The 1,035,991-nt window shown below is 37.8% G+C and overlaps 14 protein-coding genes, 1 non-coding gene and 1 pseudogene across 31 annotated transcripts; 9 read left to right on the top strand and 7 right to left on the bottom strand.

Annotated features, from left to right (window-relative positions):
• The first annotated feature begins 12,191 nt into the window (after window positions 1-12,191).
• Window positions 12,192-13,390, top strand: LOC5569181 (translocon-associated protein subunit gamma). Its single transcript, XM_011495081.2, has 3 exons — window positions 12,192-12,342; window positions 12,420-12,565; window positions 12,627-13,390. Exons 2-3 carry the CDS (start codon window positions 12,433-12,435, stop codon window positions 13,046-13,048), a joined length of 555 nt encoding a protein of 184 aa, XP_011493383.1. The 5' UTR covers window positions 12,192-12,342; window positions 12,420-12,432; the 3' UTR covers window positions 13,049-13,390.
• Window positions 13,391-22,524: 9,134 nt separating this feature from the next.
• Window positions 22,525-48,099, top strand: LOC5569180 (cAMP-responsive element-binding protein-like 2). Of its 2 annotated transcripts, none has more exons than XM_001652710.2 (3): window positions 22,525-22,700; window positions 46,971-47,052; window positions 47,114-48,099. In XM_001652710.2, the coding sequence occupies exons 1-3, from the start codon at window positions 22,656-22,658 to the stop codon at window positions 47,326-47,328; spliced, it is 342 nt and encodes a 113-aa protein (XP_001652760.1). In that variant the 5' UTR covers window positions 22,525-22,655; the 3' UTR covers window positions 47,329-48,099. The 2 variants fall into 2 exon arrangements, with proteins under 2 accessions (XP_001652760.1, XP_021701049.1); XM_021845357.1 differs by lacking the exon at window positions 22,525-22,700 and adding an exon at window positions 43,837-43,869.
• An 11,778-nt stretch (window positions 48,100-59,877) lies between these two features.
• On the bottom strand, window positions 59,878-74,293 carry LOC5569179 (RNA polymerase II degradation factor 1). Its single transcript, XM_021845355.1, has 2 exons — window positions 73,800-74,293; window positions 59,878-62,706 (listed from the first exon to the last, which is right to left on the bottom strand). The coding sequence occupies exons 1-2, from the start codon at window positions 73,809-73,811 to the stop codon at window positions 60,787-60,789; spliced, it is 1,932 nt and encodes a 643-aa protein (XP_021701047.1). The 5' UTR covers window positions 73,812-74,293; the 3' UTR covers window positions 59,878-60,786.
• Window positions 74,294-91,641: 17,348 nt separating this feature from the next.
• LOC5569178 lies at window positions 91,642-133,015 on the bottom strand. Of its 12 annotated transcripts, none has more exons than XM_021845343.1 (10): window positions 132,714-133,015; window positions 106,579-106,786; window positions 106,458-106,490; window positions 106,284-106,392; window positions 106,123-106,222; window positions 105,839-106,058; window positions 105,399-105,778; window positions 99,626-99,740; window positions 99,352-99,564; window positions 91,642-93,037 (listed from the first exon to the last, which is right to left on the bottom strand). In XM_021845343.1, exons 2-10 carry the CDS (start codon window positions 106,687-106,689, stop codon window positions 92,813-92,815), a joined length of 1,506 nt encoding a protein of 501 aa, XP_021701035.1. In that variant the 5' UTR covers window positions 106,690-106,786; window positions 132,714-133,015; the 3' UTR covers window positions 91,642-92,812. The 12 variants fall into 12 exon arrangements, with proteins under 12 accessions (XP_021701035.1, XP_021701043.1, XP_021701040.1 ...); XM_021845351.1 differs by having other exon boundaries at window positions 91,894-93,037; window positions 106,317-106,392; XM_021845348.1 differs by having other exon boundaries at window positions 91,894-93,037; window positions 106,458-106,484.
• Window positions 133,016-173,657: 40,642 nt separating this feature from the next.
• On the bottom strand, window positions 173,658-750,412 carry LOC5569176 (prolyl endopeptidase FAP). 2 transcript variants are annotated; one of them, XM_021845337.1, is made up of 18 exons: window positions 749,262-750,412; window positions 664,344-664,861; window positions 663,522-663,825; window positions 365,600-365,695; window positions 330,316-330,430; window positions 330,126-330,220; window positions 325,183-325,310; window positions 313,521-313,732; window positions 300,614-300,773; window positions 247,314-247,427; window positions 241,746-241,869; window positions 229,799-229,913; window positions 229,143-229,257; window positions 228,442-229,056; window positions 193,906-194,258; window positions 193,337-193,455; window positions 182,003-182,188; window positions 173,658-175,655 (listed from the first exon to the last, which is right to left on the bottom strand). In XM_021845337.1, the coding sequence occupies exons 3-18, from the start codon at window positions 663,549-663,551 to the stop codon at window positions 175,605-175,607; spliced, it is 2,628 nt and encodes an 875-aa protein (XP_021701029.1). In that variant the 5' UTR covers window positions 663,552-663,825; window positions 664,344-664,861; window positions 749,262-750,412; the 3' UTR covers window positions 173,658-175,604. The 2 variants fall into 2 exon arrangements, with proteins under 2 accessions (XP_021701029.1, XP_021701030.1); XM_021845338.1 differs by having other exon boundaries at window positions 663,522-663,821; window positions 664,505-664,861.
• Trnaa-agc lies at window positions 205,225-205,296 on the top strand. The gene has a single exon. It is a non-coding gene; the product is annotated as a tRNA-Ala (tRNA).
• On the top strand, window positions 356,761-357,984 carry LOC5569177 (testis-specific serine/threonine-protein kinase 6). Its single transcript, XM_001652704.2, has 2 exons — window positions 356,761-356,942; window positions 357,027-357,984. The coding sequence occupies exons 1-2, from the start codon at window positions 356,859-356,861 to the stop codon at window positions 357,858-357,860; spliced, it is 918 nt and encodes a 305-aa protein (XP_001652754.1). The 5' UTR covers window positions 356,761-356,858; the 3' UTR covers window positions 357,861-357,984.
• LOC110676643 lies at window positions 439,448-460,477 on the bottom strand. 2 transcript variants are annotated; one of them, XM_021845335.1, is made up of 5 exons: window positions 460,213-460,477; window positions 448,552-448,680; window positions 447,376-448,347; window positions 443,687-444,161; window positions 439,448-440,796 (listed from the first exon to the last, which is right to left on the bottom strand). In XM_021845335.1, exons 1-5 carry the CDS (start codon window positions 460,405-460,407, stop codon window positions 439,574-439,576), a joined length of 2,994 nt encoding a protein of 997 aa, XP_021701027.1. In that variant the 5' UTR covers window positions 460,408-460,477; the 3' UTR covers window positions 439,448-439,573. The 2 variants fall into 2 exon arrangements, with proteins under 2 accessions (XP_021701027.1, XP_021701028.1); XM_021845336.1 differs by lacking the exon at window positions 460,213-460,477 and adding an exon at window positions 448,943-449,064.
• LOC110676644 lies at window positions 469,309-486,786 on the top strand. 3 transcript variants are annotated; one of them, XM_021845340.1, is made up of 4 exons: window positions 469,309-469,569; window positions 477,648-477,776; window positions 482,165-482,639; window positions 485,530-486,786. In XM_021845340.1, the coding sequence occupies exons 1-4, from the start codon at window positions 469,375-469,377 to the stop codon at window positions 486,750-486,752; spliced, it is 2,022 nt and encodes a 673-aa protein (XP_021701032.1). In that variant the 5' UTR covers window positions 469,309-469,374; the 3' UTR covers window positions 486,753-486,786. The 3 variants fall into 3 exon arrangements, with proteins under 3 accessions (XP_021701032.1, XP_021701034.1, XP_021701033.1); XM_021845342.1 differs by lacking the exon at window positions 469,309-469,569 and adding an exon at window positions 477,212-477,385; XM_021845341.1 differs by lacking the exons at window positions 469,309-469,569; window positions 477,648-477,776 and adding an exon at window positions 478,710-478,953.
• Window positions 610,994-612,054, top strand: LOC5571784 (annotated as a pseudogene).
• A 73,877-nt stretch (window positions 750,413-824,289) lies between the features above and the next one.
• LOC5565350 (neurogenic protein big brain) lies at window positions 824,290-897,216 on the top strand. Its single transcript, XM_001649697.2, has 6 exons — window positions 824,290-824,897; window positions 833,646-833,812; window positions 841,046-841,172; window positions 885,931-886,138; window positions 894,873-895,636; window positions 895,721-897,216. The coding sequence occupies exons 1-6, from the start codon at window positions 824,725-824,727 to the stop codon at window positions 896,130-896,132; spliced, it is 1,851 nt and encodes a 616-aa protein (XP_001649747.1). The 5' UTR covers window positions 824,290-824,724; the 3' UTR covers window positions 896,133-897,216.
• Window positions 897,217-930,287: 33,071 nt separating this feature from the next.
• Window positions 930,288-941,759, top strand: LOC110675184 (neurogenic protein big brain-like; the record flags this gene model as incomplete). Its single annotated transcript, XM_021839580.1, has 3 exons — window positions 930,288-930,515; window positions 939,251-940,014; window positions 940,099-941,759. Coding segments are annotated over 3 exons (1,404 nt in total), but the record flags the coding sequence as incomplete, so codon positions are not given.
• A 4,739-nt stretch (window positions 941,760-946,498) lies between these two features.
• On the top strand, window positions 946,499-957,194 carry LOC5565351 (leucine carboxyl methyltransferase 1). Its single transcript, XM_001649696.2, has 5 exons — window positions 946,499-946,886; window positions 955,016-955,199; window positions 955,263-955,614; window positions 956,010-956,204; window positions 956,280-957,194. Exons 1-5 carry the CDS (start codon window positions 946,671-946,673, stop codon window positions 956,314-956,316), a joined length of 984 nt encoding a protein of 327 aa, XP_001649746.1. The 5' UTR covers window positions 946,499-946,670; the 3' UTR covers window positions 956,317-957,194.
• Window positions 957,195-966,732: 9,538 nt separating this feature from the next.
• Window positions 966,733-969,622, bottom strand: LOC5565367 (very long-chain specific acyl-CoA dehydrogenase, mitochondrial). Its single transcript, XM_001649695.2, has 4 exons — window positions 969,467-969,622; window positions 968,510-968,693; window positions 966,966-968,447; window positions 966,733-966,906 (listed from the first exon to the last, which is right to left on the bottom strand). Exons 1-4 carry the CDS (start codon window positions 969,526-969,528, stop codon window positions 966,769-966,771), a joined length of 1,866 nt encoding a protein of 621 aa, XP_001649745.1. The 5' UTR covers window positions 969,529-969,622; the 3' UTR covers window positions 966,733-966,768.
• A 7,868-nt stretch (window positions 969,623-977,490) lies between these two features.
• Window positions 977,491-979,859, bottom strand: LOC23687873 (very long-chain specific acyl-CoA dehydrogenase, mitochondrial). The gene is made up of 4 exons (XM_021845333.1): window positions 979,633-979,859; window positions 979,373-979,571; window positions 977,832-979,313; window positions 977,491-977,760 (listed from the first exon to the last, which is right to left on the bottom strand). Exons 1-4 carry the CDS (start codon window positions 979,698-979,700, stop codon window positions 977,620-977,622), a joined length of 1,890 nt encoding a protein of 629 aa, XP_021701025.1. The 5' UTR covers window positions 979,701-979,859; the 3' UTR covers window positions 977,491-977,619.
• Window positions 979,860-1,000,079: 20,220 nt separating this feature from the next.
• Window positions 1,000,080-1,017,668, bottom strand: LOC5565366 (very long-chain specific acyl-CoA dehydrogenase, mitochondrial). The gene is made up of 5 exons (XM_021845332.1): window positions 1,017,347-1,017,668; window positions 1,002,174-1,002,378; window positions 1,001,888-1,002,106; window positions 1,000,720-1,001,769; window positions 1,000,080-1,000,660 (listed from the first exon to the last, which is right to left on the bottom strand). The coding sequence occupies exons 1-5, from the start codon at window positions 1,017,409-1,017,411 to the stop codon at window positions 1,000,307-1,000,309; spliced, it is 1,893 nt and encodes a 630-aa protein (XP_021701024.1). The 5' UTR covers window positions 1,017,412-1,017,668; the 3' UTR covers window positions 1,000,080-1,000,306.
• Between the last annotated feature and the right edge of the window lie 18,323 nt (window positions 1,017,669-1,035,991).

The raw sequence follows: 1,035,991 nt of genomic DNA, 5'->3' as shown, positions 1-1,035,991 counted from the left end.
TTTCCTCAAATTCATTGTCAATATAGAAATCTGTATTAGAAATAAACTGAGAAAATTCTATTGCCGTATGAAACACTTCATTTTTCCAAAGTGGAGTCAATGCCTCATTAACACAAAAGTCATCAGAGACGTTTGTCAGCAAGAGATCAAGATAACAGTTTTGTTGATTTTTTACATGATTGATTTGATTAAGACCTAAGTTTGCAATTTTGTCAAATATAAACTGTAGCAATTCACTTTCTCCAATGTGTTGGAGTATGCAATGATTGTGCCTCGTATGCAAAGCGGCAGCACTGGATATGTGTAGCTGTATGAGTGAGGCGGCGCTGAAGGCAGTCGCAGCGGCGCCAGCGAGAGCGCCAAATAGAAGGAAGAATGAAAGAATTGCATTCATCCGTAATGTGATGTTCAATCCGTTCAGACGTGTTTATTAAAGCTTTCTCGTTGCGTACAGTAGTCAAGTTGTAGTTGTTTCTTTCCTACCGAAATCCTGGTTCCGCGTTCCGCTTCGGTGACCCTGTTCTGCGTTGTGGTGTGTCCACCTCTGCCCAACAGGTTATTGGCCCAGCAGTGCCGAAGGGAAGGTTCCGGTTTGCGTAGGGAAAAGGTTGCGCGAGAGTGAAAGTGATCACGCCGTGTGTGAGTGTGTGTGCGTTGATTCTCCGCGGTGGTGATTTTGCGAGGACAAAATGGCGGATGTGAACAAATTTGCGTTTGCCAGGTTGAACAATCACAACTGGCAAATATGGAAGTTCCGGATGGAGATGCTCCTGACCAGGGAGGAGCTGTGGTATGTGGTCGGTGATGCGAGGCCGGCTGTAGTGACCGATCAGTGGACGAAGGACGATCGAAAAGCTCGTGCCACTATCGGATTGTGTATTGACGATAATCAGTTCGGTTTGGTGAAGGAAGCAAACAGTGCAAAAGCGTTTTGGGACCAGTTGCGTGGTTACCACGAGAAGAACACGGTAATGTCGCGTGTGTCTTTGTTGAAAAGATTGTGCTCGTTAAATCTCGCAGAAGAAGGTGACCTTGAGAGTCATCTGGTGGTGTTGGAAGATTTGTTCGACCGTTTGACGAATGCAGGCCAACGGCTAGAGGAGTCGCTGCGGATTGGAATGATCTTGCGTAGCTTGCCTGATTCGTATGGGGGTTTGGTGACGGCGTTGGAGAGTCGTGCCGATGCGGACATCACGATGCAACTTGTGAAGTCAAAGCTGATCGATGAGTTCGAACGTCGGAGGGAGCGTTCCGGCGAAATGAGTGTAACGAAAGCTATGAAAAGTGTGATAGTGCAAAATGAAGTGCAAAGCGTGGGTGGACTCGGCAATAGAGAACCAGTGAGAAGATGCTTCTTTTGCGACAAGCCTGGTCATTTGCGTCGCAACTGTCGTTCGTTTATGCTAGCGAAGCAGGAGCTAGAACGAGAGTGTAAAGAGAAGAAGAAGAAGCCGGACGACAGAGTGCGTGTGAATCAAAATGTGAAGCAAGTGAAAGACGAAAATTGTGGTGCCAGTAATGTGTGCTTTATGGCTGGAGTGGATCAGCAAAAGTGCTGGTACATTGACAGTGGAGCGAGTCGGCACATGACGAGCGACAGAAACTTTTTCAAATCGCTGAAAGAAGAGAAAGGCCCAAGTGTAGTGTTAGCGAACGGTAAAGTGGTTACCGCCGCTGGTTGTGGCGAAGGTGTTGTGTATGGCGTGGACGGAAACGGAAGCAAAGTTGAAATAAAGCTTACCGACGTGTTGTATGTTCCGTCATTGGCAAGTGGACTCGTGTCAGTGGACAAATTGACGTCAAAGGATTTCTCGGTAAAGTTCAAGAAAGATGGTTGCGATATTTGCGATGCATCTGGTAAGAAAGTGGTAATTGGTGAAAAGTCAGGGTCGTTGTATCGGCTGAAGTTGGCCAAAGTTGAGAAGAAAGTGGAGGGCCAGCGGCCGATAATTGGCGAGAAGAAGACAACGAAGGGAAGAAGTTCACCAGTCGGTGTGGTGAGCTGGTATTCGGAAGTGAAGCCGAATACTGTCGATGAACGTGAAGAAGAATACTTCGATGCGGACACTTCAAGCGAGGAAGTGGAGCCGCTGCATGTGGCGGAGACCAACAGTGGAAGCTCGGATACGGATGCTGATAACTGGAGGGAAGTTCGGCGATCCAGGAGGAGTAATCGTGGAGTACGACCTGGCCGATTGGTTGAATACGTTGCTTGAAGCAGGAGGGGATCAACCCGGCAAGAAAGGCAGAGAGGATGCGGACGAGTACGAGGACAACATTGAGGAGGAGTGTTGGAGTATGCAATGATTGTGCCTCGTATGCAAAGCGGCAGCACTGGATATGTGTAGCTGTATGAGTGAGGCGGCGCTGAAGGCAGTCGCAGCGGCGCCAGCGAGAGCGCCAAATAGAAGGAAGAATGAAAGAATTGCATTCATCCGTAATGTGATGTTCAATCCGTTCAGACGTGTTTATTAAAGCTTTCTCGTTGCGTACAGTAGTCAAGTTGTAGTTGTTTCTTTCCTACCGAAATCCTGGTTCCGCGTTCCGCTTCGGTGACCCTGTTCTGCGTTGTGGTGTGTCCACCTCTGCCCAACACAATGACTGGGAGTAATATATAATCATTGTCCATATCTGGTATAAAATCAATGTTGCGTTGATTAAAATCACCGTAAATATGAATCTTAACTTCAGGGGGTAAACTAGACATAACATTTTCCGCTACACTAAAAAATTTATCGTATGTTTCTTTGCACGCATTGTTAGGAGGAAAGTATACGGAGACAAAAATATGTGTCTCGCCAGACAACTGCACTTTCGCCCACACGTGCTCAAATTCTTTAAATTTAGTGGTAACGATAATTTCAGAGTTCAATTTTGCTGAAACTGCGATTAAAATTCCGCCACCCGACTTTTTTTCAGACCATTGATAATCACGATCAGCTCTATAAACATTGTAATTATTTTCAAAAATTTCTTCACTCCGTATACTCTCATCCCAACTCGTTTCAGTTCCCAGAATAACAGAGTATGCGCAACCTGATACTTTACGATGAATTTCAGTCAATTTGGCTGCGCTTCTCATCCTGTTAAAATTTTGACAATAAGTTATAATTTCATTTGAAGTACCTGATGAGTTAACTGAAGAACTCGATGAGTTAATGTCATTAAAACTATCTAATGCTATCTGGGTCGTTTGCTTATACTCTACCTCTGAAGAACGCGTCAAGTTGTCATCTACTTCCTCTGAAGAGAGCGTCAAGTCCGACGAAAACACGAATGTTGGCATGCGCATGCTTCGCAAGGTGGTGAAGGTGGACTTCTCTGTGCTATGATGTGTTGTGGATTCGTGGGGCCGTCCGGTTGATAAGGGTTGAGTGTTTCCCGTTTTTCAAATCGAATAGTTGGACGATAATTAGATGGTGGTCGAGAAAATTGATTTTTTGCCGCCGCAAGGAGTTCACGATCGGGTGGAAGATAATTTGCGTTCATATTTGATTTATTGCTGTTGTCGTTATCGTATCTACGACTGCCGAAAACTGTGCGGCGCGGGGCATTGGTGTAATTGTTGTTGCAATCGTTGTTTACATTATTTTCCAAACGGCTGTTTCTGCTGGTTGTAGAATTTCGAGTTGCGTTCCGCTTACGTCGCCTTCGAGCCTTCCCGGCCTGCTTTTGCTGATCCAAGCGGCGGAGTTGGCGTTTGTCGTATTCCTGCCAATTCGCTTTCCATACTTTCCTCGTACCTAAAAGTCGCCAGCCAGAGTTGTCCTCTTTTTTTGCATTCAATTCAGCATTTAAACTGGGAGGTGAATCCAATGTGGGGTCTAGTGATTCAACTTCGGTGCTGGAGTTCGTCATAATATTTGCTGATATGGCTTTCAGCTCATTCAAAATATCTATTTCCAGTAATGGGTTGTTTCTCATAGGCTCCAACGAAGTTATGTCTAAGGTCAAAGATGCTAATTCTCTTACATCTTTGCTAAGACCTTTCACCTCGTCAGTGATATTGTTTGCTATTGACTGCACTGCCGTTGATATGCTTGATTTGGACGACTCAAGCGCAACATCAAACATCGCAGTGATGTGGTTTTTAACACCATTTACATTGCCAGCAAAACAACTGCTTTTTGCCGTCGCGAGCTGATTTTTGACATCGGTCACTAGAGCTTCCAACCGGTCAATGGCTTCATCGATCACGCCCAAACTGTTCGGTTGAATCGAACGATGGATCACCTCCGTGTTCTTGTTAATTTGTTCTGCTAGTTGCGCCTGTTGATCAGCAAGCGACTTAAACTCAAAGCTTGCAGTAACCATGGTTTGACATGAACTGCAGCATGGTAACACAAAGGATGAAGTGTCCATTCTTCTTTCCTTCTTCCGGAGCGATCCTCTTTGAATATTGACTCCCACGCAAGCAGGGTGGAATTTACGGGAGCACCCAATGCACGACCACATAATTGAGTCGGTAACGGAGTCCAGCAAGCAAATTTCACAATTCATTTTCACAAAAACACTTTACACCGGTATCTGGCACGTACAAAAAAAAAAAAGAAAAACGAAACGTTAGCAATTATTGTGCTTTGCTTTGATAAATGGATTATTGGGAAAGTTGTGTATCGCACTTCGAAGGTCACCAAGCAGTGGTTCCAATATGTTTCTAAGCAAATGGAAAATTCTTCAAATGTACATTTACGCGACAAATTACACTGGTTTTGCTATCCAAATGCAGATTTGCACTTGACTGCATCATTGTCACAATTAATTATAATCGAACAAGCCTATTTCAAATGGCTGACATACTTTTACAAATGTTTTACAAGCAAGTTTTCGTGAAACAAATGAAACAAACAAACTAGCAACCCTGCTGAGAGCACATGCTTTTGATAAAACTTAAACAATTTTCGTTGGCGCGAAACCGATTCACTGCCTTTTCTTGCCCGCCAACGGCGAAAACAAAGGGTTTGACGTTTCCGCACTTATGAACCCGCCCGCACTTCTGAAGTGCGGGGTCCAATAAGGTGGGAACTGCGCAATACAATTTAAATTAAAAGTGCGCGACCGGGAGCGATTAAAAACGCGTCCGAACTGATTGACGATCAATATGTATTGTATGATTCAACGAAGCATTAAATTCACTTTATTCTGCAGTAAAAGGGCCCATTCACAAATTTAATAACGCTGAAGGGGGTGGGTGTGGAATAAACCCAAAATAGATGAAAATCACTTTTTGATAAGCTTGATTAAACAGTGATGGGAAGTAAGCACTTCAACAGAAAAGTAATCGTCTATCTCGATGCGTGGGAAATTTCTTGCAAGAAAATCGCAAGAAAAGCATTTTTGGGTTTATTCACAAATTTCATAACGCTGAAAATGGCCATTTTGACACCCACCCACCCCCTCGTAACGCTCAGAGTGACCACCGAACCGGGAAAAATGGGAAGAACGGGAAAAGCGGGAAAAAGACGGGAATTTAAACCCATCGGGAAAAACCGGGAATTGGGTCCTAAAATTTTTAATGAAATCTTGTTTTTATTTAATAACACAAAAAAGCATGTTACTGTAACTACTTTAGCAATTTTTCCCGCTCCAATAATGGCTATGTCATGTTTAAACTTTAATTTAAAAATTTGGTCCATAAATGAACCTTGACACTTTTGATCATGTTTGACGTTCGCTTAATCGACAAAAACACCATAGGGGTTTTAGTTCGACCACTGGGGTTGTTCCTATCTGACATTTCGTAAGGGACACGGAAAACAAAATACACCCAAAATTTGAGTTTAAGCCAAAGGATGTGACAAAATCTAAAAAAATGTTTTTTTGAGCTTAAACCAACGGAAAACATTAGAAAATTGAGTAAACATGTGTTTTTGACCTAAACTTAAGCGTTTGGCACTAAAATTGGGACAGGGCTTTAGGACCCTATTTGAGATGGTCACCGGGAAAATCATTCTGAACGAACATCTTCAAGCTTTAAATCTACAAACCATTAAAAATAAGTTGTAAAAAGTTGATATGGTTGATGATAATCTTAGACAATATTGATTTTTTCTCTAACTTATCTGTCTCAAAGTTTTGAACCTGAATTTCAATATTTCTAGCAAGGTTCATGCACTTAAACATATTGGATTTGTTTTAGTTACTGAATAATAAATCAGTAAAACCGAATATTGTTGATAACAGCGCTCTATTAATAAGAGTTTCTACCCGGATAAAAAATACAATACAAAAACAATATAACGTATTGAAACAGTACCATTCAATATATTGGAAATACAATACAGTATTTTGTGAAATGACAATACAATTACAGTACAATATATTGTTTTCAACAGTTCACTGTATGGTATATGAGATTTTTGCAATATAATGTATGGGTGGTTAAGTATCGTAACAATACAAATATAGATATTTTCTCATACAAATATTTTGAAAACACAATATGATATATTGTTCATGTATTGTCTTGATAAGCAATTCGTGTATTGTTGTACAATACAAAAACAATTCAACAAACTGTATCATGGTTGCATGTCAGCTAATGTCAAGTGACTTCTAAAAAACTACTTATTTTGACTTTTTGAATATTTTCCACCCAACATTTCTTGCTTTTTGAACTTGTTTTGTTTATTTCTTTCAGCAAAGCTACATAGAAAAAAGCAACAGTTGTTTTACGCGAAAATAGGAATTTGACCAAAATTGTAAGGTATAAAACCAATTAAAAACAATACAATGTTCTGTTACAACATATTATATTGTTTTTGAATTGTATATCCAAACATGAATAATATTGCTTCGACATTCAATTACAATACGCTGTATTGTATCCAATACGTTATATTGTACATTAATGGTTTATTCCATTCACTGAATGATACGTTTTTATCCGGGTAATGTCTTCTTCTTCTTTCTGGCGTTACGTCCCAGCTGGGACAAAGCCTGCTTCTCAGATTAGTGTTCTTATGAGTACTTCCACAGTTATTAACTGAGAGCTTTCTTTGCCGATTGACCATTTTTGCAAGTGTATATCGTGTGGCAGGTACAAAGATACTCTTTGCCCTGGAAATCGAGCAAATTTCCTTTACAAAAGATCCTCGACCAGCGGGATTCGAACCCACGACCCTCAGCATGGTCAATGCTGAATAGCTGCGAGTTTACCGCTTCTAATGTATCATTAGTTATCTAATCAATTAAAAATTGAATAACTAAGGTGAGATACATGCTTATACATCTGCGGCTTTGTTTAATCCTTACCTTAAACTTAAAGAAGTTGAATAAGCAAATGCTTTAGTGAAGAAAAAATCGAAAAATTAGGATTTAGAATAGGGTGTTAAGATACATAAGAGGGGCATATTCATATAAATTAAAATGGAATGATGTTTGTATGTCACGAGGTGGCTTGAGAACGGGACGACCGATTTGAACAATTTATTCTTTCATTCTGTGTGTTTCATTCAAAAGGGCGACAATAGACCATTTCCGTGATTTTTTTTTATAGGCTCATATGATTTCTGTCAATTTACTGAACTAACTTTCCTAAGGAACCGATATGTTTTGGAGCCTTTAACTAGTAGAAAACAATGAAAAACTTGCGGCACGTTATTTCACCCCTCGGTCCCCTACAATTTGTTTCACCTCGAAAAAATGCATACCCCTTTTTCCACTATGATTTTGCCACCACGTTGTGGTGAATTTACGATCAGCTGGCATGACCAGATGATTTTTGTTTATGTTTTCATTCATCATAATGGGCTCCGTTGTGGTTTCGCTCCCTCCTTCCTTCACGGCTCCTGAAGTCTCCGTAATCACCGCGGAAACCACCTTCTCCGCTTTGGCCGGTTATGACCGCACCCGGCGAACACTACACGGTTCTGTAACGCAAGGATTGTAGTCGACAGATGCCTGATCTCTCTGCTTTGTGACGACGAGGATTGAAGGGATGAAATATGCCAGAAGATTCCCGCCTAGAGGCAGCAACAGCCGCTCAAGCCTGATTCGCTGCTGACAAGTAATTTCTTGGCCTATCTTGATGCATGGAAAATTCCTGGAAGGAATCGATCAAGGAAGCACTTTTTTCTGATTGCAGTACGCAGTTGAAAAGAGATGTCAGTTCAAACGGGAGTCGCTGTAGAAAATTTCTGCAAGGAATCGGCGAGAAATTTCTTTAGCGATTCCTGTTCAGCAGCAAATCAGGCTTCAAGGCGGAAATCTTCCGGATCAACAGCCAACAGATAGATTAAGGCATTTGTCGGCATGAATAGTAAAAAAATAGTATCTAATAGAACTAGCAGTACCGTAACTGCTGGGTGGATGAGAGATTTGTTGTTAGGGGGTGGTTTTGAATTTTGAATCTGTGGAGGAAAATATATTTTGCTAAAGGAAGACTTGAATCGGGTTGGAGTTGGAACTGTGATTCAGAACGGATTGCGCCAGTTCCAACCTGGTTTAAAAACGTTTGTTTGAGTAGTTTCGGTGGCGCTCCTGTTTGGGGTGCCCTGACCGGGATCACGTTCAGTTTGAGCGCGCACCTGATTTGACGTTTGCAAATGTAAACAAGCATCCCAATGCAGGGGTGGAATCGAAAAACTGTTGCAAAATCACCACGCTGATACCCATAGGGTTGAACAAACTGTGCCGCATCTCGAATTATTTTTCAAAATGTGGTGAGTATCCATGTTTTCAAAAATTTGTAAGAAAATCAGGAGTTCATATAAACAAAATCTGAGAGCGTTAATATTCATTAAAAATGATTGTCTTTCGAAGAAAAATACAATAAATGGGGGTTAGATCTGACGGAAATGGTCTAGTGACATCGAAGCGAAGTTGAGAAATTGATGATCAGATTTTTCAAACATGAATTTAATTTTCTATTTCTTCAAGTGTACATTTTAAACCCGCATTACATTTAAGCATGTGCATTATGATTTACGTTAGCAATTTAACAATTACCAGCTTTTATTACTTTGGTTCTGCAACATTATTTGAGGAAAATAAAACTGTGCCTTATTGTGAACATCATTTGTGGTTGCGCCCTTGCTGAATTCGCCTGTTGTCAAAATCTGCTGTCAAGTACGCCTGTTTGTTTTGACGTTTTGTTTTCTGCAGTTGCAATTGCGCCCTTCTGCACTAGTTTATTGTTTTGGTAGTTTGATGAAAATTAACAAATTTATGAGTGGAAAATGTACACCCCAACAGATAATATTACCGCAAGTTCTACATTGTTGCCGCGGGTAAGTAGATTGTCGCTGTAAAGGCTGAGCTACAACGATATGAGCGGCAACGCGGCGCGGCAAGATTTGACAGTTAACCCATACATTTTCTGTCAAAACCTGCCGCGCCGCGTTGCCGCTCACATCATTGTGGCCCAGCCTTAACGCTGCAAGAGTATCGATAATTACGGTGTTGATCTTTGCAGATAGCTGAATAAGAGTGCTCCAAGCTTCGCTCCGAGACTTCTTGGCTTCTACCGCAAATTGACCAAATCTGCTTTCCGTCCGGAAAACGTTCTCCCTGAAAGGATGCATCGGCGAGCTAACGCTTAGAACGAGGCTTTACATAATATGTAATATTATCGGCTTCCTTCAGTGGGGCGCAGTAAGTACACGTTAGGCATTTCATAAAAAATACGAACATAGCGGCTCCAGTTTGAATTCGGAATCGTCGACACACGAAACTCTATGTTTCTTCAAATCTATGCGCTAAACCCTTGATCGAACCCAATGTTAGGCATAGTTAGGCAGTTAGGCAGCGGATCTGATGTGCTAAACGGCGTACTTTGCTCGACGTAGGTCCAACGCATGGATTTGTAAAAAAATCCGCTTTTCGCGTGTCGAAAATTCCGCATTTTAAATTTGAGAATACATTACCGCGAATAAAATGTATTTCAACTATTTGATGACTTTGTTGCACTTTTCACTTCTCACCACTTCCTTTCTCAGGTCACTCTACGCACTTCATTCGGCACAGTTGTGCCTTCAGTGCGCCAAAGTGTGCCAAACGTGCTATAATACTACAATCAATGAACTGAAATTATGGAAAAACTTTCTCAGCAAGCATTGACATTTCATTTTTTTTGGGTTGCCTGTCAAATTTTGCATTACTTTTCCGTCAGGGTTTTTTTTATGTTGCGGTTGTTTTCCGGGATACAGTTTACTTACATTATTTTAGGGTAAAGCTAAGTATGCTGTTTCGCTCAAGAAAAGTAAAGAAATTCCTTGACTGAAAGGGTCAAGAAATTTCCTACAGAGAGCCCCCTTTGAAGTGACATTTCTTCTCAACTGCGTACTGCGATCAGAAAAAAGTGATTTTCTTGACCATTTCTTGGAAGAAATTTTCCACGCATCGAGATAGGCGATTCCTTTTCTTGTCAGTAGCAAACCGGCCTTAAACTAACAAAAAATCCAAGTCAAATAAATGTAAAAAATACTTCAATAAGAAGGTTTAGAAAATGGTGCGCATGAATTCTAGGACAACACGGGACAGAAATTCGTGTGGGCCATTTTCTAAACCTTCCTATTGAAGTCTTACATATACTTGGATTCTCGTTAATTAAGAAAAGTACCACCCCATGAAAAACTGCAGCACGCAGCGTTAACGATTATGTACGGAATCGTAGTAGAAGGGAGAAGGATGCGATGATTTGCGAGAACATTACGATGAAAGCATAATGCAGTAAGACTTATGTCATGTGTAGATCACTGTAATCCTCGGGACATACGTCCAAAGATCTCCTACATGTTTTACCCATCTCCCCGTCATTAGAAGTGACACAGCCGATTCCATCATCTTCAGATCGTTTGGGCTCTGCTGGTATGATGCCACTTTAGGTTCGTTCGTTCTGAAACAAAAAAAAAAAAAAATAATTGTTGACCACTATATTTAATAATGTTAGAAGGTTAGTTTTGAACCCGAAGTTGAAGTTTTCGACAGATAACAAACAACTCAGAAAACGCAATGATTGCTGAGACGGAAATTACAGTTCACTGCAATTTTTATAGCAACCTACTTTGGTAAGGTGTGCCAGTCAGTGCGCGAAATGTGCCATGAGCCTCTGCGCGTGCTATAAATTCTTTTGTTCTCTTGACTTTTACTGTGCGCCGTGTGTTGGTGCTGTCTCGCTCTCTCTCACGGGCAACCTGAAAACAGGGCGCACAGTAAAAGTCAAACGTTTTATAGCATGCATAGGCTCATTGCTGCGCAAGGAAATTCAGGTATTTTATAGTTACCGTTAATCGATGACTTGAGAATCAACTTAAGTTCCTGTCCTATCTGGATTCCGATTCCACCGTGGGTTCTTGCTCGTCGCCAATGTGGTACTTCTGCACTGACAACATGAATAATAATGCACTCTATAAAAAGTATGGCTGGCTCAGCATATTGTAAACCTACCACAGTAACCATTTTTGTTACTTTCATAGAAATGTTTTTCTAGTTTACAGAATGGTAATTTTCTATGCGGCTTAGATAGTCACTAAGGAGGATAGGATTCGATCCCAGGTCCTCGGTGTGAGTGGCGTGTGTTCAAACCACTCCCACCAAGACCGTCTCCATACTTCCAATGTTTTGAATGGTACTGTTACGATACGTTATGTTGTTTTTTTTTGTATGTATTGTATTTTTTATCCAGGCAGATATCAAGCGTGTGCTAGAATAAGGGCGTAAGTCGCATGATCGATTTCTCTTCATCGATCCTCTCTTCAGTGAATAAAAGTGCCAAGATGCATGTTTGTTAGCATTTTTTCACTTCAGACCGCTTGGCAGCGATGCAATCTTGCGTCCTGAGCTACAAAAATGCTGACAAACTTGCGTCTTGTCATCTTTATTTGCAGAAGAGAGGATCGATGAAGAGAATCGATTATGTGACTTACGCCCTTATTCTAGCACACGCTTGATATGTTTTAGAATCTCATAAGGCGGCATCCACAAATTACGTATTGCTCTAGGAGGAGGGGGGGAGTAGGCTCAAGCGTTACGGCTCATACAAAAACTTTAAATTTTTCATACAAAAAGCGTTACGGAGGGGGTCAAAAATTTCCATTTTTAGCGTTACGTAATAAATGGACGCCGCCTAAACCGAAAACAAAATTTTGCCCGAAAAACATTTTAAAATTGCACCAAATTGACAGTGTACCTGAAGCGCTACACCTCAACATTGGCAACACTGAACACCCAACTGACAGTTGGTGGGCATCGATCGAAAGCGGGCGTTAACCGCAGTCCACATCGTCAAACTTTTTGACACGTATCGGCTACGTTTGCTTCTTTCACGACATATTCACAGTCCATCCACAGCGGTTCCGAAAAGCTAGCCAACTTTCTCGTTTTTCTCGTGCCACATCTCAAGTAAGAAGTGTTCCTGCTAGTTCGCTTTTCCATCGGAACCTTAGCGGAAGCTAAATTCATTGTTATTTACCACACAGCCACTTTGCAATAATGTCTGAACAAACGAGCTCTGGATTTACCAAGGAGGAAGAGCTGCTTCTGCAGGATTTCAGCCGGAACGTGAGCACGAAATCGAACGCTCTTTTCTACGGAAATGCCTTCATGATTTCCGCTGTGCCAATTTGTAAGTATTTTGAATATTGTAGTTTGAGACGTGAGCTCATTTTTCATCGAATTATTTAAAGGGCTGTTCTGGAGAGTGCACCAAATGGAACTGCTTCCGTCCTTGGTGTTCTTCGCCATCGTCACTGGCCTGTGCACCTACCTAATGGCCATGGCCTACAAGAACACGAAGTTTACCCTGAAGCACAAGATTGCCAACAAGCGGGAGGATGCCGTCACCCGGGAAATGACCGCTTTGCTGGCCGATGACAAGAAAATCAGCCGTAAGGAAAAGGACGAACGTATCCTCTGGAAGAAGAACGACGTTGCGGAATACGAAGCGACCACTTTCTCCATCTTCTACAACAACGCTCTCTTCCTGGCGGTGGTTATCTTTGCCAGCTTCTACCTTCTGCGTTCCTTCACTCCCACCTTCAACTACATTCTGTCGATGGCCGGCGCTAGCGGTTTGATGGCGCTTCTGTCCACAGGAAAGTCTGCGTAACTTACTCCGCGTTGACAAAAGCGACACGACAGTGTCCACACTGCGGTAAGAAACAACCAGTTTTTGTGTGTTTTTCAGCGTGTAGTTATTGTCTGAAGAATTCGATACTTTCGCATTTAAGTTTAAGAAGGCAGGTTTTTTCTTCGGATAGTAGTTCTCACATTTGATTAGAGTTTAAATATCATCAACGCGAAAACATCTTTTTTTTTCATAAGCTCAGTACTGATGAAGGGAAGGTTTTTGCTTCCCGTGTTAGATTATTTAAGATAACAAATTACAATTTTCATAGCCTGGATTGGAGATTTGAACGTATCACAATAAAATGAAGGGCAAGAAAAACTATGAGCACATTTGTAGTTATTCGGATGACAATAATCCAATTATTTGATGGTTGTATGAGATGGTAGACATGTAGGTAATTCAAGTAGTTCCAATTGAGCAAAAGATTCGTCAATATATCATCTTTGGTTTATCGATCAATCTCATCTTTGGTATTATAGTTAGTCTTGGCTATGTAGGTATTAGACCTGTTCATATTTGAAAAAAATGTCTGGAAATCTACCGGTCAAGCAGTATTCGGAATTCTCATGCCAAGAACAATGTCTGGTCAAATTTTCAGCTCATTTGATAAAGATTTCAGTATGCTTCAAGTTGAAAAAGTGTTTTTGGGCTTATTTCAAGGTTTAAAAAATCATAACTAGCATGTGGAAAATCAAAACCACATGCTATTACCACTATTTGAAAGCAATTTCTATTCTGTTAAAGTTTGTCGAACACGCTAGTAAGATTAAATTGAGTTTTAACATTGTTTGATCCAAATTTGTTCTCCACAGTACCCAGAAATTACAGTTTTCTCAATATACATGGTATGTAAAACACCCATTGACATTATTTTTTCAGGCCCTAGTCAACGGGAATCAAACATAATACATTTATGAGTTCATTGAACATCAACAGCTTACATGTTGCTTAAGGAAATACAAGAAATGCCCAAAGATCGAACACCGCATCGCAACCTGATGATAGTTAAATCATGCATGACACATGTACCGAAAACGAATGAATTGAACAAGTTAGCATTGCTTTTTCTTTCCGAGTGATGATTGTTTTGATCGCATTTCACTGATCATTTAGAACGATTTGAAAACAATCATCATCATCGACTGAGAAAAGGCAGTGCTAACGCGTTCATTTTTTGTGTTCTTTGAAGCTCACGGTGGTGCTCTTGGCTCACCCACAGTGGATTTACAAATGTGCTTTACAATTACTAATTTTTAACAATTTATTTTCGTAAGATAAATGGTGTTCGGCAAAAGTTCGTAGAATTGGATAAATTACTATGTAGAGATATTTCCAATAAACTTTGATGTTTCGTTCGGTAGTTATGATTTTTAAAGCTTGAAAATAGCCCAAAAACACATAATTGATTTGAAGCACACCTAAATTTACTCTAAGTTAAGTCGAGTCTAGTACACGACACTGAAGACGGCCTTACAGTTGAGGTCGAAATACGCGTATCTGTCAAAGGATACAAACTCTAGTGGAATTAAATGGTATAGTTTTTATTTTTTTGGTTTTTCATCTACTTATAAATAAATAAATTTTGGCCAGAAGTTCATTTCGCAATGATAAATAAAAGTATTGGTTGACTAGGGAGTTTCCAGACATTTTTGAAAATATGAATATGTCTACTATGTATTGAAAACCTACACTCCCGTGCATAAGTTTGGGTTCACCCCCTTAAAAACATACAAAAGTTTTCAGTCCATATCTTTGTGATTGCACGTCTAATTGAAACTCTCTAAGCCTTATTCAAATAGCAGAAAGTTATTCTTACTTCGTATGTATTTTTCCAAAAACATTCTTTGAACTTTGTATACTAAATTTTTACTTAAAGTTGTGACATTTTTCAAAAAACAAATTGAAAAAATTTATGTAATTTCCTCAGCATTGGATCGACCAAAATTTAAAAATAAGGTTTCATTAGAATCGTAATCTTACATTCTTTGAAGAACACTCACAAACACTTGTTTTGCGGAAAAATCTGAAAACTATTCAAAATCAATGAAACTATCATTCAAGTCATCGTGCAAAAATGTGGGCACTGAACATACTTAAAACACGAAAAATCTGTGAATTCTCAAACCAATCATGTACGCGCCATTATTTGCGCTCGAAAAAGCTTTAAACTATTAAAATCGGTTGAAAAATGGCAGAGATACATATTGACAAAAATGATGTGCGTGCGACTCAGGTGAACCCAAACTTTTGCACGATTTGCATCATACTGAGGGGCGAACCCAAACTTTTGCACGATGACTTGAATGACTGTTTCTTTGATTTTGAGTAGTTTTTAGTTTTTAAATTTTTCCGCAAAAATTTCGTGAGTGCACTTCAAAGAATATAAGATTACGATTCTAATGACACCTTGTTTTAAAATTTTGGTCGATCCAATGCTGAGGAAATTAGATATGATTTTTCAGTGTGTTTTTTGAAAAATGTCACAACTTTGGCTAAAAATTTAGTATACAAAATTCATAAAAATGTTTATGGAAAAATACATACGAAAAAAGAATAACTCTTTGCCTTTCGAATACGGATAGAGAGTTCTAATTGGAGTGTAATCACAGAAATATGGACAGAACACTTTTGTATGTTTTTGAGAGGGTAAACCCAAACTTATGCACGGGTGTGTACGTACTTCCCATGAATACCGTGTAGGAGTGATCGGGGCAATGTCTAGTGTCATTATGATCTGCTAAAGGATGTCTCAATTAGCCACCACAATAAAAACCGTAAGAATATTCGTTTGAACACTCAAGATATTTACGAAAATGTACTAATTTGTCCTTCGTCATGAAAAGCTTATAATTTTGGCAGTTTTTAATTAAGCCTATAAAACAATTATATTTATAATTCTGGTAAATTTTACCAATCCATTGAAACTTCTGATCATAATGAACAGTTCGTGAGCAAAATTAGATTTGGTTGTAAACAAAATTATTGAAAAACAATATATTATTTTCAAGCTGAAGGGGCGGGGCAAAATGAGCCACCTAGATTTAAGCAAAACAAACTATGTTTTGAACATAAAAATACATTGCCTAAATATACCAGAATATTTTTTTACTGCATAGCCATCATTATGCACCATTACAAGTGGAACACTTTGCTATAAAATTCGTTGAACCAAGTATCGCAATTTAGTACTAGTATAACATGGTCTGTTTACTATGTATTATGTATCTTTAAAAAATAAGCCGCTAGAATAAATAATTTTAAGCAAAGCTAATACAATTTCCTTTCCAAAAATGTACTCTTCACCACTAACTCTTCTCTATGCTGTTTTAAATAAGAATCATTCGATTGAATGAGGTGGCTCATACTGCCCCGTTGGGTGGCTCATAATGCCCCATATGGTTGGTGACCACGTAGAAAAACATGGCTTTACAAAAAGTTCCTGAAATAATTTGCAAGTTTATGTAACATGGAAGATAACATTTTATAGTACAAGGCACTTTCATTTAAACCATTATTGTTGCTGTTTTTCTATGCATTCCATGACGTTTTCCTTAGGCGGCCCATATTGCCCCGATCAACCCTATTGCACTCCCTCTGGAGATTACCTTCGTTTTGCAACAACCTTGGAGTAAAAAAGATTTAGACGAGTTTTCTTGTCTAATTCTGTACATTTTTCGAAAAATTTACTGTGTAAAAAGCTTGCCCGCCGCCACCAGGTGCGCTAGTGTTCGCGTTTATTTTGGCAGCTGTTTTTGCTGTCATCTTTCCTATCTGTTGTGTCATTGAAGGCTGCAAATGCGGAAAATGCAACGGGAAATGGACCAATGCACGGGTTCACTAATTTGACGTTTGAGCGGTGCCGAACTCACTAGTTTCCATGGTCACGTAAATAACACGGTACCGCTCAAATGTCAACGGGTGAACCTGTGCATCGGTCCATGGACCTGTACACGAGTTCACGAATTCGACGTTTGAGCGGTGCCGAATTCACTTGTTGCCATGGTCAAGTAAATAACACGGCACCGCACAAACGTCAAATAGTGAACTCGTGCATTGGTCCATTTTCAAGGCATTTTGCCTACAGCAGCGATACGCGTGAGTTTCACTGGCTCCGGTGACTGTGATTCGCTACGCATGCCTACTGTAGTGTGAAACTCAGAACTTTTCCTAACTCTGATACAGCCTTCTTTATTACAGTAGTAGCTATGGTTTGACCATAAAAAATATCCGGATAAATAACAAAATTCGAAATAATGCATTTTCAAGTAAGTTTGTCACGAAATCTGTTTACCGTGAGCGGAAATAGGAACACTTAGATACAGTAACAAAAGCAATTAAATATTTTTTTTATGAAAGTTTTTCAAATTATTTTTATTTTGCCGCAGACTACCTATACTTGGAGCTACATTGTGACATAAAAATAGTATTGATCGACACCAGTGGCGCAACCAAGGGGGGTTTTGGGGGTCAAGCCCTCCCCCCAGAGCTGAAAAAATATAGAGCTTAAATTTCATCACTACACATCATGCAACCGAAGAGCAGGAGTTCGATTTGTGTTTACTTTGTGAATTTCAATAATTCTCACAGCTATATTCTTCTATGTTATTTTTTTTTCAATTCTTAGGCCACTGAAGAAATTGATAAAAAAAACTGTGAATTGCTACTGTGATTGTAAATTCACATCAATAAAGATAAAAAAAAATGCCAAGCCTTCAGATGTATTTGAATTTGAATTTGAAAAAAAAAAAACAAAATTCTTCCAGTTGCCTTAGAATTTTCCAAATTTTGAGACCTTCGGAGCATACGAATTCCTGAAGAAAAGATTACGAGGAAATAAAATCTGTAAATGCTATTGAAATATTTAGAATGCCAGTGGAAACTTTCTTGTCTCATTATGAATTCCATCTTCCCTGGGCCTGGGATTGTTTTCCAGGGAGCGATGATTTTAGATATTTAATCGCTGTATATCGTAGTGCTGATTAGAGTATACATGAACTTCAAAACAATGACAAAGTTTTTATTACAATCAGATTATTTTTGGATTTTCTGATATAGTGATTCTATTCAAACTACTGCACAATTCGGTTATCATTCATACTCCAGGAAAACATAATTTCAAGCTGGTGAGGAGATTACAAACTGAGGGTGGGTTATGAGCACAGTCATACAGTCTTACCTTGAATGTGCAATGTGGGTTAGTATATGGGAAATTCCATTGATGATTTGTAATCTTCGACAAGATTTTTTGAGACCCAACAAAGCGCGTGCACCGGGTTGCGGATAGGAATAAAGGGCGATCAGTAACATCATCTTAAATAATAAAACAAAATGCCGTTCTATGACTAGGTGATGTCATGATCTTCTATGGTGTTGTAGTACTGTTTAGTATCTCACTCTATGGGAGTTCTGGCCTTGAATGGTATCAAATAGATAGTAAATAAATAGAACAAATACAATAATTAATCAATAGAACAAAATGCATATGCTAAGCACAAAGCAGTGTCACTGTATTATTACTGCATTGAAGGGGGCAAAATCCGTCATTGCTTTCGGAATTTTCAAAAACAGTTTTTTCGTTCAAACTCAAGAATGTTTACAGGACAATGTGTTCACTGTATTCTATTCTCCAACCAAAATACAGTGAACACATTTTCATCAAATAATTTTCAGTTTTGAACAGAAAAACTGCTTTTGAAGTTTTGATGATGACGATGATTACGATGACGGAGCGTTGATCGTGAATACCATAAATTTTCTATATTGAAATACCTACCTATTAAATAAGCCACATCAGCTAAGTCCACATATACTAATATTGATCATGGGGTCATGGCGAGTTTTTGTTGTATATTGTAAATGCTGATTCTTATCTAAATTTGATGACATATTTCAGTGAAACATTTCAACCACATCGCCATACAAAAAACGAGTGTTCGGAATATGGGTCTGTTCGAAATTTGAGGCAAAACGGTATTCAAAATCAAAATGGTGTCAACATACAAGATGGCCGCTAGATTTTATCACTCTAAATAATAAAATATGAAACGTATCATGTAAAGAAATACCTGAGAATAATAAAAAAACGGGCTTTTTCGCAAACTGTTTAGCTATCTGGCGAACGAGAGGTCCACCAATTTTAGAAAACCGAAAACACCACCCTCTAGTTTTAGCATATACTAGCGATCAGTGTCATGAAATTGGAATTGGATCCAACTAAGTGTGCCGATGGCGGCCTGGTTTCAGCGAGGATTGCTCGAATAATGTTTTTAGATGGCATTTGAAAACCTGTGTCAAAAATATTGTATTACAGTCGCCTTTCCACATCTCGATATCGAAGGGACCATCGAGATAGGGAGAGATCGAGAAATAGAACATGCTTTTAATGAATACTAGATTAAAAACCGATCCGTTGTTAGGAAAATAGGAATAACAATAAACAAGCAGACGCCATTTCATGCTCCTAAATTTGTCTCAATCACGAAAATCTGCTCTAGTATCCTTTGAAAAAGTTCTAATCGACATACGGAGAGAAACTCAGGAACAAAAAATCAACAAAACCACATCGAAATATGGAGATATCGAGATAAGGAGGATATCGAGATATGGAGAGAAAATTTATATGCAGAATGAAGGGACCGAGGAAATCATCGACATAAGGAGAGATATCGAGATGTAGAACATCGAGATGTGGAGAGTCGACTGTAGAATTTTTCTCCCCCTAACATCGGCTCATGACCCACAGTTTGAGAAACTATGTAATAGGCAATGCATTCATATCTCCCAATTGAAAATAGATTCAAGAAATTTCTGCCCAAGCCAAATTCGAAATGTATTTGTATAGCTTCATGCAGAATATGCAATGCGTGTCAATAAGAAATCATTGATAGGTATAAAATAACCAACACGGCCGCTATGGAAAGCATAGATAGCGCCACCGTAGCCTTGTGTGTTTGACAGAACATCAATGCTGTCACAATGTTGAATCTCATATACAGCCTTTGTTTTGATGCGGTGAGCACTGACAAAAACTACCTTCAATGATCCATTTGAGGGACTGCCGTTCTTGCCCCGCATAGATGCTCAGCTTGCCCCACAGTGTATTTAAGCCTACTGAAAAACTGCTTTTGTGTTTAGTCATTTTATTTTTTGAGCCCGTTATGTTCATGAATAATAAAAAACATGTTATATATATAGGGTTCCATGCCATTTTGGACAACAAATAATGGTCACATTCAGTAAAAACCGGTTCGTCCTTAAGGTACTCATCTTGCCCCGCTCTACCCTATTATCGATCAACACAACAGTCATAACTCAAATGGTGCAAATAGTATTGTGCAAATTTTGAACCCCGGTCCAGATGCTATTCCATTGTTCATCATAAAAAGGTGCTAAACAAGTATGTCTGTCCCACCATCATTCATTTTTTATTTGTCGTTAAATAGTGTTTTGTTCAACATGACGTTTACAATTATCGGGTTATTGCAGCCCTGTGTGCGGTCTCAAAATTGTTTTAACTGATCGTTTTGGAGTTCATTAGGGGCTGGCCAATTATTACGTAATACATTTTTTGAGATTTTTCGATCCCCTTCCCCCCCTGATAAGATTTTTTATGAAAATTAAAAAAAATGTATGGTGCGTAGGAAATTTCGAACCCGCCCTCTCCTTATAAAACCTTACAGCTATCATTATATGGTCGTTTTCTGTAAGAAGTGCTGTCAGCATTCATAAGCTCCCACAGGTGGTAAAATTCAAATGTTATAGCATAACACATACTCGTTCGCTTCGATTTTGTATGAATTCATCTTTGGAAAACATTTTTCTTGATTGTTGAATCTAAATACCGAATATTAGCACTTCTAACTAGTGATCCATAATGTGGACCAAGAAATGATTGTTTACCACGGTTATGGATCACTTCCAAAGAATGTAGATTTCTGCCATTTTAAGCATTCGACATTTTCCGGCAATAGCACTAAGGATAAAACTCATAAATCATCAAGGTTTGTAAATTTCATTTTTTAGCCGACAAAAATGGGTAGAAACTTGGTGTGGAGCGAAACCAGTTCATGTCTCAGTTACTATAATGCAGCATCACAAAAAAAGGCATTTTACCCTTGTTTCCAGCTCTAACACTGCTATTTTTTGCAGTAATATGTGACCTATGTGACGCATTGTAAACTTTCGCCAAATCATGCAATACAGATGCATTGAGTTAAAAATCTCTTGATTTTGCGCACTGATCCGCTTGATTTGTCACAATTTGATCCATAATATGAACATTGATTCATAATATGGTTTTCAGAAACCGATACAATTTTTAATTTTTATGCAATCCTATGTAAATATTATACTCAAAATAGTTTACTAACCGAAGTTCCAATTTGAAACTATTCTATTCGTGCTTTTAAATTACCATTTTACGTTTTTCATGTTGTTTTATTGAATTTTATAGGTTGGACTCCACAGTATTTGATCCATAACTGTGAGGTCATGGTAGGAGAAATTTCACTGAACCGCGTGAAGTCATAAAAAAATTAGGCGAGTTATGGTGGACTGCAAATTGACAATTAACGAGTATACTTCAGGTATTGTTTCGAAGGCATCTTAAAGACTCGATTTTAGCCATGCTTTAGCATAAAGTGACCTGACGCCCCGGATTATCAGGGACAGAACGATTTTTAAATATACTGTACAGTGTCAATGCTTTTTATTTCAATTAACTTAGTTTATAATAATGTCTTAGATTGAATATGAATGTAAGTTGCACATCAAATAAAGGCATAGCTTCATTGGGGATGAGATCTGACAAGCGACACATCTGGTCACATTACTTTAGCAATAATAATGGGTTCATATTACCTGCATAAAATTCCGTTGTTTATTCAAATAATTAAAAAAAGATGACATATTATCGTTTTGAAAACGTGAATCAATCTGCTATACAAACACTATACAATAATTGTTTCATCATTTCATTCTTATTTCTTGCTAGAGTAGAATGCTGCAAAATCCAAACTGGGCCGTGAATCTCTTGGCCAACAGATTTTTTCTACGAATTGAGACCGATTTTGTTGTTAATGTCAAATATTTGCATGTATCGCTTAAACGCCTGAATATAGGCAACATCAGTATCTCAAAAAGTAATCCTTACAATTTAAAAACAATATATTATATCCGACAACGATTGATCAAGGTTTATATCAATGTCCGAATTTATGTTTTGTATGATCATTTGCCAAAATATTGAAGAAAACTTTCACGTCTGCGGGTTGCGGAGTGTTCTCGCTATTTTTGTTCCTTCACATGCTTCGTCAGTAGCATAAGTAGTAGTGTTACCATACTGTATTTCATTATTGTATTGTAACTATAGCAGGTATAGGTATTAGGATGGCTGCGTGGTGTAGTGTATTCACCATTCAACCTTTCCACATTCCGTCTCTGTGATGTGTTGTCCCATCTTCTGTTCATTGTACTGAACGGTGTTATTCAAAACATAGCACATTGGTGTTGGCTGGTGAAAAATCCAAGATATATTACCGGAAGCTAAGCAGTGTAGTTCGAAAACTGGTGCAAAATATTTCCAATTATGGATTACGAAGAATTGACAGTGGTTGAGGAGCAGAACCAACCGGTAAGTGGATGGGAAATCAATTCGAAGTGCCTAGCCAGGATGCCCCCGTGGAACATATGACCAAGCAAAACAAAAATGGCGACGAGTGCTGGTGAGGTTACTCGTTTGTTTTTGTTTTGATTGTCGCTTGGGCACGTTCCCATGTGTTCAGGGTGCTCGATCCTAGCATATAATAAAGTTTCAATTTTGGGGTTTCAATATTTACATTGATATATTTGGTTCGAAAAGGACCTTTTAAAAGTCTGTTGAAAATTCTGCATTTGTTGTGAAATCAATGCCAAATTAGTGATGAGGATGTTTTTCACGGTTGTTGTTGTTTTCGTCCATAAGATTTTGATACTTCTATTTTTCCCATCGGTGACGCAAGTTGTTTAGCCGTGTTTGTATTTGTGACATTTGTGTAAAATATACTATGAAGGTGAAGGTCTGTGTGTATTCAAACGATTAGTGATGTTATTTTGTTTTGGTTATTTGAGTACAGTTGTGAACGATATACATAGGATTATGTGCATGATCATAGGAACAAAAGAATTTCGCAAAAACAGCGAGTGAGGCGTAAATAATTTTGTAAACAAATTTTTTTCAGGATCAAAGACGATGTATTCGCAAAAATATTTTTTTCTTGAGAATTTATCTACTTTTTATTATTTATTTGTTCAAACTTACAGTTGACATCATTATCGCAAAACAATTTATTATCGCCAAATGCTTGCTAAAATTCAATGAAAAACTCTCCCATTTTGACGAAAACGGTAAAACTTTGAATAAACATGTTTTTGGAATCAAAATATTAGGCGCAATAGGATAAATCTGTTGAAAGGCTAGTCCGCTAAGACCACGCAGATCACAGCGAGGTTAGCCCGTCCACATCCGATTGCAAATCATAAAGAAATACAATACAGTAGATGTCTCCTTCAACTGGGCAGCTAACTGACTGAGTTTTGGTGATTAAACCTGGTTTGGGGATATATCTCAAGCATCCTCACAAACTTTCAGGTTTATACCATGTTCAAATCCTTGTTTAGAACTAGAAGTTCATGGATGTTTGCCAATACTGAACCGTCCATGATTTTGAAATTTTACATTATTTTCACAGTAATAAACATTCTTTAAGGCAAACAACTTCACAACACACAATTCGATAATAGTTACGACAAACAACGTTCATTTACTGCAGGTTACATTGATATTTGTGCTCCATTAAGAATAAATAAAATTGTGGGATGCGATGATCAATTTCACCCTTCTGATCAATTACACCCGATTTTACGGTGTTTTCATCTACTTAGAAATTAATTTATTTTATAGTTCTAAGCACATTTCAAATTTCCTAGTTATAGCAAATCCAATAATCCAATATAAATGTGAATAGGGTCCTAAAGCCCTGTCCCAATTTTAGTACCAAACGCTTAAGTTTAGGCCAAAAACACATATTTATTCAATTTTCTAATGTTTTCCGTTGGTTTAAGCCCAAAAAACATTTTTTTAGATTTTGTCACATCCTTTGGCTTAAACTCAAATTTTGGGTGTATTTTGTTTTCCGTGTCCCTTACGAAATGTCAGATAGGAATAACCCCAGTGGTCGAACTAAAACCCCTGTGGTGTTTTTGTCGACTAAGCGAACGTCAAACATGATCAAAAGTGTCAAGGTTCATTTATGGACCAAATTTTTAAATTAAAGTTTAAACATGTTATAGCTATTATTTGAGCGGTAAAAATTGCTAAAGTAGTTACAGTAACATGCTTTTTCGTGTTATTAAATAATAACAAGATTTCATTAAAAATTTTAGGACCCAATTGAAGATTTTAGATCATCATTAATGTTACAAAAAATCAATTTTGAGACAATAAGAGATAAATAAGCTGGAACTATTCTAATGCACAACGAAATAAATATTGATTGATGTCAAATGAGAGAGCTAATCTTCGCTAATTGCATTAGTTTATTTTTAAAACCCGAATGTGTTGAAAAATCGTACTGATATACATTGGCGTAGCTAGGACTTTCCTGGAGGGGGCCTAGGGGGGCCTAGCATATACCTGTTTTTACAGATGTATTATTATTATTTTCAGATATTACAGATGTAATGTCGGTCGCAATAATCACGATTTTCACAAATTTCGTATTTTTAACAGATTTGTATTGATTTAAATAATTTGTGATTTTGTCTCAGTTCGCGGCACATCAGTTTCATTTGTAGTTTTAAATATACAAATTTATTCTTTTTGTAATCCTTCAAAAATTCTAGCGAAAAAATCACAAGGAATGTCCTTTGTGATTCTTCCACGATTTTTTCAAGGATTCAATCATGTTCTTTGAAGAGATTCCTATTAGAATTTCTTTATGAATTATTTTCATTATTTTCAGTGCTTTCACCAAGAACTTTTTTACCAGTTTTTACGAAGTTCGTCCTGGGCTTTCCACAGAAAACCATACCCAGACTTTATGATCTCACCAGAAAAATTCTCGAAGAATCTGTATCGAATTACTTAAACAATCTCTTGAAGAATTCGGCCAGAAAATGTATTAGAAATTCTTTTGATCATTTCTTTTGAAAGGTCCTCTACGTACTTATTATATATAAACTGTTAGTTTAATGTGTCCTCCAGTTGCTCATTAATAATCTGTTTAGGATTTGAATCAATTACTGAGTATTTCTCCAAAAAATAGTACAGAAAAATCACCAAAAATATCTTCAAGATCACCAAGCAAGGATACATTTCACGAATTCCTCAGAACTGTTTGCTTTTGAAGCCCTACAGTGCTGTTTGAAAATAATCACAACAAAAATTATTCAGACTTCCCGCAAAAAAATCTTCAGGGTGTTACTCTAAATATTCCTCGTAATATTCCACAAAAATGTTATGAGCAATTAGAAAGAATTCAATTGGGAAATTGTTATTCTCATGATTTCTCAAAACAGTTTTCCGCATATCTATCTGGAAGGAAGAACAGTTAAAATTGAGTCTCTGAAGAAGGTCCCAAACGGACCGAAACGTTGGACAAACCAAAAGAACAGTTTTTTTAATTTTGTCAGGACTGAAAAGCCAATCTTTCATCAACGCAGATCTATCTGCATTTTTTATATTTCTCTAAAATCAAGGAGCAACATCACCCATTTCTTCAAAACTTCCTCGGAATTTTTGTTTTATTTTCTTTGCTTTGCTTAACTAAGAAATGTTTAAAAAAATCTAACATTTATATAAAATTCCTAGCGGAAACCGTTGAACTGTTCTTTCAAAAACTCTTCCCGTGTAATTTGTTCAGGGATGTCTTAGAGAATTAAATTATTGTTTACCTAAGATTCTCGTGAACAATATACCAGAGATTCATTTGAGTATTTTCCAGAGATTTTTTTTCTTCAATCCGCACTAACGAAATTCCCAAAAGAAAATCCTCCAAAAATTCTCGAAAGAATTTTTTTAAATAAATTTTTCATCGATTTACTAAGATTATGCAATTTATTTTTGAACTTCTCAAAAAAAATTCTCCAGAAATTCCATCAAGTATTATTTCTGGTTCTAGAAATCATTCCATTTATTTATCGGTAATCTCATGATTCTTTCATAAATAACATTTAAAAATTTATCCACTCTATATATTTTGGTTCAAAAACTACTCCCTGAATATCTCAATACTTTTAGAAATTCCTTTACGAATCACTTCATATCAGATTTCTAGAGAAACACATACAAAAAAGGATTGAAAGAACTTTGTAGGTATTTTTTTTTTAAATAATTGCAGCTGACATTTAATTCGGAAAAATTTACTACATTCCTGTCGAAAAAATCATAATCGTCTTTTATAATAAAAAAATATAGATGTTAAAACGCATGGAATTTTTTTTGAAAGTAAAATAAAATCATAATCTTAGATAATATTTTGTATGAACTCCGAAGTGTCATGATACTATATTGTGAACATATTGATGTAAGAAAAACCATTTTCTCCTACCATTAGAAATATCAAACAAACTCACTTGAATAGTCTATTATCGATTATTTTGTAGTGCAGTAGAAGTTAAACGCGGAAATATTGCCGGTATTTTTTAAGAACATTACCAAAGATGTATTGTACATCAATTTGAAAATTTGTTGATGCAATTTCAGAAATCAGGAACCATACGTTTAAGAATTCTGAAATTTTTTAAAACTCCTTCAATTTACCTTTTTTAAGATTCCATCAGAATCACCTTTAGAAATTATCCTTGATATGTATCCTTCGTTGACTTCTGGTTTTCTAGGATTCTGCCAGAAAGCCTCTAGAAATCCCGGCCAAAAATATAGGAATTTGGAATCAGACAATAATTGGTAAAATTATTTCTTAGGAAGTGTTTTAGGAAAGATCAATAAAAATTTCTTTATGAATATCTTAAAATATCTACGGAGATGAACCAGCCATAGGGCTGAAAATCTCCTTAATAAAGATAATAATGATAATAATAATCTTAAAATATCCTTTCCCCCTTCCCAGTTATTTTTTTACCTGTTTGTTTACAAATTCCTTTTCCGCTGTGCTAACTTTGGAAGCTAAAGTTTTCCAGGGGTATTTCAACAAATTTCTTTTGGAGATTCGAAGGCAAGAGATGTTTCAAAAACAATTTTCTTTCCAATTCATGAATCAACCGGAGATTTAAAGCAAAATTTCTAGAAAAAAAAGCAAAGGAGAATTTGACGCAACTTGTGATGTATTTTGGAAATATTTCTTAAGGACCATTGATGAGCAACGCAAAAGAATTTGTAATAAAATTTTTGTGAAATATTGAAAGAAATTCACAGAAGAATTTCTAGTAGAACTTTCAGTGAAATATCCCAGCATTATATTTGTCAGAAGTAACATTTTTTTGGCAAACCCGGGAACGTATTCCGGAATCAACTTGCTAATAAAAAGTAGACATAGAAGGAATGGATGTCCACCAGGATGAATTCGATTTAAAGGTATGAACAATATTATTTGACTAATTTCCATGAGATTTGCAAAAGTTCTGACTCCACCCTTCTATATTCCTTGAGGAATTTGATAATATGTACTTAAATTCTATGAATAATATCGAAAATTTATTTGAAAATAATTTGCTACAAATCTGTTGGAAATTAATCAAATAATTTATGAAACAATGAGTTTTCTTGAATTAATATAGTTTAAGCAATACATTTATTCATGCGAATACTTAAAACATTGAATCAAAATCAAAGAAAGAATTTATTGCTGGAAAGTTTCCCATGCCGAAATTCCATGAAAGTTAAACATTAATTTTCGTAGTAGTATTCTTAGTAATTTTGTGACAAAATTTGTGTCTGTTTTTTCAATTATTTATTTTCTGACATCATATAACTCGATGTTGATGTATGGGTTTTTTTTAGTGAATTCTCATATGGGAAAACAATAGGACGGTTAAGCTTTCGATATATAAGATAAGATAAGTTCATTATTAGAATATAAGAAGAGTGCATTACAACGGGGTATCTTTGATAATACGACTAAATTGGATAGTGTGGGATCCACAACATAATAAACGAAATAACGTAATTTCTGTAAATCAGTTGAGCAAAAACGTTAAACAATTTTGAAATGTTTACAAACAATCTGTTCTACGATCACTACATGATGAAGTTTAAAAGAGTTCGTCGCTTATTCTTAATAGCCTAGTTACAGTAGAACTTCAATTTGGTCTCATAAACTTCGCGCAAAGCATTTTTACAAATTGTGACAATTTTTTTGTAATCAAAGTAAAAAATATCCATATAACATTAAACGCCTAGTGGTTGAATGAATTACGTCAAGTTTACTTGACGTAGTTCATTCGATTTCATTTATTATTTATATTCCAAAAACGATTCACAAAACTTCGAATGTCGTGCGGGTGGTCACAGTTGCGCACCACTGTTGGTTAACTGCGTAGTTAATAGAGCTCCCTTCTAAAGCTGTTCACACATTCATCGCCTTTGTAGATATGACGTCGTACCTCCATGTCCACCGATCCAACCGAACCCAAGTAAAACGCATATCATTGTCTGCCACCGCCCCCTGCTGCACAGTTTGAAGAAGAAGCATTTTAAAAATACAGCATAGACATGTAGGTACTACTTGCCTTCTGCGTAGTACTGATACTTTCAGATGAATACTGCGAAACTCCGTGCAACTGATAGGCGTTCGCAGTGGTGGTGGGGAACGTGTTTCTGTGGACGGAGAGAAGTTTACAATTTTTGCAAGTGGCACGATAAATACGCCACAATCTGCAAGCCGAAGCGGGAACCAAAAACAAATGCGTAGTAGATTTGTTTTTGCTCAGTCTATTCTAGTGTGAGCGCGCTCACGTATGCTCACGTAGACGGTTTACTTGTTGTATTTGGTAAATGTAACTGTAACTCAACAGTAGAATCAACACTGCAAGTGGAGGAGCAGACCCCCCACCAACAGAACCCTTATGGATGCATTTGACGCATGGTTGCTGCCAAATAGGAGTGTTGCGTCGTGTTGTCCGTCTAGAGGGATGCCAACTATATTTCAAAAGTGTTTAACCTTATTTGATTGTTTTCAATAATGTTGAACATAAGACGAAGGTACATTTATATTCAATTAAAGTACAACTATTAGGAATTAAACTTTCGTTCACATCCGAAATGTAATTATTTTTTTGCTGTTTCTTGAATGAGTATTCAACTGGAATTATCTTTGAAAAATGTCGGGGCCCAGATAGCCGTAGCGGTAAACGCGCAGCTATTCAGCAAGACCAAGCTGAGGGTTGTGGGTTCGAATCCCACCGGTCGAGGATCTTTTCGGGTTGGAAATTTTCTCGACTTCCCAGGGCATAGAGTATCTTCGTACCTGCCACACGATATACACATGCAAAAATGGTCATTGGCATAGTAAGCTCTCAGTTAATAACTGTGGAAGTGCTCATAAGAACACTAAGCTGAGAAGCAGGCTCTGTCCCAGTGGGGACGTAACGCCAGAAAGAAGAAGAAGTATCTTTGAAAAATAATCAAGATTAGATTATTGATTTATTGTATTTATATTAATCTGTTATTGTATTCTTGAAGCTTAGCTTAGAATCTACTTCAATACATGGTCATAGCCGCATCCTATTTGTGTATTTATTCTGAGTTTTTGCAAAATAATTTCCAAAATAAAGAACATAATCTTTTTTTTTTCATTGTGCGCTTATTTAGTAATAAATCCACAATTTACTGCAAAGATTTCTTTGAAGGATTTTACCAAAAAAATTCCTTTTAAATTTCTCAGGATTTCATCTCGAGATACCAGTAGACTCTTCTAGGCCAACCATTTTGTAGTTGCGACCCTCTATGTTTATTTCAACCGTTCCATGGACTTCTGAAAATGCAAATTCTTGAAATGGAAATTGATCTGTTAAAACATCTAAACGACTCGACAGGCACACACAAAAAATACGTCTTTTAAGCACCACATATTGTTCGAGATCTACCAAGTAACCAAGTAACTTCACAAAGAAATCCATTACTTTTTAATTATGATTTATCGTTTAGCCGTAATCCAACCGAACGGAAGTTTGAACACCTACCGTAAAACTAAACATTGCATATACTTTGTAATTGGATGAAATGGACAAATTGAAGTGAAACCACGTGATTATTAAGTTGAAATCGAATTCAGGTTTTTTTATGTTCGGGTGCGCCACTGCGACCATTATTTAGATCTATTGTGACATTACCCGCATCCTTAGTGTATATATATATATACACACTATAGTGCATGTCGCATTACTCCATTTCCATTGATAGGTAATGAAGCATCGATTTATGTACAGTTCTTGTTTCGATTCCTCAGAGACTGATGAAAATCGAATGTGATGAAAAGGTCCCGCTATTTACACCCTTCATAGAAACTTACATCTCAGCGAAGGCGCGCCCCTTAGCAAACATAATCGATTTGATTTCTGAGGAACCAAATCAGTACTACTGATATTTGACCATGCAACGGAACTCTAGTCCCATTCTTGTTTCGCTTTTAGATTAGTCCCAGAAAAATACTACAAAAAAGGGGCTTTGTGCTAGCAGCAAAACTGTATCAAGCTAGAAAATTTGTTTAGTAATCAGCATTCACGTGAGTCCTTGAGTTACCAGTACTTAACAGTCCTTGTAGAGTTAATACTCATGATTGTTATCCTGGCTTCAAGTGTAGTCTCGGGACTGACCAACTCCGAGGCTTTAACCATCTTATAGATAACATAGATTAAATTTCAGAAACTGTTGCCAGTAACAAGGACTTTGTACTGCAAATCCTTGAATTACCAGAACATATTACCCTAGCCCGACAAACAAGATGAGACTAGGGTTAAAATTGGTAGATCTTACCCCGTAACGCACCACGAGAAGGTGATCTACCCGCGTTACGGGTCGAATTCAGGATTACTTCTGCGTCCAAGATTTTTCTCGTGGTGTAGAGTTGACGTGCCCCATTTAATAAACAGGGTGTCGTGATTTCGATTCTCACAGAGAAGACGTGTTTCTTTTTTTCGCAAATTTCACTTCAATTTGCCCATTTAATCCAATTGCAAAGTATATGTAATGTTTAGTTTTAAATAATCCGTTATAACTTCTGAAAAGGATCATACCAAAACCACCGCCAAAGAAAAATGCGGTTCAGAAACATGGGTAGATTCCAAAAATTCCAGCAATTTTCGAAAAAAAATATAAAGGCTTAATCGAAAATTTACTCGGGAATCATCACTAAAGATTTCGAAAATATTTAAAAGATTTCCCATATTCCCTCAGGGTTCACAAACTATCTGTCCAAGAAATTTTCCGAAGGAATCCCCGAAGCACCAACTTTGAAAGCAGGTAAAAATATTTTCGAAAACTTGTTAATGGGCTACTCAAGAGCCAACTGTAAGCTGTGCTATTTAGATATTTAGAAAGTTTTCGTAGGGCTCAATTCTCCTTAAAGGAGTAAAAGGAATATTTGTTTAATGCTGATGTTTGTCGTTCACCGAAAGACAACAAAAAGTATAAAAATATTAATCTACCAAGAATAAGTGCTACTCATGTGTTAAAAATCACCGGCTGGGATACACTTCCCTAGGCTCAAGTTTTCCATGAAGTTTAGCAAACATTTCATACAATATTTTAAGAATTTCTTCAGGAGTGTTACTAAGATTGCATACAACATAAATCTAATACTTCTACTAATGAATTCGCCAGGAGTATCTTATCAGATAGCTAAAGGTATTTCCACTTGAATGCATTCTGCAATTAGACCCAATACTCTACTAGGGATTATTTCAGGGGTACTGCCTATTTTTTCAGCTATCAATTTAAGATTTATTCCACAAATATTTTTTCAAATACAATATATTGTATAGAATAATTTATACCAATATGGCCTATACGGGTTGAACACACTTCTAGAAATTTCATCAGAAATTCATTCAAAGATTTTTACGTGAATTTTTTATAGAACCATTTAAAATTTCAAAATTGTTTCAGAAATTTCTTCTACAACTACAGAAGAATACCTAACAGTAATTTTTAAAATAACTTTTTACAGAATACAGTAGTTTCTAGATTTTATCACTACTTATTTTTTTTATCTCACCTTACTATTCCACACTCTTTTAGTCCGGTTTTCATTTATATCACGCCATGGAAATAGTATGATTTTCACATATTATACGGTAAATGATAACCCACAAACAATCAATATTTTGCTACTTGACCTATTTCTTCTAAGCTGTTTATTTGATTAACTTGAGTTCTGAGATATTTAAATGAAAACCATATGACAGGAAAATACTTTTTTTCATTATATCATGATTCACGCCAAAAGTGTTTTGGTCCGTTATATAATCGAGAAACTACTGTACAATAATAAAGATTTTGAGGAATTTCCTTTTCTGTAAATTGTCCTTAGAGAAATTCCTGGTTTGATTCTTTGTGGTTTCCTGACGTTCGTCGCTAATTATTGATTATTGAAAAAAAAAAAATATTGTTTTAATTTAATGGATTGTTTCCGGAGCTGATTTAAAAAAAATGGAGAAAATTTCTTCAAAAATCTCTGTAAAAATTCTTTGATGTAATGCCGCGAGTATTCCCTGGTAGAATCAGAAAAGGTACAACTGGAAAATTTTCAAGAGATATTCATTTAATAATTTCTATTAACCACCTGCAAAGAATGTCAAGAAGAATTTCTTAAGAAATTGTTGAAAAGAAAATCCTAGGAATATTCAGGCAATCTTTTGGAACAGAATCGCTGTACATTTTCTTGCAGGAAATCTAAAAGGAATGTTTAAAACAAATATTGAGGAATTTCTGAGGAATTACCTGTCAAGAGAAATGATGCAAGGTATCCTCAGTGCAATATCTGATTAAATCGACCACAGATTCCTGTGCTATTACTTAAAAATGTTCGAATTTTTCAAATCTATTTCCGGAAATTCTAGTGAATTTCTAATGTATAGATAAATTCAGTTTCTAAAGGTAACTCAGTTACTATATGGTTTCATTAGCTTTATTGCATTGGATATTTTTACTCTTGGTTCAATTAAGATTGTTGCTTCAAGAATAACTGTAATTGAGAACGGCCTCAAACTCAGCAACCCAGATCTATTAGCGACACATAATTTGGTCATTGAGACACGCAAAAATGTCATTTTTGGTTTTTTTTTTATTTCCGTACAAAGTGGGCCGAAGGGTCTCAGATTTTCATGAAACTTTTTCCACAGGCAGGGCTTATAAATATATGAATAAAAAAAAACAGAGAAAAATTGAGGGTCGCCTATTTTCCCGGAAAACTCAGCTGGATTTTTTTTTGTTTTCCTCTGACACTACTTACTTTGAAAAATCATAACGAAGCATCGTAGAAACAAAGTTTTTTTTTATGAAAATGAAAGCAAATTTTCTCAGGAATGAAAAAAAAAAAATAATTGGAAAAAGTTTTCCACAAAATTTTTCACCGTTGAGAAAATTCGTAAAGAAAAGCCGGAAAACTATGCTCCAACTCGTGGAAAATTTTCAAAAAAATATTACTGAGAAGATAATTTCATAAGCTTCAATCGCTGAAATTTTTGAAATGTACTTTATTTCGTTTTTGAGTTATGGCCAATTTTGTAAAAAATGTGCAAATGTGCCATTTTGAGCCTTTTCTTTGAAAAATCATAACTCAAGAAAGAAGCATCGTAGGAACAAAGTTTTTTTTATGAAAATGAAAGCAAATTTTCTCAGGAATAAAAAAAAATATTAACTGGAAACAGTTTTCCACAAAATTTTCCACCGTTGAGAAAATTCGAAAAGAAAAGCCGGAAAACTATGCTCCAACTCGTGGAAAATTTTCAAAAAAATATTATTGAGAAGATAATTTCAAAGCTTCAATCGTTGATATTTTTGAAATGTACTTTATTTCATTTTTGAGTTATGGCCAATTTTGTGGAAAATGACCATATAAGCCTTTTCTTTGAAAACCCATATTTCAATCGAAGCATCGGAAAACAAAGATTTTTTATCAAAGCAATTGCAAATATTTTAAAACATCTGAAAAAAAGATATGGGATTGGTTTTAATGAAGTATGAGTCGGAATGGATGATATTTTTCATGAAAAATTACACCGCTAAGAAAAACTAAAAAACAACTGTTTCTGCCTCAATTTTTCATTACACTGAAAAGGGATTTTTTCTTTTCTATGGAACAAATAAGATTATTATTATTTTATTTTTTAATTTTATTTATTCAATTATTCAGTATATAACTTACATTTTCATCTTAATACTATCTATTTTTCAACCGGGAAGATTGTCTTTGGTTGCTAACATCAGAAGATTTTCGTTTCTTTGTATTATTGAGAACAAAGCATGCTGTGTTTTCTTGGTTTCCATGTGCATCTGAGAATTCACTAGCAAAAATGCTTCGTTCGTCGTTTCGTCTCTGAATAGTAATTTTCAGTTGTATAGATAAATTCCCAATATTTTTTAAATTGGTCTTTCACCTTTTGCGACACAGCCCAGTTGAAAAATTGTTTGACGTTATTAATTTCTGCTGACTTTCTAATACTAGCATCTCTAGCCAGAAAATTTTTTTCAGGAAAGATTATCTAACCTTGTTCCAATTTCTGGAACAAAAATATATCATACATTTATACCAAAAGACGAACGAAGCATTTTTGCTAGTGAATTCTCAGATGCACATGAAAATCAAGAAAACACAGCATGCTTTGTTCATGAAAAATCAGGAGTTACGGTCGGAAATTTTTAAACAAAAACAAGTGGAGTAATATGTAAAGAAACCCCTTGAATGATTCCTGGACGAATTCATCGTCCATCCATTGAAAAATTTTTAATTCAATATATTTAGAAAAAGAAGATGCATGGATACTGGCCACAATCAAACAAAATGTTAATCTTCGCAACAAACTATTTTGAATTGATTTTTCGTCGGCTACGGGGTTAATTACCCCTCCCTGACCACATCTGGCTGCGCCTATTGAATTCTTGGAAATAATTCTGCATTATATATTCTATTCGACTCCATAATTGCTGTACTCCGACCATCGATGTAAGAGTTTAAAAAAATCTTGATGGCAACTAATGATACTGAAAATGGGACGCCACGCAATGTTTGGAAACCTCTTCCGCGTAAGCATCGAACGCAGTGAGCGGGAGAGAGCACCCCACAAGAGCGGCATCGGCTGCATGCAACTATACAGCACTGTTGCTCGGTGGCTTGGGTCACCCATCCTCTACACGGCTAGTGGGCTGGTCGCCAAAGCGAGCATGAATCAGTTGCGTTTTAAATCTTTCCAATGTAACATCACATCGAGAATCGTTCTCTCTCCGTCGACCGTGGTTTCCGTGCTGTGTCCACCGTGATCAGTGTACCCGGGCTCAGTCCGTGTTCCGCCAGAGGTATCCAAGGAAGCCAAAGTGCCGTGCACTTGCTGGTTGTTTGGGGGTGGTGACCGCCGAACTGTGGAGTGTCCCTACCGGAAGAGCTTCCGAAGCTGTGAAGTTCTGCTACAGCGAATAGACGCGTAACACAGATCATCTACGCATCGGTTGTTTCGCCTGGTAAACAGGTCAGTATCGATAGTAGGTCAAATCTCTCGGGCTTGGCCCTTCACAAAACGGGCTTCGAATTGGTGGTCATCTTACAAGACCCACTTCCCATTCCGATTTCCTCCGTGTCGCAGTTAGATATATTCCCTGTTGCTAAGTCGCAACCGGCATTCTAAATTGCGCCTCTCATTCGAGTCGGGTATACGTCGTCGTCGTCGTCGTTAGTGTCGTGTTTAGCGGTGCTTCTTCGTGCCAGTCGAAAAACGGTTATTACGTCGCAAAATTCTGCAAAACCAAATGTGGGTACCTACCTACTGTGACTTGGTGGTGGTGTAATGGTTGGATCGGGTTCGGAGGCGTAACGGAAAGGCGCGTCGCTGTCTGCCACCGTTTGCTGTATGTAATCCAAGAGTGTCGAGGTTACATTGACTATATTGGGGAGAGATTAGATCCCAAGCCAATGCATATCACAAAACCAACTGCGACTCCGTGAGCATGCAACTGCAGATTTGTGATACGCATTTAAATTGTACACTTGTGAATATTTGGTTGATTTTTCATTCATACTTGATGGTTTAAAGTGAATTTCCATGTTTTATATTTTCAATAGTTGTTCTGTCTTCAAAACCCTTAAAAAAATGATTCTTCATTTTAGCGTCATACCACCACTTTAGGGATCCAAGTAAATAGGGGTAAATACTCGATACTTTTGATTCGACACCAAGTTAATTTGTAATCGATACTTTTCAGCTCGGTCCAGAACCGTTGTAAATCTCGTAGTTTTCGTAATTGCGGATTCAAAGTGCCATTCACAATATATCTTGAGATGATATAAACCAAAGTGATGATTTCATGTGTAAGCTTCAAGAGCACTAATCTTGAGAACCAGATAGTCGTTTGAGTTGGAAAATTAATCGGTTGGTCACTCGCTGATGGTGAGCAATTGGTCCACAAAAATGGGAAGCATAGTTCCGAATCGTCTTGACATTTTCATCTTAACCCATCAAAACGTGGTTTTAAACAGTTGGCTAAGATCTTAGAGGAGGTTCAATATCTGTTTGAAACATAATTTATATAATGTCAAACAAATGTTTGTCTTTTAAATTATATTCAATTTTGTGACAAACTAAACCACCCGTCTAGCAGCAATTGATAAACTAGCGATCGAAATTAGTGTTGTATATATTTTATAATCCGTTTGCAAATTAACTTCGGAGAAATTACTCGACATTAGATTATATATTCACTGAAAAGTCCTAGTCCTCCTTCCGGAGGGTCTAACAATGAAAGCCGATACACAGTACATTAAGAGACAATATGATTCTTAGTATGAGTGCGCATCGTACCTTCGTGCTGTGCGTACACGAATTCTCTCTGCTTTTGGAAGTTTTCTTAAAAACTACCTAAAGCAATAAAACAGTACTTTTCAGTGCTACAAAAACAGTACTTTTCAGTGCTAAAATTAAAAACGGTACTTTTCAGTGCTACTAAAACAGTACTTTTCAGTACTATTTTTCTACTATTGATCCCTTTACGATCCTTGTTTGGACCCGTGCCTTCGATTTTTCGTTGTACCCGTTGGTGAAAGCAAGCGGTGGTAATCCTTCTTGGACACCGTCTTGGGAAAAAACCTCTTGAAGGTCACGTCTTCTTTCGTTTATTAACTAAACATGGTATCAACAACAAACAAAAGGAAGGGTGAATCTCTGAATTCACTACTTCCTTCCAAAACTTGGGTTTTAAAACTGTCACTACACGTGGCAAGAATGGAAGAAAGGACGTTTCCCCGGAATGCGAACTTTCTTCCAAGGGTGAAATGAATAATTGATCGAAATGAGCAATCATTTCGATGCTCTAGACAAATTTTCCGAACACCAAATCGAAGCAGCCTCTAGCCCAGGCTCTTTGATTCAAGTGAGAAAGCAAAGAGTGCCGCCTATCGTGGTCAGTTGTTCCGAATTTGGGGAATTTAGGCAGGAGATCTTGAACTCCATTAGGGGAATCAAGGTTTCCTTCCAAATCGCAAAGAAAGGAGACTGTCGCGTTTTGCCGGAAACTCTTAAAGATCGTGAACTTCTTCTCAAACATCTTGAGAGAGAAGAAGCACAATTTTTTTACTTATGACGACAAAACTGAACGTTTGTTCAAAGTTGTCTTGAAAGGTCTCTCAAGTGACTATAAATCACCTGAAGAGATCAAAAAATGGAATAAATGATATACTTGGATTTTCCCCAGTCCAAGTAATCATTATGAAAAAGAGAACCCAATCTGGCATTGTTCGGAAGGACTTTCTCAAGAATTTTATTTAGTTCACTTTAACAAAAAAGAACTAAATAAGAGCTTTAGAAAAAGCAAAACTTTTGTTTGATGTCCGTGTGACATGGGAACATTTCCAGAAACCTGGAGGAAATTACCAGAACCCCACTCAGTGCCGTCGGTGCCAAAAGTGGGGTCATGGTACAAAAAATTGTTGCATGGATGCTAAATGCATGATTTGCGGAGGTTCTTCTCACGCCAAAGACGTCTGTCCAGTGAAAGAAGATACCACCAAATTCATATGCTGTAATTGCGGGGCTAACCATAAGTCCAATTTTTGGAATTGTCCTTCACGCAAAAGGCTCATTGAAGCTCGTGCCAGGCAGATGAAAGATAATATCCGTTACGATAACGGTCGTTTCCGGAATTTGCCTGGTAGAGTATCGAACAATGCTCATTTTTCTGTTAACGATCGCTTGATCATGAATCATACCCATCAGGAAGATCATAATCATGCTCATTCACAAACTAATTTTAATCCGTCGGGTAGCCGTTCGAATCTTTCAATTTCGAATGTATCTACCCACGGTAAATCCTTTGCCGATATCGTAGCAGGAAATTCGAACTCCTCCCCTGTTCGATCCAACTCCGCTTCTTCGTCTACCGGAAATTCTAATGGGAAATCACATGACATGTCTGCCTCTGATTTAAATTTTCTAACTGAACAATTGAATCTAATGATTGATGCAATGTTCAAAGCCACCACTATGACTGAAACAGTTCAAGTAGGTGTAAAATTTACAAATCAAATTGTTATTGGATTACGTTTTTCTAATGGATCCAAATAATAATTTAAATATTTTAAATTGGAATGCTCGTTCTTTGAATGGTAAAGAGGACGAGCTGTTTAATTTTCTTACGGTTAATAACGTGCATATAGCAGTTATTACCGAAACGTATTTAGAACCTGGATCTAAACTCAAAAGAGATCCTAACTTTTTTGTTTATCGTAATGATCGACTTGATGGGGCATGTGGGGGAGTTGCAATCATCATTCATAGGCGTATAAAACATCAACTGTTTTCATCATTTGAAACTAAAGTTTTTGAAACTTTAGGTGTTTCTATTGAAACACAGTTCGGTAAATATAGTTTCATAGTTGCCTATTTGCCTTTTCAATGCTCTGGGCAGCAAGTTAATTTGCTCCAAACTGACTTGCGTAAATTGACTCGCAATAAGTCAAATTTTTTTGTCATTGGTGACTTTAATGCCAAACATCGGTCATGGAATAATTCTCAAAGTAATTCCAACGGCAGAATTTTATTTGATGAGTGCTCTTCAGGATATTTCTCAATTCAATACCCTGATAGCCCCACATGTTTTTCCTCTTCTAGAAATCCATCTACGATTGATTTGGTCTTAACCGACTCTAGTCATCTTTGTAGCCAACTGATTACTCATGCTGATTTTGATTCTGATCATGTCCCTGTTACATTTCAAATATCCCAAGAAGCGATTCTCAATCCTATCAGCTCCACTTTCAATTATTTACGAGCCGACTGGAATGTATATAAAACGTATGTTGACTCTAATCTTGATGTTAACATTTCTTTAGAAACTAAACTTGATATTGACAATGCTCTTGAAACTTTAACAAATTCCATTGTTGAAGCCCGGAGCATTGCAATTCCAAAATGTGAAGTAAAATTTGAATCCGTGATTATAGACGATGATCTTAAACTCTTGATCCGTCTTAAAAACGTGAGGAGAAGGCAATTTCAACGCACTCGCGATCCTGCTATGAAAATTATATGGCAGGATTTGCAGAAAGAAATCAAGAAACGTTTTGCTCAATTAAGAAACAAAAATTTTGAAAATAAAATTTCTCAATTGGACCCTGGCTCTAAGCCCTTTTGGAAATTATCTAAAATCTTGAAAAAACCTCAGAAGCCAGTACCGGCATTGAAAGAGGAAAACAAATTATTACTAACAAATTGCAAAAAAGTCAAAAACTTGCTATGCAGTTTGAAAGTGCGCACAATTTTAATTTAGGACTTACTAGTCCAATTGAAAATTAAGTTACTCAGGAGTTCGAAAATATTCTCAATCAAGAAAAAAATCAAAAATATGAAAGCTCCTGGCGATGATGGAATTTTCTACATCCTCATCAAGAAACTTCCAGAAAGTAGCTTATCATTTTTAGTTGATATATTTAACAAATGTTTTCAATTAGCATATTTTCCTGACAAATGGAAAAATGCTAAGGTTGTTCCAATTTTAAAACCAGACAAAAATCCTGCAGAAGCTTCTAGCTATCGTCCAATCAGTTTGCTTTCCTCCATCAGTAAACTTTTTGAAAAGATCATTTTGTTCAGAATGATGGCCCACATCAACGAAAATTCAATTTTTGCCAATGAACAGTTCGGATTTCGCCATGGACATTCGACCACTCATCAACTTTTACGTGATCTTTACGTGATTTACGTCATCTGTAGTCGATTGCAAAAAAGTTTGGATATTTTTTCTTCATACTTGCAAAAATGGAAGATTTCTCCTAATGCTTCCAAAACTCAACTAATAATATTCCCACATAAACCAAAAGCTCTTTATTTGAAACCTTCAAGTAGACATGTTGTCACGATGAGAGGGATTCCAATAATTTGGTCAGATGAAGTTAAGTATCTAGGGCTCATGCTTGATAAGAATTTAACTTTCAAAAATCACATTGAGGGCATTCTAGCCAAATGTAATAAATATGTAAAATGTCTCTATCCCCTTATTAATAGAAAATAAAAACTTTGTCTTAAGAACAAGCTTTTGATATTCAAACAAATTTTCAGGCCAGCCATGTTGTATGCTGTACCAATATGGACTAGCTGTTGTAATACCAGGAATAAAGCTCTGCAGAGAATTCAAAATAAAATTTTGAAAATGATTCTGAGGCTTCCTCCCTGGTATAGTACCAATGAGTTACATAGAATATCCAATGTTGAACCATTGGAACAAATGACAAATACAATCATTAATAATTTCAGGCAAAAATCGTTACAATCTTATATTGCCACGATTAATGAGTTATATGTTTAGGTCAAGTTAGGTTAAGTATATTAAAAACGTTTTTTTTTCTCTTATAAGCAGGTGAAATCAACTCACCTGTAAAAAAACTGAACTGCTACGGCAAATGAAATGTAATATGTTGTTAACAAAATGTTAATTAAATCTTAAATTTGTTTTACCAAATTAGGATGATAGTGTTGTCTAATAACACAGAACACCTAGATATAAGAAATGAATGTAATGTTTGGAATGATACTAATAAAGAAATTAAAAAAAAAAATGATTCTTAGTATTTTTGTTATTTATGCTCCCAGTCTTATCGAATTCTGAGCAAAAGTTACGCTAAATCATACATTAGAATGAGTCTAATATTTTGCTGAAGCAGGGTTGGTAGCGATTGAATGTCTTAAAAATAGAAAGTTTATACTCTTCACGCTCGAAAAGAGAAACCAAAAAGAGACCGAAACGGAACTAGAAAGAGACCATACAGCAACCAATCAGCAACAAAATCATAAGAAATTTTCAGAGAACTCGGCTAGCTATTCATTTGTAGTGTTTGTTTTGGGCATTTTGACAAGTATTACTGCTTGTATTATCGTATGTATTTTTTCAAGATTTTTTCAGGAATTTCATCAGAGGCTAATCCAGCTATTTGTCTAAAGTTTCCTTCAGTTCAGATGCTACTCTAAAGATTTGTTTCAGAAATTAATTTATTGATTATTAAAAGACCTTAAGGATGTCCTCTGTGAATTTCGTCAACAATTAAATATGATTTTATAAGGATAAAAATTAAATAAAGGTTTTGTAAGGGGCCTTCCTTAGCCGAGGGGTTAGAGTCCGCGGCTACAAAGCAAAGCCATGCTGAAGGTGTCTGGGTTCGATTCCCGGTCGGTTCAGGATATTTTCGTAATGGAAATTCCCTTGACTTCCCTGGGCATAGATCATAATTGTACCTGCCATACGATATACGAATGCAAAAAACTCAAAAAAAAACGGCGTAGGAACTCCTTGAAATATTCTTGTAGGATATCCCGAAAAAATTCATTAAAGATTTTTTCACAAACTTTAGAATAAAACTTTAAACTTTTTTTGTGGAAGAACACCTGTTGGGAGTCTTTGGATTATCTGGTAGAGTAGCAACTGGAGTAATCAGTGGAAGAATTGGCCGAAACATTTCTGAAGGATCACCTAATAATTACTGGAAGTAATTGCGTTGGATTATCTGGAGCAAATTCTGGCGTAATTCTGAAGCATCTCTTAAAAATCTCTGGTGGAATTTCTGGACAAATTCCTGAGAGAACATATGGCAAATCTTAAAAGCAATTTCTGGAAGGATGCCTGGAGAAGTCCCTGAAGGTTTTTCAAAAGAAATCTCTGATGAAATCACTAAATGCTTGAAAGTTTTCGTCTAGGAATCGGAGAAGAAATACCTAGCTTAGCTTAGCTTAGCTTAGCTTAGCTTAGCTTAGCTTAGCTTAGACTGACTACACATATCAATGGTTGCTATTCCGTGATTGACCGAAGTCAGTGAAAATGCACAAAGAATCAACTAGAAGTTCGGCTGGGATTGGCCATAATCTTCTTCAGTGTGCATAATTCAGTGCCTCTATTTATACAGGGTCAATAACGGCGCCGGCCACGTCCTTGCAGTCAGGTGGGATTGGAGGAAGGAATGTTAGTGTGTAACCTTTGCTATATGGAGACCGTGTTTACCTCTGCATCTCCACAAAGGTTACTGGGAGGGATGTTTGTTAATGGGGAGGATCGTTGGGTCACAGGATTCACTTTGATAAGCGATTAGACCATGATAAATTATTTGACGCGAGCTAAGGATCGAACACTACCAACCTGCTTCGCGAACCGCGCCACTAATAAATCATGCCACGCGAGCGACGCGCGACACGATTGATCCTGCTCACATCACCCGCCCCCGCAGGAGCAAGTGACGCGAGCAAAGGATCAAACACTACTAACCTGCTTCGCGAACCGCGCCACTAATAAATCATGCCACGCGAGCGACGCGCGACACGATTGATCCTGCTCACATCACCCGCCCCCGCAGGAGCAAGCGACGCGAGCAAAGGATCAAACACAACTAACCTGCTTCGCGATCCGCGACACTAATAGATCATGCCACGCGAGCGACGCGCGACACGATTGATCCTGCTCACATCACCCGCCCCCGCGAGAGCAAGCGACGCGAGCAAAGGATCAAACACAACTAACCTGCTTCGCGAACCGCGCCACTAATAGATCATGCCACGCGAGCGACGCGCGACACGATTGATCCTGCTCACATCACCCGCCCCCGCGAGAGCAAGCGACGCGAGCAAAGGATCAAACACAACTAACCTGCTTCGCGATCCGCGACACTAATAGATCATGCCACGCGAGCGACGCGCGACACGATTGATCCTGCTCACATCACCCGCCCCCGCAGGAGCAAGTGACGCGAGCAAAGGATCAAACACTACTAACCTGCTTCGCGACGCGCGACACGATTGATCCTGCTCACATCACCCGCCCCCGCAGGAGCAAGCGACGCGAGCAAAGGATCAAACACAACTCTCTAGGAATCGGAGAAGAAATACCTGGAGAAAAATCGTGGAAGAGACTTTGAAAGTTTCTTTAGTGCCTCTAATGTTTTGTACCTGTATTGCAAGGAGAAAAAGAGAAGTAGTGACTGCAGATACTATTTAGGTTGACAAAGTGACTTTAAAGACCTTGCATTAAAATTCAATCCTTGAAAAAAAAAATAGTGGCCAAGTCACAAAAGAGTTCTGCTGAAGGAAACTCCAAAAAAACATTCTAAATGATAGTGGTTCAACTGGTAATTTTTAAATTACTGATAAGCATCAAGAGGACCAACCAAAATTTTGAATACTTCCTTCCCTATTTTCCTATTGTAAGACATAGTAAAAGCCTTTATACATATCCAGCTTAAAAACCAGATCAGAACAATTTTAATAAATTTTTAAAATTCTCTTCATCGGTCTTTGCAGTGTTGGCAGAAAAGGTGTTAACCAACATATGCAGGTTAACATTAGTGATACTTCATATGAGAGATAAGCGGAAGTAAAATGAAATGCTTTGGCAACAGACCAGCAGTGCGTTGAGTTTGCTCGGCGTCGAATATAATACCACAGACAAACAGACGTCACACTCTCATCATTGTCCATCGACCACCTTTTTAACGGTCGATTCAAAAATATGGTAGGTGGCCAATCCACCACCCGTAGCGCTCGCATCGTATTTGTTCGCGTTTGACGTTTACACACTACCGCCATCTGTTGGCCCGTCGGCCAAATACACTAATTCTAGCATTGGGCGTACATGTCCTCGTGACTATGATTTGGATCGAGATTTGTTCTAAGTGTTACGTCTGTTTGTCTGTGATAATACTGTAACACGGACTCGACTTCCTCATCGCTAAATAAGTGTATTTTGTTTTGTCATAGATCTATGAGCTACATTTCCAAATAGATAAACAGCAGAAAAAATCAACAACTCAATATCGCATTGAGAAAGTTTAAAAAAGGAAAATATTACATGGTAACGCATGTTCGTTTGGCTCACGCTTTGACAGTTCTTCTTCTTCTTTCTGGCGTTACGTACCCAATGGGACAGAGTCTGCTTCTCTACTTAGTGTTCTTATGAGCATTTCCACAGTTATTAACTGAGAGCTTACTATGCCAATGACCATTTTTGCATGCGTATATCGTGTGGCGGTACGAAGATACTATATGTCCTGGGAAGTCGAGAAAATTTCCAACCCATTAGATTTGCCACTTAAGGCGCAAGTAAAAGTGTTACAAAAGTCAAAACTGAAAAAGTAGTTTTCACCTTTTAAAACAACAAATCGAAGAAAATAAAATCCCACAGCCGCATAAAAAGGCAAATAAAAGAACTGTATGTTTTTATTTTCTTCGATTTGTCTATTTGAAAAGAGAAAACAACTTTTTCAGTTTTGATTTCTGTAATTTAACTTGGGTTTTCATGAAATCGGATATACTTATCAGCTGCGGACTGCACAAGAACTTTCCATAGTGGAATCATTTCTTGACCGTTTTTTGTCCTACCTTTTTGCACAGTACTTTTCAACTGCGGACTAGGCTGCACACCCGCTAATTCGAATGAATGCAACCATCGAGATTCATTTTTGATTTGAATTTCTAGTCACCCTACGGCCGTGTTTCTGGTTACCTCTTTGGCTGTTTCGTTTTGAGTCTGAATTTCGTTTCACGGCGTTCCATTTCGTTTACTCCGTTCCATGAGGCTAAATGACGATTAAACCATTTTTCGTTTGAACGATGTATAGATTGACGGGATTCAAATTGAAAAGTGTTCAGATTAAAAGAGGTCAAACCAACGGGGGTACCCGGTATTTATACTCAACTACACTTCTCATCATGTTTTCAGTAATATTAGGAACTTAAATAATTATAAACGCAAATAAATTTTCCGAAAGAAATTTCTATACTCAAATCTCGTGTTTTAGTGAAGCGATGAAGCTGAACATTGAATAGGTTTTGCACTACATATCAGGCGTGTGCTAGAATAAGGGTGTAAGTCGCATGATCGATTTCTCTTCATCGATCCTCTCTTTTGCGAATAAAGGTGACAAGACGCAAGTTTGTCAGCATTTTTTCAGCTCAGAACGCAAGATTGCATCGCTGCCAAGTGGTCTGGAGTGAAAAATGCTAACAAACGCGTATCTTGTCACTTTTATTTACAGAGAGGATCGATGAAGAGAAATCGATTATGTGACTTACGCCCTTATTTCAGCACACGCTTGATATGTAGAATTATATGATACATTTTTCACATCGATATATGGAGTAGAATTTGATATTTGCTTCTTCAAATGGATAGGGTGATTATAATGACGTCCCGTGCGGCCTTAAGTTAAGTATGCTGTTCCGCCCTAGAAAAGTATAAACGCAAGAAATGGTCAAAAAAATTTCTACAGTGAGCTCCATTTGAATTGACATCTCTTTTCAACTGCGTACTGCGATCAAAGAAAAATGCTTTTCTTGAGCATTTCTTGCATGAAATTTCCCACGCATCGAGATAGGCTATTACTTTTCTGTCGACGTGCATACTTCGCTTTAAGGCTGGTTTGCTACTGACAAGAAACGGAATCGCCTATCTCGATGCGTGAAAAATTTCTTCCCAGAAATGGTCCAGAAAATCGTATTTTGCTGATCGCAGTACGTAGTTGAGAAAAAATATCATTTCAAATGGGGCTCTCTGTAGGAAATTTCTTGACCCATTCAGTCAAGGAACTTCTTTACTTTTCTTGAGCGAAACAGCATACTTAGCATTAAGATCCACAACTATAAGTTTTCGTAAAGCACTTATTAAGCTTGTCTGCTTTCAAAGCATACTTTGTTTAAAATATTCTAGAGTGAATTTTTGTGCTATCACTAAAGAGACTGAAAGAGTAGAGATTGTGCTTTGCTTTTTCTCGCTCAAAAACAAATTGTCTCCTGCACCTTGAGTTTACTTTGAGTTTAGTCGCAAATAATGGGAGACGCACAATTAATTTCTGAGTGGTACGCATGTTTTTGGTACATCACTGAGTTTTCGGAGTTTTCAGACATTCCCTGGGCTTAAGTTGATTTGGCCTTTAGATTTGTTGGAAATCATCAAATTTGTTTGACGTTAAAGTTGATGAGTGGTCGAATGTCCATGTTGGAATCCGAACTGTTTATTAGAAACAATTGAGTTTTCGTTGATGATAATTCTATCCAGAATATTTTTTTATAAGTTTATATTTAAGGTGAATACAAGCTGAATTTTCTTCGGTTTTGAATTTAGTACATTTTTTTCTTTTTTAGGAAATAACATGGAATGATAACAACATAAAAATCCAAAGTAAAAAGCTTTATACACGGGCTTAACTTTTTTTTTCTCACTTCATTGTTTCAGGAGAGAAAGGAAAGCGGCAAACGAGGACGTAAACCAGGCCGCAAGGCGTCTACTGAGAAGATCGATATGAAGGCAAAGTTAGGTAAGTCTAATCACTGCATCCCCCAAAACAAAAGGCTAACAACCCACCTGAACTTTCACAGAACGCAGCAGACAGAGTGCACGGGAATGCAGAGCACGTAAGAAGCTGCGCTATCAGTATCTGGAGGAACTGGTCAGCGATCGCGAGAAGGCCGTCTTCGAGTTGCGCCGAGAGCTGGAGAAACTCCACTACTGGGCGTTGGAAGTGGACGCTGGTCGTTTCCCCGAGGGACTGCAGGAGCTGCTCGAGGAGCTGGGTGCCCTGAAGCAGGAGTAATTGGGAGGCAACTCGACCCCGCGATGGTTCTTGATGAAGTTGGGAGGCTTTAATTTCTTCGTATCAGTTATCCGAGATTGAGTTTCCTCCGTTATTGAGCTTTAGTAGTAGTTATTTATTTGGTTTAAACGCGAATCGTTAAATTTAAATTGGTTTGATACCTTATGCATAGGCGTTTCGTTAAAAGAAATTAACCTTCGTTAGTCACGTGTTAATTTTAGGTTAGAAATTATTAGGTTTATGATTTCGTTTTTATGAGTTTTACTATAAAAATCCGTGAAAAGAAAATATAAAAAAAAACATAAAATTTAAAAAAATACTACAAAAATAAGAATGAGTAAACGAATATGGCTTAAATCTAAAGAAGTTACCTCAAATACCGATAAGTTAAGTACAATTTAGTGGTACAATAACTGATGATATATTATGAACCGAATAAACATTTGATGTACATAATCTATTTCGATCACCACAAACACAGTGATTCATGCAATTAGTACTGCAGATTCTGCGGGAGCACTGATACGAACGTGAGTAGATCCACACTTAATAGAGTTTGTTATTCGATTATCCTGGTAGAACTCCACTGATTAAAGTTCAATATTAATAACCTGACGTGTCCATTGTAAAATTGCAAAACATACATATTTAAATTTGCTGAATTGTTAAATTGCTGCAAACTTCCGGGCGGCACACAAGTTATATAACTATTTTTGTAAAACAGATTTTGGATGATATCAATAAACAACAGCATGGAAATGCTACCGCTAATCTATTTAGTCTACAGTTTTTCCAAATGACAAATCCCTGAAGCAATACATACAATATTTAAATAAGATCTTCGATGTGTTTCGATATTTTAAACATATTCCTGTTCTTTGCAAGTGCCTTACATGCTTCAACGAAATTAAATCCCTTCTTAAAAGTTTTTTTGTGTGTCGAAAGTTTGTTTTTAAATGAAGATAAATCAAAGCCAAATTTCAAATTTCCAAGAAGACAACTCTGGAGAAACCAACCAGCCGTTCCGCTGAAAATTTCTTCGATTGGTCCCCAGTTGCGAGCGAACAATCGATCAAGTTTTTATCTAGAACGGCTTCCTGGTTCCCCAGGAAAGTGCGCTTGAAAATTTGAGGTGTTTCTTCGATTTATCTTCACCTTAAGTGATACTTTCGTGCATTTGTGCAGGATTTACCCTAGAGATTCAGCCAGATTTTTGAGGAAATTTCCACAGTAATTCGTAGAATAATCTTCTAGATCAATATCTATGATCCTTAAACATATTTGTAAAAGTCTCTTGTGAAATGTTTGACGGATTCTTTGTTAAATTTATGTGTATCGCTGTTGATATTCTTTGGGGAACTCTGCGTAAGGTTCACTTTTCTGAAGTATCTATCCAGATTTTCTGAAGGGATCGCTTGAGCAAGCTTGTGTTCCTAGTGGAAATCCTGTGAGATAAATATCAGAAAGCAGCTTGAGATATATGATAATAGCTAAGGTTTCCAGATAAAATCGAGGATGTAGCTAGCATAGGATTTTGATTTACGGTGAGTGATTACAAACAAGAGCTGCAGATCCCGAGAAGAAACTACACTGAAACTGCAGATTTTGTACAACTGCGATTCAAATTACTTGGTAATCAATCATTAAGTGATTTCTGAAACCTTAATCTAAAGGGAATTTTATTTCATTTTCCTTCGGGTAGATGATTAAAAAGACCCAATGGGACGAGTCGCCATTAGCGATGGAACAAATCTTCCAAATGGCAGGAAACGTATCTTAGCACAGTGATTTTTTGCCGATTTCGTGATCGAAGAGCGTCTAAACCGTTGATTTTAGTGAAAAAGTTTGTTCAGAGAAGTTTCTTGATTTGTAAAAGCGATTCTTTTGGCTCTAGAGGCCAACACAAACTTAGGTCAATGTCCAAATTATAATTTGTTATCGCTTAGCTTTTTTCGTGTGCTCGGGATTTTGTTCCGTACAAGAAAAGCTAAAATTTCTTTAACAGAATTGAATAAATTAATTTCTAAAGCGAGCTACATTTGAATTGACATTTCTTCTCAACTGAATACTGCGATCAAAGAACCCTGCCCTTTGGTTCAGAAAGGGGTATGGGCGCGTTCTGCCAACTCGGTCGAGGCAGATTTCTTGTGTGAACAAGTTACAACATGGACGTTCTAAAGTGCCAGAATGAAGTGTTGTGCTTGTGGGGAACACTTGAAGATGGGATGGAAGGTCATTACTTCGCGTTCGTGCTTTACTCCTGCTTATCTTAAAAGCTAATAAACAATAACCGATCCTAAGTTTCTATCGAAATTAACAGTTGCAAATACAATAATTGTTCTGAGCTCACTAACATGTCGTCGCGTTAATTTTACCATAATGATCTTTTATCTACATCCGTCGAACCATTCTGAATGGCCGTTGTGAGAATATCACCAAGAACTTCTCACATGCATTAAAGCTGAATTGTCCTACATTGAAACATTGAGGTTTTCGCTCTTTTGGATTCATTTTTTGTTGTTCGTCCTCAGTATTGTTGAGATGTCCTGAATGCCGCACATGGCGTACAGTGATCATTGCCATGGAGTTTCTCGTAAGCTGCATGGGGATTGTTATCATGGGAATCCAAAGAGCGAATTTTATATGATTTCATTGTAGGCCAATACAGCGATAAAGCATGTAACAATCACTAACATTTCTTCTCTCTTTATCCTTGTTTTCATATCTAACCCGTCATTACAACGAGGAAAAATCCAATGGAGAGGAAAGACATGGCAGCGTATTCGATGAGAAATGATAAGTATCATGTTTTTGTAAATATGAAGGTGAATCAGATTAACAAAATTTTTAACTAATAACAAACTTGTTCCACAGAGTTCTTTGCAAAACACCACCCAAAATCCCTCCTTTCCCATATCCTTAGGCAAAACACTTCACTACCGCTATATGTATGACTGATTCATGTTCTTTTGACCTTGCATCATTCATACGTGTATTGGAAGTCAAGAGTAGAAGCAAAACTTAAAGAACCTTCTGGTCAAAGATGTTGCGTTGCCTACTTCCCAAACTCCAAAACCCCCTCGGTGTATTATGGATGGTGTGAGTTTTCAAACTTATGCTGGAGACTTGGCCCCTGACCCCCTTGTACATCAATAAAATAAAATAAAAAATAAAATAAAAACTGAATACTGCGATCAAAGAAAAATGATTTACTTGGCCATTTCTGAAAAAAAAACCCAAGCATCAAGATATTCGATTACATTTCATCAGAACCCTTAAATGATTTAAGTATATCCATATAGTGAACTATTTCTTTAAATTATGAAAAATACAAATTGATAATTAACTAATGAAAAATATAATTTATAAAATAAAAAAAAAATCAATTTAAGAGTCATTCAGAACAAACTAAAACTTATCATGATATTAGCATAATCATTTCAGACTGATTTTACTTTGTGTAAATAAACTTTATTTTTGACCATCATTGACATAACTTTTCTTAGTATGCGCTAAATATAACCGACTGAACTCAGCTTCGTTCAGCATTAAACAAATTAGTGGAATAAGATGTTGAATACACTGTAAACCCGGCAGTACCCTTTAAGGAGTAAAAAATACCTATTATTTTCTGATATATGAAGCTGTCAAAAAAAAGGGGTAGTTTCAAATTTTGGATAGAGGGTACATTTTATCCATTTATCAGTTTCGATGGTTTATTCTTTAATGGGTGAAAAATGTCTTGAAGGTTTCTGTCGGACGCTGTTCTTTTGTCCGTTCTCTCTACCAAAACCAAGGGAACAAATATCTTAATATTCGTAAGTTCAATGGTAAATAATACTATCTATTATATAACAAACTAAAGAAACGATTTTGTTTTGCAGAACGAATAAGCTACATAAAAATACCGTCGCGGAATGAAGTAATTGTTTGGCAAAAACCGGCATACCAATGCTGCAAGAAGTGCTTCGAACTTTGACCTTAGTATGTGAAATGTGCCAATCAGCATGATATTTGTATTAATAAATTTAATTAAGTTCCAATAAACTATATAATAACAAAATGTTTATTATTTCTGTTGCTCATTTTCATAAATTGCTTCAAAATCATTATTATATCTCTCAAAAGCAGAAATAGAGTATATTTTACCCACTCTCCATCTTGAACTCCTTTGAGATAATGGGTAAATTTCACTCGTTGATTTGACGTACAGGCGGTTTACTCTTTAATGAGTACAGACCCTTTAATCTTTTTATGAGTTAAACTAGTTTCTCTCAAAGAGGGTACTTTTTTACCCTTTAAAGGGTACTTTGAGCTTACAGTGATACAACATTCTCAAATAGAAGCTCAAACATGATCAATATTCAGTTATGAGAGGTTTATATTTTGCACTGGACGGTACAATTGATGCAAGAATGGTGAAAATGGCAAGGCATACCGCTGACGATTTGAAGGACTCGAGTTCGAATCCAGTATACAGGCGATTTTTGAACATGGTTTTTATGTTATGATTGTGTATACTCCATTTGAAGTACATAGAATTTTCTTTTATATGTTTTAAATCATTTTTCCACCAGCCGTACGTAAAACGTTTTTAAAGCTGAAAAATTAAGTTTGTATTCAAAGATATACTTTAAAATTTCTCCAAATTTGTGTAAACAACGCCTGAGCAAAGGTTGGTCCTGAAAATTATTAAAATGGTATTAAACATGATGCTCAATAAAACTGCCATAATGGTGTTTGTTAAATGAGTGAATGAGTGCGTCGTGGAATTACATTTTATCTAATTTTTTGATCCTCTGAGTGGGATATGGATCGAATAACAAGATATTATGTTTGAGCTCTTTAATCAATTTTTCACCTAGATCTCTGATTCATTTGATCATCAATAGAATCTTATAACCTCAGCAAACCGTGTGAAACAAATTTTCTGTCAGTGACATTGTCTATTATGCAAAAAAAAAACCAGGGTCAAGAATTACAATAATTTGTGAGTTATTTAAAGAGTGTGAGTTAATTGCTCATATTGAAATAGAACAAAACATTATATCCGTTTATCTATAGGTAACGCAGGCATCTTTTTCAGTGAAAGGCTTTCCGTGTTTATCCTGCTCAAATTGCTCTTCTCTCATGTTGCATCACACTGTAATTCCGACATTACCCTTTAAGGAGTAAAAAAATACCCATTATTTTCCGATATATGAAGCTGTCAAAATAAGGGGTAGTTTCAAATTTTGGATAAAGGGTACTTTTTATCCATTTATTAGTTTCGGTGGTTTACTCTTTAATGGGTGAGGCCTTGAGAGTTTTTGGCGGACGCTGTTATTTTGTCCCTTCTATCTCCTGAAGCAACAAACATCTAAATATTGGTAAGTTTAAAGGTAAATAATACTAACTATTACGTTACAAACTAAGTGATTTTGTCTTTGCAGAACGAATGAGCTACATAAAAATACCTTCACGAAATGGATTAATCGTTTAGTAAAAACCGGCATACCAATGCTACAAGAAGCGCTTCAAACCTTGACCTTGGTGAAATGTGCAAATCAGCATGATAATTGTATTTATAGATTAAATTAAGTTCTAATAAAGTATGAGATAGCCAAATGTTTATTATTTCTCTTGTTTATTTTCATGAATTGGTTTTAAATCATTATTATATCTCAAAATAACAGAATTTACCCATTTTTCATCTCGAATTCCTTTAGGATAATGCGTAAATTTTACTCGTTGATTTGACGTACAGGCGGTTTACTCTTTAATGAGTACAGGCCCTTTACTCTTTTTATGAGTTAAACTAGTTTCTCTCAAAGAGGGTACTTTTTTAACTCATAAAAAGAGTAAAGGACCTTTACTCATTAAAGAGTAAAGAGCTGGTACGTCAAAACAACGAGTAAATTTTACTCAGTATCCCAAATGAAAATTTTGCCTAAATGGGTAAAATTTACATTGTTTTCTTTTTCAAATTTTTATTTCTTTAGAATAAGTGAATAATTCCATGAAATGAAAAACTGAATGACAAACCTTAGATTAGAAAAATTAGGTAGCTTTATTCATAAAGATAGATATTATAATAATCATAGCAGCAGCACATTCGGTAGCGGATGATTTGTGTTCGTTCCCATCGGGACAACAAGCGGAGAAAAACAAAAGTGAGGTACCTAGAGGCTCGGTGAGTCAATTTTATTTTTTTCCTTTAAGATTTCGCAGATATGCAAGTGGGATAGATTATTGTCTTGCATCCCTGCAACAATATGACAACTTTCTCCGGCAGCGTAAGAAAAAAAATATTTATATAGGGAAATCCACATTTGATGGGATATGAAATTCAATTTGTTTTTGGCTGACACAGATGATTTTCTGAAGTTGGTTCAATTGTGTTCATTTGTTTTGGGTTTTTTTGGTTTGTCACATAATTTGCCGAAGGCATAAGGCTAATCAAGAGTGTCCATTGATATTTGAGATATTTAACTAATATTGCATATGTTAAATCTATTAAGAAAAAAGGCAAAAAAAATACATTTTCGAAAAAAAAACAAATATTCGATAAAAAAATAAGAAATGTTCGAAAAAAAAACATTCGAAAAAAAAAAACAAATATTCGATAAAAAAAAAAATGAAAAATGTTCGAAAAAAAAAAGTTATTTCGAAAAAAAAAAAATTTAAATGCCATTAAAAAAAAAAAGAAATATATAGTTCGTATTTAATCCATACTTTTTACTCTTAGAAAACAAAAAACTATACTTTAGAAAGAAAAAAAATCTTTTTACTATTTATTTGACTAATTGACTTAATTGATATAGGAGACGGAAATTTCGTAGGGACAGAATAGGGTCAGGAGAATCATGAAGCAGGAGTCTGTGATGCTAGTCATGCCGACAAGGACGAGCCGTTGGGGGTTGTCCGATCAAGACGAACAAGGTTTACACGTTTGGAGGTGTTGGTTTGGCGCCGTAGAGAAATGCTGGGCTGTTGCTGCTTAAATTGCCATGTTAGACCGCAGTCCTAGTCTTTGTTTTGGTAGTGAGATATGCATTTGGAATGGGAAGAATATTCTGAGCTGTGCCAAGAGAGTAGTCATTAGGCATCTGGAATGCCTCGCAAGAGTACTAGCTGGACATCATCAAGGCCACTGGTGCCAGAGCGAACATCGGAGAAGCCAAGATTGCAATTGCCAAGAGAATCGAAGAGCTCGAGGCTGATCGCAAGAGTACTATATGACATGTGCCAGCTGAATCCGACAAACTTCATGAAGTTGAACGGTGACATGGAAGAGGAACACTCGACGAATCTCTGAGAGTGGTTCGATGGAATCGGAATGGTGATTAGGTTTAAGGTTAAGGTTAAGGTTAGGTGGCTAAGGTTACTCAACACATGGAAACGACTTTGTTCAGATAGAAGGTTACGTGCAATGGAAGGATGTTAGTTACTATTTGGAAGATACTCCGGTTTTTGGTCTTGCCGGTTGATTGGGAGATTTCGTTCAATGGACAACCCTACAAATAGCTCGTTCGGGACTCGAAATCCAGTTTCGTTCGAGGGGATTTCTATTGGAACACAGACACGAAGCGGCATTCTGACAGACTCAAGCGGCAAGGAGGTAGGTGAATCATCTTAGAGCAGGGAAAGAAGTAAGGAATAGATTAGTACGCATTTGCAAAGGGAAAAAAATCTTTGTCTTAGAATGTAGAATAGTCCTAGGGATACTCTTTACGCTAGCCAAATGCCTACTGCAAGTTTTTCTTTGCTTCACAAATAAAAACTTAATTTAAGGGGGGCGGATGTAGCGGTCCTGCCGACCGAAAGAAGCATTCCCCTCCCCGTATTGAATAATTCGAAAGATCAATGATCACCATTGATCTAAGAAAGAACCCTTTTATTTTTTCGATGATGTTCCACGCAAGTTAGTGGATTTCATCAGATGTGGGTTTTCACTAGGTTAACCAGAAACAAGCGATGTAAGCAGAAGCCAAGAACCTTACTGCTTGTTGCTCGTTAACGTGCTCCAATGCCGGAGAATGTTTTTGTTTTAATTTTTGTTTGTGTGTCACCCGACAGCGCTGACTGAACGCCCCAACAAGGTCTCGGTCACATGGCTGTACTAACTGAGCCAGAGCAACGCTCGTTTTGGCTTTTCTCTGTTCTCTCTTTATTTTCAGATTGGGAGATTGAGTTCCCCGCGGGAGCGCGATAAAACGCCCCGATCGCTGGCGGCGGGGGCAGTTCTGACGGTTCGTTACAGGAGGTGTCCGGGTGTGTACGACGCCCCCAGTTCTGACGGTTCGTTCCAGGAGGTGTGGCGTTCGGGTTAAACCTACTTTTTGTATTCGACATTTTCGTTCAAAGTTCAGTGGGCATTTTCTGTCAAAAAATTGACGAGCAGGTCATTCCGGGTCGAGAGTGTTTGATAGTGATATAAGGTGGATAAAGTATATTTCGGGAAATTGGTGGAACCACCCACATACGCGATCAGAATCGAGGGAAAAGTGAAGTGTCTCCATCGATTCCTTAAGAACGATTCTAAGGGCGGAAAGCTAGTGAATTGTGATGACTTTTAGTGTGCCTGATAATAAATAAAATTGTGGAGAAGGAAAAAAAGATTGTTCAATAATCCGAAAACCAGTGTCGAGTGCCCCGGTACGCTACACACGGTTCCTATTTGTTTTATGCAGTACATCCTGTAAACCATATGAAAGATTTCGTTTACGTTGAAAAAAAAAATAGTGATAGAGTAAACGAATTGCCGATAAAGTTGTAATTACTTACCTCTCCTACCAAGCCCGTTTATTTTTATTTTTATTTTACACAAGCAGTTTTCGTTGCTGAACATTGATCACTAGAATGATTAGTGAGAAACTTCTAGAAATTTTTCACCCTTTAATGGGCAAATCCCGCGAACGTCAAATTGGGAACCATCGAAATTCATACATTTTGCCTTATGGTAGATGGAACGATTATTGCAATACGAACAATACCAACGCTATATGTTTCGTTTTAGCATCACTAAACACCAAGGCGTCAATATGCGCGTGGTGTACGCGCGAGCTTATCGATTGCAAGATTCTTGGTTCGATTCCAGGTTGCCGCGAAACCTTTTTTTTCTTTTCAAATTTTTGTTTCATATGGCAAATTTACGAATTTCAACCCGAATTCTTGTGGCGAATTTTCGTAAGGGATTCCGGTGTATTTCGATAGTCCATTTGACTGAATGTATGCTTCCATTATAGCACGTCTTTCCTTACGCCTAAAACATAGGTAGTCTGCTAACCAAACAAAAAGCCTCTCTGCCATAAATTTACCACCTGTACACCTTCCCGCATAAACTGGCGTAGATGCAGTGATATATTCGGTCTACTGTGGGAGCCAGTTTCAAATGCATCATCCATGGATTACCTGCTTTGCTATTATCCACAGTAGATCAGCAGAAGTTTTCTCGTTTCATTTTGTATGGGAAAAAGCATCTAACTTCAAATTTCTCATAAATGAAAGTAATAATCGAAAAAATATTTGGTAGGCGTGATAGCCTGATGATGGTGCGCACAACCGGTACCAACTATTTTTTCGAAAATAGTTCACGATTTTGAGAAATAATTCGTTAGATGTATTTCGCCATACAAATATTTTTCGCGTTGCCTGTTAGCGATTTTTCGTGCATAGACACTAGCGCATGTGCGTTACTATGTGGTGAGTAGCGAATCAGGCCATGCATGTAACCTATTATTTCCTCTTCCCCTAATTGGTCAGCATTCTGACGTGGCAGGCGCCATTATTGCCTAAAAATAGAAGATCACCAGCACTTAACTGAGGGTGTCTGTTAGTCCCAAGCAGTCGTCTGGTTGGTTCCTTGTGTAAGTGCAGCTCATCTGGCGATATTGGAGTAGCAATCACAGGCGGCCAATCAAGCTCAAGTTCAAACTCAAATCCGACTTATTCACTAATGATATATATTTCGTATGGAATGGAGACTGTAACAACAATTTTAGTTATTCGAATTTATTAGTAAAGAGTTCCGCATATGATGAACCTTGGTTTAAGGCATCTCCGAATGATGGTAAACCTAAAAATATGTTAGCCTCTGCTTGGTAAGTAGTGTAAATAGGAAACGAAGAAATTTACATTACACTTAGAACTCTATGCAATGTTTATTCGGATGCCTTCTTGCACCATATAAATGACATACTTGCCTCATAGTGCAGAAAAATACGCTATTTTGGATGCTATTTGAGAAGCTCCAAAACAATTTTTTTGAAATTATTTTATTTTTAAACGGCACAGTGTTAATGAGAAAATGGGTTGGAGCTTTGGACAAAGTTAGAGAACAATTTGCTTAAGGTGGTACCTACACTTGTTCCAAATTCCGCTGCTACAATACGGTTCTATTTTCATCAGTTTGATCCAAAAGTTAACTAACTGTCAACTAACTCAATTGTAAAACTAGTGATAAACAATGAATTAATTATTGAAAACAACTATTTCGAAAAATAGCTGAATCGCAACATTGAAACACTTTTGATAAGAACGCTTTTTCGTAAAGAAATAGTCAATTAAAGTTGTGGAAAAGAAATAGTTAGGCCCTGCATTAGGTTAGTAGATACTAATTTTCCCGGGAGGCTCACAAGATTAATATAAGCAACGATGCACGGCGTGCAGATCAGCGTTAAGATTTCGGGCGAACATTACGGTTTGTTAGAAATTCGACTTCGACAGGGTGATGGACTTTCGTGCCTGCCCTTCAACATAGCGCTAGATGGCGTTGGGTTTAGTAACCGAAGTATGATTTCCACAAGAGCCAGCCAATTTGTTTGCTTCGCGAATGATATGAGTATTGTCGGCAGAACATTTGGGACGGTGGCATATCTGTACACACGCCTGAAACGTGAAGCGACAAAAGACGGTTTGGTGGTGAATGCATCCAAAACAAAGTAGGTACCGTTTTGCCTCAAATTACGAACATGACTTATATTCCGAACAATCGATTTTTATGGCGGTATTTCAACAAACCACTGAAATTTCTTCCATTTCTTTTATATTGCAACTCTACATTTGAGGTGAAGATGAATCGAAAACAAACCTCAAATTTTCAAGAGCACAAATCTGGAGAATAGAACACTTATTTGAGTTGAAAAGCTAATCGATTGGTCACGACCAGCGAGTGATCAATCGATTAAGTTTTCAGCTAAAACGGATGTTTGGTTCTCCAGATTTGTGCTCTTGAAAATTTGAAGTTTGGCTTCGATTCATCTTCACCTTAAAAGTTGTTACAATATCAATGCTAATCTTTGACATCGCCACTGTTCGGAATATGTTAAACGTCATGTTCGGAATTTGAGACAAAACGGTAAATGCTCATAGGTGGAACCAGCCAATCACCCCGCATCACATGTTCCATGTACAAAACGCTAATAAGACCGACAGTTCTCTATTGACATGAGACATGAACCACGACGAGGCTTAGGACCATCCTTGGCGGTATGTAGGAAAACGGTGTGTGGCGACGGAGCATGAACTACGTCGTAGTTACTACGACCTCGCCAGGCTCTACGGCGAACCCTGTAACCAAAAGGTGGGGAAGGGTGCGCTGGGCAGGGCATGTTGCAAAACTACCGAAAAAACTGCAAAGATGGTGTTCGCTACGAATTCGTTTGGTACAAGAAAGCGTAGAGCACAGCGAACGAGGTGGCTTGATTAGGTGTCACGGAATCTGGAGAGCGTGGACTGAAATCGAATTTGGAGAGACACAGTCTGTGTCACACAGTCACTGACCGAATAATTTGGCGTAACATCGTCATAGAGTTTTATCGAATAAATTGAAGTAACAGCAAGTAAATAAATAAATTGATTAGTAGTGGTATTTTTGCTACTATTAAACATTCTTTACAATTTTATTTTTTTTAAGGCACTCTGTGCTCGTGGCCACTACTGTGCCGGAATCAGTTGATCTGTAGCTTCTTCGTTACCGATACAGATCTATTTTCAACTTATCTATATTTACATCTTACTTTCACTCTCTCCTACTCTTTTACTCTCCACACCGAGCAGGTAGGAGAGAGCTCTGCTAGTGAGGCTAGCTGGCTGCGAAGAGGGTGAGTTTGTCTCAGTCACCATCTGATACTGACGGAGGATGAATGTGCTCCCCAAAGCACGGTCCTCCGTGAGGCGTCTTCTGGTGGCTGGACGGGTTTTTTTTTTGGAGGGGCTGGGAATCGAACCCATGACCTTCCGCTTATGAAGCGGAAGCGTAACCTCAAGGCTACAGACCCCTCCTATTCTTTACAAAGATACTCCAAATAAGCAAAATCAATTGAGCATTTGTTTTTAAACAATTCTCAAACTGTCAGAAAACAAACTTCACCAACATCATATATCTCGAGGTTTTGGGTTCAGTTTATGCTATTCTATACAGTTAAGCTCAAGAAGAAACTGTACAAAAGTCGATCAGGTTTTATACCTACAGTCGAATTAAGCATATTTTCGTACAACGAATGATCCACCTCTAACTCAATTATTGTTCCTCGATGGAAGTTCTTCAAAAAATAAAACAAACGGTGCTTTTCTTTCGATTTTTTCAATGTATTTGCAACTATTAGCAATCAATCTGCCTTACCACAAACAGTTTCTTCAATAGAAGGAAGTATAATATTTACACAAGGATTCACTATTCGTTAGTTTTCTTTTCAAGGCAATATTTTCCCTAGACCGTAAAGCAATCGAAAATACTATGTATTGATGGGAGTCATTCTTCTTCTCTCATGGCATAAACAATGTTTTCACTGAATTTAGATAATCTCATTTTTTGTTATAATCGGAATCTGCTACAGGTAAATAGTATTTTAAATTAACATTCATTATTTCCTAGAATGTCACAGTTATTCATTAATAAAACAATTTTAATGCTCGCATTTTAAACTTTGGCCAATAAATTGAAAATTACTTTCATACCATGAGAGTAAGACAAACCATCGGCGATGTATATGGGATTGAAAATTTCGAAATATCAAGTTTGTGAAGGTTTGGTAACTATATGCGTCTAATTTTGTTGGAGGAAAATAAGCTAGCCGAGAAAAGAAAATTATCTTAATATCACGTTTACATTGATAATGAGCTTTGGTATGATTTATCAATAATAAAATCAGCACAAGGTCAGCAAGCTACGTTTCGCTACAAGCGGCCCACGATCCTAACATTGTGCTAACCTGGCCGAAAAGCTTAACTACTAAGGACACTAGGAAATGGTTCAACAACAATACTATTTTACAAAAATAGACTTCATAGGTGGAGCTTAAGTTTTACAAAATACACTTCTAGAGCAAGAGCACTGGTTAATGCTTATAAATAGTTTATGACATCGGAGGGATTCCTTCCGAATTGGTAACAGTGCATGAGAAGATGGGGGTTGATTTGCAGTCTTTTTTTCTTCACGAAACCTTTCCACCACGTTTCCGTTTCCGGCAGTTCCGTTTACCTGGCAGTTGGCAGGGAGAAGCCGGTGGGGGTTTGGAACTGGAAGGGCGATAATTGGAGAAGCTGGAATGGCTGTGGTTGGGATTCAAGCTGCAACGTAGTTCCCGGATTGGACGGTGCTGTGAGAGCGAAAGCTTGAGGCATAGATTGTTGGGACATATCGAATGTGAGATGGGCAGTGTTGGCCGGCGGAGTCACGATGACCTCCTGTTGTGTCGTACCCGATCCGTAATGGTCATTGTGGTGATAATGGCTTTCCTGGCTAGTAGCCTGCGATTGGTAGTCGTTTTGCTGTGGGAATGTCGATGGTCCGTATTTGGGCTGTTGGCTGTATTGAAGAAGTTGTTGGTTGAAGTAGTTGGTACTTTCTTGACTGTTGTATTGTTGTTGGTCTTGGCTATTGTATTGTTGCTGATGTTGGTATTGTTGCTGTTGTTGATATTGTTGTTGTTGTTGTTGTTGTTGCTGTTGTTGTTGTTGTTGTTGTTGATGTTGCTGTTGATGTTGCTGCTGCTGCTGTTGCTGTGAGTTGCTGTGAGCATGCGATGGCGGATGAGTGAAGATCGTAGTGTGTGAATAGTGAGCACCGTTCTGATGTAGCTGAGAGTTTTCCGAGCTTCCGCTATTAGCATAAGAGCTGGACAGTCCAGAGTGATTTTCATGATTATCTTCAGTCACTGGTGCAGAGTGCTGTTGGCTTTGTTGTTGCTGTTGATAGTCTTCTGTTTTCTTATGTTTCTTTGACTTCTTCTTGTAAGTAGTCTTTGTAGTTCTTCTATACCCTTCTTCGCCGTTAGAGTACTCGTCGCCGTAATGTCTCACTTCATGTTGCTGGGATTCGAATGGATGCAGTTTGGTTGAGGCATATCCGATGTCCTTATCGAATGGGAACTGGGATTTCACCGGAACTGGATATGGAACCTTCTTTTCAACCGGTACGTATACTTTGACAGGGACAGGAACCTTCTTCTCGACTTCCACCTTCACAGGTACTGGTACCTTTCGTTCGACTTCAAATGGTACTTTAACTTCTACTGGATAGGGAACCTTCTTCTCAACTGGGTATGGAACTGGTTTAGGTACTTCGTATGGTACCTTCACCTCGTATGGAACTGGAACCTGTTTGTAAACTGGGTACGGCTTTGGAACGTGCACTACTTTCTCAACAATCTTTTCGACTGGATAGGGTTTGTCGACGTGAACAATCTTTTCAACAGGATACGGAACCTTCACTTCGACTGGGTAAGGTTTCGCAATATGTACGGGCTTTTCAACGATCTTCTCTACTGGGTATGGCTTGGGCACATGGACTACTTTCTCGACTATTTTCTCAACTGGATAGGGTTTCGGCACGTGAACAATCTTTTCAACCGGAACGTGAACCACCTTTTCTACGATCTTTTCCACTGGGTACGGTTTGGGTACGTGAACGATTTTTTCGACCGGCACCTGAACCACCTTCTCAACAGGATAGGGTTCCTTTTTGACCACCGTCTTCACATGGTTGTGATGATGATGGTGGTGATGGTGTTTGATCTTAATCTTCTCCTTCACGATTTGGTGCTCAGGGACTTCGTAGTGTTGGCTTTCGCCAACGGCAGCGTCTGGCGCGTCGGATGTGGCCGAGGCGGCCAAATCTTCGGCCTTGTCCGATCGGGTTGTCAACTCGGGTGTTTTACGTGTTTGCGTTTCAGCTCCATCGCTGTCGGCATGCTTTTTGCTGGACTTTTTGCTCTTCCCTGAACCTTTTCCGAGAAAAATGTGGATCTTCTTTCCGGTGTGACGCTTTTCCACTTTCCACTGCCGGTCCTCGGCGGGTGTCTGTTCTAGTTGGCCGTCAACACCAGCATGACCTGCCGGTTTTGATCCTAAAACAAGTGTCGCCGTGCAAACAACGACCAGAGAGGCAGCTAGTATCTGGAGGGATAGGTGGAAATGGGAAGTTGGAAAAAATATTGTTAAAAGGCAATGTACCGTTAAGTCACCAGTCACCGTGCGGCCTCCATTCACCGTGCACATATACAAATTCCTACAGAATATTCATACAATTTTCACAAATTATTTTTTTGTCGGTGAAATAAGATAAAACTGATGAAATGAAGTAGTTTTTGTCACAAAGCATTTTGAAAAACCTAGTTTATGTAGTAAAAATCATGTGAATTCTTTTTGATAATAAGATTTTTCAACACTCTTAGTAGAAACACCAAAAATTCACATTTTTCATTTTAACGATAGAGTATGATTTTTTTCAAAATTTCAACAAGTTTTCATTATGGATACTATTAGTAAGATGTATTTCATCGTATGAGCAATGAGATTTTATGCAAATTAGAATTTTATATTGTTTTTCAGTCGAAACCCAAATGCACGGTGAATGGATCCCTCTCAGTATGTATGGTTCCTATTACCGTTCATTAGTGTAAAAGGCATGAAATTATTCGGTAATATTAGATTTATTGTTATATCGTCATTAAACTACTTCATATTTAGTTTTTGAGTGAATATGGAATCATTTAGACAATACAGTCAAACCTCCTATAACGATTTTAATGAAAAAATAATTATTTAGTCAATTTGTTAACTTTTTATGGATTTTATTGTAAATGAAGATTTGAGCAGTCTTAAAAATGAGTGCGCTCACTATTAGCAACACAGTTGCTCCATCAACAACGTTTCTTCAAGAAACAAAATTAAATCATGGCGAAATCTATACGCACGGTGAATGGTGCACTAATGTGCACGGTAAATGGTGACATAGAACGGTACGAGGCGACCTTAACATGAGATTTTCAAACATAATTTTTGAGTAATTTTTAGTTATGTATCACTAGTTTTAGATTTTTCTCTGAATTATTATATAATTGTACGCTACGTAGTGGTATTCTTATACGCTTCAAATTATTTGGAAAAGTTATATAATTTTTTGAAGTGCAAATTTTTTTTAAATGCACGGTGAATGGTAGCTTGACGGTATAACCAAACATGCAGGAAAGCAGATTTTGATTTGAAAACTACCGTGAATCGCAAGTCAAAGAAAACTTCAACGTTAATTTTCTTAATACCTACAATTTTCAGATGAAACTCATCTGTGAAATGTAGGCATTGAAAAAATTGGCGTAGAAGTTTCCAAACTCGTTTACTATGCGAATATTAGATAAAATCATGCAGATTGGAAAACATTTGAATGCTCATGATACCGCACTGCTTCGAATTGACGGATGCTTCAAAGCCGGATGATAGAATTAGACTAAATTCTGATTTTTTTTTCGCTTGGGATCCGAAATTACAATGTTTTCAACGCGCTGCATAAAAAAATGTTGAAATAATAGTTTTTGGGTGACTTATGGCCGGTGTTCGGAATTCAACGCCATCCGGGCCATTCGAATCAACACAGTATTTTCACGAGTTAGTTTTCACTCTAACACCCTTCCAAGAAAAAATAATGGTGAGAAAAAGTTAGACGATGGGGAAATTTGCAATGAGTATTTTTTCATTCCATTCGACTTTGGTTTTTCTTAATCAGTCCGAACAAATCGTATTGTCTAGTGCATCTGAAAATCATTGGACATATTTCGACTAAAATGCAGATGGGACTGATTTGCGATTCGCGTCAGTATGTCAGTTATATATGCAAATGTTAACATTAACATTAATTGACTTCAACAACATTGCATAAAAACGTTGGATTCGAGGTCTGTAAGACATCAGAGCGTCCTCTACAGTATTGCGCCTCTCCTGTGCTACTCGTTGAAATGGTACAGTTGAACTTGTGTTTCTATGATATAATCCATCTTATACCAGGTAGCTCAATTTTAACTATTCTGCGTTTACCACTGTGCATTTCTCCTATGGTCTGTCAAATACATGAAAACCGACATCTCTTCTGGATATTGAGTACGCAGCGATTAGGAAATTGAGTGTTAGCGGATGTAGGAGAAGTCTTATCACCACTTCTTCACTTTTTTTTATTTCTTCTTACAATTTGTTTTATGCTTCCATACAAAACATATAACTATGGGAGAAGAAAGGGGTTTGAAAAATCGTCAACATTGTCTTATTCAATCAATGGATAATTCCCAAACGTCAAATAGACCAAGGACATGAATTCGTGAATATTTAGAAATGGTTTTCAGCGGTTCTTAAAGAACCAAGGAGGGTACCTAACGGTTTCTTTTAGTTTATAGGGATTCGAAAAAGTTCATTGATTGATTTTCAAGAATTCACAAAAGAATTATTATACAGTTCCTTATGGTGTTCAAAGGAGTTTACAAGAGGTTTTAAAATAATTATCAGAAATTCTAAAGAGATTCCCAGGAAAATGTAATTGAATTGATCGTTTTTCAAGGATTCCAACTTTCCTTTTCAAAGTTGATTTTAAACGGAAATTTAGAAATCTCCTGGATAATCCTTGGTAATTCTTTGAAACCTCTAATTACCTCATCAAAATCCCTAGGCTTGGTTTGGGAACCTATTTCAGGTCTTCCGTGGAAAATAATTATAAGAAATCAATTTCAAAATTTACTACTGGACAGAACAAAGAACGCATTGGTCAAGTTTGAAAGCTGGGTTTTCGCTTTCTAGTGAGGTGGACCGACTGACATGAAAAATTTTAAATTAAGCAGAGAATTCATAGCTTTTTAAAAACAAATTTTCAAATTATCACAAATCTTCCTTTTTGTGAAAAATTTTAAAATTTTAAAAGTTAAAAAAATTTTAAACAGACAAAATCAAATTGTTCAATTTGGAAAGACAAACAACTTAGCAGAATACGCTTCAGTGTAATCGAGTGTGTTTGAAATATTTGAAAATGAAAATTTTGTCAGTTTGTTTTTTTCAATAATACTCAAGTCTGTGTTTAATCGGTTTAATCCGTTGACGCCTAGCATCCTATTTTGAGGAAAGATTTGCACAAATAACTTGAAAACGACACAAAATATAATGATATTATTTTTGGAAAACTTATTTATAGACCTTATATTTTCCACTCAGTGGTTATTATATTTTGGAATTCACTCACCAGGGGGCGCTACAGCATGATCAAATGTACCTTACATCTGCATATCCAATAGGGCGATATTCAAAACTGAAAAGGCAATAGATGGCTCTTTTTCAGTGGTAGTAAAAACGAAATCCTAAAGCAAAGAAAGCTCTACGGAAGATGAACTAAACACAAAAAGTTTTGTATTCACTTTACACTTGATTTCTAATCACTACTTTTTTGATCCAGTTTCCAAATTGCAAGTAATTTACGTTTTTCATTATTTCCCATACGTTTTGACAGTTCTCCGACTACCATTCTTCCATGCGCTTGTGTTGAAAGTTTGAGAAATTTGAGAATCCAGCGTAGCGTGATCAGTGGGAGGAATACAAACAACAGTGTCGTCGCTCGGCGGCCGGTGAAAGAAACTGAATGTTCGAAAGGTTGTTGCCTGTACTTTTTGCCGCTGGCGCCAACTGTTAGTGATTAAAAACGAAATAAACAGTCGTTACCCTATTCCTTGAAAAAGTCGGAGACCTAACTTTACAATGCACAGCTCTGTTATTTTCGAAGCGACTCTTTCAGCAATGGAATCGAACATCATTCAAGATCAACGTTCATTTTGATAGAGCGATATTCAAAACTGAAAAGGCAATAGATGACTCTTCTTCAGCTTTGATAAAAACGAAATCCTGAAGCAAATAAAGCACCACCATCCAGGTTCCTAATTGCAAGTAATAGGCCTTTTCATGTGACAGATCCGTCTATGCATTTGTTTACATCGGTGGAGGACCGGTGCTAACACGGGCCTGTCATTTTCATAGAACAACTGTCAAAGTGCTTCCCGATCAGCTGATTTGAGACGTCATGTGAATAGGCCTATTTACGTTTTTCATTATTTTCCATACGTTTTGACAGTTCTCCGACTACCAATCTTCCATGCGCTTGTGTTGAAAATTTGAGAAATTTAAGAATCCAGCGTAGCGCGATCAGTGGGTGGAATACAAACAACAATGTCGTCGCTCGGCGGCCAGTGAAAGAAACTGAATGTTCGAAAGGTTGTTGCCTGTACTTTTTGCCGCTGGCGCCAACTGTTAGCGTTTGAGAACGAAATAAACAGTCGTTACCCTATTGGCTCTAATAAATGCGTCTACCTAAAATTATTTAGCAATAGACACTTCCTAGGATTTTGTAAAATACATTCAATAATAAAACAAAATTCAAATCGATGCTATGTAGTTTTTTCGACATGAAAATAAATAGATTATTTTATTACACTCAAAATGTATTTCACGAAAAACAATAATAAATTCTCCTTATATTAACCTGTTTGCCTATAAAACAAAATTCAAAGCGATGGCATGTAGATTCATTGGCATCAATTTGATTGCAGTAGTCCAGGGAACATTTTTGGGTAGAAATATAAATTATTGATTACACTCAAAATTTGTTTTGGTCCAAAAAATACGAAACACTTTATGTTTCAAACTTGTTTGCATGTTAATCTAAATTCATTGCGATGATATCAAGTTTTTCGGTATACATTTGCTTATACAAACCCAGTGAACATATTTGAGGAGACCTAGAAGTTTTGGATCGCACTTCATTTTTTTTTACCAAACACCTAAGAGATACCCTAGATTTTCAACCTTTCTGCCTTAAAATCAATGGCATAATTTTTCTTGGTAAGAACTCGCTTGTAGAAATTCAATTACACTTAAAATTTCTTTTGCTTAAAAACTTCAAGAAACTCCAGTTTTAAACTTGTTAGCCAATAAATCGAAATTAAAAGCGATGACATTTTCATGTCTACCTATCTCAAGTGATATTTCTTATGATTCTGGTACCTTTTACTTGTTCGTACCTACGGAATTTCTGAGCTATAAATACTGGCTATAACATATTATTTTATTCTTTATTTGCAGGATATAAAAGTGGCGACGAGGATCATGGAAATGTGTGTTGGCGATTATCGTTTTTCTTTGAGGTGGCGAGTTTGCCAATTTTATTCATTTGAGTGTGGTGAAATTACCAATTTGAGTTGAACTAAATTTTTCTTCAGAGCTGACGAAATTGTCGAATATTGTGAACATAGTTGTTCTTTTGTGAAGCGATTGCTATATTGAGATGAACGAAATTGTTCTTTAGTGTTGACGAAGTTGTCAAATGTAATGTTGAGCAAAGCAGTATGAATCCAATGAATGTCTTGTTGTAGTCATGAAATAAATACTTTGAAGTTACAGCTGTGGAATTTGTTGGGTATATTTGTTCGATTGTTCGTTGTTGTAACGTGAAGGCGGCATTTTAAAGATTTGATAGAAAGTTTCTAAAGGGGAAAGGACTGTCATGTCTACCTATCTCAAGTGATATTTCTTATGACTCTGGTACCTTTTACTTGTTCGTACCTACGGAATTTCTGAGCTATAAATACTGGCTACCGTAGGCGCAGAAGAGAGACTTCCCGAACTGTGGACTGATTAACATATTATTTTATTCTTTATTTGCAGGATATAAAATACATATATTTTAGAAGTCATGTCATCGCGCTAGAGCAGATTTCTTCTGAAAACAATCTTTTTTTTTCACTCCAAGAGCTACTAAAAGCACAAGGTTTTAGCCTGTGAGCCTGTAAATCAAGGTGAAAAGCCATGGAATGTTGTTTTTTCGTTACAAATATTTAGACAGAGAACATATTTGAGCAGAAACAGATATTTTAGATAACATTCAAATTTTATGTTACTCACAAAAACTGAGAAACATCCAATTATTCATTTTTTTACCGAAAATCAAATCTCAAGGCGATGATAGTTGTATTTTCGTCCTATATTTATTTTCATAAGATACTTGGACAGAACTAAACAAATTAACAAGTCTTCATATAAAACTTTGATTGAAGGTGAAGATAAAGCGGAGACAAACTTCAAATTTTTAAGAGCACAAATCTGGAAAACCGAACATCCGTTTGAGCTGAAAACTTAATCGATTGGTCACCGCCAGCTAGTGACCTATCGATTAAGTTTTTAGCTCTAACGGATGTTTGGTTCTCCAGATTTGTGCCCTTGAAAATGTGAGGTTTGGCTTCGATTTATTTTCATTTTAAAAACAAACAGTTACAAAAATAGTGTTTTCGTAGTTGTAGTAGAATAAGTTTGTGTTTAATGAAAACTTCCTATTTCTTCACAGAAATTTTAACTGGATTTCCATAAGCTGATTGATGTTAAAAATGTTACAAGTCATTGTTTCTTTTAACTGAATGACATCAACTAAAAAAACAGATCCCAATGATTTAGAACTTATTCTAGTTTAACAATTATTACCAGCCATAAACAAGAAAATACAATATTATTATTCGTCAAGAAACGAAAGAAAAACAGCTTTAAACTATCTCTGGATCATATGTCGGAAAATGTAGATGTTGAAAAATTTGTTAAAACTTTTGATTTGCAAACAAATGGTTTAGAAGTGGGCTATTTACTTAATTAAAGGGTGTGACGTGCTGGAACATTTCTGAGAACGGCATCAGATTCAGCAACCCCAAATATACTAGAGACACATAATTTGATTCTTGAGACACGCAAAAATGTCATTTTTGTTACGCTGTGTAATAAAATAAGATTTATAAAATAACAAAACAAGATTTCATCGCATTAAATTCTGATATATAAGCAATTAATTTAAAAATGGGGTTTTCGTAGTTTTTAAATTTAAAATTAATTTAGAGGTAATTAAAAATTTATAATTCTGCACAAACATATTTAATAGACTTCAGCAGTCATGTTTCAGTCGAGAAAACCATCAGTTATTGCTTTGAATTTTGCTTTATATGCAAAAAGCGTTAAAAAATGAAATTTTCTGTAGCTTCTTAATTAAAAAACATTTCGAGTGTAATCAAAAATGTCTATTTCTGCCCAAACATATTTGTTGGGCCTCTACAATCTAATTTATGAAGAGCAAACTACATGTCACCGGGTCATTTTTTTATCTATAGAAAAACAGGTTCAAAAATAGGGTTTTCAAGGTTTCCTGAGTAAAACAAATTTTGGGTGTATTAAAAAATATATTTCAACCCAAACATGTGAACTGGGGTTTTGAAATTTTTTCTACCAAGAAAAACATAATTTATCAACTTTAAATTTGTTAAATTGTTTATTTCTGCCACAAATCCGCACCAGTTAAAACTAGGAAGAACCTTTTCCTAAAAAAGCTTTGGGTATACTATCTATTTAAATAACAATTGGATATTGATTTTGAATTGTGTCTGATTTACCTGCTGCTGGACCATTTGTAGTAGGTAAGCTTAAGTTTTCTCCCCTTGGTAGTGAAAGAGTTGTAGTTTTCCCACCCAAAAAAAAAAATATTTTTTTACAACATTTACTGTTTTTGAAGGATCAACTAGCATTAATTTTAATAATAATAATTTTTCCTAATAAAATGCAAAATTAATAGTGTGGAGCTATCAGATATCGACAACATACTTTTATGAACTTTTGTTGTTATTTTTCCAGTAGAAAATCAAGTGCCCTAGTTACTGTAGAACGTTAATTGTATTTTTTTTATTAACCAGGATGAGTAATCTGTGTGGTAATGCTTAATAAATATGGCGTTCAGGAAGTTAATCGAAAATTATGAAAAAAAATGTATGAGGAGTTTGAATTTATAATGACATTTTCTCAATGCCATCTTTTTCCATATGGGACAATTTAGCTTTTATGTACAGCATATGCTGCCCATAAAAGCATAACTGCCCCATATGGATTTTCGCGGCAACACCTTTTTTCATCGCATCATTCATATTTTCATATTTACTTTACTATGCACATTAAATTTGACACAATCAGTGAATCAAATTGTCATCAACACAGACGAAAAACAAACAACAAAGCAAGCTCGCTCACAACCGTTTGTCCCAACTGTTGAGGATAAGGATACAATCAAAAGCAAAATTGTCATGACAATCACATAGCGCAACATTGTTGCAACCTTTTCAACTCGCGATTAATCAGTTATTTTAAACACAAAACCAAATTTGTTTTATGGATGCTGTTCGATAATGTGTCAATGTTTACCAACACGGAGAAAGTTCTCGAAAATTGCAATGCGAAGCCCAGAAAATCGCTGCACACGTGGTGATCGATCATTGTAATATTCTGTTCAAGTGATGATAAACTGATGTTGCGGAACGGAATTGTTGCAACAAGAATAGGAGATGACAATGTCTTTGTTGCTGCGTATTGGGTGACAATTGATTCACTGGACACAATTCGTTTGAAAATATTGTGGAAAAATATGAAGTTGGTGCTGTCCCATATTGAAAAATAAAGGCATAACAATCTCTATATGAACTTTCAACCCAAATAGCAACTGCAAAACGTGAATTGTGTTCAAGTTTATATTTTTCACTGTTCAATTGAAGCATTATGAGTTATCTGTGCAGTGGTGCTAAATGAATATGGCTTACAGAAATGTACCGTAAAACGGGGTAACTTTGATAGTTTTTTTGAAGAAAACTTGAATATTTATGCATGCTGATTCAAAGAATTATAATTTATATTTTTAAAACAAGTACTGGCATCCTACCTATCGATTGCTGTTGATAGATTGCCAAAAGATTTATTCTGAATGGATATATAATTTTTCATATAATCGAAAGTCGGTTTTCTGTTTTGGGGTAACTTTGATAATGGAGTATGCATCGAACAAAATTGAATGAATTACGAACATTACGAAGGGCATTGCATACCTATAGGCGTTTAATGTTATATGGAAATTTCTGACTTAGATTACAAAAATGGTCCCAGTATGTGAAAATGCTTTTCGCTAAGAGATTTGAGACTGTATTTAAGTTCTATGATAACTAGGCTACCAAATATAAGTGGCCAACTATTCAAAAGTACATCAAATAGTGATCGTAGAACAGATTGTTTGTAAGCGTTACAAAAATGCTAAAATTGTGTCAATTTTTAATATTCGTGTAAAAAGCCTCAAATGGTCTCGATTCAAATGAAAACAGCTTTTATATGGAGTGTCATACTAATATTCTTCAGTTTTGCATTCGTTTTGCTTAACCGATTAACAGAAATTATTATATTCCGTTTACTATGTGGTGGGTTACGCACTATCAAAGTTACCCGCATTATCAAAGATACCCCGTTTTACGGTACTAGAAAATTATCTACATTTGTATGATAAGACAAACTGCAATATTTGGACGCTATTTTCTCAATGCCTACTAATTCCATATGGGACAGTTATGCTTTTATGGGCAGTATGTCTTAAACACAAATATTCCGTATATTTTGAATATTGTAAGACAGAGTAGTCTGTGGAAAACAATGTTCTGTCGGTTCAGGATCTTTTCGTTATGGAAATTTCCTTGACTTCCCTAGGCATAGAGTATCGTCGTGCCTGCCACGCGATGTATGAATGCGTAAATGGCATTTTTGACAACGAAAGTTCTTAGTTAATAACTGTAAAGTGCTCATTGGAACATTAAGCTTAGCATTAGGTGAAGAAGAAGAATAAACAGTTTGAGTAGCTGTGAAATTTCTATTGCGTAAATTTTAAATACAAAATCAATGTTGTGATGACATTGAAACACTAAGATACAAGTCTCCAAGTTTGACTAACTGTGAATAAAAAAAGAAAGAGAATCTTGCGTACCTTTGGCTTGGTTATGGGTATTGCAGTATTCAAGAAAAATCATATATATTTTTTGACAAAAAATTAACAATAGCCAAATTGTAAATAGTTTTGAATAGCATAAAAACAATATTCATTAGAACAAACACGATATTCAGTTTCAACCAACAGAACCTCACTGAAGTGCTGTGCAATTTTTATTCGAATTGATCCATGAATAGTTAAGATAACGCTTTTCAAAGTTAAAAAAAAAATGCAGATATATTGTTCAATGCTGTATACTATACTTAAAAAAAATATATATTTACTATAATTCAAAATAAAAGCAAAAGGAGAGCAAATACGGGTACATTCACGAATTTCATAATGCCGAAAATGTTTTTCTAATACCCAGTCATCACCTTGTAATAATCTTGAAAGGATCTTGAACAGTCCGGGAATCGAACCTAGACATCTTGAGGACATGTGTTTGCTTTGGAGGCACGAATGATGCCACAAGGCTTAGGGTGACACTCTACTGTTCACATATGTACAGTAATTGTATCACATTGATAGTTCTGCATAAAATTCTAAAACAGATGGAAACAAACAATGTACGAAAATCGTTAGCGATACTGTTACTACAAAGCAATAACAAATAGTCAAGGAAAGTATTTTTATCCAACTCAATGAAGAGATTACATTTTGCCAGTTTCATGATTACGTTGCACTTTTCACTTTTGGCATTGCCTAAGAGAGAATTCAGTTGTTGGAAACTTGGAATACTCAGAATTTCGATTGATTGATTTATTTCAGTGCTGTTTCACTTCCCGACCATTGTGTCACGACTCAGTTTTTGGACAATCAGTAAACCGAAAATGCACTTTCAACTGCAACTAGCCTAAATCCCCCAGTTGCTATTCAAATTTTCGTCCACACGATTCAGGCGAATTGATGTATTCTCCAAGGATCATAGGAAATGTAAAACTCGATGACCTTTCGGGTATTTTAAACTGCTCCTGTAGGATTCTATCAGCCTGTTTATTTATGATTAATCATTGCACTTTTTGTGTTCGTCACACAATCATTGTCCATTGTTTGTCAACCGTTTTGTTCATATTTCGTTCGATAATTCTTAATGCTTATGCCAGCAGGTTTTCATTTGATAGTGTCTACTTTTCATTCCACTTTAATGCAATATTTGGAACTTTCAGCGTTTCTAGTCCTTTTTATATATCTCCAATCTTTATTTCGTTGTCCTTCAGACTATTGCACTTTATCACTAACTGTCCATAGTTCAATGTTCTGAATGTCGTTGGCACTTTTAGGATTTCTGCAGCACAGTTTCAAATTTTCACCCAAAATTCCATCACCACCAAGGGAAACACCTTACAAAACAGCAGTCACTTCTTACCGTAAACTTCATTGCGATACACGTATAGATGGTTTGAGAGAAGAAAGTTTACTGGTTGCAATTTTACTGGGCCCATATCTATTTATATATTAATTAAACGAACCAAGCATGGCGGGCGGAAATTTCTTCTATGGCGCCTTCTGGGGTCTCTTCACCAGGGTGGGGTGCGCTTAGAAATAAGGAATCACCCACTTGGACGCCCGATCTCCGTTGGTGGGTGTAAGTTCACCCCTTTTCGAGGGTTTTGGTGTTAGTGATAGGAGCAAACAAAAGCCACGGAAAATCGACTAGTAAAAGGTTTTAATTTTAGCACTAATTAAGCCTTGACGCCTCGCGAGCTTACTTTCGCTTTTCTTCTGGCTTAACTACCGATAGTTTTTATTTTCCGGCTGTGCCACGCGAGGAAACGAAATGAAAATAGGCATGCGGATAACAGTCAGCTGAGCCAGCCAACAGGTTGGAGCCTTTTGCGTGACGACTTTGTTTCCAACCGATACCAGGTAACCAACAGGTAAACAAACAAACGAACCAAACTAGCTAAAAAGTGATGCATTTTGCGATTATGACGATCATAACGATGATGATGATGTACCTTCGACTATTTTGTTACTGCGGTTTTCTTTCCAGTCTTGCTAGCATGTGGTGAGGACGCGAGTAGATAGTTAGTGTAAGGTCTTAACAGCCTAGGGTACCTAATGATGTGTTTGAGCATGAGAGATGCTCGAAGTATAGTGAGTATAACTGAATAAGGTTTTCTGACAATTGTCTCGGATAATGTCACAAAAGATGTACGAAAGATTATGAGGCAGAATGATCTATTATAAGTGCTTAATTCATTACGATTATATAGGTTTGTGGTGTACTCTTCAAACAACATGACTTTTTAATATGTAAGTCCTAAGCTCACCTTTGAAACTTTTCCCATAAATGCACGTACTTATACGCAATGTGTAGAGTAAGGTTCTCGCTGACATGCTGAGATGTTCGTATCTTTTGGTAGATTGTTTTCAAAGTTATGCATGAGCCGTGTTTGGAATAACCTTACTCAAATCACACTCAAAGAGTTTACTACGATCTGCTTTTTCTGTACATTACATTCCGGATTGGGACAGAGTTTGCTTCTCACCTTAGTGTTCTATTACCAGTTCTAAAACCATAAACAGAGAGCTTTTTGGCCATAGTTGCCATTTTTCATACATCGCTTGGAAGGTACGATGATTCTTTATGCCCAAGAATGTCAATAAAATTTCCGTATCGAAACGATTCTGAGTTGACCGGAATTCGAACCTAGGAAAAAAATGACAAGGCATGTTCGGCTTCAATGCGAGACACAATTTGTAAACTTTTGAAACTTGCGGTCGGAAAATGAAAAAAGTATACATTTATTTATTATTAATTTTGAAAGTTACTAAAAACAATGTTCGAGGAAAAGGATAAGAGTTATTAATGTACCGTAAAATCGAGTGAAATTGATCGGTGGTGTGAAATAGATCACCCGTGTCCCACGATTTTATTTTTTTACTTATAGAGCACTAAAATCAATGCAACCTCTAGTAAATGAACGTTGTTTGTCCTAACTACTGTCGAATTGTATGTTTTGAAGTTTTTGACGTTGGATAACGTCTTACGGCAACATACTGGGGTACAATTTTGAAAAACGAAAAATTGCTCGCGTCACGAAAAGTGGTTAGATTTTGACTGTTAATAATAGATAGATAGATTTTCCAGATTTTTTCACCAATCGTTTGGAAATCTTTCTACAAATCTACTCCAACAATGAAAACTATTGATTTTCACTAAACTATTGAAAAATTGGGAAATATCGAGGTATGTTTTATTTTTCATAGAAAAGCACATTTTTCTTGCTGTTATAAGGTTCTGACGTTTTGAAGTTAACATGTACACGCAACTTTAACATCGATTTGAGCAAAGTGGAGAACATAGATTTCGCGGTTCATGGAGAAGTACCTAACCCTCAAACTGGCTTCGAAACTCACTAAAGCAACCAATCTTAGTGGATCATGCGTGGACCTAACGTTCAACCGGAATCTTTGTTTAGGGAGCAAGAGTTAGGGGGACTGGGGGTAGTTTGTCCATGTTAAGGAAAGCAGCGATTTTAGATGTGAAAAACATTATTTTATGCTCTTTGTTAATGTTGGGCTGATAAACAAACATGTTTTCTAAACAGCTATCCATTTTAACTTTTCTGGGTTTTATAAATCATTTTTTGACGTTAACTACGTCTTACGGCACTATACTGGGTGTCAATTGAAAATCTAAAATGTTGCGACCGTCACGAAATTATGTAAGATTTTAAATACTAATAACTCAGCCATTTATCGCTAGATTTTCAATATTTTCCCACCAATCGGTCGGAAATTGATACAACATTTTACTCAAATGGAGAAAACTTTTGGTTTTTGACGATAGACTGTCGAAAATTGGGAAAATGTCGACCCCTTTCTGCAACTATGAAAATCGACTAAAGTTAAAACGCAAAAAATCACTTGGCGTAGTTAACGTCATGCGGTCGTGTCTTGTACACAACCCCCTCTGATTTTGACGTTGGATAACGTCTTACGGCAACATACTGAGATACAATTTCGAAAAAACGCTCGCGTCACGAAAAGTAGTTAGATTTTGACTGTTAATAATTTACTAACGCCCGCATAGATTTTCAAGATTCTTGTACCAATCGATTGGAAAGCTTTCTACGAATCTACTACAATAATGAAAACTATTGATTTTCATAACTAAATTATTGAAAAATTGGGAAACATTGGGGCATGTCTTATTTTTCATAGAAAAGCACATTTTTCTTGCTGTTATAAGGTTTTGACGTTTTGAAGTTTCATGTACCGTAATTTCGGGTGAAATTGATCGTTCTTCATGATTTTCTTGTCTGTTTTCAATAATGTTGAAAATGCCAAACAACTGAATGCAGGTAAACAAGTACGACGGTCAGCCTATTTGGCTCATGAGCCAAAATTTTCAAACAAGTGTTTTTTGACGTTGGATAACGTCCTTCGGCAACATATGGGGGTACAATTCCAAAAATCGAAAAATTGAGCATGTAACGAAAAATGGTCAGGTTTTGCACACTAATAACTCAGCCATTTTTCGATAGATTTTCAATATTTATCCATCATTCGATCGAAATCTACGCGATGAGTCAAAAGGAGAACACTATTGATTATTAGCAACAAACTATTGAAAAATTGTATAATGTTGACCCCTTTCTTATGTAACCAATCACGTTCATGCACATTTTTGGTTTCCGCTTCCCACTACACGGAGCCAAAAATTACGTACGAATTCCATAAGAGAACGCTTGTGAATTGCTTTCTTGACTGGGTTTCCCTCTTTCATAAGATTCTCATGAAACACAAAACGTCCGATAATCACAAGAAGTTCTTGTCGTTGTCATTAAAGATCTTATGAATATCTCTCTTTTCTTAAATTCAAAGAGCGATTCTTTAAGTACATAATGGTCCTGAAGAATTCCATAATTGAAATCTATGATCCTTCATAGGGGTCATGCACAAATTACGTCACGGTCCAAAGGGGGGGGATCAAGCCAAGCGTGACAAGCCTTACAAAATTTTCAGAGGGCTCATACAAAACACGTGACAAAGGGGGGGGGGGGGGGGGGTAGGTGAAAAAGTAGAAATTTAGCGTGACATAATTTGTGTACCGTAAAACGGGGTAACTTTGATAGTTTTTTCGAAGAACACTTGAATATTTTTGCATGTTGTTTCAAAGATTTACAATTTATATTTTTAAAACAAGTACTGGCTTCCTAGCTATCGATTACAGTCGATAAATTGGCAAAAGATTCATTTTTAATGGATATATAATTTTTCATATAATCGAAAGTTGGTTTTCTGTTTTGGGGTAACTTTGATAATGGAGTATGATTCGAACAAAATTGAATGAATAACGAACATTCGTAGGGCATTGCATACCTCTAGGCGTTTAACGTTATATGGTAATTTCTGACTTAGATTACAAAAATGGTCCCAGTTTGTGAATATACTTTCCGCTAAGAGATTTGAGACCGTATTCAAGTTCTATGATAACTAGGCTATCAAAGATAAGTGGCCAACTATTCAAAACTTCACCAAATAGTGATCGTAGAACAGATTGTTTGTAAGCGTTTTGAAAATGCTAAAATTGTGTAAATTTTTTAAATTCGTATAAAAAGCCTAAAATGTTCTTGATTTAAATGAAAACCGCTCTTACATGAAGTGTCATACTAATATTCTTTAGTTTTGCATTCGTTTTGCTTAACTGATTAACAGAAATTATGATATTTCATTTAGTATGCGGTGGGTTACGCACTATCAAAGTTACCCGCATTATCAAAGTTACCCCGTTTTACGGTACCACCCTATAAGAGTATCTTATGATATTATACTCATTTGTATTATGAATTATTAGGTTCACAAGTTATTCTCATGAGTCTCATTAGCTGCTTCTTATGTCTTTATTCCATTAGAAATTCATATGAAATTCCTACGTGTTTTTTGATACGAAGTTGACTCTTTTTCACAGGTGTTACTAATCATTGTCATACGCACACTTATGAATCTCTATCGACAATATTATGTTATTCACTGAGGAAATGGAACGTATGAGGTACACGAGATTTTCTTATGGAATAACGACATACGAAGTATTTTTGAAATAATACTCATAACATAAACAGATATAATTTTACACGAAACTATTTTTGGTAATCAAACGCATTGATCGTTGGCTTTCATAAGACAATCTAATGGAGTAAGAAAAAGCTAACGCTATCCAACGTCAACTTGGCGGTCGTATCTCGGAAACAACCTCTTACTTTTTTTTAAAGTGCTTGCTTAACTGCATATGTATTGTTTTGCGGGGTAAAACGCCCCCCTTGAGTTCGGTGTTACTCGTGCTGTAAACGTACCCACACAATCACGCCTGCTTATATGCTGCATACAACCCTTGGACATAAACTTGTAGATTTTTACTTGATTTTCCGGTGAAATTCAACAGTTTTCCCTCTTTTGCCTAAATATCAAGGTTTTCCGATGATTTCATTAAGGAATAAGCGTTTCTATACCACAGAACAATCTCATGGAGAAACATGGTTGCTAACTACTAGTTCTCCATACTAAATGGCATTCTACCCCATCCATTTGGTCATTTTGAACTACCCCCATTTTTCAACCAACTTTCCTACACGATTTACACCCGTTAAAAAACTCAAATTGGGAAAATGTTTTCATGATGGTTGCTAGCAAATATTGTAAAGTTACTGTTAAGACTTCGAATGGCGTTAAAATGTGGATCTCATTAGGAGAAAACGATGCAAATCCATAAAGTGGCATTTTGGACTAATTGACCCTACTTTTTCTAAAACGTCCAAACGAGGGTGGCGCGTTTTGCCTCCTATGGGTATTTCCCCTACCGCTCATGCTTCTTCTTCCATCGACCGATTCTATCGGTGTTGAGGTGGTAACCGAACCAACCAAATAATAACACACAATGTCCATAATACGTCAGAATTGACATGCAACAAATAGTATGGAAATTGATTGGATTTTTATAAGTAGAAATCTTTCATGAGTTCGTGACGGACTCAAGTCAGGAAATAGAAAAAGCTAACGTTATCCAACGTCAACTTGGCGGTCGTATCTCGGAAACAACCTCTTACTTTTTTTTCCTGTTTCGGAGCGTCTTGCTAGGTAGTGCTTCGTGAAGCCCAAGAAGCAGGACAGTTCGGTTTTGCGTCGTCCGATAGATTTTGCTCACGGTTTCGCGCGTGTTTTCGTCCGCCGGAGATTTTTTTTTTGCTTTTTACTGGCTATTGAGCAAAAATATTACTGCACAATCGACAAGCATTTCGCGAAATACTATGTAAACTATAAATAAACTATTTTTTTCTCTTTTGATTGCCGGGATTCGAAAGATTAAATTGAAAACACTTAAACAACAAATGTTTATGGTCTATCGCCAGCTTTCTAGGCGAATCCTGACAATATACCTTCCCCAACCTCCAACTCCGTAGCACTTATGAGGGTGTCGCTGAGTCGGTGGCCTCTCATTAAGTAAGTGCTACATCAACATTTCCTATCCCCTATCCCAAGTTACGGTAAAGATGGGCGTGGCCGGGAATAGTGATATTCATGATTTTAGTATTCTTGTTTATGATTTGGACAAGGTATACTCCCCTGCCTTATTCCTGAAAGTAGTCAGGATGAGATTATTAAAAAGAAACATGAATGTTGCTAGTACCGTAATTTCGGGTGAAATTGATCATTTTCAAGGATTTTCTAGTCTGTTTTCTATAATATTAACAATGCCAAACAAGTACGAAGATGAGCCTCATCGACTTATGTACCGAAATTTTCTAACAAATATCATTTTAGTGTTAACAAAAATCAGGGGATCTCATTTCGGGGTGAAATTGATCACTTGTCAATGCCATATTTCTAAGCAAGGGATCCAATATCCAATCTACGAAGTATACCGTAACTACGCTAACGCTAACGCTAACAAACTACTTCTAAAATATTATGTGTTATACCATCTGATCTCTGACATGTCTTTCGTATAGATGAAATATTGCACAAAACTCCTTATAATAAAACTGTTATACGTTCCGAGAAAACAGGATGGCATCAAGTCTCCTCGGGGATAAAGTCTACCTAGTCTCCCTTTATGAGATGAGGAACAGGATTATTAAAATAGCCGAAAAAAACCATAAACATTAGCAATTTGAACATAACGGTATGTCTATGAACACAGGTAAGTAGGAAGGCTTTATCGAAGAAGCATCGGTTTCAGAACAATTGTTCGATAATACACAATCATAATCTGCATAAGTTTATGTAAATCATATGATATATATCATGCCACGGAAAACTCCATCGATGACATCATTCGTGTATTTGACTGTTTCTTCATAAATTCTTCAAGCTTTAGTACTAATGCAAAACGCATCAATCGAAGCTTCCATTGCTAGCACAATAGAACTGCATAATGTTTCCATATGCATACATCATAATTAGTAGCGGCCGAATCTATCCGCCGCACATAGTTTGGTCCAACATTTGGGTAGGTTCGTTGACGCCGTGAACTACTTGAATTCATGAGCGCGCAACATAAAGCACATATCTTATTGTCCTCGATTTCCTTGGATTATGTTGCTGAACACGACGCCGACTCAAAGTTGCCTGCAATGGAGGTGAAGGTGGTACCTAACTATGAACAAGGTTTTCGAATTTCCGTCATGTTTTGAATAGTATTTCGCCGCTGTAACCTAGTGCTGCAAGCATACGAGACCGAGCACCCACTGACTGGACGACTCGCCAACAGCACACACATTGTTACCGTTACGTCGCCGCTGTTGGAGGCATGTTGTTCCTTGTGCTATTTTTTTTAGATATGATTGTTACGATAATGATAATTTGTGCTCCCTGAGCTATTACTTTGAGTAAAATTGGAAGTTAGCGATTTGCTAGACGTTAAATTTTAATATATTTCTTCCACATCTAAGCAGATGCGGTTATTCAGGATGAAGAAAGATGCCACTATTGCGAGAGAAAATAAACACAGTAATCAATGGTAACATAAAGTAAGTGAGGGCCCCATAAAAAACAAAAACTGAACACAGCACACTTCCTGCTAATTATGCTCGTTCAAATTATGTAATTGAATTAACGTGAGAAAACTTACTTCACATACTACATATGTTCCTAAGATAACATCTAGGTAAGGTGAGCAATTGTAGTGGTTCGATTTCCCAGACATTACTATTCATTGATAAAGGGCCTTTCTCTGAGCACCCTTCAGGTGCTGTTGCTAATCACGATGATAGTAAGCTGCTAGTGTAAAGAAAAAGAAAAACATCCATTGGTGTTATGCACATTGGGTTGTAGTTTCGTAGCCAGTGGGGTCTGAGCTACTTTGCAGGTGAATCAAAGTAAGACAATATCTTTTAGAAAATTAAATATAATGCTATAATAATCTGTAAAGGCAATAGACTAAGTAGTGTGGATTTAAAGTTTTATAATGAATCATAATTATGTTGCATACCTGCATACCTATCCAAGTGGGCACCTAACTTAATGATGATGCTTCCAGCAGCATATTCAGAATTATTAGATGCCCTGGCCACTCTATTGTAGGTTCAAGGTGCCCTGGGGGATGTGGCCAATTAGGAACATATCTGGTAGCATATCAATATGGACTTAAAATTTCAAGATATTTCAAAATGATACTTCCCGAAGAACCCCCGGCTGCCATGACCATTCTATAGTAGGTGCCAGGTGCCCCGGGAATGTAGTCAATTCAAAACATGCCCGGAAGTGATGCTTCTGGAAGCACTTATATGGCCTTACCTATGGCCACTGTACAGTAGATTCCAGGTGCTCTGGGAGAAGTGGCCAATTAGGAGCATGTCGGAACAACAGTGTGAGTATCAAATATCAAGATTTTTGAAGGTTATGAAAATGATTCTGAAGCTTCCTCCCTGGTATAGTACCAATGAGTTACATAGAATATCCAATGTTCAAACATTAGAACAATGTCAAATAAAATAATTAATAATTTCAGGCAAAAATCGTTACAATCTTCTACTGCCACGATTAATACGCTATATATTTAGGTTATGTACATTGAAAAAGTGTTTTTTGTTTTTCTCTTATAAGCAGGTGAAATCAACTCACCTGTAAAAAATCTGAACTGCTACGGCAAATGAAATGTAATATGTTGTTAACAAAATGTTAATAAAATCTTAAATTTGTTTTACCAAATTAGGATGATAGTGTTGTCTAACACAGAACACCTAGATATAAGAAATGAATGTAATGTTTGGTATAATACTAATAAAGAAGTTACATAAAAAAAGATTTTTGAAGGTGATTTTCCCGGGAGCATCTCCAGAATCACCGGCTGTCGGACCACTGTATAGCAGGTTCCATGTACCCCGGGGGGCACTTATCTAGGGGCCCCTGGAATCTAGTATATAGTGGTTATTACATCCTGTGGTTCTGAAACCTACTGCTCAGTTTTCATGGTAGACAGTGATTCCAAAACTGCTTCCGGAAGCACGAATTTTAAAAATAGTGAAGTTTGTTGCCCATATTGATATGATTGTGAAATTGACCACTTCTATCGGGGTACCCCGAGTCATGGCAACCGGTGATTTTGGAAGTCCTTTCAGAAGCATCTAGAAGACCTACTATATAATGGTCATAACAGTCAGTGGTTCTGCAAATGCTTCCGGAATTATTACCTTAAAAAATCTTGAAGTTTGATGCCCATATTGATGGTTTTGAACATATTCCTAATTGGCCACTTCTTCCAGGGTACCTGGGAGTGGTCAGAGCGTTTTATGGTTCAGAATATGCTCGATGCTCACTTTGACATAGCTACGGCTAATATATGCATGATTGGAAATACAAATATGACTGACCATGTTTTCTGACAACAAGTATTTTTGGAAATGGTAATATTTCTGAAGATTTTCAACGTGTCCACCGGCATTCAACTTTCTATTAGTTCTATTTCCTAAGAAAATTTTAAATATCTATACAAGTTCACACCACACAAAAACACAAGCGACAGGAAAAAAATGCCATTTGGGCATGACCTCGGAAAATTCAGAACATTTCCGGTGTCCGGTGGCCAATATGCATAGCCAAACAAGTTCGTAAAACTAGACTAATAGGGCGCCAGTACTAATGGTTGTGAATGTAGTAGGAAATTGAACTATGGAATAAAACGTATATTTCCTATAAAAACAACATGTGCTTTTTGTCGGATAGATTCCTTCTAGTGTAGTCGATTTGCCACATTTCAGCTTTTTATCCAATCAAGAAGTCACATAAAACATTTTTTTATATCAAAAACTACACCACTAGTCGCCGTTGTGTATCAGTAGTGGATCAACAAATGGAAGCATTATTTTAACTCTGTACTAAAAAGGTACGATGCCTGTGCCTTGGTTTCATGTTGAACTCAAATTCAAATCGCGATAACTTCACGGAATTTGAACGGATGTTTTTTTTATTTTTCTACAGCTTGGAAAGAAAATTTAATTGTGTCTAATCAAAACATAAAACTTATTTAAAAATAACGGGATGGTTCATCGCGAGGAAACGTTATTGTAAAAAGGTCGAAAAATTGCAAGATATACAGTTGGATTTTTTTTAGCATGATCCGTTTTTGGCAAAAAATGGCAACATTTTTGAATACCATTCAAATTTGTATTTTTTTGTAAGTATTATTGTATCTGTTGCTTTAGTCATTTGAATAGCAAATTAATTACACATCGACTACATTCCAGAGCTCAATTTTCGTTGATATTCCCCCAAATTCCATCAACTGCTTAGGGATCTTGTACGCGCCTATTTAGTTCGGGATGGTCATTGGTTATGCATACACAATGTTCCATGAGGCCATAAATCTTCATCAGTATCTCAACTAGAGAACAACATCTTTTATTAGGCATTCGTACTGAATTATCAGCCCACAATAGTCTGCCAATAGGTGATACACTTAATAAAACCTCTTTTCTTTTCTTATAAATTTCGTCTCACCTCTTTAGCTCACTGTTCTTATTATCATAGAATTACATACATTGCATATGCTGAAAAAAAAACACCGCAGTAATAGAAACAAATAAAGAAAAAGGCGTGTATCATAACTTTTGAAGAATTGCGTTATTCTAGTGCGTTGCAGAAAAATGTGCACATTGCACTGTTTTGCATTTCATTTTTTGATTATTCCGATGTGCCATTTAATACCACCATCACATTGGTCCAGGTTTTCAAACAGCTGGCAAAAACCCATTTTCAAACATAGTTTTTAGTTGAAAAACAAAGTCAAACATTCATCTACTATATCAGATGGTTGAGAATACGTACGAGAAGTTAAAAATAAACATGTTTTTCTGCATATTCAGACGTTAAATAGCTGCACATGTCCAAAAACCTATTTTTTTCAAAACTCAACTGATCAAATTTTATCAAAACCCGTGCAAATTTGGGTTTCAGCATATTTTTTTCTAGTCGTTGTTAACCTAATAATACTTATTGTTGTATGAACTTCAAAGATTTAGAGAAGAGCTTCTTTATACCGTACAAATCGCTCCCCGCGGAGATATCTGGCTCAAACGCGCGTTCAAGACTAAGGAATCGATTGAAGAAGATTTTTCTTGCCTAAGTTTGCCTAAACGATAGTTGTTTGAAAAAGTTGAGAGCCAAAAACGAATAAAAAAAAAGCATTTTTGTTAGAATTTCGCCCTATGGCAACCAAATATTTGTGACTATGCCCAAAATAGAGTCTTCAACCCTGAATCATGTTTCAAAACACTTGTAATGGCTAAAAATAGTGCAATATTGAGAATGCGCAATTTGTGCCATGATTTTTCAAAACTGGACCAATGTGCGCTACCATAACAAATGCGCACACAGTCCAAACAACACTTCATTCTCAATACCACAATTGAAACTAGAGGGTCTTGTTTCCCGGACTCGAAAAAATCCCGGGATTCGGGATTTTATTTTTTAAAATCCCGGGATTTCCCGGGATCCCGGGACAAAAATCAAATGCTTCCAAAACGATTATATAGACCGACCAGAGCGCGTATTGAAACTTTGTTCAGTCTTATAGAGCAGTTTCACAATACCCGAACCTGTTTTTGAAGGTTAAGTTGAATTATAATAGTCAAAAACAATGCTGTCTTAGATTTAATTCATCAATATTTAACCTATCTGCAGTTGAAGTCGACGGGCATTTATTATAGTTAATTTGAAACAAAAATCAATCGTGATGAATAAGGTATAGCATAGGTGATACCAATCACTCTCAAATCTTACCTTATCCTTCAAAATCTACTCTCAAGTTTATGCAACTTATTTACATTGTTGTGTCAAATGAATCTTCGTGCTTTTAAATTGTTGACATGAAAAACATAGGCATATTCGTCCTGGAAAATTGTAAGGTACACCGAGAAAACTGAAACGGGTATGAAAAGATAGAATGGCATTAATAAAATTTTAATATAATAAATAATTCAAGCACCAAAGAATTTATTGACAAATGGAACAAACCGTAGAGTAACCTGCTATAGTTTATTGAACATTACGTAACTAACATACCACGAAAAAAAAACAAGTTCAAGCATGAATGGCCTTAAACCTCAATGAAAACAATTATTGAGTAAGCTAAAAGCAATAACTAAAATACATTCCTATATCAACAGTCACCAGAAAAACATGCTGCTTGTTCTGTGCCATTATTCGAAATTAATACAACAGTATTTTCTAGTTCAACATACAGTTTCGGGAAATCCCGGGATTTCCGAAAATATCCCGGGATTCGGGATTTTTCAGATCCCGGGATTTCCCGGGATTTTTGTCCCGCGATTCCCGGGACAAGACCCTCTAATTGAAACGTGAGATTTAGAGTATTCAAATGTTTTGTCTGTAGTATTAGTGTGTATATTGATCATTCTGTGGCAACTATTTAAAGCTACGCTCCATATTTGTTATAGATTAAGTAAAACGTTAGATTTGAAAGGATCCAACATTCTATACAATATTTTTAACACTTCAGTCGTCGCGCTGTTGTTATTCGTTCACAACCGCTCGCTATTCGTTCACAACAGCAGCGCGGTGCTTCTGACGGTGGCAAATCGCGCGACAACTTAAAAGTACCCTTCAAGGATGTGGGGCACATAAAATAATCATTAGGTTCCTTACGAGCTGGGTCTATGAGTTTCCTAACTTACCATGGAGAAACTCTACGGGATTCTTGGTTTTAGGCGACTTATCAGAAATTTCAACGTATTCTTGAGAATGTCTGTAGATCCCAAGCGGATTCTGATGGTTTTTGCGGAGTACTTAGAATGCCCAGTAAACTCTTAAGAGGTAGAACTCGCCCTAGGCGTACCGTGAATTTCTAGCGGGATAATGGATTTCTGGGGGTATTTTGTGTAATTCTGGCGAAATGATGGGGATTTTGAAAAGGTGGTTTCCTAAGGGATTCGGTGTTAATATTGAATAATAATAGTTAATGAAAATAATGAGAATAATATTTATTTATATATACAGTGGGATTCCGTTTTTGGCATGCTCCATTTTTGGCACCACCGATTTTGGCAACAAAATGGATCTGTTTTTGGCAACATTTTTGAATATGTATCTGCAAAAATTAATTAATTTGCAAATCGATTTCCATCAATCAAAAATCCATTGTATCTCTGTCTTGAATCGAATACTATTAGTTTTTTCGATACATGGTGAGCAATTCAGTTCTTATTGAATGAATCACAATGAAAAATACGTGATTTTTATAAATAACTACAGGTATATTGTGCTTGGTACACTTACCCCTACTTTTTAATAAGGTGGGGTAAGTGGATCAAGTATTATTATCATTTTTTGGCAGACTGCTTACGAGAATTTTAATAAGTTTTAATATTCGCAAATGTTATTTTCCTTTAACTTTTTTTTCATTCCCAGCTTAAATTTGTCAAATTGTCCATAGAAAATTTGATTTAATCCATCTAAATGTTTTTTTTTCAACCTTCTGGTATGAAAGAGAAGAATTATAATTTCAAAGTTCACACAAAACTTTTCGTGGTTTATCTAAGCTGATTTGCAAAACAGCAAAATATACTAATGTTCCAATTGAAATCATATTTTTGTACCTTATTTTACCATATAAATTGTTCTGGACAGATGATAAAAATATCTTCATAAATAGAATAAAAGGATTCCAGTTTGTTATTCAAAAGTAAATATAACTAATATTTTTAAATTACTAGTGTTTTTCGAAAACTTCATTGAGAATAATTCTACAATACTTCTGTTTAACTTTTGTGTATAAATAGATGAATTTTCTCCGAATTATTCTAGTTACAATGTTTTTTTTTTGTTCGAATTAGTGTGAACTGATGCATACATATTCTTCATAATATTTTGTTTAATAAAAGATAATTTTTAATTTTAAAGTATTAAAATGTGACATTTGTAACATGTAACATGCACTTATAACAAGAACGAGAGTAATATCATTTTTACTATACATAATTACATTACATTTGTTTTGAGAACACATTTTTTTATTGGTGATCCACTTACCATGGTGGGGCAGGTGGATCATTTGGTGCAAATTTTTAAGTAACTCATACTCAATACATAACAATCAGAAATAAATGACGATTTGAAATATATTAGTTCCTCATTTGTTATCCGCAGAAAAAAAGTTTGAATTACATTATTCACGTTAGATGTACATAACAATGAAGTTGACTACCGTAATTTCGGGTGAAATTGATCATTTTTTACGGTTTTTCTTGTCTGTTTTCTATAATGTTGACAATACCAAACAACTGAATGCAGTAAAACAAGTACGAAGAGGAGCCTCATCGACTCATGTACCGAAATTTTGTAACAAATGTTATTTTAGTGTTAACAAATATCTCTAAAATAAAAAATCAGGGGATCTCATATCGGGGTGAAATTGATCACTTGACAATGCCATTATTGTTAGTTTTCAAAACAACTCAACATGATAAATTTGAGATCCCTGAATCCGAATATGCTTGTCAAATTCTTAACAATGCAATATTTATATAAATAAATAATATTTAAATTTCAAGAATTACGCGGAAAACGCCTAAATGTTTGCAATTTCCTAAGGAATTCAATGATATCTAACAGAAATTCGATTATTTCAACCATATGAGCTAATTGGTACGAGTTTTGGTGATTAAACCTGGTTTGGGGATTTATCTCAAGCATCCTCACAAACTGTCAGGTTCATACCATGTTCAAATCCTTGTTTAGAACTAGAAGCTCATGGATGTTTGTCAATACTGCACCGTCCATGATTTTGAAATTTTACATTATTTTCATAGTAATAAACATTCTTTAACGCAAAAAACTTCACAACACAAAATTCGACAATAGTTACGACAAACAACGTTCATTTACTGCAGTTTATATTGATATTTGTGCTCCATTAGGAATAAATAAAATCGTGGGAAACGATGATCAATTTCACCCTTCTGATCAATTACACCCGATTTTACGGTATTGATTTTTCTGTACCCACTTACCCCACGGTACCTTATACGTTTCGGCGTTTCTTTCGGAATCGTCTTATCGCTGATTCATAACTGTGGTACGGGTTTCAATGCCCCACAGTTATGAATCAACGATTCTATGAATAGGGATAACATTTAATTTCATACGGACGAATAAAATATGCTAGAAGATGTTGTGATTGATTGCAATGCTGTACAGATTACACGTAGATAAAATGTGTTCTGCGTAAACTATATTTGATGAGATTTTTTTTTTTTTTTCCCTTTACTGTAGAGCCTATTTAACCACTGCGTCCATTATTTAGGAATATTGTGGTATGACCCATAATTGATTTGGTGCTTATCAAATATCCTATCACAACTGAGATGTGATAGACATTGGTTGATATAGCACACGATCCCAGTTAGGCTGGACTTGTTTTATAAAGTCTATAACCCTGTTGGGATTACTTTGCCAGATTTCTAGGGGCTCTAATAACCCTTTTCCAAAGATTGACCTTCTTTGATTGAACAAAACTCCACAGCTGCAGAGTATATGTTCAGCAGTTTCGTTTTCGATTTGACAAAAACGACATTCAGAAGATTGGATTTTTCCAATTTTATACAGATGATACCTACTAGGGCAGTGACCAGTCAACAGACCGGTTATTACCCGCAGATCCCTTTTATTTAAATTTAGCATAGCCTGGGCTTTTGAACCACTGGGCTTTATAAACCTTTTTGCTTGTCTTGATGTATCCGTGGTATTCCAGTTGGATTCTACCATAGACATTTCCCAAGATTTAAGTTTTGCTCTCAGAGCGCACTCTGAAACTCCACAAAATGGCTCGGGACCAATAAAATTCATTGAAGAACCTTGTCTCGCTAAACTGTCGGCCGTTTCGTTTCCATCAATTCCACAATGGCCGGGCACCCAGTATAAAGTAACTTCGTTCCTACTGGCCAATTGTTTCAGAGAAAGAATGCATTCCCACACTAGCTTCGACTGACAAGTGAATGCCTTCAGCGCATTTAGAGCTGCTTGGCTATCCGAAAAAATACAGATTTTAGCAAATCTGTACTTCCTTTCAATACAGATATTCGCACATTCTATAATTGCTTGAATTTCTGCTTGAAAAACAGTGGGACTGTGCCCCATAGGTATTACTTTGTTGATTCCAGGACCAAAAACTCCGGCTCCTGTATTTTCACCAATCTTAGACCCATCTGTGTAGAAACTAATAGAACCTGGACGTAAACTCGGCCCACCAGACTCCCATATATATCGGCTTAATTTAACCACTTTGAAAGGAGCATCATAGTTTGCCTTCGTTGTCATCCAGTCTTCTACTGTCTTTATCTCTGAGTTCAGATTGAAGTCACTGATGATTTTTAAATGTCCTACCAGATTTCCATCCAATATTTCATTATAACGGATAAACTGTAAGGCACTTTGATGAGATATTCTCCGTTTCAGCCAACTTTGATCCATATCTGTGTGCTATCCATAACTGTGGGGTGACTGTATGACCAATGGCTACCAGCAAGATGTCGTCAGCATACGCAAAAATGTATGGTAAGTTTTCAAACACTTCTTTCATCGCTACCAGGAACAGCGTAACCACGATGACCAAGCCTTGTGAGACCTCAGTTTCTTTGGCGAAGGCACTAGAGCTGTGATTCCCTACTGCAACCCGGAAAGATCGTTGCAGAAGTAAGTTTTTAAGGAAGCCGATCGGGTTCCCGTAGAAACCTCATTCCGTCAGTTGTTTTAGTATCAATGGCGTTCATGTTCCATTGAATGCCTGGGAAATGTTCAACGAAACGAGGTCTGCATGCTGTCCTTTTGTCCGCGCATCATGAAGCAGGTCTCCAAGGGAGGCAAAGTAAGAATCAGTGTCGTTCCTGGCCTGAAGGCATGCTGTCGATTCCCGAAATGACCATCCGCTTCAAGCTGTTCTTTTAACCGCCGGTTAACCATTCTCTCTTCCACTTTCGAGAGGCAATACGTTGGAGATAGAGAGGCCACTCTGGCTACAGAGTAAAATGCACACACCTTGGTTTTGGGAACAGGGATGACGAGACTTTCTCTCCATTCGTCCGGGAATGAGCGCTGGTACTACATATTTACTATCAATTAGCTCTAGCAGTTTCGCTTTACCTCCTAGAGGGAGGTTTTTTTTTCTGGACGGGTTGCCAATATCATCAGGGCTGATTTACTGGTACATATTAGAATAATTTCGCAAATAAATTTATCTGAGCTGGTCCACCTACAAAAACATTACAGCTCCCAAGATATGAAACGGATTTAAACACCGTAGAACTGAGTTTGCTGGAAATTTGATGACATATTTCAGTGACATATTTCAATCAATTCACCATACTTTCGAACCATCATTATCATTACCATCCTATTCATAATCAACTTTGAAATTTGAGACAAAACTGAAGTGAATAAAACATGGTAGACTCGGTGGACTTAACGCTTTAGTTGCGAATATAAGAGGTGCATTTGGTAATTAATATTCAGCAGAGAACAAGGTTAAGGTCGGTTATGTCGTGGAAGACCATGAATATCTTGGCTGTACGCAATGGAAGCGGACCTGAGAACCCTAAACGCTCGGTGTAGCTGCAGAAGTATCGCCCAAGACCAAGGAAGTCAGAGCTCTACAATAGGTACGGCTGTCTTGCATCCTGGCATCAGGTAACCTTTTGATTGTCTTTCGGCATATGGCTGTCATAGCATGAAAAAACAACACATTGTCGTAATAGATCATGGAACTAATGATTTATTTCCTAGAAAAAAATCTCATTATGACACAAAGTTGCACAAACGGCACTTAAAATACATCATTTGCTTCAATTTATTTTGCCGGAGCTTATAAAACACTACATGCAGTACCATAAGTAATGTATCTTTTCTCTTCACGACGACCGCGCATGGTTTCTTTCAATTTCACAGCATATGTTTCCCACGCAATTATGAAATTAATCTTTCACTGTTCTATGCGATGCAATAAAACCCTACATCGTTCAGTTTTGCAATTTTTCCACTGTCATCATCAATTTTCCCTCTCCCAGTTTTTTTTTCGCTGAATAAGTTAAATAAGTTAACAACCATAGGGTTTCTTTTCTTATCATCGTCATCGAGCCCTTAAGGTAACCATCATTGGCATGCGATATACATGTGCTTTCGTACGCTACATGGTACATATCTAGAGCATTCGCAGTGCGTTGGTTGATATACGTAATGAAATTATAATAGTGATGCAACACGAGCATATTAGTCAGTCATTGTTTGTATGTTTTGTTTGTTGTTTCATGAGTTTTGTTTATACGATATGTTCTATCTAACAGTATGTAACAGATTCAATATGTTTGTGCTCTAGACAGTATAATACAAAAATGACTAGTTCATTTACATATCGTTACTTGTTTTTTTTTAGAGATTACATCCATAAGTAATTATTTGGTTAAACATCTAAAGTTCTAAAATCGTTTCGTTTTAACACAACAGGGTTAAATTTCGTTTTGAGGAGTGAAAATGAATTTCAAAGGTTCGTTAGAATCAGTGAATTCTAAGGCTAATTCTTGACCTTTGTTGCATTCTGTTAAAATATACAATAAAATGAGAGTTAACTAACTTTTTCCTTTGCCTTTAAAATGTTAGTGTTTTGATGGAATGTAGTCTGATCGAGTCGTTTTTATTTTGATTTGTAGCTTCACTTCCAGTGTGTTTCGTTCTTTTTCTCTACTGTTCGATTTAGTTCATTTTTTTGTTCGTTTGGTTCGACGTTTTCTCCATTCTCCAACACCTGCCTCGACGGTAGGTGGCTAGTAGATTCAATGAATTTTGGTAGGAAACTTCACATGCGAAAACCAACCAGACTGGCAGTCCATCAATCCATCCGTTAGCCGGTTCATCACGTGCGTGCATTTATTTGGACGATGGATAGTAGTAGAGCACGGTATTGCCCGGTAGTTGCCATCTGGACGCTTGAAGTTCGATCAACTGTAGCAAGGTGCGGCGTATGGCCGGGGCCGATGCGGACGAGTTCAGGAATGCATCACGCACTCCGGTCAGAAGGGTTTCCAACTGTTGTGGCAGGTGCGTCTCCAGGTCCCGCCCAATGCAGGTCAGTACGAAAAAGAGACATTCGATCTGAAATGATAAGGAGGGTTTCAAAAAGCTTATAATTCTTAGTTGATTTAATAAATATTCCCAGTTGAGATATAGAGTGGTTCCATCAATTATGGCTATAATATAAATTGCAAGAACAAAACAAAATTTTTCCTTTGTTCCACTAGACTATACATAATAGCTAATTTTAAACGAAATGGTAAAACTATTCATCAGTGCGCATCGTACCTTCGTGCTGTGCGTACACACATTATTTCTGCTCTCGGAAGTTTTTGAAACTACCTAATGCAAAAAATCAGTACCGTAATTTCGGGTGAAATTGATCATTTTTTACGGTTTTTCTTGTCTGTTTTCTATAATGTTGACAATACCAAACAACTGAATGCAGTAAAACAAGTACGAAGAGGAGCCTCATCGACTCATGTACCGAAATTTTGTAACAAATGTTATTTTAGTGTTAACAAATATCTCTAAAATAAAAAATCAGGGGATCTCATATCGGGGTGAAATTGATCACTTGACAATGCCATTATTGTTAGTTTTCAAAACAACTCAACATGATAAATTTGAGATCCCTGAATCCGAATATGCTTGTCAAATTCTTAACAATGCAATATTTATATAAATAAATAATATTTAAATTTCAAGAATTACGCGGAAAACGCCTAAATGTTTGCAATTTCCTAAGGAATTCAATGATATCTAACAGAAATTCGATTATTTCAACCATATGAGCTAATTGGTACGAGTTTTGGTGATTAAACCTGGTTTGGGGATTTATCTCAAGCATCCTCACAAACTGTCAGGTTCATACCATGTTCAAATCCTTGTTTAGAACTAGAAGCTCATGGATGTTTGTCAATACTGCACCGTCCATGATTTTGAAATTTTACATTATTTTCATAGTAATAAACATTCTTTAACGCTAAAAACTTCACAACACACAATTCGACAATAGTTACGACAAACAACGTTCATTTACTGCAGTTTATATTGATATTTGTGCTCCATTAGGAATAAATAAAATCGTGGGAAACGATGATCAATTTCACCCTTCTGATCAATTACACCCGATTTTACGGTACCGTAATCCGGGGGCAAATTGATCACTGGGGTGAATTTGATCCAATGTGCTTTACCACATTGAATTTGATCAGGTCGATACCAAAAAACATTTCCTCCAAAGGATGCTGAAGGTTTCGTTGGCACCACAGACAATCCATGTTTTCAAGTTTATAGATGCCTAATAATGATTTTGATCTACATATCTCATTTTTATCAGGGTCAGTTTTGCATAGAAATATTCACAGTTTTTGAAGTTGTAAGCAATGCAGTTGGAAATGTCGGTGCTAAACTATCCACTGGTACTATGCCTACATGTCGACTTTGAGTGTTTAAAATGCTGTGTAAGCTTGAGTATGAACTACTGAACTCATTTTTGATATCATACAGCATAGCAAGTACAGTTACCCCACAGTTATGCATCAACTAAGGGTAATTTTTCAGAACAAAATGTGATTAAAAACATGGTGACGCTGTACAAAACAAAATTACTTCCCTGGCACTACTAAATATAGTTGTTTTTGAGAATACACCTCAAAATACCCGGTTATTTACGAAAAAGTGTCGATTTCGATGGTAATTGCAAACGATGTCCACTCCACAGATGTGGATCAGTGGGAGAGAAGGATTCGTATTATCGATCAAACCGGCTCATATTATGGATCAAAACACTATAACAGCAATTTATCTGCGAGGTAAACGAATGGTGTGCTAGTGAAAGCATACGTTTTGGCGTTTGTTTCGGAATCGTCTTATCTTTGATTCATAACTGGGTTTCAATGCCCGACAGTTATGAATCAACGCTTCTGGGAATACGGATGACATTTTATTTCCTACGAACGGAAAAAATATGCTTAAGCATATTATAATTGATTGCGATGCTGTACAGATTTATGTTTCACGTTAGTAGTTTAATTTTACAATAAAATGATTAAATACTCGAGTTGTAAGAATTTTGACGTCATTTTCAGATTCAAGAGACCCAAATTTAGAAGATAGAGATTTTTTATTCTTAAACCTGTTTTGTGATATGGTGATCAATTTCGCCCCATGTTACATTTTAATTTTATGATATTAAAACTTTTTTTTTATGATATGTCAAATATTATTTCATAAAAAGTCGATTCCATAAACTGATAAAGATCAATGGAGTACTGGTTTTGTCGAAATCTATTTGACAATATTGAAATTCCGAAAAACAACACAACAAAAAAAAATGCAAAATAGTGATCAATTTGCCCCCGGATTACGGTATTTCTCAGTGCCACTAAAACAGTACTTTTTAGTACTAATTTTTCTACTATTTATTTTTCGTTGGACCCGTAAGTGATAGCTAGCGATGGTATTCCTTTTTGGACACCGTCTTATAAAAAACATCTTAAAACGTCACTTCTTCTTTCGTTTATTCACTGAACATGGTTGCAACCATGGAATCTTTCAGCTCACAACTTCCATCCAAGAAGTGGATTTAATAACTGGCACTAAATGTGGCAAAATGAAAGAAAAGACGTTTCTCCGGTATGCGCGCTTTTTTCCAACGGTAGAATGTAGCGATGGGCAAAAAGAATCGGAGCCGTTCAAAAGATCCGGATCACTCAAAAGAACGAATGATTCGTGGATCGTTTTGGCACGAGGCGGTTCATTTGATCAGCACGGATCAGACAAAAAGTGAACCGGAAAAAGAATGAACCGATTATTTTCCCCTACTCTCCTTCGTTCGTTTGTTGGCTCTGTTATAACGCTTGACACGTGTTTTGCTTTGCGTGCCACGGCACACATGCAAACACAGTTTGTTGCAGCTCAGCCTACACAGTCAAATAACTAATTTGCCCCGCCTACTTGCATACAGGCAGATGAAGGATAGAGAGAAAACCACATTTTGTTTCTTCCTTTTGGTTCGGGTAGCGGAAATCGGCTGAGTATATCGTGAGTTACTGAGATACGAAAGGTACGTCGTATGTCGTGCAACAGCGAGTGAGCCGCTCTCGCTCGGATCAGTTCGCTCTTCCTTTGTTCAGTAAAATGAGTGATTCGGATCGGATCCGTTCACTAAAATGAGTCGTTTTGCCCATCTCTAGTGGAATGGTTAATGTTGATAATTGCATCGAAATGAGCAATCAGTTCGATTCTCTAGAGGAATTTTCCAAACACCAAATCGAAGCAGTCTCTAGGAGCCCAAGCTCTTTGTTTCAAGTGAGGAAGCAAATAGTTTCGCCTATCATGATCAATTTTTCCGGATTTGGGGTATTTAGACAGGAGATCTTGAACTTCATTAGGGGAATCAAGGTCTCCATTAGGAAACTGTCGCGTTTTGCCGGATACTCTTAAAGATCGCGAACTTCTTCTCTTCTTCTTTTTTCCTTATGACGAGAAATCTGAACGTTTGTTCAAAGTCGTCTTGAAAGGTCTCTCAAGTGACTATAAGTCACCTAAAGAGATCAAAAACGGAATAAATTATTTACTTGGTTTTTCCACAGTCCAAGTAATCATTATGAAAAAGAGAATCAACAATCTGGCATTGTTCGGAAAGGGATTTCTCAAGAGTATTATTTAGTTCACTTTAACAAAAAATATTTAAATAATATTAAAGCTTTAGAAAAAGCTAGACTTATGTCCGATGTCCGTGTGACATGGGAACATTTCCAGAAACCTGGAGGAAATTTCCAGAACCCCACTCAGTGCCGTTGGTGCCAAAAGTGGGGTCATGGAACAAAACATTGCCGCATGGATGCTAAATGCATGCCTTGCGGAGGTTCTTCTCACGCTAAGGACGTCTGTCCAGTGAAGGAAGATACCGATAAGTTCATATGCGCAAATTGCGGGGGCAATCATAAGTCAAATTTTTTAGCTTGCCCGGATAACGGTCGTTTCCGGAATTTCCCCGGTAGAGTATCGAACAATGCGAAACTGACTTGCGAAAATTGGCTTTGTCATTGGTGACTATAATGCCAAACATCGGTCATGGAATAATTTACAAAATAATTATAACGGCAGAATTCTATTCGATGAGTGATATTTCTCAATTCAATACTCTGATAGCCCTACATGTTTTTCCTCTTCTAGAAACCCATCTACGATTGATTTGGTCTTAACCGACTCTAGTCATCTTTGTAGCCAATTAGTTACTTATGTTGATTTTGATTCTGATCATGTCCCTGTCACATTTCAAATATCCCAAGAAGCGATTCTCAATCATATCAGCTCCACTTTCAATTATTTTCTAGCTGACTGGAATATATATGGAACTATATTTATTAAATTAAAATATTGACTCTAATCTTGATGTTAACATTTCTTTACAAACAAAACGTTTTTCACAATTAAGAAACAAAAATTTTGAAAACAAGATTTCTCAATCGGACCTTGGCTTTAAGTCCTTTTGGAAATTATCTAAAATTTTGAAAAAAACCTCAGAAGCCAATACCGGCATTGAAAGAGGAAAACAAATTATTACTAACCAATTGCGAAAAAGCTCAAAAACTTGCTATGCAGTTTGGAAGCGCGCACAATTTTAATTTAGGACTTACTAGTCCAATTGAAAATCAAGTTACTCAGGCCTTCGAAAATATTCTCAATCAAGAGAACGTTTTCGAAAATTCCTGGGAGACTGTGACCGAGAAGTGAGAACTATTATTAAAAAATTCAAAAATATGAAAGCTCCTGGTGATGATGGAATTTTCTACATCCTCATGGGGACGGACCTGGTGTAGTGGTTAGAACACACGCCTCTGACGCCGAGGACCTGGGATTGAATCCCATCCCCGAGATAGCCACTGAAAATTTCAGTGACGACTTCCTTCGGAAGGGAAGTAATGCCGTTGGTCCCGAGGCCAAGGGCTAAAAATCTCGTTAATAAAGATAGAAAAAAAAGATCCTTGTCAAGAAACTTACAGAAAGTTGATCTTAGTTGATATATTAAACAAATGTTTTTAATAAGCATATTTTCCTGACACATGGAAAAATGCTAAGGTTGTACCAATTTTAAAACCAGACAGAGATCCTGTAGAAGCTTCTAGCTATCGTCCAATCAGTTTGCTTTCTTCCACTAGTAAACTTTTTGAAAAGGTCATTTCGAACAGAATGATGGTCCACATCAAAGAAAATTCAATTTTTACCAATGAACAGTTCGGATTCCGCCATGGACATTCGACCACTCATCAACTTATACGTGTAACAAATTTAATCCGTTCCAACAAATCTGAAGGCTATCCTACTGGTTCTGCTCTTCTAGACACAGAAAAAGCATTCGACAGTGTTTGGCATGAAGGCTTGATTCTAAAGCTAAAAAACTTTAATTTTCTAACAAACATTGTTAGAATAATCCCAAGTTATCTGTCAAATCGTGCACTTCAGGTTAATTATCAGAACTCCAGGTCTGAAAGACTTTATGTAAGAGCTGGTGTTCCACAAGGCAGCATTTTGGGACCAATATTATACAATATTTTCACATCTGACTTACCTGAGTTACCTCAGGGATGTCAAAAATCTTTGTTTGCGATTGACACAGGTCTCTCCGCCTAAGGACGAAGCCTGCGTGTCATCTGCTGTAGATAGCAAAAAAGTTTGGATTTATTTTCTTCATACTTGCAAAAATGGAAGATTTCTCCTAATGCTTTCAAAACTCAATTTGTAATATTCCCACATAAATGTGTGAAATGTCTCTATCCCCTTCTTAATAGAAAATCAAAACTTTGTTTAAGAACAAGCTTTTGATCTTCATTTTCAGGCCAGCTATGTTGTATGCTATTCCAATATGGACTAGCTGTTGTAATACCAGGAAGAAATTTTTGCAGAGAAAATCAAAATAAAATTTTGAAAATGATTCTGAAGCGTCCTCCCTGGTATAGTAATAATGAGTTACATAGAATATCCAATATTGAAACATAGGAACAAATGTCAAATAAAATAATTGATAATTTTAGACAAAATCGTTGCAATCTTCAATTGCCACGATTAATGCGTCATATATTTAGGTTAAGTTATGTTAAGTAAATTGAAAACTTTTTTTCTCTCTTATAAGCAGGTGAAATCAACTCAGCTGTAAAAAAATGGACTACTACCGCAAATGAAATGTAATATGTTGTTAACAAAATGATAATAAATGCCTAATTTTGTTTTACCCCATTAGGATGATAGTGTTGTCTAATAACACAGAACACCTAGATATAAGAAGTAAACGTAATGTATAGAATGATACTTATAAAGAATAAAAAAAATAATTTAAAGAAAAGAAAGATAGAAAAGGAAAAAGATTCAGCTGCCCAAGAGTCTACCTCTGAGAGTGATCGAACAGGTGGTTTGACACAATCTTCGCAGCATTTTCCGAGCACGGTTAGCAGCACGATGGGAGGTGGAACCCCGTCACATTCGGTTCGAAGTTGCAGCTGGCGGCGCTTCAGTTGGCAAAACATTTCAGTCAAGAAAGCCATAAATGCCGTGAATCGCGGTCGTGAAGGATTTTTGATGTTCATCGGTGGGCCGAGGACCTGCGGAAGGTGAATATGCATTAGTATCTGATGAATGATGTTGACATGAAGGGATTGTTACCTTATCGCGCTCTTGGTACCATTGGCGACAAGTGTTCAGTAAGGCTTCCAGGAAGGTTTCCTTTTGTTCCTTAGCAATGATCGAAATGCATAATCGTGAAATTGGTAGGGCGTATCTGAAAGGAAAAGATACAATACTATTTTAGTTTGAATTTAAACACATACATTTTCTGCCAACTAAAACCTAATTTTACGTGTTGATGTCCTCACAGTCAAGCTACACGCAACTGACCTTTCAGTTTTGAACAAGCGGTGCTTTCGAGGATGATGTCTAACAACTTTGCTGTAATTGCTAGCAAACGAAAGCTCCTGGCAGGCGTGGTGCTATGCATACTGAGGAATGGAGGATATTCTGGTCAAAAGCGCTTAGAACGAGCATAAACTTAAAGCGATTGTAAACCGGATCATGTGCTCCGGATCAGTAGCAAGCGCATACCATACGGTTTCTGAAGAGGCCATGTGGTAGCAGGAATGGAATAATTCCACTAAAGTTAGATGGACCCATCTGCTACTACCATATGTGTCAGACTGGTATAAAAGAAACCATGGGGAATTGAACTTCCACCTGACGCAGTTTCTGTCAGCACATGGTTGCTATAGACAGTACCTGCGTAGGTTCGGGCACTCAGAATCTCCTGCTGGAATTGTGCTGGTGTGGAGGAAACAGCGGAACATGTCGAGTTTATTTGCCCACGTTTGATTGTTGTGAGGGATCACTTGCTCACTATATGCGGAGGGGACACGTCCCCCGACTATATAATGCAGCAAATGTGTGCGGAGCGGATGCCGAGTGCTGGAATCCAGTAACTACGGTTGTCACTCACATTATGCTGAAATAGCAGCGCCAATGACGCGTCAACCAAAATGGTTAGACCCGCCTAGGCTGGTCCACTGAAATATTGGCAAGGCTATTTCTGCTACAAGTTTTTTTTTATAGAATTTTCGTTCTAAAGTACTCCTAGTAAACTTTCACCTAACCCGGCTATCTGGGGATCTCATGGGGTTTAGGCTTTGTGGTTCTCACTCAACGGTCTCTTACGTATGCACATCTCGAGTGTGGTAACATAGAAAAAAGGGGAAAACAACTTTATACCACGCCACCTGGTACTAACCGGAGATACTACTCAGAATAGCCCCCGACGGTGGATCTATCATACTCCGACGAAGATTTTCCCGGCGGCGGAAGATCTTCCGAGCCAATGCTATCCAGGACAAAATGCTGAAAACGTATGACCGAATCGATACAGATAGGGGCAATCCATTAATTACGTAAGACAATTTTCGGGGTTTTTCATACCCCCCCTCCCCCCATGGTAAGATTTTTTGTATGAAAATTAAAAATAAATTGTATGGCGCGTAAGAAATCTCAAAACCCCCCTCCCCCCATAAACCCTTACATAATTAATGGACAGCCCCATACTGCTTGAAGCAGCCGTGACCTGACAGAAACTGTGTCAGATGAAAGTTCACTTCTTGTGATCCCTGTTCACCCAAACCGATAAATTCGGGGTGAGCCTGTGAGTCCTACATTATTTCTCGGAGGCATCCCATTATTGCTGCCACATAACCAACGAACGAATTCTTTCCAAATTTCTCTTCGCTGATCTTGACGGCTGCTTGGGCACGTCAGGAGTTAATCATCAATATTAACCTCCTTTTCCCGAGCAGCATAGATAGCCGCGTAGTGTCGGTAGCGGTTGTTTCAACTGGCTAAGAATTAACACTACGGACTGCCTGTTCCGGTGGTAAAAGTCCACCTCACAGGTGACCCCTAATTTATGGTGTGATGCGTACCGTGCCTAGGAATGAATGGTTAGGGGGGTCTAAATAAAACCTAACCGTTAACGGAGCCTGTGGGGTACCAGGGCGCCCTCCATAGTATTGAGTCCTTCCTGTGCTACCCGGAGCAATGGTGCAGGTGACCTTGTGTTTCTCCGAGATAATCGGCTGCCCTTCTTCAGTCTCTATCCTGAGGCTTAATAAGGGTGGGATTATGAATATGTTGACATTAAATTTAAATTATCACCTATATGGATTCGCATTATGCGTTTTACACAGTGTACTATGTGCTCTTTCGCCTTTGGCGACTTTAAATAAATACCGATCTGGTTATTTCGTTGCTGGTCTTTTTCGTGCTGAGGTTGCAAAAAGCTTAATCCTGCCTAGTTTGGGTAGTGGCTACGGTTAGGTTAGCTCAGATCAATCTTCAGCATAAAAGAGCAGCAACGATCAATCTTTGCAGACTCATGCCAAATGGTGCAGCCCAAGTGGCGCTAGTTCAAGAACCCTACTTTCGTAGAGGGAACTTCTATCTAGGTAACCTTGTGGACCCAGTTTTTGCTACTTTCAGCAAACTTGAAATGGCAAACTCGCGCTCCATGCCTCGCGCATGAGTACTCGTAAATAAAGCAATCGTTGCTACTCTCATTTCTGAGTTGACGACCAGAGATGTATGTGCTGTCACAATTGATGTTTCTGTTGGTGACCTCAACAGGAAATACGTCTATTGTTCGGTATATTTACCACATGATGAACCATCCCCAACGGATGACTTCAAACGAGTTGTCGTACACTGCCTAACAAAAGGCCTTCCGCTGATTGTGGGCAGTGATGCCAATGCTCATCACATCATCTGGGGCAGCTCAGATATCAATTTGAGAGGCTCCAGTCTGATGGAATACTTAAGTAGTACCGACCTTGGATTACTTAACATAGGCAATCGCCCAACCTTCATGGTTTCTAATAGAGAAGAAGTGTTAGACATAACGCTCTGCTCGAAAAAAATCAGTCACGAGTTGACGAATTGGCATGTATCTGATGAGGAATCATTATCTGATCATCGCTACATCTTCTTTGAACATTCAAATGTAACTGCGCAGACTTTGCGTTTTAGGAATCCCCGCTCAACAAACTGGGAACTCTATATTGAATTGGTTGCGACCAAATTTCATGGATATTCTCCGTCCATTGAAAATCCAAGTGATCTGGATGATGCCGTTGATACTACAACATCCTACATTATGGAAGTTTTTGAAGAAGCTTGTTCTCTGCGGTCTGTAAAGACTACAAGAGTGCTATAAAAGCTCCTGCTTCGGCCAACTCAAGGTCGAAGCTTGTTATCGCATGTCGAACTCAAATTGAGGAACTGAATTCAGTCAACTCTGTAAACCTTGTATGGGTACCTGGCCATTCTTCCATCGCTGGAAATGAATTGGCCGATGAGCTAGCTCGCGATGGAGCATCGCATGACTTCATTGGCCCTGAGCCGGCTATTCCAATTTCGAAGTGCTGGGTGAAGCTTCAGATAAACTCTTGGGCGGCAACTCAGCACAAGCAATATTGGAATAGTTTGGAGTCATGTCGTCAAACAAAATTGTACATTACTGAGCCATCTCCAAGGGTGTCGAAGTATTTAACAAATCTGTCAAAGCAGAATTGCAGTCTCTTGGTCAGAGCGTTGACAGGCCACTGCCGACTCAACTATCACATGGCAAATATTCAGCGTGCTGACTCATTTGTGTGTGATAGTTGTGACTCCGATTATGGAACTTCGTATCACCTGATATGTAACTGTCCAGTTTTTGTGCAAATGCGATTCCAATTACTTGGTAAACACTTATTAAGTGAAACTGAATTCAGAAGCTTGAATCTTCAGGACATTCTGTTATTCTTAACCCGCTGTGGTAATGAGCTATAGGCTCTCTTTACGCTCATGCGTTTTGCAGTGCCCTTTTTAGGGCGCTGTTCGAACCCATTGTGGTATGGAGCTACATGCTCTCATTTCGCTTATGCGATCTTCCCTCTTCAAGGGACCCCACTCCTATTTCCTCCCATCTTTCCCTTCCCTTTCCTCTCCCATCGGGTAGATGATGAAATAGGCTCAAATATGGCGATGGCACAAATCTCCCAACTGGTGGGGAACGTGCCTTTGGAGCCGGCCTTCTGATACCTGATACCTGCCAACTTTTTCACCTGCCTGGCTTCTCTTCGCTGATAACAGTCAGTGTCTTCGGACAGGATGATGCAGATCTGGATCAAACTGTACGCGCTCATCACTCGCATGGTAATTAGTCGGAATGCGCTGTTTAACTTCTCTCGATTCCGCTTGGTCTGTAGAGCCTTGCCCCAGGCTTGTGCACCATATCCTACAAGCGATGTTGATACGCCAGCTACCTAGATGCTTCTAAGACCACCTGTGTTGGGCATAATTCTTGTGAGCGCACTGCTCGTCTTCGCCGGCTTCTCGCATGCATAATCGACGTGACTGTTGAAGCTCAGCCGATCGTCTAGCTTTACGTCCAGGCGTTTCAGTGTTCACTGTGATGCTATTGCATGCCGCCCGACAGTGATGTCCCCGTGCATGACTGCTGTGCAGTTGCTAATTAGTAGCACCTCCGTTTTGTGCTGGGTTTCCTTCAGTTTGACTCCCTCCATCCAATCTTCGACAAGGCCAATTGCCTCCGTTGCCAACACTTCTACTTTCTCCTGCGTCTCACCCATTTCCCTTTGGGCAAAGTCATCGGCATAGCCCACGATTTCGACCCCCTTGGGTAGCTCCAGCGGTAGGACCCCGTCGTAAATCGCATTCCACAGCGTTGGACCCAGTATGGATCCTTGTTGGACTCCAGCCGTTATTCTTAACTCCTTCGGGTCGGCATCGCTTTCATCCCTCAGGACTCGGTTTTTGAAGTAGCTCTTCAAAATCTAGCACAAGTAGTCGGGAACCCGCATTATGTACAGCGCTGTGGCAATGGCCTCTCAGCTGATACTGTTGAACGCATTCTTCACATCTATCGTGACCACGGCATAGTAACGATCCTCTCTATGCTTTTGTTTCAATTCTTTCTCGGCCCTCTCTAGCACCGTCAGATTTGCCTCCACCGTCGACCTCCCTTTCCGGAATCCAAACTTCCTTTCTGATAGTCCGTTCTCGCTCTCTGTGTATTTCACCCTTTCCAAGAGTTCACCGAGTGTATCCAGTAAACATACTTACTTTACTTTTGATGACCCTACGTCTTTCAACACATGACCTGCGCCACATTGTTACGCCAACCTACTCGGTCTATGGCTGCTAGCATCCAGTTTCTCGATCGCCCCACATTTCCAAGATCCTGCTTCACATGGTCAAACCACTTAGCTCGTTGCGCTCCTCTTCGTCTTGTACCGGCCGCATTCGAGGTGAACACCATTTTTGCGGGATTGTTCTCCGGCATTCTCACAACGTGCCCACCCATCGTACTCTTCCAGCTTTGGCGCCTTTCTGAATACTGGGTTCACCGTAGAGTTGCGCAAGCTCGTGGTTCAATCTTCTCCTCCATACGCCGTTGTAATATACTCCGCCAAAGAATGGTGATTGCTCGATAGTTCACACATTCTAGCTTGTCACCCTTTTTGTATTTTGGATATATTATTCCGTCCTTCCACTCCTCCGGAATCTGTTCTGTATCCCACATCCTGGCTATCAATCGGTGCAGACAAGTAGCCAACCGGTCCGTTCCCATTTTAATAAGTTCCGCTCCAATAACATCCTTCCCAGCTGCTTTGTTGTTCTTGAGCTGTTCGATAGCATCCTTAACTTCACCTATTGTGGGAGTTGGCAATATAGTGCTGGTGCAGAACTTAGAAGTCGTTAAATAGTTCTATATTGACAGTGTATGCCTCATTTAGGTATAGTTCTTCGCATGCTTATAGGACATAATGCTGGATAAGGATATACTTCCGAATTTTCTGTCTTCTCGTCTTAATGAAAAAAAGATAATCCTACAATACCATACCTTCGTCCATCAACTGCCCGTTGCATCAGCTGCATTGCCAGTTCCATCAGGCATCGGGCATTGAGCTGATTCGGATCTTCGATCGCCTTGCTGAGGATGGCCTGGATCTCCGGCGAAAATTGTCCAATATCGTTGGCTTCGGGTCCCACGGCAAGTCCCAGTCCAGCCAATCCGCGCGTCAACGTATCAGCCGAAGATAGCGACTTAGAGCGCTGTAATGGTGCAAGGCTCATCGGACTATTGCTTCCCGGTGGATACATGCCCGAAGGTGATGGTAGGCCACTGCTGGAGGAGTTGTTCTGAGCTGCTTGGAAGCTGGTATTTGGATGTTGAGCCGCGTGAACCACCGGCTCCGGCGCGAATTTCACTCGTGGTCCAGACTATGGAAGAGGTTGGTATTAATCATATATAAGAGCGTTTCTTGCAATACTAGATCATACGTGTAAAATATTTCCGCTGGACGGTGAGTTGACCAATGGCATATGGGAGCCTTGTAGCTGTACTCCCACGTGTTGCATCGGATGGGTAGACATCATGATCGGTCCTCGTTGAGGACTGCCGATGTTGCCCAGTTGCATTTGTGCTCGAGGATGCATATTCAACGGCATATGGACGTTCGATTTCGAGTGCTGCAGGGAGCTGCTGTAAATGTTGAGAGACCTGGAAAAATCCAAGATTTAAATATGATGATTTGTTTCAACGAAGCTCAGTCAAATATGCCAACCTAGAGTTCTGCAGCGGGATACGTCCGTCCTGAAGTTGATTCATCTGAAATTCTTGGGCATGCACGTTGAGTTTGTTCGGGTGTCCATCCATGCGAACATCTACGGGCGGTTGAAGTTACAAATTTGTCATTAAAAGGTTACTGTTAGTAGCAGGTATTACTTGGAGGACGATAGATTTCCATCGGTGGCTTACCACGCAACTGTTGTTGTTGGGCATGTTGCATAGCCTGACTCTGGGTGAAGGCTAGGCTGCGTCGTTTGTTGGCGTTCTGTAGTAAAGTAAGCATACATTAGGAAATGATTGATTTCGTTTCTAATTTTTACAGATAGATACAGGTATAATAGATTCGGATAATGATACCTCCACCAATTGAACAGACAGATTTCATGTTAAAAGAAAATATATTCGATTAGTTAAAATGGGTTAAAGTGTAACAGCATGACGAAATAATTACCATATCCATTACCTGCTGGTTGGAAGTTCGGATAAAACTTCGTTCCCGTGAAATTCCCGGAGAAATGTAGGCTTCTTGCATTTTCATATTCTTTTGATCGTGGTCTGCCATCTTTGGAATCAGTTTTGATTTGGTTACTTCTATTCAGTGAATCGTTGGTTTCGTTTATGTGTAATTCATTTGGTTTTGTTTTCAAATTATGTCGTATCTGGAAAATGCAAAGAGAAAAATTGAGATGATTTTTCTTGTAGATCGGATGGAACAGGTATATTGTATAATCAGTCTGATGAGCTATATTCTGAATAAATCCTACTTATTCAGAATATAGCTCCATTTTTATGTGTGAGCATGATACAACATTTTGATAACAAACGAGGTAATAATCCGCCCATAAATACAAGCCACATTCACAGGCAAAAAGTATGGAACAATGATCTTAACCAGTGCGCATCGTACCAATACTCTGATAGCCCTACATGTTTTTCCTCTTCTAGAAATCCATCTACAATTGATTTGGTCTTAACCAACTCTAGTCATCTTTGTAGCCAACTGATTACTCATGCTGATTTTGATTGTGATCATGTCCCTGTTACATTTCAAATATCTCAAGAAGCGATTCTCAATCCTATCAGCTCCTCTTTCAATTATTTTCGAGCCGACTGGAATATATATTAAACATATATTGATTCTAATCTTGATGTTAACATTTCTTTACAAACAAAACGTTTTTCACAATTAAGAAACAAAAATTTGAAAACAAGCTTTCTCTATCGGACCTTGGCTCTAAGCCCTTTTGGAAATTATCTAAAATTTTGAAAAAAACCTCAGAAGCCAATACCGGCATTGAAAGACGAAAACAAATTATTACTAACCAATTGCGAAAAAGCTCAAAAACTTGCTATGCAGTTTGAAAGTGCGCACAATTTTAATTTAGGACTTACTAGTCCAATTGAAAATCAAGTTACTCAGGACTTGGAAAATATTCTCAATCAAGAGAACGTTTTCGAAAATGCCTGTGAGACTGATTTGAAAGAAGTGAGAACTATTATTAAAAAATCAAAAATATGAAAGCTCCTGGCGAGGATGGAGTTTTCTACATCCTCATCAAGAAACTTCAAGAAAGTAGCTTATCATTTTTAGTTGATATACTTATTCAACAATTAGCGTATTTTCCCGACAAATGGAAAAATGCTAAGGTTGTTCCAATTATAAAACCAGACAGAAATCCTGCAGAAGCTTCTAGCTATCGTCCAATCAGTTTGCTTTCCTCCATCAGTAAACTTTTTGAAAAGGTCATTTTGAACAGAATGTTGGTCCACATCAACGAAAATTCAATTTTTGCCAATGAACAGTTCGGATTCCGCCATGAACATTCGACCACTCATCAACTTTTACGTGTAACAAACTTGATCCGTTCCAACAAATCTGAAGGCTATTCTACTGGTCTTGCTCTTCTAGACATAGAAAAAGCATTCGACAGTGTTTGGCATGGAGGTTTGATTGTAAAATTAAAAAATCTTTAATTTTCCACCATACATTGTTAGAATAATTCAAAGTTATCTGTCAAATCGTACACTTCAGGTTAATTATCAGAACTCCAGATCTGAAAGACTTCCTGTAAGAGCTGGTATTCCCCAAGGCAGCATTTTGGGACATAAATAAACAATATTTTCACATCTGACATCAGGGATGTCAAAAATCCTTGTTTGGCGGAGAGCAAAGGACGAAGCCTGCGTGTCATATGTAGTCGATTGCAAAAAAGTTTGGATATATTTTCTTCATAATTGCAAAAATGGAAGATTTCTCCTAATGCTTCCAAAACTCAACTAATAATGATTGTACCCCGTTTGGCATAAAGCCGTTTGGCATAAAGTCGTTTGGCATAATGGTCGTTTAGCATAATGGCCGTTTGGCATAATGGTCATTTGGCATAATGGCCGTTTGGCATAATGATTGACTTAAAATAAATATCGGTATTTTTAAGCTTTTACCGAGATGAAAGCCATTGAGCAAAAAAACTTGGTAGGTTCTAAACAAGCGCGGTGTTGGTTTAGAGATTTTCCAAGCTATGAATTTCAAAAATTGTTGTGACATTAGAGAGCATTACTAAATAAAACTCTTGACGTGTCTCTACATCTCAAAACATAGAGTATCTTTGAGCTTGTTGCGATATAAATATGTAAAAGAAAGTAAATTGGTAAAGAAAGTTCGCAGTTATTCATCAAAGGAACGCTAATAGAATATTTCGCTGCAGATCAAGCTCTGTCCCAGTTTGGACGTAACACTCGATGAAAATAACTTGATAAAAGAATGGATTTTTTTTTGCAAAATATCAAAAGCTCTAATCCAAAGATCTATCAATGCGACTTAATGCAAAAATAGCCTATATACGAGAGCAGATTATTTTTCGATTAAAATGTTTAAGGCTCTAACGCAAAAAAAAAATCACAGCATAGTTCAAATAAACAACACATCTTTAAAAGAAAATATTAGTGGCAAAACTTTTCAATGGTTCAATATAAATTCTTATTTTGGAAGTGTACATCACAAACAGCGTCTATTATCGAGATTAGGGAAAATTTGTGATTAAAATGATATTTATTCCAGCATATCTCGGAAAGAGATCACGTGTTTGCCCCAAAAAAAGTATATGTTGAATATTGGCAGGTTCTAAAGTAATTATCATTCTAACAACACATCTGGCAAGAATTTATAAAACAGCAAAATATAAAAAATGATTAACATTTAGCTTTACTAAATAATAAATTTAAAACAGTATAAATATAAAGAACAGCTTATTTTTGAAAGAAGGCAAAATTTATAATTGAACCAATAGAAGAATGTACGCCAAAAATTATTGCGGCATAATAAAACGAAAGGACATAAAAAAGTATTCCCGAATGACTGGTTTCGCCGAAAAGTGGTGACGAAAAAGAACGATAAACCGTCAAAATAAAGAACTATTCTGTCATTCTCGGCTATACACATGTTGGCAAAAAATGTTGAGGACGGTAAAACTCGAAAGAACTGCCAATTAAATAGAGAAGGGTGCATATTAGATGGTCAGTTCGTTTACCACCCTGAAATGTAACCGTAACTTTGTACGACAATTATGAGTGCTAAAAACTTTTCGGGGAAGTGGGCTAGTCGGAGAAACGGGATATTCGGGGAACTGGCGCTCGGGGAAACAACATTCGGGGAAAAATAGCACAACCCATCGAAGTTACTCTTTCTCTTTTCGCTGATAATTTGAGCAGATCAATGTTATCGATTGCCGCCCTTTTGTCAGTTGGGAACAAAAAAATACTTAAAAAATATAGCTCCAAGGAACAGCCTATGCATAAACAAGGAGAAATTTATTGACATTTTAAATCAACAGTTTTCATACCTATAATTATGGTTACATCATATTTAGAAAAAAAAAAATAGAAAAATTAAAAGAAGGGTAAATTTGTGCTTATGCTTCAGTGCAAAAATTTGTTCCAATAGCGAAACTCAAAAGAGGAATTAATATTTGTAAGAAGGGTAATTTCTGGATAAATAATAAATTACTAATGGCAATGATTTCATAATATGCTTAAATTTATTCAAGAGCGAATAATTGTTGAATAAAGTGACATTTTGTATCAATTGACTCCAAAACAAGCCTGATGTCATCAGAAAGATTCAATAGAAACTTAAAAACGAATAATTGAGAAATTCTTGGTTTCAGACTCATTATACCAAACGACCATTATGCCAAACGACTTTATGCCAAACGGCTTTATGCCAAACGACTTAATGCCAAACGGCTTCATGCCAAATGACCTACCACCTTCCCATATAAACCAAAAGCTTTTTATTTGAAACCTTCAAGTAGACATGTTGTCACGATGAGAGGGGTTCCAATAAATTGGTCAGATGAAGCTAAGTATCTATTGCTCATGCTAGATAAGAATTTAACTTTCAAAAATCACATTGAGGGCATTCAAGCCAAATGTAATAAATATGTAAAATGTCTCTATCCCCTTATTAATAGAAAATCAAAACTTTGTCTTAAGAACAAGCTTTTGATTCTTCTTCTTCTTTCTGGCGTTACGTCCTAACTGGGACAAATCCTGCTTCTCAGATTGGTGTTCTTATGAGCACTTCCACAGTTATTAACTGAGAGCTTTCTTTGCCGATTGACCATTTTTGCATGTGTATATCGTGTGGCAGGTACGAAGATACTCTATGCCCTGGGAATCGAGAAAATTTCCTTTACGAAAAGTCCCTCGACCAGCGAGATTCGAACCCACGACCCTCAGCATGGTCATGCTGAATAGCTGCGCGTTTACCGCTACGGCTATCTGGGCCCCTTTTGATATTCAAACAAATTTTCAGGTCAGCCATGTTGTATGCTGTACCAATATGGACTAGCTGTTGTAATACCAGGAAGAAAGTTCTGCAGAGAATTCAAAATAAAATTTTGAAAATGATTCTGAAGCTTCCTCCCTGGTATAGTACCAATGAGTTACATAGAATATCCAATGTTGAAACATTGGAACAAAAGTCGAATAAAATAATTAATAATTTCAGGCGAAAATCGTTACAATCTTCTATTGCCACGATTAATGCGTTATATGTTTAGGTTAAGTTAGGTTAAGTAAATTCAAAGCGTTTTTTCTCTCTTATAAGCAGGTGAAATCAACTCACCTGTAAAAAATCTGAACTGCTACGGCAAACGAAATGTAATATGTTGTTAACAAAATGTTAATAAAATCTTAAATTTGTTTTACCAAATTAGGATGGTAGTGTTGTCTAATAACACAGAACACCTATATATAAAAAATGAATGTAATGTTTGGAATGACACAAATATAGAAATTAAAAAAAAGGATGACCATGGGTTGAATCCCAGGCCCGTCCCGTTCCTCGTACTTTTTAGTTGTATATTTCACTTACTTCTGTCTTCCACTCTTAGAGTATCACAGTTGCTCTATCACAGTTGCTCTATCATAGCATTTGCTATATCCCGAGAAGGACAAAAAAAACCGTTTCTCTACGCATCCATCTTCTTCTTCTTGGCATTGACGTCCTCACGGGGACAGAGCCTGCTTCTCAGCTTAGTGTTCTTATGAGCACTTCCACAGTTATTAACTGAAAGCTTTCTTTGCCAAAGTTGCCATTTTCTCATTCGTATATCGTGTGGCAGGTACGATGATACTCTATGCCCAGGGAAGTCAAGGAAATTTCCATTACGAAAAGATCCTGGACCGACCGGGATTCGAACCCAGACACCTTCAGCATGGCTTTGCTTTGTAGGCAGGCATACATAGCCTGTTATCCAAACAGCACCAAACACCTTCCCGCATTAACTGACGTAGACGCAGTGGTATATACGGTTTACTGTGAAAGCCAGTTTAATGCATCATCAATTCCTCCATTCCTGACTGCATTCTGACGTGGCAAGCGCCATTATCGCCTTAAAATAGAAGATCACCAGCACTTATACACTGAGGGTGTCTGTTAGTCCCAAGCAGTCATCTGGTTGATTCCTTGTGTAAGTCCAGCTGATCTGGCGATACTGGAGTAGCAACCACGGGCGGCCAATCAAGCTCAGGCTTAAGCTCAAGTAGTTAAACCTTATTTGACCATAAACTATATTGTCTGTAAACATTGTTCGAATTTCTGTTGGCATTAATATACGTGCACCTTGAAGGAAGCCGCACGGCGAATGGTGACTTGATGGTAGTTTGGTTTAAAATGTATGATTAAATTCTGATTAAAACGAGTTTTTCTTTATTAACTTTTTTTACAAGTATTCTTCTTTATGTGTTGAAGAAGAGTTTATGATTAGTTTTTGTTTATGAGTTATGTTTGAGATCTGTTGTAAATTAAGCGTAAATAGTGATTTTTGCTTGTGACAAAACAATGTTTCGCAGTGTAATGTGAAGGCAGAAAAATGCATCAAAATGATTAAATGAGTATCAAGAAACTTACACTTGATTGATTATAAAGATATTTAAAGTTTTACTTGAAAGCTAATTAAATACTACAACATTATCATAAGAAAACTATTAGAGCCAACTTTCAACGAATGGTTGCATAAACATCCTGTGTTGCGCATGAGTGTGAACGTCTGAGCACAAATCGCACAAAATGCGTTATCGATTTTAAAATAATGCGGAAAATAGTGCATGTAGGTCTTTATTTTGCGGCCAATTTTCTGCCACCAACGCTAATATACAAAATGCATAGCTGTTTATTGTCTACCGAACCCCTAGCATTACAGATCAATCACTGTGGAACCACACCATTTCAAAGCGTGGGCTCATCAATGCAAGGCAACGGAGCGCGCACATGTCGGCGGCGGCATCAACCATCTTCGGTCGCCGCGGTCGCGCTGCACTACCTTTATTTCCCGCCAGTGTACATTAGGGTGGTTCAAATTACGAAAAAGGTTGAAAATCCTATTTCTCATACTTTCTTTACAATCTTGATTATGGAAATAGAGTTCTGACAAATTTTGGGTCAGATCGGTAGTGATGTATCAAGTATCAGGTATCAGAAGGCCGGCTCCAAAGGCACGTTCCCCGCCAATTGGGAGATTTGTGCCATCGCCATATTTGAGCCTATTTCATCATCTATCCGATGGGAAAGCAAAGTGAATGGGAGGAAATAGGAGTAGGGTCCCTTGAAGAGGGAAAATCGCATAAGCGAAATGACAGCATGTAGCTTCATACCCTAAAAAGGGTACTGTAATACGCATGAGCGTAAAGAGAGTCTATAGCAATATTGCAATGAGCAAACAGCCAGACGTCCACTCTTCCCGTGAAGGAAACTGTGTGGTAAATGTCATGTAAAGAAAGTGACAAGCAATTATGAGATCACTTGGAGCAATCTAGAATGACTCCGACATACTTTAAATGATCACTAACATTAATCTCAATGCCAAAAAGACGTAAAGGCTGAATTCCGTCGCGGTTCCGTTTTTCCATAAAAAGAACAATAGATGTTTTATTCAGGTTAACCAAAAGGCCATATTGGCGACACAAACTCTCGACTAGCTGAAGAGCACTTTGCATCAGGTCGAATAGGGTGCCTATGCACATACCAAAGATCAAAACTAGATAGTCGTCGGCAAATCCATAAGTTGGAAAACCGCAATTATTGAGTTGCCTCAATAGCGTATCTGCTACGAGATTCCACAAAAGTGGTATCAAGACTCCCCCTTGGGGCATCTGCAAACACTTAATTTCCGAATCGCAGCTTGGCGCAATGTCGAGAAGAGATGTCGGTTTTGGAGCATTTCATGAATCCAATTGTTAATCGTTTCAGATAGCCCATGGTTTCGTGCAGCTTCCAAATGGCATCGAAAGATACGGCGTATTCGTAGAGTATGGCAACATTTTGAGAAATGTTCTTTTAACTAATACTAGTTAAAATTTCAGAATAGTTTAATGTTCTAAAAGCTTTTCATAAACTATATTTTGAATAGAATGTTGCTAAAAAATTTGATATCAACAATATTATGTAAGCTTTGAAAAACACCATACATTAAATTTTGAAGTTCACCTTCAAGTTGCTTGCGACACCTCTAAACCTTACTGTTTATGGTTTCGAGAACTTTCGAAAACTAAGCCGCACCCTAGTGTGCATTCATCAATGCATGGGCGGACGAGCCCATTATCATGTGTGTCAAGTCAACCTTGAAAGTGTTCACGTCCGTTTGTCCAGCAGCGGTCCGTTTGGTTGGTGTGCTAAAATGATTTTGTGTACCACCATCTTCGTCGTATATCCACTACTGATTGAATCGCACTGCGCAGAGGAGAGATAAATTCGTTCACACATAGCCGGTCGCCAGTAAAACAGCTGGAGCTGAGTAAGTATTTTCTCTCAAATAGCTTTATCATCGGAAGAATTACATCATTGCTTCGTTTTGCTCGTAAATTTTGTTTGGTAGAATCGCGGCGGAGATTATTAATTGGTAATCACAAAAAAAGATAAATATTGTTTCAAAATATACAACAAGCTAAATTATTGTATAGTGTATGTAGCGGAATTTGGGGCAAGTGTGCCACCCCTGATTTTTGTAAAAACTACAAACTATATTTTTTATTTGAGCTTAACAATATGTTCCCTTATAGTCCATAATACAATGGTCAAAATATGACGCAAATTGCTCTATTTTTCACGTATTTATATCGACTTTTGTGAAAACCATAAAATTTCAGTGATTTTATATAAGATTTCGTTGTTTCTGAATAGCATGGTGAGAGGTAAATTAATAACGAATTTTTCAAACGTACTGTACATTGGGAAGCTATACAAATGGGTAAGTAATTGTGGCATTTGAATGAAAAAAATCTTTAGTTTTACATACAAAATCCATTTTGGTTGAAATCTATACTTTTTGGGGCAAGTGTGCCACCTATTTGGTAAACAAAATTGGTTGGAGTGAAATTCATAGAAAAGTAAACATCATCAACAAAATCATGATAATGAACCAAAATGAGGCACCAGTAGTGGTTTTTGAAGTGTAGAAGAGGAATAGCGAACATTTTTGCTCCCACAATGATTTTTTCTCCAAATATTCGATAATAACATGGTTTTAGGCGTTTTAAGAACTATTTTACTTATTTTCATCAATATTTTACCTTTATTTAGTGCTGATCTTGTGTAATATTATACAGATCCTCTATAATGAAAGAGTAATTCATATATCGCATTGAATGGAGACAAAAATAACGATTTTAGTTATTCGAATTGACTAGTAGAGAGTTCCGCATGTGATGAACCTTGTTATAAAGCATCCCCTCATGACGGTAAACCTAAACACATTTTTAAAATTGTCAATTAGGCTCTGCTTTGTTAGCAGTATTAGCAGGAAATAATGAAAATTTCATTACAAGTAGAATTACATGAATGTTCATTCGATGGCTGTCTTGCCCCATAAGGGTGGCACACTTGCCCCATAGTGTTGAAAATCAGGGTATTTTGGATGATATTTTAGGAGCTCCAAAACTAATACTTTTTGAAATTATTTTCTTTTTAAATGGCACAGTGCTTATGAAAAGATGTGAAACTAACATCGTGAGGTTGAATTGGCGGGTTTTTTAAGCTTTAGACAAAGTTAGAGAACAATTTGCTTAAGGTGGCACACTTGCCCCAAATCCCGCTATGTTCACCGATGTCCACCCACAATGGTGTTTGATTAATTGGTGTAGCAAGTGCGCACATTCATGGGGTGAACCCAATGAAGTCAAGCTGAAACTGAGGCAAGGCCCCACAATATGTACTGCCTCTAAAACAGTGAATCACAAGTAGTTCCATCTGCATTTTTGTTAAAATTGGGTTGATACCAGTTTTCAACTTATAGTATATACATGAGTTAAAGGCTAGATGCGTGCATTTTTTTTAAATTGCAATGTTTGAAGTACTTAATAAATCATGTATTCTGTAAAATAAGTACGCAAAAAAATCGATTTTCATTTGCTATTTTTACTGATTCAAATATTATTTTTTTCATGTACAAGACCACTTGGGAGACTCAAGGCGAGGAAAGATATTTCGGGTACAAACTTGGGTAGTAACATTAAAAATACAAAAAAAAATATTCTATATTTTTATTTTATGTTTTTATTTTAAATATTGACTGCAACATAAAATTCCTTTTTTTATTAATTTAAAAATACGGCCCGACAATCATCCAACTTTATTCTCGGGTGACCTTAAATAATTCATCAGGATATTTCTTTTAACTTATATGGCATAATGAATTTTTCTCATAATTTTTTTAAACGTCTCCAGAGATTCTTCTTAGATTCCGTTGAAAAAATAAACGAGAATATATTTCCAAGACTTTATTCTAAAATTCATTCAGGAATTATTGCAGAAATTTTAACTGGATTTCTTCAGAACAAACAATCGCCAAACATACAAAGAATTTTTTCCAGCGCTTTCGTGTAGAAACTCTACATAGTATTGTGCACAATGCCACCAGGAATTTTCCTAGAATTAAAAAATGCTTTCGGCGTAAAACCTCAATGAAATTGCTAGTAATAATCTATCTGGCGTTCCTATATAGTCGTCAATTTACTAAGGGATTGATAAAGGAAATGACCCAGAGATTCTGAAAATTTCAACCTGAATTTTCAAAGATTCTTTAAGAATTCCCACACGAATCATTCTAGGAATTTATAAAGGTTTCAACCAAGAATTCCACTGATGAGATCTTTGAGCATTTTTCCTTGAAAACCACTGGAGAGATTTCTTGGCGTATCCTTGGTCAAGAAATCCCATGTTATTTTCTTAAGTATTTCTTTATCAATAACAGGAATTCTTAAACAATTATTTAACTTAATTCGCGTTTACTCTTTGAGATTAATGTATATGAGAAATCTTTACTTGAATTTATCTTAAATGTTTGAATAATTCATTCAGATAATTGGAAATCCTGCATCATTTTTTCCATGGAACCCTTCTTGGATTCGATTTTCATGTGATGTCCCCAGAAACTTTTAAGAAATTATACTGTTTTTTGTTTATAATTATTTTCAATATTCTTTATCTATTCTAAGACTTTTTTATAAGGAAGACGGGGTTGGTGGTCTGATGGCTACCACTTCTGCTTCATAAGCAGAAGGTCATGGGTTCAATCCCAGGCCCGTCCCTTTCCTCGTACTTTGTAGTTGTGTATCTCTCATTTGCTTCTATCTTCCATTCTAAATCTGTCACACTCAAACTATTCGTTCATAGCAAACGCTAGAACCAGAGACGGACAATGCTTTCATTCTGCCCCGCGCATGCCTTTCCTTGCGCCTGATTCATAGGCAGTCTGCTAACCACAAAAGCAAACCTCTCAGCCATGCCTTTCCACCAATCCAGTCGGACTCCACGGTATACAGTGGGCCAGTATAAGTGTAACATCATTTCCTCCCCCTTCCCCACATTGGTCTGCATTCTGACGCGGCAGGCACCATTGTCGCCTAAAAATAGAAGATCACTAGCATCTATACACTGAGGGTGTCTGTTAGTCCCAAGCAGTCATTCGGTTGGTTCCTTGTGTAAGTGCAGCTGATCTGGCGATACTGGAGTAGTAGGTATCCACGGGCGGCCAATCAAGCTCAAGCTCAAGCTCTATATCTGGTATTGAGTGCAATCCGGTACTGAGGGATCTCCCCCTATTTATTCACATTACGCTTGATTTATAATCATTATTTTTTCAATTCAGTTTCCTAATTGCAAGTAATTTACGTTTTAAATTATTTTCCATACGTTTTGACAGTTCTCGACTTGGCCATTCTTCCATGTGCTTGTGTTGGGGGTTTGAGAAATTTGAGAACCGTGCGTAACGTGATCAGTGTCGCCGCTCGGCGGAGAGTAACTGAATGTTTCATAGGTTGTGGTTTACACTTTTTGCCGCTGACGCCAACTGTTGCAAACGATGTAAACAGTCGTTACCCTATGTTGTCCCAAACTAGTTGACAATGCTCGAATAGGACCTTTAGCGAAGTATGTGAAAACGGCGTATGGAGGAGGAAAATAAATAACAAACTTGCGCAACTCTACGGTGAATCCGTTATCCAGAAAGTCATCCTGGAAGGGTAAGATGGATAGGCCATGTTGTGAGAATGCCGGACAACAATCCTGCACCTCAAATCTGGCCGGTACAAGAGGAAAAGGGGCGAAGTGAGCTTGGTGGTGACCAAGTGGAGAAAGATGTTGGAAACTGGAGGCAAGTAACCAGTAAAAGTACGGAATCAGGCCTTAGCCTGCTCCCTTTGGTAAGATCTCTCGCAATACCAGGCATTGCCGAATTCACTCTCATTTGAGTATGAAGCACGATGAAAGGAAGCAATGAAAAACATCCCATTTGTTGCGGTCCACGAACGTCAATGTATCGCAAGTTGTAACAAGTATGATAAATGGAAGCAGCGAAAAAGAGCCCCAAAGAAAGAGCGATGATAAAATCCATTTTTCTCGCTTGTTTACTGGAACGATAAACAATCCACGAACTTCAAAGTTGTAGCAGTATACGATAAACCGTCTCTCATAATGTACAGCATATTATGATAGTTACAGAGAGCGGTACATTAGAGATTCTCTCAATTTTCTCAGGATTCACTCCCTGCGCAGAACCAAACACCGGTCAGTTGTATCAGTTTGGAATTGGCTTGTTTAGGGGTAACCAGTTTCTTACATATTCTGAATCTACGTTAAAAACTGAACTAAAATCAAAAGTTTTACAATTTTCCGTGACCTGTTGGTGAATTCCGGCGCACATTTTCTTCGAAGAGAAGACATTTTCTTCTATAATCCACCAGCAAGAAAATTTTCTTTTCTTCGAAGAAAATGCGCGCCGGAATTCGCCTACTGGAACTATTTTTAAAACAAGTTTGAAATTAGTATGGAAATCACTTTTGAATCATCCCTCAGCAAATTTTACTTCGGGACGAGCTGTCATTATGTAAACTGAAATGTCATTGAGTCGACGGATGGAAATCTTTTTTAATCATTTATAATATCAAAATTAAGATATTGAAGTTCAATACAATCGTGTTATACTCGAAAAATGTGCTCTTTCGATCGAGCTACAAAAAATGTGAATTTTTCATCACTATACAACTAACAACAAACACTAAACTAAATCCAAAATCATTTGTAATTAAAGGATGGTGTTGTATAAATAACTTTATCTAGGTGACAGAATTTCTGGTTCATCAGGCCGTCAAATATAACACTTAGGGTGCCGGTGCCATTAGTGGACTACCTAAACTATAAAAAATCATAACAAAATAACGAAAAGCCTTAACAGAGATCTTTTGGCGTCAGCAGAAAGATTTCAACCTATACCATATGGGAAAAATATAAAAAGAGTGATAAAACTATTTTTTTTAACATAAAATCGCTTGAGCCACTATTGGTACACGTGTTCCAGTAGTTGCGCTAGTGCTCCAGTAGTAGACGTTCGGGAATGATACAAGGAATTTTAAACGAAATGGTAAATGTTTACATAGGTTTAACATTTTTCGCTCGGAACAGCAACTTATATCTTTCGAATGAAGCAAAAAGATCATCTCTTTGACTTCTCTACATTTTTATACATCCATTTTAAAAACTGCTTCCATCCGTTGATCCACTATTGGAACACGACGGCAACTACTGGTGCAAGGGAGCAAATTTTTTGCGTAAACTTAATTATTTATATGACTTTTTGATAAAATAAAAAGCTGAAATTTGGCAAATCGACTAAACTAGAGGCGATCTATCCACCAAAAATAGCACATGTCGTTTTTATCGAAAAATGTACGTTTTATTCCATAGTCCAATCTACTGGTACATTACAACCATTGGTACCGGCACCCTAGTCATGTTTTTCGTATTTCATTTTTGCTCTTGCGTTAAATCCCAAATAATACTGAGGCGTTTACGTATGATAGTGTGGCAAATGCCCTTGTTGCGCTCTGTCTACGTGACGTAAGCGATCCCTGTATGTTCTCGTTAGTATAAATTTGTAAATTGACAAGTTTTGAACTTTTGGTAATATTTTAAATTAAAGTATTTTGAATAAATTGGATGTTAAATTTTATACAATTGTAATATCCCCAGTAACCGGAACCCCAACCCGTTAAGCTTAAAGTCTAAACTTCAAAATTATTGGGGCTATGCAATCTAGTAACCAATTTCCTCTAAATTTCATCACTTTGTTTCGTGCGAAAATATATTTGAAAATATCAATACTACTTTTAGCGTTGCATTTTGATAATGCATGTCACCATCAAATTTGATAAATTTCCATCATCAAATCACTTTTCAAGACCGGCTTTCAACACGGAACACATTTTGGAGGTGGAATTTGTGTCGTATCGAATATTTCAACTTCAGGAGAAATGACTAGTTGTCAGTTCAATACAAAAGGTTGAAATGACAAAAGGTCAAAAAACAAAAAGTAAGAAACCAAACTTTGAAAACCCATTTCCCTCCAGGGGATTGTTTTTTTATTTCCGTACAAAGTGGGCTGAGAGGTTCTGAGATTTTCATGAAACTTTTCCACAGGCAGGGCTCATCAATATATGAATAAAAAAAATTAGAAAAATTCAGGGTCGCTTATTTTCCCGGAAAACTCAGTTGGAATTTTTTGTTTTCCTCTGACACTACTTACTTTGAAAAACCATAACTCAAGAACGAAGCATCGTAGAAACAAAGTTTTTTCTTATGAAAATGAAAGCAAATTTTCTCAGGAATAAAAAAAAATATTAACTGGAAAAAGTTTTCCACCGTTGAGAAAATTCGTAAAGAAAAGCCGGAAAAACTATGCTCCAACTCGTGGAAAATTTTCAAAAAAATATTTTTGAGAAGATAATTTCATAAGCTTTAATCGCTGAAATTTTTGAAATGGTATTTTTTTTTCGTTTTTGAGTTATGGCCAATTTTGTAAAAAAATGTGCAAATGTGCCATTTTGAGCCTTTTCTTTGAAAAATCATAACTCAAGAAAGAAGCATCGTAGAAACAAAGTTTTTTTTTATGAAAATGAAAGCAAATTTTCTCAGGAATAAAAAAAAAAATATTAACTGGAAACAGTTTTCCACAAAATTTCCCACCGTTGAAAAGAAAAGGCTTATATGGTCATTTTCCACAAAATTGGCCATAACTCAAAAACGAAAAAAAGCACATATCAAAAATATCAGCGATTAAAGCTTATGAAATTACCTTCTCAAAAATATATTTTTGAATGTTTTTCACTAATTGGAACATAGTTTTTCCGGCTTTTCTCTACGAATTTTCTCAACGGTGGAAAACCGTAACCGTGGTAACATTGATCATTTTTTTAAATATTTCTTATATATTTCGTTTGAAAATGCAAATGTTACCAATTTTATATTTTTAAAACAAGTACTGACACCCATAGCTGGTGACTGTATACTGTATTAAAAACAAAATACAGTATATAGTCACTAGCTATGGGTCACAGATTTAAGCATGTTTAAAAAAAATGTTTTTTGCAACTTTTTAATTTACCTGATATGGGATAACATTGATCACCTATGTAAACAACGTTCGGTAATATTGCAAATGTCATTACTTACTTAAATCATGGACCCTGTAGCCGAATATGAAAGCCAAACGCTTAAAACGCAATTACTTTTTGAGTTATATTAAAATTAAAAACACCTCGAACCACGGAATACGGCAAAATGTAGGCAATTGCCTATGGAAATTCTACATTCTTAACAGTAGTTCGTTAATGTATTCTAATTTAGCGTACTCATGAAAGTTTTGACAACGGAATTGTTTTAGGCGATGCCATTTTTAGTGAGAACCGCATTATCCTTGTTCATATTGTTTTCAGGTCTTTAGTCAGACATGAAACTTCGGTAGTGTCATCCTTAACCATTGAAATCATTGTTTCGAATTTGACAAATTTACGCATAAGGAAAACGCAATTTTTGCAACAATTTTGACTTTCATTAGCTCGTGAGTATGAGAAAGAGAAGCACCATTTATGATTTGGAAATGTTCCATCAATAAATGCTGATACGAACTTTTAACGAGATGAGTCATTCCGGTTCACTACAACTTCTTCATAGAAATTTTTTCTCCAAAACCAAAAGTTTCAGAGTTAGAATTTTCCAAATAAATTGCATGGAAACATGTTCCATTTTCAAATGTTATTCTTGAGTCAAAATAATCGATTTCTCTATGAAAAACACTAATTCTACCATACTAAAAACTATGTGCAAAATTTAATGATAATCGAAGATAGTCGAGTTCAGTTGAGTGACTGATTTGACACGGAATTCGTCTTCAAGGGAGTCATTTTCGACTTTTTGTCCTTTCGGACTTTCTTCTTTCGACCTTCTTGCCACGTTTTCTCTATATTTTTTTGTCCACAAACTTATCTCTTTTACAATGTTGTTTTGAATGTTAATTTATCTTACACTTTTGCAAATTGTATACCGAGATCTTCAAGCAATTGGGATTGAATCTATATTGAGACACCAGTGCAAAAATAAAGAACAACATATTGTTTTTATTTTATTTTTTCAATATGGATTAATGATTTTATGATTTCGAAGTACGTTTGTTTTCGTTTCTTTGGTGTTTTATATTAGTATCTCATGTTCAGAAGCACTGACTTTTTTTTCTAATTTCTTTATTAGTATCATTCCAAACATTACATTAATTTCTTATATCTAAGTGTTCTGTGTTATTAGACAACACTATCATCCTAATTTGGTAAAACAAATTTAAGATTTTATTAACGTTTTGTTAACAACATATTACATTTTATTTGCCGTAGCAGTTCAGATTTTTTACAGGTGAGTTGATTTCACCTGCTTATAAGAGAGAAAAAAAAAACAGTTTTCAATTAACTTAACCTAACTTGACCTAAACATATAACGCATTAATCGTGGCAATATAAGATTGTAACGATTTTCACCTGAAATTATTAATTATTTTATTTGACATTTCTTCCAGTGTTTCAACATTGGATAGTCTATGTAACTCATGGGTACTATGCCAGAGGGGAAGCTTCAGAATCATTTTCAAAATTTTATTTTGAATTCACTGCAGAGCTTTCTTCCTGTTATTACAACAGCTAGTCCATATTGGTACAGCATACAACATGGCTGGCCTGAAAATTTGTTTTAATATCAAAAGCTTGTTCTTAAGACAAAGTTTTGATTTTCTATTAATAAGGGGATAGAGACATTTTACATATTTATTGCATTTGGCTTGAATGCCCTCAATGTGATTTTTGAAAGGTAAATTCTTATCTAGCATGAGCCCTAGATACTTAACTTCATCTGACCAATTTATTGGAACCCCTCTCATCGTGACAGCATGTCTACTTGAAGGTATCAGATAAAGAGCTTTGGGTTTATGTGGGAATATGATAAGTCGAGATTTGGAAGCATTAGGAGAAATCTTCCATTTTGCAAGTATGAAGAAAAAATATCTAAACTTTTTTGCAATTGACTACAGATGACATGCAGGCTTTGTCCTTTGGCGAAGAGGCCTGTGTCATCCGCAAACAAGGATTTTCGACATCCATTATCTTCCAGGTATCTCAGGTAAGTCAGATGTGAAAATATTGTATAAAATTGGTCCCAAAATGCTGCCATGGGGAACACCAGCTCTTACAGGAAGTCTTTCAGATCTGAAGTTCTGATAATTAACCTGAAGTGTACGATTTGACAGATAACTTTAAATAATTCTAATAATGTATGTTGGAAAATGAAAGTTTTTTAATTTTACGTTCAAACCTTTATGCCAAACACTGTCGAAGAGCACTAGAAGAGCAAGACCAGTAGAATAGCCTTCAGATTTGTTGGAACGGATCAAATTCGTTACACGTAAAAGTTGATGAGTGGTCGAATGTACTTACTTACTTATTTGGCTTTACATCAATTATCTTGATAAAGCCTCGCCAACAATATTTCGCCAATTCCCTCGGTTCATGGCCGCTTCTCTCCATCCTCGACTGTGACCCACGCTCTCCAGGTCCTGGTGTACCTGGTCCATCCACCTAGCTCGCTGCGCCCCACGCCTTCTTGTTCCGACCGGATTCGTGGCGAACACCATCTTTACAGGGTTGTTGTCCGGCATTCTTGCAACATGCCCTGCCCAGCGTATCCTTCCAGCTTTAGCTACCTTCACGATACTGGGTTCGCCGTAGAGTTGAGCGAGCTCGTGGTTCATCCTTCGCCGCCACACGCCGTTCTCCTGCACGCCGCCGAAGATCGTCCTTAGTACTCGGCGTTCGAAAACCCCAAGAGCTTGCAAGTCCTCCTCGAGCATAGTCCACGCCTCATGCCCATAGAGGACTACCGGTCTTATGAGCGTTTTGTACATCGTGCATTTGGTGCGGGGGTGAATCTTTCTTGACCGCAGTTTCTTCTGGAGCCCATAGAAGGCACGACTTCCGCTGATGATGCGCCTTCGGTCGAATGTCCATGGCGGAATTTGAACTGTTCATTGGCAAATATTGAATTTTTGTTGATGTGGGCCATCATTCTGATCAAAATGACCTTTTCAAAAAGTTTACTGATGGAGGAAAGCAAACTGATTGGACGATAGCTAGAAGCTTCTGCAGGATTTTTGTCTGGTTTTTAATTTGGCACATCCTTAGCATTTTTCCATTTGTCAGGATAATATGCTAATTGAAAATATTTGTTAAATATATCAACTAAGAATGATAAGCTACTTTCTGGAAGTTTTTTAATGAGAATGTAGAAAATTCCATCATCGCCAGGAGCTTTCATATTTTTGAATTTTTTAATAATAGTTCTCACTTCTTCCAAATCAGTCTCCCAGGAATTTTCGAAAACGTTCTCTTGATTGAGAATATTTTCGTTCTCTATTAAAATTGTGTGCGCTTTAAAACTGCATAGCAAGTTTTTGAGCTCTTTCGCAATTGGTTAGTAATAATTTGTTTTCCTCTTTCAATGCCGGTTTTGGCTTCTGAGTTTTTTTTTTTCAATATTTTAGATTATTTCCAAAAGGGCTTAGAGCCAGGGTCCAATTGAGAAATCTTATTTTCAAAATTATTGTTCTTAATTGTGCAAAATGTTTCTTGATTTCTTTCTGCAAATCCTGCCATATAATTTCCATAGCAGGATCGCGAGTGCGTTGAAATTGCCTTCTCCTCACGTTTTTAAGGCGGGTCAAAAGTTAAAGATCATCGTCTATTTTCACGGATCAAAATTTTGAAATTGCAATGCTCCTGTCCTCAAAAATGGAATTTGTTAAAGTTTCAAGAGCATTGTAGAGAAGCACTGATAATTATATTCAAATATATGGCGATGGGGAGCTGGATCCTATTCTTGGCACTTTAATTTCACTTCGGCAGCGGGTTTTTTTGGAAGCTACAGAGCTCATAGTTGGCCACAATATGCGTCGTACTGAAGGATATCGTGCTGTCCGGTACTGCTGCGTGATCTCCCCCTATAGCTCTTTCTACGAAAAAGATGTGGAACACTGTTTCGGAGTTCAAATCACTTTTAAGCACAAGCTTCAAACATGCCTTGGCATTTCGTTCTGCTAACCTCATTCCCGGTTCACATTTGTCTTCCACTATCTTGTTGTTTTCTCCAACAACTTTTTTACGACATTTTTTTTTGCATCATACACAGCACACAAATTATCTCCATTGCATTCGTTTTCACCTAAACCACCAGCAGAAAAGTATCAGCTTTCTTGTTGCACTAGTGTGTCACTTCGAATTCGTATTTATCATTTTTGTCGTTTGATTCATCACATTGACTTTGCATATTTAGAGCTGACGCCACCCTGCGTTAGCTCAGTGATCTCAATTTTTCAATCACGCACACTTAACCCGTTGGGTGCGCTCGGTTTGCTTACGAGCTACGATAGAATCTTGACTTTGCCGTACGATGAGTCATAAGAAGTTTCAATTACGATTCCCATTCGATGAGCACAATTTGTAAATTGGTTCCGCAACGCACTATCACACACGATCTCCGCCCGCGCACCGTTTCACTGCAAGCTACATAACATTTTCACGTTTTCTCTCTCAGATTCAATCGAACGGATAATCACAACAATATAAATTCCGCTCACGCTGCACAGATGTTTGATTTAAAAATACCACCAAAATTTCTTCCGCCGCTGCCCGTGTGCCAAGCGTGTAAATAGACCTTTATTATTAGACTTGGTAAACGCACACCAGAAGACACTGAGCACTTTGCGCCGATATACGTACTGATGAAAATGGTGAAAATGATTTCGTTCAGAAATTTTGCGCGAGAAAATGATCACTGCTTCTCATCTCAGCCGGCTTCCGTTTCTGACGAGTGGGGTGGTGAACTTGGAGTGATTCAGATAAATTAACACGTCACTGCGCTTTATGTATTCTTCTTATTCTGGTTCTTCTTCTTGCCATTACCTCTTCACTGGGACAGAGCCTGTTTCTCAGATTAGTATTCTAAGTGCACTAGAAACAGTCTCTTACTAGAAACGAATTCCATCCAGAATGAGTTGATATTTTTACAAATCATACCCGATAATCTTCGATTTGGATAAAATCTTATACATGTTTTCGGTATGGTAAAATAAATGTTTTTTTGTTTGTTTTTTTTGACAATTTTGACTCACGACAAAAACAATTTCCATGTAATTTATTTGAAAAATCTAGCTCCAATGCTATTGATTTTGAGGAAAATCGTTCTATGAAGCAGTTGTAGTGAACTGTTTGGGCTACAAGAAAAAAGAACCACAGTGGTGCGGGAAGTGGTTGCATTGATCAACGACGAAGACGAAACGACAGGGTCGAATAAGAGTGATAGATGTGAGGGATGAAGCTAGAAGCTGTATGCTTGTGGCCGGTAAGCGGTAGAACAGAGAGCGGTACAGGACAGCGAGAGGCGAAGAAAGGCGAATCCGCCGCAGAAAGAAAAGGCAGCACGAAGACAGTGTGGTAGCTGATGCTCAAGCTAACTCAAGCCGGAACGATATGTGGAGATTTGAGATTTTAAGCAATGGTTAATGGCGCGCGGCACAATACCGTATGTGTGCAAAGACAGCGAAGGGAATTTGCTGACCGATAAAACGGCGGTGGTTACCAGGAGGAAGAAGCATTTTCAGCAGTTGTTGAACGGTGACAATGGAAAAATAGCGAGAAACAGGATGAACATTGACGATAACGATCGAGCTGTGAACCCACCGATCACAAGAGAGGTTTAAAAGGCTGTCAGCAAACTGAAGAACTGTAAGGCTGCTGGGAAGGACGAGATCCCGGTCGAGCTTCTTAAACACGGAAGTGAGCAAGCAGTTTTACCAGTCGTACTCGGTGGATGTACTTCTAAAGATATGAGAGGACAAAGAAATGCTCTCTGGTTGGTTGGATTGCCTCATACGCCAAATCTACAACAAAGGGCACATACTGGAGTGAGTCGATTACAGAGGGATTATCCTGCTGAATTCGGTGTACAAAATATGTTTAAATTCGAATGATGTTACATTGTGGGCATATAACTTGCGGACTCACTGGTTGGTAAATGCTTGGGCATGGCGTACCATTAGCACCTCGCGGTCCTTAGCCTTCTGCCCAGCAGCTCCTATCCCTACCTCCTCGCCAACCAAACAACAAGCCAGCCGTAAAAAATCAAGCAACGAATAATCAACGAGAGAATACGAACCGAGAGAATCGGCGAAGACCACAGCGACGTGAAGGGACTAGCGTATATGTATATGGAACTGAAAATCTTTCAACTTCATCGGGAGCACACGCATATTTGCCAACGTGCTGAAGGACCGTGGATTCGGCATCGTAGCGTTGAAGGAAGTGTGTTGGAAAAGATCAATGGTGCGAACGTTTAGAGGTAACCATACCATCTACCAGAGCTGCGGCAACAGACACGAGCTAGAAAAGCTTTTATAGTGATGGGTGATATGCAGAGGCACGTGATTGGGTGGTGGCCGATCAATGGAAGAATATGCAAGTTGAAGCTCACAGGCCGGTTCTTAAACTTCAGCATAATAAACATGCGCTGCCCTCACTCCGGAAGCACTGATGATTATAAAGACGAATTTAACGCGCAGCTCGAACGCGAGTACGACAGCTGCCCAAGCCACGACGTCAAAAGCATCATAGGAGATCTAAACGCTAAGGTTGGCCAATAGGAGGAATTCAGACCGACTATTGGATAGTTCAACGCCCCAGAATGACGAACGAAAACGGCTTACGATAAATTGATTTCGCCGCCTCTAAGAATATGGTCATTCGTAGCACCTTCTTATAGCACAGCCTTCCATACCGACACACCTGGAGATCACCACAGCAGACAGAATCACAAATCGACCACGTTCTGATTGATGGACTGCACTTCTCCGACATTATCGACGTCAGGACCTATCGTGGTGCTAACATTGACTCCTATTTGGTGATGGTTAAACTACGCCCAAAACTCTCCGTGGTTAACAACGGCACCGTACGACGGCCGACCCGGTATGACCTAGAGCGGCTTAAGCAATTAGATGTCGCAGTTGCTTCAGCTCGTCGAGGCTGCATCACCAGAAGAGGGTGAGCTGGATGAAGCCCCTTTTGAGGACTGCTGGAGAACAGTGAAAGCAGCCATCACCTATGCAACTGAGAGCAACATCGGGTACGTGGGACGGAATGATTTGTTCGATGAATGTGGGCAGATTCTGGAGGAGAAGAATGCAGCGCGGGTGGTCATGCTGTAGCAAGGGAACCGGCAGAACGTGGAACGTTATAGACGGAAATGGCAACAGCAGACCCGCCTCTTTTAGGAGAAAAAACGCCGGCTGGAGGAAATGGAACAACTGTGCCGGTCTCAAGAAACACGTAAATTCTATCAGAAGCTCAAAGCATTTCGCAACGGCTTCGTACCGTGAGCCGAGATATGCAGGGATAAGGATGGGAGCATTTTGACTGACGAGCGTGAGGTGATCGAAAGGTGGAAGCAGCACTTCGACGAATACATGAATGACACTGAGAACACAATGGATTAAATGCCTTCGACAGTACTGCGGGCGATGGAAACCAACCGGCCCCCACTTTCAGGGAGGTTAAACATGCCGTTCACCAGCTCAAGAATAATAAAGCTGCTGGTAAGGATGGTATCGGAGCTGAACTCATTAAGATGGGCCCGGAGAGGCTGGCCATTTGTCTGCGCCGGCAAATAGGCATAATCTGGGAAACAGAACAGCTATTGAAGGAGTGGAAGGAAGGGGTAATATGCCCTATCTACAAGTAAGGCGATAAGTTAGATTGTGAGAACTTTCGAGCGATCACCATTCTAAATGCAGCCTCCAAAGTATTATCTCGGAGCATCTTCCATCGTCTGTCACCTGTAGGAAACGAGTTCGTGGGAAGTTATCAAGCCGGCTTCGTCAATGGCTGATTGATAACGAACCATATCTTTATTGTACGGCAAATCCTCTAAAAATTTCGTTAATACCAGGGACGAGAACAGCTTTCCCGGGAAGCTCACGAGAATGATAAGAGCGACGATGAAAGGTGTGAAAAGTTGTGTGGAGATTTCAGGTTTACAATCCAGTTCGTTTGGATCCCGCCGGGGACTACAACAAAGTGAAAAACTGTCGTGCCTGTTGTTCAATATTGCGCTAGAAGATATTATGCGGAGATCCGTGCTTAACAGCCGGGGAACGATTTTCACGAGATCCAGTCAATTTATTTGCTTCGCGGATGATATGGACATTGCCGACCGAACATTTGAAAAGGTGGCAGACCTGCATAGACTTGAACGCGAGGCAGTGAAAGTTGGACTAGTGGTGAATGTGACCAAGACAAAGTATATGCTAGCTGGTAGGACCGAGCGCGACAGGGCTCGCCTAGGTAGCAGTGTTACGATAGACGGGAATACGTTCGAAGAGGTCGATGAGTTCGTCTTCTTTGAATCCATGCTGACGACTGACAATAACGTTAGCCGTGAAATACGGAGGCGCATCATTAATGGAAGTCGGGCCTACTATGGCCTCCACAAGAAGCTGCGGTCAAAAAAGATTCACACCCGCACCAAACCCAGTAAACACACTATCGTATATGAAGGGATATAAGAGTACAAATGTGGAGGCGATATACGTACATTTTGCATGCAGCCTTATGGCGCATGTGCGTATATCGCCTCCACATTTGTACTCTTATGCGTTATCGTATACGACTTTGTGTTAACTGGGAATGTACCATGTACAAAACTCTCATAAGGCCAATACGAAGTGCGTGGATGTAGGTAGAGATAGTGGTAGCCATAGTGTAGTTGCTGCTGAGGTAGTGTTTGGAGCTGTTGAAGAGTTTGTTTACCTTGGAACACTTGTGACATGTGACAATGACGTTTCCCGCGAAGTGAAAAGACGAGTTGCGGTTGTGGATAGGACCTTTTTCATATTACGTAACAAGTTGAGGTCCCACAACTTGCAAACAGAAACAAAATTCGCCTCGTATAACACATTGATTCTTCCGGTGGCTTTATATGAGCATGACCATAGATGACCGTACAATTCGTAGTTGCTACTCCGTGATTGACCAGAACAATCGAGGTTGCACAGGGAATTAATGAATGGGGCTTGAGATTAGCTTACCATTCTTCAATGTGCACAAATCGAGAGCTTAACCTTTAAAAGTCAATAACAGCGCCGGCCACGTCCTTACGGTCATCGGGGAAGGGAAGGAATGTTAGTTAGACAGCCGTTGTTACTAGAGCCCGAGTATGCCTCTGCATCTCCACAGTTGTCGTGGATAGGATATTGGGTTAGTGGGATAAGGTATAGATCTGGGAGTCACCAATGGTTGGTGATGCGATCCATGATATAATCACGCCTAATCGAATTCGCGATATTATTCGATAATCGCATTGAATGTCGAACAAGTGTTCGTCACTCGCCCATGCAGGAGCAAGCGACGCGATCAATAGATCAAACACTACTAACGATCCGCGGCGCTTTTTCATTTCACTACGCGAACAACGCGCGACATGTTTGATCCTGCCCTCATCGCCCGCCCCCGGAGGAGCAAGCGTCAAGGTCGAAGGATCAAACACAACTCATTGATTCTTCCGGTAGCTTTTTATGAGCACAAAGCAGTCAGTGGACGTGAAAGAGGCCGACCGGAAAGCCTTCTGTGTTTTTGAGCGTAAAGTGCTGCGGACAATACTCGGTGAGAAACTAGAACATGATGTGAGGCGCAGACGCATGAATTACGGGATGTATAAGGAAGCGAGTATTATTAAGCGTCAGACTTCAGTGGGCTGATCACTTAGTGCGAATGACGGAAGAGAGAATTGCGAAAATAATATTCAGCAAGAAACCAGGTGGGAACCAGGAATTTCATGAAGGACCACCAATACGTTTGCTGTACGCAGAGGAGCTCGAAGCCCTAAACGTTCGGGGTAATTGGAGAAGTATCGCTGACGAAGTAAGACCGACGAAGATAGAGCTCTACAATACGCCCGATAATGGCGCGACGCTACGCTGTAGCAATCAAGGTAAGGCAAGGTACACAGCTAAAAAAATGTTGTAAAATTAAGTTTATTTTGATGCACATATTTGGAGCATCGAAATAAACCTAAATTTCAACGACCAATCCATTATTTTTCAATCAAATTCACTTTAAATTTACACGATCATGTAATATTCAACCAGTTTTGGTTGAAAATTGAATGTCTATTCATTTAAGGCAGGCCATTTTTATTATTCAATCAGGATTCTTCATCAAGAACAATAAGTTTTCAGAGTATTCGTCATATTTATCTTTGTTGACTCATTTTATCATCAAAATGTATTTATTTAAAGATGACCAAATTTTAAAATTCGACCGTCTGTGGTTCTTAGAAAATCTTTTTTTTTTTGTGAAATCATGAAACTTTTTTCTCAAACATCTGTTTTCTATCAAGCTTATATGGAGGAAACTAAAAAAAATCAAAAGGGTTTTTTTTTGTAATGTGAAATTTAAATTCTTTCAAATTTTCCGTTATTCTTCTTGTAACTCCAACGGTCGCTACAACTTTTTTTATAGAACGTTTTTTCCTTGAAATCAACAGTTTTGAAACTGAATTTTTAAATAAATTGCGTACGAAAACTCATAGATCATTTGTATAAATTATACAGGAGTCAAAATGATCGATTTATCTATGGAAGACATTTGTGAGATTAACTACTAATCGAAGATGGTCGAGTTCTACGACTGATCGATTAGACATGGAATTCGTCTGGATCTTTCTTTGCCAAAGTTGACATTGTCGTATTTGTATGCCGTGTGGCAGGAACGATGCCCAGGGTCAGGGAAAATTCCATTACGAAAAGATCCTCGACTGGCCGGCAATCGAACCCAGACACCTTCAGCATTGCTTTGATTCTAACCGCGAACGTTACCACTAGGCTAAGAAAGACCATTCGTGCACCACTCTCTGTTTGCCATTTCGCTCGGCAATACTTAAACAACGGCTAATTTAGAGATAGACGACAACTCGCGCAGCTTCCGCCCACCACTTAACTCTACACGACAAATGGAGACGTATGGCGAACTATTTTTCTTTTCATTTCGCCACCTGCTCACCTTCAGTTTTCGCTAAGAATCAATTACTTCGTTCGATTCACGTTTCACTGAATTTCCTCCCAAAATGACTTAAGTAACCTACTATCTTCTGGATGATCATACACACTTTACCTTTGCGTTACGATTTCGTCTCGGGATCAGCGTTCAAATGTTCGTTTACGTCACACTTTGCTATTCGCAAACGGCGGCCGATTGTCACGCGCAAGATTGCATTCCTTCGCTTCAACGAATCCCACGAAACCCGGAAACTATTTTCTCCACTGGATCTTTTTTTTTTGTCCGGGGAGAATAAAATTTTCTTCTGCCAGCACAATTGAAATATGTATTATATAAAAAATCCCGTGCGTATCTGGCTCGCGAGATACACAGCAGTGTCGTGTCGGAGTGGAGTCGAGTTACTGGCAAACGGATTCCTTCGTGAGCGACGAATTGGCTCTCGGTTATTTAAAGAACGTTTTGATATTTTCTACCGTGGAACCACAGTGACGTAGGCAGGACTAGAGGGGTTTTTGTGTTTCTTTGTGAAATATCCTCCAGATAGGTTATTTTATTTTCTGACAATGTGGACTGTATTAACACCTATTCTTTTTAATTTCAACAAATTTGTGCACTAACAAAATTGCGATAAATTACAGTCCCATCCTGGACAGATCTTGCTTCTCAGATTAGTATTCTTCTGATCACTTCTACAGTTATTAACTGAGAGCTTTAGTTTTGCCAATGGACCATGCTTACAAAAAAAAAATTGCCGAAATATCTATCAACCGAATAATACCGATGTGAATTACACATACAAAACTGCGATGGAAACTTACTTCATGGATATTCCGGGTTTCTGGAACCGGGTCTGAATAACTAATTGATTTAAGAATCTCTCTTTTCAGTCCACGTAATACCTATTCAACAATATGAGGACGGTTCACCTTACTTGTTTAGTTACGAAACTACAGGTTGTCAAAGTAAGGGTCTCTAACAGGACTTTTTTTTCCGATGTAACAGGTTCCCGGTGGCCACAGTGACCAAATCCTGATCTCCGGGAGAGTTTCTGAAACTAGACATGTGTGCCTGTCATTTAAGCCCTACAGAACTAAATTCGGTCAACACACTGATTTCGCGAAACTTCGTGTCAAAAACGACCCTAAGTCACAATTTGTAACTTTTCGTTAGGGACTAAGAAAGGTTAAAAATCATTCAAAGATTCCGTAGGTGATTTGGCAAAGAAGCTTTTAAAATCAAGTTAAGAAATCTACACAATTCTGCCTAGAATCTTCCGAGCAGAAATACCAGTAATATTAAAATAAATCCATTCATGAAAGATGATCGGTAGTTTGGCCAAAAGATCTTTAAAAAGAATTTCTTCAAGTATTCCAATATTCAGGTATTTTCTAAGGAATCATTATAAGAATTCTCCCAGAAAATTTTTCATTGATTTCTTTCAAGAATTTATTTAAAGTTTTTTTTTCCAGAAAATCCCCATACATATTAGGTGTTTTGAAGGTTCCTCCAAATTACCTGACCATTTTGCTTGTCCCGGGATTCAGGACAATAATTAATGCTTATCCCGGGAAATCCCGGGATTTGTATTTTATTTTTCAATTACAACAAATTTATTCTAACGAAGTTAATCAACAAATGAAATAAAGCTTATTTTAACTTATTATGGATTTGTTGGAAAACTTTACAATTTCTCTATTATAAATGAATAGACTGGCCCAGCTCAGGAGAAAACTAAAGTTGTATTATTCCATGGGACACCCCTCAGGATTATTCCTTTGGATTAGAGGAAGACTTCCTGAAAATTTCAGCACCTTTGGTCGTTCCATGAGCTGGCGCATTTGAATTGAAGTTAATATGGGATTTTAAGCTCAAACATATGGGAAACAGCACATCATCGCCTGTCTGGGTTAGGAAAATTGTTGAGAGCGTTCAATTGAACTCAGAATGTCAAAAACACTACTTGATACTATAGCGAACAATGTTGTAGAAGGTTGTATCATGATTAAAATTGAGAAAGTTGGTGTTTCATCTATTTGAAGTAGATTTTCAATACTGCTTAGTATTTCTTCAACATAGCTGGGTGGTTGCCACTAGGCGCATCATAGCCACCTATGACGCTGGGCGAGCTGCGGCACAAGGTGCATGCATATGTGTGATTGTACGGGAGTGCCGATCTAAGCCTTACTTTCAACAACCGAAAAGCTAATGAAAATGAGCCTCAATCCAGATACAACCTTCTGCAACTATGTTCATTGGGGTATCAACTAGTGTATTGTCATTTTGGACTCAATTGAACGCGATTAACTAGTATACCAAACGAAACAGTGGCATAGGGTAAATTTTCTAAATATTTGAAACGATTATTCCATACAAACTTCGAATTGAATGCGCCAGCTGGGGGAGCAACCAAACAAGTAGAAATTCTGAGAGAGCTTTTTAATTACCCTAAGGCACTTATCTAGAGGGTGCCCCGTTATAACATTTTTGTTTTAGGGTCAGTCTAATAAATAAAAGTTTGGCAAACATTTAAGTCATAACATTAAAACCGAAAAACGTTTTAAAATCCTTAAAGGAACTGTAGTGGTTTAAACTAAATATTAATTATTGAAAACGATTATCAAAACGACTTATGTTGTGCAATCTTTATAAAAGACTATTGCAACTAGAACATCAAAATTTTTTATACATCATTTATACAAATTTAAAAATTTTATACATCTGGTAATTTTATTTTCTTCATGATGCTTTTCTGTTTTATCGAATAAAGTTTAAGTCTGAGAAAAAAATCATTGTTTTGCAGTAAAATTTACTAGTTTTCACCAATTTTTACATATATCTCGGGAATCCCGTGATTCCCGGGAAGGCATAATATATATTCCGGGAAACGCAGTCTTTATTATATAAAAAGCCGTTGAAAAAATAGAAAGCGTAGCCGAAAAGCATATTTCATGATCCAACGCTTTCTTCAGGAATTCCTTCATAGTTTTCACTGGAAATCCCTCCATAGGGTCCTGCAAGATTTTTTCTACAAATTTCACCGGGGATTCGTTTAGGGATTACTCTGTATTTTTTCAAGAGGATCCTTCAGGGATTGCTCCAGGAATCCTTCCAGGTATTTATCCAGAGATCTCTCAAAAAAAAAAAAAAAAAAAAAAATAGAGGAAGGGATTTTCTGGAGGAATCTCTAAAATAAATTCACGGTGGAAACCCTGGTGGACTTCTTCTTGTTCTTTTTGATAAACTCCCTGGTGGAATTCATTGGTGAATCTATGCAAGAAATTATGGAAGAATTCAAAGGTTCCCCCAAGGGGCCAGGAATGAATCTCTGGAGAAATTTCGAAAGGAATCCCTGAATGAGCGCCTGGAAAAATGATTATAATAAATGCATGTATATAATGTAAATAATAATTTCCTGGGAGAATTCCTAATAGGAATCCTGCATAAATTCCTGAAATTATCCTTGGAGGAATCCCAGGATGAACTTCTGGCGATAGAGATTATTTTCGTGGAATTTCTGGTAAACTCCATGAAGGAATCTTTGAAAGAGTTCCTGGAGAAATCTGTTGATATCTTTCGAGAGGAATTTCTGAAGGAATCTCTGGAAGTTTTCCTGGAGGATTTACTAAAGCCCTGTTTGAGCTGATCTAACATTTGGGTTTATGTCAAAAGTTATAATTCGTCAACAACAAAATGTTGTTTCATTTATAGGTAAAACATGAATTATAAATTGTCTAATGATACCGATTCCTTATACTTGTTATATATTTTTCGGATACAACAATTTTATGTTTGGCAGGCCTATATAGCCATAGTGGTGAACGCGCAGCTTTTGAGCAAGCCCAAGTAGAAGGGCATGGGGTTCAAATCGCACCGTTCGAGAATCTTTTGGGTTTAGAAATATTCTCGACATACTAGAACTAGAGCATAGAGTATCTTCGTACCTGTCACACGCTCTCAGTAAAAAACTGTAAAAGTTCTCAAAAGGACACTAAACTGGAAAGCAGGCTCTATCTCAGTTGGAGCGTCATGCAAGAAACTAGAAGAAGAACTATGTTTGATGTTTGCCATAATGTCTATGAACAATCATGAATTTTGACCTGTCACATGATGAAACTAAATGATGATCTGAAAATGTCCACATCATCCCCTTCTGGAATACTCCGACCAAATCAGTTGGTCTTCTGGATGCTCTTGTGAATCGGAATGAAAAACCCATGAAATTTGAACAGTCGATATATACCAGTTCCTTCTGAAACAGGTTCCAGGTGTCCTTGTACAATTATACCCAGAATTGCCATACTTACAAAAATGGAAATACTTACAAGAGTTCTATCCTAGAGTTCCATGTATTTCATATGAAGCCGAAAGAACAAAATCTGTTTAAAAATGGATTTTTGAAAGTATTTCAAAGTCCTGGGTTATTTTTGACTCTTAATGCGTAATGTGACACTTTTTTTTGTAGCACTGATTGTAGAAGTCGCTGTAAGCTTCATTTAGCACGTATATGTTCGTTTTCAGAAGTTAGGAAATGTCTGAAAATTTTAGAGTTTTAACTCTTTTCTCTACAAAGTTACAGCTACTTTACCGTGCCGAAATAACCCCAATGCAAAAAGGATGGTTAAACCATCAACGCCATTCAGATGTTTATCGTAGTGCTGTTTCCTTTGCAGGGGTTGAGTTCTGAGAAAATTGAGGAATATCTCACTTATCGCTCTCTGTAACAATCATAATCCGCAGCATATCATGAGAGCTTGTTTATCATCTCATGCTACAGCTCTGATTCTTTTCGGGAGGATAACAGTGTATGACAAGCTGGGGATACTATTGCTATCAAATTGCTTACCATGCCAGTAAAATAAAACACCTACCCCCAACAGTAAAAAAAACGAGAAAAACGAGTTTTATCATCGCTTTTTCTTTGGGGCTCTCGTTAGCTGCTGTAATTTATCAAGCTTGTTATAAACTTGCCGGAAACAGCCGAAGAGATGGGAGGTTTTTCTTCGCTTGTCTGATTGTGCTTCGAAATCAAATGAGACCGAAATCTTCAATGCCTGTTCCTTTGTTTTTTTTTGGGTTCGCTGCTTCTGCGTCGGATTAGAGTATTAGTATGTTTTATCCTTCGATCGGTTTCTAGTAGCAATGACTATCTTACTAACATTCCTTCCCATTCCCGATGACTACATAGGGCGTGGCCGGCACAGTTATTGATTTTTAAATTTTAAGCTTGTGCGCACAAATTTTGAGAATGATAACCTAAGCCAAGGTTCTTTCATTGAATCTCTGTGCAACTTCGATTGTTCTGATAAATCACGGAGTTCAACTTCGAATTTTACGGTCATTTATGCTCACGCCCTGCTGTTTCCGCGACAGTTTATAACGTCTGATCTAGATCTGAAGTCCCCAATTCCATATTGTTCTTCAATGACCAAAAACAGTATTACTTATTGAGTTTACGACATATAAATCGACTCAGATGATAAATTCAAGCTACAATTCGTCATTTTTATGTTTTGGTCTCTGACCACATGTGCTTAGTGTTGTCCAGACCAAATGTCTATGACAGTTTTCGTCATTGACGAGATAAATTAGCAGTGCAGTTGTCACCGCCCTCCGAAGTACACCATTGATTTTGATCTCCCAAGTCGATCGTCATAGAGCGCACAGTGCCGCCGACCATCGAACCTGTGTAATGTTGTACTCTCTCACTTTGCTGCGTGTCGGTGGACGAGTCATTGGACTATCCAACCAACAACACAACACAACTGCTTGACGCGCACCCTCGCGATGCGCGACACTCTCACGCGAGAATAATGTCGTGTAAGTGTGCCGCGTTTGCTATCTAAGTAGATAGGTATGAAGCACATCGGAAGTAATAGATATCTTTGCATATTTTCCTCTGACAGTGTGTTGTTTTGCTTGCGCAAAAACTGCATCGAGTATTGTGACTTCTTTTACTCATTCACATCTACAATTTTGCAAAGTGTTGGTAAGGGAAGAGACCGTTTACCCAGATAGCAAATTATGAAAACGATTAGTCAATAGTTCGATAAAACCGTTTTTAGTCAAAAATAAGAAAATGGGAACACCATGATTTGCTTCAAATGATTTTGGTCATGATTGACCTAAATTATTCATGTATGAGAGTCATCTTAGTTTTGGTAATAAACTATACTCAACACGTATGTAAAACTCACTCAATTTGTGAATTGTTCAAGACATGGGAGCATTTGTTCATCGCTGCCGTTCATAAATAAATGATTGACTATGCAAAAAGTCATCGCAGTAGCATGATAGAAGCAAGCGATGTACACGCTCAAAAAAGCGTTCTGGAAAACGTGAACTGTCAAAAATACACCGTGAACTACCATGAACGTTCTCGTATACATGATCTAGTTCACGGTGTATTTTTGCTTGTTGACGAGTTCACGCCTGCTGTTCACAAATACGAGAACGGATTTTTTTCGGTGTAGAAGCCATAACGCCTTTCCGGAACGCACGACAATATCCAAATTTGGGACACTGCCTATTTTGAAGTCGTGCGCCTTGCAGAATGACTAACTATGCGACGCTCTCTTGGTTGATTGCAAAGCTGACTGATTGTTGACCGGTAAGCAAGCACGCTTGTAAGCGTAGGTATGCAAATCAATCGTCAGGTTTTGGTCTTGAAGCTATTACCGACGTCCGTTATAGCATACAAAGGATGGCCAATGGCCATCGAAATGTGGTCTTCGGCAAAGTTGTGCTGGGAAGTTTTCACATAAGATGAGTGTGTTCACTTTTACCTAAAATATTATGATGACGTGTTAGAGGGCTGAACACAAAAGATTGGCGTTTTCCATAGTAATCTCCATATAAACTTCAAATAGCTTGTGCACAACCAAATTTCTTCCGAATCACTTCAAATTTTGGGAGGATCATTTTCATCATAATTGACATCGTTTAAGCATAGGGGAGCAAAAACTTCAAAATTTGCATCAGTCTAATGGCCATTCTACCAGTTGGAATTTATACATGTGAAGATTTGAATAGGTATTATTAACCTTATTATTAATAAGAAAATTATATGGGCATCCTCAAAAATTGAGATTCTAAGATTTTTAATGAAATCACAATGTTAAGTTTATTCAAATTCGTGTGATTCCTACATTGAGAAATTTAGTGGAAATGTAAACAACAATAATCTTGTTTTTTTTTTAATTTCTTTATTAGTATCATTCCAAACATTACTCTCATTGCTTATGTCTAGGTGTTCTGTGTTATTAGAAAACACTATCATCCTAATTTGGTAAAACAAATTTAAGATTTTATTAACATTTTGTTAACAACATAATACATTTTATTTGCCGTAGCAGTTCAGATTTTTTTACAGGTGAGTTGATTTCACCTGCTGTTTTTGGATTTACCTGCTGTTTTTGGATTTACCTGCTGTTTTTGGAACAATCCGATGACCCTGAAGAGATCGGCTCTGCTCTTCCATTTTAACGAGCAGAAATACACTGTTGTTACACGCGTGATCGTTTTTTTCGTTTTTCTTTATTCGTCGCGATATGATATTTTTCACACTGTAAATAAAACATTGTTTCTTTCTTTTGATTTTCGACATTCAAAAGATTAAATAAAAAACAATTAAACATCAAATGCTCTGGGTCTATCGTCAGCTTTTCAGGCGAATCCTAACCTAATACACTAAAATCTCAATTTACGAAGTCTTTTTTTACGCTACCTCAATTTAAGTCACTTTTTTACGAAGTAAGGACTGTTCATTTAAGAAAGTGGACACCTAAATATTAGCATTTTGGTGTAAAAATTCCATAAAACAAATAAAATTTTGTTTCAGTGTGATCTCAAGTGTTAATTTTGACAGCAGACAAAAGTTGACATAAAAAAATATAAATTCAAAACGATGGGTCGAATTGACATGGCGACTCTCAATTTTTTTCTGCACAAATGGTGTACAGAAAAACTTCCGTTCCGAGATTTGGCTTAAATCGCGAAGTTTCCAAATTGAATTTTTTCAACGCTGTGGCCAAAACAGATATTCCTGACGACGTACGATACATCCCAACAGAAAAATTTGGGAAAAATGATTTGGTATGGCAAGCAATTTGCTCCTGCGGTATGAAAGTACTACATATTTCACGACGGGTTCAATCAACGGCGAAAATTACAGAACTGAATGCATTAAATAATGGCTTCTGCCCATCTACTGAAAGCATACCATGCCTCCATTGTTTTTGCCAGACCTACCATCGGCTCACTATGCTTCAGCTACTTTGGAGATGCTCAAGAAGGAATAAGTGTAATTTGTAGAAAAATGATCGAATCCATCAAATTACTCAGAACTACGCCTCATTGAAACATATTGGGCAATAATCAAACGGCATCTTAAGAAGGATGGAAAAGAAGCAAGCTCCATCGATTTTTTCAAGAAAATGTGGTCAGCAGTTCAAAAAGTTGTGCAGAATTTTATGGGAGGTATCAAAAGAAAAGTAAGAGCATTCTCCAGCAATGCTCAATAAATGTTCAAATTTATGTGAATTTGATCGAAATTACGATGATTTCCATGTATTTTAGGTAAACTCATGAATTTGTTCGAAAATAAACAGTTTACTGTAAAAGACACGTGTCCACTTTCTTAAATGAACAGTCCTTAAACTCAATTTAAGTCACTATTTTTACGCAGTGCGTAAATTGAGTTTTGACAATTCTGTGGGAAATCATTGACCTCCGGTTTGGGAAAACCGTTGAAAACCCATACAATATGGGTATTTCTGGAACGGGCACGACGAGGGGATGGCGAAAATCGATGTCTGACGCAATTTTGGAATCCAAGATGGCGACCTCTGGTTTGGGAAAATCATTGGAAACCCATACAATATGGGTATTTTTGGAACGGGCACGACTAGGGGATGACGAAAATCGATGTCCGACGCCATTTTGGAATCCAAGATGGCAACCTCTGGTTTGGGAAAACCGTTGGAAACCCATATAATATGGGTATATTCGGAACGGGCACGACGAGGAGATGACGAAAATCGATGTCCGACGCCATTTTGGAATTCAATATGGCGACCACCGGTTTCAGAAAATCGTTTGAAATTCATGCAATATAGGTATTTTCGGAATGGCCACGACGAGGGGATGACGAAAATCGATGTCCGACGCCATTTTGAAATGCAAGATGGTGACCTTCGGTTGGATAAAATCGTTGGAAACCCATGCAATATGGGTATTTCCAGAACGGGCACGACGAGGGGATGACGAAAATCGATGTCTGACGCCATTTTGGAATCTAAGATGGCGACCTCTGGTTTGGGAAAATCGTTGGAAACCCAAACAATATGGGTATTTTTGGAACGGGCACGACAAGGGGATGACGAAAATCGATGTCTGCCGCCATTTTGGAATCCAAGATGGTGACCTCTGGTTTAGGAAAATCTTTGGAAACCCATACAATATACGTATTTTTGGAACGGGCACGACGAGGGGATGACGAAAATCGATGTCCGACGCCATTTTGGAATCCAATATGGCGACCTCCGGTTTCAGAAAATCGTTTGAAATTCATGCAATATGGGTATTTTCGGAACGGGCACTGCGAGTGGATGACGAAAATCGATATCCGACGCTATTTTGGAATCCAAGATGGCGACCTCCGGTTTCAGAAAATCGTTTGAATTCATGCAATATAGGTATTTTCGGAATGGCCACGACGAGGGGATGACGAAAATCGATGTCCGACGCCATTTTGAAATCCAAGATCGTGACCTCCGGTTGAATAAATTATTTGGAAACCCATGCAACATGGGTATTTCCAGAACGGGCACGACGAGGGGATGACGAAAATCGATGTCTGACGCAATTTTGGAATCCAAGATGGCGACCTACGTTTGGAGAATATTGTTGACGAAAATCGATGTCCAACGCCATTTTTAAATTAAAACTCAATCAACGAAGTCTGTTTATACGCAAATTCAATAGACGTCACTTGTTTAACGAAGTAAACTCATGAACATCAGTACAGATCAGTACATTGATCCATTTGCTTATATTAAGGCTGAGTAGGCCGTCATTGAAATTTGTAGTGGGCATCGATGATTGTGGCCAAACCGTCTCACGATTGCGAATTAAAGAAAATCACTAGGTTTTGACTGACATTGCTGAAAATGTATCAGCATATTTTCTATATGTAAGCTCAAGTAGTGATACTTTTATGAATCAATATTACTTAAGATGACTGAGTTTTATCACTTTGAAATTGCAATCTGGAAAATCAACAAGGCTACCAAACCGAATGACGGGCTACTTAGCCTTAAGAGTTAATATTTTATGCTATAAATAAGAATCATCAATGTACAACTACTTTAGTTTGTAGATACTCAGGTCTATATATCGTGGAGTCCTCGGAAGTACAAAAACATCGACACAACTCAATACAACACTTCGTTTGCAAATATGGACAGTAAGAGGCCTTTGCAATATTGAAGAACTATCTATTGATGATTGGTTACGCTTGTGCATCCTAATGCCCATATTCGATAGAGATTTTAGAGGCCCAAGGACATCCGCACAAATTCATACAATAAACCGTTTACCCACAGAAATGGTAAGGGGCCTTTGGAGTATTTGAAAACTATCTTCTAATCACTTATTATGGCCGTAGATCCAAAGCCTTTTATTCAATGGAGTCATTGGAGAATCAAAAACATCCGTATAAATTAATAAAATATTCCGTTGACTTAAATGAATGGTTAAGAGACTGTGCCATATTAAAAAACTACCTATAGACCATTGATCACGTTTGTAGATTCAAAGGCCTCTATTCAATGAAGTCTTTGGTGGACCTAGGATATCGGTACAAATTATAACAATACTCATTTTACTGCTACATATAGATAAGGGCCTGTGCCATATCAAAAAAGCATCTATTGATAATTGGTTACGCTTGTAGATCCTAAGACCTATATTCGATATAAATCTTGGAGGACTTAGGACATCCACACAAATTATTACAATACACCGTTTACTCACATGAATGGTTAGGGGCTTGTGGAGTAAATGAAAAGTAACCTCTAATCTCTTATTACGGTCGTAGATCCCAAGGCCTATATTCAATGGAGTTCTTGGAGGACCTAGGACATCCGCACAAATTATTACAGTGCACCGTTTACTCACATGAATGGTTATGGGCCTGTGGAGTAAATGAAAAGTAACCTCTAATATCTTATAATGGTCGTAGATCCCAAGGCCTATATTCAATGGAGTCCTTGGAGGACCTAGGACATCCACACAAATTATTACAATACACCGTTTACTCACATGAATGGTTATGGGCCTGTGGAGTAATTGAAAAGTAACCTCTAATCTCTTATTACGGTCGTAGATCCCAAGGCCTATATTCAATGGAATTCTTGGAGGACCTAGGACATCGGCACAAATTATAAATATACTCATTTTACTTCTATGAATAGATAAGGGCCTGTGCCATATCAAAAAAACATCAAAGGATCGCTAAATATGCCAGTACATTGCAGGCATATATTCCAGGAAGTTTTTGGATGAACTAGAACACATCACTACTCACTTAATTACCCAAACTTGGATCTGACAATACAAATGCTTCTTAATAATATAACAATCTTCTAGGGTCCAGTATTGGGAGACATTCTTCTACATAGAAATGATAAATTGGCAAAACCTCGTTTTACGAACTGAGCTCCCTCGTTTTACGCACTGATTCAATTTACGCACCAACTCAATTTGCGCACCCCCGATCTAGTTCGTAAATTGAGGTTACAGTGTATCCCTCCCAACTCCCAACTCCTAGCACTTATGAGGGCGTCGCTGAGTCGGTGGCCTCTCGTTAAGTAAGTGCTACATCATCATTTCCTTTTCTTATCCTAAGTTACGGTAAAGATGGGCGTGGCCGGGAATAGTGATATTTATGGTTTTGATATTCCTGTTCACGATTGGATCAAGGCTCACTCCCAAGCTTTGTTCTTGACAGCAGTCTAGATGAGATTATCAAAATAAAAACATAAATATTGCTAGTATCCAATCTACGAAGTATACCGTAACTATGCTAACGCTAACGCTATCTTCAAGATGTTTTTGAAGAGGTTCGCGATCTTTAAGAGTTTCTGGCAAAACGCGACAGTCTCCTTTCTTTGCGATTTGGAAAGATACCTTGATTCCCCTAATGGAGTTCAAGATCTCCTGCCTAAATCCCCCAAATTCGGAACAACTGATCACGATATGTGGCACTCTTTGCTTCCTCACTTGAATCAAAGAGCCTGGGCTAGAGATTACCTCGATTTGATGTTCTGAATATTCGTCTTTAGCAGTGAAAAGTACCGTTATATTGCTTTAGGTAGTTTTTAAAAAACTTACAAGAGAAGAGAGAATTCGTGTACCCACAGCACGAAGGTACGATGCGCGCTGCTTAGAGCTACGGGTGCTTAGTAACATCTTTGGTGGTATGCTGGGATGCAGGAGAACGGTGTGTGGCGGCGGAGAATGAACGAAGAGCTCTACGGCGAACCCAGAATCCAAAAGGTGACGAAAGCTGGAAGGGTGCTTGTTGTTGTTGTTTGAGAGGGACTTTAACCCGAAGGTAATCCGTCCATATGGAAGGCTGCGCTATGGGCACGGCATGCTGCAAAACTGCAGGACAGCATCCCTGCAAATATGGGGCTCGCGTCGAGTCCAATTGGTACAAGAAGGTGTGGAACACAACGAGCGAGGTGGCTTGATCAGGTACAACAGGATCTGAAAGCGTGGGCCAAAATCTAAGTAAATACAATATATATGTTGTGAAAGTATATTGTAAGTAAATAAATAATTACATGTTGTAAAATATCGATTTGTTAAAAATCTGCATGTGTATCTGTTGAATTTAGTTTTTAATAACAGATAAGCTTAAACTTTCAATTGTTGTATGAATAAAACTTGGACACCCGGTGATATTACTTTTGCTTCTCAATAAACAAATCACAATTTTCAGATGAATTTTATTTTATTGAACTTTAAGAATCCTCTTAGTTTACTACTGTGAATGATATTTTTACAATGTAAATAACGTTCCCAGAACGGACATTCCAGCATCATCTTCTCAAACTTCGAAAAGTTCCTTCTTTCGTTCCTAGTTGACTCTTACTGTGTAGAATTATAATAGTTTAGTCTGGCAATTTTCAGTTTGACGCCTGATTTTGATTGATTTTCCTCTTTGTATTCTTCCTCCAATACTATTTTGATCAACTGGATAATGTGGCATTTTTAAGTTTAATTCGATTCTTAATTAATAATGATGTGTTTTCAGGTGATAGTGTGTACCTCTTTGGTTGCAAGAGTTTTCTTGATAGATTTGCCTCGCCCTAGTATTCAAGTCTTAAAAGCTAGATTCGGGTTTAAACTTTAAAATCTTCAATATTGAAACTTGAATTTTAATTATAGTCATTTGTTTTCCCTTCAGTTACAAACGCCATCAGTGCGGCTCAGAGAATTTTCAGTATTGCGCCATACCGTAACCTTTGGTTGATTCTTCAGAGATGAAGGCATTACTAACAGTATTTGGTTTCGATTAGGGTCATTAAACTGTGTATTATTTATTGCTAGTGTAATACTTATCTACTTAACAGAATTCGCGATTCATGCTCTCATTTTGCATTACGTTCGTACGTGACTGTGGCGTAGAAGTGCCTTATACTCCAGTCCAGCCAGATTCGAAACGAACACTGTTATACGGAATGAGCGAAAAGCTTGCCGGAGAGGAGCTTGCCGAGTGATTTTTTTAGCGAGAGAGCTTTATGCTTGTCTGGAAGGTACTTTTGCATTGGAAACGAATCTAGTACAGTGTTAATTATTGGATAGAAATCCAATTGTATTCATAAGCACTCAAATTAAATTAACATAATAATGTTGTTATGAGGTCTGAATCGAGTTTTCTGGTTGTATTGTTGATAAGTAGGGGTAGTTCATAAACCATAAGTCCTTGTTGTAAAGTTAGATAAAACATGGGAGGCAGTATTGAAGGCCTTATTTTCATATTTTAAACTAATTGAAAATTAAAATGTACCAACTCACAAACATTGGTTTTATACGTCCATTTTTAATAGATTTGATAGAATAAGTTTTTAAAATCTCATCTGTTGCTCCTATATTATTTAGTTGCCAATGTGCTTCTCTAGAGTACACGAAAAGTCCTCTCCAGTTCTATGCGAGATTTCGCCAAAACTCGTTTCATAATGCTTTTCATTGTAATGTATTCGTTTCTCTTAATCATTTGCTTTAGAATGTTTCTGTTTTAATCCTCGAATCGGAATTCCACCCAGCCGTAAGCTATCAATTTTCCTACCCTCTGAAAAAAATTGTTCAATTTCCAATCTTGATCTACCTAGAGACGGCTATCCGTCAGCATTTGTATCAGCTTAAAATATATTGTCAATCAAGATGCATGTAAATATGTTGACTTCTGCTTTGAGGGATGAACTACCTCCCTTCCTTATGGAAGGGCTTGCGTGGACAGTGAACACGAATCGTATAACAAATTATATGTGAGTAGATATCATCTCTTTCTAGCAGTTTACTCTAACAGAACGAATCACAGTTCAACATTCAACTGAAAAAATCACAGTTTGAAACAAATTCTTCATTTGGTTTTTGTAGCGAGTTGCAATCTCTTGCTATGTAGAGAACTGTTTGAAACTTTTAACTTGATGTCAAATGCTCATCATTTCTAGTAGATCCTGTATATACACATCCACGTATCTAATTCAGCTACAGAACGACGAAAAAACACCCCAATCGTTTAACTACAAAGACACCAAAAAACTGCGTAAGCATTGTGTCCGTTGTAAGCGATACAACACCGATGGATGACGACACACATAGAACCGTTTGCTAATTGTGTTATTTTTTTTTTGCTAAATAGTCTTGATCTAGAATTTGTTTTGGACCCCTTAATTTAGTTATTCTACGCAAATGCTTTGTAACATGATTCACTACACTCTACTTAAACTTTAATGAAACTCGCTGCAGCCATTGACAGGTGTTGCATGAAATTTTCTTTTGTCGTGTTTTTCTTTTCCTACGATATTTTTCACTCCACTTGGTTGTCGGTTATGTTTGCACCTTTTCACGTATTTACAAATATACACAAAATTGGGTATCTGAATGGATTTATTTCTAATTAAGTTAAGGTTCATTTGGCTTATTATTTTGATATGGTATCATGAGAAGGATGTGAACTGGAATACTTTCGATTGTGAAGTCACCGTCGCATTAAAAATTATCATGAAATATCTCATGAATTTAAAAGAGTGATGTCTCAGAATTAAGATTATCAGGTTGATGTGTTCACCCAATTTGTTTATCCTTTGTTATCCTCATTATAAACCTAAAAGAGTATCTACTTTTATAGCCTATTCGCATTGTAGGGACAGGTAATTGAAGTTCTACCTTGAAAATATTGTTGTTTTCCCCATTGATTTCAACCTTTTTCATTATTCAAGTATGTGAACAGGGGTTGACTGCCATGAATCTCAAGTCAGTCCCATCTGCATTTTCGTCAAAATTGAGTTGATATCAGTTTTCAACGCATCTACTTATGATCTTTCAGCTGGACTAACGATGTTATTTTGTTCTGTAAAATTTGAAAGAAACACCTAGTTGGATTGTCCCATCTTCAAAAGTAACCGCATATCAGTCCCACTGCACATTCCCGCACCATGTAACACTAATTTGAAACGTGTTTTGGTCATCTTTATATTTTTCTCGGAAAGTTGTCTAAGTGAAAACCAAATTGTGAAAATTTCATTCAAATTCACACATATATAAATTTTTATGGAATTTTTCGAATATTCGTATGGAAAATTAGTTTGTAAACTTCTCAACCCATTTTCTCAATGCCTACTTTTTACGGATGGGACTAACTAAAGCAATATCAAAATTTGCTTTCAAAAAATGCGATAAGCATTTCATCGAAATTTATTCAAGGTTTCTTCAAACATCACTAAGATCTAAAAATCTGGTAAAGATTTTGATAAAAAGCCAACAAAAATCTCTACATCAAGGAGACATTAATTTACCAAGGAGATGTAAAAGTCTTGCACAGAATCCGTCATGTATCCAAACTGGATTTGGACAAAAATACGAATCCGTCAGGAAATGTATCTAAAGTTTTTCTTCAAATTCCTTTAAAAAAATTCTCAGAAATTCTTCAAAAATTGCTTAAAAAATTTCACAGCAAAAATTATCTAGGACTTCCAGCAAAAAAAAATAAATGATTATTCCAGGTTGCTCTAAGAATTGCTACTGATATTCCACAAAATTTTCATTAAAATTCATACAAGATTCAATTGGGAAAATGTTCTTAGTGGTTTCTGCGAAAAGTTCTCTACAGATCTATCTGCATTTTTTCCACAGGAAACTATCGAAGCGTTTCTTTAGATTTATCCTAAAATAATTTTGATATTACTCCCCGCATTCTTTCAAAATTCTCTCTCAAAAATCATGTTTTGAAATATCTTTAAAAAGCCCACTTTAAATTCATCAGAGAAATCAAGAATCAAGAATATTCCAAAGATTTTCCACATTTGCAATTCTTCTGGGGATTTTTTGAAAGAAAATTTTCAACAGATTTACTAAAGGATATTGTGATTCATTCTCGAACTTTTCGAAAACAAAAATCTCAAGAAATTCAATCAAGTATTTTAGAAATCTATTACCTCTTTATATATGGTTCAAAAACTTCTTCAGTAATGTCTTCATATATTTTAAGAGATTTCTCCACAAATTACTCTACGAATCATCCATATCAATATTCGATTAATGTTAGCTTTGTAGAGTTTTCAGTTAGCAAAAAAAACAACTTAAATCTTGTCGGAAAATTGAAGAATTCTCCATAGAATTTCTGAAACTTTTTGACAAAATTCTTGACGATGTACCTTACAGAAAAGCTTAGTTGGATTTTGTACCATATACTACAAAAATTCTTATTATTTTTATTAGCTTTTGTAATGGACAATAATTTACTTTAATATAAATGAAATTTTTACTGAAGGTATTTGTATTTAACATATTGGAAAATGTTTTGCATGAACTCCGAAGTTTCAAGATACTATGGAGAACATGCTAATTTATAAACCATTTTTTTCCCATTTGCAAAATTTCCAAACAAACTTTTTTGGGGGGACTATTTCTAACTGTTGTGATAGAGCTGCGAAAGTTTAAAGTGAATTTATTAGTGGTATTGCTTAAGAACATTGCCGAAGATGATAAAATGCGTAATGTAAATTATGCCGAATTTAAATCGTGGGAGAAATTTTTGCATTACTTGGAAAATTTGTTGAGGAATTCCTGATGACCTTCCAAAAATCAGGAACCATACGTACCGTCGGATGGGGCTACTTTGAACATTCACTTTTTGGAATTATTTGCATAAATATTGATCTGAGCCATTTTGTGTCTTCAACTCTTTTATTAACCAATATTTGCTCTACAACCAGACATGAATATTTTTTGGAACAACATCAACAATAACAGGATATACAAGAAAATATACCAAAAAAGTCCGAACAAATATTCGCAAGGTACAAAACATTTGCTTTGTAAACATTGTTTAAATGATTGACATATCGTGCAAAGTTGTTGGGAGCATCGCAAAACTATCGACCAGTCATGTTTCATAGAAATTTTTGATAAATTTGTGTTGAAAGTTGATGTTTTGTAAATATAATTGATCAAAGGTCATGATTTTACGACTCTTATTTTATTTCAAAAGTTCTGGTTTGCACATTTTACAACTCATAAAAGTGAACAAAAGATTCAAAATAGTGAATGGCTGTACAAAATATATATATTTTTTTTACATATAAACAGTAAACTTACAACAAAATCTTTAAAAATAATAATTTTTGGCGATATTTTACATGAATTTGCAGTGCAAAGCAATTGCATCATTCATCTGGTACAAATGAACTACGCTTATGCAATCTTAAAACTATTGAGAACCAAAGTGTTTCTAGCTCAAGCAAAATTTAAATTGTTTGGTCATGCTGAATACCTGCGCGTTTACCGCTACGGCTATCTGGGCCCTTATGTTGTTGTTTACATTATAAAGGTTTGTTATTTTTCTATCAGAAAAACAAAAAAATTGTGCTTTGCGTTCAAAAACTGTGGAATTACGAGCCAATGTGTCAAATGGGTGAGTCAACTCATGCATGATTTTTTGGAAGTTGCACAAACAATATTTCCAAATTCATGGCATGCAAGTTTGTCTTATCACAACAAACGAGCTAGCTGTCATATGTGTTTCCAATTTGGCGGAATAAACGATTTCACACATTGAACTGCCTCCCTTCTAGGTACCATGGCTTTGACGAACAGTCATTTTCCATTGTTTTTTTTTCTGTCAATCAAATAAATTTTTTTTTCGGATTTGCGGAAATAATCACAGTTCTTCTTTGTTGTATTTAATAATGAAGAACTCTTTATTTTAGGCTTAAATAAATTGGTTGACCATACCTCACAACAAATTTAACCTTCCAGTCGTCGTGCGGTTCGCCATCGTCAAAGCCACCACGCTGCTGTTGTGAACGAAAAGTGAGTTTTTTCAATAGTGTAGTACAAAATACAACAGCGCGACGGCTGAACTGTTAAGGAGAAATATTTAAAAGAGCTGGGGATGCTAATGAATTTTGCAAGACCAAGGCTTACAAATTTGCAAAAAAAAAAGATAAAATCAAAGAGATCAAACATATCCTTACTAAATCATAGGATGAAGTCTCACAGAATCGTGCTCTAAGTTTTGTCAGATTTACACAATCCTGCTAGCATTTATGCATTATGTCGTCGGGCCGTAATTCTCACGAACTTCAAGGCATGGTTTTCACATACTTTTAGGTGGGAATATGATAAAATCCTGGGCAACATCATTAAATTCCATGACAAGATTAAAGTTTGGAATTTTGGACAAAGTTATGAGGAAACGCCTAACACGTTTATCACATCATACGATTCTCACTTAACCTTAGGATGAATTGCCACTTAATTTTGAAGAAGATTCTCGCAAAATCCTTAACGGTATTCTTACAAAATTCAGAACTACAAAATCTTGTGTAAATTGGCTGTGGCTGTGCTTGTGGGCTTCGTGGCCGTGCGGTTAGTGTTACCAAGCATTTAGTCGCATCGAGTCAAGAAGTGTGGGATCGATTCCCGCTTCAGTCTGAAAACTTTTCGTCAGAAATGTATTTCGACTGTGCCACGGGGCGTTGCATGCTAGTCCGTTATCTGGTGTGGTGCTTCCTTCAAAGGGCAAATCGTCCACTGAAAGCATAAAACGAAGCCTAACTTTGAATTTTCAAGTGCACAAGACTGGAGAATTTGACAACAGTTCGCGTTGAAAATCAATCAAATTGCTTGTTTGCTTTGCTGGTGGTAATTAATGGGATACATTTTCAACGTGGAGCGCTCTATGGTTCTCAAGCCTTGTGCTCTTGAAAATTTAAAGTGTGACTTCGTTCTATAATCACCTTAACGTGTCAGTGTCTTAAAAAAGAAAAAAATATGCACGGTGGCTCAATTTTCAAGACAAATTTCATTCAATTGTCCAGAAAACAGTTTCTTGACTGATTTTCATTCGATTTACGGAAGTGTTGTACAGCACTATATTGTTTCAATGATTTGGCCAAGCTGTACTGCCGTGAATCGCAAGTCAGTCCCATCTGCATTTTCGTCAAAATTAAGTTGGGTTCAGTTTTCAATATATCTTCCAATGCTCTTATAGCTGCACTAATGAAATAATATGATTTGTTCGGGAAAAATAGGAAAAAACAGCAAGTCAAATTGTCCCATAATGAAACGTAACCGCATATCAGTCCCACAGACTTTCGCACCGTGAGACACAAAAATTAACCGTGTTTTGATAATCCTTATATTTTTCTCAGAAAGATATTGTAGTGAAAAGCAAATTGCGAAAGTTTTATTAAGATTTGAACATGTTCAAAGCCTCTGAATTTTTTTTGAATATTCGTATGGAAAACGATTTTAGAAACTTCACAGTCCATTTTCTCAATGCCTACTTTTTACAGATGGAAGTGACTTGCGATTCACGGCAGTGTAGGTATTGCGGACTTGTTTTAAGTGAAGGAAATGGCTATTAGGCGATTAAAGCATTATTTCTGCAAATCGGATTTAAATTTTAGTTTGAATGAAAGAAAAGCAATGAAAATTACTTCAGTAAGTAATGGGTTACTAAGGATTTATTTCCGAATTTCAGTTCAGTGGTGGTAGTCAGCTTCTGTCAAATTTTCAAAGCATTGTGAGCGTAAAGAGCTGGATAGCATTCTCCACACTAATCTCAATACAGGTCTCCACAAAAGTTCTCGACAGAGTTTATTTGCATCTTTATACTATGTAAATTATTTCAATGAATCACTATAAATATATTTTGTATCAATAATCTTTCTAAATTTAACTTCACTCTTACTTCAGAGTATACAAGGCATCTTGTTCTTCTTTCTGACATTACATCTCAACTCCGACATAACCTGCTTCTCAGCTTAGGGTTCTCAAGAACTTCTAAGCGTTCTTTGCAATTTTTGTGTCAAAGATACTTTAAGCCCTGGGAAGTCATACAAATTTATTTAACGGTAAGATTTTCAACCATCGAGGCTCAAATTTGCAATTCTCAGCAGTCATGCTGAATTAACGCGCATTTATTAGCGATTGGGACTGTTATGGGTTTACTGGGCTCCTTGAAAATATAAAAGAAAAGAAGGAATCTTTGCATAGCTTGGTGGAAGATTCTTAGCAGGGTTTTCGATTGAAATTCAGAACGATACCTTAGACATTAACTGTGGAGAATGTTGGAGAAATCACAGCACAAATGTTCATAGAGCAAGCAGTTTTGGGCAAGGACAACTACAGATAAGATGAAATTTTTGCCAAAATGTTTGAGAAAACATCTCTTCCTATGAATGTGTTGGGAAGAATTGCTAGAATAATTTGTACCGAAATATCCCAAAACTAAAATATAACACAAAAGAATCTCTAACAGTGTTCCTACAACATCGATGAAGAAAATCCTAGAATTATTCACAGATTAATTCGAAAGCTTAATTGAAAAAAAATCCTTGTTTTTAGTGCAAATAATAGTGGCAGGAAACCTCCATGAAGAAGTTGCTGGAGGAATATTTTTAATGTTTCTGGGTGGAGGCAAAAACATTTTTTTACAACGTAAGATTCAGAAGTAAATCAATCACATCCAATAAAAACACTTTCGCTCACAAACTTGCTTTTAATAATATAGAGAAAATGTTAGATAAGTTAATTTACTAGTAAGGGACGTATCGTGATTATTGGGAAAAGCACATTAACACTGAATTAAGATAGCCATATTTGAAGGAAATTCGAACAGCTAAGTAGATTCAGTATGTCAAAATCAATTGCAAGTACGTTTTTCACTGATCTTTCAAAATCTGTTTTCGAATGCTTTAATTTAATCAGGTTTATGTCGTTAAATTCGATCCAAATTATATGTTGATATTTGGTCCGGATTTTCTCTATTCCATTTTATAGCAATCTTCCTTACTTCATCACAATTTGATCCAGTAATAGAGAAATGACTTGCTCGTCTACCAAAACCGAACTCATTACTGCAAATCAACGACGAAGCCATGTGTACGACTCTATGAATTTATGCTTGTTCAAAGCTGTTTCCAACTTGCGTAGGGCAGAATTGATTTCTTCTCAGTAATTAGAACCTTCCACCGTAGGGAAATTATTTTTATGTCCAGCAATGATTCGCATTGTAAATAAAAATCAATTTCTTCCCGCAAGTTATGTTTTCGATTGCTTTTCCTATAAATTTCACCGTAATTCCACAACGAGTATAACGAATCAGCTTGGCAGCTTGTAGCATTTTATGACCATTAATCATTCCGGTATCGATTGCTTGCTGCTGCCCCCGGTTCGACCCACTTCGGCTTTAGGACATTTCGTCGAATGACATTTGGTCGAATGACGTTTGGTCGAATGACATTTGGTCGAAAGTACATTTGGTCGAAAGGAGATTTCGTCGAATGGACATTTGGTCGAATGGCTTTGGAAAATTTATTTTGATTAGTTGAACGGAATTATTTGGTAGAAGTGATTATTGTTTCCTAAGTTTTGCAAAGTTGATGAGATAACGTATTGCTTTGAATAATCTGAATCATTAACTGTTGTTGAATAAATAATGAGACATTTTTTGTAGTCTTATTTTTAAATTCAATACACCTTTTTATTTGTAATTTGAAGTAATGCCAAAATCTAGGATTGCAATGATTATTCAAATGTACTTTTTAGTAGTTTTTTTGTACATTGACCGAAATATTTAGCTCTAGTGAATTTATTATTCTTTTAAAATATCATCATTCTTTGAAATACTGCTCATCAAGTTATGTTATTACTCAACGATGTGAACATAATGTTTTCTTTATTTATTATTCTTTTGAATTATCATCGTTCTTCGTAATGAAGATTAGCTCATCTGATGCAAGCAGTCGGAGAGAGTGCTCGGGATCTTTCTTTGAATTCCAGGTCTTGCAGCTCACGGTTGTGGATAATAATTTTGAATGCGGAAATCAGAACTCTACTTATGGCTAATCAGCTTACTGTGACTTCCAGCTTAATAATAATCCTCAAGCAAATATATGGCCTTGCTGACAGTTTGATGACTTCGGGTGAATAACAGTTGTTTGCAGTACAAGTTTGAATTATTAAAATTGAAAACTGTGCTAATTCTATGTATCGGGTAAGAGAAGACGAGTTGACTAAGGTGAAAAAAGTTGGCTTGTTCCCATTTAAGATCAGCTTATCTCGAATCTCAGAACACGCCTGAACGAAAAAGCAGCATGAAACATAAAAAACCGCAAGAGGTAGATTGATACCTTGGAATAGCGTCCATCAAATTGGTTATCACAGTTGTGCTAATCGCAAATAGATTATTTGTAAAATGGCTGATAATTTTTCAGTTATTCAATCACTCTTGCATTTGCGACAAAATGCTACATACTATTTAGACTCAAGCACTATTCTTTCCACAAAATGTCGGTTCGACCAAATATCATTTGCTTTCTGTTTAAACTAAACCTTTTCGACCAAATGTCCATTCGACGAAATGTCCGTTCGACCATATGTACTTTCGACCAAACGTCATTCGACTAAATGTCATTCGACCAAATGTCTTTCGACCAAATGTCATAGATTCACCCACTTCAAACAGTCCTGTTCGGCACAGGTGTGAAGCGCGTGTGGAAATGAGAATTTTACGCTTTGAGCACATTTGATTGAATTTTGTAGTACATTTCGGAAGCCCCACGCAGAAGTGGAGCAAATCTGTGACTTTAATTGGTGCTTCGTCGTTTAGGGTCGTTGGAAACGAACGACCACTTGCAATTATTTTCGCTACGGATGCTTGACTTGTGAAATCATTTCTTGCACTAGGAGCTTTGCGTGACACGAATTCAGAAAAGTGCTGGTAGCGTTTGATGGCGGTACTCATTTAATTTTCGTAAAGGAACCAAACGGGTCAAGTGGGAGGGCGTTTTTCATCAACTATTTTTCTGAGGGAGAAGCTGACGAAATAAGGATCCTTACGAGGAATGAAATTGCATACCTTCAAGGTCATTGCCACAGACAAGAGCGTTGAATACAATTTTTGCTTTAGGTTGCACAGTGGATAAAAATCTTACCCGTAATTGAACTTTCTTAAAAGTTGCTGTATTTGAATTTTGAAAAGACAGATTTCCAATGGAAAAATGTTCGATAAATAAATTGGTGCAGTTTTCGTCCTGTACAGATCTCATTAAGTGGTTCATCATTCACATTTTCCCCTAGAATATGCATATTTTAGCTATTTTGTACAAACCGTAACCGTAAACTACGTAAAACCCCCACCTTCCCCTGATTCGTTACGTAATATTTGAACGATCCCTTAAGGCGGCGTATGTCAGTTCAGTTCAGAGCTGTGATCAAGCGGCAACTTGGATCAGAAACAAACAAGAGAAAGTGCTTGCTACGATTGCTGCTGTGTCGTGATAGTTTTTACATTCATTTTGCACTCCCGTCATCCACGACAGCATAACGTTTATGGCACGGTATTGTTATCCATGTCAGGTAATACATTAATGGCTACAGTAAGATTGTATCAGTAGCAACCCGAATACCAATTGAATGTTATGAAACCTCTGGCATGTAAATGTAACAGCGATGGGCATTAGTACGACGCATATTGTGGCCAAATATGAGCTCTGTAGGTTTAAAACCCACTGCTGAAGTGATTCGTAAGTGCCAACAATAGGATCCGGCTCCCTAAAAAAAAAAGATCTGTATGGGATTGAATCTGCACCAATTGATTTGTAGAGCATATTTTGCATCATGCATATTAAAATTCCGTGGATTTTGTCCGATTACGAGTGTGATATTGCCCACAGTGGTGTTGCTCCAAAACTTTCACACTTTATCGAGGTAAAATGCAAAACTTTCCAATAACCCTGGGTTAAATAGATTAATTGAAAAGAATCATAATCGAAAATTCATCCCATTTTCGGTCCTGTTCTATACTCACGTCAGGTAGATTTCGAAACGCGAACCTTTCCTAACGATCTGTGAAGAATTAAGGTAAGGTGCCGACCTTTCTGGAGCTGGCCCAATTCTGTATTGCTATCTCCTCGCAAACACCTTCAGCTCCAGATGAGGGAAATGGAACACGATGAGCGCCTTTCAACATGCTAGCAAATCCAGAGCTTAAAAGTGAGACACTAATTACGCAAGGTTCTCCCACACCGCACACCAAAATTAACGCGCGAAAGATTCCGAGGCATTTTGGCGCGGAGGAATTCACGCTCCTAATTTGACGTTAATGTTACCGTGAAAATGGGCAACTCGGGGGTGGATAGATTTTACAAATGGTTGTTGAAACAATGCCGGTGCTGGATTCTAGTTTGTCAGAGCTTCAGGGCTTGTTTGTTAGATGAGAGGAGATATCTTAGATTTTGGCCGGATTAGCAACGCAGAGGTTTACTCGCACTGCGTCATTTATGCGATGGTACATGCCATGGGCGTAGCCGAAGAAGGTTAGGGGGTTAGGCTTCGTGCCTTGCCTTAGACAGGGATTCCCCAAGAAATTGATAAAGGTATTTTTCAAGGTAATTTGCCTTAAATAGTTTTGTGGTATTATCGTAGCAATTTCCTCATAAAAACCTTTTGAGGTCTACCTATAGGTGCTATTCCTATACCTAAAAAACAATGCGCTTTCGGGCTAGGCATTGGATATATATAGAAAGCGTTGTATTTGGATGGATGGATCTAATTCTTCCGAAAGAGGTGCACTTTGCGAAAAAGGACCAAGTGATTATTGAGCTGAAATCGAATTCAGGTTAACTTCTGCGTTCATGAGTCCTGTCATGGCGTAGTGGTAACGCGCCCCAACTAGAGATCGGGGAGTCGTGAGTTCGATTCTCACTGAGAAGACGTGTAACTTTTTCGCAAATCTTCACATCAATTTGTCCATCTAATCCAATTGCAAATTATATGTAATGTTTAGCTTTTCGGTAGTTGTCAAATTTAGTTGATAATCTAAATTTTCGGACGGTACCCAATCAAGATTCAATAACTTGAATTGTATACCATACTTAAGATTGAAAACAATACAAGGATTCGACGTGAAATTACTTATTGACACTGGAGCCAATAAAAATTATCTTAGTCCTCGATAAGTCAATAGAACAGAACAACTTTCCTTTCCAGCACTTATAACAAATATTACAGGCAAACATGTAATAAACAATTATGTAAACTTTAATCCATTTCCCGAAGTCATTCAATCTACATTTATGTTTCATGTATTTGAATTTCATAAATTTTTTGATGGCCTAATTGGCTATGAAACACTACAACAAGAAGGAGCATTAATTGATGCACAAAATAACATATTGAATATTTCAGGCTTTCTATACAAATTGTATAAAAAATATCCAGAACTTATTTCAATCGAAATTCCTGGTCAAAGCATATGTACTATTGAAGTCCCAATTACTGCTGAAAATGGAGACTTCTATATAGAATATGATTATGAAATTTTACCAAATTTATTCATCTGTGCAGGAGTTTATCGTGCGCATCAAAATAAAGCATTTATACAAGTCGAAAATAGATCCATTGCATCACAATGCTTTTCATTAGACTTTCCATTGAAAGTAGAAATAAACAATTTTCAACAAATTGACATACATAATAACATGCATTTTTTAAATGGAAAAACTATTAGTAATAGATATAGGAAACTTATCGATCAATTGAGACTAGATCACTTGAATTCTGAATAAAGAACAAAATTATTAGATATTATAGCAGAACATCAATCAGCATTTTACGTTGAAGGTGAAACATTATCAAACACTACTGAAGTTAAACATTCAATTTACACTAAAGATGATTTGCCCATATATCAAAAAAGTTATCGCTATCCCCATTGCCATAGAGAGGAAGTTAGCAATCAAATTAAAAAAATGTTAAAAGAACAAATTATTAGACCCTCAAGTTCCCCATGGAATTCTCCAGTATGGATAGTACCTAAGAAAATAGATGCTTCTGGTCAACAAAAATGGAGAATAGTTATAGATTACAGAAAATTAAATGCAAAAACAATTGATGATAAATTTCCAATACCAAACATCACAGATATTCTGGATAAATTAGGTCGAAGTACATATTTCACTACATTAGACCTTGCTTCAGGCTTTCATCAAATTGCAATGATTGAAAAAGACATACCAAAAACAGCATTTTCAACAGACGGTGGTCATTAGGAATTTGTTAGAATGCCGTTGCACCTGCAACTTTTCAACGACTTATGAACACCGTTCTTAAAGGTTTAATTGGAGTAAATTGCCTTGTTTACATGGACGATATTATCGTCTATAGTGCAGGTTTACAGGAACATTACAATAATCTAGCTGCGGTATTAACAGCTCTTGAAAAAGCGAATTTAAAGGTTCAATTAGACAAAAGTGAATTTTTACAAAAAGAAGTTGCATTTTTGGGACATATTGTCAATGAAGATGGTGTTAAACCTAATCCAGATAAAATAGAAGCAATTAAGAATTGGCCCATTCCAAAAACCGAAAAAGAAATTAAATCATTTTTAGGAACATTAGGGTACTACAGAAGATTTATAAAAGATTTTAGCCGACTTACAAAACCTTTGACTCAATGTTTGAGAAAAGATGGAAAGATCGTGCATACACGAGAATTTGTTGACTCCTTTGAAAAATGTAAGAAAATATTAACCAGTAGTTCTGTACTCCAATATCCTGATTTCAATAAACCATTTAACATAACAACTGATGTTTCAAAATATGCAATTGGCGCAGTTTTATCTCAAGGCCCAATAGGAAAAGATAGACCTATTGCATTTGCTTCTAGAACACTGAATAAACATGAAGAAAAATATTCAACTATTGAAAAAGAGTTACTTGCTATTTATTGGGCAACAAAATATTTTAGACCATATCTTTTCGGCAAGAAATTTACACTATTTACTGATCATAAACCACTGACAGGTGTCATGAACCTTAAGGATCCATCAACTAAAATTGCTAAATGGATGATTGCATTAATGGATTACTCCTATGATATTCAATACAAAGCCGGAAAACAAAATGTTGTTGCAGATGGCTTATCGCGAATTCCACATGAAATAAATGCACATGATGATGTTGAAGACAACGAAATATCATCTAATTCAACTACACAACATTCAGCTGATACTGATGATTCAGAATACATTCCGTGTACAGAAAAACCTCTAAATGCTTTTTCAAACCAAATTATTTTAAAAATTGATCACAATGAAGATGAAAACTTTGAAGAAGTTTTTCCAAAAGTATTTCGTCATACTATAACAAAAATCAACTTTGGAATTCCTTGTTTAATAAGAATTTTCAAAACAAAACTTGATTATTCACGAGTTAATTGCATTTATTGTCCAGAAAATTTAATAAACACTTTACAAATAGTCTACAAAAATTATTTCAGTAGAAACAGAAAATTAAGAATTTTTATCTCTCAAAAGTTTTTAACCGATTTAAGATACTTTGAGGAACAAAATGAAGTAATTGATACTATTCACAATAGAGCACATAGAGGAATAGATGAAAATCTTGCGGAAATACAAAGAAACTATTATTTCCCTAAGATGAAAAATATAATTCGTCAATTTATTTTAGTATGCAAAGTATGTCAAAAAGCAAAATACGAACGACATCCTTATAAAATTATGTTCGCTGAAACCCCTATTCCTAAGAAACCTATGGACATAGTTCATATAGACATTTTTATTTGTCAGCCTAATATCTTTCTTTCTGCAGTTGATAAACTTTCTAAATTTGGAATGCTCATATCGATTAAATCACGATCCATACCGGATATCAGAAAAGGTATTATAAAACTCATTTCGACATATGGAAGTCCAAAATTAATTGTATGTGACAACGAACCAGCACTAAAATCACCTGAAATTCAAGGAATGCTATTAGATCTAGGAACCAACATGTACTTATTATTATTTATCTTTATTAGGGAGATTTTCAGCCCTTGGCTGGTTCATCTCCGTCAACATGTACTTCACAGCATCAAATAAAAGCGAAATGAATGGAATAGTCGAAAGATTTCATTCGACCTTAAGTGAAATTTATAGATGCATTCAAGATAAATATGATGACATTACAAAAAAGGAACTATTTAGAATAGCTTTATCACATTATGATAAAACAATTCATTCAAGTACAAATTTAAAACCTTCTGAAATATTTTTTGGAATTAAAGAAAATGAAGAAACACCTTTAAATATTGATGATATTATTACACAAAGAAATAAAATTTATGATGAAGCAATCGTTCGTTTAAAACAAAAACAGAACACAGATCTAACATATCATAATAGAACACGCGAAATTGAACCTAATCTTAAGCCAAATGATGAAATTTATGTCGCACGACAAGGTGTTAAAAGTAAAATTAAAAATCCATTCACTGAAGATAAAGTATTAAAAGATAGAACCAAGACATTTGAAGATATAAAACAGAGAAAATTACATAAAACAAAAATTAAAAGAAGAAGAAAACCATAATAAGTACGAAACAAATTAAAATATTAAGTTTATGAAAATGCATATCTCAAAGTATTTAATCAATTATCTTTATTTAGGTTAAAAAGAAGACATCATCAACGCAAATGATGATAATATAAAACATCATCAATGAAAATGATGATACATTATATAAAACATCATCAATGAAAATGATGATACATCGAAAATATTAATTAAACGTTTTAAAACAAATCATATTATAATAATTATTATAACAAATTAGTAACATTATTTCTCATTTTAGGTGTATCCAGTTAGCGATGGGAAGCTTAACTATCACTGACTTAACACGGCATTCTGGTATAGCTGCGTTCAAAGAACGGAAAACAAAAATCATTAAATCATATCATTTTCATATTCATCAAATTGACATAGAGAAATTTCAAAGCAATATAAAAATGTTTACGCACACTTTGAAACTTCTCAAACATAATGACACAACTACTGAATACAACGATATTCTCAACGCAAGAATGGCAAGCCTCTTAGAATCATTTCATAATTTGAAACCTATAAAACGAAATAAACGAGGAATTTTAAACCCTCTTGGAACACTAATAAAATCAATTACCGGAAATCTGGACGACAATGACTTAAAGGACATTCATCATTCATTGGACCAAACAAAGACTAAAATAAATGAACTGGTAAAAAATAATGAGAGGCAAATTGAAATTAATAAGGAATTTGAGAATAAAATGAATCAAATGATCGACAGAATTAATAATCACCAAACAGTAATTCTAAGAAAACGTTCAAAATTTAATAATTTGGAGGAAAAATCTAGAAACATTTATATAAAGCAACACATTCATGATACTTTATTTAATATGGAAACATTAGAAAGGAAAATGAGAGATATATTTGAATCAATTCAATTTGCAAAAATAGGCATTTTATCGAAAATAATTCTTAATCCAAACGAGACTAATTTTGCATTAGAAAAGTTAGAATCACAAAATGTTACTATATCCACAATAGATGAAGTATATGAATTTTTAGAAATAGAAGTTTTTCATAATAATTCAAAGATAATCTTTATAGTTAAAATACCTATATTTATACAAGGAAATTTCAATTATGTTTATTATGAAAGCATACCATATAAAAATCGATCAATCGCATCAAACTACAACATCGCCATTACGAGTGAAACATCAACATTCGTCACCAAAGAACATTGTCCAATCATCGAACAATATCGTATTTGCAATCAACAAACATTGATTAATATTACAAAAGATGAATGTATTCATAACACACTTTGGGGATATAATGCAAGTTGCCCATATACAAAATTGGAAGATTCTTTAAAAATTCGACGAATCAACACCAATACATTGTTAGTAATAAACGCTATGAATCCCATTACGGTATATTCCAATTGCGATACGGCAAACAGAACAATCTCAGGAACATTTTTAATAACATTCGACAACTGCGTGATAACAATCAATGATGAAAATTATGACTCCAGAAAAACTATTGGTTATGATGAAACAAAGTTAATTCCAACCATTGGAATCGCTATCAATGAAACATCATTTCTCGATCATCCTGATATTTTACAACTACACAAGTTCCATGTCAAAAATCGCAAACACATCGATGAAATACAATTTAATCAAAACATCATAAGGAACACAACAATTAGTGGATTTACAATATTAATAATAATATTATGCAGTTTAGGAGTCTGGATGTATTTCTCATCAAAGAAAAATAATGCTACAATAATAAAATTAAATTAAATATGAATGGCCTAAAAGAATCCCCAAAATCATCACATAACACTGAAAATAAAAAAAATCAACCGAAGATTCGAGACGAATCTTTTCAAAGGGGGGAGAAGTTAACGGCTTATCCATGTAAAGGATTACCACAACTCGCGTATCCTAGCATTAAATCATAAACAACCTAATGATTCACTTATGAATCACTTATGAAATGAAAGCAGATGCGTAATTGCGCAATCTGGAGATTGTCCGTAAACAAAACCATAAATAACTCATTATGCGCTTACGCGACACACTTTCAGTAAACATCCCAGATTCCTAGATCGAATTCCAGATCAAACCCATAAATAATCTACCATGTGACATATTTCGAAGAAACATTCAAGAGGAATGGAAATCATCACAGGCAATATGGTTCACAACAATGATTGACACCTTATTTACACACTCGCAAGTCCCCGATCATCAAACCAACGATCCCAGCATAGAAAGACCGTGACCATGAATCATCATCGCAAGCGGATCAACAGGCAGATCAACAAGTGACGATAAAGAAAGTATTGTTCTTCGAGACGAAAGGCAGAACCGTTTGACGACTACGCGTGGGAAATTGCATCAGCAGAAATGACGCCACCACATCAATATGCTTTCAAGGCCAAGGGCCAGCTGAAGATTATAAAAACCATTTGCCAAATCAGGAATAGAGTCAGTAGTATCATAGAATTAAGAGTGTTTTAGTTTTTTAAAAAGAACTCCTTCCCGCTCGAGGAGTTATCTTATATATATATATATATATATATATATATATATATAGATATATATATATATATATATATATATATATATATATATATATATATATATATATATATATATATATATATATATATATATATATATATATATATATATATATATGTATAAAAACTCTGGCTGTAATTCCTCAAGGAATTTCACATTTCCTATCTGCAGAATTTCGTTTAGAAGTGTGTAGAGAAATTTGGATTCCTCGATTAATTATTCGAAGAGTTTTTAAAAATTTCTTGCAAAATCTGCGAATTTATGAATGAATGTCCACAGTGGGAGCATGGTGAAATTTATAAGTATAGTTTTCTCGCTCCTCTAAAAAAATATTGAATAGAAATATCTTGAAAATCCATTCGAGGTACTCCGAATACCCATTAAAAACTAGAGAAGCTTCTCGACGTTTTCTTAAACATTGCTTGATAACTTTATTTACCATCTTATGCCGTTCGAAACATGGGTTGATTTCGAACACCAATCGATTTAGCACTTCTGCTAATCGTGAATATTCCCAACAGGTCCCAACAATAGAAGTAATAAACCATAGAAGAAGAATGTCGCTGGCGTCGCTGTCGGAACATCTTTTGCTGGCGGAGATAGGCGGGGATATACATGTCAACGTGAAAATATATGCAGTTTGATACTTATGTACCCAACATGTTTCTAAGCGAGAACAAAGGGAACACCAGCGACATTATTCTTCTATGGTTTATTATTTCTATTGTCTCAACTGGTACCCAGCCGAAAGAATCAACTTTGTCTCGTTTTTCAATAGAGAACTAGACGATGGACATCATGCGGTGGTTGACATTCGTTCAGTCATGGTCAATTTGCTTTTTTCTTAATCAGGCAAAAAATTGTCCTGTCGGTATATATTTTGTTCGTGAATAAAAACTGCAATGAATGTTATTACCGTAAAACGGGGTAACTTTGATAGTGCGAGACACACAACATATTAAACGAAATAACGAAGTTTTTGTAAATCAGTTAAGAAAAAAGAATGCAAAAGTAAAGGTATTACTATGGCACTTCATGGCAAAGCTATTTCCGTTGGAATAAAGTGCATTTGAGGATTTTTATGCAAATATTAAAAATTTACAAGATTTTAGCATTTTTGCAACGCTTACAAACAATCTGTTCTACAATCACTTTTTGATAAAGTCATAATGAGTTCGTCACCTATCCATGACAGCCTAGTTATAGTAGAACATGATTTCGGTCTCAAATCTCTTAGCGAAAACCATTTTTACAAACTAGGACCATTTTTGTAACCTAAGTCAGAAATTTCCATATAGCGTTAAACGCCTAGAGGCATGCAACGCCCTACAAATGTTATGTAATTCATTCAAGTTTGTTCGATTTATACTCCATTATCAAAGTTACCCCAAAACAGAAAACCGACTTTCGATAATATGAAAAATAATAAATCCATTCAGAACAAATATGTTGGCAATCTATCAAGTGCAATCGATAGCTAGGATGTCAGTACTTGTTTAAAAAAATGAAATGTAAATCTTTGAAACAGCACGCATAAATATTGAAGTTTTCTTAGAAAAAAAACTATCAAAGTTACCCCGTTTTACGGTACCGTAAAACGGGGTAACTTTGATAGTTTTTTCGAAGAAAACTAGAATATTTAGACAGGCTGTTTCAAAGAATTATAATTTATATTTTTAAAACAAGTACTGACATCCTAGCTATCGATTGCACTTGATAGATTGCCAAAAGATTTATTCTGAAAGGATATGTAATTTTTCATGTAATCGAAAGTCGGTTTCCTGTTTTGGGGTAACTTCGATAATGGAGTATAAATCGAACAAAATTGAATGAATACGGAACATTTATAGGGCGTTGCATACCTCTAGGCGTTTAACGCTATATGGAAATTACTGACTTAGATTACAAAAATGGTCACAGTTTGTAAAAATGGTTTTCGCTAAAAGATTTGAGACCAAATTCATGTTCCACTATAACTAGGCTGTTAAGGATAAGTGATGAACTCATTATGACTTCATCAAATAGTGATCGTAGAACAGATTGTTTGTAAGCGTTGCAAAAATGCTAAAATCTTATAAATTTTTAATATTTACATACCTGCATTTGCATGCACTTGATTCCAACGAAAATAGCTTTGACATGAAGTGTCATACTAATACTCTTTATTTTTGCATTCGTTTTGCTTAACTGATTAACATTAACTTCGTTATTTCGTTTAATATTTTGTGGGTCTCGCACTATCAAAGTTACCCGCATTATCAAAGTTACCCCGTTTTACGGTACTTATCGTTTTCTACATACGTCGTATCTATTCCCATATCGGTCGTAATCAGTTTTGATTCGTCTCACTGTGATATAGTGAGTTGTCAAAACACAATACTTCAATGTTATAATAGAATGTTTGACTAGATTATTTATATCTACGGGCATCTCTCTTCATTTTCAAATCATGATGAAATATGTGGACTTCCTTTAAAGTTCATTAAAATACTGCCCAAAAATGTAAGCAAAATTATTTATGACCGTACAAACAAAGACAAAATAAAGACCTCCATGTCCCTTGCAGTTGCTAAAAATTTAATGGCACATAAGGTAATAGAGGAAAATACAGAATGCCGTGAAACGTGTACTGGAATCTCTCAAACTTGGGTACCTTCTGCATTACCAAGGGACCAAATGCAGTACTAGAAGTGGTACCCCATCTGAACCCGAGTAGGACGGGCCTGGTACAAATGTATGACGGTTTACAATCAGGAGGCCATCATAAGACGATTTCTCCGTATCTTACAAGAAAAACATGTTGAAAATAGTTTCTCCTTTTATTTGGTGGCTTACACAATTGTTTACTCATTTACTTGCGCATTTCTAGGAATCGTGTAATTTTTTATCAATTGTACTAAAATCAATTCCGTCGTTTTGCGCCTTACCCAGCTTAAACCCACGATAATGAGTAGTTATAAGTTAACGTGAACAACCCAAAACTGTCAGATTTCCCAAAAATGTCAAAATTATGTTGGCCACGGTTCACATATATGTGTTTGACAAGCTTAGAGGGCCCGTGTTTACAATGCAGCAAAAACAATTAAAATCAAAGCAATCGTTTCCTACGCCGAACATCATGCACACATTCATGCGTACAAGTCTTTTTTCTCAGTCTGGTCGAATGAAAAATTTTGTTTACGTTTTCAATTAGACGAAGTTTTACGGCGTATGATTGGAAAGAAATGCTTCATTGAAAATGTACGAAAATTTTCCAAGATGTAAATAAGTGCCCAGTAAAATAAGTCACACGCATAACAGCTGTCACAAAATCAAGTCTTGTATGATAGGACGAATAATAGCGCTTGCGACGAAGCAGATCGTAACCATACTACAGCTAATGCTTTTGCGTGAGTGGGCCATAGAGATGGGAAAAAAAATGTTCCAATTTTGTTAGCGAATCATACACGGAGAAAATGGAAAATACTAATTAGATTACGATTTATTGCTTGCACGTCATTAGAGGTGTTTGATATTTGCAAATGATATAAATTTATACCAAGCCAAGCATATTATTATTTCCTGTGCGTTTGTGCAGCTCAGTACTGGGACTTGGCAATTTTTGCTAGTTTCATGATGGCCGCGTATCCGAAAGTGGGAAACAACTGCTTATATCTGAAAAATAGAGTTCTGAATTCCATGCGCCCGCGAGAAACGTGCCGGATTTAAAATCTGTTTAACAAACAAAGCTAGCGGACGTAAGGTAAGTTCGATGACATATTTTCCAATGGAAACACCAAAACTTTGCTGGTTCAATATGATTACTTTTTCCAGGAGATCTTGTCTGCACAGCACCCGATTCAACCTCGTCCGAAAAATCTGCTTTCGGACACGAAACGAGACTCCAACATTACACACCGGAGTAACTTATGGCTTTGGAAAAGTGCCGGAAGCTCTGCCGGAAGAATGGGAAGTGACCAAGCAGAAGCATGTACTGTGAGCGATCAAACGAGGCATTGTGGTTCGACGTTGGGATCAAATATCACAGAGTTGATGATGATTTTGATTGTGATGCAATTGAATATGGACATGTTGATGAAATAAAAGGAATTAAGGTTTTGTTACTCAATCAATTTGCATTCAATTTTGATTGTATTTTTTTGATAATTCTGGTTCCGATTTCGAGGTAAACAAAAATATACCGGCTGCATAAAAATATGACCGTATTAAGCATTCCAATTATTAAAAGTCGTTTATACTTTGAAGGTAAATTGCTAATATTGGTTTATGGACAAAAGGTCGAAAGACAAAACGTCGAAAGGACAAAAGGTCGAAAGACAAAAGGTCGAAAGGACAAAAGGTCGAAATTGATTTCCATGGTGAGAAATTTTTCCTTCTTTGAAAAAAGATTTTCGACCTTTTGTCCCTTCTTTTTTGTTCTTCGACCTTTTGTCCTTTCGTCCTTTTGTATTTCGACCTTCTGTCCTTTCGACCTTTTGTCTTTCGACCTTTTGTCATAGATTCGCAAATATTTGCACTCCAATGAGTGAATAGACCGAATATGCTTTTAGTATGACCTTAAATAATTCCAGTATAATATTTTTTAACCGTGTAGGCGACTCACTCACAAAAGTTAATGGACTCTGTTGAACGATTCAGTGAGTCATTAAAAAAAAACAAAAATTAATCATGTTCCGTTTTGATTCATATAACGGACATTAAGGTCTCAATATAGTATATCTCAGCAAAGAGCATATAAAACAAAAAATATTTTCCGATTCTTCAGTGTTGTCAAGCTAAAGAAGCCCCGAACTTTCGAATGGTGAGTAGAGATTATGCTTTCACAACTTAATCAATTTTAAATAGATAGAGACGAACCAGCCTTGGGCTGAAAGTCTCTTTAATAAAGATAAAAAAAAAAAAATTAAATAGAATAGATTTTGCATAGTGTCCGGAATATGGGACACTTTGATTCAAATTCCGGACAGGTCATGAAAACCAAAATAAGAAAAGTCAAATCAATAATTGAACTCTATTAACTATTAAATTAAGGTGAAGATGAATCGAAGCCAAACCTCAAATTTTCAAGAGCACAAATATGGAGAACCGAACACCCGTTTTAACTGAAAACTTAATCGATTCGTCACCACCAGCTAGTGACCAATCGATTAAGTTTTTAGCTTAAACGGATATTTGGTTCTCCAGATTTGTGCTCTTGAAAATTTGAAGTTTGGCTTCGATTCATCTTCACCTTAAACGTCTAAGGCAGTTGGCCATTCCATATCACATACAAAGTGTCCGGAATTCGCTGTCTGGAATTCAAATCAGAACGGTATTAGTATATAAGAAACAGAAATATAACAGTTTTTGAAAATGGGACCTAATTTTTTTTTTAATTTGGTGTTCATCATGGAATAATTTACAGCCGTAACATATTTCCTTCTGAATATTATCCAAAATTGAAAGTAAAATCTCTTTTGGATTGGCAAACGTGTTGGAATTCGAGCGACAAAGGAAGTTGGTGTCATTCTATTTGTCCTAAAGTCAATTATTTTTCATGGTTCAAAAATATGCCAGCAAGTAGAAATTTTTTTTGCTCTTTTTCGAGATTGATGTCAAACCATTATATTTGTAACAGCCATTTGTATCGCATCAACATAAAAGATTCCAATTTATGTGATTGTGGGGAATTTAATGAAGATATCGATCATATAGTATTTCAGTGTGACAATCGGGTGAAATTGATCATTTTTCACGGTTTTTCTTGTCCGTTTTCTATAACGTTGACAATGCCAAACAATTGAATGCAGGAAAACAAGTACAAAGGTGAGTCTCATTGACTCATGTACCGATATGTTTTAACAAATGTCATTTTAGTGCTAAGATATATCTCTAAAATAAAAAATAGGAGAATATCATTTCGGGGGGGAGCCCGAGATGAACTAGCCCAGGGCTAAAAATCTCGTTAATAAAGTCAAACCAACCAACCATTTCGGGGTGAAATTGATCAATTGTCAATGCGATTCTTGTTAGTTTTGAAAACAACTCTATATAATAAATTTGAGGTGCCTGAATCCGAATATGCTTGCTAAATTCTTAACAATACAATAATTATAGAAATAATGAATAGTTAAATTTCAAGAAATACGCGGAAAACGCCTAAATGTATGCAATTTCCTAAGGAATTTCCTGATATCTAACAGAAATTCAATTATTTCCACCGAATGAGCAAATTGGTACGAGTTTTGGTTATGAAATCTAGTTTGGGGATATATCTCAAGCACCCTCACAAACTTTCAGGTATATACCATGTTCAAATCCTTGTTTAGAACTTGAAGTTTATGAATGTTTGTCAATACTGCTCCGCACATGGTTTTGGAATTTTACATTATTTTCATGGAAATAAACATTATTTAACGCAAAAAACTTCACAACACACAATTCAACAATGGTTACGACAAACAAAGTTCATTCCTGCAGGTTACATTGATATGTGTGCTCCATTAGGAAGAAATAAAATCGAGTGACACTGTGATCAATTTCACCCTACTGATCAATTTCACCCGAATTTACGGTACTCCTAGAAATAAATTAATGAACAATATAGTAAATTTGGGTCAACCTATTCCTGTATCTGTACGTGATATACTTGGTACAAAATTGTATCCTGTAATGAAACTTTTATTTCAGTTTTTGAATGAAATCTGATATTTGGTTTGATACTCTTTGTGTTTTTTTTTTTTACTTTTATTTTCATATATCGCGTTGGATTCGATTTCGATTCTCTCCCTCACTGGCTTTCGATGACACTCCTTACTCAACGCCGATTGTTATTTTCCAAGATTACAGCTCTGTTATGGTTTAGTACCGTGTGAGCCTTTAGTTTTAAGTTTGATTTGTAACGTTTTTCGAAAAGATAAAGAGGTTTTATGCCTCTTTGAGAAAGATTTTCAATTGGGTCCTAAAGCCCTGTCCCAATTTTAGTGCCAAACGCTTAAGTTTAGGCCGAAAACACATGTTTACTCAATTTTCTAATGTTTTCCGTTGGTTTAAGCCCAAAAACATTTTTATTAGATTTTGTCACATCCTTTGGCTTAAACTCAAATTATGGGTGTATTTTGTTTTCCGTGTCCCTTACGAAATGTCAGATAGGAACAACCCCAGTGGTCGAACTAAAACCCCTGTGGCGTTTTTGTCGACTAAGCGAACGTCAAACATGATCAAAAGTGTCAAGGTTCATTTATGGACCAAATTTTTAAATTAAAGTTCAAACATGATATAGCCATTATTTGAGCGGGAAAAATTGCTAAAGTAATTACAGTAACATGCTTTTTCGTGTTATTAAATAAAAACAATATTTCATTACAAATTTTAGGACCCAATTGAAATCACTCAAAGGGGTTTTTCCCTCTTTCAAAATTTTAGTTAAAAATAAATAATAATAATAATAATAATAAAATGGGACCTAATTTCATATAGCTATTTTTACTCCTCATACATGTCTTGTGTCTTCACTGTGATAGTTTCAATAAATGAGGCGTTAGTGAATCTTTATTCATTTTAAAAAGATCCGTGATTCATTCACTCATTTTCGAGAGTCGACTCTTTTAAATGATTCGTAAATAAGTTGCCCATCACTAATGGGTCATGTACCATCCTTACGCGAACACTGAAATAAAACGAGGAATGCAACATAGCATTTCCGAACTAGACATTCGCTGCATTTAGCTGAGCCGCATTTATGTAGAGTGTTTCATCAATTACTGCATTTCTTCATTTGTTCTAAGTCAATATCTTATTTTTTTTAGGTTACAAGGAATCTGAAAGTGTTTTGATTTGATTTATGGAAGTTATTTAGTGCAATTTCTCAAAGTACAATCTCGATTTTCTATGTATGAGAATGACAAATAAACTTCTAATAGCTTAAAAAATAAATAAATAAGAAGAAAAGCTTAAGTTAGGACAAACTCTACTGTAAAATACGTTGTTGTAAGCCATAAGAGTCTATTCAGCAAGACCAAGCTGAGGGTCGTGGGTTCGAATCCCAACGGTCGCGGATCTTTTCGGGTTGGAAATTTTCTCGACTTCGGAGGGCATAGAGTATCTTCGTACCTGCCACACGATATACGCATGCAAAAATGGTCATTGGCATAGTAAACTGAGAAGCAGGCTCTGTCCCAGTGGGGACGTAACGCCAGAAAAGAAGAAAGAAGAAGAAGCCATAAGAGTCAAACTGACTTCATAGTCAGTTACGCAATACAATAACGTTTGTTATGCAGGATTACTATGGTTCATCATTTATGAAACAAATGTTTACTATCATTACTAGAAGTGAAAGGTTTTCGAAAATTCCATTTCATTTTATCGTGAAAAATCTTTATTTTGAACTTTTTCCATATCACACATGTATTTTTAATTATTGCTGAGAATACCTCAAAAAGAACAACCAAAAACTCTGCTACTCAAACTCAAAGTCTTCCAGAATTCTTGTAGACTAGATATTTTATGATATATATTGAAAAAGCACTCATGAAAATGCAGCAATTCACGAACACCTTAGGTCAAGTGCAGGACACAGATGACATTTGCTGTGATTTGTACCTCGTGTCACATCAAAATATTAGAGTAATCTAGAAAATGTGGAGTAGGGCGGTTCAGAACACAAAAATAATTGAAAATCATCTCTCACATATCTGCCTTTTCAACCTTACGATCAAAATAGTGTTCTGTGAAATTTTCAGCTTCTCTGTGGTGATTGAAAAATTACTATGGAAAATTGTTTAAAACCACGTTTGTACTGTAATGCAAAAGTAAAAGCTTAATATTTTGTCACACAAAATAAAAAAAAATGTTTTTTGTTTTATTTTGTTAAGGATTTTTGCATGGCTTAAATCTTATATGGAGCTACATAATATCTGAAAGCGCTGAAAAGGCTGAAAATTTCACAGATCACTTTAGTGAGCACGTAGTAAGGATGGTGAGAAAGGTATGGTAGATTGAATTTTCAAACTTTTTTTTGATATTTGAACCGTCCTAATGTGGAGTGTGTTGAAAATAGTCAGGTTTGGTAAAATGTATTTATAGGTCATTCAACCCCCCTACCCCCTGATAAAAACCCTGTCTACGCTTATGGTACACGCTGTCTCAAGAGCAAATAGATGTATTCATATCTTCGAATTCGCCAAGTCAATTTACTTAAAATTAGAATCCACGACTTGAATGTGTTTTCTTGTTCTCTGTTCTAGTTTTGATATCCTTGTACGATGGTTTCCAGCCATCAGTTATTTGGAACCATCTCCATTGTGGTTGGCAAAAGACGTTAGATATAAATGATAGTTTTTATGATTCTAATGCTTTTCTTCTTTATACATTGGTCGCATCTCGCGTCCTCGGGCAGTCTTGCGACTTTCACCAACGGAATCCTGAATGTAATTCGAAGACTTACATTTGACGCTGGCTGCTGTGAGTATTACTTTCAAGATATAGCCTATATCACATGTCTATATTTACAATTTAGATTCTACATTTGTGGGCTGGTATGAGATTGGATTCATCGTTTGTCGCGGCGCGTATGACTAGGAGTGAGTGTTGAAAGGATTAAATTATTTTCCGACCAAATGAAAACAGATTTATTATCCCACGCTTCGTTTGCCACGCTTTTCAGATTATGATTATCATCTTTTCGCTTCGGATGATTTGGCAAATGACGATGATGGTTTGGTGGTTTTAAGCTCTATTTTGTAGGTCAGCAAGTGGCGATTGAAACAAAATTCAGTTATGGAAACACGAAATGCAGTTCATTATTATTGTACTAGTAAGATGTGGTCGAGTAATTACCATTGAATTATAACAACTTTGACAGCAGAAAAAATAGTCAAATCAAGTCGTTTCCGCTGTACATCTTTCGCGTTGTGAGTATGGTGCAAAATTGCATTAGAAATATTGCAATATCATAGATAAAATTACGTACACACTTGTTTTTACAAAAAAAAAAAAATCAATGTAATATTAGGCAATATTCATTACGCGAGTGATGCGCCGCAAAATCCGTGTGATACTAATTCATTTTTTGTTTTGTTCAATTAAATCAGATAATCAAATCAGAAGTTTTTTATGGTTTGATATTGGATTATGACTTTATGATGTTATTTTAAATTGATTGGCAAGTGGCTATCAAAACATAAAAGAATCATGCTTGCTAAAAATGTTACAAAACTAAAAACAATATTTTTTACTAATATATGCCCTCGAAAGCTCTTTAATGCAGTGCATTTATCATGTTATAAAATTTACAGTATTGAGTTTATGAATAAAGTAACTAATAATTTAAAAATTTACTGTTTCACGCAATAAAATAACTTTTGACATTTCATAAAACGGATCTTTGACGTTTGGTCGAACATGATCGAAAAATATATATATTGAAAATATAGGTGTTGAACGTAGGAGGTATTGAAGTTTGTACGTACAACAGTTGTTCAATGTTCGTAACTGAGGATTAGGATAAGTTTGAAAGTAAAATTGTATGTATATTGATTTTCTAGTTTTAATAATTAGAAGTGCTGATACTCTGTTTCAATCACCACCTTCCATCGCCTACCCGATTATTGAGCAAGTTTTTAATACGAATATTTATAATAATCGTCTGTACACTGCCACCAGCTCGATCTATCGAGTAAGACCCAAGCGCAGATACTTACTGTAACGGGGATGATCCTGTACAGCAGAACCAGTTCCCGCTGTATCCCCTCTGAATGTGTCACAACCATATTTTGTTCTTGATTTTATTCTCGCTTTGCATCTAATTAGTAATTGCTTTGATGTGTGTTTTATTGAAGTGTTGTAAGTTGATTACTCCCGATAACACTACGTGACTATTTTGAACTAGACGTTCAAGTCGGCTACAAGTTTACTGATAAAGTTTCCTACGATTTTTGTTTGTTTCATCTGTCCCTCAAGGCGGAGTTCTCTAATGGACGAGTATTCGTTTCTACCAAACTCGTCAGTTGTGATAACGTTTGTAAAAACACTACTCCACGGTTCCACGGTTAATCCTACGCGTACACCGTCCCACCGAGGAGGGGGCGCAAAGCTCGGGCACTACTAACGAGATTGAATCAGAGAAAGACATGGAACCGTGGCTCTATTACGAAGAAACGCCTACCATCAGACAGCGCGAAAGTTAACGGCGGCGCTGCTGAGAAACTGCGAATTGTAAGTCTGTTCGAAGAAGTAGGAAGAAACTTTTACATAAAACTTGATGCTGAGTCAGTGTCACCGAAGTAGTCGAGCAAATATTAATCACTCGAGCCACCGTTGGCGAGGCCTGCTTTCACCTCCTGCGGAACCTATGGAGAAATTAGTTCAAGAAATTTAGAAATTTAATCAATATGAGTAATTCCACATGAAATGTACACAGCACGTGTAATCGACCACCATCGATTCGACTGAATTTTGGTCAAGTGTTAATTTATTTGAAACATGCTAAAAGGCCCCGCCTCGGTGTGGGAAGCCAACGTGACTGTACATTTGATAAAAACCTATAATTTGACTCTTTTTTTTCAAATTTATATATTTGAAACTATCAGATAACAAGGTTACTATTTTTTATTGTCTGTTTGTATAATTATTTGTACACAGTCTAGAATACTTTACAAAATACATTGAGGAGTCGGTTGCAACTCATTCTCGTCAAATCTTGTAGGACTTTGTCACTTGTATCTTCCGGATGAGAAACGAACACTGTCCCACCCAACGCATCCTTTCAGCTTTTGCTATCTACAGGATGCAAGGTTTATCGTAGCTCGAAGTTCATCCTTCGTCGTCGAGCACTGTAATCTTTTATACCTGCTTGCAGGACCTCCTCGAGCTCCATGACCATAGAGGATCTGGTTGGTACTGTTGTATGCCGCTTTAAAACCAGTGAACAGATGATGCATAGGGAGATGAAATTCCCAGCATTTTGCAGGATTTGCAGCACATTGGCTGCCTTTTCCGGTTGATGATCCGTCATTCCCGTTCAGTGCAAATAAAAAAAGTGTTTATTATCCGATCAACCCGCATTCGGCATTTCCGGTCGGTGCTCCATCTCATCCATTCGTCGCAAGTATACCAAGTGTGCCTAACCCTATTGTCGCTCCAATGGTTTCACGCAGAGTGTGCAATGGCCCGCCAGCTTCAGGGTGTGTACCTAACTCTCAGCAAATCACCGCGAGACACGTCGTGCCTTGGGTTTTACCTGATTTTAGGTCGCTGGTGATCCAACAACTGGTCACTATTTGTGAATAGTTGCAACAACTTGACACGCATATGTGGGTACACCAACGATGAAAATCTCATGCGAATTCAACGTTGTCTGAAGGGGAATGCGAAAGAGGCAGTGAGGAGACGCTGTATTTTTTTTTATTTATAGTAGGGTACAAAAAGCTTCAAAAGCCTGGCCTGTTGTGTGTTGGCACGGTGTGGGACTCACGTTAGGCGTGCTTAACTAAATCAGACAACTTCATCGGGAGAGGGCTGTGCTCATGCACTTCGTCAATCTCAGCCTCTAGCTATTCTGCTAGTTCGCTGTTGGAGTTTAATGTCGTCAAAAACGCTGCTCACTACGACGTTTCTATGGTGTCTCTGCGACTACTCGTTTGTCCCAATTGGCGGTTGAAGAACTCGCCGGGGCTTTGGGCAGCTTTCTGTGCGACGATGCATACTTCCCTTGGGCTGACCTCGTGTCAGAGACCTGTTGAACTTCTACTGGACGCTCATGTGCACTTCGTTGCTCTACGACGACTCATTCTCCGCTGCTGCTGTTTGAGCTCTCCTGGTTGACCAGTTGGATGCCGAGGTCGGTCCAGCGATTCCGGTGGGAGGATGGCTTACGGTTCACTGGCGCTCCGACGACTCAAGCCGGTGATACGCTACGTACTACTCAGAGTATTTCCCGGCGGTGGATCTATCCTACTCCGACGAAAATTTCCCCGGCGGCGGAAGATCTCCCGAACCGATGCTATCCGGGCAGATGCAATTCCGGTGGTGGGATGCTTCCGGTTCACGGGCGCCCCGTCGATTATTTGCCGGTGCAACAATGCGATCTACTCAACTAGTCCCCGGCGGTGGACTTAGCCTACTCCGAAGCTGGCCGGGGAGATGCCGAGGTCGGTTCTGCTATTCCGGTAGAGGGAAACTTCTGGTTCACAGGCGCCCCGACGACCATTTTCCGGTGCTATTTCGCGAATTACTCAGCTAGACCCCGGCTGTGGACTAAGCCTACTCCGACTCGACGTTTGTCGACAAAGTGCCAGGGTCGGTTCTGCAATTCCGGTTGGAGGATGGCTTCCGGTTTACAGGCGCCCCCACGACTTTTAACCGATACTACGCTAGATCTACCCTACTCCGATTGCGTCCCGGAGCTCTCTGGTCTTCACGCTATCTCCTTTGCAGCAACGACATAATCGCCGTTATTACCCTGTTCACCGCACTCCAGGTGCTTTCACGTTGGCACATGTTCTGCACGATGTTGTCCCTATTTAGAACGCTTGCTGTTTCTGGCATCATCTCGCTTCGTATATCCCTGAATCGAGGGCAGCCGAATATAACATGCTCCGGTGTCTTCTGGATATTTGGGCAGCCCAGACAATGTGGAGATTCCGCGTGTCCGAAGCAGATATTTGCCTGACAGAAACTGGGTCAGGAAAAAGTTAACTTCTCCATGTTTTCTGGCCGTCCACACCAACACGTTAAGAATGAGCTTGTGGGTCCACCTTTCTTTCTCCGAGATATTGCCATTGTGTCCAACCTAATGGTATTCCTCACATGCCTAGTGTCCCTTTGCTGACAGCATGCGATGTCCTCAGCCAGAGTGATGCAGATGGGGATTATTCGGGCGATAACGCATACTGCCTCCGATGATATAGTGTGATAGGCACTCACCACCCTATAGCAATGAGCCAAAACATACCTGCCAGCTTATCTCGGTTACGTTTGGTTCCCAACGCTTCAGCCCAAGCCGAGACTCCATACCTCAGTATAGACGATGATACGGTCGCCAGAAGACGCCTCGTGCTGCTTCTTGGTCCTCCAATGTTGGGCATGAACCTAGCTACGTTGTTAGCAGCTTTCGCTGCTTTTCACAGGCATAGTCTACGTGGCTATTGAAGTTTAGCCTGTCGTCGACCATTACTCTAAGATCCTTTAGAGAGCGCTTCGATGGGATTGCGTTTCCGCCGACGTTGATCTCCAACTGCTGAACCGCCTTGCAGTAGTTGACCAGCACCACCTCCGTTTAATGATGAGCCAACTGCAACTTCACTCCAGTCATCCACGATTCAATGGTGTCTAGTGATGCCGCCGTCAGCATCTCCACCGTCCGCAGTCTCACCAGTTATCGCAAGAACGACGTCATCTGCGAACCCGACGATCTCGACTCCATTCGGCAGTGACAAGGTTAGCACTCTATCGTACATCATGTTCCATAATGTTGTATTGATCCCTGTGAAACTCCCGCCGTGACTTCAATTGACATCCGTCCCTGGTTTGTGTCGTAGACCAGTACCCGGTTCTGAAAGTAACTTTGCAGAACTTAACACAGATATCCGGGAACCCGCATTCTGTGTAGGGCTGCGGCGATAGCCTCCCAACTGGCACTGTTGAACGTGTTCTTGACGTCTATTGTTACCATTGCACAGTATCGATTGCCTCTCCCCAGTAAACACATGATCGTATATCATAGGATATAAGAGTACAAATGTGGAGGCGATATACGGACATTTTGCATGAAGCCTTATGGCGCATGTACGTATATCGCCTCCACTTTTGCACTCTTATGCGCTATCGTATACGAGTTTGTGTTCACTGGGTCCGCTTCTGCTTGGATGCTTTCTCCGCGCACGCCATGACTGTCCGAATAGCATCCACCGTCGAAGTCTGTTTACGGAATCCGAACTGCCTTCTCGACAATCCGTTCTCGCCTTCCGTGTAGATCGTCAGCCTGCCGAGGATGACCTTCTCCAGAAGTTTGCCAGCCAGAGTATCCAGCAAGCATATTGGTCCATATGAAGCAGGATCTCTTGGCGGCTTTCCCGGTGTTGGCAGTAACACCAGCTTCTGCACCTTCCATCTGTCTGGGAAGCAGCCTTCCGCTAGACACTTCTGTGTTTTGGCGATTGGGCACAAAGTGAGAGAAAGCAACAGTTTTAAGCAATTGTCGCTGGAGAATCGATGGAATACCGCTTATCAGTTAAGTCTTTGCCGTCGCTGCCTGATTCCCCACGGAAAATGGCCGTGCTTGGCTACGATTTGTAGCACAGAAAGCTGCGAAGCAGGATCACCCTGAAGATCCCCAAGCATTAACTACAGGAGTAGCAGCACCAACGAGAAGCCAATCTACATCAGTGCCATCTGCAACCGTATAAACAGGACCGTCCCACTCGGGCTCAGATTGGGTACCACTTCTAGTACTGCATTTAGTCCCTCGGTAGTGCAAAAGGTACCCAAGTTTGACAGATCGCAGTACACTTTTTACGGCATTCTAGATTACTTTATGAGCCATAAAATTTTGGGCAACTGCAAGGGACATGGAGGTCTTTAATTTGTCTTTGGTATAAACGTTCACCGACATCTTCCGTGTATCTTCATGGAAAAAACATAAAATACTTTGACGATGGTTCATCGCACAAACTTGTCGAGAAGTTGCCAGTGTTTCTCGACAAAATTTGAGTCCTGTGTATGGAAAGTCGGATTGGGTGCGCAAAATTCATCGAATATGGACCAAAATGTCCCGTCGTCCTTCCGAAAACGCATAATTTACTGGTAGAGTACTTCCAACAGTGGTTCGCTCATGGATATGGGGAAACCATGATAAACGAAATACGTCAGCTTTTCCACATTCCCAGCTTGAGGACCATAGCCCGAAAGGTAGCCAAAAAACGCTCATGGTGTGTAGTGTACCGAGCTGTTCCCAAAGCACCACAAATGGCACCCATTCCCGCAGCAAGAGTATTCGTCCGTTTACGTTCATTTGCGTTGATAACTGTGGACCTTCTCTGATACGCATCGAAAGGAGCAATGTAAAGCGTTGGGTCGTACTCATCACTTGTCTGACGGTACGAGCCGTACATCTGGAGGTGACTAGCAGTATGTCAAGCGAATCATGCAAACTGGCAATCAGGCGGTTCATAGCCAGAAGAGGTGCCCCGGAGCAGTTCTACAGTGATAATGGGACGAATTTTGTCGGAGTAAGTAAGGAGCTACGAGCAGAATCAGCGACAGTCAATCGTACCCTGGCCGGAACATTCACCAATCGTGACACTCAATGGCGATTCAACCCACCTGCGGCTCCCCACATGGGCGGTGTATGGGAACGGCTGGTATAATCGGTGAGATCTTCATTGGAAACGCTATTGGTCAGTAGAACACCGGATGAAGACATTCCAAACACTTTTGATCAAGGTCGAAGGAATAGTCAACTCCAGGCCGCTGACATTCATGCCGTTGGAGTCGGTGGAAGATGAAGCGCTGACTCCCAACCACTCCCTATGCTAAGCTCAAGTGGTGTAGTGGAACCGCCGTAAGCTCCAATGGAACAAAGTGGGCGAACACTCAGAGCTAACTCGAACCAGCTCGAAAGCCTGCTGGATGAGTTTTGGAAAAAGTGGATGAAGGGATATCTGCCGACCATCTGCCGTCGCACCAAAAGGTTCGCTGACACCAAGCCCGTAAAGGTGGGAGACTTGATGGTGATAGTCGATGAAGGTGTGCGAAACATCTGGATCCGTGGAAAAGTACTAAGCGATATGCATGGAAACGATGGTAGAATACGAGGATTAGATGTACAGACTGGAAACGGAGTGATTCAGCGACCTGTTTCTAAAGTGGCTGTGCTCGATGTGGCTACAAAAGGTATTCTAAGGATGACTACCGGCAATACGGGTCGGGGAATGTACATGATTTAGCCATCTGTGAGGACTACCTCTACTCCGGTAGATTTAGTTCAAACCTTCGATACCTAGACCATGCATAGTATAGCTGTCATTAGTAAAGTTGTACAAAACAAAAACGGAAAAACAACAAACAAAAACTTGGAACGTGAACTCGATTATCATTATATTTTTATTACTCTTAAATGAATTAAACATTTGATTGAAACTTATTCATTTCACAATTGAACTATAACTGCGGATAGATAAAACACCCTCTTGAATTGAAATTTACTGATATAATCATACAACACAGGGAACTTAAATTGATTGCGGAAAACATAAAGAGAACAAACAAACTTAAGTAGGGACTACAAACGTAAATTATCATTAAAATGTGTATAATTGAAACTTAAAACTAATTCAAATAAATCTAGTGTTCATTAAATTAATGTTCTTTGTCTCGATCTCTCCCTATCTCGATGGTCCCTTCGATATCGATATCCGAAGAGGCGACTGTATAAACACATTGGAATCAAAATTCTTGAAATAAAAAAATCATTCGACGAAAAATTGCAAATAATTATACTTCGGAACATTGTGTATAAAAAAATGTCTGGACTACTCAAACGATTTGTTTAAAAAATCATATATCATTTTTCGTTATGTCCAATATTTTCGAAGATATAAATTTAATATGGTGAGCAAAAATAGGTCCCGCCCTCCATTTGATCAAAATTTGGTCGAAATCGGTGATGGTTGATTATAGGTTAACATAGAATACTCACCAACTTCCGAAAGCACTCCTCTAGGAATATCGTCATCGATCGGTAGAGATGCTTTTTCACGCCACTCAGATTATGGCCCTCGTCCGGATAGATCAGCTGCTTATACAGTGCCCCTTTCGCCGACAGCTCTTTCGAGAAAACCATCGTCTGCTGCAAGTGCACATTATCGTCGGCCGTGCCGTGAACCTTTTTATTTCGGGTGTTGCGGGAAATAGATAAGTGAAAAGGAGAAGAAAATTTAATTTTCAACACGTTCGCCGACCCTAATTGGTTTCGTGGTTGAACACAAATACACACGTAGCCCGCGGTGAAAGCTTTCGAAGCTTTCCGGTTTAATGATTCCGCTGCTACACTGGCGTAGAGTGGGCGAAAAAGGACGAAACAGACACTTTTTGGGTGATGGGGCTTTCGACTAGACTTCCCTCAGAGATGTTTAATTAAATGATTTATGGCTTAATGTTTTCTTTCCGTAGAATGGTTTTACACGGGTGGTTGGTGATGTTCTGGGGCAATGGTGTAACTAGGTTTATGAAAGGAAGTATTCGTTCATTTACATTGGCAACAATTTTACAGCTCATGAAAAATCGCTAATTGGGAGAGCGATAAAACGTTCAACTTTAAATTTCCGAATCGCAGCATGACGAGAAGAAGAAATGCCAGTTTTTGAGCACTTGGTAAATCCAATTGGTAATCAGTGTAGGTAGCCCATAGTTTCGTGCAGCTTCCAATATGGCATCGAAAGACACGTTATCAAATAAATAAACATCACGGATGTGATGATCAATAATGCGTTCCAGACATTTCATTTTTCTCTCTTCGGGATAATTCTTGGAGATTTGAAAGAAGCAAAGCTAATAAGTGCGTAAACGATTCAGTAGTTACGATACTGCGAGCCGAGGCCAGAGACCGGTAACTACATGAAAAGACATTTAGTTCATCCGTGGAACGTGTATTGAATTAACATTCTAAAACTTCTTTATCTGAAGAAGTAAAGTCACCATTAGTAAGCGAATTTCGTTCACTTAGAAATCCTTAGATTTTGCAAGGATTTTGTTAAACCGACTAACTTTACTCAAACTGGCAACATTTGTACAAAGCTTTTTCAGCCGTATCGTTCAGTGGAACTAAGGGTCTTCTCGTAAGCCTTGTGAGTCGACTTGAACGACTCTGATTCAGCTGAACGGCGTCTGTTCCAACTCCTTCTTCATTATTTCCTGAGTCTAGTCAGATCGGAATTCCACCATGGGGTCCCTCTTGTAGTCTCCACAGACCGCAGAGGACATGCTGCTTCAAAAGCTTCCATAATGTAGGATGTTGTAGTATCAATGGCATAATCCAAATCACTAATGGACGGAGAATAACCATGAAATATGGTAGCAACCATTTCAATATAGAGTTGCCAGTTTGTTTACCGAGGACTCCTAAAACGCGAACTATGCGAAGTTACATTCGAATGTTCTGATCATCAGATAATGATTCCTCATTTGATACACGTCAATTCACCAACTCGTGACTGATTCTATTCAAGCAGTGCGTTATGTCTAACACTTTTTCTCTAGTAGATACCGTGATGGTTGGGCGATTGCCTAAGTTAAGTACATCTAGTCTGTACTTCTTTTTCCATCAGACTGGAGCCTCTCAAATTAATATCTGAGTTGCCTCAGATGATGTGATTAGCATTTGCATCACTAACCACAATAAGCGGAAGGCGTTTCGTTACGCAGTGTACGACAACTCGTTTGAAATCATCCGTTGGATCACCATCTTCTTCTTCTTTCTGGCCACCATCACCAGATCATGTGATAAATATACCAAACAATAGACATCTTTCCTATTGAGGTCACCAACTGAAACATCGATTGTGACTGCACATACATCTCTGATAGTTGGCTCAGAAATGAGTGTAGAAACGATTGCATTATTAACGAGTACGCATGCACAGGGCATGAAGCGCGAGTTTGCCATTTCAAGTTTGCTGAAAGCAGCAAAAACTGGGTCAACAAAGTTACCTAGATAGAAGTTCCCCTTACGAAAGAAAGGTACTTGAATTAGCGCCACTTGGGCTGTACCATTTTGCATGAGTCTGCAAAGATTGATCGTTGCTGTTCTTTTATGTTGAAGATTGATCTGAGCTATCCTAACCATAGATAGGTACTACTTAAACTAGGCAGGATTCAGCTTTTTGCGATCTCAGCACGAAATAGACCAGCAGCGAAAAAAAAAACAGATCGGTATCTATTGAAAGTCACCGAAGGCGAAAAAGCACAGACAGATAACACTGAATCAACTATTTCACGCCACAATACTCGGTTCGTGGCCGCATCTCTCCATCCTCGGTTCTGCCCCACGCTCGCCAAATCCATCTTTGCAGGGTTGCTGTCCGGCATTCTTGCAACATGCCCTGCCAATCGTTTCCTTCCAGCTTTGGCCACCTTCTTGATACCGTGTTCGCCGTAGAGTTGGGCGAGCTCATGGTTCATCTTTAGCCGCCTACACACCGCCAAAGATCGTCCTAAGCACCTGACGTTTGAAGACACCAAGTGCTTACAAGTCCTTCTCGAGCATCGTCCACGTTTCATGCCTGTAGAGGACTACCGACCACATCAGCGTTTTGTACATGGTACATTTGGTGCGGGTGTGAATATTTTTTGACCTCAGCTTCTTGTGGAGTCTACTTTCACTGATGATGCGCCTCCGTATTTCACGGCTAACGTTATTGTCAGCCATCAGCAAGGCTCCAAGGTAGACAAACTCGTCGACCATCTCGAACGTATCCCCGTCTATCGTAACACTGCTACCTAGGCGAGCCCTGTCGCGCAAGTCCCCTCCAGCTATATACTTTTTCTTGGTAGCATTTACCACCAGTTGATTCTGCCTCGGGTTTCAAATGTTAGGCCGACAATGTCCATATCATCCGCAACCCAGACAACCAAAATGTACGTATAACGAAATCGCCTGGAGGCTTTGTATGTGCAACATTTCATTTATAAGATGTCGCGAAAAGGCCTTCTACGTACAAAAGTGGAGGCGATATGCGTGCATATATTATGTGATGAATAATAACATGCAATGCGAGTGTATAACTATTCCACCGAACTAACTTGTGATCTTATGCGACTTAACTTATGATAACAAATGTCGATTTGACAGCTGCTACGGATTGATTCGACTTACTTTGTACGAGTGTACGGGACGAAACAAAATGTACAAATGTACTCAGAAAAGAAGTGTTTTATGCGAGGAAGCTCATCAATCTGACGAGTTTATCAACGGTGTTTTGCGAGTTTGATGTAATTAGTATAAATAAAAGAGTTGTAACATGAACTTTCATGCGATTTCTGGTTGGCTGGGAAAGCAAACAAACTGGATCTCGTAAAAATCGTTTCCCGGCTGTTAAGCACCGCTCTCCGCATAACCAGTGTTGCATTTTGAACTGAACGCGAGCCAAAAATGAACGGAGCGCGTTCAAATTTTGAACGAGAACGCAGTAAACATTGAACTCTCGAGCCAGAGCCTGTCGTTGCTCTCGAACGGCCCGTTCAGAACGCAATGCATTACAACGGTAATCAAAGCATGGGTTTAGGTTTATACCTGGAACATATTTCTTAAATTGATCATAAGTTCCATTCAATTATAATACACATAGCATTACTAGCTTTGAGCACCATCAAAACAACTTTGGCACGTTCAGATGCCGTGAAATCTGTCCAAACAATCTGCGTTCAATTGTCTGCTCTCTAGCGTTCAAATTTTTGAACTGAACAATGAGCAAGCCTACTTGATCACTCCGTTCAAAAAACTTGAGCTTGAGCTTGATTGGCCGCCCGTGGATGCTACTCCAGTATCCTCAGATCAGCTGCACTTACACAAGGAACCAACCAAATAACTGCTTGGGACTAACAGGCATCCACAGTGTATAAGTGCTGGTGATCTTCAATTTTTAGGCGACAATGGTGCCTGCCACGTCAGAATGCAGACCAATGTGGGGAAGGGGGAGGAAATGATGTTGCACTTATAGACCGTGGAGTCGGACTGCATTAGTTCATGCGGGAGTGTATGGATTGGGGGGAAAGGCATGTCAGAGAGGTTTGCTTTTGTGGTTATCCGACTGCCTATGTATCAGGCGTAAGGAAAGGTGTGCGCGTGGAAGAATGGAAGCGTTAGGGAAACGGTTTCTCGTCCATCTATGGTTCTAGCGTTTGGTATGAACGAAAAGTTTGAGTGTGATAGATTAAGAATGGAAGATAGAAGCAAGTGAGAGATATAGAACTACAAAGTACGAAGAAAGGGACGGGCCTGGGATTGAACCCATGATCTTCTGCTTATGAAGCAGAAGCGGTAGCCATCAGACCACCAACCCCGTCTCAACGAAGCCGACTTGATAACTTCCCACGAACTCGTTTACTACAGGTGGCAGACGACGGAAGATGATCTGGGATAATACTTTGTAGGCCGCATTTAGAATGGTGATCGATCGGCAGTTCTCACAATCTAACTTGTCGCCGCCTTTCTTGTAGATGGGGCATATTACCCGAGAAAAGTTGGGTAACAAAAAGATAACAAGTTGTGTTATCCGATAACAAGCATTTGATAACATATTTTGCTTTCATTTTGGTTGAATAAGCAGGCAACATAACAAACGTGATAACAAAAATTTATACTAAAGATATCATATAAATATCTTATTGTGTTATCATTTGAAACACATTGATAACAAGTTTTGTTATCCTGCCAATTTTCCTCATTGATAACTCATTATGTAATCAATTAGTTATGAAGATCGAATTATGATAACAAACATTTGACGTCATTCACCCGTCGGTGGCATCCTCGATCTGACAGCTAAAAATTCGTTGATAACAAGAGTCTTCGTATTGATAACAAAAAATAACAAAATGAAATCATAATGAACATTTTGTTATCACTATGTTATGCGGTTGTTATTCGACTTTGCTCGGGTAACCCTTCCTTCCATTCCTCCGGTAGCTGTTCTGTTTCCCAGATTGCGCCTATCAGTCGATGCAGACAAATGACCAGTCTTTCCGGGCCCATCTTTATGAGTTGAGCTCCGATACCATCCTTATCAGCAGATTTATTGTTCTTCAACTGGTGAATGGCATCCTTAACCTCCCTCAAAGTGGGGGCAGGTTGGTTTCCATCATTGCCTGTGCTCTCAGCGTCATTCAGGTGCTCGTCGAAGCACTGCTTCCACCTTTCGATCACCTAACGCTCGTCCGTTAAGATGCTCTCATCCTTATCCCTGCACATCTCGGCTAGCGGCACGAAGCCGTTGCGGGATGCGTTGAGCTTCCCGAAGTGTTTCTTGAGACCGGCACAGCTGTTTGATCTCCTCGCACTCCGTCTCCTCCAGGCGGCGTTTTTTTTTTCTCTCGAAAGAGGCGGGTTGCCATTTCCACCTATAACGCTCCGCGTTCTGCCGGGTCCCTTGCTGCAGCATGACCGCCCGCGCTGCATTCTTCTCCTCCACAATCTGCTTACATATCTCGTCGAACCAATCGTTCCGTCTACCCCGTCCCCAAGTACCCGACGTTGCTCTTAGCTGAATTGTTGATGGCTGCTTCTACTGTTCTCCAGCAGTCCTCAAGAGGGGCTTTATCCAGATCACCCTCTTCCGGTCATGCAGCCTCGAGGTGCTTCGTTTACGCAGTTGCGTAATCCGGTTCCTTAAGCTGCTCTAGGCCATACAGGGGTGGCCGTCAGTACCGTACGTTCTTAATGACGGAGGGTTTTGGGCGCAGTTTAACCTTCACCAGATAGTGGCCACGATAGGTCCTGACGTCGATAATGTCGGAGTAGTGTCGTCCATCAATCAGAACGTGGTCGATTTGTGATTATGTCTGCTGTGGTAATCTCCAGGTGTATCGGTATGGAAGGCTGTGCTGGAAGTAAGTGCTACGAATGGCCATATTCTTGGAAGCGGAGAAATCAATTAATTTTTAGCGGCTGGCTTGCACGGCTTGACACCAACCCCCTAGATTTCCGGAGGACCATAGTGCGCAGTTTAGCTTAAAGTCCTTCTCTGGAACTCGGACGATGATCAGCAGCCCTTGACATGAGGAACAGACGCTGTCGTGAGCCGCTTCTAAATTGGAGTACAGACGGTCCAGGTTTGCAGAATCAAAAGCAAAAGCAAACCCCCCTTCTCTGTCAGCATACGACCAGAGTTCTACCGGGTTGGTTATTCGATTTTCTCTAAGGTTACCAGTACCGCGATGAGGTAGAGATAGGAGTTGCTGGGCAGGAGGATAAGGACCACACAAAAGGGTCTATTTTATTCCTGCAGGTATGCGAGGTACTAATGGTACGCCATGCTCAGCCGTTTACCGTACTAGAATACACCGTGTAAAACGCATAATGCGAACCCATATAGGTGATAATTTATAATCCCAGCAGCCATGAATTTGTGCTACAGGGCATTTTTTTAAATTATCGGACAGGTTTGGGCCGGAGGTTCTCCGATTTGCATGAAATTTTCACCAGAGGTAGAGCTCGTGGATACATGACCAAAAGTGAAATTCAAAAAAATTATAGTGGCCTATTTTCCCGGAAAACTCTAGATGAATTTTCACAATTTCTCTATATACCTCAAACTTTGAAAATTCATATCTCCTGAACTATGCATCGTAGAACAAAAGTTTTTTAGTGAAAACGAAAGGAAATTTCCTCAGCAATCCATTAAAAATATAAAAAGAAAAACATTTCTCGGAAAATTTTTCACCATGGAGAAAATTGTCGGAAAAATAGCGAAAAAACTATTGTCTGTATCATGAAAAATTTCCAAAAAAATATTTTTTGTTTCATCAATCCATACTCTAACTTTCGTCCATAGACGCCAAAGTGGTATCTTTTACCGTTTAGGCGACAGAACTGAAAAACCGATGACCACCCGCACGCTTCCCATAGGAAAATGTGTTCTATTGTGGGCCTCATAACCGTGCGCTAACGGCGGCAGTAATTTACACGCATTGTAAGTGTAACGCAGTAAACCATCCTTTCCTTTCCAGTCAGAAGAAGCTTTTCGTCAATCGGAGCACTCTCCATTGGTCATTTGGGTGTTTTGTATGCCCTTCATCAGCAACGTTATTTAGTATTAAAGCTAACAGCCTCTATGAAAGCCGCACGGGAAGTTCTTGTTACAATCAATCATTATGGTAACGTTTGAAGGATCAAATCTCAAGATCCACTTTCTTTGAAAACTTATGAATATATTGTTAATATGTTGTTTCGGCCAGGACGTCTTTTACGATACAACGGACGGAAAATCAAGCGAAGGGCTTCACTTTAACAGATTTATTACCACTGAGAGGCAACATGCCTACTCGGTGGAGAAACGAAAGAAACTACATTCTTACAAATTCAATGGGTGCGCCTTATAAAGGCGCACGATACGGCCAGACAAAACATACAATAATTATTCCTTACGCGCGTACGCTTCTCAATACAGTTCGGCACGCTGTTGGGTTGGCGCCAACTGTAGAGGCTGCACGCTGACTGGCAGTGGAATATTCCACAGCACCCATCAATGGAACAATAGATAGCGTCCCTGAGTGTTATACAGTTGATTGATATTATTTACATGCAAATACTATACTATATTCTTCCAAGGAACAATCAGAATTTATATCAAATATATCACTTTGTATAGAAAACAAAACATAAAATTTATTCGCGCGCTTTTAGTTAATTATCTAATCATTTGATAAATTGTACAACATTTGAAAAAAGCAAGAAAATTACAAATAGCACTTTATGTATGCATACATATCCTTTTTGCTTGGCAACTATATGATACTGAGGGTCAAGCACGGGAAACACTCACTCAGTTATTGTGTTTCCCTCACTCGCTTCCGCGTACAGTCGGGAGCGAGAAAGCCGTTTTTTTTAACCAAGCCGAACGTTTCAATTTCCAGTGCCCATTCGGCTTCTTCGGCGAGCACTAAGCGAAACAAAAAACGGCATCTGATCAGTCGAATGCAATACCAAAATTCGGACAAAAGACAAACATTTGAAAAGGGCCCAAGAGGTCTTGAGCCTTTTTTCAGAAACGTTGCTGTTGAACCCATTTTAGCCCGCCCACGCAAACTAACCCCACTATCAGGAAGATTGGTGTTAGCTCTTCCTGATAGTGGTATTGGTGAGCGTGATCGAGATGAATTGGGTTCAACAGCGGCTTGCAAAGCCAATGTTTACCAATGTCGATGTGCCCTTTTGAAATGTTTGTCCAGGAATGATTGTTTACATTCTGATTCCATTCGAATGGCATTCGGGTTTGAGTGCTTATGAGCGTTCAATGACTGGCAGTCCACACCACGGAATAATTCAGTGAGTAGGAATCCTCTCAGTCAGTTCAATGCATTTGGCGAATGGATGCTAAGTGCATTAACCCGTGCCTCGCAGATACAAGTGTATTGGTATTCACTTCTCTTCGCGTTCCTTCCGATTGTCGCTTTTACACAATCGGTTTCGACGCTTTCATGATACACTCCGCCTAGGACGGTTCAGCTATCACTGAATGTTCGATAGCAGCAGATTTTTTGCTATTTTTCATCGGTGGCGTTCGGGTGAGTGAGTGGATTTTCCCATGCTTGCTGAGGGTCAGTTCCTTTTACCTATATTATTAAATGTTAGGATCGTTTTCAATTAAAGACTGTTGGTCTCAATAGTAAAGGTTACGAATAAAGGACATTCAAACACCCAACAGACCAAAGGAGAGTGCTCCGATTGACGAAAAGCTTCTTCTGACTGGAAAGGAAAGGATGGTTTATTGCGTTACACTTACAATGCGTGTAAATTACTGCCGCCGTTAGCGCACGGTTATGAGGCCCACAATAGAACACATTTTCCTATGGGAAGCGTACGGGTGGTCATCGGTTTTTCAGTTCTGTCGCCTAAACGGTAAAAGATACCACTTTGGCGTCTATGGACGAAAGTTAGAGTATGGATTGATGAAACAAAAAATATTTTTTTGGAAATTTTTCATGATACAGACAATAGTTTTTTCGCTATTTTTCCGACAATTTTCTCCATGGTGAAAAATTTTCCGAGAAATGTTTTTCTTTTTATATTTTTAATGGATTGCTGAGGAAATTTCCTTTCGTTTTCACTAAAAAACTTTTGTTCTACGATGCATAGTTCAGGAGATATGAATTTTCAAAGTTTGAGGTATATAGAGAAATCGTGAAAATTCATCTAGAGTTTTCCGGGAAAATAGCCCACTATAATTTTTTTGAATTTCACTTTTGGTCATGTATCCACGAGCTCTACCTCTGGTGAAAATTTCATGCAAATCGGAGAACCTCCGGCCCAAAATGTCCGATAATAAAAAAAAAACCCCTACAGTAAAACTTTTTATGGCAAAATTGATTTAAATTTGACATTTTACAACTTTGCCTAAGAGTAGGTATATACTATTACTTTGGAAATAAAAAAAATGTTGATAATATTATTTATGTTGAATTATTTGTTTTTTTTTTTGAAATTTCATTTGAGTTTCATAAATAACACATCTGTAATTTGTTTTGATACAATATACAGTTTTATTCTGTCTTTTGAATTCTGTCAAAAGATATTGTTTATGTTATGTTCGTCCTAATCAGAGATACCCACAATCAAAGCAGGCGTATTTTTACAAGAGAAACAACAATAACTCCCAAACGGAAATAGCGAATACACATTTTTCAATACGCCAAAAGTGTTTCATAAACTACTTTGATGAGGTATTGGAATTGAAAACGCTGGAGCAAGAAAACCAGTTTTTGTTGGACCACCCAATGTCACCATAGGAAAAAATCTCTAAAGCGGTCAATTTAAGAGCTACAAAAAGCTGCTTGAAATTGAATGGTCTACAACTTTGCTGAGGCATGTATATTAGAATTTATGCAAATGAGAAAGTAATTTATACCATTTCTATAAAAATATGGACCACCCTAAATGCGAAATTACCTTACCTCCGATTCACTTTGATCAGATTTGATGAATGCTGTAAACTGCGAGATACGTAATAAATTTACTTAAGATGATCAACAAAAATTGATAAAAGTATGCAGTCAGAGTAGACCAAGTGCTTATACCATAACAGCGAAAATGATCAGCGCACTGAGGAATGCGATGTAATGAAAAATATTTCAAGAGATTTGTCAGATTTCTTGACAAATGATTCTTCTACTTATCGATCAATAGAAATTTATAAATATTACTATATTCGATGCATTTGATTTATATTTTTGGCCATTTACCATATTTGGATGGGTGGTAAGAAATTGCAACAACAGACAGATCGGACCAAGTGTTGAAAAGCAATAAACTGATTGATTATTGCACTTTTTGAGTCAATTTCAGAGTCGGATAGAAGTTTGCGTTAGTTCTATTAGGTTAGGTTAGGTTAGGTGTATGTATGGAATGTCCTAGAACCCGTTCATCGGACCAGTATATTTTGGTCGGTACTCAAGATTTTCGCTTGGTCCACTCTGACTGAGCGCCAATCTGAATATTTCTGGTCTTCAATGGTGTGACCCTGCAAAACCTTAATTTGCAAGCTATCGTAATGCCACTGATTTCGATATTGACGATATAAATTATTGAAGAATTTACGATACTGATATCGATGGGTCTTGATAATCTGTTTATCTTAGAGATATGCACCCAGTTTGACCATGCAAACATTAAATGATTGTTATTGTTCTAGAAATTGTTCAGCCAGAGTGAACCACATCACTGAACAGTGGTCTTTAGTTCAGTCGGAGTGGACCAAGTACACATAGTACATAAAAAAATCGTTCTATCAGAGGTTTGGATTATGATTTTTCATTATAACCACTTCACATTATATTGTTTGAAAGTAACACAAAGATGTGTAGAAATATTGAACTAAAATTTAAACGAATTAAAAAATTACAAAGCGTTAGACTTTAGCCCATTCTTCTCAAATAATGCAAAATGTCGCTTGGTCCACTCTGACTTAACGCCGACCATTTAAGCTTGTACTGTAACATACACCGCATACTAAATCTTTTATAATCATAGAGAAAATTAAAAAAAAAAACTGACTTTGCCAGTATTAAGTAACAAAACGAACTCGCTTTAAAATTGAATCTGATGCTGCCTGTGCACTCACCACTGCATAATAAAAATAACATTTAGCAACGGAACCCAACCCATTCTGCCAGGAAATGCAGCACTTTCTCCGACGAGTGTTATCCTCTTTCAGCTAACTACGGCTACTCGTCGGTAAGTAGCGGGATTGCAACCGACCATCCCCATGGGGCGGCGTGTGTATTTGTGTTCACCCGATGAATTGCCCGCTAATGGACTCACCATAAGAAATTGCTTATCACGCAGCTTTTCAGCGTGTTTTGATAAATCGCTATCCTCGTAGCCCTTGTAGTTGTCCGTCACGTTTGGTAGACCCATGTAGCGTTCCGTGTACGTCGAGTCTAAGGTGGAATGAAGAGATATATGGATATTAGGATGGTTTAAAATATCGTTTTTGGTCAACATCGCTCATTTGATTTTAGAGCTTATGTTAAGTGTCCTCGTAAGAATTGAGCTTATTTGGATAAAAACTGAGACCACACAAGCCCTTCAAAGTTTACTAAGACTTCTGAATTGAAAACGATTTTCGACAAAGTTGTAGCTGATGAATGTATCTAACGGTATCAGTATAATAAATTTAACGGCATATGCAGTCTCAGTTTTCATCCAAATGAGTTCAACTTTTGGGAGGACACACAGAATCGGACCTGAAATAGAATGAGCAGAGTTCATAACAAACGTTATTTTGAACCACCCAAATAGATATGTAAGCATAAGGATGGCACACGCAGTCAGAATTAATTATGCCATATCGGACACTCCATAGGGATTTTCCGCGTCCACTTACTTACCGTAAAGTTTCCAATTAGTGACTGGTGCAACGCTGATACCACACTGGAACAGCGAGGTGGGGCTCGCCATGGCCAAGGCCGCCGTGTAACCACCGTAACTCCAACCCCAAATGCCCACCCGTCGTTTATCAACAAAGTGCAAACTGTCCCGCAAATACTCGGCGACCTCCAGCTGGTCGGAAACTTCCACGGTGCCGAGCCTGCGGTACACCTCATACAGAAGTTGATATCCCTGACCGCTGGAGCCCCGCCCGTCGATCTGGGTAACGATGTAGTCCTTCGTGCCAGCGAGATACGTGTTCCAGTCGATGCGCCACTTATCCGTCACGAGTTGCGTTCCCGGGCCCGAGTAGCTGGAAATGAGGAATGAAGCAATATCACAATTGTAAAATTCAATTAAAATATTTTTTTATAGTGAAACATGTATTACTGACAATGAAAATAGACTTTGTTTTCTGTTTTAGGACAATTAATAATATTTGCTCATCTAAATTCTTTCTTAGTATGTGTTTAATCCTAAAAATTTGCACGCCGCATCTTATATTTAAAAAATGATACATTTTATATGAAGTTTAATACTTTTTTAAATTTCAATATTTTCTTCTTATTACTAACCTAACAGCCTAATTTTCCAAAATAATAGTATGGTTTGTGATAAATATACATCCTATAGCTACATCCTTCAAATGTGTATATTACATAAAATTTGCCGACAAATTCATAAATTTTAGCATTACTATAAAAATTCAGCTTTTATGTTCTTATATTACGGATGTTATTTGTTTTTATAATCAAGATATGGACTTATGTGGATGCAACTCAGGATTTTTATGCTCAATAAATTTTAAAACACAATTTCTCGAGAGAAAAATTGGTTTTACAGTCGACTCTCCACATCTCGACATCGAAGGGACCATCGAGATAGTAGAGGTCGAGACAAAGAACATACTTTTAATGTATACTAGAAAATCGCTCCGTTGTCTGGAAAATAGGGTAAATAGTAAACAATCAGACGTCATTTCGTGTTCCAATATTATTTACAAAAATCTGGTCTAGTATCCTTTGATAATGGACATATCGACAATAAAGAGAAAATCGGGAATGAAAATCACATCGAGATATGGAGAGTGAAAATGTATGCAGAATGAATGGGCTGAAAAATTCATCGACATAGGGAGAGATATCGATATGTAGAACATCGAGATGTTGAGGGTCGACTGTTTACATAAAATGCCATATTTTTTCAAAGTAGGGAGTCGATGCCGGTTATGGACCCTTTGCGTATTATGGACCCCCTACAGAAAAACATAAAATTAACACTCAAAGCAACTTTATTCCTATGAAAATCCACCGGGGGAACTTCGATTACATTGTTAGTCAGCAGTTTCAGGCAAATTATTTGGTTTGAGACGCATAAATACAGATATTTGAACAGTTTTGTAAATGGAACCACACAAGAGGGTCCATAATACGCATTTCCAGGTGGGTCCATAATAGGCTCGTCGGCAGTGAGCCGGATTACATGGGAATCAAATGGAGGGTCCATAATACGCAACGTCAAGTTTGTAAACAATCCTATTATGGACCCCGGTAGGGTCCATAATAGGCATTCGGACAACAGTTTTTTCAAATGCATATTTCGCTGGAAAAATCGATAAAAAGTTGAGCTTTTGCTGCTGGTTGAAGATTGTGCGTAAATTGAAGAGCTGGAGAAATTTGATGAAGTGGGAAAAGCTGACCCGAAAAAAATCGCTGGATTTGGAAGCAGATGATCCTGATCGACAAGACAGATTTCCTATTTTATTCATCGAGAACTGCTTGGACTTACGATTAAAGAAAGAAGATGTTGTACATCAATTTGGTGAGAGAATTCCATTTGATTATGTTTAACTGTGAACAAGTCATTCTAGCTTCATGACTAATTTGTGTATGGATTTAACCGTGGATAAGTATTTCACAGCGGTATTTTTTTCGACACAGAATGACTTTTGCAAGCTTCAATTTATTTTTTTAGCCATGGGCATTCATTAGCCAATAAGCATTCATAGCCTATTTTTGCTCCTGTGTTTTCCAAACATTGATTTGTTTCTTAATGGGGAGCGAGTAATGGCGCTTAAGCCAAGGCTCTAGAGCCAGGGCATAAGGCAGAAATACCTATGTCCCATCCCAGGAATAGTGCACTACAATGGAGTGCACCCTAACATTCTTAGCAAAGCCACTCCCAACGATTTTATCTATCCCCTGCAATGAAACGGTTGGTACGGTTGTCCCCGTTTCTTCCTTCAAACAGATTAGGAATTTTCGTCTATCATATTATTCATGAGTGAATAATCTGATCGCCGCCAGTTTCTAAACTATCTTCAATACTGTTGAAATATCGCGGAACTATTCGCGAGGAGATCGCGATGATCAGATTCGATCAAAATAATAACAATCCAGAATTGAAGGATTGATGACGTATGTCATGTTATTCCAATAATGCCCAAACGAGATCCAACGGGAACTTGCATACGAGGTTGTATGCGGGCGCTATAAATGTTCTGCTGCAGATAGGTTCATAAATATTCTCACTTGAATTCAGTGTTGCGAGTAATGCTATTGGATTATCATGTGAATCATATTGAATTATAAACATTGGATTATTTACATCGCTATCGAACATTGACTACCAATAATGACCTAACAGACGAAATAAAGAATTTTTATCTACAAACCAAACCAAAACTGAGTTTAAGTTTTAACAGGTTATGGGCCCAGTAGTCAACTGAGCAAGATTTATTTTTCTTCAACTATCAAGTTTTTTGAAGAAATCGAAAGATGTCTGTGAACGATGTCGAAGTCAAGACAGGAGGTCAACCTGCAAACCAGCGACAGGAGGTTGAGAATCGGACCGAGAGAGGAGCCTTCGAACGGCAGCTGCCGTATACCGCCGTTGTCGTTGGTCGGAGAGGATGTTTGCGGCATGGAAGTGGAGGATGGAGCACCACCTCTCTATGATGGACCTCATCCATACGTTGGTTCGTACTCCGTACGAAGAAGAATACGCCACTCCCGTGGCGGGTAATTCGGAAGCCCAAAAGGAAGTGAGAAAGGCAAAGCTGCGTAAGAGGATCAACGACGACATGAACGCTCTGGATGAAATTGTTATGTGGGTGAACAATGACGTCCTTAACAAGCTAATCGGAGTCTCATACGCAAAGGAGGCTATGGATCTATTGGTGAAAACCTACCAAAAAGTTGGAACGGGCGTTATGATTGCCATGCGTGATCGATTGTTTTCGATCAAAAATAGAAAACATACTTCTATTTCGGCCTTGTTCGACGAGTACGAGACGATAATCCGGGAGCTAGATCGGATGGGTACTCGAATGGATCAATCGGAGAAGATGGCCGCTCTGATGATAGCCATACCGAAGCGATATCAGCACGTCAAGGGAGCATTGACCGTTTTGCCGTGCGATGAACTCTGCAAGAAGCCGTTAGTGGAGATAAAACGAATGCTGTTGGATGCGGAGCAAAGCGAGTCGATGGAGGTCGATGATGAGCCAGTGGTGCCAGACGTGGCGCTAAAAACGACCAAAAGAGTAATTGAGTGTTTTGGGTGTGGGAAGCCAGGACACTACAAAAATAAATGCCCGGCGTTAAAGAAGAAGAAGAAGCGGTTTGTTCATCACCAAGGTCATGCGATGCTAGCAGGAGAAAAGAAGAAGGAATCTCGGAAGGTATCGTTTGCTGTGGACTCTGGAGCTTCAAGCCACATGGTGAACGACGAAAAATTGTTACAGAGAGCGGTGAAGCTGGCAACACCGGTTACCATCAGCACAGCAAAGTCGGGGGAGACCCTACAGGCTGTGAAGAAAGGAAAGGTAACATTGAAATCGGTTGTTGGCTTGAACAAAATAAAACGTATTGAATTGTACGATGTTCTTTTCATTCCCAATCTCGAAGAAAACCTCCTTTCAGTCAGAAAGATTAATTCCATGGGGAAAAGGGTCACTTTTCAGGATAAAGAGGTTCGAATTGAAGATAAAGGCGAGGTTATCGCTGAGGGGAAAGATAAAAATGGTTTGTATTGCGTTGATATGTTTTTGGAGCATACTGTCGACCTAGCAGCGTTGTTTAGTCAAAGGAAGGTAAGTCTAACCGATTGGCATAAACGGCTCGGTCATCTTAGTTTTTCGGGGCTTGAAAAACTGCTCAAAAACAATATGGTTGATGGAATAGATATTTCATCAAATGATTTAGTCAAACAGTATGAAGTTTGCGAGAGTTGTTTAGCAGGCAAACAATCATGCAAGAAGTTTCTTTCTATGCAATTACCCAGATCAAGTCGGCCACTTGAATTAGTGCATACAGATGTATGCGGGTATATGGAGCAATCCACCTACGATGGGTATCGGTATTTCGTCACCTTTACCGATGATTTTACCCATTTCACTGTTGTTTATCTCATTAAAAGAAAAAGTGACGTATTCGATCGTTTTAAAGAATACGAAGCAATGGCAACAGCTCACTTTGGTCAAAAGTTGTCTAAAATGCGTTGCGATAACGGTAGAGAATATCTTGGCAAAGATTTCCAAGACTACTGTAGGAATAAAGGTATCAGAATGATTTTTACCGTTCCTTATACTCCTCAGCAGAACGGAGTAAGTGAAAGGATAAATCGAACGCTAATGGAGAAGGTTCGAGCTTTACTCCATCAAAGTGAACTTTCGAAAGAAATGTGGGGAGAAGCATTGTATGTGGCTGCTTACGTCACTAACAGGTCTCCGACAAATGCTCTTGTTGAACTCAAGACGCCTTTTGAAATGTGGAATGGCAGGAAACCAGACCTTAGTAATCTAAAGATGTTTGGTAGCCATGCTTACAAGCAAATTCCGAAAGAGAAACGTCACAAGCTTGATTCGAAGACAAAACGATTGACATTCGTAGGTTATGCGAATAACGGATATCGGTTGTGGAATAAAAACAACCGAGTAATTGAAATATCCAGAAACGTTGTCTTTGATGAATCAATTGTTCGCAGTAATACAACAACCGAAGATGTTCATCTACCAATTGTTGTGAGGGAGCAGAAACACTGCGAAAATGAAGATAAGGAGGAAGAAATTTCAATCTGCAACGAAGATGAGAGCATAACAAACAAAGATGATGAAGAAGAGGTGATTCGACTTCCTGAGCCTGAGGAAGAAGTGGAAGCAGAAGAAGTTGTAATAATCGAGACGTCTGATGAGGTTTTCGCGGATGCTGAGGAGGATGAGGGCATCGATGAGCAGCAATCAGAGCTAAGACGTGGTACACGGAAAAGAAAAGTTCCCCAAAGATTCCAACCGAGTTCTGCCAAGATAGCTTCTGCAACATTCGATGAAGATGCTCCAGAAACAGTAGCCGAATTGAAGAAACGGGAGGACTGGGAGAATTGGAAAATTGCCATCGATGAAGAATTAAATTCTCTTCATGAAAATAAAACCTGGACAGTGGTCAACTGTTTACCGAGGAACCAAAAAGCTATTCATTCGAAATGGGTTTTTTCGGTGAAAGACGATGGCCGCTATAAAGCACGGCTAGTTGCAAAAGGTTGCTCACAGAGACCTGGTTTTGATTACCAGGATACTTTTGCTCCAGTAGCCAGAATGGAAAGCGTTAGGACAATTTTGTCAGTCGCAAATAAGAATGGACTTTTGATTCATCAAATGGATGTTAAGACAGCTTTTCTTTATGGAGATTTAGAGGAAACGATCTTCATGAAGCTTCCAAACGATGAGATAGGTAATTCTCAAATCGTACGTCTACAGAAAAGTTTGTACGGTTTAAAACAAGCTAGTAGATCTTGGAACAGGAAATTCGATGACGAAATTAAAAAGCTGGGTTTTATTCCATTAAAGAGTGACTGTTGTGTGTATACGTCTCGAGCAAAAGATTTGATTTTGATTTCATATGTAGACGATATACTCATTCTTGGAAAACAGGAATCACAACTAAACTGGATAAAATCTGAACTTGGGAAGCTATTCCAAATGAAAGATTTAAAAGAAGTGAAACACTTTTTGGGTATGGACATACACCGAGATTATCAGAACCAAATCATGGAAATATCTCAAGCAGGTTATGCAGAGAAAATCCTAAAAAGATTTGGAATGTCCGAATCAAAACCAGTTAGCACTCCACTAGATCCGAATGTACGATGGGTCAAGTCAAATGATGATGAATTAACATCACATCCATTCAAAGAATTGCTTGGCTGCTTGCAATATCTAGCATTAGTATCACGCCCTGATATCAGTGCTGCAGTAAATATCCTAAGCAAATACCAAGCTTCCCCTTCAAATGCACATTGGACAGGATTGAAACGCATTTTGCGTTATTTGCGAGGAACCATGAACACAAAAATCGTATTCAGCAATAGAGAACACTCAAACGTTTTATTGGGTTTTGCTGATGCCGATTTTGCCAACGACATCGATGATCGAAAATCAATTTCTGGAAATTCGTTTCTTGTTTTCGGCAATCTTGTGTCTTGGTCAACCAAAAGACAACAAACGGTTAGTTTGTCTTCAACAGAAGCTGAATTAATTTCACTCTGTCAAGCTGCTAAAGAAGGATTGTGGTTAACAAACCTTCTGAATGAACTGGGCATAGAAAGTTCTCCATTCATAATCATGGAAGACAACATTCCATGCATAAACTTCACTGAAGAACCTCGAAGTCACCAACGAATGAAACACCTGGATTTGAAGTTCATGTTCATCCGGGAACTCGTCAGGAGCAGGAAGCTAAAGATAGAATATATCTCGACGGTGGATCAACCAGCTGATGCATTCACCAAAGGACTTCCAGCTGCTCAACATAGGAAATTGCTGAACATCCTTAATGTCCGGATTGAGGGGAAATGTTGAAATATCGCGGAACTATTCGCGAGGAGATCGCGATGATCAGATTCGATCAAAATAATAACAATCCAGAATTGAAGGATTGATGACGTATGTCATGTTATTCCAATAATGCCCAAACGAGATCCAACGGGAACTTGCATACGAGGTTGTATGCGGGCGCTATAAATGTTCTGCTGCAGATAGGTTCATAAATATTCTCACTTGAATTCAGTGTTGCGAGTAATGCTATTGGATTATCATGTGAATCATATTGAATTATAAACATTGGATTATTTACATCGCTATCGAACATTGACTACCAATAATGACCTAACAGACGAAATAAAGAATTTTTATCTACAAACCAAACCAAAACTGAGTTTAAGTTTTAACAAATACAAAGTCTGCACAGTGGGGCCCAAATAGCCGTAGCGGTAAACGCGCAGCTATTCAGCAAGACCAAGCTGAGGGTCGTGGGTTCGAATCCCACCGGTCGAGGATCTTTTCGGTTTGGAAATTTTCTCGACTTCCCAGGGCATAGAGTATCTTCGTACCTGCCACACGATATACGCATGCAAAAATGGTCATTGGCATAGTAAGCTCTCAGTTAATAACTGTGGAAGTGCTCATAAGAACACTAAGCTGAGAAGCTGGCTCTGTCCCAGTGGGGACGTAACGCCAGAAAAGAAGAAGACAGTGGGCCTGGCCATTTTAATATTTGTATCATATTACCGATTTGCTGCAAATATTAATGCTGACAAGAAAATACTGGAAGAAATTTCGGAATTTCCAGGATGCTTTTCAACATTGGCTGTGCAAGCGCTTAGAATAGAATAGAATGCATATTTCGCTGGAAAAATCGAATGATTTTGTATGTTTCATAGACGTACTATGAAGTAAAGACATTGAATTTGTTGTTAGACTCCACAAAACGTATATGCGTCTGAGATATCATTGCAGAAAAGCGTCTAGAATGAATTTCAGCTCCTAAGGGGTCCATTACTAGCATTGAAACCCTAAATACAGCTTGATTATTCTAAAACCAGATAATTCATTGATATAAGAGAAGTGCGAGTACTGAACCGTCAAACGTGGTTTAAATCGAGCAAATTTAATGAGGCTCAGAAAGATGTTACGCAGAAGAGACGATGGGTGTGTGTTAGTAAATCGGTACGAAAGTAACGTAATCGATTAGCTTGGTTTCTTCTGGCAACTGACGGGATGACACGCACAGTAAAATATTGTTCGAATTAGCCTAATTATTGATAATCATGGCAAATATTGTTTATAAACAAAATCAAAATTCTCACCACGCTTCTCTTTTTTTTTTTTTTTAATTTCTTTATTAGTATCATTCCAAACATTACATTCATTATTTCTTATATCTAGGTGTTCTGTGTTATTAGACAACACTATCATCCTAATTTGGTAAAACAAATCTAAGATTTTATTAACATTTGGTTAACAACATATTACATTTCATTTGCCGTAGCAGTTCAGATTTTTCACAGGTGAGTTGATTTCACCTGCTTATAAGAGAAAAAAAAACGCTTTGAATATACTTAACCTAACTTAACCTAAACATATAACGCATTAATCGTGGCAATAGAAGATTGTAACGATTTTTGCCTGAAATTATTGATTATTTTATTTGACATTTGTTCCAATGTTTCAACATTGGATATTCTATGTAACTCATTGGTACTATACCAGGGAGGAAGTCTCAGAATCATTTTCAAAATTTTATTTTGAATTCTCTGCAGAGCTTTCTTCCTGGTATTACAACAGCTAGTCCATATTGGTACAGCATACAACATGGCTGGCCTGAAAATTTGTTTGAATATCAAAAGCTTGTTCTTAAGACAAAGTTTTGATTTTCTATTAATAAGGGGATAGAGACATTTTACATATTTATTACATTTGGCTTGAATGCCCTCAATGTGATTTTTGAAAGTTAAATTCTTATCAAGCATGAGCCCTAGATACTTAACTTCATCTGACCAATTTATTGGAATCCCTCTCATCGTGACAATATGTCTACTTGAAGGTTTCAAATAAAGAGCTTTTGGTTTATGTGGGAATATTATTAGTTGAGTTTTGGAAGCATTAGGAGAAATCTTCCATTTTTGCAAGTATGAAGAAAAAATATCCAAACTTTTTTGCAATCGACTACAGATGACACGCAGGCTTCGTCCTTTGGCGGAGAGACCTGTGTCATCCGCAAACAAAGATTTTTGACATCCCTGAGGTAACTCAGGTAAGTCAGATGTAAAAATATTGTATAATATTGGTCCCAAAATGCTGCCTTGAGGAACACCAGCTCTTACAGGAAGTCTTTCAGATCTGGAGTTCTGATAATTAACCTGAAGTGTACGATTTGACAGATAACTTTGAATTATTCTAACAATGTATGTTGGAAAATTAAAGTTTTTTAATTTTACAATCAAACCTTCATGCCAAACACTGTCGAATGCTTTTTCTATGTCTAGAAGAGCAAGACCAGTAGAATAGCCTTCAGATTTGTTGGAACGGATCAAATTTGTTACACGTAAAAGTTGATGAGTGGTCGAATGTCCATGGCGGAATCCGAACTGTTCATTGGCAAAAATTGAATTTTCGTTGATGTGGGCCATCATTCTGTTCAAAATAACCTTTTCAAAAAGTTTACTGATGGAGGAAAGCAAACTGATTGGACGATAGCTAGAAGCTTCTGCAGGGTTTTTGTCTGGTTTTAAAATTGGAACAACCTTAGCATTTTTCCATTTGTCAGGAAAATATGCTAATTGAAAACATTTGTTAAATATATCAACTAGAAATGATAAGCAACTTTCTGGAAGTTTCTTGATGAGGATGTAGAAAATTCCATCATCGCCAGGAGCTTTCATATTTTTGAATTTTTTGATAATAGTTCTCACTTCTTCCAAATCAGTCTCCCAGGCATTTTCGAAAACGTTCTCTTGATTGAGAATATTTTCGAACTCCTGAGTAACTTCATTTTCAATTGGACTAGTAAGTCCTAAATTAAAATTGTGCGCACTTTCAAACTGCATAGCAAGTTTTTGAGCTTTTTCGCAATTAGTTAGTATCACCACGCTTCTCTAGTATAACCACCCAAGTAGCGTAATGTTCACATGCACCCATACAATATGACCAGCTCATGGCAGTATGCCGCATTTTATTTGATCAAAAATTTCAATAACCACATTGCAGCAGCTAGGATACCGGTAGCAACATTAATTACTTTTGGTGCACGTGTTCCAATTGTTTTGGATAGTGCTTCAAATAAAGTAATAGACAGTGGTTTCAAATAAAGTAATTGATTTGCACGTAAGTTTAACATTGTTGTAGTAGCAGCAATTTAAATCTTTTGAATGTTGCGTACACATTATGTCTAAAACTTTACTTTATTTGGAGATGAAGATGCAATGAAGCCACACCTCAAATTTTCAAGAGCGCAAATTTAGAAAATCAAAAAGCCGTTCTATCTGGATATTTGATCGATTGGTCACCACCAGCGAGTAATTAATCGATCAAGTTTTCAATTCAATTGACTTGTTTCTAGATTTGTGCTTTTCAAAATTTGAGGTGTGGCTTCGTTCGTAAATAAGGAACAAAAAAATATAAATGAAAAAAAAAAAGTTATTTTTTCGAATTTTTATTTTTAACGATACTAAACTTTTTTCATACGTCATCTGGATCATTATTTTACCTGTTTTTTATTTAAAAACCTAACTGATGTCAAAAAAATGATGAATCTTTTTTTTTCTCCCCTTCAAAATTTTCGGATTTTTGAAGGGGGGGGGGGTGACATAAAAGAAAATTAATATTTGTATCAGCCTTAAATTAATTAACTCATTACGCGTGGTGAAGATGGACAAATTATAGGTGAAATTATGAAAAAAATCCACGTGCTCGGCTGGGATTTGAACACAGGACTCTTGTATGCTAGACGAGCGCTTTACCAACTAAGCTACCGACCCACTTGGTGACCCAATAGCTGAGTTGGTTACAAATTTAGAATTCAAATCCCTACAGACCACGCGGACCCCTTTCATAACCCATATCCATCCATCTCATGTTCCAACACTCGCGGACAAATTATGGGTGAATTAATTTAATAACCATTCGGATTGGATTACCGAACAGCTCAATATAAGCGTCAATTTATATTAGAGTGTTACTGCCTCTCTGTAGTAGTCATGTCGTCACTTGAGTGAGAACGACACGTTGATAGCCTTCCCACATCTTTACTCTTCCACAATACAGTTGTTGTGGAAGCGATGTAGCTACGATAGGCAAACAGTTTCAACACTAAATAAATCGCACTCACTTTTTCCGCGTGTGTAGGAACATGAGATGGATGGATATGGGTTATGAAAGGGGCCGCGTGGTCTGTAGGGATTTGAATTCTAAACTTGTAACTAACTCAGTCATTGGGTCACCAAGTGGCTCGGTAGCTTAGTTGGTAAAGCGCTTGTCTAGCATACAAGAGTCCTGGGTTCAAACCCCAGCCGAGCACGTAGATTTTTTTCATAATTTCACCTATAATTGTTTGTGGCCTTAACATGAGGCATTCTCGCTCCTGTCCACTTTTTGTCTTGCATTTAGGTCCCATAACAATTGTGCAAAATTTCAGCTCGATCGGAGAAACTATGTTTTAGCGCCAGCCGTTCAAAGTTTGTATGGGATTTACTATGGGAAAACTTACTTTTGCAAAAAAAAATCGCCAGGGTTCGCCTATTGACCTCTATAAATTCTGTACACAGATCTGGCCACAACATGGCGTCAGACATCGATTTCCGTTATCTAGTCATCTGTCTCTTTCTAGAATATCCATATTTCGTGGGTTTCGGGTTATTTTCACAAACAGGAAGTCACCATCTTGGATTTCAAAATGGCGTCAGGCGGTTGTTTTACGTCATCCCCATTGATACCCTTGAGAAGTACTACTGATAAATCCCACCTCTTCGCAAAACTTCTAGAGAATAAACGGAAAGCTTTATTACGCTTCTAATTCTTTTTACGCTCAAAATTCGATCTTACTCTCCCTCTTTTTACGCTCCGAATTCCAACGTACGCTTTCTCCTTTTACGCTCAGATTCTTTTTGCGCTCCCCCAGTTAGGGGCGTAAAAAAGAGGTTTGGCTCTATATACAGGGTGTTTGGTTCCATGTTTTTAATAATTGGAGGGTAGATAGGTCTCCATGAGATATGAAAAAGTGCCCATGAAACATGGGGTCGCAAATCACTGCTAAGTGAGTTATTCACGATTTTAAAATTTTCAACTTGTTCATCTTTGGAACCACATATCTAATTAACTATGCGTCATACATTTAATCTCAGCGCATGAATCGAAAGCTTATGATCTAATCTATCTTAGTTTCTTGGACGTAATTTTTGTAGAAAATGATTCAAAGGCTCAAATTACGAAAAGTTTGCAAAAAGTGACGGAAAAATCAGCATTTTTCGACGTATTTTTATGAATTTTATGAAAATTATCGTAATTAATGTTAAAAAAATTCTTCTACAAAATATGCATTAACTTGTTAGCTACCAAAGTGTCTTTGAGAGCAAAAGTGTATCTCTTGTAGATTCGTCACAATATCATGTTGAAAGTTGTGCTTCAAAGAGCAAAAAAATCAAAATAAATATCGGTTGATAACTCTATTCGTTCGTCCGTTCGTGTGTTGATGCCTCCGCGTGTGGATGAAGTGCTCGGAAACGACAGATGTCGGTCGTGCCGAAGCGAAGGGGAAATGAAATCGCTTCGCAACATGCGCCTTTTTTTTCTTCTCTTCGCGGCGTTTGGTTTGCAAACAGACGCATAAATAGATTTAGTGCGGTCGCCGCACGACCACCGCAGTAGCGAAAGTGTGTTCATAAAGACTGATCCCTTTAAATTCCTCGCACTAGTAGCTGAGCTACGGTGCAGAGCAGATGGGGGATGCGCTTGCGCGTGTAGCGAGGACTCAATTTATGCATTTCTCGCCTATGACGTGGAACTTTTGATGCATTTTGAAGGGTTTTAGGTCGTCTATTAATTACATAGAGGTGGACAAGTGAGAGTAGAATTTATGACGTGCCATTCACGCCGTTGTAAAAGTACAACACTACCAAGTAAACCTCGCCCGTGATACACAGCACGAGCGAGGTGAATTCTTAGGTTCAATAAAGTAATTTAGGTATCGCACTAATGCTCAGCGTGAACTGTTGGAGCAGCAGGATGAAATATCTCACAAAATTAGTGACCGTCTATCCTACTACAGCTTGGTTTTCTGTATAGGGTTGCTTACAAATTATGTTCAATAGATCAATAATCTCTCAGTTAACTATTTTTATAAAATCAAATAATAGACCTACATGTAATATTTCTTAGAATTGTCAGTGTCGTAACCAGAAAATTGCTCAGGGGAGACGAACGACGCAAAAAAGTGGATATTTTTACAAAAATTGGGATGGCTCAAGACGGTTCAACCACATCATTTTGTTTTTCTTTTATCCAGCAAAATAATAGAATAACTGCATAAAATTAAGAATTTCTTTTGAAATTGAGACTTTGGCAGTTTAATAGGTTCTATGTGCAGTCACAACAATTAAAAGTCACAATTTGTAGATCAGTACTTCTCTTAAAAAAAAAGCCTGAAGCCTTGCAATGTTTGTAATATGAAATCAAATATTTTGAAAAAAAAATCAAATAATTCATCAAATTCCAACATTTTTACTTCATTATTGAAATAATTTATGATAGATTGAACGAAAACGACACAATTTTATCAAGCAGGTTGATGAGGTTCTTGTAAAAGAATAATAAAATATAAATAAACCTTTTGTTATGCTCTAAATCAAATAGTAATCAGATCAGTACCCAAATATTTGTAGTTCAAAATTTCATTTTTTTCTCTCTCTCTCTCTGTTGAGTTACTGAGTTCTATTTTTTTTTTAAATTTGAATTAAAAACCAAGAGAAGTGTTAATTTTGAACGATAACATTTGAAATATTTGCAGTTTGCTCTAATAGATGGAAAATTAGAAATCAAATTGAATATAATTTAACAATTAAATGTATTGAAATGAACTTAAAACAGTCACAGTCACAATTAGAAATTGAAGCTCTTTCCAAACTTTAATCACGTTTTAATCATCAAGTTAACTGTAACTCTAGCGATGGAAAAATCATTTAAAATTTGACTCATGAAACATATTCAAGGCATAAATGTGTATGATTTAACACGAATTAAATTTAAAAAAATACCTGCTGGAAACCCACCAAAACCCGGAAATATGAGAATATGTCATTTTTCAAACAAAACTAGTTTCATGTTATTTAAAGCTCCCACAGCAATTTACGGATGCTAATGGTTGTCACTATGGCAAGCCTGTAAAATTTCGTGAAGGGAAATATCCTTCATCATTTTAGTAACAGAACCTCCGAAATGTCAAGAAGGCGAAAGTGTAAACACGACACGTAGCAAAACATTTTTTGGGATGAACAATATTTCATTAATAGTATCAAGAACTTTGGTGATCACTAAAGCCTCTCACTAATTTGAATTTCAAATCCAAATGTTTAATTTTAAAAATAAAATTCAATTCACATTTTCAAAACTGAATAAGCCAAACATGGTTTTAAGAGCGTTTTTCGTATTTCAAGTGGTTTCACACCAAAAACTTACTCCAAAATCCACTAAGGTGGAGAGGGAGGGAGGGTTGACCCTCAAACACACCCCCTCCCACTGATCACTTGTTTCTGTTTTGTAGACAATATGATCTTAATTTTCTTTCTGGCGTTATGTCCCAACTGAGACAGAGCCCTGCTCCTCAGCTTAGTGTACTTATGAGCACTTATATAGTTGTTAACTGAAAGGTTTTCTCAGCCAAAGTTGCTGTTTTGTAGGTGTATATGGGCAGAGACATATACGTTTTAAATATTTTATATGGGACTAAGTCCACGAGACCCCTCCCAGCTCTGAAATTCTTTGGAAATGAGCATGTAGCTTAAGGACAGCCAAAAAAGCACTGCAATATTAAATAAATGAAAAAAATCTCTAGTGGAATTAAATGGTATAGTACTAGATTCGGGTTTTCTTTTATTTATAGGTATTCCACTAAACAGCTCGAAGATTTAATACACAATATTCTTAATTTTTCTCATGATCTCAATTAAATGCTTTTCACACAAAACAAAAGCATGATTACTGCATTCACATGAAAATATTAATTTAGAAAATATTCAAGATCTATCCTGCAATTTCCAAGTTGTTCCAATAATTTCTCCACAAATTCCTTCAGGAATTCTTTCAGTTAATGTTCTCAGGAGTTTCCCAGGGATACCTTCAGACTGAGACCACTTGAGGAATCCCAGGCTGGTTTTTGGGAGGGCCGATCCGACAACGAATCAGATATTACCATATACATCTTGCAAATGAACTTAGATAAATTCTTGGAGTATAACTAGCAGACTCACCATCTGTTTGGATTGGAGACGAGGTGTCAATGTCGTGTGTGAATTTAGATGGAAGTAAGGAGACGCACTTTGGAATTCATTGTTCAACATTGCACTCCAGGGTGATATTAGGAGACCAGCGAGCAAAGAAATGACACTATCATGACACGGTCACATCTTCTTCTTCTTCTTGACATTACGTCCTCACTGGGACAGAGCCTGATTCTCAGCTTAGTGTTCTTGTGAGCACTACCACAGTAGTTAACTGAGAGCTTTCTTTGCCAAAGTTATCATTTTCGCATTCGTATATCGGGTAGCAGGTACGATGATACTTTATGCGCAGAGAAGTCAAGGAAATTTCCATTACGAAAAGATGCTGGACCAACCGGCAATCGAACCGAGACACCTTCAGCATGGCTTTACTTTGCAGCCGCGGACTCTAACCACTCGGCTAAGGAAGGCCTACGGTCACATATGGTCCTTGGTCTTGTGGACGATATCGGCCTCATTTAAATCGATCGCAGGTCAGTGGAGGAGGTTTTCGAGGCTCTGAAGAAACTGTATTTTTAGGGATTACCCCTGATACTCCTTCAAGAATTATTTTATGAATTTCTCCAGGGTTTTCTCCAGAAATTGTTTGGTAAATTCGGACAAATTTTTTTCTCAGGGATTTCCTATGAGAAACATCAAAGGATTCCTCTAGGAACTCTAAAATTTCTTCGGGGATTTCGCGGATTTCACCTAGCACTCCTTCTCTTAGAAATTCCACTAGGGATTTGTTCAGAATTTCTTCCAAAGATTTTAACAGGAATTCTTCCAAAGATTCTATCAGGAATACCTCTTTGAATGCCTCCAGAAATATTTACAAGGATTTCTCGTAAAATATTTCCAGAGCTCCCTCCAGGAATTCCTTAAATTACATTCCTTCAGCATTTTCTCCAGAAATACCACCAAGAATACCTCCAAGAGTTTCTCTGAGGATTCCTCTAAAAATACGTCCAAGGTTTCCTCCACGATCTACACAAGAAATAACTTTAAAATTCTACTAAGAATAGCTCCAGGAATTCTTTAGGATTAACTTCATGGTTTCTTCCAGGAATACCTTCAGGTAGAGGAATATCTTTCAGGATTCGTCCATAAATTACTGCTAACTGGAATATCTCTGATGAATTGTTAGGAATACCGTCAGGGTTTTCTCTAGCAATCAATAATATATCCATTGATTTTTTTTTCAAGAGTACCACTAGGGTTTTCTCTAGGATTCCGTCAGTTATAACCCGATGAATCCTCTAAAGCAGTGATTCCTAAAGTGAAAATTTGTAAAACAGAAATTGGGGAGCGAAAATCTAGAAAAAGCTGACATGGGAGCAGTTGAAAATTGTTACTTATAACCTTTGAAGAACACACTCAAGTACAACTATACAACAAGAAACTATTACTAATGCATCTGAAGGAGAATCATTTCTAAACTAAACCATTTTCATGATTTCCTTTATCTTAGACTGCTTAGAACTCTAAGCATGTTCCGTTTAAAATTATGATAGAAAACACTGAATGATTGTCAAAAACAAAATGTTTGTAATATGCATTCATTTTTTCCATATCATGTGAATGATCGGTATTTGAGATTTTCTCTGAATCGAAAAGATAAATCACTGATATCATTGAGAACACAGATAACATGTTTTGAAAGTTCAAAACATTTATCTGAGAATTTTAAGTAATTATCCCAATGTTCAATATTGAATACCAGGAACTTTTTTGTATGGAACTTTGAAATTAAGGACTGTTCATTTTATAAAATGGACACTTTGTGCATGCTGTAACTTTTAAATTTATTAATGAAATTTCAATCGGGTTTCTGTACATCGTTCGACTAGTATTTTACAATGTTGTGATAATAAAAAATCTCCAAAATAATTAAATTTCACACGAATATAGAACAACGATTAAAACGGTCGATTTTTGGAGGTTATCAAAACCAATGATTGCTCAAATTGGCTGAAAAATTCGACAATTTATATTTTTTATTTTCATAAAAGGCTTGTTCTTAGGAAAAATCATCAATCAGAAGCCTGATGGTGAAAATCGAATTATTTTTGGAGCAACAATTTTACAGATATCATAAAATCATTTTCCCCCTATATTTTTTAGAGAAAAATATTTTAAATTTGAAAGGAACTGATATGATTAGATTTTTTTGGATAAAAGTACGCCCTGACGGAAGTGCTAATATAGTATTAATATGAAAAATAACTTACGCCTTCACAGAGTTACTTATTAAGTCCCAATGTCACATTTAAAGCACAATAGAAACACAATTGCTTCATTCTTAGAAGACCATTCAAAGTACATTGACAATCATCAAAATTGGCAACACTGCTGTAATTCTATTTTTCAGATATTGTTTTCATAATATGTTATTCTGAGATTACCTATCGAAGTATTCGAAGAAAATCGTTAACAATTTGCTGTAGATCGATAAATATGCGTACAAAACAGAGTTGTTAACGTTAATCAACGATTAACGTCGTTTCGTTAATTCGTTGACGTTAACCTTAAACAGTTTACGAAGCATGCGTTGATTGCGTGGAAATACGAAGGGAAATAAGCAAACTAATAAACAAGCAGACGTCATCTTATGCACCTATATTATTTTGAATCGCGAAAATTTGAACTAGTATCCTTTGATAATGGGCATAGCGACGTACGGAAAGAAAATCAGGAATGAAAAAACTACAAGACTAAACTATCCATATCTGCATATTTGTAACATTCGACAAAAGTAGGCATTTAGTAAATGATATACCTAGTTTGCATTTCATTGCAGTATTGAAGGAAACTAAAATTTCAAAAAAATCACTATGAATCCATAATTGCTTATTTGAGGCTGAAATTTTGTACAAGGGGTCGTCCATAAGTGACGTAGCATTTTAGGGGGGAGGGGGGTCTTCACGATTTTGTAACGATGTGTGACGAGGGGGAGGGAGGGGTCCCAGCTTACGGACGTAGCATTTTGAATAATTTCGGTGAAAAGAGTAACGCTAAAAAAAAACAAACGGTTTTTTTTATCAAACATCTTTGTCTGAATTATTTAACTAAAGTTGTAAAATTATGATTCAGCTTCAAAACAGTAATATAATAAGATTATAACATTCTTATCGAATTATTAAATTAACTAAGACATTTTTAATTTTTCTGAAATCAAACAGATTTTGTGACTTTTAAATATTTATGTAAACATTATATTGTATTCGAGTCCAAACTATTGTATTTATAAATAAACAAATTTAAAGTTCAATAAGCCAAGAAAAAATCAATGCTTTATCGACTTGGATTGTTTTTCCATTTGTTAACAAGATAAAGCATCAACTGTTGAAGTTCAATTCCTATTTCCTCAAAAGAATATTATATGCTCATTAAGGCAAATATTAACGTTGTTATAGTAAAACAAGATATTTATTCAGTGCGTTCAATGTTGCAGGAGATTTTCACTCAGTCAACTCAACGATTTGTTTCGATATATCATTGCTCTCGATGAAAAGCCTAGATGATAATGAGGACATCAAATTCGAGTATTATTTTCAATGTGTTTTTTTTCTATCTTTATTAACGAGATTTTTAGCCCTGGGCTAGTTCACCAACGGCTTCCCTTCCGAAGGAAGTCGTCACTGAAAATTTTTTAGTGACTATTTCGGGGATGTTAATTTTTCTATCATTAAGTTTTCTAAATCACTCGATAATTCAGCAAACGAGCATTTTTATTATTTCATTTTGTCATTATGAGTTGTGTTAGAATATTTCAGTATGGGTGACGATGATTAAGTTTAGTTGAAATATAAATAAAGATGATTGTTTAAAAATAGCTGATTTTTGAAACATTCTAAATATTGCAATTGTTTCTTTTTCTCTATCTGGTAACTATTTGCTGAATGGATTTGAATTTAGAAAATAATGACGGAGATCCATTCCAAATTAAGGAATTTTGTTGATCATGTTCACTTAAACCTGCTTCTTAACCAGGAATAACCAATAAAAACTCCTCTTATTTTGAACACTCACTCCTTGCTGTTAGTTTTATTAATCTGCACAAATTTTTTTATCTTTTTTGTCTACATTTTCGGCTGTATACTTGTTCTAGGTTATAACAACAGCAAAAGTACTACATATTAAATTTAACCCAAATTTAATCAAATTAAATTTAAACTGGGAACCAAAATTATGTAACTTAAACAGAAAATAAGTTGGTTTAAACTGTTTTCCAAGTGATTTTTAAGCTCTACAGTATATTAAACTATCATTTGTCAGATTTTCAGTCAGTACTTAACATCAATTAAACATATCAAACTTTTGAATTTCTGGATCTAATTTTCGGTTTAGCCCAATCGCTGAGGAAAACAAATATAAAAATTGAAAAGGGGGGGGATGCTTGATATGCTACGTATTTTCCAAGGGGGGTATCAGTATTTGTGACTAAATGCTACGAGGGGGGAGGGGGTGTAAATATTTAGCGAAAAAATGCTACGTCATTTATGGACGGCCCCCAACTCATGTTGCATATAGGAAGAGTAGTCAAAAAATAATTCTGATAGAAATTTTGTTGCTACTACATTATGAGGCTCATGTATAATCTCAATGTGACTGTTATGCGGTTACAATTGCCAATGTGACAAAACAACTATGCATTTTTTCTAATTTTCTAGAACAATCTCAAAGATTTCGGTAAGTTGATCGAAAGTATTTGTCATTTGATAACCCTCCCCGGTACAAACTCGAAATTTTCAAAAATGTTGAATGTGACAAATATGCAGTTATGGCCAGTACATCGATCGACGAAGATATCGACACATGGAGAGGATAATTATATGCAGAATAAAAGGACCGAAGAATTCATCGACATAGGGTGAGATATCAAGATGTGGATATTCGACTGTATAAAATACTGTTCAGTTAATCGTTTTTAATCATTGTCCGATAACCGACAATATTGCAATATCCCTCATAATCCCTCATGAGGGATATGCAAATCGAAGACATTTTTTGGCATACATGTGTGTTTCATAAATTAAAGTGGCGATTCCAAAAAATATTAGCCTAAAGGGGGCGAAAGTTAACAAAGTTTGGGAAACACTGCTTTAAGAAGTTCCTCCAAGAATTCCTTTAGGATTTTATCCAACAATTTCCATAGGAATCTCTCCGATGATTCCGTCCGGAGCTTCTTCATTGGTTTCTCTAGGAATTCTTCCAGAGTTTCTCCCTGTTTTTAAGAATGGATTGATTCCTGAAGGGGTCACTGTAGAAATCTCCATAAGAATTCTTGAAAAGATCATGAAAAATATCCTGAAATTACAGGGAATAGGCAGGTTAGGTTCCGAATTGGTCACATCCCCCGGGGCACCTGGAACCTACTATAAAGTGGTTATGGCAGCCGGTGATGCTGGAAATGCTTCGGAAAGCATAACCTTTGAAAATAATGAAGTTTGATGCCCATATTGATATGGTTCCGGATATGTTCCTAATTGACCACTTCCCCCAGGTCACCTGGAACGTTCTATAGAGTGGTCTGTGCATCTAATGGTTCTGAATACGCTGCAGGAAACATCATTTTTAAGGTTGGTGTCCGCTTGGATATAGCTCCGGATAATATTTACATGATTGGAAATACAAACATGACTGACCATGCTTTCCGGAACCAGTTTTACGGAAATGGTCATATTTCTGAAGATTTCCAACCAATCTTAATGTGTCCGGTGGCATTCAACTTCCTATTAGTTCTAGTTTCTAGGAAAATTGCAAACATCTATCTAACTTTACACCACACAAAAATACAAGCGACAGAAAAAATGACATTTGGACATGACGTCAGAAAATCCGGAACATCTCCGGTGTCCAGTGGCCAATATGCATGGCCAAGGAAGTTCCTAAAACTGAACCAAATTTGCCGTCGACTGCTTCCAGATGCATCCAATTTCATCCATTTTTCATAAAGTTATAAGCATTTGAATTTGGGCAAAATTTTGCCTATCTCAATCATTTTGCCTATCCCCTGTATTCTAAGAAGGATTCTTTGAAGTTCCAAGAGAAAATCCAAATCGTTATTCTTAAAAACAGGGAGAAACTCTGGAAGAATTCCTGAAGAAACCAATGGAGAAGCTCCGGATGGAATCCTTGGAGAGATTTCTAAGGAAATCGTTGGATGAAACCCTAAAGGAATTCTTGGAGTAACTCTTTAGAGGAATGCCTGCAGGAGTCACCGAAGAAAAGTTTAAACAGAATTCCAGAAAGACTCCCTGAAGGAAATCTTCATAGTTTACTTGGAGCAATCTTCTGAGATATTCATGGAGGTAGGATATTTCTGAAGAAATCTTTGAACGTTTTCCAGTAGAGATTCATGGGTTTATAACTGACGGAATCCTTGGAGGTATTCCTAGAGAAAAACCTAGTGATACTCTTGAAAAAAATCAATGGATATGTTATTGATTGCTAGAGAAAACCCTGACGGTTTTCCTAACAAACCATTGGAGATATTCCTGGAGGAAAAAATGAAAGTATTTCTGGAGGAATTTCTGCAGGAATCTCCGGAGGAGTTACAGGATGTTACTAGACAGCTCCTATACAAATGACGGAGAAATTGATAAAAATATCCTGAAGTTTATAAGGAGGAACCCATGGTCTAATTTCAGGAGGAATCTTAGAAGCTATTGCTAGCGGAATCTAAGCAGTAATTTATGGACGAATCCTGAAAGATATTCCTCTACCTGAAGGTATTCCTGGAAGAAACCATGAAGTTAATCCTAAAGAATCCCTGGAGCTATTCTTAGTAGAATTTTAAAGTTATTTCTTGTGTAGTTCGTGGAGGAAACCTTGGACGTATTTTTAGAGGAATCCTTAGAGAAACTCTTGGAGGTATTCTTGGTGGTATTTCTGGAGAAAATGCTGAAGGAATGTAATTTAAGGAATTCCTGGAGGGAGCTCTGGATGTATTTTACGAGAAATCCTTTTAAATATTTTTCTGTATGAGTGAAGAACTAGCCATATGTGTTAAAATTCACATTAATAAAGAAAAAAAATGTAAATATTTCTGGAGGCATTCAAAGAGGTATTCCTGATAGAATCTTTGGAAGAATTCCTGTTAAAATCTTTGGAGGAAATTCTGAACAAATCCCTAGTGGAATTGAGAGAAGGAGTGCTAGGTGAAATCCGCGAAACCCCGAAGAAATTTTAGAGGAGTTCCTAGAGGAATCTTTGATGTTTCTCATAGGAAATCCCTGAAAAAAAAATTGCCAGAATTTACCAAACAATTTCTGGAGAAAACCCTGGAGAAATTCATAAAATAATTCTTGAAGGAGCATCAGGGGTGATCCCTAAAAATATGGCTGAAAGATGTTTTGCAGATATTCCTCAACGAATTCTTGGAGATATTCAGATTCTTCAGAGCCTCGAAAACCTCCTCCACTGACCTGCGATCGATTTAAATGTGGCCGATATCGTCCACAAGACCAAGGACCATATGTGACCGTAGGCCTTCCTTAGCCGAGTGGTTAGAGTCCGCGGCTGCAAAGTAAAGCCATGCTGAAGGTGTCTCGGTTCGATTGCCGGTTGGTCCAGCATCTTTTCGTAATGGAAATTTCCTTGACTTCTCTGCGCATAAAGTATCATCGTACCTGCTACCCGATATACGAATGCGAAAATGATAACTTTGGCAAAGAAAGCTCTCAGTTAACTACTGTGGTAGTGCTCATAAGAACACTAAGCTGAGAATCAGGCTCTGTCCCAGTGAGGACGTAATGTCAAGAAGAAGAAGAAGATGTGACCGTGTCATGATAGTGTCATTTCTTTGCTCGCTGGTCTCCTAATATCACCCTGGAGTGCAATGTTGAACAATGAATTCCAAAGTGCGTCTCCTTACTTCCATCTAAATTCACACACGACATTGACACCTCGTCTCCAATCCAAACAGATGGTGAGTCTGCTAGTTATACTCCAAGAATTTATCTAAGTTCATTTGCAAGATGTATATGGTAATATCTGATTCGTTGTCGGATCGGCCCTCCCAAAAACCAGCCTGGGATTCCTCAAGTGGTCTCAGTCTGAAGGTATCCCTGGGAAACTCCTGAGAACATTAACTGAAAGAATTCCTGAAGGAATTTGTGGAGAAATTATTGGAACAACTTGGAAGTTGCAGAATAGATCTTGAATATTTTCTAAATTAATATTTTCATGTGAATGCAGTAATCATGCTTTTGTTTTGCGTGAAAAGCATTTAATTGAGATCATGAGAAAAATTAAGAATATTGTGTATTAAATCTTCGAGCTGTTTAGTGGAATACCTATAAATAAAAGAAAACCCGAATCTAGTACTATACCATTTAATTCCACTAGAGTTTTTTTTTTCATTTATTTAATATTGCAGTGCTTTTTTGGCTGTCCTTAAGCTACATGCTCATTTCCAAAGAATTTCAGAGCTGGGAGGGGTCTCGTGGACTTAGTCCCATATAAAATATTTAAAACGTATATGCCTCTGCCCATATACACATACAAAACAGCAACTTTGGCTGAGAAAACCTTTCAGTTAACAACTATGTAAGTGCTCATAAGTACACTAAGCTGAGGAGCAGGGCTCTGTCTCAGTTGGGACATAACGCCAGAAAGAAAATTAAGATCATATTGTCTACAAAACAGAAACAAGTGATCAGTGGGAGGGGGTGTGTTTAAGGGTCAACCCTCCCTCCCTCTCCACCTTAGTGGATTTTGGAGTAAGTTTTTGGTGTGAAACCACTTGAAATACGAAAAACGCTCTTAAAACCATGTTTGGCTTATTCAGTTTTGAAAATGTGAATTGAATTTTATTTTTAAAATTAAACATTTGGATTTGAAATTCAAATTAGTGAGAGGCTTTAGTGATCACCAAAGTTCTTGATACTATTAATGAAATATTGTTCATCCCAAAAAATGTTTTGCTACGTGTCGTGTTTACACTTTCGCCTTCTTGACATTTCGGAGGTTCTGTTACTAAAATGATGAAGGATATTTCCCTTCACGAAATTTTACAGGCTTGCCATAGTGACAACCATTAGCATCCGTAAATTGCTGTGGGAGCTTTAAATAACATGAAACTAGTTTTGTTTGAAAAATGACATATTCTCATATTTCCGGGTTTTGGTGGGTTTCCAGCAGGTATTTTTTTAAATTTAATTCGTGTTAAATCATACATTTATGCCTTGAATATGTTCCATGAGTCAAATTTTAAATGATTTTGCCATCGCTAGAGTTACAGTTAACTTGATGATTAAAACGTGATTAAAGTTTGGAAAGAGCTTCAATTTCTAATTGTGACTGTGACTGTTTTAAGTTCATTTCAATACATTTAATTGTTAAATTATATTCAATTTGATTTCTAATTTTCCATCTATTAGAGCAAACTGCAAATATTTCAAATGTTATCGTTCAAAATTAACACTTCTCTTGGTTTTTAATTCAAATTTAAAAAAAAAATAGAACTCAGTAACTCAACAGAGAGAGAGAGAGAAAAAAATGAAATTTTGAACTACAAATATTTGGGTACTGATCTGATTACTATTTGATTTAGAGCATAACAAAAGGTTTATTTATATTTTATTATTCTTTTACAAGAACCTCATCAACCTGCTTGATAAAATTGTGTCGTTTTCGTTCAATCTATCATAAATTATTTCAATAATGAAGTAAAAATGTTGGAATTTGATGAATTATTTGATTTTTTTTTCAAAATATTTGATTTCATATTACAAACATTGCAAGGCTTCAGGCTTTTTTTTTAAGAGAAGTACTGATCTACAAATTGTGACTTTTAATTGTTGTGACTGCACATAGAACCTATTAAACTGCCAAAGTCTCAATTTCAAAAGAAATTCTTAATTTTATGCAGTTATTCTATTATTTTGCTGGATAAAAGAAAAACAAAATGATGTGGTTGAACCGTCTTGAGCCATCCCAATTTTTGTAAAAATATCCACTTTTTTGCGTCGTTCGTCTCCCCTGAGCAATTTTCTGGTTACGACACTGACAATTCTATGAAATATTACATGTAGGTCTATTATTTGATTTTATAAAAATAGTTAACTGAGAGATTATTGATCTATTGAACATAATTTGTAAGCAACCCTATACAGAAAACCAAGCTGTAGTAGGATAGACGGTCACTAATTTTGTGAGATATTTCATCCTGCTGCTCCAACAGTTCACGCTGAGCATTAGTGCGATACCTAAATTACTTTATTGAACCTAAGAATTCACCTCGCTCGTGCTGTGTATCACGGGCGAGGTTTACTTGGTAGTGTTGTACTTTTACAACGGCGTGAATGGCACGTCATAAATTCTACTCTCACTTGTCCACCTCTATGTAATTAATAGACGACCTAAAACCCTTCAAAATGCATCAAAAGTTCCACGTCATAGGCGAGAAATGCATAAATTGAGTCCTCGCTACACGCGCAAGCGCATCCCCCATCTGCTCTGCACCGTAGCTCAGCTACTAGTGCGAGGAATTTAAAGGGATCAGTCTTTATGAACACACTTTCGCTACTGCGGTGGTCGTGCGGCGACCGCACTAAATCTATTTATGCGTCTGTTTGCAAACCAAACGCCGCGAAGAGAAGAAAAAAAAGGCGCATGTTGCGAAGCGATTTCATTTCCCCTTCGCTTCGGCACGACCGACATCTGTCGTTTCCGAGCACTTCATCCACACGCGGAGGCATCAACACACGAACGGACGAACGAATAGAGTTATCAACCGATATTTATTTTGATTTTTTTGCTCTTTGAAGCACAACTTTCAACATGATATTGTGACGAATCTACAAGAGATACACTTTTGCTCTCAAAGACACTTTGGTAGCTAACAAGTTAATGCATATTTTGTAGAAGAATTTTTTTAACATTAATTACGATAATTTTCATAAAATTCATAAAAATACGTCGAAAAATGCTGATTTTTCCGTCACTTTTTGCAAACTTTTCGTAATTTGAGCCTTTGAATCATTTTCTACAAAAATTACGTCCAAGAAACTAAGATAGATTAGATCATAAGCTTTCGATTCATGCGCTGAGATTAAATGTATGACGCATAGTTAATTAGATATGTGGTTCCAAAGATGAACAAGTTGAAAATCTTAAAATTGTGAATAACTCACTTAGCAGTCATTTGCGACCCTATGTTCCATGGGCACTTTTCCATATCTCATGGAGACCTATCTACCCTCCAATTATTAAAAACATGGAACCAAACACCCTGTATATATATGTTGTTTTTCTGAAAGTTTTGAGCATGTTCAACATAATATTTTATGTACCGTAAAACGGGGTAACTTTGATAGTGCGAGACCCACAACATATTATTCAAAATAACAAAGTTTCTGTCAATCAGTTAAGAAAAACGAATGCAAAAGTAAAGAGGATTGGTATGACACTTCATATCAATGCTATTCTCGTTGGAATCAAGTGCATTTGAGGATTTATATGCAAATATTAGAAATTTACAAGATTTAAGCATTTTTGCAACGCCTGCAAACAATCTGTTCTACGATTGCTATTTGATAAAGTCATAATGAGTTCGTCACTCATCCATGACAGCCTAGTTATAGTAGAACATGAATTCGGTCTCAACTCTCTTAGCGAAAACCGTTTTTACAAATTGGGACCATTTTTGCAATCTAAGTCAGAAATTTCCATATAGCGTTAAACGCCTAGAGGTATGCAAAGCCCTATAAATGTTCCGTAATCTCTTGAATTTTGTTAGATTTATACCGTAAAACGGGGTAACTTTGATAGTTTTATCGAAGAAAACTTGAATATTTATGCATGCTGTTTCAAAGAGTTATAATTTATATTTTTAAAACAAATACAGGTATCCTAGCTATCGATTGCACTTGATAGATTGCTAAAAGATTTATTCTGAATGGATATATATTTTTTCATATAATCGAAAGTCGGTTTTCTGTTTTGGGGTAACTTTGATAGTCGAACAAAATTGAATGAATTACGGAACATTTATAGAGCGTTGCATACTTCTAGGCGTTTAACGCTATATGGAAATTTCTGACTTCAATTACAAAAATGGTCCCAGTTTGAAAAAATGGTATTCGCTAAGAAATTTGAGACTGAGTTCATGATCTACTACAACTAGGCTGTCAAGTATCTGTGACGATCTCATTATGGCTTCATCAAATAGTGATCGTAGAACAGATTGATTGTTTGTAAGCTTTTGAAAAATGCTAAAATCTTATAAATTTTTAATATTTGCATATAAATCCTCAAATGTACTTGATTCCAACGAAAATAGCTTTGACGTGAAGTGTCATACTAATACGCTTCACCTTTGCATTCGTTTTGCTTAACTGATTATCAGAAACTTCGTTATTTCGTTTAATATGTTGTGGGTCTCGCACTATCAAAGTTACCCGCATTATCAAAGTTACCCCGTTTTGCGGTACCGTAAAACGGGGTAACTTTGATAGTTTTTTCGGAGAAAACTTGAATATTTATGCATGCTGTTTCAAAGAATTATAATTTATATTTTCAAAACCAGTACTGGCATCCTAGCTATCGATTGCAGTCGATAGATTGGCAAAAGATTTATTTTAAATGGATATATATTTTTTCATATAATCGAAAGTTGGTTTCCTGTGTTGGGGTAACTTTGATAATGGTGTATGAATCGAACAAAATTGAATGATTAACGAACATTTGTAGGGCATTGCATACCTCTAGGCGTTTAACGTTATAGGGAAATTTCTGATTTAGATTACAAAAATGGTCCCAGATTGTGAAAATGCTTTTCGCTAAGAGTTTTGAGACCGTATTCAGGTTCTATGATAACTAGGCTGTCAAAGATAAGTGGCCAACTATTCAAAAATACATCAAATAGTGATCGTAGAACAGATTGTTTGTAAGCGTTTCGAAGCTGCTAAAATTGTGTCAATTTTAAATTTTCGTGTAAAAAGCCTCAAATGTTTTTGATTCAAATGAAAACCATTCTAACATGAAGTGTCATACTAATATTCTTTAGTTTTGCATTCGTTTTGCTTATTTGAATAACAGGAATTATGATATTTCGTTTAGTATGTGGTGGGTTACACACTATCAAAGTTACCCGCATTATCAAAGATACCCCGTTTTACGGTACTCCATTATCAAAGTTGCCCCATAACAGAAAACCGACTTCCGATTATATGAAAAATGATATATCCATTCAGAATAAATCTTTTGGCAATCTATCAAGTGCAATCGATAGCTAGGATGTCAGTACTTGTTTTAAAAATATAAATTGTAATTCTTTGAAACAGCATGCATAAATCTTGAAATTTTCTTCGGAAAACTATCCAAGTTATTCCGTTTAACGGTAATCGATTTTTTGATTAACACTACAGTTGTCGCACTGTTGTATTTTGTACAACACTGTTGAAAAAAATAACTCGCTTTTCGTTCACAACAGCCGCGTGGTGGTTCTGACGGTGGCAAACCACGCGATGAATGGAAGATTAAGCTAATTTGGGGTGACATTGATCACCTTTTTAAACATTGCTTGATAAGGTTTGAAAAACCTTGACAATTAAAATTTGTGGCTCCTGAAGCCAAGTCTGAAGGGTAAACTCTTTGAAGTCACTTACAGTCACCCCACAGTTATGGATCAGCTAAGGGTTTTTTTAGGATAAAATATGACTACAAATCATGGTGACCTTGTACAAAACGAAATTACCCGCATGGCAGTGCAGAATATAGTTGTTTTTAGGAATACACATAAAAAATCGCGGTTATATACGAAAAAGTGTCGATTTCGATAAACATTTCAAACGTTGTCCATCCCACAGATGTGCATCAGTGGAAGAGGAGGGTCCTTATTATGGATCAAATCGACTCATATTATGGATCAGAACACTATAAAAGCAATTTATTTGTGAAGTAAACGAATGGTGTGTTAGTGAAAGTATACGTTTAGGCGTTTCTTTCGGAATCGTCTTATCGTTGATTCATAACTGTGGTACGGGTTTCAATGCCCCACAGTTATGAATCAACGATTGTATGAATACGGATAACATATTATTTCATACGGACGAATACAACATGCTAGGAGATGTTATGATTGATTGCAATGGTTCACGTAGATAAAATGTATTCTGCGTTATTGTAACTCTATTTGATGAAATATTCTCCGTTTAAGCCAATTTTGATCCATATCTGTGTGCTATCCATAATTGTGGGGTGACTGTACTTTTTGAATTATTTTAAAATTGATAACACCATGAACCGCATCATAGCCTAAAGTTAGGCAATTTCCTAAAAGAAATTCCTGCATTCCTTACTGTAAGTCATGCGCCGTCCACAAATTACGTAACGCTCTAGGGTAGGGAGAGTAGGCTCAAACGTTATAGCTCATACAAAAATTTTGAATTTTTCATGCAAAAAACGTTACGGAGGGGGTCTAGAATTTCCAATTTTAGCGTTACGTAATAAAAGGACGCTGCCTCATTGATTTTGATGAATTGAACAAACTTAAAGAAAAAGACAGCGGCACCATTTTCGGCAATTCAAATTAAAGTAAACAAAGCATTTTTCTTGTAAATTTTATTTACGAAACTCACGTGAAACATAAATCTACGATGGTCTCATCCAAAATGTTACAAATCATTGATTCGAAAAGTTTTTTTCGCATGTCTTCTTTTTCTTCTTCTTGGCAATACGTCCTCACTGGACAGAGCCTGCTTCTCAGCTGAGTGCTCAATGAGTACTTCTACAGTTACTAACTTAGAGCTTTCTTTGCCATATTTGCCATTTTCGCATTCGTATATCGTGCGGCAAGTACGATGATATTTTATGCCCAGGGAAGTCAAGGAAATTTCCATTACGAAAAGATCCTGGGCCGACCGGGATTTGAGCCCAGCCACCTACAGCATGGCTTTGGTTTATAGCCGCGGACTCTAACGACTCGGCTAAGGAAGGCCCGTGCGTTATCGGATCCATTTGAAACACGCATAGGACTTCGACAAGGTGATGGTCTTTGTTACCTCCTGTTCAATATTGAAGGTGTTATTAAACGGGTGGGCTTCAACATGCGGGGCACGATCTTCAATTAATCCATCCAGTTCATCTGTTTCGCTGACGACGTGGACATTGTCGGTAGAACGTTTCAGGTGGTTGCTGAACAGTATACCAGGCTGAAACGTGAAGCATAACGGGTTGGATTGAAGATAAATACGTCGTAGACGTATAGCAGAAATATCTGCTCGCTGGAGGCTCGCATTGGCAGACGCGTGATGATCGAAAAAGATGAGTTCGAGGTGGTGGACGAATTTGTCTACCTCAGATCATTGGTAACGTCGGATAACAACTGCAGCAGTGAAATTCGGAAACGTATCATTGCCGGAAGTCGTGCTTCCGGACTCCACAACAGGCCGTCCCTTATTTTTCGAAAATGCGAAATGTATGAGTATTGCGTACACTAGAGCAGCGAACTCGATTTGGCGCACGGGGGACATCTATACCTAATACCTTTAGGGTCGTTGGGGAACCACTTAGCGTCCACGTACGGACTTCAAATTTTTACCTGATTTTTTTTCTCACCAAAACGAGCACTTTACAATGAGAAACTTATAACATTTCGCATTTTCGAAAAATAAGGGACGGCCTACTCCGCAAGTCCTTGCGGTCTGGCATACTTCACTTCCGTACCGGTAGTACTCTACAGGCATGAGACGTGAACAATGCTCGAAGAAGACCTGCAAGTGCTAGGACGATCTTTGGCGGAGTATGTGAGAACGGCGTACGGAGGAAAAGAATGAACCACGAGCTTGCGCAAATCTACGGTGAACCCAGTATCCAGAAAGTCGCCAAGGTGGAAGGGTACGATGGGCGGGGTACATTGTGAGAATGCCGGAAAACAATTCCGCAAAAATGGTGTTAACCTCGAATCCAGCCGGTACAAAACGAAGAGGAGCGCAACGAGTTAGGTAGTTTGACCAAGTGGAGCATGATCTTGGAAGTGTGGGGCGATCGAGAAACTGGAGGCTAGTAGCCATGGACCGAGTTTGTTGGCGTAACATTGTGCGCAGGTCATGTCTTGAATGACGTAGCGCCATCAAAAGGAAAAAGTGTTGTTTGTTTAGTTGGTTATGTTCTGCATGCTACTTGCTCTCGCCAGGTAGCATTTAAGAAGGGTACAAGAAGTTTTTTTTTTAAACGGTTAAAATCATGACGCAATATGCCTCTCCGGAAGAAAAAAAGTTCCATAGCGTTGTAGAAATGTTTCCAAAGACAAATTCCACGACCTGCTAAACTTAAAAGCAGTCGTCTTCCAGTAAATGTTTTTGTGATAAGTACAATAGTAAAGAATGATATTCATGCACCCTGAGGCTTGTTTGATTATCGATATTTTCGGAATTTCTATTGATTGTAGGGGAATTAGGGGCATAATGGACACGTTAAGCAAATGTTCGTTTTAAGACCATAAAATAGCAATGTTTTTAATTTACCCCCGGCTAGTTTTCAAGTTTGATGTTAGTACGACGTGCTACATTCATTCATGATGATAAAAATCATATCATATGTCAGAAAAGCGAGATATAAAATTGGGTCGAAAACAAGGCTGTTTAAAAGGTATCGGGCGAAATGAACACCTGCATGAAATTTAATGATTACAATATATATAATGACTGTCAATCGTTCCGATATGTAAAAGGGCTCTCACTCAATCATAATAGTTAAAAAGAACCTTTCTGGGTTCGTTACTTTGCTCAAAAATTAGATTTTTCCACGGCCTTGCTTATGTGCCAATTTGAAACTGAGAAAAACTCTAAGTCAAATTTTGAAGGGCAATTGAAGCAAAAAATAAACTTTTATACCGTCAAACATTTGAAATGCATTACAGGTTTCATACAGTGTATAAACTTTTGATGAAGTATGCATATTCTCGGATATTGAGGGGGTGTCCATTTCGCCCCGTATGTTCATTATGCCCCTAATCACCCTATATACTTTTTAATGAACATTTATGCTCAACATCTTTTTTTTCATGAATATTAAAGATATGTAATCATATATACGTGTAAAGATGCCTCAATCACGTGAAAATTAAGTGAGACTTACTATACCGATTAACCCATTTTTGAGCAGCACTGAGATAAACCAATTGATATGGTAATACGGAATACATGGATTTATTTTTCTCAAATACTTACAGTACGCAATATTAAAGATTTAGTGAAGTAATATGATGTTAGTTAAATGGAACTGATTCTAAAATTTAATATTTAGAGCTTAAATCTGTGATTGTACAGAATTATTTAAATTTTTAATAGAAACCGTCGATGGGGGTGACAATGGGTCTAGGGGGTGAGATTGGGTCAAAACGGAAAAATATGTTTTGTGAAATATTTCAGCTAATAACGCTGATATTACTAAAATTAATAATTCATATGTTAGGGAACATATTATTACACATAATTCATAACAATATACATTTTTAGAAATAGTAGTTTTTGTATACTACATCAATAAACTTGCATGTTGAAACTAGATAAAATTTACAACATTAAATTTCTCCTGTACAAAGTATCACGCATGTACTCTAGTCTTTATCGTTGTATTAGTAGAATGTTGAAAGTCTTTTCATTATACATCACAGGTATTTTCCGGAATCTGTTTGATTTTCCCATAAAAAAATCATTTTTTTTCTGTACGATGTCTAAAACATTGAAAATGGGGGTGAGATTGGGTCAAGCAAGGACGATAGTTAATGAAATTCCAAGTCCACTTTTTTGAAATTTTACGGTGCCGGGTGTTCTCTTTTTTCATTAAGATGTGTTTATTTTTTCTAAGTACAGCATCTCTGAAACATCAAACAAATCTACTTGAGTATTCCGTGCATTGAATAACAATACAGTGATACCTCCATGAGTCGATGTTCCATGACTCGATATCGACTCATGGAACCATACTAAAAACAAAATTTCATGGTTACTATGATGGTCCCTAGAAGCAGCTTTCCAAAGGATAGCTGTTCCATGACTCGATATTTCCATGAGTCGATGGTCCCTTCAATATCGACTCATGGAGGTTTCACTGTACAACGCATTTTGACAACTTCTCAAACCAGCAACTGTGTTTCGTGCGCAGCAACATCGTTAATTTTTATCAAAAGGGTGTTTTTTTCTAAATTTGATTATTTATCAGTGTTTTCATATTATAGAAACATCTCACGGAAGTACAAATGAGTTGGATCGCTGAAATACTGGGATTATGACGTCAACTCCTGCCTGAAATTTATTGATCGTGGAATGTCGCACCGAAATTTAACTATTTGCGAAGGTTTAAATGTTTAAAATAATCACTGTTTCAGTACACCTTTGGGGAAACTGAATGGGCTTTATAGCAATGGGGATGAGACTTTGAAGACAATTTGACGGAAAAACCAAGAAAATTTATGTAAACTTGACGATAAGTGTTGGGTTTACGTATTTTTCTCATAGCTCGCCAATTTTCAGTATAATCTTTCTTTTAAGTGGGTTTATCATACTTGTGAAACATCTTAGATATCTTTTTGTCTTGTTTGCATCGTTTTTTGTCAAAATTTTTCAGTTGTGAATGGTTTTGAAATCATATTCTCAAAAACAAGTTATTTCAATTACAGTGACCAAATGTCACCCCCTCTATGGGGTGAGATTGGGTCATTTTTCATTCACTTGTGGTGCCGCTGTGAATAAATATTTGTCCTTAATTTTTTGAACAGTTGTTAATGTACCATCAAAAGTACATACACACCAAATTTGAAGTTTATTGGAGTTAAATTGCGATAGTTATTCAAAAAATAAATCGCACATATCCCTTTTTGACCCATTGTCACCCCCAACGACGGAATATGGGATGCTTGAACAATTTCCGAAAGATAAACAAATATTTATTTTTTAGGTCGCTATGATCTAGTCGAAGATCATTTAGTACATTCTGATAAGCGTTTATTTTTTTATCGTAGTGAAACAAAAAAAAAAACAGAATTTCCTGGGAAATATTGTTTGTCAATAAAATCTTTGTTGTGAATATTCTTAAATCTAAAAAAATCAATAAAATCTATTTATTCCATTGCAAATAGTCAAATAACGTGGAAAACAAAATCAGTTTTGTCGATTGATGATTTGTATTTGAAATAAAAGTTCATCCTTAAAAAAAATATAACTGATTTAATAAATACTTACACATGCACAACCATCGGGTACCGTGTGATTTCATCTTCCCGCAGCCCCGGCGGCAGGAACAGTCGCACCTGAGCGTGGTATCCGCCGGAAATCATAACGGGGAAGGATTTCACCTGTGGCAGCGCCACTCTGGAAATCTTTTCCGCCAGGGCTGTATTGTTTTGCAGGAAGTACAAAACCTGCGTGGGACTCTTGGTGGGATCCACGTGGATTCGGTAGATGGCACTGAATGGTATAACGGGTCCCAGACACTCGATAAGGGCAAATTCATTACTGTTCGGAGCGAAGGTCGCAGTAAAGTACTGACAGGGCATCGGAGGGCTTGGTGGCTCTTCTGATTGTCGCTTCTTCTTTGGGGATGGAGTTGTGGCAGGAATATCAATGTAGTCATCCTCTTCCATCTCGTCCAAATGTTCGTCCTCCCAGTCGTCATTCCACTGTTGCTGTACACGATTGGATGCTTTCACTTTGCTGACATGATCTTGGCCACTGGGCGGATGGCTACATGTCAGACATCGAGGGAGACGAGGGGGAGTACCCTGTTTCGGTGGCAGTGATGATGCTCGATACAAATGTTGCTGTCCAGGCGAGTGCTCCGGAATACCCAGATAATATCTGGGGATGAGAAACATCCAAGCGCAAAAATGTAATCCAATGATAATAATCCTTTTGGCAGCGAAATTGCGACGGAAAATACTTACACGAAATTGTTGGTTTGGTCCCAGTGCAGTATTTTGTTCACCTCGAAATGGCCATGCGTCAGCGGAATAATTCGCTTTTTGCCGATGTGAAGATGAACGAGATGTCGGAAGTGTCCTGTGGGATTATAATAGTGGAAATAAAATGACCTTTCAAATAAATCAGTACATGTAAGGTAGGGATATCTTGCTAATTGGAAATTTATCGCTTCAAGCGAAAGTTGATATAAGTTGTTCGTCAGTGCAAATGTGCTTAAAGTTTATTTAAATGGATATATTTCAAGTACTAACAAATTATCATTTTTTCCATCTATTCTTTTGTTCTGAATTAATCCATTTGTCCTAAGCTTAGTAAGAACTTTGGATCTTTTTCAACCCATTTCAAAATCAAAACAGCTCAAAAAACCAGTATGTTGACCGATTTCAGTTCGGTTGGGCTTAAATGAAAAACACACATGTCTAGTTTCAGAAACTCTCTGAATCCAAGTTTGTCACTGTGACCAATGTTCCTGGACGTATAAATTGTGTTCATGATTACCACTTGCATAATGAAACTCAGGTACCACAATGTAGAATTACCATTAACCACGCGTCAACAACCTCTGTAGACGATAACATTAACCTGCAATGTATGTAAATACCGCGCCCATCCGACTTACCTGCCGTTCCATCTCTGAGCGGCGAAATGGCTATGTAGGAGCTTCCGTTTTGGCTGAAGAACGGAACCGACATTTCGTCGACCCATCCTCGGCCGTCGCCACTGATGCGGTGAGTCTGCAAGGGGAAAGATAACAGGTAGATGGTGACTTAAAGCTGGCTCATGAGGCGAAAAGCTACATTCTAATCGAGAGTGTTGCTTTTGTTGTTTTAGCTATGGAAACGTTTGTTTTCTGTGTATAAGCTGTTTATGCAACTAGTGAAATAATATTTAAAGTGTGTCTCGTTCAAAATCTCATTCATACGTCTAATGTGGCTTTTCGATTAAATTAAGCGTGTGCTAGAATAAGGGCGTAAGTCACATGATCGATTTCTCTTCATCAATCCTCTCTTCTGTGAATAAAAGTGACATGATGCGGGTTTCTCAGCATTTTCGCCTCAGGACGCAAGATTGCATCGCTGCCTAGCTTCTTGAACTGAAAAAATGCTAACAAACTCGCATCTTGTCAGCTTGATTCATAGAAGAGAGAATCGATTTAATGCTCTTAACATCGAGTTTTGGTTTGTACGATTTTTTTAGTTAGACTTGTTTCTCCTGGCCAGCAATCTTAAAAAATTAGTTTCTTTCCTACTGATAAGTAAACAATGTTTCATCGAATTTGTTGTTCTATTGCGTACTTTACCCCAAGTTGTACTATCACACAAGTTGTAGAGTGCAGAAAAAGTGTGATAAAAGTGCACGCTTGCATCTGATCATCCCGACGTATTTGATGCACTTGCTCCTTGGACTGCAAAACTAAGTGCACCGAAGACACCATCAGGATTCGATGTGACCCTGGGCTACTATCAAAATTTGAAGGAGCGTGCACACTTTGGTGACGGTCCAATTTGGGGTGAAACCAGCAATAATTGTATTATGATACTAGTAACGTAAAATGGGACAACTTTAGAGCAGAGTGATTCCAAGCAACAGCACCAAAATTTGGTAAATTTTTTAATTCATTTTTTTCTATTGAGCTGAAACTTTGCACAGTTTTCCAGTTCCATCTAAATCGTCATTTTCCGATATCAAATCTTCAAGTTGAGTCACGACTAACTTTTCAAAAGGGTGTATGTGAAAATGGTTCAAAAATTTTCAAAAAGCTGCACAGCAAAAACGGTTCGTTCGATTGTTAGACAACTAAAGAAACAAAGTTAGACAACTAAATAAAGATTCCAAAAAAAATACACACAGTAAAATTTTTTTTTTGCATTAAAAAACATAATTTTTGACACAAAAACTCAAATATCTCAAAACCCTATCGGAATACCAACGTAATTTTTTGAGGGAAAACGGTCCATTAGCTATCTACCATAAAAATTTGGTGATGGTAAACCAATAAACAAAAAAGTTATGACATTTCAAACATGTCACAATTTTCACATTTAGTAGAAAAAAATTTTTTTTTTCGGTGTAAATTATTACGGGAACCGCAGTTTGTTGCTGATTTTATTGTTAAGGGCCTTGCGTGAATTAAACAAGTCGTTTTCATGTATTCATTAGTATTATGTATATTATATGTATAAATATTATGTATATGTATGAATATTATATGTATATGTATACACTCCCGTGCAAAAGTTTGGGTTCACCCCCTCAAAAACATACAAAAGTGTTCTGTCCACATCTCTGTGATTACACGTCCAATTGAAACTCTTGAGGTCGCATTCGAAAGGCAAAGAGTTATTCTCACTTCGTATGTATTTTTCCAAAAACATTTTTCGAATTTTGTATACTAAATATTTACTTAAAGTTGTAACATTTTTCAAAAAACACACTGAAAAATGATATCTAATTTCCTCAGTATTGGATCGACCAAAATTTTAAATCAAAGTGTCATTAGAATCGTTATATTATATTCTTTGAAGAGACCCCACGAAATTTTGGCGGAAAAATCTGGAAAGTATTTAAAGTCAATGAAACAGTCAGTCAAGTCATCGTGCAAAAGTTTGGGTTCACCCCTCAGTATGATGCAAATCGTGCAAAAGTTTGGGTTCACCTGAGCCGCACGCATATATTTTTTGTCAATATCTCTGCCATTTTTCAACCGATTTTAATAGTTTAAAGCTTTTCTGAGCGCAAATGATGGCGCGTACATGATTGGTTTGAGATTTCACAGATTTAAGTAAGTTCAGGTGAACCCAAACTTTTGCACGATACACCGTACTGAGGAGTGAACCCAAACTTTTGCACGATGACTTGACTGACTGTTTCATTGATTTTGAATACTTTCCAGATTTTTCCGAAAAAATTTCGTTAGTGCTCTTCAAAGAGTATAAGATTACGATAATAATGACACCTTGTTTTAAAATTTTTATCGATCCAATGCTGAGGAAATTAGATATGATTTTTCAGCGCGTTTTTTGAAAAATATAACAACTTTAAGTAAAAATTTTGTATACAAAGTTCAAAAAATGTTTTTGGAAAAATACATACAAAGTAAGAGTAACTCTTTGCCTTTCGAATGCGGCTAAGAGAGTTTCAATTCGACCTGTAATCACAGAGATATAGACAGAACACTTTTGCATGTTTTTTAGGGGGTGAACCCAAACTTATGCACGGGAGTGTATATGTATAAATTAAAATGAATTAACAGATTACACGAAAATATTTGTTTTACCAGGATATTTTTTTTAGAGTATGATCGATGAGTTTCTAAATGTTATATATAAACTTTAAAAGTTTTGGATTTGGGTATGCGTTATGAGATCATGGAAACATTTTATTAATACTTATTTATTTATTTATTGTTATTAATTTTTTTACAATATCGAACACTTTTGCATCATTATCAGTACAGTTCGAGTATAGTTTTGCTTTAATTTTATTTTCTGACAATGGAATGAAACAGTGAAATTTTTGGGTTCCTTGGATCGTTTTCGCGTTATTATATTGCTCGCTGAGCTCTGATGCCGTTAATTCGTACTCTTCAGTAGTAGTAAAACAAAATGATAATTTTGTTAAATCTTCTTCTTTTCTGCGATTCGCATTCGATTGTTAATGAAGTACTCGACCTAGCATTTTTGGTTGCAAGACAGTTTTTTTGAATTGTTTTGCCTCTTTTGCTGTATTTCTATTGGTTTTGAACTCATCAATGGCGTCTTGAATAGACCACGAGCTTGGCAGCATCGACAAAATCAATAATTTTTCTTTCCTTGTCGTGGCTAGATTCGAGAACCTTTCCTTCATATTCATAATTACCTCATCGTAGTCTGTATTTTCCACATCCTCAGGTCCTAATTTGAAGAGGTTTCTTCGTACAGCTTCGTTGATTTCACGGTATTTTTTCTCGGGATAATTGACGTAACCCATCTTCGTCCATTTAATCGGAGTCACTTTTATTCCAGCTATCCCTTCGTTGAAGCGTTCGATGTTGACCTTCTGGATGCACTCATCTTCTGATTGATTTGTTGAAACAGATGTCGCTGATGGTACCGTGGCAAGACTATCTGCACTTGGTACTTCTGGTAACTCCTCAGTTGTTGTCGGTGCATCTAGTAATTCCTCAGTTGTTGTTGTTTTCGAACTTCCTGCAACCTGATCCACCGATGATGAATCTGTACATCAACGTTTAAACGGCAGGACGTACAAATGCGTAAATTTGTATTCAATATGGACATTGGAGCATAACCAGCCGCTTTCAGTTTATCTATGGTGCTTTCGGTGAGATTTCGTAGCTCTTTCGAACACTTTTTTTCTGCAAACGGCCTGCAACAGTTGAGAAAGCGACTACTCATGTTGCTCGTTAGATTTTAATAAACAAAATCACTTTTAAGTTTTTACTGACTAGTTTGGTGTCGTTTGCTTGACTGAAGAAAAATTTTACAATTAAATCTTTTATAACCATAGTGGTAGTATATGTTTAGCTTTTTTGTGAGTATGTTCATGGTATGTACCTATCATGTTTTTGATGTTGTTGAAGTTACTCGCTTTCTCCCAAATATGATTAACAAAGTCTATTCTCTACCAAGGCGGGTCTATACCCAGATGTAATCAGATTTTAACTTTGTGGAGAAAACCAGCGCCGAGAAAACCGACCTGCTTTACGTATACTAGATCACCTGGGTATAGACCCGCCTTGTTCTCTACGAGGTAAACTTTTTGCAGGTAAACTAGTCGTATACCTGTATAGAAAACTTTTTTTGTAGCTTTTGTCTTCAATATTAGATTTCTTATAGGTTTCTTTTATCAAAAGGTTTCAACACTATTGAGAGAATTTTTCTTCAGTTACGTACAATAAAAATATGACACTATCAAGACTTTAGATCACAACACTGGATCGCGTCTAACTTTCTAATAGATGCTATAATAGTTATGAATAATTAAATAAAATATCATGAAAACAACTTGTTAACCTCATGTGGTACCCTTAACAAAAAATTCAGCAACAAACTGCGGTCCTAAAAAAAATTAACAATGAAAAAAAAAAAATCACTAAGTGTCAAATTTGTGAAATATTTGAAATGTAATAACTTTTTTGAATATTGGCTTACCATCACCAAATTTTTATGGTAGATAGCTAATATAATGGACCGTTTTCCCTCAAAAAATTACGTTGGTATTCCGATAGGGTTTTGAGATATTTGAGTTTTTGTGACAAAAATGATGTTTTTTAATGCAAAAAAATTTTTTTTTACTGGGTGTATTTTTTTTTGAATCTTTATTTAGTTGTCTAACTTTGTTTCTTTAGTTGTCTAACAATCGAACGAACCGTTTCTGCTGTGCAGCTTTTTGAATATTTTTGAACCATTTTCACATACACCCTTTTGAAAAGTTAGTCGTGACTCAACTTGAAGATTTGATATCGGAAAATGACGATTTAGATGGAACTGAAAAACTGTGCAAAGTTTAGATATTTTTGAAATGGTCGATCAGAATCGACTTGCATGCCTCCGTAGAATCCCTCAGCAACAAGGGGCAAAAGTTCGACCTCAGTGAAATAATCAATGTTTCCAGCAAAACTATAAAAATTTTAAGGAAATAAATACCAAACAATGAACCTTCAGCATATAAGTAAAAATTTCACTGAACAAGTGTGTCATTTTATTTACCATAAAACGGGGTAACTTTAATAATGCGGGTAACTTTGATAGTGCGAGACCCACAACATATTAAACGAAATAACAAAGTATCTGTCAATCAGTTAAGAAAAAAATGCAACAGTAAAGAGTATTAGTATGACACTTTATGTCAAAGCTATTTTCGTTGGAATCAAGTGAATTTGAGAATTTATATGCAAATATTAAAAATTTACAAGATTTTAGCATTTTTGCAAAGCTTACAAGCAATCTGTTCTACGATCACTATTTGATAAAGTCATAATGAGTCGTCACTTATCCATGATAGCCTAGTTATAATAGAACATGAATTTGATCTCAAATCTCTTAGCAAAAAACAATCTTACAAACTGGGACCATTTTTGTAATCTATATCAGAAATTTCCATTTAGCGTTAAACGCCTAGAGGTATGCAACGCCCTATAAGTATTTCGTAATTCATTCAATTTTGTTCGATTTATAATCCATTATCAAAGTTACCCCAAAACAGAAAACCGACTATTGATTATATGAAAAATAATATACCCGTTCATAATATTTTTTGGCAATCTATCAAGTGCAATCGATAGCTAGGATGTCAGTAGTCGTTTTAGAAATATATATTATAATTCTTTGAAACAGCATGCATAAATATTGAAGTTTTCTTCGAAAAATCTATCAAAGGTTACGGTACCGTGAAACTTGGTATGTTTGATAATGCAGGTAGCTTTGATAGTGCGTTATCCACCACATACTGAACGAAATATCATAATTTCTGTTAATCGATTAAGCAAAACGAATGCAAAACTAAAGAATATTAGGGAAAGTGTACCAGTTATGGCCATAGTGGTTCCCTATTTTGCCATATGCAAAATTTGGATAACTTTTACATTTTTAATCTTTTTGAATGTTTTAACATCAAGATTTATTTTTTATTTTACTGCTAAAACACAAAAGATTTTTCAAAATGTGAAGGCATTCAAGATATCACGTATGGCGAAATAGGGAACCACTATGGCCATAACTGGTACACCTACCCTAGTATGACACTTTATGTAAAAGTTGTTTTCATTTGAATCGAGAACATTTGTGGCTTTATATACGAATATTAAAAATTTATACAATTTTATCAATTTCGAAACGCTTACAAACAATCTGTTCTACGATTACTATGATGTAGTTTTGAATAGTTGTTCACATATCTTTGACAGCCTAGTTGTCATAGAACTGAGTATGGTCTCAAAACTCTTAGCGAAAAGCATTTTCATAAACTGGGACCATTTTTGTAGTCTAACAATAATGTAAGTCAGAAATCTCCACGTTAAACGCCTAGAGGTATGCAATACCCTATAAATGTTACGTAATTTATTCAATTGTTCGATTTATACTCCATTATCATAGTAACCCCACAACAGAAAACAGACTTCCGATTAGGGTAAGTGTACCAGTTATGTTCACAGTGGTTCCCTATTTCGCCATACGTGTTTTTTTTTGGTTATATTCAAATTTTTAATCATTTTATGTGTTTAAGAACTTTGATATCAAATTTATCTTGATGTTAAAACATTCAAAGAGATTCAAAATGTGAAAGTTTTCGAGAAAACACATATGACAAAATAGGGAATCACTATAGCCATAACTGGTACACTTTCCCTATATGAAAAATTATATATCCAAAATAAATCTTCTGGCAATCTATCAGCTGCAATCGATAGCTAGGATGCCAGAACTTGTTTCAAAAATATAAAGCATAATTCTTTAAAACAGTATCAGTAACGTTTGTCTTATAAATGATTGTTAGTGATTCGAAATTATGGTAAATTTTATTTTCCCAAGCTGCAGTTTCTATTCTGAGTGAACGATTCTGAACATGCTTAGAAATGCATGTTGCTGAATCCAAAGTTAGGAACCAGATAATCAGAGAAGCCCTTTAGGGCCTTTGAATTTATTTCAAGGTTGAACAGCATCTGTTGAATCGAGTAACGATTCTCTCGTCTAGTAACTTTTCGTGACCTATCCACCTGGCTCTGGCTGCTAGTCTGGAATGGATATTTATTGTTTTAATTTCACAGTTCAGAGCTTCGTTACGTCTCAGGTTTTTAATACTTTCATTTGGTTCGTCCAGATGTGTTTCTGTGGTTGCCGATTTGGTGTTTAGGGAAAGGTTGTACTATGTGTGTAGCTTAGTAAGGACCGATAGTTATTAAAGCTCTAATACTTAATACCCACCTCCGCTTTTAAACGGGGTTATTTTTTAGTTTAGTTTTGTTGAATTTTCTCAGCTGGAAAATCAAGACATGGCTAACAGGTAGGAACATAATACGCATATCAGGAAAGTTTCAAAATTTGTAAAAGATTTTAGTGTTTTTGGAATATGTTCGAAAATGTTTTGTATTGTACGACCTACACGGAGAAAAAAATCATCTAAATTTTGAGTTTACTTTACCCAAAATTATGTTTATCGGTTATACTTTCAACCCAAACTCTCGCGGTATTTTTTTTCTCCCACACGAATGTTCTCAAAAATAAAGATAGCTGCATCTACCCAATGGGGGTACTTTGGCCCAAAATGCCAAATATGGGTAAATGTAACATTTCTTATGTTTGGGTTAAAAGAATCCAATTTTGCATTAAATCAACCCAAAATTGTATATAGTATATTTTTCTAATGGAATTAAAGGCAAACTAAGTAATTGGGCTCATCCACTGAAATACGTTGAAAAAACTCAAAATTGAGTTCAATTCCGTCTCCGTGTACAAATACCTCCTAGTTCATAATCAACTTATCATAGAAAAGGAATGCTATTGAATATACTCAAAATTTTGTTTTCATTAGTTACACAGAAAGTAAAATTTGTTGCAGAAAAAATGAAATAAAAATCATATTTTCCAAAAATTTTATAATTTTCAATTTTGTGAAATGAAAGATGATAGGATTGTTCATCAACAAAAAGTAGAACAATCATAAACAAACTTCAAAAAATTACTAAAAAAGGGGTTAAAGAGCCGGATTCTATTCTTGGACACCCCTATTACAAAGTTTCAGAGGATTCGACCGAAAAAACCTCAATTCCAAAGTGAGTCATGGAAGTGCCCAAGTAACTCTGCACCCTGTTACCCAAAACGTGCTTACAATTAGATCGGTTTGCGATAACGAAATATTGCATTTAAATAAACATTGATATATGAAGGTTTTTTTTTCGTTCTACATACAGTATCAATTGAGGAAAAAGGTGCATTCTATATCATTTTCCTCTACCATGATTGTGTATCCACCAACGACAAAACCAAATCTTGCCTCACATCAGGCCATACTCTCAAGGACAGGGCAAGAAAGGTGGAGGAAGAAGGTGCAGTGTTGTTGACATCTCTTGGCAAATGGCGAAACCGGAGGCAGCAAATTGCTAATGGATGGTGACATGCTGCTGGTAACAACGACCTGGGGTAGGTTTTTGTCTAGCTTTCGACAACTGAAAATATAGTAGATGCAAGGCTCAAATCAAAGTGCTCGTTTGGCTCTGGGAGTCAACAGTGCAGCGGAATTGAGTTACGTGGGAATTTCAGTTCACTGCAGTTAAATTTGCAGACGTAGGGAATCATTCACAGAAGCGACTTTTTAGGTCAAATGCATGGTTGAGTTTTGTGATTTGGGAAACCGACCTATTTAACGGACATGCGTTTCATATAGGGTATGTGGATTATGGACAGAAGGTCGGAAGACAAAACGTTGAAAGGTCAAAAGGAAAGCTGGTAAGGATAAATGCTCGAAAACTATTTGCTTGGTGGGAAATTTTCCATTCTTTAAAAAAGATTTGCGACTTTTTGACTCTTTTTTCCCTCTCCAACTTTTTGTCCTTTCAATCTTCTAATCTACACTGAAAATATATTGAGATATATTGAGTGTAATACAATCAATTTTCCTTTACTCGATACTCCGTATCTCTCTATCGAGTTAGAGAACCATGGTAAAAGTTGGTTTTCATGACTAACTCGATGGTCTCGTGGATCGCAGTTGCATTGGTTTTGTGTTTTGTTACTCGATACCTCCCTAACTCGATGGTCCCTTCAATATCGAGTTATGAAGAGATGACTGTAATACCCACTTCGTTAGCTAAGATTTCCTACAGTATAGCTCATAAAAAAATTGAGGCAAATCTTACTGAAAAAATAGTGCATACAATTTTGATGGAACATAAATTCTCCGATAATTGAGAGGTGGTCAGTCCGCCTTATATGTTCGTTATGCCTAGAATCACCCCAACACTTTTTTTACTAAATTATTTGGATTTTACGGCTTATTTGTAACGTTAAAGTGTACAACATTAGTCTCCCGACAACTTTCCTTGCGTCTCTATCCTTTTGCTCCATTCATTCTTTTTCATTCTCAATGGTGAATTGAAACAAAAACAGGAATTGTAATTTACAGCTTCACATTTGCGTCAGCACCGGTGTACCAGCCTAGCATCATGATACGGTACTTTCTACGTATCCGGGAAATGATGGTTTTCTTGCACATAGCCTGACGAAGCAAAGTAACGGATGCTTCCTCGTTGCAGTGGTTTGTTGCGTAACTGCAAAAAACCAGAAGTCAATTTGGTTTTGTTTGTTTTACCTTGGCCGACAGTGCCAAATTTAAAGTGACATAATTTTACCGCTATGGAGTAAAGCAAACAAACGTGCGCGAGAACTTTTTACTTACGCAGCTTTCTGGTTTGCTTAGCCCTATAGGCGGCGGGTAATCGTATTGTTTTGCTTAAGTTTTTTCATTTCAGCCACACCACAAACCGCGAAGAACGGTGACTCACATGCGGATTTTGTTACGCTCATCGCTCACGGATCGTTAGAACAAGACGATAAGTTCTACGAATTAAGAGAGTGAGTTCCTCTTCTGGGAGTGGAATCAACCCTTTAAAACCGACCCGCCAAGATGGAAGGGGCCTCGGTGTGAAGAAAGTGTACGACGTCCGCAGTTCTGACGGTCCCCCAGTTCGGACGAGGTGTGCCGTTCGTTTTCGACATTTTCGTTCAAAGTTCAGTGGGCATTTTCTGCCAAATTGACGAGCGGGCCAATTCGGGTCGAGAGTGTTTGGTAGTGATATAAGGTGGATAAAGTATAGGTGGATAAAGTATATTTCGGGAAATTGGTGGAACCACCCACATACGCTATCAGAATCGAGGGTAAAGTGAAAGTGTCTCCATCGATTCCTTAAGAACGATTCTAAGGGTGGAAAGCTAGTGAATTGTGACGACCTTTTAGTAATAAATAAGATTGTGAGAAGAAAACAGAGTGATCAATATTCCGAAAAAAACCAGTGACCAAGCCGGGGGGCCCGCTACAAGTGGTGACAGCGGAAAAGCGTTTCTTCAAAACGCCGGCCGCCAACATTTTCAGACTGGACATTTTTAGACTGGTGTGATAAGAATCGAGAAGAAATAAAAGTGTTGGGGGAGAATCCAGCAAGTATTTCCAGCAGTTGAGGCAGCTGCGTCCGGTGCAAGTGATAATGAACAGGACGATGCCAAGTCGACGCATTCCAAACAGTCGATTGATGACCAGCAGCAACAGGAAGAAGAGGATGAGGCTCGTGATGATAAGGACGAATCCGCGGTGAGTGTGTACTATTTTCTTATTTTCATAAGTTAAGCTCTAAGCTCTTTAAAAAAAATCTCTGACTGCGATCCAATTTCCTCAGTTGCAAACAAATGTTTATATATTTTAAAACTTGGTTTTATTGAATAGGGACAAGTTTTTTCCATCCTTTGAACTATCAATATAAGAAGAGTGTTGAAGCAAGTTTTAAATATAATATCGATGATTATAAAGTGAATGAAATAGCGTAGATTTTAAGCCACTAGTGTAACTTTTAAGAGAGGGATAACACATCTTTACATTAGGATTATCGAACGGAATTGAACAAACCCTTCTACTCTTCTGTTTAGGTTGCATGAGGGATGAGTTTTTCTCCAAATTGCATTTACTTCTACCTATCTCGAGTCTAAGCGCGATTGTAGGGCATATTCGGTAAACTTTAACTTACTTATTTATTTATGTATTTGTTGTCAAACATTTTGTAGACCATTCTAAATTACATTGTGTTCTTAATATCTATGTGTTTATATACTATAAATTTGTTGAGTATACTCGATTCAATATTATTTTGTTTTCTCAAAACAGATTGCCAATTTGCGTTATCTAATTTCAGTCTAATATTAGTATAATTGGCTCTACTATAATCGAAAATATTCTCATACACACATTCGTGAGGAGTATGATAAATATGCATAAACATAGAATATTCTATTGCCGTGTGAAACGCTTCAATTTTTTGAAATTGACTCACTTACACAGGAATCTTCATGCATATTTGTCAATAAAAATATCAAGGTAACAGGGAGTAGTATACTCTCGTTTTCAAAATCAGGAATGAAATCTGCATTACGTTAATTGAAATCGCCATAAATATGCACCTTGTTTTCGGGAGGAAGTTGATTTATCATTTCTTCTGCTATCAGGAAAAAACTCTCGTATGTTGACTTACAAGCCTGATCTGGGGGTAAAGTAAACTGATACAAAAATATGAGTTTCTTTACCAATATTTGATTTAACCCACACATGCTCAAATTCTTTAAAGTTAAGTGAAGCAATGATTTCAGAACTGAAATTTGATCATATTGCAACAACAACTCTTGAATGTAAATAATTTAAACAAAATATGGAGGAATTCCCATCTAATGAATACATATATACATTAAAGCAGAAACACTCACAAACACAAGTAAAGAAAAAAAAGGCCACATATTTAGCAGATAGTGATAAACATTCGGACTTAGCAACAGTTTCTTACACTCTACTAAAAAAGCAGAACAAATTACCTCTTGACAGTACCACATCGGACTTTTGCACAGCGTTACGACCGAGAGATTTTGCAGTCGGTTCATCCAAACGACACTGACCTCGGTCTGGGACACCCAGGCTGCACTGGTGAAGTAGTGTTCCCTGCAATGGCAAATAAATAAACGAACACAAATAGTGAGAACCAAGCGGTTAGTGTGTTAACAGGGCCTAGGCTTGAGATCCGAGAGGGAAAGGGTCAGGAACGCCTGAAAATGAGATAAATTAGTTTCCCGGGAGCCCTGATTGGGATCGGGCGATTTTGTAAATTAGTGATTTCCAACCTTTTTGGAGCCGCAGCCCTTTTGACATTCCAGAAATATGGATGTATGTAATGCGCAGCTTTTTGTAAAATTTGTTTCTAGAAGCTTAAAAAACAAATCGAAAAATTAAGAAATGATGTATTTGTCTAAAACAAGACTACCAGAAATTAAAAAAAAAAAACATAATAACTAGCTTACACGTACAATTAACCCAGACAACCAGAAGCCGCATAACAGTTCATGTAAAAAGTTGTAAATTTATACATATTAGTCATACCCACTCTATATGGTGGATATTATCCACTGGATAATATCGTTTGAATAATAAGTTTCCTTGCATATAACGCTACTTTCTGAGTTCAATAATGTTTTTCTTTTTGTCCCGTATACTTTTTAAAAGTAAGTCGCATCAATCCGTAGCAACTGTCATATCAACTTTGTTATCATAGATTGAGTTGCTTAAGATTACGTTTGTCAAACGATCTGCTATGGGTGATACGGGACTCGTAATGATGCTACTGAGGTCGATTTCCCTGTGGTTCTTGGGCCCATTCACATATTTCATAACGCTGTAGGGGTGGGTGGGTGTCCCCGTGATGTTACGGCTCATATAAAATTAATACAATATTCATACAAAAAGTGGTACGCGGGGGTGGGTGGGTGTCGAAAATAATTATTTTTTGGCATTATGAAATTAGTGAACACATTATTGAACTGTACTGCCCATATTCGCATAACCGTCCCATATTATATTTCCTATAAACATGGGACTGTTATGCGAATATGGGCAGTGTACATCTAACAGTGCCGGCCGAATAAGAACTCCAGCACTTTCGCGCTCCTAACCTGACTATCCTTTCAGTTGAACACTTCGATGATACGGCCTCTCAGCCATCAATTTCGTTTGTTCTCGTTGACTACAACTAGGGCAAAAGCACCGGTTTTGGCCAGCCTAAGAGAAAATGTCAATAAAAATTATATGGGAAGCCGTATTTATACTACAAATATGTCAAATGCAAGCTTTCAATCCATATTATGCATGTAAAATACCTGAACTAACGTTAGCGTTAGCGTAGTTACGGTATACTTCGTAGATTGGATACTAGCAACATTTATGTTTCTGTTTTATGATCTCATCCTGACTGCTTTCAGGAACAAAGCAGGGGAGTATACCTTGTTCTAATCATAAACAAGAATACTAAAAGCATGAATGTCGCTATTCCCGGCCACGCCCATCTTTACCGTAACTTGGGATAGGGGAAGGAAATGTTGATGTAGCACTTACTTAATGAGACGCCACCGACTCAGCGGCACCCTCATAAGTGCTACGGAGTTGGAGGTTGGGGGAGGTATATGGTCAGTATTCGCCTAGAAAGCTGGTGATAGACGGTGAGCATTTGTTGTTTAAGTGTTTTAAATTTAATCTTTTGGATGCCGGCAATCAAAAGAGAGAACAATAGTTTATTTATAGTATAAATAGTATTTCGCATAATGCTGGTCGATTGTACAGTTATTTTTTTTTTTGCTCAATAGCCAGTAAAAAGCAAAACCGACCCCTCCAGGGTCATCGGATTGTAAAACACAAACATTTAAAACCGCTTGTCAAAAAAATAATAAATAAATAAAAATCCGGATTGATTCACTCTAATGTGTTGCCTGTAACTTCCGATTGGTTCTTTGAGCTTCGGGCAGTACAGTCACAGTACCAAGGACAAAAGTTAACGAAATCACACTTTCCATTTTTCAATTTTCACTGTTACATTTCTGAATATAAAATTGTAATCTTATATTTAATTTTTCACTTTGACTACCGTAAAAACATTTTCGCATCCGATTTGAAGCACGGCACGCTTCGATCCCGTATGCATGTAAAATATCTGAACTGAGCTAAAACCATTTTTTCGCATTGAAAATGTTGATAGCCAATATAGGCCACCAGAACCAGGTATATATCGTGGTAGCTCGATTTTCGTTTAATGGCGTTGGTAACGGAGACAAATTGGAAACTTGTAGTAAATTGAATCAAAAAGAGCTTTGGACTATAACGGTTTTGTAGATTTTTAGCATTTTTTTTTTCCCCTATGCAAATTATACAGAAGCCGAAAAATAAGCCAGTCTTCTACGAATTGAAATATTGAACGGAAAAATCACCTATAAACTCTATTGGAAAACTTGAAAACAATTGAATTTAGCTAACAATGAATATAACTCACAACCCACTTTTCATTTGGCCCCTCATATTTTTGGACCGGCCATCTCGTTCAAAACTCAAATTCAATTCGTTGGTTTGTGGAATTCCAAAACGTGCTGAATTTTGTATAAAAGGGTTCCCTTTATGAGATCTGACCCGGGCCCTCCGAAGGGCAAATCCGGCACTGTGTATACGCCCAAAAAATTACGTCTTTTGGGATGCACTTAAAAAATGCGAGTAGCATGATGTAAATTTGTATCGAATTTTAAATATTTTACTGTCTGATTTGAGATATGTCGATCACATCACATCTGCAAGAACACGTTTTTGTGTCGCACGCTATGTCTATACCAGCAGATTATTCAAATCGAATGTACCTTGGATTTCTTTCCGCTAGAGTTCAGTAATTGGGTTATATTCTTATAATCGGAAGGTTTCAAAATATTCCATCGGTGAAATATTGATTTTTTCCACTTTTTAGCTATTTTTTCATGTACAGACTATGAAAATCAATGAAAATCACGTTTTCCTACACATTTCAGCTCATACAAAATGTATGGGAAAAATTTCACCGATAGAATATTTTGTAACCTTCCGATTATAAAATAATAGACCAAATACTGATATCTAGCGAGAAAAAAAACCGAGGTACTTTCGATCTTTATAATCTGCTGGTTTAGACATAGCGTGTGTCGTTCCATCACTTACATCATGTGTAATTCAGTCATGGCGAGTATTACGTCCGCAGTAATTTTCATTATTTTTAAGAGTGTACATTCTGGATGTCTGTGAATTATACATATGTACTATTTTGCAGTATTAAACATTTTTATTTTACACTTAGGGTAGGCGTACCAGTAATAGACATAATGATTTCCTATTTCGCCACACGTGATAATTTAATAGTTTCAAAATGTTTAATCATTTCGTGTGTTTTACTTGTTAGATAGCAAATATATCTCGATGGTAAATCATTTTAAACTATTTCAACTGTGAATGTTTTCGATAATTCACATATTGCCAATAGGGAACCCCTATAGCCAACACAGGTACACTTTCCCTGTTTTCAGATTTTATTGAAAATCCAATAACTGCTATTGGTGGTTGTTCTCACATTATCCAGAATGCTTTGCAAGATAAAAAAAAAAAATTCCGTCAAATATCTTGAACACAATCACCAAAATATAGCAAAAGAAAAAAGCCGTACTTGTCTCAATTTCTGCACAACCTAGTTTCCCATGTAACGAACAATCGCATTTCGTATGACAATTTTGATGACTTATTTCACTGGAATTTCCAAGAAATGACAATCAATTGCAACTTTATTTTCATGTCTTGAAAGTTATTTTAGACTCAGCGAGGTATGACGCCGAACACTATCTCAATTTTGTATTGCTGTGTGCGTTTTAAATGCAAATATCAAATGCGGAACAGCCAACGCGGTAAGATTTTTCACATAGGAAGGCGAAGTCAAAAATTATTTTTCAAAGGATACTTAAATAGCAACCATGATCACCCGATCATGGTTGCTATTTAAGTATCCTTTGATTAGTTTGTGTTACCGCGTTTGAAGCTCAGATAGACATAATTTGCACCTCAAACGCAATCAGCAATATCATATTCCAAACACCTTGATTCAAATCCCGAAAAGCACAAATAATTAGGAGAGTTCATTTGAGTTTGGTTTATAGACCTCAGTTTGAAGTATCTTTACAACTTCTAGTTTCTAATGTAGCTTTGAAATTGTTTGAATTGGGTTCCAATATGTTCAGGAATATAAATCACGTATTTCAATGAAATATTTTAACAAAATCTTCATACAATATCGAGTGTTCGGTATATGAATCTGTTTGTAGTTGGAGACAAAACGGTATTCGTGCTGTTCGAATTGGAATTGGAGGAAGAATACGCACAGTATTCGGCATTTAAAACAAAAGGTTGTTCCATACTTTTATGAAAATAATAGTAAAAGAAGATAAATAATCTTTTTATCGACACGTTAAGGTTCAAGAATCCATAATTCAATCATTAGCAATCATCACCACCGTTTGAGAAACACTGATTGCAGGTGGAGATGTTACTATCGATAGCAGGGTTAAATTTTCTCGTCGAATCTTTCGGCAGGAAGGGTCGATATCGTGAGTCAAAAGTATTTGCTAACTTGTTTGCAACCCACAATGGCGACGACGTTGACAAAAGCGATTGGAAACAATGCGGAAAGTTTTCGTTTAGCAGCATCGGTCGATAATTGATGGGGGCGGTTTGCTCTAGTTGTTGCACTCTAGGCACTCAAGTAGTTGAGACAAAGTTGTACCTGCAATTTGTTCGGTGTAACTTTAAGTTTGAATTTCATTACGGCTGTAGGCATTTGCGTAGAGCTTGCAATGAAACTTTGAAATCAATATTTTGGCGAACAATAGCTAGTTGTTCGGTTGAGTTAGATCGTTTCGTCATTAATGTAACAGTAATTTTGGCATTGTGAACATAGCAGAAGTTTACAGAGCAGCGTGCATTTGAAGTGTACATTCAATTTTAACCAGCACCTTCTTCACAAACATACACCATGCTTTAGGAAGTCGAGAAAATTTTCTTAACGAAAAGATCTTCAAAAAAACTCACGATCCTCAGTATTGTCCTGCTTAATAGCTGTGCGTTTGTCGTTGCGGCTATTTGCGCCAATAAATTTGAATGTTACATTAGGGAAAATTTATAATGTCATTGCTGTGCAGCGAATTCGACATTATAACACTTTTTTTTCTTCTGTGTAAAACTACACTTCACGCAAAAAGCCACTTTTCCCTGTGGATGAACCAGCTCTCACATCGCTTCTGACCTGGTTCAGCAACACCTGGACAGCGTAGATTGAATCAATTCACGGTAGTAAAACTTTTACTAAATCACTTGGGAAAGTTCTTCTTTTCCGTTTTTCCAAGCCACAAGATCAAACGAATTGTGCCGAACTGCACGAGGAAAAACTTACAGCATCGCCGTCGACATCATCATTGTTCTATGCGGAGGAGCCAAGACAAACATTCGAAGTCAAATGGAAAATAAACGACCCGAGTGTGGAGCAAGAAAGCGTAAAAATCACTTACTGATTCACGAGGATTGGCGGTGGCGTTATGTCTCTAGTTCGTATGCTCTTGGGATCTGCCAAATCGGCGACTTTCAGCGTTACGGTTGGATTCTTCGTTCCCGGCTTGGGATACCTGCAAGAAATAAGAAAGGAGAAATTGATTAACATGTATATATAGGGCGGGAAATAGCACTGAGTAGAAAATATTTTTTAAGGTTGAAGACGTTGCAGAGCGTGAAAGTGAATTGAGATGCACCCCAGTCGATCTGTTTGATTTTCTAACAGTTTTAACATACGTATAGCAGTCATTACTGAATCTTATTTGAAACCTGGATTCAAACTCAAAAACGTTCCAAACTTTTTTTTTATTTTAATGATCAACTGGATGGAGCATGTGGTGCAGTTCCTAGCTTCATTCATACGAATATAATATATAAACTTTTTTCGTCATTTAAACCAATGTTTTTGAAACTTTGGGTGTTTATTTTGAGCTTGGTAAATATACTTTCAGAATTTGATTCTTATAAAACTACATTCAATGTGACTAAACATTTGCAGTTCCCTTATTTCAATAGCATTTTCATCACCATTTGTAGTATTTGTTTTGTATTAATTTAGAAATCTTGAGGAGAATCTTTTTCCCCAGTTTACTCTAATAATAGTGCAAAATAAAAGCTAACTTTGAACAAAATATGTTTCTAATAAGAAGAATGGAATACGATCAAATACCGTCCCTTATTATTTTCACTACTTGTGCTTTTTCATACCATAGGCTGACCATACGTACCGTATTTAACGGGACAGTACCGTTTTCATCCCCTCGACAGACTGTCCCGTCGTTTAATGGAAAATGCTCGAATTGTCCCGTATTTTAGGAAATGGAGATTTGGCACATAATTTTCAACACCAGTAAAAAAATAAAAATAACAACATAACAAACAGTTTTTAGAAATATTTCAAAGTTCATTGTCTTACTCATCTATTTTCCAAGCAATTATTAGTTTCTCAAACAGAGTTAAACTTGATCCGTACATGCTTCTGCTTAACTTTTTGCGTTTCTTTACTCATATTTATGCCAAATTTTGGGTTTCCAAAATAGGGATCTTCATAAGATAATTATTCATATAATACCTAAAATGAAAAAGAACAACTATGTGTTTACTTCTGATACGCAATTGATTGAATTAAATGTTTAAAAATTGGATATTTCAATAAAGTAATGAAATATTAGAAAAATTTTCGTTTGCATTTGAAAATATGAAAAGAATTAGGATTTATTTCGGAAATCAAAGAATGAGCTTCAAGGTTCTTAAGTGATTTTTATTGAATCATACAGACATGTAGCTTGGGATTGCATAATCTGGTTCTGCTACTTTTCCTCGAATGGTGGTTTCCCGAATGTCGTTCTCATAACGCCAGTTTTCAGAATGCTAGTTCCCCGAAAACCCCGTTTCCCGAATAGCTCAGTTCTCCGAAAAGTTCTAACATTCATAATTGTCATAACCTTTTCATTTGAAGGTGGTGAACAATATGTATTTTGGCAATATGTATTAAGTCGAGAATGATCAAATATCTCCTTCTTTGGTAGCTTATCGATCTTCCTAATTCGACACTATCTCACTACCAGAAGCAAAGTTATGACCATTAAATCGAGAGATTGATTTGATTGACATAAGAGATAAAAGATCTGAAGATAATATCAAAATTTTATTCCTGGAACTTCTGAGCCATAGCTAAATTTGATGTTGGAAGATCTGAGGAATAGCTCGCTGATGGTGAGATCTTATAAAAGCTAAATATGATATGCTAATAGTATTCCAGGAATAAATTTTAGATATTATTTCGGATCTTTTATACCTTGAAAGATAAGTTAATATCACTTTTGTACGTCCATATCAAAATTTGCTATTATTTAGCTTTTTTAGCCTGCTCGGGTAAAGACTATTGTTGCACTTTTTTGAGCTGCATTGCTTTACAAGGGAACGGGTCATTCGGGGAAATGGCTTCAGAGAAACGGGCCATTTAAGGAACTGGAATTCGGGGAAAAGTAGCACAATCGCATAATCTATGTCTTTTAAAATTGTCCCGTTTTTATCTGGTTGGCTTATGGTCAGCCTATCATACCATCATATTGACGCTGATTTTCGGCCGCCGCAATTGTTAAGAATATATTTTCCCATGAATTTCCATTCATCCTTTCAAAATGCAGCTCATCTCTTCGACGTCGATTACGACGAATTGCCTTCTGGATCCGCCTGAATTCAACCTTCTCTTTAACCATTTCCTTGCCTGACCTAGGAGATCTGAATGAAAAATATGGGTATTGCAAAGTAGGGAGGGAATCACTTTTTGCATTATGATTTTCTTTTCATATTCAAATCTCCGGCTCATGGCTTCACATCGGCAAACTTAACTTGCCGTTTTCAGTGACGGTCTCATGCTTCCCTACACATTGAGTACTAACCTTATATCTACTATTATATTGATAGCCTACCATTCAATGGAATATCGCCGTTTTGATTGTACCCGAGCTGGGTAATGATTTCGATCCTACATCCTATAGTTATAATCGTGGCCTCGGCAAGCGATGAACTTCCAATTTTATTCGAGTAATCAACAGTTATTATCGAATAATGTGCAACAAAACGGACACGGGTCATGACTGAAAATGGTGCCATTTGTGCGGCCACTCGAGTGTAACAAGACCCATGGAACGGAAGTTGATTTTATTGTGATCGATTTTCTGCTTGAAACCTTATACCCTGCGGGATAATGATGATGAAATCTATGAAAGATTTTATATTTTTTATTGGGTGGAAAATTTGCATAAGGTTCCTCGGGCGGAAGAAAAAACGTCGGATTTGATTAGAATGCGGACAACAAACGGAAAATGGGATAGCCTCATGGTGCTTGCATTGGTGATTCAGACCTTGGAAGTAGTCCCTCGGGAGAATAATATTGAGTGAATAATATTTATTCAATTCTGATTTTTACTTTGGAAATCGATTGCGTTTTATACACGATTAGTTTTCTCTTCTATGATTTAAGATTGTTTCAAAATGAGTATACACTTGGAACAAGAGTAACAATTGAGCCATTAAAATTTCATATTATTTTTAATACTCAAAATTCAAAATTATCAACAACAATGCAACTAGTGATATTGGAAGACTCAGTTAATCAGCTATAAGCATTGTACAACTCTGGAACATAGCTGATTTTTTTACCACTCAGTAGCATCATACAACAACCACCAACTAGACCAACCTCCAAAAGTGTGCGTGGAATCAGTAGTATCACACTTCTGAGAAAATAACATTCATAAAGTTTGGAATCATCAAAAAGAAGAATGAAGAATTTGTAAAGAATTACTTGAACAGCTACCGAATAAATATAGCTTTTAAATAGCTTGCTGAAAAAAAAAACCCTGGTAGAGATTTTGGTGAGATTTTCATACAGAAAAAAATGCGGCACTTTAAATAAGCAGAAAGGATAATGCTTTCTAGAGGAATGCGTGTTTCCATGTGACGAAAATATGCCTGAGTATATGCCTGGGATTATATGCACTGTTGTGGAAAAACGCATGTAGTCGATTTCTTCGAAATATACAAATATTGAGTGAAAAATACAACGCAGAATGATAAAAAGTTTCCGATAATTTTTTGGATCTTTTTCCCAAAAGCATTGACGCTTTAAAAGTGATGAATTGAAATCCTTTGCATTTTTTTAAATCTTTGCACAGATGTTTAGAGACTGGAATAATTGCCGTAATTGACACAAAACATAAAGAACAAAAGATCGCTGCACCCGTTCGATTCTATCAGCTTGAATTCAATGATACGGTGCCTAGACTTGTACGGCGTACTTTAACACACTGCGACCTACCGCACAGTAGATCGATTTCATCGCATAAACATCCCGAAACGATTTTGTGATGCTTCGTACGAATCCTAGCAAGGAAAACGCTTTCGTCATAGTAGTAGCAATATGTTCATCAAAGTTCATCCTGCTATCGACAATCACTCCAAGATCCCTTATAGAACTGACACGTTCAAGTGTTTGAGATGCCATTTAGTATTTTTTCAGGTCATCGACATAAAACAGTTTTTCTGATCGAGTTAGACCATACAGATCGGCATTGAATAAAACAAACAGCAGCGGTCCCCGATGGCTTCCTTGAGGAACACCCAAACGTATCCTGAAACGGAATGACTTGAGGCGCAAGTAAAAATGGTGCAAAAGTCAAAACTGAAAAAGAGTTTTCTTTTTTTAAACAGACAAATCGAAGAAAATAAAAACACACAGCTCTTTTATTTTCCAAAATAGCTGTGTGTTTTTATTTTCTTCGAGTTGTTGGTTTAAAAGGAGAAAACTGCTTTTTCAGTTTTAACTTGTGCACCATTTTTACTTGGGCCTTAATACCTGTGAATCAACCGTTACTTCTCAAATCTCGTTAATAAAGATAATAATAATAATAATAAACCGTTACTTCTCGATGGGCGGAATTCCGGAGTGTTGGGAGGGTTGAATATTTTCGGCACGAAATTGACCTTATTGTCCGCATACTACTTCAACACGTCCTTGGAGTATAGTGGCATGAGGCCAAATCCAGCCAGAAGATTGTTGGGACGTTGTGGGCCTTCAGGAGAGGAAGCAGCCGCTTCTGGAGGCACTCTTTCATGTACACCTGTCCGTTCATCGTGTCCTGGGTCACGAAAGGTGCACTCAGTTTCCCGCACGTGCAGATGGCTTGCCAAACCAGGAATTTCTTCGCAAATTTGGACATCTTCTGAGTGCGGACATGCTCCGGAACGTTGAACTTATCCTTGGCCGTGAAAAACATGTTGCCGGGGATCTGTTTGAAGTCGGCCTTCACATATGTTTCGTCGTCCATGATGCAGCATTCAACTTTCGTCAGCATGTTGAGGTACAACTTCCTGGCACGGGTTTTGGCGGACTTGTTATGCTTCTCTTTGCGATTAGGGGCCTTTTGTACCTTGAACGTTCGAAGCACAGCCTTAGTTTTGGCCTTCTGGACAGAACTTCGGCTTAGGTGCAGGTTCTTAGCCACATCCCGAACGGAGGCGTTCGGGTTTCGGTTGAAGGCCCCAACTACGCGGTTGTGATTTTTGGTGTTGTACGGAATACTTTTTCCTTCACTTCTGGGCTTCCGATCGGTGGTCAATCGTTCCTCGAACAACTTAATCACTCGCGACACCGTGGAATTCGCGATTCTCAACATTTTAGCTATGGAACGATGCGAGAGATCCTTGTTCTCGTGATGAATGCGCAAGATTTTTTATTTTTATTGTTCTTTCGACTCCATTTCCGCGAGTTTTGATCACAGGACTTTAAAACTTGCAGGATGTAAATAATTCATTATGAACTAAATCCACCCAAATTTTCATTAAATTCTACTCAACGGTTAAAAAGTTAGAGCAATTTCATCGTGGACACCCTTTAGGTTAGGTTACCCGATTTGTGAATTGGAGTACCGTAATCCGGGGTATCATTGATCAGCGGGGTAACATTGATCGGAATGACTCATCTCGTAAAAAGTTCGTGTCATCATTTATTGATGAAATATTTCCAAAGCATGAATTGCGCTTCTTCTTCTTATATTCATGAGCTAATGAAAATTAAAATTATTTCGAAAATTGCATTTAGTTAATGCGTAAATTTAACAACTTTTTGAAACAACGATTTCAATGGTTAAGGATGACACTACCGAAGATTCATGCCTCACATAAGTTGTGCAAACGATATGAGCAAGGGAATTGTTATTCTTGCTAAAAATGGCATCGCCAAAAACGATTCCATTGTCCAAACTTTCAAAAGAATGTTCAATTAGGCAACATTAACGAATTACTGTTAGGAATTTAAAATTTCCTTAGGAAATTGCCAACCTTTAGACGTATTCCGTGGTTCGAGGTGTTTTTAATTTTAAAATAGCTCAAAAAGTAAATGACTTGTAAGAGTTTGGCCACCATATTCGGCTTCAGAAGCCATGATTTAAGTTAGTAACGACATTTTCAATATTACCGAGCGTTGTTTACAATAGTGATCAATGTTACCCCATATCAACTAAATAAAAAAATCGCCTAAAACATATTTTTTAACATGCTTAAATCTTTCAAGAAACAAAATACAGTATATGGTCACGAACTATTGGTGGCAGTACTTGTTTTAAAAATATAATACTTGCAACATTTGCATTTTCAAATGAAATATTTAAGAAATATCCTAAAAACTGATCAATGTTACCCCGGATTATGGTAATAGACGCATCTTTCCATAAAGCAGGAAAAACGCTATTCGTCAGCGATCGATTGAAGATAATTGATACGGGTAGGGCAAGCGCTTCGGCACACTGCCTAATAAACAGCGGTGGAATTTCATAGGGACCTCGACCTTTAGTGGTATTCAAGTCGGATAAACGCTGGTAAACTTCATCCACGGTTACCTTAATGGAGGACATACGCAAATCATACGACAAAACACCATTGAGCACCAACACACGATGCTTACTCGCAAACCTCTCGAATGCAGGAAGTATGTTGGTCATACGTTAACGAATCGGAGTTGGGACTAATATAGATACAGCAAACATAGTCAGATTTTGATGGAAGCTTAATACGTACTGCAACTTGCTCAAGGCCGAACCCCTCACCGAATGAAATTATCTCTCAACTCAACAATTACAACTATTATGATGCCACCCCCTCGCCCAAGTAACAATTTCAGTGCTTTTAGATCTTAGATGTTATTTATGGAGGTTTTATTAGAGATGCATTCATTCTTAACAGATTTAACAAAGCATTGGAAAGTGCTAAACGTTCTTTTGGGTAAAACACACTTTAAAGTACTTTGTAGATACCTATAGGGGCTCCCGTAAAACTTATTTGCCGGTCACTCTTGTTGATAATAAATTTTATTTTGAAGGAGCTGTTTAGTATCTATTAAAACCTATGCTTAAAACCTCAGCTTGTTGGTCTTGCAAGAACATCGATAAAACTCTTAGGACTGCACTAAGTCATGTTAAAGTCTTCATAAATCGCAACTGTCTGATGCATGTTACTGGAATGCAGTCTGCGAGTGATTATCAAAATCATTATGTCGATAATGATAATCATGTAGAGAATTATAAGCTCATCAAAACGCGAACATAAAATGGCAAATATTCCTCTCGTAGAATTATCTCAATACCGTATAGAGCATATTTCTCCCATGCTTGCCTGAACTTCCCATTTTAGTGGTACAATTATGCTGCACATAACAGCTGATCTACACGACGAAAGCTTTCATTTTACAGGCACCTATCACTTACCGTGTTCTGCATCAATACAATCGATCAACCACGGGCTTTATCACAACAAAATATTCCAGTAAAAACATAATTAGATGCGTAACAATTGAATTTAGTTCATTATATTACATCACAAAATTAAATCTTCCGATTTGTTTACTCTTTTGACAGCACTAGTTTTCCTGAGCGCATTAAGTTTAACTCAAGGCTCCCAAAAAACCTATTTGTCTTAGTGCAGAACAAATAATCTTATTTAACAACATTTTAGCTAGTAAAGGGTTTTGCGAAAGGATTCTTAAGATGAAAAGCTCTCATGAATGATTATATTGTGCGGAATAGTTACCAATTGATCTTAAACCATCCCAGATAAGACCAGCAAGATTTAAATGGATGGAATCCATTTTTATTGTCGCCATTTCGGGTTGATAATTACAATATGCGTGGGAAATTTCGATTTATGATTGAGATGAGCATGAAAAAATTCTGAAAATGTAATGTAGTAAAATATTGGATAGTTAATAATGATATCGTAAGTGTGGCGCGTTGTTGTAAATCGAAAAATTGTATGTCATTTCACCAGTAAATTTTCATTGGCATAAATTTCACGCGATTGTAAGGAAATTTTCTACAAGACAAAAAATGATTATTATGAGTCGGCAAACATCATGATGGTTTCAATATTTTAAAAAAGTTTATGGTTTAAAAACAACTTGTTGGCAGGTGTTCGTTCAATCATAAGCTCTTAACATTGGTTTTATTCCGTGTTTTAGGATACCGTCAAACGGGGCTTCTTTTGACATTATTTCCACATTCTTTAATTTTAAGGATTTGTAACTCTTAGAATTATGGATAGATGTTGATAATTTTTGCCTATATTTAAGTTGTATATGTATGTAACAAATGTGCAAAATATGAGGCAAATCCATCAAGAAATAACAAAAATCCTTGAATAGCGAAAAAAGTGTGTCCTTCAAGACAAAAAAGGGGCTACTTTGGACATTTTCACAATTTGCTAATGAAATGATTTTTCCTTATAACTTTCAAACTGATTCAATAGATTGTCGTCCACTGTGATGTTATGGAATGTTTTTCATTGATAAACTTAATGTAGAAAATTGCAAAGCTAGAATCAATTACACATATATAACAAATTTCAGCGAAACATGCCATTCACTATTCTCAGTTTGCAGTATGAAACTTAAATTTTCAACTTCCTCTTAAATGGAACTATCAGTTACGAATGCTCGATTTTCAAGTTGACATAAACGAACGACGTAACTACTAGGTACTACGATGATAAATGAGTTATGTACAAAAACTCTTTTTTTTTCTATTCTTACTGTTATATGAACGATATGTTGAAGGATCACATTAATACCGGTAACTAATTTAATACCAGTAAGTAATGTTCATTAAAAACGTAATCTATGAAGTAAAGTTTAGCAATCGTAAAGAAGTAAGTTTGCTTTTGTAATATGTTTTAAGTTTCTTAGCAGTTTAGAGCTGGCTTAAGAGTAGTTTAATTTAGGCATTTGAAGGATGAAACTGTTCTGTACTACAAATTCATGTAAAATATGTCGAAAAATAGTTTTTTTGAGATTATGTTGTGAATTTGGCATTGGTACGTATTGAAATATAAGTGTTTTATGTCTATTCACTTTTACAAACATTTATTTTATTTTTTTATTGTTGTAAAATACACAAACCAAAACATTATAATAAAATAAAAGTCGCAAAAATAAGACCTTTGATCAATTATTTTAATAAAACAACAATTTTAAGCAAAACAAATCACAAGATTTTCATGAAACATGACTATTTGATAGTTTTGTGATGCTCTTAATAAGTTTCCAAGACATGGGTAAAATTCAAACAATGTTTGTATAGCCAATGTTTTATACCTTGTGGATATTTATTCGGGCTTTTTTGAAATGTATTCTTGTTTATCCTGTTATTGTTGATGTTGTTCCAAGAAAAAATCATGCCTAGTGGTAGAGCATATATTAGTTAATAAAAGTGCTGAAGACACAAAATTGCTCAGATTAATATTTACGCTGCTAATAAATACAAAAGGTGAGTGTCCAAAGTAGCCCCTGGAATCAAAAGTAGCCCCGTCCGACGGTATCGCAAAATATTTAATACCACTAGATGAGCTCAATAAGACTATACAATAGCTCTTATGAATGTTTTAAAGCATACTACAAGAGTAGATGTATTCATACGAAACATAACTAAGAAGTTTAAAAGCGGTTTTAAGGTATAGCCTTAACAACCTCCTGTAGTGTGGGCCTTTTCGGGTTTAACGGGGTTTTATCAGAGGTTTATTAAGGTTGTTAAGATTTATAAGTTCTAAAATGAGTTTTAACGATATGGTGGTAACAACAGCTTGTAGTAAATGATAAAACTAAAAATGTTACTAGGGCGTTGAAGGATACTTGTCGAAGTGTTCCGATCACACCGATACAAATTGTATGCAGATGACAGCTCTGAATTGGCAATACCTGGATGTAACCAAGTTTCCGTAAAAGCCAGAACCTCATAATCGCAACCACTTAATTGTACAAACAGATCGCTCGTCTTTGTTCTCAGACCAGGCAAATTTTGTTAATACATAAGAAAGGAGGACAGGACAGACGACGTACATGGTTCAGTATCCGTATTCAGCATTATCTCATGCTCGGTTGCTAGGGGTCTGGAATGATGATCGTTTGTGGAACCGTAATTACGGAAACAGATGTTGGTCTCCAAAAACCCTGACGTGTTAGGCAATAATCTTCAAACTCACGAAAACGAATTCCTCTGGGCCAGATATCAGCAGACATAGCCTTTTCCCTCATATCAGCAGAGATTCCAACTTTGAAAGAGACAAACAATAACGTTCGAAGATCTCTATTTCTTGGAATCAGCTTTACTACTTTCAGGTCGTTCGTCGCTAGGCTAAACAAATTAGCTGGATCTTGTAAAAATTGTACCCCGGTCGTTTAAACCGGCTCTCCGCATGACACCTTCTAGCGCGATGTTGAACAGCAGGCACGAAAGTTCATCACCCTGTCGAAGTCCCCGGCGGGATTCGAACGAACTGGAATGTTCGCTATTCTGCACACCACCGTCCATCGTTGCTCTTATCAGTATTGTGAGCTTCCCGGGAAAGCTGTACTCGTCCATAATTTTCGATTGCTCTTCGCGGTCTACATATGCCATCATAAGCCGCTTTAAAACCGATGAGCAGGTGATGCGTTGGGACTTGGTATTCACGGCATTTCTGAAGGATTTGCCGTACAGTGAAGATTTGGTTCGTCGTTGAACGGCCGTTGATGAAACCAGCTTGATAACTTCCCACAAACTCATTTGCTATTGGTGATAGACGACGGAAGATAATCTGGGATAACACTTCGTAGGAGGCATTCAGGATAGTGATCGCCCGATAGTTTTCACTTTCCAGTTTGTCGCCCTTCTTGTAGATGGGGCATATGACCCCTTGCTTCCACTCCTCCGGCAGCTTTTCCGTTCCCAGATTCTGACAATCAGCCGGTGCAGACAGGCGGCCAACCTCCCCGGGCTTATTTTAATTGCTGGTTGATGGCATCCTTAATTTCCCTCAGTGTGGGGACAGGTTGGTTTCCTTCATCCGTGCAATTCATCGTAGTGCTGCTTCCGCCTTTCAATCACCTCACGTCCGTCTGGCAAGATGTCCCGTCCTTATCCCTACACATTGCGGCTCACGGCACGAAGCTTTTTCGGGATGCGTTAAGCTTCGGGATGCGTTAACTTTTGCGTTTCTTGTGAACGATGCAGCTGCTCCATTTCTTCACATTCCGCTTCTTCCAGGCGGCGCTTTTTGTCCCGGAATAAGCGGGTTTGCTGCTTTCGTTTCCTTTTATATCGCTCCACGTTTTGTTGCGTACCTTGCTGCAGCTCTGCAGCCCGCACTGCATCCTTCTCATCAAAAACCTGCCTGCATTCTTCGTTGAACCAATCGTTACATGTCCTCCTTCCTACGTACCCGACGATGCTCTCGACTGCATTGTTGATGGCTGCTTTTATGTTACTCCTGTAGTCCTCAAGAGGGGCTTCACTTGTACTCACTTGCACAAATATAGTGGAAATTGTGCATATTTTCTCTAAAATTAACGCCGGTTCTGAATATAAAACTGATTTTGAAAAAAAAAAAGCTGGCTTCCTTTAATGCACTAATTGAATGAAATGTGCAAGGAACAAACCAATTATGAGCCTTGATATTCGAATTGTTCACAAGATTTGCTTAAAAAGGTAGCACTGGCTTTTGCATCGTCAAGGTTATAAACTGAAAAACAACGAGGCAGTCTTAGTTGAGCTGCCACGTCCTGTCCTAGTATGGACCGATGCACGAGTTCACTAATTTGACGTTTGAGCGGTGCCGAATTCACTGGTTTCCATGGTCACATAAATAATACGACACCGCTAAAACGTCAAATAGAGAACTCGTGCATTGGTCCATTACACAAGCGTCAGAATCTGAGACGGGACTCGCGAAGACGGTCTTCATTTTCTGTGATTGCTGAGTTTTTTTTTTCTCATTCCACTCTGTGTTTACGTTCACCATTCCAATTTATCACTTTTCGATTCTTGTTAGAACCCGCTACTTTGGTTTTTCATTGGACCCTTTGCGCAATGAGGTATTAGACAATTCAAATAGGCTATGATTAACAGAATAGGGTCATTCGATGTTTTGTCAATCATAAATCCTCGAGATGCTAAATATACAAGATGAATTAAAGCTCTTCTCTGAGTTTCAAAAGGGGGTGGAACATTTCGCATAAAGACGTTTCGTACAAGGACCTTTCGCATAATGAGAATTATATGCCTTCTTTAAAATGCTTCATATCCTTGTATGAAACCGCTTTACGCCAAACGTCCATTATGCGTAACGTCCGTATGTGAAACGTCTTTATGCGAAATGGGTCACCCCAAAACTTCAGTATCTACTTAGATTAAAGTTGAGTAGAGTGATCCTTATTAAGGTTTTTGAACCAAACTTGTCAATTTGAGAAAATTTGTAGTTGATTTCTTCAGCGAACTTTTAAAAATGTTATAATTAACAACTTTGCCGTATTCACTTATTTTTGAACTCTTCATTTGAGCTTAGTCAATTGATTCTGAGAGATTTAACTTAGGATGGACCCAAATAGTTGTTTTGAGCTCTCACTTTTATTTTCAATTTTATGTGAATCTGTTCTTCAGAAGAGTAATAACAAAGATTTTAGCTAAACATTTCAAGTTTTTAATTCTTGTCATTTCGAAGTTATAAGCATATTAAAGTAAAAATTATTAAGTCTTTAGAAGCCTTATGAAATGGGTTTGATATTTTTTTTGGAGGCATTCGAGAGGCCATAGATTATAATAACTATGTGTCAACTTTGAAGTAAAATTTGGGTATATTCTCCAAAACTCCATTTTTAGAATCACTAAATGCCCAGTAAACATTTTGGTTGGTATAACTTTTGTTATACATCATTCTATATGAATCAATTCAATCGTATAGAATGCACGAACAGGCTATATACCTACCAAAGTGGAGGCTATATGCGCACTTGGCACGACTTTTTCGGACTTTCTGCGATCAGATATACGATGCTGCAAAATTTGGATGAAAATAAAAAACAAAGTTTCCAGCGAGTCTCAAACACGGGACCTCTGGATCAGGAATCGGGCACCTTACCACTGTACCACCAAGAATTACTTGTCAGACGAGTGATCATTTGCCAATGTTAATACATGTTTTATGTACGACACATACTTTGTTGTTTTTTGACATTGATAACGCTTAATATGGCATCTTGTGCAATTCTGATTTTGGACGCATGAATATGTGATTTTGGATGCACATTCTTATACGATACGTGGTTCACTGGGTGAAGAACATAAGAAAAATACTAGAGATATCTTTGAAATAGCTTGCTACAATAATCCCAGCCATCTAGGATTTTAACGCCATCTTGATTTTAAGTAGTAGAATGAGTTTTTTACCTTGTTAGCACTTGTTGAATTTTAAGGATACCGTATCGCTTAATCTTCTTGTTCTTATTTTCCTGGCGTTACGTCAATACTTGAACAGAGACTGCTTCTCAGCTTGATTTATTATAGGAACAGATAATTAAATAGGAATTTCCTTTTATTATGCTTATTTGGTTCCAGGATAATATTTCGGCATATTTACAAGTTCAGGAATAGCATTCATTCTTCGATTTATTAGGTCCAATGGTTTGAAATGAACAATCAATTGAACAGCTGAGGTAAGATCAGAATGAAAGAATCTGACTGTTTTTTTTTCAATGGATGCCTCATAATTCAACATGATGAGCGCTAAGATGGTAAAAAAAAAACATTCAACCAAGATGGCGTCGAATACCAAGATGGCCGCCAAATTTTTGAATCTCAAAATGACACTCCAAAGTATTGGCATTTTGTCCATATTGGGACAAAGCCTGCCTCTTATATGTATAATTTCGCTTTTTCACATTGGGTGGCAGTTGAAATGATACTTTATGGCACAGGAAATCAAGGAATTATTTTAGCTTAAAAACTTATGATTTCCTCTATAAATAAATGCACTTTTGGCAATGTTTAACATTAAAACTACAGATATCACCACACCACTTACTTATGTCCCAACACGCAATTTAGAACAAAATGTTTGTTTATTTCAATCAATGGTTTTAGACGGTTTTCATTCATTGAATTCATGTATGCATTGTTTCTGTATTCAAAGATATGTCGAAGAACCATTGTGTTATAGAAAAAGCATTAGAAAATAAAATTCCTATATAATAACCTGTTTTATAGCTAATTAAGCTGAGTAACGGGCTCGGTTCCAGTAGGGACGTAACGCCAGGAATAAGAAGAATAAGAGTATATGTAATCTATTCATTACCACTTAGCCTCCAAATTCCATATGTTGAGTGCTAACAAGGTAAAAAACTCATTCTACTATACTTAAAATCAAGATGGCGTCAAAATCGAAGATAGCCGCCAGATTTTTTCACTCAAAATAATACTCTTATTCTTCACTCTACTCGAATAAAACATCAACGATCGATAACTCATTTTTTTGTTATGAAAAAATGATGTTTGTGTTGATTGCACTCGCCATATACGTCAAAAACGTAGAACAGGATTTTGAAAGTCGTTCATTTCATAGGGTAATTTCCATTACTCACCTAGTTTTTGTAGCCTATCCTACTCAGTTTTTTCCCAGCTTTCTGATGGTGACCTTAGAATTCTAACGAGCCATTAGCGGTGAAAAAACGGTTTTTTCTAACAATATTTAAGATGGCCGCCAAATTTTTTTTAGCTTCAAATGAAAGCTATATACTTCCTCTATACGATGCCAGTAAGTTTACTATGTGTTCCAACAGAAATATGAGACATATCACGTGAAGTGTTACCAAAGATTTATAAAAAAATGGGCTTTTTCGCAAATTGTTTAGCTAGTTGGCATACGACGGGTCCACCAATTTGAGAAAACCGTTTAGTTTGAGAAAACCCTTTAGTTTTAGCATACACTAGCGGTCAGTGACATACAATTGGAATTCCAACTATAGATGCTGATGACCGCCTGGTTTTAGCGAGAATTGTTCTCGTAAACAAGTTTAATGACTAAATGATTCAGAAATTTATTTATTCATTGATATTGTTGACTTCTTTGAAATGAAAATTAACTGTCAAATGTCGCTAAACCTAAATGAAATAATGATGGAATTTACCTTGGAAAAAAAAACAGAACTATTCTAAATAAGAGGCCTTTTACATAATATATATATGACATTACATGACAACAAATAATATTTGTGGATGTTTTATAGTTTATATTACAGTGGTCCAAAGATCGGTGTTTGCTCCACATAGATCAAGTTCTGAGTGTCTTTCCAAAAGTTGAGCTCATTTGATTAAAAGCTGAACCCAAGTGCTCTTGAGGGTTAGAGTTACGTTGATATTGTTAGATATATTCGTCAACCGTATCCCAATCTAACGTCTCAGTAATCCATTATTGCATTTGGTTCATATGTGATTGGAAGTTCTACAACAGTGCTTATTTATCATCTAAGATAGTACGTACACATCATGGCTACTACAGTGAGTCACAGTTAAAATCGTCCACCCTCATATTTTTCATTCAAAGTTCTGTTTATACTGTATATAAAAAAAATGTGGTTTTCTTATTCATACAATTATTTGCATATTTCCATTACTTCATTGTGGCACTGTTTTTATAAATACTTAAAACAACACGGAATTGAAAAATAATAAATTAAAATTTAAACATCAAATATAAGTCACAGTGAAAATCGTCCTCCTATATCAATGCATAGTTGATCTAGAAGAATTGTCCATTTTTCAGGTGTCAACCCATAAACTAGTATCGAGTAGGAAAGCCTTTGGTCTTCAAAACTTCCCTGAGACGATTTGGCATAGATCGCACAAGTTTCTCAGTTTAAGTTTTAGCGATCTTAAATATTCCATTCAATAGTAAGCGAACTTTTCAAAGTATGTCTGCTCGTTATTTGATGTTTCTTGATTTAAACGTCCAACTGATGCCACAAGTTCTCGATAACGTCGAGATTTGGAGATTGCCTCAGTAGATTGATGATTGATGGGCATTTTTCTAACCAAGCATTCGGTTTTGCAGCTGTATGTTTCAGATTTTTATCCTGGTAGATGTAATGCCCATTTTTTGAGATAAGGTAGATAGGTAAATTAAAAGCCATTTTTTACGCTAGGCTTTAGATTCTTCTTCAGTGAATCAAGATAGACGTATTGAGCAATGATCCCGTCGATAAAAAGCAAGTTACTAACATCAGATGCTGGTATGAAGCGTTAAACCATCACGGAACTACTACCATGCTTAGCAGTTTCACTAAGATTTTTCATTTCCAGGTCTTCTTTCGGTTTCTGCCAGACCATAACCCTGCTGTCAGATCCGAAAATATTAAACTTGCTGTCATCTGTGAATAGTAAGTGTTTCCAGAAGTTGAAATCCTTTCCAACGTTTGTCTCTGTAAACTCCATACGACATTTCACGTACTTCGGTGATACAAACGTCTTCCGACTTGCAACTCGGCCATGAAACGTTATGTTTTCGAAGCACTCTACGCACAGTTTCTGGCTTTATAAAATACTTTTTTCTGGGATACTTTTTTGCTTTAATTGCGAGTTTCGGTACATTTAACTTGGGGTCAGCATTAACCTGGCGAAGAAACTAACACTCAACCGCTTCATTGAAAATTTTCTTCATCGATGTTTTGAGTTTGTGTTTTTACTTCAATGGTCAATTTTGTAGCGATTTATTATATTCTACACTGTAGTACGCCATTTTCCAACAAATTTGGTGATTTTCAGTTAATTTTTGCCATTTTTGTGTAGTTTTATCACAAGTTTTCTTATATCTGACGATGTCCGATTATTTCGTGCCATTTTAATGGCAATACTCTAAAAAACTAAACCTTTCTTATTCAGCAGATCGTGTCTGAATGTATATGTGTGCGCGACTTAAAGAAATTATATGAATGAAAACTGTATAATATTACACAAAAAATCATGCATAACGGCAGGGTGGACGATTTTCACTGTGACCTTGTTATTGATTATTTTTACAAATTTAGAGCTTATCTTATTCTTTTAATATTCAATGACTTGAATTGCATACAATTATCAAGACCCTTGCCGAGCTAACGTAACGAGTCATTGAATTTGAATTTTTGTATTATACATGAATAGTACGAATTACTTTTCTGGTAATGTTCAAGGTGGACGATTTTCACTGTGACTCACTGTATGTCTTACGAAGATTTGCAACTACAGTCCACTCTCCACATCTCGATATCAAAAGGGCCATCAAGATAGAGTTTGAGTTTTAATTAAACATAGATTGAAAATCATTCCGTCACCAGGAAAATTAAAAACAAACATACGTCATTTCGTCTTCGCAAATTGTTTTGAACCCTTAAAATCTAGTCTAGTAACCATTGAAAATGGGCATATCGACATACGGAGAAGAAATCGAGATAGGGAGATATCGATAAGGATGATATCGAGATATAAAGAGTGAAAATGTATGCAGAATGAAGAGATCGAAAAAAAAACCATCGGTATAGTAAGAGATATCGAGATATAGAACATCAAGATATGGAGAGTCGACTGTAATACAAAAATCAATAACGAATTACGGAGGTGTCCGATTTGAAAGCGGTGTTTGACAAAATTGTAGCTGAAGAATGTATCTAACAGTATCAGCGTAACTCTAACCCTCAAGAGTACATATGAGCAAACACTTTGACCGAATGAATGAAATGCTAGCTTTTTACCTACTCATTCTCATACAAACTTATCAAAGCTTGTGCTGTCTCATTTTTTTTGAGCTCAAATTATAGAAGGACACTCAGAATTAGATCTAAAATTGAAGTAGTGGTGCGGAGAAAAAAATATTTTTGAACCACCATAGTGAATATACCATGAATCGCGTCACCAACCATGGGTGTCCCGGATCTTTACTTTATCACAGTAACCTATACCTATCCTTCTCACGACAACTGTGGAGATGCAGAGGTATACTCGGTATACTAACTAACAACGGTTGTCTAACTAACATTCCTTCCCTTCCGCAATGATCGGAAAGACGAGGCTTTTAAATTTAGAGTTATGCTCATTGAGAATAGTAAGCTAATCCCAAGCCTCTTCATTGACTCACTGTGCAACTCAGTTCAAATGAGGCTTTTGACTAGCTGTCTAGGAATGGTTGAAAGATTAAATCGCCTCACTTCATTACGCAACAATATTTCAGAAGCTCTCTCCATAAACTTTACTGAAACAACTGCCTGAACAGATACCGCTGATCATTCAATTCAATTTAAATTCAATCTGTGCACAGTTGTCAACTAATTTCCACTGCGTTTACATCGCAAGGCGATAAATCACAGGCCAATTTATTATTTAGTTGCTTACCAGAAGCTTGCTGCTGAACACTATCTGCAATATTCATGCCATCCGTCCCATTCGCTTGGCAAGCAAAGTTTAGAATTGAATTAAAACAATACACCGACCCTCTGCACTCTGCCCAACTGAGCCCTGGAATTATTTGGATCACCAGATTTCTGTACGCTCATCATATAATTAGTAGAGTCAACAGCACTTTACGCTTTCAGTGTGTCTGAATAATGAATAGATTTATGGTTTTATCCTCTTGGATCCGGTTAGTGTGGGGAGCTGAGCGCATCCTGTAGGAATGATTCACCCGAAATACAGTGTGCTCTTCCGCTGGATAACGGAAGTGAGAACTACTTCCTTCTTTAGCCGACACCGTAACATAGAAATATGAACCAAAAGGGCGAACTGTATCCTGCTATTGCGGATATGAATGGAAAACTTTCATAACGACTTCCGGGTTAGCTGGCACTGGTCTTCCGCTGCAGGATTAGTGAAAGTTTCACAATTACGGTGATCCCAGTTAATTTGAAGGATGGTCCCATCGATTCCGGTGAAATTGCTCAATGGATTGAAATTGACCAACATGTCACATGAATGTTCATTGCGAGTAGGTTTAGAATAATTTTTGAAGCTGAACTATGTGTTCTTGAGGTTTAGTGTTATGCTGATGCTGTCGAAGTCTGCTTTCAGATCAGACACTTTAGTAATTCGTTATTGATTTTAGTAAAGCCTTGGCAATAGTAATTGAACTGCTCTGCACTAGATATATGTAGCAAAGCATAGAAGCCATGATATGTGTGTGCTATCTTTCGTGCCAGGTGCAGCAATGTTGCATGTTCAATAACTAAAATTGAACGCCTACAGTGAATTTTGCAATGATTCCTCTAGGAGTCTTTTTATGTAGATTCTTCGAGGAATACTTCTAGTAATATCCACAGTAATTTATATACTCAAAACAAGATCTTATAAAAATCTGTAAAATATCCTTACATTTACAGAGATTGTATTGAAATCTTACATTTTCTGTACTTAACCCTTACATTTACTCTAAAAGAACCTAAGACTTTTTTTTTACATTTGTGATGCTTTTACAGTTAAATTTACAGGACTCGATATTCTATGAGTCGATATCTAATCATGGAACCATATTGAAAATAAGATTTCATTATTCCTCAGACAAATTCTTGAATGCAATATAATAGAGGTGGAAAGATGATTCTGTACACGCAGAAATCAGACTACTCAAAAAATAAGTTATTTTGCAAATTCGGGTAAACTGCTGCACTCTCGTAACAGCAATGTTGTCAAAAACAGAGAGAGACTCACCGACCCAGCGTCGAAGTTTAATGGAATAAGCCAAATTTGGGTTCTTTCGAGTTGACCTAACTTTATCTTGTTTTAACCCACTACGGAGACTTCGAAAGCTAACGCTGGGTTGATATTTTTTTCACTGAATTGTTTTTTTTTCGCTGTTGTCGAGCACGTTACCAAGGTTGTTTTTTGTGTGTTGTTACTCAAACAGAAACATGGGAAAAACATTAGGGCCCATTCACAATTTTCATAACGCTGAAGGGGGTTGGTGGGTGTAAAATTGTGCGGGATAAAATTGTTCGGTATGATCCTTCTCGTAAAATGTTCAAATCATCATTTATTGATGAAATATTTTCAAAGCATGAATAGTGCCTTCGCATCTTTCTATTCGTGTTTAACAGCAAGCGCACGATGGCAAAAAACTAGCGTTGACCATTGAACCCGACACACTTGAAGTTCGGTTGATCCGAGATTTGAAACATCGGTTCAAACCATGGTACAAAACAAACCGAAAGAAAGCACCAGAAAGCGTACGGACTGACTAAAGCCGAATGCCAGAGTAGTGTCCAAGCTGAAGCCTATAGCGCTGCAGCGTTACATTTTATACACTGCTACAAACTAACTTAATTTCTATCCCCTTTTTTCACTAGCAACCGACGTCATGTTGACATTGAACCTACGAAACTATGGGAGCACTAGGGAAAGTGTACCAGTTACGGCCATAGTGGTTCCCTATTTGGCCATATGTGACATTTTAATAACTTTCACATTTTAAGTCTTTTTATATGCTTTAACAACAAGATATACCTTAAATCTAACTACTACAACACACAAAAATTTTCAAAATTTGAAGACATTAACTTTAAATCACGTTTTCATATGCTTCTTGCCTTTGCGGACAATATCGACATCATCGGTATTGACCATCGAGCAGTGATAGAAGCGTTCGTGCATTTCAAGAGGGATACAGCGAGGATCGGGCTCACGATCAACACCACAAAAACGAAATACGTGGGTCCGTAGCGAAATACGTGGGTGGTAGCGAAATGGTGCTAGGTGGTGATAAGTTTAAAGTGGTGGAATAATTTGCGTACCATGGAATACTAGTGACATGCGATAATGATGTTACCCGCGAGGTGAATAGACGTAGGGGAACATGGTCCAAGACGCACTGATGGGGTAAAATGGCCCACGTCATTAAATCATTCCTAGATCGTTTCAATTTGTATTCTTTGCCAAACGAAGTTAAAATATGTTTAGCTAAGAGTTGCCGCCACATTCCTTGGACATAAACTTATAGATTTTTCCTCAATTTTCCGGTGAAATTCAAAATTTTTCCCTTTTTTGCCTAAACATTAAGGTTTTCCGATGATTTCATAAAGAAATAAGCGTTTCCATACCAAAGAGCAAACTCATGGAGAAACATGGTTGCTAACTAGTAGTTCTCCATACTAAATGGCATTCTACCCCATCCATTTGGTCATTTTGAACCACCCCCATTTTTCAACCAACTTTTCTACACGATTTTAACCCGTTAAAAAACTTAAATTTGGGAAATGTTTTCATGATGGTAGCTAGCAAATATTGTAAAGTTACTGTTAGGACTTCGAATGGCGTTAAAATGTGGATCTCATTAGGAGAAAAGGACACACATCCTTAAAGTGGCATTTTGGACCATTTTGCCCTATTGCAGCTGCGAGTCTGGCTTTCTACGGACTCCGTAACCAGCTGAAGTCCCGTAGCCTGCAAACGAAAACAAAACTCGCTTTATACAAGACACTGATCCTTCCGGTTGTCCTATATGGCCATGGACATTGAAGGAAGTCTACCGGAGAGCTTTAGGGGTGTTTCAACGTAAAGTGCTACGAACAATACTCGGCGGTAAACTAGAGAACGGCATCTGGCGGCGTCGCATGAATCACGAGTTGTACCAAGTGTATAAAGAGGTGAAAATTGTCAAGCGCATAAAACACGGCAGGCTGCGTTGGGCTGGTAACGTTTCCCGTATGCCGGAACGACAAGCAAAGATAATATTCAGCAGAGAACCCGGACGAGGCCACCGACTTCGTGGAAGACCACGCACACGATGGCTTTTTGCAGTTGAGGAGGACTTAAGGGCACTTAACGTTCAGGGCGACTGGAAGCGATTGGCCCAGGACCGAGCCCAGTGGAGAGGACTCGTCCATTCGGCTCATATTCGTCGTAGCGAATTGTAGCACATCAAGTATCAAGTAAGTAAAGTAATCAAGTATGGCGAAATAGGGAACCACTATGGCCATAACTGGTACACTTTCCCTATAGTTCGCATTAATATTCATTGCATCTATTCTTCTACTATCTATACTCTCACCACCACAATTTACTTCCAACGCTCAAATAGCACTAGCAAACTGAGCAAACATCTTTTAAAACTAGTTTTCTAAAATAATAAAATTGAAGGGGATCAGAAAATAATATTTTCAGTGACAGCTCCATCATGCGGTTGAATTTACAAGTAATTAATGTGCAACACAGTAGTCCTATCCCTATTCTTAACCGAAGAAAGTGTCGTTTTATGTGAAACTGTTTCTGAGATAGGCGTCAAACTTTCCTAATTTCACGTTCTCTTTTCCTTTTTCACTAAAACCCCTCTCCGCCCAGCCCCCCCCCCATCTTTTGATTTTTTTCATATTTTTAAGTAAAACTTAATTAAATGTTAGTTTAAAAACAGCAGATAAATCGAAAATTGATTGAAATTCCATGAAGTTATTACGATTTGAATTTTATACCTACTATGATGGATTATTTAAACAGTTTTCTAAAAGTTTTTGATCCATGACTCGTTATTTTTCGATTACTTTTTCAAATAGACGTAAGTAAATTCCATACGGTTTTGAGAAAATTAATTCAGAAGAATCACAACCTGTCTTGTAAAACTGTTTTAAAATGAATCACCTTCTTAACATGTTTTCGACGTGTACATTGCTTAAATTTTGCATACAATGAGCTCGCGTTCAAAAACTATGAAGTTCCTATTATTTCACACAAGAATTTTATGACAAAATGATAAGCCGTTTTATTCAGTTACTTGCGACGTTTTTCCACCAGTGTAAAATCGACTCAAGTTGTGTTTTGTTTTGATTCGTGGTTAAGTCACTTTGTCTCTCCATACAGCGGGGCGGCGAAAGTAGTGGTTAGGTTGCGAAAGAAGAAAATCTTACTTTCGTCGTTTTGTAAATCCGGAAATTAAACGTTCTAAAAGTGTAAAATCGAGTTGGTTCAGAGCGAAACGTGTAGAATTTCGTCTGCGAAACACGTAGTATCGATGAAGTAAGTTTGTATACTTTTGGAGTTGAGTCTATATGAATAAGTCTTCGAGATTTCTATAAGTCGATAGTTCCTTCAGATCGACTCATGGGAATTCAACTGTATTGGAGTAATATTGTGATTTTGGAGATACAGTTAACTCTCCCTTGCTCGATATTCCGTATCTCGATATCGAGTTAGAGAACCATAGTAAAAGTCGATTTTCATGGCTAACTCGATGGTCCCTTAGATCACAGTTGCACTGGTTTTGTGTTCTGTAACACGATACCTCCCTGACTCGATGGTCCCTTCAATATCGAGACTGTATTAAGGTTCAAAAATTGTACAATTGTTCAAGTTTTTTCGTTATCTCTTAATTTCTACGGGTCGTATTTTGAAAGTTTCTCCACTAGAGTTTGTGTTTGTTATATTTTTATCAGCAAAAAATATTATATGACATGGAGTTGTGTTTGATCCTTCGACCTTGACGCTTGCTCCTGCGGGGACCGGCGATGAGGGCAGTATCAAACATGTCGCGCATCGGTCGAGTAAGCATAGCATAGCATAGCATAGACTGACTGTACATGTCAATGGTTGCTACTCCGTGATTGATCGGAACTGGTAAGAATTGCACTACGATCCAAATGAATAAGGGATGGGAGTTTCCGCTTACTCTCGAAGTGCAATTTTAGCAGATCTAATATTATTGATCAATAACGGCGCCGGCCAAGTCCTTACAGTCAGTTGGGATGGGGAAGGAATGTTAGGGTGTAATGATTGTTGCTTCTAGAGACCGAGAATACCTCTGCATCTCCACAATCACCACGGGAAGGGTGTTCATTAGTGAGGGAGGAAAAGATCTGGGAGTCACCTCTGGTCGGTGATGCGATCCATGGACAAGGGGGAAATATACGACTTATATTTAAAGCTAGTTTTGTATTTTTGTCTCGAGAAGTTTTTGGTAGAAGCTTTAAAAAAATAGGTCAACATCTATAATGTCGAACAATTCAAAAGACGTTTTTATTAATGTCGAAAACTGAAAATTACATGTTTATATTTTAAATTATATGAAACAGGAATAATGCCGACACTTGTAGTGACGAACCATACATAGTTTGTTTGAAAATGACATATGAGTATTACTGTGCATTTTGTCTCGATATGGTAGAAGTTTTAAAAAATACGTCAACATTCACAATGTCGAACAATTCAAAAGATAATTTTTAATAATGTCAAAAAGAGAAAAATATATGTATATTGAAATTTTATAAGAAAATAGCATAATGCCGACACTTATAGTGACGAACCATACAAAGTTTGTTTTAATATTACATAAAAGTTACGCTTTCAAGAAAAAATGTGTTATCATAAGCATGAAACGAACTCACCAGTTGGTAATCCATTCTCGACTGAACACAAAACTGACACTGACAGCAAAACTTCTTGACGTTCCGAAAACAAACCGTCTTGCTTGGGCCTTCCCAAATACCTACCAAGCAAGACGCTCCAGAACAGGAAAAAAAAAAAATCTCCGGCGACGAAAACACGCGCGAAACCGTGAGCAAAATCTATCGGACGACGCAAAACCGAACTGTCCTGCTTGGGCTTCACGAAGCACTACCCAGCAAGACGCTCCAAAACAGGAAAAAAAAAAAATTCTCCGGCGACGAAAACGCGCGAAATCGTGAGCAAAATCTAACGGACGACGCAAAACCGAACTGTCCTGCTTGGGCCTCACGAAGCACTACCCAGCAAGACGCTCCAAAACAGGAAAAAAAAAATTCTCCGGCGTCGAAAACGCGCGAAATCGTGAGCAAAATCGATCGGGCGACGTAAAACCGAACCGTCCTGCTTGGGCCTCACGAAGCACTACCCAGCAAGACGCTCCAAAACAGGAAAAAAAAAATTCTCCGGCGACGAAAACGCGCGAAATCGTGAGCAAAATCTAACGGACGACGCAAAACCGAACTGTCCTGCTTGGGCCTCACGAAGCACTCCAAACATGTCGCGCATCGGTCGAGTAAAGTGAAAAAGTGCCGCGTTCGATTAGTTCTTTTTGATCTTTCGACGTTGATGCTTGCTCCTAGGCAGTGCGTCAAGAAAGCCCGAGCAGTCGTCAGTTGTTTTCTCTCTCGGGTCGCGCGCTTATTTTCTCTGAGTGCTGTTATATAGCCGAGCAAACGAGTGAAGCTGAAAGTGGATTGTTGCTGCTCAAGGATCAATTGGTGAGCTCGTTTCATGCTACTATTTCTAATCTATAAAATATGTATGACTGCACCTCTATTCGTTATAACGGTGAGATGTAAATATGATTTTTCAACAAATTATGAAAGGTTCGTCACTGTGAGTGTCGACATAAAGTTTAATTCATAAATCATTTATGTCTATTTTTTTTTTCAAAACACCTTTTTCTTTTTACCTTTATTTTTGTAATAAAAAAAAACTTTGAATGGTTCGACACTACGAGTGTAGACTTGCGAAAGGTTCACTTTATTCAACAAACTTTGAAAGGTTCGTCACGTCAAGTGTCGGCATAATTTTTCTCTACATATATATTGTTCATGTCAAATGAAAATATTATATTTACATATATGCATGTATATATCTCACTAATTATTATTTATCATGGTCTAATCGCTTATCAAAGTAAATCCTGTGACCCAACGAACCTCCCCATTAACAAACATCCCTCCCAGTAACCTTTGTGGAGATGCAGAGGCAAACACGGTCTCCAAATAGCAAAGGTTACACACTAACATTCCTCCCCTCAATCCCACCAGACTGCAAGGACGTGGCCGGCGCCGTTATTGACCATGTATAAATAGAGGCACTGAATTATGCACACTGAAGAAGATTATGGCCAATCCCAGCCGATCTTCTAGTTGATTCTTTGTGCATTTTCACTGACGTCGGTCAATCACGGAATAGCAACCATTGATATGTGTAGTCAGTCTAAGCTAAGCTAATCTAAGCAAAAAATATTATATGACATGATTTTTAACATAAATGTCAATCTAGGTGAAAAATAAACTTCACTTATTTGGTCTTATTTTGCCAATAACTCATAAATAGTTGGCTGTGGAATTTTTACGTCTTCAAAAGGGTTGTTTATTTTATCAAGACGTGCAACTTTGCCCAACATGCCTATTGTCTAGACCGGGACAGTAAAAAGTTAGATTTGGGCGCCACCTATGCAAACTTTACGCACTATCCGTTCAAGTCAGTATACGGTCTTTGTTGTAACAAGAAGCTTTGCTGAAAATGCTTCGTTACCGAGTTATTAATTTTGTCCCGCCAGATTGCATCCCTGGCCCATACTGCATTGCTTTTCGATCTATAGTGAAAAACTTGCCAAAAGCTTACTGCGTGCTGCATTGTTATAACCAAAAGAGAGAAGAAAGAATCTCATATTGTTGCATAGGTCCTTTTGAAAAGTTACGCGAGAAATGATGCATCACGTCCACTACACCTAAGATGACAGCCCCATCCATGTGATGTATGTAGTGCGACCTCGGTTAGATGGCCGCACAATGGTCAGGCTTCATATAAAGGGGCGGCCAAAACTACACGCAAAAAAATGTGCAGTAGAAGCTATCATTTTATGGGGTTAATTTAAGCGCTCGCACCGCCAATTTTCAGCAGACCACAAATGCGCATGATTTTACCATGTCTGTAGTCGAAATCTGATTGACGAAAAAGATTTCTGTCAAATGTACCAGAAAGGCGGGTGGGATGTACTACAAACATAGTAATTTTCTCTGAAATGCCATGGTAGTTTTAAGAATGGGCATAGTCAGCTGCAACAGTCATTTTTACCAGTCATTTTTTTAACAGTCCTTTTTACGCCAAAAAACATATTCAGATTACAAATTTAATCGATTAAGGCGATAAAACTAGTTTTGGCAGAACTTCATTTTTTTTCCGACCAATGTGGGCCGGTGGACATGCCGAATTCAATAACTACCACGAAAAAATAGAGAAAAAGAAATAGCGAATGATAATTTTGGGAATCGACCTTGCAACGAAGGATTATTATTGGGATTCGGCACCTGGAATGTCGGTACCGTAAAACGGGGTAACATTTATATGGTTTTGGAAGAGAATCTGAACATTTCTGCAATCTTTTTTTAAGAATTATATTTTATATTTTTAAAACAAAGAAAGATTGCTTAACAATTTGTTTTGAATGGACTTATAATTGTTCATATAGTCGAAAGTCTCTTTTCGGTTTCGGGATAACTTTGATAATGGGCACGTAAACGCATAAAAATCGACAACCAAACTACTGTTTGGCATAATTGAAGTTGAAACTTGTTTGGTGTTTGTTAGTAGAGAACGTAAATTAGATATTGTTCATAAAATAACAGAATTTAAATACACCTCCAAAAGTGTTTTAAGTTCAGCTACGCATGAAAAACACTATTATAAGTCGGTATCAATTGGTATACAATAATATTTGTTGAAAGATGTCGATTGATATTCACGTTAAGATATTGAATTCAACGTAAATCAAACGTTTTTGGAATATTAAACAAGAACATTGCGAACAAAATCGAATGAGTTACATAGAACAAATAGGCCAGCCTGCCGAACCTTTTTGGCTCTTTTTCGACATAAATGGTTGGTGCGTTTGCAAGAATAGACCAATATGAACAAAATTAGTCTCAAATGAAAGCTTTGTAGTGTGTCTGTCTATTCCATGCTAAAAAAAAAATAAATTTATATCAAACTCTTCACTAGCGATGCAAGGTAAAAATCAGTCCGGATCATTTTTTGGCCTTAATTGCATCTGTGGCAAAGAGATTGTTATAAATTTTAAATTTGCAGCATGAATTTGACATATATACTACCAAACATTCATTTAAGACAAATTTTATTCATATTGGTGTATGCTTGAGAACGCACAACCATTTATAAAAAAAGAGCCAAAAAGGCCTGCTCTAGGCTTTTAACATTATATGGAAATATCTGATTTCGATTGCTAAAATGGCCCCATGTTCTACTTTATCTAGGCTGTCAGGGATAACCCTTTAAAATTTCATCAAATAATGATCGTAGAACAGATTTTTTGTAAGGGTTTCAAAAATGATAAAATCTCAACATTTTTTAATATTTGAATTTAAATAAAAATAGTCTTGACATGAAGTGTCATACTAATACTCTTTACTTCTGCTTTCGTTTTGCTTATCTAATCTACAGAAATTATGTTATTTCGTTTAGTTCGTTGTGAGTCCCCTTCTATAAAAGTTACCCGCTTTATCAAAGTTACCTCGATTTATGGTGACTTTAATTCTGTTCGTGGATCGGATTTATAGTTATCTGAAAACAGATAAAGCGCGTTATGAGGTGGGAATTGCCTATTGATCTTATTGTCTACATTATCAATACCATTAAGGTGTTCATAAAATTATGCTTCCACCTGCAATCAGCTTATCCCAAGTAGCAAAGTTAATTTTATGCTATTCTTAAAGTTTTTTTTTTGTTTCTTTGTTCGGATGCGCCACAGGCTTTATTTTGCTCATCTCATAAAAACTACACAGAATGAGGCAACCAATGCACTGCCCATAACTGCATATTTGTAACATTCGACAAAAGTAGGCATTGAGTAAATGGAGTACCAAGTGTGCATTTTATGGCAGTATGGGAGGAAACTAAAATTTCTAAAAATTACCAGGAACTCAAAAGTGCTTATTTGAGGCTTATATTTTGTACAACTCATATCATACTAGGTGAATAGTCAGAAAATAATTCTGATACAAATGCCTTTGCTACTACATTACGAGGCTCATTTATAATCTCAATGTGACTGTTATGCGGTTATAATTACCAATGTGACAAAACAACTTGGTATTTTTTTTCGAATTTTCTAGAACAATCTCACAGATTTCAGTAAGTAGATCGAAAGTACTCATCATTTGATGACTCTCCATGGTATTAACTCCAATTTGTCAAAAATGTCGAATGTGACTGTTATGCAGTTATGGGCAGTGCAGGACTCTCTGGCTGAGTGAAAATTCTGTGTAAGTCGCACTCATGCTGTGTGTAGCCGATGTGTTGGCCTTCGGCTGTGCGGGGATCGATGGAAATGAAACTGTCAATCTCTCCCGCGCGGCAGCAAACAGTTGGCCGTTGGTAAGATGGGGAGTTTTCAGGGATTTTTTCAGGCGAAAAGCCGAAAGATGGTCGCAAATGTGGAAGTTTTTTCCCCATTTGCTTCCGCTTCGGCTATTCGAATGAAAAAATCTCTGAAAACTTGAAAATTTGAATGTCTTTTTTTAATGTTTTCAGAAGCAAAACAAAAATGGAAGCAAATTCCGCATTCCAAGCATTCCTCCTCTGTGCGCATTTCACCCATTCGGTTTGTTTACCACCGTTTGCACAAAACTGTGTACAGCTCCCTTTGCACAGAATCTGTGCTGCATGAAGAGAGGCTGATTTTGTGTACTCGGCACTCATTTCTGAGCGTGACAAGTTTGGCGTGTTGTGGCATTACCGTATCCTTAGTGTATAGTGCATGTCGCATTACTCCATTTCCATTGATAGGTAATGGAGCATCGATTTCTGTACAGTTCTTACAATTCCTCAGAAATTGATGAAAATCGACTATGATGAAAAGGTCCCGCTATTTACACCCTTCATAGAAATTTACATCTAAGCGAAGGCGCGCCCCTTAGCAAACATAATCGAATTAATTTCTGAGGAACCAAATTGGAACTACTGATATTCGACCATGCAACGGAACTCTAGCCGCATCCTTGTTTCGCTTTTAGTTTAGTCCTAGAAAAATACTAAAAAAAAGGGGCTTTGTGCTAGCAGCAAAACCGAATCAAGCTAGACAATTTGTTTAGTAATCCGAATTCACGTGAGTCCTTGAATTACCAAAGCTTAACAGTTCTTGTTGAGTTAACACTCATGATTGTTATCCTGGCTTCAAGTGTAGTCTCGGGACTGACCAACTCCGAGTCTTTAACCATCTGCTAGGTTAAATAGATTCAATTTTAGAAACTATTGCCAGTAACAAGGACTTTGTACCGCGAATCCTTGAATTACCAGAACATATTAAGGTGAAGATAAATCGAAGCCAAACCTCAAATTTTCAAGAGCACAAATCTGGAGAACCAATCATCCGTTTAAGCTGAAAACTTAATCGATTGGTCACTAGCTGGTGGTGACCAATCGATTAAGTTTTCAGCTCAAACGGATGTTTGGTTCTCCAGATTTGTGCTCTTGAAAATTTGAGGTTTGGCTTCGATTAATCTTCACCTTAACCTAGCCCAACAAACAAGATGAGACTAGGGTTCGAATTGGTAGATCTTACCCCGTAACGCACCACGAAAAAGTGATCTACCCGCGTTACGGGCAAGTATTTTCTTACACCATTATATAAAACTATAAATAAAACCAGTAATTCTACAAACCTACACTAACCCAATGATAAACCTCTCATAAGACTAAAGTGGCCCATACTAGAGACGGTGTTGGAGAGCAACTGTCAAGAATCTCTTAAAACTTGCAATCATCTCTTATGACAATCTTCAACACTTCAATAAACCTTCCACAAGTAGTTCTAAAAACAAGTTAAACTCACAATATGTTTATCATATTGGTTTGGCTAACGAATTTATAAATATTTCTTCATAAAATTATCAAACAATAATAAAACAAATTGTAAATTAAAACATTTGTGATAATAACTTTCCGTTTTTTTTTGCGATGCCTACATGTGTTTTCGGTTGTCGCGCTTATTACATCGTGAATATCATGCACAATCCAGCAATGTTGAACAATTCAGCATACATGGATTCTCCCATCATGGCTTCATTGCCAAAGCATCGATAATTACAATCATGGCGGTAGTTTTACTGAACACCATAATAGAAGCATGATAAATTAAGATGAACTCGGGCAAGCGTAACAAATATCACTTGAGAGCTCTTAGGTTTAAGGCGTTCTTGATGAAGACAAACTGATCGTCTTGAAGAACGTTATAAGATTCGTTCGTTTTATTCAAGAGAAGCACATTTTGACGTTTGTTTATGTACACTTTTCGGTCATGCTAGATTTTGTTACGGCATGAAATTAAAAGCTACAAAACGACTCAAGGTAAATATTTCCAGCTGTGGATAACTTCTTCATAAGGCCCAACTGTTGAGCAGGGAAAGCAATCGGACATTTAACCACATCCAGAAGTCCACCTTGCAAGGAGGTGTTCAGTGGTCCAGTTCCTTCTATATCATGGCCAAGGGGAGGAAGACCACTGGAACTGATTGTTTGCGTAATTAGTAAGTTGTTCGCCGTGAGTTCAACAATGACTTCCGTAAAGAACAGGTGAAAATCACTATAAAACCTAGAAGAATATGCAAATCTACGATAAAACTATCATAAAAATAAATAAAGCCAGTTAGAATCTAAATTTTTACTTGGGATGTTTGTCCGTCAAGATACTTATGCATGTACATCTCGTCTCCCAGGTTATTAACTATGGAAATAGTCATGGAAGCATTTGAAGCAGTACTCCAACAAAGAGAAGAAACATATGATCATTTAAATACAATGAAGGCTCTGCTGAGTGATTCCAAGCAACAGCACCAAAATTTGGTAAATTTTTTAATTCATTTTTTTCTATTGAGCTGAAACTTTGCACAGTTTTCCAGTTCCATCTAAATCGTCATTTTCCGATATCAAATCTTCAAGTTGAGTCACGACTAACTTTTCAAAAGGGTGTATGTGAAAATGGTTCAAAAATATTCAAAAAGCTGCACAGCAAAAACGGTTTGTTCGATTGTTAGACAACTAAAGAAACAAAGTTAGACAACTAAATAAAGATTCCAAAAAAATACACACAGTAAAAAAAAAATTTTTTTTGCATTAAAAAACATAATTTTTGACACAAAAACTCAAATATCTCAAAACCCTATCGGAATACCAACGTAATTTTTTGAGAGAAAACGTCCATTATATTAGCTATCTACCATAAAAATTTGGTGATGGTAAACCAATAAACAAAAAAGTTATGACATTTCAAACGTGTCACAATTTTCACATTTAGTAGAAAAAAAAATTGTTTTCGGTGTAAATTATGAGGGGAACCGCAGTTTGTTGCTGATTTTATTGTTAAGGGCCTTGCGTGATTTAAACAAGTCGTTTTCATGTATTCATTAGTATTATGTATATTATATGTATAAATATTATGTATATGTATAAATATTATATGTATATGTATATATGTATAAATTAAAATGAATTAACAGATTACACGAAAATATTTTTTTTTTACCAGGATATTTTTTTTTAGAGTATGATCGATGAGTTTCTAAATGTTATATATAAACTTTAAAAGTTTTGGATTTGGGTATGCGTTATGAGATCATGAAAACATTTTATTAATACTTATTTATTTATTTATTGTTATTCAATTTTTTTACAATATCGAACACTTTTGCATCATTATCAGTACAGTTCGAGTATAGTTTTGCTTTAATTTTATTTTCTGACAATGGAATGAAACAGTGAAATTTTTGGGTTCCTTGGATCGTTTTCGCGTTATTATATTGCTCGCTGAGCTCTGATGCCGTTAATTCGTACTCTTCAGTAGTAGTAAAACAAAATGATAATTTTGTTAAATCTTCTTCTTTTCTGTGATTCGCCCAATCAAATAGTTCTTTTGCCGTTTTAATTGGATGCTCACGTTCTTTGGCTAATCTTGCTCTTGTGGCCATGCGCTTTATGGTTCCTCCAATAGCATCACAAGGACCTTTGCCATGTGACGTAGCAAAGAAATGCCATTCTGCATCAATTCCGTACTTTGATTTAAATTGACAATGGATCGAAAAATTCTTACGGTTTTTGTACTGCGATGCTGCTCCATCAGACATGAAATATATCTTTCTGATTTCTTTATCCTTATCAACGCGTAAAAAGTTAATCATTTTGGCAATGAACAAATTTACAGATACTGAGTCGTGTCTTAAATCTTCGGAAATTACAATAAAACTAAAATGTTCAATTTGCGTACTGCCATTGAAATAAATAACGAAATGGTAACTCCTCAGTTGTTGTCGGTGCATCTAGTAATTCCTCAGTTGTTGTTGTTTTCGAACTTCCTGCAACCTGATCCACCGATGATGTACAGATTGCCCGTTTGTCAACGTTTAAACGGCAGGACGTACAAATGCGTAAATTTGTATTCAATGTAGACATTGGAGCATAACCAGCCGCTTTCAGTTTATCTATGGTGCTTTCGGTGAGATTTCGTAGCTCTTTCGAACACTTTTTTTCTGCAAACGGCCTACAACAGTTGAGAAAGCGACTACTCATGTTGCTCGTTAGATTTTAATAAACAAAATCACTTTTAAGTTTTTACTGACTAGTTTGGTGTCGTTTGCTTGACTGAAGAAAAATTTTACAATTAAATCTTTTATAACCATAGTGGTAGTATATTTTTAGCTTTTTCGTGAGTATGTTCATGGTATGTACCTATCATGTTTTTGATGTTGTTGAAGTTACTCGCTTTCTCCCAAATATGATTAACAAAGTCTATTCTCTACCAAGGCGGGTCTATACCCAGGTGTAATCAGATTTTAACTTTGTGGAGAAAACCAGCGCCGAGAAAACCGACCTGCTTTACGTATACTAGATCACCTGGGTATTAGACTGGCCCTTAAACAAAAAAGTTGTAAAACTCGACGGGGCACCCCCTAGATATGAGCCTTAGGGTAAGAGAAACGCTCTCTCGAAATTTCAACTCAATTGGTTGCTTCACCAGCTGGCGCATTCGATTTGAAGTTTGTATGGGATATTCGTCTCAAATATATTGAAAATTGATCCTATGTCACTGTTTCGTTCCGTATACTAATTGTTCACGTTCAAATAAGCCCAGAATGACAAATACACTAGTTGATACCCTAATGAACATAATTGCAGAAGGTTGTATCTGGATTTAATCTCATTTTCATTACTCTTTCAGTTGTTGAAAGTTAGGCTTAGATCAGCACTCCCGTACAGTCACTTATATGCATGCGACATGTGCTTCAGCTCGCCCAGCGTCATAGGTGGCTATGATGCGTTTAGTGGCTCCCTCCAAGCTATGTTGAAGAAATACAAGCAGTATTGCATGATATACTTCAGATGGTTAAAACACAAACTTTATTAATTTTGATCATGGTACAATCTTCTACAATATTCTTCGTTATTACATCAAGTAGTGTTTTTGACATTCTGGGTCCAATTGAACGTGATCATTAATTTTCCTGAACCAAACAGTAGATGATGTGCTGTTGCTCATATGTTTGAGCTGAAAATCCCATATTAACATCAATTCAAATGCGCCAGCTCATGGAACGACCAAATGAGCTGAATTTTTCAGAAAGGCTTCCTCTTACCCCAAGAAATAATCCTGGGGGGTGCCCCGTGAAATCATACAACTTTATTTTTCTCCCATACTGAGCTGGGCCAGTCTACTGGGTATAGACCCGCCTTGTTCTCTACGAGGTAAACTTTTTGCTGGTAAACTAGTCGTATACCTGTATAGAAAACTTTTTTTGTAGCTTTTGTCTTCAATATTAGATTTCTTATAGGTTTCTTTTATCAAAAGGTTTCAACACTATTGAGAGAATTTTTCTTCAGTTACGTACAATAAAAAATATGACACTATCAAGACTTTAGATCACAACACTGGATCGCGTCTAACTTTCTAATAGATGCTATAATAGTTATGAATAATTAAATAAAATATCATGAAAACAACTTGTTAACCTCATGTGGTACCCTTAACAAAAAATTCAGCAACAAACTGCGGTCCTAAAAAAAAAATAACAATGAAAAAAAAAAAAAAAAAATTTTCACTAAGTTTCAAATTTGTGAAATATTTGAAATGTCATAACTTTTTTGTTTATTGGCTTACCATCACCAAATTTTTATGGTAGATAGCTAATATAATGGACCGTTTCCCTCAAAAAATTACGTTGGTATTCCGATAGGCTTTTGAGATATTTGAGTTTTTACGACAAAATTTATGTTTTTTAATGCAAAAAAAAATTTTTTACTGTGTGTATTTTTTTTTGGAATCTTTATTTAGTTGTCTAACTTTGTTTCTTTAGTTGTCTAACAATCGAACGAACCGTTTTTGCTGTGCAGCTTTTTGAATATTTTTGAACCATTTTCACATACACCCTTTTGAAAAGTTAGTCGTGGCTCAACTTGAAGATTTGATATCGGAAAATGACGATTTAGATGGAACTGAAAAACTGTGCAAAGTTTCAGATATTTTTGAAATGGTCGATCAGAATCGACTTGCATGCCTCCGTGGAATCCCTCTGCTATCATTCAACGTTCAATAATCCGTCATCGTAATCATCGTCATTATCGAAACTTCAACAGCAGTTTTTCTGTTCAAAACTGAAATTTATGCGACAGAAATGTGTTCACTGTGTTTATTGAATAGAATACAGTGAACCCATTTTTATGTAAACTTTCACAATTCTGAAAAACTGTTGCTGAAAATTCCTAAATTGATGACGGATACTGTCATCTTAATGCATTGAATAATGACGATTTTTCCTGCTTTCAATTTACTACCGCAATTTGTCAACGCTTAATTGACCGTTTTCAGTTTGCATAGCAGTATGAGAAACATTTATACTTAAATAAATCAATTTCCTTTTATCCAACCGAGCTTCTCACGATTTGATGAACTTAATTTAACGCAGCACCGGTTAAATTCGACATAAAACGTCAATGCCAATCAACTCTCACATCGGACGTTAGATTATTTTCTGTGACAGGTTCACGTACATATCACATCGCCAGAGATGATGTTGATTAAACATCGAAATGAAAAAGGTGAAAGGCGTAAATTATCCACTCGACAGTTCGATGCGTTTTTGTAAGGGCAACACTGATACGAGAGCGGTGATTCGGAAATAGGTGAACGATGAAATGCCACGATTTAAATCGCTGCCAATTAACGTGAATTGGACATCATATATTTTTCTGTGTGGGGGTAATCGTTTTGAGTTTGTCAATCAAACGAACGATGAATCATTGAAGGTTCATAAACATGTGTGGCGTATCACAGCAACTCAATGTGCACACGAATTATATAAAACTGATATAAATTGTCACGTAACATTCATACAAACACACATGCTACTGCTACCATCGTTGGGGGATGAGAATGGGTCAAAAATGGATATGTACGAATTATTTGTAACTATCGCATTTTTAACTTCAAAAAACGTAAAATTTGGTGTAAAACATTCTAAAAATTGATGAAAAATATTTATTTACAACGGCGCTACAACTGAATAAACAATGTCCCTATGTTTTTAACAAAATTTGATTATAATCGAGATTATAATACTAAATACTTATAGATTACTTCTTCCTCAGCCTTCTATGAAAGATGTACAAATTAATCTATTTTAAACAATTCTCAATTATCTCAAGTTTCAGAACAAAAAGCCAATTTACGTTATCGATTGCTATAATCTTATCAACACGAGAGAGACCACATCATCTCCCTACGTGCGCACATACCCTTGGGCACATAATTTCAAGACAGATTAGCAAGACACAGATAATTCGCAAATACTCACAAAGGCTCCAGCTCGGCTGTAGCCTTCTTATTTACATAACAGATCCTAATCCCAGTGTTCGGTTGGGTCCTCCGTTAGCCGTAGTGTCTTGCTCTAAATGATTACTGAAGAGAATTCTACTGCTTGACCTACACCACCACAAAGCTCACCCGCAAACCCAACAAGCTCCTGTTCTGATGCTTCCGAGTGAGGCTGAAAGTGGCTTCGGAAATGGTCGACCGAGAAATGGGCAACTTCAAGCCAGGGGATTTGTTTTTACGACGTAGCTGCCGGAATGTTCTGTGAGTCAAAAACACCACTATAGTCCTACAGCAAACAACAATGAGCAAATACAATAGTGGGCATGATATTGCCGACTTGTTTGCATGGCACAGGCACACTGACACACAGTGGTCCAGCTTTTTAAATAGCTTGCAAAACGCCAAATTTCAAACAAGGTTTTTATTAGTGAAAAACAATGTCAATCATTCATCTACAATACCCAATATTAGCAATATGTATTATTGTATTGGGGTAGGTGTACCAATTATGGACATAGTGGTTCCCTATTTCGCCATTACTGATTACTTTAATGTCTTCAAATTTTGAAAAGTTTTGTGTGTTGTAGTAGTTAGATTTAAGACATATCTTGATGTTAAAACATTCAAAAAGATTTAAAATGTGAAAATTATCAAAATTTCATATATGGCCAAATATGGAACCACTATGGCCATAACTGGTACACTTTCCCTGTGTCAAATAACATTAAGTCGATTTTCGATTCGGAGTAACTTTGAAAATGGATATGTAAACACATGAAAAACCATATTCAAACTACCGTAATTTCGGGTGAAATTGATCACTTTTCACGGTTTTTCTCGTCTGTTTTCTATAATGTTGACAATGCCGAACAACTAAATGCAGGAAAACAAGTACAAAGGTGAGCCTCGTCGGCTCACGTACCAACATTTTCTAACAAATGTCATTTAAGTGCTAACAAATATCTCTAAAATAAAAAATCGGGGGATCTCATTTCGGGGTGAAATTGATCACTTGTCAATGCGATTATTGTTAGTTTCCAAAACAATTCTTCTTAATAAATTCGAGCTCCCTGAATCCGAATATGCTTGTTAAATTCTTAACAATACAATATTCATATAAATATTGAACAGTTAAATTTCAAGAATTACGCGGAAAACGCCTAAATGTATGCAATTTGGGCTCCAGAAGAAACTGCGGTCAAGAAAGATTCACCCCCGCACCAAATGCACGATGTAAAAAACGCTCATAAGACCGGTAGTTCTCTACGGGCATGAGACGTGGACTATGCTCGAGAAGGACTTGCAAGCTCTTGGGGTTTTCGAACGCCGAGTGCTAAGGACGATCTTCAGCGGCGAGCAGAAGAACGGCGGGTGGCGGCGAAGGATGAACCACTAGCTCGCACTTTACGGCGAACCCAGTATCGGCTAAAGCTGGAAGGATATGCTGCGCAGGGCATGTTGCAAGAATGCCGGACAAGAACCCTGTAAAGATGGTATTCACTACGAATCCGATCGGACCAAGAAGGCGTGGAACGCAGCGAGCTAGGTGGATTGACCAGGTGCACCAGGAGCTGGAGAGCGTGGGTCGCAGTCGAGGATGGAAAGAAGCGGCCATGAACCGAGTGAATTGGCGAAATATTGTTAGCGAGGTTTTATCAAGATAATTGATGTAAACCAAATAAATAAGTAATAGTATTAGAAGTTGAAACAAAGAAGAAAAGTACCATTATAAATATGTAATGAATTTTTATAAAGTTATATTCCTGACTATATATCGATTGATTCTCATGTTTCGACATTAAATCACCATAAAATTGCATTATGTACAGTGACCTAAGAACTTCTCACTCAAATGTTTCATATTCACCGAATTGATTAATTTTTAACACAATTTTACGAATACAGTATTTTAAGAATATAGTAATGGTAAACATAATAATCAAAGACTTCCTTGAAATATGTCATCAAATTTCCAGGAAATGACGGAGATAGGTCATTTGGCATAAAGCCAATTGGCACAATGGTCATCTGACATAAAGTCATTTGGTATAACGGTCGTTTGGCTTAATGAGTCTGAAATCAAGGATATCTCAAGGTGACATTCGCTTTTGCGTTTCTTTTGAATCTCGCAGACGATATCAGGCTTATATTAGAACTATTTGGTACAAGACAAAATAATGGTTTATTCAACAATCCGATGCTCTTGAATGAACTGAAGCATAAAACGACTTATGGATTACCGACAGTGCAGAAATTATTGCAAATTTATTATTTACCCTTCATTAGAATAATAATTCTTCATTTGAGTTGTGCTATCGGAATAAATTTTGGCGCTGAAGCTTTTGCTATATGTATCACAAAATTGCTTTTTTTTTTCTCAAATATTAGTTGTTCTTTCGAAGTGTGATGTAAAAACAATTGAAGTTTTTACAACTGGTAATCAAACTGCACAATGAATTAATAATCAAGTAGTAGGCAATTCCCGCCTAAGGAATTTTGCTGTTATATGGTTTTGACGTTTTGAAGTTTACATGTACACGACGAAACACGTGTCAAATGTACAATTTGAAATTGAAACTGCGAAAATAAATATATCCGAACGAAGTTTAGACTGCGAAATGATAATCCCATGTGCTTTGGGGTAATCGAGTTCAGTTCGCCTTCCAGCGTCGGGGTCTCTCAAGGGGCTCCGCAGCTTGTAGGTTGAAGCGTCCATCTAGCGAATAGGTAGTCGTGGATTCGATCCCCAGCGGAGCACGTGGTTTCTTTTCGCAGTTTAAATTTCAATTTTTACATTTGACACGTGTTCCGTCGTGTATACGTAAACTTCAAAACGTCTAAACCTTATAACAGATTCTTCTTCTTGTTTCTGATGTTCTTATGACAACTTTTACAGTTATTTACTGAGAGATATCTTTGCCGACTGAGCTTTTTTGCATATCTAAATCGTGTGGCAGGTACATAGATAATTTATACTTTGGGAAGTCAGAAAAAATCCCAACTCCGAGCTTATCTACAGCAATCTCCATAGCGATTTCTCCGCGATTTCCATCAGTAATTCCTCCGGGAAGAACTTTTGATCACTATGTTTTTTGAGACCAGTTTCAATAGAGCTCTAGTAATCCAGGAATTTTGCTCTAGTTCATCCAGGAATTTAACCATGAGATCCAGCAGGGATTCCTCCAAAGATTATTGCAGAGACTGCTGCAGGGATTTTACTACAAGGATTTTTGTAGAGAATTTGCTACGAGTTTCCGCAGAAATGTATCGAATGAATCCTTCATGGATCTCAATTAAAATTCCGACTGGGATTTTTCCGAGGATTCTTCCAGAAATTCCTTAAGAAATATTTCCTGGAAAATCGATACGCGAAGGATTTTTTCGAGGTAATCTTTCTTCCTCAGAAACTTGTTCAGATATTTGTTTTGGCCTCATGACAATCTTTCCGGGGATTACTTCAAGTATTCCTTTAGAAATTTCTCCAATGATTAAGCAAGGAATCATTCTACTGGAATTTTATCAGAAAATACTCCAAGTATTTCTCAAGAGATTATATTAGGAAAATCTTTATCTAGACTCCTCCATGAAAATCCCTTCATGGATTCCTCTAGATATTTCTCCAGTGGTTTCTCCATAAATTTCTTCGTGGATTATCCATGGATTTCTCCAGAAATATCTTTCATTCATAAAATTACCCAGGTAATCCTTCACATATCCGTTCATCAATTAACCAGGTATTCTCTCATTGATTCATTCAGCAATTTACCCTTGTAATCCACTAAAGATTTGTACAAGAATTTCTTCAGAGACTCCCACAAGAATTTCTCCAGAGACTCCTCCAGGAATTTCTCCAGAGATTTACCCAGCAATCTCCTCAGGAATTTCTCCAACAATTACTTCAGAAAACCCTATAAGTGTTTTTCTAAAATTTGTTCCAGATATTTCTTCAGGAATTTCTCTAGAGATTTCCTGAGATCCAGAGACTTCTTCTAGATTTTTTTCTAAGGATTTTCCAAAGAATCTTTCAAGGATTAGGAAAGGATTCCTCAAGGAATTCTCCCAGTTTTTTTTCTAGAGATTACTCTCATGATTCCTTCATGTGATACTAAAGAGATTTTTCCATATATTTTTAGATGGGACCAGGCTTGAGAACTGTGATCACAATTTGCCACAGTTCATCGATTCTGCCAGTCAACCAAAACACAAAGCATCAGCAGCATCAATACCATCAAGTGTTGCACTGCCAACGGTTCACACACTGCTTGACTGTTTTTGTCTCTCCACTATGACCGTTTTCGGGCAGCCATCTCGAGGTGAATGACTGAAAAAAATGTTAAATAATTCAATCGCTATTATTTCGCTTTTGTTTTCAACTAATTGAAATCTATTAGCTCTAACAGCGAGAGCACAATCATTTCGTTGCGATACATATAAACAAGTTCAATTTCATGCTGCCTTTATCGAGCAAAAATGCAAAACCCCGAAAACCGGAAAAATCGCGTCACCACTGTGCTCGAGTCATTTCGCATTCGGGTTTGAAAAAACGTTGCAAAGAAGAAGATTACAGTTTTGAAGAGCCACGACATTTTTTTGTTTTGAACGGTCATAGATTGCTTTGGATTTTGATGGTCGTGTAGAAAAATGTGAATGTCGTGGTGGTAAATGTTTGCTACAGTACATTTCTCATCCCTGGATGGGACCATCCAGGGATCTATAGGGATTACTCTAAGGATGTCTTCATGAAATTTTTCTAGAGGTTCCTCCAAGAATGGCTAAAAGAATTCCTTCAGCGATTCCTTTTGTAATTTATCCTGCAGCTTTTCAAAGTCTTTTTCAGTAAAGGAGTAATTTGTAATTGTTATTGCCTCGAGTAATTTCTGGAAAAAAAATCTTGGGGGAATCCCTGAAGATACTCTAAGGTTAATTTGAGATAAAATCCTTGGAGTAGTTTTTTGTAGCATCCCTGAAGGGATTCCTGGCGGAACCTCTGAAGAAATTCTTGGTGAAATCCCTGAAGAAATCTCCGGAATGATTCCTGGAGGAATTTTTAGAAGTCTACTTAGATAAATTTCTGCAGAAATCGCTGGAGTAATTATTTAAGATCCCTGGAGGAATTCCTGGACAAAGCCAAGAATTTTTGTAAAGATTTCCTTGGAAAAGTTTCTGGAATGATTTCTAGAGTTAGACTTATGGGAATATAGGTAGGAAAAGTTTGAAGAATTTTTGAAGAAATGTCTCAAAGAAGCAATTCTCAAAGAGCATTCCCTGGAATAATTGCTTGAAAAGTTCCCGGATAATTCCTTGGAAAAATTCCTGGAGGAATCTCAGCAAATGTTATACTGGAGGAACCTATGGAGCAATCACTGAAGAATCTCCTCACAAAGCTCAAAAACCATGGTAAAGATTTTCTTGCAGAAATCTCTGGAATAATATTTGGAAGAATTTTCAGAGGAACACCTGACAGAATTCCTTGAGGAATTTTTGCAGATATTCCTAGAGCCCTGTCTAAAATATCTGGTAACGATCAAAAGTTCTTGGAAGAATTCCTAGAGGAATTCTCGGAGGAATATCTGTCGAAATGCCTAGTGGAATTCATGGAGAAATCGTTGTAGAGATTACGGTAGAGATTATTTTGGAGGAATTTCTGGTACAATCCCTGGAGGAATCTTCGAATGAATTTCTGGAGAAATGTCTAGAAGAGTGTATGGCTAGAAATGGTTGGTGGATGCATTGGAGATATTTCGGGAGGCGCTCATGATGGAATCACTGGAGGTTTTCCTAAAGGAATTCTTTTTTTTTGTGGTATTCAGTTAGAGCTGCCTGACAGCTTAACTTTTCAAGGCTGAACCCTCGGTCTGGCTTTTGCCAAGTTTCCCCTCAGACGGACTAGGCTATGGTGCCCACATGAACACTGTTTTTTATAAGTATTGTGACGTGATAGTTTTTGAAAAATACCCATATTCCCTTGCTTCTGAGAAAAGGAAGCATTTTGAAAATCAGCAGCTCCATCAGAATTTTTTGAAATGGCAGTGTAGTAGTGTCATTACTAATACTGTCTACCTAGTCGAAATGGTTTTGAATAATTTGTCATTCAAGTGCTATTCTGATTACTCCTGTCTTTTACGTAAGATTAGAGTCTTAAATGTCAATTGTCGTCAAGTCTTAACAAAATTAGGCTGTTAAGTAGTAAAGACACGGACACGTTAATACTTCCAGTGGGCATTTTGCCCTTTGAAGAAAGCACCACACTAGACAACGGACTAGCATGCAACGCCCAGTGGCCCAGTCGGAAAACATTCCTGATGAAAAGTTTTCCAGTCTGAGGCGGGAATCGAACCCACACTCCTTAGCAAGATGCGGCTAAATGCCTGGTTACACTAACCGCATGGCCACGAAGCCTAGTTCTAGTTAATTTCATTTTTTGTTGTTAAAAGTATTTATTGGTCATTACGTTCATATATCCTTAAAGAAAAAGGTCACTTTCCTTGTCTGTTCAACAATTTCTCGAAACTAGCATGTGTTCCCTAATGATCGATCGCAGCTTACTTTCCATAGTCATTTTTATATTATATACTAGTGGTCCCAGCAAACTTCGTCTTGCCATCAAGTAGGCTGTTGAAAAACGCTTTTGATCGTCCCATATAAAATGACAGTTTCGTTCGCGCTCGTTTTTTCAACTTTCCCGGTGAATATCCTGGGACTTTTTTACACACAAACACGTCGGAACCCTTGACGAACAAAACTGAGAAAGAGTCATTCAAATTCGTTGACCCGTTCGGAAGTCATTTCGTGACATACAAAAACCATTTTTATTTATATAGATTTTTCACTTTTCTGTGGCAAATGTAATGCTTCACAACGCCTACTTTCTACTTGTTAATGTTGCGAAAATGAAGCTGGAATTAGATTATTTATACCGTTGTTACAAAAGAGGTATTCCTTATTATGGCAATGTAAAAACCATATTAAAATAAGATTGTCGCCACTTATTTCTACTCAGTGAATCTACTAGTCATTTTCCTAAGAGTAATCTTCCCTACGTCGCACAATGGTCGGAAAAACGAAGTTTGGCCAAAACTAGTTTTATCGCTTTAATCGATGAAACATGTAATCTGAATATGTTATTTGGCGTTTTTATTGTTTTAGAAGGGGTTATCCACATACTACGTAACATTTTTTAAAAAGTTTATTTTTTCATTAGAAATGCAATCAAATTTGGCTGAAAGCACAAATTTTGATAATATTTTAACGAATTTGATCAAAATTTGTATGAAGAGTGGTTAAATATATTTTATATCAACTTTGTATGAAAAATATCGTCAAAATGTATGAAAATATTGAATTATTCAAATAGCCCTAACTTGCAAATCAGCAAATTTCTGCAAAAAATTTAAACGTTTTCTGTAAGATTAAAGGATGCATTTTAAAGTGCAATATTCGAAATGGCGGCGACATGACGCGACAAGAGTTGTTTTTCATGTTCATTATCATCAAAATTACCAAAGTGTAATATTGAACGGTATAAAAACTTCAACCAAATATTTTTACATCCTCACGCTCGATAAAAGTGTTGAACCATAAGCCTTCAGATAGTGTGTAACTTTGGGAAAATATTGCATTCCTTAAATATGAATTTTGTACTTTATTTTATTGTTACATTTTTCAATTTTTTGGACTTCAGTCAGTTTGACGTCATAAAAGTCAAATTTAAGTTCAATTTCAATTAAGAATCATAATAATATAAAACATAAGGTATATTTTAAAATGATAAAAATCATAAAAATCTTAAAAAAGTGTTTTGGTAGTTTTGGCCGCCCCTTTATATAGAGCCCGACCATTGTGCGTCGTATACGATAACGATGTGTCTAGCTAACTAATAGTAAGAGTGGCTACGGATCATTCTGGTTAGCAAAAGGCGAACTGATCGTCACCAATAGTATTAATGTCCACTTCGAATAGATTAATTATTTGAAATGGGCATCAATTCTATCAATAACGCAGAATGTCCGTTGGATCACATCCGAGATATTATTGCGTCTATGCCATATGAATTATGACGCGGCTTTAAGCAAAAAGTGCCAAAAAGTGATACCACCACTACAAGTTACGCCTTTGGTTTCCATCATATGGGCTAATGAATTATGCGCTCCCATCGTGGCAAGGTCGCATAACCAAGAGGAGGGCACTGGGAGGTTCTCCTGAAGAAATTCTTAGAGCTATATTTGAACTGGTTTCAAAACATGAATGATGACTTGTTGAATGAGGCTTTTTTTCTAATATGGCCTAAAAGAAACGGTTATGCGTATTGAAAAATTGCAAAAATGTTCAATACTGAGAGCTAATCGTAAATGTTCGTTTAGGAACACCAAGCTGAGAAGCACTCTCTGTCCTGGTAGGGACGTAAAGCTAGATACGAAATAACCCATCACTCTGAAGTACATTACCACGAATTCCAAAATCTTGAGGAAATGTCATCATGTCAAGATAATTGTATATTCGGAGAAATAGCATTCTGGGTGATGGCATTCGGGGAAATGGTATTCGGGATAATGGGGTAGAATACTAGATACAAGAAGAAGAATTATAGGTTTGATATATGGCATATTACTTTAAAACATCAAACTATCATGTTGTTCAGCTTTGTCCACATGCTCGGGTTGGGTCCAGACAGCCTTAGTGGTAAACACACAGCTATTCGGAATGACCAAGTTGAGTGTCGTGGGTTCAAATCCCATCGGTCAAGGTTCTTTTAAAAAAGGAAATTTTCTCGACTTTCCAAAATAATAATAATAACCCAAATAATAACTGTGGAAGCGCTCATAAGAATACTTAGCTTAGGAGCGGGCTCTTTATCAGTTGGATAAATAGATAGATAATTAATAACTATTAATGAAAAACTTGCAGTACAGTCACCAATTCCTTTCTGCCACTCCACTCAGAGATTTCTACCTCAAATGCTCTTTGGAGACAACAACAAAAATAATAGAAAATTCTACCTACCTAAGTTTGCTCGAATAATAGTTTATTAGCCTCAAATTGTATGGAAAATACAGGGTGTTCGCAAATTATCCGTACACACTTTGAAGACATGGCTCTATACAATCAAGCATAATAAATTCAATATTCTTGAATGGTTTCAACCATTGGGCTTATTATATTCCTAAGAAGTAAGTTTGACATATTTTAGATTTCAAATATTTGTAAAACCAAGCCAAATGTGTTGAGGAGTCTAAAATTGAACCGTTTTTCGAGCTTTATGATGGAAGAGAAATGTCCATAGAACTTATTGTATTTAAACCGTATAATTTTCTACTTCAAGTCTAACTTGAAGCCACTAAACTGTAGGTTGCTTCTAATAATAATAGGACATTTGGATTCATCTCTGTTAGATTTTAGGGATAAGACATCTCCAGTATGTCTTGCAGCCTTCAGGAAAAACCTCCCCAAAAAAAAATTGTCTATCTTAGTAACAAGCAATTAATTGGAAATTATTTAGAGTTGTACTTTGTGTTAGCATATAGGTGTATTATAAAAGGTACATGGACATTGATTTTTCATTGTTTTGCGAGATCATCTTTCCCATATTTTGCTGTTTGGATAATATTTGGACACCCTGTAGTAATTTTTCATACAATTTGATCATGTTTCACAACACTTTTGATGGACAAATATTGAGAATGCGTATTTTTTCTGCCTTGAATGTTTGAACCTGGACCACTGTACAACTGTGGTGAAGCTCATTTCAACTGATGGGAGTCCTCCTGCTGGCAGCGTCGGATACGTCTTCTGTGGTTTGGAAGAATTTTCATTCGTGTGCCACCACAACTATAGACCATAGATAACCGCGATAGCAAAGCAGGCAACCGCTTACATATTGCTGGTACAACTGGAAGACAATCGTTTTACAGTTGTAACATTGAAACAATGTAATAGCACAAAGACAAACAGCGGGGGGCCAACGGATACAATCTGGTGTACTTTATTGGACCACTTTCGGCAGACAAAGACAAAATTGGGGTGCCGAGGGGGAACTGTCCGAAAGATTAACCCTGCACTACAATGTCACAAGCAGATAGCTGATTGTTTTGTTGTGGAATTGAATCAAATGAATGAAATTGTAAAAGAAGCACGGTATCGGCTACCGAGAGTACGTAAATTCCCCTATGTACAATGGTTAAGAATTCCTGCACAACTCCTTAACGTGTTTTCAACTCCTTTAGGCAGAATCTCAAATTCAGAAAATTGAAAAGTAAATTTAGATATTTTGTACCTGACTTATCTGCCCTTATTGCTTTTCCTAGGATAAATATGCGTTTTTCGACTACCTCGAGAAGTTTTGCAAGTTGTTGTCAATTACTTGCAATGATAGATGCGAGTAACTGACACATAGAAAACTGACTAATGGTAGTCGAAATACGCATTACGGGCGGAATGAGGTGGATGGCTCTTTGCTAATTGATTGATTTTTTTTTAGGAATTTCAACCAAATTTTGAACCCGAAGTCATCCTCGACTGTCGGAATTCAAACCCGCGAATCTCCCCATGATCTTGCTGAATAGCTGGACATTTACCCCTTCGGCTATTTGGTTCACACAATAGTTAGCCATGAACGTGATAAAAATTATAGACATCTAATCCCCGGAGCTCCAATAGGAATACTAATGCAATCCTTTTATAGTTCCGGCGCACATAGGAGTACGTAGTGCAAAATTGTGGCCAAAACTATTTTTATGGCTTAAAATTCAGTAAACACATCCAAAAGTATAAATAACTATTTATTTACCTGTTTTCCATACTTAAACTCGTCAACAACGTTTTGTCTTCATCTAACAGTGACATAAGGGCTTTCTGATAGACACTTTTTTCTTTAATTTTTGGTTAGCTTATGTATTGAAAATGCATAAAAGTGCTTTTGCCATTGGTTTCTATATACCTGTCATCCAAATTATTCGGGTTGACATCTAAAAGGATTCGAGCATTCATTCATTTTTGTTGTAAAAATCACAGATCAGGTGAAGAAGTATTTAATCCCCTTTTCAAATGGGTATTAAAGATTATGAAAACCAAGAATTCTAAATTATCCCAAAGCGTTAAGTGGTTACCCCATAAATTCAGAAAATGAAAATAAAAAAACCTGAAAAACTACTTTTTATAACCGATTTCTATATATGTTATATTTATGCGTTTAAGTTCATGAAAGTTCTACGCTTGCTCCTGTCACTAGATTCTGCGAACTCTTTAAGTGGACGACCTGCAGATGCTTGGTTGTCGAACTTAACCAAGTTTTGTTACTCAAGACGAACCGGTCCTTATGGCTATAAGCAGCAGCCCATCTGCGTTTGAATTGTGTCTTGAAACAACTCAGCTGGTGTTTTAGAGTTTTATAATGGTCCGGTGGACATTTGAGAGCGTCTTTTAGTTTATCTTCCATTAAAAGAATTTTATTGTCTATTGTGTTTTGGAAAGCTCAAGCAAGACGCTTCGTTTTCGGGACGCCGGGAGTTCGGTTTTCGGTTCGCGTGTGAGTGCGAGTGTTCAGTCGAGGATGGATTACCAACTGGTGAGCTCGTTCCATGCTTATGATAACACATTTTTTCATGTAAACGTTATTGTTTTGTAATATTCAATCAAACTTTGTATGGTTCGTCACTACAAGTGTCGGCATTATGCCTGTTTTATACAATTCTAATAAACATAGAAACTTTTTGACATTACTTAAAATATTTTTTGAATTGTTCGGCATTATGAATGTCGACGTTTATTTTGAAACTTCTACCAAAAACTTTTCTTCTTGAGGCAAAAATGTTCAGTAATACTTTTATGTAATTTTCAAACAAACTATGTATGGTTCTTCACTACAAGTGTCGGCATTATTCCTGTTTCAAATAATTTAAAACATACGCATATATATTTTTTTTTCGCCATTAATAAAAACTTCTTTTGAATGGTTCGACATTACAGATGTTGACGTTTATTTCATATCTTCTACCAAATACTTTTTGAGACAAAACTAAAAACTAGCTTTAAGTATAAACCATATTTTTTCTCCTTATCCATGGATCGCATCACCGACCAAAGGTGACTCCCAGATCTTTTCCTTCTCCACTAATAAACACCCTTCCCGTGGTGATTGTGGAGATGCAGAGGTATTGTCGGTCTCTAGAAGCAACAATCACTACACCCTAACATTCCTTCCCCATCCCAACTGACTGTAAGGACTTGGCCGGCGCCGTTATTGATCAACAATATTAGAGCTGCTAAAATTGCACTCCGAGAGTAAGCGGAAACTCCCATCCCTTATTCATTTGGATCGCAGTGCAATTATTACCAGTTCCGATCAATCACGGAGTAGCAACCATTGACATGTACAGTCAGTCTATGCTATGCTATGCTATGCTATTAAAAGAATTTTATTGTCTATTGAGCGGTCAAAAAATTGCTGTATTAGCTCAAAAAGGTAATTTCTGGAAAATACCCGGTTAACTCTCTCAAGATGTGAAAGAGTAAATCAAAATTTATGACAAATTGTTGCTTCCACTCATCTGCGTCGATTCATCATTCGTTTGCAAATAGCTCGTTTCGGAAGCTGTACTTCGAAATATGACGCATGGTGAACTTGTAGCTCTTGAACTTCTCTACAACCCTGTTTAACACTACATTGCTCTAATTCTCACGTTCACGGCGTAAGAGCGTTACATTCGCCAATTCGTTATACTCGCGGCGAGTGGTTAGTGAATGTAACGCTCTCACGCCGAGAACACAACAGTTAGAGCAATGCAATGTTAAACAAAGTTGTAGAAAAATTCAAGAGCTACAAGTTCACCATTTGTCACATTTCGAAACACAGCCTCCGAAACAAGCTACAGTGATCCCTCCATGAGTCGATGTTCCAGGACTCGATATCGACTCATGGAACCTTACTGGAAACAAAATTTCATGGTTACTATGATGGTCCCTTCAAACAGCTTTCCAAAGAATTGCTGTTCCATGACTCGATATTTCCATGAGTCGATGGTCCCTTCAATATCGACTCATGGAGGTTTCACTGTACTTGCAAACAAATGGTGAATCGACGCGAATGAGCGGATGTGAGTGGCAGCAAGCCTGATGACAATCATTAAATTGATAAAAAGAACAAGTTCGCAATCGCGATAGCGGGAGGATGCGGGAGATTTTCTTTATGGACATTGTTCAGAATCATCTAACCTTTCAAATGATGAAAACAGTTTTGCTTTGCGTGGTTTGGAACATAAACAAAAATGCCTTTTTTGTTAACACAATTCTCAGAAAAAAATTAAATTAGGCTTTCATTTATATCTCGCGTATGGAATATTTTTTCATGTACATCCGTGTATACATATGCTTGGAACAATCTACATACCTTTATCGTTGTCACCCATATCGATTTTGCTTGTATAAATCTGTGTAACGCAACAAAACACAGCCAAAAGTGAAACTTATTTATCGAACTACTTGCAACGAAATGCGCTTTGAGAATTATAGCAACTTTTGACAGCTAGGGTTATTTGTCAACACTACGGATGTTATCAAAATGGCCGACACATGATGGCATGGGTATCAGAGGATGCAAAAATGACAAAAAGCACAATGTTAATCTAAATTTTTGTTTTTGAATTTTGGCCAGGTCTTTGGTTTAAATACTCTTATGTGCAGCGGTTGGTCGCCCTTATCGCCAATCGGTTAACGAATAAACGTGTACGTTCGCCATTCATACCGCAAAATTGGACTAAACAGGCTTCAAAACTACCCCATCCCGTAGCACACTAACTGAAATAAACAACCACACGAAGCACACCGCAAAACGTTTTTCTCGTTTTTGCCACTTGAATAGCCGCTTTTGTACATTCAAGCGGGTGGTTCCGGAACGAAGCTTTCCAGTGGAAATGTTTTTCCTCCTCTGTTTGGTTTGGTGCACACATTTTGAATTCGCGCTCTACCGCTCGTTAGACAAAAGTGCGACAGCGTCCAAATCCACGAACAGGCCAATCTAACCACGTGTTGGCCATCCTAGGGAATGTGAATTCAGAAAACATAAGCCACGGTGGATTGCTTGTGTATTCTCGGGGCCGAAAGCATTTGGATCATATGCTTTGGATTAGGAATCGGAATTCGTGGAAAAGTAGATACGTGCATATATGGGAAAAGGTGGTACTATTGCTAGGTGATGCATTTAGATAGTTGGGAAATGCTGAAAATGGCATTCTATCAACGACGACCAACTGTACTGTACTATGCGGTTAACTATACGAACATGTTGCCAATTTCAGTTCCAAAAACATAAATCTTTTCTAGAATCCAGCATTGATCATAAGCGATAACCGCTTTCCTGGGAAGTTTGCAATACTGATAAGAGCAAAAAATCAAAATAATTGAAAGGTGGAAGCTTCACTACGATAAACACCTGACTAGCGCAGACGAGAAATGTATCAATGATCAGGACAGCAGTGTTCGTGGTCCATGACTACTTTTGGTCAATATCCCATGGAAACAAACCTTTACGAATAGGGAAGACAAAGTTGCGATTCAACAACTCATGAATAACAAGGCCGCTGTCGAGGATGGTATCGGAGCTGAACTCAAGATTGACTCTGATAAATTGGCTGCTAGTTTGCACCGTCTGAAAATCAAAATATGGGAGATGGCAAAGCTATCGGATGAATGGAGAGCTTATCGCTAAACTAACATGCAATAATGGCGGTGTAATTTTGTATACCGACACTTCTATCAATGTATGTGATATGTTTATTCTAAACTTGTTACATCTACATGTAGAGAGGAAACAGGTCAACCAGTTTATGATTAAACACTTACAGAATTAAAAGAATTACTCCTAACTTAGAAGATTTAGTTTCTATAGGATGTTCCGATCTTTTCATATGTTGCATTTGAAAAACTGAATTGTGAGAGTTATTGCTAGCGACAATAAAAATTCGCGGCAAATTTCTTAAAATTTCGCGTGCTACCAAGGCATTAAATACAAAATTTCGCGGCTTTGTCGCGGTCCCATACTTTTGGTCATATTTTACACAAAATTACACATTTTCAGTGGAATCAGCCTTTAAAAGTTTAAATTTTGCATACTCTTGATTTATTTTATTTTATAAATTAAGATGATAAGTTTAATATCAGAGAGATTATAAACAAAATGATATAGAGGTAGCCACCGAAACGTTGGAAGTAAGAAAAGTAATAATCGTTGACTGCTTTAGTGACTGCGAAGCCGAAAAATTCCCCAGTGATCTTGAACCTTAGTCGATAGCATTCCGTGGTTGTGATCAAATTAAAGATAAAGAAATTTCCTATAAGAGGACTTCAATAGAAGTTTCGATTGACTTTTTCTGTTTTTGGTCACTTCTCATACATATGTTGAACGCAGTATAGAATTCAAATTCAATTGGCCAAATTTATTCACCTGAGAACTTTCCAACTGATCAAACGTACTCCTCCTTGGTAAATATTCAGCATCGTCCGATAAACTTGTTAAACAGCTTTACCTCAGGACAGATTCTTCGTGACCCAATCTATCACGTTCGATACCGGTAGTCGTTTCCCAATTCGGAATACTTTGCTGACAGACGAAGTTTATCATCGTAGGAAAACTAACTAAGAGTTGCATGTATGTTTAATTGTGTCGGCAAAAGTTTTACCTTCCTTCTAGTAGCCATAAGATGGTTTTCTGATACCTTCCAGGGCTGACATAGACAACTAGACAAACTTAATCACTTAAAGTGAATCAATTGTCAACCAACACGCAGCAGCGAAGGCATTTTCCTCTTCTATCTTGTTACGACAACAACAGTTTATCACAACTTGAACAGAATATGATAATGATCGCTCACCGCGTAAGTAGCTATTTTCCACGCTTTGCACTGCAATTTTCTAGAACTTTCTCCGTGTTGGTAAACATTGCCACATTCTCAAATAAAAATCATATAACTAATTTGATTTTGTGTTTAAAATGACTGTTTATTCATAAGTTGAAAAGGTTGCACATTGCTGCAACCTTTTCAACAATATGCCCACTGGCATATGTTCAAATTAATGTTTAAGATCAATGGAAAAATTTAACAGAAATCATTAGAAATAGTTACTGGACATACATTTTATGCAATTCGTATAAATATCCCCGATGGAATTCCTGACGAATATCCAATTCGCATAATTAAATAATTTCTTGGAGGAACTGATGTAGCAAACGAGTGTTTAACAGGGTCGCTTCTATTTTCGACTTTCACCTTTCCCGACAAACGATCCAGAAAAAGCTTAAAACCGCGTTTCTACCATTTCTTGATGAATAATGTTTTTTTTTGTATTTTGATCGTTGATTGTGATTTTGATAGCAGTTTATTTGTTAAACTAGAATAAGTTATACATGAGTTATACATGTATGTATAACTGTTGATGTCATCCAACAAATAAAATTCAAACGAACCCCTTGCAAAATTTCTGATGAATTTCCTCGAAGAATAAAGGAATTCCTAGAAAAAAACTAAAGGAGAACTCTTAGAAACAAATCCGGATGGAATTCCTAGAATAATTTCCGACGGAATCCTTAGCATTAGTTGGAGTAGAATTACAGAAAGAATCTCTAAAAAACATCCGTGCCGGTCAAAATGTCAGACGTATTCCTGTAAGAATCTCAAGATCAAACAATATAAAAATTCTTATGGAATGCCTGTTAAAATCTCCGAAGGCTGCTTCAAATGTTGATCGCGAATCATTCAAACTGTTGCATCTGATTGTCTGTGATACCAGTGCGGAGTAAACCAAAACTTCACCAGGGAAAGTTTTAGCAGCCCAACAGTCGAGCAGCATAACTTACCTTAACGAGCGGATCTCCGGATAAAGATTGATATCGCCGTCGGTCATGCCGTACCAGGAGAACTGTTGCTCCTGCACCAGAGAATCGTTGAAGGTGCTGTACAGCATCAGGTGGCCGTCGTTCGAAAGCCAAATGGCCTTGTTGCTTTGCAGGATTTCCTCTGTGGGTGTGGGTTTTCCAACCAACCGGTCAGAAATGGCACGCGATCCATGTGAGGAGGAATTACATTATCGTTGCACGTCCGTTGTGAGGGTGTGTGTGAGAGTTGAGCGATGGACAACATGAAACGAAAGTGGGGAGAGGGAAACGATAATTAATTGAAAAATAATTAAGATGTTCAGTGCAATATGCCGTTGGTGGCATCGGGTGAGGACATGGAAGCCTTTGTTTTATGGGGAAACCCTAATTAATTGTCTGATGTGGTTAGTACAGCTATTTTTATATGTTCATTGACAGGTTTCGAAAGTTTTATATAGGATGTGACAACTTATAAGCAGTCCTCATGATAGTTTTTGGCTACTATACTACCCATGTTCACAAGGTCTACTACGTAAGCGCTATTGGCAATTTCAATCTTCTAACTACATTACTGTTTGATTACAAATATCGATAGGGCGTTTTTATAACCTTTATCTAGGCTCTACCCCATTTGGCATAATGCCGTTTGGTATAACGCCATTTGGCATAATGGTCATTTGGCATAATGGCCAATTGGCATAACGGCCATTTGGCATAATTTGAAGAAAATATTTCTACAAATTGTGTTTCTCAACTCAACTCGTTAAATCCAATGTATGTCATCTTAGACTTTTGACAATATAATTGAATCTCTTCTGAGTTCCGATCGGAGCCCTCCAAGTCACACTTATAGTTGTGAGTGCTTATTCGTATCGTTTCATGAAAAAGTAATATAAGAAGTATAAAATTGGGCACCATAGAGTGAGCTCGCTTCAAAGCTCTTTGAACGTCTGTCTTCACTTTTTTTGTGATAATGCTGTTGCTCGATTTTTGACCGTGGCTTGAGTGCCACGATTTTGTCGTAGCTGGAAACATGAAACCGTTTTGCCTAGCCACAAAGATTTATTGAAATTTATTTACGTTTATTTATGAGTGTGCAGAAAATAAACATGAAGGACATTCAATGTTTGAAGAAGGATATTCTCAATTGAGATGCACCAAATGCTACAAAAACCAGTTGATACACTATTAATAAATCATTAGGGTAATTCGCCTATTTTTGAACAGCACGTGCTGTTCTTTTTAGTTTGCAGCGTAACGAATCATAGGCACGCCAAGATATATGTTTATACACATCGGGTTGCCTTGATACCGTATTGATTAGAATTACCCGGACTCTTGGAATCCCAGACAGCGGGCTTAATTCACCCAAAAATATATTTTTTTCGATTACTTTTATGCATGGAGAATGTAGAAGACGTCGCAATTATAAACATTAGACAAAAAAGTATTTTTCATATTTTTTGTCTGGTCAACTTGCATTTGAGTTTATTCTACGAGTGGCGTGAGGTGAGAATTGGAGGTTTCGTATAGCAAGCTGACAATTCTCGACTTGACTGAAAAGACTCTCTATTTGATTTACACGGCGAGTCACTTCACTCGAGTCGAGTTTTGTCACCTCGCTATACGAGACCAACAATTATCACCTCACGCCACTCGTAGAATAAACCCAATTGTTCGACGTCAGTTTTTTGTTTAATGTCGGCTGGGTCTAGGATAGAAGCCTTAAAATCTCGACACCCAGCCACGCACACCAGGGATCCCACATATCGAACCCATCATGGCCCCCACATGGGTCAGGACCAACGGTTTTACTTCCCTTCCGAAGAAGGGTGACGGGATCAGGAAGTTTTTGTCTTAGAAAATTTTGATGGCGTCGACAGGCATAGATACCCAACCGACTGGGCTGAGAGGCAATCACGCTTACCACCACACCACCGACGCCGCTACGAAAAAAAGTCGAATGTAAGTCAAAAAAAAAAAACACCGTGGAATAGCCCACTGCCAGGCTTTCGAAGTGTTCAGCAATTCGAAGCAGCACGGTATAAAAGTTAAGATTCGCTAAACTGCAAACTCAAAAGAACAGCTCATATTTGAAAGAAGGTGAATTTTACTAATCTAAATTCATTCCTATGCTTCAATGCGTGTTTTTATTTCTGGAATATGGGAATAATACGGATGCGCAAATTTGTAGGTTGAAGTACGAAAATAGAAGACTTACTTCTGCCACTTCAAATTCTCGTATAGATATATAACATATATGTTAAACTCAAAGTATTCCAATTAAGAACACGGGCGCATATGAAAATTCATAGCTTATGGAATTCAAGCCCATTCTATCATTTGATGAAATTATACGCAACGATCCGGTTAAGTGTTTGTGTTTCATCACACTCAAAGCTTGCTTATGATGCTGTATTTAAATAAGTTATCCCATCTTCATCTACACGATACCTCTTCAGCGATATGCTCAACCTCAAATAAGACTTTACGTTGCTTTTGTCATAAGGATCAAATACATAAATTGAAACTTTTTTCAATTCGAGAATAGCTCGTTTTGGAATATCCCTGTAATCCACTTTTGAAAAAAACTCTCTCTTAAAGTTATTTCTTTGTACTTCACATTTACTTCGTTGGACTAAAAATCATGGTCAATATTTTCCCTTTAACTTTATTCGTCTTAGACAAACATTTCAAACATTAAAATGAACGCTTTAAAATGTAAAAGAAAAATAATTCTTTATTTTTTAAATAATGGCCGTTATGCCAAATGGCTATTATGCCAATTGGCCATTATGAAAAATGGCATTGTGCCAAACGGCATTATGCCAAATGGCTTCAAGACAAATGGGGTAGAGCCTTTATCTAGATTACTGCGTGGAAAAAATCTTGGAACTACTTGTCGTTTAAATAACGAAAATGTGTTGAAAACTTCAGTGGCGCTTACGTAAACCTTGCGAACATGGGCAGTAGCATGGGACACGATTATATGAAAAAAATAAATTCTCACTCCGGTCCACTTTTTGGATTGCATTTAGGTCCCATTACAACTTTTTTCACAAGTGTCGGATTGTTTCGCGATCTTCGGCAATATTCTTCATCGTAAAAATACCTATCGATGTCTGTGTTTAGAATTTTTATAGAGGTCAATGAGCGACCTCTAACGATTTTTCTTAGCAAAAGTAAGTTTTCCCATTGTGAATCCCATACAAACTTTGAACGGCTGGCGCGTAAATATAGTTTCTCCGATCGAGCTGAAATTTTGCACAGTTGATATGGGACCTAAATGCAATCCCACACAAATGGGCAGTGAAACCCGTTTTTTTTAATAGAATAACTTAACCCGGTATCTGGCTGCAATTTGTCTCTTCAATGTCATTCAGATTTTGGGGCCGGCGACACGCTTGGGTCGTATGAGATTTATTTTTTCGATGGATGCTACTGTGTTTATTTGGGCGTTTGATGAAGTCATGCTCTTCGAGTGGACCGGTTGGATGCCGAGGCCGGTTTTGTGATTCCGGTTGAGGGGTTACTTCCGGTTCGCAAGCGCTTAGACGACTTAAAGCCGGCCGTTCGTAGTGATCGATACTAATCAGCGTAGTTCCCGACGGTGAAGCTAGCCGACTCCGATGGAAAGTGCCTCGACGGAAGAATATCTCCCGAAACTGGAAATGGGGTAGGTGGTTTAATGGCTACCGCTTCTGCTTCATAAGTAGAAGGTCATGGATTCGATCCCAGACCCGTCCTATTCCTCGTACTGTTTAGTTGTGTGCCTTTGCACGAGTTCACTAATTTTACGTTTGAGCGGTGCCATATTCACTAGTTACCATGCCCACGCATCCTCTCTTTACAAATTACTTGCGAATTAAGATGATATTTTGAGTTAAACGAGGAAATTTGTTGAAAAATTGCCCAGGGGGTCCAAAATACCGTTTTGATTCATATTACGGACACTTTTTTTTCTGTTCGGAACATAAACCACTGCGACCAATATTTGATCTATTGTAGTATATCCCGTGTCCTTTGTGTAGTGCATGTCGTTTTACTTTGTCACTATCGAGAAGTGATAAAGCATTCGGTTTTCTTACAGTTGTAATTCCTAACTTGATCACAGGTAAGGATTCTAACTGAAAGGTTCCTACCCTTCGAAGAGTGTGGTGCATGCACTCTCCACAGGCGCGCCCCTTTATCAGGCAAAATCGGATCCCTCGATAAAGCCAAGAAATTACACCGATATTGTCCATGCATCAGAATCCTAGTCCTTACTCCTTCAAACTAGAGAACGAAATAAATAAAAGATTAGAAAACAAATTGTTGAATTCGGCTCATTTTTTTCCTTGTCTCAAGATCATTCTCGGCAACTGGGAAACCGAGACTTGTCACTTTCAACAAGGTTTAAAATGTAACAAGGACTAAAAGTGTTCCTTTGATTACTATAATATCCTGTTCTCTTCGTTTGAAGCAGTCAGGACTAGGGTTCACTGGTAGATCTTTACCCCATAACGCACCACGAAAAGGTGATCTACCCGCGTTATGGGTATACGGACACTTAAAGCCTCAAAGAAGTAAAGCACAGCATAGAGCATACAAAATAAATCATTCTGTATGATTCCTCGATCGAAATGTATGGCCTTTTGATGATTCTTATTCCGGACGCGTCCTCACTTTTGCCTCATATTCCGGACACTTTGATTCGAATTCCGGACATCTCATGAAAATCATTAATAGAAAACACAGTACGAACGAAACCTGTAAAATTATAGCGAGTCGAATGTAACAAAAGGACTCCATCATGTATGATAGATATTTATGTGCGATCTTAAAATTACATTGTTGCTGGTTTGAAAATGAACTATAATTAGCTACCAAACTAGATGAATATATAAAAAAAGTTCTAATCGAGATTCAAACTCGCGACCTTTGGAGCGACAGCTGCATGCCCGAGCTCTCTCGGCTGTCTCACCACCTTGGTGAGTGGTTGACGAAATTTGAACACGTTCTGCGTAAAATTAGTGTATCACAGAATCACTTCGACGGTTGGCGGATTCATCGAGAAGTGGTTGAAAGAGCAGTCAACAATGCGGAGCGTTCTCTCGGTCGCGTGATTGTTGAGCGTGGCTGGGTTTGTTTTGTGGCAGATTCATGTAAATTTCTAGCGGATTTAACTGAAATATATTTGAATGGGCCCTGAGTGGTTTACAGGTGGTCATATTTGCTTCAGCTGTTGGCTAACGCTTGTAATTTTCAAATGCCTGCCACAATTTTCCGTCGATGTTCAAATTGCGTGCTGCTTAATATTCACAAATTTTTGCTGTGAAGTCAAATCATCAAAATAAAATTGTTAAACCACTAAAGAGACGTCTAAGGCAATTGTGCATTATAAATTTGCATAGATATTTATCAAAATAGCTTATTTAAACAAGCCTCGAAATTGTGAACTTTTGAACGGCAAAAATTGAAACATTTCGTGTGAAATGTTTCCTACACAGCAAAAATTTGTGAATATTAAGCAGCACGCAATTTGAACATCGACGGAAAATTGTGGCAGGCATTTGAAAATTACAAGCGTTAGCCAACAGCTGAAGCAAATATGACCACCTGTAAACCACTCAGGGCCCATTCAAATATATTTCAGTTAAATCCGCTAGAAATTTACATGAATCTGCCACAAAACAAACCCAGCCACGCTCAACAATCACGCGACCGAGAGAACGCTCCGCATTGTTGACTGCTCTTTCAACCACTTCTCGATGAATCCGCCAACCGTCGAAGTGATTCTGTGATACACTAATTTTACGCAGAACGTGTTCAAATTTCGTCAACCACTCACCAAGGTGGTGAGACAGCCGAGAGAGCTCAGGCATGCAGCTGTCGCTCCAAAGGTCGCGAGTTTGAATCTCGATTAGAACTTTTTTTTATATATTCATCTAGTTTGGTAGCTAATTATAGTTCATTTTCAAACCAGCAACAATGTAATTTTAAGATCGCACATAAATATCTATCATATATGATGGAGTCCTTTTGTTACATTCGACTCGCTATAATTTTACAGGTTTCGTTCGTACTGTGCAGTGCCAATAATTTTACCGTTTTGTGGTTATGTAAGAAAAACATCACTGGGTTTTATCACTGGGGCAACAAAATGGACAAGTTTACAGAGAAGTGTCTTTAGAATAAAGTTTTCCAATCAATCGACTTCTGCCAAGCCCATGTAGAGGCGCCATTCAAATAAACTGTTTCATATAAGCAGTGGCGCAACCAAGGGGGGGTTTTGGGGGTCAAAACCCCCCCCAGAGCCGAAAAAAATATAAGGCTTATCTTGTATATTTCTGTAGTTCATTAACATTCTACAATTATGGATCAGTAATTTAGGCTCGTATTAACACTCTGAGTTTCAGTGGTTTTAACAGTTACATTCTTATTCTATGTTTTCTTTAAATTCTTAGACCCCTGAAGAGGTTAATAAAAAAAATATTTGCAGACTTGTACTATAATATAGTACTGAACAAAATATAGTACAAGTTGGTCGTTTTATCAAAACAAAATGGTCGGGTTTGGAGGATTGGATCTCGGCTTCTAGTACTTGGATTGACTTAAAATTTACATCCTAACTTGGAAATACATAGGTTAGCCGGAAATTCGCAGCTTTAAAAAATCAATCTTTTGAGTAATAATAAATCTCCAAATTTAACAAAAACACAAAAATAAAACTGTTCATTCCACTATTTTGGGAAATTGATCAATAATTCAAACTTGTTTTTAGAACTATATTATTTAGTAAAAAAATTGTATTCAAATAAAATCAAAGTGAAAGTTAAGACATTATTCACACGATGCGAAACATACGATGACAAAAAAGTTTGTGTTTGAAATATCCTGAATTTTCTGCTGAGTGAAATTATGTGAAGTGAGTGAAAGCTTATTTATGAGTTTCAGTGCAAATCACAAAAAGCCCACTAGAAGCCAAGACCCAGGTCTCCAAGTTTGATCTTTTAAACCTAACTGAAGCATTTGTGTCAGAATTTGATCATCCATTCAAATATATTGGGAAAAAGGTCCCATCCGCAGCATAAATAATCTTTCAATTTGCTCATTACATTGCAACCTTTCCCGAACTTCAGAGCATATGAATTTTCGGAGAATCGTTTCTTCAGTTTTAAAAATTACGCAGATAATGTTGTCTCCTTCTGTATATCGAATACTGTAACATGGGACGACAACGAATGCTATGGTAAATGCACATTCAAAACAAAATAAAGTAAAACTCTACAACTCATTTTTTTGTTGAAACATAGGGTGGAGAACCATTTGGGCACTTCCCTGATTCACTTTGGCATGGGAGGTTTTTCTCGGTATAATTGTCTGAAACTTTGGTGTAAGAAGCGCATCAGTACGATGCATATTGTGGCCAAATATGAGCGCTCTAGCTTTTAAAAAACCCCACTGCAAAAGTGAGCCAAGAATGGGGTCTGGCTTCCTACTTTCCCAAAAATTATTACCTTCAAGATATCAAAACCCCCCCCAGAACCAAATCCTGGTTGCGCTACTGCATATAAGCAATGTTTCCTGGATTACATATCAAAATTGAATTGTGATTGGAAGTTTATTTAAAGAAAAAATCCATTTTCCCATTGAGATTATTTTTTTTTTATTTAAGGAAACACATCGCAAAACAATGGTCAGTAAGGCAATTCAAAATTTGAAAATGTTTGAAAATCCAATATTCCACATCATTTTTACTACCCTTACCATAAAAATAGTTTTCTGTGAAATTTTCAGCTTTCAGGTGGCCAAAATTTATATGGAAATTACTATGAAGAAATTTGGAAAAATGTTTTAATCACGTTAGTACTGGAATGTAAGTAGAAACTTATCATCCCATAGTAAAAACTTATTTTTCAAATCCTAACAAAAAAATGATGAAATGATTAATTCAATCCGAAAGATAAGAGAAGAGAAATTCATGAGTTTGTTTGCTTCATATGGGATTATAGCCCTACAAACATCTACAAAATTTCCAAACAAAATTAGCTCAGAAGGGATTCGTTTCTTCAGCAGCATCCTTCATTGAGGTTTGAAGAAATAGTTTTGACTATGGAATGATAAGTTTGTACTTACATTACGGTAGTAACGTATTTCGAACATTTTTCAAAATTTCTCCATAGTTATTTCAACCTCTTTTGTTGTTGGGCCCAGGCATTGAAGACGTGAGCGAGCTCGATGAGCATGATCCTTTAGCGATCAAAGCCACTATGTTCTGCAAGCGAACTATGCCACTCAGTCAGATTCCAAGTATTGATCATGAGAGATCACTATTGAAATAAAAAATGAGCTTGGAATTTCACTTAGCAACAGTGATTCAGCACATAAGTGTAACAGTATCACGACTACTTATGTACTGTGTAATCAGAGCAAACCAAATGTCACCGTAAAAATCAATTTTAAGAATTTCATTCTTCAACGTTTTGCAAAAATCTGTCTTTTCCATCCAATATTTATTCTATCCATTTCCACCTGATTGAAAATATAGACTCATGGGTTATAAATGCTTAATTTTCAAAAGTTCTCTCAAAGCACAGTGAAAAATCTTCAAATACCGAAGCAACAGCTGTAATGAAATCACATTTTTTGTGTTTTATTTACAAAATATGTTATTATGTGAATACTATTCGAAATTGATTTCTTGTTGATCGATAAACATGCGTACATATATGAAAATGTATGAGATTAAAAAAGGTCATACAAAGTAAAACTTGAAATTTCAAATGGATTCAAAACTAACGCCTTAGTCGACATTTGTTATCGATTTAAAGAAAACTGATTATGATTCACTAATAAATAAAATCAAGGAGTCCAATTTATAACATTTCAAGTCGTTAATAAATACAGAAGGAATTTGTGAAAGAAATTTGTTTCAAAATCTGTATGGATTAACCCTTAGAGGAATTACTAAAAAAATAGGAGAAATCAAATGATGGACACTTTAAAAACGTCGCAGGAAAAAGTGTTGTTGCATGTTGTTAAAAATCTTTAAGGAAACCGTCCAGCGATTTTTGAGAAAATCTTTGAAAGTATTACAAGAAGTATCTTAAACAGGATTTCGTAGTCAGTATGCTTGAAGAAAACTTATCGATTTCTTGGTATGATGAAGTTAGAGTCTTTGGAAAAATCCAAGATATATTACAAGGAGAATTCTTGAATGGATTTTTTGTAAAATTCCTAGAGGAGATTGTAGGAGGAACTCCTGCCATTAAAATTTCGAAGATTTCCTGGAATTATATTAGAAGAAAAAATAGATGAATTTAAGTGTAATAATTATAATCATTATTTGAATAAGTTGTAAAAACATTGCTTACAAGAATAAAAAGGAATTCTTGTACTATTACTGGGAAAAGTTCTGCAATTGATTTTTGAAAGAATCATCGTAAAATTTCATGCAGCAATAGGTACTTTATTAAATCCATGAAAGAAAACATAGGAGAAATAGGATGACGAGAAAAGAGATAGCACAGAAGAAATTTCAGTGAGCGTCTTCACAAAGATTTCTGAGGAATTTTCCTGGACAAATTGTATGAGAAACTCCAGCAAGGATCTTTAAAAATGGATAAATCACTGAAGGAATACATATCCAATTGGAAAAAAAAAATAAAAAAGAATTCCTTGAGGCATTTTTGGATTAATTCAAAAATAATTATTGGAAGGATACCTGTGAGAATCTCTGGTGGTGTTATTGGAAGAAAAACTGGCGAAATTTAAGAATTAACATCTAGACGAGACGAGATACACCGTGAATTATTGTCAAATCATCATGGGCGTTGACGGATCAAACTTCTCATTCATGTAAACAGGATGTAGTTCACGATGCATTCATACATGTTCACGAGTTTATGATAGGTGTTCACGGATTCTAGAATGGATTTTTCTGTTTAGCAGTGGAAGGTTCCTACTCAAATCTGCTCTCATGTTTCTATTTATTGAAAACTATTCTTAGAACCCTCTTCGTAAAAGAGTTTTTGATAATCTTACTACTAGGTGATGCTAGTGTGCATCAACTATTTTAAACTCATAAACCTGAATCACAGGCAAACAGATGAAAAATTGACGAAATTTACTTCAACCACGCTTTCAACGAGCATTTCAAATTTCTTAGGTTTCATGTATCATTATCAGACGTGCGCGCGTCGAATTCATTCGTGTTTGACGTTTCACATTAGCGTCTTCTGCAGGCCTTGTTGCACATAATTGCAATTTTTTTCTCACTATACCAAGACTAACATTTGAAAAAAACTCTGTGTAAGAAAAGAAATAAAAGGAGAAAAATGATGTTGAATTCTCAGTTTTCATGCCAACCGATAAAAAAGCAATACAAGAATCGAAAATTTTCTGTTATTTCTTAGCAAATTAAGTTAAATGTTGGTCTAGATACAGGGCCTGATTTCTTGAATAACTTTTCTGATGAGACCATACTTCTCATCTATCTATCTATCTATCTAAGCGCTTGCACAGCCAATATTGAAGAGCATCCTGGAAATACTGGATTTTTTTCTAGTATTTTCTTGTCAGCATTAATATTTGCAGCATATCGGTGATATGATACAAATATTAATATGGCCAGGCCCACTGTGCAGACTTGTTTTTTTGAAGATAACTCAAAAGTTCGCGGCGATCAGATTATCCACTTATGAATAATATGATAGACGTAAATGTTTGAATTGTTTTAAGGAAGAAACGAGGACAACCGTACCAACCTTCTCATTTTAGGGGGAAAGTTTAAATCGTTGGGAGTGGCGTGGCTAATAAAGTTAATGCACACTCCATTGTTGTGGGTGCTTCCAGGGATGGGACATAGGTATTTCTTCCTTATGTCCTGGCTCGGTAGCCTAGGCTAAAGCGCCATTACTCGCTTTCTGAAACGAGAAGAAAATATTAAGGTTGACTCCCCCCCTTTTTTTCTTTTGCAAAATGTTTATACAATTCAGATTAGTACTTTCATACCAACTAGTCCAATCTGATTAAACACCGATCAGCACATCTGACCTCGCGTTTATCCAAAAGAACGCCCAACTCCTATATGAAAAGCTGACTATTTAACCAGCGTGCATCCCTCTTATTAGAGTTCAAATATGAAAGATCTCACCGAATCCAAAGTAATGATATGGCTGCATTCGATCTAGCATCACAAATATCAGGCATTCGGGGTACCAATGGAGTTGAAGATTTTTTTTTCAATAATTACTGCCAGGTTTACATTTGTTTTGGACTTTTGCATCTTAATAATTTCACATTGCTTAAAACGTTGCATCGCGGGATCGTAACGTCGTTAAAAAAAAAACAAAAATGTCGAAAATTTGAACCACCGCCGATACATAAGTTTCAATTTAGCAAAAACAAATCGCAGACTCAGAACGTTCCTGGACACTTTAGTTCATTCACTTTCAATCTGCACTTTCAATCCACTCGCGACACACAAAAACACGCCTAATTTAGTGAAGTTATAATTCTATATCAGCCATTTCACGGTTGCGCCAGCAGAAATGAAAATTTACGTGGAGCAAAAAAAAAAAATGCGACAGAAAACTTGAAAAACGGCAAATTTTACGCGCGGCTTGCTGCGATCTCCTCTGATGAGACCATACTTCTCATGAGAGAAAACAAAAGAGACTTTTGATTGAAAATTGATGTGAGTCTATGATCCCTATAACAGCTCTGATGCACATGGCAACTCATGCTGAAGTTATGAACTTCCGGAAGTGTGTGTCATAAGCTGAAATAACACCCAAACAGTTCATCACAGTAATCACTATGCCCTCTCAGCTACTCTGTGGTCAATACGTGTGGTTCTTTTAGCCAGTTTTGCCCATGTATGAAAGTCCTATATTGTCGCCTACAGCCATTATGGGACCTGTCCGTACCACCACGACACAACGTACCAGATTGAATTTGGTTATGGCTGGCGGTCACATGGTCTTAACGACCTTTGAAAATGATAGGAGCGTGCTTCCATGAAACTTTGACCCTTTGCTCTATTTTAGGGTGCGGCTTACTTTTCGAATATTCTTAAAACCAAATATTCGCGAGATTTACTGCATTTGAATCACGTATGAAAAGAAATTTTCCCGTTGGAGCTGAATAGGTGGCGCAGGATACTTAAATGTAAATTGTAACTGTGATTACCCATAACTTTCTAAATATTAAGTCGATCCAAAATCTTCTTACTTAATTCCTCTAACGCTAACGCTATTGACCCGATTCAAATTGAACACTCAACTGAAGGTCAAATTTTATAACTTGTCAATTTACTTTTAAGATACTTGCACCTCCTTCAAATCTTAATATATTTTTTGCAATTTCTCATCATAATAGGCTGACTTTCATCACGTCAATCTGTCATGAAACGGCCTACTTTCCTGAAGTATGCAGTCATTACGCAACTGAAACCAGTGCTGTAATGATTCATTACGCAACGCTTTCTCACTACGCAACTGTTTTGAGTTGCGTAATGAATTATTACACAACCATATTTCAGAAATTGTAAAATGATGGTGAATGCATTCCAATATTATTTCTGATATCTTCAAGTGGTCTTCTATGAAATTGCAAAAATGTGGTACGTAACTCGTCGCAGAACTCGGTTTTTACAGCACACGTCGTAACTATCCTTATCCTACTCGGCAAGCCTCGTAGGATAAATTAACGACTCGTGCTGTAAAAATCATCATTCTGCAACTTGTTCCGTAAACTACTGTTTTAATCAAGCCTTGAAGTTTCCTTTTTATATTACTTCAAGCTTACGATTTTTTTTAAGAACTTTAGAAAACTAAGGCGCACTCTACTCCACGTGCATTGACTGGCACACATCGCCGCCAGCCAGCGGTTCGTTTGTAATTACCCTCATAAAGCCAATCCGGAACGCCGTTGTAGATAATGCCCGGGATGGCGGTTTTCGTGAGCCGATACGTTTGGGTGGCTCGTGCCGACGGTTTGTAGTAGATGTCGTACATGTGCACCAGGACTATCGCCTGGCCCTTGGGGGTGAACTCCGCATGCAGCAGATACGGCCACTCGTCACTGTCTGCCTTCAGTGTTAGCTGGATCGTTTCGCTGAAATGGGGTAGAGGAAAAAGAAAAAGGAGAAAGGAAACAATCAATGTAATTAAAATGGAAATGTGCAATCAAGAAGGGATTTATGAATATTTGGCTGTAGTTTTTGTCTTTGGTCATTTGCATTATAAAGGTCAGAACCAAATCATGTTTTTTGTATTTAAAATTCGCGAATTTACACATCTGTAAAGTACACTTCAATCTTTTTAACGACAGTTCTTTTCATGACAATTGCAGACTTTCTTAAACTGCCATAAATTATATGGTGTCCCAGAAAGTATGGGCACGAATGTACCATACTTCCATTTTGAGACTAGTGCAGATAAAAATCTGACTTTTACACATTTTATTCTTGCATTTTTTAAAAGTAGATTTTGAATTTTGAGCGATTTTTTAGCTACCTGTTTGTTGATGGTGTTACATTTCTGGAAGCCCCTCTTATCAGATTTGCACAAATCGCGTTAAGTATATCTGAACGACTTTGTTGTAGGGAAAATGTGCTAGATGATAAAGAACGTACAATAAAAATCCAAGCAAAAAAATTATTTATCATTGCCGATAAGATGATGATGATAATGATCAAACTATCACTTATTTTATTGGAAATTATAAACTTAAGGATATAAAATTTGATTAGAAACAAAAAATCCGATTTCAGCTGTGGTCGATTTTTTAAAGGATGATTTGAAAGAGAATTTAAGTATAATAAAGTGGGGATGTAAATCGGTAAAAAAGTGCATTATCAACCAGACACCACTTACGCCCCTACTGGAACCCTGCTTAACCCCTCCTCTGCAAAGTACATGAATGGCCCTGGAACGCAATTTAGGAGCCATTGGAGAGTCATTTCTTTCTCGCGTAACTTTTCAAAATGATCTATCAAACATTGAAAGTCTCTCTTGGCTTACTTTTTCTTTAATCAATAACTGAGCCATATTAACCTTTTTCTGTTGCGATTTTTTTTTTGTATGAAAAGCTTGCCAAGGACATTGTTAGTACTGCACAGTTATAATCGAAAGAGAGCGAGAGAGGAAAGAATCTGTCATTGTTACACATGTCCTTTAGTAAAGTTAAGCGATATTCAAATCCAAATCACAAAAACTTGTGCATCAGGGTGGTAAAATGGTGTTTGTGGAAGATGATGGATTTAAGGGAGTCTTGAAAATAGAGTGCAATTTTGGCTCCTTAAGACTTTCTCAGACACTGTTAAACTTCTTCCGAACTTCATAAACTGGTGTGAGGAGAGTCATAATAGAGCAAAATGGGCACGCTGTCTATGGTAGAAGAATAAAATCTGAAAAAATAAGCATCTAATTTGGTGCTGAAATGGAAATGATTTGTCGAGGGTTGTTTCCAATACATGGTTTGGTTCAAAATACTAAAACAACATATTTCCTTGAGATTTGTTCTGAATATCACAAAAAAAGAACTATCCAGGCAAGGATCCAAGCTCTCATTTGTTGGGTGTTTCGGAGTTTTTTTTATTTTATTTTGCTAATGTTTTCTCTTCTCTTGGTATAAAAAAGTCGGAGTTTATATATGGTTCGGTAAATGGCTAACTCCTCTTGGTACTGGCCGGGGTACAAACAACCTTAGGGAAGATCAGGTAACCAAATCCGGCGGGAGCTATGGTCGTATGCTAACAGGGAAGAGGGGGGGGGGGCACAGTATTTCGATAGGCCGAAATCGTGAACTTAATTCTGTAGCACTCTTAAACGTGATTTTTCGTGAATGGTGTCTGTGGACGAAAATTTTCTTAAAATATAGCATATTTTGGCGATAAATGTTAGTTCGCAACTTTGCCGCAGGCGGCGCTGTAAAATCAAAATTTCTGAAATGACGATCTTTAAATATGGTGTCTTCGGCAAAGTTGTAGATAATTTAAATACAAACAACTTTGCCAAAGACACCTAGTCTGTATCTAGCCACATTTCCAAAATAAGGAAGTATTTCATGAACGACCCCCGAAAAATAGTTTTTCCCGAATATTTTGGAAATGTGAGGTTTCCGGTAGCAACATTGTTCTGCGAAATTGTACAGACTATCAAAATGAAGCACTTTCTCAAAGACACTAGGGTTCTAAAATGTAAGAGACAGTAGTTATAGTATTTTAAGTGCAAAAATCAATCACTTTTGAGGGTCGTATATTTTTCCGGGTGGCAAGTGGTGGCAGATGAAACCCACTGGGTTGTAAAATATATCATTAGTAGTTGCAAATGTAGATATTGCCATGAGTATCCACGGGTATCCCTTACAGTTAACGTGATTTTTATCAGAGTCTATTTAGGCCAGTTTTGAAGGCACGTGCAAGACATCCTTTATGAGAGCAATACACTTGTTTTCACTCTCCCCTCGCTCTACCATTTGCTTTTTTTCAAGTTTTTAGCGCATGCACTCTTAAATAAACTTACATAATTTATGAGTGAAATTAATGCTGCGACCATAAATTCCCGTCTTTTCACGCACTCCGACCAAAATGTGTGCTACAGTCAAGATGTGTAAAATTTTTTTTTCAGCAGCTGTGTGAATCTTCCTCATTGTCTGTCTTAATTTAGTTTAGAGTGTGTTTATGTATGCTGTCAAAAGTGCGGTTATTTTCTTCGACAGCGGTTGTTTTCAAGTGGTGTTACAAGGTGCGTGTGTAAAAATGGATGACGAATCAGGTAAGTTTTTGCTAGTTAAAAAACTGTTTGCCGATATATATTAATATATGAAACTGGTTCGACATAACATCGACTATCGACACGAATGCCACATTAATGGTAAAGTGTCGCAAATAAATAATAATAATAAATAACATCGACTCTCAGTTTTCAAATTTTGATTCAACCATTCGGTCTTTCTTTTACTGGGTATTTCAGACGGTATCGACAAACAAAAACTGTATCTCGTTTGGAAAAACTGTGTGGGGCAGCAGAAAGCTTAAGTCAAAGCAGTTTGCGATGTAGTGTTTTCATATTATGGAATTCAATCGAATGATATGGAAATTGCTGCTTCGGAAACCCATAACTTTGTAAACACTAAACAAACAAACAAACAAATAAAACTGAGACAAGATGGAAAGAAGGATGCATCTGCTATTGTTCAAGAGGTAACGAAAGGCAATGCATCGAAAGCGATCGTTGTTATCGTTGCAACGATCAGCATCAAAACATCTAATGCCATATTCTGATATTGAGGCCCTTGCCTTAATTTTGGATTCAAATGTGACTATTGACCAATACAAACAATAGCGCAACGGAGCCATGAGTCGGAACGCAGCCTTATACCCGTCGTATTACAAAGTACTACAAATTAAATCGAGTTGCTATCCTCCCACAGATTCAATCTTAATAACGGAAACATCAGCCGAAATAAAACTCGCATCTCTCCTGGAACACACAGCACAAAGGATAATAGAAGCCAATGCAAATTTGTTGTGTAATTTTACGGATGCAGAACTATTGAACGTTGAGCTGACGGTAAAATGGGGGTTCGACGGAACATCTGGGGTGAGCGAACACAAAATGAAATTTGAAGGAGATGACGGTACTTTTTCTGACAAAAGCATGTTTGTCACTTCACTCGTGCCCCTGCAAATGGAAAAGTTCTTTCCCTCAATAAGCGACCATCATCAACCAGGTACTGTAGACCCATCAGAATTCAGTACATCAAAGAGACAGTGGCGGTCACAGTACAAGAGAAGGAGCATTTCATACAACAGATCAATGAGTTAACTTAGTTCGATATCCCTATGCATGGAAGAGTGATCAGATTACATTGTAGGATGCATTTGACAATGATTGATGGTAAAGCTATCAATGCGATAACGTCTACTAAGTCCACACAAACCTGCTATGTTTGCAAGGCTACTCCAAAAGATATGAATAATTTGGATCTGATCTACAGCAAAGTGATAGATGCCAGCACATTCGACTTTGGACTGTCACCTCTTCACGCATGTATCATTTTTTTTGAGTTTTTCCTCCATCTAGCGTACAAATTACCGTTGAAAAAATGGAGGATTACAAATGAGTATGTGAATATCGTTGAAGAGCGTAAAAAGCAAATTCAACGAAAATTCAAAATAGAAATGGACCTCATTGTGGACCAACCTTGTGCAGGAGGAGCAGGTACGTCAAATGATGGCAATACTGCTCGTCGTTTTTTTTTTAAACCCGGAAATGTCGGCCAAAATAACCGAGCTAAACCTGGAACTGATCAAGAGATGTGCAGTAATACTTGAAACTATGGCATCAGGAATGGAAATTAACATCGAAAAATTTGATTTCTGTCGAAAACAGCTGAGAAGCTAGTCAGGAAATACGAGTGGTACTATATGCCGGTTACAGAACACAAAATTCTAATTCATGGATCGCAAGTGATCGAACACTTCTTAGTGCCAATCGGTCAGCTTTCTGAGGAGGCTCAAAAAAGCCGTAATAAGGACATAAAAAGGTGAGCTATAATTGATGTTTGTGAAAGATTTAAGTTAACCATTTAATTCATAAAACTGACGTCTTAAACATTTCAGAAAAAAAAAATCATACAAAAACCGATAAAGTTTTATCGAAATATTCGTCTTATGAAATTAGTGTAACTTTTGGTAAAACGTACTTCATAAATCACTTACTGGACACACATGCTTCTATCTATTACATTCAGAATTACTTCCTCCTGTTTAAGTATAAAATAAGATTTTTCACAAATTTTAATCCTTGTAACATTTGTGTGACTGTTTCGCAGGTATCGAATTGACCATACCAGAAAGTTTTCTCGAACAACAGTTAACGAAGATCTACTGCATCGGCTTCTGGAGTCATCAGACCCGTACGTCACGAGTATCAAAAATAGTTTAAACAAACCAAGCAAAAAACTAACTGAACAAGCAAAGGAGCTGCGACCCCCAAAAGTGACTGATTTTTGCACTTAAAAAACTATAACTACTGTCTCTTACATTTTAGAACCCTAGTATTTTTGAGAAAGTGTTTCATTTTGATAGTCTGCACAATTTTGCAGAACAATGTTGCTACCGGAAACCTCACATTTCCAAAATATTCGAGAAAAACTATTTTTCGGGGGTCGTTCATGAAATACTTCCTTATTTTGAAAATGTGGCTAGATACAGACTAGGTGTCTTTGGCAAAGTTGTTTGTATTTAAATTATCTACAACTTTGCCAAAGACACACAGCAAGATCGTCATTTCAGAAATTTTGATTTTACAGCGCCGCCTGCGGCAAAGTTGCGAACTAACATTTATCGCCAAAATATGAGCTATATTTTTAGAAAATTTTCGTCCGAAGACACCATTCAAGAAAAATCACGTTTAAGAGTGCTATAGAATTAAGTTCACGATTTCGGCCTATCGAAATACTGTGGGGGGGTTTGCTTCTGCCTCTGTAAACCTGGAGCGTCTGTACTCCATGGTAGGAGCGGCTCACAACAGCGTTTGTTCCCCATGCCACAGGCAGCTGATCCGTTGGCAAGCAGAGTTCTTACAGAGCACAAGTGGACACACACGTACTGGTCTCGGAAGAATGAAAAACATCCCATCACTCCTTCTCAATGGCGGGACAGATTACCTAGACTCGGTTTCCAACCAACCAAACCCTACTGCTTGGCAAACTATTGATGTTTAACGAAGCCCAATGGCTTCATCAGGACGTCAGCTGGCATCTGGTTCGTTGGGCAGTGCTGAAGCACCAGCCTTTGTCCATAGGCGAAACTCAGGCATCCTTGGTTGTCCTCATATACCACTGTAGCTTCTAACTGGTCCTCACCGAAATCTTCAAGTAGTCTCCACAGCCACAAAACTTCCTGGCACGCTTCAGCCAGGGTGACGTACTCGGCCTTCATCGTCGATAGCGTAACACAACTTTGCCGACGACTGACCCAGTAAACTGCTCGTCCTCCATAGAAAACTACGTAACCGGTGGTTGACCCACGCGTATTTTGATCTCCAGCACAATCCGAGTCAGAAAATGCCACTAGCTTTTCCATCTTCTTTTGTCCAAGCAACAGTTTCCAATCTCTGGTACCCTTCAGGTACCGAATCACATGCTTTGCAGCGGTCCAGTTTACCTTCGTTGGAGCGCTGAACTTTCTTCCTAGTATCACAAAATTCGTCGAGATATCTGGCCGCGCACACACCGCCATATAGAAAAGCGTACCAACCAAACTCTATACTTTGTGCCATCTTCGAATGATTTGTCCTCAACCTCGCTTCAAATAGCCCTGATCCACAGGCGTTCTTGCCGTCTTTGCATCACAAAGACCTACTTTGGCAACCAGCTTGTCGATATAGTTAGCCAGGCTAACACTGTACCCTTCTGAACTTCCAGTCCTAGGAAGTGTTTAACGTCACCTAGATTAACTATTTCGAAATGCTGACCCAGTTGTTTCCGAACGCAAGTCAACTCCTCCTCGCTCACAGATCCGACGAGGAAATCATCCACGTACACGATCAGGTACACTCTCTTGCTGTTTCTGGTTGCCATGAATTAACACGGATCCGTAGAACTTGTATGGAATCCTAAATTTGTCAGATCCCCGGTTAACTTCCGGTTCCAACAACGGGCTGACTGCTTCAACACATAAATACTTCTACGAAGTCGGCAAACGACCTCCTCTTTGCCGCAAACTTCGTAGCCGAGTGGTTGGCGCATGTAGATCTATTCATCTATGTCTTCGTAGAGATAAACGGTGCGCAGGTCAAAGTGCTTCAACACTATTCCCTTCTACGCAACCAGGGACAGCAGAACTCGTAGGGTGGCATGCTTAGCCACAGAAGCGAACATCTCATCGTAATCGATGCCATAATATTGGTAAACCCCTAGCGCCATGTTGCGGACTACTTCGTTGGACTCGTTCTGCTTTACTTTGTAGACCGTCGCTGTTCACACCGAGCACTATACCTTCACCGTATCCGGCCGTTTTAGCCATTTTTCCATCGGCCAGGAACACATTTGGGGCATTCTTTGTTTTTAAAATCGAGAAAAAGCTCTCATTACCATGAATATGGCCATTTGTAGCACCTATTTCCAGCACAGCCTCCCGTATCGGTACACCTGCAGATCATCTCAGGAGACAGAATCGCACTTCTCCGACATAACCGACGTCAGAACCTATCGTGGCGCTAATATCGAATCCGACCACTACCTGGTGATGGTGAAACTGCGCCCTAAACTATCCGTCATTAACGATGTACGGTATCGACGCCCGCATCGGTACAATTTAGCGCGACTGAAACATCCGGATGTCGCCAATGCGTACGCGTAGCATCTTGAGGCAGCATTGCAGGATGAGGGCGAGCTCGATAGGGCCCCTCTTGAGGACTACTGAAAGACAGTCAAAGCAGCCATTAACGACGCTGCTGAAAGCATTGTCAGATATGTGGAACGGAGATCATGAAACGATTGGTTCGACGAGGAGTACCAGGAAGTTTTGAAGGAGAAGAATGCAGCGCGGGCTATAATACTGCAGCTTGGTAAGCGAAAAAACGTGGAACGATACAGACTGAAGCGTAAACAGAAAATCCGCCTATTCCGGGACAAAAAACGCCGCCTAGAAGAAATGGAATGCCAAGAGAAGGAGTTGCTGTACCATTCTCAAGAAACGCGAAAGTAGTTCTATCAGAAGCTCAACACATCCCGCAAAGGCTTAGTGCCGCGAGCTGAAATGTGTCGCGATAAGGATGGGAGCTTCTTGATGGAAGAACGAGAGGTGATCGAAAGGTGGAAACAGCACTACGATGAACACCTGAATAGCGTAGAGAACACAAGTACAGAAGGTTAGGACAGCAAAGGCGATTACTAATGCTATTTGATACCGAACTGATCATATTCACCCCAGTGATCAATTTGCCCCCGGATCACGGTACTACGTCAGCACAGTGGACAGTGGAAATCAACCAGCTGTCACGTTGGGGGAAGTAAAAGATGCCATTCAACAGCTCAAGAACAACAAAGCCGCTGGCAAGGATGGTATCGGAGAAGAACTCATCAAGATGGGCTTCGACAGGTTGGGAGACGGAATAGCTACCGGAGGAGTGGAAGCAAGGCGTTATATGTATGTCCTGTCTACAAAAAGAACGACAAACTGGAGTGTGAGAATTATCGTACAATCATTATCCCAAACGCCGAATACAAAGTGCTATCCCAGATTCTCTTCCGTCATCTATCGCCTATAGCAAACGAGTTCGTGGGAAGTAATCTAGCAGGTTTCATGGACGGCAGCTCGACAACGGACCAGATCTTTTCCGTGCGGCAAATCCGCTAGAAATTCCGTGAGTACCAGATCCCTACGCTCCATTTGTTCATCGATTTCAAGGCGGCATACGACAGTATTGACCGTGTAGAGCTATGGAAGATCATTAACGAGAACAGCTTTCCTGGGAAGCTCACAAGATTGATTAGAGCAACAATGAATGGTGTGCAAAACTGCGTGAAGATCTCGAGCGAACACTCCAGTTTGTTCAAGTCTCGGCGGGGACTACGACAGGACGATGGACTTTCGTGCCTGTTGTTCAATGTTGCGCTTGAAGGTGTCATGCGAAGAGCCGGACTTAACAATCAAGGCACGATTTTCACGAGGTCCGAACAATTTGTTTGCTTCGTGGACGACATGGATATTATTGAGAGAAAATTTGAAATGGTGGCAGATTTGTTCACCCGCCTTAAACGCGAAGCAACAAGGGTCGGGCTAATGGTGAATGCGTCGAAAACAAAGTACATGCTGGTAGGCGGAACTGAGCGCGACAGGGCCCGCCTAGGAAGCAGTGTCACGATAGACGGGGATACCTTTGAGGTGGTGGATGAGTTCGTCTAACTCGGATCCTTGTTGACGGCTGACAACAATGTTAGTCGGGAAATACGAAGGCGCATCATCAGTGGAAGTGGGCTCCAGAAGAAGCTGCGGTCTTGAAATATTCACCCCCTCACCAATTGCACGAAGTACAAAACGCTCATAAGACCGGAAGTCCTCTACAGGAATGAAACGTAGACGATACTCGAAGAGGACCTGAAAGCTCTGGGGTTTTTGGAACGCCGGGTGCTTGGGTCGATCTTTAGCAGAGTACAGAAAAACGGTGTGTGGCGGTGAAGGATGAACCATGAGCTCGACACGGCGAACTCAGTATCCTGAAGGTAGTCAAAGCTGGAAGGATACGCTGGGCAGGGCATGTTACAAGAATGCCGGAAAACAGCCATGTAAAGATGGTGTTCGCTTCGTATCCGGTCAGAACAAGAAAGCATGGAGCGCAGCGAGCTAGATGGATTGATCAGATGCACCAGGACCTGCAGAGCATGCGTCGCATTCGAGGATGGAGAGAAGCAAGCGGCCATGAACCGATTGAATAGGGTAACGACTGTTTATTTTGATCTTAATCGCTAACAGTTGGCGCCAGTGGCAAAAAGTACAGACAACAATTCTTCGATTATTCAGTTTATCTGTGCTGGCCGCCTAGCGGCGACACTGATGTTTGTATACCTTTCACTGATGGCGCTACGCTGGATTCTCAAATTTCTCAAATTTCAAACAGCGCATGGAAGAATGGTAGTCGGTGAACTGTCAAAACGTATGGAAAATAATAAAAAACGTAGGGGGACACGGGGCAGTATGGACACCCTAAGGAATTTGCCTATTTTGACTGTAAAAACATGAATATTATACTGTTTTTTATGTGCAGTATGCTTTTTAAAGTTCTTGAGCATTTGTTAAACATGGTTACATAATCAGGAAAAAAATATTTTGTTTTTAAAAAAAGGTTTAAAAAAAGCTTATATTTGGTAGTCGCCATCTAACTAGCGGGGCAAAGTGGACACCCCCATGGGGCAGTATGGACACCTTAATGTTTATAGGAAATTGTCCTGCGATCGTTCTCAAAACCTCGAAAAATGAATTACACATTCAGGAAACCATAGTGACAGGTCACTGTGCCACTGAAAACATGATTAAAACCAGTTTACGACATTTTTCGTAGAGATGCTTTCAATATTGCCTCCAGGTTAGTTTTAATCAAGAATTGACAATTTTTAACTGATTTGTGGTTCCACGAAAAAGAGTCATCTATTGCCTTTTCAGTTTTGAATATCGCCCTATTGGCGAAACATTTTTGGCGAGGTTTTATTAAGTTAATTGATGTTAAAACAAAAAATAAATAATAGTATGTACCAAATAGTATGTTTCAATGACGATTTAAGCCCCAGCACAATAGTTTGACGATATATTTTCTTAAACCTTACTTTTTTCAAAATGTTCAAAATGAGTATGAAAAGCACTAGGATCAGAGTCAGATAGACTGCGATTAAAGGAAGAACAATTGGCAGCATCTGGATACAAATCCAAGCATCTCTCAATCGTCGCTGACGACGATGGTAGGCTTTGTTTTCCCTTTTAATGAGTCATTAAATCTCAAATGACGCTGCCCACGGGTTTCCTGTGCTTTGCGGCTGAGCATCTTCTCACCATTCGCTATAGGATCGGTAGGCGATTGCTCAGTAGGAAATAAATTATGTCGTGCGCTTCAAGATTCCATCATTGGGGAAGGGTCAGCGCCATCAGTGGGGATCCAAGAGGAGCTACTGGTACTTCCGATACTCGTTCTTTCTTAGGCACCCAACAGGGCGGGATCGGGGCTGGATTTGCTGGGATTACGCTATTATTCACATTATTAGCGAACTTTTTTGTGGCCCTCCTATTGGTCTGTGGCGCGCTTCTGGGAATGGTATAACTTCTGTCAGACATGACGATGACTGAGAGTAATCAGTGAACCATGGAATAAATAAGGGAAGTTTTCCGACAAGGTCATTCGAAACAATTAGGTTTACGAGGCAAATGTTTGTTGCTCATGAATATAATGATTTTTTGGTGGCCCGAAATAAATGATAATGACTATGTGAATTATTTTCTCCTTCAAGGCTTCTTTATTCTTTTATTTGCAGAAGCCTCTCGATGATTAGAGATGTTTTGTTTATCGCTTCTTGTCCATTTGTATGCTAATTTATGCAGAACACTACAGAAATCACTTTTAATGTGCTAAAGAATATGAATCAATTTCTTTATGGTTTGCAAAAAGTAATGTATGAAGACTGTAGGCATACAGAACAATTCAATTATTGTAATATTTATTCGTAAAATAAAAACAATATATCAAAATTTGGGACGCTCGGTAGATACAATGACCATCAACTTGAAACTCATTTTTTAATTCAACTCAAACATAACGTCAATTAAATATTTGATAAGATTTTTGCATTTTCCATGTTTTGAGGAAAAGACATTTAGGAAGAAATAGTACAATGAGTTATAACACCTCGACCTTTTGTTGAAGATTCATCAAATAAAGTTTTAATACAAAACAATTCATCATCACTCTTAGAGAAGAAATGATAACCTGAATCCAATGGATGCAATCCATCAAAGATATCCAATGCGTAAAAGTCAAAGAAAAAGCGATTTATGTGGAACTCACCTGGTCGTGACATCAAAGATGGTGTATTGCGCAAGAAAGGAGTGACGAAAAAGTTTCTTCACGTTTTGAGCCAGCAGCAGAAACTTCCGATCTGCCGAAATAGAAAATTTGGCCGGTGCCAGTGTTTTCTGCAAAGAAATAAAGAAGAAAAGGCAATGAAGTTAGATGTGTTGGACAGTTTTCATTAGGGTGAGCCTGAAAAAAAAATTCTCACAATTTGAAGCTAACGACTCTGTTGAGCACCCTAACAAGATCACCATGAAGTCCACTAAGGCGGAAATAATAAATTACCTATCACATGGCATCGTCTGGTCAACTAGAGTCAAATTTCTTGCATTTTTTCCTTTCGCACATGTCGAGCCCATCCTTCATTTTATGACTGACGTTAATCTCAACTGCGCCATCGTCTGTTGTATTATTTTTCGCTAAGCGATTTATGCTTGGTCGACCGAGCAGAAGTAATAGAAAACCAATATGAACACCATAAATCTCTTAACGTGTTCCATTCAAGCGACGAAGGCATTTATCGTAGTCGAGCCGGAGTGGCTGCGTTTAGCTCCAATAAAACTCCTGTTGAACGAGCAACTTTATCGTGCGACTGTCGTTCGGACAAGCCTTTCTCTGCACGAATAGAACTAGAATGTGTGTTTTATACTAGTTGCTCAGATATACGGACGTTACAGTCGAGTTATTTTCACCGTGCGACAAAATAGCGCTTATTGTTCACATATGGTAGTTAGCCAACGGCTTACCCATAGCGCTCGAATCGCATTAATTTGATTTTGACGTTTGCGCACTACTGTCAGTTATCGGTTGGTCACACGTGGGATTTTTAGCATTGGGCGTTAATGCTTTCGTGACTATGTTTTGGATTGACAATTGGTCTAGATGTTACGTTTGTTTGTCTGTGCTAGTAGACCGTTGTAGACTATATTTGTGCATGCTGTTAGTTGAATCGAGCGATGCAGGAACGATATTGCAATATGGGAGGGTGCGAAAATTATGGTTGTCATAAATTAGTAACAAAACTAATTGTAGTTGGGAGAGCGCAGAGTGCAAGAGGGGGTGAATGGCGTGACGAAGTACTTCGAGGTCAATGTTTGTTGAATGCATTTCGCATTGCTTCAATAGGCGAAAGAACCTCGGGGCTCAAATTGGAAAATATAACAATGAAAGACAAGCCTGGTGATAAATAATTAATTCTAAATTTGTCGATAATGCACATGAACAAGAGTCCAAATAGTTCAAAATATGCAGGTCGAAATAAAATCAGATAATGAATCAATACTTCACAGTGCTACAAACATAAGAATTTTCTATTTTTCTCACATATTGATCCTTCTTTGATCCTTATTCGATCGAAATTTCTGTTGGATCCGATCCGAACTAAAAAATGTCCTAATTTTTCAGAGACCCTGTCTTGGGAAATAACCTCCTAGAAGGTCTCTTCTTTGATTATGGTTGCTACCACGAACAAAAGGAAGAATAAATGTCTATATTCACAACTTCCATTCAAAATGTTGGATTTAAAACTATCGCTAAACGTAAAATTTTTGGTGCGCACTTTCTTCCAAGAATAAAATGAATAACAGCTGTTACAAAAATCTTAAAATCGTATCCGAGAAAATCGCGAATTCAGAAATTTGATCCGCGCCTAGGAACTTTAATCCGCGCCTCAAAAAAATCTGTTTCTTTGACATATTTACTACTCATTATAAAAATGCGTAAGCGTGCTTGATCAAAAACTAGTTTTTAATGGTACTAAGTGATTATTTTCGCCTTGAAGTATCTACAATTGAGCAAGACAAATTGGTATACGGATTTCTATCAACACTAAGGGTAGAGTTAAATTATGAAATTTGTTTAATTTACTTAAGTTGCTCCACTAGGCAGGAAATAAGGTAAAAAGCGAAAAAAAAACCAATAATTCGAGTTTTTCATGGAGAAAATTGTATTCAACAATATCACGCGAAATAATTTGTTATTAACATTTCAATATATTTCTATAAAAAATCGTGCAATTTAATAAATGGTAGTGTCACTACAAGCAGAGAGGATGCCTAGTTTGCAACTATACTTATCAGAATTCGATGTCTTTGCATACAAAAGGAGATGCAAAATGTAGTTATTAATGATAACTTAAAAAGAAAAACACACACAGTAGTTTTACATTGTCAATTAAAAGCATACAAAACCTTAAATTTCAATTCTTTGTCTCATCTAACTATACACTATATTTTAAGTGGTGAAAAGATTGCCATTAATAAGATAAGATCGCCAACTGTTTTTTTATTTTTCATAAAATACATGGACATGCAAACACCATCATATTATTAAAAAAAAAATCTTGCAATTTTTTCATGAGTTCAGTTAAACAATAAGTTTGAAATGCATGCCACATTTTGTTTGAAATCTGTTTTTATTTTTATAAAACTTCAAGTCCTAATACTCAATCAATTTGAGGTAAAAATACAAGATTGTTGTGATAATTTAATATTTTTAACAAATTTCTGTTTTTTTTTGAAAATTATAACATTTTTTTTTCAGCAATATTCATTAGTCATTGGCAGTACATTAGATTATACTATTTATAACTCTCTCGACGTTTGATACAAAATGTCCAACTCTACAGGGCAGATCTGAACCACCTATAAATCAATTTTGATAAAATGTTAACAAGAATTTATAATATATAAATATAAATAATATATAAAATTAAAACAAATGAAATTCAAAATTTTAACAAAAAAACGCAATACAATTTGATAAAAATTGGTTTGTAAATTGTGTTTTATTATGCGGAACTTACTATTTTACACAAAAGTATTGAAAGTGTATTGTATATACAGTTGTATTCAGAATAATAGTAGTGAAAGCCAATTTTCATACAAAATTCTCAACTTTGGCATGCTGTAACTTTGTTTTCCTATGAGCAAAACGCATGAAATTTTGACAGAGAACTCTAAATGTCTCTTCAATTTCATTATCCCAAAATTCGTCATAGTACTATACACTTAGAAAACCCTAATATTACGAACGTAATCATTCTTGTAAAATTACGTCCATTGTGACTGAAATTTTTTGTGATTCAAATAATATTCAGACCATCATTCTGTTCAAAAAGACTTTTTCAAAAAGTTTACTGATGGAGGAAAGCAAACTGATTGGACGATAGCTAGAAGTTTCTGCAGGATTTTCGTCTGGTTTTAAAATTGGCACAACCTTAGCATTTTTCCATTTGTCAGGAAAATATGCTTATTGAAAACCTTTGTTAAATATATCAACTAAAAATGATAAGCTACTTTCTGGAAGTTTCTTGATGAGGATGTTGAAAATTCCATCATCGCCAGGAGCTTTCATATTTTTGAATAACACATAATAAACAGACTGCGAGAGGTTTTTTATTCCAAGAAGGATCACCACCGCTAGATTTCGCCAACGGGTCCAACCAAAAATCGAAGGCACGGGTCCAATCAAGGATCGAAAAGGGATCAATAGTAGAAAAAATAGTACTGAAAAGTACCATTTTCAATTTAAGCACTGAAAAGTACTGTTTTTGTAGCACTTAAAAGTACTGTTTTGTTGCTTTAGTTTTTAAAAAGCTTCCAAGAGCAGAGCGAATTCGTGTACGCACAGTTAATTAGTTTGTTTGTGCATGACATCAAACTTTGAATGACAAACGTCTTGTCGAATGCCTATCAATTTAACCTAAATATTAATTAAATATTCCCGAGAGCAAACTGACCCTAAAGGGAAACCAATTTGCACCTTCAATTACTTCCCAAGACATTTTCCATCTGTACCCGAGTTCGCCATGCAAACTTTGACCTCAAAACATCCGGTCGTTGTTTTAGGTCAGCGCTCCTCACGAATGTTTTCTGGAAGAATGAGAAAAAACACAAAGGTGGTCCTTCAATATCTCTTTTTTTACTTGCTGGGATGCTGTTTACTTTATAATTGAGAAAGTTATTAAATTCTCTCCGTCTTCATGTCTTGTAAGCGGACGGGTTGGTAACTCTCCGTCAGCAAAGTTCAAGTTCATCCAATTTTCCTGCTTAACTTTACCACATTGACCGGCTTTGCTTGCATCCGAGTAGAGAGCCGAACCGACAATGCCAGCGGGCGTATCTTATAAAAGTTATATCAACGGCAGACATTTTTTTGCGTTGTGTTGTTCTACGTTCTTCAGGAGGAAAAGCGGAAGTAGACACGTGGCGGTTTTGCCTTCATTCTGATTTTCATGCTATAAATAGATGGTGAACCAAAGATGCAGCTCTGCTCGGTTGCCCCGGAAGCGAATAATCCGTTTCGTAGTAGGCTTGAGGTAACGGTGGCCGAATTCGGTGTCGTGGGGTGACTTGACTCTTGTTGGGTTGAGTCTTGTATACGGCACTAAAGACGCGTCCTTACTGATTATACTGTAATACGCGTGTATATGTCAAAGGATAAAAGCTTTTAGTTTAAACTAACCAGTACACAGAGGCGTGAGAAAAGGGTAGGACTGAAAGGACATGTCTTACGCGCAAATTACTTAAATGTATTGTTGTTATTACTATTAACTTTATTTACGATATTTTCTTCAATGTGTTCTTCTTGATATTGATACGAAATGTTGTCTAGAAGAATACTTTCAAGAAGTCTTATTGAACTACTTAGATATACTAATGGTAGAAATTATCATTTTCGACTTTATGAAACTTTTGAATGGTCTCAATTCTGTCAAATGTCCATTTCTGGTTTTCGTATTTTTTTTATTTCAAAAGAGCGCTCACCATATTGCGTCATCTTCTACGATAAAATGAAAATTGTTTAGACGCCATCTTGAATTGTAGTTTGCCATATGGGATTTCAAAACAGAGTCGGGCATCGATTGTCATTATCATTTAAAGGCAAAAAAAAAATTCTATCCATTGGTTTGCTCAAAACACTATCATTTCACTTACCACTGTTGTATTGGACATCAGTATCCGTTCCGACAGATTGTTCATATTGAGCAAGCTTATTTCTCCCCAGTGGTTCTGGTATAGGAATTCATCCGCTATTCATGTAGAAAAAAAATCAAACAAAGATCATTGATTAGGTTATTGAATTATTTTCTCACGTTCAAATGCCCGAGGCCAATAGACAACTTACGTCCAATCCAGCTTCCGTTGAGCTTCTTGGGAGCATATTCCCCATCGATTATATCCTGCAGCTTGATTCTTTGTCCTTTCACCCGGGGTCCTTCATCCGGTGGTGTGAGAAGTACCTGAAACACCGAAACGAAACACATGATTTGCGTTAGTGTGGGGCAAGACAACTTGCTACATTTTTATGGATTCACCCAAAAGTGAGACACTCATCGTTGTGAATTCACAGCTTTAAAGTGTTTTGTGTGATGATGCATAAAAACATTTTACGATCATCAAAATACCATACAGTTCACTATGGGCGATCAGGTGGTCAAAAATCGAAAAAAGGACTTGTTATGATTGGTTTTTCATGTACATCATTCCATAGTAAACACTTCTATTAAGATATTCCTGGAACATCAGGTCAAAATCTTTTATATTTTGATTGATAACATACTGTATTAGACTTTAGAGTTAGAGTTTTTAAGAAAAATGAATGATTCAGTGCAAACACAAGGTACACATTGAATACACCATACTACATAATCGTAACATTTTATACAGATCTTTATACACTGTCTGAAAGCTTATTCAAAAAGCTATCTAGCAAAAAAAAAATGAAATAAAAGTTCGTACTTTAGCTCGGAAAAATGCGGGGAGTGCACTGAAAAAAATATATTTGATTTTATATCGAAACTTTACACATCGCATACTTTTTTGTCCCAGGCTAAAATATATTTCCAAGGGTACTTTGAAGGTTTTAGCTGCACAAATTTGCACTTTTTTAATTTAGGACTTCATGATTTTTTCAAATATTTTCAACCATTTTCTATTTAAAACAGCTAAAAATCAATTCAGAGAACAAATAAACATAGCTAAATTATTCATACATTATTTCCATGTAAGTTCTAACATTTATAATGGTTTGCACATCGGTAATCACATAAATGGCTTATATGCATCATTAGCAACAAAACATATTATTTCGCTATAGACCATATTCAAAAGTTAGCCTCGCAAACTTGTTTTTGAAAATAAAACATCAAATTCGTATTACAAAACTAATAAATACGACATGATATGGAAAACATATTTTTGGCCGCCAGTTTGTATAGAAACCGTCCATAGTGCAGTTGAACTGCGACAATGTAGAAGTAACAGCTCAAACTGTTCTATCCTCAACAGAGAGTCGTAAAACAGTGTCTTGGTCAAAAAGTTGCATTGTCGATGAATCGACACAGAAGAGCGTTTTTATTTGCTCTCCAGAATAATAGCTTCGTATGACTTGTTCCATACAATGAAAGTTTAGTTATATTATTAAGGCAAGCATGAGGAATTCGGTTTTTGTTAGTTCAAGAACTCATATTTCTTCTACCTCTTTGTTTAAAACTTAAAGTGTTACAATTTTTATAATAAAACCACTATACATTGTAAATCAAAACATTAATTATTGACATTTTTCTTTCATCGTCACAAACGACACGAACAGGAGAAACCTTTATTGTTTTTTTTTTATTAAGGGCTTATCTGCATTCATCGATTTCTGTTCATCGTTTGTCTCTTTGCGTTATTGAAGAAAACTAATTCTCCTTTCGTTACATATGTTTGTGCAGTAGAATGAAGAATCACTATATCTTGCTTCATAAACAAGAAATATTACAGATATATCTAATTTAGCGAAATTATAAGCGAAAGAGAGGATCGATGAAGAGAAATCGCTAATGTCAGTTAGGCCCTATAGGCTAATATTTTCAAAGCTGAACGATCACTTCGACATCTGGTGGCTAGTAGGAGAACCGTCATAAAAGAGGTTGGGTTGAGAACGCACCGTGTGCAGCATAGGAAGGAGCACACATATTACACTTTTTCTCGGAATAGTTATGTTGTAGACGATCAGAAAGCATTGAAAAACATGATAAACTTTTTTTCCTTCCAAAATGTACAGATCCGGTCAGTGCTCATGTACGATTTGTGGGATAAAATTGGTGTTTGGCTACATAGGTTATAAACATCCGTATTCTTTGTTTGTGGCTAAATTTGTTGTGAAATCATGCGTATCGCAAGAATAAAGCGTCAAAATGATTATGCCAATGGAAAATAATTAAATAATTAATTGATTATGAGCTAATTTTTGGGTCGAAAAATTGAATTTTGGACGTAAACAAACATTTTCAATGACATTTCTCTCCTTCTCACCTAGCGACCTCTATGCTGGTGGCGCATTAAATTTGACTATTGAAGTAACGGCACCAGAGTTGTTATTAGTCGCCCGATTTGATAGACTATCATTGACGGTGACGAAAAATAAAAAGTTTTCGTCACGACCTAATCTCGGCGCAACCAACACTGAAAACATTCTACAAGCTCGATCAACGTGTTCCACACGTGAATTTTCACTAATTGTAAAACATGTCATTCGAACGTGTAAAACTAATTTCTATCAACAATTCAAAATCAAATTTAAAACACGTTAATTTACAAAATATCGAAAACCTTGCTGAATAATTTATTGCTGTGTGCGTTTGAAATGCAAATATCAAATGCGGGAACACCAAACGCGATAAGATTTTTCACTAGAAATGTGGTGTCAAAAATAGATTTTTCTTATTAGGGCGGCGGTGATTTATGTAATCGTTGCTAGGTGTCCTTTGATTATTTTGTGTTACCGCATTTGAAGGACGTTTAGTCAAGATTTGCATATCAAACGCAAACAGCAATATTAGTGATTGCTTGGTTATCTGATTCCAGGCATCCAAAGCAGGCGCCCAGTTGTCTCAAAAATAACATGCTAAATAACATGTTACGCGTGGTTGGCAAATATGAGTCCTTGTCATGATAGGGAAACTAGTTCTACTTGTGATTGATAACGCCATTGTAGAACACGTTCAAATCATGTGTAGAAGACTTTGCAATCGAACCAAAGTCAATTCTTAACAGAGTTACATGTTTTACACCGCTTTTCACCTAGCAGTTCGACACGACAGATCCACGTTGATAAGAATTAGGATCGAACGTGTGGATTATTTTCAGTGTAGCACCTCGACACGACGAAAAAATCTTTGCCGTTTCTCTCTGTCTGTGTTTTCGTTCAACGAGTTCAGCTTGAATAGAAAGACAGACAACAAACCGATGCCAATTAAATAGCCGCTGACGGAGCTGAACAAAGAACCTTCAAGTTATCGGTAGCACGCGCCTACCAATACGGCTAGCACAATTTCTTGAGAAACTGTTTGCCCAATTGCTAACACAAGACACCTAGTTGGCTAATAGTTCGTAGCTCAGACTCTTTTTGTCTGTATTTGTGTGCTCGGTGACGATTAGATGCTTATGTTGGTTCACTGTGGTGGGGTGACGTGAAGAGTGACGAAAAATATTACTCGTGGACTTATTGCGGCTTTGTTTCGTCGTGGTGTCCTTGCCGGTCATTGAAGACAAAGAAAATGACGATCTTTTACGCACTGAATATTTTTTTTAAATTTTTCGTCATCGGTCAATGACGAAATTGATGGTTACCAACCCTGCTCGAGACTATTTCTGTACTGTAACAGCACAGAAATAGTCACGAGGGTTCTTTTTATCATAATTCACTTTTGGTAAAACAACGCAGAGAAACTTCTATTGCTATTCTAATTCGATGAAACATTTAGTTAGACACGTCCCCGTGACGATATGGGATGCATTCATTGCTTATGAGAATAAAAAAAGCAAGGCGCATTCACGGTACTCCCCTGACCGTTATTATCATAGAAAAATCTCCATCAAAGCTATGCTTAATTGCTCACCAGTTGTTTTCTATAGCTAAGCTGCATGTGTGGGCAAAATTTAAAAAAAAAATCGTACACGGGAAAGAAAATCTGTGGTAAGAATAACTATTTTAGCTGACTACGTCCATTCTTAAAACTACCATGGAAATTCAGACAAATTTACTATGTTTACGGTATACCCCACCGCATTACTGGTACATTCGACAGGAAAAATTTACAACAATCTGATTCCAACTATAGACATTTTTAAAGTTTGAGGTATATAGGGCAATCGTGAAAATTCATCTAGAGTCTTGCGGGAAAATAGGCCACTATAATTTTTTTGAATTTCACTTTTGGTCATGTATCCACGAGCTCTACCTTTGGTGAAAATTTTATACAAATCGGAGAACCTTCGGCCAAATTGTCTGATAATAAAAAAAATCCCTTTAGTTAGTTATTTGTAACTTTCAAATGGAATTTTCAATGGGAAGATCAACAAAATATGGAGTTACGCCCTCATGGAGGTGTAACCATTGATAACACTAATTTTGAATAGAATAATTAGGCACTTTAATATCTTTAAGCATATTCAAATGTTTCTAATGGCACATTGCACTTAAATACTGCAAAAAATTTTCACAATTGAGTGATTTTTCATAGGCTCAAGTGCTATAACCAAATTAGTTTTTGTGGCACAATATTCTGGATAGTTTGTTGGACCGATGTACTCACGATTCAGATTATTTTACGTGCTATTCATGTTGAAGATTGTAAGATTGTGTAAAATATTTTCGGACTTGAGTTCTCGATTATGGATAGCAGGGTATGGAATAACACTGAAATTAACGATGTACAAAGCAGTGAATTCAAATAGAGGAAAGTAATACAAAGTGTAGAACATCCGTTATTATTTTGTTACATGAAATTAAAAATCGTAGCACTTACAGACTTAATTTTAGACGTTTGGCTTTGTCATCAAAGTTTATTTAGCTCCCAAAGTTTTTTTTTGTCTTTCTATTGAAGCTGAATTGAAGCTAACTTATTACTGGGGTGTCCGATTTAAAAACGGTCTTCGGCAAAGTTGTAGCTGATTATTTCATCTCACAGTATTAACATAGTTCTAATCTCCAAGAGTACATGGACAAACACTATGACCGATTGAATGAATTGCTTGCTTTTCCTATAGTAATTCCCATACAAACTTTAAAAGGCTTGTGCAGTATCAGTTTTAATCCAAATGAGCTCAAATTTTGGGAGGACACTCAGAACTTGATCTAGAATCGAATGAGCGGTGTGGAGCAAAATCGATTTTTCGAATCACTCTAATGATCATTCAATTACTTTCAGAGCAACACTGATTTTTTGCTGTAGAACATAGTAGCCTGGATTACTTTGATCTATTCTTCCCGCCAGGAGCACCACTGTTGCCTGCCGAACAGTTGGTGAAGCATGAAAAAGGCAAACCAACTTTATGATGATGAATAACAATTTATCCTGACGTCCAATCAAAAAGTGGTATTTGGCAAAGTTGTAGCTGGGAAGTTTTCACATGATATGAGTGTGTTCACTTTTCCATAAAATATTATGGCGAAGAGATAGAGGGCTGAACACAAGAGATTGGCGTTTTCCATAGAAATCTCCATACTAACTTCAAATGGCGTGTGCACAACCAAATTTCTTCCGTATCACTTCAAACTTTGGGAGGATGCTATTTATCATAATTGAAATCGTTTAAGCAAAGGGGAGCTAAAATTTCAAAATTTGCATCACTCTAGTGAACAGTGTGTCCCTAACACACCACACTCACTCGTCCACCCTTCTTTGGTGGGATCACTTGGGCAAATGGCTGATTTCAGTCTTTAGACTGTTCCACTTATAATCCATGGCCTCCATTTGCTACCAATATATGCTACCAGAATTGTATGCCGCACACGCCATCTGGTTGTCAATGATGGAAGATATTCGGTTGGCTGCGTGGTTATCGGCAGCCCTGTCGTCGTAAAATATGAGCTTCTTAGTCAGTCCTTTTGATGAGGGCGTTACTATAGCCCAGAGGGCGGTTGTATTCCCAGGCGTTAATTAGGGAGTCTCACAAGAAAATTGTATCAAATGAATATATATTCCAAACTCATGAGAACTAATATGCATTTGCACGTGTTAAGTTTATGTTCAATGCTCATCCAAATTAAAATGTGAAACGGAGAAACACCTATAAATTTGAAAAAATATATGGATAATGTCGAGCCCTCTAGACACATCGGAATATCTTCAAAACCAAGGATAAACGATCAAAATTCACACAGATTCTCAAAATGGAAAGTATTTGCTTAAACTCAATGTTTATTTCATTTCAACACGTCCATTAGTTCATTAGTATCATTATACTCATTATACCATTAGTATCATTATACTAAATAACTAATACTTTTGCTTAAAATCAAGATGGCATCATAATACAATATGGACACCCAATTTTTTACCCAAAATTTAATCCCACTTTACAGTTTACTCGAGGAAAGAACCTGCAATTGAATACTTATTACTTTGTTGTACGAAATATGTTGTTTTCATAAATTTAGAAAATCGTTCATTTCAAACGGCTAATACTATTGCTTACCTAATTTTTGCAGCTGTTCTAACTCAGTTTTTTCTTAGGGAAGTTTCAAATATAACGTCCATCATATTTCGGGATTTCTAGACCTCCAACCCCCCTCTGTCATGCTTTTTTCAATACCTAATACATGCACTGTCACACTTTCGTAGACCACCCCCCTCCCTCAAATGATGAGTTTCATTTTTGGGTGACCCCTTAGTTAGCTTTTTGATAGTGACCACAAAATTTAAAACGAATGGTGCACTAATGGTGAAATTCAAGATTTTTCTGATAACATTCAAGATGACCAAATTTAAAATGGCCAAATTAATTGTATATGAAAGCTACATACTTTCTCAGTTTGATTTGTGATTTAGGATATATGAAAAGAAAGATACGTGAAGAAATACCTGAAATGTATCAAAATATTAGCTTCTCTGCTAGCGTTTGAGGGATCCACTAATATGCTTGCTTCCCCCTGACGAGATTTCCGAACAAACAATTTCGCCAGAGATGCCATTGATTGAAACAAACATGCCTCAAAATGCGGCTTATGTGGAATTGCCGAACAGATTCACGAACATATGCTCAACTCCTGCTCTTAAAGCAGGACGTCTAAAAAGTTTGAACTTTATTTTTGGCTTAAACAAGAGCTTCGAACTTCAGCCAAATATATCACTTAATTTTAAAATATAATGTCACTGGATTTTAAAATATTACGCTATTGTTTATTATAATAGTTTGGCGTTGGATCTGTTAGTAGATTTGAGAATTGTTGATTATTCATTACAGCAGGTTTTCAAATTCATTTCAGCAAATACCGTTTTTGATGCGTACTTGATAATGAATTTTCGTCACTATCACTTGAATACTATTGGCCCAAAATGAACAAGAATACGAACTGATTGTTTTTAGATATGAAATGATTTTTTTCTGCCTCAAAATTTCATGTAATCTCATAAAACTTCAAGAGCAACTTGAGATGATTCGATCGATACTATTTCATGCTGAAATTATGTCGCAAATTCAACATAATTTTTCTTTTCACACGAAAAAGTGATTTATATACCAAAGAAATACCAGAATTTCAGAAATCAGTGGTGACAAAGGGGTCGCATAGCTCGGAAATTTCAATTGATTCTCTACAGGGCGTTAATTTGCTCCTGATTACTCCATGGTGTTTATAAAGCTTGACAATTTCGATTGGTGTCCTAAAGAGCGTAGAGATGTACCTGAACTATGTGGATTAAGGTCAAATTTCTGCAGGGCGTTGATAAAGTTTTGAATTTTAAATTATTTTTCTACAGAGAATTAAGATGAGCTATCTGAGACAATATCAAATTAATCAAATAACAGCTAAACAATTTTCATTAATACCATACAGGGCGTTGATATGCATATGATCTACGTGGAATTAGTTCAATATAATTCAGAACGTTGATAAAGTGTGAAATTTTTAATTGAAGCCCTACAGGACGATGAGATGCAGCCGATTTACATATAATAAAGTCAAAACACTCCAGAACATTGATACTGCTTGGAATTTTCAGCTTATGTCCTACAGGTCTGGCCTAAATGAGACATGGTCAAACTCCATGACGTGAATGAAGCTTAACCATTTTGATTGATGTCACAAAGGGCGTTAATATGCAGCTGAACTATGTACGATAAGGTCACATTACTCCAGGGCCTTGATACAGCTTGAAATTTTCAAATGATACAAAGTGTTAAGATGCAAATGATCAACATAAGACAATGTCAGATCATTCAAAAATGCATGAGCGTATAAGAAGCTTGTATTTTACAATTGATATCTCTCAGGGCGTTAAGATGCACCTTCTTGAAATAAGGTCAAATTACTCCAGGGCGCCGATACAACTTGGAATTTTTAATTCATTTAAGGCATTAAGGCGCACTTTATCTACATAGGATAAGTTCATTTTTTTTTCGCAGGTATCGCTTAGAATTTGCAATTGATATTAATCAGGGCATTAAGATGCAGCTGATCCACATAACAGAAGGTCAAATAGTTTCAGTGCGTTGAAGCAGCTCGGAAATTTCGATTGATTTTCCAAAGGGGTTTTAAGATCCTCCAGATCTTGCAAAGATATAGGTGAAATAAAGTCAAATTACTCCAGAGCGTTGATATAGCTTACTAATTATAATTGATATAGGACCAATTTTAATTTTATACAGGACGTTCGAAGACACCTGATCTATTTGGAATACTGTCAAATTTCTCCTGGGTGTTGATACATCCTGTAATTTACAATTGACGTTCTACAGGGCGTTAAGATGCACCTAATTGACAAACGATAAGAACAAATTACTCCAGGGCGTTGATACAGCAATGAATTTATTAAATGATTTCCTACAGGGCGTTAAGATACAGCTCATCTATTTGAGGAAAAATCAAATTACTCCAGAGCGTTGTTGCAGCTTGACAATTTCGATTGATAGGGGCTATGAGGTGCGCATGATCTACATAGAATAACGTCAAATGACCGTAGGGGTTTGATACAGCAAGAAAAAATCGATTGATTTGCTATAGGGCGTAAAGATGCTTCAGATCTCGCCAAGATCTTTGTGGACTCTTACTCCAGGGCGTTGATACAGCTTGGAATTATCAAATTAAGTCCTAAACGGCGGTCAAATGCACCTGATCTACATGGAAAAAGGACAAATTATTCCAGGGCGTTGATCCAGCTCAGAGTATACAATTAATGTCCTACAGGGCGTTAAGTTGTATCTGATATCCATGGAATAAGCTCAAATTACTCCAAGGTGTATCAACGCCCTGGAACACGTAGGTTTTGATTGATTTTCTACAGAGCGTCCAGATGCTCTAGATCTCGCAAAGATCTGTGTGGAATAAAGCCATTTTTCCAGGGCGTTGACAAAGCTAGGAAGTTTTAATTGATGTCCTACAGAGCGTCAAAATGCACCTGATCTACATGGAATTAAGTCTTATTACTCTAGTTAATAGAGCATGAACATTTCTATTGATTTTCTTCAGGGCGTTGAGATGTTCCAGATCTCACAAAGATCTATGTGGAATAAAGTCAAGCCATTCCAGAGCGTCGACACAGATGGATCGATTTATGTCATACAGGGAGTTAAGATGCATCTGATCTACGTGAAGCAATATCAAATTACTGCACAGCTTTGATAAAACTTAGAATTTTCAATTGATGTCCTACAGAGCGTTGAGATGAACCTGATCTACATTGGGCAAAGTCAAAACACTCCAGGACGTTTATACAGCTCGGAAATGTTGATGGATTTTCTACAAGGCGTAAAGATGCTCCAGATCTCGCAAAGATATGTGTGGAATGTAGTCAAATTTGTCTAGGGTGTTGTAACAATTTGAAAATTTCGATTGATGTCCTACAGAGCGTCAAGATGCGTCGAATACACATAATAAAGTCAAATAACTACAGGGCGTTGATACAGATAAGACAATTTGATTGATTTTCTACAGGGCATAGAGATGCTCCCGATCTCGCAAAGATCTATGTGGAATAAAGTTAAACTATTCTAGGGCGTTGATACAGCTTGATCTATTGATGTCATACAGGGCGTTGAGTTGCACCTGATCTACATAGAGCAAAGTCACGATACTCCAGGGCGTTGATACAACTAGGAATTGATGTCTTCAGACTATTAATACACACTCGATCTACATAGAATAAAGTCAAACTACTGCAGGGCGTTAATACAGTATGGCCCATAAAAAAAATGCGAAAATTGTTTGAACGTGAATTTAGTATCCACAAGCGTTATTTTAATTGTTTTTGCTTTTTGCTGTAGTTTCTGATTATTGTAGTATATTCTGACATAACTTCGCTATCCGGGACAATTATTGTCACATTTTTTTTACTGTCCTAAATAATGTAATAAAGCAAAGAAGTTCGAAGGTTTTGTCCGCCTAAAGCTAGACACAGCGTCTGATTGTCGTATACTCTGGTGATAAACTTTCCACCTTCAAAAATCACACTTCATTGTTGAAAATTTTAGTTTGTTTGGTATCAGAAGATGGAAGAGTTCTTAGAGAACGTGTTTTTCATGATCACAATAAAATATTTTGCTTGGGTCATAGTTTTGAGGGCATTTGCGTCTTATAGGTTTGATATGCCCTTATTTTTTGTTAAAGTTGAATAAAAAATAAATACAGAGGCCTTTAACAGATTTTTAAGGATGAAATTCATTCCTTCGGTTAGAGACAACTTATATCAATACTAGTTCATAAATTTGAGCAAAACGGAGCCGCTTATCACACTTATATGAAGGTTCAATCAAAGGTCTCCCAAATGAGCCGTTTTTTCGAAAAAATGTTTGAGTCTCCAATAACCCAGGTATGAACCAATTCTATCATTTGATATGGGCGTATGCTAAAGACAAGGCCTGTGAAGAATCTCACGCCATCGTTGATGTTTTAGAAGCTTTCATCACACAGATATTGAACTCGACGTCCGCATGATAAAATTTAAAGGAATGTTTCCAATTCCTCTCTGGTAAGGTGAAAGTTACAAATTATGTCCAAAGCGAAAAACTGAGTCTAAATAGATTGAACAATACAAGTAATGAATAATATTTATGTTTAATATCTATTTTCCATGTAAAAACTACCATAAAACATGATATGACGATTTTCGCATTTTTTTATGGGCCATACTGTATAGCTTGTAATTATTGACTGATATCCTACAGCGCGTTAAATGCAACTGATCCAATTAAGACAAGGTCAAATTACTTCAGGGCGTTGATACAGCTTGACAATTTCGATTGATGTTACACAGGGCGTTTAGTTGCACCTGATCTACATGCAACAAAGTTAAATTAATTCAGGTCGATGATACAGCTTGAATTTCCCAAAGGGCGTTAAAAAAATATCTGAGAAAAACTTCTTAGTCGTCGACTAAGCGCGACTAAGCAGGACGACAGGGCTGATCGGATGACCAAACAAGGAAACACACAACACAAACACTTTCCTGAATTATGAACATTCAAATAATACGAAAACTACACTAATCTCGATCAGTCTTGGGAACTGTGACCACAATTCACCACAGTTCATCGATTCTGCCATTCCACCAAAACACAAAGCAGCAGCAGCATCAATACCATCAGGCGTTGCGCTGCCAACGGTTCACACACTGCTTGACTGTTTTTGTCTCTCCACTATGACCATTTTCGGGCAGCCATTCCAAGCTGAATGATTGAAAAAAGTGTTAAATCATTCAATCGCTAATATTTCGCTTGTGTTTTCAACTAATTGAAATCTATTAGCTCTAACAGAAAGACCACAATCATTCCGTTACGATACATATTAACAAGTTCAATTTCATACTGCCTTTATCGAGCAAAAATGCAAAACCCCGCAAACCGCAAAAATCGTGTCACCACTGTGCTCGAGTCATTTCGCATTCGGGGTTGAAAAACGTTAGGAAGAAGAAGATTAGGGGAAGTGGTGGTAAAATGAACAGGGGTGGTAAAATGAACACCGTGCCTTTTACTGAGAAAAAACAAATTTCGATGAATTTTTATCACGCACGGACGATTAAGAGCATAAATCTGAGAGTTCGGGTTGATACGGAGGTCAATTGAAGTGAAAATATCAACGAAAACTAAGATTTTAGAAAACCACGTTTGAAAATTAGAACTGACGTAACTTTTAGCTCGGAAGACTTGAGGTTTTTCAGTGAGGTGAATATTGTTATGATATGATGTCAAATCTGATACCTTTAGAAATATTTTTGAATGGGTTACAATCATAAATGGATGTATTTTCGGTGGGGCAATGAAAATTTTCAGAAATATTTGTTTTGCTCACGTTTTTTGCATGGTGTTCATTTTACCACCAACCGCTGTTCATTTTACCCACATAGTGCAGGTAAAATGAACATTTGCATCGCTTTTTGATAGCGACGAAACTATGTGAAAATTTCGCTATTTTAATCTGAATCTATGTCGCTGCTATAGATTACATCCCTATTGTTGATGTTGTGCGATAGAACTATACAAATTGCTCGTTTTTCTATCAGAAACAAGATGATATCCTTAAGGTGTTCATTTTACCACCCCTTCCCCTACATTTTTTGAAGAGTCGTGACATTTTTTGTTTTGAACCGTCATGGATTGCTTTGGATTTTGATGGTCGTGTAGAAAGATGTAAATGTAGAGGCGGTAAATGTTTGCTCCAGTACTTTTCTCATCCCTGATCTCGATAACCTGCTGAGGGGATACTACGAACCGGTACACAATATTGGCACCGCAATGCCTTATATCGCATGAGCCAGTGAAAAAACAGCTATTTGTGGAATACTCTGAAGGCATGTTATTGAAACATTTGAACATGCTTATCTGTATTAAAATGCATAATTATTCTATTTAAAATTATAGTTTTTAATGGTTACACTTCAAAAAGGGCGTAACTCAAAATTTCGACGATCTTCTCGTTCAAAACTCCTCCCAGAGGTCACAAATAACTAAATAAACCAGCCTTGACAAAAATGATGATGCTATATTTCTCCTGAGAATCATGGCCATAACAAATCCGTTTAAACGTCTGAGAATTTATTTGAATTTGTAGACTTATACAATCAAAAAGGCGTAACTTCAAAACGAGCTCTGCGATTTTTTTTCAAAAATTTTGCCCAGACATGCAGTTTAGCTTTAGAAAACTACTGGTGAGCACAGATTTGATGGAGATTTTTTCTGATAATAACGGTCATGGGAGCATCGTGGTATCGCTTTTCTTACTACTCAACCCACTGGATGATTGTAGCAATGTTCACTTGGTGACAAGGGTATGGTGTAAGGAAATTGAATTTTCAACCACATTTTGGAGAAAACTTTTGCACCAAGGATCGAATTTCATCCACGTTTGCACCATGTTATGCGCTATATTTAGTTTCGCAGTCGTGTGGATCTGCTAAAACTGTCATGCAGTATCGGGTATTGGCTGTACGATGAAAATGTTCCATGCTAATGAAGCTATATAGTTAAGCGGCGTTTCATTATTGCTGTTTTGGTACAACTATGCATTGAAGATTTCGCTGGAAAGCATTACACATTTCTTGCAGTTCTATAAAAGCAATTTGCATAGTATTTAGTTGACACGTTCATCCCATAGGGATTTCTTTTTTCTTTGAAATAATATACAGTGACATACAATATTTTCAAATCAACTAATTGTTTTTATTGACTGAATTTCTGGATTTTCAGAATATTGCCATTGTGATTTTGCGATTTTAAGCTTATTTAACTGCTCAACAAATTTTAAAACTTTCAATCTCTAAAATGGTTTAATCTTGTTCAATGATTAATTTTACACCAGGCTCAGACCAAAAGAATAGTGGAAATCGTGCAACCACTCTATATCAAGGGTCTGAAACCATTTTTTTATTTTTATCAAAATAATGAATATTGCTCAAATTTTGACCATTAAACTAAACTTTTTCAAGCCATAATCAATTTAGCTTACTGTTGTGAACCCGATTTCAAGGCTTCTTTGTAGTAACAGTGTTAAAAATCTTTAATTTACTTATCTCATGCTTGAAATTTTCTAGAATATTAGCCCTGATCAGGATCCAGAAATATCCGCAAAACAATAGCTTCATGCCCACTAGCTCAGCCTGGTGACAAAATCTTGTATCTTTTGCCTAAAATAATGATAGCTCTTGAGCTACTAAACATGTTTGCTGAAGACGCCATCTTTCTAAGTGGTTGGGCTCCTGAGATATTTGAAAAAGTTTCATGCTCACTAGCGCCACCTAGTGGCAACATTTTGAATCAACTTGCTAGAACAATGATAGTCCTTGAGATACTATACAACTTTGTTGAAAACGCCATCTTTCGTAATGGACAAACTCCTAAGATATCTGCAGAACAAAAGTAAAAGTTTCATGAAAATTAGTGTCACCTAGCGGTCATATTCCGAATTAAATGAGGTACCATCCAGATAGCGCTCCACCTCCAGAACAACTTTACTGTTGATTTCATGTTTCGAAAATATTTGGATTTTGAGATGATGACTGAAGGGTTAACAACAGCGATACCATTAGCGGCAGGATTGATTACAATTTTAAAGCCGTCCAAGTTTCAACTTAAAGGTAGAGATACTGTTGAAATTATGCGGTTATCTCATTCACAGCACAACTAAATATTTGCCAATCTTTCCCAAAATTGCGTTCGCCACACCAAAACCACATCGGAAATGGTAACGTGTTCAACCACACGCGGTCCAATTTTCCATTCCACCGTCATACTGTTGATTCTGGTCTATTGTTGTGGTCAGATATCGATTTGCTCGGTATGAATCTAACACCGATGCTTATGAAAAAAATATCAGAACCGAAATCCCGGCTCTTTCTCCAATCCAATCAATATCAATTGCCACTATTGGTAAAATTGAATCACTTCTCCTCTGAATGGAGTGGTTGAGGTTTGCTTAGCAAAATTGCCTGTGCGCTAACTGTTGGATTTTCACAGGGATATAATGGGAATTGTTACCGTTGGTGTTGGAAAAAATCCGAGTGCAGTTTTCACATCGCAGCGAGCAATATGGAGTTGAATATGGGGCCTGCCTTAGCCGTCATAGAGTTCAGGAATAGCTTTCATTCTTTCATTTGTTTCGTCTGAAACTGTTGACTGAACAATCAATATTTTGAACCTGTTGCCACAGACAAACACATTTTTTTAGTGTCATTGAACGAAACCAGTAAATCAAAGTATGTTTGAAGAGTTCAAAGTTTGGAAATACAGCCGCAAACAACAGCCATTAGCGTGCTTTCCAAGGTATCATCGTAGCCGATCAATGATGCTTTGTGAAAATAAGTAATAGGGGTTCCTGGGGTAATATGCACCACTTAAGGAAAATGTGTCGAAATGAATACTAAACAACATGTATGTAGTGTTTAAATACACGAATCTAGTTGGTTTGGGTTCATCCTACATGGTGTTGAGCAATCATCATAATTGCATAAGATTGCCTAAAAATTTAACTTTTTTCAAACACTACTTTTGCGTGAATTAAGAATGATGCGGGCACGATGCACCGCTTTTTAGGACAGAACGCACCGCAACATTGAGGCAAGACGCACCTAAACAAAGGGGCATGACGCACCACAATAATGATGCAAGATGCACCTTCGTGTTTTAAACGTAATTTTATTTATCATAAAAACACGAGTTTTGGATGATTTTCGTCTACAAGATGATACAATTATGCATAAATACGTTAGTAAAGACTTCAAATGACCTAACTTTTATGATTGTAGTTTTTTTTAGAATGGATCGTTCTGCCCCGACCAATAGAGTGCATGTTGACCCAACCGGGCGCTTAACAGATAATGTTACTGAAAATAGAAATCGTTGTGTTATTTCGCCAAATCATGTCATCAACAACTTACCCAGTCTCTAATCATCTGTTTTAAGGTGAAAGGTTGTAAAAATTCTTAATTCGTCGCTTTCATAACAACCAGTGAAGTGATCGTGTTTTTCGAATTATTGTTCTATCTCCCTGTTAAGTACTTCAAAATGTATCAAATTTTCAGGGTGTCGACAATTTGCAACGTTTCATCAATCCGCATAGTGTTTTTCTCTTAAAACTCGTTTATTTCAGAGAAATTGGCAAGGTGCGTTTAGCCCCGGCAGTGCATATTACCCCCGGAGCCCCTATGACAGCTGCGGTAGTTTTCTGTAGAACAAAAAAATTATCTCTAAAATTGCAATATATTCTATGCTAAGCTTACCGCATATATGCTCCCAGAACTGATGCAAATTTTGAAGTTTTTGCTCCCCGATGCATAAACGGTGTCAACTAAGATGACTATTTGATTTGAAAGGAATTTGGTTCAGCACACTCTATTAGAAGTTTATATGAAAATTATTATGGAAAAGGCAAACCTTCTATATTCAATCCTTTAACTGTTCGTCAAAATAATCGAAGGAAAAGTGAACAAACTTATCTCATGTGGAATTTTTTCAGCTACAACTTTGCCGAAGATCACATTTTGATGGAACGTAAGAATAATTTATTATTATTGGTAACAAAGTCGAAATCATGCTGAGATGATCATTCAATTACTTTCGGAGCAATGCTATGATTTTGCTACAGGGGAAGAAGTGGTAAAATGCACACCTTAAGGAAATCATCTTGTTTCTGATAGAAAAACGAGGAATTTGTATAGTTCTAACTCACAACATCAAAAATAGGGATGTTATCTATAGCAGCGACACGAATTCAAACTAAAATAGCTGAATTCTCACATATTTTTATCAATACCGAGAAACTATGCAAAAGTTCATTTTACTAATGCAGGTAATGGGGCAAAATGAACAGCTGTTGGTTGTAAAATGAACATCATGCAAGTAACGTGAGCAAAACAAATATTTCCGAAAATTTTCATCGCCTATATATCCATTGATGATTGTAACCTATTCAAAAAGAATTTTTAAGGAATCAGATTTGACATCATATCATGACGATATTCAGCTCACTGAAAAACCTCAAGTCTTCCGAGCTAAAAGTTACGTCAGTTCTAATTTCTAAACGTGGTTTTCATAAATCTTAGTTTTCGTTTATATGTTCACTTTAATTGACCTACGTATCAACTCGAAGACTCCAATGTATGCTCTTAATCGTACGTGCGTGATATAAATTCATCGAAATTTGTTTTTTCTCGGTAAAAGGCACGATGTTCATTTTACCACCCCTAGAATATAGTAGGCCCAGATAGCCGTAGCAGTAAACGCGCAGCTATTCAGCATGACCATGCTGAGGGTCGTGGGTTCGAATCCCGCTGGTCGAGGATCTTTTCGTAAAGGAAATTTTCTCGATTCCCAGGGCATAAAGTATCTTCGTACCTGCCACACGATATACACATGCAAAAATGGTCAATCGGCAAAGAAAGCTCTCAGTTAATAACTGTGGAAGTGCTCATAAGAACACTAATCTGAGAAGCAGGCTTTGTCCCAGTTGGGACGTAACGCCAGAAAGAAGAAAGAATATAGTAGCCTGAATAATTTTGATCTATGCTATCCGCTATAAACACCACTGTTGCCTGCCAAACAGTTGGTGAAGCATTCTACATGCAAACCAACTGTATGATGATGAATAACAAATTATCCTGACGTTCAAAGATTATCACATGAGAGGAGTTTGTTCACATCTTCATAAAAAAGGGAGCTGAACACAAAAGTTTGGCGTTTTCCATAGTAATCTCAATTTAAACTTCAAATGGTGTGTGTGCTGTTAAATTTTTTACAAATCATTTTAAATTTTGGGAGTATGCTAATCACCATATTAAAAATTGTTTAAACATAGGGGAGCCAAAATTTCAAAATTAAAATCACTTTAATGCTCCTTCAATGGTAAAATAAATAGAAAAAATACTTAATTTAGAGCAATGTCATGGAAATTGTATCAATTTCTCTAAAAAATATCACCGGTTCGATAATAACTCTATTTTAAAAAAAAGCTTGCAGCATCTATTGCACTAAATGAGTTCAGCGTGTAAGAAACAACCATGATGAGTTTCGTTATTTGAATTTGTTCACAAGATTAGATAAACAAGGATACTGGTTAGGGCGATTCAAAATTTAAAAATGTTTGAAAATCCAATCTCCCATATGTTCCTTACCATCCTTACCATAAAAATAGTGTTTTGTGAAATTTTCAGCTTTTTCGGTGGCGATTTAAAGGTGGCCCAAAGAAAAAGTAGGTTTGTATGGAAATTACTATGGAGAAATTTTGAGAAATGTTTCAAACCAGCTAGTACTGTAATGTAAGTAGGAACGTATCATCCCATATTGAAAACTTATTCTTCAAGTCTTAATGAAGGATGTTGCTGAAAAAACAAATCCCTTTTGAGCAAATTTTGTTTTGATTTTTGTACATGTTTGCAGGGGTATAATCCCATATTTAGCTAACTGATAGCAAACAAACTCATGAATATCTATTCTGCTATTTGTCGGATTAAATTATTCTCTTCAGCAAATTTCTTTATTATGGCTTGAAGAATGAGTTTTTACTATGGGATAATAAGTTTGTACTTACATTACATTACTAGCGGGTTTGGAACATATCTCAGAATTTCTCCATAGTAATTTACATACAAACCTACATTGTCTTTGGGCCACCTTTAAATCACCACCTAGAAAGCTGAAAATTTCACAGAACACTATTTTTATGGTAAGGATAGTAAGAAACATATGAGAGATTGGATTCTCAAACATTTTTAAATTTTGAACCGCCCTAATACTGGTAGCACCGGCTTTTGTATTTTCAAGGTTTTCGACTGAAAAACAACGGCGCAGTCTTAGTTGAGTAGTCACGATAACGTCACGATAAATTTCATCTTACGGAACGACAACACTGATGTTATTGCTATTACTTTCACACGTTATGACACCGCCTTCTGTCAAAATTTTAATCATAAAATAGGCGATCAGCTGTTCAAAAACGTCACGTAAAATAAACGACTGTGCTGTAATGAATAATAGCAGCACATGCCGATTTTCATACAAAATGCTCAACTTTGGCATGCTCTAGTTTTGTGTCCTTTCAGGCAATCGAGCTGACATTTTTTCTACAGAACTACAAATAGGGAAAGTGTACCAGTTATGGCCATAGTGGTTCCCTATTTGGGCAAACTTTCCTTATTTGGGCATATTTTAAATCTTAGTACTACACTACATAAAATCTTTCAAAATGTGAAAACATTCAAGTAATCCCGTATGGCGAAATAGGGAACCACTATGTCCATAACTGGTACACCTACCCTATGGTCAATTTGGTGACAACAAAATTTCATATTTTTCTGAGCCACTGCCGGAAAGTGAGATTTTAAGTGAAAATGTTCGAAATACTGATATACTGATAAAAAATTTTAAAATTGATAATAATTTAACTACTTTGAATACATGAGAACACGATTGGAAAATTCTGACATTGAATCGTCAACAACAAAAAAATTTCTTCATTTCTTCATTACAAAGCTTGCTTCGATTTAGCTATAAAAAATATAGTGTAGTCAAGAAATGTCAAAAGGGAGTGATCCCAACTAACAATTTTAGCGCTATAAGCCAAGATTATTTGCATTCTGCTGAACAACAGTTGAATTGAAGCAGCGAAATGAAACGAAACGAAAATGAAACCTGTCAAAAATAGAACGATTAGCGTCAATACAACTATAACGCAAACATTTTGCAGCTACAATTCTTTGCTGAGTATATTTAGTCTTTTATCGCTTTTGCTGCTTTTACAAACCTCTAACTCATCACCTTAAACAGAAGCAACCTAATGTTGTGGAATAAAAGTCCCCATCATTCATCCGGCTGCTTCGATGCAATATGGTTTGTTATGCTGCCAAATATATTAATAAGGAGCTTTGTCGTTTGTTATACAGCGCACACACAGCGACAAGCTATACAATAACAATATGTGGTACAACTACATAGCATGTTGGATGTTAATATTGCGTTTGGCGTTTCACGCACTTTTACAGCCTTTTGAGATGGTGTAAGCGTGGTTTTAAAATCTTATAACATCATTATTAAATATTTTTGGTTCACGTTTTCAATGTAGAAGAAAACGGTGTTTTTTGTTTGCTTTTGATATATAATGTGGTGGCAGGAAGAACAGCGTCGAGACTTGTGGATGCAGAAACCGTGAGTTCGATCCCAAGCGGTGGCGGGTACTCTAATTGTGTAACGTTGGGATCATTCAATTCAGATCCTAATGAATTGAGTTCTGGAAGCTGTGAAACAGATTGAAAATAATATTCAATCGATAATACAGTGAAGCTGTGTAAACATTATTTAACAGTTGCGAAATGGTTGAAAAAGCGCCTTCCGAAAATGTTATACAATTACTTGTCGTTTAACTTTTGAGATAGAGCAACTGCATGAATAAGAGCTGCCTACACAGCATAAAAGTAGCTGAGTAAATTCATCAGATTTGTTGGTAAAAGGATCGCGTAGAAGCTTTTGTTCGTGTGTATAGTGCCTTTACTCAGCATAATGCCGTATCAAGAAAGCTAAGAGAATGGTTATATTTTACATTTGCACTAAATGTTAGTTGGGATTCTTAGTTTACGGCAAGCTAAGCGTAAGAAGCTGGATTGATTTGCTTAATAAAAAAAAAAAAATAAAAATATTGTTACTCAACTTAAATGAGAAAAATAAAAAATTCTCGATTACTTTTTCAAATCGACGTAAGTAGCTTCCATACGGTTTTGAGAAAATTAATTCAGAAGAATCACAACCTGTCCTCTAAAACTGTTTTAAAATGAATACCCATTTTTGACATTTTTCCGCCATGTACATTGCTTAAATTTTGCATACAGTAAGCTCGCTTTCAAAAACTAGGAAGTTCCTGTTATTTCCCACAAAAATTTTATTACAAAATGATAAGCCGATTTATTCAATTACTTTCGACGTTTTTGTATCAGTGTAAAATCGACTCAAGTAGTGTTTTGTTTTGATTCGGTGTTAAGTCATTTTGTCTCTCCATACAGCGGAGCGGCGAAAGTGGTGGTTACACACTTAAATTATTTTACGGATTCCTGTAAAATCTCAACAGCTGAACAGTTCGGTGAAATAAATTAACGGAGTACGGTAAATTTTTACAGTATTCGGTGAAAAATCACCGTAATCCGTAAAATTTCGACGGAATTACGGTGTTTTATTTCACCGAACTGTTCAGCTGTTGAGATTACGGTGAAATTCACCGTAAGAGCTTAGTGTGTAGGTAGCGAAAGTTGAAAATCTTACTTTCGTCGTTTTGTAAATCCGAAAAGTAAACGTTCTAAAAGTGAAAAATCGAGTTGGTTTAGAGCAAAATGTGTAGAATTTCGTCTACGAAACACGTAGAATCAATAATGTAAGTTTGCATACTTTTTTGACTTGAGTCTGTTTGAATAAGTTTTCGAAAATTTTTCTCCAATCATCTTTCCTAAAGTGGGTTTTGTAACCCATTTTCCAATGCAACGGCGATTTGTATAAAGGGTAACAAATACCCAACCTGTGACATAAACTGAGTTTACTCGTTAATGAGTACAGGGTGTCCGTAAATTATCCGAACAGCAAAATATGCGAAAGATGATCTCTTTTCAAAAACAATAGAAAAATCAATGTCCGTGTACCTTTTTCAATACATCTTTATGTTAAAACAAATTATAATTCAGAATAATTTCGAAATAATTGCTTCTTGTTGAGATAGGCAAATTTAAACATTTCGGAGACGTTTTTCCTGAGGGCCGCTAGTCATATTTGCGATAGTTTTTCCCTACGAATAAAAATAGATGAATCCAAATGTCCTATTATTATTTGAAGTAACCTACAGGTCATTGGCTTCATGTTAGGCTGGAAAAATAAAATTATATGGTTCAAATCCAGTGAATTCTATGGATATTTCTCTCCCGCCATAAAGCTCGAAAAATTGCTCTTTCTAAGACCACTCAACTCATTTGGCTTGGTTTTACAAATATTTGAAATCGGAAATGTGTCAAGAATATGCTGCTCAAGAATATAAAAGGTCAATGTATTAAACTATGCAATAATACTGAATTTATTCCACTTGATTGCATAGAACCATGCCTTCAAAGTTTGTACGGATAATTTGCGGACACCCTGTATATCGGGTTTACTCATTAAATGTGGAAAATTGGTATTTTTTTGACCATTAAAGAGTATTCGCAGACAAGCTGCACAGGGAACACTATGTAGAGCAGTGGTTCTCAACCTTTTTGGTGCTTTACAAACGCCTCACGGACCCCTAAAGATGGATGCTCTTGAAATCAATGTTTATGGAAATACCGAATCTCTCCAATAATTTTCCCTTTCGGTCGCCACGCAGTTGACGATTACCAGAAGCACCAAGCTGAGGCTGTGATCGAAAAGCGAGGTTTTCTCAACTATGTTGTGCAATATACACAATGCGACTATTGAAGTGTTATGTAATGTACTGGACAGGCACTCCTACAAGGCATGTCTGTAATCCACAACATATCTTAATGGAGAAATCGTCAATACAAGAATCCTGCTGTTATCTTTTGGAGGAGTCCACTATGAATTGAGTCAGGAATTTACCTTGTATTTTCCAATAATACGACAAGGAACCTGCATGAACTATCTTGACAAAATTCAACAATTCATGCAGGGCAAGAATGCAAAACCACTGTGATGTTTTTCACCATCCAATTGTCTGAAACAAAATACTAATATGCATTTATGTACGGTTCAGAATTAACGAAAAAACTTTGGCACTTCCAGGACCCACTTTGACAGAGGGCATTTCTCGGCTGAATTGTCTGAAACTTGGAAACAACGCATATTGTGATCAGCAGTTTGAAGAAAAGAGCCCTGTCGAAGTGAATGAGGGGAGCAAAGAATAAAATACTACACATGGAGTAACTCCGAATTTCGCCAATAAATCGCCAAAAATATTGCCAGAAGTTAATTGCCGATTTCATGTGTTCCTTACAAGCCGTAGAAGAAATTATCAAAAAAATCGTCGATTTGTAATCGTCGCCAAAATCTTCACCAGCTAATCAACCGCTGTGAATTTGACGTCTCACCAGTTTTACCAACATAACGGCAAATCACCTCCTTTGATAAGTTTGCTGGCGACGATTTTATCGGTTTGTTTAAAAATTGGCGGCATGTTTTGTTGTCCATAAAACAGACAGTATAGACTGCTTCATTGACAGCAAAACGCGCCGCAAACATCCAAACAGACCGACAAAATTTTAGCCAGAAAACGACTAAAAGCAGGTGATTTGAGTTGAAAAGTTTGCAACCATGTTGCCCCCTATGTTTTCCATGATTTTTTTTTGTAATCTTTGCACCTTATCGAACGCGATGGTTTGTAACGTCGCTGATGAAACAGTTGCCAAATTTGTCGCCAGCTAATAAGCCGCTGCGAATTTTACGTTCCACCAGGCTTACCATTGTATTGGTAACACTGGTGAAACGTCGAATTCGCGACTGCTGGTTACTGTTTCATTAGCGACAATTACAACCCGTCACATTCGATAAGGTGCAACATGATTGCAACCTTTTCAACTTGTAATCGATCATATCTGTGAAACACAAAATCAAATTGTGTTTATATTCGATAATGTAATAATGCTCATGAAATCAGAGAAAGCTCTTGAAAGTTGCAATGTTAAGCACAGAAAATCCATACGCACGCGGTGAGCGATCATTCAAGTTGTAAAAAGCTATTGTTGCAGAATAAGATTTTTACAACAAGAATAGGAGAAGTAAATATGTAAATATGAATGCTGAAGAAAATTTTTGAGGAATTAAATGAACACTATTAAATTGATATAAATTTAAAAACCTACAATATACACTAATTTATTGAACATTTCAAACAAAAATGAGTATTAGTAAGCTAGCATGTTGTTGACATGTTGAAATAGTTCTAATAAATAGGTTTGTAACATCTAAAACAACCTCTAAAATGTATAAATAATTTACCAGCAGTATGCATTTTAGTTGCATCTCTAATCGAGCTATTCTTATAAGCTATTAGCTACATAACAGGAAAACTCGATTATACAAACTGCAAGCTAATGTTGCACCTTGAATTTCTGTGGATTATAAAAAAATAACATTTATTTCAAGTGCAGTGCAATTTATGGTAAATATTTTTGAACAGACGCTCGAAATTTGCTTTAAATGTAGATGGTCCAACCATGATCAAATTTTCTAGCGATATAACAAGGGTTAAGAAGGTGAGAGACAGTGATGCCTCTGGCTCATTAGGGTCCGTCTATAAATGATGTAGCATTTTTTCACTGATTTTTTACACCTCCCTCCCCCCTCGTAGCATTTAGTCACAAATGCTGATAATCCCTCCTGGAAAATACGTAGCATATCAAGCAAGCCCCCCCCCCCTTTTCCTCCATTCTTTTTGGTTTCCTCAGCGATTGGGCAAAAACATAATATTAAAATCCAGTAATTTAAAACAAAGCTTGACATTACCTGATATCAATTACTGACTGAAACGTCAGGATAATCTACCTTAGAGTTCATTTATTATTTGGAAAACATTTTGAACAAACTTATTTCCGGTTAAAGTTATATAATTTTTGGATCCATTGTACGCCAGGTCTATTTGTTAGCCTTTTGCTGTTGTTAAATCCTGAAATAATTTTACAGCAGGAAATGTTAAAAAAAATCTTGTTTGGTAAGATAAAGCTAATGGCAATGGTAATGGTTCAACATATTTCATAATGTAATAAACAAAAATAATAGTATATTAGAGGATTTTTTCAATAATTCGTTGTTAAGAAATAGCTATGAATATGATCAACGAAATACCTTAATTTGGAGTATATCTTCGCCATTATTCGCCAATTGTAATATTTGTAAAGTTTCAAACAACAGCTGTTTTTATACAATCTTCTTGAAATATAAATATTTCAACTAAACTTCATCATCGTTCCCCATACTGAAATATTTGTACACAACTCATAATGAAACAATCTATATAAATAAAAATGTAGTGGTGTTTGTACTTATGTCAAGAAATGGCTTGAGAATAGGACAACCGATTTGCATAATTTCTTCACTGTTGTTGACGTGTCCATGTGATGAAAAAGTTTAGGAATGTTTTCGAAAAATTGGATGGAATAGGACGGAGGCGTGGTGCACGAGACTACTCAAGAGGCAGAAGAACTGAGTATGGAATTTCCCGACGGAAGCGGTTCTTGTACGATCAGATTGGTGGTTGTCTTCGAGATGAGACGTATCATGTTCACACCAGGTCCGAGGGAAGAGGCATGTGGCTGGAGGATAAACGATCTGGATCATTTCGGTGATCGAGAGGCTTTGTGGGTGGAGATGGCCTGAAACAGTTGGCGTTCCTGGTGGTATTGAATCAGAAAGGGCAGCGGAAGAAGCTCGGAAAACACGAGTAATATATTTTTAACCCATTTTCAGTCTTGGTGCATGTTGTGAATTGATAAATTCTCTGTAGACACCCTTACTCAACAATACATATTTTATTGATTATCGAATCGAGTTTTAATTTAACAATATATTAAGAAAACTCATTGCTCTTTGCCTTTTGAAGGTAGGGATTCCGTCTTATATTTTTCGGCTCACAATCCTTTTTCACCTAGCTCACAATTCCTTTTTCACCTAGCTTGATTTGTATTGAAAATGAGAGTAACAACAATGAAAATTACAAGTATGCATTATTGAAACTGTTTGCAAAAAACTGTAGCTCTACGCTCCTCCTCATCAACATCATCATTGATTCTCCTTCCACCCATTCACATCTTCTTGCATCTCATCAATCTACGCGCGTCGTTCAACAGAAGATGTCAACGCATGAAGCACGTCAAATCTAGAATAATGCACTGATCTAAAAAATCGGATTTTATCCATAAGTGCATCTAGAGGGTGATCTGTGAGTGTCGCCCCCCTCGTTTTTTTCCAACACTCGTTTAGGGGGGTTGGTAATGGAAGGGTTAAATTTGTCTTTGGTTAAAAGCTGTTTGTCACATTTTTCAGCGCTACTCTTTTTTATAGAAATTGTTCAAAATGCTACGTCCATCAGTTGGGACCGCTCCCTCTTCCTCGTCACACATAAGCCGGATTTGCTACTGAAAAGGAATCGCAAAAGAAATTTCTTGCCGATTCCTTGCAGAAATTTTCTACAGCGACTCCCATTTGAACTGACATTTCTTTTCAACTGCGTACTGCAATCAGAAAAAAGCGCATTCTTGATCGATTCCTTGCGGAAATTTCACATGCAACAAGATAGGCCGAGAAATTACTTGTCAGCAGCGAATCAAGCTATGGACCAATGCACGCGTTCATTATTTGACGTTTTAGCGGTGCCGTGTTATTTATGTTACCATGGAAACAAGTGAATTCGGCACCGCCCAAATGTCAAAATAGTGAACTCGTGCATCGGTCCATGTACCAATGCACGAGTTCACTAATTTGACGTTTGAGCGGTGCCGAATTCACTGGTTTCCATGGTAACATAAATAACACAGCACCGCTAAAACGTCAAATAGTGAACCCGTGCACAGGTCCATAGTCACAATTTCGTGAAGACCCCCCTCCCCCAAGAAGCTACGTCATTTATGAACGACCTTAGCAGTAGGCCATGTCTGAAGCATCGACGTTGCGATTGATGTGACAAATTCCAAAACAATAAAAAAAATCTAAATTCTCAGTGTTTATTACCCACAAATCATGGAATATTCGTCGACGAAAAATTTGAGTTCAGACACATTCAACAACGCTCTGTCCTCGCCCAATGAATGGAACCGCAAAGAGGTATAAAATCGCAAACTCCCATATCCAACCACGTGTTGCCATCATTTGTTTGAACGTTATTTTGTGTGTTTCTTTTTGCGGAAGGTTAAAAAACAACTTTCGGAGCGAGGTTATCTGATCGGGCAATCCATCGGCGAGGGTTCCTACTCGAAGGTGTACTACTCGGAATACCGTAAATCAGGCCAACAGCAGCATTTCCCGGAACGGAGAGCATGCAAAATCATCAATCGAAACAAAAGTTCAATGGAGTATTCGCAGTTCCTTCCGAGGGAGATCAAAACGATGATAGCGCTGTCCCATCCGAATATCGTTTCGGTTTATTCGGTGTTTGAATTTGGTCCTTATGTTTGCATTTTCATGGATTATTGCCGGTGCGGAGATTTACTGCAGAGGATCCAAAGCCATGGGAAATTGTCCGAGTCGAAAGCTAGACTACTCTTTCGGCAGTTGGCTTCCGCTGTTCAGCACATGCATTCGCGAGGATTCTGCCATCGGGACATTAAGTGCGAAAACGTGTTGCTCTGCAGCCCATCGCATGTCAAGCTGTCTGACTTTACGTTTGCAAAGAAGTGTCCCTGCGAGGAAGCGTCGCAAAAGCTTAGCGCCACTTTCTGCGGCTCTGCGGCTTATGCAGCCCCGGAGATCCTCAAGGGCATTCCCTATCATCCCAAAAGGTATGACATGTGGTCGTTAGGGTGCGTTCTGTTCATAATGGTTACCGGAACGATGCCATTCGACGAGCGCAATATTCCGGAAACGATTGAGCGACAGGAACGGAAACAGTACTTCTACCCCGATGGAGTGAAACCAAACCCGACAATTATCGAACTGATTGACAGCCTAATCGAACCGGATGTGAACGCCAGGGCAAGCATCGATCAGGTCGTGGACTGTGCGTGGTTGCAGGAAGTGGAGTAGGGAAGGGGATTGATGGCTTTTATCTGTGATTGAAACGGATTTTTTGACGAGATGCCAGCGATGGACGAATCTGTCATGATTGATTCGTAAAATTGACGGACAATAAAATCATCTTGCGAAACAACTGATTGGTTTTCATTATTTCAGTTCCAATACAAATCTAATCCAAATCTTCAGCAGTCTTCTCTATGAAATCATCCTGGGATTGCTGAGAAAAGTGATGTTCTTCAGATATATTTGTTGCTAGTCCCATAGTTTCACGATTAATACCACCCATCATTCAAAATTAAATGTGTTTAAAACTTGATAACGGACAAATATGATGTATTGCTGTGTGCGTTTGAAATGCAAATATTAAATGCGGGAACACCAAATGCGGTAAGACTTTTCACAAGAAATGCGATGTCAAAGAAAGATTTTTCTTGCTAGGGTGGCGGTGATTTCTATAATCGTTGCTAGGTGTCCTTCGATTGTTTTGTGTTACCGCATTTGGAGGACGTTAAGACAAGATTTGCATCTCAAATGCAAACAGCAATATAATGTTATGCTTGATACGCTTTACGATTGGTTATTCTCCACTGAGACCCTAAATATCATAGATATCAATCATAACATAATTTTCAAGTATTTTCTCAATGTTGTCTGTTGTAAATTTCATAAGAATAATCTTCTCATTTGCAAGGAATTCCACATGAACACACTCCTGAAATTGTGCTAAGAGATTCTTTGATAATTTCTTCAAGAATCTTGCATATATAAAGTAAATAATTTCTACGGGATTCAGAGATTTTGCAATGGGTTGCATGATAAACTTAAAAAACAATTTATAACAAGGACTGTTCATTTTATAAAGTGGACACTTTGTCTATGCTATATCTTTTTTATTTATTGATAAAATCGTAATCGGTTTTCTGTGTATCGTTCAAGTATTATTCTACAATGCTATGAAAATATAAGATCTTAGCAAATGCTTTTAGTTGAAGATCTAAATAGTTTTTCTAAAAACTTCTAAGCAGCTTCGTAAAAGTTTAACATTATTTTTCGCAAAACAAAAATCGTATTTTTCATGAATAAATTGTTTGTTTGTATTCTATATTATTCTACTAAAGGTAGGGTAAGTGTACCAGTTATGGACATAGTGGTTCCCTATTTCGCCATACGTGATAACTTGAATATCTTCAAATTTTGAAATGTTTTGTGTGTTATAGTAGTAAGATTTAAGATATATTTTGATGTCAAAACATTCAAAAAATTAATAATGTGAAAGTTATTAATTTTTGAAATTTTATTTCAAATAATCATGTAGTAAATGCCATTTGAAATACCATTTCTGTTTTATTAAAGAAACAATTATTATATATATTAGTTTCGGATTAAATGTATATAATTTTGTCTATGATACCAACTTCCATTGGATTCCATATCCATCGACATTATGCTTAAAAAGTATGTGATTGTCAGAATGCACTCTATCTATACTACAGTCATCTTTCCCTTACTCGATATTTCCCCTAACTCGATTAAATGTACGGTCCCTTCAATCTAGCATGCTTTGATAGCTCTGTAAGTCGATACCTCTCTAACTCGATGCTATCTGTTTCAGTTTCCCAAGTTAGCTTACCTCTCTTACTCGATATTTTCATGAAAAGTTCCAAATGTCCTCCAAACGTTAATAAATTTCATGAATTTTTTTGTTATGATTAAATTGATACTAAAAATAATGTTTACTGCCAATTTGTGGGTGCTTTTTTTTATTTTTGCTGAACGGTAAAAAAGTGTCACATAGGTAAATGTGGTAAAATTGTATTGTTTTTTACGTGAAAATAACTATTCTGAATGTATTTTGTCAAAATTATAAAAAGTTTAAAATTTTCAAAAATATGTGTTCTGTATCTTGATACCTCTCTAAATCGATGGTCCCTTCAATATCGAGTAAGGGAGAGTTAACTGTATTTTTAAATAAGAGCTATATGAAAGTATTATGGAAAAAAGCTATATGTTTTTGGTAATGACTTGAACATGATTACTTCTCAGAGTGTAATCCTCCTACGTATATTTCAATAACACTGATCCTGATTATTTTCTGTCAAGGAGGCGGTCACTCTACAATGTCTACATAGTCTACATAGTGTCCCTTGCGCAGCTTGTCTGCGAATACTCTTATGGTGGTAAGCTCCATCGAAGTTAATACGCCAATCGCGTATTAACTACGATGGAGCTTACCACCATTAATGGTCGAAAAAATACCAATTTTCCACATTTAATGAGTAAACCCAATTTACTCATTAACGAGTAAACTCAATTTATGTCAAAGGATGGGTATTTGTTACCCTTTATACAAAACGCCGTTGCATTGAAAAATGGGTTAAAAACCCACATCAGGAAAGATGACTGTGGGAAAATTGTTTATTTTTCTCATTTAAGTTGAGTAACAATATTTTTATTCATATAATTTATTGCCGGATACATCACCAATGCATTCAAAAGATTTATTGATAAGCAAATCAATCCAGCTTTTAACGTTTAGCTTGCCGTAAACTGGGAATCCCAACTATCATTTAGTGCAAATGTAAAATATAACCATTCTCTAAGCTTTCTTGATACGGCTTTATGCTGAGTAAAGACACTATACACACGAGCAAAAGTTTCTACGCGATCCTTTTACCAACAAATCTGACGAATTTACTCAGCTACTTTTATGTTGTGTAGGCAGCTCTTATTCATACCGACCATTGCTCTATCTCAAAAGTTATACGACAAGTAACTGTATAACATCTTCGGAAGGCGCTTTTTCAACCATTTCGCAACTGTTAAATAATGTTTACACAGCTTCACTGTATTATCGATTAAATATTATTTTCAATCTGTTTCACAGCTTCCAGAACTCAATTCCTTAGTATCTGAATTGAATGTTCCCAACGTTACACAATTAGAGTACCCGCCACCGCTTGGGATCGAACTCACAATTTCTGCATTCACAAGTCTCGACGCTGTCCTTGCTGCTACCACAGGCAAAGAAAAAACACCGTTTTCTTCTACATTGAAAAGGTGAACCAAAAATATTCAATAATGATGCTATAAGATTTTATAACGCTTACACCATCTCGAAAAGCTGTAAAAGTGAGTGAAACGTCAAACGTAATATTTACATCCAGCAGGCTGTGTAGTTGTGCCACATATTGTTATTATATAGCTTGTCGCTGTGTGTGCGCTGTATAACAAACGACAAAGCTCCTTATTAATATATTTGGCAGCATAACAAACCATATTGCATGGAAGCAGCCAGATGAATGATGGGGATTTTTATTTCACAACATTAGGTTGCTACTGTTTGAGGTGTTAAGTTAGAGCTTTGTTAAAGCAGCAAAAGCGATAAAAGACGAAATATACTCAGCAAAGATTTGTAGCTGCAAAATGTTTGCGTTATAGCTGTATTGACGCTAATCGTTCTATTTTTGACAAGTTTCATTTTCGTTTCGTTTCATTTCGCTGCTTCAATTCAATTGTTATTCAGCAGAATGCAAATAATCTTGGCTTATAGCGCTAAAATTGTTAGTTGGGATCACCCCTTTTGACATTTATTGCCTGCACTATATATTTTATAGCTAAATCGAAGCAAGCTTTGTAATGAAGAAATGAAGAAATTTTTTTGTTGTTGACGATTCAATGTCAGAATTTTCCAATCGTGTTCTCATGTATGCAAGGCAAAAAATTCTCGAATTTACATGGCACGTATTTTTTTCTGATAATCATGTAAAACGAGTTGCAACTGAACATTCAACGATAATTAATGTAAACTGTCTCATTGCATTCGATAATGCTTGCAAACTTAGGTGAAACTGAAACATTTCATGATCGTCCATCCTACATTCGCCAATGTTGCATGCTTTCTTGCATCTTGAAAGTGAAATTGCAAACAAGAATTCTCGGTTTACACTATTCTACGCTGAATATTCTGTCAAAAATAATGCACATGGATGGATCGACGACTTGTCATTCCATGTGCATTATTTATGATTGAATTTTCAGCGTGAAAATCATGTATACCGTGCCGTTTTGCATGCCACATTCTTCGAGAGAAGACGTTTCGCGTTCAATATTAAGGATTGTGGTAACAATGTTGTATATAATAGATGTGTTTACAGGTTTTATCATTGAATAATACATGAGAAATGGCTTTGCATGATTGAGGCTAATATTACGTTACGTGTAAATCTAAGATTTTTTTGGTGTGTAGAATGATTGAACACAAATGAAATTGGTGTTAGCTTTGTAAAAAAATACAGAAGACAAAATAGTAGAATTTCTTTAAAAAAATCTAAATTGTTCGCGGAGACATTCTTATATTTATTCCTGCATTTTTTTAAAGTCTGAACTTGCTTTACTCATTAATTTCCAGAGTAAATTTCTGGAAAGGGAGTTTTTGGAGAGTTCGTCGAAGGAGCTTAGACAGTTGTTCATCAATTCCAAAAAGAAAATCGAGAGGAATATTTTGAGAAATTACTGAAGTTGTTTCAAGAAAAAAAAAAATATTAACAAATTTTACAAGGAATGCATAATGATTCCTAAAAAGAAATTCCGAGTTTGAAAGGGAACGCATAAAAAAATTAAAAAAAATGAGAAGAATTGCCGAAGACTCCATCCTTTGTTGATTGCTCAGGGGGAACCCTATAAACTTTTCTTTTGCAAGAACTCTTGCAACAAATCATGAAACGATTCCCTGTATTTTAAAAAAAGGTTTAGAAGGATTGTGAATGTGAAGATTCATTAAAAAAAATGTTTCAAGAATAACTGACAACACGTTGGAGATAAACGGATACTCCAAGAAACAATTTCTGGAATAAACTCGTGAAGGATTATTGAAGAAATCCTTAAAAAATTGCAAGAGAAACATTTTAAAGGATCTCAGGAGAAATTCCTGAGAATTGTGGGGACTGCCCACGTTAAAAGCGATTTTAGATGTGAAAAACATTATTTTATGCTCTTTTTTAATGTTGGTCGGATAGACAAACATGTTTTCTACCAAATAGTAGAAACAGCTATCCACTTTAACTTTTCTGGGGTTAATAAATTAGATTTTAAAACATGCTTGCTTAATTTCATATGTATTGTTTTGCGGGGTAAAAAGTTCGGCGTTAGCCATGCTGTAAATGAACGCACACAATCATGCTTGTATATGTGTTGCATACATCCGGGCGTATGTTCAGATGTTATTGTTCAATAATAGTATACATGCTGATGCGAAAAATGTGCATTTGTAAGTTTCCAATTTTTGCGTAACTTCAACGTGGCATTACGTTTGGTAGAATTTGAATTCAAACGGCTGTTTGGTGTTATGAAATAGGGGTGGGCGTTTTGCCCCCAGAGTTGATTAAAGTTTAGGTCCTTTAATAAGCTTTTTGAGGGAAAATTCAACATATATTTTGCACGTAATACAAACTATGACAGTGCACAAGTTGGAACTTGGCAATAGTTTCAGAAATTTGGTTGTTTATCGACCTAAAAAATGACATTGAAAATCGCACAAAATTGCAATGAAAACGGCGAAAAACGTTTTTATACGATTTTATCGATTTTGGTTGAGAAAAATACATGAAAACTTATTAGGAAAAGCATTTTTATCCATTTTCTATGATCTAGGGTGAAAAAAAGCATTCTAAAACACATCGTTCGTCCAAATCGAGGGTGGCGCGTTTTGCCCCCTATGGGCACCCCCAGTTCTCCTATATGGAGCTGTCTCTAATAAATATTGTTGAAGAATTCTTTAAAGAGCTCCTGGATGAATTTCTTTCTACGATTACATTGGAGGTCCTTGGCATGGTCCTTTTGAGTTCCATAATAGATTTGACAGACTCATCGTACGATTTCTGCTAATTTGACAGAAATCTAAATGTTTGGTAATCGTCAAAAGTTATTAAAAAATCAATTAGGACTCAATTGTTTTATAGATGGAAATGCTGAAGGCAATTTTTGGAAAATCAAACACAAGATTACCTTCCGTGGCATTTGGCAGCGCCAAACTAAATGATTTCTGGAAAGATATTTGGCAGAAGTCTGATTTTAAGTTGGACTTAAAGAATTATCCAAACGTTTATCATAACGCAATTAAAAAAAAAAATAACAATAACCATTGTACTAAACTAGTAGATTTTTTTTGTCGGTCATTCCCCTTGTCCTCCTCGCTACGCTTATTCGATTAGTTGAATATTCAACTGCAATTCAACTACAATCCAGCTGTAATTTAATTGCAATTTTCAGCTTCATAAATTGATATGTATTCTAAGCTAATTCAATAACCCAAAAGAGTTAGAGGATTGATAACTCATTCTTTTCAAAACATTTTTCTGCTAAAATTTATCTATTGGCATTGCACCCTTTATTTCTATTCCCAGCTATACCCGGGTAGAGGAAAATAGTAAAAGAATAACAAAATTTACCCGTAAAATAGAATGTTTGAATAGCAAAATTTGTTCTTTGTTTGTTTGAAATAAGAGCTAAAATAACAAAAATAATAACTGAGTTTGTATGGCATAAAGAATAAATCATATTTTGCCATTGTAATAACAAAATAATAGCAAAAACAAAGGCAACCCTAAATAATAAAATACATATGTTATTATTTTGATATTGATAACAAAATACCCACTAAATAAGCTATTCACTCGTAGATCAAAATAACGGTAATATTAGTTCTTTGACCTTAATATCTAAATTTAGCATAATTAAAAAAATAACTTTTAGCTTTCCTGCTAAAAAACTTTTGCTTTTTGAATGTTTAATGAATATCATACAAATAGTAAAATGAGCTACTATGGCAAAATTTGATATTGGTTTGTTCTCATGAATTATTTAAATAAAGTTTTCAAATATCAAAATAATGACATATTTTACTATGATAGCGATGTTTAGATATTGAATGTTTTTAGTATTTTTGCAATAGAAAATTTTATCAAGATCAAGAGTGTATTTTATTATTGATTAGTTATTAGGGTAGATGTACCAATAGTGGAGGTACTAAGCACGATTGAACTTCATTTAGCCGCCTGAATTCAAGAAGCGCTAGTAATGTAAATGTTGATGTTGTAACGGGAAGTAACAACCATTGACTTAATGAGAAAAATTATTTCATCACAGTAATCCACGGCATGTCAGTGAAAAATAATACCTCCACTATTGGTACACTGTTCCTTTAGTTGCTGTATATTTTTAATTTGTGTTCCTATAGTTGCGGTATCCGTTGTTTTCTTATGGGATCCTCCACTATAGGAACACTTTACCGCAACTTTTGGTACAAGTAAAAAAAGTTTTAGCAATTTCGTGATATTTCATCAGTTTTAAAGCAATTTGAACGCTCTTTTCAACTATTCCGTGTATCAACAAGCCCATACATCGATTGGCAGTGTTTGTTCTGTGGTTAATGTAATAAATCAGTGAAAACGGCAATACCGCAACTATAGGAACACCCACAACTAAGGGAACACTTACCCTATATGAATTTCAAGTATAACATACCAATGACAAATTTTGCTATGATAGTATGTTTTGCTATTGATGTGATATTTTATGTCATATTTTAATAACATAACAATTGTTAAACTAGATATGATTGCAAAATTTGTTCTTATTTCAACATTTTTTTGTTATTCTCCTCTACCCGGGTAGCTATAGCCTAATTCCTCTATTTCTATTCTAATGAAATCAGAAAAATGTCACAAATTGCTTCCTTGTTTTTTACTTACCACAGATGTCACAATCAGCGCCAGAACGATGATGATTACGAGTAATGCGATTAAAATTCCGCGCCAGTTGCGTTGATTAGGATTTGCCGAAACCAGCTGTAAATGGATAGAGAAGAGCAAGGAAAAAAGCATTAGTCTTAGTGTGCCTATCATTGCCGCTCGAGCTGAGGAAAAGTTTTTGCTCATGGTAAATATTTGGTTTACAGCTTGTTTTTCCCTCTAAATGACTAAGGATTTGATTGTTGAACGAATCATCTGCCTTCAGTTTTGCTTACATTAGAAGTTGGTTGGACAATATTTTTGACAAACTTTTGTTTCTATTAGGAAGAATTGTTTGGCAACGTTTTTCGTATATTTCACTCTAAGAAGTGATGTTTCACGTTCAGAGATAAGCTGCAAGCTGAAGCCTATCTCTCACACAGCTAATCGCATCATTGTTGAAGTGCATTGTAGCAAATTCTTGCCGTTTAGTATAAATTGCCGAACAATCTAATCTGTCAGCAAAATCTTGCAACCCTCGTTAAGTGAACCGATGTTATCTTATTTGTGACGCTCTTTTTGCGCCCAAAACAACCCGGATCCGCTGCGAACAGTAAAGATACGAGCTACCAGCTCTTGCTTGTTCCGCGAAGGCATCCTGGCATGAAAAAAGGTTCAGGCACAAATTATATTTTCTACCGTTTACATCGACGTCTCACATTGAATATTGAAAAGAAAACAGACTGAGCCTTGAAAATTGAATTATGCTGAAGACATGCAGGTTCAGTTTGGATCCAAGGAGCAATGGAATCATTATATAATTTACTACATGAAATATAACATACTAAAGTAATTACTTATTGCACTAGCACATCGTTATGTGGAGTATTTTAGTACGTAAATTTAATTATGTGTTATGCCCATTCATATGGACATGGACAACCGCTTATCAGACACCAAACAAAAATCTTGCTTTACGGACTAAATAAATTAAAAGAACCAATTTATGAGCACGAACATGATTGACAGCTCGCAGTTGCCACTCCGTTATTGTAAGATTAGCTTTACCTACACAGGGGACCAACAGACACTACTTGGGATCAGTAGCTTTCTCAATGTGTACGTACTGGTGCTCTCATTATTATAACAAACAATAACGGCGCTGGCTGCGTCCGAATGCAGATCAATTTGGAGATATGAGGGAAATCTTGACGAGTTACTTGCTTTATGGAAGCCGTCCTTCACGTGTTTTAATTTTCATACTCAATACTGAGAGAGATCCAATTTGAAACCCATTGCAACGATAGAAAAATAGTAGTTTACGGAACAAGTTGCAGAATGATGATTTTTACAGCACGAGTCGTAAATTTATCCTACGAGGCTTGCCGAGTAGGATAATTACGACAAGTGCTGTAAAAATCGAGTTCTGCAACGAGTTACGTACAGATTTTTTTTTGCAATTTCGTAGAAGCCCACTTGAGGGTATCAGAAATTATATCGGAATGCATTCACCATTATTTTACAATTTCTGAGAAATTGTTGTGTTATGATTCATTACGCAACTCAAAACAGTTGCGTAATGAGGAAGCGTTGCGTAATTCAGTTAGGTAATGACTATTCCCGCACTGTATACTTCAGTGCAGGGAAGTAGGCCGTTTCATGACAGATTGGCGTGATGAAAAACAGCCTATTACGATCAGAAATTGGAAAAACTTTATTCAGATTGTAAATATCGCATGCACCCACCATGTAACACGTGGCTCCTCTTCTCTGAACAATCTGTTCAGATTTGTTTTCTGCTGCTGCGGAACTCGGTCCACAACTTTGTCAACTTTCCAGCCAATGTACTCAATCAAGGTCGATGTTAAACTCCGTGAACCACGTCTGGCAAATGACGCGTTAAAAGTTCAATTTTTTTACCCACCAATATGTATCGCTCAAATACGACCCAAGCAGCTTGTTTATGTTGATGTTGATCTTTTGGAAAAGTTTAGTAACGGATTTCCCTTAGGGGTATCCGTATTTCAACTCCATCTGTGCTGCAAAATGCATCATCCTGAAATGAGGGTCGCCCTCCGGCGTCCTTTACCGTATACAATCCAATGTGGCAGCGTTGGGACAACATGTACCGATAAAGCGGCGGAAACTTTTCGTGGATTGCAGGTGAAATGGAAGAATGTTGTAGGTGCGGAAAAAGTTATGTCGTCATTTCGGGTTGAAAGCGTCCTTTCGACCGGAGGTTTTTTCAATCGTGGTAGTGTCAAGATAATTTTCTCGCACCAAAGAGTTTATTCATACAGAAAGTAGATCAAACTACGTAAAATATATATTCGAAACACTTTCCAGTGCTAAAACAATGTACTTTTCAGTGCTACGAAAACTGTTCTTTCCAGTGCTATTTATTCTACTATTGATCCCTTTACGATCCTTGTTTGGACCCGTGCTTTCGATTTTTCGGTGGACCCGTTGGCGAAATCTAGCGGTGGTAATCCTTCTTGGACACCGTCTTGGGAAAAAACCTCTTAGGAGGTCTCGTCTTCTTTCGTATATTCACTAAACATGGTTGCAACTACAAACAAAATGAAGGGTGAATCCAAAGACAAATTAAAGACCTCCATGTCCCTTGCAGTTTCCCAAAATATTATGGCTCATAAGGTAATCTAGAATGCCGTGAAAAGTGTACTGCGATCTGTCAAACTTGGGTACCTTTTGCACTACCGAGGGACCAAATGCAGTACTAGAAGTGGTACCCAATCTGAGCCCGAGTGGGACGGATCTGGTGAATCTCTGAATTCACAACTTCCTTCCAAAAATGTGGGATTTAAAACTGTCACTAAACGTGGCAATAATGGAAAAAAGGACGTTTCTCCGGAATGCGAACTTTCTTCCAAGGGTGAATTAAAAATGTTGATAAGTGTATCGAAATGAGCAATCAGTTCGATGCTCTACACAAATTTTCCGATCACCAAATCGAAGCAGCCTCTAGCACAGGCTCTTTGATTCAAGTGAGGAAGCAAAGAGTGCCGCCTATCGTGGTCAGTTGTTCCGAATTTGGGGGATTTAGGAAGGAGATCTTGAACTCCATTAGGGGAGTTAAGGTTTCCTTCCAAATCGCAAAGAAAGGAGACTGCCGCGTTTTGCTGGAAACTTGTCGTGTCGCAGCAAGTTGCGGCAAGGCAGGTGATCTCCAAAGAACTGCCTTCATTCACTGGAGACCCTATCGAATGGGCGATGTTCATTTGTAATAACCGTTTTGACTCATATTACGAACATTTAAGGCCAACAGTGACTTCAAATGCATCTGATTGGCAAAAATTAGCTGATATTTGTGTAAATTTTAATTTCTTCGCAAAGTGTAACTGTTAGCTGTTGGATGTACCGATAATAATGTTGATTTAATTAGTTTTAGTATTGTTTTTACGCAAAAGAATGGAACAACATTTTGATTCAAATGCCGAACACTGTGTTAATTGTGTCTCATATTCCGAACACCTTGATTCAAATTCCGAACAGCACGAATAAATCGTATCCAAATGAATAATTTCGCAAATAAATTTATCTGAGCTTGTTCTACTGGTCTCAAACAAAAGAATCATCACTACTCCGGCGGTATAAATTATATTGGAGACGGTTAAATTGAATTGCAATTGACTGCCATTTCCTTGTTATTTGGTGACATATTTCAACGAAAAATTTCAACTAAATCGCCATACAAAAATCGAGTGTTCGGAATATGAGTCTGTTCGGAATTTGAGACAAAACGGTACATGCATTCAACAAGTGCATGCGGGTATACGGACTCCGAAAACCTACTGCGACTTCAACGGTGTTTGAAAGGCACAGCCAAAGATGCAGTCTCCTTCTACATCCGTCGTCGGTCCCTCAAATAATTTCGACGTTGCAAACCTTGTACGGCCGACCTGAACAAATTGTTAACAACATGGTGTCGAAAAAGCGCAGTGCTGCCCCAAAAGCGGCTCGCTTGGACACATTAGTAATTAGTGACATTACCTTTGGTCTGATGGTGCAGAACTTGTGCGGTCATCTTAGGGCGGTCGGGCTGGAGAATCATTTGTCCAATCCAATTCTATTGCAGGAGCTTGTGGAGAGATTGCCACCTACTGTCAAGTTTAACTGGGCACTTTATCAACAAAGCTTGCCCACTGTTGATCTCAAAAGTTTCGAGTACTACATGGAGAAGGTTGCCACCGCCACAGGTAGTGTCAGTGTGACCACGTCTCTAATCAACCAACCAATGACTAGCAGGGATGAATGAGCCAGTCACCACCGACTACTTCACACCGATATGCTGACAGAGGAAATGAAGTCAACCGGAGAAACGAAAGATGTGTACGCTTACGCGTACGCTTACGTCATCAACGCTATTTCGTGTGCTACCGGTGACTCTCTACGGTAGCAGATGATGCTGTGTAGTTTCAGGCTTAGAATAGAACTACGGATGACCTGTTCCGGTGGTAAGAGTCCACCAAACAGGGTAACCCCAATTCAAGGTGTGAAGCGAAAAACCGTGCCAAGGAATGATTGGTCGAGGGGGTGAAAAAGATTCTCGGTCATTAACAGAGCCTGTGGGGCACCTGGGCACCCCTCACAGTAATTTGTCCCTTACCGCGTTAATGCAGGGCTCTGGCGTGGTGGACCTCTTTTCCCGTGCAACTCGTGGGACCGGAAATGAGCACAAACTTAAATCAAGATAACAGTAGTAGCATAGAAAGCAGTAGTAGGGAAGCGAACCCGTTCGCAAGAAGTGGGCTAGCTAGGTCTCCGTTGAGGAGGAGGCAGCAGTGCACGTAGTGCCAGTGCTGGACACCATATTTCATCCCCGGCTAACGTATCGGGTGAGGTTATGGATGGAGCGTGGTTGATGAGGGCCATCAATAAAAGTAGAGAGGGGCTCTCTGCGATGGAAGTGGCTGCACAGTAGCTTGACTCCATCATTGACTTTGCGTCCTCGAAGTCTAACATCAGCAAGGACCTCAAGCATGCCCTGTTCAGACTTCGTAATTCGATGTTGACGGCCAAGCAGAACCATGCTGAACCCATGGCGACTGTGGCAGCGGCAGAACCCGTGAAATTGAAGGTGCCGAAGTCTACCCAGACGGAGCCCTTCGTTTTTGCGGGTAGCCCTAAAAGTGCGGAAGCGAATGCTTATAACAAGCAATCGCAGAAGCGTGCGAGGCAGCCGTCAGGGGAGGAGCTACTCGGCGGCGCTCCCAAGGCCAGGCGAATATTAACCCCGAAAGTCGGCAGAAGTGCCGGAAAATCGTACCCCAGCCAGGCGTCTCGGAAAACCGAGAAGGGTGGGCACGAAAAGGCTGGCCCCTCACGGATTGATGGGAACAGGGGGTTGCGACCATTGAGAGGTCCTCAATCACCACAGGTTAGGGCAGACCAGGGGGGGGGACGCCCCCTGGACAATTGTAGAGCGAAAGAAGAGAAACAAGAAGCATGAAGTGCAGGAGCGCAGGGATACCAGGCCAAAGAAAGGTAGGAGGGTAGGTGCCAAGCGCGAAAAGGGTGATGCGATCATCATCAAGACGGAAGAGTCCAAGTACTTGGAAGTCCTGAAGGCGATGCGCAGTGACGCGAAGCTCGCAGATCTAGGAGCCGACGTACGCAGTGTCAGACGCACTCGTAAAGGTGAAATGAACCTCGAGCTTAAGCGCGACAAGGAGCGCAAGGGCGCCGCCTACAAAACCTTGGCGGAAGAGGTCCTTGGCGAGGGTGTCGAGGTGAGGACTCTAACGCAGGCAGTGACTCTGAAGGTGATGAACCTTGACGAGATCACTGACGCACAAGAGCTCGTTACGGCACTGCGGCAACAGTGCGAGATACAGGTGCCCACCGATGCCGTTCGGCTAATGAAAGGTCCGGCAGCAACTCAGGTGGCCTTAGTACAGCTACCTGTGGCGGACGCTAACTGGGTCATGGATGGATCCGGAAAAATGGCGGCGATATGGACGACGGGTAAATACCCCGCCCAGGAGTTGGTGTCTACTACCTACGAGGGCTTCGTGATCGCCAAGGTAAACGGGGTCCTCTTCTGTAGCTGCTATGCGCCTCCGAGTTGGTCGACCGAGCAGATCACGCAGATGCTGGACTGTATCACGACCGTGCTTACAGGGGGAAGGACAGTAGTTATAGCAGGTGACTTCAATGCCTGGGCCGTGGAATGAGGAAGCCGTATCACGAACCAGCGAGGTCAAATCCTGCTAGAGGCACTGGCCGTGCTAGATGTCGATCTGGTTAATGTTGGTACCGAAAGTACCTTTAGCCGAAACGGAGCGGAGTCGATTATCGACGTTACTTTTTGTAGTCCTGGCCTAATGAGTAGTTCGAACTGGAGGGTAGACAATGCCTACACTCACAGTGACCACCTGGCGGTTCGCTACAGTATCGACTACAACAACAGCAGGCAGCGAGTAGAGGAAGCGGCTAGGTCAAGGCCAAGCCCTCGTAGGTGGAAGACATCGTACTTCAATGACGAAGTACATATAAAGGCGCTCCGCCGTGTGCGTAACGTACTCGGCCTAAGCGGGGACGAACTGGTAGCGGTGCTTTCGCGTGCATGCTATAAGACTATGCCTAGAAAAGTCCACTCTAGGAATGGGAGACCAACGACGTACTGGTGGACTCAAGCAATTGCGAACCTGCGCCGTGCCTGCCTACGGGCCAGGAGACGGATGCAGTGAGCACGTACCGAGGAGGAGCGTGAAGAACGACGGGTGGTGTTCACCGCTGCCAAAGTCGCGCTGACGTCCGAGATAAAGGCAAGCAAAAAGGCCTGCTTTGAGGGACTCTGTCAGAGTGCCAACGCGAATCCGTGGGGCGATGCCTACAGGATCGTTATGGCGAAGACAAGAGGTGCAATGGCTCCTACAGAGCAATCTCCAGTGATGCTGGAGGGTATCATTGAGGGGCTCTTTCCGCGCCACAACCCTAGCCCTTGGCCTCCTTTCGTAGGACAGCCGGGAATTGCGGCTAGCGATGAGGATAGGGTTACCGATGAGGAACTTGTAGGGATTGCAAAATCCCTCAGTATGGGGAAGGCACCAGGTCCGGACGGAGTTCCAAACCTGGGCCTCGAAGTCGCAATCTTGGAGGCTCCCGGGATGTTCAGATCTGCTATGCAGATATGCCTGGACGAAAGAGTATTTCCAGATGTGTGGAAGAGGCAGAGCCTGGTACTATTGCCAAAGGCGGGAAAACCATCTGATGACCCGTCGGCGTATAGACCAATATGCTTGATCGACACGGCGGGGAAGGTGCTCGAGAAGATCATCCTCAACAGACTGTTGAGATACACCGAGTGTGTAAGGGTCTCTCAAGCAACCAGTTTGGCTTCCGGGAAGGGAGGTCCAGCGTCTACGGGGGGTGCACCACCCTAAGCGTGTCATCGATGTTCGTTGCTGCATGGCTACGCAGTTAACCAGGAGGTTGCGATGTGCAATAGCCCCTCTCCGAAGCAATGCCTTCTGGTCCCGGAGAGACGAAGGGTTTGGCGGCAATGGTAATGGTTTAGTGGGTCGGGAATGTAGTCCTGTTTACTGCTTGTATGTAGTAAATGGTCCCCAACCCCACACTCCCGGACCTTGGTCCGGAGTCTGTTGAGCAGATTATCCCCCCATTGCTAAGAAGAAAAAAAACGATGATGGGTCTTCCTTAACTATGGTAGATAAATCAACAGCAGAAGCGCTAGGACTTGAAGAAAACGCAGAAAACTTGTGTATTCATTGGACTGCAGGATCCAGAAGAAAATCTGCGCTCAACAAGTAACGGTAGTCGATCAACTCCCGCACCGTCAAATGCACATCGATACGAGACAGTCGGATAAAGATATGCAGTCTTTCGTACAAGATTTCTTTGCTTTGGAAAGTCTGGGAATTCCGGTGGTACCGAGAACGGAGACGGTGGAAAATCAACGGGCCAGGAAAATCTTGGAGGAAACCACGAAGCGCACGGAGAGCGGTAGATTTCAAACGGGGTTGCTCTAGAAAAATGATAAAATTCAATTTCCAATCTCGAGAAGCGGCTCAACAGAGACCCAGAGCTGTACTCTACTGTTCGTCGACAGATATCTGAAATGCAAGACAAGGGCTATACACATAAAGCGCTATACACATAAGGAGTGGTATTGAATCCAAAGAAACCAGGAAAGGTTAGACTAATTTGGGATGCAGCAGCCAAAGTTAAAGGTGTTTCGCTGAACACTGAATTATTAAGCGGACCGGATCTATACTAGCACCGCTGTTGAGAATGATGTTTGGATTTCGCGAGAGACAAGTGGCTATATGTGCAGACATCATGGAGATGTTCCACCAAATATTAATTCGGGAGGAAAACTGCAACGCACAACTCTACAAGTGGAGAGACTTGCCGGACCTGGCGATGGAAACCATGATTATGGACGTTGCAATCTTCGCCGCGACATGTTCCTCAACGCAATCCCAGGTCGTGAAAAACAAAAACGTAGACGAATACGAAGTTACGCATCCAAGAGCTGCCAACGCGATAAAAAAGAAACACTATGTCTACGACTGTCTTGACAGTCTAGATACAGCACAAGAAGCGACAGAGTTGGCACTAGAAGTGGCTAAGGTTCATGCGGCTGGTGGTTTCTTCATCCGAAACTGGATATCAAACGACAAAACCGTATTGAAGCAAATAGGCGAAAATAGTCCAACGACCGTGAAAAGTTTCATCGGAGAAGGCCAAGCTGAACGCTTATTGGGAATCGTATGGCTACCAGAGGAGGACGTATTCACTTTTACTCTGAATTTTCGTCCAGACATTCGGATTCTTATTGAAGACGTATTGGTGCCATCGAAGTGAGAAATGCTACGAGTAGTGATGAGCAATTACGATCCACTAGGACTTGTTGCGGCATTTGTTATTCATGGGAAGATTCTCATCCAAGATGTCTGGAGAACTGGAATCGATTGGGATCAGAAAGTCCCACTGGATGTCTTCAATCGCTGGAAATTGTGGTTAGCCGTTCTGCTCACGATGACCAGCGTAAGAATTCCTCGATGTTATTTCCCAGGCTACGAGCCTGCAAGCTTTCGCTCACTACAATTTCATATATTCGTTGATGCACGTGAGTCCGTAGATAGAGGAAGAGTTCGTTGTTGCTTGGGGCGTCGAAAACCAAAGTTGCGCCGCTTAGACCGTTATCTATACCACGTCTCGAGTTGATGGCAGCAGTGATAGGAGTTCGTTTGGTGAAGACAATCATAAACGATCATTCTTTGGAGATTCAACAAACGTTCTTTCATAGTGACACGGGTACAGTGTTCGCCTGGATCCGGACTGATCCTCGTCATTATCGCCAATTTGTCTCTTTCCGCGTGAGCGAAATTTTGAGCTTGTCGACGGTGGAAGAATGGCGTTGGGTTCCGACAAAGCTCAACGTCGCAGACGAGGCAACGAAGTGGGGAAGAGGTCCATCGTTCGAACCCAACGGCAGAATCATGATAGGACCTTTGTTCTCGTACGATGATCAACGAGTGTGGTCTAGGGACTACCGATCAGGGACAGAGGAGACAGAAGAAGAACTTCGGCCAGCTTACGTATACAGTAATTTTCTATCAAAACCACTTGTGAATTTCTTGAATCTTTCGAGATGGGAACGGTTGCTGCGTAGCGTTGCCTATATACACCATTTTGTGGGAAACTTGAAACGGCGCTGCAGACAGGAGCCTGGAATGGAAGGAGGCCTCACGACGCTAGAATTGCAGGAAGCGGAACGGACGCTTTGGAGGCTTGTACAGTCTGATGCGTATCCAGGTGAAGTGGCCACCCTAAAGTATAACTTGCAAGCAGACAAGAAACATCTTAAGAAGCTGGAGAAAAGAAGCCCTCTTGCGAAATTCACTCCAGTAATGGACGGAATTGTCCGTATAGATGGTCGACTAGTTGACAGTGATTACAAAACCCACGATGCGAAAGAACATGCAGCGAAAGAACATTCTGTATCCACCTTACTGTTGGACTGGTATCATCGCAAATTTCGCCATGCTAACAACGAAACCGTGATAAGGGGGGGGTCTGTAGCCTTGAGGTTACGCTTTCGCTTCATAAGCGGAAGGTCATGGGTTCGATTCCCAGCCCCTCCACAAAAAACCCGTCCAGCCACCAGAAGACGCCTCACGGAGGACCGTGCTTTGGGGAGCACATCCATCCTCCGTCAGTATCAGATGGTGACTGAGACAAACTGACCCTCTTCGCAGGCAGCTAGCCTCACTAACAGCAGAGCTCTCTCCTACCTGCTCGGTGTGAGAGTAAAAAGAGTAGGAGAGAGTGTAGATGTAAATATAGATAAGTTAAAAATAGATCTGTATCGGTTAAGAAGCTACAGATCAACTGATTCCGGCACAGTAGTGACCACGAGCACGGAGTGCCTTCCAAAAAAAATAAGTTAAAAAAAAAAACAACGAAACCGTGGTGAACGAAGTTCGCCAAAGATTCCACGTGGAAAGTGTGAGAGTTCAAGTCCGCGCGGCGAAAAAGCGATGTATGTGGTGCCAAGTGTAGAGTAAGGTGGGGCAAAAGTTCGACCTTAGTGGTATAATCAAATTTTCCAGGAAAACAATAGCAGTTGAAACAAAACAAATACCATACAGTGAACCTTCAACATATTGGCTTTAATTTTGCTGAACAAACTTATGTCAAAATATTTACTCATTTTTAGTTATAACAGTTTTAAAATTGATTGTCTTATTCGAACTTTTGCCCCACCGGTGGGGCAAGAGTTCGAATCAAGTGTGGGGCAGAAGTTCGCTGGCTAAAACACAAAATATCGATCCTTTTATGACAGGCATTCCTCACACCAGCCGTAAACTTAAGTTTGACGAAAAATACACACTAAATTTTCATCAAAAAATTGCCCAAAATCGAGTTAATTATAATATACGCAAAAATAGCAGTTTTTCGCAAAACTAAGTGGAAATGTAAAATTTTGGTGACAATTTTCACACGATCAGACAAATTTAACTAAATTTGAAGATAATATGTGGATTTTAGGCAATTTGCAAATTTCTCCGTGATTTTATACATGGGTCGAACTTTTGCCCCGCTGATTCGAACTTTTGCCCCACTATGGGCCAAAAACTGTTTTCAAGCATTTATGCAAAATCTAATACACCTCAAGGCAACTTTATGATAGGCCTAGAAACGCCCTTACATAAAATATTGAAAAAGATTTTATCTTCAATTGGTTCCATGCAACGAAAGTTGGACCAAAAATTACAATATTCACGTCGAAAAACAACAAATCGCCATAACTTTTCCAAATCTCAATCGATTTTTATGATATTTGGAGTGAAAGTCTCTTACTTGAATAGCAATTGAACCACCATGACATTTATAAGATTTGTTTTGAATTGAGCTAGAAATCTTAAAAAGAAACTCTTACCCCCGCTCGAACTTTTGCCCCACTTTACTCTACAAAGCTGTACCTGTTCCACCGAAAATGGCACCGCTGCACACAAGAGTATTTTGGCTAAATCATGGCCAAAATAATTTTTTCCCCTAAATGATCTGCTCATACTTTAATATGGACTAAGAAACTGTTGTAACTTAGTTAGGGTTAATTTCGAACCGTTTATGGACAATAATCCACACATCAGTTAGTATTCGTATCGAAAAAAATGCCGTTGAAGACAAACAGTTTTTGAGTTCATTTTTGATAATTTTGTAAATGTGAATCGCATCAACAAAATGAAATTTTTCATGAAAAAATAGACGAATTTTCATAAGAATTCCTTCATAATTATGCGAAAATTCATCCAATTTTCACACACAACTTTCAATTCCATTGAGAATCCTTTAGATACCCGTCATTTCAGAAATTTGGGACCATAATTCTCGATGAAATGGACTTTTATGCGTATAATACAGTCGATTTTTTTTCAAACAATGGCGTGAACGATCGTTGTTTACTATTGTTGGATCGAATGTTGTGAAGATTTTTTTTGCGTTGATAAATGTTTATTTTTATGAAAATAATGTAAAATTCACGAATCATGTGCGGTACGATATTAACAAACATTCTAAAACATCCTGAAAGTTTTTTTTTTTCTGTTCGGAACATAAACCACTGCGACCGAGATTTGATCTATTGTAGTATATCCCGCGTCCTTTGTTTAGTGCATGTCGTGTTACCTTATCACTATTGAGAAGTGATAAAGTATTCGGTTTTCTTACAGTTGTAATTCCTTACTTGATCACAGGAAAGGATTCTAATTGAAAGGTTCCGCTATTTATACCCTCTGAAGAATGTGGTGGGTACACTCTCCACAGGTGCGCCCCTTTATCAGTCAAAATCGGATACCTTGATTAAGCCAAGAAATTGCACCGATATTGTCCATGCATCAGAATCCTAGTCCTTACTTCTTCAAACTAGAAAACTAAATAAATAAAAGATTAGAAAACAAATTGTTGTATTCGACTCATTTTTTTCCTTGTCTCAAGATTATTCTCGGCAACCGGGTAAACTGAGACTTGTCACTTTCAACAAGGTTTACAATTGTAATAAGGACTAAAACATGTTCCTTTGATTACTAAATATCCTGTTCTCTTCGTTTGAAGCAGTCAGGACTAGGGTTCACTGGTAGATCTTTACCCCATAACGCACCACGAAAAGGTGATCTACCCGCGTTATGGGTCATCCTGAAAGTTTGTTAGGATACCTAAATTACATCTCCAAACCAGAATTCACCAACAAAACTCGTACCAACGAGCTCATTTTGTTGAAATAATTCAGTATCTTTTAGACATCAGGAAACTCTTTTTTAAATACGCCTCAAGTTTTCCGCGAAATTCTTGATTTTTTTCATTATTTCCAGAAATATAGTTTTCTTTTTCAAATTTGAAGAGCATATTCGTTTTAAGGGAGCCGGAGTTCAGTACGAAGAGTATTTTCAAAAACTCACAATAATCGCATTGACAAGTGATGAATTTCATCCCGAAATGGAATCCCCGCAGTTTTTATTTTAGAGATTATTTTTAGCACTAAAACCACATTTGTTAGAAAATTTCTGTACATGAGTCAGTGAGGTTTACGGTCGTACTTGTTTTCGCATTGGCCGTTTTTCCATACAAAATGGTCAAGTTTGGAGATCTGAATCTCAGCTTTTAGTGGTCCGATTGATCTGAAATTTTCACCACAGCCTAGATATAACATAGATTTTACTCAATTACAATATCACTGCATTTGAAATACAATCTTTTAAATTATTAAAAATCTCTCAATTTGCAAAAAATTGCAAAATTTAATTTTGAAAATATTTTGAAAACAATCAGTTTTACCGAAAAATGATGTTCTGCAAACTTGTGTGTTTTATCAAATTGTACATTTTTGCAGAAGGACATATTGCTCTAAATATTTTCATTTAAAAATTATTTTTACTTCAAAATTTTGTCATTTTTTTCGAAATTTGAGATTTGCGATAACTTAAAAGTTCGTCAATGAAAAACTATGAATTTCTAGCCTAGCAAATTTGAGGTTACTTTCAAGCTGCGGTGAAAATTTCAGGTCAATCGGACAACTAGAAACCGAGATATAAGACTCCAAACTTGATCATTTTGTATGGAAAAACGGCCAATGCGTACTTTATTCTGTCCGGTACTGTAGTTTTACAGATCTTCCTTAGCCGAGTGGTTATAGTGCGTGGCTTTATAGCAAAGCCATATTTGAGTTCGATTCACGGTTGGTCCAGAATCTTTTCATACCTGCCAAACGATATACGAATGCGACAATGGTTCTCAGTTAATAACTGTGGAAGTACTCATTGAACACTAAGCTGAGAAGAAAGCTCTACCCCAGTAGGGACGTAATTTCAAGAAGAAGAAAACAAAGAAGAAGAAGTTCAAAAGACAAGGAGGTTTAAACCATGGCACCATTGTGTCTCTTACAAAGCATTTCTGTTTATTTTAAAAACTTGCAAAATCTGATTTGGCGATGTCATGTGTAAAAACTGTGATAACGTTATTTATAAAATTTACAATTTTACTTAAGTCAGTTATGCAAATAAAAGAAAAATGTTTAAATTATAATTTTCCTGGACATCACATTGAACAAACGTATTAAGAACATGGACCTTAAATGATAAGATATAGAAGGTTATTGAAAAGCGGGCTAAAAATATTAGAAAAAAATGATAAAAACTGATATTTTCAAAAGGCTTCAAATTTCAAGTGCGGAAATATGCGGAAGAGTTTTATGCTGTAACTGATAGATAATATATGTAAATTTCACACAGTGGTTGAAACTTTGCCGTATATTGCCGTATAAGGTAACTTTTTTAATACTGAAGTTTACGAAAAATGACTAAAACTTTGTTGGGCAAAATTGTCTTCAAAATAAACAAATAAAAAATATTTATTGGAAAATTTTATGCAGAGGCTCTTCTTATATTCATAAACAAAAAGTTCAGTACAAAATATATGTTTATTTTGGAAAGAAAGTTCATATGGAAACAACAATTCAGATTGTATAATATAAAAAATGAGAACACCATTAAAAAACCTGCTTATCTGAACTCTTTTAACATTTTTTCAAGGTTATTCGATGTCTTTTCAATATAACCACAACATGCGCATACTATTAGCTATGTTTAAAAAATATAGCGGGGTCAAAAATCTCATTTTTTCAAAATCTAAATTATGGTAACGAATTTTTTCTAGGTGCTCCTCTGTGCGCTGCCACAAGTGCGGCTGACACCATTCAAGGGATCGTTTACGTACACCGGAATTGATTACTTTGGGCCGTATTTCGTTAAAGTCGAGCGATCTACGGTGAAAAGATGGGTCGCCCTGTTAACAAGTTTGATGACTCGGGCGATTCATTTTGAAATGACAAATAAAGGCTTCCCCAGATCTAACCGACTTTTTACGGCGACAGCGACAGACAATCGCCGCGATTTCGCTGGTACTTCGCTGCATGCACTGTTTGATGAGCGCGTCTAAGCCACAGCGACGCGATTACGCAGCGATTCGCGTCGTGTCAGTCAAGATTGTTCCATAGAAGAGTTCTTGCAGCGGCACAACAACGATATCGCTGTCGCCGTAAAAAGTCGCGTAGATTTAGGAGAGCCTTATTTTGTCAACCAACTCGTGTAAGAAGGCGATACGGAGATTCATAGCGCGTAGAAGAGGCCCAGCTGAGTTCTACTCGGACCGTGGAACCAACTTCGTCGGTGCCAGCCAACAATTAAAAGCAGAAATAAAGCGCATCAACGTTCAGCTCAGAAGTGCATTTACGGATCATCAGACACAATGGAAATTCAACCCTCCTGCCGCTCCACACATGGGAGGCTGCTGGGAGTGGATGGTACGCTCGGTCAAAGTCACGATGGGAATATTACCTTTCGAAAGGAAACTCGATGAAGAGTCCTTGGCAACGTTTCTTGCTGAAGCCGAGCACATGATAAACTCGCGTTACTTGACTTCCGTGCCGGTTGAAAGCGACGATCACGAGTCACTTACACCGAATCACTTCCTTATGCTGAATTCAAGTGGAGTGAAACGAGCAAAGTTGAATAGCAAAATGATAACAAATCTTGATACCTGGTTATCATTATTTGATAACTGATTTTGTTATCATCTTGGCTGAATTAACAGCCAACATAACAAAAATGAGAAGGCAAATTTGTTTGTCGAATAACAAAGTAATAGTTAATAATGTTATCACTGAGTTCAAGTTGATAACTAAATTTACAACATCACATTTTTGGAATTTTATGGTACTAAATCATGGAAAAAAAATGAGAAATGAGTGTTTTGGATTACACTTATGCTTCAAATAATTTTACGAACTTTGTTTCTAAACACAAACTTTGTAAAAACGTTATGGGAATAATGTGTGATAACATATTTTGATATCAACCAGTTATTAATAATGTCTGTCACGCATGCAGTGATAACCAATTTTGTTATCATTCGGTTATCATTGATAACAGAATATCAAATTGATAACAGTTATAATTAAAGTTGTTATCATTTTGATATTATCCAGTTATCCGCCTTTGCTCCGATACAGTACACGCTAGACAATTTCTGGCGACGCTGGTTGAAGGAGTATCAACCGACCCTATTTATTTATTTAGTTGGTGTTTGATAAAACCTCGTTAACGATGTTACGCCAATTTACTCGGTCCATGGCTGTGTCTCTCCAACTTCGATTTTGGCCCACGTTCTCCAGATCTTGTTGCACCTGATCAAGCCACCTCGCTCGCTGTGCTCCTCGCCTTCTTGTGCCAACTGGATTCGACGCGAACACCATCTTTGCAGGATTGTTGTCCGGTAGTCTTGCAACATGCCCTGCCCAGCGCACCCTTCCGGCTTACGCATCCTTCTGGATACTGGGTTCGCCGTAGCGCCTAGCGAGCTCGTGGTTCATTCTCCGCCGCCACACACCGTTTTCCTGTACTCCGCCAAAGATCGTCCTAAGCACCCTTCGTTCAAACACTCCAAGTACTTGCAGGTCCTCTTCCAGCATGGTCCATGCTTCATGTCCATAGAGGACCACCGGTCTTATAAGCGTTTTGTACATGGTACATTTGGTGCGAGGGTGAATCTTTCTCGACCGCAGCTTCTTCTGGAGCCCATAGTAGGCGCGACTTCCACTGATGATGCGTCTCCGTATTTCACGACTAACGTTGTTATCAGCCGTTAACAAGGATCCGAGGTAGACGAACTCATCAACCACCTCAAAAGTATCCCCGTCTATCGTAACACTGCTTCCCTGGCGGGCTCTGTCGCGCTCGGTTCCGCCTATCAGCATGTACTTTGTTTTTGACGCATTCACCACCAGGCCGACTTTTGTCGCTTCACGTTTCAGACGGGTGTATAGGTCTGCCATCGTTCCAAATGTTCTGCCGACAATATCCATATCATCCGCGAAGCAAACAAATTGGCTGGATCTTGTGAAAATCGTACCTCGGTTATTGAACCCGGCTCTCCGCATGACACCTTCTAGCGCGATGTTGAACAGCAGGCACGAAAGTCCATCACCCTGTCGAAGTCCCCGGCGGGATTCGAACGAACTGGAATGTTCACCCGAAATCTTCACGCAATTCTGCACACCGTCCATCATTGCTCTTATTAGTCTTGTGAGCTTCCCGGGAAAGCTGTACTCGTCCATGATTTTACATAGCTCTTCGTGGTCGATGCTATCATAAGCCGCTTTGAAATCGATGAACAAGTGAAGCATTGGGACTTGGTATTCACGGCATTTCTGGAGGATTTGCCGTACAGTGAAGATTTGGTCCGTTGTCGAGCGGCCGTCGATGAAACCAGCTTGATAACTACCCACAAACTCATTTGTTATTGGTGATAGACGACGGAAGATAATCTGGGATAGCACTTTGTAGGCGGCATTCAGGATAGTGATCGCACGATAGTTTTCACATTCCAGTTTGTCGCCCTTCTTGTAGATGGGGCATATGACCCCTTGCTTCCACTCCTCCGGCAGCTGTTCCGTTTCCCAGATTCTGACAATCAGCCGGTGCAGACAGGCTGCCAACTTCTCCGGGCCCATTTTGATGAGTTCAGCTCCAATACCATCCTTACCAGCGGCCTTGTTATTCTTGAGCTGGTTGATGGCATCCTTAACTTCCCTCAATGTGGGGGCAGGTTGGTTTTCTTCATCCGCCGTGCTGACTTCCTCCGCTGTCGTGACCCTCGGCGCCTGTGTTCTCCGTGCCATTCAGGTGTTCATCGTAGTGCTGCTTCCACCTTTCGATCACCTCACGTCCGTCCGTCAAGATGCTTCCGTCCTTATCCCTACACATTTTGGCTCGCGGCACGAAGCCTTTTCGGGATGCGTTAGGCTTCTCGTAGAACTTTCGCGTTTCTTGTGAACGATGCAGCTGTTCTATTTCTTCACATTCCGCTTCTTCCAGGCGGCGTTTTTTTGTCCCGGAATAGGCGGGTTTGCTGCTTTCGTTTTCTTTTATATCGCTCCACGTTTTGTCGCGTTTCTTGCTGCAGCATTGCAGCCCGCGCTGCATCCTTCTCCTCCAAAACCTGCCTGCATTCTTCGTCGAACCAATCGTCACATGTCCTCCTTTCCACGTACCCGACGATGCTCTCGGCTGCGTTGTTGATGGCTGCTTTTATGTTGCTCCAGCAGTCCTCAAGAGGGGCTTCGTCAAGCTCGCCCTCTTCCGGCAACGCTACCTCGAGATGCTGCGCGTATGCGGCAGCGACGTTCGGTTGGGCCAGTCGCGCTAGGTTATACCGAGGCGGGCGTCGATACCGTACATTGTTAATGACGGATAGTTTTTGGCGCAGTTTCACCATCACCAGGTAGTGGTCGGAGTCAATGTTAGCGCCACGATAAATTCTGACGTCGGTAAATCGGAGAAGTGCCGTCCATCGATCAAAACGTGGTCGATTTGTGATTCCATCTGGAGTGGTGATCTCCAGGTGTATCGATACGGGAGGCTGTGCTGGAAGTAGGTGCTGCGAATGGCCATATTCTTGGAGGCGGCAAAATCTATCAATCGTAGGCCGTTCTCGTTCGTCAGCCGGTGGGCGCTGAACTTTCCAATCGTCGGTCTGAACTCCTCCTCCTGGCCAACCTGAACGTTTAAGTCTCCTATGATGATCTTGACGTCGTGGCTTGTGCAGCGGTCGTACTCGCGTTCGAGCTGCGCGTAAAATGTGTCCTTGTCATCATCAGTGCTTCCGGAGTGAGTACATCGGAGAGTATGCGTGTGCTTCCGATGAAGTTGAGAGATTTGCAGTTCCAAGTGCCAAGTTTCCAATCGCTAGTCCATTTTCGTCGCTGTGGTCTTTGCCGATTGTTCCGGTCCGTATTCTCTCGTTGACGTTCCTGTGCTCGTGTATTTTTACGGTTGGCTTGCAGGGCCTGACACCAACCCCCTAGATTTCCGGAGGACCATTCCGACCAATCGACCCTAACGCGGCGAAATAAATGGTTCCATGATGTTCGTCATGTCCAAGAAGGTGACTTGTTGGTGATAACGGATGAGGGAGTGAGGAATCGGTGGCTCAGAGGTCGTATAATGAGGGCATATCCAGTAAGAGATGGTATACCACGCCGTGCAGACGTACGTACATCAGATGGTTCTGTTATGCGAGATCGACCAGTAATTGATCTGGCCTTTTTGGAGGAGGCAATTTCAACGCACTCGCGATCCTGCTATGAAAATTATATGGCACGATTTGCAAAAAGAAATCAAGAAACGTTTTTCACAATTAGGAACCAAAAATTTTGAAAATAAAATTTCTCAATTGGACCCTGGCTCTAAGCCTTTTGGAAATTATCTTAAATTTTGAAAAAAAAAAACCTCAGGAGCCAATATTGGCATTGAAAGAGGAATATAAATTATTACTAACTAATTGCGAAAAAGCTCAAAAACTTGCTATGCAATTTGAAAACGCGCACAATTTTAATTTAGGATTAATTATATTAAATGTTAGACTGTGTTGAAATGTTTTTAATTTTTCAATGTTTTTTTTCAATGTTTTTTTTCTAAAACTTCAGGAAATTTCATGACAGTCCCCCATACAACTCTTCTTTGTAGGTCTTACCGTTTTCGAGATATACGGGTTAATAAAAAAAAACTTTGACTCTTTCCACATGTTAGTCTAGATCGATTTTGAAAAAAAACAAAGTATGTAAAGTATCTTAGTTTCAGATAGTCTTCACACCCAGAAAGTTTCATTGAATTCCGAATCCTTCTGTCGAGTTGGCGTGAAATCCGTCAATTATAATATTATATTATGTTATTAATATATGACATTGAATATCTCATCAATAGCAAAACATACAATCATAGCAAAATTTGTCATTTAAAAGTAAATTGAAAACGTGTTTTTTTTTCTCTTGTAAGCAGTTGGAATCAACTCACCTGTAAAAAATCTGAACTGCTACGGCAGTTGTAGGAAATGTATTATGTTGTAAACGGTAAGTTAATAAAATCTTAAATTTGTTTTACCAAATTAGGATGATAGTGTTGTCTACTAACACAGAACACCTATATCTAGGTGGAAATGAATGTAATGCTTGGAATGATATCAACAAAAAAAAACTACTGATCCACCTTGCACCGTTCAACCCTGCACACTCCAATTTCATGGATGATGACGGCAATAAGCAGGAAAAACTTTGCACATATCGAAGCTTTCCAGCTGACTAGCTTTTAGCTTCTTTGTGGTTATGAGGGTGGTTATGTTATGTGATACAAACATCACGGAATGGAACGAGAAAATGGGGAAAAACAAGGAAAGAAGGGATACGGAAGAAGCACTTGAGGAAATTAAGATCGACAGTTGTAGTTGCAGTTTGATTTCTTCCCATTTGTTCTGTTTTGTACCTACATCGTAAGATGGATGCTTGGGATGAAAAGACGATACGACAGGGTGACGAGGAGAGTCAACTTCCAGCATCGTTATTCGACGTGTCAATTGACTGCAGAAACATATAAGATGAACTTTGTCAGCAGCGCAATGATTGTGTGCGTTTTTTTTCCTGTTGAAGAAAAAACAATGGCAGGGATGTCCAAGAATCGATAAGCATTTTCCATACAAACGAGCAGTAAAAAAATGAAATGGACAAAATATTACTCAAATTACTGTTTGATTAGGATGGAGGAGACTCGCTCTGAAGATTTATCGTTTCGGTTGGCGTACCGCTCTAATGGCTTTGTGTGTTTTTGATTAGTTGCCGTCTGGTATTTATCGACTTTCTTCTGGCAGACTAGGTCGTTGAAAAATACTAACGAAGTTTTCATTTGTGTAGCGCGTAATGATATAATAAGTCACGTTTTGGTTACCTGGATCATTACAATCGCATTCCACCATTAGTGGAAAAGTTATTACAGTAATTCATATCCCTTGGTGAAGATGAAACATTCCCGTACAGCTAATATGAACGCCCGAAGAAACACTTCCGCTCATTTTGGCGCACTCCCATCACATTCCCATTGTTTGCCTACTTGGGGTTTCGCACACAAACCCAAAGTGATGAATGTGGTTATATCATTTTCCCTGAGTGTATTTACCACCCTCAAGTTTGTCTGTGCTCAAGCATCAACGACCGGTAGCAATGTTGATGGATTGTACGGGAAATTTTTCATCTTATGTATCCATTAGAAACGCAAACGAACCCGATCCGAACAAAAGATGATGGATCGCATGTACCGAAATTGGGGAAGATGCTCTCTTTGCAAACAAATTGTTTAAATTTTGATTATTCAATTAATGTATTTTTAGCATGGTGGGCTTTTTAAGTTCAAGGTTCTTCAAACGCTCCAATCTACGCCCTTTTCATTTGAACCGTGTTGGATCCTATTTTACAAGCGGTATTTTAATGTAAGTACCACACGATGCAAATAAGTACAAATTTCCCAAAAAAAAATCAAATTCATTACCCACACTGTGTGTACAGAAAGTGTGTGTATCTGACAGCATGCCATTCAATTCACAACATATATAAAACCAAAAAAAAAAAAATTATTAATTTTAACGTAAAGTATTTGTAGATCATTCCAATTACATTGCGTGCTCAATATATTTGCGTTTATTTTTCATTTAATTATAATATTTGATTCACAAAACATTCCTTAGTTTCTATTGTTTAGTATATTAAAAAAGTTTTTTTAAGTTTTGTGGAGACATGTTAACATAAATCATTTTCAATGCGGATTACACTAAAGTTTTTTTTACATAATTCTTGGAATTTACTTAAATGAAATGAAAAACCGATTTTACTGCCCATAACTGCATAACAGTCACATTCGACATTTTTGTCAAATTGGAGTTAATACCATGGAGAGTCATCAAATGATAAATACTTTCGATCTACTAACTGAAATCTATGAGATTGTTCTAGAAAATTCGAAAAAAATACCAAGTTGTTTTGTCACATTGGTAATTATAACCGCATAACAGTCATATTGAGATTATAAATGAGCCTCGTAATGTAATAACAATGGAATTTCTATCAGAATTATTTTCTGACTATTCATCTAGTTTGCGATATGAGTTGTACAAAATATCAGCCTCAAATAATAACTTTTGAGATCCTGGTAATTTTTTGATATTTTAGTTTCCTCCCACACTGCCATAAAATGCACACTTGGTATTCAATTTACTCAATGCCTACTTTTGTCGAATGTTACAAATATGCAGTTATGGGCAGTTTAGTACTATACCATTTAATTCCACTAGAGTTTGAATACTTTTGAGTACACGAAACTGAAGGAAGCCTTACATTTTAGGTCGAAATACGCATATCTGTCAAAGGATACAAAGTCCAATGGAATTAAATGCTATAGTACTAAATTTGGTTTTTCTTTTGCTTATAGGTATTCCACTGAACAGCTCGAAGATTCACTATCAATTTCTTCAAAGATTCGTTCAGGAAATCTTCTAGAAGTTAGTTTCAAGGATTGCATCACGTGTTACCCAGGAATCACATTACGAATTCTTTCAGATACTTTTCAAGGGATTCCTCAAGAAATTCATTACCTGAAATTCCCCCATGGATTTGACCAGGACTTTTTTCATGGTTTTCTTTAAGGATTCCTCCTTAAATTCCTCAGGGAGTTGCTTCAGGAATTCCACCAAGAATTTCTTTAGCGATTCTTTCAAGTAATTTTTCTAGAGATTCTTCCAGAGATTTATACAAAAACTTCCCGAGGGACTTCTTCAGTGATTCATCCAATGCTTTCTTCGAGCATTCCACAGTAAAATCCTTCACAGATTTATTTAAGAATTCCTCCAGCAAAACTTTAGGAATTTCTAAACAGATTCTATCAAAAAAAAAAAATTTCAGCGATTCCACCAGGATCTCCTCTAGAATTTGTTAAAGCGATTGCTCAAGAAATCCCTTCTAAGAAATTAATACAGGAATTCTATCAAAAATTCCACCAGGAATTGCTCCTATCAAATATCTTCTAGTGATTCTTCAAGTGATTTTCCTAGTAATTCCTCCAGAAAATCCTTCACTATTTTTTTTCTAGAAATTCCTTCAAACATTCCTACAGAAATACATGTAGCGATTTACTCCAGGAACTCTTACAATGATACTACCCAGAATTTATCTAAGGATTCCACCAAGGATTCCTGCAAAATAATTCATCGAAACTTCTTACTTGGGATATAAGAAGGAATTTCTTACATGAAATAATAACAAATACTGGTGCAATCTCTGAAGGAATTACTGGTGAAATCTTTATAGGAAATTGTGGTCAAATAACATAGGAAATGCGTTATGGGATCATTTGGAGTTCATCTTTGCAGAATCCACGGAGGAACCTCTGGTGGGATTCCTTCCCTGAAGGAATTTCTGTTTTGAATACCAGGTGGAACTCCTGGAACACTGGATGATCCCAGGTGGAACACTAGATGATAAAATCATTGTAGACATTTCTGATAACCCTCAAGAATACCTAAAGATATTCGTGGAGGATTTTTTAAGGGATTATTTTCACGAGGAATTCCAGGAGGCATCCCTTGATTAATTACGGGAGAAATCCCTTTAGAAACTCCGGGGTAGTCAAGGTAGTCCTTGAAAAGTTCATGGATTAATCTATTGAAGAATTCCCTAGAGAAACCCCTGGAAGAGAATTCGGGTAGAATCCCTTAAATTATTCCGGGAAAAATCTGTAATAAATAGCCTGATTGAACCTAAGATAACCCTAGAGGTATTCCTGAAGGAATCATTAGAAGAATTCCTGATAGAATCCCTGACAGAACCTTTGATAGAATCCCAGGAGGATTTTATAATTAAATCTTAAAAGTTTTTCTGATGTAATCCTTGAAAGAACTTCTCATGAAATCTCGGCAGAAACTCCCAATAAAATCTATTGAAGAACTCCCGATGAAATCCCTAGAGAAACTTCTGATGGAATCCTTGGGAGAATTTGTGATGTAATCCCTGGAGGAATTCCAGATGGAATCATTACAGAAAATCTTAGTAGAATTCCTGTAGAAACTTCAAGTAGAATCTCTGAAGAAACTCCTAATGGAAACCCTGGAGGAACTGCTGATAAAATCCTTAGAAAAATTCCTGATGAATTCCTAGTAATTCCTAGAAGATCTTCTGATGTAATCCCTAGAGGAACTTCTTATGGAATCTTTGAAGGAACTCCTGACGGGATTCCTATTGGAACTCCTGATGAAATCCCTGGAGTGATTTCTGAAAATATGCCTGGTGACACTCCTTATAAAATCCCAAGAAGAAATCCTGATGGTATTGCATGAGAAACCCCTAATATAATCTCTAGTAGAATTCCAGATGAAATCTCCGAAGGAACTCTTGATGGAATCTCTAAAGGAACTTTTGAAAGAACCCCTGAAGGAATTCCAGGTGAATCTCTGAAGCAGCTCTAGATGGATTCTTTTGGGAACTTCTGATGAAATCCCAACAAGAACTCCTGTTGAAAGTCTCAGGGGAATCCCTACATCAACTTTTGATGGAGTCGCAGAAGGAATTCCAGATAAAATGCTAATGAAATTCCGGAAGGAACTCTTCATGGAATTCAACAACTCCTGATATAATCCCCAGAAGAACTCCTGATGTTATCCCTAGAAGAACTTCTGATGTAATCCCTGGAGGAGTTCTAGGTGGAATCTTTGAAGAAACTCCTGATATAATCTCTAGAGAAACTGCTGATGGAATCTCTATAGGAACTCCTGTTGAAATGTTTGAAAAAATAATGATGGAATCCCTGGAGAAACTCCTGATGGAATCCTTGAAAGAATTCCTAAAGAAATTCTTGAAGGAACTCGTGGTGGGATCATTTGAGGAACTCCTAATGAAATCCCTAGATGAACTTCGGATGGAATCCCTGGAGGAACTCCTGATGCAATCCTCAAAAGAATTCTTATGGAAATTTCAAAGGTACTACTGATAGAATTACTAGAGAAATTCGTGATAGAATCCTTGGAGGAATTGCTAAAGATATTCTTGGAGGAACTCCTAATGGAAACATTTCAGGAACTCCTGATGAAATCCCCGGAGGAACTCCTAATGAAATCGCTGGAGGAATTCCTGATGGAATCCTAGAAGGAAGCCTGATGGAATACCTCGTGGAACTCCCGATATAATATCTACATGGAGGAACTTTTCCTTCTTGGAATCTCTAAAAAAAATCTTGATGGAGTCCCTGGAGGAACTCCTGATGAAATCCCCAGAAAAACTATAATGGAAGCCCTAAAGGTACTCCTGATAGAATTCCTATAGGAACTCCTGATCGAATCCCTGGAGGAACTTTTGATGGCATTCTTGGAGGAATATCTTTAGATATTATTAAAGGAACTCCTGATGGAATAATTGGAGGGAGTCCTGATGAAATTTCAATATGAACTCCCTTTGAAAATCCTAGAAGAATTCCTGATAAGTTTCCTGATGGAAGTCCTGATAGAATATCTAGAGAATTTTTTTATTATATTCCCAGAAGAAATATTTATGTAATTCCTCGAGAAAATCCTAATATAATCTCTGGAAGAACTCTTGGTAGAATCTGTTGAGGAATTTCAAGTGAAATCTCAGAAGGAATCCCCAGAAGAACTTTGATGAAAGCCCTAAAGGTACTTCTGATAGAATCCCTAGAAGAAATTCCGATGGAATCCGTGGAAGAAATGGAATCCATGGGAAAATTACAGGTAGAATCTTTAAAATAACTCCTGATGGATTCCCTGAAGAACTTTCTGATGGAATTGCTAGAGGAACTCCTGATGGAATCCCTAGATAAGTTTTTGGCGAAATCCCTGAAGGAACTCAAAACCCTAGAAGAATGTCTGATAAAATCTCCAGGTGAACTCTTGACGGAATCCCTAGAAGAAATTCCGAGGGAATTTATAGAGGAACTTCTGATGCAATCCCTAAAGAAACTTCCGATGGAATTCCTGAAGGAACTCCTGACAAAAAACCTGAAGGAGCTCTTGAACGAATTCTTCGTGGAATTTATGATTGAATATATGGAGGTACTTCTGATGGAACACCTGGATGAACTCGTGTTTAATTCCATAGTACAACCCCTGATCCCTAGAGGAATTACTGACGGAAGCCTTGGAGGAAAGTTTTATGGAGTTCCTAGTTAAATCTCTGAAGCAAATTCCTGGTGGAATCCTCACAATAACTTCTGATGGAAACATTTGAAGTTCTCCTGATGGAATCCCTGGAAGATCTTTTTGAGGAATCCCTAGAGAAATTCCTGATGGGATCCCATGAGGCACTCCTGGTGGAATCTAATGAGGAATTCCAGATGAACTTTCGAAAGGAATTTCTAAAGGAATTCTTGCAGGAATTTCTAAAGGAATTCTTACAGGAATTCCTCGTAAAATCACTGAACAAATTCTTGATTAAATTTCCTGAAGAAACACCTGGTGAAATCATGAAGAATTTACCGATGAAATCCATGAAGAGTGTCCCTTCGTTAAATTGCATGTAGAGTAAAGAAGCTGTATCATAAAAAGTATTTATATTCAACTGCTAATGTTTGTAAAGCTCAAGGCCTGTAGTGCATGGGCGGTTAGATCAAGAACATCGGTATTAATCGGTGTAAAATTGTGGGCTTCGTGGCCGTGCGATTAGTGCTACCAAACATTTAGCCGCATTGTTCCAAGGTGTGTGAGTTCGATTCCCGATTCAGCCCGGAAAAATTCGTGAGGAATATGCTAGTCGTTGTTTCCGTTCCATATAATAAAATTATGGGTTAAGAGTCTAAATTAGTATTAAAAACCATAAATACACGGTTGCTTGCGCTTGTAGATCCTTTGGCCTGTAGATCCATTGAATCCATGCAGTCCAGTTTTCTACTGTATTTATTCATAAAATATTCCGTTCATTAATATGAATGGGTATAAACTAGCGATGGGCGATTTTGAATCGATGTACTGAAAATCAATTTTTTGTTCCGATTAATCAATTTTTTGAATCGATATTAGAAGCACTCAAAATCGAGTAAATCGATTTCCTTCATTCAAGTTTTTGTTTCGATATAAATCGGTGAATGAACCATAAACCTAGTTTTGAATCATTATTGAAATTTTTATTATACCGTGCTGCATCAATACCCGGACACCTAAGCAGTTACAAACGTTTGAACCCTATTTAAAATATGATTTATTGCGGTTCCATTAATATTTTATTGTTTTACAAACAAAGTCATACAAGATCATTTTAGAAGTAATTAATCAACCTTTAAAAATTAATCATGGAAATATCTTAAATGATAATCGAACAGACCCCACGGGACTTTCAAATAAGTTGGGAGCCAACTATCCGATTTGGATTCCTAGTACATTTCATGAAATTTAAATAGTCTTGTGATGTTGTGTCAAAATCTCATATGAATCGGCCGAAAACTGTGGAAATAAGAGCTAAAATTTGTTTGTGTAGAACGGGTCAGAAACGCAAAGGTTTAAGCCGTGTTTTCGACATAAATTTCATTTGTTTTCCTTTATTTGGCAATTATTTTAACCCCCAGTCACAGCAACTGTTCGCCAAGGACACTGTGCTTGATTGAACGCGAATTGCGATAACAATTTATTGCTTGTCAGAGTTGTTCTTTCGGAAGTCAACCAAACAACTGCCTGGTGCGTTTCAGCTCGATTTCACTCGAACCCGTAGCAATGCCATTTTCCGATTATTGAGATACCCATCAGGAAAGTTTTTTTTTTTGTAAAAGTTTTCAGTTAGTCCATCCCTCCGGGGCTTTCTACGAGTGAATGAGAAACTTTCAACGCTACACTTCGGCCATCGTCGGTGAAAAAGGCGCAAAGTGTTCTGTGGAGCAGAAATCAATAATGCACTCGTATTTTAATACAATAATATTATTCTAGCCAATCAAAGGTTTTCAATTAAACTTCTTTGTTGCTGCTTTTGCTTTATTTTAGCATTACGTCCCAACTAGGACAGAGTCTGCTGCTCAGCTTAGTGTTCTCATGAGCACATCATCCACATATCATTAACTAAGAGCTTTCTCTACCAGTTAATAATTTTTAAATTCTTATAGCATGAGGAAAGTTAAGTTAATCTCAATGCCCTAAGAAGGCAAAAATATCCGGTGGGATTCGAACGAGCGACACTTTGTTGGGTCATACATACCTGCACGTTTATCGCTACGGCTTTCTCAAGAAGTTGATAGTTCGCTCTGACAAATTTTGCATCATTTTCCCCTTGCTAAGCTCACTTCCAAGCAGCCAATACGACCATCTCCGAGGCAAAACTATGGCGGAAACCATTAGTTTTCCCCGTTATGGGATAATAATCCGATTAGATTAGGTCTCGATTTCATGGCAGAGCCCTTCGGCTAGTCGTACGTATCTCTCTCCCTCTGAGTTTCCTTTGGCAGATAGGCATAGTGTTTTGCTAGAGCGAACGCCTCGAGTCGTTATATATTGTAACTTGTTTTGCGAAGTTTGTTAGTGCTTGTGATAATCCCGAAGCAGGAGATTGGATTTCTGTCGATGTGAAGAGCATAGTACGGCCTATTATTTGGTAGATACTGATGTAGACAATGTTTCTGCTCTGAAAGCTATTTTTTAGCTTTTCATTCTGAACACAACTTTATTCAAAATTCTGTGGTGATAGATGATTAAAAAATGCATCAGAAGATGCAATTTCAAAAGCTTAAATTTTCATTCGGTTAGTTTTTGGTAGGTCTTTAATAACTCATTGCTAATCCGTTGTCTAGGGGCAATCAGCCCACTGGAAGCATTAACCTGATGTTGTATTTTTTCTAACTCCTGGTTGCTGAGAGAGACTGTATAGGAAATCTTGTTGCTAAAAATTAACAGTTTAGACTGCGTGCTTAAAGAAAAGAGCCGAAATCATGATAAAAGTGTCTGGGTTCGATTCCAGGGCGGTCCATGATATTTTAGCTACATCATGTATTTCGACTTCCTTCGAAATAAAGTATCATCGTACCTTCCACACGATTTACCTTACTTGATACTTGATGGGCAACCATTCCTTGCTATTGCGTTGAATCTACGCCGAATGAAGAAGCCTTCTGCATTGGACCCGGTCCTGGGCCAATCGCTTCCAGTCGCCCTGAACGTTAAGTGACCTTAACTGGTTCTCTGCTAAATATTAGTTTAGCTTGACGTTCTTCCGACATGCGAGCTACATGCCCAGCCCACCGCAGCCTGCCGTGTTTTATACGCTTAACAATATCCATTTCATTATAGACTTGGTATAACTCGTGATTCATGCGACGCTGCCAGATGCCATTATCCAATTTATCGCCGAGTATTGTCCGCAGCACTTTACGTTCAAAGACCCCAAAAGCTCTCCAGTCGACTTCTTTCAACGTCCAAGATTCGTGACCGTACAGAGCTACCGGAAGAATTAAAGTCTTGTACAACGCGAGTTTGGTCTTCGTCTGTAAGCTGCGGGACTTTAGCTGGTTACGAAGTCCGTAAAAAGCCCGACTCGCAGCTGCAATATGCCTTTTAACCTCGCGAGTAACATCATTATCGCAAGTCACTAGAATTCCAAGGTACACAAATTGTTCAACTACTTCAAAAATATCACCACCTATCACCACCTCACTACCAACATCACATATGGGCCCACGATGTATACCAGCGACCATGTACTTTGTCTTCGTGGTATTGATAATGAGCCCAATTCGCGTAGTCTCCCTTTTAAAAGGCACGTATGCCTCTTCCACGGCTCGGCGATCAATCCCGATTATGTCGATATCGTCCGCAAAACCAAGGAATACGAACGTGTGATAATAGTGCCATTCCTATGCACGCAAGCTCTCCTTATTGCTTCTTCTAACGCTATGTTGAACAATAGGTTTGACAGTGCATCGCCCTGCTTCAATCCGTCTAAGGTTACGAAGGATGTGGAAATCTCATCCGCAACCCGTATACTTGATCTCGATCCTTCCAACGTTGCACGAATCAGTCTAATCAGCTTCGTCGGAAAGCCATGTTCCATCATTATTTCCCACAAATCGTTTCTTTTAACTGAATTGTACGCCGCCTTGAAATAAATGAACAGATAATGAGTCTGCAAGTTGTACTCCCGGAATTTATCGAGGATCTGTCGCAGGGTGAACATTTGATCCGACGTCGATCGGCCCTCAGGAAATCCAGCTTGGTATTCGCCGAGGAAGGACTCTTCAAGCGGTCTCAATCTGTTGAACAGAATTCGCGACATTATTTTGTACGCCAAATTGAGGAGCGTTATTCTTCGGTAATTGGCGCACTCCAATCTATGCCCTTTTTTGAAGAGAGGGCAAATGAGGCCATCCATCCAGCTAGCAGGCAGTTCTTCTTCCTCCCATATCCTTTGTAGTATATGGTGAATTATTCTATGCAGCTGCTCACTACCGTGCTTTAGAAGTTCGGCCGGGAGCTCATCGTTCCCAGCAGCCTTCTTGCACATGACGGGAGACGGCGCTGACTTTCTCCGCACGCCATTGACAGTTTCATAGAATCGTCGCATATCGTTCTGTTCCATACAGTTTTGTGCCTCGGCTATCACGTTCTCATCAAATTCTTTATTTTTTTTCCTGCGATGTATTCGCTTTTCGGCTGATCTTGCTTCTCTGTACCGCTCTCTGTTCAGCCTGGTACCAGACACTAACATCCGACGTCTGGCCACGTTCTTCTCATCCGTCACCCTCTGGCACTCCTCGTCGAACCATCCGCTTCTGGGGCGTTTTTGAGCAGTACCTATCACTTATCGCGCTGTTTCACTCATCACTCCATGGATTGCATCCCATAGATTGTTGAGGTTTTCGCTCACATTGACCTCACTTATCCGCTCGTCCAGCTTTTGGTGGTATTCAGCTGTAACACCATCTGCTGAGAAGCGCTGTATATTGAATCTCATTGTTCACTGTGGTCTTGAATTCGCTACAGCTGATAACCGCGCTCGAATTTTACTGACAACGAGATAGTGATCCGAGTCAATGTTAGGACCCCTGAAACTCCTAACATCGATGACATCTGAGAAATGTCGGCCATCCACCAGAATATGGGCTATCTGGTTGCAAATATCACCATTTGGATGCCTCCAGGTGTGCTTCCGAATATCCTTGCGTGCAAAGTAGGTGCTGCAGATGGCCATCCCCCTGGTAGTAGCGAAAGTCACTAGCCGTAGACTGTTGTCATTGGTAACGGAGTGAAGACTCTCCTTAGCGATGATCGGACGGAAAAAGTCCTCTCTTCCGACCTGCGCGTTCGCATCTCCGATGACGATTTTCACGTCGTGTTTTGGGCACTCTCCATAGGCCTTATCAAGGCCTTCATAGAACGCGTCCTTCACGTCATCAGATTTGTCGTTCGTCGGTGCATAGATGTTGATCAGGCTGTAGTTCAAGAATGTGCCCGGTATCCTCAGTACACAGATTCGTTCGCAAGTCGGTTTCCACTTCATAACGCGTTTCATCTGCTTCCCGATCACTATGAAACCGACTCCATGTTCTGCCTTATCGCCGCCGCTGTGGTAGATGTTATATTTGAACGTAATGTTGGCGATGGGATCAACCGCCCGGAATTCACGTTCTCCAGATCTAGGCCACCGCACTTCTTGAATGGCGGCCACGCCCACTCCAATCTTCTGCAGTTCACGAGCCAAAACGCTCGCTCGTCCGGGTTCATTTAACGTCCTGACATTCCAGGTACCAAGTTTCCATTCATAGTCCTTATTCTGTTGCCAGGTCGGTTGCCGAAAGTATCGTTCGTTATTTCTTCTTTCTCCACTTTTCGTGGTAGGTGAGAAATTCGGTATGCTAACTTACCGGGGTTGCGCTACCTACATCACGTTGATGGGGCTGCCACCTTAGGTTAGTTGACGTGATACAACATTTCATACTCAGCCGCTGGATACCAGAACAGACGCTGTTTGAGCCGCACCTCCTGGTGACCATACGCTCGGGACGCACCCCCTCATTCTAGCTGATGTCAGAAGGACAACAGTGCCCAGGTTGCACTACTAGCTAAGTACGCAACCCTTAGTTGTTCGCCGTTAAGTCAGAGGGGACCAAGTACAAAACATGGGAAAATTGGATTATTCTCTCATTTGATGCGAAATTACCTTACCTCCGTTACACTTTGATCAGATTTGAAGAATACTGAAAACTGCGAGAGATATGTAATAAATTTACTTTGGATGATCAACAAAAATCGATAAAAGTGTGCTGTCACCATAACAGCGAAAATGATCACCGCGCTGAGGAATGCGAGGAAATGAAAAACATTTCAGGAGATTTGTCAGATTTTTCGACATCGAATCATTCTTCTACTTATCCATCAATAGAAATTTATGAATATTACTTAATTAGATGCATTTGAATTTGATTTTTGAGCATTTACCATATTTGGATGGGTGGTCAGAAATTGGAACAAATTCTGTGCAGACAGAGTGGACCAAGTGTTGAAAAGCAACAAAATGGTTGATTACTGCATTTTTGAGTCAATTTCAGAGTCCAATAGAAGTTCACGGTAGATCTATGGTGTATGTATGGCATGTCCTAGGACCCGCTTATTGGACCAGCATATTTTGGTCGGTACTCAAGATTTTCTTTTGGTCCACTCTGACTGAACGCATATTTGAATATTTCTGGTCTTCAATGCCCTGACCCTGCGAAACCTTAATTTTCAAGGTATCGTAATGTCACTGATTTTGGTATTTACTATATGGATTATTTAAGAATTTACGATACTGATGTCGACGAATCTTGATAATTAGTTTATCTTATAGATATGCACCAAATTTGACATTGCAAGCATTAAATGATTGTTATTTTCCAAGAAATTGTTCAGTCAGAGTGAACCAACTCACTGAACGGTGGTCTTTAGTTCAATCAGAGTGGATCAAGTACACATAGTCCATCAAAAAATCGTTCTATTAGAGGTTTGGATTATGATTTTTCATGATTATCACATCACATTACAGGGTGATTACTATATCCTGTCAGTAAAATAAGTAATCATAGAAAAAATATGGTTAAATGAATTTTAATTACCAGTGCATATCCAGTTTAGGACATCTATAACATTTGTCTTTGCTATACATAGATTACAAATTATTTTTTTTACCTCAATTTCCAGCCATAAGCATTGTTTCAGAAGCATTACAAATAACACGCACGTTATTGAAAAGCATATGTTTTAACCAAAAAATACATATTTTCTTCGCTAAAATTTTCCATAATCAGTCTTATTCTATTCCCTAGTAAGTCTAAAAGATTGTGGTAACATGCTGTTTCAATCAAGCATTTTTTTCAGCGAAGTTTAGTCAAAAATACATATCTGTGGAAAACGTGCGTGCCAGGTGCAATGCCTTTAAAACAACACATATGACTAAAAACTAAGGCAAATGACAAAAGATTTAATCTTTACTTTGTCAAAACAAACTTTATAGATGTGCAAAACAGGATGTACACCGGAAATTAAAATTCATACATACATCTTTTATCTACGAACATTTACTTTACTGACAGGAATTAGTAATCACCCTGTATATTGTTTGAAAGTAACATAAAGACGTGTAGAAATATTGAACCAAAATTTAAACGAGTTCAAAAATTACAGACTTTGAGCCCATTTTTCTCAAAATATCAAAAATGTCACTTGGTCCTCTCTGACTTAACGCCGACCAGCTGGCGGTCTTTGCCATCGTTAGACCCGTGGAAGCGTGAGGTAGGGACTTGCGAGGAACAGAGCTATGTTGGACGCTCCTTCCTGGCTGTCGACTCACCATTTTACAACCCATATTTAAGCTACATCATGTTTTTCGACTACCTTCGAAATAAAGTATCATCGTACCTTCAACACGATTAACCTACAAATGAAAAAAAACATTGGCCAGACAATTCTTAAAAATAGCAATGGTTTAGCATTCAATGTCAAGAACAAGAAGATTAAATTGCGACAAAACAAAAGCCTTAGTTCAACGCCTCACAGATTATTGAAACCATTCTATCTAGCTTTCTATCTTACTTAGATACATAATCGATTGCCTTTCTGATTCAGAATCATGCTGTGATCAATTCTATTAGTCCTCCCACACGTTCGAGGTCGACTTCCTGCTGAAGCTATTTCAATCTCAGATGAAGATAGCAGCAGAAAGACGCAGTGAACGTTGTTGGCACTTGCTCTCTTGGCAGAAGGAATTCTCCTTAATTATTCACAACAGCTGCCAATATTCAAGCTTGATTCTAGTGGCAAGAAACTGCGTTATGGTCTTTACCTATCCTAAAGTGATGTTTGCGATGCACAACGTTAAAGTTTAGCATCGATTGATTTTCACAGTTCAGCGAGTTAAAGTGAATCTGTCGATGAAGTACAATAAATGAGATTGAAAGTCAATGTTTGAATGACCCTCTATTTGGTATGGATAGCGTAAAATGCGATGAAGTTGATCACTTTTGAGCTATTCTGGTCAATAAGATCTGGTGGGATACATGTATTATCATCTAAATATTTTTAAACGCAATATTGGTTGGGTTTTAATCGAATTATGCAAAGAAAACTTTAACAAAATGCATTAAAAATGACAAAAGTAATTTATAGAAATCAAAAAGTGAAGTTTTGGTTTCTGGGTTGAAGTTGATCAATTACTGTGATAGGTTTCCAAATACAAAAGGACATATTATTCACTAAATTTAGGGTCACTGAATCCCAATCAATTCTCAAAAATCTTACAACTTTTCAATAATTCCTTTTTTATATTTGAGTTTTGTGAATTACAGAATAAATCGCATTAAACGCCTAAATGTAGTTTTTTTTCTTTGAAATTGGCAACGTACTCACGAAAAAAAAAATTTCTCTGGAAAAAATATATATATCTATATATAAATTAAAATGGAATGGTGTTTGTATGTCACGAAATGGCTCACGAACGGGGCAATGGATTTGGATGATTCTTTCTCCATTTTGTTCGTCAAGGGTTGCGACGTGTTTGTGTGTATAGAAGTTTCAGGATGTTAACCGGGAAAGTAGGAAAAACGGGACTGAACGGAACTGTCATTTTGTATGGGACGATTCATAGCGGTTTTCAACAGCCTACTTGATGGCAAGACGAAGTTTGCCGGGACCACTAGTTATCAATATAAATTCTGAACAGGATTCAAAAAACATCTGGAATGTACGAGAAAGTTTATTTGAATGGTGTATTTATATGGCCTTGTCAATAGTCGATTGATTGAATAAGAACTCTTCAACAGTTCATCAAACATTTAATAAATAATCCTGTTTTTCCATGACATATACATATTCTCAATGTCAATCACAATTTAGGAATATCAAGAGCAGCATTCAGACAATTCGACATTATGGAAATTTTGATAATTCAAACCCAATTCTATGTTGGACAGATATGCTTTTAAGCGCAGAATCTTCTCCATGTGTTTTCCACGGCATCTTTGTCCATGATACAATAAACCATTTAATTCATAGACCATGAAACGGTATAAGAGCTCACAGTATTACTTTGTTTCTAGTTTATTTTTTTGTTCCATTTTCCCTATTGTATTTTGTCACTGTTTGTGCTTCTTTCATCGAGGCAATCTCCGGGAACCTTGTTATTTAAATAGTGGCATTCTTACGGGAAGCCCTTCAAGGAGAGGATGCTGTAACTAGAGCGCGCCAGGTGTGTTGACTGTTTTGATCATCATCATTTCCATTCGTCCCACCTGACAGAGAATCTTCTCTTTGTAACTTGCTACTTTGAAATATCTTCGCAGCTAGTGCTAGCCAATTCTTTTTCGCTGTGGGTTTCATTTTGGAAATGGAAATGAAAGAATCCCGGAAAATAAATTAAATGTCCCGCGCAATAACACTTTTAGCTTCGTTCGATGGACGTCACGACAGTTAGCCGGGGTTTGATTAACAGCAAAATAAAATAGAAGTAAAATGGTGAAACACAAGAGCTACGTTTAAAAAATAACATTTGAGATTCTTTCGACAGGTAAATGGGAATTGAAAGCGATGTAAGGGGCCGTCCATTAATTACGTAAGGGTTTATGGGGGGAGGGGGAGTCTGAGATTTCTTACGAGTCATACAATTTATATTTAGTTTTCATAAAAAAAATCCTAGCATGGGGGGAGGGGGGGGTTGTAAAAGCCCGAAAATTGTCTTACGTAATTAATGGACCGCCTCTAATTTACTTTATTAAAATAAAAATTAAATAAAATAACAAGTTGAAAGTGATTGAAGTTAAGAACGACGAAAAATGCCGAAGGACAAGAAAGAATGAAAGAAAAAACATCTTATTTTTTTCCTGCTGACAATGTATTGTTACGAATATGATCTGATGATTTAGTATTACTGTCCTGGTTTTAACTATAGAATAACCAAACGTTTTAGGTAAACCAAAAATATAAAACCTATGTAGCCGCAATGCATGACTGCTTTTTTGAAGATTTCAATTTTGTGATTATTGATTTCTGATAATTTAGCACCGTTCTTGCCGAAGCAATCGAAAACATCCCCACCATTTACCATATCTTTCGAAAAGCCGGAGTGACACCACTCACCAGCGGAACTAACCCACAAAGCACTCCGGAATCAATAATACGAGAATAAATTGAATACCAGAGGAATCCCACTCGACCGGGTTTCCTCTCATTTGCATTCCCGGCGCATCTTCCTCAGAAGCAGCAATTCCGATTTGAGTGAATTTAAAACACATTTGAAGTCAATAAATCTCACCACGTTCACACCGAAGCCAAACGGCCAAATGGGAGGGCGGTATGCATGCAGTTATGTCGGCACATTCGTCTGCAAGGGACCAGTAAGCCCTTTCGATGGTACGTGACGACGACAACGACGACCAAAGCGATTCATAGAGGTCCAGTTTCTCAAAAAAACTGGCAAAACTCCATGGTTCCATGTCGACATAGTTTTAAGATACCTTCCTTGGCCTAGGGGTAGAGGCTGCGGCTACAAAACAAAGCCATGCTGGAATTATCTTAGTTCGATTTTCGGTCAGTCCAGGATCTTCCGAAATGGAAATTTCCCTGAATTCTCTGAATATAGAGTAAAACGGCAACTTTGGAAAAGACATCTTTTAGTTAAAAACAGTGGGAGTGCCATTAGAACACACAACTGAGAAGTAGGCTCTGTTCCAGTGTGAACATAATACTTAGAGAACGAAAATGTTTGGACGCTAAATAGCTGAAAATGTCATAAAGCATTTTTGACCGCAGCTCCTTGTGGAGGCCATAGTAGGCCTGATGATACGCCTCCGTTTTCACTGCTAACGTTATTGTCAGTTGGAGTTGCTGTATCGTTCTCAAGAAACACGAAAGTTCTATCAGAAGCTCAACACATCCCGCAAAGGCTTCGTGCCACGAGCTGAAATGTGCCGGGATAAGGATGGGAGCATCCTGACGGACGGACGCGAGGTGATCGAAATGTGGAAGCAGCTCTACGATGAACACCTGAATGGCGCAGAGAACACAGGCACAGAAGGTCAGGACAGCGACGGCGATGTCTACGTCAGCACAGCGGACAGTGGAAACCAACCAGCTCCCACGATGGGGGAAGTTAAGGATGCCATTCAACAGCTCAAGAACAACACGGCCGCTATCAAGGATGGTATTGGAGCCGAACTCATCAAGGTGGGCCCGGACAGGTTGGCCGCTTGTCTGCATTGGCTGATAGTCAGAATCTGGGAAACGGAACAGCTACCGGAGGAGTGGAAGCAAGGCGTTATATACCCTATCTACAAAAAGGGCGAAGAACTGGAGTCTGAAAATTATCGTGCAATCACCATCCTCAACGCCGCCTACAAAGTGCTATCCCAGATTCTCTTCCGTCGTCTATCACTTATAGCAAACGAGTTCGTGGGAAGTTATCAAACAGGTTCCATCGACAGCCGCTCGACAACGGACCAGATCTTTTCCGTGCGGCAAATCCGCTAGAAATGCCGTGAGTACCAGATCCCTACGCTCCATTTGTTCATCGATTTCAAGGCGGCATACGACAGTATTGACCTGTAGAGCTATGGAAGATCATGATGGACGACAGCTTTCCCGGGAAGCTCACAAGATTGATTAGAGCAACGATGGACGGTGTGGAAAATTGCGTTAAGATCTCGGGCGAACACTCCAGTTTGATCGAGTCTCGGCGAAAACTACGACGGGGTGACGGACTTTCGTGCCTGTTGTTCAATATTGCGCTTGAAAGTGTCATGCGGAGAGCCGGACTTAACAGTCGAGGCACGAATTTTCACAAGATCTGGACAATTTGTTTGCTTCGCGGACTACATGGATATCATTGAGAGAAAATTTGAAACGGTGGCAGATTTGTTCACCCGCCTAAAACGCGAAGCAACAAGAGTTGGGCTAATGGTGAATGCGTCGAAAACAAAGTACATGCTAGTTGGCAGAACTGAGCGCGACAGGGCCCGCCTAGGAAGCAGTGTTACGATAGAGGGGGATACCTTCGAGGTGGTGGACGAGTTCGTCTACCTCAGATCCTTGTTGACGGTTGACAACAATGTTAGTCGGGAAATACGTAGGCGCATCATCAGTCGTGCCTGCTATGGGCTCCAGAAGAAACTACGGTCAAGAAAGATTCACCCCCGCACCAAATGCACGATGTACAAAACGCTCATAAGACCGGTAATCCTCTACGGGCATGAGACATGTACTATGCTCGAGGAGGATTTGCAAGCTCTTGGGGTTTTCGAACGCCGAGTGCTACGGACGATATTCGGTGGCGTGCAGGAGAACAGCGTGTGGCGGCGAAGGATGAACCACGAGCTCGCTCAATTCTACAGCGAACCCAGTATCGTGAAGGTAGCTAAAGCTGGAAGGATAAGCTGGGCAGGGTCCGACGCTGTAGAATGGGATGCACGATGGGGTCCTATCACTGGAGCTACTCATGGGCGTCGAGATCGTTGGCTTTGCTGATGACGTTTCCTAACAGTAATAGGCAAAACGCTGGAGGAAGTGGAACTGCTTGCCACGGAGGCAATGGGCACGGTCGAAAACTGGATGAATGGAGTCAAGCTGAAGATAGCTTACCACAAAACGGAAGTGCTATTAGTCAGCAATCACAAAGCGGTTCAACACGCTGAGATTGCCGTCGGGGGATATGCTCATGGTCCGAGAAGCAGTAAGAGGCGTCTTCTGGCTAGCGTATTATGTCAATACTGAGATACGCAGTTTCGGCCTGGGGTGCAGCACTGAAAACCAAACGCAATCGGGACAAGCTCAACCGCACGTTCCGGCTCATGGCCATGAGAATAGCAAGTGCACACAGCACAGTATCTTCGGAGGCAGTATGTATGATCACCGGGATAATTCCGATTTGCATCACCCTGGGGAAGGCATCGAGTCCGCTGATAGCACTGAGTCAGCATGACGAAGAAAGAAGACAAAGATCTCCCCTGTGATAGCCGCCGGTAGTCGGGGCACCATCAAGACGTTTCCTCAACCAGTCCCGTACTGGTGATAACCTTCGACGCCGGGGGAAGTCAGGAGGAGAAGGAAGCGAGAAGGGAAGAAAAGCATGAACGATGGAAGGAAACAGAACTTGAAATGTATTAGATTACTCCATTTAGATTCCATAATTATAGCAAATAGAAATTAGCTATAGATATCAGTGTACCTTCAATCCTATGTTGATTGTATAAAATTATCTTTCTTTGTCCAAATGATTTCCGTTCCTTCTCTTATTTAAAGCAGTGCACAATTTAGACTAAGCCTCTTTTGTATTTCGACTGTTTAATAAACCACATTGGTAAGTGTACACTGAAAATATATATTGTTTTATATTACGAAATCGTTCGTTTGAACTACGAAATTATTCGTTGTTTTCTGCAACGAAACAGTTTCGTAAAATGTATGCAACCAGCTTCGTAATATGATTCAAGCTCGAAATCAAAACAAACAATGATTCTTATAATGTACTAAACATTTCGTAATCGAAATTCGTTTGTTTCGTATTCAGAACGAACATTTATACGCGCTTCTTCTTACCTCCCTCGACTGCGGTCGTGTCATGTTGTATTTTACGAAATGTGTCTACGAAACCTTTCGTTGCAGAAAACAACGAATGATTTCATAGAGAAATCACAGGAAGTGGTTTGAGCAAATACGGTGAACAAGCCAGTGAAACCGTGCATTTTGATTTTTAAGTTGCTTCGAATATTGTTAAGGTTTCGGAGAACTCCGAAGCATAAGATCGACTGCTTCTTCGAGCTGTAGTAATGTATAATAGTGAGCATTTGTGAACCGTATTGACCGTATTTACCTGGATTGAAATTTGGTTTAAATAATTGGATTAAAAAAAATGGTTTAATGCTAAGTCCTTTTTATTTGTTAGTTAACTATTCGTAGCAAAATTTCTCATGGCTATCTAGATAAACATGAACGAAAATGACTGTGTGGACCATAATTTAGAAATCAGTAATTAAACAAACGGCATCGTACTGTTTTGAAAAAAAAAAAATGTTCAGGACTCCCCGATAGAACATTTCCAAACCGGTCTCAAATGAAAGGGGAAAGCCTAAGGTTTCATTTGGTAGCTGTTTCCCAAGTAACACAACTTGTTTTATAAATGAATAAAATACTTGATTCATACAAATTTGTATGTTTTGTGGTGAATATGGATAACTTTATTTTGTACACTTATATCACTGAAACAGCGCAAAAAATGGCGGCTTATAAAACATCTTTCATGTCATAGAAGATGTTTCCCAATACATCATTAGAACATACAATTATGTGTTAAAGATGTATTACATAGCATCACTAATACTTACTAGTTATATTGAAGCTAAGAGGATGTATTGTTTTACAAATTACATCTATTTTTGTTTTGATAGCATCAGTTCAAAACAAAATCAATATAATGAAAGCGATTTTTTTTCTTTTCACGAATTGCTTATGGTGATTATTATATTTTCTTCTGTTAATTCTCAATAGTGTACTCAAACTGTGTGCGGCTCCAGATTTATTGTGAAATGCACAATTTTATTAATTGAAAATTCATGCGCCTCAACGTAATGGAAAAACAAAACAAACTATCCTAAAAATATGTGTGCCATCATAGAATTTTGCAGCGGATCCATTCCCAATGTCAGAAGCACAATATGGTGTCTTCCTCACGAAGCCTGCAGTGCCGTCAAAAAATGTTCGGATGTTTATCGATTAAATATTCTAAACTATACTATGAAAATTACGTTACTAAGTAGCATCCACATTAATATCAATCGAACTACCCTGAATAACACACTACTTGTGTATATTCACAATATGTTTATTGCGCTAACTTCTCAAATAAACATTCGGACAGCATAAATCAAACGCCTTGGAAATTTTTTGGACCGTCAATGTTGCCCCCGGCAAATTTTTACTTTGCATTCGTACGTGCCACGTGGCAACTGAAGTGCTTCTATAGTTAGTTTGAACAACGTATTTAAGACGTAAAAATAACATGCATAAATCTCAAACCATCAAGTTTGCTCAAATAGGTGTTAATAATGCGCTACTTTTACTTAGCATCTCATTTTCAAGAAAGGTAATGAAGTCATATACTTGTATAATCAACGTATTCAATACGCATCAGAAACATATGTTTTTTTGATTTAACGTTGTGAGGCAACTTGTAATCATCAAACCTTACAATGACTGTATTTCACCCCAAGATGTTTTTCAATAGGATTATAATACAGTTGTAACACATCATATGTCAATCTCGAATAGCATCGAATGCAATCGCTGTAGCTCAGCTGTGATGACGATGGACTTCAAAGAATAACAGAGCATGTGCTACTGTATAGAATGCTTGCATTTATGTTGGTGCACAATGTCTTCTCCACTATGCATTACTTGGTGCTGTAGTGATAAGGTGTTGACTTCTGAATTCAAAGGTCACGTGTTCGAAACCGGGTGAAAACTTATTTTTAAATTTTCATCAAATTTTTGTGGCATCGTATGTCTGATTGTAAAAGTGTGGAAAAGTCGTGCGTAGTACTTAGATAGCCTCCACTTCGATAGGTAAAATGGTTTGTAAAGTTTATACCAGCTGAAAATTGTATTTTCGTTACCTTAAACATTAAGATTCAAAACATTGATCGGCATACGGGAGTGGGTTAGAATGGCCGGGGTCAATATGAACAACTTGCCTGATGTTAATGCATCTTCATGATGTTTGAATGTTATTGAAAACTAGTTCAAAACAATTTTTTAGCGCATACGTTTTGATAACGTAAACATGTGTGGTTTAAATCTTAATAAAGTTATATTGACGCTCATGAAGCTATAATAATACCTAGACAGTTTGTTTTATTTCTTATTCATGATATTGCATGACATGTTTTTCGAATGCTGTACTATAGCTCATATATAACACAAGATGTTATATAATACTCGAATAGAGCTTCAATATAACAATATATCGTTAATGCTGCACAAAAAGATGTATTTGGTGTTACTTGGGTTGAGCGATACTGATTTTTTTTATATTGATGTTGTTCTACCAGAGACACCGTGCTGGATGAAGCCCCTCTTGAGAACTGCTGGAGAACAGTGAAGGCAGCCATAAACAATGCAGCCAGTGATGCCACATACACAGATTTATCTGTAATTACACATATTTTTCCCTGTTCTGGCCTACAGATATCTGTGATCACAGATCGAAGATTTGTGAGATGAAAAAGATTTTTAGGATTTTTTGACAGTCTACAAGTTTTGGGCACGATTTTGATACAGAATAAAAATAAATGCCATTCTTCCACTTAGTTTTTGTTAAATACCTATTAAAGTAAATCAAAATTTAAAAAAGCAATCATCTATCATTTTATTTTGGTTGTGATGGTTGCGTTGCGATATGCACAGTTTATTTGTTAGTAAAAAATATTGCAAGAATAATTGTTAACATTTCGAGAACAACTAGCCTGTTTAAAAAAGCAATCATCTATCATTTTATTTTGGTTGTGATGGTTGCGTTGCGATACGCACAGTTTATTTGTTAGTAAAAAATATTGCAAGAATAATTGTTAACATTTCGAGAACAGGCTAGTATGCTCACAAAAGCTCTTATTTACCTAATTGATGGAAATTTGATTTTTTTACGGAACACAGATTTTTGTAGGTTGACTACAGATAAAAAAGATTTTTTCAACCAAAATCACAGATGAGAATTGAAAAATTTGTGGCAACACTGAATGCAGCTGAGAGCAACGTCGGGTACGTGGGACGAAGTCGACGGAACGATTGGTTCGACGAGGAATGTAGGCAGATTCTGGAGGAGAAGAACGCAGCGCGAGCGGTCATGCTGCAGCACCCGGCAGAACGTGGAGCGTTATAGACGGAAACGGCAACTGCAGACCCCCCTATTTCTGGAGAAAAAACGCCGCCTGGAGGAGACGGAGTTGCGAGGAGATGGAATAGCTGTGCCGGTCTCAAGAAACACGCAAGTTCTATCAGAAGCTCAACGCATCCCGCAACGGCTTCGCGCCGCGGGCCGAGATGTGCAGGGATAAGGATGGGATCATTTTGACGGACGAGCGTGAGGTGATCGAAAGGTGGAAGCAGCTCTTCGACGAACATCTGAATTTGAAAGTGAAGTTGATTCAGCGTTATCTGTATAGATGTTAACTAAATAAATGAAATGAAACACCACGGAACAAGTTTTTGTCTCAAGCATCAAAATACCGCTATTGAATCAATTTCGGGTTACTGAATCCATTGCCTTTTTAAAAAATATCATAGCAACTAGACGTGCTTGAGATATTAGCTGTTTAAAATGGAAAATTTTACTATATCAGCCAACTTGCATGCAAGTTTCCCAGCTTGTAAGGCAATTCATTTGTTAAGTTGACACAGAATTCAAACATAATAGGTATGACAATACTTATCAGCAAAGTTCATAATACTATAGATGCTCAAAAGTTGTTTTTTTGGTGTATTAGAAAAGTATTGCATTTCGCCACATAAGAAAAACGAAGTGTTTTGTATGGAGACTGCAAACATGTTGAAAAAAAAAAGATTTATTCTAAATTATTTCTCAATAATAGGTTGCTTGTTAGATAAGGTCACACAAAATTTGATAAATCATACTTTAAATTTCGTGTAAACATAAATTAAATCAGTGTTTTATGCAACTTCGGCGACCTGTAGCCAAAAATTGTGACGTGCAGGGACATTTCTGAGAACGGCATCAGATTCAGCGACCCCAAGTTTACTACAGACAAAGTTGTTGTGGGGGAGAAATCTATTATCGTGAGAGTGAGTGATATTTTATAATTCTCGCCTTCAGTATCATAAGGGCGTAACTACAATGATTGATTTCTCTTTAGTTAATAACTTGACCGAGCGATTGGTTTTAACTGCTTTATTTGATTCACTAGAAAAAACTCATCGTCATTTATAATGATGCATCGTAAGATATTATGAAAATTGATTGAATTTAGTGGCATCCAAAGAGAACATCAACGAAGAGAAATCGATCACTGCAGATACGCGTGCATGATACTAAACGAGAGAGCAACCGAAACATTAAGTTAACAATTGTAACAAACTTATGAAAAGAAAAACCTTCTAATGTTTTTGACATCATGTTCAAATATATGCATTTCATCTTGTCCGACGTAGTTCAACTTGCCCCGGTGTATCTTATTGACATCAACAAATGTATCAAGTTTAACTGAAGTCCTCTTTGTCAGTCCACTTTTGTGAGAAGTAAACAGTTGGTCATGATGTCCTAACTCTGTATGATCCAGATAAGGAAATAGTACTCTGTGCCGATGGAAGTCCGCTCGGTGTTGGTGCAATACTATCACACGTCGTAGATGGTGTTGAACGTCCAGTCCTATTTGCATCTAGTACCCTTTCCCCAGCTGAGCGTAATTATTCTCAATCACATCGAGAAGCACTTGCGATAATATTCGCAGTGACTTGTTTTCACAAATACTTGTACGAAAAAAGCTTTACTCTTTGATCAGATTGTGAAGCTCTAGAAGAAATATTCAACCCAAAAAAGGTACATCCGTTGTTTCTGCGTCAAGGTAACAGCGTTGGTCAGTCACATTGTCTATGTACAAGTACAAGTTCATCCATCGTCCGGCTCGAGAAATGCGCCATGTGGACGCATTATCTAGATTGCCGTTACCCGATCCTACTAGTATTGATGATGAGTCTATACATCGTCTGTCTGAAAACTGTCCGCTTGATTTTGAAAAGATTAGAGATGCGCAAAAGCGTGATCAGTTGGTCCAGAAGTTAGTTGCCTGCGTTCATGATGGTTGGCCCAAAAAAGTCCCTGATTATTTGCAAGTTTATTACAAGATCCGTAATAACTTTAGCATTGAAGATGATGCTTTGCTTCATACAAGATATGCAAGATGAGGGAATCCTTCGCGTATTTTGGTTTGCCTGATAAGATTGTGTCTGACAACGGTCCCCTTTTGGTTTCAAGGAATTTGTTGAGTTTGGAGAGCAAAATGGTATCAACAGTAACGGATTGGCTTAACGGGCTTTACAGACCGTCAGAGAAGTGTTGAAAAAGGTATTTCTTGATTCATAAAACTGTCGAAAACTTCCCCTGTCCGAAAAATTTGCAAGTTCTTGATCACTTACCATAAAACCCCCTCAACAGTGACAGGAAAAGCTCCAAATGACATGATCTACTCATATAAGGCAAGAACATTACTAAGTAAAATGAATCCAAAGCATAATGAGAAAATAATTAATGAAACAAGTTGTATATCAAAAGTAATTTATGTACATAAGCAAGAAAAAATATTAATTACGATAAGAAGGTTAATTAGGAAACATTCAAAATTAATGAAATAGTAGTGTACAGGAATGTGTTTTGAAATTATGTTAAATGGATTCCTGCAAGAGTTCTTCACGTCAGTTTTTGTACATCTCCGATTAATGTAAATGACAATGTAAAATATGTGCACAGAAATCAGATTAGGAAGTCTAGTTTAGATGATAAGTTTAATCCTGATTATTTGATTCATAATAATGATATTGCTAGAAAAAAAAACGACATATGAAGATACTCAGCTCAAGCATAAAAGAAAAGAAGAGAAATTAAATTCGCTTTAAAAGATCAGAAGGTCAAGTCGAATTTGGAAACGGCTTTTGAGATTTGGTTTCAAAAGTTATAAGAAATATTGATAGTCTAACAGAAGAATCTTTGAAAGTGGGAGAATGAAATATATTAGATTACTCCATTTAGATTCCATAGTTATAGTCTTCAATCCTTTCTTGATTGTATATAATCTACGAAAGATCGCTGGTTACGCTTGTAGATCCGATGACCTGAACTCAATGTAGTTTTAGGATAACCTTCAATGGACGCTGAACTCAAAACCTAATAAACCTAACTATATGAACCTGTATGGATGTTATCCGGAAAAGCAAGGTTTTGAGCTTACTAGTTGAACTTGTAGATCTGATGACCTGTACTCCAAATAATTCTTGGGTTACCTTACATAGTCCTTGAACATAAATTCTGGTAGCGTGTGATTATATAATCCGGTATAGACGTGTTTCTTATCTTCTAAAAATTTACTGGTTACGCTTTTAGATCTGACGGCATGTATTCAGAGAAGTTCTTGTAAAACCTTGAACGGTACAAAACATAACGGCATATATTTCCATGAGCCTTTATGAGTATGAATGTTGTTAGTTACGCTTGTAGATCTGAAGGTCTGTCCATGTAACTAAATATCACTTCAATTATCCCTCCGTGCTAATACACGACTGTTTTAGAGTATCACATATCAGCCGTATAACAGCCCTTTAAGCCCTAAACGGCCAAAGTAAATGAAAATACAACTGACACAGGCTTTGTCAAACAAGTTTTGTTTGTAGTCTATTGAATGTTTATTAAGAAATTTCATACAAAATTAATTTTACGGGCTTAAAATCAATTCATGCATCAATAATTCAATGGACGTAATGATTCAATTTACATAAAATTCGTTTTACGTACCCGTGACCCATTACGTAAAAAGAGTTTTAGGAATACGCAATTTTCAAATCTGGACCACTCTGGCAACCGTCGTTTCGTATTCGTGCAGTGCGACTGCCCGGCTGCACTAGTAGAAGATGCTCGTCTTAGCTAAAATGCATCGATGAAATGGAGGAAATGCATCAATAATCTATGGCTTTCCATTATGCTCTTCGGGGTTGAAAGGCGAGATCTGTATCAGACAAGCAGGTACGAGCGAAGGTGCTCTCTCCCAGCACAATCGAATCGGACAAGTTTGTATGCGGAAGGATATTGAAATTAAAATCCTTCCGTTTGTTCAGCAGACACCAAATTGGCTTTATCAGGACGGGTACGATTTGAAGTGTGGATTGTAAGTCAAGGACATAGGAAAAAGGTTTCAAGTTTGCCAGATTGCAATAAAATCTGTTTTCAAAGACCGAATAAATATCTGTACCTATGTATGCTCATTAGAGTGATGCAAATTTTGAAATGTTTGCTCCCCTATGCTTAAACGATTTCAATTATGGTAAATAGCATCCTCCCTAAGTTTGAAGTGATTCGGAAGAAATTTGACTGTGCACACACTGTGAAGTTTATATGGAGATTACTATGGAAAACGCCAATCTTTTGTGTTCAGCCCTCTATCTCTTCATCATGATATTTTATGGAAAAGTGAACAAATTCTTCTAATGTGAAATCCTCCCAGCTTTAACTTTGTCGAAGACCACATTTTGATTGGACCTCAGGATAAATTGTTATTCATCATCATAGAGTTGGTTTGCATTTTGTATGCTTCACCAAATATTCGGCAGGCAACAGTGGTGCTCCTGGAGGGAAATATAGATCAAAGTAATCCAAACTACTATGTTCTACAGCAAAAAAGCAGTGTTGCTCTGAAAGTAATTGAATGATCATCTCAGCATGATTTAGACTTTATTATCAATAATAACACATTACCCTTACGTTCCATCGAAATGTGGTCTTCGGCAAAGTTGTAGCTGGGAAGTTTTCACATGAGATGAGTGTGTTCACTTTTCCATAGATTATTATGACGAGCAGTTAGAGGACTGAACACAAAAGGTTTGCTTTTTCCATAGCAATTTCCATATAAACTTCAAATAGCGTGTGCACAACCAAATTTCTTCCGAATCACTTCAAACTTTGGGAGAATCATTTTCATCATAATTGAGATCGTTTAAGCATAGGGGAGCAAAAATTTCAAAATTTGCATCAGTCTAATGCTCATTGCTGTGACAAACACATTTTTTTTGTTTCAATTGAACGAGTCTTTTCGAAAGATGTAGAATTTGATGTTTAAGAGTTGTTATTTTTTCATCAGTATGTATAATCTTCTTCTTTTTTTTTCTTTTTCTTTCTGGCGTTACGTCCCCAAATAAGAAAGAGTCTCTATCTCAGCTTTGTGTTCTCTTGAGTACTTCAGCAATTAATAACTGAGAGCTTTCTTTGCCAATTTACCATTTTTGGATGTGTATATCATGTGGCAGGTACGAAGATAATATATGCCCTTGGATGTTGTGAAATTTTCCAACCTCGAACCCATCCAGCTAAATAGCTGAATTTTAAACCATAATCCCAGCAAGGTCAGAAAATAGGAGAGCTTCTAAAACAGAAACTGTTATGTTGTTCAATTTTCGATTATAGAATTAAATTTGAATCGATTTTATACAACTATTAACGTTCTTTGAATATATGTCTCGGAGAGCTTCAAATTTGCAAACTGGATGCGAATAGCATATTCATCGGTTTGCTTACACATCGTTTAGCTGATCGAATTAATGCTAATCTGATTAATTTTCCAATTCCATCTTGCTCCACTTGGAACAACCGTTCTCGTCTATTGGAATTCGTATTGCTCCGTTCTCAGTCAGCCACATGATTGGCAGTAACCTAAATGTATCGATATCGATAGCATTTGATCCAGCACTATCTACACCGCGTCAAAATTTGTCCAATAAGCATTGAAGCGCAGCAAAGTGATTGGCATTCCTTGCATATAGAAACGGTATCTCCAGGACAATGACTTGAATATTCAAACGATATCTGAAAGCTTACGGGCACACATTTGCCGTGGATGCTTCTAACATCTGATGCTCCCAATCATGAGTATGGTGTTTTCTCATGGTGCTGCAGAATAGCATCATCATCCCTTGTCGAGTGCTCATGAGCACAATGCAACGCATCAGCAGCTACCTATGCACATCGAAACGATTGCATTTAACATCTTAAGTTTTTGAGCATGGTAGCTTTGAGGATTAAGTACCTGTTTTGCATTTTGACATGAGATTTATTTTTTACAAGATATTTTATATTTCATCTCTTATTAGCACTCAATTGCACGCGACACACAATTTATGGCCTAAACAGGTTAAAAATTGGGTATTTTTCATGAATGCATGTTGAAGGCTATGATTCTTTTTCGTTGTCGAAACCATTTTTAGAAAGAATTTCTTTGGAAGATGTTTTACGTGCTACATGGGATATTCTAGAGCATCGTGGTGCCTTTGCCTCTTTGCGAGGGAGCGAAAATATGCTAAGTGGAGAGACAACGAAAAATGAGCGAGGAAGATGCAGCACAAAACACAACATAGTAAAATTCCATCAAAACAGAGTTCCATCACAACTCCCCGAGGACTGTCTTGTTCGGATGGGACTTTAAGAGTTTTTTTTTTTTGAAGTGTGAGTAAAAGTGAGCATCGCAATAAAAGAGAAAGTACCAGAAAAATTTTTTTGCGCTCTCACTCGAATTGCTTGAGGATTTGTGTTGAAAATTTTGAGTTCAGCTTTTACTCCTCAGAAAAACGGCAAAATCGCCTCATCTCTGCATCGCAGAGGAGTTTCTATCAAGCCTGCTGGTACCAAAGAAAAAAAGTGGCAAACAACTTAGTACCACTCAACCTTTATTTGGCTTGGGCTGCAAGTTCAACGTCCTCCCGGAATTACCTCATGCTACCTCAGGGGGCTAAGGGCTTGTTGATGCCTCTACGCCTTTTCGTCACCTCTTGCTCTCGCTCTCTTCAACGTCACTTACATTTTGCGGCTGGCCGAAACCCGAAATCCGACCCGAACCCGACGGATTCGGGTCGGGTTCGGGTTTGAAAATTTTAAATTTTTCGGGTTCGGGTCGGGTTTAAAGGCTACAAAATTATCGGGTACGGGTTTAAAAAAAGTCGGGTTTGGGTCGGGTTTGGTGAGAATGGTGAACAGAGTAACAACTTGAAAGCTTCCCTATGCATCAGAAACGATGAATGTATCACCTTTCAAACTTGGGTTTTATGCGGGGTTTTCTTAGAAACTTTTCTTGGGTTTCGGGTTGGGTTCGGGTTTGAACAGCGAAAATTTGTCGGGTTCGGGTCGGGCCCGAGTTTGCTTTTCAATTATTGTCTCGGGGTTGGATCGAGTCCGGGTTTAAAGAAGTAAAATAAGTACCCAACTAACAATTCAGAGCCACAAACAAGCATGCATGTTTAATTATTGTTCAATAATGGTAATGGCAGCTGAATAAAAAATTTGCTCTATAAAGAGCTGAGAAGGTGCTTTTTTAACACAAACTTAGATCAATGTTCAACGTTATGCATTAGAATGAACAAAAGTTGAATCGCCACTTATTAAACGTTTCCAAAGATTCTCATTCGACTAGTCAAGATTGTTCTACAAATGAGATGAACAAGTCATGTTTCCCCCAATTAAAAAGCCAATATTCCACTAAACAAATGTATATGTATAAAATGATATTCAGAAGACGAACTAACGTTTTACTTGCGTCGCACTTCAGCTATTCCCACATGTTTAACATAAGCATGAATAAGAGCTGAATAAGTATCTTATAAAATCCTAATTCAGCTTCAGTATATTATAAGAACAGTTGATCCAATAGAGGCCAAAATGACGATTAATAAACACATTGTTCAGCAATAAATAAACCTTGTAAAAGCGATCACACTATAGCTAAGTTTCATAAAATGGACAAAATATCCGAAATTCGTGTTGAGTTCCGAATGCATTTCAAAGCCCATAAATTATGCTTTTTTAAAACTTTTGAAATAGCTGTTCAGAAAATAAACATGGTCAGTCTCCAGAAATGCAGAATTATTGTGAAAAACAAAAATAAACATGTAAGCTAAGTATTCCGATTAGGAGCAAAGTACTGACAAACAAAGCGTGATATTAACTTGATTGACATAAGAGATAAAATATCTGAAGACAATATCAAAATTTTGTTCCTGGAACTTCTAAACCTATGAAAAATTTGATGTACGCAGATCTAATGAATAGCTCGCAGCTATTGGTAAAAACTTGCAGAATCTAATTATGACATGCCAATTTTGTTCTAGTAGTTTATTTTAGATATCATTTCCAGATATTTTATATCATATATTTATCAAGTTAATATCACTCTTAGCTATCCATATTATATTTTCTATTGCTAGGCTTTTTTCGGCTGCTCGGGATGTTTTTCCGTACAAAAAAAATGGAAATTTCTTTGACAGAATTGATTAACTAAATTTCTATAGCCAGCTATATTGAAATGACATTTCTTCACAACAACCGAAAGCAAATTAATAATTTTCGGATACTACATGAATAAATACTGCGCTCTAAGGAAAATAATTTACTTGGCCATTCAGGTGGGTTCTGAGGACTAACCCTTCAAATGATTCAAATATATTCATACAGAGAACTTTTACTTCAATGCATATGTAAGAGGTTTATGAAAAATACACATAAAAAATAATCAAACTATATTTTTTAAAATTATTTAAGTTAATTAATCAGTTTTGAACAAACTAAAGCTTATTATGAAATTTGATTAATCATTTCAGACTGTTCTTACTTTGTGTAAATAAACATTATTTTGACCAACATCGACATAAATTTTCTCACTGTGCGCTAAAAATAGCTGACTGAACTCAGCTTGGATCAGCACTAAACAGCAGCTGAATAATATGCTTGTTCAGTTGTAGATTAGCGTACCATGTGTTGATTAGACGTTGTCGAATAGAAGCTCGAACATGGTCAATATTAAGCTATGAGAAGTTTATATTTTGCACTGGACGGTATAATCATCAATTCTAGGATGGCGCAGATGGCAAGGCATACTGCTGACGATTGGAAGGTCTCGAGTTCGAATCCAGTAGATAGGCGATTTTTAAATAAGATTGTTATACTACCATAATAATAGTGCACACCACATTTCTAAAGTGCCTAGAAAAATATTTTTTTGTTTTTATTAGTCTTTAATTATTTTTAGACCAGCCGTATAAAAGCTGAACTAAATACTTATAAAACGTTTTTAAAGCTGCAAAATAAAGTTGGTATTCAACGACATGCTGTAAAGTTTCTCCAAATTTATGTGAACAATGCTTTAACAAAGGTTGGCCATGGAAATTATTAAAATGTTATAAAACATGATGCTGGATAAAACTGCCATAATGGTGTTTGTTAAATGAGTGAATGTTAGTTGGGTAGGGTACGGGTCGGGTTCGGGTTTGAAAAATGTTGAACCCGACCATCTCTACTTGGTATACCATTTAATCTATGCCTTCTTTAGTCGAATGCCACAATGGTCGGGCTCCATATAAAGGGGCGGCCAAAACTACCAAAAACTTTTTTTTAGATTTTTATGGTTTTCATCATTTTAAAACATACCTCATGTATTATATTATTATGATTCTTAATTGAAATAGAGCTAAAATTTAAATTTCTATGACTTTTATAACGTCAAATTGGCTGAAGTCAAAAAATTAAAAAAATGTAACAATAAAATAGAGTACAAAATTCATATTTAAGGAATGCAATATTTCCCCAAAGCTACGCACTATCTGGAAGCTTATAGTTCAACACTCTTATCGAGCATGTGGATGGAAAAGAATATTTTGTTGAAGTTTTAATACTATTAAATACTACATTTTAGTAATTTTAATGATTTTGAACATAAAAAACAACTCTTGTCGCGTCATGTCGCCGCCATTTCGAATGAGCGCGAAAGCAATATATTAGGATTAATAATTGCGAACTTGAGAAGATTCCCCTCACAGAGTTGCTTCACATGCTACTTTTTGGTATGTGGATAAAAAAAGTTATGAAAATTTTGAAAGTTCCAAAGTTGTATATACCAAAATACTTGAAATACTTATTAACACTGCTTATACCGACGACGGTTTTTGTAACGTAAAGTACCGACGGGTCAAAAAATGTGGAACGGTAAACTTTGCACGACGATATCTCAGCTGATAATCAATCAATTTCCATAATTTTTTCACCATTGCAACCGTTTACTCTCCTGGATTCGTTTAGTGAAGACCGACTGAAATTTTATGCCACCATGGCTGAGAATTGGCTGGATCAAAAAGTTCCACATTTTTTGCCCACCTCCCGCTGCTTGTATACAAGCGTTGCATGCAAGTTGGTTATTCCGGAACTAGGTTTGTGGCCGGATATTTCAAAATTTTGACCAGCTACAAGGATTCTGTCTTCGGGAGAGTTGTACAGGGCAGTGCTCGCTTCCTCATGGTATATGTAATGATACAAAATTCCACCACTACGTGGCGCTAGTGTACATATACACTTCCGGTTTACTGCTATTGAGGGATATCTCGGAACCTAAACGAGATAGAAAATTCCTGTCTTCGAGAAAGTTGTTCAGAGTGAGCCAAGCTTCCCAGAGGGACCTGGCATAGTTCCAAATTCATCCACTACGTGGCGCTAGTGTACATAAACACTTCCGGTTTACTGCTATTGAAGGATATCTCGGAACATAAACGAGATAGAAGATTCCTGTCTTCGAGAAAGTTGTTCAGTGTCAGTCAAGCTCCCCCAAGGGCCCTAGCATAGTTCCAAATTCATCCACTACGTGGCGCTAGTGTACATAAACACTTCCGGTTTACTGGTATTGAAGGATATCTCGGAACCTTAACGAGATAGAAAATTCCGGTCTTCGAGAAAGTTGTTCAGTGTCAGTCAAGCTCCCCCAAGGGACCTAGCATAGTTCCAAATTCATCCACTACGTGGCGCTAGTGTACATAAACACTTCCGGTTTACTGGTATTGAAGGATATCTCGGAACCTTAACGAGATAGAAAATTCCGGTCTTCGAGAAAGTTGTTCAGTGTCAGTCAAGCTCCCCCAAGGGACCTAGCATAGTTCCAAATTCATCCACTACGTGGCGCTAGTGTACATAAACACTTCCGGTTTACTGGTATTGAAGGATATCTCGGAACCTAAACGAGATAGAAAATTCCGGTCTTCGAGAAAGTTGTTCAGAGTAAGCCAAGCTCCTCCGAGGGACCTAGCATAGTTCTAAATTCATCCACTACGTGGCGCTAGTGTACATAAACACTTCCGGTTTACTACTATTGAGGGATATCTCGGAACCTAAACGATATAGAAAATTCCTGTCTCCGAGAAAGTTGTTCAGAGTCAACCAAGCTTCCCCGAGGGACCTAACATAGTTCCAAATTTATCCGCTACGTGGCGCTAGTGTGCATAAACACTTCCGGTTTACTACTATTGAGGGATATCTCGGAACCTAAACGAGATAGAAAATTCCGGTCTTCGAGAAAGTTGTTCAGAGTGAGCCAAGCTTCCCCGACGGACCTAGCATAGTTCCAAATTCATCCGCTACGTGGCGCTAGTGTACATAAACACTTCCGGTTTACTGCTATTGAAGGATATCTCGGAACCTAAACGAGATAGAAAATTACTGTCTTCAAGAAAGTTGTTCAGAGTGAGCCAAGCTTCCCCGACGGACCTAGTATAGTTCCAAATTCATCCACTACGTGGCGCTAGTGTACATAAACACTTCCGGTTTACTACTATTGAGGGATATCTCGGAACCTAAACGATATAGAAAATTCCTGTCTCCGAGAAAGTTGTTCAGAGTCAACCAAGCTTCCCCGAGGGACCTAACATAGTTCCAAATTTATCCACTACGTGGCGCTAGTGTGCATAATCACTTCCGGTTTACTGCTATTGAAGGATATCTCGGAACCTAAACGAGATAGAAAATTCCTGTCTCCGAGAAAGTTGTTCAGAGTCAACCAAGCTTCCCCGAGGGACCTAACATAGTTCCAAATTTATCCACTACGTGGCGCTAGTGTGCATAAACACTTCCGGTTTACTACTATTGAGGGATATCTCGGAACCTAAACGAGATAGAAAATTCCGGTCTTCGAGAAAGTTGTTCAGAGTGAGCCAAGCTTCCCCGACGGACCTAGCATAGTTCCAAATTCATCCGCTACGTGGCGCCAGTGTACATAAACACTTCCGGTTTACTGCTATTGAAGGATATCTCGGAACCTAAACGAGATAGAAAATTACTGTCTTCAAGAAAGTTGTTCAGAGTGAGCCAAGCTTCCCCGACGGACCTAGTATAGTTCCAAATTCATCCACTACGTGGCGCTAGTGTACATAAACACTTCCGGTTTACTACTATTGAGGGATATCTCGGAACCTAAACGAGATAGAAAATTCCGGTCTTCGAGAAAGTTGTTCAGAGTAAGCCAAGCTCCTCCGAGGGACCTAGCATAGTTCTAAATTCATCCACTACGTGGCGCTAGTGTACATAAACACTTCCGGTTTACTACTATTGAGGGATATCTCGGAACCTAAACGATATAGAAAATTCCTGTCTCCGAGAAAGTTGTTCAGAGTCAACCAAGCTTCTCCGAGGGACCTAACATAGTTCCAAATTTATCCACTACGTGGCGCTAGTGTGCATAAACACTTCCGGTTTACTACTATTGAGGGATATCTCGGAACCTAAACGAGATAGAAAATTACTGTCTTCAAGAAAGTTGTTCAGAGTGAGCCAAGCTTCCCCGACGGACCTAGTATAGTTCCAAATTCATCCACTACGTGGCGCTAGTGTACATAAACACTTCCGGTTTACTACTATTGAGGGATATCTCGGAACCTAAACGATATAGAAAATTCCTGTCTCCGAGAAAGTTGTTCAGAGTCAACCAAGCTTCCCCGAGGGACCTAACATAGTTCCAAATTTATCCACTACGTGGCGCTAGTGTGCATAATCACTTCCGGTTTACTACTATTGAGGGATATCTCGGAACCTAAACGATATAGAAAATTCCTGTCTCCGAGAAAGTTGTTCAGAGTCAACCAAGCTTCCCCGAGGGACCTAACATAGTTCCAAATTTATCCACTACGTGGCGCTAGTGTGCATAAACACTTCCGGTTTACTACTATTGAGGGATATCTCGGAACCTAAACGAGATAGAAAATTCCGGTCTTCGAGAAAGTTGTTCAGAGTGAGCCAAGCTTCCCCGACGGACCTAGTATAGTTCCAAATTCATCCACTACGTGGCGCTAGTGTACATAAACACTTCCGGTTTACTACTATTGAGGGATATCTCGGAACCTAAACGAGATAGAAAATTCCGGTCTTCGAGAAAGTTGTTCAGAGTAAGCCAAGCTCCTCCGAGGGACCTAGCATAGTTCTAAATTCATCCACTACGTGGCGCTAGTGTACATAAACACTTCCGGTTTACTACTATTGAGGGATATCTCGGAACCTAAACGATATAGAAAATTCCTGTCTCCGAGAAAGTTGTTCAGAGTCAACCAAGCTTCTCCGAGGGACCTAACATAGTTCCAAATTTATCCACTACGTGGCGCTAGTGTGCATAAACACTTCCGGTTTACTACTATTGAGGGATATCTCGGAACCTAAACGAGATAGAAAATTACTGTCTTCAAGAAAGTTGTTCAGAGTGAGCCAAGCTTCCCCGACGGACCTAGTATAGTTCCAAATTCATCCACTACGTGGCGCTAGTGTACATAAACACTTCCGGTTTACTACTATTGAGGGATATCTCGGAACCTAAACGATATAGAAAATTCCTGTCTCCGAGAAAGTTGTTCAGAGTCAACCAAGCTTCCCCGAGGGACCTAACATAGTTCCAAATTTATCCACTACGTGGCGCTAGTGTGCATAATCACTTCCGGTTTACTACTATTGAGGGATATCTCGGAACCTAAACGATATAGAAAATTCCTGTCTCCGAGAAAGTTGTTCAGAGTCAACCAAGCTTCCCGAGGGACCTAACATAGTTCCAAATTTATCCACTACGTGGCGCTAGTGTGCATAAACACTTCCGGTTTACTACTATTGAGGGATATCTCGGAACCTAAACGAGATAGAAAATTCCGGTCTTCGAGAAAGTTGTTCAGAGTGAGCCAAGCTTCCCCGACGGACCTAGCATAGTTCCAAATTCATCCGCTACGTGGCGCCAGTGTACATAAACACTTCCGGTTTACTGCTATTGAAGGATATCTCGGAACCTAAACGAGATAGAAAATTACTGTCTTCAAGAAAGTTGTTCAGAGTGAGCCAAGCTTCCCCGACGGACCTAGTATAGTTCCAAATTCATCCACTACGTGGCGCTAGTGTACATAAACACTTCCGGTTTACTACTATTGAGGGATATCTCGGAACCTAAACGAGATAGAAAATTCCGGTCTTCGAGAAAGTTGTTCAGAGTAAGCCAAGCTCCTCCGAGGGACCTAGCATAGTTCTAAATTCATCCACTACGTGGCGCTAGTGTACATAAACACTTCCGGTTTACTACTATTGAGGGATATCTCGGAACCTAAACGATATAGAAAATTCCTGTCTCCGAGAAAGTTGTTCAGAGTCAACCAAGCTTCTCCGAGGGACCTAACATAGTTCCAAATTTATCCACTACGTGGCGCTAGTGTGCATAAACACTTCTGGTTTACTGCTATTGAAGGATATCTCGGAACCTAAACGAGATAGAAAATTCCTGTCTTCGAGAAAGTTGTTCAGAGTGAGCCAAGCTTCCCCGACGGACCTAGCATAGTTCCAAATTCATCCGCTACGTGGCGCTAGTGTACATAAACACTTCCGGTTTACTGCTATTGAAGGATATCTCGGAACCTAAACGAGATAGAAAATTACTGTCTTCAAGAAAGTTGTTCAGAGTGAGCCAAGCTTCCCCGACGGACCTAGTATAGTTCCAAATTCATCCACTACGTGGCGCTAGTGTACATAAACACTTCCGGTTTACTACTATTGAGGGATATCTCGGAACCTAAACGATATAGAAAATTCCTGTCTCCGAGAAAGTTGTTCAGAGTCAACCAAGCTTCCCCGAGGGACCTAACATAGTTCCAAATTCATCCACTACGTGGCGCTAGTGTACATAAACACTTCCGGTTTACTACTATTGAGGGATATCTCGGAACCTAAACGAGATAGAAAATTCCGGTCTTCGAGAAAGTTGTTCAGAGTGAGCCAAGCTTCCCCGACGGACCTAGCATAGTTCCAAATTCATCCGCTACGTGGCGCCAGTGTACATAAACACTTCCGGTTTACTGCTATTGAAGGATATCTCGGAACCTAAACGAGATAGAAAATTACTGTCTTCAAGAAAGTTGTTCAGAGTGAGCCAAGCTTCCCCGACGGACCTAGTATAGTTCCAAATTCATCCACTACGTGGCGCTAGTGTACATAAACACTTCCGGTTTACTACTATTGAGGGATATCTCGGAACCTAAACGATATAGAAAATTCCTGTCTCCGAGAAAGTTGTTCAGAGTCAACCAAGCTTCCCCGAGGGACCTAACATAGTTCCAAATTTATCCACTACGTGGCGCTAGTGTGCATAATCACTTCCGGTTTACTACTATTGAGGGATATCTCGGAACCTAAACGATATAGAAAATTCCTGTCTCCGAGAAAGTTGTTCAGAGTCAACCAAGCTTCCCCGAGGGACCTAACATAGTTCCAAATTTATCCACTACGTGGCGCTAGTGTGCATAAACACTTCCGGTTTACTACTATTGAGGGATATCTCGGAACCTAAACGAGATAGAAAATTCCGGTCTTCGAGAAAGTTGTTCAGAGTGAGCCAAGCTTCCCCGACGGACCTAGCATAGTTCCAAATTCATCCGCTACGTGGCGCTAGTGTACATAAACACTTCCGGTTTACTGCTATTGAAGGATATCTCGGAACCTAAACGAGATAGAAATTTACTGTCTTCAAGAAAGTTGTTCAGAGTGAGCCAAGCTTCCCCGACGGACCTAGCATAGTTCCAAATTCATCCACTACGTGGCGCTAGTGTACATAAACACTTCCGGTTTACTACTATTGAGGGATATCTCGGAACCTAAACGATATAGAAAATTCCTGTCTCCGAGAAAGTTGTTCAGAGTCAACCAAGCTTCCCCGAGGGACCTAACATAGTTCCAAATTCATCCACTACGTGGCGCTAGTGTACATAAACACTTCCGGTTTACTGCTATTGAAGGATATCTCGGAACCTAAACGAGATAGAAAATTACTGTCTTCAAGAAAGTTGTTCAGAGTGAGCCAAGCTTCCCCGACGGACCTAGCATAGTTCCAAATTCATCCGCTACGTGGCACTAGTGTACATAAACACTTCCGGTTTACTACTATTGAGGGATATCTCGGAACCTAAACGATATAGAAAATTCCTGTCTCCGAGAAAGTTGTTCAGAGTCAACCAAGCTTCCCCGAGGGACCTAACATAGTTCCAAATTTATCCACTACGTGGCGCTAGTGTGCATAAACACTTCCGGTTTACTACTATTGAGGGATATCTCGGAACCTAAACGAGATAGAAAATTCCGGTCTTCGAGAAAGTTGTTCAGAGTGAGCCAAGCTTCCCCGACGGACCTAGCATAGTTCCAAATTCATCCGCTACGTGGCGCCAGTGTACATAAACACTTCCGGTTTACTGCTATTGAAGGATATCTCGGAACCTAAACGAGATAGAAAATTACTGTCTTCAAGAAAGTTGTTCAGAGTGAGCCAAGCTTCCCCGACGGACCTAGTATAGTTCCAAATTCATCCACTACGTGGCGCTAGTGTACATAAACACTTCCGGTTTACTACTATTGAGGGATATCTCGGAACCTAAACGATATAGAAAATTCCTGTCTCCGAGAAAGTTGTTCAGAGTCAACCAAGCTTCCCCGAGGGACCTAACATAGTTCCAAATTCATCCACTACGTGGCGCTAGTGTACATAAACACTTCCGGTTTACTACTATTGAGGGATATCTCGGAACCTAAACGAGATAGAAAATTCCGGTCTTCGAGAAAGTTGTTCAGAGTAAGCCAAGCTCCTCCGAGGGACCTAGCATAGTTCCAAATTCATCCACTACGTGGCGCTAGTGTACATAAACACTTCCGGTTTACTACTATTGAGGGATATCTCGGAACCTAAACGATATAGAAAATTCCTGTCTCCGAGAAAGTTGTTCAGAGTCAACCAAGCTTCTCCGAGGGACCTAACATAGTTCCAAATTTATCCACTACGTGGCGCTAGTGTGCATAAACACTTCTGGTTTACTGCTATTGAAGGATATCTCGGAACCTAAACGAGATAGAAAATTACTGTCTTCAAGAAAGTTGTTCAGAGTGAGCCAAGCTTCCCCGACGGACCTAGTATAGTTCCAAATTCATCCACTACGTGGCGCTAGTGTACATAAACACTTCCGGTTTACTACTATTGAGGGATATCTCGGAACCTAAACGATATAGAAAATTCCTGTCTCCGAGAAAGTTGTTCAGAGTCAACCAAGCTTCCCCGAGGGACCTAACATAGTTCCAAATTCATCCACTACGTGGCGCTAGTGTACATAAACACTTCCGGTTTACTGCTATTGAAGGATATCTCGGAACCTAAACGAGATAGAAAATTACTGTCTTCAAGAAAGTTGTTCAGAGTGAGCCAAGCTTCCCCGACGGACCTAGCATAGTTCCAAATTCATCCGCTACGTGGCGCTAGTGTACATAAACACTTCCGGTTTACTACTATTGAGGGATATCTCGGAACCTAAACGGTATAGAAAATTCCTGTCTCCGAGAAAGTTGTTCAGAGTCAACCAAGCTTCCCCGAGGGACCTAACATAGTTCCAAATTCATCCACTACGTGGCGCTAGTGTGCATAATCACTTCCGGTTTACTGGTATTGAAGGATATCTCGGAACCTAAACGAGATAGAAAATTACTGTCTTCAAGAAAGTTGTTCAGAGTGAGCCAAGCTTCCCCGACGGACCTAGCATAGTTCCAAATTCATCCGCTACGTGGCGCTAGTGTACATAAACACTTCCGGTTTACTGGTATTGAAGGATATCTCGGAACATAAACGAGATAGAAGATTCCTGTCTTCGAGAAAGTTGTTCAGTGTCAGTCAAGCTCCCCCAAGGGACCTGGCATAGTTCCAAATTCATCCACTACGTGGCGCTAGTGTACATAAACACTTCCGGTTTACTGCTATTGAAGGATATCTCGGAACATAAACGAGATAGAAGATTCCTGTCTTCGAGAAAGTTGTTCAGTGTCAGTCAAGCTCCCCCAAGGGACCTGGCATAGTTCCAAATTCATCCACTACGTGGCGCTAGTGTACATAATCACTTCCGGTTTACTGGTATTGAAGGATATCTCGGAACCTTAACGAGATAGAAAATTCCGGTTCTCGAGAAAGTTGTTCAGAGTAAGCCAAGCTCCTCCGAGGGACCTAGCATAGTTCCAAATTCATCCACTACGTGGCGCTAGTGTACATAAACACTTCCGGTTTACTACTATTGAGGGATATCTCGGAACCTAAACGAGATAGAAAATTCCTGTCTCCGAGAAAGTTTTTCAGAGCTTCCCCGAGGGACCTGGCATAGTTCCAAATTCATCCACTACGTGGCGCTAGTGTACATAAACACTTCCGGTTTACTGCTATTGAAGGATATCTCGGAACATAAACGAGATAGAAGATTCCTGTCTTCGAGAAAGTTGTTCATTGTCAGTCAAGCTCCCCCAATGGACCTAGCATAGTTCCAAATTCATCCGCTACGTGGCGCTAGTGTACATAAACACTTCCGGTTTACTGGTATTGAAGGATATCTCGGAACCTACTTACTTACTTATTTGGCTTTACATCAATTATCTTGATAAAGCCTCGCCAACAATATTTCGCCAATTCCCTCGGTTCATGGCCGCTTCTCTCCATCCTCGACTGTGACCCACGCTCTCCAGGTCCTGGTGTACCTGGTCAATCCACCTAGCTCGCTGCGCCCCACGCCTTCTTGTTCCGACCGGATTCGTGGCGAACACCATCTTTACAGGGTTGTTGTCCGGCATTCTTGCAACATGCCCTGCCCAGCGTATCCTTCCAGCTTTAGCTACCTTCACGATACTGGGTTCGCCGTAGAGTTGAGCGAGCTCGTGGTTCATCCTTCGCCGCCACACGCCGTTCTCCTGCACGCCGCCGAAGATCGTCCTTAGCACTCGGCGTTCGAAAACCCCAAGAGCTTGCAAGTCCTCCTCGAGCATAGTCCACGCCTCATGCCCATAGAGGACTACCGGTCTTATGAGCGTTTTGTACATCGTGCATTTGGTGCGGGGGTGAATCTTTCTTGACCGCAGTTTCTTCTGGAGCCCATAGTAGGCACGACTTCCGCTGATGATGCGCCTTCGTATTTCCCGACTAACATTGTTGTCAGCCGTCAACAAGGATCCGAGGTAGACGAACTCGTCCACCACCTCGAAGGTATCCCCGTCTATCGTAACACTGCTTCCTAGGCGGGTCCTGTCGCGCTCAGTTCCGCCAACCAGCATGTACTTTGTTTTCGACGCATTCACCATTAGCCCGACTCTTGTTGCTTCGCGTTTCAGGCGGGTGAACAAATCTGCCACCGTTTCAAATTTTCTCCCAATAATATCCATGTCGTCCGCGAAGCAAACAAATTGTCCGGATCTCGTGAAAATCGTGCCTCGACTGTTAAGTCCGGCTCTCCGCATGACACCTTCAAGCGCAATATTGAACAACAGGCACGAAAGTCCGTCGCCCTGTCGTAGTCCCCGCCGAGACTCGAACGAACTGGAGTGTTCGCCCGAGATCTTCACGCAGTTTTGCACACCGTCCATCGTTGCTCTGATCAATCTTGTGAGCTTCCCGGGAAAGCTGTTCTCGTCCATGATTTTCCATAGCTCTATGCGGTCGATACTATCGTATGCCGCCTTAAAATCGATGAACAAATGGTGCGTAGGGACCTGGTACTCACGGCATTTCTGGAGGATTTGCCGCACGGAAAAGATCTGGTCCGTTGTCGAGCGGCCGTCGATGAAACCTGCTTGATAACTTCCCACGAACTCGTTTGCTTTAGGTGATAGACGACGGAAGAGAATCTGGGATAGCACTTTATAGGCGGCGTTTAGGATGGTGATTGCACGATAATTTTCACACTCCAGTTTGTCGCCCTTTTTGTAGATAGGGCATATAACGCCTTGCTTCCACTCCTCCGGTAGCTGTTCCGTTTCCCAGATTCTGACTATCAGCCGATGCAGACAAGCGGCCAACCTGTCCGGGCCCATCTTGATGAGTTCGGCTCCGATACCATCCTTGCCAGCGGCTTTGTTGTTCTTGAGCTGTTGAATGGCATCCTTAACTTCCCCCATCGTGGGAGCTGGTTGATTTCCGCTGTCCGCTGTGCTGACGTAGCCATCGCCTTCGCTGTCCTGACCTTCTGTGCCTGTGTTCTCTGCGCCATTCAGGTGTTCATCGTAGTGCTGCTTCCACCTTTCGATCACCTCGCGTCCGTCCGTCAAGATGCTCCCATCCTTATCCCGGCACATCTCAGCTCGCGGCACGAAGCCTTTGCGGGATGTGTTGAGCTTCTGATAGAACTTCCGCGTTTCTCGAGAACGGTACAGCAACTCCATCTCTTGGCATTCCACCTCTTCCAGGCGGCGCTTTTTGTCCTGGAATAGGCGGGTTTGCTGTTTCCGCTTCAGTCTGTATCGTTCCACGTTTTGCCGCGTACCATGCTGCAGCATTGCAGCCCGCGCTGCATTCTTCTCCTCTAAAACCTCTTGGCACTCCTCGTCGAACCAATCGTTTCTTGAGCTCCGTTCCACATATCCGACAACGCTTTCGGCAGCGTCGTTAATGGCTGCTTTGACTGTCCTCCAGCAGTCCTCAAGAGGGGCCCTATCGAGCTCGCCCTCATCCGGCAACGCTGCCTCAAGATGCTGCGCGTACGCATTGGCGACATCCGGTTGTTTCAGCCGCTCGAGATTGTACCGGGGCGGGCGTCGGTACCGTACATTGTTGATGACGGATAGTTTTGGGCGCAGTTTCACCATCACCAGATAGTGGTCGGAGTCAATGTTGGCGCCACGATAGGTTCTGACGTCGGTTATGTCGGAGAAGTGCCGTCCATCGATCAAAACGTGGTCGATTTGCGATTCTGTCTGCTGAGGTGATCTCCAGGTGTACCGATACGGGAGGCTGTGCTGGAAATAGGTGCTACGAATGGCCATGTTCTTGGAGGCGGCAAAATCTATCAGTCGTAGGCCGTTCTCGTTCGTCAGCCGGTGGGCGCTGAACTTTCCAATCGTCGGTCTGAACTCCTCCTCCTGGCCAACCTGAGCGTTCAAATCTCCTATGATGATCTTGACGTCGTGGCTTGGGCAGCGGTCGTACTCGCGTTCGAGCTGCGCGTAAAATGCGTCCTTGTCATCATCAGTGCTTCCGGAGTGTGGGCTATGCACGTTAATTATGCTGAAGTTAAAGAATCGGCCTTTGATTCTTAACTTGCACATTCGTTCATTGATCGGCCACCACCCGATCACGCGCCTTTGCATATCACCCATCACTATAAAAGCTGTTCCCAGCTCGCGTGTGTTGCCGCAGCTCTGGTAGATGGTATGATTACCTCTAAACGTTCGCACCAATGCTCCTGTCCAGCACACCTCCTGCAGCGCTACGATGTCGAAACCGCGGGTCTTCAGTACATCGGAGAGTATGCGAGTACTTCCAATGAAGTTGAGAGATTTGCAGTTCCACGTACCGAGTTTCCAATCGCTAGTCCATTTTCGTCGCTGTGGTCTTTGCCGATTGTTCCGGTCCGTATTCTCTCGTTGACGTTCCTGTGCTGATGTGTTTTTACGGCTGGCTCGCAGGGCCTGACACCAACCCCCTAGATTTCCGGAGGACCATTCCCCCTAAATGTTCGGAGGGCCATAGTGCGCAGTTTAGCTTAGAGTCCTTCTCTGGCACTCGGACGATGATCAGCCGCCCCTGACATGGGGAACAGACGCTGTTGTGAGCCGCTCCTAACGTGGAGTACAGACGCTCCAGGTTTGCAAAAGCAAACCCCCCCTTCCCTGTCAGCATACGACCAAAGTTCCCACCGGGGGTTGGTTACCCGATCTTCCCCAAGGTTACTCGTACCCCGGCCAGTACCACGAGGAGGTAGGGATAGGAGTTGCTGGGCAAGAGGCTAAGGACCGCACAAAGGGGTCTATTTTATTCCTGCAGGTACGCGAGGTACCAATGGTACGCCATGCCCAGCCATTTACCGCGCCCTTGAACAACTCTCGGAGACAGAATTTTCTATCTCGTTTAGGTTCCGAGAATCGCAATACAGTAAACCGGAATGATTATGCACACTAGCGCCACGTAAGTGGATGAATTTGGAACTATGTTAGGTCCCTCGGGAAATTATGGTTGACTCTGAAACACTTTCTCGGAGACAGGAATTTTATTCGTATTAGGGTTCGAGATTCCCTCAATCAGTAGTGACCGGAAAGTGTTTAATGTACACGAGCGCCACGTAAGTGGATGAATTTGAACTATGTAGTCCCTTGGGGGGAGCTGACTGACACTGAACAACTTCTCGGAACATGAATTTTCTATCTCGTTTAGGTTCGAGAATCCACTTCAATGTAGTAAACGGAAGTGATTTTGTCACTAGCGCCACGTGTGGATGAATTTGAGACTTATGCCCAGGTCCTCGGGGAAGCTCTGACAACTATTCTCGGAACAGGAATTTTCTATTCTGTTATAGGTTCCGAGATAATCCCTCAATCGTAGTAAACCGAAGGTTTTATGTACACTAAGCGCCACGTAGTGGATGAATTTGGAACTATGCCAGGTCCCTCGGGGAAGCTCTGAACAACTTTCTCGGAGACAGGAATTTTCTATCTCGTTTAGGTTCCGAGATATCCCCTCAATAGTAGTAAACCGGAAGTGTTTATGTACACTAGCGCCACGTAGTGGATGAATTTGGAACTATGCTAGGTCCATTGGGGGAGCTTGACTGACACTGAACAACTTTCTCGAAGACAGGAATCTTCTATCTCGTTTATGTTCCGAGATATCCTTCAATAGCAGTAAACCGGAAGTGTTTATGTACACTAGCGCCACGTAGTGGATGAATTTGGAACTATGCCAGGTCCCTCGGGGAAGCTCTGAAAAACTTTCTCGGAGACAGGAATTTTCTATCTCGTTTAGATCTCGAGATATCCCTCAATAGTAGTAAACCGAAGTGATTATGTACACTAGCGCCACGTAGTGGATGAATTTGGAACTATGCCAGGTCCCTCGGGGAAGCTCTGAAAAACTTTCTCGGAGACAGGAATTTTCTATCTCGTTTAGATCTCGAGATATCCCTCAATAGTAGTAAACCGGAAGTGTTTATGTACACTAGCGCCACGTAGTGGATGAATTTGGAACTATGCTAGGTCCATTGGGGAAGCTTGGCTCACTCTGAACAACTTTCTTGAAGACAGGAATTTTCTATATCGTTTAGGTTCCGAGATATCCTTCAATAGCAGTAAACCGGAAGTGTTTATGTACACTAGCGCCACGTAGCGGATGAATTTGGAACTATGCTAGGTCCGTCGGGAAAGCTTGGCTCACTCTGAACAACTTTCTTGAAGACAGTAATTTTCTATCTCGTTTAGGTTCCGAGATATCCTTCAATACCAGTAAACCGGAAGTGATTATGTACACTAGCGCCACGTAGTGGATGAATTTGGAACTATGTTAGGTCCCTCGGGGAAGCACTGAACAACTTTCTCGGAGATAGGAATTTTCTATATCGTTTAGGTTCCGAAATATCCCTCAATAGCAGTAAACCGGAAGTGATTATGCACACTAGCGCCACGTAGTGGATGAATTTGGAACTATGTTAGGTCCCTCGGGGAGCTTGGCTGACTCTGAACAACTTTCTCGAAGACCGGAATTTTCTATCTCGTTTAGGTTCCGAGATATGCTTCAATACCTGTAAACCGGAAGTGTTTATGTACACTAGCGCCACGTAGTGGATGAATTTGGAACTATACTAGGTCCCTTGGGGAAGCTTGGCTCACTCTGAAAAACTTTCTCGAAGACAGGAATTTTCTATCTCGTTTAGGTTTCGAGATATCCTTCAATAGCAGTAACCGGAAGTGTTTATGTACACTAGCGCCACGTAGTGGATGAATTTGGAACTATGCTATGTCCCTCGGGGAAGCACTGAACAACTTTCTCGGAGATAGGAATTTTCTATATCGTTTAGGTTTCGAGATATCCCTCAATAGTAGTAAACCGGAAGTGTTTATGTACACTAGCGCCACGTAGTGGATGAATTTGTAACTATGCTAGGTCCCTCGGGGGAGCTTGGCTGACTCTGAACAACTTTCTCGAAGACCGGAATTTTCTATCTCGTTTAGGTTCCGAGATATTCTTCAATACCAGTAAACCGGAAGTGTTTATGTACACTAGCGCCACGTAGTGGATGAATTTGGAACTATGCTAGGTCCCTCGGGGAAGCTCTGAAAAACTTTCTCGGGGACAGGAATTTTCTATCTCGTTTAGGTTCCAAGATATCCCTCAATAGTAGTAAACCGGAAGTGTTTATGTACACTAGCGCCACGTAGTGGATGAATTTGGAACTATGCTAGGTCCCTCGGGGAAGCACTGAACAACTTTCTCGGAGCAGGAATTTTCTATATCGTTTAGGTTCCGAGATATCCCTCAATAGTAGTAAACCGGAAGTGTTTATGTACACTAGCGCCACGTAGTGGATGAATTTGTAACTATGCTAGGTCCCTCGGGGGAGCTTGGCTGACTCTGAACAACTTTCTCGAAGACCGGAATTTTCTATCTCGTTTAGGTTCCGAGATATTCTTCAATACCAGTAAACCGGAAGTGTTTATGTACACTAGCGCCACGTAGTGGATGAATTTGGAACTATGCTAGGTCCCTCGGGGAAGCTCTGAAAAACTTTCTCAGAGACAGGAATTTTCTATATCGTTTAGGTTCCGAGATATCCCTCAATAGTAGTAAACCGGAAGTGTTTATGTACACTAGCGCCACGTAGTGGATGAATTTGGAACTATGCTAGATCCTTCGGGGAAGCACTGAACAACTTTCTCGGAGATAGGAATTTTCTATATCGTTTAGGTTCCGAGATATCCCTCAATAGTAGTAAACCGGAAGTGTTTATGTACACTAGCGCCACGTAGTGGATGAATTTGGAACTATGCTAGGTCCCTCGGGGAAGCACTGAACAACTTTCTCGGAGCAGGAATTTTCTATATCGTTTAGGTTCCGAGATATCCCTCAATAGTAGTAAACCGGAAGTGTTTATGTACACTAGCGCCACGTAGTGGATGAATTTGTAACTATGCTAGGTCCCTCGGGGGAGCTTGGCTGACTCTGAACAACTTTCTCGAAGACCGGAATTTTCTATCTCGTTTAGGTTCCGAGATATTCTTCAATACCAGTAAACCGGAAGTGTTTATGTACACTAGCGCCACGTAGTGGATGAATTTGGAACTATGCTAGGTCCCTCGGGGAAGCTCTGAAAAACTTCTCAGAGACAGGAATTTTCTATATCGTTTAGGTTCCGAGATATCCCTCAAAAGTAGTAAACCGGAAGTGTTTATGTACACTAGCGCCACGTAGTGGATGAATTTGGAACTATGCTAGGTCCCTCGGGGAAGCACTGAACAACTTTCTCGGAGATAGGAATTTTCTATATCGTTTAGGTTCTGAGATATCCCTCAATAGTTGTAAACCGGAAGTGTTTATGTACACTAGCGCCACGTAGTGGATGAATTTGTAACTATGCTAGGTCCCTCGGGGGAGCTTGGCTGACTCTGAACAACTTTCTCGAAGACCGGAATTTTCTATCTCGTTTAGGTTCCGAGATATTCTTCAATACCAGTAAACCGGAAGTGTTTATGTACACTAGCGCCACGTAGTGGATGAATTTGGAACTATGCTAGGTCCCTCGGGGAAGCACTTAACAACTTTCTCGGAGCAGGAATTTTCTATATCGTTTAGGTTCCGAGATATCCCTCAAAAGTAGTAAACCGGAAGTGTTTATGTACACTAGCGCCACGTAGTGGATGAATTTGGAACTATGCTAGGTCCCTCGGGGAAGCACTGAACAACTTTCTCGGAGATAGGAATTTTCTATATCGTTTAGGTTCCGAGATATCCCTCAATAGTAGTAAACCGGAAGTGTTTATGTACACTAGCGCCACGTAGTGGATGAATTTGTAACTATGCTAGGTCCCTCGGGGGAGCTTGGCTGACTCTGAACAACTTTCTCGAAGACCGGAATTTTCTATCTCGTTTAGTTTCCGAGATATTCTTCAATACCAGTAAACCGGAAGTGTTTATGTACACTAGCGCCACGTAGTGGATGAATTTGGAACTATGCTAGATCCTTCGGGGAAGCACTGAACAACTTTCTCGGAGATAGGAATTTTCTATATCGTTTAGGTTCCGAGATATCCCTCAACAGTAGTAAACCGGAAGTGTTTATGTACACTAGCGCCACGTAGTGGATGAATTTGGAACTATGCTAGATCCTTCGGGGAAGCACTGAACAACTTTCTCGGAGATAGGAATTTTCTATATCGTTTAGGTTCCGAGATATCCCTCAACAGTAGTAAACCGGAAGTGTTTATGTACACTAGCGCCACGTAGTGGATGAATTTGTAACTATGCTAGGTCCCTCGGGGGAGCTTGGCTGACTCTGAACAACTTTCTCGAAGACCGGAATTTTCTATCTCGTTTAGGTTCCGAGATATTCTTCAATACCAGTAAACCGGAAGTGTTTATGTACACTAGCGCCACGTAGTGGATGAATTTGGAACTATGCTAGATCCTTCGGGGAAGCACTGAACAACTTTCTCGGAGATAGGAATTTTCTATATCGTTTAGGTTCCGAGATATCCCTCAACAGTAGTAAACCGGAAGTGTTTATGTACACTAGCGCCACGTAGTGGATGAATTTGGAACTATGCTAGATCCTTCGGGGAAGCACTGAACAACTTTCTCGGAGATAGGAATTTTCTATATCGTTTAGGTTCCGAGATATCCCTCAACAGTAGTAAACCGGAAGTGTTTATGTACACTAGCGCCACGTAGTGGATGAATTTGTAACTATGCTAGGTCCCTCGGGGGAGCTTGGCTGACTCTGAACAACTTTCTCGAAGACCGGAATTTTCTATCTCGTTTAGGTTCCGAGATATTCTTCAATACCAGTAAACCGGAAGTGTTTATGTACACTAGCGCCACGTAGTGGATGAATTTGGAACTATGCTAGGTCCCTCGGGGAAGCACTGAACAACTTTCTCGGAGCAGGAATTTTCTATATCGTTTAGGTTCCGAGATATCCCTCAATAGTAGTAAACCGGAAGTGTTTATGTACACTAGCGCCACGTAGTGGATGAATTTGTAACTATGCTAGGTCCCTCGGGGGAGCTTGGCTGACTCTGAACAACTTTCTCGAAGACCGGAATTTTCTATCTCGTTTATGTTCCGAGATATTCTTCAATACCAATAAACCGGAAGTGTTTATGTACACTAGCGCCACGAAGCGGATGAAATTGGAACTATGCTAGGTCCCTCGAGGAAGCTTGGCTCACTCTGAACAACTTTCTCGAAGACAGAAATTTTATATCTCGTTCAGGTTCCGAGATATTCCAAAATAGCAGTAAACCGGAAGTGTTTATGTACACTAGCGCCACGTAGTGGATGAATTTGGAACTATGCTAGGTCCCTCGGGGAAGCTCTGAAAAACTTTCTCGGGGACAGGAATTTTCTATCTCGTTTAGGTTCCAAGATATCCCTCAATAGTAGTAAACCGGAAGTGTTTATGTACACTAGCGCCACGTAGTGGATGAATTTGGAACTATGCTAGATCCTTCGGGGAAGCACTGAACAACTTTCTCGGAGATAGGAATTTTCTATATCGTTTAGGTTCCGAGATATCCCTCAACAGTAGTAAACCGGAAGTGTTTATGTACACTAGCGCCACGTAGTGGATGAATTTGTAACTATGCTAGGTCCCTCGGGGGAGCTTGGCTGACTCTGAACAACTTTCTCGAAGACCGGAATTTTCTATCTCGTTTAGGTTCCGAGATATTCTTCAATACCAGTAAACCGGAAGTGTTTATGTACACTAGCGCCACGTAGTGGATGAATTTGGAACTATGCTAGGTCCCTCGGGGAAGCTCTGAAAAACTTTCTCGGGACAGGAATTTTCTATCTCGTTTAGGTTCCAAGATATCCCTCAACAGTAGTAAACCGGAAGTGTTTATGTACACTAGCGCCACGTAGTGGATGAATTTGGGCAGACAATTAATCGTTCCATAAAAAAATATAAAATTTCCATAAAAAATGCAAAATTTGCCAGTAAAGAAACAAGGGTAAAATCAACAGAAAAGTTAAAAATTTCCATAAAAAAATTAAGAAGTGCATAGAAAAAACAAAATTTTCCATAAATAAAAAAATTTTGAGCAATAAATAGATTCAAAAGTGCAGTAGAATCGACAATAATCTCACTAAAAAATATCGAATTTTACATTTAAAAACCTCAAAATGTCCCTATTTTCTTCACAAAAAGCAAGAAATAATTATAAATTTTCCACAAAAAAAGCCAAAATTTGCAATAAATAAATAATAATTCGCCCACAATAAATCAAAAATTTCCATTCAAAAAATCAAAAAGAGCAATAGCAGTAAATGCAAAGTTGCAATAAACAAACCCAACTGAGCAATTCAAAATGACAATCATTACATGAAAATGTTGTAGAAAATTCTAATATTTAAGTAAAACTTTCCATAAAAATAACGTTATTTTCCAACAATGACTAATAATGTGTGTAATAGATTTCATAAATTTTCAGTCAAACTGAAGCATTGTTTTCACAATTGGAGCTAATTAGTCGTCGTATGTAGATGTAGTAATTGCATTTTAGAGTTCGATAATTAATTACGTAAGAATTTAGGGGAGGGGAGAGCGGAGAGATTGGCCGGGTTTGAAAAAATATTTCTTGCCATATAGAAAAAAATAATGTTTCATACAAAAAATCATACATGGAGGGGAGGCGAGGTTTCGAAAAATCACAAAAAAAATGTTTTTCAATACACCCCATCGTTGGGCGCTACAATTTTAATTGTTTCGGCAAAGTTGAAATGAAACATCGAACATGGGATATCTAATCTTCCAATATAAGGAACACTTATGTCACTGTTTGGGTTATGTCCAACTACATTGATGGTAGAAGCTTATGCTCTCATGCCCCACCAGCCAGGGAACTGGTGTTTACAAACTAAGCATCATTTGTGGCAACACTTTATGCGGCATGATGGAACTTTGCCGAGCGCGCTAAGTGTTGTTAGACCACTGACGTAGTTGCATGAAGTGGGTGATGAGGTACAAAAGTAGCGTTACAGCATGCCTAACCATATTTGTAGTACTGAGACAACCCATTAGATCTAAAAATGAACCTATTAGAAGATACTTTAAAAAGCGTTTTGTTCGTATGCAAATATAAAAAAATATTTTGGAAAAAAAAACTCAGCAATCGAAGTATACACATTTCTGCAACTGCTGTGGGCAGTTACATCAAAGATAAAAGTGAATTTCCGTACAGTGACCCCACGCAGTTGAATCACCCACAATTTATGAATCAGCTGATTTCAAAAGACAAAATTATTGTCAAACTTGTCACAAAACATCACAGAATTACTTTTACACTTAGTTTCTAATCAGTAAAAATAATTCTGTGATGTTTTGTGACAAGTTTGATAATAATTTTGTCTTTTGGAGCCTGCTGATTCATAAATTGTGGGTGATTCAACTGCGTGGGGTCACTGTATTATGAGTCCGTATTATGCTTAAAATCACTCGCCACTAGCTCAGTAGAGAAACCTATCGAAGAACAGAGACTTACCTTGTTGTGCTAAACTCGTCTAACGTACCTTCGCCAACTTTGGTTCCTGAATCGGGAATCGTTAATCAACGCATCTTCCAACGTGTCGCACATCTCTTCGAGCCCCTCGCATATCTTCCGCATCAGCATTATCATCAGGAGAAGCCAAATCATCTCCTCGTCTACGGAATTCGTCGAATCAGCTAATGAGGCTACAAATAAAAACACCGTCTCAAATCATTGTATAAAGAGGTATAGTAAGAACTCAATCATTGTTGCATGCTCTGTCATTAGAAAAAAAATCTATGGTCAATTCTCGCGAAACTTTTCCAAAGGACCTATCTAACATTGTGAGACTCTCTCCTCTCTCGTTCTCTTTCGCTCATAACTAAGCTGCTTTTACGTTTTTCGTTGCGCTCTTTGCATAAACCTCTAGACAATGTATTTGCCCAATGTTAGGCCCTTTTGAAAAGTTACGCGAGAATTGAATGTTGCGCGTTTTCTTCCGTTGGAAACACTACTTCGTTATTTTTTTTTTTAATTTTTAGCCACTGTGAATGGCAAACAAGCTTTGATTACAAAATCTGACGAATTGAACTACTGTGTATTTGTTAATTTTGCTCAATTCTGGCGTAAAATTTGAAAATGTCCAATCTGCTTTTTGTAAGCAAATACGTTTCTGTCATTGCTGGGCTTCCCGCGCTCTACTCACGCAAACCAACACCACTAACAGAAAGACCAATCTTCGCGCTATCTGTTAATGGTGTTGAGATGCGTGGGTGGAGTGCGGGGAGCCCAGCAACGTCAGAAACGTGCTTGTTTACAAAAAGCAGATAGGCCTTTTTCAAATGTAACGTCAGATTTAACAGATCTAACGAACGAGCATGCTTATGTTCGGATTGACTGACTTTCACGAAACAAGATTTTGATAACAGATTTTGTATTAAAATACAAAAAAAACAACTTAGTCATTACTGTAAAACTTTACGCTCTACAAAAGTTATAGAAAACGAAAGAAATATATGATTAATCAATAACAAGAGCCTTGCTCATTTTTTCGGCCTTCCAGGGGGGCGCTTCTTGACCAATGGCAACGTGTTAGCCTCCGGGCGCAGTTGATATGCTCCGCTTGTGACAGCTGCAACTAGGACATGATAGCAACTGTTGTGCTTGAAAAACCAGCGGCATGTGCAATTCCAGTTGAACCATAGGGTATCCGTCATGGTAACGCGATGAGTTGCCTCCATGTCAGTCAGGTAATGATCCAGGCTGCGACGGTCCGAGTTGTTAAAAGCCTCAATTTCTCGACCGGTTACTTCCGCATTGTTCCCCGTTGGGAAATACAAGTGTTTCACACGGTCTGACCAATCGTGTACAGTTCTTGTGCGCTTGCCCGTGCGGATGAAATCGTATGCCATTCGCTCGTCCTCTACCGAGTACGTTCGTTCTTCGCAAATGACACGTTCGTCCTTGCCATAGTATTCTACCACGCTCATGATTCTTGCTTTGAAAGTGCCGAGCGGTTCCCTGGTACGGTCTAGGTGATGCTCTTTGATCGCCCTGTTCAGGGCTTCCAAAGAGTTGTTGGTGCTCGGGTAGCCCGGAAGAGCACCCTCGTACCAATTCTTGAAGTACTCCTTATAGACATATTTCTGAAAAAAATGGGCGAAACCGGGCAAAGCATCGTATTTTATGAGAAACAACTCACACGCCTGTTCAAAATGTATCTGCGTTGGAGCCAACTGAATTCGGCTTACGTCCTTAAGGACCTGATCCTTATGCTCGGAGCTCTCTTTCGTTTTCGATAGATGTTTCTTCACATTCTGTACTACGTGGAAGTAGCAGTTGATCAACAGCAGATGTTCACCGAAGACTGATCTCGCGGCCTTTTTCAGTGCGATTTCTCCATCGCTAATAAAAGCCCGAACCAAACAGGGAATACCGAGACGGGTGCATTGATCCTGCAGGGTAGCAAAAACGAAGTGGTAGTCGGCTTCTTCCTGTTTGGTGATCGTTGCAAATGCCACCGGGTGCGCGTGGCGCATTTTGTCCACTAAGCACACAACCATTAGTGGGTACCCCTGGAGGGTAGTCTTAAATGTACAATCAGCAGACAGTATGTCGAGTGTTCTGAAGTGCGACAGCAGTTTTTTGCTGGAATACACCAGTCGGAAGCAACCGGTTCCACCATCGATATCGGAACCAATAATGAAACCCGTTTCGTGGTTGTTTGGTGTGGATGAATTGAGCTTGGCCCAGGCTGCTAGATCACCTGTGTAGATGTCGAGAAAACAATATTTTTATCATGAGATGTTCATTTACTGCGGCACAGGTAAGTTCATTCAAAAGGAAAAACATAAAATGTTTGTACCGAAGTTGCTTGAAAAACCTCACAAAAGCAATATGTTTGATGAAGAAAGCTTTCGGATGCCGTCAGTTTAGTTGATCATATAGAAGCGGGTTACCGAGCAGAAAATGGATTTGTTATTGGAGCATCTTTAACGGTGCGCGACTTTACTCGCTAGGCGCGCTGCCAAAGTAGTATCGCGATGGACCAGTGCACGAGTTCACTATTTGACGTTTGAGCGGTGCCGTGTTATTTATGTGGCCATAGCAACCAGTGAATTCGGCACCGCTCAAACGTCAAATTAGTGAACTCGTGCATCGGTCCATTGGTGGGTGATTAAATTTGGGAGCGCGATAGTTGCGCTACTAAAACCGCTGACGGTACTGTCGATATGAATCAGTGCAACTTAAATGATAGCTACCGGTATGGAAAAGCAGGGTGACGATGTCAAAATGATAGCGCGAGGTGGGATCTTGTGGTCACCTGTGGTTGTCGATGCGATCCACCACAAATACGACGAGAAACACAAGAATACAGCATAAATTGTTCATCCGACGAAAAAGGGATCAATTTTGTTCCGATCATTACCCCACGCAGAGGCGATGCATACCATAACAGCGGATTAAACACAATAAATAGTGGAGTAAATATACATCCACGGAGATGAATCCGTTGTATCCAAAAGAAGTGTCAAAACCTGTATCCAAACGAGCATAACGTCACGATTCCAATAACAACAATGGAACGCATGATGTCACATTTACACACATTCACATATCGCACGCTAAAAACATTTCACTCAGCAGTCTCCGCGGATGTATGATATTCAACTATCTATATTAAACACACAGAGAAACAGACGTCACACTTCACTCAATCTCCATCAACCAACTTTTTAACGTTCGATTCAAATATTCGATAGATGGCCGGTCCGCTACCTGCGGCGCTCGCGTCGTTTTTGCTCCTGTTTGACGTTTGCTCACAGAACAGAACACACAGCGTAATATTCACATTCTTCAAATTATTACTTCCGGTCACAATCGGATTATTCCGAGGCTGTGGGCCATTGTGTTTGTCTTTCTGGATGTTCCTGAGATGCAAAACTACACTCCGGTTTAGTCTGTGCGGACAACTCGCCAAACAACAACAACAGGCACATCAACGCAAAAAAAGAAGCAAAGAACTTTGACAACAAACGTCACAATTATCACCAAAAAAATCACTAGTGGGTAATCGTTATCGTTGATTCCACTTAGGGTTACCATCCGTCCTGATTTAGCAGAACATGTCCTGATTTTGAGTTTTTTTTCCTAACAAATCCGAGAAGTCTGGACCAACATTTGAAAACACATCAACATTGGTAAACAATGACTTTGCACGTCGCTGCTGAGCCCATGTCAACTTATATACACTAACTAATACCACTATCAGGTAGAGCAAACATCAATCATTCGATTACCGTGTACCCCCGATGGTTTGATCGCATTTAATCTGAACACTTTTTAATTAGACCCCCGCTAATTTGCACATCGTTCAAACTAAAAATGGTTTAAACGTCATTCTGCTCATGGAACGGAGTGGAACGATTTGGAACATCGCGAAACGAAACGCAAAACCAAAACAAAGCAGCAAATAAAGTTACCAGAAATGTGTTTCTCTGATACTTTCAGGGTGACCAGAAGTTCAAATTAAAAATGAACCCCGTTGGTTTTCATGAGGTATCGTTCAAATTAACGGGGGCTCACGGTAGTGGTGTGAATTTGCGTGGGCGGGCTGCTGTTAGGCCCTGAGCAGCAATTTTTAAAAAAAGCACAAGACCTTTTGTGCCCTTTTCAAATGTTGCTCCAGAAGTTTGATACTTATATGAAAATGTCCTGATTTTCAGTGAGGTCCCGATGGTTACCAAAATTCCACTTCGCTGAAGCGCATAAAAAGTTAGCTCACAATCAAAGGTGGCCCATCTTGCCCCGGTACCATTTATATGAAGTATACATGGAATGTAGCGCATAAGAGAAACAGGGAAACAGATTTTTATTTTCCCTATGCATGGAAAGCAAATATTCAAAGAAAATAAACTGTTAACTTTTGTAGATCCATGCAGGTCTTCCAACTAAATTATTGACAAAACCAAAACTCATCTATTGCGTCCGAAAACGACATTGACCCATCTTGACCCTGGCCACCCTATTAATCAAAATGTATCAAACATAAGCCCTCAGTACACTCTTTGCCAAGTGTGCAAATTTTTCCACACGCATAAACTAACACTTCAATATCCACTTGACACTTCAGATGTTTTGTCATTGTTGAGACCGTTGTTTGCATGTTGGTTTATGCGTGCGGAAAAATGTGCACACTTGACAAACAGTGTACTGAGGGCTATAAACTATGTTTTAAAATGGCAATAGTCTATTTTACGAAACGACAACAATGTTGATGCTTTTATTATTCCCGCCTGCTAGTTCTACTTCTCCTGTCAAATTTTTATTCATAAATTGAGCGATCAGCTGTTCAGTAACGTCTCGTAAAATGGCTTATTCAGTACTCAGGAAGAATACAAAATATATTTGACATGTAATAATCGTTTGTCAATGTGTGTAATAAATGTCTTTACAAAAAAAAAATTTGAGCCATCAAGAATCATATCAAAATTTGATATTTAATTTTCCATTTCGATCTTATTTTGTATCAAAAGTAAAATTTGTTATCAATTTTTTATGACTTTGTTCTCATTTCCTGCTCGGGTTTCGTCTCAGTTCTGATGAGAAGAAAGACAGAGAAGACCAAATAAAGATCCTTTCAATCAATGACTTACCCAAGGAGAGCTCTCCACATCCGTACATTGCTTGTGATGCTTGCATTATCGCGTAGTTCACACGGTTCTTGGAGACCTGCGGATTCGAAGCCCTGATGTGCTTTTTGATGTCTTTTAACGGAATTCCGCTGCGCAGCATGCGGTCCATTTCAGCGTAGTTTTCTTTGGTCAGAACTGTCTTGGCCAAGTCTTCGCTCTTTGCGGTATCGCAAGTGTGGGCGCCTTTTAGGTTGATGCTACAGTTTCTTTCTGAACCATTCGGGATAAACACCATCATTCTTCGCCCGCACTGCTGGGAGGCCTTCACTTTAATCCGACGACAGTAGTAATATTGTACTCTTCCTTTGGAGACCCTGTTTTCGACTTTGAAACGGAACCCGTATTCGCAATCCTGCACTGCTGTTTGTAAATCATCGGATGGTACGGAAGTGAACAGCTCCCATTTGACATCCGTTCTTGGCAAGTTGAATGGGTCCTGTAGGTAGTCCATAAAATTTTCATCAAAATCGGTCAAGTATTGTCGGAGATATACTAAATTCAAACACATGGTGTGTTAAAAACTTTGTGCAATGGTCCAAAAACCTCATTTGGCTATAACTTTGTTGGTGTTATCAGAAATTTTCACTGAAAGCTTTTTACAAAGTATTAATTGTTTGGTAGAAGTTTCATCAAAATCAATTCAATACTTTTTTTTCTTTAAATTCAATCCCGAACTATTTGAGAGCACATTTTGGGCATTTTTTGACGACTTATGAATTACTATCCTGATTTTCATTCTTATTTTACAGTTCATTTCTATTGTAGGAAACCATTCCCAGCTAAATTTTAAACTGATTCGAATGAATATTTTCAAAGTTATAGCAATTTGAACTTTTACTATGCAAAAACTTATTTTGGCTATGGCGACTTTTGCTCACATATGTGATTAAAAATTTCCAATGGTTCGATCAATTTGAATGAAATTTGGATTTAAATTTTGTATATATATATATATGTATATATAGTATTACCATAGACTAATTCTAAGACCATAAGGTAGCCAAGAAAATCGATTTAAATTTTAAGTTGAACATAAATTATGTACTGGGTACCGAGGTTCATTCACAATTTACGAACTGAACTGCAAAAAAAAAAAAACCGCTACCTTGACCCGGGTGGTATTACACTCGAAAGAAGGTGAAAGTAGACCATATTTGCAGCAAAATATCGTTCTACAGGTAGGTTCGGAAATTAATGTTAAGTGAGTTATTTAAAAATTAGTGTTTTTAAATTAACCCAACTTTAAACAGCTCTAACACAGAAAGTATGAATCGTATAATCAATCTTTGCACAGGGATAGGAAGCTTGAAGCTTTGACTTTTTAAGCTCTCTGGACAGGTAATTGATAAAAAGTCATTTAAGTGCAGAAATTCTGACTTTTATGTAAAAAGTACCTAAAAAAGTGCCCCGTTTTCTCCTTTTTTGATAGAATACTCGAGAAAAAAACGTGATCAATGCTAGAAATATCGATAACTTATTCAAAAAGCCGTAAGTAAAAAAGTAAATAAAATTCAGATTTTCTGTACAGCGCACTAAACACACGCGATTCTATACTGCGCACCTTTGCCTAACACAATTTTCTTCTCCGGAATCGCAAACTTTGTTATTTTCAATATGAAGTAAGTAAGATTTTGAATTTTCGAAACTCAACCGCGAAATCCGTCAGTTTAACAAAGGAGACAAAATGACGGAACCTTCAAACAAAATCAAAACACAACATGCGTCAAAATGGTGTATGATTTTGTCATTAATTTTTTTTCGGAAAAAATGAAACAAAATACATAGTTGTGGATATGAATCGGTAGCGTGCGAAATTTTTAGGACGTGTGCGGGAAAAAGATGTTTAATATTGGATCTTTGCTAAAACTGTTTTTGTTTGAAGGTTTCTAAAACTCACTATTGATTTTCTTAAAACCATGAAAAAGCGACTTACGTCCGACTTCCGAAGTTGGGTATCTCGCATCAATATCGAGAAAAACACATTTTCGGTCAATGCATTTTCTAACGCTTTTCCTCACCGACAACAATACCCATTCAATTGAACTAGAAGCTTTTCAGACGATTTTCAATCCAGTTTAACAAGTCACATGAACCTTGTAAACTTAGCATAAGATCACCCTGCCTCAACAGTAGAAACGGTCGGCCTTTACCTAAATAGTCTATACCAGTGATTCCCAAAGTGGGCGAATTCGCCCCCTGGGGGGCGAAAATATGTAAAATTAAAATTGGGGGGCGAAAAGTCTACAAAGGGGGCGAAAGTACTAGTAGCTATGGGGAATTTGAAAACAACGACTAATAACGTTTGAAGAAAACACTCAATTTATTAGAAGATTACACATCAATACATCATCTAAAAAATATTATTTCCACATCTAATTAGCCCACATTTTTACATTTTTTTTTTGTACTTTTGAGCATGCTCATTTTCAAACCACGCAGACAAAACTTTACGTTTGCGTTATGCAATCCATTTTTCAGCTCTTGTCAATTTAAACATGAATTCACGAAATATAACGTAGATCTAAGCAGTTTGTAATCACAGTTAACTTTGGAAGTATTATCAATGTCAAAACATGAGTAAATTAAAATAAATTTTATTCAAAATAAAAAAAAGGTTTTTTTTCAGCCGGATTTCAGGACTGGTCAACTAATGCTTCGAATGTTGGTCCATGAAAACCCGAATTATCACTGACTAATTTTTGAAAATGCTTATTTAATTATTTTGATCAAACACATTCATATAAGTTCATATTGCTAAACTATTTACACACAAATTAAGGAAAATTTTGCCAGGAAATCGGGTTTCAACAATGGTTGCCGAAGATGTAAATAACCTTAACCAAAAGACTTGATGAAGTATATGAGAACCAATTCATTGTTACTTTCAAAACTTCAAGAAATATCAGAGTTCTCATGGACAGCAAAATATAAAAATAAAACTTCTTCGATTTATATTGCTGTGAAAAGAATCTGGATGATTTCATGATTTTTATATATTTTTATTATTTTGGGTTGGAGGAAAATGCGTTCTCCGAATAAAATCTCCACAATATATAATCGAATAGATTTGTCAATACAAGAAAATCAACGAATATGATAGTAATTGCATATTTCTAATATGAATAAACAAGACAAGCACATATTTTTGGCGTTTATATATGTATAAAACTCACTCAATTAAAATTGCTTGGAAATTTGACCTATTTTTGGTACAATTTTGTTCAGATATTGATCAAAACTTCAGCAAAGTATAGCGTTTTATTCAAATATTCAAATCATATATCAGGAAGGGCGATTCTTAAAAATATAGCCCTCAAGGGGGCGAAAGTCAAAAAAGTTTGGGAAACACTGGTCTATACAAAAAGAATAAATAAACAACTAGGGAAAGTGTACCAGTTATGGCCATAGTGGTTCCCTATTTGGCCATATGTGAAATTTTGGTAATTTTCACATTTTAAATCTTTTTGAATGTTTTAACATCAAGATCTATCTTAAATTTAACTACTACAAAATATGAAAATTTTCAAAATTTGAAGACATGAAAGTAATCACGTATGGCGAAATATGGAACCATTATGTCCATAACTGGTTCACCTACCCTAGATTCGTTTTCACATAAACACCAAAAAAGTAAAAGAGAAGAATCTTACCACCACCGTAGATCTCCCGGCGACACGGCACTCTCTGGCCGATTCAAAGCCACAAGCGGCTCCGGCTCGCCCATCCGCCGGTGTGCCAGCGCTCGCCGATCGCAGCACTGCCGAATCTTCCGCGCGAGCGGCTTCGGTCTGCTCATCAAATGAAAGATTCTCTGCTGGATCTTCCGCGCGCACAGATCCGGCCCGCTCTCTCGCCAGTGTGTCAGCGCTCGCCAATTGCAGAAGCATTGGTGGATCTTTCGCGCGAGCGGCTTCGACCTGCTCATCAGCTGGTGTGCCAACCCTCGTCGCCTTCTTGCCGGATGAATGATTCTCTGCTGGATCTTCCGTACGCACAGCTCCGGCTCGCTCTCTCGCCGGTGTGCCAGCGCTCGCCGATTCCAGATACACTGCCGGATCTTCCACGCGAGCGGCTTCGACCTGCTTATCAGCTGGTGTGCCAACATTCGTCCCTTTCTTGCCGGATTGAAGATTCTCTGTTAGACCTTCCGCGCGAGCGGCTGCGGTCCGCTCTCTCGCCGATGTACCTGCGCTCGCTGAACGTAGGTGCCCCGTCGGATCTTTCACATGAGCAGCATCGGTCCGTTTACCAGCCAGTGATTCTGCATTCGTCGCCTTCTTGCTGGATCGAGGATATCGTGCCGCATCTTTCGCACGAGCAGCTCCAGCCCGCTCTCTCGCCGATGTGCCTGCGCTCGCTGAACGTAGATGCCCCGTCGGATCTTTCGCACGAGCAGATCCGGCTCGCTCACCAGCCGGTGATTCGGCGCTCGTAGTCTTCTTGCTGGATCGAAGATATCGTACCGCATCTTTCGCACGGACAGCTTCCCACTCTCCGGCCGGTGTGCCCAAGCTCGCCGAACAATGTTGCCCTGTTGGATTTTTCGCACGAACAGGTGTGGCCTGCTCATTCGCCGGTGTGCCTTCAGCTCGAACTTTCCTCGGCGTGTCAATACTGGGAAGCTGCACGTGAATAAAATAAATTTTTGGCATTATTAGTATTCTCGTCCATGGTGTCTGTAGACGTAGCTTTCAAGCGCAAAATTCATTATCGGATGAAATACTTTGCCAAAAAGGCGTTCGGCAATCGTTTTGCCGAGATTCGGCAAAAAAAAAGCTTAGTGTGCACCCCCTCCCCTTCCCCTAAACCAAAGAAATGTATCTTACCATCATAGGGCCTCGGGTGGAACGGCGCCCTTTGGCCGATTTGGAGCCACGAGCAGCACCAGCTCGACCATCTCCCGGTGTGCCAGCACTCGTCGGCTTCTTACCCGACCGGTTAGCGGAGCGAAAAGACTAGAATAAAAAAGAAGACAAAAGTTCGAAAGAACGCCATTTGAGTTTAAAACGGACCTTACACGAGCATCAATACTTCATCAATATCAATAGTTTTCGTTGGAATCGTAACATTTTACTAAAATAGTTTGATTAAACCATGTGCTTGAAGAAAATCCCGACAAAAAGTTTCCACTGATATGGATGAAGTAATGATGCTCGTGTAGGGCCCTCCGGAAGTTCTCAACAATGAAAAGCAGAAGGAAAGAGATGCGGTACCTACCATTTTCTGGATACTTTTGGGAATTTTTCACGTTTCTCAACACTTACTACACATCTACTGTGTAATCGCGGGAAAAGAAATGTTCGATACGAGCTGGTCATCCGGCGTCCGGGTCGGTCGTCTTCGAAATGAAAAAGTGCTGCCAACTGCTGTGACAGCGGAAAACAAAATCAACACCACACGGAAAAAAAATCTACACGGAGAAGAAAAAACAGATTACCCAAAAAATGTCAAAAATACGTAAAAATAACGCCAAAAACTTGCTGCACCGTAGAAAAAGGCTTCTTGACAAACATTTTAACCACAGATGAACAGACGTGACACTTAGAACAAATATGGCGTTAGATTTGAATAGATCGTATCAACATAGGATTCACGGCAACTATACGACCTATTCAAATCGAACGTAACCATCGTCGGGTATACATAATTTGGTACTACGAAAGTATGCTGCTTCCACCTGGAAAAAGTTTGGTGTTTGCGTGATGCAAGGGAACGCTCAAAAATTACGTCTATGATTTAGGGAAAGAGGGGCCACTCGGAGAAAGGTCGCGATTAATTCTGCAGTCATTTTTGCAGAGTGCGAATGATCCACGGTACCCAGTAGGTAATTTATGATTTCTTCATTTTCTGGCAGATCGGTGTAAGCAGAGTCTACACGGAAAATCAAAAGTACTCAAAAATTAGTATTTTTATACTCAAAATTAAACTCAAAAGTTGAGTAAATTTTACGTAACCAACTAAGTTAATTTTACTCAACGAATACTGACGATCTTGCACCTAATGCGACGCACAGGCAAACAAAATTCTCCTACCACACAATGTTCACACCGTTTTCAGCACACATTGGTCGGTATCGCTGCTGCAGTTTTCTGTAGCGGTAGCGCATTTTGGGGTTGAGCATCAAATAGTCGGTTTATTTACGTGCTGTTTCTTTTGTTGTTGGGTGTGTGACCATTGTGTTTTCAACGATCGAACATTTGCACGATACTCTAAAAATCTTTGCAAAGCTCCATAAGTAGTTTCATACGAACTCAAAATTGAACGTGAAAAAAAACCTTCTTTTGTGTTAAAAATATCCATTTTTGGGTTCTTTTCATACGGCTTGGTGGAGTAAAAAGTACCAAACGCTAACAATAGAGCAGGTACTCAAAATTGAGTACTATACACGGTGGATTGCGAATACCCTTTAATGGGTTAAAAATACCCATTATGGAATAGCAGTCATATCTGTCATTTAATGGGGGAATTTCACAATTATGAAAAGAGTAAAAAAGTACTCATTCTTCTATCTCACATACAGTGTAAAAACGGGTAAAATTTTACTCTTTAATGGGTGAAAAATTAGTTGGAATGGAAAAATCGATCCTGAGCGATCATCATCAGTTGGCGAAAGAGCCACTTGTGCCGTTGATTATTAATAATATCATTCTCCAGGACGCAAATCAGACGCAAGTAAGTAGAATATTGTTTACGAATAACATATTCTTATATAGATATTACGATTGTATTTTATTTATTCCAAATTTCATTCATTTTCCCAGATCTTTGACCGGACAACTTTTGATGTGAATGCTGCGTCCAGCGGTCCAGCTTTTGTGCCCAGGAGTTTTTTTTAACGATAACGTCAATTATTGCATAGATTTAAATAAAAACGAAAGAAATCAATGTTTAATTTCGATATTTTTACTTCCCATGATAGAATTCCAATATTTGCATTTTATTGAAACGGCTAGCCAAAAAGGGTATTTTTTTACCCATTTTGTAGTACATTCGACTGTTCCACAATGGGTAAAAAAATACCCTTTCTTTGACAGAAACCGTTTTTACCCGTTAAAGAGTAAACCATGTTTATTCATTAAATGTGAAGAGGCACTTCTAGCGGAAATGGGTGAATTTTTACCCATTATCGAATAGCAATCACATCTGTCATAAAATGGGGGAATTTCACTATTATGAAATGGGTAAAAATATACCCATTCTTTTGACTCGCATGCAGTGTATAAACGGGTAAAATTTTACTCATTAATGGGTGAAAAATTAGTTGTATTCTAGAATTCAATCCTGCTCGATCATCACCAGTTGGTGGAAGAGCCACTTATTGATCCGTTGAAGTTAATATTCATAATGATCCTTCAGGTTTCCAAGTACCCGCATGTAAGTATAATACAATTTACTAATACCATTTGCATATGAAAATATTACAATGGTTTTTTAATTATTTCAAATGTCATTTATTTATCCAGATCAGACCGTAAAAAATGGACGAAACTAAAAAGCTGTACCAAGAGCTGGACGCAGTATTCATAGACCTGTGTCTTTTAATTTGTAACCAAATGTGAATTTCAATAAAAACGGAACAAATGAATGTGTAATTTCTACATTTCTAATCAACATTATTAAATTCCCTTGTTTGCATTATATTGAAACGCCCAGCCAAATATGTTTTCCAAAAAGGGTATTTTTACCCATTTTGTAGTACATCCGACTCCTCCTACAACGGGTAAAAAAATACCCATTCATTGACAGAAACCGCTTTTACCCGTTAAAGAGTAAACCGTGTTTACTCATTAAATGTGGACAGGCACTTCTGGCGGAAATGGGTAAATTTTTACCCATTAAAGGGTATTCGCAAACCACCGTGTATTAAGTACTCAATTTTGGCTTCCCACACGGAACTAGCGAGTTTTGTGAAATGGACTCATTTTTCAGTACTTTTGATTTTCCAGAGTCACGCGAAGAGATTTCTTACTTGTGTTGTTGTTCTTCTTCTTTTGAACTTTGTTTTCAGAATTTTGCTAGCGTGCTCGATAGGTAGCTGGTTTGACAGTTCGATACACTGAAAACAGCGTTGCAGTTGAAAATACTATATTAGAGGGTTAAATTAAATACACAACGCCACTTGATTTGTGCAGACTAAATTTGCATTTACTTCAAATGTTTTGTGCATTCAATTTTACCATGGTACCATTTCGACAGTAAAAATTACTATATCATGGTTAAAAACTTGCAGCAAGCCAGAAGCGAACCGAGGATCTTGCGATTGTCAAGCGTGAACGCTTACCGCTCGGCTATCGATGCGGTTGGATTGGGAGGGACCAAAACGCAAATAAAAAGCGTTCTTGATAGCTCAATCGTGATTGGAATAGTAAATTTAAAAACTTGTTCATGGTTCTCATTACTTCAACGCTTGTTTCAGTGTAGGTAGACTTCGAGAGGGATTCGCGATAAGGGCCTATCTGACAAATCAATAACAATGAGAAAATAAGCAATGAAATTCCCATGTACAATTTTTAATCCTAATTAAAGAAAATATACTCAAACTTAAACCTTTTCACTTTATTTCACATTTCATAAACCTAGTTTTAAAATCCTCATGAATACCACACACATCTCCTAAAATTTCCCTAGCTATTTCGTACTCAAAAAATCTTTAAAGGTTTCGCCTTAAACGCACTCAAGAATGCCAGTATCGCCCAATATTATGAGCCTGTAATCGATATTATTTTCAGTGTCGCCTATTACTTTTGCGCCGTGTTTTTGAAGAGAATAAGCAGTGTCTTGCCCCTCGTCAACCACATCCTGTGTATTACTTTTCCACTGGGGCGACTGCCGCACCCCGACGGCGACGGCAGAGCAGTGTGTAGAGAAAGAGACAGTGTTCAGTTCAACTTTGTACATTCGACGAGAAACACGTAGAGTAAAAGTTTCCTTTATTCAGTTTTCCTAAAACTCGTGGTCGTTCCTTTTTCCGGTAATCCGAAACATACGCAGATTCCCCTGTGCGGTAAATCATACTCTCCCACAGGTTATGAGCCCGGTTTGCGTTTCGGAAAGTGCGGGAGGAAATTTTTGAGAAATTTTCGTTTCGTTTGGCGGCGTCGCGAGTGGCTAATCGGCGGTGGTAGTGCATTTGCAAAATGGCGGATTTCAAGGGACTCGCTTTCGAGAAGTTGAACAATCGAAATTGGAGCACGTGGAAATTCCGCATTGAAATGTTGCTCACCCGTGAGGAGGTTTGGCATGTGATTGCCGAACCGAAGCCAGAGCCAGTGGACGACCGGTGGAAAAAGGCTGATCAAAAGGCGAGGGCGACTATTGGGCTTTGCATTGAAGAAAGCCAATATAGCCTAGTGAAAAGTGTTGATTCGGCGAAAGGGTACTGGGACAAGTTATGTGCGTACCATGAAAAATCGACAATCACGACACAAGTGGCATTGCTGAACAAATTGTGGAGCATGAATCTTTCGGAAGGTGGTGACGTTGAGTGTCACATTCGCGAGTTAGAAGAAGTGTATGACCGGCTTGCGGCCGCGGGGCACGTTCTGACGGAGTCCTTCAAGATTGTGTTGTTGTTCAGAAGTTTGCCTGAATCGTATCAGGGGCTGGCAACTTTGCTGCAAAGCCAGCTGGATGCGGGTACGACGATGGAGGCAGTTAAAGTGAAAGTGCTTGAAGAATTTGAGCGCCGGAATGAGCGTTCTGGGCGAGTGAGTGGATCGGCGAGCAGTGAAGCCACCGCCATGAAAAGTGCGACAAAGAAGAGTCGAGAGAAGAGTAGTGCGGTGAAAACATGCTACCACTGTGGGAAGCCCGGTCATCTCCGGCGTGATTGTCGGGCATGGAAGAATGCGAAGCAGGGTGACGATGAAAAGAAGAAGCCCGAAGCTAAGCAGAGTGCGAAGAAAGCCAACGATGACAAAAGTTATGTGTGCTTTTCGGCTACCAACAGTGCGAAAAACAATGAATGGTATGTCGATAGTGGTGCCAGCTGTCATATGACAAATGACGAACAGTTTTTCACTAAGCTGGTTAAGAAAAGTGGCCCGAGTGTTGTGTTGGCAGACGGGAAAGTTGTGAAAACGGCGGGTTGTGGTTATGGCACACTTCGTGGTGTGAGTGGAAGTGGTAACGTCATTGATGTGAAGCTAACCGACGTTTTGCTTGTGCCGTCGCTAACCAGCGGCTTGATATCCGTTGATAAGCTAACCTCCAAAGGGTTCACGGCTGTTTTTGAAGTCAGAGGTTGTGAAATTCGTGACAAAACTGGTGAGGTCGTTGTTGTCGGTGACCGATATGGTGGCTTGTATCGGTTGAAGCTTGGTGAAGTGTCGAGGAAGGTGGAAGAAAAGGTGCATAATCCGCTGTGCCAGCACCAGTGGCACCGACGTTTTGGCCACAGGCATCCGGGAGTGATAAACAGGATTAGTGATGAGAAGCTAGGTAACGGGATGAAGGTCGTAGACTGCGGCATTCGGCTTACCTGCGAGCCGTGCATCGAGGGCAAACTGGCTCGGAATCCGATCCCGAAAGTGGCGGAACGCAAATCAACGCTGCCGTTGGATTTGGTCCACACAGATCTCTGTGGGCCCATGAAAACGACAACCCCCGGTGGTAAGAGATTCATCATGACGATGATTGACGACTTTAGTCGTTATACCGTGGTCTATCTACTCGCCAAGAAATCGGAAGCACCAGGTAAGATCAAAGAATATGTTCGTTTTGTCCAAAATTTGTTCGGCCGCAAACCCAAGATCATCCGATCTGATGGCGGCGGCGAATACTGTAACCAGGAATTGCGCACATTCTTTGCGGAAGAGGGAATCAAGGCCCAATATTCTACGGCGTATACTCCGCAACAAAATGGCGTTGCGGAGAGAAAAAAATAGGTCGCTTCAGGAGATGGCTCGAACCATGTTACTGGATGCTAGTCTTCCCACGCGTTATTGGGGAGAGGCAGTGGTGGCAGCGGCGTTCTTGCAGAACAGGCTTCCCTCGCGTGCTGTGGATACTACTCCCTTCGAAAAATGGCACGGACGCAAACCAGAGTTAGGATACCTCCGCGTCTATGGGTGCCATGCGTTCGTACACGTCCCAGATGTTAAACGCGGTAAGTTTGACGGGAAAGCGTGAAAACTTCGCTTCATTGGATATTCCGAAGAACATAAGGGGTACAGGTTTGTCGACACTTCTACCGACAAGATCACCATAAGCCGGGATGCGCGATTCCTGGAGTTGGATGATGGATCTTCTCAACACAGCCTGGCGAAGGATCCGAGTCAGGAGCCCGTGAACACTGAAGTGGTATGGCCGCTCAAGGAAAACTCGGACCAGCAAGCTGAAGAAGAGGATGTTCCTGCGGAACTGCCTGAAGATCAAGACGAGGATAGTATGTTTTTCGACCTGGAAGATCAGGATGCCGAAGCTGACCCCCTGGCTGTGAAGCAGGAGGAGGAGGACTCGGAGGAAGAAGACCGTGAAGAAGCAGCGCGATCGAATCAAGGAGCAGGCGTTCGGCAATCAGGCCGCCGGACGCGTGGTGTGCTACCCAACCACCTATCAGATTACGTTGTTGGTGTAGCAGCACATTCGGAGTTGGAACCGGTAAGTTTCGAGGAGGCGATGTCTTTCCCGGAACGAGATGCTTGGAAATCGGCTATGGACAGTGAGATGGCGTCCCACAAAAAGAATGGTACGTGGGAGCTAGTTCCTCTCCCGAAAGGCAAGAAACTAGTTGGAAGCCGATGGGTATTCAAACTCAAGCGGAATGAATGCAACGAGATCGTGCGCTATAAGGCACGGATTGTGGCGCAGGGGTTTACCCAGACTCCTGGTGTGGACTTTGGCGACGTTTTTGCTCCGGTGACTCGCCATGCCACTCTGCGAACTCTTTTGGCATTGGCTGGAAAGAAGAATCTCGTAGTGAAGCACCTAGACGTCCGAACCGCTTATCTGTACGGCAACATAAGCGAGGAAATCTACATGAAGCAGCCCCCGGGATATGTCGCTCAAGGCAAGGAGGAGCTTGTATGCCGGCTGCGTAGGAGCATATACGGACTGCGACAATCGGCCCGCTGCTGGAACGAGAGGCTGACGGAAGTGCTGAAGAAGATGGGGTTCGAGGCAAGCGATGCTGATGCGTGTTTGTTCGTGGGCATTGTGAACGGGAAGAAAGTGTACTTGATTGTTTATGTAGACGATTTTCTCGTGGCATGCGAGAGCGAACAAGTGATCACCAGTGTTTTCGAACAATTGAAGAAGAGTTTTGACATTCAATGCCTCGGCGATGTGAAATGTTTCCTGGGTCTCGAAGTACAGAAGAAAGACAATGTGTATAGTGTGAGTCTGACAAACTATATAGACCAGTTGGTAGCGAGAGTGGGACTCAGTGAAGCAAAGGTTTCGAAAACGCCGATGGACAAGGGTTTACTTGGTGATGAAGTGAACGATAAACCGTTAGAAGACGTTACGAAATACAGAAGCGCGGTGGGTGCACTTATGTATATTGCCGTGTGCGCTCGCCCCGACATCATGAACAGTGCTGCAATACTTGGCCGGAAGTTCAGTGCACCTTCGGAGAGTGACTGGACGGCAGCCAAACGCGTAATCCGTTACCTCAAAGGAACACGCGATTGGAGGCTGATTCTCGGCGGTGATAACGAAGATCTTGTGGCATTTTCGGACAGTGATTGGGCAGGAGATACCGGGACACGGAAGTCTACTACCGGCTTCGTGCTATTTTATTCAGGAGGAGCCGTTTCGTGGGCAAGTCGCCGGCAAGACTGTGTCACGCTGTCGACTTTAGAAGCAGAGTACGTTGCCCTAACGGAGACGTGCCAAGAGGTGGTCTGGATGCGACGACTGCTTCGTGATCTTGGAGAGGAGCAAACTACAGCGACGGTTGTTCACGAGGACAATCAGGGATGCCTCAGCTTTGCTCAGTCCGAGCGTTCTAGCAAGCGGTCAAAGCACATAGAAACAAAGCGCCACTTCGTGAAGAACCTATGTGAACGAGGCGAGGTTGCGTTGGTGTATTGCCCGACGGAGGACATGAAGGCGGACGTTCTTACGAAACCGTTGGGAAGAGTCAAGCATCATCACTTCGCGAGCGAGCTTGGATTGGTTGGCGGTGTGCCGAGCGTCAAACATTGAGGAGGAGTGAAGAGAATAAGCAGTGTCTTGCCCCTCGTCAACCACATCCTGTGTATTACTTTTCCACTGGGGCGACTGCCGCACCCCGACGGCGACGGCAGAGCAGTGTGTAGAGAAAGAGACAGTGTTCAGTTCAACTTTGTACATTCGACGAGAAACACGTAGAGTAAAAGTTTCCTTTATTCAGTTTTCCTAAAACTCGTGGTCGTTCCTTTTTCCGGTAATCCGAAACATACGCAGATTCCCCTGTGCGGTAAATCATACTCTCCCACAGTTTTCATACTGGTTTCAATTAAGCCTGCCATGCCTTATTTATTTTTTGTTTGCAGTGTCGCCGTTTACTCTCACCGTGTTTTGATTACATGCTCACTAGCGCCACCTAGCGGAAAAATCTCGAACCAAACCGTTTGTCTTCCGGATGTCCTTGGCCTTCTGAACAACTTTGCCGAAGACTCGAACTTTCTATCTCTTGTGGATCACAAGCTAGAATTAATTTGAAATTCTCAATTTTACATGCTCACTAGCGCCACCTAGCGGCAAAATCACGAACCAAACTGTTTGCCTTCCGGATGTCCTTGATCCCCTGAACAATTTTGCTGAAGATCGTTTTTTTACAAGACGTAAGGATGTCGAGATATAGCAATGTGAATTTACCTGTTTTGAGGTGATGCTAAACTTTTCAGGGTGATCAATATTCAGCTGACTGTTGCAATACTTATTTTAGTGAGTCCGTATTTATGACGGGTAGTGTACATCGTAAAAGCTATTTAGAAGCTTAAAAATGTTATGTTGGTTCTTAAGATTTTTTTTTAATTAAACACAGGTGCTTTCAAGAAAAAAAAAAATCTTGTGTAATGTAGAAAAATCGTAAGGAAAGCATTCAAGAGGTTTACACAGTGAATTCTTACTGCATTGATGAAGTCCGAGTTTCTTACAAGTCAGAATGGATTTACTTTGGGATGTCTCGTTTTATACCAAAAATATTAATGTGGAGGGTGGAAACGATGATCATTTAATTATTTTATAATTATTACTATCTACTACTTTTACACTTCATTGGGATTCTGTTATTGAGATTTTCTTCCTATTCTTCTTAAACTGTAAAATTTATAATCCTCTTGCAAACAGATCATACTACGTGATCTTTTATACTGCCAGGTAAAAATCACCTGTAAGAATTACAAAAATTATTATAACTATAATTATGGACAAACAATCAAAAAAGACACATCGACTGTGGTAAAAAATATACATACTCAAAAATAAAAACAATCACTAGATTACTAAAGTTTACTTATCTATGACTATTTTCTATCTGCTGTGACTTTTCAAACAAACTATTATTTCGAGAGGAGGAGAGGCAGATAGAAAATAGTATAGCTAAAATTGAGTAATTCTGCGGCTATTTTCGTTTTTGAGAGCTAATCGCCGTTGAGTTCTATTCAATTCTTTTACGCTCAACTATACCATCTTTAGGAAGTACTAACATCAAACTTTCTGATAGCGACATTAATTTGCGTGGGTGGTCTACCCGGATAAAAACGTATCATTCAGTGAATGGAATAAACCATTAATGTACAATATAACGTATTGGATACAATAAAGCGTATTGTAATTGAATGTCGAAGCAATATTATTCTTGTTTGGATATACAATTCAAAAACAATATAATATATTGTAACAGAACATTGTATTGTTTTTAATTGGTTTTATACCTTACAATTTTGGTCAAATTCCTATTTTCGCGTAAAACAACTGTTGCTTTTTTCTATGAAGCTTTGCTGAAAGAAATAAACAAAACAAGTTCAGAAAGCAAGAAATGTTGGGTGAAAAATATTCAAAAAGTTAAAATAAGTAATTTTTTAGAAGTCACTTGACATAAGATGTAACGACGAATGCAACCATGATACAGTTCGTTGAATTGTTTTTGTATTGTACAACAATACACGAATTGCTAATCAAGACAATACATGAACATTATATCGTATTGTATTTTCAAAATGTTTGTATGAGAAAATATCTATATTTGTATTGTTACGATACTTAACCACCCATACATTATATTGCAAAAATCTCATATACCATACAGTGAACTGTTCAAAACAATATATTGTACTGTAATTGTATTGTCATTTTACATATACTGTATTGTATTTCCAATATATTGAATGGTACTGTTGCAATACGTTATATTGTTTTTGTATTGTATTTTTTATTCGGGTAAACTGGGCTCAACAGCAACGTTTTCTAAAAATGATCAAGGTAACTTAAGCCCTTTTCTCATGTTTATCCAGACGACAGTGTAAACGAAAAATAATGCTCTTACCTTTGGTCCAAACAGCCAACAAGCTTTTCGTACGTTAGGATTGAGGCATCTGGTAACTTCCCCTGAAGACCGTTCACGAGTCTTTTAAAAGATGGCTTCCTCACCTTTGTGAGTGGTAGAATTGCATCTACTATGTAATCTGTGATTAGGGAGTCGGCTTTTGAATTTGTTGATTTCGTACAAGCGGGTCGATTGATCTTTTGAAAATTTAATTTTGTTTGTGATGCATCAGGCGGAACCAGAGTAGCTTGTCTGTTAGCGGTCTTCTTTTTCGGAATTTTTAGATACTCGTTGAGTAGGGTTTCATGGTCCTTTTTCCTGGAACAAACAATAAGAAGCATTTAAGAAAAATGTTGTGATGTAATTGTTAATGCGCATTTCATTTACCTCTGGACTATTTCAGAAATTTTTCTAAGTGGAAACGTTGACATTTATGTCTGGTGTACTGCTAAACAATGCTATCTTTTTACCCACCATATTCAGAGAACAGCTCAGATAATATCTTATATATAATATATTAGGGGGCAGACATTGGAACAAAACAATTTTGTATGTTTCATAGGTAATGCACGCAAACATTTGCACGGAAGTGTAAATACGGAATCTCGAATATAAGTGCGCGAATGCTTCAGATTAAGGCGATGCTTTAAGTGGACTTCTTCGCTTTTCCGCACTTTTGGAGTAAAATTGCACTGTCCAGTGGTAAAAGAAATATGCAATACGAAAGTTTGAACCTAAAGGATCGTCCATGTATGGCGTATTATTAACCCCCTAAAATGGTAGTTTATACCGCACAATTTTGTTGCGTGTAGGTAACTAAAAATTTAGGTATTTTTTTTCTCCGTGTGACCTGGTCCAGATGGTGAACGAACGATACATAATTGACAAATAAAAGTAGGGTTATGTTTCCGAAAATTTGGAATTTGAATATGTTATTTAATTGCTGACACCTAAATGTTGCAAAGGTTGTCACGATTCTAATAAAAATAATTTTTCTCACGTTGTCACTTACCTTTAAGTGCAACAAATAATTTGTTGACTGTTTCATGGTTCCTTTCACCATCTTCCCGCACTTGAGGCATTCCGCCTCGGCATTTTTGCCGTCAGTTTTTTTAATTTTGAAAAACTTTTCTCCATTCAAAATTTTAGCACAGGTGCCGGCCGCTAAGCTAGCAGCTTCACATGCTAGCTCTACATGCTGCTCCATTGTTTGAATCACCACTAATTAGTTCAACAAAAGCAGCAGAACACTCAAATGCAGTGATGCCACATACACAGATTTATCTCTAATTACACAGATTTTTTCCTGTTCTGGCCTACAGATATCTGTCATCACAGATCAAAGATTTTTGAGATGAAAAAGATTTATAAGATTTTTTGACATTCTACAAGTTTTGGCACAATTTGGATACATAATGAAAATAAATGCCATTCTTCTACTTAGTGTTTGTTAAATACTAAAGTAATTCAAAATTTAAAAAAAAATCAGCTTTCATTTTATTTTGATTGCGATGGTTGCGTTGCGCGATGCACAGTTCACTTGTTAGTAACAAATATTACAACAATAATTGCTAACATTCCGAGAACAGGCTGGTATGTTCACAAACGCTCTTATTTACCTAACTGATTGAAATTTGATTTTTTTTTACGGAACACAGATTTTTACCAAGATTTTTGGAGGCTGACTACAGATAAACAAGATTTTTTCAACCAAAATCACAGATGAGAATTGAAAAATATGTGGCAACACTGCTCAAATACATAGGCTTTCTTCGCAACTGTACAACGGCCACTTTGCACTTCGACTTCGACCGCTCCGACGTGCTCAGAACTAGAGTTCAAAATGAGCACTGATTGTCTCTTTCATTCCAATGAGGTTCTTATGCGTTGATGGATTTGTAATCCAATCTATAAATGAAAGAGAACGAAAGAAACGGCTACACTGCATACTGGGTCAGATCGATTTTTTCGACGGCCAAAATCTCTAATACTCTGGATATGCATCCTAGGCGTGGTGTCTTCGACAAAGTAATTTGGAATAATTTGTACTACATTTTGACTCCTTCGGCATTGATCTAGATAAGTTAAAACTTATCTTGATCAGTTTTATCTTTGGGCAGGAGCGTCCTAGCAAAACATTTTTTACCGCATAGTTGATTGAGGTATTTCTGACATTTCTGCCGACACTTATGCTCAATCACTGACGTAGATGGCGCTGAATGACACTTTATTAAAGTTATCCAAACAAATCGATTTTGACATTTTTTCCTGCAAAACTAAATTAAAAATTTTGCCAGTAGATGATGTAAATTTATTTCGATAAGTTTTGAAAACTTGATGACAAAATATTTTTAACCATTGTTTTGCATGAAAAATTGGTCTCAATTGATGTTTAAGTTTTTAATTTGGTTTCATACAGCACCATCCACGTCAGTGATAAAGCACAACTGTCTTCGGCAGAAATGTCAAAAATGCCTAAAGAACTATGCAGTAGAATGTTCTTTGTTAGAACGATCCTTTAAAAAAAAACTTGATCTAGATCAGTTTTATCTTATCTAGTTTTAATCGGATGCAGTCAAAACGAAGTCCAAATTATTCACAAGTAGTTTGTCGAAGACAACAAACCTCCTAGATGCATATCCAGAGCACCAGCGGATTTGACCGTCGAAAACTTTGATCTTCCCCAGTGTGCACCGCTCTCATCGCACCACTTCCTTTTGGACTGAATAATTATAATAGGAAATATTGTCATTCGTTTCACACCTTGGGGTAACAAAGACAGAGAGATATCGTGCACTTGACAGAAGGAAGACAAAAAGGACAAACAAAAACAAAAAGGCCTTTTCCGCAGTTCGCAGCACAAAGTGCGAATAAGCAGTGTTGCTATTTTTTCGGGTTGTGATTGATTGATGATTGATTAGAAGTTTGACTTGTGATTAAGATTATGATTAATGAATAAATAGATCATTATTTATGATTATGATTGAAGAATGAAGATTAAGATCTAATATTGTAGTGATTATGATTAGTGATTAATGATTAAATCGGAATATTTTGTGATTAATGATTGGCATTTTTGATTAATCATAATCATCAATCATTAATCATGATTAAATTTATGATTAATCATTAACGCTCTGGTTTATTTACGTGCTGTTTCTTTTGTTGTTGGGTGTGTGACCATTGTGTTTTCAACGATCGAACATTTGCACGATACTCTAAAAATCTTTGCAAAGCTCCATAAGTAGTTTCATACACGGTGGTTTGCGAATACCCTTTAATGGGTAAAAATTTACCCATTTTCATATAGCACACACTTCTGTCAAAAAATGGGGGAATTCAGAAATGAAAAACGGGTAAAAAACACCCACTATAGTTTAGCATTTGCAGATTAAAAATAGGTATTAAAAAACTCATTTATGGGTGAAAAAATAGTTAAAGCAAACATTCCATAGATGTAGCTGTGTTGTGTGCAGTTCAGAAACAAAAGCATAATATTACTTCTTTTTTATTGTTTTTTTTTTCGTAAATACAACTTTTAAAGAAGAGGTAAGTTATTGACTTATATAGCAATGTTAAATGAATTTATATTGATCTTAAATCACGCACACATTGTAGATTTTTCTGCCTCTGTTCCAGCCGCTTGCAGCTTGCAGTAGTTGTTGGAATTTAACTGACAAAATGGAGGATTTTGTTGATTATATTAGTAATATAATGTTTATTTTTGAAATAAAAATAGTGTTTGTATGGCATTTTCATTTTAAAACGCATTATTAAAGTCAGCGTTAAGATAATTTGCATTCCTCTTCTAAAAAATGGGTAAATTTTTACCCTTTTTATGCCGCGAGCGAGATTTACAAAACGGGTAAAAAAATACCCATCCATTGACATAAACCGCTTTTACCCGTTAAAGAGAAAACGGCTTTTACTCATTGAATGTATTTAATTAAAAAATTAAAATTGTGTGAATTTTTACCCATTAAAGGGTGAACGCAAACCACCGTGTGCCTCTCCACATGTGGATGTCAATGGATGGGTATTTTTTTACCCGTTTTGTAAATCTCGCTCGCGGCATAAAAAGGGTAAAAATTTACCCATTTTTTAGAAGAGGAATGCAAATTATCTTAACGCTGACTTTAATAATGCGTTTTAAAATGAAAATTCCATACAAACACTATTTTTATTTCAAAAATAAACATTATATTACTAATATAATCAACAAAATCCTCCATTTTGTCAGTTAAATTTTAACAACTACTGCAAGCTGCAAGCGGCTGGAACAGAGGCAGAAAAATCTACAATGTGTGCGTGATTTAAGATCAATATAAATTCATTTAACATTGCTATATAAGTCAATAACTTACCTCTTCTTTAAAAGTTGTATTTACGAAAAAAAAAACATTAAAAAAGAAGTAATATTATGCTTTTGTTTCTGAACTGCACACAACACAGCTACATCTATGGAATGTTTGCTTTAACTATTTTTTCACCCATAAATGAGTTTTTTAATACCCATTTTTAATCTGCAGATGCTAAACTATAGTGGGTGTTTTTTACCCGTTTTTCATTTCTGAATTCCTCCATTTTTTGACAGAAGTGTGTGCTATATGAAAATGGGTAAATTTTTACCCATTAAAGGGTATTCGCAAACCACCGTGTATGAAACTACTTATGGAGCTTTGCAAAGATTTTTAGAGTATCGTGCAAATGTTCGATCGTTGAAAACACAATGGTCACACACCCAACAACAAAAGAAACAGCACGTAAATAAACCAGAGCGTTAATGATTAATCATAAATTTAATCATGATTAATGATTGATGATTATGATTAATCAAAAATGCCAATCATTAATCACAAAATATTCCGATTTAATCATTAATCACTAATCATAATCACTACAATATTAGATCTTAATCTTCATTCTTCAATCATATTCATAAATAATGATCTATTTATTCATTAATCATAATCTTAATCACAAGTCAAACTTCTAATCAATCATCAATCAATCACAACCCGAAAAAATAGCAACACTGCTTATTCGCACTTTGTGCTGCGAACTGCGGAAAAGGCCTTTTTGTTTTTGTTTGTCCTTTTTGTCTTCCTTCTGTCAAGTGCACGATATCTCTCTGTCTTTGTTACCCCAAGGTGTGAAACGAATGACAATATTTCCTATTATAATTATTCAGTCCGGCGCGGTAAATGGCTGGGCATGGCGTACCATTGGTACCTCGCGTACCTGCAGGAATAAAATAGACCCCTTTGTGCGGTCCTTAGCCTCTTGCCCAGCAACTCCTATCCCTACCTCCTCGTGGTACTGGCCGGGGTACGAGTAACCTTGGGGAAGATCGGGTAACCAACCCCCGGTGGGAACTTTGGTCGTATGCTGACAGGGAAGGGGGGGTTTGCTTTTGCAAACCTGGAGCGTCTGTACTCCACGTTAGGAGCGGCTCACAACAGCGTCTGTTCCCCATGTCAGGGGCGGCTGATCATCGTCCGAGTGCCAGAAAAGGACTCTAAGCTAAACTGCGCACTATGGCTCTCCGAACATTTAGGGGGAATGGTCCTCCGGAAATCTAGGGGGTTGGTGTCAGGCCCTGCAAGCCAGCCGTAAAAACACATCAGCACAGGAACGTCAACGAGAGAATACGGACCGGAACAATCGGCAAAGACCACCGCGACGAAAATGGACTAGCGATTGGAAACTCGGTACGTGGAACTGCAAATCTCTCAACTTCATTGGAAGTACTCGCATACTCTCCGATGTACTGAAGACCCGCGGTTTCGACATCGTAGCGCTGCAGGAGGTGTGCTGGACAGGAGCATTGGTGCGAACGTTTAGAGGTAATCATACCATCTACCAGAGCTGCGGCAACACACGCGAGCTGGGAACAGCTTTTATAGTGATGGGTGATATGCAAAGGCGCGTGATCGGGTGGTGGCCGATCAATGAACGAATGTGCAAGTTAAGAATCAAAGGCCGATTCTTTAACTTCAGCATAATCAACGTGCATAGCCCACACTCCGGAAGCACTGATGATGACAAGGACGCATTTTACGCGCAGCTCGAACGCGAGTACGACCGCTGCCCAAGCTACGACGTCAAGATCATCATAGGAGATTTGAACGCTCAGGTTGGCCAGGAGGAGGAGTTCAGACCGACGATTGGAAAGTTCAGCGCCCACCGGCTGACGAACGAGAACGGCCTACGACTGATAGATTTTGCCGCCTCCAAGAACATGGCCATTCGTAGCACCTATTTCCAGCACAGCCTCCCGTATCGGTACACCTGGAGATCACCTCAGCAGACAGAATCGCAAATCGACCACGTTTTGATCGATGGACGGCACTTCTCCGACATAACCGACGTCAGAACCTATCGTGGCGCCAACATTGACTCCGACCACTACCTGGTGATGGTGAAACTGCGCCCAAAACTATCCGTCATCAACAATGTACGGTACCGACGCCCGCCCCGGTACAATCTCGAGCGGCTGAAACAACCGGATGTCGCCAATGCGTACGCGCAGCATCTTGAGGCAGCGTTGCCGGATGAGGGCGAGCTCGATAGGGCCCCTCTTGAGGACTGCTGGAGGACAGTCAAAGCAGCCATTAACGACGCTGCCGAAAGCGTTGTCGGATATGTGGAACGGAGCTCAAGAAACGATTGGTTCGACGAGGAGTGCCAGGAGGTTTTAGAGGAGAAGAATGCAGCGCGGGCTGCAATGCTGCAGCATGGTACGCGGCAAAACGTGGAACGATACAGACTGAAGCGGAAACTGCAAACCCGCCTATTCCGGGACAAAAAGCGCCGCCTGGAAGAGGTGGAATGCCAAGAGATGGAGTTGCTGTACCGTTCTCAAGAAACGCGGAAGTCCTATCAGAAGCTCAACACATCCCGCAAAGGCTTCGTGCCGCGAGCTGAGATGTGCCGGGATAAGGATGGGAGCATCTTGACGGACGGACGCGAGGTGATCGAAAGGTGGAAGCAGCACTACGATGAACACCTGAATGGCGCAGAGAACACAGGCACAGAAGGTCAGGACAGCGAAGGCGATGGCTACGTCAGCACAGCGGACAGCGGAAATCAACCAGCTCCCACGATGGGGGAAGTTAAGGATGCCATTCAACAGCTCAAGAACAACAAAGCCGCTGGCAAGGATGGTATCGGAGCCGAACTCATCAAGATGGGCCCGGACAGGTTGGCCGCTTGTCTGCATCGGCTGATAGTCAGAATCTGGGAAACGGAACAGCTACCGGAGGAGTGGAAGCAAGGCGTTATATGCCCTATCTACAAAAAGGGCGACAAACTGGAGTGTGAAAATTATCGTGCAATCACCATCCTAAACGCCGCCTATAAAGTGCTATCCCAGATTCTCTTCCGTCGTCTATCACCTATAGCAAACGAGTTCGTGGGAAGTTATCAAGCAGGTTTCATCGACGGCCGCTCGACAACGGACCAGATCTTTTCCGTGCGGCAAATCCTCCAGAAATGCCGTGAGTACCAGGTCCCTACGCACCATTTGTTCATCGATTTCAAGGCGGCATACGATAGTATCGACCGCATAGAGCTATGGAAAATCATGGACGAGAACAGCTTTCCCGGGAAGCTCACAAGATTGATCAGAGCAACGATGGACGGTGTGCAAAACTGCGTGAAGATCTCGGGCGAACACTCCAGTTCGTTCGAGTCTCGGCGGGGACTACGACAGGGCGACGGACTTTCGTGCCTGTTATTCAATATTGCGCTTGAAGGTGTCATGCGGAGAGCCGGACTTAACAGTCGAGGCACGATTTTCACGAGATCCGGACAATTTGTTTGCTTCGCGGACGACATGGATATTATTGGGAGAAAATTTGAAACGGTGGCAGATTTGTTCACCCGCCTGAAACGCGAAGCAACAAGAGTCGGGCTAATGGTGAATGCGTCGAAAACAAAGTACATGCTGGTTGGCGGAACTGAGCGCGACAGGACCCGCCTAGGAAGCAGTGTTACGATAGACGGGGATACCTTCGAGGTGGTGGACGAGTTCGTCTACCTCGGATCCTTGTTGACGGCTGACAACAATGTTAGTCGGGAAATACGAAGGCGCATCATCAGCGGGAGTCGTGCCTACTATGGGCTCCAGAAGAAACTGCGGTCAAGAAAGATTCACCCCCGCACCAAATGCACGATGTACAAAACGCTCATAAGACCGGTAGTCCTCTATGGGCATGAGGCGTGGACTATGCTCGAGGAGGACTTGCAAGCTCTTGGGGTTTTCGAACGCCGAGTGCTAAGGACGATCTTCGGCGGCGTGCAGGAGAACGGCGTGTGGCGGCGAAGGATGAACCACGAGCTCGTTCAACTCTACGGCGAACCCAGTATCGTGAAGGTAGCTAAAGCTGGAAGGATACGCTGGGCAGGGCATGTTGCAAGAATGCCGGACAACAACCCTGTAAAGATGGTGTTCGCCACGAATCCGGTCGGAACAAGAAGGCGTGGGGCGCAGCGAGCTAGGTGGATTGACCAGGTACACCAGGACCTGGAGAGCGTGGGTCACAGTCGAGGATGGAGAGAAGCGGCCATGAACCGAGGGAATTGGCGAAATATTGTTGGCGAGGCTTTATCAAGATAATTGATGTAAAGCCAAATAAGTAAGTAAGTAATTATTCAGTCCAAAAGGAAGTGGTGCGATGAGAGCGGTGCACACTGGGGAAGATCAAAGTTTTCGACGGTCAAATCCGCTGGTGCTCTGGATATGCATCTAGGAGGTTTGTTGTCTTCGACAAACTACTTGTGAATAATTTGGACTTCGTTTTGACTGCATCCGATTAAAACTAGATAAGATAAAACTGATCTAGATCAAGTTTTTTTTTAAAGGATCGTTCTAACAAAGAACATTCTACTGCATAGTTCTTTAGGCATTTTTGACATTTCTGCCGAAGACAGTTGTGCTTTATCACTGACGTGGATGGTGCTGTATGAAACCAAATTAAAAACTTAAACATCAATTGAGACCAATTTTTCATGCAAAACAATGGTTAAAAATATTTTGTCATCAAGTTTTCAAAACTTATCGAAATAAATTTACATCATCTACTGGCAAAATTTTTAATTTAGTTTTGCAGGAAAAAATGTCAAAATCGATTTGTTTGGATAACTTTAATAAAGTGTCATTCAGCGCCATCTACGTCAGTGATTGAGCATAAGTGTCGGCAGAAATGTCAGAAATACCTCAATCAACTATGCGGTAAAAAATGTTTTGCTAGGACGCTCCTGCCCAAAGATAAAACTGATCAAGATAAGTTTTAACTTATCTAGATCAATGCCGAAGGAGTCAAAATGTAGTACAAATTATTCCAAATTACTTTGTCGAAGACACCACGCCTAGGATGCATATCCAGAGTATTAGAGATTTTGGCCGTCGAAAAAATCGATCTGACCCAGTATGCAGTGTAGCCGTTTCTTTCGTTCTCTTTCATTTATAGATTGGATTACAAATCCATCAACGCATAAGAACCTCATTGGAATGAAAGAGACAATCAGTGCTCATTTTGAACTCTAGTTCTGAGCACGTCGGAGCGGTCGAAGTCGAAGTGCAAAGTGGCCGTTGTACAGTTGCGAAGAAAGCCTATGTATTTGAGCAGTGTTGCCACATATTTTTCAATTCTCATCTGTGATTTTGGTTGAAAAAATCTTGTTTATCTGTAGTCAGCCTCCAAAAATCTTGGTAAAAATCTGTGTTCCGTAAAAAAAAATCAAATTTCAATCAGTTAGGTAAATAAGAGCGTTTGTGAACATACCAGCCTGTTCTCGGAATGTTAGCAATTATTGTTGTAATATTTGTTACTAACAAGTGAACTGTGCATCGCGCAACGCAACCATCGCAATCAAAATAAAATGAAAGCTGATTTTTTTTTAAATTTTGAATTACTTTAGTATTTAACAAACACTAAGTAGAAGAATGGCATTTATTTTCATTATGTATCCAAATTGTGCCAAAACTTGTAGAATGTCAAAAAATCTTATAAATCTTTTTCATCTCAAAAATCTTTGATCTGTGATGACAGATATCTGTAGGCCAGAACAGGAAAAAATCTGTGTAATTAGAGATAAATCTGTGTATGTGGCATCACTGCATTTGAGTGTTCTGCTGCTTTTGTTGAACTAATTAGTGGTGATTCAAACAATGGAGCAGCATGTAGAGCTAGCATGTGAAGCTGCTAGCTTAGCGGCCGGCACCTGTGCTAAAATTTTGAATGGAGAAAAGTTTTTCAAAATTAAAAAAACTGACGGCAAAAATGCCGAGGCGGAATGCCTCAAGTGCGGGAAGATGGTGAAAGGAACCATGAAACAGTCAACAAATTATTTGTTGCACTTAAAGGTAAGTGACAACGTGAGAAAAATTATTTTTATTAGAATCGTGACAACCTTTGCAACATTTAGGTGTCAGCAATTAAATAACATATTCAAATTCCAAATTTTCGGAAACATAACCCTACTTTTATTTGTCAATTATGTATCGTTCGTTCACCATCTGGACCAGGTCACACGGAGAAAAAAAATACCTAAATTTTTAGTTACCTACACGCAACAAAATTGTGCGGTATAAACTACCATTTTAGGGGGTTAATAATACGCCATACATGGACGATCCTTTAGGTTCAAACTTTCGTATTGCATATTTCTTTTACCACTGGACAGTGCAATTTTACTCCAAAAGTGCGGAAAAGCGAAGAAGTCCACTTAAAGCATCGCCTTAATCTGAAGCATTCGCGCACTTATATTCGAGATTCCGTATTTACACTTCCGTGCAAATGTTTGCGTGCATTACCTATGAAACATACAAAATTGTTTTGTTCCAATGTCTGCCCCCTAATATATTATATATAAGATATTATCTGAGCTGTTCTCTGAATATGGTGGGTAAAAAGATAGCATTGTTTAGCAGTACACCAGACATAAATGTCAACGTTTCCACTTAGAAAAATTTCTGAAATAGTCCAGAGGTAAATGAAATGCGCATTAACAATTACATCACAACATTTTTCTTAAATGCTTCTTATTGTTTGTTCCAGGAAAAAGGACCATGAAACCCTACTCAACGAGTATCTAAAAATTCCGAAAAAGAAGACCGCTAACAGACAAGCTACTCTGGTTCCGCCTGATGCATCACAAACAAAATTAAATTTTCAAAAGATCAATCGACCCGCTTGTACGAAATCAACAAATTCAAAAGCCGACTCCCTAATCACAGATTACATAGTAGATGCAATTCTACCACTCACAAAGGTGAGGAAGCCATCTTTTAAAAGACTCGTGAACGGTCTTCAGGGGAAGTTACCAGATGCCTCAATCCTAACGTACGAAAAGCTTGTTGGCTGTTTGGACCAAAGGTAAGAGCATTATTTTTCGTTTACACTGTCGTCTGGATAAACATGAGAAAAGGGCTTAAGTTACCTTGATCATTTTTAGAAAACGTTGCTGTTGAGCCCAGTTTACCCGAATAAAAAATACAATACAAAAACAATATAACGTATTGCAACAGTACCATTCAATATATTGGAAATACAATACAGTATATGTAAAATGACAATACAATTACAGTACAATATATTGTTTTGAACAGTTCACTGTATGGTATATGAGATTTTTGCAATATAATGTATGGGTGGTTAAGTATCGTAACAATACAAATATAGATATTTTCTCATACAAACATTTTGAAAATACAATACGATATAATGTTCATGTATTGTCTTGATTAGCAATTCGTGTATTGTTGTACAATACAAAAACAATTCAACGAACTGTATCATGGTTGCATTCGTCGTTACATCTTATGTCAAGTGACTTCTAAAAAATTACTTATTTTAACTTTTTGAATATTTTTCACCCAACATTTCTTGCTTTCTGAACTTGTTTTGTTTATTTCTTTCAGCAAAGCTTCATAGAAAAAAGCAACAGTTGTTTTACGCGAAAATAGGAATTTGACCAAAATTGTAAGGTATAAAACCAATTAAAAACAATACAATGTTCTGTTACAATATATTATATTGTTTTTGAATTGTATATCCAAACAAGAATAATATTGCTTCGACATTCAATTACAATACGCTTTATTGTATCCAATACGTTATATTTAGAGTGTCCATCCCGGGACATCCCGGGACAAAAAATCCCGGGATTTGGCAAATTTCGGGATTTCCCGTTTCCCGGGATTTTATTTCTGATATCCCGGGAATCCCGGGATTCCCGAAATGTACGTAGAATTTGATGAAAACCACTAAATTTCAATTGTTAATGACATTTTTCCTTACTATAAACCTTATTTAATAAAGTAGAAAAGCATAACGGAAAAGAAAATAAACGAGTAATTATTTTCATGAAAATATCTATTTACCAAGTAAGAAACACATAGTTTTATTTGTCTAGTTGCAATGTTTTAATGCTTTTCTTTTCAACATTAGCCATTTTTATAAGCCTATGCTGAGATAACATATTTGAAAGTACGATTTGTGGTAGTTTACAAATCGCAAGTCGGTACCATCTGTAAAAAGTAGGCACTTATAAAATTGACTGAGAAGTTTTCAATCTCGTTTTCCATACAAATATTCATAAAAATCCAGGAGATTGGAACATGTTTCGATTTCAATGAAACTTTCATAATTTGCTTTTTACTCCGTGCAGTGGGACTTACATGCGTTTACTTTTCATTATGGGGCAATTCGACATGGTGTTCTTTCCTTATTTTACTGAACAAAAAGTGATTTCTAGTTAGTGCAGCTGAAAGATCATTAGAAGATATAATGAAAACTGATATCAGCTCAATTTTTACCAAAATGCAGATGGCTCTGACTTGCGATTCAGGGCAATGAACTTCAGTCAATAATTTTCAGTAATTATCTCTTAGCATAATCTACAATAACTTCAATGATCTTTGATCGTTTCTTTTGTTCTAAAGTTTTTATGGCTTTTCAAATGTTTGAAGCCAATTGCTTTAATATTATGACTAAAGTTTTTATCATACTTGCGTTCATAAATGTTATAGAGAATTTGAAAAAATCCATAGCAAACCCGTAATTAGTCAAGCTAAGTTTTGATTTTTGTTAGGTTTCTTCATCAGAATATCTGAAATGTAATATGCTATAATTAAAATATTAAAATTTACATTATCTGTTTGTTTCATTGAAAAAACATTGTATTGTTAAATTTGAACTTCCATTTCAACCGAAATGCCAGTTTTATTAAAAAATTTATTAATCCCGGGATCCCGGGATTTCCCGGGAAAAGCATAGAATTTTGTCCCGAATCCCGGGACGAGAAAAATGGTCGGGAAATGGACACTCTAGTTATATTGTACATTAATGGTTTATTCCATTCACTGAATGATACGTTTTTATCCGGGTAGACCACCCACGCAAATTAATGTCGCTATCAGAAAGTTTGATGTTAGTACTTCCTAAAGATGGTATAGTTGAGCGTAAAAGAATTGAATAGAACTCAACGGCGATTAGCTCTCAAAAACGAAAATAGCCGCAGAATTACTCAATTTTAGCTATACTATTTTCTATCTGCCTCTCCTCCTCTCGAAATAATAGTTTGTTTGAAAAGTCACAGCAGATAGAAAATAGTCATAGATAAGTAAACTTTAGTAATCTAGTGATTGTTTTTATTTTTGAGTATGTATATTTTTTACCACAGTCGATGTGTCTTTTTTGATTGTTTGTCCATAATTATAGTTATAATAATTTTTGTAATTCTTACAGGTGATTTTTACCTGGCAGTATAAAAGATCACGTAGTATGATCTGTTTGCAAGAGGATTATAAATTTTACAGTTTAAGAAGAATAGGAAGAAAATCTCAATAACAGAATCCCAATGAAGTGTAAAAGTAGTAGATAGTAATAATTATAAAATAATTAAATGATCATCGTTTCCACCCTCCACATTAATATTTTTGGTATAAAACGAGACATCCCAAAGTAAATCCATTCTGACTTGTAAGAAACTCGGACTTCATCAATGCAGTAAGAATTCACTGTGTAAACCTCTTGAATGCTTTCCTTACGATTTTTCTACATTACACAAGATTTTTTTTTTCTTGAAAGCACCTGTGTTTAATTAAAAAAAAATCTTAAGAACCAACATAACATTTTTAAGCTTCTAAATAGCTTTTACGATGTACACTACCCGTCATAAATACGGACTCACTAAAATAAGTATTGCAACAGTCAGCTGAATATTGATCACCCTGAAAAGTTTAGCATCACCTCAAAACAGGTAAATTCACATTGCTATATCTCGACATCCTTACGTCTTGTAAAAAAACGATCTTCAGCAAAATTGTTCAGGGGATCAAGGACATCCGGAAGGCAAACAGTTTGGTTCGTGATTTTGCCGCTAGGTGGCGCTAGTGAGCATGTAAAATTGAGAATTTCAAATTAATTCTAGCTTGTGATCCACAAGAGATAGAAAGTTCGAGTCTTCGGCAAAGTTGTTCAGAAGGCCAAGGACATCCGGAAGACAAACGGTTTGGTTCGAGATTTTTCCGCTAGGTGGCGCTAGTGAGCATGTAATCAAAACACGGTGAGAGTAAACGGCGACACTGCAAACAAAAAATAAATAAGGCATGGCAGGCTTAATTGAAACCAGTATGAAAACACGGCGCAAAAGTAATAGGCGACACTGAAAATAATATCGATTACAGGCTCATAATATTGGGCGATACTGGCATTCTTGAGTGCGTTTAAGGCGAAACCTTTAAAGATTTTTTGAGTACGAAATAGCTAGGGAAATTTTAGGAGATGTGTGTGGTATTCATGAGGATTTTAAAACTAGGTTTATGAAATGTGAAATAAAGTGAAAAGGTTTAAGTTTGAGTATATTTTCTTTAATTAGGATTAAAAATTGTACATGGGAATTTCATTGCTTATTTTCTCATTGTTATTGATTTGTCAGATAGGCCCTTATCGCGAATCCCTCTCGAAGTCTACCTACACTGAAACAAGCGTTGAAGTAATGAGAACCATGAACAAGTTTTTAAATTTACTATTCCAATCACGATTGAGCTATCAAGAACGCTTTTTATTTGCGTTTTGGTCCCTCCCAATCCAACCGCATCGATAGCCGAGCGGTAAGCGTTCACGCTTGACAATCGCAAGATCCTCGGTTCGCTTCTGGCTTGCTGCAAGTTTTTAACCATGATATAGTAATTTTTACTGTCGAAATGGTACCATGGTAAAATTGAATGCACAAAACATTTGAAGTAAATGCAAATTTAGTCTGCACAAATCAAGTGGCGTTGTGTATTTAATTTAACCCTCTAATATAGTATTTTCAACTGCAACGCTGTTTTCAGTGTATCGAACTGTCAAACCAGCTACCTATCGAGCACGCTAGCAAAATTCTGAAAACAAAGTTCAAAAGAAGAAGAACAACAACACAAGTAAGAAATCTCTTCGCGTGACTCTGGAAAATCAAAAGTACTGAAAAATGAGTCCATTTCACAAAACTCGCTAGTTCCGTGTGGGAAGCCAAAATTGAGTACTTAATACACGGTGGTTTGCGAATACCCTTTAATGGGTAAAAATTTACCCATTTCCGCCAGAAGTGCCTGTCCACATTTAATGAGTAAACACGGTTTACTCTTTAACGGGTAAAAGCGGTTTCTGTCAATGAATGGGTATTTTTTTACCCGTTGTAGGAGGAGTCGGATGTACTACAAAATGGGTAAAAATACCCTTTTTGGAAAACATATTTGGCTGGGCGTTTCAATATAATGCAAACAAGGGAATTTAATAATGTTGATTAGAAATGTAGAAATTACACATTCATTTGTTCCGTTTTTATTGAAATTCACATTTGGTTACAAATTAAAAGACACAGGTCTATGAATACTGCGTCCAGCTCTTGGTACAGCTTTTTAGTTTCGTCCATTTTTTACGGTCTGATCTGGATAAATAAATGACATTTGAAATAATTAAAAAACCATTGTAATATTTTCATATGCAAATGGTATTAGTAAATTGTATTATACTTACATGCGGGTACTTGGAAACCTGAAGGATCATTATGAATATTAACTTCAACGGATCAATAAGTGGCTCTTCCACCAACTGGTGATGATCGAGCAGGATTGAATTCTAGAATACAACTAATTTTTCACCCATTAATGAGTAAAATTTTACCCGTTTATACACTGCATGCGAGTCAAAAGAATGGGTATATTTTTACCCATTTCATAATAGTGAAATTCCCCCATTTTATGACAGATGTGATTGCTATTCGATAATGGGTAAAAATTCACCCATTTCCGCTAGAAGTGCCTCTTCACATTTAATGAATAAACATGGTTTACTCTTTAACGGGTAAAAACGGTTTCTGTCAAAGAAAGGGTATTTTTTTACCCATTGTGGAACAGTCGAATGTACTACAAAATGGGTAAAAAAATACCCTTTTTGGCTAGCCGTTTCAATAAAATGCAAATATTGGAATTCTATCATGGGAAGTAAAAATATCGAAATTAAACATTGATTTCTTTCGTTTTTATTTAAATCTATGCAATAATTGACGTTATCGTTAAAAAAAACTCCTGGGCACAAAAGCTGGACCGCTGGACGCAGCATTCACATCAAAAGTTGTCCGGTCAAAGATCTGGGAAAATGAATGAAATTTGGAATAAATAAAATACAATCGTAATATCTATATAAGAATATGTTATTCGTAAACAATATTCTACTTACTTGCGTCTGATTTGCGTCCTGGAGAATGATATTATTAATAATCAACGGCACAAGTGGCTCTTTCGCCAACTGATGATGATCGCTCAGGATCGATTTTTCCATTCCAACTAATTTTTCACCCATTAAAGAGTAAAATTTTACCCGTTTTTACACTGTATGTGAGATAGAAGAATGAGTACTTTTTTACTCTTTTCATAATTGTGAAATTCCCCCATTAAATGACAGATATGACTGCTATTCCATAATGGGTATTTTTAACCCATTAAAGGGTATTCGCAATCCACCGTGTATAGTACTCAATTTTGAGTACCTGCTCTATTGTTAGCGTTTGGTACTTTTTACTCCACCAAGCCGTATGAAAAGAACCCAAAAATGGATATTTTTAACACAAAAGAAGGTTTTTTTTCACGTTCAATTTTGAGTTCGTATGAAACTACTTATGGAGCTTTGCAAAGATTTTTAGAGTATCGTGCAAATGTTCGATCGTTGAAAACACAATGGTCACACACCCAACAACAAAAGAAACAGCACGTAAATAAACCGACTATTTGATGCTCAACCCCAAAATGCGCTACCGCTACAGAAAACTGCAGCAGCGATACCGACCAATGTGTGCTGAAAACGGTGTGAACATTGTGTGGTAGGAGAATTTTGTTTGCCTGTGCGTCGCATTAGGTGCAAGATCGTCAGTATTCGTTGAGTAAAATTAACTTAGTTGGTTACGTAAAATTTACTCAACTTTTGAGTTTAATTTTGAGTATAAAAATACTAATTTTTGAGTACTTTTGATTTTCCGTGTAGACTCTGCTTACACCGATCTGCCAGAAAATGAAGAAATCATAAATTACCTACTGGGTACCGTGGATCATTCGCACTCTGCAAAAATGACTGCAGAATTAATCGCGACCTTTCTCCGAGTGGCCCCTCTTTCCCTAAATCATAGACGTAATTTTTGAGCGTTCCCTTGCATCACGCAAACACCAAACTTTTTCCAGGTGGAAGCAGCATACTTTCGTAGTACCAAATTATGTATACCCGACGATGGTTACGTTCGATTTGAATAGGTCGTATAGTTGCCGTGAATCCTATGTTGATACGATCTATTCAAATCTAACGCCATATTTGTTCTAAGTGTCACGTCTGTTCATCTGTGGTTAAAATGTTTGTCAAGAAGCATTTTTCTACGGTGCAGCAAGTTTTTGGCGTTATTTTTACGTATTTTTGACATTTTTTGGGTAATCTGTTTTTTCTTCTCCGTGTAGATTTTTTTTCCGTGTGGTGTTGATTTTGTTTTCCGCTGTCACAGCAGTTGGCAGCACTTTTTCATTTCGAAGACGACCGACCCGGACGCCGGATGACCAGCTCGTATCGAACATTTCTTTTCCCGCGATTACACAGTAGATGTGTAGTAAGTGTTGAGAAACGTGAAAAATTCCCAAAAGTATCCAGAAAATGGTAGGTACCGCATCTCTTTCCTTCTGCTTTTCATTGTTGAGAACTTCCGGAGGGCCCTACACGAGCATCATTACTTCATCCATATCAGTGGAAACTTTTTGTCGGGATTTTCTTCAAGCACATGGTTTAATCAAACTATTTTAGTAAAATGTTACGATTCCAACGAAAACTATTGATATTGATGAAGTATTGATGCTCGTGTAAGGTCCGTTTTAAACTCAAATGGCGTTCTTTCGAACTTTTGTCTTCTTTTTTATTCTAGTCTTTTCGCTCCGCTAACCGGTCGGGTAAGAAGCCGACGAGTGCTGGCACACCGGGAGATGGTCGAGCTGGTGCTGCTCGTGGCTCCAAATCGGCCAAAGGGCGCCGTTCCACCCGAGGCCCTATGATGGTAAGATACATTTCTTTGGTTTAGGGGAAGGGGAGGGGGTGCACACTAAGCTTTTTTTTTGCCGAATCTCGGCAAAACGATTGCCGAACGCCTTTTTGGCAAAGTATTTCATCCGATAATGAATTTTGCGCTTGAAAGCTACGTCTACAGACACCATGGACGAGAATACTAATAATGCCAAAAATTTATTTTATTCACGTGCAGCTTCCCAGTATTGACACGCCGAGGAAAGTTCGAGCTGAAGGCACACCGGCGAATGAGCAGGCCACACCTGTTCGTGCGAAAAATCCAACAGGGCAACATTGTTCGGCGAGCTTGGGCACACCGGCCGGAGAGTGGGAAGCTGTCCGTGCGAAAGATGCGGTACGATATCTTCGATCCAGCAAGAAGACTACGAGCGCCGAATCACCGGCTGGTGAGCGAGCCGGATCTGCTCGTGCGAAAGATCCGACGGGGCATCTACGTTCAGCGAGCGCAGGCACATCGGCGAGAGAGCGGGCTGGAGCTGCTCGTGCGAAAGATGCGGCACGATATCCTCGATCCAGCAAGAAGGCGACGAATGCAGAATCACTGGCTGGTAAACGGACCGATGCTGCTCATGTGAAAGATCCGACGGGGCACCTACGTTCAGCGAGCGCAGGTACATCGGCGAGAGAGCGGACCGCAGCCGCTCGCGCGGAAGGTCTAACAGAGAATCTTCAATCCGGCAAGAAAGGGACGAATGTTGGCACACCAGCTGATAAGCAGGTCGAAGCCGCTCGCGTGGAAGATCCGGCAGTGTATCTGGAATCGGCGAGCGCTGGCACACCGGCGAGAGAGCGAGCCGGAGCTGTGCGTACGGAAGATCCAGCAGAGAATCATTCATCCGGCAAGAAGGCGACGAGGGTTGGCACACCAGCTGATGAGCAGGTCGAAGCCGCTCGCGCGAAAAGATCCACCAATGCTTCTGCAATTGGCGAGCGCTGACACACTGGCGAGAGAGCGGGCCGGATCTGTGCGCGCGGAAGATCCAGCAGAGAATCTTTCATTTGATGAGCAGACCGAAGCCGCTCGCGCGGAAGATTCGGCAGTGCTGCGATCGGCGAGCGCTGGCACACCGGCGGATGGGCGAGCCGGAGCCGCTTGTGGCTTTGAATCGGCCAGAGAGTGCCGTGTCGCCGGGAGATCTACGGTGGTGGTAAGATTCTTCTCTTTTACTTTTTTGGTGTTTATGTGAAAACGAATCTAGGGTAGGTGAACCAGTTATGGACATAATGGTTCCATATTTCGCCATACGTGATTACTTTCATGTCTTCAAATTTTGAAAATTTTCATATTTTGTAGTAGTTAAATTTAAGATAGATCTTGATGTTAAAACATTCAAAAAGATTTAAAATGTGAAAATTACCAAAATTTCACATATGGCCAAATAGGGAACCACTATGGCCATAACTGGTACACTTTCCCTAGTTGTTTATTTATTCTTTTTGTATAGACCAGTGTTTCCCAAACTTTTTTGACTTTCGCCCCCTTGAGGGCTATATTTTTAAGAATCGCCCTTCCTGATATATGATTTGAATATTTGAATAAAACGCTATACTTTGCTGAAGTTTTGATCAATATCTGAACAAAATTGTACCAAAAATAGGTCAAATTTCCAAGCAATTTTAATTGAGTGAGTTTTATACATATATAAACGCCAAAAATATGTGCTTGTCTTGTTTATTCATATTAGAAATATGCAATTACTATCATATTCGTTGATTTTCTTGTATTGACAAATCTATTCGATTATATATTGTGGAGATTTTATTCGGAGAACGCATTTTCCTCCAACCCAAAATAATAAAAATATATAAAAATCATGAAATCATCCAGATTCTTTTCACAGCAATATAAATCGAAGAAGTTTTATTTTTATATTTTGCTGTCCATGAGAACTCTGATATTTCTTGAAGTTTTGAAAGTAACAATGAATTGGTTCTCATATACTTCATCAAGTCTTTTGGTTAAGGTTATTTACATCTTCGGCAACCATTGTTGAAACCCGATTTCCTGGCAAAATTTTCCTTAATTTGTGTGTAAATAGTTTAGCAATATGAACTTATATGAATGTGTTTGATCAAAATAATTAAATAAGCATTTTCAAAAATTAGTCAGTGATAATTCGGGTTTTCATGGACCAACATTCGAAGCATTAGTTGACCAGTCCTGAAATCCGGCTGAAAAAAAACCTTTTTTTATTTTGAATAAAATTTATTTTAATTTACTCATGTTTTGACATTGATAATACTTCCAAAGTTAACTGTGATTACAAACTGCTTAGATCTACGTTATATTTCGTGAATTCATGTTTAAATTGACAAGAGCTGAAAAATGGATTGCATAACGCAAACGTAAAGTTTTGTCTGCGTGGTTTGAAAATGAGCATGCTCAAAAGTACAAAAAAAAAATGTAAAAATGTGGGCTAATTAGATGTGGAAATAATATTTTTTAGATGATGTATTGATGTGTAATCTTCTAATAAATTGAGTGTTTTCTTCAAACGTTATTAGTCGTTGTTTTCAAATTCCCCATAGCTACTAGTACTTTCGCCCCCTTTGTAGACTTTTCGCCCCCCAATTTTAATTTTACATATTTTCGCCCCCCAGGGGGCGAATTCGCCCACTTTGGGAATCACTGGTATAGACTATTTAGGTAAAGGCCGACCGTTTCTACTGTTGAGGCAGGGTGATCTTATGCTAAGTTTACAAGGTTCATGTGACTTGTTAAACTGGATTGAAAATCGTCTGAAAAGCTTCTAGTTCAATTGAATGGGTATTGTTGTCGGTGAGGAAAAGCGTTAGAAAATGCATTGACCGAAAATGTGTTTTTCTCGATATTGATGCGAGATACCCAACTTCGGAAGTCGGACGTAAGTCGCTTTTTCATGGTTTTAAGAAAATCAATAGTGAGTTTTAGAAACCTTCAAACAAAAACAGTTTTAGCAAAGATCCAATATTAAACATCTTTTTCCCGCACACGTCCTAAAAATTTCGCACGCTACCGATTCATATCCACAACTATGTATTTTGTTTCATTTTTTCCGAAAAAAAATTAATGACAAAATCATACACCATTTTGACGCATGTTGTGTTTTGATTTTGTTTGAAGGTTCCGTCATTTTGTCTCCTTTGTTAAACTGACGGATTTCGCGGTTGAGTTTCGAAAATTCAAAATCTTACTTACTTCATATTGAAAATAACAAAGTTTGCGATTCCGGAGAAGAAAATTGTGTTAGGCAAAGGTGCGCAGTATAGAATCGCGTGTGTTTAGTGCGCTGTACAGAAAATCTGAATTTTATTTACTTTTTTACTTACGGCTTTTTGAATAAGTTATCGATATTTCTAGCATTGATCACGTTTTTTTCTCGAGTATTCTATCAAAAAAGGAGAAAACGGGGCACTTTTTTAGGTACTTTTTACATAAAAGTCAGAATTTCTGCACTTAAATGACTTTTTATCAATTACCTGTCCAGAGAGCTTAAAAAGTCAAAGCTTCAAGCTTCCTATCCCTGTGCAAAGATTGATTATACGATTCATACTTTCTGTGTTAGAGCTGTTTAAAGTTGGGTTAATTTAAAAACACTAATTTTTAAATAACTCACTTAACATTAATTTCCGAACCTACCTGTAGAACGATATTTTGCTGCAAATATGGTCTACTTTCACCTTCTTTCGAGTGTAATACCACCCGGGTCAAGGTAGCGGTTTTTTTTTTTGCAGTTCAGTTCGTAAATTGTGAATGAACCTCGGTACCCAGTACATAATTTATGTTCAACTTAAAATTTAAATCGATTTTCTTGGCTACCTTATGGTCTTAGAATTAGTCTATGGTAATACTATATATACATATATATATATATACAAAATTTAAATCCAAATTTCATTCAAATTGATCGAACCATTGGAAATTTTTAATCACATATGTGAGCAAAAGTCGCCATAGCCAAAATAAGTTTTTGCATAGTAAAAGTTCAAATTGCTATAACTTTGAAAATATTCATTCGAATCAGTTTAAAATTTAGCTGGGAATGGTTTCCTACAATAGAAATGAACTGTAAAATAAGAATGAAAATCAGGATAGTAATTCATAAGTCGTCAAAAAATGCCCAAAATGTGCTCTCAAATAGTTCGGGATTGAATTTAAAGAAAAAAAAGTATTGAATTGATTTTGATGAAACTTCTACCAAACAATTAATACTTTGTAAAAAGCTTTCAGTGAAAATTTCTGATAACACCAACAAAGTTATAGCCAAATGAGGTTTTTGGACCATTGCACAAAGTTTTTAACACACCATGTGTTTGAATTTAGTATATCTCCGACAATACTTGACCGATTTTGATGAAAATTTTATGGACTACCTACAGGACCCATTCAACTTGCCAAGAACGGATGTCAAATGGGAGCTGTTCACTTCCGTACCATCCGATGATTTACAAACAGCAGTGCAGGATTGCGAATACGGGTTCCGTTTCAAAGTCGAAAACAGGGTCTCCAAAGGAAGAGTACAATATTACTACTGTCGTCGGATTAAAGTGAAGGCCTCCCAGCAGTGCGGGCGAAGAATGATGGTGTTTATCCCGAATGGTTCAGAAAGAAACTGTAGCATCAACCTAAAAGGCGCCCACACTTGCGATACCGCAAAGAGCGAAGACTTGGCCAAGACAGTTCTGACCAAAGAAAACTACGCTGAAATGGACCGCATGCTGCGCAGCGGAATTCCGTTAAAAGACATCAAAAAGCACATCAGGGCTTCGAATCCGCAGGTCTCCAAGAACCGTGTGAACTACGCGATAATGCAAGCATCACAAGCAATGTACGGATGTGGAGAGCTCTCCTTGGGTAAGTCATTGATTGAAAGGATCTTTATTTGGTCTTCTCTGTCTTTCTTCTCATCAGAACTGAGACGAAACCCGAGCAGGAAATGAGAACAAAGTCATAAAAAATTGATAACAAATTTTACTTTTGATACAAAATAAGATCGAAATGGAAAATTAAATATCAAATTTTGATATGATTCTTGATGGCTCAAATTTTTTTTTTGTAAAGACATTTATTACACACATTGACAAACGATTATTACATGTCAAATATATTTTGTATTCTTCCTGAGTACTGAATAAGCCATTTTACGAGACGTTACTGAACAGCTGATCGCTCAATTTATGAATAAAAATTTGACAGGAGAAGTAGAACTAGCAGGCGGGAATAATAAAAGCATCAACATTGTTGTCGTTTCGTAAAATAGACTATTGCCATTTTAAAACATAGTTTATAGCCCTCAGTACACTGTTTGTCAAGTGTGCACATTTTTCCGCACGCATAAACCAACATGCAAACAACGGTCTCAACAATGACAAAACATCTGAAGTGTCAAGTGGATATTGAAGTGTTAGTTTATGCGTGTGGAAAAATTTGCACACTTGGCAAAGAGTGTACTGAGGGCTTATGTTTGATACATTTTGATTAATAGGGTGGCCAGGGTCAAGATGGGTCAATGTCGTTTTCGGACGCAATAGATGAGTTTTGGTTTTGTCAATAATTTAGTTGGAAGACCTGCATGGATCTACAAAAGTTAACAGTTTATTTTCTTTGAATATTTGCTTTCCATGCATAGGGAAAATAAAAATCTGTTTCCCTGTTTCTCTTATGCGCTACATTCCATGTATACTTCATATAAATGGTACCGGGGCAAGATGGGCCACCTTTGATTGTGAGCTAACTTTTTATGCGCTTCAGCGAAGTGGAATTTTGGTAACCATCGGGACCTCACTGAAAATCAGGACATTTTCATATAAGTATCAAACTTCTGGAGCAACATTTGAAAAGGGCACAAAAGGTCTTGTGCTTTTTTTTAAAATTGCTGCTCAGGGCCTAACAGCAGCCCGCCCACGCAAATTCACACCACTACCGTGAGCCCCCGTTAATTTGAACGATACCTCATGAAAACCAACGGGGTTCATTTTTAATTTGAACTTCTGGTCACCCTGAAAGTATCAGAGAAACACATTTCTGGTAACTTTATTTGCTGCTTTGTTTTGGTTTTGCGTTTCGTTTCGCGATGTTCCAAATCGTTCCACTCCGTTCCATGAGCAGAATGACGTTTAAACCATTTTTAGTTTGAACGATGTGCAAATTAGCGGGGGTCTAATTAAAAAGTGTTCAGATTAAATGCGATCAAACCATCGGGGGTACACGGTAATCGAATGATTGATGTTTGCTCTACCTGATAGTGGTATTAGTTAGTGTATATAAGTTGACATGGGCTCAGCAGCGACGTGCAAAGTCATTGTTTACCAATGTTGATGTGTTTTCAAATGTTGGTCCAGACTTCTCGGATTTGTTAGGAAAAAAAACTCAAAATCAGGACATGTTCTGCTAAATCAGGACGGATGGTAACCCTAAGTGGAATCAACGATAACGATTACCCACTAGTGATTTTTTTGGTGATAATTGTGACGTTTGTTGTCAAAGTTCTTTGCTTCTTTTTTTGCGTTGATGTGCCTGTTGTTGTTGTTTGGCGAGTTGTCCGCACAGACTAAACCGGAGTGTAGTTTTGCATCTCAGGAACATCCAGAAAGACAAACACAATGGCCCACAGCCTCGGAATAATCCGATTGTGACCGGAAGTAATAATTTGAAGAATGTGAATATTACGCTGTGTGTTCTGTTCTGTGAGCAAACGTCAAACAGGAGCAAAAACGACGCGAGCGCCGCAGGTAGCGGACCGGCCATCTATCGAATATTTGAATCGAACGTTAAAAAGTTGGTTGATGGAGATTGAGTGAAGTGTGACGTCTGTTTCTCTGTGTGTTTAATATAGATAGTTGAATATCATACATCCGCGGAGACTGCTGAGTGAAATGTTTTTAGCGTGCGATATGTGAATGTGTGTAAATGTGACATCATGCGTTCCATTGTTGTTATTGGAATCGTGACGTTATGCTCGTTTGGATACAGGTTTTGACACTTCTTTTGGATACAACGGATTCATCTCCGTGGATGTATATTTACTCCACTATTTATTGTGTTTAATCCGCTGTTATGGTATGCATCGCCTCTGCGTGGGGTAATGATCGGAACAAAATTGATCCCTTTTTCGTCGGATGAACAATTTATGCTGTATTCTTGTGTTTCTCGTCGTATTTGTGGTGGATCGCATCGACAACCACAGGTGACCACAAGATCCCACCTCGCGCTATCATTTTGACATCGTCACCCTGCTTTTCCATACCGGTAGCTATCATTTAAGTTGCACTGATTCATATCGACAGTACCGTCAGCGGTTTTAGTAGCGCAACTATCGCGCTCCCAAATTTAATCACCCACCAATGGACCGATGCACGAGTTCACTAATTTGACGTTTGAGCGGTGCCGAATTCACTGGTTGCTATGGCCACATAAATAACACGGCACCGCTCAAACGTCAAATAGTGAACTCGTGCACTGGTCCATCGCGATACTACTTTGGCAGCGCGCCTAGCGAGTAAAGTCGCGCACCGTTAAAGATGCTCCAATAACAAATCCATTTTCTGCTCGGTAACCCGCTTCTATATGATCAACTAAACTGACGGCATCCGAAAGCTTTCTTCATCAAACATATTGCTTTTGTGAGGTTTTTCAAGCAACTTCGGTACAAACATTTTATGTTTTTCCTTTTGAATGAACTTACCTGTGCCGCAGTAAATGAACATCTCATGATAAAAATATTGTTTTCTCGACATCTACACAGGTGATCTAGCAGCCTGGGCCAAGCTCAATTCATCCACACCAAACAACCACGAAACGGGTTTCATTATTGGTTCCGATATCGATGGTGGAACCGGTTGCTTCCGACTGGTGTATTCCAGCAAAAAACTGCTGTCGCACTTCAGAACACTCGACATACTGTCTGCTGATTGTACATTTAAGACTACCCTCCAGGGGTACCCACTAATGGTTGTGTGCTTAGTGGACAAAATGCGCCACGCGCACCCGGTGGCATTTGCAACGATCACCAAACAGGAAGAAGCCGACTACCACTTCGTTTTTGCTACCCTGCAGGATCAATGCACCCGTCTCGGTATTCCCTGTTTGGTTCGGGCTTTTATTAGCGATGGAGAAATCGCACTGAAAAAGGCCGCGAGATCAGTCTTCGGTGAACATCTGCTGTTGATCAACTGCTACTTCCACGTAGTACAGAATGTGAAGAAACATCTATCGAAAACGAAAGAGAGCTCCGAGCATAAGGATCAGGTCCTTAAGGACGTAAGCCGAATTCAGCTGGCTCCAACGCAGATACATTTTGAACAGGCGTGTGAGTTGTTTCTCATAAAATACGATGCTTTGCCCGGTTTCGCCCATTTTTTTCAGAAATATGTCTATAAGGAGTACTTCAAGAATTGGTACGAGGGTGCTCTTCCGGGCTACCCGAGCACCAACAACTCTTTGGAAGCCCTGAACAGGGCGATCAAAGAGCATCACCTAGACCGTACCAGGGAACCGCTCGGCACTTTCAAAGCAAGAATCATGAGCGTGGTAGAATACTATGGCAAGGACGAACGTGTCATTTGCGAAGAACGAACGTACTCGGTAGAGGACGAGCGAATGGCATACGATTTCATCCGCACGGGCAAGCGCACAAGAACTGTACACGATTGGTCAGACCGTGTGAAACACTTGTATTTCCCAACGGGGAACAATGCGGAAGTAACCGGTCGAGAAATTGAGGCTTTTAACAACTCGGACCGTCGCAGCCTGGATCATTACCTGACTGACATGGAGGCAACTCATCGCGTTACCATGACGGATACCCTATGGTTCAACTGGAATTGCACATGCCGCTGGTTTTTCAAGCACAACAGTTGCTATCATGTCCTAGTTGCAGCTGTCACAAGCGGAGCATATCAACTGCGCCCGGAGGCTAACACGTTGCCATTGGTCAAGAAGCGCCCCCCTGGAAGGCCGAAAAAATGAGCAAGGCTCTTGTTATTGATTAATCATATATTTCTTTCGTTTTCTATAACTTTTGTAGAGCCTAAAGTTTTACAGTAATGACTAAGTTGTTTTTTTTGTATTTTAATACAAAATCTGTTATCAAAATCTTGTTTCGTGAAAGTCAGTCAATCCGAACATAAGCATGCTCGTTCGTTAGATCTGTTAAATCTGACGTTACATTTGAAAAAGGCCTATCTGCTTTTTGTAAACAAGCACGTTTCTGACGTTGCTGGGCTCCCCGCACTCCACCCACGCATCTCAACACCATTAACAGATAGCGCGAAGATTGGTCTTTCTGTTAGTGGTGTTGGTTTGCGTGAGTAGAGCGCGGGAAGCCCAGCAATGACAGAAACGTATTTGCTTACAAAAAGCAGATTGGACATTTTCAAATTTTACGCCAGAATTGAGCAAAATTAACAAATACACAGTAGTTCAATTCGTCAGATTTTGTAATCAAAGCTTGTTTGCCATTCACAGTGGCTAAAAATTAAAAAAAAAAAATAACGAAGTAGTGTTTCCAACGGAAGAAAACGCGCAACATTCAATTCTCGCGTAACTTTTCAAAAGGGCCTAACATTGGGCAAATACATTGTCTAGAGGTTTATGCAAAGAGCGCAACGAAAAACGTAAAAGCAGCTTAGTTATGAGCGAAAGAGAACGAGAGAGGAGAGAGTCTCACAATGTTAGATAGGTCCTTTGGAAAAGTTTCGCGAGAATTGACCATAGATTTTTTTTCTAATGACAGAGCATGCAACAATGATTGAGTTCTTACTATACCTCTTTATACAATGATTTGAGACGGTGTTTTTATTTGTAGCCTCATTAGCTGATTCGACGAATTCCGTAGACGAGGAGATGATTTGGCTTCTCCTGATGATAATGCTGATGCGGAAGATATGCGAGGGGCTCGAAGAGATGTGCGACACGTTGGAAGATGCGTTGATTAACGATTCCCGATTCAGGAACCAAAGTTGGCGAAGGTACGTTAGACGAGTTTAGCACAACAAGGTAAGTCTCTGTTCTTCGATAGGTTTCTCTACTGAGCTAGTGGCGAGTGATTTTAAGCATAATACGGACTCATAATACAGTGACCCCACGCAGTTGAATCACCCACAATTTATGAATCAGCAGGCTCCAAAAGACAAAATTATTATCAAACTTGTCACAAAACATCACAGAATTATTTTTACTGATTAGAAACTAAGTGTAAAAGTAATTCTGTGATGTTTTGTGACAAGTTTGACAATAATTTTGTCTTTTGAAATCAGCTGATTCATAAATTGTGGGTGATTCAACTGCGTGGGGTCACTGTACGGAAATTCACTTTTATCTTTGATGTAACTGCCCACAGCAGTTGCAGAAATGTGTATACTTCGATTGCTGAGTTTTTTTTTCCAAAATATTTTTTTATATTTGCATACGAACAAAACGCTTTTTAAAGTATCTTCTAATAGGTTCATTTTTAGATCTAATGGGTTGTCTCAGTACTACAAATATGGTTAGGCATGCTGTAACGCTACTTTTGTACCTCATCACCCACTTCATGCAACTACGTCAGTGGTCTAACAACACTTAGCGCGCTCGGCAAAGTTCCATCATGCCGCATAAAGTGTTGCCACAAATGATGCTTAGTTTGTAAACACCAGTTCCCTGGCTGGTGGGGCATGAGAGCATAAGCTTCTACCATCAATGTAGTTGGACATAACCCAAACAGTGACATAAGTGTTCCTTATATTGGAAGATTAGATATCCCATGTTCGATGTTTCATTTCAACTTTGCCGAAACAATTAAAATTGTAGCGCCCAACGATGGGGTGTATTGAAAAACATTTTTTTTTGTGATTTTTCGAAACCTCGCCTCCCCTCCATGTATGATTTTTTGTATGAAACATTATTTTTTTCTATATGGCAAGAAATATTTTTTTCAAACCCGGCCAATCTCTCCGCTCTCCCCTCCCCTAAATTCTTACGTAATTAATTATCGAACTCTAAAATGCAATTACTACATCTACATACGACGACTAATTAGCTCCAATTGTGAAAACAATGCTTCAGTTTGACTGAAAAATTATGAAATCTATTACACACATTATTAGTCATTGTTGGAAAATAACGTTATTTTTATGGAAAGTTTTACTTAAATATTAGAATTTTCTACAACATTTTCATGTAATGATTGTCATTTTGAATTGCTCAGTTGGGTTTGTTTATTGCAACTTTGCATTTACTGCTATTGCTCTTTTTGATTTTTTGAATGGAAATTTTTGATTTATTGTGGGCGAATTATTATTTATTTATTGCAAATTTTGGCTTTTTTTGTGGAAAATTTATAATTATTTCTTGCTTTTTGTGAAGAAAATAGGGACATTTTGAGGTTTTTAAATGTAAAATTCGATATTTTTTAGTGAGATTATTGTCGATTCTACTGCACTTTTGAATCTATTTATTGCTCAAAATTTTTTTATTTATGGAAAATTTTGTTTTTTCTATGCGCTTCTTTATTTTTTTATGGAAATTTTTAACTTTTCTGTTGATTTTACCCTTGTTTCTTTACTGGCAAATTTTGCATTTTTTATGGAAATTTTATATTTTTTTATGGGACGTTAATATTTTAGCCATGAATTTGTAACTATGCTAGGTCCCTCGGGGGAGCTTGGCTGACTCTGAACAACTTTCTCGAAGACCGGAATTTTCTATCTCGTTTAGGTTCCGAGATATTCTTCAATACCAGTAAACCGGAAGTGTTTATGTACACTAGCGCCACGTAGTGGATGAATTTGGAACTATGCTAGGTCCCTCGGGGAAGCTCTGAAAAACTTTCTCAGAGACAGGAATTTTCTATATCGTTTAGGTTCCGAGATATCCCTCAAAAGTAGTAAACCGGAAGTGTTTATGTACACTAGCGCCACGTAGTGGATGAATTTGGAACTATGCTAGGTCCCTCGGGGAAGCACTGAACAACTTTCTCGGAGCAGGAATTTTCTATATCGTTTAGGTTCCGAGATATCCCTCAATAGTAGTAAACCGGAAGTGTTTATGTACACTAGCGCCACGTAGTGGATGAATTTGTAACTATGCTAGGTCCCTCGGGGGAGCTTGGCTGACTCTGAACAACTTTCTCGAAGACCGGAATTTTCTATCTCGTTTAGGTTCCGAGATATTCTTCAATACCAGTAAACCGGAAGTGTTTATGTACACTAGCGCCACGTAGTGGATGAATTTGGAACTATGCTAGGTCCCTCGGGGAAGCTCTGAAAAACTTTCTCAGAGACAAGAATTTTCTATATCGTTTAGGTTCCGAGATATCCCTCAAAAGTAGTAAACCGGAAGTGTTTATGTACACTAGCGCCACGTAGTGGATGAATTTGGAACTATGCTAGGTCCCTCGGGGGAGCTTGGCTGACTCTGAACAACTTTCTCCGGAGCCAGGAATTTTCTATATCTTTGGTTCCGAGATATCCCTCAATAGTAAAGTAAACCGGAAGTGTTATGTACACTAGCGCCAACGTAGTGGATGAAATTTAGTAACTATGCTAGGTCCCTCGGGAGCTTGGCTGACCTGAACAACTTTCCGAAGACCGGAAATTTCTATTCGTTAAGGTTCCGAGTATTCTCAATTAACCAGTAAAACGGAAGTGTTTATGTACACTAAGCGCACACGTAGTGGATGAATTTGGAACTATGCTAGGTCCTCGGGGAAAGCTCTGAAAAAACTTTCTCAGAGACAGGAATTTCTATATCGTTTTAGTGTTCCGAGATATTCCCTCAACAGTAGTAAACCGGAGTGTTTATGTACACTAGCGCCACGTAGCGGATTGAATTTGGAACTATTGCTAGGTCCCTCGGGGAAGCAACTGAACAACTTTCTCGGAGCAGGAATTTTTCTATATCGTTTAGGTTCCGAGATATCCCTCAAAAGTAGTAAACCGGAAGTGTTTATGTACACTAGCGCCACGTAGTGGATGAATTTGGAACTATGCTAGGTCCCTCGGGGAAGCACTGAACAACTTTCTCGGAGCAGGAATTTCTATATCGTTTAGGTTCCGAGATATCCCTCAATAGTAGTAAACCGGAAGTGTTTATGTACACTAGCGCCACGTAGTGGATGAATTTGTAACTATGGCTAGTCCCTCGGGGGAGCTGGGCTGACGTCTGAACAACTTCTCGAAGACCGGAATTTTCTATCTCGTTTATGTTCCGAGATATTCTTCAATACCAATAAACCGGAAGTGTTTATGTACACTAGCGCCACGAAGCGGATGAAAATTGGAACTATGCTAGGTCCCTCGAGGAAGCTTGGCTCACTCTGAACAACTTTCTCGAAGACAGAAATTTTATATCTCGTTCAGGTTCCGAGATATTCCAAAATAGCAGTAAACCGGAAGTGTTTATGTACACTAGCGCCACGTAGTGGATGAATTTGGAACTATGTTAGGTCCCTCGGGGGAGCTTGGCTGACTCTGAACAACTTTCTCGAAGACCGGAATTTTCTATCTCGTTTATGTTCCGAGATATTCTTCAATAGCAGTAAACCGGAAGTGTTTATGTACACTAGCGCCACGTAGTGGATGAATTTGGAACTATGCTAGGTCCCTCGGGGAAGCTCTGAAAAACTTTCTCGGGGACAGGAATTTTCTATCTCGTTTAGGTTCCGAGATATCCCTCAATAGTCGTAAACCGGAAGTGTTTATGTACACTAGCGCCACGTAGTGGATGAATTTGTAACTATGCTAGGTCCCTCGGGGGAGCTTGGCTGACTCTGAACAACTTTCTCGAAGACCGGAATTTTCTATCTCGTTTATGTTCCGAGATATTCTTCAATACCAATAAACCGGAAGTGTTTATGTACACTAGCGCCACGTAGCGGATGAATTTGGAACTATGCTAGGTCCCTCGGGGAAGCACTGAACAACTTTCTCGGAGCAGGAATTTTCTATATCGTTTAGGTTCCGAGATATCCCTCAAAAGTAGTAAACCGGAAGTGTTTATGTACACTAGCGCCACGTAGTGGATGAATTTGGAACTATGCTAGGTCCCTCGGGGAAGCACTGAACAACTTTCTCGGAGCAGGAATTTTCTATATCGTTTAGGTTCCGAGATATCCCTCAATAGTAGTAAACCGGAAGTGTTTATGTACACTAGCGCCACGTAGTGGATGAATTTGTAACTATGCTAGGTCCCTCGGGGGAGCTTGGCTGACTCTGAACAACTTTCTCGAAGACCGGAATTTTCTATCTCGTTTAGGTTCCGAGATATTCTTCAATACCAGTAAACCGGAAGTGTTTATGTACACTAGCGCCACGTAGTGGATGAATTTGGAACTATGCTAGGTCCCTCGGGAAGCTCTGAAAAACTTTCTCAGAGACAGGAATTTTCTATATCGTTTAGGTTCCGAGATATCCCTCAATAGTAGTAAACCGGAAGTGTTTATGTACACTAGCGCCACGTAGTGGATGAATTTGGAACTATGCTAGATCCTTCGGGGAAGCACTGAGCAACTTTCTCGGAGATAGGAATTTTCTATATCGTTTAGGTTCCGAGATATCCCTCAATAGTAGTAAACCGGAAGTGTTTATGTACACTAGCGCCACGAAGCGGATGAAATTGGAACTATGCTAGGTCCCTCGAGGAAGCTTGGCTCACTCTGAACAACTTTCTCGAAGACAGAAATTTTATATCTCGTTCAGGTTCCGAGATATTCCAAAATAGCAGTAAACCGGAAGTGTTTATGTACACTAGCGCCACGTAGTGGATGAATTTGGAACTATGTTAGGTCCCTCGGGGGAGCTTGGCTGACTCTGAACAACTTTCTCGAAGACCGGAATTTTCTATCTCGTTTATGTTCCGAGATATTCTTCAATAGCAGTAAACCGGAAGTGTTTATGTACACTAGCGCCACGTAGTGGATGAATTTGGAACTATGCTAGGTCCCTCGGGGAAGCTCTGAAAAACTTTCTCGGGGACATTTTCTATCTCGTTTAGGTTCCGAGATATCCCTCAATAGTAGTAAACCGGAAGTGTTTATGTACACTAGCGCCACGTAGTGGATGAATTTGGAACTATGCTAGGTCCCTCGGGGAAGCACTGAACAACTTTCTCGGAGCAGGAATTTTCTATATCGTTTAGGTTCCGAGATATCCCTCAATAGTAGTAAACCGGAAGTGTTTATGTACACTAGCGCCACGTAGTGGATGAATTTGTAACTATGCTAGGTCCCTCGGGGGAGCTTGGCTGACTCTGAACAACTTTCTCGAAGACCGGAATTTTCTATCTCGTTTAGGTTCCGAGATATTCTTCAATACCAGTAAACCGGAAGTGTTTATGTACACTAGCGCCACGTAGTGGATGAATTTGGAACTATGCTAGGTCCCTCGGGGAAGCTCTGAAAAACTTTCTCAGAGACAGGAATTTTCTATATCGTTTAGGTTCCGAGATATCCCTCAAAAGTAGTAAACCGGAAGTGTTTATGTACACTAGCGCCACGTAGTGGATGAATTTGGAACTATGCTAGGTCCCTCGGGGAAGCACTGAACAACTTTCTCGGAGACAGGAATTTTCTATATCGTTTAGGTTCCGAGATATCCCTCAATAGTAGTAAACCGGAAGTGTTTATGTATACTAGCGCCACGTAGTGGATGAATTTGTAACTATGCTAGGTCCCTCGGGGGAGCTTGGCTGACTCTGAACAACTTTCTCGAAGACCGGAATTTTCTATCTCGTTTAGGTTCCGAGATATTCTTCAATACCAGTAAACCGGAAGTGTTTATGTACACTAGCGCCACGTAGTGGATGAATTTGGAACTATGCTAGGTCCCTCGGGGAAGCTCTGAAAAACTTTCTCGGAGACAGGAATTTTCTATCTCGTTTAGGTTCCAAGATATCCCTCAATAGTAGTAAACCGGAAGTGTTTATGTACACTAGCGCCACGTAGTGGATGAATTTGGAACTATGCTAGGTCCCTCGGGGGAGCTTGGCTGACTCTGAACAACTTTCTCGAAGACCGGAATTTTCTATCTCGTTTAGGTTCCGAGATATTCTTCAATACCAGTAAACCGGAAGTGTTTATGTACACTAGCGCCACGTAGTGGATGAATTTGGAACTATACTAGGTCCCTCGGGGAAGCACTGAACAACTTTCTCGGAGCAGGAATTTTCTATATCGTTTATGTTCCGAGATATCCCTCAATAGTAGTAAACCGGAAGTGTTTATGTACACTAGCGCCACGTAGTGGATGAATTTGTAACTATGCTAGGTCCCTCGGGGGAGCTTGGCTGACTCTGAACAACTTTCTCGAAGACCGGAATTTTCTATCTCGTTTATGTTCCGAGATATTCTTCAATACCAGTAAACCGGAAGTGTTTATGTACACTAGCGCCACGTAGTGGATGAATTTGGAACTATGCTAGGTCCCTCGGGGAAGCACTGAACAACTTTCTCGGAGATAGGAATTTTCTATCTCGTTTAGGTTCCGAGATATCCCTCAATAGTAGTAAACCGGAAGTGTTTATGTACACTAGCGCCACGTAGTGGATGAATTTGGAACTATGCTAGGTCCCTCGGGGGAGCTTGGCTGACTCTGAACAACTTTCTCGAAGACCGGAATTTTCTATCTCGTTTAGGTTCCGAGATATTCTTCAATACCAGTAAACCGGAAGTGTTTATGTACACTAGCGCCACGTAGTGGATGAATTTGGAACTATGCTAGGTCCCTCGGGAAAGCTCTGAAAAACTTTCTCGGAGACAGGAATTTTCTATCTCGTTTAGTTTCCAAGATATCCCTCAATAGTAGTAAACCGGAAGTGTTTATGTACACTAGCGCCACGTAGTGGATGAATTTGGAACTATGCTAGGTCCCTCGGGGAAGCGCTGAACAACTTTCTCGGAGCAGGAATTTTCTATATCGTTTAGGTTCCGAGATATCCCTCAATAGTAGTAAACCGGAAGTGTTTATGTACACTAGCGCCACGTAGCGGATGAATTTGGAACTATGCTAGGTCCCTCGAGGAAGCTTGGCTCACTCTGAACAACTTTCTCGAAGACAGAAATTTTATATCTCGTTCAGGTTCCGAGATATTCCAAAATAGCAGTAAACCGGAAGTGTTTATGTACACTAGCGCCACGTAGCGGATGAATTTGTAGCTATGCTAGGACACTCGGGGAAGCTTGGCTCACTCTGAACAACTTTCTCGAAGACAGGAATTTTCTATCTCGTTTAGGTTCCGAGATATTCCTCAATAGTAGTAAACCGGAAGTGTTTATGTACACTAGCGCCACGTAGCGGATGAATTTGGAGCTATGCTAGGACACTCGGGGAAGCTTGGCTCACTCTGAACAACTTTCTCGAAGACAGGAATTTTCTATCTCGTTTAGGTTCCGAGATATTCCTCAATAGTAGTAAACCGGAAGTGTTTATGTACACTAGCGCCACGTAGTGGATGAATTTGTAACTATGCTAGGTCCCTCGGGGGAGCTTGGCTGACTCTGAACAACTTTCTCGAAGACCGGAATTTTCTATCTCGTTTATGTTCCGAGATATTCTTCAATACCAATAAACCGGAAGTGTTTATGTACACTAGCGCCACGTAGCGGATGAATTTGGAACTATGCTAGGTCCCTCGAGGAAGCTTGGCTCACTCTGAACAACTTTCTCGAAGACAGAAATTTTATATCTCGTTCAGGTTCCGAGATATTCCAAAATAGCAGTAAACCGGAAGTGTTTATGTACACTAGCGCCACGTAGCGGATAAATTTGGAGCTATGCTAGGACACTCGGGGAAGCTTGGCTCACTCTGAACAACTTTCTCGAAGACAGGAATTTTCTATCTCGTTTAGGTTCCGAGATATCCCTCAATAGTAGTAAACCGAAAGTGTTTATGTACACTAGCGCCACGTAGTGGATGAATTTGTAACTATGCTAGGTCCCTCGGGGGAGCTTGGCTGACTCTGAACAACTTTCTCGAAAACCGGAATTTTCTATCTCGTTTATGTTCCGAGATATTCTTCAATGCCAATAAACCGGAAGTGTTTATGTACACTAGCGCCACGTAGCGGATGAATTTGGAACTATGCTAGGTCCCTTGAGGAAGCTTGGCTCACTCTGAACAACTTTCTCGAAGACAGAACCCTTCTAGCTGGTCAAAATTTTGAAATATCCGGCCGCAAAACTAGTTCCGGAATAACCAACTTGCATGCAACGCTTGTATACAACCAGCAACCAGCTTGTAAGGTGGGCAAAAAATGTGGAACTTTTTGATCCGGCCAATTCTCAGCCATGGTGGCATAAAATTTCAATCGGTCTTCACTAAACGCATCCAGGATAGTAAACGGTTGCAATGGTGAAAAAATTATGAAAATTGATTGATTATCAGCTGAGATATCGTCGTGCAAATTTACCGTTCCACATTTTTTGCCCATGTCGGTACTTAGCGTGTTAATCGAAAATGCCAATTTCACATCAAATCTTTACCAAAACCAAATAACGAACATGTCACTTAATGTAATTAACTTTAAATTTCAAATATTTGCAACTGAGAAATAACTAATGAATTATTTGGTTGTTGATTTTGATTGTGTTGATTGTGAGATTTTGTTGCTTCTTAATATTTTTTATTCCCACTATTTTATTCTTTTAGCACTGTATATATAGATGCTAGAATGTCGTTGAATATCTTGTTTTGATGCTCAAAATAAATACAAGAATAAAATTTCATGTCATTCCTCTCACACTTTGGGAAGTAATGTCATACATATTAGAATGGCTGTTATACCAATTCTAATTTAATGGGATTTTATTGTCTCAGCGCCCTCACTAAAACTACTTGTTAAATCAATATACAATAATGCATGTGCATTCATGTATTCATTCCAGTTATCTACAAATATACAGGTATGTAATCAATTCTATGAATATTTTTACATATCATATCTTCCATATAAGCTGCTTTCAATCAGCATTTTTTTTTTCCACCAGCACAACAAATAATAAATCTAGCCAAGTGGCTGGAAAAATGCGGAACATAAATCACTGCCGCCCAAAAAACACGCCCATTCGTGGGTTGTCATCATCGTTACCAACGTGGACTACCACATCGTTTTTCGAGTGGTCTTAGAGCAAACAATATGTTTTACTGGCTGTAACAATAATGTTGTTACGTATACTTAGGGCTTGATTTTCCCCTGACTTGCTCCAACCTCCACGATGTACTTGTCTCTCCGAAAACGTAAACATTTATTGAAGAAATCGTCCTCCCTCCCGACCTGGTCATCCTCCCTCAATCTGAGGTGCCATTCAACATTTGAAGGATCTTGTATGTTTTGGATACTGCCGATGAGGCTTTTCACGAAAGCCACTCTTGTCTTGTCGAAGTAGTGGCAATGGTTCTTATGTATGCATCCAATCTTGAAGCAATTTGTGCGCTGTCCCCTATGTCACTTATGAACTGTGAGGTTTGGGTGTTTCACCATTGATGTGAGTAGGTATGATGAATCGGGCGGATGTGTGTGTGCGACCAAGCTCAAGCCACTGCACTATGGGCCTGGAATTGTAATTTCGTGACTGAAGTCCAAAAATCTTTTTCATACATTGTTTTCAAAGAAATCTTATCATCAAGATTGCTTTCGAAGTATTCTTCATATGTATTCCAGTCGGCTCGTAAATAATTGAAAGTGCAGCTGATAGGATTGAGAATTGCTTCTTGGGATATTTGAAATGTAACAGGGACATGATCAGAATCAAAATCAGCGTGTGTAACCAGTTGAGCATGAGCATGAGCATAGATGACCGTACAATTCGTAGTTGCTACTCCGTGATTGACCAGAACAATCGAAGTTGCCCAGGGAATTTATGAATGGGGCTTGGGATTAGCTTACCATTCTTCAATGTGCACAAATCGAGAGCTCAAATTTTAAAAGTCAATAACGGCGCCGGCCACGTCCTTACGGTCATCGGGGAAGGGAAGGAATGTTAGTTAGACAACCGTTGTTACTAGAGACCGAGTATACCTCTGCATCTCCACAGTTGTCATGGAAAGGATATTGGGTTAGTGGGATAAGGTAGAGATCTGGGAGTTACCAATGGTTGGTGATGCGATCCATGATATAATAACGCCTAATCAAATTCGCGATATAATTCGATAAACGCATTATACCCCGAACAAGTGTTAATCACTCGCCCACGCAAGAGCAAGCGACTCGATCAATAGATCAAACACTACTACCGATCCGCGGCACTATTTCATTTTACTACACGACCAACTCGCGACAAGTTTGATCCTGCCCTCGTCACCCGCTCCCGCAGGAGCAAGCGTCAAAATCGAAGGATCAAATAGAACTCAAAAAATCAGCGTGTGTAACCAGTTGACTACAAAGGTAACTAGAGTCGGTTAAGACCAAATCAATCTTAAAAGAGTTTCTAGAAGAGGAAACACAAGTAGGTCTATTAGAATATTGAACTGAGAAATATGCTGAACTCATCAAATAAAATTCTGCAGTTGGAATTGCTTTGTTAATTATTCCATGAATCATGCTTTTCATTAAAGAAACCAATGACAAAAAAAAATATTTTTTTTTCCGCAAGTTAGTTTGAAGCGAGTTAACTTGTTGTTAAACTCACGGAAAAGGAAAATATGCAGCTATGAAAGTACAGAAACACCCAAAGTTTCATAAACTGACGAAAAAATTTGATGTTTTATACGCTTATGAATGATTATAGCAACTCCACCACATGCTCCATCCAGTCGAGTTTGGATCTCTTTTAAGTTTGGATCCACTTTTCAAATAAGTTTCAGTAATAAAAAATATTTATATGTTTTTAGATGTTAGAAACACAAAAAAAATCAGCTGGTTCGTTCATGACGTTTTAACCTGATGTACCTGTTAACATGGAATAGTAGTTAACTTAAGTGAATAATTTCACAATCACAGTTTTCCAATACAAAATTTACAAGCCAATAACTATCCCTAATTTGTTGTAAATGCATCTGAATCACTAAAAACATGACTTTTTATGTATATATCACTTATTTCAGATTGAATTACTCTAAGTGTAATTCGTGTTCGTTTTAAAAGGGCTTCAAATTTTGTACAGAAATTTTGATTTCTGGGCCATAGTGCACTGAACAGCTATCGGAAGCACTTATCCTGGCTCAATGTCGTGTGTCACTTGTCGTCGACTAGCGACACGAACCTTATAGAAGTATAGTAGCATCTTGATGACAATGTACCTACCTATCTAAGGCTGAGTGATGGTAGACAGTCTCCAAGACAGAAGGAGCGACGGCTGTCAGACGGAATGAATTAGCACCGTGATGATCCTTCAAGCAATGAAGAGTGAACTAAAGGAGCCAAGGGAAAATGTTTGCCTACGATCTTCTGGTAAGAAATTAGCTACGATAGAGTCATCTGGGTTGATGGGTATATGAGGCTAATATGTGGTGATATGTTAAAGTTCTTGGGAAAGTGAAAACTCCCAAGACTTGGTAAAGTTTTGTAAATTAGTGAGTATTAAATAGAGTGTCTTAAGATGCCACTTTAAGATAAAACTTCATTTTCTCCGAACAAAATCCACAGCCATAGCCATTTAAAGTGCTGATAGTAAATATATGTTATGTTTATTATATCACCATGAAACATTTTCAAAACCTTATGATTGGTTAAAAAATAAGCCTGGTTTGAAATGACGCAATTTGAAGTACTAGAAGCTAGCAACCATACGCCCACATAAGTTTACTGTGGAGGTAACGGGGACTGTAGGAATTTATAAGGCAAAATGAGCCACCTCAGATCCAACCTTAATAGCAGTATTTTAATGTTAAGTGTTATAACGACCTACTCCAAATTCACTAGAATCATTTGCAAAAAATCCTTGGAAAGTATCCTTTCTTCTAGAGGAATTCCTTATCCTGAAAGATTTCCAGGGAAAATCCCTGAAATAATTCCAGGCGAAACTCTTGAAATAATTCTAGGTGAAATTCCTGAAAGAATTCAAGAAAGGATTTGGGGAAAAATCCCTATAAAACCCTAAAGGAAATCAAAGAGGAATTCCTGGTGCAATGCCTGGAGAAATTCCTAGAGGAATTCCCCAATGAATGCCTGGAGAAATTTCTGGAGTTCTTTTATAAATGTACTGTGATGAAGGTTATATTGGTTTTGGTTTTCGGCTTTCAGTCTTTTACAGATCATAAACGGATTTCTCTTCTACATCTGCCGTTTCGGTCACAAAAGGTATAATATATGTAACATTCAAGATGCTAAAGACTGGTAGCCAAAAACCAATTCCTGGAGGAATGATTTGAGGAATCTTTGGAGGAATTTTCGAAAGAATCTTTGAAGAAATTTCGAGAGTATTTGCTTTCCTGAAGGATTCCTGGTGGAATTCCTATAGGAATCTCTGGAAGAATTCTTGAAGGTATTCCTGGAGGAATCCTTGGAGAAATCCATGGAGCAATTCCTTCATGATTTGCTGGAGGATACCCTGATAGAATCTCTGGAGTAATTCCTGTAGAACTCCTTGGATAAAACCTTCTAAAAATTCCTGGAGGAATCCTTGGAGGAATTACTGATGAAATCATTCGTGAAATCCCCAAGAGAATCCATGAAAGAATTCCTGGAGAGTTCTTAAAATAATCCTTGATGGCATATCTGAGAGTATTCCTGCAGGATTCTTGGTAGAACCAGTGTAGGAATCCCTGGAGGAATCGCTGATGGAATCCAAGAAGGGGTATCCGGAGGAATCCCTAAAGATATCTCTGGCGGGATTCCTGGAGCAATCTCTGAAGGAATCACTGAGGAAATTTCCTATAGTATCGGCTTGTCATAATATGTGTTTTGTATTAATGAAGATTGAATTTAATTATTTAATCAAATGTTTAATTAAATAATTAAATCCAATCTTTATTAAACATTTAATTTTCAAAAGTTTTTACCATTCTACTAACAATGGTTAATCGTCAGAAAAAAATTCAGATGGAACACTGTGGAAGTGTTTACCTATAGAATACTAAACAAAGAAGTAGGCCTATTATCTGTTTAGAGCGTAGCGAATAGTACCTCACCACAAACACTGCTACTGTTCATGTACCTTGTTTCCATTATGTTGGGATGCAAGATTTTGCTCACTGAATTGCATGAACACGATTTCCACTAAATTGTCGACGGAAGAAATACAAAACGAACGATGTGTGAAATTTTTATGAGCTTCCAGATAACACTTTCTTCCGTTTAGTTGAATCGTCTTTTGTCGTCGTACTCTTTCATCGGCGTCGTTTTAAACATCGGCGCCGTCCTGTATGAAACCAGGTAAGGCAAAGCTTTCCCATTAGCTAGTCATCACCGTCACCATCGTCATCATTTTCCACGGTGCTCGAATCTGGCAGCTGAGCGATGATTACACTTTTACACTTGAAAATGTAGTGGGTGCGTTAGGGTAGAGTATGATGATCAAACTACAAAAATCTCAAATTATACCCTCAAATTTGAACATTTAAAGATGGATTATTCCATGGATTATTATCGACCCAATTTTAATAAAATGTTCGCTTAATTGACACATGCAAAAAAATAAATAATTTGGGAATGATGGGAATTTGACAAAAAACCCATCTGTACAATTTATATCTTTGAAACTTTTACACAGGGAGAAGTTTAACTTTCAGCATTTGTGATGAAATTCGTTTAAGAAATCAACAAAAAAAAACTTATTTTGAATACAGTATTTCTCAACATAGGGTAGGTGTAACAGTTATGGACATAGTGGTTCCCTATTTCGCCATACATGATTACTTAAATGTCTTCAAATTTTGAAAACTTTTGTGTGTTGTAGTAGTTAGATTTAATATATGTCTTGATGTTAAAACATCCAAAAAGATTAAAAATGTGAAAGTTATCAAAATTTCACATATGGACAAATAGTGAACCACTATGGCCATAACTGGTACACTGTAGGGAAATTTAAAAACTTTAAATTTTTTACAATTTTCAATTTTCCGTTGAATAAATATGCATGCGTTAATGTTCAGAACAGTTCTGTCATAATGTAATAAACATATAGCGTCCATAATTCAAACAATCTTGCCAAACTATTGGTATATTAAAAATAATATCAATCTTTGAAAATATCGAAATTTATTAAGAGCAAAAAAAAAATAAATAAATGTATAAATCTAAGTAATTATTTGAAGTGTAATATGCATTTTAAGCTGTAGGATGAAAGTTTAGACAAAATCTCAACAATTTTGTTGTATTAATTAGATGCTTTGATGGTGTTTTTAAAAACAAGAGTGGTTTACATTTTCATATAAATGATAAAGCTAGTATTCTTATTTGTAGAAATTATTGTATTAAAGGGTGTACACGATGAAATTGCCACACTATGAAATTGATCTAACTTTTTAACCGTTGGGTAGAATTTAATGAAAATTTGAGTGGATTTAGTTCAAAGTACATTATTCACATCCTGCAAGTTTTAATGTCCTGTGATCAAAACTCGCAAAAATGGAGTCGAAATAACAGCTCGTGCGTGATAAAATTTTGCGCATTCATCACGAGAACAAGGATCTCTCGCATCGTTCCATCGCTAAAACGTTGGGAATCGCGAAATCCACGGTGTCGCGAGTGATTAAGCGGTTTGAGGAACGATTGACCACCGATCGGAAGCCCAGAAGTGAAAGAAAAAGTATTCCGTACAACATCAAAAATCACAACCGCGTAGTTGGGGCCTGCAACCGAAACCCGAGCGCCTCCGTTCGGGCTGACGAAAGTTGAATGCCGCATCATGGACGACGAAACATATGTGAAGGCCGACTTCAAACAGATCCCCGACAACCAGTTTTTCACGGCCAAGGATAAGTTCAGTGTTCCGGAGCATGTCCGCACTCAGAAGATGTCCAAATTTGCGAAGAAATTCCTGGTTTGGCAAGCCATCTGCATTTGCGGGAAGCGGAGTGCTCCTTTCGTGACCCAGGACACGATGAACGGACAGGTGTACATGAAAGTGTGCCTCCAGAAGCGGCTGCTTCCTCTCCTTAAGGCCCACAACGTCCCAACAATCTTTTGGCCAGATTTGGCCTCATGCCACTACTCCAAGGACGTGCTGAAGTGATATGCGGACAATAAGGTCAATTTCATGCCGAATATGTTCAACCCTTCCAACACTCCGGAGCTCCGACCCATCGAGAAGTACTGGGCGATTATGAAGCAGATGGTAGGTCATTTGGCATAAAGTTGTTTGGCATAATGTCGTTTGGCATAATGGTCATTTGGCATAAAGTCGTTTGGCATAATGGTCGTTTGGCATAATGAGTTTGAAACTAAGAATTTCTCAATTTTCGTTTTTACGTTTCTATTCAATCTTTCTGATGACACCAGGCTTGTTTTGGAGTCAATTTATACAAAATGGCACTCTATTCAACAGTCATTCGCTCTTGAATAAATTTAAGCATATTAGGAAAGTTATTGCCAATAGTATTTTATTATTTATCCAGAAATTACCCTTCCTTCAAATATTAATTCTTTTCTTGAGTTTCGCTATTGGAACACATTTTTGCACTGAAGATTTGTATATATTTAGCACAAATTTACCCTTCTTTTAATTGTTCCATTTTTTTCCTAAATATGAAGTAACCATAATTATAGATATGAAAACTGTTGATTTAAAATTTCAATAAATTTCTCCTTCTTTTATGCATAAGCTGATCTTTGGAGCTATATTTTTAAGTATTTTTGTTTTCAACGGACAAAAGGGCGGTAATCGATAACATTGATCTGCTCAAACTATTAGCGAAAAGAGAAATCGATTACTGCAGTTACTTTGACGGGTTGTGCTACTTTTCTCCGAATGTCGGTCCCCGAATGTCGTTTCCCCGAACGCCAGTTCCTCGAATATCCCATTTCCTCGACTAGCCCACTTCCCCGAAAAGTTTTAAGCACCCATAATTGTCGTAACTTTATGCATTTCAGAGTGGTGAACGAACTGACCATCTAATATGCACCCTGCTTTAATTAATTGGCGGTTCTTTCGAGTTTTACCATCCTCAGCATTTTTGCCAACATGTGTATAGCCGAGAATGACAGAAAACTTCCTTCTTTTGACTGTGTATCGTTTTTTCTCGTCATCACTTTTCGGGGGAACCAGTCATTGCCGCAATAATTCTTGGCTTCCATTCTTCTATTGGTTTAATTGTAAATTTTGCCTTCTTTTAAAAATAGGCTGTTCTTTATATTCATACTGTTTTAAATTTAATCATTTAGTGAAGCATTTTTATATTTTGCTGTTCTATCAATTGTTGCCAGATGTGTTGTTAGAATGATAATTATTTTAGAACCTGCCAATATTCAACATATACCTTTTTTGCGGTAAACGCTTGATCTCCTCACGAGATGTGCTGGAAAAAAAAAAATTATTTTAATCACAAATCTTCCCTTCTCTCGATAATAGACGGTGTTTTTGATGTACACTTCCAAAATTAGAATTTATATTGAACCGTTGAAAAGTTTTGCCACAAATATTTTCTTTAAAAGATGTATTGTTCATTTAAGCTATGCTGTGAAAAGATTTTTTAAATTAAAATTAATCTGCTCTCGTATAAAGGCTATTTTCGCATTAAGTCGCATTGATAGATCTTTGGATTAGAGCTTATGATATTTTGTAAAAAAATCATTCTTTTATCAAGTTATTTTCATCGAGTGTTTCGTCAAAACTGGGACAGAGCTTGATCTGCAGCGAAATATTCTCTGAGCGTTTCCTTGATCAATAACTGCAAACTTTCCTTGCCAATTTACTGTTTTCAAATATTTTATCGCAACAAGCTCAAGGATACTCTATGCTCTGAGATGTAGAGACCAGTCACGAGTTTTATTGAGTAATGCTCTATAATGTCACAACAATTTTTGAAATTTTTAGCTTGGTTAATCAACGAACACACGCTTGTTTATAACCTACCAAAATTGTTTGCTATGGGCTCGGTGGTGTTGATCTCGGTAAAATCTTAAAAAAATGCCGATATTTATTTTAAGTCTATCATTATGCCAAACGGCCATTATGCCAAACGACTTTACGCCAAACGGCTTTATGCCAAACGACCTTATGCCAAACGACTTTATGCCAAACGGGGTACAATCGCAAAAAACTGTTGATTCACAGGTTGTGCAGAATCTTATGGCCGGGGTTAAGGCCAAGGTGCGGGCATTTGCGTATGGACTGTAAATAAAATACGAGTAAAATGGTAAAATGAAGTTTAATAATTATTTTTCAATCCTTGAAAATTTGATGGCAATCGGATGAAAACTCGAATTTTGCGAATCAATTTTGTGTGTGGCAATTTCATGCTCTACACACTTAAATTATTTTACGGATTCCTGTGAAATCTCAACAGTTGAACAGTTCGGTGAGATAAATTAACGGAGTACGGTAAATTTTTACAGTATTCGGTAAAAAAGCACCATAATCCATTAAATTCCGACAAAATACGGTGTTTTATTTCACCGAACTGTTCAGCTGTTGATATTACGGTGAAATTCACCGTAACGTGTTTAGTGTGTAGCAAAGTTATCAACCAATAAATTTAAAACAATTTCGCAAAAAAAAAAAGATTTTGTTGCACTTGAATTTATCGAATGACGTTGATCGAAAATCGATTTTCTGGCTTCAGATTTCCAAGAACTATTTTTAAAGCTTCGAAAAACACTTAATTTGGTGAGTCAAAACATTAGAATGCTAATGTCATGACTATTCGTGTGACCAACATCTAGTTTGCCACGTTCTGACAGCATGATTACCAGGTCTATAAGTGTCTAATCAATTTCTCAACCAAAATAAAACATTCTCTACAACATGGCACTAAACAAACATCCAAAAATAGAAAGTAAAAGAATTAATAAAATAATTCTGTATTGTGACAACAGCTCTTCTAGCGTTCTATTAATTATATTTCTAATGTTAAGATACTCGTTATGATTTTGTTCGGGAGTTGTTGGTGTTTTTCATGCAAAAAAGAAAACGCATACTGCAATTGTGAGTTCCTCTGCATCGATAGGTGCGTGGTGTACGCTCGGGCCTATCGATCGCAAGGTTCTTGGTTCGAGTCCAGGTTGCCGCGAAAACAATTTTTGTTTTCAAATTCAAGTTTCATAAGGCAAATTTATGAATTTCAATCCGATTTCTTGTGGCGAATTTTCATAAGGGGTTCCTATGTTTATCGATAGTCCATTTGCCTGAGTGGAGGTTTCAAAAACTACATGAACAGAGGATTCATCTTGGTAAGTGATGCGATTCATGTAGCCTCTATTTGTAAAGTTATCTTATCAGTGCGTCGACAAGTTTAATGTCAAACTATTCAAATGTATTTTTTAAGTAATTGCGAAATAAAATGACGTACATATTACGTTTATCTCAAAACTTCACAAATCAAGAATAAGAGCTTATACCGACACTGCCGTCCATAGTTGTGCAGCGATTAAAAAAAACGTAAAATTGCCACGATACAATTGTGTGTTATCACAAGTATAAAACGAGCTTACCAGTTGCTAATCCATCCTCAACTGAAGTCACGTTCTCGGCATCAATAAATTTACTTTGCACGCTGCCCAGTAAGGTGTGGAACCGGGTAAAAAACATATTTCACTACGGCGTCACGAGAAACTGATTTCGTAAATATTTCACTTCGAAGACGCGAAAACCGAATCTGTTTACTTGGGCTTCACGAAGCACACTGCCCAACAAAATGGAGAACTGTAAAAAAAAAACAAAAATTTCACTGCAGTCACGCGAAAAACCGATTAAATTCGCTTTTCATTTACTTAACTGAAATTCGGGTCTCTCGCGGGGAGAAACAAGAATGTATCATATTAATATGTTATTTTTTAATAGTGCTCTGATATTGTTAAAACTTTGAGAGTCGAATCAATATTCAAAATCATTAGACCCGTATGCTTTATTTTGGCAAGAACCTGTCATTGTTTCGGCTTGATGGTTCACCCTGTGATGCACAATCCACAATCCACACCCCTCCAGTCATTCTTGAACAGAAACGTATACCTTAAGCATCTATTTATAGCGTAGCACTTTTGCTAGACCACAATAAAGTATTGTTCAGTGATTCAGAGATTGATCCAATAGGGTAGAAGCACCAATTTTAGCCAACGTAACAGTAAGAAATCTATGGCAAGCCTTACATGTACTATAATTACGCCAAATGAAAGCTTTCAATCCATATTATGTATGAAAAATATCGGAAATGAGATGGAACTATTTTCTGCTTTGAAGATTTCGTAGGTCAATATAGGCCATTAGAACCAGTTTCGAACACATTTTTAACGGATGCAGGTCGTTAGGTCGAACGCCGTCAGACCAAATGTCATTGGCCCGAAATAGTATTTGATCATTTACTATTGTTTCAACTGGCTTACACATTCATCAGTATCAGTTAAAGTTATCTGAAATTTAAGTGAAATATTGTATTCTACCCCATTACCCCGAATTCCATTACCCCGAATTCCATCACCCCGAATGCTATTTGCCCATGATATTGGAATTCGGGGTAATGTCATTCGGGGTGATGGGTCGTTCGGGGTTTTGGAATTCGGGGTAATGACGTTCGGGTTAATGGCATTTGGGGCATTGGGATTCGGGGATCCGAAGATAACATTTTCCCATTCTAAACTGTTAAAAAATTATTTTGAAACCGATCTAATTAATTGTTATGATACGTGTACTGTAACATATTCTCAAAAATTTAATTATTTTTCATGACAAAATCAATATAAGTCAAAGCTTGAAATTACGGCAAATAAGAAACCTACAGTTTCATCTCACATGAAATTTGGTAATTCACATATAATTTTGAGTATTACTAATCTATATGCTTGAAATATTCTTCAAATTCATGAGTGTGTAATAATTTAGAATAAAAAATATCACTTAAATCTCGCATAACTTGTGATCTCGCCCTAAAAGCCATTGGTGACCGAGTGTGTAGCACCTTGTTTCTAAACAAATGATTGGACCATGATGAAAACTATCACCTTGGAGATAGAGGAGGATCTTCTCTTCATCGTAGTATTTATGAATAACGTGTAAATCCATTCGTTTACTCAGTAACAACAAGCTACACACTCGGTTACCAATGGCTTTTAGGGCGAGATCACATGTTATGCGAGAAATGTTCATTTATTTTTTATCGAAATTCCAACCCTTGACACATTTGGTAGAGAGTGACAAAAGGTTAATTAAGGATGTGGTTTATCTATCAAGCTATATAGATAAAAATAGAATGGTGTTTTATGTCACAAAATGGCTTGAAAACGGCTCAACGGATTTAAGTAAATCCCTTACTTTTAGAACGATCAAAGGCTGCGATGTGTTTATTAAGATGATTTTTATAGAAATCTACCGCGAAAGTTTAATAAAGGAGTAATACAAATTTCACGTTTTGTTTAGAGATTATGCATAGCCTACTGCGCAGCCTACTTGGCAATACAACATTTGACGGATTAACTAGTCAACAAAAAATCTCATTACCAACAAAGGTTAAAAGTTTGATCCTTTCACATTTCGAAGCCATGACAGACGTGGACAAAAAGATTCCTTATAATTTTTGCTTAATTTTTCAAAATGACGTTAGGTACATACACACGTTTTTGTGTGTTAAAACTGTGTTAAAAACAAGGTAAAAATAATCTTCGTTGTATTTTATTTTTTCGCGTTTAATATCATACCGGCGTATCTGCAGTTATCGATTTCTGTTAAGGTACCCCGGGGCAAGTGAGAATCCGGGGTACGTGGGGCGTTTCGTCATAGTTCACTTAGGAAAAGTTTTTCATGGGGGTATTCTTCTAGAAAGTCGAAGATGCAATGGAAAGGAATGTATTTAGTACTAAATATATTGTTATTTTTATTACCATGTGGTTCGTGTAACAGTTGTCATTTCAGCGCCATTTTCAACTTGCATGATAAATTGTGACACGTTTAACGTCTTGCATTGACTTGTAAAAAATAAATGTGTTATAAATCAAATTTTCATCTATAAGCTACAATTTTAAGTATTATTACAAGCTGCTAATGATAAACCAGTATTTTGTTTTAATTTCATATGAAATTTTCGATGGTCTTTTTACCCCAAAAAATGATTGCACCCGGGGTAAGTGGGACCTATTAAAACAAAAACCAGAATCAAAACTTTTCGTATACGTTTCATACATTTTCTTAGAGAGTAGCACTAAAACATTCAAACAAATGATTTTCAACAAAAAATATCAATCTCAAATTGAGTAATTGCATAAGAGGTTCCCGTAAGCGTAATTATTCTTTATTTTTTTATTATTTTTTTTTATTTTTGAAATACGGCTTCAAAATTGAACAAACACAAAGATTAAATTTTGAATGCATCATGAGAACGATTACTTTTCTATTTTATTTGAACTTTATTTGTTATTTCTACCAAATTAAGTAGTGATGGAAAACAATTCCACCCAATTAAGTGGTTGTCTGCCATGCATATAAATAATAATAAAACATATATATGATTTCGTCAATTTTTGATTGTTTATGAGCTACATTTTAATTAACAACTTATATATGATAAATTCTGAACATGTTTAATACCTCTTCAAGCTTTTATTGAGGAATTTTCAGTTAATATTCAATGTGAGGTGACATACTATTAAATAAAGGTTTTCTTCCTAAAACGTAACGTATTTTATGGTTGATCCCTTATGTACATCAAATATGTATTTAAAATAAAAAATATATGATTTATCAATCATATTACGGTAATGGTTGACTTACTGATGTGGATTGACGCATGAAACTGGATGTGTCCCACTTGCCCCGTTTAGTGAGGTAACTGCGCCCAATGGCCACTCTAAAACTTTCTTCCAAGGTTTTCACAATTTTGAAATTATTCGATCAGTTTCATGCACACACCAGCAAATATGTTGCCACAATGTGATTGTGTTGTTTGATTTGGAGAATATTTACATTCGAAAGTTTTATTGAACAATTTATATGAACTATCGTTTTTGTCGTTCCCACTTGCCCCGCGGTACCTTAATTGAGTTTCTCTTTGGAATATTGTTCAGCCAACTTGTATGCCAATTTATATATCGCTTTGCCTCATAATTCAAACCTTATGTATTAAACGGTACGTGTAAACAAAGTTCATAATACTTTCGTTATTCAACAGTTATATTTTGATGATTTAGAAAAGTATTGTATTTCGCCATGTAAGAGAACCGAAGAAATGCTTATGGACACTGAAAGCATGTTTCACGTCATGTGTCATTCATGATGATAATAACGTCAACAGTAATTTTTATACCGTCGTTGGGGGTGACAATGGGTCTAAAACGGATATGTACGATTTATTTATTGAATAACTTTCGCAATTTAATTCCAATAAACTTCAAATTTAGTGTGTATGTACTTTGATGTTCAAAAAATTATAGAAAAATATGTATTACCTGCGGCGCTATAAGTGAATGAAAAATGACCCAAATGACCCCATAGAGGGGGTGAAATTGGGTCACTCTAATTGAAATAACTTGTTTTGAAGAATATGACTGCAAAACCATTCACAGCTGAAAACTATTGATCAAATACGATACATAAAAGACGAGAAGACATCTAAGATGTTTCACAAGTATGATAAACCCGCTTTAAAGAACAATTATAGCAAAAAATAAAAAAGCTTTGAGCAAAAATATTTAAACCCAGCATTTATCGTCATGTTTTTACGGATTTTCTTGTTTTCCCCCTCAAATTGTCTTCAAAGCCTCATTCCCATTGCCATAGAGCCTATTCAGTTTCCCCAAAAGTTAATAGAAACAGTGATTATTATAAACCTTCGCAAGTAGTTAAATTTCGGTGCGACATTCCACGATCAATACATTGTAGGCAGATGTTTACATCATAATTTCATCGGTATTTCAGCGATCCAACTCATTTATACTTCCGTGAGTTGTTTCTATAATATGAAAACACTAATAAATAATTAAATAAAAAACTCTTTGATTAAATATTACAATGTTGTTGAGCACGAAAAACAGTTGCTGGTTTGAGAAGTTGTCAAAATGCGTTGCATTGTTATTCAATGCACGGAATCCTCAACTAGACTTGTTTGATGTTTCAGCGATGCCGTATTTTGAAAGAATAAACACATCTTAATGAAGAAAAAGTATACATGGCACCGTAAAACGACAAAAAAGAAGACTTGTGATTTCATTCACCATCGTTCTTCCTTGACCCAATCTCACCCCCATTTTTAATGTTTTAGACACCGTACCGAAAAAATGAAATTTTTGTGGAAAAATCAAATAGATTCCGGAAAATACATGCGAGTTGTATTGAAAAGACTTTCAACCTTCTACTTATAGAACAAAAGATAATAAAATACATGCGTTATACTTTGCACATGAGAAATTTAATGTTGTAAGTTTTGTCTAGTTTCAACATCCAAGTTTGTTGATATACAAAACAAAAACTAATATTTTTTTAAATGTTGTGATTAATTACGTGTAATAATATGTTCCCTAATATATGAATTATAAATTTTAGTAATATCAGCGTTATAAGCTGAAATATTTCATAAATCATATTTTCCCGTTTTGACCCAATCTCACCCCCCAGACCCATTGTCACCCCCATCGACGGTATTGTTAAGAGTGTTCTGGAACGCTCTTGGGAATGTCATTAGATTCAGAACCTCTAAATTTAATACAGACACACAATTCGGTCATGGAGACACGTACAAATGTTATTTTGTTACGCAGTGTAACATATGTTCGTTTACTTAAGCTTTCATTCCATAAAAAAGATTGGAAATCGGTTGAGCTGTTCAAAAGTTATGATTTTTTTAATGAAAATTTTGCAAAATCGTGATTTTTCTGGTCACTTTATTTCGGAAATGGTCAACCTAATAAAAAATCCAAAAACACGTGTATCCTTATTTCGGACAAGGAACAAAATAACATATTTTCACGGAATTCGGTGACCCAATGAATGGCTGTATTCGCAAGCAAAAGTTTAATGATCACTATCGCGAGCTGGTGGCAAAATCTCGAACTCCTTAGCTCAAATAATTATAGCCCTTGAGCTACTGAACAACTTTGTCGAAGACACCATCTTTCTAAGTAGGAAGGCTGGAAACACGCCTCCACCCAAAACAAAACATTCATGCATATTAGCGCCGCTTGGTGGCTTAATTCCGTATCTAAAAGATCACCGCAACAACTATGTCGAAGTTGGGTTTTCTATATTTCATATAGATCACAAGATATGCCATTTTGAGCATGCAAACCCGAGGAGGAAAAAATAACTCGCAATAACTTATGCATACCATATTTTGGTATCATACCATATTTAGGTATTGTTTTGGTATTATAATGGTATTCGTAAAAAATGTTTAAATCAATTACCTCATTCAGGTTGTAATTATTTGAAACGATCTGGTATGGAATACTTTAGTTATTTTCTTATGCTCGGGAAACCAAGAGTTTTGTACAAATTGAAAAACGCGACTACTCGAGGAGAAACAATCTATGCATCACATTTTTGTATTATAATGGTATTGGAAATAATGCTTAAAACATTAAAAAATACTTCATATTGGTATTTGATAGCTATTGAGATCTACTGGAGGTCTGGAACTACTATTGAAAAATTTCACTTTTATATGAAAATCCACCACGTATTATTTAGGTATTACAATACCTGATCTAATTATGGATTTGGTGTTTGTAGAATATGCATGAGATATTATTTGAGGTATTTTACCTCTTATGCAGGGCTCATTCATACCTCATTCAGGTTATAAGTATTGGAAATTATCTGGTTTGGAATACCTTAGTTTGGTATTCAGTAGCACTTTTCTTCTGTTCGGATACTCGCGTTACAAAAATTCGCGCGACGATCAAAAGGTTAACGGGATTTTTCTTTTGGGCTAGTTTACCTAGGGACCAACCGGTTTATGAATTTAACGTCATAAGTGTTTAGGGGTTTATGAATTTTATGTCATAAATGACTATCTAGGGAATGGGATTCGATCCAAGGCTCTCAGCGTGAGAGGTGTGTGTTCCAACCACTGCGCCAGGTCTGTCCCTACTCTATATATAAATGGGCATGCTCCACCATCGTTGGCACCGCTTCAGTTGTTCCTGAACAGAAACGCATACACCTTGCATCTATTTGTAGCGCATATTTATTTGCTAAACTACAATAAAATATTATTCACTGATTCAGGTATTGACGACATCTAGTGAATACTTAACTTACTTCTAGAGGTACTTGAACTTCATGCGCGCATTTTTTTAAGTGACGAAGAATGATCTAAGATCAAGACATGACTTGGATGCAAAGTTTCTGTTTGGAATACGACGTTGATACTAACAGAAATATTATCCCCGTTCAGACCTGCCGATTTCTTGACTTCCCGGGGTCGCACAGAGATTGTCCATTTATATCGTGTCGACCAAAAAGCAGACAGACGATGATAGTGCGGTACCACCTTGAGAAATAGTTTTTTTTTCATCCCTGTAGGCACTTGCTCTTCCCGGAACGGGAAAAAGTGTGAAGACCAGCAATCTTAAGGTATCGAGTGTCATTCCCGGAAGGTGTGACTTGAGCAACGTGGATGCTTGAAAAGAAAATCACAGAAAGCTTTTTATCCTCATTCGTTGGCTGCCGCGTTGGAGCATCCACAGTGGGTGTCATCTTCCAGGATAAATTGACTCGACATGATTTTTCTATTACCTGCCATCGAACAGACATCTTGATGGTTTTTTGATCATGGCTCTCACCTGAAACAAGAGAAATGAGGAGAAAAAGTTAGAAAGGCTATTTTTATCGCAATTAAATTGAAATGTAATCACAAATATGGATCGTGGAGAAAACTGAAAGGAGTAATTGGATCATTTTTATCAACTTAAGGTTTCTCCTCTTAGTAGCAAGTGCCTCCATCTGTGAAACTCAACTCTTGACAATGGAAAATTATTATAATTAAAGCAACAAGGTTCGATAGGTTCATTCATCGTCCGGTAGGTTTATTTTGTCTGCCGTTGCGTTGGATCGTGAAAGGCTTGCGACTAAGTGGGCTTTCATCTTGGCCTGCGAGAGTCAGAAAGTCGTGTATGCGTTTGAACTTTTGCACTAGAGAACATGTTGGGGGTGCAATTTCCTTCTTTTGCACAAAGTGACTGTGCTTGCCAGTTGCGATGAATGCTTCATAACATCGTGCACCATGCCTTTCTTTGCGGTATATGTTCCAAACCCTCTTGGATATAGCACTCCACGTCCACGTCCACTAATGGAACATAATTGCTGAAGTTACATGGGAATAATCAAAGTGGCTTTTACTTGATTGGGTGTGGTTGGCAATTCTATCTTCCCGATCAATTGACGCTCTCTGGATATTTTTTTTAATTTACTAGTGATATAATGCAGATGGGCTAGTTGGCTGCACGTTCGTTTTACTATTCATTAGTATCGTCTTCTAATGCTTACAAAACTCAACTTTCAAGTAGACATGTTGCCATAATGAAAGGGGTTCCAATACATTGGTCAGATGAAGTTAAGTATCTAGGGCTCATGCTAGATAAAAAATTAACTTTCAAAAATAACATAAAGAGCATTCAATGTAACAAATATATAAAATGTCGGTATCCACTTATTAACAGAAAATCAATCTTGAGAACAAGCCTTAGACCTACAAATAAATGTTCGGGCCAGCCATGTTGTATGCTGCACCAATATGGGCTAGCTGTTGTAATACAAGAAAGAAAGCTCTGGAACTGGCTTTCAGGGAAAAGTAGCACAACTTTGAAAGCCTGCTTTACCGGAGCAATTAAATTTTCAAATTAAATACTGATACCATCTGCCAGGTTTAAATTTAACCAATCTGGAATTTGGTCTACGTGAGAGGAATAATTCAAACTATCCACTATCGTTGGATTGTCTTCTTGCGTAGGAGACGGACGATCATTGGATTAAATGTAAATTCAATTGATAGAAGCTGTCGGAAAACCATTTGAATAGTTACAATGCAGTTTGTTTCATGTGTGTTACTGAAACACTTTGGGTGCGCACTTTCAAACGGAAAAGCAGTTTTGTTGAGCCATTCGATATTGGTTAATATTATTTTGTTTTCCTTACTGAACGTCAAAACTAGCTTCTAACCTTTTCCAAATTCCAGATATTTTCAAACATTTTTACTTCATTCAGACAGAGCTTTTCTCATGTTCACCAGACATCTAAAAGCAAATTATTGTCAAAAAAAAAAAACAACACATCATTGCTTTGCATCTTGGTTTACAGACTAACAGGCTAAAACCTTGAGTTTTAGAAGCTCTTTAGTTAAACAAATAAGTGTAAACTAAAAGCTCTATTTCTACTGTAACGCGATGACTAGATTTCAATAATCAATGCATTGTCGAAAAAAAAATACATTTGTTTTAAGGCAATATAAATTTTGAGTGTTGTCTAAAAATTCTATTCCTGCTGAAACATATTTTCTAGAATTCTAGAATGAAATTTATGTCGAAAAAAATTGTATGTCATCGTTCCAAGCTTAGGGTTTTTCGATATGTTTGGCAAAATAAATTTTGAGTGTAATCTGAAATTTTCATTTTACCCCAAACAGGTTACCCAAACTTCTATAAGCAAATAAGTACAAAACATATATGTAATCGCTATGAATTTCGACTTATAGGCTAATAAGTTAAAAACTTTAAAGTGTAATCGAAAATTTCTCTTTCTGCTCAAATATAATCACTGTACTTGTACAATCAAATTTATTACTAAGAATCACATGTCATTGCTTTGCAACTCGATTGAGTGGCATACAGTTATACAAAAAAATATAATTTTTCAATGTTTATTTTTGATAAAAAAAATTTTGAGTGTTTTCATAATTTACTTATTTTTCCCAAAAATAATCACAGATTTTTTACAAGTATGTTCATGCCAAGAAATATTTGTCATTGCTTTATGTATTGATTTTAGGCAAAGATGTTGTAAATCTAGGGTTTCTCGTATTTTTGTGGTAAAAAAATGTTTTATTTGTAATCCAAATTAACTATGTCTGCTCAAATATGTTCATTGGACATGTACATGCAAATTTATACTGAAAAAGCTCGATATGAATTTAGATTTATATGCAAACAAATTGTTTCATACGCAAACGGTTTCAAATAAACAGTTTTATTATAATTCTTCAGTAAAAAAATGTTTGAGTTTATGAGGTTGAGCTTGATTGGCCGCCCGTGGATGCTACTCCAGTATCGCCAGATCAGCTGCACTTACACAAGGAACCAACCGAATGACTGTTTGAAACTAACAGACACTCTCAGTGTATAAGTGCTGGTGATCTTCTATTTTTAGGTAACAATGGCGCCTGCCACGTCAGAATGCAGACCAATGAGGGGAAGGGGGAGGAATTGAAGATGCATTGAACTGGCTCCCACAGTAGACCGGATATACCCCTGCATCTACGCCATGTTCATGCGGAAGTGTATGGATTGGAGGAAAGGTATGGCAGAGAGGTTTGTTTTTGTGGTTAGCAGACTGCCTATGTATCGGGCGTAAGGAAAGGCATGTGCGTGGAAGAATGAAAGCGTTAGGGAAACGGATTCTCGTCCGTCTCTGGTTCTAGCGTTTGCTATGAACGAATAGTTTGAGTGTGATAGATAAATAATGAATAGAAGCATGTGAGAGTTATACAACTACAAAGTACGAGGAAAGGAACGGGCCTGGGATTGAACCCATGACCTTCTGCTTATGGAGCAGAAGCGGTAGCCATTAGACTACCAACCCCGTCACTTTTATCAAACGCTTTGGTTCTAACTTTAATGATCCATACACTATTAAAACTTTGTACGTCGCTTACGTGAGGTCTATATTAGAGTATTGTAGTATTGTATGGTCTCCTTTTATGAAGACGCATGAAGAACGTCTTGAATCAGTTCAAAAGCAATTTCTGTTATATGATCTTCGTAAGTTGGGCTGGACATCCTTCCCTCTTCCATCTTATGAATCAAGATGCATGCTCATTGATATTTAGACATTAAAAAAGCGCCGCGAATTCGCTATGGTTTCATTCGTGAACGATATTGTTTCGCATCGTATTGATTCTCCTAACCTATTAAACAGTTTAAATTTTTATACTCCTTCCCGGCAATTGAGGAATCGTAACTTGTTTTTTTATTAATCACCGTCGTACTAATTATGCAAAATTTTCTCCTCTAAACCGAATGATGAGTTTATATAATCAACATTGCGAGACAATAGACTTAACAATGTCGCGTCGTAACCTAAGAATATACTTTAACTCTGTAAGATATAGCAGTATATAGATTTAAGTGTTAACATGTAGTCTACTTTGATTGACGATAATAAATAAATAAAATAAATTTTGAGTGTTACTAAAAAACTATATTTTTGCCAAAAAGATTTCCCTGCACTTCTCCAAAAACTTTCATGTCGAGAAAACTATATGTCATCGCTTTGAATTTCGATATATTGTTAAATGTTTTCTTCCAAAATGCTAGGAAGAGGGTTGGATGTGCAGAAGTAAGGTACATTTGATCAAGTTGTGGCGCCACCTGGTGGGTGAATTCCAAAATATAATTACCACTGAGTGGAAGGTATCAGATCTATGAACAAGTTCTTCAAACATTATATCATTATATTTTGAGCCATTTGCAAGTCATTAAATCACTGTCCTCAATTGAGGACGCTGGGCGTTCGGCGCACCTGTCCTCAAAATAGGACGCTGGGCGTTCACGGGTTAAGCATGTGGAATTTGTATTGGAACTAAAAAGCCGATCCAAGCCGTGGTCGATTTGAAAATGGTCAAAAACAAATCCTTATATTTACGTAAAAATATGAATAAATCAAAAATAAGAGTTGCCTGTCCACGATAACAGGGATTAACCTTTCGTTAATCAGAAATTAATTATTTTTATTGCTATTAAAAATACCTGAAGAGTTATAACTTCGTAATGTCTTATGTGGAGAGAAAAGTTCAAGATTTTTCAAATTTTACCATTTTTTCAAGTGTTCTCTAATGAATGAACCGGTTTCAAAATAACACATATCAGTTATACAAATTAACTACCATCAAATTAAAATAGCAAATATTTTTGGTCAACTACTGAAGTAAAAATATATTACTTCACCTGTTCAAAAAAAATCGGTAAAATCAACCGGTACACAAAGTGACACATTATAGTTGTACGACTTATCTGCTTTTGAATGATGACAGTAATCTTCACAAATTATTTTCTGAAATGAAATAATTTATTACATCGGTTCAAAAGTGGATCGGTATAATTAATCGGTTCAAAAAGTTTCAAATTTAAGTTGTGCGATAAACTGCTACTAAATTATAGCAGCAAACTTCAGAGTTTGCACAATTTATTCTCTATACTGTTTAAACAATTTATTCTCTATACTGTGTGCATCCTTCACTGTTTACTTGAATACAAATCGTGTTGATAGTCACATCCTGCAGTAATTTGTGTATTTCTTATTACTTTCATGCGACTTTGTTTAATTTTCAATTAATCTATGCGATGGAAATCCAAAAAGTAAACCGAGTTTCTTCTACCTCCCAATGGCATTGACGCTAGTAAAAACTACCCTCCAGCGACCATCTGCTTAGATGATAACAATCTCGTCAGATTGTACGTGTCATTTACAGGCGCAAGCAAGCATGCCATTGCGGGAATTGAGCGAAGCTTAGATTGTACTAGAGGCAGATTCACGGCCTGGAAAAGGTTCAAGCTAATTGCCTAATTTAAACTAATTCAGCAATTAGCTTGAGACCAGATTGCGGGAAACCAATGCCTTTCTTTAGGTGGATATTTTTTTATATTCTGTATGAAGTGGTTGGATCAGCTAGACTTTAGAATTGCTTAAAAGTCTAATTGGTTGAAGAAAACTGGAGGTTTGTCGAAGATTGAAAAAAAAAATCATTTTATTAGTAAGCATAAGCTTGAATTGCATGCCTAGATTGATACTAAAGAACAACCTAATAATTGTAATTAACGATTGTTCATTCGAAAATAAAGTCCTTTCGACCAAACGTAGTTCCGACTACACGTCAGTTGAATTTGAATTGAATTGAATTACTTTTTATTGAAGGAATTTTTTGCCGTAGGCAGGTTCATCCCCAATGCACGTCAGTTGTCTAAAAGTCCTTTGACCAAATGTCATAGATTCACTCTTACAGATCTCACTCTTATGTACATTACTGTATGAATAAAACAAGGATTACGCCATCTTTGAGATGCATTCAAATCAAACTACCAATGCAAATAATTCCTCTCAAAGACACCTGGCAAGGTAAGTGAAGTGATTGAATTGATTTCCAGTAAACAAGAAAATAAATTCGATTTGGGAATATTCCCCATACTGCTCGTCGCAATCCATTTTTGCATTCCATTGCATGTCATATTTCCAGACACAGTAGACAACTTCTGAAAGGAAAACATTGCCATCTACTTACGGCAATTCAACGACAAGTGACTTATCGATTTGGCAAAGACAGTACCATCGCAAAATTTTACCTAGTTGTTCGAACGAGATTTATCGATTCATGACGACCTTCAAGTTTTTGTTTCTGCACGAATTGGCGGTGTATCCGAAAAAGAAAAACCCTACGAAAATGGAACACTCTCTAGAGGCTATTAGTTGGCTTCATTGAGAAATTATGCAAATCAAAACTGACGTTGGACCCTTGGAAGTACACGCAAGCACCCCCACCTTCAACGAAGAATCGTGGCTGACTGATCGCAAACGAAAGATTGTACTTCCGTGAGAACTAAAAACAGTTTCCGCAAGCTTTTTGGCGCGATACAGCAAGATAGCGAAAAAGTGCTTCTTCTTTGCTGTAGGTGCATTTATTTTCGGTGAAAGTTTACCATTTGATTCTGGTCAGTGAGGCTGCTTTGGTTTACATATTTTACCATAAATTTTAACTTTAGTAGATACCGGTAGAATAGTTGTTTCGTTTTGTCCATGTTAAGGTAATTTCCGGTTGAAATGCGACATCCAATGATGGTGTAATTTTTTGGTTAGCCACAAAGGACAGAATTAAGTCAATTTCGCCTTCCTTTTTCCGGTGTCGGAAATCGAAATGATTTCCCGCTTTCTCTCGCAGTGGTGCTTATTTTGCTACATTGTGGAAGTGTAATTTCAATCATATTGTTCCCGCCAAATACGAACCAGGATGAAACGATAAGATAGCATGCTTCATGAAACTTTCGGTAATTGAATGGCATTTTGCGCGTTGTTTCATCGACGATCGATTTATCGATGCGGATGAATTTAGAATCAATTGTTGTACGGGCGGGGATGGAGTGACCTTATCTCATCTCACTTGTCATTATTAAAAAAAAAAGCTGGCTTTTATTTTTCAGCGAGCATTATTTTTTTTTTGCAAGGTTCCCAACAGATTAATCACAGTTTAAACCGAAGCCGACCAAAACAGCAAACCGTTCATTTAATTATCGGCGACGATTTTTCACCGTTCCAGTGCCCGCAAATTCCAATTCAGCTCCGCTGGAAATCCGATTAACCTGCAAATTGCTTTCAGAATCAATCAACGGGAAAAGGTAACTAATTGAAATCACGAAGCACAGGTGTAGTGCGCGATTGGTTTCTCGTTTTTTTTTTGTTTGGATATACTTCGAATGAAAACCAAACCACGAAGTGGTGTTCTCAAAATGAAAGCAGCAATAGTTAGAACGATTTGTTTACGATATACAGTAGACTGATGAAAATTTTGAACTTAAACTATTATTGTAAATATCATCTTCCTAAAGTGATTTAAATAAATTTGACTGTGAACAAGCCATTTAAAGTTTACTTGTGAATTGCATTGGGTAAAGCCAAACCTTTTTATCCACTAAAGGCAATTCGATTTTCATTGAGGTTTTTTTTTGGGGTGAATATGGTCTGAGAAGACGACGATATCTCTCCAGTGATTCATTGCACGCTTCCAAACATTGAAAATGTCAATAAATCATCACGCATCGCTAGGCCATCAAGATCAGGAGGATGTCACGTTGATCCATTCCAACGGACATCGATAAAAGCATACTCTGATTCTAGCTCAATGAAGATTTAATTTTTCATCACTGCGAAGCTTAGAATCTTTGAAACGACAATCACATCGTTCTCCAAGAGCCGGTCGATCCTTTTTCCCTAAGTGAGGGCTTTTAATCGTCGATTCAATTTGTTCGGTGCGACGTCTGCAAAATAGGAACCTGTCGTGCAGATACAGTGAGGCAAACTCGTATTCGCACGGGGCACTGATTTAACATCAAGTTGGTAAAAAAAACTATCAAACGATGTATCCGACCTTCCTCAGCCTAGTGGTGAGAGTCTGCGGCTACAAAGCAAAGCCATGCGGAAGGTGTCTGGGTTTGATTCCCGGTCGGTCCAGGATCTTTTTGTAATGGAAATTTTCTTGACTTCCCTTGGCATAGAGTATCATCGTACCTGCCACACGATATACGATTGCAATAATGGCAGCTTTGGCAAAGAAAGCTCTCAGTTAACACTTGTCCGCCTAAGATATTCGTCACTTACACGGACGACGAAGCCTCAAAATCAGTTGTAACGCTAAATTCAACCCACTATATCTCGGCTGTCCTAAGCCCGATTTACAAAATTTTGGCACCTACAGAAATGTATGGGCTTCTAGATTCATGTCAGATTTTTGAAATAGTTTTGGGAACTACTGTTTGATTTGTAGTACTGAAAACACCGGAGCAAGTCCCTAAAAAAATCGAAAATTTGCCAATGCCTGTACACAACTTGAAATTTATCGCGATAATCTCTAGATTTTTTTTATTGTATGATGATTGCATTAGCGTAACCAAACAATTGGCATTGATTTTTTTATTGTTAGCCATTCAAATAACTGCAATATATTCACAAAACTGCGTAGAACACAGAAAAAATACATTTTAACTATAACTTGAAATTTATCGCGATGACCCAAACATTTTATGATCTTAAAATATACTCATATTAAAGGCCATCAAATTTGCAGAACACTGATAATAAATTTCTGTACGAAAAACTACAATATTTTCACAAAATAGTGAAAAATACAGAAAAATATAGGTTTTCTACAGAAACTTCATATTTATCGCAATGACTCATCAGTTTTATAATTTTAAACTCTTTATATTAATGAGAAGCAAATTTGCTGAACATCGTTGATAGCTGTTTGTTCATAGTACTACAATACTTTCACAAAATCTTGTATAATACAGAAAATTCTTAAATTTCTTCTGCAATTTATTGATTGCCTCTAGATCAATTAAAAAATTTGAAGTATTTTTAGTTATAAAAATAAATATATTTAAAGAACATTTTTGATGCATTTTAAAGAACTACAACAGTTTCACAAAACTATGAATAATACAGGGAAATAACGATCCTAACAACAGTTTGAAATTTATTGCAATGATACATGGATTTTGTGATTTTAAAATATTTTCATATATAGGGTTATCAAGTTTTCACAATATAATCCATGAAATCTTATTGAAAGAACTACAATATTTTCACAAATAACCATATAATACAAAAATATTCTGTTGCTACCAAAGTTTGAAATTTTTTTCATCTGTATAATTTTCTAAATCGTTGTGTATTTTCAATAAAAATAGGTGTGTTCAAAATTATTTAAAGCTTTTTGTTCCAAAATCTACAATATTTCCACAAAATCATGTATAATTTTTTTATTAACATCATTTCAAATATTACATTCATTTCTTATATCTAGGTGTTCTGTGTTATTAGACAACACTATCATCCTAGTTTAGTGAAACAAATTTAAGATTTTATTAACAGTTTGTTAACAACATATTACATTTCATTTGCTGTAGCAGTTCGGATATTTTACAGGTTAGTTGATTTCACCTGCTTATAAGAGAAAAAAGTTTTTTCTGAATTAAAAATTTCAATAGTTCGCCTAATTAATTCGTTCAGGAGATGAAAAGAAGATATGATGAGAAGAAATTATTCATTCCAGTAACGCCATTTTAAAACAAAACGCGAGATGTGTTCTTTTGCTTTATAAATTAAATGGTTTACAGTGAATATTTTGTAGTGAACACTAAATATATACATTACGTTCCAAAGTGCATTAACATCTATACATGTTTACAAATTTTTGCTTGGATATACAAGCTATGTCTAAAACAGCAGATCATAAAGGTCAAATGTACCTCGGACCTCGGCTACAGTTTCATAATCGGAAGGTTTCAAAATATTCTATCGGTGAAATTTTTCCAATACATTTTGTATGGGCTGAAATGTGTAGGAAATGTGATTTCCGTTGATTTTCATAGGATGTATATGAAAAAATAGCTAAAATGTGGAAAACATCAAAATTTCACCAATGGAATATTGTAAAACTTTCTAACTATGAAAACATAACTCAATTACTGAACTGTAGCGGAAATAAATCCGAGGTTGCGATTTGCATTATCTGCTGATTTGAACATAGCGTGATATATTCTAGCAATATTAACAAATGAAAGTGAAGTCGTCTGACTTTATTTTTATGTGATAAAATTATTCTTTACTAGTGGTCCCGGCAAACTTCGTCTTGCCATCAAGTAGGCTGTTGAAAATGCCGTGAAACTTCTTATACAAAATGACATATTAGTTCTCTCCCGGTTCATCAAATTTTCCGAAAACTTTCCCAATTTTCTTCTTCACACGAACACGTCGGAACCCTTGTAGAAGAATAAAGTGAAAGAATTGTGCGAATCGGTTGTCCTGTTCTCAAGCTATTTCGTGACATACAAACACCATTCCATTTTTATTTATATAGAAATTAAAAACAAAAGACGTCGTGAGCGGCTATTCGATCAGTAGGTATTTGGTATGTTTCAATAATCGCTCATTCAAAAAATTAATTGTTTTGGATACTAATTCTTTTTGCTGAAGAAGGTATAATTTGACCATAAAAAATAGCAGGATAACGAAATTCTAATTATGCAATGCTTTTTATCCAGTATGTTCGTCAAGAAATCTGTTTATCGTGTGCGGAATAGGAACACATGGATGCAGTAACAATTCCAATTAAATATTTTTTATGAATGTTTTTCAAATAATTTCTATGTTAACGCTGATCATCTATACTTGAAGCTACATTGTGACATAAAAAAGTATTGATCCACTCAATAGTTATTTTAAAATGAACCTTCGAACATCTTACTTCCCTTAAATGAGGGGAATATGGTGCACAGATGGTACTTATTTTTTTCCCTGCGAAATATGAAAACTACGGTGATAGTAAACAGTACGATGTGGTTAAACATTAAAATATCTGTAAGTTCTCCATAGCAATAGGAAAAGAAAGTTTTTTACTGCATTCAACATTCTATTGTGATTGTAGTTCTTTTAAGAATAAAATGATAGTATTTTGGAGCAGATGTTTTAAGATGTGTCAGGTTCAAACTTTTATTAGAGTAAAGCTGGTTGAATCGATTCTTACCGTTTAACTTCCTACATGGTAGTTAAAACCCAGACAACCAGAATGCACGTATTATGAAATCACCTTTTGCGTTATGCGATGCTTATATTTGCAATGTTTCACGTATAAGATGTCGTGAAAAGGCTCTATACGTACAAAAGTGGAGGCGATAAACGTGCATATTTTATACGATGAAACATAGCATTCAATGCGAGTGTGTAAATTTTATTGCAAACTAATCTATACTCTTATGCGACTTAATTTATGATAACAACATTTATTTGACAGCTGCTACGGATTTATCCGAATTACTTTGTACGAGTATACGGAACGAAACGAAATGTACATATGAACTCGTAAAATAGCGTTTTATGCGAGGAAACTCATCGATCAAACGATTTTAACCACCATCTAGTGCGGATGTGATGCAATTTGTATGAGTAAACGACTTTGATCGTAAACTGTTATGCGACTTCTGGTTGTCTGGGAAGTATGTGCCATCAGTACAAAATAAAAATGGAATTAAAAAAGTGGCATGAAAATGGTTTTTCAACCAAGCCCTAGCTGAGACAGTGATTTGGGAAACTGCATATTTGAAATAAGATATAAGAAAATATTTTTATTCTTAATTCTTATCATAGGTTATTTGATAAATGGCATAAAAATGTTGTTTTTTTATGAGAAAGTTTTGAACCATAAAATATAGATCATTGCAAAAATTATTAAATTACAAAAAAGTTCTTAGTTTTGAATAAATTATTTCATGAAAATATTTTAGTTCTTTGAACTAACACGTATCAATTTTTATTTATATTCTTTTCTCGTGAACATGAAAATGGTTTGAATTAATAAAATCAATGCGTCAATGCAATGAATATAAAACTACACTAGATATGAGAAAATTTACAAATTGTAAAATTCATGGGTAATAGCGATTATTTTAAACTATAGCGGAAACTGTTTTTTTTTCTGCCATATGCAACGTAGTTCAATATATATGATGTAATTCGTTAAATGTACAACTTACAATGAAAAATGTTTGGTAACATAAATTCGAACTTCATTGTTAGATAAGTTTCAAGTTGTATACAAACAAACGCTAATTTTTTTTAGACTAGCTCCAGTGTTTGTAGTACTACAAATCAAATAATACATTCCAAGCGCATTTCTATAACCGCACATGAATCTACAAATGAATACAAACTAGGGTTGAAGCGATCCACTTTTTTTTAACACCGTCATCCATGTAAGTAAAATATCATTAATTGTGTTATTATGAGTAAATTAAAAAATGATGTCATTGCGACAATAATGGATAAGCTACAATTTGTAGTTGTAAGTCTCAAATATGAGTATAGTTTAAAAGCACAAAATATATGCGTCGTTGCGGTAAATATGAAGTAAGATTGTTGAAGGTATTTTTTCTGTATTATTTACAATTTTTTGAGAACTGTTTAATGCTGTGGAGAAACTTAAAATTCACTCAGTTAGTTAATGGTTTATAATATATAAAAATATAATTAAATCATGAAAATGATAACTCTTTGCCACAATTATTATATTGCAACGGAAATCTGATATATTTCTGTTATGCTTTGTGCAAATATTAACAATAAATAGAAATTATTATATTACCAATTTTGTAAACTGTTTATCGTGCTTTGAAAACATAAACAATAACAGCTCTATTTTTTATATTTATTACGTTGAGAAAATTTCAAATCATAAACATAACTACTATGAAAACGCAACCATAGTCAGAAACTGTTCTGTATTATTCGTGGTTTTGTGAAAATATTGTAGTTCTTAAAGCAAATAGCCATTATAATTGTTGAGAAAGTTTGTTTTTTTCAAAACTTAATAACGGTTTTGAAAAATAAAATCAATTAGTCATCTTGATAAATATGAAACAAGAGCAGAAATAGTATATTTTTGTATAACATGGTATTTTGTGAAAATATTGAAGTTTTCTAACAAAATTTTATCGGTTAATTTATACAAGCTTGCCAACTCTTAATGATAACATTTTATTTAACATTTTTAAATCATAAAATCCATGGAACATTGTGGTCAATTTCAGGTTGTTATTACGATCTAACTTTTCTGGTATCTTCCACAGTTTTGTGGAACTGTTTTAGTTCATTAGAAATCACCGGAAATGTTCTGTAGATATATTTACTTTTGTATATAAGTATGCTCCAAACCCTTAAAATGATATGGTCTGGAGGCAATCAGTGATTTGCAGTTGGCTGACAAAACGTCGAAGAGACAAAACGTCGAAAAGTGGGAATTGGAAGTGAACGAAATGATCTTGGAAGAATTATTCTCTTCCGAAAGAATAAATAATTCGATATTTTTTTTCTATTAGATGTGTTATTCCTTTCAACGTTTTGGCATTCAACGTTTGTTGTATTTTGATACGTTCTGTCAATTTATATATGAATCTGAAAAAAATTAAACCATGGAGATTATAAGCCAATGCGGCAATTTCAAAATTACAGGAGAAATTTCAAATGTTTCTGTATTATACATGATTTTTTAGCACACTTATTTTTATTGAAAAAAAAAATGTATTTTTTCTGTATTCTACGCAGTATTGTGAATATATTTTAGTTCTTTGAACTACTAACAATCATAAATTCAATACCAATTGTTTGGTTACACTAATATGATCATCATACGATAAAAAACATTATAGGTTATCGCGATAAATTCAAAGTTATCTACAAATTACTTCCGGTTAGAAATTTTTTAAGGACTTGCTCCGGTGTTTTAGGTACTACAAATCAAACAGTAGTTTCCAAAAATATTTCAAAAATCTGACATGAATCTAGAAGCCTATACATTTCTGTAGGCGCCAAAATTTTACAAATCGGACTTAGGACTGCTGAGATATAGTGGGTTGAATTTAGCGTTCTAACTGATTTTGAGGCTTCGTCCTCGGTGTGTTAATAACTATGGAAGTTCTCATTGAACACTTAGCTGAGGAACAGGCTCTGTCCCTGCGAAGACGTTAATGCTAGGAAAAGGCCCCAAATGTCTACTTATGATTTGTCTAAATGTAATGTACTACACCTAAACAACGTTACAAAGGATATGGGCAAATTTCATATGCCCATCATTCGTCTTGCCATCAAGTAGGCTGTTGAAAATGCCGTGAAACTTCTTATACAAAATGACATATTAGTTCTCTCCCGGTTCATCAAATTTTCCGAAAACTTTCCCAATTTTCTTCTTCACACGAACACGTCGGAACCCTTGTAGAAGAATAAAGTGAAAGAATTGTGCGAATCGGTTGTCCTGTTCTCAAGCTATTTCGTGACATACAAACACCATTCCATTTTTATTTATATAGAAATTAAAAACAAAAGACGTCGTGAGCGGCTATTCGATCAGTAGGTATTTGGTATGTTTCAATAATCGCTCATTCAAAAAATTAATTGTTTTGTATACTAATTCTTTTTGCTGAAGAAGGTATAATTTGACCATAAAAAATAGCAGGATAACGAAATTCTAATTATGCAATGCTTTTTATCCAGTATGTTCGTCAAGAAATCTGTTTATCGTGTGCGGAATAGGAACACATGGATGCAGTAACAATTCCAATTAAATATTTTTTATGAATGTTTTTCAAATAATTTCTATGTTAACGCTGATCATCTATACTTGAAGCTACATTGTGACATAAAAAAGTATTGATCCACTCAATAGTTATTTTAAAATGAACCTTCGAACATCTTACTTCCCTTAAATGAGGGGAATATGGTGCACAGATGGTACTTATTTTTTTCCCTGCGAAATATGAAAACTACGGTGATAGTAAACAGTACGATGTGGTTAAACATTAAAATATCTGTAAGTTCTCCATAGCAATAGGAAAAGAAAGTTTTTTACTGCATTCAACATTCTATTGTGATTGTAGTTCTTTTAAGAATAAAATGATAGTATTTTGGAGCAGATGTTTTAAGATGTGTCAGGTTCAAACTTTTATTAGAGTAAAGCTGGTTGAATCGATTCTTACCGTTTAACTTCCTACATGGTAGTTAAAACCCAGACAACCAGAATGCACGTATTATGAAATCACCTTTTGCGTTATGCGATGCTTATATTTGCAATGTTTCACGTATAAGATGTCGTGAAAAGGCTCTATACGTACAAAAGTGGAGGCGATAAACGTGCATATTTTATACGATGAAACATAGCATTCAATGCGAGTGTGTAAATTTTATTGCAAACTAATCTATACTCTTATGCGACTTAATTTATGATAACAACATTTATTTGACAGCTGCTACGGATTTATCCGAATTACTTTGTACGAGTATACGGAACGAAACGAAATGTACATATGAACTCGTAAAATAGCGTTTTATGCGAGGAAACTCATCGATCAAACGATTTTAACCACCATCTAGTGCGGATGTGATGCAATTTGTATGAGTAAACGACTTTGATCGTAAACTGTTATGCGACTTCTGGTTGTCTGGGAAGTATGTGCCATCAGTACAAAATAAAAATGGAATTAAAAAAGTGGCATGAAAATGGTTTTTCAACCAAGCCCTAGCTGAGACAGTGATTTGGGAAACTGCATATTTGAAATAAGATATAAGAAAATATTTTTATTCTTAATTCTTATCATAGGTTATTTGATAAATGGCATAAAAATGTTGTTTTTTTATGAGAAAGTTTTGAACCATAAAATATAGATCATTGCAAAAATTATTAAATTACAAAAAAGTTCTTAGTTTTGAATAAATTATTTCATGAAAATATTTTAGTTCTTTGAACTAACACGTATCAATTTTTATTTATATTCTTTTCTCGTGAACATGAAAATGGTTTGAATTAATAAAATCAATGCGTCAATGCAATGAATATAAAACTACACTAGATATGAGAAAATTTACAAATTGTAAAATTCATGGGTAATAGCGATTATTTTAAACTATAGCGGAAACTGTTTTTTTTTTCTGCCATATGCAACGTAGTTCAATATATATGATGTAATTCGTTAAATGTACAACTTACAATGAAAAATGTTTGGTAACATAAATTCGAACTTCATTGTTAGATAAGTTTCAAGTTGTATACAAACAAACGCTAATTTTTTTTAGACTAGCTCCAGTGTTTGTAGTACTACAAATCAAATAATACATTCCAAGCGCATTTCTATAACCGCACATGAATCTACAAATGAATACAAACTAGGGTTGAAGCGATCCACTTTTTTTTAACACCGTCATCCATGTAAGTAAAATATCATTAATTGTGTTATTATGAGTAAATTAAAAAATGATGTCATTGCGACAATAATGGATAAGCTACAATTTGTAGTTGTAAGTCTCAAATATGAGTATAGTTTAAAAGCACAAAATATATGCGTCGTTGCGGTAAATATGAAGTAAGATTGTTGAAGGTATTTTTTCTGTATTATTTACAATTTTTTGAGAACTGTTTAATGCTGTGGAGAAACTTAAAATTCACTCAGTTAGTTAATGGTTTATAATATATAAAAATATAATTAAATCATGAAAATGATAACTCTTTGCCACAATTATTATATTGCAACGGAAATCTGATATATTTCTGTTATGCTTTGTGCAAATATTAACAATAAATAGAAATTATTATATTACCAATTTTGTAAACTGTTTATCGTGCTTTGAAAACATAAACAATAACAGCTCTATTTTTTATATTTATTACGTTGAGAAAATTTCAAATCATAAACATAACTACTATGAAAACGCAACCATAGTCAGAAACTGTTCTGTATTATTCGTGGTTTTGTGAAAATATTGTAGTTCTTAAAGCAAATAGCCATTATAATTGTTGAGAAAGTTTGTTTTTTTCAAAACTTAATAACGGTTTTGAAAAATAAAATCAATTAGTCATCTTGATAAATATGAAACAAGAGCAGAAATAGTATATTTTTGTATAACATGGTATTTTGTGAAAATATTGAAGTTTTCTAACAAAATTTTATCGGTTAATTTATACAAGCTTGCCAACTCTTAATGATAACATTTTATTTAACATTTTTAAATCATAAAATCCATGGAACATTGTGGTCAATTTCAGGTTGTTATTACGATCTAACTTTTCTGGTATCTTCCACAGTTTTGTGGAACTGTTTTAGTTCATTAGAAATCACCGGAAATGTTCTGTAGATATATTTACTTTTGTATATAAGTATGCTCCAAACCCTTAAAATGATATGGTCTGGAGGCAATCAGTGATTTGCAGTTGGCTGACAAAACGTCGAAGAGACAAAACGTCGAAAAGTGGGAATTGGAAGTGAACGAAATGATCTTGGAAGAATTATTCTCTTCCGAAAGAATAAATAATTCGATATTTTTTTTCTATTAGATGTGTTATTCCTTTCAACGTTTTGGCATTCAACGTTTGTTGTATTTTGATACGTTCTGTCAATTTATATATGAATCTGAAAAAAATTAAACCATGGAGATTATAAGCCAATGCGGCAATTTCAAAATTACAGGAGAAATTTCAAATGTTTCTGTATTATACATGATTTTTTAGCACACTTATTTTTATTGAAAAAAAAAATGTATTTTTTCTGTATTCTACGCAGTATTGTGAATATATTTTAGTTCTTTGAACTACTAACAATCATAAATTCAATACCAATTGTTTGGTTACACTAATATGATCATCATACGATAAAAAACATTATAGGTTATCGCGATAAATTCAAAGTTATCTACAAATTACTTCCGGTTAGAAATTTTTTAAGGACTTGCTCCGGTGTTTTAGGTACTACAAATCAAACAGTAGTTTCCAAAAATATTTCAAAAATCTGACATGAATCTAGAAGCCTATACATTTCTGTAGGCGCCAAAATTTTACAAATCGGACTTAGGACTGCTGAGATATAGTGGGTTGAATTTAGCGTTCTAACTGATTTTGAGGCTTCGTCCTCGGTGTGTTAATAACTATGGAAGTTCTCATTGAACACTTAGCTGAGGAACAGGCTCTGTCCCTGCGAAGACGTTAATGCTAGGAAAAGGCCCCAAATGTCTACTTATGATTTGTCTAAATGTAATGTACTACACCTAAACAACGTTACAAAGGATATGGGCAAATTTCATATGAGGTATTGTGAGTCTATATTTCGATAAGTGTTCGAATATTGAATTGGGTCAATTTTTGACTAGGATTTAATTTAATACTTTTTAACAACTTGATTTGCCCTGTACGATTATGAAATTGACTCACTATACGAACGTTAACCAAAAGCTACCATCATCAGGGTGATTGATATGACTATCCCGCAAGGCTCAGTCGCCATGAGTAGGGCCCAGAGGCAAAAAGACAGACATACTTAAGCCTGCCCTTAATGCTACTCGGAATAGTAAATACGAGGAACCCAGTGTCCCTTGTAAGCATCCATAACAGGAAGAAGGCAAATGGCGATAGACAAGATAAGTACGAGCGATAAAAATTATCATCGTTGGAGCAGCAGCCGATCTCTTGAACGATATAACCAATGAACGACGTCTTGCTGGGGATACATCCCGGATGGTATGCAATGTTACACTATGAAGTGACCGAACGTTTTAAGCTTTTGTGGGACGTTTGATCTTGATGTGGGCAACAAGTGGTGCATGTGTCTCAGTGAGAAAATAAGTGGAAGTTGGTTCATTATGATGGAACAAAAATTAAATCCAATTATAAGTCACGTTTTGAAACTTTGAAGATTTGATTGGAAAAACTACCGTCATCTCTATCAATCAATTTCAATTTACAGGAAAACAAGTTAATTTTTTTTTTGTAGATTTTTATGTAAAGTAAAATTAGAGTTTTACCAAAAATTTATATTCTAGCTTCAACACATTCACTTGACTTCATCAATAACTTTGATATCGAATAACCTACATCTTCTTCTTCTTGGTATTACGTTCTCACTGGGACAAATCCTGTTTCTCAGCTGTTCTTATGAGCACTTCCACAGTTATTAACTGAGAGCTTTCTTTGCCAAAGTGGCCATTCTCGCATTCGTATATCGTGTGGCAGGTACGATTATACTCTATGCCCAGGGAAGTCAAGGAAATTTTCATTACGAAAAGATCCTGGACCGACCGGGATTCGAACCCAGACACCTTCAGCATGGCTTTGCTTTGTAGTCGCGGACTCTGAACAATAAATTCTCGTCGATGCATTCTCGGTCGCACCTCCAATGAACGTGTTTAGTAATGTTAGGTGTTCCTGCTAACCTTGCTCCACTGAACGCATTGAAATTTATGGTAATGAAACCATCATTATACAAACCACATTCAATTTGCATCGCGCGCTGTCGTCCAGTGGTTGAGGCCTTACGAGATGTTTTACTAATTGAATCAGCAAATCATCCCGTGGTTTTATGGTTTACATCGTCCATGGACGTCAGCGCTTAAGTGATTCCATCGATTTAGTAATTGCATTATCCGTTCAACTCATCAACGTAATGTTCCACATTCTAGCCTATGTGTTATGTGTTAACACGTAGCTATTCAGCAAGGCCATGCTGAGAATTGTGGGTTCAAATCGCACCGGTCGAGGATATTTTCTAGTTGGCAATTTCTTCGTAGTATCTTTGTGCTTGCCAAACGAGATATGAGTGTAGAAATGGTTAATTGGCAACGAAAGCTCCCAGAAAACTGGCTATGTCCAAGATTGAGACGTAACACCAAAGATAAGAAAAGTTCATATCATTTTTAAACATACATTTATTCAAAATTATCACTTAAATAATCAAAAATCAATCAGTTACCTTGTACTCCAACGATTCATTCACAATCATCCCTAGAATTTCACGAAAACATCCACCAAATTCCATTCTACATGGCATCCAGAGGCCACTTCATCCATGTCCACGTCATTGTCACCACCCGCCATAAATACTAGTGGTGTCCGGGTATTTAACTGGCGATGATAATTTGTCATCGCGAATCTCTTCGGCGTCACGCTCAACTGTGAATAATGTTTTTGTTGACCAGTCAGTGCCACCGCATCAAGAGCTTGTGCATCAACAGGCGACGGACTGGGAAATATTTTCTCGCGATGTCGGTTTTTGGTTGGTCCGTACGGATTTTGCAGCTGCCGTAGTACAAATGGGGGAGATGTTTTTGTGTTGTTTATTTGTCAGAGCAGTGAGTTCATCGTATTCATTCGAAAAATATGATAGCTTTACTAGAAGAGCAATTTAAATGTTCAAACAGGTTGCTTTGTGCTATTTAGAGATACTTGGGTACCTCCCCCTTCTGGTATTATGTCCTCACTGGGACAGAACCTGCTTCTCAGTTTAGTGTTCAATGAACACTTCCACAGTTATTAACTGAGACTCTTTATTAAAGTTTCTTTCTTTTTTTCTTTTTATGAAACGAACCTGAACCGACCGAGAATCGAACCAGACACATTTCATTTATTAAGTTAACATCTAAACAGATAACACTGAATCAACAATTCCACGCCACAATACTCGGTTCGTGACCGCATCTTTCCATCCTCGGTTCTGCCCCACGCTCGCCAAATCGATACGCACTTGATCCACCCTACTAGCTCGCAACACTCCAGGCCTTCTTGTACCAACCGGATCCGAAGTGAACACCATCTTTGCAGGGTTGCTGTCCGGCATTCTTGCAACATACCCTGCTCATCGTATCTTTCTAGCGTTGGCCAACTTCCGGATACTGGGTTCGCCGTAGAGTTGGGCGAGCTCTTGGTTCATCCTTCACCGCCACACACCGTTTTCCTGTACACCGCCAAAGATCGTCCATAGCACCCGACGTTCGAAGACCCCAAGTGCTTGCAAGTCCTCATCAAGCATCGTTAACATTTTATGCCCTTAGAGGACTTGAGCTGTGTAGTTTCCGGCTTAGAATAGAACTACCCAAGCAGCACATATTGTTACAAGTAGCTTACAGCAACGGCTACTTAACATATTCAATAGTTACAATATGATACATTTGCAACATGGAAAAATACTGCTATGTAACCGAAAAAGCGCAAAAAGTCAAGCCTTATGTAACTTGTTTGTTCGTTACATAAGAAGTTGACAAGCGACTGCTATGTAATTTGTTGATTACGCATGGGTTTTCCTGTGACAAAATAAATGAAACGGTGTTGAAGTTGTTGTTACTTTCTGACAGTTTTGGAACCGAACAACCATTTTAGGATTGAATGTCAATAAATGTAATACGTATGATTTTCGAACGCGTAATTATTCACTAGTACATAATAGATTTAACATGCCGATTTGAATTTGTGGTGAAATCAATGATTTTACTTGCTCAAAATTAACGCGCTCATAAAATCGATAATAATTTTATATTGAATAACACATCATACCTGAATTGTTGAGATATTATTCCAATAGAACTGACACAAAAAAATGGAAATTGACACTGTTACTCAAATCAGCAGTGTTTTTGATTTTAATTTAATTGTTTGTGAAGATTGTGATTCCAAAATCACGTTGTTTCGTGTCCCGCAGTTGGATTTTCTGGGTTGCCTATCATAAATCGCCATTTAATTTCACCATGCTGCAGAAACACTTCCGACTAACTGTTTGAGGACAGCCAATCTAAAATGATGAAAACTATTAAAAAGCTGTTAGAGAGGCTGCAAATTGTAAATTCCACAATTTTAATTAATCACTGGAAAAATATCTATGAATACAATAACTAGTCATAAAATAGTAAAGTTCTTATATAAAAATTCACAATGCGTATGAAAATTTTTGACATGTAGTGTTGGCCACTGTCAGCAAGTTACTCGTTTGTTACACAATAGTTACCCAGAAATCTTATGTTATTTTGAAACTGATGTGTAACTATATTGAAACTGCCTATAAATTACACTGCTGTCAATAGGGGAAGGGGTATTAAAATGAACACCTAAACGATATCATCTTGCTTTTAATGGGAAAAACGATGAATTCGCGATAAATCATCAAATAATGTGCAAAAATTCCCTGAGCCATTTGACTGGAACCTTACAAAAGTATGAAAAATAAATGCTCCGTCCAAGAAAGCACATGATTTGTGACGTGCTCAAATGGCTCAAATAGATCGAAAGAAGACAAATTCAAGCGTGTGCTATAATAAGGGCGCAAGTTGCATGGTCAATTTCTCTTTATCGATCCTCTCTTTTGTGAATAAAGGTGACAAGATGCGGGTTTGTTAACAATTTTTCACTACAAGACCCTAGGAAGTAATGCAATCTTGCGTCCTGAGGTGAAACAACGAATAGAATTTAGAAATTGATCAATTTGTGCCAATATTAGGGACTGAGGGTAATATGCCCATGATAAGGAAAATAGCGATTAAGATGTGAAAAACATGCTTTTTTATTATAATCGGATATACAAATATGTTCTCTATCAAATAGTAGAAACAACATCCATTCATTTTAGTATTTCTAGAGTTAATAAATCAATTAAAAAAAATGTGTGCTTATGGGTCATCTATAAACCACGTAGTCATTTATTGGGGGAGGGGAGAGATTCTGCCCAATGACAACGGTCCATACAAATTGTAAATGTTGTGTATGGACAAATGACTACTAGGGGGAAGGTGGGTCTAAAATTGGAAAAAAAATCGCTTTGTTAAGGCTCAAGAATCCATCATTCGATCATCAGCAATCATCAAAAATGAAAAACCAGTTTTTTTTGTTCAAATTTGAAGAGATCCTCATGAAAATCTATCATCGCATTACAGATACCAAGTAGAATGCAATGATAGATTTTCATGAAATTTGTTTAGATTTTGAGCAAAAAAACTGGTTTTGAAAATTTGTAATATGATGATGGTTATTTTCCTCTTAATGGTAGTCCTTTGTGCATTTCTGTGCTGTCACTTCAATAGGGTCTAACTAACATGAGTGATTTCTTTTCATCGATTCTGCATATATAATGCATACTTACAGGCGTTTGTTCTGATGTTATTGTTCAATAATAGACACATGCTGATGCGAAAAATGTACATTTGTAAGGTTCTAATTTGCGCGTTACTTCAGCGTGGTATTACGTTTGGTAGAATTTGAATTCAACAGCTGTTTTGGTGTTATGAAATAGGGGGTGGGAGTTGATTAAAGTTTAGGTCCTTCGATAAGTTTTTCAAGGACAAATATAACATATTTATTGCACGTAATACAAACTATGACAGTGCATAAGTGGACCCTGTGGGAGTTGGAATCCCAGAACAAATTCCAACAAAGAAGACAGCCACTGACTGCTGTCGTCTAAAAGTAATTAAGCTTAACAAAACACAATCATTTACGGGATTGAATGTTTAACGAGAAACTTGCGACGATCGACGCGCCGCATTAATTCGTGGACGAATTAGAACTACGTTGGAGATGTTGATTACGAAATTTTGAAGTAAACATCACCTCCAAACACAAGCGATTTTGCGGTGGAATGTTGACGTTTGATTACGAATTGTCTAGAGGACCCAAACACTTTAACGTTCAAGGATCCGTCATCATAATCATCGAAACTTCAAGGGCCATTTTTCTGTTCAAAACTGAAATTTACTCGTCGAAAATGTGTTCACTGTGTTTCGGATGGAGAATAAAACACAGTGAACATATGAATATATTCATGATTTTGAACGAAAAAACAGCTTTTAAAAATTATCGAGTTGATGACGGATCCTGCCTCCTTAAACGAATTCTCGTCATTCCGTGTCATTGGCTCAAAGATTGGCGTTCCCCACAAAAGTGGTAAAGAGAACATTACAAATGTAACTCGATGTTCTGTGATTTGTCTACTCGCAGAAATTGTCCTTCATTTATTAATTTGTTTATTAATTATAACTAGTTCTATCGCACAACATCAACAATAGAGATGTTATTAACGCAGCGACACGAATTAAGACTAAAACAGCCAAATTTTCACATACCTTCATCGTCATTAAAGTATTATGGAAATGTTCATTTTATGTTGGTGGTAAAACACACGAGCAAAACAAACATTTTTGAATTTGTTTTATCACAGTCCTAAAAAAAACTTCCCTTCAAAAACAACAATCCCTTCGAAAACAGTTCTAAAGGTTTCTTCTTCGACATCATATCATTACGATATTCACCTAATTGAAAAACATCAACACTTCCGTGCCTAAAATTACGTGGTTCTGACTTCAATTTATCTCCGTATCAACAAAAACATTCTTATTAATGCTCTACAACATCCGTGCGTAACAAAAAATTATTGAATTTTGTTGTTCATTCGTAACAAGTTTGGTGTTCATATTACCATCCTGTTCATTTTTTCACCCCTTCCCCTATGACAAATTGTAAACAAACTTCATGCTGTTACACACCTGTGACTTAGAAATCTGTATGTAACCTAGCGTGATACTTGTTTCTTTGCAACCACAGATTCAATTTCAGTGTAACTTATTCATTTTGACAGCTCTAGGTTAAGTTACATACAAGTAAAAATGCAACACCTATGTAATGTAAACAAAGCGTAAGTTACAATGTAATAGTTTAGTAACCAAAATTGAAAATCATCAATAAGATATGCTACAAATTATCTGAAATGCAACGGCAGTGTAATTTGTTTTATTTTTCTAAAATATTGCATTTGTTACCAGTGCTACTTGGGTACGGATGACCTGTTCCAGTGGTAAGAGTCCACCAAACAGGGTAACCCCAATTCAAGGTGTGAAGCGAAGAACCGTGCCAAGGAATGAGTGGTCGAGGGGTGAAAACAGATGCTCGATCGTTAACCTTGGCACCCCTCACAGTAATTTTTCCCTTACCGCGTTAATGCAGGGCTCTGGCGTAGTGGACCTCTTTTCCCGTGCAACTCGTGGGATCCAAAATGAGCACAAATTTAAATCAAGACAATAGTAGTAGCGTAGAAAGCAGTAGTAGGGAAGCGAACCCCTTCGCAAGAAGCTGAAGCAGGAGGAGGCAGCAGCGCACGTAGTGCCAGTGCTGGACACCATATTTCATCCCCGGCTAACGTATCGGGTGAGGTTATGGATGCAGCGTGGTTGATGAGGGCCATCAATAAAAGAAGAGGGGGCTCTCTGCGATTGAAGTGGCTGCACAGCAGCTTGACTCCATCATTGACTTTGCGTCCTCGAAGTCCAACATAAGGAAGGACCTCAAGCAGGCACTGTTGAGACTTCGTAAGTCGATGTTGACGGCCAAGCAGAACCATGCTGAACAGATGGCGACTGTGGCAGCAACAGAACCCGTGGAATTGAAGGTGCCGAAGTCTACCCAGACGGAGCCCTTCGTTTTCGCGGGTAGCCCTAAAAGTGCGGAAGCAAATGCTTATAACAAGCAATTGCAGAAGCGTGCGAGGCAGCCGTCAGGGGAGGAGCTACCCGGCTGCGCTCGCAAGGCCAGGCGGATATTAACCCTGAAAGTCGGCGGAAGTGCCGGAAAATCGGACCCCAGCCAGGCATCCCGGAAAGCTGAGAAGGGTGGGCCCGAAAAGGCTGGCCCCTCACGGATTGATGAGAACAGGGGGTTGCGACCATTGAGAGGTCCTCAAACACCAAATGTTAGGGCGGATCAGGGGGGGACGCCCCCTGGATAACCGTAGAGCAAAAGAAGAGGAACAAGAAGCACGAAATGCAGGAGCGTAGGGATACCAGGCCAAAGAAAGGTAGGAAGGTAGGTGCCAAGCGCGAAAAGGGTGATGCGATCATCATCAAGACGGAAGAGTCCAAGTACTCGGAAGTCTTGAAGGCGATGCGCAGCGACGCGAAGCTCGCAGATCTAGGAGCCGACGTACGCAGTGTCAGACGCACTCGTACAGGACCGCACAAAGGGGTCTATTTTATTCCTGCAGGTACGCGAGGTACCAATGGTACGACATGCCCCGTGCCTCAATGACTTAATTAAAACACTCCACTCACTTAAACTTAAAATGTATTTCGTACATCCCCATTTTTACTGTTCTGGATAAAATGTTATAATGGTGCTGTTTTATGTCATTGTTAAAACATATATAAGGCGACGTAGGCCGTCATTGTAATTTGTACTGGGCATCGATGATTGTGGCTTATTCGTCTAACGATTGCGAATTAAATAAAATCACTTGGTTTTGCACTGAAATAGCACTGAAATACTTATGATGACTGAGTTTTATCACTTGGAAATTGCAATCTGCAAAATCAATATAGCTGTCAAAACAAATGACGGGCTACTTAGCCTTAACATTGGTATCATCGAAATCTCTGCTTCTCTCAGAAAGAAGATACAAGCTTATGTATTTCAAAGCAAATAAAAATCTGCAGTGAAACATTGAGAGAAATTAGCAGCTAACGCAGTGAAAATGGAAAATGATTCAATATAAAACAAATATAAAGCTTTAAACGAAAATCCTCCGGGTGTGGTACATATGTTCAATGACAATAAACACTCAATCTTGATGACTATAATTGACATTTTTTGAACAGAACAGCACGCTTTGCATTTCCTAATTTGCTGCTCTTAACACGCATATTTTACGTATTTAAAACGTCATTCGAACACAAAACCTAAACCATCACAATGCTTTCTCCTATCCCTACCAAAGCAATCACATTTTACAGCACCGATCAGAAAAAAAAACCGATAAATGTAGGATTTTGGTAGCAAAAGATCAACGGATTGGTGTCAATTACGAGTTTCAACACGGTAAGTTCTAACCAGTCGTAATGATTGGTGGTTTGTCTATCCAACTGAATAAACACCATACATCAGTTCAATTTACATAGGTGTTTGAAATGTAACCATTACACAAAATATTCACCTGCACTGTACGCTACTGGTTGACTCCACCATGTTTATTGTTGCCCAAACATACGAAAATCTAAAACTATTGGAAGGATGTTTCGGAACACGCGTTGCAATTGCGCATTTAATAAGCGACGCTAGAATTCTGGATAAGTACAACACATAATGTCACTATAAATCTATCCCGGCACATAAAAAAACACACGAATATGACCTTACATTTTTCAATTTAAAACTGTATAGAAAATTGAATTTGTTTTCGTTTGAAATTATTTGTTCGAGGAACTTGCAATTGAAATCAGAGATAATTTTCATTTGCTCTTGCTTTTTTGAGCTGTCAAAACATTTAAGGTGATTATAAAACGAAGCCATGCCTCAAACTATCAAGAGCACAAGACTTAAGAACCAAACAGCGCTCCACGTTGAAAATTTATCCCATTGGTCACCACCAGCATGCAAGCAATTTGATTGATTTTCAACGCGAACTGTTGACAGATTCTCCAGTCTTGTGCTCTTGAAAATTCAAAGTTTGGCTTCGTTTTATAATCACCTTAAATACACGAGCTAGATTGCATATTCACATGGTATTTTACGTCATTATAACTTGATTATAACTCACTGGTATAAATGATGTATGGAATAACTGCAATATAACCAACCAGATTGCTTGGAGAAATATTTGAAAGGGTATTCTCAGTGTTGATAGACTCACACTCAAATCTCAATCAATACGCTCTCCCATAAGAGCAAACTCATTAGAGATCTGCTTTGCAAATCTCACGCCTGAGATTTTGAAGCAAAATCACTCAATCAACTCAAACCGTAAAAAATGATTCAGTCGCAAAACCCGTCAAAAACTTGTGAAACCCGAATGTTGTTGTTTACGTTAGAAAGGATTACTATAATTTTAGCAGACTAACAAGAAATTATTGCTGTGTGTGAGTAAGCTGCGCAAATACGAGACAATGAGTCAAAAAGGTGAGCCAACTCATCCATGATTTTATGACTGCTGAGTTGCGTGATTGACAACTCACGCATGAAAAATTTCTAGCGTGAGTTATGAGAAATTGAGTTTTTCACAACACTGGGTATTCTATTATATCTGATAAAACTAGGAAGATTTTACAAAAGCCTTCAGTGTTTTTGTCTTTAAGGTGATAAATGAGTATGAATTTTAGTATTGTACATTCAATGTACATGAGTAAGCAGTTGTTAAACTATTATGAGTCGCCTAGTCACGAATTCCGATCGACGTCGAATCAAAAGTTTATCTTGCGACAGATCCTGGGAGTACAACTTGCAGACTCGTTATCTGTTCCTTTTTTTTCAAAGCGGCATACGATTCAGTTGAAAGAAACGAGCTGTGGGAAATATTGATGAAACATGGTATTCCAGCGAAGCTGATTAGACTGATTCGTGCAGCGTTGGAAAGATCGAAATCAAGTATACGGACCTTGACGGATTGAAGCAGGGCGATGCACTTTGAAACCCATTTCGCTGGTAGACATCGTGGACCCATAGGTGATGTCGGTAGTGGGGTGGAGTTAGGTGGTGGTACTTTTGAAGTATGTAGTTGAAGAATTTGTGTACCTTGGAACTCTAGTGCCTTGCGATAATGCTGTTACCCACGAGGTAGAAAAGCGCATTGTAGCTGCGAGTATAGCTTTTAACGAACTTCATAACTACAGTCGACTCTCCACATCTCGATGTTCTACATCTCGATATCTCTCCCTATGTCGATGTTTTGTTCGGTCCCTTCATTCTGCATACATTTTCACTATCCATATCTCGATATCCTCCTTACCTCGATATCTCCCTATCTCAATGTGATTTTCGTTCCCAATTTTCTCTCCGTATGTCGATATGTTTATTATCAAAGGTTAGACTAGATTTCAGTGATTCAAAACAATTTGCGAAGACGAAATGACATCTGTTTGTTTTTATTTTTTTTTTTGGTAACGGAGTGATTTTCAATCTAGTACTCGTTAACAAATTTGTACTATGTCTTGGTCAATTTTGCATATATTTTGACTTTAAAATTTTAAATCTAATCTAAAAAGACTTGTTCTATTTGATATAGCAATTTTTTCAGTTCAAGATTAAACTGTAGGCCTGATTGTTGGCATGCATGTGAAACTATATTTGGTTTTACGTCAAATAGTTAAGCAATTCGTGGCTTGCACGACAACTTTTTCCAACTTTTGGTCTTAATTCGCACAACAAATTTGTCTTTTTAAGCCTTTATTATTTTATCTGAACGGGTTAACCATAACTCTCTGGAAAATTCATGATTTTGAAGAAACTTGTGAAATATTGCTAATTTTGTATCATGGTGACAAAATTTCGATTTTCATCGTTGTTGCACGTAACTCAGTTTTTTTACGAGGATAAGTATTCCAACAAAATGTTAATTCCCTGAAGCTTTCAAAATATTCTGTAAAGATAAATTAGATTTCTTCAACTTTATGGTTTTTTTTAATGAAATTCAAGAAAACCAAATTTGGAAAATTTACACCGGCAGAATATTTTCAACCTTATGATTATAAAATATTATCCCAAATGCTAACCGTTTTCGTAAAAATGTCCGAGGCACATGATCGACATTTTGACACCGTGTGTATAAGACTCGTGAAAACTTTGTTTCGTCATCCACCATACGTCGAAAACATCATAAGGTGAAGATGAAAAAATTAAAGGTGTATTTTAAAGCAACGATTGAGATATTTTAAAGCATTGGTACAAATTTTCAAAACTGTCGCGGAGCACCAGCCAAGGCTCTGCGGAGCACGATATGAAAACTGCTGCTGTATGTGAAAGAGAAATAAAACACTGAGGAAGCATCATGATGGGTAAGGCTTAGAAACTTCTGATCTATTGCTGAGCGACAACTCGGCACAAGCAATATTGGAAAATTTAGGAGTTGTGTCGTTACACAATTATATAACTGAACAATTAATATTTTTCATTACGACTTTCATTCTTTTGCTACCTATCACCTCTCATTTTCCGTTTCCTACCCTATTCCATCAGATGAAACGATGAAATAGACTTGACATGTGATAATGCAACAATTATCCCGATTGGCGGTAAACTTGTCTTTGGTTTCGACTGTTTCAAACTTGATAGGTTCAGCTTGGATATAATCACTAAGTGTCATCAGCCTTTAGCATTTCTGTTCAAAGTGTGTTTGTTTGTAGCGCAGGAAACAGCCACCATCTTTTTTCCATCTTGAACATATCTTCGACCGTAATTTCAAATAATCGTCCTAATATGCCACTTTTTCGACATGATTTCCTTAAGCCAACCCTGGCTTCATTTGGTTAACATGTGTAATTTGAAATCATGCTCCCCAAGCGAATATATCTCTTGGTGAACATGAACTGCAACCTCTTTAAATTCAAACCCTGCCTTCGCACCTAGTTTGTATGATGATTCCAATTTGGCAATTCGAAGGGGTATGCCTTCCCGGAGTACACACATCATGAGCTCAGTCACCGATTCTAAACGACCACTAAGCCATTTGTTGCCAACCGTTCCTCATCGTTGGGGAAAATGGGGTAGGACGATCTTACAATTGAAATTTATTTATTGAAACCAATGATCAAATCAATTGAAAATTATAAGGAATACTATTTCATCTTTAACACCAAATTCATAAACATAAACTTGGTTTGTCACTTTACTAGCTCCTGAGATACTACATTTCATGCCAAATTGTACGTCCATCTCACCCCGTCTTCCCCTTCACGTTACGTTCATATCACACGGTGCCCCGGCAGACCGTTATTATGAAATAAAATTGTCCATCAAATCTGAGTACAGGGCTCGATTTCTGAGGTCATTCTGCACCTCTGGGCCAATTTTCAAAAAAAATCCCTAGGAGGAATCTCGAGAAATCTTGATTTAAAGTTTTTGACTTAAGAATTCAATATAATCCATATTAAAATTTTGCAATAACACTTAAAAAACCTACAAAAACGCTCAAAAAGTTGGCCAAACTGTTCTTATCTGGTATATAACTGTTACCGTTGTTATAATTAGAAATATTTACAACTGAACTAACTTACCGGCGTGGCTTGAGTATGTTTTATTTCATGGTTTACTGTTTACATATCATTGATTGTTGTTTTCTATGTTAAATCGATTGAAAGGTAAAATATATAAATTAACAATTTACAAAGTTGTTATTTCGGGAAAAAAGGATATAAGAATAAGCGTAGCACAATAATAGTTAGAAAATAAGCCATGTGAATACTTCAATACTCTATTAGAGCCAGTATCAACCCGTAGTTTCAAATCTGGAATGATTTGGTTGCTCTGGTACGCTCACATTAATATGAAAATGAAAATACGCGGATGTCTTTCACGGGGCCACTGATCTCCACCTGATTGATGTTACTTTTTCTTCCGGCATTCGCACTAAATGACCAGCTCACTGAAGTTTCCCTTTTTTATTCGCTCAATAGTTTTCGCTCATGTTCTCAAATAAATGTGCTTAGAGACCCAAGAACAAGCGTTTTATTCAAGGGAAATTGACAATGGGGTTTTATTTAGGCATGCTTGCATTCATCGTTGCTCTCTTTGGATCATTATTTAAAAAAAAATCTAATTTAGTTTTCGATAAACTTTTCAGTGGTGTACGATAAAGTATCGCGAAGTGTTTTGGTGAAGTTATTAACGAAAGAATGAATCTATATAGTCGGATAAGCCTTTATCAAGAAATAGTGTAGAAATGTCATTTCCCTTTGCAAATTGCGGATCCCTTAGCTGGTTACGTAATCCGTAAAAGGAGATATCTGCAGCGAGAACACTTGTTTTACTGCACGTGAAACATCATTATCACACGTTACAAGTGTTCTATGGCTCTTCAACAACTTCAACCACGTCCCCAACAAGCACTGCATCAGCACTAATAAAACTGAACCTACTTCTTTCTCTACATGCAAACATATACGTTTGGGTAGAGTAAATGGCATTACAAGCTTATCCTAGTTGTCCATATTTATAATAGCTAAACCCTGCCTTACTGCACTGCGATCGATTCAATTAAAATCATCGTCTACAAAATCAAGGAGTATATGCGACAAAAAGCAATATTTAACAGGTAATTCGGAAACTCATATCTTTTCATTCCATGTAATTTTACAAAAAAAAATATAGGCTCCTCGTCTACAATTCTTATGCTTGATTGGATTTGTCAGCTTAATCAGCTTTAAGTCTTATTTTTAGAAATCAATAAACGGATTGACTATGAATCCCGAATGAATTAAAACGAAGTAATTGGTTGCAGGTATATAGAGTGGAAGTCCAAGTGATGTTGATACTTGAATTTTACTTATTGGGGATTTGTTTGAAGTTGTTAAAGACTTTGTTTATCTTCGAACATTTGTGACATATTACAACCATCTTTCCCGTGTAGTTATAATCCTGTTGTTGCTGAGAATGTTGAATAGGCTGTTTTTTTACGTAAAGTTCTGAGGGTAATACTCGGTGGAAAACTAAACGTAAACATCGAGAGTAGTACCAGATGTACAAAGAACTAAACTTCATTAAGCAAAATAAATACGGCAGACTATGGTGGGCTGGTCACTTAGTGTGAAAGTCGAAAAATAAGCTGTTAGTTAATAATAATCAGCATACAATTTTTCACGTTTATGGAACGTAACATCAATTGTATATTAAAATATATTTCTTAGATTTCATTCTATTAAACTAAGTTTTCTAGTTTAAGCCATATAAAAACATAGGGGGAGATCCCCCAGTGCCGGACAGCACCCAATACCGGACAAAGTCGAAAAATTGAGAAATCATGATCCAATTAAGATGGTGTATTAGTAGAAAAGGAAGCTATTATGGAGACTAATGTTTGCGTAGAATAACACATCCTTGAAATATCCATGCCTTTTTTAAAAAGGACAAAAGATTGAAAATTTAAAAAAATTGACTTATCGCCTTAATTTTGAGCATATTTGGAAATTATTTCGAATATGAAAAAATAATTTAGATCACGCAAGCGTGTTCGAACATAATCCATATTTGATAGTATGAATGTATTTTGCACCATAATTGAACTAAATATGGACAAATTATAATTTTGGTTGAGCAACTCCTATCCCCCAGTTTCGGACAGCTTGATTTGTTACATGATATCTTTGTAATTATTGCACCAGTATCCCAAAATACATTCATTTTTCATGGATTCCGTCGATCATGGTATCGAACATGCAATAAAATTAAGATGAATGAACATTCAGAACAGCATCGTAAAATGTAGAGAAAACTTTAAAGTAGATGGAGTACCGTGTACCTTTTAATTCCGCTCCTAAATGCTTATCTTTGACAGATACGCGTATTTCGACTACCACTTGCAGTCGAAATACGCGTATCTGTCAAAGATAAGCATTTAGGAGCGGAATTAAAAGGTACACGGTACTCCATCTACTTTAAAGTTTCTCTATTTGAGATTCTGCTCAGAGGATTCGAACATTCATTAAAGAGTCGTAAAATGTGTTATTTTTCATCATATATGAAAGAGGTTTTTGATGGACATCTTGCAAACTAAGAAAAACTCAAATTGTTCTTGTAAATGTTGCAAATGCATTGAATTGGCAATTATATACTATTCATATAGTAAACACATTCAATGATGTTCAAATTCACATAATTCGAGGCATTTCCAGAAAGTGTCCGATATTGGGTGCCACCTTTCAAGATCGATCAATTTGGTACTAAAATACATCATCAAAATGCAATGTCAAAATTCATATTTATATTTTCAAATTTATTTTTGTACACTATAAAAATTATAATATTTATCATAAATGGGTAATACGAGCACATGAAACCAATATTTTTCGAATTATAAATTTAGTGGCTTAAGTGTCCGGTACTGGGGGATCTCCCCCTACTTAAGCCACTCTGGTAAGTTGAGTCCGTTGTGAAAATTTCTAATTATAACAACGGTAAAGTTATATACTAGATGAGAACAGTTTGGCCAACTTTTTGAGCGTTTTTGTAGGTTTTTAAGTGTTATTGCAAAATTTTAATATGGATTAAATTGAATTTTTAAGTCAAAAACTTCAATTCAAGATTTATTGAGATTCCTCCTAGGGATTTTTTTGAAAATTGGTCCAGAGGTGCAGAATGACCTCAAAAATCGAGCCCTGTGCTCAGATTTGATGGACAATTTTATTTCATAATAACGGTCTGTCGGGGCACCGTGTATCACGGATCGTTCTATCGACGACATGCACGACGATGACGATGTCATCGTGCACGATGGTTGCCTTCACGAATGTAAATGAGTTTTGGAATTTATCACGCTCTACCGTTTACAACCACATTGCACCATACCATTAGCTGGAAACTCTCGCTAAAGTACACATTGTTGCTTCAGCTTTGTATAACATGGAAATCATTTCAGGCGAATCGTAACTCTGTCGATATTCCTGAGCACAATTAGCGACTAATTGTGATTGTAATGCCAAACATACCTGTAAATCCAAAGCATGTTGAATCCTGAAATAGTCCATTGCTCGGTTGAGTATATCCTGCTCTCGTAACGGAGTGAATTGTAGCCTTCGCCAAACAGTTTGACTTATTTCCCACCAATTACCGCTGACCGAGTAAATTGCACTTTTTGACAACTGTTGAAACATGAAACCTTCAAAGCACTGCATGACCATATACAAGTACCATCGTCAGTAGCTACCGGTACATCGAGAACGAGTTTTGATTTCCCTCATGAATAGTAGAGCTATTACAAGCAACACACCGTTTCGTTACCATTGCACTGTCGTTTTCACCGGTACCAACAACGTTGTTACAGGTCCACAACCGCGCAAAAACGTGCAAAAGAACGATAGCACTTCCCGTCGTACGGAATACGGTAATTTCCATTTGCCAAAACGGATGCTTTTCGACTGAATGAATTGGATAGAAAAAAAATGAAGTCCAGCTGGGAAGGCTACACGAATGTGGGAGGGAAAAATTGCAGAACAGTGGGTGCAAATTGGGTAACGTTCTGGTTAGATAATGTTTTAGAAAGCTTCATTATAACCTAAGCATCTTGACCTCCAACAACGAAGATTCATGTGAAATGATCTCTTTAAAACGGTTTGCATCGTACGAAAAGGCAGCACGCCAGCACGATAAATAGATCGTTCCAAAAAGTTTAAATAATATTCTCAGTAACGCATCGTAGCCTCGAGCTGTGTGAACACAAATTCTTTCTGCTCTCGGAAGTTTTCAAAATTATCAAAACCAGTAAAACAGTACTTCTCAGTTATACTTTTGTCTATCTTTTCTCGAAAACTTAATCGAATAGTCTCAAGTCAAAAAAGTGAACAAACTTACTTTATCGATCCTACGTGTAAGCAGACGAAATTCCACACGCTCCGCTCTTACCCAACTAGAATTGTCACTTTTAGAACGTTTAATTCCGGAATTACAAAACGGCGTAAGTAAAAATTTCAACTTCCGCAACCCAACCGCTACTTTCACCGCTCCGTTGCATGGAGAGACAAAGTGACTTGACCACAAATTCAAACAACACACTACTTGAGCCGATTTTACACTGGCAGAAAAACGTCGAAAGAAACTGGATGAAACGGCTTATCATTTTGTTATATTTATTTTTGTGGGATATAATAGAAACTACCTAGTTTTTGAACGCTAGCTGATTGTATGCAAAATTTAAGCAATGTACACGGCGAAAAAATGTCAAAAAGGTGATTCATTTCAAAACAGTTTTAGAAGACAGGTTGTGATTCTTCTTAATTAATTTTCTCAAAGTCGTATGAAAGTTACTTACGTAGATTTGAAAAAGTAATCGAGTATTAATCACTTTTAGACCCTTCTTTTGTGTCTTTGATTTTTCGTTGGACCCTTGTTCACACCCAAACTGGCTGCTCCGGCAACCACGTGTTGAGCAACGATTTCCATCAACGTTATTCAATAGTCATCCACCCGCTGTACATGGAGCCAATCATCTAGGAATCGGCGTCGTCATCATTGCAAAAGCGTTCTAGAAGGATCAGAACAACCTTTTGGGCTATTAAAACGGGCCCTATGGAACGCTGCGGCATACAGTTTCAAACGATATGGCAAAGAGTCAGATAAGTGAATTAAAATAGAGAAAGTGAAATCCCTGTTTTTTTTTCTTGTTGAAAGACCAAACCCCTGACCAATTCCCATGAAGCAACCCGATGACCCAACATTTGGTCCGTACCGAACCGGAGACCATCCCTTGGATAGACCGGCCTACATTCGTGGAAGCTCTCTGCTGGTCTACGAGGGGATCAGCAAGAGCCGGATTCCTTGGACAAATCGTCGTGCTGAAGAGCGACTATCCAAATGGATTTGGATCATATCCCCGAATCCTCCGCGAAGTCCAAAAGGAAGGGCTAGAAGGCAGAACGTGAGGCAGAGGAAGTAGATGCATGAGCATGAGCATGAGCATGAGCATGATTGACCGCCCGCAGATGCTACTCCGTTATTGCCGTGAGGCAGAGGAAGTAGATGCGATGAAAAATATCGTCCACCAACCCGAGCAAAGTCGAATAACAACCGCATAACATAGTGATAACAAGATGTACAGCATGATTTCATTTTGTTATTTTTTGTTATCAATACGAATACTCTTGTTATCAACGAATTTTGAGCTGTCAGATCGAGGATGCAACCGACGGGAGAATGACGTCAAATGTTTGTTATCATAATTCGATCTTTATAACTAAATGATTACATAATGAGTTATCAATGAGGGAAATTCGCTGGATAACAAAACTTGTTATCAATGTGTTTCAAATGATAACACAATGAGTTATCTATATGATTTCTTTAGTATAAACTTTTGTTATCACGTTTGTTATGTTGCCTGCTTATTCAACCAAAATGATAACAAACTATGTTATCAAATGCTTGTTATCGGATAACACAACTTGTTATCATTTTGTTACCCAACTTTGCTCGGGAACGTAGCCAGATCAAGCAGAAGATCACTCTCATCAACCACACACTACAGAAGATGATCCCTCGAAGTTGAGTTCGTCGTTACTGAAAGTTTACGCGAAAAAGCTTGAGTTGTACTACTAAGAATACGACAAACAATCGCCGCGATTCCGCTGATGAATCGCTGCATGCACAGTAGCCTGGGACACGGTTATATGAAAAATTTAGATTCTCGCTCCAGTCCACTTTTTGGATTTCATTTAGGTCCCATACCAACTGTGCAAAATTTCAGCTCGATCGGAGAAACTATATTTTAGCGCCAGCGTTCAAAGTTTGTATGGGATTTACTATGCGAAAACTTACTTTTGCAAAGAAATATCGCCAGACGTCGCCCATTGACCTCTATAAAAATCTGAACACAGACCTCGATAGGTATTACCACGCTGAACAACATTGCCCAAGACCGCAAAGCAATCCTATGCATGTGAAAAAAGTTATTAAGCATAGACTATTCGGAAATTTTGCCCGATTTTGTAATTACGTGTTAATAAACAACGCCTTGCCAATAGGTTTTCATTGAATAACTTTTTTCACAAGTGTCGGATTGTTTCGCGGTCTTCGGCAATATTCTTCATCGTAAAAATACCTATCGAGGTCTGTGTTCAGAATTTTTATACAGGTCAATGGGCGACGTCTGGCGATTTTTCTTTGCAAAATTAAGTTTTCCCATAGTAAATCCCATACAAACTTTGAACGGCTGGCGCTAAAATATAGTTTCTCCGATCGAGCTGAAATTTTGCACAGTTGGTATGGGACCTAAATGTAATTCAAAAAGTGGACTGGAGCGAGAATTTAAATTTTGTCCCGCACTAATGCACAGTGCTATGAGCGTGCCCAAGCCACGGAGGCGCGATTTCGCTACGATTTTCGTCGCGTTGGTCTAGATAGTATCGTCGCTGTCACTGAAAAAAATCACGTTGATTTGGGGGAGCCTTAAAGCCCTCGTTGCTGACGCTTCCGGATGGATTACCGTAAAAATGCTCCAGGAAAACAACTTTCAGCAAACTTGGAAGCGTCTGAAAGAGCTATTCATAAACCTCCGTGTCATTGTCGACACACCAGGGCACCTGTGAACCGGAAGTCATCCGCCAACCGGAATCGCAGGACCGACCTCGGCACCTATCCGGGCAGTATCGGTACCGGAAGAACTTCCACCTCCGGGGAACTCTTCGTCGGGGTAGGGTAGATTCATCGCCGGGGACTATCCGAGTAGTGCGCGAGAACCTGGAGTGCTAAATGGCACGCGTCCAGCACCGAGAGAACTTCCTTCGTCAGGGAGTTTCTGGCACCCATGGTATCGTGAGCTTAATGGCTGAATATGGCATGTTTAGATAACAAACTAGGAACACTAACAAATTATTAATGGGAGCCGAAGGGCTCAGCATGGCATGAAATTCGCTGTTAGTGTAAATTTAGAAACTAACAAATTAATGATGGAGCCGAAGGGCTTAATCTAAGGATTGTAGAATAACAAATTGAAGGACTGTTTTTTAGTGGGTAGGCGCCCCATTGCGAATCTCAGACAGTGCCAAACCATACACTGTGTCATGAGCATGAACAAAAACAGGCCAGTCTTAAGAAGATTTTTTTAACTCCTAGAGATGCATGAAAAAAAAAATCTGACTGGACTGCTGGAGCTAAAGCCTATTGCGAAACGGAACCTCCAAGACATGTTCTGTCTATTAAGGCAAAAGTGTCTCATATGGAAAAAGTAGGCATTGAGAGAATAATACTCAAAGTTTGAATTTTGCCTTCTCATACAAAGTTCATGTAGAGACTGTTATGCCTTTATTTTCCAATAAACATCATCCTAACATCATATTTTTCCAAAACATTTTATAACAAAGCATGATAATTTTTATATGCTCAGTAAAGTTTATATTGACACATTAATGTTGCAATGAAAAGTGTTAGTGTTAGTTCGAAAATCAATATGGGACAGTTATGCTTTTATGGCCAGTCCCAAGTAACAATGAAAGCTGAAAAGCAAGAGTATTTGCTGAATATTGGCTGATCAATGGTGTACAAGGCTGAACACCGTGACAGCTGAACAATAATTTGAAGAAAAGCTTATTAAACACTCTTATTCAGCAGTATACTCAAAGCTGAATATTGAGTTGAACAAACTATTTTTCATCTACAGTTTTAACTTTGTTCAGCCAACCTGAATGATATTGATTGAAGGTTATTTAAAGCTTTAATTAAATCAACAGCCGTTGTCGAAAAATTGTTCACTTGTATGTTGATAAAAATATACATACCGAATTATATACCTACATTGGGTCGAACACTAAATTAATTATTATAAAACTGTTTAATCGAACAACAAAATTTTCACATCCCGAAGCAGACATGCTGTAAACGCACACGGGCCTATCATCTGTCGAAAAAAATCCCGAATCCGGCATCGATGACCTTGTGTAACAACAATATAGAACACTACACTCGATGACGCAGATTTCTTCATAACATTTTTAATTAACTGTACGAAATCGAAATCATTACCAACTTACGTTAACAACAATTGAAAAGCAAAAATTAAAAATTACCGAGGATTCTATTTTGAAACAAAAATCACAACACACTTCGACAGCTAACTCAAGTGTTTTTGCATAGCGGTGTTATCACTTCTTCAGCCTCAATGCAGCCTTTAAAATAGCCCTTATACAGACAAAACAATATGTTAGTCTCTTGCTGTTGATGATGTTCACACAGTCTCATGTGGAGCAGATGTCAAGGTAAGTGGTTATAAATCAGCGAATCCCAGTTCAAATCTCAATGGCACTTTACTAATCTTCATCTTTCAATTCCAGCACTTTTCTACACTATGTGTTTGAAATTGTTAGTTGCGATGATAAAACCCAAAACTATAAACCTGTAAATACCTTTTAATATTTTTTTTGGTTAATTGTTGAATAATGGATGAATAAGCGATCGTTAAGCTTTCGAAGGTTGCCATCTGTACTAAAAATAGAATTATGGTTATTGAAAGAGGCCTGAATAAGCGCATGCTATTAGACCTTTATTCAGCCTTCTATATAGCTTCAATTGAGCTTAACAGCTGAACAACAGTGAATGCAGGCTATGAACAGTTTTTGTGCAAACAAAGGCTGAATTGAATTAGCTATAAAAGCGTTTGAGCAGCTTCAAATTGTTACCTGGGGTGTTCGAGTTGGTGAAAACTGTTAACTGACACGTTGCAGGTCTCGAATATCAAGGCATCGAGGTGGACCCCATGGCGGGGCTTCTGTTGTCGAAAATTATCACCGCACGGCTGGATGACTAAACCAGATGTGGGAAAGAGCGCAAGAACACGGGCAGCTCCCAGATTTTGAGCAAACAATCATGTTTCTGATAGGTGAGTGTCAAGTTTTGGAGCGGTTCCAGAATTGATACCAATCGAGTCCTGCGAAGGAAGCAAGCAGCAAGCCATCGATTGAGAAATCCGCAAATCAAAAATCCCATATTGCAACGCCGGCACGGTAAATGGCTGGGCATGGCGTACCATTGGTACCTCGCGTACCTGCAGGAATGAAATAGACCCCCTTGTGCCGTCCTTAGCCTGTTGCCCAGCAACTCCTATCCCTACCTCCTCGTGGTACTGGCCGGGGTACGAGTACCCTTGGGGAAGATCGGGTAATCAACCCAGGTGGGAACTTTGGTCGTTTGCTGACAGGGAAGGGGGGGGGTTGCTTTTGCTTTTGTTTCTGCAAACCTGGAGCGTCTGTACTCTATGTTAGGAGCGCCTCACAACAGCGTCTGTTCCCCATGTCAAGGGCGGCTGATCATCGCCCGAGTGCCAGAGAAGGACTCTAAACTAAACTGCGCACTATGGTCCTCCAAATATTTAGGGGGAATGGTCCTCCGGAAATCTAGGGGGTTGGTGTCAGGCCATGCAAGCCAACCGTGAAAACACATCAGCACAGGAACGTCAACGAGAGAATACGGACCGGAACAATCGACAAAGACCACAGCAACGGAAATGGATTAGCTATTGGAAACTCGGTACGTGAAACTGTAAATCTCTCAACTTAATCGGGAGCACACGCATACGCATCGTAGCGCTGTAGGAAGTGTGCTGGACAGGTTCGATGGTGCGAACATTTAGAGGTAATCATACCATCTAGCAGAGCTGCGGCAACACACGTGAGCTGGGAACAGCTTTTATAGTGATGGATGATATGCAAAGGTGCGTGATCGGGTGGTAGCCGATCAACCGAAGAATATGCAAGTTGAGGCTCAAAGGCCGGCTCTTCAACTTCAGCATCATAAACGTGCATAGCCCTCACTCCGGAAGCACTGATGATGACAAGGACGCATTTTACGCACAGCTCGCGAGTACGAGAGTTGCTGACGAACGAGAACGGGCTATGACTGATAGATTTTGCCGCCTCCAAGAATATGGCCATCCGTAGCCCCTATATCCAGCACAGCCTCCCGTAGCGGTACACCTGGAGATCACCTCAGCAGACAGAATCGCAAATTTACAACGTTTTGATCGATGGACGGCACTTCTCCGACATAACCGACGTCAGAACCTATCGTGGCGCTTACATTGACTCCAAACACTACCCCAAAACTATCCGTCATCAACGATGTACGGTACCAACGCCTGCCTCGGTACAATCTAGCGCTGCTGAAACAACCGGATGCCGCCAATGCATACGCGCAGCATCTTGAGGCAGCGTTGCCGCATGAGGACGTGATCGATAGGGTCCCTCTTGAGGACTGCTGGAGGACAGTCGCTGCCGAAAGCATTGTCGGGAATGTGGAACGGAGCTCAAGAAACAATTGGTTTGACGAAGTGTGCCATGAGGTTTAAGAGGAGAAGAATGCAGCGCGGGCTACAATGCTGCAGCATGATACGTGACGAAACGTGGAACGATACAGACTCAAGCGGAAAAAGCAAACCCGTCTATTCCTGGACAAAATTCGCCGCCTGGAAGAGGTGGAATGCTAAGAGATGGTGTTGCTGTACCGTTCTCAAGAAACGTGGAAATTCTATCAGAAGCTCAACACATCCCTCAAAGGCTTCGTGCCGCGAGCCTAAATGTGCCGTGATAAGTTTTTTTTCTCCTTCTTAGCAATGGGGGATAATCTGCTCAACAGACCCCAGACAAAGGTCCGGGAGTGTGGGGTTGGGGACCATTTACTACATGCAATCAGTAAACAGGACTACACCCCCGACCCACTAAACCATTCCCATTGCCGCCAATCCCTTCGTCTCTCCGGGATCACCAAGAACCCAGACAACCAGAAATCGCATGAAAGTTCACGTTATAATTCATTTATTCGTACTAATTACATCAAACCCGCAAAACACCGTGGATAAACTAGCCGGATTGATGAGTTTCCTCGCATAAAACGCTTTTTTCTGAGTTCATTTGTACATTTTGCTTCGTCCCGTACACTCGTACAAAGTAAGTCGAATCAATCCGTAGCAGCTGTCAAATCAACAATTTGTTATCATACATTAAGTCGCATAAGATTACAGGTTAGTTCGGTAGAATATTTATACACTCGCAATGTATGTTATTATTCATCACATAATATATGCACGCATATCGCCTCCACTTTTGTACGTAGAAGGCCTTTTCGCGACATCTTATAAGTGAAATGTTGCACATACAAAGCCTCCAGGTGATTTCGTTATACGTACATTTTGGTTGTCTGGGAAGGCATTGCTTCGAAGAGGGGCTATTGCACATCGCAACCTCAAGGTTAGCTGCGTAGCCATGCAGCAACCAACATCGATGACACGCTTAGGGTGGTCCACCAATGTAGCATTAGGGCGGTTCGAAATTTAAAAATGTTTGAAAATTCCACCTCCCATATGCTCCTTACCATCCTTACCATAAAAAAGTGTTCTGTAAAATTTTCAGCTTTCTAGGTGGAGATATAAAGGTGGCCCAAAGACAATGTAGATTTATATGGAAATTACTATGGAGAAATTTTGAGAAATGTTCCAAACACGCTAGTACTATAATGTAAGTAGAAACTTATCATACCATATTGAAAACTCATTCTTCAAACCTTAATGAAGGATGTTGATCAATAGGGATTTGTATTGAGCTAATTTTGTTTGGAATTTTTGAAGGGTTATAATCCCATATTGAGCTAAATAATAGCAAATAAACTTATGAGTATCTCTTCTGCTATCCGTCTGATTGATCTTCACTCTTCAGAAAATTTCATTATTATGGTTTGAAGAGTGTGTTTTTACTATGGGATAATAAGTTTGTACTTACATTACAGTAATAGCGTGTTTGGAACATTTCTCAAAATTTCTCCATAGTAATTTTCATATAAACTTACATTGTCTTTGGGCCACCTTTATATCACCACTTATAAAGCTGAAAATTTCACAGAACTCTATTTTTATGGTAAGGATGGTATGGAACATATGGGAGATTGGATTCTTAAACATTTTTAAATTTCGCACCGCCCTAATGTAGCATGCTGGCGCTTTGCCAGCTTCCCAGGTGGTCCTTACCTTCCATTGTCCTCTGAAGGCGGGCAGGGTCGACCACTACCCGAGCAGGTGGAAAAATCTGACCAAGATCATAATTTGTTGTTCTAAAATAATTACTGACGATCAAATTCAGCTATTGGTTTGTTGGAGATAAGAGATAAAAGATCAAAAATAATATCAAAAATTAATATGGAGAAATATAAAACAACATCTAGTTAAGATATTATAAGATCAAAACAATACCTGGCAAGTTTATTGATTGACCAACAAATCAATATCAAAATCAATATCAATAAGCCAACAACTAGAATCGAACGTCGACCCTTAGATCCAAACACAGAGATGCTAACCAATCGGCTTTGCCTATCAGACTGAAGTTCGAGGAAATAAGAGCATCGGGTTCTTCGCTTTCTCAGACTATATTTTGCTCCCAGAGGATGTCTTGGCGTCACACTGTTCAGTTCCGCCATATTGTTATCGAATGTGTTTCATTCCATGTCAAAGAACTCATTTTGATCTTGTTTACATATTTTCAGATGTTGAGCTATAGCGCTGAGATTTATAAAATTTTCGAACATCTTTTCAATATCAAATTGAGATATGCGATCATAATTTGTTCGTTTCGAGATGTGATGTTGATTTTTCCGTCTGCCCGGGTACGCCCGCGCCCAGCTGCACCGCAGGTATCAAGAACTGATACTGCGGGCTTCGCAATTTGACCTACTGAAGGCTCAGGCCATATCAGCTAGCACCAGCTGGGATTGCTGACGAAGGGGCCTCCACCTGCCCCGAACAACCAGAGGCTCGTAGCTAACCCAGTATGCTGGCGCCACGACAGCAACGCTACAAGGATTTTTTCCCCGCGGCCACTTAATCGCTGTAAGGGTCGATTTTGACCGTAGGGCATCGGTATGACCTGCGTAGCCGACTGCGAATCCTTGGACCACTTGTTGTTTAGCGTCTGCACTAGCCACTCCTCGAGTCCACTCGCCACCTCCTTTGTAGTTCCAAGACAATGTGGGTGATAGCCGATGAAACGGCATTCCAGCCAAACTCGTCTTCACACATCCTCTGAACCAAATTGTCCGGAGTCGTGTCCCGACCGCATGTGGCAAACATGCGGTGACGCATTGTGCGGAAACTCAGGCACACGAAGAAAACGTGTTCCGCCGTTTCCTCCAAACCTGCACAAACTGGACATTCAGGAAAACCCGCATGACCGAAACAGTGTAGATACTGTATAAAGCAACCATGGCCCGAAAGGACCTGTGTCAGGTGGAATGTTAGTTCCCCATGGCGCCTATTGATCCAGATATCTAAACTCGGAATCAACCTGTGAGTCCACACTCCCTTGGTGGAACTGTCCCACGCACTCTGCCATTTGACCATAGAGGCCAGTCTGGCAGTCCTGTGTATGCCTCTTGTGCCACGCCTTTCGAAGCACTCTAGGTCTTCCATGATAAGGATACCAATAGGCACCATACCGGTGATGATGCAGAGTGCATCGTTTGACACGGTACGGTACGCGCTCGCAACCCTCAGGCATATTAGCCTATAAGTACTCTCCAGCTTGCTACGGTAGCTGTCGGTACTTAAAGCCGTGCCCCAAGCCGGGCCACCATACCTCAGTATGGACGAGGCGACACTGGCCAGAAGCTTACGCTTACTGGCGTACACCGCAGAACTATTAGACATCATCCGGGACAGTGCCACAATAGCTGTAGAGGCTCTCTTGCAGGCATAATCGACGTGTCTACTGAAGGTAAGCTTATCGCCGATAATCACCCCCAAGTGTTTGACGGAGCGCTTCGAAGTGATCGTGCAGTCGCCTACACTGATCACCGCTTGCTGCACCGACTTTCGGTTGTTGACAACAACCGCCTCAGTTTTGTGGTGAGCCAATAGGGTAACGACTGTTTATTTTGATATTAATCTCTAACAGTTGGCGCCAGTGGCAAAAAGTACAGACATCAACCCTTCGAACATTCAGTTTATCTGTGCTGGCCGCCTAGCGGTGAAACTGATGTGTGAATTCCTTTCACTGATCACGCTACGCTGGATTCTCAAATTTCTCAAATTTCAAACACAAGCGCATGGAAGAATGGTAGTCGGTGAACTGTCAAAACGTATGGAAAATAATGAAAAACGTAAATTACTTGCAATTAGGAAACTGGATCGAAAAAGTAGTGATTAGAAATCAAGCGTAATATGAATACATAACTTTTTGTGTTTAGTTCATCTTCCATTGTGCTTTCTTTGCTTCAGGATTTCGTTTTTACTACCACTGAAAAGAGTCATCTATTGCCTTTTCGGTTTTGAATATCGCCCTATTCCTGTTGTTCAATATTGCGCTTGAAGGTGTCACGTGGAGAGCCGGAGCTCGACTGTTAACGAGGCACGATTTTCACGAGATCAAGAAAGATTCACCCCCGCACCAAATGCACGATGCACAAAACGCTCATAAGACCGGTAGTCCTCTACTTCCGGGCATAAGACGTGGACTATGCTCGAGGAGGACTTGCAAGCTCTTGGAGTTTTCAAACGCCGAGTGCTTAGGACGATCTTCAGCTTTGCTTTTGCTCGTTGACGATTTTGGATTGAAGTTCGTCGTGCATTTTTTCGTCGATGACGAGACGACGACTTGCCAGAGTTATTATACTGGATGACGATGTCTTTTTTAATTCGTCATCGCACTGTGATGAACCTGGCCATTGCCTGCCCTTCTCTATTACATTTATCAAATCATTGTAAAACACTATTTATAAATACTTTTTGTCATTTGCCCACTATGCGCTGTGGAACACCATGAATGGCATACACTACCGCTTCGTAATGACATCAGTTGTGGAATTCATTATGCACTTTCTCCTATTCCGTTGTTTGGCTTTTTTTTTCTTTCTATCCTTCTCCATTGGAGCATTGTGCAACGGCTATATGACATTGCATTGCCATGTTGGTACCTGCTTGTTTAAAAATATCTCAGGCACGCGAGCTACAGGTATTCATGTATTTACGCTGGCAACAGCAGCTATCGACCTTTTGACAACAAGTGCAGCAACGACATCGTTAATATGGGGGATGATTGCTTACACTTCCTGTCCTTGGTTTCAAGGCTGGCTGATTTAAGTTTCAATTTCTAGTGGGGGTATTGCAGAAAGATTGTTTCCCTTTAATACTCAACCTCGCTTATAGACGGGGTATTCTGAGCTGGACTACAAAGTTTGGCATAGGCTCCTTATGCTCAATGTTATGACAATCTTGGTATTGATTTCCCATATCGGTAAGTTTGATTGCAAATTGCAAATATTACAAACTTGACCAACCGTGCGTCTCCATGATTTTTGTTTTGATGGCATAAAAGATTGCTTTCTGACTTAATATTTGTAATCACTTTTTCTGTAATTGACTTTGTGCAATGATTGACGCCATGCCTTGAAACAGTGTTTTAATATCTTTGTGCATAAAATTGACATCGTCCTCAAATTTCGCTATGATTTTAAGTGGGGTGATTTTATTTACTACATGTCGACTACAACCTTCGCAACCGAAAAAAATCCAGCACGATAGAGATAGCTATTTTTAGGTACAATACATTCCATGCATCATCCTTAAACGGTTTTGCATGACAAATGAGCTTACGGCAGCATTTGTCAAAGTCACAAATGGAAAAAAAAAAAATGTTCCTAGCTGTTTGTCCACAAAGCCCGGGAGCGATTCCAGATTGAGTGAAAGGTAAGCAAAGCATGTGCAAATATTATTTGCTTCTGGCACTTACGAGCAAACGGTAACAGCGCATTTCATTCTTGGCAAGAAGTTGTCCCACGGGATGATACATGTTTGATATTACGTGTAAGACCTTTGAAACGGGTGAGTTATGACGGTTGGTAGCAAATAAAGAGAAGCGTACTGCACGACTTTTGATACATACCGTACTCTAAAACAAATTATCTTAGTTGTTTGTTAGCTTTTTTGATTAGTTTGTTAGTGATCAAACATTTAATTTATTTCGCTAAAATTAGTTTCATTGAAAGATTGCAAAATGATTTCGAATGAACCTACCATGTTTCATTTGATCGAAAGTTAAATTTTAGTTTTTGGGCAACTTCGATAATAGGTACGAAATACGGTGGCCCATAATGATGAAATAAATAATCTGAAGTTACACCCCCCTCAAATTTGTTCATTTCGACCACTAGAAGATATTATGGAAATTTAAGTGGAATTTATCAACTATTCAATTTCTTTTAGCAGATCCTGCCATTTAATTTTCATAGCAAGATCGTGAGTGCATTGAAATTGCCTTCTCCTCACTTTTTTAGGGCGGATCAAAAGTTTAAGATCGTCGTCTATAACCACGGATTCGAATTTAACTTTTCATTTAAGTATTGCAATCTGCCTTACTTCAACAATCGAATTTGTTAAACCCTCGAGACATTGTATATATCAAATTCTGTTTGCAAAGATATGTCAACATCAAGAATACTACCGATGTATGTTTCATACGTCAGCTCCTAAATAACCGAAAGTGTAGCTGATAGGATTGAGAATCGCTTATATTTGGATATTTGGAATGTAACAGGAACATGATCAGAATCAAAATCAGCGTGAGTTCCCTGTTGGCTACAAAGGTGACTGGAGTTGGTTAAGACCAAATCAATCGTAGATAGGTTTATAGAAGAGCAAAAACATGTAGGCCTATCAGGGTATTGAACTGAGAAATATCATGAAGAGCACTCATCAAATAAAAGTCTGCTGTTGGAATTGCTTTACGAATTATTCCATAAGCGATGCACAATGGTCGGGCTCCATATAAAGAGGCGGCAAAAACTATTTTGAAATTGTTATTATTTCTATCATTTTAAAATATACCTAATGTATTATATTATTATGATGCTGGATTAATATTGAACTTAAATCTATTATTTTTTTGACTTTTATGACGTCAAATTGATTGAAGTCAAAAAATTGAAAAATGTTATTTTAAAACAAAGTACAAAATTCATGTATTGGGAATGCAATATTTCCCCAAAGTTACGCACTATCTGCAAGCTTTTGGCTCAAAGTTTTTATCGAACATGAAGATGGAAAATATATTTGGTTGAAGTTTCAGTACTATTCAGATTTTTTTTTGTAATTTTGATGTTTTTGGACATGAAAAATAACTTTTGTCGCGTCATGTCTCCGCCATTTAGAATATAGCACATCAAAAAACATCCTTGGATCTTACATAAACCGTTTAATTTTTTTTGGCAGAAATTTGCTGATTTTCAAGATAGAGCTGTTTGAATAATTCAATATTTAACTTAAATAATTTTGACGATATTTTTCATACAAAATTTATTTCAAACATATTAATCCACTGTTGATACACATTTTGATCAAACTCGTTCAAATACAAACAAAATTTATGTTTTCAGCCAAGTTTGATTACATTTCTAATAAAAAAAAAGTTAAAAATAACGATTTTAAAAATATTACGTGATATGTGAATAATCCCTTCTCAAACAATCAAAACATCACATAACATATTCAGCTTACATATTTCATCGATTAAAGCGATCTAACTAGTTTTGGTCGAACTTCATTTTTTCCGCCCATTATTGTGCGATGTTTGGCATTAAAGTCACCAATGACAACACATTTGAACCTATTGCGAGCCAATTTACGCATTGAACCTATTGCGAGCCAATTTACGCAGTTTTCAAATAAGTTTCATAATAACTGCTGTGTGTATGTTCTTGGCTATATGAAAATTAAACAACTTGTCCTCTTTGCCATTCGAAGAACGATCGCTTCAATTCAAAACATTTACAAAAATATTTGGATCCTTTAGAGAAACGTAATCCGATAGCAATTTGATTACTAAATTCCACACAAACTCGGACTGCAAATATAATGGTTCAGTTAAAACATCAAAATAAAGCTTGGCAGAATATTTCTAAATGATTTGCCACAATTAGAACGGTTATCTGTAGGAAGACAATTTGAAAGCGAGGAGCTTAAACTGTCTGCTACAATATCGGCATATGAGTTTCCTTGGGTAAATCCATTCAATATTACAAGATTCAAACGACTACCCGACGGAAGAAAATTACCTTGTCAATGAGTGTAATTATAATTTACCTGATGGGTTTGATTCTTAAGCAAGCGATCGTTCACTAAAAAATGATCATTGTTGGAAATGCTGCAACGGGAATTCCAAGAACTAAAAACGTTTCTGTCCATCTGCCTGGTACGAGCCTCGTCGATTCATTTACGCGTAGGGTAATCCCAAAGACTCATGATTGCCCCCACAATTTGCGCATACAATTTTTTTTGTATCTTTCCTCAGTTTCAGAATGACAACCGTCGAAAGCGGATGCGTTAGTGCTTGCTTGCTGTTAGAGTTGTTGAACTGAAAGTTGCATTTTTGCGATTGCCATAAAAGAAATTGTGCTGATAGTTACGGATATCGGAAGTATGTTAGTGGAGCAATTGAGAGGATGTTATGTTGTGTTGCCGATGGATTGAGATGGATCAGATATGGATTGGAATTGACGTAGTCGGAGAGTGACTGAAATAAGAAAAAGCACATAAAAAAATCAGCGGTCGGTGGAGTGCGAGGGGGGTACCTGTCAGGAAAAAAAGTGCGGCCAGTGTTGCAGTTGTTAAACACGTAGTTTCAGTTTGGTCTCTGGGAATGAAGCGAAAGTTGAAATTTTGCCACTGCGGCGTCTGCAAGAGTGTATGAGAGTATGTCCCGGAGAAGCAGAAGGAAAGTGTGAAGTGCTAGGTTAGAAAAAGTAGCGGAGAAAAAAATGGAACACGCTTAGCCTGCTCAACACAGCGCAAGTGTAAAAACTACACAGAATGAGGCAACCAATGCAGGACTCTCTGGCTGAGTGAAAATTCTGTGTAAGTCGCACTCATGCTGTGTGTAGCCGATGTGTTGGCCTTCGGCTGTGCGGGGATCGATAGAAATGGAACTGTCAATCTCTCCCGCGCGGCAGCAAACAGTTGGCCGTTGGTAAGATGGGGAGTTTTCTGTGATTTTTCAGGCGAAAAGCCGGAAGATGGTCGCAAATGTGGAAGTTTTTTCCCCATTTGCTTCCGCTTCGGCTATTCGAATTAAAAAATCCCTGAAAACTTGAAAATTTGAATGTTTTTTTTATGTTTTCAGAAGCAAAACAAAAATGGAAGCGAATTCCGCATTCCAAGCGTTCCTCCTCTGTGCGCATTTCACTCATTTGGTTTGTTTACCACCGTTTGCTCAAAACTGTGTACAGCCCCTTTTGCACACACGCTAAACTTGTCACGCTCAGAAATGAGTGCCGAGTACACAAAATCAGCCTCTCTTCATGCAGCACAGATTCTGTGCAAAAGGGGCTGTACACAGTTTTGAGCAAACGGTGGTAAACAAACCAAATGAGTGAAATGCGCACAGAGGAGGAACGCTTGGAATGCGGAATTCGCTTCCATTTTTGTTTTGCTTCTGAAAACATAAAAAAAAACATTCAAATTTTCAAGTTTTCAGGGATTTTTTCATTCGAATAGCCGAAGCGGAAGCAAATGGGGAAAAAACTTCCACATTTGCGACCATCTTCCGGCTTTTCGCCTGAAAAATCACAGAAAACTCCCCATCTTACCAACGGCCAACTGTTTGCTGCCGCGCGGGAGAGATGACAGTTCCATTTCTATCGATCCCCGCACAGCCGAAGGCCAACACATCGGCTACACACAGCATGAGTGCGACTTACACAGAATTTTCACTCAGCCAGAGAGTCCTGCATTGGTTGCCTCATTCTGTGTAGTTTTTACACTTGCGCTGTGTTGAGCTGGCTAAGCGTGCAGAATCTGTGCTGCATGAAGAGAGGCTGATTTTGTGTACTCGGCACTCATTTCTGAGCGTGACAAGTTTAGCGTGTATTGTAGAGTCGCTACCACTTTCTCGTTCTATTTTTTCATTGATTTAAAATTTTGGTCCTCATGATGATAATGATGTCATTATCGAAGATAGGAAGTTAGAATATTATAAAGTAATCATGAATCAAATGGGTGGTCTAAAACGATTTCAAATTAAAGTTGTACGAAAAAGAAGGAAGTTTATTTAACACAGGAAGATGTAAATGAATTGAATTCAATAATTTAATAAATAATAAATATATAAATAAATGATAAAATTGAAGGGTGGTCGAATAATTTGGTAAGTAAATTAAGAATTTCGATAATATATAAATGGAGAATTGCGATATCGCCAAAATGGCGAAACAAAGTTTTTAATGCGAATGGAGGGTCAGTGACAAATATGTTCCGAGTAGAATTATTGGAGCAGAGTACTAAAATTGCTTGTTTGTAGATGCTCGTTGTCACTATCGTCGAGTAAAATTTGCAGAATGGTACAGGCCGGCGGCAACACAATTCGCATCATTCTGTATAACATCAACTTTTTGCTGCTTATTCCATTATCAGTGTGTTAATGACGATAGACTAGGGATATCACTAATATGTTGACTTGAGTCTTATTTTACGCAAATAAAATGGAATTTTTCAGAATTCTTAGACAAGCAAGTTGAAGTGTATGCTTATCAGGGTTTGAGTGTAAGAATTGGTGTTAGAAAAGGTAGTGAACCATCATTGAGGATTTTATTCCAGAAATCATCACGACAATGGGCGGTATGAGTTGAGTTTACTACATTCTCGGTAGTAAACGCTACATGGGGAACACGAGTGGAACATGTTTGTGTCATTTACCTTTCTACACCTTTGAATAAAGGTAGCATTTACTACAAAGCTACTGGTAGTTTGAGTAAAAATCATGAGAAAACGATATCAGTTTTGATATTTCGAAGGTATTTTGAGTTTTGCTTAGGAATTCTGAGGTTACGAAAACATTCGCCCCGTCAATTCTGAAATTCCGGTAATATTACCGGCAGTAGCAATTTGTAATATCCGTGTGAATTCTGGCATAACGATGATTATGCTATGTTCTAGGAATTTTGGGATGTCGGTGGGAATTATATATCTAAAAGTAATTCTGAATTTTACGTATGAATTCCTACATCTCAGATTTCCTTTAGAATTCCGGAATTCCTTTAGGAACTTTGGGATTACGATAGACATGCCGGATTTTTAATGATAATTCTGAAATTTCAAAAGCCTTTCTAGGAATATTGTGGAAATATTAGAAATCTGGTAAAAACTCTAGAATTCGGGCAGGAATGGGATTCCGGTTATTAATTTCTTGGAGTTCTGTGGGTATCTTTGAAATCGTATTTCTGTTAGAATCCTTGAGATTTCGATGGAATTTCTGCGAATTATTGTGTGAATATTTGATTCTGAAAAATCAATCATTGGAATTATTGTAAAAACCTTAAAAATTCCGTATATTTCCAGATCCGTTGGAATTTCAAAGCAAAGCTTCTATATAAATCTTTTGAATATCAGTAAATATTTTCTAGATACCAATGAGATTTTTCTTTGAAATCGATAAGAATTTTAATAATTTCTAAGGGAACTCTGGTGTTTAAGGGGAGATTTTCATTGAATTCAAACGACTACCATCGGAGTTACTACAATTCCCATAATAATCTCTAAATTCCACAAATTCTAAGGATACTATCAGGAACCCCACCGAAATAATAAAAATATCACAGAAACACTTAGAATTTCCGGAATTCACCATGCTGTTAAGAAAACACACGGTGAGCCTCAAAATTCTACCGCAATTACACCAGAATCTTAGTACTGATGCTAGGAAATATGTGGTTCCTAGTTTGTTAGCTGTAATCTCAGGATCTCTTCATAGATTTCGAACTTCAATTCAGAAATTCGTCAACACTGGCGTTGGCAAAGGCCGAAAGCACCCAGAAAATTCTTTGTTGTACCATCATAAAATCTTGTCATATTACAGCACCTCCATGAACCTGTGCACCCGTATAAAGAAAAAGCACATGTTCGAAAGTAGTACGTACTGCATGTTCGAAAGGGACAAATACTTTGAGGGTTTGAAAAACGGGGTTTTTGTGTATGCTGGACAAAAAAAAATCTTCTCAAGACCCCTAATGTCCCTTGAAATAATTTCTGGCTTCGCCCCTACATAATATAAATAAAACAAAAAAAAAAAATATAATATTTAATTTATTTTATCGCAGATTTCAATTTTTCCTTTAGTGATTCGATTATCCGGAGTGACAAAAGATCGATACTCCGGATAATCGAGTCCGACCTGTATAGACCTGTACTACTATGTCGCAGCCTACGTGATTGAAAAATACTCAAATGATACTACACATGGGTGTATACCCACCTGGTTTCTGTTGAAATGTAAGTTTGTGCTTTTGGAAATGATGCAGCTTAAACGGAATTTCTCGTAATAGCAAAAAATGTTGTAGAAAATTCGTTGCAAAACTCGATTTTTTCAGTACTCGTTGTATTTATCCAACTTGGCGAGCCTCGTGCTGAAAAAATCATCATTTTGCAACTTGTTGCAAAATCACTATTAGCATTAGCGTTAAGCAATTCGCACAAATTCGTAGGTGGTACAGCCTAAACCGTTATGTGAGGGTTACTCCTCCCTGACCGTTACCGAAGTCAAAGATTTGGGACTAACCCTTAACTAAACCAGTTAACACAAATTCGTATACGATAGCGTATAAGAGTACAAAAGTGAAGGCGATATGCATACATGCGCCATTAGGCTGCATGCACTTGGTACATATATCGCCTCCACATTTGTACTCTTATCTAATTACACGATTGTATATCGCGTATGTACCACCAATGCGGGACCGACGCGCACCCCATTGAGACTATTTCCTCTCTTAACTTGATATTAAGCTCAACTCATCTAGGTACACTATTCACCACAAGTATGGAGGAATCGATGCAATACTGAGTATTCCTGCACTTTTAAGTTTAGCATCACCCTAGTAAAAAAATGTTTCTCAACTAAAAGCAAAAATATTAGTGACTATAGATCGCATATTGAAAGACATTCCCGAAAAACAAATTAAAAATTCTCTTTTCAATCGCGAAATAATATTCATTTTAGGTGACGCTAAACTTTTCAAGTTGCTGAAATATTCAGTATGGGTGTTGCAATACGCGATTCCATACTTATGATGGGTAGTGTTCTTGACATGATGCTCTTTAAATTGCTTAGTGACAAAATAAAATGACAAAAACACAAATATTTCTCCAAAACCAAATCAATCAATTGTAACAAATCCCGATATAATATTTTTATGAGTGGTTGAAAATAAATTTTCCCATATCTAAGTTATAACAACGGTAGAAATTTAAATCTCAATAAATTTAGTCCGTTGAATCAGATGATGACTATATATAATCAGCATTGTGAAATGATTGATGTTAACATGTCTCGAACATAACTGAAAAAATACTTTTTTGATATACAAAACAATAGTAACTGAGGAATGTATTATGAATCGAGTATACTCAACAAATTTATAATATATAAACACATAGATATTAAGAACACAATGTAATTTAGAATGGTCTACAAAATGTTTGACGTCAAAATAAATAAATAAATAAATAAATAAATAAATAAATAAATAAATAAATAAATAAATAAATAAATAAATAAATAAATAAATAAATAAATAAATAAATAAATAAATAAATAAATAAATAAATAAATATGATACATTTGTGATATAATTTTAATATGATTTGCTAGTCGGAAACCCATGACAATGTGGTATTCCATGGCCAATTGTTAATCCAACTGGTTCTCCAATACCAGTATTTCATTGTATCTATCACAGCAGAGAGCCGGTTTCTCTATTCCGTTCCTTGAAAGCTTTTGTTCAACACCGGCCATCAATCAAAAGCAAATGGATGCCTGCGATGGATAATATGAGCATTGAAGATATTCCAGTTACTGCTCGTTTGAAAAATGATGTCTGTTCCTTCCGTGCCTTTCGTGGCGATCTCGTTACAAACTTTTTTCCTTTCGACATTTTTCTACGGTACACTTTGAAATCGTAGGGTGTCAATGCTAGTAATGGACCCCTTAGTAGCTGAAATTCATTCTCGACGCCTTTCCGCAATTATATCTCAGGCAGATATACGTTTTGTGGAGTCTAATAACAAGTTCAATGTCTTTACTTTATAGTACAACCATGTAACATACATAATCATACGATTTTCCCAGAGAAATATACATTTGGAAAATTGTTGTCCGAATGCCTATTATGGACCCTCCCGGGGTCCATAATAGGATTGTTTACAAATTTGACGTTGCGTATTATGGACCCTCCATTTGATTCCCATGTAATCCGGCTCGCTGCCGGCGAGCCTATTATGGACCCACCTGGAAATGCGTATTATGGACCCTCTTGTGTGGTTTCATTTACAAAACTGTTCAAATATCTGTATGTATGTGCCTCAAACCAAATATTTTGCCTGAAACTGCTGACTAACAATGCAATCGAAGTTCCCCCGGTGGATTTTCATAGGAATAAAGTTGCTCTGAGTGATAATTTTATGTTTTTCTGTAGGGGGTCCATAATACGCAAAGGGTCCATAACCGGCATCGACTCCCTACAAGGCTGACTGACTACTTTGAAAATAACGTCTACCGCGTGGATATGTAACCATTGTGATTTGAAACATATGAGCAGTAATATCGATTTAACCATCAGGCGTGTCAGCACATGTCAAGTTCAGTTGTATTATATTTCTATTGGGTTTTTCTTTATCGCGTCTCTTACATACATTCGCAAGGTTTCCTCGTTTCCTGTATTTGATTGGTTCTTAGTGATATTTCGCTGTACAAATTTATAAAATAGATTACAGCAATTAATTTTTTTCTCTATTGGGCAGTCTTAGAGACTAGTTTTTCGCCAATCCCAATCCAAATTCTGAATCTCAGATGATTTGTGCTCCATACTGGAGCAAAGCTTTCGAATTAACAATTCACCTCCCTAAATAGTTAAGCAGACAAAAGGCACGTTAAACATAACCGCTGCCTTTGTGCGCTTTTCCCAGTAGACATTAAAAATCAAATAGCACATACACAACACATTCTCATCGGAAAATAAGAGGAGAAAATACAAACCATGCAAACAGGGAAACTGCTTGCCGGTTTGGATTCTTCCACTCAAGTCTTCTTTCTGGCGTTACGTCCCCACTGGGACAGAGCCTGCTACTCAGCTTAGTATTCTAATGAGCACTTCCACAGTTATTAACTGAGAGCTTACTATGCCAGTGACCATTTTTGCATGTGTATATCGTGTGGCAGGTACGAACATACTCTATGCCCTGGGAAGTCGAGAAAATTTCCAACCCGAAAAGATCCTCGACCGGTGGGATTCGAACCCACGACCCTCAGCTTGGTCATGCTGAATAACTGCGCGTTTACCGCTACGGCTATCGGGGCCCCTACTCAAGTGTCCTACTCAAGTGTGCATGTGAATTGTTCCGCAGCAGAGCTTCGTGCATTATTTAGAGCTTTTATTCGGTTCGATTTCATGCGGAAGTGCTTCTTGCTCGAACGGAAACACGTAGGGTAAGAGTACCAATTATAGCTAGAGTACCAATTATGGGAATAGTGGACACAACAAGAGATTTTTCCTATTGTTCCACAAGAATATAATGGACAATCATTACTGGAATTATGAAACTATTTGTTTCTGATGATTAATAGGCCTTGATTCGTGCAGTACGTACACTTTTAAGATAAACATCTTGAAATGTCTAACGCATATCTTCCTGACAGTGTGCTAAAGAACACCCGTACTAAAATTTATGTTTTTGTCCGATAAAACTACTTCAACCGATGAATTATCGTTGCCTGGTTAGAACAACTGAACAAAATCGGCTGATGAGCAATCAAATTCACTCCCCAAAATTACAAACCGGGAAGGCAATGTGCAAGCATTCATGCTATTCTTTTATCATATTATGGATTTTCACAACATTTTGACTCTTTTCTTATTTGCTCCCATCAACGCATTGAGATAAATTGACCTCATATAAATTTTGACCAGAATATCTAGAAAATGTTATAAACAATCATTTTATTACTAATAAGCGTTGTAATATCAATCACTCTGGATAGCATTTCAGATTGTTTTGTGAAAATAATTGACAGTACATAATTGGTACACTTTTATGGGAAATTATAGGAATACTATTGCCATAATAGGTATAAAGACAACGATTGTTTAAACCAATTTATAGAAATATTAGTTCAATGTAAGTCTAAAACTGTCTTATGCATCTGGTTCAAGTCATGCCTACGTTTAAGAATCGTGGTTAAAATCTTATTTCTATTCATACTACCGAAATATCGTATCCATAATTGGTACACCTACCCCATTCTCGTTTCGTATGATACGGCGGACATTCACATACGATGTGAGTTCGCTGTGCATCCAGGAAATCTGACCGTCATGCAAAACGTCTTTCAAACAATCAGTGCAGAGCAATCCTCGTTCTGGCGATACTAGAGTGCCATTGGTGCCTATAATATGCTATGTGCAGAAAACACTTCTGTTAAAACAAGGCATGGAAGCATTCTGCTGAACGTTGTTGATATCTGTTTATTTTATTTTGTTTGCTTCGTGTTAGAACCGACATCGAAAATGAAGTTTGGGTTTTAAATAAAATGAGAATTCCCAAAAATGCGCCGTCGAACCCGCTCTAATACGATTTGGTAAGACAGATGAGGGATGGATAAGAAGAGTTGAAAAACAGGGTTTTCGTTGTTCTGAAACCAAATATAATTGTAGGGTAGAAGCACCGGTTTTGGCCAGCCTTAGGGAAAATGTTTTTGAAAATTATATGGGAAGCTCTATTTATAGCACAAATATGTCAAACGCAAACTTTCAATTCATAATATGTATGGAATATATCCAGCTTTTAACGAACGCTAATGGCCGCCACAAGCATACTCACTTTCTGGTAGGGATCAATCGATCTGACATTTGGATTGGATCATTTGACAGCTGATCGATAAGTTTAATGATCGAGCTTACCGATTTGCTGTCAAACGACCCAAGAAAAATGTCAGATCGATTGATCCCTAACAGAAAGTGAGCATGCTTGTGGCGGCCATTACGGCTCGGAAAAGGCTGGATAGGTAAAGTGTTGAAACCATTTTTTTTGCTTTGAAAATATCGTTGATCAATAAAGGTCACCAGAACCAATTTCGGCCAAAGATTTAGCTTCGATTTCTTAATTGGTCATTCAAATTGGTTACTAATGAGAGAAGTAAAATTAGAAATACCCTGGCCAGATTAGGTGTATGGAAAATAAAATAATAAGGATAATGAATTGTTTGAAAATCTTATGTTTTGCATCCATTTGGATGAGTAAGTAAATGTAGCTCTTTCATGTGGAAGTGATCTACTGAACTTAAAAGTTTTAATGCTGATTGGCTATGGTAAACGGTGTTTAATCTTAACTGGAGTATGGCCAAAATCGGCGCTTCTACCGAACTTGTTTTGCAACTTGTGTTTATTCTATCATTTTTTTCATTTTTGATAGCTTATCATGCTGAAACTGTTCAATCATTCATAACAAAACACAAAAAAAATGAATAATTTATTTTTGCAATTTCTCATCGTAATAGGCTGTTTTTCATCACGCCAATCTATCATGGAACGGCCTACTTTTCTGCACTGAAGTATGCAGTGTGGGAATAGTCATTTCGCAACTGAAACCAGTGCTGTAATGATTCATTACGCAACGCTTTCTCATTATGCAACTGTTTGGAGCTACGTAATGACTTATAACACCACAATTTTTCAGAAATTGTAAAATAATGGTGAATGCATTACGATATAATTTCTAATACCCTCAAGTTCTCTTCTACGAAATTACAAAAACTGTTGTTCGTAACTCGTTGCAGAACTCGATTTTTACAGCACTCGACGCAATTATCCTACTCGGCAAGCCTTTAAGATAAATTTACGACTCGTGCTGTAAAAATCATCATTCTGCAACTTGTTCGGTAAACTACTATTATGGAACCAAAATCAGTATTCTGCACATCGTAAAACTAATGTTCTACGTTTTAGTAAATATAGAAGATTGACCATCTTGAAAACTAAAACGTTGTAAAATCTTGTCTTGTAAAATTTCAACATTATTATTTGCGTAACTGAAACCAATATATTTACTTTCAACATTGAACGTAAAAGGGTCGAAATGTATAGAACTAAAAATTGCGGGAGGAAGGCTGTCAAAAGCTGTTTATTCCTCATAAAAGAATTTCAGTTGGGCACCTATACAATGTCAAATCCACTTGATTTGTGAAACTGTTGCCACCATATTAATGCTCAGTATTTAGGCAGGATAGACAAGACTCAAAAGGAAAAAATCACATATTCGTTTTTGTGCACTCAGTGATTTTATTTTTGATTTTTGAATGGGAATTTTAGAATGTAGAATTTCTGACATTTTGCCATAAACGAGAGGCTACGACTAATGTGTGTCTTAAGAAAAAAACGCAGTAGGCCGCGCCGCAAGAGGTTGTGTTTTCATCTGCTCGTCACGTTTTGTTTGCTAGGTGTACAAGTGATTATTTTACAGGGTATCTACTGCCGTGAATCGCAAGTCAGTCCCATCTTTAAAAAGTAGGCATTGAGAAAATGGGCTGTGAAGTTTCCAAACGCGTTTTCCGTACGAGTATTCAAAAAATCCAGAAGATTGGAACATACTTTCACAATTTGCCTTGCACTTCAACATCTTTCCGAGAAAAACATAAAGATGATCAAACCACGGTTCATTTTTGTGTTACACTGTGCGGAAATCTGTAGTGGGACTGATATGCGGTTATTTTTTCATTATGTGACAATTTGACTAGCTGTTTTTCCTATTTTTTTCAAACAAATCATATTATCTCATTAGTGCAGCTGAAAGAGCATTAAAATATATGTTGAAAACTGAACTCAACTTAATTTTGATGAAAATGCAGATGGGACTGACTGGCGATGCATGGTAGTCTATTACCTGGAAAACCTGAAAAACCTGACAGAAATATTTTATCAGTACATAATTCACATATCTAGGGCTGTTTGCAGGTCTTTTCAAAGACTTTTTCTCTATTTTTAGCAAAACTCTGAAAGGTCTCATAGATCTTTAGTTTAACCAGAATGGACTCTGAACGATCTTTTTTTCTTATCATGGTTGCAGTGCATTCTGATGCAAAATTCTACAGGGTCTTGTAAAGCTTTCAGAGACTGTAACGAAACTAATAAACTTATTCTTATATACTGAGGCGTCCGATTTGAAAACGGTCTTCGGCAAAGTTGTAGCTGATGAATGTATCTCACAGTATCAACGTAGTTCTAATCTCGAAGAGCACATGGGCAAACACTATGACCGATTGAATGAATCGGTTGCTTTTCTCATAGTAATTCCCATATAAACTTCAATTGGCTTGTGCAGTCTCAGTTTTCATCCAAATGAGCTCAAATTTTGGGAGGACACTCAGAATTTGATCTAGAATCGAATGAGCGGTGTGGAGCAAAAACGATTTTTTGAACCACTCTACTACCCCATGCTTGGAAGACACGTGTATGGACTGACATTAAATTTCTTAGCAACGTCAATCCCGACAATTTAAATCCGGTCATATCACTTGTATAAAGTGAATCCTTGGCCAATTCCTTTCTCTATTATCCAACTCCTTGACATCTATTAAGGCAAGTTGGATGGAATAGTATTCCCAGAATTTACTAATAATCATCATCCAAGATGTATGTTTGAACATCAACTTTACCAATATAACAATTTACAATAAATGCAAAATATGGAACATTATTGAAATTACTATTACAAGTTTAGCCTGGGGACGGACCTGGTGTAGTGGTTAGAACACACGCCTCTCACGCTGAGGACCTGGAATCGAATCCCATCTCCGAGATAGTCATAAATACATTAAGTGACGACTTCCTTCGGAAGTGAAACCGTTGGTCTCGAGATGAACTAGCCCAGGGCTAAAAATCTCGTTAATAAGGATAGAAATAAAAATGTTTAGCTGTTTTTAAACGTTTTTTTTACAACGTTGCTCAAAATACCAGACAGCACTGGTCAAAGAAACTTTTTACCTTTCCAAATATTTATTCTTCATTTTATAGAAAATATCATGCTATTAAGAATATCTAATAATAGCTTTCACAACTATTTTACATAGATGATGTTTGAATAAAAGTTCAACGGAATGATGTGATAAACGATACTTATTAAATCACTTTTAGGTGAAAAATGTTAGTTAAAAGTACTTGATTGTCATAAAATTGAAGCTAGGAGGTATAAATGCATAAAAATTTCTCACTAGAGAAAATCAGTGATTATTAATTTTCAATCAACCATTTTGATTTAAACAATGCTTACTCTATAGAACTACACTTTGCAGTTATTTTTCAGTTTATATTCATCCTTAATTTAAACTTTGAAAATTCTTCAGAACCACATCCTACCAATTTTTGCCAGTTCAGTTATACATAATTTGACCATCTGACCATTCCTTTCAAGGTATGCCGTTATAAAGTTTTATGACTATCCAACCAATGGCTCTTGTATCGAAGATTATTCCAGATGGTTATGCCCTACTTACCCTTTACTTACATTTCACATGTGTTTTTTTATTGAAATGTTGCCTTCTTCTTATATCGGCTTTTTTGCATAAGAGTGTCGTTTGACAAAAGTCTCTCCTTCTTTTGATGTTAAGGTGATCTTTAGTGTTTTTATCAGGGTTTTACTTCGAAGAGGAACTAGTACTTCTCTTAGTCGACCTGAACATTCTACAGGAGATGAGCCTCTGCAGGGCGATCCCTCTGTAGCTGATTTTTTTTAACTTTATAGGTACAGGTATGTTCCGTTTTTGTCACGTTCCGATTTTTTCAACACAAAAATATTGAATTTTTATACATTTTTGAATGCTTAGAATATACACAGTACGAACGAAACGAAACGAAAAATTATAGCGAGTTGAATGTGACAAAAGGACTCCATCATATATGATAGATATTTATGTGCCATCTTAAAATTACACTGCTGCTGGTTTGAAAATGAGCTATAATTAGCTACCAAACTAGAAGAATATAAAAAAAGTTTTAATCGGGATATAAATTCATGACCTCTGGAGCGATAGCTACACGCCCGAACTCTCTTGGTTGTCTCACCAGGGTTGCTACATATACAGATTTATCTGTATTTTACAGATTTTCTCAAATATTTTGTAACCAAGTATCTGTATATACAGATTACAGATTTTTTGTTAAAATACAGATATACAGATTCTGTATACAGAATTTGGCCAAAATTATACAGATTTATACAAATTTTTGAGTAAAATGAAAATTTGTATTTTTGAAAACTTCATAATTGAACCTTTAATGTGACAATTCCGCAATGTAGTTACACATGATTGGTATTTTCATGAATTTCTTGCATAATTTTTATATTTAACTCAATTTTGAAGCATACAGATTTAAAATACAGATATTTTGTTCTAGGATACAGAAATACAGATAATTGAAAGAAAAAATACAGATTTAAATGTGGCAACCCTGGTGGTAATGAAGTTTAAACTGGGTAGCCGTTCTAGTATTAAATTCGTTACCCAAGTTTGACAGATTACAGTACACTTTTCCGAGCACTTTGCTTTTGCTCTAGTGCCATAAATGATTGGACAACGGCGTACGGTAGAAGATCGAGTTTATTTCGTATTTGAAAAGACTAGTTATCGACCTGTTATATTTTGGATAAAGAAACATTCATTATTTTTTATCTCTTTTGACTCAAACATGATAGAATTTCACAGAAATTCAAGGAATCATCATTCAATAAGTTTTCATCGAGACAGGGGGCTGAAATGATTGAACATTAAAGAAGCTGTTGATACTTGACGTTACGACACCACGCACGTTCTTATTCCAAATTTGTTGGGATCTTGATCTTCGAGTAGACACTCATCTTTTCTCCACTTGAAAATCAAGAGATTTATAAAAAGTCTTATACAAACTGGCATCGGCTAATTCATGCATTTGATTTATTGAAACCCAAAAGGTTCAATACTTTGGAAAGGATGCTTGTTGTTGAGTTTGTACACTTCAATGGTTTCGATGAACCTATTCAACATTAGTTCTACTGAATAAACAACAAGAACCAGTTAAAGTTTTAGTTCAAAAATACATGTTATACTGCGGAACAAAAAAAAACCTTTTTGTGTGTCTCGATGATCAAATTATGTATCTCCATTTAATTTTAGAATGTTGAATCTTATGCCGCTCCCAGATGTTTACAAGTATATCACAAATTTCTGCTAAAGGTCGTCAAAGTCATAGAAAATCCTTGTTTTATCGATGTTTCGTTGAAATGCTAACTACGTTTTTTAATCGTTTGATTACCGAATTCCATCGAGCTTGCAAAATAGGATCTAAGCTTTAGTGTTAGACATAATGTGATCGAACTAGTCAGAATATCAATTTGTCGAATTTTTGATCATGCTTGCAGCCTCCAAATAAAATAAGTTGTTTTTTCACAAACCAATTACAAAGTTTTCTAAATAATCCATCTTTTGTAGTAACGAAAATATTACAAACTTCATTGATTCACAATAATTAGCATCCAAAAACTCATATATGTTGTAATTATTTGAACATAAATCTACATACAAGCCTGCAAACTTGCACGCAAGTTGGACAAAATCGATAAATAATGCATTTTCAACAGTTTTTGATTCAAAACCAAGCGTGCTAGGTCGTTTTTGAAAGCAACAATAGGTTCAGCGATATCAAATAAAGTGAACAGTTTGAGAAAAAATGATCCGCTGTGTTATCCGTTAAGGTATTTCTCGTTGAGTAGGGGTTTCAAATTCTGGCCAAACGCGAATGTTTTCAGGTTACAAGTTTTCTCGAGAAATGCAAACAAGTGTACATGTGGCAAAGAAAGCACTCAGTTGCTCTGTTAAGTGTTTAAAATAACACTTAGCTGTAAAGCTGGCCTTCCCGGTTGAGATGTAATGCTATGAAGAAGAAAAAGAAGGATCAGAGGAAAAAGGATAAAAAAGGAAATTGTTGATTTATTTTTACAACAAAAAAAGATCAGCTTGACACACTTCCGCGTACGTCATTTATACAAATATGACTAATCTCATAGTGCATAGTACATTTATGTGATTATCGTTTTTGTATTCCAGCACATCTATTGACATTCTGACCAAAAGTAAGACTTTAACTTTTGAGGATTTATCAGAAAACTATACTCATTGATTGGAGACTACAATCAAATTCCATTACGAATCTACACCAATGAACAATTGAAGGATTCCTCACAGCCCCTTAACATCAATAATATGCTTATATTTGACGAAAATGTGTACTTTCCTGTTGAAAGTGCCATTTTCTATACAGATTTGTAAACTTTTTTGTCTAAGAAAATAATTCCGTTTTTGTCAACTGAAAATCGCCGATCGTGTTGATAAAAACGGAACATACCTGTACTGCAATTCCAGCATAATGTGAGTGACAGCCACATGTATGAGTGGCATGCTATGTTCTGGGAAGTCTACAGAATTTTCACCCAGAAAATATTATTGATCAGCATAAAAATTGAAATTCTGCATGGTTGAGCTGAAATTTTTGACTGTATGTGCTTCTTCTCTTCCTGCCTATTATCCCTACTATATGTTAATCCATACAACTTTTCTTCCGTTCGACCTTTTGTCCATTTGACTTTTTATCTAATCGACTTTTTGACTTTCGACCTTTTGTCATAGATTCATACAGTTATACTGACACAATATGCAAATGTCGGATTTTTGGATATGTATTAGCTTGCACCAAAAATTTTACCTGGTTGAATTAAATTGACAAAATAGTTGACACATCAGAGCGGTTCCACAGAAAATGACGACTTTTTTCCCAAATTTCATTTTTATATTTTTTGATTTGGATGAAATTTTGCACATGCTTTCTTTATGCCCAAAAATGCCTTTTTGCATCATCGGCTCGCCATTTTGACTCTAGCCTTACTTTTGAAAAGGGCCTAAGAAAAAAAATCCCTAATAATTTTCAAAAAATTATAACTTAGAAACGGTTTGTCCGGTCAGTTTGGTGCCTTCCGCAAAGTTTTAGGTTATTGTTGGGACTATCTGGAAAAAAAATATACACTGTAAAAAAAAATGTTGTAATTTTTTATATATCGAAAATAAAGCTTAAAAATCAATTTTCTTCAAAATACAGTGTGAATTTTGGGCTGACAAAATGGGGAACCTGACAAAATCGGGTCACTTTATTTTGTTCCTGTTTTTCAAATTTTTATGTGTTACATGATTACATTGACTTTTAAGAGGGCAATGAAAATGGACGTAGCCAGTTTTTTTTTATCAGGGGCTCCCCCCTCCCTTATATTGGTAATATCGATTTTTAACACTTAATAAAAGGCATTGTCATTGCCCCCTCTGGCTACACCCATGCGTTCATGACATCAAACATCATCGTCAATTTGAATGTAAACGTGGTAAAACATGACGATAACAATTTTTTGACAAATTTTATATAGGCTGACAAAATCGGGTCAAAAAGCTGACAAAATCGGGGGTAGACAAAATCGGGGGCAGACAAAATCGGGGGCTGACAAAATCGGGTCAGTACTGTAGTATTTTTGATTTTTTTTATTTTTTTATATGTTAAAGTAGACAAAAAATGAAGTCTTTTGCACAGTGGGTCAAGATGGAGAAATCATGGACAAAAAAGTTATGATTTTTTGAAAAAAGGTGAATTTTTGAAAATGGTCATAATAAACTATAAAATATTTTTAAACTCGATATTATGAAAGTACGCAAAGTTTACAACAATAGAGGTACGGAAAAATCAGGCTAACTTTTTTAATCTTTAAAATTATGTATCGAAAATAAAGCTTAAAAATCAATTTTCTCAAAACTCGATTTTATGAAAGTACACAAAATTTACAACAAAAAGGTATACAGAAAAATCAGGCTAACTTTTACCGTTTTAAAGATACAGCGATTTAAATACAAAATTTTGATATAATTTTCAATTTTCGGTCATTATAATATAACTTAGAAACGGTTTGTCCGATCAGTTTGGTGTCTTCCGCAAAGTTTTAGGTTATTGTGGGACTATCTGGAAAAAATATACACTGTAAAAAAAAAATGTTGTAATATTTTATATATCGAAAATAAACCTTAAAAATCAATTTTCTCAAAAATCGTATTTCGGATTTTTTTTTATATGTTGAAGTACACAAAAAATGAAGCCTTTGCACAGTGGGTCATGATGAAGAAATCATGGACAAAAAAGTTATGATTTTTTAAAAAAAGGTTGATTTTTCAATATGCTCTAAATAAATTTTTTGAATGCTTTTCGACCCGATTTTATGAAAGTACGCAAAATTTTCAACAAAAAAGGTATATGAGAAAATTTTGCTAATTGCTACCGAAACATTTGAAAAGTTTATTATGACCATTTTCAACAAATTCACCTTTTTTTAAAAAATCATAACTTTTTTGTCCATGATACAGTGAAACCTCCATGAGTCGATATTGAAGGGACCATCGACTCATGGAAATATCGAGTCATGGAACAGCTGTTCTTTGGAAAGCTGTTTGAAGGGACCATCATAGTAACCATGATTTTATGTTTTTAGTATGGTTCCATGAGTCGATATCGAGTCATGGAACATCGACTCATGGAGGTATCACTGTATCTCCATCTTGACCCACTGTTGTCTACTTCAACATGTAAAAAAATAAAAATAAATCAAAAATACGATTTTTGAGAAAATTGATTTTTAAGCTTTATTTTCGATACATAAAAAATTACAACATTTTTTTTTACAGTGTATATTTTTTTTCCAGATAGTCCCAACAATAACCTAAAACTTTGCGGAAGACACCAAACTGATCGGACAAACCGTTTCAAAGTTATATTATAGTGACCGAATATTGAAAATTATACAGTGGGATTCCGTTTTTGGCATGCTCCGTTTTTGGCATGCTCCATTTTTGGCACCCCCCGATTTTGGCAACAAAATGGATCCGTTTTTGGCAACATTTTTGAATACCATTAAAATTTTTTTATTTTTTGTAATTATGATCGTGCCTGTTCCTTTAGTCATTTGAATAGCAGGTCAACTACACACCGATTACATTTCAGCGCTCCATTTTCGTCGATATTCTACTAATTCTCACCAACTAATGGATCCCGTATGCGCCTATTTGCTTCGGGATGGTCATTGGTCATGCATTCACAACGTTTCATGCGTCCTTCAATCTTCACTACCATCTCAAATAGAGAACAATCTTTTTTCTTAGGCATCCATACTGAGTGACCAGCCCACTTAAGTCTGTTAGTAGGTGATACACTAAAGAAATCACTAGTCTTCAGATTTCAAACAGTTTGTTTGAACAAAGCACAAGCACCGACATAAAAGCAACAAAAAGTCTATGACTCACACAGAGTTACAATCATAAATTTTGTCTCACCTTTTAGGCTCACTGTTCTAATTATTAAGGAGTTGAATAAATTGCGTATGTAAAAACACACCGTATCAAGGGATACAAATACAGCAAAATGTCGTGTATCATAACTTTTTTCATTAAATAAATTGCATTATCCTTGTGAATTGTAGAAGAACCAACATATAATCCATAAAAAAGAGCGCATATTTTACTATATTGTATATTATTTTTTAAGAATTCCAATGTGCCATTTATTACCGGCAGCATGACAAATGCGAACGCAGTCCAAACTACTCTTTATTCTAAAAATTATCATTGAAGCAAGCGAAAATACGATTGAGAGTAATTTCATTTTGTCCGTGGTATTAGTTTGTATATTGATCTTTCTGCTTCAACTATTTAGAGCTACGTTCCTTCTTTGTTAGAGATTCTGTAAGACGTTATACCTATTTGTTAAGAGACGATCCAGAATACTATACAAGATTTTTAATCAAGGATACGGGTCTCAACATAATCAAAATATTCCTTACGAGCTAGGTTTATGAGTTTTCTAACTGTAGCTTAGAAAATTCTTAGGGGATTCTTGAATCTTAGGGGACTTCTCAGAAAACGGATTCTTTAGGGTGTCTGCAGATTCCTAGAGGCCACTGGATGTTTTTTGTGGGATCCCTAAACTCTTAAGATTTCTAGGGCGTCCTGTAAATTCCTTGCGGGATAATGTGGATTTCTAGTGGTATTTTGAGTATTTCTTACGAAATCTTGGGGATTTTTAAAAGGTTCCCAGAGAAATTGAGGGAGTACTTTTGGTAGCCTAAACATTTATTATTTTGAAAATTTTCATCGGAGACTTGAGAATTTTCAGCAAAAGAATTCTAGGCGGTATCCTACGGATTATTGATGCAGAAACACTCTAATCATGTTTTCGAAACCAATAGTTGAAAAACAAAATTTAAATATGGGTTCCGATTTTGGCACGGTTCCGTTTTTGGCAACTGAAAATGTCGATTTTGTTGCCAAAAACGGAATCCCACTGTATCATAATTTTGTATTAAAATCGCTGTATCTTTAAAACGGTGATTTTTCTGTATACCTTTTTTGTTGTAAATTTTGCGTACTTTCATAAAATCGAGTTGAAAAATATTTAAAAAGTTTATTATGACCATTTTCAAAAATTCTCCTTTTTTCAAAAAATCATAACTTTTTTGTCCATGATTTCTCCATCTTGACCCACTGTGCAAAAGACTCCATTTTTTTGTCTACTTTAAAATATAAAAAAATAAAAAAAATCAAGAAAACGATTTTTGTGGAAATGGATTTTTAAACGTTATTTTCCAAATAAAAAAAAAATCAATTTTTTTTACTGTGTATATTTTTTCCAGATAGTTCCAACAATAACCTAAAACTTTGTGGAAGACACCAAACCGATCAGACAAATAGTATCTGAGTTTAAATTTTTTGAAAATTGTTAAGGCTTTTTCTTCTTAGGCCCTTCTCAAAATAGGCATTTTTGGGTATAAAGAAAGCATATGCCAAATTTCAGCCAAATCAAAAAATACAAAAGTAAACCGACATTCGAATTCAAATGAAACCGCTCATCAACAAAGTCAATTAAAGCAACTGATTTACATGGTGTTGATGATTGATGACTGACTATTATTGATTGAATATAATGTCTGAGAAAACTATTAGTTTATAGAAAGCCATAAATGCTGTGATTCCTCATACAACATTCATTTGACAGCTGATGATTGCATAACGCTTCATCCATCTATCCGAAAGCTTTTAGGTTTGCACGCATGTATCACGTTTTAGAGTGCTTTGACTTTTCAAAAACAACATCGATGTGAAACTGCGATTACCATCAAAATAGATTTATTTGCAGTAGATACTACTGCAACAAGCAAGCTCACTTTAGTGCTTTTCGCTTCCGGCTTTGGCACAGGTATCATTTCAAATACACTCAGTGAAAAACAAGCACCAAATGGCCATCGGCTAAATCCTACTAACGGATAAGCTGGCATCTGGAAACTGGAGAGCATGGAGAGCACTTTGCATGGATTATTATGTTTCTTCTTTCTAACGATACGTCCCTATCGGGCCAAAGCTCGCTTCTTAACATCTTCTATGAGCACATCAATAGTTATCAATTGAAAGCTTAGCGTATTTTTCATATGTATAGCATGTGACAACCATATTGTTTTCTTTAAGTTAAATACTTCCAGTGAACGATTTGTCCATTGAAGGAAGCACCACACTATGCATGCAACGTCCAGTGGCACAAATGTGTTCTTGACAAAAAGTTTTCCAGACTGAAGTGGGAATCAAACCCACACTCCTTGACACGATGCGGCTTAATGCTTGGTAACACTAACCGTACGGCCACGAAGCCCCATCTTGTTCTCAATGATCAAGGAAATCCTGGAAATTTTCAATCCGAAACTACCCACGACCCTTCAACTCATCACCCTCTGTAAGATTATGGCAGTTTTTCCTTGTTCCACTATTGCTACTCTAGCCCTTTAGAATACAATCTCGGAGTCAAAGAAATTCGCAATAGGAACGGAGAAAGATGATTTAGAAATATGTATAATGCATTACACACTTTAATACGACTGCTAACGATCCGGATTATTGTCGCTATATAAGCGAAGTTGATATACCAGATAGTGTCATGTATGAATAATGTTCACTGTTGGTTTGTTAGAATAAGTACCAGCACAGTATTATAACGATCCGGAATTCAGTCATAATCATAGAATCTTAAGATTTTGGGATATGACAAACTGTTTTTTTTTTTTTGTTATCAACAAAAAATCTCATGGGAAACCGACGGTCTTACTTCATAGCTATGAACTGCACATCCCGTTGATATCAAATCGTCATCATATTTTTCCCTGCCCTAGAGAAATAATCAGTTCATGAAAAACAAATCACTTTTCCCATCACAAACAAAGTTAACAGCAATTGATCATTGTGCAATAAGAGTTGTGAGTTGAAGAATGATAACCGAAAATAGTGATGCAGGTTATAGCGCACCCCATTTTTTTTTTTTTTTGCTTCCTACCAAACCAGAACTATCTCCCCGAAGTAAGAATGATAGAAGCAATGCCAAACATCCATTTGTGCTCCCCCAAACCATGCAGAGTGCTGCAAGTAAAGTTCGCGTGCAGTGAAAAATGATAGTTGAAGTGGAAGATGCTTTTCAATAGAGGATATCTGTTTGTTATACACTAGAGGGAAGTCAATCCTGGCACTTGATGCGCTGTGGTGAACGCATTGCATATTGCATTTCAAGTTGAAGTCGAAGAAATGTTTTATTGCAGATAAAGCGTATCAGAATGCATTGCTTTTTATGTTATTACATCAATTTATCAACTTTGACATTGAAATCTTTTGAAGGAATGCCGGTATTGGCCTCTGAGTTCTTTTTTTTTATTCTTGATTATTTATAAAAAGGATTAGAGCCAGGGTAGCGGAATTTGGGGCAAGTGTGCCATAGGGGCAAGTGTGCCACCCCTCATTTTTATAAAAACTACAAAATATATTTTATCTTTGAGCTTAACTATATGGTCCCTAATAGTTCATAAAACGATGATCAAAATTTGACGAAAATTGCTCTATTTTTCATGTATTTACATCGACTTATGTAAGAACAATCAGATTTCAGTGATTTTTTATAAGATTTCGTTGTTTCTAAATAGCATGGTGAGAGGTAAATGAATAACAGATTTTTCAAACGTATTGTACATCGTGAAGCTATACAAAAGTGTAAGTTATTGTAGCATTTGGACGAAAATAATATTTAGTTTCACATACGAAATCCATTTTGGTTGAAATCTATACTGTTTGGGGCAAGTGTGCCACCTATTTGGTAAACAAAAATGGTTGGAGTGAAATTCATAAAAATGTAAACATCATCTACATAATCATAATAATGAACCAAAATGAGGCACCAGTAGTGGTTTCTGAAGTGTAGAACGGGAATAGCGAGCATTTTAGCGCCCAAAGTGATTTTTTCTCCAAAAATTCAATAATAACATGGTTTTAGGCGTTTTAAGAACTGTTTTACTTATATTTATCAATATTTACCGTTTTCTATTGCTGATCTAGTGTAATATTATACAGATCCTCCGTAATAAAAGGTTAATTCATATAGCGTATTGAATGATAACAAAAATAACCATTTGAGTCATTCGAATTGACTAGTAGAGAGTTCCGCATGTAATGACCCTTAAGGTGGCACACTTGCCCCAAATCCCGCTACAATTGAGATTTTTTTTTTCAAAATTTGTGTTCCTTAATTGAGTAAAACGTTTTCCATTTTTTTTTTTGGCAGATCCTGCCATATAATTTTCATAGCTGGATCGTGAGTGCGATGAATATGCCTTCTCCTCACGTTTTTAAGACGGATCAAGAGTTTAAAATCATGCTCTATAATCGCGGATTCGAAATTTGCTTCACATTTTGGTATCGCAATGCCCCTTGCTTCAATTATGGAATTAGTCTAATTTTCGAGAGCATTATCAATATCAAGTTTTGTTTGCAAAGAAATTTTAACATCAAGATTACTAAAACTAGCAATATACGTATTAACAAAAGAAATAGTATCGTATTAAAAAGATCATTGTTACCCCGTATTAAGACACTGAAAACAAAAAAAATCTGCGTAGCTGATGAATATCTACAGTTTTCAATTAACGAACTAAAATGGTTAGTAAGTTCAATTTGATTGTTTTGCGACTATTTCCATCATCTAAAATCATTGAATCTTTCCGGTGTACATTTTCAACACAGAGAACGCCATTGATGGTCTGATATATGTGGAACAGTTTTTTCTCTTCAATGTACATTGTTGTACATATTGGAGCTAGATTGGCTTGGATTCGGTCCTTCTGTCTATCCGTATCATCAATCTATCCTTCTATTGAACTGTCCAAAATGGAGCCCACCAACCAGCGATGATGCACGTCTTCTTCTTCTTCTTGGCATTACGTCCCCATTGGGTCAGAGCCTGCTTCTCAGCTTAGTGTTCTTATGAGCACTTCCACAGTTATTAACTGAGAGGTTTCTTTGAGTAAGTTGCCATTTTCGCATTCGTATATCGTGTGACAGGTACGATGATACTCTATGCCCAGGGAAGTCAAGGAAATTTCCATTACGAAAAGATCCTGGACCCACCGGGAATCGAACCCAGACACCTTCAGCATGACTTTGCTTTGTAGCCGCGGACTCTAACCACTCGGCTAAGGAAGGCCCCATGATGGACGTGGAGAAAGCTTTACAGACCCACCAGAGTACAGCTAATGGCACATTCGATGCCCGGCATCAACGATAGATTCAATAGAAGCCCGCCAAAATTGGATGATTAAGCAAAACAGCGAATGCTCAACGATACCCGGGCAGCATAGGACAACGTGGTCAGGTGTTCACGATGACATTTATCATTTTAGAGCCGTAGCAGATGCTGCAAAACCCGGGCATTCGGTCCTGTCACGTTGACCGCGTTGCATGACGATGAACATATGGGATGGTAATTGATCGATTAGATTCTGGTTATGGGAGGAACTGTTTGGTTGTATTTTTGTCGTATGGTAGAGGATGGACAAAGATCTAATCTTTTCGGATTAAAATGTAGCTCGATTTTCGAGGGCATAGAGTATCTTTGTACCCACTTGCCTAACAATACACAGATGTTGAATGGTCATGGTCAGCGTACTACGCGAAAAATCAGACTCGGTTCCAGCTGACACGTTACGCCTGGAAAAAGAAAGTGGTAAGGCGTAACGAAAGTAATATTCTGAACTGACATTCGTTCCCATTTGAATTTGATGCACGATCAAAGCAAACGAAGAAAAACATTGCATTTGTATTGATTCATGATAGGAAATGTTTCGCAAGTTGTAACAAGATTGACAAATAACCGCTGCAAAAGAGAACTCTAAAGAGAGAGGGTTGATAAAACCCATGGTAAGTGCTAATGACAATTGCAGCATTCCAATTGCATCATTCAGAGTATGAGGGCAAATAAAATGGTTCGATATTTCTAGGGCGTTTGTTATAACCCTCATCTAGATACTTGAGTGGAAAAAATCATAACTTTCGTTATTTGTCGTTCAAATAACAAAAATATGCTGAAAACGTCAGTGGCGCTTACGTCGTCCTTGCAAACATGAACAGGGTGGGTCCCAATCTAAAAAATAAGCATTCGAAATTAAAATGAAAAGACTCGAATTTTCACTTCAAAAAACGTTAATGCGTTTCCAGTATGCATATTATGCAGATTTGATTACCCTCTCGCTTAACATCACTTGTCGAGCGGAAATGAGTGCTTTGTCATGAAAGCTTGTCGACTACCATAAGGTGTAGTTTCCCCCCATTTGGTATAAGGACCATAAATCATTTGCAATTTTTTTTTGCTACTTGTATGGCATGCACTTTGCGTTTGTTCCTGAACAAAGGACATCACATCATACATGAACGCTAATTAAATGGATCCCCTATGATGGTTTCCGTGTTTCTCAGGTGATTCACATCCCTCTTGACAAGGTTTTTTTGCACCTTATTTAATGAGTAAAACACTTGTAAAACACTAGGTACATGTTTTTTTTTCAAAGTGCACGACCTTTCAAGTAGAATTGTTAAGTCCCGTTAGCATTTAAAATAACACAGTGTACCGTCGTCAGTTTTTTTTTTGTCGTGACCTTTTGATTAAATAGCATGAGCTCTTATACTTATGGATAATGCACTCGATTGAAGCATGAGCATTAGCATGATTGAACGCCCGCAGTTGCTACTCCGCAAGAACACCACGGGGGTACCACGGGGCAAGTGAGACTCCGGATGTTCCTTTTTGGACCATCCTAATGAAACCAATTTTCAAAGCAGTGCTGATTATAGTTTTGCAGCAGCTTGATACTATTTTTTGCAATTCCGATGCGAATCAATCAACCTTTCATTGAGAAGTTGATCAACATAACGGCCTACTTTTCCTACCAAAAGAAACAGAGCTGAAAAGTAGCATTTTTCAGTACTGTTTTGGCAGGCGTCAACCGATTAACCCAGTGTCCCAGTCTCTTCATGCCATACTTATTCTGCGCGGCGTGTGGGTCGAGACGAGTCGTTCCCACCTCGGGTGACGTGAGGCCACTAATGTTAATCGATTGGTAGCGAGTCGACACCTCACCGACTCGTCTTGCCTTACATGCCGCACAGAATAATAACAATCGAGCGAAGTGACTTTCCATTTGGTTTACACGGCGAGTCACTTCATTAGAGTCTACATCAGTTGTGCGATCAGGCTCCGACACAGGTTGGCGATTCTGATGTGGATTCAAATCGTCCAGCATTTGTAGTCAGCTGTTGTCTGTGCTTTCGTACCTGTTCATTCCTCCAATAGGTATTATAGATCTGCATGATACCGATGGGAGCGAGAAAATTTGTGACATTCATAGGTATTACTGTGTCACAGCATACGTGATTGAAGAACACTGAATTGAAACTACGCATGGCTGTTTGCCCATGTAGGTTTTCTTAAAATGGTTGTTTGTGCTTTCAGAGTTCATCCAGTTGAAACGACATTTTTCGAAATAGCAAAAAATATTGTATGTAATTCGTTGCAAAACTCGATTTTTCATCACTCGTTGTATTTATCCAACACGGCGAGTCGCGTTGGATAAATGTACAACTCGTGCTGAAAAAAACATTTTTTTTGCAACTTGTTGCATAAATAACTATTATTGAACGTTATTAGGAAAACAAACACATTATTAATTTTACTTTCTTTTTCAGTTTCGTTTCTAACATTTTACTTACATTTAATCGTTTGCAGTCATTTTCTCCTCGTTTCAGGTATGGCGGTTGAACCTTCGGCGCGCAGATTTGGCTAGATGTAAAATATTCACCGCTCAACATATATTTCTCAAATGATTAAACATTTCGCCTCACCAAATACTCCTAATATCAATTCGATAATCACTTTTCAACTCTCCACAGAAATCTTTACTTTCCGCTAAATTAAACTGAATATTCAGCGAACATTAAACTGATTTCAATTTGCCCTAATGTTTTGCTTCTAAAGCTTTCCTACAATGACCATTTTGTTTTGCTACTCATTCGTCTGTTTGTTTATTTACCTTCTATCTCTCTCACTCTTACTCAACAAGGACCAATGTACCTACGCACGGGTTCACTATTGGACGTTTTAGTGGTGCCGTGTCCAATAAATAGACCATGGAAACCAGTGAATTCGGCACCGCTCAAACGTCAAATTAGTGAACTTGTGCATTGGTCCATTCTTCTAGAAAGTTGAAGGTCGTTGTATGACGGAATGTATTTAGTTCAAAATATATTGTTTTTTTACCATTTGCTCAATGTAACAGTTGTCAATTCAGCGCCGTATTTAACTTTCATGATGAACTACGAATGAATTCTCGTCTTGCACAAGGTCGCAAAAAATAATTGTGTTATAAATCGAATATCAATCGATAAGCTCTTGTTTTAAGTATGATTCCAAACTTCTTACGATAAACAAGTATTTTGGTTTCATTTCATATGAAAATTCTATGATATGATTTACTCCAAAATATTTTTATACCCAAGGTAAGTGCTAGGTCAAACACAAAAATCAATACATTTCCTAGGGTAGGTGTAGCAGTTATGCACATAGTGGTTCCCTATTGCACCATGTGTGATTACTTTAATGTCTACAAATTTTGAAAATTTTGTGTGTGTTGTAGTAGCTATGTCCATAACTGGTACATCTACCCTACACGTTTCAAATATTTTTCTAGCGAGTGGCACCAAAATATTCAATCAAGTATTTTTTTTCTCATCGTAATAGGCTGCTTTTCATCACGCCAATCTGTAATGAAACGGCCTACTTTCCTGCACTGAAGTTTTCATGACCTCAACAGAATGTTTGTGGCCGTTACCCAATAGAACAGAGAGTAGTACAGGGCAGCGAGAACCGAAGAAAAGCGAATCCACCACAGAAAGAAAAGGCAGCACGAAGAAAGTGTGGTAGCTGTAGCTCAAGAAAGCATGAACCAGACCGATATGCAGAGATTCTATGTAACGGTCAATGGTGCGCGGCATAATACCGTACCAGTGCCCGCCATGTGCAATGATCGAGAAGGGAATTTTCTGACCGATAAAACGGCGGTGGCTGCCAGGTGGAAGGAGCACTTTCAGCAATTGTTGAACGGTGAAAATGGAAATGCAAGCGAGGAATAGAATGAACATAGATGATGATGATCAAGCTGTGGACGCACCGACCATAGGAGAGGTTAAAAAGGCTATCAGCGAGCTGAAGAACTGTAAGGCTGCTGGAAAGGACGAGATCCCGGTCGAGCTTCTCAAGCACGGAAGTGAGCAGCTTTATCAGTTGATCCACCGAGTACTTCTGAAGGTATGAGAGAATGAAGAATTGCCCACCGGCTGGTTGGATGGCCTCATACGCCCAATCTACAAGAAAGGGCACATACTGGAATGTGCCAATTACAGAGGAATTACCCTCCTGAATTCGGCGTACAAAATTCTGTCGCGCTTCCTGTTTAACAGACTGAGCAGCTGGTTTTCGTGAGGGCCATTCGACAACGGACTAGATGTTTAGCTGGCGAATGATTCTAGATAAATTCCGGGAGTACAACTTGCAGACTCACCATCAGTTTATTGATTTCAAGGCGGCGTACGACTCAGTGAAATGAAATGAGCTTTGGCAGATAATGTCTGAACATGGTTTTCCGGCGAAACTAATTAGGCTGATACGTGCTACGCTGGATGGTTCGAAATCAAGTGTTCGGATTGCAGACAAGGTGTCCCTCTGAAGAGGGAGACAGCAAGGATAGGTCTGATCATTAATTCTACCAAAACGAAGTACATGGTTACAGGTAGAGATAGAGTCAGGCTTGATGGTGTAGGTGCTGAGGTAGTAGTTGATGGGGATGTGTTTGAAGTTATTGAAGAATTTGTTTACCTTGGAACACTTGTGACATGTGACAACGACGTTTCCCGCGAAGTGGAGAGATGTGTTGCGGCTGAGAATAGGGCCTTTTGTGGACTACGTAACCAGCTTAGGACCCGCAGCTTGCAAACGGAAACAAAACTCGCCCTGTGTTAAACATTGATTCTTCCGGTGGCTCTCTACGGGCACGAAGCGTGGACGTTGAAAGAGGCGGACCGGAAAGCTTTCGGTGTTTTCGAGCGTGAAGTGCTGCGGACAATACTCAGTTCCCACTCGAAAATGGTGTGTGGCGCAGACGCATGAATCACGAGTTGTATCAAGTGTACAAAGATGCGAATATTATCAAGCGTGATAAATACGGCAGACTTCAGTGGGCTGGTCACTTAGTGCGAATGTCGGAAGAAAGAATTGCAAAAATAATATTGTGCAGGGAACCAGGTACAGGTCGGCGGCTTCGGGGAAGACCACGAATACGCTGGTTGTACGTAATGGAAGAGGACCTGACGACCCTAAACGTTCGGGGCAACTGAAGAAATTTCACCCAAGACCGACGAAGATGGAGCTCTAAAATACGCCCTTCAATGGCGTGACGCTACGCTGTAGCCATCGAGGTATCAGGTATCACGCTGCCAGTTCATGGAATTTTCTGTTTGCCAGCCTGTGAATAGAGTGACTGTAGTCCCAAGCAGTCATATGGTTGGGTTATTGTGTAAGTGCAGCTGATATGGAGATACTGGAGTAACAACCACGGGTAAAGCAACCACCAAAGGTAAAAAAAAATATATACATATATAAATCATATAAAAAATGATGAAGAATTTATGCCAACACCGGCAGAGAGGAGCTATCCATAGTTTGATTAAAACTTACAAAATGTAACGATGCCACGATGTAAATGTGTTATCATAAGTATGAAACGAGCTCACCAATCGGTAATCCATCCTCGACTTAACACGAACATTTTCTCGCACTCACTCAGTGCGAACCGGACACGATTGATCTTAATTCCGTTACTCGCCCCATAAGAACATGGAACAAAATCGGGAAACTACATACTAGTGTACCCGGAAAATCACGTGCAAATCGAGGGAAAAAACGAAGCATAAAACCGATTCATTCGCTCGGGCAATTTCGGGCACTGTCCGGCAAATCACGCGCAAAATGAGGGAATTAACGAAATGCCAAACCGACTCGCTGAACCGGGCCAATTAGAGATATTCTATGTTGTGGGAAAATGTAACAACTTCTAAAATCTATGTTTGGCTTGAAATCCCCTGATACACCATGGAATGTTCAATGCGTATGTTCTTTGGTATGTAAGAAACAAAATCTCCAAATTTATCATACTAGATTTACAGAATGCGGACTGGCATTACAGTTAACACACTTTTACATTACATCCATTTAACATGTAATATATTTTGAGCGTTGACATAATACAAGCGTTAAAACATAGCCAAAAGTGTACATTTTGTTTTTAAATTTATCAATATATAGCTGACCGTGCAAAAAAAGTCAGCAGAATTTAAATTTTCGCATTAGTTGCTCTAAATAAATCTTTTTTCGAGTGCATTACAAGTGACATTTTAGTAGATTTTGATTAGGTATACTAAAAAATCCACTATTTCAATGTTTTACAACAATATTTTTTGGTGATTTTAACGTCTAATTCAAAAAAATATAATAGTTGGTAGAATATAGGCTTGCTTTTTGACTTCCATATCCTATATAATTCACGTGGAATAAAAAAGTGACGATAAAACTTCAGAGTTGATTTTCTCAAAATTAGTTTTTAGTCACTTACATCGCCTTTGCTTCTGAACACCATTTTGATTATTTTTAAATTTAGTTTTTATTTCTATGCAAACATGACTAAAACACTGCTCTACATAGAAAAATTTCAATACATTGTTTTTAACGAGCGAACTTCTGCTCCACACAATTTTCGAACTTTATCCCAACTGATAGGGGCATAATACACCGTGGTCAATATACTCTCATACACTTTTTCTTTCCTTTGGTATAAATTTATTGTATGAATTATAATTTATTTTTTTAGTTTCTCATTGTACTCTGGTAGTATAAAGCTAGCATAGAATAGTTTGTTTGATGAAGTAGAGAAGTGTATGTCTATGATTTGTAATAAAATGTCCATTGAAGTCATATTTGGCATTAAAAATGATTTTTTTCAACATTTGGGTCAGGTTTACAAATAAATAACACTGCGGAACACGTTTTTGTCTCCAGCACCAAAGTACCGCTGTTCACTTAATTAAGGGTTGCTGAATCCATTGCCGTTTTCAGAAATATCATAGCACGTCTAGTTTTTGAGATATTGACTGTTGAAAATGCAAAAAATGACTATTTCATCCAACTTGCATGCAAGTTTGCCAGCTTGTAAGGTAATATATTGGCTTAATTTGCCACAGAATTCAAACTGTATGTGTATAAAAATACTTATTATCAAAGTTTGTAATATTTTCGATGCGGAAAAGTTATTTTTTGATGGTTTAGAGATTTGTTGTATTTTGCCATATAGAAGAAACGAAGAATTTTGTATGGAGACTGCAAGCATGTTGAAAAAATCGGTTTAATCGAAATTTAATCGCGCAATTTCAATCAAATTATGTCTAAAATGAAAGTTCAAGTTCTATTTTGCATGTTTGGCCGATTAGATCACAAAATTTTTTGACAAATTGTACTTTAAATTTCATGTAAACATGAATAAAACCAGTGTTTTATAGAACTTTGGCGACCTGTAGCTAAAAATTGTGACGTGCTGGAACATTTCTGAGAATGGAACCAGATTCAGCAACCCCAAATCTACTAGAGACACATAATTTGATCCTTGAGACACGCAACAATGTCATTTTTGTTACGCTGTATAATCAGAGCATTGACAAGGGAATTTTCAAAATTTTAATTTATTGAAAAAGAAAAATATTCATAAACATGAAAAACCTATATGCAATAATTGCAGATCAAATTTGACTTTGCCTATGAGCGTGTCGCTGGAAACAAATTTCGAAAGTCTTGAGTTAATGAAACAGGTTAGTAATTGAAATATTTCCAATACATTATCTATGGTGAATCATTATTATGACGGCTTCCAATAAATATAATCACCAATGATGTCAGATAAACTATTGTGATAGAAAATAAAAGAGCGACTTGTCACAAGCAGAGCTTACTGCGATCTTAGCCAAACTGATGGGGCAAAAGTTTATTTTATTAAATCAATTTTAAATTCGTATTGTATAACCACAGACAAACATACGTATCACTCATATTATTTTCATCGTACAGCAGAATAGCGTCCAGTTCTTATATTTGGTTGTTGACCGATGGGCCACTCGTGGCGCTCGAATCGCTTTGTTTGTCAAGTTTGATGGTTTCTCACTACCACCACCTACAGTAGTTCGCGGTTGGCCAAATAAAGTATTTTTAGCATTGGGCGTAAATGTGCACGGGAATATGTTTCAAATTGATAAATTTTCTAGCTGTTACGTCTGTTTGTCTGTTGTATGACTAAAAATAGATAAAAATACACATACAGACATAAACTTATTCACCAAAATTGTAGTCACGAGATCAAAGCTCTACACGGTGGTATTTTTTTCTATTGAACTTTTATAGTTTGTCTGTTAAATTTATTTCTCAGAATTCGATTATTCCACTGAGATTGATCTCTTGCCCCACCTTACTCTATATTCACTTGCATTCACACTCGTTGTTACCTCAAGCAAAATATTTGAGACGTATATTGATCAATATGCTTGACAATATTCTACAATTTTCAATGCCAAGTTTTGATCCTAACGGGAAGATGGCAAATAATCAAATTTAACATACTAATAAGTTCGTAATAAATAAATATGCAAAAATGAAATTAAGTTTAATCATATATGTTATTTTTGTCGACATTATGGAAATACTTTTCACCCGTATGATAATGTATACCGCAATGCATGAATTTGCTAAGCGCCTCTCACTGTGATCACAGTTTACATCAGCAAGACCACGCGGGAGCATTTGAAAATGGTCCAGCTTGAGAAAGAACGGAGAATTTATGCTGAAGCTATGATGACAAGCTATTCCGAGGCAAGGAAAAAACGCGTCATCATCATCCGTGTCATGTGCACCATAATCCACTTCAGCCCGCTAGGAGTGATAACATGACACTGACTGTGAGAAACACTTTGCACCGAGCAGCAGATTTCCTACATGACATTGTGAGGGATCACTGGGTGAGGGTGAGGAAAATGCACACTGAATAATTCATACACCTGGATGGAGAGAGAGGAAACTATTTTAATCTAAAATTTATAACGTTTGCAATTTGGATGTGCGACCTTTGCGTAGAGCGGTTGTGAGAGTTATTCGGTGCACTCTGACAGAGGAGCTTTCGTTTCGATTTGCGGTACGGTAAATGATCCTGTGGGATTGACAATTTGTTGAGGTATGCATGAAATTTTTATGTGTAGAATACGGGATGCATGTAAATTGAATTTAATTTTGATTGAGATTTGAGGTTTTTGAGAAGATTGCATTGTGGTTAACAGGCTTACGTTAGGTTTCCAATGTTTGTTGTGGAAATTACCTGTAACAAAAAGTAAAACATATTATTAGAAATCAAATTTAATTCACATTTTAAATAGGAGTTACAGTCGCCTCAAAAATATGGTTCCAGGTTTCTACAGATGTTGTCATTTCGCAAGAATATAGAACATTAATCTAGTTTTTCCAAAGCTTGAATATTATTTAGATCACTTTTGTTTAAGTGTACTAAATAATATTCTTGAGAAAGCCCTTTCCGATGAAAGCCATATTTGATTATCCTTTTCAAAATGATTGGGGAAAATCCAAGTAAATTATATATTCCATTTTATGATTTCTTCAGATGGCTTATAGTCCCCTGAGAGACCTTTAAAGACTACCATGTGTGATTTACTGAAGAAATTAATTTTATAAGATTTCCAAACCATTTCCAAGGTTTCTAAAGAAGCAGTTTTGATATTTTTTGAGAAATTTTCAAAGGTTCTAGAAGTACTCAATGTTAATAGACGTCGAGGTTAACATTAAGTACGAATTCATTTATCATTTAAATGCAATGACATTGTGAGTTGCCAATTGAACTTGTGAATCATATTTCCAATTTTAAGAAAATGATGCATGTAAAGCTAGATTATAAATAAAACTGACACAAACAAAAATTAAATCAGCGACTGTAACAGTACTCAAAGTTGACGGCAGAATAAGTTTCACTGGTAATGTAGAGCCATAACTAAAGAACAAGAGTGCAATGTTTATGGAAAATCGTTGGTTTTTCATTCTCCCTACTTTTCAAAGCACCATGTCTTTTGATGCCTCTTCAAGTATACGTTCACTTGCTGCCTGCTTTTGAGTTCCCTTAGTGGAGACTCCTGTTGGTGGCTCGTTTTTCCCGGGTTGACACTTGAGTGTAGACAAGAATCCAATTGAAAAGTTTTTCAATCGCGCGTTCAACAACTTCTACATCGAGGAGCTTAATGGAATGGAAACGTGAGAAAATTGCCACGGACTGTGTGTCGAATGATAAGCGCAGATAACGGCACCGGGTAGGATGATACTGAGAAATGGCGCGGTACGTATGATAAATTTGGTTTCGTTCTTTCATTGGATGGGATTATGCTGGTCATCAATCATAAATCGGTTCTTTTTCGATGGTGGTCTCATTAATCAACTTTCCTTAAGAACAATATTTGGAATTTTGTAAGTTAAAATGTTTAACTCTTGAAATTACTTTAATAAAATCTATACAAAGATATAGCTGAGGGTCGTGGGTTCTTTCATGATGCTAAAATTATGACCGGATCGATTAATTACTCTGTAAGCCGAGCAAAGGACAACTGAAAACACCTGTCGTTCTGGAAAGCTGCTTTTCCAAAATTACACAAAGATTGTCTCATGACCCATGTTTGCTTCGTTTCAATTTGTTCTACACCGTGATCAACCGGAATACTCACAGCTCGTATATCGATGAATACATTCATAATTTACACACTGAACTCAAACTCGCAACGGGTAAGTGGTTACATTAGGTAGGTACCAATGAAAATTTAATTACCAATATTTACTTAACGATGCTCGATTGGCTCGTAAACACATGGGCACCATTTATGAACGACCGCAAATGTTACGATGTCCGTTCGACGGTGCGACGCCAGCTGAGGGTGTTGGTAAAATTTGCGTACACGCTCTAGGCACGTATTTAGTAGCACGCAAGAGTGCTGTCCAATGTTGCACGTTTGACGCCCCATATGTTGAAATGTTTTTTTTTTCAGTAAAAAAAATATAGTTTCGGCCACAAATGGTTTAAATGCATGTATGTGACATTAACATGTTACATTTTTAAAATATCAATAAGAGAATCAAGATTATATCAGTTCTATTCCTATGTCTTTTATAACTGTTTAATTCATATAAGCCCTGTTTAATTGTATTCTTCATAATCATCTTTCTTCTATATAAATAAAAATGGAATGTCACGAGTTGGAACGGGTTTGATTATAGGGTATCCCAAAAAGTATGGGCACAACCTTACCACATTGCAATTTCAAGACTAGTGCAGATAGAAATCAAATGTTCCTACATTTGATTATTGTACCCAACAGGAGTATAAATTAAATTTGATTATTTCTATCAATGTCTAAATGACTTTACAAATTTTTGGAAAAATTAAATTTGTTCCATTTAATTTATAAAAAAAAAAACTAAATGTGTTACATTTCTATTTCAATCATAATGCGTCAAAATTTAAAAAAGGTGAACCACTAAGCACTGTTATGAACGGTAAATGGGCTGTTTAACGGTTTTTTAGTTCAGCATCATGAAACATTTTTAAATTCTTGTAGGCACTGTGTTACTCAAGCTCTGATATAAGCCATATATGGGTATAGGACGCCATGTTACAGGGCTTGTAAACCTTGTGCCTATAAGCAGTATACAACGGCTGTCAATTGCTATTAACGGCTTTGTGGCGTGACGTTTATGTCGACTAAAGCAACACAGAGGCAGTGCGCATCGTACCTTCGTGCTGTGCGTACACGAATTCTCTCTGCTCTTGGAAGTTTTCTTAAAAACTACCTAAAGCAATAAAACAGTACTTTTCAGTGCTACAAAAAAAGTACTTTTCAGTGCTAAAATTAAAAACGGTACTTTTCAGTGCTACTAAAACAGTACTTTTCAGTACTATTTTTCTACTATTGATCCCTTTACGATCCTTGTTTGGACCCGTGCCTTCGATTTTTCGTTGGACCCGTTGGCGAAAGCTAGCGGTGGTAATCCTTCTTGGACACCGTCTTGGGAAAAAACCTTTCGAAGGTCACGTCTTCTTTCGTTTATTAATTAAACATGGTATCAACAACAAACAAAAGGAAGGGTGAATCTCTGAATTCACTACTTCCTTCCAAAAAAGTGGGTTTTAAAACTGTCACTACACGTGGCAAGAATGGAAGAAAGGACGTTTCTCCGGAATGCGAACTTTCTTCCAAGGGTGAAATGAATAATTGTATCGAAATGAGCAATCAGTTCGATGCTCTAGACAAATTTTCCGAACACCAAATCGAAGCAGCCTCTAGCCCAGGCTCTTTGATTCAAGTGAGGAAGCAAAGAGTGCCGCCTATCGTGGTCAGTTGTTCCGAATTTGGGGGATTTAGGCAGGAGATCTTGAACTCCATTAGGGGAATCAAGGTTTCCTTCCAAATCGCAAAGAAAGGAGACTGTCGCGTTTTGCCGGAAACTCTTAAAGATCGTGAGCTTCTTCTCAAACATCTTGAAGAGAAGAAGCACAAATTTTTTACTTATGACGACAAAACTGAACGTTTGTTCAAAGTTGTCTTGAAAGGTCTCTCAAGTGACTATAAATCACCTGAAGAGATCAAAAATGGAATAAATGATTTACTTGGATTTTCCCCAGTCCAAGTAATCATTATGAAAAAGAGAACCCAATCTGGCATTGTTCGGAAAGGGCTTTCTCAAGAATTTTATTAAGTTCACTTTAACAAAAAAGAACTAAATAATATTAAAGCTTTAGAAAAAGCAAAACTTTTGTTTGATGTCCGTGTGACATGGGAACATTTCCAGAAACCTGGAGGAAATTACCAGAACCCCACTCAGTGCCGTCGGTGCCAAAAGTGGGGTCATGGTACAAAAAATTGTCGCATGGATGCTAAATGCATGATTTGCGGAGGTTCTTCTCACGCCAAAGACGTCTGTCCAGTGAAGGAAGATACCACCAAATTCATATGTTGTAATTGCGGGGCTAACCATAAGTCCAATTTTTGGAATTGTCCTTCACGCAAAAAGGTCATTGAGGCTCGTGCCAGGCAGATGAAAGATAATATCCGTTACGATAACGGTCGTTTCCGGAATTTGCCTGGTAGAGTATCGAACAATGCTCATTTTTCAGTTAACGATCGCTTGATCATGAATCATACCCATCAGGAAGATCATAATCATGCTCATTCACAAACTAATTTTAATCCGTCGGGTAGCCGTTCGAATCTTTCTATTTCGAATGTATCTACCCACGGTAAATCCTTTGCCGATATCGTAGCAGGAAATTCGAACCCCTCCCCTGTTCGATCCATGGGTACCCATTCCACTTGTTTCAAATCAAATGGAAAAAGCCCTACCGCCATAGGTAACTCCGCTTCTTCGTCTACCGGAAATTCCAATGGGAAATCACATGACATGTCTGCCTCTGATTTTAATTTTCTAACTGAACAATTGAATCTAATGATTGATGCAATGTTCAAAGCCACCACTATGACTGAAGCAGTCCAAGTAGGTGTAAAATTCACAAATCAAATTGTTATTGGATTACGTTTTTCTAATGGATCCAAATAATAATTTAAATATTTTAAATTGGAATGCTCGTTCTCTGAATGGTAAAGAGGATGAGCTGTTTAATTTTCTTACGGTTAATAACGTGCATATAGCAGTTATTACCGAAACGTATTTAAAACCTGGATCTAAACTCAAAAGAGATCCTAACTTTTTTGTTGATCGTAATGATCGACTTGATGGGGCATGTGGGGGAGTTGCAATCATCATTCATAGGCGTATAAAACATCAACTGTTTTCATCATTTGAAACTAAAGTTTTTGAAACTTTGGGTGTTTCTGTTGAAACACAGTTTGGTAAATATACTTTCATAGCTGCCTATTTGCCTTTTCAATGCTCTGGGCAGCAAGTTAATTTGCTCCAAACTGACTTGCGTAAATTGACTCGCAATAAGTCAAAATTTTTTGTCATTGGTGACTTTAATGCCAAACATCGGTCATGGAATAATTCTCAAAGTAATTCCAACGGCAGAATTTTATTTGATGAGTGCTCTTCAGGATATTTCTCAATTCAATACCCTGATAGCCCCACATGTTTTTCCTCTTCTAGAAATCCATCTACGATTGATTTGGTCTTAACCGACTCTAGTCATCTTTGTAGCCAACTGATTACTCATGCTGATTTTGATTCTGATCATGTCCCTGTTACATTTCAAATATCCCAAGAAGCGATTCTCAATCCTATCAGCTCTACTTTCAATTATTTACGAGCCGACTGGAATATATATAAAACGTATGTTGACTCCAATCTTGATGTTAACATTTCTTTAGAAACTAAACTTGATATTGACAATGCTCTTGAAACTTTAACAAATTCCATTGTTGAAGCCCGGAGCATTGCAATTCCAAAATGTGAAGTAAAATTTCAATCCGTGATTATAGACGATGATCTTAAACTCTTGATCCGTCTAAAAAACGTGAGGAGAAGGCAATTTCAACGCACTCGCGATCCTGCTATGAAAATTATATGGCAGGATTTGCAGAAAGAAATCAAGAAACGTTTTGCTCAATTAAGAAACAAAAATTTTGAAAATAAAATTTCTCAATTGGACCCTGGCTCTAAGCCCTTTTGGAAATTATCGAATATCTTGAAAAAACCTCAGAAGCCAATACCGGCATTGAAAGAGGAAAACAAATTATTACTAACTAATTGCGAAAAAGCTCAAAAACTTGCTATGCAGTTTGAAAGTGCGCACAATTTTAATTTAGGACTTACTAGTCCAATTGAAAATGAAGTTACTCAGGAGTTCGAAAATATTCTCAATCAAGAGAACGTTTTCGAAAATGCCTGGGAGACTGATTTGGAAGAAGTGAGAACTATTATTAAAAAATTCAAAAACATGAAAGCTCCTGGCGATGATGGAATTTTCTACATCCTCATCAAGAAACTTCCAGAAAGTAGCTTATCATTTTTAGTTGATATATTTAACAAATGTTTTCAATTAGCATATTTTCCTGACAAATGGAAAAATGCTAAGGTTGTTCCAATTTTAAAACCAGACAAAAATCCTGCAGAAGCTTCTAGCTATCGTCCAATCAGTTTGCTTTCCTCCATCAGTAAACTTTTTGAAAAGGTTATTTTGAACAGAATGATGGCCCACATCAACGAAAATTCAATTTTTGCTAATGAACAGTTCGGATTCCGCCATGGACATTCGACCACTCATCAACTTTTGCGTGTAACAAATTTGATCCGTTCCAACAAATCTGAAGGCTATTCTACTGGTCTTGCTCTTCTAGACATAGAAAAAGCATTCGACAGTGTTTGGCATGAAGGTTTGATTGTTAAATTAAAAAACTTTAATTTTCCAACATACATTGTTAGAATAATTCAAAGTTATCTGTCAAATCGTACACTTCAGGTTAATTATCAGAACTCCAGATCTGAAAGACTTCCTGTAAGAGCTGGTGTTCCTCAAGGCAGCATTTTGGGACCAATATTATACAATATTTTCACATCTGACTTACCTGAGCTACCTCAGGGATGTCAAAAATCTTTGTTTGCGGATGACACAGGCCTCTCCGCCAAAGGACGAAGCCTGCGTGTCATCTGTAGTCGATTGCAAAAAAGTTTGGATATTTTTTCTTCATACTTGCAAAAATGGAAGATTTCTCCTAATGCTTCCAAAACTCAAATAATAATATTCCCACATAAACCAAAAGCTCTTTATTTGAAACCTTCAAGTAGACATGTTGTCACGATGAGAGGGGTTCCAATAAATTGGTCAGATGAAGTTAAGTATCTAGGGCTCATGCTAGATAAGAATTTAACTTTCAAAAATCACATTGAGGGCATTCAAGCCAAATGTAATAAATATGTAAAATGTCTCTATCCCCTTATTAATAGAAAATCAAAACTTTGTCTTAAGAACAAGCTGTTGATATTCAAACAAATTTTCAGGCCAGCCATGTTGTATGCTGTACCAATATGGACTAGCTGTTGTAATACCAGAAAGAAAGCTCTGCAGAGAATTTAAAATAAAATTTTGAAAATGATTCTGAGGCTTCCTCCCTGGTATAGTACCAATGAGTTACATAGAATATCCAATGTTGAAACATTGGAACAAATGTCAAATACAATCATTAATAATTTCAGGCAAAAATCGTTACAATCTTCTATTGCCACGATTAATGCGTTATATGTTTAGGTTAAGTTAGGTTAAGTATATTAAAAACATTTTTTTTCTCTTATAAGCAGGTGAAATCAACTCACCTGTAAAAAAACTGAACTGCTACGGCAAATGAAATGTAATATGTTGTTAACAAAATGTTAATTAAATCTTAAATTTGTTTTACCAAATTAGGATGATAGTGTTGTCAAATAACACAGAACACCTAGATATAAGAAATGAATGTAATGTTTGGAATGATACTAATAAAGAAATTAAAAAAAAAAAAAAAAAAAGCAACACAGATTTCAGACAAAACAAATCTAGATGCGATGACGAAATTTGGCAAAAATGCACTCTGAATGATTGTGGAAAATAAACTATTCCGAAGAGGATGAAATGAAGAAATTGATGACTTGTTGAATCTACGGATATATTATTGCTTGCTTGGTGCTTCCTTGTTGAAACACTGAGGAGTTCCATGCCTCTATTTCGTATCGTTCCTGATAAAAGAATTTTTCATTTGGAATCAATTTAAGGGAAAGGGAAACATGCGGAATAAATTAAAGAGCCGTGTTGTGGTTTATATCGAGATATACTCCATCAAAGCATATTCATTCAATTTCCAATTTTTTTTGTCTATATTTATTAACGAGATTTTTAGCCCTGAGCTAGTTCATCTCGGGACCAATGACTTTACTTCCCTTCCGAAGGAAGTTGTCACTGATTTTTTCAGTGACCATCTCGGGGTGGGATCCCAGATCCTCGGCGTGAGAGGCGTATGTTCTAACCACAATACCAGGTCCGTTCCACTTTTGTTTCATATACTGGATGAAAATACAAATAGTACAAACCTTCTTTGCTTTAAATTTGTAAAAGGACAAATCATCACTGCATCAATGTATCAGTTGAAAATGTGATGAAATTCATCTAATAAAAGCCTCAGGAACATCTGTTTGAGCCTTCATCATGCAAAAAAAAAGACTTCGATGAGAAGCACAGAAAGATAGAAAAGTACAGAAGATAAACAAAACATTTTTTTTTCTTTTTGAGTTATAAAATGTTGACATCTCTAGCTTCAGAGACTCGGAACGAATAGACCGTTTATCAGCCGAATAATTCGCCAAAACTGGCCCATACTCACTATATAGTTCCGATAAGCCCTGTTGGCCAAGCATTTAAGTCAACTACAGAACCGACTAGGTACCGATTTTAACGGCTTATTGATAACTTTGGGCATTTGGTTCCCCTCTCGCAATCGAATCCCACTACCGTAAAGAGGATGTTTTTGTTTTCAAAATACTGTTCATTTTATAAAAAGGACACCTTGTACATGCAATATCTTTTTAATTTATCTATTTAATCGCAATCCATTTTCTGTACATCGTTCGACAAATGTTGATAATAAAAAATACACCAAAATAATTAAATTTCACACGATTAAAGCACAACATTCATGATGGTCGATTTTCGGAGGTTATCAAAATCAATGATCATTATAATAGGCGGGTTGGTGGTCTAATGGCTACTGCTTCTGCTTCATAAGTAGAAGTGCCTAAAAAATAAAAGATCACCAGCACTTATACACTGAGGGTGTCTGTTAATCCCAAGCAGTCATCTGGTTGATTTCTTGTGTTAGTGCAGCTCATCTGGCGATACTGGAGTAGCAACCACGAGCGGCCAATCACGCTCAAGCTCAAGCTGAAGTTATCAAAATCCTATATTATTATTATAAATTTTCTGGAAAATTTGACATTCTACATTTTTTATTCTCAAAAAAGGCTCGTTCTTCGAAAGCATCATCAATGCCTGCTGCAAAATATCAAGTTATAGTTAGAGCAACAATTTATAAGATATCATAAAATCATTTTTCACCATTTTTTCTGAAGATTTCAATTTTTCAGTAACTGATATGAGTTTAAATTATATGTTCAAAGTACGGACTGACGGAAGTGCAAATAAAGTAATGATATGAAAAATAACCTTTGCCTACATAGAGTTACTTATTCAGTCCCAACGTCACATTTAGAGTACCATATAGAAACTAATGTTTTATTTTCAGAAGGCCTCTCAAAGCACAAAAACAAACATCAAAATTGGCCACACTGCTGTAATGAAATCGAATATATTTTCCACGTATTATTTCCATAATATGTTTTTCTAAGATTTCTGATCAAAATATTTGGAGAAAAACGCCTACAATTTGCTGTAGATCGATATATATGCGAAATTGATTTTAAAAGTATGAGATTTTTCAATAAAACGACCATAAAAATTAGAATTTATACTCAAGAATGCGGTTAAAACTCACGATTTAGCTCTCATTTATAAAAATATAATTTCTTCACTAATTCAAACCAATTTTAACACGCTTCCTACTTCATTTATTTTCTGGGAGTAAAAGGACGGTTTATCAGCAAATCTGGCCATAAAGGATAAGTCCTTATAGTGTATATCTAGTCACTTTAGTGAATTTGTTCATGAAAATAAGGATTTCTGTTATACGAAAAATAATGATTAACTATGATGACCAGTTTTTCTTAGGAGTTTCTAGAAAAACTATTTAGCTCTTCAACCAAAAGCACTTTATAAGATTTTATATTTCCATAGCATTGTAGAATAATAGTTGAACGATGCACAGAAAACTAATTACGACTTTACCAACAAATAAAAAAGATATAGCATAAACAATATGTCCACTTTATAAAATGAACAGTCCTTAGTGCTGGTGTTGTACTTGAGAGGTGTTGAATACGTTGCACAACGACGTAGAATATTTGTTTATTTCAACTTCCTTATACCAAAACTTAAACATATTTCCTGGAAAAAAAATTCACAAAGAGTAACAAAATCTGTAATGATTCTATAAAAACCATAGGACAGGTAGTTTTGTCTTCTTCGGGTCAGATGCAAGCTTGTATTGAAGACCCTACAAAAAATTTAAAATAATACTTGGAGAAATCTCTCTTGATTTTTCTTTCAATTCATGATGAAACTCTGATGGAGTCTTGGAACCTTTTCTTGCGAAATTTCTAAAAAAACACTCAATAAAAACATTTCTAGAATAATCGCACTGAACAATTCTTGATACAATCCTCATATAAATTCCTTTATAATCCTAGAAAGAGTTCTCAATTTGTTTCCTAGTTAAGTTCTGAAAAATCGGCTTATTAAATTCCTGAAAGATGTATTTAAATACACATTATAAAGCATTCCATATGAAGATACGTCTCATGATCCATTAGTGAAATCTTCCGAGGTCTTGAAAAGAAAGTATCAATAATGGAGTGGCCCTTCATATGCTAATTATCGAATCATTAGTGAACGAGACAAGTATGAAAAGATTATCTCAGGAAGAAGAGATTGAGGACAGAATCTCGACGAGATTGCAGACAAACAATAAGGTGATTATGGTCGGTTTAAGATCAGTTTAAGGTCGGTTTGCCCTCTGAGTCTCGTCTTCGAGCCAGTGTTGTTAAACTCACACTCAATTCTCAATCAATGAGCTCTTTCGCGAGAGCAAACTCATTAGAAACCTGATTCGTAAATCTCAAGTCGAAAATATCTCATTTCCCAGGAAGTTCTTCCCGGGATTAGAAACTCTTCATACTACTAGTACTCCAGAAATATCTGATTTTACTCACCAAAAATATATGAGAAATTAATACATTTAAAAACCATTCAAACAAAAATTGTTGTCCCATGGAAAGGACAGCCCCTTTTATGTTGCTTTTCTCGTCTATTATGGGAGGAGCCGTTGTCGCTCCCCTATGACAATTAAAATCAACAGGTTTGCTACAGAGGTGAATTTTTTGTTTGAATTTTAAAGATATCCATGTTTATGTGAAATTGCGTCATGATAGACTATTTGAATGAAATTTGAATACTTGGATTGCCACAATAATATAGCCAACATACTTCATATAGCCAACATTGGCACTCTGAAAAACACACTAAAACCTGCAAAACTTTTTTGTTTCTTGATGGATTTTGCTGAAATTTTCAGAAGTTCCTGGAAAACTTTTCTGGTTTAACCCTCTAATACCCAACCCCGCATTTAGACGGGTTACACTTTGGAATTTTGTGTATTTTTTCGTAGCTCGGAAATCAAAATGATTTTATTTTTTGCTTAAACCTTCACTCATAACACGTACATAAGAAAAGTTTTTTTATGACTTTTGAAACTATTTTGTATTTCTTTAAATTGTTTGAAAAATTGCATTCTTATATAACCTACAAATGCCTGGCGTTCATTTAATGTGTAATATACAAAATCTTACATTTTACATTTTTCTACAATAAACCTATCACAGACTAAGAGCGTGGTAGTATTATATAATGTCAAACCTGTTTTTCCTTTAATTACATGGAAAATAAAAAAATACAAAAAAAAATTGAAAATTTAATATTTTTAAAAGTACTGTAAAAATTTGAATTTTTATTTTTGGCAAAAATCATTAACTAGAAGAGGTTTCAAGAAAAAATGAAAAAGGATAGGGATGTTCAAAAATCAAAAACCAAAATTCATAGATTTGCGAATAAAAATAAATCATTGCTCAAAACATGTTTAGAAGGATTTTAGATAACTAAAAATGATATATAGATCGAAAATAAAAATTTGGGTATAAGAGGGTTGAGGTCTGAAAGGTATGGAGATATGGTCCAAGTGGTTCCGGAGTTATTCCGGATTGTCTTGGGGTACACAAATTGGACACAGCTTTCCTTCATCGGATATCTCAGGATCCTGATGAGCTAGAAGGTTCGTAAGTAGATGAAAATGCCAAATTTAGTACTATACCATTTAATTCCACTAGAGTTTGTATCCTTTGACAGATACGCGTATTTCGACCTCAACTGTAAGGCCGTCTTCAGTGTCGTGTACTAGAGTCAAAGGATAAAAACTCTAGTGGAATTAAATGGTATAGTAGTAAATTCGTTTTTTTTCATCTACTTATAGGTATTCTACTAAACAGCTCAAAGATTTATCATTATAGAAGGTTGGTGTTTTCGGCAAAGGTGTTCGGGAACTTTTGGACATCTCAGCAAAATTCATCAAAATACAGAGCAGTTATGCAGGTTTTAGTGTGTTTTTCAGCATGCAAAAGTATGTTGGCTGGATGAAGATTAAAATTAGTTGCCAAAGATATTACCAACAATTATTCGAAGATTTTATCAACAATCCGCAATGGTTCTTGCGTGAAATCTGTCAAAAATCTGTTAGGGAAGTTTAAAAACTAGAAGGATTTCACCAAGTATCCGTTAAGTTAGCTTGAAATGAATTCATCAAGAAATTCAGTAGGGGATAATTTCATATATGTGCCCAAAATGCCTTCCAGGGGTCCCTTTTTATTTTCCACTACACTCCAATTTTTTATAAGATTCTCGTAAATTTTGTCTATTTTTTCAGATGGCTTCAGTAACCCATAATGATATTCTTTAAGAAATATGTACTGATAACTCTCTCGGGAGTTTGCTTTCAATTACTCCATTTAGTCTTTCAATAATCTCCTCAAGAATCCATTTCCTCATATTTTTTAGAAATTCTTGATGAAAGACAGCCTACGACTTATCATAAAGTTTGCATGGAGAAACCTTCGTGAACGCCTTTTAGAACTCTCTTTGAAATCCTTCCAGAGATTAAAATTTTCCTTCTGGAATCAATACCGAATTTTTCACCAATGCTAACGTCTCCAAGTATAAGGCTTCCCCAGGAAATTATTCATAAGATTTATTCAGTGATTTGTTTTGAGATATTATCCTAGCAATTTCTTGATGAATTCTGATTTGAATTTTTCAAGGAACTTCACAGAATTATTCAGATAAATGATATTAATTAAGAAATTTTGCTGTATATTTTTTCAAGTTTTCCAGATTATAATAACAAGGAATTACTCCAGATATCACATAAAAAGATTCTCTTATATACGTGTTATGAGCCAAAAATAAAATCATTCTGATTTCCGAGCTACGATGAAATACACAACATTTTGAAGAATACCCCGTCTAAAGGCGGGGTTGGGTATTAGAGGGTTATAGTTACCTTTCACCAAAAAATACTCAATGTCAACATTAGGTCAAATCCAATTGCCTTAAGCCACGTGCCACTGATGTTCCGCTTAACTGATGAGCGGAAATTGAATTTATCCATACTCCATTCATTAATAAGTCAGTACCAGCGCAGAAACGGCTAGGAGAGCATAAATTCTCCCCGCACCCTTACTCTACGCAAGCAATCGAAAAATTTACGATTACACCTTGGTAAATAAACAGCTAATGACGTGCCCGCACTGGCTGTAAGCGATGGTTCCGTTTTTAAATAAATACCATTATCGTTCTTAAATTAGCATTTCTCCCATTAATCCTTGCAGTGCCGGTCTTTAGTTCTGTGTTTTTCCACCTGCCATGCCAAGTATTGTGGTATCGATTAGCTTCACAGCTTCTCGTCTTCGGGTGCTCTCCAGTATGATTGCCAATAATTTTGCTCAGGGGAAAAATACTATGTTAATTGGGAATAACAAGCGAATCGAGAATGGATACAATCGATCGCAGACATTTGTCTGTTTTACTTTAGTTTCGTCTACTGTACAAGTATCAGTTTTGACTCTAATGCAACTTTAAAATAGAATCTAGTTGAAAAGTAGCACTTTAAGAAAAAAACGATGTGCCTAAAATAAGAACATGGTCTTGCTGAATAGCTGCATATTTACCGATTCGACTTTGTGGATCCCAAACTTCATCATATTGTATGTACGTAAAACTTCAAAAAGATGGATATACCCTAAGCGTCAGTCCATAAAATTAACGCTACACTCTGGAAGTGGCACCCATGAATTCGAGCTAAATCAATTACACCACAGTTATGAAGTAAGCCAATGAATTTCAACCTAGGGCGAAATAATTTTCTTAATTTTATTACTCTCCTGGGCCTTTTCCTTCCTACGGTATTAAAAAAGCACATCTTCGAGTCACATCGTCTCGATGGAAAATTTTACGATAAGCTGTAAAACGTTCCACCTATATCAATCTAATACCAGCGGAAGAATTGCGTTCCGATGCTTCATCAGACTTTCTTCCACTCCATATGTAAGCTCATATCTGAAGGAAGTTATCTTTCAAGTTGATTGCCCATTTCGGTAGGAGAAAATCCAAGACAGCAAAATGGATACCCGATTCATCTATCCAAAATCTCTTCCACCTCCAGCAGCAGAGCAAATGTTTGCGCTCTATGCTAAACTATTGGAACACATCAAACTGATTGGGGCCAATCAGCATAAATGATTTCTTCGGAGATCCATCGCTACAGCTCTGCCCTTCTGGCTCGATACATCAATGCTCGCAATTCAATTTAGTTGAGAGCATTGTGAAAATTTTAGCTACTCACGTCATCAATTCGGAGTATTGACTTCAAGTTCAATGATTGATCATTTGTGATTACATAGTTAAGTGCAGGAATATATCTTAGGGAATACATCAGAATCGTAGCCTAATGTAATCTGGTGCCAAGAGGGAGTTAAAATACATATCAAGATGCTGATATTCGTAAGAAAATTACATGCTTTTAAAATGTTATTTTAAAAACCTTACAAAAATATTCACAATTGTGGTAGCTAGAGTTAGTAGATTAAGAATTGGGTTTTCTTTAAATAAATACTATGTCATTTGTTCTGATTTAAGTATGCATCGATAAGTGGTGCATGATAATTTTTTAAAGTGTCTGTGTAATGCAAGCGATAACCTCATATTTACTATATTCGGTTCAGAGTGTATGACTGACAACGGAATGAGTCGAACGGAATGATGACTGTAACGTCATACCAAAGAGCAGTTTTGTGGAGATTGTTATGGCGAACAGATGTGCCGGTTTGAATCCGGTGTTTTGTTTTTAAAATTTTCCGGCCGATGTTGGAATCGGCCGAAAGCAAATCAATAACTAACGGATACTACCAGGCCCATGGCACGGGACGACTTTTAGCGTAGTCAACATCTCCATGTGTTTACTCATTTTCGGGTAATTTGAATCGAGAGTGCAATCAGAATGCGAAGTTTTGTTTAATGTTAATGATTCATAATCGAGCAAGTGTCACAATCAAATCACTGATTGCTTGCTTGGAGGCTTGCAGGATGCCTTTTAATGTTTGCTCTCCTTCCAAAACCATCGAAATGTTGAATGTGCTTCAACTTTTTGGCATATTATTAGCTGATTTAGCAATATCAAAAATTGATAATCAAACCATAGCAAACAATTAAACAAAACAATAGTCTTTATTTTCACAGTTCTTACGACTGACAACATACTACAACAATGTGAAAGGTAATAAACATTATACAGCGATACCTAATTTCCGATATTTTCTTACATAGAAAAATCTCCGAGGTATCCTTGCAAGAATTATTGAAAATATTCCTTTTTCATACCCATAAAAATCTCTGCAGAAATTTCTGCTATACACTCAGAAACACGGGTAGTCACAGAATGACTAAATTTTAGTAATTTATGACTATTTTCTATCTGCCTCTCTTTCATTCTGCAGGAAATTTTATTTCTATTTGTCAATTCACCTGGGTTGAAGCATCGCTAAGCATCGACCCAGACGAAATGACATTTATGGTGATAAGCTCCATCGAGGTTAATACGCCAATCAAGTATTATCCTCGATTTTGCTAAGCACCAATCGATATTATCCTCGATTTTAATCCCGGTATTAATTTTAGTACGCCGATTTTGGCATACTAAAGAAAATCCGAGATTAACAAAAATGTGGCTACGTGCTTAATTTTGATCACACGCACACTAGTGTAGCCATTAAAAAACAAACGTCAAAAGGAAAAAAAATCAAAACAAAACAGAAAGAGTTTTTTTGCGTCGGAGATTCAAGCTGTTCCCAATATTTCCGGCAATATTTCTCAGTTAAAAGGTTAGTATAACTAATAATATACACTATTAACATTCGATAAATACTGAACAGTGATATTTCGGCTGAAGGTGTTTATCCAAATTCAAGCCAATCAGCCGTTCCAACAACTTGAAAAGCGTCGTCATCTGGTCGCTGGTCCTTTGACGACAATAACTATTTCGTGCGGCCTGCGCATGGGCCATGAAATGGGCGAGAAGGCCATCAACATATGCATTCCAGCCAAGCCGAATGCTGCTTTCTTCATACGTGCCCGTGGCATCGATAAAGTCACCCCCAAGATTTGCAAAGAGCTGCAGTTGTTCCGACTGCGACAGATCAACAACGCCACATTCATCAAGTTGAACAAAGCCACCAAGATGCGCATTGCCGAGCGGTACATCACTTCAGCTATGGGAACCCGACGCTGAAATCGGTTCGCTACCTGATCAAAAAGCGCGGATTCGACAAGCACCGAAAAAGCTGCATTCCGAGCACCGACAACTTTGTGTATCAGTGTAAATTGGGCACCGGCTACCCCTACAAGATGCAATGCGTCGTGGATCTGGCGTATCAGATCTACACTTCCGGACTTACATTCCGCAAGGGCAACAACTTCCTGTGGCCGTTCAAGCTCAACACCCCAAGCGATGGATGGCGCAAGAAGACCACTACGTCGAGTGCAGTGCAGGTAGGAGCGATCTCCAAAAAGAAAGTAAAAATAAAATTTTTGATTATGAAATTTGCATGTACAGATGAATAAACTGCTCTGAGTCTATACATCCATTAAACTCAGTTTGTAGGTTACGAAGGGGCAAGATGGGTCACGGGGCAAGGTAGGTTAATATGTTTTGAAGCAAAAGTTATATTTTGGTGACACGAATGATTTAATTAAATGACTAACGTTTAGCTACTTGAGAGACACCTGCTCGTTTTATTTTTTACGTTTGTTACTTGTAAAAAATAATGGGAAGTATGCACTTTCAACAGAAAAGTTAATCGCCTATCTCGATCCGTAGGGAATTTCTTGCAAGAAATGCTCAAGAAAAGCATTTTTATTTGATCGCAGTACGCAGTTGAAAGGAAATGTCAATTCCAATGGGGCTCACTGTAGAAAATTTCTTTCCGCAGAAATTTTTACTTTTCTTGAGCTGAACAGCATACGTAGCTTAATGGTGTAAAATCTTAAGTGCCTTAAGCGAAACATTAGATACAATCGACTTATTATTGGAAAAGGGGCAAGTAGATCATCTTGACTTTTGGAGCCAAATTTTTAAAATTTTCTATTTTCTGCTGGAAGACTATTTTGTAACATACTTCGCTTAACAAAGGTGGAAGTTACACGTCGTTATGAAAATGCATAGGATATTGCTTTTGAATTAAACACATATTTTATAAATGATATATGTTCATCATGATAAAAAGTCAGGATTTCGAAATAAATAATCTTTTAGTTAATTTGTTGTTCTTGTTTAGTCAATAGGTATGTAAAAATTAGGAGAGCATAAAAAAAGTATGAGTATTGCATATTTGTTCAGAGAAAAATTGAATTTAGCTAAGGTTAACCCATTTTGCTTCTGAGTTCTAAAAAATCGTTCAAGCATACTTTTCATTCACCTATCATAGCTCATTAGTGTGTGAAATGTTTCAGAAAAAGAAAGTCAATTCTTTTTGTATGGGAAGATAAGGGGGTCCTTTCCTTAGGTGACCCATCTTGCCTCTCCTTACCCTATGCATTGGGGTTTTATAATGTTTTTTTTTTTTTTCAAGGAAAGCAATGTTGCTGTGTTTTGAATTTTTTTTTTGTTTTTTTTTTTTTGTATGGTGTTCAGTTGGAGCTGCCTGACAGCTTAACTTGTCAAGGCTGAACCCTCGGTCTGGCTTTTGCCAAGTTTTCCCTCTACTACCAGGACCAATACTCAGACGGACTAGGCAATGGCGCCCACATGAACACTGTTTTTTATTAGTATTGTGACGTGGTAGTTTTTGAAAAGTACCCATATTCCCTTGCTTCTGAGAAAAGGAAGCATTGTGAAAATCAGCAGCTCCATCAGAATTTGTTTGAAATAGTAGTGTAGTAGTGTCATTACTAATACTGTCTAGTCGAAATGGATTTGAATAATTTGTCATTCAAGTGCTATTCTGATTACTATTGTCTTTTACGTAAGATTAGAGTCTTAAATGTCAAGTGTCGTCAAGTCTTAACAAAATTAGGCTGTTTAGTAGTAGTTCCAGTTAATTTCATTTTTTGTTGTTAAAAGTATTTATTGGTCATTACGTTCATATATCCTTAAAGAAAAAAGTCGCTTTCCTTGTCTGTTCAACAATTATTCGAAACTAGCAAGTGTACCCTAATGATCGATCTCAGCGTCTTACTTTCCATAGTCATTTTTATAGTGAATATTGAAGAGTAAAGTTACCTTAGGCTTCTATTACAGTCTCCTACAAGATTCACTTTTCGGTGGCAAATGCAATGCTTCACAACGCCTACTTTCTACTTGTAAATTTTACGAAAATGAAGCTGGAATTAGATTATCTATACCGCTGTTACAAAAGAGGTATTTCTTATTATGGCAATGTAAAAACCATATTAAAATAAGATTGTCACCACTTATTTCTACTCAGTGAATCTACTAGCCATTTTCCTAAGAGTTCCTAATTATTCCCTACGTCGTATATGATAACGATGTATCTAGCTAGCTAATAGTAAGAGTGGCTACGGATCATTCTGGTTAGCAAAAGGCAAACTGAACGTCACCAATAGTATTAATGTCCACTTCGAATAGATTAATTATTTGAAATGGGCATCAATTCTATCAATGACGCAGAATGTCCGTTGGATCACATCCGAGATATTATTGCGTCTATGCCATATGAATTATGACGCGGCTTTAAGCAAAAAATGCCAAAATGTGATACCACCACTACAGGTTACGCCTTTGGTTTCCATCATATGGGCTAATGGATTATGCCCTCCCATCGCGGCAAGGTCGCATAACCAAGGGGAGGGAATGTTGCTGTGTTTTGAAAATTATAACGAAATCTGACTGTACAGGTCACACGCAAATGAATGGTCATCATTCTGATGAATAATGATTCTTCAATAATACATTCCAGGGTTTACTTTAGGTACACATGAAAATTCGTTCAATAATTCGGGAGTTTTTTTAAACTACATAAATTAACCAAGAGTTTTTTTTCAGTCAATTCTTCCAGCATCAATCCTGAAATTTCTCATTTGTCGAATTCTCCCTGGATCAATCAGGTATATCTTCCAGTGACTCGGAGAATCATAATTCAGAAAACTCAGTAAGGAATATTCCACACACTTTTCAAGTGTTTAAAGCTCGTTAAAAGAATTAGAAGAATTGCAGTTAACTCTCCCTTACTCGATATTCCGTAACTCGATATCGAGTTAGAGAACCATGGGGCTTTGCACAAACATCATGCTATCTCTTTCAACCCTCCATGAAATTTGTAAACAACAAGGCCAGTAAACGTCAAAATCCCATACAAAATCAAAACAGTGCAGAGCCCCATAGTAAAAGTTGGTTTTCATGGCTAACTCGATGGTCCCTTGGATCGCATTTGCATTGGTTTTGTGTTCTGTAACTCGATACCTCCCTAATTCGATGGTCCCTGCAATATCGAGTTATGGAGAGTTGACTGTATTGCAGAGATACTTGAAGTTTTTTTTTTGCGAAATACCAAGAAAAAAATCTGGAAAAGTTTATGTATTACATTTTAATGAATTTATAAAGAAGTTTCTATAATCATACATAATAAATAGATAAATATATGATGTTTATTTAGCCAAATTTCTGGAAAGTTTTAGAGGAAACGCCTGGAAAATTTATAGCAGTTATGTTTTTAAGTAATTGCTATTTGTGCAAAATAGCCATTTTTTCTGAAGCTATAATTATCTATTACTATCGGGTCCAAGAAGCCCAAAAAAATTAAAAAAAAACCTGGGGAAACCACTGGAACAGGTTGTGAATTTATTGTTGAATAACAGGAAACACTTTAAGAAATTCTTTGAGGTAAAATGAGATCCCTGTCCATATGTATTTATAGCGTTTATTATGTTCTTGAGCACGATTTGAACGATCAAAAAAATATACTAACATACTCAACATGTGTACTTAGTGCACTATCAAAGAATGAAGGGATTACCCCAAATATTTCTTTGTGTTCCACAAGAAATTTATTCACAATTTCTCCAGAACATGTAATTGGTCATCCAGTCAGTGATTTTATATAGCGATCGATAACGATTCGTTTTGAATCGTTAGCGATCGCCATCGTTAGACAAAGATCTATAAAAAATCTTTTTTTTGTTTAAAAACTTTTTAGGATTATAATCAACAAGCCATCAGAATTTTTTCTATTATTCTTTACGTAGGATTCTAGGATGTTTCTGCAAAAAACAATTTCAAGTATTGCTTAAGTAAATTTTTCAATAATCGTTTCTCCGAGTTTTTGCATAGTTACATGAACATATTTTTCAACTATTTAAGGAATTGTTCCAGAAATTTCTGCCACTCAAGTGTTGCAGTACAGTAGTTTCTCGATTTTATCACTACTCGTTTTAATATCGCTCCATTATTATATATGATAAAATTAGAAACTTTCCAACAAATTTAAAATTTTCTCGATAAATTCAAACAAACAGATTTTATAAAGTTTATTATATATTAAATCAATTTATTTATAAATAAACAAATTAAAAGTTCAATAAGTTAATGAGAAGTTGATGCTTTATCAACTTGGAAAACATTGTTTTTTTCATTTGTTAACAAGACTTAGAATCAACCGCTTCAGTTTTATTCATATTTTTGTTGGAGCTTTATTTCTACAAAAAATACAAAATGCTCTTTCAGCCAAATAACAACGTTGATGAATTATTCCTTAAATGTTGCAGCAGATCTCCACTCAATCAACTTATCGATTTATTTTGATATATCAATGCTCTTGATGAAAAAGCCTGGATAAAAAAGGACATCAAATTCAAGTGTCATCGAAATTGTCCAATCATTCAGAAAACTGAATCAGTCGTAATTTCATGGAATTATTAATTATTAATAAATTATTAATTGTTTTATTTTGAGTTGTGTAAGAATATTTTAGTTGAAATATTAATAAACATGAAAATTTGTATAAAAATCGCTAAGATTTTCTAAAAATTTCAAATATTACAAGTGTTATTCTTCTCTATCTGGCCACTGTTTGCTAAATGGTTTGGATTTAGATAATAATGACGAAAATCCATTACTAATTAAGGAATTTTGTTGATCATATTCACGAAAATCTTTTTCTAAGGCACAAATAATTAAAGAAAAATCCTCTAATATAACAAAATGTCTGTTCAATATATTACACAATATTTTTTAACGCTTTCTCATTGATGTTAACTTTATCAATCCTAGCAATGATTTTTACATTTTTTTTCTACATTTCAATTGTCTTAGGGTTTCACGGTAACAGCAGCAAAATATTACAAATTGAATTTAACCCGTATAAACTGGATACCAAAATTAAGTAACTTGAACAGGAAGGAAGTTTGTTTAAACTGTTTTACTTTTGAGCGCTACGGTATATCAAACTTTCATTCGTCAGGCAATCCTGATATTTCAATCTGTTATTTATATCAGGTAATATCAAACTTTGATTTGAATTTCCGGATTTTAATGTTTCGTTTTATCGCCCAATCGCTGAGGAAAACAAAAAATAAATATGAGGGGGGTGCTTGATATGCTACCGTGAAGGCCCCATACTCTGCGCAGTTAAGGCTTTTCAAATTTCAAACAGCTGTAATTAATTGAAAACTAAACACAATAGTCTGAAATTTTTAGAGCAAATACTTATTGATCTTATGTATAAGGGAAAAAATGTAAAAGCTTCACTAAGTAATGATTTTTATTGCAAATTTTTATTTTTTCTTAAGGGTGTCCGTGTTCCTAACTCTGCGCACTCATTTTTGCAATGCTCCTTATTCTGCGCATTTAGGTTCCTAACTCTGCGCACTCGATAAATTCTTTATAACAGTTAAATTTTTTTACTAAAAGCATTACTAGCAGTTGAACTCTGAATTAATCTTCATTTTCTTACTTTATCCGGCATTACGTCCCTAGTGGAGCGTGGAATGTTTCTAACATTAAGTGAATTTTATCTATAATTAAATCCATGATAGTTACTGTTAATGAATGCTATTAAGTGCAACTCTCAAAATAATCGAAATCATTATCACCCTTATTCTTGTTTACGGTGGATCCAACTTTCGATCGAATCCATGGCCCATTTGATTTTGCTAGCGTAAACGATAATGCGAAGTTTTCGATCAAAAGCGCATTCGAACGTAAACAAGAATGGGGGTGTATATGATTTCCAAAACATGTAATTAACTTAGTTTTCTAAAATCTAAACCAACATACAAAAAGGGTACAAACTACGTCTTTTTTTTCGTTCACCCTAGGCGTGTAAAGGAAAATTAGCTTGGATTGTTTATGTATTCTCACTAGAAAATATAAAAACCAAATTTTCTTTGGTTCGGTTCGGGTCCGATTAATGAACGATTCCTATTGCAGATCAATAACAGTACTTAAGGGCGTTTCTATATAGCAAATACGATTAAACCTCGATGTTTCATTACTGGATAATTTGTATTGCATGGTTAGGGAGCATTCAAAAATTACGTCCATCATTGAGGGGAGGAAGAGTCTATGAAAATGTGACAATGCATGTATTAGGTACTGTAAAAAAATCGCAACAGGGATTGAGGGGACGGAATGTAGAAATCCTTAAAATATGATGGACGTCATTTTTTAATCTTCCCCACTATGATGGTCCCCTCAAACCATTTTCCAAAGCATTTCTATTCCATATCACGATGGTGTCGACAAGTCGATGGTTCCCTTCAATATCGACCTCTGATTGTTTGTTGAAAATAACGTTTTATAACTGCTGCGCATAGTAAGGAGCATAGTTGAAAAATGGTTCCTTACTATGCGCACTTAAGAAGAATAAGAAAATGCATAAAAAAAAGCTGCACTTTACCAGTGATGATTGCTCGATAAATAAACTAGTGCCTACGTACTAAAAATCTGAAATATATTATCTTTAATTTGCTTCAAATGACTTAAGTGATGAGGTACTCCCTTAGCATTTTTGCTAACGGGCAGTCAATTAGGACGTTTTTCAATATTTTTAAAGCTATTTTATTTTTTTATTAAAGTAATAAACGTAAATTTGTCAAGAAAGTTCTTCGCGTACTTTTTTATTACTATTGTAGCAATAAATGAAAAAAAATGTAAACAAAAATTTAAGTATTTTACCAGATTTTGGTAAAAGTGCGCAGAGTTAGGAGCTGCGCAGAGTTAGGGGCCCTCACGGTACGTATTTTTCAAGAGGGGGGTGGTTAACAGCATTTTTGACTAAATACTATGAGGGGGGAAGGGGGTGTAAAAGATATGTGAAAAAATGCTACGTCATTTATGGATGGACCCTAATGATGTACAGTAATTTCAAAAGTGTGAATCAAAAATGACTGTTGGCTAGCAAACCTTTTCTGCCAGTTATTTCTTCAGGATTTCATCCACAGATTGTTTCAGAAATTCAATGAAGAATTCCTCCATGGATTTAATCAGGGATTCCATTAGAAATTCGTTTAAGAAAATTCGAAAAAACCTCCAAGTATATCTTCAGGTATTCTTCCAGGTTTACCAGGGATTCTCCAGAGACCACTTCAGGAGATTCCTTTAAGTTCAGAAATTTCTTCAGAGATTTCTTCGGGAATTTTTTCAGTGATTCTTCCAGGAATTCTTTCAGCGATTTCTTCGATGATATTTCCAGAAATGCCATCCAAAGAGTTCACTTGGAATTATTCCAGATTTTTTTTAATACCTTCAAAAATCACTTCCGGAATTTCTCGTGAGATTCTATCAGCAATTCTTTAGAATTTCAGAGATTTCTTCAGAAATTCCACCGAAGATTCTTAAAAAAAAACTCCTTCGAGATTTTTTTCCATTATTTTTTTAAGGAATATTTTCAGAATTCTTGAGAGTTTCTCTAGAGATTCCATCTGGAATTGCTCCAAAAATTCTCTCAGGATTTTTTCCAGAGATTCCAGGAATTTCTCCAAGGTTTCAAGTTCTCCGAGGATTCTTTCTAAATACTTCGTGGCAGTGCCGCGGGAAGTGGGTAGGACAGGTAGGATATGTACTATGCAAAAAACACCTGGGTAGGACAGTGAAAGGATTGTCCTACCCACGATTCAACAAAAAAGTTCAGCACAAAGCTACATAAATAAATTTACCTAATTATATATCATCTTTTCAATATACATACAAACTATTTGATGGAGTTTCAGCGCGACGAAACACAAGCATCAAGTATCTTCAGTTTTTTTTCTGAAAAAAAACTACTCAATTTCACAGAAATACTTTCAGGGTCCCCTATAGGGATCTCTCCAGACATTCTTCTAGTGATTTTTCTACCAATTCTACCAGAAATTATTCCAGCGGGTTTTCAAAGGATGCTTAGAAGAATTTCTTCGGAATTTACCTTAGGGAATCCTTGAGAATTCCAAAGCTACTACCTCCACTAAAATAACTATCCTAGAATTTCCTCCAGATGTTAATTTTACTTCAACTAAATTCTTCAGTTGTTACATTTCTACAGAATTTCCTTCGCAGACATCCATAAAGCTTTATTCCAGAGTTAAAAAAAAAGAAATAGCTTGGGATTTATTTATTATTATTATTACTTCGAGAAATCCTGCCTGTTCCTTCAATATTCATCCACGTGTTCTCTCAGAAATCCAAAAATAATTATTTTTTTTTTCAAAGAATTTCTTTCAAACTCACATAATTCTATCAGATGTTACTTTGATCCTCTTTAGAAATACTTCATGTTTTCTTTTTTTTTTTTCAATATAACCTTGGCATTTCCCTATACGCATTCTTGCAAGAATTCCTGAAAACAATCTGTCAAGACTTGCTTGAGAAAATCTCAAAGAATTACTGCTCAAATCTTTAAAGAAATCTCTGAAGCTTAGAGAAATTCCTAGTTGAAATCTTTATAAATCCTGAATGACAATTTTATTGAAAATCCATAGAAATTTCTCGACAAGTAATTGATTGAATTTTTGAAAAACTTTTGATTGGGAATCTTAAAAGATTTCCCAAGGAAATCGTTAAAAGAATCACTGGATAATATTTGGGAGCAGTTAGGACTTTTTTGAAAAATCCATCAAACATTTTTTTTTTTGAGGAATTTAGGTTCTCCTTGAGAAAATCCAAGTTGAATTCTTGAGTTATCCTAAACAAAATTCTTGTGAAAATACTCTATGAAAATTCGTGGACAAATTCATTGCAAAATATCAACTAAATAAAATGCTTTAGAAACTTTCGGAGTATTGTCTAAACATTTAAGCAAATATCTGAAAGAATTTCTAATGAAATTCCTAGAGAGAATTATAGAAAAACACATACAGACATATATGTCGTAATTTCGTCTGCTCTGATGCTAAGAAAAATCAAACTCTTATCTCCTGGCTCCTATTAGGTTTTGTTTTGCTTTCTTATTTGGTTACTTTTAGGTCTCTTTTTGTGTTTTTTTTCAGACAAGAGGTTTCTAGTTTCCTAATTTCTAATTTTTAGGCCACTCAGTCGCACTAGTTTGAAAAATTTATTTTTGAGACAGTCTACTTTGAATTTTTGTCAGCAATTTTTCATTTTATGGGAGTCAAAAAAAAACGCTTCTATGAATTACCTATATGTATTTTTTTTCTGTTGAGTAGAAAAATCACCTGAAAGTATCGTTAGAATGCCATGAAGCAGTAGGATTTCCTCAATTTAATTCAAAACCGACCAAGATATCACTTACATCCCTGGCATTTGATCCCTTCAAATATAGTAACTTTCAATGTCCAGCCTACGAAATCCATAGGGTTAATATTTTGTTTAGCTTCACTGTGCAAATTAAATATTTGCCAATGTTTGTCCTACCCATGGTTTCGAACGTGAACGTGCCTCTGCTTCGTGGATTCCTGAAAGAATCAATGGAGAGATTTCTGAAGAAATCCCTGGAGGAATTCATGAAAAAATCCCTGAAGGAATTCTTGAAGAGATCTCTGAAGGTATTCCTGAAAATACCCAGCAGGTTTTTAGAAGGATTTCTCGAAGTAATTCATGGTAAATCTCAGGTGAATTCAAAATGAAACGGGAATTGTTTCAAGAATGCCCTTAGAAATTCCATTATGAATTCTTACAGGAATTCCACCAGAGATTGCTTCACGGATTTCTTCAGATATCATCTAAGCAATTGGTCATCTTGGTTCGCGGAAAGTTTGATAATACGACTTCCGATCGGTTGCAAACTGCGTTAAACATTACTCTCAAATGGTGTAGTAAATAAAGGTTAAACGTAAACCCTTAAAAAACAATTACCGTGCCTTTTACCAGAAGGAAAAAAAGGAAAGCTTGCACAGCCTTCTTTGAATGGAGTTCAAATTCTATTTTCGGAAGAAGTTAAACATCTTGGGGTTACTTTTGATAAGAAATCGAACCGGAACTCTCATCTTATAAAGGTCCTAAGTAAGAGTACTAATGCCATATGGGTGTGCAATAATGCCCCACATAAAACTTGGGGACTGCGACCTAATATGGTAAACTGGATTTATTCAGCAATAGTCCGACCAAAAATTACTTATGCTTCACTGGTATGGTGGCCCAAGACAAATGAGGTAACCGCTCAGAAAAAGCTGGCTAGGTTGCAAAGACTTGCTTGTATATCAATGACAGGGGCAATGAAAACCATCGGTTGCCTTGGATGCCCTTCTTAAGGTGAAGATAAATCGAAGCCAAACCTCAAATTTTCAAGAGCACAAATCTAGAGAACCAAACATCCGTTGAGGCTGAAAACTTAATCGATTGGTCATTAGCTGGTGCTGACCAATCGATTAAGTTTTCAGCTCAAACGGGTGTTCGGTTCTCCAGATTTGTGCTCTTGAAAATTTGAAGTTTGGCTTCGATCCATCTTTACCTTAATATACTGCCTTTACATCAATTCATTAAACTGCAAGCTAGGTATCATCTTAAAAAGTTAGGAAAAATCCAATCGTCTGAGTGTCGTTTTTGTAAAGCCGAAAACGGAACTGCTGAGCATTTACTCTGCAACTGCGGAGCATTGCTTGATCAAAGAATGTTAACATTTGGAAAAGGGTTATTGGAGCCCTTGGAAATTGGGCAAGGTAGTCCTAATAGGGTAATAGACTTTATAAAACGAGTTGTGCTCAGTTGAGACAGTGTGACACATCAACCTGACAGACATCTCAATTGTGAAAGGATATACCATACCACAATATTCCTAAATAATGGAAGCAGTGGTTAAAAGGCTCTACAGATGAGGAAAAAAAGAAAAAAAAGGAATTGGTGGATAAATCCCAAAGATCTTTCTGCAGAGATTCCTCTAGAAGTTTCTTCAGGGAGTTCTTAGTGGAAAACATGAAGTAGTTTTTTTTTTTTTTTTTTTTTTTTTTTTTTTTTTTTTTTTTTTTTTTTTTTTTTTTTTTAATAGGCACTCCGTGCTCGTGGCCACTACTGTGCCGGACTCAGTTGATCTGTAGCTGCTTTATCGATACAGATCTATTTTCAACTTATCTATATTTACATCTAGATTCACTTTCTCCTACTCTTTTACTCTCACACCGAGCAGGTAGGAGAGAGCTCTGCTATTAGTGAGGCTAGCTGCCTGCGAAGAGGGTCAGTTTGTCTCAGTCACCATCTGATACTGACGGAGGATGGATGTGCTCCGTGAGGCGTCTTCTGGTGGCTGGACGGGTTTTTTTTGGAGGGGCTGGGAATTGAACCCATGACCTTCCGCTTATGAAGCGGAAGCGTAACCTCAAGGCTACAGACCCCCCTAAAACATGAAGTAGTTCACAAATCACTTCTTGGAGGGATTCCTTAAAGAATTCCTTATACAAACGGTTCGAAATACTCGCAAACTGGAATAAAAAGAAAAGAGAAAAGAAAACAGAGCAGGCACCACGATGTGTCTCACCAGTGGCCTCAGTCTACCCCAGCAACTCCGAGAGATTGTTATTAGAGTTGAGATTTCAGGAATCCTTGGAAGTACCGTTTCTCAAGGAATCGTTCAATTATCCTCGAAGGAATTTCGAAACAATTTTTGATCATTCCTGCTTCTGGTGAACAGATCCCTTCTTCGACCAGGAAACGGATTTTATCACTAACTTTCAATGGACAGGTCGCCTGGAGTGAGAAGTACTTCTCGTACATCACGACAGCATCCTCTTGTCCTTGGCTGTTTTCGGTGCTCCTGCGAAAGTGGCTGACCGTCACACAAAACTCCAAAATGTGCCGTTTGCCCTTCTGTTCCAAGTATTCCATAAAGTAGAACAGAGCCATCTCGCTGCAGAGTATATCCTTCAGGGTTAAACTGTCGCTCGAGAGCACCTCAAAGGTATATTTACTGTAGAAGCTGCTCTCCAGGAACGCATTCAGGTAGCTCTTCTCCATCGCCTCCAGCAGGTACTGTTGGGCGTCGTCGAAAATCCGCTCGCTGCAAGTTCCACCGCACAGGGCCAACGAAATGCGCTACATAATCGTGGCCGTCACTTCTATGTAGCTGGGCGAGTTGCTCACCAAATACTTTCGGTAGATGCAGTTTCCCGACGTTCGACAACCCGGGTCACCTTCATCCGTTGTGGTAGTTCTATCATCAAAAGCGTTCTCCGAATATGTGGAAATTAAATCGCAATCCACGCTCAGGTAGAATAAACTGTCGAACCCATCCAAGGATACACTTCTCTGCAGTCCACAATGCCAAACACCGTCTTTCCCAGTGCCATTTCCGCCATCAACCCGGGCATTGTCCGCACTGGCAGCCGCCTTGAAGCTCTCCACGTCGAGCAAGAATTTGACCAACGCTAGGGCTTCTTTCGTTTCCAGGTACTGCACAAAGTAGCAAATGCAACTTTGCTCGGCCAGAATATGCAGATTCCGGGACAGTCGCGACCGGACTTCCGTCGGATTATCCCACTGTTCGGCTTCCTGCAGGGCTTGCTCGTCGTTTGCCGGTTCACCACTATGATTTGCACCGCCGGAATCAATGACATCATCGGCCGAGGTCGCTTTCGATGATGGTTCCTGATGCGCCAAACTGTTGCTTCCAGTGAAGGAATTTTTCCGCGGCACAACCGTCTATTTCAGGAACTGCAGCATTCCGACGGACACGAATTCCGATACTCCGTCGAAGGTTGGCCAAAAGACTGATTGACCGTTTTCGGATACTTCCGTCCCTGGACATAAAACAAACGAACAAAACAAAAACAACAAGTAATGACACTTTTCTTTCTTCATTTCTGCTTCTCATTCTCATACGCACACATTCTCACGCGGCTGCGTGCTTTTCGTTTAATACCGGTTTTGATGCTTAAGGCTAAGTAGCCCATCATTCGTTTTGGCAACAATGATGACTTTTCAGCTTGCATTTCAAATTGATAAGACTTAGTCTTGATAGTTTATATTGACTTGAAAAAGTATCACTGTACGCGCTAACATGCATAAAGTATGCTGATACTTTTTCAGCTGTGTCAGTGCAAAACCAACTGACTTTCTTTGATTTGAAATCGTGAGATGAATTAGCAACAATCATCAACGACGCGTACAAATTCCAATGACGGCCTACTTCGCCTTAACGAACACGGTAATAAATTTAATCTCGGATTTTAGAAAATCCAGATTAAATCTCGTATTAGCATCGTCGGAGCTTACCACCATTAGTGTAGAAATTCACAGCAGAATGAAAGAGAGGCAGATAGAAAATAGTCATTAAGGACATTATAAATGGAAGCCACGTAGACTACTGCATTAGTATTTGTTAAACAACCACTTTTTCCAAACAGTAATAATGTTTGTGAGGGATAAAGCATCTCATTAACACAATTGTAAAATCAAACTGTCGCTACAAGAAAGCCACCAATACTACAATACAACACGATAGCAAGCAGTCGCCTTCGTAAATGTTTACATTTTATAGGAGTGAAATTGGATATGAAAATTTTTAAGCACTTCCTCGCAATTTTAAGCTTTAAACAGTGTATTTAACTGGAGTTATGGAAAATCAATAAAAAAAAGATTCAAGTGATTATATTTTTATCGATGAATCTTTTGTGAAAAAGTGTTAAGATGCCATATAAAAATATGTACGGCTAGTGATGGGAAGAAGAATAAAACTAGAAGTTGGAAGAAACATATTTTAGCATAGTGATAAAAATGCACGAATTTAGTGTTTCTAATTTAATTAGGTTAAAAACGGTGCTTCAACAGATACATTGTATATGCACGAGCCAGCTGTAGTAGTTTTATGCCGCAACCAGGTAGGTAAGCAGAATTTAATTCGCATAATTTGTTCGCATTCAATCGCCCGAGCCAGTTGCGTGGCAAAGGGGGTGAAAGTGGGAAGAGGTGCGGAAGGTGCCATATCAGACGCCATATTTGGCTCCGCTTTATAATGTCCTTAATGCATAAACTTTAGTAATTTAAGGCCATGGCGCCATGTTAAACACTAGGTTGTCTGAACAACCATGGATAAACTTTTCAATTTTTCAAAACTGTGTTGTCTGGATTACAAATTTATTTCAAAATTTCCAAATACTTTTTGAAAATAGTTCCAGCACTCAAAATTTAGTCAACAAATGGTTTTTAAGTCAGTTTTAAACGACGAATCTGGAAATGTAATAATATCAACACATCAAAATAGCAAAACCTCGATTCCAAGAGGGTATCCTGTAGAATCTCTTTCAACCAATCGCAAAAAGATGAAGAATTTTTGTTGATATTCTGGAAGAAATTTGTAAAGTTATATTTGGAAGAATTTCTTGCGAAATTCTCAAAAAAATCACTCAATAGTTCATGGAAAGAGTCTTGGAAGAATGATTAAAAACCCTAAATAAATTATTATAAGATTCAGGAATCTGTTCAGGGATTGCTGGGAATATTCTTTAAGGAAAAACTATAGAAATGTATGAAGGATTTCTATCGGGTTACCTTACGTAATTCCTAGAAAATTCATTCAGAAGAGTTCAATGGAACCCCTTAACAAGAAAACCGGAAATATGCTAGCAGGAATATGTAACGAAATTTTCTAAAGACTACCTGAGAAAGCTTTGAGGAAACCTCAGAGGAATTGCAGAAAAAATCCCTTTATAATCCTAGTGAACATTACAGTGAATAATTACTGAATGAGTCTTGAGTCAAACCCTAACAGCATACCTTAGGGGAATACTAGGTGAAATTTCAGAAGGATTTCTGGAAGTGTGCAAAGAGCAATCTCTGAAAAAAATATCAGAAGTAGGATTTAAGTGTTTTTTCACATATGATTCATTCATTTATTTAGTTAATTTCTGAACAGATAACACTAAATCGACAATTTCACGCCACACTGCTCGGTTCGTGGCCGCATCTCTCCATCCTCGGTTCTGCCCCCGCTCGCCAGATCGATACGCACTTGAACCGCAGTGCTCTACGCCTTCTTGTACCGCGGTGCATCAAATGCCGAACGCTTCAAAAGCCGGACACTAGCCTTTTTCACTGTGTTTTAGGACCTAATTCGGATTTTTTTCACCTAGAATCCATAACACTGCGGAACACGTTTTTGTCTCCAGCACCAAAATACCGCTATTCACTTAATTAAGGGTTGCTGAATCCATTGCCGTTTTCAGAAATATCATAGCACGTCCAGTTTTTGAGATATTGACTGTTGAAAATGCAAAAAATGACTATTTCAGCCAACTTGCATGCAAGTTTCCCAGCTTGTAAGGTAATATATTAGCTTAATTTGCCACTGAATTCAAACTTTATGTGTATAACAATACTTATCATCAAAGTTTGTATTATTTACGATACGGAAAAGTTATTTTTTTGATGGTTTAGAGAATTGTTGTATTTTGCCATATAGAAGAAACGAAGAATTTTGTATGGAAACTGCAAGCATGTTGAAAAAATCGGTTAAATCGAAATTTAATCGCGCAATTTCAATCAAATTATGTCTGAAATGAAAGTTCAAGTTCTATTTTGCATGTTTGGTGGATTAGATTACAAAAAAGTATGATAAATTGTACTTTAAATTTCATGTAAACATTAATAAAAGCAGTGTTTTGTACAACTTTGGCGACCTGTAGCTAAAAATTGTGACGTGCTGGAACATTTCTGAGAACGGCATCAGATTCAGCAGCCCTAAATCTACTAGAGATACATAATTTGGTTCTTGAGACACGCAAACATGTCATTTTTGTTACGCTGTGTAATTAAAATGTCTTGCATAAAAGCTGTCGAAAAAATAAATTTTGGGTGATGTAAGTCCGGGATTCGAAGCAACCGAACACTTCGAATCAACACGGTACCAACCAAATCCGAAGAAAACACCATCTTTGCATTGTTGCTGTCCAGCATTCTTGCAACATGCCCTGCCTATCGTATCCTTCCAGTTTTAGCCACCTTCTGGATACTGGGTTCGCCGTAGAATTAGGCAAGCTAGTGGTTCATCCTTCGCCGCCACACACCGTCTTCCTGCACACCACCAAAGATCGTCCTAAGCACCCGACGTTCGAAGACTGCAAGTGCTGGCAAGTACTCCTCGAGCATCGTCCACGTTTGAGGACTTACTGGCCTCAAGACCGTTTCGTACCTGGTGCATTTGGTGCGGGTGTGAATCTTTTTTGACCGCAGATTCGACCATGTCCATATCATTCGCGAAGCAAACGAATTGAACACTAGACAGAAGCATCCACTGATACAGTTAATCGAAGCATGGAATCCCGCAAACAGTACGCTCTGTTGTATACCAAGACAACGAAAATGCATATCGGCTGGCATGCCAAGGGAGACGTTCAGAAGTGCGGAACCTTCAAACACCTGGGCATGATATACGTAGCGCGATTATATGTGGTGCCCATCGTACATGGTATCTACAGTTGCTTTCAAAGCGTGATATGTTTCTCCGGAAGATCAATACCGACATTGGACAGTGGTAAGACCGCAAGAATAGCAAAGAACAAAAAATGCTGTCTCGCCTGAGAGTGGAGCACACCAGGATAACCCACTCGCATAACATTTCAGCAAATTCAAAACCAACCTGTACCATCTGTTGAACACCTTTGACTGTGGAACATATTTTAGTCAACTGCCCACAATATGAAGCAATGAGAGTCAATTTGAACCTTCATACAAGTATACGCAATATTCTCCAGAACGACCCATTTGAATAAACTAAACTCATAAATTTCCCGAAAGATTATAACTTATAATCTAGCATTTAAATTTTATATCTTTTAAATAACCTTAAACTTCTTGTAGGGAGACTTACGGCTTCGGCACCAATCGACTATTATCGGCAACCAAATTTCAAACGCCAAATTCACAGTCTTATTCTATCAAAACTCGTCAATGAAAACATTCAGATGATTCTTTGTTATGTCCGCTTCTCACTGACGAGATTTCCGAGACTGAACAAGCAATAACGCCAGAGATGTCATCAATTCAAATGAACACGCCTCAAAATGCGACCGATTTGGAGCTGCCGAAGAGGTTCACCAACAGTTCTTATGGGAAAGGTGCCGAATAGAATGAGGCTGCCGACAATAGTCACACTGAGAAGAGATGTTCGCAGCGTTGTAAAAACGTATCCAAAAGCATTTTGACAAGTCTGCCGGTGTGAATCGATAGAGGATTGAGCAACGCATAAATGTAAACAGACAAACACGCAATTTATCTGCTGATCTTCGAGAATATTACAAAAAAAGCACGGCATCGGCTTAGATTTCCGAGAATACGTAAGTTCCCCTATTTAGTCTGTTTTTTTTTCTATTTTCAAACGAAGTGAACCAGCCTTAGGCTCTGAAAACCTCTATAATAAAGCAAAAAAAAGTTCATTCTTGGAAATAACGTTAATGAATACATATATGAGAAGGGGTCCTGATTAGCCGTACGACGCAACTCGCGATGCTCTCACAAGAGCGCTTGACAGCATTGACATCCATATTCTGGATATAATTCCGGATTCTCGTGGTCATCTGCTTCGTATCCTTGGCCTGCCAATTATATGTGTGCACTAGTGCACTGAGGGAGTCCTCAATGGGACGGCACTGAGGCAAGTTGGTCGGGATTCTTTCTTTCGGCACGTACAGCGTTTCATAAAACCGTACAGCACGCTCGCGGAGCGCTTGCTGTTTCGACGCCATCTTCGGTTGAATTGACAGCATCCGAGCGAAAAAAAAACATGCCACTAATTTTTAGGGAGTCTGGAGAGCATCTCGCTTCGAGAGAAATAGCGGTATTGAAACAATCCTCATTTTTCACAGAACACCCGTTATATATTTCTGAAAGATCACCTGAAACAACGCATGGAAGTTTTCGTAAAGCAGTCTTATAGGATGCCATGGAGTACTCTTAAAGTACTCTTTGTATGCATTGTTGGTGGAATCATTATAGAAAGTATTTGAATTCGAGGAGGTATCTTCGGAAGATTCTCTGGAAGGATTATCGATGCATCGATTTATCGTAGAGGAAATTCTGAGACAACCCAAGAGAAAAAAACGGAGAAATCCGTTTTCGAGCTCCTTTAAGAATCTCTGCAGGAATTTCTTAAGCAGCGCCTAAATATTTCCTGAAGCATTTTTAATTTTAAGTATTGCAAAAGCTTCAACTTTTTATGGTGTTACAATATTGAAAATGGGTATTGTATTTATCGGTGAAGCGACTCAATACTTTAGGCTTGCAGAGTATATCATTCGACAGTTCATGTTTGCTCATTAATTGAAAGAAAAAACGATTTGCAGTTACACAACACCTACTGTTCCTTTATCAGCATTGATTTATCAAATACTGCCAATAGTCAGCAAATTGCACGCCCGACAACTTTTGTCTCTTGTGTACTCAGCTTATTCCGATACGAATGGGTGGTCTTATGGCAATTTTATGTCCCAACTGATGATTCGCCGTCACCAACCAACCGTCCTAGGATCCACTGATGCGAGCTCCCAACTGGCAGATGTGTTCTGATCGAATGGATATGATTTGTTACGACATTCGAGAATACACAAGGGAAGACGCCAACGGTTGACTTCGACGGTGAAATATTACTGCATTTATGGCGAAGCATCGAATAAAGTATATTTTATACATAAGGGATTATCCGATTACCAGAACAAAGTACAGAGGCTATGTTTGATGACTGAAATCACATTCAGGGAGTAAAGCTTTTCTCGCTTTTTTATCGGGCTAGACTTTGTAACCCACGCTTGTTAGAAGCCAGAAAAGATAAGGTTCGCTGTTGTTCCACCTAATCTAATTTTTTTTATTCATTCATTAGTATCGTGTCAAATATTACACTTATTTCTTATATCTAGGTGTTCTGTGTTGGAAAACACTATCATCTTGATTTGTTAAAACTTAGTAAAGCTTTCATGAACATTTCGTTTACAATATATTACATTTCGTTTGCCGTAGCAGTTCAGAATTTTTACAGGTGAGGAAAAAAAACGCTTTCAATTCATCTTACCTTACTTAACCTAAATATATAACGTATTAATCGTGACATAGAAGATTGCAACAATTTTAGTCCAAACTTATTAAAAATTTTATCCAACATTTGTTCCAATGTTTCAGAATTTCATGTTCTATGTTACTCATTAGTACTCTACCAAGGAGGAAGCTCCAGAACTTTTTTTCAAAACTTTATTTTGAATCCTCTTCAGAGTTTTCTTGCGGGTATTGAAACAGCTCCATATTGGTACAGCATACAACATAGCTATCCAGAAAATTTGTTTGAAGATCAAAAGCTTGTTCTTAAGATAATTTGAAGGGAAGGACCTGAAATTACCTGCAACAACATAAGCAGAGGAACTTTCTTGAGTAAATCCATTCGAAATTTAAAGATTCGAATGCATACCCGGAAGAAAATTAGCTTGTAAATTAGTATGATTAATTGGGACATTCTAATGTAGACACCCTTTCCTCTATCCTCCCCAAAAATGACCTGTGGCTTTTGCAAAGCCCCACTTCTACAAAATTAAACTACAACCTCTAACCATATGTATATCTCAATGATTAAGGGTCGCCAATGATTTCGACTAATCAGTCGCAGATTATGAAAACACTATACATAAGATGTTTAGCAAAAGAACTGCATCCAACTCAAATAAATGTTCTCATTCACATTCATCTGGTGACAAGCAGAATAATGATTTTTGGAAGCATGCCAAAAGCAATGTGTTGCCTTGGTAGGAACGTGACGATCTAAGAAAAAAACACTAGCGTTTATCTAAGGTCACACCATCCAATAGGGCATGGAAGCTGTCGTCTTCATTGAACCATGAATACAGAAATGGGTGGACTTTGTGCAATTTGAATGGAAACCCCTCCCCTATTTGCTCTGGGGATTATTCACTTTCCTGTTGTTGCATCCTTCCGTTTTAACTTTCAACTTGCTTTCGGGTAATACTGGCCATCATCGGAAAGATAACCAAAATCGGCATATTTGCTTTCAACTATTTAATTTTCATCCAAGCTGAGCTAGTTATTCACTTGATTTCGCTGCGGCATTTTCTTTCCACGATGCTCCACAGGGATGGACTATTTACGAACAGCTGTTCCACTCCACCAGTTTACGGAGACGATATTACTGGCTGTGTATAAATTGCCACAGAGAAGGGTAGTGCGCAGAAAATGCAAAATGCATGTACACTGCACAGCATGACGACGAAGTACAAAGGAGTAACAAGAACAAATACGTGGCCATAATTACAAATAAAAACATGTGTTTTTTATTCTATTTTGCTATTTAAACTCAGCTTATACCATTTTGTCTCAAATTCCGAACAGTTTCATATTCTGTACACTTGACTTCATATTGAGATTTTGATGAAACATATAACTGAAACATGTCATTAAATTTCCAGAAAATGGCGATCAATTGTTTCTCAATTTGAACATCTTCAAAGCTGTATCAGACGCTTCGAGTTTTAATTATTTCGTAAATTAAGCTCGATAATCAGCTCAGGAAAATTTTTAGGCGAAACTCTTTATTTTTTATGACTTATGCTCTTCGGAATTGAAATCAAGGTGTTCGGAATATGCGCCAGAATTAAGAAGGACAGATTTTCTTCACACGTTATATTTAAAAACGATAGTTACCATTGATCAGTCACTAGCACACGCAATCGTTAACAGCTGAATCAGAATTCTAAAATTATTGTATCAATCCTTAAGTGTTTGGAAAATGACGTTTGAGTCAGAACGGTATTGCGCCTCATATTTTGGTTATCTTTCCATTTTATAATTCTCTTTTTTGCAGTTTTTCTATTTGAACACCAGACTATGCAAACACTACACAGATGCAAATTTTCCAAAACATATGTTTCAATTGCCTTTTTTAAGTGTTTTTATCCTCTCGACTGGTAACATATTTTTTTCACGAAGTTTCGATAATTTAGCATCATATTTTCTCAAAAAAATCGTCTAGTTTCAGAATATATCTTTTTTTTATTATTGATCATCTGAATCCAGAGATATTCCGCAATTTCTTGGGGACCAACGCGTAGCCATATTACACGTAAATTTTTCATATTTTCTTTTCGGAACAGTACATTATTGAGAGTATGTTGTGAAAAAATGAAGCAATTTGGTTCAGCTTTTTTTAAGTAATGAGCATTTATGTGTCTGCTACAACGCTGGCCAAATAGAGATCTTGAGAACTTTAAAAAGCATCATATCGTAATATTCTGATATCTTTAAGAACACTTAACCGGTTGGTATGATTTTATCAGAGTAGCTCCTTATTATCTTGCATTATATAGCCCACTTTTTTTCTTTTTTTTTGGATAAATTGACGTTAAAGAAAATGGCCGCCAAAGACATTCTATATGAAGAATGTGGGGGGCCGACGGAGGACGAGGAATATGACAATATCTTCAATACCAGATCACCACTGATTAATATCGTCACGGATTCTTCTTGAATCCGTTTTCGTAGAGTTTTTTGAGAAGTTGTGAAAAAACGGCGCAAAAATATCGAGAAATCAGATTTTTTTTTTGCGGTAAAAAATGAAGCTGCCGGTAGAGGAGTTAAACAGCATTTTTTTGACATCTTATACCATTCAAAGAGCTGCCCTACACGGCACGATCCGTGATAGTTATGGTTGCAGTGTGGAACTTGAAATGTAATCTATCAGTTACAACATATAATAACATTATAATGTTGGGATCCCATGTGAACAACACCAATCAATTATCTTCAAAGACTATAAGGACACGAAAACTCATTTGGGATGGTACACAAATTATGTCACGCCAAATTTCAACTTTTTCGACCCCCTCCCCCCCTTTGTCACACTTTTTGTATGAGCCCTTCAAAATTTTTGTAAGGCTTGTCACGCTTGGCTTGATCCCCCCCCCCTTGGAGCGTGACGTAATTTGTGCATGACCCCTTTTATACTTCCTTTATACTACTTTATCTTATCGAACAGGTCATTACGTTTGAGTTGTTGAAACGCTCAACTTAAACTATCGTTCAATCCATTGTGTCAACATTTCAGTTCGTTGGGGCTTTCCTTAGCCGAGTGGTTAAAGTTCGCTGCTACAAAGCAAAGCCATGCTGAAGGTGTCAGGGTTCAATTCCCGGTCGGTCCAGGTTCTTTTCGTTATGGAAATTTCCTTGACTTTCCTGAGCATAGAGTATCATCGTACCAGCCACACGATATACGAATGCGAAAATAGCAACTTTGGCAAACTGTGGAAGTGCTCATAAGAAAACTAAGCTGAGAAGCAGGCTCTGTCCCAGTGAGGACGTTATACCAAGAAGAAGAAGAACAATTCAGTTCGTAATAGGGATTTCCACCAATATTGCTTTCTTATATTTAAAACCCAACAATTGACATTATTCCGCATTTGGAATTTTAAATGTTTGGAAAATATCTTGATTTTTTTCGCATATTTTAGGTGATTTCAAAATTTTTTAAACCCTCATCAACTAAACCGAACAAAATATTCGCATTAAAATTAAGTTTTGGGTGTAGCTTTTAATCGCGTGGATAAAATTAATAAAATGTTGGGTAATACTAGTTTAGAGTATTATGTTTATGTGTGAAAAATTCAATTACGATCTGTCAATTAGTTTTCAAGATGCATTCAAAACAAGAAAAAAGCTACGCCAGCAAATCTTGGGCGCGGTGATCGATAATCCTGTTAAGTCGCACAGATGGATCGGTAAAAGGCTTGAAATCCACCATTCCACCGTGCGTTGTGAAGATTTTCCAGGAGACGAAGACCATCAAGCGGTGCACTGGAAGCGGCTGAAAACCGAAAACGGAATACCCAGAGAAGGCGCGAGAGATAAGGCAGTAGGGTAATTTGCCCATTATTGCGGTATTCCCTATTATTGCGGTATAAGAATTAAACCCTCATTATTAATCGGAAACTCTATTTTCTATGGACATTATTGATGATGATGGAAGCTAATAGGATTCCCAAGCTGTACCAGATGAATGTTTTAAAAATTAAAAGATTTTGATCGTTGGAAGAACAGTTTTAGATGATGCATCAAGCAAAGCATATATTTTATATACATACATTTTTTGACATAATATACAATTTTATTTTGTCTTTTTAACGCCGTCAAAAGATATTTTTATGTTTGCCCCAATCAGAAATATTCACAATCAAAGTAGGCATGTTTTTGAGAGAAAAACAACAATAACTCCTAAACGGAAGGAGATAGCGAGTTTCTTCACCTACCAAATTACGCATTTTTCAAAGCTCTAAAAGTGTCTCATAGACTACTTTTATGAGAAATTTGAATTGAAAACTCTAGAGCCAGAAAACCAGTTTTGTTCGGATCACCCTATGTCACCGTAGGAAAAAAGCTCTAAATCGGTCAATTTAAGAGATACAAAAAAACTTTTTTTGGCAAAGTTGCTTGAAATTGAATGGTCTATAACTTTGCTGAAGCATGTATAATATAATTTCTACAAATAAGAAAGTAAGTTACACAATTTCTATGAAAATGTGGTCCACCCTAATTTTCAATAACACCAAACAAAGGGCTTAACTTATACAAACAACTTTGTAGAAGACCGTTTTTGTCTAATGTTTCATTCTAAAGCTCAAAATGCATCTTTCCGCGTAAAACTGTTTCCTGGACCATAGTGCATTGGCACCCATCGTTAGAATTCCATTTTTATGTCACTGATCGCTAGTTTTCGATAAAACTTAAGGGTGGTCCTTTCTGTTTTCTCAAATTGGTGGAGCCCTCGTACGCCAGCTAGCTGAACAGTTTGCGAAAAAGCCCATTTTTTATAAATCTTGGGTATTTCTTCACGGGATATGTCTCATATTTCGCTTGGAACACATAGCAAGCTTAGTGGCATCGTATAGAGAAAGGATGTAGCTTTCATTTAAACTTGAAAAAATTTTGGCGGCCGTTTTGAATTTGGCCGCCATCTTGAATTTTGTTAGAAAAATCGATTTTTCACCATTAGCGCACCGCTAGTTTTGAATTCTGAGATCACCATCAGAAAAATTGCGTAAGATAGGCTACAGAAACTAGGTTGCAATTGTATTTACCCTATCAAATGACCGATTTTCTAAATCATGTTATACTATTTTTACGTATATGGTGAGTGCAATCAATGCAAACGTAATTTTTTGTACAACAAAGAAACAAGTTTTCAACATTTGGTGTTTTATTCGAGTCGAGTAAAGAATAAGAATATTATTTTTAGTGAAAAAATTTGGCGGCCATCTTGGATTTTGACGCCATCTTGATTTTAGGTAGTGGAATTAATTTTTCACCTTGATAGCACTCAGCATGTCGAATTTAGAGGCTACCAATAAAAAAAGGTTACGTATACTCTTCTTCTTATTATTCTTCATTTTACTGAAATTACGTCCCTACTGGAACCGAGCCTGATACTCAGCTATAAATAGTTATGAATCCAGGTTATTAAACAGGAATTTTCTTTTTTAATGCGATTTCTGACAACAGAATAATTCTTCGACATATCTTTGAATTCAGTAATAATGAATAAATAAATTCAATAAATGAAAACCGTCAAATAACATTGATTATATTAAACAAACATTTTTTTACCCTATGCATTGTTGTTCATTGTATGCAGTTTATAGATTGCGTGTCGGGACATTAGTAAGCCTTGTGGTAATATCTGTAGTTCTAACGTAAAACATTGACAAAAGTGTATTAATTTATAATGAGTCTTAAATTTTGAAGCAAAAAACATCCTTGATTTTCTAAGTCATAAAGTATCGTACTAAGCGGGCGGTACTAAGCCCAACATGCATGTGAAAAATAGCGAAATTGAATGATGAGAAGCAGGTTTTGTTCTAATGTGGACGTAATGCCGAAAGGCAGGTGTATAATTTCGAGGTTAGAAAAACTGGCGGCCATCTTGGCTATTGACGCCATCTTGGTTTTTAGCAGTTGCATGATTTTTTACCATCTCAGTGCTCATCATGTTGAATTATAAGGCCTCCGTTAAAAAAATCAATCAGATTCTATCTTTCTTATCTTATCTCAGCTGTTCAACTGATTGTTCATTTGTATCAATGGTTTTAGACCAAATAAATGGAAGAAATAATGCTATTTTACAACTCGAAGATATGCAGAAGAATCATTCAGGTAGCAAATAAGCGTTAAAAAATCCTATTTGAAAATTTGTTTTTAAAAATAGTTAAGCTGAAGGACTGGCTCTGTTCCAGTAGGGACGTAACGTGAGGAAAAAGAAGAACAAGAAGAAGAATAAGTGTAACGGTAGCATTGAAATTCAACATGTTGAGTGCTAACGAGGTGAAAACTCATTCTACTACTTAAAACCAAGATGGCGTCAAAATCCAAGATGGCCGCCAGATTTTTTCACTCAAATTAATACTCTTATTCTTCATCTGTCTCAAATAATACACCAACGATTGAAAACTTGTTTCTTTGTTGTACAAATAATTATGTTTGCATTGATTGCACTCGCCATATACGTCAAAATAGTAGAACATGATTTAGAAAATCGTTCATATCATAAGGTAAATACCTTTGCTCACCTAGTTTCTGTAGCCTATCTTATGCAATTTTTCCTCAGCTTTCTGATGGTGATCTCAGAATTCAAAACTAGCGGTGCGCTAATGGTGAAAAATCGATTTTTCTAACAAAATTCAAGATTTAAATGTAAGCTATATCCTTTCTCTATACGATGCCACTAAGTTTGCTATGTGCTCCAAGTGAAATATGAGACATATCCCGTGAAGAAATACCCAAGATTTATCAAAAAATGGGCTTTTTCGCAAACTGTTCAGTTAGCTGGCATACGAGGGTCCCACCAATTTGAGAAAACAGAAAGGACCACCCTTAAGTTTTATCGAAAACTAGCGATCAGTGACATAAAAATGAAATTCTAACGATGGGTGCCGATGGCGGCCTGGTTTCAGCGAGAATTGCTCCTTTATACTACTTTATCTCATCGAACAGGTCATTACGTTTGATCTGTCAAAACGCTCAACTTAAACTATCGTTCAATCCATTGTGTCAACATTTCAGTTCGTTGGGGCTTTCCTTAGCCGAGTGGTTAAAGTTCGCGGCTACAAAGCAAAGCCATGCTGAAGGTGTCAGGGTTCAATTCCCGGTCGGTCCAGGTTCTTTTTGTAATGGAAATTTCCTTGACTTTCCTGGGCATAGAGTATCATCGTACCTGCCACACGATATACGAATGCGAAAATAGCAACTTTGGCAAACTGTTGAAGTGCTCATAAGAAAACCAAGCTGAGAAGCAGACTCTGTCCCAGTGAGGACGTTATGTCAAGAAGAAGAAGAAGTACAATTCAGTTCGTAATAGGGATTTCCAGCATTATTGCTTTCTTATATTTAAAACCCAACAATTGACATTATTCCGCATTTGTAATTTTATATGTTTTGAAAATATCTTGATTTTTTTCGCATATTTTAGCGTGCATTTCAAAAAATTTTAAACCCTCATCAACTAAACCGAACAAAATACAGTGGATCCACAATTAAGAATCGTCCACAATTTATGAATCAGCTGACTTTAAATGACAAAATAACAACAAAAATCAACACAAAACGTCACGTAAACAATTTTACTCAAAATAAATTATAAGCGAAAATGTTTCCGTGATGTTTTGTGCTATTTTTTACTATTATTTTGTCCTTTAAAGGCAGCTGATTCATAAATTGTGGGTGATTCTTAATTGTGGATTCACTGTATTCGCATTAAAATTCTAGGAAATAAAGAAAGAAAGCGACGCTTTGTTTTGGGTTTAGCTTGTAATCGCGTGGGAAAAAATAATGAAATGTTGAGTAATACTAGTTTAGAGTAACGTAATACTATGTGTGCAAAATTCAATTGCGATCTGTCAAGTAGTTTTCAAGATGCATTCGAAACAAAAAAAAAAAAGCTACGCCAGCAAATCTTGGGCACGGTGATCGATAATCCTGTTAAGTCGCACAGATGGACCGGTAAAAGGTTTGAAATCCACCATTCCACCGTGCGTTGTGAAGATTTTCCAGGAGACGAAGACCATCAAGCGGTGCACTGGAAGCGGCCGAAAACCGAAAACGGAATACCCAGAGAAGGCGCGAAAGATAAGGCAGTATCATATGAGCAATTCTCGCTGAAACCAGGCCGCCATTGGCACCCATCGTTAGAATTCCATTTTTATGTCACTGATCGCTAGTTTTCGATAAAACTTAAGGGTGGTCCTTTCTGTTTTCTCAAATTGGTGGACCCCTCGTACGCCAGCTAGCTGAACAGTTTGCGAAAAAGCCCATTTTTTTTATAAATCTTGGGTATTTCTTCACGGGATATGTCTCATATTTCGCTTGGAACACATAGCAAGCTTAGTGGCATCGTATTGAGAAAGGATATAGCTTTCATTTAAACTTGAAAAAATTTTGGCGGTCATTTTGAATTTGGTCGCCATCTTGAATTTTGATAGAAAAATCGATTTTTCACCATTAGCGCACCGCTAGTTTTGAATTCTGAGATCACCATCAGAAATCTGAGGAAAAAATGCGTAAGATACGCTACAGAAACTAGGTTGCAATGGTATTTACCCTATCAAATGAACGATTTTCTGAATCATGTTATACTATTTTTACGTATATGGTGAGTGCAATCAATGCAAACATATTTTTTTGTACAACAAAGAAACAAGTTTTCAACATTTGGTGTAAGAATAAGAATATTATTTTTAGTGAAAAAATTTGGCGGCCATCTTGGATTTTGACGCCATCTTGATTTTAGGTAGTGGAATTAATTTTTCATCTTGATAGCACTCAGCATGTCGAATTTAGAGGCTACCAATAAAAAAAGGTTACGTATACTCTTCTTCTTATTATTTTTCATTTTACTGACGTTACATCCCAACTGGAACCGAGCCTATTACTCAGCTTTATTAGTTATAGATCCAAGATATTAAACAAGAATTTTCTTTTTTTATGCGATTTCTGACAACAGAATAATTCTTCGACATATCTTTGAATTCAGTAATAATGAATAAAAAAATTCAATAAATGAAAACCGTCAAAGAACATTGATTGTATTAAACAAACGTTTTTTTACCCTATGCATTGTTGTTCATTGTATGAAGTTTATAGATTGCGTGTCGGGACATTAGTAAGCCTTGTGGTAATATCTGTAGCTCTAACGTAAAACATTGACGAAAGTGCATTAATTTATAATGAAAGTCATAAATTTTGAAGCAAAAAACATCATTGATAATTTAAGTCATAAAGTATCGTTTTTAGTACCGCCCAACATGCATGTGAAAAATAGCAAAATTGAATGATTAGAAGCAGGTTTTGTTCTAATGTGGACGTAATGCCGAAAGGCAGGTGTATAATTTCGAGGTTGGAAAAACTGGCGGCCATCTTGGCTTTCGACGCCATCTTGGTTTTTAGCAGTTGCATGATATTTTACCATCTCAGTGCTCATCATGTTGAATAATAAGGCCTCCGTTAAAAAAAAAACAATCAGATTATATCTTACTTTTCTTATCTCAGCTGTTCAACTGATTGTTCATTTGTATCAATGGTTTTAGACCAAATAAATGAAAGAAATAATGCTATTTTACAACTCGAAGATATGCAGAAGAATCATTCAGGTAGCATATAAGCGTTAAAAAAATCCTATTTGATAATTTGTTTTTAAAACTAGTTAAGCTGAAGGGCTGGCTCTGTTCCAGTAGGGACGTAACGTAAGGAAAAAGAAGAACAAGAAGAAGAATGATTGTAACGGTAGCATTGAAGTTCAACATGTTGAGTGCTAACAAGGATGGCATCAAAATCCAAGATAGCCGCCAGATTTTTTCACTCAAATTAATACTCCTATTCGTCATCTGTCTCAAATAATACACCAACGATTGAAAACTTGTTTCTTTGTTGTACAAAAAATTATGTTTGCATTGAGTGCACTCGCCATATACGTCAAAATAGTAGAACATGATTTAGAAAATCGTTCATATCATAGGGTTAATACCTTTGCTCACCTAGTTTATGTAGCCTATCTTACGCAATTTTTCCTCAGCTTTCTGATGGTGATCTCAAAATTCAAAACTAGCGGTGCGCTAATGGTGAAAATCGATTTTTCTAACAAAATTCAAGATGGCGGCCAAATTTAAAATGGCCGCCAGATTTTTTTCAAGTTTAATTGAAAGCTATATCCTTTCTCTATACGATGCCACTAAGTTTGCTATGTGTTCCAAGTGAAATATGAGACATATCCCGTGAAGAAATACCCAAGATTTATCAAAAATGGGCTTTTTCGCAAACTGTTCAGCTAGCTGGCGTACGAGGGGTCCACCAATTTGAGAAAACAGAAAGGACCACCCTTAAGTTATATCGAAAACTAGCGATCAGTGACATAAAAATGGAATTCTAACGATGGGTGCCAATGGCGGCCTAATTTCAGCGAGAATTGCTCATATGGTTTGAACTTGTGCATCAAACCCTATCAATTGTATGAAAGCGGCACATATTGTGCAAGCAATAACAAAGAAAAATACGTTTTGTCTTAGCAAACTGACTACTTAAAAAATAGTTATTTAAAATATTCTGAGTTTGAAATTTTAAATAAAATTCTTGACTTTCTGTATTTCCAGGCCAACATTAAATTGACATTGAAGTTTTATTTAGTGTTTATTTGAAACAATAAAAAAAGGTTAACTAGTGTCCTAACTGAAACATGTGATATATTCTATCAATTAGATTAATGCACCATTAATTGTTTTTTTTTATGGAATTCATCGCGTTGTCCTCATAGTTTCAATTTCGAAATACCATAGGTACCCCAACAGATTTGGACATAACTCTGAAACCATCACCAAATTCAAAATTTGTAATGCATGCATTAAAAACTCAACACATTTTTTTTAATTTTCCTAAAAATCCCATCAAAATCGAAGAAACAATGGCGAAACTAGACAACTTCGATGTCGGCACCCAGTACTGTAAAGGTTAAGATTTAATCTTTTTAAGTTAATAGAAGGGCATTCGAAGACCATCAGGGCGGAAATTAATTTTGGCCACGATTGACCCAAAAAACTCCTGTGTGCAACGGCAGTTTATCGTGGACGACAACCCGGGCCCAAACTACTTTGAGTGGTTTGCAAAAAGGATACTGTTGAAAAACGAGAAGTGCGATAAAGAGCCAGCAGCCAGCGACGCCATCAGCCATCCGCCATCGCACTCATGATAATCCAATTTATTTAAAACCGCTGTAAAACTACAGAAGAAAAACATCAGCCGTGTCTCGTTGAACTCAAACGCTGACAGCCGACGACGTGACAGCAGTTTCGTCTTGTCCATATAACACCCACAGCCTCACAGCAGTTGCCCGAGCAGAAGAAAAGTGCTGCAGAGTTCCAAACTAAGATGTTCCATTAAAGATAATTTAAATACTTACCACCTGAATAAGGTGTAAAAGAGCCCTGCATAAGGGGTAAAATACCTCAAATATGTAATATCTCACGCTGACAATTGGATTAGGTATTGTAAAACCCAAATAATACATGATAAATTTTCATAAAAAATGAAATTTTTGAATGTAAGTTTAATATTATACATATATTTAAATTATAACTATAATTTCAAATTGAAGATTAGATAATACCTGGACTACTGAATAATACCTAATTATGGTACAACATCTAATTAATCAATATCAAAATATGGAATGAATAGATAGATCCGAGTTATTGGTTCTTGCTCGGCTGCGTACTTCGATGGAGACGGATGGTGGATAACGGGCGGAGTGCGGAAGCTTTTTCAACGCTTGAGAAAAGCGGCAACGATGCTTGACTGATGGCTACTGCATTAGGTTAGGTACCATGTTGCATCAACGAGAGCTTCATTGATTTGAAGCATGACAAAAATGTTGATGACGGTAATGATGATGGAAGCGGACGTTGACGGATGCGATTCTACGTTGATTTTATTACACCAGTATACTCATCTTCCTTAAAATTTGCAGATTTTGATGGATGTGCTAAGCAATTAATTGAGCTTGTGCTTATGCGCTTCGACATATTCTTATCTGCAATATGTCATTGAAGTTTTCCAAAGTGAACTGCTTGAAACATATCTTCAACAAGAAATGACACCGACTGGGTTTATTTGGTTTATATTGATCAAATTAAGCTTATAAAAACCGGCCCAGATAGCCGTAGCTGTTAATGTGCAGCCATCCAGCATGCTGAGTGTCGTTAGATCGGTTGTGCGATATTTTCCAGAAAACAATTTGCCAGAAAGTACCATTCCCCAAAATGGGCCATCCCCTAGATTTTTTTTTTCAGAAAACAAAATTGTGAGATTATGGTCCTTGGAGACTTTCTCCAGTTGGCTTACTAAGGAAGCTTCAAATATTCGTTTTGGGTAGTGTGGTTGTAGTATTCTAACTCTCACACAATGACTTCCTTGCGGTAAAAGAGTAGTGTTTGGTCCGTTGAATCTGTTTCTTGCTCTTTGGGGCGAGCGACGGAATCCGGATCAATTGTGTCCGGTTCGCGTAACAATCGCACTATCGGTACCGGTCACCCGTGTATATGCTCACGAATTCGTCACAAACTTTATCTTTATCGTTCACCAAAACAAATCTTTTCCCATATACAAACTCCAAGTGTTTTCTTGTAGCAGTGCAGAGGACTCCTCGGCTTCTGTAAAGCAAGTAACACGTCAACATTTCCCTCCTATCCCTAAATTGACCTGCATTCGGACGCAGACAGCGCCGTTACTGTTTGTTATAATAATGAGAGCACCAGTACTAATACTTTGAAGATGCTGCTGATTCTGAGTTGCATCTATTGGTTCTCTGTGTAAGTACAGCTGTTCTTGCAATAACGGAGTAGCAACTGCGGGCGGTCAATCATGCTCATGCTCAATGACTTCCTTGCGGTAAAAATAATCGACTTTTCGGGCATTCAATAAAAACATCAACATTTGAATTTTTATCAATATGAATTGAACAGACAGCGGAGGGAGCGTAGAACTACAGTGATACCTCCATGAGTCGATGTTCCATGACTCGATATCGACTCATGGAACCATACTAAAAACAAAATTTCATGGTTACTATGATGGTCCCTAGAAGCAGCTTTCCAAAGGATTGCTGTTCCGTTGCTCGATATTTCCATGAGTCGATGGTCCCTTCAATATCGACTCATGGAGGTTTCACTGTAGAAAGAAGAAGAGCACACAATAGAATAACAATTTCATTATTAAAAGCTGCTCCACTATGCATGAGAGATACTGCTTACTGATGTAAAGATTTGATATTCAGTATGACAGATAAAAAGGTTTTTTTTAATATAAGTTGTACAGGGAAATATGGTTTGTTAGACATCACAAGAGATTCTCCCTTCTTTTCATCATGTGCTGTTCTTCGAAGTTTTGTTGCTTTTTAAGGATTAGATCATTAGATATTTACGAGGTTATGATATACTTTGCAAACAATTATCGATAAGATATTATAGCATTAAATTAAATATTATGTTTAAGTTCATAATAAATTCCATATGATTATTATCTGAATTTTGCAGTTTCAGTTTTCAATATATGTTTTACAAAGAATTATGGTTCACAAGATATTCTTCTTTCTTTTCATCAAAAGCAGTTCTTTAAAGTTTTGTGGCTTCTTAAGAACAAGTTGATTAGATATTTACGAAATTTTGATATTTGTTGCAACTATTTGTGACATCTGTTGAATAAAGTAATTAATGACTCCACCCACAAACCAATAAATCATCCTTTAGACATATAAGACATGTGTAAATTTATAAGAACATCATATATCTAAAAAAACCGATTGTGCTACTTTTAGCCTGTCATTTCCTCGAACGCCAGCTATCCGAATGATACTTTTCCCCGCAATCAATTCCCCACAATAACACGAAATTTGTATGGATCATGGTATTGGGACATAACCCCCCCCCCCCCCCTCTATCCCCTTAAATGACCACGTGGTTTATGGTAAACGGTACCTTCTGGCGAATGGTTTTCTGTCAAATACCGCACAATCGATCGAGTCCCGTAGATCGAGGATCTTTTTGGGTTAGAAACTATCTCGACTGCTCAGGACATGAAGATTCTTCGCCATACGACAAACACATGGACAAATAGTTATAACTATTATAACTTGTTGAGAAACTCTGTCCCAGTTGGGACATAACGCTATAAAGAAGAAGAGGAACCCTGTACCAAAAGTTAATTTGGTAAATTGGGGGTAATATTGCTAACTTACTTTAACCTTCTAGTAGAGGTTTGATTACAACTTCCTTTTTATTAATATGTGAGAAGGAGTCAACGGAACGATAGACTCACTGAGGAGTACTGGCAGATTCTGGAAGAGTAGAATGCAGTACGGGCGTTCATTAGGGTGCGGCTTATTATTCGAAAGTTTTCAAAACCAAAAATTCGTGTGCTCTTCTGCATTCAAATCACATAAAAAGTCAAACCTTAAATTTTGAGTCAAAAATATAAGAATCTATGACATTTGGTCGAATGACATTTAGTCGAATGACGTTTGGTCGAAAGTACATTTGCTCTAACGGACGAACAGAACAGAAATAATAATATTTGGTCGAACCGACATTTCGTGGAAAGAATAGGTTAAATAGTATGTAGTATTTTGTCGCTAATGCAAGAGTGATTGAATAATTGAAAAAGTATAAGCCATTTTACCAACAATCTATATGCGATTAGCAAAACTTTGATTTTCAATTTGATGGACGCTCTTCCATGGTGTTAATCTATCTCTTGCGTTATTTTTTATGTTTCATGCTGCTTTTTCGTTCAGGCATGTTCTGAGATTCGAGATAAGCTGATCTTGAATGGAAACAAGCCTACTTTGTTCACCTCAGTCAACTCGTCTTCCCTTATCCGGTATATAGAATTAGCACAGTTTTATTTATAGTTACAAAAAACTACTTCAAAGTACATTTGAATAATCATTGAAATCCTAGATTTTAGCAAAACTTAAAATAACAAATAAAAAGGTGTATTTAATTTAAAAATAAGAATGTAATAAAATAACATATGACAGGTAACAACTCAGATCATATAGAAGAATACGTTATCTTATCAACTATGCAAAACTTGGGAAACAATAATCAATTTTACCAAATGATTCCGTTCAACTAAACATCATTCGACCAAAAAAAAAAATTTCCAAAGCCATTCGACCAAATTTCCATTCAAACAAATGTCCATTCGACCAAATGTCATTCGACGAAATGTCCTAAAGCCAAATATAAAGATATAGAGGTGGCGCAAGTGAGTTGAAGGTGAATTTTCAAGTTATGAAATGTGACTTTTAGTGAAGTTATCATAACTTTGTGATTTTCTAACCAATTTTGAAGCTCTTAGCATCATTCTCTTGGGGCCCAGATAGCCGTAGCGGTAAACGCGCAGTTATTCAGCAAGACCAAGCTGAGGGTCGTGGGTTCGAATCCCACCGGTCGAGGTTGGAAATTTTCTCGACTTCCCAGGGCATAGAGTATCTTCGTACCTGCCACACGATATACGCATGCAAAAATGGTCATTGGCATAGTAAGCTCTCAGTTAATAACTGTGGAAGTGCTCATAAGAACACTAAGCTGAGAAGCAGGCTCTGTCTCAGTGGGGACGTAACGCCAGAAAGAAGAAGAAGCATCATTCTCTTCAAAATAAAGTTTATGAAAAATTTGAATTATATCAAATTTGTATAGAAATAAACCTAGTCTTAGTGAAAAATAGTTTTCTTCAAATTGTTCCTCTTTTTACTATAAAATTCATCTCTGTTTGACTATAACTTCATGAATACTAATTCGATTCCTGATATTTTTACATGCTTTTGATGCTTAATTGGTGGTTTTCAAATCGCAGTGCGCCTCTTTATATTTTTATATTTTTGGCTCAAAATTTGAGGTTTGCCTTTTTATGTGATTGAATTCAGAGGAGCATACGAATTTTCGGTTCCGTCGATGGGGGTGACAATGGGTCTAGCGGGTGAGATTGGGTCAAAACGGAAAAATATCATATATGAAATATTTCAGATAATAACGCTGATATTACTAAAATGTATAATTCATATGGTAGGGAACATATTATTACACATAATTATTCTCAATATACATTACCGCTATGGTTATATTAATAGAAGGTCGAAAGCCTTTTCAATACATTTTAATCGTATTTTCCGGAATCTGTTTTATTTTTCCACAAAAATTTATTATTTTTCGGTACGATGTCTAAAACATTAAAAATGGAGGTGAGATTGGGTCATACAAGTAGAGACGTTCCGATACTTTCGATATATCGGAATATCGATATTTTGCTTTCGATGCTATTGATATTTTGCTTTCACATTCAATATATCGGTGATATCGATATTTCTTTCCGATATATCGTAAACCAATGTTTGAATAACAATTGTAGGCTTTTATCGAAATACAAATTGTTTTCAAGTAATTTCAAGCAGTTTCGTTACCAAATGTTGATTAATGCACAGTGGAAAAACGAGGTCCAAAGCGGAACTAAATAGAATATCTCGGCTGTGTAACGGAACCAGTGAACGGTTTTGACCATTCCAGTTCGGGAAAAGCCTGCTGGACCGATTGGTGGTGGTCCCGTAGCCGGAGATTTCACTCTGGCCAGTTAGAGCTCTAGAACCAATCTGAGTTCCGCACGGTGTATTACTGAAATATATTGTCGAACAAATTAATCTAATTATTCACATTGGTTTCAGTGAAACATACTAACTGTACTGTAAAAGTATCCATTCGTTTACCAAGGAATTGGATCATATCATTAAATTTGAACTTGTCTGATATGGCTACCGTTCACAACATTATTATCCATTGTTTATCCCGAAAAAAACATCAAACAAACTCTCACGTTTCAAACAGAGCATGTAACACTTAATCTCACAGGTATATGCACTACCAAAAGAGAATAAAACATCCAGAAAAAATCCATAAATATAACGACACACAGCACTGCGCTGCAACACGTCCTCCGGCCCACGATATGTAGCGGTATCTACAGCGCGTCGTCGGCAACGGTCTCATCTTTCTCTGGCCCAACCAGTCATGCATGTCATTCTGGTATGTTGCAGCAGCATGACATTATCATCCTGATGTGCTCCAGAACCAACTGAGCTTGTGTCGCACTCACAAGGATCGACACTGCTGCACACGAGTGAGCACACTGACCAGAAGCTTTTTCAGCGTTATGAAAGAGAACACGGTCCAATGCTATATTTACGACCTGCAAATATGCGACGTTTGGGAGGAGTCACGTCCGACTGGGCTTCTCCTCGCTTTCTTTCCATGTCTTAGGGGGCGTTCAAATAAACTGTTCGCTGTTCAAGATGTTGTTCAATGTGTTGTGATATTAACTCAAAATTTCCGTGAAAACGGCAGTTAAAAATAATTTTAAAAAGAAAAGGATGTAATATTGGCACCACCCCTACAACAATGCAGGGCTGAATAATGTTGAAGAACTAATGGTCAGTCGATGTTCAATACAAACCACTGTGCTGTGACTGCCAACAGGAGAGCACCGATTGGTTTGGAATTTGTCGTATGTATTGGCTGTCCTCACCCCATTGAATGCCGCTCAACTGGTGAAACGGATCCCGAGCAGAAGGAAATTGCTGCAAAATACCACACTCGGGTATTCCATGCCAGATTATTTTAAATACTTGAATACTTAATACGGTATGGAAAAACTCTGCCTAAAAAACTCAAACAATATCTCATGCATAGCGGACTTTGGGGCAAGTGTGCCATAGGGGCAAGTGTGCCACCCCTGCTTTTTATAAAAACTACAATATATATTTTCTCTTTGAGCTTAACAATATGTTCCTTTATAGTTAACTATACAATGATCAAAATATGATGAAAATTGCTCTATTTTTCACGTATTTACATCGACTTTTGCAAAGACAATCAAATTTGAGTGGATTTTTATAAGATTTCATTGTTTCTAAATAGCATAGTAAAAGATAAATTCTCGATTACTTTTTCAAATCGACGTAAGTAACTTTTATACGGTTTTGAGCAAATTAATTAGGAAAAATCACAATCTATCTTCTAAAACTGTTTTAAAATGAATCACCTTTTTAACATTTTTTTGCCGTGTACTTCGCTCAAATTTTGCATACACTCAGCTCACGTTAAAAAACTAGGTAGTTTCTATTATTTCCCACAAAAATAATTATAAGAAAATGATAAGCCGTTTCATTCAGTTACTTTCGACGTTTTTCTACCAGTGTAAAATCGGCTCAAGTAGTGTTTTGTTTTGATTCGTGGTTAAGTCACTTTGTCTCTCCATACAGCGGGACGGCGAAAGTAGTGGTTAGGTTGCGAAAGTTGAAAATGTTACTTTCGTCGTTTTGTAAATCCGGAAATTAAACGTTCTAAAAGTGAAAAGTTGAGTTGGTACAGAGCGGTACGTGTAGAATTCCGCCTGCTTAACACGTAGGATCGATAAAGTAAGTTTGTATACTTTTTTGATTTGAGTCTGTATGAATAAGTTTTCGAGAATTATTAACAGATTTTTCTAACGTACTGTACATCGTGAAACTATTCAGATGTGTAAGTTATTGTGGCATTTGAACGAAAAAAGTATTTAGCTTTAGATCCGAAATTCAGTTTGGATGAAATGTATACTTATTGGGGCAAGTGTGCCACCTACACTTTGTCCAGCTAGCTTAAGACCACCTGATTTTTTCAGATCCAATAGGAAAACAGTTTATATTTATGACCCACCCAATGACACTTTGCTTGTATTTGTGTAAGCAGTCGAATGTACGAGTAGTGGTGGATGATGATGAAGGATCAGTGTTTATTCGTCCTTCGCATACTTTTGCGGTGTCCATTTAAGTTAAGACCACAAGTGTTTTACGTGTGTTTTGAAATTTTTAAGAAGAAAAAGTTCATTATGTCGAAGGGAAAAGCACTGACGGATAAGGAGAAAGGCAAAATAGAAGCATTTCACCGGGATAAAGTTGGAATCAGAGAAATTGCTCGTCGGATTGGCCGGTCACATCAAGTGGTCCTAACTTATCTGAAAAATACTTCCGGATATGGCAAAAATCGGAAGAAACCTCGCAAATCGAAGCTTTCCGGACGAGAGAAACGTGAAATCGTTAGAACCGCTTCGAACTCCCAAAAATCGCTGAAGCAGATTAAGCAGGAGCTGAATTTGAACGTTTGCCGGGAGACTATTCGTCAAGTTTTGGTCCAAAGTCCGTACATAAAAAGGGCCAAAAAGGCAAAAGCTCCAAACCTTACTCCATCCCACATCGAGAGACGCTTGAACTTTGCGAAAGCCAACATGAATCGACAGTGGACCATGGTAAGTTGTGAAAAGAGCGTATTATTTTAAAGCAATTTTCAGCGTGATTAAGGAATGTTTATTAAAAAGTATGTTTTCTTTTTTGTTTACTTCCAGATGATCTTCAGTGATGAAAAGAAGTTCAATCTGGATGGTCCCGATGGATTTAATGGATACTGGAGAGATTTGCGGAAAGAAGAACAATATTTCACCACAAGAAATTTTGGTGGCGGTTCATGCATGGTTTGGGCAGGATTCTGTGCATCTGGAAAGCTGGACCTTGCGTTCACGTCGTTCAAAATGAACAGCAAGGACTACATCCAGGTGCTAGAAACGTGTCTTCTACCATTCTTGCGCAGATTTCGACGCAAAAAGTTCACTTTTCAGCAGGACAATGCTGCTATCCACACAAGCAAGGAAACCAAACAGTGGATAAAGGACCACAAAATCGATCTGCTGGACTGGCCAGCGCGCTCCCCAGACCTAAATCCTGTGGAAAACCTCTGGGGAATCCTTGTACGCAGGATTTATGCTGAAGGTAAGCAGTACGCCACTGTTGATGAGCTCAAATCAGCTATTTTGGAGGCATGGGGAAATATTGAGAAGACTGTACTGGAAAACTTGGTTAACAGTATGCCGAACCGAATGTTCCAGGTTATTAACAGGAATGGTAAGGTGACCGATTATTGACACATTAATTTCACTGTTTACATAGCTTTTACTGTGTAAAAGCGAACAATATATGAAATGGTCCTAAATTAAATGGACAGCAGAAATCAATAAAGTTGCTCTAAAAAATTAGATTTATTCATTAGTCGTAAGTTAATCATTACAAAATACTGTACAACTGAAGTACTCAATAAAACATTCACAACTACTTTGAAGTTCAACAAAATTTGTTTCATTTGTTCTAAAATGTAGGTGGTTTTAAGCTAAATGGACACAGTGTATTTGGTAAAAAAAATTGTTGAAGTGAAATTTATAAAAATGTGAACATCATCAACAAAATCATAACAATAAACTAAAATGAGGCACCGGTAGTGGTTTCTGAAGTATAGTAGGGGAATAATAACTGACATGTTTGCCCCCCAAAGTGATTTTATCTCAAAATAGTCAATAACATGTTTTTCGGCTTATTAGGTACCATTTTACATATCTACATGAATATTTAACCGTTATTCAGTGCTGATCCAGTGTAATATTATACATATTCGCCGTAATATAAGGGTTCTACTTATGTTGTATTGAATGGAGACATAAATAAGCATTTTAGTTATTCGAATGAGTAATAGAGAGTTACGCATGTTTTGAACCTTGTTACAAAGCACCACCTTATTACGGTAAACTTAATTTTTTTTATATTATCGATTAGCGTCTGCTTTTTAAGTAATATCAATAGGAAATAAAGAAAATTTCATTACTAGTAGAATTACATGCGATGTTCATTCGGTGGCCGTCTTGCCCCATATGGGTGGCACACTTGCCCCATAGTGTCGAAAAATAGGTTATTTTGGATGATATTTGAGATGCTCCAAAACTAATACTTTTTGAAATTATTTTCTTTTCAAATGGCACAGTGGTTATGAAAAGATGTGAAACTAACATCGTGAGGCTAAATGGTGGATTTCATAAGCTTTGGGCAAAGTTAGAGAACAATTTGCTTAAGGTGGCACACTTGCCCCAAATTCCGTTAACCTGCATATTACGAATTCCATCCAGAATGAGTCGAAAAAAATAAAAATCGTGCTCGATAGTCTTCGATTTGGATTAAATTTTGCACATGTTTTTGGTATGATAGAATAAGTGTTTTCCATAGAAAAAATTATCATTTAGACTCAAGAATAACTTTTGAAAATGGCCTATTAATGTTTGCATGCAACTTATTTGAAAAATTCTAACTCCGAAACTGTTGATTTTAGAGAAAAATGTTCTATGAAGAATTTGTAGTGAACCGTTTGGACTATGAGAAAAAAATATACACTGAAAAAAGATTCTATGTTTTTTTCATGAAAAATTCAATAATAAAATTTAAATTTTAAATTACACAAAAACCCCATTTTTAATATTTTTTAAATTTTTACCATAGAATCTTGATAGTATACAGATGTTTGGGACAAAATTTCATGATGGAGAAATTTTTAATAAAAAAGTTTTTCAGAGAACAATCTGTGGACGATTTTTTAATTTTTTTTTTTGTGTCAAAATTAATACGTTCTGATGAGACAATAAGAATCTTGAAATGATTCTGAACCATAATGATTATATAGATAATTTTTCTGGATGTAGGCATTTTCGAATTATATCGAGTTAGATGTAAAAAATATGATTTAAATATTAAAATACGCCATTTTTATTTGTTATTCGTGATTTTCCATCACGGAAAATACGTAAGTGGAAAGAAATAAGGTCTTTACTCAGGAAAACGCATTATTATTGATGGAGAATCGCGAATAATTAATGAAAATGACCTCTTTTATATTTGAATAATATTTTTTGCATTAAAGAGAGACAATTCACACCGTCTTCAGCACAAAGACTGCACAGACTGAACGATCACTAACATTAGGCAACGGACAATACGAAACACCCAGTAGTCCGGCGATGAATTTTACGTTTGACGAAAAATTATCACCGACTGGAGCGGGAATCGAACCCACACCCCGTGGCACAATACGCCTAGGCGACTGACGCCTGAAGCCCACGATATAATTAAAAAATGGGTACTTCTAGAGAATTATTCGTATAATCATTATGGTTCAGAATCATTTCAAGATTCTTATTGTATCATCAGAACCTATTTATTTTGACAGAAAAACAACATTTTGAAAATCGACCAAAAGTTGTTATTATCAACACTTTTTTTATTAATAATTTCTCCATTTTAGCGCACCGCTAGTTTTGAATTCTGAGATCACCATCAGAAAGCTGAGAAAAAATTGCGTAAGATAGGCTACAGAAACTAGGATAAATGGTATTTACCCTATCAAATGATCGATTTTCTAAATCATGTTCTACGATTTTGACGCATATGGCGAATGCAATCAATACAAAAACCTTTTTTGTACTACAAAGAAACAAGTTTTCTGTGATGGTGATCTCAGAATTCAAAACTAGCGGTGCGCTAATGGTGCAAAACGATTTTTCTATCAAAATTCAAGATGGCGGCCAAATTCAAAATGGCCGCCAAATTTTTTTCGATTTCAAATGAAAGCTATATCCTTTCTCTATACAATGCCACTAAGTTTGCTATGTGTTCCAAGCGAAATATAAGACATATCACGTGACGAAATACCCAAGATTTATCAAAAAATGGGCTTTTTCGCAAACTGTTCAGCTAGCTGGCATACGAGGGGTCCACTAATTTGAGAAAACAGAAAGGACCACCCTTAAGTTTTATCGAAAACTAGCGATCAGTGACATAAAATTGGAATTCTAACGATGGGTGCCGATGGCGGCCTGGTTTCAGCGAGAATTGCTCAATATCAAAATATGGTATGCACAGATAGGTGCAAGTTATTCTTTCCTGCTCGGGAATGTGATGGTGGTCAACAAAAGCACGACGGTAACAACTCATAGCTCTAGCACAGTATAATTTAGGGAATTTTGGCAATGCTGTCCGCATGCTGGTTATTCAGTTTGGTTTAGAAGTGCACTTTGAGCTGCATCAATCGGGATGCGAACCATATGCTATATGCAAATTTTATGAGTGTTTACGATACTTTGAATAACGTAGCTGGGGGCGCTTGGGGGTTTAAACGCATTGGGAAGCAGGAAGTTATTTTTATGTTTGAGATCTTCCAAAACACTGAAATTTGGCCAAAAAAATCTACCAATAAATTCATTGGAATGGACGTCCGATGTCTCGGTATGAGAAAAGTCTCAAAGAACTGAGAGATATGAGGGATAATCAATCACTGCGCATCGTATCCTCGTGCTGTGCCTACACAATTTATAATGTTAATAAAGATTGACTGGACTTTGATGGTGATAATTGTTAATAATTATAATAATTATTTCTGCTCTCGGATGATTTTAAAACTACCTAAAGCAATAAAACAGTTCTCATGAGTGCTACAAAAACCACTACTTTTTAGTATAACAAAAACAGGACTTTTCAGCGCTTTTTTCTATCTATTTATCCCTTTAAGATCCTTGTTTGGACCCGTTGGACCCGTTTGCGAAAGTAATATGTGTTAATCCTTCTTGGACACCGCCTTGAAAAAAAAAACCTCTTAAGAGCTCTCTTCTTTTTTCGTTCATTCACTGAACATGGTTAAAATCTCGAACAAAAAGAAGGGTGAATCTCTGAAATAACAACTTACTTAAAAAAAAAGTGGGAAACTGTTACTAACGTTAAAAAATGGAAGAAATGACGTTTTCGAGCAATCGATTCGATGCTCTAGACAAATTTTCCGAAAATCAAATCGAAACAGCCTTTAGCTCTGTGAAGACAAAGGGTGCCTTCTATCGTGGTCAATGGTTCAAAATTTATTTATTTATTTATTACACCGTCTTCGACTGTAAGTCGTACAGACTGTTACTTAAAATTAATTGTCGAACAAACATCAAAAACAAATTTCATCATTTTACATGGCAAAATACAACTCATTGACTATCCTATTCTACATCGCTTAGTAACAAAAGCACAATTCATTTATATATATAAAACACAAACAAAGGTCAAAACAAACAAAACCTATTAATCAATTTATCGAGCATCGTTTCAAGGGTCTTTAATTATATACAAGGTTTCCACGTTTCATTCATTCGATTCACAAATTCTCGAAATTTAATTTGTTTGGGCCAAGTAAACGCGCTCAATGCTAGTGGTTTCAGTTCTACATTCAACACTACTTTAAACGATACGTAGTCCAATGTGGTAGTGTTCCTACATTTTGAAACGAGCTTCACTACGTCATAACAATTAGATACTTGAGTCTTAAGAGTACGTGAAACCATGACGCTAATATCATTCTCGGTGACATACTTATCAATATTCGATAGGTACATGGCAAATGTATCGCTATCCGTTGCACGTGAATAATTTGACGAATCGGTATGCACTGGTCTACAAGAGATCTCATTTGTTCCATCGAGAGATTTGGGTGACGACACGGGTGTAGAATGTAGCGGCATGGATGGGTTTGCTGGTTTCAAGATTATATTGGCCAGAGTATCGGCGATCTTTGCTACAGTGCATTTCAGATCACAGATTTCATCTTCAATTGGTCGTAAGGATTCCGTGTTTGTGGTAGCATCGGCATGTGTTTTCTCCCTCATCCTGCAGAATAATACCATGCAAGCGTCGCAGATCCAAATGATATTTGTGGATAACGCACACAAGTCGGTTTCAGTGATGCCTACACAGTCAGCATGGAACCATTTGGCGCAATTCCCTTCACACACTGTGTATAACTCACAGTAACTCTTGATAGTAAGAGAACACTTCTCGCAGTCCTTCGCCATTGTGACCAATGCGGTGGTAAAAAATAGTTTTTCTTCGATTTAGAAACGTGAGGAAATTGTAAGGTAATTAAAATCGTACACAGAAGAACTATTATAACGAACTATCAATGATCACCAACTTTTGTACTTTTTAAGCATTTAAATATGCACTATTGGTCGTCCGAAACAGAACCAACGAAAGCGATGTAAACAGGCGACAACACTCACAACATTCATCCATATATAATGTATAATTTGGTGGATTTAGGCAGGAGATCTTGAAACGCAAATCGCAAAGAAAGGAGACTGTTGCGTTTTGCCGAAAATTCTTGAAAATCGCGAACTTCTTCTCAAACATTATGAAAAAGAGAACCCAATCTGGCATTGTTCGGAAAGGGCTTTCTTAAGAATATTATTTAGGTCACTTTAGCAAAAAAGATCTAAATAACATTAAAGCTTTAGAAAAATCTAGACTTATGTTCGATGTCCATGTGACATGAGAACATTTCCAGAAACCAGGAGGGAATTTCTAGAACCCCACTCAGTGCCGTCGGTGCCAAAAGTGGGGTCATTGTACAAAAAATTGCCGCATGGATGCCAAATGCAAGATTTGCGGTGATTCTTCTCACGTTAAGGACGTCTGTCTAATGAAGGAAGATACCGATAAGTCCATATGCGCAAATTGCGGGGGCATTCATAAGTCTAATTTTTGGGCTTGCCCTTCGCGTAGGCGAATCGTCGAGGCTCGTGCCAGGCAGATGAAGGATAATATCCGTTACGATAACGGTCGTTTCCCTGGTAGAGTTGCGAACAATGCTCATTTTTCAGTTAACGATCGCTTGATTAAAAATCATATCCATCAGGTAAATCATAATCATGCTCATTCACAAACTAAGTTTAATCCGTCGGGTAGCCGTTTGAATCATTTAATTTCGAATGTGTCTACCCAAGGAAAATCCTTTGCCGATATCAAAGCAGATAATTTCAACTCCTCCCCTTTTCATACTACGAGTACCCGTTCTAATTGTTCCAAATCAAATGGAATAACCCTGCCGCCACAGGAAATTTCTACTCCACCTCTTCGTCCACTGAAAATTCTAACGGAAAATCATCAGATAATGTACCCACTTCAAGTGATATGTCTGCCTCTGCCTAATTTTCTAACTGAACAATTGAATCTAATGATTGATGCAATGTCCAAAGCCACCACTATGACTGAAGCAGTCCAAGTTGGTGTAAAATTTACTAATCAAATTGTTATTTGATTAAGTTTTTCTAATGGATCCAAATAACTATTTAAATATTTTAAATTGTAATGCTCGTTCTCTAAATGGTAAAGAGGGCGAGTTGTTCAATTTTCATACAGCTAATAACGTGCATATAGCAGTTATTACTGAAACGCATTTGAAACCTGGATCTAAACTCAAAAGAGATCCTAACTTATTTGTTTATCGTAATGATCGACTTGATGGGGCATGTGGGGGAGTTGCAATCATCATTCATAGGCGTATAAAATATCAACTGTTTTCGTCATTTGAAACTAAAGTTTTTGAAACTTTAGGTGTTTCTGTTGAAACACAGCTTGGTAAATATACTTTCATAGCTGCCTATTTGCCTTTTCAGTGCACTGGGCAGCAAGTTAATTTGCTCCAAACTGACTTGCGAAAATTGACTCGCAATAAGTCAAAAATTTTTCTCATTGGTGACTTTAATGCCAAACATCGGTCATGGAATAATTCTCAAAGTAATTCCAACGGCAGAATTTTATTTGATGAGTGCTCTTCAGGATATTTCTCAATTCAATACCCTGATAGCCCTACATGTTTTTCCTCTTCTAGAAATCCATCTACGATTGACTTGGTCTTAACCGACTCTAGTTATCTTTGTAGCCAATTAGTTACTCATGCTGATTTTGATTCTGATCGTGTCCCTGTTACATTTCAATTATACCATGAAGCGATTCTCAATCCTATCAGCTCCACTTTTAATAACCTTCGAGCCGACTGGAATATATATGAAACATATATTGACTCTAATCTTGATGTTAACATATTTTTACAAACAAAACTTGATATTGACAATGCTCTTGAAACTTTAACAAATTCCATTGATGAAGCCAGGAGCATTGAAATTCCAAAATGTGAAGTAAAATTTTAATCCGTGATTATAAACGCTGATCTTAAACTTTTGATCCGTTTTAAAACGTGAGGAGAAAGCAATTTCAACGCACTCGCGATCCTGCTATGAAAATTATAAGGCAGAATTTGCAGAAAGAAATCAAGAAACGTTTTGCACAATTAAGAAACAAAAATTTTGGAAATCAAATAAAATCTTGAAAAAACATCAGAAGCCAACCGGTATTGAAAGAGGAAAACAAATTATTACTGAAAAATTGCGCAAAAGCTCAAGAACTTGCTATGCAGTTTGAAAGCGCGCACAATTTTAATTTTGGACTTCGGGGGGCGGTACCAATGGTTGTAATGTACCAGTAGATTGGACTATGGAATAAAACGTACATTTTTCGATAAAAACGACATGTGCTATTTTTGGTGCCTCTAGTTTAGTCGATTTGCCAAATTTCAGCTTTTTATTACATCAAAAAGTCATACAAATAATTAAGTATACGCAAAAAATTTGCTCCCTTGCATCAATAGTTGCCGTCGTGTTCCAGTAGAGCGGTTCCACAGAAAATGACGACTTTTTTCCCAAATTTCATTTTTATATTTTTTGATTTGTATGAAATTTTGCACATGCTTTCTTTATGCCCAAAAATGCCTTTTTGCATCATCGGCTCGCCATTTTGACTCTAGCCTTACTTTTGAGAAGGGCCTAAGAAAAAAATCCTTAATAATTTTCAAAAAATTATAACTTAGAAACGGTTTTTCCGATCAGTTTGGTTCCTTGCGCAAAATTTTAGGTTATTGTTGGGACTATCTGGAAAAAATATACACTGTAAAATATTTTTTTTGTAATTTTTATATATCGAAAATAAAGCTTAAAAATCAATTTTATCAAAAATCGTATTTGTTATTTTTTTTTTATTTTAAAATGAAGTCTTTTTTTTCTAAAATTTTAAAATGAAGATGGAGAAATCATGGACAAAAGAGTTATGATTTTTTGAAACTGGGTTTATTTTTGAAAATGGTCATAATAAACTTTTTGAATATTTTTAAACTCGATTTTATGAAAGTACGCAAAATTTACAATAAAAAAGGTATACGGTACCGTTTTAAAGATACAGCGATTTTAATACAAAATTATGATATAATTTTCAATTTTCGGTCATTATAATGTAACTTGGAAACGGTTTGTCCGATCAGTTTGGTGTCTTCCGCAAAGTTTTAGGTTATTGTTGGGACTATCTGGAAAAAAATATACACTGTAAAAACAAATGTTGTAATTTTTTATATATCGAAAATAAAGCTTAAAAATTAAGCGTTTTTCTGTTTTTTATTTTTTTATATGTTGAAGTAGACAAAAATTTTTATATGTTGAAGTAGACAAAAAAATTTTATATGTTGAAGTAGACAAAAAATTGAAAATTATTAAGCGTTTTTTTCTTGGGCCCTTCTCAAAATTAAGGCTAGAGTCAAAATGGCGATCCGATGATGCAAAAAGGCATTTATGGGCATAAAGAAAGCATATGCAAAATTTCATCCAAATCAAAAAATACAAAAGTAAACCGACATTCGAATTTAAATGGAACCGCTCAGTAGCGGATCAACGGATGGAAGCAGTTTTTAAAATGGATGTATAAAAATGAAGAAAAGTCCCAGAGATGTTCTTAATGCTTCATTCGAAAGATATTAGTTGCTGTTCGAAGGGAAAAATGTTAAACCTGAGTAAAAAATTGCCTTTTTGTTTAAAATTCCTTGTATAATTCCCAAACGTCTACTACTGGAGCACTAGCGCAACTACTGGAAAACGTGTACCACAAGTGGCTCAAGCGATTTTATGTTAAAAAATTAGTTTTATCACTCTTTATCACCATATAGTAGAGGTTGAAATCTTTCTGTTGTCGCCAAAAGATCTCTGCTAAGGCTTTTCGTTATTTTGTTATGATTTTTTATAGCTTAGGTAATCCACTAATGGCACCGGCACCCTACTAGTCCAATTGAAGTTCAAGTTACTCAGGACTTCGAAAAAATTCTCAATCAAGAGAAAGTTTTTAAAAATTCCTGGAAGACTGATTTGGAAGAAGTGAGAACTGTTATTAAAAAATTCAAAAATATGAAAGCTCCTGACGATGATGGAATTTTCTACATCCTCATCAAGAAACTTCCAGAAAGTAGCTTATCATTCTTAGTTGATGTATTTAACAAATGTTTTCAACTAGCATATTTTCCTGACAAATGGAAAAATGCTAAGGTTGTGCCAATTTTAAAACTAGACAAAAATTCTGCAGAAGTTTCTAGCTATTTTCCAATCAGTTTGCTTTTCTCCATCAGTAAACTTTTTGAAAAAGTCATTTTGAACAGAATGATGGCCCACATCAACGAAAATTCAATTTTTGCAAATGAACAGCTCGGATTCCGCCATGGACATTCGACCACTCATCAACTTTTACGTGTAACAAATTTGATCCGTTCCAACAAATCTGAAGGCTATTCTACTGGTCTTGCTCTTCTAGAAATAAAACAAGCATTCGACAGTGTTTGGCATGCAGGTTTGATCGTAAAATTAAAAAACTTTAATTTTCCAGCTTACATTGTTAGAATAATTCAAAGTTATCTGTCAAATCGAATACTTCAGGTTAATTATCAGAACTCCAGGTCTGAAAAGCTTCCTAGTAAGAGCTGGTGTTTCTCAGGGTAGCATTTTGGGACCAATATTATACAATATTTTCACATCTGACTTACCTGAGTTACCTCAACGATGTCAAAAATCCTTGTTTGCGGATGACACAGGCCTCTCCGCCAAAGGATGAAGTCTGCGTATCATCTGTAGTCGATTTCAAAAAAAGTTTGGATATTTTTTCTTCATACTTGCAACAATGGAAGATTTCTCCTAATGCTTCCAAAACTCGGTTGGGTGACAAAACGTCGAAAGGACAAAACGTCGAAAAAAAAGGTATTGATGAAAACGAAAATTCTTTTCCGAAAGAATAAATAATTCATAATGTGCCAAACGTTATTCACAGCATATTTGATCGACCCCGATGTGAAAAAAAGGCTTGCAAACAATGTTGAAAATTCACCGCTTTCGATGTTTTGTCCTTTCGACGTTTTGTCCTTTCGACAATTTGTCCCTACCGACGTTTTGGGATTCGACGTTTTGACATTCGACGTTTTGGCATTCGACGTTTTGTCTTTCGACATTTTGTCCCTAAGCCCCAAAACTTAACTTATAATATTCCCATATAAACCAGAAGCTCTTTATTTGAAACTTTCAAGTAGACATGTTGTCACGATGAGAGGGGTTCAAATAGTTTGGTCAGATGAAGTTAAGTATTTGGGGTCATGCCAGATAAAAAATTTAACTTTCCAAATCACATTGAAGGCATTCATACAAAATGTAACAGATATATAATATGTCTTTATTCACTCATCATTCAACAATTCATACATAAGGTTTATATTTGCTTCTTTAGCTAAACTTTTTCATTGGTGTTAATGACTTCCCGTGTTGAATACCGATTGAAATTGGTATCAATTTAGATTATATTGTTAGCACTACACTAATTTGTACCGTGATTCTCCCGTCAAATTCAACTCGATACTGAAACTGTCTTCGTCGTACCTTTGCATCCCAAACAGTATTCTCATAATTCATTTCTAAATGTGGGCTGTGGCCTTGCGGTTAGCGGCGTCAGTCGTCTAGGCGTATTGTACCACGGGGTGTGGGTTCGATTCCCGCTCCAGTCGGTGGAAACTTTTCGTCAAACGAAAAATTCATCGCTGGGTTACTGGGTGTTTCGTGTTGTCCGTTGCCTAATGTTAGTGATCGTTCAGTCTGTGCAGCCTTATGTGCTGAAGACGGTGTAAATTGTCTTATTAAATTTGCGGCTCAGATTACTGATGAGTCGCACGGCTGTGTGATTTTATATTCATTATACTGCCCATACTCGCATAACAGTCCCATTTGAATTTTCATCATTTTTCAGTTTTCTTCATGAATCGTACTTATTATTAGTGTACTTCTTGGTAGCATATCTAAAATTGTATCTTTGTATGGACAAAATGCGAAAAAAATACCAAACTATGTGCGTCCCATATTGAAAGTACCCGCATAACAGTCCCACTAGTAGATTACGATGAAATTCAAGCCAACTCTTTCCTGTTATGATTCCTGTAATCTTGCGTCGTAGTTTTCATTTCAAAAGAAAAAGAAATACTACTAATTTGAGTATTGTAAGTCAACTTTATTCCATGAAAATGTAGTTTTTGTTTTTGCTTTACATGACTTCATTTTTTTCCAGAATGCTTCTGGTGATATTGATGGTTGAAACATTGTAAGTTTTTAATTCTTAAGAAAGTCTAAACAAAACATAAAATAAATAGCTTTCCTCCAAGTCAAAGCTATACCTGTCACATCTCTCGTCCTCTGGTCAATTAGTAACGAAATCTCCGCCTCCGGTAGGTTAATCTTCAAACGACATGGAGGGGAAAGCTTTTTGGGCCTACATGGGCATACGCACATCACCACTGGTATCGTCGACTGGTCGAACTGAACACTGTCACCACCTCCACCGTATAGTTGATTATTTTAAAGGAAATATTGCAATTAAAAGATGATAGCACTAATTATAGCAAAAGGAAAAGTGCTTTGGAAGATGTAGTAAACTTGCCAACAAATGTGTCAATGTGCGCGATAACAAAGTAAGCGAGTCCCAAGTAATGGGACTGGTATGCGGGTATATTTGCATTTGATGAGAAAAGTACTCGGATAACGAGTCCCACCTGCTTTTATCTTGGATTTATACAGTTAAATCAATTGCATCAACAATATTTTATTCGTTGACCATTTTCTTATACTGTAATGATAATGTGCTTAGTAATGCCACCAGAATTTTATGTCGCCACCAGCGGCGTTACGAAAAATTTTGCAATAAGGTTCAGATGCGTTTTTCTCGACATGATGATTTTCCAAATGGGACTGTATTGCGAGTATGGGCAGTATAAGTTGTGGCTCAGTTTATCGAACCGAAATGAGCGTGGTCATGATTGGATGAAGACGGTGTGGGAAGCATGATTGGACTGTTTCTTCAGCACTTTCAAGCAACCAACGCCGGAGGATAAATGAGTGCCGTCTAAATTTTCCCGAATCAAAAAGCATTTTCCTCGCTTGAAAGGCAGAGGCTCAACACCAAAGCTTGTGGCCACTGATTCTCTTGCTAGGGAAAATGAGTCGCACCAGATGAGTTGGGGCGGAAAACGAAAAAGCAGACAAAAGAAACAATGTAGATGATCAAAGCGGATTTCCGCCCAACTTTCAATCAAGTCACGCTTCGCTCATTTAGAGGGAAGACCTTGCGGAATGGTTGAACAGCTGTGGGACCCTGTTGCTGATGGCTGTACCACCACCATCAAAGTCTTGCAAAAAAAAAACACTTGGCAAGTAGTGGGCGTTGGAAGAGTCCTTCATAAGATGATTGTTAAGAGGATTTGTTTCGCAAATTTGTACTGTATCTAATTAACCCGTTAACGCCCAGTGTTCTACTATACTATGAGCTCATTGCCTGTCGAATTTAGTTACGATTTTTTAAGGATCAACTAGTGTGAATTTTACCTTGAAAATGCAAAATTAATTATATGAAGCCGTAAGACGTCGATGACATCTACAATTTTATTTCATGAGAACATAAATAATGATAACAACTTCGGGGAAAACCCTGTGCGTTTATGGGTTAATGTAAAAAGTTTGGCCATCATAATAGATCTGTGTTTAAGAAACTCACCTCGTCATCATAGTTGTCGGCTTCCGTCATTTTGCTGCCGGTAGTTGATTCTTAGGTGCTCCTGGAACACTTTTCGATGGTAATTAGCACTAAAACCTCCACCGACTTTAACACACTTTCCCAGCTCCCAATCTCACTAAATCGATCAAATTGATCGCCACAAATATTTGCCTCCCCTCACGATTTACATTTTCACACCCAGCAGTAGCTTCGGAAAACACTGTCGATTTATCGCACGTTATTTACACATCCGAAAACCAAAAGCAAAACAAAACCAAATTGATTTCCCCCACACGAATGCTTCCTGAACGAAGGGAAAATCACGAAAAAGCAGTGAGCCAAAATTAGTTACATAGCCGAACCGCGCGTGCCCTTCGATGACCACTAGGATAGGTGTACCAACTATGCCTACAATATCAATTATGGCAATGGGGAGAGAAAAAGTTTTATTTTGTTGTTCTATCAGAATATAATGTTGATTATTTACAGGAATGAGAAAATTATTTGTTTTTGACAAGAAATAAGGCTTGGTATAAACATCCTTGCAAATATTTTCAAGAAACAAACAATTTTTAATATTACATCACGTAAATGTCACTTTCTACGTAGACTCAAAACAATATTCACTCTTTTCAATGCTTTGCTTCAAGTTGATCTAATTTAACACAACGTTTCTGGAAAATTTTATTACAAACACTTCATTACTTATTAACGTTGCATTGTGAATGGTACACTTTTGATACGAATGACAGAAACATTTTTGCCATAATTGATACATCCATTAGCATGTTGACGCATTGCATCCATTGTTAGTACACCTACCCTAGTGGTCACGGCCAGTTGACTGTTTGAGAGTGCACTTGACCACCGTCCGGTCACCGTTTTCTTCGTCCTATGCCGAACGAAAGCCACGCATCGATATCGACAAGCCTATAATGTGTTTGGCTATAATTTTGGCTGTGTTTGCATTCTCCGCTGATCACTTTCCTGTTCTGAATGTGTAGACCAGAAGTCGACGACGTTGCCACGAGGGTGATAAGAGACCTTTTGGGATTTAATGCCTTCTTCTAGGTTTTCTTTAGCTTGGCTTCCTTTCGTCACTGTCACGAATTAGGTGTGCTCCGAATCAAGACGCTTGTGGCTAATAGCTGAAGAAACAATCTTGAACCTCCAGAACGAGCCGCCCCACAATCGTCGAGTATCAATTTTGCTCCGACTGTGAACCGAAATTTTTCTAAATCCTTTTATAGGCGATGAAGATAAGAGCTTGGTGCATTTCTACAGCTTTTTCGTTGAGGGTTAAGGTGCGCGATGCTGACAAAACACAGTTCCACCCCTTGCTGAAATAGAGCAGAAATAGTGAAAAACGATATGTTAATATTTTTTACAATTAGATTTTATCGAAAAATATTTTTAATCGGAAATGCAAAAAAAAAAACAAGGGTGGAATCATGAACCGTTTTCCTTATATTGATTTCTCTTCTGCGAGTAAAAACATAATCTGGTATGTTGTGTGACATAGACCTAATTTCCCAGGAAAAAGATGCTAATCTGTATTGCCTCCAACCGCTGCCTGTCCCCACCCAATACTTTGAGTATGCTGACAAGCTGGATGAAATGCCCAGAAATATGACAACAACGATGTGAGCCAGAAAAGGCACAAGAACCGTCATTTCCCACAGACGTGTCACCCCTTATCACACTCTGCAGCATCTGGAATTCTTTCATCCCGGCGTGAATCTCACATTTCCATGTGAATGTGTTTTCTCTGATTGACGCAGCGAACGAACGGCAAGATTCGTTTGTCACTCACGTCGACGGTGTCCTTGTATGCTTTTTGCCAGTGACAAGGATAAATACAACGCCATATAACATTAGAATGCCACACGGAGGAGGTAGTGTGGAATTAATGGTTGGCTATTTCTATTTGAATCGATGGTTTGCGTCACGTGATAATCAGGGATAAAACTATGGAAACAATTGAGAGTTTGTTATTCAATGGAGACCTAATCAAATTTTCTGCGTATGCCAAAAAGAAGAGCTAGTAACGCAAACAGGGATTGAATGTTTAGAAAATTGAGAGTATCTCTTACTTATGAATCTCTGTAACTATCATGATTCGCAGCACATCGTGAGAGTCTGTTTATCATCTTCTGCTACAGCTCTGATTAGATCAGGGGGATAACAGTGCATGATAAAACCCATCAAAACAAGCTCCAAATTAAGGTGTCAGTATTGCTATCGTCTGTTTGAGGATTGTTTATTACCGTCGATGGGGGTGACAATGGGTCTAGGGGGTGAGATTGGGTCAAAACGGAAAATTATGATTTATGAAATATTTCAGCTAATAACGCTGATATCACTAGAATTAATCATTCATATGTTAGGGAACACATTATTACACATGATTCATCACAATATACATTTTTAGAATTAGTAGTTTTTGGTTACTATATCAATAAACTTGTATGTTGAAACTAGATAAAATTTACAACATTAAATTTCTCCTGTGCAAAGTATAACGCATGTACTTTAACCTCTATCGTTGTATTAGTAGAAGGTTGAAAGTCCTTTCATTACAATTCACAAGTATTTTCCGGAATCAAATTGATTTTTCCAAAAAAAATTTCTTTTTTTTCGGTGCGATGTCTAAAACATTGAAAATGGGGGTGAGATTGGGTCAAGCAAGAACGATAGTAAATGAAATTGCAAGACCACTTTTTTGACATTTTATGGTGCCGGGTGTTCTCATTCCTCATTAAGATATGTTTATTCTTTCTAAATACAGCATCTCTGAACATCAAACAAGTCTACTTGAGGATTCCGTGCATTGAATAACAATGCAACGCATTTTGACAACTTCTCAAACCAGCAACTTTGTTTTGTGCGCAGCACCATCGTAAAATTTTATCAAATGGATTTTTTTTATTTAATTATTTATTAGTGTTTTCATATAATAGAAACATCTCACGAAAGTACGAATGAGTTGGATCGCTGAAATACCGGGATTATGACGTCAACATCTGCCTGAAATGTATTGATCGAGTAATGTCGCACCGTAATATAACTATTTGCGAAGGTTTAAAATAATCACTGTTTCAGTACACTTCTGGGAAAACTGAATAGGCTTTAGGAGTCATGCACAAATTACGTCACGCTCCAAGGGGGGGGGAGGGGGTCGAGCCAAGCGTGACAAGCCTTATAACATTTTCGGAGGACTCATACAAAAAGTGTGACAGAAGGGGGGGGGGGGAGGTGGTCGAAAAAGTTGAAATTTTGCGTGACATAATTTGTGTACCATCCCTTATGGCAATGGGGATGAGACTTTGAAGATAATTTGAGGGAAACAAAACAGGAATATTTATGTAAACTTGACGATAAATGTTGGGTCTCATATATTTTCTCATAGTTCTTCAAATTTTTGGTAAAATCGTTCTTTTAAGTGGGTTCATCATACTTGTGAAACATCTTAGATATCTTTTCGTCTTGTTTGCATCGTATTTCATCAATATTTTTCAGCTGTGAATGGTTTTGCAATAATATTCTCAAAAACAAGTTATTTCAATTCCAGTGACCCAATGTCACCCCCTCTATGGGGTGAGATTGGGTTATTTTTCATTCACTTGTAGTACCGCTGTGAATAAATATTTTTCAATAATTTTTTGAACAGTTGTTAATATACCATCAAAGTACATACACACCAAATTTGGAGTTTATTGGAGTTAAATTGCGATAGTTATTCAATAAATAAATCGTACATATCCCTTTTTGACCCATTGTCACCCCCAACGACGGTATGTCAGTAAAATAAAATGCCAACCTGCTATGGTTAATGAGCGAGCTCGTAACAATTTGTGAAATATTGCCGATTTTATTCTGAAACATATGTGATGCTTTTTTTTCGCTTACTTTGATCACACTTCAAAATCAAATGAGAGTGAATTCTACAATGCCTGAAAGCAAACATCAAATCCCACAAACAAACTCTCGATTATTTAACGAGACATCTGTTGAAAATATATTTCTTCCCTTACGCCAATTAGGTATCTAGTGCGAAGTTAACAGCAGCACAATTCCCGAGTATTACGACATTCTTGCTCCTACGACGAGTTCAGCTTATGTTTTCTAGAGGTTTGTTTTGTGTCAAAAAAGGTAGGTAGGGTAGATGTTCCAATAGTGGAGGTACTAAGCACGACTGAACTTTATTTAATCGCTTAAATTCAAGAAGCGCAATTAATGTGCATGTTAGTGTTGTAACGGGAAGAAACGACCATCGACTTAATGAGAAAAATGATTTCATCGCAGTAATCCACGTCATGTCAGTAAAAAATAATACCTCCACTATTGGTACACTGTTCCTTTAGTTGTGGTATATTTTTAATTTGTGTTCCTATAGTTGCGGTATCAGTGGTTTTCTTATGGGATCCTCCACTATAGGAACACGTTACCGCAACTATTGGTATAAGTAAGAAAAGATTCAGCAATTTTAGTCATATTGCATCAGTTTTAAAGCAATTTGAACGCTCTTTTCAACTAATCCGTGTATCAACTAGCCAATACGTCGATTGGCAGTGTCGGTTCTGTGACTAGTGTAAAGAAATCAGTGAAAACGGCACTACCGCAACTATAGGAACACCCACAACTAAGGGAACACTTACCCTAATGCTGTTCCTTTCGGCTTCGGAAATATAAATACGCAATGTGTTCAATCGCTGTCAGTATAAGAAATAATACATAACCTCTATGGATTGAAATCATCGTTTTTGCCACGCCAATAAACCATGATACAATATGTCGCTTTGTCAGTATCAAGATTCTCCGGTTGTTGATGTTGGGATGCCTTTATCATGATTCTTGTGGGTCATACACAAAATGTGTAACGTTTAATTCGACTATTTTCGTCCCCCCCCCCCACTTTGTCATTTTTTTTCTATGATTCTTCTGCAAACTTTAAGTTTGTCACATTAACAGTGACCCCTTCCCCCATCGATGTGACGGATTTTGTGCATGATCCTGTGTGTCCCCAACGTAAAGGCTATTTTTCTTTGTGTTACAGTGCGCAATCGCTTAAAGGATTCGTATTTTTCCTTATTAAATATTTGCGATTCGAAAGAACTAATGTTATAAACTTTTGAAATTAACGATTAGGTGTTTTCGTTAGGGCTCGTTTATTGTTCGTCAAAGCTACTGTGTTTACATTTAATGTTCAGAAATTTTATACCGTAAAACGGGGTAACTTTGATAGTTTTTTCGAAGAAAACTTGAATATTTATACATGCAGTTTCAATGAATTTTAGTTTATATTTTTAAAACAAGTACTGGCATCCTAACTATCGATTGCAGTTGATAGATTGCCAAAAGATTCATTCTGAATGGATTTATAATTTTTCATATAATCGAAAGTCGGGTTTCTGTTTTGGGGTAACTTTGATAATGGAGTACAAATCGAACAAAATTGAATCAATTACGGAACATTTATAGGGCGTTGCATACCTCTAGGCGTTTAACGTTATATGGAAATTTCTGACTTAGATTACAAAAATGGTCACAGTTTGTGAAAATGGTTTTCGCTAAGAGATTTGAGACCTAATTCATGTTCTACTACAACTAGGCTGTCAAGAATAAGTGACGAACTCATTATGACTTCATCAAATAGTGATCGTAGAACAGATTGTTTGTAAGCGTTTCAAAAATGCTAAAATCTCACATTTTTTTAATATTTGCATAAAAATGTTCAAATGTACTTGATTCTAACGAAAAAAGCTTTGACATGAAGTGTCATACTAATACTGTTTACTTTTGCATTCGTTTTGCTTAACTGATTAACAGAAACTTTGTTATTTCGTTTAGTATGTGGTGGGTTTCGCATTATCAAAGTTACCCCGTTTTACGGTACTTATTTATTTGGCAGATTTTGACTACCATCACTTAATTGCAGGGTGGAGGGCACACTGCACTATGGTCCAGGAATCAGTTTTACGCGGAAAGATGCATTTTGAGATTTAGAATGAAACATTAGACAAAAACGGTCTTCTACAAAGTTGTTTGTATTAGTTAAGCCCTTTGTTTGGTTTTATTGAAAATTAGGGTGGACCACTTTTTCATAGAAATTGTGTAACTAACTTTCTTATTTGTAGAAATTATATTATACATGCTTCAGCAAAGTTGTAGACCATTCAATTTCAAGCAACTTTGCCAAAAAAAGTTTTTTAGTATCTCTTAAATTGACCGATTTAGAGCTTTTTTCTTGCAGTGACATAGGGTGGTCCGAACAAAACTGGTTTTCTGGCTCTAGAGTTTTCAATTCAAATTTCTCATCAAAGTAGTCTATAAAACACTTTTAGAACTTTGAAAAATGCGTAATTTGGTGAGTGATGAAACTCGCTATCTCCTTCCGTTTAGGAGTTATTGTTGTTTTTCTCTCAAAAACATGCCTACGTTGATTGTGAATATCTCTGATTGGGGCAAATATAAAAAAATATCTTTTGACGGCGTTCAAAAGACAAAATATAATTGTATATTATATCAAAAAATTACAGATGTGTTATTTTTGTAACTCTAATAAAACGTCTTGAAAGTCAAATATTTTTTATCACAAAAACTTTAATAACTTTTGAACTAAAATAGATATCAACAATCTTTTTGCATGAAAATTTGCATTTTGTTAAGTTCTAAAGGTCGTTTATAGACGACTTTGACGAGAAAATAATATTAAAAAAACTAGAGTTGAAAAACTTATTTTTGTTGGACCACCCTGCGATGATTAGGAAAAAATGCTCTAGATTGGTCAAATTTTGAGCTACATAAAAACTTTTTTTGGCAAAGTTGATCAAAATTTCAAGTTCTACCGCTTTGCCTAAGAGCACATACCAGTATTTTTGCAAAACAAAAAGTTGATTATATGATATGTGTGATATTGTGGACCACCATAGTTTCATATGACACAGTATGAAAGCTTACATTTTGAGAAACAATTTTGTAGAAGATCATTTTTGTCTCAAATTTCATTTTCATGCTCAAAATGCAAAACAATAAAGAAATAAATACTATAAAAATCTTCAAAACAGATTTAGAGCCCTATCTTTCTTATTTCAGATTTCTCGTCAAAGCGGTCTATGAGCGACTTTAAGAACTTAACAAAACGCAAATTTTTATGCAAAAATTTTGATGATATCTATTTTAATTCAAAAGTTATTAAAGTTTTCCTGCTTAAAATCCTTTGTTTTTCAAGGCATTTTGTTAGAGTTACAAAAATAATACATCTGTAATTTTTTGATATAATGTACAATTTTATTTTGTCTTTTGAATGCCGTCAAAAGATGCCGGAGGGCGCTGAACTTTCCAATCGTCGGTTTGAAAAGTTCTCCGCAGATCCATCTGCACTTCTTTTAACAGAAAATTCTCTTGTGAGCACTTTACACAAGTCCTCCGCAAAATTAATGTACATAATTTTGCAGTGAATTTCTTTTCAGCAAGTATAACCTTTTCCCATCATATTTTATTTAAGCGTAATTGAAGTTCAGTGTTTTTTTATTTATCAAATATTAACGAAAGTCGTGTCAGTTTGTTTTTTGTAATCCTCATAAATTTACTATTATTATGAAAAAAAAAAATGGTTTCTAATTATGATTCTTGCAAGCAAGATTTATATATAGCATCATTTTAACGTTTATAAACTTCAAAGAAGAGTTCTACCAAGTTATCAAGTTCCAAAGTTTATTGTGGAATACTTTCAACTGTTCTTCCAAAATCTCTGCCGCAAAAAAACTCAAAAATTTCTTCTTTCTAGCAACTTTAACTTAATTTTTTTAGCAAGGATTTATTCAGAAAACAAAAATCTCATTTCTTCTAGGATGTCGGCCTAAAATTATTCCTAAAAATTCACCAAGTATTTTCCAGAGGTTTTTTTTTTTTCAAACAGCACTAGCAATTTTTTTTTGGGTAATTTTTAAAGTAATCTTTCAACAGATTCACTAAAGGATTTTGCAATTCTTTCTTCCAGAATCCATCAGGTATTTTTTAAGGTTCTAGAAAGCCTTCCCAGTTTTGTTCAAAAACTACTACAGGAAAACCTAATTATTTTTTTTGCAAATTACTCCACGAACCACTCTATTCATAGATTACTTTGTTACTTCAAAAGATAGCATGATGATATGTTCAGCAAAAACACGTTTTTTATGACAAATAACTTTGTAAAAAACACAAAAAAAGTTAAAAATCTTGGAAAAAAAACTATGGTTACAAATAAGATTTTTAGGAGCCAATCACATACAACGGCATATACCTCAAAAAGTATAACAGTTAGAAAAATCGTGTTTTCGATAAAGTTGTTTCAAATGACTACTGTTTGACGAAGACACCATATGTCTATCTTAATGTTATGAAAAAATAGTTTTTCTATCTCACTGCTAGGTGGATTGATCACAAAACTATTTGCATCAAAAGATGTGTTTTAATATACCAAGAAGCTTCTCCGAACAAACTATATCGCTAAAATAAACGGTTTAGGCTCTTTTCCAAAAGCGCATGCAATCAACGAAATAAAACATAGTGCGGTTGTCCAAGAGTTCGAATTTAGTTTTGGGAAAAAGTTTGCTGGATAAAACACAAAATATCGATTTTTTAGGACAAGTATAGTTCATATAAACCAGTTAGTAATCTATGGTTGCAGAAAAATACACACAAAAATGTTATCAAAAAAAAATTGCCCAAAACAGAGTTAAATGTAATATATCCAAAAATAGCAGTTTTTTGCAAAACTAAGTGAAAATGTAGAAGTTTGGTGTCATTTTTCGCACAATCAAGCAAATTTCGCTAAATTGCAATATGTGAATCTAAGGCAATTTGCAGTTTTTTTTTTCGTGAGTTTATACATGGGTCGAACTTTTGCCCCGCTGATTCAAACTTTTGCCCCACTATGGGTCAAAAATTGTTTCCAAGCATTTATGCAAAAACTACTACACCTCAAAGCATCCTTATGATAGGCCTAGAAACGACCCTACATAAAATATTGAAAAAGATTTTTTCTTTATTTGGTTCCATGCAACGAAAGTTTGAACAAAAATTGCAATTTTCACGTCGAATAACAAAAAATAGCTATAACTTTTCCACTCTCCAATCTCAATTCCAATCTCAATCGATTTTCATGATATTTGGAGTGAAAGTCTCTTAACTGAATAGCATTCGAACCACCACAACGTTTATAAGTTTTGTTTTGAATTGAGCTAGAAATCTTAAAAAGAAACTCTTGCCCCACTCTAACTTTTGCCCCAATTTATTCAAATGGAAAAGCGAATCGATGTTTGAGATTCCAATCACTGAATAACATGTACCGTAAAACAGGGTAACTTTGATAATGCGGGTAACTTTGATATCGCAAGACCCCCAATATATTAAACGAAGTAACGAAGTTTCTGTCAATCAGTTAAGAAAAACGAATGCAAAAGTAAACAGTATTAGTATTACACTTCATGTCAAAGCTATTTTCGTTGAAATCAAGTGCATTTGAGGATTGTTATGCAAATATTAAAAATTTACAAGATTTTAGCATTTTTGCAACGCTTACAAACAATCTGTTCTACGACAACTATTTGATAAAGTCATAATGAGTTTGTCACTTACCCATGACAATCTAGTTATAGTAGAACATGAATTCGATCTCAAATCTCTTAGCGAAAACCATTTTCACAAACTGGGACCATTTTTGTAATCTAAGTCAGAAATTTTCATATAGCGTTAAACGCCTACAGGTATGCAACGCCCTATAAATGTTCCGTAATTCATTCAATCTTGTTCGATTTGTACTCCATTATCAAAGTTACCCCAAAACAGAAAACCGACTTTCGATTACATGAAAAATTATAAATCCATTCAGAATAAATCTTTTGGAAATCTATCAAGTGCAATCGATAGCTAGGATGTCAGTACTTGTTTTAAAAATATAAATTTTAATTCTTTGAAACAGCATGCATAAATATTGAAGTTTTCTTCGAAAAAACTATCAAAGTTACTCCGTTTTACGGTACCCCGTTTTACGGTACCGTTTTAACTCATATTCCGAACACTTAAGGCCAACAGTGACTTCAAACGCATCTGATAGGCATACAATAGCTGATATTCGTGTAAATTTTTAATTCTTCGCAAATTCTAACTGTTAGCTGTTCGGTGTCTCGATAAAATTGTTTGTTTAAACTTGTTTAGTATTGTTTTTACGTAAAAGTTTGGAACAACTGGTTTTACTGACCTCGAACAAAAGAATCATCACTAGATCCGAAGTATAAAATGGATTTGAAGACGTAAAAATTGAGTTAACTGTCGCTTTCTGATAATTTGATGACATATTTCAGTGAAATATTTCAACCAAATCGTCATACAAAACCGAGTGTTCAGAATATGAGTCTGTTTGGAATTTGAGACAAAACGGTAAGGACTGTTCATTTAAGAAAGTTGACACGTGTTTTTTACAGTAAACTGTTTATTTTCGAACAAATTCATGAGTTTACCTAAAATACAAGGAAATCAACGTAATTTCGATCAAATTCACATAAATTTGAACATTTATTGAGCATTGCTGGAGAATGCTCTTACTTTTCTTTTGATACCTCCCATAAAATTCTGCACAACTTTTTTCGGAACTTTTCGAACTGCTTTTTGAACTGCTGACCACATTTTCTTGAAAAAATCGATGGAGCTTGCTTCTCTTCCATCCTTCATAAGATGCCGTTTGATTATTGCCCAATATGTTTCAATGAGGCGTAGTTCTGAGCAATTTGATGGATTCGATCATTTTTCTACAAATTCGACTTATTCCTTCTTGAGCATCTCCAAAGTAGCTGAAGCATAGTGAGCCGATGCTAGGTCTGGCAAAAACAATGGAGGCATGATATGCTTTCAGTAGATGGGCAGAAGCCATTTTTTAATGCATTCAGTTCTGTAATTTTCGCCGTTGATTGAACCCGTCGTGAAATATGTAGTACTTTCATACCGCAGGAGCAAATTGCTTGCCATACCAAATCATTTTTCCCAAATTTTTCTTTTGGGATGTATCGTACGTCATCAGGAATATCTGTTTTGGCCACAGCGTTGAAAAAAAAATCAATTTGGACACTTCGCGATTTAAGCCAAATCTCGGAACGGCAGTTTTACTGTACACCATTTGTGCAGAAAAAAATTGAGAGTCGCCATGTCAATTCGACCCATCGTTTAGAATTTATAATTTTTTTATGTCAACTTTTGTCTGCTGTCAAAATAAACACTTGAGATCACACTGAAACAAAATTTTATTTGTTTTTATGGAATTTTTACACCAAAATGCTAATATTTAGGTGTCCACTTTCTTAAATGAACAGTCCTTACGGTTAACATTTCCGTTCATCCTCCTGTCGTTTTTTTATGGTTACATCATTGCCTTTCAACTCCTGTTGACCATAACGATATGATCAGTACCACTATTAGTTTATGAATGAAAACCCTATGACATTTGAAATTTCAACTAACCACAGCTACTGTTAGACATAGTGTCATAATAATTGGAAATTGGCATTCATATCCCAAATTCTGCATCTCATAGCATTTTCAAGAATACGCTATGCACCAATAATAAAAAACCGTCGTTTTATGCTGACCAGCAACTATATCCGAATGTTTGAAAATGTCACCGTCTGACATGCACCAGCTGCAGTGCAAAGTACAAATCCAATTTCTTAGAAAGACTATTTGGAACACAACCAAGAACGGCTTCGACATACAAGTGGTACCCCTTCGTAGGTTGGACAAGTATCCACTATCTTCATGCAAGTAAGAAACCGGCACGTTCGATAGATAACATCCGATTTCCCGACCGTAGAAACCCCAAAGACAAAATAGGAAGTAGGTGACACATCAAACCCGTAGTAGATGGCCCATTTTTGCTGTCTATGTTTCCACAAAGGCCGGCTTCTAGCCATCCGCTGCCAAAAGATGGCAGATACGATAAAGCGCTGCAGGATGTATATGCACAGGAAAATTGGAAAAGGCAAGGGAAAAAGAGTGGCACCTAAGACGAAGGAGTGCATCGCAAGAAAAAGATATTTAGAGACTGTATTGAAAATTTCTTCACTCTATCAAAACTATATCTATCTATATATATAAATAAAAATGGAATGGTGTTTGTATGTCACGAAATGGCTTGAGAACGGGTGATTGGACTTACATGATTTTTTCACTGTTGAATTCATCCAGAGTTCCGACGTGTTTGTGTGTTGAAAAAGTTTAGGAAAGTCTTCGGGATAGTGGGGAAACGGGATAAAACTAATCTGTCATTTTCTACACGGGACTTACATGGCGTTTTTCAACAGCCTACTTAATGGCAAGACGAAGTTTGCCGGGGCCACAAGTCAAAAATAAATCTATACACATCAAATTGCTTCGCACATTGAAGCCAATTTGTTTTTATTATGCAAAATTAAAGAAAATTTTAATAGAATTGCTAAAAAAATATGTAGTCGACATGAAATTTCACGAGATTCAAGCCAAGCACATGCACATATCCATAGAAAGAAGTGAATATACACTCAGCGAAATCATAATAGCACCACCCTTTTACAGTGGAACAATACAGGATGGTGTTATTTTTATCTCCCTAACTGCACTTCTGTTATGCCACAGCTCTGTCTCAAGCTGATATGAGGCTTACCGAACAGATCCATGCCAGAGCAATTTGTCACCAGCTTGCAGTGAAGGTTTCCCCATCAAAATGATGCTACCAGTCCGGAATCGGTGATGTTTGCCACCTATGCTTAATTTATGATTATGCCACCATGGAAAGTACACTACTCATGGTCTCGGTCTCACTCGAAAGCTGCACCAATCAGATCAGGAACCATATCAGCCTGCTAGCAGACACGATTCTGATGAAAGCAGTCTAATCATCACATTTGGTACCATGGTGCTTCCGTTTTCCGCATGGTGTGAAACCATTGGAAAATGTGGTTTTCGCGAACTCTGTCATCGCATCGCAGTCATACCTACATATGCCACAATTTAGCACTGAAGAAGAAAATTTCATTATCATTCCTCGTCGTGCGCTCTATCGAGACGGTCGCCTTTATTCCGTGCTCTGAACCATTCGTTTTTTCGGTAGAGTTTTTCTCCAAGTGGAGTTTTTTTATCATTCGCTAATCCTACCAGTGAACGAAACGGTAATCGCGCAACACGTGGAAGCAGCTAGTCCTGGCTTAGTCCTACGGCTAGACTGTGCGTCGAAGCATCACCAAAGGGCAAACCGGGGGTCCCTCCTCCCCGTCATCTACCATCGTGCCCATCGCAAACATCAACGCGCTTTCATCGTTGTACCCAGCTCCAGCAGATCGAACGAGCCAAGGTCAGAAAACGCCGCCTGTTTGACTACCTACAGTAAGCAGATAACAAGCTGTAGCACGCTGTGGTTAGGTAAATTGTTCATATTTTCTTGGTTGCATTGTTTGCCGTCGGTCGGACAATTTCATCTACGTTGACTTACACAGTGGTCTCGAAGTGTTTTTTCCCTTGACTAAAATAGAATTTTTTTTTTGCTGAATTATTTTTTTTTTGTATTATTAATTTGATTTTTTTTTTGTGTTGCATTAATATTGATTAACTCACACAGCAGTGCAAAATCAATCAAATCATTTTTTTTTTTTTTTTGGTTATTATTGCTATTGTTATTTTTCTCGAAGCGTGAACCAACGCTACTTTCTGTGAGCTAAATTAAAAAAAGCCCACTTGTAAATATTAGTTAGGTTTTTGATTTTTCCCTTGTGTTAATATTACAACACAATGGATCCAAATGATGAAGGCGGGGGCAATTCGCAATTTCTAATATCCTCCGAAGACGAGTCAAACAATAATTTTGTTGAAAATGTCTCCCCTATGGAGACCGGCGTATTAGAAACAGGGTCTTCTCCCCTACAAGGAGCGCCTGAATTACAAACTCCAGTGAGGTTGCCTGAAATCGAACAGTCCATTACCCATCTTTCTGAGGATGAATCTATTGAATCACCATCGTACGAAACATTGGTCAGTCCACAAGTACCAATGGAAACATCCTCTTCGAATTCTTCCTCTGCACATCAACGGCAAGCGCTCCCCTCCACCTTTGGTAAAGCGAACCCCCGCCAGAAAGCTTACCCGCCCGGATCTAAGGGTCCCTTTCTGGTTTTTTTCCGGCCCAAAGGTAAACCGTTAAACAAATTGCAAATCGAAAAAGATTTGGCAAAGTCGTTTCGGGGCATCGAGTCTGTAGATGCACCCAGCCGTGACAAGCTCCGAATCACTGTCAGTGATCGTGAACAGGCAAATAGAATTGCTTCCTACGAGCTCTTCTCGATGGAGTACAGAGTATACATACCAAGTCGAGACATTGAGATCGCAGGGGTTGTCACCGAACCGTATTTGAGTTGCGCTGACATCAAAGCTGGTGCTGGAGGGTTTAAAAACCGTGATGTTCCCCCAGTCACTATCCTTGATGTCAGACAAATGAAGAAGGTGGCTCCTGATGGCACAAAACAGCCCTCAAATTCGTTTTGCGTCACATTCTCTGGATCGGCGCTTCCGGACAACTTGGTGATCGGGAAACTTCGGTTACCCGTTCGCCTCTATAAACCTACGGTCATGCACTGTGATAAGTGCCAACAGATTGGTCATACCACACCTTTCTGTTGTAACAAACCACGATGCGCTAAATGCGGTGAGCAACATGTTGAGGGTGCCTGCAGTACAGAACCTAAGTGTACATGCTGTGGTCAAGCTCCACATGAGCTCACCACATGTCCTAGGTATATAGAGAGGGAGAAACATCAAATTCGATCTCTACAGCAACGATCGAAGCGTTCTTACGCAGAAATGCTGAAGAAGATCGCCCCAGCTGTTGCTCCGCCAGCCCAACCAATAGCTAGCAACAATATCTTCACCTCCCTAGCTGACGATGAGCAAGGTTCTGACTCTGAGGAGGGTGAAGAGTATACTATTGTGCAAACAGGATCAAAGAGAAAGCGAGCTGTTGCTAGACAGCTGCGACATCGTCAGCAAAATTCTCAAAACGCACAGCAGGAACTCCGACCCTCCCTGAAAAAGTCAAGAAGTTTCGAAAAAGCTATCAAAGCAAATCCACCAGGTTTCAGACTTGTCCCTGGAGATTTTCCGTCACTTCCGGGATCATCTAAAACCCCAGATATCCCAGTTTTTCGCCCAGAAAGCCAACACGCAAATATTCCTTCGGCTCGACAGGAAAGTGTCGAAACTTCCGACAAACTAACACTTTCTGGGATTGTGGAAATCATCTTCAAAATATTGGAAGTTTCTCCCGCAACAAGAAACCTCATTAACATGGCTCTTCCTTTCGTGAAACCTCTTCTGAAACGTCTGTTTTCACAATGGCCGATTCTTGATTCGTTCATATCTCTCGATGGATAATTCAACCAACGAGGTCGGGGATATGATCGTAATCCTACAGTGGAATTGTAGAAGCATTCTTAAAAATATTGATGCGTTTAAATTTTTAGTCCACAGCACGCGCTGTGACATATTTGCCCTTAGTGAAACATGGCTCACTTCTGATAAAGATATTTCTTTCCACGATTTTAACATTATCCGTCAGGATCGAGGGGACGGTTATGGAGGGGTGTTATTGGGGATCAGAAAACTCCACTCCTTTTATAGAGTTGACTTCCCCCCGATGACTGGCACCGAAGTAGTCGCATTGCAGGTCACGATACGAGGCAAAAGCTTTAGCATAGCAAGTGTGTACCTGCCGCCGAGCGCCAGGGTATCTCGCAGGGACCTTGCAGCCATCTGCTGCGCTATGCCGGCTCCACGGATAGTCGTTGGCGATTTTAATTCGCACGGTACAGCCTGGGGGTCAATGTATGACGATAACCGTTCGTCCTTGATATACGACTTGTGCGACGACTTCAACTTGACAATTTTAAACACTGGGGAAGCAACACGAGTAAGACCTCCAGCTCCACCTAGCATGTTAGACCTCTCAATCTGTTCGAATTCGCTATCATTGGATTGCACGTGGAAAGTGATTCAAGATCCCCATGGTAGTGATCACCTGCCTATCAAAATTTCTATCACCAATGATTCGTGTCAGGCCCGCCAGATCGACTTAGCGTATGACCTCACGAAACATATTGACTGGGGAAAGTACGCTGAGTTAATCATCGATGGCGTGCATTCGGTCGAGTTACTTCCTCCGTTGGAAGAGTATCAGTTCCTATCCGAATTAATCGTCAACAGTGCTCTTCAAGCACAGCGTCGACCAATACCGGGATCGAAAGTTCGACGTCGGCCACCCACCCCGTGGTGGGATGAGGAGTGCACCGCAGTATATCGGGAAAAATCCGCCGCGTTTAAAGAATACCGGAAACGCGGTTCTCGGGAAAACTACGAGCGCTATACCTCTCTTGAACGCAAGTTTGGTAGCCTTGTCAAAGCGAAGAAACGAGGATATTGGCGAAATTTCGTAAACGGACTTTCGAGGGAAACGTCGATGACAGCATTATGGTCCGCCGGGAGAAGAATGCGCAACGCGTCGTCGGTAAATGAGGATAAAGAACACTCTTCTCGGTGGATCTTCCAGTTCGCTAAGAAAGTGTGTCCTGACTCCGTTCCCGTGTACAGGACGGTTCGCGCTTGTTTGCCAGAGAGAAACGAAGTTGATAGACCCTTTTCGATGCTTGAGTTCTCACTTGCTCTCCTTTCATGTAACAACTCCGCCCCAGGAATGGATAGGATTAAGTTCAACTTGCTCAAAAACCTCCCAGACGTCGCGAAGAGGCGCTTGTTGGACTTATACAATCAGTTTCTTGAAGGCAACATTGTTCCGGATGATTGGAGACAAGTGAGAGTAATTGCCATCCAAAAGCCCGGAAAACCCGCGTCGGATTACAACTCGTACCGCCCTATCGCGATGCTGCAGTGCTTACGCAAGCTGTTAGAGAAGATGATTCTTTATCGGCTTGACAAATGGGTTGAAGTGAACGGCTTTCTCTCAGATACGCAATTTGGTTTCCGCAGAGGCAAAGGAACGAACGACTGTCTTGCGTTACTTTCAACAGAAATCCAACTAGCCTATGCTCAAAAGGAGCAAATGGGCTCAGTATTTTTGGACATTAAGGGGGCTTTTGATTCAGTATGCATAGATGTCCTTTCAGACAAACTTCAAGATTGCGGACTTTCATTATTGTTAAACAACTACTTGTATAATTTGTTGTCTGAGAAACGTATGAGCTTTTCTCACGGTACCTCAACAACTTCACGAATAAGTTACATGGGTCTCCCCCAGGGCTCATGTTTAAGTCCCCTTCTTTACAATTTCTATGTCAGAGACATTGATGATTGTCTCGTGGAAAATTGCTCGCTAAGACAGCTTGCGGATGATGCCGTTGTTTCTGTAACAGGACCAGGGGCGGATGATTTGCAAAGACCACTGCAAGATACTCTAGACAATTTGTCTACTTGGGCCTTGAAGCTGGGTATCGAATTCTCTCCGGAGAAAACTGAGTTGGTTGTCTTTTCTAAGAAGCGTGATCCTGCAAAGGTAGAGCTTCAACTCATGGGTAAGGAGCTTGCTCAGGGTATTTCACACATGTATCTAGGGGTCTGGTTCGACTCTAAATGCACCTGGGGAAAGCACATCAAATATTTGTATCAGAAATGCCAGCAACGAATCAACTTCATGCGTACCCTCACTGGAACATGGTGGGGAGCCCACCCGGAAGATCTGATAAAGCTATATCGAACAACGATTCTGTCGGTTCTCGAATACGGTAGCTTTTGTTTTCAATCCGCCGCGAAAACACACATCCTGAAGCTGGAGCGTATCCAGTATCGTTGTCTTCGGATCGCGCTAGGATGCATGTCATCAACTCATACGATGAGTTTAGAAGTTTTAGCAGGAGTACTGCCTTTATCAGATCGTTTCGCGGAATTATCGCTACGCTACCTCATCCGATGTGAGGTGTTAAATCCATTGGTGATTGGAAATTTTGAAAAGCTAATCGAACGAAATCCTCAAACAAAATTTATGACACTGTACTACTGGTACATGAGTCTGGAGGTTAACCCTTCATTGAATGCTCCAAATCGTAGTTGCTTCCCAGACTTCTCCAGTTCTACTGTAGGTTTTGATCTGTCCATGAAGCAAGAAATCCATGGAATTCCAGATCATCTCCGAAAGGAGTATATTCCACTAATTTTTGCAAACAAGTTCGGTCATGTCAGCAGCGACAGAACGTTTTACACTGATGGGTCAAAAACAAATGATTCCACTGGATTTGGTGTTTATAACGAATTTCATAGTGCCGCCCATAAACTTCAAAACCCATGCTCAGTATACGTCGCTGAATTAGCGGCTATACATTATGCATTAGAGCGAATTGCCTCTCTTCCCTCTGATCGATTTTTCATTTTTACGGATAGCCTCAGCTCCATTGAGGCTATACGTTCAATGAGGCCGTTAAAGCACTCCTCGTATTTCCTTCGCGAAATACGATCTTCATTGAGTGCTTTATCGAATCACACCATCACCTTGGTATGGGTCCCTTCACATTGTTCGATACCGGGCAATGAGAAAGCAGACTCACTCGCCAAGGTGGGCGCTATGGAAGGCGATATTTATGATCGTCAAATCGCCTTCAATGAATTTTTTGCAATTGCTCGTCAGCAAACCCTGCTCAGTTGGCAACAGAAATGGGACAATGGTGACTTGGGTAGGTGGTTGCATTCCATTCTCCCTCGGGTGTCCAGGAAGCCGTGGTATAAAGGGTTGGACATGAGTCGAGACTTTATCAAGGTAATGTGTCGGCTGATGTCCAACCACTACTCTTTGGGATCGCATCTCTATCGAATAGGGCTCTCAGACAGTAACCGTTGCGGTTGTGGTGCAGGATACAGAGACATCAACCACGTGGTGTGGTACTGTTCCGAATACGGCATTGCCAGATCCGATTTATGTGAATCCCTCAGGGCCCGAGGGAAACCAGATAAGGAAGACATTAGAGATGTTCTGGGTAGGCTGGATTTCGATTACATGATGCTTATTTACAAATTTTTGAAGCAAAATGATGTCATTGTTTGATTTCCCATTCTCGCTGTCCACATAGTTCCCTTTCTGGTTTCGTTTGTCCACCTTGTCCCCTCGAAATACGTTTGTTTGTACCGTTACAGGTTGTCGTCATGTCCACTCTACGGTTGACCTGCAGCAACAACGATACTCACTACCACGCTGAACGTCAACATGTAAACCTTAACCCTATCCTCTCCTTCATTTTTTTGTTATCCTTAACCTCGGCCAAACCGCGAGTTTTACGGTTCCCCAAAACTAATATAGATTATTAAGAAGCAATTATGAATTTGTAAAAAAAAATCAATTGAATTCGGCTCCGTTATGCCTAGTGGCGCTTGAGCCTGTTAAATAAACGTTAAAGTAAAAAAAATTTCATTATATTGCTGGTGCATGAATAATTCGAATCCAGTTCGAAAACCAATTTCTTTATCCACATCGACATAGGAAATTCAATTTCTCTCATAAATTTCCGTATTTCGATTGAGAGCGAAGGCAAATATGTTTGGCTTTTGCCATCATTTGTTCTCAGTAGGCATTGTATTAGAGAAGTTTTCAACTGTAATAAATTTTGGGGAGAATGGTAGCGTGCCTTTTGTGAAGAGTTGAAAGCAGGGCTGGTTATACATTTGTGAGAGATAGAGTTAAAAGCATGCAAATGCCTTTGAAAATATAATGATATGTTTGCAGAAAAGTTGGATAAAGTTTAGCATTATTGTTTGTTTATTTTGTTTTTATTTTTGAATTCAGATCCAAGGAATCGTGTCATCGAGTTATTTCTGTTAACGGAAGCTTTGACACTACTGATAGCAATAAACAGTATATCTCAGTTATCACACGGTGGTTCTTCAGAACGAGCGCCTCTTTCTAATAGTGAATTTGATAATGTTGAAAATCGTTAAAAATGAGTAAAATAATTGATGTATAAATTTTGTCAACAGGTCAACGGAACGATTGGCTCGACGAGGAATTCTGGAAAAGAATGCAGCGCGGACGCATGCTGCAGCAAGGGATCGGCAGAACGTTGAAGGTCATAGATGGAAACAACAGCAGACTCCTTCTGAAGAAAGAAAAAACCCTGCCTGGGGGAAGCGGAGTGCGACGAGATGGAACAGCTGTGCTATTCTCAAGAAACGAAGACATCCCGCAATGGCTTCGTGCCGCGAGCCGAGATATGCAGGGATAAGGATTGAGGTGTCTTGACGGACAAACGTGAGATGATCGAAAGGTGGAAGCAGCCCTTCGACGAACACCTGAATGGCACTGAGAGCGTAGGCAATAAAGGTCGAGACAAGTGAGGAAATACTATCGTCAGTACTGCCGACGATGAAAACCAAACAGCCCATACTTTGAAGGAGGTCTAAAATACCATTTACCAGAACTGTCAAGCAGCTGGTAAGGATGGTATCGGACCTGAACACATAAAGATAAGCCCAGAGAGGCTGGCCATTTATCTGCACTGGTTGATAGGTTCCATGTGGGAAACAGAACAACTACCAGAGAAGTGGAAGTAAGGGGCAATATACCCCATGTACAAGAAAAACTTTAGAGTGTGAGAACTATCGAGCGATCACCATTCACAACGCAGCCTATAAAGTACTTTCCCAGATCATCTTCCGCCGTCTTTCGCCGCTGGCAAGCAGATTTGTGGGAAGTTATCAAGCCGGTGTCGTGGACGGGCCATCGACAACAGACCACATCTGTATGTTGCGGCAGATCCTCCAAAAGAGTCGCAAAGTCCCTAAGCACAACCTATTCATCGGTTTCAAAGCGGCCTATGAGAGCATCGACCGTGAAGAGCTATGGAAAATTATGGACGAGAATGGTTTTCCCGGGAAACTGACTAGACTGATCAAGTCAACGGGATAGTGTACAGTGCTGTGCGAAGATATCGGGTCCGTTATCGGATCCGTTTGAAACGCGCAAAGGACTTCGACAAGGCGATGGTCTTTCCTGCGTCCTTTTCAATATTGCGATAGAAGGTGTTCAACATGCGGGGCTTGATCTACAATAAATCCAGCCATCTGCTTTGCTGACGACGTGGACATTGTCGGAAGAACGTTCCAGGTGGTTGCTGGACATTAGCCAGGCTGAAACGTGAAGCAGGACGGATTGAAGGTAAATACTAAAATAAAATAAATAGTAAATAATACTAAGTGTTCCATGTATAAGACGCAGATAAGACCGGTAGTCCTCTACGGGCATGAGACCTGGGCGATGCTCGAAGAGGACTGCAAGTGCTACGAGTTTTTGAACGACGTGTGCTTAAGACGATCTTTGGCAAAGTATGTGAGAACGGCGTATGGAGGAGAAGAATGAACCACGAGCTTGTGCAACTCTACGGTGAACCCAGTATCCAGACAGTCGCCAAAGCTGGAGGGGTACGATGGGCGGGGCACGTTGTGAGAATGCCGGGCAATAATCCCGCAAAAATAGTGTTCAACTTGACTCCGGCCGGTACAAGACGAAGAGGAGCGCAACGAGCTAGGTGGTTTGACCAAGTGGAGCAGGATCTTGGAAGTGTGGGGTGAGAAAGTGGAGGCTAGCAGCCATGGATCGAGTTTGTTGGCGTGACTTTGTGGTGCAGGTCATGTCTCTAAGGATGAAGCGTCAACAAAAGCAAAGTAACAAGAAAGACGACAAGCTTAGATTGTGGGAACTTCCGAGCGATAACCATGCTGAATGCGACCTACAAAGTTTTATATCAGATAATTTTCCATTGTCTTTCACCTGTAAAAAACGAGTCCGTCGAAAGTTAACGGCCGATCGACAACGGACCAAATCATTACTGTACGGCAAATCTTCTATGAATGACATGAATACCAGGACCCACCACATCACCTTTCCATCGATTTCAAGCCGGCATACGATAGTATCAACCGCTTATAGCTATGGAAAATTATGGACAAGAACAACTTTCCACAGAAGCTCACAAGACCCGATGTGGAAAGGTTGGTACCTCGCGTACCTGAAGGAATCAAATAGACCCCTCTGTGTGGTCCTTCGCCTATTACCCAGCAACTCCTATCCCTACCTCCTCGTGGTACTGGCCGGGGTATGAGTAACCTTAGGGAAGATCGGGTAACCAACCCCCGGTGGGAGCTTTGGTCGTATGCTGACAGAGAAGGGGGGTGGGGGTTTGCTTCTGCAAACCTGGAGCGTTTGTATTTCATGGTCATGGGCGGCTGATCATCGTCCGAGTTCCAGTGGTGGACTCTAAGCTAAACTGCGCTATGGTCCTCCGAACATTTAGGGGGAATGGTCCTCCGGAAATCTAGGGGGTTGGTGTCAGGCCCTGCAAGCCAGCCGTAAAAACATCAAGCAACGAACAATCAACGAGAGAATACGAACCGGGACAATCGGCGAAGACCACAGCGACGTAAAGGGACTAGCGATTGGAAGCTCGGTACGTGGAAGTGTAAATCTCTCAACTTCATCGGAAGCACACGCATACTCGCCGACGTGCTGAAGGACCGTGGATTCGGCATCGTAGCGTTGCAGGAAGTGTGTTGGAAGGGATCGATGGTGCGAACGTTTAGAGGTAATCATAGCATCTACCAGAGCTGCAGCAACACACACGAGCTGGGAACAGCTTTTATAGTGATGGGTGATATGCAGAGGCGCGTGATCGGGTGGTGGCCGATCAATGAGAGAATGTGCAAGTTGAGGCTCAAAGGCCGGCTCAAACGCTCAGGTTGGCCAGGAGGAGGAGTTCAGACCGACTATTGGAAAGTTCAGAGCCCACCGGCTGACGAACGAAAACGGCTTACGACTAATTGATTTCGCAGACTCCAAGAATATGGTCAACCGTAGCACCTACTTCCAGCACAGCCTTCCATACCGATACACCTGGAGATCACCATAGCAGACAGAATCACAAATCGACTACGTTCTGATTGATGGACGGTCAGGACCTATCGGGGTGCTAACATCGACTCTGACCACTATCTGGTGATGGTTAAACTGCGCCCAAAACTCTCCGTCGTTAACAACGTACGGTACCGACGACCGCCCCGGTATAACCTAGAGCGGCTCAAGCATCCGGATGTCGCAGCGGCATACGCGCAGCACCTCGAGGCTGCATTATTAGAAGAGGGTGAGCTGGATGAAGCCCCTCTTGAGGACTGCTGGAGAACAGTGAAGGCAGCCATCAACAATGCAGCTGAGAGCAACGTCGGGTACTTGGGACGGAGTCGACGGAACGATTGATTTGACGAGGAATGTAGGCAGGTTCTGGACGAGAAGAACGCAGCGCGGGCGGTCATGCTGCAGCAAGGGACTCGGCAGAACGTGGAACATTATAGACGGAAACGGCAACAGCAGACCCACCTCTTTTGGGAGAAAAAACGCCACCTGGAGGAGACGGAGTGCGAGGAGATGGAACAGCTGTGCCGGTCTCAAGAAACACGCAAGTTCTATCAGAAGCTCAACGCATCTCGCTACGGCTTCGTGTCGCGAGCCGAGATGTGCAGGGATAAGGATGGGAGCATTTTGACGGACGAGCGTGAGGTGATCGAAAGGTGGAAGCAGCACTTCTACGAGCACCTGAATTGCGCTGAAAGCACAGGCAATGAAGGTCGAGACAACGCAGGAAATGCCTTTGTCAGTACTGCGGAGGATGGAAACCAACCAGCTCCCACTTTGAGAGAGGTTAAGGATGCCATTCACCAGCTCAAGAACAACAAAGCTGCTGGTAAGGATGGTATCGGAGCTGAACTCATAAAGATGGGCCTGGAGAGGCTGGCCATTTGTCTGCGGCTGATAGGAACAATCTGGGAAACAGAACAGCTACCGGAGGAGTGGAAGGATGGGGTAATCTGCCCCATCTACAAGAAAGGCGACAAGTTAGATTGTGAGAACTTTCGAGCGATCACCATTCTAAATGCGGCCTACAAAGTATTATCCCAGATCATTTTTCATCGTCTGTCAGCTGTAGTAGGAGAATGTGGGGCAAGATGAGCACCCGGGGCAAGATAAGCACCCCTATTTTGTGTCGTTCCTACCGATTTTTTTCAATAAATTATTTAGGGTTCTGATGAATATCATTAAATTGATATGATGGCCATAAATTTCAGCTAAAAAATCAACAGCACAACGTAAATATTGTCAAAAATACATAGAAGACCAAAAATTTACTTTTTCATATAAGATTTGTTCATTAAAGAGTGATATTTTTGTTGCGTAAACCATTAAATTCATACGTTTTTGGCCGTATACTTATAGAATAATCTTCTGTAGATAATCAGGAGCAAAAATTTTATCAAATTTAAAAAATATTTCAATTGTTTTGATTATATTAATAAATTTACACCCTTGGGGCAAGATGAGCACCATGTTCAAAATTAATTAAAAGTGTGAAATTATGTAACCACATTTAGCTGTGGGCTTGACTTGCGGTATCCTCTTTGCACAAACAGTTTTTCTAAAAAAATATAAACAAACAACAAATTTAATCGATTTTTAAGTAAAATCTTAGCAATCTATGAAAAGTTATTTATTTTTTGATAAAAGTTTTAAAAACTATGCTAGTTGAAGATAAATACTATCAGATATTGAAGATAATATCTTGGGATATTGCAAGCATTGAAAAATAATAGTTTTCTTTAGTAAATTGCATCTTTTTATGGGGGTGCCCATCTTGCCCCGCAGTTTTTTTGACCGATGATAAAAAAGCTATTTTTTAACGTATTATTTGGAAAACTATTCATCACTTTTTAAAACTTTTAATGGTTGGAGGTCAAAGTAATAATGTAAAAGATAAGGATGGTTACCAATTTTACCAAAATAAGAACGTTTAAGTAGGCTTAAATCGCGCTAATCCTTAGGGTGCTCATCTTGCCCCGCCTGACCCTAAGCGAGTTCGTGGGAAGTTATCAAGCCGGTTTCGTTGACGGCCGATCGACAACGGACCAGATCTTTACTGTAGCAAATCCTCCAAAAATGTCGTGAATACCAGGTCCCAACGCATCACCTTCTCATCAATTTCAAGGCGGCATACAATAGTATCGACCGCGTAGAGCTATGGAAAATCATGGACGAGAACAGCTTTCCCGAGAAGCTCACGAGACTAATAAGAGCGACGATGAAGGGTGTGAAAAATTATGTGAAGGTTTCAGGCGAACATTCCAGCTCGTTTTGATCCCTCCGGGGACTACGAAAAGGTGATGGACTTTCGTGCCTGTTGATCAATATATTGCGCTAGAAGGTGTTATTCGGAGAGCCGGGCTCAACAGCCGGGGTACGATTTTTACAAGATCCAATCAATTTGTTTGCTTCGCGGATGATATGGACATTGTCAACCGAACATTTGAAAAGGTGACAAATCTGTACACCCGCCTGAAACGCGAGGCAGCAAAGGTTGGACTGGTGGTGAATGCGGCCAAGACAAAGTACATGCTAGCTGGTGGAGCCGAGCGCGACACAGCTCGCCTAGGTAGCAGTGTTACGATAGACGGGGATACATTCGAGGTGGTCGACGAGTTCGTCTACCTTGGATCCTTGCTGACGGCTGACAATAACGTTAGCCGTGAAATACGGAGATGCATCATCAGCCGCACCAAATGTACCATGTACTTACAAAACGCTCATAAGATCGGTAGTCCTCTACGGGCATGAAACATGGACGAGCTTGAGGACAACCTGCAAGCACTTGGAGTCTTCGGACACCGGGTGCTTAGGACGATCTTTGGTGGTGTGTAGGCAAACGGTGTATGGCGGCGAAAGATGAATCACGAGCACGCCCAACTCTACGGCGAACCCAGTATCCAGAAGGTGGCCAAAGCTGGAAGGATACGATGGGCAGGGCATGTTGCAAGAATGCCGAACAGCAACCCTGCAAAGATGGTGTTCGCTTCGGATCCGGTTGGTACAAGAAAGCGTGGAGAGCAGCGAGCTAGGTGGGCGGATCAAGTGCGCATCGGTTTGGCGTGCGTGGGGCAGAACCGAGGATGGAGAGATGGGGCCACGAACCGAGTATTGTGGCGTGAAATTGTTGATTCAGTGCTATCTGTTTAGATATTAAATGAATAAATGAATGAATGTATGAATGTGTACGAATTTCGATCCCGCATGGTATTCTAAATGTCATCCACAGTCTGATCTGATCCTGATGGTATAATGCAGTAGATATGGTAAATTCTTCAAAAAAAAAATCAAGAAATAACCATCAGGCTTCGCATTGTTTTCTGAATTCGACTCTTGATGGTAATATTGGGGTATAGTCACATTTTCAAGCTGCGGATCAAAGTTTTATATTTTTACAATGAGTTCAAGCAATGACAAAACCAATTTTCAGTTAAGAACATTTGAAATACTCGTAAGAAGCAATAAATTTCACATAATCAAATATCACGCTCATTTGAAAAGCAAGTTTCTGAAGTGTACACTAGTTTGACATTATTTGCACTTGTTGTCACTAATTACTCATACGTGATTCTATGAGTTTACATCTACGATGCGTTCTTCTTACATTTGAATGCCTACATGTCGGTACCGTTTGCAAAAATGTTACATCTCCTACTCCACCTACACCGGAGTTACATCTAGGAAAAACAAATGTCTATGAGCAAAGTTTCATCAAGTGCTATTTGGCAGCAACGATAAGACAATGAGAAACGTTTGAGCTTACGCTACATGTCAACACTCTCTGGACGGAGGACGGGTCCAGAAATCATCCTTGCAAGGTACAGTATGGTCTATAAAATTATACAAAACTTTCGCGAACTGAAGGTGAGTAAATTTCTGCTTAAAAAATTCATGCGATCGAAGATGGATCGTTTTTCTATTCCTTTCTATTCGCGAACAAAGATGTTTTGCATCCCTTAGGTGACTCTGGTAAGTCAGACGTCAAAACATTGTATATGTTTATCCCAAAATGCTGTCTTGAGGAGCACCAGCTCTTACAGGAAGCCTTTCAGACTTGGAATTCTAATAATTCTCAGTTCTTCCAAATCAGCCTCCCAGGAATTTTCGACAACGTTCTCTCGATTGATAATGCCTTCGAGTAGCTCTTGATTAACTTCATTTTCAATTGGACTAGTAAGCCCTAAATATGAAAATGTGCTCGCTATCAAACTAATCACTTCATGGGATAGTTGGAATGTATGATCAGAATCAAAATCAGCATGAGTAACCAGTTGGCTACAAAGGTGACTACATTTAGTTTAGATAAAATCAATCGTAAAATGGTATCTAGAAGACGAAAAACAAGTAATTAAATAAAGAAATATCCTGAAGAGTACTGATTCTGCCGTTGGAAATGCTTTGCGTCATATATCAATTGAGCATTATTTTACTTTAGGGCGAAAAAATCGAGTGCTAAATCTGTTTGTGTTTGTGAAAACTACCATTAAACATGATAGATAATTTTAACTTTTTTTATGGTTCATCCTGTAGCTGGATGCCGTTTGTCGCTTCACACGTGCTATCTTGTCGCGATGACGAACAGTCCTTTTTCCATATGCAACTTGTAAGAGAAGTACCAACGTAAACCGGTAACCTATGATGACGACCGGTCGCTCCAGTAGTGACGACGACTGTCGTCTGTCGTCTGTGTTGGTGAACTGGAATTTTAATGAATTGCCGGCACTGGAGTGCTGACGACAGTACGATAAGGACACCGGAGAGTCGGTTTGAGGACCTGTGACTTGTTTGAGTGCACTTTATAGCTGCTGGCAGGACGGACGGACGATTCCAGGATCTGGCTCCGATGCAACCGAGCTAGGAAGCGTGAAACGTGTCCTACCCTGGTTTATATATAGATCTGTAAATGACTGCCGTTTGCTTCCTCTGGTGAGTGTCGACCTAGATAGCGCAATGGATGGTCTGCTCTAGATACACAGGTGAGTTTATTTTACCCGATGAGCAAATTTAAAAAGAGATCACGAGATATTGTGCATATATGTACAGTTTAGCAACTTAATTGCGTTACCCACTTCAATGTCTTCCTTATTCATCGTCAATTTTTGGTATTGAAATCATTGTATTTTTAAATCTTTAGCAATCAACACCACTTTTCGATTGGGTAGTATTTGTCAAATGATACAAATTCTAGTTGGAATTAAATGGTAAAGTACTGAATCCGACCATTAAACAGCTCGAAAATTTAATAACAGAGCGCATAGATATAAAATGGGGCCTTCCATAGCCGAGTGGTTAGAGTCTGCGGTAACAAAGCAAAGCCATGCTGAAGGTGTCTGGGTTCGATTCCCAACCGGTCCAGGATCTTTTCATAATGGAAATTTCCTTGACTTCCCTGGGCATAAAGTATAATCGTACCTGCCACAACGATATACGAATGCGAGAATGGCAACATTGGCAAAGAAAGCTCTCAGTAAATAACTGTGGAAGTGCTTATAAGAACACTAAGCTGAGAAGCAGGCTCTGTCCCAGTGAGGACATAAAGCCAAGAAGAAGAAGAAGAAGAAGAAGAAGAATAAGAAGAAGAAGAAAAAAAAAGAAGACAGATATAAGAAATAAACGATGTCTTTGAAATGATACTAAACAAGATATTTTCAAACGAGAGGTCGCACTTCCAAACACAGGTCCAGTCTACTTCCTCCTTTTCTTCTTCTTTCTGGCGTTACGTCCCAACTGAGACAAAGCCTGTTTCTCAGATTAGTGTTCTTATGAGCACTTCTACAGTTATTAACTGAGAGCTTTCTTTGCCGATTGACCATTTTTGCATGTGTATATCGTGTGGCAGGTACAAACATACTCTATGCCCTGGGAATCGAGAAAATTTCCTTTACGAAAAGATTCTCGACCAGCGGGATTCGAACCCACGACCCTCAGCACTTCCTTCTACTGTATCTAAATTTATTATATTTCCATGTCCTTCCATTCCGTACTTGTGGTTTCGTCTAAAAGAAATACGCTTTAATACCACTCCTCACAACATCAGCATAAATAAGCCCAGAAAATTGTTCGGAAATACTTCGCACTTTTTGCGCCACCACCCCGCCACTGATGAAGTATCCGTTCTAACTTTATTTTAATTATAAATTCACGCTTGAAATCTTTCACTTGGCCTAATGGCACAGCACTCCCATCTGCAACGGTTTGCTTCTAAAACTGTGTGAGCTGAGCCAAGTTCAAATGAAACCACCACCGTCATCATTTGAACGACGCCGTCGACGTCGTCGTCGTCGCTGGATGCAAATGTAGACGACTCCCTCAACTGGGGAAACATTTTTGCACTCTCATCTTTCAACTCTGGCAAAGTGTGGCAAGTTGGCGGTTTGGCATGTCCCTACAAACAAAAGTGGCAGTAGGTCCTAGTCCGAGAAGCGCAGCAGAAACACTTTGCTCACTCGAAGTTTCCTTTCGTTCGGGTTTCAACTAGGGTAGATGGGTCAATTGTGGCTTAAGTGCTAATTATGACAATATTGGGAACGAAAGTTTTATTATTTATTAAATGGCGAACTCGCCAAGGGAAAAGCCACTCAAATAAAGATAAATTAATAAATTAGTTTATTATTTATTTATAATCATTCCACTAGAATAATTTGTTTGTTCTTTATTTTTGTAAGAAATAGACCTTGACAAGAACATTCGAACATTGGGGCCCAAATAACCGTAGCGGTAAACGCGCAGCTATTCAGCAAGACGAAGCTGAGGGTCGTGGGTTCGAATCCCACCGGTCGAGGATCATTTCGGGTTGGAAATTTTCTCGACTTTCCAGGGCATAGAGTATCTTCGTATCTGCCACACGATATACACATGCAAAAATGGTCATTGGCACAGTAAGCTCTCAGTTAATAACTGTGGAAGTGCTCATAAGATCACTAAGCTAAGAAGCAGGCTCTGTCCCAGTGGGGACGTAATGCCAGAAAGAAGAAGAAGAAGGAGAACATTCGAAAAACTAACATTTTGAAACATTGCATAACTGATCTGTCACCTTCTTATAGGCTGTCCCAGAAAGTATGGGCACGATTTTGATAACTAGAGTAACAATATTTTTTCAAGCAACTAAATGTTTAGTATGTTAAATGTTGCCTGTGGAAATTTTGTTTGATTAAATATTTTTTTAGATTGAAATTTGATTTAAGGTCCAAGTAAACATGGAGCAAATGTCAAAAGTTAAAAAGCAGTTTTCGTCTTAAAATCGACAAAGCGAAAAATATAAAAAACACAGCTTTTTTATTTGCAAAATTAAAAGTCTATGTTTTTTTTTTATTTTTTTCGATTTGTTGATTTCAAGGGCGAAAACTTCTTTTTCATTTTTGACATTTTCTTCGTTTGTGTTTTGCTGGAACTGAACTACTATTTATTGTTTTCATCAAAGTCCTTCGATGTGATGAGTTCAAGTTCAAGTATCTAAGATGTTACACAGGATTTTTTGTTAACAATTTTATTTGTCTTTGCTAGAAATAAATTGACAAAATGGTAAAATTCTAAAAAAAATCGCTTGTTTTGCTCTCCACGTAAGCTTAAAAATAATAAGTAAAGTAATAAGTAAATATGTAATAAGTAAAAAATAATAAATTTCCAATTTACTAAATTTAAACATCTATGCTTTTGGATAGGTAAAAAAATATATTTTCACATGTTTCAGTGGACTTTCAAGGACTTGGTATTGACCCTTTAAAAAATCGACCACAGCTGAAATCGGATTTTTAATTTCGAATTTTTTGTACTTAAGGTTTTAATTTCCAATAAAATAAGAAATAATCTGATCACACATATTTTTTGAGTTTTTTTTATGTACTCTATGACCTAGCACGATCTTCTTGCTTCAAAGTCGCTCAGATATAGCGCAATGTGTGCAAAAGATGCTTCCAAAAATGTAACACCATCTGTTGATGGTAGCGAAAAAAATCGCTCAAGATTGTGAGACAATCAGATATTCATCTGCGCTAGTCTCGAAATGACAGCATAGTAAAGTCGTGCCCATACTTTCTGGGAAACCCTACATCAGTTTGGTAAAGGACACTCGTACCGATATTTAGGTCTTTGTTCGGTAAAAACCTCTTCAGCCGATGAATGTGTGTTGCCTTGTGAGAGCAAATGAATAAATTTAGCTGGAGAGTATCCTATCCACTATGGCGATAACTGGTACAAAGAGTGTATGAGAAACCAACTATGGTGACACTCTGCGGACCGTTTTTTTTACATTTTTGTCCAGTGAAATAATAAAAGTAATATTGCGGGCTGCAAAACGGTGAGACGACAACCAGGAATGTGCGTCCAACACAGATTTGATCCTCACTACCTCACGCTTCCATGGGTCAAACGATGACAAAGACCGCCAGCTAAGGGTTGCGTACTTAGCTGGTAGTGCAGCCTGAACACTGTTGTCCTTCTGATATCAGCTAGATTGGAGAGGTACGTCTCGAGCGTTTGTTCATCTGGAGGTGCGGTTCAAGCAGCGTCTGTTCTGGTATCCAGCGGCTGGGTAAGAATTGCTGAATCGTGCACAGTTGAATCCACAGTAGCCCCATCAGTACGATCGTCCCACAGTGTCCGTTGGGACGTTAAACCGGACTGGCACGATGGCGCTCCGGCAGGGGTGTTGGTGTAGACCCAATAAGCCAAAAAACCTTATTGCGAATAACATAGGAAAAAACACGACCCGGAACAATCGGCAATGACCCAGCAACTACAACTAGCATTTTTAACGTACAATGTCCACATGAAGGGAGACCCGACGACGAGAAGGAGACATTACGCGCAGTTGGAGCAGTAACACGCATCGAACCCGAATGCTGTGGATCAACATCGAGCGACTACGGTACTCAGAAGTTGCCAAAGAATACGCGCAGCAGTTGGAAGTGACCATACCAAGGGAAAAGCAGCTGGGCGCCAGCACTTTTGAAACAGGTGTAGCGTAGTATCAGTAACAAGTCGTCAGGGCGCCTGCAAACCGGAAGTCATCCTCCAACCAGAATTGCAGAACCGACCTTGGTACTTGGCCGACCAACATCGAGTCTCAGTAGGCCGAACCCACCGCCAGGGTCTAGCTGAGTAAAAAAAAAAGACACGGACACCGTCTTCAGCCATTTAGCTGCACGGACTGTAACTTAACACTAGACAACGGACAAGCATGCTCCAATGGTACAGCCGAGAAACATTCCTCACGAAAAGTTTCAATGGCTGCAGCGGGACACTATGGGCGGTTTCCATACAGACTGGCGGCCAAAAATATTTTTCCCATCTCATGTCGTATTTATGAGTTTTATGATACAAATTTGATGTTTTATTTTCAAAAACAAGTTTTCGAGACTAACTTTTGAATAGGGTCTATAGCGAAATATTAAACTTTGTTACTTATAATGCATATATGCCATTTATGCGATTAACGTTGTGCAAATCATTATAAATGTTAAAACATACATAGAAATGATGATTTGTATGATTTAGCGTCATTAAGTTATTTTCTGAATTAGTTTTTAGCTGTTTTCAATAGAAAATGGTTAAAAATATTGAAAAAAATCAAAAAGCCTTAAATTAAAAAAGTGCAAATTTGTGCAGCTAAACTCTTCACGATCCTTTAGTTTACATCTCAAAGAACCCTTGGAACTGAATTTAAGCCTGGGACAACTTGGGACAAAAAAGTACTCGATGTGCTAACTATAAGCTTATTCGATTTTTTTAACTGCTTTATAAAAAAAACATCATAAAAGCCACTATTTTGAAGCTTTTTGTCATTTTTTTTATTGTTTCTAGGGAGCCTTTTTTGTAAGCTTTCAAATGGTGTAAAAACATTTTACGTAAGTATTATAGAAAAAAAGTTATATTTATTTGATTAAACCATAGTTTTTGTTAATAAAAACAAGTTTTTCTTCAAAGGCTCAACTTTGGCACCTCATATCTGAGTGTGCAATGCAAATCATGCCCTAATATTTTGGGGATTTCTTAGCAGACATGTTTACAATGAAATGGCGAACAAGAATTGAAATTTGGGGCACATCACTTTTTTGATTATTGGCCACCTGATAAGCCATAGTGCGGGAATCGAACCCACACCCCTTGACACGATGCACTTATTGCCTGACGACACTAACCGCACGGCCACGAAGCCCACGAATTTCGCGAAACGTCGACCGGAATTGCTGGACCGTCCTCGGCATCCAACTGATCAACCAGGAGAGCTCGAACAGCAGCAGCGTAGAACGAGTTGTCGTAGAGCAACGAAATGCACATGAGCGCCCAGTAGAAGTTCAACAGGGCTCTGACGCGAGGTCAGCCCAAGGGAATTATGCGTCGTCGCACAGAAAGCTGTCTGAAACCAGGGCGAGATCTTCAACCGCCAATTGGACAAAACGAGTAGTCGCAGAGACACCGTAGTGAACAGCGTTTGTTGACGACATTAAGCTCCAACTGCGATCTAGCAGAACAGCTAGAGGCTGAGACTGACGAAGTGCCTGAGCACAGAAGTCCATGAGTACAGCCCACAGTGGGACGAAACTGAAAATTTACGGTCAAAACCTCTTAGAAGTGTTTTAGCCCATAGGTGTCTTCAGGGCATTGTTTTGAATTAGCATCCCGAGTAATAATAAAAAATAATTTTTATATTAGACTAAATAAGGCACCCGAGCAAAAATATTTTTTTGAAAAAAATTTTTTTGGGCGATCATTACTTCAGCAAAGTTTTAGTTCTTTTTATTTTCAACAGCTTTGCTGAACATACTTGATATTTTTGACTTCGTTTTCACGGTTAAATTGTAAATTAAACCAATTTTATCATAAATATCAGTTTTTTGACCATTTCTATGCTCAATGTGCAATTTACGAACATGACATGTTCTACAACATTTTATATATTTTAAAAATACACAAATTTGCCGAATATACCAAAGCTGTGAAATCATCACATCCAAAGGTATAATGAAATTATTTTAATATTTATATAAATTTTGACCATTTTTCTAAGCAAGTTTCTCCTGAATCGGCACTTTTCGGCAGCCATATTTAGTATACTTTGATGACTTATTATATCAGTTAAAGCCCCATGGCAACAGAATGATCGGGTCTCACAGGGCTTATTGATTTCAACCATTTTTTTGACGAGCTTGGAATTTTGATCTTAAATAGTTTTTTGACCTTTTGTATACTCACAGTGCAATACTCTGTATTAGTTATATCATAAAATAACATATTAGAAAACACCTTTATCACACTAAATCTGCTCAATTTTAGCATCAAATCGTAGTTGTCGACGATAATTTGGCTTCGGTCACAATGTGTGAAAAATTTAAGGACAAATAATAATATGGTCGGTGTTCCAACAGACTGAACCAAGTGATTTTTTAAATGATTTTAGGAAAACGCCAGGCATTCAAAATATCAAAACATTTGCATTATTTGTTGTGATGATGGAACTTATCTTTTTGATGATACGTCTGTATCAAAATACCATCAGAAAAAATCAAAAATCGTGTTATCAACATATCTCTATGACACCAAAATATCATCTGGTCCAGTCTGTCTGAACACCGATCATATGTATATTATGATAAAAAGCAAAAAATATTGAGAGTAAAACATAATTTCGCCTGTTAAACACAATTCCTCTCATTTTTCAACCATTACCTTTTCAACCATTTCGTTGTGTCAGCCGAAGTGAACTTGTGTCCGAAATTGCTGATACATGAGAAACCTACCTAGTAAATTCTCAAAAATAGTATTTATTTTAATAAAACATTGTTTTTTGATAGCTTGTCAGCTTATATAGATGTTTTCGACATAGTTGTTAAGATTTGTGATACAAGAAATCCCAAGTTTATTGATTGCACTATGAGCGTAGAAAAGGTAAAAAACTACCTGATGGCAAAATAAAATTCCATGCTTCTCAAAAAATGGTTGAAATCAATAATCCCTGTGAGACCCGATCATTCTGTTGCCATGGGGCTTTAACTGATATAATAAGGCATCAAAGTATACTATATATGGCTGCCGAAAAGTGCCGATTCAGAAAAAAACTTGCTTAGAAAAATGGTCGAAAATTATATAAATTTTGACATAATTTCATTATATCTTGGAATGTGAAGATTTCACAGCTTTGGTATATTCAGCAAATTTGTGTATTTTTGTAATATATAAAATGTTGTAGAACATGTCATGTTCGTAAATTGCACATTGAGCATAGAAATGGTCAAAAAACTGATATTTATGGTAAAATAGGTTAAATTTAAAAAAATAACCGTGAGAACGAAGTCAAAAATATCAAGTATGTTCAGCAAAGCTGTTGAAAATAAAAAGAACTAAAACTTTGCTGAAATAATGCCCGCCCGAAAATTTTTTTTTCAAAAAAAATTTTTTGCTCGGGTGCCCTATTAGTCTTATAAAAATATTATTTTTTATTATAACTCGGGATGCTAATTCAAAACAATGTCCCGAAGACACCTATGGGCTAAAACGCCTCTAAGAGGTTTTGACCGTCAATTTTCAGTTTCGTCCCACTGTGCAGCCCTTCCCCGATGAAGTTGCGTGATGTAGTTCCGGGGAAGATCGAGGCACAGGAGCAGTTTGAAAATTTTTTTAATACTTGTTTTTAATTATGAATCGTGGTTTACGGCTAACCAGCCGAGTGGAAGTTTAACAACTACCGAAAAGCTAAACATTACTTATAATTTGCAATTGGATTAGATGGAAAAATTGATATGAAGATTTGCGAAAAAGTTACACGTCTTCTCAGTGACAATCGAACTCACGACTCCCTGATCTCTAGTTAGGGCGCGTTACCCCTACGCCATGAGAGGACTCATGAAAGCAGAAGTTAACCTGAATTCGATTTCAGCTCAATAATCACGTGGTCCTTTTTCGTAAAGTGCACCTCTTTCGGAAGAATTAGATGCCCATCCAAACACAACGCTTTCTATATATATCCAATGCCTAGCCCGAGAGCGCATTATTTTTTAGGTATGGAAATAGCACACTACACTAGCCAGCAACTGCGCTGGCTGAGGTTTCTATTGTGTGGGTTTCCAATGGGTCGTGACGCTCTCAAACGACCGGTTACGGAACATGAGTAACCAACCGAGTGGAAGTTTGAGTCATCTTATGGCGTAGGGGTAACGCGCCCTAACTAGAGATCTGGGAGTCGTGGGTTCTGTTCTCACTGAGAAGACGTGTAACTTTTTCGCAAATCTTCACATCAATTTGTCCATCTAATCCAATTGCAAATTATATGTAATGTTTAGCTTTTCGGTAGTTGTTAAGTTTTTTAAGTTGATAAGCAGGCCTAACGTGAGTCCCACACCGTCCCAGCACACAACAGGCCAGGCTTTAGAAGCTTTTTTGTGCCCAAAGTAAAAAAATAGGTAGCACCGCAGCAGCTAACTAGGTTCAGCGGCTACGAATCAGAAAACAACTGGTACGAGAGCAGTTGAAGAATGAGAAGAGTGCAGCATAGGCGATAATGCTGCAACACCGCACGAGAGCGAAAGGGGCACGGTATAAACAGGCAAGGAACAGACAAAACTCGATCTTCCGAAGATAGAAGCGCCAGCAAGAAGAACGAAATCGCGTAGCGATGGAAGAGTTGTTCCGCGCTAAGGACTCACGGAAGCGAGAACGCAACGAGAAGCTTAGTCGTTGGTGCAAAGGCTTTGTGCCAAAAGCCAGGTGTCATAGAAATGTTGTAAACCCAGAAATAACCCACACACACATCATTTGTTCATCGATTTTAATACGATCGAGAAAATTATACCATTGTACGAAGTTAGCCATTTACAAGACCGGTACTCTTCTATGGACACGAAACACGGATCTTACGTGCATAGGATCAACTGGCCCTTGATGTTATCGAACGGAAGTTGTTGCGGGCCATCTACGGCAGAGTGTAAATGAAGACGGAATGTTAAGAAGGCGGATGAACCATGAACTGCACCAGCTGCTGTAAGAACCAACCATCGTTCACCTCGTAATAAATGAACCTTGGCACTTTTGATCATGTTTGACGTTCGCTTAGTTGACAAAAACACCACATGGGTTTTAGTTTTAACACTGGGGTTGTTCTAATCTGACATTTCAGAAGAGACACGGAAAACAAAATACACCCAACATTTGAGTTTTAGCCAAGGAGTGTGACAAAATCTAAAAAAAAAACATAAAATAAAGTTTTTGGACTTAAACAAACGAAAAACATTCAAAAAATGAGAGTGCTTCGCGAAGACCCAAGCTCTCCGATTCATTTTTGCGCGCTTGGAGTGTATTTTCGCTGGCTTCGTTCGTTTGCCCAGTGCTTCGCGAAGACCAGATCAGTCCGATTCATTTTCGCGCGCTCGGAGTGTATTTCGCTGGCTTCGTTCGTTTGCCCAGTGCTTTGCGAAGACCCAAGCAGTCCGATTCATTTTCGCGCGCTCGGAGTGTGTTTTCGGTGGCTTCGTTCGTTTGCCCGGTGCTTTACAGAGGCCAGAGCAGAGTGCGTGGTCTTTTGATTTAATTGCGTGTTCCGATGGAACGCGCGACGGAATCAAAACAAACCGTGTTCGGTTTGCGTCATTCGAGTGCGGACAAAAAAAAACGACAATAGTGCGTGGTCTTTTGATTCGGTTGCATGTTCCGGTGGGACGCGCAACGGAGTCAAGACCAATCGTGTTCGGTTCGTGTTGATCAAGTGCGAAAAGATTCGTGTTCAGCCGAGGACGAAGTACTGGTGAGATCGTTTCATGCTTATGATAATTCATTTTTATCGTTGCTAAAGTAGCTTTTATTTTATTTTCAAACAAGCTATGAATGGTTCGTCACTACAAGTGTCGACTTTTTCGCGTTTCATTCAAACTTAATATACCATTATGGTTTCGTCATTGAGCAAAATAACCTTTGAATAGTTCGACATTATGAATGTCGACGTAAGACATTATTTTGTTGCAACGTAACTTTTTTTTTAATTTTATTTTAATTTTCAAACATACTTTGAATGGTTCGTCATTACATGTGTCAACAATACCCTTATTTCTGTTACATACACTTTCAAAATACGCAATCCTTTTTGTCTTCGCCATTACTAAAAATAACCTCTGAATAGTTCGATATTATGAATGTCGACTTTTTTATAATTTCTCTCAATATATTTTTACTGCGATACAAAAATGCAACACTAGTTTTATATTTCGTATTTTCCCTCCTAATCTATGGATCACATCACCGACCAAAGGTGACTCCTAGATCTTTTTCCTTCCTCACTAATCAACCTGTCCCGTGATGATTGTGGAGATGCAGAGGTATTCTCGGTCTTTAGAAGCAACGATCATTACACAATAACGTTCCTTACCCTTCCCAACTGACTGTAAGGACTTGGCCGGCGCCGTTATTGATCAATAATATGAGAGCTGCTAAAATTGCACTTCGAGAATATGCGGAAAATCCCATCCCTTATTCATTTGGATCGAAGTACAATTCTTACCGGTTCGGATCAATCACGGAGTAGCAACCATTGACATGTACAGTCAGTCTATGCTATGCAATGCTATGCTTAAGGTGAAGATGAATCGAAGCCAAACTTTAAATTTTCAAGAGCACGGATCTTGAAAACCAAACATCCATTTAAGCTGAAAATTTAATCGATTAGTCACCAGCTGGTGGTGACCAATCGATTAGGTTTTCAGCTCAAACGGATGTTTTGTTCTCCAGATCCGTGCTCTTGAAAATTTGAACTTTGGCTTCGATTCATCTTCACCTTAAACAAACGAAAAACATTCAAAAAATGAGTAAACATGTGTTTTTGGCCTGAGCTTAAGCGTTTAGCACTAAAATTGGGACAGGGCTTTGGACCCTATTGATACTAGCAATTAGCATCAACAAGTCTTGCCTACGTATTAGAAGAGCAATTTAAATCTGTTTTCTATCCATACCGTTGGATGCAATATCCTTAATTGATACACCTACCCTATACCGTTGGATTGCGTTATTGCGATGCTAATGGTGTGTCTCACTAGTTTCTGGAAACGGCGAAATGCAAAGACTTTCGAGGGCAAAAAAACTTTGCCCTTGGCGAGAGGATTGTTTCATACCTAAATGTGACGAGATTCCAAGATAGGAGAAAATATTCAGTAAACTTCATTACAGTTTTCCTCAACTGAGTATTTTATTACTCTTCTTGTGTAGTTGGAAACCGTGCAAAGAAATAACAGAGTTTTCTCAGCGCAAGGCGAACTGATCTCAGATTAAACTATGTTTTCGCAAGTACAAGGGTTTCCACTTGGTTTGGTAAGGAGAGCTCACAATACTATTGATTGCGAAATAGTAGAATTGTTTTTTTTTTAAGGGCCATACACATTTTTGCTCTTGATGTTGAACGTCTTCTGAGTGCAATAATGTGCTTTCTAATTTATTTATTTATCTAGCACCCGAAATGGCAAAAAATCTTGATATTAAGACAGAAACATAAAGACAGCTTATTTTTTAATTCGAATTTGAGTTTATCGTGCACAACTTACAAGGGAGATCAAGAGAGTTTTCTGAAAAAAGGTGGATGAATCTTTTATTTTAGTTCGCAGTTCATCAGCATTTTTAATAATTTTTAAATGCATTCCCTGAACTGAAAATTATTAAATTGATGACCATGTTGAATTTTATCAGAAAAATAACATTTTTTTTTTTGGCATTTGAATTCTGAGGCCATTATCAGAAATCTGAGGAAAAAAAACTAAGTAAGAGGTGGTAAAACAACTAGGTTTGCAATGGTATTTTTCCTACGAAAGTACGAAAGTAACATTTTTTTTTGTACAACAAAGTAACAAGTTTTCAATCGTTGGTTCTTTCTTCGAGTCGAATTAAGAATTAGAGTACGAATATTAGCTTCATCCTTTTCAAGAAACGTAGCAGAGCACCCTCCACCCATTTTCCCGCTCAATGGAGAGAAATTCATCACCAGTTGGCAACAATCGTTTCAAATAGAGACAGGTTTCACTTTTTCAACTGGACAGGCGAACGTTTTTCAACATTTCAGTTTTTCCTGGCTTCAAACTCAAACGAATATTTAACGGGTCTCATCTGGCGTGAAAGATGCTTACAATACAAAAGGTTGTGCAAAATGTTAAGGCGCCATGCTACCATTGCTGGCGATTGCGTATGAAAGCTAAAGGCAATGAAACGCATTTTATTGCTTTTTTACGTCTTTTCAAGAATTTTACTGGGTCTCGTGATGGCTTTACTGGGGAAAAAGTGAATTGGCAATCTACGACCAGTGCTGGAAAAGTTCGCATCACGAAGCAGCTCACGAGTGTATACCAACGCATAACAAACATCACAGACTCGGGATCTGGCTAGGTGTGAGTAAGCCCGCACCCGTCTGCTCGGGAGAACATGTCAAAAGAAGTAGCAACAAGCTCGGGAGCGTTTACTCGCGAGTAACCGAGCAAGGCGTGATTTATTATGGTTTTGACAAACAAATCAATTGTATAACCATAGTATCGACAGTAAACTACTAGTTTGAAGTCAAAAGCCCTTGAAAACCATAAATCTCGGAGGGTAAGCAGCTTTTTTCCCAAAAGCACAATATGACTCTGAGCAGCTCCGAACAAGTTCGCGAATCACTTTTAGCTTCAGTTACTCGGGAGTCGACAGATGCGAGTAAGCCAGCGCTCTGACGCTCGGGAGCGTTTGGTTTTGTTTTTGTTCCAGTTCAGAAGAAGCGTTCGCCACTTTCCATCACTGTCTACGACCGTGGAGGTGGTTGTTGGGCCTAGAATGTTTGACCAAGTTTAAAGCCATTGGAATGGCATCCAATCGTCCAATTTTAACAGATTTTGATTCAATTTCGTTTAATAGAGGAAGTTTTCTATAGTTTTAGATAATTTAACAACTAAAACTGCTTTAACAAGCTATAACGTATTTTGTAAATAAAAAAACTTGCTATTCTGTTACAATACATTAATTAGGATTGCTCTATTTCATAATTCAAGTTTGACCATCTCAATTGTAGCAGATTTTAGACGTTATTCAGTGTTCTGATGGTAAAATTAAAACACAGACGTAGGGTAGGTGTACCAGTTATGGCCATAGTGGTTCCCTATTTCGCCATACGTGATATCTTGAATGCCTTCACATTTTGAAAAATCTTTTGTGTTTTAGCAGTAAGATAAAGGATAAATCTTGATGTTAAAACATTCAGAAAGATTAAAAATGTAAAAGTTATCCATATTTTGCATATGGCCAAATAGGGAACCACTATGGCCATAACTGGTACACTTTCCCTACTAAGAGTTCTCTACTAAACTGAACGTCAGTTTCTAAATAATGCTATATAATCTTTATTCACCTTTACTCTCCTAATCCTGAACAAAAACACAGTACTGTACTGGGTGCATTTCTCTGTTGTCTGACTGCTCAGCTTCTTTTTCTTGTACGTATTGCCCCTGATGACAAATTAAAGCAGCGGTTCTATAGTCTGAGTCGAGCGATGATCAAAACATACCTCACATGAAACCGTGCTGTGAAATGGCCATCCACAACGATTACAGCTTTTTCGGACTGTTGGTATTGCTGAACTGGGTGGGATGAATACTGTATGGAACGAGGAAATTACTTTTAAATTATTCAAACCGGGAAATTCTTGGTTGTACATAGGGGATGGTAACCAAACCGGTGTGACAAGGATTTATTTTATATTTTGGAATCGGGATGTGAGGAAGGTCTTGTGTTGCATGGCTATTCTGCCAAACCATTTTGTGAGTGGCATTGCGGGTTTGGACTTCGACAAGGACCTCAAGCAGCAAAAATAATTTTATGCTATTCTTGAAGTGTTCTCTAACACAAATTCTCCAACACCTACCAGAAATAAAGCCATTCATTCTTCATATCTACACTGATCCAATCATAAACCTCTCAGGAATGATTCAAATATGACATCCATCGTTTTTCGGCATTTCTAGACCCCTCTCCCCCCCTCTGTTACGCTTTTTCCAATACCTTATATTCATGGGCTGTCACACATTCGTAGACCCCCACCCTCCCCCAAATGATGGACGTCATTTTCGGATGACCCCTCATAAGACTAAACAGATTCTGGAGATGGCAGTGGAGAGAAAGTTTCAAGTATATTTTAAAATATTTAATCATGCACTAATGACAGTTCTCAACACTATACACAATAAACCTTCCTCATGTTGTAAATTTAAAAATAAGTTGAACTAACAATATATTTATCAAGCATTTATTTAAGCAAACCAACAGCTTCACGAAGTAAAAAATACTGATTCATAATATTACTTATCATTAATAGTACAATGTGCAAATAAAAACACCTGTTTTTTTCTATACCTATACAGCAAAAAATAAATGGTAATAACACGTCATTATAGCTGAACATCAGTCCCGTCAGTGGCGTAGCTAGAGTCTTTGGGGTCTAGTGCGGATCCAGATGTGAGGGCCCCTCCGAAGGAGGTTTGCAAAATTATTTTATTATCGAACTCAAACGCACTTTCAACCTTTTTTTCGAAAACGTTCAATATATAATTTAAATAACTCAAAATGGATGAATTATGAGGGACATCATGAAAAATTCACGTGCTCAGGTGAGATTCGAACCCACGACTCTTGTATGCCAGACGAGTGCTTTTACTATCTAAGCTACCGAGCCACTTGGCGATTCAATAGTTCAGAAGGTTACAAGTTTCGAATTTAAACCCAATGATTTTAAAATAAAATCGTGATTAAATGGTCAAAAAATTCTCTAAAGTTAAAAAATCACCCATACCAGGGCGTAGCTAGAATTTCGTCCAGGAAATAGTTTTTAATGCTACGTCAAGAAATATATATGGAACGATTGCCTCAGAAGTTTCTATATGTTACTGTTTAAATGGATCTTTAGAGATATTCTTGGATAAATTTCTGTATGTTGTACGGTATTAAGTAGCATTGTGATGGTTATTTCTAGTTGAACTTCTTGAAGAATCGTGAAAAAATCTTGAATCAATTCCAACTTACCATGAAACAAATTTCAGAAATTCTAGTATTGTGCAAATCACTGATAGGTAAATTATTTGTTGTGGTTTTTTATGCAGATCTAGCAGATAATCAAAATTGAATGTTTAATATTATTATTGACGTTATTTTATGAGGAATTCCCAACGAAACTCATAAAGGTATCCATAGACAATTTGCTTTAAAAAATGAAACATGCACAGATTTTTCTGCAGAAAAAAAAATTTGAACTCTGTCGAAATTCCTTAAATCCTTGGATTTTTCCGAAACTTTTTGTGATAGAAGTTTGAGAAGAAATTTTGCAAGCATATTTGAAAGAATGCTTAAAATATACAGGTAGAACCGTAAAGGTATTTCTGGGGAAATTTCTGCTTTAATCATTTGAAGCACTTCTTGTAGTAATGAACGAATCAAAAAGAGCTCACTGGAAAAAAATGAAGTACGAATCCCAATAGATTTTCAATTATTTGAGGAATTCTTGCAAATTTATAAGATAAATACTAGAAAAAAAACTCAGATAAATCTCAAGCGGTATATTTGAAATAAGTAAAAGAAACCATGAGATTGACTAAAGGTACGTCAAGAAAAACCTTAAATGGTTTTCAGGGAAAACGCTCAAAAGCCTCATAAGTGAAATTCTTGGTTGAAACCTTGATAAATTCCTAGAATGATTCCTGTAGGCAGGTTGAAGAATCCTTTAAAAAAATGAAAGTAGACATTGTAGCACGCCAAATTGTCGTTTGGGAACGACTGGCGGTCTACTCCGAAAGAACTAAACTTTTCTCTCCAAACATGGATTACTGGCCGTTTTCCGTTGGTTAAGCGAATAGCTTATGCGCCACCTCTTATGAGGACCATTCGCCAATGTTAAATTGCCCGGCATGAGACCTAACCTAAGGTTTGGTTCAATTCGTTCCTTGGAAAGGATAGGAAAATGGTCCAGCAATCTCCAAATTCACTCACATCAGACTTACTGATTTGCATTTCAATCAAAGGAGCATAATAGCCAAAATCACCCTAAACGAAACGGTACTGAAGCTTTCCGAGGAAACTTTCGGTTATCATCACTGGAAGTCACCGCCAAATACACCAGATGTCGACACCGTCATGGAACCGGTTCGCCCTTCACTCTAAGATTCACACTTTCAGTGAATTCAAATTCAAAAACTAAGCGCGCGACCTGAAATCTTTCGCCATGCTAACGACACCATGAATCAAAGAAGCGGATAGGGATCTAAAAGAGGTTTTAATAAGGAATTCAAAAATACATCTATTCAAGTTCACAATTTTACATTTTACGTATCGAATTCAACTTTTTGCTACCTACTCATACCTATCCTACATGTGCGTGTCTTCTTTCTTAATCGCTCGTATCCATCGTTCTCACCAAACAATAGCGCTTGCAAATATAGCCCGTAGGCTGGAATTTCGGGAACCACAAAACGCTATGGGTTCATTGACGAGTTATCTCGTCGTCACATGTGCACACGGACAATACGGAAAAAAGAGCTCTTTTGTACTTACAGGCCTGAATATATTTTGGATGCGATCGACTTTGCAGCGGGATCAGCTACGGCATGCTAGACGATGGGTTGCTGGACGGATGGTGTCGTTGTTGGAGAGACGGAGGAGGTTGGTGGTACAGATCGCTGCTATTGCTGTCTGGCGTTCACCTAGCAGGGCGGATCGGAGCCGGAATGGATCCTTATGCCTCGACTACTTCACGTGGATTCGAACGGCTTCCACCTGGGCGCGATGGTGACGGCGCGGCCCCTTCTGACCGTTGGATGACCGTCGGCCCGGGAATTTGCCAACGGACGGACTCGATGGAGAGTTGTAGCTCACGGGTTGGACGAGCGGTTCCTAAATTGGACACAGAAAGCCGTCGTACGGCTGTACGAAACGAGGATTAAAGACAACGCACATGATTTCTGAACTATCTCATTACCTTTCTGAGCTTGCTTTTCTGCACAAACGTAATTGGCAAAACGTATCGACTGTTTTATTTGACTTAACAGTTCACTGAAATGAAACACGGGCAATTAGAACTTCGAAAGATTTCTTGGGAACAACTTCACTACCTCGTACACCGTGGTTATTGGCAAAGCCACACTTCCGAAACGTTTTCGAGTCTCCAGGCAAATGAGCGAGTGACTGTAATGTCCTCAGATAAGAAACCTCGAAAGATGGATAAGCCGGAAATGCTTCAGCCGAACGAGTACGATAAAGTTGGCTATTCATACTCCCAAGATTGAATCGCATCTCGCTCATGCAGGCTACATCAGATCTTGCCTTCCCACTTTCCCATCAAATCCAAGGACACGAAGTGAAGATGACCTTCGGACTTAGATCCGAGCATCATAGCCGTTAACGACCATTTCTCTCCTTGACCTCGCGAATTCTGTTGCGTAACGATGCCTACAGGTTGCATAACCTCCAGGCGAAGTTCTACTTCTTAAGCATTTCATTAACAGTGCTGTACAAAATGGTATGATTGGTTCGAATTCATTTTTCCTAATTCATTAAATTTAATTCAAGGTTATATATACAAGTTTAATACACAATAATAATAGTAATATATACAAAGTAACGTACGCTTGGCGTACCTGTTACAACATATTCGGAATACCTGTGGCAGTTTTTTAAATCCCTTAATGCATTGACGTCTATAGAGGAACGCCAGATAGATTATTACTAGCTTAATTATAGTGGATTTACGCCCGAATCAATTCTTCAAAAATTAACAGAAAAATTGCTGATAGCATTGCTTAGAATATTCTGTAGAGTTTCTACGTGAAAGCACTGGAAAAAGTTCCCTGGATTTGTGGCTAATTTTGGTTCTGAAGAAATCCTGTTAGAATTTCTGCCAACATTCCTGAAAGAATTCCTAAACGAATTTTTGAAAGAATTTTCTCGTTTTTTAACGATATCTCTTGAATCATGTAACAAAAAAAAAATGTTGGTTAAATTTATGGCAAAATATAATATAAATTACCGGAACATACTTTTGAAGAAAAATCCTAATGAATTATTTAAGGTCACCCGAGAACAAATGTTGATGATTTTTGGTTGGTGTTTTAGAATGATTCAAAAAATAATACCTGGTGGAATTTCGATTAATAATAAATTTTATAAAGCAGTCATTGGAGATTGTTCAGTGTAATCCGGAATAATCAAAAATACTTCCTAAAACAATTTCAACAAGTCATTGGTATACGTTAAGTAGTCAAAAATTTCCAATTTTAGATAAATGGACGCTGCCTTATAGCAGAAACGCTGAATTAAGAGTTGTAGTAATTTCTAAAGGATTGATTTTGAGATAAGGCTGATACATTTTTTTCTTTCGCCACCACGTCCTTAAATAATCGAAAAATTTGAAGACAAGACCAAAAAAGATTCATTGTTCTGTTCAAACCTATCAGGGTATTAACGTTTTCAATTTAAAATAACCCGATGGAACAACAACCCCAAGAGCAACCTTAAAACACGATGTTAATCGGAGTCAGATAGACCCGTTTGAACCTTTGGATGCCTGAGAGCTAGAGCAGGGGTCTTAAATATCCCAGGGTCGACTTAAATAGCTTTCCAGGGTTCTGTCCTGTAAGTGGACACACTTTTAAACCACTATTTAACATTTGTACTATTTGTTGGGTGACTAACAGCTGTGCTGGCGTATAAGGAGGGGGGAGGAATCGGCCGGCTGCGCACTGCGGAATGGGTCTGCTGGTGAAGGTTTACTACGTGGGTTGGCGACGAATTTCTAACGCTTCGCTGATTAACGGGACGCTTCGTTCCTGATGCTAGGAGCGCTTGTGATAGGCCTTTGAAGCGGAGGTCCGAACACATGGAAGGGCTAGATCTGAAGTCTCTATTAACGTATATCCTAGGCCTTTTCCGGGTCTGAATTCGTCAGTACTCTTGGACCGTGTGGTCAAGGTCGATGGAAATCCTGGGCTGCATTTCGGGATCGCCATCTGAATACCGTTTCTTTAAGGAAGGTCTCAAGGTTACCTTTCCAGAATCCTTTGTGGGAGACAATTAACGGATAATTTCATTATAGATTTATATTTCCACCACTTTATTATAGCCAATATACCGTCTTGGCTGAGATGTGAAATGGAATAGAACAAATCGATAACTGCCTCTGACCCTAGTTGCCTTTCCTTTTCGCATATTCCCTTTTATCTTGCTTGGTCCTTTTTCTTGCATGTGGTATTACCTTTTGCTATCCAGCAAGGCAGGTTCATTCTACTCTGTAACCAGAGTAAAGTTATCTGACTTAGCAAAAGAGGTTAGGAGGCCATATTTAACTTGCTGGCCGTTTTGTTTACAAACATTACTGCCTGGCCTGGATAACGCTCAAACTAAAACTAACCGTACTGCCAATAGTGCCAAACGGCCAGCCCTTCTTCACATACCCTTCCTGGTTTTCTCTACAAAGTGAGCATAATGTATCACCTTATGAGGAGCTGGACCCGCCTTGCTATCCAGCAGTGCGTACGAGGGGTAGGGTTTAGATGCGTTTCAACAAATGTTGTTACCTAACTTATATATAATAGCAATATATATATTTTTTTGTGTGTTCATGCTTTTTGAACTAATTTAACAAATTTATCTGATGAAAATTTAACATTTAGGGATCATTTTTTTATATAGTTTGTTCATTAAATTGTAATACGCTCATAAAAATATAAAGGGTAAATTTGGAATAGGCAAACAGAGAATTTTACATCACAGCGGCAACAACGAAGAGTGTATTATTCTGTCCAAAAAATGAAATTAAAATTAGTTAAAATTAACTTTTTTTTTGTATTTTATTTTTTTGCACCTCAGTTTGTACTGTGATTCCGAGATTCTGCATATTCCATTGAAGAGTTATCATGCACTTCTTATATTCACTGTCAAAATTTCAATCGTATGAAAATCCCAGCAAAAATGAAGGAAGTTATAAAAACATTGTAGGCTCATCCTTTTCGGTAATTCTGGCAACTGAAACAAGCTGGGATGAAAGCGTAAAAAACCAAGAAGTCTTTGGAAGCGGTTTCAATGTATTCAGAGGCGACCGGAATTTTTCAAAGTCTGGAAGAAAATCAGGCGGGGGAGTGCTCGTTGCTCTTTCAACTGATTTTAATTCTGAAATTATTAATACGGAAAATTTTAAAGAATTTGAATATATCTGGGTAAAGTTACACATAGCAGGTGAAACACACTTGTTTGCCTCAGTGTATTTTCCACTTGACCATGCGCATAAAGGCACGTATAAAAACTCCTTACAATGTGCCGAACAAATTTTATCACAACTCCCCCCAGAGGTTGAAGTTCACATCTATGGTGATATTAACCAACGCAACACTGATTTCATTCGGGACTCTGAAAATGAAATTATTTTACATCCAGTCGTTGGGGACAATGAAACATTGCAGTTTATTTTCGATAAAACCGCAAATTTAGGACTAAATCAAATCAATCATATTAAAAACAGAGAAAACTGTTTTTTTTTATTTCTTATTGACAAACATTTACGAAGATTTATGTGTAACTGAGTCATTAAATCCATTGTGGAAAAATGAAGCGTTTCACACAGCAATCGAATATTCTTTATTCATCCATAAAAATGCAAGACTCAACGACTATGAATACGAGGAAGCCTTTGATTACAAATCAGCAGACTATGAAAAAATTAGATAAAGATTAAATAGTGTTAATTGGCAAAAAGTAATCAGAAATGAAGGACATGTCGAAGCTGCTGCATACATATTAAATGAAATTGTACTAGAAACCATAAAACAAGAAATTCCGTTCAAAAAAAAAAAAAAAGGGGGAAACCTCAGTACAAACAATCCAATATGGTATAACAACCATATAAAAAATCTGAAAAATCGGAAGCAAAAAACACACGAAATTTATAAGAAACAACAGAGAAATGAAAACTTTGCAAAATATATGGACAATTGCAATCAATTGAATCTTGCCATCAGTAATGCTCTTGAGGAATATAATTCGTAAACTGAGCTATTGGTATAAGATATTGGTGATAATCATATTGGTGTAAATCAAATCAATGGGCGGCAAATTTCAGACGCTTTAATGAATTTGGAAGCTTCAAAAGGTACCGGCCCAAGACACGATTCCACTAATATTTATGAAAAAATTAGCAAAAGAACTAACAGCACCAGGCTTTTCAATAAATCCCTGGAATCCGGAATGTTCCCAATAATATGGAAAAGCTCCTTTTTAGTCTATCCTTAAATCTGACCAAAAATCTGATGTACGTAATAATCGTGGTATTGTCATTATCTCTTGTATTCCAAAACTTTTCGAGGCAATTGTCAACGAAAGACTCTTTCTTCCAATGAAAAATAGAATCTCTGACACACAACACGGCTTCTTTAAAGGTCGCACGAACTCAACAATTTTTTTTCAATTTGTTGACTATTCATTGAATGCAATGGACAATGGAAACAACGTAGAAGCTCTTTAAACGGACTTTAGCGAGGCATTTGATCGCATAGACATAGCAATGCTACTTGTCAAACTACAAAAAAAAATAAATCGAGCCAGGACTGCTGAAATGGCTTGAATCGTATTTAACTGACCGCCAACAAATAATAAAATTCAAAGGAAACAAATCAAAACCAATTCAAGTCACTTCGGGTGTCCCTCAAGGCTCTCATTTGGGACATTACGACATTTACTTAATTTTCAATAAACTCAAAGTGTTAATTTATGCCGATGCCATGAAGCTCTACCTGGAAATAAGAAATGAAGAAGAAATCAATGTATTCCACAATGAAATAGAAAAATTCTACATATGGTGAAAAAAAGTCTATTAGAACTTATGAGCAATCTTAGACTCTAAACTTTCTTTCGTTGACCACTACAATACAATAATTCACAGTACTAATAACATGTTAAGGTTCATAAAACGCTTCGGCTACTCTTCCATTACCCATACACAATTAAAACTCGAAACTTTGCATATGTAAGATCAATCAAGGAATACTGCAGCATTGTATGGTCTCCTTTATCAATCATACACGAAGAAAGATTAGAAACTGTACAAAAACAAATTCTACTATATGCTCTTCGTAAATTACGTTGGACATCATTTCCTCTTCACAAAGCACGCTGCATGCTTATTGACATACAAACTTTGAAAGAGCGGCGTGAAATCGAAAGAGTTTCATTTGTAAATGATATCGTTTCGCAACGTTTTGATTCTACAGAAATCTTAACAAAAATAAATTTCTACATTTCTTCTAGGCAACCACGAAATCGTAACTTAATCTTGACAAATCATCATCGAACAAATTATTCCAAAAACGGGCCTCTAAATCAAATGATGGCCATTTACAATCAACATTGCAAAACTATTGACTTTACTATGTCTAGGCAAAATTTCAAAACATACTTCAAATCCATTCGAAATCGCAACACACAAAATAAAACAAACTGAAATTGACATTACTTACACTACACTTTTTTCAATATTTTTTATAAATTTCATAATTTTAGTATTAAGAAATAAAACAAAAATATATAAAAATGAAAAAAAAAACAACCAAAGGCTTCCGTCTATTGTTTACGCATATATTTTTTACGCAGTTAAAAAATCATTTAGTCTATTTCCAGCAGAAAGCATACCATAACTTTGCGAAAAGAGTTATGTCGATCGGTTGGCTTCTACACTGCTCGCGTAAAATGCTTTCCTCCGAGAATATGTTACCGCAATCTCCCTCACCCCTGAAGCAAAGAAAAAAAAAATCATATTGTTGTTTCGGGTGTAGTATATTTTGTTAAGAAAAAACACAAATCTCAAGGCTCCTCCAAGCCGTCGCGAATTTTTGGTGAGATTCTTTCGCAGTATGGCCGAAATGCAATTTTGCCACTGATTTATTGCAGGCATGAGTTCCACTATAGCACAGCTGTTATTATAGAAATACTCATGCATAATCAAGTGTTTAACTCGCTGTAGCACGGCAACAGAAGCTTCGTTCATTCATTTCATTTATTTAGTTAACATCTACACAGATAACACTGAATCAACAATTTCACGCCACAATACTCGGTTCGTGGCCGCATCTCTCCATCCTCGGTTCTGCCCCACGCTCGCCAAATCGATACGCACTTGATCCGCCCACCTAGCTCGCTGCGCTCCACGCCTTCTTGTACCAACCGGATCCGAAGCGAACACCATATTTGCAGGGTTGCTGTCCGGCATTCTTGCAACATGCTCTGCCCATCGTATCCTTCCAGCTTTGGCCACCTTCTGGATACTGGGTTCGCCGTAAAGTTGGGCGAGCTCGTGGTTCATCCTTCGCCGCCACACACCGTTCTCCTGCACACCGCCGAAGATCGTCCTAAGCACCCGACGTTCGAAGACTCCAAGTGCTTGCAGGTCCTCCTCGAGCATCGTCCACGTTTCATGCCCGTAGAGGACTACCGGCCTTATGAGCGTTTTGTACATGGTACATTTGGTGCGGGCGTGAATCTTTTTTGACCGCAGCTTCTTCTGGAGGCCATAGTAGGCCCGACTTCCACTGATGATGCGCCTCCGTATTTCACGGCTAACGTTATTGTCAGCCGTCAGCAAGGATCCAAGGTAGACAAACTCGTCGACCACCTCGAACGTATCCCCGACTATCGTAACACTGCTACCTAGGCGAGCCCTGTCGGGCTCGGCCCCACCAGCTAGCATGTACTTTGTCTTGGCCGCATTCACCACCAGTCCAACTTTAGCTGCCTCGCGTTTCAGGCGGGTGTACAGGTCTGCCACCTTTTCAAATGTTCGGCCGACGATGTCCATATCATCCGCGAAGCAAACAAATTGACTGGATCTCGTAAAAATCGTACCCCGGCTGTTAAGCCCGGCTCTCCGCATAACACCTTCTAGCGCAATATTGAACAACAGGCACGAAAGTCCATCACCTTGTCGTAGTCCCCGGTGGGATCCAAACGAACTGGAGTGTTCGCCTGAAACCTTCACACAATTTTGCACACCTTCCATCGTCGCTCTTATCAGTCTCGTGAGCTTCCCGTGAAAGCTGTTCTCGTCCATGATTTTCCATAGCTCTACGCGGTCATACTGTCGTATGCCGCCTTGAAATCGATGAAAAGGTGATGCGTTGGGACCTGGTATTCACGACATTTTTGGAGGATTTGCCGTACAGTAAAGATCTGGTCCGTTGTCGATCGGCCGTCAACGAAGCCGGCTTGATAACTTCCCACGAACTCGTTTACTACGGGTGACAAACGACGGAAGATGATCTGGGATAGTACTTTGTAGGCCGCATTTAGAATGGTGATCGCTCGAAAGTTCTCACAGTCTAACTTGTCGCCTTTCTTGTAGATGGGGCAGATTACCCCTTCCTTCCACTCCTCCGGTAGCTGTTCTGTTTCCCAGATTGTGCCTATCAGCCGTTGCAGACAAATGGCCAGCCTTTCCGGACCCATCTTTATGAGTTCAGCTCCGATACCATCCTTACCAGCAGCTTTATTGTTCTTGAGCTGGTGAATGGCATCCTTAACCTCCCTCAAAGTGGGGGCTGGTTGGTTTCCATCCTCCGCAGTACCGACGAAGGCATTTTCTCCGTTGTCCCGTCCTTCATTGCCTGTGCTCTCAGCACCATTCAGGTGCTCGTCGAAGTGCTGCTTCCACCTTTCGATCACCTCACGCTCGTCCGTCAGAATGCTCCCATCCTTATCCCTGCACATCTCGGCTCGCGGCACGAAGCCGTTGCGGGATGCGTTGAGCTTCTGATAGAACCTACGCGTTTCCTGAGACCGGCACAGCTGTTCCATCTCCTCGCACTCCGTCTCCTCCAGGCGGCGTTTTTTCTCCCGAAAGAGGCGGGTCTGCTGTTGCCGTTTCCGTTTATAGCGTTCCACGTTCTGCCGGGTCCCTTGCTGCAGCATGACCGCCCGCGCTGCATTCTTCTCTTCCAAAACCTCCTGGCACTCCTCGTCGAACCAATCGTTCCGTCGACTCCGTCCCACGTACCCGACGTTGCTCTCAGCTGCATCGTTGATGGCTGCTTTTACTGTTCTCCAGCAGTCCTCAAGAGGGGCTTCATCCAGCTCACCCTCTTCTGGTAATGCAGCCTCGAGGTGCTGCGCGTGTGCCGCTGTGACATCCGGTTGCTTGAGCCGCTCTAGGTCATATCGGGGCGGCCGTCGGTACCGTACGTTGTTAACGACGGAGAGTTTTGGGCGCAGTTTGACCATCACCAGATAGTGGTCAGAGTCGATGTTAGCGCCACGATAGGTCCTGACGTCGATAATGTCGGGGAAGTGCCGACCATCAATCAGAACGTGGTCGATTTGCGATTCTGTCTGCTGTGGTGATCTCCAGGTGTATCGGTACGGAAGGCTGTGCTGGAAGTAGGTGCTACGAATGGCCATATTCTTGGAGGCGGCAAAATCAATTAGTCGTAGGCCGTTTTCGTTCGTCAGCCGGTGGGCGCTGAACTTTCCAATCGTCGGTCTGAATTCCTCCTCCTGGCCAACCTGAGCGTTTAGATCTCCTATGATGATTTTGACGTCGTGGCTTGGGCAACTGTCGTACTCGCGTTCAAGCTGCGCGTAAAAAGCGTCTTTATCATCATCAGTGCTTCCGGAGTGAGGGCTGTGCACGTTTATTATGCTGAAGTTGAAGAACCGGCCTTTGATCCTCAACTTGCACATTCTCTCATTGATCGGCCACCACCCGATCACGCGCCTCTGCATATCACCCATCACTATAAAAGCTGTTCCCAGCTCATGTGTGTTGCCGCAGCTCTGGTAGATGGTATGGTTACCTCTAAACGTTCGCACCATTGATCCCTTCCAACACACTTCCTGCAACGCTACGATGCCGAATCCACGGTCCTTCAGTACGTCGGCGAGTATGCGTGTGCTCCCGATGAAGTTGAGAGATTTACAGTTCCACGTACCGAGCTTCCAATCGCTAGTCCCTTTACGTCGCTGTGGTCTTCGCCGATTGTCCCGGTTCGTATTCTCTCGTTGATTATTCGTTGCTTGATTTTTTTACGGCTGGCTTGCAGGGCCTGACACCAACCCCCTAGATTTCCGGAGGACCATTCCCCCTAAATGTTCGGAGGACCATAGTGCGCAGTTTAGCTTAGAGTCCTTCTCTGGCACTCGGACGATGATCAGCCGCCCCTGACATGGGGAACAGACGCTGTTGTGAGCCGCTCCTAACATGGAGTACAGACGCTCAAGGTTTGCAGAAGCAAAAGCAAAAGCAAACCCCCCCTTCCCTGTCAGCATACGACCAAAGTTCCCACCGGGGGTTGGTTACCCGATCTTCCCTAAGGTTACTCGTACCCCGGCCAGTACCGCGAGGAGGTAGGGATAGGAGTTGCTGGGCAAGAGGCTAAGGACCGCACAAAGGGGTCTATTTTATTCCTTCAGGTACGCGAGGTACCAATGGTACGCCATGCCCAGCCATTTACCAACCAACAGAAGCTTCGTATCGGATTGAAAGATCCTTCAATCACGGTGTCGGCGTAAGTTTGGCAATCTTCAAGGTCTTTATTACAAGAGCCAGGCCGAAGTGCTCGAATGTATTTGCATATATCGATCTCAGATTAAATGTTTACTAATAAGCGTAATAGGGCCATAAACATGTCGTTTCTCTCGCACAATAAGGAAGTAGAGAAAGGATATTTATGCTGAATTACAATGAACCTTGTTTATTGTTTGATTTTGCGAGCATTTCATTCGAATTTGGCGTGGTTCACGGGATTTCATTTAATATGAACGTGCGTATTAATTGCAGTTTGTTAAAAAGTACGGAAGTACTTTTACCATGTTCATGGTTTGTACTCCATGATTGATCGGAGCTGGTAAAGAATTGGTCTTTGATCCAAATAAATAAGAAATAAAACTTTCCGCTAATTCTCGAAGTTCATATTTTTACAGATCTAATACTTTTAACTCGTAAAGGCCTGAGTGAACCCTCATTCAAATAATTTTCTGTCATGCCTGAGGATTCACCAATACAGGTTAAGCTTGGCTCGTAGTATGACCACATAAACCAAAAGCTCTTTATTTGAATCCAGAAATGTTATAACGATGATAGGAATTCCAATGGTCAGATGATGTTAAGTATCTATGGAATCATGCAGATAAAAATTAAATTCTAAGTAAATCACATTGAAAATTGACGTTTGACGAAATCACATCTGGATTCTCAGTAATTGTTTACTGGTTCGGAAATTTTCACGTAATCTTTCAATCCACATTTGCATTAAACTTCCGGTTCAACATATTTTCGGCCTTGAACCAACAACCAACGCATTTTACCCAATGAAATATGAATCAGTGTAAAACAAAAAAAAAATGACGTTATTATTTACCGTCTGCTTCTGTGGTGCTCTTTTTCCGAGTTGTTGTCATCAGGTTGACCAAGTGAAAGGGCAATGTACCTTTTAGCACGCACTACTTCCCATTTGACATCGATCCAGAACTCATTAGTAGTCGAATCGATTCAATGGTCAAGGCTTCGGTAGCATAGCACCAACAGAGGAAATCGGAAAATTATACTAAGTGAAAGCTCACTCATGAATAGGCATTAATCACTTGTTGGCACTATTAAGCATAATGGATGCGAAAAGCCGAATGCGTTCTACTAGACAAAATTATAGTGCCAAAAAGCAAATAAAACGCGAACCATACAAGTGATAATCGCCTTCAGGATTTCCCTGGGCCAGTCAGTATTCGCACAGAAACAAACATCCTCGAAGAGCATGCCATCCGGCCATTAACCACTCAATTGTGATGATAATAATCGTTCCTTATATTACTACCTTCCTAAATTGGGCAAATGGTCGACGACCAACAGTCAAGTCAAGTCACTGCTCACTAGCACTAATCGTTTGCGATATAATTCTCTAGCCACGCACCCAGTGGCTCCCATCATATAATAGCATATCATTTCCATCCTTGCAATGACACGCCATCTATCGGTCGTCACCCGCCTTCGCAGGATATAACTATCAACCTTTTTTCCAGACTAGACCACTCACGGGTAAGGGGGGATGGGGTATTATTCGCCCCTGAGAAAGAAGAACTAAATAATAACTGTGGATTTCGCCAAGAAACTTTATTCTTATTGGATTTACAAAGAATGAATACATCATATCTGTTCTTGAGCATAACAGACTGAAATTAATAACCTAGTAAAAAACAACACGAAAATATTTTTTCGCAACCCCCATAATAGTGACTCACAATTCTCTAGGGAGGCGCGACCCTTCTTCTTATTTCTGGCGTTACGTCCCCACTGGGACAGAGCCTGCTTCTCAGCTTAGTGTTCTTATGAGCACTTCCACAGATATTAACTGAGAGCGTACTATGCCAATGACCATTTTTGCATGCGTATATCGTGTGGCAGGTACGAAGATACTCTATGCCCTGGGAAGTCGAGAAAATTTCCAACCCAAAAAGGTCCTCGACCGGTGGGATTCGAACCCACGACCCTCAGCTTAGTCTCTTGCTGAATAGCTGCGCGTTTACCGCTACGGCTATATGGGCAAATATGAGTTAAGCTTTTTTTGGCATAATTTGTATTTCACCGATGGTTTCTGAGAAGCCATATGGTATGGAAAATTATACCCCATGTCATATACTCCCAAGGTAGCTAAAATCGTTTTCGACTTGTTCAATTGTTTCGATGTGAAAATTAGAAAATGTTTATCCTTGAGAAGCTTTAAAATTGATAGAGATGTTCTATGCAATGATCAAGTTTGAGCAAGATACATTTGATCTTGAAGATTATGCGGTGCCACGTTTTATCCCGATGGTGCATTTCACACCTAGTTCCCCTACGTCTTAAGTGTCGGAAGGGATGGAAGATTGCGTGAAAAGATTCCGTTTTCCATCAAAAAGCATGACAGTCTGATTTGTGAGACCACACGCGTGCAAAGTTTTTCTTTTTAGCCTTGAGACGAGCTTCTTCTATATCAGAGGGCATTATTTTGATGGGAAAGAGCAAATCGTCTCGACTTTGACGGAGACGAATTCCAGTCGTTTTCAGGAAACTGTGACCGAAAGTATGGACGTGCTCAAGATAGAACGAAAGACTGGCTTGGTAATAAGATAAAGTCATAAAGAAGTGCTAAACAACAATAACGTCCATAAGAGAGTGGGAAAGGAAAAGTTTTGGTTCGTAAAGTTATTAAAAGTTGCTGACTAAGATAAAAATGTTCGCTAAACTGTCAGACTTCGGAGTTGCCGTGATTCCTAAATCCTGATTGACAGCTCGACGATACAAATTCTCTAGTAAACAAGAATCAACTGATGCAACAAAATAACACGTTCACTTAAATAATCTACGATAATATTGTGAGTTTGATGGAACTTTTTTTCTTTTAAACATATGTATCAAAGAATGAGTAATTCAATATGAAAAATTAAATATAATAGAGCTATATTCAAAACTGGAAAAGCAAAAGATGGCTCTTTCTATGTGGTAGAAAAAAAAGAAATCCTAAAGCAAAGAAAGCACCATGGAAGATTAATTAAACCCAAAAATAATATATATTCACATTACGCTTGATTTTTAAACATTACTTTTTTCGATACAGTTTCTTAATTGCAAGTAATTTACGTTTTTCAATATTTTCCATACGTTTTACCAATTCTCGACAACCATTCTTCCATGCACATTAGGGTGCCAATGAAAATCGATTTTTCGAATTTCAAAAAAAAAAGGTAGTGCTCAAAAGTTTTGTCTCCTCGAAAATAGTCCCCATGCAAAATTTGAGCTCAATCGGACTTCATTAAGTGGACCCCCAAAGCGGTCAAAGTTTGGCTTTTTTGACCCATGAAATTTCCGAAATCGATTTTTTTTTTTGATGCCAGATGTCTTAGAAATGCATGAAACGTCGAGATCTGGTGTTATTTGAAATTTTTTTTTTTTGAAAAAATCGACCTCTTGGGACTTGGTAAATTTTTGAGTTGGGGGAGTGAATTGAATTTGAAATGAACGATTTGAATTCAATTGCTGAGAAATTCAAGGCAATAGTATTGAAACATATCCTATATCATTGTTGGCCACTGAAAGCATATTATATGTGATATTTCATTAGGGTGGTTCATAACTTTCCATTAGGGTGGTCCTTTTTGTAAAAAAATAAAAAAAAAATAAAAAAATATAATTTTAATTGAATATTGAAGACAATAGTATTGGAACATCTCTCACATTATCGTAAGCCATTTTCTACATTTAACATGTGGTGTTTTATTAGGGTGGTTCACTTATTTTCCATTAGGGTGTGCCTTTCTGTCGAAAAATCATAATTTGAATGGGATATTAAAAACAATAGTATTTTATCACCTCTTTCATCATCGTAGGGAATTTCCTTCATTAGATTCGTGATATTTTATTAGGGTGGCTCACTTATTTTCCATTGGTGTTTGCCGAAAATTAAAAAAAATCAAGAAATTTTGAATTTGATCCTTTTTTAGCACAATAGTATTTTAAGACTTCTTTTATAATCGTAGGCCATTGTCTTCATTTTTATTTAGGGAGGCTTTAAATTCCTCTGAATTCATGCGCCTCTAGTTCCATTTGATATGCGACATCATCGTAGGACACTGTTAACATATTTCATTAAGAAGTTTCTCTCATTTTCCATTAAGGTGCATCATTTTTCGTATAGTTTGAAACCATGATTTCTCGCAAAAGTCTCGCCCACTTACCTTAATTATGGTGTCATTGTAAAAATTTCAACCTTAATATCTACAGACCGAAAGATTATGGTGTGGACTACTTCATAATATTTGCGTAATGTTCGACGAAAAATGTAAAGGTAACTTAGTTAACAACAAAAGAGTTTTCTAGAAAGCCTCTCATTGTTAGAAAGGTCCTTTTGAAAAGTTTTGCGTGATTTTCATTCGGAATGCAACACTTCACTAAGCTGAACCAGTTCGGAGTCCTCGTCTCATACAAAATCCACTTGCTACATCGTGATTTCAGATGCACTCATCTCAGAGATCAAGCATTGAGCTTCAGTGACCTATCCAATTCAGTTTTGCAAATTCCGAAGAAAATTCCTGAGAAAATTCTGAAAGAAATTCTAGAGGAAATACCGAAGGAAATTCCAAAGAAAATTCCAACGGAAATTCCAGAGGGAATTACGATGGAAATTCTGAAGGAAATTCCAGTGGAAATTCCGAAAGAAATTCCAGAGAAAATTTCGAAGGAAATTCCAGACGAAATTTCTCAGGAAATTCCAGAGGAAATTTCGCAGGAGATTCTAGAGGAAATTCCGAAGGAAATTCCAGAGGAAATTCCGAAGGAAATTCTAGAAAAATTCTGAAGGAAATTCCAGAGAAAATTCTGAAGATAGTTTTGAAGAAATTTTTAGGGGAAATACGGAAGGAAATTCCGAAGGAAATTCCAGAGGAAATTCCAGAGGATATTCCAAAGGAAATTCCAGAGGAAATTCTGAAGGAAATTCCAGAGGATATTCTGAAGGAAATACCAGAGAAAATTCCACAGGAAATACTGAAGGAAATTCCAGAGGAAACGAAAATTATAGAGGAACTTCCGATGAAAATCCCAAAGGAAACGCCGAAGAAAATTCCGTAGAAAACTGCAATGATAAATTATAATAGAAACTCTGCACAAAATTCCGAAGGAAATTCCATATGAAATTAAGAAGGAAATTCAATAGAAAACTCAGAAGGAAATTCCTCAGAAAATTCCAAAGGAAATTCCATATAAAATTCCGAATTTAATCCTAAGGGAAATTCCGAAGGGAGCTGCAAAATAAATTCAATAGAAAATTCCGAATGGAATTCCAAATGTAATTCCGAAGGATACTCCAAAGGAAAGTTCAAGTGGGATTCAAAAAATTCCGTAAAAAATTCCGAACGAAAATCCAAGACAAATTTCGAAGGAAATTTTCAAGATAATTCTGTAGATATTCCGAAAAAAATTCCAAAGGAAATTCTGAAATAATTTTCAAATCCGAAAGAAATTCCAGAGGAAATTCCGAAGGAAATTCCAGAGGAAACGAAAATTATAGAGAAACTTCCGAAGAAAGTTCCAAAGGAAACGCCGAAGAAAATTCCGTAGAAAACTGCAATTATAAATTATATTAGAAACTCTGCACAAAATTCAGAAGGAAATTCCATATAAAATTAGAAGGAAATTCCACAGGAAATTCAGAACAAAATTCCTCAGGGGCTGCAAAAGAAATTCCAAAGCAAACTCCAAAGTAATTCCAAAGGATAATCCGAAGGAAACTTGGAAGGACATTTTGGAAGAATTTCCAAAATAAATTCCTATGAAAATTTCAAAAGAAATTCCGAAGGAAGTTCCTAAAGAAATTCCATAGAAATTTCCGAATTCCAAAGGAAACTCCGAAGTAAAGTCCAAGTGGGATTAAAAAAAAATTCCGTGAGAAATTCCGAAGGTATAATCCAAAACAAATTTCAAGGGAAATTTTCAAGATAATGCTGTAGATATTCCGAAGAAAATTCCAAAGAAAATTCCGAAATAATTTCAAAGCTTCAAAAGAAATTACAAATGAAATTCCGAATCAAATTTTGCATGAAACACCAAAAGGAATTCCGAAGGAAACTGCAGAAGAAATTCCGAAGCAAATTGCAAAGTAAATTTCGACGAAAATAACGTAGAAAATTCCAAATTAAATCCCGAAGGTAGCTCCAAAAGAAATTCCAAAGCAAATTCCGAAAGAAATTCCAAAGCAAATTCAAAAGGAAATTCCATTAAAATAAATCTGAATGGATTTTTGAAGGATATTCCGAAGCAAATTCCAAAGAAAACTCGGACGAAAATTGCGCAGAAAATTCCAAATGAAATTCCGAAGCCAGCTCTAAAAGAAATTGCAACCAAAATTCCATAAGAAATTTCAAAGGAACTTCCGAAGCGAATTTCAAAGGAAATTCCGAAGGCAATTCCAGAAGAAATTCCGAAGGAAATTCCAAAGGAAACGCCGAAGAAAATTTTGAAGAAGTGAAGAAGGAAATTCCGAAAGTAATTCCAAAGAAATCCAAAATAACTTCCTAAAGCAACTTACTGAAAGAAATTCCAAAGGAAATTCTGAAGTAAATGAGATATGAAGTTCCGAAGAATACAAAGGAATTTTAAGGGATACTCCTAAGAAAATTCCGAAAAACAATTCGAAGGAAATTCCAAAGTAAATTCCGAGGAAATTCAACGGAAATTCCAATGCAAATTACGTAGAACAGTCCAAAGGAAAATTCCGTAAAAAATTCCAATCAAAACTTCTTAATAAAATTCCGAAATCTCCATAGTAAATTCCAAAGGTTATTCCAAAGGAAATTCCGAGGAAACTCTATAACAAATTTGGAAGTAAACTTCAAACGAAATTCCGAAAGAAATTTCAAAGAGAATTTTGAAGGAAGTAATAAAGACATTCCAAAGAAAATTCTGAAGAAAATTTGATAAGTAGCCTCAAAGAAAACTGCAAAGGAATTTTAAAGGATACTCCTAAGGAAATTTCGACGGAAACTCCAAAGTTAATTCCGAAGGAAACTAAAAAAAATCCAACGGAATTTCCGAAGCAAATTTCAGTGGAAATTCTGACGAAAATTGCGTAGAAAATTCCAAAGGAAATTCCGAAAAAAATACAAAGGAAATTCCGAAGAAAATTCCGTGGAAAACTCCAATGAAAATTTCAAAGGAAAATCCGAAAACTCCATAGGAAATTCCATGAAAAAAATTCAAAGCAAATTCCGAATGAAATTCAAAAAGGAATTTCTAAGGAAATTTCGAAGAAAAAATTACAGCTCCAAAAGAAATTCCAAAGGAAACTTCGATGGAAACTTTCAAAATATAAGGGAAATCCCGAAAAAAAAACTAAATAAAATTCTAAAAGAAATTCTGAAGCACATTCCAAAGGACATTCCGACGACAATTCTGAAAAATATCCAAAGCATATTCAAAAGGGAATTTCTAAGGAAATTCCAAAGGAAATTCCAAAGAAAATTCCAAAGCAAATCCCGAAGCGAATTCCAATGAAAAAAGGAAGTTAAAAGGAAATTTCGTGGAAAATTTCTAAGGAATTTTCTATGGAATATCCAAAGCAAATTTGTAAGGAAATTCTCAAGAAAACTCTGTAGAAATTCCAAAGAAAATTGTAAAGGAAATTTCTAAGAATATTCCGAATTAAATTTCAAAGGTCCAAAAGAAATCCCTAATGAAATATGTTAACAGTGTCCTACGATGATGTCGCATATCAAATGGCACTAGAGGCGCATGAATTCAGAGGAATTTAAAGCCTCTCTAAATAAAAATAAAGACAATGGCCTACGATTATAAAAGAGGTGTTAAAATACTATTGTGCTAAAACAAGGATCAAATTCAAAATTTCTTGATTTTTTTTTTAATTTTCGGCAAACACCAATTGAAATTAAGTGAGCCACCCTAATAAAACACCACATGTTAAATGTAGAAAGTGGCTTACGATAATGTGAGAGATGTTCCAATACAATGTCTTCAATATTGAATTCAAATAATATTTTTTTTTTTTACAAAAAGGACCACCCTAATGGAAAGTAAATGAACCACCCTAATGAAATATTACATATAATATGCTTTCAGTGGCCAACAATGATATAGGATATGTTTCAATACTATTCCCTTGAATTTCTCAGCAATTGAATTCAAATCGTTCATTTCAAATTCAATTCACTCCCCCAACTCAAAAATTTACTAAGTCCCAAGAGGTCGATTTTTTCAAAAAAAAATTTTTTCAAATAACACCAGATCTCGACGTTTCATGCATTTCTAAGACATCTGGCATCAAAAAAAAAATCGATTTCGGAAATTTGGAGATTTTTCATGGGTCAAAAAAGCCAAACTTTGACCGCTTTGGGGGTCCACTTAATGAAGTCCGATTGAGCTCAAATTTTGCATGGGGACTATTTTCGAGGAGACAAAACTTTTGAGCACTACCTTTTTTTGAAATTCGATGACAAAATTTTTCCCATACATTCCATTGGCACCCTAATGCACATGTGTTGGAAGTTTGAGAAACGAGCGTAAGGCTCCGTCCACAAATTACGTAACGCTTTAGAGGGGGGAGCAGTAGTCTCCAGCGTTACGACTAATACAAAAAATTACAAATTTCATACAAAAAGCGTTACAGACGGGGGAAGGGGGTCAAAAATTGCCAATTTTAGCGTTATGCGTTATTGCCAATTTTAGCGCCTAACGTGATCAATGAGTGGAATGTAAACATCAGTGTCGCCGTTCAGCCAGTGCAAGAAACTACATGCTCGAAAGGTTGTTGTCTGCACTTTTTGCCGATGGCGCCAACTGTTAGCATTTTAGAACGATAAAAACAATGTCTTCGCTCGGCGGCCATTGAAAGAAACTGAATGTTCGAAAGGTTGCTGCCTGTACTTTTTGCCGCTGGCGCCAACTGTTAGCGTTTAAGAACGAAATATTTTCTGTTATTTGTCTATTTCATTTCAGTAGGGTAACGACTGTATATTTCGTTCTTAAATGCTAACAGTTGGCGCCAGCGGCAAAAAGTACAGGCAGCAACCTTTCGAACATTCAGTTTCTTTCACTGATAGTCGAAGAACTGTCAAAACGTATGGAAAATAATGAAAAACGTAAATTACTTGCAATTAGGAAACTGGATCAGAAAAGTAGTGATTAGGAATCAAGTGAATACATACATTTTTGTGTTTAGTCCATCTTCCGTGGTGCTTTCTTTGCTCTAAAATTTCGTTTTTACTACCACTGAAAAGATCCATCTATTGCAATTTCAGTTTTCAATATCGCCCTATTCCATCCAAGTTTTCCGTATGGTAGGGGTGCCGGGAGCAGTATAAACACCTCCAGTATCTCTGCATTTGCGGATAATTTTACACTTTAGATGCAATTAATATTTCAGTTGCCTATCAAATGAGAGAGTTATCTACTAAAATTTCAGAAAAAAATGTTTCTACCATTGATTTTGAACTGAAAATCCGATTATATTGGGATCAAAAATCATGATATTCATGCCTCTCTAAATAAAGTTTGAGAGGCGAATGACAGCAAGTGTCCAAAAAAGTAGTTTATGATTAAATCTTCAATTAATAATGCCGTTTTTAAAAATACAAATGATTTGTTCTGCTGCTTTGAAAAATTTTAAAACTTATATGAAAATTTCCTTTCCAGTTGGGGCAACATGGACACTGGGTCACAAAGTAGAGCTGATTTTTTGAAAATAAGGAAACATAACTTCAAATTCAAAACTGATCCATAATATTCAGTTTTCAATGCAGTGATTATGATGCAAAATTAGAAATCCGTTGAAAATCTTCAACTGCAGATCAATACTAATCTGGAGGTAACATTGATAGCAGCTCTATATAAAATAGCGTCGATTGGCTTTTATCATTTTTTTAGTGGCATAAAGACGTATCACTACGATTATCTGTGAATGATCGTGGAGTGGGGTGTGAGGTTCTGTGAATGATCGTGGGACAAATGTCTTATAAACTTTAAGGTGTGTATATTGTCCCATAGGAGTGTCCACTTTGCCCCGTTAGCTTAAAAGTGACCACAAAATATGAGCAATTTTGGAACCTACTCTAAAAACAAAATAAGTTTTGTATAATTATACAATAATGTTTTTCAAGTGCTTAGGAGTTCTACAAAGCATACTACTCATAAAAAACAGCATATTTGTTATGTCTTGCCAGTCAAAAAAGGAAAATTCCTTAGGGTGTCCAATGGACTGTCCATACTGCCGCATCTCCCCCTAATTTACATTCCCGTGAAAAAGTTAATTACTGAGATATCCAATTTGAATACGGTTTTTAGCTTACACTTATGACACACTTGTGGTATACGTACCATGGTACAATTATCTTGAAATGGGTTCCATACTGATAATTGTCTTCATTCAAGATAGCCTTGGAATAACTTTCTTGACAACTTGTACCATGGTATATGTATCAGATGTCTGTCCAAGGTATAAGCTTTAACCAAATATATTATATTAACAATATGATTCACTTCCAATTATCCCATACACCCATTTTTGCGATCCGTTTAGCATTGCCAACAGCACCATCTGTTAACAAAAAAGGTGACTAAACCATCCTTTGATAAATTCCTTTTGATCGTGTAATCTGGTTTGACGTCACCTCAGTGACGTTTCTCCTTGTTTTGATTTTTGATTTCTATAGTTCGAGGTTAACATTTGAACATGTACTGTAAAAACACTGCTCAACCGAAGTCATAAACGGAAAAAAAATATTGATTCAACATTGCAAACGTAAACAGCAAGGCGCTTTATGTTTTTCAATTAGGACATGACTCTTAAATAACTCCCATTAGTTCTCATAAACTTAGCTGTTATTGCTCTTCTGATAAATTCGATTGTGATTTTTTTTTTTTAAGAGGGGGAAATCTGCAAACAGATCCCCTGAGAAGGTAACTCAGGGAATGCGGGGATTACGTACCAACGACGACCCGCTAAAACCAGCCTATGCACATGAGCAAACATCATGACCGATTGAATAAATTGCTTGCTTTGCTCATAGTAATTGCCATGTAAACTTTGAAGGGCTTGTGCAGTCTCAGATTTTATCCACCTGAGCTCAAATTTTGGGAGGACACTTAGAATCGAATAAGCGGTGTGGAGCAAAAACAATTTTTTGAACCACCCTAATACCATACAACTAAATGCAGGAGAACAAATACAGTCAGGTCTCCTATTAGACACATGGTTGGGGGGCGTTATAGAAATCCGCGTTATAGGAGACTCAGGGCTTATGTCATCACTTTGGGGCTGTTGTTGAATTTCTCGTATGGCAAAGTGGATAGCACAGTACTGTCTTTGCCGAAGTTTAAGTGCTAAGTACGATCTACCATTACGAGTTCAATATCGTTCTATTAGTTTAGAACTTGACCGGTAGGCGCGTTTTTCTTATTTGCACTACCGTAAAATGCAGTAAATGAACGTTGTTTGTCGTAACTATTGTCGAATTGTGTGTTGTGAAGTTTTTTGCGTTAAAGAATGTTTATTACTATGAAAATAATGTAAAATTTCAAAATCATGCATGGTGCAGTATTGACAAACACCTATGAACTTCTGTTCATAAGCAGGGATTTGAACATGGTATAAACCTGAAAGTTTGTGAGGATCCTTGAGATATAACCCTAAACCAGATTTCATCACCAAAACTCGTACCAATCAACTCATATGGTTGAAATAATTGAATTTCTGTTAGATATCATTGAATTTCTTAGAAAATTGCATACATTCAGGCGTTTTCCGCGTAATTCTTGAAATTTAACTATTCGTTATTTATATAAATATTGCATTGTTAAGAATTTGACAAGCATATTCGGATTCAAGGAGCTCAAATTTATCATGTAGAATTGTTTTGAAAACTAACAAAAATGGCATTGACATGTGATCAATTTCACCCCGATATGAGATCCTCTGATTTTTTATTTTAGAGATATTTATTAGAGAGAGAGATATTATTATTTTAGTGTTAAAAAATGACATTTGTTAGAAAATTTCGGTACATAAATCGCTCACCTTCGTACTTGTTTTCCTGCATTTAGTTGTTTGGCATTATTAACATTATAGAAAGCAGATTAGAAAAATCGTGAATAATGATCAATTTCACCCGAAATTACGGTATATGAATATTTAGGGATAAGAATGCAAATTTTGTAATATATATGACATCTCTGGATCCTGATGTTTGGAAGGTTGGTGTCTTCGGAAGAGTTGTTTAGTAGCACAAGGGCTGACATGTAGTTGTCATTATGATACGGGACAACGCTACCAGGTAGCGCTAGTGAGAATGAAACTTTTGGTTTGCGGATAACTCAGTAGCCTGACCACTTAGAAAGATAGAGTCTTAGGCAAAGTTGTTCAGTATCACAAGGGCTAACATTATTTGAGCCTAAAGTTTCGAAATGTTACAACCAGCCAGTGCTAGTGAGCTTTGAGCTTTGCTACCAACACAAGGAAAATACAGGAGGCTTCAATGTGCTCTTATACTGACTTATATTGGGAATTAACACGCGGTCAGAGAATTTGTCTCTATCATGTGAGCCAGCCTTTCTCCAGTAGAGAAGCTAGGTAGAAAACAAGACGCTTCGATACTTACTGACTTCAAAATGGCTTGTTCAATTTTCACCACCTAATAAAATTTCAATCTTGTCGCTCCCTTGCGACGCCTGTCCACCTATTCATTTCAATCATTTGTAAAAATCTTTTATAGACTCCCTCTACTTTTGAATCGCATGACCGCTATAGCCATAATAAAAATAGTTATACATGAAAACATCCATTCATTCTTGCACTGATCGCTTCTCATGCAGTATTTACCTCCAGAATCCCTGCAGAGAATAATCTAAGAGTTTCTCTTAGAATTCCTCTAGAATTTTTCCCAGGAGAAGCAATCTCAAAGTTATCTTTGAAGCAATTTGTGACAGATTTCCAAGAGAAATTTCTATAAAAAAATATGTAGGAATTTCTTGAAGAGTTTCCTGAGTAATCTCTCAAAATACGTTGTCATTAACACTAGAAAAAATCCTGGAAAGAAATAATCCTACAAAAATATTTTGAAACATTATCGAAATACCTTGAAAAAATCTTGGATAAAATCCTGGAAGAAGTAGTTTTTTGAGAAATACCGATAATTCTGTATTCCTAATGGAAGAAATTATAGGTACAATGAAATAGAATACCTAAAAGAAATCATAAAGCTATGCCCAGAGAAATCACTAGACGAATTCCTAAAAGAATCTCAAGAGAAATGTTTCAAAGAATTCCAGACGGCTATTCTAAAGAAATCCCAAGTAAAGGAACTGTATGAAACCCAGAAGGAATTCCTGGAGAAATTTCTTGTGACTTCTTGGTCTAATACAATAACTTGGGAAATTTCCGAAGAATTGCCTACAGAAATTATTGTGGGATTTTCAAAAGTACATCTTGGAGAATACTTTAAAGAAATCTAGAAGTAACAGCAGAAATAATGTAGGTATTGTTGGTGGAGTTTCTGAAAAAACTCCAGGTGTAATTTCTGGAAGAATTTATGATGAAATTGCTAGAAAAAATTCTGTTGGATTTCCTGAGGTTATTGGTGGAATTACTGATACTATTACTGGTGGGTATGGCACAAGAAAACAGTTCATACAATTTTTAGCTGTATTCTATGACGAGATTTAAGTAGAATTTCATGTTGAATATCTGGTAAAATCCTTGGACAAATTTTTGAAGGAAGCCCTAGAAGAATTTCTGAAAAACCCCTTTGAGAAACTCTGAGGAAAATCGTTCTCTGGAGGAATCATTGAAGGAATTTTCTGGAGAAATTGCGGAATGTTTACTTTGAGAGAAATCCCAGGAGTAATTCGCGGAGGAGTCTCCAAAAGTATTCCTGGAGGAATTTCTGGAAACTATCTGAAATTCTTTCACGGTGAAATCTTTGAATAAATTCTTGAAAGAAATACTGGAATCCGTGTAGAAGTCGCAAATATCTCTTATTCCATGTCGAAACAATCTTAGAGAATTTTCATAAGAAATACATTAAATAGCTTGTCGAGAAATTCCTGACGGAATCCTTCGAAAAATTCCAGAGAATTCTCGGAGGAACCCCTGGAAGATTCTCTGGAAGAATCCTTGAAGGAATTTCTGGAAAATGTCAAGCCGTAAATAATCTAAGGAGGAATAACTGCAATCTCTGCAGGAGTTTTAGAAAAAAATCTCCTGATTATTAAGCGGTGAAATTTTCCGTGAGCAATTTCTTGATAAATTCCAGAAGGAGTTAAAGGAATTCTGTGGAGGAGTCCCTGAAAAAAGATGGAACCCTGGACAACTATCCCTGGAGAATTTCTTGAAAAGTCTTAGATGTACCCTTTTCGAAAATATCTGGAATACTTCAAGGTGAAATTTTTGATTGCATTCACTAGACGAGCCTTCGACAAAAAATCATTGAATCATTTCCTGTTCACATGTTCCTAAAGAAATTCGTTGAGAACTCCCTAAGGGAGCTCCTGGAGCAATTCCTGAGAAAATCCTAGGACAAATTCCTTAAAGAATTCCTGGGGGAATTCCCAGAAAAATCGTTCTTTAGAAGTTCTCGGAAATATCTTTTAATTTCCAGGCAAAATGATCTTAGAAAAATTCCTCGAAATATCTTTGGAATGTATTTTGGAGAAATTCCTGATGGATTAACTGGAAAATTTGAGATTTCTACTGGGAAGTCTCAGAAGGATTTTTGAAAGCTAATCCTGGAGAAATTGCAGAATGAAATTCTGGAGCAATCCTTAGTAGAACCCTGGAGGATTATCTGTAGCAATCCTCGGAACAATTTCTAGTTAAATCTGTGGATACATTTCTGGAGAAGTCTCTGCATGTATTCTTGGAGGAATTTGTGAAAAATATCTGAATTATTTCTTGGTGAAATCTTTTCAGAAATCCTTCAAAGAACACTTGTTGTAAATAATAATTTTGAATTATTTCCTAGCAATATGTCCCGAGATCCTTGAGAAATTTTTGAAGAAACTTTTGGAGAAAGTGCTGAGAAATCCATGGACAAATTCTTTAAAAATTCTCAGCAGGATTCTCATGAGGAATCCCTAGTGGAGTTCCGGGAGGAATCCCTGGTAGAACTCTGTAGGAATTCCGGGTGGAATACTTAGAGAGATCCCTGAAGGATTCCGTAGGGAAATTTCTGGAAAATGTCCGAACTATGTCTAGGTAAAATCTTTGAAGGAACTATTGAAAACCTTGGAACAATTTTTGAAAAAAAATCTCTGAATTATTTCGAGGTAGAATTTTCCAACACAAATCTCTTCAGAAAAAGCCATGAAATAATACTTGAAGGAGTTTCTTGGGGGGAGGGGGGAGGTTAATAGGCATGCTTTGGAGAAATAGCAGGAGGAATCCCTGGGGGAATCCTAGAAGAATCCCTCTGAGAATTTTCATAAGAATCTCTCGAGGAATCTGTGGAAGAATTCATACAGAAGTCTCTGGAGGTATCATTGGAAGAATTCCTGAAAATATCTGGCATATATCTTGGTTAAATTTTTAAATGAATTACTGCATACTGGACGAGTTTTCAAAAATCTATTGCCTATTAAGGAATTCCCTGAAAAAAAACCTTTGAGAAATGCGTTTTTACTCTGAAATGGTTAATATTTACTCTTCCCATTTATTGTTGATATGGTAGAAAAACAAAAGCTTTGAATTAAATTCCATCTAGAATATGCAAGATGTTCAACTTTGGGAGTTGATGTACTTTCACTATAAAAAAACGCGTCTTGTATGTCTTCTTCCAGGGATTCACTCACAAACTATTCTAGAAACTTCTCTACGAATGATGCTGAATAACTATTATTCAAGAAATCCCAACGGAATCAACATATTACTATATTCACCTTAGTTTTGAAACTTTTCCAAAAATTCTTTGGTAATAGAATTCTTTGGGATAATAGTGAAGATACTTTTCCATAAATTATATTTTATCAAATCATAGAATTTGAACTTCCCTGGAATGAGGTTAACGAAGCTAGAATATTCAGGGATTTTATCAATTTATTTTTGAATCATTTGTGAATGCTAAGATCATTTGAAAAAAAAAAAAATATTTGCATCAAGAGGGCTATGAGAAAAACTAAAAGTTGTGGGACATCTGGCAAACAGTTGTTTAATTTCAAATGCTTTTAGAAGTGGTAACGTTTTTTTTTTATAAATTGTAATTGTTAGAGCCAATTAAAAACCAATTTATTGTTATACTCAAATTGTTTTAACAGGAATTTGGAATTTCTGGAAGAATATTTCGACAACATGGAAATCGTTGAACGATGTGGGAAACTATGCATGCAAAGTTAAGATTTTTTGGAGAATATTTGTATAAAACACAATTATGTGCCAATCTTTAAAATCTGGCACACGTCTGATTCAAGTTCTCTTTGATTCATTCGAAGGCACAAGTTTATCTTACTTCTGAGGTATTTCAACAATAACGTTTTTTGAATTTTATTTACTAGATTTTTACTAAATTTAGTGACATTTTTCGAAAATAACACTGAAAAATATAGCTAATTTTCTCAGCATTGGGTCGATCAAAATTTTCAACAGGTAAGGCATTACAATTGTAGTCTCATAAGCATTGAAAAGCACATGTAAAATTTTGGCGGAAAAAATCGAAAACTCTTCAAAATCATTTGAAAAATAATTCAAATCATTGTGAATGTTTGTGTTCACCCCTCAGAAAGTGTATTGTACAAAAGGTAACAAGTTTTCCGGACTGAAGTGGGAATCGAACCCAAAAAAGGTGCATTACCACGAATAACCAAAGTGCATATGCAAGTCAGAATACAACAAGAAATTAAAGCTGGAAGTAATGATTGACGTTTTTCCAAATCCACAAAACAATTAAGGATCTCGGGAGAAGCGATCTGACAAAATACTAAGAAAGATGGAAATTCACTGAATATTTCTTAATAACACATGGTTTTGTTTGGAATCTTGATTATAATTATGTCGAAAAAGCTCAAAAGGTATTCAAAAATGAATACCTTGAAAGCATCATGCAAGCAATTGTTAAGAATCTTTTAACAAATCTTTGAAATTCAAGGAATTCACCGACATCTTTTTGGAAATCTATTTCAATAATCATTGTATAATTTTTAATAATTAAGTATTCGTCGTCATTGTATGGAAAAATGTTGTATCTTTTCAGATTCTCATATCTTGTATTTGGAAAGTTTTGATCAATGTCAACCCGATACAGCCACCAACAATAAGAAGCATTAAATTATTCCAATGAACTCTCCCAGTTTTCCAAACCAACCTTGGCAACAAACTCCTTAACCTTAAGCTATAAATCACTTGAAACACAATAAACTATTACCGTTCGTCGTGGTAGCAAATTGCTGCCCAGCCCACGACTTCATAGAACCAAAACCCGGCAAAAAGTAAAGACCGGCTGAGTTTTTCGCGGAAAAGCTATCGCTTGGAGCCGTTTTTCGATTCAAATTGCTCGATACTGATCCGGTGCTGAAAAGTTGCCTCCAACCAGAGCAGTTGTTTGGTTTGAGTTGGGTCTAATCCCGAACGAATGGCAAAGGTCGCAACTCCCAAAGCCGACTGGGGCTTGGCATGGATAAGTTCTTTTTTGTTATTGGAAATCGAATTGAATAATCGTTTATGTTGTTTCATCAAACTTCCAATGTTTAATGTTATTTGTCAAAACGACAATGGTTGTTTCGAGTATTTTGATAAACTTTTTTTTGGTTCAAATAATGATGAAATTTGTGTTCGCTAATATTGCTATTCTCTTCGACTCACGTAGATAAAGATACATTGGACTCGATCTGTGGAGTCACAACCATGAAGGTAAGGCCACTCAATAGTGGGTAAAGTGAAACTTTTTTCCTGGTGAAAGTTTCGATCATTATTTATAAACTACGTTACGAGTCTTCCATGGTTTTTATTTTCGTCAATGTGCTGAGATTCGAAGTGAAGTAGTACTCCATTGCAGTTAGCTTTTTCGTTTTGAAACACAGAAGTGACCCACCAAAATGCACCAGAGTCGTTTCAACATCTAAATAAGTTAGTTTATCTGTTGTTATTTGGATGTTTACGTGGAAAATTGTAGAAAAAACTTTTATGCGTTTGTCATAGAAAACATTTTATATTGAACAAATTCTTATATTTTAAACATATATTTTGAAATCTAGAAAAAAATTTCGTTTATTTTTAAGAGCAATTACACGATAGGATGCATTATGCAGTTGACAGATTTTTTAGGAAACATCATACCATTAAACGGACTTGACAACATTTCCGGACTGAACTTCATCACAAAATACTCGTGAGTTCCTAACGACCAGCACGACCACGAAGATCACATTTTACATTTAAAGTTATTACAAACGTTTTATTAAAATTATTTTCTTTTATGGTGATTTCTGCCCAAGGTGAGTTTTCCCTTCAAGCTCAAATTGTTTAGAAATTATTGTAATGAAGATGTTACCATTTTTTTTATAGAGAAACACCTGGAAGCACATTTTAACATTGTCCGCCACTGTAGATTCCATTTTTCCGGCTCGGCTCAAAGGCAAGAGCAAAATAAACAATAACCGTTCCATATTTCATACTCTCCACTGAAGGTACTCGGATGCTTCAGAAGGTCTGGCCAGGGAATATACACAGGTTTGCGTTTCCTGTGCTGTGTGCCCGGTGCTAACAGGAAAAAGAAGATGTCTTCCAGGGAGGAAAGTTTTGATACAGTCAAATAACGTCTGTATACATGGCACATTCAACACCCATGTATGCTGCTAACGTTCGCCGAGGGAATGATTTTATGTCCAGAAATGAAACAAGCCGTAAAAACAGGTAGGTATTTTAAAACGGCCACCTGCACAGAAAAGTTAATCCAGAAGACCTTCTGGGTCAAACATTACTCCAAAATTGTGGGCTTTGGTAAGACAAATTGATCTGTTGGCAAGAGGAGTAAGTTCAGTACTCATTCTTTATGATACATAATATTTTGGCTGTATAGGGTGTCATAGTAGAAAACGAAACATTGGGGTACAATATTGTGTAACATGATAGAATAGACGTTTAACCATGTCCGTCCCACTTGGGCTCAGATTGGGTACCACTTCTAGTATGGACCAATGCACGAGTTCACTATTTTACGTTAGAGCGGTGCCGTGTTATTTATGTGACCATGGCAACGAATGAATTCGGCACAGCTCAAACGTCAAATTAGTGAACTCGTGCATCGGTTCATTGCATTTGATCCCTTGGTAGTGCAAAAGGTACCTACCCAATTTTGATAGATCGCAGTACACTTTTCACGGCATTCTAGATTGCCTTGTGAGCCATACAATTTTGGGCAACTGTAAAGAACATGGAGGCCTTTAATGCGTCTTTGGTTTAACCTCCCCAATGCATTACACAGCGTAACAAAAATGACATTTTTGCGTGTCTCAAAGACCAAATTATGTATCTCGAGTACATTTAGGGTTGCTGAATCTGTTGCCATTTTCAGAAATGTTCCAGCACGTCACAATTTTTAGCTACACTGCCGTTATACGCATTACTGTCCCATGTTACTTTTTGTCATTTTTTAGTTTTTGTAGCCAAAAAGTCTATTATCAGAAAGCAATTTAAAAAAGTATACTTTGTTCGAACACTCAATGAAAAGCATACCAAGTCAATTTGTCCCACTGTTGAATTTCTACGCATAACTGTCTCGCTACTGAATTTCTACGCATATCTGTCCCACTATTATTTTCCAAAAACAGTTGCAAATAAAATACTAAATTTATAGGATTCATTGAGCTGTGTCAAATCGTTTTATATCATCTTTTTTCTTTGGGCTTTACATCCCATGTGTTTCACACAATAGTGTTCTAAGACAGGTGTTGTACAGGGAATAGACTAAATAACTGAGTTAGGCGAAATTTTTCCCTAAATTCAAATGCTTGAAACTTTTTGAAAAATGAATGAAATGGATGCATCCAGAAGCAATTGACGGAAAATTTTATCTTGTTTCAGCAACTAGCTTGACCATGTATATTTGTTTGATTTTTCTGGTTTTCTGAGCTCATGTCTTGATCACATTTTTTCTGTTGCTTGTATGTACGGTGTGAATACATCATCATGTTAACGATTTTTTAGAAACTACAACTTATTTCAAATTGAATGCCACATTATGGTTCGTTTGGTTGGTAAATACTGGGCATGGCTTACCTGAAGGAATAATATAGACCTCTTCGTGTGGTCCTTAACCTTCTGCCCTATCTCTAACACCTCGTGGTAATGGCCGGGGCTCGAACAACTTAAGGGAAGATCAGGTAATCAACCCAGATGAGAACTTGGTCGTGTGCTGACAGGGAAAAAAACCCCGCCCACCCCCACGGTTTGCTTCTGCAAACCTTGAGTGTCTGTTCCCCATGTCAGGGCTGATCATCGTCCGAGTGCCAGAGGAGAACTCTTAGCTAAACTGTGCACTATGGCCCTCCAAACATTAGGGGGAAAGGTCCTCTGGAAATCTAGGAGGTTTGTGTCAGGCCCTGCAAGCCCGCCGTAAAAATACATCAGCACAGGAACATTTATAATTGGAGGCTATGCACCACTCAAAGGAGTTTATTTTATTCCTTCAGGTACACAAGGTACCCAAAGGTACGCCATGCCCAGCATTTACCAACGTGTATAACCACATTGATTCACATACCCATGTACGGCTTCACTTTGCTACATGCCACACGAGCCATCGTTTGGACCCTCAACATATGCTTTACAATACACATCTTCCATTTTCGGTATAAAACTTTCGTCAAAGCTACCATCAAGAGCAATGTGATTGGTCAAAATCGGTCTGCTACAATTAGTGGGACTCTTATGCGTAGAAATTCCCCCAAAACGCGGTATTTCTAGGCATAACCGCCCCACTTTAAATTTCATAGCAAAATTCAAATTCTTTCGCTAAAACCAATTCTTGACTATAAAGAACTTCCATTGTCTCATATTATTATGCAGAAATCATTCGAATTTGTCATAACCTTCAGCAATACGGAGCATAAATGTGCCAAAATCTTTAATCGCGTTTTTCTCGGTTTCTTATTTTGGAACATGGGACATTTATGCGTATAACGGCAGTACAGGTCGCCAAAGTTGTATAAAACACTACACAGTGGGACGGATTGGGGTTTTAGGAGGAAAGATGGAACTCACGCCTTCAATTCCGATTTTACGTAAAAATGATGTTCTACAAAGTTGTTTCTATTATAAAAACATTTTTTTTGGTCGGAACGAAAATTAGGGTGGTCCTTTGTAAAGAAAGATAACCATCAAAACTTTTTTATTTTAAGGAATTTTGTTATAGTTTGTTCTACAAAGTTGAAGATCGGAAAATTTTTAGCTGTTTTAACAAAAAAAAAAAAATTTTTAGCTCAAAAATTGACCGTTTTAGAGCATTTTTCGCTATTGATGTAGGGTGGCCCTTCAAAAATATGTTTTTTTTTGTTTTTTTTTATCTTATTTTAGATTTCTTTCCTTCATCTTTAGAGCCGAGTGAGACGCATATTTTGAGGCCTGTACAATTTTGTCGGTGAATAGTTATAATTATTTTTCATGAACAACAGAAGTTTTTTCACATGTAAATGTAGTTGGGGCAAACAAAGATTTTTTTTTTGCAGGAAAATAATTATCTTTACCGTGGCTTTAAATCTGAATATGAAACTAGCTTGTTTCATATTCTTATATACGTATTTCCGAAAAAAGTCAAAGGAGTTCAGCAATAAAAATAACGAGAAAAGTCTTTTGGAAATATCTTCTAAATTGAAATTCCTGGCATGACTCCTTCCAAACTTCCGAATAATTCTGTTTTTTGATTTGCCAGGCTCTTTGGGAAGCATTCAGATTGAAAGTAACGAATGCTTAATTTCCGCAAATCCGTAATTTGTCCACCATAGGAGATATATCGTATCTGAAACAGTATACGATTTCTAATTATGACGCTGACTTTCAAGTCCATATTAAGGAGAATAGTTATATACATTTTTGATCATGTTTAGATATTTTGATTAATTGAGGCTATAATTTAGAGATAGCCATTCCTGAAAATTGGACCTGATAGTGAATTTGGGAGTACTTTTAAAAATCTGTTATTACCATACGAACCACTCATATCATTAGTAAGCTGATTCGCCGAAGAATAATACGTTTTTAATTCACATTTTTAAGTAGACAAACACTATCGTCATGTCAACATACTTCTTTTTTGTTTTCCCAACTATACAAACATATAAAAAAAAAATTGTTATTAAAAAGTCTTTAACTTTTCATCAGAAAAAATTGTATCAATATTCTTTTTTTTGGCATCACGTCCCCACTTGAACAGATCATACTTCTCAGGCTATTGTTGTTAAGAGCACTTCCACAGTTATCAACTGAGAGCTTTTTTGCCATATTTGTCATTTTGCATTCGTATATCGTATGTATTAGTATCGCTGATACTTTATGTCCAAGGAAGTAAATTAAATTTTCATTACGAAAAGACTTTTGTATCTATTCGTTTCCATTAGCTATATCTTTTATGTTTGCGTTTCAATTAGTTCTAAAGTGATGGGAAGACAGTTTTGCTGAGAAACTTAAAATAATATAAATAAAACACATAAAACAAATTATTGATGGGCCACCCTACATGAATAGCGAAAAATGCTATGAAACGGTCAATTTTTGAGCTAGTAAAAAACTTTTTTTGTCAAATCAGCTTAAGGTGAAGATGAATCGAAGCCAAACTTCAAATTTTCAAGAGCACAGATCTGGAGAACCAAATATCCGTTAAAACTGAAAACTTAATCGATCGGTCACTAGCTCGTGGTGACTAATCGATTAGGTTTTCAGCTCAAACGGGTGTTTGGTTCTCCAGATCCGTGCTCTTGAAAATTTGAAATTTGGCTTCGATTCATCTTCACCTTAAAATTTTCCGATCTTCAACTTTGTAGAACAAATTATTTCAATATTCCTTAATATAAAAAGTTTTGATGAATATCATTTTTTACAAAGGGCCACCCTAATTTTCGTTCCGACCAAAAAAATTGTTTTTATAATAGAAACAACTTTCTAGAACATCATTTTTACGTAAACTCGCAATTGAAGGCGTGAGTTCCATCTTTCCTCCTAAAACCCCAATCCGTCCCACTGTGCACTGGTTTTATCGATGTTTACATAAAATTTATAGTATAATTTGTCAAACTTTTTTGTGATCCAATTCACCAAGCATGTGATTTTGCACTTAAACTTTTATTTTAGATGTAATTTGGTTGAAATCGCACGATTTAACTTAGATTAAATCAATTTTTTCAACATGCTTGCAGTCTCCATACAAAACTCTTTGTTTCTCATATATGGAAAAATACAATAGTTTTCTATAACACCAACAAACAAATTTTGAGCATCGGTAGTATTATGAACTTTGCTGATAAGTATTGTTATACATATAAAGTATGAATTCTGTGGCATATTTAGCAAATAAATTGCCATACAAGCTGGGAAACTTGCATGCAAGTTGGCTAAAATAGTCAAATTTTACATTTTCAATCACCAGTGTCTCAACAACTAGACGTGCTGTGATATTTTTGAAAACGGCAATGGATTCAGAAACTCCTAATTAAGCAAACAGCGGTGTTTTGATGCTTGAGAAAAAAACCTGCTTCGCAGTGTAATGTTCCTTTCATGTTTCGAAAAAAAATGTATATTAGCCTGTTTTTTTTTTTTTTTTGGTTTTCTGCATTCTGTCTCACAGTGGAGTAAGATTTTTAGGATCGTGCTTAGTAATAACTGTAAGGCTGCTGGAAAAGACGAGCTCCCGGCCGAACTTTTCAAGCACGGTAGTGAGCAGCTGTACGAAATACTGCACCATACTCTGTTAAGGATATGGGAGCAAGAAGAATTGTCTGCTAGCTGCCTGGAGGGTCTCATCTGCCCTCTGTATAAGAAGGGCCACAGATTGGAGTGCACCAATCACCGAGGAATAACGCTCCTCAATTCGGCGTACAAAATAATGTCGCGTGTTCAGATTGAGTACGCTGGAGGAGTCCTTCGTCGGCGAATACCAAGCTGGTTTTTGTGAGGGCCGATCAACGACGGATCAAATGTTTACCTTGCGACAAATCCTTGATAAGTTCCGGGAATACAACTTGCAGGCTCACCATCTATTCATTGATTTCAAGGCGGCGTACGATTCAGTAAAGAGAAATGAGTTATGGCAGATAATGGTAGAACACGGTTTTCCGGCGTAACTGGTTAGACTGATTCGTGCAAAGTTGGATGGATAGAAATCAAGTGTGTGGGTTGCGGATGAGACTTCAACCTCCTTCGTAACCTAAGATGGATTGAAGCAAGGAGATGCGATTCCGAACCTTTTGTTCAACATTGCTCTCGAAGGAGCTATAAGAAGAGCGGGCGTGCAAAAAAGCGGTACCAGCGTCACCCGGTCGCATATGCCCTGGGTTTTGCAAACGATATCGATATAATCGGAATTGATCGTCAAGCCGTAGCAGAGGCATTCGTGCCTTTTCAAAGGGAGACAGCGAGGATTGGACTTACCGTTAACACCAGCAAAACTAAGTACATGATCGCTGGTAGACAGCGTGGTTCCAATCGTGGCGTTGGTAGTGAAGTGGTGCTGGGTGGTGAAAAATTTGAAGTAGTGGAAGAATTTGTGTATCTTGGAACACTAGTGACATGCTATAATGATGTTACCCGCGAGGGGAAAAGGCGTCTTGCAGCTGCGAATAGGGCTTTTTATGGGCTCCGAAACCAGCTTAAGTCCCGTAGCCTGCAGACGAAAACAAAATTCGCGCTATATAAGACACTTATCCTTCTGGTTGCTTTATACGGCCATGAATCCTGGACGTTAAAAGAGGTCGACCGGAAAACGTTTGGCATTTTTGAGCGTAACGTGCTGCGAACAATACTCGGCGGCAAACAAGAAAATGTCATCTGGCGGCTTCGCATGATTCATGACTTGTATCAAGTATATAAAGAAGTGGGTATTATCAAGCTCATAAAACACGGCAGACTGCGTTGGGCTGGTCATGTGATACGAATGCCGGAAGAACGACAAGCAAAAATAATATTCAGTAGAGAACCCGGACGAGGCCATCGGCTTCGTGGTAGGCCACACGTTGGATTTTTGCAGTTGAAGAGGACTTAAGGGCACTTAACGTTCAGGGCCACTGGAAGCGATTGTAGCCCATCAAGTATCAAGTAAGTAAGCTTAGTAATAGAGTAGAAGGCGTTTGGGGTCACCATTGAAATTTGTCAAATACTTTGCAATAATATTTAGATGTTTGTGTGAATTTTTTGGGAATGTTTATGGTATAGTACATTCTTGAATTTTGACACATGGTAGAGTGATCGAATTTGATTGTAAAACAACATTATGTAAACCATTGAACGAAAACATTTATGGTTGTCAGAACTAGTCAAAACGCAAAAACACAGTGGAGCTAATTATTCTGATAATTGGGCGAAATTTTTCAAACGTTTGAATAAAATATTCAAAGAATATTCTATCATAAATTTGTAGAAGACCGAATGGGGGACCGAAAAATTTGTAGAGCCTTTGTATAGTAGGGTTATTGCACCTAGTTTTTGGCCCCTTTGAAGTTTTTTGAAGATGATGCTTCTGACTACGTTGTAGAGGACATTTAGGGTCTGCGTTTAGGGTGTAGTTGCTTAAGATTTACTTATGGTGGTCTGAAGGATACGGAATTTCACCGCAAGTGATGTAATTGAATCTGGTATTAGGACAATAATTTTTCAATTTTCCAAATTTTATTTTGAGGATAATGTTTTAAGCCATTCACCAGCTCAAGAACAATAGAGCTGCTGGTAAGGATGATATCGGAGCTGAACTCATAAAGATGGGTCCAGAAAGGCTGGCCATTTGTCTGCACCGGCTGATAGGCACAATCTGGGAAACAGAACAGCTACCGAGAACTTTCGAGCGATCACCATTCTAAATGCGGCCTACAAAGTATTATCGCAGATCATCTTCCGTCGTCTGTCACCTGTAGTAAACGAGTTCGTTGGAAGTTATCAAGCCGGCTTCGTTGACGGCCGATCGACAACGGACCAGATCTTTACTGTACGGCAAATCCTCCAAAAATGTCGTGAATACCAGGTCCCAACGCATCACCTTTTCATCGATTTCAAGGCGGCATACGACAGCATCGACCGCGTAGAGCTATGGAAAATCATGGACGAGAACAGCTTTCCCGGGAAGCTCACGAGACTGATAAGAGCGACGATGGAAGGTGTGCAAAATTGTGTGAAGGTTTCAGGCGAACACTCCAGTTCGTTTGGATCCCACCGGGGACTACGACAAGGTGATGGACTTTCGTGTCTGTTGTTCAATATTGCGCTAGAAGGTGGTATGCGGAGAGCCGGGCTTAACAGCCGGGGTACGATTTTTACGAGATCCAGTCAATTTGTTTGCTTCGCGGATGATATGGACATCGTCGGCCGAACATTTGAAACGGTGGCAGAGCTGTACACCCGCCTGAAACGCGAGGCAGCAAAAGTTGGACTGGTGGTGAATGCGGCCAAGACAAAGTACATGCTAGCTGGTGGGGCCGAGCGCGACAGGGCTCGCCTAGGTAGCAGTGTTACGATAGTCGGGGATACGTTCGAGGTGGTCGACGAGTTCGTCTACCTTGGATACTTGCTGACGGCTGACAATAACGTTAGCCGTGAAATACGGAGGCGCATCATCAATGGAAGTCGGGCCTACTATGGCCTCCAGAAGAAGCTGCGGTCAAAAACGATTCACGCCCGCACCAAATGTACCATGTACAAAACGCTCATAAGGCCGGTAGTCCTCTACGGGCATGAAACGTGGACGATACTCGAGGAGGACCTGCAAGCACTTGGAGTCTTCGAACGTCGGGTGCTTAGGACGATCTTCGGCGGTGTGCAGGAGAACGGTGTGTGGCGGCGAAAAATGAACCACGAGCTCGCCCAACTCTACGGCGAACCCAGTATATAGAAGGTGGCCAAAGCTGGAAGGATACGATGGGCAGGGCATGTTGCAAGAATGCCGGACAGCAACCCTTCAAAGATGGTGTTCGCTTCGGATCCGGTTGGTACAAGAAGGCGTGGAGCGCCGCGAGCTAGGTGGGCGGATCAAGTGCGTATCGATTTGGCGAGCGTGGGGCAGAACCGAGGATGGAGAGATGCGGCCACGAACCGAGTATTGCGGCGTGAAATTGTTGATTCAGTGTTATCTGTGTAGATGTTAACTAAATAAATGAATGTTTTAAGCAAAATTGTAGAGGACATTTATGGTCTCAAAATAGTGATCTGAATATCACGGAATTCTGTCGCACCGAGGAATTATCAGATCTGATAGTTAGGCGAAACTGTGAACCAAAAATTTTCAAAACGCTCGTTTCTAGCAATACTTCAACCGATTTTTTTTAGCTTTTATTGAATGGAAATAGTTATACTAGCTTTAAGCATTGGTGCCATTCCTCTGAAACCCGCCATGTTTTTGTGAGATGCAAAAAATTGTCTTTCTTTTTTACACGAAGCTGATGTAATAGCTCTGGTTTTAGAAGTGACCCAAATCTTGTCAGAAAAGTGCCGATCAGCAAACGGATAGTCTTACACATTTAAGGGATTGCTTGGCTTCAATGGTAAATAATCTGATTCACTGGAAAATCTGTAAAAAATGTCAATTCATAAAAGTCATCCTAGACAGCTGTTGTTTTTTTTTTTTTGTAAACTCATCGTAAACTTAACGTAATAGATTATCTGAATTGTCCATGGACATAAGTGACCACTACAACTCCCTCCGTAAGATCCGCAAAATAAGTTGTAAAAATCATCCTAGACCTCGGCGCGTTTTTTCCGAACCGTAAAATTCGTAATAATTGAACATAATGTATAATTTGAATTGTTCATGTCTACAGAGCACCTTGGCCATCGAAGTTTATTGCAAACTTATTAAAATTCATTCTTGTACAACATAAATGGTGGTTTTGACATCCGTAGACAAATGCCAAGACAAAACATTCGGAAGATCTGAAAATAAAAACTACGTGATTGATTTTTACAAGTTGACCATTTTACGGTCGTTCCAGATCCTACTAGGAGCTTCATAGTGGAACCATTAATCATAACCAATCCAAATCAACCGTTATGCCACACTGTTTTATTCAATTTAGGGGAGGGATTATTAGAGTATGTTTAAAACTACTTATTGAACTTTAACACCTCACTCTTTGCAAAAAATAAAATACTAAAATCACTAGTAAGGCGAGCAAATACCTTAAAACTCTAATATGTGTTGCTAATCTTGACAAATAGGCCTATTTCGTTTTCGTTTACAGACTTCTTCAGTGTCGAGTTCAATTACCATTACCAATACCATTTCATCTGTTATGTTTTATAATTATGATTTCTGATACGCTTGGAAAAAACCTCTGTGATCTAGGATGATTTTCACAAAATGACCATTTTTACGGAAGTTCCGGATCTCCCAGAGGCCTACATAATGACCACCTAGGTCCATGAACAATTCAAAGAATTCTGATAAGTTTGCAAAAGCCGCAGCTGTCTGGGATTATTTTCATCAATTGACCATATTTACGCATGTTCCGGATTTTCTGCCAGAGAACCACGTTGTTTACCAGCGGAGCCAAGTATTCCCCAATATGTAAGAGACTTTTCCTTCACTAAACGGCACCTGTCTGATAAGATTTGGGTCACTAGCCACTGGTCCATTCTAGCACCAGAGCAGTTTGATCAGCTTTTAGTGAAAAACAAGAAAAAATATAGAGTTATTCACATCTCACGTGCGGCTACACCAATGTTAAAAAGTAGTACAACTATTTCATTACACTAAAGTCCCATACGCAATGTTAGCGGAACGGCAAAAGAAAGCGGAACCGGTTTGCCAGCATGAATCACACAATCTCGATTGAGCTGTCAACGAATGTCTCGGTTTCAACGGTTTCTTCCTTATATGGATCAAATCGTACCTCACGGATCGATCCATGTCTGTTAAAATAGGAACGCACCTCTCATCTTCGTTTACCGTGACATCAGGAGTCCCACAAGGAAGTCATCTTGGGCCGCTGATTTTCTTGTTGTACCTCAACGACGTGAATCTTCTTCTGAGCTGTTACAAAATGTCATTCGCTGATGATTTCAAACTCTATTTTACTATTAAGACTGAAGCTGATGCAGACTTTCTTCAAGATCAACTCAACATTTTTTCGGATTAGTGCACTTCAAATAGGATGATTTTAAATTCTTCAAAATGCTCAGTTATAACATTTACGCGCAAACAGAATCCCATTATCAGAGACTATATCTTACATGATACCGTTTTGAACAGAGAATCTGTTGTAAAAGATCTGGGAGTTCTATTAGACTCGAAACTTTATTTCAAAGATCATATTTCTTGTGTGATCACAAAAGCTTCAGCTCAATTAGGTCTCATTTTCCGTATTATTAAACAGTTTAAAGATGTGTATTGTCTGAAAACTCTATACTGTTCCTTAGTTCGCTCAATCCTTGAATATGGGTCGGTTGTTTGGTCTCCTTTTTATAAAAATAGTGTCAACAGGATTGAATCAGTTCAAGGAAAATTTTTAAGATTCGCTTTAAGATTATTGCCTTGGAATGACCCGCTGAACCTCCCGAACTACGAAGATCGCTGTAAATTAATAAACCTAGATCTCCTTGAAGTGCGACGTAATGTATCGAAAGCGACATTTATCGCTGACCTGCTGACTTCTCGTATAAACTGTGCCAATTGAACATCAACATCCGTAGTCGAATTTTGCGCACCAACGACTTTCTTCGCGTACCGGGATCGAGAACTAAATACTTTAGCTAGTATGTGTCGTGTATTCAACAAGTGTTATAATGTGTTTGATTTTAATTTGTATAGATCTACTATTGAAAAAAGCATTAAGCAATAATTGTGTTATTCGTAAGATTTGAATGTGATTTAACAGATATTTGTTTATTAGTTTTATGTCAATTGTATCATTTGGATTTGTAAATCTGTTGATGCGAAAAGATGAGAAGGTTTAATGCCTATTTGAGAGAGAGTTCATTATTGAGCTCAACTCAAACGGGCTTTTCCCTACTCCTAAAACAAAATAAAATAAAATAAAATAAAGTGAACCACCCCTGAGTTGACATGTATGTTATAGTCCATGCTGTGAACCGGTTCCACTTTCCGTTGCCGTTCCGCTGTCATTGCGTTTGGGCCTTAACAATCTAAATTTTGAAAATCGATTGAGGCACTGCTGAGAACGAGCATTTTGAAAATTTTAGGTTAGTCCTGGAATTTTACGGTTCAACTATCATAGTTTTTTAAATTTTGTAAACCAGTTTTTTCGCTCAAAATCGAAGCAATTTTCATAAAAATCTATCATTGCATTGGAATTCCAATCTTTTTTCTTAATTAACGAGATTTTTAGCCCTGGGCTGGTTTATTTTGGGACCAACGAAATTACTTCCCTTCCGAAGGAAGTTTTCACTATAACCTTTTTTGTCATAAGTGAGAGGGGATGGGATTTCATCCCAGGTCCTCGCCGTGAGAGGCAAATGCTCTAACCACAACACTAGGTCCGTCCCCAATTACTTACTATCTGTAATTCAATGATAGATTTTCAAGATGATTTCTTTAAATTGGAACGAAAACACTGGTTTTTAGTTTCCGATGATCGCTGATGATTGAATGATGGATTCTTGAGCCTATACGTAACGTGACACCATAATTTTGCACCTAGTTTAACTTTTCAGAGGAAAGTCTGATTTTAGATTTTTTCTATGGAAACACGTATCTTGGCGAGTAGGAAGAGAATCCAAAATATAAGAATTCTATGAAAAGTCTTAATTTTGCAATGTCAAAAATTAGGCAGTTTTCGTAACGCTATACCATAATAATACGACTATTTGAAAATATACGTTTCCAAAGATCCAATAATTCGTAATAAACTATTTAACCCGTACATAACAATATTGACGTGTATTTGTGTATAATTCTTGCTACTTTCTTAAATGATAGAGATGAAGAACATGATTGAAATCAATTTATCAATGGACTGATTCCCACAAATTTGCACAAAGCCATAGCATATGCAGCATTACGCGATGTATCGCACTACATAAAAATCAACAGGTTTATACACGAGTTTAAAGCCACATTAAAACAAAAGATGAACATAAAACTATAAATCCTTGATCCTTGAAAATAAATTGCACACTCACCTTAAGTTCAACTATTTGTGCACGTTTTTATTCCACTGCAATCAACTTCAGCGTGCACTATGCTTCACACTATTAATTATGCTTAGCTCGGTAGGTACGTCTCACAATGCAACAATCTTGCCGCGACATTAAAAACCACTCGAATTGAGTTTTCTTCTCAAGCGTGAGTAATAACACCTCGTTTCAGCAGCAGCAGCAATAAACGTTCGAAAAATAAAATCAGTGCTTACATTTCACTCGGCGACTTAAAACAAACTCACACGCAATACATTTCCTTGCCACCCACCCAGGCGAAGTGAAATGGGGGTTTTCATGGAACGGAACAATACATAATGCTCCCGAAATCACACTGGCCTCCCTTCGGTAGGTTTGTTGTCTCCAATTTGTAGTATTTTTACCAAACTCTGGCTTCTGACAATAAACCAAACACCTGCACCACCACTTTTGCACTGATATCTACCAACACCGAAGCATAAAAGGAAAACAGTTTTCCACGTTCGTTGGGATGCTGCAAAACACGTCCCAGGCTGACAGCTGATTAGGTCCTCGCAAACGGCTCACGTGGGACAGAGATATCTAGCTGTTTTCTCTTCGCTCCTCCACAAAGCTCCCCAACACACATACGATGAATGTCTCACTCACCACAACAGGCGATTTCACTTAGCTTTATGTCCACTGGTAAGGATAAGCAGCAGACTTCTAAAACTTTTTCCTACCGTATCATTGAAGTGGATCCTCCAATGGACAAGTTGGTTCAATACACTGTAGTTTAGTTCATCGATTTCAGTATCAAATCTGACGGACACACATATGGACTTTTCTGCCCTCTAATAATTTAACTCCAATACCCCACAGTTACTTTCAAGCACTCACACTAACAACAAAGGATCTGGAAATTCACATTTCCTTTCACTACAAGTTCTGTCAAACACGTATTTTCCTTTAACCAGAAGGCATAACTATTCTGAATGATATCTTCAGCAGCACTTAATCAAAGCCTGTAATGTGCCCAGGTCAATCTAATTCAGAACAGCAACCAGACACAAAGGCAAATTAAATCCACACAAACTGGTGACTTTTGGAACCGAGTAGAGCTCCTAGCCCCAAGGGTGGCCAAAGGAGGAGACTTTTCCGATTTATCGACCGCTTGCGGATACGGCTGGAGAGAAACTGACGACTGATTGGACCTAGTAGTGAAGCAACCGGTCCGATTTCAGAGAGCACTGCCAACACCGTGGTCTGATGGTTTTGGATGTAAAACTCACCTTCCGGAGGGAAAACGGAAAGTGACACGACGTGAGACCCGCGTTTTTGATCCACCGATTCAGAAGGTGGAAACCCTCGTGAGGAGTGTGCTGTTCGTGATGAAGCTATGTGAAGGAAAGATGATTTTCTCGGGAAATTTCAACGGAACATTTGAACTGTCTATAGAGAGTGAGATTTGAGGTCGTAGAAAAAATATCAAAACATAATTTTTATGCTTCCCATTTTCTTGAAGTCTTTTTTTTTGTTAGGGTCGGTGTTCCCTTAGTGGACGGTCCCCTATAGTCGCACTAGTGGCTTTTTACGGCCGTTTTGCTGGTAATCGTAGCAAAATAATTTTTGACATGAAGATCAGTAGCTATTTATCTAAGTACCATTAACACACAGCTCGATTTTGTTCAAAAAATGATCGAAATAAATAGTTTTGCTTAAAATTTTAGCTCCCTTGCACCTATAGTTAACCTATTGTTCCTATAGTAGCACTACTAGGAGAAACTATTTTGTTATTAAACAAAATAGTTGATAAATTAGGAACTTTTTTACATCAATCGAACGCTTTTGATCCACACTTCAAAGGAAAAATATAAAAGTTTTGTAAAAATACGGTTTTGATTTGTGTTTTGCCTATTCCGTGAGGCTAGTGCTACTATAGGAACAGAAATTAGGAATAGTGCTACTATAGGCACATGTGTTCCTATAGTGGCACAAGCGATAATAAATACAAAAACATGAGTTTTCATATGTTTCATAATTTTTCCACAAAGCCAAGATAAAAAACTTTCAGATGATCTAAATATAATTCCGCAGGCTTTATTTTTCGATTTTATACGAATATTTGTTCTTAGCTATGCGGCTATTGGTACATCGACCCTATATTATTTTTAGGAAATTTTTTTTTAGACAAAATCAGTACTTCATTTAATTTTTCATGATACTTTTTTTTTAATAACTTGGTTTTAAAAGATAAAAAACTCAAATTGTATATACTACTCTTTTTTTGGTAAACGAGCTCAAGTGTACTTTTTTCCAAATATAAGATTGCCAAATAATTGCTGACCAAGTGCATGAAATTTCAATTACCAAAAAAAACAGACCATGACTAACCAACGAACAATCAAAAATGTCAAATAAAACGAAAACATTTGACCATAATAAATCTTCGAGCTGTTTAGTGGAATACCTATAAGTAAATGAAAAACCTAATTTAGTACTGTACCATTTAATTCCACTTCAGTTTGTGGCTTTAGAATATTTCGTCGAATGACATTTGGTCGAGTGACGTTTGGTCGAAAGGACATTTGGCCGAATAGCTTGAGAACATTTGTTTTGTTCGAATGTTGTTTAGTTGAACGTAAATTTGGTTAAATGCTTATTTTGAATTGGTTTATAGAAAGATCATATGGTTAAATTGATTATTGTTTTCTAAGTTTTGCAAAGTTGATAAGATATTGTTTGAATATATCGTTTTGATTAATCTGAACCATTAACTGTAGTTGAATTAAACATGGGACATTTTATGTAGTCTTAATTTTAAATTTCATAATCTTTTTATTTGTTTTTTGAAGTTATGGCAAAATCTAGGATTTCAATGATTGTTCAAATGAACTGTTTAGTAGATTTTTGTACATTGACTCAAATACTTAGCTATAGTGCATTTATTATTCTTTCAAAATAACATCATTCTCTGAAAAACTGCTCGGCAGGCTATTTCATTACTCAACGATGTGAATATAATGTTTTCTTTATTTAGGGCAAGTGTACCATTAGTGGTGCACCTAAGGGAAAACTGCTAAAACATGGTGTTAGAATCATGAAATATATGATTTTAACGTATCATTCGATAGATCTTAAATCCTTCTATCATTCAAATGTATAAAAATGACGATTCATTTGAAATTTCCCTGCAAAAAGCCTTGCACCAATAATAGGAACACTGTTCCTTTAGTGGAGGTATGTTTTAAGAATGGTTCCTTTAGTGGCGCAATCCATTGATTTCTTATGGGACCCTCCACTATGGGTACTGATGCACCACTATAGGTGCAAAGGAGCAAAAAAAATAAGCAAAATAATTGTTTTAAATGGTTTTACGGTCAAATGTCATGAATATTTTTCGATTACTTGTATCGTTTTTGCATCGTACATAATATAAAAATATCATATAATCGAAACATGCCAAACATGCCAAACATGCGAAACATGCCAAAACACACTACCTCCACTATTGGAGCTACCTCCACTAAGGGAGCGTTTGCCCTATTATTCTTTTGAAATATCATCGTTCTTCGTAATGTAGATCAGCTCATCTGATGGAAACATTCGGAGAGAGTGCTCGGGATCTTTTTTCGCATTAATGAACTTGAAACAAACTTCTCTCTCTCTTCTTGGCATTAACGTCCCCACTGGAACAGAGCCTGCTTCTCAGCTTAGTGTTCTTATGAGCACTTCCAAAGTAATTAACTGAGAGCTTACTGTGCCCATGACCATTTTTTCATGCGTATATCGTGTGGCAGGTATGAAGATACTCTATGCCCTGGGAAGTCGAGAAAATTCCTCGACCATTGGGATTCGAACCCACGACCCTCAGCTTGGTCTTGCTGAATAGCTGCGCGTTTACCGCTACGGCTATCTGGGACCCCTAGCAAACTTCGTCAATAATAATTCGCCAACTCACTGCATGATCATGGCTGCTTCTCTCCATCGTCTTCCTCGCAGCGCTCCACGCATTCTTGTTCCAAGTTCCGACAGGATTCGAGTTCGCCGTAGAGTTGGACGAGCTGGTAGTTTGTCCTTCACCATCACACACCGCTCTCCTAAATGCCGCTGAATATCGTCCTAGGCACCCGGCGTGCGAAACCCCCAAGAGCTTGCAAGTTCTCCTCGAGCATCGATCACGTTTCATGCCCATAGAAGACTACCGGTCTCATAAGTGTTTTGAACATCGTACATTTGGTGCAGGAGTGAATCATTTTTTATAGCAGTTTCTTCTGGAGCCCATAGTAGGCACGACATCCACAAATGATGCGCCTTCGTATTTCTCGACTACCGTTGTTGTCAGCCGTCAGCAAGGATCGGTCCACTACCTCGAAGGTATCCCCGTCTATCGTGACACTTGGGTTTGTTCTGCGAGTGGCGTGGGGTGAGAGTTATCGGCTTCGTATAGCGTGATGACAATACTCGAATCGGGTGAAGTGACTCTCCTTGAATTTTATTTACACGGTGTGTCACTTCACTCGAGTCGAATATTGTCACCTCGCTATACGACACCAACAATTCTCACCTCACGCCACTCGTAAAATAAACCTAATCGCTTCTTAGGGCCCTGCCACGCTCATTTCCGTCTACCAGCATGGACTGTGGTTTTGACGCATTCACCATTTCTGGGGGATTTGCCGCATGGAAACGATCTGATCGTTGTCGAGCAGCCGTCATTGAAACCTGCTTGAAATCTTCCCATGAACTCGTTCGCTATAAAGGTGATAGACGACGGAAAAGAATCTGGGATAGCGCTTTGTAGGCGGCGTTAAGGATAGTGATAATTTTCACATTCCAGTTTGTCCCCCTTTTTGTAGATAGGGTATATAACGCCTTGCTTCTACTCCTCCGGTAGGTGTTCCGATTCCCAGATTCTGACTGTCAGGCGATGCAAGAGAGCAAACACCCTTACCAAGCCCATCTTAATGAGTTCGTCTCCGATACCACCTTTCCCAGCTGCCTTGTTACTCTTGAGCTATTGAATGGCATCCTTAACTTCCCCTATCGTGGGAGCTGGTTGGTTTCCACTGTCTGCTGTGCTGACGTATCCATCACCTTCACCGTCCTGACCGTATGTGCCTGTGTTATCTGCTTCATGCAGAAGTAGTGTAGTGGTGTGCTGCTTTCACCTTTCGATCTACTCGTGTCTGTTAGTCAAGATGCTCCCATCCTTATCCTTGCAGATTTCAGCTCGCGGCACGAAGCCTTTACGGGATGCGTTGAGCTTCTGATAGAATTTCTGCGTTTCTTGAGAGCGGTTCAGCAACTTCGACTCTTGGCATTCCACATCCTCCATGCGACGCCTTCTGTTCCGGGTTCGCTGGTTTTGCTTCAGTTTGGACCGTTCCACGTTTTGCCGCGTACCATGCTACAGCATTGCAGCCCACGCTGTATTCTTCTCCTCCAAAACCTTCTAGCACTACACGTCGAATCAATCATTTGCTTTCGACAGGGTCGTTTATGGTTTCCTCAAATTGATACGCGTACGCATCCAAGACGTCCAGTTTTTCATTTGCGCTAGATTGTAGTACTGTACTGACTTAATTTTGTCGTTTGAAATTGCATAACTGTGCGCTTTTGCATTTGTTCGTTACTTTTGGTACTGGTATGATTAGTGTGTTAAATTTATAACAGTTGGATTACAATTGCAGAGCACTTACGTTTAAAGGTATGCTACAATAGAAATCGGGTTCAGAATGAGTACCACTTCTAGTACCGCATTTGGTCCCTTGGTACTGCAAAAGGTACCCCAGTTTGTCAGATAACAGTACACTTTTCGTGGCATTCTAGATTTTGCTCTATTACCTTACTGTCGGTCCACGCACATTTGTTCATCGGTTCATTAGGTTAACATAGAACATAGGACAAGTAGGCGTAGAAGGGCAGCTTATGTGCCATACAATTTTGGGCAACTGCAAGGAACATGGAGGTCTTTATTTCGTCTTTGTTCTGTCGTTGGTTATGTCGAACTAGTGCCGCCCATCGATCAAAACTGGAGGCTGTTATTTTAGCCCGTCAGCCGGTGGGCATTGAAACTTTCAATCGTCGGTTTGAATTCCTCTCGTAATTTTCCTATGATGATCTTGAAGTAGTGACCTAGGTAGCGGTCGTACTCAAGTTCAAGCTGCACGAAAAATCCCACCTTGTCATGACTCGTACACGCAATGTCTGATATAAACCCTACAGATTTCCGAAACACCCTAAGTGCAAAATTCACTGGCACTCAAATCATGATTGTTCGCTCCTAATATGGATGCAGATGCTCCAAAGTTGCAGGGGCAAACTCTCCTTTCTTTTGGCGTACAACATAAGCTAAAATAAGATCGGATACCTGGCTTCTTTTAGTTGTTCTTCTTTTCATCCATGAGCCCAGTTGTGAATTTTCCACCCTTGCGTGTTACGTAAAAACAGTGTTGCTATTTGTATGGAAGACGGTACACTATTTCACATAAAAATATTCGTAATTATTATTTATTTTTAAATTGTTTTGATTAGGTGAATTATAGCACATTCTTCTTCTTGGCATTACGTCCTCACTGGGACAGAGCCTGCTTCTCAGCTTAGTGTTCAATGAGCACTTCCATAGTTATTACCCGAGAGCTTTTATTGACAAAGTGGCCATTTTCGCATACGTATATCGTGTGGCAGGTGCGATAATACTTTATGCCCAAGAAAAGGAAATTTCCATTGTGAAAAGATCCTGGACCGACCGGGAATCGAACCCAGACACCTTCAACATGGCTTTGCTGTGTAGCCGCGGACACTAAAATTTGTTTTTCAATTCGATTCAATTTTTCATACTTTAGACATATTTATAGGGCCTTCCGACTGGATCACAAACTGGATTCAATTTTATTCCCAGTTGTCCTATCTTTATCTTAGAACATAAGTTACAATTGAGGTTGATTATCAGATCTTACCTATAATTGGTTGTACCCCGGCCGGTACAGCGAGCAAGTAGCGGTAGAAATTGCTTGGTAAGTGACTTAGAACCACAGAACCTTTAGGTACGTTGGATGGTACAATATGTCCAGCATTTACTAACCAAAAAAAGCATTTAAGTATCATAGAAATATACACGTTTCTTTCGTACCGTTCAAGTAAACCACTTGTATTGAGTTGCCTTAAGTCAAGGTGCACTCGTGTTTTCTAATGAAAAATTCTTGTGGTTTATCTCACGCATTGCCCAGTGAGTCCGCAACAATCTGAGACGAGATATGAAAATTGACTTCTTATTCATTTCTTCTCGTCTCAGGACGTCTGTTACCTTCACAACAAGCAATAAATATAGTTGATTTAACCTGAAAACTTTTACGCGTAAGACATTTTGTTGTCCGTGTACCGTTACGGTTACGACTGTTTTGTAGGTATCTTTTAATTTTAACAACTCTCGCATAACCTATGATCTCGCCCTAAAAGCCATTGGTAACCATATGACTTTGATAGCGATTTGTTCTAATTGTAACGCCTGTTTGTCTGTGGTAGCATATTCGCGACGAGATTTGATAATCCCGCTCTTTTATTAGAAATTCGGAAGTGTTGAACTGTTAGTACAGTCAGCAATGATTTTTAAAAAACATAGAGGTAACTAAAATATTCCAACATTCATCATATTGTAACAACTTTCGCAAGGATACATCCTTCTCACAAGCTGTTACTAACAATTCAACTCACAGCTGTCCAATCTCACTAGGGCAGACATGCGCAGAATAAGCAACGTTGTTCCCAGGACCCTCACCGTTGTGTCTGGTCTGGTGTGCAGTTAAAGATATCCTTGGTATTAACAATTCCCTAAAGAGAAAGCAAGAGAGCACAATCATCTGTCAGAATGGATATCGAACTCTTCCTTAGTTGACAGTTGCTGTCCTCGTCGTATCTACGGGTTTTTGAAAAATCATCAATGTTCTATTTCAGTTGGATTTCTCCTCGTTCAATCACTGAAAAGGATAACACATTACATGCACAAAAACATGAAGAAAAGGGCGCAAAACCACACCGAAAGCGATACAGTGTGCAGTAACACTAACCTGTTGGTTGCTGATTTCTCGCATGGCTTGTTTTGAGAACTGTGTTTTATGATTATAATAGTCGTCGTTGTGCATCCAATCGACAACAGTGTGTATTCATTTGCAAAATTAGTTGCAGATGTTTCCACATTATTAAACACAAACAGTGCTTCTGTCGCATCTTCGGTAAAAATTGTGTAGTAGCTCAAGATTTTGCCATCAGGCAGCGCTGAGGTATGAAGCTTTTATTTAACAGATATCTGGAAATATCCGCAAAACAAAAGTTTCATACTCACTAGCGTCGCCTTTTGGCAACCAGGGTTCCCACATAAAAATCTGCATTTTCCCTAGAATTATCTGTATATCTGTATCCTGGAACAAGATGTTTGTATTTTAAATCTGTATTACTGAAAACTGGAATGATCATGAAGAATTAAATATCAACATATCAATCATTTGCAAACTACAATCCAGAACTGTTACATCGCAGCTTAAATTTTAAGGCTATCAAAAGTGTGTATTTTCATTTTCGCTTAAAATAATCTGTAATCTGTATATACAGATTTTTATTCCCAAAATATCCGAGAAATCTGTAAAATACGGATAAATCTGTATATGTAGCAACCCTGGTGGCAACATTTTAAATCAAAGAGCTCGAACAATGATAACTTTTGACTTAGGGTAGAAGCACCGGTTTTGGCCATACGCCAGTTGTAGCCATAGTGGATTATACACCATTTTACATAGCCAATCAGCATGAAACCTTTTGTGTTCAGTAGATGACATTCATATGATAGAGCTACATTCATTTACTCATCCAAAGTGATTCAAATCATAAGAAAAACAATTGATTTTCTTTAAAATTTTAAGTTCCATATACCTAATTTGGCCAGGGCACTCCTAATTTGGCCACTCTCATTAGAAATCAATGCAATTGGCCAATTTAGGAACCGAAGTTAAATCTCTGGCCAAAACTGGTTCCGTTGGCCTATATTGACCAACGGGATTTTGAAAGCCAATAAAATAGTTTTAGCTCAGTTTTGTTATTTTACATACATAATATGGATTGAAAGCTTGCATTTGACGTATTTGTAGTATAAATACGGCTTCTTATTCAATTTTTATTGACATTTTCTCTTAGGCTGGCCAAAATCGGTGCTTTTACCCAACGAAACAACTACGCGTCGAATCATTTTGATGAATTCAGCGCATTTGGTCCCATGGGACCACCCATGGGTGCACCTAATGAGAGTGGAAAATTTAGGAACACTCTGGCCATTTTCTCAGTCTCTGTATAAATATACTTCTGATTACATGATTGTATGCTAAACGTATAGAAACAGCAGCGGAAGTCGACGGCCGGCAATCGGAATGCAATTCAGTACTAGCTAGAATCTAGATCCACAATAGCATCGAGTTAAAAAGGTAACGACTCAATGAGGGATCAACGTATGCTAGATTGAAGCATTCTCCTCTTTTAGATGCAAGATTCAATATTTGAGGGAATATTAGGAGCTGTTGAAAGAAGTAATGATCGAACTAGTTGTTTTAAATTTTACAATTTACTGCTAAATAATCATTACATAAAGAGAAAGTTTGAAATATGTATGGGGTTATTAAGCTTAAAATGAATGAAAATTTTTTTTTTTTTCATTAATTTATGTACCATTGTGAATGCTACTAAAAATTTCAAGTTGCATCCATATAAGTATATTTGAGTTGAAATATATAAGGTTCTTATTGGAATATGCGTGCGAAATTTATTGGTGTGAAATATTGCATACAACATTGGAAGGACTATAATTGAAGCTTTCAAGGAAAGTTTACGTGTGCTTTCGTATTTTATCCATAAGCATGAACGTGCTTAACATATGATAAAGCGTCAAATGAACACATCACAAAAAAAAAACTTGCTCGCAATGTTGCAAACATGGAAATACCGGATATACTCAAGAAAACGATTATCCAATCCAATCACCAGACGCCACATACAAATTCCATCAAGAATAAGTCGTAAACATTAAAATCGTGATTGATAACCTTTGATTTGCATTAACTTTAACATGTATCTTGTAGTCCAAACGGTTCACTATTAATTCTCCTTAGAAAATATTTCTTTAAAATCTACAGTTTAAGAACAAGATTTTTTTTAAATAAATTGCGTGCAAAAATTCATAGGCCATTTTTAAAAGTTATTCTTAAGTTTAGATATCGATTTATTAATGTTCTACCACACCGAAAACATGTACAAAATTTACTGCAAATTAGAGATGGTCGAGTTTTGTGGCTGACCGATTTGACATGGAATTCGTTCATTCAAGGGAGAAGGTTTCAGATAAAAAAGATAAAAGAACGTATTCAACTGCAGTCGACTCTCCATAACTCGATATTCAAGGGACCATCGACTTATAGAATTATCGAGTAATAGAAAATATCGTCACAAAAATTACAAAATCAAAGGAACAGATTTCTGTATTCCAATGCATCGCTTCGTTTTATCGTTATGTATGTTGAATTTCAAAACGACACGAATGAAGAATAAAGGTGTAAAAAAGTGTCAAACAAAAAAAAAACATTTCTGTAAGCAAGTAATATTATTTTGTTGATAGGATTTTACAAACTATTATATGAAAACTTGTTTCCAAGTGCTCTAAAAATCACGTTGTTTAAACTGACATTTTTTTTTATTTTCATGTTTCTCAACTTTTTTACGACTTGCAAGTATTCAGTCACCTCCAAACAAGAATTAGACCAAGTTTCCCCAATTAAGAATAATTTTAAAATAGATATCGAGTTATGGAGAGAAATTTACCTCTCACGTGACATCGACTAGTGGAGATATCGATGCACGATGAATGAAAATTTAAAAATACAAATGTGAGGTTAGAATCTTTAAAAAGAGTGAAAGCATTTGCATTGAGCAAGTCACTTAATGTGTTACAATCATAGTATGAGGTTGTTTATCTCTTGTATGTTACCTATGATCTAAGATGACCAGAACGGCCTCTGTTGATTCACTGACCGCATTCGATTTCGTGGTCGAAATTGAACAGTATTCAAACCAGAGGTGCCAGCTTTTAAAAAAATTGTGAGGGCAATTGATGAATTCAATTTATCCATGCAATAGATTTTAAAACATAAGTTTTGTGATTACAAAAAATATTACTTTAACTTAAAAAATGCTAAGAAAAAACTACAATTGCGTTATGAACTCATAAAGTTTGGGTTTGAACATCTGCTATCTTGAAGCGTTTGAACTATTTTATCCGAACGATATCTCGGGAATAGATTTTTTCTCCTAAAAAACAGCTATCTCTAGATCAGCATCAGAACGCCCCTAAATTGGTACCATATGCAGATGATTATACGCGACAATCACTTGCACATTGGCAGGATCAATTCGATACTCATCGGTCCTCCGCAGCACTCCTTCACACACCCTCTCCAAAGTTAAACCAATTTATTGTTTATTTGCATATGCGCGCAAACCCCGACGAACTTAGTCAGCCACACGGCGGCACCTAGATGCATCCTTTTATTCTTGACTGCTCGCAAGCAAGGACGCAAAGTACGCGGGAACGAAACGGTAGCTTATTTGAAGCACCAATAAAAAATTGAAAATGCTCCACAGAAAAAAAATCCTTCAAAAAAGCAGTTATATACCTCAATAATTTGTGACTTATTCCATAAATAAATAAAATTGCTCCATGAATTACTTTATTGGTATCGATAAAACAACATTTTTCTGACTTCAAGTGGAAATTTGTATCGTAAGCCTCGTAGGATAAATTTACGACTCGTGGTGTAAAAACCATCAGTCTGTAACTTGTTCCGTAATCTACTATTAAAATACACCTTCATTATTAAATTATGACCCATAAATAACACAAAATATACCCACGGTTTGTAAGGCGTTACTCCACAATTATAAAACGACTGTAAGAACTTAGAAATACGCACATTTTCATTTCTAAAGATTGTTTAGATTGATTTAAGTTCAAAAGTTATTGAAGTTTTCTGAAAAATTTCCTTTATTCAATGCATTTTATAAGAGATACAAACAAAAAGAGATAGAGAACTCCGTCACTCATCAACCTTGAGATACCCCGACGCTCGGAGGCGATCTGAACTCGATTGATAATACCTTCAAATGATATCTGGTAAGATTTTGGTAGAAGTCTGATTTTTAGTTAGATTCCAACCATTGTTCAAAATGTTGTAAAGTTTTGAAGTTTGTACATCTCTTACATCCAAGTTTAGACTGCAAAATGGTGATACCCTGGGAGGGAGAAACCAATACAAAATTTCTGTACGTCATAGTGAGCCAGGATTCCGCTGTCACGAATTGTCACTGTGAGCCCAGATCTCAAACATTGGACTAACATGGAAGAAGCGCGTAACTGATTAAAACACATTTTCGCATTTCATCAAAAGTGACAAAAATCGAATGAAAATCAATTCATGCACACAATGCAAGTAATGTCACGTGAGCACCTTTCAATCGGATTGAATATAAAGCATTGAAAAACGCATGGTTTTACATTTTCCAATAAAAATGAATATTTAGTGCATAGAAAACTGTGACCCTTTTTCCATGTTTGTCAGGAAAAATCGAAAGTTCACAACAAAAGAAGTGATTTTCCCCAAGCCTGCCTTGATTGTTGTTAGCAAGCTGGAGTTATCTTGCAGTTCAAACAAACATTGTTCTATATTTCGTGTGTAGTATCGGTGCGTCCCTCCCAGGTGATACCATGTGCTTTGGGGTAATCGAGTGCAGTTCGCCTCCGAGTGTCGGAGTCTCTCAAGCGGCTCCGCAGCTTGTAGGTTGAAGCGCCCATCTAACGAATAGGTTCGATCCCCACTAGAGCACGTGGTTTCGTTTCGCAATTTCAATTTCAATTTGTACATTTGACACCATTTTCATTCTCTTATAGTCGCAAAAACCTTTTACCGAACTGTACCTCACAAAAAAGGGGTTTCCCTTTCCGATCCGTTTATTCAACCGAAGCGGACAGATGAGTACCGCACGATTCAACTTTATCATAAACGGATCATCATCGGATGTAGCACTCTATTGTATTTACATTAACCGTCCCGATTACGAGTTCACTTGTTTTCGGCTGGATTTATGGGCTCGGTTGTCAAGAGGGGGAAAATCCGGAATCAAATTGTTATTTTATCATCATTTTTGTCGCGCTGGACGGAAAAAACTGTTTCTCTTCCCCTTTTGACCGAGCTGCTTCCTTCCGTTTTTCCCCTAAAAGGACCTAAAACGGAAACATGTTGCGGTCGTTTGTGAAGAGGCTTCCTCCATAAGCAAGTGCACAAATTTCCACTTGTGCTCAGCAAACAGCAGGCCAAATGTTAATATTTTAATCAGCGTTAGTTTTTTTTTTTTGTTGGTTATCTAAGAAAGGGTTCTTGGACGGGGTAGCAGTGCTCCAGAGGTAAAGTTTCGGAAGAAAAAAATGGAGATGATCAATCATATCGAAGTAAAACATTGCTACAGTTTTACAGTATGGACCAATTATGATTGATGTGGGTAAAACCGCAGACAAATTTGTACATTCATTCAATGGTTGACACCTACTGCAAAGATCGAATAGAGTCATTTGCATATTTTTTGCATGCATAATATGAATATTAAATTTTCTAAGGGCGTGTAATATTGTATGCAAATTTTATTGCATACTGTACTCTTTCTAACCTCTAATGAATATCTATAACTATCATGTGCAAAATTGCCCATTAAAGCATAACTGTGACATCATGTCTACTTGATGGTTTCAAATAAAGGGCTTTTGGTTTATGTGAGAATATGATTTGTTGAGTTTTTAAGGTTTTTAAAAGAGTTATCTGGAGAAATCTTCCATTTTTGCAAGTATGAAGAAAAATTAGCCAAACTTTTTTGCAATCTACTACAGATGACATGTGGTCTTCGTCTTTTGGCGAAGAGGCCTGTATCATCCTCAAACAAAGATTTTTGACATCCCTATGGTAACACAGGCAAGACAGGTATCAAAATATTGTATTTTATTGGTCTCAAAATGCGGCCTCGAGGAATACCAGATCTTACAAAAAGTCTTTCAGAATTGGAGCGCTAATAATTACCCTGAATTATACGATTTGGCAGATAATTTTGAATTATTCTAACAATGTATGTTAGAATATTAAAGTTTTTTTTTTAATTTTACAATCAAGCCTCTATGCCAAACTCTGATTTTTTTTGTCTAGAAGAGCCTTCAGATTTGTTGGAACGAATCAAATATATCACACGTCAAATTTGATGAGTGACGAATGTCCATGTCGGATCTGAACTGTTCATAGACAAAACATTGAATTTTCGATAATGTTGACCATCCTTCTGTTCATAACATGGCTTGAAGCTTCTGGAGGATTTTTGTCTGATTTTAAAAATGGAACAACCTTGGAATATTTCCATTTGTAAGGAAAATATGTCAACTGAAAACATTTGTTAAATAAATCTTTAAAAACTCTCTGGAAGTTTCTTGATGAGAGTGTAACAAAATTCTATCATTGCCATGGGCCTTCATTTTTTTGTTTTTTGTTTTTTTAACAGTTCTCACATTTTCCAAATCAGTCCCCCAGAAATTTTCAAAAACGTTCTCTTGAATGAGTATGTTTTCGGTGTCCTGAGTAATTCAATTTAAACTCATACGCTCTAGTTTCCAAAAGGACTTGGAGCCAGAGTCCAATTGATATATATATTTTTCTTAATTTTAAGAGTAATGACAAATTTCGTAATTCGTAAGACAAAGACAAATGATCAAATTTCATCGCCCATCATCTACAGTATGGCTGACTCCTCCGAATGGTCTCGAACAAAGCCAGCATGATCAACAGCTGTTCGAAGCCTTTCATATTCACCTTTTTTTAATTACATGCACGTGGCCTAGGACTTGACCGATGAAAAAGAGATCGATCATGAGCCGGTAGAAATGAAAACTGAAAAGAGAGAGTTCTTGTGCTCATCAGACTGTAATAATGTTCTATCAATAATGCAGCTTGTGCAACTCACACTTAAGCTGCAATAAAATAATTTGGAAGAAACTAATTACCACTGCGTGTATTATCAAAGAAAGCCATTCCTCGTCTTTTTAGACTGCGGAAAGGGTTGCTCAAGAAAAAAAGGGAAAACACACAAATGGACAACAATGTTTACGTAGGTGATGGAAGCACACGACCTATCATTCAACGTAAAATTTGATTAAATATAATGATAGCCTTCAGCCTTGGGATTGCAGGTGCAATTTGGAAGGTTCTATTACGGTGCGGCAATGTCCGGCTTCATCGTTCGGAAACATATGTTGAACGTCCCCAAAGTAGGCTTATTATTAACTGCTTCCAAATTAGGCTTCCCTCAGAGTATAGCAAGACCCCTTTACAAAATACTTTCAAACAGTTTTTTTCGGATGTATTTTTACATTTTCGACTTAAATTTTACTTCTTCTGAAATCCCACAAAAATTTGACCTAACGTTAAAACTTAGCTATATTTTGAGCATTTCTTAGCACAGTTGTTGATTGAAGGGCTTTTTACCTGACATGACATAAATTTGTCTATCCCGTAACAACAACAAAGACGCATTGGTATTATCTAAGGCTATGTGATGTGCAATTTTTCAATGACATAACAATACAAAACGATACATGAAACGATTTTTTAATTTTGATTCGCGGAATATTTATTCATCACTATGTGTTTTGAATCTCGTGATAGATATTTGTCAACTCTATTATGCTGTATAATAATTTGTTGGTAACTAAAACGTTTTAAAATAAAGCTAAGCAAGCCGTTTTGCTCAAGAAAAGTAAAGAAATTCCTTGATTGAATGGGTTAAGAAACTTCCTACAGAGACTTTGAATTGACATTTCTTCTCAACTGCGTACTGCGATCAGAAAAATGTAATTTGCTGTACCATTTCTGGGAACAAATTTTCCACGCATCGAGATAGACGATTCCTTTCTTGTCAGTTGCAAACCAGCCTTAGAGAAGAATTTGAAATATTCACTTAAAATTATAACTGCAAAATAGGCATAAATAATACCTTTTCTATAAATGAGCGACGTTTTCATGATATAAATAAAAGCCGCACTATTCGCCGCGGGACGAAGAGCGGGAAGGCTGGTGACTTTATCTTGAGGACTTTGCAGTGGGTTTCTAAGAGGCTCCCCCGAGATATCTAGGAATTTGAGAGAAATCAAAAAAGTTAATTGAATATTCTCTAAGGATTTCAACGGGTATAAGGGTTTCCAAAAATTGGCGTAGCTAAGATTTTAATATATTTGTATTAATTTCATTTGTTTGTGATTTTGTCTCATATAGCTGCACATCAGTAATATTTTTTAATTTCAATTTTCGCAACGGAAACTATTCATTCTTCTACCGAAAAGCTAAACATTACATATACTTTGCAATTGGATTAAATGGACAAATTGATGTGAAGTTTTGCGAAAAAGATACACGTCTTCTCATTCAGAATCCAACTCACGACTCCCTGATCTCTAGTTAGGGCGCGTTACCCCTACGCCATGAGAGGACTCATGGACGCAGATGTTAACCTGAATTCGATTTCAGCTCAATAATACTCAATAATTTCGCAAAGTGCACCTCCTTCGGAAGAATTAGACGCCCATCCAAACACAACGCTTTCGATATACCATAAAACGGGGTAACTTTGATAGTTTTTTCGAAGAAAACTTGAATATTTATGCATGCCCTTCCAAAGAATTATAGTTTATATTTTTAAAACAAATACTGGCTATCGATTGCAATTGATAGATTGCCAAAACGTTAATTTTGAATGGACTTATAATTTTTCATACAATCGAAAGTCGGATTTCTGTTTTGGGGTAACTTTGATAGTGGAGTATCAATCGAACAAAATTGAATGAGTTACGTAACATTTGTAGGGCATTGCATACCTCTAGGCGTTTAACGTTATATGGAAATGTCTAACTTAGATCACAAAAATGGTCCCAGTTTGTGAAAACCAGGAGATTTGAGACCATATTCAAGTTCTATAATAACTAGGGGCCCAGATAGCCGTAGCGGTAAACGCGCAGCTATTCAGCATGACCATGCTGAGGGTCGTGGGTTCGAATCCCGCTGGTCGAGGATCTTTTCGTAAAGGAAATTTTCTCGATTCCCAGGGCATAGAGTATCTTCATACCTGCCACACGATATACACATGCAAAAATGGTCAATCGGCAAAGAAAGCTCTCAGTTAATAACTGTGGAAGTGCTCATAAGAACACTAATCTGAGAAGCAGGCTTTGTCCCAGTTGGGACGTAACGCCACAAAGAAGAAGAATAACTAGGCTGTCAAAAATAAGTGACCAACTATTCAAAACTACATCAAAAAGTCATCGTAGAACAAATTGTTTGTAAGTGTTTCATAAATGCTAAAATCGAATAAATTTTTAATATTCGTATATAAAGCCTTAAATGCTCTCGATTCATATGAAAACAGCTCTTACATGAAGTGTCATACTAATAGTCTTTAGTTCTGCATTCGTTTCGCTTAACCGATTAACAGAAATCATGATATTTGGTGTAGTATGTGATGGGTAACGCACTATCAAAGTTACCGCCATTATCAAAGATACCCCGTTTTACGGTATATCCAATGCCTAGCCCGAGAGCGCATTATTTTTCAGGTATGGAAATAGCACACTACACTAACCAGCAACTGCGCTGGCTGAGGTTTCTATTGTGTGGGCTTCCAATGGGTCGCGACGTTCTCAAACGACCGGTTACGGAACATGAGTCCGTTGCTTGATGGGCATCTAATTCTTCCGAAAGAGGTGCACTTTGCGAAAAAGGACCACGTGATTATTGAGCTGAAATCGAATTCAGGTTAACTTCTGCGTTCATGAGTCCTCTCATGGTGTAGGGGTAACGCGCCCTAACTAGAGATCAGGGAGTCGTGAGTTCGATTCTCACTGAGAAGACGTGTAACTTTTTCGCAAAACTTCACATCAATTTGTCCATTTAATCCAATTGCAAAATATATGTAATGTTTAGCTTTCGGTAGTTGTTAAACTTCCACTCGGCTGGTTAGCCGTAAACCACGATTCACAATCAAAAACAAGTAGAAAATTATTGTTGAAGATGGTGTCACCTATTAGAACATAAATTCTAAATTGACTCTTGATTGTTGACTTCGAGATCATCATTTAATTTATTAGTACTAATATATTTATGGAAGATTTTCTCTCCTTCAGAACTAACGAGAAATATTTATAACAAAAATGTTATAAATAAGTTTCTACTAGAAACAAATTACACTTTGATTGCGCATCGCAAATATAAATGGATATTTACAAAAATGGATTGAGCTGGATTTTAAAACGATAACAATGATTGTGATAACAATCTTCTTCCATTCTCAGATTTCATAATCAACCCACCCCATCGTAATGCTTTTTGTTAAAATTTTGCTCTATTTTTTATGAGCTGCTACATCTTAAAGTCACTTCCCGAGCAGAAGAAAATAACTACTGAATACCAAATTGAGATATTCCATACCAGATAATTTCCAATACTTACAACCTGAATGAGGTATGAATGAGCCCTACATAAGAGGTAAAATACCTCAAATAATACCTTCTGCATATTCTACAAATACCAAGCTGATAATTAGATCAGGTATTGTAATATCCTAATTTGCTAAAACTAAACAAATGAGTTTGGATTTTCAGATAGCTTTTTTCTTACCCTAAGGCACATATGTAGGGGATGTCCCGTTGAGTTTTACAACTTTTTTGTTCAAAGGGCAGTCCAGTGCATATTGTGTGGCAAGCACAATTTTAGACTATGGCCAAAAATTTAAAAAAAAATCCTCCCGGATGAATAGATTCCCAAACTGATTAGATACTGTAGCCAGATTTTGTCTCGTAAAGTCTTGATCTAAACTAACTTCCAACCATTTCACCGACGCTCTACAATCAAAATCAACTGTCATAAACAACTCATTCCAAACACTCTACAATGGGCAGATAATTTTTATTGCTTTAAATTTACTGTAGAAAATTGGCGTATCGTAAACCTTTCAACATTTAAAAAATTTATCGCCTTCTATGATTTGAAAATCCATAACAGATTGCTGTCCGCATTTTGACAAAAAAAACTAAACCCATATTGATAGCCAATCAACCCACCAATCATTCGAGAACTTGATACCAAACCTCACGACTTCCCTACGGAAGACAAAACTCGCCCATCTCCCATCGGTTTGATCCTCCATCCATCCATCAGTCCCGGATGGCTGCAACAAACTGCTTTGACCCGGATGACTTCCACCGACCTTTGCGGGCACTTCTTTCCGAAACCAATTGCAGCTTCCCCCAAACAAACGATCCTTCCTTTCCCTTGGCATGGTTGCGGTTGAAAATTGCACTCCGTTCCGTGGACCACTTCTGTTGGTCCTCTTCGAATCCGGCGGTCGCGCGGAGGTTCACTTTTTCGAAAAGCTGGCAAAACCTAAAAAATCCCGATTCAAATTTGTTCTATGAAAACCAAAGAACGGTGACTTCAGACTATAGACTATATAGCATATATGCCCAAAAAAGTGTCTGCAACTCTAAATTGGAGGGTTATACGCAAAGGGATGAAGGTGATGAAAACCTTTTTTTTGTGAAAATAGCCTTTGAAGATTTTCACTAAATGTTCCATTCCATAGAATTTGTGTAGGAATCAAGAAAGTTAATCAACTACGAATTATGTTCTTTCTTTTATAGGGAGGAACAAAAATTTCAAAACAATATTGGCTGTGCAAGCACTTAGATTAGATAAGATTAGAAGGAAAAATAATCTTAAAATAATTATGGAAAGCTTGAAAACAGTAGAATTTACAGCCCCTGCGTTAGAGCTCCTCATATCATATTCCAAACTACTTTTCTTGACTTAAAAACGGTAAAATATTTTTTAGAATCCGAACAACTGTGACGCAGGCGAGATGCGAAACAAGTCATGGCCAATGTGCGGCAGTGAGCATGCATCATAAAAAACAAACAACTGTTTCATTTTCCCACCTTGGTTTTATGCTGTACAATGTTCGTTCTCACTGATTCAGCATGGATGGCATGGCATGGTTGCGGTTGCATTGCCGGCATGCGAACGGATATCTCACCCCTCTTGGGAATTCCTTTTTTAGGGTTCAGGTTTTTCAGTAGGCCTAGTGCGTAAGGCTTTTGATTACCAATTCAGAAATGTCAGATTCGACTATGAATTTGACCAAGAATTTTTACGGGTAACAAATTTTCTTGACCATCTAAGCATGATGCATCACTGTTTTCTTCCCCTTATCAGATCCATCGGCTTCAATCAAGGATTGTAGATACGCTTATGAAAAGCTTAAAAACTATATTAAGAATATATTTTTAGTTTTAAAACGTTTTCCTGATACAACAACAGCTAGTTCATATTGGTACTACATACAACATGGCCGTTCTGGAGATTTTTTTGAAGATCAAAAGCTTTTTTTTTTTTTGATTTTCTGTTAATGAGTGGAAACAGACATTTCTATATTTGTTACATTTGGCCTTTATCTATCTTTGGAAGTCATAATTTTATATATCATGAGCCCTACAACTCAACTTCATCTGACCATTTCATTGGAACCCCTTTCATCGAAGCAACATGTCTAGTTTTAAAATAAAGAGCTTTTGGTTTTTATGAGAATATTTTTAGTTGAGTTCTGGAAGCATAAGGATTTTATTCGTTACTAGTGGTCCCGGCAAACTTCGTCCTGCCATCAAGTAGGCTGTTGAAAACGCTATTGATCGTCCCATACAAAATTACAGTTTCGTTCACGCTCGTTTTTCCAACTTTCCCGATAAATATCCTGGGATTGTTATACACACAAACACGTCGGAACCCTTGACGAATCAAACGGAGAAAGAATCATTCAAATCCGTTGACCCGTTCGTAAGCCATTTCGTGACATACAAACACCATTCCATTTTTATTTATATAGATTGCAAGCATAAAGAATGAATATCCTAACTTTTTTGAAATCTACTACCGAAGACACACAGGCTTCGTCCTTTGGCGGAGAGGCCTGTGTCATTCGCAAGCAAAGATTTTTAACATCCCTGAGGTAACTCAGGTAAGTCAGATGTGAAAATATTGTATAATATTGATCCCAAAATGCTGCCTTGAGGAACACCAACTCTTACAGGAAGTCTTTCAGATCTAGAGTTCTGATAATTACCCTGAAATGTACGATTTGACAGAGAACTTTGGATTATTTTAACAATGTATGTTGGAAAATCAAAGTTTTTTTTAATTTTACGATCAAACCTTCATGCCAAACACTGTCGAATAGCCTTCAGATTTGTTGGAAAGGATCAAATTTGTTACACGTAAAAGTTGATGAGTGGTTGAATGTCCGTGGCGGAATCCGAACTGTTCATTGGCAAAAAGTTTACTGATTGGACGATAGCTAGACGCTTCTGCAGGATTTTTGTCAGGTTTAAAAATTTGTATAACCTTTGCATTTTTCCATTAGAAAACATTTGTTGATATATTTAACTAAGAATGATAAGCTACTTTCTGAAAGTTTTTTAATAAGGATGTAGAAAATTCCAGGGGCTTTCATATTTTTGAAATTTTCAATATCAATAATAGTTCTCACTTCTTCTAAATCAGTCTCCCATGAATTTTCTAAAGCGTTCTCTTGATTGAGCATATTTTAGAAGTCCTGTGTAACTTGATTTTCTATTGGACTAGTTAGTCTTAAATTAAAATTGTGCGCACTTTCAAACTGCATAGCAAGTTTTTGAGCCTTTTCGCAATTAGTTAGTAATAATTTGTTATCCTCTTTCAATGCCGGTATTGGCTTCTGAGGCTTTTTCAAAAATTTAGATAATTTCCAAAAAGGCTTAGAGCCAGGGTCCAATTGAGATATTTTATTTTCAAAATTCTTGTTTCTTAATTGAAACAAACGTATATTGATTTCATTTTGTAAGTCCTGCCATTTAATTTTCATAGCAGGATCGCGAGTGCGTTGAAATTGCCTTCATCACGGATTCAAATTTTACTTCACATTTTGGAATTGCAATGCTCCTGGCTTCAACAATGGAATCAGTTAACGTTTCAAGAGCATTGTCAATATCAAGGTTTGTTTGTAAAAAAAATGTTAACGTCAAGATAAGAGTCAATATATGTTTCATATATATTCCAGTCAGCTCGAAAATAATTGAAAGTAGAGCTGATAGGATTGAAAATATCATCGCATCAAGGGATGTATGAAATGTAACAGGGACATGACAAGAATCAAAATCAGCATGAGTCATCAGTTGGCTACACAGATGACTAGAGTTGATTAAGATCAAAACAATCGTAGAAGGGTTTGTACAAGAGGAAAAACATGTAGGGCTATCAGGGCATTGAATTGAGAAATATCCTGAAGAGCACTCGTTAAATAAAATTCTGCCGTTGGAATTAATTTGCGAGTTATTCCATGACCGATGTTTGGCATCAAAGTCACCAATGACAAAAAAAATTGACTTATTGCGAGTCAATTTTCGCAAGCCATTTTGAAGCACTAAGCAACTTGATGCCCAGTGCATTGAAAAGGTAAACAGGCAGCTTTAAAAGCATATTTACCAAGCACCTAAACACCTAAAGTTACAAAAACGTTGGTTTCAAATGACGAAAACAGTTGATGTTTTTTACACTTATGAATGATAATTGCTTCTCCCCCACATGCTCCATCAAGTCGATCATTACGATAAACAAAAAAATTAGGATCATTTTTAAGTTTGGATCCAGGTTTTAAATATGTTTCAGTAATAACTGCTATATGCACGTTATTAGCTCTATGAAAATTAAACGGCTCGTCCTTTTTACCATTCAAAGAACGAGCATTCTAATTTAAAATATTTAAATTATTATTTATTGGATCCATTAGAAAAACGAAATCCAATAACAATTTGATTTGTAAATTTTACACAAACTTAGACTGCTTCAGTCATAGTGGTGGTTTTGAACATTGCATCAATCATTTGATTCGATTGTTCAGTTAGAAAAATAAAATTAGAGGGAGACAATTCACTTAAAGTGACTACATTATCTGATGGTTTTCCGTTAGAATTTTTAGTAGACGATGTGGCGGCAGGGTTTTTTTCATTTGATTTGAAACAAGTAGAATGGGTACTCATAGTAGAATAGGGGAGGAGTTCAAATTACCTGCTACGATATCGGCAAAGGATTTACCCGACGGATTAGAATTAGTTTAAGAATGAGCATGATTATAATCTTGTTGATGGTATGATTCCTAATCAAGCGATCGTTAGCTGAAAAATGAGCATTATTCATCACTCCACCAGGGGAATTTCAGAAACGACCGTTATCGCCTCGGACATTACCGTTTATCTGGCTGGTACGAGCCTGGACGTGAATGGCATGCCCAAAAAGTTGGCTTATGAGGGCCCCTGCAATTTGCGCATTCAAACTTAGTGGTATCATTCTTCACTGGACAGACGTCCTCAGCATGAGAAGAACCTCCGCAAATCATGCATTTAGCATCCATGCGGCAATGTTTTGTACCATGACCTCACTTTTGGCACCGACGGCACTGAGTGGGGTTCTGGAAATTTCCTCCAAGTTTCTGTTAATGTTCCCATGTCACACGGACATCGAACATAAGTCTAGCTTTTTTTTAAGCTTCGATATTATTTAGGTCTTTTTTGTCTTTTTTGGGATCTCTTTTCATATTGATTACTTGGACTAAGGAAAATCCGAATAAATAATTTATTCCATTTTTGATCACTTCAGGTGATTCATAGTCACTTGAGAGACCTTTCAAGACGACTTTGAACAAACGTTCAGTTTTGTCGTCATAAGTACCAAAAATGTGCTCTTCTCTTCAAGATGTTTGAGAAGAAGTTCGCAATCTTAAAGAGTTTCCGGCAAAACGCGATAGTCTCCTTTCGTAGTGATTTGGAAGGAAACCTTGATTTCCCTAATGGAGTTCAAGATCTCCTGCCTAAATCCCCCAAATTCGGAACAACTGCCCACGATAGGCAGCACTCTTTGCTTCCTCACTTGAATCAAAGATTTGGTGTTCGGATAATTTGTCTGGAGCAACGATGTGATTGCTCATTTAGATGCAATCAAAAACATTATCCATTTCACCCTTGGAAGAAAGCGTGCATTGCGGAGAAACGTCCCTTCTTCCATTCTTGCCACGTTTAGTGACAATTTTAAACCCCACCTTTTGTTCGTGGTTGCAACCATGTTTAGTGAATAAACGAAAAAAGAACGGACTTTCCAAGAGTGTTTTTTTAAGACGGTGTCCAAGAAGGATAACCACCGCTAGCTTTCGCCAACGCCAACGGGTCCAACGAAAAATTGAAGGCACGGGTCCAAACAAGGATCGTAGAGGGAGCAACAGTACTAGAAATAGTACAGAAAAGTACTGTTATTTCAGCACTGAGAAGTATTTTTTTATTGCTTCAGGTATTTTAGAAACTCCCAAGAGCAGAGAGAATTCATGTATGCACAGGACGAAGGTACGATAAACACTAGACTGATGCAAATTTTGAAGTTTTTGCTCCCCTATGCTTAAACGGTGGCATTTATGATGAAAATCATTCTCCTAAAATTTGGAGTGATTTGGACGAAATTTGGATGTGCACACGCCATTTAAAGTTTATATGGAAATTACTATGGAAAAGCAACACTTTTTGTGTTCAGACCTCTAACTGCTCGCCATAATAATGTATGGCAACGTGAACAAACTTTTCTAATGTGAAATCTTCCCAGCTACAACTTTGCCAAAGACAACATTTTGATAGGGCGTAAGGATAATTTGTTACTATTGATAACAAAGTCTTAATCATGCTGAGATGATCATTCAATTACTTTCAGAGCAACACTGCTTTTTGGCAGTAGAACATAGTAGCCTGGATTACTTTGATCTATTCTACCCGCCAGGAGCACCACTGTTGCCTGCCGAGCAGCTGAATAAGCATGCAAAATGCAAACCCAGTTAATGATTATAAATAGCAATTTATCCTGGCTTCCAAGCAAAATGCGGTCTTCGGCAAAGTTGTTGCTAGGAAGATTTACATGAGAAGAGATTGTTCACTTTTCCGTAAAATATTATGGCGAAGAGATAGAGGGCTGAACCAAAAAGGTTGCGTTTTCCATAGTAATCTCCATATACACTTCAAATGGCGTGTGCACAGTCAAATTTCTTCCGAATCATTTCAAACTTTGGGAGGACACTTTTTACCATAATTTGAATCGTTTAAGCATAGGAGAGCAAAAATTTCAAAATTTGCATCACTCTAATGCACACTGCTCAAAAAGATATCATGATAATCATACTTCAGTAAACATTTTAACATCTGATAAACCGAGATAAACCCCAACCGCAACTACACGGTTTTATATCCTCAACTCGCCTAAGTTTCAATTACACCCTTCCCCTTTTTAAATTCAGCGACGATCATTGAATGGGTGCACCATTCGTCTGAGTATTACGTTTGCTGTCAAACAATTAAACACGGACTCACCGCACAGAGATAGCACTTGTTCCGGCAGTGTGTCGAGCAGACAATTTTAAAAAAAGCACTCATTCCCCCTGTTTGTAGTTTTGCGGTACCGCTTTTTATTATTCGATGATAATTATGACCGTGCAGTACATGCAGACGGACGACTGCAGCCAGATTGGCCAGACCTTGCAATTCAACTTGCAGTTTGACGCGTGAAAATAAAGTTAATTTTTCAAAAAAAAATCTTGTAGGGGAAAAGAATAGAGAGTTTAAAACAGTGGTGCTCACTCTGTGGCCCGCGAAAATTATAGTCTATAGAAAATCGATAAACGAAGCAATTTTGTTAATGAAGTAATTCAAAATCAATCTCTGAGAAGATAATTTAGATAATTTAGATAATTAATTTTATTCATGAAATTTAAATAAGCAGAGTAGTTCGATGATAATAAATCTTCGAGCTGTTCAATAGAATACCTATAAATAAATGGAAAACCTTATTTAGTACTATTCTGTTCTATTCCACTAGAGCTCGTGTCCCACTACAAATCTGAACAAACATTTGAAAAGGGCCCAAGAGGTCTTGAGCCTTTTTTCAGAAACGCTGCTGTTGAGCCCTTTTTAGCTCGCCCACGCAAACTAACACCACTTGCGGAAAGGTTAATGTTAGCTCTACCTGATAGTGGTATTGGTGAGCTTGGTCGAGTTCAATTGGGCTCAACAGCGTCTTACAAAGCCATTGATTACCAATGTCGATGTGCCCTTTTCAAATGTTTGTCCAGAAATACGCGACCTTAATTGTAAGGCCGTCTTCAGTGCCGTGCACTAAATTCGAAATGTTTTGCTATCATTTCTAAGTGGCAATTTCACTTTCAAACCAGTATGTTTAATTCATGCGCACCTCGCGATTTACATATTATAATAATTAATAATTATTTAATTAATTATTAACTAAAAATAAAAATAAATATAAATAATTAACAACCACCGAAAAGCTTAACATTACATATAACTTGCAATTGGATTAGATAGACAAATTTATGTGAAGATTTGCGAAAAAGTTACACGTCTTCTCAGTGAGAATCGAACTCACGACTCCCCGATCTCTAGTTGGGGCGCGTTACCACTACGCCATGAGAGGACTTATGAACGCAGAAGTTAACCTGAATTCGATTTCATCTCAATAATCACGTGGTCCTTTTTCGCAAAGTTCACCTCTTTCGGAAGAATTAGATGCCCATCCAAACACAACGCTTTCTATATATACCCTATGCCTAGCCCGAGAGCGCATTGTTTTTTAGGTACCGTAATCCGGGGTAACATTGATCATTTTTTTAGTTTTTCTAAAAATTTTCATTTCACAATACAAATGTTACAAGTTTTATATTTTTGAAACAAGTACTGGTACCCACCGCTCCTAACTGTATGCTTAATTAAGTTTTTCGAAAGATTTCAACATGTTTAAATAAATGTTTTAAGAGATTTTTTGATTCAGCTGATATGGGGTAACATTGATCACCCAAGTAAACAACGTTCGGTAATGTTGGAAATGTCGTTACTTACTAAAACCATGGCCCCTGAAGCCGAACATGAAGACCAAACTCATACAAGTTATTTACTTTTTGAGTTATTTCAAAACTAAAAACACCTTGAACAGCGGAATACACCTAAAAGTAGGCAATTTTCTAAGGAGATTCTACATTCTAAATTGTAATTAGTTAATGTTGCCTAATTAAATAAACTTATAAAAGATTTGATAACGGAATCGTTTTCGCCGATGCTATATTTAGTAACAATTGCATTTTTCTTGATCACATCGTCTGCAGAACACATGTGAGACATTATTTTTTGGTAGAGTCAGTGACAATGATAGAAATAATTGTTTCAAAAAGTTGACAAATGTACGCATGAAGCCAACGCAATTTTGGCAAAAACTCTAATTTTCATTAGCTTATGAATATAAGGAAAAGAGGCACCAGTCATGATTCGAAAATGTTTCATCTATAAATCTTTATTTGAACTTTTAACGAGATGAGTCATTCCGATCAATGTTACCCCGCTGATCAATGTTACCCCGAATTACGGTATAGGAATATCACACTACACTAGCCAGCAACTGCGCTGGCTGAGGTTTCTATTGTGTGGAAGAATATAGAAAGATATTCTTCCAGATAGATATAGAAAGCGTTGTGTTTGGATGGGCATCTAATTCTTCCGAAAGAGGTGAACTTTGCGAAAAAGGACCACGTGATTATTGAGCTGAAATCGAATTCAGGTTAACTTCTGCGTTCATGAGTCCTCTCATGGCGTAGTGGTAACGCGCCCCAACTAGAGATCGGGGAGTCGTGAGTTCGATTCTCACTGAGAAGACGTGTAACTTTTTCGCAAATCTTCACATCAATTTGTCCATCTAATCCAATTGCAAATTATATGTAATGTTTAGCTTTTCGGTAGTTGTTAAACTTCCACTCGGCTGGTTGGCCGTAAACCACGATTCATAATTAAAAAAACAAGTATAAATAATTATTTAATGACTGTTCTTATGAGCACTTCCACAGTTATTAACTGAGAGCTTTCTATGCCAATTGACCATTGTTGCATGTGTATATCGTGTGGCAGGTACGAAGATACTCTATGCCCTGGGAAGTCGAGAAAATTTCCAACCCGAAAAGATCCTCGACCGGTGGGATTCGAACCCACGACCCTCAGCTTGGTCTTGCTGAATAGCTGCGCGTTTACCGCTACGGCTATCTGGGCCCCTTTTTCTCAGCTTAGTGTTCTTATAAACACTTCCGCAGTTATGAACTGAGAGCTTTATTGTCAAGGTACATTTTTTTTGCATTTTTGGCCACACCCGATTAAATGTGGAGTTATGTGCGAATGTTCTGCAAATTGAAATTAATATTTACGGTCTCCTGTACTTACAATTGCCAAAATCTTATCAGTAAATGGGTTGTGGTGATCTTTTTTCTAAAGTTATTACTACCAACTTCGACAGGGATTCACTAATCGCCAATCTAGAACAGCGCCACCACTCATTTCAGCTTTACGTTAGATTATGAATAGACTGGCAATAAACTAACCTTAACTCTAGTTTTTTGTTAAGTGAAAATAATATTAAATAGTGATCCTGTCAAACTTCGTTTTGTCATCATGTAGGCTGCTGAAAAATGGCATGCAATCTGCCATACGAAACGACAGATAAGTTTTCAGTTGTTTTTCCAGTTATTCCAGGGAATTTTCCAAATCGTTCCCTTCACTCATACTCAAATAGAAGTCTTTTATTTATATATAAGTTCATCAAAAACACAAAATTGTACAAACTCTAGAACAAGCATCACCAAATTAGAACTTTTTGGTAAAAAACTCTTTTTTAAAGTTTTATGAATAAGCGTATGGCTGTTGGTATAAGATTCTTAATTAACCTTTTAGTCTCCATGTGGATATACGACCCTTGTCTGCTCAAAAATCAAGATCCTACAAATTTGAGATGACAACGTGCGTGACCTGGGATCGTCCAGTATCAACAGTTTCTCAAATTGTCAGCCATTTCAGCCCTTTACCGTCATCATCGAAGCAAACTTATTATATGGATATTCCAAAATTTTCTGAATTTTGCTTAATTTTGCTGAACTTCTTCCCCTACCCCTTGGAACAGGATCTAATAAATAGCTGTTTGCTATAATTTGTGCAATGCTATCGAGTTTGAGAGATAGAAGATAATGTACAAATATGGTGGGATCGACAGTCTGATCAAAAATAACATAAACTCGATCATGTATCTTGCCGTTGCCCAAACATTATTGAGTTCATTTCCAAGTGCGTCCCTTATGAAAAAGAACAGACCATATATGGGATCGTTCATTAATCACGTAAAGGGGGAAGTGGGTTTGAGATATCCTACGTGCTATAGATTTTTTTTTATTTTCATACAAAAAATCGTACTATAGGAGTAGGGGGCTCGAAAAACAGACAAAATTTTGTGTTACGTAATTAATGGACAGCCTCTATATCTACCACATTAACATAGAAAATTCTTTGATGCCATTTATATAAGAAAAAGGAGAGGTCTCTACAACTCTACAAGTACGTATTCAACTAATCACAAATTCCAGTTGCTGCTAGGACTTGGTCAGAGCAGGGCTGTTAAGAATCATGACCGGCTTGCGACACTGACGAAACCAGTCTTGTCGCTGTCACTAGGCGAAGCTATATTTCATGTGCTCGCAATGACGGGGCTCTCATGAGAGCAATTGTAAAGTTGTTTTGCTTTTAAACTTTTTATCTAATTTTGGGAAATTTCGGGAAGCAAATGTGTTTGATAAGTAAAGTGGATATTCTTTCATGATTCTAGCGACATAAATAACAATCATATCTGATAATTAAATAAAAATTGTCTAGTTTACGATTTCGTCACAAGCCGTAGCGACGGGAAAATGAAGGAAAATTTGAAGCGAGCTTCTGTCATTGTCTCGCCGTCCGATGACAGTGAGAGAAGCATCTTTGTAAAAGTCGCGCGACACCCTCTATTTACATTGACGCTTTCCAGCACTGGGCCAGAGCAAATCTCGATTGTTGAAGGATGGGTCAATGTTGTTCAATGAACCATGCTAAGTTTGAAAACTCCAATTGATTAGTGGATAAGAAGGAGTCAAACCTTATCGAATCGTATATGACTTAACACCTACCGTGTATCGTAGGAGCCCAACATTAACATAAAGTCGCAAATTCAACTCTGAGGTAATTGAAAAGCATTTGAATTGCTTCAAAATAAGTATTTAGTTCATATTCTAAACATTTAAAAATTAAAAAAAAAAACAATTTTTTGTGTTGATAAAAACGGAATAATTTGTTGACGAAATCGGAACGTGACAAAATCGGAGCGTGACAAAATCGGAACGTGATAAAAACGGAACATACCTGTAACTAATATTTGGATAATTAGTGTTGTCCGTAATCAAGAAGCTGCTATATTGATATTTGGTCTGAGCTTTAATCTCCATTTCTTAATTTCTAAAAATATTTCTTCTATTTTAAAATTTTCAAATGAACATAAATTTTAAGATGTTTAAGTTCTTACACATAAACAAATATTAATTGAACAATATGATATTATCCATTAAGTTTCAAATGGATTTGAATGATTTGCGACTGTATCCTCCATTTATACCTATTTTGTTTTACTATTTCAATAAACAATGAAATCTTAAAGACATATCTCTCATTTACTCATACGGCCCACAGACAACATTTGTTGATCTTTTCTCACGGAAATGGGGCCCAACAAAATCTCCATGTCATCAAGCAGGCTGTTAAAATAACATGTAAAACTACTATTTCAAACCCAAAAATTTACGGTAAATTTATCAAATCATTAAAACTTGAATTTAAGTTTATCGATATAAGACGCATAAACATTTTCTAGGAAAAAAAATGAATAAGCCTACATGGTGATTTGGCCCGCAATGCACTGCAGCTTGAGCACCACTGTAGTTTTAAACCTGGCACTTGGTCTCCTCGGTCGGCCGCAGCTCAGATTCACTTGTTCCGCTTCCCACAGTTCTCGGCGGCCCTTCGATAGGTCCTTGGACCGAGGCGTTTGATGTGTGTTTTTATTACTGCGGAGGAAAAACACATTTTTGGTTAGGAGACAAGTGGTCAGAGATGATTAATGATAACATGTTTGATCGGATGAATAACGGTTAATTGTTCAGATGCTACTTTAAAATTGCCCTCGCGAACATCGGTTTCATTTTTTAATGTGCTCGCGACATGTGTCAAGTGCACGTGGCTTGTGTTACTGTTATCGATATGCATGTGGAAACGTATACAGCAAACGGTACTATCATCGATGTAGGAAGAACACGTCACAGCATACAGCTGAATATTGGGAGGAAGCTGTTCACCCAAATTTAATTTTCATCGAACAAGGCTATAATTTGAAACAAACGGTAAGCGGAGTGGTTAGGCTTTGTGCCAAATTGTGAGGACTTTTCGAAACAAAGAAGAAATTAGGTTGTGAAGTTCAGCTGGTGAGAAAGCAGGTGAGATTATACAATTATTGGGAAAGTATGTTAACCAGGACTCTCAAATTTGAAGCTCGCGTTAATTTTAACATGTTCGAGTTTGAACAATGGAGATAATGTTATTCATTTACATGATGAAGTAAGCTATTTTTCGCGGAATACAATTGTATTTTACTATGAGAATTATATACGTTCCGCGGTCGGGGTGACATTGGGCCTAGGACCAAATCGTAATCTGAAATATCTCAGCAAGTATTGGGAATATTAGTATCACATTTTATTGGGGCTTTTCTTGAATTTATCTACAGGTCATATCAAAAGATTTGATTACTGAAGCAACGATTACTTGAAAATAAGGCCTTTTGCAATTGTCACTTTTGAAGATTTATTGAAAATCTCACTTTTTGGTAGATGAATACTATTTCCAAATCTCATATACATCTCCATCATATCAATTGCCATTGAAATGTCTAGAAAGCATGAGCAGAAGACGATTTTCTTGATTTGTTCTTTTTGCGTAGTTCTAGTTTGTTTAGCCCAACGTTACCCCATCGAAGGGGTGAGATCGGGCCAATGTTCAAACTTTTTCTATTAAGAGGAAATAATTGTATTATTCAATTATTGCTCAGCATTTGCAAATACATGAACGATTTCTCATAATTAGCGGAACATTGCAAGTTAAATGACGGAAGTTGTTCAAACATAAATCAGGACTAACGCAATTTCGCACAATAGCACCCCCGTCGACGGTTCATAAAAAATATTCTTTAAAATAAAATTACACAAAATTGGGCTCTTCTTAACCTTTTTAACTCACCATGAGTGTAATTTTGTAATAACCTTAAAAAATCAACTTTGTGTCGATTTCTGCTACATTTTCTCAAATGTAACGACAAACAGAGATGCTCAGTAATGCGAAGCTTTTTTATGAACCATAAAGTTTTTTAAAAACAAGAAGAAGGAGGACAGTTTTTAACTGTCTGTGTAACGTCGTATAACCCTTATAAGGCGTGGACTTTGTTGCATTCTTTTATTTCTAAATTTTGACTCAATTAAAATGCATCTACACAAATTTGGATACCGTCGAATCTACATCTCGATGTTCTACATCTCGATATATCTCCCTATGTCGATGATTTTTTCGGTCCCTTCATTCCGCATACTTTATATCTCGATATCATCCTTATCTCGATATCTTCCTATCTCGAAGTGATTTTCATTCCCGATTTTCTCTCCGTATATCGATATGCTCATCATGAAAGGTTACAAGACTAGATTTCAAGAATTCAAAACAATTTGCGAAGACGAAATGACGTCTATTTGTTTTGAATTTTCCTGGCAACGGAGTGATTTTCAATCTATCATTCATTAAAAATAGGGAGATAGATATAGGGATCTGCACTATTTTGATTTTATATGGGATTTTGATGTTAACTGGCCTTGTTGTTTACAAATTTTATATAAGAGTGAAAAAAGAGGAAGATTTTTGGGCATTGGCCACATAGGAGGCTCGGTAGTCTTACAGTTAACTCTCCCTTACTCGATGTTTCGTATCTCGATATCGAGCTAGAGAACAATAGTAAAAGTTGATTTACATGGCTACTTATATAAAATTGGCTACTGGTCCCTTGGATCGGCTTTGCACTCATTTTGTGTTCTGTAACTTGATACCTGTCTAACTTAGGACCATTCTATATTGAGTTATGAAGTGTTGACTATAGTATACGATCCTAGAGAACTGACGAAAATCAAATGTTTATTTACATACTGTGCCATATCATATTTACATTTTTCTGGTCGTTTTGAATACAGGTGACCATTTCAAATAATTAACAACCACCGAAAAGCTTAACATTACATATAACTTGCAATTGGATTAGATAGACAAATTTATGTGAAGATTTGCGAAAAAGTTACACGTCTTCTCAGTGAGAATCGAACTCACGACTCCCCGATCTCTAGTTGGGGCGCGTTACCACTACGCCATGAGAGGACTTATGAACGCAGAAGTTAACCTGAATTCGATTTCATCTCAATAATCACGTGGTCCTTTTTCGCAAAGTTCACCTCTTTCGGAAGAATTAGATGCCCATCCAAACACAACGCTTTCTATATATACCCTATGCCTAGCCCGAGAGCGCATTGTTTTTTAGGTACCGTAATCCGGGGTAACATTGATCATTTTTTTAGTTTTTCTAAAAATTTTCATTTCACAATACAAATGTTACAAGCTTTATATTTTTGAAACAAGTACTGGTACCCACCGCTCCTAACTGTATGCTTAATTAAGTTTTTCGAAAGATTTCAACATGTTTAAATAAATGTTTTAAGAGATTTTTTGATTCAGCTGATATGGGGTAACATTGATCACCCAAGTAAACAACGTTCGGAAGTTGTTCAAACATAAATCAGGACTAACGCAATTTCGCACAATAGCACCCCCGTCGACGGTTCATAAAAAATATTCTTTAAAATAAAATTACACAAAATTGGGCTCTTCTTAACCTTTTTAACTCACCATGAGTGTAATTTTGTAATAACCTTAAAAAATCAACTTTGTGTCGATTTCTGCTACATTTTCTCAAATGTAACGACAAACAGAGATGCTCAGTAATGCGAAGCTTTTTTATGAACCATAAAGTTTTTTTAAAAACAAGAAGAAGGAGGACAGTTTTTAACTGTCTGTGTAACGTCGTATAACCCTTATAAGGCGTGGACTTTGTTGCATTCTTTTATTTCTAAATTTTGACTCAATTAAAATGCATCTACACAAATTTGGATACCGTCGAATCTACATCTCGATGTTCTACATCTCGATATATCTCCCTATGTCGATGATTTTTTCGGTCCCTTCATTCCGCATACTTTATATCTCGATATCATCCTTATCTCGATATCTTCCTATCTCGAAGTGATTTTCATTCCCGATTTTCTCTCCGTATATCGATATGCTCATCATGAAAGGTTACAAGACTAGATTTCAAGAATTCAAAACAATTTGCGAAGACGAAATGACGTCTATTTGTTTTGAATTTTCCTGGCAACGGAGTGATTTTCAATCTATCATTCATTAAAAATAGGGAGATAGATATAGGGATCTGCACTATTTTGATTTTATATGGGATTTTGATGTTAACTGGCCTTGTTGTTTACAAATTTTATATAAGAGTGAAAAAAGAGGAAGATTTTTGGGCATTGGCCACATAGGAGGCTCGGTAGTCTTACAGTTAACTCTCCCTTACTCGATGTTTCGCATCTCGATATCGAGCTAGAGAACAATAGTAAAAGTTGATTTACATGGCTACTTATATAAAATTGGCTACTGGTCCCTTGGATCGGCTTTGCACTCATTTTGTGTTCTGTAACTTGATACCTGTCTAACTTAGGACCATTCTATATTGAGTTATGAAGTGTTGACTATAGTATACGATCCTAGAGAACTGACGAAAATCAAATGTTTATTTACATACTGTGCCATATCATATTTACATTTTTCTGGTCGTTTTGAATACAGGTGACCATTTCAAGCCCAGTTTCAGAAGTACGTTTCTTGTTTCAAAAGGATCCAAAGAGCGATGTTTATCATTAGGAAATACTTATTACGAGAAGAAAAAAATGACACTGTTTCATCAAATTGGTACTTTTTGGAACATATACCTATAAAGTTTTGGAATTCAAATCGATATTTTGAAGGAAGAATTGTTTTGGGGCACAAAAATGCTAATTTGAATGAAATTTTCATTTCTGGAAGGAACATTATGAGAATCATAGAAAGCTTCTTATGAATCCTGTCAGAGATCTGTCAGGTTACTCACAGAATTCACATCAGAATCCTCCCCGGGTTCTCATCAAAATCTTCTCAGAAATCTCTTTCAAATCCTCTAAGGTTTTTCATTAGCAACCTTTCAGAAATCACACCAACCTTCTCTAAAGATTTTCGATATAATCCTTTCGGAATTCTCATCAGAATCCCCATCAAAATCCTTTTAGTACCCTCGCCAAATCCTCTCAGGATTTTCTTCAGAATCCTCCCGGCGTTTTTCTCCAATATCCCCTTAGGATTCTCTTTAAAATCCGCTGAATTTTCCTTTAGCAACATTTAAAAAATCACATCAAACTCTTCTAAGGATTTTCATTCAAATCTTCTCGGGATTCTCATAAGAATCCTCTTAGGATGCTCATCAGAATCGTCTTAGGATTCTCATCAGAACCCTCTCTGGGTTCTGATCAGAAAGATCTAGTGACTCTTATCAGAATCCTAGATATTAGATCCTCTAAAAAATCACATTACTTTACTTTTGATGGCGCTATGTCCTTCAAGACATGACCTGCGCCACAATGTTACGCCAACTAACTCGATCCATGGCTGCTAACCTCCAGTTTCTCGATCGCCCACACTTCCAAGATCCTGCTCCACTTGGTCAAACCACCTAGCTCGTTGCGCTTCGTCTTCTTCTTCTTCTTCATCTTTCTGGCGTTACGTCCCCACTGGGACAGAGCCTGCTTCTCAGCTTAGTGTTCTTGTGAGCACTTCCACAGTTATTAACTGAGAGCTTACTATGCCAATGACCATTTTTGCATGCGTATATCGTGTGGCAGGTACGATGATACTTTATGCCCTGGGAAGTCGAGAAAATTTCCAACCCGAAAAGATCCTCGACCGGTGGGATTCGAACCCACGACCCTCAGCTTGGTCTAGCTGAATAGCTGCGCGTTTACCGCTACGGCTATCTGGGCCCCTGGGCGCTCCGTCTTGTACCGGCCGGATTCGAGGTGAACCTTATTTTTGCGGGATTGTCGTCCGACACTCTCACAACATGTCCTGCCCGTCGTAACCTTCCAGCTTTGGTGACTTTCTAGATACTGGGTTCACCGTAGAGTTGCGCAAGCTCGTGATTCATTATTTTCCTCCATACGCCGTTCTCACATACTCCACCAAAGACCGTCCTAAGCACACGTCGTTTAAAATATCCTAGCGCTTGCAGGTTCTCTTCGAGCATTGTCCACGTCTCATGCCTGTAGAGGACTACCGATCGTATCAGCGTCTTGTACATGATACACATAGTACGGAAGTGATGTTTACCAGACCGCAAGGTCTTGTGGAGTCCGTAGTAAGCACAACACCCGGTAATGACACGTCTTTGAATTTCTCTGCTGCTGTTGTCCGACGTTACAAATAATCCGAGATAGACAAATTCGTCCACCACCTCGAACCACCTTTGCGACTTCGGGTAGCTTGAGTCGTTCCAGATTGTACCGTGGCGGGCGTCACTAACGAATGTTGTTCACAACGGAAAGTCGTTGGCACACTTTAACCATCACAAGGCAGTGGTCCGCCGAATCGATGTTTGCGCCGCGATAGGTTCTGACGTCGATAATGTCCGAGAAGTGTCTTCCATCAATCAAAACGTGGTCGATTTGCGATTTTATCTGTTAGGGTGATCTCCAGCTGTACCGATACGGGAGACTGTGCTGGAAGTAGGTACTAAGTACGGCCATGTTCTTGGAGGCGGCGAAATCACATCTGACTCCTAAATTTGTTCTAAGTATTCTGAACAGGATCCTCTCAGAGTTCTCATAAAAGCCCTCTCATGATTCTTGTCAGTATCTTCTCAGAATTCTTCACAGTCCTTCCAGATTCCTTCCAGAATCCTCAACAGAGTCCGATAAGGATTCTCAATGAAGTCCTTCTAGGATTATAAACAAAATCCTTCTAAGATTGTTTTAAGATTTGAATTTTCATAAGAATCCTTCCGAGGTTCGCATCTATAGTATTCTGTTAAGAACGTTTCCTGAATTCTTATCAGAATTATTATTGGATTTTCATCAGAATTCTTCCAGGATTTTCATATGAAATCTTCCTAAATTTGTATCATAATCTTTTCAGGATTCAAATCAAATCTTTCCACGATTCTTATATGAACTTTCCAGAATTCTCTTCAAAAACATGGCAGGATCAAAATTCATAATACTTCCAGTACTCTCAGATTCTTCTAGGGTTCCATCAGATTATATCCAGGGTTCTCGTCAGAACTCTTCAAGGATTTTCATCAGAAATCTTCTAGTATTGTCACCAGACACTGTTCTGGATTTTCATCAGAAGCCTTCTTATCGGAAACTTTACAGGGGTTTCATCAAGAACCTTCCAGGGAACTCTTCAAAAATCTTCCCGGATTTTCATTAGAAAGCTTCCGGAATTCTTATTAGAAACCATCCAGGAGTTTTATCATAAACCATCCAGAAATCTCAGCTGATTCCTTCAGGAATGCTTTAAGTGGTTAACCTTTTTAGTGGTTAATCCTCTAATACCCAATCCCGATTTTAGACGAGGTACACTTTGGATTGTTTTCGTAGCTCTGAAACTCAAATTAATATATTTTAAGGTGAAGATGAATCGAAGCCAAACCTCAAATTTTCAAGAGCATGGATCTGGAGAACCAAACATCCTTTTAAGCTGAAAACTTAATCGATTGGTCACTCGCTGGTGGTGACCAATCGATTAAGTTTTCAGTTCAAATGGGTGTTCGGTTCTCCAGATTCGTGCTCTTGAAAATTTGAGGTTTGGCTTCGATGCATCTTCACCTTAAGCCTAAATCATAGCACACATATAAGGAAAGTTTTAAATATTGCGACTTTTGCACCCATTTAGACTCACCCCAAATTTCTTATTATCACAGTCGAATTCCGCATACAATTTCGCAGTGCAAATGTATACAAGCAAGGTCTGTCATAAGATAGGTTGTTTCAGCTTTTTGACAGTTGGCCAGTTGGCCTACCTAGTTAAACAGATCTTGCTGTGCGCGATTGTGTGATTTGTGTGCAATAAATCGTACTGTGATAATCGTTGAGTCTAATCGGGGGAAAATGTCGCAGTGAAATCATGCTTGGAGGAATGTCAAAATTATCAGAGAAATCTAAACACTCGTGCAAGACCCAATAGCTTTTGAAACTTATTTTGGTTTTGGAAAATGTTCGAATTGTATTTTTTATAGCTTACACATGCCTGGGGTTACCGTAATGGGTGATACAAAAAATCGTACCTTTTATATTTTTCTACAATAAACCTTTCACAGAAGAAAAGCCTGGTGGTGTTAAAAAATTTGCAAACTTATGTTTTCGTTTAGGAGAAGATAAATCGAAGCCAAACCACAAATTTTCAAGAGCGCGAATCTGGAGAACCAAACATCCGTTTAAACTGATGACCTAATCGTTTGGTAACTATCTGGTGGTGACTAATCGATTCAGTTTTCAGCTCAAACGGATGTTCAGTTCTCCAGATTTGTGCTCTTAAAAATTCGAGGTTTGGCTTCGATTCATCCTCACCTTAATTACACGGAAAATATAAAACGCACCAGAAAAAAAAAATTTTTCTCAAGTACCGTAAAAAATCAAATTTGTATTGTTGACAAATATTGGTAACCAGAAGAGACTTCAAGAAACAATGAGCTGCCAAAATCAAAAAATAATTAAATCACAAACCAAAATTAATAAACTCGTGAATAAAAATGAATCACGGCAAAGAACGTGCTTAAAACAAATATTGATAACGAACAATGATATTCAAAAATAAAAATTTGGATACTAGACAATTATGCGTGTATGACATGGGATCAAAAAAAAGTCACTGCAATAAATCAACAAAGGGTCACCCTAGAATATTAAGCTTGATTACAAATTATGGCAATGCTGTACAAGACTGAGTTTGAATGAGTATGAATACAGCCGGATCGCCATATGCTTTGTATTGAAGTGCTTCTTATTGTAAAGTTTTAGAAGATTCGGCGTAGAGCCCCTTATGCCTAAGCATAAGTGTTCAAATAGGAGTTATTAACCCCAACGCAAATATCTCGATTATTTCTGAAGATATCAATTTCAATTTAAGTATCGAAAATATAGCGAACGAGTTGGTGAGAAATCATCATGTAGGTTTTATTCTTCTTATTATAATTTTTTTCTTCTTCTTCTTCTTCTTCTTCTTCTTCTTCTTCTTCTTCTTCTTCTTCTTCTTCTTCTTCTTCTTCTTCTTCTTCTTCTTCTTCTTAACGTCCTCACTGGGACAGAGCCTGCTTCTCAGGTTAGTGTTCTTATGACCACTCCCACAGTTATTAACTGAGAGCTTGCTTTGCCAAAGTTGCCATTTTCGCATTCGTATATCGTGTGGCAAGTACGGGGAAGTCAAGGAAATTTCCATTACGAAAACATCCTGGACCGACTGGGAATTGAATCCAGACACCTTCAGCATGGCTTTGCTTTGTAGCCGCGGACTCTAACCGCACGGCCAAGGAAGGCCCCTGTTTTATTATACCGAACATTTACCAAACAGCAAATATTTCAATCATGCAACAGTATTGACCGTATAGAGCTATAGTATACGAAAATACCTAACCCAGACAACCAGAAATCGCATAAAAGTTTACGTTATAACTCGTTTATTCATACTAATTACATCAAACCCTCAAAACACCGTGGATAAAATCGTCACAGTGATGAGTTTCATCGCATAAAATACTTTTTTTCTGAGTTCATTTGTACATTTTGTTTCGTCTCGTACACTCGTACAAAGTAAGTCGAATCAATCCGATATCAAAATTAATATTTGATATCAAAAGTTAAGTCGCGGCAGAATATTAATACAATCGCATTGTATGTTATTATTCTTCACATAATATATGCACGTATATCGCCTCCACTTTTGTACGAAGAAGGCCTTTTCGCGACATCTTATAAGTGGAATTTTGCACACACGAAGCCTCCAGGTGATTTCGTTTTACGTACCTTTTGGTTGTCTGCACCCAAAATAAATCGGATGGCGGATTTCCCTCCTAGCGTATTAGGTGCTAAATCCACCTATTGATGGTAAGATTCGCCTCCTAAGCGTAGACGGGCAAACCCGTCAATTGAAATCGAGCACATTGGACTTGAAAATTCGAGCAATCTAAATGTTAACGCCCGACCCACACAATTGCACAACCAATCCGAAGCCGAATGATGGCATCGGAAACGCACACTTAGGCAAATGGTCACGCGGCAAATGGATGGTGGACATGTCAGAGGAATGGAATGAATATTGCAATATAAAACGCTTTATATATTACTCTTGTAACTTCTCCCATCGAGCCGTCGATAGGTGGGTGTAGTTAGTCCTGGTTTATGAATCGGGAGGTCCTTGGTTCGATTCCGAATAAGCGCGAGTGTTTATTTTGTTTTTATTTTTTGGTTCTTCAGGCAAATTTATGAAATTCAACCCGATTTCTTGTGGCGAATTATCATAATAGATTCCGGTCCCTGTATTTAGATAATCATTTTGCTTGAGTGACTATCGAAATAAGGTACCGTGTGACAAATGGGTAAAGGAAATCATATAGAGAGGGTTCTTAAAAAATAAAATGAATAAGATCTACTATATTTTTCAGATTGTTTCCTACTAAATCTATGCTATATTTAAATTTAATGTTTGTGCCAAAGTTCAAGGTAAATATTGAAAATTTTGGAAACTAGTGGAACAAGTGAAAATATTGTCGTTTTAAATGACTGAACTGAAACTAAAAATATAACAGTCAGATCTGTGATTTCAAATGGCCTCATTTGTTAGAGTATGAATACACAAAAAATCACACATAAATACATAATGAACATTTTGTTCTTTTTAAAACATTTTTCTTGAGTTAAGTTATTTATTTAGCAACAATGTTACTTTTATTAAAAGTAATAACATCATCGAAAATCAAACACTACTACTCATTTTATATAAAGTTATGTTATCTCTTTTCTAAATAATGTATGTATTGCCTTTATCGAGCGGATTTAACCCGGTCAAAAGTGTCAACATTCTTGTACCTACTGAATAAGTCATTACTTGAACTTAGTATCCAAACTCATGCGTCATCCGTTGAAGCCATTCAGAACATTACAATGTACATGTTTTTTAATTTCTTTATTAGTATCATTCCAAACATTACATTCATTTCTTATATCTAGGTGTTCTGTGTTAGACAACACTATCATCCTAATTTGGTAAAACAAATTTAAGATTTTATTAACAACATAGGGTCGATGAACCAATAGCCGCATAGCTAAGAACAAATATTCGTATAAAATCGAAAAATAAAGCCTGCGGAATTATTTTTAGATCATCTGAAAGCTTTTTATCTTGGCTTTGTGGATAAATTATGAAACATAAGAAAACTCATGTTTTTGTATTTATTATCGCTTGTGCCACTATAGGAACACATGTGCCTATAGTAGCACTATTCCTAATTTCTGTTCCTATAGTAGCACTAGCCTCACGGAATAGGCAAAACACAAATCAAAACCGTATTTTTACAAAACTTTTATATTTTTCCTTTGAAGTGTGGATCAAAAGCGTTCGATTGATGTAAAAAAGTTCCTAATTTATCAACTATTTTGTTTAATAACAAAATAGTTTCTCTTAGTAGTGCTACTATAGGAACAATAGGTTAACTATAGGTGCAAGGGAGCTAAAATTTTAAGCAAAACTATTTATTTCGATCATTTTTTGAACCAAATCGAGCTGTATGTCAATGGTACTTAGATCAATAGCTACTGATCTTCATGCCAAAAATTATTTTGCTACGATTATCAGCGAAACGGCCGTAAAAAGCCACTAGTGCGACTATAGGGGACCGTCCACTAAGGGAACACCGACCCTATTACATTTCCCTGGCTCATCACCCGAAAGGCTTTTGGGTTTGACATATTTCGACATGTTGAATCCAACAAAAATAGTCCGGTTGAAAACCCCGTGTAACACCATCGTGACCTTCCCTTGTTAGCTACCCCATATACCCGATTGCCCCAAGGCTCCGCTACAAGAATTTTGCCTTAGACACCAATATATGAAAAACAAAAAAATAATAACAAAAACTGGAATCGAAACCGCAACCTTTGGATCCTTAAACATAAACCCACACCACACGCCTAACATAATTTCTCATGTATGGAGTTCTCTACATCACACAAGATGGAACCATCTTGTCACGGAGGATAACCTGCAAGAGGAGCAAAATACAACACCCGTTGGACAGCCAAGTGCGAGAAGGGGTGAGATGATATGTTCTATAAATATATTTAAAGTACCAACGCGGTGCTGCGGGAATTTCTTACTTATACCAGAGTCAAAATCTATATGTTTGTACATCTATATTATCGGCAATAACTTATACATTTGCAGTGAAAATAGAATTTCATGCCGTGCGTGTTAATTTGGGTAATATATACTGCTTCGCGACTAAAAATGGATGAACCAACGTGCGAAGTTCGATTTTTGACCAACTTCGCCGCGTCGCGAGTCACTTCGCTATAGTGCGCATCTATGCCCGTCACCGTGTGCATTATGCGCACTATTGAGAATCGAGTTGCGACGCGGCGAAGTTGGTCAAAAATCAAACTTCGCACGTTGGTTAACCCATTTTCTAACGCGAAGCAGTATATTAGGGAGAAACAAATAAACACACTTGACTATAACAGTCGGGCGCTTTATAAGCAGAATTTTATCGTTGAGGTTTGCTGATTGATTTACTTTTCATTTATTTACATTTTGATCTCCTATTAGTCGCATGGTTGGGGACGGTATGAGACTCCTCGAAGTAGGAGACCCAGGGTTTGTGGGGTTCAATTCATTTGACGATGTAATATTGTAATCAAACATCTAAGTGTGCATACAGCAAACTGGATTACCGTAATTTTTTCGCAATATTAGAAGTGGAACAATTATCACGACATGGATGTTTTATGTATCTTTTAACAATTACTTATCAAAATAGAGGCCGTTGATAAACCATGTGATCATTTAGCGGGGAGGGGGTATCTAGCCAAAGACCACGGTCCACCCATTTGTGTTTCAAAGAAAATTCCACCATCAACTAAACCTGAAAGGTTTCATTAGCAGTCGAATGGTTCAAATTAAAAAAAAAATATATATTCAATATTTCATATCTTCTTTACCAACAACGATTTGAAGACGATTAAGATTTCTATGGAAATTACTTTGACAAAATTTGAAAAAAATGTTCCCCACATGTTAGTACTGTAATGTTAATACAAAATTATCTCTAAGTGAAAACTAATTCCTCAAACAATAATAAGGAACACTGCAGTAGAAACAAATCTTTTTTGAGCTAATTTTGTTAGGGATTTTTGCAGAAGTTTGTCACACTATAATCTCATATTTCGCTTAATAATAGCAAACCAATTCATAAATATCTCTTCTCCCATTTTTCAAATTTCTGTTTCATTCATGAACAAATGAAACACATGATCATTGGGCGAGCGGGGGGTTATTCGTCAAAACCACACAAAAGCACGAGGGGGGAAGAGGTGACTGAAAAGTCAGGAAAAATGTTCACGTGGTTTATGGACGACCCCTAAGAAAGTGGGATTGGGGATTGGAATTTCAAACTTTTTTTAAATTTTAAACCGCTCTTATTAGCAGTCATTTACATTTACCGTTATATTTTTTTTTGTAAAGAAGATGCAATAGTACCTAACTGGAATTTACAGAAATTACAATAAGGTTTAATTATCGCACTCAACATTTTACACCAAAGCCAGATTTTCTATATTTTTGGAATTGATATACATAAATAATAATTCTCAAAAAACTTATGTGCACAACATAATCGCAAAATAATGGTGAACGCGTCACGAAATGATTTCTTATACCCTTAAGTGGATTTTTTTGGTGTTGGTGTTCGTTCAGAGGTTTGCCAAGCCGCATAACTAAATAAAACTCGTGAAGATCTTTTCCAAACAATATTTTTTCTACATCCCAGAAAAAAGGGTGTCTTTGAGCTTGTTGTGATATACATATTTGAAAATAGTAAATAGGCAAAGAATGTTCGCAGTTAATAATAAAGGGAACGCTCATAGAACATTCCGCCGTGGATCAAGCTCTGTCCCAGTTGGAACGAAACACTTGAAGAAAATTACTTAGTAAAAGAAGGAAAAATTTTGAATTTTGAAAGTGTACATCAAAAACAATATTGAAAGAATGGAAAATTGATTAAAATAATGTTTTTTCAACATATCTCGAATAGATATCATGTGTTTGTTATAAAATTATTTATATAGAAATATTAGCAGGTTCTAAAGTAATGATCATTCTAAATGCGTTGCTTGCAAGAATTGATAAATCAGTAATATATAAAAATGTTTATGTATTAGCTTTACTAAATTTTATCTAAGTGTAAAAGTCACGTAGGAAATAAATCACTTTGTTCAGCAGAGTGTGCTACTACAGCCTTGACAATCGAAAAAGTGTCACGCTGTCGGCCGGAAGGTGAAAAATTTGATGCAATTGATTTTGCTCAACACGTGCGTTTCCAAGGAAACTGACTGTGATGACTTGTCGGCTTACTAGGAGAATTTAATATTTAGTTTAAATGCTATGGCCTGCTATGATACGTACATGGTATACGAAACCTTGTGAAGACAAAACTTCTAAGAAGAAAGAGTGTGGTATGATCAGTTTACATATTTGATGTGAACAGAAAATGTTCATTTTTTTCTAATGCGTTGCATTATTTAGTCTACCGTTAACGGGTAATAAAGTTTTTGTTTATGAAAACTTAGAGTTTGTATGTGTTTGATCGAAGACACATTCAGGTAAGATAATAAAACATTCAAGTGTCATACATGTTGCCCCCAAATTTAGTTTCTGCTGCATAAGAATTGATGCAGAGTTGCAGTTTTGATGAGAAATTTCAAAATACTTTTTTTTTTGTTCAATGTGATGATTTTGTGGGTTTTTATACACATTTATCTGAATTCACAGCATAATAGGAGAGGGATCAGATTTAAATTTCTTTTCGTTTCAGAGAGCGAGTAATGGCGCTTAAGCCATACATACGGGGGAAAAGGAACACAGCGATGAAGTGTAAATTATCTTTTTTAGCTACGCCACTTCCAACGATTTTACCTTTCCCTCTTAATGAAACGGTCGGTACGGTTGTCCCCATTTCTTCACTTATAAAATTGAAAAATGTTCGTTCACCATGTTATTCATTCGTGAATAATCTGATGGTCGTAAATCTTTCAATTATCTTAAAACCCAAGTCTGCACAGTGGGCCTGGCCATTTTAATGTTTGTGTCATATTGTATACGAGATGCTGCAAATATGAATGTCGACAAGAAAATACTGGAATCATTTCCAGTATTTCCAGGATGCTTTTCAATATTGGTTGTGCAAGCGCTTAGATAGATAGATAGATAGATAGCTTTACAAAATTTTATCTTATGATCTTATATGAAGAACAACCTATTTTTAAAAGAAGGCAAAATTTATTATTAAAACATTAGGTTATTGGACGTCAAAAATTATTGTGACATAATAAAACGAAAGAACATCAAAAAAATGCGTTCAGAATCATCGGAGTAACTGCAGTAATCGATTTATCTTTTCGCTGATAACTTGAGCAGATTAATGTTATCGATTGTTGCTTTTATATCAGTTGGAAACAAAAAACAATATCTAAAAACAATATAGCTCGAAAGAACAGCCTATGCATAAAAGAAGGCGAAATTCATTTTAATTTAAAATCTTCAGTTTTTATATTTATGGTTACATTTTATTTTGAAATGTTTGAAGGAAGGGTAAATTTGTGCTAAATATTTTATTTATTGATGTATCAAAATCTTCAGTGCAAACAATTATTCCAATAACGAAACTCAATAAGATTTGTTCATAAATTTCATAAGACGAAAAATAGTCATTTTGGACACCCACCCACCCCCTCGTAACGCTTTTTGTATGAATATTATAAAATTTTTGTATGACCTGTAACAACTTACTGACCCCCACCCACCCCCTCAAGCGTTGTGTGAAATTAGCGAATGAGCCCAAAGAAGAATAAATATTTGAAAGAAAGGATTTCTGGATAAGTAATGAAATAGTTTTGGCAATAACTTTCCCAATATGTTTTAGTTTATTCAAGAGCATATCATTGTTGCATTAAGTGACTTTTTTAAATCAGCTGACTCTAAAATAAGCCTGATGTCGTCAGAGGGATTCAATAAAACGTAAAAACGAATATCATCTTGAGACGTCCTTGGTTTCAGACTCATTATGCCAAACGACTTTATGTCAAATGATTATTATGCCAAATGACCTACCACCAGATCAACTCTATATTTACTTATAATAATAATGCTCAACATATTGTCGATTTAAAGTCATGCTTTAGAGCATTCATGATGTCAAAACTATGTATCATTGCTTGACAGTTATCGAATGAGTGCAATAAAACTTATTTTAATCTGCATTTTATTATGGATATAAAAATAAACACACATTGTTTGAAAATGTATTGGAAAATATGAAGTTGGTGCGGTCCCATATTGAAAAATAAAGGCATACCAGTCTCCATATGAACTTTTAATTTAAATTTCAGCTGCAAAACGTGAATTGTGTTCAAGTTTATTATTTTTCGCTGATTATTAGAAGCAAAATTAGTTAGCTATGCGGTTGTGTTAAATATGTCAGGAAGAAATATAAGGGGTCGTCCATAAATGACGAAGCTATTTAGGGGGGGGAGGGGGATCTTTACAGGGAATAGCCGTAGCGGTAAACGCGCAGCTATTCAGCAAAACCAAGCTGAGGGTCGTGGGTTCGAATCCCACCGGTCGAGGATCTTTTCGGGTTGGAAATTTTCTCGACTTCCCAGAGCATAGAGTATCTTCGTTCCTGCCACACGATATACGCAAGCAAAAATGGTCATTGGCACAGTAAGCTCTCAGTTAATAACTGTAGAAGTGCTCATAAGAACACTGAGATGCAAGCTGAGATGCAGGCTCTGTCCTCTGTTTTGTTTGACTTATAAACTTGGTTTATAAAATGATGATTCAGCTTCAAAACATTCATCAAGATTGAAAAGAAATCTGAGAAATTTTAGATATTCTTGATACATGCAATCAAACAGATTTTTCAAAGCTTTAAATGGTTATGTAAATATTATATTATATTCGTGTCTTAATTGATAAATTTATAAATAAACAAAATCAAAGTTTAATAAATAAATTAAATATCAATGCTTTAACTACTTGGAGTACATTGTTTTCTCATTTGTTAACAAGTCATAAAGTCAGCCGTTTTCAAGACAATAAAATATGGAATAGCCTGAATATTAATGAGGACAACAGATTCGAGTGATATCGAAATTGCCCTATCATTCAATTTTATTGATAACTTGGTAATTTGATAATTTTTTATTATTTAACTGTTTCATTATAGGTTTTGTAGGTTTATTTTATTATGAAGAAAGATAATGAAGTTCAGCTGAAATATTAATAGAGATAAATAATTTGTATAATAATCGCTAAAATTTTCTAAACATTCCAAATATATCAAGTGTAATCTTTTCTATATCTGGCCACTGATTGCCAAATGGATTTGAATTTGGATAATAATTCATTTCGAATTAATATATTTTATTGTTCATTTTTATTGAAATCTATTTCCTAACAAATAATAATTAAAAAAAAAAACAATCCTCTAATAACGAAATTTCTGTTCTAACTCAAAATAAACTAGAAATATATTGTACCCTAACTCAACAATAACGAGCTTCATCAATCCAATCAATTTTTTTTCACATTTTCTATAGTAAACTTGTTTGTCTTGGTAACAACAGCAAAAGTAATACAATTTAGCCTATATGAAACTAGATACCAAAATTATGTTACAGGACTGTGTTTATTTGAAACTGTTTTCCAAATTACTTTCGAGCGCTACTGTATATCATACTGTTAGATTAGATTATCCTTACATTTAAGTCAGTAATTAATATCAAATTTTGTATTGAACTTCTGAATTCTAATTTTTTTGTTTCAACCCAATCACTGAGGAAAATAATAAAAAAAATGTAAAGGGGGGCCTTCCTTAGTCTGTGTCTGGGTTCGATTCCCGGTCGGTCCAGGATCTTTTCGTAAAGGAAATTTTCTGGACTTCCCTGGCATAGAGTATCATCGTACCTGCCACACGATATACGAATGCGAAAATGGCAACTTTGGCATAGAAAGCTCTCAGTTAATAACTGTGGAAGTGCTCATAAGCACACTAAGCTGAGAAGCAGGCTCTGTCCCAGTAAGGACGTCAATGCCAAGAAGAAGAAGAGGGGGGGGTGCTTGATATGCTACATATTTTCCAAGGGGAAGTATCAGCATTTGTGACGAAACGGTACGAGAGGGGAGGGGGGGGGGTGTAAAAAATCAGTGAAAAATGCTACGCTATTTATGGACGGCCCCTAATAGAAAATTATAAACATTTGTATGAAAGAAAAACTTCAAAGTTTGAGCGCTATTTTCTCAGTGCCTACTTTCTTCAATATGGGCCTTTATGGGCAGCATAAGTTGTTCTTAGAAAAACTTTCTTATCGAAAATGTCTCCATCATGAAATTTTGTCCTGAACAACTAATTCCTATCACAATTCATAGATAGTCAAAATTAAAAATGATAAAAAAAAGATTATAGCGTTATATAAAAATGAAATTTTGTTTTCATATTTTTCATGATAAAAAAATCAGTATATATGTTCTCTTGACTTCTCCAAACGGTTTACTACAATCTCCCTACTGAACGTTCTTTTCTAAAATCAACACATCGGTGCCATAATTCTTAAAATAAATTGCTTGCAAAGACTCATAGCCAATTTGCAGAAGTTGTTCTTGAGTCAAAATGATCGATTCATCTATAGAAAACTCTTTTACTATTATACTAAAACCATGGTTAAAATTTAATCCCATACATGGGGCACGGTTTCTTATAATCGGCTCATTCTGAGTAGCATTCATCAGCATTGGATCGATATTTTTTATCAATGTGAAAGTAGAACCGTGATGCTGTTTTCTTTGAATAGCACCAGCAAAAGATTCCACAGAGTTTTCATGTTTTGAAGACTATTCATTTTATAAAGAGGACACCTTCATGCTATATCTTTTTTATCATGTATATAAAATCCCAGAGTTTTCTGTCTGTCAGTAACGCTTTGAAAGGTTTCATTGAGCAGCATACAACAGCAATTTAAGAGCACAACAACAGTCAAATTAAGAGCACTGCAAAAGTCCATTTGAATGTTACAACATTACAATAGGGTCCTAAAGCCATGTCCCAATTTTAGTGCCAAACGCTTACGTTCAGGCCAAAAACACATGTTTACTTAATTTTTTTAATGTTTTTCATTTGTTTAAGTACAAAAAACATTTTTTTATGTTTTTATAGATTTTGTCACACTCCTTGATTTGAACTCAAACTTTGGGTGTATTTTGTTTTCCGTGTCCCTTCCGAAATGTCAGATAGGAACAACCCCAGTGTTAAAACTAAAACCCCTGTGATATTTTTGTCGACTAAGCGAACGTCAAACATGATCTCAAGTGTCAAGGTTCATTTATGGATCCAATTTTGAAATTAAAGTTTAAATATGATATATCCGTTATTTGAGCGAGAAAAATTGCTATAGTAGTTGCAGTAATATGATCTTTCGTGTTATTAAATGAAAACAAGATTTCATTAACCATTTTAGGACCCTATTGCAAATTGTGGAGCACTATAACAGCTATTGCACAGGGTGTTCTAGAGTTTTCCGGAGCTTTGTCCTTCCTAATTCGTATAAAAGTCACGATCTTTTTATCATTGTAGTTTTCCGGTTTTATGAACTTGGACGGTAATCAAAATGTAAACAAACCAACTTTATGCTGTTCGACTGCACTTAAATTCCGATGCAAGTTGAAAATGTGATTCATTACGGGTTTCGTCATTTCAATATAAGGTTCAAAAACAAATAAGATATATGCAAAGGAAAGATAAATATGATTGTGGGCCGAATATTCTAGTTTTTTTTTATTTACACAACCTTCTTGAGTCGATGTTCCATGGTTCGATATCGAATTATGAAGGCAAAATAAAAATATTTTTTTATGGTAACTATAATGATCCCTAAAAAGAGCTTTCCAAAGCATTCCTAATTACAATTCGATTCGTTTTAAATCGTTGACGATCGCCATCGCAGCACAAAGATCTATACAGAAATTGTAGCTCTGGTTAATCGGGATTCAATAGAATATTCTAGAATTTTCAGTCAGATTCTTCTCTCTAATTTATAGAAGCTTCTGGAACTTTTGAAATATTTCACAACAGCATTTAAGGCTGTAATTATTTCAGATCAGAATAACGGCACTATAACAATGGAGTATGGTTATAGCATAAATTTGGGCGATTTTGCGTTCATAAATATCATGCGTGTCTCAGCTTATTATTCATACACCAATGGCATACTTATCAACAGAAAAATTTCTCTGTCCATGTTATCATTTTGCAATTGAACATAAACATTATTAATCTTTCAAAGAGGTTTTTGCTTGAAAATTCTTATGGAACGTGACTAGCCAGGTTGGTTTAGCTAGTTTATCAATGAAATCATAATCGGTTTTCTGTGCATCGTAATACTATTATTTTCCTCTTATATGGAAATATAAGATCTTACAAAGAAGAACAAAGAAGTTTCGACAAAAACTTCCTAGAAAAGATGTTCTTCAAACTTAAACAATATTTTTCACATACCAAAAATCCGAATTTTTATGAATGAATTGTGTTTTGGTATACTCAACTATTATACTTGGCTCCAGACCTACCAATCTTTGACCATTCTAAACATTGTTCATTATTCGTGTGAATTATAATTATTTTGATGGCTTTTATGTTATAACACCATCGTGCAATAATATAATAGTCGAACGATACTGTATACAGAAAACCGATTACGATTCTATTGATATATTATAAAGATATAGCATGCACAAGGTGTCCACTTTATAAAATGAACAGTCCTCAAGTAAGTTCTACAATAGAGAATGTGGCTACTCTGGTAGGTGATAAATTATTATGAATATACATTAAACTTGTTCAACATACGATGATTAACGCTTTAAAGGAGACTTGACTGTATATCTTTATTTTGCTGGGGATAACACATGTTCACATGTTTATCAACAGCATGAGCAATCATGCATATGAAACGTAAAACCACATCGACTTTGGTTACTCATCATTTCAGTAGTAAGTTTGGAGCAGTAGATACATAGCGTGCTAGTCGATCCGATGATTATGGTTCGAATCTGGTTTGCACCCTTTCGGTTTTTTGCGTATTTCCATACTTCCAATACATGCACTTAAAAGGCATATGTGTGAAAGTTTTATTTTTTAATACATGTGTTGGTGATGCACGCACATGAAAGAAAAAAATACACAAGCGACATCCACCAGGATCGATCCATGGCCATGAGCGTGAGAACCAAGTACTATACCACAGCACTAAACCCGCTTGTTGGTATGAGTGGTGCAAAAAGCATATCAACTTCTACTTCCCCATTTGTACCGTAAAAACTGCTCGACTCAATGACCGGATTATCTGCCTATCAATAGACGCCTAAAAACGTCATGTCGCTCAGAAGAACACTTTTCCGCCATCAATAGACGCAGAAAACGCCTATAATGACAGTTTCAACTTTTGGGTGTGGGAAATTTTGAGTTAACTTAATCCAAGTATAACGATTATTCTTTCAACCCAAAATCTCTCGGTATTCTGTTTCTTTCAAAAATAGAGAGAGCTGCATATACCCATTGGGGATACTTTGGCACAAGAATTCAAATTAGGGTCGTCATCATTTTGCAATTGTTTTAACCGCAGTTATGTTTATAAAAACCTACCAATGTACTGCTCTTAAAATGCAGTGATATGGTTTTTATGGAAATTTCCTCAAATCTCAATAAAAATTACTGGTTTAGTTTTTGATGTTTGTAGATATACAATTGATGGACTTTTGAGCATTAACAAAATGTTAACAATAGTACCTACAGTATTGGACAAAACATTTGCAACTTTTTCGATTTTCCATACAAAATGACCAACTTTGGTAAGCTAGATCTCAGTTATTTATGGACCGATTCGAATGAAATTTTCAATTACCCAATCTTTCCTATGGTTGCTCTGGTTCTAAGAGAAGGTAGAAATAGGAGTTGCTGGACATGAAACCAAGAGCCAATCATTTAATGGACCCCCCTTCAACACGATATCTAGTGTCGAGAGCAGGAAGGTTATCTAAAATATTGAATTCAATGTTAAGTGTTAAGTTGTTGTGCGAAACTTTAAAATGTTCGAACACGTTCACAATTTACAAAATTCCAGTTTATTCAAAGTTATGAAACGATTTTCCATCTCTAGATTCAGTTTGTCAGGAACATACCAAGGGATTTCTTAATTCCACAATCCGGAATTTCCAAAATGCTAACTGCATTCCAACAACCTCATTACGATAAGACATGAAAAAAATTCGCAATATTTTCATCACTAATCGTTTCTTCACGTTTTCTACTTAACGCACCGTAATTGGCTTTTATATGCTTTCTACAGATAACTGCAACAATGTGGTGCGAACTGAATGATCCCTCCGAAAAATCGAACACCAAATCGAACTCGTGCATCAAACAAAGAGAGCGATCCGATCTTAATTTCTGATCCACAGTGAGTGCCGTTTAAATACGTGAAAATTTTTAATCATAACGGCGCTTGAAAACGAAATCCCAAAAATGTATGCTTTCGCGCAAACGATCCTTTTTCGGTTTAAGCTTTGCTTTGACATTAAATGAAAAAATAATATCACGAGTAAATTATTCTAAAGCTCGTTTGAATGCTGATTCATTCAATGCATTGACGATTGTTGAAGATTTCCATCAATGAAATTTTAGAATTTTAGAAATAACTAAATGAATAGAATTCATTTAATTCAAGTGAGTTTGTTTTTAATTATGAAACGTGGTTTTACGGCTAACCAGCCGAGTGGAAGTTTAACAACTACCGAAAAGCTAAACATTACATATAATTTGCAATTGGATTAGATGGACAAATTGATGTGAAGATTTGCGAAAAAGTTACACGTCTTCTCAGTGAGAATCGAACTCACGACTCCCCGATCTCTAGTTGGGGCGCGTTAACCACTACGCCATGAGAGGACTCATGAACGCAGAAGTTAACCTGAATTCGATTTCAGCTCAATAATCACGTGGTTCTTTTTCGCAAAGTGCACCTCTTTCGGAAGAATTAGATGCCCATCCAAACACAACGCTTTCTATATATATCCAATGCCTAGCCCGAGAGCGCATTGTTTTTAGGTATAGGAATAGCACACTACACTAGCCAGCAACTGCGCTGGCTGAGGTATCTATTGTGTGGGCTTCCAATGGGTCGCGACGTTCTCAAACGACCGGTTACGGAACATGAGTCCGTTGCTCGATAAATATTTGTTTTTAATTATGAAACGTGGTTTTACGGCTAACCAGCCGAGTGGAAGTTTAACAACTACCGAAAAGCTAAACATTACATATAATTTGCAATTGGATTAGATGGACAAATGGACATCAATTTGTCCATCGAATCCAATTGCAAATTATATGTAATGTTTAGCTTTTCGGTAGTTGTTAAACTTCCACTCGGCTGGTTAGCCGTAAAACCACGTTTCATAATTAAAAACAAATATTTATCGAGCAACGGACTCATGTTCCGTAACCGGTCGTTTGAGAACGTCGCGACCCATTGGAAGCCCACACAATAGATACCTCAGCCAGCGCAGTTGCTGGCTAGTGTAGTGTGCTATTCCTATACCTAAAAACAATGCGCTCTCGGGCTAGGCATTGGATATATATAGAAAGCGTTGTGTTTGGATGGGCATCTAATTCTTCCGAAAGAGGTGCACTTTGCGAAAAAGAACCACGTGATTATTGAGCTGAAATCGAATTCAGGTTAACTTCTGCGTTCATGAGTCCTCTCATGGCGTAGTGGTTAACGCGCCCCAACTAGAGATCGGGGAGTCGTGAGTTCGATTCTCACTGAGAAGACGTGTAACTTTTTCGCAAATCTTCACATCAATTTGTCCATCTAATCCAATTGCAAATTATATGTAATGTTTAGCTTTTCGGTAGTTGTCAAGTGAGTTGTTATGCGTTGCAAAAACGTTAAATTTGATACATAAAGCTGATTAACAGTTGTTGAAATTGTTATGTTATGAGGAAAGTGAGACATAGTTATTTGAAGTATGAATGAAATATTTAATACACTCAAAAAATATTGGACAAGTAAGATTTTAGGAAACTTAAACAGATTACCAAAATTAAATTACTTTATTCGGTTCTATCACATAAACTGAAAACACAGAAGATTCCGAAAACATGTGTCGTTCCTCCTGCCATAGAAACGCAAACACTTCAAAGCCTATAAACGACCGACAAAAAAAAATATACATCCACATGTGAAGACAGAAACCCCAGCAAGACATATCAGCAACATCAACAACCACCACCAGCAGCAGCAACATCAGACACAAAAAAGTTGGTTGAAATTTGAATCTGGATACACACCTGCCGACCGGCTTCGTAAGCAAGAGAGCCAACCCAACATCCAGTGATCGCCAAACAGACGTAGACGTGAAATCCTTATGCGCCGCTGCTGCTCGTATTTACGAATTTTGAGAAGACAGAAGTACGGAAGCGAATGAGCCGGTGTGTAGGGGGATTAGGGGCATAATGAACATACGGGGCGAAATGGACACCCTCTCAATATCTGATAATACACATATTTCATCAAAAGTTCATTCACTGCATGAAATCTGTAATGCATTTGAAATGCTTGACGGTAAAAAAAAAAATTTTTTGCTTCAATTGTTCTTTAAAATTTGAATTAAAATTTTTCTCAGTTTCAAATTGGCATATAAGCAAGACCGTGGAAGAATCTAATTTTTGAGCAAAGTAACGAACCCAGAAAGGTTCTTTTTAGCTATTATGATTGAGGGAGAGTCCTTTTGTATATCGGAATGATTGACAGTCATTGAATATGTTGGAATAACTAAATTTCATACAGGTGTTCATTTCGCCCCGATACCTTTTTACCAGCCTTGTTTTCGACCCAATTTTCTATCTCGCTTTTCTGACATATGATATGATTTTTATCACTATGAATGAATGTGGCACGTCGTACTAACATCAAACTTGAAAACTAGCCGGGGGTAAATTAAAAACATTGCCATTTAAGGGTCTTAAAACGAACATTTGCTTAACGTGTCCATTATGCCCCTAATTCCCCTACTCTCGCTTTAAAAAGACAAAGCCTCAGCATCGTATGGACGATGCTTTATTGCCTGATCTTCTCGGCTCGGGCGGGTATGCTTTTTTGACTATTTTCATATTTTGATATCCCGTTTGATCAATTTTGAAGGTCTCTTAAATGCACTGCATGTGAAAAAATACGTAGGGTAAAATGGTCCAAAATTCCACTTTAAGGATTTGTGTCGTTTTCTTGTAATAAAGTCCACGTTTGAAGGCTATTCGAAGTCTCAACAGTAACATTACCATATTTGCTAGCTACCACAATGAAAACATTTCTCAAATTTGAGCTTTTTTACGGTTTTAAATCATGTCGAAAAGTTGGTTGAGAAATGGGGGTGGTTCAAAATGACCAAATGCGTGGGGTAGAATGCCATTTAGTATGGAGATCGAAGAGTCAGCAACCCATGAGTTTGATATGTGGCACGGAAACGCTTGTTCGTTACTAAAATTATCGGAAAAGCTTTCGACTTAGGCAAAAAAGTGAAAAATTGTGGAATTTTACCGGGAAATTAGAGGAAAATCTATGAGTTTATGTCGAAGGGTTGTAGCAGCAACTCTTGGGTAAACATATTTGAATATCGTTTAGCAAATTATGCAAATTGAAACGTTCTAGGAATGATCCAATGAGCCGGGCCATTGTACACCATCAGTGCGTATTGGGCCATCTTCCCCTGGAGTTGGTTTGTGAAATCGCTTCAAGATGTTTTAAGGATTTCCTTTATTTGTAACTAATTTAGCTTGAAACGCTAGTTAATCGCGTCGGGAGAGGTATGAACGCTCTGTCCGATCTCCGAGTCCATGATGATTTGATACTCAAATCAAATAAACCTAGACTGACTACACATATCAATGGGATTTGAAACTCAAATCAAATAAACTGTGCATAAACTACTACTTGAATGAGACTATGAAAGCAAATCAACTCAAAAAAGCGATTGTCCGAGAGCCACCATTGGTCGGTGATGTTTAGGGGAACATGATCTAATACGCACTGATGGGGTAAAATGGCCCGCCTCATTAAGGCAAAGTAGCCCGTCATTCGTTTTGGCAGCAATGATGATTTTGCAGCGCGCAATTTCAAAGTGATAAAACTACTAGTGAAAAAAAATTCACAGCTGAGCAGCATCACAACCATCAGAATGATCGGCAACTATTTCCACCAACTTCTAAACAATGATGAAGAGTTTCAAGGAGTCATCATCCTGCTTCAGCCATGGTTTGGGCTGGAATATTGGTTCATCGACAAGGGAGTTACAGTGAACCAAGCCGTGTATCAGAAGCTCCTCAACAAGACTGGGCACTGGCTCATGAGACAAAAATACACTAACTAGACTAGTGAACGCATTTTTACCAGTTCAATGATGAAAGAGAAACAAGGCCATTCTCCGGTTTAAACCCGATAGACTACTATCCTGGAATTAAGAGCCTGCAAAACGACGCGTAAATTCTTATAGCACTTTAAATCATCTCTTTGAAAGGTTTGGGACGATAGTTCTGTGGAACAGCTTGCGGCCATCGTGGATGACTTCCCGAAACGTTTGAAGACGTGTATCTCAGCATGGGGTGGTCATTTCAAATTTACCAAATAAGACATGTTTTCTTGTACTTTGAATTTATAATTTGAAAAAAAGTTGTTATGTAACATCATTTTGTTGTACAGATAATATACGGACACCCTGTACGACCTGATTAAACATGATAACTATTGGCCACCGGAGTTGTAATGGTTTTCCGTAGGGTATATCGAAAGCTTATATTTTCCGTTTCTACATTTTCATTTGATGTTAATCTCTATCTTTGATGATTTTTTTTCCTATAGAAACTAATTTTATGACGGATGTCAAAATCTGTGAACAATCTGTTGAACCCCTCGGGAGGAATTGCGATATCTGCGCAAAAACGGTTGAGAAAGAGTGACAACTTGTACTTTCCTTTTGAATTATGTTAATATGCATATCAAACTTCATGATTCTTATAGACAATATCTAAGCAGTTTCAAGACTCCTGTGATCGTGTGCTTCCGAGTTGCCTGAAGGATGTGGCCATTATGAAACACTATACTTTTATCATAGAGGCATACACGGCATACTACGGTATAACATTTACGAACTTTTTTTTCTTTGATTGGGATCGTATTACAGGTATGTTCCGTTTTTATCAACACGGTCGGCAATTTTCAGTTGACAAAAACAGAATAATTTTCTTAGACAAAATATTTTACAAATTTGAAATGAAAATTGCAGGTTTGTCGGGATAATACACATTTTCATCATATAAATGCAGAGTATTGATGTTTAGAAGCTGTGAGGAGCCTTTAGATTGTTCATTCTTATAGGTTCGTAATGGAAGTTGATTGCCGACTCCTATCAACCAATATAATTTTGTAATAAATCATTATAAAACTATTTGATAAGAATTTGAATGTATTAAAGAATATTGAAACGATAATCATATAAATGTCCTTTGCATCACAAGGTACGCCATATTTGTAAAAATAACTACAAGCAAGCTGATTATTGCTTTCTGTTTAAGAAAGATCAAACAAGAAACAACTTCTTTTTCTACTGTTCATCCTCATTGCTTCTTCTTCTGCTTTATGGCATTACATCCCAACAGAGAAAGAGCTTTTTTCTCAGCATGGTGTTCTTATATACACTAGACTGGCCCTTAAACAAAAAAGTTGTAAAATTCAACAGGGCACCCCCTAGATATGTGCCTTAGGGTAAGAAAAAAGCTCACTCAAAATTTCAACTCATTTGGTTGCTCCCCCAGCTGGCGCATTCAATTCAAAGTTTGTATGGAATATTCGTCTCAAATATATTGAAAATTGACCCTATGTCACTGTTTCGTGTCGTACATTAGTTAATCGCGTTCAATTGAGCCTAGAATGACAAATTCACTAGTTGATACGCTAATGAATATAGTTGCAGAAGGTTGTATCTGGATTTAAGCTCATTTTCATTAAGCTTTCAGTTGTTGAAAGTTAGGCTTAGATCAGCACTCCCGTACAATCACACATGTGCATGCACCTTGTGCCGCAGCTCGCCCAGCGTCATAGGTGGCTATGATGCGCTTAGTGGCTACCACCCAGCTAAGTTGAAGGAATACTAAACAATATTGCAAATCTACTTCAGATAGTTAAAACACCAATTTCATCAATTTTAATCATCATACAACCTTCTACAATATTGTTTGCTATAGTATCAAGTAGTGTTTTTGACATTCTGGGTTCAATTGAACGCGATCAACAATTTTCCTGACTCAAACAGGAGATGATGTGCTGTTTCCTATATGTTGGAGCTGAAAATCCTATATTAACTTCAATTCAATTGCGCCAGCTCATGGAACGACCAAATGAGCTGAAACTTTCAGGAAGTCTTCCTATAACCCTAATGAATAAACCTGGCGGGTGCCCCGTGGAATTATACAACTTTATTTTTCTCCCATACTAAGGTGGGCCAGTCTAATATACACTTCCACAGTTATCAACTGAGAGCTTTTTTGCCAAGGTACATTTTTTTGCATTTTTGGTCACATCCGATTGATGATTAAATATGGAGTTATGTTGCGAAAGTTTTGCAAATTAAAATTAATACTTACAGGAACATTGAATTGTTAAATTTAACAGTAAAATTATCGTGGTATTCTTTCTTCTAAAGTTATTACTACCAACTTCGACAAGGATGCACTCATCGCCAATCTAGAACAGCACCACCATCGCTTTTTAGCTTTACGTTAGATCACAAATAGACTGGCAATAAACTAATATTTAGGTCTAGTTTTTTGTTGAGTAAAAATTATATTAAATACTAGTGGTCCCGTCAAGGTTTCTTTTGCCATCAAGTAGGCTGCTGAAAAATGGCATGCAATCTCCCATACAAAACGACAAATTAGTTTTCAGGTGTTTTTCCAATTATTTCAGATAATTTTCAAAATTGTTTCCTCTACTCAAACACGATAGAACACTTGACCAATGCTTCAGTGAAATAATCGTGTAAGTCTATCAGGCCGTTCTTAAGGCATTTCGTGACGTACAAACACCATTCCATTTTTATTTATATAGAAGTTCATCAAAAACACAAAAGTGTACAAACTCTAGAACAAGCATCACTAAATAAAAACTTTTTGGTAAGAAATTCTTTTGCGAAGTTTTCTGAACAAGCGTATGGCTATTGTTTCAAGACTCCTAATCAACCTTTTAGTCTCCATGTGGGAAGGGGTTCAAGTCTGCTCAAAGATCAAAATTCCAGCAAATTTGGAATGGCAACAAAATCTTCTACAGATTGCTTAGTTTTTCTGGACCTCTTCTCTTACCCCTTGGAATAGGATTTAATCAATTGCTGTTTGCTATGGTTTATGCAAGGCTCTCGAGTTTGAGAGATAGAAGATAATGTCCAAAATATGATAAGGTCGACAGCCTTATCAAATAAATAAATAAATAAATAAACTCAATCATGTCTCTTGCCGTTGCCCAAAAATTCTTGAGTTCATTCCAATTCTCCTTATCAAAAATAACTGAACATATATGGGATCGTCCATTAATCATGTAAGCGGTTATGGGGAGAGGCAGGGTGATTTAAGATATCTTAAGCGCCATGCATTTTTTTTATTTTCATACAAAAAATCAAACCATATGGGGACGGGGGTATATATCTATCAAATTTACATAGAAAATTCTTTTATGCCATATCAAACAACTTTCGTTCGTTGCACTAAACCGGTTGCCCAGCTAGTGATAGACTTTCACTAATCGAAATGAGTTTTCAGCTGCCAAAAAATCGGATACAATAGAAACTCAGGACTACCAACATGGATAAATCGAGATTTTGTCAAACATTGACGTTTGTCTTCGTTTTTAGTGGACTACAGCCCACCTAACGGGAGCCCAATTAAAACGAAGCCCACCTAAAGATAGTGCAACGAACGAAATTCGACTGTATAAGAAAAATGAAAGGTCTCTGCAACTCTCTTAAGAACGTATTCAACTAATCACAAATTCGAGTTGTTGCTAGGACGTGGCCAGAGAAACTCTCGATTGATGAAGGATGGATCAATCTTGTCTAACTGACCATGCTTAGTTTGAAAACTCTAATTGAATAGTTGCATAAGAAGTAGTCAAACCTTATTGAATTGTATATGACTTGACACCTACCATGGATCGTAGACGCTCAATATTGAGAAAATGTCGAAAATTCTACTCTGAGGCTATAAAAAAGCATCTCAATTGCTTGAAAACAAGTATTTAGTTTATATTTGAAACATTTTGAAAATTAAAAAATAAAAACAATTTTTGTTTGTTGATAAAAACGGAACAATTTGTTAACGAAATCGGAACGTGACAAAATCGGAGCGTGACAAAATCGGAACGTGATATAAACGGAACATACCTGTAGTACCAAATTTCAGTCATTTTTATATTATAAAATCAAATATCAATTTAGATTGCTTGCTCATAACACGACACACGTGGAATCCAATTCTAAATGGTTTTGATTCAAACAAAAATGATCGAAAACGTTACTTAATATATTCCAGGTAATTTTTCTGGAAAAGACCATAAAATAATTCCCAAGGATATTCGTGAATAAAATCATGTATAAATTTATAAGACTATTTCCAGAAAAAAAAGCTGGAAGCAGTCTTTAAAAAATAATGGAAAAACATTTTGACAAATTTTGACAAATACTCTTGGGCTAGGCATTACATATACAATACAGTGGCGCAACCAAGGGGGGTTTTGAGGGTCAAAACCCCCTCTAGAGCTGGAAAATATAATAATTACCAATTTCAAAAATAAATTCATCACTACACATCCTACAACTACGGACTACGGAGTACTAGTTTAGTTTGGTTCGTATTATCACGGGGGGTTTCAATGGTTTTCACGATTGTGCGATATTTGCCAGAAAACCATTCGCCAGAAAATTATTCGCCAGTATGACATCCGCCAGAAAGTACCATATGCCAGAAAACCATTTGCCAGAAAGTACCATTCGCCAGAAAACCATTCGCCAGAATGTACCATTCTCCAGAATGGAACATCCCCTATGTTTATTTATTTATTTTTTTCTTCAGATAAATTAAGTTTGCAATTGTAGGAGACATTATCGAGCCAGCTTCGTTAGTTTTATTAATATACTCAAAAAAAAAAAGTCTCTTAGACACCTTAGACAGCTTCGAATATCCGTTTTGGGTATTGTGGTTCTAGTTTTCTAGTATTCTAATTGTTGGACTAGGTACACATGACTTCCTTACGGTTCAAAAAAATATCGATTTCTCGGCATTCAACGATCAACATCAACATTTTAAGCTTTATAAATATGAATTTAAAAGACAGCACTTATTTCTCAGGGAACGGGGAACTAGAAAGAAGAAAACATAAAAAAGAATAGCAATTGAATTAATTAAAAGCGGCTCCACTATGTATGAGAGATACTGATGTAAAGATTTGATATCCAACATGACAGATAATAAAGTAAAGATTTTTCAATATATTTTGTCCCAGTAAAATGGTATCATTGTTTGGAAGACTACACAAGAGATTCTACCTTCTTTTCAGCATGAGCTGTTCTTCAAAATTTTGTTGCTTCTTAAGGACTTATTCATTGAATATATACGAGATTTAAATATACGTTGCAAATATTGTTATACAAATGTAGATGAGATAATTTTATTTTATAATTAGTAAATTCCATACGATTTTCTTTCTGAATTTTTCAGTTTCAATTGAATACAATTCAATTTAATTAAAAGTTCTACAGGGTTATGGTTTGGAATATATCACAAGTGGTTCTCCTTTCTTTTCACCATAAGCTGTTCTTTAAAGTTTTGTTGCTTCTTAAGGGCCAGTCTATTGGATATTTACAAAATTTCGATATACGTTGCAATTATTTCTGCCATCTGTTCGATGAAGTTCGATAATTAATGCCTCTACTCTCGAACCAAAGTTACATTTACTATAACAACTTTCAGAAGCTTTCAGACAAATAAGACAGTTGAAAATTGAATAAGAACATCCTTTATATGAAGAATGGAGAATTTTTAATTTGCCCCGAACCATATCGAGTAGCGATAGGCAATTACTCTATTTTGAATACTTTTTCATGTACTGAAATGTAGGTGACCATTATCACTAAAAACCTTTTGGTTTATTTTTACCGGAATGTCGTTCCCTCGAATATCATTTCCCCGAACGCCAGTTATCCGAATGACACTTTTCCCCGCATTCCATTCTACCGAATGACCCAAAATTCGTATGGATCGTGGTATTAGGATAGAACACCCCCTTCTACATATCTACTTGAACTATCACGTGGTTTATGGACGGACCCAAAATACACTTTGTGATGGTCTGGGGGTGTTTTTCATGGGGTGGAGTAGGAAGCCTCGTGAAAATCGACGGAATAATGACGGCAGATTCCTACATTAACATCTTGCGGGAAAATCTGGAGGTTTCGCTGATCCAGACGGGCCTTGAAGAGAAATTCATATTTCTCTAGAACAACGACCCGAAGCACACTGGAAAGAAGACCAAGTCTTTCTTCCGGTCTTGTCGAATTAAACCGCTGGAATGGCCTCCACAATGCCCAGACCTCAACCCCATCGAGAATTTGTGGGCGATTCTCGATGCCAGGGTTGACAAAACTGGTGTTACCAACAAAAATAATTATTTTGAAGCCTTGGAGCGCGCCTGGGAAGAACTAGATCCACAACACCTACAAAACCTGGTGAAAAGCATGCCGAAGAGCCTCCAGCAAGTCCTTAAGGCCAAAGGAAGACACATTAACTATTAAATTGCTTTTCATTTTTCTTAAATCATCTTTTCTGGGGCCAAGAAGGAAGTGGGCACTTTTTTTGTCACTACTTATTGTTCAATACAAATTGATTTTCTTTTTCTTTCAGTAAAATTCTTTTTTTTTATCAAAATTTCGTAAGTGAAACTTGGAAAGAACATCAAAAATAAAATATCACAAGAGATTTAGATGTGTTAACTTTAATTTGAACCGATTTGGTGAGATAAATTTGAAAACTGGTAAGGTGGGCACTTTATTTTGCCTATCAGTGTAGATGCAGTTCAAAATGGATAAGAAACAATCTTCAGAGATAGAGTGACAAACTAGAAAGTACGATAAAGAAAACAAGAAAAAATGCTGAGTTCGGAAAAAAAAAAACTTTAAAGAACCGCTGATCAAAAAAGAAGGGTACAGATCATATGAACCGTTCATCTCCCTAAAATATACAATAAGTTATGATAATTATGAGAGCCAACACATTTTCGAAGAAATAGGCCACTTGAGAAAATGGGGTATTCAGGAAATCGGCATTTGCGGAACTGGTGTTCGGGGAGACGACATTCGGGGTATCGATATTCGGGAGAAAGTAGCACAACCTCAATAAACTTCCCATTGAAAAGCAAAAATTATCTGGTACTTGTATGAGCAATTCAGTACAATACAATATTCTGACAAAAAACAGCTCGTGGTGAAAGGAAATGTAATTTTCTCGAAGTTTAAACTGTGTAAAACAGCTTAGAATATTGTATCAAAATCTCATAGGCAAAAATCTCACGAGAGATGTAGAATAACAGTGCGCAGTGTGCTCTAGCAGAAAGCTTAAAATGAGAAGAACGAGATTATTACCGTACTATTAGTTCAATTTAGTGCTCTTGAAGATGTGAAAAGTCGCATAAGTCAAATATTGTGACGGTCATCTTTGGATTCCGAGATATTTCACCATGAATTAATTGATCAAAATCGACAAGAAAAATAATTCTGGGGAATGGTACTTTCTGGCGAATGGTACATTCTGGCAAAAGGTTTTCTGGTAAATGGTACATTCTGGCGAATGGTTTTCTGGCAGATGTCATTCTGGCGAATAGTTTTCTGGCGAATGGTTTTCTGGCAAATATCGCACAATCGTTTTCACAATTGTATTCTCCTGAAGTGTTTTTTTTTTATTTTGTTCACGCGTGTAGAATTTCAAAATTAGCCATTGTGGAAAACAAACTAAAGGCTTTATGTGAAAAGTTTGTCAGACATTCAGATATATGGGGACCTTTTTAACATAAAATTCACGCAAAAGCATTGAATATCTTTCAGTTAGCTTAGCTTTTAGTCAAACTTTACTTGCAGTGCATATGAATTCCCAAAGAGCTATTCATTGGTTTTAAAAGATTGAATCTTAGAATACATTCAGCATCGGATGGAAGCATCTCTGTCTTATTGAGCTATTTCGATATTTTGTAGGTGTTGATAATGAATTACATTTCATTTATGGAAAGCGAATGGATGAAAATTCAGTATTTAGTCTTGAAATTGTGGGAATATAAATTTGATTACAACTTGTCCCAGAAGAATGGACGAATGAGCGTCCCACTACAGTAGGTGTTTAATCGAGGACAAACTCATCCTAATACAAAGCCGGTCGAACTGAACATTTTAAAATATTCAACATGTTTGTTCATAAAATCTTCAAATTGAAGGCAAAACACGTTTCTGGATTTTCAAGTCTGATTTACTTTTGACCTACTGCAAAACTCGTGGCAATGGTTTCTATTATATAACTTGAAAGCATATTTATGCAACTACACCACAATAAGAGCGATTGAATCGTATCATGCAAATATATTGTTATTTTGTCGAATCTATTTTTGCTATTTGTGTAAAAAGTGTAATATACTTGAATTTCTCGACTCATTTCTAAGGGGTCGTCCATTAATTACGTAAGGGGTTATGGGGGGAGGGGGGGTTTGAGATTTCTTACGCGCCATACAAATTATTTTTGGTTTTCATACATAAAATCTTACCATGGGGGGAGGGGGGTCTAAAAACCGCCAAAATTGTCTTACGTAATTAATGGACCGCCCCTAACATAAAACTACGTTCTCAAAACACAGTACCTTAAAGTTTACAAACCCCTCTCCTAGAACCAAATCCTGGTTGCGCTACTGATACAATAGAAAGCGTTGTGATTGGATGGGCATCTAATTCTTCCGAAAGAGGTGTGCTTTGCGAAAACTGACCATGTGATTATTGAGTTGGAATCGAATTCATGTTAACTTCTGCGTCCTTGAGTCCTCTCGTGGTAACGCGCCCTGTCTAGTGAACAGGGAGTCGTGAGTTCGATTCTCACCGAGAAGACGTGTAACTTTTTCGCAAATTTCACATCCATTTGTCTATTTAATCCAATCGCAAAGTAAATGTAATGTTACTAGAGAATGCTTGAGAAGAAAATTCATTAGTTTATTTTCCTTTCATAATGAATTTCCAATAAATTTCATCATTTCCAATTAAAAATAAATATTGAAAGAAACTCGTGGAATAACTATAGACGAAATTATTTAGAGAAGAATCAATTCATTTTCTAGTGAAATTTCAGATTTCATTTTTGAGAAAAAAAAACTTTGGGAAGAATTTTCGGAAATAATGTTGAAATAATTTTCGATTTAATTTTTTTTTTGCGAATTTTCAGGAACACTTCTGAATTATGCTGAAAAAAAAAATATAGAATTTCTGCAGAACCCTAGGAGGAAAAAATGGTCTAGTTTCAGCATGTCTCTGAACTATTCCCAAGAAATTTGAATGTCAAGTTATATTTCGTTGGATTTTTTTCAACGCATTTTTTATTCGCTGATACAAAATATCATTGAAACGTGCAGAAACACATTTCAATATTTCTACTGACTTGCAATTATTCCTACATCCAGAAAAGCAGGCCCCATTTCATGATGCAAAACATGTTGGCATTGCACTTGTACCACCGTCAAATGCACTGAGAAAATAAAGTACCCACCGAAAACAGAGCTCACAAAAGGCATAAAAATTCAAATTCATTCGCATGTACGAGTATTTTTTCGCTGTTTCCCATCGTACTCCACTTTCCGGCCATATTTTCCCAAATTCAATTAATTCCGTTTGAATGTTGGTTGTTTATCTCGCGCCGCCGCCGTCGTTATTCGACATAAAGAGACCGTTCAACAAACTAGTGAATTGCTCGTTTGTTTTGTTCTGCCGAACTGTCTGGGAGAATGTTTTCTACCGACTGAGTAAGATGGTAAGGAGAAATGACCAATTAAGTCGCTAGAATTCAAATGAGCGCCACCGAAGAAGTGCAGTTGCCAATAATAATGCAATATCAAACTTGTTCTGTTTGTTTATTTGGGAACGATTTTTGCATTCGCAGATTCGATGCATGTATTAAATTAACATATGTTCTCCTGTCTCAATAGGTGGTCTACTAATATCTGGTGTATCTTGTAAACATTGCTATTAAGCTTATTTCAAATTTTGGATAATTATTTTGGTAGTGCTACTTTACCAAATGACAAAATGAACAATTATTTTCATTCGATGGTACTGAATGAAAAAAGAAAACATACACATATTTGAAGAAAACTTTCAATTAGATTATATATGATTATATAAATATGCGACTTATTAAACAACAAATCCTCATGGAAATATCGAAGAAAATTTACAGAAATTTCTCCAGGAATTGCTTAAGAACTTTGAAACAAAAAAATCAAGAAATTTTCAAAACAAAATCTCCGTATGTTTACTTTAAAAAAAACGTACTTGGATATCGTAGAACTAATATTTTTGCTAGTAAGATCCTACGGAGGTTACTGGCGGATTCTCGGAGGAAAATTTACAAGAATCATGGATAATTTCCGATTAAAACTGTAGGGAGATATTTAGCCGCAAACTGAACATTTAGCTTCCACCCCTCATGCCTACGTCCATAAATGTTATTAGCAGAACAAATTCCTCTTAATTTCGTTATATGTTTTATCATTTGTTAAATAAATCTTCAATATTGATCAATCGTCACTTTATCCAATACTCTCCTTCTAACAATAGCATGATTCAATTGATGGATTTCTCACTCTGAATAAATGTACCTCTGAAGCGTTTTCAAAATTTATGAAAATAAAAAGCTATTGATCAAAAATTTATACTTTGGCTAAATCTTTTTAGAATCACTCACTTTTGAGCACTTTACAATACGGTTCATCCAAGAGAAGATCTCATTTAATAGACCATCAACGATAGTACAATCCGCATATGGGCTCGGTTTTATGCTTATGCTGCCGAAAAAAACGCACATGGATGGCAATAACGCAACAAGCACGTTTGCGATCCTTCGATATCCTGCACCCACCGGCGAACGAACGACACATGCAACGTTCGGCTACATTCGGCTATCTTCGGTTCTCTTATGCTTCACCACTGACTGACTGACTGACTCGAGTCGCTGGCTGATGTTCGCTCGCTCGCATTGAGGGTATGCGGTATTTCGAATGATTCCGTCAAATACCGTGGAATTCCAAGGATAACAAACGAAATAACATGTAATATCGCGAAATATTGAGTTGATATTTGACTGATACAAATATTAATGTTCCTTAATGCCTCTTGGAAAAGTAAAAAAAAAGATCTTCAACCTAAGTTAGGTAGGGTGCCGGTACCAATGGTTGTAATGTACCAGTAGATTGGACTATGGAATAAAACGAACATTTTTCGATAAAAATGACATGTGCTATTTTTGGTGGATAGATAGTCTCTAGTTTAGTCGATTTGCCAAATTTCAGCTTTTTATTTTATCAAAAAGTCATATAAATAATAAAGGTTATGCAAAAAATTTGCTCCCTTGCACCAATAGTGGCCGTCGAGTTCCAGTAGTGAATCAACGGATCGAAGTAGTTTTTAAAATGGATGTATAAAAATGAAGAAAAGCCCTAGAGATGATCTTTATGCTTCATTCGAAAGATATGAATTGCTGTTCCGAGGGAAAAATGTTTAACCTATGTAAAAAATTACCATTTTGTTTAAAATTCCTTGTATCGTTCCCGAACGTCTACTACTGGAGCACTAGCGCAACTACTGGAACACGTGTACCAATAGTGGCTCAAGCGATTTTATGTTAAAAAGTTAGTTTTATCACTCTTTTTATATTTTTCCCATATACAGTCGACTCTCCACATCTCGATGTTCTACATCTCGATATCTCTCCCTATGTCGATGATTACTTCGGTCCCTTCATTCTGCATACGATTTCTCTCTCCATATCTCGATATCCTCCTTATCTCGATATCTCCATATCTCGATATGTTCCTGTTGATTTCATGTTCCCAATTTTCTCTCCATATGTCGATATGAACACCAAAGGTAACTAGACCAGATTTAAGAGGTTCAGAACAATTTGAAAATTCGAAATGAAGTTTGTTTGTTTATTATTTTCCTAGTAACGGAATGATTTTCAATCTAGTGTTCATTAAATTAATCTTCTTTGTCTCGATCTCTCCCTATCTCGATGGTCCCTTCGATATCGAGATGTGGAGAGGCGACTGTAGTAGAGGTTGTAGAGTCTTTCTGTTGACGTTGGTCTTGGTTTAGGCTTTTCGTTATTTTGTTATGATTTTTTATAGCTTAGGTAGTCCAATAATGGCACCGTCACCCTATCTGACATTTTTTAAAGTAAAAATCAGGTAAGATGACGCTCTAGAGAATCATTAAAATTGCATATTTTGATGAAGTTCGAAAACAAAAATTCAAAAAGTTACGGCATTTCTTTATTCTTATTTTTTCCTTATTTATTTTAAGCTCTGAAGCATTACTGGGTTGCCTTTAAAAATCCTTTAAAAACCTCTAAAAACAATGAAATTATTTGTCACTTTTGGACTTGCTTTGACCTTTCCCTTTTAATTGGTGCTAGACCTAAAATTTTCTATCGGGGGAATCATTTTAACCCCAAATAAAACAAGAGGATCCAAGTTTTCGTTTAATGGCTGTCACTAGAAAACTTCTCGTATATTTTATAATCTCGGCCTTAAAGCCACTGGTAGCCGTGTGTATAGCTCGTTGTTTTCAAGCAAATGATTGGCCTAGGCAAAAACTATCACCACTGGGAGATTGAGGAGGATCTTCTCTTCAAATCGCGATAACTTCGCCAAATTTGAACTGATTTTCGATTTTCCTGCGGTTTTGGAAAGAAAACTTCATTGGGTCTTACTGAAAATAAATAAGAAAATTCAAAAGGGGGATGGTTCACCGCGGGGAGGGGTCAACTGCGAATTTTCGGAACTTTGGACGCTTGTATTTCAGAAGGAGTTCTATATAAAATTTTACATTCTTCGGTGAACATTTCCAACAGGGAAACCCATATTACGCATTAGTTAGTAGAGAATTTCACCGCATGATGACGAGCTAGCTAGCTAAAGCTAAGTTGCTCATTTAAAGGCCACATGTTTGCTTTGTTCAACATTCAACAGTTCTACAACTAGGCGGTGCTATTGAGCTACCAATATTTCAAACTCACATATCTCACGATGTAGAACAGCTAGAAAGTCGGCGTCTTCGGCACACTTGTTTGTAAGATTTAGGACTATGTGCTGCCTGCTTTATTAGTTCGGAATTCTATAAGTAGAAGGTGCTAGTGAGCATTAAAAATTTAAAATTTCAAGATTGGCTAATGTAGTTTTGATGGAAGACTGTTGTTTTCGGTAATATTGTGCGTTATGTCAACGTATGTTAAACATTTTACCGCTAGGAGGTGCTAGTAAGCCTCAAAAACTTTCAACTCATACCTCACGATGCAAAAAAAATTACCCAATGTTTTCAGCAAAATTGTTTGTTAAATTCAGGATTATTTGTTATTACGATGTTCTGTCACATAGTCCTGAACCTACCAAGGTAATGGTGCTAGTGAGCTTTGAAAATTTAAAATGTGTATATCTGCTGATGCGGTACATATCTGACAAGCTCGATTTTTTTCAACTGAGGAGAACTAGTGAGCTGCAAACCTTCACACATAAGGTGATAACTTAGTTGTAGGTATTATCGACAAAAATGTTCGTTGCTTCTAAGTTGAGATCCATTGATTTTTATGTTTCCGATTTTAGAAACCTTCGGTATTTGTTTGCTTAACCATATTTTTGAAATACCATATTATGGAGCAACTACATATGATCTTGATTTAATTCGATAACAAGCAAGCAACTGAACAAGCATTTTATAGCCGTCCAACAAATGAACAACATTGCCAAAGACACTAGTTTTCTAACAGAACTCAAACTTGAGATTAATAAATTGAAATGTTTGATGCTCACCAGCGCATTCTAGTGGCAGTTTCTGAGCTAAGCAAACATGAGCAACTTTGCTGAAGTAATAATTCTTCCAAATACTCAGTATCCTGAGACATAGAACATCATAACACATATATGACCTTTACATAGTAACATTTTCTAAGCTAGCGCCATTATGCGGTGGAATAGAACTCCTTCTGAGATATAAGCGTCCAATGTTTGAAAAAATCACTGTTTTTGGACCTATTTTCACAATGACTCCTCCCCGCGATGAACTAGCCCCCTTTTGAATTTCCTTATATTTTTCAGTAAAATACAATTAAATTCGATTTCCGAAATCCATTTGTTTTTCGCAAAGTAACAACGATTTGAATTTGAGGTCAAGACCCCGAAACACAGACAACGTACTATTTTCATGAATTTACTCTAAAAAATATTAATCAAGATAATTGAAAACAAAAAAAATGCTTGCGAAAACAAAAAAAAACTCGCCGAGACTCACCAACTTACGAAAAAAAAAAATAACAAATAGGTTCACTAACAAAACAAATTACAGCCCTGTCTCTGGGGTCATATTGACCCCAAACACAAATAAAGGGTTAAGAATAGATTGATAGCGATTGATAGGTAGTTGTCCTCCAAAAAGTTCATGTAGTTTATAACAAGCCCGTAAGACAAGACAATATTGAACGTATATCGGTTTGTCTACGATTCATTTTATGCAAATCCGAAAGGACGTTTTGATTGATGTCGCATACTTAAAGTGAAAGACAAAAAAATATGTCTTCTAAAGCCTATTGCGAAAAAAGTCACTGTACTCTTAGAAAATAAATAACTTTCGGCACAATAAGTTGTGGCATTTTTTACTGCAAACAGCTTTGCTGAAGACATGAATGTTCTATATTTAACTCAAATCGAGATAAAGCGCTTTGTTTAAAAATTGAACACTTTTTTTTAGCAAAACATGAATATATTTTAGATTTAAGGCCATAAATTGTTCTAAAAAGTTGTTTGTAACGATATATCTGGAATTCTAAGGATAATATTACAGAAAGTTTGAAAATAGTGGTAAATTTGCCCCCAGTTTTGGGCATTTGAGCAACGCTTTTGTTCAATATAGACTTCCAGGTTTATTCAGTATCTTATTTGATATGAAGCAAATGTTATGTTCCATGTTGATCATTCGATCTTCTTTATATTCCTCGAGAAATCATAAAGAGTAGTTTTTTTTTTGTGTTTTCTTATATTCGACTACCAATTCTAATATATTTCGAATGTTATGAAATAAATATTTGGATTTGTCTTAATGTATTCAGGTCTGTGATAAATGTTTATTTTTCTGCATTTTCTTCTTTAATATTTCTTGACTGTAACGGTAGAAATTTTGTAAACTTCAACATTGCGAGAAAATAATACAAAGCAGATGGTTTTTGATTAAACCGGTCTCCGTATGCAATTGCTGTGCAGTTTTGCTACTATTTCTTGGAAAAAAATTTCACTTATAAACATTTTATCGAATTCATACACACTTCATGCTTTTTTCAATTTCTACACATTTCTAAATAGAAAAGGATCAAATCATACATCTGAAGTTAACCTACTTTTTTGAGATTTATAACAAAACTGTAAGCTTTTGTATTAAATCTCAAACAGTAGGTTTAGTCTATTAACAGCCAATATATCATAGTTAATGTTGTTCTTTATCTATAAAATACTCTATTGACATTTAATCCAGATTTAATCTATATTGTAAAATATTGTTTAAATATTTCTTTTTGTTTTATTTTAAATTTCGTTAGAACATTAGTTTTGAATGTTTCAGTTAAACATTAGCAGCTATTCACTAGAGAATATTGTGATTCAAACAGATACATACGATACTGGTGTATAAACGGCAAAGTTTTGATAAATGGAAAAATCGAAAATACACTAAGTTTTTTACCGTGCAAAAAATACCGGGGTAATTCCGGTCCTCATAGCTTTTGTATCACAGAATACTAAGGAAAACTCAAATATGCTCAAAGTTTAATCTGAACTTCGGGTCGCTACATAAAATGAACATCATCCTGAATTTGAGAACAATATTCCTAGTATGAGATCTTGTGTTTTCTGAAAACTGAATCCTACATTCCAAAAACTTTGGAGCATGAATATATAACCAGATTAACACTATTCATATGTTAATTGTAATGAAAATCACTCATAGATTGTGTTACTCAGTAAGCATGTTTTTTTTTTTTCAACAAAATTTGTTTAAGTCTTTACTGATTATAAGTTAATATAACAAAAATTATAAAAAAAAATCTCTTCATTAAATAAAATTATAACCCACTATGTTTCAAACTAAACATAAATAAAGCTCTTTGTGATATTTCTCATATCTAAATTATAAGAAATTTAATTGTTTTAGCTCGATGTCAAATTGCTTTCAGACTACTCTTAACAAACTGTGATATAATTGTGTTCTTAATTACAGCCAGCTTTCCATTGCTCGATATTCTGTATCTCGATATCGAGTAAGCGAACCACCCAAGTAACCAAATAGCACTTTAATTTGCCCTGCGTACCAATATATTTCTATAATACAACTGATATGCACAGTTGTATGCGATTTAAATTCCATTCGATTGAAAAAATAACGATTTTGTCGTTGACACTTCAGTTCATTTTGATGCTCCAAATATGTGCATGAAAATAAACTGAAATTACAACATATTTTTAGCTGTGTGCCAAAAAGGCGAATTAACGGGCTACTGGTTACTTGGGCATAGTGAAAGTTGGTTTTCATGACCACCTTGATGGTCCCTTGGATCGCATTTTCATTGGTTTTGTGTTCCGTGACTCGGTAGCTTCCTAACTATATGGTCCCTTCAACATCGAGTTATCAAGAGTTGACTGTTAAACAAATTTGAAATTGACTTTGTCATTATAGCTGATTTTGATTTAATTGTGTTACAGTTTTTTTGACCTACTCAGATTTTTTTCTAGAATAAAAGGAAATTTGGAGGTGTAAACATTTTTGATATAATTGTGATACAATTTTATTGTAAACCGCTGGTCAAGCAAGTCCAGTAAAAGCCGTGTTTATTCAAAAATAAAATTACCTTAAAATGTATTTACTATAAGTTTTTTTAAAAGTTTTGTAGACAATGTTGTCGAAAAACTTATACTGGACAAATGCCCAATAATGATCAAAGAAGAAAAAATGAATTATAAAAAAATAGCTGGCTTGAAAAAAAAATCTCCACAAAACGTCGAAATATAAAAATTGTTATCAGAAAATGCTCTTTTTCATAAATCGATCGGGTGAAACGCTTAAAATTATTTGAGAAAATTAATTTTTCTACAAAAATGCTGAAAATAAGCATATTTTTCATTCTAGGGTTATATACCATGACTTTTTCGAACAATGATTTTTTTGGTACGCCCTGAGTAGTGTTTGATCCTTTGACCCTATCGCTTGCTCTTGCGGGGGCGGATGATGGGATCAGGTCAAACCTGTCGCGCGTCGCTGCCTATTGAAGTGGAATAGTGCAGTGTGTGGGTGGATGACGAACACCTGTTCGTCGTATAATGCGGTTATCGAATTATATTGCGAATTCGGTTAGTTGTTAATATATCATGGATCGCATTACCAACCAAAGGTGATTCCCAGATCTTTACCTTATCCTACTAATCCAATGTCATCCTCCCCATGACAACTATGGAGATGCAGAAGATTCTTCGGTATCTAGTTACAATGGTTGTCTAACTAACTAACATCCTAACTTCCTTTCCCCAGATGATCGTAACGACGTGGCTGGCAAAGTTATTGACTTTTAAATTTTGAGCTCTCGATTAGTGCACATTAAGAATGGTAAGCTAATCCCATGCCTTATTCATCAAATCTTAGTGCAACTTTGATTGCTCTGGTCAACCACGGAGTAGCAGCTACGAATTCATCTATGCTCATGCTCATGCTCAAGTTCATTGATTTTTTCTTGTACACCCTTATATCGCATACCCTTACCTTACATGCATGCGGGCGATGTTGCTGCTGGCGCGGTCGTCGTCGTCGCCGAGCGAGCATATGATTTTGTGCATCTCTTTTCCCTCGTTTCCTTTGAATCGCATCTGCCTGTCAACCGACCACCCACCCTCCCCCTTCTGTTCGCTCACAGCATCGAACAGCATAGAATCTTATTCCACTTTTTCGCTTATTCTCGTTTGTGTCGTCTCCCGGTAAGGACGTGTGTACTTTTCCCGCTGTGCCGTCTTCTGTCTGAGGTTCGCGTGCTGTTCGACGTCCTGGTGTTCTGTGTTCGCGTTTGCTAACAAGTGACCCACGTTTTTAGTCGGATAAATAGGTGAAGGGTGCAATTGTGGCAACAAGTGCTCTTACAAGTGTGATCGATTCCAGCATGAGGAGGATTTCAGTGAGGCAAAAGTGGAATTCAAAAAAGTGCACTACACTAGAATCAAACTGCTGACGGATCAATCGTGACCTCTGCGCCTAATTGAGATCGAAGTTATTAAATTGAACCTAATTGACCAATCAGGCAGTGCCAAACAGAGAGACGCAGTGTCGGTTGTCTCTGAGATAAATTTGTGATACAGATAGCGTTTTTTGCGGCAAGGAAAAACGGTGAAGGGTTAAGTGAGCAGAATGGCAGAGGAAAGTCTTCATGTTCCGGATTCCAATATCGACTTCCATATCGTGCAACTGTTTGAGCGGTTGGAGAATCTTCGCCGGGAACCGGGCGGTGCTAAGCTGTCCAGTTCTATTCAAGGCCGGTCAACTAGTATGCATAATGAACTACGAAGTCTGGAGTTTTGGAGGTAATTGTACTTGACATTTTTAATGGATGTTGTTTATAATCCATAATACACTCCGGTGAAAATGTGAAATCATGAGAAAATAAAACATGTTTTAAATATTATTTCAAAAAATATTCCAGTTTCATGTTTAAATTTGGCAAACAAAATTTCAAAAAAGTATCTACGAAGTAAATTGTTCGAATGAGTCATGGAGAGTTTCAATCAGACATGTAATCACAGAGGAATGGACAACAAATTTTTGCAAGCTTTTTGGGGGGGGGGGGGGTGACCCCAAACTTTTTCACGGGAGTGTATGTAACAGATGCTTAAAACGGAAATCGAATCGATGCGTCTGTCGAGTGACTTTGACAAAAAAAACAGCCGAGTTTGTTCTAGATAAGATTTGTTTGCTCGAATAAACCACATCGAGGTCAAACGCAAATATATTCCTCCCTTCTATAGGTTCTTCACAGTTCACCATTAAGGAATGGGTTCTTGGTAGTTTCATATGTGCACAAACACACGATAGCACTGGCTGGAGTCTAGTGGCGCGAAATAATATACTATACTGAATACTTGGAAATCATAATGTCAACATTAGGCGACGCAAATAACCGAGCGTCAAACATTCAACCGAAAGGACGGAATGTCACGTGATTCGCAAATGCAAATGAAACGAGAGCGCGCTTTCACATATCAACAGATATTTGATGGTTTGTCTTCTATATCAATTTCAACGTCAGAGGTTTCCAACGTGAACGACAGTGGGCCCTCTGCTGGGAATCGTAGATGAATTTGGGCAGTGTTTTGTGCCAGCAAAAATCGATTCCTTTGCTCATCACTCACGTTGTGTATACATTAAATTACATTCGAATATTTGTAATAAAAAACTTGGCATTGACGTCCACACTGGCACAGAGCCTGCTTCTCAGCTTAGTGTTCTTATGAGCACTTCCCACTGTTATTAACTGAAAGCTTTCTTTGCCAAAGTTGCTATTTTCACGTTCGTATATCGTGTGGCAGGTACGACGATACTCTATGCCCAGGGAAGTCAAGGAAATTTCCATTACGAAAAGATCCTGGACCGACCGGGAATAGAACCCAGACACCTTCAGCATGGCTTTGCTTTGTAGCCGCGGACTCTACCCACTCGGCTAAGGAAGGCCCCATAAATAAAAATCCAATAAAAAATCTAAATTAACGTTACTTAAATGACATAGTTTCAAGTACGTTTTCATCATCTTTACCTTTATATCATTTTTTTATGTACAATTTTATAATAGTTATTCCAAACATGGCTGATATACAAAACAGTGGAGATTTCAAAGATTAGATTCATTCTTTCCAAAGCTATTTCAAGTGTCCTTGTGGTATTTTAAGAATCTCAAAGACATAGCGCTCTTAACACTTCAGTCACACTGTTGTATTTTGTACAATACCGTTAAAATAACTTCGCTTTTCGTTCACAATAGCAGCGCGGTGGTTCTGACGCGCGACGACTGGAGCTGTGGAGAGCTATATAATGACATGTACTAGTAACATATCAACAGTGTTTAGTTAATTTATTTATTTTATTTACTTAATATTATTCATTTTTGTATTTCATTTGCGTTAAAACTGATTTTCGTTATAAAAGTTTAATTCTTTTTGTTTTGGTCAACTTATGGTTCACATCTCAAAATTATAATCAACTGCCAACAACAAGAACATATTTTGGCATACCTGACAACACTGCAATTTATGACTCGGGCTCTAGTTTTTTTTAGTGAATTTAAACTTAAGAATGGCATTTTTGACATTATTTCACGTGTTCGAAACCCCCTTTGACATCGTCACTCAGATTTGTGTTAAATATCGACTCTACATAATATAACATTTGTCAAACATAAGTTTGCGGTTCAAACAGGACTGTTTTTAATTCCTCTTCTAGCAGCATCCTTTTTAACACCAAAAATATATTCACATCGCGATAACTTTTTTTTATTTTTCAATATTTTCGCACTATGTTTTGACAAGTTCTCAAAAAACTCTTCTACTTGTAAAATCTGTGTCGATGTTAATCATAGGTCGTCCGATCAGCATAAAATGTGCATGGGTGGAAATTTGGCCCAAATTTGGTCGAAACGCGTGACAGGTAATTCCACGTACTGCGAATACTGAGCGATGAATGACCCTTAGCCTTTGTATTAAATTGGAAAATTCAGGACCTGAAATATACCAGGAACACGTAGAAACATGTTCTATGTTTGCTAGTGCTATTTTTGTTTTTCCAGTCGTTAAGGAACAGAACAACTTATTTTTTTTTATCCGGCGTTTTGGTCCTTATTGGAATGAGTCTGTTATTATGATTCTTATTGAAACTTTTTTTTTAAACCAAAAAAAATACCAAACAGTTTGTTTGTCGTTATTGTATAAAACTGAACGTTTAAGCGTCATCTGCGGCTAGCTATAATAAAAAAAAGTTTTAAATGGGTCTATGGTAAGGTTTAGGCGTCTTACTCACTTTTTCCTGTGTTTCTAACTTTCGAAAAAAAAAAACAAATGAAAAAATCTAGCGCAAACTTCAATATGACTATTAAGATCGTCTATCCTATCTGTGTTGTGTACACGATAAATAGGGTGCCGCTTAATTATTGAAAGTTCTCAAAACCCAAAATTCGTGTGCTCTTCTGAATTCAAATCACATAAAATGGGAAACCTTAAATTTTGAGCCTAAAATATTAAGATTTAGAGGTGGCACAAGCGATTTGAAGGTGAATTTTGAAGTTACGAAATAGGAAGTCGTCATAACTTTGTTGTTTTCTAATTGAAACTCTTAGCATCATTCTCTTCAAAATTACATTTTTGAAATGTATGTAGAATACCAAATTTGTCTATAATGAAAATTAGTCTCAGTTAAAAGTAGATTGCTCTAAATTTTTCCTCTTCTAAGAAAAAAAAATTCTTTGATTGACCATAACTTCGTGAATTCGCATCCGATTCCAGATCTCATTTAGTAATTTTCATAATGCATCAACAAATTTGATCAGTTATTTCACTTAGTTATTTAACAGAAACTACATGAAACATTATTTTTTACGAAAAAAAAATCAAATTACTTCGAGCTGCTGATTGTTTTAGCCAGAAGTCACATGTTTACTGTTTAACTGAAGTTCATAAAGCATCTTGTTTTGATTACGAGTTGTATAATGCATATATATTTCAAAACTATGTGTGTTTTAAAATGTATGTAAAATTGCTTCTAAGACCTTTTCGATGGTTTAACGAATAAGAAAACTCAGGTGCAGCTTAAATATTAACTTTTAAGTGACAAAAATTTTAAAAATATAATCTTTTTGTTGACAATGTTTTTGGGCAGTTTTTTGCTAAATAACTAAGTCAAAACTTGTTTTTAAATAATTTGCTGTATTCACAGTTATAAACTACTAAATTTAAACTAAACTAAACAAAATAAACTAAAAAAATCAGTAATAAACTACTTAATGTGAAAAGATTTGAAATCGGTTAAGAATTCATGAGGTTATGGTCGAACAAATATGATTCTTTAGAAAAAAAAAATAGGAAAAATTTGGAGAAAACTTCTTCTAACTAAGACAACTATTCGTTTTTGTACTCGTATTTGCTAAAAATGAGTTAGTATTCGTATTTTCTAAAAACGAATACTAGTCTTAGTTAGAAATAGTTTTCTCCAAATTTTTCCTACTTTTACTAAAAAAAATCACATCTGTTTTGAATACTTAAACGATTTACAAACTTTCCATTAATTTTATTTTGAAGAGAGTGATACTAAGAGCTTCGAAATTGGTTGGGAAATAACAAAGTTATGAAGACTTCGCTGAAGGTGCTATTTTATAACTTGAAAATTCACCTTCAAGTCGCTTGCGCCACCTCTAAATCTTAATATTTTTGGCTAAAAATTTGACGTTTTCCATTTCATGTGGTTCGAATTTAGAAGAGCACACGAATTTTTGGTTCTGAGTTTGGTTCGAAAAATAAGCCGCACCCTAATGGTTAATCTGTTGTGAGTATTGATTCGCTACTGTATTGTTTACATTGTTTTCTGTTTGTTCTCCTCGCTCTGTTTCTGTTGGTGGGTAAGAGAGCAGCGTAACACAATAACGACAAAACAACAAAGTTTTGTTGTCAGATTGCAGATTTTCTTTTATTTTAAATAATAAGCATAATTACAGACTCCTTGAAAAAGGTCAAAAATAACCGAAACGTCGGAAAAGAAAAAATATAGGTGAATTTGATCCTCAAAGACTGAAAAGCTAACATCATAAGCAAAAATACATAGGAAACCTGACAAAAAATCAAGATTTTTGAAATTTGAGAACTGTTTTTTACCGACGATACTCTGAATGCAGATTTTTTTTTATATTTATATAATTTCGATAAAAAAAACAAAAACTGAAAATTTTCAAAATTTTAATTATGTTTCCATATATTTGAATGGATTGAATGTGTTGTTCAAATATCCATTTCACTAAATATATCAAACAAAGTTTGGAAAATATATGAAATGAGTGTGCTCTAGAAACAAGATAAACGAAACAATTCTTTGGTGTTAATATAGTCTTCAAAATATCTGATTTTAAGCATTTCAACAATAATTTTAGATTAAGTATGACGCAGATAAATTTAACAATTGATGTTTACTTCACTTATGATAGGATACAGGTTAGAGTATGGTATAGCATTTAATACAAATAACGTTTAATTTTCTCTCCAAGGGACGATAACCAAACAGTTTTTACACTGTTTTTTATAGATAAATTCAAAACTAGATTTTTGATAACAATAATATGTACCGTGATGAATCAATACCCGGACGCATAAGACGACAGGAGTTTTCAAACTCTTGTTTAAGTATGTTTTGTTAGAATTTTCTTGAAAATTTATTGTTCAACACATTTTTAAAAACCAGAACCTCATGAAAGTGATAAAATTTCCAGTATTAAACATGATTTTCACAAGAAAATTGATGAAATATTGGTGCTCACCTTGTCCTTAAATCCGGACACTGGATGCATAAGATGTTTTTAAATCCGGACACTGTTGGATCGAAATCCGGACATCTGTGTTAAAGCTTGAAATATTTGTATATTGCTTATGAAAATCATTTCAAACTCACTTAAATATCACTCTACAATCAAATCGATGTACGTATTCCCCTCACGGTGTTGCAAATAATAGCAAGTAAGTGAGAATAATGTTTTGGTTACCTGAACTGGATCATGTATAGCTCGAACTGAACAATATGTGGCTTGAGTGTCAATAAAGACACGGACACCGTCTTCAGCCATTTAGCTGCACAGACTGTAACTTAACACTAGACAACGGACAAGCATGCTCCAGTGGTACAGCCGGGAAACATTCCTGACGAAAAGTTTCGACGGCTGATGCGGGAATCGAACCCACACCCCATGACACGAAGCGATTGCTGCCTGGCGACACTAACCACTCGGCCACGAAGCCCACAATATGCGAAAGACATATGCGATATATCTTGCATTAAATCAAATCCTGATTACTCACACCGCTTTTCATGAATTATTTTTCAAATCTTCTCTTATATTTCCATTAAAAAAATCACTTTCACTTGTTAAAATAACGCCTTCCAAATCATGTCCGGATTTGGAAACACTGAATCGTAATCCCGGACAGTCTATTTACACACCATAAAACACAAATTGCCATAATACTCTTCAACAGTGAGGCTATCAAACATTCAAAAGAGCTTTCTATAAATCATTATGTTCACAACACTGCATACAAAATGTTTCACAAACTTTTTCTTCAACAAAACGTTGTTGTCATTTGGCTTGTGCGTCCATAAATTTTGAATTTGGCTTTATATAGACCGCGACGAAATGACGTACAACAGGAACAACTAGTTTATTATTATTTTTATCAATTATTTGGCAATGGTAACTAGATTTAAAATAAAAGTACAATGATCTACAATATTAAAAGTAAAGAATATGAGTAATATCCAAATATATAAGTGTTGAAATCTAGCTTTAATTTATTAATATTGTTAGAGTGTCCGGATATTGGTACCGTCCGGATTTTGATTCATCACGGTATTTTCACAATTCTTTTGAAAATAGGAATAATTAAAAAAAAAATGAGTAACATTTTATTTTCGGTGTGAAAAACGGGAAAAACAGTGTAAAACAGTAATGTCTTCTGTAAAAGGTTGATTGAAAAAAGCATTCCATACACATAAAAATAAAAAAAATATAATATAGTTGATAACATGAAAATACTATTTTGCTAAAGGCTATTCAGAAACACAAATATGTTTTAATGATCATCGATGTAGATCCTCCTCTCCTTATTTGTTAGAAACATAAAGGTAGTTGAACTGGTGTCCGGCCAGTTGGCCGAATGCCGTTTTGTCGACGTCATTTGGCCGAATGCCATCTGGCCGAATGAGTCGTTTGGCCGAATTATGAACAAAAAAATAATCAAAATGCTGCAACGCTGATGTGTAGGATTTATAAGTGTGGTCCAATAGTTGATCAGCTTATTAGTTTGTTAATTTTTATGATGTGACGGTACGACAATTTTGTGCTTATATATGTGCTTCAAGAGAATGATTAAATCGACCGTTTATTTCAGGACGAAGTTGTAAACTCCACACATCCCGTCAAGACCCTAAGCTGAAGGTAGGTTTGTCTCTGGGTTATCAATGGTGTGTTTGTTTTGTAATGATGTAATAATTTCATCAGAAATTTTTCTTTAGAGTTATACCGGCCAAACGGCATTCGACCAAATGATTTTTTTCGGCCAAATGGCGTTCGGCCAAACAGCATTCGGTCAAATGACCCGCCTTTGAAACCTCGCAATTTTAAAGCTTTTATAAAACAAGTTACAGCTTCTATTTTCGCAAAACAATTTAGCAAGAGCATCAGAATATTTTGTTCGAATACATTAACTTGATAACCTAATTGTAGACAACTGGTAACTCATGCTGATTTTGATTCTGATCATGTCCCTGTTACATTCCAAATATCCCATGAAGCGATTCCCAATCCTATCAGCTCCACTTTCAATTATTTTTGAGCCAACTGGAACACTTGATATTGACAATGATCTCGAAACTTTAACTAGTTCCATTGTTGAAGCTAGAGGCATTTTAATACCAAAATGTGGTGTAAAATTCGAATCCGTGATTATAGACGATGATCTCAAACTCTTAATTCGTCTTAAAACGTAAGGAGAAGGCAATTTCAATACACTCGCGATCCTGCTATGAAAATAATATGGCAGGATCTGCAAAAAGAAATTTAAAAACAATTGTCACAATTAAGGAACCAAAATTTTGAGAATAAAATTTTTCAATTAAAACCTGGCTCTAAGCCCTTTTGGAAATTATCTAAAATTTTAACAAACCTCAGAAGCCAAGTAACGGCATTGAAAGAGGAAAACAAATTGTAACTAACTAATGCGAAAAAGTTCAAAAACTTGCTGTGCAGTTTGAAAGCGCGCACAATTTTAATTTAAGCATTCTCAACCAAGCGAACGTGTTCGAAAATTTCTGGAAGAATGATTTGTAAGAAGAAAGAACTATTATTCAAAAATCAAAAAAATATGAAAGCCCCTGGCAATGATGGAATTTTTAACATCCTCATCAAGAAACTTCCAGTCCAGTCATTCTTAGTTGATATATTTAACAAATGTTTTCAGTTGGCATATTTTCCTAACAAATGGAAAAATGACAAAGTTCCACCAACTTCAAAACCGGACAAAATCCTGCATAAGCTATTGTCCAATCAGCTTGCTTTTCTTTAAACTTTTTGAAAAGGTCATTTTGAGCAGAATGATGGTCCACATCAATGGAAATTCAATTTCTTCCAATAAACAACTCGGATTCCGACATGGACATTCGACCACTCATCAACTTCTACGTGTAACAAATTTGATACGTTCCAAGTAATCTGAAGGCTATTCTACTGATCTTGCTCTTCTAGACATAGAAAAAGCATTCGACAGTGTTTGACATGAAGGTTTGATCGTAAAATTAAAAAGCTTTTATTTTTCAACATACATTGTTAGAATATTTCAAAGTTATTTGTCAAACCGTACACTTCAGGTTAATTATCAGAACTCCAGGTATGAAAGACTTTCTGTAAGAGCTGGTGTTCCTCAAGGCAGCATTTTCGAACCAATATTATACTAAATGCTTACATCTGACCTACATTTGTAACCTCAAAAATCACATTGAGAGCATTCAAGTCAAATGCAACAAATGTAGAAAATGTCTGTATCCACTCATTAACAGAAAATCAGAACTTTGTCTTAAGAACAAGCTTTTCATCTTCAAACAAATTTGCAGGCCAACCATGTTGTATGCTGTATCAATATAGACTAGCCGTTGTAATACCAAGAAGGAAGCTCTGCAGAGGATTCAAAATAAAATTTTGGAAAAGATTTTGAGGCTCTCTCCATACTATAACACTAATGAGTTACATAGAATATATTATATTGAAACATTGGAACAAATTTCAATGTTATTAAATATATCAGGAATGGAAATCAGGTGCACCAGCTTGTTTTCAACAATATCCGATCAAAACTAACTTCACTATCTACAAATCCTATTCACTTATATGGGTCATAAATAGGCAACGATTTCTAACCGTTTTCCATTCCTACGTATGCACTACTAACGCAAATTAAATTTCATAAATTCTTACCATTTTACAGCCTTCCGTTCAATTCCACTTCCACTTACCACCGAACCACCTTTTCCATCCACAGATCGATAACCTCCGAGTGTTTGGCATCGTTCTTCTACGTGTTCATCGTGTGCGGCGCTGCGGCCGGTGCCGGCGTCGGAGCCAGCGTATCCTCGGTCCTGCTGGCAACTGCTCTCTCGTCCGGATTCGCCGTCACCGCGTTGACCCAGTGCTTCCTTCACGTGTCAGGTAAGATCGGATGGGATGTTGGTTAATCCTCTTGCGGTGCGGGCGTCGGTCGGTACCGACGCTATACTCGGGAATCTTTAGATGCGCTACCCGACTTGAGGCAATCTGGTGTTTGTTTGTGCTGAATTGGGTCTAAAGCTGTTGGGGATGGAAATTCCCGGGACACGGATCTAAAAGTATCTATTGAGTTTTATTGCCCTCTGCATCATAGCTGGAATCAACCGAAGCGATGCGATACGATGCCTGGAAAATTGCCTTCGAAAGGATTTCCCCGGCAGTAAATAATGGCGTTTTGCAATAAGCCGGTCGAAAATGATACATCCCAAAGGAAAGTTTTATGGAATTTACTGAATTATTTATGTCCGGTGGTGTGCAAACTGGGAACGGGACCAGGGAGGAATAATTATTCGGTCGGTACTAAGCATTTCGGTAAAATTTGTGTGCCTCGTTCTGGTGAAGTAATGCGTGTTTAATTGCTGGATTCTCCGGCCGCAGCCCGGAGAAATGACCGGTTAGCTACTACTGTAGTCCCAAGCGAACAAATTGAGCGTGAGATGCGTGGCGGAGAAGGTTGAGCGCGGAAAAAAGGGTGACCGGACAGCTGCGCAATTAATGGCTGGAATGAATTTACGATGCGTTTGGTCCATTAGGTTGCGGCACCAGGAAAGAATTGCAAGAGGCGACTTTCGTCAAAATTGGACCCAATTGCCGACCGGCGATCCGGGGCTTTTCGGGGGCCAGGGTTGTATTCTGGGAATGTTGGGGTTAGAGATCCAAACTTTTTTGTTTATCGTAATGATCGACTGGATGGGGCATGTGGAGGAGTTGCTATCATCATTCATAGGCGACTTTTTTCGTCATTTGAAACCAAAGTTTTTGAAACTTTGGAGCTTGGTGAATAGACTTTCATAGCTGCCTATTTGCCGTTTCATTGCATTGGGCAGCAAGTTAATTTGTTTCAAAATGACTTGCGGAAATTAACTCGCAATAAGTCAAAAATTGTTGTCGTTGGTGACTTTAATGCCTAACAACGGCAGAATTTTATTTGATGAGTGCTCTTCAGTATATTTCTCAATTCAATACCCTACATGTTTTTCCTCTTCTAGAAATCCATCTACGATTGACTTGGTCATAACCGACTCTAGTCACCTGTGTAGCCAACCGGTTACTCAAATTTCCCATCTACTTCAACAAATCATACCATCCTTCATCCCTGATCTTCATATTCCTCCCGTGTCAAGGAAAGCAATGGAACTGCATTATAATGCACCGAAAATATAAAACAATGACGAAAAACTTTCCCAAAATAAGGTCAACAACCTTTCTACACATTTCATCCACCTCACCCCGCCTCTTCTCCGTCTTCTGATGGACGAAGCATCGGCAGAACAACCGTGTAGTCCATAATTACATGCTCAGAAGTGCGCTCCCCTACTCGTGTAAGCTCACTGAACTTCCAAGTGCAGCACTTCATGCGATGCGGCGATGATGGGCGACTCTTTTTTCGACAAGAGAAATTGCCGACCGTTTCGGGACCGAGTCATTATCATAATAATCGCCAATGCTGAGCTGGGCACTCGTAATTTCACTTTTCGCGCTGCAGTCTCGGTGCATTGAACACTTTTTTTTTTGCGACGATCAAGGATTATGCACTATCGTCTCTGTGAGATGGTTCTGCGGTGTTAGCTCTAATCCTTTCCGAAACAGAAGACGGCTGCTGCGGAAAGATGAAAACTAAGCTAGAATCTACCCAGAAGGCGGAGATGGAAAGTTTCCCAAGCGGAGATAAATCTTCAATTTTCTTGTCTGTTTATACACGAGTTTTCTCGGCTTGGTTGCCACAATTTGTGGGATGCAATCTGCCTCGGCATGATGGTCGTAGTCAGAGAGAGACAGTTGCCCCCAATGTCTGATGGAAATAAATTGAAACGGGAATTGGTTTTGTGTTTGAATTTTTTAAGTATTGTCAACAACACTAATAATGGACTTGGAGGTTTTTTGGAGACCAGCAAATAATCAGCATTATGAAAAATTTCTTACTAGAAATCATTCAAAGGTTTAACCAAAAGTTTGCATTGGATGTTTTGTGAATCTGCAAAGAATTTGTTATGCAACTCAAAAGTTTTCTGTCAAGGATAATGCCAGAAGATTCACTAGTTGCAGTGTTGTGAAAAACTCAATTTTTCATAAACCACGCTTGAGATTTTTCATGCGTGAGTTGTTAATCACGCAACTCAGCAGTCAAAAAATCATGGATGAGTTGGCTCACCTTTTTGACTCATTGTCTCGTATTCCCACAGTTTACTCACACACGGCAATAATTTCTTGTTAGCCTGATAAAATTATAGTAATCCTTTCTAACGTAAACAACAATATTCGGGCTTCACGAGTTTTTGACGGGTTTTGCGACTGAATCATTTTTTACGGTTTGAATTGATTGAGTAATTTTGCATCCAAAGGAACTGCTTCGATATTTGTTTTTTATTATTCTTATTTTTTGGAAAATTTCCTTAAATACGTTTCCTAAAATTTGTATCAGGAAATTCTTCACAAAATGCATCCTAGGATTCTGGAAAAAAAATACCCTAAGCACTTCCAAGAGTGCTTAAAATTCCCATAGTTTTCCTACTGGAATTCTAATAGAATTATCGTCAAATTCGAAGGATTCCAAAGAAAATTGTCTCTCGATTTTTTCAAAAATGCGACCAGGATTTATGTCTGGAGTTTCAGCTTAGAGTCTTACAAAATTGCTTGGATTGATTATTTATCATCGTCGACATTTTGATCCGGTGAACCATCTTCAGGGCCTAAAAATTTATTGTCAAACTTATCCAGGATTCTGTCATTATCTATTTGAAATATTCCTCCCTTTTCAGGAAATCTCTAATAAAATTCAATCTGGGACTCTAAATAACCATGTTTTAATACTTTTTCTAGAAATACTTAAGGGGTTCCTCTAGTTTCTCTTTTGGAATTTTAACAGAATTAAGTAGATGGAAAAACCGAATTTAGTACTATTCCATTTAATACCACTAGAGTTTGTATCCTTTGACAGATACGCGTATTTCGACCTCAACTGTAAGGCCGTCTTCAGTGTCATGTACTAGACTCGACAGAATTGCCGTCAAAATTTTCGAAGGATATCTACTTTCTCCCAAATGTTGATTCCTCGAATGTCGTTTTCCCGAACGCCAGTTCCCCAAATGCCAGTTACCCGACAACCCGTTTCACTGAAAAGCCCATATCCCCGAAAAGTTTGTGGCGCTCATAATTGTCATAACTTCATACATTTCCGAGTAGCGAATGAACAGGCCATCTAATATGCACCCTTCTTTATTTCATTGGCGGTTCATTCACCGTCATCGGCGTCTTTGCCAGTATGTGTTCACTCGAGGTTCACGAAATATCTCCTTCTTTCAACAAATTATTGTTCTATCTAGTTCACCACCCTACCACTGAAGACTATTCCTGCACGTTTTTCAACTGCATCTTTTTTCGGGGAAACGGGTCATTTGGAGAAATTGCATTCGAGGAAATGGGGTATTCAGGGAAACATTAACATATTTGGAGAAAAGTAGCACAATCCTACAGAAATCGTCTCCTAATTAATTTAGGACTACAACCAAGAATTTTACTGAATGATCTTTTATAAAATGCCCTTGCCAGGAGTTCCTCAAGAAACTCCAATAGAGATTTTCAAAGCATTCCTTCTTGAATTCCGCCAAAAATTACACCAGGAAGTTTTCCATTTATTAACTTTCAGTAGTTTTGAAAATTATACTAAGTATTTCTCCAGGAATACTTTCTTTGTTTTTTTGTTTGTAGTTTTGGGATTATCCCCTGAATATATTCTAAATCTAGGAATTGTTCTTCGAGTACTTTTGAGGATCTCTTCAAAAATTCCTGTTTTCTATATTCTCGTCGACTTTAGACGGGTTATGTCTTCAGAGTTATTATTTGTAATTGAGTTAAGCACTTCTAAGAAAGAAGTTGAATGGGATGGCCTTTATATAAGTATAAATTTCGACTCAAACTTTTTTATTTGAGGAAATTTGTGGCAGCGTTTTTCTGAAAACCTTTGAAAATGTTGTTTTGAACAACTATGTCGAAGACACTTTTGATCTAACTCTTCATTTACCTAAGTTAATTGATTCTGAAAGTTTTATCTTATGGTTGACTCGAAAAGCAGTGCTTTTTGGTCTCACTTTTTTGTCTTCAGTTCTTGTTTCACATTATTCCAGAAAGTTGTTAATAAGAAGATGTAAATCGAGTTAAAATCCACAACTTTGTTGAAGGCAGCGCGCCGTTAACCATAAACTCTTATGAGAAAAAAAATGGAACCAACTCCATGAATTATGGGCATCTAAAGAGTTCATTTTTCACTTAAATTTGCTTAAAACTTTAAAATCACAAGAACTACAAACATGCAATGTTCAGCTAAATTGTACCACTACGTCCTCTACAACTCTTCTGAAGACCACATTCACGCAAAACTGAAAACAAAAAGGTAAGACAAGCTGTTCCAAATAACATTTTCTCAAACAAAAATGTTTGAGTCAAAATCAAATCCTAAATACGGACCACCATATTCAACTTTTTTCTAAGAAGACGCAAAACTCAATTACAAAGAACTTCTCTGAAGACATCATATGCCTAAAAACGACGAGAACTGAGAAAACACTTTTTCCTGCTAAAATTTCGATTCGGATCTTTGTGCAATGCTTCCTTTAGGTTTAACTTTCATTTATCTACGAATATCTCTAAAAAAATGTCTATGAAATCCATAAGAATTTTCTGGAAATATTACTTCTGGGATTCTATTCTAAAGAAATTTCTTAAAGTAACCTATTGAAATCCCAGCATTAGTTTCTGGATGAATTCTTTGAATAATACCTAAAGAAATCTCAGAAGGATCTCTTGAAAAAATAATATTGCCATTTCAGAGTAGTTTCTGAAGAAACGATTAGAGAAATTTTAATAAAATCTCTATGAATTTCGGTTTTATGAATTTCTTAGTTATCTTATATAAATAAAAATGGAGTGGTGTTTGTATGTCACGAAATAACTTGTTGAAAAAGTTTAGGGAAGTTATCGGAAAATTTGGTAAAACGGGGGAGTACTAATATGTCATTTTGTATAGGAGATACCATGACATTTTTCAACAGCCTAGTCATCAAGTCATCAAGATGGCAAGACAAAGTTTGCCGGGACCACTAGTAAGTTATAAATATGACCTTCAGTGAAATTTGCAAAAGTCCATTATTTTTAAACATAAAACATCATTTTCTTGAAAATTATATGTTTAAATATAATTTAATTATCAGTTTTAACGCCTGATATTACTGTTTTACTAATAATAAGTTAATGAAGCGTCTTATTATAACTACGAGTTTATGAGTAAATACATTTGTTTAACAAATACAATAATGTTATTGTATATTATTAAAATTAAAATTCATTGCTAGGAACTTTAAAAATGCTTCACAAATAAAAAAACAGCTTAAGCTCTAGTTCAACTGGCAAAAGTATGAAAAATATTACCTGTTTCGCTTAAAAATTCATACTCATAATTATGAATCGTGGTTTACGGTAACCAGCCGAGTGGAAGTTTAACAACTACCTAAAAGCTAAACATTACATATACTTTGCAATTGGATTAAATGGACAAATTGATGTGAAGTTTTGCGTAAAAGTTACACGTCTTCTCAGTGAGAATCGAACTCACGACTCCCTGATCCCTAGTTAGGGCGCGTTACCCCTACGCCATGAGAGGACTCATGGACGCAGAAGTTAACTTGAATTCGATTTCAGCTCAATAATCACGTGGTCCTTTTTCGAAAAGTGCACCTCTTTCGGAAGAATTAGATGCCCATCCAAACACAACGCTTTCTATATATATCCAATGCCTAGCCCGAGAGCGCATTATTTTTTATGTATTGAAATAGCACACCACACTAGCCAGCAACTGTGCTGGCTGAGGTTTCTATTGTCTGGGCTTCCGATGGGTTAGCCGTAAACCACGATTCATAATTAAAAACAAGTATTTATCGAGCAACGAAACTCATGTTCCGTAACCGGTCGTTTGAGAACGTCGTGACCCTTTGGAAGCCCACACAATAGAAACCTGAGCCAGCACAGTTGCTGGCTAGTGTGGTTAGCTGAGTGATATAGGTATAAATTCAAGTGAAAAAATCTGGCGGCCATTTTGGGTTTTGACGCCATTTTGAATTTAAGTAGTAGAATGAGTTTTTTACTTTGTTAGCACTTGTTGAATTTCGAGGCTACCGCATCGCTTAGCTATAAACCACCCTTTAGTTTTAGTATATATTAGCGATCAGTGACATAAAATTGGAATTCTAAAGATGGGTGCCGATGGCCTGGTTTCAGCTAGAATTGCTCATGTGAGAGAAAAAACATGATATATTTTATATGATAATTTAAGGTAAACTTATTGAGTTTCACTGAATTTTGATAAAATTGTGTCTTTCACTTGTTGTTTGTTTGAAAATGACATGTCAAAAATATATTTAGGACAAGAAAAGTTTTTGTTGGAAAAACTTTGTTTCCTTTAAGTGCCCAACTCGCGATTTATGGACGGTTAGTAGTAAACATACAACCGACTCTACAGTCCTTGGAATACTTTCTAGTACTTAAATAAACTCATTGGAGGATGCCTGAAGGAACTTGAAAGTTTTTTTTTCTGGAACAGTTCCTTTTGGAACTGTATGAATGCTTATACAATCCAACGTTCGTGTACAGCAAGGAACGTAGGATGATACCAGGCGTCTAACTGGATAAAGTTTTCGGTCTCTTGGATCGCCACCAATTAGAACTTCAGCATTTTTCTAATCTGGAATATCAGGGAAAATACCTTTCATAATTCAACGTTTCATATAAAGGCTGTTTATGATTATCGTTTTTGCGTAAAATTCGTGAAAGAAATTTTGTGGTCGCTTGGCTTCCCCTAATGAAAACCCTGGCTACGCCCTTGAGTACAGCTTTTACGGCGGAGCCCGATTTCGGTGTGATAGTTGATCTGGAAGAGATTAGGCTTAACTGTGGTGGCAGAGGGGAAGTTTTTAACACCAAGTTGATTGATATTTCGAAAGTACCTGGAAGACTTTAACTTTGAATGCGACATATTCACTTGCTCAAGGCGATGGGAAGAATTTCTTCAATCAAAAACTTTATCACATGTATTAAACACCGACTTCCGTCCGTTCTCTCTTGCAGGAGCCCACATCAATCCGGCCGTAACGATTTCCTTGGCCATTACCCGCATGATATCTCCTCTGCGAGCTATTCTGTACATGATAGCGCAGTGTGGAGGTTCGATAGCCGGTGCAGCTCTCCTGTATGGGTAAGTCCAAATCCAATATCATAATATTTTCCAACTTCCATCATCAAAGCGCCATAAAACCGAACGGCGAAATAACCCAGATAGTTGCGATCTTCCGGTGTCGGTAAGGAATGCACCTTAAAATCCGAGTTGATGAAAATTCATTCCCCGAGAAACCGATTGCCGAAAGGCAAGCGAAGAAACATTCACAACTGACACCAAGGAACTCGGCGCAGAAGAGGGCAGGTGATACACAAAACGCGGCGCTGACGGCTACGAAGACGTGTGCCTCGTTTTGCAATCGGGGTTTTCTTTTGTTTCTGTAGCTCCAGTGTTCTCCCATCAGGGATTCCGAAATTATAGGCATTCTTATGCGCGGAACCGATCTTTTGCGAGCGACGAAATTGGTCGGCTTAATTTTGGGCACACCAAATTGGCCAGCCGAACGCACCACACCACCAATGGCAATGACAGACGAGAACGAGATGGAGACTGCCCGCGATGTGGTCAGTTTGTGTTTGGCCATTGTCAGAAACAGGATACGACGATTTAATAAGAGGCATCTTTGCCTCGGGTCAGTGTGTTCGGACAGCGAGTCGAGACAGAACGGAAGAGCGTTTTGTGAGTCGAACGATCGTTGAATGCACTTGAAGAATGGTTCATTATTTCATGGAATCTTCGATTGCTGGTTTAGGAGAAGTTGATGTAATGGCACTCAATCAGTAATCAGCAATGGGATGTCAGATCGTGAGCTCGATTTTAGCGTTACTAATGTGCTAAATGAAGGACCTTAGGAAACTATAAGTTTCAGAAGAATATGTTCAAAAGCAATTTTATTTTGTAAAGAATCTTCTTCTTCTTCTTGGCATTACGTTCTCACTGGGATAGAGCCAGCTGCTCAGCTTAGTGTTCTTATGAGCGTTTACACAGTTATTAACTGAAAGCTTTCTTTGCAAAAGTTGCCATTTTCGTATATCGTGTGGCTGATACGATGATATTATATGCCCAGGAAAGTCAAGGCAATTTCCATTACGAAAAGATCCTGGTCCGACCGAGAATCGAACCCAAACATTGTAGCCGCGGACTCTATCTTTATCTCGGCTAAGGAAAATGTAGTTGGATTCTATGAAACAAATGGCAGATTTCGAGGCCATTTGAAATTTTGAGTTTTAATATTTCCCTCATTTATATCATCGACCTCAATCAATGTCTCCATAGTGTAATAAATATGGTGCTTCTCTTCTGTCTTGTACGACACACTAACTAGTTCTACACCACGTGTACACTTCTTCAAAACCACAACCGCACGTCAAATTCCCCCTCGATTAATTATGACTTATTTTCTCAGATAGTTGATCCATCCTACAACACTATCGGTCCTTCAGCTGGTGGTTTCGTTTCATTTTTTCTGACAACCGAACTCATTCTTTGAACACAACATCGTCACAAGTTGTTAAAATTACCGAAAGACGCGAGAAGTGATCCTTCATATCGTTCGGATCAATTCCAGTTAGACTTTTATGCGTGTCAAACCGCACTCTCTTATGAATGCTCATATAGCTCGTCGTTCGATCTTACAAGACCCGCGCCGAGGTCGAAATGTCGACCGGGACGTAGGGATTTCACATGTGGTGTGCCTCTTTATTGGTGATAATATCTCGTTCTGGGAATTTTTCTCATTTTCCCTGCGTCTTGGAGGCTGGTTTCGTTTTTCCCGCAGTTGTTTGAAGAAATTTGTTGGCGATGAGTTTGTCCCGACGTTGTTTGGAAAGCCGAACAATGACGTTGATTGGCACTAGCAGGCTATCAGCGGTTTTCCAAAGTATTCAGTTTCAAATTTACCACTGAAGACGGTAGGAACAAATTGTGGGAGCTAATTTCATTAGCGAGCGGCATATGAACCATTTGTTCTGGGTGCTTTATGAACTGGCTGATTGTGTTGTCTGAACTAGGGTGACCCATAGAGATCAAACTTTAAAATTTTTAAACTAGTAAGCCCCACCACCCTCACACCCCCGAAGTCTCTTCTCTATTGATTGGATAATTATTGAATCCATGATGAAAAAATACCTGTCGACAACAGCGCTACCTACGATCGAAAGAGTAATTGTTACTGTTTTTCCCATGTATATTTGTTCGATCCTTCATACAATTTTCAAGCTAGTTTCTTCTTCTTCTTAGCATTAAGCCCTCACTGAGACAGAGCCTGCTTCTCAGATTAGTAGTCTTATGAGCACTTCCACAGTTATTAACTGAGAGCTTTCTTTGCCAACGTTGCCATTTTCGCATATCGTGTGGCAGGTACGATTATACTCTATGCCCAGGAAAGTGAAGGAAATTTTCATCACAAAAAGATCCTGGACCGGCCGGTAATCGAACCCAGACACCTTCAACATGTCTTTACTTTGTAGCCGCGGACTCTAACCACATGGCTAAGGAAGGCCCCGCTCAAGCTTGTTTAGTCCCCTAAAAATGACGGCTCAAATTTTCGTACCAGCTTCTGGAGGTCCATATGAAAAAAATGGACCACCCTAGTCTGCACATATCCGCCCAAATCGACGACGGAGTTAAGTAAGTTCATTTTTTCATAATCACTCAGGACTGTTGTCACGCCTCACACACAGGGTATTAATTATTGCCGACGAAAGATTGTTTCCGAAGGGGTCCCAGATAAGCACCGAATAGGGGGAGCATATTTTTTTTTGAATTGCGAAGGGCAAACCAGTCAAGCATCGGTGCATTCGTTGAAAACAAGTGGTGCTACAACAGAACTGAGGTTTGCATTCCTCTGCAACCATGTAACACACAGTATTGGACAATACATTTGTCACATTTCGATTTTTCATACAAAATAGTCAACTTTGGAGGATTAGAACTGACCCATAATGACCCATAATAAGCACTTCAGACATGAATTTCAACATTCATTTTTCACGGTTTTTTTTTTCTCTCACGAGTTCAAAACAATATATTTTGACTAAAGTGATTTTTTACAAAATGTAGAAATAACTAGTAAGTTTGCAGAATACACTTTTGTGTAGGCCTTTTATATTTTAAGAAACATCGTTTACAATTTTTCGTAAAAAAGGCAAAGGTTTCAATTTTAGTTGTGTCTAACATATTGTGAAAATTATATTCGAATCGGTCCAAAAATAATTCCTGACTGAGATCTAACCTACCAAAGCTGATTATTGTGTAAGGAAAATCGAAAAAGTTGCAAATGTATTACTCAATACTGTACCTGGGACTTACACAAGCTACACGACTACAGTGTCCGGGAGAAGATGTCATTTTCACACGAGAGAATTTTTGGCCAACAAATTTACGGCCAATAAATTGCGGCGGTTGGCTAGTGGCTTAGAGCGGGAATAGCATTTTGGGTTTTCCTGTTTTTTGGTGTTGACATTCTAGGTCAAATGGTGGTCCAGTTATGCAATCAGTTCAAATAACTATTTGGCACACAGTAGGGATTTAGAACCAAACCTGTGGATAGAGTTTTAGAGTTTCAACTGGTACCTATCATGATGATTACAGAAAATGTTTAGAATGGCGACACTATCAGCATCGCTTTTTGCTTGCCTTTTCTGTAGAAATAGTCAGATATATAAAGAGGAGAGTGATTCACCACTCTTTCCAGTTCAGATAAACTGGGCTGTAAACGAATCAGTGTGAACTTTTATCCCACTGTGGCTATGTATGAGCGAAAAATGATATCATTTAACTTTGTAATTGGCATTTCGGAAAGGTCACACACTTTAGTAATTACAGCAAGTGGTGATATAGATTGACATCAATTGTTTCCAAAGTTAATTTCAAAACGAAGTTCGGACAATGTTCCGGAATCTTCATTATCTTAAACTTAAGCTTATGATTATTGATTGAAATCTATCATTGTTTCATAAACATATTTCATTTTCCATGTAACTTACGAAAAAATAGTTAGTAGTAAATTAAATATCACCAGATTCTTGTTAATAATATATTACAAATAATTCAATTTTTCGGACATTTTTTGAATATACTAATAAATTTCAAAAGTCGTTCAAAATTTACCGGTTTCGATACTTTTGCTTACTTTTTACCTTTCTGATTATTAAGCATAGCATAAAATCTTATGTAAAATAGACTAAACATAGCACAATATGACATCCATTGAGATAAGGATAGTTTTAAAATCAAACGGGCTCACTAGCTTTATATGGGCCATTCCAAAGTGTTTTGGAAAAAATGCAAACGTGTAATCGACCTTCACATTCACTTGAGGTGAGCTATTGATCGAAATAAGTATTATGGAGTCAAATCCTATGCTTGGTACTGTCGGGCATAATTTCTTAAGGCATCTAGACTTGCGTTGGGCGATTTTGAATCGATGTTTTCATTCCGATTAATTGATGTTTTGAATCGATGTTTGGAGCACTCAAAATCAGGTGAATCGATTCGCTTTATTCGATTTTTTTAATTCGATTCAATTGGTTGAAATCGATAAATATTTTTTAATAAGTTGCTGAAAAAAAAACAAATTTTGAACTAGCTTTGAAGTAGTAAATCTGCTCAATTAATTTTTAAAACTGATTTGATTGAAAAATGTTGAAATTAGTTTGCATTCGATTCGAATCGATTTAAAAACGTCGGATTCGATTTATCGTTGAATCCATTCGTCAGTTTTAATGTGAATCGATTCAGTAACATCGATGCTCTAAACAAATTTGCCCAACTCTAATCTAGGCCCATATTTTTCACTGATGTTCACCATATTAAAGTGCGCCTTACAACCGAATTGCAAACAATTTAACTGAGTAAAAATCCATGCCAGATTGATTCATGGAGGTTCCTAAGAAGCTTTCAACCCGGGATAACCCAATTGTGCTACTTTTCCCCGTATTGAGCTTCCCCGAAATCCAGTTCTCCGAATGACCCGTTTCCCCGAAAAGTGATGCAGTTTTAGAGTCAGTATATTCTTTAGTAACAGGATGGTAAACTAGAAAGAACGTTAAGAAGAAGATATTTGGTTTTTCCCTTCTGAACACAAACAGTAAGGACTCCTGTTAGACGCTGCCACCCACTCTACGCCCACTGCATTTTCGTTTTCGGGGAAACGGGTATTTCGGTGACCCGGCGTTCGGGGAAACATCATTCGAGAAACCAACATTCGGGGAAAATTGGCACCATCGGCTATCCCAATTTAAAAAAAAATGAAAAACACAGAAGTGTTTCAAAAGTCATAAAAAAACATTCTTAATGTGCGTGTTATGGGTCAAGATTTAATCGAAAAATAAAAAATCATGTTAATCTACGAGCTACGTAAAAATGCACAAAATTTCAAAGTTCACCCCATCTAAAAGCGGGGTTGGATTTTAGAGGCATAATATAGTGAAAAATGATCTTCAACACTTTTGAAAACTATGTTCACGTTTAGTTTTCAGCTACAGTTGCTCAGTTCTCCACTACAAAATCAACTCCCAAAGGCAGTTTGAGAAAGTCTCCCCAAGACAGTTTTTGAGTACAAAAAATTCGGGATGATTATATAAAACTCATAATTACTTTGAAAACAAAGGATCAAAGTTTAAAAATACTTTGTTACATGACCATACATCTGTGTTTCAAACACTTTTTTGTTTTTATTTCGAAACAAAATAAAATAGAAATAACATTCTTTATTTTTTAAACAGAATCAGATGGTTTTGAAAAACAGCGTTGCCAAACATGTCGGTAATATTTTGGAAAAAAATGCATTTGAATTTGTAGAAAACAATTTATTTATCGAGCAATTTGTTCACTATCTAGACCGGGACTTGGGAACACTTCGGACCTAGTTGTCACTTTTCGTTCCTCGATTTCAAACGCGCGTCGAATTACCAGCACTCCCGTTTATTGAACTACACTCCAACTTGAGACAATCGAAAATTTATTGCTCGATAGACTTTGGTTTTAATGCAAAAGTGTATTTGATGCGATCTCGCGCGCGGCACGATTATAACTGGCTACTGCTCCGATATCTAAGTGATACCGATGATTAGTGGTGAATATCTACACACGAACATAGACGATCTCTCCTATTGCTCTACCTGATAGCAGTGATAAGGATGGGAAGTAATCTACGGGAGATGAAACGAGACCACTGCTGATAAGCATTTGTGGATCGCATCTGTGGTGCCAGAAGGGCCATAATTGCTGCGACTGAACATGCCGGCCGCCTTGAAATCTCTGCATTTCAAATGATAAAAGGTTCAGAAAAATTCAATCTACACTGTACTACCTACATTTCTACTTCAACTATGTACTTCTGCCGAACATGGCTCGATTTGTTTTGAATCTTGCTAAACTAATTCTACCGCTAAGCGAATTTTTTGACACTGTCTTATATACTACGATGACCTTGGCCTACTTCTGCCAACTGGCTATACGACTCGGCAGCTGCCGATCGTTGGTGATGATTGTTTACGATGATGGACTGTTGTGGTTGCTGGACGACAATTGCTTCTCGAAGTGGGCAATATTGGGTGGTTTCTATTTCGCTGCATTCGACCTTCGGCTTTCTCGACGCGTGGAATTGAACATCGTAGCGGGTTGCTACACGTGGACTGTATGGACATCTATCTGTTGCTTGGAGATCGGTCGACTGAGTGGACATGCTTCTCATTTGGGCTTCATCGAACGGATCGTCATTGTCGTCGTCTACATCGTCGCCGTCGTCGACGGCGAGTGGAAGGAGTGGCATCAAACGAATCTGCAGATGAGAGGGTGCTTTTTACCTTGAATTAGTGAACATTAACGTAACTTGCCTGGAGCGGAGGCCTCCTGGCCTCCGCGAGTGCCCCAGGCACTGATGAAAACGACGGGATGTCGCTCAAAACTAACGAAGATGGAGATGGCGATGGTCACAAGCTGCCTCACTGGAGTCCTTATGGTCGCTATTGCTGAAGTTGACTGGGCCATCGCATTGGGTTGATCAGTCCCTGGCGAAGGCTTGTCGGTACAATAACAGCAGGATGAACATTGGTACCTAATGCTCGGAAGGGTCTACTCCGGATTGTGATGACAAACTGTGATGCTGACGAAATGAAGCGATTAATGTTGAACATGGGAAACAGATTCTCCTGAATGGATTGAGGACATCGGATGACTAAAACGAGACGAATCGTACTGCTTCGACGCCACAACTAGAGCATGCTTGACGACACAAAACGACGGTCTCCCAGGGATTGACGGATTGGTAGATGGCTATGCGATGGAGATTCTGATGTGTGTCCCGGAATGGGCCACAATGATGAGAAGTGGGAAGCGGAGGCCTCCTTTTGAACGACCTCTGCGATGGAAGAGTCTTAGAACTCTCCTGATGACGACGCGTTGTCCCTGATGGGAAGGACACAAATCTTCGAAATGGCCCTCTTGAAGCTTCCATCCTTCGTGCGAACCTTAACCACTCGAACATTGCCGTCCGATCCTGGGAATATTTCCTCAACTCGTCCCAACTGCCATCGCTGCGGCGGCAAATTGTCCTCTTTTACAAGAACCATCGTATCGATTTGAATATTATCACGCTGTTTCGTCCACTTAGTCCGGTTATGCAGATCGGACAGGTAGTGGGTTTTCCATGTCTTCCAAAACTGTTGAACAGCCTCCTGGGATTTTTGCCATATGGACAAACGATTCTCCGGAATGTCTTGGACATCAGGTTCCGGTACTGCTGTGAGAGGTCTTCCGATGAGAAAATGGCCTGGAGTTAATGCCGCAAAGTCATTGGGATCACTACTCAAAGGTGTCAGCGGGCGAGAGTTCAAAACAGCTGCGACTTGCTGGACAATGGTGTTTAATTCATCGTAGCTGAGCTGTCTGGTTCCAATTGACCTCCGAAAGTGGCCCTTGAAGGATTTCACGGCCGCTTCCCACAATCCTCCGAAGTTGGGAGAACGTGCGGGGATGAAAGCAAATTGTATGCCTTCGTCTTCTGCTGAACGAACGATGGTATGCTGAAATTGCTGGTCTAGGAACTGACGACGAAGGTCTTCAAGCTCTCGATTGGCGCCAACAAAGTTGGTGGCATTGTCACACTTTACCACTTGTGGTTTTCCTCGAGTTGCGACGAATCTTCTGAACGCGGACAGAAATGCCTGGGTAGACAAATCAGCCACGATTTCCATGTGAACTGCCTTGGTTATTAGGCAGACGAAAATTGCCACGTAAGACTTAACTGCTGGGCTTCGACGAATCGGGTACTTGATGTAGAATGGGCCACATAAATCTACTCCTACTTTGCAAAAAACTGCTGATGGGCTCACACGCACAGCTGGCAGGTCGGCCATTAGCTGCTCGTGCACTTTTGGCTTACTGCGGAAGCAGTCTATGCATCGGTGGCAAATCGTACGGGCCAAACTACGAGCGTTTGTAGGCCAGAACTTCTCACGAACGGATGCTATCAGGAGTTGCTGACCAGCGTGGAGGAGTTTAACGTGATAGTGCTGCATTACTAGCAAGGCTAGCGGGTGTTGATGGGACAAAATCATTGGATGCTTACGGAACTCGGAGATTGGTGCATGTGCCAGTCGGCCGCCGACGCGGAGTGTCCCATCGATGAGAATGGGGTTCAACAACGATAATTTCGACGAGGACTTCAACTGGCGACTCCGCGTCAGATCCGCGAATTCCTCCGGGTAACTTTCATGCTGAGCGATACGAACGAGGGTGGTTAGAGAGTCATCCAATTCTGACATAGACAGGCTTCCTTGTCTTCTAGTCGAACGATTATTCGGCGAGGTATTGTGTACGAACCTCCGAAGCCAGGCTACAAGGCGAACCATGCTCATGAGTGACGAGCGAAGTGAGAAGAGTTCGTTTGGAGGGCTTGCACGGGCAGGGAGAGAAACTGCACTTCTTTCTTCCAGTAGCGTGCTATCTATCATTGGTTGAGTTATCGAAGGCTTTGGCCACGCTGAGCGGTCTTGGCGAAGCCAAAAGGGACCTTCGAACCACAGCGATTGGTACTGCAACTGGGCAGCTGTCGTACCACGTGAAAGTATGTCTGCTGGGTTTTCAGAGCCAGCGACGTGTTGCCAAGAGCCATTTTTGGTGATGTGCTGTATTTCAGACACCCGATTGGCGATGAAAGGTTGCCAACGAGAGGGTAGCGACGACAACCAACATTTGACAATCATTGAGTCTGTCCAGAAATGCGCATTAAGAGGGGTTTCAATGCTGTCGGTGAACTTTTCGTAAAGGTGGCTCAACAGTACAGCCGACGACAATTCTAGACGAGGGATGTTCTGCTTCCGTTTCTTGCGCTTCAGATCTTCTAATGGTGCCACTCTAGATTTCGACGTGATCAATCTTACCGTAATTAATCCAGCGGTCGATACTGAACGAAGATAAAGGCATGCTCCATACGCAGCCTGTGACGCATCACAGAATCCGTGTAATTCAACGCTGGATAGAGATGGTGTATAGCACGTCCATCTAGGGATCTCGAGAGACTTGAGGGCGATGGTGTTTCGACGAAATTCAAGCCAGAATTCCTGTGGCTTTTCGGGAAGAGGATCGTCCCAATCGCAGCCTTCGATCCATAATGATTGCAGAAATATCTTCGCTTGGACAACTACAGGACCGATGAGACCAAGCGGATCGAAGATTCGAGCGGTGTCCGATAGTACGATTCGCTTGGTGATTGGGGTTTGAGAGCTCCATTGTGGCACAGCGTAACGAAACATGTCGGAGGCTGGTTCCCAAATGAGCCCAAGAGTTTTCACCGGCGCCGACGACGAATCCAATTCCAGGGTAGCTCGATCATCTCGAAGATCTACAGGAATGCTCGATAGAAATTCAACACTGTTGGAGCTCCACTTTCGCAGTGTGAAGCCAGCGGAGTTCGTTAGATCCAATATCTCCGCTACAAGAGCCTTGCCCTCTTCTTCGGTGTCTGCGCCCGTCAGAAGGTCGTCTACATAGAACCCTTTTCGAACGGCTGGAGCAGCCCTTTTGTGAGTTTCTTCGCCATCCGTTGCTAGCTGTTGAAGACACCTTGTTGCAAGGTAGGGGGCCGAACTAGTACCGTACGTAACGGTGGTTAGCTGATAGGCCTTGACGGGTTCGTTGGTGGAGTTTCTCCAGAGAATGCGCTGAAGAGGCTGGTCGTTGGGGCATACGTTGACCATGCGATACATTTTGGCGATGTCCGCGACTACGACGAACCGATAAAATCGAAACCGTAGAATAATCGATAGCAAATCGTCTTGGACGACTGGTCCGACCATCAATCCATCATTCAACGAAATTCCTGTGGAAGTACGGCATGAAGCATCAAACACGACGCGCAGCTTCGTAGTCGTGCTTTCGGGCTTCAGAACGGCGTGATGTGGCAGATAATACGCTGGAACTTCGTTCTCTTCTGCTGTAACTTCGCGCATGTGTCCCATAGAGAGATACTCTTGGATGAATTCACTATATAGAGCCTTCAGTGTACTGTTAAGTTCAAAACGACGTTCCAATCCATAGAGACGCTTGAGAGCGGATGTCTTGGAGTCTCCCAGCCGATCGATGACGTACTGCTTCTTGGGCAGCGTGACGACGAATCTTCCATCCTTGTCTCGGGTTGTAGTTTGCTGATATATCTCTTCGCACATGGATTCTTCTACGGAAAAAGTACTCTTCTTGTTGCACGACTCTAGCTCCCAAAACCTAGTCAGCAACTCTCGAAGATCTACAGTTGAACTGATATACGCCGAACTTCTCGAAATTTGTTCCGATCTACCAGGAACACGGCCAGAAACTACCCAACCGAAGACGGTTTCTTGGAAGGTAGGACCATCATCTGACATCTTCTTACGACCTTCTCTCAGCAAATCGAAATAATACTCGGCGCCAATGATCAAATCGATTGGGCCGGGCTCGTAGAATCCAGGATCCGCCAAAACGATGTCTTCGGGAACCGCTAATTGTTGGATAGCAACATTTTCGACTGGCAACGTAGCAGTGAGTTTGGGAAGAATGTGTAACTTCACAGTTTCGTTGAACGAAGATATGCTCTGGAACCGTGGAGATATAACTGCTTCGACCATCTTAGATGAACGTACGACGGAGCCACCAATTCCGGAAACTGAAAGATGACTGTTCGATCCATTCAGCTTCAGATTCTGACACAATTGTGAAGTTGCGAAACAGTACTCGGAGCATGAGTCTAATAGAGCCCTGGCGATTTTTGATTTGCCGTTCCGGTCAGTTACTACTATCATGGCTGTAGAAAGTAATACTTGTCGGGTCGGCGATGGGACATTAATGGGCAAGGAATTGGTTTGCGTAATTTGTGTGCGGTGTGTGGTGTGTGACGGGTGTGAAAATGGTGGCTGCGAACTCGTACTAGATATTGCTAGTGAGTTTGAAGGTTGTCCAGGGGTTTGAGAGGGTAAGGTCTGATTCTGAGTTTGTGGCTGTGTGTGTTGACTGTTCGCTTTTTGTGGTCGGTTCTGTACAAGTGGGGCGGAGGAACCGGACGCTTGGGACGAGGATGCAGCTCCACCGCTGGTGGATCCCATGTGCAACAGTGAATGATGCTTTTGATGACAATTTCGGCAAGTTCCACTCGTACAGAATCGAACTAGGTGTGACGAAGAAAAACAGTTGAGGCACAGTCCAGCTCGCTTTACCTTCTCGTAGCGCTCTGCAACACTCATCTTCAGAAACTTCTGACATCTGAAGGCCGAATGTTGACTCTCCTTACAGAATGGACAATTTCTTGGAGATTCGGACGTAGCGTGACTAACCGTGAACTTGGGCTTCTTTGGATCAATCGATTGGTTTGGTTTCGATGGTGCTAATGACTGCAAAACCATAGCCTGTTTGCGTAGGAAAGCCATCAAATCCGCATAAGCTGGAACTTCGGTTGAAGCATGGTGGGATTCCCACTGTCGAAGAGTAACAGCATCAAGTCTACAGCACACCATATAGGCCAGAATTGTGCTCCATCCTTCCGTATTTTCGCCGATCTTCTCTAGCTGCTGAAGATTTCGGTCGAATTCACTGATAACTTGACTAAGCGACTCGTAGTTCTCCCGTTTCATCGGTTCCACGCTGAACAACGCTTCAAGATGCGCCTTGACTATGAGCTTTTTGTTTTCGTATCGCTCCTGAAGGCTGTTCCAAGCAATCGAGTAGTTGGCTGCTGTTATGTCTATCGATGCTATCTCCTGCAGAGCTTCACCGACGAGAGACGAACGAAGATACGAAAACTTGTCCATCGCACTCAACACGTTGTTCCCATGAATCAGGCTTTTGAACATGTCACGGTATGTGACCCAATCACGAATACGACCTCCAAATTTCGGTAGAGAGATTTCAGGAAGCTTTACTCTCGACACAGCACCTGCTGCAGGGGGTACTGCTTGCTCTCTGACCGCAGCTGACTCATCATGAGTAGGGATCAATTTTTGTAACGATGCCTTCAGTTCACAGAAAGTATCCTCCACCACTTCCATCAATTCGGCACTCTCGGTTTGGCTCTTCAATGAGAGTAGCCTTCTCCTCTGGAGTAGCTTTGGATTCGGACACTCGTGTTTCGTCCGCCTCCTCCAAAAGAACATCAATCTTCCGACGAACTATGTAGAATTTCTTCATAGCACCTTCAAGCATTTCCAGCCTAGCTTCCACTTGATCACGATGTCTCTCAGGGTTGTATTTGCCGAGAAACTTCCGCACTCCTTCGACGGTATTTCGAAGCTGGCGTTCCTGCTTCATCAAATCTTTCAGCTCATTCGTCATTTTCACTCGCTTCATTCACTAAATTTTGCCAAATAAATGGAAACACTTTCACTAATAGAGAGTTAATTGTCATAAAATCACTTTGTAATTGATTGCTAGGTCAACCAACTACTAATCTCACACTATCATAAACTTCTCCGTCTCTGCACAACTCATTGGGACCGTAATGTACACGCGATGAACGCGACTCGCGATTCAACTCAACGCCCCAAGTATGAAAAAAGACACAGACCAGGGTGACTGCAGCGAGGGGAACCGACCAAGCGAAAGAAAACCAGCCAAAACTCATCCAGCAGAAATCAAGACCAACCGTCAATCGGAGAACCCTACCCAAGGACTAGCTATCGAGTATCGCATGCAAATAAAAGGATCACAACTGATTCCTTCTCAATCACCATTTTTTATTACAGATCAATCCCATCTATCACCGGTTGGTGACCCTCATGTCACCACAGACCAACATGCACACATGCAATACTACTTTCCTTTTGACCAGGCCCTTGGTAACCTATCTCATCCAGATTCCTCTGCGTCGCTCAGTTTGGCCGTTGATCCGTCGAAATCTGGAATCCGCTCCTCCGATCGATTCTGCTTCAACCTGGTGCACGGCGATCGCACAAAACCTTCTTCGCTTGGGGCACCGTTCGATGCAGGCTGTTCAATTTTCAGCTTCACACAAAGCACACAATCCGCGATGGCGGTAACGAATGTCCAATACTGATTGTCCGTTCTATTCTTCGTGGTATTTTCCGCACTAAACTTCTTGGCCACTAGTGACTTGGCCACCGGTCAATTGGCCACATCCGGTTCGAAGGACCAAAATTATGTTCACTATCTAGACCGGGACTTGGGAACACTTCGGACCTAGTTGTCACTTTTCGTTCCTCGATTTCAAACGCGCGTCGAATTACCAGCACTCCCGTTTATTGAACTACACTCCAACTTGAGACAATCGAAAATTTATTGCTCGATAGACTTTGGTTTTAATGCAAAAGTGTATTTGATGCGATCTCGCGCGCGGCACGATTATAACTGGCTACTGCTCCGATATCTAAGTGATACCGATGATTAGTGGTGAATATCTACACACGAACATAGACGATCTCTCCTATTGCTCTACCTGATAGCAGTGATAAGGATGGGAAGTAATCTACGGGAGATGAAACGAGACCACTGCTGATAAGCATTTGTGGATCGCATCTGTGGTGCCAGAAGGGCCATAATTGCTGCGACTGAACACAATTATTTGCTGTGTTCAATGAAAACAGTAAACAAATATAGCCAAACACTTCCATAACAGCAAAACATTTGAGTTTTAGTTTAAATACAGTATGATCTCGTTTTGGTATGCCCATTTTTTGAACACATTTCGTTGTCTTTCAAAGAATATGTCAAACTTCTCGTACCTCTATCATCTAGCTACTAGAGATAGACTGAAGAAGATAGAAATGACAATAAGAATTGGTAAAATCTGGTCCATGCCGTGCGACAATTTCACAAAAAAAAAGTTAACTTGCAACACTGCTAAATGGTCCGAATCGACAATTCAGCAGGAAAAAAAGTGTTTTCTCTGTTTTCGTCGATTTTAGATGTTCGATGTCTTGAGAGAAGTTATTCATAATTGAGTTTTGCATCTTCTAAGCAAAAATATGAAAAGGGTGGTTTTATTTAAGTTTAAAATTTGACGCAAACTTTTCTGTTTGATGCAATTTGAGGCTGCGCTTTTCTACAAACTTTTAGAAAATGTTATGTCCACTGTTGACAAAATATTGTTTATATTGCATCATAATATTCAAGAGTGCCTTTAAATTGCAATAATATACAATTTCTTCAATAAGATATAAGTTTTATATGGAAGTTCCTTAAGGAATGAAATGATTTCTGTTTAATATTGTCCAATATACACGGAAGAAATTTTCAGTCATTTTATTCATTCATGGTAAATCGATTGTCTATTTATTTTTTCAACTCTATTGATAATATATATTTTGTTCGGCAATTTGAAATAGATTTGATATGTCAGATACAGTACAAGACGCGTTGGCGCATGAAAATTTCAGACTAATTAAATGTTCTGATAAGATGTTTAGTAAAGAATTGTGCTAAATGTTTAGAATATGAAATTGTTACATAGATTATTGAACTGCACAGATGAAGTTTTTTTTCCAAAATATCAACCTTTTTAACTTAATGGTTTTGTGAATTACAAAAATATCATCGAGGAGAGAAAATAAAAACTTACTGTTAGTATGTTTAGTACTCGTCATAAGCCTGCACAGGAAGTCACGGTGTCCGAATCGCTGCGATTGCATCTCGGATAGCAGATGTAGAAAACACAATCCTTGGTAGCCCCCCAACAATGATCCATCCAACGAACAGCGACGGTCATCCAACCAAAACAAACTCAGCACGCTTGTGGTCAACAGGTCGTCTGGCGCTTTACTAACCAATGCAAAGTGGTCCGGATTTCAAAAATTTATTACAAGTTTTCATTATGACAAAGGTTAAGGATTATATTATTAAAAAAAAATCGACTCCGTATGACGTCAAACGCAATTGAGCCTCAAATAAACGAACTAGTTAAAAATGTTTCAGATCCTATTTTGGGCAGAGTCAATATATTTTGATTTTGATTTAACAAAATTTCTGTTTCTCCCACATTTTAAAGGGTTTTAGCTTTTTTTGAAAACGTATGTCAAGGCAAGATTCTTCTCTAATCGGTTCCTTAGATTTATAAGGGCGTTTTAGAGAGATACCTCCACGAGGAGCAGAAAAGCCGCGATTTATATGGTATAAAAAAGCTGGTTTTTATTTATTAGCATATCTTCAATAATAATTGTTCATTTCATAGGATTACCGACAGATGAAAAGAAGTTTGCATCCGGGAATACCGAATGTATGTAAAAATGAGCTACTGAACAAAAAAAAAATAAGCCTTTGGACATGTGCACCTATTTAGGGTCCAAACAAAAAGAAAACCAATTTTCTTTCAATGTTGTCTTATGTATTCTCAACTATCTAATATTGAAGGCGATTTTTTTTATTTTGGTTTTTAACTAATAGTATGTTTGAGAAATTGAGTTTTTGCCTTGTAGAAAACTGGACCTCTGTGCAGTGCAGCCAAGCATTCAAAAATGGCAGTGAATGGGGCAGCGCGGATTGCATTTCAATGAGGGGATCACGCGGAAACCGGACTGGCAGGTGGTTTTTCACTCGGCTGCTCGCTCGGAGCACGTGGTTTTGCTTGGCCAAGCATTGAAAAAGTGCAACAGGAGTCTCGAGGAGGCCCACGCCTGGCCCCATTTGATGACAATGATATTATGGCTTAATATTGGGTTGGAGAGAAAACGGAGACGATGTTTACAAAACACAATTTGCCGGCAAGATAGACCTCACGCACGCCCGCCGCTAAAACGGTTGTAAATTTTCGATTGTTTGGATTTGGCGGGTGTGCACAGGATTTGTCGCGCCATCGGTAGCTACTTAGAACGATGGTGACGTTGCACTAAGGGGTGTTTAGACAAAATAGATGGCCAAAAGTATTTCGACGTATTTATCGCACTCATTATGCTTAGTTAATAAGCATAACCAATGATGACCGTACAATTCGTAGTTGCTACTCAGTAATTGACCTAAATAATCAAAATTTTACTAAGAATCAACAGATGCAGCTTGGGAGTAGCAAACCATCTTTGAATAACATAACAAAAATATGTAAAATATTCCCATGATTTCGTAAGTTTGAGTTGTCCTTAAAACTGTATTGTTTCAATAACTAAGGGAATGTTTCTTCCGTATAAGGGATTATACCATAACTGTTTATGTGCACTATGCAGAATATTATTTCAAAATTAAAAAAAAAAACAAAAATGACTTTTGGCCAGCTTGATTCAAACACCCCTTAATGCGTCGGCCAAGCAATTACCCAAAGATCAGCCGACTTAATGAAGATTAATAGATCCGCTCGGGAGTTCGACTAAGTTACGCACATTCTCACGTGTTGCACCAGCTTTTAGCTGCGGCGACCGACGTGTGACACTCTGCGGTGATCTTAATGGCTCATTCCGGTGGAAATTAACGTCAACGGTTGTTTTGATAGTTCAAAATTAGTGGGACTCTTAATTTTCATGTTTTGGGAAATTATGCTTGGAAAGTTGATCTCCATATCATGTCGAAACGATCGTAAATCACGATGTCGCAGTGATCAGTGACAATCCTAATGGTGTGTTTCTATTCCGAGTATTGCAATGTGATCGCCTTGTTTGCGGATCGTCCGGATTTGAGTCAAGTTCAGTTCGATCATCAAACATCGCATAGCCACAGAACTGTACTTTTTTTTCGGAGAAGCACCGAAACAGGCAAAATCTACCATACAGTAGTAGGTTGCCTGTTGCTGCTGCACCCTCGAGACAAGCAACAGTTGTCGTTTATCTTCGGAGTAACAGACCCACGCAGATGTGTTTTTTTTTCTTTCCTGGCATTGAAATCAGAACAAATCTTTTACGCAGTCTCCTTTTTCACTGATCGTCGTGGGTCTGAAGGATCGAGAAGCAGGTCAATTTTCTATCTCTATCCTTAAAAATGGAAAATAGCATTAGATCGAGCTCAGAGCGAGAGCAGCTTGCACTAGATCGATCGTTTTTTTTCCTTTCTCAAGTTTTGCTTCAGCAATATCCGAAGAAGTTTGTTACCTTCTGCTTGGAATTTAGGCGGCAGCTGTTGAACGCGCGCGTTTTGAATCACGCTACAAAAAATTGAAAGGATTTTTTTATTCTTGCTTCGATGCTTCGTGGTAGCGATGAGCTGATGACTGCCACCCGGCAATTATGATCTGTGCCTTTTGATGAGGCCTCTCTTCCTGGAGGACAACGAGCAGCCAACACGCGAACGGGAGACTTTAACTTTAGTCGGACTGTGGCGGCAGAGGCGTGTTCAAGGGAAGGTGCTACGGGACTTGACCCTTGAGTTTTTACATTTATGTTACCTCTGCTAAACAAGCAAACAGGAAATTTCCATTACGAAAAGATCCTGAACCGACCGGGAATCGAACCAAGACACCTTCAGCATGGGTTTGCTTTGTAGCCGCGGACTCTAACCACTCGGCTAAGGAACACCCCACACTTGAACCTACGCTACCGTTTTTACGCTCTAAATTTTCTTTTTTATGCTTCGTCAATTCTATGGCGATCTCTGTAAATCTCTAACGATATGGTTACCAGACGTATAGACGTATTTTTTTCAAATTCTACAGTCAGTGACAAAAGTTAGTAACCAAATACTGTTTTCCCATACAAAATGCTCAAGTTTGGAGCTCTGTATCTTTGTTTCTGGTAGTCCGAATCTACTGAAATTTGGATGACGAACTACAAATAACCTGAAATTTTGTCTACAATGAAATTATTACATTGCATTAATTTTCAGATTTTCAGAGGGTTGTCCAAAGACAAAAGTAAGTAACCAAAAATTGTTTTGATTTAATTAAAAACGGTAAGGTATGGGTGGTTGGTTCATTCAGCAAAGTTGTTCACTTTCAGATGTAACGCAAAGTAGTAGAACACGCCAACCGGCTACAACTTACCGTATTTGAAATAAATGAATAAATGTGTTGATTTTTTACAATTGTATATGAACAACCCTCTGGAACTCTTTGAAAAATGACTGAAATGTCATGAATTTGCTGTAAACGAAATCAGGTTATTTGTAGTTTGTAATCCAAATTTCAGCCGATTCGGACTATCAGAAGCTTCAAGGGCATTTTGTATGCGAAAACAGCATTCGGTTTGTCACTCACTGTACTCTATATAGAAAACTTGAGATCAATGTCTACAAGACAAATCCAATTGTCATCAAAATGTAAAAATGGTTATGATTATAAATCTGACCAACTTTTACATTTACGTTTCATAATTAGCTTATTTGTTTGAAAATTCCTTTACTTCGAACCGTGTTTACAACAAATGAACAATTTCGCTGCACATTCATCCAATCAATGTTCATCCGGGGAATATTCATTCACTGTATGATGGTACGGATGTTATTTTTTACTGCTTCGCGTTGAAAAATGGGTTATCCAACGTGCGAAGTTTGATTTTTGACCAACTTCGCCGTGTCGCAACTCTTTATATACATGCGCACTATAGCGAAGTGACTCGCGGCACGGCGAAATTGGTCAAAAATCTAACTTCGCACGTCGGTTCACCCATTTTTAGTCGCGAAGCAGTATATGTAAACACGGGCCGCATTTACAACAGAAAAGAAAAAGAAAGTCGACAATAAAAGAAGACCGTGGATTAGACCATTGCCTGCATGTTTGACAACATTTTCTTCGTTTTCTGTGAGAACTGTCACAAGATTGCTCCTGTTTGCTGTGAGAAAGTAAATATAAACATCGAGCATACACTTTCTTGTTGGTCGGACTTTGACCGAAAGCACAAACGATATTAAACAAACAGCGATACATTTTCATTCAGCGGAAATCGACCTACGTAAGATTGATCATGTGTTGGTATTCGTGATACATTACTTGGAGACCTCTATGCTCAGGTCATTTTGACAGATCATCCACAGGCAAGACAAAGATAACGAGTAATGCCATCCCTTTCTTGCCAATGATCGATCTGTCAAAACCAAGGCAGGTTCAGCTTATATACTCTGGCTACAGAGCACAATGAACCAGCCTTGGTCAAATCGACCTGAGTATTATCAAACTTTGTGAGGTTATGTTATTTGGTGCAATAAAGAGTTGAGTGTTCAGCATTCCATTTTCGCGAAGGGTTAGTGACATCTTCTGAAGAGGCTTCTGTGTAAGCTTCTATGCAAAATTCTTTGAAAGCTTATGCGTAGGGATCCTGTATAGCAATGTTTCCCAAACTTTCACCCCCTTGAGGAATCGCCCCCCTAATATGCAATTTATATTTTTGTATTAAAAAACTGTTTTACTTTGTTGAGATTCTGATCTACATCTGATCATAAGTATACCAAAATTTGAACAAGGCATTAAATTTCTGTCTGTGTTCAGACATACTAGATATTATGACTTTGTAAAAATATGTCAACGACTCCAAAGAGCTTGTTGCTAATTTGATACAGATGTGTTAGCAAATAGCAAAGCTCAAATACTTCAGGAAATAATGCAAGCATATTGTTGTTATGAATACTTTGTGTACGTTTTCATGAAATTGCTAAGAAACACTTGGTCTGGTCAAAAAAAGTCAAAAATATGCTCGACTTGCATATCCTAAAAAGAGTCGTTAAATTTTAATTATCAATTTAATAAACTATTCAGTATCTGCAAATCAATTGTTTTTAATATTTTCCATCATCTAAGAATTTTTACGACATACCTCGTCAAATTCAATCCGTTTGCTCTAATTTTGCCTTTCTTGGTTGGTGAAGAGTCTTCGATAGGCCACCTAACCAGGGTTGCGCTACCTACATCGTGCTAGAGGGGCTGCCTCCTCGATGCTGACACGATACAGCATCGTCCGCTTGTTCTTTACATGATGACCACGGTCATAGCCATCACAACCATCCACCTTTATCAGGGCTTTGGACCTGTAGCTCTGGTTCTCAATAGTTTCAAGTTCTTTCAGACATGCTACTATGGTGAGCCGTCATGCGCTCGGCAATGGCGTGATGCTACGCTGTAGCCATCAAGGTATCAAGGTAGGTACCTCGTCAAATTATGATAATTTAAGTTTCTCAAACCTTCAATACAACATAGTTTAAAACAATGCACATTGGTTCAGAAAGCAGTTTTACACGGAAAGATGAATTTTGAGCTTTTGAATGAAACATTAGACGAAAACGGTCTATTGCAAAATTGTATATATTAGTTAGGCCCTATGTTTGGAGTTATTGAAAATGAAGGTGGTTCGCATTTTCTAAGAAACGCTATGACTAACTTCCTTATTAGCAGAAATTATAGTGTACATGCTTCAAAAAAATTGTAGACCATTCATTTTTAAGAAACTTTGCGTTAAAAAAATTTTAGTAGCTCTTAAATTGGCTGATTTAGAGCTTTTTTTCCTATGGTGACAAAGGGTGGTGCAACGAAAACTAGGTTTCTAGCTCCAGCGTTTTCAATTCTAATAACTCATCAAAGTCGTCTATGAAACACTTTTAGAGCTTCGTAAATGTGTAATTTGGTGAGCGAAGAAACTCGCTATCTCTTTCCGAGCTATTTCTTCGTTTGCGAGTTATTGTTCTTTATCTTGCAAAAACATGTCTACTTTGATTGTTAATATGTCTAATTAGGGCAAATATAAAAAATATCTTTTGACGGCATTTAATGAACAAAATTATATTGTATATTATTGAATTATAGATGTGTTATTTTTGTAACTTTAATAAAATTCCTTGAAAGACAAATAATTTGTAACAGAAAAAATTCAATAACTTTTAAATTAAAATAGATATCATCAAACTTTTTGTATAAAAATTGGCGTTTTATTAAGTTCTGAAAGTCGTTCATAGACGTTAAGACGAGAATTCTGGAATTAATAAAATATGGTAATAAAACAATTTTGAAGATTTCTATTGTATGTATCTTTCATCATTTTTTTTTGCATTTAAAGCATGGATATATAATTTTGGACCAAACGGTTTTCTACAAAATTCTTTCAAAAACGTAGTATTTTATTCAGTGTTATCTAAAACTAAGGTGTCCAAAATCTATACAAACAAAAATGGATTGGTGTTTGTATGTCACGAAATGGCTTACGAACGGATCAACGCATTTGAATGATTCTTCCTCCGTTTCGTTCGTCAAGGGTTCCGACGTGCTTGTGTGGATAAAACTTCCAGGATAATTACCGGGAAAGTGGGAAAAACGAGAGAACACGGAACTGTCATTTTGTATGGGACGATCCATAGCGTTTTTCAACAGCCTACTTGATGGCAAGACTAATTTTGCCGGGACCACTAGAAGAGAGTTGATTATGTTTACTCTTAAGCAAAGTTGAGCAAAGTTTGCCTTTTAAAAACTTTATTAGGCAAACCTGATCAATGTTTGACGTTTTACAACTTTGCGTAAATATGTTTTTGTGTTGCTATAAATTTTACCGATTTAGAGCATTTTTCCTCAATCTACGTAGTTTGTCTAATATTAACTTTTCATCCAAGTAGTCCATTAACGACTTTTGGAACCTAAGAAAAACTTGCATGAAAATGCGCAAAAAGATTGTTAATATCTATTTTAGTTCAAAATTTATTGAAGTTTTTCTGATAAAAAATCTTTGTTTTTCAAGGCAATCATTTTATTATCCTTAAACACGAACATTAACGCCAAAAGCTAAAAATACTGATTTTCGCCTAACGAAAACGAACTGGCAAACGTCAAACTTGAACAAAAGCGACACGAGCGCCACTAGTGAGAAAGTAACCAACTATCAAATATTAAAATTACGCACTATTTCGCAGAACGATGAAATAAATCCGAGTGTTATGTTTGTTTGTCCGTGATTACATATAAGCTCATATATGCTAATTACAAATGAAGTCATGTAAGTTATGTGTTAAATGTGTGTTATATGTCACGTTATACTACAGGCTGTTGGTTTCCATCATTGAAGTTCACAGGATATATTATTTAAATTTACATGGCGTGTAATGTAAATAATCATGGAATAGAGTAAAATGAAACGTTAAGTAATTTTTTTTTATAATGCGTAATCTTTCTGTGTCGATACTGTTTAAGTCTCATACTGTGTTCGGCAGTTCATTTGAAAATTCTTAGATTGTTTACACAATAAGGTCTACTTTGTAAGACTTTCTCTCAGTTATCACAGTTATTAAGGCGAGAAGCAGCGAAGCCAAATCTCAAATTTTCAAAAGCACAAATCTGGAGAGTAAAATAGCCATTAACACTAAAAATTTGATCGATCAATCATCATCAGCGAGTGACCAATCGATCAAATTTTCAGTTCAAACGATTATCTGGCTCTCCACATTTGTGCTCATGAAAATTTAAATTTTCTCTTCGATTCGTTAAATACGTAATTTTGCCTTTTATATATTATCTTTTTGATGCACAAAAAGGTTATTTTATATATTTTGTTCTGCTGTATTATTTGAATGTAATTTTACGCAAAATTTACGATGCAAGCAATATGCTATGCACTTTGCAGGTTAACACAATGCTAAGAAATGTCTCGGTTAGGCGTGTCCTCGGTGAATGAATCGAAGATCAATATATCCCTATCCAAACCCTCCCGTGTACACCACCGCACTCGATCAACTTTTACAGTCGCTCTCCTTTTGAATCTCGCTGAGCACACCAACAACAAAAGTTGCCATCAAATTTGGATGCCTTTTTTTCGGTTATGATAATTTTTCCTTTTCATTTTTTCGACTTAATGGCCTGTTGCTTGCTGCCTTTACTGAGTTTTAAGTTCGGACAAATGCCGCAGCCGTACGGGTTGACTTCGAATGGATTGAGTGCGTGTGCAAGGAGGACGCCAAGCCGCTCAAAAACGCCAGGTGCAAACTGAGAAAAGCAACTCTTGCTGCCTTGCTGGTCGAGGAAGAAAAAAGGCGGCGAGGATCCGATCGCCTTCCAGGGATTTTTTATTATTAAAAAATTATTCGGTGTTAAGCAGTGGTGCATGGCCGTTAAATTTTGTATTTTACCAAGTCAATATTTTTGCATGCGATGTAGACAACAAACAACAAAAAAATTCAGAATTTCAATTTTTTTGTTTAGTTTTATAAAGATTACTTTGAGCACCAAATAAAGTTGGCTAATTAAAGTTTTCAATCGATTTGGGGCGCTTCTGAGATTTTCTCCAAAATTTGTATGAAGGCTCACCACTGTGAACCGTTTTAGGAGTGGAGCGAGGAAGGGGGCCATCTCCGATCGAGACCGCGCGGGACAAGTCAAAAGGGAAATACGCTTAATTCCCTCGGACCAGCTGCAACTTTGGTTTGGTGTGTTCATCACACGTTGGAAATTGTGTCGTAATCGAGTGCTGGTGACATGACAGATTCCGTTCTGTGCTCACCTTTCCCTCGCCTCGTGTGGCGAATCCTTCATCCCAGAGAAAGGCTTTTATATTCTATATTTGTTTATCAAATCGGTAACGCTATTCATCATCGGCTTCGTTATGGACGATGCAAGTCCGATTCCTATACTGCTGCGCAAATAACACTCGATTCAAATTTGGGTTACCTTCAGGAAACGCCATTGTACTCCTCATAAGGGTATGCGATATGCGATTTTTTTTTGTGTCGGTGCGAAACGAACCGATACACGGAATTTTCAGTACTGTTAATGACGATACATAAAATGTTCCGTAAAACTCGATACCAATTAGAATTTGTGTGGAATTTTTCGAAACGAATCAAAATTTAAATTTAGCTTACTATATATTAAATAATCCAGTTGAATATTAACAGCTCATGGTTGTCACTACCGTATTGCAAAGAATCAAACACAAAACACACGCCAAACTTCAGTTTTGGCTATGTTCTATTTGAGGCAAAACAATAAGATCTGTCAGAATGCAGGTAATCATGAAAAGTGTGAATGCATTTATCCGCTCACTGCAGACCATGAAATCAGATGCATTTGGGAATGTCATGTCTACCTATCTCAAGCAATATTAATTATTTTACCTTTCGACTCTGGTACCTTTTATTGGTTCGTACCTACGGGATTTCTGAGCTATAAATACTAGCTGCTGTAGGATCATTAGAGAGACTTCCCGAACTGTGGACTGATTAACATATTATTTTATTTATTATTTACAGGATATAAAAGTGGCGACGAGGATCATGGAAACGTGTGTTGAAGATAATCGTTTTTCTTTGGGGTGGCGAATTTGCCAATTGTATTTGTTTTTGAAAAGTGTGGTGAAATTGCCAAATTGAGTTGAACCAAATTGTTCTTCAGAGGTGACGAAATTGTCGTTTATTGTGAACATAGTTGTTCTTGTGTGAAGCGATTGCTGTATTGAGCTGAACGAAATTGTTCTTCAGTGTTGACGAATTTGTCAAATGTAATGTTGAGCATTGAAAATCCAATGATTTGAATGTTTTGTTGTAGTCATGAAATTAGCAAATTTGTGCATATTAAGATAATATCACGGAATTGGTATATTTTCGATTATTGTAACTTGTAGGTGGCTTTCAAAGAGTTATTATAATGTTTCTAAAGGGGAAAGGACTGTCATGTCTACCTATCTCAAGCAATATTAATTATTTTACCTTTCGACTCTGGTACCTTTTATTGGTTCGTACCTACGGGATTTCTGAGCTATAAATACTAGCTGCTGTAGGATCATTAGAGAGACTTCCCGAACTGTGGACTGATTAACATATTATTTTATTTATTATTTACAGGATATAAAAGGGAAAAGACAAGCAAATGGCACAAGTGAGAATTTATCACAACACCACATACCCTTAACTCTTCAAATCCGATTCTCCAGTTCAGGACAGAGCAAAAAAACGCATAAAGCAAGATGTATGGCACACGGGAACATCTGCGCGCGGGTCCACCATGAATACGGCTACTGAACCGAAAGCCTTCTTCTGTCCTGTCCTTCTGCTGTGGTTTCTTACCATCATCGTTGTTGCATCCCATCATTCCGTCATGGTGCAAAACAGATAGCAGAGGACGCGAACAGAACCATAAGTGCCGAAGCAACCGGGAAAGATCCGATCCATCCGATTTCAATCTTACGTTCCACCCCGCATTTCCTCCCCAGGGGTGGAAATTAAAAAGAACATTTCCTTGCGTGAACATCCTCCGGTAGCAGCTAGCAGCATCCTTGTTTGTGCGTCTTTCAAACGGTTCCCGATAGAGACGAGCAATGCATCAAGGAACAATGGGAGCTTTGTTGGGAGGCATTGAGCATAAGACGGGGACGTCTCGGAGAAGATGTGGAGATATATTGCACTGCTGGTCGGTAGGACATTTACGCAGAAAGGATGTACGCAGATGGTGAATACGCGCTAAGTCTGTCACGTTTGAGTATTGAGGATGTAGCTGCCACTGGTCGATTATTCCACACCATCGTTTCTTGTTGTTGATTGACGAGCTTTATCTGAGATGAGGATAGCCGGTTGATTTAAAAGACATGCACGATTCGTAGTTTGTTCACACGAATATAGCGTAGATATGCTTGATAATCAGAAACAATCTCGGTTGTCTTATATTATATCCTAGAAGAAAGGAAATATAGAATGACATTTATAAACTAGAACACCTAGACTATAAGAAAGGAAGACCACTGCGTAACTAGGTCAGTTAAACCTAACAGTTAGAAGACATACCCCTTCGATGACACGTAAAACATTTGTGTTCCTAAAAGAGCAGAACACGTGTTAGGTTGAACAATGTGAATTTGAGCAATTCTCGCTGAAACCAGGCCGCCATCGGCACCCATCGTTAGAATTCCAATTTTATGTCACTGATCGCTAGTTTTCGATAAAACTTAAGGGTAGTCCTTTCTGTTTTCTCAAATTGATGGACCCCTCGTACGCCAGCTAACTGAACAGTTTGCGAAAAAGCCCATTAGTGGCATCGTATAGAGAAAGGATATAGCTTTCATTTGAAGTGGAAAAAATGTTGGCCGCCATCTTGAATTTTGATAGAAAAATCGTTTTTTCACCATTAGCGCACCGCTAGTTTTGAATTCTGAGATCACCATCAGAAAGCTGAGGAAAAATTGCGTAAGATAGGCTACAGAAACTAGGTGAGCAATGGTATTTACCCTATCAAATGAACGATTTTCTAAATCATGTTCTACGATTTTGACGCATATGACGAGTGCAATCAATACAAAAACCTTTTTTGTACTAGAAAGAAACAAGTTTTCAACCTTTGTTGTTTTATTCGAGTCGAGTAAAGAATAAGAATATTATTTTAAGTGAAAAAATCTGGCGGCCATCTTGGATTTTGACGCCATTTTGATTTTAAGTAGAAGAATGAATTTGTCACCTTGATAGCACTCAGCATGTCGAATTTAGTGACCACCAATAAAAAAAGGATACTCAGCTTTATTAGTTATAAATCCAGGTTATTACACAGGAATTTTCTTTTATAATGCGTTTTCTGACAACAGAATAATTCTACGACATATCTTTGAATTCACTAATAATGAATAAATAAACTCAATAAATGAAAACAAGCCAAAAACATTGATTGTATTAAACAAACATTTTTGTACCATTCATTGAATGAAGTTTATAGATTGGGCAACGGGACATTAGTAAGTCTTGTTGTAATATCTGTAGTTTTAACGTAAATCATTGACAAAAGTGCATTAATTTAGAATGGAAATCTTACATTTTGAAGCAAAAAAACATGCTTGATTTTCTGAACCATAAAGTATCGTTTTTACTACCACCCAACATGCATATGAAAAATAGCGAAATTGAAAGATGAGAGGTTTTGTTCTAATGTGGACGTAATGCCGAAACGCAGGCATATTATTTCGAGGTTGGAAAATCTGGCGGCCATCTTGGATTTCGACGCAATCTTGGTTTTTAGCAGTTAAATGATGTTTTACCATCTCAGTGGTCATCATGTTGAATTATGAGGTCTCCGTTAAAAAAAATAATTCTATTTTTCTTATCTTATCTCAGCTGTTCAACTGATTGTTCATTTCTATCAATGGTTTAGACCAAATAAATGAAAGAAATAATGCTATTTTTCAACTCGAAGATATGCAGAAGAATCATTCAGGTAGCAAACAAGCGTTAAAAAATCATATTTGATAATTTGTTTTTAAAGCTAGTTAAGCTGAGAGGCTGGCTCTGTCCCAGTAGTGACGTAACGTCAGAAAAATTAGAACAAGAAGAATAATTAGTGTAACGGTAGCATTAAAGTTCAACATGTTGAGTGCCAACAAGGTGAAAAATCATTCTACTACTTAAAACCAAGATGGTGTCAAAATCCAAGATGGCCGCCGATTTTTTCACTTAAAATAATATTCATATTCTTTACTCGACTCGATAAAACACCAAAGATTGAAAACTTATTTCTTTGTAGTACAAAAAAAGATTTTTGTATTGATTGCACTCGCCATATACGTCAAAATCGTAGAACATGATTTAGAAAATCGTTCATTTGATAGGGTAAATACCATTGCTCACCTAGTTTCTGTAGCCTATCTTACGCAATTTTTCCTCAGCTTTCTGATGGTGATCTCAGAATTCAAAACTAGCGGTGCGCTAATGGTGAAAAAACGATTTTTCTATCAAAATTCAAGATGGCGGTCAAATTCAAAATGGCCGCCAAAATTGTTTCGACTTCAAATGAAAGCTATATCCTTTCTCTATACGATGCCACTAAGTTTGCTATGTGTTCCAAGCGTGAGACATATCACGTGACGAAATACCCAAGACTTTTTCGCAAACTGTTCAGCTAGCTGGCGTACGAGGGGTCCACCAATTTGAGAAAACAGAAAGGACCACCCTTAAGTTTTATCGAAAACTAGCGAACAGTGACATAAAATTGGAATTCTAACGATGGGTGCCGATGGCGGCCTGGTTTCAGCGAGAATTGCTCATTTAGTATAAAGTTATCTAAGTACATTTCAGAGCATCTATGAACTACCTGCAATACTCCCGAACAACCACAAATCCCATACAAAATTTAGACATAGTGTATCATTGCAATTTAGTTGTCTTACAATATACAAATCCATGCGATGGCATATAAAACCCTGTAATACGAAAGGATTATGAGAATATAAAAACATAATAGAAACAGCCAAAACAAAATATAAAATTAACATTGATCGATTAAATTATCGATGAACATAGAGTTCAAGAGAGCCATCTAAATTCTTAATGAAGTTGAAGCTCTTTTCTTAGATCAACGTGGTGTAACCAGACCATCTGTGGACCCTCTAAAATTTATCTAGATTCGTAAACATTTATCTCACGAATGTTTTTGACAGCTGTGCATTCCCATAGTGGTTATCACGCTAAATAGTATGGATGCTGTAGTGTTGATGTAGTTGTGAACCCCAGAGGAAAACAAGATGCACTCTGTGTCAAAAAAAAAACTCTCAGAATCCGGGTAAAAATTCATCAAATTGGGTGATATTTCCATTTGATATTGCATTTTGATGAGTCTGGAAAGCTTGTACAAGTTTCTCAGGAGAAACAAAAAGAAACTGTCTATGACGAGCGCATGCGGTCGTGTGTTCTAATGCCACTTTACACGGAGAAAATTAGAAGTTTCATTTGCAACCATGCGAAAAAATACCTACTGTTCTTTTCACTCAACCGGCAGATCAAATAACACAACTTCCAGTCACTTATTCAAACCTGACAACAATAGAAGGAGCGAATGAAATAGGGAGAGAAAGATAAATCAAAATAAGTTTAAAAATACTCAAATATGGGTTTTTCGTTTTCTCCGTGTAAACACTCAGCTGTTAGATATGAATAAGGCTCGCGCATCCTTCTTTTTCCAACAACAAGATCAATTACGATCTTTTGTTTATTGTTTTCAAAAGATAACGGTTTCCTTATGAAAACAATTCATATATGCGTGCGTTTGCAGGAAAGAGAAAGATAATTGAACGTCAGATCGTCAGAGGTGCCACAAATCAACCCAACTTTGATTTCTTTTGACTCAATTCAGCTCTTCCGAAATGGGTTAATTGGTATGTAATTATAATTAGGTAGTTTGCGTTTGACAAAAGCTAAAACAACAACTCAGTACAAAAAAAAATCTACCAAGTGTAAGCTTTCGAAGCCTCCGTAGTGGGTTAAAACAGGCAAAACAACCCAACCGTGGGTAAAAATTAAATGCAGTTTGCCTAAATTTTAGTTTAACGAACTTATTTTTTGGGTAGTCTCATTTCTCCGTGTATATTTCTGACATTGTTGATATGACTTATATTGATAGTTGGACTCTAATATGGTCCTGATACCCTGTCCCAATTCAAGTACCAAAGCTTAGGTCAACTCGGTTTTCAAATGTTTTTCGTAGGGTTAACATTAACATACCGTGCTGCATCAATACCCGGACGCTTAAGCAGGGACCAATGTTCAAATTCTATTTTGAATAGATTTTTTTCTAGAAATATATAATGTTCTGTGCGGCTACACATTCATTCACATCTTGTCTAAGTGACGATAATGAGTATTTGATTGAAAATGAAGATTTTATCGTTTAAATAGTCAAATTAATGGTGCTTATCTTGTCCTTAAATCCGGACACTTGGAACAACCCTTGTCTTGAAATCCGGACACTTGTGAATCAAAATCTGGACAGCAGAATTACATCATGAAATATTTGTGTAAAAAAGGTAATAGGCTTACCTTAATCCAATTAAATTCCACATTGTTACGCTTTTGACGCACTCATTTACTCTACGTTGCTCAAAAAGTGTGAAATGTATGTAAATTCGTGTTTTCAATACTTCAATCGAAGTCATAGATATCCGGTTAAACGCTTGTGTCTTTAAACTGCAGCAATACATAGATCGCAAATTTTATTTTGTATCAGAATGAAGTGAACACATAACATAACACTAGTATTAAAATAGCTTCAAGTTTTTTCTTCATGTTACTTTAAAAATGTTCTTCAACAAATACAAATTGAGGAACATTTCATCTCGTCCGGATTTCAAGCCATTGGTCTTCAATCCCGGACAGTCTTCCAACATTTATAAAGTAGTATTTTCACCATATTTATCCATTTTTGTGTCACTGTATTGTTAATGTATAGTCCCGTTTGCACTTACACTAAAAACTCCATGCAAATAATTGAAATTCATCACGGTATTATCAATCCGAACTTGATGGAACTTCCATCGATGTTTAACCGAGAAGAACTTGCACTGCGAAGAAAAAGTGTCTGACTGGAACAACTTTTCTGTTATTATTTATATCAATTGTTTGGCAATGATTACTAGATCACATGTTTCATGAAAATGATAAACAATGTTAAAGGTAAAAATGAATTAAAAAATTTAACATTTTAACATATAACTTTTCGTTCATTTAATCAATATTATCAGAGTGTCCGGATATTGGTACCGTCCGGATTTTGATTCATCACGGTACAAATTTTGCCGTTTTTTTCTAATTTTGTCACATCCCTTGGATTAAACTCAAGTTTTGGGTGTATTTTGTTTAACGTGTCCCTAGTCAGATAGGAATAAGCCCAGTGTTAAAAATTAAAACCACAGTGGCGTTTATGTCATTTAAGTGAACGTCCACCATGATCCAAAGTGTCAAAGTTCAAATTTGGACCCATTTTTTTTTTTTGAGTTGAAGTTTGAATACTATATAGCCGTTATTTTTGCGAGAAAATTGGACGACATATGAACAAGAACACACCTACACGTATAGAACTCGTAATTATTATAATATATAGGGGTCTGTGGGGATTTGAATTCGAAACTTGTAACCTTCTAAAATATTGGGTCACCAAGTGGCTCGGTAGCTTAGTTGGTAAAGCGCTAGTCTAGCATGCAAGAGTCCTGGGTTCGAATTCCAGCCGAGCACGTGGATTTTTTTTCATAATTTCACCCATCTTTACAACGCGTAATGAATTAAATAATTTAACAACTTTGCTGAACATGCAAAGTCTTTAGAACGTCACAGTAAAAAGTTAGCTTTTGGCGCCACCTATGCGGCGCCATTATGTCACAAGATGGTCCTAGTTGTTACAAAAAAAAACTTTTCCGAAGACACCAAATGTCGGAAATGCTTCGTTACCGAGTTATGAATTTTGTCCCGCCAGATTCCGTCCCTACCCCATAGTGCAATGTCTACTCAGCATTTTTTTCTGCTTTATCAACATATGCGAAATCATTAGTTTCTGCCTTATCGACTCAAAAACAATAATAGCAAAAATCGTTCCAAAGTGCTCGTTGGAAAAATTTGATTTTATAAGTTGTCTCCTGCGTAAGTGTCTATTACATTAAACCCTACACTATTCCTTGTCAGTTAGAAGTAGAATTTTTAGCATTACTTGAAGTCAAAAAGCATGAATGTTTTCGGATATTGTTTATTACCAAAGTTACAGTTGAGGTAAGTACAAGTGCATAGTTGAATCAATGCAGTGTGTGTATTTGATTTAGTTCTATCCCGTTAGGCCGAAAGCGACGTTGAAAATAACCCATAACCTTATGAACCGTAAGGTCTAATGGGTAACTAACAGAAATAGGTCAGGATAGTTTGCATAACCTAGGAGCCGCTGAATAAATTTTCAGATTGAATGGATTGCTAGTTGTTAGATCAAGATGATTTGCATTAGGGTAAAAGCATCGGTTTTGGCGAGTCTAAGAGAAAATGTCAATCAAATCTATAAGGGAAGCCCTATTTATACTACAAATAGGAAGGAAAAATCAAGCTGAAAAAATAATACGGACAAAACACCCTTCTTAAAACTGATTGTCAAAACCCAAATAGAATATTGTTTCCAAAAATATATTCAATGACCTCGAAAATGTTGCAGTGTATAATGAAGATGTAGGTGGTGATGCTATTTTGTTATAGATAAAAGTTTGAAATTAAACTAACCAATATATTTTAAAATGGACATACTAATTATTACCGTTTCACTTAACAGTAATCTACCCCTAACTCGATATTGAAGGAACCATCGAGTTAGGGAGGTATCGAGTCACAGAACACAACACCATTGTACTATGTTTCTGTACCTGGATATCGAGATACGGAATATAGAGTAATGGAGAGTTGACTGTTCTCTTAAAATATATAAAGTACATTCAGGTAAGAATAAAATACTGATATTAATCAACACCAAACAGTATATCTAACAGCGATATCAATCATTATTCCAAAAGCACTCCGTAACCCTCGTGATAAAATATGAAAACGATAAACTTTTCCCAGCTCCTCACACAAAATTGTGCGAGGTCAAGAATCACCCTTGACTGTCGAGCACTCGTTTTGCTGCCCCTTCCAGTATGAACAACACTTTTTTTTATTGTTATATCAAATAGGGTCACCCATTTCAGCTGTGTACCTCCTCAATGAATGGGAGGAAAATTATTGTTTACCATTTCCCTAGGGGCGGTAAGCAAACATTTTGGTGGAACTTTTTGTTCCCACTTTGACCTCGTCGTAGGTCAAGTTTATTTGTAGCCAATCTGCTTGGTCAAAACGGTTGGAAAAGTTCTGACTGCTTCCATGGTACTTTCTCGCTTGAACATATTTCTGTAAAAATCTGTGCTAATTTCCATGCAAACTTACAGTAGACACACTTCCACTTTGCATGCGATATCTTGGACATAAAAGAGTTTACTTTTCAAGAGAATCGCTTATCACGGATTTTGAACGTAGGTCTCATCGCTTCATCAACACCCCTTTTCCTTCGGAACCATATGGAACATCTCATCGTCTGTTCCCTGCAAGCTCCACTTCAACAACATCAAACGCATCAATTTTCCTCTTCGTGTTTTCCGGAATCTATGCAGTAGGAATGTCTCCGACAAAGTTTTCCATCCGAGGAAAACGGTTCCGACGCGACGAGTTGCAGATCAAGAGCTGAGCAGATGGGGGTAATTAACCGAAACTCCACGCCCGTTTGAAGAGTAATTGTTATTGAGTGTTGATAATGGGGAATTAATGTCCCGTTTCCCTAATGTCCCCTTCCTTCGGAGATTGAGTTGTACACTGCTTTTGAGTAGGACGAATTCTGCCATCGCAGCAAGATGGGAGAGAATGCTAATTTCGATACAGAGACACATTCAATTTGCATGCAAATTCGAGTTTAAATTTTGCGATATGAGTTATAACTTTATAGCACTAGTGCGAACAGCATTCTAGCAAGGGGTCTTCCAAACTATTGCCCGTGATGGCACTGCTCTGCCTTTCTGTATGTCTGTGCCCGATTGAGAGATGACGGTCCGGAAAAGGTTTATTGCTAATTTATGCACGCTTCTCGATGGTGTTTTGCACACAGCTACGGGAACAGTGGGTGATGCGGATAATAAATAAAAATAAATAGAAATCTTTGATATCATAATCACAAACATGATATCATGGGATTCACTATTTTAGTGTTATAATCCAATATCTTTCATATTTTGGACTCCTTTAACCGACCTCGCTCACTATGCGGACATGGGTTTCCGATTTCTCTATTTATAAATGACCTACCGAAATCCCCTGAAAAATCTCATTCCCTAATCAATTTGCATTTCGGAACATTACTGTTCCGTATCCGGTGCATTAGTGTAAGCTCGATTTTTGCCGCTTGATTGATACGCTTGGCAGATGGAATTATTTATGGCTTCTTCGTGTCTGAAACACTGTCTGTCAGCCTTGCTTCATCAGGTGCCAAGATCAATTACACTAGGCAACAAAATCAACAATTTTTCACGCATTTCGACCATTTCTAATGACTTAGAAAGATTTTGGTTCTGGTGGTTTTGTTTGTCTTTTTTGTGAAACATGTTTTTAATCACTATTGCTTATGGATATTTTGCTTTTTGTGTTTCACAACAATTGATTGCTTCTACACACCGAACCCTATGCTTAGAATGTATTTAATAGACTTATATTGGCTCAATCACACCCATTTTCACATCACGTTATTTTTGTTTTCTATTTTCTGATAACAGAGTATTTTCTATTTTTTTTTTATAGATTTATTCAAATAGAAATTTTTGTTTGTTTTTATTACAATCCATCTTAACTCTGTCTTTTGAAATCTGTGTACAATTGAGTGAGCTTTTATATCATGCCAGTTTTTTGAGAAAATAAATATTATGGGTTTTCACAAAATATTTTTTATAGGGATTTTTTATAGTTGTAGAAACAAATCTCCATAAAAAACAGTATTTTGTGAAAACCCACAACTTTTTTTTTCCTCAAAAAACTGGCATGATTTTAAAGATCACACAATGTGTACAAAGATTTAGAAAGACAGAGTTAAGTTGAATTGTAATAAAAACAAACAAAAAATTCTACTTGAATAAATCTATGAGTTTATAAGAAAATACTCTTTTAGGTTTTATCTGCCTCTTGATTTTGATGGATGCACATTTTCAAACTTTCAACTATTCTCAAATGTGAAAAAATGATTTAATCATAAATTTTCATTTTTTCATGAACATACAGTACTATTGCTTTGAAACTACAGATTTTCGTTCTGACTCTCAAAGACTCATGATTTTTTTATTTGGTATCATTCCGCTCATAACGCTCTCTTTATTATTTTATGACACCTGCAGCGTACAAAAGAAAAATTATGTTTATTCACAAAATCACGTATATCTTTGACACTACAACTGTTTGCTCTCAAACAGTACTTCCCAAACAGTGTGCTGCGGCACGGTGAGCAGTAGTACTTCTCGAGGTGCCTCGCAAATTGATTTACAACTTATGAATAAGTTCATATTCTTGTAAAACTTTCACAAATTTACCCATCGAGTTTAAACTTAATTATCTAAATTTTACTTAAAAAAATAGTTTTCAATTGAAAATGACATGGCAAAATGGCGCATTAAAAATTTCAGCTGATGAACGCCGTGAGGCTTCTGAACAACTTTGCTGAAGACCGCAGCTTTCTAGAAAGTAAGGTTTCCAAGATATTGCGTTATTAGTGTTATAGTTTACGGGTGATGCTAAACTTTTCGGGGTGCTGCAATATTCAACTGGGGTGTTGCAATACTGAATTATGCGATTCCATACTTATGGTGGGTAGTGTAAAATTTTTTTTCATCTTTAGTGTTTTTAGAAAGATGCACACTGGGGCAGATCGCTGTTTTCGACGGCCAAAACCTCTACTGCTCTGGATATGCATCCTAGAAGATTGGTGTCTTCGACACCGTATGCTTATACCACATTTTGACTCCAGTGTATTTGATCTAGATAAGTTAAAACTGAAACTAATTCAGACAATTTTTTCGCCCATCTCCACTCATTGAGTAATGTCATCCAACAAAACTTAAGCCTCTTTTTTAATGAATTATACATGCTTTTAAATTTTGATTGTTTAATGAAATGATTCTGATGTTCCAACTTATTTTTATGCACTATTCCTAATTCTTCGCCTCCTCATGTAATGCGAAAAGGCGCCCCAACCATAGTGCACGAATTGTTTCAAATAGATCATTTTTTTCTCATAAGAATTCAAATTATGTAATGAAAATTTCTCCCCCATTATTCAGGAGTTGTGACAGTTTTTTTGCCTACATACACTAATTAACTGGTATCACATACCGAAAATTGAGCCCACATGATTCTAGAATAAACACGGTGTGTTTCGTAGAACAACTTTATTACAAAAAACAAATAGGTAAGTGTGAAACTTCGCCACAATAATGTCTAGGTCTCTCGCGTTCATTTGCTGCAAAAATTAAAAAAAAAATCGGTCGGGGGGTCTAGAGTAAATTTTTTTTATTTGATTTTGAGAGACTTGCTCATATGTTTGTATTTGCGTATCTTATGTATGTACATTGGGGTGGTTCAGAATTTAAAAATATTCGAGAATCCAATCTCCCATATGTTTCTTGTCATCCTTACCATAAAAAAAAGTGTTCTGTAAAATTTTCAGCTTTCTAGGTGGTGATTTAAAGGTGGCCTAAAGAAAATGTAGGTTTATATGGAAATTACTATGAAGAAATTTTGAGATATGTTCCAAACACGCTTGTACTGTAATGTAAGTGCAAACTTATTATCCCATTGTAAAAACTAATTCTTCAAACCATAATAAAGAAATTTGCTGAAGAGAGAAATGCAATTCGACGGATAGCAGAACAGGTATTCATTAGTTTGTTTGCTATTATTTAGCTCAATATGGGATTATAGCCCTGCAAACATGTACAAAAATCCCAAACAAAATTAACTCAAACGGATTTCTTTCTTCATCAACATCCTTCATTAAGGTTTGAAGAATGAGTTTTCAATATGATAAGTTTCTACTTACATTAAAGTACTAGCATGTTTGGAACATTTCTTAAAATGTCTCCATAGTAATCTCCATATAAACCTAAAGTATGACACATTTTCCGCCCACCTCAAGGAGTAATATCATATCGTAAAATTTCCTACCCATTGATTTAAGGATAATTATGAATTTTATCATCTTTTACTTCAATGGATTCTTTTTTCTAATAAAAAAAACCGCCCCTGTGATCCAAGAACAATGAGTTCATTTTTTTCCTCAACTCACTTCATTGAATTATATCATGTCATGAAAATTGCGCCCCTTTGATAATTATGCAATTTTTTCATGAACTTTTATAAAAACTTCTATAATCTGATGAAAAATGCGCCTTTATGATCCCATCCGCTAGTCATCAAGTCACTGTAATTCATTGAAAATTGTGCCAATATCATCTAGGAAGTGTGACAATTTTTCCGCCCACCTCCTTATTGTAAAATATAATTTAATTAAATTGCACCCCTATTCTTCAGGAACTATAGTAATTTTATTCTTTCTCTACTCAAAAATATTCTTCTATCATATAAATTTATTCCCAATTATACTGGAATCATATGAGAAAATGTTAAAAGTTATTCATGAATTGTTACAATTTTTCCGCCTATCTCCTCTCATTGAGCAAAATCAACCCAAAAAAAATTCTTCTCTTTGATTTGTGAATTATAACTTTATTGCACTTGCCTCCCTTTTTCAATTTTAATCATATAATTGATATTGCGCCCTTATGACTCTCGAATTCTGGCGATTTTTTTAACCACAACTCAAAATTTTACGCCCACCTATTTAGTGAACAATATCATGCAATGAAAATTGCGCCCCATGGGGCATCATAGTTCGGAGATTCCATCAAATGTTTCATTCATTTCTCATAAGGGTTTTATTGTGTTATGAGAATTGCGCTCTCTTATATTCAAAAATTTTGTCAATTTTTCCGCCCATCATTCCTTATTAACTTGTATCATATGAATAGAATTGTGCCCTCTTGATTCTGTATTTATGACCTTTAGTATTATAAAATATACAAAATGGCGCCCTTATTATTCAGGTAATATAACGAGTAATGTTTGTCCAGCTGTTCATTAAATAATTTCGTGTTACCAAAATTGTGCGCATATAATCCAGGATTTTTTCACCCACTTCCATATTGAGTAATAACCTGTAATAAAACCTACGCTCCTATGGTTTGGAAATTATGACAATTTTTCAGGTCACTTCCATTTATTGAAAATTATCATGAAATAAAAATTACGTGACTGAGGAAGTATAATAATTTTCCGCAAACATTTAATATATTACTCTCATCGTAAAATTTACGCATATCTTTTGATAGGAGCGTCCTAGCAAAAATCTTCCTTCTACCAAGTTGTTCATTGAGGCATTTTTTACATTTCTTCCGAAGACACTTATGCTATATCACTGACGTGGATGGTGCTATATGGCACTTTATTACAAAACAGCCATAAAATTGATTTCAATCATTTTGTAGCCCAAAAAATTTAAAAAAATGTCAACACATTTACGAAGCTTAACAGTAACAAAGTAAAGTTACATCATACACACTTAGCTCAAATCACCCAAATCGGTAATTTATTTACCGAAATCTCAACAGCTGAACGGTTTTGCTGAAAGAAATTTTGGTACCATCATCTAGATCAGTTTTAACTTATCTAGACCAAATCCGAAGGAGTTATTCCAAAATACTACAAATTTCAAACAGAAATCGTCGAAGACACCAAATCTTTATGATCAATATTCAGTACTTTGGAGGTTTTGGTCGTCGAAAACAGCAATCTGCCCCAATGTGCGCCTTCCATTTCCTGAAAATCGCTAAGGGCGCCACGATCTAGTATGGGAGTCTCCGCTCTAAATCTATAAATTTTAACTCTTTTTTGCGTATTTGAATCCGCTGAGCAGAATCTGAATCTTATCTATTTGATACGAGTAGATACGGGTAACTGACACTGAAGAAGGCTACAAGTGGTAGTCGAAATACGCGTATCTGTCGAAAGATAATTATCAGTGATTTCAAATTTATTGACTGAGAAGTTGATTGTCATTGCAATCAATGTTGTATTCATGTAGGTATAACACGGCGCTTCACATCGAATTTTTGACAAAAGGCCGAAAGGACAGAAGGTCGAAAAGCAAAAGGGCGAAGAACAAATAAGAGACAACAAAAGGTCAAAAACCTTTTTTCAAAGATAGAAAAAATCTTCACCAAGCAAATCATTTTTGACCTTTTGTACTTTCGACCTATAAGCAATCAAGAATTGATTATTTAACAAAAGTGCATCAGTGATGTTATGATACATTTACAATTTTAAGTTCATGCATTATTGCCTGACAGCACTTGAAGATTGTTGAATAAATGCAATGTTACATTAATAATATTGATATGCGGAAAACGTGCACTTTTGTATTGCTTGTGTTTGCCGATATGGTTGTAGTTCAAATATATTAAACTATGTACTAGAATAAGGGCGTAAGTATCATGTTCCACACTGAAATTTTATAGAACTTTTCAATCTCGGAACGCTAGGCAGCGATGCAATCTTGCATCATGTTGTGATAAAATGAAGTAAACACGAAAGAGAGGATCGACGAAGAGACATCGATCAAGTTACTTACGTCTTTATTCTAGAACACGCTTGAAATATCTTCGTGCTTGCCTCACGATAAACTAATACAAAAAATGATCAATGGATCATTAAAATAACCAAAATGGCCGCTATGAAAAGCATAGCGTCGTTATTTGATGCAGTGTGTGCTGAAAGAATATTGACATTGACAGCATTTCTGTCATGCCAAACACATAAGACTATGGTGCCGCTATCTATGCTTTCAATACCGGCCGTTTTAGTTTTTTTTAACCTTCATCCAGCCAACATACTTTTACATGTTGAAAAACACACTAAAACCTGCATAGCGTTTTTGTTTCTTGATGGAGTTTGCTGAAATTTTCAGAAGTTCCCGGAAAAACTCTTGTAGTTTAAGGTCTGAGAATATGGAAATATGGTCCAGATGGTTGCGGAGTTATTCCGGATCGTCTTGGGGCACCAAAATTGTCCACATCATCTCTTCAACGGATATCTCAGAATCCTGATCAGCTAGACGGTTGGTGTTTTTAATAAAGTTGTTCGGTAGACCGATGACTATTGGGCAGTGAAACATCTGCTTAAAAATTCATCCGCTAGGTAGCGCTTAAAAAAACGTTTTCAATTTTATAAAACTCAAGATTCTGATGAGCTAGGAAGTTTTCGGCATAGTTTATTCAGTAGAACAAGGACTATCTGGCAGTGAAATTCACCCGTTAGGTGGCGCTAATCTATAACTCAAGATCCTGATGAGCTACAAAGTTTAACATATTTTCCGACGTAGCACTAGAGAGAAGAAGAAACATGATAAGGCTAGGCGACGTGTATTCAATAAAATTCATAGAGTAAAGTTCGACCATGGTGGAATAATCAAAATTTCCAGGAAAAAAACATACTAATTGAAAAAAAACATGAATAACGCATATATTGGTTACAGTCCAAACTTCTATAAAAATATTTATCCATTTGGAGTAATAACCATTTCAAAATTTACGATCTTATGCAAACTTTTACTGCAAATCACAATCGTTTTCTATAATATTTAGAGTTAAAATATCTTACTTTAAAAGCATTCGAACCTCCAAAATATTAATAACATTAGTTTTGATTTGAGATAGAAATATTCAAAAGGAAAATAAACTTTTGCCACACCTTACATTAGTAAGATTCGGGAGGGCTAGGTTCAAAATCATACTTGTAGAACAAAAAATTGAATTTGCTTGAAGATATGGTTTTTACGTGATATTAGAGGTTTATGAACAAAAGGTCGAAAGACAAAAGGTCGAAAAGACAAAAGATCGAAAATGATTTGCGTGGTGGGAAATTTTTCCTTCTTTGAAAAAATATATTCGACCTTTTGTCCTTTCAATCTTGTGTCATTTTACCTTCTGTCCTTTCGACCTTTTGTTTTTCGACCTTTTTTATAGATTCGATATTGGAATAGTCCAATATACCACACTTACCCTCACCATATCTCTATCTGCCGGCATTGAATACAGTCGGTGTGAGAAAATGCAACACTATTGTACCTACATCCCCATATGATCGCACGGGTTGTTATATTGGAATAGTTAGTGAATAGGTTGGATATTGGAATAGTTAGTGTTTGATAGAGGTAATCGAAACATGTTAAACATATTTTAGGCAAAGATTTTGGTAAGCAAATATAATCATTTATTGTGAAATTTTCATGAAAACAGGAAAATATGTAAATAAACAATCCACTGTTTTCAAAACTAAACGTGTTACTAGAATCCTGAAAACAGATTCGATGTCAGCGGGTCAAAATTTATTCAATTCATTGCAAATGCTCAAAATGCGTGAACCAGTGTTGCCCGTACTGTTACACACGTGACTAAAATACGAAAGATGAATTTCGAGTTTCGGCGCCGCTTTCCCAATATCCCATTGATCGACCACGTGTGCGACGATTTGGACACCTTCCGCCCTCGCCCAAAGTGGGAACCGATATCTTCCGTGCACGGTGTAACGTAACAACAATAGAAACGAAAAAGGCCCATAACTCACGAGTCTCTTTTATTCTCAAAAGATAGCTCCAGAAAGACAATGCACCCGCCGCCGAATGAACAAGAGCGTGGGTTGCCGAAGAAAAACACCCATAGAACGGATAGTTCAATGGTGGCTATAATGGCTTGGATTTTTCCGAGCACAAAAAAAAAATAGAAACAACACCACGAGCATTAAACAGCAATTTCCTGTGTATCATCCTGCGTGACAGTTGAGTCTTCCTCTGCTGGCTGGCGCACATATGCGATGACGTGGCAGAGTGTTGCATACAATAATCGGAAGGGAAGGGCTTAACACAAACGTGATTTGATTAAGGGTCGCCATAAATTTTACCGAAAACAAGTGAATCCGTGATCGTGCGCGGGTTAATAAAAATCAACATGACATGCCCCTGCCCAGGCGACACTTCGGGTGCAGCCGAATCCGAACAACCAACCGCTTTTTTGCGGTCGGTACTGTCAAGTGTAATTACACAATTTCACCCCCCGCTGCTATCATCTTCTGGTGGTGGTGCAGGATCAAACCTAGGGGAAAAGTCCCTTGGCAGCGATTGCATGTATGGGAAGTATGCAAATAATTATTTTTTGTTATAAAAAATAAGAGTAGGGGGACATGTCTGTGAGAGCCGTTCCGGAAAATGGGCTGATGAAGAGCTGACAGATTTAATCATTGAATAAGCACAAGATAATAATTGTTCGCATATGGTGCTTCAGTGGGTTGCATTTTTCGGAGCAGGTTTTTGGTATTTTATTTTGTGGATCAGTTAAAATCAGCATCTTCTCATGCTTGTTGTATTTAGCTTGTCGGCCCAAGTTCTTTGGAATGTGCTCTTCTTTCAGCACTGAATCAAAGCAGCCTCTAGTTCAGGTTCTTCAATTCAAGTAAGAAAGCAAAGGGTTCCTTCAATCGTCGTCAGAGTTCCCGAATTTGCTGACTTTTGGCAGGAGACCTTGATTCCTGTTAGGAAAATGAAGATTCCTTTTTTTTAATTTCTAAGAAGGGGGACTACCACGAGTTACCGAAAAACTCTTATAATTATGTCGACAAGTCACTTGAGCGATAAAAAGTGATATCTGTATAATAAACGATATGATGATATAATACTTGAAAGGTTTTATTACACAACAATCTTGCAATCATTGATTGAGTGTAGAGAATACGTTCACCCCGAGAAGCATATGCAGAGGTTTTAAAAACTTCAATTATCACATGAAGATTATTTTCTCACCAATGGATTGGTTCCACTCTATAGCTAAATAAACAAAAACCGAAAAATTATGATCATAAATTTCCCTGATAAACCAGCGCATAATTACTTTCCAACAATATCACGCTTACCAGGGCCATCAATTTCAATCAACTTCCTCGAACGGGACTTGAACGCGAGAAAGAGATATAAACCGATGGGCAGGTGCTTTCTACTTGCAAGTTTTTTTTTTCCTTCCACAGGAAAGTGAGCAAGTTTTTCCTGTTTGACATCTACTTTCCTGTTGCTTGATGCCTTCGCTGCAACAAATTATCCACATTTCACATTTCACTCTCGCCGAAAAATTTTGATCCCAATTCCGAGCAGGAATAAGCGGAAGAGAGCAAACAATAAGAACCATTTCTTTACACATTTAATGTTTTAACGTGGCTCGGTGCCACCTCGCATCACACCGGTTCGATCCTTTTCCGGGGTCTTTCTTCGTCATAGGACCAAATGAAAGGTGTTGGGTTACCTTATTTTCGTCCTCTTTCTGAACTAACGTCCCACATTCAACAATCCCGGAGGACAAGTTTATTCGGCACCTGGAACGGCTCAAAGAGAAGACAGGAATCCTGTATTTCCTGTACCTTAATTCGTGAAAGGTGAATCGTCTTAAAGCATCCTTTTCGTTTTTCTATGGCCGAAAACGCAATTGTTCGTCCACACACGCGCGTTTCCGTGGTCTTCGTCTCTTCATCACCGGCGGCGGGGACAGAGAAAAACAAACTTTTACGACGAATTTTGCTGATTAGGAATGGAGCCTGTGCGGAATGTGCCTATCCAGTTGAGTATGATTGATTCGCAGAACTTCCTTCGAGTGCGAAGCCTTTGGGCGCTGCTGCGTTGGCATGACAGGCAAACTTGCGGACATCACCCACTGCAAGGCTGTGTGATGGGCTTTTTACATTTTGGTTGGGGGAGAACCATGGATACGAACGATGTGTTTCTATCGTCGTTGGTGTTATGATGTGTTTTGATTTTTATCTATTGACCAAGCAATTAGGCACTTTCGATAGCAATTGCCAAGAAGTTTTTATCGCATTGTTGATATAAATTACTACTTTTTCACTTCAAATGAAACAATTTTGTTTTCTCTCTAAACCCTCAATGTGGTTAGAAGTTATTTTTAAATGAAATCGTCAAAATCGTTCACTAAATGATGAAATCTTGAACATTACAATTAGGAATACGTAAAGTAATCTAAAAATCTTTGAAATTTGTGGGGAATTTTCTGGAAATATTCTCAGAAGAATTGCTGGACAAATCCGTGGAGGAGTTCCTTTAAGAGTAAATTCTGGAGTAAATTTTGGAGGAATCCGTGGAGATGTGCTTTTTTGGAATTTGATTAAAGGTCCTAGAAAACACCGTTAGTTACAATTTTAGGAAGAAATGTATATAATCCAAAACTATGAACAATATAGGATTCAGAATGATCAAACATCTCTAGCTAACCAGGGATAAAACACTGAGCATAAAAAACAAGAATTAATCGATTAATGCAGTAAACAGGGGTGAATGTTCCCCTCGTTCAATACACTGTAGTAAAATATCTTTCACAATAGCTCATTAGTTTCTTTTTATTCGAATATAATGAATAAAAAAGCTGACCCATCATCGCACCCAATTTCCGATCTATTTATTGGATTATTCCAACCATTGACTGGCTCTCGGACACAGCAGCTATGCCTAGTGCCAATAAGTATCATTATGACATATGCAAATCACTACCCTCCTGCAAACTAGTATTGGAATTAGTGAGGACAAACCTCAATCCCATATGATGTAATATTGAACACACTTGTTTCCTGTGTAGTGACAAGCAATTTTCACCCTCTTTAGCCAGCTGTGGTGGCCAATCAAAGTAGGACCATTATTGCGGTCACTCATTTTAACGAAGTGAGGTTTCGAAACCTATTCTCTGTAGACCTCATATAACTTATGCAAAACTAATAATCGTTCCATAAAGATCGTTTCCCACACTTTCTTTGTGTTGGAACGGAAAGACTTCCTATTGTCAAACAAGTACAAAAACCGCAAAAACGAACCTTCCAAAGGCCGCGCCGCTTTTGCATAACCATTTAGCATCTATCTGTTAACTGTAAGGTACCTTCACGCCATCATTGCGCACCGACCACTTGGGTCCACCTCACCTCAAACCCTAATAATTATCCTTTTCACATATTTCTCATCTCAGGGGGTTTTACTGTTCCTCATATTCAGCTAAACGAAAAAAAAACCCTAACGCTAACTTCTTCGTTTTCTTCCCATTTTCAGAGTGACGGTCCCCGGCTATCAGGGCAACCTGCAGGCAGCCGTGTCGCACACCTCTGCGCTGGCCGCCTGGGAACGCTTCGGTGTCGAGTTCATCCTGACCTTCGTCGTGGTCCTATCCTACCTGATCTCGACCAATTCGTACAAAAAGTACTTTGGCTCGTCGGCGATTGCCATCGGGGCGGCCTACAGTGCATGCAGTTTCGTCTCGGTAAGGATTCTCCGCCTTTCTTCTCTTCTTACCTCTATTATAACAGGGTTTCCCAAATGGTGGTCCGTGGAACTTTAGCCGTGATGACTTTTTGAGGGTCCGCAAAGCTATTAGAAGACAGCATTACACAGCGTAACAAAAATAACATTTTTTGTGTCTCAAGGATCAAATTATGTGTCTGCAGTAAATTTGAGGTAGCCGAATATGATACCGTTCTTAGAAATGTTCCAGCATGTTGTATAAAACTCCGTGTTCATTGAAGTTTACATGATATTTAAAATTATTCACCAAACATGCAAAACAGGACTTTAACTTTCATTTCAGATATAATTTGGTTGAAATTGTACGGATCTTAGTTATTCATGGACCGATTTTTATTACATTTTCAGTTTCAGACTTAATTTCAACATATTTTCGAGGGATTTTTCTCAATCATGACTTCAAAAGCATAATGGCTTGGCTTTACTGAATAATTTAACAAATTTTAATATTTAACATGATCAAAAAAATATGGAGGAATGTCCTCATGTTATCTTAAGCAAAGTTGACATTTAGACGTGTTGAACAAGTTTGTGAAAGACAGTTTATGCCTAGGATTTACATATTTTCAGCTTATCATTTCAAATTTCTCGTAAACAATTTAAACCTACTCAAATTTTCATTACTTTTGAAATCTTGGCTGGATAAGTTAATCAAAAATATATTTGGAAATTCAAATGATGTTTGAGGTGTTATAAAAATGTCATGACTGATATCTAGCTTACCAAAATTGAGCTTTATCCATGAAAAATCAATGCAGTCCTATACTGCTGTTCTACGCATATTTGTCCAGCGGTTTATAAGGTTTACATAGAACATGGGACAAGTAGGTGTAGATGGGCAGTATACTGTATACCAAAATTGGTTTAATTTACTATTTTAACCACAAAATATTTGATAAAATTCTTTTAATATCTTTCTGGCAATCAAAGATGGCAAGGCAGGTTTGCTTACCCGGTGTGCAGCCTTTCGTATTGTATCTTCTGGAGTTTTTGAAATATTTTTGGTCTATCCCAAGACTGCTCATGTCTGGCCCGTTCTACCAACTTTAACACTTCAACTATCAAGTTGTTCTATTTTGAACACAACCGGTGGACAAATATCGCTTTTCGTTCACAACAGCAGCGTGGTGTAGTTCTGTCGGGTACAAATCGCGCAAGGTCCAAAATGATTATCATTTACTTCGGAACATTTCTACATGGAATTTGAATATCTATCAGAATATGGTCTCATTTTTTTTCATAAAATCCTGATTTTATTAAATAACACGATAGAGAGTGATCTTGCTACTACTTTGCCAAATTTTCCCACTCGAATATCAGCTTATCATATTTGAACTTCAATTTTATTTGATTATGTACGACGTTCACGAATACGACAAAAACGCCACATGGGTTGAACTTTTTAACAGTGGGGTTGTTCCTATCTGACATATCGGAAGGGACACGGAAAACAAACTACACCCAAAATTTAAACCAGGTGGTGTGACAAATTCCCATAAACCGGAAAAATGTTTTTTTGGCTTAGATCGACAAAAAACATTTAAAAATTGAGTAAACCTGTGTTTTGCTCCTAAACTTATACGTTTGGTACTGACATAGAGCCATAGGGTATCAACCTATTGTTGCACTCTATCTACATTTTGCAGCGATCTGTTCGAGGTTCAGAATAGAAATTATCTATGTTATGTTATGGTTTAGAACAATTACCCGACAATGTTTTACTACAGTATTTGACAGACAAAACTTAATTCTTATCATGCTTGATCAAACATATTTATAAAAAATGAATTTCACATAGAATCTATTATAAAATCTTGAGCAGTCAAAGATTCCTAGCCAAGATTATTACTGAATATAGTACGTAATTCTCACAAAATACTGGTCAGGTATTTGGCACATTTCTAGGAAAAGGAAATATTGGACACCATTATTACAGATTCCCGCGATTTTAATATGATCATATCATATCATATCATATCGGCTTCGTAGCCGTGCGGTTAGTGTCACCGAGGCATTTAGCCGCATCGTGCTAAGGAGTGTGGGTTCGATTCCCGCCTCAGGCCGAAAACTTTTCGAGAGGAATGTTTTCCGACTGTGCCACTGGGCGTTGCATGCTAGTCCGTTGTCTAGTGTGGTGCTTCCTTCAAAGGGCAAACAGCCCACTGGAAGCATTAACGTGTAGTGTCTTTTTAAAAAAACAATATTTTAAATCACTGAGATTTACGTCATATATACCCAATACTTTGAAGCAAGCAAAATGACGTAAAATTAAGCTACAAATGATGTAATTTTCCGTCACATTGAATTCAATATTGTTCGGATCATAAAAATATGTTGTCACATTGGACGTAATATAACAAGAATGATGTATTTTTGATTTCAAATACCATCAAATTTACGTCATTTCATTCTTTAATATTTAGTATTTTTCTTGCCAAGAAAAAATCGTTACATGTCATATTAGATTTTCTTAGTGTATACCATTACTACACTCTTGAAAAAAAAAACATTGAAATTTACGTCATATGTGCCCGACATATTAAAGCAAGTAAAATGTCGTAAATTTAGGTCACAAATGACATATTTTTTCTTCACATTGAACTGAATATTGTTCGGATCATAAAAATGTTCTGTCACATTGGATGTAGTTTGACAAGAATAACGTATTTTTAAATTAAAATACTACAAAACTTACGTGAATTTCATTTTACATCGAGTGTTTTGCTTATCATGAAAACTACGTTATATTCTCAGTGTATGATGTAATTTTAATGGTAGCGTAGCGGTTGAAAATGAAATTATATACACAACGGCACTTGATTTGTGCAGAATGAATTCTCATTTATATCGAATATTTTGTGCATTCAATTTTACCATGGAATAATGTGGACAGTAAAAATTACTATATCACGGTTAAAAACTTGCAGCAGACCAGAATCGAACCGAGGATCTGACGATTATCAAGCGAGAACGGTTACCGCACGACTATCGATACGGTTGGATTTAGACGGAACAAAACGCAAATAAAAAGCGTTCATGATAGCTCAATGGACGTTGGAATAGTAAATTTAAAAACTTGTTCATTGTTCTTATTACTTCAACAATGTATGTATTATTAGCTTTTTTCTTAGACCATAGTTTGTCCATGTGGATTTGTGAATTTGAAACTTCATCAAACAGTAATAATAGAACAGATTGTTTGTCAGTGTTTAAAAAATGCCAAAAACTAATCCAATTTAAACATTTGAATATTAATTCTGAACTATCACAGATTCCAACAAAAATAGCTCAGTTATGATGTATTATACAAATACTCTTTACTTTTGCAATCGTTTGCTTAACTGATTAGCAGAAATTATTTTATTTCCGTGGATTTCTGAATTCTGAGTTCATGAAAAATCCTCGATATTATTCTTGAAGAGTATGCAGCGGATTTTCAAAATAATCGTAGGCAAGGTTTTACTGTAATCCACAACAGCAATTTTTTTCAATTTCTCTAGAAGAGTCTTTGGGGCTGTCCATTAATTACGTAAGACAATTTGACGGTTTTTTGGCCCCCCTCCCCCCATTGTAAGATTTTTTGTATGAAAATCAAAAATAACTTGTATGGCGCGTAAGAAATCTCGAACCCCCCCTCCCCCCATAAACCCTTACGTAATAAATGGACCACCCCTTTTTTCATTGGCTGACTTTTGTTCGAAAAAACAAAAATGTTTCACAACATTGTTGCTGAGATTTAGCCTACGATTCAAAAAACACGGGACCTCCAAAATTGTCAACTACATATATATGAACTGTGGCCGATATGATTTTGACCTGTTTGGGTAATCTGTCACTTTAACGTGTCAGTGTCTTTTAAATACGCAAGTATATGAGTAAACAATTCCGTGAGCCACTGAATAAAAGGAGAAACTATCTTCAACGTGTTTTTGTTGTAAGCTACATGGAAATCGTCTTTTGATAGCCCTCTGTTCAAAAAGGTTGATAAGGCCAAATCTCACCCCTGCCAACTTCTTCTTCTTCTTCTTGGAGTTAACGTCCCAACTGGGACAGAGCCGGCTTCTCAGCTTAGTGTTCTTATGAGCACTTCCACAGTTATTAACCGAGAGCTTTCTTTGCCAAAGTTTCCATTTTCGGATTCGTATATCGTGTGGCAGGTACGATTATATTCTATGCCCAGGGAAGTCAAGGACATTTCCATTACGAAAAGATCCAGGACCGACCGAGATTCGAACTCAGACACCTTCAGCATGGCTTTGCTTTGTAGCCGCGAGCTTTAACCACTCGGCTGCCGTGTTATTTATTTATGTGACCATAGAAACCAGTGAATTCGGCACCGCTCAAACGTCAAATTAGTGAACTCGTGCAAAGGTCCATTGCGAAGGAGGCCATAGGCCTTTTCATGTGACAGGTCCGTCTATGCATTTGTTTACATCGGTGGAGGACCGGTGCTAACACGGGCCTCTAATTTTCATAGAAGAACTGTCAAAGTGCTTCCCGATCAGCTGATTTGAGACGTCATGTGAATAGGCCTATTGCCCATTGCACGGTGACGTCATCAGAAAATCGCTCTCTTTCCCTCTTTCGGGAAATCTGAAAACAACTGTGCCACTACCTGTCAAAGTTGACAGGTACTGGCACCATTGTTTTCAAGTTTTGTTGAATAGCGAAAGAGAGAGAAATTCGCCGTGAAATGCCTAATGGAAACCAGTGAAGCACCAACATCCAGTGAAGGAATGTTCACCGGATGAACATTGAGTGGATGAATGCGCAGCGAAATCCTTCATGTTTTGTAAACACGGTCGGCAGTAAAGGTTTTCTTTCCGCGGGAAATCGCAGCGTCGAAATACTTATATTTCGGAAATCGAAAGATTTTTTCCAAATCCCATCATTTCTTCCAAAATTTCAAGACAGGATTCTCTCCGAAATCATAAGATTTTGTCCAGTGTTCCATAATGACCTTCGGAACTCCAGAATTCCCACATCTGAAATATTACCGGAATCTAAGAATCCTCCAAAACACCAGCAATCTTCCCTAAATCTTAGAATACTCCCCATAAAACCAGAACTCAACATTTCTCAACTCTCATCAAAATCTCAAATTTTTTACAGGAATCCAAGGATTCCAACTCCAGAACTCACCAATTGAAACCCAGCATTCGCACCAAACATTTCTCACACCTTCCATAAACCCTGCACGCTTTCTGTAGTTTCCGATAAATCCCGAATTTCTTACTAGAAACCCAGAACTTTTATCGAAAACCCAGAATTCATATCGGAATCCTGAGAGTTCCTGCGTGATTTGTAGAAATCCCTCCAGAATCCTTGCAAAATCTCAAAATTCCCACTCATAGAAATCTCAGAATTGCTTTCAGGGTCTATGAATTCCCACAAGAATCACAAAATTCCAATTGAAGTCCTAGGAAACCTTACACGAAATTCCAGAGGATTTGCCATTGAAATCATGGATTTCAATCGGAATTCAACACTGTCCCCCATAATTTCTTCCGGAATCGTAGATTGTCTTCAATATATCTTAGGGTTCTTGGAATTACAGAGTACCCATAGGTATTTCAGTATTTCTTGGAATCTAAGACAACTCTATAAATATGCCCCATATATCTGTTAAATCATTCTGAGATCTTCGGCTGATTTGTGAAAACACTGATTTGAAACACATCAATTTCTGTAGAACTTCAATGAGGTCCTGGTTTAAAAAAAGCATGGGAACCTCTGTACTACAGTTTATAAGAATGACCCGTTGCAGTTCCAGGAAAATTGATCTTAATAACGGTCTATTGATTGGCGGGAATCGATTTTCGTATGTCGGCGGCGAAGATCTTTGTGGGCTTCGCCATCGCAGACTGTGATGCTACGATGAAATCTGAAACGATTAATTTTCACTCCAAATCCATTAGACGTTAAGGTGATCTTTCCGAATGAAATTTGAAGCAAAACAGAACATTTAATTTCATTGCAACAAAATTTTCTACAGTCGACTCTCCACATCTCGATATCTCTCTCTATGTCGATGATTGCTTCGGTCCCTTCATTCTGCATACGATTTCTCTCTCCATATCTCAATATCCTCCTTATCTCGATATCTCCATATCTCGATGTGTTCCTGTTGATTGTTTGTTCCCAATTTTCTTTCCATATGTCGATATGAACATTATCAAAGGTTATTAGACCAGATTTAAGCGATTCAGAACAATTTGGAAACTCGAAAAGAAGTTTGTTTGTTTATTATTTTCCTAGTAACGGAGTGATTTTCAATCTAGTGTTCATTAAATTAATGTTCTTTGTCTCGATCTCTCCCTATTTCGATTGTCCCTTCGATATCGAGATGTGGAGAGGCGACTGTATTTCCTGCCTGGCGGTCAGCTTGATCGATGGTTTAAAATCAAATTTTGTTGACAATAAATATATTCGAAATTTTTGCACAAATTTTTTGAAAATTTCGGTTGGTGTTTCTGACTCATTAGCCACTTTTTCGACTAGGAAATGCATTTATTCAGGGCCATCTTGTCGAAAGACAGAATATTTGCAACGCAACGACTGCCGTCAAGAAGAAAGAGTAACGTGAAGCCCAAAATTGCGAGAAACACCTGCCGTTTTGGTATTTCGTTTTACCTTGCTGCTGGCCACCCAGCTGATTCGAACTGCTGATGCTGGTTTTAGGTTGTTTTCGTCGATCGATCGGTGACCGAGTTGCTTGCTTGCTTGCTGCCGCAGAATAAGGGTGAAAAAGGATTTTGGAAAGCTTTATTATCGCGTTGTTCCTGGGATGCCATTGACCATTGACAGTTGTGATCGTGTGCATTTGCAGGTGCATTCAATCGATGGTAATATCGATTAAGGCGATCTTTTGTTATGTGGAGTGGCCATAAACTGAGATCCGTTATCGTTTATTTTTGATGAAGTATTAAATATTTTGGAAATTTACAGATGATGACAGTCAAATTGATAAAATTATCAATAATCACTTCTCGATTTTGACTTTGAAAGTTTGTATAAGTTTTCTATTTCTTCAAAACTCTATTTTAATTTTACTTTACGTTTTCTGACACTTGCAAAAATGATTGAATGACTTGAGAATTTAATTCACAAAATTCAGGAACGCATGTGGCAAGCTTTAAAACAAAAATCTACCATACGTATTCCAGTCAGCTCGTAAATATTTGAAAGTGCTGATAGAATTGAGAATCGCTTCATGGGATATTTGAAATGTCACAGGGACATCATCAGAATCAAAACCTGTGTGAGTAACTAATTGGCTACAAAGCTGATTAGAGTCGGTTAAGATCAAATCAATCGTAGAAGGGTTTCTAGAAAAGGAAAAACATGTAGGGTTATCAGGGTATCGAATCGAGAGATATCCTGAAGAGCACTCATCAAATAAAAATCTGCCGTTAGAATTGCTTTGCGAGTGATTCCATGAGCGACGTTTGGCATTAAGTCACCAATGACAAAAAAAAAACATTGGCTTATTGCAAGTCAATTTCCGCAAGTTAATTTGAAGCAAATTAACTTGCTGTCCAGAGCATTGAAAAGACAAACTGACAGCTATGAAAATATATTTACCAAGCTGTGTTTCAACAGAAACACCCGAAGTTTCAAAAACTTTGGTTTCAAATGACGAAAAATGTGATGTTCTATACGCCTATGAATAATGATAGCAACTCCACCACATGTTTCAAAACAAAAAAGTTTGGATCTCTTTTGAGTTTAAATCCAGGTTTCAAATAAGTAGCAGTAATAACTGCTATATATATTATTAGCCATTAGAAAATTGAACAGCTCTTCCTTTTTATCATTCATAGAACGAGCATTCTGATTCTTCATATATACATAAATACACATATTTTAATTTATTAGAAAAATGTAATTCAAAAACAATTTTATTAGTAAAATTTTCACCAACTTGGACTGCTTCAGCCATAGTGGTGGTTTAACATTGCATCGATAATTTAATTCAATTGTTTGAAAATCAAAATCAGAAATTTAACAATTATGCCAAATTTCATGTCTATTGTAAATTTCGTAAAATAATTAAACAAAATAATACAAAATAGCCTACAGTGCATGAAATTCTATAATCTATATGCAGCTGTAAAACAAGCTGCTTTTGTGTTTATTTTATTTCATATACATCTGCAGCTATCAAAAAACCTCCCCATAACAAACGTTTTTGGAAAAAGGATTTCCTCCTTCGTTCTTTATCCTGTCGTACAATGCTGTGCCAGTGCCATTCGCAGGTAGAATTCTCTTCCCGAAACCATAATCAAAAAACTTCCCCGTTGGTCCTGTTTCTTTCGCCGTGCATGTGCATCCTTAAACACATCCCTATACATATACATTATGGTTTTGTTCGGCTCGGTGTCCCACTTTTTTTTTATTTCGAATGTCTTTGTCATCGCCGTTTCTTCATTTAAAAACCATTGCTCCCGCACTAGGGGTCGAGATATGAAACCAAATGCACAGCAACCTTCCTTGAGAAGGACCAAAAAGGGGCTCGTGGTGCGAGGATGGGGGTGCAATCGCTAGCTGTTTGCTTCAAAACTATGCAGGTCAATTTCGAATTTAGGTCCCGCATTCTTTAATTTTACGGGTTCGGAATCGTAGATAAGATCAAAAAATGAGAAAACCGTAACATTAACAAATCAATTTTTATTCTCTTTGCACCATTTCAGATGCCTTACCTGAATCCTGCGCGGTCACTAGGGCCATCTTTCGTGCTGAATAAATGGGACAACCACTGGGTCTACTGGGTAGGTCCACTGATAGGAGGAATGGTGTCCGGATTGCTGCATGAGTTCATCTTCAGCACCAAGAAGACGTCCAAAAAATCGAAGGATGACGTCGATTCCAGCGTAAACTCCGACGAGGATATCAACTACGATATGGACATGGACAAGCCTCAACAATCGGGAAAGTACCACACTTATCGGCCTTCAAGTGGAACCCTCGTTAGCCAACAGCGCTTCTGCCAAAGCATCTACACTGCCGAACCAACCTCGAAGACTGATCGCGTTGAATCGATCTACGGTGGCACCAAATCTATGTACTGTAAGTCTCCTCCGTTGACCCGTGCCAACCTGAACCGATCGCAGTCAGTCTACACCAAAAGCAACACTGCCCTGAACCGTGACATGAGCATCCGCCCTGGACCCCTAGTTCCTGCCCAGAGCCTATACCCGTTGAGGGTCACCCAGCCACAGAGTTCACATCTACAGAACCAGAACGTTCAGAACCAACTTCAACAGCGATCAGAAAGCATCTACGGCATTCGAAGCTCTATGCGTCAGCAAGGACCTCCGGAACGAATGCCCCAACAACTACAGCCCCATCCCCAAGCGGGTGAACCACAAGGCTTCCAACCAATCTACGGCTCCCGCAACAATCCCAACTGCTCATCAGATGCCTTGAAATTTGACCGGGAACCTCGTGAAAATAGGTAAGCCTCGAGTTACATTTACCTTACCGAGTGAAACCCTACATTAACGGTATCTACTAACAGGTCACTTCTCTAAAATTCTAGCCGTGACGACTCCATGTCCTCCAAGTTCTCCCGCTCCACTCGGCCAGAGTCCATGTACGGCCAACGCCGGGTACAGTCAGCCCAATCGGATGACAGTTCCTACGGGTCATACCATGGACCAGGCCCTGCCATAACTCCGCCAACCCGCAACGCCAGCAATAGCAGCAGCAACTACAACGGCCAAATGATGCTGCCAAACTACGGACCAGGTCCAGTGGGGATGGCCCAAATGCAATCAGAACGCAAAGCATCGACTTCTTCGCAGCAGCAGCAGCAACAACAACAACAGCAACAGACCATGGGCAACCGAACGCCATCTAGTATACAGAACACCAACCTCCCACCGCCACCACCTCAGCTGCAAGCCCATCCAGGGGGCTACCCAATGGCCCACGCCGTGCGGCAGAACTGAACTACCCCGGAGAACCCTAGTGCCAGAATTTAGAAATATGTAAAAATGTGTGGTTTTCTTGTTTGTAAGTTAAGGTCAGATTTTTACTACGGTTAGATAGTCCGGGTTTTGAATTAGACAGTGGTTTTTACGAGAGATTTTATTTATTGCTATTCTTTTTTTTATATAATTTCCTACTATTAACTCTTTATGTCTTCTACCAAGTAACGAAACACGACCTGGAAAATTTAAATCTTGGTTTAACGTCAGGAAACGAAATACTGATATTTAAAGACTGATGAAACCCACTTTTGAGTATAGAACATTTATGTATACATCTTAGGAAACAGTTGTTGATACTTTTTGGACATCCAATGGTTTCAGTTAGCAAAAGTAATATAAAAACCGTTCATATAAAGTTCGATTCCAAAACATGCCACAGGAATATCAGTCGCCGTGTGATTCACGACATTCATAAGGAAGCAATTTATACCTAATCGTTTTCGGTAGTTCCGAAAGCAGTTCGCGAAAAATTGTCACTGCACTCATATGTATTTGATTTGGAACATAAAAACTGATTTGGAAATATGGATCGTTGCCTTATGATGAACCATGGTTTGTTGAACCACAAAACATGTAGAATATCTCTAGAACAACAATAAATCACTTTCAAATCAAATGAAAACTATGAATCTGCGATTCAATGACACATAATACAGGCGACAGCGACAGACAGGCGACAGATATTACCATTCAAGTGAAGCTAGAAGATCACCTACTAGCGCTATATATTCTCCTTTAGAATTCTCCAATCTATTAGAAATTTGTAAACGCGTTAGAAACTTAGTACAAATGTATATATAAAAAATGTTTCTAGAGTAACCCTAGATAGACATAGTTTATGAAAACGATCAATTATTTCGATCGACACCGGTATCATGACAATTATTTGTAAATCAATACTCAATCCAGCTTCAGTCGAAAAATTTTCCTGCAGACAAACACCATCATAACCTGTATACATTTCTTCAAAGTGAAACTGCCTGCAAAGATTTGTGTCTGTTTGTCTTTAATTTATCATTTCGGACATTTGAATAAAAAAAAACAAAACTAGTTAGCTAGGTAAACTTATCACGTTGTCATGTTTAGGAATTAGAAACTGAATTTAGATTGTTGTATCGTCATCAAACTGTATATATCTCAATATATGTCTGTAAGCGTAGGGGAATACGAAAGGATCTATAATAAAGAATCATTTTTTTGAAAATTATGCAATATTGTAGATTTAATTGATGACACTTTTCCTTCCTTATTGCATTGAAAACAACCATTATGTCCCACTGGGGGTGATCCATTTTCCCCACCTACAATCTTCAGTTGGATATGTTTAAAAAAATATGAGTTTTCACAATGACAATTTTTTTTTTGCCTTTAAATTTAATATACTATAGTTGAGCTTCGTGGTCTTCGTGGCCGTGCGGTTAGTTTTATCTCTTTATAGGAGCGTCCTAGCAAAAAAAAATCAAAGTTGTTCATTGGGGCATTCTTCCGAAGACACTTATGCTTTATATTTGACGAACATTATCCTGTATGAGATTTTATAAAAAGAGTCAGCCAAAAAATCGATTTTGACCTTTGTTTATTTTGTAATAAAGTTTTTATAGCTTAACCATAAAAAAGTAAATTTACATCATTTACTGGCAAAAAAATCAGATTTATTGATACTTTTTGTAAAAGAAGTTCAAAACCAGTGTTCAAAAAACCCGGAATGACTAATGAATTTGGGGCGGCCTTTCTTAGCCGAGTGGTTAGAGTCCGCGGCTACAAAGCAAAGCCATGTTGAAGGTGTCTGGGTTCCAATTCCGGTCGGTCCAGGATCTTTTCGTAATGGAAATTTGCTTGACTTGGGCATAGAGTATCATCGTACTGCCACGCGATATACGATTGCAAAAATGGCAGTTGGGACGTTAATGCCAAGAAGAAGAAGACTAATGAAGCGACAGACGGTGGCAGCTAATACATTTTAAGAAACATTTTTGTAGAAGATCATTTTTGTCTAAAATTTATTTACATGCTCAAATGCAAAAAAATGAAAAAATACATACAATGAAATTCTTCAAAATAGTTTTAGAGCCCTATCTTTCTTATTTCAGATTTCAGTAAAAGTCGTCTATTAACGACTTTAGAACATAACAAAACGCATATTTTCATGCAAAAGATTGTTGATATCTATTTTAGTTCAAAAGTTATTAAAGTTTTTGTGATAAAAAATATTTATTTTCCAAGACATTTTATTAGAGTTACAAAAATAACACATCTGTATTTTTTTGATATAATATACACATTTATTTTGTCTTTTGAATGCCGTCAAAAGATATTTTTTATGTTTGCCCCAATCGAAGATATTCACAATCAAAGTAGGCATGTTTTGAGAGAAAACCAACAATAACTCCCAAACGGAAGAAGATAGCGCGTTTCTTCACTCACCAAATGACGCATTTTTCCAAAGCTCTAAAAGTGTTTCATAGACCACTTTGATGAGAAATTTGAATTGAAAACTCTAGAGCCAGAAAAACCAGTTTTGTTCGGACCATTGTCATCGTAGGAAGAAAGCTCTAAATCGGTCAATTTAAGAGATACAAAAAAACTTTTTGCAAAGTTGCTTGAAATCATGGTCTACAACTTTTCTGAAGCATGTATAATACAATTTCTACAAATAAGGAAGGTAAGTTACACAATTTTCTATGAAAATGTGGTCCACTCTAATTTTCAATAACACCAAATGAAGGACCTTACTAATACAAACAACTTTGTAGAAGACCGTTTCTGTCTAATGTTTCATTCTAAAGCTCAAAATGCATCTTTCCGGGTAAAACTGATTTCTGGACCATAGTGCACTGATTTAATTTTTGTACTCTAATCTTCATTACAACTGGCTTTCTCAAAAGTGTGATTTAAATCATCAATCTTCTAGATTATTTTGTCCCTTGATGCCACAACTAGATAACCCAAAATTTTAGATTTTTGGAGTCCAATTTTTCGAAACATAAATCTCATTTAAATCTGCCAGATATTCACAGATACTAAGCGTTGTGTGATTCAAAGTAAACACGTCAAAGATTCCTTTTAATCATATTAGGGATACCATCAGATCAGTTGAAAAAATCAGGACATTTCATGTATTTCGGAAAAATCTGCAAAATTCACCGGATTTGTTAAATAATTTTAGCCTAAAAATTGCTGAAAATCAGGACGGATGGTAATCCTTAAATCATATTCTTTTGTGATTTTCCATCACCTTATGAAACGGTCAAACTTTCAATGATGAATAGCTCGAAATTTGGATTTTCGAGTTATCTAGTTTGAGCATCAAGGGGATGATTTCTTCCTTTTTTTCATATTACATTGAGATTATCATTGCAATTAGCATTTTTTAGGAGCTCCAGTTCTTTTTTAACCTTTTTGAATAGATTGAAATTTTAAATGAAATGCATTTTTCTTCAGATAAGCACAAAGAGAAGACTTTACCCTATGATTATTACCGTAAATTGATGTGCAATTGTTCAAATGATTCACATTTTTAAAATTCAATCTCATTTCGATCTTATATTGATATATCAATATTATTAGGCTTTATTTAATACTACAATTATGCATTATCAAAACGCCGAAAATGTTTTAAATAAAAATCATACACATTTGTGATACAGTTAACTCTCCCTTAGGCGGCATCCATAAATTACGTATCGCTCTAGGGGGAGGGGGGGAGTAGGCTCAAGCGTTACGGCTCATACAAAAATTTGAAATTCTTTCATACAAAAGCGTTACGCGAGGGGGGGAGGGGGTTCGGAAAATTTGCAATAATTTTAGCGGTAACGTAACATAAATGGACGGCCGCCTACTCGATATTGAAGGGAACCATCGAGTTAGGGAGGTATCGAGTTTACAGAACAACAAAACCAAGCTGGCAACATGGTACCAAAAGAGTAAGCCAATGAAAACCAACTTTTACTAGTGGCCTCTCTCAAACTTCGATATCGCGAGATCACGGAATATCGAGTACGGGAGAGTTAACTGTAAGGAATATGGAAAATCGGTCACAATACTGCCAAAAACATCGGTCATAAAAGAACTGGAACGGCGCAAAAATTGGGTCAACGGATCAAATTGACGTTTTCTATTAAAAATGCATTCAAAATAACCTGAAATGCTGCATTTGAAAGTTGAGTGTATATCATTGCTATGATGGGTATTCACCTTTTGCTCTCTAGTCACAAAAATGACGTCCAAGTAAGAAAAACAGTGAGTCCAAACTTTGCTCGCGCAACATGAGAATCCGACGTCTTCGCACGAAACATATATGAAGGCGGATTTCAGGCAACTTCCGGGACAGGAGTTTTATACCGCATCAGCAAAATGGAAGGTGACTGAAATTTCAAAACCATCAAACTATCGAAATTTCGAGACAATACCTCGTCCGGCATGCCATATACTCATGTGGTCTAAAAGTGACATTTTCATCACTCAAGGTTTTCAAAGCGCTAATGGCTGCCGCAAGCAGGCTCGCTTTCTGGTAGGACATGTCGATTTGACGTTTGGCTTGAGTCATTTTCTATTGAACGCACCCAAGCTAAACGTCAAATCGTTTAATCCCAACCAGGAAGCGAGACTGTTGTTAGCAGCCATCAGCGCTCGTAAAAAGCTGGCTACGGGAACCATCAATCATAAGATCATAAGTGCTTATTTTTTTCTTTGTATTTGTCGTTCAGACAGGCTAAGACCAGGTTTGAATAAGTGCTTTTGAAAACGTGAGTAGGGGCACACGTCGGCCATTGTGACGGCTATCATAAGTGACCAAAAAAAAACTAAGCCGGTATTCGTATGATGGATTTTGACTGAAAGTATTTTTGTCGTCCATTTTCTGCGTATTCCCGTCTTTAGAAAATGATATGATTAGCGGGATACATATCAGCGCGGGACAATAGCTCAAATTTTGGGACTTTTCCGCGAAAAGTGGGACGCCTGATCAATTTTGGGTACCACGGAAAAGTCTATGCTAGTCCATAGAGACGTGGATGAGGGTATTCGAAAAGTGGACGTGGACATCGTTTATTTGCCGAACGGTTAACCTAACAAACAATCAGTTAATTATTCATTAAGACCGGTATCTCACTTTTTCATTTAAAATATGGACCGATGCACGAGTTTATTATTTGACTTTTGAGCGGTGCCGTGTTATTTATGTGGCCTTGGCAACGAGTGAATTCGGCACCGCTCAAACGTCAAATTAGTGAACTCGTGCATTGATCCATAGGCCAGGGGAAGTGAAATTGGTACCATCATCTAGATCATTTACTTATCTAGCACACAAATCCGAAGCGAGTTAATTTCCCAAAATTACTAACAAATTTCAAACAAGAAATCGTCGAAGACACCAAATCTTTCATGATCAAAGTATCAGTACTTTGTGAGGTTTTGGGTCGTCGAAAACACAATCTCCCCAATGTGGCCTCTTCCATTTCCTGAAAATCGCTATAAGCCCGACGATCATAGTATGGAGTCTCCGCTCTAATCTATAAATTTTAACTCTTTTTGCGTATTTGAATTCCGCTGAGCAGAATCTGAATCTATTTATTTGATACGAGTAGATAGGGTAACTGACACTGAAGAAGGCTACAAGTGGTAGTCGAAATACGCGTATCTGTCGAAAGAATAATTGATCAGTGATTCTAAATTTATTGCTGGAAGTTGATTGTCATATTGCAATCAATGTTGTATTCAATGTAGGTATAACACGGCGCTTCACATCGATTTTTGTAAAAGGCCGAAGGACAGAAGGTCCGAAAAGCAAAAGGGCGAAGACAAAGTAAGAGACAACAAAAGGTCAAAAAACCTTTTTTTCAAAGATAGAAAAATCTTCCACCAAGCAAATCATGTTTTGACTTTTTATTCGACCTATAGCAATCAAGAATTGATATTTAACAAAAGTCGCATCAGTGATGTTTAGTGATACATTTACAATTTTAAGTTCATATGCATTATTGCCTGACAGCACTTGAAGATTGTTGAATAAAATGCAATGTTACATTAATAATATTTGATAGCGGAAAACGTGCACTTTTGTTTGCTTGTGTTTGCCGATATGGTTTGTAGTTCAAAATATTATAACTAATGACTAGTATAAGGGCGTAAGATATCATGTTTCAACACACTGAAATTTTATATGAACTTTCAATCTCGGAACGCTAGCACGATGCCAATCTGCATCAATGGTTTGATAAATATGAAGTAAAACACGAAAGAGAGGATCGACGAAGAGAATCGGATCAAGTGACTTAACGTCTTTATCTAGAAACTACGCTTGAAATATCTTCGTGCTTTGCCTCACGATAAACCTAATACAAAAATGATCATGGATCATTAGAAATAACCTAAATGGCCGCTATGAAAGCATATCGTCGTTATTTGAATTGCAGTGTTGCCTGAAAGATATGACATTGACAGCAATTTCTGTTCAATGCAAACACATAAGAACTATGGTGCCGCTATCTATGCTTCATTACCGGCCGTTTTATTTTTTTAGACCTTCATACCAGACAAACAGTAACTTTTACCATTTGAAATAACACACTAAGACCTTGCATAGCGTTTTTGTTCTTGATGGAGTTTGCTGAAATTTTCAGAAAGTTCCCAAGAAACTCTTGTAGTTTAAGTGCTGAGAATATGAGAAATATTGGTCCACGATGGTGTGCGGATTATTCCGGATCGTCTTGGGGCAGACCAAATTGTCCCATCATCTCTTCAACGATATTCAGAATCCTGAATCAGCTAGAACTGGTTGTGTTTTTAATAAGTTGTTCGGTAAGACCGATGAACTATTGGGCATGAAACATCTGCTTAAAAATTCATCCGCTAGTAGCGCTTAAAAAAACGTTTTCAATTTTAAAAACTCATAGATTCTGATGACTAGGAAGTTTCTGCCATAGTTTTCAGTAGACAAGGATATCTGCGTGGAAATTCACCGTCCGTTAGGTGCAGCGCTAATCTAAACTAACTCAAGATTCCTGAATGAGCTACAAAGTTTACATATTCGACGTAGCACTGAGAGAAGAAAAACATGATAAAGGCTAGGCGACCGTGTACAATAAAGATTCATGAGAGTAATGAGTTCGACCATTGGTGGAATAATCAAAATTTCCAAGGATAAAAACAACATAATTAAAATGAAAAACATGAATAACGCATATATGTTACAGTCCAACTTCGTATAAAAATATTTAATCCATTTGGAGTAATAAAAAAAAAAAACCAAAAAACCATTTCAAAATTTATACGATCTATTGCCAAACTTTTACTTGCAAATCACAATCGTTTCCTATAATATTTATGAGTAAAATATCTTACTTTAAAAGCATTCGGATACCTCCACAAATATTAATGAAACATTAGTTGATTTGAGATAGCAATATTCAAAAGGTAAAATAAAACCTTTGCCACACCTTACATTAGGTTAAGATTCGGGAGGGTAGGTTCAAAATCTACTTGTAGAACAAAAATTGAATCTTGCTTGAAGATATGGTTTTACGTTGATATTAGAGGTTTATGAACAAAAGGTGAAAGACAAAAGGTCGAAAAGACAAAAGATCGAAAATTGATTTGCGCTGGTGGGAAATTTTCCTTCTTTGAAAAAATATATTCGCCTTTTGTCTTTCCAATTTGTGTCATTTTACCCTTCTGTCCGTTCGACCTTTTGTTTTTCGACCTTTTTTATAGATTCGATATTGAAAGTCCAATATACCACACTTACCCTCACCATTATCTCTATCTGCCGCATTGAATACAGTCGGTGTGAAGAAAAATGCAACCACTATTGTACCTACATTCCCCATATGATCGCCAGGGTGGATATATGGAATAGCATTATGAATTAGGTTGGAATGGAATAGTTATTGTTTGATTAGAGTAATTCGAAACATGGTTAACATATTTAGGCAAAGATTTTGGTAAGCAAATATTAATCATTTATTGTGAAATTTTCATGAAAACAGGAAAATATGTAAAAAACAATCCACTGTTTCAAAACTAAACGTGTGTACTAGATCCTGAAAACAGATTCATGTCAGCGGGTCAAAATTTATTCAATTCATTGCAAAGGCTCAAAATGCGTGAACCAGTGTTGCCCGTACTGTTAGACACGTGGACTAAAATTACGTAAGATGAATTTCGAGTCTCGGCCGCCGCTTCCCAATACCCATTGATCGACCACGTGTGCGGACGATTGGACACCATTCCGCCCTCGCCCAAAGGGGAACCGATATCTTCCGTGCGGGTAAACGTATCAAACAATTAGAAAACGAAAAAGCCCATAACTCACGAGTCTCTTTTTATTCTTCAAAAGATAGCTCCAGAAGACCAATACCCCGCCGCCGAATGAACAAGAGCGTGCGGTTGCCGAAGAAAAAACACCCGTAGAACGATATTCAATTGTGGCTAGAATGCTTGCGATTTTATCCGAGCCACAAAAAAAAATAGAAACAAACACCCGAGCATTAAACAGCATTTCCGTGTATCATCCCTGCCGTGACAGGTTGAGTCTTCCTCTGCTGGCTGCGCAATATCGATGGTGGCAGAGTGTTGATACAATAATCGGAAGGGAAGGGTTAACACAAACGTGATTCTTGATTAAGGCGTCGCCATAAATTTTACCGAAAAAACAACGGAATCCGTGATCGTGGCGGGTTAATAAAATCACATGACATTGCCCCTCCCAGGCGACACTTCGGGTGCAGCCGAATCCGAAACAACCAACGCTTTTTTGCGTCGGTTACTGTCAAAGGTAATTACACAATTTCACCCCCGCTGCTATCTCTTTCTGGTTGGTGAGTGCAGGATCAAACCTAGGGAAAATCCCTTGGCAGCGATTGCATGTATGGGAAGTATGCAAATAATTATTTTGTTATAAAAATAAGAGTAGGGACATGTCTGTGAGAGCCTCCGGAAAATGGGCTGATGAAGAGCTGACAGATTTAATCATTGATAAGCCACAAGATAATATTGTTCGCATATGGTTGCTTCAGTGGGTTGCAATTATTTCGGAGCAGGTTTTTGGTATTTTATTTTGTGATCAGTTAAAAATTCAGCATCTTCTCATGCTTGGTGTATTTAGCTTGTTCGGCCCAAGTCTTTGGAAGTGCTCTTCTTTCAGCACTGAATTCAAAGCAGCCTCGTAGTTCAGGTTCTTCAATTCAAGTAAGAAAAGCAAAGGGTCCTTCAATTCCGCGTCAGAGTTCCCGAATTTGCCTGACGGTTGGCAGGGAGACCTTGATTCCTGTTAGAAATGAAGATTTCCTTTTTTTTATTTCTAAGAAGGGGGACTACCACGAGTTACCGAAAAAACTAATAATTATGTCGACAAGTCACTTGAGCGATAAAAAAGTGATAATCTTGTATAATAAACGATATTGATTTGATATTAATACTTGAAAGGTTTTATTACACAACAATCTTGCAAATCATTGATGATGAGTGTAGAGAATACGTTCACCCGAGAAGCATATGCAGAGGTTTTTTAAAAACTTCAATTATCACATGAAGATTATTTTCTCACCAATGGATTTGGTTCCACTCTTATAGCTAAATAAACAAAACCGAAAAATTATTGAGGCATAAATTTCCCTGATAAACAGCCGCATAATTACTTTCCAACAATATCACGCTTGACCAGGGCCATCAATTTCAAATCAACTTCCTCGAACGGGACTTGACGCCGAGAAAGAGATATAAACCGAATGGGCAGTGCTTCTACTTGCAAGTTTTTGTTTTCCTTCCACAGGAAAGGGGTGAGCAAAGTTTTCTGTTGACATCTACTTTCCTGTTGCTTGATGCCTTCGCTGCAACAAATTATCCACATTTACATTTCACTCTCGCCAAAAATTTTGCATCCCAATTCCGAGCAGGATAAGCGGAAGAGAAGCAAACAATGAAGAACCATTCTTTACACATTTAATGATTTAACGTGCTCGGTGCCACTCGCCATCACACCGTTCCATCCTTTTCCGGGGCTTTCTCGTCATAGGACCAAAAGAAAGGTGTTGGGTTACCTTATTTTCGTTCCTCTTTCTGAACTAACGTCCACATTCAACAATCCCGGAGGACAAGTTTATTCGGCACCTGGACGCTCAAAGAGAAGACAGAATCCTGTATTTCCTGCCCTACCCTTAATTCGTGAAAGGTGAATCGTCTTAAAGCATCCTTTTTCGTTTTTCTTGGCCGAAAAACGCAATTGTTCGTCACACACGCGCGTTTCCGTGGTCTTCTTCTTCAATCACCGGCGGCGGGGACAGAAGAAAAACAAACTTTTACGACGGAATTTTTGCGATTAGGATGGAGCCTGTGCGGAATGTGCCTATCCAGTTGAGTATGATTGATTCGCAGAACTTCCTTCGAGTGCGAAGCCTTTGGGCGCTGCTGCGATTGCATGACAGGCAAAACTTGGCGGACATCACCCACTGCCAGGCTGTGTGATGGGCTTTTTACATTGGTTGGGGGAGGAACCATGGATTACGAACGATGTGTTTCTATCGTCGTTGGTGTTATGATGTGTTTATTTTATCTATTGACCCAAGCACAATTAGGCACTTTTCGAATGCAATTGCCAAGAAGTTTTTATCGCATTGTTGATATAAATTACTACTTTTTCCATTCAAATGAAACAATTTTGTTTTCTCTCTAAACCCTCAAGTGGTTAGAAGTTATTTTTAAATGAAATCGTCAAAATCGTTCACTTAATATGATGAAATCTTGGAACATTTACAATTAGGATACGTAAAAAGTAATCTAAAAAATCTTTTGAAATTGTGGGGAATTTTCTGGAAATATCTTCAGAGAATTGCTGACAAAATCCGTGGAGGAGTCCTTTTAGAGTAATTCTGAGTAAATTTGGAGGAATCCGTGGAGATGTTGCTTTTTTGGAATTGATTAAAGGTTCCTAGAAATACCGTTAGTTACCAATTTTAGGAAGAAATGTTATATAATCCAAAACTATGAACAATATAGAATTCAGAATGATCAAACTCTTAGCTAACCAGGGATAAAAACACTGAGCATAAAAACAAAGAATTAATCGATTAGCAGTAAAACAGGGGCATGAATGTTCCCCTCGCTTCAATACACTGTAGTAAAATATTCTTTCACAATAGCTCATTAGTTTACTTTTTATTTCGAATATTAATGAATAAAAAAGCTGACCCATCATCGCACCCAATTTCCGATCTATTTTGGATTATTCCAACCATGACTGGCTTCTCGGGAACAGCGCTGATGCCTAGTGCAATAAGTATCATTATGACATATGCAAATCAACTACCCTCCTGCAAACTAGTATTGGAATTTAGGAGGACAAACCTCAATCCCATATGATGCTAATATTGAACCCACACTTGTTTCCTGTGTAGTGACAAGCAAATTTTCACCCTCTGTTAAGCCAGCTGTGGTGGCCAATCAAAGTAGGACCATATGCGTCAAACTCATTTTAACGAAGTTTGGGTTTTCGAACCTTATTCTTCTGTAGACCTCATATAACTATGCAAACTAATAATCGTTCCATTAAAGGACTTCCACACTTTCTTGGTTGGAACGGAAAGCTTTCCTATTGTCAAAACAAGTACAAAAAACCGGCAGGAAAACGAACCTTCCAAAGGCGCGCCGCTTTTGCAGAACCATTAGCATCTTCTGTTAAACGTAAGTACCTTCACGCCATCATTGCGCACCGAACCACTTTTTGGTCCACCTCACCTCAACCCTATAATTATCCTTTTCACATATTTCTCTCCAGGGTTTTACTGTTCCTCTATTCAGCTAAACGAAAAAAAACCCTAACGCCTAACTTTCTTCGTTTCTTCCCCATTTTCAGAGTGACGTCCCCGGCTATCAGGGCACACCTGAGGCAGCCGTGTCGGCACACCTTCTGCGTGGCCGCCTGGGAACGCTTCGTGTCGAGTTCATCACTGACCTTTCGTCGTGGTCCATCCTACCTGATCTCGACCATTACGTACAAACAAGACTCTTAGTGCTCGTCGGCGATTGATCATTAGGAAGGACACGACGAAGTCAGGAGTGGAATCGACACGCGAAGGCGGTGCCCAAGCGCCAACCCAACCACGCCCCGAGCAACAAGACATCGGGCGGCCTACAGTGCATGCAGTTTGGCGTTCGTAAGATTCTCCGCCTTTCTTCTCTTCTTACCTCTTATTATAACAGGGTTTCCCAAAATGGTGAGTCCGTTGGGAAACTTTAGCCGTGATGACTTTGAAGGGTCCGCAAAGCGATTAGAAGACGCATTACACAAGCGCGTAACAAAATAACATTTGTGTCTCAAGATTCAAATAGACATTGGTCTGCAGTAAATTGGGTAGGCGATATGGATACCGTTCTTAAAATGTTCCAGCATGTTGTATAAACTCCGTGTTCATTGAAGTTACATGATATTTTTAAAATTATCACCAAACAATGCAAAACAGGACTGTAACTTTCATTTAGAATATAATTTGGTTGAATTTACGGATCTTAGTTATTCCATGGACCGATTTTTATTACATTTTCCAGTTTCGACTAATTTCACATATTTCGAGGGATTTTTCTCATCATGACTTCAAAGCATTTAATGGCTTGGCTTACTGAATAATTTTTAACAAATTTAAATATAACATGATCAAAAAAATATGGCAGGAATGTCCCTCATTGTTATTCTTAAGCAAAGTACATTTAGAGTGTAACAAGTTTGTGAAGACAGTTTATGCTAGGATACATATTTTCAGCTTATTCATTTCAAATTTCTCTAAAACAATTTAAACTGACCTCAATTTTTCATTACTTTTGAAAATTCTTGGCTGGATAATTAATGCAAAAAATATATTTGGAAAATTCAATGATGTTTGAGGTGTTATAAAATGTCATGACTGATATCTAGCTTACCAAAATTGAGCTTTATCCATGAAAAATCAATTGCAAGTCCTATACTGCTTTTACTACGCATATTGTCCAAGCGGTTAATAAAGGTTACATAGAAACATGGGACAAGTGGTGTAGATGGGCAAGTATACATGTATACCAAAATTGGTTTAATTTACTATTTTAACCACAAATATTTGATAAATTCTTTTTAATATCTTTCTGGCAATCAAGATGGCAAGGCAGGTTTGCTTTACCCGGTGTGCAGCCTTCGTATTAGTATCTTCTGGAGTTTTTGAAATATTTTTGGTCTATCCAAGACTGCTCATGTCTGGCCACGTTCTACCAACTTTAACACTTCCCAATATCAAGTTGTTCTATTCTTGAACACAACCGTGGACAAATATCGCTTTTCGTTCACAACAGCAGCGTGGATGTAGTTCTGTCGGGTACAAAATCGCGGCCAAGGTCCAAAAATGATTTATCATTTACTTCGGAAAACATTTCACATGGAATTTGAATATCTATCAGAATATGGTCTCATTTTTTTTCATAAATCCTGATTTTATTATAAATAACACGATAGAGATTGATCTTGCTACTACTTTTGCCAAATTTTTCCCACTCGAATATTACGCTTATCATATTGAACTTCAATTTATTTGATTTATGTTACGACGTTCACGAATACGACAAAAACGCCACATGGGTGCAACTTTTAAACAGTGTGGTTGTTCTATGACATATCGGAAAGGGACACGGAAAACAAACTACACCCAAATTAAACCAGGTGTGTGACAAATCCCAATAAACCGGGAAAAAATTGTTTTTTTTGGCTTAGATCGACAAAAACATTTAAAATTGATAAACCTGTGTTGCTCCTAAACTTATACCTTGGGACTGACATAGAGCCATAGTGGTATTCAACCTTGTTTGCACTCTACTACATTTTGCACGATCTGTTCGAGGTTCAGAATAGAAATTATCTATGTTATTTTATGGTTTAGAAACAATTTACCCGACAATGTTTTACTACAGTATTGACAGACAAAACTTAATTCATTATCATGCTTATCAAACATATTTATAAAAAATGAATTTCACATAGAATGTATATAAAAATCTTGAGCCAGTCAAAGATTCTAGCCAAGATTATGACTGGAATATAGTACGTAATTCTCACAAAATACTGGTGCAGTATTTGGCACATCTAGGAAAAGAACATATTGGACACCATTATTACAGATCCCGCGATTTTAATATGATCATAATCATATCATATCATATCGGCTGGCGTAGCCGTGCGGTTAGTGTCACCGATGGCATTTTAGCCGCATCGTGCTAAGGAAGTTGGGTTCGATTCCCGCCTCAGGCCGAAAACTTTTCGAGAGGAATGTTTTCCGACTGTGGCCATGGGCGTTGCATGCTAGTCCGTTGTCTAGTGTGGTGCTTCCTTCAAGGCCAAACAGCCCACTGAAGCATTACGCTAGAAGTGTCTTTTTAAAAAAAACAATATTTTAAATCACTGGAGATTTACGTCATTATATACCCAATTACTTTGAAAGGCAAGCAAAATGACGTAAAAAATTAAGCTACAATGATGTAATTTTCCGTCACATGAATTCAATATTGTTCGTAGGATCATAAAATATGTTGTCACATTGGGACGTATATAACAAGAATATGTATTTTTGATTTCAAATACCATCAAAATTTACGTCATTTTCTTCTTTAATATTTAGTATTTTTCTTTGCAAGAAAAAATCGTTACATTCATATTAGAATTTTTCTTAATGTATACCATTATACACTCGTGAAAAAAAAAACATTGAATTTACAGTCATATTGTGCCCGCATATTATAAAGCCAAGTAAAATGTCGGAAATTAGTCACAAATGAACATATTTTTTCCTTTTCACATTGAAGCTGAATATTGTTCGGATCATAAAAAATGTTCTGTCACATTGGATGTAGTTTGACAAGAATAACGTATTTTTAAATTAAAATACTACAAAACTTACCGTGAATTCATTACATCGAGTGTTCTTTTGCTTATCATGAAAACGTACGTTATATTCTCAGTGTAGATGTTATTTTAATGGTAGCGTAGCGGTTGAAAAAATGCAAATTATATACACAACGCACTTGATTTGTGCAGAATGAATTCTCATTATATCGAATATCTTTGTGCATTCAAAAGTTTTACCCATGAATAATGTGGACAGTAAAAGATTACTATATCACGGTTAAAAACTTGCAAGCAGACCAGAATCGAACGAGGATCTGGAACGATTATCAAGCGAGAACGGTTACCGCACGACTATCGATACGGTTGGATTTAACGGAACAAAACGCAAAATAAAAACGTTCATGATAGCTTCAATGGACTTGAATAGTAAGTTTTTAAAAACTTGTTCATGTTACTTATTACTTTCAACAATGTATTATTATTAGCTTTTTTCTTAGAACCATAGTTTGTCCATGTTGGATATTTGTGGAATTATGAAAAACTTCATAAACAGTAATAATAAACAGATTGTTGTCGAGTGTTAAATAAAAATGCCAAAACTATCCAATTTAAACATTTGAATTTAATTCTGAAACAATCACAGATTCCAACAAAAATAGCTCATTATGATGTTTTATACAAATACTTTACTTTTGCAAATCGTTTGCGCTTAACTGATTAGCAGAAATTATTTATTTCCGTGGATTTCTGAATTCATGAGTTCCATGAAAAATCCTCGATTTATTCTTGAGAGTATGCAGCGGATTTTCAAAATTAATCGTAGGCAAGGTTTTACTGTAATCCACAACAGCAATTTTTTCATTTCTCTAGAAGAGTCTTTGGGGCTATGTCCATTAATTACGTAAAGACAATTTGACGGTTTTTTGGCCCCCCTTCCCCCCATTGTAAGATTTTTTGTAGAAAATCAAAAAATAACTTGTATGGCGCGTAAGAAATCTCGAACCCCCCCTCCCCCCCATAAACCTTACGTTAATAAATGGACCACCCCTTTTTTCATTGGCTGACTTTTAGTTTCGAAAAAAACAAAAATGTTTCACAACATTGTTGCTGAGATTTTAGCCTACGCATTCAAAAAACACGGGACCTCCAAAATTCGTCAAACTACATGATATTATGAACTGTTGGCCGATATGATTATGGACCTGTTTGGGTTAATCTTGTCACTGTTAACGTGTCATGTCTTTTAAATACGCAAGTATATGAAAACAATTCCGTGAGCCACTGAATAAAAGAGAAAACTATCTTTCAACGTGTTTTTGTTGTAAAGCTACATGGAAATCGTCTTTTGATAGGCCCTCTTTTCAAAAGGTGATAAGGCCAAAATCTCACCCCTGCCAACTTCTTCTTCTCTTCTTGGAGTTAACGTCCCAATGGACAGAGCCGCTTCTCAGCTTATAGTGTTCTTATGAGCACTTCCACAAGTTATTAACCTGAGAGCTTTTTTGCCAAAGTTTCCATTTCGGATTCGTATATCGTGTTGCAGGTACTATTATATTCTATGGCCCAGGGAAGTCAAGACATTTCCATTTACGAAAAGAATCCAGGACCGACCGAGATTCGAACTCAGAACCTTCAGCATGGCTTTGCTTTGTAGGCCGCGAAGCTTAACCACTGGCTGCCGTTGTTATTTATTTATGTGACCATAGACCAGTGAATTCGCAACCGCTCAAACGTCAAATTAGTGAACTCGTGCCAAAGTCCATTGCGAAGGAGGCCATAGGCCTTTTCATGTGACAGGTCCGTTATGCACTTTTTTACATCGGTGGAGGACCGGTGCTAACACGGGCCTCTATTTTCATAGAAGAACTGTTCAAAGTGCTTCCCGAAATCAGCTGATTTGAGACGTCATGTGAATAGGCTATTGCCATTGCACGGTGACGTCATTCAGAAAATCCCGCTCTCTTTCCCTCTTTCGGGAAAAATCTGAAAACAACTGTGCCACTACCTGTCAAGTTACAGGTACTGCACCATTTGTTTTCAAGTTTTGTGAATAGCGGAAAGAGAGAGAAATTCGCCGTAAAATTGCCTAATGGAAAACCGTGAAGCACCAAACATCCAGTGAAGGAATGTTCACCGGATTGAACATAGTGGAATGAATGCGCAGACGAAATCCGTCATGTTTTGTAAACACGGTCGCAGTAAAGTTTCTTTCCGCGGGAAATCGCAGCGTCGAAATACTTATATTTCGGAAATCGAAGAGATTTTTTTCCAAATCCCATCATTTCTTCCAAAATTTCAAGACAGGATTCTCTCCGAAATCATAAGTTTTTGTCCAGTGTTCCATAATGACCTTCGGAACTCAGGAATTCCCACATCTGAAATATTACCGGAATCTAAGAATCCTCCAAAACACCAGCAATCTTCCCTAAATCTTTAGAATACTCCCCATAAAACCAGAACTGCAAACATTTCTCCAACTCTCATTCAAATCTCCAAATTTTTTACAGGAATCCAAGGAGTCCAACTCCAAAACTCACCAATTTGAAACCCAGCATTCGCCACCAAACAATTTCTCACACCTTCATAAACCCCTGCACGCTTCTGTAGTTTCCGATAAATCCCGAATTCTTACTAAGAAACCCAGAACTTTTATATCGAAACCCAGAATCATATCGGAAATCCTGAAGAGTTCCTGCCGTGATTTGTAGAAATCCATCCAGATCCTTGCAATCTTCAAAATTCCCACTCATAGAAATCTAGAATTGCTTTCAGGGTCTATGAATTCCCACAAGAATCACAAAATTCCAATGAAGTGCCTAGGAAACCTTACACGAAATTCCAGAGGATTTGCCATGAAATCCAGGATTTTCAAATCGAATTCAACACTGTCCCCCATAATTTCTTCCGGAATCGTAGATTGTCTTCATATATCTTAGTGTTCTTGGAATTACAGAGTACCCAAGGTATTCAGTATTTCTTGGAATCTAAGACAACTCTATAATATTGCCCATATATTCGTTTAAATCATTCTGAGGATCTTCGGTGATTTTGTGAAAACACTGATTTGAAAAACACACAATTTCTAGTAGAACTCAAAAATGAGGTCCTTGGTTTAAAAAAAGCAGGGAACCTCTGTACTACAGTTTATAAGAATAGACCCGTTGCAGTTCCAGGAAATTGATACTTAATAACGGTCTATTGATTGGCGGGAAATCGATTTTCGTATGTTTCGCGCGAAGATCTTTGTGGCTTCGCCATCGCAGACTGTGATGCTACGATTGAAATTCTGAAACGATTAATTTTCACTCCAAAAATCCATTAGACCGTTAGTGATCTTTCCGAATGAAATTTGAAGCAAAACAGAACCATTTAATTTTCATTGCAACAAAATTTTCTTACAGTCGACTCTCACATCTCGATATCTCTCTCTATGTGATGATGCTCGGTCCCTTCATTCTGCATACGTTTCTTCTCCATATCTCAATATCCTCCTTTATCCCGATATCTCCATATCTCGATGTGTTCTGTTTGATTGTTTGCGTTTCCCAAATTTTCTTTCCATATGTCCGATATGAACATTATCAAAGGTTATTAGACCAGATTTAAGCGATTCAGAACCAATTTGGAAAACTCGCAAAAGAGTTTTGTTGTTTAATTATTTTCTTAGTAACGGAAGCTGATTTTCAAATCTAGTGTTCATTAAATTAATGTTCTTTGTCTCGAATCTCTCCCTCCCATATTTCGATTGTCCCTTCGATATCGAGATGTGGAGGGCGGACTGTTATTTCACTGCCTGGCGGTCAGCTTGATCCGATGGTAAAATCAAATTTGTTGACAATAAATATATTCGAAATTTTTGCAACAAATTTTTTGAAAATTTCGGTTGGTGTTTCTGACTTATTAGCACGTTTTTCGACTAGGAAATGCTTTATTCAGGGGCCATCTTGTCGAAAGACAGAATATTTGCAACGCAACGACTCCGTCAAGAAGAAAGAGTAACGTGAAGCCCAAAATTGCGAGAAACACCTGCCGTTTGGTAATTTCGTTTACCTTGCGGCGGCCACCCAGCTGATTCGAACTTGCTGATGTGGTTTTAGGTTGTTTTCGTCCTATCGATCGGTGACCGAGATTGCTGCTTGTTGCTAGCCGCAGAATAAGGGTTTGAAAAAGGATTTTGGAAAGCTTTATTATCGCTGTTCCTGGATCCATTGACCCATTGACAGTTGTGATTCGTGTGCATTGCACGGTGCATTCAATCGAATGGTAATAATCTGATTAAGGCGATCTTTTTATGTTGGAGTGGGCCATAAACTGAGATCCGTTATCGTTTATTTGTTGATGAAGTATTAATATTTTTGGAAATTTCAGTGATGACAAAAGTCATTGATAAAATAATCAATAATCACTTCTCGATTTGACTTTGAAAGGTTTGTAATAAGTTTTCTAATTTCTTTCAAAAAACCTATTTTATTTTACTTTACGTTTTCACATTTGCAAAAAATGAATTGAATATTTGAGAATTTAATTCACAAAATTGGAACGCATGTGGCAAGCTTTTAAAACCCAAAAATCTACCATTACGTATTCAGTAGCTCGTTAAATATTTGAAAGTGCTGATAGAATTGAGAACTCGCTTCATGCGATATTTGAAATGTTTCACAGTGACATATCAGAATCAAAACCTGTGTGAGTAACTAATTGGCTACAAAGCTGATTAGAGTCGGTTAAGATCAAATCAATCGTAGAAGGGTTTCTAGAAAAGGAAAAAAACATGTAGGGATCAGCGGTTATCGAATCGAGAGATATCCTGGAAGAGCACTCATCAAATAAAAATCTCCAGTTAGAATGCTTTTGCGAGTGATTCGATGAGCACGTTTGGCATTAAGTCACCAATGACAAAAATAAAACATTGGCTTATTGCAGTCCATTTCCGCCAAGTTATGAAGCAATATAACTTGCTGTCCAGAGCATTGAAAGGACAAACTGAAGCTATGAAAAATATATTTTACCAAGCTGTTTTCAACAGAAACACCCGAGTTTCAAAAACTTTGGTTTCAATGACGAAAAATGTGATGTTCTATAACGCCTATGAATAATGATAGCAACTCCACCACATGTTCAAAACAAAAAAGTTTGGATCTCTTTTGAGTTAATCCAGGTTTTCAAAATAAGTAAGAACAGTAATAACTGCTATATATATTATTAGCCATTAGAAAATTGAACAGCTTTCCTTTTATCATTCATAGAACGGCATTCTGATTCTCAATACATAAATACACATATTTTAATTATAGAAAAATGTAATTCAAAAAACAATTTTTATTTTAGTAAAATTTTCACCAACTTGGACTGCTTCAGCCATAGTGGTGGTTTAACATTGCATCGATAATTAATTCAATTGTTTTGAAAATCAAAATCCAGAAGATTTAACATTATGCCAAATTTCATGGTTCTAATTGTAAATTTCGTAAATAATTAAACAAAATAATACAAAAATAGCCTACGAGTGCATGAAATTCGTATAAGTCTATATGCAGCTGTAAAACAAGCTGCTGTTGTGTTTATTTATTTCATATAATCTGCAGCTATCAAAAACCTCCCATAACAAACGTTTTGGAAAAAGGATTTTCCTCCTTGCGTTCTTTATCCTGTCGTACAATGCTGTGCCAGTTGCCATTCGCAGGGTAGAATCTCTTCCCGAAAACCCATAATCAAAAACCTTCCTGCGTTGGGTCCTGTTCGTTTCGCCGTGCATGTTGATCCTGAAACCATCCCTATAACAATATACATTATGGTTTTTGTTCGGCTCGGTGTCCCACTTTTTTTTATTTCGAATGTCATTTGTTCATCGCCGTTTCTTCATTTAAAAACCAATTGCTCCCGCACTAGGGGTCAGATAGGTGTTGAAACCAAAATGCCCACAGGCAACCTTCTTGAGAAGCGACCAAAAGGGGCTCGTGTTGCGAGGATGGGGTGCAATCGCAGCTGTTTGCTCAAAAAACTATGCAGGTCAATTCGAATTAGGTCCGCATTCTCTTAATTTTTACGGGTCGGAATCGTAGATAAGATAAAAAATGAAGAAAACCGTAACATAACAAATCAATTTTTATTCTCTTGCGCGCGCATTTTCAGATGCCTTACCTGAATTCCTGCGCGGTCACTAGGGCCATCTTTCTGCTGAATTTAAATGGGAGACAACCACTGTTACTGGGTAGGTCCATGATTAGGAGGAAATGGTGTCCGGATTGCTGCATGAGTTCATCTTCAGCACCAAAAGACTCCAAAAAAATCGAAGATGACGTCGATTCCAGCGTAAAACTCCGACGAGGATATTCAACTTACGATATGGACATGGACAAGCCTCAACAATCGGGGAAAAGTACCACATTTATCGGCCTTCAAGTGGAACCCTCGTTTAGCCAACAGCGCTTTCTGCCAAAGGCATCTACAACTGCCGAACCCAACCTCGAAGACTGATCGCGTTGATCGAATCTACGGTGGCACCCAAATCTATTTTGTACTGTAAGTCTCCTCCGATTGACCCGTGCCAAACCTGAACCGATACGCAGTCAGTCTTACACCAAAGCAACACTGCCCCTGAACCTGACATGAGCATCCGCCCCTGGAACCCCTGTTCCTGCCCAGAGCCTATACCGTTGAGGGTCACCCAGCCACAGATTACATCTACAGAACCAGGAACGATTCAGAAACCCAACTTCAACAGCGATCAGAAAGGCATCTACGGCATTCGAAGCTTCTATGCGTCAGCAAGACCTTCCGGAACGAATTTTGCCCAAACAACTAACAAGCCCCATCCCCAAGCGGCGTGACCACAAGGCGTTCCAACCAATCTACGGCTCCGCAACAATTCCCAAACTGCCATAAGAGCCTTGAAATTTGACCGGGAACCTCGTGAAAATAGGTAAAGCCTCGAGTACGATTTACCTACGAGATGAAACCCATACATTACGGTATCTACTAACAGTCACTTCTCTTAAAAATTCTAGCCGTACGAGCTCCATAGTCCTCCAAAGTTCCCCGCTCCACTCGGCCAGGAGTCCATTGTACGCCCAAACCGCCGGTACAGTCAGCCCAATCGGATGAACAGATTCCTACGGGTCATACCATGGCGACAGGCCCTGCCATAACTCCGCCAACCGCAACGCCAGCAATAGCAAGCAGCAACTACAACGCCAAATTGATGTTCCAAACTTACGGACCAGGTCCAGTGGGGATGGCCCAAATGCCAATCAGAACGCCAAAGCATCGACTCTTTCGCAGCAGCAGCAGCAACACAACAACAGCAACAGACCGATGGGCACCGAACGCCATTAGTATACAGAACACAACCTCCACCACGCCGCACCACCTCAGCTGCAAGCCCATCCAGGGGCTACCCCAATGGCCCACGCCGTTGCGGCAGAACCTGAAACTACCCCGGAGAACCCTAGTGCCAAGAATTTAGAAATATGTAAAAATGTGTGTTTTTCTTGTTGTAAGTTAAGGGCAGATTTTTACTACGGTTAGGATAGTCCGGGTTTTTGAATTAGACAGTGGTTTATTACGAGGTAGATCTTATTATTGCTATTCTTTTTTTTTATATAATTTCCTTACTTATTTAACTCTTTATGTCTTCTTACAAGTAACGAAACAACGACCTGGAAAATTTAAATCTTGGTTTTAACGTCAGGAAACGAACATCTGATAAAATTATAAGACTGATGAAAACCCACTTTTGAGTATATGAAACATTTATGTTATACATCTTAGGAAACAGTTGTTGATAACTTTTTGGACACTCCAATGTTTCAGTTAGCAAACAGTTAATTGTGAAAAACACGTTCATTATAAAGTTCGATTCCAAAAACATGCCACAGGGAATATCAGTCGCCGTGTGATTCACGACATTCAGAAGGAAGCAATTTATACCTAATCGTTTTCGGTAGTTCCGAAAGCAGTTCGCGAAAAATTGTCACTGGCTCTCTCTTGGAACATAAAAACTGATTTGAAATATGGATCGTTGCCTTATGGATGGAACCAATGGTTTGTTTGAACCACCAAAACATGTAGAATATCTCTAGAACAACAATAAATCACTTTTCAAATCAAATGAAAAACTTATGAATCTGCGATTCAATGACACATAATACAGCGACATCGACAGACAGGCGAAGATATTACCATTCAAGTGAAGCTAGAAGATCACCTATAGCGCTATATATTTCTCCTCTTTAGAATTCTCCAATCTATTAGAAATTTGTAAACGCTTTAGAAACTAGTACAAATGATATATATTAAAAATGTTTCAGAGTAACCCTAGATATACATAGTTTTATTGAAAAAACGATCAATTATTCGATCGACACCGGTATCATGACAATTATTTTGTAAATCAATACTCAATCCAGCTTCAGTCGAAAAATTTTCCTGCAAGACAAACACCATCATAACCTGTATACATTTCTTCAAATGAACTCCTGCAAAGATTTGTGTCTGATTTGTCTTTAATTTATCATTTCGGACATTTGAAAAAAAAAAAGACAAAACTGTTTACTAAGGTAAACTTATCACTTGTCTGTTTAGGAATTAGAAACTGGAATTTAAGATTGTTGTATTCGTCATCAAAACTGTATATATCTCAATTATATGTCGTGTAAAGCAGTAGGGGAATTACGAAAGGATCTTATAAAAAGAATTCATTTTTTGAAAATTATGCAATATATGTTAATTTAATTGATGACACTTTTCCTTCGCTTATTGCATTGAAAACAACCATTATGTCCCACTGGGGTTGACTCCATTTTCCCCAGCTACAATCTTCAGTTGGATATGTTTAAAAAAAAATATGAGTTTCACAATGACAATTTTTTTTTTGCCTTTAAATTTAATATACTATAGTGAGCTTCGTGGTCTTCGGTGGCCGTGCGTTTTAGTTTTATCTTCCTTTATAGGGAGGCTCCTAGCAAAAAAAAAGATCAAAAGTTGTTCATTGGGCATTCTTCCAAGACACTTATCTTATATTTGAACGAACATTATGCCTGTATGAGATTTATAAAAAGAGGTCAGCCAAAAAAACTCGATTTTTGACCTTTGTTATTTTGTAATAAAGTTTTTATAAAGTAAAACCATAAAAAAGTAAATTTACGTCATTTACTGGCCAAAAAAATCAGATTTATGATAACTTTTGTAAGGAAGTTCAAAAACCCAGGTTCAAAAAACCCGGAATGACTAATGAATTTGGGGCGCCTTTCTTAGCCGAGTGCGTTAGGTCCGCGGCTTGACAAAGCCCCAAAGCCATGTTTTAAGGTGTCTGGGTTCCAATCCGGTCGGTCCAGGATCTTCGTATGGGAAAATTTTGCTTACTTGGGCATAGAGTATCATCGTTATGCACGCGATATACGATTGCCAAAAATGGCAGTTGGGACGTAATGGCCAGGAAGAAGAAAGACTAATTAAGCGACAGACGGGGGCAGCGTAATACATTTTAAGAAAACATTTTGTAGAAGATCATTTTTGTCTTAAAATTTTTATTACAATGCTCAAAATGCAAAAAATGAAAAGAATAACATACAATGAAATCTTCAAAATAGTTTAGACCCTATCTTCTTATATTCAGATTTCAGTAAAAGTCGGTACTATTAAACGACTTTATAGAACATAACAAAACGCATATTTTCATGCAAAAAATTGTTGATATCTATTAGCTTCAAAGTTATTAAAGTTTGTGATAAAAAAATATGTTATTTTCCAAGACATTTTTATTAGAGTTACAAAATAACACATCCTGGATTTTTTTGATATTAATATACACATATTTTGTCCTTTGAAATGCCGTCAAAAGATATTTTTTTATGTTTGCCCCAATCGAATGTATTCACGAATCAAAGTAGGATTCGCTTTTGAGAGAAAACCACGAATAACTCCCAAATACGGAAAGAAGATAAGCGCGTTTTCTTCACTCACAAATGAACGCATTTTTCAAAGCTCTAAAAGTGTTTCATAGACCACTTTGATGAGAAATTTTGAATTGAAAATCTAGAGACAGAAAACCAGTTTTGTTCTGACCATGTCATTCGTAGCAAGAAAGCTCTAAATCGGTCCCCAATTTTAAGAGATACAAAAAAATTTTTTGGCAAAGTTGCTTGAAAATCATGGTCTTACAACTTTTCTGAAGCTATTGTATAATAACCAATTCTTACAAAATTAAGAAGCTAAGTTAACACAATTTCTATGAAAATGTGGTCCACCTAATTTTCAATAACACCAAGGCGCCCCAACCATAGTGCACGAATTGTTTCAAATAGATCATTTTTTTCTCATAAGAATTCAAATTATGTAATGAAAATTTCTCCCCCATTATTCAGGAGTTGTGACAGTTTTTTTGCCTACATACACTAATTAACTGGTATCACATACCGAAAATTGAGCCCACATTCTAGAATAAACACGGTGTGTTTCGTAGAACAACTTTATTACAAAAAACAAATAGGTAAGTGTGAAACTTCGCCACAATAATGTCTAGGTCTCTCGCGTTCATTTGCTGCAAAAATTAAAAAAAAAATCGGTCGGGGGGTCTAGAGTAAATTTTTTTTATTTGATTTTGAGAGACTTGCTCATATGTTTGTATTTGCGTATCTTATGTATGTACATTGGGGTGGTTCAGAATTTAAAAATATTCGAGAATCCAATCTCCCATATGTTTCTTGTCATCCTTACCATAAAAAAAAGTGTTCTGTAAAATTTTCAGCTTTCTAGGTGGTGATTTAAAGGTGGCCTAAAGAAAATGTAGGTTTATATGGAAATTACTATGAAGAAATTTTGAGATATGTTCCAAACACGCTTGTACTGTAATGTAAGTGCAAACTTATTATCCCATTGTAAAAACTAATTCTTCAAACCATAATAAAGAAATTTGCTGAAGAGAGAAATGCAATTCGACGGATAGCAGAACAGGTATTCATTAGTTTGTTTGCTATTATTTAGCTCAATATGGGATTATAGCCCTGCAAACATGTACAAAAATCCCAAACAAAATTAACTCAAACGGATTTCTTTCTTCATCAACATCCTTCATTAAGGTTTGAAGAATGAGTTTTCAATATGATAAGTTTCTACTTACATTAAAGTACTAGCATGTTTGGAACATTTCTTAAAATGTCTCCATAGTAATCTCCATATAAACCTAAAGTATGACACATTTTCCGCCCACCTCAAGGAGTAATATCATATCGTAAAATTTCCTACCCATTGATTTAAGGATAATTATGAATTTTATCATCTTTTACTTCAATGGATTCTTTTTTCTAATAAAAAAAACCGCCCCTGTGATCCAAGAACAATGAGTTCATTTTTTTCCTCAACTCACTTCATTGAATTATATCATGTCATGAAAATTGCGCCCCTTTGATAATTATGCAATTTTTTCATGAACTTTTATAAAAACTTCTATAATCTGATGAAAAATGCGCCTTTATGATCCCATCCGCTAGTCATCAAGTCACTGTAATTCATTGAAAATTGTGCCAATATCATCTAGGAAGTGTGACAATTTTTCCGCCCACCTCCTTATTGTAAAATATAATTTAATTAAATTGCACCCCTATTCTTCAGGAACTATAGTAATTTTATTCTTTCTCTACTCAAAAATATTCTTCTATCATATAAATTTATTCCCAATTATACTGGAATCATATGAGAAAATGTTAAAAGTTATTCATGAATTGTTACAATTTTTCCGCCTATCTCCTCTCATTGAGCAAAATCAACCCAAAAAAAATTCTTCTCTTTGATTTGTGAATTATAACTTTATTGCACTTGCCTCCCTTTTTCAATTTTAATCATATAATTGATATTGCGCCCTTATGACTCTCGAATTCTGGCGATTTTTTTAACCACAACTCAAAATTTTACGCCCACCTATTTAGTGAACAATATCATGCAATGAAAATTGCGCCCCATGGGGCATCATAGTTCGGAGATTCCATCAAATGTTTCATTCATTTCTCATAAGGGTTTTATTGTGTTATGAGAATTGCGCTCTCTTATATTCAAAAATTTTGTCAATTTTTCCGCCCATCATTCCTTATTAACTTGTATCATATGAATAGAATTGTGCCCTCTTGATTCTGTATTTATGACCTTTAGTATTATAAAATATACAAAATGGCGCCCTTATTATTCAGGTAATATAACGAGTAATGTTTGTCCAGCTGTTCATTAAATAATTTCGTGTTACCAAAATTGTGCGCATATAATCCAGGATTTTTTCACCCACTTCCATATTGAGTAATAACCTGTAATAAAACCTACGCTCCTATGGTTTGGAAATTATGACAATTTTTCAGGTCACTTCCATTTATTGAAAATTATCATGAAATAAAAATTACGTGACTGAGGAAGTATAATAATTTTCCGCAAACATTTAATATATTACTCTCATCGTAAAATTTACGCATATCTTTTGATAGGAGCGTCCTAGCAAAAATCTTCCTTCTACCAAGTTGTTCATTGAGGCATTTTTTACATTTCTTCCGAAGACACTTATGCTATATCACTGACGTGGATGGTGCTATATGGCACTTTATTACAAAACAGCCATAAAATTGATTTCAATCATTTTGTAGCCCAAAAAATTTAAAAAAATGTCAACACATTTACGAAGCTTAACAGTAACAAAGTAAAGTTACATCATACACACTTAGCTCAAATCACCCAAATCGGTAATTTATTTACCGAAATCTCAACAGCTGAACGGTTTTGCTGAAAGAAATTTTGGTACCATCATCTAGATCAGTTTTAACTTATCTAGACCAAATCCGAAGGAGTTATTCCAAAATACTACAAATTTCAAACAGAAATCGTCGAAGACACCAAATCTTTATGATCAATATTCAGTACTTTGGAGGTTTTGGTCGTCGAAAACAGCAATCTGCCCCAATGTGCGCCTTCCATTTCCTGAAAATCGCTAAGGGCGCCACGATCTAGTATGGGAGTCTCCGCTCTAAATCTATAAATTTTAACTCTTTTTTGCGTATTTGAATCCGCTGAGCAGAATCTGAATCTTATCTATTTGATACGAGTAGATACGGGTAACTGACACTGAAGAAGGCTACAAGTGGTAGTCGAAATACGCGTATCTGTCGAAAGATAATTATCAGTGATTTCAAATTTATTGACTGAGAAGTTGATTGTCATTGCAATCAATGTTGTATTCATGTAGGTATAACACGGCGCTTCACATCGAATTTTTGACAAAAGGCCGAAAGGACAGAAGGTCGAAAAGCAAAAGGGCGAAGAACAAATAAGAGACAACAAAAGGTCAAAAACCTTTTTTCAAAGATAGAAAAAATCTTCACCAAGCAAATCATTTTTGACCTTTTGTACTTTCGACCTATAAGCAATCAAGAATTGATTATTTAACAAAAGTGCATCAGTGATGTTATGATACATTTACAATTTTAAGTTCATGCATTATTGCCTGACAGCACTTGAAGATTGTTGAATAAATGCAATGTTACATTAATAATATTGATATGCGGAAAACGTGCACTTTTGTATTGCTTGTGTTTGCCGATATGGTTGTAGTTCAAATATATTAAACTATGTACTAGAATAAGGGCGTAAGTATCATGTTCCACACTGAAATTTTATAGAACTTTTCAATCTCGGAACGCTAGGCAGCGATGCAATCTTGCATCATGTTGTGATAAAATGAAGTAAACACGAAAGAGAGGATCGACGAAGAGACATCGATCAAGTTACTTACGTCTTTATTCTAGAACACGCTTGAAATATCTTCGTGCTTGCCTCACGATAAACTAATACAAAAAATGATCAATGGATCATTAAAATAACCAAAATGGCCGCTATGAAAAGCATAGCGTCGTTATTTGATGCAGTGTGTGCTGAAAGAATATTGACATTGACAGCATTTCTGTCATGCCAAACACATAAGACTATGGTGCCGCTATCTATGCTTTCAATACCGGCCGTTTTAGTTTTTTTTAACCTTCATCCAGCCAACATACTTTTACATGTTGAAAAACACACTAAAACCTGCATAGCGTTTTTGTTTCTTGATGGAGTTTGCTGAAATTTTCAGAAGTTCCCGGAAAAACTCTTGTAGTTTAAGGTCTGAGAATATGGAAATATGGTCCAGATGGTTGCGGAGTTATTCCGGATCGTCTTGGGGCACCAAAATTGTCCACATCATCTCTTCAACGGATATCTCAGAATCCTGATCAGCTAGACGGTTGGTGTTTTTAATAAAGTTGTTCGGTAGACCGATGACTATTGGGCAGTGAAACATCTGCTTAAAAATTCATCCGCTAGGTAGCGCTTAAAAAAACGTTTTCAATTTTATAAAACTCAAGATTCTGATGAGCTAGGAAGTTTTCGGCATAGTTTATTCAGTAGAACAAGGACTATCTGGCAGTGAAATTCACCCGTTAGGTGGCGCTAATCTATAACTCAAGATCCTGATGAGCTACAAAGTTTAACATATTTTCCGACGTAGCACTAGAGAGAAGAAGAAACATGATAAGGCTAGGCGACGTGTATTCAATAAAATTCATAGAGTAAAGTTCGACCATGGTGGAATAATCAAAATTTCCAGGAAAAAAACATACTAATTGAAAAAAAACATGAATAACGCATATATTGGTTACAGTCCAAACTTCTATAAAAATATTTATCCATTTGGAGTAATAACCATTTCAAAATTTACGATCTTATGCAAACTTTTACTGCAAATCACAATCGTTTTCTATAATATTTAGAGTTAAAATATCTTACTTTAAAAGCATTCGAACCTCCAAAATATTAATAACATTAGTTTTGATTTGAGATAGAAATATTCAAAAGGAAAATAAACTTTTGCCACACCTTACATTAGTAAGATTCGGGAGGGCTAGGTTCAAAATCATACTTGTAGAACAAAAAATTGAATTTGCTTGAAGATATGGTTTTTACGTGATATTAGAGGTTTATGAACAAAAGGTCGAAAGACAAAAGGTCGAAAAGACAAAAGATCGAAAATGATTTGCGTGGTGGGAAATTTTTCCTTCTTTGAAAAAATATATTCGACCTTTTGTCCTTTCAATCTTGTGTCATTTTACCTTCTGTCCTTTCGACCTTTTGTTTTTCGACCTTTTTTATAGATTCGATATTGGAATAGTCCAATATACCACACTTACCCTCACCATATCTCTATCTGCCGGCATTGAATACAGTCGGTGTGAGAAAATGCAACACTATTGTACCTACATCCCCATATGATCGCACGGGTTGTTATATTGGAATAGTTAGTGAATAGGTTGGATATTGGAATAGTTAGTGTTTGATAGAGGTAATCGAAACATGTTAAACATATTTTAGGCAAAGATTTTGGTAAGCAAATATAATCATTTATTGTGAAATTTTCATGAAAACAGGAAAATATGTAAATAAACAATCCACTGTTTTCAAAACTAAACGTGTTACTAGAATCCTGAAAACAGATTCGATGTCAGCGGGTCAAAATTTATTCAATTCATTGCAAATGCTCAAAATGCGTGAACCAGTGTTGCCCGTACTGTTACACACGTGACTAAAATACGAAAGATGAATTTCGAGTTTCGGCGCCGCTTTCCCAATATCCCATTGATCGACCACGTGTGCGACGATTTGGACACCTTCCGCCCTCGCCCAAAGTGGGAACCGATATCTTCCGTGCACGGTGTAACGTAACAACAATAGAAACGAAAAAGGCCCATAACTCACGAGTCTCTTTTATTCTCAAAAGATAGCTCCAGAAAGACAATGCACCCGCCGCCGAATGAACAAGAGCGTGGGTTGCCGAAGAAAAACACCCATAGAACGGATAGTTCAATGGTGGCTATAATGGCTTGGATTTTTCCGAGCACAAAAAAAAAATAGAAACAACACCACGAGCATTAAACAGCAATTTCCTGTGTATCATCCTGCGTGACAGTTGAGTCTTCCTCTGCTGGCTGGCGCACATATGCGATGACGTGGCAGAGTGTTGCATACAATAATCGGAAGGGAAGGGCTTAACACAAACGTGATTTGATTAAGGGTCGCCATAAATTTTACCGAAAACAAGTGAATCCGTGATCGTGCGCGGGTTAATAAAAATCAACATGACATGCCCCTGCCCAGGCGACACTTCGGGTGCAGCCGAATCCGAACAACCAACCGCTTTTTTGCGGTCGGTACTGTCAAGTGTAATTACACAATTTCACCCCCCGCTGCTATCATCTTCTGGTGGTGGTGCAGGATCAAACCTAGGGGAAAAGTCCCTTGGCAGCGATTGCATGTATGGGAAGTATGCAAATAATTATTTTTTGTTATAAAAAATAAGAGGGGGACATGTCTGTGAGAGCCGTTCCGGAAAATGGGCTGATGAAGAGCTGACAGATTTAATCATTGAATAAGCACAAGATAATAATTGTTCGCATATGGTGCTTCAGTGGGTTGCATTTTTCGGAGCAGGTTTTTGGTATTTTATTTTGTGGATCAGTTAAAATCAGCATCTTCTCATGCTTGTTGTATTTAGCTTGTCGGCCCAAGTTCTTTGGAATGTGCTCTTCTTTCAGCACTGAATCAAAGCAGCCTCTAGTTCAGGTTCTTCAATTCAAGTAAGAAAGCAAAGGGTTCCTTCAATCGTCGTCAGAGTTCCCGAATTTGCTGACTTTTGGCAGGAGACCTTGATTCCTGTTAGGAAAATGAAGATTCCTTTTTTTTAATTTCTAAGAAGGGGGACTACCACGAGTTACCGAAAAACTCTTATAATTATGTCGACAAGTCACTTGAGCGATAAAAAGTGATATCTGTATAATAAACGATATGATGATATAATACTTGAAAGGTTTTATTACACAACAATCTTGCAATCATTGATTGAGTGTAGAGAATACGTTCACCCCGAGAAGCATATGCAGAGGTTTTAAAAACTTCAATTATCACATGAAGATTATTTTCTCACCAATGGATTGGTTCCACTCTATAGCTAAATAAACAAAAACCGAAAAATTATGATCATAAATTTCCCTGATAAACCAGCGCATAATTACTTTCCAACAATATCACGCTTACCAGGGCCATCAATTTCAATCAACTTCCTCGAACGGGACTTGAACGCGAGAAAGAGATATAAACCGATGGGCAGGTGCTTTCTACTTGCAAGTTTTTTTTTTCCTTCCACAGGAAAGTGAGCAAGTTTTTCCTGTTTGACATCTACTTTCCTGTTGCTTGATGCCTTCGCTGCAACAAATTATCCACATTTCACATTTCACTCTCGCCGAAAAATTTTGATCCCAATTCCGAGCAGGAATAAGCGGAAGAGAGCAAACAATAAGAACCATTTCTTTACACATTTAATGTTTTAACGTGGCTCGGTGCCACCTCGCATCACACCGGTTCGATCCTTTTCCGGGGTCTTTCTTCGTCATAGGACCAAATGAAAGGTGTTGGGTTACCTTATTTTCGTCCTCTTTCTGAACTAACGTCCCACATTCAACAATCCCGGAGGACAAGTTTATTCGGCACCTGGAACGGCTCAAAGAGAAGACAGGAATCCTGTATTTCCTGTACCTTAATTCGTGAAAGGTGAATCGTCTTAAAGCATCCTTTTCGTTTTTCTATGGCCGAAAACGCAATTGTTCGTCCACACACGCGCGTTTCCGTGGTCTTCGTCTCTTCATCACCGGCGGCGGGGACAGAGAAAAACAAACTTTTACGACGAATTTTGCTGATTAGGAATGGAGCCTGTGCGGAATGTGCCTATCCAGTTGAAGTTTATGATTGATTCGCAGAACTTCTTCGAGTGCGAAGCCTTTGGGCGCTGCTGCGTTGCATGACAGGGCAAACTGCGGACATCACCCACTGCAAGGCTGTGGTGATGGGCTTTTTACATTTGGGTTGGGGGAAACCATGATACGAACGATGTGTTTTCTATCGTCGTTGGTGTTATGATGTGTTTTGATTTTTTCTATTGACCCAAGCAATTAGGCACTTTCGATAGCAATTGCCAAGAAGTTTTTATCGCATTGTTGATATAAATTACTACTTTTCCTTCAAATGAAACAATTTTTGTTTGTCTCTCTAAACCTCAAGTGTGGTTAGAAGTTATTTTTAAATGAAATCGTCAAAATCGTTCACTAAATGATGAAATCTTGAACATTACAATTAGGAAATACGTAAAGTAATCTAAAAATCTTTGAAATTTGTGGGGAATTTCTGGAAATATTCTCAGAAGAAATTGCCTGGACAATCCGTGAGGAGTTCCTTAAGAGTAAATTCTGGAGTAAATTTTGGAGGAATCCGTGGAGATGTGCTTTTTTGGAATTTGATTAAAGGTCCTAGAAAACACCGTTAGTTACAATTTTAGGAAGAAATGTATATAATCCAAAACTATGAACAATATAGGATTCAGAATGATCAAACATCTCTAGCTAACCAGGGATAAAACACTGAGCATAAAAAACAAGAATTAATCGATTAATGCAGTAAACAGGGGTGAATGTTCCCCTCGTTCAATACACTGTAGTAAAATATCTTTCACAATAGCTCATTAGTTTCTTTTTATTCGAATATAATGAATAAAAAAGCTGACCCATCATCGCACCCAATTTCCGATCTATTTATTGGATTATTCCAACCATTGACTGGCTCTCGGACACAGCAGCTATGCCTAGTGCCAATAAGTATCATTATGACATATGCAAATCACTACCCTCCTGCAAACTAGTATTGGAATTAGTGAGGACAAACCTCAATCCCATATGATGTAATATTGAACACACTTGTTTCCTGTGTAGTGACAAGCAATTTTCACCCTCTTTAGCCAGCTGTGGTGGCCAATCAAAGTAGGACCATTATTGCGGTCACTCATTTTAACGAAGTGAGGTTTCGAAACCTATTCTCTGTAGACCTCATATAACTTATGCAAAACTAATAATCGTTCCATAAAGATCGTTTCCCACACTTTCTTTGTGTTGGAACGGAAAGACTTCCTATTGTCAAACAAGTACAAAAACCGCAAAAACGAACCTTCCAAAGGCCGCGCCGCTTTTGCATAACCATTTAGCATCTATCTGTTAACTGTAAGGTACCTTCACGCCATCATTGCGCACCGACCACTTGGGTCCACCTCACCTCAAACCCTAATAATTATCCTTTTCACATATTTCTCATCTCAGGGGGTTTTACTGTTCCTCATATTCAGCTAAACGAAAAAAAAACCCTAACGCTAACTTCTTCGTTTTCTTCCCATTTTCAGAGTGACGGTCCCCGGCTATCAGGGCAACCTGCAGGCAGCCGTGTCGCACACCTCTGCGCTGGCCGCCTGGGAACGCTTCGGTGTCGAGTTCATCCTGACCTTCGTCGTGGTCCTATCCTACCTGATCTCGACCAATTCGTACAAAAAGTACTTTGGCTCGTCGGCGATTGCCATCGGGGCGGCCTACAGTGCATGCAGTTTCGTCTCGGTAAGGATTCTCCGCCTTTCTTCTCTTCTTACCTCTATTATAACAGGGTTTCCCAAATGGTGGTCCGTGGAACTTTAGCCGTGATGACTTTTTGAGGGTCCGCAAAGCTATTAGAAGACAGCATTACACAGCGTAACAAAAATAACATTTTTTGTGTCTCAAGGATCAAATTATGTGTCTGCAGTAAATTTGAGGTAGCCGAATATGATACCGTTCTTAGAAATGTTCCAGCATGTTGTATAAAACTCCGTGTTCATTGAAGTTTACATGATATTTAAAATTATTCACCAAACATGCAAAACAGGACTTTAACTTTCATTTCAGATATAATTTGGTTGAAATTGTACGGATCTTAGTTATTCATGGACCGATTTTTATTACATTTTCAGTTTCAGACTTAATTTCAACATATTTTCGAGGGATTTTTCTCAATCATGACTTCAAAAGCATAATGGCTTGGCTTTACTGAATAATTTAACAAATTTTAATATTTAACATGATCAAAAAAATATGGAGGAATGTCCTCATGTTATCTTAAGCAAAGTTGACATTTAGACGTGTTGAACAAGTTTGTGAAAGACAGTTTATGCCTAGGATTTACATATTTTCAGCTTATCATTTCAAATTTCTCGTAAACAATTTAAACCTACTCAAATTTTCATTACTTTTGAAATCTTGGCTGGATAAGTTAATCAAAAATATATTTGGAAATTCAAATGATGTTTGAGGTGTTATAAAAATGTCATGACTGATATCTAGCTTACCAAAATTGAGCTTTATCCATGAAAAATCAATGCAGTCCTATACTGCTGTTCTACGCATATTTGTCCAGCGGTTTATAAGGTTTACATAGAACATGGGACAAGTAGGTGTAGATGGGCAGTATACTGTATACCAAAATTGGTTTAATTTACTATTTTAACCACAAAATATTTGATAAAATTCTTTTAATATCTTTCTGGCAATCAAAGATGGCAAGGCAGGTTTGCTTACCCGGTGTGCAGCCTTTCGTATTGTATCTTCTGGAGTTTTTGAAATATTTTTGGTCTATCCCAAGACTGCTCATGTCTGGCCCGTTCTACCAACTTTAACACTTCAACTATCAAGTTGTTCTATTTTGAACACAACCGGTGGACAAATATCGCTTTTCGTTCACAACAGCAGCGTGGTGTAGTTCTGTCGGGTACAAATCGCGCAAGGTCCAAAATGATTATCATTTACTTCGGAACATTTCTACATGGAATTTGAATATCTATCAGAATATGGTCTCATTTTTTTTCATAAAATCCTGATTTTATTAAATAACACGATAGAGAGTGATCTTGCTACTACTTTGCCAAATTTTCCCACTCGAATATCAGCTTATCATATTTGAACTTCAATTTTATTTGATTATGTACGACGTTCACGAATACGACAAAAACGCCACATGGGTTGAACTTTTTAACAGTGGGGTTGTTCCTATCTGACATATCGGAAGGGACACGGAAAACAAACTACACCCAAAATTTAAACCAGGTGGTGTGACAAATTCCCATAAACCGGAAAAATGTTTTTTTGGCTTAGATCGACAAAAAACATTTAAAAATTGAGTAAACCTGTGTTTTGCTCCTAAACTTATACGTTTGGTACTGACATAGAGCCATAGGGTATCAACCTATTGTTGCACTCTATCTACATTTTGCAGCGATCTGTTCGAGGTTCAGAATAGAAATTATCTATGTTATGTTATGGTTTAGAACAATTACCCGACAATGTTTTACTACAGTATTTGACAGACAAAACTTAATTCTTATCATGCTTGATCAAACATATTTATAAAAAATGAATTTCACATAGAATCTATTATAAAATCTTGAGCAGTCAAAGATTCCTAGCCAAGATTATTACTGAATATAGTACGTAATTCTCACAAAATACTGGTCAGGTATTTGGCACATTTCTAGGAAAAGGAAATATTGGACACCATTATTACAGATTCCCGCGATTTTAATATGATCATATCATATCATATCATATCGGCTTCGTAGCCGTGCGGTTAGTGTCACCGAGGCATTTAGCCGCATCGTGCTAAGGAGTGTGGGTTCGATTCCCGCCTCAGGCCGAAAACTTTTCGAGAGGAATGTTTTCCGACTGTGCCACTGGGCGTTGCATGCTAGTCCGTTGTCTAGTGTGGTGCTTCCTTCAAAGGGCAAACAGCCCACTGGAAGCATTAACGTGTAGTGTCTTTTTAAAAAAACAATATTTTAAATCACTGAGATTTACGTCATATATACCCAATACTTTGAAGCAAGCAAAATGACGTAAAATTAAGCTACAAATGATGTAATTTTCCGTCACATTGAATTCAATATTGTTCGGATCATAAAAATATTTTTTGATTTGAAATACACATCAAATTTTAAAAATTTTTTTGATTTCAAATAACCATCAAATTTACGTCATTTCATTCTTTAATATTTAGTATTTTTCTTGCCAAGAAAAAATCGTTACATGTCATATTAGATTTTCTTAGTGTATACCATTACTACACTCTTGAAAAAAAAAACATTGAAATTTACGTCATATGTGCCCGACATATTAAAGCAAGTAAAATGTCGTAAATTTAGGTCACAAATGACATATTTTTTCTTCACATTGAACTGAATATTGTTCGGATCATAAAAATGTTCTGTCACATTGGATGTAGTTTGACAAGAATAACGTATTTTTAAATTAAAATACTACAAAACTTACGTGAATTTCATTTTACATCGAGTGTTTTGCTTATCATGAAAACTACGTTTATATCTCAGTGTATATGTAATTTTAATGGTAGCGTAGCGGTTGAAAATGAAATATATACACAACGGCACTTGATTTGTGCAGAATGAATTCTCATTTATATCGAATATTTTGTGCATTCAATTTTACATGGAATAATGTGGACAGTAAAAATACTATATCACGGGTTAAAACTTGCAGCAGACCAGAATCGAACGAGATCTGACGATTATCAAGCGAGAACGGTTACCGCACGACTATCGATACGGTTGGATTTAGACGGAACAAAACGCAAATAAAAAGCGTTCATGATAGCTCAATGGACGTTGGAAATAGTAAATTTAAAAACTTGTTCATTGTTCTTATTACTTCAACAATGGTATGTATTATTAGCTTTTCTCTAGACCATAGTTTGTCCATGTGGATTTGTGATTTGAAACTTCATCAAACAGTAATAATAGAACAGATTGTTGTCAGTGTTTAAAAAATGCCAAAAACTAATCCAATTTAAACATTTGAATATAATTCTGAACTATCACAGATTCCAACAAAAAATAGCTCAGTTATGATGTATTATACAAATACTCTTTACTTTTGCAATCGTTTTGCTTAACTGATTAGCAGAAATTATTTTATTTCCGTGGATTTCTGAATTCTGAGTTCATGAAAAATCCTCGATATTTATTCTTGAAGAGTATGCAGCGGATTTTCAAAATAATCGTAGGCAAGGTTTTACTGTAATCCACAACAGCAATTTTTTTCAATTTCTCTAGAAGAGTCTTTGGGGCTGTCCATTAATTACGTAAGACAATTTGACGGTTTTTTGGCCCCCCTCCCCCCATTGGTAAGATTTTTTTGTATGAAAATCAAAATAACTTGTATGGCGCGTAAGAAATCTCGAACCCCCCCTCCCCCCATAAACCCTTACGTAATAAATGGACCACCCCTTTTTCATTGGCTGACTTTTGTTCGGAAAAAACAAAAATGTTTCCACAACATGTTGCTGAGATTTAGCCTACGATTCAAAAAACACGGGAACCTCCAAAATTGTCAACTACATATATATGAACTGTGGCCGATATGATTTGACCTGTTTGGGTAATCTGTCACTTTAACGTGTCCAGTGTCTTTTAAATACGCAAGTATATGAGTAAACAATTCCGTGAGCCACTGAATAAAAGGAGAAACTATCTTCAACGTGTTTTGTTGTAAGCTACATGGAAATCGTCTTTTGATAGCCCTCTGTTCAAAAAGGTTGATAAGGCCAAATCTCACCCCTGCCAACTTCTTCTTCTTCTTCTTGGAGTTAACGTTCCCAACTGGACAGAGCCGGCTTCTCAGCTTAGTGTTTCTTATGAGCACTTCCACAGTTATTAACCGAGAGCTTTCTTTGCCAAAGTTTCCATTTCGGATTCGTATATCGTGTGGCAGGTACGATTATATTCTATGCCCAGGGAAGTCAAGGACATTTCCATTACGAAAAGATCCAGGACCGACCGAGAGTTCGAACGTCAGACACCTTCAGCATGGCTTTGCTTTGTAGCCGCGAGCTTTAACCACTCGGCTGCCGTGTTATTTATTTATGTGACCATAGAAAACCAGTGAATTCGGCACCGCTCAAACGTCAAATTAGTGAACTCGTGCAAAGGTCCATTGCGAAGGAGGCCATAGGCCTTTTCATGTGACAGGTCCGTCTATGCATTTGTTTACATCGGTGGAGGACCGGTGCTAACACGGGCCTCTAATTTTCATAGAAAGAACTGTCAAAGTGCTTCCCGATCAGCTGATTTGAGACGTCATGTGAATAGGCCTATTGCCATTGCACGGTGACGTCATCAGAAAATCGCTCTCTTTCCCTCTTTCGGAAATCTGAAAACAACTGTGCCACTACCTGTCAAAGTTGACAGGTACTGGCACCATTGTTTTCAAGTTTTGTTGAATAGCGAAAGAGAGAGAAATTCGCCGTGAAATGCCTAATGGAAACCAGTGAAGCACCAACATCCAGTGAAGGAATGTTCACCGGATGAACATTGAGTGGATGAATGCGCAGCGAAATCCTTCATGTTTTGTAAACACGGTCGGCAGTAAAGGTTTCTTTCCGCGGGAAATCGCAGCGTCGAAATACTTATATTTCGGAAATCGAAAGATTTTTTCCAAATCCCATCATTTCTTCCAAAATTTCAAGACAGGATTCTCTCCGAAATCATAAGATTTTGTCCAGTGTTCCAAATGACCTTCGGAACTCCAGAATTCCCACATCTGAAATATTACCGGAATCTAAGAATCCTCCAAAACACCAGCAATCTTCCCTAAATCTTAGAATACTCCCCATAAAACCAGAACTCAACATTTCTCAACTCTCATCAAAATCTCAAATTTTTTACAGGAATCCAAGGATTCCAACTCCAGAACTCACCAATTGAAACCCAGCATTCGCACCAAACATTTCTCACACCTTCCATAAACCCTGCACGCTTTCTGTAGTTTTCCGATAAATCCCGAATTTCTTTACTAGAAACCCAGAACTTTTATCGAAAACCCAGAATTCATATCGGAATCCTGAGAGTTCCTGCGTGATTTGTAGAAATCCCTCCAGAATCCTTGCAAAATCTCAAAAATTCCCACTCATAGAAATCTCAGAATTGCTTTCAGGGTCTATGAATTCCCACAAGAATCACAAAATTCCAATTGAAGTCCTAGGAAACCTTACAACGAAATTCCAGAGGATTTGCCATTGAAATCATGGATTTCAATCGGAATTCAAACACTGTCCCCCATAATTTCTTCCGGAATCGTAGATTGTCTTCAATATATCTTAGGGTTCTTGGAATTACAGAGTACCCATAGGTATTTCAGTATTTCTTGGAATCTAAGACAACTCTATAAATATGCCCCATATATCTGTTAAATCATTCTGAGATCTTCGGCTGATTTGTGAAAACACTGATTTGAAACACATCAATTTCTGTAGAACTTCAATGAGGTCCTGGTTTAAAAAAAGCATGGGAACCTCTGTACTACAGTTATAAGAATGACCCGTTGCAGTTCCAGGAAAATTGATCTTAATAACGGTCTATTGATTGGCGGGAATCGATTTTCGTATGTCGGCGGCGAAGATCTTTGTGGGCTTCGCCATCGCAGACTGTGATGCTACGATGAAATCTGAAACGATTAATTTTCACTCCAAATCCATTAGACGTTAAGGTGATCTTTCCGAATGAAATTTGAAGCAAAACAGAACATTTAATTTCATTGCAACAAAATTTTCTACAGTCGACTCTCCACATCTCGATATCTCTCTCTATGTCGATGATTGCTTCGGTCCCTTCATTCTGCATACGATTTCTCTCTCCATATCTCAATATCCTCCTTATCTCGATATCTCCATATCTCGATGTGTTCCTGTTGATTGTTTGTTCCCAATTTTCTTTCCATATGTCGATATGAACATTATCAAAGGTTATTAGACCAGATTTAAGCGATTCAGAACAATTTGGAAACTCGAAAAGAAGTTTGTTTGTTTATTATTTTCCTAGTAACGGAGTGATTTTCAATCTAGTGTTCATTAAATTAATGTTCTTTGTCTCGATCTCTCCCTATTTCGATTGTCCCTTCGATATCGAGATGTGGAGAGGCGACTGTATTTCCTGCCTGGCGGTCAGCTTGATCGATGGTTTAAAATCAAATTTTGTTGACAATAAATATATTCGAAATTTTTGCACAAATTTTTTGAAAATTTCGGTTGGTGTTTCTGACTCATTAGCCACTTTTTCGACTAGGAAATGCATTTATTCAGGGCCATCTTGTCGAAAGACAGAATATTTGCAACGCAACGACTGCCGTCAAGAAGAAAGAGTAACGTGAAGCCCAAAATTGCGAGAAACACCTGCCGTTTTGGTATTTCGTTTTACCTTGCTGCTGGCCACCCAGCTGATTCGAACTGCTGATGCTGGTTTTAGGTTGTTTTCGTCGATCGATCGGTGACCGAGTTGCTTGCTTGCTTGCTGCCGCAGAATAAGGGTGAAAAAGGATTTTGGAAAGCTTTATTATCGCGTTGTTCCTGGGATGCCATTGACCATTGACAGTTGTGATCGTGTGCATTTGCAGGTGCATTCAATCGATGGTAATATCGATTAAGGCGATCTTTTGTTATGTGGAGTGGCCATAAACTGAGATCCGTTATCGTTTATTTTTGATGAAGTATTAAATATTTTGGAAATTTACAGATGATGACAGTCAAATTGATAAAATTATCAATAATCACTTCTCGATTTTGACTTTGAAAGTTTGTATAAGTTTTCTATTTCTTCAAAACTCTATTTTAATTTTACTTTACGTTTTCTGACACTTGCAAAAATGATTGAATGACTTGAGAATTTAATTCACAAAATTCAGGAACGCATGTGGCAAGCTTTAAAACAAAAATCTACCATACGTATTCCAGTCAGCTCGTAAATATTTGAAAGTGCTGATAGAATTGAGAATCGCTTCATGGGATATTTGAAATGTCACAGGGACATCATCAGAATCAAAACCTGTGTGAGTAACTAATTGGCTACAAAGCTGATTAGAGTCGGTTAAGATCAAATCAATCGTAGAAGGGTTTCTAGAAAAGGAAAAACATGTAGGGTTATCAGGGTATCGAATCGAGAGATATCCTGAAGAGCACTCATCAAATAAAAATCTGCCGTTAGAATTGCTTTGCGAGTGATTCCATGAGCGACGTTTGGCATTAAGTCACCAATGACAAAAAAAAAACATTGGCTTATTGCAAGTCAATTTCCGCAAGTTAATTTGAAGCAAATTAACTTGCTGTCCAGAGCATTGAAAAGACAAACTGACAGCTATGAAAATATATTTACCAAGCTGTGTTTCAACAGAAACACCCGAAGTTTCAAAAACTTTGGTTTCAAATGACGAAAAATGTGATGTTCTATACGCCTATGAATAATGATAGCAACTCCACCACATGTTTCAAAACAAAAAAGTTTGGATCTCTTTTGAGTTTAAATCCAGGTTTCAAATAAGTAGCAGTAATAACTGCTATATATATTATTAGCCATTAGAAAATTGAACAGCTCTTCCTTTTTATCATTCATAGAACGAGCATTCTGATTCTTCATATATACATAAATACACATATTTTAATTTATTAGAAAAATGTAATTCAAAAACAATTTTATTAGTAAAATTTTCACCAACTTGGACTGCTTCAGCCATAGTGGTGGTTTAACATTGCATCGATAATTTAATTCAATTGTTTGAAAATCAAAATCAGAAATTTAACAATTATGCCAAATTTCATGTCTATTGTAAATTTCGTAAAATAATTAAACAAAATAATACAAAATAGCCTACAGTGCATGAAATTCTATAATCTATATGCAGCTGTAAAACAAGCTGCTTTTGTGTTTATTTTATTTCATATACATCTGCAGCTATCAAAAAACCTCCCCATAACAAACGTTTTTGGAAAAAGGATTTCCTCCTTCGTTCTTTATCCTGTCGTACAATGCTGTGCCAGTGCCATTCGCAGGTAGAATTCTCTTCCCGAAACCATAATCAAAAAACTTCCCCGTTGGTCCTGTTTCTTTCGCCGTGCATGTGCATCCTTAAACACATCCCTATACATATACATTATGGTTTTGTTCGGCTCGGTGTCCCACTTTTTTTTTTATTTCGAATGTCTTTGTCATCGCCGTTTCTTCATTTAAAAACCATTGCTCCCGCACTAGGGGTCGAGATATGAAACCAAATGCACAGCAACCTTCCTTGAGAAGGACCAAAAAGGGGCTCGTGGTGCGAGGATGGGGGTGCAATCGCTAGCTGTTTGCTTCAAAACTATGCAGGTCAATTTCGAATTTAGGTCCCGCATTCTTTAATTTTACGGGTTCGGAATCGTAGATAAGATCAAAAAATGAGAAAACCGTAACATTAACAAATCAATTTTTATTCTCTTTGCACCATTTCAGATGCCTTACCTGAATCCTGCGCGGTCACTAGGGCCATCTTTCGTGCTGAATAAATGGGACAACCACTGGGTCTACTGGGTAGGTCCACTGATAGGAGGAATGGTGTCCGGATTGCTGCATGAGTTCATCTTCAGCACCAAGAAGACGTCCAAAAAATCGAAGGATGACGTCGATTCCAGCGTAAACTCCGACGAGGATATCAACTACGATATGGACATGGACAAGCCTCAACAATCGGGAAAGTACCACACTTATCGGCCTTCAAGTGGAACCCTCGTTAGCCAACAGCGCTTCTGCCAAAGCATCTACACTGCCGAACCAACCTCGAAGACTGATCGCGTTGAATCGATCTACGGTGGCACCAAATCTATGTACTGTAAGTCTCCTCCGTTGACCCGTGCCAACCTGAACCGATCGCAGTCAGTCTACACCAAAAGCAACACTGCCCTGAACCGTGACATGAGCATCCGCCCTGGACCCCTAGTTCCTGCCCAGAGCCTATACCCGTTGAGGGTCACCCAGCCACAGAGTTCACATCTACAGAACCAGAACGTTCAGAACCAACTTCAACAGCGATCAGAAAGCATCTACGGCATTCGAAGCTCTATGCGTCAGCAAGGACCTCCGGAACGAATGCCCCAACAACTACAGCCCCATCCCCAAGCGGGTGAACCACAAGGCTTCCAACCAATCTACGGCTCCCGCAACAATCCCAACTGCTCATCAGATGCCTTGAAATTTGACCGGGAACCTCGTGAAAATAGGTAAGCCTCGAGTTACATTTACCTTACCGAGTGAAACCCTACATTAACGGTATCTACTAACAGGTCACTTCTCTAAAATTCTAGCCGTGACGACTCCATGTCCTCCAAGTTCTCCCGCTCCACTCGGCCAGAGTCCATGTACGGCCAACGCCGGGTACAGTCAGCCCAATCGGATGACAGTTCCTACGGGTCATACCATGGACCAGGCCCTGCCATAACTCCGCCAACCCGCAACGCCAGCAATAGCAGCAGCAACTACAACGGCCAAATGATGCTGCCAAACTACGGACCAGGTCCAGTGGGGATGGCCCAAATGCAATCAGAACGCAAAGCATCGACTTCTTCGCAGCAGCAGCAGCAACAACAACAACAGCAACAGACCATGGGCAACCGAACGCCATCTAGTATACAGAACACCAACCTCCCACCGCCACCACCTCAGCTGCAAGCCCATCCAGGGGGCTACCCAATGGCCCACGCCGTGCGGCAGAACTGAACTACCCCGGAGAACCCTAGTGCCAGAATTTAGAAATATGTAAAAATGTGTGGTTTTCTTGTTTGTAAGTTAAGGTCAGATTTTTACTACGGTTAGATAGTCCGGGTTTTGAATTAGACAGTGGTTTTTACGAGAGATTTTATTTATTGCTATTCTTTTTTTTTATATAATTTCCTACTATTAACTCTTTATGTCTTCTACCAAGTAACGAAACACGACCTGGAAAATTTAAATCTTGGTTTAACGTCAGGAAACGAAATACTGATATTTAAAGACTGATGAAACCCACTTTTGAGTATAGAACATTTATGTATACATCTTAGGAAACAGTTGTTGATACTTTTTGGACATCCAATGGTTTCAGTTAGCAAAAGTAATATAAAAACCGTTCATATAAAGTTCGATTCCAAAACATGCCACAGGAATATCAGTCGCCGTGTGATTCACGACATTCATAAGGAAGCAATTTATACCTAATCGTTTTCGGTAGTTCCGAAAGCAGTTCGCGAAAAATTGTCACTGCACTCATATGTATTTGATTTGGAACATAAAAACTGATTTGGAAATATGGATCGTTGCCTTATGATGAACCATGGTTTGTTGAACCACAAAACATGTAGAATATCTCTAGAACAACAATAAATCACTTTCAAATCAAATGAAAACTATGAATCTGCGATTCAATGACACATAATACAGGCGACAGCGACAGACAGGCGACAGATATTACCATTCAAGTGAAGCTAGAAGATCACCTACTAGCGCTATATATTCTCCTTTAGAATTCTCCAATCTATTAGAAATTTGTAAACGCGTTAGAAACTTAGTACAAATGTATATATAAAAAATGTTTCTAGAGTAACCCTAGATAGACATAGTTTATGAAAACGATCAATTATTTCGATCGACACCGGTATCATGACAATTATTTGTAAATCAATACTCAATCCAGCTTCAGTCGAAAAATTTTCCTGCAGACAAACACCATCATAACCTGTATACATTTCTTCAAAGTGAACTGCCTGCAAAGATTTGTGTCTGTTTGTCTTTAATTTATCATTTCGGACATTTGAATAAAAAAAAAACAAAACTAGTTAGCTAGGTAAACTTATCACGTTGTCATGTTTAGGAATTAGAAACTGAATTTAGATTGTTGTATCGTCATCAAACTGTATATATCTCAATATATGTCTGTAAGCGTAGGGGAATACGAAAGGATCTATAATAAAGAATCATTTTTTGAAAATTATGCAATATTGTAGATTTAATTGATGACACTTTTCCTTCCTTATTGCATTGAAAACAACCATTATGTCCCACTGGGGGTGATCCATTTTCCCCACCTACAATCTTCAGTTGGATATGTTTAAAAAAATATGAGTTTTCACAATGACAATTTTTTTTTTTGCCTTTAAATTTAATATACTATAGTTGAGCTTCGTGGTCTTCGTGGCCGTGCGGTTAGTTTTATCTCTTTATAGGAGCGTCCTAGCAAAAAAAAATCAAAGTTGTTCATTGGGGCATTCTTCCGAAGACACTTATGCTTTATATTTGACGAACATTATCCTGTATGAGATTTTATAAAAAGAGTCAGCCAAAAAATCGATTTTGACCTTTGTTTATTTTGTAATAAAGTTTTTATAGCTTAACCATAAAAAAGTAAATTTACATCATTTACTGGCAAAAAAATCAGATTTATTGATACTTTTTGTAAAAGAAGTTCAAAACCAGTGTTCAAAAAACCCGGAATGACTAATGAATTTGGGGCGGCCTTTCTTAGCCGAGTGGTTAGAGTCCGCGGCTACAAAGCAAAGCCATGTTGAAGGTGTCTGGGTTCCAATTCCGGTCGGTCCAGGATCTTTTCGTAATGGAAATTTGCTTGACTTGGGCATAGAGTATCATCGTACTGCCACGCGATATACGATTGCAAAAATGGCAGTTGGGACGTTAATGCCAAGAAGAAGAAGACTAATGAAGCGACAGACGGTGGCAGCTAATACATTTTAAGAAACATTTTTGTAGAAGATCATTTTTGTCTAAAATTTTATTTACATGCTCAAAATGCAAAAAAATGAAAAAATACATACAATGAAATTCTTCAAAATAGTTTTAGAGCCCTATCTTTCTTATTTCAGATTTCAGTAAAAGTCGTCTATTAACGACTTTTAGAACATAACAAAACGCATATTTTCATGCAAAAAGATTGTTGATATCTATTTTAGTTCAAAAGTTATTAAAGTTTTTGTGATAAAAAAATATTTATTTTCCAAGACATTTTATTAGAGTTACAAAAATAACACATCTGTATTTTTTTGATATAATATACACATTTATTTTGTCTTTTGAATGCCGTCAAAAGATATTTTTTATGTTTGCCCCAATCGAAGATATTCACAATCAAAGTAGGCATGTTTTTGAGAGAAAACCAACAATAACTCCCAAACGGAAGAAGATAGCGCGTTTCTTCACTCACCAAATGACGCATTTTTCAAAGCTCTAAAAGTGTTTCATAGACCACTTTGATGAGAAATTTGAATTGAAAACTCTAGAGCCAGAAAACCAGTTTTGTTCGGACCATGTCATCGTAGGAAGAAAGCTCTAAATCGGTCAATTTAAGAGATACAAAAAAACTTTTTTGGCAAAGTTGCTTGAAATCATGGTCTACAACTTTTCTGAAGCATGTATAATACAATTTCTACAAATAAGGAAGTAAGTTACACAATTTCTATGAAAATGTGGTCCACTCTAATTTTCAATAACACCAAATGAAGGACCTTACTAATACAAACAACTTTGTAGAAGACCGTTTCTGTCTAATGTTTCATTCTAAAGCTCAAAATGCATCTTTCCGGGTAAAACTGATTTCTGGACCATAGTGCACTGATTTAATTTTTGTACTCTAATCTTCATTACAACTGGCTTTCTCAAAAGTGTGATTTAAATCATCAATCTTCTAGATTATTTTGTCCCTTGATGCCACAACTAGATAACCCAAAATTTAGATTTTTGGAGTCCAATTTTTCGAAACATAAATCTCATTTAAATCTGCCAGATATTCACAGATACTAAGCGTTGTGTGATTCAAAGTAAACACGTCAAAGATTCCTTTTAATCATATTAGGGATACCATCAGATCAGTTGAAAAAATCAGGACATTTCATGTATTTTCGGAAAAATCTGCAAAATTCACCGGATTTGTTAAATAATTTTAGCCTAAAAATGCTGAAAATCAGGACGGATGGTAATCCTAAATCATATTCTTTGTGATTTTCCATCACCTTATGAAACGGTCAAACTTTCAATGATGAATAGCTCGAAATTTGGATTTTCGAGTTATCTAGTTTGAGCATCAAGGGGATGATTTCTTCCTTTTTTTCATATTACATTGAGATTATCATTGCAAATTAGCATTTTTTAGGAGCTCCAGTCTTTTTTAACCTTTTTGAATAGATTGAAATTTTAAATGAAATGCATTTTTCTTCAGATAAGCACAAAGAGAAGACTTTACCCTATGATTATTACCGTAAATTGATGTGCAATTGTTCAAATGATTCACATTTTAAAATTCAATCTCATTCGATCTTATATTGATATATCAATATTATTAGGCTTTATTAATACTAAATTATGCATTATCAAAACGCCGAAAATGTTTTAAATAAAATCATACACATTTTGTGATACAGTTAACTCTCCCTTAGGCGGCATCCATAAATTACGTATCGCTCTAGGGGGAGGGGGGGAGTAGGCTCAAGCGTTACGGCTCATACAAAAATTTGAAATTTTTCATACAAAAAGCGTTACGGAGGGGGGGAGGGGGTCGAAAATTTCAAATTTTAGCGTTACGTAATAAATGGACGCCGCCTTACTCGATATTGAAGGGACCATCGAGTTAGGGAGGTATCGAGTTACAGAACACAAAACCAGTGCAACTGGACCAAAGAGTAAGCCATGAAAACCAACTTTTACTATGGCTCTCTAACTCGATATCGAGATACGGAATATCGAGTAAGGGAGAGTTAACTGTAATAATATGGAAATCGGTCACAATACTGCAAAAACATGGTCATAAAGACTGGAACGCGCAAAAATTGGTCAACGTCAAATTGACGTTTCTATTAAAAATGCATTCAAAATAACCTGAAATGCTGCATTTGAAAGTTGAGTGTATATCATTGCTATGATGGGTATTCACCTTTTGCTCTCTAGTCACAAAAATGACGTCCAAGTAAGAAAAACAGTGAGTCCAAACTTTGCTCGCGCAACATGAGAATCCGACGTCTTCGCACGAAACATATATGAAGGCGGATTTCAGGCAACTTCCGGGACAGGAGTTTTATACCGCATCAGCAAAATGGAAGGTGACTGAAATTTTCAAAACCATCAAACTATCGAAATTTTCGAGACAATACCTCGTCCGGCATGCCATATACTCATGTGGTCTAAAAAGTGACATTTTCATCACTCAAGGTTTTTCAAAGCGCTAATGGCTGCCGCAAGCAGGCTCGCTTTCTGGTAGGGACATGTCGATTTGACGTTTGGCTTGAGTCATTTTCTATTGAACGCACCCAAGCTAAACGTCAAATCGTTTAATCCCAACCAGGAAGCGAGACTGTTTGTAGCAGCCATCAGCGCTCGTAAAAAGCTGGCTACGGGAACCATCAATCATAAGATCATAAGTGCTTATTTTTTTCTTTGTATTTGTCGTTCAGACAGGCTAAGACCAGGTTTGAATAAGTGCTTTTGAAAACGTGAGTAGGGGCACACGTCGGCCATTGTGACGGCTATCATAAGTGACCAAAAAAAAACTAAGCCGGTATTCGTATGATGGATTTTGACTGAAAGTATTTTTGTCGTCCATTTTCTGCGTATTCCCGTCTTTAGAAAATGATATGATTAGCGGGATACATATCAGCGCGGGACAATAGCTCAAATTTTGGGACTTTTCCGCGAAAAGTGGGACGCCTGATCAATTTTGGGTACCACGGAAAAGTCTATGCTAGTCCATAGAGACGTGGATGAGGGTATTCGAAAAGTGGACGTGGACATCGTTTATTTGCCGAACGGTTAACCTAACAAACAATCAGTTAATTATTCATTAAGACCGGTATCTCACTTTTTCATTTAAAATATGGACCGATGCACGAGTTTATTATTTGACTTTTGAGCGGTGCCGTGTTATTTATGTGGCCTTGGCAACGAGTGAATTCGGCACCGCTCAAACGTCAAATTAGTGAACTCGTGCATTGATCCATAGGCCAGGGGAAGTGGTTCACCTAGAGTGAATTTCTGTCAAAGAAAAAGTAGATTTTGTATGAGATTTGACAGAAAAATGAATGACAAGTTCATCCACTTCTCCTGGCCTATTATATGGAGGTCATTATTTTACTTCAAACATCATATTTTTGGTATATTTTTTTAATTGATGAATACACCATTAGTCAAATCCTGACACTTGAAAAAAAATCCAGCGCAGTTCGAGCAAAAGTAAGGGACTGTAGTGTAGCAGGTTATTTTCTTCAATATTTATCGAACCACCCTGACCTCTTGTTTCGAAACTTTTATGTGAAAAGAGGTGAAAAGCTTTTGTGCCGCGCTTTTCTTCAATGAACTCCATTTTCCTCCTCGCGCTTTCAGTCATGCAAGAGTTCATCCCCACATTAGTTCATTCGCATTCATGATCAAGAACTGTCATCGATGTTTGCGTTACACAACGGAACTGGCGCTGCATAAAGCGTTATATATAGAATAACATTTCAAACTATCCTACACCCATGTAAAAAACTATGCAGCCCAATGCAACATTTTTTAATCGTGAGAACAATCAGATACAATTACTTGGAAAATTTAATTATAGTGAACAATTTTTGAAAATTCCTTCTCATTTTATTTATGATCTACCATAAAATTTTGATCGACAGAAAACAACCTCATCAGGATCTAGGACATCAGGATAGCAATCACTCTAGGTCCTTATGAAAAGTAGAACTCGGCTTGTCAAAAACCAAAACAAAAAATCTTATCAGCGCGAAGGTCGCAAAGTGAAAAGTCTGCCGTGGAAAATCAGTGTTTGTGTCGTTTGCGTGAGTTTTCCGGTGATAACCCAAGTCAGACCGTCCGCCCGGTCAGGTCCCAAGCGAAGCAAGATCCGGCAAGGGCAATGGAACCTCCGGCATTTCATCCGTGCGACGAGGCTGTCATTTCCACAAACGACGATGCCAGCAATTGCAAACGTTCCGCCGTAAAGCTCGGCTATTGGAAGGACGATTTCCTGAGCTATTTCGTTCGCAGCCCGGATCGCAAGGCGCCGGAAATAAACCGAGGCTATTACGCGCGTGTCAAGGGGATCGAGATGTGCATCGAGAAATTTTTCAAGGTGAGCCATTGCGTTTGTTTGCTTCCACCTCATTCCTCCCTGCCTGGCCGGAGTGGGTGGGGATCGGGTAAAAGGATATGCATAAATCATCACTAGGCAGGACTCTACTGCTGTTGAGCAGCGAAAGGAATGGTTATGCTTTGTACCATAAATTAAACTTTTATTAGTTGATACGCACTCAAATATAACTTTGATTACAAAAAAAAAAAACGTTTAGAAGATTTTGAGACGCAGATGAAGGAATTATTCCTCTGAAGCGTTAATAATAATCCACATCCTGCTTTTAAAAATCTTCTAAGTGTTCCGCACGTTCAGTTTTTTCGAATTATTTTCAAATTTTATAAGACTTACTTACCTTTCCATATGTTATAATAATTATTTTCTTATTTATAGAAAATCCATTATAATTTTCCTATTTCAAACTCTTTGCACTTCAGAGTGGCCCAAAGCTGTCAAAACTTAAAAAAAAATAATCAATTCAAAACCTAATTTAATTAGGTTTGCGGGGCCTTCCTTAGTCGAGTGGTTAGAGTCCGGTTACAAAGCGAAGCCATGCTGAACGTGTCTGGATTCGATTCTCGGTCGGTCAAGGATCTTTTCGTATAATGGAAATTTCCTTGACTTCCCTGGACATCATCGTTCCTGCCACACAATATACGAATGCAAAAAATGGCAACTTTGGCAAAGGAAGCTCTCAGTTAATGACTGTGGAAGTGCTCATAAGAACACTAAGCTGAGAAGCAGGCTCTGTCCTAGTGAGGACGTAATGCCAAGAAGAATAAGAAGAAGGTTTACGATTCCCTTTCTTGATTTCTTTAGTATTGAATTACAAATCCCCAAAGCTTCTGATCCATCGGCGTATATTTCGATATTTGACATCTATTATAGAGGTGTCAGCTGAAATTGACGCTTTTGAATATATTTTTTTAAGGGGAAATTTGCTATCAGACGCCTAAAAAGGTAACTCAGGAGTGTGGGAATGCCGCAACAAACGACCCACTAAAACTAGTGAGCTATTATCGCTCAATTGCTCAAGTGGTGTATAGAGGGCACGAATCGCTTCAAGAATGTCTTGAATAATTCCTGCAGGATTCATTGGATAAATTCCTTAGGAACCTTCTTGCGAAAAAGGAACCCCTGTAGAATCTCCGGAGGAACTTCTGGCAGAATTTCTAGATGAATTACTGAAGGTATTCCTGGAGCAATATCTGAACCAATCTAAGAAAGGTACTGCCCATAACTGCATATTTGTAACATTCGACAAAAGTAGGCATTGAGTAAATGGGATACCAAGTTTGCATTTTATTGCAGTATGGGAGGAAACTAAAATTTCAAAAAATCACTAAGACTTCAAAAGTGCTTATTTGAGGCTGAAATTTTGTACAACTCATATCGCAATAAGGGTGCCGGTACCAATGGTTGTAATATACCAGTAGATTAGACTATGGAATAAAACATACATTTTTTATTCCATAGTCCACATGTGTTATTTTTGGTGGATAGATCGCCTCTAGTTTAGTCGATTTGCCTAATTTCAGCTTTTTATTCTATCAAAAAGTCATATAAATAATTAAGTTTACGCAAAAAATTTGCTCCCTTGCACCAATAGTCGCCGTCGTGTTCCAGTAGTGGATCAACGGATGGAAGCAGTTTTTAAAATGGATGTATGAAAATGAAGAAAAGTCCCAGAGATGTACTTTATGCTTCATTCGAAAGATATTAATTGCTGTTTCGAGGGAAAAATGTAAAAGCTATGTAAAAATTTACCATTTTGTTTAAAATTCCTTGTATCAATCCCGAACGTCTACTACTGGAGCACTAGCGCAACTACTGGAACACGTGTACCAATAGTGGCTCAAGCGATTTTATGTTTAAAAAAATAGTTTTATCAATCTTTTTATATTTTTCCCATATAGTATAGGTTGAAATCTTTCTGTTGACGCCGAAAGATCTCTGTTAAGGCTTTTTGTTATTTTGTTATGATTTTTTAAAGCTTAGGTAGTCCACTAATGGCACCGGCACCCTAGTCGGAAAAAAAATTGTGATAGAAATTCCGTAGCTGCTGCATTATGAGGCTCATGTATAATCTCAATGTGACTGTTATGCGGTTACAATTGCCAATGTGACAAAACAACTTGGTATTTTTTCAGAATTTTCTGGAACAATCTCACAGATTTCAGTAAGTTGATCGAAAGTATTTGTCATTTGATGACTCTCCCCGGTATTAACTCGAAATTGTGAAATATGTCGAATGTGACTGTTATGCAGTTATGGGCAGGGTAGTTGCGATCTAAAGTTTATCCTGGAGGATATTAGGAATATCCTCCTACTACTACTGAAGCATGGCAAATTTCAAGTAATCTGCCGGATTTTGTATTCAATTTTGAGTTAATTATTGGTAGAATCCAAGAGAGAATTCCTGAACGGGATCGTAAAGGAATATCTGAAAAAAGAAATCTGAAGGAATTCTTGAAAGAAAATTGGGAAAAAATAATTTGAAATCTTTGGACAAATTGAAGAAGGAATATTATTTGGAAACGTTCTTTACTTAATATATTTTTCAGAAAACTCCTTCAAAAAATTTACATATATTCATTGATATTTTATTCTGGAAATGTCTCCAGAGATTTCTCTTATTTCTCAATAGTTCAAGCATGTGCTAGAATAAGGGCGTAAGACGCATGATCGATTTCTCTTCATAGATCCACTTTTCTGCGAATAAGTTGACAAGAAGCGTTTGCCAGCATTTTGTCAGCTCAGGACGCATTATTGCATCGCTGCCCAGCGGTCTGAAGTGAATAAATGCTAACAAACCCGCATCTGTTCACTGAAGAGAGGATCGATTAAGCAAATTCGATCATGCGGCTTACGCTTTTATTCCAGCATATGCTAGAGCTATGAAATTTTGTAGGAACTGTTTTAGGAATTCTTCAGATGCTCATCAAATTTTGCATTGTTCAGTAAAACTCCCAAATTGTCCCTTAATAATTACTGCAGGGTTTTTTACAGGAACCCTTTAAGATTCCTTCAATTCAAATGTTTCTCCAGAAATTTATTGAGGACTTTTACAAAAAAAAAACCTTCCGGGATTTCATTTTTGACTAGTTCACCCGGCTAAAGTTGTATTGGCACCCTGTAGGTCGTTTTATTATTCAAAGTATTCTCAAAATCACTATATAGTATCTATTTCTCCAGGGGTTCTTCAGCGAATTTTGCAAGAAATTTTTCCAAAAAAAAAATCTATGCATTTCCTTAAGAAGAACTTTCAATAACAACCGTCTTTCTAGACTAGTTCCGATAGAGGTCTATTCCATTACTCCAAGGATTTCTCTAGATAGTTCTTCCAGAGACCCCTACGGTAATTCATCTAGAAAAAATTCCAGAGATTATGCCAGGTATTGCTCCACAAATTTGGACGTATTCAAGGATTATTCCAGAAAAAAATAGGCAGGGATTCCTCCAGCTTAATCTCTTCAGTAATTCTTCCAGAAATTTTTCCAAGGATACTCCAGGCATTTTCTCTAAGGATTTCTCCAAGGATGACTCAAGATATGTCTCCAAGAATTCCTTCAGCAATTTATCCAGGTAATCTTTCTGAGATTTTTCCAGCTGTTTCTTCAGATTTTTTTTCCAGAGATTACTCCAGAATACCCTTTTTATGGTTTCTCCAGAAATTGTTCTAGGGATTTTTTTCAGAAATTCCTCCAGAGATTTTCCCGGGTAGTCCCGCAAAACTCCGGCAAGAATTTCTCCAGGGATTTTTCCAGAGATTTAACCAAAGCTTCCTTTCAAGAATTCTCCCAGAATTCCCTCTAGGGATTCCTCCATAAAATATTACAAGGATTTCTTAATATTTTTCTATGAATACTTCAACTGTTATAAAGAATTTATCGAGTGCGCAGAGTTAGGAACCTAAATGCGCAGAATAAGGAGCATTGCAAAAATGAGTGCGCAGAGTTAGGAACACGGACACCCTTGAGAAAAATCAAAAATTGCAATACAGAATCATTACTTAGTGAAGCGCACGGAAATCCCGCGAAATGTCTATGTAAAGCTAGTTCAAAACATAAAAATGTGGTATAGGTCTATCCACTTAAAACAGATTCTGAATACTTATCCTTCAATTCCGTTTGATTTCTCCCAAAAGACTAGTTCTTAACACATTCATGATAAAAGTGTTCATAATGACAGCGAGTGCAGTAAAATTGATCGAAGTGATTTTATTTTGTTACTGTAACTTTCTTGATCGTAGTGCCAAATCGTAGTTTGATTAGCTTTTAACTATTTAGTGATGATAACAGAAGGTGAAGTGATGTGATGGAAAGTGTACATATATGATGTGTATTACGGAAGTTAATGAGTGATAATCGGTGATATAAGTGATAGTGTTAAAAAAGTGACAGTGACTGATGTAATGAAATGGGGAATGAGGACCTTTAAACAAAACTATTTCGTTCTTCACTTCAATCACTTTAGTAGCATTTCAAGTCTTATTATAGTTTTATAGTAGTCTGGAACCAAGACTGCAAAACTACAGCAAGGGTTGATTGCTGCTAGAGTACACAGTGACCATTTGAGCAACATTGCTTAGGAACGTCTGTGATATGAATGTAATAGAGGCTTATAAAAGCAAATGTTGGGCAGGAGCTTAGGGCAGATTAAAAGTCCCAGTACTACCCTATCGCTACTGACAAAAAAAAAGACCTCCAGGCATTGTTCAAACAAATATATTATAAACTTTTACAAGAATTCCTCGATAAATTTGACCCGGGATTCCACATTAAGTTCCTCCAGATTTTTCTCACGGCATTTCCCCAGCATTTCATCAAAATATTATCGTTGTTGTTCAAACATATACTTGAAAAAAATCTAATAAAATTTCCAATCTCCAAGTATTCTTCATAACATTATTCGAGGTTCCATACTACAGCAATTATTTCAGTAATTGGATTATTTATAAATAGCTTTTTTTTGTCCGAATTTCATCGAAGCATTGCTTCAGAACGCCTTGTAGGAAATTATTCAGATATTATTATTTCCTTGCAATTTATCAAGAAATTTTAAGGCAGAATTTTATCAACAATATAGAAGTTCTTTCAGAGATCCTTGTAACAAATCATCAAAGCATGCTTAGAACTCACACAAGTTTCATCTGAGGTTACTCTTTTTTTTTTTGAAATTTTTCGCGGATATTTCTGGACAAACATTTCAAAAGGGCACATCGACATTGATAAACATTGGCTTTGCAAGACGCTGTTGAGCCCAATTCAACTCGATCATGCCCACCAATACCACTATCAGGAAGAGCTAACACCAATCTTTCTAATACTGGTGTTAGTTTGCGTGGGCGGGCCAAAAAGGGCTCAACAGCAACGTTTCTAAAAATGGCTCAAGAACTCTTGGGCCCTTTTCAAATGTTTGTCCAGATTTAGTAAAATTTTCTCCAAAAGTTGAAAAATTGCCTCCTCCAGCCTTTTTGGAAATTATCTAAAATTTTGAAAAAAAAAAATACTCAGAAGCCAATATCGGTATTGAAAGAGTTATTACTACTAATGGCAAAAAAAAACTCAAAAACTTGCTATGCAGTTTGAAAGCGCGCACAATTTTAATTTAGGACTTACTAGTCCAATAGAAAATCAAGTTACAGTAAGTTTTCTGACAAATGGAATACCTCAGGGATGTCAAGAATCCTTGTTTGCGGATGACACAAGCCCCTCCGCCAAAGGACGAAGCCTGAATGTCATCTGTAGTCGATTGCAAAAAAGTTTTGATATTTTTTCTTCGTACTACTTCGTACAAAAATGGAAGATTTCTCCAAATGCTTCCAAAACTCATCTAATAATATTCCCACATTCCCACCAAAAGCTCTTCATTTTTGAAACTTTCAAGTAGGGAGTCGATGCCGATTATGGACCCTTTGCATATTATGGACCCTCTACAGAAAAACATAAAATTAACACTCAAAGCAACTTTATTGCTATGAAAATCCACCGGGGGAACTTCGATTACATTGTTAGTCAGCAGTTTCAGGCAAAATATTTGGTTTGAGACGCATAAATACAGATATTTGAACAGTTTTGTAAATGAAACCACACAAGAGGGTCCATAATACGCATTTCCAGGTGGGTCCATAATAGGCTCGTCGGCAGCGAGTCGGATTACATGGGAATCAAATGGAGGGTCCATAATACGCAACGTCAAATTTGTAAACAATCCTATTATGGACCCCGGGAGGGTCCATAATAGGCATTCGGACAACAGTTTTTCAAATGCATATTTCGCTGGAAAAATCGAATGATTTTGTATGTTTCATAAACGTACTATGAAGTAAAGACATTGAATTTGTTGTTAGACTCCACAAAACGTATATGCGTCTGAGATATCATTGCGGAAAAGCGTCTAGAATGAATTTCAGCTACTAAGGGGTCCATTACTAGCATCGAAACCCTAGACATGTTGTCACGATGAGAGGGGTTCCAATAAATTGGTATCTGGGGTCATGCTAGATAAGAATTTAACTTTCAAAAATCACATTGAGGGCATTCAAGCCAAATGTAATAAATATGTAAAATGTCTTTATCCCCTTATTAATAGAAAATCAAAACTTTGTCTTAAGAACAAGCTTTTGATATTCAAACAAATTTTCATGCCAGCCATGTTTTATGCTGTACCAATATGGACTAGCTGTTGTAATACCAGAAAGAAAACTGCAGAGGATTCAAAATAAATTTTTGAAAATGATGCTGAAGCTTCCTCCCTGGTATAGTACCAATGAGTTACATAGAATATCCAATGTTGAAACATTGGAACTAATGTCAAATAAAATAATTGATAATTTTCGACAAAAATTATTACAATCTTTTATTGAATGCGTTAATTGAAAGCGTTTTTGTTTCTCTTGTAAGCAGATGAAATCAACTTACCTGTAAAAATTCTGAACTGCTACGGCAAATGAAATTTAATATGTTGTCAACAAAATGGTAGGGGGAAGTCCTCTATGGCCGGACAGTTTGAATTTTCCAAAAACGAATAATGATATTAAGATTTCAGTATTCCCGGATTATACCAAAACCCATTTTTGCAGTGTGTACAAACTATGACGTTTTCATGTTCAAACGTAAACAAACAGTAGCTGTTAAAAGTTTCACTCTGATACAATCTATCAAAAAAATGTGAAACGATAAAATTTCATACAAGTGTAGCTACAAATGTTTCTTATAATTCAAGCTGAATTGTCTCCGTACGTTGACTTCAGTAAGTTTTGCACCAATCACAATGCAAAATTTATTAGAAAATGTATAATTTCAAAGAAAAGCAACCTTTTTTGTAAACCATTGCAAGTCCTCTATGGCCGGACACTTCTTGTCCTCTATGACCGGACAGTGAAGGTAGCCATGAACACGAATTTTTACTATGGTTCTTTAACTAGATACATGTTGTGATACGGAAATCGGGTAAGGGAGAGTTGACTGTACCTAAGAGCACACTTCAATTTTCGAGCTGACAAAGAAATTGTAAAGAATTATAAACGCGTTGAATTCTCGAAGACATTTTCATCTGAATACGAACAACCGCTTATGCAACATAGATGGCGACTTATGGCGAATCGATCTATGGCGCTGATCAAGAAGGAGTTTATAGAACTGGCCTATGATCTCGCTAATATGCTTCATACGCTGTACAGATTGAACCTACAAGGTATGTGCTGACATACGAAGCACTCCTTGGCCTTTCTGTGGGTTTGGTGTAAACTTTGATGGCGAAAATCATAGTGTCCGGCCATAGAGGGCACTTTTCAGTGCACACCATTTTTGGTACATAATGTTATCCATCATAAGAATGAATTGTAAAGGTTTATGTTTGTTCTCATGTGAGTTTTTACTTAAAATAATGTGTTTTTTTTTATACTGTACGAAAATTAACGGTAAAACTAATGTAGATTTTGAGCATTATTAGTTTTACCAGATTTTAGCATAATTTAGTTTTACCAGATTAGGAAGACAGTGTTATCTAACACGGAATACCTAGATATCATTTCTCATATCATATGTAATGTTTAAAATTATGTATAAAAAATAAATTGTAATCGTTGTTTAATTGTCCAACCATTTTTTTTTTATTCTTTCCAGAAAACAGGTGACAAATGTCAAATCATAAACCTCGGTTGTGGCTTCGACACCTTGTACTGGAGACTACGTGAATCCGGCCACATGATCTCCAACTTTGTCGAGATGGACTTTCCCACTGTGACTGCGAAAAAGTGCTACATGATCAAACGAAACAAAATTCTGCTGGAAAAAATCCACGTCGAAGGTTCGTTGGTTGATACTGATAGATTCTTACTGATGGTCAACCGCATTATTGTTTTACTTACAGATGGAGAAGTTCGCTTGAGTTCAACCGATTTGCACTCAACCAATTATCACATAGTCGGAGTAGATTTGCGCAACATCGACGAGGTGGCCGTCAAACTGCAACAGTCCGAGGTGGACTTCAGCATCCCGACAATCTTCTTGGCCGAGTGTGTGCTGGTGTACATTGAGCTACCGAACAGCAACAATCTACTGAAGTGGTTTGCTGGGAATTTTCAATCGGCAGCGTTTGTCAACTACGAACAGGTCAACATGAACGACCGGTTCGGTGAAGTCATGCTGAACAACCTGAGACAGCGAGGCTGTAGCCTGGCGGGAGTGGAAGCTTGCGTATCGCTGGAAACGCAGATTTCAAGGTGAGTTGAAAGGAGAGCCAGGGTTGCTACCGAACCGGGAGATGCGGTCTATGAGTCCTCTCGTGGTGTAGGGGTAACGCGTTCTATCTAGTGAACAGGTAGTCGTGAGTTTGATTCTCGCCGAAAAGATGTGTAACTTTTTCGCAAATTTCTCATCAATTTGTCCATTTGTAATAAAAAAAAGTATATGTAATGTTTAGTTGTTCGGAGTATTGCAAAATAAGGGTTCAATGGCGTTAGAAAAGCCCTGTCAAAGTAAAGAAGTACTGCGAACAAGATAATATAAACCTGAAATTTCTGAAACTATACCGGGAAAACCGCGAATGGAAATTTGATGGTCACCCTGGGAGAGAACTCTTCGCAGAAATTACCAATACAAGCATTGTTCCTTTCAGATTCTTGAACTGCAATTGGCATGGAGCTCGAGCGTGGGACATGGTGCAAATCTACCACAGTATACCGGCGGCCGAACGTGCTCGAATCGAACGCATCGAAATGCTCGACGAGGCTGAACTGTTGATGCAACTTTTTCAACACTACTGCATCTCGGTAGCCTGGATCGGCGATCTGTTCCAGGATATCGAAATCACGTAAGTACTGCGTTCAATCTATCTACTCCCACCTACCCAAAGGCGACTACTTCAATCCAATGCCATCCATTGCAGTGTTGAAAAACGACTTTCATCCTTGAACATTGACTAATTGAACCGAGATGGCATCTTTTGCTGCCACACCGCTCGTCGTACTGGCAGATGTTGAACTTATTATTTATTTCGTACATGGCACTTTCTAGTTCATTTTTTTTTCTCGTTGATAACGTTAGTCAATAGTTTAAGAACAAAATGCAAAAGTCACCTCCGTCGTGACTCATGTCGGTAAACGTAACAGTTCTGTTGTTGAGTTAATTCATTTTTGACCGCTACTATATTTATTTATTCAAAAAATGTCATTATATTACCAAATATTCTAAATTGTGCCCTTCGCCAATTAGCAAGTTTTCGAACGAAATGAAAACGAACATAAGCTTTCAATACTATTGTGCAAAAAATGATCAAAAAACAGTATCTTTCAAATGTTCAACCTAAACCTATATTTATCAATGTAGTGTGATGTTCCAACTGAAGCAAATCAAATAAAATATTTACGGTCACAACTACATTATGGAGGGACAAACCAAACAAATAGCAGTAATGTTAAATACCGTACCATAACAAATAGCATCCCATTAGCTCCCAACTTCGGAAACTGTCTTGACTGTAGGTAGATTTAACAAATTTTGTCGATTCTAATTCGTACTCGTCGGAGATTAGCAAAGTATGTGCACGGTTTGCCATTATATTCATTATTCGATCAATCATTCTCGCACTGAACGAACCCATTTAGCGATTTTGAGTAGGTATTCTTTGAATTATTCACTTCACATCCAACATCCAGTCATCTGATAGAAATAGACAAGAGGAAAGAGTACGGAATGAAAAAAGTGTGTCATTATATTTCAGGTGTATCGTTTAACCTAAACTTCAGGTAGAAACTTGTTGCTATAATTGTAAGTAATGGAAAATAAAAATCGTGGAAATAAATTGGGAACATTCGTTTTTCCGGTAGCTATATATCACTATCATAATTTGAATGATGTCAATCATACACGATGCCTGGAATTAATATCACCGATGATGTCACATAATAAATTAGGTGGTTAGAAGTAAAGGGGCGTAAGTGACAAACACCTGGTTCCATACTAATTGTATAAGAGCCATAAGGCCTTTTGGTGCGTCATCACAAAATGGCTTCTTCCAAAATCATTAACATATTGCTATGATAGTATTGGTATTTGCAACATCGATGAAATATAACTGCTTATCACCTGATTTAATGGATAATTTATGCGAAGAAAAATGCTTCAGGTGGTATTTCAATATTTAATCAACACTTTCAGATACAGCATTATCAATTTAGCGACAATATACATGAGATTTATATTCTCAAAAAAAATCTCCGATTTCATGCCGCATTTCATTGCCTCACACAACTACACTTGTAAACAGAAGGTGCTTACCTTTTCGATTGTAATTCAGCGGCAAGCATTTGTGTTTTGGATCCCATATTGCGCTCACTACACTTCCACTAAACAAATCTTTCATTTACTTCCCTTAAAGGAACACATTTCAAACGGGAATCAAATATTTATAAAGTTTTATCAACCGCAACACTCAAAACTATTATGGCGGTGGTTTTCACTTGCTGCGAATCGACGCCGCCACCGCACACTGAGACATGCCTGTGTTTATAGTCTAAAATATCCAAATTTTTTTCTGTTGTATTAATTTTCAGTGCGGATAGGTTGGGCAAAGCATAGAAACTTGAAATTCATACGTTGTTTGTTTTTCGATTCTCTCAAATTACAAAAACCATCTCTACGAAGCATAAAATCATACCAATAGTTTATCAATTTGGACCACCCAAAATAATTGAAAAGCTCCACAGTGCGATGCGTCGGGATGCGTCGGAAGGCGTCTATCGTATGTGCACAATCATCGCGATCGTTGAGCGCAGTGATGTCAGAGTTGCTATCTGTAAAATCATAGCATTCAATGTGAATTGATCACAAAAATCACTAAAATTTTATTAAATCAGTGATCTTGTGATGGAAAACTATTTGCAAAATGATAAGTTTTTATGATATGCAGCAAAAGTTCCGAAAACAAGCATGTAAAAATTGCTAGAAAAATCTGTCACCAATCACCTGGCAACACCGTCATCCCTTGCAAACATAAACCGTACCGATGCATAACAAAAATATGAGATAAATCCAATTAAAAACTGAGAAATTTCGTTGCCCTTCATTAAATTGTAATGTTTTCTTTTGATATGTACGATTGAAGAGTTGATTTTGATTTCCAATACTCGTCAATCTACTAAATTTTCCATGTGTTTACATAAAAATATGCTTAACACAAATGTTATATTTTTTGTTTGTTTGTTTTGAAAATATACATGGAAAAGCGACACTACTACTATTACATCAATGATGATTCTAATGATTCTTTGACTTACACGCCGCTTCACCATAAACAAGCCAATTTTCTACAAATTTTATATTTTTTTTTTCTGATGGACAGAAAGTTATCTAAAAATTTCTTTGGAAATTTTGAAACCGGTCGAGGATCTTTTCGGGTTGGAAATTTTCTCGACTTCCCAGGGCATAAAGTATCATCGTACCTGCCACACGATATACGCATGTAAAAATGGTCATTGGCATAGTAAGCTCTCAGTTAATAACTGTGGAATGCTCATAAGAACACTAAGCTGAGAAGCAGGCTCTGTCCCAGTTGGGACGTAACGCCAGAAAGAAGAAGAAATGGACCACAACCTCAACACCAACTAGACTACCTCTGTTTCTATCTGCAAACATATACTTCATTTCGGTAGAATTGATGGTTAAGTCTATTCTCACTATCTCCCTATTACAAGGCATAATGGTCTTTTCCATTGCCTTGTAATCGATGCCAATGCGGTCGATATCGTTCTCAATGCCAACGATATACACTAGGTTCGATAAAAAGAATCGTTTTTACTCCACACCGCTCATTCTATTCTAGAATGAAACTGAGTGTCGTCTCAAAATTTGAGCTTATTTGGATGAATAGGGCTCATTCACAAATTTCATAACGCTGGAGGGGGTGGGTGGGTGTCCTAAAACGATGTTACGGCCCATATAAAAACTGAATGATATTCATACAAAAAGCGTTACAAGGGGGTGGGTAGGTGTCCAAAATGGCCAATTTCAGCGTTATGAAATAAATGAATGAGCCCATACTGAAACTGCAAAGTTTCTATGGGAATTACTATGATATAACCAAGCACACCATTTGATACCATTATGAGTAACAACTTTGTTGAAGATCGTTTTCAAATCGGCCGCCTCAATAACTAGTTATTGATTTTTGCATGCGTTGAAATTCTTTGTGATGAGAGATGAACTCAAGGAGCGTCTGGTCGTGGCGATGCTATTTTCAAGTCTACCAAAATCATACGGGAGCTTGGTCACGGCACTGGAAAGTCGGCCGGAGAAGGATCTTACTGTTGCATTCGTCAAGTGTAAGTTACTAGACGAAGGAAGTAGCGCCTGGCGGCAGAGAAAGTACTGCGAACCGGTGATAAATCTACAGGACTCTCATCTGCACGACCAAACGTAACGTGCCACTACTGCAACAAGGAAGGACACTACCTAAGTAACCATGGAGCATTATATCATTGCTTATATGAAGCAGCTGCATTGCCGTAAACCTACCATTAAAGTAGTTTAAAAGTGAAAAAAGGCCCTGATATAGTCGAACTAATGCAATAATGTTTATAAAGCAACCAAGCAATTCATAAAGTAATATTGATGCATTGATACATTTGTAATGTAGCGTTAATGCTTGACAGCTCTTGTAACTTGTCGAATAAAAGCAATGTCGCATCAGTATTGTTGATATGCAGTAGAATACGTGCAATGTTATAATGCTTGGTGTTACTTGGGTACCGTCGTGATTGCAAGAAGCTTGGAGCTTGAAGAACAGCAAGGCTGCTGATCAGAAGAGACTGAAACAGAAGGTGAAGAGAGCCACTACTGACGAAACATGCCTTACTGCAGATACCGGTGGTCAACAATTGTGTCTAGACACAACATGATAGCGGACTTTTGATAGCGGACGGAAAGCGAATCAGGGCCAACCAGTCCATCGACATGGATGGAGACAACATCTTTTATAGTGACAGAGGCCTGGATTGGCTTGTAAGTTGGATCAGTTGTGCATCCAGTCTACTGTAAATCGCTGCAGTTGATATAGGGCATGTTCAAGGTGTGGGGCCAAGGGCATTAGTGTAGGCATATTCCAAGACGTCAACGGTGAAGGAAACCCAAATGAACATCAAGCTGACTCAAGTGTATCACGTTCCGGCACTAGCTGGGAATCTTCTCTTGGTAAGCAAGATCACCGATCAAGGATTCTCAATGCTTTTCGATAAGACGTCATGCCAGATCCTCAAGAACGGAGAAACGCACGTTTTGGAGAATGGCGAGCCAATCTGTATCATCCCAAGACACAATCAGAGTAGACAATGCTAACCGCCGACAGACATCCGGAGCAACGCGTTGTTTTGTGGCACCACCGGTTGGGACACCGTAGCATCGATGCAATTAAGAAAGTCGTGCGTGAATGGATGCAGTGGAATCACTATGCAAGATTGCGGCGTACAAATGATGTGTGGAACATGTTACGAAGGCAAGATGGTAAGTCTGCCATTCCCAAAGGCATCCGAAAGCAGGAGCAAGGCAGTAGGAGATCTCATCCATCCGGACTTGGCTGATCCATTCGCAATGAAGAAATGAAAGATACAGCAATACGTCAATTTGATCCAGAACCAGTCCGGCCGGAAGCTAAAAAGTTTTCGAACCGATTGTGGGGGTGAGTACTCTAGCGACAAACTGAAGAAGTACTTCGCGGATAACGGCATTTCTTAGAGATGTACCGAATAGCACTATTCGACCGACTGCCGAATAGTTGAATTTTTCTTAATCGGCCAAACGAATATTCGACCGAATAATGTCCCAATATTCGGCGGAATAAAATCTTAATATCTTAATATTGTTATTTTAAGTCTGGATTAGCATTCTAAATTTAATTAGGCGGCATCCATTTATTACGTAACGCTAAAATTGAAATTTTTTGACCTGCACTATGTGGGTAAAATGAATAGCTGTTGGTGGTAAAATGAACATCATGCAAAAAACGTGAGTAAAACAAATATTTTTGAAATTTTTCGTTGCATTCCCGAAAATATATCCATTAATTATTGTAACCCATTACAGATGAAAACTAAAGGTACCAGATTTGACATCATATCATAACGATATTGACTTCACTGAAAAACCTCAAGATTCCCGAGCTAAAAGTTACGTCAGTTCTAATTTTCAAACGTGTTTTTTAAATCTTAGTTTTCGTTGACATCTTACTTCAATTGAACCCGTATCAACCCGAACACTCCGATTTATGCTCTAAATCGTCCGTGCGTGATAAACATTCAATCAAATTTGGGTTTTCTCGGTAAAAGGCACGGTGTTCATTTTACCACCCTTGTTCATTTTTTTCATCACTTCCTCTGGACCCGTTAAATAGAGAATGTGTCGCCTCTTTGCATTAAGGTTCCCCCAAATCAACGCGATTTTTTTTTCAGCGATTCCGTTGTTGTGTTGCTGCAAGCACTCTTATATGATACTATCTAGATCAACGCGACTAAAATCGCAGCGATATCGCACCTCCGTGGCTTGGGCACGCTCATAAAACTGTGCATGCAGCGAAATCGTGGCGATTGTTTGTCGCTGTCGCTGTATAAAATCGCCTTGATTTGGGGGAGCCTTTAATCGAGCCTCTTTACTCTTGCTTCGGTCTCTCACTTCGCGCCTCTTTAATGTCACTCCATGTTCTCTCATTTTCGCGCATCGGTCCGACTGGTTAGTGTGCTTTTTCTGTTGTCTTAAAAAGCGACGCAAAGTTATAAAATGGCCGAAAACAAACGATCATCGATTTGGAAGTTTTTTGTGGAAATCGACGGTGGCCGTCGGGCTAAATGTGTTGATTGCAATGCCATGATTTCGCGAGGTGGTATCGAAAAAGCGGCTACGAATTGAAGTATGATTAATCACCTGAAGAAAAATTCGGCTTCGCATCGTATTTACCGGGAGAAAGAAGCTGAGCGCAAAGTTTCGAAATCGGCGAAGGATTCATCTCAGCCTACAATCCAGGAATGTTTTGCTGTCAGCCAAATGTGGGATTTGAATTCGTCCAAAGCAAAAGAAGTAACCAATTCGATCGCGGAAATGATAATTTTGGATCACCTATCAGTGTCCATGGCTGAAGATATGGGATTCCTTCGCTTAATGGCAAAGCTGCAGCTGAAATTTAAGGTTTGTTATTTTATTTTTTCTTCATTTGAATTAGGTGTTACTTTGAACATTTTACGTTTTTATTATGTAGGTTCCCAGCAGAAAACACTTCACATCAACGGTATTACCAGAAATGTATTGAAGGTGCAAAAGGATGATCAAGAGCGTCAAGAGCGCTCTACCTCAGCATGACGACGAAGACGGTGGTTACTTTTCATTTACGACGGACATTTGGTCTTCCCCTAACAATAAATCTATGATTAGCTTGACCGCCCATTGGTTCGATAAAGCAGGAAGGTTAAAGACGCTATTGCAAAATCACGCAATATTGTAACGCTCTTACATACTATGCAGGAGAAGTTTGTACGGTGAAAAAAATTGACGGAGTATGAATGGAACTTAACCGGTCGTCTTCTCGAGCTTTTGAAACCATTCGAAGAAATAACTAGAATTGTCAGCTCAGAAGATTCATGTATTTCGAAAGTTATTCCATATTTTGCGACCCTTAAGCTTTACCTGGAGATGCCAAACAGCGAACATAAGGGAATCGAACTCATAAAAGAAACCATGCTGAACAGTTTGAACTCTAGATTCAAGCATGTTTTTGACAATAATGTGTTCACTTTTGCTACAATGCTGGATCTAAGATTCAAACTGAATTTTATTCCGGAAGATCGTCACACTACCTTAACCGATCAAACAGTAACCGAAATCCTCGCTCAAACTGAAAATCAACCGACGCCAAATGAGAAGCAAAATGAAGCGCAAAACCATGCAGATTCCTCATATGGTTTCTGAAAATACTTCGAGGAAATCGGAGCAAATAAACCGCGGATCAACAACCCATCGCTATGCACCATAAAAAACGAACTTTGACAGTAGCTTTCTCAAGACAATATGGAGAGAATGGAAAGTCCGTACACTTGGTGGACTTCAAACAAGTACAAATTTCCAAAAGTCTTCAAACTTGCTAAGCGGTATCTCTCAGCCCCTGCAAGTACTGTTGTAAGCGAAAGGTTGTTCTCCACAGAAGGGCTCGTGTGTGAACAGCATCGTAATCGCCTACTGCCAGAGAATGAAGAAATCGGAATTCCTCTTCTTCAGCTAACGACGACGATTCTACTTTTCCTACCATTGATCCCGGATCTACTTCAAGTTGTCGCGTGTCATCCAACAAAGTTATCCTGGAGATGTAGGTACTACCAAAATGTCGGCGGGATGAACACAACTTTGGCTGATTACTCTTTAGCCTGCTGCGATACTAGCTACGATATGATCGCATTGGTTGAAACATGGCTCAATGACAAAACACATTTTTGGTCCTAGCTATTCCGTATATCGATGTGACCGTTCATCCTCCAATAGTGTCAAACGTTCAGGAGGTGGAGTTATTCTAGCAGTTAGCTCCATCTTTAAGTCTCGCATCATTTTCCCTCCTTCTGGCATCGGAGTTGAGCAACTTTGGGTTGCTATTACATTCGCAGGATGGACCTTGTACGTATGCGTAGTTTACTTTCCGCCCGACCGTATCCATGACTCCGAACTTATCGATGCTCATCTAGATTCGCTCACCTGGGTATTCAATGAAATGGGCATCAATGACAGTATCATGATAATAGGTGACTTTAGTATTCCGTCAATAGAGTGGAAGTTAAACAGTTCAGGCTTTTTGCATCCCGATTCTAATCGATCTGTTGTTCACAAACTTTCCTGTAAATTACTTGACGGTTACAGCACTGCCGGTTTAACGCAAATCAACGGAGTGACAAATAGTAACGTCCGAATGTTGGACCTCGTCTTTGTCAGTAACGAACTTTTGCATATCTCTGAAGTCTTTGAAGCCCCAGCGCCATTGGTGAAGACTAGCAGGCATCATCCTCATCTACAACTCGCTCTCAAGGCATTTATGCAGAGCTCAATTGCAACGGTGGAAGAAATCTATTACGACTATAACAGAGCCGACTATCGATCCATGAATTCCATGAATGAATTTCTGGCCAGTATCAACTGGAACGAACTACTGTTTGATTGCGACGCAAATGAGGTGTATTCCCCAAGAATTGGAAAACATCTTATGTATTTCCAGTTTTTAAAAAAGGAGACAAAAGTGTTGTATTAAACTTTCGTGGAATCGCCTCCTTAAGTGCCGCCTTTAAACTGTTTGAAAAGCTGGTTTTAGAATACATGATGTATCATTGCTCCAATTTGATTGCCGAAGAACAACACGGTTTTACACCGAAACGATCAACGATGAGTAACTTAGTTCTCTACACCAACTCGATTCTCCGTGAAATGGAGAGCGGAAACCAAACTGATGCCATTTATACAGACTTTTCAGCCGCTTTCGATAAAGTAAACCATCAAATTGCAGTAGCTAAGCTTAATCGTCTCGGCTTCAACGGTTTCTTCTTTGTATGGATCAAATCGTACCTCACGGATCGATCCATGTCTGTTAAAATAGGAACGCACCTCTCATCTTCGTTTACCGTGACATCAGGAGTCCCACAAGGAAGTCATCTTGGGCCGCTGATTTTCTTGTTGTACCTCAACGACGTGAATCCTCTTCTGAGCTGTTACAAACTGTCATTCGCTGATGATTTCAAACTCTATTTAACTATTAAGACTGTAGCTGATGCAGACTTCCTTCAAGATCAACTCAACATTTTTTCAGATTGGTGCACTTCAAATAGAATGATTTTAAATTCTTCAAAATGCTCAGTTATAACATTTACGCGCAAACAGAATCCCATTATCAGATACTATATCTTACATGGTACCGTTTTGAACAGAGAATCTGTCGTAAAAGATCTGGGAGTTCTATTAGACTCGGAACTTTCTTTCAAAGATCATATTTCTTATGTGACCACAAAAGCTTCAGCTCAATTAGATTATAATATTATCTATTATCATATTATTATTTATATTATAATATTATCTACTACATAACATATCACTATAATTCAATTTCTCATGTTTTTGGGAGGGAGGGAGCATCAGGGCATCATTGAATTTACAACTGGACAATGAAGTGGAGTGCCAATCGGAGTCAGGAGGAAAAGTGTTAGTCGTTCGCGTCTAGTACTTTTCTCTCCAACAGTTGTAAAAGATTTGACGCGCCCTTCTTCTAACAAACCTTTCCGTGGAAAGCTCGACAAGTATTGCAAATTCTAATACTCAAACTGTTGGATCATATGGCTGGAAGGAGATTCTCTATTTCCCGCGGGTTTCGCGTAAGTGTCTCTGCTTACGGGTCCGCCACCCCCCTTTTGGCCCTTCATACAGCGATATGTTGAATGCAGATTGGTAATAAAATTTGACCTTACTGTTGAGTGGAGCCGCATGCAGAGCAAGACTCAAGCAAGGATTGGTGGCTACCTACATACATACATACATACACAAAAGCTTCAGCTCAATTAGGTTTTATTTTCCGTATTACTGAACAGTTTAAAGATGTGTATTGTCTGAAAACTCTATACTGTTCCTTAGTTCGCTCAATCCTTGAATATGGGTCGGTTGTTTGGTCTCCTTTTTATAAAAATGGTGTCGACAGGATTGAATCAGTTCAAAGAAAATTTTTAAGATTTGCTTTGAGATTATTGCCTTGGAATGACCCGCTGAACCTCCCAAACTACGAAGATCGCTGTAAACTAATAAACCTAGATCTCCTTGAAGTGCTACGAAATGTATCAAAAGCGACATTTATCGCTGACCTGCTGACTTCTCGTATAAACTGTGCCAATTTGCTGTGTCGTGTATTCAACAAGTGTTATAATGTGTTTAATTTTAAATTTGTCTAGATCTACTATTAAGAAAAGAATTAAGCAATTATTGTGTTATTCGTAAGATTTGAATGTTATTTAACAGATATTTGTTTATTAGTTTTAAGTCAATTGTATCATTTGGATTTGTTAATCTGTTGATGCGAAAAGATAAGAAGGTTTTATGCCTATTTGAGAGAGAGTTCATTTTTAAGCTCAACTCAAACGGGCTTTTCGCTACTCCTAAAATAAATAAATAAATAAATAAATGCTTACATATATGAAACGTAATCAAACCAAGGGGGACGAATTCGCCCACTTTGGGAATCACTGCACTAGACTGAATCGAAAACTGTGTCCCAGACGTAACTTAAAAAAGGAAAAGAAAAAGATCTACGGATTGTGTCATTTAAAAAAGTGACAAAATGTGCATCAGTTTCAATTTTATTTTATTTTTTAAATGGGCCGTTAGATTTCGAAGGGCAGTTTTTGCACTACACCTCCGTTCTCACAGATATTGTTTGCTATGAGAGACAGCGTTTTATAACTCTCCAAGTGCAGATGCTTGTTCACTCGCTTCAGATTGTTATTGACTCTGTTGTTTGCCTAGAATATGGAATTAAATCAGTATTGATGGTAACTACTATATTGATCAATGAACCTACCTCAACACACCAAGCCTTCGTCATCATCATCTCGTGCTCTGCGGAGGGTAGATTTTTGTTCAATGCCCGGGATGCACGTGACAGTACAGTTGCCATAGCATAGATATCGATGGCACTGTCAGCCAAACGAGTCAACAAAAACTGTTCATCAACGATCCGTTTGCCGTACTTAATGAGCAATGATTCAACTGCCAACGAAAACATGTCTATGCTCTCAGAGCACTGTTTTGCCGAATCCTTCAATGGCTCAGCAACAAATTGGCTCAAGTCGGATCCACCTACTCCCATGCTTCGGGCTGCCCTTCGAGAACCTTCCTTAAATATCAATCCCAAGTTGGCCGTCGGGTTCTTGAACGCTCGCTGGATTTCTTTCAAATGTGATCCAGCATACTGAATTCCGGTTAACGCTACAAACAGTCGTAACACATCGTTGGCTCCTTCGAAGATCTTGTAGATTCTAATGTCCCGCAATATTTTCTCAAGCCCAGCCGATTTCATGAATCCGTTTCCGCCCAAAATTTGAATGGCTTCATCGCAAACGTGCCACGCTGCTTCCGACGAGAATACTTTGGAAATCGCAGCTTCCAAGTGGTAATCCTTTGAACCTGTATCCATATTTCCAGCAACCATATAGGCCATTGTTTGTGTCACATACTGCAACATTGCCATTCGAGCCAATTTTTCCTGGACGTTTCCGAATTCTTTGATTTTCTTTCCGAATTGAACCCGAGAGTTTGCATGGTCAGTCGCCTTAGCTATACAAGCTCGCATTGTTCCAGCTAGGGTAGCAGCCATTCCAAATCTTCCGTTGTTCAGAATGTTCATTGCAACCTTAAACCCGTTGCCTTCTCCTCCGAGTACGTTTTCAACCGGAACTTTCACATCGTCGAAGAAAACTTCTGTGGTGTTCGAACAACGAATACCCATCTTGTCCTCCGCAGGTCCACTCGTCAAACCACCGAAGTCACGCTCAACGATGAACCCAGTTACCTTGTCCCTCTTTTGTCCTGTGCGGGGGTCTGTAACCTCAGTTTGTGCAAAAACCGTGAACACATTGGCTATTCCACCACCCGTAATCCATAACTTGGATCCATTTAGCGTGTAGAACTTGCCGCAAGGACTTTTAACAGCTTTGCTTCTGATGGATCCGGCGTCCGAACCAGAGCTGGGTTCCGTTAAGGCGAAAGCAGCTGTCGTTTTACCGCTCACAACCATCGGCAGATATTTACGCTTCTGCTCTTCGGTACCGTACAGCAGAATCCCTTTCCATCCGATACTTTGATGCGCTCCTAGAACTACCGCTAAACCTAGATCTACTGCTCCAACTGCGTCTCCCATGGTTGCGTAACCGGTGTTGGAAAGGTTTAGTCCTCCGTACTCTTCAGGAGCCATCAGGCCGTAATATCCCATTTCCCACAGAGCGTCCGTTACGCTTTCCGAGGGGCCATTCAGCTTTTCACTTTCTGCCGCGTCGTAGCGTTCCTAATGGGAAAGTAGGAGTCTTATTATTAATGGGAATGGTGATGTGTTGTGTATTCACTCACAGCGAAGAATCGATGTACGGGATCCGTCAAGGATTGAATGTACTCCCTTTGCTCTTGATCGACTGCTTCCGGGTAAGGGAACACTTGGGAAGTCTGAATTTCTCCTCGAAACAGGTTCGCCATGAAAGACATGTTAGCGGGTGATTGTGCCCGCTTCAGATTAGTCGATGTGATGGAAAGACATCTGAAACACGATTTATTGAATATAATTTTTCGCTGTTATATCTTCATACAATGTTGAAATTAACAACAATTATTGATTTATTTATTTTTTTCACTACTTGGACAATCTACTAAATTGCTTAGTAAAGCTTGTTGATGGTTGCAAACATAATTTTCAAGGTTTACCTTATATTTTTTCAGAAAAAAGGGTATATCATGAAAGTTGTTATCTCCTGACAATAGGGTCCTAAAGTCCTGTCCCAATTTTAGTGCCAAACGCTTAATTTTAGGCCAGAAATACATGTTTACTCAATTTTTTAATGTTTTCCGTTGGTTTAAGTCCAAAAAACATTTTTTCTCGTTTCTTTACTTTAGATTTTATCACTCCCCTTTGCTCAAACTCAAATTTTGGGTATATTTTGTTTTCCGTGTCCCTTCCGAAATTTCAGATAGGAACAACCCCAGTGTTAAAACTCAAACCCCTGTGGTGTTTTTGTCGGCAAAGTGAACGTCAAAGATGATCAAAAGTGTCAAGGTTCATTTATGGAGCCAGTTTACAAATCAAAGTTTAAACATGATATAGCCGTTATTTGAGTGGAAAAAATTGCTAAAGTAGTTGCAGTAACATGCTCTTTCGTGTTATTAAAAAACAAAATTTCATTAAAAATTTTAGGACCCTATTCATTGTCGAAATAATTTGCCGGAGCTAAGAACACAGACAAGCGAATAAGACTGTTCAAAGTCCATTAATTCTGTCCAACGTCAATGAATCACCCTTGAAGATAACCGAGTTACCTTGAGTTTTGAGCCAAACTGCAGCCAGTTTTGGATACAAGTTGCACTCCCGTTCTGAACATTTTGTTAATACAGGAAACTAAGCGCTGTCCACTTTACCGTTCCGCTGGTAAATCAATACTGAATGTAGATAATCGTGGTTTCTCCAACCTAATATCAGTAGAGCTTGTTTTGTGATAACAACTTAATCTGTGTCATTGACAATCTGTTTTTTTACTAGGTTGATTTAATATCTGTGCAATGGTTATCCACTGCTAACGTCAGACCCCTTCAAATGAGGTGCATGGACTTAATAGATTACATTCGCTAAACTTGCATATGTACCTACCATTGGATAATGAAGAAATGTTATCTTAGAAAACCAACTTATGACGTTCAACGGATGTCGTTTTTGAAAGAAATGGGCTAAATCGAAAAGATAAATTTCACTGTTGTTGACTGTATTGCGCAACATGTTTCCTAAGAATATAATATGAAATTTTCATTCAGGTACACTTTATAAGCATTAGGTTCAAAATGTCATTTATACTAATTTGTAGGTCGCAAGCTTAACTAATTTAAGAAAAGTGTGAACCAGGCTAGAGTGTTAACCGGGTGGAATTAATCTGTCTGAGTTTTTCCTAGGAATTAATCACAGGTTTGGGAAACGATACGAAGTGAACTTTGGACAGTTTTGTTTTGCACAGAAGGCGAACGTTGATCCATAAAATTACGTCATCGATACTTATATCTGTTGGATATATGTTAGATTGTATCACAATGCTCGAGGCTCATCGTAGATGACACATCATATTTCGAGCTTGGTTGGAAAGTTTTATCTATTTCACAAGCATTGATGAGAACCAATCTGAAACATCTTGAAGTCGTTTGATGTTTTACATCAATATTGAACATTTGACAGTTCAACAGCCGACTAAATAAGTTGAAAAATCGGTCGATTGTTGCACCTCTTGCTTATGGAAGTGTAACACAGCGATCAACTGAATAGCCGCCAGATGAAATCGGGTGACCGATGAAATCTGGTGTTAAGTAGGTCTTCTTTGTTGGATTTTACAGAAACAATTGACTTATCCACCAATTTAGTTGGATTACGTCGGTACACTCTGTTCAATCGGGTGATATTCGGTTGATCCCTGTGTTAAAAGCGTCGGTGCAACAATCGACCGATTTTTGAATCGATTTTGGCTGTTGAACTGTCAAATGTTTATTGGGGATAAGTAAGGTAATTGTCATAACTTAAGGCCCAAGTAAAAATGGTGCAAAAGTCAAAACTGAAAAAGCAGTTTTCTCTTTTTAAATAAACAAATCGAAGAAAATAAAAACACACAGCTCTTTTATTTGCCAAATAAAAAGGCTGTGTGTTCTTATTTTCATCAATTTATTGTTTTAAAAGGAGAAAACTGCTTTTTCAGTTCTGACCTTTGAATCATTTTTTCTTGCACCTTAATATAAACCTATCAGTACACTTTGGCAAATATTTGACTTGGATTGATACAGTGCCAAACAAATATTTGACATCGCAAAAAAAATTGTCATAGCTCAAATCGATATTTGTCTGTTTATTTATGCCTTGCCAAATATTTGCACAATTGGCAAAGCGTGCACTGATAGATTAAGGTGCAAATACCATTTGCTAATCGCTGTGTATGTATGAGTGAAACTTGACATTACTTACATTTATGAGATCTTGGATCGCCGTTGAAATGAATTTCAATTCCAAATGCCGGTTATAATCGCTAAGAAAAAAAAAACAGAATCTATCCCGAAAAAAAAACCTTGGTATTCGACATGGCGACTGTAATTATTAGGGTTAGGGTATTTTCGCGTATGGTTCGCAAATGTGTGCACCGTAAGAAATTGTATGTAAATAATATTCAGGACGGTAACGTTTTATGTAAGATTTTGTTATTATTTTACCATAGTCGACGGACCATTTAAGTGCCGTAATGAATACGGTACCCTGAACGTCCACGATATTGTTTAAACTGTTTTGATAATGGTAAATTTCTAAGCAGGCAGTTTGTATGTCCGATAGCGTAATTTTCGATTTGAACAGCAATTTAAACTTTTGAAATCATCAAAATCTATTCATAATGGCCAAGCCTCTACGTAATATCAGAGTGGAGATTATTCTCGCTCATGATATATGAAAATTAAAACTAACCAAAAAGACAAAACTTCGAAAGGATAAAAGTTCGGAAAACAAAAAGTCAAAAACGATTTGCTTTGTGAAATGTATTTTGTCTTTTCGACCTTTTGTCTTTCGATCTTCTGTACTTCCTACGTTTTGTCATAGATTCGATTAAATGTATGGAGCAGACAGTTCAATTACACAGCGTAACATAATACCATTTTTGCGTTTCTCAATGATCATAAATGTTTCAGCACGCCACAATTTTGAGTGACGGGTCGCCAAACTTGTATAAAATACTGGTTTTATTGATGTTTAAGTTGAAGATAAATCGTAGCGATGCCTAAAAGTTCCAAAAGCACAAAACTAGAGAACTAGATAGCGTATTGAGCTGGAAACTTGGTCGATTGGGCACCAGTCACTGCCAGCGAGTGACCAATCGATCACGTTCTCAGCTTGAGAGGAAAATAACCATCATCGTTAAAAAAATCGAACCCAGTTTTTTTGCTCAATGCTCAAGAAAATCTATCACAGAGCTGCACTTGCTATCCGAAATGCGGTGATAGATTTTTATGAGGATTGCTCTAAATGTGAATGAATAAACGGGTTTTTAATTTTTGATGATTAATGATGACTGAATGGTGAATTCTTGAGCCTAAAACGGCTCTCTAGATTTTGTGTTCTCAAGTTTTTGAAGTATGGATTCGTCTTAAATAAAATTTAAACTATGATTTATCTAAATTTTTAGTTATTTTATCATCAAAAGTGCAAAATGGGACTTGAACTTTCACGAGTATATGTTTCGGCTTGAACTAAATTATTAAATTTTGAAAAATCGATTTTTTTACAAAAATCATCGTAAATTATATGGCTTGATACTATACTTTTCTATAACATCAAAAAGTAACTGGATTAAATTAAGCAAATAAATCGCCATACAAGCAAGTAAACTTTTATGCAATTCGGCTTAAGTCGAAAAGTAATGCTTTTTAAACAGCCGATATTTCAAAAACTTGACATGTACCGCAGGGTTACATTTTCGGCCCTTAATGTGAAAGCCACACTTCAAAGTAAGGGAAAAACATTCATTTTTGACCCATTCACATGATTTTGGCCAATTTGGTATGACACTGAAATTTCGTAGGTAAGAATTAGTGATTTACTCATATTATAGTTGAATTTCTTTCGTTATTAAATTGAAGATTATTTAATTAATAGACCAATGCAATAACTGTATAACTTTCTGTATAAAACAAAACGTTACATCTAGGCAAATTAGAATGCTGGTTCCCCCGGAATGGCCAGCCTTCGTAGTCTCTTCTCTATTGATTGAAAAATCTTCAAGTTATTGACGAATTACCGAAAGAACCGACTATTGCGTCACCTATGGCTGAAAATGTAACACTTTATCATTTTTATCATACAAACTTCAACTCTTTGAGACCCATCATAGATTTGATGGAATCCATTTAAATAAATTTCCACGGTCGCTTCTAGAATCTGAAGTGTGCTGGAGGTGTAACTTGAGGTTATAGGCCACTCTGCCTAGTGAAGGTTATTGCAATCGAATATAATCGCCATGCAGTCCATAGCAGGGTCAAGATTCTATATTATTTCGGAGCCATAGCGTATCCCATCTGGAGATGGCAGCTGAGCAGCCAACCTCTAGAGCTTTATTTAAAGATTTCTCGAACGATTTTTTCAAAGAATTATTTTTAAAGAAATCAACTAAAGATTTTTGTGGTAATTCCGCTAGGTATTTTTTGCATGCATTTCTTCAATTTATATTATGATTTTTCCACATATGGTCGCGAAATTCCTAGAGCATACTGCGACTTAATGTCTATATTTAAGAAATCGGTCTAGAAATGAATCGACATAAATATGACTTAAAATTGACCCTAATTCCTGAATTATTGTAAGTAAATTCGACCATATTAGCAACGTTTTCCCCAACAATACAATAACAAAAAATATTTTGCATTGCTCTTTACTCGGAGCTTAGAATAGGCCTATTCATAAGACGTTTCAAATCAGTTGATCGTGAAGCTCCCTGACAGTTCTTCTATGGAAATGACAACTCCGTGTTAGTACCGGTCCTCCATCGATGTAAACAAATGCATAGACGGACCTGTCACATGAAAAGGCCTATCTATACTCTGCATCTTGAGTAACTACAATACCGACTACTAGATGTAGTAACTGTGAATGAATTTTGACAAAGTAAGCTGATTGCGTATCTTTAAACTTTTCGGTAAAATGATAAGAAAGTGAAAAAAGATAATAAAATCTGATAACGATTCAAACTCTGGACTTCCTTCTAGTTTAGTTAGTGAGCGTCCTACTATTGAGGTCATATCTTCAAAAAGATGGACGGGATTCTTGTTCATGACTAGTTATTCAAGAACACAGAGTTTTGGCAGACATTGTCAAATTCTGTGTTTTGGTATTTCACTGATAGAAAGTGTTGTATTTCTATGTAGATGTTGGAGTAGTTTTTCCGCAAAGAAGTAGCTTGAAGGTGTAAGCGATTTTGGTAACACCAGTAGAGATAAAGCCTGAATCGTGATAACATGCATCAAACATGAACATAAAAGAACTCTTATCATTGCGATAGAATCTATTTGACACGACCTGCACAATGTACTTGTCAACCATATACGGGGATATCAGCAGATATCATTGTACACACTTAGCAAAATTAGCGCAACCTTAATAACTATCCGTTCATTTGAATTTCGTTGAGCAAACGAGAACGATTATGAATGATAGATTTTTGGTCTTTATGAAAAACACCTTTTATAACACCTACGCACTGAAAGTATAGAGTCGTTGCCATACAGAGTTATTGCAGCTCTTTTAAGTTTGGCATTACTGAAAACCCCAGAGTGGATTCGAATCGCACCGGTCGAGGTTCTTTTCGTAAAGGAAACTTTCTCGGCTTCCTGGGGCATATAGTATTTTCGTATCCTAAGCTAAGCTAACAGTTAATAACTGCTGATTTGCTCATAAGAACACTAAGCTGTGAAGCAAACACTCTCCCAGTGGAACGTAATGCCCGAAAAAGGAAGAAGATGAAGAAAAAGATCACTCAAAACCCAGTGATAAAAGTTTTTTCAACTAACAATCGTTGGGGCTCGCAGACGCAACTTCATAGATGACCTCAGAAATATATTGTTCTAGTACTTCACAATCCTGAGATAATCGTGCTTATGCTGCGCGGCGCGTGAGTCGAAACGACATTTCTCACTTCGTTGTCGCATGAACCTTGTCACTCAATTCTGATTGTCGACTCACGTGACTCGACAGGTTCATTTTCGCAGCGAGTGAGGAAATGAATCATAACAAACGAAATTCATTAGCAGAACTGTCAAACCACCCATGTCTCTCGACAATCTTTCGATAAGGTCCTAATAATTTATTGTTGAATATGATTTCTAAATAAAAATAGGTTTATTTTCAATATTTTCAACTAATTACAATTCAAATATGTTACATAAATCAAATATAATGTCTATTTTTAATAATATAGAATTATCATAGCGTTTGAAATGTTTTATATAGACACAACCTGATATAATTTATAGGTCCTTCTCAAAAGTGAAGTTTGTTTGACTTGTTTCTCTGGATTAGAAGTCAAATCGGTTCGGTTTTTTTAATATTCGATTGTTTCAAGCGTTTAATTTGTTGTTTGTTTAATTTTTTCGAAAAATGAGCTGTTTTGAGTTCTGGTTTGATATTCGTTTTACCTGCGATGCTAAACTTTTGAAGGAGCTGCAATTTGCAGTATGACTCCATACTTATGATGAGTAGTGTACATGAATCTATGACAAAAGGTCGAAGAACAAAAAAAAACAAAAGGCCGAAACTCTTTTCTCAAAGAAGGAAAAATTTCCCAACTTGCAAATCGTTTTCGACTTTTTGTCCTTTTGACCTTTTGTCTTTCGACTTTTTGTCCTTTCGGCCTTTTGTATTTCGTATTCTTTTGACCATAAACCGGTGTCCATACAACACAACCATAAACGTAGCGGTAAACGCGCAGCTATTCAGCATGACCATGCTGAGGGTCGTGGGTTCGAATCCCGCTGGTCGAGCATCTTTTCGTAAAGGAAATTTTCTCGATACCCTGGGAATAGAGTATCTTCGTACCTGCCACACGATATACACATGCAAAAATGGTCAATCGGCAAAGGAAGCTCTCAGTTAATAACTGTGGAAGTGCTCATAAGAACACTAATCTGAGAAGCAGGCTTTGTCCCAGCTGGGACGTAACGCCAGAAAGAAGAAGAGCATACACAACCGCCTTCCGTATTAATTGCTTACACTGACTCTGGCCAATGCTTAGTTTTGGTATAACCAGAATTTTTCGTTTGGTATAACCAGAGGTTTTTCTTTAGAAGGGGCCCTCAGGGCACACATGTGGCGGCGATAAGGTTGTCGGTTGCAGAGGCCAACAAAGCGAAGAATTTGGGTATACTAAAAGTAGACTGGTCGGTTTACCTACTGAGCATACAACAACCTGCTGAAGTTTACTTCAAGTGTTTTGGAAAGGGATATAAGGCGTTAAAATGCAATGGTCCCGACAGAAGTAAGCTGTGCAGAAAATGCGACACCGAAGGCCATAGGGCAAGCGATCGTAAGCAAATCGCTAAAGGCATATTAGCTTTTAGGTTCCATGAACTGGAGCGTTGATGGCGTTTATACTCATAGCGATCATCAACCGATTCGATACCGTGTAATACCAGGCCGACGGAGGGCAGTGCGATGTAACTCGGCCCAAATCCGTGGTTGGAAAACAACGCGCTTCGATGGCGAAGTATTCACTGAAGCTCTGATGAACGAACACTATGAACCTAAATGGTGAAGAGCAAGTTGTTGTCTCTCTCAGAGAGGACAGGCCGCCGATCATGCAAATCAATTGCAAATCTTCAAGCGATCTGCTTTCGTATTAGACGATAATTGCAACGCTCACGCACAGAAGCACAAAGAGAAGAACGCGGTGCAGCATTCATAGAGGCAAAGTTAGCTCTCAAAAATGAGATCAAGCGGCGAAAACGGACATGCTTTGGTAGTCTATGCCAGACTGCCCACTTGAGTCCGTGGGGTGACGCCTACCTACGGTAACGGCTAGGACCAAAGGTGCCATAGCGCTCCAAGAGAAGTTGCTTACTGCTGCGATCGAAAATCGAACGATAACCCTTCCGCATCACCCCATATGTAAGCCCATGGCTCCCGGCGCCTCATGCAGCGGATGGATAGAAGCACTTACTACCAAAGGCGGGGAAACAACAAGGTGACCCGTCGGCGTATAGACCTATCTGTCTACTAGATACGATGGGCAAGTTGTAGGAAACAGGCTAGTATCGTATACAGAAAGTGCGGTATTATTCTTGAGAAACAAGCAAGTTCTATCAAACGAGTTTTGCATGGATAAAGGCCATGTGCATTGATTGTGATGTGATCGAATGGTGGAAGTAGCACTTTGATGAACACCTGAATGATGCTAAGAGGTCCAGTAGTTTAAATAAAAAGGACGATGGGAACAAATCAACCACTTTTTTGATGAAAGTTAACACATTAAACTTGTTTAACGGATTCCGTAAAAATTTCAACAACTGAATAACATAAATAGAGAGCTGAATCCTATTCGTGGCACGTTTGAATAACTTCGGCAGTGAGGTTTTTTGAAAGCCACTGAGCTCATATTTTGCTGCAATATGCGCCCTATCGAAGTACTTCTTATTACCAAGTTTCGAGCGATTCGGCCGAGAAAAACCCCCCATGCCAAAGTGGATCATAAAAGTACCCAAGTAACTCTGCGCCCTACAACTAAGCATACTGAAAAGTGCTAGTGTTAAAAAAAAGTTCTCGTGATAACGTCAGGAAAAGGGTCTTGCAGTAAAAGACGGATTCAATGTATTCTTACTGACCTCATAGTTTGTGTCATTAGGCTAGATAGCTTAGAATGTATAACTTAGATCTATGTCTTATAAAATAACCAGTCTTCCGGTACCATACGTCATCAGTCCACCTCAAGAGGATTCGTATGGGCTGGACCTTGGTGACTGCAAATGTTGGACGCAATCATCGACATTCGTTTGTAATTTTCGTTGAATACTCCGGAATGGATGCGTTGGATGTTCTGTTGCACTCGGTAGTTTGCCTGTAATGAAAACAATAATCAATCAATGTTCAAAGTCATTATGCATACATATCATATTGATCATCACATACTTCAGTGCACCATGCCTGGGTCATCAGAATCTCATGTTCCGCAGATGGGAGTCCTTTGCGGACAGATCGGGAAGCTCGTGATAGTGTACAAGCCATAGTGTAGATATCAATAGCCGCATCAGCCACTCGTGCCAAAAGGAACTGTCTTTCGACGATATTTTTACCGTGCTTTATCAGCAGAGACTCGATGGTTTGATTGAAGAGATCGATGCTCTGTGCGCAAAGCTTTGCGGAATCCTTCAACGGATCAACCACAAATCCGCTCAAGTCCGTACCGCCTGCCCCCATTTTCCGTGACACACGCTTCGTCCCTTCCTGCAAAACGGTTCCGAGATTCGTAAGAGGACTCTTCATGGCCTTCTGTAACCCTTTCAGTTGATTGCCAGCGTGCTGAATGCCGGTCAATGCAATGAACAGTCTCAGAACATCGTTAGCACCTTCGAAGATTCGGAAAACTCTCATATCTCTCAAGAACTGCTCTAGACCCGGAGCTTGCATGTAACCGTTGCCTCCCAGCAGCTGTATGGCCTCGTCACAAACATACCATCCTGCCTCCGTTCCAAAAACCTTGGTAATAGCCGCCTCCAAGTGATAATCAGTTGAACCTAAATCCATGTTTCCTGAAACCATGTAGGCCAGTGATTGAGCCACGTAATGATGCATAGCCATCTTGGCCAGTTTCTCCTGAACATTTTCAAACTCCATCAACTTGCGTTTGAATTGAACTCGGCTTGACACGTGCTCTGCTGCTTTCTCAATACAAGCTCGCATCGTTCCTGTCAACATTGCGCACAATCCGAATCTACCAGAGTTCAGAATGTTAACTGCTACCTTGAATCCATTGCCAACCTCTCCAAGAACGTTCTCGACCGGTACCTTGACATCGTCGAAATACACATCCGTTGTTATTGAACATTTCAGGCCCATTTTCTTTTCTGGTGGTCCAGAGCTCACTCCATTGAATCCGCGTTCCACGATGAATGCAGTCATTTTGTCCTTCTTCTGTCCAGTTTTCGGATCCACTACTTCTGTTTGGGCGAACGTTGTGAAGATATCGGCTATTCCACCTCCAGAACACCACAGCTTAGAACCGTTCAAAATGTAGTATTTACCACAGGGACTTAGCACAGCTCTGGTTTTCACCGACGCAGCATCCGATCCTACCGATGGTTCGGTCAGCGCAAACGCTCCAAACACACGTCCCGTACTCAACTGTGGTAGATACTTCTGCTTCTGGGCTTCCGTTCCGTACAGCAGAATACCCTTGGTGCCAATCGATTGATGTGCTCCGATATGGATCGTGAAAGCAAGATCGTTTCCCCCACTGATGTCACTCAAACGTGCAGCTTGTACGTTCGACAACCCCAAACCGCCGAACTCCTCCGGTATCGAAGTACCCATGAGTCCCAACTCCCAAACGATATCCATGGTCTCTTGATCTACTTTGCCGGTTTCATCGTTCTTGATGCGGTTGTTGGTCTCCTGTGGAAAAAGATTTTAATTTTACAATCCCCTTGAAATTCTAACCAATCTGAGCTTACATTAAAAAATCGAGTAACTGGGTCGATGAACGCCTGAATGTATTCTTTCTGCTCTGCGTTGAGAGGCTCTGGATATGGGAAGAGTTGCGAGGTTTGCAATTTGCCGCTGAAGATGTTCATCATAAACGACTGATTCGGCTTCGGTTCCGGGCTGCTTGACTTTTCTGCTGCTTTGACCTTCGAAGTAGTAGCGACACATCTATAAGAACATACTCTATGAAAAATTGTTCCACAGGAAAAAAAAAAATCAGGAAACTTGCCTTACTGCACCGTAGCGAACTAGTTGCTGACCATGACGGGTTAATGTTTGCCCAGTTAATTGGAACATCTTCCTAATATTAACTGATGTATTGATTAAGGATTTTTTCTTTGACTAGACACGTGGCACCTTGTAAATCACAAGGCCTTTCTAACCAGAGCTAATACGTGCAGACCGAATGGAATGTTACTGTGGAATGACTGCGGTCACGATAAAATTGTAGGTTTGTACACTTTTTACGCTATCAATTTATCCAACGCAGATATCGTATTATCTGGTTCAATTTAACTGATTCCTTGCTCGTGACTGAATCCGGACCGTGGGGTTCCATTTGGCAAGTCATCGATAAGAAAATGGATAAGAATAGGTCGAGGCGGTTTGCAGTGGACATGCGGATTAACCTTTGTTATGGTACCTGCATTCATGGGAATTCCGAGTCCAATGAAAGTGATCCACTGGGGCTGTTATCTAAGTAGGAAAGGTTTTTTTTTTGTAAATCCAAATATAGCAGATAATTCAAAGGTGAACGTTCCAAATAGTATTCTGGGTTAGTTGCAGTTGAACTACAAACATATGTGTACCGTTATGTTGCCACAGCTATACAGATCTACGGTTGGACAGCTCTAGCTCAACACTACATTGACTTGTGAAAACGTTGGAATACTTAGAAAATCACACCAAGTGACTCAAAATAGATTTTAACATAAATAACCAAAGTTGATTGTTGGTGCAGTTTTACTCAGTTCAATGCTATCTACTTACTTATAAAACGTGAAACTCACTAGGAATTTTAGTGACTGCTCATGATACTATACGAACACCAGCAACAATACTTCCATGATCCGACCCGACCAGTCTCCGGTAGAGGATCCAATCTACTCTGAAAAAAGGTTCCGCGACCTTCAATAATATAACCTTCAGTTTACTGATTCCCTGTATCCAAGCAGTTTTGAAACATATTTGAGTATCCGTGGATTGAAATTCTCAGAACAGTAGTGAATTTCCTGCCGCTTTACCTATGGCGGATCGGATGCCCCTCTTGCCATATATAAAGGACGCGGCTCTTACGTTGGTAGCGCCACTCCTAGCTGCTGCGCGTAGTCTTCCACAGCTACTCTGGTGTCCATGAGTCGTTCGATACTTTAGCGTGCTAATCGTGATTTGAAAGTGGTCCGACGCTATACCTAGTTGTAGAAACGACCTTTGATCCTCTACTTGCACATCCTTGCGTTAAACGGCTGCCACCCAACTACGCCTTGTTACATATAACTGATTTATAATCTGACGTCAATTCGAAATGTATGCATCCTAACCTTTGCTTACGGCAGTTCAGCTCGGTCCAGAAAAATCGCTGCTGCGAGTTTTCAGTCGTAGTCCTCATTTCATCGCTTAGTCCTTTGCTGATTCTAGTCGTATTTTGTCATATGATGTTTACAAAGGATGATTTTCATAGGTGCCTCATTGAACAAACACCAACTCCGTGTCTGGAAGGGTTACCTTCGTTTAGAGTCCCAAAAAGTTTATGAACATTCTTTGTGTAGAGGGGATCCCCCTCCGTTCAGCATGCGTCCGAAGTTCTCTGCGAGATGGTACCACGATCTTATCTCCGATTGCTCGTACTCTGGTCTGCACGGTCGGTGTGTCAATTAGCAATCAAACGCAAAGCTCCTGTCTATTCTCTACGTCCTATTTCAACCCAGAATCCATCACAGTCAACTAGCTCCTGATTCTACATACGAATCCGACTCAATTCGGTTGTAGAATCAGAACCTAGTTTACTAAATCATTAAGAAATTCAAAACAATTGAATAAATGAGGTATGGGTGCAATCCGACGTAATTTTTATAACTCCTAAAACAGTACTAAAAAGTGTTACTTTTCATTACTGTTATTTAGTGCTGAAAATTTGCACTTTTCAGCACTCTTTTGATAAAAAGTAGGCCGGTTTGGCAACAGAATTGCAAAATAGTAGTTTACGGAACAAGTTGCAGAATGATGATGTTTACAGCACGAGTTGTTGAGGATAATAACGACGAGTGCTGGAAAAATCGAGTTCTGCAACGAGTTACGTACAACATTTTTTGCAATTCCATAGAAGACCACTTGAGGGTATCAGAATCTATATCGGAATGCATTGACCATCATTTTACAATTCATGAAAAACTGTTGTGTAATGATTCATTACGCAACTCAAATCAGTTGCGTAATGAATCATTACAGCATTGGTTTCAGTTGCGTAATTACTATTCCCGCACGGCATACTTCAGTGCAGGAAAGTAGGCCGTTTCATGACAGATTGGCGTGATGAAAAACAGCCTATTACGATGAGAAATTGCAAAAATATATTTTCAACCTTCTGTCCCTTCTTTTTTGTTCGTCGACCTTTTGTCCTTTCGACCTTTTGTCTTTCGACCTTTTGCCATAAACTCGTTTGATGGTTTTCTGAGTGTTCGTTATGAATTCAATGATTGTTAGGGTGATAATGATACTTGAATCTCGTATTATTCCCACTAAACCATTATTGGTAGTATAGCTATGATTGGTACTTTACCCTAAATATTATTTTTCTATGGAAACAGGAAAACAGAATTTAATTGATGTATTTTTTTTAATTATATCAAACAACGAACAAATATGTATGTTAGGGGTCGTCTACAAACCTGAGAGAGACTCGCGAAGAGGAAAAATATCAACGTCATATGCAGCCCAGATTCCCCTCTCACGAAACGTCAAATGCAGCCCACCGTTTTTATGGCTGAAAAAGTGAAAAGTATTGTGTTCAAAGTGAGCTGTTATTAAAAACCTTAGTCGGTGGAGCAGTTTTTTCCAAAGTTGCTGATACATCTAAGCAGAAGATTAATTATTTCTAATGTCTGCTACGTTTGCTGGCATGAAATTTCACCCAAATGGCTATTTATGACTCGATGTGATGCAAACTCAATCATTTTTTGCTGAGAGGTTCATGTGAGGATTTGAACAGCATGCGCATAATTGGTATAAACACAAAGTGGAATAAGAAAAAAACTCAGCAATCACAAAAAAGGAGGCCGTCTTCGCGAGTCTCGTCTCAGCTACAAACTACGTGGTCATATAGGGGAAGAGCGGAGGTCTAGCCAATGACCACGATCCATACAATTGTATGGACAAAAGACCACGAGGGATGCGGGGGGTTCTGAGAAACCAAAAAAAATACTACGTGGTTTATCGTCGAACCCTTAGTAGTGCTATCTATAGATACAATAGCGCTACTAAAAGTGCAAGAGAGCTAAAATTTTATGCAGAAATATTACTTCGATCAAATTTTGGACAAAGCTTTAGTTGCAGGGCTGGTAGCTGGTCACATTTTAGAGATATGATCTCTATTTTAACGCAAGTCTCTGAATATTTCAAAATCTCTTTTTTTTGCAAACAAAAAGTCTCTAAAGTCATTTTTTTTTCTCCTCATAGATACATCCTGGTGCAAAAATTTAGAGGCTCCAAAGATGCATTCGAAGATTTTTACGTGACTATTAAATCACTAGAAGTATTGTTCGAAGGATTCCTAGAGGAGATTGTGATAGAATTCAAGAAGAAGCCTCTAGGATTCTAGAAAACATAAAAATAATTCTTGAAGCATTTCCTTGGGAAAACGGTGAAGAACCAATGTAATAGTCATGTAAAAATCTTCGAAAGCATCTTTGGAGCCTCTAAATTTTTTTCGACATCACAACATCAAAATTAGTTTTCAATATGATCTCAAGCTTTGCTCGGGTAGATAGCACTACTAAGAGGTTCTTCACCGTTTTCCCAAGGAAATGCTCCAAGAATTCTTTTTATGTTTTCTAGAATCCTAGAGGCTTCTTCTTGAATTCTATCACGATTTCCTCTATGGATCCTTCGAACAATGTTTATGCCTTTTTTAATATTTTTTCCAGACACCCTACAGAAATACCTACAGGGGTTCCAACGCCAACTACTTTCAGTTATTGTGTCAGCCGGGGCTCAGATAGCCGTAGCGGTAAACGCGCAGCTATTCAGCATGACCATGCTGAGGGTCGTAGGTTCGAATCCCACTGGTCGAGGATCTTTTCGTAAAGGAAATTTTATCGATTCCCAGGGCATAGAGTATCATCGTACCTGCCACACGATATACACATGCAAAAATGATCAATCGGCAAAGAAAGCTCTCAGTTAATAACTGTGGAAGTGCTCATAAGAACACTAATCTGAGAAGCAGGCTTTGTCCCAGTAGGGACGTAACGCCAGAAAGAAGAAGAAGAAGAAGTCAGCCATTTTCACAAATATTTTTTTTTGAAAAGTCATCAACATTTTTTTTACAGGAATTTAGTTCCGTCAATGATAAACTTACCCATGTCATCCTTAATAGATAAGATCTGAGATTCCTGTTGTAGTTAGATTTCACCATAGTCCTTTAAAAATCTAAGTTTATAAGGTTTCAAACCAACAAACAAAACAACGATCATTCCAGTTATTCCTCCGATCTGTACGCAATTTTTTCAGAAATGTCCGATGTATCTTAAATTCCTTCAGAATATTGTTCAGGTTAGAAACCAGAATTTCAATTGTTAGAGATCGAAAACATTTATCACGAAATGCGAGAGAGAGGGGAACTTACTTTGTTTTACGGTCCATACCAAAATTTAAAATTTACCATGCAAGAACTGTTACATGGGGTAGGAAGGGCTAACATTTGCAAATTTTGCTTTACGTAATTTGCATTCATTCTGTATCTTAACAATTCATTTAGATTTTTTTTCTGAAATCCTGGAAATCAAGAATTTTTACAGAAGTTTCATTGGAGATACTAAAACATTTTCTCTACAAACATTTCCTGCATTAACCATAACTTTGCACAATGATTTTTGAAAAATGCCTTGAAAATTCGCTGTTGACATTCCTGCAGTAAATACTAGTTATTTTTGGGTTATTCCTCGAAGTTCATTAAAAAATCCAACTGAAAATTGATGAAGTGAACACACCAGCAGAGCAGCAACGGAACCACCGGGAAGACGAATGGAAAACGCCGAGAGCAGACAAAAGAACCGCGGACACTTTCTCGGATAGAAAAAACTTGAGGCACGTGTACACAAGTCACTGGCTTTATTGAAACTGAAAAATTATTGCATACAGTGTTGTCAGCTTCGACATTGTTTTTCTTCTCTTAAGCCAAGGTGGCTATACACTAAGGTGCTCATCCATTCCCAACACTCCTCCTGGATGAACATCCTTTTATTGTCCTTGCAATCCAATTTTCTTCAAAAAGATACTCAATTTGGCAGGACCGACTGGTTTTGTCAAAGCGTCGGCTGCCATATCTTCACTAGGGCAATACACTAAATCAACAGTTTTCTGTACGCACAACTCACGTATGAAATTCCTTTTCGTATCGATATGTTTTACTCGTCCACTAGAACGCTCCGCTTTTGCGAAACTCAAGCATCCCATGTTGTCCTCGAACAAAGTTGTGGGATTCTCTTGACGCTCGTCCATCTCTTCTAAAAGTCGTCGTAGCCACATCGTCTCTTGGCAGGCCAAGGTTAAAGCGTTGTATTCGGCCTCCAAGGATGATAGGGCTACCGAATCCTGGCCTTTGCTGGTCCAGCTGACTGGTCCTCCGCCGTAGAAAAATATAAAACCAGTAGTGGATCGTCGAGTACGTCTGTCTCCGGCCCAGTCTGAATCGGAATATCCTACCAGGTTCCATCCGTCCTTGGGTCCGAACTTCAGCTTGAGATTCTTTGTGCCGTTGAGATACTGTAAAATTCTCTTCGCAGCATTCCAGTCACTTTTGTTTGGTTCCTTGACTTTGCGCCCCAACAATCCAACGCTCAGTGATAGATCAGGTCTTGCGTTGACCGCCAGGTAGAGCAGGGCGCCGATCAAGCTTCTGTACAACGTTGTATCCTCAAATGGTTGACTGTCCTCATTTTCGGCAATGTATCCGAGATCCATTGGAGTCTTCACGGTATGACAATTGTCCATCTTGAATCGACGAAGTACGCATTCAATATACGGAGTCAAACGAAGGGAATAGCAGCCATCCTCTCTCTCGATCTCATATCCAAGAAAATGATGAATCAGGCCGAGAGATGTGACCTCGAACTTATCACGGAGACACTTGAAAACTTCCTCAATCTCTTCTTCATCAACGATTCCGATGATCAAGTCGTCCACGTATACTATCAAGTACACGACACTTTGTCCATGACGTACGTAAAGGCACGGATCAGACTCGCAGGGTTTGAACTGTAACTCCATCAGAACTGAATGCAGGGTTTTATTCCAACATCTGGCGGACTGCCGCAAGCCATAGATGCTTTTGCGCAGTTTGCACACCAGATCCTCCTTTCCTTTGATGGCAAAGCCGGGTGGCTGAGACATGTACAGTTCCTCGTTAACCGTACCGTTGAGATACGCCGTCTTGAAATCGTACTGTTTGAGTATCATACCTTTCTTACTAGCCACTGCCAGTAATACACGTAATGTCGCCTGTCTGGTAACCGGAGCGTAAACCTCTGTAAAGTCAATTCCGTATAACTGGGTATAGCCCTTAGCAACAATACGCGCTTTGTGCTTCACCACGCTACCTTCAGCATCTCGCTTAAGCTTAAACACCCATTTCGTTCCGATAACTTTCTTTCCTGGAGGTAGCCGCACAAGATCCCAGGTATGATTTGCGGCGTGCGCCGCCATTTCCACCTCCATCAGGTATCAGAAGGCCGGCTCCAAAGGCACGTTCCCCACCAGTTGGGAGATTTGTGCCATCGCCATATTTGAGCCTATTTCATCATCTACCCGATGGGAGAGGAAAGGGAAGGGAAAGATGGGAGGAAATAGGAGTGGGGTCCCTTGAAGAGGGAAGATCGCATAAGCGAAAAGAGAGCATGTAGCTCCATACCACAATGGGTTCGAACAGCGCCCTAAAAAGGGCACTGCAAAACGCATGAGCGTAAAGAGAGCCTATAGCTCATTACCACAGCGGGTTAAGAATAACAGGATGTCCTGAAGATTCAGGCTTCTGTATTCAGTTTCACTTAATAAGTGTTTACCAAGTAATTGGAATCGCATTTGCGCAAAAACTGGACAGTTACATATCAGGTGATACGAAGTTCCATAATCGGAGTCACAACTATCACACACAAATGAGTCAGCACGCTGAATATTTGCCATGTGATAGTTGAGTCGGCAGTGTCCTGTCAACGCTCTGACCAAGAGACTGCAATTCTGCTTTGACAGATTTGTTAAATACTTCGCCACCTTTGGAGATGGCTCAGTAATGTACAATTTTGTTTGACGACATGACTCCAAACTATTCCAATATTGCTTGTGCTGAGTTGCCGCCCAAGAATTTATCTGAAGCTTCACCCAGCACTTCGAAATTGGAATAGCCGGCTCAGGGCCAATGAAGTCATGCGATGCTCCATCGCGAGCTAGCTCATCAGCCAATTCATTTCCAACGATGGAAGAATGGCCAGGTACCCATACAAGGTTTACAGAGTTGACTGAATTCAGTTCCTCAATTTGAGTTCGACATGCGATAACAAGCTTCGACCTTGAGTTGGCCGAAGCGAGAGCTTTTATAGCAGCTTGACTATCTGAACAGAAGTATATGACTTTACCCATTACGCGCTGTTGAAGTGCTGATTGCACTCCACACATAAGGGCAAATATTTCCGCCTGAAAAACGGTGCAGTTTCTACCAAGTGAGTAAAACTGATTCAGCCTTAGCTCACGAGAATATACTCCTGCACCAGCTCTACCTTCAAGAAGGGAGCCATCAGTGTAACATACTATATTGTTTGATATACTTCTTTCCAAATAGCCAGACGTCCACTCTTCCCGTGAAGGGAATTGTGTGATAAATGTCCTGTAAGGAAAGTGACAAGCAATTGTGAGATCACTTGGAGCAAGGACAATTTTGTCCCAATTCACTAAAAGTGGAAACAACGAAGTATGTGTAGATCTACGATTCACTGGATTTTTCTCCAGTAGATCCAGTACCCATAAACGGTAAGAGCAAGAAAGTGCTTCTTGTTTAAGATATATGTGTAGTGGCGCAACGTCGAAAAGGGCCTCGAGCGCTGCTGTGGGAGTTGTAGAGAACGCACCAGACATCGCCATCAAGCACATCCTTTGGAGATGGCCCAATTTTGATTGGATTGTTCTCACTTCGCCCTTTTGCCACCACACAAGACATCCATATGCCAATATTGGTCGAACAACTGTTGTGTAAATCCATTTGATATATTTGGGTTTGAGGCCCCAAGTTTTACCAAAGGTTCGCCGGCATTGACCGAAGGCCATGCAAGCTTTTTTGACTCTGAAATCAATGTGAGGTGTCCATGAAAGTTTGGAATCTAGAATGACTCCGACATACTTTACTTGATCAGTCACATTAATCTCAGTGCCAAAAAGACGTAAAGGTCGAATTCCATCACGGTTTCGTCTTTCTGTAAACAAAACAATAGATGTTTTATTCGGGTTAACCGAAAGGCCATATTGGCGACACCAACTCTCGACTACCTGAAGTGCACTTTGCATCAGGTCGAATAGGGTGGTTATGCACATACCAACTATCAGAGCTAGATAGTCGTCGGCAAATCCATAAGTTGGAAAACCGCTATTATTGAGTTGCCTCAATAGCGTATCTGCTACGAGATTCCACAAAAGTGGTGATAAGACTCCCCCTTGGGGGCATCCGCAAACACTCAATTTTCGAATCGCTGCTTGACGCAATGTCGAGAAGAGATGTCGGTTTTTGAGCATTTGATGAATCCAATTGGTGACCAATGTAGGTAGCCCATGGTTTCGTGCTGCTTCCAATATGGCATCGAAAGACACGTTATCAAAGGCACCCTCAATATCCAAGAAAACACCCAAGCAGGATTGCTTCTGAGCGAATGCTTTCTCGATATCGTATACAACTTTGTGTAAAAGAGTCACAGTGGACTTTCCAGATTGGTAAGCATGTTGATTCACATGAAGAGGCATGTTTGCCAAATAAACATCACGGATGTGATGATCGATTATGCGTTCCAGACATTTCAGAAGAAAAGAGGTCAGACTGATTGGTCTAAAACTCTTCGCTTCCTCATACGACGCACGTCCTCCTTTCGGGATAAACTTTACAGTAATATCACGCCAGGATCTGGGAATGTACCCGGTAGCAAAACTGCTTACAAGTAGCTTTTTCAAAACATGTTTGATAAACTCAAACCCCTTTTGGAGCAGAACAGGATAAATCCCATCCGCTCCTGGAGATTTGAAAGGAGCAAAACTATTAAGTGCCCATTGAATCGATTCAGTAGTTACGATACTGCGAGCCGAGGCCAGAGACTCGTAACTACATGAAAAGACATTTGGTTCATCCGTAGATGCTATGTCCACACATCCGGGGAAGTGTGTATTGAATAAACATTCTAAAACTTCTTCATCGGAAGAAGTAAAATCACCATTAGGTAAGCGAATTTCGTTCACTTGGAAATCCTTAGATTTTGCAAGGATTTTGTTCAGCCGACTGACTTCACTCAAACTGGAAACATTTGTACAAAGGTTTTTCCAGCCGGATCGTTCAGCAGAACGAAGAGCCTTCTTGTAAGCCTTGCGAGCCGACTTGAACGACTCTGATCCAGCTGAACGGCGTCTGTTCCAACTCCTTCTACATTGTTTCCTGAGTCTAGTCAGATCGGAATTCCACCATGGGGTCCCTCTTGTAGTCTTTACAGACCGCAGAGGACATGCTTCTTCAAAAGCTTCCATAATGTAGGATGTTGTAGTATCAACGGCATCATCCAGATCACTTGGATTTTCAATGGACGGAGAATATCCATGAAATTTGGTCGCAACCAATTCAATATAGAGTTCCCAGTTTGTTGACCGGGGATTCCTAAAACGCAAAGTCTGCGCAGTTACATTTGAATGTTCAAAGAAGATGTAGCGATGATCAGATAATGATTCCTCATCTGATACATGCCAATTCGTCAACTCGTGACTGATTCTATTCGAGCAGAGCGTTATGTCTAACACTTCTTCTCTATTAGAAACCATGAAGGTTGGGCGATTGCCTATGTTAAGTAATCCAAGGTCTGTACTACTTAAGTATTCCATCAGACTGGAGCCTCTCAAATTGATATCTGAGCTGCCCCAGATGATGTGATGAGCATTGGCATCACTGCCCACAATCAGCGGAAGGCCTTTTGTTACGCAGTGTACGACAACTCGTTTGAAGTCATCCGTTGGGGATGGTTCATCATGTGGTAAATATACCGAACAATAGACGTATTTCCTGTTGAGGTCACGAACAGAAACATCGATTGTAACAGCACATACATCTCTGGTAGTTAACTCAGAAATGAGTGTAGCAACGATTGCTTTATTTACGAGCACGCATGCGCGGGGCATGGAGCGCGAGTTTGCCATTTCAAGTTTGCTGAAAGTAGCAAAAACTGGGTCCACAAGGTTACCTAGATAGAAGTTCCCTCTACGAAAGTAGGGTTCTTGAACTAGCGCCACTTGGGCTGCACCATTTTGCATGAGTCTGCAAAGATTGATCGTTGCTGTTCTTTTATGCTGAAGATTGATCTGAGCTAACCTAACCGTAGCCACTACCCAAACTAGGCAGGATTAAGCTTTTTGCAATCTCAGCACGAAAAAGACCAGCAACGAAAAAACCAGATCGGTATCTATTTAAAGTCGCCAAAGGCGAAAGAGCACAGAATACACTGTGTAAAACGCATAATGCGAATCCATATAGGTGATAATTTAAATTAAATGTCAACATATTCATAATCCCACCCTTATTAAGCCTCAGGATAGAGACTGAAGAAGGGCAGCCGATTATCTCGGAGAAACACAAGGTCACCTGCACCATTGCTCCGGGTAGCACAGGAAGGACTCAATACTGTGGAGGGCGCCCTGGTACCCCACAGGCTCCGTTTGCGGTTAGGTTTTATTTAGACCCCCCTAACCATTCATTCCTAGGCACGGTACGCATCACACCATAAATTAGGGGTCACCTGTGAGGTGGACTTTTACCACCGGAACAGACAGTCCGTAGTGTTAATTCTTAGCCAGTTGAAACAACCGCTACCGACACTACGCGGCTATCTAGGCTGCTCGGGAAAAGGAGGTTAATATTGATGATTAACTCCTGACGTGCCCAAGCAGCCAGCAGCATCTCGCTTAAGCTTAAACACCCATTTCGTTCCGATAACTTTCTTTCCTGGAGGTAGCCGCACAAGATCCCAGGTATGATTTGCGGCGTGCGCCGCCATTTCCACCTCCATAGCTTTCTTCCAATCAGGCACTTGCAAAGCTTCACAATGATCTTCGGGCTCTTCATCCACTGTAACTTGCCCCACTACAAAATCCTCAAAACGCCCGGGCAGTACTCCCCGAGTGCGTCGATCACCTCTGTTAAGCACTGGTTGCACCTCTTGATTGTCCGGCTCGAAGCCCAGGAAATCACTATCGTTCATCTCACTAGCATCATCATATTCCGACTGTTCTTGTTCATCTTGCACTTGCAACTGTTCTTCGTGATTTTCCAAAACAACTTCTTCATTGTCGTTCACACTCTCACCACGCTGCCCCATAGGAATCTCCGGAACTTTCAGCTCCTCCTCCAACTGTTCTGTGCCGTTTCTCAGCTCCAAAAAGCGCGCGTCGCGGCTGATAGTGACACGATTTGTTGAACGGTCAAGGAAGCGATAGCCTTTGTGCTGACTTGAGTAGCCGATGAACACCATCTTCGTAGCTTTCGGGTCAAATTTCTTACGCTTTTGATCGGGCACGTGAACCAACGCTTCACACCCGAACACCTTGAGCTCCGCCAAATCTGGCACACGTCCCGTCCACAACTCGTAAGGAGTCTTATCCACAGCGCGTGATGGCAATCGGTTCTGGACGAAGTTTGCTGTGAGCACAGCCTCGCCCCAGTAACACTTCGGCAGCCCAGCATCCAGCAGCATACAGTTGGCCATCTCTTGCAAACTGCGATTTTTCCTCTCTGCTACCCCATTCTGCTGCGGCGTATATGGGGTGGTGTACTGCGAGCGAATGCCCTCGGCCTTGTAAAACTCTTGCAAACTCTCGCCGACATATTCGCCTCCTCCATCTGACCTAATTACTTTAGGTTTTCGACCAAACACATTTCCGGTCCATCGGACATATTCCCGAATTTTGTGTTCGGCCTCGCTTTTTGATTTCAGGAGGAATACTGCACAAAAACGACTGTAGTCGTCAATCAGGGTAATAAAGTATTTATTTCCGCTCGGTGTCGCATTTTCCATTGGACCACATAAATCTGAATGTATCAGATCCAATGGCTGCGTTGACCGGCGCTCTTTTAACGATGGGAAAGGTTTTCTTGCTAACTTACCCCTGATGCAGCACTCGCAGACTACTCGCTCTCCGCAGTCCTTGACCTCGAAACCGCTGACCAGTTCCTTCGACGTGATAGCACTTACCACGTTCATGTCGCGGTGACCGAACCGCCGGTGCCATGTGTGTTGACACACATCGGTATGGGATTCTTTTACCGCCTTACACTGCTCGCCAATCTTCAGCTTGTATTGGCATCCAACAAGCTCGCCGACTGCAACCACTTTATTCTCGGCACCTTGGATTTCACATCCGTTCACTTTGAACACTACCGTGAATCCTTTTTCGGCCAGTTGGCGCACCGAAACCAGTCCGCCCTCCAAAGCGGGGACATACAGCACTTTTTCCAATGTAATCACAACACGCTGGCCATTACCGTTTACACCAATAACGTTTCCACTGCCCACACCACACGATTTCGTGCGCGTACCGTCAGCCAATGTGACGTCAACAACAACATTGTTCTTAAACTCGACGAAGAATTCCCTGTCATTTGTCATATGACAAGTACACCCACTATCGATTGTCCAAGCGCCCGGAATAGCACCACCCGCCACGAAACACAAGGCACCACAGACCGAATCATCTGCCGCCACCGGTTTTGGCTGCTGCTCACTTCCCGCTTGCACCTTTTTGGCCTCCTGTCCAGAGGATTTCTTCTTCGAATCACTTGAACTGTCATTGCTCTTCATTGCAGCTAGTTTACGGCAATTTCTCTTGTAATGGCCAGGTTGCTTACAAAAGAAGCACTTAACCTTGTCGCTGTTCACTTTTGCCTCAGTCTTGAGGACTTTTTCTTCTCGCACACCGAATCCACTCGAACCCGCTCGCTTATTGCACTCATCGCGCAAACGAGCAACCACCAAGTCCATTGTTAAATCTTCCGGAGCACGATTTTCAAGCGACGTTACAAAACTCGCGAACGATGGAGGCAAACTACGCAGCATCATAATTACCCGCAATTGCTCACTGAGATCAACACCCGCACTGTCAAGCCTTTCAAACAGGTTCTCAATTTCTTCGAGGTGCTTCTCTACCTCACCACTTTCACTAAGGTTGATCGAACACAATTGCTGCAGGAGCATTGCCTGGGTACCTATCGTCGCCTTCTCGTGATAGGTTTTTAGATTGTTCCACATATCTTTCGCTGTTTCAGCTTTCTTCACGAATCTTAGCTGACTATCATCAATGAACAACGAAATAGTCGCACGAGCTTTCACATCTTTCTTCTTCCACTGCGCAAAATTCTCGTGGTCCTCCTCCGGCTTTGGCTCGGCAATCACTTCCCATGATTCTTCACGCTCAAGTAGCGCCTTCATCCGGAATTTCCAGGAAACGTAATTACCACCACTTAGCTTCGCAAAAGACACCTTCATGCCGTCCGCCATTTTGTTTTCTACCACACGCACGCCGTTTCTTTCTTCGGAATCAATCACTTTCCGGAAAACCGGCTCTCGACACCGCAAAAAACAATCACAACACACTCAAATCACTTCCGGCACCTGGGCCCACAACCTGATGAAGTGGACACACCAGCAGAGCAGCAACGGAACCACCGGGAAGACGAATGGAAAACGCCGAGAGCAGACAAAAGAACCGCGGACACTTTCTCGGATAGAAAAAACTTGAGGCACGTGTACACAAGTCACTGGCTTTATTGAAACTGAAAAATTATTGCATACAGTGTTGTCAGCTTCGACATTGTTTTTCTTCTCTTAAGCCAAGGTGGCTATACACTAAGGTGCTCATCCATTCCCAACAAAAATCATAACAAAATCTCGAACAAAATGTTTTTAGAAATTTCCAAGCAATCCGTGAAGCCATCTCCTCTTTAATTTGAAAGTAATTTTTGAAAAAAAAAAAATATTAGTAATAGGATTTAGATAGAAAATTTTGGATTATTTCATAAAGATTATTTAAGAAATTGAAGAAAAAATTGAGAATATACTGAACAAATTCTTGATGCAATAAAAAATGCTGGTTGAATTCATGTAGCATCCTAAACGAAATTCTTGGAAAATCTTCAAAGTAATATATCAAGTATATTTCGGACAAATACTTAAAATAATTTCTGATGAAATTTCTAAAGAAAATCATGAAAAAATACAGTAATACAAATTTTTGTCGTGATGTTATGAAGAACTACCATAAACTATTAGACATATCGTTTGCTTTTCTGAAAAAAAATCTTCAACAATCATATCTCATGGTTTCTTTATGATTTCATGATTCTGGTTTGGCCTCTTTTTGGTTCCTGTCTGGTCTCTTTTTAAAGCATGAGGCCCTTGAATCTCTTTTTTTCAAGACTCTTAGTCGCTACCAGTCCTGTAGTTGTGAATCAACGTTAGTTTCACAAATAGGTCCTGGACTCAACAGCATAGCATAGACTGACTGTACAAGTTAATGGTTGCTGAATGCTGATTAATCGGAACTTGTAAGAATTGCACTTCGATCCAAATGTATAAGGGATGGGACTTTTCGTTTATTTTCGAAGTGCAAGGATTTTAGCCAATCTGATATCATTGATCAATCACGGCATCGGCAAAGTCAGTTGGGATGGGGAAGGAATGCTAGTGTGTAATGATTGTTGCTTCTAGAGACCGAGAATACTTCTGCATCTCCACAATCACCACGGGAAGAATGTTGATCAGTGAGGGAGGAAAAGGATGCGGTAGTAGGCTTCCCAGAAAAATATTTTAGAATATTTTGCTTCGCTGGTTGTGAAAAAAAAGGAAATTAAAAAAATTGCAATACCAGAACAAAAAAATATTTTTTGAAAAAATAAATAAAAGGGATTTTTTCTAAACAACAAAAATCTATCGAAAAAGTTTCAAAGAAACAAAAAAAAAAGCTTTTTTGCAGCGAAAAATCTTGGTGGTGGCTCATGTATGGCGAAAGCCAATTCAATAAATACAACAATAATATAGACCAAACAAACCTTAGTTTTCTAATTTCTTTGACACTACATTAAAGTTCATGGCAACCTTAGATAAAATATTTTGTTTTGTCTTAGAAATGCAAAGAATTTTGATCTGTGTTTATCTATAAACAAACGGGTAGGTAAAATGGGGTGTTAAGGAAACGTGGGGTTTAAAATCACAGAAACGTCGAAAGTTGATATTCAAGTCATCTGAAACGCATGATTAGTTCGGAAGACTGTGAGCTGTATTATGTGATAGGGGCTGTCTATTAATATGAAGTATTGTTATTTATTTATTTATTTATTTTTATTTTCGACACTTTACACCGACGAGGTGCATTCGTGTCGCAATAATATTTTAACATTATAACAATTCTCGCTAATTCATTGATTATCCTACCTAGTTCAACAATTGCTTCAAATACAAATTCGATTAATAAATACCCTATATGTAATCTTGAACAAAAATTTATTTGGTTTCAATTTTCTTATATTTTTTTGATCGGGTTACTCTCCATCCTAAATCGGCAGATTCACATTGATCTTTTCCTTCCCGTTCTATTCCAGTTGTTTGACTCTCTTGCATGTGTGATCGTTCTGTATCGTTTTCGTCGCTCGATGTTCTTGTTGACAATCGCCGCTTCGTGGTAGTTTGTAGTTCGTCGTCAGTCGCATCTTTTTTGCTGTGGCCTTCGTCGTCGTTGTCGCTGTCTTCATTTTCGTCACCGTTGTCGTCAGTCTCATGCGGTGTTGTTGGTTGGTCATCGTTGTTCACTTGATCGATATTGGTAACAGAGGTGGATGTTTGTTCTGGGTGTTGTTTTTGGCCAGCTTTATTCTCGTGTGCAGTTTTCTCGCCCTTGGGGTAGGTAACGAGAGAAGATTGATTGTCAATCGTGATGTATGAAGGCACTGTCTTCTCCATTCGCATGCGTACAACTCGCACCCCGTTCGGTACACCAGCAAAATAATTTTTCCAAACTTCGTTGCTGATGGAGATGACTTTGCCGTATTGTTGTAAGTGATCGGAGATGGTGGTGTTGGACAGCTGCGGCGATAAGTCGTGGATCCTTATTGTGGTAGTAGGACCGTCCACGTAGATGGGGATGTAGTAGAACACACCGTTGCGTCCAAACGAGTGTCGAAGATGGTGCTCTTTTGCCAGACGGTTGGGTAATCCTGCATTGTGCATTTCTATGAATACACAATTTTTTAGAGTATGCAGTTGGAGGTTCCTAACGTCGGACATATCGATTTTCACGAAATCCCGGAGGAACGCCTCCACCTGATCCGTTGAGGGACGCTTCGGCAGAACACTGAAGTCCACTACAAGAGTGTTCTTCCTGTACGAAGACATCTTGTTTTTGCAAAAGTTATCGCGACAGGTCTGAGCTACGTGAAACACGTCTTTCGCGCACGAAGGGCGATTGTCAACTCATGAAGTATTGTGGATGCTAGATATTAAAAACGTTCCAAAACACTTTTAGTTGAATTTTATGGGCTTAATACATTCATCTACAAAACTATGAAACATCATTGAGAAAAATATGCGAGTAACGTAGAAGATGAGTATATTTAACCTGTTGTGAATAAAAAGCGAGGTTTGTACAACAGTGTTCTACAAATTACAACAGTGTTTTACAAGATTAAGCTTGTCCCGGGAAATCCTGGTATTTATAAAATATTCAATAAAACTAGCATATCGGTTGAAATTGAAATTTAAAAAATTCGGTCAAAATTCAAATATAACAAAACAGTTTTATTATCAATGAAATAAACCAATAATGTAACTTTTCAAAATAATATGTTAATTATAGCAAATCACATTTCAGGTAACACTTTCTTATTCTGATTAAATAAACTAACAAAAATAAAAACTTAGCTTGACTTATTACGGTTTTGCTATGGAGTTTTTCACATTCTCTATAACACTTATGAATGAAAGAATGCTAAAAACTTAAGTCATAATTCTAAAGCAATTAGCTTCAAAGATTTCAAAAGTCATGAAATCTTTAGAACAAAAGAAACGATCATTTAAGGTATTGTAGATCATGCTAATAGTTAATTACTGAATATTATTGACTGTAATTTACTTCCGTGATAAGTTTTCAATCTCGTTTTCCACACAAATTTTCAAAAAATTTCAGTAGATTGAAACATGTTTCGATTTCAATAAAACTTTCATAATTTGCTTTTCGCCTCTTTACCTCTCTGAGTTAAATATAAAGTTGACCAAATAACGATTCGTTTTTGTATTACACGATGCGAAAATCTGCAGTGAGACTGACATGCAATAGATGTACTTTCAAATTTTCTATCTCAGCATAGGCTTATTATTGCTTGTCTTTTCAACATTAGCATAGGCTAAACTTTGCAACTAGTCAAATAAAAATGTGTTTTTAAGTTGGTAAATTGATGTTTCCATAAAAATAATTACTCGTTTATTTTCTTCATCATAATGCTTTTTTAATTTATCAAATAAGGTTGATAGTGAGGAAAAATGTCATTGTTTTTCATTGACATTTAGTGGTTTTCATCAAATTCTACGTACATTTCGGGAATCCCGGGACTCCCGGGATGGCAGAAATAAAATCCCGGGAAGCGGGAAATCCCGAAATTTGTCAAATCCCGGGATTTTTTGTCTCGGGATGTCCCGGGATGGACACTCTAGTTAATTGAGATCATAGCACAAACAAAAATTTTTGAAAATTCTATCTAGGTTTCGATTCATGGGAATTTTTATGAAAAAAGTCTCGTTTTTTAAATAAGTGGGGTGTTAAGGGATTATCTATTCTAACTTTTCTAAGTTACTAAACTCATTCGAATTACGCCGTAGTACAAAATTAAGTATATTTTGTGTTATTCCGTGAAATAAACATGCAATATAAAAGTTAAGGAGTCTATTTTGTAAGTCACTGAATATCTCCAATGATTTTGGGTAAATTTGGAAGGAAAATCTTGATAAAAATATTAAAAAATAAGGAATGGAGTTTTTCTTGATAATATTTTCAAAATTCGTTCGATCACTTTGGTGAATTGTTTGGAAATAAGAATTACATATTATATTATTTGAGATGATTTGAAGTGATTGATTTTTTGAAGCACTACCTAGGTTCTGGATTAAAAATAATAATGGTTTTAAATAAACTTTTTAAGATTCCGCTCTTACTGGATTTTTTCCGACTATGTCACTGGGTGTTTCATCCAAATTCGATATATATACTATAGTGTGTTGCTGTATATTTGACACTTCCCTTATTCAAACTTGAAGTTTGATTAATTTATCCTTACATATGACAGGTCATTCAAAAGGTTGCTCTGCACGGTTCTAGGATTCATAAACTGCTAAAAATTTAAGTCGTGATCTTGTTGCATATGAGTAAAACATATTTTCAAGACAATTGTACGTTGCACTGATAGTAAGCTTCCAAATAGAATTAATATGTATGAGAGATTTTGCAGTTAAAATAAAACGATTTACTATTCAGTAGTTCCAACCTGAATTATATTGAAGTCATATCAGTTTTGAATTGAAATAGACCTCTAGAATTGAAGAGAAACATCAACGATAATTCCTTTCCTCTGCAAATTTCTGTTAAATAAATGAATGGACCCGTATATCTAATACCATTTTTTCAAATAAAATAGAGGATGTTGGTTTGGTTGATAAGTTTGTTTTAATTCAGAGTAATTTCATACATAAAGGTTAAGTGCAAAAAAATTGTTGAAAAATCCAATAGCATTTCAACCCACTAATAAGTTCCCAGACAATATGGAAGAAGCCGCTGTTAACAGAACATGCACAGCGAGAAGGCGACAAAGAGTTCATGAAGTATACTTTTGTGGACAAATCAAACATTATCTAGAAAATATTCCATGGCCGATTCTAAACTCGTAGAAAATGTACATCGAATAGGTATCTTAAATTATTTCCAAATTGAAAATTCGCAAACATGCAGAAAACAAGTGGTGAAATGTCGCCAAATTTAATACTAAGTTTGAAAGTAAAAAAAATCATCCTTTTTCAAGTCTAACAAATAGCTATTTTTTCTAACGAATAAATATTAAGAAAATTAATAAACATGAAATTGAATATTCGATTAATTTGAAAAAAAAAAACAAGAGAACATTTTCAGCAAAAGGAGGATGGGAGGACATATGATCAAAAAGGAGGACATGTCCTTCCAAAGGATACCATCTGGTAAGGATATCTGGCAGTCACCTTTGGGCGGCGATGCGATCCATGGATAAGGGACTCTTACTTAAAGCTGGTTTTGTTTTGAATTTTTGTCTCGCGGTGGAAATATATTGGTAGAAGATTGAAACAGTACGTTGACATTTATAATGAAGAAGGTAGGAAGCCGGATCCTATTCTTGGCACTTTTGGTTCACTTCGGAAGTGAGGTTTTTTGAATGCTACGGAGCTCATATTTTGCCCATAATATGCGTCGTACTAAAGTGCTTCTTGTTGCAAATTTTCGATAATTCGTCTGAGAAAAACTCCCCATGCCAAAGGGAATCATGGAACTGCCCAAGTAGGTCTGCATCCTATGTACATATTAAAATAATATGAAACAGGAATAAGGATCTATGTCGACACTTGTAGTGACGAACCATTCGAAGTTTGTTTGAAATTCACATAACGATGAACAGATGTTATCATAAACAGAGCTCACCAGTTGGTAATCCATCCTCGATTGAACACGAATATCTTTTCGCACTCGAACAATGCGAACCGAACACGAATGATTTTGATTCCGTCGCTCGTCTCACAGGAACATGTAACGGAATCAAAAGACCACACACTTTTTGTAATGATTTCGTTCCATGAAAACTAAAAAAAGTTTGACTATCCCCAAAATATGATTGGCAACTCTTAATACTTGTCATGATCAATACTTGTAAAATATTTGGTATGCGTAATTTTTGCCATGATTTTTGAATTCGGGACCACTGTGCGTCATCGAAAATTGTAAAAACTTCTGGAAGTGTAGTAAAACTTAATGTATTTCTGAACATAAAGCAGACACTATATGATAAAGGTAACTGTATATACATAGAACAAAACGTAAAGTATGGTTATTCAGACAACTAAAAGTAGTAACATAAATTAGTGGATGTCGGTGAAATTGGCTATCTAATTGATCCACCAATCGTTCATTCTAAATATCAATCAACTTGCATACATAAACAGCTGGGGCTAGGCCCAACTCCTGCAGCCATCGCAAGCTTTCTCCTGAACAGTACGAACGCTTTCTCATTTGGTGAATATTTGACACAGTCGTGCAAGATTCCCTAATAAAATTTTCGCTAGAAAACCATTATGAATCATATCGTTTTGTCCTTAAAACTAGCTCGGCCATCACTGCTTCGATTAATCAATATCCAGCGGGTTGTTGTGCGCAATTCCGTTGTGCGCACAGATGTTCTTGGAGATTTGCGACATCTTGCCGTAGTTTTTCGCAAACGAATCGGTGTTAATTTTGCGGATATTGACGCGCACTCGATCGGCAGCCTCATGACACCAAGCTTGCGCCATTAGGATCTCATGTTCTGCGGAAGGAAGATTCTTCTGAACAGCTCGAGACGCCCGAGACAAAACCACAGCCATGGCGTAGGTGTCGATGGCAGCATCGGCCAGCCTATTCAGCATAAACTGCTCCTCAACGATACCCTTGCCGTGTTTGATCAACAGGGACTCCACCGCTTGACCGAAGATGTCGATACTCTGTAAATGTAACGCATATTTAGTTCGTGTTTCTAATAAACCGGATAATTACATTGTACCTCAGAACACTGCTTGGCGGAATCTTTCAGTGGACCAGCAACGAACGGTGCCAGATCAGTTCCACCGTAGCCGATGCTACGAATCGCTCGTCGCGAACCCTCCTTAAAGATCAAGCCCAAATTGGCAGCCGGGTTCTTGAACGCCTTCTGCAGTTCTTTGAGATGCGATCCAGCGTACTGGATACCAGTCAAGGCGACAAACAGCCTCAGGATGTCATTCGTTCCCTCGAAAATTCTGAAAATCCTCAAATCACGCATCACACGTTCCAAGCCGGCGTCCTTCATGAATCCCATTCCGCCAAGAATCTGAATCGCTTCATCGCACACATACCACGCCGATTCCGAAGCAAACACCTTCGAGATGGCCGCCTCCAGATGGTAGTCGGTAGAACCGGAGTCCATGTTTCCAGAGATCATATAGGCCATCGACTGTGTCGCATAGTGGTGCATCGCCATCCGGGCTAGCTTCTCCTGAATACCCCCGTACGTCTCCAACTTCCTGCCGAACTGGACACGATTTGTGGCATGTTCGGTGGCCTTCTGAATACAGGCTCGCATAGTACCGGACAGAGTGGCGGCCATGCCAAATCGACCATTATTAAGGATGTTCATGGCCACTTTGAATCCATTGCCTTCACCTCCAAGGACGTTCTCAATGGGAATCTTGCAGTCCTCGAAGTAAACCTCAGCCGTGTTGGAGCACTTGATGCCCATTTTGTTCTCTGGAGGTCCGCTGGTAACACCTCCGAATCCGCGCTCGACGATAAACGCAGTTACCTTGTCTTTCTTCTGCCCGGTGCGAGGGTCTTCGATTTCGGTTTGAGCGAAAACGGTCATGATGTCGGCAATTCCACCATTAGAGATCCAAATCTTGGATCCATTCAATACGTAGTGCTTGCCATCCGGGGTCTTGACCGCGCGGCATCGGATTGAACCGGCATCCGAACCGGAACTCGGCTCAGTCAAAGCAAACGCAGCATAAGTCCGTCCGGTAGAAACCTTCGGGAGGTATTTTTCCTTTTGCTCCTTAGTTCCGTACAGCAGAATTCCCTACGGAGATAAGCGATAGAGGGCGTTTGAATGATTTCATAATAAACAAGCTTCTTATCGGTACAGAAGATCTATCTGTGTTTGAATAATCAGCTCACGTGTTTCGATAGTCACTTACTTTGAATCCAATACTTTGATGCGCACCGATGAAGATTCCAAGTCCCAAGTCTTGTCCACCGATGATGTCGCACATTCTGGAGTATTGGGTGTTGTTCAGACCGAGGCCACCGTACTCCGGGGGAACCTGGAGTGAGAAGGCACCCAACTCCCAAAGGGCATCCGCAGTAGCTTCATCAATGTTCGCAGTGCTGTCGTTCTTCACTGGATCGTTGACTTCCTGAATTTGAAATTAGTGATGACAATTAGAAAGTCAGATTGGATGAAAGGACTCAAACGGAACCAACCTCGAAGAATCTAGTCACGGGATCGACAAACGCGGCAATGTATTCCTTCTGTTCGGCATCGAGCACTTCCGGATAGGGGAATACCTGAGCGGGTTGCACCTCACCGCGGAAGATATTGGTCAAGAAGGACATGTTGGGTTTCTTGTCGTCGGCCACTGGGCGGTTTTCCGCACGCTTCTGCGTTTGGGGTGCTGCCGAAAGGCATCTACAATCAGAAATGTCAAAATTAATGATAACGAATAGAATAGAACATTGATTGAAGGAGAATTTGCTAAATTTTAATTTCGTATTTTTGAATCCATTACAGTTACATACTGCTACAGTTCCATAGATTTCATGGTGAATTCCTTGAATATGTCATAGTTTTCAGTGATAACCAAATAACACCTTTTTGTAATACCTTTTTGTAATAAAAGTAGCAAGCGTAATTTTGTTTTCTCTCCAAGAGAATTGCTCTTTGACAGAGTTATTATAAGCCGGCGGATATGACTATCAGTGACGGTGACTAAAAATAAAAACTTTCGTCTCTACCTCAGCTCAGCGCAACCAACAACGTGTCGCGACGCTCAACTACCAGCAACCAAGCACCTCGTCGTGCCGTTTCTCTCTGTCTGTGTTTTTGTTGAACACGTTCAGCTTGAATAGAAAGGCAGACGGTGCTAATTGAATGGCCGACCAAAAAGGGAACTCGCAAAAAAAATCAGCCCGCTTTCGGAGTTGAACAAAAAACCTTCAGAATATCAGTAGCACGCGCCTACCAGCAGGACTAACACAACTTCTTGAAAATGTACTTGCCTAATTGCTAACACAAGACAGCTTCGTAGCTCAGACTCTTTTTGTCTTCAATTGTGCGTTCACTCTCTCCTACTCTTTTACTCTCACACCGAGCAGGTAGGAGAGAGCTCAGCTATGGACCAATGCACGAGTTCACTAATTTGACGTTTGAGCGGTGCCGAATTCACTCGTTGCCATGGTCACGTAAATAACACGCACCGCTCAAAAGTCAAATTAATGAACTCGTGCATCGGTCCATTAGTGAGGCTAGCTGCCTGCGAAGAGGGTCAGTTTGTCTCAGTCACCATCTGATACTGACGGAGGATGGATGTGCTCCGTGAGGCATCTTCTGGTGGCTGGACGGATTTTTTTTTGTGGAGGGGCTGGGAATCGAACCCATGACCTTCCGCTTATGAAGCGGAAGCGTAACCTCAAGGCTACAGACCCCCCTAATTAGAAGCTTATGTTGGTTCAGTGTGGAGGGGTGACGCAAAGAGTGACGAAAAATATTACTCGTGGACTTTTTGCGGCTTTGTTTCGTCGTGGTGTCCGTGTCAGTTATTGAAGACAACAAAAATGACGATCTTTTACGCACTGAATATATATTTTTTTAATTTTTCGTCATCGATCAGTGATGAAACCGATGGTTACCAACCCTGCCTCTGGACTCCCTAAAAATGGATGGCATGTTTCTTTTTGCTCGGGTGCTGTCAGTTCAATCGAAGATGGCTTCGAAACAGCAAGCACTTCGCGAGCGTGTTGTATGGTTCAACTCTCGCATTACATGTGATCTCGCCCTAATAGCCATTGGTAACCGAGTGTGTATCTTGTTGCTACCGAGCAAAATAATGGTTTTACACGTTATTTAACAATGCTACGATGAAGAGGAGAACCTCCCCTATCTCCCAGTGGTGATAGTTTTCATCCAGGTCCATTAGTTTGCTTAGAAACGAGGAGCTACACACTCCGTTACCAATGGCTTTTAGGGCGTAATCTCAAGTTATGCGAGAACTGTTTACCGTACGTGCCGAGAGAAAGGAACCCGACCAACTTGCCCCAGTGCCGTCACATTGAGGATTTTTGCGGTTTCAGTGCCCTTGTGTTCAAAAATAATTGCCGGGTAAAGTTAAACAGATATTTTTATAAGATTTCTCGTGACATTCATCCTGATTCTTGTTTAAGGCGGATTCAACTTTCGATAGAATCCTATTCGTTCGAATCCATGGCCCATTTGATTTTGCTAGCGTAATCGAGAATGCGACATCGAAAGGGCATTCGAATGGAAACAATAATAGGGGTGATTACAAGCATTACTGCTCGTTTTATTGTAGATTTGCTGCTAGTTTTACTGAATATTTATTTCACATATTACTCCGAAGATCTCTCCAGGAGTTAGTTTTGAGAGTTTTCATAAGCTTTCTTTGAAATCCTTTAAAGAAATTCGTTTTTAATACCCTTAAAAATTCAATTTGGAATTATTCACAGAAATTACTTTGCAGATTCCATAAAAAATCTCTCCAAAGACCGTTTCAGATATTTTTCAATTAAGTTCCAAATATTCCATTGATTTCCCTAGTACTTCCTCCAACATTTCCGTTTAGAGCACCTTCAAGAACTTCTCCATTTTTTTCGAAAAATTACTCAAGTAAGTCTTTAAATATTTTTTCCAGTCATTCATACAGGGATCTCTCCAGGGAAATTGCAAGGAAATTTTACAGATTATTTTGGAGAAAATTGTTAAAAATATCCGCGAGGAATTACGAAACAAAATCCTAGAGTAACTTCTTATTAAGCTTGCATGAGTTCTAAGTGTGCCTTGATGAATTTTTACAAGGACCTCTGAAAGAACTCCTATATCTTCTATAAAATTCTCACTAGAATTTTCTTGATAACTTGATGAAATTCCTGAAAAAAATATGTATGAATGTTCGGTGCAGAAACTGTAATAATTGCTCTAGTGCAAAAACTGTAATAATTGCTGGTGTGGAACCTTGAATAAAGTTTTGAAGTATCCATGGAGATTTGGAAATTTAGAGGAACTTAATGAGGAAGCCGAGGTCAAATTTATCGGGAAATTCTCTGAAAAGTTTGTAACAGATTTCATCGAACAATACCTGAAAGATTTTTGGAACACTTCCTGCGAGTAATCGTGGATGAATTTTGGAAAGTGATGGCCGGCAAAATTCCCTGAGAATTCCAGGTTATTTATAGGTTGAATTCCTTTATAATTCCAGGTTTTCTAGTTTTTGTTTTCAAGCAGTAGACAACCTGATTTACTGTTTGCTTTATGTTATAAATATGACGCCATTGTAATTTTTAAATTCGTTAAACAAGTGGAAAGTGTAGCATCTGCTTATTTCACAGATTTTCCAAGGAAATGCGTCAAAGATTTTCTAGACATTTATGAAGTCCTCCAGTAATTCCTCCATGAATTTGTACTGGGAATTCAAGTAAAGTTGAAATGAATGCCTTCAGAATTAGCTCCGGAAGGAATTTACCAGCATTTTATTCAAGGATTACTCCTCTACTGAAGATTATTCAAATAATTTCTCATGGAAATTTTTAGAAAAGTTTATATATGATTTTATACCAGAAAATGTTCTTATAATTTCATTGATTGTAACTACATAAATTTACAAGTTTTCGACAAGAATAATCAAAATTGCACAAGGACCCGATAATTCTAAGCATTACAAATTCGATAACCGTGCCGGCCACGTCCTTACGGTCATTGGGGAAGGAAAGAAATGTTAGAGTGACATCGTTTGATGCAAAAGACCGAGTATTGGTGGTGGTATGCGGTTTATTAACGACATCGCATTTTTACATAGATTTATTAAGGCGAAGTAGGCCGTCATTGAACTTTGTTCGCGTCGTTGATGATTGTTGCTGATTCATCTCACGATTTCGAATCAAAGAAAATCAGTTGGTTCTGCACTGACTCACCTGAAAAAGTATCAGCATACTCTATGCATGTTAGCGCATGCAGTGACACTTTTTCAAGTCAATATAAACTATCAAGACTGAGTTTCATCACTTTGAAATGCAAGCTAAAAAGTCATCATTGTTGCCAAAACGAATGACGGGCTACTTAGCCTTAAGGTAAACATACTACAACTTATCAAGTTTTAATCAATGTTTCCTATTCTACAGAATAATTGAAATCATTGGAGTTCGTTATTGAACATGAAGCTTTTTTAAGATAACAGACAATTGTATAATTACATGCAACCATTAAAATAAACCGCCATACAATTATATAGGGCAATGTACTGTTTAAATTTTGTATGGTGTGTTCACATCTAGCTGGTCTTGTTATTCACATTTGTTTTGATTGAAAGATGGAGGAAGATTCTACGTAAACCTGTATACGGTATGTCTACATCCAAAACAAGAACGCATTCAAATATTGTAAAATATCGTTACATATACAGGGTTTATACAGAAAATGTAAGATGTGAAAATAAAAAAAAAACTATGATAGTCTTATATTTCTTGTATGAGTAACAATATTATATAATACTTGTAAAGTTGTCATGCAGATTTAAATGGAAATCTTGCAGCCGCTGGTTGGGTGCGTTTGCTAAAACCTCACATCATTAACGTATCCCTAGTTACATTCATATACTTAAAACTAAATACATACCATCAAACGGGGTAACTTTGATAGTTTTTTTAGAGAAAATCTAAATATTTTATTTTTTATTTGTAAAACAAGCACTGGTTTGTTAGTTATCGATTGCACATGAAAGATTGCATAACGGTTCGATCTTAATGAATCTATAGTTTTTCATATAATCGAAAGTCAGTTTTTGGTAATGGGGTAACATTGATAATGAGTAGATAAGCACATGAAAATCCAAAACAAACTATTGTTTGACATCATCACAGTTTGAATTGGATTGGAGAATGTTAACCTTCCAGTCGTCGCGCGGTTTGCCACCGTCAGAACCACCACGCTGCTGTTGGGAACGAAGAGCGAGGTTTTTCCACCAGTGTTGTACAGAATACAACAGCGCGACAACTGAAGTGTTAAAAGAGAAACTGGATTAGATTTTATCAATTAAAGTACAGAACTTATTGAACAAGAAACATCTTTAAAACGGTTTTCAGTCAAAACAAACATGATAAACACCATCATAAATTGATAATAATGGGTATAAAAGTATATCTCTGAATAGATATCTATCGATAATCATGTTTCGACATTGAATTCACCATAAATCAATCGTTTTTGGAACATGAATGAGTATAAATCGAATGAATCCCGTAAAGTACATGAGGCGTTGCATACCTCTAGGCTTTTAATGTTATATGGGAATTTGTGACTTTGATTACGAAAATGATTCCAAATTGTAAAACTGTTTTTCCCTATGAGGTTTGATACCAGATTCATGTTCTACTATAGCTAGGACATCAAGCATACGTACCGAACTCATTATAGTTTCATGAAATAGTGATAGTAAAACAGATTGTTTGTGAGCGTTTTGAAAGTACCAAAATCTCATCATTTTTAAATATTCGAATACCTATAAAGCCTCAAATACTCTCGATTGGCATGAAAACAGCTCAGAGGTGAAGTGTCACACTGATACCCCTTAGTTTCGTATTCGTTTTGCTTAACTGAATAACATAATTTTTGTTATTTTGTTTAGTACGTTGCGGATCCCGCACTATCAAAGTTAGCCGCATTTTCAAAGATACCTCGTTTTACGATACTAAAATGTATGTGTCCATGTTGGATATTCAAATTGTTGTGTCTATTTCGCAAAATTTGCCCTCTCCATAAGTGCGAAGTCTTGAATAAAAGTGCTGAACTACGTTGGATCGATTTGTCATCGTCGCCACATTTATTATTCATCTTATGACAAATAATTGGAGTGATGACATAATGTCGATCCGAAGTAATCCAGCCCTTTTACTCAAAATCAGGCACTTCAAACCCCAAATATAATGTGCGCATTGCATTTGAGTAGGTTACTGACAGCACAAAACTTGTATCACGATGAGCTTGAGACCACATTAAGGCTATATAAGCCGTTTACTGTTAATCATGTTATAGTGAACCTTCTCTCAAGACTTTTGCGCGTATAAGCACATGAATACAGCCTATACTGCCATGTGTATCCATTTCTGGGAATTCCTATTCTGATTAGAAAACTTTACCGTATACGTAAAATATTACTTATTTGATTCAGAGAGAAGAATACAAAGCGTTCATATGAGCTTTTCTGAAGTGAAAAGTGAAATTTCCATTATATAAAATACGGCATACCACCATGGGCTGGTCATATTGTGTGAGTGTATGTAGGAAATGATGCTTAATTTAAAACATCTAAGAATTCATTCATGTTAAAGATATGTCAAATTGATCATTAAGCCGTTAAAAGTCATCATATTAGTGTATCTCTAATATTCTCCTATGAACTCATATATGGGAGAAGGGTAAAAATACAAAAATCGTCTTTTTCCAATTTTTTGCCGATGAAAGATTTTTTAATATTCTGCAAGCTTCTTTTGACTATCAAGGCTAACTTTTAGTGAAAAAAGATCGGAGGTTCATGCAAGTTCGATAATATGTGTGTTCCAGCACACCGTGTTATGGGATGGTGCGGGAAGAGTACATCGATTATCGATCGCAGCAACTCGGGCGATTTCTCTTGGGGCGCTATGGCTCCTTTGGTCTTAGCCATTACCACTCTGTAGGCGTAACCCCATGGACTAGAATTGGCACTCTCGCATAGACTTTCAAAGCATGCCCGTTTTCGACTCTTGATTTCCTTTTTGAGAGCCAACTTTGCCTCTCTGAATGCTGCACCGCGTTCCTCTCTTTGTGCTTCTGTGCGTGCGCGTTGCATTCTTCGTCTAGTCCGAAAGCAGATTGCTCGAAGATTTGCAATTGATTCGCACCACCAATACACTGGCGGCCTGTTCTCTCTAGGAGGGGCTTTTCTCGGCATGGAAGCATCACACGCTCGTGATATCATAGCAACTAGCTCTTCACCGTTTAGGTCCAGAGTGTTTCGTTCGCGCCTCAGGGCTTCAGTGAATACTTCGACGTCGAAGCGCGCTGTTTTCCATCCTCGGGCTTGGGTCGAGTTACATCGCGCTGCCTTCTGCCCGCCTGGTATTATACTATAGCGAATCGATTGATGATCGCTATGAGTATAACCGTCATCAACGCGCCAGTTCATGGTACCTAAAAGGTTAGGACTACAAAACGTCACGTCGATGATCGATTCTGCACCATTTCTGCGGAAGGTACTCACTGTACCCACATTTGCCAACTCTACATTTAATGCGGCCAGGGATTCCAACAATAGCTGGCCTCTTTGATTGGTGCAGCGGCTACCCCACTCCACTGCCCATGCATTAAAGTCGCCAGCTATCACTACTGGCTGCCGATTAGCTAGTTCGGCCATCATCCTGTCAACCATGTGGGAAAATTCCTCAATCGACACCCTTGGGGGCGCGTAACAACTGCAATAGAACACGCCGTTGATTTTTGCTATCGCAAAACCGTCATTTGAGCTAGAGACTACTTCTTGGATTGGGTATCGTCCTGTCGTCCCTATAGCTGCCAGCTGTTGAGACCTATCCGCCACCCAGTTCCCGTTGTTGGCTGGTATGCGGTATGGGTCCGATAATAACACCACGTCAGTCTTGGTTTCCGAGACTGACTGCCAAAGCAGCTGCTGGGCTGCATCACAGTGGTTTAAATTTAATTGTGTTACTTCCGTTTTGGCTGCTTTGATACTCCGCTTGTGCCCGGACATTTGGGTCCGCCCGTTAAGTGTCCGTTGTCTGCTCTGTCGACACATATTAGGCACTTAGCGATTTGCTTACAATCGCTTGCCCTATGGCGTTCCGCGCCGCATTTTCTGCACATCTTACTTCTGTCGGGACCATTGCAATTCCACGACTTATGGCCCTTCCCGAAACACTTGAAGCAAACTTCAGGAGGCTGTTGTATGCTCAGCCGGCAAACAGACCAGCCTACCTTGAGTATGCCCAAGTTCTTCGCTTTGTTGGCCTCTGCGACCGGCAGCCTGATCGCCGCCACCTGGGTGCCCTGCGGGCCCTTTCTAAGGTGGATGGCCTTACTGGCTACGTCGATGTCACACTGCTCTTTGAGGGCAGCCGAGACCTCCGCTGCATCGGTGACCTCATCCAGATTTTTACACTGGAGAGTCGCTTCAGCAGTAAGGGATCTTACATCAACCTCGTCACCAAGTACTTCTTGTGCCAGTTGCTTATAGACTGCACCCTTTTCCTTGGCGTCCTTCTTTAAGACTAGGATCATTTCACCAATCCTAGTTCGCCTTATGCTTCGCACGTCTGCGCCCAATGGCGATAGCTTCTCTGTGCTTCGCATCGCCTTCAGAACCTCGGCGTATTTTGCTTCCTCCGTTTTGATAACGAGGGCTTCGCCTTAATTCCTACGTTTCGCTGTTTTCGGTTTAGCGCTCTCCTTGGGCTCCGTTTTCGGTTTCCTCTGTTTTTTCTTATTTCCAACTCGTATCCACGGGTTGCTGTTGCCTTGCGCCCGTGGTTCCTGTGGATGCACTGCCTGGTTCCGGTTAACCCGTGGCTCCTTTTTCTTGGCTTTCTTGGCCTTAGGATTGGTGTTGGCCTCTCCTTTGTTGCCATGTCCGCTTGATCGCGGGGCTTGGCTCGTGCCAGCTTTTCCGCTTTGGAGGACGGCCGCGTAGGTTACTTTTCCCTTAGCAACCATACGTCTTTTCGCCACGTATTCATCCCCGGAAGCTTCCCTCTTCCGCATCGCGTATCGAATAATATCATCAGATATATTCGCGTTGCCTGTGAAGGAAAACACTTCGGTCTGACACGACCTAGTGTCTTTTTGGCCTTCTACCTTGCCCAGTTGTTCCTTGGCTTTCTCGTAGTCCTGCTTTGCAGCTAGGACTGATTGTCGCAATTTCAGTAGACTTGTTTTCAAGTCTTTGCTGATATTTGTTTTGCTTTTAACATATTCGATGATGACATCAAGTTGCTCAGCAGCTACCTGCATTTTTGGGAGGTACTCCCTATTGCGATCCATGGCCTCGATTAGTCCCGGGCCATCGGTCACCACACATGTTGCACTGGAGCGGCCAGTGCCTGCCGTCGTCACAGTATCTAGGCTTTTGCCCACACTGTTTTCAATAAAGTTGGATGATATGGTGCTCGTAGTCATCGGTGAATCACTAGAGGAAGTAGAGATACTTGCTACTGAGGTAGTAAACGCCGTGGAATTATGGATGCGAGGAAAGAAGCTTGTGATAGCCCATCATAAAACCGAAGTAGTATGATGATTTGGCGGCTGTTTGGGTACGTCAGGAGTTAATCATCAATGTTAACTTCCTTTTCCCGATCAGCCTAGATAGCCGTGTAGTGTCGGTAGCGGTTGTTTCAACTTGCTAAGAATTAACACTACGGACTGCCTGTTCCGGTGGTAAAAGTCCACCTCACAGGTGACCTCTAATTCATGCGGCTTTAAGCTTACCGTGCCTAAGAATGAATGGTTAGGGGGGTCTAAATAAAACCTAACCGCAAACGGAGCCTGTGGAGTACCAGGGCGCCCTCTACAGTATTATGCCCTTCCTATGCTACCCGGAGCAATGGTGCAGGTGACCTTGTGTTTCTCCGAGATAATCGGCTGCCCTTCTTCAGTCTCAAGCCTGAGGCTAAATAAGGGTGGGTTTATCAATACGTTGTAACTTAGTTTAAATTTTCACCTCTATGGTTTCGCATTATGCGTATTACACAGTGTGTTCTGTGCTTTTCGCCTTTGGCGACTTTTAAGAGATACCGATCTGGTTTTTTCGCTGCTGGTATTTTTCGTTCTGAGATTGCGAAAAGCTTAATCCTGCCTAGTTTGGGTAGTAGCTACGGTTAGGATAGCTTAGTCTGACCAATCTTCAGCATAAAATATCAGCAACGATTAATCTTTGTAGACTAATGCAAATGGTACAGTTCAAATGGCGCAAAAACCTTACTTTTGTGAACTTTTTTCTAGGTAACCTTGTGGAGCCAGTTTTTGTTACTTTCATAAACATGAAATGGCAAACTCGCGTGCCATACCTCGTGCATGCGTGTTTGTAAATAGTGCTGACGTTGCTACACTCATTTCTGAGTTAACAACCAGAGATGTATGTGCTGTCACAATTGATATTTCTGTTGGTGACCTCTATAGGAAATACGTCTTTCGACATGATGAACCATCCCCAATAGATGATTTCAAACGAGTTGTCGTTCACTGCCTATGAAAAGGCCTTCTGCTGATTTGTGGGTAGTGATGGTGATACTCATCACATCATCTGGAGCAGCTCAGATATCAATTTGAGAAGCTCCAGTCTGATGGAATGTTTAAGTAGTTCAAATCTTGGATTACTTATTTTAGGGAATCGCCCAACCTTCATGGTATCTGCTAGAGAAGAAGTGTTAGACATAATGCTCTGCTTGAACAGAATCAGTCAGAGTTGACTAATTGGCATGTATCAGATGATGAATCATTATCTGATCATCGCTACATTTCTATATGAACATATGAATGTAAATTTGCAGACTTTGCATTTGTTATACTCCACAAACTGGGAATTGGTTGTGACCAAATTCTATGAATTCTCTCCGTCCATTGGAAATCCTAGTGATTTGAATGTTTCCATTTCCGGTGAATTGGGACACAATTGTCCTTGCTTCGAGTGAATCCCACAATTGCTTGTCACTTTGTTTCTCACAACTCCCTTCGCGGGACTAGTTGACGTCTGGCTATTTGTAAAGGAATATGTCAGATAGTCAGGCTGCTTTTAAAGCTCTTGCTTAGGCCAACTCAAGGTCTAAGCTTGTTATCGCACGTCGAACTCAATTTGAGGAACTGAATTCAGTGAACTCTGTAAAACTTATATGGGTCCTTGCTATTCTTCCATTGCTGGGAATGAATTGGCTTATGAATTAGCTCGCAATGGAGCATCGCATGACTTCATTGGCTCTCAGGCAGCTATTCCAATTTCGAAGTGCTGGGTGAAGCTTCAGATAAATTCTTGGGCGGCAACTTAGCACAAGCAATATTGAAATAGTTTGGAGTCATGTCGTCAAACAAAATTGTACATTACTGAGCCATCTCCAAGGGTGGCGAAGTATTTAACAAATCTGTCAAAGCAGAATTGCAGTCTCTTGGTAACAACCTTGACTGGCCACTGCCGACTCAACTATCACATGGCAAATATTCAGTGTGTTGATACATTTGTGTGTGATAGTTGTGATTCCGATTATGGAACTTCTTATCATCTGATATGTAACTATCCAATCTTCGCGTAATTGCGATTCCAATGGATCATTGAAGCAGTTTTTGCAAGTGCTCACCGCATCAAAACAAAAGCGCCACTGTATATGGGATTTAACATTGTGACAGCATTGCTGTTGTGTCAAACACACAAGGCTACGGTGGCGCTATCTATGCTTTCCATAGCGGCCGTTTTGGTTATTTTAATGATCCATTACTTGGTTAACACTTATTAAGTGAAACTGATTTCAGAAACCTGAATCTTCAGGACATTCTGTTATTCTTAACCCGCTGTGGTAATGAGCTATAGGCTCTCTGTACGCTCATGCGTTTTTGCAGTGTCCTTTTTAGGGCGCTGTTCGAACCCATTGTGGTATGGAGCTACATGCTCTCAATTCGCTTATGCGATTTTCCCTCTTCAAGGGACCCCACTCCTATTTCCTCCCATCTTTCCCTTCCCTTTCCTCTCCCTTCGGGTAGATGATGAAATAGGCTCAAATATGGCGATGGCACAAATCTCCCAAATGGCGGGGAACGTGCCTCTGGAGCCGGCCTTCTGATACCTGATAGTCCTGCTTTGCAGCTAGGACTGATTGTCGCAATTTCAGTAGACTTGTTTTCAAGTCTTTGCTGATATTTGTTTTGCTTTTAACATATTCGATGATGACATCAAGTTGCTCAGCAGCTACCTGCATTTTTGGGAGGTACTCCCTATTGCGATCCATGGCCTCGATTAGTCCCGGGCCATCGGTCACCACACATGTTGCACTGGAGCGGCCAGTGCCTGCCGTCGTCACAGTATCTAGGCTTTTGCCCACACTGTTTTCAATAAAGTTGGATGATATGGTGCTCGTAGTCATCGGTGAATCACTAGAGGAAGTAGAGATACTTGCTACTGAGGTAGTAAACGCCGTGGAATTATGGATGCGAGGAAAGAAGCTTGTGATAGCCCATCATAAAACCGAAGTAGTATGATGAGCAACCGAAAGGCAGTGCAGCATGCGAGAATCTCGGTTGGACAGTATACCATCGACTCAAAGCGGAAAGTCAGACACCTGGGAGTGATGATCGATGATCGACTGAACTCCAACAGCCATGTCGATTATGCATATGAGAGGGCAGTGAAGGTGATATCAGCTCTATCCCGGATCATGCACAAAAATTCAGCGATCAGCACCAGCAAGAAATGATTACTGGCGAGCGTGTCTATATTAATACTTAGATACGTTGGCCCCGTGTGGGTAACAGCACTGCAGACGAAGAGAAACCGCTCCAGGCTGAACAGTACTTTCAGACTGATGGCCATGCGTGTGTGGAGTGCGTATCGTACGATATTATCAGAGGCAGTCTATGTAATTGCAGGATTGATCGATATAAGCTTTCAACTCGAAGAGGACAGCGAGTGATAGAGGGACCGCACGCGGGGATTTCGGACCAGAGTCAAAAATGAAACCATGAGGAAATAGCAACAGCAGTGGGATAGCGCTGAGAACGGTAGATGGACCCACCGACAAATTCCGTATCTGTCGATGTGGGTGAATCGTCGGACCGTCCTCGGCACTCGACAAGTCAGTCTGTTGAAGGGAGTATATAAAGGAGAACAAAGGGCGCAACCGGAGTAGGCGGGCGTAGCGTAACAAGTAACAAGTCATCGAGGCACCTGTAATCCGGCAGTCATCCTCCAACCGGAATTGCTGGACCGACCCTGGCACTTGACCGACCAACATCGTGACGCGGTAGGCTATGTTCTTTTCGCCGAGGACTAGCTGAGAAGATCGCGAAACAGCACCGGCAAATGGTCGTCGGGGCGCCTGTGAACCGGAAGCTTCTCTCCACCGGAATCGCCGGACCGACCTCAGCATCTGCCCGGATAGCAACGGTTTGGGATATGTTCCGCCGTCGGGGAAATCTTCGTCGGTGTAGGATATATCCACCTTCGGGGACTATTCTGATTCGTCCGTAGCGAGTCACTAGCTTAAGCCATCGGAGCACCAGTGACCCGGAATTCATCATCCAACCAGATCGCTGGGTCGACCTCGGCCCTTCACCGGTCAGCAGCAGTGAAGCGGGAACAAACACGTTACGTTAACAGTTCCGGGAGATATTCCTACGTTAGGAACTCTTCACTGGAGTAGGCTAGTTCCACCGTCGAGGACTATGCCGGGTAGCGTGCATCGTGACAACGCACCAGTTTTGTAACGCCGGGGCGCTAGTGAACCGGAAGCTAGCCTCGAGCCGGAATCGCTGGATCGACATCAGCATTCAACTGGTCAAACCTTGAGAGCTCGAGAATCAGATGATTAGCAGCAGGCGCAGAAGCGATCAATAGAAGTTGCGCAAGGGTCTGTCAGCCCCAAATGCGAGATGTCAGCCCCAAATGCGTCGCCGCAGAGCAACGAAGCGTAGCAAGCACAGGAACGGCGTAACGCCAGCCCCAAATGCAATATGGAAAAAGCAAGGAAAGTGCAGGAGCACAAGATGCACGTGAGTCACACACAGAAAGCGAAGTAAGTTGCAGTGCTGTTTAACACAATAGCCTCCCCCATGAAGTAATGTCAAGAGAAAGTTCCTGGCGAAGGTGGATTTAGTCGGTAGTAGAAGTTCCGAGTCCGACACTCTGGCGCACGATGGACGAATTTGATATGACTAGCCTACATATCGAACGTGATCGCTGAGTTAGTGTGTAAATAGCAATTTATCAGCTTAAAATCCTCAAAAACCCTGCTGCGACTGCGCAACAAGCAGTTTTATAAGTTCCAGTAAGATTTTTTGTAAAAAAATCTTCTAGGCTTCTTTGGAAAATTTCTTAAGAATTCGTTGAATAATTCCTGAAGGATTCTTGGGGGAAATCTCTCGTATATTTTACTTTGAGATATTTATGGTTGAAATCTTAGAGAAAATTTCAGAGGAAAATCTCAAAAATCTCCAAAGAATTTCTTAAAATATTCTTAAAGAAATTACTGGTTCAATCCCTGCTAAAATCCTGAGTTAAAATTCTGGAGGAAATCATAGAATGAACTCCGAGAGAGCTGAGTTGTCATTGAAATATTTTTTGAAAGAAATTTCTATTCTCTCTAATTTTGAACGTATCCTTGAAAAACAAATTCAATTCTAGAAGGTATTCTGAACAAAGAGCTTGAAATAAAACCTAAAGGAAACTTTGAGCAAATATCTTTAGACGTTTAGTCACTACTAGCCTTGAACAAATGATTCCCAATGTAATGTCAATCAGCGAAGTAGTTTTCAATCTGATAGGTACCGTTCCTAACTTTTATTTGTGTCAGTACACATTTATTTTCAGTCAGGTTTTCTAAAAAAACACTGTCACTTTTCACTATTACCTTATTGAACTATTTTTTGTATGTAGTTTGGATTTGTTTCTAACAAAAACACCGTTTATTCGAAAGAAAGATAAATAAACAGCGGTGAGCGGCATCGTGGTGCAGGAGACCGGACGTTAGTGCACTTGTTGAAGACAAACGATAGATAAAGGATTAGATAAAACGCAATGCATTAAATCCTTATCATATCGGTCAATCTATTCTTATATGCAATCAAACATCCAATACAGGATTAGTCATGCTCTATCCACTAACGTGCGTTTTAATCATTACTTGGTAAAAGTGACCTTTGAACACCGGAGCTCCACGGTGCGCTTCACAATGTCTCAGCAGTGCCAGATAAGCTCAGCTGTACAAAAAAGGCTTATAAGCTATAACTCACAGCTGTGAATTAGGTATTTTCTATACATACGAGTGTATCGCCCATCGTCACCAACAGGGACGTCACACTACTGGTTAGCGCATTCACACATACCACCGAATGGTTGTTTACGCAAATTGAAGAGCAATCTAGACGAAAGTCCAAAGTCTAATGTTTATTTACCTACTATCGAGGAAGAATTATATTTGGCACATGATTACCTACACGTACTATCCCCCTTAGCTAGTAGTACTACGCATAGATAACGAAGTGATCATGACCTATTTCGAGAGTACTCGAGATTCTGTTGCGGGAAATCAATCATGTAACACCCCTGACCTCGCCTGGTCAGCACCCAACAAAGGAGATACTCATCTTTTATTCTACTGTGCATTAAATACGTGGAACTTACCTTCGCAGCTCGATGGCTTTCACCTTCTGGCCATTTCGAATCACAACCTGTCCCAATCGAAACATTTTCACGGGCTGGATATTGCTGAGTATCGATGCAACGCCAAAATATCAATAAGCACAAATCAAAATTAAAAATAAATCACAATTTCTAAAGAAGCACTGCACAAACAACTACTAGAGATGCTCTTCTCGTTTCCTAATAGTGAGAAACGAAGACCACTATCTATAATCGGTGAGTATTGCGATAGGTTCAGGAACGAACTGACTGAACAAGCTTGTACAACCTACGTGGTTACTGTACGAGCTCGTTGACAAATGACGGATCGGCTTGTAATAGTAAAGGTTTTATGGAAGCTAAAGCTTTTCGCAAAAGAGAAAACTAACAATCCAATACGAAAGCCATTACACATCCATGGCCCCCTCGTAGAAGCAACGTCTGGTTCATCTCTGTCCGTATGTGCGTTATCGTCCTGTGTGGTGAACTCGATGAATTGGCTCTTTGTTTGATTGGGCTGTTGAAGGAATTCCAATTGGGTTATTATGAACGTCGTTCAAAGCTTCATGATTATTCCAATTAGTTATAGATAAGAGAGGTTAAATTTTAGGATGGAAATTATCAGTGGAGAGGAAGAGGGATTCCAATATGATTAAAAAATAACAGATTCCCAAATACATTAAAATCTCGTTTTACAAAGCCTTTTTGTGTCAATCAAATTTACGAAGCTCGTAAATTTAGTGAGGATGATTCAACTGAAAATAGTGTATTGGAAAGATAATTTTCGCAAAATGATGTGGTTTGTTTTGGTCTTTTACTTTGTCAGTTAGACATGTTTAATCTTAAGTAATGCATATTCTTGGTCGTGCCTACCATGAACTCCAGAGGACTAAGAATATAGTATAGAGTAAGGTGGGGCAAAAGTTCGACCTTAGTGATCTTAACAACATTTCCAGAAATACAGCAGCATTTGAACAGAAATAAATACCACAAAATGAATCTTCAACATACTGGCTTTATTTTGCTTAACAAACTTTTGTCCAAATAATTACCCATTTTTTGTTATAACAGTTTTAAAATTGATTGTCTTAAACGAACTTTTGCCCAAACAAAATGAAAATTCGAAATTTTGGTGACTTTTTTCGCACGATCAGGCAAATTTCGCTGAATTTAAAGATTATATTAGGATTTTAAGCAATTTGATAATTTTTCCATGAGTTTTTGCCACGCTGATTCGAACTTTTGCCCCACTATGGGCTAAAATTTGTTTCCAAGCATTTATGAAAAAACTAATACACGGCAAAGCATCTCTATGATAGGCCTAGAAACGCCATAACAAAAAAAAACGAAAAAGATTGTATGTTTATTTGGTTCCATGCAATAAAAGTTCGACCAAACATTACAACTTTCACATAAAAAAAAACAACAAACAGCCATAACTTTTCCAAATCTCAATTGAATTTTATGAGATTTGGAGTGAAAGTCTCTTACTTGACTAGCACTCGAACCACCATGACATTTATTAGTTTTGTTTTAAAATGAGCTAGAAATCTTAAAAAGAAACTCTTGCTCCACTCGAACTTTTGTCCCACTTTACTCTACAGATCTACAAGTATGAAGCTTTGAAAATCTTTGCTTATGCAAAAAAAAAAAAAAAAATCAGAGCAAAAAGTGCCGAACTATCCGCGCTGTGTGCATCGAATTTGAAGGCAATATTTTCGTTTTCCAATACCGCTACTTGTATTTGATTTTAAAAACTTAATGGAATGTAGGTCCTTAAAACATCATGTGCGGAAATGAAAATTGGGTCTAATAAAATGTTGAGTCCCAAATAGCCGTTGTGGTGCAGCTATTCAACGGGAACTAGATGACCGTCGGCGACTTCCCGTCATGTTGGAAGCTAGCGCATATGGTGAAATTGTACAAAACAAAAATATCTCCAAGGCAGTGTAGACTATAATTGTTTTCGGGAGTACACCTCAAAATTTGCAGTTATTTATGAAAAATTGGTCATTTCGATAGAAATTTCAAACGTTGTACATCCCACAGATATGGATCAGTGGGAGGGGAGGGTTCTTTTTCTGGATTAAATCGACTTACATCATGGATCAAAACACTGTAACAACAATTTATCTGCGTGGTAAACGAATGGTGTGTTAATGAAAGCATACGTTTCGGCGTTTCTTTCGGAATCGAGTTATTTTTGATCCATAACTGGGCCCGGATAGCCGTAGTGGTAAACGCGCAGCTATTTAGCATGATCATGCTGAGGGTCGTGGGTTCGAATCCCGCTGGTCGAGGATCTTTTTGTAAAGGAAATTTTCTCGATTCCCAGGGCATAGAGTAGCTTCGTACCTGCCACACGATATACACATGCAAAAATGGTCAATCGGCAAAGAAAGCTCTCAGTTAATTACTGTGGAAGTGCTCATAAGAACATTAATCTGAGAAGCAGGCTTCGTCTCAGTTGGGACGTAACGCCAGAAAGAAGAAGAGAAGAAGAACTGAGCAATTCTCGCTGAAACCAGCCCGCCATCAACACCCATCGTTAGAATTACAATTATTTTATTGATTGATCGCTATTTTCGATAAAACTTAAGGGTGGTCCTTTCGGGTTTCTCAAATTGGTGGACCCCTAGATATACAGTTTGCGAAAAAAACATGGCATGGCGTCGAAATCCAAGATGGCCACCAGATTTTTCAACCTCAAAATGATACACCTGCGTTTCGGCATTACGTCCATATAAGAAAAAAGCGTGCTTCTCATCTTTCAATTTCGCTATTTTTCATATGTATGTTGGGCGGTAGTAAAAGCGATACTTTATGGCTCATAAAAGTAAGGATTTGTTTTGCTCAAAAACTCAAGATTTCTATTTTAAGTTAATGTACTGATGGCAATGTTTTACGTCAAAACTACAGATATTACCACACAGTAGCGCAACCAGCATTTGGATCTAGGGTTGGGGGGGAGGGTTTTGAAAGATAGAACCAGAATCAAAGTAGAAAAATTGAAATAATATTCTAGACAAAGGACGAAACAACATTTGCAAATTTTAGTTTATCTCGTACGCTCCAGGTATACCTATTTCCATAAACTTACACCACTACTTAAAAGAAGTCTGTTGTATCTGGTCTAATTTTCAAAAAAAAAGATCTAAAATACCGTAAAATGGGGTGTTAAGGGATGAAAAAAAATTTCAACTAGAATTTCAAGCAACTTCTAGTATGTCAATAATAATAATTGAACAAAGTACTGCCCTACCATTCTCTCGTCGTGTATATCAAAAGCCAAATACAATTATAAGGATCCCATGACAGATTTCTGAGATAAATGGGATGTTCAGGAATTTGAGTTTCGTAAATAAAACCATATTTTTCAAACAGCAAAACATTATCTTTTTGGTCAATAACTTTGGTGCTTTCATTCAATTTCATAAGTTATGTTCAACCTTAAGCAGATAATACATTAATATTATTGAACTTGGAACTCCTGCAAACGCAAACCGTTTCATTTTAACTGCTAACATGTTCACAGTTATTAATCCTATTTGTGAACTATCAAAACATCATAAAATTGTCTTGAAATGATTTTTACACTTATATGCAACAGGATCATAACCTAAATATTTGCAGTTTACGAATCCTGTAAGCTATGCAGAGCAACTTTTTAAATAATCTATAGTATAAGGATAATTTCAACAAGCTTTTATTTTTAATAGGGGAAATGGTCAATTTGTCCTGAAAATATAACACTACACTAAACAAAGTATTTGCATGCAACACTCAGTGGCATGGTCGAAAAATACCGAAGAAGAAAAGTGTTCCAGTATGGAGCGGAAATCTAACGCTCACTATATAACACGTTAAGTGCCCGACGAGACCGCGAAGATTCTCAAAAAGAGCTCAGAAATGACAGAGTCTATGTACAGAGAGTTACGCGAAGAGGTTTCTTTGAATTATTGTTCTCCTGCTGTCTTTGAAAAAAGCCTTTATTTGTTTTGCTGATCTGTTTGATAGCTGGACGGTTTGAAAGCTCGATAGATTTGTTTTAACTCTTCGCGCAACTTTTCATTTATAGACTCTGAGAAATGACAAAATATTATTTTTGTTTACCACTTCATAGGATTACCACTGAAAGAAACAACGGCTGCAAAACCATTTTGCATTTCCAAGTAAAAGAATCCTTCTAACTTATCAAAAATTTTACCAGTAAGTTCGAACAAGTTTTGGAAATCATGTCTAGAAAAATCCTATATTTACTTTAATACGTAGTTAACAAGATTTTCCAACCAGTTTAATCAATTTTTGAGGTTAGACATTTTTGGAGATATTCAGTAACAAACAAAACAGGATCCCTAAGTTTTACAATGCAGTTCTACCTCACGGAATAAGGCAAAAGTATATTGAAATATATTACAGCATAAATCAAATGAGTTTAGTAACTTGGAAAAAGTAGAAAAGATAACCCCTTAACACCCCACGTATTTTCAAAAACAGTCATTTTCCATAAAAAATATTAAAACTCAAAATCTAGATAAAATTTTCAAAATTTGTTGCCTACATTGTGATCTCAATTAAATATACTTATCTTCTAAGTTACTCACATATTTATCTTAATATTGTTTCATATTTTTGTAGATTAATGTATTTAGCCTATAAAATTTGAACAAAAATTTTTTGAATCGTTTTCAATATCTAGACTTCACAATACTTTATTTTATTAAACATTCCCTATCACATACTGCAGTTCACAATCCTCCGAACAAATCAAGCATTTCAGATGACTGATATATCGACTTTCGACGTTTTTGTGACTTGTCAAACTTGATGGAGAAGTTCAATCCCTTAAAACCCCACGAGTCCTTAACACCCCATTGTCGGTACGTCTGTAGCTGATGAAGAAAACTTCGTGTTCCACAGGATATTTTATTCTTTTCAAAAATCAGCATAGATTTCACTTTTCACATATGAATATTTAACGAAAGTTTACATGAAATTCTAAAATTCTGACAACGATTTAAATGTTCATCCTTTGTGATTTGTTCGAAAATTCATCCCACACTGTTACTTTACACACAGTTATATTTGGATAACCATACATTAGAGTGACATCATTCATTCACACTCCGCCTATATAGTTCTTTAAATACGTTTTCAAGTTTATCAACGACAAAAAATAATCTAACAGCGCATTAAGTTGCAGTAGGGAACGTTGCAAATACCTATTAATAGCAGTTGATTGGAAGCAAATTAGCAATGCAGATATTACAACATTTCCAGCTTGCGGACGAATATTTCAAGATTGATTTTTCATAAGGGTTCATTTGTATCCATAGATTTCCCTTCATCGTTGCTCTTTTTGCATTATTACAGAAAACTGATTCACTTCTCGTTTTCGTGCTGTAGTACAAAGAACTATTAAATCTTGCTTCATGAACAAGAAATATTACAGACTTCATTTGTTTTTAATTTGGTGAAGTTATTTATGAAAAAGAGGATCAATGAAGAAAAATCGCTTATGTCAGTTATGCCCTTATGGAGGAGCAGTGTCGATTAGTTGTTTTTCGACATAGAAATGAACCTGCCATCCTCATTGAGCTTTTCTAGGACTAGGATTTGCTGCTTCAACAATTTACGTGCAAAATTTGGCTGAATGCTGCGTCAACTTAAAGATTGTTGAAGCTTCGGATGTTTCATCAGTCAACTGTTGAGAATTCCACTATACCTACTTATATGTTTGACAAGTATCTCAAAACCTCTGCTCAAGCATTGCAAGAATGTCAAAATCCTGCTGTATATTTATCAAAAAAGTGAGAAAATTATGTTTTTATGAAACTCTTCAGGGTCTATTATTGAGGAAGTTACAACTTAGAATAATATGTTTGGTGTTCACTCAGAAACGCGGGTAGTCACAGAATGACTAAGTTTTAGTAATTTATGACTATTTTCTATCTACCTCTCTTTCATCCTACAGGGAATTTTATTCCTATTTGTCAATTCACCTGGGTTGAAGCATCGCTAAGCTTCAACCTAGTCGAAATGACAGTTAGTGTAAAAATTCACAGCAGAATGAAAGAGAGGCAGATAGAAAATAGTCATTAATGCATAAACTTTAGTAACTCTGTGACTATTTTTATTTCTGAGTGTTTGTAGATTCCGGTAAGTCATATTTGTTTTTGTTCTGGGGAGGGGGTTTACCCTCAAGACCCCCCTTGGTTGCGCCACTGTTACCACAAGATGTCCACTAATGTCCCAACGCGCAATCTATAAACTTCATTCAATGAACAACAATGCATATGGTTAAAAAAAAAGTTTGTTTATTTCAATCAATATTTTTGGACGGTTTTCATTTATTGAATTTATTTATTCATTACTCCTGAATTCAAAGATATTCTGTTTCAAAAATCGCATTAAAAAATCCTTTGCAATTATCTGTGTTTATAGCTAATAAAGATGAGTAACAGGCTGGGTTCCGATAGGGACGTAACGTTATGAAAATGAAGAATAAAAAGAAGAATAATATACGTAACTTTGTTTTTGGTAACCTCTAAATTCGACATGTTGCGTGCTATCAAGGTGAAACATTCATTCTACTACTTAAAACCAAGATATCCACCAGATTTAATTACTCAAAATAATAAATAAAACAACACCAACGATTGAATACTTGTTTGTTTGCTTGTTGTACAAAAAATAATGTTTGCATTGATTGCACTACGTCAACATCGTAGAATATGATTTAGAAAATTGTTCATTTCATAGGGTAAATACCATTGCTCACCTAGTTTTTGTAGCCTATCTTAAGCAATTTTTTCTCAAATTTCAGATGGTGATCGCAGAATTCAAAACGAGCGGTGCGCTAATGGTGAAAAAACGATTTTTCTAACAAAATTCAAGATGGTGGCCAAATTCAAAATGACGGCCAAATTTGTTTTCACTGCAAATGAAAGCTATATCCTTTCTCTATACGATGCCACTAAGTTTGCTATGTATTGCAAAGGAAATATGAGACATATCGCTAAAGACATACCCAAGATTTATCAAAAAATGGGCCTTTTCGCAAACTGTTTGGCTAGCTGGCGTACGAGGGGTCCAAATTGAGAAAACCGAAAGGACCACTCTTAAGTTTTATCGAAAACTAACGATCATAAAATTGGAATTCCAACGATTAGGGTTACCATTCGTCCTGATTTAGCAGGACATGTCCTGATTTTAAGATTCTTTCGAGGCGTCCTGATTTATTTTTCATATTTCAAGTTTTGTCCTGCTTTTTCCTGTTTGGCGAACACCATCGAATATCATAGATATTTCGGATTAGTAAAAGCTATCCTAATGCCAAAAAACAGCAAGAGTGTTCAAATAGAATCTATTCCAAAATCTATGTTGCTTTTTGTGGTTCAGAAATCGACTTCTACCGCATAGAAAGTTTGGGATACCTTTTATACTGTGTCACAATACCTTCAAATTCAGTCGATGTTTGACGATATGTCTATATAAATAAAAATGGAATGGTGTTTATATGTCACGAAATGGCATCCAAACGGGTCAACGGATTTGAATGATTATAATTCCGTTTTGTTCGTCAAGTGTTCCGACGTGTTTGTGTGTATAAAAATCCCAGGATATTCACCGGGAAAGTCGAAAAACGAGCGTGAACGGAAATGTCATATTGTATGGAAGGTTCCATGACATGTTTCAACAGGCTACTTGATGGCAAGACGAAGTTTGCCGGGACCACTAGTTATTAATAAAATCATTTGAGCTCGTACTTGTAAGTGTTGGTTATTAAATGTAGTGAGAGTCACCGGATAATTCGTGTTAAGCGTTTCGTAGAATGTAAATTGTTAAATGTCAGGCAAACTTGTACAACATAAGGTTTCCATAGTTCAAACTCCTGAGAAGCTAGGCCTTAGATATACTCCACCATGCAGTCACGCAGCCACCTACCTTTTTTTCTGTTGAGCGTATTCTAACTGCGACCATTTGATCTTTCAGTAAAGTTTATATTTATAAACACCATGGCCGAAACTACAAAATTAAAGTTGGTTTTCCCTTCGTGGGTTTCTGGAAACGAATGACTCTTAGAATCGTGTTGAAAACATTGTCGGTTTCCAGTAAAAATCTTTGCAGGTTTCTCCCAAAAACTTTGATTATTTTTATAGAACTATTCGTGAATTTCAAGCGAGATCCTTAGCGAATTATCACGAGATCTCAATGAAAACTTATCGTAAGCTTCTTTGTGAAAAATCTAGCACATTATTTTTGAAACCATGATTCAAAGAATCCAAGCGACATTTCTTCGATCTTTGGTAAATCTCTGAAAAGACTTCAAGCAGATTTCAAATGTTTTTTTTTTAGATTCTATGAAATATACTTTTGACATCCTTTGACTGTTTTTTGACATTCTTAGAAATTTTCTTGCAGAATCTTGATCAGAGAGATTGGCGAGATTGTTGCAGGATTTCCTGGACTTAATAGATAAATGGATGTTCAGAGACCTTCAGTAGATTCTTAAAGGGTTACTGACGAGATGCTTGATGTAATTTTAGGTGACAGTCTGACAAACAGGTTTTCTACTGTGGTTTTTGACAGACTTCTAGCAATAATTTGTCCATGTATATGAGTCATGTTCAGAATTTGAGACAAAATGGAATTTGTACAGGAATATTGTGAACATTGCACAAATTGTCCTGATTTTGAATCTCCAGGAAATGGTCACCCTACCAACGATATGTGCCGATGGCGGTCTGGTTTCAGCGAGAATTGCTCAACTACGATATGGTTTCCAATACCCCACAGTTATGGATCAACGTTTCTAGGAATATGGTTAACATTTCATTTCCTACGCACGGAAAAACATATTCTTAAGCGTATTACAATTGATTGCATGCTGTATAGATTTATTATTCACGTTCATTAGGTGAAATGCGTTATTGCTGCTCTATTTGATGAGATGTTCTTCATTTTATCCAACTCTGATCCATAACTGTGGGGCGACTGTAGCAAATATCATTATTACTTTACACATCCCAACAATAGAACAAGTGATTTCTTGAAAGATTCACCGATTTCATCAATGTAAGTTATTTTACTTAAAATAGAATAGAATGATGTATTCAGATATGAAAAACGAGATTCCTCAACCCGTTACTATAACCTCTACCACTGGTACAGCCGACCTATCTTGTTCCAGCCAATGTCAAAAGCCAAATGAAAAATGTAAGAACCGTCGATATGAAATCAACCCCCACATTGAGTGACCTAATTTCAACCCATCACAAAACACCTTTCTAGAGGACTATTTCCTTCTCTAGTCATCGAGTATTTCCGCATCTCATCGATTAACAGTGGCAAACGTGGAAATCAAATCACGTGCCACGTCCACCGTCAATCCACAGAAGACAGTCAGAAGAAGGTCAGCATCCATCGAACTGAAAAAGTGAGATTAGGATTAGAGCAAAACAGGGATGCTTGCTCCTGACATCACGATCAATAATTGAGAAAATTTATTGTTTCTCGTGTAAATGAGCCGCAGTAACCATTGCATGCATCTGGTCTGACGGGTAACTAAGCAGAGTCGAAACAAAATTAAGGATGCTATTTAAAATAGAATATTTTAAAAAGATGGAATTCATGTCACATAACACAGCGTAACAAAAATTACATTTTTGCGTATCTCAAGGATCAAATTATGAATCATTAGTAGATTTGGGGTTGCTGTATCTGATGCCATTCCAGCACGTCACAATTTTTAGCTACAGGTCGCCAAAGTTGTATAAAACACTGTTTCCATTGATGTTTATGTGAAATTTAAAGTATAATTTATCAAACTTTTTTTTATCTAATCCACTTAGCAGGAAGAACACATGATTTCCAATAAAATATGACGCTATGAAACTTGATGCATTAAACAAGTGTTCTTATGAGCATTTCTACAATTCTTCATATTAAAATCTTCGTCTTCTTCTACTACTACTACTATTTTGTTCCTATTTTTTGAAATCACGCTCCATCTATAACAGCGCTGGCTGCTCAGTTCTATTACTTAGAAAATTTGCATCCTAAAAAAAACTTGACTGCACCGGGAATTGAACTCACAATCAGATGTAGCATTCACAATTACCAAAAAGCTAAGCGCCCCATGGACTCCAGAAGTCCGTTCAGCCCTGTAATTATGTTTGACGGAAAACCATATGTCGAAGGTATTATGGTTTGGGGCATTGACTTGGAAAAACGACAAGATATGAGTTGGCCTGCTCTGAATGGAAGACATTAGGGAAAACTTACATACATCTTCCCGGAGGTCGTTTTGAGTGGAATGCATAAGTGTGTGTATATATAGCATTCGAATGCGCTTGTTGAAAGCAAATCGTGAGGAGAAGGAACCATTCCAGCTTTCCAGCAGTGTTCAGTGGGGAATCATCGCAAAGGGGAAAGCTTTTCGTCGGAGGTCGCATATAGATATGGATGAAGATTAAAGGATGCTTCAAACGATTGCGGTGAGCAATCGGGATGTAAAACTCTTTTATTGCTTTTCTGGTATTTCTTACCGGTGTTCTTCCTATAGTGGGACAAGCAATTTAATTTCTTCAGCTAGTCGGTCTGACGGTCTGAACTTCTACGTGAATAGAAGAAGTCAATTGGATATGTTCCGGTAGTTGGTTGCGTTGGTTGGAAACGGATGGATGGAAAAAACAGTCGTCGGTGTTTGAAAAATGACTATTTTTATAACTGGTGATGCTTTAAGGGTGAGGTTTGGGCAGTAAAAAGTGGCTGAGAATAAGTAAAAAAGAAACGAAGGAAAAGACCAATCACAATATAATCAATCAAATTGCTGACGAACAACTGTGAAACTCTTTTACAGATCCGTGTCGGAAAAATCGATTAAATGATGATGATTGTGAAATACTTTAAGAGGTCATCAATCAATCATTTGTTTTAAAACTGCCAGAAACAATTTTCATTATTATGAACGTAGGGAAAGTGTACCACTTATGCCTATAGTGGTTCCCTATTTGGCCATATGTATTTTCTCGGAAACTTTCACATTTTGAATATTTTTGGATGTTTTAACATCAAGATTCATTTGATAACAAACTACTAAAACACACAGGATGATAAAAAATTGGAAAATAATAGTTTCTGATAGAAAAACGAGGAATTTTTATCGTTCTATCGCACAACATCAAATATAGGGATGTTATCTACAGCAGCGACACGAATTCAGACTAAAATAGCTCAATTTTCACATATTTTTATCGCTAGCAAAAACCAATGCAAATGTTCATTTTACCTGAACAGCTGTTGGTGGTAAAATGAACATCATGCAAAAAACGTGAGCAAAATAAATATTTCTGAAAATTTTCGTTGCATTACCGAAAATATATACATTAATGATTGCAACCCATTCAAAAAGAATTCTAAAGGTATCAGATTTGACATCATATCATACCGAAATTCACCTCACTGAAAAACCTCAAGACTTCCGAGCTAAAAGTTACGCCAGTTCTAATTTTCAAACGTGGTTTTCTAAAATCTTAGTTTTCGTTGATATTTTCACTTCAATTGACCTCCGTATCAACCCGCACACTCCGATTTATGCTCTGAATTGTTCGTGCGTGATACAAATTTATCAAAATTGTTTTTTTCTCGGTAATAGGCAAGGTGTGCATTTTACCACCCCTGTTCATTTTTACCACCCCTTGCCCTATGGCGAAATAGGGAACCATTATATCCATAACTGGTAGACCTACCCTATTCGTTTTCAATTCAAGATGCATTCCCGACCAGACGGAAGAAACAAGATTATTACACAATGTGTTCTCCTGATATATTTTTTTTATATCACCAGTTGTTATAAAACATGTACCGTTAGTAGTTAAAATAACAAAAATTCTAACAAAATTTGTACCAAATTAAACTAAAATTTAACAAACCCTGTTACAATTATATCAAAATTATTACAGAATGTGTTGCAAGGCTATTACAAAGTAACTAAATTATTGCAAACTATGTTACTGTTTATGACATCGGATGTTATTTGCAACAAACTTATAAATGCGATGTCAAAAATATTACAAATGTTGTTATAAATGTGTTACTAAAAATATAGCAAGTTGAGAACAAAGCCATCTTCTGTTATTTATAACTGCTGCTGATAGGAATGTGTTATAATCTTGTTATGTGGTTCTGGTCGGGTTACTTAAATTAGTGGAAATATTTATCACAAGACCCGTTCTTGTTCGGAACTAACAGCAATACTGTAATTTATGAATGGGAAATAAAGATGTGTAGAGTATTATGATATCAGTTAAAAAAATATGTATCTAAGATAGGGTAGGTGTACCAATTATGGACATAATGGTTCCCTATTTCGCCATAAGTGATAATCTGATTATTTTCTGTGTTTTAGTAGTTTGATATCAAAAGAATCATTCAAAAATATTCAAAATATGGAAGGGGCCTAGATAGCCGTAGCGGTAAACGCGCAGCTATTCAGCAATACCATGCTGAGGGTCGTGGGTTTGAATCCCACCGGTCGAGGATCTTTTCGGGTTGGAAATTTTCTCGACTTCCCTGAGCATAGAGTATCTTCGTACCTGCCACACGATATACGAATGCAAAAATGGTCAATTGGCAAAGAAAGCTCTCAGTTAATAACTGTGGAAGTGCTCATAACAACACTAAACTGAGAAACAGATTCTGTCTCCGTTGAGACGTAACGCCAGAAAGAAGAATGAAAGTTTTCGAGATAACACAAATGGCCAAATAGGGAACCACTATAGCCATAACTGGTACGCGTTCCCTATACAGATTAATCGCTGCCCTGTCTGTTACTGCTTAACCCACAGTATAGTATCTTAAAAAAGTTTGCTTCTTCAAAAAAAAATGGGTTAAAGAATTTTCTTTAACTACTTACACAAAACATATTGATTTTATTTTTTCTTTCTAGTTGATTTTCTCATTTAATTCCATTCGTACACTGTTCTAGAAAACAATGCTTTTTAAATTACACATTAAGTGACCATACCTATTTTGTGGCCTGAGGGTTTTGATTTCATACGCCATCATGAAACACAACTGAGTTCCTAACACTGAATTTTTGTATTTTCCAACTAATCATTATTTCTTCCGAAATCCACAAGAGTACCGTAAACGGTTTAGCGTGACATCAAAGTAATGTGCGTGCCATCCCGAGTGGTCATACTGCTGAAAGGCAGTCAGGAAGACCGAATTTCTCATCTAATCCATTCTTCGAGCACCCAATGAGCTGACATCGAAGGAATCCACTCGATGTCAGCTGCCGTGGGCGGGAGGTGGAATCCATGTTACTCGCATGTTCTAAACCATTCCAGCAGACTATGGGTAACATTGCAGTGGAGGAGAGTTAGGGAAGAGTGGGTAATATGCGTCCCCTGAATATAAAAAACTGTGAACTACATTGCAAACGTTACTCTTTTGGGGTTTATAAAGAAATCACATAAATAAGCTCGCAATTACTGAACACAGTTATTGTCGTGAAAATATGATTGCCCTATTAAAATTTGAATTATATATATCCATTAAGTATGGCACATAGCCAACGTCGTCCCAAAAGTTTTCAAAATCGATTCCCTATTAGGGTCTTTTTATTTCATTTTGAAGTGGAAATTAAAAAAAAAATCGTGAAGGCGTTAAAATTGATAGAGATTTCATATGAAATGATCGAATTTGACAAAAATACCTTTCATTTTGGATATATTGCGTTGGAGCGTTTTACCCTAACGGCGCATTTCACACCCGGTTCCCCTATAATAAAGTTGGATTAGCCCATCAGCTGCGGAATCACGTATCGACGTCGTCATGATAGCTGAGGGAAATATAAAAGGCTCCGGAGAATCGGCCGAATCAACCTCGGCAAATATAATCTCTCTATTGGGTACGGCAACGCGATGGACAGATCAATGTCAGCCCGTTCGCATTCCTATACGACCTTAGGACCAGTTTACGTTGCGAAGTTTGTCTTCCTTTCATCGCATGTATTGCGAATGGGTTGTGATGACGTCGAAAGAAGCACACCGATGTTGATAATGTATGGTTTAGTCATTAGTAATGAGTTGCGTCTTTGTAATGAACACCGATGTTGGTTGGATCATTGTAATGAGGAACCTAAGAAGAAATATAAAAAGTTGCGTAAATGATGCAGATACTGTTCGTTTTTAAATGAAAATAAATCTTGAAAACTGCAAATTTACGGTTATCTTATTACATCAAAGCATGTGTGGTGCTATCCATCTTACCAAAAATACTCAAAATATCTCGTTTTATTATTAGGTAAATTAGGAGTGACGCAAAGGGCGAGAAGCCACTATCATAATTATTAAGTAGGGTCAGCGTTCCCTTAGTGGACAGTCCCCTATAGTCACACTAGTGGCTTTTTACGGCCGTTTTGCTATAAATCTTGTCAAAATATTTTTTGACATGAAGGTCAGGAGCTATTTATCTATGTACCACTGATACACAGCTCGATTTTGTTCAAAAAATGATCGAAATAATTAGTTTTGCTTAAAATTTGAGCGCCCTTGGCCTATAGTAAACTTATTGTTCCTATAGTAGCACTACTGAGAGAAACTATTTTTTATTTTACGAAATAATTAATGAATTAAGAACTTTTTTGCATCAAACGAAAGCTTTTGATCCACACTTTGAAGGAAAAGTATAAAAGCTTTGTAGAAATATGGTTTTGATTAGTATTTTGCCAACGCCGTGATGCTAGTGCTACTATAGGAACAAAAATTAGAAATAGTACTACTATAGGCACATGTATTCCTATAGTGGCACAAGCGATAATAAATACAAACATATGAGTTTTCGTAGTTTTCATATTCTTCCCACATAACCAATATAAAAAGCTTTCAGATGATATAAAAATAATGACGGTAGCGTTATTTTTCGATTTTATACGAATATTTGTTCTTAGCTATGCGGCTATTGGTACATCGACCCTAATTAAATTGTGGGGCCCAGATAGCCGTAGCGGTAAACGCGCAGCTATTCAGCAAGGCCAAGCTGAGGATCGTGGGTTCGAATCCCACCGGTCGAGGATCTTTTTGGGTTGGAAATTTTCTCGACTTCCCAGGGCATAAAGTATCATCGTACCTGCCACACGATATAAGCATGCAAAAATGGTCATTGGCATAGTAAGCTCTCAGTTAATAACTGTGGAAGTGCTCATAAGAACACTAAGCTGAGAAGCAGGCTCTGTCCCAGTGGGGACGTAACGCCAGAAAGAAGAAGAAGAAGTAATTAAATTGATTATAAAACAGCCATACATTTTGAATTTGTTGACAACGATGCGTATGTTGTTCATCTACGCTTGCTCTATATTTTGCCACATGGGCTTCCATTGCAAACATTCGAAGCTTTTAGAGTTCACTCGCATACCAAACCACGTGCTGAGATTTTGTTCATGCATACAACGAAATGGGATTGAAGGCATGAACGACATAAGATTTATGGTATGTGACACGAATGTGATGAAATCACAGATCGAATAATTGGATTTAGTAGAAATGGTTTAAAACCTTTTTTTATGTGCATTGATGATTATGTACTTCTTATTGCTGATTATTTTGTAATGCGAAAATTCTATAATAAATCTTCGAGCTGTTTAGTGGAATATCTATAAGAAAATGAAAAACCGAATTTACTACTATACCATTTAATTCCACTGGAGTTTGTATCCATTGACAGACGTATTTCGACCTCAACTGAAAGCCCGTCTTCAGTGTCATGAAGTAGACTCGATTAGTCGTGACTCACCATGTTCAATGATACAGTAACGTATTATATTTGTGATTAAAAAGATATATCTAAATGTTTGAATTCAATATTTTTACGAACACCAACAAATACTCCTCCAAATGATGAATCCCTATCTTTCCGTGTTAAATTAAATTCTGGAATATATAAGAAAATTATGTTCCTATTTATGGTTCATTCTAACAAAAGACATCTACGTTAAAATTTGTTTTTAATGCTTTCAACCGATCAATTTTGGGAATAACGCTGCGGCAATTCCATTGTAAAAGGTTCAAATTATTGCAATTATTCGAAGCCATTAGGAAGAAAATACTGAGGCCAAAAATTGTAAAACCATGTTAATAATTTTACCCCGAAAATCACTCAATTCCATCAAATCAACAATTTCTTCAAGAATGGTCAACATTGAATGACTTGAATTTTCGTTACTTTGCTCATTAGAATTAGGCTTGGATTGTTCATAAGACTTGAATAAACAATCAGAATCAAATCTTTCAAAACCATGAATAATTTTGTAAGATGCAGATGCCTTAAGGGGAGGAAAATTCATATGGAAACAGTTGTTGGTTGAGGTTCATAAGAAGTATTATTTTGTTTGTTCAAAGATATATTGGCAGCTTTTTTTATTAGTAGGTTTATGAAAAAAATTATTAAAATTATAAAATGATTCAAATCCATCAATAAGATATAACTTCAAAAACATTAGGTGAAGAAATGTTGTCTGAAGATTCCATTCCTTCAGCATATGAAAAATGGTTCATATTACTTTTTTTCTTTAATTTAGATTGATGATCAATATAAACAGCACAATTTTTCAAAGATTTGTGGTTCTGTATACATTAAATACAAAGATCCGGATTTCTATTACATTCAGACGAAGCATGCGGACCGCCACACTTCTAACATTTTTGTTTATTGGAGCAAAAACTGGAAGTTTGTCCAAAAATGAGACATTTGTCTCAATGCATGAGCCTTGGATTGTGAAGCCTCACGCGAAGTTTTACACTATCAATCATTACGAAGTCTGGAAGGACTGAACCAGAAAACATAATTTTGATGTAAGTCGAAGGCATATATTTGGAATCATTTCCAACAAAATATTGTTTTGATAATCGAACACAATCCAAGACTCCAATAGGAGAAATGGATTTGTTCTTAAAAAAATCCTGAACCATGATTCCTAACGTCTTCGCAATCCAAAATTTCATCATAAATAATCCCATTAATTTTGCATGCGTCACAAGGAGCGTAAACGCGATAGGAATTAGAAAAAAAAATTTGGATTCCAAAAGAGAGTTGGCATCATCTCTTGATCCAAAAATTAATCAGAATTCATCGACAGATTTTTTTTTCAAATTTCTTTTACCGATTTGTACTTTTTATAAATTTAAGATGAAATCATTAAAACGTTATCGGATTTCCTTTCTTGCGAAAATATACCACAAAAGGACCGGGAAAACTGAAGGATAAACATTCACACGAAGAGATTTATTTAATGAAGAGGGTTCAATTGATTGAACATCATCTTCTGACCTCCCTTCACCCTCTTCAGTTTCCATAATAGAAACACAATAATGGAAAATATGTTTATTTTATTGAGAAAGTAAAAGAAATAAAAAAAAATACTTATTGAACTTCCATGAAACGAAACTCAAAAATTTACTTGAATCACCAAGCTTCAACGACGAACTTGAATGAAGGACGAAATACTTGATTACTTGAAAAAAAAAACATGCAATTCTTGAATAAAACACTCGAAGAAACAATCCCTGCAAATCCATTGAATCGCAAACTAAAGCCTCGTATGAATGGTCCCAGAAAATCCGCGAAATCGCAATAGTAACCAAAAACTGGGATAATTTGTATCTGAAATGGGTGTAAAAATATGACAAGCAGAGAAAAACAAAACGTTTTACCTGGTCAAGGCCTACTTACTGATGATCCTAAAAAGTTTCTTTTGTTTTTCAAAGTTTCAATGACTTTTTAACCTAATCTAATCTAAGCGCTTGCACAGCCGATATTGAAGAACATTCTGGAAAACCCCTAATTTATTCAGGTGTTCACTTGTCAGTATTAATATTTGCAGGATATCAGCGATACGATACAAATATTAATATGGCCAGGCCTACTGTGCAGACTTTGGGGTTGAAGACAATTGAAAAACTCATGACGATTAGGTTATTCACGCATGAATAAACTGATAGACAAAATATTTTCAATTCAAGGAATGAAAACACGGGGACAATCGTACCAACCGTTTCAATTCAAGGTTAAAGGTAAATTCGTTGGGAGTAGCGTTGCTAAGAATATTAATGCACATTCCATTGTCGTTCTCCTGAGATGGGACATGGGCATTTCTTCCTCATATCCTGGCTCTGGAGCATTGGATTGAGCGCCTTTGCTCGCTCTCTGAAACGAGATGGTAACTTATTTGCCCCCTTTTCCGGAATACAGGAACCAAAACTTTTTCCCATATTGGTGCAATTTAACCAAAATTGGGGGTTTTACGCTATTACTCACACCCTATCCGTTCATAGCAAACGATAGAACCAGAGACGGACGAGAAACCGTTTCCCTACGCTTTCACTCTATCATCATTATAGCATGCCTTTCCTTACGCCTGATACATAAGCAGTCTGCTAACCAAAGAAAAAACCTCTCTGCCATACCTTTCCATACCCATACACTCCCGCATGAATTGGCGTTGATGCAGTGGTATATACGATCTACGTGGGAGCCAGTTTAATGCATCATCAATTCCTCCCCCTTTCCCTCATTGGTCAGCATTCTGACGTGGCAGGCGCCATTGTTGCCTAAAAATAGAAGATCACCAGCACTCATACACTG

This window comes from Aedes aegypti, chromosome 2, assembly GCF_002204515.2.
Source record: "Aedes aegypti strain LVP_AGWG chromosome 2, AaegL5.0 Primary Assembly, whole genome shotgun sequence".
NCBI classification, from domain to species: domain Eukaryota; kingdom Metazoa; phylum Arthropoda; class Insecta; order Diptera; family Culicidae; genus Aedes; species Aedes aegypti.
Note: the sequence above shows the minus strand (reverse complement) of the source record. Positions and strands in the feature narration are given on the sequence as shown.

Coding starts and splice junctions, on each gene's coding strand:
- LOC5569181 (XM_011495081.2), top strand. CDS start 12,433: ATGTCTGAACAAACGAGCTCTGGATTTACCAAGGAGGAAGAGCTGCTT. Junction 12,566..12,626: donor GATTTCCGCTGTGCCAATTT/GTAAGTATTTTG, acceptor AATTATTTAAAG/GGCTGTTCTGGAGAGTGCAC.
- LOC5569180 (XM_001652710.2), top strand. CDS start 22,656: ATGGATTACGAAGAATTGACAGTGGTTGAGGAGCAGAACCAACCG. Junction 22,701..46,970: donor TTGAGGAGCAGAACCAACCG/GTAAGTGGATGG, acceptor TCATTGTTTCAG/GAGAGAAAGGAAAGCGGCAA. Junction 47,053..47,113: donor CGATATGAAGGCAAAGTTAG/GTAAGTCTAATC, acceptor GAACTTTCACAG/AACGCAGCAGACAGAGTGCA.
- LOC5569178 (XM_021845343.1), bottom strand. CDS start 106,689: ATGGCAGACCACGATCAAAAGAATATGAAAATGCAAGAAGCCTACATT. Junction 106,059..106,122: donor ATCCCGCTGCAGAACTCTAG/GTTGGCATATTT, acceptor GGATTTTTCCAG/GTCTCTCAACATTTACAGCA. Junction 105,779..105,838: donor CCAGCGGAAATATTTTACAC/GTATGATCTAGT, acceptor CCTCTTCCATAG/TCTGGACCACGAGTGAAATT.
- LOC5569177 (XM_001652704.2), top strand. CDS start 356,859: ATGGAATATTCGTCGACGAAAAATTTGAGTTCAGACACATTCAACAAC. Junction 356,943..357,026: donor ATGAATGGAACCGCAAAGAG/GTATAAAATCGC, acceptor TTTTTGCGGAAG/GTTAAAAAACAACTTTCGGA.
- LOC110676643 (XM_021845335.1), bottom strand. CDS start 460,407: ATGGAGCAGCATGTAGAGCTAGCATGTGAAGCTGCTAGCTTAGCGGCC. Junction 444,162..447,375: donor CCGGGAGATCTACGGTGGTG/GTAAGATTCTTC, acceptor GACTACCTACAG/GACCCATTCAACTTGCCAAG. Junction 440,797..443,686: donor ATGTGGAGAGCTCTCCTTGG/GTAAGTCATTGA, acceptor ACATCTACACAG/GTGATCTAGCAGCCTGGGCC.
- LOC110676644 (XM_021845340.1), top strand. CDS start 469,375: ATGGAGCAGCATGTAGAGCTAGCATGTGAAGCTGCTAGCTTAGCGGCC. Junction 469,570..477,647: donor ATTATTTGTTGCACTTAAAG/GTAAGTGACAAC, acceptor TTTTTATTCTAG/TCTTTTCGCTCCGCTAACCG. Junction 477,777..482,164: donor CCACCCGAGGCCCTATGATG/GTAAGATACATT, acceptor GACTACCTACAG/GACCCATTCAACTTGCCAAG.
- LOC5569176 (XM_021845337.1), bottom strand. CDS start 663,551: ATGACGGAAGCCGACAACTATGATGACGAG. Junction 365,696..663,521: donor CCGACAACTATGATGACGAG/GTGAGTTTCTTA, acceptor ATCCATTTACAG/CTGGTTTCGGCAAATCCTAA. Junction 175,656..182,002: donor AGGAGTGCTTTCGGAAGTTG/GTGAGTATTCTA, acceptor ATTTCTCCATAG/GTTCCGCAGGAGGTGAAAGC.
- LOC5565350 (XM_001649697.2), top strand. CDS start 824,725: ATGGCAGAGGAAAGTCTTCATGTTCCGGATTCCAATATCGACTTCCAT. Junction 824,898..833,645: donor CGAAGTCTGGAGTTTTGGAG/GTAATTGTACTT, acceptor TTCCATCCACAG/ATCGATAACCTCCGAGTGTT. Junction 833,813..841,045: donor GTGCTTCCTTCACGTGTCAG/GTAAGATCGGAT, acceptor TCTCTCTTGCAG/GAGCCCACATCAATCCGGCC.
- LOC5565351 (XM_001649696.2), top strand. CDS start 946,671: ATGGAACCTCCGGCATTTCATCCGTGCGACGAGGCTGTCATTTCCACA. Junction 946,887..955,015: donor GCATCGAGAAATTTTTCAAG/GTGAGCCATTGC, acceptor TATTCTTTCCAG/AAAACAGGTGACAAATGTCA. Junction 955,615..956,009: donor CTGGAAACGCAGATTTCAAG/GTGAGTTGAAAG, acceptor TGTTCCTTTCAG/ATTCTTGAACTGCAATTGGC.
- LOC5565367 (XM_001649695.2), bottom strand. CDS start 969,528: ATGTTCAGAACGGGAGTGCAACTTGTATCCAAAACTGGCTGCAGTTTG. Junction 968,694..969,466: donor AGTTTGGCTCAAAACTCAAG/GTAACTCGGTTA, acceptor ATCGTGTTTCAG/ATGTCTTTCCATCACATCGA. Junction 968,448..968,509: donor CCGTACATCGATTCTTCGCT/GTGAGTGAATAC, acceptor CTTTCCCATTAG/GAACGCTACGACGCGGCAGA.
- LOC23687873 (XM_021845333.1), bottom strand. CDS start 979,700: ATGTTCCAATTAACTGGGCAAACATTAACCCGTCATGGTCAGCAACTA. Junction 979,314..979,372: donor CAGTTACTCGATTTTTTAAT/GTAAGCTCAGAT, acceptor CTTTTTCCACAG/GAGACCAACAACCGCATCAA. Junction 977,761..977,831: donor CCCAGGCATGGTGCACTGAA/GTATGTGATGAT, acceptor TTTTCATTACAG/GCAAACTACCGAGTGCAACA.
- LOC5565366 (XM_021845332.1), bottom strand. CDS start 1,017,411: ATGTTTCGATTGGGACAGGTTGTGATTCGAAATGGCCAGAAGGTGAAA. Junction 1,001,770..1,001,887: donor ATCAAAGTATTGGATTCAAA/GTAAGTGACTAT, acceptor TTATCTCCGTAG/GGAATTCTGCTGTACGGAAC. Junction 1,000,661..1,000,719: donor CCGCCAAGCAGTGTTCTGAG/GTACAATGTAAT, acceptor TTACATTTACAG/AGTATCGACATCTTCGGTCA.